The 1153433-nt window shown below is 39.0% G+C and overlaps 7 protein-coding genes, 2 long non-coding RNA genes and 2 pseudogenes across 10 annotated transcripts; 6 read left to right on the top strand and 5 right to left on the bottom strand.

The window, feature by feature from the left end:
* Nucleotides 1-5314: 5314 nt before the first annotated feature.
* LOC132657811 (uncharacterized) lies at nucleotides 5315-8745 on the bottom strand. The gene is made up of 2 exons (XR_009596491.1): nucleotides 8595-8745; nucleotides 5315-7026 (listed from the first exon to the last, which is right to left on the bottom strand). It is a non-coding gene; the product is annotated as an uncharacterized LOC132657811 (long non-coding RNA).
* A 72-nt stretch (nucleotides 8746-8817) lies between these two features.
* ALKBH8 (alkB homolog 8, tRNA methyltransferase) lies at nucleotides 8818-145930 on the top strand. The gene is made up of 12 exons (XM_027979164.3): nucleotides 8818-8845; nucleotides 16031-16166; nucleotides 22885-23122; nucleotides 39806-39937; nucleotides 41596-41691; nucleotides 50814-50918; nucleotides 56076-56146; nucleotides 78254-78360; nucleotides 100396-100547; nucleotides 105075-105331; nucleotides 136080-136229; nucleotides 143583-145930. The coding sequence occupies exons 1-12, from the start codon at nucleotides 8832-8834 to the stop codon at nucleotides 144138-144140; spliced, it is 2016 nt and encodes a 671-aa protein (XP_027834965.2). The 5' UTR covers nucleotides 8818-8831; the 3' UTR covers nucleotides 144141-145930.
* Nucleotides 145931-152332: 6402 nt separating this feature from the next.
* Nucleotides 152333-154419, top strand: LOC132657810 (uncharacterized). Its single transcript, XM_060399262.1, has 2 exons — nucleotides 152333-153529; nucleotides 153768-154419. Exons 1-2 carry the CDS (start codon nucleotides 153226-153228, stop codon nucleotides 154064-154066), a joined length of 603 nt encoding a protein of 200 aa, XP_060255245.1. The 5' UTR covers nucleotides 152333-153225; the 3' UTR covers nucleotides 154067-154419.
* An 84875-nt stretch (nucleotides 154420-239294) lies between these two features.
* Nucleotides 239295-724613, bottom strand: GUCY1A2 (guanylate cyclase 1 soluble subunit alpha 2). Its single transcript, XM_060399261.1, has 8 exons — nucleotides 724299-724613; nucleotides 670821-670882; nucleotides 638760-638881; nucleotides 555305-556020; nucleotides 438709-439194; nucleotides 377426-377569; nucleotides 301856-302010; nucleotides 239295-254571 (listed from the first exon to the last, which is right to left on the bottom strand). Exons 1-8 carry the CDS (start codon nucleotides 724596-724598, stop codon nucleotides 254364-254366), a joined length of 2193 nt encoding a protein of 730 aa, XP_060255244.1. The 5' UTR covers nucleotides 724599-724613; the 3' UTR covers nucleotides 239295-254363.
* LOC114118342 (kinesin-like protein KIF11) lies at nucleotides 395298-411999 on the top strand (annotated as a pseudogene).
* A 111016-nt stretch (nucleotides 724614-835629) lies between the features above and the next one.
* CWF19L2 (CWF19 like cell cycle control factor 2) lies at nucleotides 835630-992588 on the bottom strand. Of its 2 annotated transcripts, XM_012095379.4 has the most exons (18): nucleotides 992478-992588; nucleotides 990042-990152; nucleotides 989208-989327; nucleotides 970757-970867; nucleotides 969889-970008; nucleotides 960663-960756; nucleotides 938479-938585; nucleotides 925621-926276; nucleotides 915382-915478; nucleotides 913497-913589; nucleotides 898476-898580; nucleotides 896430-896567; nucleotides 884211-884423; nucleotides 877922-878038; nucleotides 870847-871002; nucleotides 866081-866161; nucleotides 839360-839461; nucleotides 835630-836315 (listed from the first exon to the last, which is right to left on the bottom strand). In XM_012095379.4, the coding sequence occupies exons 1-18, from the start codon at nucleotides 992568-992570 to the stop codon at nucleotides 836172-836174; spliced, it is 2658 nt and encodes an 885-aa protein (XP_011950769.2). In that variant the 5' UTR covers nucleotides 992571-992588; the 3' UTR covers nucleotides 835630-836171. The 2 variants fall into 2 exon arrangements, with proteins under 2 accessions (XP_011950769.2, XP_060255243.1); XM_060399260.1 differs by lacking the exons at nucleotides 835630-836315; nucleotides 839360-839461 and adding an exon at nucleotides 855435-856086.
* LOC114118382 (homeobox protein OTX2) lies at nucleotides 977555-979749 on the top strand. Its single transcript, XM_027979163.3, has one exon. It carries the CDS (start codon nucleotides 977834-977836, stop codon nucleotides 978701-978703), a length of 870 nt encoding a protein of 289 aa, XP_027834964.1. The 5' UTR covers nucleotides 977555-977833; the 3' UTR covers nucleotides 978704-979749.
* Nucleotides 992589-1041425: 48837 nt separating the features above from the next.
* On the top strand, nucleotides 1041426-1066433 carry C15H11orf97 (chromosome 15 C11orf97 homolog). Its single transcript, XM_004015990.6, has 4 exons — nucleotides 1041426-1041630; nucleotides 1047144-1047248; nucleotides 1059950-1060075; nucleotides 1065757-1066433. Exons 1-4 carry the CDS (start codon nucleotides 1041492-1041494, stop codon nucleotides 1065759-1065761), a joined length of 375 nt encoding a protein of 124 aa, XP_004016039.2. The 5' UTR covers nucleotides 1041426-1041491; the 3' UTR covers nucleotides 1065762-1066433.
* On the bottom strand, nucleotides 1062339-1069711 carry LOC132657809 (uncharacterized). The gene is made up of 2 exons (XR_009596490.1): nucleotides 1068053-1069711; nucleotides 1062339-1063179 (listed from the first exon to the last, which is right to left on the bottom strand). It is a non-coding gene; the product is annotated as an uncharacterized LOC132657809 (long non-coding RNA).
* A 13403-nt stretch (nucleotides 1069712-1083114) lies between these two features.
* FUT4 (fucosyltransferase 4) lies at nucleotides 1083115-1090255 on the top strand. Its single transcript, XM_027979160.3, has one exon. The coding sequence runs from the start codon at nucleotides 1083189-1083191 to the stop codon at nucleotides 1084383-1084385; it is 1197 nt and encodes a 398-aa protein (XP_027834961.1). The 5' UTR covers nucleotides 1083115-1083188; the 3' UTR covers nucleotides 1084386-1090255.
* A 13231-nt stretch (nucleotides 1090256-1103486) lies between these two features.
* On the bottom strand, nucleotides 1103487-1104653 carry LOC114118380 (zinc finger Ran-binding domain-containing protein 2-like; annotated as a pseudogene).
* Between the last annotated feature and the right edge of the window lie 48780 nt (nucleotides 1104654-1153433).

Here is a 1153433-nt window from a genome sequence, read left to right as displayed (position 1 = left end):
AGGCTGCCTCTGGCCCCTCCCTGCTTTGCTTTAAGCAAGACATAATTCTTGTGCCTGGCAGGCAGGGAAAGCCTTTTGGGATATTATGTATTTATAGTGGAGAAAATATAACACAGTGCTGAATTTTGTCTTAGAGGAAGCAATGAGATTAGTTCACATGGTTTATTGGGAGCACCAGAAGTGAGGTGGGCAAGGCAGTGTAGATTTTCCAGCATGTAGACAAGTTTTTCAATTCTCTGAGGTTTTTTAAAAATAAATACCAGATGAGCATGTAATTATGTGAGAGATACTGATTATTATCATTAGCATTATTATATAACATGTTTGGACTCCTCCTCTATGCTAGACATTGCTGTATTAATAAATGCTTTAAAATATTACATGATTTAATCCTCACTACACATCTGTAGATTGGTGTGAATGTCAGTAGCTGACATATGAGGAGAATGAAGTGGAAGCAGACAAAATAACTTATGATTCCATAGTAAATGCTTATATAACCCAAAACCTATTTCTGCAAAATGGACAAGTGAGTTAGAAAACTGTAAATTCTCTACAGTGAAGATGAAGATCATAATCTAAGCACAAATAACCAACAGAAAATGGCAAAATGGATGCTCCTAATAAGAGGTCTCAGTCATAATGTAAGTAAAAGCTAAGGTCACCTAATCAGCTCTAGCAAGTCTCCCCAGAGTAGAACTGATTATAAAGATTATATGAAACATGGATTTATACCCAGAATAGTTAATGATGAAATTGCCCTCTCTGGGCAAGTATCTTTGTATTTTGGGGTCTTTGAGAGATTAATGATAGTATGAAGCCATTAAAGCAGGTAGACATTTTAAAATTAATTGTTTATATATTTTTAAGAGAATTTTTTCTTGTAAAGACAAACATTACAGAAATTGTTTTCTCATAACTTAAAAAAATCATAAATCCTACTCCCTTGGCCACCCTAAAGATTTTCCTGCACCCTGAATTCTCTCTCTCTTTTTTTTACAAAAAACTTTATTTATTTTTGGCTGTGCTGGGTCTTTGTTGCTGCACTGGCTTTTCTCTAGCTGTGGTAAGTGGGCACTGCTCTCTAGTCACAGGGTTCTCTCTTCTCAGTGTGGTGACCACTCTTGTTGCAGAGCACGGGTTCTAGGGCATGAGGGCTTCAGTAGTTGAGGCATGTGGGCAAATTGTTGTGACTCCTGGGCTCTAGAGTACAGACTCAATAGTTGTGACCCATGGACTTAGTTGCTACACAGCATGTGGGATCTTCTTGAATCTGAGTCTCCTTCATTGGCAGGCAGATTTTTTTGCCACTGAACCACCAGGGAAACCCTATATCTGTTATGTTTCTACTCTCTTCTACTTGAAAAATATGTCGCAGAAAAATATTCTGGAAGTAAGCAATTTTTCAGCATCAAGAATAAACCATTTTGTGGGGAAGGGGTGGTGGTGGGAGTTGGGCAATACTTTATAGCTAACATATTTTGCAATGGACCAAAATGCAATCCTCCAAGCAAAATTTTATGTTTTATATTACATATTAAAGGCTGGCTCCTTTTCTTTTTTATTACTTTTGCCTCTGCTACTGCATGGCAATACTTTCATCATATGACTTATAAAACTGCAAACTTTTCATTGAATTTTTATCACTATAGCAATGAATAATGCATTCAATCCTCAAAATGTCACAAAGAACATCAAGTGGTTTTAAATAATACGTTCTTGATGGAGTTTCAAGAAGAAAGCAATCCAAAGATGCAGCAGAGAAGGTGAAGTTTGGAAAGGAAATTTCATATAAATTTGTCAGTTATCCAGGATTGATGAAATAAGTGGAGAGGAAAGACTGAGAAATAAAACTGTGTCTTTTAAAGATCAAAAATTGGAAAAAGAAAAAAAGCAAAACAAACACACTTGTCACTAGGGACAGAGAGGGAAATACAGGAAGTAGCAAAAAACAGATGGTCTGTAGTGGGGGGTCGAGGGAGGAGGAGAAATTAGGAACTTCGTAGGTGAAGTATAGAAATTGAATTTTTTAAAATTTCTTTTTTTGACTTGGCTGGGTCTTTGTTTCTGTGTGCAGAGTTTCTCTAGTTGCAGTTCAGTTCAGTTCAGTCGCTCAGTCATGTCCGACTCTTTGTAACCCCATGAACTGCAGGGGTTCCCTGTCCATCACCAACTCCCGGAGTCCACCCAAACCCACGTCTATTGAGTTGGTGATGCCATCTAATCATCTCATCCTCTGTCGTCCCCTTCTCCTCCTGCCCCCAATCCCTCCCAGCATCAGGGTCCTTTCACATGAGTCAGCTCTTCGTATTAGGTGGCCAAAGTATTGGAGTTTCAGCTTCAGCATCAGTCCTTCCAATGGACACCCAGGGCTGATCTCCTTTAGGATGGACTGGTTGGATCTCCTTGCAGTCCAAGGGACTCTCAAGAGTCTTCTCCAACACCACAGTTCAAAAGCATCAATTCTTCGGCCCTCAGCTTTCTTTGTAGTCCAACTCTCACATCCATACATGACCACTGGAAAAGCCATAGCCTTGACTAGACAGACCTTTGTTGACAAAGTAATGTCTCTGCTTTTTAATATGCTGTCTAGGTTGGTCATAACTTTCCTTCCAAGGAGTAAGCGTCTTTTAATTTCATGGCTGCAATCACCATCTGCAGTGATTTTGGAGCCCAGAAAAATAAAGTCAGCCACTGTTTCCACTGTTTCCCCGTCTATTTGCCATGAAGTGATGGGACTGGATGCCATGATCTTAGTTTTCTGAGCTTCAAGCTAACTTTTTCACTCTCCTCTTTCACTTTCATCGAGAGGCTCTTTAGTTCTTCTTCACTTTCTGCCTTAAGGGTGGTGTTATCTGCATATCTGAGGTTATAGATATTTCTCCTGGCAATCTTGATTCCAGCTTGTGCTTCCTCCAGCTGCATATAAGTTAAATAAGCAGAGTGGCAATATACTAGCTGCAGTAAGTGAGGGCTACTCTAGTTGCTGTTTGGAGGTTTCTCATTGTAGTGGCTTTTCTTGTTAGTTGCCAAATGGCATGTGGGATCAAACCTATGTCCCAGGTGTTGGCAGGCATATTCTTAACCACTGGACCACCAGGGAAGTCCTAGGAATTGAATTTGAAGCTGTAGTGAAATCATATTATATTTTGGAACCATAATATTAACAATTTTCAAGGCTTTGGGAACATTTTCAGTGTTTTCTGAGCGAGGAATCTTGAGTGAAATATAATAACTATTAGAATGCTACCTTTGAATATTTATTAGTTGATGAGAGTACTCCTCTTTCTAGCATCCTTTTCTCTTAGGGTTTGAGATAGACCATATTATGATAATCCAGCCGAATGAAATTTTCAATCCCCAGTGGAGCATGCTGTTAACTGTCTATCCAACAGATGTTCTCTTATTTTTTTTCTTGCTAATAGACTCCTAATTTTATTTTTCTCCAGATATAGAATCAAGGCTTCTTAATCTCAGAGAGTATGGGGCTCATACCAGCCCCTCAGAATTAATCATCACTAGCTTAAAGTAGTCATGGTAATTCCACTCCCTTTAGCTAATGATTGGTCTGGAGTAAGCATGTGTAATAAGAGTTTCCTATTGCTGATGTAACAAATTATCACAAATTTGTTATTTCACTGTTACATAGGCCAGAAGTTTGGGTTGGCTTGCTTGGTCTCTCTGCTATGAGTTTTTTAAGGACAGAATCAAGGTGTTGACTGGCTGAGCTCTTATGAAAATGCTCTGGAAAGATCTGCTTCCACACTTTTCAGTTTTTGGTAGAAACCAGTTCCTTGTGGTTGTAGGACTGAGGTCCCCATTTCCTTGTTAGCTCATAGGAGCCTCTCTTCAGTCTTTGCATATGGACCATTACATCTCAGAAAGTAGAAGTGTGTTGAATCCTTCACAGTTGAAACTTTTGACTTCTTCTGCTTGATCTCTTCTTGCTCCAGCTTTGGTAAATGTTTTGCTCTTAAGGAATCATGTTATATTGGGCCCCTGGATAATCTCTTTTAAGTTCTGCAAACTTTATTATATCTGCATATTCACAAGTTCGCAGGATTAGACTGTGGATATCTCTGGGTGTCTATTATCATGCATAACATTATATGGAAGCTATATGTAGTTAAAGAAATGAGGGGGATTCCATTTCCCAGATGAAAAGATGGAGACTCGGCTTATTGTATCCAGCTAGAGATGCTAGTGTGTGGGGGAGGGTGGACAAGGTGTCTGGAGTAGCAGCAGCTACCTTGTAACCAGGGGACATCAAGAATGAAGATTAAACTCAACATACTAAGGATGGTGGAGCAGGAGACTAGAAAGCACCTAGATCCTCTTGATGATATTTTATAATAGTGGAACCAGTGCCAGTGACTGCTTTTGTCTGGAGAGCTTGTCATTTGAGGAAAAATAACTATTTGTTTACAAGCAATCAGTTCAGTTTTCTGTCACTGGCAACTAAAAGCAATTCTAAATAACATGTTGCTCCTATCCCTAATTTTTGGAACTCTACTGCGGGACAGATCTCTACTTTCAGTTCAGTTCAGTTCAGTCGCTCAGTCATGTCCGACTCTTTGTGACCCCATGAATTGCAGCACGCCAGTCCTCCCTGTCCATCACCAACTCCCAGAGTTCGCTCAAACTCACGTCCTGTAAAATGTAGTAATTGACTAATCTGATTAAATTTGTTTATACTATAATTTGTAATAAGGGTCTTCATATTGTGGTGCCAATCTTAGCTTAACCTTGAGACTGTATTCAGGATTATAGAGTCCAGGAAAGAGGATCTAGGGGTCAGCAAACTACAGCCATAAGCCAAATCCTGCTGGCATAAGCCAGGCAGCTAAGAAAGGTTTTCATATTCTTGCTTTTGGCTGTGCCACATGGCATGCGGGATCCTCCCCAGCCAGGGGTGGAACCTGTGCCCCTGCATTTGGACAGTAAAGTCTTAACCACTGGACTAACAGAGAGATCCAAAAGGTTTTCATATTCTTAAAGCATTTGTACTTGTGCCCACCCCCTCCCCGCCACCCAACAACAACAACAACAACAACAACAACAACAACAACAAGAGGAATATCTGACCAGAGACCATATGTGACCTCAAAGCTGAGAGTTTATTATATGGGCCTTTATGGAAAGATCATGCCAACCTCTGCACTAGTCTCACAGAGGACTCACCTATAATGAACTTGAGAATGGGTTTTACTAAGGTAAGTTATTAGGCAAGCATTTAATACCTTTGAAAAATTATTGTAAATCACGGTGTAAAGCTTTTGGTTCAGGTAAAAATGAGTTCTGTCTTCAAATTAGGTTTCTTTTCAGTTCAACATTTATTGAATTTCTGTTATTACAAGACTATGGAAGACACTGAAGTTACACAATGAATAAATCAGGGTCTTAATGTAGCTGGAAATCACTTCAGGGAGTAATCTTCTCTGGGAAAAATGATCCATGCAATATTCTGAGCAAAAGATAAGGGCTTGTATAAATCATATTGAATAAAAAATTAAAAAAAAATTTTTATGGAAGGATAATTGCTTTACAATATTGTGCTGGTTTCTGCCATACATTAACATGAATCAGCCACAGGGATACATATGTCCCCTCCCTCATAAATCTCCCTCTCACCTCCTACCCTATCCCACCCCTCTAGGTTGCCACAGCTCACTGAGTTGAGCTCTCTGTGTTACACAGCAAATTCCCCCTGGCTATCTGTTTTACATATGGTAATGTATATGTTTCCATGCTATTCTCAATTCTCCCCACCATCTGCTTCCCCACTGTGTCCACAAGTCTGTTCTCTATGTCTGCATCTCCATTATTGCCCTGCAAACAGGTTCATCCATACTATTGTTCTAGATTCCATATACATGCATTAATATACAATATTTGTCTTTCTCTGACTTAGTTCACTCTTTACAACAGCCTCTAGGTTCATCCACCCCACAAAGATTGACTCAAATACATTCTTTTTACAGCTGAGTGATATTCCATTGTACCTAACGACAATTTCTGTATCCATTCATCTGTTGAATGACATCTAGGTTGCTTCCATGTCCTAGTTATTGTAAAAAAACTGCTGAATGAACAGTGGGGTGCATGCATCTCTTTCAGTTATGGTCTTCTCAGGGTATATGCCCAGTAGTTTAATTGTTGGGTCATATGGTAGTTCTATTCCTAGTTTTTTAAGGAATCTCCATACTGTTCTCTATAGTGGTTGTATCAGTTTACATTTCCACCAGTAGTGCAAGAGGGTTCCCTTTTCTCCACACCCTCTCCAACATTTATTGTTTTTAGATTTTTTAATGCTGTCCATTCTGACTGTGTGAGGTGTTACCTCATTGTGGTTTTGATTTGCATTTCTCTAATAATGAGTGAAGTTGAGCATCTTTTCCTCTAATAGTTTTATAATTTTTGGCCCTACATTTAAATCTTGACTCCATTTTGGATTTATTTTTGTGTATGGTGTTAGATAGTGTTCTACTTTCATTCTTTTACATGTATCTGTCCAGTGTTCCCAGCACCACTTTTTGGATTGGCTGTCTTTGAATGAAAATTTTTTTCTGTATTGGGTTTCTGTGACAGTCCAGTGGTTAGGACTTGGCACTTTCACTGCAGGGGCCTGGGGTTTGATCCCTGGTTGGGAAACTAAGATCCCTCATGCCATGAGGGTGGCCAAATTAAAAAAAAAATATATGTATCTACTTTTTTTTTTAAGGAGGAATGGATGGACAGCAAGTCGTTGGAAATTTGGGTCTATAGCTCAGGATCAGTTCAGTTCAGTTCAGTTGCTCAGTTGTGTCTGACTCTTTGTGACCCCATGAATCGCAGCATGCCAGGCCTCCCTGCTCAGGATCAGGAGGGTAGAAAAGGAATGAACAACCACTAATAGCTACCTTCTATATGGTAGTCAAATTGTTACATCAATCCCCATTGATTGACATGGCAAATGTTATTTTGCAATTTCTACTTCAGGTCACACACTCCAGTCTTCATATTGTTTTTACTAAATCAAACTGCCTCCTAAAGGAAAGAAAGGATTGAAGATAAAAATTAGGAGAAGATTCACAGATCTGTTGAAGACGCAGACAGGGAGATTGTAGATAAAAGGGTCAAACACAAAACACGTAGGACTGCCTGCATTTAATCATGGAAAGAGAGAGAAGTTAGTGAAAATCTCTGAAAACAAGTGATCAGAAAGTGTAAAGAAAACTAGGAGTTGTTTCACAGAGGCTAAGAAATTCAGAAGTTTTAAAAGCTCCAGTACCATCAAGCAGAGTGGATATAGAGATGAAATAAACTGAAATTGGTTAGCAGGACATAATGTGATATTTTGTATTGTTCAGTTTGGTAGCCACTAGCTAGTTCTTTACATTTAAATCAGCTAAAAGAATCAAACTTCAGTTCCTTAGTTGTACTAGCTACGTTTGAAATGCTCAAAAGTCAGATGTCACTAGTGGCTAGCATACCAGGGAACTGAAGCCTTTGAGTCATCACAGAAAGTCCTATTGGTATATGCCTTTTGCTGCTGTTATTGTCTGTTTGAACATCCAGTAGAGCAGAAGAAAGATTGCAACGTGAAAATTGAACAGGTTTTCTCTTATGCCCTCTACAGTAGTTTGCAATGTGCAATATCAACTTGATTTGATATCGTTAGCTTGATGTTACCTCTTCCTTTTTGCTATTCAGTTTTAGCCTCACCTTCTTTTTTACTGGACTATCGCAGTGGCCGCCTATCTGCCTTTGCGTCTTGTTCTTTCTTCCTTTTAATTTTTTCTCCATATAAATCATTCATCCACTCAACAACACTCTTATTAATGCCACTTTTCCTGGGCAGCCAACCTTAAGTTTTATTGATAGTCCACTGTGGTATGGTGCAAATGGGGGCACCACATCAGCACCATAACCCACTCCAGTGTTCCTGCCTGGAGAATCCAAGGGACAGAGGAGCAGGGTGTGCCGTCTATGGGGTTACAGAGTCAGACACGACTGAAGCGATTTAGCAGCAGCAGCAGCAGCACCATAAGGAAGTAATTTCTTTCCTACCCCCAAGTTTCCTTCCCTGCACTTACACAGCTTATAATCAATGCAAGCAGAGTGGTTATAATACATTCACATCACACAAATAACATTACAGCAGGAACAATAGCTAACCATAATCATCTCCTGGTGTCTTTTATTTCTGATCTGCTACCAAATCTTTTCCCTTTTCACTTCAGCACTGCAATAACCTGTTACCTAGTCTTCTTTTAGTCTCTCTTTCTTCCTTCCACCAGAAGCTCTGATCATATTAGTCCCTTTCAGGGATCCCCTTAGGCGTACACAACAGAATGGTGGAAAGTCTTCCATTATATAGGTAGGACAACCCATCTTTCCTGTCCTACCTCCCTCAACATTCTTGCACACATTTTTTTGCGGTATTCATTATTCCCGAGGCACCTTCATACCTATTCACCTCCCTCTCTCTTGTCCCTGCGAGTCATCTTTCAGACTCCAGAGTTCGCTCCCATACCCCTAAGACGACTCAGGAAGAAAGATACACGCAGTCCAAGGGGGAGATGGGTACTAATCAGGGCCCGAGGGACACAAACCTGTTTGACCATGTCCTTTTGGGAAGCTACTCCAAATAAGCTGCACTCACAATGCTTACTATACCCCCTCAAAAGACAAAGTAATTTTCACTGGAACGGAGAGGAGGCATCTCAGTAACCAAAGACTCTTGGCAGAGACAGAGTCTCAGCTAGTCTCTGGGAGGCGAAAGGGATTGTGGGAGCGCAGTTCATCGTCCCAGCAGGCTCATGGGAAATGTAGTGCAGTTTTTCTCCAACATGGCGGCGCCAGGGTGAGTTGTGTGAGAGTACTCGCCGCGGTTTTCTGTGTTAGAGTGGGAGAACCTGGCGAAGGAGAGGGCTCTCGTTTGCTGAGAACCGCGCCTGAGCCAAGGTGGAGATTTGTGGCCCTTCTTATTGGTGGGAACGGAGGCTGCATGTCTCTGCTTTCCCTTGTTGCCTCTTCCGGTGTCCTCTTTCTGCCCCATGAGCTTCGGACCTCACCAGGGAGAGGAGGGATTGTCCGTGGGCAGTAGGGAGTCCGTGCGTTCGGTGGTTCTGTTCGAGTTTGAGGTGCATGTGCTCACGTGGTGCCTGTGTCAGTCTGTTTTTTTGTTTTGTTTTGTTTGTTTGGAGGGTTGGAGACAAGCGGCTATAATCTGGGGAGTGTTGGTCTGTGATGTTAGCTTCAGGAGTTTTTTTGATTCGTGCCAGTGCAGTGAAGAGAGTGTTGCTGGTAGTCTAGCAGCTTGCAAAACTGTATCTTCCTATGCCCTTTATTTTGAGTAATACCTGAGACTCTTGTGCTTTTCGTAGTGTGAGCCAATAGTTTTGGCTGATTTCATTTAGGAAATATTTGCTGTGTACTTTCTGAATGCCAGGCGGTCAAATTCTGTGCCTTCAATTAGGCGACAGCCTTCTGGGTGAACGCAGCACACAACAAAGTAGTTATAATATGATGTGAAAATGCAGGGATATAGTTGCACATCCTGTATTAATGAAAACATTGAAGAGGGCCACCAAACTCAATTCTGAAGAAGAGGTTTAGAACGTAAGATGGCAAATTCAGTAAGTTTAGGCTTACTCAGTAAGATTTATTGATTGGCTACTATGTGCTAGGTCCTGCTCTAGGTGCTGGGTGTTACAGGGTGAATAATACAGACAAAAATCTCTGCTATCATTTTATTGTTCAGTCGCTCAGTGGTGTCTGATTTTGCGACACCGTGGACTGCAGCATATCTGGCTACCATGCCCTTCACTATCTCCGGGAGTTTGCTCAAACTCATATACATTGAGTCGATGATGCCGTTCAACCATCTCATCCTCTGTTGTCCGCTTCTCTTGCCCTCCGTCTTTCCCAGCATCAGGGTCTTTTCCAACGAGTCATCTTTGTTATAGCTTTTCTTCCATTTTAGTAAGTTAAAGGAGGAAAACAGAATAAACACATTAATGAAGGCATTAAAAAATATAGAGTAGTTGTTCTTCAAAGAATTAAAGTGAAGTGATATGACAAGTGATGGGGGTCAGTTTTTTCTAATCTTTTTTTTTTCCTTCTTAAATAGATAGTGCAATTTGAATAGCTACTAAATTGAAAAGTTGCAAAAGAGGAGCTTTCACTCCTCGTTCCTGTACCCAGTCTTCCTATTTTCCCTTCCTTGAGTCAACCCATATTACTGATAATCTTGTATGTCCCAGAAATTTGTATGTATAGTTTACATATCTGTACCATATACTTTATAGCCAGGCCTCAAATTGTTTCCAATCTTTGCTATTAATTTAATTTATGTACAAGCACAGGAACATTTGTTTATACTACTTGGTTCATTATAGGCTCTCTTATTCAAGGAGAGCATAGCACATATATTATTATTTCCACTTAGGGCAGTATCCAATAGAATATATCGGGGTTAAACTTTCTTACAGAGTAGATGCGATCTCAAAATTCTTATTATCCTGTGGGGAGTGTGCTTAGGCCAGATACAACATGGCTAATATTCCAATAAAATAGTGACCTTGCTCTTGTCGCATCCCATAACATGGCAAGGCATGTGCACATCTTTGTGCAGTAGTGGAAATTCCTTGGCCAGGGAATTGGCCTTGTTAGAAAGGGGCCCCTCCACGTCTCAGCAGCTGGTATCAGTCTTTTCCTTGTTAAGGTGACTGAGACCTGTCTTCACATGTAGTACTATTGCCTGACTGAGGGAAGGAGAAGGGAAAGGAGATACCAGAAATGTTATTATGAGGCTCCATCTACTGGTGCCGGACTCTTACTGTCAGACTTAAAACAATGTATTCAGATTCTTTTCTTTCTCATTTCTTCCACTTGGCAGTCTTTGCTCGTGTAACATATTTAGAAAAAAACTCTTAGATTCATCCCCATTCTTCATTGCTGACTGCAAAAATGATGATCTTGGAATGGAATGGCAATAAGATAATTCTCTGAGGCCCCCTCAGCTTTTCTTGGTCTTTAAACCAGTCTCATCTGGCTCTTCTGGAAATTAACAGTAATTTAGTAATAGACATATGTAATCATTTAATAAAGTTATGAAATTGTGTCAGAGAGTAGCACAGCCAGACGTTAGTTAAAATAGTGAAAACAGATTTTCTTCAGGTAATTATTGACAGTAGGGGAAAGAGCTAAGCTCTGTTACAGTTTGTTTGTAAGTGCTTAGGGTGTGTGTGGCGGGGTGCTCAGTAGAGTGAAAGTGTTAGTCTCAGTCCTGTGTGATTCTTTGCGACCCCCTGGGCAGTGGCCTGCCAGGCTCCTCTGTCCAGGGATTCTATAGGCAAGAATACTGGAATGGGTTGCCATTTCCTTCTCCAAGGGATCTTCCTGATGCACCGGCTCAGTGTAGTTGGTCAGTGTAAATGCACTTAGGCCACCTGTTTGTTAGCTGGCAGTTACCAAAGTTAGGATTCCATCCTGTCACAAAGATGGTCATAGAGGCCCTGTGCTTCCCGATGATTACATTTCAAAGGGGAAATTCCCTACCAGTTCAGTGGTTAGGACTCCATGCTTTTACTGCTAAGGGTCTAGGTTTAATCCCTGGTCAGGGAAATAAGATCTCACAAGCCAAATGGTGCAGCCAAAAAGAAAAGCAAAACACAAAAAACATAACAAACCCAAAAAAACATTTCAAAAGAATAACACTCAGGTCCTTGAGAGAAAAACTTCTGAATTGTAAGAGATACTGATACATGTTCACAACTGTAAGCTGTTTTTAATAAGTACCTTAAAAAAAAAGGAAGGTCAGAGGCCTATTGTTATGAGTTGCTAGAACAAATAATAAAATTTCCTGGCAGCATTTTAAGTTTTCTTAGTCATCCATTTAAAAAAAAATACTTATTTATTTTTAATTGATTGATGATTGGTGTACAATATTGGTTTGATTTCTGTCATACATCAACTTGAATTAACCTTAGGTGTACATATGTCGCTTCCTTGAATCTCCCTCCTGTCTCCCACCCATTTCCACCCCTCTAAGTTGTTGCAGAGCCTCAGTTTGAGTTCCCTGAGTCATACAGCAAATTCTCATTGGCTGTCTATTTCCATATGTTAGTGTATATGCATCCATGCTGCTGCTGCTGCTGCTGCTGCTACGTCGCTTCAGTCGTGTCCGACTCTGTGCGGCCCCATAGACGGCAGCCCACCAGGCTCCCCCGTCCCTGGGATTCTCCAGGCAAGAACACTGGAGTGGGTTGCCATTTCCTTCTCCAATGCATGAAAGTGAAAAGTGAAAGTGAAGTCTCTCAGTCATGTCCGACTCTTAGTGACCCCATGGACTGCAGCCTACCAGGCTCCTCCATCCATGGGATTTTCCAGGAGTGGGGTGCCATTGCCTTCTCCGATGCATCCATGCTACTCTTTCTATTTATCTCACCCTCTTCCTCTTCTCCCCCACCCTTGTCCATAAATCTGTTCTCTATGTCTGTGTCTCCATTGCTGCTCTGTGAACCAGTTTGTTAGTACCATCCATCTAGATTCCATATATATGCGATAATACTATATATATATATATATATATATATATTTCTTTCTGACTCACTTTGTATAATAGGCTCTAGGTGCATCCACCTCATTAGAACTGACTCAAATGTGTTCCTTTCTATGGCTAAGTAGTATTCCATTGTATATATGTACTGCAGTTTCTTTATCCATTCATCTGTTGATACACCTCTAGGTTCAGGCAATCATTGTAATGAGAAGCTGGGATCATCCTAAGATATGGCTTTATGCTACTGTAAACCATGGTAGAGTTTGGTCACATTTTTTAGTGCAGGATTTGGATGGAGTTATGTGCCACGAATAGGTACTATTATTCCTATTTTATGGGTGAAGAAACCTAAGTATAGAAAAAACTTAGTAACTCACGCAAGTTCATTATAGCTAATAAAGGGTAAAGCTGAGCTTTGAACTAGAACTTTGACCTCTGAACACTGTGTTATATTGTCTGAGGAGGCTGTAGGGAAACAAAAATATGATTTAATTTTTGTCATTAAAGAGCTCATAGTCCAGTGGAAGGGGACAAACAGAACAAATAATTAGTGCAGTGTTAAAAATGTATATTCAGCTATCTCCTTCTTATTTAATGATGACTCCAAAAACTTTCTTTCTAACCTTATTTCTTCTCCTTTTTCCACTTTGTATTTTCACCTGCCAGCCAGGCATTGAAACTGTGTATCTCACCAGTAATTCAAACGTATGATATCCTAAATCTGACTCATCACCTCCCCTACTGATCTGCTCTTCCTGACCATCTTCTGACTTTGCAGTCAGAATTTGGAATGATATTACTATAGCCTCTCTGTCACTCACTCTGTCCTGTTAGTAAAGTCAATGTTAAAGTGAAAGTGATAGTCACTCAGTCCTATCTCACTCTTTGTGACCCCACGGACCGTAGCCCACCAGGCTCCTCTGTCTGTGGAATTCTCCAGACAAGAATACTGAAGTGGGTAGACATTCCCTTCTCCAGGGGATCTTCCTGACCCAGGGATTGAACCCAGGTCTCCTGCATTGCAGGAAGATTCTTTACTGTCTGAGCCACCAGTCCGATTCTTCTCTTCCTCATGTCTGAGTAGTCATCACAGCTTATTTTGATTGTTTTGAACTTATCTTTTGCCCTCTCTCCTTATTTCCCTTTTCCTTCTTTCTACAGCCTTCACCCTAGATGAGACCAGCATTTCTACTTGTTAAACTGGATTATTGCAAGTCCTTTTGCCTCTCATTTCCCTATTGTGCTGTCCAGCTTGCCTATTTTACTGGCCTTACCTCCTGTCTCATGTACTACATGTATTATTTAAGCTGGATTACTGCTGTTTTTTTCAATAGTCTCAACATTTTTATTCTGTATATAAAAACTAATAGAGTTTTGACTGTTTCAGAGCTGCTTTGAAATGATTTTTATTTAAGTTCATAAGTTTATTTTGTTTGCTAACTTTAAAGACTTTCAAGTGGGTGAAGAGTGGAATTGGTGGGTCAGCCAGCATTCTCTCTTCTAAAAAATTATGTCTGCTACTCAGTGTCTTTGCCAGACACATCCATTTCTGTTCTTTATTGCCTCTCTGGATCCCTTCCCTTCCGTATGACTGTGTATTCTTCTTGTCCTTTGATACTCATCTCAAGTCCCCTTCTGTTTTGAAGTTCTCCCAAACTTTCCCAGTTAACATCAATCTTATCTTTTTTGTCTCTAATTTATATCAGTCTTAAAGAACATTAACACTGAATTACCTAAAGATATGTCATATTTTTTCATTGTTTAATGTTTGTCTGTTTTCCTCAACTAACTTATAAACCTGTACTGAAAGCATAAACCATGTATTGTTTGCTGTAGAGTGCTGAGTCCTTAAGTAGACGTGTGTATTCACTCATTGTTTGATTATCCCTTCAACAAACTTTTGTTGAGCACCTGCTGTGTGTTGGCATTTCTGCTCTCCTGGAGTTTACATCCTGATGGAGGAATTAAGCCAACAAATTAATCATCACAAATTTTGTTAAATTCCGTGAGCAAAATAAAATAGGCTTCTGTAATAAAGCATGATGCAGGGTGCTGATTTGGACAGTGTGAAGACCTTTTTGGGAAAGCACTCAGGAACTACTTACTGATTGACATATCTTTAAAAAAATGAAAACATAATTCTATGGTGTTTTTAAACCTGTTATTTTAAAAATTATAGATACCAAATATTTAACATACACAGTTTAAAAAAATAATAAACACATAAACCACTACCTAGCTTAAATACTTTTAATACTTCTATGTGTCCCTTTCATATCGCAGTTCTCTCTTCTACCCTGAAATAACTTCTCTACTTTGTATTTATTATTTTCTTGCTTTTATGCTATATGTGTATTTCTAAACAACATATGGCTTACTTTTGAATTTTGAACTTTATATAATGGAATCATACTGTATATGCTACTGTGAATTTTTTCTTTCTTTCTTTTTTTTTTCCTTTCCTAACATTGATGAGGGTGAAAGAGGAGAGTGAAAAAGCTGGCTTAAAACTCAACATTCAAAAAACTAAGATCATGGCATCTAGTCCCTTCACTTCATGGCAAATAGATGGGAAAAAAGTGGAAACAGTGACAGCTTTTATTTTCTTGGACTCCAAAATCACTGCAGATGGTGACTGTAGGCATGAAATTAGAAGACACTTGCTCCTTGGAAGGAAAGCTCTGACCAACCTAGACAGCATATTGAAAAGCAGAGACATCACTTTGCTGACAAAGTCCATATAGTCAAAGCTATGGTTTTTTCCAGCAGTCATGTATGGATGTGAAAGTTGGAACACAAAGAAGGCTGAGTGCCAAAGAATTGATGCTTTTGGATTGTGATGCTGTAGAAGACTGTTTAGAGTCCTTTGGACAGCAAGGAGATCAAACCAGCTGAAGCTCCAGTACTTTGGCCACCTGATGGAAAGAGCTGACTCATTGGAAAAGAACCTGATGCTGGGAAAGATTGAGGGCAGGAAGAGAAGGGGGCAGCAGAGGATGAGACAGTTGGATGGCATTACTGGCTCAGTGGACATGAGTTTGAGCAAACTCCAGGAGAAAGTGAAGGACAGGGAAGCCTGGTGTGCTGCAGTCCATGAAGCTGCAAAGAGTAGGATATGACTTAGTGACTGAACAACAACAAGAACATGTGAGATTTGTCTGGCGCATTTTACCTATGACTTCATAAGTAAAGAGATTGGATATGGGAAAACAGCCCACTTAATAGCACTAAAGCACTGGCTTGTTTTGTAGAACCTACCAGGGATGCTGTTAGATGTTCTTGCTCTTTTGTTACCTTCTTAAATATTCCTTTGTTGTCCATGGATCTGTTTGTTCTCACTTCTCTTGGTTGGTGAAAAGTATAGTAGGCGTTTAAAAATTGTTACATAGAAACAGTTATAAAGTATAAAATACATGAACAGTATTATAATTATCCCTTTCTGACTCCTAAGTTTGATGTTTTGTCCTTCCTTTTTTTCCCCAGTATTGTCATGAACAGCAACCACCAAAGTAATTACAAACTCAGTAAAACTGAGAAGAAACTGTTAAGGAAACAAATTAAAGCCAGGCATACTTTGCTGAGACATGAAGGCATTGAGACAGTATCTTATGCTACTCAGGTAACCTAGAACTATTATTATAATTTGAATTTAAATGTATTGCCATGTTATTGTGTTCCAAGTAGCATTGTTAATAATTGCTCAGAGAAGAAGTTCCATCATGTGTTATAATCTGTTAAATGTATGTATATATATGATAGGACCTTCTAATTTTCTATTTTGGGACATAGCCTAGTATTGTTTGAATTTCCATTGATTGTGTTGTTTGAGCTAGAGGAAGCTGCAATTCTGCATTAACAACAATAACACTATACATCTATTTACAGTTTACAAAGCATACTTGTATTCATTATTATATTTAATTTCCTAGAAGTCATTATGAGATAGATGAGAAAACTAAGGTTCTGAGAGGTTGTGATATGTCCATTGATATAAGGTGCTGAATCGAAATCTAAAGCTAGATCTTTTGTACAGTAATGCAATCTTCTTTCTTCTATTCCTAACTTCATCTCTATTATAAAGTATTTTGATTATACGCTGTGAAACATTTTTTATTTGAGATTTTATTTATAAAACTTTTTTATTATCTGATGGGCAATGATTAAATGATATGTATGTATGCATGTATACACACATACACACGCACACACACACACACACACACACACACACACACACCCTTCCTGGGCTATGAATGAGGAGAAGTTAGCTTAACTCTTAGCTTCTCCACTTATTTGTACATGAGCAGTACCCTTTGAGGGGGCTTCCCTTGTGGCCCAGAGGTTAAAGCATCTACCTGCAATGCGGGAGACCTGGGTTCGATCCCTGGGTCGGGAAGATCCCCTGGAGAAGGAAACGGCAACCCACTCCAGTATTCTTGCCTGGAGAATCCCATGGAAGGAGGAGCCTGGTGGGCTACAGTCCACGGTGGCGCAAAGAGTCTGACATGACTGAGCGACTTCACTTTCACTTTCAATACCCTTTGACCTCAGCTTTCTTCACTTGTAAGGACATACTATTGCATACCTTTTTATTCCATTGGGTTGTTAGAGTCTAAAGAGAACATGTATATGATAGTAGTTCCTAGTCATTAAAATACCATATGAGTATAAAGTATTCTTATGATATTCTTTCTGATTGTAAAGATATAGGATAAGAATAGTAAGGAAGCTTACTACTGAGGGCCAAAGACATAGAGTTTAGAAGGTGAAGCTGAGATCAAAACTTAGATCTCTTGATTCTCAGACTAGTACTCTTCTGTCACTCTTGTTCTATCTTCTGTGCTGCATCACAGTTTAGGAATGAGTGGAGGTTTAATATTAGCCCTACGTTGATTTTCTTACATACTAATAGCTTCAGGCTCACCCACCCGTGGTGTCCATGCAGTGTGCCTCACGCCCGGGTTCCTGTACTGTTCCCTCATGATCATGGGACTCCAGGTACTCCTGCTCCCGCTGCCTGTGCTGATGATGCTGGGTGGCTCGTGGGCTCCACAACCGATGAAATACAGTTTAATGTAATTAGGCAAGCTGCTTGTGGTGTGAGATGCATTCCTGTGGCCTGGTTCTGTAATGGACAGCAGGAGGGCCCAGATGGGGCTGATTAGAAATGTGCTTTGCAGATGCAAAATCCTTATCAAGCACTAAGCACTGAAGAAACAGTTGTAAGGCATCATTTAAAAACCAGCCTAGTGGAGGGCTTTTCCTTTCCTGAAGTAGACCTTCGATAAAAGCACATACACACACACACACAAATGAATAACTTCAGATAATTTGAACCAAATCCCACAAAAAAGGATGGAGTAGATAATAGATTAGAATTAATATATATGCACACACTCACTGCCAAGAGCCACTGAGGCTGTGAGGCTTTCAGAAGATTAATGACATACTCTATTTTCATCAATTCTCAAGCATAACTGGCTTTTTCCTTCCCTTACAGGGGTTGTGTAGAAAAGTAGTAAGAAAAGAAATGGGTTTCTTTGCTGCCTCTGAAACTTGTTTCTGGTTGAGATGAACTTTTCTTTTAGATCTTTAGAAGTTTTAACCTCATCTTCATGGCTCCTAAAGTGTCATTTTATTTGGACTTGATTATTTCTTCCTCCTCAGTATTTTTTTTCCTTTTTTTTTTTTTTAAATTTTACTTTACAGTACTGTATTGGTTTTGCCATACATTGACATGAATCCGCCACGGGTGCACATGAGTTCCCAATCCTGAACCCCCCTCCCACCTCCCACCCCATATCATCTCTCTGGATCATCCCCGTGCACCAGCCCCAAGCATCCTTTATCCTGTATCAAACATAGACTGGCGATTCGTTTCTTACATGATAGTATACATGTTTCAGTGCCATTCTCCCAAATCATCCCACCCTCTCCTTCTCCTTCAGATTCCAAAAGTCCGTTCTATACATCTGTGTCTCTTTTGCTGTCTTGCATACAGCGTTATCATTACCATCTTTCTAAATTACATATATATGTGTTAGTATACTGTATTGGTGTTTTTCTTTCTGGCTTACTTCACTCTGTATAATCGGCCCCAGTTTCATCCATCTCATTAGAACTGATTCAAATGTATTCTTTTTAATGGCTGAGTAATACTCCACTGTATATATTTCAGTATTTTTAAAGGAAGAGAAAACATTTGTAGAAGGACTTCCAATTATGTTATATATCTAGAGAACAAATGCTCTTTTTACCGTATGTCATAAATATAGATATCTTTGCAGACTTCCCAATGGTGATAGTGGTAAAGAACCCACCTTCTGGTGCAGGAGTCTTAAGAGATGTAGGTTTGATCCCTGGGTCAGGAAGATCCCTTAGAGGAGGGCATGGCAATCCACTCCAGTGATCTTGCCTAGAGAACCCGTGGACAGAGAAGCCTGGCAGGCTGTAGTCCCTAGGGTCGCACAGAGTCAGACACGACTAAAGCGACTTAGCACGCATACATGTAGGTATCTTTGTACAATGTTATAGTGATTGTTAGGTTTTTCTAGAGCCATGGTCCTCAACTTATCAGGACTGAAGATAACTTGAAAAAAATCTGAATTCTTTTCTTCATATTACTGGAAAAATTGCTTGATTGAACAACTGTTTATTAAAGTGAGCATTAATTGTATAGCCCACATGTAATAGTAAGTAAGTTCCTCCCTTCCCTCCTGCATTGCACTTGTTTTTGTGTGGTTTGACTTTAGCATTGCCCACAAATTACTTGGAAAGCATCTTTGAGTACTGCTATTACTCCTCAGGTCACCTCTCACTGTCTTCGCCAATTCCTAGGTGGGGTATGGATCCTTGTCAGTTACAGAACTGTTGTAGTTCCTTAGATTTGGGAATACTGGAAATATTTTTGTATTATGGCTACATATGACCAAAGCTATTCTGGTACTTTAGTTTATAATCTCACTGAGTGAGGTCCAGGGTAAACCATCTGAGACTAAATTTTATACCATATTTTCTAGTATTGTATTAGTATGTTTATTGTGTGTGTGTGTGTGTGTGTGTGTGTGTGTGTGTGTGTGTGTATACTTACATGTTCTTTCATCACTAAGTCCTGTTTGGCTCTTTTGAAACCCCATGGATGGTAGTTTGCCAGGCTCTTCTGTCCATGGGATTTCCCAGGCAAGAATACTGGAGTGGGTTGACATTTCCTTCTCCAGGGCACTTTCCCCACCCAGGGATCAAACCTGTTTCTCCTGCACTGCAGATGGATTCTTTACCATTGAGCCACCGTACATATAAACTATTGGCTGCCCCATAACAGAGCAGAGCTTTACTTATTATCCAATTTTATAATAATTTCTTTTACATTCTTTTAAAACAAGGTTCTAGATATGAACCTTCTCCTTTTATACATATGAAACTGATACATTATGTTCTAAACTCCAGCTTCATATAAATCAAGTGTTGTCAGACAGGTCAAATCTGTCTTCAGGTCAAATCTGACTTGTTAGCTAAGAATGAGTTTTACATTTTAAGGGTTGTTAAAAAATTATAACTAAATAGAGACTTATTAGATGCTGAAGAGATCAGGAAGAGATGGAAAGAACACATGGAGGAACTGTACAAAAAAGATCTTGATGAACTGGATAAGTATGATAGTGTGGTCAGTTACCCAGAGCCCAGAGCCAGATATTCTGGAGTGTGAAGTCAAGTGGGCCTTACTTAGGAAGCACTGCTGTTAAGAAAGCTAGTGGATGTGATGGAATTCTAGTAGCTGTTCAAAACCCCAAAGAATGATGCTATCACAGTGCTGCACTCAGTGTATCAGCAAATCTGGAAGACCCAGCAGTGGCCACAGGACTGGTAAAGGTCAATCCTCATTCCAGTCCCCAAGAAGGGTAGTACTAAAGAATATTCAAACCATCAGACAACTGCACTCATCTCCCATGCTAGTAAGGTCATGCTTAAAATCTTGCACACTGGGCTTCAGCAATACGTGAACCAAGAACTTCCAGATGTCCAAGCTGGGTTTAGAAAGGGCAGAGTAACCAGAGATCAAATTGCCAGCACTCGTCTGATCATAGAGAGAGGAAGGGAATTCCAGAAAAACATCTATCTCGGTTTCATCAACTACACTAAAGCCTTTGACTGTGTGGATCATAACAAATTGTGGAAAGCTCTCAAAGAGATGGGAATACCAGACCCATTTAGCCTATCTCCTGAGAAAGCTTTCTGCATGTCATGAAGCAACAGTTAGAACCCTGTACAAAACAACTGATTGGTTCAAAATTAAGAAAACAGTATGACAGGGCTGTCTGCTGTCACCCTGTTTATTTAACCTGTACGCTGAGCACATTATGAGAAATGCCAGGCTGGATGAGTTATAAGCTGGAATCAAGATAGGCGGGAGAAACATCAACAATCTCAGTTATGCAGATGATACCACTCTCATGGCAAAAAGTGAAGAGGAACTAAAGAACCTCTTGATCAACCTCCTGATGAGGGTGAAGGAGGAGAGTGATTTAGCTTGCTTAAAACTAAATATTAATAAAACTAAGATCATGGCATCCTGCCCTATTGCTACAGGGCAAATAGAAGAGGGAAGGTGGAAGTAGTGACAGCTTTCCTTCTCTTGGGCTCTAAAATCACTGCAGGTGGTAACTGCAGCCATGAAATCAGAAGATGATTGCTTCTTGGCGGGAAAATTATGACAAACCTAGATAGCGTGTTGAAAAGCAGACACATTACTCTGCCGACAAAAGGTCTGTATAGTCAAGGCTGTGGTCTCCCCAGTGGTCATGCAGGGTTGTGAGAGCTGGATTGTAAAGAAGGCAGAACATCAAAGAGTTGATGTCTTCGAACTGTGGTGCTGGAGAAGACTCCTGAAAGTCCCTTGGACAGCAGGGAGATCAAACCAGTTAATCTTAAGGGAAATCAACCCTGAATACACTTTGGAAGAACTAATGCTGAAGCTGAAGCTCCAGTATTTTGGTCAACTGATGCAAACAGCTGACTCATTAGAAAAGTCCCTGATGCTGGGAAAAGATTGAGGGCAGAAGAAGAGGGTGTCAGAGAATGAGATGCTGGATGCCATCACCGATGCAATGGACATGAACTTGGGCAAACTTCAGGAGATGATGAGGGACAGGGAGGCCTGGCATGCTGCAGTCCCTGGGGTCGCAAAGAGTTGAACACAACTGGATGACTGAACAACAGCAAAAAATAATTAATGGGACTATGTGACAGAGCCTTATATGATCTGTGAAACCTAGAATATTTCCTCTCTGGCATTTTTCAGAAAAGCTTTGCCAATATCTGGTGTAAATGATGAACCTGATGCGGGTAGACGATTAGTTGTTTACTTTTGTTATGCTTCAGAATTTCAAGATCTTAACATGGTGAAGAATGCTTTTAAGTACAGAGACTATAAGGCTTCAAGTATTAGGATAAAAATAGGAGACCTCTTCCCCACCAAATTCCTTGAGTAAAGTTGAGCAGGATTGCAAATGACAAGGAAATAAGCATGATATTTTCAAAGAAAAAAAATTTAATTGCAAAATGACTGGATAATCCAGACACAGGAAACTTTTCCTATTTCATATTCAATAGAACTTGTAATTGTTTTTTTTTTCTTCTTTGAGCCAGTACCTTTACCTTTAGTTTTTAGTAAACATTGTATAATGGTTATATCAAAAAGTATAGATTCTGGAAACTGACAGAAGTAAATTTTAAACTCAACCCCAACTAATTACTACCTTAACCTCATTTTCTGATTTTTAGTTTCTTACCATATGAAGTGGGACTAATATTACCCACTTTGTAGGATTATTGTGAGGGCTTCTTGGGTTGTGCTGGTGATGAATCTACCTGCCAGTGAAGGAGTTTCAGGGATGCAGGTTCAATCCCTTGGTTGGGAAGATCCCCTGGAGTAGGAAATGGCAAACTGCTCCTCTGTTCTTGCCTAGAAAACTCCATGGGCAGAAGAGCTTGGTGGGCTACAGTCTGTGGGGCCATAAGGTGTTGGACGTGACTCAGCACACAAAGGATTGTTGTGAAGATTGTTTTACTGAAGATTGAATATAAAATCATATAGCACAGTGTCTAGCCAAAAAGCAAGATTTATGTAAATCCTTGTTTCTTCTCCTTTCTACCTGTTCTTTCTGTTTCATTATGTTAAATTTATGAACAGTGAAAGTTAACTTTTAATTTGTGTTTATGGTCACTAAAAGGCTATTTAAAAATCAGTATCATTTGCAATATTTTGTTTTAAAATGTTATTTAAAAATAACAGATTGATATCAACTGCTCATGTTACTTTCTTTTTTTTGTCTTTTTAGAGTCTGATTGTTGCCAATGGTGGTTTGGGTAATCAAGTGAGTAGGAACCAACTGCTCCCAGTTTTAGAGAAATGTGGATTGGTGGATGCTCTCTTAATGCCACCTAATAAACCCTACTCATGTGTAAGATACAAAACTGTAGAAGAATCCAAGAAAGCCTATGATACGCTCAATGGCAAAGAAATAGTGGATGATTTAGGACAAAAGATCATCCTGTACTTGAATTTTGTGGAAAAAGGTATGTCATACAGGTATCTTTTTAAAAATGGTTTTTGCTTTTGTGTGAGTTTTCTTTCATATCTAAGTCAAAAGTTTCAGTTGTAGACTTTTGGACATCCCATTTGGGGCTTAAGCAATCTCTCCCCCCTTTTTCTTTATAACATTCTTTAAATGCCTAGTATTGTATAAGCATGGGACTAGTAGTTGAAGGGAGATAATTTAGATATAGCTTATTATTTCTGAGGAGCTGGTCCCACCAAACTAATAATATCTTTATTATATATTTTATTTATTTTGGAACCCTGCTGTCTAATTGTGTTTTTCAGTATTTATTGTTAAGGGTTCAGATTTATTTTACAGTGTCTACCTAGAAGCTTTCAATTAATCACTTAGGAATTAATTGTGATCCAAATGATTGTGTGCCAAGGTTCACAATTATGGAGGAACAGCTTTAGCCACCAAAGATGCATGAAGCTTTATAGTGGTGATAGTCAGTTGAACTTTCTGTGTTGGTAGAAATATGTTCATATTTTATATCTGTGTTGTCAAGCATGATTCTGTGGATTTTAAAATTTGATTTTATTTAAATAAATTCAGTTAACGAATTTAAATAAAAGTTTGACAGACTGATTTACCAAATTGCTATAGGGGTTATTCCATCTTTTCACCACTGACCCATGGAAATGAAGTATATTGAGATGAACTTTGATGTTTAAACATCTCATCTCCTGCTATTATATTCATTTGCTACCTGTTTAGGCAACAACAGTTTTGTCTAGATACGCTGTGGGTAAGTAAGTGAGTGTATGTCAAAATTATGTTTTTTAAAATAAGACTCAAAGGAAACTTTAAATAACTCTATTAAAGATATGTTTTATAAGTTATGATTCTCAGTGTCTATATGTACTTAATTTTAAATCTGACTTAAGCTTTCAGATTTTGCAAAGCAGATTGTTTTCATATTTTGTTTTTGTGGTCAGTTTTTTAAAATTATGTGGTTTAAAAATAAATCTTAATCAGAGAATATTATCATTGGGTTTTCCTCCAGCATGTTGAACAATGTAAGAAATTGCATGAAATGAATTTTGGAATGATTTTTATTTGAAATCCTATATTAGATCCAGAGGTTTTCTTTTTTTTTTTAATTGAAGTATAGTTGACTTACAATGTTGTGTTAGTTTCTGGTATATAGCGAGGTGATTCAGTTATATATATATGTGATATATTTTACACTATGGTTTACTATGGGATACTGAATATAGTTTCCTGTGCTACACAGTAGGACCTTGTTGTTTATCCATTTTATATGCAGTAGCTTGCATCTGGTAACCCCACCAAACTCACAAACCATGCCTCTCCTACTTCCCTGCCCTTGGCAAGCAACCAAAAATCTGCTCTCTATATCTGTAAGTCTGTTTCTGTTTTGTAAATAAGATCATATGTGTCATATTTTAGATTCCATATATAAGAGATATCATATGGTATTTGTCTCTCTCTTTCTCACTTACCTTAGAATGATAATCTCTGTTTCGATCCATGTTGCTACAGATGGCATTCTTTCATTTTTTATGGCTGAGTAGTATTCCGTTGTGTGTGTGTGTGTGTGTGTGTTTATATACACATACATCTTCTTTATCCATTCATTTGTCGATGGGCATTTATGTTTCTTCCATGTCTTGGCTGTTGTAAATAATGCTACTGGGAACATTGGTGTGTGTGTGTATTTTTTTGAATTATAGTTTTGTCCAGATGTATGCCCAGGAGTGGAATTGCTGGGACATATAGCTACTCTAGATTTTTGAGGAACCACCATACTGTTATTTCACATTTTTCTATTACTTGACCATAGAAGCAAAAATGAATATTTAAATTTTATATTAAGTATTTAGAATCTGGTTTGTTTATGGAGGGGCATACTGTAGATATGAGAAACCTTTCTTAGATTTAAAAAGTGGCCTGATTGTGTTCAAACAAAATACTTAAGTAAATACTGTTGTATTTGCTATTGGTAATTGCAGTAGATAAAATGTACCATGACTTTTATCTTAGCCTTAATTTTTATATTTTTAATATGTTGTGTGCTGGGCTCCCTTTGGCAGCACACATACTGATATGTTATATGCCTCTCAACATTATTATTTCTAAAAATGAGGCTTAGAATGTTGACTAAAAAAAGACCCAATCATAACCTAGAAATTAACAGTTATGTTTTATTTTGTGGGAATGTTTAGGACTTCAAGCCCAGGAGACAGCATCTCAAGTAGTCCTGAGAAACTGCTTTGAGGCAGTGGGGGAAGCAGTCAAGTTATGTAGGAGTTTGCAATACAGTGGGGCAGGTAGTCTGAATGTCAAAGATTACTGTTAATTAGGGAAAATCATATATCTTTCAAGTTAAGGAATTTAACACTTTTCTAAGTTTAGAAAGATGCAAGCGTCTGGGTATATTGAAATAATTTCTTCCATGTGTACCTCACTTGTGTGGGGCCAGAATCCTGTTTCTTGACTTAAAAAAAAAATTAACTATTTTAATTGAAGGATATTACTTTACAGTATTGGGATGGTTTTTGCCATACATCGACATGAGTCAGCTACAGGTGCACATGTGTCCGCCCATCCTGAACCCCGCACCCATCTCCCTCCTCACCCCATCTGTCTGGGTTGTCCCAGAGCACTGTCTTTGGGTGTCCTGCTCCATGCATTGAACTTGCATGGTCATCTATTTTACATATGGTAATATACATGTTTCAGTGCTATTCTCTCAAATTATCCCACTTTTGCCTTCTCCCACAGAGTCCAAAAGTCTGTTCTTTACATCGGTGTCTGTTTTGTTGCCTTGCATATAGGATCGTCATTACCATCTTTGTAAATTCCATATATATGTGTTGTTATACTGAATTGGTGTTTCTCTTTCTCACTTACTTCACTCTGTATGATAGATTCCAGTTTATCCACCTCATTAGAACTGACTCAAATGTCTTCCCTTTTATAGTTGCATAATATTGCATTGTGTATATGTACCACAATTTCCTTAACCATGCATCTGCCAATGGACACCTTGGTTGCTTTCATGTCCTACCTATTGTAAACAGTGATGCAGTGAACATTGGGGTACATGTGTCTCTTTCAAATCTGGTTTCCTCGGTGTGTATGCCCAACACTGGGGTTGCTGGGTCGTATGACAGTTCTATTTGCAGTCTTATAGGGAATCTCAATATGGTTCTCCATAGTGGCTGTACCAGTATGCATTCCCACTAACAGTGTAAAAGGGTTCCCTTTACTCCACACCCTCTCCAACATTTACTGTTTGTAGACATTTTGATGGTGGTCATTCTGACTGGCATGAGATGATACCTCATCATGGTTTTGATTTGCATTTTTCTAATGAGTGATGTTGAGCATCTTTTCACGTGTTTATTAGCCATCTGTATGTCTTCTTTGGAGAAATGTCTGTTTAATTCTTTGGCCGTTTTTTGATTGGGTTATTTGTTTTTCTGGTATTGAGTTGCATGGGCTGCTTGTATATTTTGGAGATTAATTCTTTGTCAGTTGTTTCATTTGCTGTTATTTTCTTTTATTCTGAAGACTGCCTTTTCACATTGCTTATAGTTTCCTTCATTTGCAAAAGCTTTTAAGTTTAATTAGGTTCCATTTGTTTATGTTTGTTTTTATTTCCATTACTCTGGGAGGTGGGACCTAGAGGATCTTCTTGTGGTTTAAGTGTTCTGTCTATATTTTCCTCTAAAAGTTTTATAGTTTCTGGTGTTACATTTAGATCTTTAATCCATTTTGAAGTTAATTTTGTGTATTGTGTTAGAAAGAGTTCTAGTTTCATTCTTTTACACATGGTTGACCAGTTTCCCCAGCACCACTTGCTAGAGAGACGACTGTCTTTTCTCAATTGTATGTTTTTGCCTCCTTTGTCAAAAATATAAGGTGTCCAGGAGTGCATGGATGTATCTCTGGGCTTTCTATTTTGTTCCATTGATCTATATTTCTGTCTTTGTGCCAATACCATACTGTGTTGATGATTGTAGCTTTGTAATATAGTCTGAATTCAGGCAGGTTGATTCCTCCAGTTCCATTCTTCTTTCTCAAGATTGCTTTGGCTATTTGAGTTTTTTTGTGTTTCCATACAAATTGTGAAATTATTTGTTCTAGTTCTGTTGAAAATACCATTGGTAGCTTTATAGGAATTGCATTGAATCTATAGATTGCTTTGGGTAGTGTACTCATTTTCTCTACATTGATTCTTCCAATCCACGAACATGGTATATTGCTCCATCTATTTGTGTCATCTTTGATTTCTTTCATCATTGTTTTATAGTTTTCTATATATAGGTCTTTTGTTTCTTTAGGTAAATTTATTCCTAAATATTTTATTCTTTTCATTGCAATGGTGAATGGGATTGTTTTCTTAATTTCTCTTTCTGTTTTTTCATTGTTAGTGTATAGGAATTCAAGTGATATCCATGTATTAATTTTATATCCTGCAACTTTACTATATTAATTGATTAGCTCTAGTAATTTTCCAGTGGTATCTTTAGGGTTTTCTATATAGAGGATCATGTCATCTGCAAATAGTGAGAGTTTTACTTCTTTTCCAATTTGGATTCCTTTTATTTCTTCTTTGATTGCTGTGGCTAGGCCTGGCACCCATTTTTCCTCATTTTAGAGAAAATCCTTTTAGTTTTTCACCATTGAGGATAATGTTCACTGTGGGTTTGTTATATGTGGCTTTCATTATGTTGAGGTATGTTCCTTCTATTCCTGCTTTCTGGACAGTTTTTTTTTTTTTTTTAAGTTCTTAAATGGGTTTCTCTGCATCTGTTGAAATAATCATATAGTTTTTATCTTTCATTTTGTTAATGTGGTATATCACACTGATTGATTTGTGAATATTGAAGAATCCTTGCCTCCCTGGAACAAAGCCCACTTGGTCATGATGTATGATCTTTTTAATATGCTGTTGGATTCTGTTTGGTAGAGTTTTGTTGAGGATTTTGCATCTATGTTCATCAGTGATATTGACTTGGAGTTTTCTTCTTTTTTTTTTGTGGCATTTTTGTCTGGTTTTGGTATTAGGGTGATGGTGGCCTCATAGAATGAGTTTGGGAGTTTACCTTCCTCTGCAATATTCTGGAAGAGTTTGAGTAGGATAGGTATTAGCTCTTTACATTTTTGGTAGAATTCACCTGTGAAGCCATCTGATCCTGGGCTTTTGTTTGTTGGAAGATTGTTGATTACAGTTTCTATTTCCGTGCTCATAATTGGTCTGTTCAGATTTTCTATTTCTTCCTGGTTCAGTTTTGGAAGGTTATACTTTTCTAAGAATTTTTCCATTTCTTCCAAGTTGTCCATTTTATTCACAAATAGTTGATCATAGTAGTCTCTTATCATCGCTTGTATTTCTGTATTGTCTGTTGTGATATCTCCATTTTTATTTCTAATTTTGTTGATTTGATTCTTCTTCCTTTTTTCATTGATGAGTCTGTCTAACGGTTTGTCCATTTTGTCTATTTATTGGTTGTTGTTCTTTTCCAGTTGCTTATATGTAAAGTTAGGTTGCTTATTTGATGTTTTTCTTGTTTCTTGAGGTAGGCTTGTATTGCTATGAACCTCCCTCTTAGCATTGCTTTTATTGAATCCCATAGGTTTTGGACTGTTGTGTTTTCATTATCATTTGTTTCTATGCATATTTTGATTTCCTTTTTGACTTCTTCCATTATTGTTGGTTATTCAGAAGCATGTTGTTTAGCTTCTTTATGTTTGTGTTTTTATAGTTTTTTTTCTATAGTTATCTAATGTTACTGCATTGTGATCAGAAAAGATGCTTGAAACAATTTCAAGTTTTTAAAATTTACCAAGGCTAGATTTTAGGCCTAGGATATGATCTATCCTGGAGAATGTTCCGTGTGCACTTGAGAAAAAGGTAAAATCCATTGTTTGGGGGTGAAATGCCCTGTAGATATCAGTTAGGTCTAACTGGTCCATTGCATAGTTTGAAGCTTGTGTTTCTTTGCTAATTTTTTGTTTGGCTGATATATCCATAGGTGTAAGTGGGGTATTAAATTCCCCCACTATTATTGCGTTACTGTTAATTTCTCCTTTCATACTTGTTAGCATTTGCCTTACATTATTCAGGTGCTCCTATGTTCAGTGCATATATATTTATAATTGTTACATCTTTTTCTTGGATTGGTCTCTTGATCATTATGTAGTGTTCTTCTTTGTCTCTTATCATGGTTTTTATTTCAAAGTCTTTTTTATCTAATATGAGTATTGCTACTCCTGCTTTCTTTTGGTCTCCATTTGCATGAAATATCATCTTCCAGCCTCTCTCTTTCAATCTGTATGTGTCCCTAGGTTTGATGTGGGTCTTTTGTAGACAGCACATATAGAGGTTTTGTTTTTTTATCCATTTGGCCAGTCTTTGTCTCTTGGTTGGAGCATTTAACCCATTTACGTATAAGGTAAATTATTGATAAATGTGATCCTGTTACCATTTACTTTGTTATTTGGGGTTCGTTTTTATAAACCTCTTTGTTTTCTGTCTAGAGAAGATTCTTCAGCATTTGTTGAAGACCTGGTTTGGTGGTGCTGAATTGTCTCAGCTTTTGCTTGTCTGTAAAGCTTTTGAATTTCTCCTTCATATCTGAATGAGATCCTTGCTGGGTAGAGTAATCTTGGTTGTAGGTTCTTCTCTTTCATCACTTCAAGTATGCCCTGCCATTCCATTCTAACCAGAAGAGTTTCCTTTGAAAGATCAGCTGTTATCCTTATGGGGATCCCCTTGTGTATGATTTATTGCTTTTCCCTTGCTGCTTTTAATATTTGCTCTTTGTGTATAATTTTTGTTAGTTTGATTAATATGTGTCTTGGGGTGTTTTGCCTTGGGTTCATCCTATTTGGGATTCTCTGGGTTTCTTGGCTGTTTCTTCCCCCATTTTAGGGAAGTTTTCAACCATTATTTCCTCAAGTATTTTCTCATGCCCTTTCTTTTTGTCTTCTTCTGGAATATGTATGATTTAGCTGTTGGGGTGTTTAACATTGTCCCAGTGGTCTCTGAGGTTGTCCTCATTTCTTTTTAGTTTTCTCTCTATTCTTAATTTATTTCCACCATTCTATCTTCCACCTCACTTTTCCTCTCTTCTGTCTCAGTTATTCTACTGTTGGTTTCCTCCGGAGTGTTTTTAATCTTAGTTATTGTGTTGTTCATTATTGATTGACTCTTCTTTGTTTCTCCTAGGTCCTTGTTAAACATTCCTTGCATCTCCTCGATCCTTGTCTCTAGTCTATTTATCTTTAACTCCATTTTGTTTACAAAATTTTGGATCATCTTTACTATAATTATTCTGAATTCTTTTTCAGATAGATTCCCTGTTTACGTCTTTTATGTTTGGTTTGGTGGGGTTTTATCATGTTTCTTCACCTGCTGGAGATTTCTGTTTTCATTTTGCTTAGCTTGCTGTGTTTGGGGTGCCCTTTCTGCAGTCTGGAAGATTGTGGTTCCTCTTAATTGTGGAGTCTGCTCACTGTGGGTGAGGTTGGACCAGTAGCTTGTCAAGGTTTCTTGGGTGGGAGAACCTGTGTCTGTATTCTGGTGGTTGGAGCTGGATCTCTTCTCTCCAGAGTACAATGAGATGTTCAGTAGTAGTTTTGGGTTGTCTATGGGTTTGGTATGGCTTCAGGCCACCCATCTTTTAATGTTCAGGGTTGTGTTCCTGTTTTGCTGGAGAATTAGTGTGGTATCTTGAACTGAAACTTGCTGGCTTTTGGTGGAGCTTGGTTTCAGTGTAGGTATGGAGTCTTTTGGGTGGGCTCTTGTCTATTAATGTTCCCTGAGTCAGGAATTCTCTGATGTTCTAAAGTTTTGGAGTTGAGCCTCCTGCCTCTGGGTTTCTTTCCCAGTCTTACTGTAGCCTCACGACTTCTCCATCCATACAGCATAGAAGATAAAACCCCCAGGTTAATGGTGAAACAACTCTGAACAGCCAGAAACCCACAGAAAATTTCACAGAGTTGTAGAGAGAAGAGAAGGGGAAGGAGGGAGACAGAGGTAACCAGGAGGAGAAAAGGGGAGAGACAAAAGTGGAGAGAGCAGTCAAGCCAGTAATAAAGTCCCTAAGTCCTCTCCACAGCCAGGAATACCCAGAGAAATTCATAGTTATATAGAGAAGAGAAGAAGGAGGAGGGCGATAGAGGTGACCAGGAGGAGAAAAAGGAATAGTCAAAAGGGGAGAGAGCTGTCAAGCCAGTAATTAAATCCTTAAGTGCTCTCCACAGCCAGGGACACCCAGAGTGATTCACAGGGTTGTATAGAGAAGGAGGAGGGTGATAGAGGTGACCAGGAGGAGAAAAGTGAGAGTCAAAAGGGGAGAGAGCTATCAAGCCAGTAATCAAATGCCTAAGTGAAAATGGATATTGAAGATTAGACTCTTAAAGACAGAAAATTAATAATAAATATCAAAAAGCAAAGATTAAAAACTTAGACTAGAGGTTAAACTCCCAAAGATCCAATATAGAAAATACAAAATTGATCACAAAAATTAAGATATGTATGGAATTTGTTTAAAAAAAGAACTAGTTTCTTTCTTTCTTTTTTTTTTTAGAAAGGTGAGAGTAGGCTATAAAAATGAAAGTTAAAGGAGTAATAAAGAATTCAAATTTTCCAAAATTGAAAAGTGATAATAGTAAAAATATATGTAGGGATTTCTGTGGAGCTGTTGTGGGCAATGTGGGTTCAGTTCTGTGTCAGATTGTCCCTTGGTCTGACTTGTACTTGTCCTCAAGGTCTGTAGCTGCCCCCAAAATACATAGTATCAGCATTAACTTTAGGGCTTTAATTTGTTGCACCTGTCACTTCCAGGGTTGCTGCCCCTTCTTTGTTTATTTTGGCTTCCTCTGTTTGCAAGTCTCTTCAGTGTCTTAATTTCTGCCCTGACATGAGGGAGTGAAGGTGGACACTTATTTTATCTCACTTGTTCAGTTGTGCTGTGGAGAGGGAGGAACATTGCAAACAAATACTGCTGGCATGTGTGGGCAATGCTCACATTGGAGGGACCATCTTGGGTTTGCCACAGCCCAAGGTGCTGTCTACTTTCCGGGTCCACACTGCTCAGGCTCCAGGGTGCTCCGTGAGGGTCCTGTCCCAAGTGGACCCTGTGTTTTGTGCACTTCCCAAGTCTAAGCCTCTCAGGTTCTTGGGTGCCCCAGAAGGGCACAGGCCCAGATGGGCTGTCTGTTTAGTGCTCATCCCAGGTCCAAGCTGCTCAGGTGACCAGTGCTTGGCGAGCCCACTGTCCCAGGTGGGCCATGCATCTTAACCATCTCCCTGGTCCCTGCTGCTTGGTTTCCTGTGTGTGCTATGAGGGCCTAGTCCCAGGTGTCCCATGTGTCTCCTCTGGGAAGCTGATCTCAGGCTGTGACACTCCTGGTGGATGTGAATCTTCCAGGATCCCAGGAAGACATGGTTAGCTGGCAGCCTGTTTACAGCTAGGTGGAAGATGCAGTCTCTTGCGCCAACATTGCAGCGGCCCCTTGCCTTGTGACTCTGGCTGTCGCACACCTGCCTCTCTGCCTCCGGGGAAGGAGGGCCCTAAATAGCAGCTAGCTTCCTCTCCTTTGGTATTTGCTAGGATGCAGATGCAGTCTTTTGTTCTGTGAAGGCACCAGGTGTTACCACGTGTCATTAGAGCCTTTTGTAGGAAATGTCCTTTTTTTCCCCATCTCTCTGGCGATCCCATAGTTTGGGTTGCTATGTCATATTAGCCTACTCAGATTGTTCACAGGTCATCCAAGCCTGATATCTATCCTAGGGACCGATGATCCAGCCTGTGCCTCCCTGCCCAGCCCCCACTCGCTAGTGGCAGATGCGAGTATCTCAGCCACTTCTCTGCTGGTAGTTGTGGTTAAGTGTGTATTCTGTGGGTTTTTTTTTTTTTTCCAGTTATGCTCCAGCTGAGACTCCACAGCTCCCCACTGACACACCTGTGAGAGTGTTTCCTATTGTGTGGAAGCTTTTCCTTCTTCACGACTCCCTCCCTGGGACAGGTCTCCATCTCTAAATCTTTTGTTTCTGTTTTCATCTTTTATCTTTTGTCCTACCTCTTTTTGAAGACATTGGGCTACCTTTATGGGTGTCTGGTGTCCTTTGCCAGTATTGAGATGTTGTTTTGTGGAAATTTCTCCATATTCAAATGATCTTTGATGAATTTGTTGGGGAGAAAGTGGTCTTCCCATCCTGTTCCTCTGCCATCTTGGAACCACCCCTTGTTTCTTGATTTTATTATATCCTTAGTTCTTCATTCTCCATAGGAGTGGTGACAGCTGACAGTTGCTGAATTAAAGGCATTATCCTCTCTTTGGGTGCCCTCTGGGCTCAGCAATTTATGTTTGCAGGCCTAAAATCAGTGATGGTTGTTACATCCTTGATTACTAATATGGCAGGAAATATTCCATTTTACAGTCCCTGCCCATGGTCGGAAATTTGACCAATATTTGAGAGACATTTCATGACCATTTTTTGTCGTGTGGTACTTGGCAGATCATCCTAGATTGGACCAAAGTTCTTTCTTGTTGATATGTCACTTCTGGTAATTTCCAGATTAGACTCACTGACAGATAAAAGATTCTCTGGATCCTCTATCTTTAACCTATTAGGATCCATGAGATATTTTACCTTGCCTGCTTCCTCCCACACCTAGAATCACACTATCACAATTACTGATGGCATATAGAACTACATTTTGACCAGTTGCTTGAAGTTATGTAGTCATCATTATATTTGTTGCATGCCTGGTTACATACTGAAAGAGACAAAAATCTTATGTAATGTAGCTAGTAACATTGACAAAGTCATAGTGTAGCAGAGAGATAAAGGTATAAACAATTTGGAAACAGAGAACAAGTTAAAGAACAAATTATTAGTATAACTAGTTGTGATCAAGTTGCAATAACCATCAAGTCCATAAGAAGGCCAGCTGGAGAAGCCAAATCTTGGCAAGGTCGACTAAGCATCTTCACTTTCACTTTTCATGCATTGGAGAAGGAAATGGCAACCCACTCCAGTGTTCTTGCTTGGAAAATCCCAGGGATGGGGTAGCCTGGTGGGCTGCCATCTATAGGGTTGCACAGAGTTGGATGTGACTGAAGTGACTTCACAGCAGCAGCAGCAGGCAGAGAGAAAAATGTAAATGTTTTATCTTTGTTTACAAAGGCATTCTTTATCAACATTTTGTAGGTCACAGCATAAAAAAAAAGTTTACTGGAAAACAGATTGAAGTTAGTATGTTCTGAAGTCAGTTATAAATCACATTTATCAGTTCAATCTATATGAAGTAAGCAGATTTTCCATTATAGTTTGTAATTTGTTATGCAATTAAGTAGCATTAAGCCTATCAGAAACACATTTGTTTAAAAATTCTGTGTCCTCTTCAAAATCTTTATTATGTAAAAGCAGTGCAAAATTATGATAGTCTGTAAAGGACAAAACTTAAAATAGCATGGTTATAGAGTTGAGTACAATGTAATTAGGAAACTTGGATATTTCTGCAACATGTAACATGTTAGTATAATCACTATAGTTACGACTGATAACATTATATCAGGACATACCAGATGTTAGGGATGTCATATAAATTTTGGAATATATGTATTAATGATATTTATCCATACATTACAACCTAAAGTTCACATTCAATCACTTGACAATGTTTTTGAGTAGGGGCTTCTCTGGTGGCTCAGATAGTAAAGAATCTGCGTAAAATGTGGGAGACCTGGGTTCAATCCCTGGGTTGGGAAGATAAAAATACTAAATAGACTTAGTTTAATATTCATCTCTGAGATGTCTCAAAGACTCTTCTTCAAAGCATCCATCCCAGTTAGCTGGAGACTAAAAGAGCTTTAGTTAGATTTTGATATTTGGGAAGTTTGTTAGAAATATAAAGATTTTAAAGCACAACAGGATCATAGGTCACTGAAACGATACCTATTCATTTAACCAAAGTCACAAAAACTATTAAAAGAAAGTAAATATAGATTGTTTAAGGGTGCAGAAACTCACACAATCTATTATAAAAGGAGCACTTTTAACAAATTAAATTCCAGTCCTATACTAGCTCACTTGAAGTCTATTTACTCAACAACTTCAGTCTAAATTTGGTTAATCCTGACTGTGTACAGAACTTTTTCTTCAGGGTTTGTTTCCACAATCTCTGATCACTTTCTGTATCCATCCTGTGTCTCATTTTCCACCCACATAAAATTAACCAGCTCATACTTTTTTTTCAATAAAATGTAATTCCATTTCTCATACCTTTTTAATGAAATCATACATTCTACTTCTTATTGTGTACTGAAATGTTACTGTGTTATTCACTTTAACTACATGTTTAAATTAGAATCCTCAACTCTTAAAGCCTTGATTTTTAGTAAAGCTAACAAACAATTGATGAAAGTGAAAGAGGAGAGTGAAAAAGTTGGCTTAAAGCTCAACATTCAGAAAACAAAGATCATGGGAAGTCCACCACTTCATGGGAAATAAATGGGGAAACAGTGGAAACAGTGTCAGACTTTATTTTTGGAGGGTCCAAAATCACTGCAGATGGTGACTGCAGCCATGAAATTAAAAGACGCTTACTCCTTGGAAGAAAAGTTATGACCAACCTAGATAGCATATTCAAAAGCAGAGACATTACGTTGCCGCCTAAGGTCCATCTAGTCAAGGCTATGGTTTTCCAGTGGTCATGTATGGATGTGAGAGTCGGACTGTGAAGAAGGCTGAGCACTGAAGAATTGATGCGTTTGAACTGTGGTGTTGGAGAAGACTCTTGAGAGTCCCTTGGACTGCAAGGAGATCCAACCCATCCATTCTGAGAGAGATCAACCCTGGGATTTCTTTGGAAGGAATGATGCTAAAGCTGAGACTCCAGTACTTTGGCCACCTCATGTGAAGAGTTGACTCATTGGAAAAACCTGATGCTGGGAGGGATTGGGGGCAGGAGGAGAAGGGGACGACAGAGAATGAGATGGCTGGATGGCATCACGGACTCGATGGACGTGAGTCTGAGTGAACTCTGGGAGATGGTGATGGACAGGGAGGCCTGGCGTGCTGCGATTCATGGGGTCGCAAAGAGTCAGACACGACTGAGCGACTGAACTGAACTGAACAAGCAATTATGAACCGTCTTCAAATTGAAAGTGAAAGTGGCTCTGTCTTGTCAGACTCTTTTTGACCCCATGTACTATACGGTCCATGGAATTCTCCAGGCCAGAATACTGGAGTAGGTAGCCTTTCCCTTCTCTAGGGGATCTTCCCAACCCAGGGATTGAACCCAGGTCCCCATTGCTGGCAGATTCTTTACCAGCTGAGCCACAAGGGAAGCCCAAGAACACTGGAGTGGGTAGCCTATCCCTTCTCCAGCAGATCTTCCCAACCCAGGAATTGAACCAGGGTCTCCTGCACTGCAGGCAGATTCTTTACCAACTGAGCTATCAGGGAAGCATTTTATAAATTGGTGAGCATAAACACCAGTGATAATTTTTAAAAACATTTGTTTTCTCATAGAGAACATCTCAGGTGATATGAAACATTTTCAACAATATTTCCAACTACCTTTAGTTTTTCTGTTTACTAATTGATGTCTCAGTATCTTTTTAGCTATTTAACAAACTTTCATCACTTAAATTAACACAGTTGTAGAACTTTAAGTTACCAGATATCTGGAAAGATCATTTTAAGTGGATATTTCTAAAATATAATTACTGTAAATTTTTTATACCAAAGTTCTTATTTCATTTACTTTTACTTTAAAGTTATTTCATGTCAAGTTATTTTTCTTGCAAGAGATCTAGTAAGGTCTTATTTATTAAACCTAGGTTAGGTACAATAATCTTAACATGTCTTAATTAGATCAACAATCTTAAACATCAATATCAGATATCAACCTGATAGTGAATATTTCCCAGCTCACATGAACCTGAAAGTCATCCTTGCCATTTTAAATATAAGTGCTTTTTATTAAAATTAAGTAGAACTCTTTATAAACTTAATTTTGATAGTACTTTCTAGAAGTAGAGATATCTCATATGTATAATGTGTACACAGACATAAACGGGCAAACTAGAGATCTCATGGCTTTACTAAAAGCTTAGATATGAACCACACGTAACAATATAAACTTACTAGTTTACAAACAGAATACATTAAGATTGCTTGCTCAGATGACTAAGGCTTGTTATCTGTAAGTTTGGCTAAGGGAGCATTTCCAGTGATTTGAATTTTAAAACTGCCATTTTTTTCCCCTTTGTTTTAGGTTTTGTGTGCCTGAGTTAATTGGGCTCAGTCTCAGGTCCTCATGGCCTGTATTCACATTCTGGTTTTAGAGATTTGGAAGAGAAAGACAGTTGTTTTTAGCTCCACGAAGAACAGTTCTGTCACCTAAAGTTATTGAAATCAGTGACAAGATTTTAACTGGACTGAAATGTATTTCTCAAAGTTCTGTGTTCTATAATTTCAGAATTTAATTTATCATGCCCTTAAAGGTTTGTATAAAACATTCAGCAAAGACTGTTCTGAGTTTATGAGTTAAACCAAAGCAAAATCACTAGTTTTATTTTTATTACCCTTTGCATGTTAGTTCCCAGTTTTTGCTTATTTGTGTGGCTCAGGTAACTGCTGGTTAGTACAGTTAGTCAGTGGCACCCCAATCCAGTACTCTTGCCTGGAAAATCCCATGGATGGAGGAGCCTGGAAGGCTGCAGTCCATGGGGTCACTATGAGTCGGACACGACTGAGCGACTTCACTTTCACTTTTCATTTTCATGCATTGGAGAAGGAAATGGCCCCACTCCAGTGTTCTTGCCTGGAGAATCCCAGGGATGGGGGAGCCTGGTGGGCTGCTGTCTATGGGGTCGCACAGAGTTGGACACGACTGAAGTGACTTAGCAGCAGCAGCAGTGGCAATCTGTATGCCTTGTCTTATAATACCACACAGGGGAATTATTCCCTAATTCACAATTTAAGCAAAAGAGATGTGACCGTCTTGTACAAAGAAACTAAAGCCCTTTGTTTAAGGTTTTACCAGTCCGGCTTTTAACTTTAACTGTGTTTGCAGTGAAGAGCCCCCTCAATTTCCAGGGTGAGATTTTCTCCAATTTCCGATCAAGTAAACACTTGTAAGTTTTGTAACATACATTTGCCCAGCTAGGGTACTGGAACTCTGTCTTTCCTTTTAATTTTGAAACCTTGGTTTCCCATTTTGAAGTCAGTTTGTCAAGATAAAATTGCTAATTTGGATCATGTGGCAGACCAGCGTGTGCTGCTTGAATGCTTCGTCTTCTGGTTTTGCCTCAGAGTTGTTTCAGCCCCCTCTTATGTGCCTTGAATATCCCAGTGAAGTATAAGACTTCCATAAGTGCTCAAATTGTGGAATGGCTAATTCTTATGCATGTCTCTGGTTGAGCAGATTGTTAATTATGTGAGTGGGTTTCCCTGTAAATGCAGCCTTGTGCACCTACAGACCTAGAGGTCTGCCTCTACCACTCCTGCAAGGTTCTGTCACCTGAGAAAGCTATTGCTGGCTGGAAGGAAGAGTCCCTTCGGAGCTCAGAAGTTCTCATAAGATTTTTATTTTATTTTGACACACTCTGTTAAGGTAAACTAAATCAAGGAAAAACAAGCCAGTCTTACCCCTAATAACTCAGTCCTACCTTACTCAGTGTTTAACTGAGCAAAGTCTCTCAACTGAGGCTATCTATTCAGTATCCAAACTGAGCCTTCCCAGTGCCTTAACACTGAGGGTTCCCTGCTGGAGCAGAATCTTCCTAATCCTCTGACTGAGGGTATCCCACCCTGTGTCTAAACTGAGCAGCCAGGTACACCTTGAAACCAAGTTTCAAGGATAACTTTTCCCCCCACTGAATAAAACTTAGGATCATCAGCCAATAATGGCATATCCTAGAACCAGGAGAGACTCACCCAGATTCATCTGGACTGGCTGAGCAGGCTGATGGGCAAAGGAATCAGGCACTGGATCTCTGTAGAGTCCAGGTGAAGAAGAGGAATCTGCTCTGGTTCCCTTGTCCGTCAGTCAAGTGTCAACTAAAAAAACTAGTCACAGCCTAAAAGCAGAGAGTTGTTTTATTCAGTGAGAATTCTTAGGACTTCAAGCCCAGGAGGCAGCATCTCAAGTAGCCCTCAAAGCTCTGCTTTGACAAGGTTGGGGAAGCAGTCAGGTTATAGAAAAGTTTGCAACAAAGTGGGGCAGGTAGTCTGAACATAAAAGATTGTTAATTAAGGAAAACCAGGTATCTCATGGAATTTAGTGCTTTTCTAAGTATGGGAAGATGCAAGCATCTGGGGCTTATTTGCTGAAATCCTTTCTTTCTACAAACCTCATCTATCTGGGGCCAGCATCCTCTTTCTTGATTTTGTTATATCCTTAGTTCCTCCTTCACTGTAGGAATTGCTAGCAGCTGATAGCCGGTGGATTGCAGGCATTGGGCACCCTCTGGGCTCAGCAATTTATTATATTTGGAGGCCCACAATCGCTGATCACTGTGCCATCCTTGTTTACTGATACGGCAGGAAATACTCCATTTCACAGGGGTTTTGTGAACTGATAAAAGGCTAATTGAACAAAATTATTTGTCTATGAGAACTTTAAGTTTTGTATGTTGACTGTTTTAATTTTGTTTCCCACAGCACAGTGGAAAGAGTTGGGGCTTCAAGCCTTGCCTCCAGGTCTCAAAGTAATAGAAGAAATTATTTCTTCTGAGGATGAGAAAATGCTTTTGGAGAGTGTTAACTGGACAGAAGATACAGACAATCAAAATTGTAAGTAAAACTTTAAATCTGATATTTAAAAGCTTCTGCAAAATGTCTTCTTCTCCTTTGGTTTATTAAATTCTGTTTCCTCAAAATTCCTGAAAGTGCTCTGGATCCACTATTAGATAAGTCACACCAACAATTCTTAAGAGCATTAATAATAAGTAGCTTTTATATGTAGGTATCAATTTAAAACTCCAAATTGATGAATATTTATTAGCCAATATTTGTGGAGCTGACAGAGGTCGATCTTGTCAAAGCTATGGTTTTTCCAGTAGTCATGTATGGGTGTGAGATTTGGACTATAAAGAACGCTGAGCATTGAAGAATTGATGCTTTTGAACTGTGGTGTTGGAGAAGACTCTTGAGAGTCCCTTCGACTGCCAGGAGATCAAACCAGTCAATCCTAAAGGATATCAGTCCTGAATATTCATTGGAAGGACTGATGCTGAAACTGAAGCTCCAATACTTTGGCCACCTGATGCAAAGAACTGACTCACTGGAAAAGACCCTGATGCTGGGAAAGATTGAAGGCAGCGGGAGGAGGGGATGACAGAGGATGAGATGGTTGGATGGCATCACTGACTCGATGGACATGAGTTTGAGCAAGCTCCAGGAGTTGGTGATGAATAGGGAAACCTGACATGCCGCAAAGAGTTGGACACAACTGAGTGACTGAACTGAACTGTAGAGCTAACATTAATAAGCTGTTTCACATACATTTGGTTGTTTGTATTCATGGGTTCTGTATGCATGAATTCAATCAACTCTGGATTGAAAAAATCTGAAAAAGAAGTAAAATTCTAGAAAGTTCCAAAAGGTAAAATATGTTGGCGGTTCATAATATATGAATGTGAAGTCACTCAGTCATGTCCGAATCTTTGCAACTCCGTGGACTGTAGCCCACTAGGCTCCGCCGTCCATGGGATTCTCCAGGCAAGAATACTGGAGTGGGTTTCCGTTTCCTTCTCCAGAGGATCTTCCCAACCTAGGAATGGAACCAAGGTCTGCTGCATTGCCGGCAGATGCTTTAACCTCTGAGCCACCAGGGAAGCCATGTACATACACATATGTATTGCATATGCAACTGTCTTACATGTCATATACATTGTAGGTATTGTAAGTAATCTAAAGATTTAAAGCATTCTGGAGGACGTGAAAGATATGTTTAGGTTATATGCAAATACTGCACTATTTTATGTAAGAGACTTAATCCTCCTTGGATTTTGGCATTTGAGGGAACCAATTCCCCAAGGATACACAGGGACACATGTATATTGTCTTATTTGGTTCTCTCTACCCTAAGGCAATTTTTACAATGAGAAATTAGCAGTTCAGTACTATATGATTATAATGTAGTAAGAACGTCCTGGAGAAATTTACAAATTAGTTACTCTGTTTCCAGATCATTAGCAATCTTGTGAGTGGCAGGGTATATGATTAGCTCTTTCAAATTGATTGGGTGAAACCCTTAAAAGTTTGTTTCAATTTTAGACTTAAAAGAATAGCAGATATGAAGTAGAATGTTCAATTTTACTGAAGACAGTGATTTAGCAGCTAACAAAAATTACCATTACTAAATTAATCCTTATTCACAAAATTAACTTTGAAATATATGAAGGAATGAAATTTTTTTTCTCCTAAATAGTTTACTTCTCTTCATACAGTTCAAAAATCCTTGAAACACAGAAGAGTAAAGCATTTTGGCTATGAATTCCACTATGAGAACAACAATGTAGATAAAGATAAACCGTTACCTGGGGGTAAGTAATTGTTAGCAAACAATAAGGGCTGATTCAGGAAAAAATATTAATATATAATATTAGGATATCATGGTTGAGATTATTTTTCATTTGTCATTGTATGTTAACATATAAAACAGTTGATTAAATGTAACTCATTTAGATTAAATAGTGTAGTTTTGTGTTAAAAATGTTATACATACAAATAAAGCTAAATTTAATTTCTCTTGAACCAGCCCTTACTCCCATACACCTCTTCAGAAGTAATACAGTTAACAGTTTAGTGTATGTTATTTCAATCTTTATAAATGAATTTATATCCAAATAACCTGTTAAAGTATATAGTTGTTAACATGTAACAGTATATTGTATGTCATGAATTGTATACTCATATATTGTCATATTATCACAGTATATGTTAGAAATCTTATACAGGTTTTCATTTTATTGAATATTCAATAATTGCTTATTCAGTTAGTTTCCTTTTGCTAGACATTTAGGTTATTTCTAGTTTTTGGCTTTTACAAGTTGTGCTGCAGTAAATATCTTTGTACACACCTCTTTATGCATTAAGCAAGAGTTGCTCAAGGGAAATGAAACTGCTAGGTTAGAATTCTGTCAAAGTTATGCTCACTTAAAAATATCAGTAGAGAGGAGGGAGGGAAAGATGGCGGAGGAATAGGACGGGAAGACCACTTTCTCCCTCACAAATTCCTCAAAAGAACATTTCAACGCCGAGCAAACTCCACAAAACAACTTCTGTAGGCTGGCAGAGGACATCAGGCAACCAGAAAAGCAGACCATTGTCTTCAAAAACAGGTAGGAAAAAAATATAAAAGACGAAAAAGGAGACAAAGGAGGTGGGGAGGGAGCTCCGTCCCGGGAAGGGAAGCCCGTCCCGGGAAGGGAATTTTAAGAAGAGAGGTTTCCAAACACCAGGAAACACTCTCCCTGCCGAGTCTGTGGCGAGCCTTGGAAACACAGAGGGCAACATAACAGGAAGGAAAAATAGATAAATAATTAAAACCAAGAGATTACAAGCCCACCAGTAACTCCCCCAGCGGAAAAGCAGCACAGACGCCTGCATCCGCCATTGGGAAGTGGGGGCAGGGCAGGGACGCGCGGGAGGCGCGGGCTGCAGAGCTTTGTAAGAATCGGGCAGGAACGCCCCACGCGCAACCAGAACGATCTAACTTGGGCTAGCAAACCAGACTGTGGGATAGCTACCACGCGAAAAGCTCGAACATAAGACACCGCCAGGACCGAGCACAGAACAAAGGACGGAGTGGAAAAAGCCGGCTGCAGACCATTCCCCGCCGGGGACAGGCAGCCAGAGCCGTAAGGACTGGAAAGGGGCAATTGCAGACCCGGAGAGACTTTACTTACCTAACTGCAAGCAGGCTCCTTTGCTAAGACTTCTGGGGGTGCTGGACAGTCACAGTCTGCCTCACGGGGTGCGCCAGCGGTCCACCCAGAGAGCTGAGCGGCAGCGGCGGAAAAGGTGACAAGCCGCGGCGATCGAGCTCGCCAAACTCCTGAGCTACTCGGACCTGGGAAGGACACAAAGCGCAGTCCCAGCCGCATTTGTGCCTCTGAGGGCTGCCTGAGGGCCGAACCTGAGCGGCTTGGACCGGGGAAGTGCACGCAGCCTAGGGCCGGCCCCAGACGGTTCCCGGCTGAGCATCGTAGAGCCGGAGCGGTTTGTGCGCTGTGAGAAAGGACAGGTCAAGAGAGGCAGAAATACTGTGTGCACACGACAGTGCTATTTGTTTGCAGCATCCCCCTCCCCACAGCGCGACTGAACTAGTGAGCCTAAAACCAGCAAACAGAAGAAGTTAAACAGAGGGAACCACCTTGGAAGTGAGCCCACACGGCCCATAACATCAGAGAAGAGCCAGATATATTTTTAATTTTTAATATTTTTAAAATCATTCTTTTTTGTTTTTTTTTGCTTTTTTTTTTTCATTTTTTCCGAGCTTTTTTTAATTGTTAAGTCTTCTATTTCTCCTCTAATTTTTATTTCTATAACCTAGTATTACTATTTAAAAAAAAAAGACTTTTTTTTTTTTTTTAAGGCAAACACCATATATACTCTTTGGATGGTTGTTGGTGTTTTGTTTTGTTTTGTTTTGTTTTGTTTATTTGTTTTTTAATAATTCTTTTTTTTTTTCTCTTTCTTCCTTTTTCCTTCTGCTTTTCTTTAATATTGTATCTTTGAAAATCCAACCTCTACTCCAGATTTTTAATCTTTGCTCTTAGGTTTTTGTTGTCAATTTTGTACTTTTAAAAACCCAAACTTCACTTCCTAAGTTTACCTGAGAGCGAGATTACTGGCTTGACCACTCTCTCCTCCTTTGGACTCTCCTTTTTCTCCACCAGGTGGCCTCTGTCTCTTTTCTCCCCCATCTCTTCTCTGTCCAACTCTGTGAATCTCTGGGTGTTCCAGACGGTGGAGAACACCTAAGGAACAGGTTACTGGCAGGATTTGTCTCTCTCCTACTCATTCCTCTCTCTTATCCTCCTGGTCACCTCTGTCTACTTCCTCCCTCTCCTCTTCCCCGTATAACTCTGTAAATACCTCTGAGCGGTCCAGACTATAGAGCGCACATAAGGAAGTGACTACTGGCTAGCTTGCTCTCTCCTCTCTTGATCTCACCGCATCTCATTCCAGTTACCTCTAACTACCCCCTCCATCTTCTCTTCTCCTTGTAACTCAGTGAACCTCTCTGAGTGTCCCTCAATGTGGAGAAACTTTTCATCTTTAACCTAGATGTTTTATCATCAGTGCTGTATAGATGGAGAAGTCTAGAGGCTACTGTAAAAATAAAACTGAAAACCAGAAGCAGGAAGCTTAAACCCAAAGCCTGAAAACATTAGAGAACTCTTGAATTCAGGGAACATTAAGCAATAGGAGCTCATCAAATGCCTTCATACCTACACTGAAACCAAGCTCCACCCAAGGGCCAACAAGTTCCAAAACAAGACATACCACCCAAATTTTCCAGCAACACAGGAACACTCCCTGAGCCTCAATATACAGGCAGCTCAAAATTATCCCAAAACCTTTGATGTCTCATAACCCATTACGGGTCACTCCACTGCACTCCAGAGAGAAGAAACCCAGCTCCACCCACCAAAACTCCAACACAAGCCTCCCTAACCAGGAAACCTTGACAAGCCACTGATAGAACCCCACCCAAAGTGAGGAAGCTCCATAATAAAGAGAACTCCACAAATTATCAGAATATAAAAAGGCCACCCCAAACGCAGCAATATAACCAAGATGAAGAGACAGAGGAATACTCAGCAGGTAAAGGAACAGGAGAGTTGCTCACCAAACCAAACAAAAGAGGAAGAAGTAGGGAATCTACCGGAGAAGGAATTCCGAATACTGATAGTGAAAATGATCCAAAATCTTGAAATCAAAATGGAAACACAGATAAATAGCCTAGAGACAAGGATTGAGAAGATGCAAGAAAGGTTTAACAAGGACCTAGAAGAAATAAAAAGAGTCAAAATATAATGAATAACACAATAAATGAGATCAGAAACACTCTGGAGGCAACAAATAGTAGAATAACGGAGGCAGAAGATAGGATTAGTGAAATAGAAGATAGAATGGTAGAAATAAATGAATCAGAGAGGAAACAAGAAAAACGAATTAAAAGAAACGAGGACAATCTCAGAGACCTCCAGGACAATATGAAACGCTCCAACATTCGAATTATAGGAGTCCCAGAAGAAGAAGACAGAAAGAAAGATCATGAGAAAATCCTTGAGGAGATAATAGTTGAAAACTTCCCCCAAATGGGGAAGGAAATAATCACCCAAGTCCAAGAAACACAGAGAGTCCCAAATAGGATAAACCCAAGGCGAAACACCCCAAGACACATATTAATCAAATTAACAAAGATCAAACACAAAGAACAAATATTAAAAGCAGCAAGGGAAAACAACAAATAACACACAAGGGGATTCCCATAAGGATAACAGCTGATCTGTCAATAGAAACTCTTCAGGCCAGGAGGGAATGGCAAGACATACTTAAAGTGATGAAAGACAATAACCTACAGCCCAGATTACTGTACCCAGCAAGGATCTCATTCAAATACGAAGGAGAAATCAAAAGCTTTACAGACAAGCAAAAGCTGAGAGAATTCAGCACCACCAAACCAGCTCTCCAACAAATTCTAAAGGATATCTCCTCTAGACAGGAAACACGAAAGGGTGTATAAACCCGAACCCAAAACAATAAAGTAAATGGCAACGGGATCATACTTATCAATAATTACCTTAAACGTAAATGGGTTGAACGCCCCAACCAAAAGACAAAGACTGGCAGAATGGATACAAAACAAGACCCCTCTATATGCTGCTTACAAGAGACCCACCTCAAAACAAGGGACACATACAGACTGAAAGTGAAGGGCTGGAAAAGATATACCACGCGAATAGAGATCAAAGAAAGCAGGAGTGGCAATACTCATGTCCGATAAAATAGACTTTAAAACAAAGGCTGTGAAAAGAGACAAAGAAGGCCACTACATAATGATCAAAGGAACAATCCAAGAAGAAGATATAACAATTATAAATATATATGCACCCAATATAGGAGCACCACAATATGTAAGACAAATGCTAACAAGTATGAAAGGGGAAATCAACAATAACACAATAATAGTGGGAGACTTTAATACCCCACTCACACCTATGGACAGATCAACTAAACAGAAAATTAACAAAGAAACGCAAACTCTAAATGATACATTAGATCAGTTAGACCTAATTGATATCTATAGGACATTTCACCCCAAAACAATGAATTTCACCTTTTTTCAAGTGCTCATGGAACCTTCTCCAGGATAGATCACATCCTGGGCCATAAATCTAAACTTGATAAATTCAAAAAATCGAAATCATTCCAAGCATCTTTTCTGACCATAATGCATTAAGATTAGATCTCAATTACAGGAGAAAAACTATTAAAAATTCCAACATATGGAGGTTGAACAACACACTTCTGAATAACCAACAAATCACAGAAGAAATCAAAAAGAAATCAAAATATGCATAGAAACTAATGAAAATGAAAACACAACAACCCAAAACCTGTGGGACACTATAAAAGCAGTGCTAAGAGGAAAGTTCATAGCAATACAGGCATACCTCAAGAAACAAGAAAAAGTCAAATAAATAACCTAACTCTACAACTAAAGCAACTAGAAAAGGAAGAGTTGGAGAACCCCAGAGTTAGTAGAAGGAAAGAAATCTTAAAAATTAGGGCAGAAATAAATGCAAAAGAAACAAAAGAGACCATAGCAAAAATCAACAAAGCCAAAAGCTGGTTCTTTGAAAGGATAAATAAAATTGACAAACCATTAGCCAGACTCATCAAGAAGCAAAGAGAGAAAAATCAAATCAATAAAATTAGAAACGAAAATGGAGAGATCACAACAGACAACACAGAAATACAAAGGATCATAAGAGACTACTATCAGCAGTTGTATGCCAATAAAATGGACAACGTGGAAGAAATGGACAAATTCTTAGAAAAGTACAATTTTCCAAAACTGAACCAGAAAGAAATAGAAAATCTTAACAGACCCATCACAAGCACGGAAATTGATACTGTAATCAGAAATCTTCCAGCAAACAAAAGCCCAGGTCCAGATGGCTTCACAGCTGAATTCTACCAAAAATTTCGAGAAGAGCTAACACCTATCCTCAAACTCTTCCAGAAAATTGCAGAGGAAGGGAAACTTCCAAACTCATTCTATGAGGCCACCATCACCCTAATACCAAAACCTGACAAAGATGTCACAAAAAAAGAAAACTACAGGCCAATATCTCTGATGAACATAGATGCAAAAATCCTCAACCAAATTCTAGCAATCAGAATCCAACAACACATTAAAAAGATCATACACCATGACCAAGTGGGCTTTATCCCAGGGATGCAAGGATTCTTCAATATCCGCAAATCAATCAATGTAATTCACCACATTAACAAATTGAAAAATAAAAACCATATGATTATCTCAATAGATGCAGAGAAGGCCTTTGACAAAATTCAACATCCATTTATGATAAAAACTCTCCAGAAAGCAGGAATAGAAGGAACATACCTCAACATAATAAAAGCTATCTATGACAAACCCACAACAAACATTATCCTCAATGGTGAAAAATTGAAAGCATTTCCCCTAAAGTCAGGAACAAGACAAGGGTGTCCACTTTCACCGCTACTATTCAACATAGTTCTGGAAGTTTTGGCCACAGCAATCAGAGCAGAAAAAGAAATAAAAGGAATCCAAATTGGAAAAGAAGAAGTAAAACTCTCACTGTTTGCAGATGACATGATCCTCTACATGGAAAACCCTAAAGACTCCACCAGAAAATTACTAGAGCTCATCAATGAATATAGTAAAGTTGCAGGATATAAAATCAACACACAGAAATCCCTTGCATTCCTATACACTAATAATGAGAAAGTAGAAAAAGAAATTAAGGAAACAATTCCATTCACCATTGCAACGAAAAGAATAAAATACTTAGGAATGCATCTTCCTAAAGAAACTAAAGACCTATATATAGAAAACTATAAAACACTGATGAAAGAAATCAAAGAGGACACTAATAGATGGAGAAATATACCATGTTCATGGATTGGAAGAATCAATATAGTGAAAATGAGTATACTACCCAAAGCAATTTACAAATTCAATGCAATCCCTATCAAGCTACCAGCCACATTTTTCACAGAACTAGAACAAATAATTTCAAGATTTGTATGGAAATACAAAAACCTCGAATAGCCAAAGCAATCTTGAGAAAGAAGAATGGAACTGGAGGAATCAACTTGCCTGACTTCAGGCTCTACTACAAAGCCACAGTCATCAAGACAGTATGGTACTGGCACAAAGACAGACATATAGATCAATGGAACAAAATAGAAAGCCCAGAGATAAATCCACACACATATGGACACCTTATCTTTGACAAAGGAGGCAAGAATATACAATGGAGTAAAGACAATCTCTTTAACAAGTGGTGCTGGGAAAACTGGTCAACCACTTGTAAAAGAATGAAACTAGATCACTTTCTAACACCACACACAAAAATAAACTCAAAATGGATTAAAGATCTAAATGTAAGACCAGAAACTATAAAACTCCTAGAGGAGAACATAGGCAAAACACTCTCTGACATAAATCACAGCAGGATCCTCTATGATCCACCTCCCAGAATTCTGGAAATAAAAGCAAAAATAAACAAATGGGATCTAATTAAAATTAAAAGCTTCTGCACAACAAAGGAAAATATAAGCAAGGTGAAAAGACAGCCTTCTGAATGGGAGAAAATAATAGCAAATGAAGCAACTGACAAACAACTAATCTCAAAAATATACAAGCAACTTATGCAGCTCAACTCCAGAAAAATAAATGACCCAATCAAAAAATGGGCCAAAGAACTAAATAGACATTTCTCCAAAGAAGACATACGGATGGCTAACAAACACATGAAAAGATGCTCAACATCACTCATTATTAGAGAAATGCAAATCAAAACCACAATGAGGTACCACTTCACACCAGTCAGAATGGCTGCAATCCAAAAATCTGCAAGCAATAAATGCTGGAGAGGGTGTGGAGAAAAGGGAACCCTCCTACACTGTTGGTGGGAATGTAAGCTAGTACAGCCACTATGGAGAACAGTGTGGAGATTCCTTAAAAAATTGCAAATAGCACTACCTTATGACCCAGCAATCCCACTTCTGGGCATACACACCGAGGAAACCAGAATTGAAAGAGACACATGTACCCCAATGTTCATCGCAGCACTGTTTATAATAGCCAGGACATGGAAACAACCTAGATGTCCATCAGCAGATGAATGGATAAGAAAGCTGTGGTACATATACACAATGGAGTATTACTCAGCCGTTAAAAAGAATTCATTTGAATCAGTTCTGTTGAGATGGATGAAACTGGAGCCGATTATACAGAGTGAAGTAAGCCAGAAAGAAAAACACCAATACAGTATACTAACACATATATATGGAATTTAGGAAGATGGCAAGGACGACCCTGTATGCAAGACAGGGAAAGAGACACAGATGTGTATAACGGACTTTTGGACTCAGAGGGAGAGGGAGAGGGTGGGATGATTTGGGAGAATGCCATTCTAACATGTATACTATCATGTGAATTGAATCGCCAGTCTATGTCTGACGCAGGATGCAGCATGCTTGGGGCTGGTGCATGGGGATGACCCAGAAAGATGTTATGGGGAGGGAGGTGGGAGGGGGGTTCATGTTTGGGAATGCATGTAAGAATTAAAGATTTTAAAATTAAAAAAAAAAAAAAAAGGAAAAAAAAAATATCAGTAGACACTGACAGATTGCATCCTAAAAGAGCTATACTAACATTCTCTCACAAAGTGCTTACTTCCTTACCCCCTACCCCAGCGGCATGTGAAATATCACTTTTAACTTTATATTCGATTACTAGAGAGATTGGCCATTTTTATTTCCTTTTCTGTGAATTCTTTTTTCATCTTCTTTGCTAGTTTTTTCTAATGAGTAGTCCAATGTAGTAACAAGATTTTACCGTATAATTTAGATATTAATCCTTTGGTAGATGTCTTTGGAATTCAATTTATGTGTATATTTATGACTTTCATCTTATTTAAGGATTTCCTTTGCCTCATGAGATAACATTTATGACCTCAATAAAAGTAACTTAGTTCTACTTTGAAAAATGTGTTTTTTAAAAAGAAATAATTTCAAATACTTAAATTTAAAATAAATTAATAATTTAAGATAATAAGAAATTGGTCAGGCTAGTTTCCATATAATATAGTAAATTTTATAATTTTATTGCTACTTTAAAAAATACCAAAATTGTTTTCTGCAAAATACTTTTGTATATTTTATTTGATAAAGTTAACAAAATAATTTTAAAAGATTATTAAGATTTTGTTTTTATTTTCCTTTGCTTGTGAGTTTACTGTTATGTTTGGATTTGACTACTAAACTAAGAGCTCTATGATTTTTATCACAGTCACTGTTTTTTTTCATTCTTGGGTTAAACATGAAAAGTAAATAATTTAATATGTTTCACTTTTATCATTACTGATTTCAGGTCTTCCTGACATTTGTGAGAGCATTTTAGAGAAATGGTTGAAGGAAGGATTCATTAAACATAAACCTGATCAATTGACTATAAACCAGTATGAACCTGGGCATGGTGAGTATTTCTTCTTTTACAATTCCAGTCATAAATTTCATAGCTCCCTAAGATCAAAGATATTATTTTTTTGCTTAAATTTACTCTTAGAGTAATTTCCTTATGTCCGTTACCTGTGTTGATTTTAATCCCTTTGCAATTTTACACTCAGTTTCTTGAGGAATTTGCATCTTAAGTGTAAACAGACTGACATGTTATTATTTGTGATTTTCTTTTGTCCCCCCCCCCCAACATTGTATTTTTTGGAGAGGAAGAAGATTGCTTTAAAAACAAAGCAAGCATGTAAAATGGAAGAAATCAAATAATTTATAGGTATCAAGAAGAAGGCTAATTAGTTAGATCATCTTGATCTTCTTATTCTTCTGTAGAGAATGTGGAAGATAATTCTAGGATGACTTATTAATGGAAAATTTTTAGGTTATTAACTTTTTTGCACTTGTTAGCATCTTCATCTGATATTTGTACTAATCAAATGATATTGAGGGCTTTATTAGTGACAAGTTATGGCATTTTTTCCCTCTGCATTTATCATGTTTTGTGATAGCTTAGTCTTTCCGTTGGTCTATAAACTCCTTAAGGACAGGGATTGTGTCTTACTAGCTTTATATACTTACATGATGTAGCAAAGTTTCTTTCAAGTAATACAGATACTCAGTCAGTGTAGATTGAGGGTGTATATTGTCACCCTGCTTATTTAACTTATATACAGAGTACATCATACGAAATGCTGGACTGGATGAATCACAAGTTGGAATCAAGATTGATGGGAGAAGTATCAGTAATCTCAGATATGTAAATGGCACCACCCTAATGGCAGAAAGCAAAGAGGAACTAAAGAGCCTCTTGATGGAGGTGAAAGAGGAGAGTGAAAAAGCTGGCTTAAGCTCAATATTTGTAAAAAAGAGGATCATGGCATTCGGTCCCATCACTTCACAGTAAATAAATGGGGAAAAAAATGGAACCAGTGGTAGACTTTTATTTTCTTGGATTCCAAAATCACTGTGGACAGTGACTGCAGCCATGAAATTAAAAGGTGCTTCCTCCTTTGAAGAAAAGCTATGACAAAACTAGATAGCATATTGAAAAACATAGATATCACTTTGTCAGCAAAGGTTCATATAGTCAAAGCTATGGTTTTTTCCAGTAGTCATGTATGGATGTGAGAGCTGGACCATAAAGAAGGCTGAGTGCCAGAGAATTGATGCCTTCAAACTTTGGTGCTGGAGAAGACTCTTGAGAGTCCCTTGGACACAGGGATATCAAACCAGTCAATCCTAAAGGAAATCAACCCTGAATATTCATTGGGAGGACTGGTGCTGAAGCAGAAGCTCCAATACTTTGGCCACCTGATGGGAGGAACTGACTTGTTGAAAAAGACATTGATGTTTGGAAAGATTGAAGGCAGGAGGAGAATGGGACAACAGAGGATGAGATGGTTGGGTGGCATCACCTACTCAGTGGACCTGAGTTTGAGCAAACTCTGAGAGATGGTGATGGACAGGGAAACCTGTCATGCTGCAGTCCATGGGATCATAAAGAGATCGACGTGACTGAAAAACCACAACAGTGTCGATTGAGAGACTGGTGAAAGAAGCCATATCTTAAATAGTCTTAAGATTAGTCTTCATGCCTGGCTGTTGTTTTTGTTCTGCAAGTACTTGGGAATCCAGTATTCATAGGTCAGAATGACTTTGTTAGCTATCTTGGGATGAGATTTGGGAAATGCCCTGGTTAAGCAGTGACTCTCAAGTCTTGATTTTGCAATCAAGTCACAGTGGTGCTTTAATGTAAAGTTATATTTTTAGTTTAAACCTAGTTTAATTTTCATACTGTTCATGGGATTCATGGCAAAAATGCTGGAGTGGTTTGCCATTCCCTCCTCCAGTGGACCACATTTTGTCAGAACTCTCCACTGTGACCTGTCCATCTTGAGTGACCCTGCGCAGCATGGCCATAGCTTCATTGAGTCACACAGTCACCTTTGCCACAACAAGGCTGTGATCCATGAAGGCTGTGATCTGGAAGATGAGCCCCACAGGTCAGAAAGTGTCCATTATACTACTGGGGAGAGTGGAGGTAATTGCTAATAGCTCCAGAAAAAATGAAGAAGCTGGGCCAAAGCGGAAATGACAGTTGTAGATATGTCTGGTGGTGAAAGTAAAGTCCAATGCTGTAAAGAACAATATTGCATAGGAACCTGGAATGTTAGGTCCGTGAATCAAGGTAAACTGGATGTGGTCACACAGGAGATGGCAAGAGTGAACATCGACATCTTAGGAATTAGTGAACTTAAGTGGGTGAGAGTGGGAGAGTTTAACTCAGATGATCATCATATCTACTACTGTGGACAAGAATCCCTTAGAAGAAGTGGAGTAGCCATCATCATCAACAAAAGGGTCTGAAATGCAGTACTTGGGTGCAAAACTGATCTTGGTTCATTTCCAAGGCAAACCATTCAGTATCACAGCAATCCAAGTCTATGCCCCAACCACTATTACCGAAGAATCTGAAGTTGATTGGTTCTATGAAGACCTACAAGACCTTCTAGAACTAACACCAAAAAGAAAGGTGTCCTTTTCATTATAGAGGATTGGAATGCAAAAGTAGGAAGTTACATGATACCTGGATTAACAGGCAAGTTTGGCCTAGAAGTACAAAATGAAGCAGGGCAAAGGCTAACAGAGTTTTGCCAAGAGAATGCACTGGTCATAGCAAACACCTTCTTCCAGCAACACAAAAGATGAGTGTACATGTGGACATCACTAGATGCTCAATACCGAAATCAGATTGATTATATTGTTTGCAGCTGAAGATGGAAAAGCTCTATACAGTCAGCAGAAACAAGACTGGGAGCTGACTGTGGTTAAGATCATGAGCTCCTTATTGCAAAATTCAGGTTTAAATAGACGAAAGTAGGGAAAACCACTAGGCCATTCAGGTATAACCTAAATCAAATCCCTTATGATAATACAGTGGAAGTGATGAATAAATTCAAGGAATTAGACCTGATAGAGTGCCTGAATAACTATGGACGGAGGTTCATAACATTGTACAGGAGGCGGTGACCAAGCCATCCCAAAGTAAAGAAGTGCAAGAAGGCAAAGTGATTGTCTGAGGAGGCTTTACAAATAGCTGAGATGAGAAGAGGAGTGAAAGGCAAGGGAGATAGGGAAAGATACAGCCATCTGAATGCAGAGTTCTAGAGAATATCAAGGAGAGATAAGAAAGCCTTCTTAAGTGGCCAGTGCAAAGAAATAGAGGTAAATAATCAATAGGAAAAACTAGAGCTCTCTTTAGGAAAATTGGGTTTATCAAGGGAACATTTCATGTAAGGATGGGCACGATAAAGGACAAAAACTGTGAGGACCTAACAGAAGCAAAAGAGATTAAGAACAGGTGGCAAGAATACACAGGGAAAAAAAAAGTCTTAATGACCCTGATAACCATGATGATATAGTCACTCACCTAGAGCCAGACATCCTGGAATGTGAAGTCAAGTGGCCTTGGGAAACATTACTATGATCAAATCTAGTAAAGGTGATGGAATTCCAGCTAAGCTGTTTCAGATCCTAAACGATGAGGCTGTTACAGTTCTGCACATAGTATGTCAGGAAATTTGGAAAAGTCAGCACTGGCCACAGTATTGGAAAAGATCAATTTTCATTCCATTCCCAAAGAAGGACAATGCTAAGGCCAACTTCTGTACAGTTGCACACATTTCATATTCTAGCAAGCTTGTGCTCAAAATCCTTCAGGCTAGGCTTCAGCAGTGTGTAAACCAAGAAATTCCAGATGTATAAGCTGGATTTAGAAAAAACAGGAACCAGAGATCAAATTGCCGACATCCATTGGATTATAAAGCAAGGGAGTTGCAGAATATCATCTGCTTCTGCATTGACTACACTAAAGCTTTTGCCTTTGGAATCACAAGAAACTGGAAAATTATTAAAGAGATAATTTATCTCTGACCACCTTACTGGTCTCCTGAGAAACTGATATGCAAGTCAAGAAGCAAGAATTAGAACCAGATATGGAACAATGGAGTAGTTCAAAATTGGGAAATGAATATATCAAAATTAGGAAAGACTGTGTATTGTCACCCTGCTTATTTAACTTATATGCAGAATACATTATGCAAAATGCCAGGCTGGATGAAGTACAAGCTGGAAGTAAGATTACCGGGAGAAATATCAACAACCTCAGATATGTAGATGATACCACGATAATGGCAGAAATTGAAGAGGAACTAAAGAGCTTCTTGATGAGGGTGAAATAGGAGACTGAAAAAGCTGGCTTAAAACTCAACATTCAAAAAGCTAAGATCACGGCATCTCTTCCCATCACTTCAGGGAAAATAAAAGGGGAAAAGTGGAAACAGTGACAGACTATTTTCTTGGGCTCCAAAATCACCATGGACGGTAACTGCAGCCATGAAATTAAAAGATACTTGCTCCTTGGAACGAAAGCAATGACAAAGCTAAACAGTGTACTAAAATCAGAGGCATCACTTTGCCAACAAAGGTCTCTATGGTCAAAGCTTTGGTTTTCCCTTAGTCATGTATGGATGTGAGAGTTTGATCATAAAGAAGGCTGCGTACCAAAGATTTGAATCTTTTGAATTGCTGTGCTGCAGAAGGCTCTTGAGAGTCCTGTGGAGTCCATGGAGATCAAAGCAGTAATCCTAAATGAAATCCATGCTGAATATTCTTTGGAAGAACTGATGCTGAGAGTGAAGCTCCAATACTTTGGCCACCAGATGGGAATGAGTGACCCTTGGGTAAACACCCTGATGCTGGGAATATGTTGAAGGCAAAGAAGAAGGGAGCAGCAGAGAATGAGATGGTTAAATAGCATCACTGACTCAATGGATGTGAATTTGAGCAAACTCTGGGCATATTGAAGGACACGGAAGCCTAGCATGCTGCAGTCCATGGGGTCACAAAGAATTGGACACGGCTTAGATACTCAACAACAGCAGCAACAACAAATTTAATTTTATTTACATTCATCTTAAATGTTTCCTTTTACCTAAAATTACAGTAGATTCCTGTTTATCAAATGATGTTTTCACTATAATCCTTGAGGCTATATTTAGAGATGTCCTAAATGTACTAAAAAGAAAAGTGAAGTGACCTGTTACCCTATCTTCAATCTCAGGAATTCCTGCTCATATTGACACACATTCTGCTTTTGAGGATGAGATCATTTCTCTCAGTTTGGGATCAGAGGTAAATTTTCAAACACTTTTATTAGCTATCAACAAATGTCTTACCTTATGCAATGCCCTTTTCATAGCATTTCTCACATTTCTCATTTCAGATGAATTAAGAGTTAAAAATGAAGTGTAAAGACACCATTAGCATGTAATTTGTTATAGAATGTGAAATTATCACAGTCTCTTCTTTTAGGTGTCCAGAGTTTTATGTATCAGCTCACTAGATGGCAGGAAAGTCCTGTAAAATACATGGTACTTTTGTTGTTAAGTAAAACTGAAATGGCCTTTTTACAATAATTTACTGTAGCAACATTGCCACCTAGTGGCTAAAGATAGTAGCTGCAGTCTATAGATAAAACTAAAATGTGTCTGGAATTTTAATAAACTTGTTCACATATATTTTATGATTCAGTCCCTTCAGAAACTTTGAACAGTAATGGATAATGTTGTTTTCTTTACAAATAAAGAAGAGGTTCATGTTTATTCACTGATATATTTTTATAGTATAGTTGTACTTTATTTGATCTGCTATTTGAAAGTTGCTCAGTCATGTTCTACTCTTTGCTACCCCATGGACTATATATATAACAGTCCATGGAATTCTCTAGGCCAGAATACTGGAGTAGGTAGCTTTTTCCTTCTCCAGAGGATCTTCCCAATCCAACAATTCAACCCAGGACCCCCACATTTCAGGTGGATTCTTTACCAGCTGAGCCACAAGGGATGCCCTTAAACTATGCTGTAGAAGCTATCAAAAGCATGATTTAAAGCAGTCCATGCAAACTGAAGCTCTGAGGCCTTCCCTCATAGCTCAGTTGGTAAAGAATCCGCCTGCAATGCAGGAGACCCAGTTCAATTCCTGGGTCAGGAAAATCTGCTAGAGAAGGGATAGACTACCCACTCCAGTATTCTCGAGTTTCCCCTGTGGCTCAGCTGGTAAAGAATCCATCTGCAATGCGGCAGACCTGGGTTCGATCCCCTGGTTGGGAAGATCCCCTGGAGAAGGGAAAGGCTACCCACTCCAGTATTCTGGCCTGGAGAATTCCAGGGACTATACAGTCCATGGGGTCGTAAAGAGTTGGACATAACTGAGCGATTTTCACTTTATTTTATGCAAACTGAAGATAGTTTTAGATGGAAATCAAAATTTCAAATCTAGAAGAGTCTTTAAAATATGAGGTTGTTTCAAAATCTTATCATGTTCCTGTATGTAAATACTGTTTTCTAGTATTTTTTGCATATGCTTAGTTCAGTTCAGATCAGTCGCTCAGTTGTGTCTGACTCTTTGCAATCCCATGGACTGCAGAAGGCCAGGCTTCCCTGTCCATCACCAACTCCCAGAGTTTACTCAAGCTCATGTCCGTTGAGTCAGTGAGGCCATCCAGCCACCTCATCCTCTGTCATCCCCTTCTCCTCCCACCCTCAATCTTTCCCAACATCAGGGTCTTTTCAAATGAGTCAGTTCTTTGCATCATGTGGCCAAAGTATTGAAGTTTCAGCTTCAGCATCAGTCCTTCCAGTGAATATTCAGGACTGATTTCCTTCAGGATTGACTGGTTTGATCTCTTTGCCATCCAAGGGACTCTCAAGAGTCTTCTCCAACACCACAATTCAAAAACATCAGTTCTTCAGTTCAGCTCAGCTTTCTTTATAGTCCAACTCTTGCACCCATACCTGACCACTGGAAAAACCATAGCTTTGACTAGGCGGACCTTTGTTGGGAAAGTAATGTCTGCTGTTTATAATGCTGTCTAGTTTGGTCATAACTTTTCTTCTAAGCAATAAGTATAATTTCATGGCTGCAGTAACCATCTGCAGTGATTTTGGAGCCCAAGAAAATAAAGTCCGACAGTATTTCCACTGTTTCCCCATCTATTTTCCATGAATTAATGGAACCAGGTACCATGATCTTAGTTTTCTGAATGTTGAGTTTTAAGCCAACTTTTCATTCTCTTCTTTCAGTTTCATCAAGAGGCTCTTTAGTTCTTCTTCACTTTTTGCCATAAAAGTGGTGTCATCTGCATATGGGAGGTTATTGATATTTCTCTCAGCAATCTTGATTCCAGCTTGTGCTTCACCCAACCCAGAGTTTCTCATGATGTACTCAGAATATAAGTTAAATAGGCAGGGTGATAATATACAGCCTTGACGTACTCCTTTTCCTATTTGGAAGCAGTCTGTTACTCCATTCGCTTAGTTCCCATCGCTAAACTTTGCTTTGGCTTTTTAACTTTTGCTGAGCTTGTGTGATCATGTTGATACTGTTGTCTATAGAGCTAATGTATTTCTTTGATAAGGCAAAACCATCTTTTCCTCTCCACATGTGGGTTCTTATTAAGTGCTTTAAAAAATAATGAGGACAAGAAGGGAAAAGAGCTCTTCTCTGTCTTGTTTATTTTCATTTTACCTCTTTTCCTGGCTTGTAGCTTTAGGGGAACAGTAAACATCTTTGTTTTTTCCTCCTAACTGTGTGACCAGTGTAGAAATGAGATAAAAGATAAATGAATATCAGAATGTCAGCTGCTGAGAAAACATGGAAGATAATGGCTTTGGATCTGTTACCAACTGGATTTATTAATACTTCAACTATGAATTAGATATACTGTCCTTTACACTGGTACAGCTGAAGACTTTTCCCATAAAGACAGAGGCTATACCAGAGGACATGAAGGTGTATAAGTTAAGATTCTGCAAACTAGCTAGATTTGAAAAAGAGAAGAAAGGGCTCACTGAGGCAGGTTTGTCTCTAGTCTAACCAATCAGCTGAGGTGTGCCTTCTCTGGAGAGTTGGAAGCAAAGAAATGGAGAAAAGTAGGTCTTCCTATTACTTTCACTCCTATAGAAATTCTCTCCATTCCTAGGGAAATATAAAAAATGGGGCCTAAATATTCCTCCAACACCCTAACAGGTGATTATAAAGTTTTAAACTATAAGTTATAAAGAAGGGGAAAACTTGCCTCTAGTTACAATGAAAATCTACTGTAATCATTATCTCCATTTGGTGTCTCTGGAGTTAACATACTTTTTCTCCTAGTGAAAAAAAAATGAAGTATGATTGCCTTAAAGTATTAGTTTCAGTTATACAAGCCAAATTCAACTTAAATTGAAGAAAGTGGGGAAAACCACTACACCATTCAGGTATGACTTAAATCAATCCCTTATGACTATACAGTGGAAGTGAGAAATAGATTTAAGGTGCCTGATGAACTATGGAGGGAGGTTCATGACATTGTACAGGAGACAGGGAGCAAGACCATCCCCAAGAAAAAGAAAAGCAAAAAAGCAAAATGGCTGTCTGAGGAGGACTTACAAATAGCTATGAAAAGAAGAGAAGCAAAAAGCAAAGGAGGAAAGGAAAGATATACCCATTTGAATGCACAGTTCCAAAGAATAGCAAGGAGAGATAAGAAAGCCTTCTTCAGTGATCAGTGCAAAGAAATAGAGGAAAACAATAGAATGGGAAAGACTAGAGATCTCTTCAAGAAAATTAGAAACACCAAGGGAACATTTCATGCAAAGATGGGTGCAATAAAGGACAGAAATTGTAGGGACCTAACAGAAGCAGAAGATACTAAGAAGAGGTGGCAAGAATACACAGAACTGAAAAAAAAAGATCTTCATTTCCCAGATAATCATAGTGGTATGATCACTCACCTAGAGCCAGACATCCTGGAAGGTGAAGTCAAGTGGGCCTTAGGAAGCATCACTACAAACAAAGCTAGTGGAGGTGATGGAATTTCAGTTGAGCTATTTCATATCCTAAAAGATGATGCTGTGAAAGCGCTGCACTAAATATGCCAGCAAATTTGGAAAACTCAGCAGTGACTGGAAAAGGTCAGTTTTCATTCCAATCCCAAAGAAAGGCAATGCCAAAGAATGCTCAAACTACCTCACGACTGCACTCATGTCACATGCTAGTAAAGTAATATTCAAAATTCTCCAAGCCAGGCTTCAGCATTATGTGAACCATGAACTTCCAGATGTTCAAGCTGGTTTTAGAAAAGGCAGAGGAATCAGAGATCAAATTGCCAACATCCACTTCAGTTCAGTTCAGTTCAGTTCAGTTCAGTTCATTTCAGTCACTCAGTCGTGTCCGACTCTTTGTGACCCCATGAATCGCGGCACACCAGGCCTCCCGGTCCATCACATCTCCTGGAGTTCACTCAGACTCACGTCCATTGGGTCCGTGATGCCATCCAGCCATCTCATCCTCGGTCGTCCCCTTCTCCTCCTGCCCCCAATCCCTCCCAGCATCAGAGTCTTTTCCAATGAGTCAACTCTTTGCATGAGGTGGCCAGAGTACTGGAGTTTCAGCTTTAGCATCATTCTTTCCAAAGAAATCCCAGGGTTGATCTCCTTCAGAATGGACTGGTTGGATCTCCCCGCAGACCAAGGGACTCTCAAGAGTCTTCCCCAACACCACAGTTCAGAAGCATCAATTCTTCAGCGCTCAGCCTTCTTCACAGTCCAACTCTCACATCCATACATGACCACTGGAAAAGCCATAGCCTTGACTAGACGGACCTTAGTTGGCAAAGTAATGTCTCTGCTTTTGAATATACTATCTAGGTTGGTCATAACTTTTCTTCCAAGGAGTAAGCGTCTTTTAATTTCATGGCTGCAGTCACAATGTGCAGTGATTTTGGAGCCCCCAAAAATAAAGTCTGACACTGTTTCCACTGTTTCTCCATCTAGTTCCCATGAAGTGATAGGACCGGATGCCATGATCTTCGATTTCTGAATGTTGAGCTTTAAGCCAACTTTTTCACTCTCCTCTTTCACTTTCATCAAGAGGCTTTTTAGTTCCTCTTCACTTTCTGCCATAAGGGTGGTGTCATCTGCATATCTGAGGTTATTGATATTTCTCCCGGCAATCTTGATTCCAGCTTGTGTTTCTTCCAGTCCAGCATTTCTCATGATGTACTCTGCATATAAGTTAAATAAGCAGGGTGACAATATACAGCCTTGACGTACTCCTTTTCCTATTTGGAACCAGTCTGTTGTTCCATGTCCAGTTCTAACTGTTGCTTCCTGACCTGCATACAGATTTCTCAAGAGGCAGGTTAGGAGTTCTGGTATTCTCATCTCTCTCAGAATTTTCTACAGTTTATTGTGATCCACACAGTGAGAGGCTTTGGCATAGTTAATAAAGCAGAAATAGATGTTTTTCTGGAACTCTCTTGCTTTTTCGATGATCCAGTGGATGTTTGCGACTTGATCTCTGGTTCCTCTGCCTTTTTCTAAAACCAGCTTGAACATCAGGAAGTTTATGGTTAACGTGTTGCTGAAGCCTTGCTTGGAGAATTTTGAGTATTTCTTTACTAGCATGTGAGATGAGTGCAGTTGTGCGGTAGTTTGAGCATTCTTTGGCATTGCCTTTCTTTGTAATTGGAATGAAAACTGACCTTTTCCAGTCCTGTGGCCACTGCTGAGTTTTCCAAATTTGCTGGCATATTGAGTGCAGCACTTTCACAGCATCATCTTTCAGGATTTGAAATAGCTCAACTGGAATTCCATCACCTCCACTGGCTTTGTTCGTAGTGATGCTTTCTAAGGCCCACTGACTTCACATTCCAAGATGTCTGGCTCTAGATTAGTGATCACATCATCATGATTATCTGTGTCATGAAGATCTTTTTTGTACAGTTCTTCCATGTATTCTTGCCACCTCTTCTTAACATCTTCTGCTTCTGTGAGGTCCATACCATTTCTGTCCTTTATCAAGCCCATCTTTGCATGAAATGTTCCCTTGGTATCTCTAATTTTCTTGAAGAGATCTCTAGTCTTTCCCATTCTATTGTTTTCCTCTATTTCTTTGCATTGATCACTGAAGAAGGCTTTCTTATCTCTTCTTGCTATTCTTTGGAACTCTGCATTCAGATGTTATATCTTTCTTTTTCTCCTTTGCTTTTTGCCTCTCTTCTTTTCACATCCACTGGATCATGGAAAAGCAAGAGAGTTCCAGAAAAATGTCTATTTCTGCTTTATTGACTACGCCAAAGCCTTTGACTGTGTGGATCACAATAAACTGTGGAAAATTCTGAAAGAGATGGGAATACCAGATCACCTGACCTGCCTCTTGAGAATACTGTATACAGGTCAGGAAGCAACAGTTAGCACTGGACAGGGAACAACAGACTGGTTCCAAAAAGGAATATGTCAAGGCTGTATATTGTCACCTTGCTTGTTTAGCTTATATGCAGAGTACATCATGAGAAATGCTGGGCTGGAGGAAGCACAAGCTGGAATCAAGATTGCCAGGAAAAATATCAATAACCTCAGATATGCAGATGACACCACTTTTATGGCAAAAAGTGAAGAAGAACTAAAGAGCCTCTTGATGAAAGTAAAAGAGGAGAGTGAAGAAGTTGGCTTAAAGCTCAACATTCAGAAAACTAAGATCATGGTATCTGGTCTCATCACTTCATGGCAAATAGATGGGGAAACAGTGGAAACAGTGGCTGACTTTATTTTTCTGGACTCCAAAATCACTGCAGATGGTGATTGCAGCCATGAAATTAAAAGACGCTTACTCCTTGGAAGGAAAGTTATGACCCACCTAGACAGCGTATTAAAAAGCAGAGACATTACTTTGCCAACAAAAGTGCATCTAGTTAAGGCTATGGTTTTTCCTGTGGTCATGTATGATGTGAGAGTTGGACTATAAAGAAAGCTGAACTTTGAATCCTTTTGAACTGTGGTGTTGGAAAAGACTCTTGAGTGTCCCTTGGACTACGGGGAGATCCAACCAGTCCATCCTAAAAATCAGTCCTGGGTGTTCATTGGAGGGACTGGTGTTGAAGCTGAAACTCCAATACTTTTGTGACATGATACAGAGAGCTGACTCAGAGGGAAAGACACTGGTGCTGGGATAGATTGAGGACAGGAGGAGAAGGGGATGACAGAGGATGAGATGGTTGAATGGCATTACCAACACAATGGGCATGCGTTTGGGTGAACCTCGGGAGTTGGTGATGGACAGGGCAGCCTAGCATGCTGTGATTCATGGGATCGAAAAGAGTCGGACATGACTGAGCGACTGAACAGAACTGATACAAGATAATAATTTGATATTTTTATATTCTGTAAGATAATTACCACAATAAGACTAGTTACCATCTGTTGCTGTACAAAGTTATTATAGTATTATTAACTGTGATCTCTGTGCTGTACATTACATCCCTTTTGCTAATTTGTTTTGTAAGTTTGGACGTTTGTACCTCTTTATCTCCCTAACCTATTTTACTCATCCCCCTATCCTTCTCCCCTGTTGGGATCACTAATCCTCTTTATCTGGATCTGCTTCTGTTTTGTTACATTTGCTCATTTTTTTTTTTTTAGATTGCACATATAAGTGAGATCATATAATATTTGTCTTTCTCATCTGATTTATTTTACTTAATATACTCTATGTCCATCCATGTTGCTGTAAATGGCAAAGTTTCCTCCTTTTTTATGGCTGAATAATTTTGTATATGTGTATGTGTGTCTCACATTTTGTTTATGCATTAATGGACTCTTAGGTTGCTTTCATGTCTTGGCTGTTGTAAATAATGCACATGGAGGAGCATGTATCTTTTCAAGTTTGTGTTTATGCCTTATGTAAGGCAGAGTTGTGTTTGAAATGTGGAATTTGCTGATGTGTGCTCTGGAGTAGATTTGTTTGTGGTGTTTTCTGTTTAACTTTTGATTGGCTCTTGTATTGCTTGCGTCACGTATGCACTATTGTAGACAAGTTCCCAGGTATGTCACTTAAATGTGTTCATAGTATCTGATCAACTAGGAAAATTTTCACACCAGAAATACCGAATGATACTCTGCTTCATACACCCTCACTCAGAAGCAATGAGAAATAAGTTCCTTTGGCCTCCATTTAGCTGTTTTGTCTACTACTTGCAGATCACTCTTATATGCCATAAGCTACATCATCATCATGTATGAGTTTATTTTTGCCCCTCGTTTTAAGACTATTAAGGCTTGTACTTTAGAAAATTGCTTCTGACTGCAGCAAGGGAGCAGAGCTTATATTCTTTCTTTAATCATTTTCAAATGGGAAGTCCTGTGTCCTCTGTATTGATTCCACGGTGTGTTATCACTGCCATTGCCTCTCCTTCCTTTGAGTTTCAGGAGACTTGGTAATCTTGAGATTCTATTTTTCAAGGAATTTAACAAGTGAATTCATGACTTTTAGTGTTTTTTTTTTGTTGTTGTTGTTGTTTTATTGGAGTATAATTGCTTTACAATGTTGTATTAATTTCTGCTGTACAGCTTGATAAATCAGCTATATGTATATACACAGGCCCCTCCCTGTGGGCCTCCCACCCCACCCCCCACCCCAGTCCCACCCATCTAGGTCACCACAAAGTTTCAAACTGACCTCCCTGTGCTGTATAGCAGGTTCGCCCTAGCTATCTGTTTCATACATGGCACTGCATGTATGTCAGTCTCAGTCTCACAATTCATCACTCCCCCACCCCACCAGGGAAGTCCTTCACTATTGTTTTCTATTTCATTTATTTCTATTACGATCTTTATGATTTGGGGTTTTAAAATTTTTCTTTCTATAATTGCTCTAGGTATAAGGTTAGATTGTATATTTGAGATTTTTCTTGTTTCTTGAGGGGAGATTGAATTGCCATAAACTTTCCTCTTAGAACTGCTTTTGCTGTGTCCCATAGGTTTTGGGTCACTGTGTTTTTGTTTCTATGTATTTTTAAAATTTTCTCTTTGATTTCTCATGAGCTCTTGGTTATTTAGTAGGGTAGCCTCCACGTGTTTGTGTTTTTAATAGTTTTTTTTTTCTTGTAATTGATTTCTAATCTCATGGCAATGTGGTCAGAAAACATGTATGATACGATTTCAGTTTTCTTAAATGTCCTGAGGCTTGATTTGTGACCCAAAATGTAACCTATCCTGGAGAATGTTTTATGTGCACTTGAGAAGAAAGTGTATTCTGCCACTTTTGTGTGGAATGTTGTAAAAATATTAGTGAAATCTGTTTGGTCCATTGTGTCATTTTTTTCATTTAAAGATTGTGTTTCCTTAGTTATTTTCTATCTGGATGATCTGTCCATTGGTGTAAGTAGGCTGTTAAAGTCCCCCATTTTAACAAAAATTCAATTTGGGAAAGGAGCATGTCAGGACTGTATATTGTCACTCTGCTTATTTAATTTATATGCAGAGTACATGATGAAAAATGCCAAGCTGGATGACTCACAAGCTGGAATCAAGATTGCTGGGAGAAATATCAACAGCCTCAGATATGCAGATGATAGCCCCCACAATGACAGAAAGTGAAGAGGAACTAAAGAGCCTCTTGATGAATATGAAAGAGAAGAGTGAAAAAGCTGAAAGAGGAGAGTGAAAAAGCTGGCTTAAAATTCAGTGTTCAAAAAACAAAGATCATGGCATCAGTCCCATCACTTCATGGTAAATAGACTGGGAAAAAATGGAAATAGTGGTAGATTTTATTAGACTCCAAAATCACTGTGGACAGTTACTACAGCCATGAAATTAAAAGACGCTTGCTCCTTGGAAGAAAAGCTTTGACAAACCTAGACAGCATATTGAAAAGCAGAGGCATCACTTGGCCAACAAAGGTCCGTATAGTCAGAGCTATGATTTTTCCAGTAGTCATGATATGAGAGTTCTGCCATAAAGAATGCTGAGTGCTGAAGGATTGATGCTTTTGAATCTGTGTTGCTAGAGAAGACTCTTGAGAGTTCCTTGGACAGCATGGAGATCAAATCAGTCAATCTTAAGGGAAATCAACCCTGAATATTCATTGGAAGGACTGATGCTGAAGCTGAAGCTCCAATACTTTGGCCACCTGATATGAAGAGCCAACTCACTGGAAAAGACCGTGATGCTGGGAAAGATTGAGGGCAGGAGAAGAGGGCAACAGAGGATAAGATGGTTGGATGGCATCACTGACTCAGTGGGCATGAGTTTGAGCAAACTCTGGAGATAGTGAAGGACAAGGAAGCCTGGTGTGCTGCAGTCCATGGGGTCACAAAGAGTACTTAGTCACTTAGTAAGTGAATAACAACAAATTCCCCCACTATTATTATTTTACTGTTGATTTCCCATTTTGTGGTTTTAGCATCTGCCTTATGTATTGAGGTGCTCCTCTGTTGGGTGCAGAAACATTTATAATTGTTATATCTTCTTGGATCGATCCCTTGATCATTATGTAATATGGTTCTTTGTCTCCTGTAACATTATTTTAAAGTCTATTTTATCTGATATGAGTATTGCTACTCCAGCTTTCTTTTAATTTCCATTTGCACGGAATATCTGTTTCCATCCCCTTCTTTCAGTCAATATGTGCCCCTAGGTCTGAAGTGGTTCACTTGTAGACAGCATATATAGGGTTTTGTTTATATATCCATTTAGTTAGTCTGTGTCTTTTGGTTGGAGCATTTAATCCATTTACATTCAAATTAATTATCAATATATATGTTCCCCTTACCATTTTCTTTATTGTTTTGGTGGATCTTTTTCTTCTCTTGTGTTTTCTGCCTAGAGAAGTTCCTTTAGCATTTGTTGTAAAGCTGGTTTGGTGATACTGAATTCTCTTCTCATTTGCTTTTCTGTAGAACTCTTAATTTCTGTGTTGAATCTAAATGAGATCCTTGCTGGGTAGAGTAATCTTGCTTTTAGGTTTTCCCCTTTCATCATTTTAAGTATATCCTGTCACTCCCTTCTGGTCTGCAGCTCCCAGGTAGGAGGCAAGGAAGGGAAACTGGTTTCTTGTGGCCTTTGATTTTAACTTTTATTAAAGGTTGGAAACTAAGCAGGCATGTGTAGTATAGGTGTATATGTGTGTGTTAGTCATTCATTCATGTCCAACTTTTTGTGATCTCGTGAACTATTGCCTACCAGGCTCCTTTGTCCATGGAATTCTCTAGGCAAGAATACTGGAGTGGATTGCCATTCCATCCTCTGGGGGATCTTCCCAACCCAGAAATTGAACGTGGGTCTCCTGAATTGCAGGCAGATTCTTTACCATCTGAGCAACCAGGGAAGCCTATGTAGTATAGGTAGGAGGTTTAAGTTCCTCTGCTTTGGAAAAATATATTATATCAGAAGGCTTCTCTTCTAGGTACTTTTCAGCTTAGGAAAGTATATTTTTGGCAGTATCATCTTTTGTAGAGTGACAAAAAGCTGTATTTGTTTTACTAAAAATGTACCGAGTTCCTCTTCACCCCAACAGTGGACTAATTATCTAATGATATGGTAGGAGTCTGTATTTATAAATCCAGGGAATATGTTAACAGACATTTTTGTTATTGCTGTATTTTTTTGTAAGTAATTTGTTTCAGTCTTGTATCCTTGCAGTTGTGTTTGTCTCTTCTTTTCTTTTTCTCCTTTTCTACTTCTCAGGGTAAGATAATCCGAATCCTAGTTCATGGAGCCAAAGAATGAACTTTACAAACATGCCAATAGTCACATAGGCAGAGTATTATTTTAAAGGAGAGAGAAATATAAAGTTCCCAGCATAGACACTGAGAGGGGGTGAAGTGCCCCTAAAGGGCGGCAATTATAGCAGTTTATATTTTTACCAGTATTGATCTGTTCGTTTTTGGTTGGCTCACATTCCCGATTTATATAATTTCTGACCAATTAGTTTGAAAGTCCCTATGTCCAGATTGTCATTTTTATGACTTTTAAAAAATCCTTCTGTCCTTGAGTTTTCTTAGACATTGAATCACTATCCTATGACTCTTTCTCATGACCCCAGGCCATCATTTAAGGACCAGATAAGGACTAGAAGTATGGGCTAAGAGTTAATGGTCCATCTAGTGTTTTCCTATCTGATAAGTTAGTCAACAGTTACTGATTGTTCTGTCTTGAGTCTGGATATTTTATGACCCTCCGTGCCAGGGAGACTTTCCTCTGAATGCCTGGAATCTGGAGCAACAAGTATAGCTTTAAGTCAGTGGAGCAAAATGTTTATATGGGAGAAGGAGTTGAAGTTAAAAAAATGAACTGAGGTCCTGGCCCTACAGTGACTGCCTAACAATTTCTACCTCACAAATGTGGCAGACATGGCCATGATGAGGTATATGGAATCCTTTGTGTGCTGTTTAAAATAAAAAGCAAACTTACTTCCAGCAAACTTACTTACAGGTTGTTACTGAACCAAATTTGTATCTGCTTGCCTGCAAAGGGTAAAGCCAATCTGCTGACACTGTATTGTGGTGAGGAAGAGTGTAGCATTTTTTCTAAAGGCATCAATACAAGGATGAGTGGCTTATGCTCTGAAACACTGAAGTCTTCAAAGAGTATCAGAAAAGCTTTTTAAAAGGCAAGGTGAGGGAGGGGAGTGTCCCAGGGTATGTGATCAGCTCTTGCACAGTTCTCTGATTGATGATAATCAGTCTTTAGGAACCAGAAGTTTGGGAGCTACATGCTCATAGTCATCAAGTAGTTAATTTCTTCCTTTTGTGGTGGTTTTAGCATCTTAAAAACTCAGGAAATATGTGTCAGATACTACTACCTAGGTACTATTGAGAGGAGCTAAAACAGAGGCTACAGGAAGAGGTCTGTCCCAGGAAAGCCCAATAGGGTCCTGCCCAGTTGCAGTTTGAATCCTATGGAAAAGTTAGTGCAACTACAGAAGATTTATATTTGGCAGGCTGCTTTGTAGTCTGCTAAATTCTCAGGCATGAAATAATTTTCTCCAGCTAAATATATCCTCTCAGTTTTCTCCGTTCTCTATGAGTCACACATCATTCTTTATGTCTTATTGTCTCTTGTTGATATATCCTTAAGAGTTTCAAAAGGTTAAAGGTCTCAGCCTATTTTTAACCGATAAGGATCAGGATTAAATTTGTCTTCTTTCTCAGAAGTGCTCCCAGTAGTGTTATATGTTTTCATTTTCCTGTTTAGCCAGCGTGGAGGAGATCAGTGTCATGTACTTTTCGGTTATGCATCTGTCAACTTAAAAAATATTCACAACCTATAAGTTGAGAGTTATGTTTTATTCTGTGGGAATTTTTAGGACTTCAAGTCTGGGAGACAGCATCTCAAGTAACCCTGAGAGAATTGGTCTGAGGAGGTGAAAGGAGGAGTGAAGTTTTGTAGCAAAAGACAGTAGTCTGAACATCAAAAGATTGTTAATAAAAAGAAAACCAGATATCCCAAGTTAAGGAATTTAATGCTCTTCTGTGTATGGGAAGATGCAAGTGTCTGGGCTCACTGAAATCATTCCTGTGATATGCATCTTGCTATCCTGGGGTCAGTGTCCTGAGTTTTTTCACATCCTGAACTTCCTTGGGGCTCATTGTAGGGAGTGGTTGCAGTTCGATGGCTGCTAGATCACAGGTTTCTTCTCCTTTCTGAGTGCCCCCAGAGCTTACCAGCCCACATTGTTATTATTCAGTTGCTAAGAGATGTCTGACTTTTTGTGACCCATGGACTGCAGCACACCAGGTTTCTCTGTCCTCCAGTATTTCCCAGAGTTTGCTCAGATTCATGTCCATTGAGTTGGTGATGCTTTATAACCACCTCATCCTTTGTCATCCCCTTCTTTTGACTTCAATCTTTCCAGCATCAGGGTCTTTTCCAATGAGTCACTGCAATTGCTGATGACTGTGACATCCTTGTTTACTGATTCAGCAGGAAATATTTCATTTCTCACATCTTATCTTTACTTCAGTAAATACTTGATAACTGTGTCTGCAGTTTCCTTTCTGTTGTATTTGGTTGTGTTAAAGGTTTTATAAGAGCAGAATGTCTAGGGTTTTTTGTGTTTTTTTTGAACTAAATATTATCCTTAATCTTGCCCCATTGTTGCAGGAGAAGCAGGTGTGAAAGAATAGTCATGTCCCAGGTCTTGGGTGAGTTCCTGGGATGGCTGCCAAGTGAGGATTCTTGGCTTCATGTGGAAAAGAATTCTAGAGTAAGCCATAGTAAAGTAAAAGATCTTTTAGAGAGATATACATTCCATAGACAGAATGTGGTCAGTCTCAGAAGGCGAGAACCAGATTTCAGGCTGTGGGGTGTTTAGTTTATGGGCTGGGTAATTACATACGCTAAGAAGTAGGACTATTGTAACTGTTTGAGAGAAGGGGCAGAAGTTTCTAGGAAGTGGGCCACAGCCCACTTTTTGTCCTTTTATGGTCAGCCTGGGACCTGTTATGGTGTCTGAGAATGTGTCATTTAGCATGCTAATGCATTGCAATAAAAGTATAATAAGGCTCAAGTGCTTTTGTAATTCGAATCTTCAGCCATCTTGGGCCACATTGGTTATAACCAGTTTTGTTGTATCCTCAATGGCTGTGTCATTGTTACAGTGATTGTGTCCTGTTGCGTTTCTTCCTGCCTCATCATGAGCTTGCTACGAACTTAATCTTTATTGACTCAGAAAATAAAATATGTAAAACCAAAAAGAATAATTGGAAAAACTTCCAGTGGAGCAAAGCTGTTACAGGGAAGAATGACTCAGCAGTTGCTGGCAAGGATTGTTGATTGTGAATCCTTAATAAACATTTGAAAAAGTCTTTTTTTTTTTTTTTTTTTGGTTCTTTAACAAGCAATGTTTTCAGGAAAATATTATAGATTTTATAATATTCCCTCCCTGTTGTTTGACCTGAGACCATGACAGGGAGGGAACACAGCCCCGCCCATCAACAGAAAATTGGCTTAAAGATTTACTGAGCATGGCCCTGCCCATGAGAACAAGACCCAGTTTCCCCCACAGTCAGTCTCTCTGATCAGGAAGCTTTGATAAGCCTCTTATCCTTATCCATCAGGTGGCTGACAGAATGAAAACCATAATCACAGAAAACTAATCACATGGACCACAGCCTTGTCTAACTCAGTGAAACTATGAGCAGTGCCCTATAGGGCCATCCAAGACAGACAGTTCATGGTAGAGAGTTTTGACAAAACATGGTCCACTGGAGAAGGCAATGGCAAACCACTTCAGTATTCTTGCCTTGAGAACCCCATGAAAAGTATGAAAAGGCAAAAAGACAAGACACTGAAAGATTAGCTCCCCAGGTTGGTAGGTGCCCAGTATGTTACTGGAGAAGAGTGGAGAAATAACTCCAGAAAGAACAAAGAGATTGAGCCAAAGCAAAAACAACACCCAGCTATGGATGTGACTGGTGATGGAAATAAAGTCTGATGATGTAAAAAACAATATTGCATAGGAACCTGGAGTGTTAGGTCCATGATTCAAGGTAAATTACAAGAGGTCAGATAGGAGTTGGCAAGAGTGAACATTGACTTTAGGAATCAGTGAATTCAAGTGGACTGGAATGGACGAATTTAACTCAGAAGAATCCCTTAGAAGAAATGGAATAGCCTCATAGTCAACAAATGAGTCTGAAATGCAGTACGTGGGTGCAATCTCAAAAATAACAGAATGATCTCTGTTCGTTTCCAAGGCAAACCATTCAATATCACAGTAATCCAAGTCCATGCCCCAACTGGTAGTGCTGAAGAAACTGAAGTTGAATGGTTCTGTGAAGACCTACTATACCTTCTAGAACTAACAACCAAAAAAGATATTCTTTTCATTAGAGGAGACTGGAATGCAAAAGGAGGAAGTTAGTAGATACCTGGAGTAACAGGCATGTTTGGCCTTGGAGTACAAAATGAAGCAGGACAAAGGCTAATAGAGTTTTGACAAGAGAACACACTGGTCATAGCAAACACTCTCTTCCAACAACACAAGAAATGACTGTACACATGGACATCACCAGGTGGTCAATACCGAAATCAGATTGATTATATTCTTTGCAGCCAAAGATGGAGAAGCTCTATAGTCAGCAAAAACAAGACCGGGAGCTGACTGTGACTCAGATCATGAACTCCTTATTGCAAAGTTCAGACTTGAAGAAAGTATGGAAAACCACTACATTATTCAGGTATGACCTAAATTAAATCCCTTATGATTATACAGTGGAAGTGACAACTAGGTTAAAGGGATTAGACCTGGTAGAGTGCTTGAAGAACTATGGATGGAGGTTCATGACATTGTACAGGAGGCAGTGATCAAGACCATCTCCAAGAAAAAGAAATGCGAAAAGGCAAAAGGGTTGTCTGAGGAGGCTTTACAAATAGCTGAGAAAAGAAGAGAAGCAAAAGTCAAAGGAGAAAAGGAAAAATATACCCATTTGAATGCAGAGTTCCAAAGAATAGGAAGGAGAGACAAGAAAGCCTTCCTCAGTGATCAATGCAAAGAAATAGAGGAAAACAATAGAATGGGAAAGACTAGAGATCTCTTCAAGAAAATTAGAGATACCAAGGGAACGTTTCATGGGTTCAATAAGATGGGTTCAATAAAGGACAGAAACGGTATGGACCTAACAGAAGCAGAAGATATTAAGAGAAGAGGTGGCAAGAATACACAGAAAACTATACAAAAAGCTCTTCATGACCCAGATAACCAGCATGATATGATCACTCACCTAGAGCCAGACATCCTGAAATGTGAAGTCAAGTGGGCCTTAGGAAGCATCACTACAAACAAAGCTAGTGGAGGTGATGGAATCTCAGTTGAGCTATTTCATATCCTAAAAGACGATGCTGTGAAAGTGCTTCACTCAATATGTCAGTAAATTTGGAAAACTCAACAGTGGCCACAGGACTGGAAAAGGTCAATTTTCATTCCAATCCCAAAGAAAGGCAATGCCAAAGAATGTTCAAACTACTGTACAGTTGGACTCATCTCACACGCTAGCAAAGTAATGCTCAAAATTCTTCCAGCCAGGCTTCAACAGTATGTGAACCGTGAACAACTGTATGTTCAGGCTGGATTTAGAAAAGGCAGAGGAACCAGAGATCAAATTGTGAACTTCTGTTGGATCATCACAAAAGCAAGAGAGTTCCAGAAAAAATCTACTTCTTTATTGACTACGCCCAAGGCTTTGACTGTGTGGTTTACAACAAACTGTGGAAAATTCTTCAAGAGATAGGAATACCAGACCACCTTACTTGCCTCCTGAGAAATATGTATGCAGTTCAAGAAGCAACAATTAGAACTGGAAATGGAACAAGAGACTGGTTCCAAATTGGGAAAGGAGCATGTCAATGCTGTATTTTGTCACCTTCCTTATTATTTAACTTCTGTGCAGTGTACATCATGGGAAATGCCTGGCTGGATGTAGCACAAGCTGGAATCAAGATTGCTGGGAGAAATATCAATAACCTCGTACACAGATAACACCACCCTTATGGCAGAAAGAGAAGAAGAACTAAAGAACTAAAGAGTCTCTTGATGAAAATGAAAGACTTAAATGAAAAACCCGACTTAAAGCTCAGCATTCAGAAAACTAAGATCATGGCATCCAGTCCCGTCTCTTCATGGCAAATAGATGGGGAAACAATGGAAACAGTGACAGACTTAATTTTGGGGGCTCCAAAATCACTGCAGATGGTGACTGTAGCCATCAAATTAAAAGATACTTGTTCCTTGGAAGAAAAACTATGACCAATGTAGACAGCATATTAGAAAGCAGAGATTAGTTTGCCAAGAAAGGTCCATCTAGTCAAAGCTATGGTTTCTCCTGTTGTCATGTATGGATGTGAAAGTTGGACTATAAAGAAAGCAGAGTGCATAAGAATTGATGCTTTTGAACTCTGGTGTTGGAGAAGACTCTTGAGAGTCCCTTGGACTGCAAGGAGATCAAACCAGTAAGTTCTAAGGCAAATCAGTCCTGAATATTCATTGGAAGGATGATGCTGAAGCTGAAACTCCAGTACTTTGGCCACCTGATGCGAAGAACTGACTCATTTGAAAAGACCCTGATGCTGGGAAAGATTGAGGGCAGGAGGAGAAGGGGTCGACAGAGGATGAAATGGTTGGATGGCATCACTGACTCGATGGACATGAGTCTGAGCCAGCTCTGGGAGTAGGTGATGGACAGGGAGGCCTGGGGTTCTTCAGTCCCTGGGTTTGCAGAGTCAGATGTAACTGAGTGATTGAACTGAAGTGATAAAACTGTAGAGTCTGAGTCTAGTACTTGATGATATTTTCCCATCAGGCGTTTTCACCCAGACTGATTTCATTCCTTTGAGTCGTAGCTGATCATCTCTAATGAAGGAATTAATGTTTGTGTGTGCTCAGTGCTCAGTTGTGTCTGACTCTTTGCGATCATTTGGACTGTAGCCCTCCAGGCTCTTCTCTAGGGGTTTTTCAGGCAAGAATACTGGAGTTGGTTTCCATTTCCTCCTCCAGGGATCCTCCCAACCCAGGGATTCGACCCAGGGATGGAACCTACATCTCCTGTGTCTCCTGCATTGCAAGTAGATTCTTTACCACTGAGCCAAATTAATAATAATCTATTATTGTTTCTTTTTTGTGGACTTTAGTGTTTATTCAGAAAATTAAAGCCTATATGTATGTTTGCTTAAAAATGGGCTATAGTGATACTTTCTCCCCTTTTTTCAACATTTAATAATGAAATTTTTTAGACAGAAAAGTTGATCATATTATACAGTAAATCTGTTTAAATTCACCACCTAGATACTACAGTTAACATTTTAATATATCTCCTTTATTAAATGTCTGTTCATCTATTGATCCTCAGTCTGTTGGCCCATCTTCTTTTAGGGAAGTTGCAGGTTTTAGTACGTTTCATGTCCAAAACATAATTTATCTACAGTGTTTTTAAAATAGAATGCTTTTGGAGTGTGGAGAATGCTTTATGGACTGTTTGGAATTATGTGTCATCATTTGGAACAGGTAATTGGAAAACTAAGTCTATCATCATACTTTATTTTCCATACTTAGTTTGAAAGGGCATATTAGAAAGTGAAAAAGACAGAGTTTTTTAGACCAGTATCATTGTTGTTCAGTCGCTCACTCATTTACGACTCTTTGCAACCCCATGGACTAACATGCCAGAGTTCCCTGTCCTTCACTATTTCCTGGAGTTTGCTCAGACTCATGTCCTTTGAGTCAGTGATGCCATCCAACTGTCTCATCCTCTGTCACCCCCTTCTCTTCCTGCCTTCAATCTTTTCCAGTGTCAATGTCTTTTCCAATAAGTTGGCTCTTTTCATCAAGTGGTCAAAGTGTTGGAGCTTCAGCTTCAGCATCAGTCCTTCCAGTAAATACTCAGGACTGATTTCCTTTAGGATTGAGTGGTTTGATCTCTTTGTTGTCCAAGGGACTCTCAGGAGTCTTCTCAGCACCACAGATTCAAAAGCATTGATTGGCACTCAGCCTTCCTTATGGTCCAACTCTGACATCCATACATGACTACTGGAAAAACCATAGCTTTGACTGTATGGACCTTTGTTGGCAAAGTGATGACTCTGCTCTTTAATATGCTGTCTAGGTTGGTCATAACTTTTCTTTCAAGGAGCCAAGTGTCTTTTAATTTCGTGATAGTGATCACTGTCTTCAGTGATTTTGGAGCCCAAGAAAATAAATTCTGTCACTCTTTTCATTTTTTCCCTATCTGCTTGCCATGAAGCGATGGGACTGGATGCCATGATCTTCGTTTTCTGTTTTTCTTTTAGATCTTAGATTTTTGAATGTTGAATTTTAAGCCAGCTTTCTCACTCTCCTCTTTCACACTTCATCAAGAGGCTCATTAACTTTTCTTCACTTTCTGCCATTAGGGTGGTGTCATCAGCATATCTGAAGTTATTGATATTCCTCCCAGAACTCTTGATTCCAACTTATGCTTCATCCAGCCCAGCATTTTGCATGATGTACTCTGCATAGAAGTTAAATAAGCTGGTGACAGTATACAGCCTTGACATACTCCCTTCCCAATTTGGAACCAGTTCGTTTTTCCATGTCCGGTTGGTTCTAACTGTTGCTTCTTGACCCGCATACAGGTTTCACAGGAGGCCGGTAGGATGGTCTGGTTTTCCCATCTCTTTAAGAATTTTCCACATGTTGTTGTGGAAAGTCAAAGGCTTTAGCATAGTCAGTGAAGCAGAAGTAGATGTTTTTCTGAAATTCCCTTGCTTTTTCTATGATCCAGTGGTTGTTGGCAATTTGATCTCTGGTTCCTCTGCCTTTTCTAAATCCAGCTTGTACATCTGGAAGTTCTTGGTTCACATACTGTTGAAGCCTAGCTTGAAGGATTTTGAGCACGATCTTGCTAGCATATGAAGTGAGTGCAACTGTGCAGAAGGGCAAGCTCTTCTTTGGGATTAGAATGAAAACTGACCTTTTCCAGTCCTGTGGCCACTGCTGAGTTTTCCAAATTTGTTGGTATATGGAGTGTAGCACTTTAACAGTATCATCTTTTAGGATTTGAAATAGCTCAACTGGAATTCCATCACCTCCCCTAGCTTTGTTTGTAGTGATGCTTCCTAAGGACTGCTTGACTTCATGCTCCAGGATGTCTGGCTGTTGGTGATTGATCAAACCATCGTGGTTATCTGGGTCATTAAGACTTTCTTGTACAGTTCTTCTGTGTTTTCTTGCTACCTCATCTCAATATCTTCTGCTTCTATTAGATCCATACCATTTTTGTCCTTTATTGTGCCCATCTTTGCATGAAATGTTACCTTTGTATCTCTAATTTTCTTGAAAAGATCTCTAGTCTTTCCCATTCCATTGTTTTCCCCTGTTTCTTTGCACTGATCACTTAAAAAGGCTTTCTTATCTCTGTGTGCTATTCTTTGAAACACTTCATTCAGATGGGTGTATCTTTCCTTTTCTCTTTGGTCTTTCATTTCTCTACTTTTCTCAGCTATTTGTAAGGCCTCCTTAGACAACCATTTTTGCTTTTTGCATTTCTTTTTCTTGGGGTTGGTTACTGCTGTACAGTGTTACGAACCTCCGTCCATAGTTTTTCAGGCACTCTGTTTACCAGGTCTAATCCCTTGAATCTATTTGTCACTTCTACTGTATAGTCATAAGGTATTTGACTTAGGTCATACCTGAATGGCCTGGTGGTTTTCCCTGTTTTCTTCAATTTAAGTCTGAATTTTGCAATAAGGATCAATATAATTCTATATAATTTATGAAGAATTTTCATGTATATCATCTGTTTTACCCAATATCATTATTATTATTAATAGGTATTAGTTACTGAATGCTTGCTTTGGTGCCTGGTACTGTCCTAAATTTACCTTTGATGAAGGTATTATGCTAAATAATGTTCACCCCACTGATACTTAGTTGGCATATTTATTTTTCACATGGATTGATCTGTTCGCTTAAATTTTTTTTGGCCCTTTGATGTGCCTTTTTAAAATTCACATTTGGAGATTTCCCTTGTGGTCCCATGGCTAAGATGGTGCTCCAAATTCAAGAGGCCCAGGTTCCATCCCTGGTCAGAAAACTAGATCCCATGTGCTGCAACCAAGACCCAGTGCAGCCAAATAAATAAATGAATAAATAAGAAAATATTTAAGTCTAAAATGTGTCACTTTAAAGGAAAAATGAATTATATGAAAACCTGCGTCTAATAGTTACTTCTCTTTAAATTGTTAATATTCTAAAATAGGCTTCCCACATGGCACTAGTGATAAAGAACCCACCTGCCAGTGCAGGAGATATAAGAGATGCAGGTTCAGTTCCTAGGTCAGGAAGATCCTCTGGAGAAAGGCATGGCAACCCACTGCAGTATTCTTGCCTGGAGAATCCCATGGGCAAAGGAACCTGGCAGGCTATAGTCCAGAGAGTCACAAAAAGTTGGACATGACTGAAGTGACTTTACATGCCTGCACATGAATAATAATATCTACTGTTTTTGTGTTTACAATGTACCAGATACTATGACAATCCTATAAGAGTTGAGGAAACTGGACACAGAGGTGTTAAATGAGTTGTCCTGAATCATATGGCCAGTAAGTGAAAAAGCCAAGATATAAATGTTTCAGGTTCTAAGTCCTTGAATTTGACTACTAATGTTTTTCATAGTATGAATGCTTCTCTGACCACCTGCATCACAATTTCCTTAGGTAATTGTTAGAAATGCAGATTCCTGAGGCTTACTGTAGACCTACTTTTAGTCATTCAGTTGATTCTTATGTGCACTGAAGTTTGAGAGCCAGTGTGCTATGCGCTCCTCTAAGCATTACCATGTTTTAATCTCTATTAGCTTAAAAAGATAGAATCAATGAATTACTCTTATTTTTGGAGTATATGACTTTTTGGGTTGATTGATCTTTATGCTTTTGTCTGTATTTCAAGATTGTCATGGATTTTAAGCACCCAGATGGTATGACAGTGCCAGTTATGCTGCCTTGTCGGAGTTTGCTGGTGATGACAGGAGAATCTAGATACCTTTGGACCCATGGGTATGTACTGAGATGACCCAGATGACAGGATACCTTTTGCCTTGTGAGAGTCTCATTCTTTTCTGAGCCACCAGAACCATGCCTCAGGCTTACACATTGAGGCTTGCACATGTACTGGCTTCCCCAGGGACATCTATGGCTTTTAAAAAAACTCTTTATTTTGAAAAAATTTCAGATTTAAAGAAAAATTGTAAGCATAATATGGTGAATTCCCTTCACCTTTCACATAGGTTTACCAATTGTGAATATTTTGCTGTCTGTTTTCATTGCTGCCAAAATCTTGTCTCTGTGTCCACTGATGCTGCACAGAAATATGAAGAAAGAGTTTGGAAGAAATAGAAATCTGGCTTTAATCCTCTGCTTGATGTAGTGGTGCACACCTGTAATCCCAGCTTTGGGACTCTGCAGCAGGAGGATTGCTTGAGTCTCAGGAGTTCTAGGCTGTAGTACGCTATGCTGATCAGGTGTCTGCACTAAGTTTGGCATAATTTTTTCTCTAATGTGTTATTGTTATTATTGTTTTTGCTCAGTTGTTGAGAGGAAGTTGCAGCTATGATGACCTTTTATCTTTACGTGGTTCATCGCATATTTTTAAAGAGCAGGAACATTGTCTGTATTAGGGGTTGGCAAACTGTGGCTCATGAGCCAACTTCAGCCCTTATTTTTACACAGCTCTTGATCTAAAAGTGGTTTTACATTTTTAAAGTGTTGTAAAGAACAAAAACAAAAGAGAATATGTAATAGAGACTATAGATCGCCTTCTATGCCTGAAATACATACTATCTGGTCTTGTCACAGAAAAACTTTTCCAGCCCCTTGTTCTACGAAACCGCAGTGTGTGCCTCAAATTCAGGAAGTCCAACGTTGATCAAATGCTCTTATCATGCTCATACAGTCCATCTTGAAAATTTGCTAGTTGCACTTTATACTACTGTCAAAGAAAACCAGACTTTGACTGTAGTTAAAGCAACAAAAACAGATTTTACTCAGGAACTATTGGAATAAAGGAAGAGAGTATAGTGGTGGACTCAATTTCAAATGTAATAAGGAAAAATGGAGATTTATAGGCAGAGAGCCCGGGGTTGAGGGTGGGACAGTGTGCATGGATGGAAAATTACTAACAAGAAACATCAGTAGGAAGGGAGAATTCTGGCTACAATAGGATTCTTCCTGAAGGCACGCCACAGTGATCAAACATCACCTGGGGGAAAGATAGGTGTAAGGAATTTGGTCAGTTACCAAGGATGATCATATAATGGAGGATAGTGGATTGTGGCTAAACTGTGACTTAACAGGATTCTTGCTAAAATAGGGCACTAGACATGCCCAGGAGAAGGCACTGACACCCCACTCCAGTACTCTTGCCTGGAAGATCCCATGGATGGAGGAACCTGGTGGGCTGCAGTCCATGGGGTCACTAAGAGTCAGACACGACTGAAGCAACTCAGCAGCAGCAGCAGCAGCAGCAGCAGCAGCAGCAGCAGCAGCAGACATGCCTAAGGACAGGGCCTATTTGGGCTCAGAGTCAGTTTAGTTCAGTAGCTCAGTCACGTCCAGCACTTTGCGACCCCATGGACTGCAGCATGCCAGGCTTCCCTGCCCATCACCAACTCCCAGAGCTTGCTCAAACTCATGTGCATCAAGTCAGTGCATCTGGTCCTCTGTCGTCCCTTTCTCCTCCTGCCTTCAATCTTTCCCAGCATCAGCATCTTTTCCAATGAGTCAGTGCTTCGCATAAGGTGCCAAAGTATTGTAGTTTCAGCTTCAGCATCAGTCCTTCCAATGAATATTCAAGACTGATTTTCTTTAGGATTGACTGGTTTGATCTCCTTGCAGTCCAAGGGACTCTTAAGAGTCTTCTCCAACACTACAGTTCGAAAGCATCATTTCTTTGGCACTCATCCTTCTTTATGGTCCAACTCTCACACCCATACATGACTATTGGAAAAACTATAGCTTTGACTATATGGACCTTTGTTGGTGAAGTAATGTCTCTGCTTTTTAATATGCTGTCTAGGCTTGTCATAACTTTTTTTTCAAGGAGAAAGTGTCTTTTAATTTAATGGCTGCAGTCACCATCTGCAGTAATTTTGGAGCCCAAGAAAATAAAGTCTGTCACTGTTTCCATTGTTTCCCCATCTATTTGCTATGAAGTGATGGGATCAGATGCCATGATCCTAGTTTTTTTGAATGTTGAATTTTAAGCCAGGTTTTTCATTCTCCTCTTTCAACTTCATCAAGAGGCTCTTTAGTTCTTCTCTTTCTGCCATAAGGGTGGAGTCATCTGCATATCAGAGGTTATTGATATTTTCCTGTAAAACTTGATTCCAGTTTGTGCTTCATTCTTCCAGCCCAGCGTTTTGCATGATGTACTCTGCATATAAGTTAAATAAGCAAGGTGATAATATACAATCTTGACGTACTCCTTTCCCAATTTTGAACCAGTCGGTTTTTCCATATCTGGTTCTAAGTGTTGCTTCTTGACCTGCGTACAGATTTCTCTGGTGGTAGGTAAGGTGGTCTGGTGGTCTGGGCTCAGAGTAACCTGCCGAAGGTTTGGTTGAGGAGAGTCTGTCAGTACCTCATGGTAAGTTTTCCATCTCATCTAGGATTTGATCCATGATCCTGCATTACATTTAGTTGTCAATTCTCTTTAGCCTTCTTTAATTTGAAGCAGTTTTTCAACTTTTCTTTGTCTTGTTGACATTTACACTTTTAAGAATGCCAGTTGTTTTATATAATGACCCTGAGTTTTTTTTTTTTTAATTGAATCTAATGTAAATGAAATGCGTTATTAACTCTTGGCAGGAATAAATCCTCAGCCTTTTGAGGTGGAAGCATCATTCTGCTAAAATTTACCTATATTGTCACTTAAAATACTGCTGAATTCTGAACTTATTAGTGCTGCCCTGGTTGGAGACTTTTTTTGACTCATTTTTTAAAAATTCAGAGAAATGAGCATTTAAATGAGTTTGTAACCTGTCCTAAATGAACCATAAAAACAGATAGCCTGATTTTGTGCACTAAAGATTAAATTTGCCTGATTTTTTTTTTCACAGCCATTTAAAATATTTTTCACTTTCAGCAACTGAAAATGGTGATTTGATCCAATAGTTTAAAGTGTTCCTATAATTTTGAAAATACTAAAGGCAAAGGAGAAAAGGAAATAAATACTCATCTGAATGCAGAGTTCCAAAGAATAGCAAGGAGAGGTAAAGAAGCCTTCCTCAGCAATCAATGCAAAGAAATAGAAGAAAACAATGGGAAAGACTAGAGATCTTTTTAAGAATATTAGAGATACAAAGGTAATATTTCATGCAAAGATGGGCACAATAAAGGACAGAAACAGTACGGACCTAGCAGAAGCAGAAGATATTAAGCAAAGGTGGTTAGAATACACAGAAGTATACAAAAAAGATCTTAATGATCCAGATAACCAGGGTGGTGTGATCAGTCACCTAGAGCCAGGCATCTTGGAGTATGAAATCAAGCGGGCCTTAGGAAGCATCACTACAAACAAAGCTAGTGGAGGTGATGGAATTTTAGCTAAGCTATTTCAAATCCTGAAAGATGATGCTGTTAAAGTGCTGCACTCCATATGCCAGCAAATTTGGAAAACTCAGCAGTGACCATAGGACTGTAAATGGTCAGTTTTCATTCCAATCCCAAAGAAGAGCAATGCCAAGAATGTTTAACCTACTGCACAGTTGCACTCACTTCACATGCTAACAAGGTCATGCTCAAAATCCTTCAAGCTAGGCTTCAACAGTATGTGAACCAAGACCTTCCAGATGTTCAAGCTGGATTTAGAAAAGGCAGAGGAACCAGAGATCAAATTGCCAGATCCTTTGGATCATAGAGCAAGAGAGTTCTAGGAAAACATCTACTTCTGCTTTATTGGCTATGCTAAAACCTTTGACTGTGTGGATCACAACAACCTGTGGAAACTGTTAAAGAGATGGGAATACCAGACCACATTACCTGCCTCCTGAGAAATCTCTATGCAGGCCAAGAAGGACATGGAACAATAGACTGGTTCCAGATTGGGAAAGGAGTATGTCAAGACTGTACATTGTTATCCTGCTTATTTAACTTATATGCAGAGTTCCCATGCATAATGCCTGGCTGGATGAAGCACAAGGTGGAATCAGGGTTTCTGGGAAAAATATCAATAACCTCAGAAATACAGATGATACCAGCCTTGTGGCAGAAAGTGAAGAAGAACTAAAGAGCCTATTGATGAAGTGTGAAAGAGGAGAGTGAAAAGTTGGCTTAAAACTCAACATTCAAAAAACGAAGATCATGGCATCCAGTCCCATCACTTCATGGCAGATAGCTGGGTAAACAATGGAAACAGTGACAGACTCTATCTTCTTGGGCTCCAAATCACTACAGATGGTGACTGCAGCCATTAAATTAAGAGACACTTGTTCCTTGGAAGAAAAGCTATGACAAACCTAGACAGCATATTAAAAAGCAGAGACATTACTTCACTGACAAAGGTCTGTCTAGTCAAAGCTATAGTTTTTCCAGTAGTCATGTATAGATATGAGAGTTGGACCATAAAGAAAGCTGAGTGTCAAAGAATTGATCCTTTTAAACTGTGGCATTAGAGAAGACCATTGAGAGTCCCTTGGACAGCAAAGAGATCAAACCAATCACTCCTAAAGGATATCAGGCCCGAATATTCATTGGAAGGACTGATGCTGAAGGTGAAGCTCCAATACTTTGGCCACTTGATGTGAAGAACTGACTCACTGAAAAGACCCTGATGATGGGAAAGATTGCAGACAGGAGGAGAAGGAGATGGCAGAGGATGAGATGGTTGGATGGCATCACCAACTTGAGGGACATGAATTTGAGCAAGCTCTGGGAGTTGATGACAAACGGAATGCTGGTGTGCTGCAGTATATGTGGTTGCAAAGAGTCAGACATGACTGAAAGACTGAACTAACTGAGCATTTGTATTTTTCAGAAAATTTCAAGATTTTTCTGATATGCATCTGGATTTTAAAAATTGATTACAAATTTTTCTATTAGATCCTAGTTTTGGTCATATAGAGTTCTGTAGTTTTTCTGTTGACCAATCATGATACAATAGTATTAAGTAAGCAATAGTTACATAATCACAAAAGTAAAAGATGTATATCAGTTTTCACAATCAATAGCCAGACAAAAAATAAAAGTTGCACTTGCAAACCATAATGCAAACATGATTAACTTAACAATTTAAAATACTTACATCCAATTTGGGAGGGTCAAGCAGAATGATGTGATACATGGAATTGTATACATGCACATGTTTTCATCTACCCAGCCAGTCTATATCTTTTGGTTGGTGCATTTAATCCATTTACATTTAAGATATGTATCAATGTGTATGATCCTATTACCATTTTCCTAGTTGTTTTGGGATTACTTTCTGCAGGTCTTTTCCTTCTCTTGTGTTTTCTTCCTAGAGAAATTCCTTTAGTGTTTGTTGTAAAGCTGGTTTGGTGTTGCTGAATTCTCTTAACTGTTACCTGTCTGTAAAGTTTTGATTTCTCCATCAAATCTGAAGGAGAGTTTTGCTGGGTAGAGTGCTGGTTGTAGGTTCTTGGTTGTAGGTTCTTTCCTTTCATCACTTTAAATATATCATGCCATTCCCTTTTGGGTTGTAGAGTTTCTATTGAGGAATCAGTTGGTAGCCTGATGGGAGTTCCCTAGTATGTTATTTGTTGTTTTATTAATCTGTCTTTAATTTTTGTCCGTTTGATTACTGTGTGTCTCGGTGTTTTCCTCCTTGGGTTTATCCTGCCTGTGTGTGTGTGTATGTATGTGTGTGTTAAGAAAAAAGAGAGAAGGGAGAAAAGTGAAGGAAAGAGACAGTGATGGGAACAGAGGGAGACTGACCAAACAAATGGTGTGTCAACTATTGGAAGGTTCCTTGGAATTTGAGTGGAAGGGAGAATTAATCAAAGAAGCATACTTAGTGTACTAAAAATACATATAAACCCTAGAAATAAACTTTGATGAAAAATATTTTGATCTGTGCTAAAAAAGCACTAGAAAGCACCACTGAAGAAGATTGATTCACACAGCCAGGTCAAACACTTTTTTTGTGTGTGTGTGTGGCTTCACTGGGTCTTTGTTGCATTTTGTGCAGACTTTCTTTAGTTGTGGAGAGTGGGATCTCCTCTTTGTTGCAGTGCTTGGACTATTCATTGTGGTGGTTTTTCTTGTTGGAGAGCACAGGCTCTAGGTGTGCAGGATTCAGTATTTGAAACGTGGGCTTCAGTAGTTGTGACACACAGGCTCAGTAGTTGTGGCATATGGGCCTAGTTGCTCTGAGGCATGTGGAATCCTCCCGTACCAGGTATCGAACCTGTGTCTCCTGCACTGGCAGGTGGAGTCCCATCCACTATGCCACCAGGGAAGTCCCCAAACACTTTCAATTGGATATAGTTAAGTTTACTGTTCTAGTTACTATGCACTAAAGCAGAGATGGCAGACTGGCAGAACATGAGTCAAATATAGCAGTCAAACTGTTTAGCTAGGGCACTGGTAGTCAACATTGTAGAATTTTAAAAAATTGATTGTATATGAGTATCAGCAGCTTTTACAGGATTCTGAATTTTCAGCTTCTTTTGAAAATTGACAACACCTGAAAACATTAGACCACAGTATCTTTTGACAGCAGTAGCTGAGACTATCAATGGCCTTCTTTAGGTGCAACTATACTTTCAGGTTCTCTAGGGTTCCTACTGCTTTCTATGATTGCCTGCAGTATGACTGAGTATCTGTTGTCATTCATCATTGTGCTCATACTAATGTCTTTATCTTATAACAGACTTAAATGAAAATTATTTCTTAAACTTATATCTGTTTTAGAAGTGGGGGGAAAAGCTAGAAGGAATAGGAATGTGTGTTTTAAGAAAAATGGAAGAGAATACTTAATTTTTTTGAAATGAAGACAGTTCCTATGTATTTAATGGCAAACAGTGTATTTCTAAAGTCTGCCTGCTTCACTCATTTATGTTATTAGACTAGCCTTGGGTTCAGTTAGTTCATGAATCTGTGTGAGCTCTTCTTTTAAATTATTTTTGGAGCCCTTTGTGCTAGATACTATCTGAAAGCTTTACATACATTAACTCATGTAACTGATATAATCACAGTGGAAAGTTTTTTTCATGGTTTTGCCCACATTTTTAAAGGAAATTGGAGCATAAAGAGGTTCCATAACTTGTACAGAGTTGTGAAACCAGTCAAGGGCAGAGACAAGATCAGAGTCTGCCTTCAGGATCTATGCTCTTAACCATACTGTTACAACTAAATTCGTTTGCTCCCTTTCATCTGAATTTATGCAGGTGCCTTGTAGCCTTCACACTTTTGTCAACTCTTAATGTAATAAATTTCCTTTTCCTTTCAATTCACTTCTTTTTAACATATAGCTCAACTTATTTGTTTGTTTCCTTTATAATATATAAAGTTTTTTCTGATGACAATAGCCTGAAATAATTTCTCCCTTAACTCCTAAAGACTGTGTTGCCTCCTACTGGCTTGTGCTATCTTTTCTATCGTATTGAACTATTATTTAAATTTATAATAATTAATGTTTTTATCTTTTTATTTAATGTTTTCCTAACTAGATTATAATTTGAGTACAGGGAAAAAAGATGTTCAGAGATATTTAAATAATTATTTTTAACATATAGATTGCCTATTCCCAAAAGTCTGAGATTGGTTCCAAAAGCAGTAAGTACTGCTTGACCTTTGCCTAAGATTTAACTCTAGGCAACTGAAATAATTGACTTCAGAGAGCCATCAGTTCAGTTCAGTTCAGTTGCTCAGTCGTGTCTGACTCTTTGTGACCTCATGAATTGCAGCACGCCAGGCCTCCCAGTCCATCACCAACTCCCGGAGTTCACTCAGACTCACGTCCATCGAATCAGTAATGCCATCCAGTCATCTCATCCTCAGTCGTCCCCTTCTCCTCCTGCCCCCAATCCCTCCCAGCATCAGAGTCTTTTCCAATGAGTTATCTCTTCGCATGAGGTGGCCAAAGTACTGGAGTTTCAGCTTTAGCATCATTCTTTCCAAAGAAATCCCAGGGTAGATCTCCTTCAGAATGGACTGGTTGGATCTTGTTGCAGTCCAAGGGACCCTCAAGAGTCTTCTCCAACACCACAGTTCAAAAGCATCGATTCTTCGGCACTCAGCTTTCCTTATAGTCCAACTCTCACATCCATCCATGACCACTGGAAAAACCATAGCCTTGACTAGACGGACCTTTGTTGGCAAAGTAATGTCTCTGGTTTTCAATATGCTATCTAGGTTGGTCATAACTTTTCTACCAAGGAGTAAGCATCTTTTAATTTCATGGCTGCAGTCACCATCTGCAGTGTAAAGTCTGACACTGTTTCCACTGTTTCCCATCTATTTCCCATGAAGTGATGGGACCAGATGCCATGATCTTCGTTTTCTGAATGTTGAGCTTTAAGCCAACTTTTTCACTCTCCTCTTTCACTTTCATCAAGAGGCTTTTAGTTTCTCTTCACTTTCTGCCATAAGGGTGGTGTCATCTGCATATCTGAGGTTATTGATATTTCTCCTGGCAATCTTCATCCCAGCTTGTACTTCTTCCAGCCCAGCATTTCTCATGATATACTCTGCATATAAGTTAAATAAGCAGGGTGACAATATACAGCCTTGACGTACTCCTTTCCTATTTGGAACCAGTCTGTTGTTCCATGTCCAGTTCTAACTGTTGCTTTCTGACCTGCATACAGATTTCTCAAGAGGCAGGTCAGGTGGTCTGGTATTCCCATCTCTTTCAGAATTTTCCACAGTTTATTGTGATCCACACAGTCAAAGGCTATGGCATAGTGAATAGAGCAGAAATAGATGTTTTTCTGGAACTCTCTTGCTTTTTCCATGATCCAGCGGATGTTGGCAATTTGATTTCTGGTTCCTCTGGCTTTTCTAAAACCAGCTTGGACATCTGGAAGTTCGTGGTTCACGTATTGCTGAAGTCTGGCTTGGAGAATTTTGAGCATTACTTTACTAGCATGTGAGATGAGTGCAATTGTGTGGTGGTTTGAGCATTCTTTGGCATTGCCTTTCTTTGGGTTTGGAATGAAAACTGACCTTTTCCAGTACTGTGGCCACTGCTGAGTTTTCCAAATTTGTTGGCATATTGAGTGCAGCACTTTCACAGCATCATCTTCCAGGATTTGAAACAGCTCAACTGGAATTCCATCACCTCCACTAGCTTTGTTTGTAGTGATGCTTTCTAAAGCCCACTTGACTTCACATTCCAGGATGTCTGGCTCTAGGTGAGTGATCACACCATCGTGATTATCTGGGTCATGAAGATCTTTTTTGTACAGTTCTTCTGTGTATTCTTTCCATTTCTTCTTAATACCTTCTGCTTCTGTTAGGTCCAGACCATTTCTGTCCTTTATTGAGCCCATATTTGCATGAAATGTTCCCTTGGTATCTTTAATTTTCTTGAAGAGGATCTCTAGTCTTTCCCATTCTGTTGTTTTCCTCTATTTCTTTGCATTGATCGCTGAGGAAGGCTTTTTTATCTCTTCTTGCTATTCTTTGGAACTCTGCATTCAGATGCTTATATCTTTCCTTTTCTCCTTTGCTTTTTGCTTCTCTTCTTTTCACAGAGAAAAGGAAGAGAAGCGAAAGGCCTCCCCAGACAGCCATTTTGCTTTCTTGCATTTCTTTTCCATGGGGATGGCCTTGATCCCTGTCTCCTGTACAATGTCAGGAACCTCCGTCCGTAGATCATCAGGCACTCTATCTATCAGATCTAGGCCCTTAAATCTGTTTCTCACTTCCACTGTATAATCATAAGGGACTTGATGTGGGTCATACCTGAAGGGTCTAGTGATCTTCCCTACTTTCTTCAATTTAAGTCTGAATTTGATAATAAGGAGTTCATGATCTGAGCCACAGTCAGCTCCTGGTCTTGTTTTTGTTGACTGTATAGAGCTTCTCCATCTTTGGCTGCAAAGAATATAATCAGTCTGATTTCAGTGTCGACCATCTGGTGATGTCCATGTTTAGAGTCTTCTCTTGTGTTGTTGGAAGAGGGTGTTTGCTATGACCAGTGCATTTTCTTCGCAAAACTCTATTAGTCTTTGCCCTGCTCCATTCCGCATTCCAAGGCCAAATTTGCCTGTTACTCCAGGTGTTTCTTGACTTCCTCCTTTTGCATTCCAGTCCCCTATAATGAAAAGGACATCTTTTGGGGGTGTTAGTTCTAAAAGGTCTTGGAGGTCTTCATAGAACCGTTCAACTTCAGCTTCTTCAGCATTACTGTTTGGGGCATAGACTTGGATTACCGTGATATTGAATGGTTTGCCTTGGAAATGAACAGAGATCATTCTGTCATTTTTGAGATTGCATCCAAGTACTGCATTTCGGACTCTCTTGTTGACCATGATGGCTACTCCATTTCTTCTGAGGGATTCCTCCTCACAGTAGTAGATATAATGGTCATCTGAGTTAAATTCACCCATTCCAGTCCATTTTAGTTCGCTGATTCCTAGAATGTCGACGTTCACTCTTGCCTTCTGCTGTTTGACCACTTCCAATTTGCCTTGATTCATTGACCTGGCATTCCAGGTTCCTATGCAATATTGCTCTTTACAGCATTGGACCTTGCTTCTATCACCAGTCACATCCACAACTGTATATTGTTTTTGCTTTGGCTCCATCCCTTCATTCTTTCTGGAGTTATTTCTCCACTGATCTCCAGAAGCGTGTTGGGCACCTACTGACCTGGGGAGTTCCTCTTTCAGTATCCTATCTTTTTGCCTTTTCATACTGTTCATGGGGTTCTCTAGGCAAGAATACTGAAGTGGTTTGCCATTCTCTTTTCCAGCTATTTAGTACCTAAGAGAGAATTGCTAATATGAGTTTCAAGATATTCATTGTTATAAAATAACTTAATTTTGTTCTTTGTTCAGTATTTTAGTTTTAATCATTTTCAGCTATCTGTGTAACAGTCATATAATTTCAGACACTGTTTGTTTTTCTTCTAAAATATTGCCTTCAGCATGAACTCTTTTAAATGAGCTGTTCTTACAACTTGTTTTATGAAGCTGGCACTATCCTGACAGCAAAATTTGTCAAGGACATTACAAAAAAGGAAATTGCAGACCAATATCTCTCAGAGATCGTAAAAGTTTCTGACAAATTATTAGAAAATTCAAACCTGAAATATATAAAAATGAAAATACATCAAGACTAAGTGGAATTTATCCCAGAGTTGCAAGATTGGTTTAACAGTTGGAAGTCAAAGGATAAAAGAGAAAAAATAATCATCTTGATTGATGCAGAAAATATATTTTGACAGAATTTAGCATCCACTCATGATAAAAACTTGGCAAACCAGATAAGAAGGAAAGTTCTTAAGTGTGATTAAAGAGCATCTGTGAAAAACCCATGGGCAGTATCACAGTTAATAATAAAATATTAAATGCTTTTCCTAAAATATTGAAAAGGCTGGGATTTTACTCTCATCACTTCTATTTAATATTATATTGGACGTCTTAGTATAATAATACAAGAGAAAGCAATAAAAATCATATGTGATTGAGGGCTTCCAGTTTAAGATGGTGGAATGGAAGGGTGTGTACTGATCTCCTCCTGCAAGAGCACCAAAATTGCAACTGTTTTGAATTCTTGAACAGCCATCGACAGGAGGATGTTGAAACCTATCAAAAAAAGATACCCTACATCCAGGGAAGAAGCCACAGTGAGATAGTAGGAGGAGTGCAATTGCAATAAAATCCAATCCCATACCCACTGAGTGGGCAACCCACAAACTAGAGAACAGTAACACTGAAGAAGTTCTCCGACTGTTGTGAAGGTTCTGAGCCCCATGACAGGCTTTCCAGCTTGGGGATCTAATAAAGAATGGGAATCCCCAGGGAATATGACCTTAAGGCCAGCAGAATTTGATTATAGGACTTCCACAGGACTGGGGGAAACAGAGACTCTACTCTTTGAGGGCACAAAGTTTTGCTTGCACCAAGACCCAAGGGAAAGAAGGAATGACCTCACAGGAGACTGAGCCAGATCTACCTGCTAGTGTTAGGCAGTATCCTGTGGAGGCATGGGTGAGCAAGGGCTTGCCACAAGGATAGGGGCACTGGCAGCAGCAGTCCTGGAAGATGCCCCTTGGTGTAAGCCCTCTTGGAGGTCACCATTAACCCTAACATAGAGTTCATAGACCCCAGAGTGGGTCACCTCAGGCCAAACAACCAACAGGGAGGGAGCAAAACCCCACCCATCAGCAGATAATTGGATTCTAGCTTTACTGAGCAAAGCCCTGCCCACCAGAGGAAGACCCAGTTTTCCCCACCCAGTCCCTCCATCAGGAATCTTATATAAGCCACACTTAGCATCATCTACTAGAGGACAGATAAAAGAAGAGAGAAGAACCACAGACTCAAAGGCATCACAGAAAGTTAATCAGGATGAAAAGCAGAAAGTTATGTCCCATGTGAAGGGACGAGATAAAACGCCTCAAAAAACTAAACGAAGTGGAGATAGGAAACCTTCCAGAAAAAGAAATCAGAATAATGATAGTGAAGATGACTCAGGATCTTGGTAACAAAATGGAGAAGATGTAAGAAGTGTTTATCAAAGACCTAGAAGCACTAAAGAACAAGCAGACAGAGATGAACAATACACTAGAAGGAATCAATAGCAGAATAACTGAGACAGAAGAATGCATAAGCGATCTGGAGAACAAAATGGTATAAATCACTGCCCCAGAACAGAATATAGGGGAAACAAATGAAGACAGTCTAAGAGACTTCTGGGACAATGTTAAATGCATGAACATTTGCATTATAGGGGGAGTCCCAGAAGGAGAAGAGAGAGAAAGGACCAGAGATAATATTTGAAGCGATAATAGCTGAAAACTTCCCCAAATCGGGAAAGGAAACAGTTAGCCAAGTCCAGGAAGCACAGAGAGTCCAGGAAGAATAAACCCAAAGAGGAACACACCAAGAAACACAGTAATCAAACTGACAAAAGTTAAAGACAAAGAAAATATTAAAGCAACAAGGGAAAAAAATGACAACATACAAGGGAACTTCCATAAGGTTATCTGCTGATTTCTCAACACACATTCTACAAGCCAGAAGGAAATGGCATAATGTAAAGTGATGAAAGAGAAGAACCTATAACCAAGAATAGTCTCCCAGTATGACTTTCCTTCAGATTTGATGGAAAAAATCAAAAGCTTTCCAGACAAGCAAAAGTTAAGAGAATTCAGTGTCACTAGATCAGCTTTACAACAAATGCTAAAGGAACTTCTCTAAGTAGAAAACACAAGAGAAGGAAAAGACCTATGCAAAATAAACCCAAAACAGTTAAGAAAATGGTAATCAGTTCAGTTCAGTTGCTCAGTTGTGTCCGACTCTTTGTGACCCCATGAATCGCAGCATGCCAGGCCTCCCTGTCCATCACCAACTCCTGGACTTTACTCAGACTCAGGTCCATCGAGTCAGTGATGCCATCCAGCCATCTCATCTTCTGTTGTCCCCTTCTCCTCCTGCCCCCAATCCTTCCCAGCATCAGAGTCTTTTCCAATGAGTCAACTCTTTGCATGAGGTGGCCAAAGTACTGGAGTTTCAGCTTTAGCATCATTCCTTCCAAAGAAATCCCAGGGCTGATCTCCTTCAGAATGCCCTGGTTGGATCTCCTTGCAGTCCAAGGGACTCTCAAGAGTCTTCTCCAACACCACAGTTCAAAAGCATCAATTCTTTGGCACTCAGCCTTCTTCACAGTCCAACTCTCGCATCCATCCACGACCACAGGAAAAACCATAGCCTTGACTAGACAGACCTTAGTCGGCAAAGTAATGTCTCTGGTTTTCAATATGCTGTCTAGGTTGGTCATAACTTTCTTTCCAAGGAGTAAGCGTCTTTTAATTTCATGGCTGCAATCACCATCTGCAGTGATTTTGGAGCCCCAAAAAATAAAGTCTGACACTGTTTCCACTGTTTCCCCATCTATTTGCCATGAAGTGATGGGACTGGATGCCATGATCTTCGTTTTCTGAATGTTGAGCTTTAAGCCAACTTTTTTACTCTCCTCTTTCACTTTCATCAAGAGGCTTTTTAGTTCCTCTTCACTTTCTGCCATAAGGGTGGTGTCATCTGCATATCTGAGTTTATTGATTTTTCTCCTGGCAATCTTGATTCCAGCTTGTGCTTCTTCCAGTCCAGCGTTTCTCATGGTGTACTCTGCATAGAAGTTAAATAAGCAGGACGACAATATACAGCCTTGACGTACTCCTTTTCCTATTTGGAACCAGTCTGTTGTTCCATGTCCAGTTCTAATTGTTGCTTCCTGACCTGCATACAGATTTCTCAAGAGGCAGGTCAGGTGGTCTGGTATTCCCATCTCTTTCAGAATTTTCCACAGTTTATTGTGATCCACACAGTCAAAGGCTATAGCATAGTGAATAAAGCAGAAATAGATATTTTTCTGGAACTCTCTTGTTTTTTCCATGATCCAGCGGATGTTGGCAATTTGATTTCTGGTTCCTCTGGCTTTTCTAAAACCAGCTTGGACATCTGGAAGTTCGCGGTTCACGTATTGCTGAAGCCTGGCTTGGAGAATTTTGAGCATTACTTTACTAGCGTGTGAGATGAGTGCAATTGTGTGGTGGTTTGAGCATTCTTTGGCATTGCCTTTCTTTGGGACTGGAATGAAAACTGACTTTTTCCAGTCCTGTGGCCACTGCTGAGTTTTCCAAATTTGCTGGCATATTGAGTGCAGCACTTTCACAGCATCATCTTCCAGGATTTGAAACAGCTCAACTGGAATTCCATCACCTCCACTAATTTGTTCGTAGTGACGCTTTCTAAAGCCCACTTGACTTCACATTCCAGGATGTCTGGCTCTAGATGAGTGATAACACCTTTGTGATTATCCAGCTCATGGAGATCTTTTTGTACAGTTCTGCTGTGTATTCTTGCCACCTCTTCTTAATACCTTCTTCTTCTGTTAGGTCCATACCATTTCTGTCCTTTATGGAGCCCATCTTTGCATGAAATGTTCCCTTCGTATCTCTGATTTTCTTGAAGAAATCTCTAGTCTTTCCCATTCTGTTGTTTTCCTCTATTTCTTTGCATTGATCGCTGAGGAAGGCTTTCTTATCTCTGTTTGCTATTCTTTGGAACTCTGCATTCAGATGCTTATATCTTTCCTTTTTGTCCTTTGCTTTTCACTTCTCTTCTTTTCACATCTATTTGTAAGGCCTCCCCAGACAGCCATTTGGCTTTTTTGCATTTCTTTTCCATGGGGATGGTCTTGATCCCTCTTTCCTGTACAGTGTCCAAAACCTCATTCCATAGTTCATCAGGCACTCTATCTATCAGATCTAGGCCCTTGAATCTATTTCTCACTTCCACTTTGTAATCATAAGGGATTTGATGTAGGTCTTAGCTGAATGGTCTAGCGGTTTTCCCTACTTTCTTCAATTTAAGTCTGAATTTGATAATAAGGAGTTCATGATCTGAGCCACAGTCAGCTCCTGGTCTTGTTTTTGTTGACTGTATAGAGCTTCTCTATCTTTGGCTGCAAAGAATATAATCAGTCTGATTTTGGTGTTGACCATCTGGTGATGTCCATGTGTAGAGTCTTATCTTATGTTGTTGGAAGAGGGTGTTTGCTATGACCAGTGCATTTTCTTGGCAAAACTGTATTATCTTTGCCCTGCTTCATTCCTCATTCCAAGGCCAAATTTGCCTGTTACTCCAGGTGTTTCTTGACTTCCTCCTTTTGCATTCCAGTCCCCTATAATGAAAAGGACATCTTTTGGGGGTGTTAGTTCTAAAAGGTCTTGGAGGTCTTCATAGAACCATTCAACTTCAGCTTCTTCAGCATTACTGTTTGGGGCATAGACTTGGATTACCGTGATATTGAATGGTTTGCCTTGGAAACGAAGAGAGATCATTCTGTCGTTTTTGAGATTGCATCCAAGTACTGCATTTTGGACTCTTTGTTGACCATGATGGCTACTCCATTTCTTCTGAGGGACTTCTGCTCACAGTAGTAGATATAATGGTCATCTGAGTTAAATTCACCCATTCCAGTCCATTTTAGTTCGCTGATTCCTAGAATATCAACGTTCACTCTTGCCTTCTGCTGTTTGACCACTTCCTATTAGCCTTGATTCATGAATCTGACATTCCAGGTTCCTGTGCAATATTGCTCTTTACAGCATCAGACCTTGCTTCTATCACCAGTCACTTCCACAGTTGGGTATTGTTTTTGCTTTGGCTCCATCCCTTCATTCTTTCTGGAGTTATTTCTCTAGTGATCTCCAGTAGCATATTGGGCACCTACTGACCTGGGGAGTTCCTCTTTCAGTATCCTATCATTTTACCTTTTCATACTGTTCATGGGGTTCTCTAGGCAAGAATACTGAAGTGGTTTTCCATTCCCTTCTCCAGTGGACCACATTCTATCAGACCTCTCCACCATGACCCTCCCGTCTTGGGTTGCCCCATGGGCATGGCTTAGTTTCATTGAGTTAGACAAGGCTGTGGTCCTAGTGTGATTAGATTGACTAGTTTTCTGTGAGTATGGTTTCAGTGTGTCTGCTCTCTGATGCCTTCTTGCGGCACCCACCATCTTACTTGGGTTTTTCTTACCTTGGGCATGGGGTGTCTCTTCTCGGCTGCTCCAGCAAAGCTCAGCCGCTGCTCCTTACCATAAATGAGGGGTATTTCCTCACTGCTGCCCTTCCTGAGCTTCAACGTGAGATGGCTCCTCTAGGCCCTCCTGCGCCCATGCAGCCACCACTCCTTGGACGTGGGGTTGCTCCTCCCGGATGCCGCCCCTGGCCTCGGACGCAGGTAGCTCTTCCCGGCTGCCGCCCCTGACCTCGGACGCATAGTAGCTCCCCTCGGCAGTTCCTGTGCCGTCGCAGCCTGGCTGTCTAGGCCGTTGCCCTTGACCTCGGACGTGGGGTAACTCCTCTTGGCTACCGCCCTTTGGGCATGGGGTCCTTCCGGCATTTGCCTCTGACCTCGGACGTGTGGTATCTCCTCTCGGCTGCGCTTAGTGTGCCGGTCGCAGTCACCTGCGCTTAGTGCGCTGGTTGCAGCCACCTGCCAAGAAGATAGTAATAGAATCATACATATGGATAATTACCTTAAATATAAATGGATTAAATGTACCAACCGAAAGACATAGACTGGGCAGATGAGAACATGTACATGTATGTACTTCAACTTACCACATCACTCTATTTAACCCCCCAAATTATATGTAATTATTTTATATTGTTGGATCAATCATGTTTCCTAATGATCTTTTATTTTTTGTCTGGCTATTGATTGTGAAAACTAATAAACATCTTTACTATTGTGATTATGTAACTATTATTCACTTAATACCATTGTATCATGATTGGTCAACAGAAGATAGTTGAATTCTATATCACCAAAGCTATCATTTAATAGAAAAATCTATAATCACTTTTTAAAATCCAGATGCATATCAGTATTATCTTAGAATTTTTTCATAAATACAAATGCCCAGGTATTGTATTTGTTTTTCCAGAGCTCCAGATGTGTTTCTAATGAGTAGCCATGTTTAAAAATAACTAGACTATATGATGATCTTTTTTCTAGTTTGTTTCGCTTTTTCTATTTCATATTCAGTGTTCCCATTTCATTTAGTTTGTTTCCAACCACTCCATCTCTTCTCTTCTTTTTGATGTTCTTTCTCAAACCTTTATCAAGCATGGTAGAAAAACCTTATATATATATATATATATATATATAAGATAATAGATATATTTTAGAAAACATGAATTTTTGCCTAGCTAAAAAATTTATGACATTTTGATTCCACTTGCTTAACTTAGTATGAATAAAATGCTAGGTTTCTACTTTTTTTAAAAAATAGGCAACAAGCAACACAGGTTTATTGTATAGTACAGGGAACTATAGTCAGTATCTTGTAATAGCCTATAATGGAAAAGAATCTGAAAATAATATATGTGTGTATATATAACTGAATCACCGTGCTGTGCACTTGAAACACTGTAAGTCAACTATACTTCAATAAAATATATATATATTAAGAAAAAAATATATGTATTTGAAAGGAAAAAAGTAAAACCCTTTGTAGATTTGAAAATCCTAGCATATCTGCTACAGTGGAAACAGTGGCTGACTTTACTTTTTGGGGCTCCAAAATCCCTGCAGATGGTGACTGCAGCCATGAAATTAAAAGACACTTACTCCTTGGAAGAAAAGTTATGACCAACCTAGACAGCATATTAAAAAGCAGAGACATTACTTTGCCAACAAAGGTCCATCTAGTCAAGGCTATGGTTTTCCAGTGATCATATATGGATGTGAGAGACAGACTGTAAAGAAAGCTGAGCGCTGAAGAATTGATGCTTTTGAACTGTGGTGCTGGAGAAGACTCTTGAGAGTCCCTTGGTCAGTGGGTCTGACCCAGGCTCCTTTCAGATTGCTGCTTCTGTCCTGGGTCCTGAAGCATGTGAGACTCCCCTTTAAGAGTGGAGTCTCTTATTTCCCTTAGCCCTTTGGCTTTCCAGAAATTAAGCCCTGTTGGCCTCCAAAGTCAAGTGTTTTGGGACCTCATCTTCCCCATGTTGTACCTTCAGGTGGGGAGCCTGATGTGGGGCTCAGATCTCTGGGACATGGATCCTGACTCTACCACATCTCTGCCCCTCTACCCATATCATTGTGGTTCCTTCTTTATGTCTGTAGTTGTAGATCTTTTCTGCTAATCCTCAGGCTGTTCTCACTGATAGTTGCTCTATACATAGTTGTAGTTTTGGTATGCCCCTGGGAGGAGGTGAACCCAGGGTCTTCCTACTCCTCCATCTTGGCCCCCACCAGTTCTTAATGTATTTTGGATATTAACCCTTATCAGATATTTAATCTGCAAATATTTTCTCTCATTCCATAAGAATTCCCATGCCATAGGAATACCATAGGTTTCTTTTTCATTTTGTTAATGATTTCCTTTTGTTGTGCAGAAGCTTTTTTGTTTGATGTAGTCCCACTTATTTTTTATTTTGTTGCATTTTGGGAATCCGGTTCTAGCATCAGACTAAGTGAACAGTATAACAATGACCAAATGAAAATTGAAATACGTTATATTATTTCATTCTAGGATCAAGCCCACTTTAGTTATATGGTCGATTTTTCTCTTTTCTAGGTGTGTAGTCAACATTTGATTCTTGATGTATCAACAACTTTAGTATAAATTTATGCTTTTTAAAATCTGCTGAAATCTTTCAGGCTTGGCACATTCTTTGTAAGCATGAAATCCACTTCTATAGGCAGATAGCCTTGCTAAAGTAAATCAAGCAGAAAACTTGGCTTCAGCTGAGTTAAGTCTTAGGAGTAGATTTAACAAGAGATACACAACACATGTATGCTAAAAATAATGAAACATTGCTAAGAGAAATTAAAGAAGGCCAAAATAAATGAGGAGATAAGAGATATCATAATCATGGATAGGAAACTTAATATTGTTAGATAGCAGTTATTCCCAGATTGGTCTAATGATTTAGTGTAATTCTAATCACAATCTTAAAAGGACTTTTTTTTTGGTAGAAATTGATAAGCAGATCCTAAGATTTATCAGGAAATGTGAGTAATAGAGAGTAACCAAAACAATCTTGAACATAAGAACAATGTTGGAGGACTTATTCTACTTAATGTTTCAGATTTACTGTGTATAAAGCTACCTAATCAAAAGAGTATAGTATTATTGTACAGATAAATCAGTGAGACAGAATATATTCATAGATGTAGTGTCAGTTGATTTTTGACAAAGATGCCAATACAATTCATTATGGAACAGAAAATTTTCAACAGATGGTGCTGGAAAAATCAGAGATCTGTGTGGAAATAGCATTAACCTTGATATACTTCATGCCATTCACAAAAATTAATATGGGGTAGATCATAGTTTTAAATGTAAACACAAATTATGATCTGTCTAGAAGAAAATACAAGAGGATACTTTGGCAAATCTGAGATAGGCAAAGTTTTTTCCCCCCACCTTGAGAAAGGTTTCAGAACACTAGAAGAAAAAGAAGACAAAATAACTGCATCCAAATTTGAATCTTCTGTTTATCAAAAGACAGCATCAAGCAAATGAAAAATCAGTCTATACTCGGGGAAGAATATCCACAATACATATATCTAACAAAGGATTGGGCATAAGATCTGTTCAACATATCCTTTACTAGAAGGATCTCTGAATGGCTAAAAAGCACATGAAAAGAAATACAGTATCATTGGTCATCAGAGAAATACAAATTATAACTACAATTTCATATCAATTGCCACTTGCTAAAAGTATTAAAATTTAAAACTTACAGTGTTTTGGTGAGAGTGTCAAGGAGCCTGAAACTCTCATATGCTGCTTGTGGGAGTATAAAAGTCTGTGCAAACATTTTGGAAAACTGTTATTTTCTTACCCTCTGACTCAACAATCTCACTCTTCAGTATTTTCCCAGGAGTAATAAAAGTATGTATCTGAAAAAAATGTTTATAGGCTTTATTTGTAATAGTCCCAGACTGGGAATACTAAATATTAGTAAACAGGAGATTTTGGATAAATTGCAGCATGTTCATATAGTGACATTTTGCTCAGTGATTAAAGAAAAACATGCACTACTGAAACACACAAAAACATGGCTGTATCTCCAAATTATGTGGAATGGGCAAAGCCAGAGAGAAGATAGTGCCAACTATATATGAAACTCAAGAACAGGCAAAACTGTGCTGATGGAAACCAGGTTAGTGGTTGCTTTGAGGAGAGGGGAAGATTGACTGGAAAAGGGCATGAGGGAGTTTCATGGGTAATTGGAAATATTCTACATCTTGATTGGGATGGTGGCTACATGGTTGTATACATTTGCCAAAATGCATGAACTATACACTTAAGATCTATGCATTTCACTCTATAAATTTAACTTTGAAAAGGCCATCATTTTTTTTTACTTTTAGCAGGAATCATACCAATGATTTCTTTTTTCTATTCAAAAACTTGATCTTACTTCCAAGACTCCCTTTAAACTTTCTTAAAATTTACAATGACTTGTACTTTTCTCTTTTTATTTTGCATCTTTGTTTTACTTATTGTATCTGTGTTAATCATATGTTTTTTGTTCTGTTATCTGTTGTTTTCTGATGTTGATGTCTTTGTTTCACAGCTAGATTTCACTTACTGAGAAAGACACATTAGAAATTCCAATGATATTTATGTATTTATGTAGATCTCTATTTAGATTTTTTTTCACTTTTTGGATTATATATTTAGAGGATGTCCTATTAGGTGCATACAAATATATAGAGTTTTTATGTTTTTTTGTTGGATTGACCCTTTTATCATTATGAAATGTTACTTTTTAATCTCTATTAATACCAATTTTCTTAAAGTCTACTTTCTGTGATTAGTATATCACTTTTTCTCTGGCTTTGCTAAGTGTATGCAAAATATTTGTTGTTTGTATGTTGTACTTTTTCTCTCTCTGTTTTTCAATCATTCTCTTTATTATAAGGTGTATCTCTTGTGATCAGCATGTACTTGGATTTTTTTTTTTAAATCCAATCTGAAGTTGTTTGTTCTTTAATTAGATTTGAAGTCCTTTTACATTCAACATAATTACTGATAATTGGATTGAAATTTGCTATTTCCCTTTTGCCAGCTGTTTCTTATTTTTTTTTCCTCTTGGTATTGATATTACTTAAACATTTGTTATTATTCTGTTTTCCCCCTTGAATAGTTAGTTAACTATAAATTCTTTTAATGATTACCCTGGAGATGATTTCCTAAGAGACAGAGACTTCTGTTTCTTTGTTTTTTCTATGATACAGTAATTCAGGGGATCCAATAAACATTTGCAACAAATTCTTGTAAAGTTACTGTATTCTCTTAATGTTTTTAAAGGACCTGAAATATTTTTTATGAATACAGTGTTAAATAAATTAATTTAACTGTTGTTTCTAGAATCACACCCAGAAAATTTGATACTGTTCAAGCATCCAAGGGTCACAAAAGTGGAATTATCACCAGTGATGTTGAAGACTTAACTTTAAACAAGAGGGGGATACGGACATCATTTACGTTTAGGAAAGTGAGGCAAACACCTTGTAATTGTAGTAAGTATATAATTTGTTTCTACTGTAAATGGAGTAAATCTAGTTTGAAAATCTTTTAAAGTCCATCAGAACTGAGAAGAGCTTTATCTTAACTCCTGTAATGGCATTAACCATATTCTGCCTTGTATTGTACTTACATATATTTTCTTAAACACCCTCATTAGAGTTTATATTTCTTGAGGGCAGGAACTGTAACTTACTCATCTTTATTTTCCTTAAACATAGTACTTGAGCATTATTGGATTCTAAATGTTTTATTTATTGTACTCATGGTTAAGAGGACTACAGTGTGGGGGCATTAAAGTATCACTATACAAAAATAGATTTTTTTTGTGAAACAGCTTATCACATTTCTAAATTACTTCTCATTAATGCAGTAGGGAAATTGAGGATGACAAGTTGTTCTATAATAAGTAGATAACTTTAGGGGGATAAAGAGTGGTTTGTCTTATTTGGAAAGGAGTGTTCAACAACTTGTCAGAAGGATGCTGTTTTGTATTATCTCTACAGGTGCATCATTACCTGTTTTTCTTGGACTCAATAAATTAAAACCCTTTTTGTTTTATAAATAATGACAGTGATGTTAAGATTCTTTTTACATTTTGGTGGTTTCAATTATGGGAGGTATCACAACAGGAGCTTTTGGACTTAGTCATCTTAAAATTATGTTTTAAATCAGAAATCCTTTTTGTATGTGCATGATATTATTATGTTAGGAAACTTGAAAGCTTCATATTTGATATTGTCATGTTGGTGAAAAGCTTAAAATAGGTTTTAACAGATTTTTGATTCTTCTGCTAAAAGTGGCAATGGAGACTTAAAATATCACAATTTTTTTCATTGATTAAAAATGTTTTTTTTTTTTTTTAGCATTTGATGAATGTCTAACACAGCTATAGATTTACAAGCTATAAAAAAATAAGGCATGGCTCTTGTACCCCAGGAACTTGAAGTCTAGTAGGAGGGAAAGTTTGTTTCCTTATGCCAATATTTTTGTTGTTGTTAAGGACATTAACTAAGTAATTTTTATTTTTAAATTATAAAAGTATGATAACATTTACAGAAGACTTGGAAAATATAGAAAAAGTAATATATAGTTTTACAATATATTACAAGTATTTTTAAGTAGATAAATCAAGATTTTTATTTGGAGTTTCATTATCAAACTCTCAAAAAACAATAGAATACAGAATACAGAATTCTATTCTGCAGAATAGAATACAGAACAGAATATAGAAAAATAGAAGGATATAGTAGACCTGAAAAGCACTGTGAACCAGCTCAACAAAATTAAAGATTTATACAAATTTTCACACAGCAGCAGGGTACAGATTCTATTTAAGTTCCCATAGACTATGAAGCAGGAGACATTAGAATATCCAGGGGCATAAAACCAGGTGCAAAATTTTCATAATCACACACGAGCAAAGTAATGTTCAAAATTCTCCAAGCCAGGATTCAACAGTGGTGAATGGAGAACTTCCAGATGTTCAAGCTGGATTTTAAAAAGGCAGAGGAACCAGAGATCAAATTGCCAACATCCTTTGGATCATGGAAAAAGCAGGAGAGTTCCAGAAAAACATCTACTTCTGCTTTATTGACTATGCCAAAGCCTTTGACTGTGTGGATTATAACAACCTGTGGAAAATTTTGAAAGAGATGGGAAGACCAGACAATCCTATCTGCCTGCTGTGAAACCTGTATGCAGGTCAAGAAGCAACAGTTAGAAGCAGACATTGAACAATGGACTGGTTCCAAATTGGGAAAAGAGCACATCAAGACTATATATTGACACCTTACTTATTATTTAACTTCTGTGCAGAGTACACCATGTGAAATGCTGGGGTGGATGCAGCACAAGCTGCCATCAAGATTTCTGGGAGAAATATCAATAACCTTGAATATGCAGATGATACTACCCTTATGGCAGAAAGTGAAGAACTAAAGAGACTCTTCATGAAGGTGAAAGAAGAGAGTGAAAAAGCTGGCTTAAAACTCAACATTCAAAAAATGAAGATCATAGCATTTGATCCCATCAGTTCAGTTCAGTTCAGTTCAGTTCAGTCGCTCAGTCATGTCCGACTCTTTGCGACCCCATGAATCACAGCACGCCAGGCCTCCCTGTCCATCACCAACTCCCGGAGTTCACTCAGACTCACATCCATTGAGTCAGTGATGCCATCCAGCCATCTCATCCTCTGTCGTCCCCTTCTCCTCCTGCCCCTAATCCCTCCCAGCATCAGAGTCTTTTCCAATGAGTCAGTTCTTCGCAGGAGGTGGCCAAAGTACTGGAGTTTCAGCTTTAGCATCATTCTCTCCAAAGAAATCCCAGGGCTGATCTCCTTCAGAATGGACTGGTTGGATCTCCTTGCAGTCCAAGGGATTCTCAAGAGTCTTCTCCAACACCACAGTTCAAAAGCATCAATTCTTCGGTGCTCAGCTTTCTTCACAGTCCAACTCTCACATCCATACATGACCACTGGAAAAACCATAGCCTTACTGAGACGGACCTTAGTCGGCAAAGTAATGTCTCTGCTTTTGAATATGCTATCTAGGTTGGTCATAACTTTTCTTCCAAGGAGTAAGCGTTTTTTAATTTCATGGCTGCAATCACTATCTGCAGTGATTTTGGAGCCCCCCCAAAATAAAGTCTGTTTCCACTGTTCCCCCATCGTATTTGCCATGAAGTGATGGGACCAGATGCCATGATCTTCGTTTTGTGAATCATTGGACTTATGTAAAGTTTTGAGTGAATATAAGTTAGAAATCTAGCATTCTATTCATACTTAGTCAAGCAAATGGGACCAAAATGTCATAATTTTTTTAGCTAAGCAAAAATTTGTAGTTTCTGAAACGTATATGTTATACTTACTATTTATGTATATATGTGTGTTTGTGTGTACAAAAAGCTTTTCTACTACACTTGATAAAGGCCTGAGAAAGAACAACAAAAAAGAGACCAAGAAATTGGAAAGCATAAACTAAATGAAATGGGAGTGCTGAATTTTGTTAATTTAGTGTAAGGGATGGTATAAGAAGCTCTGATTATTCAGTTTACAGATTTTTTTTTTAAGTTCAAGGCCAACTTTTAGATACTTTTAGTCAAAATTTGTGGATTTAAGTGATCTTCCCTTTACGTAATTTAGATGTTCATAGTTTCCAAGGGAATACAATTTTTACCAAGACTAGTTGAAAGTAATTTGTATATTGTAGTGTAATTGTAATTCTGTTGTAACCGACATACTAACCCATCTGTTGCCACATGTGTGTTAGAGCCCTCAAAGTTTCTAGGGCTACCCTTTTCTTAAATGTCCACATAAAGTGTTTAGAGCCTCACTTTACTCATTAGTAGGGACTAGGTAGTTCCACCCCCATTTAAGATTCGGTATCTTCTAGTTACATTTAGGGAGAATTCCTAAAGTCATCAATGCTATAGTCCAATTCTTTGCTGCCATATGATTTATAAATATTGCTTGAAGTCTTGTCTGTGATTTCTCTGGGAACACTACTTTTTCCTTTATTCTCCAGTATACTACTCATAAAAAGATGTTGTGTGTCACAGGCTGGCTGAAGACAAAGGGAATTTAGAGCATAGCAGAGAATAGGAAGAATTTGAAATGAATATTAGATGTTATTATAAAGAACAGGGAGCAACTTCAAAATTAATTTGACATATTGTATCCTAAATTTCCTCAGTCACCTCGTTTACTTTGTGTTCTCCTTAGGATTTTTTTTTTTTTTTTTGAAGGCGGCAGCACAATGTAATCATTGAGAATGTGGGTTTTAGAGTTTCTGTTGCCTGGGTTCAAATCTTAACTTTGTGACTTACCATCTTTGTCACTTTAGTATCATTATTTAATGTTCTGTGTCAGTTTCCTCATCTGTAAAATGAATGTGCTGGTTCCTATCTCACAGTATTACTGTGAGACAATATATATAAACCACTTCAAATAGTATTTATTTAAATCTTGTGATTATTACCAAATCACACACTGTTTCTAGGTCTGGTTCTTCTTCTGAGAGTATTAGGGTCCCCGGAACTCCTACTAAGACAAGACCCCTAAATCCTGTTAATTGCTAAGTTTCTTCAGGTTAGGCCAGGCCCATCAAGATCCTTTCTTGAACAGGACCCTTAATCCAAAGATGAAATAAGCATCTTCAATAAAAGGCATGCAGAATTACAGTCATGTTTTGTTGCAGATGGATTTACCCCTTTTATATTAGACCCTTCACATATATAACTGGTAAGAACTACTTTTTAAAATGATAAATAAGAACCTACTTATCCCTAGTCATCAAATGTGGATTGATTTGCCTTTTGTGAAAGCAGTCATAACTTTATGATTCATTTGGATAAAAATAATGGTTTAGGGACTTCCCTGGCAATCCAGTGGTTAAGACTCTGCACTTCCAATGCAGGAGGCATGGACTCAGTCTCTGTTCGGGGGACTAAGATCCCACATGCCACATGGCATGGCCTAAAAATAAATAAATAAATGATTTATATTGCTTTATTTTTTTCATTAGGTTACCCTTTGGTCTGTGATAGCCAGATGAAGGAGACTCCTGCATCATTTCCAGAGAGTGATAAAGAAGCCTTACAACTAGAGCAAGATTATGTCCATCGGGTTTATGAAGAAATTGCTAGGCACTTCAGCAGCACGAGACACACCCCTTGGCCACATATAGTAGAGTTTTTGAAAGCTTTGCCGAGTGGTTCATTAGTTGCTGATATTGGATGTGGAAATGGAAAGTATCTTGGCATCAATAAGGAGTTATATATGGCAAGTAATTATCTTTTCTGGCTTTATTTTTGCTTTATTTCTTAAGGTTATCATCACCTTCCTCATGTTATATTGATGTGTTTTTAGGTCATTGCAGAAAATTTATAACCAACAAGTTGAAAATTAATGAACATTCTCATTCTTTTTTATTCCCCTAGAAATTTATAGGCATGATATTATTTATAGTTTTTTGGCTTTTTGTTCTCTTTAGATTATGCTTTCTAAGAAGATTACTTTATCAGTAAAACTATCTTATATAACTCTTTACAGGTTATAAAAAGGATTTTTATTTATAGGAAACATTTTCTTTGCTTAGTTCCTCATAAGAAGTATAGATACTTTGATCCATCTTTAATAATTGAAGAAATTGAGTCTCACAGAGTTTTTATATTATTTCCTTGGTATTATATTATTGGGCTTCCCTGGTGGCTCAGACAGTGAAGAATTTGCCTGCAATGCGGGAGACCTGGGTTTGATCCCTGGCTTGGGAAGATCCCCTGGAGGAGGGCATGGCAACCCACTCCAATATTCTTGCCTGGAGAATCCCCAGGGACAGAGGAGCCTGGCAGGCTACAGTCCATGGGGTTGCAAAGAGTCAAACATGACTGAGCGACTAAGTGAAAGTCGCTCAGTTGTGTCCGACTCTTTGCAACCCCATGGGCTGTGTAGTTCATGGAATTCTCCAGGCCTGAATACTGGAGTGGGTGGCCTTTCCCTGTCTTAGAGGAGATAACTAGAACTTAAGCCCATGCCTTATGACTCCAAATCTAGTATTCTTTTACTCATAGAAAAAAGGGTTAGTATTTATTGTCTTTCTGTTGAGAAAATTAAGCCTCAGGTAGATTAAAAATTTGACCAAGGTTATAGCGCTCAATCTAGGATTGAACCCACTTCTCTTCTGATGCCAGAGTTTTCAGTTTTTACAATTTCCTTTCCTTCGGGATCACTTTTTTCCTCCTGCTATGTTAGGAAGTAGGAAGTTCTCCGTGCATTAGTGTGTTGTTTGTAAATACTCCTGTCAACATTACTCCCTGAGGGTTGGAGCTTCCTTTTTCCAAAGTTAGGGAAGGAAGGACTAGAGTAAGGGGATTATGTAAGGAGAATGAGAGCAGTTCACTCATGGGCTGTTGTAGTATGTCAGATTGCTTGTAATCTTTACCTCATCCTAGATACTATACACCTACATAAAGAAAGAAAGGTAATACTGCAGTTGAGGAAAGGTAGACTTTATTCATTAAGAGGCAGACAAATTGCTTTTCATCAAAATAAGACATAAGTGTTCATATATTGCCATTATGTTTATAACTAAATTTTAATTTATAAAGAATAAGGTCTTGTGAATTAACTTGGTTCATTTTGAAGAGGAAATAGGTTTTAGATTTGTCACAGCTCTAACCATAGTTTCAAACAATATATCTTCTGATGTTTTAATCTTAAGGGACTGTCCAAAAATGTTTTTCACTGAATTCTGCTTTTACACTTTCTTGATGATAATCTGTGGCTTTATCTAGTCAGGTGTCATTTGTGACAGTGAAACTAGGTTGAAGTCAGCCACATTGATTCAGTCGTATGATAACATTATCCTTTTACAGTTGAGACAAATGATTTCTTGATAATCTGAACCAAGAATCTAAAGCTGATTCAAAAGGAACATATTCAGAAGAATTAGAAAATCATAAGTGCCCTCACTCTCCATTATCTGCATTCATTTCATCTGTGGCAGGCTGTGTGTATTCTTTACTTTCTGCTTTTCTACTGCCATTTTCTGACCTTAGAGAAGGCTCGGTAGATGTTGTTCATGAATGAATGAAAACTACTTGTCTAGGTTGGAGTTAGGGTTTTCATTATACAAGAAACGGAAATGTGTATGATAAAAGAAAAACCTACCTTTTTAAGCTGCTGAGGCTCCAACCTGGATGGAGCAATGATATTTGAGTGTATTTTGAACAGCATCTTTGAGCATGAAAACACGTGCGTTTCTTGACATTCATGAGATGATGTGATCTGAGACATTATTTTAACTATTCTAATGTAGGATAGTTTCAGAATCTAAAAAATTATTAGTATCACTGTTTTATATAATTTCTAACAAAATATATTTTTAAAATCCTAGCTTGGGTTCTCTTAGAAATAGTTTTATGAACAACTATTCATTTCTTTTAGAAGTAAATCTGTTCTTTTCTGATCCTAGGTATGCATGCACTTTTTCTTTTGCTATTTAACTCAAAATTTCTATATTCTGGTGAATAAACACTTTTTTTTCAGACTTTCTCATTCTTAGCATCAGCATTAGCTGTTGGCTTTATTTTCAGAGGTAAAATTTACAAAAAAGATTTTATACCTTCAGGGAACTTATGGCCTTTATAATTATACCAATAATAGATGAGATATGCATACCCAGAGCTTGGCCGAGCTTATTTACCGAGTGATGTTTTGTGCATTGTTCTTAAAGTACTTTTAGTCCAGATGTATTTCTTAGATAATTAATATTTGGTATGTACTTTCTTGGTTGTTATAAATAGTTGCAAATTTAATAAAATAATGATAATGTCAGGTGTCTATTTATAATGGTAAGAATTGAAGATATGATTATATAGGTTTCTTTCATACATTTCTGTTTTTGTTTGGCTTTGCTTTTTAACTGTTGACTGCCCAGTACAGGAAGGAACAGAAAGGAACTAAAGTGTCAAGTACCTGCTGTGTGCTAAGTGCTATAATGAGGAAGTGAGAAAACTGACACTTGATCAGGTTATGACATGCTCAAGATTACAAGGTGTCAGGACAAGTTTTAACCTCATCTCCAACCGGAGATTTCATACTTTGTGGCATTCTAATAAGAGAGATACCTGAGAGACTAGCTATGGTGACAGCACCAGGCTGTTAGCTCAGACACAGCAGGGCTGTCTGATGTCCACCTACTTATACATACTAGAAACTTATTAATGGTTTTTGAATAGTGAGAAGCAAATCTGTAAATTCACCTTCAATTTCTTACATGAAATTGAAGAACACTAGACTATATATATATGATGTGATCTGTAATCTTGAAGGAAATGTGACAACCTCAAAATGCATGGTCTTTTAACTCAGTGTGGTACACTAACTCAGAGTATGTTACATGGACTTCTCTTCATATCTAGAATTCAGGACAAGAATTTTGTGCATCCTTTGTTTCATATAGCAGTAATAACTAGCTTTTGCATAGTGCTTTTATGGTTATTTCAATATTTAATATGAATCATCTTTTGATTGTCATGCTAACCCTGAAAAGCAGGTATTTTTATAATGAGAAAACAGAAGCTCTGAGAGATTAGCTAATTATTACTCAAGACAGAATTCAGATCAAGAGTTTAATATGATCTTTTCATTGTACTTTATGCCTTTGCTTATTCCTCTGCCCTTTAAACTATATGTTGACAATCTGATTTTCCTATAATTGCATGTTTTCTCAGTAGTTCTTAATATGCTCTCTTTTTTTAATTTATTTTTTATTGAAGGATAATTGCTTTATAGAATTTTATTGTTTTCTGTCAAACCTCAATATGAATCAGCCATAGATATACATATATGCCCTCCCTTTTGAACCTCCCTCCCATCTCCCGCCTCATCCTACCCCTCAAGGTTGATACAGAGCCCCTGTTTGAGTTTCCTGAGCCATACAGCAAATTCCTGTTGGCTATCTATTTTACATATGGTAATGTAAGTTTCCATGTTACTCTTCCCATACATCTCACCCTCTCCTTCCCTTCCCCCCGTCCATAAGTCTACTCTCTATGTCTGTTTCTCCACTTCTGTCCTATAAATAAATTCTTCAGTACTATTTTTCTAGATTCCATATATATGCATTAGAATACAGTATTTATCTTTCTCTTTCTGACTCACTTCACTCTGTATAATAGGTTCTAGGTTCATCTACCTCATCAGAACTGACTCAAATGTGTTCCTTTCTATGGCTGAGTAATATTCCATTGTGTATGCATACCACAACGTTTTTATCCATTCATCTGTTGATGGACATCTAGGTTGCTTCCATGTTCTAGCTATTGTAAATAGTGCTTCAATGAACAATGGGATACATGGGTCTTTTTTGATTTTGGTTTCCTCATGGTATATGCCTAGGAGTGGGATTGCTGGTTTTATTCCTAGTTTTTTAAGGAATCTCCATACTGTCTTCCATAGTGGCTGTATCTATTTTTATTCCCGTCAACAGTGCAACAGCATTCCCTTTTCTCCACACCCTCTCCAACATTTATTGTTCGTAGACTTTTTGATGATGGCCATTCTGACCAGTATAAGGTGATATCTCATTGTAGTTTTGATTTGCTTTTCTCTAATAATGAGTGATATTGAGCATCTTTTCATGTGTTTGTTAGCCATCTGTATGTTTTCTTTGGAGAAATGTCTGTTTAGGTCTTTTTCCCACTTTTTGATTGGTTTATTTTTCTGGCATTGAGTTATATGAGCTGCTTGTATGTTTTGGACATTAATCCTTTGTCAGATTTTTCATTTGCTATTATTTTCTCCCATTCTGATGGTTATTTTTCACCTTGCTTATAGTTTTCTTAGCTGTGCAAAAGCTTTTAAGTTTAATCAGGTCCCACTCTTTTACTTTAGTTTTTATTTCTGTTACTCTAGGGGGTAGGTCATAGAGGATCTTGCTTTGATTTATGTCATCAAGTGTTCTACCTATGTTTTCCTCTAAGAGTTTTGTAGTTTCTGTTCTTACATTTAGGTCTTTAATCCATTTTGAGTTTATCTTTGTGTATGGTGTTAGGAAGTGTTCTAATTTCATTCTTTTACATGTAGCACCAGTTTTCCCAGCACCATTTATTGAAGAGGCTGTCTTTGCCCTATTGTATAGTCTTGCTTCCTTTGTTGAAAATAAGGTACCTATAGGTGCATGGGTTTATTTCTGGGCTTTCCGTCTTGTTCCAATGGTCTGTATTTCTGTTTTTGTGCCAGTACCATACTGTCTTGATGGCTGTAGCTTTGTAGTATAATCTGATGTCAGGAAGGTTGATTCCTCAAGTTGCATTCTCATGACTGCTTTGGCTGTTTGGGGTCTTTTGTGTTTCCATATGAATTGTGAAATTTTTTGTTCTAGTTCTGTGAAAAATGCCATTGGTAATTTGATAGGGATCACATTGACTCTGTAGATTGCATTTGGTAGTATAGTCATTTTCACAATATTGATTCTTCCTACCCAGGAACGTGGACTATCTCTCCATCTGATTATTTCCACTTTGATTTCTTTCATTAGTGTCTTATATTTTTCTATGTACAGTTCTTTTGTCTCCTTAGGTAAGTTTATTCCTAGATATTTAATTCTTTTTGTTGCAGTGGTAAATGGCATTGATTCCTTAATTTCTCTGATTTTTCATTGTAGTATATAGAAATGCAAGTGATTTTCTGTGTATTGATTTTGTATCCCGCAACTTTGCTAAACTCGCTGATCAGCTCTAGTAATTTTCTGATACTATCTTTAGGGTTTTCTATGTACAGTGTCATGTCATCTGCAAACAGTGAGAGCTTTACTTCTTTTCCAATCTGGATTCCTTTTATTTATTTTTCTTCTCTGATTGCTGTAGCTAGGACTTCCAGAACTATGTTGAATAATAGTGGTGAAAGTGGACACCCTTGTCTTGTTCCTGATCTTCGACTAGGGAATGCTTTCAGTTTTTTACCATTGAGAATAGTGTTTGCTGTAGGCTTAGCTTACATGGCCTTTACCAAGTTGAGGTAGGTTCCTTCTATGCCCATTTTTGAAAGAGATTTATTCATAAATGGGTGCTGAATTTTGTCAAAGACTTTTTCCACATCTATTGAGATTATCATATGGTTTTTATCTTTCAGTTTGTTAATATTATGTATCACATTGATTGATTTGCGTATATTGAAGAATCCTTGCATTCCTGGAATAAACCCAACTTGATCATGGTGTATGAGCTTTTGAATATGTTGCTGAATTCTGCTTGCTAAAATTTTGTTGAGGATTTTTACATCTATGCTCATCAGTGATACTAGCCTGTAGTTTTCTTTTTTTGTATTGTCTTTGTCTGGTTTTGGTATCAGGGTGATGGTGTCCTCGTAGAATGAGTTTAGAAGTGTTCCTTCCTCTGCAATTTTTTGGAAGAGTTTTAGAAGAATAGGCATTAGCACTTCTCTAAATGTTTGATAGAATCTCCTGTGAAGCCATCTGGTCCTGGGCTTTTGTTTTTTGGGAGATTTTTGATCACAGCTTCAATTTCAGTGCTTGTAATTGTGTTTTTCATAATTTCTATTTCTTCCTGGTTCAGTCTTGGAGGATTGAACTTTTCTAAGAATCTATCCATTTCTTCCAAACTATTCATTTTATTGCCATATAGTTGTTGCTGGGAAAGATTGAGGGCAGGAGGAGAAGGGGATGACAGAGGATGAGATGGTTGGATGGCATCACTGACACAATGGACATTGGTTGGGGTGGACTCTGGGAGTTGGTGATGGACAGGGAGGCCTGGCATGCTGCAGTTCATGGGGTCACAAAGAGTTGGACATGACTGAGCAGCTGAACTGAACTGAATGCTGCTGCTGCTGTTGCTAAGTTGCTTCAGTGGTGTCCGACTCTGTGTGACCCCAGAGACGGCAGCCCACCAGGCTCCTCCGTCCCTGGGATTCTCCAGGCAAGAACACTGGAGTGGGTTGCCATTGCCTTCTCCAATGCATGAAAGTGAAAAGTGAAAGGGAATTCACTCAGTCGTGTCCAACTCTTAGCGACCCCATGGACTGCAGCCTACCAGGCTCCTCTGTCCATGGGATTTTCCAGGCAAGAGTACCGGAGTGGGTGCCATCACCTTCTCCGACTGAACTGAATAGTCTCTTATAATCTTTGTATTTCTGCAATGTCTGTTGTAACCTCTCCTTTTTCACTTCTAATTTTGTTGATTTGATTCTTCTCTCTCTTTTTCTTGATGAGTCTGGCTAAAGGCTCGTCAATTTTGTTTATCTTCTCAAAGAACCAGCTTTTGGTTTTATTAATCTTTACTATTATTTCTTTCTTTTTTTTTCCCATTTATTTCTGCTCTGATCTTTATGATTTCTTTCCTTCTACTAATTTTGAGGGTTTTGTGTTCTTCTTTTTCCAGTTGTTTTAGGTATAAAGTTAGGTTGGCTATTCAGTATTTTTCTTGTTTCTTGAGGTAGGATTGTATTGCTGTAAACTTCCCACTTAGAACTGCTTTCGCTGCATCCCATAGGTTTTGAGTTGTCATGTTTTCATTGTCATTTGTTTCTAGAGTTAGTAGTATTTGCTATGGATTAAATGTGAGGTCCCCCAGAGAATGAGGAGTCAGATGCCTGGCTTTATGTTCTGAGCAGCTAGATGGATAGTGCTGTCATCTTCAATGACCCTTGTTAAGTTGGTTTAGCCGGAATGCCCTGATGTTTCCTCTTAGTGATTTTTCATCCACGGTCCCCAACTCTGCTCTGGATCTCATGGCTGACCATTTGGAGAACAGCATCTGAAACTGAGACATGGTACCTTCTCCTTCTAATTCATGCTGACCCCAGTAGAGTGGAGATGGGAGAGGCTGGATGGTCTGTTCCCAGACTGTCCCCTGCTGAAACCAATTTCCCAGGGTGCCTGCCTTGGAGGGGACTATAGGGACCCACACTCAGAAAACACTGCTTAGTTTGGTATTTAAATCCGGCATACCAGAAATAACATTTCTTCTTCCTGTGCCACAATCTCTTAGTCTATGCCCACAAAATGCTGGCTTAACAAAAACTAAGGCAGACTACACAGGAAAAAAAAAAAAACGCAGAACCAGTGGGAGCTAGACTTGAGAAGGTGGCTCATGTGCTCTATATTTTTAAGAAATAAAAACAATATAAGCACAACTTAGAAAATGGGTGAAGTAAAATATATTCCCTTATAATCCTAATCCCCTAATAAACAAGTTTATTGTGAGGATATCCTTTTAGTGTTTTTTTTTCCAATATTTTGTTTAATGTAGTCATGAGTATGTATACAATTTGATAATCAAATATATCACTTAATATTTCTGTCTTGATATGTAGTCTTAGTTCCTGGACTTTATAATATTCTAAGACGTGTCTATAACTTGACATTTGGTTATGTTCAGTTTGGAGCTATTAAATAACACTGTATTGAACATGTATATTAAATACAATATGACAAGAGGAAGAACATGAATTTTTAGAGTGTAACAGACCTGGGTTTAAATCCTTGCACCCACTTTACTACTGCTCAACTTAGGGCAAATTACTTATATTCTTTGAGATAGAGTTTCCTCATCAGGAATATAGTAATAATAATATATGACTCACAGTGTATTATCAGAGTTAAGTACATTTTTTATTGAAGTATAGTTGCTTTATGATGTTATGTTAATGTACCCCAGTATTCATTGTAGCACTATTTACAATAGCCAAGACATGGAAGCAACCAAAATGTCCATTAATAGACAAAGGAAGATGTGGTATATATATATCCAATGGAATAGTGTGCAGCCATGAAAAGAAATGAAATTGGATCATTTGTAGAGATGTGGATGGACTTAGAGTCTGTCATACAGAGTGAAGTAAGTCAGAAAAAGAAAAACAAGTATCATATATTAATGCATATATGTGGAATCTAGAAAAATAGTAGATTTGCAGAATAGGAGTAGAGATGCAGACGTAGATAATGAGCATGTAGACACTGGGTGGAGGCAGGGAAGGGGAGGGTGGGAAGAACTGGGAAATTAGGACTGACATATATATATATATATATATATATATATACACATATATATATGTGTGTGTATATATATATATACACACTATGTGTAAAATAGATGATGAAAGAGTTAAGTACATTGTTTACTTGTGTGTTTTTAAAAAAATTTATGTTGGATTGTAGTTGATTTATAATGCTGTGGTAGTTTCAGGTGCAAAGCAGAGTGATTCAGTTATTCATGTATATATATCTATTCCTTTTCAGATTCTTCTCCCAGTAGGTTATTACAGAGGATTGAGTAGATTTCTGTTGGTTGTCTGGTTGTCTGTTTTATATATGTTGAGAGTGTGTATCTGTTAATCCCAACCTCCTCAGTTATCCCTCCTCCCATGTTTCCCTTTTGGTAATCATAAGTTTGTTTTCTAAGTCTGTGAATCTGTTTCTGTTTTGTAAATAAGTTTACTTGTATCATTAAAAAAAAATTACGTATGCATGATATTATATTTAATAATATATATATATTTATCTTTCTGACTTACTTCACTTAGTATGATAAACCTCTAGGTTCATTCATGTTGCCACAAATGGCATTATTTCATTTTTATGGCTGAGTAATATTCTGTTGTGTGTGTGTGTGTATATATATATATACACACACAAACATATATATATATATATAAATACATATACACACACCAACATTTTTATATACACACCACATCTTCCTTATCCATTTGTATGTTGTGGATGTTGGGGTTGCTTCCACATCTTGGCTATTGTAAATAATGCTGCAGTGAACATCAAGGTGCATGTATCTTTTTGAATTATGGTTTTCTGTGATATATGCCCAAGAGAAGGATTGCTGGATCATATAGTTGTTCTATTTTTATTTTTTTAAGTAACTGCTGTACTCTTCTTGAAAGTGGCTATGCCAATTTACGCTCCCAACAATAGTGTAGGAGAGTTCTCTTTCCTCCACACTCTAACCTTTATTGTTCATAGACTTTTTAATGACAGCCATTCTGACTGGTGTGAGGTGATACCTCATTATAGTTTTGATTTGTATTTCTCTGATTATTAGTGATGTTAACCATCTTTTCTTGTGCTTTTTGTCTGTCTGTATGGAAATGTCTACTTAGATTTTCTGCCCAATTTTTTAATTCAGTTGTTTGTTTTTGGGATATTGAGCTGCCTGAGATGTTTGTATATTTTTGAGATATACAAAATATATTGTCAGGATTTTCTTTTTGAGATATACAAAATACCTTGTTGGTTGCTTCATTTGCAAATATTTTCTCCCATTCTCTGAGCTGTCTTCTTATTTTGTTTATGGTTTCCTTTGTGTCCAAAAACTATTAAGTTTAATTAGGTCCCATTTGTTTACTTTTGTTTGTTTGTTTGTTTTCATTATTCTTGGTGGTGGATCCAAAAAGATATGGCTGCAATTTATATCAAAGAGTGTTTTGCCTGTTTGTGTGTGTGTGTGTGTGTGTGTGTGTGTGTGTGTGTGTGTGTGTAAGAGTTTTATAGTATCTGGTTTTACATTTAGGTCTTTAATCCATTTCGAGTTTATTTAATTGTAGTAGTCTGACATGACTGAGCAACTTCAGTTTCACTTTTCACTTTCATGCATTGGAGAAGGAAATGGCAACCCACTGCAGTGTTCTTGCCTGGAGAATCCCAAGGATGGGGGAGCCTGGTGGGCTGCCATCTATGGGGTCACACAGAGTTGGACATGACTGAAGCAACTTAGTAGCAGCAACAGCAGCAGCAGTCTGTTAGGATCCTTTGGATTTCTGTGATATCAGTTGTGATTTTTTCCCCATTTCTAATTTTATTGTTTTGAGTCCTTTCTCCTTTTTTCCTTGATAAATCTGGCTAAAGGTTTATCAATTTTGTTTATCTTCTCAAAGAACCAGCTTTTAGTTTCATTGATTTTTTTTCTCTTTCTTCATCTATTTCATTTATCCCTGCTCTGATCTGTATGATTTTTTCCCTTCCACTAACTTTGGGTTTTGTTTGTTCTTCTTTCTCTAATTACTTAAGGCTAGGTTTTTTGAGATTTTTCTCTTTCTTGAAGTAAGATTGTATTGCTATAAACTTCCCTCTTAGAACTGCTTTTGCTGCCACCCATAGGTTTTGGATCTTTGTACTTTGTCTAATTGCAGTGAGCAGGGGCTACTGTTCATTGCAATGCACAGGCTTCTCATTGCAGTGGCTTATCTGGTTGCAGGGCACAGGTGCAAGGGATTCAGTAGCTGTGGTGCATAGTCTGAGTTGCTCTGTAGCATGTAGGATCTTCCCAGGCTAGGGATCAAACCCATGTCCCCTGCATTGGCAGCCATATTCTTAACCACTGACCACCAGGGAAGTGCCTGTTGGATGTTTCTTGTATCTCCTCTGTTTGTGCCTCCATTCTTTTTCCAAGATCTTGGATCATCTTTACTATCATTACTGTGGACTCTTTTTTGGGTAGATTGCCTGTCTCTCCACTTGTTTTTCTCGGTTTTTATCTTGTTCCTTTATCTGGAACATATTTCTCTGCCATCTCACTTTGTCTCACTTTTGTCAACTAGAAAAAGATGCACAATGTGAGAATGCAGGTTAGGTTTTATTTGGGGCAAAATGAAGACTGCAGCTCCAGAAACGGTATCTCAGATAGCTGAGAAACTGCCCCAAATTGGTAGTGAAAGAAGCTCAATATATATTATTTTGGTGAAAGGGGAGTTCAGTGCAATCCAGTGCTTACCTTACAAAAGGTTTTCTGCTAGTCATGAGGAGGTGATGTCACCACGAAGGGATTTAGTGCTTTTCTAGATCTGAGGAGATAAGGATCATGAAATCAGTTCTGAAAATATCTGTCTAGAGACTTGTTCCACCAGTTTCCTTGGAGCACAGAGTGCCTCACTCTCCACTCTGAATTCCCTTCAGACTGTGAAAGTCAACAGCTATAGCAACAGAGGATTCAGTTTCTGCAGAGGCAGATGGCAAATGCCCTTTGCAAGTGCCAATAGAGGACCCCCTCGTGGTAATAAATTTGACCGTACTTTGGGAGGCATTTCATGACCATTCCATTCCACATTGCTAGGAAGACTCATTCCTGGTTCTGGAGAAAGCTACTCAGCGTGCTATTACTGGATTAGGTCTTAATACTCAAAGATCTCTAGACACTTGTCTTCTAGTTATGGTCCAGTTATGTCTTTTTCCAGTCCTTGCTGCAGGTTGTGAGGCATCTCATCTTTGTCAAAAGATTGATTACTGAGATAAGCCTCAGAAACAAGCTTAGAATATCCTTTAATAATTCAATTAAATTTTATATTCAGTTCAGTTTAGTTCAGTCACTCAGTCGTGTCCGACTCTTTGCAACCCCATGAATCACAGCATGCCAGGCCTCCCTGTCCATCACCAACTCCCGGAGTTCACTCAAACTCATGTCCATCGAATCAGTGATGCCATCCAGCCATCTCATCCTCTGTCGTCCCCTTCTCCTCCTGCCCCCAATCCCTCCCATCATCAGGGTATTTTCCAGTGAGTCAGCTCTTCGCATGAGGTGGCCAAAGTACTGGAGTTTCAGCTTCAGCATCAGTCCATCCAATGAACACCCAGGACTGATCTCCTTTAGAATGGACTGGTTGGATCTCCTTGCGGTCCAAGGGACTCTCAAGAGTCTTCTCCAACACCACAGCTCAAAAGCATCAGTTCTTCGGTGCTCAGCTTTCTTCACAGTCCAACTCTCACATCCATACATGACCACTGGAAAAACCATAGCCTTGACTAGACAGACCTTTGTTGGCAAAGTAGTATCTCTGCTTTTGAATATGCTATCTAGGTTGGTCATAACTTTTCTTCCAAGGAGTAAGCGTCTTTTAATTTCATGGCTGCAGTCACCATCTGCAGTGATTTTGGAGCCCCCAAAAATAAAGTCTGACACTGTTTCCACTGTTTCCCCACCTATTTCCCATGAAGTGATGAGACCAGATGCCATGATCTTCATTTTCTGAATGTTGAGCTTTAAGCCAACTTTTTCACTCTCGTCTTTCACTTTCATCAAGAGGCTTTTAGTTCCTCTTCACTTTCTGCCATAAGGGTGGTATCATCTACATATCTGAGGTTATTGATATTTCTCCTGGCAGTTTTGATTCCAGCTTGTGCTTCTTCCAGTCCAGCGTTTCTCATGATGTACTCTGCATATAAGTTAAATAAGCAAGGTGACAATATATATTAGTGTAGCATAACAGCAAACAACTATCTAGGAAATGAGTCTTAATAGATACAGACCTAAATTAACAACCTAGGGTTTAACATTCATCAAACTATCTTTTTCTCCCTAAAATTAACCTCATTTTTACCGAATATAACTAAATTAGGACAAGTTTGTTTGCAAAATAAGCCTGGTTTCAATAAAACTGGCCTGGTGGTTTATATAACCATAACTATCGTATATATATATATATATATATATTTATATATATTTATATATTTATATATATATATATATATTTTTTTTTTTTTTTTTCCTTTGCTTCACTGAAACTTTTATAAAGAGTCTCAGACTGAACTTAAAACTCTCAGGGCTAGGAAAGTCACACCAAGGGCTTATCACAGATTTCACCCAACAGATCTAGGTGAATTCTTCCCTTCTCCTGGTCTCCAGAATTGCAAGGTTTCTTTATATGGACTAGTTACTGAGATAGTTTTTCTAATTTATCTGAAAAAGCTACTGGAAACAGAGTTTCCAATATCTGGAGGGATAGGGTAGAGAGAAAAGGTAAAAATGTTTCAATTTTGCCTTCTTGTGTTGTCTTCAGTTCAGTTGCTCCTTCATGTCCAACTCTTTGCAGTCCCATGGACTTACAGCATGCCGGCCTTCCCTGACTTTTCTATCTCCCAGAGAATGCTCAGACTCATGTACAGTGAGTTGGTGATGCTATCCACCATCTCATCCTCTGTCACCCACTTTTCCTCCTGCCCTCAATCTTTCCCAGCAATAGGGTCTTTTCCAGTGAGTTGGCTCTTCCTATCAGGTGGCCACAGCATTGGAGCTTCAGCTTCAGCAGCACTTCTTCTAATGACTATTTAGAGTTGATTTCCTTTAGGATTGTCTGGTTTGATCTCCTTGCTGTCCATGGAAATCTCAAGAGTCTTCTCCAGCACCACACTTCGAAAGCATTAATTCTTCAGCTCTCAGCCTTCTTTATGGTCCAGCTCTCACATCCAAATATCACTACTGGAAAAAGCATAGCTTTGACTATACAGACTTTTGTCAATGAAGTGATCCCTCTCCTTTTAAAGGCCAGTCTAGTTTGTCATAGCTTTTCTTCCAAGGAGCAAGCTTCTTTTAATTTCATAGCTTCAGTCAACATCTGCAGTGATTTTGGAGCCCAAGAAAATAGTCTGTCATTGTTTCCACTGTTTTCCCATCATTTGCCATGAGGTGATGGGACTGGATGTCATGATCTTCATTTTTAAATGTTGAGTTTTAAGCCAGCTTTTTCACTCTCCTCTTTTGCCTTCATCAAGAGATTCTTTAGTTCCTCTTTGCTTTCTGCCATTAGGGTGGTGTCATCTGCATATCTGAGGTTATTGGTATTTCTTCTAGCAGTCTTGATTCCAGCCTGAGCCTCATTCGGCCATGCATTTTGCATCATGTATTCTGTGTATAAATTAAGTGAACAGGGTGACAATGTACAGCCTTGATATACTCCTTTCCCAATATTGAACCAGTTCATTGTTCCATGTCCAGTTCTACCTGTTGTTTCTTGACCTGCACACCAGTTTATCAGAAGGCAGGTAAGGTGGTTTGATATTCCCATCTCTTTAAGAATTTTCCTCTCTGTGTTTTGATCCACACAGTCAATGGCTTTAGTGTAGTCAATAATGCAGAAGTAAATGTTTTTCTCTAATTCCCTTGTTTTATCTGTGATCCAGCAGATGTTGGCAATTTGATCTCTGGTTCTTCTGCTTTTTCTAAGTCCAGCTTGTACATCTGGAAAGTCTTGGTTCATGTACTGTTGAAGCCTAGCTTGAGGATTTTGAGCATAATCTTGCTAGCATGTGAAATGGGTGCAATTGTGTGACAGTTTGCACATTATTTGGCATTGCCCTTCTTTGGGATTGGAATGAAACCTGACATTTTCTAGTCCTGTGGTCACTGCTGAGTTTTCCAAGTTTGTTGGCATATTGGATATAGCACTTTAGCAGTATCATCTTTTAGGATTTGAAATAGCTCAACTGGAATTCCATCACCTCCACTAGCTTTGTTCATAGTCATGCTTCCTAAGGCCCACTTGACTTCAGACTCTAGGATATCTGGCTCAAGGTGAGTGATCACACCATCATGGTTATCTGGGACATGAAAACCTTATTTATACAGTTCTTATGTGTATTCTTGCCACCTCTTCTTAATCTTTTCTGCTTCTGTTTGGTCCATACCATTTCTGTCCTTTATGTGCCCATCTTTTCATGATGGGCAGTCGTCTCTTGTGTTGTTAGAGGAGGGTGTTTGCTATGACCAGTGCATACTTTTGGCAAAACTCTGTTAGCCTTTGTCTGGCTTCATTATGTACTTCAAGGCCAAACTTGCCTCTTACTCCAGGTGTCTCTTGACTTACTCCTTTTGCATTCCAGTACCCTGTGATGAAATAGGCATCTTTTTTTGGTATTAGTTCTAGAAGGTCTTATAGGTCCTCATAGAACTGTTCAATTTAAGGTTCTTTGGCTTTAGTGGTTGGGGCATGGTCTTGGATTACTGTGGTAGAATGATTTGCTTTGGAAACAAATGGAGAACATTCTGTCATTTTTGAGATTGTACCTAAGTACTGCATTTTGGACTTTTGTTGACTATGAGGGCTGCTTCATTTCCTCTAAAGGATTCTTGCTTACATTAAGAAATATAATGGTCATCTGAATTAGATTTGCCCATTCCTGTGCATTTTAGTTCACTGGTTCCTAAAATGGTGGTCATCTCTTTTTGACCACTTCCAATTTACCTTGATTCGTGGACCTAACATTCCAGGTTCCTATGCAATATTGTTTATAGCATTGGACTTTACTTTCACCACCAGTCACATCCACAACTGGGTGTTATTTCTGTTTTGACTTAGCTTCCTCATTCCTTTTGGAACTTTTTGTCCACTGTTCTCCAGTAAGATATTGGACACTTACTGACCTGGGTGGTTCATCTTTCAGTGACATATCTTTTTGCCTTTCCATACTGTGCATGGGGTTCTCAAGGCAGGAATGCCAAAATGGTTTGCCATTCTTCTCGGGTAGACCATGTTTTGTCAGAACTTTACACCATGACCCATTTGTCTTGCTTCGGTGGCCCTTCAAGGCTTGGCTCATAGTTTCATTAAGTTACACAAAGTTGTCCATGTGATCATTTTGGTTAGTTTTCTGTGATTGTGGTTTTCATTCTGTCTGCTTTCTGATGGATGAGGATAAGAGGTTTATACAAGCTTCCTGATGGGAGGGACTGGCTGTGAGGAAAACTGGATCTTGCTCTAGTGGGCAAAGCCATGCTCAGTAAATCTTTAATCCAGTTTCCTACTGATGGGTGGGGTTGTGTTCCCTTCCTATAGTTTGGCCTCAGGCCAAATTACAGTAAGGATAATGGTGACCTCCTCCAAAAGGATTTATGCCATGCCCTTAGAATTGCTGCTGTCAACACCCTGACTTGGCAGCAGGCCACTGTCAACCCAGTGCCTCTGCTGGGGACTCCCAAACACTGACAGGCAAGTCTGGGTCAGTCTCTTATGTCCTGCTCCTTTCTCCTTGGCCCCGGTGTACACAGTATTTTGTTTGTGCCCTCAAAGAGTCTGTTTCCCCAGTCCTGTGGAAATTTTATAATCAAATCCCACTGACCTTCAAAGTCAAATTCACTGGGGATTTTCAGTCCCTTTGTTGGATCTCCAGGTTGGGAAGTCTGTTGTGGGGCCTAGAACTTTCGTAGTAGTGCCAGAACTTCTTTGGTATAATTGTTCTCCAATTTGATATTGCCCACCCTGTGGCTCAGATGGTAAAGCGTCTGCCTGCAATGCAGGAAACCCAGGTTCGATCCCTGGGGCAGGAAGATCCCCTGGAGAAGGAAATGGCAACCAACTCCAGTACTTTTGCCTGGAGAATTCCATGGACTGAGGAGCCTGGTGGGCTACAGTCCATGGAGTTGCAAAGAGTCGGACACGACTGAGCAACTTCACTTTCACTTTCACCCTGTGGCTCTATGGTGGGGCCAATGGCAACCTCCTCCAGGAGGACTGATACCACATGCCACACCTCCTAGGACTGCTGCTGCTAGAGTCCCTGTCACCATGGCAGGCAACTGCTAACCCAGGCCTCCACAGGAGACCCTCAAACACTCACAGGCAGGTCTGCCTCAGTCTCTTGTGGGGGTCACTGCTCCTTTCCCCGGTTCCTGTGTACACAAGGTTTTGTTTGTGCTTTCCAAGCTTCTCTGGTGGGTATGAGGTTTGATTTTAAATGTGATTGTGCCCCTCCTGCCATCTTGTTGCAGCTTCTCCTTTGCCCTTCGACGTACGGTATCTTTTTTTGGTGGGTTCCAACATTCTCCTATCGATGATTGTTCAGCAGCTAGTCATAATTTTGGTGTTCTCGCAGGAGAAGATGAGCGCATACCCTTCTACTTGGCCATCTTTGTGTAATGTAAATATCTCAACATGAACTATGCTGCCTTTGCATGCGCCTGGAGGCAAGGCCTCAAGTTGCAAAAGTATAATTTACCAAATTACTCTAAGTCATAATTAGTTTGAGGGGAAGGTTTTCCTTATACGTGAAAAACACAGGTGCAAACCAGTAGTTTTTCAGATATAAACCATAAAAGTTATAAGCATATTCACCCGTTCATTCAGTCCTTTTGTTAACATTTGGGAAGCCATCAGATTTCCCATTCAGTTCAGTTCAGTTCAGTTCAGTCGCTCAGTCGTGTCTGACTTTGCGACCCCATGAATTGCAGCACGCCAGGCCTCCCTGTCCATTACCAACTCCCAGAGTTCACTCAGATTCATGTCCATCGAGTCAGTGATGCCATTCAGCCATCTCATCCTCTGTGGTCCCCTTCTCCTCCTGCCCCCAGTCCCTTCCAGCGTCAGTCTTTTCCAATGAGTCAACTCTTCGCATGAGGTGGCCAGAGTACTGGAGTTTCAGCTTAAGCATCATTCCTTCCAAAGAAATCCCAGGGCTGATCTCCTTCAGAATGGACCGGTTGGATCTCCTTGCAGTCCCATTAGATTTCCCATTAGAATCCTTTAATTTCTTACCTGGCGCAGCATTATGGTCTGAAAATCAGAAACTTGTATTTATCCAAAAGTCCTTTCTATAAATCTTCTTGAGGAGGAAGCATTTTTGCAAAAACATTAAAATAAAACCTTAACTGTCTATAATGGCAAAAGACTTTGAACGCACATTTAAAATCTGATTACAATGCAATTGACAAAGAAACTTGGTTATGGCTGTGACAACACTTTACTATTATAACTAGAATTATGATTGATAACATATTAACCAGGACATATCAGAATTTTAGGCACTCCATATAATTTCTAGGATAGCTGTATTAGTAACATTTACCATAGTATATAATCTGAGGCGATTTATTACTCACTCACCAATGCTTCCCATGCAATTCAGCATACCAAATGAACCTAATTAAATCTATCTCTTTGGGGGTGTTTCAGGGGTCCTCTGAAACATCCCAAAGTTAGCCAGAAATCAAAAGAGCTTTAATTAAAATTTGATATTTGGGAAACTTGTCAAAAAGTTTAAAAACACTTGATTAGATAAGATCAGTCACTGTGAGACCATACTTATTCCTTAACAAAAGTTACCAGAGATCTCAAAAGCAAATACAAATCATTTAAAGGCAAAGAAACTCATATCATCTGTTATCAGTGTATATTTGATTATATGATTTGAAAATCGTATTATCGAAAATGTCACTCCAAGAAAACTTTTCTGTGAACAGAAGGAAAAAGCCAAATCCAAGTGTTAGCTTAGTCTCAACAGGGTTGGTTTACCCAACTAAATTCAGTTCAGTCTTAGAAAATCCTGATTATGCATAACTCTTTTTAGTATTCTTTTATTTCTCACACTTTCTTTTACTGAAAACACATATCTTAGTTTCCTTACAGTTTTTTCCTCATTGAGTTACTTGCCTTGTCAACAGATTTGTAATAGACAAGGTTTTATTTGACCACTAGTAAACCTAGGTACAACAGGAATATTATACTTAACACTGGTAACTTTAGACCTATCTATATTAATCAAACCAACAAGCTTAAGCCACCTTCAATAGCAGATATCAATTCAGTACTGAATATCTCCCAGATCACAAGTCCTAAAATTTATCTTGGCCAGTTTTCTATATATTTAGATTTAATTTGTAAGTACTTACTTTCAAGTCAGTTCAAACAATTCTTTTACCTTTTACCTGTTAACTTTTACATAAAGACCGAACCAGAAATCTCAGTGGGTTTTTTTGGGTTTTTTTTTTTTTGCTTGAGTTCAAAAGGCTTTTTCCCTACCACTCCCCACCTCCCCTGCCTTTTTTTTTTTTTTTTTTTTTCTTTTTTCCTGAAGGTTTGGTCACAGGAGAGAAAAATACCAGTTGCTTTCATGGAAGCATAGTTGAAGGTCTCCCAGTCTTCTAAAAATACCCTGGGTGTTTGGGGGTCTACAAGATGGAACAAAGCTTACCCATAACAAGGCTAGTCCAAAAGGGAAAATCCCAGTGAACTTTCCACCACAGGCAGAACCTGAGGCAATAGGGAAGGATTCCCTGGTGTGGGCACATGTGAGCCCTGTCCTGTTATTTACCAAAGTTAATGTAAGTACCAACACATGTCAACAAACAAATATTAATACCAAGTATTAATTTGATCCTTAGTATTTCCCAGTTCACATGAACCTGAAATCCATTTAGCTTAATTTCTCTTGGACTTAGAATTGTTTGATTTTTAAGTGCCTACTTTTCTTTAAACCAATTAAATAGAGCTCATTTACAAATTAACTTCAGCAACAATATCCAAATACAAAGACACATACTGAGATATGGATTCAACAAGAGATCTCATAACTTTGTTTTCCAAACTTAGGCATGAATCACATATCACAATATAAAACTCACTAGTTTATATGTAACAGTTGGAATAAGGACTTTTCCTTTTTTTTTTTTTTCCTCTTAGTTTCAAGAATTAGTAATGATCTAGACAAGTGTCCCTGAGAGCCATGGTCTCAAGGCACAGGGAGAGAAAAGCATCTTTTCCTAGTAGGAAAATTTCAAAAAAGTTTTAGCCAATTTTCTCTGGAGTCTAAAGACTATTATGGCCACACTATCAAAAATTCTCTTTATATTTCTGTGGTCATAGTTTCATAGCCAAAATTTAGACTAGATAGTGCTCAAATCAGCCCTGATAACAAGGGCAGCTGGTCCCAGTGGGGACTGCCCCTTTGGGGAGGTGAGAGATCTTAGTTTGACCAGCACCAGGCTGTTGATTTGGAGAAGGCAGTGGCAACCCACTCCATTTGGATGGAAGAGCCTGGTAGGCTGTAGTCCATAGGGTTGCAAAGAGTCAGACACGACTGAGTGACTTCACTTTCACTTTTCACTTTCATGACTTGGAGAAGGAAATGGCAAGCCACTCCAGTGTTCTTGGCTGGAGAATCCCAGGGATGGGGAAGCCTGGTGGGCTGCCGTCTATGGGGTCGCACAGAGTCAAGCATGACTGAAGCGACTTAGCAGCAGTAGCAGCAGGCTGTTGATTATAGGAGAAGAGTCCTGAATGTAAGGGAACTTCAGTCCATTTACCCATCGTAAAGATCTAATATTTTTAGGCCATTTTTCTTTGTCTGCCTACAGTGCAGGAGACCTGGGTTCAATCCCTGGGTCGAGAAGATCTGGAGAAGGAAATGGCAACCCACTCCAGTACTCTTGCCTGGAAAGTCCCATGGATGGAGGAGTCTGGTGGGCTGTAGTCCACAGAGTTACAAACAGTCGGGCATGACTGAGCGACTTCACTTTCTTTGTCATTGGATCAGAGCTATAGAACGAGTCATTTAAATTGTTTCCCAAGGGGTTCCCTGGTTGATTGTGGAACCTTAGAGGTAGCATTTCCCATTTCAGCTCAAGCTGTTCATATCAGATGTCTACGTGCTCAAAACAATCTTTGTGTTCAAACCAAAGTAACCAAAGCAAACCAGAACCTCACCAACTGGAAGTCACACTCCAAATAAAACAAATGGCAAAAAGATGCCTAGAAATCAAAAGCCAAATGGAATAAACAGCAATGCAATACCCCCAAATGAAAGCCGAATGTCAAAAAAAAATGCCCCAAGAGGATGGCCAGAGATACCCAGAAGAAAAGCCAAATGTGACTTCTCAGTCCTACTAGATCTATGACCTGGCAGAGTCAGTGCTAGTGGCCTTTTTTAGTTCTGATATAGTTTCAAGCAATTTCTTGTTGGTTTCCTGTGAAATTCCTCTATTATTTCCTTTTCTAGAACCTTATGATAACAAAGTAAGCATTCTATTCAGTGTATTTGATCTTATGGACTGGCTTTTTCTAACTATGCATGCAAAAATATAAATTTTTGAATATCAAAAGAATCCCAGCTTTTTAGGTTGATGTTTCCTTCACTATAATTTCCTCAGTTAGGTAGTTACATAAAACAAGGTCCGATGCTGTAAAGAGCAATATTGCATAGGAACCGGGTATGTTAGGTCCATGAATCAGGGCTAATTGGAAGTGGTGAAACAGGAGATGGCAAGAGTGAATGTTGACGTTCTAGGAATCAGCAAACTAAAATGGACTGGAATGGGTGAATTTAACTCAGATGACCATTATATCTACTACTGCGGGCAGGAATCCGTTAGAAGAAATGGATTAGCCATCATGGTCAACAAAAGAGTCTGAAATGCAGTACTTGGTTGCAGTCTCAAAAACGACAGAATGATCTCTGTTTTCGTTTCCAAGGCAAACCATTCAATATCACGGTAATCCAAGTCTATGCCCCAACCAGTAACGCTGAAGAAGCTGAAGTTGAATGGTTCTATGAAGACCTCCAAGACCTTTTAGAACTAACACCCAAAAAAGATGTCCTTTTCCTTATAGGGGACTGGAATGCAAAAGTAGGAAGTCAAGAAACACCTGGAGTAACAGGCAAATTTGGCCTTGGAATGCAGAATGAAGCAGGGCAAAGACTAATAGAGTTTTGCCAAGAAAATGCACTGCTCATAGCAAACACCCTCTTCCAACAACACAAGAGAAGACTCGACACATGGACATCACCAGATGGTCAACACTGAAATCAGACTGATTATATTCTTTGCAGCCAAAGATGGAGAAGCTCTATACAGTCAACAAAAACAAGACCGGGAGCTGACTGGCTCAGATCATGAACTCCGTATTACCAAATTCAGACTTAAATTGAAGAAAGTAGGGAAAATCACTAGACCATTCAAGTATGAACTACATCAAATCCCTTATGATTATTCAGTGGAAGTGAGAAATAGATTTAAGGGCCTAGATCTGATTGATAGAGTGCCTGATGAACTGTGGACTGAGGTTCGTGACATTGTACAGGAGACAGGGATCAAGACCATCCTCATGGAAAAGAAATGCAAACAAGCAAAATGGCTGTCTGGGGAGGCCTTACAAATAGCTGTGAAAAGAAGAGAAGCGAAAAGCAAAGGAGAAAAGGAAAGATAAAAGCATCTGAATGTAGAGTTCCAAAGAATAGCAAGAAGAAATAAGAAGGCCTTCCTCAGCAATCAATGGAAAGAAATAAAGGAAAAGAACAGAATGGGAAAGACTAGAGAGCTTTTCAAGAAAATCAGAGATACCAAGGGAACATTTCATGCAAAGATGGGCTCTATAAAGGACAAAAATGGTATGGACCTAACAGAAGCAGAAGATCTTTAGAAGAGGTGGCAAGAATACGCAGAAGAACTGTACAAAAAAGATCTTCACGACCCAGATAATCACAATGGTGTGAACACTCACCTAGAGCCAGACATCCTGGAATGTGAAGTCAAGTGGGACTTAGAAGGCATCACTCTGGACAAAGCTAGTGGAGGTGATGGAATTCCAGTTGAGCTATTTCAAATCCTGAAAGATGATGCTGTGAAAGTGTTGCACTCAATATGCCAGCAAATTTGGAAAACTCGGCAGTGGCCACAGGACTGGAAAAGGTCAGTTTTCATTCCAGTCCCAAAGAAAGGCAATGCCAAAGAATGCTCAAACTACCGCACAATTGCACTCATCTCACATGCTAGTAAAGTAGTGCTCAAAATTCTCCAAGCCAGGCTTCAGCAGTATGTGAACCGTGAACTTCCAGATGTTCAAGCTGGTTTTAGAAAAGGCAGAGGAACTAGAGATCAAATTGCCAACATCCTCTGGATCATGGAAAAAGCAAGAGAGTTCCAGAAAAACACCTACTTCTGCTTTATTGACTATGCCAAACCTTTGACTGTGTGGATCACAATAAACTGTGGAAAATTCTGAGAGAGATGGGAATACAGACCACCTGACCTGCCTCTTGAGAAACCTATATGCAGGTCAGGAAGCAACAGTTAGAACTGGACATGGAACAACAGACTGGTTCCAAATAGGAAAAGGAATATGTCAAGGCTGTATATTGTCACCCTGCTTATTTAACTTCTATGCAGAGTACATCATGAGAAACGCTGGACTGGAAGAAGCGCAAGCTGGAATCAAGATTGCCGGGAGAAATGTCAATAACCTCATATATACAGATGACACCACCCTTATGGCAGAAAGTGAAGAAGAACTAAAAAGCCTTTTGATGAAAGTGAAAGAGGAGAGTGAAAATGTTGGCTTAAAGCTCAACATTCAGAAAACGAAGATCATGGCATCTGGTCCCATCACTTCATGGGAAATAGATGGGAAACAGTGGAAACAATGTCAGACTTTATTTTTGGAGGCTCCAAAATCGCTGTAGATGGTGACTGCAGTCATGAAATTAAAAGACGATTTCTCCTTGGAAAGAAAGTTACAACCAACCTAGATAGCATATTCAAAAGCAGAGACATTACTTTGCCAATGAAGGTCCGTCAAGTCAAGGCTATGGATTTTCCAGTGGTCATGTATGGATGTGAGACTTGGACTGTGAAGAAAGCTGAGTGCTGAAGAATTGATGCTTTTGAACTGTGCTGTTGGAGAAGACTCTTGCGAGTCCCTTGGACTGCAAGGAGATCCAACCAGTCCATCTGAAGGAGAGCAGCCCTGGGTTTTCTTTGGAAGGAATGATGCTAAAGCTGAAACTCCAGTACTTTGGCCACCTCATGCGAAGAGTTGACTCATTGGAAGAAGACTTAGATGCTGGGAGGGATTGGGGGCAGGAGGAGAAGTGGACGGCAGAGGATGAGATGGCTGGATGGCATCACTGACTCGATGGATGTTAGTCTGAGTGAACTCCGGGAGATGGTGATGGACAGGGAGTCCTGGCGTGCTGCGATTCATGGGGTCGCCAAGAGTTGGACACAACTTAGCGACTGAACTGAACTGCAAGTATAAGTTTTTTATGTACATAACCCTGGCTGGAGTGTTAGAAGCTGCTTTCTGATGCTCCTTGTTTCTAAGAGGCTCTATTCCCATTTTAAGTTGAATGTGTTGTGGATAAAATTCAGTCTTCACTTTTATCCCAACAAATTCTATTAAGGCACCTGAATTGAGGAAGAGCCTCATGTCAGCTTCTTACCTAACTCAGCACAGACCACTTAGTCTCCTATAACTGAACAACCTCAGTATCTTCCAGTACTCTTCCACTGGGTGGGTTTTTCCTGGTGTCTTTCAACCATCCCTTCCCACCCTCCCCAAATTTTTCTACTGGAGGGGTATTTCTTAGTATCTTACAACTGAGCTCCCTCAGTGTCTAGACCATAAGTGGGTATGTCTGAGTATAGTTCAGCTGGCCTCCTCCCCCCGGTATCTTTCAACTCGGAGGGGTAGGTAACCTGCTTAACTGCCAAATAAAATTCAGTATCATCAACCAATACAGGAGATCAAAGAACCAGGAGAGACTTAGTGAAATTCATCTGGATTCCTTGAGGAAGCAGATTGCCCCAAGGGACAGCTGCTGGTACCAAAGCTCTGCTTCCTTGTAGAGTTCAGGTGAAGGGGGAAGTCCATCTGGGTTGCTTCACTGGTTGCCATAACTGTTGACTAAAAAATGATGCACTACATGAGAGTGCAAGTTAGGTTTTGTTTGGGGCAAAATGAGGACTGCTGCTCCAGAGACAGCAGCTCAGCCAGCTCTGAGAAACTGTTCCAAAATGGTAGTGGGGGAAGGTCAATGTATATGATTTTGGTGAAGGGAGAGTTCAGTGCAATCAAGTGCCTATTTTACAAATGGTTTCCAGCTAGTTACGAGGAGCTAATGCCAAGGGATGTTCAAATTACTGTACTATTGTACTCATTCTACATGCTAGCTAGATTATGCTCAAAATCCTTCAAGCTAGTCTTCAGTAGTAAGTGAACTAAGAAATTCCAGATGTACAAGCTGGATTTAGAAAAGGCAGAGGAACTAGAGATTAAATTGCCAACTTCTGCTGGATCACAGAAAAAGCAAGAGAATTCCAGAAAAACATCTACTTCTGCTTCATTGACTATGCTAAAGCCTTTGTGTGGATCACAACAAACTGTGGAATGTTCTTGAAGAGATGGGAATAGCAGCCCACCTTACCTGCCTCCTGATAAACTTGTATGCAGGACAAGAGGCAACAGTTAGAAGTGGACATGAAACAATGGACTGCTTCAAAACTGGGAAAGGAGTACATCAAGGCTGTATATTGTCACCCTGCTTATTTAACTTATATGCAGAGTACATCATATGAAATGCTGGGCTAGATGATTCACAACCTGGAATCAGGATTGCTGAGAGAAATATCAAAAATCTCAGATATACAGATGACACCACCTTCATGGCAGAAAACAAAGAGGAACTAAAGAGCCTCTTGGTGAAGGTGAAAAAGGAGAGTGAAAAAGCTGGCTTAAAACTCAACATTCAAAAAACAAAGATCATGGCATCTGACTCCATCACTTCATGGCAAATAGGTTGGGGAAAAGTGGAAACAGTGTCATATTTCATTTTCTTGGACTCCAAAATCACTGCGGACAGTGACTGCAACCACAAAATTAAAAGACACTTGCTTTTTGGAAGAAAAGCTATGATAAACCTAGGCAGTGTATTAGAAAGCAGAGACACTAGTTTGCCAACAGAGTCCGTGTAGTCAAAGTTATGGTTTTTCCAGTAGTCATGTATGGATGTGAGATTTGGGCTATAAAGATGTCTGAGCGCCAGAGAATTGATGCTTTTGAACTGTGGTGCTGGAGGAGACTCTTCAGAGTCCCTTAGACAACAAGGAGATCAAACCAGTCAATCCTGAAGGAAATCAACGCTAAATATTCATTGGAAGGACTGATGCTGAAGCTGAAGCTCCAATTCTTTGGCCACCAGATGCAAAGAGCTAACTCACTGAAAAAGACCCTAATGCTGGAAAAGATTGAGGGCAGGAGAAGGAGGCAACAGATATGAGGTGGTTGCATGGCATCATCAACTCAATGGACATGAGTTTGAGCAAACTCAGGGAGATAGTAAAGGACAGGGATGCCTGGCATGCTGTAGTCCATGGGGTCACAAAGAGTCAAAAACAACTTAGTGACAACACCACCAACAATGTCACTGTGTAGGGATTTTTTGCTATTGCAGTGTCACTTCAGTTGTGTCCGACTCTGTGTGACCCCATAGATGGCAGCCCACCAGGCTCCCCCGTCCCTGGGATCCTCCAGGCAAGAACACTGGAGTGGGTTGCCATTTCCTTCTCCAATGCATGAAAGTGAAAAGTGAAAGTGAAGTCGCTCAGTCATGTCCGACTTAGCAACCCCATGGACTGCAGCCTTCCAGGCTCATTCCATCCACGGGATTTTCCAGGCAAGAGTACTGGAATGGGTTGCCATTGCCTTAGTGCTTCCTAAAATGAGGAGATGCAAGGATTGGGATTGTGAAATCATTTCCTGAAAATATCTAACTAAGTAAAGACCTGTTCTACAAGTTTCTTTGGAGCACTGAGTGCCTCACTCTCCACCCTGAACTCCCTTCAGTTCAGTTCAGTTCATTTCAGTCGCTCAGTCGTGTCCAACTCTTTGCAACCCCATGGACTGCAGCACACCAGGCCTCCCTGTCCATCACTGACTCCCGGAATCCACTCAAACTCATGTCCATTGAGTCGGTGATGCCATCCAACCATCTCATCCTCTGTCGTCCCCTTCTCTTCTTGCCTTCAATCTTTCCCAGCATCAGGGTCTTTTCAAATGAGTCAGCTCTTCACATCAGGTGGCCAAAGTATTGGAGTTTCAGCTTAAACATCAATCCTTCCAATGAATATTCAGGACTGTTCTCCTTTAAGACGGACTGGTTGGATCTCCTTGCAGTCCAAGGGACTCTCAAGAGTCTTCTCCAACACCACAGTTCAAAAGCATCAGTTCTTTGGCACTCAGCTTTCTTTATAGTCCAACTCTCACATCCATACATGACTGCTGGAAAAACAATAGCCTTGACTAGATGGACCTTTGTTGGCAAAGTAATATCTCTGCTTTTTAATATGCTGTCTAGATTGGTCATAACTTTCCTTCCAAGGAGTAAGAGTCTTTTAATTGCATTTTTTCAGGATGTGTCAGACATTAGCAACTGCAGCAGCACAGGATTCAATCTTGCAGAGGCAATGGCAAATGCCCTTGGCAAGCTCCAATTTGCAGTTGACACTTTCTGTGTTTGCAATCTCTATTCTGTAGGCTGCAGCATTGTAGATTGTAGGCTGCAGGATTGTAGGTGGGTAAAGCTGGTCTAGAGGGTTATGTGGGCTTCCTGGTTAGAAAGACTGGTACCTGCCCATTGGTGGAGCTGGGTCTTGTTCTTTAGCTGGTCAGGGCTGTGTCAAAAGATGTGTTTAAGCGGTAGTTGTGGGCTCAAGAAAACTTTTGGCAACTTGTCTGCTGATGGGTGGGTCTGTGTTCCCTCCCTGTTGGTTATGTGGCCTGAGGCATCCCAGCCCTGGAGCCAGAGGCTGTTGAGTGGGGCCAGGTTTTGGTGTCTCCAGGAGAGCTCACACCAGTGAGCTGGTACTTCTGCCACCAGGGTTTTTATCCTTGCAATGAGCCAGAGCCCTCCCTACCCCTACATACACACACTTGCCCCTGCAGGATACCCTCCAAGACCAACATGTATGTCTAGCATAGGCTCCTGTGAAGTCACCAAGTTCCTGGGTCTTGGTATGCATGAAACCTTGTGTGCCCCCTCTAAACTGGAGTTTCTGTTTCCCCTAGTCCTCTGAAATTCCTGCACTCAAACTCTTCTGGCCTTCAAAGCCAAATGCTCTGGGGCCTCCTCCTGATACCAGTTTGCAGACTGGCGAGCCTTACCTGGGGCTCAGAACTCTCAGTCCTGTGGGAGAAACTCTGTGATGTATTTTCAGTTTGTGGGTTGCCCATCCAGTAGGAATGGAATTTGGTTGTGTTGCAGATGCACTCTTCCTACTGTCTCATTGCTGCTGCCTCTTGTGTTCTTTGGGATTCTTTTCCACTGGAAGGATCAATGCTGAAGCTCCAATATTTTCGCCACCTGATGCAAAGTGCTGACTCATTGGAAAAGACCCTGATGCTGGAAAAAATTGAGGGCAGGAGGAGAAGGAGGCAACCGAAGATGAGATGGTTGGATGGCATCACTGACTCAATGGACATGAATTTGAGCAAACTCAGGAAGATAGTGAAGGACAGGGAAGCCTGGTGTGCTGCAGTCCATGGGGTCACAAAGAGTTAGACACAACTGACTAGCTGAACAAGAACAATAAAACAAAATTGAAACATTTGCCTTTTCTCTCTACCTGATCCTTTCAGAGATTGGAAACTTTTAGGTTTCCAGTAGCTTAACAAATAAGTCAGAAAAACTATCTTGCTAACTACATATCAAGATGAGGGACATAAAAGCCTGGTGTGCTATAGTCCATGGGGTCACAGAGTCAGACATGACTTGGCCACTGAACAACAACAAGGCCAATTATATATCTTACACAGGTAACAAGAGTAGTTAATTAGGAATTGTGCCACTGTTGTTACTAAAGGACTCTTAGTACTTTTCCATCTTAAAATGTAATCAAAATGACATTACTATATTTTACTTCTAGCTTGTTACCTTTTATTATACCTCAGGTATTAATGCAGCTGTGGGCTGGAATACTGAAGCTATTGAATGTTAATTAGAAATTGAGCAAATTCATATTAAGCATGACTGACATGGCAGTGTGACTTTACTCAGAAAGAATTGTTTTGATGAAAAGATTCACATCTTTATTCTCAGATGAATTGAGGGAATACTGATCCTTCAGCATTCATCAAAACTTACCACATCAAAAATTCCAATGAGTAAATACAAACTTGATGTGGCTACTTCTGTTAGATGAAATCTATTTTTATATATCTCCTCTCTGTTGTAGAGATTGGGTTAAGAAGAAATATCTGGAGATAATCATTAGTGATTTAACTTTAACCTCCAATTCCTTCCCTAGTTTATATATGCACATTGGATGTGCATGCATGCACTTTCTCTCTTTCTCTTTCTTGTCTTTCTCTGTCTCTGTCACTCCGTCTATATATGGTATCTTTAGAACAGCAAAGCTGTGTACAAAACAATAGCAAAACTAGAGAAAAGACAAGAGTCCTAACCCACAAATACTTGCCACAGAACCGGACATATCCATAAGGTATGTTAGGCCTCACCTGCTTGGGGAGATTAAAGGATGCTGTTAGCTGCCTTCACTGTTTTCATTGCCATAGAATGGTTTGGTTATACTAAAAAATTTAATTCAATTGCATTTTACAAATTTCAAATGCAACACTGTATTCTTGTCAGTTCAGTTTAGTTCAGTCACTCAGTTGTGTCTGACTCTGCAATCCCGTGGACTGCAGCACGCCAGGCTTCCCTGTCCATCACCAATTCCCGGAACTTGCTCAAACTCATGTCCATCAGTGATGCTATCTAACCATCTCATCCTCTGTCGTCTCCTTCTCCTCCTGCATTCAATCTTTCCCAGCATCAAGGTCTTTTGATGAGTCAGTTCTTCACATCAGGTGGCCATGGTATTGGGTTTCTGTGTCAGTATCACTCCTTCCAATGAATATGCAGGATAGATTTCTTTTAGGATTGACCAGTTTGATCTCCTTGCAGTCTAAGTGCTCTCAAGAATCTCCTTCAACACCACAGTTCAAAAGCACCAATTCTTTGGTGCCTAGCTTTCTTGAGATATACATATTTAGCAGAACAAGAATCAATAGCTTTGAAAAAGGAAATAAGTTATTTAACTTTATTTAGGGTGATTTTATTATATGATGGTGCAAGTCATACATCTTGAAAAGTATAAAGAAGCAGGAAAAAATAAGCCATCCTCATGACATCTGGATCTTTACTAAATAGTTTATATCCTAATAAGAGATACTTTGAACCTATTATTTGTAGCTCCCCCCTCAAAAGACTGAATGTCTTTATTTATGTCATAATTTCCATTTTAAAATGTGTGATATTGGACTTCCCTGGCAGTCAGTGGTTAAGACTCCATGCTTCCACTGCAGGGGACACAGGTTTGATCCCTGGTCAGGGAACTAAGATCCACATGCCATGTGGCGTGGCAAATAAAATAAGATAAAAAATAAAATATTAAAAAAAATTCAAGATTCTGAATGGTGATAAATTAGATGCCAATTAGAACTTCTTGTTTCCACCAGTGTTATTTTTATTCTAGTCATTCATTTCCATCCATTCACTAATTTGAATTCTATCTAATATCTGTTAAGATAATAAATGCTGCCTTGTAAATTATATAAATGATTTTGTACTGGCTGTAAGAACTGATAATATCATAGTCTTAGACCCTTTCACAATGAATATGAAATCTGTCTAATAACTTTATGGCATTTAAACAAGATGTTTGAAATTCTTTATCTCTTACAGATTGGCTGTGATCATAGCCAAAATCTTGTGGACATTTGTAGAGAGAGGCAATATCAGGCCTTTGTCTGTGATGCTTTGGCAGTACCAATCCGCAGTGGATCTTGTGATGCTTGCATTTCCATTGCTGTTATTCACCATTTTGCTACAGTAGTAAGTATTATCTTTCTTGCTCTAAAGACTTATAACTAAGTGGCAGGAAGCAGGAACAAGATGGCGGAGGAGTAGTTGGACATGGAGTACATCTCTCTCCACAGATACATCAGGAGTGCGCCTTCAGACACAGAAGTGCTTGCAGAACACCAGCTGAGAGTGGGCAGAGTACCTGACTACCAGAAAAGAATATATAGAACCATGCAGAACTCTGTAGGATGAAGGAACTAGGGGGAAAAACAGGAGTGTTAGTAGAACTGGATCTGCCCTCAGCAGATAGGGGAACTGAAGCAGGGGTCCAATCCCCACATCAGGGCAATTGCTGAGTCCAGCATTTAAGGCTGAGAGTGAAGCAGCTGATCTGTGACAGCCTAAATGGAATGAGAATCAGACAGTCCTTGCTGCAGTCATGTGTGCCCCAGACAGGGACGCAGGTCCCCTAAAAGCCGCAGCAGCTGTGAGCTGGAGTGTAAGGGTTCTGGAGCAATCCCAGGGCAAGGACTGCTGTTGACTGTGTAGAGATGGACCGAAGGGACATGAGGGAGGAGATAGTGGTGGGACATGCCTGTGGAGGAAAGTCAGGCAGCCATGGAAGCAAGACGATACTGCTGAGTCATGTATAGTGGATCAATCACCGTAGCCTCTCTCTCCCCATACCCCACCATTGGTAGCTGAACAATAGAGAGGCTGGCCCATCAAGCACCTGACACGCAGAACAACAGAATAGGACCCCACCCAGGGTGCCCCTTTAAGTGCCTGACACGCCAATCTACAGAGTAGGATCCCAGTTGGGGGGCCTGTCTATGTGCCTGATGCACCAAACAATAGAGAAGGACCCCAGGCAAGGGAGCCCTCTTAAGTGCCTGAAGGGGTGGAGCTATGGAGAAAGACTAGCCAAAGAGGCCTTCTGATTGCCAACTACTAGAGGCTTGAAAAAAGACTCTGATAGGGCTGTAACTCCTGCAGCTGAGGCAGTCTGTGTCCTTGCACACTTGGTGCCATCAGGGTCCCCTCGACCTAAGCAGCCATGCCACCTTCATGCTTAACCCTCACTAGGGCAGAGCTGCCACAGGCAAAAAAGACTTGCACCTATGCACATGGGTTCTCTTTGGTTTTGTCCAACTCTTTGCAACCCTGTGGATTGTGGCCTGCCAGGCTTCTCTGTCAGGGAGGGGGTTCTCCAGGCTAGAATACTGGAGCGTATTGGCCAGTACTGGTTGCCCTACCCTTCTAGAGCACTATATTTCCTGCTGCCCTAGCTGGTACCTGGTGCTGCCAGAACCCCTGCAACCCAAGCAGCTGCCCCACCTCCACACCTGGCCCTCACAGGGGCAAACCCAAGTCCTTTAGGGAAGCCTCAGGAGCAAACCCCAGTGGATGACCCACATGCAGAGGTGGAAATAAAACCACAATTGAAACCCAGGGGCAGTGTGGAGGAAGACCCAAAACCTTCCCACAGCTATACCGGCTGTAGATTAAATCCACATGATCAACTAGGCAGACTCTGCATTTATGGAATATATAAAAGGACATTGAGAGCTCCCACAGAAGAAAATGTACTCGTTCTGATAGCTGTGGACATTGGAGGCAAGACCACACAGGAGAAGGACCAGACTAGAGTCTGAGCTGTCCCCATAGCAGGTCCAGAGACCAGCACAGTGTTGGAGGGCATCCTAGAGAGGCGAGGTGGACTGTGACTCCCAGTGAGGGAAAGGATGCTAACAACAGAGACTCAAGAAAAACATTTATTATTCTTATACTTTGACTTGTTCTGTAGTTTATTTTGGATATTTTTCCACTTTTCCTTTTTGTCCCCTGTGTTGTAGTTGTCAGTTTTATTAGCACTGTGAGATCTAATTAAGCTTTTGAGTTTTTTAAAATCACACGCTGTATTGCTATTATAATAAACCTCTCCCTCTACATTGGCCTTTTCAACTTCTGTGGAGTTTTCCTTTTTTTTCTCTCTTACATAATTTTAACTTAAAAGATTTTTAAACCTATTATTATTTTTTCTACATTTATTCCTTTGTTTACTTTTCCTATCCTTTTCCTGTCCTTTTCCCATCCTTTTCTTGTCCTTTTCCCTTTGCAGTTAATCTTTAATATATATAAATCTTTGTTTACCTCTATTTAACTTTGCGTTTCTATTCTTTTCTTTCTTTCCTTTCTTTTTCTCACCATATTTGTTTGTTTTGTTTTCGTTGCTTTATTCCCCAGTTGACATCTTGCTTTAGTTTTGTTTTCTAGTTTGTGCTTCAGTTAATTTTGTCCTTAACTGGTGGATATCATTTTTGGTTTCCTTTGTTTACAGGGTCAGTCTATTGTACTTTATTTTTGTTGGACTGTTTTGAGTTTGCTTCTGGGTATATATGTGTATATTCCATTATTTTAATTATTCTTTGCCTGATTTTATAACTGCACTTGTCTGTGGATCATCTTTGGTTTCTTATGTTTGGGTATTTGTTTTACCTTTAATGCCATAACTGACCTTTTCCAGTCCTGTGGCCGCTGCTGAGTTTTCCAAATTTGCTGGCATATTGAGTGCAGCACTTTCACAGCATGATCTTTCAGGATTTGAAATAGCTCAGCTGGAATTCCATCACCTCCACTAGCTTTGTTTGTAGTGATGCTTTCTAAGGCCCACTTGACTTCACATTCCAGGATGTCTGGCTCTAGATGAGTGATCACACCATCGTGATTATCCAGGTCATGAAGATCTTTTTCGTACAGTTCTTCTGTGTATTCTTGCCACCCCTCTTCTTAATATCTTCTGCTTCTGTGAGGTCCAGACCATTTCTGTCCTTTATGGAGCCCATCTTTGCATGAAATGTTCCCTTGGTATCTCTAATTTTCTTGAAGAGATCTCTAGTCTTTCCCATTCTGTTGTTTTCCTCTATTTCTTTGCATTGATCGCTGAAGAAGGCTTTCTTATCTCTTCTTGCTATTCTTTGGAACTCTGCATTCAGATGCTTATATCTTTCCTTTTCTCCTTTGCTTTTCACCTCTCTTCTTTTCACAGCTATTTGTAAGGCCTCCCCAGACGGCCATTTTGCTTTTTTGCATTTCTTTTCCATGGGGATGGTCTTGATCCCTGTCTCCTATACAATGTCATGAACCTCTGCCCATAGTTCATCAGGCACTCTATCAGATCTAGGCCCTTAAATCTATTTCTCACTTCCACTGTATAATCATAAGGGATTTGATTTAGGTCATACCTGAATGGTCTAGCAGTTTTCCCTACTTTCTTCAATTTAAGTCTGAATTTGGTAATACGGAGTTCATGATCTGAGCCATAGTCAGCTCCCAGTCTTGTTTTTGTTGACTGTATAGAGCTTCTCCATCTTTGGCTGCAAAGAATATAATCAATCTGAATTCGGTATTGACCATCTAGTGATGTCCATGTGTAGAGTCTTCTCTTGTGTTGTTGGAAGAGGGTGTTTGCTATGACCAGTGCATTTTCTTGGCAAAACTCTATTAATCTTTGCCCTGCTCCATTCTGCATTCCAAGGCCAAATTTGCCTGTTACTGCAGGTGTTTCTTGACTTCCCCCTTTTGCATTCCAGTCCCCTATAATGAAAAGGACATCTTTTCTGGGTGTTACTTCTAAAAGGTCTTGTCAGTCTTCATAGAACCATTCCAACTTCAGCTTCTTCAGCGTTACTGGTTGGGGCATAGACTTGGATTACCGTGATGTTGAATGGTTTGTCTTGGAGACTAACAGAGATCATTCTGTCGTTTTTGAGATTGCGTCCAAATACTGCATTGCTAGTAAAGTAATGCTCAAAATTCTCCAAGCCAGGCTTCAGCAGTACGTGAACCGTGAACTTCCTGATGTTCAAGCTGGTTTTAGAAAAGGCAGAGGAACCAGACATCAAATTGCCAACATCTGCTGGATCATGGAAAAAGCAAGAGAGTTCCAGAAAAACATCTATTTCTGCTTTATTGACTATGCCAAAGCCTTTGACTGTGTGGATCACAATAAACTGTGCAAAATTCTGAAAGAAATGGGAATACCAGACCACCTGACCAGTCTCTTGAGAAATCTGTATGCAGGTCAGGAAGCAACAGTTAGAACTGGACATGGAACAGCAGACTGGTTCCAAATAGCAAAAGGAGCACGTCAAGGCTGTATACTGTCACCCTGCTTATTTAACTTCTATGCAGAGTACATCATGAGAAACACTGGACTGGAAGAAACACAAGCTGGAATCAAGATTGCTGGGAGAAATATCAGTAACCTCAGATATACAGATGACACCACCCTTATGGCAGAAAATGAAGAGGGAATAAAAAGCCTCTTGATGAAAGTGAAAGAGGAGAGTGAAAAAGTTGGCTTAAAGCTCAACATTCAGAAAACGAAGATCATGGCATCCAGTCCCATCACTTCATGGGAAATAGATGGGGAAACAGTGGAAACAGTGTCAGACTTTATTTTTATTTGGCTCCAGAATCACTGCAGATGGTGACTGCAGCCATGAAATTAAAAGACACTTACTCCTTGGAAGAAAAGTTACAACCAACCTAGATAGCATATTCAAAAGCAGAGACATTACTTTGCCAGTGAAGGTCCGTCTAGTCAAGGGTATGGTTTTTCCAGTGGTCATGTATGGATGTGAGAGTTGGATTGCGAAGAAGGCTGAGCGCTGAAGAATTGATGCTTTTGAGTTGTGATGTTGGAGAAGACTCTTGAGAGTCCCTTGGACTGCAAGGAGATCCAACCAATCCATTCTGAAGGAGATCAGCCCTGGGATTTCTTTGGAAGGACTGATGCTAAAGCTGAAACTCCAGTACTTTGGCCACGTCATGCTAAGGGTTGACTCATTGGAAAAGACTCTGAAGCTGGGAGGGATTGGGGACAGGAGGAGAAGGGGACGACCCAGGATGAGATGGCTGGATGGCATCACTGACCTGATGGATGTTGAGTCTGAGTGAACTCTGGGAGTTGGTGATGGATAGGGAGGCCTGGCATGCTGCAATTCATGGGGTGGCAAAGAGTCGGACACGACTGAGCGACTGAACTGAACTGAATGCCATAACAAATCACCGGTGGAATCTCCATTTCTGGCAAGAGATTCAAGCCCTGAGCCTTTAGAGAGGGAGCACTGACTCCAAGACCCTAGGCCACCAGAGAACGCCTAATCCTAGGGAGTATCAAATAGTGAGAACTCCCACAAAGGAAAACACTTGAATACAAGAACCAGCATCATCCAACTACCAGTAGCACCCTGTGCAGGATGTCTCATCCAAACAAGAAATAAGAAAAAAATACAAACCCAATCATCAGCAGACAGGATTACCACCTCACTCAGCCCTGCCCCATCAGAGGAAAAAAAAAAAACAAAACAAAAACTCAGCACAAATCTCACCCTTTAGGAAGTTTACACAAACCACTGGACCAGCCTTAGGAAGGCAGAAACCAAAAGGAAGAAAGAATTCAACCTTGAAGCTAGGGGAAAGGAGACCTCAAACACAGTAAGTTTGAAAAAAAAAAAAAAATGATGAAAAGGCAGAGAAATACTGCACAAAGGAAGGAATAAACTAGAAACACAGAAGTCCATAAATGAAGAGGAAATAGGCAAACTACCTGAAAAAGAATTCAGAATAATGATAATAAAGAGGATCAGAAACCTTGAAAATAGAATGGAGAAAATGTAAGAATCAATTAACAAAGATCTAGAAGGATTAAAGAATAAACTCACAGAGGCAAACAACACACTTAATGAAATTAAAAATACTTTAAAAGGAATAAATAGTAGAATATCTGAAGCAGAAGAACGCATCATTGAGCTGGAAGATAAAATAGTGGAAATAATTGCTGGAGAGAAGAATAAAGTAAAAGAATGAAAAGAACTGAAGTAGTCTCAGAGTGGAGAAGTACTCTTGCCTGGAGAATCCATGGATGGAGGAGCCTGGTCGGTTGCAGTCCATGGGGTCGCTAAGAGTCGGACACGACTGAGCAACTTCACTTTCACTTTTTATTTTCATGCATTGGAGAAGGAAATGGCAACCCACTCCAATGTTCTTGCCTGGAGAATCCCAGGGATGGGGAAGCCTGGTGGGCTGCCGTCTATGGGGTCGCACAGAGTCAGACACGACTGAAGCTACTTAGCAGCAGTAGCAGCAGCAGTCTCAGAGACCTCTGGGATAATACTAAGTGGCAGGAAATGTTCATAGATTTTACTGATTTGGACTACATTTCAGCTTTTCCTTTCTTTCCATGTCATAAAGTGTACCCCAGTTTTTAAAGAAAGCCTGTGGAATGGAGATGAGTTTCATGGGAGTTGTGCTTTGTTAAACAGAGGTCTGTTGTGACTATGCTTTACTGCTGCATATTTCTCCCTTTTTCCTGCCTGAGTCTTACTCATCTTTAAATGTCTTTCTCAAATCCACAGAGTTTTAGAACTTGAGCTATAAGAGACTTTAAGAGATCAGCCATAGGCCTCTTGAGGATTTGTTCTCTCTTCTCAGCCTCTGAGCTTCTTCTCTATTTCTGTTTCCCATCTTGCTTCCTCAGCTCTTTCTCTTATTCCCAAGATCTGAGTTTCATGTTCTTCCCATTCTATTTTTCTTCTTTTCATATTCTTTTTTCTCAAAACTCAAGTATTTAACTAGTAGTGGTATGCTGATGTTTTAATTAGTCACTATGCTTCTAATTTTAAAATAAGCAAACTTAATATTTTATAGGGAAGAAAAATTTATTACTCTTGAGTGTTACTCATTTTCTCCTGATCTAGGCAGTAACATAGATTCCTCTGTGCTAGAGTTACTGGCACCTTAACTGAATTCAAAACAAAACAGAACACCTTCTGTGCCTCTGTATTATTATTGGAAAGAAAAAAAAATTTCTGTTTATCCTTTTACCCTCCTTGACTGCAGAACACAATTCTTCTTCTTCTTCTTTTTTTTTATATATATAAGATTTGTCATATGTTTGATTTTCTGGGCTGTCCATCTTAATTGAAAACAGTCCTGTTCAGTTCAGTTCAGTTCAGTCGCTCAGTCGTGTCCAACTCTTTGCGACCCCATGAATCTCAGCACGCCAGGACTCCCTGTCCATCACCATCTCCCGGAGTTCACTCAGACTCATGTCCATCGAGTCGGTGATGCCATCCAGCCATCTCATCCTGGGTCATCCCCTTCTCCTCCTGCCCCCAATCCCTCCCAGCATCAGAGTCTTTTCCAATGAGTCAGCTCTTCGCATGAGGTGGCCAAAGTACTGGAGTTTCAGCTTTAGCATCATTCTTTCCAAAGAACACCAGTCAATCATATTTCCAATTTGCTCCCTGTATCTCTTTCTGGCTGATAAACAATAATACAGTTTTGGTTTTGTTTTTGTTTTTTTTTTTCCACTAGGAGCGTAGAGTGGCAGCTCTCCAAGAACTTGTTCGACTCCTAAGACCTGGTGGGAAGGCACTCATCTATGTTTGGGCTATGGAGCAAGAATATAATAAGAAGAAGTCCAAGTATCTTAGAGAAAACAGAACTAGCCAAGGCATGAAAGAGGAAATCAGCAATGATACATCAGTGCAAGAGTTGCTTGTGAAGCAGTTGCCTAATGTAGGCAATCAAGACTCAGCACATTCTGTCTCCTCCATAAATGACTTTCAAGATGGAGGATGTAATTCAAGGAATGTTGCTAATTCCAAGTTGCCTATTCATACTAACAGGACTTCTTTTCATTCTCAAGACTTACTGGTTCCCTGGCACTTTAAGGGAACTCCTGGTAAGGACAAGCGTGTTGAGCCATTTGGTCCATTAGGATCCTGTGACCCAGGTCCTGTGTTTCATCGTTATTACCATGTGTTTTGTGAGGGAGAATTGGAAGCTGCCTGTCGGACTTTGAGTAATATCAGCATACTGCAAAGTTACTATGATCAGGGGAACTGGTGTGTAATTCTTCAAAAGGTCTGATTATCTCTATGAACATATTATATATAGGGAAGAAGTGCTCGACTTTTTTTTTTTTTAATGAGATTAAATTACCTATATTTTTTAATTAAAGAGAAAATGTTTGGAAAAGTATCAAAGGAGAGTGCCTGGGAGAAATTTGAAAGTAGAGACTAGTTAGGATATATTCAGTCTACTACTATTACTGACATCACTTAATCCATGATGGAGGAACAAGGATGGTTTTAAAAGTAATTGAAGTAGTTCGTGAAATATTTGGGATCTTAGGGTAAGAGTACAGCATTTTGAAGATAAACTTTTGTTATAAAGTGTTGATAAATGAACTAAATTATGTAGACTCTTAATGAAGTAATCACATAACATTTTATCAATAATAAAATATTCCTGTTCAGTAGAAAATTGTCTGAAATTTTATCTGTGATTGTTAGCTCTAAAATCACAGATGATAACCACTCTGTCACTGCGCTTTACTAGCACAGGGCTTGACACATCATAGGTACTCAGTAAAATTTTAGTCCGTTGGATAGTACCCATACATTAAGGTAGGGGTTTTCATCCAGTAAAAGCTTACTGAAATTGTACAGTGTACCAGTCACTATTTTAAATTCTGGGAGGGGAACAGTGAACAAGAAAAATACAAAGTTGATGCCTTTGTTGAGCTTATATTCTAGAAGGAAAGATAGACAATAAACAATACAGGACACTGGGGTTTGATCCCTGGATCAGGAAAATAACCTGGAGAAAGGAATGGCAACCCACACCAGTATTCTTGCCTAGAAAATTCCATGGACAGAGGAAACTGGTGGCCTGTGTAGTCCATGGGGTCACAAAGCATCTGGCATGACTGAGTGACTTCATAGTCGATTAGCAATGTTGTAATAGTTTCAGGTGAACAGTAAAGGGACTCAGCCATACATATGCCTATATCCATTCTCCCCCAAACCCCTCTGAGGCCCATCCAGGCTAGCACATAACATTGAGCAGAGTTCTGTGTTCTACACATTAGGTTTTTGTTGGTTACCCATTTTAAATATAGCAGTGTGTACATGACCTTGCCAGAGTCCTAACAATCCCTTCCCCCTGGCAACCATGAATTTGTTTTCTAACTTTGTGAGTCTCTTTTTGTTTTATAAGTTCATTTGTATTATTTCTTTTTAGACTCTACATGTAAGGGTTTTCATATGATATTTCTCCTTCTCTGTCTGACTTCACTCAATATGACACTCTCTAGGTCCATCCATGTTGCTGCAGATGGCCTTACTTCATTCTTTTTAATGGCTGCGTAATATTCCGTTGTGTGTATGTGTATATATATACCACATCTTTACCCATTCCTCTGTCGATGGGGCCTAAAACCTTCACTATAGTGCGAGAACTTCCTTGGTATTATCGTTCTCCAGTTTGTGAGTCACCTACCCAGCAGGTATAGGATTTGATTTTATCGTAATTGTTTCCCTTCTACCATTTTGCTGTGGCTTCTCCTTTGTCCTTTGATGTGGGGTATCTTTTTTTGGTGGGTTCCAGTGTCTTCCTCTCTGCCAGGTGGATTCTTTGCCACTGAGCCAGCAGGGAAGCCCTGCAGAAACAGTAGTGATTAATAAATCTTAGATGAGATATTGATTACTTTTGTCATGGAATTTCAGTACAAGATTATACATTGCCCTTTAGATGAATTTGTAAGGTTCATGATATGAGAAGAAAGAATTATAGGCTAAAAATTTAGTCTTCTGATCTCTATGTCAGAAGCTTTATCTATCTCTTTTATACTTTAATAAAACTTTATTGTATAAAAAGCTCTGAGCAATCAAGCCTCATCACTGGCACCAGATCAAATTCCTCATCTCCAGAGGCCAAGAATCCCAGTATCATTCACAGCTCATCACAGAAACATTTCAATACAAAAGAGATCCTTCCAGGACTAAGAGTCTCTCAGTAGTACAGAGCTATAGATTACAAAATGAAAATACATATAACCCCCCCTAATTTGTGTGGCTTCACAGGTGGCTCTATGTGGGTCAGGAAGATCCCCTGGAGGAGGGCATGGCAATCCACTCCAGTATTCTTGCCTGGCGAATACCATGGATAGAGGAGCCTGAAAGGCTACAGTATGTAGGATTGGACAGAGTGGGACACGAATGAAGTGACTTTGCACTCACACACCCTAATTTGTCAAGAAATAGCTGGAGCAACAGGCTAATTTGACATTGGAATACAGAATGAAGTAGGGCATAGGCTAATAGAGTTTTTCCAAGAGAACACACTGGTCATAGCAAACACCCTCTTCAAACAACACAAGAGACGACTCTACACATGGACATAACCAGATGGTCAGTGTCAAAATCAGACTGATTGTATTCTTTGCAGCCAATGATGGAGAAGCTCTATACAGTCAGCAAAAACAACACTGGGAGCTGACTGGCTCAGATCATGAACTCCTTATTGCCAAATTCAGATTTCAATTGAAGAAAGTGGGGAAAACCAATAGACCATTCAGGTATGACCTAAATTATATCCCTTACAATCACACAGTGGAAGTGACAAATAGATTCAGTGGATTAGATCTGGTAGGCAGAGTACCTGAAAAACTATGGACAGAAGTTGCTGACATTGTACAGGAAGCAGTGATCAAGATCATCCCCAAGAAAAAGAAATGCAAAGAGGCAAACTGGCTATCTGAGGAGGCCTTACAAATAGCTATGAAAAGAAGAGAAGCAAAAGGCAAAGGAGAAAAAGAAAAATATACCCATTTGATGCAGAGTTCCAAAGAATAGGAAGGAGAGATAAGAAAGCCTTCCTCAGTGATCAATGAAAAGAAATGGAAAACGAGAATACAAAAGACTAGAGATAGCTCCAAGAAAGTCAGAGACACTAAAGGAAATTTTCACACCAAGATAGGCACAATAAAAGATAGAAATTGTATGGACCTAACAGAAGTAGAAGATATTAAGAAGAGGTGGCAAGAATACATGGAAGAATTATGCAAAAAAGATCTTCGCAACCTCAGATAATCACCATGGTGTAATCACTCACCTAGAGCTAGACATCCTGGAATTTGAAGTCAAGTGGGCCTTAGGAAGCATCACTATGAACAAAGCAAGTTGATGTGATGGAATTCCAGTTGAGCTATTTCAAATCCTAAAAGATGATGCTGTGAAAGTGCTGCACTCAATATGCAGCAAATTTGGAAAACTCATCAATGGCCACAGGACTGGAAAAGGTCAGTTTTCATTCCAATCCCAAAGAAAGGCAATGCCAAAGAAAGTTCAAACTACCACACCACTGCACTCATCTCACACGTTAGCAATGTAATGCTAAAAATTCTCCAAGCCAGGTATGAGTAAATGAACCGTGAACTTCCAGATGTTCAAGCTGTACTTAGAAAAGGCAGAGGGACCAGAGATCAAAGTTCCAGCATCCCTTGGATCATCAGAAAAGGAAGAGAGTTCCAGAAAAACATCTACCTCTGCTTAATTGACTACACCAAAGCCTTTCACTGTGTGGAACACAATAAACTGTCTACAATTCTTCAAGAGATGGGAATACCAGAGCACCTGACCTGCCTCCTGAGAAATCTGTATGCAGGTCAAGAAGCAATAGTTAAACCTGGACATGGAACGACAGACTGGTTCCAAATTGGGAAAGGAGTGTCAAGGCTGTATATTATCATTCTCTTTATTTAACTGTTATGCAGAGTACATCATGAGAAATGCTGGACGGGATGAAGCTCAAGATGGAATGAAGATTGCCGAGAGAAATATCAATAACCTCAGATATGCAGATGACACCACCCTTATGACAGAAAGCAAAGAGGAACTGAAGAGCCTCTTGATGAAGGAAAAAGAGAAAAAGCTGACTTGAAACTGAACATTTAAAAAAGCGAAGATCATGGCATATGGTCCCATCACTCCATGGCATATAGATAGGGAAACAGTGAGAAACTTTATTATTTTGGACTCCAAAATCACTGCAGATTGTGACTGCAGCCAGGAAATTAAAAGACGCTTGCTCCTAGGAAGAAAAGTTATGACCAACCTAGACAGCATGTTAAAAAGCAGAAACATTACTTTGCCAACAAAGGTCTATCTAGCCAAAGCTATGGTTTTTCCAGTAGTCATGTACAGATGTGAGAGTTGGGCTATAAGAAAGCTGAGCACCAAAGAATTGGTGCTTTTGAACTGTGATGTTGGAGAAAGCTCTTGAGAGTCCTTTGGACAGCAAAGAGATCAAACCAGTCCATCCTAAAGGAAATCAGTCCTGAATATTCATTGGAAGGACTGATGCTGAAGCTGAAACTCCAATACTTTGGCCACCTGATGAGGAGAACTGACTCATTTGAATGACCCTGATGCTGGAAGACTGATGGTGGGAGGAGAAGGGGATGACAGAGGATGAGAAGCTGGATGGCATCGCCAACTCAATGGAGATGACTTTGAGTAATCCCTGGGAGTTGGTGAAGGACTGGGAGGTCTGGTGTGCTGCAGTCCATGTGTTCGCAAACAGCTGGACACAACTGAGTAACTGGAGTGAAATGAACCCTGATTTGTTAGGAATTTATTGTCACAGACAATATGAGGAGGGCTGAAATACATGTGCAGGTACCAAATGAACAATAAAAGCAACAAATTTGCACCCCCCCCCCAAACACTCTGATAGGCAGAACAGATAGTAGACAGGTGAAACAGCAGATATATACAAACCTCTGTCATTCCTGACGATGTGTTCATTAAGTGAAGTCCATGGAAGGGCCTGTGTTTGAAGATGCAAGTTCGATGAAAAAGCTGCCTCTAGACATGCCTACCCTAAGAAAAGTTCCTACCTTGCCCCTGTCTGGATTCCACCACAAAAAAAATGGGGTCAACTTCACCCTTCCTAACTAGACACTTGGAAACTGTAATAAAATGGAAGGAACGCAAAGGCAGCCCTGTTGCTCCTGCTCCCCAGGGTGTGATCCGAGCTCACCTGTCCTTCAGTCCAGCTGCCTTTCTCGCCAACAGGGATGCAATGGCTAATGGCAGGGCCACAGAGCTGTGTCTGCTCAAGTCAGGGTCACCCGAATTACCCACCTGAAAGGCTGAAGTCTGAGCCACAGACCACAGATTGAGTGTATGTTGTGAATGTTTGGAATCTAGGACAATACATTTCCCACCAGGATGATGGAACCCTGGACTTCAGTCATAGCCCGCTCTATTCTCCCCTCCCATTCATTTGGCAACACTCAACTGCCATCCCAACCTCGAGTCCAGCAGGCTGTTTCAGTCCCTGAGAGCCAGGCTGGCCTTGGGAACCTCTATTCAGGGGCAAGGTCTGGATGACCCGATGCACCCCTACAGGCTGGGTTACTGCTGTGCTGCATGTCAGGAAGGGGATGAGCACCTGCCAGGTCAGGAGGGTGAGAGGCTGGTCCAGACGATGCCCTGGTGCCCGGCAAGTCTGCTTGAATTTCAGTTTCCCCATCTCTAAAAGTCAATGACCAGTTTTCCCAACACCGCTTACTGAAGAGACCGTCTTTTTTTTCCTCCATTTTGTGTTTTAATTCTGCGTTTTAAGGAAAGATGGGATCCTAGCTGTTAGCCTAGCCCACCTTCACTGAAAACCTATCTGTAACCCATATTAATGTCACTTTTTCCATTTTTTAAATATATTTTCAGGGAGTGAAATTCATTACAAAATGTATTCTTATTACATACACCTTTTGGAGGGTGTTTGTGGTGTCTGCATTATGAACATATTCCCTCATTGCTATACAACTTCTGACAGACGAGCCTTGACAATGTAATTATTATGTAGGGAACAGAAAATTGTACACATGACAACAGGGAAAAGTAGTGAATGTGATCAGTCAAAGAAGCTGTCATAGAAATGAATTTACCCTAGATTTACTTGGGCCTGGAGTGCTAGGCTAAAATGTAACACTCAGTTGTTGCCATTTTCGTCCCATGAAATCCTTTTACTGTTTCATTGCAAATTAGGTCAAGTATTAAGAAAAGTACCACCAAAAAAAAAAAAAGTATGTAAGTCAGAGAAAGGCAAATGTATATCAATGCATCTAGAAAGATGTTACTGATGAACCTATTTGTAAGGCAGAGATGGAGACGCAGACATAGAGAACAGACTACAGACTTGTGGACACAGTGGGGGAAGAGAGGGTGGGACCAACTGAGAGAATAGCATGGAGACATATATGACCTTATGTAAAACCAGAGCAAGTGGGAATTTGCTCTGTGACACAGGGAGCTCAACCTAGTGCTCTGTGACAACCTGGAGGGGTGGGATGGGCAGGGAGAAGGGAGGGAGTTTCAGCAGGAAGGGGACATATGTATACCTGTGGTTGAGTCATGCTGATGTATGGCAGAAACCAACATGAGACTGTAATTATTCTCCAATTTAAAAAATAAAAAGAAACACGATGTAGTAAACACAAAATTAAGGCTATTGAGAAAGACAGACCAGCTTGACTTTCTATCATAGAAAAACATTTCTGGTGTTAACAGCATTTTCACTGCTATGACTACATATGAACAAGCTTTAAATAAACCCTTTAGACTGACCTTCATATAACAACATTATGGGAGACAAAAATTTACCTTTATTTATTTGAAGATAGTAAAAAGTGAAACTGTATGGCTATATTCTTTAATATCCATAAAAAACAACTTCAGTTTAAATACTTTTTGCTTTATCAAACAAGATATAAAATACTCAATTATACATATTTAAACACTATTATTTTTAGAATCAGTCATTATTTCGTACTGACAGCATGTTTCCAATGTTCCCACAGTACCATAAATAAATGTATCTCTGAAAAATTGTGAACACTGAAAAAATAACACACATAACAACACAATTTATGCAGTGTGCCATCCTAATGAGGGATGGTGATCCTTGTCTCCCCTAGTGATTAGTGAGGCTGAGCGTCTAAAACTTGTTGAACATTTGTGTGTCTTTGGAGCACTGTCATAAAATTGAGGGTCCAGAAACAAATCCAAGTATCCATGGTCAACTCATCTGTGACAGATAGAAGGGGAGCATATACAAATGGGAACAAGAAGGCGCCTTCAGTAAATGTCCATGGAAAAACCGGACAGCTACATCCAAAGAATTCTATTGGTTTTTATCTCATACCACCTGAATATCAGTGAAACATGTCAACTCAAAGACTGATGTTATGAGATTTCTAGAAATAAGCATAGGTCGTAGGCCCCTTAACATCAGAGTCTCCTTCACATTTGGTGGGCAGAAGCAGAAATGGGTCTCTCTTCAAGTAAGGGAAACAGGAAAACAAGGTACACCAATGGGTTTCCATCCAATTGAACAGCTTTGCAACGGAAAAGCTAAGCATTCACAAATCAAAAAGATAGTAAACGGAACATGAGGGACTACTTGCAAGTCATGTATCTGATAAGCGGTTCCTATGTAAAACAGACTAAGAACAAACAGCACTCAAGTCTCCAAGAAAAAACACACCACCCTTGTCCCCTCCCCCAACACCAACTCCAACCTAAACCCTTTATCTCACTCTAACCTGTTCCTAAAACCTAACCCTAATCTAACAATATACATGTGCATTCAAAGGCATCCATCCATCCACAGGAGAGACAGAGAGAAAGAGGAAGACATAGACTGAATTCAGAAAGGAAAAGAAAGAGAAACATCTAGAGAGAGACACTGAACAAAAGAGAGGAAATGAGTAGATTTTACAGACTTCATAAATCTATCTGGAAGTTTGAAGCAATGACTGCCCATCCACCCCAGAAGAGGGAAAATGACCCAAGGTTATGAGAGTAAAAGAGAAGAATGCAGGGAGCCATTAATAGGCTCAGCCACCCACAGAAGCCGAGATGGGGCCCTTGAACCAGAATCTCAATGGCAAAGAGAACCAGAAAGTTGGGTCCTCTTTTGTATAAGAGAAGGTGACCTTCGAGTCTTCCTTTCAGTCTTCCATTGGGGGTGGGGGGGGGGGCAGGGTCTCAAAATAGGCAGGAAGGGGAATGCCTTTTCCTAGGTCCCAGAGCCCATACAGGCCTGTTTCTGCCCCATTCTGTGCTAGGTCAGTCCTGTATTGAATCCTTCCTTTGGGAAGTCCCAGTGCACAAGCTCCATGTGATACCAGCCCCAGGTTGAAAGGCATGGAGGTCTTGTAGGCTGACAGACCTAGGCAGTAGATGGGAGAATGACCCCCATTCTGCAGAGGGAGAGACTGGGGAAACCCTGAGGGGCACATGGCTTGTCCAGGGCCACATCACAGATGAGAAGGAGGAGCCTGGTCTGAAAGCAGCTGTGTCCTCAGAGCTCAGGCCCTGGCTGCACCCAGGCCTTTCAAGGCTGTGGGGTGTGTGGTGTGGGTGTCACTGTGCCTGCACATGGCCTAAGAGGGTGGGTGAACAGTCAGAAACCCAGAGGTTCCCTTGGGGAGCTTTGTGTAAGGGACCTCAGCAAGAACCCAGGAAATGATGTCACTTCCCAGCAACAGAACCCAACAGAACCCGGAACCTGGGTATCCAGGCCTCTACAGTGGAGAGGAGCCCCCAGCCAGATCGCTTGCTGCCCAGATGTTCTGCTGTTTGCCCCTGCCCAGAGGCCGGGGCCTCGGGAGAGCTCATAGGCAGAGTGTGTGGGAACGCGGTCAACGCTGGCTCAGGGTCCCCCCGAGAGGCCTCTGGCCCTTTGCCTAAAGGAACAGGAAGGTAGCACAGGAGTCCCAGGCCAGGCCAGGTCCCCTCTCCCATCCCACCCAGGTAACCCTGAGTCCTTTCCCTGTGTGCATGGATAGGGGCTTCTCGGGGTATGTCTGCCTCAAGCAAGCCCAGGCAAATGTGAGTCAGAAGCCAGTGGGCAGGCTGTGTCCACACCCCAGGGGAGAGCTGGCTGGGTGGGATGGGGAGAGTCCAGGCAGCACCAGCTGCCCAGGCTGACCTCATGCCCTCAGGTGGGTCTCCTTCCTCCCAGGTGGGTATCTGAGCAGACACATGTCTCTGCTGGAAGCAGAAGTTCGAGCGGGCAGAAGCAGCAGCCATACTGGCCAGGCCCAGCTTGGAAAACTCCAAGCAGGGCTGGCTGACCGTCACTATCATTGCAGAGCTTCCCAATGGATGTGGCTGATGAAGGGGACACCCCGTCCACCTCCCCGAGGGAGGGGTTGGACCACCACCCCCGTGCCCTTGAGACCCAGTGCAGACTCCAGGTGAGCATGCCCATGGAGGGGTCAGCCCAACTGGGAGTGAAGAGGAAGCAGGGAAGGCCTGTGGCCCAGACACCACCCAGGACACACCCCGGGGCCCAGTCCCAGGCTGCCATGGAGCTCAGCACATCCGGCTCCAACCCAGAGCTCAAAGAACCCCTGCCTCTGAGGCAGCAGGAGGACCTGGAGCCCAGCACGGCAGAGCACAGAGGTGAGGAGGCTGGGGCTGTGCCTGTGAGTGTGTGGGGAGGGGATGCTGAGCCACACAGGGAGGAGTCCCCCAGAGCTGGGGCTGGGCCTGGAGCAAAGGCTGGCCTCATACCACCCATCTTATAGACTGCAGAGAAGACTTCTATGCTGGGTATTTTTTGGGAATGTCTAGGAAGCTTTAGTGCCCAGTTAGGCACATGGCAAGGCTTGCCTGTGGGCAAAATTTTCTTTTCTCCCAGCTCTAGCTGTGACCTTCAAATTCAACCAGGCTCCACTTCCAAGATCTGTCCCTATAGAGGTGCTTGCTCCAGGTGCAGGACCCAGGGATCCACTGAGGGGAGATCGAGACCTGAGATTTCCCCTCCCAAAGACACCGGGCCAGCTGGGTACTGGCCAGCATCCTAAGAAGATCGGATCTCTGTGCCCGCAGGACCCCCAGCCCCAGGGACCGATGTCCCACCCCCTCAGCGAGAACCTCCACTGCACCTGCACCTGCACCAGCGTGGGCTTTGGAAGGAGAACCCGAGTCAGGGGATGAGTTACCATCTCTGCAGGGAGAGCCTGCCCTGGCTCCTGCCCCAAACCCAGATGCCCACGATGACTGACCCACCCCTGCAGGCAGAACGGGCCCTCGCTCTGGACAGAGACCCAGATCCCTTTCTGGAAACACCTCGTCCAGGAGCATGGTTGGCTCTTCAGCCTCCATCCCTGTCTATTTCCTGTGGACGCCATCAACTCGCTCCCCACCCAGGGGAGATTGAGTTCCCTTCTCCTGAGCTTATTTTAATCTGGTTTGTGAATAGCTTTCTTATGATTTTTTAATTTTTTTATGGCTTTATGTATTTTTTTCTGTTAAGTTTTTGTTAATAAATTTTACCTTAATTGATGCAATTTGGAAATACTAAGGCCTTCACAACACTGTGTAACCATCACCACTGTCTACATTCAGACCCTCTCATTCTATTCCCCCCGCCCCCACTTCCCAGCAAAGCCTGGATCCATGTCAAGCACTCCCCGTTCCTCCCTCCCCCACCTGACAACATTTAGTCTTCTTTCTCCATTTCTCCCCATTCTTTGGGTGTCCACAATCAATGCCAATCACTGCAATGATAGAAAACTGGATTTTTTCTGACTGAAAGTGAAAGTTATAGTCACTTAGTCTTGTTAGATTCTGCAACCCCATGGAGTTTACAGTCCATGGATTATCTAGGCCAGAATAATGGAGTGGGTAGCTTTTCCCTTCTCCAGGGGATTTTTCTGACTCTCCACATATTGTAAAACTAAACTTGAGAATTCTTGTTTTTATTTCTTTTGTGGTAGCCTTTGGGTATCCAAAAGGACAGTATAGGTACTTTCAAGATGTCATCTGCAAAACGAAGCCCTGTCGGCAAATGTGGTCAGAATCTCCTGGTAGGCATTGCTGTTGTAAGTGTGACATCTCAGCCAGAAGGAAGATGCTGAGCTCTTCCTCTAGCACAAACAAATTCACAGAATAAGCCAAGAAAGAGAGCTGTAAAATGAACCACACCAATGACCAAAAAGCAATCCTCATTGGACAAAGCTAGAGAAAACCCAACATCCTACAGCCCAAAAACTCTCTTGGAAATGAATGTTCAGGAAGGAAGAGAAGAAACATGTGAAAGTCCAAGGACAGGCCATGCCCATGGCCAGTGTAGTTTAGAGACGGCCTGACTGCTCAGATGAAGACACACGCCAGTGTAAACCCTTTGCAGACCGCAGCGATGGTCATCACCATGGTAAGTGTTTAGTCGGGTGACAACCTGCCCCGGGCACCACACGAGGGAGCAGACCTGGTTCTCTTCCTCTGCCCCCACACCACTCCCTCATGAAAGCAGCTCAGGTGCTTTTGGGACCTGCCTGCCTGTCTGACTCATCCATGAGCTGTGACCACCTCCAAGGTAGACTCCACCTTCTCTTCTCTATGCACCATGAACCTGCACACAGTGGGCCTTCCTTCAGAACCTCAAGAAACTTGCCCCAGGCCCACTATAGCCAGAAGCCTCCCCAGGCATCAAAACGTTTGCCTGTGGAGTCACTTTGGCCCAAGCCCTAGTTCTGGACCCCTGGAGCCTACTACAGCCTTTACAGCGAGAATAATCTGGTCCTTTATACACAAATTCCCAGCTGTCAGATCTGAGCTTTGGATTCACAGTCAGCTCTGTCCCTCCCCTGGCAGCCAGGTGGGCCGCAATGCAGGCAAAGGAGCTCATGAGCTGAGTTTCAAGGGAGGTATTGAAAGGACAGCGGTGGATACAACTTGTTGCAAACTGAGGGAGGGTCCCTGCATGTCTCAGAAAAGGCCTCTGGTATGCAAGTGTGGAGGAGGGCCCCGATGGTGCAAAGGAAAGAGAGGTACTCAGGGGCAAAGGCTCTTGGCCTCTGCTGTAGCAGCTGCAGTTGGTAGCCTACGAACAGTGGATGGCCAATGTGGTCAGTCGCATGAGCATGACTCTTAATTTCCTCACAAAGCAAGAGAAAGGAAACAGGGTGTGGGAGTACCCGGAGGGTGTAGTTGGGTGGATGAAGGGAGATGCCCTTTCTCTCTTCAGTGCAAACTGCTTTTGTGAGTCTCAGAGCCGCCGGACGGCAGTTACCAAGTCAGATCCCCGCAGCACCCAGTATGGGCTGGGTGCCTTAGCCCCTGTCATGCAGACAAGCCCTCCCCCCACCATGTGGCCTCCCTGAGTTCTAACAGCAGGATCTGGGGGGTTTGTCTGGGTACACACTTCCTTGCTATAGCTGAGTTACCCCCTTCTTAGAGCCCCAGTTTTGTCCTCTAGAATACGGACAACCTTAGCAGGTTGCTACCTTAATCCTGTGAAGACTAGAGTAATCCTACAATTAGTAGCTGGTCTTAAGAGATGTTGGGCTTCCCTGATACCTCAGCAGGTGAAGAATCCTCCTGCATTGCAGGAGACCCCGGTTTGATTGCTGGGTCAGGAATCCTGATTGGCTGCAGAAGGGACAGGCGACCCAGTCCAATATTCTTGGGCCTCCTTTGAGGCTCAGCCAGTAAAGAATCTGCCTGCAATGCGGGAGACCTGGGTTTGATCCCTCGGTTGGCAGATCCCCTGGAGAAGGGAAAGGCTACCAACTCCAGTATTCTTGCCTACAGAATTCCATGGATCATATAGTCTATGGGGTCACAAAGAGTCGGACATGACTGAGGGACTTTTCACTTCACTTTCAAGAGATATCACCTGAATCCAGATTAGACTGGAGTCTCCCAGTGTCATCTGGCATTTCTTCCCTGAAGCCAACCAAAACCCACACACTAGCATTTCCAGGGTCTCCACTTAGCCCGCTGGACAGAAAACCCAACGTGGTTCAAACAAGCTCACAGATAAGCAGGAGGATTCACAGGCAGACCCCCTCCCTCAGGTCTCAGGTGGAGCTCCGGGACCACAGCAGGAACCAGCGCTCTCAACCCCTGGGCTCAAGCAGCACCCTCATCCTCAGGCCGGCGGCTCTGCCCTGACGGGAGGAGGAAGGTCACCAACCGCCCCAGGCCGACCTCACGCACCTCCCACTGCTGTAGACCGACCTCACCGGCCCCGCTGCTACTAGCAGAATGAGAGCCGCTCTTCCCCTTAATTCCAACGTGAGTACCGGCCCTGGGCCCCGATTGGTCACCGCCCCAGTCCTGAGCCAATCACGGTGTCCAAGGAGGATGGAACACACTGACTGGGCCAATCCAGATTGTATGACCATACTCTCCAGGACACCTGTGAGCACCTCACCTTAGGTCAGGGGTGAGACAGTGCGATGCCCCAAGAGCGAGGCTGAGAATCCAGTCATTGTGTCCATGTGCTCAGTGTCCTGGGACGGCCTTGCGCATCCTCTCTACACACTGCTTTGTCCTCTGCAGACAAAATATTCATAACACACCTCTTCCCTTCCCAAGCGCAGTTTCACGCACCCATATTCAAGGGAGCAAGGCCTCCTGTTTGAAGACAGATTTGGGGATTCCCCTCCTAGCATCTAGGCTTCTTTTGTGTGCCATGTTAGAATAATTGATTCAGTCAAAAAAGACCCATGAGCACCACCACATGCTGCTCTGTGTTTTCAGGATTATTGCCTGTTCGGAGTAGAGGACATGGCCCAGGGGCCCCTCAAATGGAGGAATTTTGTTCAAGGAAGCACCTGAGACACTGAATCCCTGAATCACTTTGCTGTACACCGTAAAATAACAAATCTTTAAAAATCCTTAATACCTTCAGTTCAGTTCAGTTCAGTCACTCAGTCCGTGTTGCCATCCAGCCATCTCATCCTGAGTCGTCCCCTTTTCCTCCTGCCCTCAATCTCTCCCAGCATCAGAGTCTTTTCCAATGAGTCAACTCTTCGCATGAGGTGGCCAAAGTACTGGAGCTTCAGCTTTAGCATCATTCCTTCCAAAGAAATCCCAGGGCTGATCTCCTTCAGAATGCCCTGGTTGGATCTCCTTGCAGTCCAAGGGACCTTCAAGAGTGTTCTCCAACACCACAGTTCAAAAGCAGCAATTCTTCAGCGCTCAGCCTTCTTCACAGTCCAACTCTAACATCCAAACATGACCACAGAAAAAACCATAGCCCTGACTAGACGGACCTTAGTCGGCAATGTCTCTGCTTTTGAATATGCTATTTAGGTTGGTCATAACTTTTCTTCCAAGGAGTAAGCGTCTTTTAATTTCATGGCTGCAGTCACCATCTGCAGTGATTTGGGAGCCCAGAAAAATAAAGTCTGACACTGTTTCCACTGTTTCCCATCTATTTCCCATGAAGTGATGGGACCAGATGCCATGATCTTCATTTTCTGAATGTTGAGCTTTAAGCCAACTTTTTCACTCTCCTCTTTCACTTTCAACAAGAGGCTTTTTAGTTCCTCTTCACTTTCTGCCATAAGGGTGGTGTCATCTGCATATCTGAGGTTATTGATATTTCTCCCAGCAATCTTGATTCCAGCTTGTGTTTCTTCCAGTCCAGCGTTTCTCATGATGTACTCGCAGAGAAGTTAAATAAGCAGGCTGACAATATACAGCCTTGACATATTCCTTTTCCTATTTGGAACCAGTCTGTTGTTCCATGTCCAGTTCTAACTGTTGCTTCCTGACCTGCATACAGGTTTCTCAAGAGGCAGGTCAGGTGGTCTGGTATTCCCATCTCTCTCAGAATTTTCCACAGTTTATTGTGATCCACACAGTCAGAGGCTCTGGCATAGTCAATAAAGCAGAAATAGATGTTTTTCTGGAACTCTCTTGCTTTTTCCATGATCCAGCGGATGTTGGCAATTTGATTTCTGGTTCCTCTGCCTTTTCTAAAACCAGCTTAAACATCAGGAAGTTCACAGTTCACATATTGCTGAAGCCTGGCTTGGAGAATTTTAAGTATTACTTTACTAGCATGTGAGATGAGTGCAATGGTGCGGTAGTTGGAGCAGTCTTTGCTATTGCCTTTCTGTGGAATTGGAATGAAAACTGACCTTTTCCAGTCCTGTGGCCACTGCTGAGTTTTCCAAACTTGCTGGCATATTGAGTGCAATACTCAATTGAGTGTGAAAACAGCATCATCTTTCAGGATTTGAAACAGCTCCACTGGAATTTCATCACCTCCGCTAGCTTTGTTCATAGTGATGCTTTCTAAGGCCCACTTGACTTCACATTCCAAGATGTCTGGGTCCAGATGAGTGATCACATTATCATGATTATCTGGGTCATGAAGATCTTTTTTTTGTACAGTTCTTCCGTGTATTCTTGCCACCTCTTCTTAATATCTTCTGCTTCTGTTAGGTCCATACCATTTCTGTCCTTTATCGAGCCCATCTTTGCATGAAATGTTCCCTTGGTATCTCTAATTTTCTTGAAGAGATCTCTAGTCTTTCCCATTCTATTGTTTTCCTCTATTTCTTTGCATTGATCGCTGAAGAAGGCTTTCTCATCTCTTCTTGCTATTCTTTGGAACTCTGCATTCAGATGCTTATATCTTTCCTCTTCTCCTTTGCTTTTCGCCTCTCTTCTTAAAAGATATTCACTCATCAAAAATTGTGGTGAAATTTGTCAAGTTTTCCTTTCAAGTGTTGGTTCTTAGTATGTGTCTAAATGCTTTGGTGGTGTTTTGTGAGGCAGGGATCCAACTTACTTTCTGAATGGAGGCAAAATAGCCCCAATGGGCCTCCTCTTTCCATTTACATATTAAGAAGCATTTTTCAAAATCCCAAGTATCAAGGACTTCAGAGCTTTGGCAATTTGTGGCACACCCCAGAGGCAGGTTTCCTTTTCTGTGTCTTCTCCTCGCATTTGGCCTTTGCCAGTTTCTAGTATACAGAAGTGCCCTCAGAGGGTTCTCTGTAGTGAACCATGCATGTTTCTTTGAGGACAGGGAATGTGAGGACAGAGGAGGGGCTGAGTCCATAGTGACCACCGACCATGCTGAGCAACCCCAACATTAAGTCTAGTGTGATAAAATCACATCTAATAAGGGATTTATACCTTTAACATTGAGAACTCCTAAAACCGGACATAACCTGTTTAGAACATGTGCAAAGAAGTTAAATAGACATTTCTCCAAAGACACACAAATGTCCAGCAAGTTAAAGATATTCAGCCTCACTAATCACTAGGGAAGTCAAGGATCACCCTGCCCTGTTAGGATGGCACACTCCATCAATTTGTGTTTTTTTTGCACGTATTTTTCACAGTTCATGATTTTATATATCTATAAAATATAGTGGTGGGGAGAACAATATAGGGATGAGGGAGAAAAACCATGATTATGGGAATATAGGAGATTAGGTAAAATCATGTGTGAACCTTTTGAAAATTGTAGAGCACCTTAGAATTTAAAAATCTTTCTATAAAAATATTTAAATTTTAAACACTCTTAAGTATGATATTTCTTTTTTTAATTTTAAGTATTTGGTTTCATCAAGTCTTAGTTGCTACATGTTAGATCTTCACTGCATTTTGCCAGACCACTTGCTGTGGTGCACACACTCTCCAGTTTTGTTGTATGGACTCCAGAGTGTGCAGGCCTCAGTAGTTGTGGGGCATAGACCCAGTTACTTCATGGCATGTGGGATTCCAGTTCCTGAGTCCCCTGAATTGCAAGGTGAACTCTCAACCACTGGGCCACCAGGGAAGTCCCTGGTTTTCATCTTGAGGTGATGAAAGTTTCTGAAATTACATAGTGTAGAGACATTGCTTTGCCAACAAAGGTCCGTCTAATCAAGGCTATGGTTTTCCAGTGGCCATGTATGGATGTGAGAGTTGGACTGTGAAGAAAGCTGAGCGCCGAAGAATTGATGCTTTTGAACTGTGGTGTTGGAGAAGACTCTTGAGAGTCCCTTGGACTGCAAGGAGATCCAACCAGTCCATTCTAAAGGATATCAACCCTGGGTCTTCTGTGGAAGGAATGATGCTAAAGCTGAAATTCCAGTACTTCGGCCACCTCATGTGAAGAGTTGACTCATTGGAAAAGACTGATGCTGGGAGGGATTGGGGACAGGAGGTAAAGGGGATGACAGAGGATGAGATGGCTGGATGGTATCACTGACTCGATGGGCGTGAGTTTGAGTGAGCTCCAGGAGATGGTGACGGACAGGAAGGCCTGGCATGCTGCAATTCATGGGGTCGCAAAGAGTCGGACATGATTGAGCAACTAAACTGAACTGAGCTGAATGGCTATTTTTGAATATAATAAAAGCCACTGAATTGTAAGCTCTAAATGGATGAATTGCATGTTAATATGAAATTTATCTCAATAGAGCCATTACTTTAAGAACCCCTTAAAAGCAGAAGAGCTTGTAGGACATCAGTGGAGGTAAAGCACAGGCCAGCTCCAAGAGATTTCGATGTTGCAATGCTGGATGACCCTGTTCTGTGAGGTCAGTGGGTAGGGGGCACCGAGGCATCCTCCTAGGCTGCACTAAGCGCAGGCATGTCTTGGTTTATTGAGTCTTGATTTATTCCCCTTCACACATCATTCCCTTGAAAAAAAATCTTTTTAAACAGATCTATAGTTTGTAGCAGCCCTTTATGGAGCAAGTCAGTTGATATCAAAGATCCTTTTCTCAGACAAGATCCCTTCACAGTTTCTGGGGCACAGATCTTTCCAGGACACCATTCAACCTCCTTTGTATATAAAATGACCCTCTTCTTAGAGGAACTGACTGAGATCCCATATAAATTGGAACAACACCAGCCATGTAGGTGGGGTTCTGGGGAGAATGAGGACTCTGAAAACAGGATGGGTTGGGGCTAGGGGCTAGGCTACCTCCAATCTTACCTTTTGGATTTTCACTCTGGTTCTGGGACAGGGTTGGCCTCACCACTGGGCTTTGTTTTTATGCAGTCAGATTATCAGTTTGTGTGGCTTGTAGACTCTTCACATATTTGGAAAGGCCTTCCTATTCTGAGGATGGAATAATTGTTATCCCTTGGCTTCTACACAACTGTTTGTCTCTTGGCTTTTGGTTGGACACCTTTGAGGCAGCTGTAGGGTGTGTGTGTCTGTGTATAAAGTTTGAGACAAGAATATCTTTTCCTAGATGACTACCTGGTTTTCTCACTATCTGTCAAGAAAAGATCTCCCTTTTCCCAACTATCTGAAATATTATGTTAATCATCTACTAAAATTATGCATGTTTGGGAGTCTGTATCTGGCTTTTTCATTGTTCTCTTCATCTCTCTGAGAATCCATGCATCAAGGCCAGTCCAAGCCACACATGTCTTCACACTTCTGAGATATCTGAATTGGGAGGCACCTAACAAGTCAGAACCGTAATAATTGGCAGTATATTTAGTGGTGGCTTCATGAGCCAGTAATGCGCCTTGTACTACACAGTGGCCTGGATTCTTCAACAAAATGATAATAATCATGGCTTTAAAATCTGTCTCATCCCCTGGTAAGCCTTATCACATCTCATCACTTGACCTGATTTTTTTTTCCCTCAGAGGTTTCCTGAGGTATTCTTGCTCAGTTTTTCTGTATGAAGCTTAGACTCAGTTTATCCTGAAAATCAGTCAGAATGTTATTTAATTAGGATTGCATTAGATGTTAGACTAATAAGAAGTGACATTTCTGACATTCCATCTGATCATTAAGAACACTGTATATCTTTACAATGACTCAAGTACTTGCATGTGTGTAGATTTCTCCAGAAGAAGTTGAAGTTTCCTTTATGTTCCTTCTGTTAATACTGGGCATCACACTGGAGATGCAGCATGAACAAAGTAGACACGATTTCCTGTCTTTGGATTTTTGCCTACCTGATATCATGAAGATATTCCCCTATGTCTTCTTCCAGGTTTTCCTACCTTCCCATTTAGATCTACTATTCACTTGGAACTGACTTTTGTTGGACTGATTTTATTCCATCTACATGGGCAGTTTGGAGAAGGCAATGGCAAATCACTCCAGTACTCTTGCCTGAAAAATCCCATGGACGGAGGAGCCTGATAGGCTGCAGTCCATGGGGTCTCTAGGAGTCAGACACGACTGAATGACTTCACTTTCACTTTTCACTTTCATGCATTGGAGAGGAAATGGCAACCCACTCCAGTATTCTTGCCTGGAAGATCCCAGGGACGGGGGAGCCTGGTGGGCTGCCGTCTATGCGGCCGTACAGAGTCGGACACGACTGAAGCAACTTAGCAGCAGCAGCAGCAGCACATGGGCAGTTAATAAAGCACCATTGACTTAAAATCCACTTCACTGCTGACTGATACTAGTAGTGTAATAAAGCAAGTGCTCATATATGGGTAAGACTAGATTCATTTGAAAGACAGAATCAACTTTATTTTTCTTCCATTCATATCTTCATGTCTGGAGTTGATGGAAAGGAAGTAGCCAAGAATGACACCGTTGTTTGGGCCTGAGAAACAAGAAGCAGTGACAACTATGGGGGAGGCCCCTGGAGGAACAGACGGGAAGTGACAAATCATGTCTGTGGACTTGCTTGAGCTTGAGGCATCTCTTAGATATCAACATGAAGATGGGAGGTAGGCAGGTGGAGATGAAAGTAACAATTTATATCTCTGAGCACCATTCCCTTTAGAAAATTTAGTTATTTGAAAGCAAAAAAGTATTAAGACCCTCCATGTAGTCAAAAATTATGTGTATACTTTACAGTCAGCCCTCTGTAGCCTCAGTTTCACATCTGTGGATTCAAAAACCATGGGTCATGTCTTAGTACGTATTTATCAAAAAAAATCCAGGTGTAGGAGGACCTGTGCAGTTCACACCCGTGTTGGTTGAGGGTTACCTATATATGTAATAGATATAGAATGTATCCATCATCCCAAATATTCTCTTGTCCTTTTCCCAACCACTTCAATCAACCCCAGGCAGCCAATAATCTGCTGATCTCCAGAGATTAGATCTACTTTTATAGGATTTCATAGAGTTTGGATCATGTATTTTCCTTTGTGTCTGACACCTATTGTTTGGCATAGTAAGTTTTCAGTTGCTTTCTGTTTGTTTTTAAATTTCCTTAATTTATTTCTGTTAATGTTCAAGTCATTTCCTTAAAAGGAAATGTACCCATTCTTTATAAAGTTCATTAGAAATATATAGATAACATTTTGTTTATTTATGCTGTCCGGGATGTTTGTATTTTTTTAATTTAGTTCTTTATTTGGTTGCTCTGGGTCTCAGTTGTGGCATGTGGGATCTAGTTCCCTAATCAGTACAGGGATCTGATCCCTGTATTGGGAGCATGGAGTCTTCACCACTGGACCACCAGGGGAGTCCTGGATATTCATATTTTTATTTGTTCTTTATTTTTCCTTATTTCTAGTTGGGTTATAGTTATTTTATAACGCTGCATTAGTCTCTGCTGTTAAATGAGTGAATCATTTGTATGTGCACATATACACCCTCCCTGTTGATCCTCCCTCCACCCCTCATTACTCTTTAGGTCATCCCAGAGCACCAAGCTGAGCTCCCTGTGCTGCTCAGCAGCTTCCCACTAGCTAGCATTTTACACATGGTAGTGTATATACGTCAATGCTACTCTCTCAATTTGTCCCCTTCTTTCCCTCCCCTGCTGTGTCCATGATTCATTTTTTATGTCTTACCTCTATTTCTGCTCTGTAAATAGATTCATCAGTATGATTTTTCTAGATTCTTTCTCTCTATATATACATATTCTGTGCTTAGTTGCTCAGTCTTGTCTGAATCCTTGTGACCCCATAAACAGTAGGTTGCATGCGTCTTTTCCAATTATGGTTTTCTCAGGGTATTGCCATGTAATGGGATTGCTGTGTCTATTTTCAGATTTTTAAGGAACCTCCATACTGCCCTCCATAGTGGCTATATCAATGTACATTCACAGCAAGAGCACAAGAGGGTTCCCTTTTCTCTATATCCTCTCCTGCATTGTTTGTAGATTTTTTTGATGATGCCAATTGTGATTGGTGTGACGTAATACCACATTTGTAGTTTTGATTTGCATTTCTCTAGTACTGACAGAATAGTGAGTGATGTTGAGCATCTTTTCATGGGTTTTTGGCCATCTGTATGTCTTCTTTGGAAGACATCCATGTAAGAATTAAAGATTGTAAAATTTAAAAATAAAAAACTAAAAAAAAAAAAAAAAAGTTTTCTGTGTTTCAGCCTCCATTGGTCTTTATTTCTGTTCTTCTGCCACTGCCATACTGTCTTGATTATTGTAGCTTTGTGGTATAGTCTGCAGTGAGGGAGGCTAATTGTTCCAGATTCATTTCTAATTTTAAGATGACTTTGGCTATTTGGGTTCTTTTGTGTTTCCGTACAAATTGTAAAATTTTTTGTTCTAAATCTGTGAAAAATGCCATTGGTAACTTAACAGGGATTGCATTGACTCTCTAGATCACTTTGGGTAGTAGAGTCATTTTCACAATATTGATTCATTTGATCCAAGAACATGGTGTGTCTCTCCATCTGTTTGTGTCATCTTTGATCTCTAAGCATAATGTTTTGATATTCAAAATTTTTTAATGTATCTGCATTTCATTCCTTTATTAAGCTACTTCTGCATTGTTCAGACATATATTGTTCATCTGTTCAACAACTGCTTCTTTTCCCACCAAGTTTTGGCTATTTTAAGTAAAACTGTTATAAACAGTTTAGTTCAGTGCAGTTCAGTCGCTCAGTCATGTCTGACTCTTTGCAACCCCATGAATCGCAGCATGCCAGGCCTCCCCGTCCATCACCAACTCCTGGAGTTTACTCAAACTCATGTCCTTCGAGTCGGTGGTGCCATCCAGCCATCTCATCCGCTGTTGTCCCGTTCTCCTCCCACCTTCAACCTTTCCCAGCATCAGGGTCTTTTTAAATGAGTCAGTTCTTCACATCAGGTGGCCAAGTATCGGAGTTTTAGCTTTAGCATCAGTCCTTCCAATGAATATTCAGTACTGATTTTCTTTAGGATGGACTGGTTAGATCTCCTTGCAATCCAAGGCACTCTCAAGAGTCTTCTTCTTTGGAACCACAGTTCTAAAGCATCAGTTATTCAGCACTCAGCTTTATTATAATCCAACTCTCATATCCATATATCACTACTGGAAAAACCATAGCTTTGACTAGACGGATCTTTGTCGGCAAAGTAATGTCTCTGCTTTTTAATGTTCTGGCTAGGTTGGTCATAGTTTTTCTTCCAAGGAGCAGATGTCTTTTAATTTCATGGCTGTAGTCACCATCTGCAGTGATTTTGGAGCCCCCGAAAATAAAGTCTGTCACTGTTTCCACTGTTTCCTCATCTATTTGCCGTGAAGTGATGGGACTGGATGCCATGATCTTAGTTTTCTGAATTGAGTTTTAAGCCAACTTTTTCACTCTCCTCTTTCACTTTCATCAAGAAACTCTTTAGTTCTTCTTTGCTTTCTGGCATAAAGGTAGTGTCATCTGCATACCTGAGGTTATTGTTATTTCTCCTGGCAATCTTGATTGTGCTTCATCCAGCTCAGCATTTTTCATAATGTATTCTGAGAAATGGTGGCTTCATTGCTACTAAAGGTCCACTTTTGAGGGGTGGCCAGAGGGACAGTTAAAATCAATGATGAGAGAGTTAGTTGCCTGGTAGCATAATGGTTAGGATTTGACTCTTTCTCTGTTGTGACCAGAGTTCAGTCCATGGTTGGGAAACTGATATCCAGCAAGCAGCATGGCCAAAACAAATCCAAAACAAACAAAAAAACTGAAAGCTGAGTGCAAAAGTGCAGTTTGTAGGAAAAGCTTGTCAGGTTCTCCTCTATGACTTTCACTCTTCTTGCCCTCATCTTAGAAGGTTCTGAAGTATATACTATTGTTCCTTGTAAAGCTATTGTGTCCGAGTTTGAGATACCACCAGTTTTCTGGGCCTAGCCCTTCATTAGCTTCATCAGAGGGGCTTGGGTTAAAAAGAGAACCAAGGTAGCTATGCCCATGTCCACCCCAGGAATAAGTCCCATCAGGGCACTGTGGCTCACATACTTAAGGGAATCTCTGCCTTCAGGACTGGCCCACCTCTTTCTTTTCACCTGCTGATCAGAGGCCCAGACACCCTCATCATGGTTCCACCCCCCAGGGCCTGGATTTTGGAATGGCTTTGGGGTAGCAGGACCCTCTTTCTTCTGTATCTGCTGGGACACGAACATATCTAAAAGAGTCTGAGTGTTTCTGATCTTGGGAAGCCTTGGCCAGCCTTGCCTGAATTAGGATTTCTGTTCTGAGCCAGAGACAGAAGTCAGCCAATGGCAGTGAAAGAGTCGAATCCTAACCACTAGAACAGTGGTCAGTGACAGGTCCTGGCTGAGTGGCTTTGTAGAAATGAATTTCCACAAAGAAGCAGAAAGTATTGAAACAAGTAAAGTACTTATTAGGATGAAAAACACTATGTGTGAATAGACAACATTGTGCACTCAGAAAGAGGTTTCACCATTGTGGTGGCTTAAATCACCTATATTCAGTGTTTCTTTCAGGTTTTCTGGCCAATCATGTTGCTCTGCCTGGTTCTGAGTCCGCATTTGGTTTATATCAGGGTCCTTCCCATGTGTGTGCATCTCTTAGCCAAGTCAGGTTCTAGCAAGGAAGCCTAAGGGTAGTGGATGTCACTTACTGACTGTAGGTTGGCACACTCTCATCCTTTGACCCTTTGGAGCTCTTCTGCACATGTATAGTGGAAAAGATCTCCTGGACCTTGAGAATGAGGATTCTGTAGTCTTTTATCTGTTATTTGAACAGGGATCAGCTCCTTTTCCCTCCTGCTATTGTCTTCACCTTGTAGTATCTGTCCACATAGGAGAGCCTCCAGGTTCTCAGTCTGGGGCCTATCTCTCTTCTGCCTCATTCCCAGCTAGTGTGGGTGGAATGATGGGTTGTGAGGCTACTACATCTACATGGTATTCCAGGTATTGAGATCTGTGCATTTCCCCAGGTAGTCAACTCCCCACACCATCCTCCCAGGAAGCCTAGATCCAGGATGTGGAGGGCTTATCTATATATCTTATCTCCCCTTGCTTATCTATAACTTCCACTCCCACAGTGAGGAATCAGGCTCCCACCATCTGTGCATTGTACCTTTCCAGAATATATAAACAGTGGTTTCAGAATTGTTAGCTACTACACTTCCCTTGTGGCTCAGCTGGTGAAGAATCCACCTGCAGTACAGGAGACCTGGGTTCGATCCCTGGGTTGGGAAGATCCCCTAGAGAAGGGAAAGGCTGCCAACTCCAGTATTCTGGCCTGGAGAATTCCATGCACAATACAGTCCATGGGGTTACAAAGAGTCAGACAGGACTGAGTGACTTTCACTTTCACACTCTGGAAAGAACTCCATAAAACAAAAAGTAAAGTAAAGTAGTCACTCAGTCATGTCCGACTCTTTGTGACCCTGTGGACTGCAGCCCACCAGGCTCCTCAGTCCATGGGATTCTCCAGGCAAGAATACTGGAGTGGGTTGCCATTTCCTTCTCCAGGGGATCTTCTCGACCCAGGGATCGAACCCGCGTCTCCTGCATTGGAGGCAGACGCTTTAACCTCTGAGCCACCAGGGAAGCCTACTGCTTATGTATAGTCCATTTTGCCTTTAGTCTAGAGAGTCTGTTCATTTCTAAAATTCACTTAGGTCAGCATCTTTTCCGCATCCCCTATGGTGAAGTTTTTCTGTGCATTTCTAATACAGTTAGATTCTGTCATATTTGGCATTCTATTCTATGCACTCTTATAGCCTGAAAAAGTAAATTTGAATAGATCATGATTGACCCCTTGGACTATAGGAATTGATATGTTTCAGTTCAGTTCAGTTCAGTTGCTCAGTCGTGTCCCACTCTTTGCGACCCCATGAATCGCAGCACGCCAGGCCTCCCTGTCCATCACCATCTCCCGGAGTTCACTCAGACTCATATCCATCGAGTCCATGATGCCATCCAGCCATCCCATCCTCAGTCGTCCCCTTCTCCTCCTGTCCTCAATCCCTCCCAGCATCAGAGTCTTTTCCAATGAGTCAACTCTTTGCATGAGGTGGCCAAAGTATTGGAGTTTCAGCTTCAGCATCATTCCCTCCAAAGAAATCCCAGGGCTGATCTCCTTCAGAATGGACTGGTTGGATCTCCTTGCAGTCCAAGGGACTCTCAAGAGTCTTCTCCAACACCACAGTTCAAAAGCATCAATTCTTTGGCGCTCAGCCTTCTTCACAGTCCAACTCTCACATCCATACATGACCACAGGAAAAACCATAGCCTTGACTAGATGGACCTTAGTTGGCAAAGTAATGTCCCTGCTTTTGAATATGCTATCTAGGTTGGTCATAACTTTTCTTCCAAGGAGTAAGTGTCTTTTAATTTCATGGCTGCAGTCACCATCTGCGGTGATTTTGGAGCCTAAAAAAATTTGGAGCCTAAAAAACAGTCTGACACTGTTTCCACTGTTTCCCCATCTATTTCCTATATTAACAGAAATCCATCTAAAGGATCACTTCAAATTCCCCACCCCAATATCTGTTTTAACATCTGTGTAGATTTGCCTTTCCAAGAATGTCATCAATGAGATCATACTGTGCACAGCCTCTTCAGACTGGATTCTTTCACTTAGTCATATGCATCTAACATTTATCGCTGTCTTTCAAGGGGTGCCTTTTCGCTCCTGTCCACTTTTGAGTATTATTCCTTTGCATGTGTATAGGAAGAAAAACAATTTTCCTCTGCCCTTTTGATTCTTGGTTGAGCCTTCCTTCTCCATAATAAAGCCAAATTATCAGGAGAGAAACAGAAGTTTAATAACATATATACCTCTTGCATACATGGGAAATGCCAAGGAAAACTGAGTCACTTCCTGCAGTGACCAAGCCATCACCTTAAATACTGTCTTCAGCTAAAAACATATGAAAGACCTTAGGGGAAAGGGGAGGGCCAGTTATGGCAGGTTATCATGGAAAGCACAGTAAACAAGCATATGATTCTCTGCATATTTACATCAGGACCTCTTCACTGATAAGAGTTCCTTGAGATGTAACTATCCAATTTCAGGTGCAAAGAGGGACATCCCCTTGCAAACAGAGACTTCCCTACTAAACGTAAATGTAACTCACAAAAGGGCAACCTCGGGCTCCCCTGGTGTTCTACTGGTTAAGGATCTGCCTGCTAATGCATGGAATAGGGTTTGATTCTTGGCCCAGGAGTATCTCACAAGCCTCAGAGTAGCTAAACTCATCTGCCACAACTACTGAGCCAGTGCTCTGGATCCTGGGAGTCACAAGTAGTAAACACATGCACCACAACGACTGAAGCCTGCACACCTAGAGCCCGCGCTCTGCAACAAGAGTAACCCCCCCTCACTAAAACTAGAGAAAGCCCTCTCGAAGCAATGAAGATCCAGAATGGCCAAAAATAAATTAATCAATCTTAAAATAAAAAAGGGCAGCTTCTACTCAGCTTTTCTCTTTTTTTATTTTATTGAATTAAATAGAGCAAAATAACCCTATGTCAGAGACATATCTTAGGGTGACATGTTCTGCCCCCCTTGACTTGGATGTAACTCAATTTACCTACACATTCATCTACTGAAGGATATCACAATTTCTTAAAATCTATAGCCATTTTGAATAGAACTGCTGTGCAAAATTGCATCCTTGTTTGAATTTGGACATAGATTTTCAGAGCAGTTATCTAAATACTGAAAGCACGATTGTCAGATCCCAAGGTGCGACTTATTTAACTTTGGGGAAAACTGCCAACCCGCCTCAGAACGTGACTATACATGCATTCCACCAGCAATGAGGGATAGGTCTAATTGTTGCTCACCCTCCAGTGATTGGTTTTATCATATAGTTGGAGCTTAGCAGTCCTAATAGTTGTGATGTGCTATGTTATGATTTTAATCTTTAATTCCCAGATCTTACATGATATTGAACCTACGTGATACTATTAACAACTAAAGAAATTCTGAAATGTGCTGCAAAGTGAGTAAACCTTGAAGTCACTATGCTAAGTGAAACAAGCCAGGCACAAAAGGACAGACATTCTATGATTGCATTATGAAGTGTCCATGTAAGTCTACTGCAAAGACAAAGTAGAATAAGGGTGCCATGGGCTGAGGGGAGTTAGACCCGTTGGTCTTGGACAAGGGCTAATGACCGCATATGATGGTGGTGGTAGACGCTCCATCATATCCAACTCTTTGTGAACTCATGGACTGTAGCCCACAGGGCTCCTCTTTCCATGGAGTTCTCTAGGCAAGAAACTGCAGTGGGTGGAATTCCCTTCTCTAGGGGATGAGTTTCTGGCAAACCTCCAGCTTCACCTGGCAGAACTCTAAGCCAGATGCCATTGCCCCAGTTGAGTTCAGTTTAGTCACTCAGTCATGTCTGACTCTTCCCTCCCCAGATGAGCCTGAACTACCCGGGAGAGACAGGACACAGCCAGTAGCAACATCTTCTCGCATAAAATCTTCCTGATCAGCACCTACCACTATTTCTACACTCTTGGTCTGTCTCCTTAAGGTCTGAGAGCTCAAGGCTTCTTGGAAGTGAGGATTTTTTCCTTCTCAGAAAATGAAACTTGGCACACAACCCCATGCCTCATCCTGCCAGCCAAGGACATCAGCTCCTCTTACTGAAGAGCCATGTGTCACACGTGTCCTATGCAAGTCCTCAAATTAACAATAACAATGCCAATGAGAAGACCTAGGGTCAGGGAGGGCTGAGGGTTAGTGAAATTATCACCAGATTCACCAGACTGCCGGCTGCTAAGTTGAGTGGCAGCAACTTCCTACTGGCTTGACATCTTGGGGATCATTTCCTTGACCTGGTGACAAAGTACCTGGGGGACACTGTGGCAATATGATCGGTGGGTAGTGAGACTTGGAGGGGAAAGTGGAAATTGACAGAAGGTAGATCCTGCAGCAAAAGCTGAGTCTCTGTGTTGATGTGGTTGGCTTAGAATTGTAAATGCAACTGTGTAGTGGTGAGGTTATTCAATCTTAGACCAAGCCTTTGGACTCCACATGCTCTTGAATTTTTATTTACTTTGCTCTCACTAGGGTTTCTTGACTTTCCCAAAACTTCAGAAGGTTAGGGAGTATGGGGGAGGAAGGGAGTGAATGATCAAAGAGAATTTAAATCCTAGTTCTAAACGATGAGAGTTTAAGATATTGGCAGTTACAAAAAGATGTCCCTCCTCCAAGAATTTAATTCTGTAAATAGTTTTCAGAAGTCAGGAGGCTTTCAAGAGATTGAACTTGGCTGATGAAATATTTGTTTGCTTATTCCATATTGCACAGTGCACCCTCCTTAATTTCGGTCTCTAAAACCTAAATTAATCAGGACATCTGCTTCTAGGAATCACAGTCAGTGTTGTCCTGCCACCACCAACATGCAATCTGAAAACCAAAGCAAGAAAAAGAAGAGTGTAAAAGGACAATACAGTACAGCTTCCAGAAGCTAGAACCTTTCTCAACTCACCCTTATTCCACCCCCATTCTGCCTTCACTGACGTGTCTCAATCTGCTGTCATAATTCAACTGCAAATACGTGTGTGTGCTCAGCTGCTTCAGTCATGTCTGATGCTGTGTGACCCCATAAACTGTAGCCCACCAGGCTTCTCTGTCCATGGATTCTCCAGGCAAGAATACTGTAGTGGGTTGCCACGCGCCCCCTCCAGAGGAACTTCCAGACAGTTTCTTATGTCCCCTACATTGGCAGGTGGGTTCTTTACCACTAGAGTCACCTGGGAAGCCCCAGCTCAAATACACTTAACAAGAAATGCACTCCAAGCCTGTTTGTTCTGTCATCAATCAAAACCCACCAATATTTGGTAAGAACCAAAAAAAGCAAACAATGAAAATTTTGTGAAGGCAAACTACACTCAAGGATTTTCTGTGCCCACAACCAGTTCAGTCACACCCAGCTCTAATGGGGAGAGTCTAACTCTGTCTGGGCAAAGGTGTGCCCAGCTCCCAGCATGATGGTCATTAGGTCACCTTGACTTGGCTTCCATTCTAGGCCAAAGCTGTCCATGGGGTGTAATGTGGACTACAAATTCAAGCTCCATCTAAAACCTTAAATTTTCTAGTATTCACATTTAAAAAGCAAAAAGAAGCATTGGAAATTAATATTCAAATCATATTTTAATCCAACATACAAAAAATATTATCATTTCAATATGTGATCAGTATGTCACAACTCATGGCTGGCATGCAGATAAAGCGGTCCTTATTTTTATGACTAAATATGTTCCTCTTGAAGACAAAGTGCCTCTCTTGGGATGTGAAGTGGAAATTGGAACCCCCTTTCCTTGGGAGTGAGCCTGTCACTAACACCCATCACAAGCTCTGTATGTGAATAGCTAATCACAACCACTACTAACTGTGATCAAAAGTCTACAATGAACAAAAGCCCAGTAGGGCTTCATAAGGTTTAGTGATGAGCCAACACCCATCTTGATCAAAGTTTTTCAAAAACTGCAAGCAAGGGGACAGTCCGAAACCCATTCTGTGAGACTGCCATCGCAGTGATACCAAAACCAACAGAAATACCACACAGAAAATAAAAAGGCAATATCATTGATGAACATAGATGCAAAAATCTTGAACAAAACACTAGAAGAAAACAACAACAACAACACATGATGCTACATTAAAAGCGTCGCACACCAAGTTCAAGTGGAGTTTATCCCAGGTTGTGTAAATTTTTCACTATATGCAAATCAAACAATTTTATACACTATATTAACAAATTGAAAGATAAAAATCATATGATAATCTCAATAGGTGCAGAAAAAGTTTTTTGACAAAATTCAACACCAGTTTATGATTAAACAAAAAAAAAAACTCTCCAGAAAATGGTTACTCTCCAGAAAATAGGCTCCAGAAGGAGCCTACCTCAACATAATAAAGGTCATATATGACAATCTCACAGCAGACATTATTCTTGATAGTGAAAACCTGAAAGCATTTCCTTCAAAATCAGGAACAACCAGGGTGCCTACTCTCACTGTTACTATACAATACAGTTTTGTAAGTCATAGCCAGAGCAATCAGACTAGAAAAAGAAATAAAAACAATCCAGATTATAAAACAAGGAGTAAAACTCTCGTTGTTTGCAGGTGACCTGTTTTATTTCTGACTTGCATTATAGCACTTTACATCACAAATTGAAACTTCCCTGATGGCTCAGACAGTAAAGAGTCTGCCTGTAATGCAGGAGACCTGGGTTTGATCCCTGCAGGAGATCCCTGAAGAAGGAAATGGCAACACACTCCACTATTCTTGTCTGGGAAATTCCATGGACAAAAGAGCCTGGTGGGCTATAGTCCATGAGGTCACAAAAGAGGCAGACATTACTGACTAACACTTTTGCCTTTTTTTTTTTTTTTAACATTTTCACTTTTATTTGAAGTTCAGCATATACTAACAGCTGAGCTATTTAAAATCCTAAGAAATGATTCTGCACTCAGTATTTCAGCAAATTTGGAAAACTCATCAGTGGCCACAGGAGTGGAAAAGACCAGTTTTCATTCCAGTTGCAAAGAAGGGCAATGCCAAGAATATTCCAACTACCATACAATTGTTCTCATTTCACATGCTAGCAAGGTTATGCCCAATATCCTTCAAGCTAGGCCTCAGCAGTATTTGAACCGAGGACTTCCAGATGGACAAGCTGGGTTTAGAAAAGGCAGAGAAACCAGAGATCAAATCATCAACATTGGTTGGATCATGCAGAAAGCAAGGGAGTTCCAAAAAATCATCTACTTCTGCTTCATTGACTATACTAAAGTCTTTGACTATGTGGATCACAGCAAACTGAAAATTCTTAAAGAGATGGGAATATCAGACCACCTTACCCGTCTCCTGAGAAACCTTACATGGGTCAGGAAGAAACAGTTAGAACTGTTTTTATATGACAAGGCTATATATTGTCACCCTGCTAATTTAACTTATATGCAGAGTACCTCATGCAAAATGCTGAGCTGTATGAATCACAAACTGAAATTGCTGGGAAAAATACAAACAGCCTCAGGTATGCTGATGATAACCACTCTAATGGCAGAAAACAAAGAGGAACTAAAGAGCCTCTTGATGAGAGTGAAAAAGAGTGAAAAAGCTGGTTTGAAACTCAGTATTCAAAAAAGTAAGATCATAACATCTGGTCTCATCACTGTGGCAAATAGAAGGGGAAAACATGGAAATGGTAACAGACTTTATTTTCATGGGCACCGAAATTACTGCAGATGGTGACTACAGCCATGAAATTAAAGGACACTTGCTCCTTGGAAGGAAAACTATGACAAACCTAGAGAATGTATTAAAAGCAGAAACATCACTTTGCTGACAAGGATCTGTATAGTCAAAGCTGTGTTTTTTCAGTAGTGTATGTACAGATATGAGAATTGGACCATAAAAAAGACTGAGTGACAACAAGTTTATGCTTTGGAATTGTGGTGCTGGAGAAGACTCTTGAGAGTCCCCTGGACAGCAGGGAGATCAAACCAGTCAACCTTAAAGGAAATCAACCCTGAGTAACCATTTTAAGGACTACTGCTGAAGCTCCAATACTTTGGTCACCTGATAGGAAGAACTGACTCATTGTAAAATACCCTAATGCTAAGAAAGATAAAAGGAGAAGGAGGTGACAGAGAAAGAGCTGGCTAGATAGCATCATCAATACAATGGGCATGAATTTAAGGAAACTCCAGGAGATAGAGGACAGAGGAGCTTGGCATGCTGCAGTCCATAGGGTTGCAAAGAGTTGGACGTGACTTAGCAACCGAACAACAACAACAGCACGTTAAGAAGTTTTAACTTCTAGATGAAATAGATGATTTTCTTTTTTATATTTAAAGAGCAAGATAATTTATTTTAAATATTTGTATTTACAAAAGAAAACTTTAAAACAAAGTTTAAAAATTTATATATAGCTTTTAAAATAACTCCTGCTGTGGACTACAGACCACCAGAGAAATTCTGGTCAGATTTACACCAGCTTGGCAGTGATTGACATTTCTACCTCTCCACATTAGAGAGGGCAGATTTGTAGGAATCTCAAATATATCACTAGCAACCTCAAATCCTGATACAAGTTTCATACACTGAAGAACAATTCTGTATAAAACTTTATCTAGCTTATAAGAAATATATCTATTTTCTGACAAACAAGGTTTTCTTTACAGTATTAAAGGCCTTCACTCTTACACATCTTTAGAACACAAAGTTTTGCACAGCTTTCAAGCACCCTCAAGAAAGAGCAGTTTTACAGATCTCTGAAGCAATATATTATATACACCATACTTGAAATATATCTTACATTCAATGAAAGAACACAGGGCATTCTTCCTTACATTAGGAAAAAAATTGACTATCTTCTCCTCATATGAAAGTCGCATTTATTTATGTCCCATGAAAGACTTTTCCTTTCAATCACATTCAGCACACCAAGAGGAGCTCAGCGCCACTTAGCAGTGATCAATGCTAGATACACAACATTATGGAAGCCATCTACACACATACATAATGCACAAGGTAGGTATAACTTCCCTTCATAGAAGCTGAAAAACTGCTAAAGAAACTTAATGCTTGGTAACAAGTTCTTCTGCTTCCTATGGGGAACACTTCATTGTCCATGCATTGAGGAAGCCTTGCTCATATATTTTTGTGTGCATTATCGCTTAGAGGATGACTCAAAGGAACATGAGAGTTTATAGAAAGAAACATGAGAGTTATAAGCCTATGAAATAAAACTCCTGGCTTTAACCACTTGGTTGAGTTCCATCCCGTGTCCACAAAAGTTCTTTTATATAGCTTGTGAGAAACACAGTGACTCTAATGGGAAGCAAGCCCCTTTGGAGACTCTGAAATGCTCCCCCTCGACCTACCACCTGCCCCCCTCTCTCTTATTTGTCCATTGAACAGAGACCTCCACTACAGCCTTCAAGGAAATGCAGGGAAAGTAGTTTGGCATATATCGAAAATATTTCACCAGTTACTCCAAATCCCAAGTACAAGTTCCATACCCTGCAAGAACAAGCTGTATACATCTTAGTTCGTCAAGCATGGAAGAAATGCATCCTTGTTCTCTATGGGAAACAAGTCTTTTCCTGCAGTGTGAAAGGCCTTCACCTCCACTTGTTTCGAGAGTGCAGAACTTTGTGCAAATTCATACAGTACCCATGGAAAAAGCAGTACAATGGATGACTTAGCCAGGATAATTCATGCATCCACATTTCAAGTATATCTTACACTCAGTGAAAGGACACAGTGCACAGTGCTCTTTCCTTATGCTAAGAAACAACTGACTGAGGTTTCTTATAGGTGCTTCAAGTGAAACTATGCCATCTGAAAATCTTTTCCTTCTGGTCCCATTGTGACCACATAGCTTTAAGTGCCACATGACATAAGAGACACAAATGTTAGATTTACACAGTTATGGAACAAATGCATATGCAACACACAAAATACAACTTTCCTTGAGGAAGAGCACAGTCACATGCACACATTTGTGTTATTAGCTTTTAAAAAAGAGTCTTCTGGGACTATGGGAGATTCTAACGATGTATGTGGAGTGAAGAGCACTTTGTTTATATTCTCAATGCAGCTCCTGTTTTGAGGAATGACTCAATGTAGCCTACAGAAACGGGGTGTTACGTGTTTTTGAAATGAAACCCTACCTGCTTCAGCCACTGTGTTAACTTCCATCCACGGAAAGGACACCACACATAAAAGTTCTTCCTTTAATCCAGCTTGTGAGAAACAACATACTTTATTGAGTGGGAACCAGCTCTTTCCATCCCTTTGAAAACTCTCACCCTTATTTTCCCATGGCAGAAAGACCTTCACTCAGCTATGCACAACACATTGGAAAAGTAGTTTGGCAGGTCTTTTGATATTCCAATAGCTCCTCCAAATCCAGGAGGTAGCTAGCTATAGAACCCTAGGAGGTTCTGCTTTCTTCATTGGATAGGTAGATTTCCACAGCTTTCACAGAGCCCAAGAAACACAGTTCTAGCTGGTCTTATGTGCGATGCCAGTCAGCCTTAGTGAGTAAACCTGAGCTTCATGAAAAAAACAAAAACAAAAACAAAAACAAAAACAAAAAAACAGAAGACTGCGCTTAAAATTCATTCTGTGAACTCATACTCGACATCTCTCTACCTCAAACAGAAACTACACTTTAGATCCAGCCTAAAAAATGGTGCAGTTTCCCCCTGAATATTGCTAGGTGTTTGGAAGATCCAAAGTTGCCTAGGCATAAGCAGGTCAGTAAGAGTGTATCATTCACCACATGAAGAACACCCTGCCTGCATAAGTTTATTAATTGAAGGATCTCATTTTGTCCTAGAAGTGTCTTCTCACTGGTCAGAAATTGTAGGTAAATATGCTTTGTGTCAACTTTGAAATTAAGGACTGATGGCAAAATTCATATTCTCCCCTTTTGAAAGCCAGATAGTTATGGCCTCAAAGCTGCCTAAAAAACACTGTTGTAGCCTGTCTTTTATTCACTGCAAGAATACCTCTAAAAAGGCAAGTAAGTTTTCTCCAAAGAAACAGGGAATGTGCAATTTCTAGCTAGGAGCTCATTCACAGCATTCTAAATAAAGGGCAAGCTAAATGGTCCAGGTTCTCCATCATCAAAGTTAGACTTGTAGCAGTTTCCAAGAAGACTTACTCAATCTAATGCAATAACTCTAGTGTGCCTTTCAGGACTTGTAGTACTCTTGCATCTTCACCATTTTCCCTGGGAGAAAACTGTTCTGAAAATCTGTAATGGGGGTGGGGGGTGCAGGGGTGTCCTGAGTAGCATGAGTCTATGTTAGCTGTTGGTATCAGGAAAGGAATAGGGTTCTTGCAACTTTTAACTAGAAATTCATCTCACAGAACAACTAGGCCAACCCCATAGACAGTAGCCCACCAGGCTCCTCTGTTCACAGGATTCTCTAGGCAAGAATACTGGAGTGGGTTGAATTTCCTTCTCTGCTAACCAAGATAGTAACTCAGATATACAAGTCACCACATGCAGAACACCCTGCTAACCCAAGTTTACTCATGGAAGGCATTAGTATTTCCCAGGTGCCTCTTCCAGGTGCCAAGAAACTGGAGGGAGACATTCTGTAGGTCAACTTGAAAACTAGTACCTAACTGTTAAAAGCTATTTTCACAACATAGCCTTGTGAAAGCTATGTTGCTTGTCTTCTATTCACTGCAGCAGTGTTTCTTGTTTCACAGTGAATTTTCAGGAAAAAAACAGGGTGCATGTAACTCCTTTCTAGGAGTTCATCTCACAGAACACCCAGGCCTAACCAAGGGTAGTAACAGGGGTATGCCATTCACCACACTCAGAAGAAGCTACAACACACATTTCTTCATGGACCAATTCACTGTGTTCCAAGTGTGTCTTTTACAGCTGAGAAACCATAAGGAAACACTGGTTGTCAACCTGATATTGGGGTCTGACTGCAAATCAGTATTTTCCAATTGTGAAAGCTATGGAGTTGTGACTTCACATCTGCACGAAAAACACTCTGGTTGCTTGTCTTCTATTTATTGCTGCAATGTGTCTGGTTATACAAGTGAGTTGGCTAAAAGAAACAGTGTGCTTGCCACTCCTAGCTAGGAGCAAACCTCACATAACTCCTACACCTAACCAGAATAGTAATTCGGTATGCTACTCAACACATAGAGAACAGCTCCTGGACAAAAGTTATTTCATGGAATAGTTTAATGTGTTCCAGAAGTGTCTTTTTACAGATGAGAAACTGCAGGGAACATGCTGTAGGACAAATTTAAAATTAGGGCTTCTTGGGAAAAGCATATTTTGCCACCTGTGAAAGGTAGGTAGTTGAGGATTTATAGCTGATTGAAAGATATTCTGGTGGTCTGATTCCTATTCATTGCAGTAATGTCTGTGGTTAAACAAATGAGTTTCCTGAAAGAAACAAGGAATCCTGAAACTCCTTGCAAGGAGTACCCCTCACAGCACTCCTACACTTAACCAGAGTAGTAATTTGGGCTATCCACTCACCACACTCACAATATTCTTTCAGGATTTTTCAGTGAAGGGGTCAGTGTATCACAATTATGTCTTTTTACTACTCATAAAGTATAGTGTAACATGTTCCTCATCAACTTGGAAATTTGGACCTGGACACAGAGCAGTATTTTCTACTTGTGAAAACTGAGTAGCTGCAACTTTAAAGCTCCCAAAAAACACTCTGGTAGCTTGTCATCTATTCATTGCAGCAATGCCTCTGGTTAAACATGTGATTTTTTGTTTAAAAGAAATAGAGCACAAACAACTTTTTGCTAAAAGCACAACTCACATAACTTCTAAGCCTAATCAGAGTATTAACTGGGGTATACTACTTACCACACACATAATATCTTGCTCGAGTGTTTTTTTCATGGAAGGATCCTTCCTGTTTGTCCCAAATGTTTTTTCACAATGCAGAAACTAAAGGGAAGCATGCTCTAGAGTCCCTTGGACAGCAAGGAGATCAAACCAGTCAATCCTAAAGAAAATCGACCCTGAATATCCATTGGAAGGACGATGCTGAAGCTGAAGCTCCAGTACTTTGGCTTCCAGTACTGATGCGAAGAGCTGACTCGTTGGAAAAGACTTTAATGCTGGGAAAGATTGAGGGCAAGAGAAATGGGCAACAGAGGATGAGATGGCTTGATGGACATGAGTTAGAAGGACTCAATGGAAATGAGTTTGAGCAAACTCTGGGAGACAGTGAAGGCAGGGAAGCCTGGCATGCTGCAGCCCATGAGGTTGCAGAGTTAGCAACTCTTGCATAAGGTTAGGCATGACTTAGCGACCGAACAACATGCTGTATGTCAACTAGGAAACTGGAGTATGCATGAAAAAATCAGTTTTTTCCACCTGTGAAAGCTAGGTAATTGTGACCTCAAACCTGCCTGAAAACACTCTGGTTGCTTGTCTTGTATCCGGTGTAGTTATGTCACTGGTTAAATGTGAATTTTCTTAAGGAAACAGGGTCTTGGCAACTCCTTGTTCCAAGCACACCTCACAGAACTCCTAATTCTTACTAGAGTAGTAACTTGGGTATTCAACTCACCAAAAACTGAAAATACTGCACACACATTTTTCTTCATTGAAGGTTTAATGTGACACGGGTGTCTTCACATCTTGGAAACTGCAGGACAGGGAAACCATCTATATGTTTGGAAACTGGGGTCTGCAAAGCTGTGCTTTCCACCTGTGAAATCCAGGTAGCCATGACTTCAAAGCTCCCAGAAAACAAGCTCCCATGCCTTCTCGTCTTCTATTCATTCCAACAATGTCTCTGGTTAAACAAGTGAACTTTCTGAAATATACAGGGTGCCTGCAATTCACTAGGAGCCCACCTAACAGAAATTCTAGGGCTAACTAGAGTAGTAATTCTGGAATGCCACTCACCATACACAGAATACAAGCTGCACATGTTTCATCATGGAAGGATAAGTGTGCCTCAATTACGTCTTTTCACAATGTTGAAACCAAATATGTTTTTTGTAATCTTGGGAATTGGTGGCTACACACAAAAGCAGTATTTTCCGTCTATGAAAGCTAGTAGTTGCACCCTCAGAGTTGCCTGAGAAACACTCTGGTTCCTTGTCTTCTGTTCATTGCAACAATGTCTCTGGTTAAACATGTGTTTTCTTAAAGAAACAAGGTGCTTGCAATTCCTTTGTAGGAACATGAATCATAGAACTCTTAGCATTACAAACAGTAGAACCTCAAGTATGCCCCTAACTACACAGAGAATATCTATACAAATTTGTTTCTTCATGTAATGGTTTAATGTGTCCCAGGTGTGTCTTTTCACTGATAGGAAACTATGGGTAAACATGCTGTGTCAAGTGAAAATTGAAGACTGCTGGTGGAACAAGTATTTTCCACCTTTGAAAGCTAGTTATATGTGGCAAGAAGCTCCTGGAAATCACTCCGTTTGCTTGTCTTCTATTCATTGCAGCAATATGAAATGAGTGAGTTTTCTGAGAGAGGGTGTGTGCAGCTAGAGGATAGTAGTACACCTCAAGAAAATCCACCTCAAGAAAATCCAAGGCCTAACCAGAGTAGGAACTTGATTATTCCACTCATCATACACAGAACATGCTTCTGCACACAAGTTTCTTCACGTGTCCCAAATGCGTCCTATTACAACTTGTAAACTACAGGAAAACTCACTATACATCAACTTGGAAGTTGGAACCTGGAAGCAAAAGAAAGCAGTACTGTTTACCCTGAAAGCTAGGTGACTGTGGCTCAAAGATGCCTGAAGAACACTCTGGGTGCTTGTCTTAAATTCACTGCAGCAATGTCACTTCTTAAATATGCATGGGTTTTCTGAAAGAAACAAGATGCTTGCCACTTGTTGCTAGCAGTATATTTTTCAGGACTCCTAGGCATAACCAGGGTAGTAACACAGGGTATGCCACTCCAAACACAGAAAACCTCATGCACACAAGTTTTTCTACTGAAGGATTTAATGTCCCCCAATGGTGTCTTTTCACTACTCAGAAATACAGAGAAACATGCTATGTATTATCTTGAATATTGCAGCATTCAGGGAAAACGGGATTTTCCACCTGTGAAAACTTTGTGGTTGTGGCCTCAAAGCTTCCTGTGAGAAACAATCTGGTTACTTGTCTTCTATTCGTTGCAGCAATATCACGATCAAACAAGTTGAGTTTTCTGAGAGAGACAGGTTGCTTGCGACTGCTTACAAGTGGAATAGCTCACAGAACTTCTAGTCCTAACCAGTGTAGTAACTTGGGTTTTCCAATCACCACACACAGAAAGCCTCAGGCACAAAAGTTTCTTCATGGAAGGTTCCAGTAGGTCCTAAATGTCTCTTGTCACAACTCAAAAATGACAGAGAAACACTCTGTGTGTCGATTTGTAAATTGCAGCTTGAAGGCCAGAGCAATCTTTTTCACTGTGAGAGCTAGGTGACTGTGGCTCAAAGCTGCCTGAAAAACACTCTGATTGCTTGTCTGATATTCACTGTAGCAGTGTTCTGGTTACATGAGTAACTTTTCTGAGAGAAAAAGGTTACTTGGCAAACTCCTTAACTGTGTGGCACCCTTCACAGTACTCCTGGGTATAATCAGTGTAGTAACTCAAGCATTACACTCACCACATCCAGAACACTCCAGGCACATAAGTTTATTCATGGAAGCATTTAGTGTGTCCCAGTTGTGTCTTTCACAACTCAGATATACAGGGTAACATACTCTGCAAACTTGAAATTTGGGATTGCAGCCACATTTTTTTTTTTTTAACCTGCTGCAGCTATCTAGTTGTGGATTCAGAGCTGCCTGAAAAACACGCTAGTTGCATGTCTTTTGTTCTTTGCAGCAATGACTCAGTTAAACAAGTGAGTTTTCTGAGAGGAACAAATTGTTTGCAACTCCTTGCTAAAGCACACCTCACAGGATTCCTAGGCTTAACTCCTAGTAGTAACTCAAAGATTTCACTCACCACCCATAGAAAACCCTGTGTATGAAAGTTTCCACATGGTAGGGTCCAGTGTGTCCTAAATGTTTTTTATCACAGTTTGGACTACAGGGACTTACTATGTGTCATGTTGGAAACTGCAACTTCTAGGCAAAAAGCAGTACTTTCCACCTGTGAAAGTTAGGTAGTGGCAGCTTCAGAGCTGCCTGAAAAACTCTGATTCCTCATCTTTTATTCACCACAGCAGTGTCTCTGGTGTAACAGATGAGCTTCTGGAAAAAAACACAAGATGTTTGCAGCTCTTCACTGGGAGACATCTCAAAGAACTCTGCTTAACCAGTGCAGTAATGTGGATATTCCACTCACCAAACAGAGAATTTCATATACACCAGTTTCTTCATGGAAGGGTTCATTGAGTCCCAGTTGTGTCTTCTTATAGGTCAAATGCATAAGGGAAACGTGGTGTGTATTACCTTAAAGCTTGAGATCTTCAGTCAAAAGCAGTGTTTTCCATCTGTGAAAGCTATGTAGTTGTGGCTTCAAGCTACATTGGTGGCTTGTCTGCTATTCATTGCAGAAATGTCAAATGAGTGTTCTGAAAAACCAAACAAAAGACCAGACTGCTTGTAACTCTTTTATAAGAACACAACTAACAGAACTTCTGGTCTTAATCAGAGTAGTAAGTTGGGTATTCCAATCACCACACACAGATCACCCTGGGCACACATGTTTCTTCATGGATGGGTTCAGAGTATACTGTCTCCTCTTACAACAGGGAAAGAACAAGGAAACATGCTGTGTGTCAACTTGGAAATTGGGATTGCAGTCAATCATAGTATTTTCTACTTGTGATAGCTAGGTAATCACAGTTTTGAAGATGCCTGAAAAACACTCTGGTTGCTTGTTTCCTAGTCATTGCATGAATGTCTTTTGTTTAAAAAAGTCAGTTTTCTGAGAGAAATATGTAGCATGAACAAGTTTATCCATTGAAGGGTTGAGTGTGTCACTACTGTGTCATTTCACATCTCAAGAAAAACAAAACAGAACAAAAACAGGAAAACATACTCTGTATTACCTTTAAATAAGCACCAAAAAAGGAGATCCTAACAGAGTGTTTCCTTCAGAAACCAAAGAGTTAACTGCAGTGAAGAGAATCCAAGCAACCAAAGTGTTTTTCTTACAGTTTTGAGAGGGCAACATATTAGCTTTCAAGGGTGAACATATTGCTTTTGCCTTTAGACCCTAACTTCCTGGTTCACACAGGAATGTTTCCTTGCAGTTTCCTAGCACTGAAAAGACACAACTGGGCCACAGTGAACATGTCCATGAAGTAACTTGTGAGCGCAAGTTGTTCTGTGGGTGGTGATGGGATACCCATCCTAGGCTGCTTTAGCCTGGGGATTCTGTGAAATGAGATCCTAGCAAGAAGTGGCAAGCACACTGTTCATTTCAGAAAACATACTTGGAGTAAAGAGTTTATTGCAGTGAAGAGAAGACAAGCAAGCATAGTGTTTTTCAAGTAGCTATTAACTCTCAAGCTTCACAAGGGACAATAGTTAACTGCGAACACTATACCTGGGTTCACACGCAAGATGTTTGCCTGCAGTTTCTGTGCAAGGTCGAAATACAAATGGCGTATACACAATGAATTGCTCCATGAAATAAGTGGTGTTCACAGGTTGTTCTGCTTGTGTTGAATAAATACCCATACTATGTATTTCAAACCTAAGTGTTCTATTAAAAGAGCTCCTAGTAAGGAGATCCCAGCACAGTGTTTCTTTCAGAAAACTCCCTTGTTTGTGCCAAGAACTGACTATAGTTAAGAGGGAATCAGTACCCAAAGTGTTTTCCTAGATTGGTATGACAGTGAAATATTCTAGCTTTTGCCAGCAGACCCAAATTACCAGGTTCACATTCAGCATATTTCCTTACAATGTCCCAACACTGAAAATACACATTTGGGACAAACAGAAAATTTCCACGAAGGAAGTTGTGGGAACTGGTTGTTCTCTGGATTGTGAGTGGCATACCCATACAACGCATTTTGGATCTAGGTGTTCTATTACATAAGTTCCTAGTAAGGAGATCCAGGCACAGTGTTTCCATCAGAAAAATCACTTGTTTCCAGCTAGAACAGAGTGTAGTGAAGACAGAATCAACACCCGAAGTGTTTTCCTAGGTGGGTTTGAGAGTGAAACATTCTAGCTTTCACAGGATGAGAACAGTGTTTTTGCAAAGACCCCAGTTGGCAAATTCACACCCAGCATATTACCCTGAAATATCTCAGCACTGAAAATGCATACTCACGACAAACTGAAACTGTCCATTAAGGAAATAGTGTGAACTGGTTGTTTTCAGCATGGTGAGTGGCATACCCATAATGCATTACGAACCTAGGTGTTCTATTAGATTGGATCCTAGAAGGGAGATCTAAGCACAATGGTTCCTTCAGAAAAGTCATCTGATTATGCCAAGGATTGACTGTAGTGAAGAGAGAATCAGCACACAAAGTGTTTTCCTATGTGGGTTTCAGAGTGAAACAGTCTAGCTTTCAAAGGTGAGAACACTGTTCTTGCCAGAAGATCCCAATTGGCAGGTTCATATGCAGCATTTTCCCCTGCAGTGTCTGAACACTGAAAACACACACTCGAGATAAACTGAACCTTTCCAAGCAGGAAATTGTGTGAATTGGTTGTTTTCTGTGTGTTGAGAGGCATACCCATACAATACATTATGAACCTAGGTGTTCTTTAGATGAGCTCCTAGTAAGGAGATCCAAGCACAGTATCCCTGTCTGAAAAGTCAGCTGATTGCACCAAGAATTGACTGTAGTGAAGAGAGAAACAACACCCAAAGAATTTTCCTAGGTGAGTTTGAGAGGGAAACACTCTAGCTTTAAAGGATGAAAGAAAGAAAGCCACTCAGTTGTGTCTGACTTTTTGCGACCCCCATGGACTGTAGCCTGCCAGGCTCCATGGCCCATGGAATTTTCCAGGCATAGATACTGGAGTGGGTTGCCATTTCCTTCTCCAGGATATCTTCCCAACCCAGGGATTGAACCCAGGTCTCCCACAACTTCAGGCAGACTCTTTATCATCTGAGCCACCAGGGAAATCTAAAGGATGAGAACACTGTTTTTGCCTGCTGACCCCAATTCACATCAGGCATGTTTCTCTGCAGTACCCAGCACTGAACATACACACTTGGGACAAACTGAACCTTTCCATGAAGGAAGCTGTGTGAAAGTGAAGTTGCTCACTTTTGTCTGACTCTTTGCAACTCCATGGACTGCAGCCTACCAGGCTCCTCTGTCCATGGGATTTTCCAGGCAAGAGTACTAGAGTGGGTTTCCATTTCCTTCTCCAGTTCTCTGTGTAATCAGTGGCATATCCATAGAGCACATTATAAACCTAGGTGTTGGGATTCGATGAGGTCATAGTAAGGAGATTGAAGCACAGTGTTTATTTCAGAAATGTCACTTGATTGCACCAAGAATTGACTGTTGTGAAGAAAGAATCAGCACCCACAGTGGTTTCCTTGGTGGGTCTGAGTGTGAAACATTCTAGCTTTCCCAGGGTGAGAGCACCGTTTGTGCCAATAGACCCCAACTGGCAGGTTCACACCCAGCATATTCTCCATGAATGTCCCAGAACTGAAAATGCACAGTTGGGATAAACTAAATCTTTCCATGAAGGAAGCTGTATGAATTGGTTGTTTTCTGGGTAAGTGGCACATCCGTACAATGCATTATGACCTACGTGTTGTATTAGATGAGCTCCTAACAAGGAGATCAAAGCATATATTTTCTTTCAGAGAAGTCACTTGTTTTGAGAAGAATTTACTTTAGTGAAAAGCAAATCAGCACACATAGTGTTTTCTTGAGTGATTTTGAGATTGAAACATTTTGGTATTTGTAGGGTGAGAATACTGTTTGTGCCAGTGGACTGAAATTGGCAGATTCACAGCCAGCGTATTTCCCTGCAGTGTCAAAGCACTGAAAATGAACACTCAAGATAACTGAACCTTCCATAAAGGTGGTTGTGTGAACTGATGATTCTCTGGGTCATTAGAGGCATGCCCATACAACACATTATAAATTTAGGTGTTCTATTACATGAGCTAGTAAGGAGATCCAAGCACTGTGTTTCCTTCAGAAAACTCACTTGCTTGCACCAAGAATTGACTGTAGTGAAGAAGAATCAGCACACAAAGTGTTTTCATAAGTGGGTTTGAGAGTGAAACATTCTACTTCCACAGGGTGAGATCACTGTTTTTGCCAACAGATGTCAATCAGCATATTTGTTCATGCCCAGCATATTTTCCTGCAGTGTCCAGCACTGAAAATGCACACTTGGGGTAACTAAACCTTCCAAAAAAGGAATTGTGTGAACTGGTGTTTCTCTGAGTTGTTTAGAAGCATACCCATACAACACATTATAAACCTAGGTGTTCTAGTACATGAGCTGCAAGTAAAGAGATCCAAGCACTGTATTTGCTTCAGAAAACTTGCTTGCACCAAGAATTGATTGTAGTGAAGAAAGAACCAGCACACAAAGAGTTTTCTTAAGTGGGTTTGAAAGTGAAACAGTATAGGTTTCACAGGGTGAGAACACTGTTTTTGCCAGCAGACTACAATTGGCAGATTCACACATTTTCAGCAGTGTCTGAAAAATGCACACTCAGGACAAACTGAACTTTTCCATGAAGGGAATTTGGCTTCACAAGTGATTTCTACTAACAGTTTAGAAAAGAGATAACACCTATCCTACTCAAACTCTTCCAGAATATTGCAGAGGAAGGAAAACTCCCAAACTCATTCTAGGAGGCCACCATCACCCTGATACCAAAACCAGAAAAAAAATGCCACAGGAAAAAAAAACTACAGGCCAGTATGCCTGATGAACATAGATGCAAAAATCCTCAACAAAATTCTAGCAAACAGAATCCAGCAACATATTAAAAAGATCATACATCATGACCAAGTGGACTTTATTCTTGGGATGCAAGAATTCTTCAGTATTCACAAATCAATCAATGTGATACACCATATTAACAAATTGAAAGATAATAACCATGTTATATCAATAGATGAAAAGAAAGTCTTTGACAAAATTCAATACCCATTTATGATAAAACCTTGCAAGAAAGCAGGCATAGAAGAAACACACCTCAACATAGTAAAAGCCATATACGACAAACCCAGAGCAAACATTATCCTCAATGGCAAAAAATTGAAAGCATTTCCTCTAAAACTAGGAACAAGGTAAGGATGCCCACTCTCACCGCTACTATTCAACATAGTTTTGGAAGTCCTAGCCACAGCAATCAGAGATGAAAAAGAAATAAAAGGAATCCAGGTTGGAAAAGAAGTAAAACTCTCACTGTTTGAAGATGACATGATCCTCTTCATAGAAACCTCAAAGTTACCATCAGAAAATTGGTAGAGATAATCAATGAATATAGTAAAGTTTCAGGATATAAAATTAATACACAGAAATCACTTGAATTCCTATATACTAGCAATGAAAAAACAGAAGAGAAATCAAGGAGATAATTCCATTCTCCATTGCAATGAAAAGAATAAAATACTTAGGAATAAATTTTCCTAAAGGAACAAAAGACCTACATATTGAAAATTATAAAACACTGATGGGAGAAATCAAAGATGACAGAAATAGATGGAGAAATGTACCATGTTTGTGGATTGGAATAATCAATATAGTGAAAGTGAGTATACTACCTGAAGCAATCTATAGATTCAAAGCTATCCCTATCAAACTACCAATGATATTTTTCAAAGAACTAGAACAAATAATTTCACAATTTGTATGGAAACACAAAAAAAACTGTGAATAGCCAAAGCAATCTTGAGAAAGAAGAATGGAACTGGAGGAGTCAACCTTCCTGACTTTAGACTATACTACAGAGCTACAGTCATCAACACTATAGTACTGACACAAAGATAGAAATACAGATCAATAGAACCAAATAGAAAGTCCAGAGATAAATCCATGCAGGTATGGACAACTTCTCTTTGACAAAGGAAGCAAAAACATATGATGGAGAAAAGACAGTCTTTACCAAGTGGTGCTGGGAAAACTGGTCAACCATGTGTAAAAGAAACTAGAATACTTTCTAACACCATACACAAAAATAAACTCAAAATGGATTAAAGATCTAAATGTAAGACTAGAAACTAAAAAACTCTGAGAGGAAAACACAGGCAGAACACTCTCTGACATCAATCACAGCAAAATCTTCTATGACCTACCTTCCAGAGTAATGGAAATAAAAAACCAAATGAACAAATTGGACCTAATTAAACTTAGAATCTTTTGCACAATGAAGGAAACTATGAGCAAGGTAAAAAGGCAGCCTTCAGGATGGGAGAAAATAATAACAAATGAAACAACTGACAAAGAATTAATCTCCAAAACATACAAACAGCTCATGCAGCTCAATGCCAGAAAAATGAACAACTCAATCTAAGTGAATAAAGAACTAAAAAGACATTTCTCCAAAGAAGACATACAGATGGCTAATAAACATAGGAAAAGATGCTCAGCATCGCTTGTTATTAGAGAAATGCAAATCAAACCACAATGAGGAATCATCTCACACCAGTCAGAATGGCCACCATCAAAAAGTCTACAAACAATAAATGCTGGAGAAGGTGTTGGGAAAAGGGAACCCTTTTATACTGTTAGTGGGAATGCAAACTGGTACAGCCACTATGGAGAACAGTGTCTGTTCCTTTAAAATTCCTTTAAAAACTGGGAATAGAACTGCCATATGATTCAGCAATCCCACTGTTGGGTATATACATTGAGGAAACCAGAAATGAAAGAGACCCATGTACCCCAGTGTTCATTGCAGCACTCATTACAATAGCTAGGACATGGAAGCAGCCTAGATGTCCATTGGCAGATGAATGGATAAGGAAGTACATATCCACAAAGGAATATTCTGTTCAGTTCAGTTCAGTCACTCAGTCATGTCCGACTCTTTGCAACCCCATGAATTGCAGAATGCCAGGTCTCCCTGTCCATCACCAACTCTCAGAGTTCACTTAGATTCACGTCCATCGAGTCAGTGATGCCATCCAGCCATCTCATCCTCGGTCGTCCCCTTCTCCTCCTGCCCCCAATCCTTCCCATCATCAGAGTCTTTTCCAATAACTCAACTCTTTGCATGAGGTGGCCAAAGGACTGGAGTTTCAGCTTTAGCATCATTCCTTCCAAAAGAAATCCCAGGGCTGATCTCCTTCAGAATGGACTGGTTGGATCTTCCTGCAGTCCAAGGGACTCTCAAGAGTCTTCTCCAACACCACAGTTCAAAAGCATCAATTCTTCGGCGCTCAGCCTTCTTCACAGTCCAACTCTCACATCCATACTTGACCACTGGAAAAACCATAGCCTTGACTTGATGAACCTTTGTTGGCAAAGTAATGTGTCTGCTTTTCAATATGCTGTCTAGGTTGGTCATAACTTTCCTTCCAAGGAGTAAATATCTTTTAATTTCATGGCTGCAGTCACCATCTTCAGTGATTTTGGGGCCTAAAAAAAAAGTCTGACACTGTTTCCACCGTTTCCCCATCTATTTCCCATGAAGTGATGGGACCAGATGCCATGATCTTTGTTTCCTGAATGTTGAGCTTTAAGCCAACTTTTTCACTCTCCACTTTCACTTTCATCAAGAGGCTTTTTATTTGCAATTTTTTAAGGAATCTCCACACTGTTCTCCATAGTGGCTGTACTAGTTTGCATTCCCACCAACAGTGTAGGAGGGTTCCCTTTTCTCCACACCCTCTCCAGCATTTATTGCTTGCAGATTTTTGGATCACAGACATTCTGACGGGTGCGAAGTGGTACCTCATTGTGGTTTTGATTTGCATCTCTCTAGTAATGAGTGATGTTGAGCATCTTTTCATGTGTTTGTTAGCCATCCGTATGTCTTCTTTGGAGAAATGCCTATTTAGTTCTTTGGCCCATTTTTTGATTGGGTCGTTTATTTTTCTGGAATTGAGCTGCATAAGTTGCTTGTATATTTTTGAGATTAGTTGTTTGTCAGTTACTTCATTTGCTATTATTTTCTCCCATTCTGAAGGCTGTCTTTTCACCTTGCTTATATTTTCCTTTGTTGTGCAGAAGCTTTTAAGTTTAATTAGATCCCATTTGTTTATTTTTGCTTTTATTTCCAGAATTCTGGGAGGTGGATCATAGAGGATCCTGCTGTGATTTATGTTGGAGAGTGTTTTGTCTATGTTCTCCTCTAGGAGTTTTATAGTTTCTGGTCTTACATTTAGATCTTTAATCCATTTTGAGTTTATTTTTGTGTGCGGTGTTAGAAAGTGATCTAGTTTCATTCTTTTACAAGTGGTTGACCAGTTTTCCCAGCACCAATTGTTAAAGAGATTGTCTTTACTCCATTGTATATCTTGTCTCCTTTGTCAAAGATAACGTGTCCATATGTGTGTGGCTTATGACCCAGCAATCCCACTGCTGGGCATACACACTAAGGAAACCAGAATTGAAAGAGACACATGTACCCCAATGTTCATCGCAGCACTGTTTATAATAGCCAGGACATGGAAACAACCTAGATGTCCATCAGCAGATGAATGGATAAGAAAGCTGTGGTACATATACACAATGGAGTATTACTCAGCCATTAAAAAGAATACATTTGAATCAGTTCTGATGAGATGGGTGAAACTGGAGCTGATTATACAGAGTGAAGTAAGCCAGAAGGAAAAACACCAATACAGTATACTAACACATATATACAGAATTTAGAAAGATGGCAATGATGACCCTGTATGCAAGACAGCAAAAAGACACAGATGTGTATAGCAGACTTTTGGACTCAGAGGGAGAGGGAGAGGGTGGGATGATTTGGGAGAATGTCATTGAAACATGTATACTCTCATGTAAGAGTCGAATCGCCAGTCCGTGTCCAATGCAGGATACAGCATGCTTGGGGCTGGTGCACGGGGATGACCCAGAGAGATGTTATGGGGAGGGAGGTGGGAGGGGGGTTCATGTTTGGGAACGCATGTACACCCGTGGTAGATTCATGTCAATGTATGGCAAAACCAATACAGTATTGTAAAGTAAAATAAAGTAAAAATAAAAATAAAATAAAATTTTAAAAAAAGAGAGAAAAAAAAAAGAGGCTTTTTAGTTCCTCTTCACTTTCTGCCTTAAGGGTGGTATCATCTGCATATCTGAGGTTATTGATATTTCTCCCGGCAATCTTGGTTCCAGCTTGTGCTTCTTCCAGTCCAGCGTTTCTCATGATGTACTCTGCACAGAAGTTAAATAAGCAGGGTGACAATATACAGCCTTAACATACTCCTTTTCCTGTTTGAAACCAGTCTGTTGTTCCATGTTCAGTTCTAACTGTTGCTTCCTGACCTGCATATAGGTTTCTCAACTCAGCTATAAAAATGAAAGTATTTGAGTCAGTTCTAATGAGCTGGTCGAAACTGGAGTGTATTATACAAAGTGAAGTAAGTCAGAAAGAGAAACACCAATACTGTATATTAATGCATATAAATGAAATTTAGAAAGACAGTAATGAGGATCTTATATGCAAGGCAAAAAAAAAAAAAGAGAGACACAGTGTGAAGAACAGATATTTAGACTATGTAGGAGGTGAAGGTGGGATGATTTGAGAGAATAGCATTGAAAAATTTATATTACCGTATGTAAAATAGATGGCCAGTGCAAGTTCAGCACATGAAGCAGGGCATTCAAAGCCAGTGCTCTGGGACAACCCAGAGGAAAGGGGAGGGGGGGAGAGGTGTGAGGGGGATTCAGGATAGAGGGGACACACGTACACCTGCGGCTGATTCATGTCAATGTATGGCAAAATCCATCACAATATTGTAAAGTAATTATCCTCCAATTAAAATAAATTAACTATATTCTTTTAAAAATCCAAATACCTCAAATTTACATATTTTAAATATTAGCAAAAATAGGAAATTGAAAGAACTTTGAATTTATAAAAAGGAACCATGAAGAATAAAGCATAAAATCAAAACAGAAGTGTTAAGTCCCTTTGTAGAAGAATGGTAAAACCAGGTAAGAGAGGGAGGAACAGCAGAAAATGGGCAGCAAAGATCCAGGTGATTTCATTTATAGTGTACAATTATAGTAAATTTTAAAAATTTGACTATATCACGGGGGAACTTTTTACTTTATCTTAATTTGCTTCAAGGTAAGTCTTTTCAACATCTACTCAGTGCACAGGTCAGGGATAGAGGCACGTACTTCATAAATAAATGTACATTGCTGCTACTTTGAAGGAATGAAGGCCACTTAAAAAAAAAAAAACCACCAAGGAAGACCATGCACCAAGAGAAATTTTTTAAAATCTCTATCTTCACTTAAAAAAAAAAAAACCTGTATTATTAGAGTGAAAACCTTCAATTTCTGAGCTTTAATTCTTGCCACCCCAGCTGTAGGAAGTTAAATGGTAGCTGGAATTGAAAGGACCTTCTCAGTTGTAGCTCTTCTGAGTGAGAGCATCAACATATAACGTTTTGTAGAGGTGGTATGTCAAAGTAATTGCTTTTTAATGGACACCTACTGGGATTCTAAGTACAATCCTACTTCACCTGCCTTAGGGGTAAAATTAAGCTGCATAGAATTATATATTCAAAGTAAACTTACCTATATTGCTGTCCTGTTACCCTTTTTCTAAGGCATCCCACCTTGCCATGATGTCCAGAACAAAAGCTTTATGGGTAATTCTATATGCTGTGACCTACTCCACTTATGAGTAATGTTGATTGCTTTCTCATCCCTAAACTGTATAGACAGCAATAAACACTTTCTACAGTCCTTGTAATGAAACAATCCTTCAAGTATGCTAAGACTGAATTTACTTTGCTGCATTCTGATATGGTTGTCTTGTGGAGTTGGGGGAAAAGTGAGACTCTGCTGCAAGGAGGTAAATGTTCTCTGCCAGTCATCCAGAGGGAAGATGGGGAACCTCAGAAAAGAAACTCCTATGTTTTTCTGGGCATCAGTCTCTTTGGTTGAATATTTAAAAAATCGAATTACATATTGAGGGTATTTCTTTGAAAAACTGAAGAGGTGATCTTCTGACTGGAGGACTAGAAGAGAGGTAGACAGGGTGCCACAGACAGAGTTCCTACCATTTGATTCCATTTATATGAAGGTCAAGACAGGTTAAATTAACATGCAGTGATAGTGGTCAGAGAAGTATTTATCTTAGGGTGAGTATTGCCTGGGAAGGGGCACAAGGAGCCCTCTGGGGTGCTGGCAATGTTCTATATCTTGATCTTCTTGAAAGTTTTACAAGTATGAATGTACATGAACACTGATAAAGCTTTAAATATTAAGATTTGTGGGCTTACTAAATGTTACATCTTAATACAAATAAAAAATGTTAAAATTGATGCCAGTTAAAAAAAAATTCCCTTGAGACAAATGACAATGAAAGCACAGCCACACAAAATCTATGGGATGCAGCAAAAGCAGCTCTTGGAGGGAAGTTTATAGCAATACAAATCTTCCTCAAAAAACGAGAAAAGTCTCAAATAAACAACATAATCTGTGCTGTGCTAAGTTTGCTTCCGGCATGTCTGACTCTTTGCAACCCTATGGACTATAGCTTGCCAGGCTCCGTGGGATTCTCCAGGCAAGAATAACCTACCACTTAGAAAAATTAAAAAAAAAAAAAAAAAAAAACCTACTCTAAATTCAGCACAAGGAAGGAAGCAATAAAGACCAGAGAGGAAATAAATAAAATAGAGATTAAAATACAGTAGGAAAACAATCAATAAAGCCAAGAGCTGGTTGTTTGAAAGGGAGGGTGAACAAAATTGACAAACCTCTGCCCAGGATAACCGAGAATAAAAGTGAAAGAACCCAAATAAACAAAATAAGAAATGAAAAAGGAGACATAAAGCAGATACTGCAGAAATGCGGAATCAAGATTTCTGGGAGAAATATCAATAACCTCAGATATGCAGATGACACGACCCTTATGGCAGAAAGTGAAGAGGAGCTAAAAATCCTCTTGATGAAAGTGAAAGAGGAGAGTGAAAAAGTTGGCTTAAAGCTCAACATTCAGAAAACGAAGATCATGGCATCTGGTCCCATCACTTCATGGCAAATAGATGGGGAAACTGTAAGACTTTATTTTTTTGGTCTCCAAAATCACTGTAGATGGTGATTGCAGCCATGAAATTAAAAGATATTTACTCCTTGGAAGGAAAGTTATGACCAACCTAGATAGTATATTCAAAAGCAGAGACATTACTTTGCCGACTAAGGCCTGTCATCAAGGCTATGGTTTTTCCTGTGGTCATGTATGGATGTGAGAGTTGGACTGTGAAGAAGGCTGAGTGCCGAAGAATTGATGCTTTTAAACTGTGGTGTTGGAGAAGATTCTTGAGAGTCCCTTGGACTGCAAGAAGATCCAACCAGTCCATTCTGAAGGAGATCAGCCCTGGGATTTCTTTGGAAGGAATGATGCTAAAGCTGAAACTCCAGTACTTTGGCCACCTCATGCAAAGAGTTGACTCATTGGAAAAGACTCTGATGATGAGAGGGATTGGGGGAAGGAGGAGAAGGGGACGACCGAGGATGAGATGGCTGGATGGCATCAAGGACTAGATGGATGTGAGTCTGAGTGAACTCTGGGAGTTGGTGATGGACAGGGAGGCTTGGGGAGCTGCGATTCATGGGGTCGCAAAGAGTCAGACACGAATGAGCGACTGAACTGAACTGAATACTATCATTATACAACAACAAATTTGAGAACCTAGAAAAAATGGAAGGTTTCTAGGGACATACATTCCACCAAAACTGAATCAAGAAGAATTAGACAATTTGAACTATTGATCACTAGAAGTGAAATAGAATCTATTAAAACAAAACACTTCCTAAAAACAAGTGTTTAGTACCAGATGGCTTCACAGGCAAATTCTACCAAACATAGAAAGAACTCATGCCAACCCTTATCAAATTCTTCAAAAAGTGTTGAGAAGGAAACACTCTCAAAGACATTCTATGTAGCCACAATTACCCTGATAACAAAATCAGACAAAGACCACCACCAGAAAAAAAAAAAAAAATTAGAGGCCAATATTTTTGTCCATATAGAGGCAAAAATCCTCAACAACTATTAGAAAAATGAATCCAACAGCACATGAAAAGATTATACACCATGATGAAGTGAAATTCATCCCAAGATCATAAGGATGTTTCAACATATGCCAATCAATCAATGCGATATACCACATAAACAAAAGACAAAACCCACGTGATCATTTCAATAGATTCAGAAAAAGCATTTGACAAAATTCAACATCCATTCATGATAAACTCTTAACAGACTGAGTATACAGGGAACATACCTCAACATAATAAAGGCTATTGATGACAAACCCACAGCCAATATAATACTAAACTCAACTGAAAACATTATTTATAAAAGCTGGAACAGACAAGGTTGCCACTCTTACCTCTTCTATTCAATGTAGTATTAGAAGTCTTAGTCACAGCAATTAGACAAGAAAAAGGAATAAAATTTATCCAGATTGGAAGGGAAGAGGTAACATTGCCACTATATGCTGATGACATAATACTACATATAGAAAACCTTAAGAACTCCACACAAAACTACAGAATTTAATAAATAAATTCTTCAGTGTAGCAGGGTATAAGATTAACATTCAGAAATCAGTTGAATTTATTTATACTACCAATTAGATATCAGAAATAGGATGCAAAAAATCTTTTAAAATTGCACCAAAAATAAATAATACCTATGAATAAACCTGCCCAAGGAAGTGAAAGACTCATAAACACTGAGAACTATGAAACATTAATAAGAAAATTAAAGATGATTTAAATAAATGGAAATCTATTCCTTGCTCTTGAATTGAAAGGCTTAAAATTGTTAAAATGGCAATACTATCCAATCTTCTGAGATAAACCATAGTGGAAAAGAATATTTATAAGGGAGGTGGGAGGGGGGTTCATGTTTGGGAATGCATGTAAGAATTAAAGATTTTAAAATTTAAAAAATAAAAACTAAAAAAAAAATAAAACAAAAATGTGGTATATAAGGGAAAAAAAGAGTGTATATATGTGTAAAACTTAGTCACTTTGCTGTACAGAAGAGATTGGCACAATATTGTAAATCAACTATACTTTAAAAAATTTTGGCCACTTTAAGAAAATAAATAACCTACCTTTTGCTACCTCTTACTACCTCATATATTTATGAAACACTTATGGATCAAAATTTCAAAATCAAATGTCATGTTATTCCTCATCTTCACTGAGAAACTGGGAATCCTGCATTTATATTACTGAACATTCAAAATTTAATTTTCCTTCACATGTTTTCTGAGCCTGCTAAGCTCTGAGATTCAGCTTTTTAAATTCTCTAATCATGGTAATGTTAGTAGATGTTTTGTACTTAACCAGCACCATGCTTCCCTCAAATAATGATATTAATAGTAATAATGAAGATAATAATAATATTAAAAGATAAAGATGTAGGTGTTTACCTACAAGAAAGGAATGCATAAAAACAATGTGCTTGCATACACATGTTGCTTCAAAACAAATTCCTTAGCCATTCCTTCCTACAGATTGTCAAGGCTAACCTCTCCTGTATAGGTCCCAGAGATGCTATGGAAGATAAAACACCACCACTCAAATGCAAACAATTCCAGCACTGGATTAGGGAAGTGGTGAAAGGAAATCATCCTTTCTGGCCTACAGAAGTTATTGTTGCTGCTTTTGATATCAGCATTTTACTGAAGTCAGTAAAGTCTAGACAATTCTGTGCTTAAATGATGATCACAGACTGCACCCAGACTGTCTAGAAACATATTTCTCTTTGTACACAGTGTTCTGGTGACAGGGTGTTAAAATGTGAATTCATCAGGGAGTCATTTATACCAGCGTGCAGAACATTTGCTTTCAACAGAAAAAAGATCTCAGAGATCCTTTTGTCGCAAAGTATTTTCCAAACACATCTTAGCAGACATGTTCCTAGTCTTCTGTATATAAAACTTTTGAAATTTCCAGCCTCTTCTTTTAGTATGTTTCTAGAAACACTTGATCCTTCTCATTCTCTTTGAAGCCCTACAGTTTAATCTGGTTTTAGAATATCAGATTCTTATTTCAAACTAACATCTCATTGTTTTTCTAGATTTCAGAGGAAAGCTTATACTTCAGTTTCTCAAACTTCTATAATTAAAGAGCTGATCTTTTGTCTTTCCTTCACATATCAATACATGTACTTACCAAGAAGCTGTGAAAATTTTAATAAAGAAATTATGAATTCAAGAAAAACTAGTATGTTAAATTTTATTAATATTTCCATTTGTTTACATATACATAAAGGATAAGCTTTAGATAATAAAAATGCAAATGTATCCAACAATCTTAGGATTAACTGAGATTCTGTCAGCATACATTTCTGTTCTATCACTATATTGTGCTATTTGAACTTTGTTAAACTGCCCTGAAGCACTTCAAGAAATGAAAAAATAATTGGAGTCACAAAAAATTTTTTAAAAAAATCTGCATTAATTTTGATAAAGTTTTAGGACTGAATATGTTGTATTAAGGGCTTCCTGGGTGGCTCAGCAGTAAAGAATCTGCCTATGATGCAGAAAATGCAGCAGACATTGTGGGTTCAATCCCTGGGTCAAGAAGATTCCCAGGAGGAATATCAAGTTGTCAGGAGGGTATGGCAACCCACTCCAGTGTTCTTGCTTTGGAGAATCCCATGGACAGAAGAGCCAGGCCGGCTACAGTCCATAGAGTTGCCCAATGTCTGACATGACTGAAGCAACCAAGCACGCATGCATATTGTATTTGACCTATTTATAATTTGGCTATTTTTGAGTGGTGTGTATAGAAATTTACTGTTAACTAAAATGTTTGATTAAATCATGTGATGTGAAAACAACAGTGGTAGCTAAAATATTTAACAACCAGTAGAACACAGGCAATAACTCTTATCAGTCATAATAAACCAGATAGTACCACACCACTCAGTTTCTATTATACTTTTCCTGGAACTTTGACCTTTAACATTCTTCAGCTTTAATAGTAAGCCATCTCCTTCACTACCATGTTACTCAAATTAGGCTCTACATATATTACTAAGTGGCACTATGTTTAAACATTTTTGGTGAAAACACTTTAGGATAGTTGAAGACTTTTTATAGATCACAGAATGTACTTTGTTATGTGTACAGCTATGTCATCCAATAAATGAAATGTGTGTATAATTTATCAAATGACTTGTAAGTTTTGATATACCAATTAAATTTCCTAATTGAAAAATAAATCCAGAGAAATTAATCAATTTTTCTAACATACTTGAAAATGGGTCTAGGATCTTAAGGTGAATTCAGTCTTAAAGTTCTTTTTTTTTCATTATATTATCCAGAAATAGAGCCTCATTAATTTCAACTTTGGCAGCAATTGTTTGTTGGGTATCAGCTTTGCGCCAAACATTGGGTGTTAGGCACCAGAAAAATAAAGATGAGAACACAGTCTCCTCTTGAAGCTACCGTGTATTTTGCAAATTATACAATCATAACTTGGTGTGATAGATACTACTTAGATACAGTTAAGGTGCTTAGTATTTCTTTATGTGGGTCTGGAAAATATGTCACAGCAGAGGGGGTTACTTAGGGTAAATTTTGAGAATGAGTTAGATTTCACAAATCAGAGAAGTAAGGAAACCAAGATACCAGAATAGTATTTGCTGCTCCTTATACCTAGGAATTGTATCCTACTCTTTCTATTTTTATTTTTACCCTTAATACATTATTATTACTATGTATTTTAAGCAATAAAATTATGCAGAGAATAATACAAGGACTATCACGTGTTATTCCAACATTCAGCTTTATAAAATCTTATGCTTTTTGCCCCATTTGCTTTAAGATCATTCTAAGAGATAAAATATTAAACCATATAGGTAAAGTGACACCTTCTGGTTACCTATGCCTGACCATTTAGCCTCACCAAATAGCCACTATTTTGATTTTTTAAAAATTCTATTTGCTTTACTTCTCAACTTACTACCTCAATTTCTTTTTAAAATATTTTATGGTTTATTTATTTTGGCTGCACTGTATCCTAGCTGCAGCACATAGGAAGTTTTGTTGCTCTGTGCAGGCTCAGTAGTTACAGTACAAGGGCTCTCTAGTTGTGGTGCATGGGCTCTAGAGCACACAGGCTTGGTAATTGTGGTGCATGGGTTTAGGTGTCCCATAACGTGGGGGATCTTAGTTCCTCACCAGGGATTGAACCTGGATCCCTTACATGGCAAGGTGGATTCTTAACCACCAGACCACCAGGGAAGTCCTGTGAATTGTAGACTTAACCATATTGATACATATAATTCTAGTTTTAGCTAGTTAGAATGATATTGTATAACTATATGATACTTTATTTTTGCACATGTTCTGGGGCCTTTTTATATGAATTTCTCCTGGATATAAACCTACATTTGAAATGGTTGGATTTAGGAAATGTGAATTCTAAACCTTTAATTTACCTTTATAGTCCTGTCAAATCTTGTTTTTTAAAATAACTTTAAAGTTTTGCCAGCATCTTGATTTGAAATGGAATATAATTGTTAGTATGCATTTCCATGATTAGTAGTGTTTTAATTCCCATTTTAAAAGTTTGTTAGCTATTTGTATTTCTTCTTTTGAATTATTTCCTGCTTTTCCTTTGTAGCTTTAGCACCTAACTTCATATTTGTCTGTCCATATACATTACACTTTTAGATTTATTTGCTTTTGAACTTTATGTAACTAAAATAACACAATATAATTTTTTAAAACTTATTTCTTAGGTCAACATTATAATTTATCAATGTTGTACCCTATTTATTTCAATAATTTTACATACTTTGTTTTAGATCATTTTAGAAATATACAATAATTGCCAATCTTTCCATTGCTGATGAACATTTGGATAGTTTTAACTTTTTTGCTTTAGAACAAGACCTCAGTAAATAATCTTGAAATTTGACTTCTGGTACACATGGAAAAAAAATTGCCTCAGATATATGTGCAATAGTGGAATTTAGCATCACTTAATAAAGCTGAATATATGCAACATACTTGTAACTTCAGTTCAGTTCAGTTCAGTTCAGTTCAGTTCGCAAAGAGTTGGACACGACTGAGAGACTAAACTGAACTGAACTGAAGTTACAAGTATGTTGCATATGTTCAGCTTGACTGCTGCTGCTGCTGCTCTGTTGCTTCAGTCGTGTCCGACTCTGTGCGATCCCATAGACGGCAGCCCACCAGGCTCCCCCGTCCCTGGGATTCTCCAGGCAAGAACACTGGAGTGGGTTGCCATTTCCTTCTCCAATGCATCAAAGAGAAAAGTGAAAGTGAAGTCACTCAGTCGTGTCTGACTCCTAGCGACCCCATGGACTGCAGCCTACCAGGCTCCTCCGTCCAGGGGATTTTCCAGGCAAGAGTACTGGAGTGGGTTGCCATTGCCTTCTAAGTGATGCCAAATTGATTTTCAAAATAATTTTACTATTTTACATTCTCATCAGAAGTGGGAAAACATTTTCATTCCTTTACACACTCTAGCCATTCACTTGATTTTGTTTGATTTGTAAACTTTGTTCATCTGAAGGTGGCAATGATGATACACAGTGGTTTTGATTTGCGTATCTAAGATTACTTTGGCCGCCTCATGCGAAAAGTTGACTCATCAGAAAAGACTCTGATGCTAGGAGGGATTGGGGGCAGGAGGAGAAGGGGACGACAGAGGATGAGATGGCTGGATGGCATCACTGAATCGATGGACGTGAGTCTGAGTGAACTCCGGGAGTTGGTGATGGACAGGGAGGCCTGGTGTGCTGCGATTCATGGGGTCACAAAGAGTTGGACATGACTGAGCGACTGGACTGAACTGAACTGCACTGATTACTGATGAGGTTCAACATTCTTCATATGTTGAGTCAATTATACACTCTTCTGTGAAATTCTCTTCTTTTTGTTCATTGTTTATTAAGTGGTAAACTATTTTCTCACTTATTTGTAGGAGTTCTTTAATATATTCTGAAAATAAATGCTTTATTGGTTATATAATAAAATATGTTCTTTTGTTTGAGCTTGCTTTCCCATTTTCCTTATGGCTTTTAAAATGAACAGAATTTCATGTAGTTGAATATACCAGTATTATTCTCTACGACTTACACTTTCTGTGTCTCATTAAAAATTTCTTCTCTGCCCAATAGCATAAAGATTGTCATTCTATTCTTCTCTAGATGTTGTATAGTCTTATCTTGTACATTTAAATCTTTGAACTACCTGGGATGTACGCTTATGTTTTATGAAATAGAGGTCTGACTTACTTTGTATGTGAATATTATAAGGATCACTAGAAAAAGATTTAAGAGTTTTAAAATCATGAAAGTCAATGATATATGGGTCAAAGAACAAGCCATAATGGAACTTAACCAATATTTAAAGCTAGAAGATGATAATCTTATGGAATTTGTAAGGATATGTCTATGGCACCATGCGGTACAATTTCAAACCTATTTTATGAACTTGAAAAGAAAATGTACTCTGTAACAACTTGGTAAAGTGTTACACAGGGTTGAGTATGTTATTTAAATATTCCATACACATATGGATATTTTATCTGCTTGATCCATTAACTACAAAATGAAATATCTAAAAAAAACCTTTTGTTATAGTTGTTGATTTTCCTGTTTTACATCCCTGTTTTGCCAATTTCGTTGGCATATCTGTCTGCATGATATGCCACTAAAATTGGGGATTAGGAATGCCAACCCTCTTTAGAGTAGAACATATGCATATAATTTTATAGCTGGTCCTTTGTATTATTTCAGTGTCATGATGTTCACTTAAAAATTCTTGCATTACTTACAAAACCTCAGGTTAATCAATATCTAAATAAAAGCCTCTAGCAATAACACAAGGATATAATCTTAAAGCACATAATGATATGTAAATGTCTTCTATATTATCTCTGATTAACATACCCCAACTTATATGCTATTGTTGTTGAATATTCTGATTTTGCCATGTTTTATAACCCTCTAGTATTATGATTGCTTTAAGTGGTCAATTTTTTTTAATCCACATTTTTTGCTTTCTACTTTTTTTTTTTTTTCACTTATTGTAGAGTCTCAAGTATGTTTCCTGGGCTTATTTTCCTCTCACCTGAAATACACCTTTTATAATTTTTTCTTTCATAAAGCTCTACCAGAGACAAATTTGGCCTGGTTTTTTTGTTGCCTTATATAAAAGTTTTTATTTTAATGGAAGGAGTCAAGAAGGCAGCATAGTAAGCCATTGAGCTCACATTTCAGGGACACACCAAATCTATACATACACATGGAGAAATTCTTCTTGAAGAAGACTTGAGGGCTGATTTAATAGCCACTACACATATAAGGATGATGTAGAAATGAGTAGGAAAGACAGAGACAGAGTATCCATGGGAATCCCATCCCAATGCAGCAACCGACAGTAGAAAGGAAAGGAATATTGCTGAAGGGACAGAGTACAGATTCACACTCTTGGGACCCAATAAAAACAAAATTAATTTTAAGGGTATCTAGAATGTAGGGGAAGGATATTTTTTGCTAGACACACAAATTTGGTCAAATGAGTAACGAACTGATGGAGTCTGCTCCAGAATTGGAAGCACCAGTAAGCATGATTGTTTGAGAGTTCCCCTCACTCCTAGTCTGCCCCTGATTAAGGTCTGATCCAGCCCAAGCAAACCTGCCAAGTTGGTGTCAGGTACAGCATTCCCCAAGGACTACCCCCAGCCTGGTTCCAATCTAGCCTCAGTCACTTCATGAAGGTGATACTGGCATAGTGCTCCCCAGGAGCTGCATCTAGATTGTGCCTCCTCCAGCTCCAGATGCTCTGCCAAGGCATCTCAGCATAGCACCCTCCAGAACTGCCTTGGCCCATGGTGCTAGGCACAAGCAATTTACACAAAAAATGCTTCCACTTAAGCCCACATCTTTTAGACTATGAGTGATGGTTATTTCACTTGATTAATAGGAACAAAATCCTAAAGTTAAACAAAATGAGGAGAATGAGAAATATGTTCCAAACTGAAGAACACTATAGAATTCCAGAAAAAAATCCTAATGAAATGGGGATAAATAATTTATTTGACAAAGAGTTCAAAGAAATGGTCATAAGGATAGTCACCAAATATGGAAGTAGAATGTAGGAACTTAGTGAAAATTTCACCAAAGATTTAGAAATTATGAGAATCAGACATAACTGAATAACACAATTAAAATACACTAGAGGGAATCATCGGCAGATTAGATAATAGAGAAGAATGGATATGAAATCTAGAAGATAAAATAGCGGAAACCATCCAGTCAGAACAGCAAAAAGCAGAATTTTTTTTAAGTAAAAGGTTTAAGGGATCTCTGGGAGAATATCAAGGATATTAATGTTTGCTTTGTAGGGTTACAGAAGGAAGGGAAAAAGAGTAAAGAGAAAACATACCTGAAGAAATAAAGGCTTAAACTTCCCTATTGTGGGGAAGGAAACATACATCCAGGTGCAGAAAGCACAAAATCAACTTGTTTCAAACAGGAAACACAAACACAAACTTGTTTCAAACAAGACAAACTCAAAGAGATTCACACCAAGACACTCTATATTTAAGATGGCAAAAGCTAAAGAGAGAATCTTAAAAATGCCGAGAGAAAAACAACTAATCAAATACAAGGAAAACCCCATAAGACTATCAGTTCATCTCTCTGCAGAAAATTTACAGATCAGTAGGGAGTAGCAGTATATATTTAAAGTTCTGAAAGTAAAAACAAGCAAACAAACAAAAAAACTTAAACCTAAAACACTTTATGCTTCAATCTTATTGTTCAGAATTGAAGCAGAGATAAATTTTCCCAGGCAAGCAAAAGATAGAGAAACTCATTACCACTAAAATGGCCTTTTAAGAAAGGTTAAAGGAGAAAATAAAAGTCCACATAGCAGCTAGAAGTAAGAAAATATATCAAAGGAAAAATCTTACTGGTAAGGGTAAATACGCAGTAAAAATAGTAGATCAGCTAATTAAAAAGCTAGTATGAAACTCAAAGGACAAAACTATCACAATCAACGTTAATTACAGTAAGCAGTCGGGATACACAAAATAAAAATGCAAAATATGACATGAAAAACATAAAATAAGAGGGAGAGTAAAAATGTAGTACTTTTAGAATGCTTTTAAAAACAAGTGATTATTGGAGAAAGATCAAGATGGCAGAGGAGTAGGAAGCAGAGTTCACCTTCTTTCACAGAAACATTGAAAATACATCTACAAGTGAAATGATTCACACGAAACAGCTTCTAATCACTGGCAGAAGATGTTAGATATATGAAACAACAAGAAAAACTCCACATAACAGAGTAGAACAAAAGGAAAAAGAAACAGAAGGAATCAGAAATGGGGCCTGCACCTCAGGGAAGGAGCTGTGAAGCAGGAAAGCTTCCTGCACCTTGGGAAATTTCCTCACTGTCAGGGAGACAAACCTGGACAAAGGGGAAATTTGGAGCCTAAGAGGAGAGAACAGTAACCTGCTTGAGGAAGGCAAAACGGAGAGTAACCTGCACAGAGGGGCGGCACTGCCACCGTGTTCTCCCCAGCCTGACACACGGCTCTGTTGGTTGGGACGTGGGCCAGGTCCTGAAGTTCAAGCTCCAGAGTTCAGGCCCAGGGAGAGGTGTGGAAACGGCTTGGAGAGGTCAAACTGTGGCAACTGAGGGTGTACTTGGAAGGGAAACCTGTGCCTGCCAGACAGGTAAAGCACCATTATTGGGAGGCAAACACAGAGTGGAAAGGGACCACCATAAAGTCTTCTTTCCTTGAGTACTGCCAGACAATAGGACACTGCCTACAGGTGCTCCAGGTGTGGGTGTGAGTCTTGGGCTTCAGAGATGGGCACTGGCTGCTTCTTCCAAAACTGTGGGCAGAGGCCAGGCCCTGACCCCCTGGCCAGAAAGGGTATGGACAGCTCCCACCAGTTGGAAATCCACCAGTGGGCGTCAGGATCTGCACCAGTGTCCCAGGAGGTGTGAATAGCTCTTACTACTAGGAAATCCTCCAGCTGTTGCTGGGATCTTCCCTGCTGTCAAAGAAGGCCATAGATAGCTCCTTCCACTAGGAAATCCATTGAGAGGAGGGACTGAAATAATAGCTGATTTCCAGAGGCTGTGTGCCTAAGGAAGAAGAGCTGAAATCTCTCATTACTGCATGAACCACGGAGGTATACCTCCACCAACAGCTTCCTAAATTCAGGATCTGCAAAACATCTGAAAGGACAAGTTGTCCTGCAGCTGGGACAGATCTTGCTTTAGCAGGTGGGGATTTGTGGGAATGGACATAAGGAGGGGGGCAGGCCGGAGTCTGAGGCACATCCATAGCTCCCACAGTGGGTCCAGGTGCATGACTACTGCAGTCCTGGGACCTGACCTCAGTGGATCTGCACCAGTGGCTTAATGAAAACAATGCTATGAGACACCAGGGCCAACTGCAGGCCTACCCAGTTAAGGTGGGACCGAGAGTGGTACAAACAACAGTGTACTTTGTGAGCCTGCACAATGAGCAAAAAGAGACACAACAGAGCACATTCACAGCTGAACAAATCTAGTGGAGGAATACACAGTGGTTTCTTTCCCAGTGAGAGTGCTACATCCCACATACCTTGCACTGTAGATCAGAAACACAGCCAAGAAACAGATCTGAAGACCTCTACTCAAATAAGTAGGAAACAGATGCTGCCCCTCTCAGGGCAGTAACAACCACAGAGTAAAGGGGAGGCCCCATTCAAAGGGGATAGTGGCAAAAGCCTCTGGACCAACACCATGCACCACGGGGCAGATACCAGAAGCAAGAGGAACCATGATTCTGCAGCCGGCAGAAAGGAGAACACAAATACAGTAAGTTTCACAAAATGGGGCCAATATAACTATGTTGCAGAGGAAGGGGCAAGATAAAAACCTATAATAACAACTGAATGTTATTTGAAGAATAAAAACCATATGATCATCCCAATAGATACAGAAAAAACTTTTGACAAAGCTCAACACCAATTTATGACAGAAACTCTCAGACAGTGGGCATAGAGGAAACTGATCTCAACATAATAAAGGCTATATACAACAAAATCATAGCAAACATCATTCTCAATGGTGAAAAACTGAAAACATTTTGTCTAAGAACAGGAACAAGAAAAGGATGCTTGTCACTCATGTCACTATTATTAAACATAATTTTTGTAGTCCTACCCACATAATCAAAGAAAAAAATAGAAGGAATCCAAATTGGAAAGAAACAGTAAAATATTCACTGTTTGCTGATGGCATGATACTATACATAGAAATTCTTAAAGACGCTACCAGAAAAGTACTAAAGCTCATCAATGAATTTGTTAAAGTTGCAGGGTACACAAAAATCTTTTGCATTTTTATGCACTAACAATGAAAGATCAGAAAGAGAAATTAAGGAAACAATCTCATTTATCATCACATCAAAAAGAATAAAATGTTGAAGAATAACCCACCTAAGGAGAAAAAAAAAAACCTGTACTCAGAAAACTATAAGATACTGATGAAAAGTATTATGGATGACACAAACAGATGGAGAATTATACCATATTCTTCTACTGGAAGACTGAATATTGTGAAAATGACTATAGTATGTAAAGCAATTTACAGATTTAATGCAATCCCAATCAAATTTGTGTTGTTGTTCAGTCAGTAAGTCATGGTCGACTTTTTGCAGCCCCATGAACTGCAGTACACCAGGCTAGTGTAGATAGTCTATCACTGTCACATCCAGGCTAGATAGTCCATCACGGTCTCCTTGAATTTGCTCAAACTCATGTCCATTGAGTCAATGATACCATCCAACCATCTCATCCTCTGTTTCCCCCTTATCCTCTGGCCATCAATTTTTCCCAGCATTGGGGCCTTTTCCAATGAGCTCTTCACATCAGGTGGTATTGAAGCTTCAGCTTCAGTATCAGTCCTTCCAATATTCATTGTTGATTTCTTTTAGGATTGACTGGTTTTTCTCCTTGCTGTCCAAGGGACTCTCAGAAGTCTTCTCCAGCACCACAGTTTGAAAGTGTTAATTCTTTGGTGCTCAGCCTTCTTTATGGTCCAACTCTCACATCCATACATGACTACTGGAAAAATCATAGCTTTGACTATATATATGGACTTTCGTTGGCAAAGTGAAGTCTCTGCTTTTTAAAACACTGTCTAGGTTTGACATAGCTATTCTTCCAAGGAGCAAGTGTCTTTTAATGTCATGGCCACAGTCACTGTAGTGATTTTGGAGCCGAAGAACATGAAATCTGACACTGTTTACACATTTTCCTTGTCTTTCTGCCATGAAATGATGTGACTGGATGCCATGATCTTAGTTTTTTTTTTTTTTCCCCTTTATTTTAATTTACAGTACTGTATTGGTTTTGCCATACATTGACATGAATCCACCACGGTGTACATGCGTTCCCAAACATGAACCTCCCACCCACCTCCCTCCCCATAACATCTCTCTGGATCATCCCCATGCACCAGCCCCAAGCATGCTGTATCCTGCGTCGGACATAGACTGGTGATTCGATTCTTACATGATAGTATACATGTTACAATGCCATTCTCCCAAATCATCCCACCCTCTCCCTCTCCCTCTGAGTCCAAAAGTCTGCTATACACATCTGTGTCTTTTTGGCTGTCTTGCATACAGGGTCATCATTGCCATCTTTCTAAATTCCATATATATGTGTTAGTATACTGTATTGGTGTTTTTCTTTCTGGCTTACTTCACTCTGTATAATCGGCTCCAGTTTCATCCATCTCATCAGAACTGATTCAAATGTATTCTTTTTAACGGCTGAGTGATACTCCATTGTGTCTATGTACCACAGCTTTCTTATCCATTCATCTGCTGATGGACATCTAGGTTGTTTCCATGTCCTGGCTATTATAAACAGTGCTGCAATGAACATTGGGGTACATGTGTCTCTTTCAATTCTGGTTTCCTCGGTGTGTATGCCCAGCAGTGGGATTGCTGGGTCATAAGGTAGTTCTATTTGCAATTTTTTAAGGAATCTCCACACTGTTCTCCATAGTGGCTGTACTAGTTTGCATTCCCACCAACAGTGTAGGAGGGTTCCCTTTTTTCCACACCCTCTCCAGCATTTATTGCTTGCAGATTTTTGGATCGCAGCCATTCTGACTGGTGTGAAGTGGTACCTCATTGTGGTTTTGATTTGCATTTCCCTGATAATGAGTGATGTTGAGCATCTTTTTATGTGTTTGTTAGCCATCCGTATGTCTTCTTTGGAGAAATGTCTATTTAGTTCTTTGGCCCATTTTTTGATTGGGTCGTTTATTTTTCTGGAATTGAGCTGCATAAGTTGCTTGTATATTTTTGAGATTAGTTGTTTGTCAGTTGCTTCATTTGCTATTATTTTCTCCCATTCCGAAGGCTGTCTTTTCACTTTGCTTATATTTTCCTTTGATGTGCAGAAGCTTTTAATTTTAATTAGATCCCATTTGTTTAGTTTTGCTTTTATTTCCAGTATTCTGGGAGGTGGATCATAGAGGATCCTGCTGTGATTTATGTTGGAGAGTGTTTTGCCTATGTTCTCCTCTAGGAGTTTTATAGTTTCTGGTCTTACATTTAGATCTTTAATCCATTTTGAGTTTATTTTTGTGTATGGTGTTAGAAAGTGATCTAGTTTCATTCTTTTACAAGTGGTTGACCAGTTTTTCCAGCACCACTTGTTAAAGAGATTGTCTTTACTCCATGATCTTAGTTTTTTAAATGCTGAGTTTTAAGCCAGGTTTTCCACTCTCCTCTTTCACCTTCATCAAGAGGCTCTTTAGCTCCTTTTCACTTTGTGCCATTAAGGTGGTATCATCTACATATCTGAGGTTGTTGATATTTCTCCCAGCAATCTTGATTCCAGCTTGTCATTAATTTAGCCTGGTATTTCATATAATGTACTCAAGTTACCAATTGCATGTTTTTCACGGAACTCAAGCAAAAAATTTACCATTTGTATTGAAACATAAATGACCTTGAATAGTGAAAGCAATCTTGAGAAAAATAAAAGAACAGAATGAGAGAAGACAGGTTCTCTGACTCCAGATTATAATACAAAGTGACAGTAATGTAAACAATATAGTACCTGCACAAAAACAGAAATATAGATCAATAGAGCAAGATAGAAATTCCAGTGATAAACCCATGCATCTGTGGTGGCCTAATATACAGCAAAGGATGTAAGAATATACAGTGGAGAAAAGACCGCCTCTCTAATAAGTGGTGTAGAGAAAACTAGATGGCTATGAAAGAACATCTCGAACATTATGCAACAAAAATAAACTGAAAATAAATTAAGACCTAAATGTAAGCCCAGACCCTATAAAATCCTTAGAGGAAAATATAGGTAGAACACTCTTTTACATAAATCACAGTAAGATATTCTTTGACCACCTTCTAGAGTAATAAAAATTTTTAAAAAATGAATGGAATCTAATTATACTTACAAGCTTCTGCATAGCAAAGGAAATCAGAAATGAAACAAAAAGACAACTTCCAGGATAGGAGAAAATTTTTGCAAATGAAGAAACTGGCAAGGTATTAATCAGCAAAATATACAAGCAACTCATACAATTATATGTCAAAACAAAACAAAAAACAAACAAACAAAAACAAACCAAAAAACAATCAAGAAATGAGCAGAAGATCTAATAGAGAAATGCAAATCAAAACTACCGTGAGATATTACTTTACACCAGTCAGAGTGGCCATCATCAAAATATCTGTGAACTATAAATGTTGGGAAGGGTGTTGAGAAAGGGAACCACTTCTACACTGTTGGTGGGAACATAAATTGGTACAGTCAATATGGAGAACAGTATAGAGGTTCCTTAAAACCTAAAAATAGAACTACCATATTCCCCAGCAATCCCACTCCCTGGCATATACCCAGAGAAAACCATAATTCAAAAAGATACAGGCTGGAGTATTGGAATATATTCATTGTGCCACTATATGCAAGAGCCAGAACATGGAAGAAACCTAATTGTCCATCAACAGAGAAAAGGATAAAAAAGATGTGGTACATAAATACAATGGAATATTATTCAACTATAAAGAGAAACACAATAATACCACCTGCGGTGACATAGATGGACCTAGACCTTGTCATACTGAATGAAGTATGTCAGACCCAGAAAGACAAATGTAACATGATATTGCCTATACATGGAATCTAAAAAAGGGTACAAATGAACTTAGTTACAAAACAGAAGTGGAATCACAGATCTAGAAAACAAACTTATGGTTACCAGAGAATAAGGAAGTGAGGGATAAATGGAGAGATTGTGATTGATATACACACTATATATATAGTGTATATTGACATATACTACTACATATCTTTTTGTCCTTTTATACAGTTTTTGAGGTTCTCACAGCAAGTATACTGGGTTGCTTTGCCATTCCCTCCTCCAGTGGATCACATTTTGCCAGAAGTCTCTGCTATGACCCTTCTGTTTTGGGTGGCTGTACAGAGCATGGCTCATAGCTCTTTGCCACAAGGCAGTGATCCATTGCATGCTGGAATCAAGATAGGTGGGAGAAACATCAACAGCCTCAGATATGCAGATGATACCACTCTAATGGCAATGAAGGACAGAGACCCTGGTTCGATTCCTGGGTCTGGAAGATCCGCTGGAGAAAGGGTAGGCTACACACTCTAGTATTCTTGGGCTTCCTCTGTGGCTCAGCTGGTAAAGAATCTGCCTGCAATGTGGGAGACCTAGGTTTAATCCTTGGGTTGGGAAGATCTTTTGGAGAAGTGAAAGGCTACCCACTCTAGAATTCTGGCCTGGAAAATTCCATGGACTATATAGCCCATGGAGTCACAAAGAGCTGAACACAACAGAGCCACTTTCACTTTCACATAATAATAAAGGGGTCAATCCAAAAGGATGATATAACATTTGTAAATATCTATGTAGATAGACGTATAACCAACATGGAGCATCTGTATACATAAAGCAAATATTAACAGATTTCAGAACAGAAATAGCAGTACGATAAAAGTGGTGGACTTTAATACCCCAATTAAATTAGTGGATAGATAATCCAAACAGAAAAATCATAAGGAAACACTGATATTAAACAATAAAATAAAATAAAATCTGAAAAAAAGACAAAACAATACATTAGCCTAGATGAAATTAATAGAAAAAATAATATATAGAAGTTTCTATTCATAAATAACAGAACACATATTCTTTTCAAGTATAAAAGAAACGTTTCTAGGACAGGTCACATGTTATGTCACAAAACAAGACTCAATAAATTTATGAAGATTAAAATCATATCAAGCATCTTCTTTGACCACACAATATGAAAACAGAAACAAATTACAAGGAGAAAATTGGAAAAAAGACAGACACATGGAGACTAAACAACAAGAAATTAAACAATCCATGTGTCAGTGAAGAAATCAAAGAGGATATTAAAAAATGCCCTGAGATAGGTGAATTTGGAAACACAGCATTCCAATATCTATGGGATACAGAAAAATCCTAAGGATGAAGTTCATAGCAATTAAGGCTTACTTCATGAAACAAGAAAAAATCATAAATACATAATCTAAACATACATTTAAAGAAACTAGAGAAACAGGAAAATGTTAAACCTAAAGTTAGCAGAAGGAATAAAAATCAGAGGAAAAACAAACAAAAACAGAGACTAAAAAGCAATGGAAAATATCAACAAAATAAAGCGTTGGTTCTTTGAAAAGATAAATAAAACCAACAAATTTTTAGCCAGACTTATCGGGGGAAAAAAGAAAGCCCAAATAATAAAAATCATAAACAAAAGAGGGGAAATTACAACCAATGGCAGAGAAATACAAAGGATCATAAGAGAGTACCATCAACAAAACAACCTTGAAGAAATGCATAAATTCATGAAAAAAATGGAATAAACCAATTACTAGTAACAGAACCGAATCAGTTAAATTTCCGTACTCCAAAACAAAAGTGCAGGTCCAGAGGCTTCATAGGTGAATTCTACCATATACTGAAAGAAGAATTAATATCTATTCTTCTCAAATTACTACAAAATTTGAAGAGAAAGGAACATTCCAAACTCATTTTATAAGGCCAGAATCACCCCGATATGAAAACCAAAGACACCATAAAAATATTAATGGCCAATATTCCTGATGAAAATAGATGCAGAAATCCTCAATAACATATTAGCAAATTGAATTCAGCAATATATTAGTATTAAAAGGATCATACAACATGATCAACTGGGATTCATTCCACGAATGGAAAGATGTTTTAACGTCAACAAATCAATCATGACATGCCTCATTAACAAAGCAAAGGATAAAATTATATGATCATTTCAATAGATGCAGAAAAACTTTTGACAAAATTCAACATCCATTATGACAAAAAATCTCAAAATGCATATAGGAGGAAAATATCTCAATATAATAAAGGCTACACATGGTAAATCCACAGCTAACATACTCAATGGTGAAATGCTGAAATGCTTTTCTTCTAAGATCAGGAAGACAAGGATGCCTACTCTTGCTACTTTTATTCAACACAGGAATCCTGTGAGCTCTTCTAACTCCACCTTCCATGCCCTTTTATTTTTATTTTACATTTTCATCTGTCTCTAAAGCATAATTTCCCTTAATTTCTTTATTCTATCTTCCCTTTCACTATTCTTTCTTAAATTGTATTTTATCTGCTGTTAGGCCTAAAGATTGTTTCATTTTTCATCATTTTATTAGGAATTTCCATAAAATTTTCTTACCTTTAAATTGTGCTTGGTATCTATTCTTATTGAAAATCCTCTTTAAATTTCTTGAAACATGTTAAATATACTCATTTTATATTCTGTGTTACATTTATTCCTACATGTGAAAGCTTTTACAATATTAGTTGTGCCTCTTTTTCGCCTGTTTCTATCTTGTAATTTCTTATTTCCTTGCATATTTAGTTATTCTTATCTGTTAAATATTTACTTTCCTTGAAACTTATCTGTCAAATGTTTTTATGGTGACTCACTGTATCTCATTGTGCACACTGTTCATACCCTACAACCCAGGGTAGGCAAGGTGTGAGCTAAGTGGCTGGAAGAAATTGTGAGGAACCATAGGAACTGCAAACACTTTATTGTCTCCTGGATGGCACAGCAGCCATGGCAGCATTCTCTTCTGGCTGACGCAGCAGCCATCACGTCATGTCACGTCACGTCACGTCACATAACGTCGCATCACATCATATTGCATCTCATAATATAACATAGCGTAACATAATATAACATAATGGAACCATAACATAAACTTCTCTCCTGGCTAACACAGTAGCTGTAGCAGCAGCCATAACATAACCTAATCATAACATAGCCCCAAAGCTATGCTAGGTTCAGTTCAGTTCAGTCGCTCAGTCGTGTCCGACTCTTTGTGGCCCCATGAACCGCAGCACACCAGGCCTCCCTGTCCATCACCAACTCCCAGAGTTCACTCAAACTCATGTCCATCTAGTCAGTGATGCCATCCAACCATCTCTTCCTCTGTCGTCCCCTTCTCCTGCCCTCAATCTCTCTCAGCACCAGAGTCTTTTCCAATGAGTCAACACTTCGCATGAGATGGCCAAAGTATTGGAGTTTCAACTTTAGCATCAGTAATTCCAAGGAACACCCAGGACTGATCTCCTTTAGAATGGACTGGCTGGATCTCCTTGCAGTCCAAGGGACTCTCAAGAGTCTTCTCCAACACCACAGTTCAAAAGCATCAATTCTTTGGCACTCAGCTTTCTTCACAGTCCGACTCTCACATCCATACCTGACTACTGGAAAAACCGTAGCCTAGACAAAACTTTGTTGACAAAGTAATGTCTCTGCTTTTTAATATGCTGTCTAGATTGGTCATAACTTTCCTTCCAAGGAGTAAGCGTCTTTTAATTTCATGGCTGCAATCACCATTATGTTGTTGTTGCTGCTGCTGCTGCTGTTAAGTAGCTTCAGTTGTGTCCGACTCTGTGCAACCCCATAGACGGCACCCCACCAGGCTTCCCCATCGCTGGGATTCTCCAGGCAAGAACACTGGAGTGGGTTGCCATTTCCTTCTCCAACGCATGAAAGTGAAAAGTGAAAGTGAAGTCGCTCAGTCTTGTCCGACTCTTCGCGACCCCATGGACTGCAGCCTACCAGGCTCCTCCGTCCATGGGATTTTCCAGGCAAAAGTACTGGAGTGGGATGCCATGCCTTCTCTGCACCATTAGGTTAGCCCCAACCTAACCTCTTGGCTTTCCAGGTGAAGCTTGTATATGCTTAGAGAACAACAGTAGCCCAGCTAGTATCTCATGATGCAGGTGCACAGTGCTATAAGTGATCTCAGCTGTTACATAATCATTATTTACAAAACATGGGGCAAGAGTGAGAGGGTGTGGGGCAAAAAGCCTGACCACACAATCTTGACTAATTTACCCTTTACCTACCTATGGCAAATGCAAAGATAAGTTCCCCTAGAAAGGTTTTCTGTTTGCTTCTCAGGTGCTTGGGTTGCAGCCAGTCTGAAATGACACAAAACGAATTCTTGCTTTAACGTTATTTATTTAACCCATGTAGTATCAGTTTGGCTTGGACACCTGCATTATAACCATAATGTAGTTATAATTTCTCAAAAGAGATTTTTATTTCCTCTTCCAATCAATACCAATGAATGAAACAGATGTTTTTGTTATTTTCTAGGTAGTAAGATCTAGCAGGGGAGAAAAAGCCACATTTTAGTTTATCCTTACATTAAAAGGTATATATAGCTCTTTCCAGTTTGAGTTCATGGAGCAAAGGCAAGGCCCTGGATTCAAATTCTGCTCTCTAATGAAGATCATGGCATCCGGTCCCATCACTCCATTGATGGAGAAACAATGGAAACAGTGACAAACTTTATTTTCTTGGACTCCAAAATCACTGCAGATAGTGACTGTAGCCATGAAATTAAAAGATGTTTGCTCCTTGGAAGAAAAGCTATGCCAGACCTAGACAGCATATTAAAAAGCAGAGACATCAGTTTGCTGTCAAAGGATAGTCAAAGCTATAGTTTTTCCAGTAATTATGTATGGATGTGAGAGTGGACCATAAAGAAGGCTGAGCATCAAGGAATTGATGCTTTTGAACTGTGTTGCTGGAGAAGACTCTTGAGAGTCCCTTGGACTGCAAGGAGATCAAACCAGTCAATCCTAAAGGAGATCAATCCTGAATATCCATTGGAAGGACTGAAGCTGAAGCTCCAATACTTTGGCCACCGGATGCAAGGGGCTGACTCATTAGAAAAGACCAAGATGCTGGGAAAGATTAAAGACAGGAGGAGAAGGAGAAGACAGAGGATGAGATGGTTGGATGGCATCACCAATTTGAGGGGCATGAGTTTGAGCAAGCTCTGGGAGTTGGTGATGGATGGGGAAGCCTGGCATGTGGTCGCAAGAAGTCAGACCTGAACTGAATGAACTGAATGATTTGTTGCTGTTGTTCAGTTACTAAATTGTGTCTGACCCCATGGACTGCAGCATGCTAGGCTTACTTGTCCTTCACTATCTCCTGGAATTTGTTTAAATTCATGTCCATGCAGTCAGTGATGCTATCAAAGCATCTCATCCTCTGCCACCTTCTTCTCCTTTTGCCTTCAGTCTTTCCCAGCATTGGGTCTTTTCCAGTGAGTCAGCTCTTTGCATCAGGTGGCCAAAGTATTGGAGTTTCAGCTTCAGTATTAATTCTTCCAGTGAATATTAAGGGTTGATTTCCCTTAAGATTGATTTGATTGGTTTGATCTCCTTGCAGTCTAAGCGACTCTCCAGAGTTTTCTCCAGCAGCACAATTCAAAAGCATCAATTATTTGTTGCTCTGCCTTGTTTATTGTCCAACTATCATATCAGCAGATGACTACTGGAAAAACAAAAACTTCGACTATAGGGACCTTGGTCGGCAAAGTGATGTCTTTGCTTTTAATATGCTGTCTAGGTTTGTCATAGGTTTCCTTTCAAGGAGCAAGTGTCTTTTAATTTCGCGGCTGCAGTCACCATCTACAGTGATTTTAGGGCCCAAGAAAATAAAATTTGTCACTGCTTCTACTTTTTCCCCTTCTATTTGCCATGAAGTGATGGGACTGGATCTTAATTATCTGAATGTTGAGTTTTAAGCTCTCTAATGATACAAGTCTTCAACTCACAAATGTTCAGTTTCACTGGGCATAGCAAAGTGTTCAATAGGAAAGTTGGCTCTATTTAAGAATATAATTTTATTTCATATGCATGTATGAATATTGTTATATTTAAAAAATATAAATATAGTACAAATAAAACAGCACTAATTTTTAGTTTTTCAGAAGAAGGCCCAGGTACATAAACTGCCATATTTCCAGAAGTTGAACAAGTCATTTTTCTTTAGTTTCTAGGGTAAAAGTTCTCTTTATATCAACTGGTAATATTGATTTCCATCATTGTTATTAATTACTTCAATATTTGGATCATATACATTTTACACTGTATTTTTAAACTACTCCTTTTTATTCTCTTTTCCTATTTCTTTGTATTGATCTGTTTCTTTAATCCTTCTCTCTTTTGTTTTTTACTTTTTATATTTGATAGTTTTACAACTTACTTTCATTGCTATTGAAATATCTTTAAATTTTAACAGAAATAAATAATATAGAAAGTCTAATGTCAAACAACACACATCTTCTTCACAAACAATATGACATCATTTACTCCCATCTTATGTCATTACTTCTTATATTCTTTCACCTTGATTTTTAAAATGTCTTGAATGCATTATAATTCATATCTATTTATGCAGCCAATATTTGTTGGGATTGAGCAACATATATATTTTTATCTTTGCTCCTTATTCTTTTTATATCTCAGAAAGTCTTTCTGAAATCCTTTCCTTTAACATTATATTTTGAAGTCCCTCTTTTGATAAGTTCACATGCCCTAATTCTTGAATTCTAAAGTCACAGTCTTCTTCACATTAAATATGCTTTTTTATGGCTTAATGTTATCCCTATAGAGAAATGTGATATCTATCTAATTTTTTCCATTGAAGGAAATATATTTCCTTAGGTTGCTTTTAAATTATGCTGTTGTGTAAAATGGTTCCATTCTGGTAACTGAGATCAAGAACACCCTCCTTCCCCGCCCCCCGCCCCCATTGTTTATTTACTTTTTCTTGGTGACAATTTCCCCCCTTCTTCTATGTTATAAAATTCTAGATTTGGCAATGCTTTATTGATAAAGATTAATTTATTCTGGGTTGCAGGAACTGCAGAGATGTTTTGCAGAGATTTTCTTTTGATAGGCATATAAGGCGTCTCATCAGTGCAGCAGTACAGGAAAAAATTTTACAGTAGTTTAATTTAAAAATCTTGTGATCTGTATTTATCAGTTCTTAGGAGAAAATTTTGTCTCATGTGAACAATACTGAGACAGAAAAACTTACAACATTCAACTTTCAAGCAGAAGGTGGATTTTTTTTTTTTTTTTGGATTCACTTTTTTACTGACAGTGCAATCCCATGTGATTGCTGGCTTTATCCTTAGATTATCCAATTTCCTATGGCCTATCCTTATATGCCTATTGGGTGTTAAACAGCTAAAGTCCCTTGTTTAATGAGAGCCTCTTTGCTTAATCTTGTTCCCCCTCCTCTTACCACCATAGGCCTTCTGCACTCTTGTAGGCAGACAGGGCAGGGGGTCTCCAGGGGAAGAGAATCAGACATGACATCTTTTTGTGATGTAAAATAACCCATTTTGGTCTAAACCCTTTGTGACCTAAGTGAAAAAAAGTGTTAGTTGCTCAGTCCTGTCTAACTCTTTGTGACCCCATGGATTGTAGCCTGCCAGGTCCTCTGTCCATGGAATTCTCCAGGCAAGAACACTGGAGTGGGTAGCTACTTCCTTCTGCAGGGGATCTTCCTGACCCAGGATCAAACCCAGGTCTCCCACACTGCAGGCAGACTCTTACTGTCTGAGCCACCAGGGAAGCCCTAAGCCTGACCACAAATGCCCACTCTTGAACAGGCTTTGGTAATTAATGATCTTACACAGGAATTAATTAATTAATGTGATCTTACACAGGAATGTAAGAACAGAGAAAAAGCAGTCAAACAATAGTGCAATGATAAAGCGGAGTCCCTGATGGCTCAGTTGGTAAAGAAGCCTCCTGCAATGCAGGAGATACAGGTTCAGTCCCTGAATTGGGAAGATCCCCTGGAGAAGGAAATGGTAACCCACTCCAGTGTTTTTGCCTGGAGAATCCCATGGACCTGACAGAGGAACCTGATAGGCCATACTTCATGGGGTCTCAAGGGGTCAGACGTGACTGAGAGACTAAACAGCAAAGTAGAGTTTAGTTCCTCCTCAAGGGATAAACCTAATAACATATCTTTAAGTTCAACAGGATCTAAGGCCCCCATCCACCTGCATGATGAAATAATGATGAATTTCCTAATGTCAATCAACTAAAACTTGGGCTTGGTCAACCTTTGTCTGACTTCTTTACTGAATTCTCCTCCACTCAAGTATCTTCATAAATATGCATGTACCCTTACCTTAAAGCTTCTCCAATTTTGCTGTTTGGGAAGACACTGCTTTGGTTGAGATCCCTGGTGTTCTTCTTACTTGATGCAAGTAATAATCAATCATTTCCTCTCCCAGTCTTTGGCTTGGTTATATCTATTGGTCAAATGACTAAGAGGTGAACCCAGCTTTTCGGTGGCAGAATCAACTCAAATGTTTCTTTTATTTTCTAGTTCATCTTTTTGCTTTTTCACTAAATTATCAATTTGTCCTTCATTTCTAGCTCTTTTTTAGAGGGGTGTTTTCAGGTTTTCTCCTCTATCACAGTGCTAGAGATATAGGTTTTCTCCCAATATTTTTCTGTAGAATTCCTACTTACCCTTCAGATCTCAGCTCATAAGTTACATCCTCAATGATGTATGTTTTCATCCCTATCATATGCTATCACAGTACATTGTAAGTCTTCCACTTCATATTATTTGCAATTTCTATTTATATATTGCACAACTGTAATTAATCTTTGTGTCCCCTACAGTCCATTAAGTTGATTAAATATTTTGTTTCCTTATCATGGTCCCAGAAACTACCACAAATCCAGGCATAACATTTATGTTCAGCAAATATTTGAATGGGACCTAGCACAAAGTTCAGATTCACTACTAACCATAGCCCTTTTCTACCTGGAAGCTTTAAAACAGAATTTTCTCAGATGCAAAAAATTAATAGGCTTATCCTTTAGAAATCCCCCCTAAGTATAAAGATATGCAAGAATTGGACAGCAATATTGAAGGTGATTTGTACGTTTCTGCTGGACACTTCCATATGGGGTCACTGAGATTACGTGCAGTGGGCTCGAGTCATCTTGTCTTATGGTAGAGGGGGTGGATTAGGTGACCACTTCCCTACCTAGGAAACTCAATCAATTGCACACAACCAGTGAGAACAGCAAAGGTTCTTTGAAGATTTCTTTCTCCCTTAATTGGCTGAAAAGATTATTCTATATTTAAAAGTGTTACTCAGTCAGTATCAGGTATTTAAACCACTTCTTACTCTCTCACATTAGCATTAATAAGCTCAGAATTAATTACCATAATGAAGCATATTGATAATAAAGTGCTTCACTATAACATTGAACAAGAAAAAGCCTTCTGGCCCTATAGGGGGACAGCTGTTCCCACAAGTTCAGCATTCCCATTGAATGTAAACCTACTTCCAGAAGGAGAATGCATCATTCCTTGTGAAAGATGAGGAGTGTAAGGAAGAGAATCTTCAAACATCTATTTAAAATTTTATTATCTCTTTACATGGTAATTTCTAACCTAAACGCGTCAATGTGCTTAATATTTTAAAAGACGTATGATTTAGCAGTGATATTAAATCTTTCATTACATTTTGTCTGCTCACAGAACTGATTTTAAGCATACACAGAGCAGAAAGATACCTACATAATATGATATAGAGGCCATCAGAAACTATCCCTTCATCCTGAAATATTAATCTCCATGCAATATTTTACCACTGTGGTTCATTCCTACTTTGCAAATGAAAATATCTCTAATACATTGTACTGGCTACACTGTGGTACAATATTTGTATAAAATAGGTTGTATATTCTAGGTTGGGGGTTCCCTAGAACTTGCACAGCAGGAGGTGAGCCACTGGAGAGCAAGCAAAACTTCATATGTATTTGCAGCCACTGGCATTACTGCCTGAACTCCACCTCCTGTCAGCATTAGATTCTCATAGAACAACAAACACTACTGTGAACTGCACATGCAAGGGATCCCACCCCACCCATCTGTGGAAAAACTGTCTTCCATGAAATCAGTCCCTGGTGACAAAGAGGTTGGGGACTGCTCTTCTAGGTGATCCATAAGGAGATTAATAACCCTGAAATACTTCGCATCATTATGGCTACCTGAATCCACTCTAAACATTTCCCATTGGATACTGGGAATCAAAAACTACATGGATGTCTCTTATTGCCATAAACTAATAGTAAAATTTGCTGCCTCTTTAAACTATGGTTGATTTAAAAGCACAATAAGAGCACAGAACACCCCCCCCCCACCCCCCCCTCCCCCGCCCCATGTCAAAGCAATTATCTTAGTTTTTTTTCAGGCCTTACATCTGTAAAGAAAAAAGAATTGTTGCCTGGCATTCCAGTTCTACAAAAGTCAAACCATTAGCCTGTGCAATCACCCACTGACAGTATGGCCTGAAAGGAATTCAGTATGTGAAAAACCAAGATGCATTCTCTACTTTGGGTATATTGGTCCCTTGATAGTTAAAATACAAATCTAAGGAAAAATTTCAATAACCCCAGATTCTTGCATCTTCCCAAGCATAGAAAAGCCTTAAAATCATTAACTTGATTTTCTGATTAGCAGTAGTCTTTTTATGTTTTAAATGTTTTTTCCAGCAAAAACATTATATATTCCTGGTTTCTCCTTTACCTCTTTGGTACGGTACCTAAGAGCTATCTGAGAGTGTGTTTCCTAGCCTTCCTTAGTACAGTCCCTGAATAAGGCTCAATTTACAACTTTTATGCTGTGCATTTTTTCCTTTCAGTCAATACATCTACATGGAAAATGATCTAGAAGACAGTCTTCTTTAACTTCAATGACTGAACAAAAGTACTACCAAAGCCATTTTGTTTCCATGAGGGAAGCCAGTCTAAGGAACAAGTCAATGCACAAACAAGGGTAAAGTCACAGATAAATACAGTCTGTGTTTACCACACCTGATACCTGAATTTTTAATTTTATGAATCAATAGGTTTTCTCTACCATTTTTAATATTAATTAATAAATTTTATTTTGGTTGTACTGGGTCTTTATTGCTACACACATGCTTTCTCTGGTTGTGGCAGATGGAGCTACTATCTGGCTGTGGTGTGTGGGCTTTCTCTTGTTGCAGAGCACAGCTCTAGAGATACAGGCTTCAGTAGTTGTGGTTCATGGGCTTAGTTGCCTTGTAGCATGTGGAATCTTCCCAGACCAAGAATCAAACCCATGTCCTCTGCATTGGCTGATATATTCTTAACCACTGGACCACCAGGGAAGTCTGGTTTCTTTACCTTTAAAGCCCACTGAAGTTGAATTTTATATTTGCCAGTATGCCCATTTAAAGAGACAGGGCTTGGTTTTTAATTATTGGTTATCGATGAATGGTGGCTCTGCTCTGTTATTCCTGTTATTTCAATCATACTCCACAGTGGCAGAAAAGGGTGCTGGGGAGTAGATAGGGAAATTTTCTTAAAGGAACCAATTCAAGAGGTCACTCTAAGGAATGAACAATGTCCTTGGGGCAAGGGACAGCTATCCTTCATGGTACCAATGATTCTACATGTAGGGTAGCAAAGAAGACATAGACATAAAGAACAGACTTTTGGACTCAGTGGGAGAAGGAAAAGATGGGATGATTTGATAGAATAGCATTAAACATATACATTAACATATGCTCAATAGATAACCAGTGCAAGTTCAATGCATGAAGCAGGGCACCCAAACCTGTTCTCTGGGGCAACCCAAAAGGATAGGGTGGGGAGGGAGGTGGGAGAGGGCTTCAGGATGAGGGAGACACATGTATACCTATAGTTGACTCATGCTGATGTATGGCAAAAAGCATTACAATATTGTAAATTAATTTATCTTCCCTTAAAATAAAAAAATATTCCTCAAAATAAAATATATAAAAAGGAAAAAAACTCTTGCCAACATTACCTCTCAATATAGCTAAACTAAATTATCTGTTAATCTCCAAATTAAAAATTTTTTTCAAACACTTGACTTAGATACATGAAAACTTTTTCCTTTTCTAAAATGTTTTATGAATAAAGTTTTACAGACAAGAGTTGTACCAGGACCAGTGCTTATGAAGTATTTGTCTAGGTAAGAGATAATTACATGGGCAATATCAATAAGGGCAAGAACTAAGATGCTTTTGGTGAGGTTGGAGAAATATCTAAACCAGTTACTTTAGGATTTGGTAGTAGCAAACATATGTTATATGTTATATTGATTTATTTCACTGATTTTATCTTATGTGACCTCATCTCTATTAACTGAGCAACATTAAAAAAATTCAAGTCCTCTTTCTAGAGTTTTAACAGAGTTTTATAGCTAAAATGGAGGAGGGCATCCCTTCCTGCAAATGGGTGTAAAATTCATCAACTAAGGTTTGGAGGACCAGCTATCACATGGGTCTTCAGTAGAACAGCTCTTTCAGCTTTGGCTTTTTGCATTTCTTCCTATAAGAGCTCATATTTATGCTCTGGAGCCAGATTGGGGGGTACAAGCCATATTGTTTTCTCAGTTTCTAATTTTCATCAGTCTTTTCTCTTGGAACTGTGAAAGTATCTCTTGCCATGTCAATAAACAAAAGATGTAACAGCCATCAGTGATTTCTCCAAACCTGAATGAGGGTCCCCAAAACTGATCCAGTAGGTACTACTGCCCGCCACGGTGAGTGATGACAAGCTGGGGGAATTCTAGAAGCAGCCATCTGCCACTCTTTAAGGTGTATAAAGAAACAGGATTGGCCCCAGATAGCTGAGGTCCTTATGAAAGGAATGAATTCAGTTAGACCAGAGGCTTGCATCTTTCTATACACAGAATGTTAATTTCTTAATATGATACCTGACTGTTGATATTCAGATTGTCTGCTCCCTTTGTTGCACATCTGTATGTGGCCTGACTTCCCCTCTGGACTCCTTGGAGAAGTTTTCTCAGAGCTACTGGGATGCTGTCTCCTGGGCTCAGAGTTCTAAACATTCCCACCAAATAAAATAACTCTCTACTGTCAGGTTGTGTGTATTTTTTTTTTTTTTAGTTGCCAGAACCCATGTACAGTATATCTTTAGCATAGGTAGTATATCTTTACCCATCTTTAGTATATAAATTTCTTCATATAAATCAACTCTTGAAAATATATAGGTTCATTTATACACTGACTTCTTAAGTTTATATGGAATAATCTCTGGCCTATTTACTCTAATTGGGGTACTAGATATTTGGCATTTATCCTGCAGAAATGCATTAATATATTAGAACCAAGACTATAGTGAGATGATGACTGGGAAGCATTTATATTCTGATGAATATACTGCTGGTTATTTACTACTAATCGGCACTTATTTAGTTGTATATCATATAAATAAATCTTAGAGATTATAATTTATAGACAGCCAGTATTGTAAACTAAGCCTTTGAAAGGAGATGTAATTGGTCTTGTCCTGCATAGTTCACTCTTTTCACATCAACTATAATAAATTTAATGAGGAATCCTGAGATAATGATCACCTGAATTTCTAATGTTATCAAAATATATTTGCACATAATTCACTTAAAATCATCAGATTCCTTCACATTCATTTGTAATTTAAAAACCTAACATGTGATTTTAAATTGCCCCTCAAGAATGCTACTTTGAGACTCAAAGGCTTATTAATCATCAACATATCATCAGAGTGAGGTAGAAATTGCTAGGCAGTCAGTGTAGGACTCTTGAGACCTCAATCTTTATCTCAATAAACATCTCACTCCATTAACCTAAAGCTATACCCTTTGTTGCAGTTTCCTGACTTTCAGAGGAATGTATCCCTGGTCTGGTAGATCACAAAATGCCCAGATTCAGGACTGGACAACCATTAACTCTTGGCCCTCTTATCTATAAGAAAAACAACAGGCAAACCATCAACTTTTGGCCCATATCTGGTCATTTGTGAAAGGGGTCATAATGAAATGGTATTCTGAGTTCCACTCACGAAGCTGAAGAATGAACTCCGCAAACATGGAGACACTCACACAGGCAGAGTTTGACTTCAGAGAATGGAAGTACAGTGCTCCCAGCATAGATACTGAGAGGGAGGAAAAGTGTCCTGAAACCACAGGAATCACAACAGTTTATATCTTTACCAATATTGACCTGATCATTGTGGGTTGGCTCAGGGGTCCCTGACCAATGAGCTTCAAAATCAGCATGTCCAGCTTTTAAATTTTGTGGCTTTCTTTGATTTTCCAGTCCTTGGATTTTCCTAAGACTTTGAGTCTCCAGCACCTGATCTTTTCTCATGACCTCAGGCCATTGTTCAAGAACCAGATGTATATATATATATTTAAGTTAATGGCCCACCTGGTGTTTTTCCCCTTGATGAGCTGGATACCAGTTACTGATTGTCCTATCGTGGGTTTGAGTGTTTTATGGCCTCTGGGCCAGGAAGGCATCCCTCTGAATGTCAAGGAACAGGACAGTAAGTACCACTGTAGTTTACTGGAACACTGGAGTGAGACACTTGTTTGAAAAAATAGGTGGATATTGGAATTGAATTTTTAGGAGGAGAAACCCAGGCCTTAACTCCTACCTAATGATTTTCTATCTAAATAAGATAGGGTCATGGTATGGTGATTCAATGCCTGAGAAGACTTAGAAACTGGGGATCAACAGAATCTATAAAAATGGCAAGTTAAGCATTTTAAACTGATTGGTTAGAAATGACATATGTTAAGGACAGGAACCAAACAAAAATGTACAGGTCAATACTAGTAAGGATGTAAACTGCTGTAAGTTCTGCCTTTCAGGGGCACTTTACCCCTTCTCAGTGTCTGTGCTGAGAGCTTTGTACTTTTCTTTATAAATCTTATTTGCTTGCTACTGTGTTTGTGTGTTCATGAAGTTCATTCTTCAGCTCCATGAACAAGAAGCCAGATTCCCATTTCAAAAGATCATTTGAAATGTAAGCAATTACCTCCTTTAAGGTGAAAACATCAGATAAATTACATGCTAAGATAAGGAAATTTATAACTTCTAAAAGATTTGTCTTGTCATAACCAAGAGACATACTGTTCTTCTCATGTTGGGATTTAGCAAGAAGGATGGGAAAAAAGTTTTATTTCCTTCAGTGGAAATCTAGGCTGAGAGAAGCAAAATTGTCAAACTGAATAGAAATGTTTTGTTAGTGTTTCCACTAATCACACAGCTGGGATTGGTTCCAGGTCTGTATGTTACCAAGCCCAAACTCACTCTGCTTATCACACAATAGGTAAATAAATCTGAGAGATGAGGGTTTAACACAAGGAAGGGACTTTATTTGGGGAGCTAGCTGACTGAGAAGATGGCAGGTTGGCACCTTGAAATAGCCATCTTGTCAGGGTCTGGATGCCAGGTTCTTTCGTAGAGTTAGAGAGAAAGAAGCAATGAGGAACTAAAATCAAAAGGCAGAATATAGAGAGAGGGAGACAGTGGGGAAGTAAAGTGAAAGAGTCTTCAGTCTTACAAAATATCTTCAAGAGAATGGATAGCCTTTGGAAGGGGCGTGCTAAGCTCTTCTATTCACAGGTAGGCCGGATCAGATTATCTGCCTATGAGCTGAAAAAGGCACTTTAGTTTACAGTCAGACAGAAGGGAAGAAGCAATCTATTAAGTATGATTATAATAATAAAAGCAATGAAAAGCAAGTCAATAAAACAGTTTCCAACATGGAGTCAAAATTGGTTTCCACTCTGCAACAGGCATAATTCCAAGTGTCACATACTAAAAATAATTTGTGCTTACTTCTTTGCATATATGCTTCTGTGTGTGTGTGTGTGTGTGTATGCTGTCACTTCAGTAGTGTTCCACTCTTTGTGATCCTAGGGACTGTAGCCCACCAGGCTCCTCTGTCCATGAGATTTTCCAGGCAAGAATACCGGAGTTGGTTGCCATGCTCTCTTGCAGGGTATCTTCCAACCCATGTCTTATGCCTCCTGCATTGGCAGGTGGGTTCTTTACCACAAGTGCTGAGGTAGAAATTGGTAGGCAGTCAGTGTGGGACTCTGAGACTTCTATCTTGTTTTCAATAAACATCTTGCTCCATTAACCTAAAACCATATCTTTTGCCCCAAATTCCTGGAATGTGTCCTTGGTCTGATAAATTATTAGCACTCAGATCCCAGAAAAGGCAATAATTAACTTCTGTTCTATATGCCTGATGGAAAAACAACTGGTGACTTAATCTTTAGTCTGATCCATTGTAAAATGGCCAAGGGGTATGAAAAATGGTCGCAACTTAATACAAGGATCAAGAGAAGCCATAAAGATGTTAAATACTGTGACCTTTAAACTGATCGGTTAGAAATAACATATTTTAAGGACAGGAGCCAACCAAAAATGTACAGATCAATACTAGTAAGGAAATGTGCTGTGCCATGCTTAGTTGCTTAGTCATGTCTGACTCTTTGTTACCCCATGGACTATAGCTCACCTGTCTCCTCCATCCATAAGGATTCTCCTAAACTGCTGTAGGTCCCACCTTTTTGGGGAACACTTTACCCCCTCTCAGTGTCTATGCTGAGAGCTTTGTACTTTTCTTTTCTCTAAAATAAATCCTATTCACTTCCTACTGTGAGTATTTGTGTGTTCATGAGGTTCATTCTTCAGCTTCATAAACAAGAACTCAGATTCCCCCTTCAGGGCCACCTGGGAAACCAGGTGTTTCTGTAATAATAATAATATTAATAAAATAAAGATGTTATGTTTCTATAATAAACTTCAGATAAAAGGCATAAATTTTGATCTAAATTTAGTGAAGTGTTTTTGTATAACTTCTCTATTTTGAGAATTGAAATCTTATGGGCATTGTCTTTTCATAATGGAAAATGTCCTGGGCTTAGCTTGAAGTCCAAAACTAAAAATACGAAAGTGTGTAAAACTTGAACAGTACTGAGATTGGGGATTTCTCACCTCCCTTGTTCTTCCAGTTATTGTAATTCTATTTAAAATAATGTAGGAACCCCCTTTTTGGCACTTTGCATATTCCAGGTTTTCCTTTCAACTAGATCATGTGTCCCTTTTTGCATGCCTGGCACATATGTGTTCCTCCTGAAGTATTTATGTCATTTTCATCTTTTTATTTGATCACGGAAATGAGGACATTTTGCAGTGGATCCTTTCTTGATTATCAGAGTTCACTCAACAGAAATCTGGGAGCTTGGTGGGAATCTGTGATCTGGTCAGTTGATGTCACTGGGGGATTTGCTTGAAGATATTAATCATTAATTTGTTTAGAATATCTCTTTCCATGAGAATTAGAGGAATGAGACAACCCCACAGTTAATATTAAAAGCATGATTTCTAAAATGTTTCAGCTGTTTTAAATAGAGAAACACCATCTTAAGCTTGAGATCGTTAAGTTTCCCCCCAAATAAGGTAATAAGTAATGTCATTCTAAAAAAATTATTGTGGCAGAAATAGATAACTCTTCATCAAAATTAGTAGATACAAATTGGAGTGTATTTTCCATCCTATCTTGCTGTTAGATGCAACTGTGTAATTGAATTCATGGGCAGGAATGTAAATGAAAGTCATGTACGCAGTTACAATGGCTAGCCTATAAAATCCTACCAGGCAAAGCAACCATCAAACTGGGTCCCTGAATTGTTAGAGAATTCAGATTTACTATGACCTAGAATCTCTTCACAATGATATAGGCAATACACATTTATGCTGATCGACCTTGGGCTGATAATGGCTCAACAAAGCAGTATTCATGTCAATTGTTTTATGGCTGAGGATGACACACTTTGTGCCATCCTACCTCAAAAATGCATATTGTGGGAGTGGGGCCTGGTGAAACTCCCTTGGCCTTGAGGTGTCTCTCTTACCTGATTAATAACTTTCTAACAGAAAGTTAGACATAAAACACCCTGCTAAAAACTAGCAAGGGGGCACTTTTCTGTTCCCTTCTAATGTCTATATCAGAAGCTTTCCCTATCTCTATTATATTTTAATAAAACCTTGCTACACAAAAGACTCCAAGTAGTCAAGCCTCGTCTGTGACCCTAGATGGAAATCCTCTCCTCTGGAGGTCACGAATCCTGGCATAACACAGAGCTGGCAGCAGCAACCTTTTATCTTGAGGGCTCCTCTGGGATCTTCAAGACAAGGTCAGGATGCTTGAAGCTCTAGTTCTTTGCTCTCCTAGTAAACACATTTCCTGTTGGACTTTACTAACTCTACGCTGTGCCTGGCTGTGTAAAAGCAGCATGAATGAAACATGGAATTGGCCAGGAAGTGAGCATTGAATCCTGGTTTGTGGTTTTGTGGTGCCTCATAATGACTGAAAGCAGCCTCAAGGGGAGCCTTGTTGGGGGTTTATACCCACTCCAGTACTCTTGCCTGGAAAATCCCATGGAGGGAGGAGCCTGGTAGGCTGCAGTCCATGGGATCACTAAGGGTCGAACACGACCAGTGACTTCACTTTCACTTTCATGCATTGGAGAAGGAAATGGCAACCCACTCCAGTGTTCTTGCCTTGAGAATCCCAGGGAAGGGGGAGTCTGGTGGGCTGCTGTTCATGGGGTCTCACAGAGTCGGACATGACTGAGGCGACTTTTCAGCAGTAGCAGCCAGTGCCAAGAGGCATCCAACGTCTCTGCAAGGGGAGTGGCCAGAAATGGGCGAGGTGTGTGGACCAAACTTTCCTTTCTCAGTCACCTTTTCCTGGTCTCTTTGACTACTTCATAACTGCCTGAGAAATTAGAACTACTAACCAAACCTGTCAGATCACAGACTTTCAAGGGACTTCGATCCATGCTGTTGTTGTTCAGTAGCTAGGCGGAGCTCTAGCTCCAGGAACATCTCTCAGGGGCCGCCTGCCTCAGGGGCTTGCCACCTGAGTGTGAGTCTTTATCATAATTGAAGCACTGCTGGTGACCATGAGGTTTTTGAGGACATAGGTTGGGAGTCCCAGGATCTGGTCAGATTGGAAGTGCAGTGGCCCAGACTGAGACCATAACACAGCTAAAGGAAGATGGGATGAGTCATTTTGTCAGATGTACTCTTGAAGGACTCAGGCGAGCATGTGCTAAGACTTTAAACGATGCCAAATTGGCAAACATAGAACAGGAAGAGAAGGAATCACCTGGTAAATTCTTAGATAGACTTTGAGAAGCCCTTCACAGATTCATTGAACTTGATCCCCAAAGTGAAGAGGGAAGAATGATCTTAAAGGATACGATTTCTCAGTCAGCTCCAGATATCCGCCGTAAGCTATTAAAACAGGCATATGGACCAAATCATCTTCAGATAGTCTGTTGCGACTAGCTCAGAGAGTTAATTATGGCAGGGAATATGAGGAGAGGAAGGAAAGGCAGAGGAAGACCAAGGAACGGACTGAAGCCCTAATAGGGTGGTCAGAACAGTTCTGAGACAGCCTGAGAAAAGTGCCCAGAGGGACCCAGGTGGAAAAGGATGGATTTGCTATTACTACGGAAAGGAGGGGCACCTCAAGTGGGATTGCCCTCAGGCTTCTAAGCCACCCCCAGGTCCACGTCCAGTCTGCAAAGGACCACACTGAGGGATTGGACTCTCACGACAATCAGGACTAAAGGTGCCTGGGGGTCCCCACACAAGCTTCTGTTCCTAATTATATCTGAGGAACCCAGGTATTAATAACTGTGGGAGGAAAATCAGTCGATTTTCTTTTGGACACTTGGGCTACTTACTCTGTGATTACGGAAGCCCCTGGTCCACTTTCTCCCCAATCCACTACTGTAATGGGATGAGGCAAATGTTAGCATTTCAGGTGTCCTCTAAGCTGCAACTGGACTCTGTGCTGTTTTCATGTGAGTTTCTGATCATGACAGAGTGTGTCTCACTCCTTTTAGGGAGGAGAGAAGTCCATGCCTCTGTTTTCATGAATATCGAGGCTCCTCTTTATCTCCCATGAATTGAACAAAACGTCAATCTTAGGGTGTGGGTTGATGGAAAAACTGTGGGTTGAGCACAAAATGTTATTCCTATTGTTCCCAAGCTCAAAGACCCACACATGTTTCCACATCAGAAGCAGTATCTTCTAAATCCTGAGGTTCAGGAAGGGTTAAAACTTATCACTAAAACTTCAAAGAAACAGGGGCTATTAATTCTCTGTTAGGAGGCCTTACAAATAGCTGTGAAGAGAAGTGAAAAGCAAAGGAGAAAAGGAAAGCTATACCCATCTGAATGCAGAGTTCCAAAGAAAAGCAAGGAGAGATAAGAAAGCCTTCCTCAGTGATCAGTGCAAAGAAATAGAGGAAAACAACAGAATGGGAAAGAATAGAGATCTCTTCAAGAAAATTAGAGATACCAAGGGAACATTTCATGCAAAGATGGGCTCAAAAAAGGACAGAAATGGTATGGACCTAGCAGAAGCAGAAGATATTAAGAAGAGGTGTCAAGAATACACAGAAGAACTATACAAAAAGATCTTCATTACCCAGATAACCATGATGGTGTGATCACTAAGCTAAAACCAGACATCCTGGAGAGTGAAGTCAAGAGGTCCTTAGGAAGCATCGCTACAAACAAAGCTAGTGGAGGTGATGGAATTCCAGCTGAGTGTTTTCAAATCCTAAAAGATGATGCTGTTAAAGTGCTGCACTCAATATACCAGCAAATGTGGAAAACTGAGCAATGGTCACAGGACTGGAAAAGTCAGTTTTCATTCCAATACCAAAGAAAGGCAATACCAAAGAATGCTCAGACTACCGCACAATGCACTCATCTCACACGCTAGTAGAGTAATGCTCAAAGTTCTCCAAGCCAAGCTTCAGCAATACATGAACTGTGAACTTCCAGATGTTCAAGCTGGTTTTAGAAAAGGCAGAAGAACGAGAGATCAAATTGCCATCATCCGCTGGATCATTGGCAAAGCAAGAGAGTTCCAGAGAAACATCAATTTCTGCTTTATTGACTATGCCAAAGCCTTTGACTGTGTGGATCACAATAAACTCACCTGACCTGTCTCTTGAGAAATCTGTATGCAGGTCAGGAAGCAACAGTTAGAACTGGACATGGAACAACAGACGGGTTCCAAATAGGAAAATGAGTACATCAAGACTGTATATTGTCACCATGTTTATTTAACTTATATGAAGAGTACATCATGACAAACGCTGGGCTGAATGAAGCACAAGATGGAATCGAGATTGCTGGGAGAAATATCAGTAACCTCAGATATGCAGATGACACCACCCTTATGGAAGAAAGTGAAGAAGAACTAAAGAGCCTCCTGATGAAAGTGAAAGAGGAGAGTGAAAATGTTGGCTTAAAGCTCAACATTCAGAAAACGAAGATCATGGCATCTGGTTCCATTACTTCATGGCAAATAGATGGGGAAACAGTGGAAACAATGGTTCTTTATTTATTTATTTATTTATTTATTTTTCTGGGCTCCAAAATCACTGCAGATGGTGATTGCAGCCGTGAAATTAAAAGACGCTTACTCCTTGGAAGAAAAGTTATGACCAACCTAGACAGCATATTAAAAAGCAGAGACGTTACTTTGTCAACAAAAGTCCATCTAGTCAAGGCTATGGTTTTTCTAGTAGTCATGTATGGATGTGAGAGTTGGACTATAAAGAAAGCTGAGTGCAGAGAATTGATGCTTTTGAACTGTGGTGTTGGAGAAGACTCTTGAGAGTCCCCTGGACTCCCAGGAGGACTGATGTTGAAGCTAAAAACCCCAATGCTTTGGCCACCTTATGTGAAGAGCTGACTCATTTGAAAAGACCCTGTTGCTGGGAAAGATTGAGGGCAAGAGGAGAAGGGCACGACAGAGGATGAGATGGTTGGATGGCATCATTGACTCAATGTACATGAGTTTGGGTAAACTCTGGGAGTTGGTGATGGACAGAGAGGCCTGGCGTACTGCAGTCCATGGGGCTGCAGAGTCAGACACGACTGAGTGACTGAACTGAACTGATCTCAACAGTCCATGCAACACTCCTATTTTTGGAGTGAAAAATCAAATGATAAATGGAGACCAGTTCAAGATCGACAAATATAAGTGAGGCTGTGCTTTCTTTATACCTCCTCGTGCCTAATCCTTATACTCTACTGTCTGAAATTCCTGAATGAGCCAAATACTTTTCAGTAATTGATTTAAAAGATGCCTTCTATGCTATACCATTGATGAAGGGAAGCCAATTTTTATTTGCCTTTGAAGACCCTATCCAGTCAGCTTCTCAGTTAACCTGGATAGTTTTGTCCCACAGGTTTGTGACAGCCCTCACTTATTTGGACAGTGTTTGTCATGAGATCTACAAAACGTCAATAGCCCTGAGACAGTGGTGTTACAATACATAGATGATATCCTGCTCTGTGCTGAGACAGAGGAAGTTTGCTCAGAAGACTCAGAAGACTGCCTAGCTTTTTGGCTGACTGCAATTATAAAGTATCAAGGGGAAAGGCTCAGCTTTGTCAACAATCTGTTAAATATCTGGGCCTAAAAATCTGAGCCTTGAAAAATTGATGCTTTTGAACTGTGGTGTTGGAGAAGACTCTTGAGTGTCCCTTGGACTGCAAGGAGATCCAAGCCATCAATCCTAAAGGAAATCAGTCCTGAAAATCCATTGGAAGGACTGATGCTGAAGCTGAAACTCCAATACTTTGGCCACCTGATGCATAGAACCGACTCATTGGAAAAGACCATGATGCTGGGAAAGATTGAAGACAGGAGGAGAAGGGGACAACAAAGGATGACATGGTTGAATGGTATCACTGACTCGATGGACATGAGTTTGAGTAAGCTCCGGTAGCTGGTGATGGAAAAGGGAGGCCTGGCGTGCTGCAGTCCATGGGGTCGCAGAGAGTCAGACACTGCTGAGTGACTGAACTGAACTGAATCATATTCAAACGGGTGAGGGCCGTACGCCTCAAGAGAATTAAGCCTAAACTAAAACATCCCCTACCTATGACTTTAAGACAATTGAAAGGATTTGGGGGCATCACAAGGGGGCATCACAAGCTACTGCTGCATCTGGATTCCAGGTTACGGGGAATTTGCCCGGCCTTTAGATAAACTTATAACTGAAACTCAGCAAGCCCAAACCGACAAACTGGTTTGGTCTCCATATACTCAAAAGGCTTTTAAGGCTCTTCAAACTGTTCAGTAAGCTCCCACTCTGAGCTTGCCCACAGGGTCAGAGTTTGTTTGTCACTGAAAGAAAAGTTATGGTCTGGGGAGTTATGGCACAACCCCAGGGATCTCACCAACAACCTATAGGATACCTGAGTAGAGAATTAGATGTAGTGGCATATGGCTGGCCACACTGTCTAAGAGTATTTTTTGCTATTGCTTTACTAGTACTGTAAGCTCTTAAGGTTATTAGCGGGCCTGATAGTCTATATGGGCCTGATTCTGTTGACTCCAAAAGTCCTGAGTCTGCCGTTTGAGTTTGATCCTTAAGGCCTTCCTGTCTTGGGCCCATTCCTCCACTGCATTCCATAATCAGTCTGGTTGCTGGGTCTGTGGAGCACACCCTTCCTCATCGGTTGAAGGCTTCCCATCTTGGCCCTTTCCACTTCAGGGACAGGACTTTCTCCATGTCTGCAACTACCTTCACCGACAATTATATGTGATGCCTCTTCTTAATCTAATGACACCTAACAATCCTAAAATGGACTGGTGTTACAGTTTTTACCTTAACTACAGACATAATGTGACTTTTAACTTTGCAGGTCAGGAAGCAGCAGTTAGAACTGGACATGGAACAACAGACGGGTTCCAAATAGGAAAAGGAGTACGTCAAGGCTGTCTATTGTCACCCTGCTTATTTAACTTCTATGCAGAGTACATCATGAGAAACGCTGGGCTGGAAGAAGCACAAGCTGGAATCAAGATTGCCGGGAGAAATATCAATAATCTCAGATATGCAGATGACACCACCCTTATGGCAGAAAGTGAAGAGGAACTAAAAAGCATCTTGATGAAAGTGAAAGAGGAGAGTGAAAAAGTTGACCTAAAGCTCAACATTCAGAAAACAAAGATCATGGCATCTGGTCCCATCACTTCATGGGAAATAGATGGGGAAACAGTGGAAACAGTGTCAGACTTTATTTTTGGGGGTTCCAAAAGCACTGTAGATGGTGATTGCAGCCATGAAATTAAAAGACGCTTACTCCTTGGAAGAAAAGTTATGACCAACCTAGATAGTATATTCAAAAGCAGAGACATTACTTTGCTGACTAAGGTCCATCTAATCAAGGCTATGGTTTTTCCAGTGGTCATGTATGGATGTGAGAGTTGGACTGTGAAGAAGGCTGAGCGCCGAAGAATTGATGCTTTTGAAGTGTGGTGTTGGAGAAGACTCTTGAGAGTCCCTTGGACTGCAAGGAGATCCAACCAGTCCATTCTGAAGGAGATCAGCCCTGGGATTTCTTTGGAAGGAATGATGCTAAAGCTGAAACTCCAGTCCTTTGGCCACCTCATGTGAAGAGTTGACTCATTGGCAAAGACTCTGATGCTGGGAGGGATTGGGGCAGGAGGAAAAGGGGACGACAGAGGATGAGATGGCTGAATGGCATCACTGACTCGATGGGCGTGAGTCTGAGTGAACTCCGGGAGTTGGTGATGGACAGGGAAGCCTGGCGTGCTACAATTCATGGGGTTGCAAAGAGTCGGACATGACTGAGTGAATGAACTGAACTGATACTTTGTCTTGGTGTAATGACTATTTTGCTACACATAAGAAGACAGATGGATGTTTATCAAATATGGGATGAGGTCATATGGCTAACTCCTGAAAAGGGACTCCTGATGTCTACCCCATATGCTGGGAACAAACAGAGCCATCCTCAGAAGTTAGCTGACAACTTAATTATAATAACTGGAAACAATTGGGGTTTTTGCCTCAAGAAATATGCAATATAATCATTTCTGTGTTTTCTAACCCCAGTTCAGGTCCTCTTTTTGCCTGGTCAGGCACTGATTGGGACTGGATCCCTCAGTCACACTGGTTTGCTCCAAAAGGGACCTACTGGATATCTGGGGCTCTTACCTAAGGGTGTGGCGTGCCCCTGGCTGGATAGGAAGATGGACCCTAGGTCTTTTACTCATGGCTTCACATTTTCAGAGCCTCCAGAGAAACCTGCTAATTTGCCACATCTTAGCACTCACTGGATAAGGTCTGTATTTCATGGGTATGGTTATTTGGCTGCAATATTTGTTCCCTCCCTGGGAACTACAGAGGTTATGCTACGAGTTGATGCTCTAACTACTCAGCAAGACTTACAAGATTCTCAAAAAGCTATTTCAGCCCTTAATGCTGAACAAATACAAATTAGAAAGGTGGTTTTACAAAACAGACTGGCCTTAGATATTCTAACAGTCACACAAGGAGTAACTTGTGCCATTATTCATATCCAATGTTGTGCATATATACCAGGTAGCAGCACTAATGTTACTCACTTTACTAAACACATTAACACAATGATTCAGGCTATGGATAATCCTGAAGCTTCAGTTGCTTCAGTTTGGAAGATATCAACTAGTACCACATGGTGGAAAACTATCTTAATTACAATAATTCTGATTTTTCTGTTTTTGCTGTTTGCTCCCTGCATCTGTAACTGTGTAGCTGGATTTGCCTCTAGCTGCATGAAGGCTTTTAAGTTACAAATTGTTGTCCAAACTCCATCAAGTGCCACAGCTTCTTCCAGCTACTACTTAAGACCTCTGGATCAGAGACCCTCAATATGAGGGTTAGGAGAATATGTTGCCTCACCAGTTTAGGAATGACACCCCTTATCAGCTCAGAGGCAGTTATGGAACGAGAAAGCCGCCCCTTTCCCTAGGCAACATAATTCTCCTAAAAGAAAAAGGTGGAATGAGAGGGTAACAGGTAGGAAGGCCAGAGATCCCCAAGAAGTAGGAGGAAGTAAACTGCAAGTGGAAGACTTTTTTTCCTTCTCTGTTGATGAAACCAGCTCTGCCTAAGACTAAAACAGTTTTGTTTTGTTTTTTTTTTTTGTTTTTTCCTTTTCTCAAACTTTGGGCTGATAATGGCTCAACAAACCAGTATTCATGTCAATTGTTTTATGGCCTGGGAAGACACACCTTGTGCCACCTTTTCTCAAAAATGCATATTGTTGGAGAGGGGTCAGGTGAAACTTCCTCAGCCTTGAGGTGCCTCTCTTATTTGATTAAGCTTTCTAACAGACATAAAACACCCTGCTAAAAACTAGCAAGAGGGCTTTGCTCAGATTACTGTCCATTGTGTCACTGATGCTATATAACCATCTCATCGCCTGCCACCTCCTTCTCATTTTGCCTTCAATCTTTCACAGCATCAGGGTTTTTTTCCCAGTGAGTCAGCTCTTCACATTAAGTGGCCAAAGTATTGGAGCTTCAGCTTCAGCAGCAGTCCTTCCAATGAATATTCAGGGTTGATTTTCTTTAGGATTGACTAGTTCTATCTCTTTGCAATCCTAGGGACTCTCAAGAGTCTTCTGCCAGCACCACAATTCAAAAGTGCCAATTCTTTGGCACTCAGCCTTCTTTATGGACTAACTCTAACATCCGCACATGATTACTGGAAAAACCATAGCTTTGACTATAGGAAGCTTTGTCAGCAAAGTGATGTCTCTGCTTTTCTATACATAAAGAACCCCAAACCCTGCCTCAGTGATTCACTGAGCTTCTTCCCTTCCATCATTTTTTTTCTTTAAAGACTGTCATGGTTGAGCAGAATTCTTGGAGTTGATTTCTGGAAACAAATTCACCATCTCTCCAAGTTGCAGACTTTTCTGATTAAAGCATCTTTCCTTTCTACTGACACTTGCTCCTCGAATTATTGGATTTTGAGCAGCAAGCACCCATACAAGACTTTGGTAACATGGAGAGCCAGAATACTGTGTATTGGCTTTTTCTCCTTGCATTTCATCAAGTACCAAGAGAAGGAGTCAAGTTTAGGACAGAGCTGTGTGGTTTGCACGCAAAATTTGGAGAGGCTAATGACTTCTGCACTCAAAAACAAAAACAAAAAAAAAAAAGAAAAGAAAAGAAAAAAGAAAAAAGGAGATAGACTGGAAAAGAGTAAGAAAAAGACAAGACTGAAACAAGCATTGGAGACCCATGCAGCTCCTCAGTTTACAGAGCCCTGTGGCAGCCTTCCCTCCCAAGTCTTCTCCCCAGTGCTGTGGACACTGAAGTTCTGGAAGATATTAATAATTAAGGAGAGTTTTCATATTATAAAAATAATTAAAAATTGGCATTGCCTGATGTTGTGTCAGTAGCATTATCTTTAGTCATAATGATAACACATTGTGAACACTCCATTCACTCATTTACTGGTTCCCCATTCTTTCAGTTACTATCCATTCATATTCTAAGTCATTGTCAGTCATGGTATGAAAAAATACACTAAGAAGGATCTATAGACTTGTCTGTTTTGATATTGTTTATTGATTTAAATTATTATATAAGCAACAGTTTGACTTATAAGGTAAATAAACATTTGGTTTAAACAGAGAGTTTTGTAATGAATTATGTAAATATAACACACAACTGTTATTTCTACTTTGTTTTATAAGAATCCCAAATTTTTAACCACTGATTTTTCATATACAAATTTATCTTATTTTTCGGTCTGTAAATACAAAGACATTTTACATAATGAAACATACTATTTACATCATGCACAATTTAGAATAACTATAAATAAGCACAATCAAATGAATAAAAAGTGGTGTTACAGCAAAAGCAAAGACGTTTATAATCCTATAAGTGCTTACATACTTTTACACACACTAGTATTCTTAAACTTTTAGTGAAATGAGCCATATTTCATCTTTTCAATCAGAAAGCTTCTCTAAACTTGTACTACTGAGTAAAGAAAAATACCTTAAAATATAATATGAAACATCAAACAAACTTTTAAAATTAATGCTACATGTTTAAAGGATGCAATCATCTTTAAAATTCAAAAATAGCTTGACATTTCAAAACATATGTACTTTAACCATGCCCTATGAATATATTAGTATATATCTTAGTATTACTTTATGACATTGCAATTTAAGTTTGTGATAACTAGATTTTTAAAAGTAACGATTTACAAATTATAATTTGATAATAAAATAGCAAATGGAAAATACTATTTACACTGCAGGTCAAACCAAAAATTTAGACACATGAAATGATAGCAAATGACTTGGACAAAACATTAAAATAATTCTGTTATCTGGTTAAGTAAAACCTACCCCATGCAGAGGAACTGAATGAAGGCCTAGCACAGTATACTCATGTGATTTTATTAAGTGGGTTGGGGAAACCTGTTTATATTTATATCGCATTTGAATATTTGATAGAAATACATTGGCTACTTACATATTAAAATGAGCAGGCAGATTTTTGTTTGTTTTTGTTTTTATCTAAACACTGTTAGGGAAATGAAAACCTTTGGCTTGATAAAATGGCTATTCACAGTTGAATTGTCAGAATTCAGGTAGATTGATTTTGAAATGAAGAATGATATGTATTATTTCTGAAATACACTTAATTGTCTATGGCCATACCACCCTGAACATGCCCGATCTCTTCTAAATGCACTTAATTGATAAATTTTAAAAGCATAATGAGACAGCTTTGTCACTTGATTACCAAAATTATAATGTGATTAAAGGCAGTTATAAAATTACAGTTTGTCCAAGGAAAACTTTCCAGGAAGTTTTTATTTTTAAAGAAAAAAAGCTGTTAATTCAACTCTAAGAAAATCAGAAAGTTGTTTTGCCCATTAACCGTTTTTCTATTTGAACTTAACCTTACTTTCCTAGTAGTAATAAGCTGCCATTATTATGTGAATCAATTTCCACATAGTTGGAAAAATTTTTGCTTATCTCTAAATAATAAAAGGAGACAATGACTAGTAGTTGTTATTTTTGCCAGTCTGGGCCTTCAATATAAATTTAGTAAGAGGCAACAAAATAGAGGGAGAAAACGGCACTGTAGCTCACAGCTGTTCAAATGTCATCTGATATTTCATCTGTATTCCTCAACCATATTTCCTCTATTTTTACATTCATTACTGAAAATATTTCCCTCAACAAATAAAAATGACAAAGATACTGAAGGTCATATTTCTACCCCCCACCAAAAATAAAGTATTAAGGTCTATCATTTCAAGACAAAGGTTTTCTTAACACTGAAAAATATAGGAAGAAAGAAATTTGCATTTTCATAGATGTCAATTTATATGGAAGCTGCCTATTTTTTCACAATTTCAAAATAAATATCAATATAAATAAAAATTGATTGACATAGAAATTCTTCCCTTTGAAGTTTTAAATTTTCTGAATTTTTCATATCCTTTCCTTTGACAGACTACCTGATTTGTTATAGTAGAAGATCCCTGAGGTGTTCAATGAAGTTCAGATGAGAAATAAGTACCAAAATTCAAAGGTATTTGACTTACTGAAGCAAATCTTTCCAGAGAGAAAACATAGCTATATCATTTCTACATAATTTGCTGTTAATGAACACAAACAAATGTATGTCACATAGAAAACTTATTAAAGAGCTTGAATGTAATATTAATAACAACAAAAATTAATAAAATTTTCAGTTTTAGAGATTTAATATTCTTTAAATCTTGTTCAAGACTTGTTCAAATTATTGTGGTATTAGGGATATCTAAAATAGAAGAACATACTCTCTGTCTTTCTCATTATTCCTTTAAATGAGATGTTTCATTTCTTTTCCTTTATGAATCATATTATCTGCTAGAAATTACTGAATTTCCCCTGGAAAATATGGTTTTGGATTGGGATTTGTAAATGATTGATCCCTCAATATAGCTACCATAAAAAGATCCAACCTGTGTTTTTATACTTAAGATTATGGTAATTTGTTAATTCTAGTGAATAACTCAAAACTATGGTTATAAATAACTATCTAAAATGCCAAAATTTAAAGGCATAGAGCTAAGAAATTTGGAATACATATTACTTTTTCAATACAGTAGACATGAAATTGATAGCAAACATTTTCAAACCCTCTAAAAAGAACCCAAACACCATACTATGTCATACCCTTACAGAAGGGTATACAGGAAGCAACACAGTGTATCTGTCATCTCTAGACAAAGAGCCAATAAAACCAAGTAGTACCTGGGAAGTAGTTTTTGAAAAAAAATTTCCCTATAGGTAGAAGAAGCTTCTTTTCTATTTTTATCTTTAGCAGTGTGGTGCCCAAGGGAAGATTTACCATTTGAAAATAAGAGGATTTTTTTCAAATTAAAATGTTTGTAGGAGGAGATTGTCCAAAAAGGGTGACCCTGATATTTCTTGAAATCGTGTTAAAATTCAGTAAAAGCAGAGCATTTGAAAAAGAAAACAAAACCTTATGTTTCTCTTAACTGATGAAATGTCTATAGAAGCCAAGGTCTCAATGTCTCAAACATTTCTATACCCCAGTGGTCTGTATCTGAATAGTCACCTTCTTTTCCTTACCTCATGAATTCATAAAGTGTCCAATCATGTGAAAGTGAAAAAGCAATCTCAACCATAATAATAAAATATTATTTTTCATATACTTTATAAGAAAAAGAAAAAAGGAAGGGAGGAAGGAAGGAAGGGGTGAGAGGGAGAGGGAGGGATAAAAGAAAGGAAAGGAAGGAGGGAGAGATAGAAAAGAGAAGCTGAGGATGCTGACAAACTTCAGAACCTAAATATTTTAGTGCACATAACCCCTATAGATATAGCCCATTCATTTTACATTCATCAATAATCTTATTCAGAAATAACATCAAACTCTATTGTTTATTCAAGTTATAGCCACACTTGATATTTGGACTCTTGCATGGTTTCTTATCAGCATAAAGACTATGCTAATATTAAATTAGATCATAATGCAAATATTGATTAAAGACATAGTACCAAATATTCCCAAATTCTGCACTGATGGGCACATATAAAACAAGATATTTTGTTCCTTTAAATCTTTTTATTCTGATTAGCATATTTCCTGTTTCTTGATCAAAATTTTGACATGTTGCATTTCATGATATCCTGTTATGTATTAATAGTGTTCTAAAAATAAACTATAATCAGTTAGCCTTCCCATCTATTTTCAACTTTCTTCTAAGTTAAGAGGGTTGAGTTATTTTTAGACAATTTAATGTAGGCAAAGTGATGTTTGTCTCTTGTAATCTTCTATGTAGGTGTCTTTTTTTTTGGTTGCAGTCCAGCTGAAGTAAAATGGGATACTTCCTACAGTCAGATATTCATTTGCATTTTAGTAGGAGAATTTTTCTTTAGACAGGAAAAAAGAGTATTTTAAGGATTAAAAGAAAAAGCAATGAGTACCAACTATTTCAGGTCACTGAATTGCATAACAATGGAAAGGGATGGATTTTATAATTGTCTGGTAACATACTTGAAACAAATTAAAAGGATAAGAATAATAATTTTGGCTACCATTCACTAGTAATTATCTTTGTACAACAAGAGCAAAAATAATTTTTTAAAAATTCCTTGAATTATTGTAGATAATTACAGTCATCCAGTTTATCTATACCTGCTTTGCTAGAATGAAATCTAACATAAGAATAAATATTTTATTTTTAAAAATTTCTCATTCTTGATAATACTTTCTAGTCAAATAATACAAAAACAATTTATCTGAGACTTCAAGCCAATCTGATTTTAACCTGGTAATTTATATCAATAAAATTTGGAGAGAGGGGTTTCATGTTGATAACATCTAGCCACTCCAGCATGGAGTTTTCTTTAACTATGGAGATTTGAACTATAAAAAAGCTTACAAAGTTGGGGGGGCAGATTTTAAATTATTTTACAGAAATAATTGGTGCAGATCATCCTAGTCTCAGGTATTATATATCATCCCATACTCTCCTGCCAGCTTTCAACGATAGTGATATTGACCATAAAGGAAAGCTTCTTGGGAGTCAATAAAAATGGAATTGTTCTAGGAATTGAGATTTCATTAAGTATAGAAATGCACACCTTCTTGTTAGTCAGAAAACATATAGAATAACATATTTATTATTCAAAATTTTAAACATAAATTATTTTTCATTTAGATTTTATTCTGAGAAGTTGAGATACTTTGCTCTAGATCAATATATAGATGAATGGGAATACAGTATACTTGACTGTTACCCTTAACCCTCATATTATTAAAAACAGCTTATTATTTTAAGTAAAAGAATGCTGCCAAATTTACAAACCAAAGCTCATTGCCAAAATTAATAACTTTGTCTCATTCATGACATCTTCTACATCTTTCTTTCTTGCAACAAATGGAAAATGTAGAGAAAAAATATGAAATGTGATTTATACTTCTTTGTTATCCTTTTCTTTCTCAGTGCTGAAGCACTTCATATCTTTAGAAAAATTTCAAAAATTTTTAGCATTCTGAAATTTTGCTGTAAGTAAGCTGGCTTTCAAGACAGCAACTTTTTGTCCTAAATTATTTTTCTAACACAGGGAGCTCAACCTGGTGCTCTGTGACAACCTAGAGGGGTGGGATGGGGGCTTGGTGGGAGGGAGAGAGGGTTCAAGAAGGAGAGAATATAAGTAAACTTATGGCTGATTTGTGTTGTTGTTCAGCAGAAACCAACACAATATTGTAAAGGAATTTTTCTCCACTTAAAAATAAATTTAAAAAACAGTCTAATAATTCTGATTAAAAATTGCTCGTTTGTTTCTTCCTTTTAAAATTTCAGTTCTAAACAAACTCTGCTTGAATTAACTAGCTTCATGTAAAGTGAAACATCTTTAAACGATGTTTAGAGACTATCTAACCCGTTTAATTTTAAAAGACAGGGAGTACACCTTCATCTCTCCTTCCGAACATCATCAAATGTTGTGAGGTAATTGTTTCCCCAGCTCCAGGATTCTGGAGCATCCCAGAATAAGATGGAAAGGCCTGGTATCATAAAATCTTGTATGTCCTCTAAAGTTGAACACCTGTTTTGCTTGCAGCTAAAGGTCAAATTGAAAGCAATGTGAAGAAGAATATAGAATACCGTATAGATCCCCCAAGCCATTTTATAGATGTAACTACACAGAATAAATATTTCCTAATCTTTGTGATTAGATTTTCCAACTAGGGAATGATATAACTTCTATAATGTCAGAACAACAACAACAAAAAAATGAAGTACAAAATCAAATTGTATTCTTCTCTCTGAATGTTAGCTCAACCAGGCTTGTTATAACAGAAAAAAAAATTTTGCTTTAGTATTACTTAAACACAGACAGTCTTTTGTGCTAATTTTCACAGGCTTTCTGTGATATACATCTGATCTGATCTGATATTTTTTCTTCTTTGCTCCTTAAGTCCAGCCATTCTGACACTTTCATTGATCTTAATCATCATAACCAAAACTAGTTCTATTTACCACCTTCAGAGTCTCTATATATAGCTTTGTGAGTTTCTAATTCCAGTTTCACAGATGTGTGCCCCTGCTAAGAGTTGTCACTACTTCCTAAGAAAACTGAAAATAGTTCATGAAGGATTTTTTTCTATTTTCTTTTTAAAACAAAAATGAGCAAATCATTTGGTTTTCACTAAACTACATGTGTCTATTATGAAAACTGCCTCCCTTTAGGAGTATGTACACCTTCACAAAGAAAACAGTTCAATCTCTAACCAATCTCATCTAAAGCTCCTGCTCATCCCACCCCTCCATCTGTCCCTATGTACTGAGTCTGATGCCAGGCAGCAAAATGGGAAGAACTGTCTCTAAAAAGTAAGGAGTTTAATTACTTTACAATATTATATTGGCTGTAATTAACCTTCAATTAAAATAAATAAATTTATATTAAAAAATAAACTAAAAGACTATGTAATAAACACTGATTATAAAAAAAAGTAAGGAGTGTGAGGAAACAATTTTGCAGAATTCTGATTTTATCCCAATTAATACATTACTGTTCTACTTATTAATTACACTTAATAGCCCACAGTAAAAATTCATTTAGTAGAATTCCTTCCTTATCTCCAACTAGCCAAAAGGCCACAGAGGAAGATTAAATATAAACCAATTCCTTTATTTAAAAAATATATATCAAAAGAATTAGAAACAAGCTATTACTTAAGCTCATCATTTAGTTTTTCTTGTCTCTTCTGCTTTCAAATAGTTAGCAATAGTACTTAAGTCTAACATTAAGAGTGGGCTGATTAGCAACTACATAACTGAGGAAATAAATTTACTGTAATTTTTAGTGGACTCAAATATTTTTATTATTTATTATCAAAAGCATATTAAGATATAAGCTTCCAATGATATACAAAAAGACGATCATCAAATGCTTTCTCAGTAGGAAAAAATAAACAACTTTCCCAGTGACTCAACACACCCTGCTTAATTTTTATACGGGAATTTTATAAACTGTGTAGGAGGATGTTAATTTAAGCTTTGATGTTGGTAGTTGAAAGGTAAAATACTAGCAAGTTTACTCATGATTCCAATTGTGATCAGATTCAAGATTACAAGGGAGTTTATCCATCTAGACAATAATAGAAGCTGTAATCTCATGGACAGAGGAGCCTGGCAGGCTAAAGTCCATGGGGTCACAATGAGTCAGACATGACTTAGTGACTAAACAAGAATCTTATTTAGAGGCTTAGGAATGGATTCTGACCTTATATGATTTTGCTAAATAATAATCAGATGATTAGAAGTACCTCAGTGTATCATAAATTTCCCTGTTACTTTTAATTGTAATCCTGATACATGATTCTAAATGAGGGAGGAGCAATTTAACTACTAAAGGACTGATTATTATTAACCATGCTGTATCTGATTAAAATTATATTTTAAGAAAATAGAAATATGAATTAATCATTTTGAAGCCTGTGAGCTTTAGTGTAATTGTCAAATGAAAAGTACAAGCTATTTTAAACATAATTACACAATAATTTTCAGACATTTTAAAATTATACTATAGATGAATTTCAGCCAATCACATTCTGAAAGCCAAAATATTATTGTACCTACTTAACATTCAGTATCACAGAAAACAGTGAAAATGACTCTTTAATCTTTTATCTTATCAGACCTAATAAAATCAATAGTTGAATTAATTACCTTATCCCAAGGTGTATCTATATTTTTGCCAAGCCTACACTCTCAATTAGTTCATCCAACCCATTCTATATTTTTTCTCATTTATCTATAGTTAAATACTTCTATTTATTATATACTACAAAGATCTGAAAATCTGGGCACAAAACATTTACAATGCTTTCAGAGGAATAGAAATCATATTATGATAGATATCAATAATTATACATCAGAAACAATCTGATCAGAATATATCAATTACTTCATAGCATGTGTGCAAATGAAGGATTTATGAGAGAGATTAAGCATGTTACCTGCTCAGATAATTTTTTATCTATCCCTTGCTGCTCATTTTGCTGTAGTAGAATGGTGAACATCATTTAAAAGTCCACACTACTTATATTATTGCTTATGTAAGACATGTCTTTATTTCCCTAAACTTGCATAGGAGTGCAAGTTTCATACATCATCATCATCATGGCTTAGATTATTGCTTAAAGGTTGTTGTTATAAAATATTGCTAGGAAATAATTTTTAAATGAATGTACGATTCAATGCGAAAAGTACAGCGTGAGACTAAGCATCAAGTTGGTGATGTTTTAGAACATAAAAATCAAAGCATTCAGAAGTAAGGCTGTTACTTTGACATTTACTTCTCTGTCCAAACATTCATAGTTCATATCTTGGTGGTAAGGGTCAGCAAATATTGTGATGTTCTCTGCACAGCTCTGGCAGTTTCTAAGAAAATCTTACTGTGTCTAGAATGCCTAATAGTGAGCAATATTCATCTCTCATGCTTATCAATATTGACTTAAGTCTACAATAAATTTAAAGACTTATGCTCAAAAAGTTGACTATAAATTTGAAACCAAAGCTGAAAAATTAAAACTTGTGAAAGAAATAATGTTATGAAGCCTGGCACATTTGCTTTTCAAAATAACTACAAATAAAATAATATATTTCTATCTCAGTCAGCTTGTATTTATTCCTAGTAATTGGGATTATTTGAATATTCTTCAGTGATCCTCACATCTGGCTGTATATTAGCATAACCTAGAGTGATTTTCTAAATACAAATTCCTAGGCCTTCACCTGAAACCTACTGAATCCAAATCTTAAAGGTAAAGCCAGTAATTTGTGTCCCTAAAATTTCCTCAGGTATTCCTTCATAGCTCAGTTGGTACAGACTCTGCCCGCAATGCAGGAGACCTGGGTTCAATTCCTGGGTGGGGAAGATCCCCTGGAGAAGGAAATGGCAACCCACTCCAGTATTCTTGCCTGGAGAATCCCAAGGACAGAGGAGCCTGGCAGACTACAGTCTATGGGGTCACAAGAGTTGGTCATTACTTAGTGACTAAACTACTACCACTACTAAAAGCTTCCTAAGGCAGTCAGATACTGCCAAGCGATGAGCTGAAACACTGAACAGGATCATTTCTTAGTAAGGATGGAACTGGCAATGAGGCACATTGCTGACGCTGTGGTCTGTGTGTCACAGCACAACAGAAATAAAGACACAAACTTTACTTTTCTATATCCCAAGTCCTTCCAAAATGTCATTTCTTTTAATCATGTAATATCTACATTCAGTGCACACAAATGCATATTGTTTATTACTTTATAAAACTATTCTATAACATAAGATTAGCTGTGATTCTTCCTGTTTAGAAATGTATCAATGACTTTTTTTTTCTGTTAACTTGCTATACTTTATTTTTTATTTTTTTTTACTGTATTGGTTTTGCCATACATTGACATGAATCCAGCACAGGTGTATATGCGTTCCCAAACATGAACCCCCCTCCCACCTCCCTCCCCACAACATCTCTCTGGGTCATCACCGTGCACAAGCCCCAAGCATGCTGTATCCTGCGTCGGACTTAGACTGGCCATTCGAATGAAACTAGATCACTTTCTAACACCGCACACAAAGATAAACTCAATGACTTTTTAATGAAATGAAAAAGAAAGAAAAGAAGGAGCAATGACTTTTATGAAAGGAAAAAAGGAACAAAAGAAGGAAGTAAACAGAAAGGTAACATAATACTCAGGCTTCAACTTTTTGAATCAAGTATAAGGAATTTTGTACACTGTCTCAAAATGCTCTGACAAAATTTATGTTAGTTCGTATATAATATCAGTGTCTGTTCTTTATTCAAGACCATGAGGAACGTGAAATTGAGTCCACAGCTGCAGTCAGTTTATCCATTTAACAATAACATTCCTTCAATCATGTTAACACAATTTATGTACATGTTAAGTCAGCTGGTTGTAAATTAAGTGTATTCATATCAAGAGCAACCCTTAAAGAATCATCATGCAGAATGTAGTATGTTACACTTCAATAATGAAGCCTCTCGTGCATTGTGTTTTTCAGGTTACATCTAATAAGATATGCTCACAGAAGCCTCTGAAATGACATAATTTTTGTAGCTGAAGATATGCTATAGTTTTCCAGTCACCAAGTTGTGTCCGACTCTCTGTTACCTCCATGAACTGTGGCACGCCAGGCTTCCCTGTCCTTCATTATCTCCCTGAGTTTGCTCAAACTCATGTCCTTTGAGTTAGTGAGGCATGCAACCATCTCATCCTCTGTTGCCCCTTCTCTTCTTGTCCTCAGTCTTTCCTAGCATCAGGGTATAATCTAAGACAAATACACAGGCTATCATATAGGGCTTAGGTCTTAGACTTGAATTTCTAGGTATTGTTGGATGAAAGACATCTGATGCCACCCAGAGCCTATTCAGAGCTATGTGTAATTCATTCTGAAGGAATATTTATTTATTTTTTTATGCCACAATTTATTAACCATTTTATTATTGATAGACATGTAAGCTGTTTCCAACTTTTTTTTTTTTACTTTATTTTACTTTACAATATTATATTGGTTTCGCCATACATCAATTTTCATTGAAATTGCACAAAGTGCTTAGAGCCAGATTGTATTTTAAAGAGAGCAGAGAAAGAAGCTACAGGTATAAGCAATGCTCCAGCTCAACTAAGAATGGTTAGTTCACTTGAGATGTGCTTTGTTACTTGGGCCTGGAGTCTTGTGTATCTTCCAATCTGCCTAAAATAGGCATCTGCAACTCTTTCTATGGCCATGTTAGGTTCAGAGGTACAGAGAAAATGGGGTTTGATTGAGCCAAACTTGACTTGGTAAAATGGTTTCCAATGACAGCATGGAGTAAGAGAGGATCTGGACATGTGTTAAGTTGTGCTGAAAATGCAGACAAACAAAAACAAATAGAAGTTTTACTGTCTTCTCTAATAATCCACAAACTTGCCTTGAGTGAGTTAGGAATACAAGGAATCTTCAGTAAATATATTTAATGACATTCATAATCTTGAACTCCCTCTTTATTCCTCATGATATCAAATATACCATTTTAACTGATATCAGTATGATTCTGTAGAAAAAGACAGCCTGGCAGTTTTCCAGATTCTCTGGATTTGTGTTCTCTATCCATCAGTTTAATTTTGCTTTATTGCTATAACTCTTTCGAGGTATTTGCCAAATTAAGACTTGTGAATGAGATTTTGCTTAAGTGGTTGTTCTATTTTGCTCCTGGAGAGACACATAACTTTGCATTTTGTCAATAAAACGCTATGGTCCTGCCACTGTTGTTACTAGATAAGGAAAGTGTGAGATCTTGGGAATACATACTTGAAGCACTGCTGCTGCTGCTGCTGCTGCTAAGTCGCTTCAGTCATGTCCGACTCTGTGCGACCCCAGAGACGGCAGCCCACCAGGCTCCCCCATCCCTGGGATTCTGCAGGCAAGAACACTGGAGTGGGTTGCCATTTCCTTCTCCAATGCATGAAGGTGAAAAGTGAAAGTGAAGTCGCTCAGTCGTGTCCGACTTATAGCGACCCCATGGACTGCAGCCTACTAGGCTTCTCCGTCCATGGGATTTGCCAGGCAAGAGTACTGGAGTGGGGTGCCATTGCCTTCTCCAACTGAATCCCCCATAAACCCACTCTCAAGTCTTAGGCTATCAGTGCCTCTCTCAGAGTCACCATTGGTCATACACAGCTCACTGGATTTCACACATAATCAGACATTAAAAGGGAAATTAAAAAATATTTTAAAATTTTAAGAGAAGAGTATCAAGGCCGATTTTAGACAGTTGGACTAAACTGTTATCTAGAAGTTGTTTCTTCCTTCCCATCTCTACTCAACACTACATAGTCGAGTTCCAACTATATGTGTTCTTCAGGCATTATTATTCTTTTTATTATGGCTGTTACTTATTTATTAAGGTTCACAAAGCACATATGTGCAGTATGTTTTGGGTACCTATGGGGGGTTTCTGGCTTTGTTATATAACTCATTTATTTGTAAACAATGACATTCTCGCCATTAAAATCATATTGATGCCAACATAAATGTTTGGTACTGATGGCTAGTCATAAAGTAACTTCTTCAAATCAGTTGCTTGAAAGAATACTGAAACAGAGGACTATAGGTGCCATTTTCCCTCTTAAAGTATCCCCTTTAGAGTGGGTAAAGCCATTTCCCCAATTTAATACCACTTGATTTCTAAAGGGACATTCATTTAAATTCCTTCCAATCTGCCACACTAAAAGACATGATGGATGTAATAGTTTGTCCATGCAAATACTGTATAGATATTTGTCAAATGAAATACCAAATACCACCTGTTATTACAATCACAATTGCTAATGGAGGATACATGTACTGTACTCTATAGGACAAATAAAAATATAATGCTTTTTCACAGCCTCTAAATTCTATGATTGCAGCTAGAATGAATTGCCATGTTATACCATATTTTGCAAATACATATAGGAAGAGTGTAGCTATAATAAGTCAGCTGTACTAGGTTGGAAAAATGGTGATAGGTCAGAATATTGCCTCAGACTATATATTCAAAGATATATATTGTATGAAAAATGTAGTTTACATTCTCTTTGTGATATTGAATATATCTCTGGCATATTCTTCATTGTGACATTTGTGACAACATAAATAGCTACTTTTCTCTAAGTAAAATCATATAAACTAAGAAAGAGCTTATTCTCACAAATTGAATATATACAATTTTTATCCCAAGCTCTATCAGCAACTACTAGATAATGAAGTAGATTGCCAAGGATGCTTTTAAAATATGCTTCCCACAGATAGTTTTGAGTATAGAGAAAATAAACATATGTTTAGAATAGTTGCTTAGACAAATCTTTACGAAAAGCAGAGAAATAGATTGGATGATTCTTGGAAGTCCCTTTCAGCCTTATGGTCACAAAACACATTGGTTGTGATTAAAATGCTTACAATTTACTATTTCACAATATGCTTTAAGTGACTGTGCAGAATAACCATTAATGACTTCAGTGAGTTTGGTTCTTTCCGCATGCTCCTGCGCTATAAGAAGACCATAGCTAAGGCATTCCTAGTATCGGCAAGAGGATTAAAGTGCTCCCAGAGTCTATTCTTTCCACACTGACTGTAAGCTTGCCCTCTATTCCCTATGGAAGAAGTGCGTTAATCTTCTAGTCCACTAAAGAAATTATTTTGTGAGTAATTATTCGTATGAGAGCACCTTGTCCTCTGCCTCCACAGCCTCTTATAAACACCCTGGCCTTCTTGCGCAGATGTGGTTAAACACAGAGACCTAGATCCAAGGAATGGAGGGACAGGCAAGGATTCAGAGAGTTCAGGATCTAGGTCCTATCCCCACATGAAAAGTGTTACACTAGTGTCCTCTTATGCTCCAAGGAGAGACAGAGTTCAATAGTTATAAAAATGATAACCATTATAACAAATATTTTGCATATCTAGAAGTATTTCCTAGCTGTATAGTTAGGGAGCTTGAAAACACTAATTAATCCTCACAGACTATATTGGACACTAGTTAATATATTCCTTAACTGAGTTATGTGACAAGCAAATCATAATGCAGTTAAAACCCTAAACAGAAAAATGTGCTTTATTCAGCAGACATAAGCTACCAATGAATATACTTACTGGAATAAGAAATTGGCCACCACAAGGTTTCAAGGAACAATACTTTCCAACTAATTAGACTGAAGAGAAATTTAGTTTTTATATCTGAACCAAATTAGGAAAATTCTGGACACACTGTGCTCCTAATTTCAGGGTGAGTCTGTAATAATATTTTCATGCATTGTTAATCAGAACATGCAATGGAAGCCTATCTGTAACTACTGTGATTACTAAGTATGAAGGTTAGGCACACTTCAGTGTTAATGAAGGTGATTCACTGAATTTAAAAGTCACAGCAAATAAACTATGGAAGAACATTAAAAAATCTCAAATTCATAAAGCACATTTTGCCTTGTTTTTATTATGCAAGCATAAACAACATCCTTCGCAAAATAACCTACACTTCTTTCTCACTAATGCCAGTGTTTAGTAATTTATCCCCAAGTGTGGCAGTTAGCCTTTAGGAAGCATACACTGAAGAAGGTGACAGGGCAAGGGGGAAAGACTTACACGTAATTTAGTAGGATGCTGTTTATTATGTTAGTATATTGTAAAAACTATGTATATTTAGAAGTGCTAAGTTGAAAGGGTCCAGTTTAGCAAAGCATTTTATTTTCACTGATATTTCTTAGAAAATAGCAAAAAGATCTTTAATCTTGGTTACAGATACATATGTTTGCTATTAGGAAATTCCATTTCCTTTGGATTCTGTGCTACATTAATGAAATCTAAAAGATATAATTACTAAGTAGATATACAATGCTTTCTTGGCATCTGACATCCTAGGTTATGTTTAAGTCTAAGTGAAATTATATTTAACTTATAAGTTAGAACTATATAATGTATCAACTATACAGTAGCATATTCTGAAAAATCTAATAGTACTGCATGAAATTATATAGAGGTATGTATAAAAATAGGTAATATCCCTAAAATATTTTGCAGTTACAGTTTTTCCTGCTGGGAAGTTTATCACACGGCCAAGATATATGTATGAAATGTCTGCTCAGAAAAACAAAATTAGAAAATATTCCTCTCATACCAACTCACTAAATGTAGGAATATATAATCAAAACTGGCTTTCAAAAGCAATACAAATATATAAAGATACCTATATGTGTGACAAACAAGAAAACATAGACTGTTGATTAGTTTTAAATGGGCCCCACATTTGTAATTAATTAAAATACATATATATGTATTATACATATATAATATATATATGACCAAAATCACTCATAAGAACAAATACATTGCCCCCTTGCTCTCAACAGGTTTTTTATTGATAGTCATAGCCTATCTTTTTCCAGGATTATTGCCTGACATAACAGAAATTCCACTGTTTTCTCAACAACGCAGTAAAAGAGAAGTATCTCTCTTCATTCTCCTGTCATGACCCATGTTCCGGGCTTGTGCTTTTTGGAGGAGTCTTTGATCTGCAGCAGGTCTCAGAGGCTTGTCTCCCGGAGGAACATCGTGCCAATGTTGTAGGAAACCTTTTTTATTTTCGATGAAGAAAGAGAAGGCTTTGGCTGCTTAGGACCAGTTCTTACCTCCAGGAAATAGCAGATACCAGGGATTTCTTTTGGAAAGTTGTCTGGAAGCTCTTCACGGGACCGAGGAATGAATGTGAAATTTTCTTCTCGTTTTAATAATCTAAGAAGAAAATATATAATGTGAGAGAGATGAGAAAAAATGGACACAAATTTTAGAGAATCAGGAAGCCTATATGGGCAGGAGAGATGAGAAAAAAATGGACATAAACTTTAGAGAATCAGGAAGCCTATAAAAGACTGTGCGTGGATTTGTGCTCAATAGTGTCTAACTCTTCGTTAGCGCATGGACTGTAGTCCCCCAGGCTCTTCTGTTCATGGGATTTTCTAGGCAAGAATACTGGAGTGGGTTGCCATTTCCTCCTCCAGGGTGTCTTCCCAACCCAGGGATTGAACCTGTGTCTCCTGCATTGGCAGGCAGATTGTGTACTACTGAGCCACTTGGGAAGCCCAATAATAATGAATTAAAAAGCAAAGTTGTTCCTGGTACTACTTGACAATATTTGTTCAGAGTCAATTTTTTTTCCTAAACAAAAGGTTAAAGAAACTGCATAGTAAATGTTTTTATTCAAATATGCAAGATTCACCCTTTCTGTTTTAAAAATCTGCCTAAAGTCTGGAACATTCTCTCAAAGTTTTTTAGACTCTTAGTAAGCTTTAAATCCTATGTGTCATTCATGTAAATCAAGTTTTTAGCTTTGTAGAACAGTCATAACTCAATGTATCTGTGATATCTGGTTACTATTTTCTAGCAATGCATATTTTGTAAACTTACCAGCTTTATTTGTCAAACAGATTGACTCTTCCAGTCATAAAGACAATTTTCTAGTACACTAATATTGGAGATTTATTCTTGTCCAATTCTAGGAAAGGTTCAGTTTAATAGCCATACATAGAAAAGTGTCCTAGCATTTCAATTTTTAAATTTATTTATTTATTTATTTGACTGCATTTAGTGGGTCTTGGTTGCAGCACACAGGATCTTTACTGCGTCCTGCAGGATATTTCCTTGCGGTATGTGGACTCTCTAGTTGTGACATTCGGACTGCAAAGGAAATGGGCTCAATAGTTGCAGCTCCAGGGTTATTTGCTCCAGGGCATGTGGGATCTTAGTTTCTCAACAAGGGATCAAATCCGCATCCCTTGCATTGTAGGCAGATTCATAACCACTGGACCACTAGGAAAGTCCCCAGCAATTCAATTTAATTCAACAACTCTTATGGGTTACTAATTCAGTTCAGTTCAGTTCAATTCAGTCACTTAGTCGTGTCCGACTCTTTGTGACCCCATGAATCGCAGCACGCCAGGCCCACTGTCCATCACCAACTAATTATTGCCCTAGAAAAGTATCCTAGACACTGTTGTGAATATAACGATAGCCATAACACAACAACCTAAGAAGCTTAAAGTTTTGTCACCAGAGAAAGACACAGAGAAGAAAAGAAACAGAAAGTAAAAACTGAATAAGCAAAGAAAAGTCACAGTAATATAAAAGTAATATAACACAAGAGACTAGGGACTTCCCTGGTGGCTCAGTGGTTAAGGAACCAGCTTCCAATGCAGAAAACACAGGTTTGGTCCCTAATTGGGAAACCAAGATTCGGCATGCTGTCAGGAAACTAAACCTGCATGCCACAACTTCTGAGCCTGCGTGCCTCAACTAGAGCGCCTGCTCACTGCAAATACTGAGCCCAGGCACTCTGAAGCCCATACCACAATGAGAGAGAAGCCCAGGCACTCTGAAGCCCATACCATAATGAGAGAGAAGCCCATGTGCTGCAACGAAGAGCCTTCTACAATGGAAGATCCTGCATGCCACAAAGATCCTCAGTGCCTCAACTAAGATTTAACACAGCCTATATATATATTACACACACACACACACACACACACACACACACACACACATATGGGCTTCCTTTGTAGCTTGGGTGGTAAAGAATCTACCTGCAGTGCAGGAGACACCAGTTCAATCCCTGGGTTGGGAAGAGCCCCTGGAAAAGGGAATGGCAACCCACTCCAGTATTCTTGCCTGGAGAATTCCATGGACAGAGGAGGCTTGTGGGTTACAGTCCCCTGGGGTCACAAAGAGTCAGACTTGAATGAGTAACTAACACACACACACACACACACACACACACATACACACCCCAATTACAACCCAGGGATTGAACCCAGGTCTCCCACATTGCAGGCAGATGCTTTAACCTCTGAGCCACCAGGGAAGCCCAATTAATTAATTAAAAATGACCAAAAGGCTAGATGCCATAAAAAAGGTTAATCCGCAAAGGTGTTGAAGTTCAGAGAGGGTTTACAGTGGGAGGGCTATTAAACTTTCATGAATGAAATGGTATTTAAAAATAGGCAGAACTTCAACAAATGAACGTGGGGAGCAAAATAATCAAAGATTTAGATACAAGAAAATTATGATCAGGATCAACATGTTCCAATTGTTGGATTTTATTTTAGAATGAGGTAAGAGTGAGAATTAAAGCTGAAGCAGTAGGTTTAGACAAACTTCGAAGTCTGAAACTAAAACTTTAGACTTTATTTGGAGGCACAATAGAGCTAAACCTATTACCTTTTCCCTAAAAACAACTCATTTTCCTAATACAGGTAAATGTTAACAGGAGATTGAAGTTATGCAGGATATGAGATAGATTGAGAAGAAAGGAAACATTGTGACAGAGGAAAGGCAAAGTCAAAAAAGTACTTAGTGCAATGAGAACAAGCAATGTTTGAAAAATGTACGCTCATTACACAACAATAATAATTTTTATACTAAAGAGGGAAAAACCATGTCTTCTCAAATGTTCTTATGGATAAAAATATTATTTGAAAATAATAGTTGGCAGTATTAAGAATTCTTAAAATATGAGTAACCTAAATTCACTTTCATGAATGACAGTTGAAGTATTTTGTCTTGAAAAAGTATTTTTTAATATTTTATTCTTATTTGTTCAATTTATTTATTTAATTTTTGTTTCATATAAAAATATATATATAGGGTATAGTTGACTTACAATGATACATTAATTTTGGGTATATAACAAAGTGGTTCTTTTTCAGATTCTTTTCCCACATAGGTTATAATAGACTATTGAGTAAAATTCTCTGTGCTATAAGTAGATCCTTGTTGATTATCTATTTTATACATGTGGTATATATATGTTAATCTTAAACTCCTAATTTACCAGTCTGCCTCATCATTCTCCTTTGGTAACCATAAGATTGTTTTTGAAGTCTCTGATTCTGTTTCTATTTTGTAGATAAATTCATTTGTATTTTTTTAGAGTCCACATAGAAGTGATATCATATGATATTTGCCTGTCTTTGCCAAACTTCATTTTGTGATAATCTATAGGTTCACCCATGTTGCTGTAATTAGGAATATTTCATTCTTTTGTATGGCTCAGTAACATGCATTGCATATATACCACAATTTTTTTTATCCATTCATCTGTCATCTTGGCTATTATAAACCGTGCTGCAGTGTACATTGTGGTGCTTGTATCTTTTGAATTATGGTCTTCTCCAGATATATGCCCAGGGGTAAGGCAGTGTTGGCATTGGAAGTAGAATCCAGACCTGTTAATTCCTAATCAAGCTTAGTCCTACAATAAATAATAAAACTACACTAAGATATTTTTTCTTAAATAGTGTTATTACAGTATAATTGACATACAGCACTGTTTAAGTTTAAGGTGAACAGCTGAAATCACTTACACCATAAAATAGCTACCACAATAAGTTTAGTGAACATCTTATGCATGCATGCTCAGTTGCTTCAGTTGTGTTCGACTCTTTGCAACCCTATGGACTGTATCCCACCAGGCTTCTCTATCCATGGGATTCTCCAGGCAAGAATACTGGAGTAGCTTGCCATGCCCTCCTCCAGGGGATTTTCTGGACCCAGGGATCAAACCTGCAGCTCCTGCATTGCAGGTGGATTCTTTATCATGAGCCACTGGGGATGCCCAGTGAACATATCATAAACATACAAAATTAGAGAAAGAAAAATCCCTTTGATGAGAACTGAGTATGAGAACTGAGGGTCTACTCTTAATAACTTTCAAATATAACATACAGCCCTGTTAATTACATTTTTCGTGTTGTATCTTACATCCTCAGTACTTATTTATTTTATAACTCTTAGTTTGTCCATTTTGACTACATAATTGCCAACATTCACTGGATCATCAAAAAAGTAAGAGAGTTCCAGAAAAACATCTATTTCTGCTTTATTGACTATGCCAAAGCCTTTGACTGTGTGAATCACAATAAACTGTGGAAAATTCTGAAAGAGATGGGACTACCAGACCATCTTATCTCTCTCTTGAGAAATCTGTATGCAGGTCAAGAAGCAACAGTTAGAACTGGACACAGAACAATGGACTGGTTCCAAACAGGAAAAGGAGTATGCCAAGGCTGTATATTGTCACCCTGCTTGTTTAACTTCTATGCAGAGTACGTCATGAGAAATGCTGGGCTGGAAGAAGCATAAGCTGGAATCAAGATTGCCGGGAGAAATATCAATAACCTCAGATATGTAGATGACACCACCCTTATGGCAGAAAGTGAAGAGGAACTAAAAAGCCTCTTGAGGAAAGTGAAAGAGGAGAGTGAAGAAGTTGGCTTAAAGCTCAACATTCAGAAAATGAAGATCATGGCATCTGGTCCCATAACTTCATGGGCAATAGATGGGGAAACAGTGTCAGACTTTATTTTTTTGGGTTCCAAAATCACTGCAGATGGTGGTTTCAGCCATGAAATTAAAAGATGCTTACTCCTCAGAAGGAAAGTTATGACCAACCTAGACAGCGTATTAGAAAGCAAAGACATTACTTTGTCAACAAAGGTCTGCCTAGTCAAGGCTATGGTTTTTCCAGTGGTCATGTATGGATGTGAGAGTTGGACTGTGAAGAAAGCTGAGTGCCGAAGAATTGATGCTTTTGAACTGTGGTGTTGGAGAAGACTCTTGAGAGTCCCTTGGACTGCAAGGAGATCCAACCAGTCCATCTTAAATGATATCAGTGCTGGGTGTTCATTGGAAGGACTGATGGTGAAGCTGAAACTCCAATACTTTAGCCACCTCATGCGAAGAGTTGACTCATTTGAAAAGACCCTGATGCTGGGAGGGATTGGGGGCAGGAGGAGAAGGGGACGACAGAGGATGAGATGGCTGGATGGCATCACTGACTTGATGGACATGAGTTTGGTAAACTCTGGGAGTTGGTGATGGACAGGGAGGGCTGGTGTGCTGCGATTCATGGGGTCGCAAAGAGTCAGACACGACTGAGCGACTGAACTTGACTGACTGATACCATTTTTGTTCCATCCGACCCCTTCTGGAAACCACAAATCTGATCTCTTTTTCTATGTTTAGTTTTGAAGTATGGTAGACCTACAATGTACTATTTTGGCTTCTGCTACACACAGTAGTGATTTGATATTGTATGCAATTCAAAATAATCACATGATAAGCCTAGTTACCATATATCATCATATAAAGATATTACATAATTATTGAAATATTGCCTACACTGTACATTTGATAATCATAACTCATTTATTCTATAGTGAGAACTTTGTGTCTCTTAATCTTCTTCAACTATTCCTCCTGCCTCCAACATCTTCCTCTCTGGTAACCATCTGTTTGTTCACAGTATCCATAATGCTGTTTTTGTTTGTTATGTTTGGCCACTTGTTTTGTTTTTTTAGATTCCACACAAAAGTGAAAGTATGCAGTATTTTCCTTTCATTGTCTGATTTATTTCACTTAGCATGATACCTTCTAGAGCCATCCATGTTGTCCCAAATGACAGGATTTCATTATTTTTTATAACCAATATTCCATTGTATGCATATACCATATCTTCTTTATCCCTTCATCTATCGATTGACACTTAGTTTGCTTTCATATTTTTTGTCATTGTTATAAAGCTGCAAAGAAATAGAAGTGTATATCTTTTCTTATTAGTGTTTTTGTTTTCTTTGGATAAACATCCAGGAGTGGAATTTATGGGTCACATGATAGTTCTACTTTTAATTTCTTTTTCAGTTGTAAAGTAGGATAATTGCTTTGCAATATTGTGATGGTTTTTGCCATACATCATCATGAATCAGCCACAGGTATACATGTGTTCCTTCCCTCTTGTATCCCCCCTCCTATCTCCTTCTCCTACCCACCTCTATAGGTTGTGACAGAGCACCAGCTTTGGGTTCCCTGTGTCATGCAGCAAACTCCCACTGGCGGCCTGTTTTACATATGGTAATTTGTGTGTTTCAATGCTATTCTCTCATATCATCTCACCCTCTCCTTCCTCCACTGTATCTAAAAGTCTGTTCTTTATTTCTGTGTCACCTTTTCTGCCCTGCATGTGGGATCATCAGTACTATAATTCTAGATTCCATGTGTATGCATTAATATATGATATTAATATATGATACATATTACTATATGATATCATAATTAGTATATTTGCCTTTCTCTTTCTGACTTATTTTGCTTTGTATTATAGGCTCTAGATTCATTCACCTCATTAGAACTGACTCAAATGCATTCCTCTTTAAAGCTGAGTAATAGTCCATTGTGTCTGTGTATCAGAACTGCCTCATACATTCATCTGTTGATGGACATCTATGTTGCTTCCATGTCCTAGCTATTGTAAATAGTGTTCCAATGAACATTGGGGTACGTATATCTTTTCAACTATGGTTTCCTCAGGCTCTATGCCCAGTAGTGGGGTTGCTGGGTCATAGAGAGTTTTGTTTCTTCTTCTTTTATTTTTAAAATTTTACTTTACAATACTGTATTGGTTTTGCCATACATCAACATGAATCTGCCACGGGTGTACACGTGTTCCCAATCCTGAACGCTCCTCCCACCTCCCTCCCCATACCATCGCTCTGGGTCATCCCAGTGCACCAGCCCCAAGCATCCTGTATCCTGCATTGAACTTAGACTAGCAATTCATTTCTTATATGATATTATACATGTTTCAATACCATTCTTCCAAATCATCCCACCCTCCCCCTCTCTCACAGAGTCCAAAAACTGTTCTATACATCTGTGTCTCTTTTACTGTCTCACATACAGGGTTATTGTTACCATCTTTCTAAATTCCATACATAGTTTTATTCCTAGTTTTTAAAGGAATATTCATACTGTTCTTCATAGTGGCTGCATCAATTTGCATTCCACCAACAGTGTAAGAGGGTTCCCTTTCACCACACTCTCTCCAGGATTTATTGTCTGTTCATTTTAAAATGATGGTCATTCTGACTGGTGTGAGGTGATACCTCATTGTAGTTTTGATTTGAATTTCTCTAATAGAGAGTGATGTTGAGAATCTTTTCATTTGTTTACTAGCCATCTTCATGTCTTTGGAGAAATATCTGTTTAGGTCTTCTGCACCCTTTTTGATTGTGTTGTTTATTTTTCTTGTATTGAGATGCATGAGCTACTTGTATACTTTGGAGTTAATTCTATGTTTGTTGTTTCATTTGCTATTATTTTCTCCCATTCTGAGGATTGATTTCACCTTTCTCATAGTTACCTTTGTGTGAAAAACCTTTTTATTAGGTCCTTTTGTTTTTATTTCCATTACTCTAGGAGTTGGGTCATACAGTCTCTTGCTGTGATTTATGTCAGAGAGTGTTCTGCCTAGGTTTTATAGTTTCTGGTCTTACATTTAGGTCTTTAATCCATTTTGTATTTATTTTTGTGTATGGCATTAGGACATGTTCTAATTCCATTCTTATTACACTTAGCTCACCAGTTTTCCCAGCACCACTTGTTGAAGAGACTGTCTTTTCTCTTTTGTATATTTTTGCCTCCTTTGTAAAAGATAAGGTGTCCATAGCTGCATGGATTTGTCTCTGGATTTTCTATCTTGTGCTATTGGCCTATATTTATGTTTTTTGCCAGTATGATACTGTCTTGATAACTGTAGCTTTGTAGTATAGCCTGAAGTCAGGATGGTTGATTGGAAAAGTCAGTTTTCATTCCAGTCCCAAAGGAGGGCAATGCCAAAGAATATTCAAACTATCATATAATTGCACTCACTTCACATGCTTATAAGGTTGTGCTCAAAATTCTTTAAGTTAGACTTCAACATATGTTAAATAGTATGCCTATATTCACTGTGATTTTTGTTATATGCATTAAACACACAATGTTTTAGCATTACAAACACAAAAGATGTTTTTTTGTTTAACATGAAGACCAAGGCATTCTAATTCTGATTCACTTAGCCACTACTGTATCCTGCTCCATTGTACATCTCCTGATATGATGAGATGTTTATACATCACTGGTTAGAAGGTAACTTGGTTTGAACTGAAGAAGGGGTCTCTCACAGTCATTGAAAACAGGCATTCTGAAAAGTCTGTAAGTAGATCAATCGTAAAATATGAGAAAAGAAAAATGCTTAAAAGTTAAGGAAACTTTATATAAAAGTAATTAAACAGTCTTTCTACATTGGTAGTTTGCACTTAGCAAGGAAATACAATTGATTCTGCTCAGTCAAATAATTTGTCTATGCATACCATTTCAAAATTTGCTGAAAATGTCCTTAATAGAAGTAATTATTTCAGTTTCATAGATCAGCAACATGATGTTATAGACAATTGCTTGTAAAATGTGGATTATTTAAAAATTTGAATCAACGGGAATAAAGATGAGTGAAAACATAGCATCATTCAGAGAGAAATGAGAACATCAAACATGAAAAATTCCATAAAAATTTCTTTTTGTCTAGAAATGAAACTAGAAATAAAGCGCTCTAGGTGAAAAAGAAATGGTCCTTGAGCATTACTGCAGGCAACAAGATGACTCATACTAAGTCTAAAAAATTAATACTATGATATAAAATTTAGTTTTGATTTCAAAATCTTTATTCCCATGTCAAAATGAATATTGAAGTAAACAACATCTAATCATTCCAATTCTAGTGACCTAGAGGAAACTCAATTATTTATATCACATGAAATGTAAGTAGCTTAAACTTATGTAATATTATATGATCATGGTCATGTTCATAGGAACATACTTTGTAATAATCAAAAATTAAAAAGAACCTAAGTGTTCATCAATACAGGAATAGACGACTAAAAATTGAAACATAGCACAGTCATACCCTGGAAAGTTGAAGCATGATTAAAATGATGAACTAGAGCTATATATGTCTCAGCAAGGATGGATGCTAAAACATGAAATTTTTAAAAAGGTCAAATAAAGGTTTATACAGACGTATCATGTATGTAAATTAAAATAAATAAAATTCTATTGTTTATGGATACACATGAGAAAGTCAATGTATAAGACACTAGACTTTAAAAGACACCAAATTCATTAGGGTATTTGTCACAAAGAAAGGAAGGAAAAATTTCAATGGAAATGTCTTTATTTTTGTTAAATAAGATTTGAAACAAATATAAATTCTCAAACCAGTGGTGAAATCATAGTATTATGTTATTCATTTTAAACTTAACACCTTAAAAATATTTATAAAAGTGTTATTTTCATTAACTACTTAGACATTTCAGGCAAAATATATTTGGAGTGAATTATTCAAAAAATTATTTCAATTTATCATAATATGCAAAATATATACCCTCTCAAAGTTTATGATAATTATATAATGTTTCTAAAAATAAATAACTTTTCTGAATGAGGGAAGGGGATAAAGATAATAGTCTTGATCTTGTCCTACTTAAGAGTAAGACATAGAGTTCACCGTCTCCCTCAGAAGCATTGAAAATACATCTACAAGTGGAATAATTCACACAGAACAGCTACTGATAGTCAGCAGAAGACTTCACAACATCCAGGAAAAGAAGAAAACCTCCACATAACTGGATAGGACAAAAGGAATCAGAACAGAGCTTGCACCCTAAGGATAGAGCTGTGAAGAAGGAAAGATCCCTGCACCCTGGGAAGTCTTCCCACTAATGGGGAGATCAGCCCAAATGGAAGGGGAGCTTCACAGCCTATCAGGAGAGAGCAGCGACAGGTTTACCGAAAGAAAAATGGAGAGTACCCTGCACAGAGATTCAGCACTTCTGCCGTTCAGTTCCCAACCTGAGACATTCTTCTGTCAGTACAGGTGGGGACTAAGTGCTGAAGCTCAGGATCTGGAGGTCAGATCCAGGGAAAGTACTAGGGTTAGATGTGTAGAAACAGTTTGAAGAGGTCAGGTTGTGGAAACTGAGGGTATGATCTGAAGGAGCCTGGGCCTGCCAGAGAGGCAAGTCACCATTATTTTTAAAAAGGCTCACAAAGAGACGGGCAGCGCCACCATTATTTAAAAAAAAAAAAAAAAGGCTCACAAAGAGACAAGCAGGACCACTATATGTGCTTTTTTCCCTGTTCACACTCCCAGGCAACAAGGCACCACATACAGGGGCTCTAGGGGCAGGTGTGAGTCACTACTGCCATCTTAGGCTCCAGAGGCAAGCACTGGCTGCCTCTATCAGACTTGTGAGTAGATGCCATGTCCTGCCCTCATTGTCCCAGGAGAGTCCATAGCTTCTGCTACTAGAAAATCCATGTGCAGGTGCCAGGACCTGTCCCAGCTGCCCCTGGATGGTATGGATAGATTTCACAACTAAAAAAATTTGCAAACAGGCACCAGAGCTTCCTCCCATAGTCCCAGGATTATGTAGCTAGCTCTTGCCACTAGGAAATCCATGAGCAGGAGCCAGGACTTGGCCCCACTGTCTAGGGAAGGACTGCTGTACCTTAACACTGCATATCAAGGAGATAATGGCCAGCACATGCTGAGGAAAGAGGCAGCAAGCATCCAAACTAAAAGCAGCCCCTTGATTCTGAGAAATGCCAAAATAAAAACTTCTGAATAACCATCCATAAAAATAACTGGAACTAACCAAAAAGATATTTTGCATTAAAAAACCAAGAAGCCACAATGCAATGAAAGGAGGAATACTTTGATGACACGATCAAATCTCATATGCACTGGGTGAGTGACTCATGAACTGGAAAAAAAAATCACAGAGGTTCTCCCATAAAAATGAGAGTTCTGAGCCCCACATCAGGCTCCCTGGAGTGTGGCAGCAAGAAGAATAATCTCCAAAACATTTGGCTTTGAAGGCCAGTAGAATTAGAGGACAGGAGCTCCACAGGACTGGGAGAAACAAAGACTCTACACTTGGAGGGCAAAAATAAGGTTTCACATACACTGGAATCTGGCAAAAAACAGTAACTCCATAGGGGCCAGGGCTGTATCTTCATATAAAAATTGGAGGGTATCCTGGAGAGGTGGGGGTTGGCTGTGGCTAACTGGGAGTGGGGGCTGTGAGGGGACAAAGACACTGGTGAAGGAAGTCCCAGAGAATAGTGATCACTGTGCTAGCACAAAGACCCAGCCCTAGCCAGCAACCTGCAGGCTTCAGTACAAACAACCAGCAGGATAGGAATATAGACCTGCTTATCAGCAGACAGGGTGCTTGAAGCCATATGGAGCTCACAGCCGCCTTTAAACATGTCCATTGATGTGGCCTTGCCCACTAGATGAACCAATGAGTGAGCAGGCAGCAGTCCCTTCCAACATGAAGCCAAAACAAGTCTCAGAACCAACCTCACCCACCAGAGGGCAGATACAAGAAGCAAGAAGGACTATGGCCCATCAGCCAGAAAAAAAGGAGAATACAAAAAAAGTTAGAGAAAATGAGATAGGAAAGAAAGAATTTGCAGACAAAGGGACAAGATGAAAACCCATAAGAATAACTAAGTGAAGAGGAAATAGGAAATCTGGGAAAGAATTTGGGCTAATGAGAGTAAAAATGGTCTAAGATCTCAGAAAATGAATTGAGGCACAGATTGAAAAGTTGCAAGGGTATTTAACAAAGGATAGAAGATTAAAGAACAAACAAACAGATGAAGAATATAATAGTGAAATGAAAAATATACTAGAAGAAAGCAATAGCAGAATAACTGAGACAGAAGAATAAATAAGTGAGCTGGAAGACAGAATGGTTGAAATCACTGCCATGGAACAGAATAAAGAAAAAAGAATGAAAAGAAATGAGGACAGTGTCAGAGATCTCTGGGACACCATTAAACACACCAATATTCACATTATAAGGCTCTTAGAAGGAGAAGAGAGAAAAGGTCAGAGAAAATATTTGAGGAGATTATAGTTGAAAACTTCCCTAACATGGGAAAGGGAAAAATCACTCAAGTCCAAGAAGTATAGAGAATTCTATACAAGGAAAATCCAAGGAGGAACATGCCAAGACACATGTTAACCAAACTGGTAAAAATTGTAAACAAAATAATAATAATAAAAACAACAAGAGTGACGGGTAACACACAGAGAAGGCATGAAGTGCTCCAGGAGCCTCAGTATTTCCTGAGTCATTGTCTGGGTTGTAGAGGAGGTTCTGTGAGTGTGAACTGCCCTGATCTGCACCTGCATGGCCATGGAAGGGACCAAGAAGCACCCAGAGTGCCATTGCTTCTAGGCCCAGATCCCATCCACGATTTTGTGGAAACGCCCACCCCCATTCCAGGCCTTCCACAACCTCCACAGTAACAGCCACAGCCACTTCATATGATTTAAGAGACCTGCACTCCTATACCATATGGAGGAGAAAGCCAAAACTGAGTCCTGTCAATGTCACTGTGGGTACAGGATGCTAGTGCAAGGCCATGGGTGCAGTTCTTTGGGAGGTATGTGGAATAAGTGTAGGGTACTGCAGTGGGAGAGGTGAAGCTTTTTGATACTGGGGTAAGTAAAATTTCTCTTTTCAAAAGATGGAGTGGTTCACATTGACAGCTGAGTGGACCTTTCCTGCTACCCACCCAACAGAATTCTCCACCTTTCCTAGGGACAGAACCCTATTTCTGTACTAGGGCAGGAATTCCTTGATATCAGAAAAGGAAGCCCTTCCCCCAGTTTCAGGGACCAGCAAACCTATTCCCTTTTGCTAGGAATTGGGAATTAGTTTGGGATAAGCATGGAATCCCTTCTGGCCAATGACAGGTACAGGGATGTATTCTGTCTCAGGATAAAAAGCATCATTAGGAAAATTTTTGGCTTTCCTTGTCCTTTCTTGTTTGGGGGGTATTTTTGTGAGGATATGATGCCTGAGCTCTATCAACCATCTTTTTATCATGATGAAAGTCCACAGAAATAAAAAGCCAATTCTCTGAGGATGAAGTTCTGGAAAAAAAAACCCTGGTTTGTGAAGCATCATTGAGCAGCTGAGCACCTTAAACAGTATACATTGAACAGTGAGCACCTACTTCTGGGCTTTTTGTGTGTGAGAGAGAGAAAAAGCAAACCCCCATATACGTAAATCACAGAGCCAGACATGAAAGTCTAGGACATTAAAGAACAGCTGCATATATGGGAGGATTAGAAAGTGACAATGTATGCCCAGAGAAAGGCTCAGGAAAGACCTGAGGAGATTTAAGCTTATGCTTCAACTGACTCTCAGCAACCAAAAAACAACAACAAACAATAAGAGAAAACAGAAAACCTTGGGGAAGGTTAAGAATCTGATTTCCAGATTTAACGTATTATTAGACTCAAATATCTAGTGATTAACAACAAATTACAACTCACACAAAGTTACAGAAAAAAACTGCCCATTTAAAGAAAAAAAAATCAACAATAGATCAACTTTGTCCCTGAAAAATACCTAATGGCAACTCTACTAGACAAAGACTATAAAACAACTGTCTTAAAAATACTCAAAAAAAAAAAAAAAAAAAGGAAAGATATGGAGAAAGTAAAGCAAACAATGCATAAACAAAACATAAATATGAAAAAAGGGAAAACCTAAAGATAACTTAAAAGAAATTCTGGAACTGAAAATTAAAATAACTGAAATGAAAAATTCACTAGAGGGATTCAAGTACCGATTTAAGCAGCCAAAGAGTCAATGAACTTGAAGATAGGGCAATGGAAAATTTCAAATTTGAAGAACAAGAAAAAAAAAAAAAAAGGATTGAAGAAAAGCTGAGTCCTTGAAAGCCAAGAGACAGAGAAGGGGCAGAGAGGATATCTGAAGTAATAATGACTGAAAGCTTTCCAAATTTGGTGTCAAGACATGAATATACACATTCAAGAAACTCAATGACTTCCAAGTAAGATAAACTCAAAGAGATCCACACTGAGACACATTATAATCAAGTTTTCAAAAGGCAGAGGCAAAGAGAGAGTCTTTAAAAACAGCAGGAGAAAAACAAAGAATTCCCTGCCAGTCCAGTGGTTGGGACTCTGTACTTTCACTGCCAAGGGTGTGGGTTTGGTCCCTGGTCAGGGAGGTAGGATCCTGCTGACATGACAACCACTCATCCTCCCAAGAAACATACAAGAAAACAAAGAAACACATGACCCCACTATAAGCTATCTATAAGAGACCCACTTGAAATCCAAAGACATAATGACTCTTTGAGACCCCTTGGACTACAGCCTGCCATGCTCATCTGTCCATGGAATTTTGCAGGCAAGAACGTTGGAGTGGGTTGCCATTCCCTTCTCCAGGGGATCTTCCAAACCCAGAGATTGAAACGAGGTCTTCTGCATTGCAGGCAGGTTCTTTACTTTGCGAGCCATCAGGGAATCCCTAACCAGGTTGAAAGTAACCAAAAGAAATCAGGAGTGACTGCACTAATATCAGATGAAATAGACTTTAAATCAGAAAAGGTTATGAGAGACAAAGGACATTAAATATTAACAAAAGGTTTGATTTAGCAAGAAGATATAATAATTATAACATACATGTACCTAATGACAGACTATTAATATTTATAAAACAAACACTGACAGGATTAAAAGGAGAAATAAACAGTTCTAAAATCATAACTGGAGATGTCAATACTCCACTCACAATAATGATAGAACAAGACAAAAGGTAAGTAAGGAAACAGAGGACCTAACACAATAAACCAGCTAGAGTTAATAGACATATGGAACACCACCCTACAACAACAGCATATACATTCTTTTCAACTATATATGTATCATTTTCCAGGATGGACTATAAGTTAGGCATAACATTAAATCTCAATAATTTTTTCTTTTTACTTTACAGCCGTCCATGTGGGATCTTGGCCCCCTGACCAGAAGTTGGGTCCTTTCCCACTGCAGTGGAAACATGGCATCTTGACCACAGGACTACAAGAGAAGTCTCTGCTGCTGCTGCTGCTGCTAAGTCGTTTGAGTCGTGTCCGACTCTGTACGACCACAGAGACGGCAGCCCCCCAGGCTCCCCCATCACTTGGATTCTCCAGGCAAGAACACTGGAGTGGGTTGCCACTTCCTTCTCCGATGCATGAAAGTGAAAAGTTAAAGTGAAGTTGCTCAGTCGTGTCTGACTCCTAGCGACCCCATGGACTGCAGGTTACCAGGCTCCTCTGTCCATGTGATTTGCCAGGCAGAGAACTGGAGTGGGTTGCCATTGTCTTCTCCAAGAGAAGTCTCTAAATAGATTTAAAACTATAGATATCATATGAAGTATCTTTCCTGATCCATGGAATAAAGTCAGAAAGTAATAACAAAAGGAAAATTATAAAATTCACAATATTGTAGAAATTGAACAACACTTTTTAAAAAAACTTATAGATCAGAGAAGAAAACACAAGGGAGATTATAGAATACTTAGAGACAAATGTAAATGAAAACACAACATACTAAAATTTTGTGGATGCAGTGAATGTAGTACTAAGAGAAAATATTACAGCAGATTATTTACACATTAAAAAAAAATTCAAATCAACAACCTAAGTTTACAACTTCAGGAACTAGAAAAAGGACAAACTAAACCCAAAGCTAGCAGAAGGAAGTAAATAATACAGATTATGGCAAAGATAAACAAAATAGATAACAGGAAAATGATGGAGAAATCATTGAAACCAAAAGTTGGTTCTTAGAGAAGACCAAGGATATTGACAAAACTTTAATTAGGTGAACTAAGAGAAAAAGAGAGAAGACTCAAATTACTAAAATCAGAAACGAGGGAGTTCCCTCCAATCCAATGGTTAGGACTTCATGCTTTCACTGCAAGGGGCACAGGTTTGATCCCTGGATGGGGAACTAGGATCCTATAGACTATCAGTTTAGTTCAGTCGCTCAGTCATGTCAGACTCTTTGCGACCCCATGAATCACTATAGACTATAAGGGGTGGCAAAAATTAATAAAATGAAATAAAATAAGAATTACTGCATATTCTACAGAAATGAAAAGCATGATAAGACAGTACTGTACACCAAAAAAACTGGATAATCTAGATGAAATGAATAAATTCTTAGAAACACCAAACCTGGTAAGACTAAATCACAAGCTAATAGAAAATTTGAATAGACCTGTAACAAGTAAGGACACCAAATCAGTAATCAAACATCTTTCAGCAAGCAGCACTGTTTATAATAGCGAAGACATGGATACAACATAAGTATCCATTAAAAGATAAATGGCTTAAGATTATGTGGAATATATATATGATGGAAGAGGACTCAGCCATAAAAAGAATGAAATATTGCCATTTGTAGCAATATGGATGGACCTAGAGAATATTATATTTGGTGGTGTAAATCATACAAAGAAAGACAAATATTATATATCACTTATATGTGGAATTTTAAAAATAACACAAATGTATCTATATACAAAACAGAAATAAAATCACAGACATAGCAAACAAACTTATGGCTACCAAAGGAGAAAGGGTAGGAAGGACTAAATTAGGAGTGTGGGATTAACAGATACAAACTACTATACATAAAATAGATAAACAAGGACCTACAGTACAGCACAGGGAACTATATTCAATATCTTGCAATAATCTAATGGAAAATAATCTGAATTATATATGTGTACATATATACACAGTGAACTTTATGAAAATTTTCAAAATTTTTCTATCAAAGGACACTATCAACAGAATAAAAGGGTGACCCACAGAATGGGATAAAATATTTGCAAACCATATATCTGATAAAGGATTAATATCCAGATAATAAAGAGAACTCTGATCATTGATAATAAAATAAAACAACAACAACAAAAAAAAACACTTCAAAAATGTGCAAAGAACTTGAATAGATGTTTCTCCAAAGAAGACAGACAAATTGCCAATAAGCACATAAAAAGATGCTCAACATCAACAATCATGAAAATGAAAGAAAGTGAAAGTTAAGTCACTCAGTCATGTCTGACTCTTTGCGACTCCATGGACTGTAGCCCACCAGGCTCCTCCATCCATGGGATTCTCCAGGCAAGAATACTGGAGTGGGTTGCCATTTCCTTCTCCAGGGGATCTTCCCTACCCAGGGATCAAACCCAGGTCTCCCACATAAGAGGCAGATGCTTTAACCTCTGAACCACCAGGGAAGGTTAATAATCATGAGAGCAGTGCAAAATGAAACTATGAGATAACATTCCACACACATTAGGATGGCTACTATCAAACAAACCCAGAACAATATGCCATTAAAATGGATAATTTGGAAGGAATGGATAAATTCTTAAAAAAGTATAATCTTCCAAAATTGAACCAGGAAGAAATAGAAAATCTTAACAGATCCTTCACAAGCATGGAAATTGAAACAATAGACAAAAATCTTCCAACAAAATAAATCCCAGAACCACATAGCTTCACAGGTGAATTCTACCAAAAATTTAGAGAACAGCTAACACTTATCCTACTTAAACTCTTCCAGAAAATTGCAGAGGAAGGTAAATTCCAAAATTTATTCTATGAGGCCACCATCACCCTAATACCAAAACCAGACAAAGATGCCACAAAAAAAGAAAACTACAGGCCAAAAACACTGATGAACATAGATGCAAAAATCCTCAACAAAATTCTATCAAACAGAATCCAGAAACATATTAAAACGATCATACATCATAACCGAGTGGGCTTTATCCCAGGGATGCAAGGATTCTTCAATATTCACAAATCAAACAATGTGATACACCAGGTTAACAAATTTAAAGATAAAAACCATATTATTATCTCAATAGATGCAGAGAAGGCCTTTGACAAAATTCAACATCCATTTATGATAAAAACTCTCCAGAAAGCAGGCACAAAAGGAACATACCTCAACATAATAAAAACCATATATGATAAATCCACAGCAAACATTATCTTCAATGGCGAAAAACTGAAAGCATTTCCTCTAAAGTCAGGAACAAGACAAGGATGTCCAGTCTCATCACTACTATTCAACATAGCTTTGGAAGTTTTAGTCACAACAATCAGAGAAGAAAAAGAAAGAAAAGGAATCCAGATTGGAAAAGAAGAAGTAAAACTCTTACTGTTTGCAGGTGACATGATCCTCTACATAGAAAACCCTAAAGACACCACCAAAAAATTATTAGAGCTAATCAATGAATGTTCCAAGATACAAAATTAATACACTGAAATCCATTGTATTCTAATATACTAATTATGAGAAAACAGAGAGAAATTAAGGAAACAATCCCATTCACCATTGCAGTGAAAATAGCAAAATACTTAGGAATAAATTTACCTAAAGAAACAAAAGGCTTATATATATAGAAAGCTATAAAACACCGATGAAAGAAATCAAAGATGACACAAATAAATGGAGAAATATACCATGTTTATGGATCAGAAGAATCAATATAGTGAAAATGAGCATACTACCTAAAGCAATCTATAGATTCAATGTAATCCTTATCAGGCTACCAACGGTATGTTTCACAGAACTAGAACAAATAATTTCACAATTTGTATGGAAACACAAGAACCCTCAAATAGGCAAAGCAATCTTGAGAAAGAAGTATGGAACTAGAGGAATCAACCTGCCTGACTTCAGGCTATATTACAAAGCTACAGTCATCAAGACAGTATGGTACTGGCACAAAGACAGAAATACAGATCAATGGAACAAAACAGAAAGCCCAGAGATAAATCCACGCTCCTATGGACACCTTGTCTTTGACAAAGGAGGCAAGAATATACAATGGAGAAAAGACAATCTCTTTAACAAGTGGTGCTGGGAAACCTGGTCAACCACTTGTAAAAAGAATGAAACTAGAACACTTTCTAACACCATACACAAAAATAAACTCAAAATGGATTAAAGATCTAAATCTAAGACCAGAAACTATAAAAATCCTAGAGGAAAACATAGGCAAAACACTCTTTGATGTAAATCATAGCAGGATCCTCTATGACCCACCTCCCATAGTATTGGAAATAAGAGCAAAAATAAACAATGGGACCTAATTAAACTTAAAAGCTTTTGCACAACAAAGGAAACTATAAGCAAGGTGAAAAGACAACCTTCAGAATGGGAGAAAATAATAGCAAATGAATCAACTGACAAAGACGTAATCTCAAAAGTATACAAGCAACTCCTGCAGCTCAATTCCAGAAAAATAAGCGACCCAATCAAAAAAATGGGTCAAAGAACTAAACAGACGTTTCTCCAAAGATGATATACAGATGGCTAACAAACGCATGAAAAGATGCTCAACATCACTCATTATGAGGGAAATTCAAATCAAAACTACAATGAGATACCATCTCATGCTGATCAGAATGGCTGCCATCAAAAAGCCTACAAACAATAAGTGTTGGAGAGGGTGTGAAGAAAAGGGAACACTCTTACACTGTTGATGGGAATGCAAAATAGTACAGCCGCTATGGAGACAGTGTGGAGATTCCTTAAAAAACTGGAAATAGAACTGCCATACAACCCAGCAATGCCTCTGCTGGGCATACATACCAAGGAAACCAAAATTAAAAGAGACACGTTTACCCCAATGTTCATTATAGCACTGTTTACAATGGCTAGGACATGGAAGCAATCTAGATGTCTATTGGCAAATGAATGGATAAGAAAACTGTGGTACATATACACAATGGGATATTACTCAGCTATTAAAAAGAATGCATTTGAGTTAGTGCTAATGAGGTGGATAAAACTGGAGCCTATTATACAGAGTGAAGTAAGTCAGAAAGAAAGACATCTATAGAGTGTATTAACACATACATATGGAATTTAGAAAGATGGTAATGATGACTCTATGTGCTAGACAGCAAAAATGACACAGATATAAAAAACAAACTTTCGGACTCTGTGGGAGAAGGTGAGAGTGGGTTGATGTGAGAGAATAGCATTGAAACATGTATATTACCATATGTGAAATAGATGACCAGTCCAAGTTTGATGCATGCAACATGGCACTCAAGGCTGTTGCACTGGGATGATCAGGGGGATGGGATGGGGAGAGAGGTGAGAGAGGGGTTTGAGATGAGGGGAACACATGTACACCCGTGGCTGATTCATGTTGATGTATAGCAAAAACCACCACAATATTGTAAAGTAATTACCCTCCAATTAAAATAAATAAATTTAAAAATTAAAAAAAAATAAAACAGAAAACATGTGTTGGTGAGAATGCGGAGCAATTAGAAACTTTGTGCACTATTGATGGGAAGTTAAAACGGTACAGTCACTAGAAGACCGTATAGTGATTCCTAAAAACTTAAAAATATAGTTACCATATGATCCATCAATTGAACTTCTGGATATATGCCCAAAAGAATCAAAAGCAGGGTCTAGAAGAGATACCACTGACAGGTGAACGAATAAGCAAAATATGGTATGTGTAAAGTGAAATATTATTCAGCTTTAAAGAAGGAAATTCTGCAATATGCTACACCATGGATAAACCTTGAGGACATTATGCTAAGTAAAATAAGACTGCCACAAAAAGACAAAAACTGAATAGTTCCACTTACACAAAGTACTTATAATCATTAAAATCATAACAGGAAGTAAGATAGTGGTTGCCTGGGGCTAGGTGGAGGGCAAAATGACATTTTGATTGAACGGATATACAGTTTTACAAGACAAAAAGAGTTTTGGAAACAGATGGTGGTAATGGTTGCCCAACATTTTGAATGTATGTAATACCACTGGAGTGTATACTTAATTGTTAAGATGGCAATTTTTGTGTATACTTTACCACCATAAAAATGCCCAATGAAAGTAAAGATAATTTAAAAAAAAAAACAAGGGAAGCCTAAAAAATCAGAATTTTTTAGCAGAAACTCTGCAGGCCAGAAGAGAGCGACATCATATATATAAAGTTGTAAAGAAGAAAACCTATATTCAAGAATACTTACCAAGTTAGGCTCTGAGTCAGATTCAAAGGAGAAGTCAACAGTTCTTCAGACAGATAAAAGCTATCAGAATTCAGCACACCAAACCAGCATTGCAACAAATCCTAAACGAATTTCTCTAGCCAGTAAAGAAAAAACCACAAATAGAATCAAGAAAATTATGCATGGGGAAGCTTATTGGGAAAGGCAAACATAAAGTATAGGTAGGAATTCATTCACAGACAAATATGATATCAAAAACAGCAGTCATGAGAAGGGGAGAGTACAAATGCAGGAAATGCAGTGTAAACTAAGAGACCAGTAAGTTAAAACAATCTGATGTATATATATATATAGACTGCTACATCTAAACTTCATGGGAACTGCAGACTAACAATGTATAATAGACAAACACACACAAAAGAAAAAAAGAGCAATCCAAACACATCACTAATATTAGGCATCAAATCACAAGAAAACAAAAAAGGAAAAGAAAAAATGCCTTTGAAAACCATTTCAAAACAAGTAGCAAAATAGCAATAAGAAAATTCATATTGACAATTATCTAATATATAAATGGATCAAATGTTTCAACCAAATGACTGAATGGGTCCAAAAACACAAACCATATATATTCTATCTAAAAGAGTCACACTTCAAATCTTAGGGACACATACAGACTGAAAGTGAGAAGATGGAAAGGGTATTCCATGAAAATAGAAATCAAAAGAAAGCTGGAATAGCAATATTCATATAAGACAAAATAGACTTTAAGATAAAGAATGTTATAAGAGAAAATAAGGATACTTCATAATGATCCAGGGATGAATCTAGGAAGAAGATATAAGAATTGTAAATATATATGCACCCAACACAAGAACACCTCAGTATATAAAGCAAACACTAACAGACACAGAAGAAGAAATCAACAGTAATAATGTAGTAGTTGGGGTGGGGGGTTAATACCCCACTTAAACCATGGGCCAGATCATCAAGAAAGAAAATCAATAAGGAACCACAGGACTTAAATGACACATAAGAGCAGAGAGACTTAATAGATATTACAGAACATTCAATATGGATGTAGTTGAATTCACTTTCTTCTCAAGTGCAAACTGGAACATTATCCAAGATAGATCACCTCTGGGACCATAAATCAAGCTTTGGTAAACTGAAGAAAACTAAACCATACCAAGTATCTCAATAAGCCTATGGAATTAGAAATCAATTACATGAAAAAACAAAACTAAAAAACACAAACTCATGAAGGCTAAACAATATTTTACTAAACAACCAATGGATCACTGAAGGAATAAAAGAAAAATGAAAAAAAAAAAAACCTACTTCAAGACAAATGACAACAAAAACATGATAAAACAGAATGTGTGGGATACAGCAAATCAGCTCTAAAATGGAACTTGCTACAATAAAATTTTACTTCAGGAAGTAAGAAATATTGCAAGTAAAGAAACTAAGCTTACATTGAGAGCAACTAGAGAAAGGAAACAAACAAAACCCAAAGGTAGGAGAAGGAAAGAAATCATAAAGATCAGAGCAGAAATAAATGAAACAGACATGAAGAAAATGATAGCAAAGATCAATGAAAATAAAAGCTAATTATATGAGAAAATATACAGAATTGATAAAAGTTTCACCAAACTTGAGAGTGTTAACAGCCTCGGTAGGGAGGCCAGAGGTACCCAAGTGGAAGGAGGAAATAAACTACGAGTGGCAGATGTTTTTCCCTTCTCTATTTACAACACCTGGTTCCACCTGAACTTAACTTTTCTCAAACCTTGAGCTAACCAATGTGCTATTCTTATGGAAATGTTTTTCTTAAACTATGTTAATGAAACTATGTATTTGCTTTGGAACCCGCCTTTCTTCAAATCAGTTCTGCCTAAGACTATCTTTTTTCCTTTTCTCAAACTTTGGGCTGATAATGGCTCAATGAACCAGTATTCATGTCAATTATTTTATGGCCAGGGATGACAGACCTTGTGCCATCCTATCTCAAAAATGCATATTGTGGAAGAGGGACCTGGTGAAACTCCCCTCAGTCTTGAGGTGTCTCTATTATCTGATTAGCAGCTTCATAATAGACATAAAATGCCTTACTGAAAACTTGCAAGAGGGCACTATTTCTGCCCCTTCTGATGTATATCAGAAGGTTTGCCTATCTCTATTATACTTTAATAAAACTTTGCTACACAAAAAGCTCTGAGCAGTCAAGTCTTCTCTCTGGGCCCAGATTGAAATCCTCTCTTTCAGAGGTCACGAATCTCGGTATAACACATGGCTCACAGTCACATTTCAGACTCATCAGGAAAAAGAGGCAGAAGATTCAAATTAATGAAATAAGAAATGAAAAAGGAAAAATTACAATAGACACCACAGACATACATAAAATCATAAGAGAATATTGCAAACAACAATAGACCAATAAAATGGACAACCTAGAAGCAATGAACAACTTTTTAGAAAGATACAACCTTCCAAGGCTGAACCAGGAAGAAAGAGAAAATAAAAACAGACCAAACATAAGTATTAATTGAAATTATGATTAAAAATCTTCCAAAAAGAAGTCTAGGACCAGAGGTTTCACAGGTCAATTCTATCAAATATTTGTAGAAAAGTTAACATCTATTCTTCTGAAACTCTTCCAAAAAATTGCAGAGGGAGAAACACACCCAAGTTCAATCTAGTAGGCCACCACCACTCTGATACCAAAACCAGTGATGACACACACAAAAAATTACAGGCCAGTACCAATGATAACACAGATGCAAAAATCCTCAACAAAATACTAGCAAACAGAATCCAAAAATGCATTAAAGAATGATATACAATGACCAAGTGTGATTTATCCCAGGGATTCAGAGATCTTCAGTATTCAAAAATCAATCACTGTGATACACCAAAGTAACAAACAAGGATCAAAACATGTGATCATCTCAATAGATGCAGAAAAGCTATTGAGATATTTTACAACTATTTAAGGAAAAGTTTCCAAGATAGAGGGAATAAAGGGAGCTTAACATAATAGAGGCCATATGAGACAAGAGATGGGAATATCAGACCACCTAACTTGCCTCCTGGGGAATCTGTATGCAGGTCAAGAAGCAACTATTAGAACTGGACATGGAACAACAAATTGGTTCCAAATAGGAAAAGGAGTACGTCCAGGCTGTATATTGTCACCCTCCTTATTTAACTTATATGCAGAATGCATCATGTGAAATGCTGGGTTCAATGAAGCACAAACTGGAATCAAGATTGCTGGGAGAGATATAAATAACCTCAGATATGCAGATGACACCACCCTTATGGCAGAAAGTGAAGAAGAACTAAAGAGTCTCTTGATGACAGTGAAAGAGGAGAGTGAAAAAGCTGGCTTAAAACTCAGCGTTCAAATAATAAAGATCATGGCATCTGGCCCCATCACTTATGGCAAATAGATGGGAAAACAATGGAGACAGTGACAGACTTTAGTTTTTTGGGCTCCAAAATCACTGGGATGGTGACTGTAGTCATGAAATCAAAAGTCGCTTGTTCCTTAGATGAAGAGCTATGACCAACCTAGACAGCACATTAAAAAGCAGAGACATTACTTGGTCAACAAAGGTCTGTCTAGTCAAAACTACTGTATTCCAGTAGTCATGTATGGATGTGAGAGTTGGACTATAAAGATAGCTGAGCGCCGAAGAATTGATGCTTTTGAACTGTGGTGTTGGAGAAGACTCTTGAGAATCCCTTGAACTGCAAGGAGATCAAACCCAGTCAATCCTAAAGGAAAACAGTCCTGAATATTCATTGGGAGGACTGATGCTGAAGCTGAAGCTCCAACACTTTGGCACCTTATGCAAAGAACTGACTCATTGGAAAAGATGCTGATGCTGGGAAAGATTGAAGGCAGGAGGAGAATGGAATGACAGAGGACAAGATGGTTGGATGACATCACCGACTTGATGGACATGAGTTTGAGCAAGCTCTGGGAGTTGGTGATGGACAGGGAAGCCAGGCGTACTGCAGTCCATGGGGTTGCAAAGAGTCAGACAAAACTGAGCATCTGAACTGAACTGAGACAAGCCCACTACTAACATCCTTCTCAATCATGAAATCCTGAAAGCATTCCCTCTAAGATGAAGAACCAGGCAAATATGTCTATTGTCATGATTTTTATTTAACATAGTTTTGAAAGTCTTAGACACAGCAATCAGAAAAGAAATAGTAGAAATTCAAATTGAAAAGAAGACGTAAAACTGTCACAGTTTGCAGATTTTTGTTGTTAAGTCGCTTAGTTGTGCAGGACTCTTTGCAACAACATAGACTGCAACACGCCAGGCCTCTGTGTCTTTCACCATCTCCCAGAGATTGCTTAAACTCATGTCCATTGAGTCAGTGATGCCATCCAACCATCTCATTCTTTGTTGTCCCTGTCTCTGCCTGCCTTCAATCTTTCCCAGCATCAGGGTCTTTTCCATTGAGTTGGCTCTTCTTATCAGGTGGGCAAAGTATTGGAAATTCAGTTTTAGCATCAGTCCTTCAGTGAATTTCAAAGGGTTGATTTCTTTTAGGATTGACTGGTTTGATCTTGCAGTTTAAGGAATTCTCAAGAGTCTTCTCCACCACAGTTCAAAAGAATCAATTCTTTGTTGCTCAGCCTTCTTTATGGCCCAGGTCTCCTATCCATACATGACTGTTGGAAAACCATAGGTCTGACTATATGGAACTTAGAAAGCAAAGTAAGTCTCTGCTTTTTAATATGCTGTCTAGGTTTGTCATAGTTTTTCTTACAAGGAGCAGGCGTTCTTAAATTTCATGGCTGCAGTCACTATCTTCAATGATTCGGAAGCCCAAGAAAATAAAATATATCATGGTTTCCACTGTTTCCCCACCTGTTTACCACGAATTAATGAGACTGGATGCCATAATCATAGTTTTTTTGAATGTGGAGTTTTAAGCCAGCTTTTTCACTCTCCTCTTTCCCTTTCATCAAGAGACTCTTTAGTTCCTCTTTGATTTCTGCCATAAGGGTGGTTCCATCTGCATATCTGACATTATTGATAGTTCTCTTGGCAATCTTGATTCCAGTTTGTGATTCATCCAGCCCAGCACTTCACATGATGTACTCTGCATGTAAGTTAAATAAGTAGGGTGACAATATATATGGTCCTGACATACTCCTTTCCCAATTTGGAACTAGGCTGCTGTTCCATGACTAACTGTTGCTTCTTGACCTACATAAAGGTTTCTCAAGAGGCAGGTAAGGTGGTTTGGTATTCCCATCTCTTTAAGAATTTCCCTGTTTGTTGTGATCCACACAGTAAAAGGCTTTAGCATACATAGTCAGTGAAGCAGAAGTTGATGCTTTTCTGGAATTCTGTTGTTTTTCCTATGATTCAATGTATGTTGGCAATTGGATCTCTAGTTCCTTGCCTTTTCTAAATCCAGTTTGTACATTTGTAAGTTCTCGGAGGTTCACACACTATTGAAGCCTAATTCGAAGGATTTTAAGCATGACATTGCTAGCATGTTAAATGAGTGTAATTGGATGGTAGATTGAGCATTCTTTGGCAGTGCCCTTCTTTGGGGTTAGAATGAAAACTGACCTTTTCTAGTCCCATGGCCAGTGCTGAGTTTTTCAAATTTGCTGGCGTATTGAGTGCAGCACTTTAACAACATCATCTATTAGGATTGAAAGAGTTCACCTGGAATACAATCACCTTCACTAGTTTTCTTTGTAGTGATGCTTCCCAAAGCCCACTTTAAATCTGGCTCTAAATGGGTGATCACACCATCATGGTATCTGGATCATTAAGATCTTTTTGTATAGTTCTTCTGTGTATTCTTGCCACCATTTCTTAATATCTTCTGCTTAGTAAGGTTCATACCATTTCTGTGCTTTATTGTGTCTATATTTGCATGAAGTGTTCCCTTGGTATCTCTAATTTTCTTGACGTCACCTCTTGTTATTGTTCAGTCTATCAGTCGTGTACGATTCTTTCCAACCCGTGAACAGCTGCATGCCAGGCCTCCCTGTCCTTCACCATTTCCTGGAGTTGGTTCAAACTTATGTCTATGGAGTCAGTGATGCTATTCAACCATCTGCTTCTCTGTTGTCTCCTTCTCCTCCTGCCTTCAATCTTTCCCAGCATCAGAGTCTCTTACAATAAGTTGGTTCTTCACATCAGGTGGTTGAAGTATTGGAGCTTCAACTTCCACATCATTCCTTCCAATGAATGTTCAGGGTTGGTTTCCTTTAGGAGTGACTGGTATGATCTCCTTGCTGTCCAAGAGACTCTCAAGAGTCTTCTCCAGCACCACAGTTTGAAGGCATCGGTTCGTCAATGCTCAGCCTTTCTTATTGTCCATCTCACATCCATTCATAAATACTGGAAAAACCACAGCTTTGACTATATGAACCTTTGTAGGCAAAGTCATGCCTCTGTTTTTGAATATTTAGGTTTGTCATTGCTTTTCTTCCCAGGCAAAAGCCTTTTCTAATTTCATGGCTGCAGTCTCCATCCACAGTGACTTTGAAGTCCAAGAAAATAAAGTCAGTCACTGTTACCATTATTTCCCCATCTATTTGCCATGAAGTGATGGGACTGGATGCCATGATCTTCATGTTTTGAATGTTGAGTTTTAAGCCATTTTTTCATTCTCCTCTTTCACCTTCATCGAGAGGTTCTTTAGTTACTCTTCACTTCTGGCATAGAGAAGAGATCCCTGGTCCTTCCCATTCTATTGTTTTCCTCTATTTCTTCATGTCGTTCACTTAGGAAGGCTTTCTTATCTCTCTGTTCTTCTTTGGAACTCTGCATTCAGTTGGGTCTATTTTTCCTTTCCTCCTTTGTCTTCCACTTCTCTTCTTTTCTCTGCTATTTGTTAGGTCTCTTCAGACAACCATTTTTGCATTTATTTTTCTTAGGGATGGTTTTGTCACTGCCTCCTGTACATTATACTACATATAGAAAAATCTAAAGATGTTACCAGAAAACTACTAGTGCTTATCAATGAATTTGGTAAAGTTGCAGGATAAAAAGTTAAAACACAGACATCTATAGCATTTCAGCACACCAACACAAGATTAGGCTCCCAAGGTGGCTCTGAGGTAAAGAATCTGCCTGCCAATGCCAAAGCTGCAGGAGACATGTGCTTGAGTCCTGGGTCAGAAGGATTCCCTGGAGGAGGAAATGGCAACCCCATCCAGTATTCTTGCCTGGAGAATCCCATGGGCAGAGGAGCCTGACATGCTCCATAGGATTGCAAAGAATCAGATAGGACTGGGTGACTGCACACATCCATCAGCAAAAGATCAGAAAGAGAGATTAAGGATATAACTCCATTTACCATTCTTTCAAAAAGAATAAGATACATAGGAATAAAGCTATGTTAGCAAACAAAAATCACTACTCTGAAAAGTATGAGATTCTGATAAAATAAATCAGAAATGACATAAGCAGATTTTCTTGGATTGGAAGAATCAATATTTTCAAAATGACCATAGCATCTGATGCAATCTACAAATTTAGTGAAATCCTTACCCAAAGTTCAATGTCATTTTTCCCAGAACTAGAGGAATTTTTTTTAATGCTGAAAAAAAAAGACCTTAAATTGTCAAATCAACCCTGAAAAAGAAAAAAAAAAAGTTGCAGGAATCAGACTTCTTGAATTCAGACTATACTACAAAGATACAATAATCAAAACAGTATGATGCAGCACAAAGAGGGAAATATAGATGGATGGAATAGGATAGACATCCCAGAAATAAACTCACAAGCCTATGGTAGTTAATCTACAACAAGGGAGGCTAGGATATACAATGGATAAGACAATCTTTCAGTAAATGGTTCTTGGGAAACATAGACAAGTATGAAATTAGAGTATCACCTGACAGTGTACAGAAAAATATACTTAAAATGGATTAAAAACTTAAATGTAAAGGCAGATACTATAAAACTCTTAGGGGAAAACATAGATGGAACACTCTTTGACTCTTTGACAAACTGCAGCAAGATCTTTTCTGATCAATCTCTGATAGCAATGGGCTTCCCTGGTGGCTCAGATGGTAAAGAATCTGCCTGCAATGCAGCAAACCCAGGTTTGATCCCTGAGTTGGGAAGATCCCTGGAGAAGGGAAAGGCAATCCACTCCAGTAGTTTTTCTTGGAGAATACCATGGACAGAGGAGCCTGAGGAGCTACAGTCCACTGGGTTGGAAAGAGTTGGACACTGCTGAGTGATTTTCACTGTGACAGTAATGAAAATGAAACAATAAATAAACAAATGGTAACTCACTGAGCTTAAAAGCTTCTGCACCATAAAGGAAACTGTCAACAAAACATAAATACAACCTACAAAGTAGGCGAAAATATCTGCAAACGATGTGACCAAGAAGGGATTAATCTCCAAAATATGCAAACAGCTCATGCAACTCTATGCCAATAAAACAAACAACCCAAACAAAAAATGGGCAGAAAATCTAAAAAGTTTTTGGAAGAAGACATAGAGATGACAAAAAGGTACATGAAGAGATACTCAACATCCTTAATTATCAAAGGAACACAAGTCAAAATTATAACGAGTTGTCATCTCACACTTGTGAGAGTAGGCATCATCAAAAAATCTACCAATGGCAGAGTCAAGTTGGTACAGTAGGAGGATGAGAAGTTTATATCTCCTCACAATTAAAGCCCCACCTCTCTCCCTTTTTGGCTTTTGCTTATTTATTTATTTACTTTTGTTGTGGTGGTTCTGTTTCGCTTTGGTGTTTTTCCTTTTTATTTTTTATAATATTTTTTCCATTTGCTAATTTTATTTTTCATTGTTGTAGTTCTGCTCCTTTTTGTTTGTTTCCTTTTCTTTTTAGTCACATTGAGTGGCTTGTGGGATCTTGGTTCCCAGTCTGGGGGTTGAGCCTGAGCTCCTGTAGTGGGAGTGCTGAGTCCAAATGGCTGGACTAACATAGAACCTCAGATCCTAGGGAATATTAATCAGTGTGAGTACTCCCTGAAGACCTCACCTCAGCACTGGGACTGACTCTACACAATTGCCTACAAACTAAAGTGTTGAAAGTCTTAGGAAAAACACCAGCAAGACAGGAATACAGCCCCAGTCATCAAAAGGACTGAATTAAATATATGTATAGACATGGAACAACAGACTGGTTCCAAATAGCAAAAGGAGTATGTCCAGCCTGTATACTATCACTCTGCTTATTTAACTTATATGCAGAGTACATCATGAGAAACGGTGGGCTGGAAGAAACACAAACTGGAATCAAGATTGCCAGGAGAAATATCAATAACCTCAGATATGCAGATGACACCACCCTTACGGCAGAAAGTGAAGAGGAACTAAAGAGCCTCTTGATGAGAGTGAAAGTGGAGAGTGAAAAGGTTGGCTTAAACCTCAACATTCAGAAAACAAAGATCATGGAATCTGGTCCCAACACTTCATGGGAAATAGATGGGTAAACAGTGGAAATAGTGTCAGACTTTATTTTTGGGGGCTCCAAAATCACTGCAGATGGTGATTGCAGCCATGAAATTAAAAAAGACGCTTACTCCTTGGAAAGAAAGTTATGACCAACCTAGATAGCATATTCAAAAGCAGAGACATTACTTTGCCAACAAAGGTCTGTCTCATCAAGGCTATGGTTTTCCATTGGTCATGTATGGATGTGAGAGTTGGACTGTGAAGAAAACTGAGTACCGAAGAATTGATGCTTTTGAACTGTGGTGTTGGAGAAGACTCTTGAGAATCCCTTGGACTGCAAGGAGATCCAACCAGTCCATTCTGAAGGAGATCAACCCTGGGATTTCTTTGAAAGGAATGATGCTAAAGCTGAAACTCCAGTACTTGGCCACCTCATGCGAAGAGTTGACTCACTGGAAAAGATTCTGATGCTGGGAGGGATTGGGGGCAGGAGGAGAAGAGGATGACAGAGGATGAGATGGCTGGATGGCATCACCGGCTCGATGGACATGAGTCTGAGTGAACTCCCAGAGTTCGTGATGGACAGGGAGGCCTGGCATGCTGCGATTCATGGGGTCGCAAAGAGTCAGACACAACTGAGTGACTGAACTGAACTGATGGTACAAAGGAGAAGGTAAAAACTTACCAGACCAAATAAATGAAGAAGAAATAGGCAACCTGCCTGAAAAATAATTCAGAGTAATGATAGTAAAGATAATCCTAAATCTTGGAAATAGAATGGAGGCAAAGACTGAGAAAATATAAGGAATATTTAATAAGAACCTAGAAGAACTAAAGAACAAACAGTAAACAACAACACAGTAACTGAAATGAAAAATACACTAGAAGGAATCAATAACAGAATAACTAAAGCAGAAGAACAAATAAGTGAACTGGAAAATAAAATGGCAGAAATAACTGCCACAGAACAGTTAAGCAGATAAAAGAATGATAAGAAATGAGGACAGTCTCAGAGACCACTGGGACAACACAAAATGCACCAGTGTTTGAATTACAGAGATCCAGAAGAAGAGAACAAAAAGATTGGGTCTGAGAAAACATTTGAAGAGATTATAGATGAAAGCTTCCCTAAGATGGGAAAGCAAAAAACTCACTCAAGTCCAGGAAGTGCCAAGTCCCATACAGAACCCAAGGAGAAACAACCAAAGAAACATATTAATCAAATTGACAAAAAATTAAGCTCAGAGGGGGAAAAAAATATTAAAAGCATCAAGGGAAAAGCAACAAATAACATAAAAATGAATCTCCAAAAGGTTAGCAATTTTTCCACAGCAACTCTGCAGGTCAGAAGGGAGTGGGTGGTATATTTAAAGTGGTGAAAAAGAAAAATCTGCAATCAAGATTACTCCATACATCTAGGAACTCATTCAAATTTGATGGAGAAATCAAAAGTTTCATAGACAAGCAAAATATAAAAGAATTCAGCATCATCAAATCAGCTTTACAACAAATGCTAAAGGAACTTCTCTAGGTGGGAAACAAAAGACACCCCAAAACAAATCCAAAACAATTAAGAAAATGTTAATAAAAACATACATATGGATAATTATCTTGAATGTAAATGGTTTAAATGCTCTAACTGAAAGACACACTGGCCAAATGGACATAAAAATGAGACCAGTATATATGCTGTCTACACGAGACCCAGTTCAGATCTAGGGACACAAACAGATTGAAAGTGAAGAGATGGAAAAAGGTATTCCATGCAAGTGGAAATCAAAAGAAAGCTGGAATATCAATACTCATATCAGACAAAATAGATTATGAAAAGAATGCTGTTATAAGAGTCAAGGAAGAAGACATATCAATTACAAATATTTATGCACACAACATAGGAATATATCAATACACAAGGAAAACACTACAGCCATAAAAGGGGAAATAAAGAGTAACACAATAATAGTGGAGGACTTCATATCCTACTTACACCAATGGACAGCTCATTCAGACAGAAAATAAATAAGGAAACACAAGCCTTAAATAACACAATAGACCAGATAAACTAAATGGATGTTTACAGGACAATCCACCCCAAAGCAGCATAATACATTCTTCTCAAGTGTGCAAAGAACATCCTCTAGGATATATCACATCTTCAGTCAAAAATCAAGTGTTGGTCAGTTTAAGAAAACTGCAATCATATCAAATATCGTTTCTGACCACAATACTATGAGATTAGAAATCAGTTACAAGAAGCAGAACTATTAAAAAATAGAAATACATGGAGGCCAGAAAATATGCTACTAAGTAACCAAAAATTCACCAAGGATTTCAAAGGGGAAATTGAAAAAAATAGAACAAAGTGACAAATAAAACATGATGACCCAAAACTTATGAGACATAGCAAAAGCAGTTCTAAAAGGAAAGTTGATAGCAATTCAATCCTACCTCAAAAAAAAAAAAAATCAAATTAACAACCTAACTTTACACCTAAAGCAACTAGAGTAAAGAAGAACAAAAACAACATCAATGATAATAATAAAAGCAAAAAAAACCCCAAAAAACAAAAACCACTAAAACCCAGTTAGGGCGGTCCTAAGATGGCGGAGGAATAGGACGGGGAGAACACCTTCTCCCTCACAAACTCATCAAAAGAACATTTCAACGCTGAGCAAACTCCACAAAACAACTTCTGAATGCTGGCAGAGGACATCAGGCACCCAGAAAAGCGGATCATTGTCTTCAAAAACAGACCCTATTTTTTAAAGCAAACACCATATAGTCTATCTGTGGTGGTTGTTTTTAATAATTCCTGTGGCTTTTTTCTTCTTCTTCTTCTTTTCTTTAACGTTGTATTTTTGAAAATCCAACCTCTACTCTAGATTTTTAATCTTTGCTTTTTGGTTTTTGTTGTCAATTTTGTACATTTAAAAACCCAAACTTCACTACCCAATTTTAACTTGAGAGCGAGGTTACTGGCTTGACCACTCTCTCCTCCTTTGGACTCTCCTTTTTCTCCACTAGGTGGCCTCTGTCTCTTCCCTTCCCCTTCTCTTCTCTACCCAACTCTGGGAATCTCTGTGTGTTCCAGATGGTGGAGAACACTCAGGGAACTGGTTACCGGCAGGATCTGTCTCTCTCCTTTTCATTTCCCTCTTTTATCCTCCTGGCCACTTCTGTCTACTTCCTCCCTCTTCTCTTCCCTGTATAACTCCGTGAATACCTCTGAGTGGTCCAGACTGTGGAGCACATATAAGGAAGTGATTACTGGCTAGCTTGCTCTCTCCTCTTTTGATCCCACCTCATCTAATTCCAGTCACCTCTAACTACCCCCTCCGTCCTCTCTTCTCCATGTAATTCAGTGAACCTCTCCGGGTGTCCCTCAATGTGGAGAAACTTTTCATCTTTAACCTAGATGTTTTATCATTGGTGCTGTATAGATGGAGAAGTATTGAGGTTACTGTAAAAATAAAACTGAAAACCAGAAGCAGGAGGCTTAAGTCCAAATCCTGAGAACATCAGAGAACTCCTGAATCCAGGGAACATTAATCAATAGGAACTCATCAAATGCCTCCATACCTGCACTGAAACCAAGCACCACTGAAGGGCCAACAAGTTCCAGAGCAAGACATACCACGCAAATTCTCCAGCAACACAGGAACACACCCCTGAGCTTCAATATACAGGCAGCTCAAAGTTACTCCAAACCATTGATGTCTCATAACCCATTACTGGTCACTACATTGCACTCCAGAGAGAAGAAATCCAGCTCCACCCACCAGAACTCCAACACAAGCCTCCCTAACCAAGAAACCTTGACAAGCCACTGATACAACCCCACCCACAGTGAGGAAGCTCCATAATAAAGAGAACTCCACAAGTTCCCAGAATATAGAAAGGCCACCCCAAACGCAGCAATATAACCAAGATGAAGAGAAAGAGGAATACTCAGCAGGTAAAGGAACAGGAGAAATGCCCAGCAAACCAAACAAAAGAGGAAGAGATAGGGAATCTACCTGAGAAGGAATTCCGAATATTGATAGTGAAAATGATCCAAAATCTTGAAATAAAAATGGAATCACAGATAAATAGCCTAGAGACAAGGATTGAGAAGATGCAAGAAAGGTTTAACAAGGACCTAGAAGAAATAAACAAGAGTCAATATATAATGAATAACGCAATAAATGAGATCAGAAACACTCTGGAGGCAACAAATAGTAGAATAACGGAGGCAGAAGATAGGATTAGTGAAATAGAAGATAGAATGGTAGAAATAAGTGAATTAGAGAGGAAAAAAGAAAAATGAATTAAAAGAAATGAGGACAATCTCAGAGACCTCCAGGACAATATGAAACGCTCCAACATTCGAATTATAGAAGTCCCAGAAGAAGACAAAAAGAAAGACCATGAGAAAATCCTTGAGGAGATAATAGTTGAAAACTTCCCTAAAATGGGGAAGGAAATAATCACCCAAGTTCAAGAAACACAGAGAGTTCCAAATAGGATAAACCCAAGACAAAACACCCCAAGACACATATTAATCAAATTAACAAAGATCAAACACAAAGAACAAATATTAAAAGCAGCAAGGGAAAAACAACAAATAACACACAAGGGGATTCCCATAAGGATAACAGCTGATCTTTCAATAGAAACTCTTCAGGCCAGGAGGGAATGGCAAGACATACTTAAAGTGATGAAAGAAAATAACCTACAGCCCAGATTACTGTACTCAGCAAGGATCTCAATCAAATATGAAGGAGAAAACAAAAGCTTTACAGACAAGCAAAAGCTGAGAGAATTCAGCACCACCAAACCAGCTCTACAAAAAAAGCTAAAGGATCTTCTCTAGATAGGAAACACAAAAAGGGTATATAAACCTGAACCCAAAACAATAAAGTAAATGGCAATGGGATCATATTTATCAATAATTACCTCAAATGTAAATGGGTTGAATGCCCCAACCAAAAGGCAAAGACTGGATGAATGGATACAAAAACAAGACCCCTCTATATGCTGCCTACAAGAGACCCACCTCAAAACAAGGGACACATACAGACTGAAAGTGAAGGGCTGGAAAAAGATATATCATGGAAATAGAGACCAAAAGAAAGCAGGAGTGGCAATACTCATATCTGATAAAATAGACTTTAAAACAAAGGCTGTGAAAAGAGACGAAGAAGGCCACTACATAATGATCAAAGGATCAATTCAAGAAGAAGATATAACAATTATAAATATATATGCATCCAACATAGGAGCACCGCAGTATGTAAAACAAATGCTAACAAGTATGAAAGGGGAAATGAACAATAACACAGTAATAGTGGGAGACTTTAATACCCCACTACACCTGTGGACAGATCAACTAAACAGAAAATTAACAAAGAAACGCAAACTTTAAGTGATACAATAGACCATTTAGACCTAATTGATATCTATAGGACATTTCACCCCAAAACAATGAATTTCACCTTTTTCTCAAGTGCTCATGGAAACTTCTCCAGGATAGATCACATCCTAGGCCATAAATCTAACCTTGATAAATTCAAAAAAAATCGAAATCATTCCAAGCATCTTTTCTGACCATAATGTGTTAAGATTATATCTCAATTACAGGAGAAAAACTATTAAAAATTCCAACATATGGAAGCTGAACAACACGCTTCTGAATAACCAACAAATCACAGAAGAAATCAAAAGGAAATCAAAATATGCCTAGAAATGAATGAAAATGAAATCACAACAACCCAAAACCTGTGGGACACTATAAAAGCAGTGCTAAGAGGAAAGTTCATAGCAATATAGGCATACCTGAAGAAACAAGAAAAAAGTCAAATAAATAACCTAACTCTACACCTAATGCAACTAGAAAAGGAAGAAATGGAGAACCCCAGAGTTAGTAGAGGAAAAGAAATCTTAAAAATTAGGGCAGAAATAAATGCAAAAGAAGCAAAAGAGACCATAGCAAAAATCAACATAGCCAAAAGCTGGTTCTTTGAAAGGATAAATAAAATTGACAAACCATTAGCCAGACTCATCAAGAAACAAAGAGAGAAAAATCAAATCAATAAAATTAGAAATGAAAATGGAGAGATCACAACAGACAACACAGAAATACAAAGGATCATAAGAGACTACTATCAGCAAATTATATGCCAATAAAATGGACAACGTGGAAGAAATGGACAAATTCTTAGAAAAGTACAACTTTCCAAAACTGAACCAGGAAGAAATAGAAAATCTTAACAGACTCATCACAAGCATGGAAATTGAAACTGTAGTCAGAAATCTTCCAGCAAACAAAAGCCCAGGTCCAGACGGCTTCACAGCTGAATTCTACCAAAAATTTCAAGAAGAGCTAACACCTATCCTACTCAAACTCTTCCAGAAAATTGCAGAGGAAGGTAAACTTCCAAACTCATTCTATGAGGCCACCATCACCCTAATAACAAAACCTGATAAAGATGCTACAAAAAAAGAAAACTACAGGCCAATATCACTGATGAACATAGATGCAAAAATCCTTAACAAAATTCTAGCAATCAGAATCCAACAACACATTAAAACGATCATACACCATGACCAAGTAGGCTTTATCCCAGGGATGCAAGGATTCTTCAATATCTGCAAATCAATCAGTGTAATTCACCACATTAACAAATTGAAAAATAAAAGCCATATGATTATCTCAATAGATGCAGAGAAGGCCTTTGACAAAATTCAACATCCATTTATGATAAAAACTCTCCAGAAAGCAGGAATAGAAGGAACATACCTCAACATAATAAAAGCTATCTATGACAAACCCACAGCAAACATTATCCTCAATGGTGAAAAATTGAAAGCATTTCCCCTAAGTCAGGAACAAGAATAGGGTGCCCACTTTCACTGCTACTATTCAACATAGTTCTGGAAGTTTTGGCCACAGCAATCAGAGCAGAAAAAGAAATAAAAGGAATCCAAATTGGAAAAGAAGAAGTAAAACTCTCACTGTTTGCAGATGACATGATCCTCTACATAAAAAACCCTAAAGACTCCACCAGAAAATTACTAGAGCTAATCAATGAATATAGTAAAGTTGCAGGATATAAAATCAACACACAGAAATCCGTTGCATTCCTATACACTAACAATGAGAAAGTAGAAAAAGAAATTAAGGAAACAATTCCATTCACCATTGCAACGAAAAGAATAAAATACTTAGGAATATATCTACCTAAAGAAACTAAAGACATATATATAGAAAACTATAAAACATTGATGGAAGAAACAAAGAGGACACTAATAGATGGAGAAATATATCATGTTCATGGATCAGAAGAATCAATATAGTGAAAATGAGTGTACTACCGAAAGCAATCTACAGATTCAATGCAATCCCTATCAAGCTACCAGCTGTATTTTTCACAGAACTAGAACAAATAATTTCAAGATTTGTATGGAAATACAAAAAACCTTGAATAGCCAAAGCAATCTTGAGAAAGAAGAATGGAACTGGAAGAACCAACTTGCCTGACTTCAAAGCCACAGTCATCAACAGTATGGTACTGGCGCAAAGACAGAAATATAGATCAATGGAACAAAATACAAAGCCAAGAGATACATCCACACATGTATGGACATCTCATCTTTGACAAAGGAGGCAAGAATATACAATGGAGTTAAGACAATCTCTTTGGCAGGTGGTGCTGGGAAAACTGGTCAACCACTTGTAACAGAATGAAACTAGATCACTTTCTAACACCGCACACAAAAATGAACTCAAAATGGATTAAAGATCTAAATGTAAGACCAGAAACTATAAAACTCCTAGAGGAGAACATAGGCAAAACACTCTTCGACATAAATCACAGCAGGATCTTCTTTGATCCACCTCCCAGAATTCTGGAAATAAAAGCAAAAATAAACAAATGGGATCTAATTAAAATTAAAACTTCTGCACAACAAAGGAAACTATAAGCAAGGTGAAAAGACAGACTTCTGAATGGGAGAAAATAACAGCAAATGAAGCAACTGACAAACAACTAATCTCAAAAATATACAAGCAACTTATGCAACTCAATTCCAGGAAAAATAAACGACCCAATCAAAAAATGGGCCAAAGAACTAAATAGACATTTCTCCAAAGAAGATATACGGATGGCTAACAAACACATGAAAAGATGCTCAACATCACTCATTATTAGAGCAATGCAAATCAAAACCACAATGAGGTACCACTTCACACCAGTCAGAATGGCTGCCATCCAAAAGTCTGCAAGCAATAAATGCTGGAGAGGGTGTGGAGAAAAGCGAAGACTCTTACACTGTTGATGGGAATGCAAACTAGTACAGCCACTATGGAGAACAGTGTGGAGATTCCTCAAAAAAATTGCAAATAGAACTGCCATATGACCCAGCAATCCCACTGCTGGGCACACACACCGAGGAAACCAGAATGGAAAGAGACACATGTATCCCAATGTTCATCACAGCACTGTTTATAATAGCCAGGACATGGGAAAAACCTAGATGTCCATCAGCAGATGAATGGATAAGAAAGCTGTGATACATATACACAATGGAGTATTACTCAGTCATTAAAAAGAATACATTTAAATCAGTTCTAATGAGATGGATAAAACTGGAGCCAATTATACAGAGTGAAATAAGCCAGAAAGAAAAACACCAATACAGTATACTAACACATATATATGGAATTTAAAAAGATGGTAATGATGACCCTGTGTGCGAGACAGCAAAAGAGACATAGATGTGTAGAACAGACTTTTGGACTCTGAGGGAGAGGGAGAGGGTGGGATGATTTGGGAGAATGGCATTGAAACATGTATACTATCATGTAAGAAATGAATCGCCAGTCTATATTCGATGTAGGTTACAGGATGCTTGGGGCTGGTGCACTGGGATGATCCAGAGAGATGATATGGGGTGGGAGGTGGGAGGGGGGTTCATGTTTGGGAACTCATGTACACTCGTGGTGGATTCATGTCAATGTATGGCAAAACCAATACAGTATTGTAAAATAAAGTAAAAAAAAAAAAAAACAAAGTTAGCAGAAAGAAATAAATCATAAAGATCAGAGTAGAAATAAATGAACTAGAAATGAATAAAAGGATAACAAGACCTAAAATAATAAATTAAATATATCAAAAGTTGGTTTTCAAGAAAATAAAGAAAATTGACAAATAGTAGACAGATCATCAAGAAAAACAGAGAAAAGACTCACGTCAGTTAAATCAGAAATGAAAAAGAAGTTACAACCAACACCACAGAAATATCTAGGATCATCAGAGGCTAATAGAAGCCAATAAAATGGACAAACCTGAAGAAATGGACACATTGTTAGAAAGGTAAAAACTTCTAAGACTGAACCAGGAAGAAACAGAAAATATAAATAGACCCACAATTACAAGCAATGAGTTTGAAACTCTAATTAAGAGTCTTCCAACAAGCTAAAGTCTGAGACCAGATGGCTTCACAGGCAAAATCTGTCAAATATTTAGAGAAGAGATATCACCTGTCCTCAAACTCATCTAAAAAATTGCAGAGGGAGGGTCACTCCCAAACTCATTCTATGAGGCAATGATCATCCTGATAGGAAAATCAGACAAAGATATAACAAAAAAGAGAAAACTACAGATCAATAACACTGATGAACATAGACACAAAAATCCTCAACAAAATCCTAGGAAATAGAATCCAACAACACATTAAAAGGATCATATATCATGATCAAATGGGATTTACCCAGTAATTCAAGGATTCTTTAACATATGAAAATCAATCAATGTGATACACCATATTAATAAATAATAAAACAATATGATCATCTCAATAGATGCAGAAAAAGTTTTGGGAAAAATTCAACACACATTTATGATAAAAGCTCTCCAGAAATTGGGAATAGAAGGAACCTACTTCAACATAATAAAGGCCATATATGACAAACCACTGCAAATATCATTCTCAATGCTGAAAAACTGAAAACATTTCGTCTAAGATCAGAACAAGAGAAAGATGTTCACTCTTGCCACTCTTATTCAACATAATTTTGGAAGTCCTAGTCATAGCAACCAGAGGAGAAAAAAAGAAATAAAAAGAATACAAATTGGAAAAGAAATAAAGCTGGTATTGTTTGCAGATGATGTGAAACTGTACATAGAATATCCTGAAGATGCCACCAGAAAACTACTAAAGCTAATTGGTGAATTGGCTAAAGTTGGATACAATATTAATGCACAGAAATCTCTTGCATTGCTATACATTAACAACAAAAGATTAGAAAAGGAAATTAAGGAAAGAATCTTATTTACTATTGCATCAAAAATAATAAAATACTGATGAATAAACCTATGAGAGGAGGCAAAAGACCTTTACTGAGAAAACTATAAAACACTGATGAAAGAAATAAAAGACAACACAAAGAGATGAAGAGATATACTATGCTCTTGGATTGAAAGAATCAACATTATAAAAAGAACTATTACTACCCAAAGCAATATACAGATTTTAGTGCAATCTATCAAACTACCAATGGCATTTTTTCACAGAATTAGAACAAAAAATTTCACAATTTGAATGGAAACATGAGACCCCAAGTAGCCAAAGAAATCTTGAGAAAGAAAATGGAGCTGGAGGAATAAGGCTCCATGACTTCAGACTATACTACAAAGTTACAATAATCAAGATTGTACAGTACTGTCACAAAAACAGAGATCAATGGTACAGGATGGAAAACTCAGAGATAAACCCACATACCTGTGCTCACTTAATGTATGACAAAGGAGGCAAGACTATAGAATGGAGAAAAGACAGTCTTTCCAATAAGCAGTGCTGAGAAAATTGAACAGGTAAGAATGAAAATGGAACACTCCCTAACACCATAACCAAAAATAAACTCAAAATAAATTAAAGACCTAAATGTAAGACTGGACACTATCAAACTCTAGAGGTAAAGAAAGGAAAAACACTTTGACATAAATCACAGAAAGATCTTTTTGACCACCTCTTAGAGTAATGAAAAAAAAAAAAACCACGCAAAAGTAAACAACTGGACCTAATTAAATTTAAAATCTTCTACAGAGCAAAGGAAACCATAAATAAGATAAAAAGACAGACTTTAGTTATTTTGCAAACAAAATAACTGACAAAGGATTAATCTCCAAAATATACAAACATCTCATGCAGCAAAATACCAAAACAACAAAAAACCCAATCAAAAAAATGGGCAGAAGACATAAGTAGACATTTCTACAAAGACGACATACAGATGGTCAGAAGCATCTGAAAAGATATTTGATATCATTAATTATTAGAAAAATGTAAATCAAAACTAAAGAAGTATCATCTCATATCATTTATAATGGTCATCACCAGAAATCTACAAACAGTAGTGCTTCCCTGGTGGTTCAGTGGTAAAGAATTTGCCTGTCAGTTCAGGAGACAAGGTTTGATCCCTGATCTGGGAAGACCCCACATGCAACTAAGCCCATGCACCACACTATTGAGTCTGTGACCTAGAGCTCAGGAGCCACAACTACTAAGCCCACGTGTCACAACTTCTGAGGCCCAGGCATCCTAGAGCCTGTGCTCCACAGCAAGAGAAGCCACCTCAATGAGAAGCCACATGCCACAACTAGAGAAAGTCCATGCACAGCAACTAAGACCTAGCACAGCCAAAAATAAATTAAATTATTTTCTAAAAAAGATATTCTGGAAGGGGATCTCTTAGTTTAAAAAAAAGAAAAAACTACAAGTAATAAATATTGGAGAAGGTGTGGAAAAAAGGGAACCCTCTTGCATTTTTTAGTAGAAATGTAAACTAATAAACCCACTACAGAGAACAGATGGAAGTTCCTCAGGAAACTAAAAATAAAACTCCCATATGACCCAGAAATCCAATTCTTGGGCATATATCCTGAGAAAACCACAAAGCAAAAAGACACATGTATAACAATGTTCATTGCAGCACTATTTATAATAGGCAGGACATGGTGGCAGCCTAAATGGCCATCAACAGAAGACTGGATGAAGAAGATTTGTTACATATATACAATGGAATATTACTCAGCCATTTAAAGGAGGAAAATAGTGCCATTTTCAGAGATGTGGATATACCTAGGGACTGTCATACAGAAGAAACAAGGCAAAGAGAGAGAAAAAATATCATACATTAAGGCATATATTTGGAATCTAGAAAACTAGTATAGATGAACCTATTTGCAGGGCAGGAATAGAGGTACAGATGTAGAAAACAGACAAGTGGATATAGGTGGAGAAGGTGATGGTGAGATCAGTTGGGAGATTAAAAGAGACACATACACTTTACCATATGTAAAACAGAGAGCTAGTGGGGACCTGCTCTGCAGCACAAGGAGCTTAGCTTGGCACTCTGTGATGACCTAGATGGGTGGGTTGGGGAGGGAGTGGGCAGGAGGTCCAAGAAGGAGGGGATATATACACCTATAGCTGATTCACTTTGTTGTACAGAAGAAACTAACACAGTATTGTAAAGCAACTATACTCCAATTAAAAGAATTTGTCAAAAAAAATCTACAAATAATGCTGGAGAGGGTATGGAGAAAAGGGACCCTTCCTATACTGTTGGTGAGAATGTAAATTGGTACAACCACTATGGAGAACAGTATGGAGGTTCCTTAAAAAGCTAAAACTAGAACTACCATATGACCTATCAATTCCACTCTTGGGTAAATATCCATAGAAAACCATAATCCAAAAGCATACATGCACTCCAATGTTCACTGCAGCAATATTTACAAACAGCCATGTCATTGAAGTAAGGTAAATGTTCATCAACAGAGGAATGAATAAAGAGGTGGTATATAAGGTATACTTACACATGGAATCTAGTTTTTAAAAAGATACAAATAAACTTATTTACCAAACAGAAGCAGGCCTAAAGATATTGGAAACAAACTTAAAGTTATCAAATGGAAACATGGGGCATGGGGGAATAAATCAGGAACTTAGGATGAACACATACACTCTACTATATATAAGATAGATAACCAACAAGACATAGGAAACTCATAACCAGCAAGACACAGGAAGCTATCAAATATTCTGTGATAACCTATATGAGAAGGAATCTGAAAAAGAATGAATCTATTTATATATATATATAACTGAATCACTTTGCTGTACATCTAAAACTAGCGCAACACTGTAAATCAAGTATACTCCAATAAAATTAAAAAGTTAAAAAATTTTTTTTTAAAAAAAGGTTGTCTGAAAATTTCAAAATAATCAGCCAACATTGGACACTTTACAGCATTTAATTCAGGAAGTACAATTGGAAATTTCCAGCTCTTAGGAGCTTAATACTTAGTTTTATGTCACAAATTCCTATTTGCTTTAACTTCAGTTTTATGTTTATATTTCCTCAGAGGTAATGTCCCTGAAAAGTCCATCAGACATTTCACTGTGAGTAAAATGGAAAGGGAAGTGTACTCTATACTTGTGGATTTATAAGTCACCTATATTGTGTGAAATAGAACAATTATACCTAACTGAAGTGTATACATTGGCGTGTATAAAACCAACAGAAAGCACCTAGTCACAAATACATCCATAATCTGAAAACCCAGTCAACTGAGATCATATACCTAAATTTAGTGTTCTAGAAACTTATCAAGAACCAAAGTAAATTGTTTTTGATGGTATCCAAGGGGGAGAAAAAAGCCTTCACTGATAGTTCAGTTAGTAAAGAATCTGCCGGCAATGCAGGAGACCCTGCTCGATTCCTGGGTTGGGAAGATCCGCTAAAGGGATAGGCTACCCACTCCAGCATTCTTGGGCTTCCCTTGAGGCTCTGCTGGTAAAGAATCCATCTGCAATGTGGGAGACCCAGGTTCAATCCCTGGGTTGGGAAGATCCCCTGAGAAGGGAAAGGCTACCCACTCCAGTATTCTGGCCTGGAGTACTCCATAGACTCTATAGCCCATGGAGTCACAGAGAGTCGGACATGCCAGAGCAACTTTCACTTTCACTTTCAGATGGAAATGGGATTCTCAGGTAGCCCTAGTCGTAAAGAACCCATCTTCCAATGCAGGAGACATAAAAGACATGGGTTTGATCCCTGGGTCGGGAAGATCCTCTGGAGAAGGGCATGACAACCCACTCCAGTCTTCTTGCCTGGAGAATCCCATGGACAGAGGAGCCTGGCAGGTTACAGTCCATAGGGTCGCAAAGAGTCAGACACGACTGAAGTGACTTAGCATGCAGCATGCAGATAAAAATGGATGTTAACAGTCACTGGTCCAACTGCTCTTCTAAAACTTAGGAAGACAAGTTGAAACATCAAATAGTTTGGATTCTAGGATCTCAATAATCAGCTACATTTCCATCAAGGAAATGGGAATGACTACTTCCTTTCAATCACTGTTCTCTTTTTTACAACCTTGGAAATCTTTTTAAAGTACAAATCTGGCCAAGTCACACCTATGCTTATAACTCTTCAATGTCTTTCTTTGCTCTTAGGGTTGGGTTGAAACTTCTTAACATGTATTATAGCTTTAGTTGGTCTGATTTCAGTCTCTTTCTTTCTTCCTCCTTATTTTAGTTTACTCCTCCGCTTATTTTTATACTGTGTTCAGGGTTTCTTGACCTCAGTAGTAGTCTATTGTAACAAAGTGTTTACTTTCATACATCTACCTTTTGGTTTGTGGTCTCCTCCATGAAGATGGAGATCATATTTATGCTATTTATTGTTGTAACATTAGTGCCTATCATAGTGCTTGGGATATAAAATAAAGCATTAGTAGAAATTATAAGATTTGGGACCAGTAGGAGAAAGTATCTTTTACAGTCTACACAGATGGCAGCTCAACGTGTTTATCTACGTCCCATTTATGTTTTTATCAGGGGGAAGTTGTTGGAGGTGGGGCAGATCATAATAGAATAAAAGGTTTCAATGCTTGTTATATTTGAAACAATTCAATGTTTTAGACATTATGGATCACCAAGTATCATTACAAACTTGGTATCATTACCACCAATGTGATAAAGGTTATGAAAATTTAAAGACAGCACCAAAATGCTCAGACTATGTGTGACTTGTGGGGTTTCCTTTACTGGTTACATGTAAACAAAGCCAGCCACAGCAATGACAGTTAAGCTCAAGATATGAGCTCCTTGCATGGTTGATCCATTCTTTACACATCATTTTTTAAATAATGGAGTTTCTGTAAATCTACACTGACTTATACTAACAGGAAACATAAATATTAGCTCCATGATGGGAAAAATCATAACCATGGTAAAAGGATATATGTTTGGGGGTTGATCTTCAGGAATTTTCGTTACCCTGTGGTCTAGAGCCCAAAGTGCATAGATCTAGAGAAGCTTCAGATCAGTGCTGAAGCTTTTGAAGAGATTTAATATAGAAATCTTTGTGACATCATCTATATTATGCCCAAAATTGTGTCAGAAAAATTGGGAGAAATTGAAAAGAGGCAATACCCTTATATAAATACCCTAAAATGACATGTAGTTCTTAGGAAACATTTTCTTGCTTTTATATTTGTAATTCCTTCCCTTTCTCATGTGCTCCCCAGGAATCAGGAAATATTTCTCTTTCATCTAAAAAAACTTAATTTCCTTTTATATAGATGTGGTATCAAAAGCTTCAAAATATCACCATTTTGTTTCTTACTATAGATCAACATTTATTACATATATATTTAAGCTTCCTGCTCCTGGGGCTTTTGCTGTTGTTGTTAGCCTGAGTAAATGTGGTAGCCATGTTAATAAAAAATATCAACGGCACTATTTCTACTTTAGAGTTTTAAGAACTTGATATCTGAGTCATTTAAATCATGGAACTAGTGAAATAGCTTTCACACCAAAGCTTACTTAACATTGGTCCTCCCTTGTGGCTCAGCTAGTAAAGAATCTGCATGCAATGTGGCAGACCTGGGTTCGATCCCTCGGTTGGGAAGATCCCCTGGATAAGGGAAAGGCTACCCACTCCAGTATTCTGGCCTGGAGAATTCCATGCACTATGCACTGTATAGTCCATGGGGTCACAAAGAGTCGTACATGACTGAGTGACTTACTCACACACACACATACACACACACATATTACTTAACATTTAGCCAAAACCAATCAGGAGATATTCATACTGCTTTCTTAGCATAGAGATGTTTATCTTACCAATGCATTTGTTTACTAATTTGATAAATATTTATAGAGAGCTTATTATGTGCTAAACATGTTTTGTGAGTTTTGGAGATATAGTGGTGAACAGACTTGGTCTCTGCCCATATGAAGCTTAATATCTAGTGGGTGAGATGACATCTACCAGGCACAAAATAAAGTTGATTTCAGCTGTCGAAATGTGTAGAGTTGTCAGATATGACCTTTAAGATAAAGTTTGAAGTTTTACTCTGTATCCAGTATATATTTAGAGTCCCTATTTATATTCATTATCCAGAAAAATAAAAAGAGACATATCTTTTCTATCCAAAGTCAAATGACTTTTATAAACATTGAGAAACATTTTGAAAGTATTAGAATTTCCAATGTGATGCAGACTCTTAATATTTTGTCTCCTGTGTTTAAACAGGAATACCTAAGAAGGACAGAGACTGTGGGAAATGACAAACCTGATTTACCACTCAATCAAGACAAGTTTTCTGTGTCCTTTCTTAGGGTGCAATTTAAATTTTGTATCATAATTGCTATCTTTCAGACTGGATGGATCTACTCATTATTATCTTAGAGAATAACAGGATCAAGAAAAAAATAGGGTGTCACAAGTGACAGGCTATTAGCATTAGGCAATGGCAAAGAACACTTACTGGTAAGTGGTTGGGCTGACATTGATGCGTCGAGGATGACTTCCTGATTCAAATTTGCTTGCCAGAGTGACATTATTTCCAAACAGGCAATATCGTGGCATTCTTACCCCAACAACTCCAGCCAGCACAGAGCCTGAGTGAATGCCTATCCTCATCTAAAAAAGAAAAGGAAAAAGAAAAAGGATATGTTTATGTTTTCATTTGGTATGCAATTATTTTAATGAGAGGTTGTTACTGTTGTTCAGTCGCTATGTCATGTCCAAATCTTTGTGACCCCGTGGACTGCAGCATGCCAGTCTTCCTTGTCCTTCAGCATCTCCCAGAGTTTGGTCAAACTCATGTCCGTTGAGTCAGTGGTGCCATCCAACCATCTCAGCCCCTTCTTCCCCTCAATCTTTCCCAGAATCAGAGTCTTTTCCAGTGAGTTGGCCCTTTGCATCAGGTGACCAAAGTATTGGAATTTCACTTCAGCTTCAGCATCAGTCCTTCCAATGAATCTGAAAGGGTTGATTTCTCTTAGGATTGACTCATTTTATCTCCTTCCTGTCCAAGGGACTCTCAAGAGTGCTCACAAGCACTGGAACTTGAAAGCATCAATTCTTTGGTGCTCAGCCTTCTTTATGGTCCAACTCTTACATCCATATATGGCTACTGGAAAAGCCATAGCTTTGACTATGAAGCCTTTATCGGCAAAGTGGTGTCTCTGCTTTATAATACACTGTCTAGGTACTGCTGAACTATTAGACTCCTAGCTTCTCAAAGACAGGAACTGGGGGTCTTAGTCATTTTTATCAGCCATATCTGGACTATTTTACTATCAGTGAACACAGATGTTGTGGAAAAAATGAATGAATGGTTTATTATAAGAAAAAACCCTATATTTAATTTTCTACATGAATCCAGTTGTGTTTTATGTTAAATCAGGTTTATATGTACCTAATATGCTCTAAATGTTCTCCCTCCAATTATTCTCACATACAACCTTCCTTTTTCCTTCATAGCATTAAACACAATTGTAAATTAAATGTTTATATTTCTTTTTATCTGGTCATTTTAAATATTTTCCTATTTTAGATTTCTTTTTCTAAATGTACTAATCTCTTTGCAAAACCTTTTCTTTTGCTAATCACATCCACTGAATTTTTTTTTTAGATATTGTGATTTTCATTCCTCAATATTCAATTTGAACATTAAAAAATCTTTCAGGTATCAAATTAATTTTTGAACATACAGAATACTAGTAAAATAACTGTTTTAATACTTTTGCCTACTAATTCTAACATAGGCTCCAGTTCTGTGTCCACTTTGATTGAGCAATTTTTCTCAGTATTATGGGTTATATTTTTCAGCTCTTCTGCCTAGTAATTTTTTTAGATATCATGAATTGACTTTGTTGAATGCTGGTTATTTTTATATTCTTATATATATTCTTGAGCTTTGTCCTTGGATGGGGTCGAGGTACTTGGAAACAGTTTTTCTTTTTTCTTCCAAGTCTTGCTTTTTAAAATTTGTTAGGCAAGTCATGAGCTGTATTTCATATGGACTAATTATTTCCCACTACTGAGGGAAGAACCTTCTGAGTATTATACCAAACACCTATGATTTATGAGGTTTTTCAGTCTTCCTGGTGGGATTAGACATTTTTTCCAAGTCCTGTGTGAATTCTGGGAAATTTTTTCCCTAATCTTTTCAGGTGTTTTTTCCCCACTGGGCTAAGGTAGTTTTGTCATGTACAAACAATTGTCAGTAATTTAAGGAACATATAGGAGGCCCATTGGAAGATCTCTGGTAGTCTCTGTACAACTCTCTTAGTGGTACTCTGTCCATAAATTCTAGCTTTCTTGGTCTTCATAGACTCTCAGCTTCAACTCTTCAACTTGGGGAGTTTGTTGAGTTCCTCCTGATTTGTCTTTCCCTAAACAACTTGAACATATCCCCCCAAAATATGCCAGGGAAATCATATGTTTCCTCTTGTTCTCTTGACTCTCAGGCATCACTGCCTTCCATTGCCTAATGTCCAATGTCATGAAGCTGTTCTTTTGTACAATTTGTCCATATTTTTAACTGTTGATGGTGGGAGTATAAATGCAGCCCCTGTTTTTCCACATTTGGTAGAAGCAGAGATGAGACATATTTTATTTTAGGAATGCAAGTTACCTTAAAAATTTAGGCCTATATCTGATGAGAGATTGTCTATTTGGATTTAAAAGTTAAAAAAGGCAATTGCTAGCATAAGCTCCTATGCCTGACACAAAGTGAGGCTAAACAAACCAAAATGCTGGAGTTTGGAGCAGAGAAAGTTTTGTTGCTGAGTGATGCAAGGAGACAGGTAGCTCATGCTCCAAAAAAATTTCAAGGTCCACAAAGTGTTTCAGCAAAGCATTTTTAAAAGTAGGTGAAGGAGGGGACTTGCCAGGTATGTGTATGTGATCAGTTCATGCACAGTTCTCTGACTGGCTGATGGTGAGGTAACAGGGTGGTGTCACAACAATTAACATTATCAGGCACTAGGAGGCACCGGGCTATGTGTTCATGATCATGAAGTAGTTAACAGCTTCCATTTGGTGAGGGGCAGGGGTTCATAATTGTAAAACTCAGGAAATGCACATCAAACATTATTATCTAGGTACCTCAGAGAGGACATGTGGGAAGGCCTGTCCCAGGAAATCCCCATAGGGTCCTGCTCAGTTATATAATGAATGGTAGTATTCCTTATAAACAAGCATAAAGCAGTGTTTCTTAATATTAGCAAAGCATTTTGACAAAATATTATTATATATCTTTGGGCTTCTATTTGCTTTCAGAGGGTTTATTATATTAAATTAATTTTAGGACTGCCTAAAAACACCCAGACCTTAAATACTGTCAAGTTATTGATAATTAAAGGTTGACAAATAAAGATGTCAGGTTGGACCTGTGATCTTTTTACGTGGAAAGACAGCAGAAATAATCAAACAGACACATTGTACAGCCTCTATATTCAGTGTTTTTAGTCTCAGAAGAAGACTCCATACCTCACACAAACTATATTGAAGGGTTATATGGTTCCACTTCTGCCTCATTTCAAAAGACCTGAAGCTGTTTCTTGTTTTAAAACCAAGTTATCATAGTTATAATTAATATAACATAAAAAGTACTGAAGACAAAACCCCCAGTATTCTTGAGAAAGGTTGAAAGCGAAATGGTCATTTTGAAAAACCCTTATCTCTTAGAAGACTACTAGAAAATATGCATAAGAATATCAATAAACACAAAAATTGCTCAGATTCACTATTTCTATCACTATTTATAATGGAACAGGACTCAGAAAATTATTTACTCTTGGATGTAAGGAGATACCATTAAGAACTTACAAGGTTAATCATAAGACTCTATTCATTATTTTATTTTTACTTTTTTAACAGCCTTTTGAGATTTCCTAGTAATTGCTACCTTATAAAGAAATCACTGATTGCCACATTCAGAATCTGCCAAAAGCATGCAGCAGGTAGGCAAAGGAGAAAGCTACTTTTAACTGGCAGTGAGGGATTTAGATTTATTTTGGCAAGATTAAACTTCAATTGGTTAACCATCAGTAACATTTACATCCATCTAGTCAGTATACCCTAGTTAAAGAGGATTGCTTTGGACTAAACCAGTAGTTGTCAACTGGGGCCATCTGTGCCCCTCAGTAGACATTTGACAATGTCTGGAGACTTTTTTTTTTCCCACAGCTGGGATGGAGAACTACTACTGGCATCTTTTCAGTAGAGCTAGGGCTTCCCTTGTGGCTCAGCTAGTAAAGAATCCGCCTGCAATGTAGGAGACCTGGGTTCGATCCCTGGGTTGGGAAGATCCCCTGGAGAAGGGAAAGGCTACCCGCTCTAGTATTAGGGCCTGGAGAACTCCATGGACTGTATAGTCCATGGGGTCACAAAGAGTCAGACATGACTGAGCAACTTCCACATTCACAGAGATTCCCAGGATACCTTCCTCATGTGAAAGAATTTTCCAGTCCAAAATAGCAATAGTACTGAGATTGAGAAACCCTGCATTAAACAGATATACAATACATGCTTTAATAAGATCAATGCTTTGGTGAATAACATTAGACTTCACTTTTTAGAGAAAGTTTACGAAATAAATTGTGCTTGTCCTAGGGATTTATTGGAAAAACACAATAACTTTAAGATCTATCTTGAAATTAGCATATGTATTACTCAATCTTCCATACTTATATGAAATGTATGAAATAATGCAAAACTTAGAGGTATATCAAAATTCCCAATAATCAAAAGGTCCAGTTATTTTCATTATACTCTACTGATTATTTGCCAAGGAACATAAGCAACTGCATTTTAAGATAATATTTCTTCGAAAACTCTTAAAAAGAGAAGATTTACATAGTTCAACCTCAGCTAGTCAAGACTGTTCTGATTTAGTTAAGTAGGAATGTTTAGATTGGGAGGGCAGTACAGATCCATTAGTCTAGCTCCCTCAGTTTATAAATAAAGTCAAAAGAAGCACAATGAAAAGAACAAATTAGTGTTAGAGCTAGCTATGGACTACAGGTTAGTTGACTCTGGGTTTAGTGCACTATAAAAAACACCCAAACTAAAATATATATATATTCTTGGGCTGTTTTTACAAGGCCTATCAGACCAAAGAAGACAGTAAAAAAAAAAAAAAGATTTAAACTGGTTTGCCTACTTTACATACACAGAAGGGCTAGCACTTTACAATTGAAACTAAAAAAAAAAAAGTTATGCATTCATTAAGCCCAGGATCAGAAGACTTCCACCCCTCTTCCATCCTTGTTCATGCTTGTGTGTGTGCTCAATCACTTCAGTCGTGTCTGACTCTTTGTGACCCTACAGACTGTATCCTGCCAGGTTTCTCTGTCCATAGGAATTCTCCAGGCAAGAACACTGGAGTGGGTTGCCATGCCCTCCTCCAGGAGATCTTTCTGACCCAAGGATCAAACCTGCATCTCTTATGTCTCCTGCATTTGCAGGCGGGTTCTTTACCACTAGTGCCACCTGGCTTCTCCACGCTAAATCTTTCTAACTGGCCTACTCACCATATCCCCCAAATGCCTAGTATACCCATACCTCTGAGTTTTCACTCATGTTAATAGCCTCACCTAAAATGCCATCCAGATGCTTTACTAGATACTCAGAGTATAAAGAAGAACCAAAAGTGTGAGTACCCTTTCTTCTGGGAGTTTTCATCTGAAGTAAAAGAGTAGATAATTGAAATTATAGTAAATTGTAAACAATTGAAGTGTTTTTTAAAAGAACTTTAAAAAAAGTTTTGAAAAAAGAAGGAAATGTGTAGGCAGTAGAGGGGTAGGGTTGACCAAGTCAGGGACATGAGATCACCCTTAAATAGTCTTTGAGCTTCGTGCTGAAGAAGGAATGATTTTGGCTAGGTGGAGAGGGGTGGCACACTTGTAGTTAGAGGAGTGGGAGGTAAAATGAAAAAAAAAAAAAAACAGGCAAAGATCCTAAAACCTAAAGAGATTTGGTACATTTCAGCACTGAAGGAAGGCAATTCAATGTGGCTCTTGCTTAAAGAAAAAGTAAGAGAGAGAGACAGGCAATAAAGCTGAGGGAGTATGCCTGGCAGATCACACAGAATAAGATTTCCTAGTCTTAGTTCTATTGACATTTTGGGTCAGATAATTCCTTTCAGGGAGAAGTTGTATTGTACATTGTAGGATGCTAAGAGTCCCTGGCCTCTATCCATTAAATGCTAGCTGTAGATCGAAAGCAGAGATTATGTTTGGGTAGTTCTGTTGAATAACCTAAAAGGTATAGACTTTATAAGCATTCCTAATTCCATTATCTACTTAATAGTGGAAAGCATTCTCAAGCCAATAGCACTATGATTTTCTTTAGGCCATTTTCTTTCTCCTACTCCAGGTCCAGGCGTAGGCCCTGACTGGTAAGTGTGTGTCAGTCCTCCAGTGTTAGTAATTAATTCAAACAATTTAAATAATTAATTAAAAAATTTTAAATGGCACTTTAAGCGAGGTCATTAACATGAGTTAAAACACAGAGACATTGGATATACTAGGCAATTTGAGGATGTGGTGAGTAGGCCAAACAGAAAGATTTAGTTTGGAGAAGCATGAACAAATTTAAGCTAATGGGAGAGAGAGAGAATCTCAGAAATTATGTGAGAGCTACAAGAAGAGACCTCTTTTCCCCAAGATGGTGTGCTACACATTTTGAACAGAACACAATGTTCCATTTTGGAACTATGATGTTGAAGCTTGGAGCTTAAGGGGACCACCTTATGGAACCTTAGGAGGAAGCTAACATTGAGTAGGAAAACCAAAGGGAAAAAAGAAATCAAAGTCATAGTAACATCACATTTTTAGTTGTCTCTAGCCTCAGGTGAAGTTAGTCCTACCTCTTAGCTTTTCAGTAATGAGTCAATGCATCCCTTAATTGTGTCATCTTTTTTATTCTGTCATTTGCAAAACAAGGACTCAAGTCTTTCTGTTCACTAGCTATATAGTTTTAGTCAAGTTAACTAGCCTATCAAAAGTTATGTATAAGATAATAATCATAGTACCTTTTCAGAGAGGCTGCTGGCAAAATCAAACGAGGTAAACTATAGGACAACAGTAGGCACTGAAAACAAAAATTTCCCTTTCTACACTTGGCGGTAGGTAGCCATTGCAATGCTTATAGTGTGAAGGATAAAGTCACATGCTTATTTATAATTTAGTAAATAGATAGCAGTGGAGAAGACTCTTAAGAGTCCCTTGGACAGCAAAAAGATCAAACCAATCAAACCTGAATATTCACTGGAAGAACTGATGCTGAAGCTGAAGCTCCAATACTTTGGCCACCTGATGCGAAGAGCCAACTCATTGGAAAAGACCCTGGTGCTGAGAGAGCTAACTTAGGCAGGTTGATAGGCAGTCCAGGGTCCTTTAAGGAGGAGGTGAAGATTCTCCCTCACCTTCTTCCTTAAGCCTTGTGCAACAATGTATCTTCCCTGAGAGAACTGGCTTTTCTTTAGATCTGGGGCTAATGAATACACAGCAATCATACATGTTACTCATGGAAAATGCTTTTCTTACACCCCATTATGTTTTTCTTAGTCTCTATGTTAATAATTATAATGGCAACAAATCTTGCCTGGGAACTTGTTTCTCAGCAAAAATATATCTCACCCAGAAACTCAGTTATACAGAACTCATTCCTTCTGGTTAATCTTGTACTAAAGTTGTCTCAGGATGTATGCCTTGGGAAAGGGTCTGGTGGGACTTTTATGACCTTGAGACTTTCTTTGTATCTATTCTCAGTAGCCAGTTAAAGTATATGATGCCCTGCTTAAACTAGTGAGGTGGGTCCTCTCCTACCCTTTTACTGGAAGTTCTCTCTAATCCTTTTTCTCCTTAATGAAACTGTTACACAAAGCTCTGAGTGACTGAGACTGCATCTCAGGGAATCCCTCTCTTTTGGAGACCATGACTACCGGTATCATTCACCATCAGCTATCAATGCTGGGAACGACTGAAGGCAGGTGGAGGAGAGGACAACAACGGGCGACATAGTTGATGGCATCACAGAATCAACAGACAGGAGTTTGGGTCAACTCTGGGAGACGTGAAGGATAGGGAAGCCTGGAGTGCTGCAGTTCATGGGGTCGCAAAGAGTTGGACATGACTGAGCAACTGAACAACAACAAATAAATTTACTAATTCTGGAATGTCCAAGTGAAATTAAAATCATTATTAACATTATGATCCTGAAATAGTCCTGTTTGAGCAAGACGAAATACCCAAATCAAAATAGAAAATATGCAGTAGAAAAAGAAGGAAAATTTCTAGCAGAAAATTGCCAGTTAACTGTTTACTGATGTATGCATTTAAGTATGGTCCTTAGATTTATGTCCTGGAGAATGAAATGGCAACCCACTCCAGTATTCTTGTCTGGAGAATACCATGGACGGAGGAGCCTGGTGGGCTACAGTCCCAAAGAGTTGGACACAACTGAGTGACTTCACACTTCACTTAGATTTATGTGATTAAGATTTTTAGCTTTTAAGAGTGGCCAAGATGGTGGAGTATGAGGACTCTGAGGTCACATTTTCTCATGGGCATACCAAAATTACAGAGCAACTTATCCATTGATAAGAAAGACCATTAATGGAAAAGATTGTGTACAACTAAAGTATCAAGAAGGAACCGCAACAAGACAGGTAGGAAGATCAGATGTACAGAATAGTCAAGATCAATACCCCAAGTGGGCAACTCACAAATCAAAGGGTTGTTACATGGCAGAGTTTCTCCCCAAAGAGTGAGAAGTGTGAGCCTTACTCCAGGCTCCCCAGTCTGGGGGGTCTTACACCAGGATGACAAGCCACCAGACTACGTGGCTTCAAACATTGAAAGGGCTTACTTTTGCAAAAGCCAGAGGGCTAGGGAAAATGTAAATGCTACTCTTAAAGGGCACACACAAAATCTCACATGCTCTGGGACCCAGAACAGGATCAGTAATTTGAAAAAAGCCTGGTTCAGATCCACCTACTGATTATGGAGAGAGGCATGAGGCAACTGGGTCTCACCTTAGGGACATAAACAAACACTGTGGCAGCAATCTGGGGGGATTGTTTCTATGAGAAAAATGGTGGTGCTGGCAAGCACAATTTTGGGACCCTCCTCTAGCTTCTTAGCATTAGGATCAGCTCTGCCCACTACCATGTCTGCACTAAGACCAGGATACGACAGGACAAGCAGCTAGCTGGCCAGGGACAGAGACCCTCTCACCAGCAGGGCACTGCCTTAAGACCCCCTGAACCCCCAGCCACTGTGGGACTCAGTCCTGCCACCAGCTGGCAGACAACTATTTCAAGACCACCAGGACCCTGTAGCTAGAGACTCTTAAAATCAAGCTCTTCCCACTGGTGGGCTAAAACCAGCCTCAAAATTCTCTTGGGACCAAGCCATACCTCTGCTCACCAGTGGACAGACACCAGCATCAGGACTACCACAATCCCACAACTTGCTGTGTTAAGACCTAGCCGATCCACTAGCAGGCTGAATCAGCTCAAGGACCCCTGGCCTCAGTCTCATCCACCAGCAGGAGAAAACCAGCTCTGGGGTAATCTTGGGCTCCACAATCCTTAGGATCCAGTTCTACCCATTAGCAGACTTACACCAGCTTTGGGACACCTATGCTGCAGCCAGGTGTGTGAGGAATTGGCCCTGCCCAACACCAGGCTGACACAAGATCTGGATCTTCCAATTCCATTACCACCAATCTTGGAACCAAGCTCCACCCTCCAGTGGGCCAGAACTAACCCTGAGGCCCCACAGGACCCTGTCACTAGCCACTTTGTGACCTTACCCTGCCTGCCATGGGCTGGTAGCCACTGCAAAAGCAGAGCCCAGCAACTGACCAGAACAAGGCCAATCATGCCTACCAGACCACATACAGTAGTCAGCCAGTCACAAGAAAAGAATGTACATAGCCCACAAAGGGGGCACCCCTAGAGCATAGAGAACTGGTGACCAGAGGGGAGTGTACTGCTGAGACACATAGAAAGTCTCCTACCAAGGCCACTTCCCCAAGGTGGGAACATGTTATCAACCTACTCAATATTAACACATAGAAATAAAAACAACAAATTAGGCAAAATGAGACAGCAGAGGATTATGATCCAAACAGAGGCACAAGATAAAGTCCCAGAACTAAGAGAAGCTGGATAAGCAATCTACCTTATATAAAAAGGAATTACTGACCAATATCACTGGTGATCATAGATGCAAAAAAAAAATCAACAAAATGTTAGCATACAGAATTCAAGAAGATGACACACCAAAATCAAGCGGGATTTATCCCAGGGATGCACGGGTGGCTCAACAACTGCAAATCAATCAATATGATATACCGTATTAACAAACTGAAGAATAAAATCATATAATCATCTCAGTAGCTGCAGAAAATTTTTTTGACATAATTCATCATTCATTTGTGATGATAAAAATTTTCAATAGAGTGGTTATTGAGGGACTATACCTCAACATAATAAAGGTCATATACGGCAAACCTATGGGCTTCCCAGGTGGTACTAGTGGTAAAGAACCCACCTGCCAATGCAGGAGATGTAAGAGACACAGGTTTGATCCCTGGGTCGGGAAGATCCCCTGAAAGAGGGTATGGCAACCCACTCCAGTATTCTTGCCTGGAGAACCTGATAGACAGAGCCTGGCAGGCTAAAATTCACAGGGTCACAAAGAGTCAGACACTACTGAAGCGACTGAGCACACACACATGACAAACCCATAACCAACATTATACTCAACAGTGAAAAGATGAAAGTATTGCCCTAAGATTAGGAATAAGACAAGAATACCTATTCTTGCCACTTTTATTCAATATACTATTAGAGGTTCTAGCTATAACAATCAGTAAGATAAAGAAATAAAAGGATTCCAGATTGGAAAGGAAGATGTGAAACTATTATTTTTGGCAGATGATATGATATTCTACATAGAAAATTCTAAATATGCCACCAAAACCTATATAGCACTCATCAATGAATTCAGAAAAGTAACAGAAGATAAAATTAATATATGAAAACCTGTTGCATTTCTATGTTCTAAATCACATATCAGTGAAATTAAGAAAACAATCCTATATATAATTGCATTCAGTTCAATTCAGTTCAGTCACTCAGTCGTGTCTGATTCTTTGCAACCCTATGGACTGCAGCATGTCAGGCTTCCCTGTCAAGAATAAAATACCTAGGAACAAACCTAACCAAGTACTCAGAAACTATGAGACACTGATAAAAGAAACTGAGGAAGACACAAACAGACGGAAAGATATACCATATTCATGGATTGGAGGACTGAATATTGTCAAAATGATCATATTATTCAAGGCAATTGGATAATACAGATCAACACAATTCTTATCAAAACATCAATGGCATTTGTGGAAACACCAAAGGTTCTGAACAGCCAAAATTACTGTGTTGTGTGCCAGGAATTTACATACTATTGAAGGTCAATTATAGTTAAAACAAAACAAAACAAAACAAAACACCTCAGAAGCAGATCATTTTTTGTGGTTACCAGTGGTAGGAATTTGAGTAGTGAGAACTGGATGAAGAGAACCAAAAATTACAAACTTCTAGTTGTAAGACAAATAAGTACTGGAGGTGTAATGTACAGCATGATCAAGATATGACCAATATTGTTACTATTGCTCTATGTTACAAAAGCTGTTAACAGACTAAATTTTAAGTGTTCCCATCACAAGGATTTTATTCTCTTTTAAAAATTTATATATATATATATGAGATGGTCACTAAACTTACATGTTCACTAAATCATTACAGCATGATTTGACATACACTGTATCCTTTAAACTTATCAGTGCTGTATATCAATTATATATAAATAAACTGGGAAAAAAGATTTCAAGCTATTGAATAGTAAAGAGATTAAATAGATTATTAACATTCTTAGGCAAGATTGAGGAAAACAAGTACTTCATCCTTATACCAGAATTGGTTAACATTCATTTATTATAAAGCTTTATCATAAAATTCTCCTTTCACCCATAAAATCAGGTTAATAAAACTTCCTTTTACATAGTTTTATCTTATACTCTTAGTCATAACAGTATATTTCTGACAAGAAACAATCAATTAATGTTTTAAGCTCTAATTTCAAAAGCTCAGAATTCTTAGGAACAATGCTATCAACCCACATAATCTATGTAGCTTTTACAATTTCCTCTTGTTTCTCTGATGTGGAAGAAAATGGGGAAATATTTTCTTGTGACATATTTTCTTTTGTCAGTGGCCTCAGTATCCAGTCTAGTGGTATGAACAAGCAGCACTTAAAGCAAAATATCTTACTGGGTTCATTTTGATTATTACAGAGGTGCCAGTCATAGATAAATTTCACTTTATAGGGAATATTTGACCAAAAGTGATTCTTATTACTGGTATGGCAACATACAATTTCTATATTTTCAATAGGGAGGATATTACCCTATGAAAGATGATTAGGAGGGCATGCCTAGAATTTATTGTGGATGGCACTGAAAACAATATTAGAGACTGCTGGGAGATATAGCAATATGGCTCAACTTCACTACTGCCTTCTTACAAGACGTTAAATATGCATATGCGGTTATTTAAGTATATGTGATATCTGATGAAAGATTTAAATTTGCCCCAACTTTTAAGAGTATTTTTATTAAGGCCTATAGGCTAAATCTGAAATTTACTTTGTGTATAAAAAATGCTTAAGGAAATGTTTTTCAAAGTATGAAATTGATAAACTAATTGAGATACTTAACTAGGCAAATATTTAGAAATTACTAGCATATCATTTCACAGAACATACTATTTTATGCTAGAAATATCAAACATTGATAAATCATTTAACAGCATAGTGTCATACTTTAAACACATATGGAAACGCTTTTTTATAGTAAAGACTACCAGCAAAATTAAAACATGATAAAGATATTAAAGAAATTTAAGAAAGTCACTGATACTATTTTCTATTAGCATTTGACTTTTTTCTGATATGTAGAAAGGAATTAAAAACGCTTTTCTGACAACCAGTCTTTGGTTATCTATTACCAGTGATGCTAAGGAAATGTTTATTCTACTAACCTTATCTAAAATATTAATCAAAATATTCTATGATATTTTAGTCTATTAAACATCATCATTAAATTGTACAAATTGAAATATACTTTTTACTAATATCACAAAGGTATCCCTTTGTTAATTTTTAACAAAGCCTGTTAGCTGATAAAACTTCAAAGCTCTTAGAAGTTTCTATTTTGAAACTACTAGAAAATATTGCCACTGACTTCCTAACTTTCTCTTTTAATTGACAGAAATCCTTTTCTGTCAAAATGAAGACCTTAGTAACAAGCAATCTGGAACAAATTTCCAGTACAAAAGAAACTGTACAATATTGCGGATTCAGAAAAATGATTTAAAAAGCTCAAGCATATAGAAATATAATCCTTTGAAATGAATAAAGGGATTTAGAAAGAATTCCATTATTATGAAGTGTGCATTTATCAATTATGAGCTAATCCATCTAAACTATCAAACATACACATTATGTATGTATGTATGTATTCATTCATTTGTTTGAATTTTATTCTCAAGATCAAGGACTAAATTCAACCAGCAGAATAACTTTCCTAAAAAAAAACCAACAACTCTGAGTCTTTAAAATAGCAACCTGCTGCTGCTGCTGCTGCTAAGTCACTTCAGTCGTGTCTGACTGTGTGAGACCCCACAGATGGCAGCCCACCAGGATCCCCTGTTCCTGGGATTCTCCAGGCAAGACCACTGGAGTGGGTTGCCATTTCCTTCTCCAATGCATGAAAGTGAAAAGTGAAAGGGAAGTCGCTCAGTCATGTCCGACTCTTAGGGACCCCATGGACTGTAGCCTACGAGGCTCCTCAGTCCATGGGATTTTCCAGGCAAGATTATTGGAGTGGGTTGCCATTGCCTTCTCGGAATGGTAACCTGAGAGATGCACAAATTTAAAGAACGCAAAATAATCTTTGCTCTGTCATCCCATGAAGGATGTGTGAACTATAAAATGTGGGTCCTTGTTCACCTTTCAACCACACTTTTCCTTTGCTCCCCTCCCTTTCATATCCCCATTGCTCTTCCCAAGATTATTACAGGACAACACAATCTCAGACACTTGCTAGGCACTGTGAATGATACAAAGAAAAAAAAGACTATTCTCTTCCTTCAAAGAATTTGCAATCTTAAAAATATAAGATGAAAATTTTATTCTTTAAGAAAAATGATATATGTGTTCAACAAATATCCAAAATTTCAGATATTAAAATTTCTATTTTACAATTTTATAAAAATTAAAAATAAAACCTTCAAATATATTATTTTCCACTTCAGTTCAGTTCAGTTCAGTTGCTCAGTTGTTTCTGACTCTTTGCAACCCCATGAATTGCAGCAGGCCAGGCCCCCGTGTCCATCACCAACTCCTGGAGTTCTCTCAAACTCACGTCCATCGAGTTGGTGATGTCATCCAGCCATCTCATCCTCTGTTGTCCCTTTCTCCTCCTGCCCTCAATCCCTCCCAGCATCAGAGTCTTTTCCAGTGAATCAACTCTTCACATGAGGTGGCCAAAGTATTGGAGTTTTAGCTTTAGCATCAGTCCTTCCAATGAACACCCAGGACTGATCTCCTTTAAGATGGACTGGTTGGATCTCCTTGCAGTCCAAGGGACTCTGAAGAGTCTTCAACACCACAGTTCAAAAGCATCAGTTCTTCGACGCTCAGCTTTCTTCACAGTCCAACTCTCACATCCATACACGACCACTGGAAAAACCATAGCCTTGACTAGACGGATCTTTGTTGGCAAAGTAATGTCTCTGCTTTTGATTAGCTACTACTTAATAAAAATACTACACCTGTATGAGAAAGTGTCATATATTATAATGATGTCCATGGTTACTGTTGATAACTGAATGTTTTCAAGGAAAATTTAGTTCATTTGAGGTCTCAAAAGTTCTGTATCTCAGACAGAAAGCAATGCATTGATAGAAGTATAAAAAAAGATTTTAAAAATTGAGTTTGATTACTAAACATTAAAAACTGTTATCTTTTGTAAGCCATACCTTTTTTTGACTGATTTTATAAGACAATAGCATAGACACATTACTTCTGAGTTACAATGTAGAACTCTTAGCTACATATTTTAATGAACTGGGGACCTATAAAATTGCTTTTTGGCTCTCCCTTCAAGAGACTTTGACTTAACAAGTCTGGAATAAGGCTTGGACATTAGGATTTTTAACCCTCTATAGGGTTTCTAATGTGCATCCAAAGTTGAGAACAAGCATAGAAGCATTTTTGTAAGTTTCAGATATTTTTACAAACTATCACAACTGTAGGAGTGAAGTGGTTTACATAGCTCTACCCTTTCTTAGCAAATAGTTTTAGCCAACACTGTGTAAATTCCCTTCATAAGGTATACACACATATATGCTGCTTTTCAATTTGGGAAATGAAACAGTATTTACCCTGTTCCCAGAAAACACAGTATTCCTAGATACCTCTTAAAAACATCTTAAAAATGATATGTATAACTAAAATATTAGAAAATATGATAGAATTGTGAATACTCCTCCTTGAAATTTCAGCACATCTGTTTTTGGATGAGTAGAAACCCAGTCTCATCTATACCATATCATATCATCTCCAGTGCTGCAAGAAGAAAATAAAAAGTTTAGCAACTGATGCTAAAATCACTCAAAACTCAAGACTTCTTTTAGTGCTGCTTTAGTCTAGCTGTCCACTTTTTGTTTTGATGGTATATTTTAGTACAAAATAAAAAAGCAATAGATTCTCACTAATCAATGAATCCATGGAATAGACTAAGTCATCCAGATTAGCTCTACTTTTTTAAAACATAAATTTACTTATTTTAATTGGAGGTTAATTACTTTACAATATTGTATTTGTTTTGCCATACATCAACATGAATCTGCCGCAGGTATACATGTGTTCCTCATCCTGAATCCCCTCCCACCTCCCTCCCCATACCATCCCTCTGGGTCGTCCCAGTGCACCAGCCCCAAGCATCCAGTATCATGCATCAAACCTGGACTGGCGATTCGTTTCATATATGATATTATACATGTTTCAATGCCATTCTCCCAAATCATCCCATCCTCTCCCTCTCCCACAGAGTCCAAAAGACTGTTCTATACATCTGTGTCTCTTTTGCTGTCTTGTATACAGGGTTATCATTACCATCTTTCTAAATTCCATATATATGCATTAGTACACTGTATTGGTAGAGTGAATTAGCTCTACTTTTAACCTGGACTTTGAGAAAAAAAGTTCGGAAGTTTGAAATGAATGTATGAATGTAAATGAATGTATTATTTATTTGTAATTAGTATACCATTGATCTCATCCAAGGAAACAAAAAAGAGAGATCAGAAATTAGAAATTTCCCTTTCAAAAAGTAAACTTGGTAAATGAAGAACCTACACAAAGTAATCATCAAAGACTAATTCTGCATATGTTGCCTGTGCCAGAAGGTCAATTTTAAGGAATCTCTTCACACATGAACTAGAATAGCCAAGTGTGTACTATTTGTTTTGACTACATTCCCTCTGACACATGAAATTCAGAACAAGAAATCTTTAGTTTAAGCAAACAAACCTCTTTAATGAAAGATGAATTTCTGATTATTACTTTGTGTTTAATAACATATGACTTTACAAGATATACAGTCATTTTGATATATTTTATTATGGTACAAAGTCACTTGCAGATTCCTAAACATATTCAAGCTACTTTGCTCCCCTGGGCTTTTATTGTTGCTGCTTATCTGCTTAGATTGCCTTCTACCATTTCTCTGGGGGTAATTTCCATTTTCTTAATAGAAATATTTTTGATTTTTTAATTTCCATAAGACTTATTTCCATTTTCTTCATAGCATAGCCATCATTTCTGATCCATGCCTATGTATAGATTCTTCCCTCTGCTTTCCTCAATTCTTCCTCTTAAAAAAATTCAAATATATTTTCTGCTCATTGTTCAACTAGGTTGCCTTTTTTTATATTGAGATGTATGAGATTTTTGCATGTTTTGGGGATTAATCCCTTATTGGTTGCATCACCTGCAAATATTTTTTCCCATTCTATAAACTGTATTTGCATTTTGATTATGATTTCCTTTGTGTGCAAAAGCTTTTCAATGGGGCCAAAGTCCCATTAATTTATTTTTCTTCCTGGGTATTAATTTTTTTATCCTATGACTTTACAAAATTCATTGATGAGCTCTACTAGTTTTTGACAGCATGTTTAGGATTTTCTATATATATTATCATGTCATCTGCAAACAGTGTTAGTTTTCTTTCTCCCTTTCCAACTTGAATTCCTTTTATTTCTTTTTCTTCTCTGAGTAGTGGGGTTGGGACTTTCAAAACTATGTTGAGGAAAAGGGATGAGAGTGAACATCTTTCTCTTGGTCCTGAACTTAGAGGAAATGCTTTCAGCTTTTCATCATTGATCAAAAGCTTAGTTGTGGATTTTTCATGTAAGGCCTTTATTATATTGAGGTATGTTCTCTCTAGGGCTTCCCAGGTGGTGCTATGCATATGTACTAAGTCGCTTAGTGGTGTCCAACTCTGTGTGACCCTATGGAGTGTGGCTTATTTCTCCTGCATTGGCAGGCAGGTTCTTACCACTAGCACCACCTGGGAAGCCTTTATTATATTGAGGTAGCTTCCTTCTACGGTTTCCCAGGTGGTGGTGATGGTGGTGCTGCTGCTGCTAAGTTGCTTCAGTCCAGTCCGATTCTATGCGATCCCATAGATGGCAGCCCACCAGGATCCCCCGTCCCTGGGATTCTCCAGGCAAGAATACTGGAGTGGGTTGCCATTTCCTTCTCCAGTGCATGAAAGTGAAAAGTCAAAGTGAAGTCGCTCAGTCGTGTCCGACTCCTAGCGACCCCATGGACTGCAGCCCACCAGGCTCCTCCGTCCATGGGATTTTCCAGGCAAGAGCACTGGAGTGGAGTGCCATTGCCTTCTCCACCAGGTAGTGCTAGTGGTAAAGAATCCACCTGCCAATAAAGGAGTCCTAAGAGATGTGGGTTCGATCCCTGGGTCAGGAAGATCCCCTGGAGAAGGGCATATCAACCCACTCCAGTATTCTTGTCTGGAGAATCCCATGGACAGAGGAGCCTGGAAGGCTATAGTCCACCGGGTTGCAAAGAGTTGGACACGACTGAAGCGACATAGCACACATACATATGTTCCTTCTGTTCCCACTTTCTGGAGAGATTTTATCTTAAATGGGTGTTGAATTTTGTTAAAACCTTTTTCTGCATCTATTGAGATGATCATATGGTATTTATTCCACTTGTTAATGTAATATATCACAATGATTGATTTGCAGATTTTGAAAAATCCTGGCTTCTCTGGGATAAATCTCACTTGATCATGGTGTGTGATCCTTTTAATGTGTTGCTGGCTTTGGTTGGCTAGTATTTTGTTAAGGATTATTTGATCTATGTTCACCAGTGATATTGGCTTGTATTCTTTTTTTGTGATATCTTTGTCTGGCTTTGGTATCAAGGTGATACTGGCCTCATAGAATGAGTTTGACAGTTTATCTTCCTCTACAATTTTCTGGAAGAGTTTGAGTAGGATAGGTGTTAGCTGTTCTTTAAATTTTTGGTAGAATTCACCTGTGAAGCCATCTGGTCCTGGGCTTTATTTTGTTGGAAGATTTTTGATTACTGTTTCAATTTCCGTGCTTGTGTTGGGTCTGTTAGGATTTTCTATTTCTTCCTGGTTTAGTTTTGGAAGGTTATACTTTTCTAAGAATTTGTCCATTTCTTCCAAGTTTATTGGCATATAGTTCTGGACTTCAGTTTTTTGGAAGTTTTTAAATCACAGATTCAATTTCAGTACTTCTAATTCATCTGTTCATAGTTTCTATTCCTTCCTGGTTCAGTCTTGGGAGAGAGTACCTTTCTAAGAATTTTTATATTTCTTCTATGTTTTCCATTTTATTGGCATAAAGTTGCCTGCAGTAGTCTCTTATGGCCCTTTGTTTTTCTTTGGTGTCAGTTGTAACTTCTATATTTTCATTTCTAATTTTATTGATTTCAGTCCTCTCCATTTTTTTTCTTGATGAGGCTAAAGTTCATCAGCTTTATCTTTTCAAAGAACCAGCTTTTAGTTTCATTTATCTTTTCTATTTTTTCTTACTCTATGCTTCATTTATTAAAACAATCCAATCCAAAAATGGGCAAAAATTCTAAATAGACATTTCTCCAAAGAAGACATACAGATGGCCAAAAGGCACATGAAAAGATGCTCAACATTTCTAACTAGTAAAGAAATACAGATAAAAACTACAATGAGGTATACAACCTTGCACTTGTCAGAATGGCTAGCCTCAAAAAATCTATAAACAATGAATTCTGGAGAAGATGTGAAGAAAAGGGAACACTTGTCCACTGTTGGTATAATGTAAACTGATAAAACCATTACAGAGAAGAGTATGGACATTTCTTTAAAACTAAAAAAATAGAGCTACCATATGGCCCAGCAACTCTTGTGCATATATCTGGAGAAAATCATAACTTGAAAAAATTCATGCACCCCAGGGTTCAGTGCAGTAGTGTTTACAGTAGCCAAGACATGGAAGTAACTTAAATGTGCATTGAAGGTGAATGGATAAAGATGTGGTATATTTATACAATGAAATTTTACTCAGTCATAAAAAGAATGAAATAGTACCATTAGAATGAAATAATAGAATGAAATAATACCATTTGCAGTAACATAAATGGATGATCATGCTAAGCAAAATAAGTCAATAGAAATACAAATATCACATGATATAGCTTATATGTGGAATATAAAAATATATAACATATAAAAAATGATACAAGTGAACTTACATACAAATACATAAATAGATTCACAGACAAACAAAGGGAGAAAATGAGGGGAGAGCTAATTTAGGAGATTCAGATTAACCTATACACAGTACCATATATAAAATAGACAACCAACCAGGACCTACTGTATAGTACAAACTATACTCAGTATTTTGTAATAACCTATAAGGGGTAAGAATCTGAAAAAAAAATATGCATAGCTGTCTAACTTTGCTGTACCTTTTGCTGTACATTGACACTAATATATATACTGTATACTTAAAAAAACTGCAAGGATATATTGTACAGAACAAGGAATATAGTCGATATTTTATAGATTTAAATGGAGTATTATCTATAAAAAACTTTTAATCACTATATTGTACACCTGAAACTAATACTGTAAATCAGCTGTACTTCAATGAAAAAATAACAAATAATTTTTTAAAAAATTTGAGATTCTCAGATGTACAAGGTAAAAATACAAATAAACGGAATACTGAATCCTCAAACCTCACTTCAGGATGTTTAGCTTCAAATTTCCCCCTTACTAAATATTTTAGGATTTGTTATAAAAAGCGGAATGGTATGTTGCATATTTTAACCTCTTTTTCCTTAGTGTCAGGAAAATATACAATTACAGAAAAAGTAGAAACAACACCAGCAACAAAGGGTATAATACTCTAAAACTTGGATATTCAGATCTTGATTGAGTTGATTATAAATACTAGATTATGTTTAAAATGTTTGAATAATTTTTCTAACTTCCATTGTACAACATTTGTTTACAATCCAGGAATATTAGTTGCATAAAGAATAACCCAGAATGTAGGGTGATTTGTCTAATATCCCAAAGCTACCCTGTAGCATTGCTAGGGTATCATCTGGGTGAACAGTAATTTCTAACTTATAATTCAGGTGTCAATTTATATGACATTTCCCTGAACAGTTTAGTTTAGTGGAAGTTTAGTTTAGTTTAGTTTAGTTTAGTGGAAGAAGCTCATCAAAGATCATGATGTATATAATAACACTGCCCATTTTAGATTGCCCTGAATGCCATATATTTTGGTTTCCTCTCTGGGCCAATGAGATGGTGATTGAGGCAAGGGTGTTAACAATTGCCATCATAACTTGTTATTTATTTAAAGTTTCAAAGATTTTATATATTACATATTTCAGATTATATTTGAAACTGGCAGCTTGGCTGAAAAAATAAATAGAAGGCCAAAAAGTAAAATTGAAGTGTAGCTGCTTTACAGTACCATGTTAGTTTCAGGTGTACAGCAAAGTGATTCAGTTATACATACTTTTTTTCAGATTATTTTCCATTATATGTTATTACAGGATACTGGATATAGTTCCCTGTGATATACAGTAAATCCTTGTTGTTTATCTATTTTATGTATAGCAGTTTGTATCTGTAAATCCCATTCTCCTAACTTATCTCACCACTTTCCTTTCCCCTTTGGTATCCATAGGCTTGTTTTCTATGCCTATGAGTCTGTTTAGTTTTGTACACAGATTCATTTGTATTACTTTACAGATTCCACATATAAGTGATATCATATAATATTCATCTTTGCTTAACTTACTTAACTAAGTATAATATTCTTTAGACCCATCATGTTGCTACATATGGAATTATTTCATTCTTTTTTATGGCTAAGTAATATTCACATATATATGAATATATATCTCATATCTTCTGAAGCCAATTGTCTGTTGATTGGCAATTGGGTTGTTTCCATGTCTTGGCTATTGTAAATAGTGCTGCTATGAAAATTGGAGTATATGTGACTTTTTGAATTAGAGTTTTTGTCTTTGCTGGATATATGCACAGGAGTAGTTCCAGGAGTTACTGGATCATATTACAGCTCTATCTTTAATTTTTAAAGAAATTTCCATTCTGTTTTCCTCTCTGGCTACAATAATTTACATTCCCACCAACAGTGTAGGTATTTTCCTCAATTATTGATCTATCTGGATGGCTTTCCATGCTTCAGACTGAACTTTAGAAGCCACTTCCTCCAGGAAGCTTCCCATTAGGAAGTTAGGTATCCCTGGTATGAACTTTATTCACTGCATTTCCTGTTCCCTAAGCAGCTAATATACTTTATTTTAATGTTTTTCCTCTATCTGTGTCCTTTATGTAGTGCTAAGCTCCGAGAAAACAAGGATCCATGTCTTACTCACTGTTATAGCCTCAGCACCTACCATAAACTTCCTACATGTAATAGTGTCTCAATAAATATTGAAGTAAAAAATAAATGTAACCACTTTTTTAAAAAACCTTAGAATATTTTGAATTGGATATTTGAAATGTACTTTGTGTTCTTTATTCCTTTTCATAAGAGATATCATAAAAATACATTTAAGCAAAGAATAATTTGTCATAAACTTGTCTAAGGTATTCCTCCATTCCCTTTTGCTACTTTTTCTGTCAAATTAAAGAAAACACATTAACTAAACAAGCCAAATCAGGTTAAATGTGTGTGTCTGAGCAATTGCTCTTGCCCTGTGGGACCACCTAAGTATTTGCATATTGAAATGCATCACTTTATACTAAAAAATGACTTGCTTTTTATTCTACTAATACACTTAGCTAACTGAAATAATTTAAAAAATTGAAGTATTTGGCATAATTTTGATAACTGTAGGATATACATGTCTTCCTAAATACCTATTCACACAGATGTCATAATATTTTAGTGGGTAGTGTCAATAAGAGGTAGATATTGGCTTCATTTTGCTGTGTAGTTGGCTTCTGGTATACAGCTCTAACAGGCAACCCTTACATCATTGAAGTGAATGTCTGAAAATGTCTTAGAAAGCACCATACCATAAAGAGTATGCTCTCAGTGAAAGGATTTACAAATATTTCAGAGTAGTTTGACAAAATACTGAAAATGAAAAGATATTTGTTATTTTATTTTATGAATCTAAAGAGTAGTTAATGACAGACATTAGCATGCTTAATGAGATGCTTGCATCACCAGTGGCTATCACAATGACAGCAGTGGTCCCTAGCTTCTTTCACCAAATCATTTCAATCTACCTTTTATATAGCCATGCATGGACTAGGGAGCAAATAAAGAATACAAGGAGGAAAAGGAGGAAAATGCAAATAAAAACACATCTTTTCAAGTAAGATCCCCATTTTTTTTCAATTGGTAGGAAAGGGCAGACCATGGATATCAAGAATTATAAGGACTTTTGATATGATTCAGAAAGCCATCAAGAATATTGGACTTGACCATGTCTATTTTGTTTATTGTAGTAACCTTATATCTTTTCCCAGTGCCTGGCAAAGAAATAAGTGATGGATAAATATATGTGCATATAGATAAACTAGCAAAACTTACCCCTAAATGAATCACAGCCTTGTTATGGCACAGGGGCTTGCATAACTCAAGAAAGCTATGAGCCATGCCATGTAGGGTCAGCCAAGACAGACAAGCTACAGTGAAGAGTTCTGGAAAAAACTGTGATCACTGGAGGAGGGAATGGCAAAGCACTCCAGTATGCTTACCAGCAGAACCACATGAACAGTATGAAAAGGCAAAAAGATATGATACTTGAAGTGGAGCCTCCCTGGTTGGAAGGTGTTCAATAAGCTACTTGGGGAGACCAGAGGGTAATTACTAATAGCTCAAGAAAGAATGAAGAGGCTGAGTCAAAGCAGAAATGATGCTAAGCTGTGGATCTATCTGGTTATGAAAGTAAAGTCTGATGCTGTAAAGACAACACTGCACAGGGACCTGGAATGTTACATCCATAAATCAAGGTAAATTGGACATGATTAAGCAGGAGATGGCAGGCATGAACATCGAGATCTTAGGAATCAGTGAACTAAAATGGACCGGAATGGGCAAATTTATTCAGATGACCATTAAATCTACTACTGTGGGAAAGAACCCCTTAGAAAAACTGGAGTAGCTCTCATATTCAACAAGAGTCTGAAATGCAGTTGTTGTTGTTCAGTCCCTCAGTCATGTCAGACAATTTGTAACCCCATGGACTGCAGCATGCCAGGCTTCTCTGTTCTTCACTCTCTGCTGGAGTTTGTGCAAACTCAAGTCCATTGAGTCAGTGATGCCATCCGACCATCTCATTCTCTGTCACTCCCTTTTCCTCCTGCCCTCAATCTTTCCCAGCATCAGAGTCTTTTCCAATGAGTCAGTTCTTTACATCAGATGGCCTAAGTATTGGAGCATCAGCTTCAGCAGCAGTCCTTCCAATGAATATTCAGGGTTGATTTCCCTTAGGATTGACTGGTTTGATCTCCTTGCTGTCCAAGGGACTCTCAAGAGTCTTCTGTAGCACCACAGTTTGAAAACATCAATTTTTGTGACCCTGTCAGACTTTATTTTTTGGGGCTCCAAAATCACTGCAGATGGTGATTGCAGCCATGAAATTAAAAGATTCTTACTCCTTGGAAGGAAAGTTATGACCAACCTAGATAGCATATTCAAAAGCAGAGACATTACTTTGCCAACAAAGGTCTGTCTAGTCAAGGCTATCATTTTTCCAGTGGTGATGTATGGATGGGAAAATTGGACTGTGAAGAAAGCTGAGCACTGAAGAACTGATGCTTTTGAGCTGTGGTGTTGGAGAAGACTCTTGAGAGTCCCTTGGACTGCAAGGAGATCCAACCAGTCCATTCTAAAGGAGATCAGTCCTGGGTGTTCTTTGGAAGGAGCGATGCTAAAGCTTAAACTCCAATACTTTGGCCACCTCATGCGAAGAGTTGACTCATTGGAAAAGACTCTGATGCTGGGAGGGATTAGGGGCAAGAGGAGAAGGGGACGACAGAGGATGAGATGGCTGGATGGCATCACCGATTCGATGGATAAGAGTTTGGGTGAACTCTGGGAGTTGGTGATGGACAGGGAGGCCTGGCATGCTGCAGTTCATGGGGTCACAAAGAGTCAGACACGACCGAGCGACTGAACTGAACTGACAGCCTTCATTATGGTCCAACTCTCACATCCATACATGACAATTGGAAAAACCATAGCTTTGACTATACAGACCTTTGTTGGCAAAGTGATGTCTTTGTTTTTTAATATGCTGTCTAGGTTTGTCATAGCATTTCTTCCAAGGAGCAAGTGACTTTTAATGTCATGGCTGAAGTTATTGTCCTGCTTGCCAGGTGGCTCAGTGGGTAAAGAATCCACCTGCAGTGCAAGAGCCACAGGAGACACAGGTTCAACCCCCGGGTTAGAAAGATCCTCTGGGGAAGGGCACAGCAACCCACTCTAGTATTCTTGCTTGAAGAACCCATGGACAGAGGAGCCTGGCAGGGTATGGTCTATAGGGTCACAAAGAGTTGGACACCACTGAAGTGACTGAGCACAGTCACTATCCACAGTGATTTTGGAGCCAAAGAAAATAAAGTCTGTCACAGTTGGAATTCCCTTGCTTTTTCTATATCCAGCAGATGCCGGCAATTTGATCTCTGGATCCTCTGCTTTTCCTAAATTCAGCTTGCACGTCTGGAAGTTCTTGGTTCATGTACTGTTGAAGCCTAGCCTGAGGATTTTGAGCATTGCTTTGCTAGTATGTGAGATAAGCACAATTGTGCAGTAGTTTGAACATTCTTTGGCATTGTCCTTATTTGGGATTGGAATGAAAACTGACCTTTTCCAGTCCTGTGGCCACTACTGAGTTTTCCAAGTTCGCTGGCATATTGAGTGCAGCACTTTCACAGCATTATATTTTAGGATCTTAAATAGCTCAGCTGGAATTACATCACCTCCACTAGCTTTATTTGTAGTCATGCTTCCTAAGGCCCACTTGACTTCACACTCCAGGATATCTGGCTCAAGGTGAGTGATCACACCATCGTAGTTATCTGGGGCATTAAGACCTTTTTTGTACAGTTCTTATGTGTATTCTTGCCACCTCTTCTTAATCTTTTCTCCTTCTGTTTGGTCCATACCATTTCTGTCCTTTATGTGCCCATCTTTTCATGATGGGCAGTCGTCTTTTGTATTAGAAGAGGGTGTTAGCTATAACCAGTGCATACTTTTGCCACCTCTTAATCTCTTCGGCTACTTTAGGTCCATACCATTTCTGTCCTTTATCGAGCCCATCTTTGCATGAAATGTTCCCTTGGTGTCTCTAATTTTCTTGAAGAGATCTCTAGTCTTTCCCATTCTGTTGTTTTCCTCTATTTCTTTGCATTGATTGCTGAGGAAGGCTTTCTTATCTCTCCTTGCTATTCTTTGGAACTCTGCATTCAGATGGGTGTATCTTTCCTTTTCTCCTTTGACTTTTGCTTGTTTTCTCAGCTATTTCTAAGGCCACCTGAGAAACCATTTTGTCTTGTAGCATTTCTTTTTCTTGGGGATGGTTTTGGGCACTGCCTTCTGTACAATGTTATGAACTTCCATCTACAGTTCTTCAGGCACTCTATTAGCTGTAATCCCTTTAATCTATTTGTCACTGCCTTTGTATAATCATAAGGAATTTGAAAAGCAGTACTTCAGTGTAATCTCAAAAACAACAGAATGATCTTTGATTCATTTCTAAGGCAACTATTCAATGTCATAGTAATCCAAGTCTATGCCTCAACCACTAATTCTGAGAAGCTGAAGTTGACTGGTTTATGAATACCTATAAGACTTTCTAAAACGAACAGGAAGAAAAAGATGTCCTTTGCATCATAGGGGATTGGATGCAACAGTTGGAAATCAAGAGATAGACATAATAACAGGCAAGTTTTGCCTTGTAGTACAAAATGAAGCAGGGCGAAGGCTAACAGAGCTTTGTCAAGAGAACGCACTGATCATAGCAAATACCTTCTTCCAACAATACAAGAGACAACTCTACACATGGACATGACCAGATGGTCAATATCAAAGTCATATAGATTGATTATATTCCTTGCAGCCGAAGTTAGAAAAGTTAAATATAGTCAGCAAAAACAAGACCTGGATCTGATTTTGGCTCAGATCATGGGCACCTTATTTCAAAACAAGGCTTAAATTGGAAAAGTAGGGAAACCATTAGGCCTTTCAGGTATGACCCAAATCAGATCCCTTATGGAGGTGATGAATAGATTCAAGGGACTAGATCTGGTAGACAGAGTGCCTGAAGAACTATGAATGGAGGTTCATAACACTGTCCAGGAGGTGGTGACCAAAACCATAAAAAAGAAAAAGAAATGCGAGAAAGCAAATTGGTTATCTGAGGAGGGTTTACAAAGAGCTGTGAATAAAGAGAAGCAAAAAGCGAAGGAGAAAGGTCAAGATATATCCAGCTGATTGCAGAGTTCCAGAGAATAGTAAGAAGACACAAGAATTCCTTCTTAAATGAATAATGTCAAATAGAGGAAACAGTAAGTGGGAAGGACTAGAGATCTCTTCAAGAAAACTGAATATACCAAAGGAATATTTCATACAAGAGTCTGCATGATAAAGGACAGAAATAGCAAGGACCTAAGAGAAGCAGAAGAGATTAAGAAGAGGTGGCAAGGATATACAAAAGAAATGTACAAAAAATTGTTAATGACCCAGATAACCATGATTGTGTGTAATTCACCAGACATCTGGAGTGTGAAGTCAAATGGGCCTTAGGAAGTGATACTATGAGCAAAGCTAGCAGAGGAGATGGAATTCCAGCTGAGATATTTAAGATCCTAAAGGATGATGCTGTTGAAGCGATGAGCTCAATAAGTCAGCAAATTTGGAAAACTCAGCAGTGGCCACAGGACCAGAAAAGCTCAGTTTTCATTCTAATCTGAAAGAAAGGCAATGCCAAAGAATGTTCATGCTACTATAAAATTGTGCTCACTTCATGTGTTAGCAAGGTTATGCTCAAAATCCTTCAAGCTAAGCTTCAGCAATATATGAACTGAGAACATCCAGATGTATAATTTGGATTTAGAAAAGGCAGTGGATTTAGAAAAGGCAGAGATCAAATGGCAATAATTGTTTGATCATGGACAAAGCAAGGGAAAATAGAAAAACTTCTAACTAGGTTGACTACACTAAAGCCTTTGACTGTGTGTATCACAGTAACCTGTAAAAAATTCTTAAACAGATAGGAATACCAGACCACCTTAACTGTCTCCTGAGAAACCTGTATTCAGGTCAAGAAGCAATAGTTAGAAGTGGACATGGAACAACAGATTGGTTCCAAATTGGGAAAAGAGTACATCAAGGCTATATATTGTCACCCTGCTTATTTAACATATATGCAGAGTCAGTTCAGTTCAGTACAGCTGCTCAGTCATGTCCAACTCTTTGCGACCACATGGACTGCAGCACTCCAGGACTCCCTGTCCATTACCAGCTCCTGGAGATACTCAAACTCATGTCCATTGAGTCGGTGATGCCATCCATTCATATCATCCTCTGTCATCCCCTTCTCCTCCTGCCTTCAATCTTTGCCAGCATCAGGATCTTTTCTAATGAGTCAGCTCTTCGTATCAGGTGGCCAAAGTATTGGACTTTCAGCTTCAACATGATCCTTCCAATGAATTCAGGACTGATTTCCTTTGTGATGGACTGGTTGGATCTCCTTGCAGTCCAAGGGACTCTCAAGAGTCTTCTCCAACACCATAGTTCAAAAACATCAGTTCTTTGGTGCTCAGCTTTCCTTATAGTCCAACTCTCACATCCATACATGACTACTGGAAAAACCATACCCTTGACTAGATGGACCTTTGTTGGCAAAGTAATGTCTCTGCTTTAGAATATGCTATCTAGGTTGGTCATAACTTTTCTCCCAAGAGGTAAGCGTCTTTTAATTTCATGGCTGCAATCACCATCTGCAGTGATTTTGGAGCCCAGAAAAATAAAGTCTGACACTGTTTCCACTGTTTCCCATCTATTTCCCATGAAGTGTTGGGACCAGATGCCATGATCTTCGTTTTTTAATGTTGAGCTTTAAGCCAACTTTTTCACTCTCCTCTTTCACTTTCATCAAGAGGCTTTTTAGTTCCTCTTCACTTCTGCCACAAGGATGGTGTCATCTGCATATCTGAGGTTATTGATATTTCTCCCGGCTGTCTTGATTCCAGCTTGTGCTTCCTCCAGCCCAGCATTTCTCATGATGTACTCTGCATAGAAGTTAAATAAGCAGGGTTACAATATACAGCCTTGACATACTCCTTTTCCTATTTGGAACCAGTCTGTTGTTCCATGTCCAGTTCTAATTGTTGCTTCCTGACCTGCATACAGATTTCTCAAGAGGCAGGTCAGGTGGTGGTATTCCCATCTCTTTCAGAATTTTCCACAGTTTATTGTGATCCCCATAGTCAAAGGCTTTGGCATAGTCAATAAAGCAGAAGTACATGCTTTTCTGGAACTCTCTTGCTTTTTCAATGATCCAACGGATGTTGGCAATTTGGTTTCTGGTTCCTCTGCCTTTTCTAAAGCCAGTTTGAACATCTGGAACTTCATGGTTCACATATTGTTGAAGCCTGGCTTGGAGAATTTTGAACGTTACTTTACTAGCAATTGTGAGATGAGTGCAATTGTGCAGTATGTTGATCATTCTTTGGCATTGCCTTTCTTAGGGATTGGAATGAAAACTGAGCTTTTCCCGTCCTGTGGCCACTGCCGAGTTTTCCAAATTTGCTGGCATATTGAATGCAGCACTTTCATAGCATCGTCTTTTAGGATTTGAAAGGGCGCAACTGGAATTCCATCACCTCCACTCTCTTTGCTCATAGTGATGCTTTGTAAGGCCCACTTGTCTTCACAGTCCAGGGTGTCCAGCTTTAGGTGAGTGATCACACCATCGTGATTATCTGGGTCATGAAGATCTTTTTTGTACAGTTCTTCTGTGTATTCTTGCCACCTCTTCTTAGTGTCTTCTGCTTCTGTTAGGCCCATACCATTTCTGTCTTTTATTGAGCCAATCTTTGCATGAAATGTTTCCTTGGTATGTCTAATTTTCTTGAGGAGATCTTTAGTCTTTCCCATTCTATTGTTTTCCTCTATTTCTTTGCACTGATCACTGAGGAAGGCTTTCTTATCTCTCCTTGCTATTCTTTTCACAGCTATGTAAGGGCTCCTGAGACAGCCATTTTGCTATTTTGTATTTCTTTTTCTTAGGGATGGTCTTGCTCACTGTCTCCTGTACAATGTCACGAACCTCTGTCCACAGTTCATCAGGCACTTGTCTATATCGGAGTACCTCTCGTGAAATGTCAAGCTGGATGAAGCTCAAGCTGGAATCAAGATTACTGGGAGAATTATCGATAATATCAGACATGCAGTAAAACCACTCCAGTGGTAGCAAGTGAAGAGGAACTAAAGAACCACTTGATGAGAGTGAAAGAAGAAAGTGAAAAAGCTGGCTGAAACCTCAACATTCAGAAACTAAGATTATGGCACCAGGCCCATCACTTCATGGCAAATAGAAGGGGATAAAAGTGGAAATAGTGGCAGGTCTTCTTTTCTTGGGCTCTAAAATCACCGTGGATTGTGACGGCTGCCATGAAATTAAAATACACTTGCTTCTTGAAAGGAAAGCTATGACAAACAAACCTAGTCCACATATTTAAAAGCAGACTTCACTTTGCCAGCAAAGACCTGTATATTCAAAGCTATGGTTTCTCCTGTAGTCATGTACAAATGTAACCATAAAGAAGGCTCTGTCCTGAAATATTAATGCTTTGGAATTGTATTGCTGGAGAAGACTCTTGAGAGTCCCTTTTATCACAAGAAGATCAAACTGGTCAATCTTAAAGGAAATCAACCCTGATTATTCATTGGAAAGACTCATCCTGGAGCTGAAGCTCTGATACATTGGCCCCCTGATGCAAAGAGCCAACTCACTGGAAAAGACCCTGATGGTGGGAAGCACTGAAGGCAAAAGGAGAAGGGTGCAGCAGAGGATGAGATGATTAGAGAGACTCACTCACTCAATGAACATGAATATGAGGAAACTAGGAGATAGTGAAGGACAGAGTAGAATGGCATGCTGCAGGCCATGGAGCTGCAAAGAATCAGACACGACTTAGCGACCGAATAGAAACAACACAGCAAAACTCACATTGGCACATTGGCATGCCCTATTTCTGTGTTAGAATATTATGGGTTACTTTAGAGTTTGACCAGAAAGATTATATACTAAACAAGTTCTTAGTGGAAGTTGAGTGGTAATGCTGATGGAAAGGAGGGAACTTTTTAGAGAGATATGTAGGTGGCAAGTTGACAAGATTTGGTGATTGGATGTTAAAAAAAAATTAAAAAGAGATTTACAAGGAAGGATGCTCAAAATGCTGGATTAGTGTGCTGTGTTCATGCATTGAAATAAGGGGTAAAAGAGAAAGTGTAAGTTCTCTTTTGGTGGGACTAAGATGATAGTTAATTTTGGATGGGAGAGTTAAATATGAGTTAAATTTGATTTGGGAGATATCAGCTTTGAACTGGTTCTAGAAACCATGGCTGTGTCAGACTTACCAGCGTGTGTAACATGGGGAAAAAAAGAGTTGGGTGAATAAGTTTGAAGAAAGTAAATATTTAAAAGATTCACAATCAAACTGAAACAAAGGATTTGAAGACAAGTCAAGAGTCTGAAATTTTAAAGCAGACAGTAGAGCTTGTAGGTAAGAGCAAAATAGAGGGAACAAACCAAGAATTAGGAGATGCATAAAGAAGTTATTAAGTTTGAGACAATTAAAAAAAAAGAGACCTCAATAGTAAAACAAACCTGTTAGGACAATAGTCAGCCCCTTAGCAGAATCTGGGGAAAGAAGAAAGCAGGTCGAAGGACATGCATGTTATGGTGAGTGAAGTCAGGGGCCTCTCCTAACAAGGAGAGACCTAATTCATAAGATGTCCTGAGAGGAACAGTCTATCTTGAATTTCTCTGCTGAGTCCTCTGAGTCAGACTCACTGAGTCTGGCAGAAATAGTCTGTGTGCTTAGTCGCTCAGTCATGTCTGACTCTTGCTACCCCATAGACTATAACATGCCAGGCTCCTCTGTCCAGGCAAGAATACTGGAGTAGGTTGCCATTTCTTTCTCCAGGGGATCTTCCTGACCCAGAAATAGAACCCAGGTCTCCTGCATTGCAGGCAGGAGAAAAATAATCTAGCCACTGGCATTTTTCCACATCAACAAGGCGAGCTTCCTTGGTAGCTCAGCTAGTAAAGAATCTGCCAGCAATGCAAGAGACCCTGGTTTGATTCCTGGGTCAGGAAGAGCCCCTGGAAGACAGATAGACTACCCATTCCAGTATTCTTTGTCTTTCCTGGTGGCTCAGATGGTAAAGAATCTGCCCGCAATGTGGGAGACCTGTGTTCAATCCCTGGGAGATATGGGTTCAGCCTCAGCGTTGGGAAGATCCCCTGGAGGAGGGCATGGCAACCCACTCTAGTATTCTTACTTGGAGAATCCCCATGGACAGAGGAGCCTGGCAAGCTACAGTCCATGGGATTGTAAAGAGTCAGACATGACTGAGTGACTAAGCACAGCACAGCACAAGGTGAGAATATGCAATGGATGACATAAGCTTCTCAGTTTGAATGCCTTAATTTCCTGATCTTGGATCAGGAAACCACAAATATTCTTAATATCTGAAGAGTTTGAAAAAATTTCGTTCTACTGAACATAGTATTAAGGTCACCTTTTTGTAGTAATCTATTGCCCAGGTCATTTCAACATAATTCAACACAAGAAGAAACCCATAAAATAGAAACAACTCATATTCAGAAACTGTGAACACTGGAATACTTGGGAAGTGTCCTGTCAATTCAACCTCCTGTTTCTCTTTCTAAATGACTTCTAATCTCCATTTCTACTGTTTCAACCTTAGCCGGGGGATCTCATTCTCTCCTTGGACTATCCCACTAATCTCCTGACTTGTCTATCTGTCTCTAGTCTAGTTCTTCTTCAGTCTTCCAATATGTAGCTGCAGATGGTACTTTCTAAAATATTCTAATACAGTCACCCCAATAAGGTTTTTCCCAGTTAGAATCTCTCAATGATTCTTAATTTCCTACTGCATAATATCCAGATCTCTTTGTAAGCACTTCATGATCCCTACTGGCCTGGCTCTTAGTCAATGTCCCATTTCATCTGACACTTCCAAACCTTTATAAATTTTTGCTCTTAAAACACCAGATGCCTGTTGCTTTCTAAATTCATGGAATAATTTCACACTTCTGGGCTTTTGCACATGCTATTTCTTCTGTTTGTACTGTCTTCCTTACCTAAATCACCTGACAAACTCCTACTTAATCTATTAATTTTCAATATTCACTTCATATTCCCTCTTAATAAAAACTTCCCCAACACATTGCCTTTTGGTCTCCCACATTTCATCAGCCACAGTGATGATAGCATATTCTCTGCTATCTTGATATCTTTTACATTTTTTTATTTTAACATGCAACAATAGACTCTAAACTCTACTGAAGAGATGAAGTGAAGAGGAAATATCTTTGGAAATCCAAACAAATCTTTGAAAAGCTCTGGATTCACAATGCCACAACATCAAAAAAGTTTTTCCCAAAATGCTTATCTAAGAATTAAACAATGCAACCCACGTGGTTGTGCAGATGGTAAACAGTAATCTAAGTTCACTGACTAGATCCTTACATTGCAGCATGGATGGTTTAAATGTATCTCTTGGCAAAAACTTTTTTTTGTCTGTATCACAGCTCTGAGCTCACTTGTGAATTGTTGATACTGTGAGTGCAAATTTTACAAAATACCAAGGGCCAATATTAAAGCACTTTCTTGTTTATGCATTTCTCACCCCCATGTAAATCTACATCCTATGAGGAAAGAGACTATGTATATTATTTTTTCTGTTAGAAATTTTCAATAAATATTAAAAGAATGAATCATATACCTGAAATTCAGTTACACTATCTAAACAACCACAAAATGTTCATTCCCATTTTCCATGCTTTTGAGAATGACATTGTAACATCTTCCTATTTTAAAAATCTATGATTGCTAGAGGAAAAGATTTACTTCATTCAAAAGTGAATTATTTCACCTATCCATTCACTCACCAAATATTTGTCTATTTCTTAATATATGCTACACATTGTTCTATGTTTTGAGGATAGAGGAATATACACAGTAGATGAGGACTCTGCTTTTACGGTGGTTTCATTCTTATGGAGACACACAATAAGCAAATAAATAAAAATACCATACTACCACAAATTTATACTATTTTAAATGTCTCTTTGTTCTTCTTTAAACTTGGTAATGATTTAGATATGGGGGCTGAAGTTAGCAAGGAAGAACTGGTGTGTTCTGCTCTTCATTGCTGCCACTACATGATACAGTCTTTGAGCTTTGCAATTTCAGAATTTGAAGATTTTTCAAATCTTTGTAGTTTTCTTAACCTGTTTGTATAAAAAGTATTGTATTAAAATATGACACATATTTGGGAAAAAACATTATGTAAAATTAAATGTTAGACTTGTAGCATCATTTATTAATTGGCAAGATAATTTCTTGAGAAACACTGCTACAATACTATAGAAAGTGTGACTGAGTTTCTCAGATAGCAAAAACTATCTTAATTCTTTAAAACAAAGGACATTTATTTGGAGAGCACTCTTGGAAAAATGAATAATTTTGTCAACCAATTCATTATTTGCCCGTTATACTTAGGGCTTTAAGAAGTGAAAGGCAGGTGATAGTATATCCACTGTTTCTTGGTCATTCAGATGGTAACTTGTTCAATTAAAAATTCTTGTTAGATCAGACATAATGGATTCTTGTTGTTACTTTAGTATTTATTCAATGAAAGGGATCAATATTTTGGGCCCGAGGGAGCTACATGGATAAGAGACTCTGCAGTAAGTCTCTCTGTTCATTATAAACTCTTGGCTGGTTGGCTGGCAGGTGCAGTGTCTGCTGTAGGACTTATTTTAATTAGAAGATCAAGGTGGAATAAAAATTCGCATATTCTTTTTCTCCCTTTTTAATAGCACATAAGCTTTGTTAGTGCATTTTGCATTCTCCTCCCTGTTCTCTTCTGTGTGTGCTCTTTTTAGAAAGGATTTCTAAAAGAGAATTTGAGAACAATAGATCTGATTTTGAGAAATTTAACTATCGTGCACTTGAACTCTGTACAGAGCCCATTTGTTTCGAGTTTGAATAGATTAAATCTTATCGTGGTAATGTACACTCTGGTGGTACCTGATAGGTAGAGAAGTAATCATTCTTCATTAGCATAGTTACCTTTGCCAAGTTTTAAATGTATCTTTGTTTAAATTTAATGAAACTGATTTGTGATTTTTCTGAAGCATGGCATTAAATAATGCTATGATAAATTCTAAAAAATAAAAAAATTAAAAAATAAAAGGTTTTAGTCTTATAATAGAAACCATGTCCTAACAGAAAACTGAAGGGAAAAATATACAGCTTTAGAGTGAAAATTGCTCTTTAGAAGTCAGTAAAATTTAATCAGAGACCATTTTCTGCAATGACATGTGTCAGCCTACTACTGAAAAATCAGCAAGAGGGAAAAAAAACGATTCCTTCAATGACAAAAAAACTTCTTTTATACATTCAGAAAATGTCATACCTGCCAGAGTTGTCACAATTAATTATGGCAGGCTAGGAAGACTAAAAATATCGTGACAGTTTCTCATAATTACTCTCTCACTTGGAATAATTTCCCCTCTACATGTCCTTCAAGATCCAGCTTAGGGAACCCATCTTTTGTGAACTCCTTTTCTGAACCCTTTTCTCAAAACATTTACTCTTTCCTCAGTTACTAATGTACTTTATAGAAAGTTCCACTAATTCAAAGAATACATTGCATTTTAATTATATTTTATAAATGTTCCTCGATTGTAATCTTCTTGAGTCCATGTGTATCATAAATCTCCAGAAGTTATCTTTCTGCAGTGAATGGAATAAATAATTATAGTCTATTGTTTATATTTGCATTAGCAAGCATATTATTCTAAAGTGATTTTTTTAAAGTAGCTTTTAAAATGGATAAATAACATTGCTTAATTAAGGTTATATATTTTTATATTTCTGTTCTTCAATTTTATGTGGGTAAAATTAACTCCATAAGGCACTTATTTATCTTTATCAAATTTGTTCAGTATGATGAAATAGGATATTTAATACATTTTAATGTATCATAAAATATTTTAATATCAAATATTATAGTTGCCTTTCCATACTGACAGCAGCATATTTAGGCAATGATGATAATGATGATGACGAAGTATTTCCTTGAAGGAAAACAAATATGTTATCCCTAACAATGAAATACTTAATGGGATTTGACAGCAAAAAACCATATTGGGAGCAGGAAATTCTTTAAGCTCTATATTTAGGATGGACAACTTGTCTCACTACAGAAAGTAAGAAATGGCAAACAACTGGCTTATTTGTGAACAAGGCAAGTGGATACAGAAATAATTTTTAACTAAACCTAAGTGATAAGGAAGTCCAAGATAAGATAAAAAGATGGCAGAAAAAGGACAGGAAGAAAATATGGACTAGATTTTATAATAAAAATATCTTTCCTTTCCTTTCCTCATTCATTTGCTACAAAATCATGTGTAGAAAATTCGTTCCTGAAAGACAAATAACATAGAAATGGAAAATTCAGATTTGGAAAAATCAGACAATTACAGTCTAAGATTATTTACTATACTTTCTCTTAGCACTGTAATGCTTTCTGAAATATTTATTTTTTAGCAAAGTAACTTATAGGCTACCAAACATATTTGTTATCAAGCTCGTCAAAAGGATTTCTTTTCTAAATCAGTGTTTTTTAAACTGCTGGTCTGGAGGAAGGGACTGTGAGGAAAGCTCATGATGGAGGGGATATATATATATGTATAACTGATTTTCATTTATATATGGCAGAGACCACTGCAACTCTGTAAAGCAATTATCCTCCAAAAAATAAATAAGCTGTTGGTCATAATCTTTTAGTGAGTTATAAGATTTAGCACTGCTTTATTAATCTTTTATTTTAATTTTGTATATTTTATAGATATATAAATAAACACAAATGTGTGCTCTGTGTCAAATGCATTTTTTTTGTTGTTGTTGTAGTAAAAATATTGGAAGCTATCATATTAAAGAGCCTGAGTAATTTGACTATGTATGGAAACATTTGAATTCCCTGAGGCAAGATTAACCTAAGGTATAAATGAAATAAATGAATGCTTATAACATGTTAACTGAGGAATATAAGCAATATTTCCTCAGGAATTTAACTCCTAAAATAGTGGCCAAAGCACCACACTCTTTCCTTAAAGTCTCATCATCAGGACTTGTTTTTTTCAGTTTTATGGAGATATAATTGACATATTGTGTGTGTTTACAATGTGTTGACTTGCTACATCTTTAAATGCAAAATCATTACCACCATAGTTTTAGCTACTATTGACATCCCATCACATAGTTACTATTTCTTTTTTGTGATCAGCACATTTCAGATCTAAAAATTTGCCTTCAGTATTCATGGATCAATCAACCATGGATGAAAAATATTTGGAAAAATCTAATTTCAGAAAGTTTCAAATGGTGAAACTAGAATTTGCTATGTATCATCAAAAATTAAAAAAGCATTTACATTGTATGGTTGCCAGGAGGGAAGGATGGAGGGAAGGGACAGTTAGGGAATTTGGGATGGACAGGTACACATTTCTCTATTTTAAATAAATAACCAACAAGAACCTGCTGTATAGCACAGGAAACTGCTCAATGTTATGCGGCAGCCTGGGTGAAAGAGAAATTTATGGGAAAATGGATACATATATATTTATGGCCGAGTCCCTTTGTTATCCACCTGAGACTTTTGCAAATTGTTCATTAGCTATACTTCAGTACAAAATAAAAAGTTTAATTAAAAAGATAATATAAAATAAATAATCCACTGATGATTTAAAGTATATGGGAGGATGTGCATAGGTTATATGCAAATAGTTCAGTCCAGTTCAGTTAAATTGCCCAGTCGTGTCCGACTCTTCATGACCCCATGAATCGTAGCACGCCAGGCCTCCCTGTCCATCACTAACTCCCAGAGTTCACTCAGACTCACGTCCATCCAGTCAGTGATGCCATCCAGCCATCTCATCCTCTGTCGTCCCCTTTTCCTCCTGCCCCCAATCCCTCCCAGCATCAGAGTCTTTTCCAATGAGTCAACTCTTCGCATGAGGTGGCCAAAGGACTGGAGCTTCAGCTTTAGCATCATTCCTTCCAAAGAAATCCCAGGGCTGGTCTCCTTCAGAATGGACTGGTTGGATCTCCTTGCAGTCCAAGGGACTCTCAAGTGTCTTCTCCAACACCGCAGTTCAAAAGCATCAGTTCTTCAGTGCTCAGCCTTAGGGAATTGAACATCTACAGAGTTTATATACCAAGTGGGTCTTGGAAACAATCCCCTGCAGATACCCAGGAATAACTGTACTCTCTTGGAACGTTTAAGTATATGATATAGTATTACTAGCTAAAGTCACTATGCTATATATTAGATCTCCATATGTTAATTTTGTAACTGTAAGTCTCTACCCTTTGTGCAATATCTGTTCATTTCCATTAATGCTTCTTAAAGATTACAAAAAAACCTGCTTCAGATCATTTTAAAGAAATAATTTTTATCAAAATAAGATGAATTTTAAGTCTAGTTATGATATTAGCTCTTTTATTAATAGTAGAATGAAGCCACAGAAAGACTGGCTTTGAGGGGATAAGAGATATAGGGCATACATACCATGTCTTCCTGAGACAGCCAGTAAGTTGAGTGACAGGGGACTAGCAATGGGCACTAACTGGGAAAGGATGAGGAGCTTGGACAGGAAATATGGTCCTTCAAAGCCAGAAGGAAAGAGTAAGTATATAGGGCCAGGAGAAGGAGGACCTTGGCAGTGTGATGCCCAAACTTGAATACTCTAACTTCTGGATACTGAGATGTTTGGCTACAAGTAGTCTGTAGATTATAACTGTTCTGCCATAGTGAATAATTTTAGGAATGATAGATAACAATATATTATCACCCTCCATATTATTTCCTCTAGACAAATATACTGGAGTTCCCTTTTTATCTATAAAACAACAGAAAAAAAGACCAGTATCAGTTAATAGGAAGTAATATTGTAGAGTGTTTTTCTAATGTGTTTTTAAAATAACCACTTTCTGAAGAACATAAAGCCAATATATTATTACCCCCAGATAAAAATCAGAGTAGTTATGAATCGCATAAATTCACAAACCTAGCAATTACTGGAGCAAAACTAAAATCTGAGTCTTTGCACTCCAAATCCTTTATGCTATGATTGCATTAACCTGCTTTTCCATTTGAGAGCAAACAAAAATTAAAGGTACGTTTTGCTTACCTCATAGCTTTGCCCGTGGCCTTCTACAACTTTAGGACATACTAAGAATATCTTATAAACCTGTGTAAATGTTTTGTCCTTTGCTTATTCATTCTCTTTTACTACTGGTTGAAAAATACTGCATTTCATAGAATCAAAGACTCTGCAAATTATAAAATCCAAGGATTAATTTTAATTTTGATTAAGAAGGAAAAAAAATAAACAATTGAACCACATATGATGCTCTATCTCTTAAAACGTCCTTTAAAAATTACTTCGAGTTACTTAGCTAACTCTAAAAATCACATTTTTATCACATATTCTCTCAGTTCAGTTCAGGTGCTCAGCTGTATCCAACTCTTTGCCACCCCATGGACTACAGCACATCAGGCTTCCCTGTCCATCACCAACTCCCGGGGCTTACTCAAACTCATGTCCATAGAGTCGGTGATGCCATCCATCCATCCATCTCATCCTCTGTCTTCCCCTTCTCCTGCCTTCAGTCTTTCCCAGCATCAGGGTCTTTTCAAATGAGTCAGTTCTTCACATCAGGTGACCAAAGTATTAGAGTTTCAGCTTCAGTATCAGTCCTTCCAATGACTGATTTCCTTTAAGATTGATTGGTTTGATCTCCTTGAAGTTCAAGGGACTGTCAAGAATATTCACCAACACCACAGTTCAAAAGCATCAATTCTTCAGTGCTCAGTTTTCTTTATAGTCCAAATCTCATATCCATACATGACTACTGGAAAAACCATAGCTTTGACTAGATGGACGGTTGTTGGAAAAGTAATGTCTCTGTTTTTCAATATGTTGTCTAGTTTGGTCATAGTTTTTCTTCCAAGGAGCAAGCGGCTTTTAATTTCATGACTGCAATCACCATCTGCAGTGATTTTGGAGCCCAAGAAAATAAGTCTGTCACTGTTTCCATTGTTTCCCCATCTATTTGCCATGAAGTGATGGACTGGATGCCATGATCTTCATTTTTTGAATGTTGAGTTTAAAGCCAGTCTTTTCACTCTCCTCTTCCACTTTCATCAATAGGCTCTTAAGTTCCTCTTTGCTTTCTGCCATAAGGGTGGTGTCATCTGCGTATCTGAGGTTATTGATATTTCTCCTGGCAATCTTGATTCCAGTTTGTGCTTCATCCAGCCTGGCATTTCACATGATGTACTCGGCATATAAGTTAAATAAGCAGGGTGACAATATACAGCCTTGATGTACTCCTTTCCCTATTTGGAACCAGTCTGTTGTTCCATGTCCAGTTCTAACTGTTGCTTCTTGACTTGCATATAGAGTTCTCAGGAGGTAGGTCAGGTGGTCTGGTATTCTCATCTCTTGAAGAGTTTTCCACAGTTTGTTGTGATCCACGCAGTCAAAGGCTTTGGCGTAGTCAATAAAGCAGAAGTAGTTGTTTTTCTGGAATGTTCTCGCTTTTTCGATGATCCAGTGAAAAGAAGCCTGGTATGCGGCAATTTATAGGGTGCAATGAATTGCACAGGACTTTAAGACTGAATGGCCACAGTAAGGAGGGAAAAGTGTCATAAAGTATGTGATCAGTTCATGCACAACTCTTTGTTTTATTGATTGTGAGAAAAAAGGGTGGTGCTACAGGGTTTAAATGGTTAATTTTTAAGCTCAAGTAGGCCTGGGTGCTATGTGTTTATGGTCATCAAGTATTTAATGTCTTCCATTTAGTGGTGGTTTTAGTATCTCTGCAACAACTCAGTAAATGTACATCATATACTGTTATCTAGGTACTTAAGAGAGGAACTAACGCAGAGACTATGGGAGATGGGTCTATCCCAGGAAGGTCCCATAAGATCCTATTTGATTACATAAGTTCCTGCTTGATTTTGTTAATAGTAAGAGCAGTTTGTATAATCTGAATAAAACCCTCTGTAGGTCAGGTCACAAGGCAAAGAAAAATAACAACAACAAAAAATGGGTGAAGATGAATCTGAGTAAACGTGAGCACTAAATTTGAGAGTGCTTTTCTGTTATGAGTTATTCTGACCTCAGAAGTGCCTGAGAAGCTGAGAAAGTAAACAGTGCTTTTAAAACAGGGACAAACATTAGAGTTCAATATTGCCAAGTGAGAGGCCTGTAAGAGCCTCCACACTTTGAGATAAGATTCTGACCAGCAACACTAACATGGGTAGAATAGGATGATAACATAATTAACTCAGAAACCCCATTAGGGAATTGTAGATAGAGAGGGACTCTTTGGGGCTTTGGGAGACCACATTCAGACTAATGATTACTTAAAAAAGATGGGAAAATTCTGAAACAATGTGGGCTTGCTTGACTCATAAAGCAAAATAAGTCAAGTAAAACCAAAGTCAGATTGGCTTGCTTAACAATAAAATCAAGCTAACTTGCTTAGCAACAAAACCATGCAACAGAAGCACAAGGCATGTCCCAAAAGCATAAAATAATGGTGGAATTAGGCCTATATCCTGCCCAGTGAGCTCAGTGAGTTTATCACCACCCGAACATGCTCTTTGTCCCCTAAAATATATTCTTAACACAGCACCCCCCAAACAATAAAATGATACTAGAAAATAAGGCCTATGATCTGCCCAGTGGTATCATCAAGATAATGACTCCCAAAACAAGCTCTGTGCACACACAGAAAAACAATAATTTATGGAAAGGTGAGTTTTCAAATTGAAAGATCTGAAAATATTTTTTCCAAAGTGCTATGATAGTCCTGGCCTGACTGTATGCTATGCTAAGTCACTTCAGTCGTGTCTGACTCTGTGCGACCCCATAGACGGCAGCCTACCAGGCTCCCCCGTCCCTGGGATTCTCCAGGCAAGAACACTGGAGTGGGTTGCCATTTCCATCTCCAATGCATGAAAGTGAAAAGTGAAAGTCAGGTCGCTCAGTTGTGTCCGACTCTTAGCGACCCCATAGACTGCAGCCTACCAGGCTCCTCTGCCCATGGGATTTTCCAGGCAAGAGTACTGGAGTGGGGTGCCATTGCCTTCTCCGGCCTGACCTGACTGTATAGGGACAAGTAAACTTCCCTGCCCTCCTTGGGGAGGAACTAAATGTTGCAAATGTGACATCTAGTCAAGAAAGACAAAGAAGTTCTTCTCCCCCTTCCCTCTCTTTGATTGTAAAATTGTAACCCACTGAGTACTTGGGGAAGTACAACACTTGCCTACTTGCTAGTAAACCTTACGAGCATCCTGTTCTAATAAATCACTTCTTATCTATCACTTTGCCTCAAGCTGAATTTGTTTCTATGTTAAGATATAAAGGACTGTGGTGCTGGAGCTCTTTGGAGCTCTGAAAGTGACACCTAACAGCCTCAGCCAGTGACTGTGGCAGGATTGTGGTAAGATAAGGTCTGAGGTCTAGTCCTAGAAGGGCCATGGGATGCCTCTGGCCAGGAGTTCCAGGGAGGATGCTCCACTGATGACAGCCCCTTTCACTCAAGCCAGTCAACCTCAAATGCTTTGGAGCTCTGATTGGGTTCCTAGGTACAGGCCAGGGGAATGAAGCTATGGAAGTTTAAAGATATGGAACTGGAGGAATGATGGCAGTCTGTATGACTTGCCATAGGAAAGTGGTATGGAAATATGGGAAGTATCTTAGTGCTGGTACAGGAGATAAGGGAAATGGCATATAGAAAGGAAGAAATTTCACTGTCTGGGATGCTTTGACCAGGTTTGAGTCCTGGCTACAAAGAAACATTAAAAAGGCAGTTTTGATGTTTGTGCACATCAAACAGCTAGCCGGGAATAAAGCCAGTCACTATAGGATGCAGGATTTAGCAATTTATAATCTTCTCTTTCACTCTGACGTTTTCCTTCTACAGTAAGTTCTACATCTGTTTCTGTTCCATTTCTTTTCTTTTAATTCCAAGACCTGTATGATCACCAGAGTGTAACAATTCATTCTTCTTAGTTTGTCACAGAACCAGCTTATAAGACTTAAAGTACTTTTCCATAATTACTAGGAGTGCCCAACTGAGGAGGACCTACCAGGCTCTGATGTCAGTCTTTTCCTCCCCCTGGCTCTTGCAAATGTTAACTCTTTTATATCTGACTTGAAGCCAGAACAATTTCAGATTATTGTTGGAACTGCTAGGGACATCTTCGGTATATTCATTTGCAGCAATTTCTAGAGCACTAACATCTGGTTGGGAGATTACTTTGGAAGGGATACAACCTAAAGTCATAAGTGCAAGTCTTGATCAAATTACACATGACCAAAACTTTTGGATAGCTCAGGAATGAGAGACGTCTCCCCAGGTTTGGGTCTAAGATGGGTCAAACTGAATCAATTCCAGTTGACACCCCTCTGGGACATTTACTCCAAGATTGGGAAAAATTTTGAATAAGATTTGAAAAAGAAAAAGCTTATCAGAGTATATAACCAGCCCCAAGCATGCTGCATCCTGCATCAGACATAGACTGGCGATTCAATTCTTACATGATGGTATACATGTTAGAATGTCATTCTCCCAAATCATCCCATGGGGATGACCCAGAGAGATGTTATGGGGAGGGAGGTGGGAGGGGGGTTCATGTTTGGGAACGCATGTAAGAATTAAAGATATTAAAATTTAAAAAATAAAAAACTAAAAAAAAAAAAAAAAGAATATATAACCAGGTTTGGCTGCAATGTAAGTTAGGAAGCCAAGAAAAGTGACCACTGAATGGGTCTCTAAATTATACTACTACATTGCAATTAGATTTACACTGTAGAAGGGAATGAAAATGGAGTGAAATACCATATGTTCAGATTTTTATGACCTGCATTTAGAAAATGTAACTGGAAGGGAATCTAATATATGTATAACCCAGAAAACTAATTTAAGGAAGGAATCAGAGAACATTTTAGCTGACGCAGCTTATGGGGCCATGCAAAGACCAGATCCCCCACAAGAAGAAGCTGCTGCTCTGGCAGCAGCAGCTATCCTGGCAGGAGCCATTCCCCACCCTCCTGGAGAAGCTACTGTGCCAACAGATGCTCCCATTATCTTCGAGAGCTGCTACTCCTGTCGAAGCTAAAATCCCAGAGGAAACTGTACCCAACAGTGAGGAGAGGCCACTACCACATTCTAGAACTCCTTCTCTATATCCTGAGTTACCCAAGGGACCCCATCTCAGCCGTTACACCCATACTGGCCTAAGTTACCTGCCAACTGCCCGTACACTCTTGCCTCTGAGGGAAGTTCCAGATAGGAAGCAAGGAACAATAAGAGTCCATGTGCCCTTTTTGATGTCTGATCTAAGGCTGGCAGAGGATAAATTGGGAAGTTTTTCTGAGGACCCTGAACTTTACTAAGCAGTTTACCAGGTTAACGAGATCCTTTGATCCCACTTGGGAAGATTTACAAATTTTAGTATTCCACTGCTGCATCCCAGATGAAAACAGCAGATAATGCTAGCAGCCAGAGCTCATCCTGACCAAATGGCAACTAGAGCCCAACAGGGACATGCAGTCTTTCATGTGGGGAATTACACCATCCCTGCGGCTGATCCACAGTGGAATTACCAGATAAATTCTATTGATAGGCACAGATGCAACCATATGACTAACTATTTGAAAGAAGGCATGAAGAAACTTACAGTAAAGTCTGTTAACTATGAGAAAGTAAAAGAAGTCCAACAGGGACCAGAGGAAAATCCGGCAGTTTTTGAAAGGAGATTAATGGAAGCTTTTAGAAAGTATACATACGTGGATCCATCCTCCCCAAAGGGACAGGCCCTTTGGCTATGTATTTCATAGCCCAATCTGCCCCAGATACCAGGCACAAAATTCAAAAGGAGACTTCTAGTCCCAGATCTCTATGAATGATTTATTCTAATTGGTTTATTCAGTTTTCAATAACAGGGATATGACCAAAAAGGCTGAATGGATGCAGAGAGATAAACAAAAGGCTTAAATGAGTGCAATGGATTTTGTTCACTCAGTCCACTCAGGGACCACCAAATAAGAGGCCAGGCTTTGTGGGCCAATCTGGTCATGGTGGACCACAAGGCCCGTGGATACTCAGATAAAATCAGTGTGCCCTGTGTGTATGAAAGGACACTGGAAGAAAGACTCTTTACACTCTTTGCAAACAGCTAAAACACTGGCACAGGGAATGCCCCAGATGCCAGTAAGCAATGGGGCCCCTTTGGCTACTTAAAATTTCACAGTCAGAAGACTGACAGGACCCAAGGTCTGAAGTGGCCCTGCCAAGAGAGTCCTTCTACATAACTAACACCAAGCCTTGGGTTATCACTGAAGTGACAGGCCACTTGAAAGAATTTCTTATGGACACTGATACAACCTTACCAGTATTAACCCAAATGATTAGAAATCTTTGTGGTCGTAAGGCATAAGTTATGAATGTATCAAGAAAAAGACAGGGGCACACTTTCCTGGAAACCCTTGTGTGTAACATTAACGGCAACAACTTTTACATTCCTTTTTGTTTGTGCCTGAATGTCCTACCCCTTTAATAGGAAGAGATTCATTAATCAAGTTTGGGGCCACTCTGTTCCTCAAGGGACAAGGAAAACTTATTCATCATCAAATGATTTAAACAGAGAATAAAAAGTAACAGACCGAGTCTACAATTGAGATAGAAACCTTAGCAAATCCTGAAGTTTAAAACACTGAGGTTCCAGGCTTAGCCAAAGACATTCAGCCAGTAGTTATCAGGCTAAGACCTGGATGAAAATATCCATGTAAAAAACAATATCCTTCAAAGCTAGAAGCCCCAGACAGAAATTTCTCCTGTAGTGAAGAAGTATGTTTCATATGGATTATTGGTACCCTGTCAGTCACCATGTAATACTCTGATATTACCCATTCTTAAACCTACTGAACAATATTGATTTACAATAGACCCAAGGGCTATTAACGAAGCTGTGGAACTGATTTATCCTATTGTTCCTAATCTTTATACTATCTTGACTCTGACCCCAGAGGAAGCAAATTGTTTTATTGTGTTAGATTTAAAGGATGTCTTTTTCTGCATCCCCTGGCATAGGAATATTAATTCCTTTTTGTCTTTTAGCAGACAAACTCCAAAACAAAAAGAAACCTGACAATACACCTGGACCCGACTTCCTCAAGGATTCAGGAACAGCCCACATATTTTTGGAAATGCCTTAGCATAAGATTTGAAAGGAATACATTTATTGAATGGATTCATTCACAATAATATGTAGGATTTTAAATAGCAAGTTCTTCTAAAAAAAAATCAGATTAAACTACTGTTAAGGCCCTAATTCATTTGTGGGAAAAGGGCTACTGGATATCAAAATCTAAAGCACAAATTTCTAAACAAAAGTACATTATCGTGGATGCATGCTTATCACAGGAAAAAAATCTGTGGCTGCTGATAGAATAATAATTCAAAAGTTGAAGCCAACCAGAAACAGTGAAACAGCTTACAGTCTTTTCGGCGGTGACTGAATATTATCGGATTTGGATTCCAGGCTATGCGTTAGATGTTAAACCATTGCTAAAACAAAGCACAGAAACTGGTCCATTAAATCGGGGGAAAATAGAAGAACAGGTCTTTCACACTCTAAAGGAAAAATTACTATCCTCCAGCTCTGGGGTTGCCTAATTTAGAAAAAAAAACAATCTTTTTCCTGTTTGTAACTGAAGGTAGGGTTGCAGCTCCCCAGCATGTAGGTCCTACCTATCAACCTGTTGCATATCCGTCTAAGAGTCTGGACCAAACAACAATAGGATGGCCACCTTGCTTATAGGTGGTTGCAGCAACTGTCTTACTAGTAACTGAGGCTACTGAACTGACACAGGGCAAGAGGATGACAGTATTCACACCCCATCAAGTAGTTTCAGTTTTACAAGCAAAAGGAAACCACTGGATGACTGGAGGACACATCATTAAGCCCTTGATCATGCCCTTCCCTTGGACACACCAGAAGTAGATCTAAAGGTATGTCAAATTTTAAACTCAGTGACTTTCCTCCCCAATTTACATATAGAAGGAGATGAGAAAGAAAAACCTTTGCTTCATGACTGTAACAGCCTATTAAACAAATTTATTCTAGTAGACCTGACTTTAAAAAAGCTCCAGTTGATAATCCTGATGTTGAATGGTATACAGATGATGCAGTTTTATTGAAGAAGAAAAGAGCAAGGCAGGATATATCTTGTAATAGTGTTTATGACACTGTAAAATATGGACTTCTTCCCAAGTGGCTTTCTTCCCTCTTTCCAGAGGGCTGAACTTATAACATTAATCATGGCACTTAAACTGGCAAAAGGAAGAAAGCCATAATTTATACAGACACTGTTGTTGTTCAGTAGCTAATCCATGCCCAACTCTTTGCAACCCCAAGGGCTACAGCATGTCAGGCTTCCCTGTCCTTCACTATATTCCAGAGTTCACTCAAATTTCATGTCCATTGAGTTGGTGATGGCATCCAACGAATCTCATTTTCTGTTCCCCCTTTCCCTCCTGTCCTTAATCCTGCCCAGCATCAAAGTATTTTCCAATGAGTCAACTCTTTGAATCAGGAGGCCAGAGTGTTGGAGCTTCACCTTTAGCATCAGTCATTCCAATGCATATTCAAAGTTGATTTCCTTTAGGATTGACTGGTTTGATGTTCTTACAGTCCAAGGGACTCTCAAGAGTCTTCTCCAGCACCACAATTCAAAAGCATCAATTCCTTAGTGCTCAGCCTTCTTTATGGTCCAACTCTCACATCCATACATGACTATCAGAAAAACTATAGTTTTGACTACACGGACTTTTGTCAGCCAAGTGAAATCTTTGTTTTTTAATATGCTGTCTAGGTTGGCCATAGCTTTTCTTCCAAGGAGTAAGCATCTTTTAATTTCATGGCTGCAGTCAAAATCCACATTGATTTTGTGTGTTAAGTTGCTTCAGTTGTGTTTGACTCTTTGCGACCCTATGGACTGTAGCCCACCAAGCTTCTCTGTCCATGGGATTCTTCAGGCAACAATACTACAGTGGGTTGCCATTCCCTTCTCCAGGGGATCTTTCTGACCCAGGGATTGAACCCACATCTCCTTAGACTCCTGCACTGCAGGTGGATTCTTTCCCCTGAGCCACCAGGGAAGCCGATAATTTCAGAACTGAAGAAAATAAAATTTGATGCTCTTTCCACTTTTTTCATTTTTCCATGAGTTGATGGGAACAGATGCCGTGATCTTAGTTTCTTGAATGCTGAGCTGTAAGCCAGCTTTTCCACTGTCCGCTTTCACTTTCATCAAGAGACTCTTTAGTTCCTTTCTGTTTTCTATTAGAGTGGTATCATCTACATATCTGAGGTTACTGATATTTCTTGCAGTAATCTTGATTCCAGCTTGTGACTCAGTCAATCTGGTATTTTGCATTACCATACTCTGCATATACATTCCATAAGCAGGTGACCATACAGAGCCTTGATGAATTCCATTCCTAACTTCAAATCAGTCCATTGTTCCATGTACCGTATTAACTATTGTTTCTTGTCCTGCATACAGGAGACAGGTAAGGTGGTGTGGTACTCCCATCTCTTTAAGAATTTTCAAAGTTTGTTCTGATCATTATATCTACTACTGTGGGCAGGAATCCCTTAGGACAAATGGAATAGCCATCATAGTCAACGGAAGAGTACTTAGATGCAATCTCAAAAATGACAGAATGATCTCTGTTCATTTCCAAGGCAAGCCATTCAATATCACGGTAATTCAAGTCTATTCCCCGACCAGTAATGCTGAGGAAACTGAAGTTGAACAGTTCTATGAAGACCTACAAGACCTTTTAGAACTAACATCCAAAAAAGATGTCCTTTTCATTATAGGGGACTGGAATGCAAAAGTAGGATGTCAAGAAACACCTGGAGTAACAGGAAAATTTGGCCTTGGAATATGGAATGAAACAGGGCAAAGGCTAATAGAGTTTTGCCAAGAAAATGCACTGGTCATAGCAAACACCCTCTTCCAACAACACAGGAGAAGATTCTACACATGGCCATCACCAGATGGCCAGCGCTGAAATCAGATTGATTATATTCTTTGCAGCCAAAGATGGAGAAGCTCTGTACAGTCAGCAAAAACAAGACTGGGAGCTGACTGTGGCTCAGATCATGAACTCCTTATTGCTAAATTCCGACTTAAATTGAAGAAAGTAGGGAAAACCACTAGACCATTCAGGTATGACTTAAATCAAATCCCTTATAATTATACAGTGGAAGTGAGGATAGATTTAAGGGCCTAGATCTGATAGACAGAGTGCCTGATGCACTATGGATGGGGGTTCATGATATTGTACAGGAGACAGGGATCAAGACCATACCCAAGGAAAAAAATGCAAAAATGCAAAATGGCTGTCTGAGGAGGCCTTAAAAATAGCTTTGAAAAGATGAGAAATGAAAAGCAAAGGAGAAAAGGAAAGATATAACCATCTTAATGCAGACTTCCAAAGAATAGCAAGAAGAGATAAGAAAGCCTTCCTCAGTGATCAATGCAAAGACATAGAGGAAAACAATAGAATGAGAAAGACTAGAGATCTCTTCAAGAAAATTAGAGATACCGAGGGAACATTTCATGCAAAGATGGGCTTGATAAAGGACAGAAATGGTATGGACCTAACAGAAGCAGTAAATATTAAGAAGAGGTGGCAAGAATACACAGAAGAAGTGTACGAAAAAGACCTTCACAACCCAGATAATCACGATGGTGTGATCACTCACCTAGAGCCAGACATCCTGGAATGTGAAGTCAAGTGGGCCTTAGGAAGCAAAAGAAACCTCTGAACAAAGAAAGTGGAGGTGATGGAATTCCAGTTGAGCTATTTCAAATCCCAAAAGATGATGCTGTGAAAATGCTGCACTCAGTATGTCAGCAAATTTGGAAAATTCAGCAGTGGCCACAGGACCGGAAAAGCTCAGTTTTCATTCTAATCCCAAAGAAAGCCAATGTCAAAGAATGCCCAAACTACAACACAATTGCACTCATCTCACATGCTAGTAAAGTAATGCTCAAAATTCTCCAAGCCAGGCTTCAGTAATACGTGAATCATGAACTTTCAGATGTTCAAGCTGGTTTTAGAAAAGGCAGAGGAACCAGAAATCAAATTCCCAACATCTGCTGGATCATCAAAAAAGCAAGAGAGTTCCAGAAAAACATCTACTTCTGCTTTATTGACTACGCCAAAGCTTTGACTGTGTGGATCACAATAAACTGTGGAAAATTCTGAAAGAGATGGGAATACCAGAGCACCTGACCTGCCTCTTGAGAAACCTGTATGCAGGTCAGGAAGCAACAGTTAGAACTGGACATGGAACAACAGACTGTTTCCAAATAGGAAAGGAGTACATCAAGGCTGTATATAGTCACCCTGATTATTTAGCTTGTATGCAGAGTGCATCATGAGAAGCACTGGGCTGGAAGAAGCACAAGCTGGAATCACGATTGCTGGGACAAATATCAATAACCTCAGATATACAGATGACACCACCCTTATGGCAGAAAGTGAAGAAGAACTAAAGAAGCTCTTGATGAAAGTGAAAGAGGAGAGTGAAAAAGTTGGCTTAAAGCTCAACATTCAGAAAATGAAGATCATGGCATCCGGTCCCATCACTTCATGGGAAATAGATGGGGAAACAGTGGAAACAGTAGCTGACTTTATTTTTTGGGGCTCCAAAATCACTGCAGATCGTGATTGCAGCCATAAAATTAAAAGACACTTACTCCTTGGAAGGAAAGTTATGACCAGCCTAGATAGCATATTAAAAAGCAGAGACATTACTTTGTCAACAAAGGTCTGTCTAGTCAAGGCTATGGTTTTTCCTGTGGTCATGTATGGATGTGAGAGTTGGACTGTGAAGAAGGCTGAGCACCAAAGAATTGATGCTTTTGAACTGTGGTGTTGGAGAAGACTCTTGAGAGTCCCTTGGACTACAAGGAGATCCAACCAGTCCATCCTAATTGTGATCAGTCCTGGGTGTTCATTGGAAGGACTGAGGTTGAAGCTGAAACTCCAATACTTTGGCCACCTGATGCAAAGAGCTGACTCATTTGAAAAGACCCTGATGCTGGGAAAGATTGAGGGAAGGACGAGAAGGGGACAACAGAGGATGAGATTGTTGGATGGCATCACCAACTCAATGGACATGGGTTTTGGTGAACCCCGGGCGTTGGCGATAGACAGGGTCGCCTGGCATGCTGCGGTTCATGGGATTGCAAAGAGTTGGACAGTCAAAGGCTTTAGTGTAGTCACTGAAGTAGATGTTTGGAATTCCCTTTGTTATTCTATGATCCAATGAATGTTGGAAGTTGGATCTCTGGTCCTTGTCTTTTCTAAATCCAGCTTGTACATCTGGAATTTCTCGGTTCACCTACTGTTGAAGCCTAGCTTGAAGGATTCTGAACATTACCTCTACAGCATGTGAAATGAGCACAATTGTATGGTAGTTTGACCGTTCTTTGGCATCGCATTTCTTTGAGATGAGAGTGAAAACTGACCTTTTCCAGTCCTGTTGTCACTATTGAGTTTTACAAATTTGCTGGCATATTGAGTTCAGCACTTGAACAGCATCATCTTTTAGGGTTTGAAATAGCTCAGCTGGAATTCCATCACCTCTATTAGTTTTGTTTGAAGTAATGCTTCCTAGGGCCCTCTTGGTTTCACATTCCAAGATTTCTGGCTCTAGGTGAGCGACCACATAGTCATGGCTATCTGGCTTAAGGCTTTTTTATGTATAGTTCTAAGTTCTAGGAGGTCTTGTAGGTCTTGTCTTCATAGAATCATTCAACTTCAGCTTCTTCAGCATTAGTGGTTGGGGCATAGACTAGGATTACTGTGATAGTCAATGGTTTGCCTTGGAAATGAACAGAGATCATTCTATCGTTTTTGAAACTGCACCCAAGTATTGCATTTCTGACTCTTTCTTCCCTATGAGGGTACTCCATATTTTTTAAGGGAGTCTTTCCCACAGTAGTAGATATAATGGTAATATGAATTAAATTCTCCCATTCCCCTCCATCTTAGTTCACTGATTCCTAAAATGTTGATGTTTACTCTTGCCATCTCTTGCTTGATAATGTCAGGTTACCTTGATTCATATCCAGGACCTAATATTGCAGGTTCCTATGCAATATTGTTCTTTAGAGTATCAGACTTTACTTTCACCACCAGATAGGTCCATAACTAAGAGCCACTTGCACTTTGGTCTAGGCTCTTCATTCTTTATGGAGCTATTTCTCCATTCTTTCTGAGTAACATACAGACTCTAAGTATTGCTTTTTGATTCTCTGTGCTGTTGTCACTATTTGGAGGGAAAGCTGTATGCTAAATGCTAAGAAGTCCCCTCTTAAGTATGAAAAGGGAATCCTTAAATTATTAAAGGCAATGTAGGACCCTAAATAAATACTTGTGGTGCACTGTAAGGGACACCAACCTCTAGCTTCTGGATTAGAAAATGGAAAGGGAAATCACTGAGCTTATGACAAAGACAGCAGCTTGTAAATTAACAGATAACATTCAGGCAGTTTTATTTTTATTTTATTTTATTGCTATTTTATTTTTTAGCTTTTTTAAACATTTAAATTTATTTATTTTAATTGGATGCTAATTACTTTACAAAATTGTATTGGTTTTGCCACACAAAAATTCCCAAGCCTACTAGAAGAAATGTTACAAACTTGCTACTTCAAGGAAGGGGAGGACTGGGCTAAAAGTAGAGGATTAATAAATCAAAGAAGATGGGACATGCTAAATAAAAGGATTATGATTCCACAAGTCCAAAAGTAAAAACTAATTAAGGCTTTACACGAAATTTCCATTATGAATATGAAGTTTTTGGAATTTGTTAATATATTTGTTTATGGGAAGGGAAATGAAGACTGTGGTGGTGCAAATCACCAAATCATGTGACACCTACTTACAAATAACCCTAAAACTGCCACTACCCCCTGTATTAGTTAAACCTTATCAACACAGAGGAAGCTATCTAGGAGAGGATTGGCAGGTTGATTATACTCAAATGCCCAGGTCCCAGGGATATAAATATTTGTTATTGATGGTAGACACAGCATAAAGGCATTCCCTATATGAACCAAGTGGGCTTCAAAAGCAACAAAAATTTTACTTAAGGAAATAATCCCTTGGTTTTGTTTAACCTCAATCTATACAAAGTGATAATCAGCCCACGTGAGTGCCTAGGTACCTAGTCACCAGTCATGTCTGACTCTTTGCAACCTATGGACTGTAGACCCCCAGGCTCCTCTTTCCACAGGATTCTCTAGGCAAGAATACTGGAGTGGATTGTTATGCTGTCCTCCAGGGGATCTTCCCAACCCAGGAATCGAATCTGCATCTCCTGTGCCTCCTGTATTGCAGGTGGATTCTTTACTGCTGAGCCACCAAGGTAGCCCAAAGGGCCTGAATTTTTCTCTAAAATCACCCAACAAATATATAAAACTTTGGAAGTAAGGTATTTCTTTCTTGCTGCATGGAGATCCCAATCCTCAAGGAAAGTAGAAAAGATGAATGAGCTAGCTCACAGTGAAGTGAGCTATAGTTGAATTATGCCAAGAGACTGGAGAAAAATGGGTCCAAGTATTACCAGTTTCTCTAATGAGAATAAGAGCAGCCCCTAAGGAATAACTAAAGGTTGGTCTCTATGAGTTAATGTATGGGAGAACTTTCTTAACAAATGACTTTGTGTTAGATGAAAAAGCAACTGTACTTAAAGATTATGCTATTAATCTAGGACAAGTAAAATGGGCTCTAAAAAAACATAGGAAAATTTATTGTCAGATAAGACAGAGATTCATCAAAACAGTTAACATCAACCTAAGAGACTGGGTTCTAATTAAAAGTTAGAAAGAGGGGTCATCCAATGATTAGTTATGACCAAGATGGTTAGAAAAGGTCATCCTCCCAAGACTGAAGCAGGAAGAAATAGAAATTATGAACTACCCAATTACAAACACTGAAATCAAAACAGTGATCAAAATCTCCCCAAAAGACTTTAATACCCCTCTCACACCTCTGGATAGATAAAACAAACAGAAAATTAGCAAGAAAATACAAACTTTAAATGATATAATGGACCAGTTAGACCTAATTGATATCTATAGGACATTTCACCCCAAAACAATGAATATCACCTTTTTCTCAAGTGCACACGGAATATTCTCCAGGCTAGATCACATTCCAAGCCATAAATCTAGCCTTGGTAAATTAGAAAAAAACTGAAATAATTTCAAGCATCTTTTCTGTTCACAATGCAGTAAGATTAGATGTCAACTACAGGAAAAAAAAAACTATTAAAAATACAAACATATGGAGGCTAAACAATGCACTTCTGAATAAATAAAAAAATCACAGAAGAAATAAAAAAGAAACCAAAATGTTCATTTAAAAAAATGAAAATGAAAACATAACAATCCAAAACCTATGGGATTCACTAAAAGCAGTGCTAAGGGGATGATTCATAGCAATACAAGTTTACCTCAAGAAACAAAAGAAAAATCAAATAAATAACCTAACTTTACACCTAAAGCAACTAGAAAAAGAAGAAATGAAGAACCCCAGGGTTAGTAGAAGGAAAGTAATCATAAAAATTAGGGCACAAATAAAAAGAAACAAAGGAGACTATAGCAAAAATCAACAAAACTAAAAGCTGGTACTTTGAGAAGACAAATAAACAAACAATTAGCCAGACTCATAAGAAAAAAAGGGAGAAGAATCAAATCAACAAGATTAGAAATAAAAATGGAGAAATCACAACAGACAAACAGAAATACAAAGAATCATACAAGACTACTATCAGCAACTATATGACAATAAAATGGATAACTTGGAAGAAATGGATGAATTCTTAGAAAAGTATAAGTTTCCAAAACTGAACCAGAAAGAAATAGAAAATCTAAACAAAACCATCAAAGCATGGAAATTGAAACTGTAATCAAAAATTTTGCAGCTTCACAGGAAAATTCTACCAAAAATTTAGAGAAGAGCTAACACCTATCCTACTCAAACTCTTCCAGAAAATTGCAGAGGAAAGTCAACTTCCAAACTCATTTAATGAAGCCACTATCACCCTAATACCAAAACCAGATAAAGATGCCACACACACACACATACAAACTACAGGCCAATATCACTGATGAATATAGACGCAAAAATTCTCAGCAAAATTCTATCAAAAAGAAACCAACAACATATTAAAAAGATCATACATCATGACCAAGTGGACATTGGTCTAACAATCAATCAATGTGATATACCACATTAACAAACTGAAAGATCAAAACCATATGATTATCTCAGTAGATGTGGAGAAAGCCTTTGACAAAATTCAACACCCATTTATGACAAAAACCCTCCAGAAAGCAGGCACAAAAGGAACATACCTCAACATAATAAAAGCCATATGTTAGAAACCCACAGGAAACATTATCCTCAATGGAGAAAAATTGAAATCATTCTCCTGCACTCAATATGTCATCAAATTTGGAAAACTCAGCAGTGGCCACAGGACTGGAAAAAGTCAGTTTTCATTCCAATTCCAAAGAAAGGCAATGCCAAAGAATGCTCAAACTACTGCACAATTGCACTCATCTCACATGCTAGTAAAGTGATGCTCAAAATTCTCCAAGCCAGGCTTCAGTAATACGTGAATCATGAACTTTCAGATGTTCAAGCTGGTTTTAGAAAAGGCAGAGGAACCAGAGATAAAATTTCCAACATCTGCTAGATCATCAAAAAAGCAAGAGAGTTCCAGAAAAACATCTATTTCTGCTTTATTGACTATGCCAAAGCCTTTGACTGTGTGGATCACAATAAACTGTGGAAAATTCTGAAAGAGATGGGAATACCAGAGCACCTGACCTGCCTCTGGAGAAATCTGTATGCAGGTCAGGAAGCAACAGTTAGAACTGGACATGGAACAACAGACTGTCTCCAAATAGGTAAAGGAGTACGTCAAGGCTGTATATTGTCCCCTGTTTATTTAACTTCTAGGCAGAGTACATCATGAGAAACGCTGGACTGGAAGAAACACAAGCTGGAATCAAGATTGCCAGGAGAAATATCAATAACCTCAGATATGCAGATGACACCACCCTTATGGCAGAACGTGGAGAGGAACTAAAAAGCCTCTTGATGAGAGTGAAAGAGGAGAGTGAAAATGTTGGCTTAAAGCTCAATATTCAGAAAATGAAGATCATGGCATCTGGTCCCATCACTTCATGGGAAGTAGATGGGGAAACAGTGGAAACAGTGTCAGGCTTTTTTTGGGGGGTCTCCAAAATCACTGCAGATGGTGACTGCAGCCATGAATTTAAAAGACGCTTACTCCTTGGAAGGAAGGTTTTGACCAATCTAGACAGCATATTAAAAAGAAGAGACATTACTTTGTCAGCAAATGTTTGTCTAGACAAGGCTATGATTTTTCCAGTAGTCAGGTATGGATGGGAGAGTTGGACTGTGAAGAAAGTTGAGCGTCAAAGAACTGATGTTTTGAACTGTGGTGCTGGAGAAGACTCTTGAAAGTCCCTTGGACTGCAAGGAGATCCAACTAGTCCATCCTACAAGAGATCAGTCCTGGGTGTTCATTGGTGAGACTGATGTTGAAGCTGAAACTCTAATACTTTGGCCACCTGATGTAAAGAGCTGATTCATTTGAAAAGACCCTGATGCTGGGAAAGATTGAGGGCAGGAGGAAAAGGGGGCAACAGAGAATGAGGTGGTTGGATGGCATCACCGACTCATTGGACATGGATTTGGGTGGACTCCAGGAGTTGGTGATGGACAGGGAGGCCTGGCGTGTTGCGGTTCATGGGGTCTCAAGGAGTCGGACATGACTGAGTGACTGAATTGAACTCAACTGAACTGAAAGTCAGGAACAAGACAAAGGTGCCCAGTCTCATCACTACCATTGAACATAGTTTTGGAAGTTTTAGCCACAGCAATCAGAGCAGAAAAAGAAATAAAAGGAATCCAGATTGGAAAAAAGAAGTAATACTCTCACTGTTTGCAGATGACATGATCCTCTACATAGAAAACCCTAAACACCCAACCAGAAAATTACTAGAGCTAATCAATGAATACAGCAAAGTTGCAGGATATAAAATTAACACACAATAATCCCTTGCATTCCTATACACTAACAATAAGATAACAGGAAGAGAAATAAAGGAAACAATTTCATTCACCATCGCAATGAAAAGAAGAAAACACTTAGGAATAAATCTACCTAAAGAAACAAAAGACCTATATATAGAAAACTATAAAACATTGATGAAAGAGATCAAAGATTACACAAATAGATGGAGAAATATACCATGTTCGTGGATCAGAAGAATCAATATAGTGAAAATGAGTATACTACCTAAAGCAATCTATATATTCAACACAGTCCCTTTCAAGTTACCAATGGCATTTTGAAGAGAACTAGAACAAATAATGTCACAGTTTATATGGAAATATAAGAAACCTCGAATAGCCAAAGCAATCTTGAGAAAGAAGAATGGAACTGGAGGAATCAACCTGCCTGACTTCAGATATACTACAAAGCTACAGTCATTAATACAGTATGGTATTGGCACAAAGACAGAAATATAGATTCAATGGAACAAAATAGAAACCCCAGAGAAATCCATGCACCTATGGACACTTTATCTTTGATAAAGGAGGCAAGAATATATGATGGAGAAAAGACAATCTCTTTAACAAATGGTGCTGGGAAAACTGGTCAACCACTTGTAATAGAATGAACCTAGAACACTTTCTAACACCATACACAAAAAAACTCAAAATGGATTAAAGATCTAAACGTAAGACCAGAAACTATAAAACTCCTAGAGGAGAATATAGGCAAAACACTCTCTGACATACATCACAGCAGGATGCTCTATGACCCACCTCCCAGAGTAATGGAAATAAAAGCAAAAATAAACAAATGGGACCTAATTAAACTTAAAAGCTTTTGCACAACGAAGGAAACTATAAGCAAGGTGAAAAAGCCTTTAGAATGGGAGAAAATAATAGTAAACGAGGCAACAAAGAATTAATCACAAAAATATACAAGCAATTCCCCCAGCTAAATTCCAGAAAAATAAAAAACCCAATCAAAAAATGGACCAAAGACCTAAACAGATATTTCTCCAGAGAAGACATAAAGATGGCCAACAAACACATGAAAAGATGCTCAACATCACTCATTATCAGTTCAGTTTAGTTCAGTTGCTCAGTTGTGTCCGACTCTTTGGGACCCCATGAATTGCAGCATGCCAGGCCTCCCTGTCCATCACCAACTCCCGGAGTTCACTCAGACTCATGTCCATCGAGTCCGTGATGCCATCCAGCCATCTCATCCTCTGCCGTCCCCTTCTCCTGCTGCCCCCAATCCCTCCCAGCATCAGAGTCTTTTCCAGTGAGTCAGTTATTCACATGAGGTGGCCAAAGGACCGGAGTTTCAGCTTTAGCATCATTCCTTCCAAAGAAATCCCACAGCTGATCTCCTTTAGAATGGACTGGTTGGGTCTCCTTGCAGTCCGAGGGACTCTCGAGAGTCTTCTCCAACACCACAGTTCAAAAGCATCAATTCTTTGGCGCTCAGCCACAGTCCAACTCTCACATCCATACATGACCAATGGAAAACCATAGCCTTGACTGGACAGACCTTAGTCGGCAAAGTAATGTCTCTGCTTTTGAATATGCTATCTAGGTTGGTCATAACATTTCTTCCAAGGAGTAAGCGTCTTTTAATTTCATGGCTGCCGTCACCACCTGCAGTGATTTTGGAGCCCCCCAAAATAAAGTCTGGCACTGTTTCCACTGTTTCCCCATCTACTTCCCATGAAGTGATGGGACCGGATGCCATGATCTTCATTTTCTGAATGTTGAGCTTTAAGCCAACTTTTTCCACTCTCCTCTTTCACTTTCATCAAGAGAGAAATGCAAATCAAAACCACAATGAGGTACCATTTCACGCCAGTCAGAATGGCTGTGATCCAAAAGTCTACAAGCAATAAAGGCTGGAGAGGGTGTGGAGAAAAGGGAAGCCTCTTACACTGTCGGTGGGAATGCAAACTGGAGAACAGTGTGGAGATTTCTTTAAAAATTGGTAATAGAACTGCCATGTGACCCAGCAATCCCACTGCTGGGCATACACACCAGGGAACCAGAACTGAAAGAGATACGCATGCCCCAACATTCATCACAAAGAAACCTAGATGTTCATCAGCAGATGAATGGATAAGAAAGCTATGGTACAGATACACAATGGAATATTACTCAACTATTAAAAAGAATGCATTTGAATCAGTTCTAATGAGATGGATGAAACTGGAGCCTATTTTACAGAGTGAAGTAAGTCAGAAATAATAACACCAAGGTAGTATATTAAGGTATACACATGGAATTTAGAAAGGTGGTAACAATGACCATATATGCAAGACAGCAACAGAGACACAGATATAAAGAACAGACTTTTGGACTCTGTGGGAGAAGGTGAGGGTGGGATGATTTGATAGAATAGCATTGAAAGATGTATATTTCCATATGTGAAGTAGATCACCAGTCCCAGTTTGATGCATGAAATAGGGCACTCAATGCCAGTGCACTGGGACATCCCTGAAGGTTGGGATCGGGAGGGAGGTGGGAGGGGTGCTCAGCATGGGGGACACATGTACACCCATGGCTGATTCATGTCATTGTGTGGCAAAAACCACTACAATATTATAAAGTAATTAGCCTCAAATTAAAATAAATTATTATTTTTAAAAATCTCCCCCAAAATAAAAGCCCAGTGCCAGATGGCTTCACAGGGGAATTCTATCAGACCTTTAGAGAAGACTTAATGCTTATTTTTCTATAACTCTTCCAAAAAGTTGCAGAGGAAGGAACACTTTCAAACTCATTCTACGAGGCCATAACCACCTTTATACAAAAACCCGGCAAAGACAATATGAAAAAAGAAAATTACATGCCAATATCACTGATGAACATAGATGCAAAAATCGTCAACAGAATTCTAGCAAACAGAATTCAACAACACATTAAAAAGCTGATACACCATGATCAACTCAGGTTTATTCCAGGGATGCAAGGATTCTTCACTATATGCAAAGCAATCAACGTGATACACCATATCAACAAATTTAAAGATAAAAACCACATGATGATCTCAACAGATGCAGAAAAAGCCTTTGACAAAATTCAGCATCCATTTATAATAAAAGTGCTTCAAAAAATGGGCAAAGAATCAACCTACCTCACTATAGTAAAGGCCATATATGATAAGCCTACAGCAAACATTATTCTCAGTGGTGAAAAACTGAAAGCATTTCCTAAGATCCCCCCTAAGATCAGGAACAAGACAAGGGTGTCCACTCTCGCCACTATTATTCAACATAATTTTGGAAGTCCTAGATATGGCAATTAGAGAAGAAAAAGAAATAGAAGAAATCCAGATCAGAAAATAAAAAATAAAACCCTCACTGTTTGCAGATGACATGATACTATACATAGACAACCCAAAAGAAACTATCAAAAAATTACTAGAGCTAATTAGTGAATTCAGCAAAGCCATAGGATACAAGGTCAATACAGAAAAATCACTTGCATTCCTATATACTAACAATGAAAAATCAGAAAGAGGAATTAAGGAATCAATACCATTCACCACGGCAAGAAAAAAATAAAATATCTAGGAATAAACCTATCTAAGGAGAAAAAAGACCTGTATACAGAAAGCTATAAGACACTGATGAAAGAAATCCAAGATGATGTAAACAGATGGAGACATATTCCATGTTCCTGGGTAGGAAGAATCAATATTGTGAAAATGACTACACTACCAAATGCAATCTACAGATTCAGTGAGATCCCTATCAAATTACCAAGTTCAGTTTTCACAGAACTAAAACAAAAAATTTCACAGTTCATACGGAAACCCAAAAGACACCGAATAGCCAAAACAGTCTTGAGAAAGAAGAATGGAGCTGGAGGAATCAACCTTCCTGTCTTCAGACTATACTAGAAAGCTACAGTCATCAAGACAGTACGGTACTGGCACAAAAACAGAAACACAGACCAATGGAAAAAGATAGAGAACCCAGAGATAAACTCATGCAGAGATGGGTACCTTATTTTTGACAAAAGAGGCAAGAATATACAGTGGGGCAAAGACAGTGTCTTCAACAAATGGTGTTGGGAAAACTGGACAGCTACGTGCAAAAGAATGAAACTAGATCACTACCTAACACCAAACATAAAGATAAACTCAAAATAGATTAAAGTCTTAAATGTAAGATCAGTTCAGTTCAGTTTAGTTGCTCAGTCATGTCCAACTCCTTGCAACCCCATGGACTGCAGCACATCAGGCTTACCTGTCCATCTCCAACTCCCAGAGTTTACTCAGACTCATGTCCATTGAGTCAGTGATGCCATCCAAATATCTCATCCTCTGTCCAGAGACTATCTCTTAGAAGAGAACATAAGAAGAACATTTGATGACATAAATCAAAGCAAGATCTTCTATGACCCACCTCCTAGAGTAGTGAAAATAAAAACAAAAATAAATAAATGGGACCTAATTAAACTTAAAAGCTTTGCATAGCAAAGGAAACTACAAACAAGGTGAGAAGACAACCCTCAGAATGGGAAGAAATAACAACAAAGAAAACAACTGATAAAGAATTTCCAAAATATACAAACAGCTCATACAACTAAACACCAGAAAAGCAAACAATCCAATGAAGAAATAGGAAAGGAACTGAAGAGACATTTCTCCAAACTAGACATACAGATGGCTAATAAGCACATGAAAAGATGCTCAACATCAATCATTTTGAGAGAAATGCAAACCAAAAGCACAATGAGATACCACCTCACACCAGTCAGAATGGCCATCCTCAAAAAGTCTACAAACAATAAATGCAGAGAGGGTGTGGAGGAAAGGGAACACTTGCGCTGGTGGTGGGAATGGAAACTGATACAGCCACTATGAAAGACAGTATGGAGATTCCTTAAAAAAGTTAGGAATAAAACTACCATGTGACCCAGCAATCCCACTCCTAGGCATATAGCCTGAGGAAACCAAAATTGAAAAAGACATGGACCCCAATGTTCACTGAAGCACTATTTACAATACCTAGAACATGGAAGCAACTTAGATGTCCACTGACAGATGAATGGATAAAGAAGCTGTGTATATATGTACATATATACAATGGAATACTACTGATCCATAAAAAGGAACACATTTGAATCTGTTCTAACAACGTGGATGAAAGTAGAACCTATTATACAGAGTAAAGTAAGTCAGAAAGAGAAATATAAACACCATATACTGACACATATACATGGAATCTAAAGAGATGGCACTGATGAATTTATTTTCAGGGCCACAATGGAGAAACAGACACAGAGAACAAACCTATGGGCATAGGGTAGGAGAGGGAGAAGGGGAGATGTATGGAAAGAGTAACATAGAAACTTACAATACCATATGTAAAATAGATAGACAATGGGAATGTGCTGTACGACTTAGGGAACTCAAACAGGGGCTCTGTGACAGGCTGAAGGGTGGGATGGAGAGGGAGACGACATGGGTGTACCTATGGCTGATTCTTGTTGATGAATGAAAGAAAACCACAAAATTCTGTAAAGCAATTATCCTTCAATCAAAAAGCTAAAAAAATTAAAAATAAAAAGTTATATTAACAAATCTCACTGCAATAAATAATAGAGGGACATTCTTCTTGGTCCACCTCTCTAGAGTTAAACCCTATAACCCAACCAACCAAAATGAGCACACTTACTCTTATAAACTTGTTAAAGATCTTAAGTTTCTGTTGAAAAGGCAATCATATAGACATTTCTCCGAAGACATACAGATGGCTAACAAACACATGAAAAGATGCTCAACATCACTCATTATCAGAGAAATGCAAATCAAAACCATAATGAGGTGCCATTTCACGCCAGTCAGAATGGCTGCGATCCAAAAGTCTACAAGCAATAAATGCTGGAGAGGGTGTGGAGAAAAGGGAACCCTCTTATACTGTTGGTGGGAATGCAAACTAGTACAGCCACTATGGAGAACAGTGTGGAGATTCCTTAAAAAACTGGAAATAGAACTGCCTTATGACCCAGCAATCCCACTGCTGGGCATACATACCAAGGAAATCAGAATTGAAAGAGACACATGTAGCCCCAATGTTCATCAGAGCACTGTTTATAATAGCCAGGACATGGAAGCAACCTAGATGTCCATCAGCAGACGAATGGATAAGAAAGCAGTGGTACATATACACAATGGAGTATTACTCAGCCATTAAAAAGAATACATTTGAATCAGTTCTAATGAGGTGGATGAAACTGGAGCTGATTATACAGAGTGAAGTAAGCCAGAAAGAAAAACACCAATACAGTATACTAACACATATATATGGAATTTAGAAAGATGGTAACAATAACCCTGTATGCGAGACAGCAAAAGAGACACAGATGTATAGAACAGTCTTTTGGACTCTGTGGGAGAGGGAGAGGGTGGGATGATTTGGGAGATTGGCATTAAAACATGTAAATTATCACATGTGAAATGAATCGCCAGTCCAGGTTCGATGCAGGATACAGGATGCTTGGGGCTGGTGTACTGGGATGACCCAGAGGGATAGTATGGGGAGGGAGGTGGGAGGGGGGTTCAGGATGGGGAACACGTGTACACCCGTGGTGGATTCATATTGATGTATGGCAAAACCAATACAATATTGTAAAGTAATTAGCCTCCAATTAAAATAAATAAATTTAAATTTAAAAAAATAAAAGGCAATCATAGATAGGATATGCTGATCCTATCTCGGGAACCTACATGGATAAGTGATTTCCTTACTTCTTGTTTTATTTGTACCTCTCCTCTAGATTTGAGGTGTTACGCTTGTTGGAAAAACATTGAAAAATCCCACTCTATAGCCTCCAAAACAGATAAGTACTTAGTCAAAATTTCCATTTAAAAAATTATAAGATGGTATATGATTATTAGCTTAGTTCACAATGTTCCTTCCATAAGAGCTGAAGAGAGTTCAAATGTTTTCTCATTCTGGGATAAGCCTTATGCAGATTTTACTGATAACTCTAACTGCTGAATATGTGGTCAGCTTCCCCTTTCCATCAGCTCTGGATTGCCATGGTGGGTCTCCCCACTCCAGCATGCTGATTGGCTAGCTTTAAGACATTTAATTTTAGAAAAACAAAAAAATGCTAGTATGATCCTCCAAGAAAAAATCCATCACTTTATGGGATCACCTTAGCTGGCCTATAGCTTCCACCATATAAAATCCTGGACATCCTATGCAATTTTCATATAGTAAGACAGTTTCTCAGGCTCACTGGAAAGCCTACCCTAAAGTTAAAGACAAAACCAAAAGTCTATGGGCTGGAAATACATTCCAAATTTGGGACAGGTTTATTTGGCTCATTATAGGATATGGTAGAGTAAATGATAGAACCCTTTTGTGCTGGGAGCAGAAAAATCACTCTTGGAGAAACAAAGAATATTTTACTAGAGATATGGGATGGTTACCTAGGGATGACTGTCACCACATCACAGTTCTTAGAGATACTGAATGGTTTAAAACAAACTGGGAAAGGAGGCTTAAAATGCACTCTAGGATTCTCTTGGGTGCAAGGACATATGTTAACTTCTTTGAGCCACTCTCCAGTCAACCTCCTTATGATGGACTTCGTCTGTCATTCAATGGTATGATCATTTAGCCAACATCCTTATGCCAGGACTAGGTTTTGAAAATGTAGTTCACATTGAGGCTCTAACAAAATTTATTCAAGGAGCTTTCCATTTAGAGCCAAATCCCTCTAAATGATGAAATGGTCTCTAATGAGAAAAGCTGTTCTATAAAAGAGGATAGTCTTGGACATCGTTACAGCTTCTTAGGGAGAGATCTGTGCTATCATCAAAACAAATTGTTGCCCTTTCATTCCAGATGAATCTATTAATGTATCTCAAATGTTAAAACACATGCACACACACAAAATTGAGGCCTTACATAACCTATAACCCTCTTTCTGATTTGGGAACTGTTCTGGGAAAATGTCTTGGATCTCCAAAATCCTGATTATAATCTCTTTTGATGTCTTTTCTAATGCTCATTGTTGTGTTTCTTTTGATTTGCATCTTGAACAGACTTATAAAATACTTACAGAGTGCTTATAGAAAAGATAATTTGATTGAGTATTATAAAATGAATAAGTAAAATACTATATTTAATGGTAATATTTAAAATTAGAATTTTAGCCAATCAATTTTACACTTATTGATTCAAGGATATAACAAAACATTTGCAAGCAATTATAACTGATAATTCCAGTTCCTATTTCCTATCGTGACAGGTGCCTCAATGGTGTGTAAAACCAAATAAAATTTGTAATTTGTCTTTCAAAATTTGAGAGACTTGGGGAATTTTCCTTTGTCTTGAGCAAGTACTGCAACTCAGATAACTTAAATTTTAAAAAGCCTAAAAACTTAGATAGTTTGAAATAAACAGTCAACTGATCACATATAAGCTACTGTAACAATCAAACTTATTTAATGAAATATTCTTCCAGTACGTTTAGAAACATGCCCATGGTAACAAGATAGTAGCCAAATCAAAATCAAATAAAGAGGACAAAAAGCAACTCTAAACTTTGCAAATAATATAAATTAGTAATGAAGCTAAAATTGAGAGGGACAGAGTAGAGACAAAGTAGGGCAATCTCACTAGGGGACTGTAAGTAATGGGAAAAAGTATGGGAGACTCCTGTAAGTTAACCTTTACTCAAGAAAGCAGCTTTGCTAACCACAAAACTAAGCAAGCTTGCTTAGCAACAAGTCATGCAGCAGATGCAAGAGACATGACCCAGAACAATAAAGCAATGTGGCACAAGACCCACATTCTGCCTACAGAACTCAGTAAGTTAATGACCCCTAGCATATGCTCTCTGCACACATAAAAAACAAGGCTTTATGGAAAGGTGATATTTCAAAGTAAAGATTCTCATTGTACTGAGACTTAAAATATTTTTATCCATAGTTCCATGATAGTTTAGACTTGACCATCTAAGGCCAAGAAACTCCCCTGCCCAAACTGGTGTAGGAGTTGATGATAGAAGTGTGACATCTACTTAAGAATGAAGAAGAAAGTGGTTTTTTCTCTCTCCTTACTTTTCCTTTGGTTCTAAAACTGTAGCCCAAGTTCTCAGGTGCACTTTCTCACCCTCCACTTGTAAATATCACAAACATCCTATTCCAATAAATCACTTCTTATCTATCACTTTACCTCTTGCTGAATTCTTTCTGTGCTGAGACATAAAGGACTAGAGCTCCTTGGAGCTCCCTGAAGTATCACCAAATGATTTCAAAATGATTAATGGGCTTTTATTATTTTGAATTATCTGAATCTATATTAAACTTTTATTGGCATGTCGTCTTTGATTTGATAAAGTAATTCATAGTCAGAACCAGTTTTACACCCCTAAAAAGAAAATAAGGATGAGCACACTGTAGAACACAATTCCTTTGGTTTGGTTTACAGTAATTTAAGTTTGCTTTGACAATGCTGCATCAATATAAACATTATATCTCCTATAAAAGAAAACCCAACATAGAAAAACAATCCCAAATGATAAATCTTCTCCGCTGGTAGCCTTGAAAATGTAAGATGTGATATCAATTCAGTCTAGAATGTGTATTTTTGCTGTTCGCTTCACATTTGAGACATCATTTCTTTTGTTTGTTTTCCTGGCAGTGGTAGGAGTGTCAGTCACACGCTTGAATATTTCAATAATTACACTGAGGGAACTTAAACTTAGATTAAAAAAATATATATTGCTGCATGCTTTTCTGTTTTCACCATTGTTGGGAGTGGTTTGAAAACTGTTTGGGAGGGAGGTGGGAGGGAGGTTCATGTTTGGGAATGCATGTAAGATTTAAAGATTTTAAAATTTAAAAATAAAAACTAAAAAATAAATAAATAAAATAAAAATTTTAAAATGTAAACATACATGTACACATTAAGCATGTGTTGTGATAAGTCATTTTAGTCGTGTCTGACTCTTTGCGACCCTATGGACTATGGCCTGCCAGGCTCCTCTGTCCATGGGATTCTCCAAGCAAGAATACTGGAGTGGGTTGCCATTTTCTTCTCCAGGGAATCTTCCTAACCCAGAGATTGAACCCGCGGCTTGTGCGGCTTCTGCATTGCAGGGGGATTCTTTATTGCTGAGCCACCAAGGAAGCCCCACATATTAAGTATAGTAATAAAATTAATAATTTTCACTATAATCTCTATATTAACCTTCCTTATTGCATGCCCCTTCATCCAATCACTGTTTTTCTTTCCCTAGGAGATAAGCAACATCTTGAATTTTGTATTAATCATTCCTCACTTTCTACATTCTCCATCAAGGTATTTCAAAATAACGTATTTTTTCATTTCTTTCTAGTTTCAAATTTTAATTCAATAGAATAATACTATAGTATTGTTTATAATACTATAGCATTTAACCAGAAATCAAATTGCCAACATCTGTTGGATCATAGAACAAGAAAGAGAATTCCAGAAAAACACCTACTTTTGCTTCATTAACTACGCTAATGCTTTTGACAGCATAGGTCACAACAAACTGTGGAAAATTCTTAAAGAGAGGGGTACACCAGACCATCTTACCTGCCTCTTGCAAAACCTGTATGCAAGTCAAGAAGCAACAGTTAGAACCGGACATGGAACAACAAACTGGTTCCAAATTGGGAAAGGAGTATGTCAAGACAGTATATTGTCACCCTGCTTATTTCACTTCTATGTAGAGTTCAGTTCAGTTTAGTTGCTCAGTCATATCTGACTCTTTGCAACCCCATGGACTGCAGCACGCCAGGCCTCCCTGTCCATCACCAACTCCTGGAGTTTACTCAAACTCATGTCCATTGAGTCGGCAATGCCATCCAACCATCTCATCCTCTGTTGTCCCCTTCTCCTCTATGTAGAGTACGTCATGAGAAATACTGGGCTGGATGAAGCATAAGCTGGAATCAAGATTGCTGAGTGCTGTGTGCTGTGCTTAGTCTCTCAGTCATTTCTGACTCTTTGCAACCCTATGGACTGTAGCTTGCCAGGCTCCTCCGTCCATGGGGACTCTCCAGAAAAAAATACTGGAGTGGGTTGCCATGCCCTCCTCCAGGGGATCTTCCCAACCCAGAGATCGAACCCAAGTCTTCTGCATTGCAGGGCATTCTTGCAACCATCTGAGCCACTGAGATTGTGGGGAGAAATATCAATAATCTCAGATATTCAGGTGACCCCACCCTTATGGCAGAAAGCAAAGAGGAATTAAAGAGTCTCTTGAAGGTGAGAGTGAAAAAGCTGGTTAAAAACTCAACATTCAAAAAATGAAGATCATGGCATCTGATCCCATCATTTCATGGGAAATAGATGGGGAAACAATGGAAACAGTGAGAGACTTTATTTTCTTGGGCTCCAAAATCACTGTGGACAGTGACTGCAGCCATAAAATTAAAAGACGATTGCTCCTTAGAAGAAAAGCTATGCCAAACCTAGACAGTGTAGTAAAAGACAAGAGACACTGCTTTGCTGACAAAGATCCATATAGTCAAAGCTATGATTTTTCCAGTGGCCATGTATGGATGTGACAGCTGGACTATCAAATAAACTGAGTGCCAAAGAATTGATGCTTTTAAACTGCAATGTTGGAGAAGACTCTTCAGAATCCCTTGTCAGCAAAGAGATCAAAACCAGTCAGTCCTGGAGGAAATCAACCCTGAATATTCATTGGAAGGACTAATGCCAAAGCGGAAGCTCCAGTACTTTGGCCACCTTATATGAAGAGCTGACTCACTGGAAAAGACCCTGATGCTGGGAAAGATTGAAGGCAGGAGAAGAAGGGGATGACAGAGGCTGAGAAAGTTGGATGGCATCACTGACTCAATGGACATGAGTTTTAGAAAACTCTGGGGGATGGTGAAGGACAGAGACCCTGGTGTGTTGCAGTCAATGGGGTTGCAAAGAGTCGGACACGACAGAGTGACTGAACGATGACGATTCTTCCATCACTTGCTTCTTTGCACAATATTAAGTTTTTGACATCCATCCATGTTGATGTTCAGTAGCTGAAGTCATTCTTTTTCCTTGCTGTATTAGTATACTGAGGTATAAATGTATCATAGTTTATCCATTCTATTTTTAAATAGATATTTGAGTTATCTTGAGACTCTTGGGGCTTTTATGAAAGTATCACTGTGAATAATCTTGTGTGTGACTTTGGCTGCATATGCACACCAACTTTCTTGGAGCAAACATTTGAGAGAGGGATTACTGGGTTGTAAGAAAGGCACAAGATAAATTTTACTAGTTAATGCCAAGTAAATCATACCATTTCTACTCCCATCAGCTGTGTATGAGACTTCCTGCTACTCCAGTTCCTCAGCAATAAAGTCACTGTCAGACCTTCAAAGTTGTGCCAAACTCATATGTAGGAAAGCTACATTATAGTGTTATTAATATATCTAATGTGAATGCTGATGAGGTTAACCAATAATATTTTATTCCTTATATGTATTGCAAAAAATTATCCTAGCTGTGGTTAAATTTTCATTCTCTTTAGGTGTTCTTTGTCAAACAGAAAGGTTTTAGTTTTAATGTAGTAAAATTTATCCATATCTTCTTTTATGGTATGAAAGGTTTTGGCCTGCCTAGTCTCCAAAAAGTTCTCTATTCTCATTCAAATTTCTAATTATATCATATTGTATGCAAATATCAAATCATTATGTAGCACACCTGAAACTGACATGTTGTATGTTAATTCAGTTCAGTTCAGTTCAGTTCAGTCGCTCAGTCGTGTCCGACTCTTTGCGACCCTATGAATCGCAGCACGCCAGGCCTCCCTGTCCATCACCAACTCCCGGAGTTCACTCAGAATCACGTCCATTGAGTCAGTGATGCCATCCAGCCACCTCATCCTCTGTTGTCCCCTTTTCCTCCTACCCCCAATCCCTCCCAGTATCAGAGTCTTTTCCAATGAGTCAACTCTTTGCATGAAGTGGCCAAAGTACTGGAGTTTCAGCTTTAGCATCATTCCTTCCAAAGAACACCCATGGCTGATCTCCTTTAGAATGGACTGGTTGGATTTCCTTGCAGTCCAAGGGACTCTCAAGAGTCTTCTCCAACATCACAGTTCAAAAGCATCAATTGTTCGGTGCTCAGCTTTCTTCACATCCATACATGACTACTGGAAAACCATAGTCTTGACTAGATGGGCCTTTGTTGGCAAAGTAACGTCTCTGCTTTTCAATATGCTATCTAGGATGGTCGTAACTTTTCTTCCAAGGAGAAAGCGTCTTTTAATTTCATGGCTGAAGTCAACATCTGCAGTGATTTTGGAGCCCCAAAAAATAAAGTCTGACACTGTTTCCACTGTTTCCCCATCTACTTCCCATGAAGTGATGGGACCAGATGCCATAATCTTAGTTTTCTGAATGTTGAGTTTTAAGCCAACTGTTTCACTCTCCACTTTCACTTTCATCAAGAGGCTTTTTAGTTCCTCTTCACCTTCTGCCATAAGGGTGGTGTCATCTGCATAGCTGAGGTTATTGATATTTCTCCCGGCAATCTTGATTCCAGCTTGTGCTTCTTCCAGCCCAGGGTTTCTCATGATGTACTCTGCGTAGAAGTTAAATAAGCAGGGTGACAGTATACAGCCTTGACCTACTCCTTTTCCTACTTGGACTGTCTGTTGTTTCATGTTCAGTTCTAACTGTTGCTTCCTGACCTGTATACAGGTTTCTCAAGAGGCAGGTCAGGTGCTCTGGTATTCCCATCTCTCTCAGAATTTTCCACAGTTTATTGTGATCCACACAGTCAAAGGCTTTGACATAGTCAATAAAGCAGAAATAGATATTTTTCTGGAACTCTCTTGCTTTTTCCATGATCCAGCGGATGTTGGCAATTTGATCTCTGGTTCCTCTGCCTTTTTGAAAACCAGCTTGAACATCAGGAAGCTTATGGTTCATGTATTGCTGAAGCTTGGCTTGGAGAATTTTGAGCATTACTTTACTAGTGTGAGATGAGTGCAACTGTGCGGTAGTTTGAGCATTCTTTGGCATTGCCTTTCTTTGAGATTGGAATGAAAACTGACCTTTTCCAGTCCTGTGGCCACTGCTGAGTTTTCCAAATTTGCTGGCATATTGAGTGCAGCACTTTCACAGCATCATCTTTCAGGATTTGAAATAGCTCAACTAGAATTCCATCACCTCCACTAGCTTTGTTCGTAGTGATGCTTTCTAAGGCCCACTTGACTTCACATTCCAGGATGTCTGGCTCTAGGTGAGTCATCATACCATCGTGATTATTTTGGTCATGAAGATATTTTTTGTACAGTTTTTCTGTGTATTCTTGCCACCTCTTCTTAAGATCTTCTGCTTCTGTTAGGTCCATACCATTTCTGTCCTTTATCTAGCCCATCTTTGCATGAAATGTATAGTTTAGTAAATAAATCACTGAGTTTATAAATTCCTGATTATAAATTAATAATTGTATACATCCTATAATATTTAATCCACCTGTAATTGATTTATGTGCAGACATATGAAGTAGGGATGCAATTACATATTTTTTAACATGGATAACAAATTGACCCGAAAACATTTATTGAATAGCCCATCTTTTCCCTACTGATGAATGTCACCATTGTCTTTTATCATGTCCTCTTTTTCTCTCATGCACTGCAGTCTCATTGTTGCTTAGTCACTCAGTTGTGCCCAACTCTTTGTGACTCCATGAACTGCAGCACACCAGGCTTCCCTGTCCTTCACCATCTCCCAGAGTTTGCTCAAACTCATGTCCATTGAGTCAGTGGTGCTATCCAACCATCTCATCTTCTATCATCTGCTTCTCCTCTTGCCCTCAGTCTCTTTGACCATCAGGGTCTTTTCAGATGAGTTGGCTTTTTGCATCAGGTGGCCAAAGTATTGAAGCTTCAGTTTTAGCATCTGTTCTTCCAATGGATATTCAGGGTTGATCTCTGTTAGGACTGACTGGCTTGATCTCCTTTCTATCCAAGGGACTCTCAAGAGTCTTCTCCAGCACTACAGTTTGAAAGCATCAATTCAATGCTCAGCCTTTTTTATGGTCCAACTCTCACATCCCTACACAAATAATGGAAAAACCATAGCTTTGATTACTGACCTTTGTCAACAAAGTGATATCTCTGCCTTTTAATATGCTGTCTAGGTTTTCGTAGATTTTCTTCCAAGGGGCAAGCAGTTTCACTAAGATATGTCTAGTTTTGTTAAAAGGTTTTGTATAGCAAAGGAAACCTTGGACAAAATGAAAAGATGATCTACTGAGTGAAAGAAAATATTTGCATATAATATAATATTTGCATATAATGATTGATAAGCAGTTAATATATAAAATATATAAACAAAATATACAAACAGCTCATACAACTCAATGTCAAAATATAAACAATACAATTAAAAATGCGCAGAAAAGAACAGATACACTTCCATCAGGCACATGAAAAAAATGCTCAACATCCTTAGTCATCAGAAAAATGCAAGTTAGAACCACGGGGAGATACCACTTCATACCTGTCAGAATGGCTCTGACCAAAAAGACCACATTAACAAATGGTGAGGATGTTGAGAAAGGGGGACTCTTGTAAACTGTTGGTGGAAATGTGAATTTGTGTAGCAACTGTGTAAGACAGTTTGGAATTTCCTCAAAAAATTAAAAATAGAAGTATCATATGACCCATCATGTCAACTCCTAGGTGTATATAGCTAAAGAAAACCAGAACACTTATTTGAAAGGATATGTACACCTCAATGTTCATAGCAGCATTATTTACAATTATAAAGATATGGAAATATTCTAAGGGTCAATCAACAGATTGTGGTATATACATACTACAGAATACTACTCAGACATAAAAAAATGAATAAAATTTTGCCATTTGCTACAAAATGGATGGACCCAGAGGATATTATATTTAGTGAAATAAGTCATTCAAATATTGTATGTTATCACTTGAATGTGAAATCTAAAAATTAAAACAAACTAGTAAACATAACAAAAAAAGGAATAGACTCACAGATACAGAAAAAAAAAAACCCTACTGATTACCTGTGGGGAGAAGGAAGAATGGAGGGGGAAAATAGGGGAGTAAGAAGTACACATTACTATGTATTAAATAAATAAGCTGTAAGGATATAAAGTGGGCTTCCCAGATGGTGCTAGTGGTAAAGAACCCACTTGCCAGTGCAGGAGACATAGATAAATGGGTTCTAAGCCGGGGTCAGGAAGATCCCTGGAGGAGGGCATGGCAACCCATTCCAGTATTCTTGCCTGGAGAACCCCATGGACAGAAGAGCCTGGTGGGCTGTGGTCAATAGGGTTGCAAAGAATCTGACATGGCTGAAGCAACTTAGCACTCACAAGCATGCAAGGATATATTGTACAGCACAGGGTATATAGCCAATATCTTATAATAACTATAAGTGGGGCATAATCTGTAAAAATTTTGAATCACCTTGTTATATACCTGAAAATGATAAAATATTGCAAATCAACTATATCTCAAAAAATATACAAATCCCATTATGCACATTGCAGATGTATCAGGAAATTAAGTACAAATGAAGTAAAACATTAAAAGTAAACTAAAATACTTTTTATTTAAAAAGTAAAAAACACATTAATGTAAAAGAAAGATATTGCTTTGAATTACCATGATTTCTCTTTTGTAGAATTCTTTAAGACTACTGTGTCTGAGACCTGAATTGTGTCTTTCAATAATTCCAGAGAAATTTTAAAAAATATTTTCTCTATTAGCTTCATGTACAAGTAATTCCAACTGAACTTATAATGTCTCCTATATATTTTATATTCTTTTATTCATATTTCCCCATTTTTAATTCTCTGGACAAATTTATGGATATCTTCTTTAGCTGTATCTAATCTGCTTCTAAACTCATCTACTGAGAGAATTTTTGTTTTGATTTGCTTGATTTTTTATTTTGTTTGTTTTGGTATAGTGTTGATTACTTAGAAATTCTCTGGTTCATTTTCAAACCTAGCTTTTCCAGCCTTGGATTTTTAAACTTCTCTTTATTTCTTTAATTATACTAAGTAATGTCATTTAGATTATGTACAATAATTTTGATATCTGACAACATTCCAGGTCTGTTCTTCTCATCTCCTGTTTCTATTGGTTCTTACTCATAGTACTTTGCTTTCCTATGTGAGTGTGTGTTTTTTCCCCTTTGTTTCATTTTGCTTTGTATTTAGTTTTAGACACTCATTTTTTAGAGAACTTCATCTGTGGAAATTCTTTAAAGACGGAATTGAGGTTGACTTTCCTCGTGGAGGGATAGTGTTTTCTAGTGTCCTGTTATCACTTCTAATGATAGAGCACTTTAATTCACCTCTTAAAGTTTGATTTTACATATATATATATATATATATATATATATATATATATGTTCAGCAATATGCTTAGTAGTTTCCCAAAAGCTACTATTTGTAAACTATTTAACACTACATTTTAATAATTTTATTCAGAAGGGTCAGTCAGAGTATCTACTTTGCCATAATGCCAAACTAGAAATATATTCATATTTTGAGGCGTTTTCTGTATTTTTTAACCCATCATTGATGAACTGTTATTAAAGAGATGGCTTGAATTCAAGGTTACTTTGCCAAATACAAATTTTGGTTTATACATAGTCATAGTAAAAGTATTTCTGGGATCTAGCAGGTGCTTTCAGAAATATAGCTGAGTGACTTCATCCATTCTCAGATGTAAACCCCAAATTGCAGACAGCTATCAGCATCAAAAAGAGTACAATACACTGGAAACTACATTTTCCAGCTTTTGATGTTTCCTCAGTCTTGAGCTTGTCAACCACAAATTGGCACTTGCTATGGGCACTTGCCATCTACCTCTATGAGGACTGAAACATGTGCTGCTGCAGCTGCTAATTTTCAACACTCCCTGAAGAGTTCAAGGGGGAGAGGAGAAATGAAACACTGTGCTCAGGAAAAAACTAACCAGCACATCTTCAGATAGCTATATATTTTCAGGAGATGATTTTATTAGCCCAACTCTTGTATCTCCTCATATCTAGAAAAGCACTAAATTCCTTCATGGTGATGATTGCTCCTTGTGACTAGCAGAAACCATCTGCCAAAAAATATGTGCTTGATTGTATGTATTCCCCCTTCACCAAAATCACATATATACTGACCTTTGCCCCTGCCTATTTGGAGCAGCTCCTCAGATCTATCTGAGGTGCTATATCCCAGTCTACAGTCCTCATTTTGCCTCAAATAAAACTAAACTCACAACTTTCATGTTGTGCTTTTTTTTTTTTTTTTAAGTCTGAAGGTTCCAACATTCAAGCTCTGAAACAAAATGCAATTCAAAAGTAACCCTGAGCCCTGAGGTTCATAAGAACACCTGTACACTATTCACAAAAAGTTGTCCAGGTCCTCCAATTTCTCGCTTCTTATTTCTTGCTCTATGGATTATCTCTCAGGACCAATTCTCATCATCACCCTTCCTTAGTGGGGGTGAACTGGTCACTGACAGCAGGTTCCTTCCTTGGTTTAATCCTTTAACTTTTTCCCCCCATGGTAATTTGTCTTCCTCACACTTTTTCCTATTCTGTGTGGGTCATATTCATTTGTTCCTTTCCTGGATTTATAAGTTATCTCTAGTAATCCCTCCTTCTTAAGCAACTGGCTTATCTAGATCTGTAAACTATAGTAAGTAGAATTCAGAAGGGAATTTCTCACCGTCTTCACTGCTATTTAAACAAGATTGTTGAGAGGCTTACCTGAATTGGTCTTCCATCAGGTGTCAACACCTCTTCTGAAAGTTCCATCATCTTCAGAGCCATCAGAGCAATGGGTTTAGCATGGCAAAGGCTTTTTCTATGGAGCCCTGCAGCAACACAGTATGCATCACCTATTGTTTCCACCTGCAACAATCAGACAAATTAAAAGCAAATGTATGATAATGAACCAAAATAGAAATATTTAATTATCTGTGATCACAAATGTTGCTGGAAAATGTATCAGCAAAGCACCAATAATTAAACAATTAGAAAACTTGAGTGTAATCATAGCAGAGTCAAATACTAACATCCAGAGCTGTTTGTTCATCAACATCACCATAGATGATCATTAAAACCAGAAAAAACTAGAATATAAAATAATTATCCTCCACAAAAATAGGATTGTCACTATTTTGCCTGGAAAATTTCCAAATAATAATATTTTACAAAGACAGTCTCATCTCCTCAAACCTTCAAGTAGACCTTCACTGGAAAGTAATTCTCTGCAGTTTTCCCAAAATACTCCACACTTTATTTTAGTGTTAATTTTTTAATTGAAGTATAGTCGATTTACAATGTTGTGTTAATTTCAGGTATCACTATGTTTGATATATCTATAATTTATTGTCTAGCCTATTCTTAACTCTTAATAATTCTAACACTGAACACTTCTTGAATTCATACTCTCTACCATTAATAGCATCGACTGCTTAACATGCAGTTGATTTAATCCTCACAAATATCCTAAGTGGAAGAATTAGTATTGGTTATATTTGAGGGATTACAAATAGATGCACAGAAACCCCTCCATAATCTTACAATTAAAGAGTTTGCAGACACTGTCAAGAGTCTTTCCAGATCCTGTTGTAATTCTTTTTTAAATTTATTTTTTAATTGAAGGAAAGTTGCTGTATAATGTTGTGCTGGTTTCTGTCATACATCAACATGAATCAGCCATAGATATACATGTGGGCTTTCCTGTAGCTCGGGTGGTAAAGAATTTGCCTGCAAGGCAGGAAGACCTGGATTCAATCCCTGGGTTGGGATGATCCCCTAGAGAAGGAAATGGCAACCCACTCCAGTATTCTTGCCTGAAGAATCCCATGGACAGAGAAGCCTGATGGGTTACAGTCTACAGGGTCACAAACAGTCAGACATGACTAAATGACCAACACTACTGCTACTACTATACATATGCCACTTCCCTCTCAATCCTCCCTTCCATCTTCCATCTCATCCCATCCCTCTAGGTTGTCATAGAGCATTGGTTTGAGCTCCCTGCATCATATAGCAAATTCCCACTGGCTATCTATTTTACATATGGTAATGTATATGTTTCAATGCTACTATCTCAAGTCGTCCCACCCTCTTTCCCGTTCTGTGTGCACAAGTGTGTTCTCTATGTCTGCATCTCTATTGCTGCCCTAGGAATAGGTTCATCAGTATCAGTTTTCTAGATTCCATATATATGCATTAATATACAACATTTGTTTTTCTCTTTCTGACTTACTTCACTCTGGGTAACAGGTTCTAGGTTTATCCATCTCACTAAAAGTGGCTCAAATTTGTTCCTTTTTATAGATGAATAACACTCCATTGTACATATGTATCACAACTTCTTTACCATTCATCTGTCAATGGACATCTAGGTTGCTTCCATGTCCTGGCTACCATAAATAGTACTGCAATGAACATTGGAGTACATGTGACTTTTCCAATTATGGTTTTGTCAGAGTATGTACCCAGTAGTGGGATTAGTGGGTCATATGGAAGATTTATTCCAAGTTTTTAAAGAAAATTCCATACTGTTCTCCATGGTGACTGTATTAATTTGCATTCTCAACAGTGTGCTGAAATTCTCTTTTCTCCACATCCTTCCCAGCATTTATTATTTGTAGATATTTTGATGATAGCCATTCTGACTGGTGTGAGGTGATAGCTCATTGAAGCTTTGATTTGCATTTCTCTAATAATAGGTGATGTTGAGCATCTTTTCATGTGTTATTAGCCATCTGTATGTCTTCTTCAGGGAAATGTCTGTTTTAGTCTTCTGCCTATTTTTTATTGGATTGTTTTTCTGATATTGAGCTGCATGAGCTTCTTGTGTATTTTACAGATTAAGTTTTTGTCAGCTATCTCACTTACAGTTATTTTCTCCCAATCTGAGGGTTATCTTTCATCTTCTTTACACTTTCCTTTGCTGTGCAAAAGCATTTAATCATCATCCATTTGTTTATTTTTGTTTTTATTTCCATTACTCTAGGAGGTAGATCAAAGAAGATCTTTCTATGTCTTGTGTCAAGGAGTGTTCTAAGTTTTCCTCTAAGAGTTTTATAGTTTCTGGCATTACATTTATGTCTTTAATGCATTGTGAATTTATTTTTGTATATTGTGTTAGGAAGTATTCTAATTTCTTTCTTTCTTTTTTTTAATGTATAGCTATCCAGTTTTCCCAACACAATTTATGGAGGAGACTGTCTTTTCTCCATGGGATATTCTTGCCTCCTTTGTCAAAGCGAAGGTGTTCATAGGAGCATAGGTTTATCTTTGGGCTTTCCACCTTGTTCCATTGGTATATATTTCTAGCTGGTGTTTTTTTTTTTTTTTGTCAGTACCATACCATCTTGATGACTTTAACTTTGTAGTAGAGTCTGAGGACAGGAAGATTGATTCCTCAAGCTCCATTCTTCATTTTCAAGATTGCTTGGGCTATTCAGGGTCTTTTGTGCATCCATATAATGAATTTATTTTTACGGCCTAGTAATCTTCCATTGTATACATGTACCACAACTTCTCTGTCCATTCATCAGTCAGTGGACATTTAGGTTGCTTCCATGTCCTAGCTATTGTAACTAGTGATGCAGTGAACACTGGGGTTCATGAGTCTTTTAGAATTGTGACTTTCAGCATATAAGCTCAGTAGTGGAATTGCTGGGTCATATGGCATAATTATTCCTAGTTTTTATTTATTTTTTCAATATTATTTTTTTTCAATTGGAGGCTAATTACTTTACAATATGGTATTGGTTTTGCCATACATTGACTTGAATCTGCCACAGGTGTACATGTGTTCCCCATCCTGAACCCCCCTCCCACCTCCCTCCCCATACTATCCCTCTGGGTCACCCAGTGTACCAGCCCCGAGCATCCAGTATCATGCATCAAACCTGGACTGGCGATTCATTTCACATATGATAATATACATGTTTCAATGCCATTCTCCCAAACCATCCCACCCTCACCCTCTCCCACAGAGTCCAAAAGACTGTTCTATACATCTGTGTCTCTTTTGCTGTCTCGCATACAGGGTTATCGTTACCATCTTCCTATATTCCATATATATCCGTTAGTATACTGTATTGGTGTTTTTCTTTCTGGCTTACTTTACTCTGTATAATCGGTTCCATTTTTATCCACTTCACTAGAACTGATTCAAATGTATTCTTTTTAATGGCTGGGTAATACTCCATTGTGTATATGTACCACTGCTTTCTTATCCATTCGTCTGCTGATGGACATCTAGGTTGCTTCTGTGTCCTGGCTATTATAAACAGTGCTGTGATGAACACTGGGGTACACGTGTCTCTTTCGATTCTGGTTTCCTTGGTGTGTATGCCCAGTAGTGGGATTGCTGGGTCATATGGCAGTTCTATTTCCAGTTTTTTAAGGAATCTCCACACTGTTCTCCATAGTGGCTGTACTAGTTTGCAGTAGTACAAACTACTGTTCTCCTCTAGGAGTTTTATAGTTTCTGGTCTTACATTCAGATCTTTAATCCATTTTGAATTTATTTTTGTGTATGGTGTTAGAAAGTGTTCTAGTTTCATTCTTTTACAAGTGGTTGACCAGCTTTCCCAGCACCACTTGTTAAAGAGATTGTTTTTTCTCCACCAACAGTATAAGAGGGTTCCCTTTTCTCCATACCCTATGCAGCATTTATTGCTTGTAGACTTTTGGATAGCAACCATGCTGACTGGCTTGAACTGGTACTTCATTGCGGTTTTGATTTGCATTTCTCTGATAATGAGTGATGTTGAGCATCTTTTCATGTGTTTGCTAGACATCTGTATGTCTTCTTTGGAGAAATGTCTGTTTAGTTCTTTAGCCCATTTTTTGATTGGGTCGTTTATTTTTTTTTTTTTGAATTGAGATGCAGGAGTTGCTTGTATATTTTTGAGATTAGTTGTTTGTCAGTTGCTTCATTTGCTGTTATTTTCTCCCATTCTGAAGGCTGTCTTTTCACCTTGCTTATAGTTTCCTTTGTTGTGCAGAAGCTTTTAATTTTAGTTAGGTTCCATTTGTTTATTTTTGCTTTTATTTCCAATATTCTGGGAGGTGGATCATAGAAGATCCTGCTGTGATTTATGTCAGAGAGTATTTTGCCTATGTTTTCCTCTAGGAGTTTTATAGTTTCTGGTCTTACCTTTAGATCTTTAATCCATTTTGAGTTTATTTTTGTGTATGGTGTTAGAAAGTGTTCTAGTTTCATTCTTTTACAAGTGGTTGACCAGGTTTCCCAGCACCACTTGTTAAAGAGATTGTCTTTTCTCCATTGTATAGTCTTGCCTCCTTTGTCAAAGATAAAGTGTCCATAGGTGCATGGATTTATCTCTGGGCTTTCTACTTTGTTCCACTGATCTATATTTCTGTCTTTGTGCCAGTACCATAGTGTATTGATGACTGTAGCTTTGTAGTATATCTGAAGTCAGGCAGGTTGATTCCTCCAGTTCCATTCTCTTTTCTCAAGATTGCTTTGGCTATTCAAGGTTTTTTGTATTTCCATACAAATTGTGAAATTATTTGTTTTAGCTCTGTGAAGAATACCGTTGGTAGCTTGATAGGGATTGCATTGAATCTATAGATTGCTTTGGGTAGTATACTCATTTTCACTATATTGGTTCTTCTGATTCACGGGCACGGTATATTTCTCCATCTATTAGGGTCCTCTTTGATTTCTTTCACCAGTGTTTCATAGTTTTATATATATATAGGTCTTTTGTTTCTTTAGGTAGATATATCCTAAGTATTTTATTCTTATCGTTGCAATGGTGAATGGAATTTTTTCCTTAATTTCTCTTTCTATTTTCTCTTATTAGTGTATAGGAATGCAAGGGATTTCTGTGTGTTGATTTTATATCCTGCCACTTTACTATATTCATTGATTAGCTCTAGTAATTTTCTGGTGGAGTCTTTAGGGTTTTTTATGTAGAGGACCACGTCATCTGCAAACAGTGAGAGTTTTACTTCTTCTTTTCCAATTTGGATTCCTTTTATTTCTTTTTCTGCTCTGATTGCTGTGGCCAAAACTTCCAAAACTATGTTGAATGGTAGTGGTGAAAGTGGGCACCCTTGTCTTGTTCCTGACTTTAGGGGAAATGCTTTCAATTTTTCACCATTGAAAATAATGTTTGCTGTGGGTTTGTCATATATAGCTTTTATTATGTTGAGATATGTTCCTTCTTTTCTTGCTTTCTGGAGAGTTTTTTTTATCATTAACGGATGTTGAGTTTTGTCAAAGGCTTTCTCTGCATCTATTGAGATAATCATATGGCATTTAATTTTCAATTTGTTAATGTGGTGTATTACATTGATTGATTTGCGGATATTGAAGAATCCCTGCATCCCTGGGATAAAGCCCATTTGGTCATGATGTATGATCTTTTTAATGTGTTGTTGGATTCTGATTGCTAGAATTTTGTTAAGGATTTTTGCATCTATGTTCATCAGTGATATTGGCCTGTAGTTTTCTTTTTCTGTGGCATCTTTGTCAGGTTTTGGTATTAGGGTGATGGTGGCCTCATAGAATGAGTTTGGAAGTTTACCTTCCTCTGCAATTTTCTGGAAGAGTGTGAGTAGGATAAGTGTTAGCTCTTCTTTAAATTTTTCATAGAATTCAGCTGTGAAGCCGTCTGGACCTGGGCTTTTGTTTGCTGGAAGTTTTCTGATTACTGTTTCAACTTCTGTGCTTGTGGTGAGTCTGTTAAGATTTTCTATTTTTCCTGGTTCAGTTTTGGAAAGTTGTACTCTTCTAAGAATTTGTCCATCTCTTCCAAGTTGTCCATTTTATTGGCATATAATTGCTGATAGTAGTCTCTTATGATCCTTTGTATTTCTGTGTTGTCTGTTGTGATCTCTCCATTTTCATTTCTAATTTTATAGATTTGATTTTTCTCCCTTTGTTTCTTGATGAGTCTGGCTAATGGTTTGTCAATTTTATTTATCCCCTCAAAGAACCAGCTTTTGGCTTTGTTGACTGTTCCTATGGTCTCTTTTGTTTCTTTGGCATTTATTTCTGTCCTAATTTTGAAGATTTCTTTGCTTCTACTAGCCCTGGGGTTCTTCATTTTTTCCTTTTCTAGTTCCTTTAGGTGTAGAGTTAGGTTATTTATTTGACTTTTTTCTTGTTTCTAGAGGTATGCCTGTATTGCTACCAACTTTCCTCTTAGCACTGCTTTTATAGTGTCCAACAGGTTTTGGGTGTTGTGTTTTCATTTTCATTTGTTTCTATGCATATTTTGATTTCTTTTTATATTTCTTCTGTGATTTGTTCGTTATTCAGAAGTGTGTTTTTCAGCCTCCATATGTTGGGATTTTTAATAGTTTTTCTCCTGCAATTGAGATCTAATCTTACTCTACTGTGGTCAGAAACAATGCTTGGAATGATTTCAATTTTTCTGAATTTACCAAGGCTAGATTAATGGCCCAGGATGTGATCTATCCTGGAGAAAGTTCTGTGTGCGCTTGATAAAAAGGTGAAATTCATTGTTTTGGGGTGAAATGTCCTATAGACATCAATTAGGTCTAAATGATCTATTGTATCATTTAAAGTTTGTGTTTCCTTGTTAATTTTCTGTTTAGTTGATCTATCCATAGATGTGAGTGGGGTGTTTAAGTCTCCAACTATTATTGTGTTATTGTCAATTCCACCTTTCATACTTGTTAGCATTTGTCTTATATATTGTGGTGCTCCTACGTTGGGTGCATATATATTTATAATTGTTATATCTTCTTCTTGGATTGATCTTTTGATCATTATGTAGTGGCCTTCTTTGTCTCTTTCCACAGCCTTTGCTTTAAAGTCTATTTTATCGGATATGAGTATTGTTACTCCTGCTTTCTTTTGGTCTCTATTTGCATGGAATATCTTTTCCAGCCCTTCACTTTCAGTCTGTATGTGTCCCTTGTTTTGAGGTGGGTCTCTTGTAGACAACACATATAGGGGTCTTTTTTTGTATCCATTCAGCCGGTCTTTGTCTTTTGGTTGTGGCATTCAACCCATTTATGTTTAAGGTAATTATTGATAAGTATGATCCCATTGCCATCTACTTTATTGTTTTGGGTTTGAGTTTATTCTGTGTTTCCTGTCTAGAGAAGATCCTTTAGCTTTTTTTTGAGAGCTGGTTTGGTGGTGCTGAATTCTCTCAACTTTTGCTTGTCTGTAAAGCTTTTGATTTCTCCTTCATATTTGAATGAGATCCTTGCTGGGTACAGTAATCTGGGCTGTAGGTTATTTTCCTTCATCACTTTAAGTATGTCCTGCCATTCCCTCCTGGCCTGAAGAGTTTCTATTGAAAGATCAGCTGTTATCCTTATTGGAATCCCCTTGTGTATTATTTGTTGTTTTTCCCTTGCTGCTTTTAATATTTGTTTTTGTGTGTTTGATCTTTGTTAATTTGATTAATATGTGTCTTGGGGTGTTTTGCCTTGGGTTTATCATGTTTGGAACTCTCTGGGTTTCTTGGACTTGGGTGATTATTTCCTTCCACATTTTAGGGAAGTTTTCAACTATTATCTCCTCAAGGATTTTCTCATGGTCTTTCTTTTTGTCTTTTTCTTCTGGGACTCCTATGATTTGAATGCTGGGGCATTTACCATTGTCCCAGAGCTCTCTGAGATTGTCCTCATTTCTTTTAATTCGTTTTTTTTTTCCCTCTCTGATTCATTTATTTCTACCATTCTATCTTCTACCTCACTTATCCTATCTTCTGCCTCCGTTATTCTACTGTTGGTCCCCTCCAGAATGTTTTTGATCTTATTTATTGCATTATTCATTACATATTGACTCTTTTTTATTTCTTCTAGTTCCTTGTTAAACCTTTCTTGCATCTTCTCAATCCTTGTCTCCAGGCTATTTATCTGTAACTCCATTTTGTTTTCAAGATTTTGGATCATTTTCACTATCATTATTCGGAATTCTTTATCAGGTAGATTCCCTATCTCTTCCTCTTTTGTTTGGTTTGGTGGGCATTTATCCTGTTCCTTTACCTGCTGGGTATTTCTCTGCCTCTTCAGCTTGTTTATATTCATGTGTTTGGGGTGGCCTTTCTGTGTTCTGGCAGTTTGTGGAGTTCTCTTTATTGCGGAGTTTCCTCACTGTGGGTGGATTTCTATGGGTGGCTTGTCAATGTTTCCTGGTTAGGGAAGCTTGTGTCCATGTTCTGGTGGGTGGAGCTGGATTTATTCTCTTTGGAGTGCAATGAAGTGTCCAGTAATGAGTTATGAGATGTCAGTGGGTTTGGAGTGACTTTGGGCAGCCTGTATATTGAAGCTCAGGATTATGTTCCTGTGTTGCTGGAGAATTTGTGTGGTATGTTTTGCTCTGGAACTTGTTGGCCCTTGGGTGGTGCTTGGTTTCAGTGTAGGTATGGAGGCATTTGATGAGCTCCTATTGATGAATGTTCCCTGGAGTCGGGAGTTCTCTGGTGTTCTCAGGATTTGGACTTGAGCCTCCTGCCTCTGGTTTTCTGTCTTATTCTTACAGTAGCCTCAAGACTTCTCCATCTGTCACTTTCAAAGCATTTTCCTATTTTTGCTTCTTCTGTTTGCTAGTCTCTTCAGTGTCTGATTTCCACCCTGACACAAGGGGGCGGTGGTGGACACTTTTAGGCTCACTTGTTCTGTCATGCTGTGGGGAGGGAGGAACACTGCAAACAAATAACACTGGTGTGTGCTCACAGTATCTTGGCCACACTGGGCTTGCCCCCACTCATGGTGTTTGTGCTTTCCCTGTCTACACTGCTTAGGCTCTAGGTTGCTCTGCCGGGAACTGTCTGAGGTCGGCCCTGGATTGTATGCACTTCCCAGGTCTAAGTCGCTCAGGTTCAGGCACTCGAGTAGTCCTCAGAGGCGCAGACTTAGTTGGGCCTGCATTTGTACACTTCCGAGGTCTAAGCAGCTCAGGTGACCAGTTTGGCGAGCATGGTTGCTGCGACTTATCACCTCCCCCATCTCTGCTGCTTGGTTTTCTGGGTGTACAACCAGCACACCTTCTCAGGCGGATGTTGACTGTCCAGAATCCCAAGAGGTCTTGGTTAGCAATGAAGCTTGCTTGCAGTTTAGTAGATGATGGCTCTCTGGGGCCGTGATTGCCCCCTTCCAGCTCTAGGTGCCCTCGCCTGCCTGTCTCCAGCAGGGAATGGGCTGGTCTGAAGCCGGCCAGCTCTAGTCAGTCATTTGTTCTGTGAGTGGGCCTGGTGGTGTCTTAGGTTAGGGCTTTTCACAGGGTAGCTATCCCACAGTCTGGTTTGTTATCTCAAGTTAGTTCCCTCAGACTGCCTTTGGGGCATTCAGGCCTGGTCCTTATTCTAAGCAAAGCAGCCCACGCCTCCCTGCCCAGCCCCCACTTGCTAGCAGCGGATTAGGCATCTGCACTGCTTCTCCGCTGGGAGTTACCATTGGGCATGTAATCAGTGGGGTTTAATTATTTATTTTTCCTCCAGGTTATGTTGCCCTCTGAGGTTCCAAGGCTTGCCACAGACTCGCCAGTGAGAGTGTTTCCTGGTGTTTGGAAATTTCTCTTTTTTAAGACTCCCTTCCTGGAACAGATCTCTGTCCCTACCCCTTTTGTCTTTTTATCTTTTATATTTTTTCCTACCTCCTTTTGAAGACAATGGGCTGCTTTTCTGGGTGCCTGATGTCCTGTATCGGCATTCAGAAGTTGTTTTGTGGAATTTACTCAGCATTCAAATGTAGATGAATTTTTGATGAATTTGTGGGGGAGAAAGTGTCTTCCTGTCCTATTCCTCCACCATCTTAGGACTGCCTCTATTCCTAGTTTTTAAAGGAATCTCCATAATGACTCTATCAGTTTACATTCCCACAAACAAGGCAGAAAAATTCCCTTTTCTCCACCGCCTCTCCAGCAATAATTGTTGGTAGTTTATTTGATGATGGCCATTCTGACTGGTGTGCTTAATTCTGATTTCAGCATCCTTTGTGATGCTTAAATATTGTAAGTATTTACTCATGGTTCGACCCCATGGACTGTAGACTACAAGATTCCTCTGTCCATCGGATTCTCCAGGCAAAAATACTGGAGTGGGTTGCCATTTCCTTCTCCAGGGGATCTTCCCAGCCCAGGGATCAAACCTGTCTCCAGCGTTGCAAGTAGACGATTTTACCATCTGAGCCACAAGGGAAGCTCAAAACTCCCCAAATTTCAAAGCATAGAACATGGTATAACAGTTAGGAATAACTCATTTCTAGAGGAAAGTTTTCTAATTATCAAGGTAAATATGGTGACTCAGTTCAGTTCAGTTCATTTGCTCAGTTGTGTCCAACTCTTTGCCACCTCATGAATCGCAGCATGCCAGGCCTCCCTGTCCATCACCATCTCCGGGAGTTCACTCAGACTCATGTCCATCGAGTCCGTGATGCCATCCAGCCATCTCATCCTCGGTCATCCCCTTCTCCTCCTGCCCCCAATCTCTCCCAGCATCAGAATATTTTCCAATGAGTCAACTCTTCGCATGAGGTGGCCAAAGTACTGGAGCTTCAGCTTTAGCATCATTCCTTCCAAAGAAATCCCAGGGTTGATCTCCTTCAGAATGGACTGGTTGGATCTCCTTGCAGTCCAAGGGACTCTCAAGAGTCTTCTCCAACACCACAGTTCAAACGCATCAATTCTTCAGCGCTCAGCCTTCTTCACAGTCCAACTCTCACATCCATACTTAACCACAAGAAAAACCATGGCCTTGACTAGATGGACCTTAGTCAGCAAAGTAATGTCTCCGCTTTTGAATATACTATCTAGGTTGGTTATAACTTTTCTTCCAAGGAGTAAGTGTCTTTTAATTTCATGGCTGCAGTCACCATCTGCAGTGATTTTGGAGCCCAAAAAATAAAGTCTGACACTGTTTCTACTGTTTCCCCATCTATTTCCCATGAAGTGATGGGACCAGATGCCATGATCTTCGTTTTCTGAATGTTGAGCTTTAAGCCAACTTTTTCACTCTCCTCTTTCACTTTCATCAAGAGGCTTTTTAGTTCCTCTTCATTTTCTGCCATAAAGGTGGTGTCAAATATGGTGACTAAATCCTAAAAAATCTAATATTTTAATTAGAGCAAAGTGATGAAATATTGTATTAAATGTCCAGTTCCAATATCACCTTTTCTGTGAATCACTCCATGGCTCTTCCATTAGTTCTTAGTAGCAAAACTAATCCTTTCTTTTACTTTCAACAACACTTTTCACACCTCTATACTAGAGCTTTCATTATGTTTTAATCAATATGTATCAATGCATAAACAATATGTATCCCCAGCTACAAAATAAACTCGAAATGAATAAAAGACCTAAATGTAAGGTCCTTAAGAAAAGGATCATGTATTTTTAATGCCTGTATTCATAGTGATCATCAATGTGTCTTAAATATAACTATTTAGTAAATGTATATCAAATGAATACATAAATTTATTATATTTAACTATCAATATAATTAAAATAGTTTATCTCAGTTCAGTCACTCAGTCATGTCCAACTCTGTGACCCTATGTACTGCAGCACGCCAGGCTTCCCTGTCCATCACCCACTCCCGGAGCTTTCTCAAACTCATGTCCATTGAGTCAGTGATGCCATCAAACCATCTCATCCTCTGTCATCCCATTCTCCTCTTGCCTTCCATCTTTCCCAGGATCAGGGTCTTTGCCAATGAGTTAGTTCTTTGCATCAGGTGGTCAAAGTATCAGAGCTTCAGCTTTAGCATCAGTCTTTCCAATGAATATTCAGGACTGGTTTCACTTAGGATTGACGAGCTTGATCTCCTTGCAGCCCAGTGGAGTCTCAAGAGTCTGCTCCAACACTGCAGTTCAAAAGCATCAGTCCTTTGTGCTCAGTTGTCTTTATGGTCCATCTCTCACCTTCATACATGACTACTGGAAAAACCATAGCTTTGACTAGATGGGCTTTTGTGGTAAAGTAATAAGCAATGTCCCTGCTTTTTAATATGCTGTCTAAGTTGGTCATAGCTTTTCTTCCAAGAAGCAAACGTCTTTGCATTTCATGGCTGCAGTCACCATCTGCAGGATTTTGGAGCCTAGGAAAATAAAGTCTGTCACTGTTTCCATTGTTTCCCCATCTATTTGCCATGAAGTGATGGGACAGGATGCCATGACCTTCATGTTTTGAATGTTGAGTTTTAAGCCAACTTTTTCGCTCTCCTCTTTCACTTTCATCAAGAGAATCTTGAGTTCCTCTTCACTTTCTGCCATAAGAGTGGTGTCATCTACATATTTGAGGTTATTGATATTTCTACTGGCAATCTTGATTCCAGGTTGTGTTTCATCCAGCCTGGCATTTCACATGATGTACTCTGCATAGACTTTGAAGTCTTTGCATTGGATTTCTTTGGTGGTTCAGATGGTAAAGCATCTGCCCACAATGTGGGAGACCTGTGTTCAATCCCTGGGTTGGGAAGATCCTCTGGAGAAGGAAATGGCAATCCACTCCAGTACTCTTGCCTGGAAAATCCCATGGATGGAGGAGCATGGTAGTCTATAGTCCATGGGGTCGCAAAGAATAGGACACGATAGAATGACTTCACTTCATTTTTCACTCTGCATAGAAGTTACATAAGAAGGGTGAAAATATACAGCCTTGACTTACTCCTTTCCCAATCTGGAATCAGTCTGTTGTTCCATGTCTAGTTCTAACTGTTGCTTCTTGACCTGCATACAGATATCTCAGGAGGCAGGTAAGGTGGTCTGCTTTTCCTATTATTTTAAGCACTTCCCTCAGGTTTTTTGAGATCCACACAATCAAAGGCTTTAGAATAGTCAATGAAGCAGAAGTTCTGGAATTCTTTTTCTTTTTTTAAAACTAATTTAATTGGAGGCTAATTTGTATACAATATTGTGGTAGTTTTTTCCATACATAGACATGAATCGGCCACGGGTCCACATATGTCCCCTCATCCTGAAGCCCTCTCTGATGTCCCTCCCCTTCCCATCCCTCTGTGTTGTCCTGGAGCACCAGCTTTCAGTGCCCTACTTTATGCATCAAAATTGCACTGGTCATCTATTTTACATATCGTAATACACGTTTCAATGCTATTCTCTCACATCTTCCCACCCTCACCTTCTCCCACATGGTCCAAAAGTCAGTTCTTTACATCTGTGTCTCTTTTCCTGCCTTGCATATAGGAACATTGTTACCATCTTTCTAAATTCGATATACATGGGTTAATATACTGTACTGGTGTTTCTCTTTCTGACTTACTTCACTGTGTATAATAGACTCCAGTTTCATCCACTTCATTAGAACTGACCCAATGCATTCTTTTTTAAAGCTCAATAATATTCCAATATGTATATGTACCACAACTTCCTTATCCATTTATCTGCCAGTGAACTTCTAGGTTTCTTCCATGTCCTAGCTATTGTAAACAGTGCTGCAATGAACATTGGGGTTCATGTGTCTTTTTCAATTCTGGTTTCCTCAGTGTGTATGCCCAACAGTGGGATTTCTGGGTTTTATGGCAGGTCTATTTCCAGTTTTTAAAGGAATCTCCATACTGTTCTCCATAGTGGCTGTACCAGTTTGCATTCCCACCAACAGTGTAAGAGGGCTCCCTTTTCTCCACTCCCTCTCCAGTAATTATTGTTTGTAGATTTTTGATGGTGGCTATTCTGACCAGCATGAGATGATATCTCATTGTAGTTTTGATGTTGAGCATCATCAACATTTCATGTGTTTGTTAGCCATCTGTATGTCTTCTTTGGAGAAATGTCAGTTTAGTTCTTTGGTCCACTTTTGATTGGGTTGTTTGTTTTTCTGGTATTGAGCTGCATGAGATATCAATTAGCTCTAACTGGTCCATTGTATCATTTAAAGCTTGTGTTTCCTTGCTACTTTTCTTTTTGGTTGCTCTATCCATAGGTGAGTGGGGTATTGAAGCCCCTACTATTATTGTATTACTGTTAATTTCCCCTGTCATACTTGTTAGCATTTACCTTACATATTGAAGTGCTCCTTTGTTAGGTTCATATATATTTATAATTGCTATATCTTCTTCTTCTGTTGACCCTTTGATCATTATGTAGTGTCCTTCTTTGTCTCTTATCATGGTCTTTATTTCAAAGTCTGTTTTATCCGATATAAGTATTGCTACTCCTGCTATCTTTTGGTCTCCAATTGCATGAAATATCTTATTCCATCCCCTCACTTTCAGTATGTATGTGTCCCTAGGTTTAAGGTGGGTCTCTTGTAGACAACATATATAGTAGTTTTATTTTTGTATCCATTTGGCCAGTCTTTGTCTTTTGGTTGGAGCATTTAATCCCATTTACATTTAAGGCAATTATTGATAAGTATGACCCCATTATCGTTTACTTTGTTGTTTTGGGTTCATTTTAATAAATCTTTTGTGTGTGTGTTTCCTGTCTAGAGGAAATCTATTAGCATTTGCTGAAGAGCTGGCTTGGCGGTGCAGCTTTGTTTGTAAAGCTTTTGATTTCTCCTTCATACCTAAATGATATAATTCCTGGGTAATCTTGGTTGTACATTTTTCTCTTTCTTCACTTTAAGTATGTCCTGTCATTCCCTTCTGGCCTGAAGAGTTTCTATTAAAAGATCAGCTGTTATCCTTATGGGGATCCCTTTGTGTGTTTTTTGTTGCTTTTCCCTTGCTGCTTTTAATATTTGCTCTTTGTGCTTAATTTTTATTAGTTTGATTAATAAGGAAAGTTATGACCAACCTAGATAAGATATTAAAAAGCAGAGACTTTACTTTGCCAACTAAGGTCCATCTAGTCAAGGCTATGGTTTTCCAGTGGTCATGTATGGATGTGAGAGTTGGATAGTGAAGAAAGCTGAGTGCCAAAGGACTGGTGCTTTTGAACTGTGGTGTTGGAGAAGACTCTTGAGAGTCCCTTGGACTGCAAGGAGATCCAACCAGTCCATCCTAAAGGAGATCAGTCCTGGATGTTCATTGGAAGGACTGATGCTGAAGCTGAAACTCCAATACTTTGGCCACCTCATGTGAAAAGTTGACTCATTGAAAAAGACTCTGATGCTGGGAGGGATTGGGGGCAGGAGGAGAATGGGACGGTAGAGGATGAGATGGCTGGATGGTATCACTGACTCGATGGACATGGGTTTGGGTAGGTTCTGGGAGTTGGTGATGGACAGGGAGGCCTTGCATGCTGTGATACATGAGGTCACAAAGAGTCAGACATGACTGAGCGACTGAACTGAACTGGAGTGCTTCACTTTGGATTTATCCTGTTTGGGACACTCTGGGTTTCTTGGACTTGGGTGGCTATTTCCTTCCCCATTTTAGGGAACTATTGGACTATTATCTTCTCAAGTATTCTCTCATGTCCTTCCTTTTGGTCTTCTTCTGGTACCCCTATGATTCGTATGTTGGGGCATTTAACATTGTCCCAGAGGCCTCTGAAGTTGTCCTCATTTCTTTTAGCTTTTTTTTCCTCTCTGCTTCATTTATTTCTACCATTCTATCTTTCACCTCACTTATCCTCTCTTCTGCCTAGTTATTCTACTGTTGGTTCTCTCCAGAGTGCTTTTAGTCTCAGTTTTTGCATTGTTCATTATTGATGGCCACTTCTTTATTTCTTTTAGGTCCTTGTTAAATATTTCTTGCATCTTCTCTATCCTTGTCTCTACTCTATTTATTTGTAATTGCATTTTGTCTTCAAGATTTGGATCATCTTTACTAGGATCCAATTCTTTTTCAGGTAGACTCCATATCTACTCCTATTTTGTTTGATTTGGTGGGTTTTTATCATGTTCCTTCACCTGCTGACTATTTCTCTGTCTTTTCATTTGGTTTAGATTGCTGTGTTGGGGTGCGATTTCTGAAGGCTGGAAGTTCGTGGTTCCTCTTAGTTGTCGAGTCTCCTCCCTGTGGGTGGGGTTTGACCAGTGGCTTGTCAAGGTTTCTTGGTTGGGAGAACTTGTGTCTGTGCTCTGGTGGGCGTAGCTGGATCTCTTTTCGCTGGAGTGCAATGAAGTTCCAGGAGTGAGTTTTGGGGTATTTTTATGGGTTTTGTATGGCTTTGGGCAGCCCATCTTTTAATGTTCAGTGTTGTTTTCCTGTTTGGTGGGGCATAAGCGTGGTGTGTCTTGCAGTGGAACTTGTTGGCTCGTAGATGGAGCTTGGTTTCAGTGTAGGTATGGAGACTTTTGGGTGAGCTCTTGTCTATTAATGTTACCTGGAGTCTAGAGTTCTCTGATGTTCTCAAGTTCTGGAGTTACGCCTCCTGCCTCTGAATTTCTGCCCTTCTGTTACAGCAGCCTCAAGACTTCTCCATGCAGCACTCTCCACATCCAGGAACATCCAGAGAGATTCACAGAGATACAAAGAAGAGAAGAGTGTGGGAAGAGATAGAGTGACCCAGAGGAGAAAAGGGAGAGCCTAAAGGGGAGAGAGCAATCAGGTTCAGTTGCTCAGTCATGTCTGACTCATTGAGACCTCATGAACTGCAGCATGCCAGGCTCCCTTGTCTATCACCAACTTCCAGAGCTTACTCAAACTCATGTCATTGAGTTGGTGATGTCATCCAGCCATCTCATCCTCTGTCATCCCCTTCTCCTTCCTTCAATCTTTCCCAGCATCAGGGTCTTTTCCAAAGAGTCAGTTCTTTGCATCAGGTGGCCAAAGTATTGGAGTTTCAGCTTTAGCATCAGTCCTTCCAATGAACACCCAGGACTGATCTCCTTTAGGATGGACTGGTTGGATCTCCTTGCAGTCCAAGGGACTCTCAAGAGTCTTCAACACCACAGTTCAAAAGCACCAATTCTTCTGCACTCAGCTTTTTTTATAGTCCCACTCTCTCATCCATACATGACTATTGGAAAAACCATAGCTTTGACTTGTTGGACCTTTGAGAGCAATCAAGCCAGTAATCAAATCCCTAAGTGAAAATGGATACTGAAGATTAGATTCTTAAAGGTACAAAATTGATAACAAATATAAAAAAGCAGAGATTAAAAACCTAGAATAGACATTAGAGTTTCAAAAATACAATAAAATAAATACAAAAGAAAATTGATCCCCCATATTAAAAAATATATATGTAATTGTTTTTTAAGAAATATAGGGTTTTTTTTTTTTGGAAAGGTAATAAATAGTAGGCTATAAAAATGAAAGTTAAAGGAGTATTAAAGAACTAAAATATTTTTTAAATTAAAAAGTTATGTTAGTAAAAATATAACTAGGAATGTCTTTGGAGATGCTGTGTGGTGTCAGTTCACTATCAGTCCCTTGTTCAGGCTTGTACTTGTTCTCAAGGTCTATAGTTGCCCCTTAAATGCACAGTCTCAACATTAACTGCAGTTCTAATCTGTTGTACCTGTCACTTCCAGAGAAGTCCCCCCTTCTTTGTTTATTTTGGCTTCTTCTTTTTGCAAGTCTCTTCAGAGTCTAATTTCTGCCCTGACACGAGGGGGTGAAAGTGGTCACTCATTTAGGCTCACTTGTTCAGTTGTGCTGTGGAGAGAGATGGTCACTACAAACAAATTCCGCTGGCATGTGTGGAGAGTGCTCACAGTGGATGGACCACACTGGGCTTGCCAGAGACCAAGGCAGCATGAATTTCCTGGGTCCACACTGCTCAGGCTCCAGGGTGCTCTGCAATGGCATTGTCCCAAGTGGACCTTGTGTTTCATGTACTTCCCAGGTCTAAGCTGCTCAGGTTCTCGGGTGTTCTGCAAGGGCACAGACCCAGATGGGCTGTGGGTTTTGTGACCTTCCCAGGTCCAAATTGGTCAGGCAACTGGGTGGTTGGCAAGCGCACTGTCCCAGGTGGGCCTTGCATCCACGCACTTTCCAATCTTGGTGACACAGTTTCCTGGGTGCGCCATGAGGGCACAGTCCCAGGTGTGCCATGTGTCTCCTCTGGGGAGCTAATCTCAGGCTGTGACACTCCTGGCAGATGTGAACCATCGAGGATCCCAGGAAGACGTCATTATCAACTCGCAGCCTGCTTACAGTTTGGTGGAAGATTCAGTCTCTGGGGCTGAGATTGCAGGAGCCCCTTGCCTTCTGTCTCTGGCTGTTGTACACCTGCCTCTCTGCCTCTGGGGAGGGAGGGCCCTAAACAGCAGCTGGCTTGCTTTCCTTTGGTAATCACTAGGGCATGCACAATCCTTTATTCTGTGAATGCGCCAGGGGTCACCATGCTGTGTTAGGTCTTCCACAGGAAAGGGACTTTTTTTGTGTGTGTCTCCGGCAATCCCACGGTTTGGGCTGCTATGGCACATGAGCCCTACAGATTATCCTCAGGGCATACAAAGGTGGTCCTTACACTAAGGACCAATGATGGAACCCACACTTTTCTGTTCAGACTCCACTTGCTGTTGCCAGATGCAAGCATCTAAGCTACTTTACTGCAAGTAGTTAAAGTTAGGTGCGTCTTCTGTGTTCTTCCCCCTCCCACCCCCCCCGCCAGTTATGTTGCTCTCTGAGATTCCAAAGAGCCCCACAGACACACCTGTGAGAGGGTTTCCTACTGTGTGGAAATTTAGTCCTCCTTCAAACTCTGTCCCAGGTTAGGTCTCCATCTCTACATCTTCTGTCTCTGTTTTTGTCTTTATATTTTGTCCTACTTCCTTTTGAAGAGATTGGCCTGCCTTTCTGGGTGCCTGGTGTTCTCTGCCACCATTCAGAAGATGTTTTGTGAAAGTGGCTCAACATTCAACTGATCTTTTGGTGTATCTGTGGGGAAGAAAGTGGTCTCCCCATACTATTGCTCCACCATCTTGGAACAGCTTCTTCTCTTGCTTTTTCTATGATCCAGTGGATGTTGGCAATTTGATATCTGTTTCCTCTGTCTTTTCTAAATGCAGCTTGAACATCTGGAATTTCTCAGTTCACATATTGTTGAAGCCTAGCTTGGAGAATTTTGAACATTACTTTGCTAGAGTGTGAGATGAGTGAAATTGTGTGGTAGTTTGAACATTCTTTGGCATTGTCTTTCATTGAGATTGAGATGACAACTGACCTTTTCCAGTTCTGTCGCCACTGCTGAGTTTTCCAAATTTGCTGACATATTGAGTGCAGCACTTTCACAGCATTATCTTTTAGGATTTGAACTAGTTCAGCTGGAATCCAATTACCTCCACTGGCTTTGTTTGTAGTGATGCTTCCTAAAGCCTGTTTGACTTCACACTCCAGGAAGTTTGAAGTGGCTCTAGGTGAGTGGTCACACAATCATGGTTATCTGGGTCATTAACATAATGACCCAGAGAGCTAACACCAAAAAAAAAAAGATGTCCATTTCATCATAGGAGACTGGAATGAAAAAGTAGGAAGTCAAGAGATACCTGGAGTAACAGGCAAGTTTGGTCCTGGAGTACAAAATGAAGCAGGGCAAAAGCTGGCAGAGTTTTGCCAAGACAATGTACTGGTGATAGCAAACACCCTCTTCCAACAAGAAGAGGGTGTTTTGGATAGTTCTCCTGTGTATTTTGGATAGTTCTCCTGTGTATTCTTGCCACCTCTTAATATATTCTGCTTCTTTTAGGTCCATGCTGTTTCTGTCCTTTATTGTGCCCATCTTTGAATGAAATGTTCTCTTGGTAGCTCGAATTTTCTTGAAGAGATCTCTAGTCTTTCCCATTCTATTGTTTTCCTCTATATCTCTGCATTGATCACTTAGGAAGGCTTTCTTATCTCTCCTTGCTATTCCTTCTAACTCTGCATTCATATGGCAAAGCTTTCTCCTTTGCCTTTCACTTCTCTTCTTTTCTCAGCTATTTGTAAGACCTCCTTAGACAACCATTTTGCATTTTTGCATTTCTTTTTCTTGGGCATGGTTTTGATCACTGCCTCCTGTACAATGTTATGAAGCTCCGTTCATAGTTCTTCAGGCCTTCTGTCTATCAGATCTAATCCCTTGAATCTATTTGTCACTCCCACTGTATAATCTCAAGGGATTTGATTTAGGTCGTACCTGAATGGTCTAGTGGTTTTCCCTACTTTCTTCAATTTAAGTCTGAATTTTCCAATAAGGAGTTCATGACCTGAGCTACACTCAGCTCCTGGTCTTGTGTTTACTGACTGTATCGAGCTTCTCTGTCCTCGGCTACAAAGAATATACTCATTCTGATTTCTGTATTGACCATCTAGTGATGTCTATATGTAGAGTCATCTCTTGCATTGTTGGAAGAGGGCGTTTACTAGCACCAGTGCATTGTCCTGGCAAAACTCTGCCAGCTTTTGCCCTGCTTCATTTCATACTCCAGGACCAAACTTGCCTGTTACTCCAGGTATCTCTTGACTTCCTACTTTTGCATTCCATTCTCCTGTGATGAAATGGACATCTTTTTTTCATGTTAGCTCTAGAAGTTCTTGTAGGTCTTCACAGAACCGTTCAACTTCAGCTTCTTCAGCATTAGTGGTTGGGGGCATAGACTAGGATTACTGTGATATTGAATGGTTTGCCTTGGAAATGAACAGAGATCATTTGGTTGCCTTTGAGATTACACTGAAGTACTGCATTTAGGACTCCTTCATTGACTATGAGAGCTACTCCATTTATTCTGAGGTATTCTTTCCCACAGTAGTAGGTATAATGGTCACCTGAATTAAATTCGCCTATTCCAGTCCTATTCTGGTGAGTCGTGGCTGTGGCACAGGAGTGGCTAGCGGTGGTTGGGTGGTGCAAGAGCAGTGAGTGGCAGAGAGGACCCCTTGGACCCCATGTCCAAGGTCAGGATCAGTGGCCATGAGGACATACCCCACTTCCAAGGTAAAGAGCAGCGGCTGTGCTTTGCTGGAGGAGCCGTGAAGAGATACCCCATGTCCAAGGTAAGAGAAACCCAAGTAAGAAGGTAGGGGCTGAGAGAGGACATCAGAGTGCAGCCAGATTGAAATCACAATCACAGAAAACTAGCCAATCTGATCACACGGACCACAGCCTTGTCTAACTCAAAGAAATTAGGCTATGCGGTGTGGGGCCACCCAAGAGGGACAGGTCATGGTGGAGAGGTCTGACAGAATGTGGTCCACTGGAGAAGGGAATGGCAAACCACTTCAGTATTCTTGCCTTGAGAACCCCATGAACAGTATGAAAAGGCAAAAGATAGGACACCGAAAGATGAACTCCCCAGGTCAGTAAGTGCCCAATATGCTACTGGAGATCAGTGGAGAAATAACTTCAGAAAGAATGAAGAAGTGGAGCCAAAGCAAAAATAACACTCAGTTGTAGATGTGACTAGTGATAGAAGCAAGGTCCAATGCTGTAAAGAACAATATTGCATAGGAACCTGGAATGTTAGGTGGATGAATCAAGGTAAACTGGAAGTGGTCAAACAAGAGATAGCAAGAGTGAACGTTGACATTCTAGGAATCAGCAAACTAAAATGGATTGGAATGGGTGAATTTTACTCAGATGACCATTATATCTACTACTGTGGGCAGGAATCCCTTAGAAGAAATAGAGTAGCCATCACAGTCAACAAAAGAGTCTGAGGTGCAGTACTTGGTTGCAATCTCAAAACAACAGAATGATCTCTGTTCATGTCCAAGGCAAACCATTCAATATCACAGTAATCCAAATCTATGCCCTGACCAGTAATGCTGAAGAAGCTGAAGTTGAACGGTTCTATGAAGACCTACAAGACCTTTTAGAACTACCACCCCAAAAAAGATGTCCTTTTCATTATAGGGAACTGGAATGCAAAAGTAGGAAGTCAAGAAACACCTGGAGTAACAGGCAAATTTGGCCTTGGAGTATAGAATGAAGCAGGGCAAAGACTAATAGAGTTTGGCCAAGAGAACTCACTGGTCATAGCAAACAACCTCTTCCAACACCACAAGAGAAGACTCTACACATGGACATCACCAGGTGGCCAACACCAATATCAAATTGATTATATTCTTTGCAGCCAAAGACAGAGAAGTTTATACAGTTAGCAAAAACCAGAACATGAACTGACTGTGGCTCAGATCATGAACTCCTTATTGCCAAATTCAGACTTACAAAGTGGGGAAAACCACTACACCATTTAGGTATTACCGAAATCAAATCCCTTATCATTATACAGCGGAAGTGAGAAATATATTTAAGGGACTATATCTGATAGACAGAGTGCCTGATGAGCTATGGAAAGAGGTTCGTGACATTGTACAGGAGACAGGGATCAAGACCATCTCCAAGGAAAAGAAATGCAAAAAAGCCAAATGGCTATCTGGGGAGGCATTACAAATAGCTGTGAAAAGAAGAGAAGTGAAAAGCAAAGATATACCAATTTGAATGCAGAGTTCCAAAAAATAGTAAGGAGAGATAAGAAAGCCTTCCTCAGTGATCGATGAAAAGAAATAGAGGAAAACAATAGAATGGGAAAGACTAGAGATCTCTTCAAGAAAATTAGAGACACGAAGGTAACATTTCCTGCAAAGATGGGCTCGATAAAGGATAGAAATGGTCTGGACCTGACAGAAACAGAAGATATTAAGAAGACGTGGCAAGAATACACAGAAGTGTACAAAAAAGATCTTCACGACCCAGTTAATCATGATGGTGTGATCACTCACCTAGACCCAGACACCCTGGAATGTAAAGTCAAGTGGGTCTTACGAAGCATCACTATGAACAAAGCTAGTGGAGGTGATGGAATTCCAGTGGAGCTGTTTCAAATCCTAAAAGACGATGCTGTGACAGTGCTGCACTCAATATGCCAGCAAATCTGGAAAACTCAGCAGTGGCCACAGGACTGGAAAAGGTCAGTTTTCATTTCAATCCCAAAGAAAGGCAATGCCAAAGAATGCTCAAACTACCACACAATTGCACTCCTCTCACACGCTAGTAAAGTAATGCTCAAAATTATCCAAGCCAGGCTTCAGCAATACGTGAACTATGAACTTCCAGATGTTCCAGCTGGTTTTAGAAAAGGCAGAGGAATCAGAGATGAAATGGCCAACATCTGCTGGATCATCAAAAAAGCAAGAGATTTCCAGAAAAACATCTATTTCTGCTTTATTGACTATGCCAAAGCAAAGCCTTTGACTGTGTGGATCACAATAAACTGTGGAAAATACTGAAAGAGATGGGAATACAAGACTACCTGACTTGCCTCTTGAGAAACCTGTATGCAGGTCAGGAAGCAACATTTAGAACTGGACATGGAACAAGAGACTGGTTCCAAATAGGAAAAGGAGTGTGTCACGGCTATATATTGTCACCCTGCTTATTCAACTTTTATGCAGAGTACATCATGAGAAACGCTGGACTGGATGAAGCACAAACTGGAATCAAGGTTGCTGGGAGAAATATCTATAACCTCAGATATGCAGTTGACACCGCCCTTATGGCAGAAAGTGAAGAAGAACTAAAGAGCCTCTTGATGAAGGTGAAAGAGGAGAGTAAAAATGTTGGTTTAAAGCTCAACATTCAGAAAACTAAGATCATGGCATCTGGTCCCATAACTTCATGGCAAATAGACAGAGAAACTGCGGAAAGAGTGGCTGACTTTATTTTGGGGGGTTTCAAAATCCCTGTAAATGGTGATTGCAGCCACGAAATTAAAAGACACTTAGTCCTTGGAAGGAAAGTTATGACCAACCTAGACAGCATATTAAAAAGCAGAGACATTACTTTGCCAACAAATGTCCAACTAGTCAAGGCTATGGTTTTTCCAGTAGTCATATGTGTATGTGATAGTTGGAGTATAAAGAAAGCTGAGCACCAAAGAATTGATGCTTTTGAAGTATGGTGTTTTAGAAGACTCTTGAGAGTCCCTTGGACTGCAAAGAGATCCAACCAGTGCATCTTAAAGGAGATCAGTCCTGGGTTTTCATTAGAAGGATTGATGTTGAAGCTGAAACTCCAATACTTTGGCTACCTGATGTGAAGAGCTGACTCATTAGAACAGACCCTGATGCTGGGAAAGATTGAGGGCAGAAGGAGAAGGGGACAAAAGAGGATAAGATGGTTGTATGGCATCACTGACTCAATGGACATGATTTGAGGTAGGCTCTGGGAGTTGGAGATGGACAAGAGGCCTGGCATGCTTCAGTTCATGGGGTCACAAAGAGTCAGCCATGATTGAGCAACTGAACTGAACTGATTCCAATCCATTTTAGTTCACTGATTCCTAAAATGTCAATATTCACTCTTACCATCTCTTGGTTGATCACTTTCAATTTCCCTTGACTAATGCACCCAACATTCCAGGTTCCTATGCAATGTCGTTCTTTACAGCATCGTAGTTTACTTCCATCACCAGTCACTTCCACAACTGGGCATTTTTTTCACTTTGGCTCAGCCTCTTCATTCTTTCTGGAGCTATTTCTCCACTTCAGTACCATATTGGGCACCTACCAATCTGAGGAGTTCATCTTTCAGTGTCATATATTTTTGCCTTTTCATACTGTTCATGGAATTCTCAGGGAAGCATACTGAACTATTAAATATAATTAAAATAACACATAATTATAAATGATAAACTACAATGCACAATATAATTTTAAAATTATAATTATTAAATTTAAAAACAAAATATAATTAAAATAAGTTATTCCAATTATTTGCTCATTTGCCCCATTTATTTTATAAACACCAATTAGTCTTGTGTGCAGCGGAGATCTGGGTATGATAAAAGTTACCTCTAAATTACTGGAGATGCTTCTATTATGATAAGAATTACAATATATTCTATTGGGTAAGATTTAATTTTGCTGTTACCGTTGTTTAGTTGCTAATTGTGTCCTACTCTTTGAGACCCCATAGACTGTAGCTGCCAGGCTCCTCTCTTCATGGGATTTCCCAGGCAAGAATATTGGAATGGGTTGCCATTTCCTTCTCCAGGGGATCTTCTTTACCCTTAATAGGAATATATAGATTTCATATGAATGCATCCTAACACTTTAACATTAAAAAGCTTTATTGCATTAAATTCTATTACATTTAAAGGAACATGAATCTCATGAAATAGGGATACCAAAATTATCACTTGATTTTCAGAATCATTCAGGAAATATGCATAAAAAATGATTCAGATACCCTTGGACCTATAATGAATTTCTGAATCTTCACTTCAAGATCCATTATCTGATGCTAGAAAATGGAAATTAAGATTGTATGATAAGAACAGAGAGATGATGCAGTGTGAGTCAGCAAAAGTTTTATCCTAAACACTAAAATATATTTCCACCAAAGAACTCTCACTCAGGAAGAGTGGCCATTTACCATTTTCCCTTAAAAACTCCATGTCTTTTGTTAACCACCACATTTATCTCATACCTTTGTATTTCTATACAATTAAAAAGCCTAGAATGCTGTTAGTTATATAATTATAAACTTACTTCTGATTTTCAAATATTAGAACATATAGGCAGTAAATTATTTGTATAAATTGAATTGCTCTGCAGTCATTCTGAACATGCATGTTGCTGGAGTATGATCTCTTTTTGGAGTCTCTATCATCATCAAACTTATCAGCATCTAAATGTGTATTTCTAGAATTTGTAACACAGGAATAAATAAAGATTAGTTAGGTATATGTTGTACTTTCGTCTGAGGCATATAGCTTGTAATAGTATGGATGAGATAAACTAATATGTTACAGAATGATATAACAAATAAATCCAATGAAGTGCACAACATAAATATAAGAAATTCACATCAAAGTCAATACGTGATCATGTAAGATTTCATAATATTTAGTTTCCAAATATTTAAAGTCATACTGGCTATCAGATATAATAGGATCAAGAACTTGGTTTAAGATAGACATTAAAAAAAACCTATATTCATATATGAAATTCTCAAAATTACTCTAAAAAGATTATTTATTTATGGCCTTGCTGGGTCTTCATTGCTGCACATGGGCTTTCTCTAGTTCTGACAAGCAGGGTTTATGCTTCATTGTGGTACTCAGGCTTCTCACTACAGTGGTTTTTTCTTGTTGTGGATCACAGGCTCTGTGTGTGTGGGCTTCAGTAGTTTCTGTCCACAGGCTTACTTGCATGTGGGATTTTCCTGGACCAGGGCTTAAACTCATGTCCTTTGCATTAGCAGGTGGATTCTTCATCACAAGGCAAGTCCCACAATTATTCTTAGACACCCACCATAAAGAAAAATATATATATAAATGATGTTTTTTTTCATCATGCCAACCTAGGTTATGCTTCAGTGTCAATACAACCTTCAAATCATAATGTACTAAAATAACAAAGGTTTATTTCTGATTGATGGTGCATATTCATGCGGGTTAAAGAATTGGGGTAGAGGAGAGAAATCTGGGGCTACATTTCTTCTCTCCAGGGATAATACTAAGAGAACCTCCTCATCTGAAGTTGGTTGCCATTGCTGAAGAAAAGAGGTTCTGATTGTACACTAGCTCTTATAGTTTTCTCCCAAATGTGACAAATATAGCTTTTCTCATGATTAATTTACAACAGTAAGTTATATCATGACCATTTTTAACAGAAAGAAGATGGGGAAATGCAACCAACCTTGTGCCCAGAGAAGGGTCAGAAATACTTGGTAACTAGTATTAATGAGAACACGAATGGATATGTAATCATTCAAAAGTTTTCAAATAAATAGATGTATGTAAAGTGCAAGTAATACATCCTTGTGATGTTTTTCTTTCCTTGAAGATATATTTCACATTTTCACCTGAAAATCTTGGATGAAACACCTTAGCAATGCAGCTTTCCATTAAAGCTCAATTCTTTTCTCCTCTTCCTTCTCATCAGTCAGATCCATACAGGCTCAGCGGAACTGAATACTTGTGAAAAAATGTTACTGGATTCTCTTCAAAACAATGTCAACTTTGTTTTCACAAGGAGCAGGGAAAGTAAAAGAATTATATACCAATTAACTTGCTTTTTAGGCTCTTGTCTTGAGTTACAGTTAAACAAGTAGACACTATAAACATAACAGCAGCAACAATAAAAATCGGTTCAAATAGATGACTATGATCTGTATTCTTTTATAATTATCCCAGCCTTTCTTAATAGACACATCTAAAATGGTGCATCTCATTTACTTTCAGTATCTCTAACCTGTTCTTAAATGACATTAAATAAAAATAAAGATGACTAAACTAAGTTTGGAGATGGAAAAGATAGTGCTTATGCAAATGTCAGAAAAATCTTACATCCTTCTCTGAAAATAAAAGAGAAGGCTTAAATACCAAAAATATTATATAACAACTGCTATCCCACACATTATATTTGCTTTTATCTAACTTTAAATTTATCTATCTCAGTATATTTTCTCAACACTTTATAATCAAAGTCCCTACATTATTCCAGAAATAAAGATGATATAAATAAACTTCTTAGATTATAAATTACATTATTTTAGCTTTAGATTATTTAAAATAATTTCTTTAGACTTTCTTTTAGAATATCATCCCCGAGAATGTTCAAGTAGTATCTGGGCAATTTCATGGAAAATTGGGTACAGTAGGGAGGAGAAAATGTCATTGCTAATTTGATAGGGATTGCACTGAATCTGAAGATTGCCTTGTGTAGTATAGTAACTTTGACAATATTGATTCTACCAATCCATGTACATGGTGTATCTTTCCATCTGTGTGTTTTCCTTCATCAGCATCTTATAATTATCAGAGTATAGGTCTTCATACCCTTAGGTAAATTTGTGCTGTGCTATGCTAAGTCACTTCAGTCATGTTTGACTCTATGTGGCCCTGTGGACTGTAGCCTTCCAGGCTCCTCTGTCCATGGGATTCTCCAGGCAAGAATACTGGGTTGCCATGCCCTCTTCCAGGAGTTCTTCCTGACCCAGATATAGAACCCACGGCTCCTGTGGCTACTGCACTGCAGCAAATTCTTCACTGTTGAGCCACTGGAGAAGCCCCAGGTAGATTTATTCCTATTTTATTCTTTTTTATGTCATGATAAGTGGGATTTTTCTTGAATTTTCTTTCTGATCTTTAATTATTTGTATATATAAATGCAACAGATTTCTGTGTATTAATTTTGTAGCCTTCAATTTCGCCAAATTAAATGATGAGTTCAAGTAATTTCCTGGTAGCATTTTAAAGATCTTCTATGTATAGTAAGCTTTCCTGGTGGCTCAGACGGTAAAGCGTCTGCCTGCAATGAGGGAGACCCGGGTTCGATTCCTGGGTCCAGAAGATCCCCTCGAGAAGGAAATGGCAATCCACTCCAGCACTCTTGCCTGGAAAATCCCATGGATGGAAGAACCTGATAGGCTACAGTCCATGGGGTGGCAAAGAGTCGGACACGACTGAGTGACTTCACTTTCACTTTTTCTATGTATAGTATGTCAATTGCAAACAGTGACAGTTCAACTTCTTTTCAATATGGATTCCCTTTACTTCTTTTCTTCTCTGACTACTGAAGCTTGGACTTTGAAAACTATGCTGAGTGATGGTGGTGACAGTGGACATCCTTGTTTTCTTACTTAGAGGGGATGCTTTCAGCTTTTCACCATTGAGTCAAATGTTAGCTGTAGGTCTGGTTTATATGGAATTTTTCTTATGTTGAGTTATGTTCCCTCTAACCCACTCCAGCCTTCTTGCCTGGAGAATCCTGGCAGGCTACTGTCCATGGGTCACAAAGAGTCGGACAAGACTGAAGAAACTCAGCATGCATGCATGCATGTTCCCTCTATGTCCAGTTTCTGGAGATATATATTTTTTAATCATAAATGCTGAGCTTTGTTTTGATATATATATATATATATATATATATATATATATATATATATATATATATATAAAATCTTTGTCTGGCTTTAGGATCAGGGTGATGGTGGCCTTAAAGAATGAATTTGGAAGTTTTCTTTTCTCTGCATATTTTGGAACAGTTTCAGAAGGATAGTTGTTAACTCTTCTCTAAATATTTCATAGAATTTGCCTATGAAGCCATAAGGTCCTGGACTTTTGTTTGTTGGGAGTTTTAAAATCACAGTTTCAGTGCTTGTGATTGGTCTGTTCATATTTTCTATTTCTTCACGGTTCAGTCTTGAGAGAGTGCACCTTTCTAAAAATTTGTCAATTTCTTCCATTTGTCCATTTTATTGGTATACAGTTGATCATAGTAGTCTCTTATGATCCTTTGTATTTCTGTGGAGTCGGTTGTAACTTATTTTTCCATTTCTAATTTATTTGAGTCCTTTCCCTTTATTCTTAATGAGTCAGGCTAAAGGTTTATAAATTGTATTTACCTTTCCAAAGAACCAGCTTTTAGTTTCATTGACCTTTGAGATTGCTTTCTTGGCCTCTATTTCATTTATTTCTGCTCTGACCTTTATGATTTCTTTCCTTTTACTAACTTAAAGTTTTGCTTTTTTCTTCTCTATTTGTTAGGTATAAGTTTAGGTTGTCTATTTGAGATTTTTCTTGTTTCCAGAGGTAAGATTGTATTGTTATAAACTTCCCTCTTAGAACTTCTTTTGCTGCATTCCATAGGATTTGGACTTCTGTGTTCTCACTTTTATTTGTCTCTAGGTATTTTTTTAATTTCCTCTTTGATTTCTTCAGTGATTCACTGGTTGTTTAGTAGCATATGGTTTAGCCATCATACGTTTCTGTTTTTTATATTTTTTTCCTTCTAGTTTATTTCTAATCTCATAGCATTGTGACTAGAACAGATGCTTGACATGATTTCAAATATTTCAGATTGGCAAAGGCTTTCCTTTTGGCCCAGCATGTGTTCAATCCTGGAAAATGTTCATGTGCATTTGAGAAGAATATGTAGTCAGCTGTTTTTGATTGGAATACTTTACAAATTTCAGTTAAGTCCAATTGTTCTAACGTGTCATATAAGGCCTGTGTTTCCTCATTAATTTTCCCTCTGGATGATCTGATCATTGATGAAGGTGGGTTGTTAAGATCTCCCACTATTATTGTGTTACTGTTGATTTCTCATTTTATAGTGTTTTTTTTCTTTTTTTTCTTTTTTCTTTTTTTCTTTTTTTTGCCTTAGATACTGAGGTACCCTTATGCTTGGTACATATATATTTATTATTGTTATATCTTCTTATTGGCTTGAACCTTTGGTCATTATGTAGTGCCCTTGTCTTGTATAACCATTTTTATTTGAAAGTCTATTTTTTCTGATATGAATATTGCTACTGCAGCTTTGTTTTGATTTCCATTTGCATGAAATACCTTCTCCCATTCCATTATTTTCAGTATGCAAGTGTCCCTCCTTCTAAGGTGGGTGGGTCTCTTGCAGACAGCATATATAATCTTGCTTTTGTATCTACCCAGCCAGTCTATGTCTTTTGGTTGGTGCATTTAATCCATTTGTATTTAAGGAAATCCATTTACCTTTAAGGTAGTTTAAGGTAATCATCAATATGTATGATCCTATTATTATTTCTTAATTGTTTGGGGTTTATTTTTTGTAGGTCTCTTCCTCCTCTTTTGTTTCCTTTAGCATTTGCTGTAAAGCTTGTTTGGTGGTGCTGAATTCTCTTAACTTTTGCTTTTTTGTTAAGCTTTTGATTTATCCATCATATCTGAACAAGGGTCTTGTTTGGTAGAGTATTCCTGGTGTAGGTTCTTCACTTTCATCCCTTTAGATATATTATGCCATTTCCTTCTGGTTTATAGCATTTCTGTTGAGAAATGCGCTGATAACAGTATGGGAACTCCACTGTATGTTATTTGTCACTTACCCCTTTTTGCTTTTAATATTATATTTTTATCTTTATCTTCTTTTTTCCAAAAAAATAAAAAACCCAAGAAACTCCCAAGTTTGATTACTATGTTTTTGGCGTCTTCCTCCTTCAGTTTATCATGTCAGGGACTCTCTGCACTTCATGAACTTAATTGACTATTCCCTTTCCCATGTTAGAGAAGTTTTCAGCTATTATTTCTTCAAATATTTTCTGGGTTCCTTTCTCTCTTCTTCTAGGAACACTTTAATGTGAATGCTGGTGTATTTAATGTTGTCCCAGAGGTCTCTTAGGATGTCTTCTTTACATCATTTTTTCTGTATTCAGATTTGAGGCAATAATTTCCACCATCCTGTCTTCCAGATCACTTATCTGTTCTTATGCCTAGTTATTCTGCTACTGATCCCTTCTATTATATTGTTCATCTGTTTGTTTCTTACTTAGTTCTTCTAGGTATTTGGTAAACTTTTCCTGCATTGTAGCCATTATTTTTCTGACATAATGGATCATCTTTACTATCATTATTCTGAATTCTTTTTCTGGAAGGTCTTATATCTCCATTCCATTTAGGTTTTTTTTTTTTTTTGGGGGGGGGTTATCTTGTTCTTTCATCTGGGAGAAATCCTCTGCATTTTCATTTTATTAACTTTCTGTGATTGTAGTTTTCATCAGGAAGATGTGGGATTGTAGTTCTTGCTTCTTCTGTCTGCCCTCTGGTGGACGAGGCTAAGAGGCTTGTGCAAGCTTACTGATAGGTGGGACTTGGCGGTGGTAAAACTAGGTGTTGCTCTGGTGGGCAGGGTAATGCTTAATAAAACTTTAATACAATTGTCTGCTGATAGATGGGGCTGCTCTCCTTCCTTGTCATTTGTTTGTCCTGAGGCAAACCAGCCCTGGAGTCCATAGGGAAGAAGGCTCATCCAAGGGGCACCACTCAGGACTGCTGCTTTCAAGGTCCCCATTCCCATGGTGAGCCACTGTCAACCAACACCTCCAGAGAAGATTCTCCAACACTAGCAGGTAGGTATGGTACAGTCTTCTGTAGGGTCATTGCTCCTTTCCTCTGGGTCCTGGTGTGCACAATGTTTTGCTTGTGTCCTCCAAGAGCAGGGTCTCTCCACCAGTTCTGGGAAGTCCTGAAATCAAATTGCACTGATCTTCAAAGTCAGGTTCTCTGTAGATTCCTAGCCTTTTTGCCAGATTTCTTCGCTGGGAAGCCTGATATTGGGCTCAGAACCTTCACAATATTAAGAAAACTTCTTTGGAATTATTGCTCTCTAGTTTGTGGGTTTCCTCTTTCCCCACAATGGGTATGAGGTTTGATTTTATAATGATTTCACCCCCTACCATCCTCCTGCAGCTCCTCTTTTGTCTTTGGGCATGGGGTATCACTTTTTGGTGGGTTGCATGTCCTCCTGTTGATGGTCTTTCAACAGCTAGCTGTGATTTTAGTGCTCTTACAGGAAGAGATGAGTGAATGTCCTTCTACTCTACTATCTTCAACAAGGATGTCTTAGCTGAAGCCCTAAATTCATCCAATTTTTTCATTGAGGATGAAACTGTCCATTAAGCAAGTCTTTCGAATGCAAAAATTCAGAATCAGCAGAATAAGAATCACCTAAATAGTACTTGTTAAAAATTAGATCTCTAGACCCCATTTAGGCCTGTTAAAATTTAGGTATAAGACGAAGCTATTTGCATAGTAAAGTAATGCTCAAAATTCTTCAAGTTAGGGCTTCAATAGTGAACCAAGAACTTCCAGATGTACAAGCTGGATTTAGAAAAGGCAGAAGAGAGACGGAGACCCGATGGTCATCTGGTTTCCTGGAAGTCGAATGCAGAGGGGCTTGTAGGCTGTGCAGAGGCAACCCAGACCATTTAATCTGGCAGAGTGGAAAGCTAATGCCCATTTGGTAGTAGAATGTGATTATGTGTGGAAGGAAGTTCGAACTGGAGGACTGGCGGACAAAAGCTCAAGTAAAACATACACTTTCGATATGGTTTTTGGAGCAAGTACTAAACAAATTGATGTTTACTGAAGTGTTGTTTGTCCAATTCTGGATGAAGTTATTATGGGCTATAATTGCACTATTTTTGCATATGGCCAAACTGGCACTGGAAAAACCTTTACAATGGAAGGTGAAAGGTCCCCTAAGGAAGTGTATACTTGGGAGGAGGATCCTTTGGTTGGTATAATTCCACATAGTCTTCATCAGATTTTTGAGAAACTTACTGATAATGGTACTAAATTTTCAATGAAAGTGTTGCTATTGGAAATCTACAATTAACAGCTCTTTGATCTCCTTAATTCATCTTCTTATGTTTCTGAGAGACTGCAGATGTTTGATGATCCCCGTAACAAGAGGGGAGTGATAATCAAAGGTTTAGAAGAAATTACAGTACACAACAAGGATGAAGTCTATCAAATTCTGGAGAAGGGAGCAGCAAAAAAGACAGCTGCAGCAACTTTGATGAATGTCTACTCTAGTCGATCCCACTCAGTTTTCTTTGTTACAATACACATGAAAGAAACTACAGTTGATGGAGAGGAGCTTGTTAAAATTGGAAAGTTGGTTGATCTTGCACGCAGTGAGAACATTGGCCATTCTGGAGCAGTTGACAAGAGATCTCAGGAAGCTGGAAATATCAATCAGTCCCTGTTGACTCTGGGAAGGATTATTACTGCTCTTGTAGAAAGAACACTTCACGTTCCTTATCAAGAATCTAAACTGACTAGAATCCTCCAGGACTCTCTTGGGGGACATACAAGAACATCTATCATTGCAACAGTTTCTCCTGCATCTCTCAATCTGGAGGAAACTCTGAGTACATTGGAATATGCTCATAGAGCAAAGAATATACTCAATAAGCCTGAGGTTAACCAGAAACTCACCAAGAAAGCTCTAATTAATGAATATACAGAAGAGATAGAGTGTCTGAAATGGGATCTTGCTGCAACTCTTGAAAAAAAATGGAGTGTACATTTCTGAAGAAAATTTTAGAGCTATGAGTGGAAAACTAACTGTTCAAGAAGAAGAAATTGTAGAATTGGCTGAAAAAATTGCTACTGTTGAGGAAAAGCTAAATAGGGTTACAGAATTGTTTATGGATATTAAAAATGAACTTAATCAATGCAAATCTGACCTGCAAAGTAAGACACTGGAACTTGAAACCACTCAACAACATTTGCAGGAAACGAAATTACAGCTTGTTGAAGAAGAATATATCAGCTCAGCTTTGGAAAGTACTGAAGAGAGACTTCATGATGCTGCCAACAGGTTGCTTAACACAGTCAAAGAAACTACAAAAGATGTATTTGTCTCCATTCTAAACTGGATCATAAGAAGGCAGTTGATCAGCATAATAAAGAAGCTCAAGATGTTTTTGGCAAAAACTTGAATAGTCTGTTTAATAATATGGAAGAATTAATTAAGGATGGCAGCACGAAACAAAAGGCCATGCTAGAAGTTCACAAGACCTCATTTGGTACCCTGCTGATGTTCAGTGTCTCTGCATTAGACACTATTACTGCAGCAGCACTTGGATCTCTCACATCGATTCCAGAAAATGTGTGTACACTTGTTTCTCAGATGTCTAATACAATATTGAAAGAATAGTCGTTAGCAGCAGAAAGTAAAACTGTACTTCAGGAATTGATTAACACAGGAAACTATGAAACAGGAAGGTCTGGCTCCTTCAGAAAATTGTAAACAAAATCCCTCTCCTAGGACCATGTAGGAAGGAGCCTGGCAGCAAAGCCCAGGGCTTGGAACCCTGCAAGCTCACCCTATCTGCATCTTACCACCACTTGGATGTTCTTTCCCATTTCATCTTTCTTCTTCACAGATGAATTTGGCTGAGATGCCACAACTGTCCCCTAAGAAGGCCGGGTCACGGACTTGGGTGCCATGGGGCATGGAGTGGCTTGGCAGCTGGCATGGACCTGGGTGCCCTCCTCCCCTGTCTGATGCTGGCGTGCCCGTGGAAATCACTATCGCCCAGGAACCATGACTGATTGTGGCGTCTGGCCTGCACTAGCCCGAGCCTTCCAGTCACAAACCTAGTCTCTCTTCCAAGCCCAAGAAACCTAGCAACCACTCAGCGCCTCACTTTTATAAAGGAGCCGACTGGCTGGGTCAATGGCAGCACTGGCGTGCAAAGTACCATGGGACACAGTTTCATCACCAGACCCTGCCCCAGGGCGTGGCCTATGGAAAAGCAAATGGCTGGTCCATCGGTGCCAGCCTGGAACTCGTAGTCTAGTGGGAGACTGTCCCTGAGTAGTGAATGAACATCTCTAGGCCAGAGTTTCCTCATCTGCACAATGGGACTGATAGCAACTGTCTCAGACAGTTGTGTGAAAATTAATGAGCTGGTGAGGGTAAATAGTTTAGGCTAGAATGACCATGTAAAAGCTCTGGAAACCTAGCTGTGATTGTAAATTATATTAGATAATTGTAAGATAGTGCTGTGGAAGCACAGAAAAGAGAGGCCCAAAGCAAGCCCCTTTCTCAGAGGAAGCATCCAGAATCATCTGGAAGAATAATTAGGAAATGTTAAGGCTACCATGGGTACTAAATCATGATGAAAAAGAGACTGAATGTTACTTTAGGACTATGAATTTATCTTTGAGTGATGACAACTCATCCTTGCCAAATGATTCCAAGCAAGAAAGCAAGGTCATATTTGTGTTTTCCAACCACGGTCCTGCAGTAGCTGTTGCAGGCTCAATCTACGTGGACCAGCATCCTGCAGGCCTCTCAAGGAGGTTGCGCAAACACCCGTGGCTGTCAGCCTACAACTTCCTGCTGGCGACTCTATCTGGCTCCTCTTGCGTGCAGTGACTGCCTGCTTCCATAGGAGTACTCTGGGCTTTTTGGCAGTGTTTACAGTTACTCAACCAGATTAGATGTGGGTTGCAAACCCAGGAAATAAAAGAATCATGGGCCTGTGCTATACTCGGCTCTGGGAACTTAACTTAGCCCACAGGAACCTAGGTATCTTTGTAGTTTCCTAAATGATGATATGATGATGGCCAGATGGGGTGGAAATTTTGCAGGCCTCCTTAACTGTTCCTCTGCTTATTAACCTACCTTCTTCCCCAAGGAACTGACACATCTACAGCTTAGATGAATGGTCATCTCACCCTGCATAGCTGGTTGTCTACTGATATGTCCTCTTAGATGGCTCAACAGCATCTAGATGAACCTATCCAAAATGGAACTCTTCACCCTAACCCCCTTTATCTCCACCCTGATCTTTCTCATCTAGACACATGGTTCTAACCAGACCTTTGATTCCTTTGTTCTCCTTGTCCAATGCAGACCTGTTGGTTTTATCACTTTTGCCCTCCACTCTAGTCCAAGTTTCTTTTATCTCTACCCTGAATAACTATTCTTAATAAACTCCTTAACAGGTTTAAAAAAAGAGAAAAGAAAGAAAATGCAGAAGAACCAGAGATTAAATTGCCAACATCTTCTGGATCATAGACAGTTCCAGAAAAACATCTACTTCTGCTTCAATGATTATGCTAAAGCCTTTGTGTAGATCACAACAAACTGGAAAATTCTTAAAGAGATCAAAATACCAGACCACCTTACCTGCCTTGTGTGAACCCTATATTCAGGTCAAGAAACAACAGTTAGAATTGGACGTGGAACAATGGACTGGTTCCAAATTGGGAAAGAAGTAAGTCAAGGCTGTATATTGTCACTCTGCTTATTTAGCTTACATGCAGAGCACATCATGTGAAATGCCGGGTTGGATGAAGCACAAGCTGCAAGAAAAGCTATGACAAACCCAGACAGCATATTGAAAAGCAGAGACATTACTTTGCCTACAAAGGTCTGTATGGCCAAAGTTATGGCTTTTTCAGTGTCATGTATGGATGCGAGAGCTGGACAATAACAAAGGCTGAGTGCTGAAGAATTGATGCTTTTGAACTGTGGTGCTGGAGAAGACTCTTGAGAGTCCCTTGGACTGCAAGGAGATCAAACCAGTCAATCCTGGAGGAAATCAATTGTGAATACTCAATGGAAGCACTGATGCTAAAGCTGCAAGTCCAAAACTTTGGCCACTTGATGTGAAGAGCTGACTTACTGGAAAAGACCCTGATGCTAGGAGACTGAAGGCAGGAGGAGAAGGGGATGAAACAGGATGAGAAGGTTGAATGGCATCACTGACTCAATGGACATGAATTTTAGAAAGCTCCAGGAGATGGTGAAGGACAGGAAAGCCTGGCACACTTCAGTTCATGGGTTCACAAAGAGTCGGACACAACTGACCGACTGAACAACAACTTCTGCATTCTCATGGGTAACAGGTAAATTTTATGATTCTCAATGCTGAAGACTTCTGATGTATGATGTGAGTTAAAAATATACAAAATCTACCCAGCCTTTTAAAAAAGTGCCAATAAGCCTGCAGAATGGAGGAAAGCAGTCCTATTCTGAACTCCAGCCATTCCCATATAACCCTCCTCTGACTTTCACTGTAATCATGGGGGTAAAATCTTCTCCAGATATTTCTTTATTTTTCAGAACTTTAGATTAAAACCCCCCAGCTGACCTCTCTCCAACCCTACACACACACACACACACACACACCCCAAATGCTTCGAGTCATGTGGCACAGTAGGTATTCAATGACCCAAAGTTTGTTATTAAATACATCCAAGTATATTCACTGTGCATAATGGTTTAACAGTTCAAATGGAGACAAGTTTAACTAAGGAATTACTGATAAAAATACTTCAAAAAACTCCTCCTTCGTTAAAAAAATCTAATTACACTAATTTTGATTGGTATTTCTGACCCAAATACTACTTCTTTCAAGAATGCCTCTATAGTGCTCAAGTGATACAGCACATTGAAAAAGAGGTCATGGATATAAATAGAACAGTGATTTAGCCTGGGAACTACTCCTAAATGAGGGGAAATGGGTTCTAAATGCCTACTTAACAAAGAAAGCTCTTCTGATAAAACTCCTAGTAGATCTATTAATGCAAATTCCAATTACTGCCTAAGAATGTCAATCATGTGGAAAACAATATTGCCAAGACTTAGACTGTTTATCACAAGGGTTGAGATATGTTAGGATATTATATATAGATATAGATGGGCTTCCCTGATGGCTCAGTGATAAAGAATCTACCTACAATGCAGGAGACATGGATTCGGTCCCTGGGTTGGGAAGATCCCTTGGAGAAGGAAATGGCAACCCACTCCAGTATTCTTGCCTGGGAAATTCCATGGACAGAGGAAAAGCCTGGCAGCCTATAGATTATGAGGTTGCAAAAGTGTCAGCCATGACTTAGCAACTAAATAACTATGATACATATAGATGATAGACAGATTAATAGATAAATTTTTTTCTGGTCAAAATTTTGCTGTAAATCCTCAAGTTAGATGTAGCAATTGAAAATTTCTTTCTGCTACATAGCAGACTCTCCTGTAAGACCTTCAATAATATGGCTCTAATATCCTACCCTTATCCATCACTGTCATCCTAATTTATTCCATTCTTCAATTTATATGAATAACTCAATGTTATTTGCAAACTTTCTGTACTTCCACCACCTATATTTATATCCAGTTATTTCTCTCCCTGGAATCCACACATTCACTGTTTATAAAATAATTATTGAGCTTATGAATTTTTAGAAAAAGTTTTCCAGAGATTCTTGACTTATCATAACTTTAATGTGTCCCCAGAGAATAGTGAATGTCTGCTGCATTTTCAGTAAATACATAATTAGTGCTAAATCATGTTAGTTGATGTCACGAAAGTGAATAACTTCAAGACTTACTACAAAGCTACAGTAATTTGGACAATATGGTATCAGTAAAAGAATACATAAATAGATCAGTGAAACAGAATAGAGTCCAGAAGCAGACCCCATAAATATAGTCCACTGAACTTTGACAAAGGGACAAAGGAAACACAATGGAGCAAAGATAGTGTCTTTAACAAATCGTGCTGTAACAACTGGACATCTACATACAAAAATATGAATCTAGACACCTATCAAATAAATTAAAAATAGAGGGTAGATCTATATGCAAAATAAAAACCTATGCAACTCCTAGAAGGTAACATAAGAGAAAAACTAGATGACCTTGGCTATGGTGATGCTTTTTTTGATAACACCACAAAAGATACAATCTATGAAAGAAAGAAGTGATAAACTGGACTATATTAAAACTAAAAATTTCTGTCCTGAGAAAGATAATGTCTAAAGAATTAGAGGACACATCACACGGAGAAAACACTTGGGAAATATATCCGATAAAGGATTATTATCTAAAATATTTAAATAGCTCAACAATAAAGAAAAAAATCCAATGTAAAAATTAGTCTAAGACTGTAATACACACTTCACAGAGAAGATATATAGATTTCAAATAAACATATTAAAAGATGGTCCATATTACATATCATCAAAGTGAAAGTGAAGTCACTGAGTCGTTCCGACTCTGCAACTCTATCAACTGTAGCCTGCCAGGCTTCACTGTCCATGGGATTTTCCAGGCATGAATACAGGAGTGGGTTGCCATTTTCTTCTCCAGGAGATCTTCCTGACCCAGGGATATACCATCAGGGAAATGCAAATTTGAACACAGTGAGGTACTTATAAACTTATTTGAATGATAAAAATCCTGAACACTGACTGTGTTGCTGGTGAGGATATGGAGCAACAGGAACTCAGACATTGCTGGTGGAATTAAAAATGGTACAGCCTGTTTCCATTGGGAGAAATATCAATAACCTCAGCTACACAGATGACACTACCCTTATTGCAGAAAGTGAAGAGGAACTAAATAGCCTTTTGATGAACGTGAATGAGGAGAATGGGAAAGCTGGCTTAAAACACATTCAAAAAATGAAGATCATGGCATCCAGTCCCATCACTTCATGGCAAACAGATGGGGAAACGATGGAAACAGTGACAGACTTTATTTTCTTGGGCTCCAAAATCTCTGTGGAGGGTGACTACAACCATGAAATTAAAAGACGTTTGCTCCTTGGAAGAAAAGTTATGACAAATCTAGACAGTATGGACTGGAATGGGTGAATTTAACTAAGATGACCATTACATCTACTACTGTGGGCAGGAATCCCTCAGAAGAAATGGAGTAGCCATCATGGTCAACAAAAGAGTTCGAATTGCAGTACTTGGATGCAATCTCAAAAACGACAGAATGATCTCTGTTCGTCTCTAAGGCAAACTATTTAATATCACAGTTATCCAAGTCTATGCCCCAACCAGTAATGTTGAAGAAACTGAAGTTGAATGGTTTTATGAAGACCTACAAGATCTTTTAGAACTAACACCCAAAAAAGATGTCATTTCATTATAGGGGACTGGAATGCAAAAGTAGGAAGTCAAGAAACACCTGGAGTAACAGGCAAATTTGGCCTTGGAATGCGGAATGAAGCAGGGCAAAGACTAATAGCGTTTTGCCAAGAAAATGCACTGGTCATAGCAAACACCCTCTTCCAACAACACAAGAGAAGACTCTACACATGGACATCACCAGATGGTCAACACCAAAATCAGACTGATTATATTCTCTGCAGCCAAAGATGGAGAAGCTCTATACAGTCAGCAAAAACAAGACCGGGAGCTGACTGTAGCTCAGATCATGAACTCCTTATTGCCAAATTCAGACTTAAATTGAAGCAAGTAGGGAAAACTGCTAGACCATTCAGGTATGACCTAAATCGAATCCCTTATGATTATACAGTGGAAGGGAGAAATAGATTTAAAGGTCTAGATCTGATAGAGTGCCTGATGAACTATGGAATGAGGTTCATGACATTGTACAGGAGACAGGGATCAAGACCATTCCCATGGAAAAGAAGTGCAAAAAAGCAAAATGGCTGTCTGGGGAGGCCTTATAAATAGCTGTGAAAAGAAGAGAGGGGAAAAGCAAAGGTGAAAAGGAAAGATATAAGTATCTGAATGCAGAGTTCCAAAGACTAGCAAGAAGAGATAAGAAAGCCTTCTTCAGCGATCAATGCTAAGAAATAGAGGAAAACAACAGAATGGGAAAGACTAGATCTCTTCAAGAAAATTAGAGATACCAAGGGAACATTTCATGCAAAGATGGTCTCGATAAAGGACAGAAATGGTCTGGACCTAACAGAAGCAGAAGATATTAAGAAGAGGTGGCAAGAATACAGGAAGAACTGTACAAAAAAGAGCTTCATGACCCAGATAATCATGATGATGTGATCACTCATCTAGAGCCAGACATCTTGGAATGTGAAGTCAAGTGGGCCTTAGAAAGCATCACTATGAACAAAGCTAGTGGAGGTGATGGAATTCCAGTTGAGCTGTTTCAAATCCTGAAAGATGATGCTGTGAAAGTGCTGCACTCAATATGCCAGCAAATTTGGAAAACTCAGCAGTGGCCACAGGACTGGGAAAGGTCAGTTTTCATTCCAATCCCAAAGAAAGACAATGCCAAAGAATGCTCAAACTACCATACAATTGCACTCATCTCACATACTACTAAAGTAATGCTCAAAATTCTCCAAGCCAGGCTTCAGCAATACGTGAACCGTGAACTCCCTGATGTTCAAGCTGGTTTTAGGAAAGGCAGAGGAACCAGAGATCAAATTGCCAACATCTTCTGGATCATCAAAAAGCAAGAGAGTTCCAGAAAAACATCTATTTCTGCTTTATTCACTATGCCAAAGCCTTTGACTGTGTGGATCACAATAAACTGTGGAAAATTCTGAAAGAAATGGGAATACCAGAGCACCTAACCTGCCTCTTGAGAAATCTGTATGCAGGTCAGGAAGCAACAGGTAGAACTGGACATGGAACAACAGACTGGTTCCAAATAGGAAAAGGAGTGCATCAAGGCTGTATATTGTCACCCTGCTGATTTAACTTATATGCAGAGTACATCATGGGAAACGCTGGACTGGAAGAAACACAAGCTGGAATCAAGATTGCCGGGAGAAATATCAATAACCTCAGATACGCAGATGACATCACCCTTATGGCAGAAAGTGAAGAGGAGCTAAAAAGCCTCTTGATGAAAGTGAAAGAGGACAGTGAAAAAGTTGGCTTGAAGCTCAACATCCAGAAAACGAAGATCATGGCATCTGGTCCCATCACTTCATGGCAAATAGATGGGGAAACAGTAGAAAGTGTCAGACTTTATTTTTGGGGGCTCCAAAATCACTGCAGATGGTGACTGCAGCCATGAAATTAAGACACTTACTCCTTGGAAGAAAAGTTATGACCAACCTAGATAGTATATTCAAAAGCAGAGACATTACTTTGCCAATGAAGGTCCGTCTAGTCAAGGCAATGGTTTTTCCTGTTCTCATGTATGGATGTGAGAGTTGGACTGTGAAGAAGGCTGAGTGCCGAAGAATTTATGCGTTTGAACTGTGGTGTTGGAGAAGACTCTTGAGAGTCCCTTGGACTGCAAGGAGATCCAACCAGTCCATTCTGAAGGACATCAACCCTAGGATTTCTTTGGAAGGAATGATGCTAAAGCTGAAGCTCCAGTACTTTGGCCACCTCATGCGAAGAGTTGACTCATTGGAAAAGACTCTGATGCTGGGAGGGATTGGGGCAGGAGGAGAAGGGGACGACCGAGGATGAGATGGCTGGATGGCATCACGGACTCAATGGATGTGAGTCTGAGTGAACTCTGGGAGATGGTGATGGACAGGGAGGCCTGGCATGCTGCTATTCATGGGGTCGCAAAGAGTCGGACACGACTGAGTGACTGAACTTTACTGATATTAAAAAGCAGAGACACTACCTTGCCAACAAAGGTCTGTCTAGTCAAAGCTATGGTTTTGCCAGTAGTCATGCATGGATGTGAGATTTGGACCATAAAGAGGGCCTGAGCACTGAAGAATTGATGCCTTTGAACTGTGGTGTTGGAGAAGGCTCTTGGACTGTAAGATCAAACTAGTCAATGCTGGAGGAAATCAATCCTGAATATTCATTGGTAGGACTGATGCTAAAGCTGAAGCTCCAATACTTTGCCACCTGATGCAAAGAGTCGACTCACTGGAAAAGTCCCTGATGCTGGGAAAGATTGAAGGCAGGAGGAGAAGGGAACGACAGACGACAAGATGGTTGGATGGCATCACTGACTCAATGGACATGAGTTTGAGATAATTCGGGAGATGGGGAAGGACATGGAAGTCTGGCATGCTGCAGTCCATGTGGCTGCAGAGTCTGACATGACTGAGTGACGGAACAACAGTAACAACAGCCTCTTTGGAGGACAGTTTGGTTCTTTCTTACACTACTATACAAATTCTTATGACACGATCTTTTCAGCAATCAGTATTTACCCAAAGAAGTTGAAAATATATATCTATGTAAAATTTTACATATGGAAGCAAGTGAGATATCATTCAGTAGGTGAGTAAATAAACAAACTGGTACACTCAGACCATGGGATATTATTAAATAAATGTTATTGAATCATGACAAGACAGAGGAATCTTAGATGTATGTAACTAAGTGAAATAAGTCAATCTGAAAGGTCTATACATTATATGATTTCAACTATACAACATTCTGTGAAAGACAGACTTATGGAGACAATAAAATTTTGTTGCTGGAGGTTGAGAGAGATGAGTGGTTGAAGCACAGAGGATTTTTAGGGCAGTGGATATATTCTGTACAATACTATAATGATGGATATACATCATTATATTTTTGCCCAAATCCATATAATGTACAATGTCAAAACTACCAACTTGGTGATTATGACTTGTCAATGGGTTCATCCTTCGTCACTCATCATTTTAGTGAGTGATGTTTATAGTGTAGAAGGCTATTCATGTGTAAGGTTACTGGTAGAATGGGAAATCTCTGTACCCTCTGCTCAGTTTTATTGTAAAGCTAAAACTACCCTAAAAAAATAAAATCTTTTTTTAGGTGAATAGTGTAGACAAACTAGCAAATTAAATGGAAATACTTCACTAAGAATTTGATTTTTAAAAGATAATTAAACTTCTGTAAATCCTATCATCCTCAGATTATCTATGTAAATGCTAGCTTTTATCCCCTCAAATTAAATATGGTTTAAAAAAATATATTTTTCCTTTAAAAAAACAAAAAAATACATTTTTCCCAACCTTTCATGAGTCAAACTTCTAAATCCATCTTTATGCCATATCTTTTCTGAAAGTATTTGCAATCCTTCAATGCAAATAGGATGCCATCATTGCTTCTTTTAGAACCAAAATAAAACTTGGTTTCTTCATCTTTTATTCTGCAGTCATTTGTGTTCATACTTTCTCTAATAGCATCTTATCTAGACTGTTAAGTCTAATTTTGAAGGCAGAAACAATGCTTTAGTTATCTTTTCACTTTTAAAATATTTTTCTATTTTATTTTTTACCATCAAGACTCTGGTTTTCTTTTTTAGACCATTATTTTCATTGAAATAATTGCTTTGCAATATTGTATTAGTTTCTGCTGTACAACAAGGTGAATCAGCTATATGTATACATATATCCCATTCTTCTTGAATCTCTGTCTGGCCCCATTCCCCACGCCACCATTCTAGGTCTTCACAGAGCAACAAGCTGAGCTCCCTATTTTATACAGCAGCTTCCCAGTCAGTTCAGGGGCTCAGTCATGTTTGACTCCTTGCAACCCAATGGACTGCAGCATGCCAGGCCTCCCTGTCCATCACCAACGTTCTGAGTTTACTCAAACTCATGTTCATTGAATCGGTGATGCCATCCAACCATCTCATCCTCTGTCATCTCCTCTTCCCGCCCTCAATCTTTCCCAGCATCAGGGTCTTTTCAAATGAGTCTGTTCTTTGCATCAGGTGACCAAAATCAGCTGATTGGAGCTGATTGGAGCTTCAAAATCAGTCCTCCCACTGAATATTCAGGACTGATTTCCTTTAGGATGGACTGGTTAGATCTCCCTGCAGTCCAAAGGACTCTCAAGAGTCTTCTCCATCACCACAGTTCAAAAGCATCAATTCTTGGTGCTCAGCTTTCTTTACAACTCTCACATCCATACATGACCTGGAAAATCCATAGCCTTGACTAGATGGGCCTTTCTTGGCAATGTAATGTCTCTGCTTTTTAATATGCTGTCTAGGTTGGTCATAACTTTTCTTCCAAGGAGTGGAAGTAAGTGTCTTTTAATTTCATGGCTGCAGTCACCATCTGCAGTGATTTTGGAGCTCCAAAGAATAATATCTGCCACTTTCCATTGTTTCCCCATCTATTTGCCATGAAGTGATGGGACTGGATGCCATGATATTAGTTTTCTGAATGTTGAGCTTTAAGTCAACTTTTTCACCCTCCTCTTTCACTTTCATCTAGAGGCTCTTTAGTTCTTCACTTTCTACCATAAATCTGGTGTCATCTGTATATCTAAGGTTATTGATATTTTCCCCAGCAACCTTGGTTTCAGGTTGTGCTTCATCCAGCCTAGTGTATATCATGATGTATTCTGCATATAAGTTAAATAAGGAGGGTGACAATATACAGCCTTGATGTATTCTTTTTCCTATTTGGAACCAGTCTGTTCGATGTCCAGTTCTAACTGTTGCTTCCTGACCTGCATACAGGTTTCCTAGGAGGCAGGTCAGGTGGTCTGGTATTCCAATCTGTTTCAGAATTTTCCACAATTTGTGGTGATCCACACAGTCAAAGGCTTTGGCATAGTCAATAAAGCAGAAATAGATATTTTTCTGGAATTCTCTTGCTTTTTCAATGATCCAATGGTCGTTGGCAATTTGATCTCTGGTTCCTCTGCCTTTTCTCAATCCAGCTTGAACATTTGAAAGTTCATCGTTCACATACTATTGAAGCCTGGCTTGGAGAATTTTGATCATTATTTTACTAGAGTGTGAGATGAGTGCAATTGTATGGTAGTTTGAGCATTCTTTGGCATTGCCTTTCCCTTTTTTTTTAAAAAATATAAATTTATTTATTTTCATTGGAGGTTACTTTACAATATTGTATTGGTTTTGCCATGCATCAACATGAATCTGCCACAGGTATACACATATTCCCCATCCTGAACCCCCCTCCAATCTTCCTCCCCGTACCATCCCTCTGGGTCATCCTAGTGCACCTGCCCCGAGCATCCAGTATCATGCATTGAACCTGGACTGGCGATTCATTTCATATATTATGTTATACATGTTTCAATGCCATTCTTCCAAAGCATCCCACCCTCTCCCTCTCCCCAGAGTCCAAAAGACTGTTCTATACACCTGTGTCTCTTTTGCTGTCTCGCATACAGAGTTATCATTACCATCTTTCTAAATTCCATATATATGCGTTAGTATACTGTATTGGTGTGTTTCTTTCTGGCTTACTTCACTCTGTATAATCGGCTCCAGTTTCATCCACCTCATTAGAACTGATTCAAATGTATTCTTTTTAATGGCTGAGTAATACTCTATTGTGTATATGTACCACAGCTTTCTTATCCATTCATCTGCTGATGGGCATCTAGATTGCTTCCATGTCCTGGCTATTATAAACAGTGCTGCAATGAACATTGGGATACACGTGTCTCTTTCATTCTACACGTGTTCTCCATTGGCTGTAATAGTTCTGTGTTCCTCCACTCTCATTTATTGCTTGTAGACTTTTGGATCACAGCCATTCTGATTGGGGTTAAATGGCACCTCACTGTGGTTTTCATTTGCATTTCTCTGATAATGAGTGATGTTGAGCATCTTTTCATGTGTTTGTTAGCTATCTGTATCTTCCTATAGTGGCTGATATCATTTTATTTTTGCAATTGAGCCAGGAATTGCTTGTATATTTTTGAGATTAGTTGCTTGTCAGTTGCTTCATTTGCTATTATTTTCTCCCATTCTGAAGGCTGTCTATTCACCTTGCTTTTATTTTCCTTTGTTGTGCAGAAGCTTTTAAGTTTAATTACATCAATTTGCTTATATTTGCTTTTGTTTCCAGTATTCTGGGAGGTGGGTCATAGAGGATCCTGCTGTGATTTATGTCGGAGAGTGTTTTGTCTATGTTATCCTCTAGGAGTTTTATAGTTTCTGGTCTTACATTTAGATCTTTAATCCATTTTGAGTTTATTTTTGTGTATGGTGTTAGAAAGTATTCTAGCTTCATTCTTTTACAAGTGGTTGGCCAGTTTTCCTAGCACCACTTGTTAAAGAGATTGTCTTTAATCAACTGTATATTCTTGCCTCCTTCATCAAAGGTAAGGAGTCCATAGGTGCATGGATTTATCTCTGGGCTTTCTATTTTAGGCAAATTCTTCCAGAAAATTGCAGAGGAAGGTAAACTTCCAAACTCATTCTATGAGGCCACCATCACCCTAATACCAAAACCTGACAAAGATGCCACAAAAACAGAAAACTACAGGCCAATATCACTGATGAACCTAGATGCAATAATCCTTAACAAAATTCTAGCAATCAGAATCCAACAACACATTACAAAGATCATACATCATGACCAAGTGGGCTTTATCCCAGGGATGCAAGGATTCTTCAATATCCGCAAATCAATCAATGTAATTCACCACATTAACAAATTGAAAAATAAAAGCCATATGGTTATCTCAATAGATGCAGAGAAAGCCTTTGACAGAATTCAACATCCATTTATGATAAAAACTCTCCAGAAAGCAAGAATAGAAGCATTTTAATAAAGCTATATATGACAAACCCACAGCAAACATTATCCTCAATGGTTTGAAAAGCATTTTAAAAGTTTCCACAAGTGGGGCAACACTGCAACGAAAAGAATACAATACTTAGGAATATATCTACCTAAAGAAACTAAAGACCTATATATAGAAAACTATAAAACACTGATGAAAGAAATCAAAGAGGACACTAATAGATGGAGAAATATACCATGTTCATGGACGGAAGAATCAATATAGTGAAAATGAGTATACTACCCAAAGCAATCTACAGGTTCAATGCAATCCCTATCAAGCTACCAGCTTTTCAAAACTAGAACAAATAATTTTGCAAAGCAATCTTGAGAAAGAAGAATGGAACTGGAGGAATCAACTTGCCTGACTTCAGGCTCTACTACAAAGCCACAGTCATCAAGACAGTATGGTACTGGCACAAAGACAGACATATAGATCAATGGAACAAAATAGAAAGCCCGGAGATAAATCCACACACATATGGACACCTTATCTTTGACAAAGGAGGCAAGATTATACGGAGAAGACATATGGTGCTGGGAAAACTGGTTAACCACTTGTAAAAGAATGAAACTAGATCACTTTCTAACATTGCACACAAAAATAAACTCAAAATGGATTAAAGATCTAAATGTAAGACCGGAAACTATAAAACTCCTAGAGGAGAACATAGGCAAAACACTCTCAGACATAAATCACAGCAGGATCCTCTATGATCCACCTCCCAGAATTTTGGAAATAAAGGCAAAAATAAACAAATGGGATCTGATTAAAATTAAAAGCTTCTGCACAACAAAGGAAAATATAAGCAACGTGAAAAGACAGCCTTCTGAATGGGAGAAAATAATAGCAAATGAAACAACTGACAAACAACTAATCTCAAAAATATACAAGCAACTTATGCAGCTCAATTCCAGAAAAATAAACAACCCAATCAAAAATGGGCCAAAGAACTAAATAGACATTTCTCCAAAGAAGACATACGGATGGCTAACAAACACATGAAAAGATGCTCAACATCACTCATTATTAGAGAAATGCAAATCAAAACCACAATGAGGTACCACTTCAAACCAGTCAGAATGTCTGCGACCCAAAAATCTGCAAACAGTAAATGCTGGAGAGGGGAACCTCCTACACTGTTGGTGGGAATGCAAACTAGTACAACCACTATGGAAAACAGTGTGGAGATTCCTTAAAAAAATGCAAATAGAACTGCCATATGACCCTGCAATCCCACTGCTGAGCATACACACCGAGGAAACCAGAATTGAAAGAGACACATGTACCCCAATGTTCATCACAGCACTGTTTATAATAGCCAGGACATGGAAACAACCTAGATGTCCATCAGAAGATGAATGAAGTAAGCCAGAAAGAAAACACCAATACAGTATACTAACACATATATGGAATTTAGAAAGATGGCAATGATGACCCTGTATGCAAGACAGCAAAAAAGACACAGATGTGTATAGTGGACTTTTGGACTCTGAGGGAGAGGGAGAGGGTGGGATGCTTTGGGAGAATGGCATTGAAACATGTATACTATCATGTAAGAATCGAATCACCAGTCTATGTCCGATGCAGGATACAGCATGCTTGGGGCTGGTGCATGGGGATGACCAGAGGGATGTTTGGGATCGCATGTACACCCGTGGTGGATTCATGTCAATGTATGGCAAAACCAATACAGTATTATAAAGTAAAATAAAGTAAAAATAAAAAGTTTTAAAAAAAAAGAAAACCTTAAAGCCACACCAGAAAATTACTAGAGCTAATCAATGAATATAGTAAAGTGGCAGGACATAAAATCAACACACAGAAATCCCTTGCATTCCTATACACTAATAATGAGAAAATAGAAAGAGAAATTAAGGAAACAATTCCATTCACCATTGCAATGAAAAGAATAAAATACTTAGGATATATCTACCTAAAGAAACTAAAGACCTACATATAGAAAACAATAAAGCACTGGTGAAAGCAATCAAAGATGACACTAATAGATGGAGAAATATACCATCTTCATGGATTGGAAGAATCTATATAGTGAAAATGAGTATACTACCCAAAGCAATGTATAGACTCAATGCAATCCCTATCATGCTACCAATAGTATTTTTCACAGAGCTAGAATAAATAATTTCACAATTTGTATGGAAATACAAAAAACCTCGAATAGCCAAAGCAATCTTGAGAAAGAAGAATGGAACTGGAGGAATCAACCTGCTTGATTTCAGGCTCTACTACAAAGCCACAGTCATCAATACAGAATGGTACTTGCACAAAGACAGAAATATAGATCAGTAGACACTGCCTTTCTTTGGGATTGGCATGAACTGAGCTTCCAGTCCTGTGCCACTGCTGAGTTTTCTAAATTTGACAGCATATTGACTGCAGCACATTCACAGCATCATCTTTTAGGATCTGAAATAGCTCAACTGGAATTCCATCACTTACACCAGATTTGTTCTTTGTGATGTTTCCTAAGACCCACTTGACTTCACATTCCAGGATGTCTGGGTTTAGGTGAGTGATCACACCATTGTGATTATCTGGGTCGTGAAGATCTTTTTTTGTATAATTCTTCTGTGTATTCTTGCCACCTCTTCTTAGTATCTTCTGCTTCTGTTAGGTCCATACCATTTCTGTCCTTTATTGAGCCCATCTTTGCATGAAATATTCCCTTGGTTTCTAAATCTAATTCTCTTGAAGAGATTTCTAGTCTTTCCCATTCTATTGTTTTCCTCTATTTCTTTGCACTGATCATGGAGGAAGGGTTTCTTATCTCTCCTTGCTATTCCTTGGAACTCTGCATTCAAAGGGGTATATATTTTCTTTTCTTCTTTGCTTTTCACTTCTCTTCATTTCATGGCTATTTGTAAGGCCTCCTCAGACAGCCATTTTTCTTTTTTGCATTTTTTTTTTCTTAGGAATGGTCTTGATTCCTGTCTCCTGTATCTCCACCCATCAACAGAATATTGGATTAAAGATTTACTGAGCATGGCCCCACCATCAGAACAAGACCCAGTTTTCCCCTCAGCAGCTTCCTGCTAGCAATCTATCTTGGGCATGGCAGTATATATATGTCAATCCCAATCTCCCAAATTGCCCCACCACCCTTCAACAACTCTGTGGGTTCACATGTCTATTCTCTACATCTTTGTCCCTTTTCCTACCCTGCAAATAAGTTCATCTGTACCATTTTTTAAAAATTAGTTTTAAGATATATTTTAAGTCCAATAGGGCCTAGCACCTTGCTAACATAATAGACATGTAGAGAATTATGATTGAGTCAAATTGCACTATAAATGCTTATAGGAAGAGCTAGGTCAATATAGACAATGTGTGAATTACCTTTCCAAATCATAGTCATTGTTACATGGCTCTAAAACATTCAGTCAATACAGTTCAAGCCTACATAATTCCAAAACAAGAACATATTCAGGTGACCAGGTGATTTGCATGAATGATGAAAGAGAAATATTTCCAATATTAAGTAGACAAAACTGACCACTTACTTGAAGATTCCAGCACTGACTCTTGTACATGTCTAACCAGTCCAGGTAATGGTATCACCATCCTTCAACTGAATTATGGCATTAATATGTTTGACTATTTCCCACCCACCCCTCCCATACTACTGTTGAAATGATTTCTTTTAAAGCACATCTACTTGGGTCACTCTTGTATTCAAAATTCTTAAATGTCTTCACCTTGCTTTTATGACTAAGAATGTAAACATGGAAATAGTTAAATTTCAGTAAATACTTGTACATTCTACCTCCTACCTACTTCTTATACAGTTAGCTTGTCTTACTGTTCTCTCCCCTTCATGGACCACTGCCTTATCACAGTGAAGGGACTTTCTTAACTCAATGGAGTTATGAGCAATGCCACGCAAGGCCACCCAAGGCAGGCAGGTCATAGTGGAGAGTTCTGACAAAATGTGGTTCACTGGAGGAGGAAATGGCAAGCCACTCCAGTATTCTTGCCACCAGAAACCCATGAATGGTATAAAAAAGTAAAAAGATACAGAAGATACAAAGATACAAAAGACACAAAAAAGATACAAAAAGACATCAGCAGATGAGCCTCCAAGTTGGAAAGTGTCCAATATGCTACTGGGGAAGAGCAGATGCTATTACTAATAACCCCAAAAAGAATGAAGTGGTGGACTAAAGTGGAAATGATGCTCAGTTGCGGTTGTATCTGGCAGTGAAAGTAAAATCTGATGCTGTAAAGAACAATACTGCATAGGAACCTGGAATGTTAGGTCCATGAATGTGGTCAAGCAGGAAATGGCAAGAGTGAACATCGGCATCCTAGGAATCAGTGACTAAATGGATGGGAAGGGGCAAATTTAATTTAGATGACCATTATATCTACTACTATGGGCAAGAATCCCTTAGAAGAAGTGGAGGAGCCTTCATAGACAACAAGAGTCTGAATCCAGTACTTTGGTGCAGTCTTAAAAATGGCAGAATGATCTTGGTTCATTTCCAAAGGAAACCACTCGACATCACAGTAATCCAGTCTATGCAGCAACCACTGATGCTGAGGAAGCTAAATTTAACCTGTTCTATGAGACCTACAAGACCTTCTAGTGGTGGTGGTGGTTTAGTCACCAAGTCATGTCTGACTCTTGTGACTCCATGGACTATAGCCCACCAGGCTGTTCTGTCCATTGGATTTTCCAGGCTGGCGTGGGTTGCCATTTTCTTCTTTTCTTCTTCAGGGGATCTTCCTGACTCAGGGAGCCAACCCATGTCTCCTGTACTGTAGACAGATACTTTAATGACTGAGTCACCAGGACTTTCTAGAACTAACACCAGAGAGAGAGAGAGAGAGAGAGAGAGAGAGAGAGAGAGAGAGAGAGAGAGAGAGAGAGAGATGTCCTTTTTATCATAGAGGATTGGAATGCAAAAGTAGGGGGCAAGTTTGGACTTGGAATACTAATGAAGCAGGCAAAGGCTAAAAGAATTTTGCCAAGAAAACACACTGGTCATAGCAAACACCTTCTTCCAACAACACAAGAGATGATTCTACACATGGACATCACCAGATGGTCACTACCAAAATCAGACTGATTATATTCTTTGCAGCCAAAGTTGAAGATATTCTTTATAGTCAGCAAAAACAAGACCTGGAGCTGACTGTGGCTCAGATCATCATCCCCTTTTGGCAAAATTCAGGCTTAAACTAAAGAAAGTGGGGAAAACCACTAGGCCATTCAAGTATGACCTAAATTAAATCCCTTATGATTATACAGTATGAGTGACAAATAGATTCAAGGGATTAGATCTTAAAGTATCTGAAGAACAATGGATGGAGATTTGTAACATCATACAGGAAATGGTGACCAAAACCATCCCCAAGAAAAAGAAATGCAACAAGGCAAAAGAGTTGTCTGAGGAGATCTTACAAATAGTGGCAAGAAAAGAAGAGAAATGAAAAGAGAAGAGAAGGAGAAAAGGAAATAAATACCCATCTATATGCAGAGTTCCAAACAGTAGCAAGGAGAGGTAAGAAAACCTTCTTAAGTGAACAATGCAAAGAAATAGAAGAAAACAATAGAATGGGAAATACTAGAGATATCTTCAGAGAAGTAGAGACCAAAGGAACAGTTCATGAAAAGATGGGCTCAATAAAGGACAGAAACAGTATGGGCCTAACAGAAGCAGAAGAGATTAAAAAGAGGAGGCAAGAACACACAGAAGAACTATACAAAATGGCAGCCACAATGGTGTGATCACTCACCTAGAGCCAGACATCCTGGAGTGTGAAATCAAGTGGACCTTAGGAAGCATTAACACCAGTAAAGGCAGGGGAAGTGATGGAATTCCAGCTAAGCTATTTAAAAAACTGAAAGATGACAGTGTTAAGGTGCTGCAATCAATATGTCAGCACATTTGGAAAACTCAGCAATGGCCACAGGACTGGAAAATGTCATTTGTTATTCCAATCCCCCGAAAGGGCAATACCAAAGAATGTTCAAGCTACTGCACAACTGCACTCATTTCACATGCTAGCAAGGTCATGCTCAAAATCCTTCAAGGTGGGCGTCAATAGAATGTGAATTGAATTTCCAAATGTACAAGCTGGATTTAGGAAAGGCACAGCAACCAGAGCTTAAATTGCCAAGATTCACTGGATCATAGAAAAAGCAAGGGCATTTCAGAAAACCATCTCCTTCTGCTTCACTGAGTAAACTAAAGTGTTTGACTGTGTGGCTCAAAACAAACTGTGGAAAACTCTTAAAGAGCTGGGAATACCAAACCACTTTATCTGCCTGCTGAGATGTGCATGCAGGTCAAGAAGCAACAGTTAGAATTGGACATGGAACGACGAACTGATTCAAAATTGGAAAGGAGTATGTCAAGGCTGTATATTGTCACCCTGCTTATTTAACTTATATACAGAGAACATTATGCAAACTGCCAGGCTGGATGAATCTCAAGCTGGAGTCTAGATGCCTGAAGAAATATCAATAACTTCGCATATCCAGACGATATTATCCTAGTGGAGGAAAGTGAGGAGGAACTAAAGAGCATCTTGCTGAAGGTGAAAAAAGAGAGTGAAAGAGCTGGCTTAAATCTCAGCATTAAAAAAACTAAGATCATGACATCCAGTCCCATCACTTCATTGCAAACAGAAGGGGAGAAAGTGGAAGCAATGACAGATTTTATTTTCTTGGTCTCCAAAATAACTGTGAACAGTGACTGCAGCCATGAAAAGATGTTTTCTCCTTGGAAAGAAAACTATGACAAACCTAGACAGTATATTAAAAATCAGATATATCACTTGTTGACAAAGGTCAAAACTATGGTTTTTCTCATAGTCATGTACAAATGTGAGAGCTGGACCACAGAGAAGGCTGAGCACCAAAGAATATATGCTTTCGAATGGTGGTGCTGGAGAAGGCTCTGGCAAGTCCCTTGGAAAGCTAGGATTTCAAGCAAGCCAATCCTAAAGGAAATAAACCCTGAATATTCATTATAAGGACTGATACTAAAGCTCCGATACTTTGTCCACCTGTTGTGAGGCTTTGACTCACTGGGAAAGACCCTGATGCTAGAAAAGACTGGAGGCAAAAGGAGAAGGTTGCAGCAGATGATGAGATATTTAGATAGCATCACCAACTCAATGGACATGAATCTGAGAAAATTCCAGGACAGAAGAGCCTGGTGTGCTGCAGTCCATGTGGTCACCAAGATTCAGACACAATTCAGTGACTGAACACCAACAACAAGATATAATAGTCCATCTAAAATAGTCACAAGAACGTTTTATCATTCACTTACTGTCTGACAAAAAAAATGTGACATAAATGGTATTTCTAACTACATGCCATTGGTTGGATAAGTGAAGCAATACTGAGTGACATATGCACTACTTTGATGGTGAAATGAAAATAAAATAGTCCATGAATGGTGGGTTACCAGGAACACTGTTTAGCAACAAAATAATGCAGAATGGAATGCCCTTCTCCAAGCAATATTTCTCTATCTATGGGATACTATGGTTTAAAGATCAGTCCTGGAAAATGACATTTGTAACCAGGTTTTGGGCTTGCTCTTCTGCACAACAGGAAGAGACTCCTTGGCTATTATTTTAATGCTTTGGGGGTTTTCTGAATAATAATCTAAAAGAGACTTCAGCTTCATATCAACAGAAGCATTGCCATCAAACAACAGTCAGCATATCCTTTGCTGCTTTATGGACAGACATCAACTTTTCCTTCATGCTGGTGTAACTTTGGTCTGGCATTTTCTTCCAGTACAATCTTGTCTCATCTGCATTAAAAACATGCTTGGGTAAATACATACCTTAATCAATAATTTCTCAAAGCATTTCAGGAATTCCTGAGCAGCCATTATATCTGCATTTTCTTCTTTGCTACTTACTTTTAATTTGTGAAGTCTGGCTCAAGCCTTAAGCCAATAAAACCAGTCATGGCTGACATTAAAAAATGTTCCCTCTGATTCTTTGCCATGTTTATTCTTCAAGTCTTCATAAAGACTATTAGCTTTCTCTTGAAGCAGCATTAAGCTGAGTGGGACTGATTGCTGATGCTGATTCTGCATCTGAGAATTTTCTCCATCTGCTCCATCATTTTTCCACATTTCATTGATATTATTTTCAATATCACTGGCACAGCAGACTTCACATGTTCCATGATCTTGTTCTTTAGAATCATGTCAATGGTTCAACAATTCATGTTATAAGAATGAGTGATGTCTACCATCTTTTCGCCTCACTTCACGCTCTCAATTATTTCACTTTTGTTTCCATTGTTATTGCTTGGTTCTTCTTAGCAGTACCAGCTATATCACCATTGCTATTACATTTGCTTTTACATTTCCAGATATCTTGGGCTTGAAGTAAAGATACTATCCTACTGTACTTTATATACAACTGTCCAGTATAGTACACAAAAGCACAACCGCTTGTAGAGGATGCATGCTGGTACAATGTATGCCAGACAGATGAACTAACTTATATGACTGGACATGTGAACACAAATTCCCATCTTTGAAAGTTCAGTTTGAAGATTCATATGTAGGTGATGTACAGTACCAGTGGACAGTTCCTAGGGAGGAATATACAGTGGGATATGCGTGGAGACTAAACAAAATATCAGTGGGCCAACAATGAGATCAAAGAGGAGATCAAAAAATACTTCAAGACAAATGACAATGAAAACACAACTGTACAAAATCTATGGACTTCAACAAAAGCAGTCTTAAGAGGCAAATTCATAGCAATACAGGGCTTCCTCATAAAACAACCTAATGTACAATCCAAAGGATTATGAAAATAACAAGTAATATTAATTCAGCAGAAAGAAATAATAAAGTTCAGTGAGGAAATAAATAAAATGAAGGAAAAAAGCAGAAAAAATCAATTAAAAAGTATATAGAATAGCAGAAATCACCCAATCAGAAAGCAGAGAGAAAATTTTAAAAATGGAAGCAGCACATGAGACCTATGGGATAATATAAAGCATGGAATCTATACCTAGTAGGAATCCCAGAAAAAAGAACAAGAAAATGGAATAAAAAATGACCCAAAGTTGGCCATCCCCTATATATTAAAACCAGACAAAGATACTACTAAAAGATAAAATATAGCCCCAAATCTTTGATGAATATAGATGAAAAAAATCCTCAACACAACATTAGCAAACCAAATACAAAAACACATAAAAAGAATTATACAGCGTGATCAAACTGAATTCATTTCAGATCACAAGGATGGCTAAATATATGCAAATCAATAAATGTAGTACACCACATAAAGAGAAGACAAAAACCACAAGACCATCTGAATAAGTAAAAAAAAAAGGCATTTGATAAAATTCAGTATTCATTCATGATAAAAATTTTCACCAAAGTGGGTACTGAGGGAACATATCTCAGCATAATAAAAGTCACTTATGACAAACCCACAGCCAAAATAATACTCAACACTGAAAAACTAGAAGCCTTCCTGCTATATCCTGGAACAAAACAAGGATGTCATTCGCATCACTTCTATTCAACATAGTAGTGGATGTCTTAGTCAGAGGAATCAGACAGGGAAAAGAAATAAAAGATATCCAAATGTGAAGGGAAGAGGTAAAATTGTCATTATATGTAGATGACATGATACTCTATATAGAAAACCTGAAAGACTCCACACAAAAATTACTAGAACTGATAAATAAATTAACCAATGTAGCATGATACAAGGTTAATATACAGAAATATTTTGCATTTCTTTGCACTACAATGAAATATTGGGCTTCCCTGATAGCTCAGTTGGTAAAGAATCCACCTGCAATGTAGGAGACCCTGTTTGGATTCTTGGGTTGGGAAGATACACTGGAGAAGGGATAGGCTAGCCACTCCAGTATTCTTGGGCTTCTTTGGTGGCTCAGCTGGTAAAGAATTTGCCTGCAGTGTGAGAGACATGGGTTCGATCCCTGGGTTGGGACAATCCCCCAGAGAAGGGAACAGCTATCCACTCAAGTATTCTGGCCTGGAGAATTCCATGGACTGTGTAGTCCATGGGGTTGCAAAGATTCAGACATGACTAAGCGACTTTCACTTTCACAAAGAACATCAGAAAGAGAAAGTTTAAAAAAATGCTTAAAATAAGATCAAAAGTAAAATAGAATATCTAGGAGTACACCTGATTAAGGAGGTGAGAAACTGATATGCTGATAACTATAAAACATATATAAAGGAAACTAAAGGTGATTCAAAGAAACAGAAAGATATCCAATACTCTTGGATTGGAAAATTTAATGTTATTAAAATGGCCATACTACTCAAAGAAATCTATAGATTTAAAGTGAATCTTATCAAATTACCCATGAAACTTTCACAATACTAGATCATATAATCCTAAAATTTATATGCAACCATAAAAGAACCAGGATTGCCAAAACAATATTGAGGAAAAAGAACAAAGCTGGATGAAAATCCTTCCAGACTCCAGACAATACTACAAAGCCACAGTAACCAAAACAATGTGGTATAGGTACAAAAACAGATGGATCAATGGAACAGACTGGAGAACCTAGAAATAAACCCACTCAATTAGTCTTCAACAAGGGTTGGAAAATACAATGGAGATAAGACAGTCTCTTCAACGTGTGGTGTTGGGAAAACTGGGCAGCTACATGTAGATCAGTGAGGTTAGAACATTCTCTCATATTGTATAAAAAATAAATTCAAAATGGTTTAAAATTGTATATATAAGACATGGTACCATAAAACTCCTAGAAATGAACATAGGGAAAATGCTCTTTGAGATAAATCATAGCAATATTTTCTTAGATCATTTTTCCGAGACAAAATAAATAGAAACAAAATAAACAAATGAGGCCTAGTCAAACGTAAGAGGTTTTTTATAATAGAGGAAACCATAAACAAAACAAAAAGACAGTCTACAGACTGGGAGAAAATATTTACAAACAGTGTGACTGACAAAGTCTTTACTTCCAAATATATATATATATAGCTCATAGAACTATGAATATACATATATAAACAAACCAGTCAAAAAATGCACAAAAGACCTAAATTGGTTTCTCCAAAGAAGACATACAGATAACCTCAACATTGCTACTTATTAGAGAAATGCAAATACTTATTAGAGAAATGAAATCAAAACTACAATGAGGTTTTATCAACTTTTATCTGTAAAAATGGACATCATCATACAAATAAAACCTGGAGAGTAGAAAAAAGAAAACCCTGCTACACTGTTGATGCAAATGTAAATTAGTGCAGCCACTATGGAAAACAGTCTGGAAGTTCTGTCAAAAACTAAAAATAGAGTTATTATATGACAGCAATCTCACTCCTGGACATATACCTGGAAAAGGCAAGAACTCTAATTCAAAAAGCAATGCACTCCAATAATCAAGAAATGGAAGCTATCCAACTGTCCACCAACAGAGGAGTGGGTAAAGAAAATTTGGCTTATATACACAATGGAATATTATGCCATCAAAAGAATGAAATATTAATACTATCATTTGTAGCAACATGGATGGAACTAGAGATTATCTTACTGAGTGAGGTGAGTCAAAGATAAATGATATATGATATCACTTATATGTGGAATCTAAAACAGCAACAGAAATGAACTTATTTACAAAACAGAAACTGACTCACATTCCTTTGCTGTGCAAACTATTTTAAGTTTAATCATTTGCTTATTTTATGCTTTTATTTCCATTACTCTAGTTGACGGATCTCAAAAAAATATATTGCTGAAATTTATGTCAAACAGTGTTTGATGTTTTTCTCTAGGAATTTTATAGTATCCTGCCTTACATTTAAAAGCTTAATCCATTTTGAGTTAACTTTTGTGTATGGTGTTAGAGAATGTTCTAGTTTTATTCTCTTACTAGTAGCTGTCCAGCTTTCCCAGCACCACTTATTAAAGAAACTATTTTCTCTGTCATATATCCTTGCCTCCCTTGTCATAGATTTATTGACCAAAACTGTTGGAATTTACTTCTGGGCTCTGTATTCTGTTCCATTGATCGATTGTCTGTTTCTGTGTCAGTATCATACTCTTTTGATGACTGTGGCTTTGGAGTATAGTCTGAAGTTAGGGAGCTCAAATCCTCCAGCTCTGTTTTTCTTTCTCAAGATTATTTTGGTACATTGAGGTCTTTTGTATCTCTTGACATGAATTTTAAAATCATTTGTTCCAGTTTTGTAAAAAATGTCATTGGCATTTTGACCGGGATTGCTTTAAATCTGTAGATTGCCTGGCATAGTACAGTCATTTTGACAGTATTGATTTTTCCAACTCAAGAGCATGATATATTTTTCTATCTATTTCAGTTTCTTTCATCAGTGTTTTTCATCAGTTTTCTGAGTGTGGGCCTTTTACCTCCTTAGGCACATTTATTCCTAGGTATTTTATTCTTTGTGATGCAATCATAAATAGGATTACTTCTTTAAATTCTCTTTCTGATATTTAACTGTTAGTGTAGAGAAATGTAACAGATTTATGTATATTAACTTTGTATAACTTTATCAAATTCATTGATGAGCTCTAGTAGTTTTCTAGTGGCCTCTTTAGAATTTTCTATGTACAGTATCATATCATTTGCAGACAGTAGAAGTTTTACTTCTTTTTCAATTTGGATTCCTTTTATTTCTTTTTCTTATATGACTGTTGTGGCCAGAACTTCCAAAAATGTAAAAGTGGTGAGAGTGAACATCTTTGTCTTGTCTTGACCTTAAAGGAAATACTTTCATATTTTCACTATTGAGTATGATGTATGATGTTAGATCTCGGGTTTTCGTAAGTGGCTTTTATCAAGTTGAGGTATGTCCCCTCTTCGCTAATCTACTGAACAGGAAGAGATATTTTCAGATGATATGACCAATAAGGAGTTAATATCCAACATATATATACATCTCATAAAGTTCAACATCAAAAATATTAGCAACTTCATAAAAACGGATGATCAACAAGCACATGAAAAGATGCTCAGTATTGCTAATCAACAAGGAAATGCAAATCAAAGCCACAAGAAGATATCACCTCACAGAGGTCAGAATAGCTATCATTAAAAAGAAAACAAAATATAAAAGTTGTGAACATGCAGGGAAAAGGGATCCCTCCTACACTGTTAGTGGGAAAATATTGATAAATTGGTGCAGCCACTCTGTAGGTAAACTGGTACAGCAGTAGCCAATTTTGAGGTTTCTCAGAAAACTAAAGAATTACCATAGGACATAGGAATTCCACTCCTGGGTATACATCAGAAAGAAACAAAAAGAGTAATACAAAAAGATTCATGAAGTCCAAAGTTCCTAGGAGCATTATTTATTATTTATAATTGCCAAGGAATGGAAGCAACCTAAGTGTCCAACAACAGATGAATGGATAAAGAAGATGTGTTTTATGTAGACAATAGAACACTACTCAGTCATAAAAACAATGTGGTTAAGAGTTGCCTATATTTCAGCAAGCTTATTTTATCTTTTTGATAATAATGAATTTAAAGGACTAGTTCCATAGAATTTTTCCTTTCTCACAATTATACAAATCAACTCATAGCGAAAATTCACTCAAAGATCAGAAATACTTGTATTCTGAATATTTCTAAATGAAAATTATCCATCACTTATTCTTGTTTAAATAGAAAAAAATATTGCACGCTTGTAATTTAATGAAGATGATAATTTACCACTAAAATACTTTTATATAGATAAGCAAACCCCATTACCTTATAAATATCCAAAAATCCACATTGGTGGTCGAATCTTGTGTACAGTTCATTCAGCATGCTGATGACTTGCATGGGGGTACACTGGGCACATATGGCCGTGAAGCCAACAATGTCTGAAAACAGCATGGTGACATCATCAAACTTTCTGGCCTGCACTTGCTGCCCTTGCCACAATTGCTGGGCTACATCACCAGGGAAAATGGAGTATAGAAGATCCACTGTTTTCTTTTTCTCTTCTTCCAGGGCCTGGTGAGTTCTTTCTAAAGTTGCTTTTAATTTATCCATCCTCTTCTTCAGCCCATCCTGGGCCTTCGCCTGCTCACCAACCAAGATGACATCTCGAGTAGCATCATGGATAGGGATGTCTGAGAGATGTAGCCCTCGTCCCATAAGTTCATCCAACTTGTCCACACATGGAGAACCCAAGAATAAAATGGAATTTGATTCCGAGACATGGATCATTTGTCCTTTAACTTCCATCACCTGCAAAATTAACATGGAAATTTAGTCAGCACTCTTCACATAGTAGGTTCACAAAAATTAACTTATTATCAGATGGAGAAGAAGAATAAGAAATTAGCCTTACAGACTTTCTCTGTATAGGCAAATCTAACTATGATTTGGGGCCAATGTAATTTATGATTCTAAATAGAAATATTTGTTACTGTTTCCCACTTGGCCACTTTCTTAAGAGAATGATCAAATGGAAAAGAGATCAATGAGAATTAAAACAGAAAAACATTTTCATTCAAAATGAAATTTTACCCAGGTACATCATGAAACTGGTTCACCAACCAGTTCAAAAATTTTCAACCTGCTTAGTAATAATAAAATTTGGATAATTCCACCTGTCAAAATACTAGATTTAATTGTCATTAAAATAAAACTCAGAAAATAAGTCCAGGAGACTAGATGAATCCAAATAATTGTTTAGTCATATTTAAGTCATTTTTTTTAATCTGTTGCAGTCCTATGAAAGTATATTGATTCTTGCATTGACTAGATTAGTTGACAATTCGTTTGGCCTTAAAAATAAAAATTTAAGCTAGATTTCATTAATAAGTATTAGCAGAAAATGACTACCAGTTAACTAGCATATTCAATATAAGCTAAAAGAAGCCCCCTCCCCCAAGTCAGGATAGTATTAAAGAAACCTAGCTAGTAAGATAAAAAATCTGAATATATAGTAATTTAAATCTATCCCTCCTTTCTGTGCTTTTTGGAGAATTTAGAGAATTGATGTTTAATGAAAAACTTCATAAACACTGGCTCATGCTATCTTAGCTTAATGCCCTAAGGAACCCTCAGAGGGGATGAACATCAGCAAGAAAGGAAGTCTTAGGCTATATTTATCCAAATATACTTACTTGGGTTAAGATAGGATATTTCAGCTCACCTCAAGAGGAAGCTTGTTGTCATTACCCGAAGAGAGTGCTAAGTGCTAAATTGCTTCAATTGTGTCTGACTCTTTGTGACCACATGGACTGTAGCCTGCCAGGTTCCTCTGTCCTCTGTCCTGGAGTGGGTTGCCATTTCCTCCTCCAGGGGATCTTCCAGACCCAGGGATCAAACCGATGTCTCTTTTGTCTCCTGCACTGGCAGGTAGGTTCTTTACCACTAGTGCCACCTGGGAAGCCCTGAAGAGGACTGCCTACAAATTGACCAACTGAGATTGTGTATCAGTTTTATCTATGCCATTTTCTGCAACTACATGGAATGTGCTCAATAAATTTATTTTCTTTTGATCTTCATAGCATGAAGTAGTTAGGTTAGTTGATGAAATTGGAGGCATAGAACAAAAATGGGGTAAAACTACAGAGATTTTGACTTCTAAGCCTGCAAATATTTTACTTTGTTCCACCTGCACCATTTACCAAGATCTAGTCTATATAAGGAAAAAACGAATCCTTGCCTCATGTTATAAGTTGTATGCAACAAAACATTCACTTTTTATACAAAGTCTGCTTATGTTCAGTATTTCATAATTTTATACATAATTTATTCATTGAAGTGTTTATTGAGTGTTTTCTATTTATCAATACTGCGCTGGCTGATAACCATGAAAAGATAATCCAAGGTTCCCCTTTTAAAAGATATCACACTATGGAATTGAGAGATACAACTATAGAGCCTATAGAATAGAATGAAGAAACACTTTAATTCCCTATTTAAGATAGGCTCTCAAAAGACTGCAGGCTATGGCTTGAATACAAAGAAAGCAATTGTCCTGAAAAGTATTTCCAGATTATTTCATATATGCTGGGTATGCTTTCTTTTGGGGGGGGGGGTTGTTAATGATACATACTCGTTAGACTATTAGAAGTGTAACAAAGAAGATACACAAAATGTGCAAACTCATAGCTTGAAAATTACTACAATCATTTTTTTCTTAAGATTTAAGGTAAAAGTAAACCTCTGATGCCCATATAGTTAGACCTCCATCTGGTCTCTTTCTTCTCACATTTCTTTCTAATTATTTTCTTTTTCTTCTGCATCTTGCTTTTTTCTCCCTTCTTCCCTTTGCTCTTTGGACTTACTCTTTTGTTTTCTTTTTCAACATTCTGTCTTCATTTACTCTTTATCTCTCCTGCTTGCCTGGCTTTCTTTGTCATCACTGATTACTTCACTTCCTTGTTGGTTCTTCATTTTTGTTTCTCTTTTTTTCCCTATGTATTAACCTTCACATTTCCTATTATAAATTGACCTTTTTCTTTTCTGCCTTGCTTCTACCTCTTTTTATTTAAAATATGAATCAGTATATGTATATAGGTATAAATAATATTATATATTACTTGCTATATGTAAAAAATATGTTTTTCTTTAACTTACAAAGAAGCAAATTGGAATATATTATATTTCATCTCAAAAAACCCATAAATATATTCCTGATTTATATATGGCATAGTTCATTTTTTTGAAATTTATGACAGAATAAAATAATTTTATTTTTATTTTATTAATGAAAATAAATTTCTGACAGAATGAAATAATTAAAATAAAATATTTAATACTTGGATCACATGTTTTTTTCTTTTAACAATGCCATAGAAAGTTTAAGAAAATATTAAGTATAAGAACTTTACTCAGGACTATAGATGGAGTTGAGGTTAAGACAGTTATGGTCTCTGCTCTCCTGGAGCTTATATTCTAACAGAGGGGATGATATATATAAATATATATATATATATTTTTTTTTAAAGAAATAGGTTATGGAGGGCTGTGGAACAATTAAATACTTACTTTTATTTTTTTATTTTTTTATTTATTTATTTACTTTATTTTGCTTTACAATACTGTATTGATTTTGCCATACATTGACATGAATCAGCCACGGGTGTACATGAGTTCCCAATCCTGAACCCTCCTCCTCCCTCCCACCCCATATCATCTCTCTGGATCATCCCTGTGCCCCTTATTTAAAAAATACTTTTGAGTCATCTCTTAAGAGGCAGAGGTTTCCAAGTACATCCCCATATACATGCACTAGCAAAAGGAACAAATAAATTAAAACAAGGCAAACAAACAAAGAGTGAAACCTTGATCTGAACCCCCAACAGGAGCAGAGAGAAACCAGGTTGTCCTGAGAGTCATGTGGAAAAAACACTTTTATTGGAATTCTGAGACTTGGAACATTTGCAAGATTAGAGAGCCTGGTGAGAGATTCTTGATTTGAAGACCCATCCTCAGAGAGAATTAAAGAGGTCTTTAGTCAACTGGCACCTAAAATTTCCCCATCTTAGGCTCTCAAGACTCTCGATATGATTAAGCTCAAGCAATGAACAAAAGCAAATAATGAACATAAGATTTAGATGACAAAAACTGAGTGATGGGAATGTCAACCTCAGAATATACAGCAGCTATTTATTTATAAGTAAAGACACAATTACAGAGAAAGATTAATGACAGAAATGGTATGGACCTAACAGAAGCAGAAGATATTAAGAAGAGGTGACAAGAATACACAGAAGAACTATCCAAAAAAATCTTAATGACCCAGATAATCACAATGGTGTGATCACTCAGCTAGAGCCAGACATCCTGGAATGCGAAGTCAAGTGGGCCTTCGGAAGCATCACTACAAACAAAGCTAGTGGAGGTGATGGAATTCCAGTTGAGCTATTTCAAATCATAAAAGATGATGGTGTGAAAGTGCTTCACTAAATATCCCAGCAAATTTGGAAAACTCAGCAGTGGCCACAGGACTGGAAAAGGTCAGTTTTCATTCCAATCCCAAAGAAAGGCAATGAATGCCAAAGAATACTCAGACTACCGCACAATTGCACTCATTTCACATGCTAGCAAAGTAATGCTCAAAATTCTCCAAGCCAAGCTTCAGTATATGAACTGTGAATTTCCAGATGTTCAAGGTGGATTTAGAAGAGGCAGAGGAACCAGAGATTCAATTGCCAACATCTGCTGGGTTATTGAAAAAGCCAGAGAGCTCCAGAAAAACATCTATTTCTGTTTTATTGACTATGCTAAAGCCTTTGACTGTGTTGATCACAACAAACTGGAAAATTCTTCAAGAGATGTTAATATCAGACCACCTTACCTGCCTCCTGAGAAATCTGTATGCAGGTCAGGAAGCAACAGTCAGAACTGGACATGGAACAATGGACTGATTCCAAATTGGGAAGGACTAAGTCAAGGCTATATATTGTCACTCTGCTTATTTAACTTATATGAGGAGTATATCATGCAAAATGCCGGGCTGATGAAGTACAAGCTGAAATCAAGATTGCTGGGAGAAATATCAATAACCTCAGATATGTAGATGACACCACCCTTATGGCAGAAAGCAAAGAGGAACTAAAGAGCCTATTGATGAAAGTGAAAGAGGACGGTAAAAAGTTGACTTAAAATTCAACATTCGAAAACGAAGATCATGGCATCTGGTCCCATCACTTCATGTCAAATAGATGGGGAAACCATGGAAACAGTGACAGACTTTATTTTATTGGTCTCCAAAACCACTGCAGATTGTGACTGCAGCCATGAAATTAAAAGACGCTCATTCCTTTTAAATTAAAAGCAAAGTTATGACAAACCTAGACAACCTATTAAAAAGAAGAGACATTACTTTGCTGAGAAAGGTCCATATAGTCAAAGCTATGGTTTTTCCAGCAGTCATGTATGGATGTGAGAGCTGGGCCATAAAGAAGGCTGAGTGCCAAAGAACTGATGCTTTTGAATTATGGTATTGAGAAGATTCCTGAGAGTCCCTTGGACAACAAAGAGATCAAACCACTCAATCCTAAAGGAAATCAGCCCTGAATATTTATTGGAAAGACTGATGCTGAAGTTCCAATACTTTGGCCAGCTGATGCGAAGAGCTGACTCATTAGAAAAGACTCTGATGCTGAGAAAGATTGAAGGCAGGAGGAGAAGGGGGCAACAGAGGATGAGCTGGTTGAATGGCATCACCAACTGGATACACATGAGTTTGAGCAAGCTCTGGGAGTTGGCGATGGATTGGGAAGCCTGGCAAGCTGCAGTCGATGGGGTTGCAGAGTTGAACATGATTGAGTGACTGAACTGAACTGAACAGAGAAAGATTAGCACCAAGAGACTACAAGGAAGGAGTAGGCAGTTAAAAATTTAGAACAGGTCATAATGTAAATGATAGTAGTATTTAACTCAAATAATTGTAATGAAATAATTACATACAGGCCTGTTTACCATGTTGAGTGTGATATCTGCCACAAATGAGCCTTTGATAAATATTAGGTGACCTTACTGTGGGTTTTGAAACTAATTCAAGCCTCCTAAACCAGAACCCCTTGTTGCTGAACTCAGAAACTGACTTTTTTTAAAAATAAGGAGTACATATGATCCTGAAATTTCACTAGACAGGAATTAGTGTCTCAAATGTCATCTTACACAATCTAATTGTAAATGAAGTATAAATAAAGTAAATAAGGAATGGAAAGGAGAGACAGATTGCATGTAATCTGACCTTGAACCAGACCTTTTGATATACACAGCCACAGTGTAGACTGTCAGAAAGAATATTTTGGATAAAACAAAGAGTGAAATATGAAGTTCAGAGATGACTTAAAGCTCGGACAGGAACAAGACCATCAAATTCCCTATGAATATATCAATCAAAGGTAAATCACAAAACTGTTTCAACAAATGTTATAGGCAGTTTTGTTTTAACAGGTTTATAAATGACTTTCCTTCATATCTGTGGAAACATTCAAGATGTAAAAGGACACATTACATTTTTTCATTGGCATGGTACTACATTTTATGAGAGGAATTATGTAATTTTGTTATCCAATTTGGGTATTTGAGTCTCCCATAAATGCTTGCCAAAGGTCTGCTTGACAAATCCTATTTGTAACCCAATAATATCTCTTAACTGTCCCTTAGTTGGTACAATACATAGCATTTTCAAAATTCTTCCACAGACATTGCTGCATTTTGTCTTCTTGGCAGTGTAAGCGGCACACAAAGTTGTTATAATTGAGGTAGCTAAGACCAGGGAAGGTTGAGTGAGTTGCCAGAGATCACACAGTTAAGTTAGAGAGCCTTGAACTGCCTGACCCAGTGTTCTTTTCATACATAGTGTGAAGAGCTGAAAGGAGTGAGAGCTTTGAAACTAAAAATGTTCAGAGTTTAAAGCCTAGTTTCACCACTTGCTCACTGAGTCACCATAGGTGGATCACATGGCCTCTCAGAGGTCTAGCAGCATCATCTGTAGTGATGTAATGTAATGATGGAATAAAGGTAATTTTATAGAACAGCATTAGGATAAAGTATAAATGAAATAATATATATAAAAGTTTAGCCTAATACCCACATAAGCATTCTCTCAGTTTCTCTCAGTTATTATTGTTACTGTTATTAATCATTATGAAATAAGATAATGATCATTTGGTTGGTGCCAGAGAGATATTGCAAATAGGAAATAATAATAATGCAATTATGTTAGAGAAATCATAGTTATACTTTATGAAGCTATATTACATAGGCATGGTTTACAAATTATTTTCAGTAACAGCAGAAAGCTATAAACAACTTTCATGTTTATAAATGCATTTCTACTTAAATGATTTATGGTCTATCAGTTAAGAAAAAAGTTTCACAAACCATTCAAAATGCTACAATAATTAAAATATCACAATGAAGGTTGACTTTGAGCTGGCAAAATGTCTCAGACATGCATTATCAGAATTTGTCTTGTAAACTTCCCCATGAACATGAACAATATATAAGAATTCCTTGTCAAGACAATAGCATTTAGCTGAAGAAACAAGCCCTGGAGGCTGCCTATTATAGTGAAAAATGTAATAGCTATTGGAATATGGCAAGGGAAGTATTCCAAGATGAGTAAAGGAAAATTCAAATCTCCAGAGAGAAAGAAGAGTATAGCATATTTGGGGCATTTACGAAGGACCAGTATGATTACACAGAGAAGGCAATGGCACCCCACTCCAGTACTCTTGCCTAGAAAATCCCCAAGGGCGGAGGAGCCTGGGAGGCTTCAGTCCATGGGGTCGCTAAGAGTCGGACACAACTGAACGACTTCACTTTCACTTTTCACTTTCATGCATTGGAGAAGGAAATGGCAACCCAAACTCCAGTATTGCCTGGAGAATCCCAGGGACGGCAGAGACTGGTGGGTGGAGGCTGCCATCTATGGGGTCGCACAGAGTCGGACAAGACAGAGGTGACTTAGCAGCAGCAGCAGCAATATGATTACAACAGAAAGCAAAGGGGGAATGACCAGGGTCTAGTGAGGTCAAGGCCATACAACTGAGTTATGATAATTGGAATATGAACCTACTCCTCATAATTCTCCTGTCCTCTCTACTCTTTCCTCTATTACCATGAGAGCTACATGTCAAAGATGCAGGAAGCAGAAGATGGAGCCTGGGTTCCAAAGTCTCTTTTGCAACAAGACTGCTCAGAAGACACCTAACCTGCCCCAGATCTATGATGTGAGCAAGAAATAAAGTTTTACATAGTTAATGGACTGGGATTTGAAGATTCTTAGAGCAGTTAGCATTATTAATCTTGACTAATATACCAGGTCCTGGTAAAAGTTCAGTTTCAACCATCTCCATCACACATTTTCAATGTGGTCTAGGCTTACACCTACTTAATGCTAGGATCTTGGTGAAAAGAATCCACAATTTTTCTTTCCCATTCAACCCAATTATAGTCACCATCATTCTAATTAATATCATTCCCATTTACAATTCTATGAGACCAGAGAATTAAGGATTGGTCCTGAGATCAACACATAGTTGAATCTTTAAGTGTGGATCTAAAACTTTGCTTAAAGGACTGGTTGGTTTTATGTTTATCAATTTGAATCATCATGAATTATAACTTCATACATTTTTATACTATTGAAGCTAAATTACACGTGCATCTTATATTCCAGTACTGTGACATCAAAACTTTTTAAGTATACTTTAAGTCATTTTTAAGTATACTGTAAATTATTTAAATGGCTTTTTAGATACAAATGTTCACAAACACTGTAGAAGTTAATACATTCATTTGGGGGGATATTAAGGAGATATTCCTCCCCAAACTGAAAATCTTTAGTGTAAGTTATTTATTCCTTTTTTGGTGTTTATTTTTGAATTTAAATATACCTGATTTAATTATATAGTAACCCAGCTTGTTTAAGTGTAATAATGGAAATTGAAAAAAAGTTAAGTGATGTGTCCAAGGTCTATAGCTAAGGAAACACAGAGATGGGACTACAACATGGGTGTTCTCACCTTAGGTATGTATACCCTACATATGTGCCTTATATTTCACTCTTACCATAAAAGGGACTTCTAAAAATTGTAATGAGTACATGTGTTATTGGAAAACTTCGGGAAATTCTTTTATATCAGACTTAAGAATCTCTGCACTGTTATATAATGTTTGCTTGAATGTTTTCCTGCTCTTCAGAAATAAATGGCATGACCAACTGACTCTACACTTTTAAAATGGAAATAGTAATTAAATCTACCTAATAATATTGTTATTAAAATACACATTGATAAATATTTACAAAGTACTCAAAATAGTCAACAATATATAATAAACAAGTATATGTTTAATTAAAACTGCCTGGCTTGCAGTTGTTATAAGTAGTTTTAGAACTCTATAATTCATCATCTACTATTGTCCTACAGACAATTTAAGCTTTGAGTACAATGAATACAGGCTGTATTCATTTTCTAGGGCTACTGTAATAAATTAACATAGAATGAGTGGTTTGAACAACAGAGGTTTATTGTCTTAGCTCTGGAAACTAGAAGCCCAAGATCCAAGTGTTGGTGGGGCCAGGGCCTTCCCTCTCCTAGCTTTTGGCTGTGGCAGCATAAGCATAACATTCACAAGGTGCTCTCTCTACATACATGTCTGTCTCTTTGAACAAATTTTCACATTTTGGACATTTAGGACATTAGTCAGAAAGTGCCCAAGGTGGTAGAGTATAAAGACCCTGGTTCATCTCCTCTCATGAGCACACCAAAATCACTATTATCTTCAAAACAATCATCAGTTAAAATGATTGGAAGCTGTGAGAAAAAAATATTTTAAAACTAAAGACATAAAGAAAGAACCACAATGAGATGAATAGGAGGGGTGGACTTGTAGATATAATCAACTGCCATACCCCAAGGTGGGTGACAAACAAGTTGGAGAATGATTATATTCACAGATTCTCTCACATGAATGAAAGTTCTGAGCCCTACATCAGACACCCTTGGACAATAGGTCCTGCACCAGGAGGATGATTCTCAAGAGCATTTGGCTTTGAATTCCAGTGGAGTTTAATTTTGAGAGTCCCAAAGGACTGGGAGAAATAGAGACTTCACTCTTAAAAGATATATACAAAATTTCAGGCACACTGGGACTTTGGGCCAAAGCAATAATTTAATAGAAGCCTGGGCTAGATAGAGCCTCTGGACTTGGAATGTCTCCCAGAGAAACGGTGAGGGAGGCTGTGGCTCATACAGGGGACATTAGACACTGGTGGAAACCATATTTGGGAACATGCTACCACAAAACACTATTACTGGTGGCTGCCATTGTGACTCATTGGGGCCCTGACCTAACCACGCTTAAAACCCAGTTGCCCTGTAGGCAACTGCTGGGTTTCCTCAGATCAAACAACTAACTGGCCAGGGACACAGTCCCACTCATCAACAAAAAGGTTCCTAAGGACTTTCTGACCCCATAGCTACCTCTAGACATGCCCCTAGATATGGCCCTGACCACCAGGGGATCAAGACCAAGTCCCACCCACCAGTGGGCAGGCACTGGCACTTCCCTCCTAGAATCCTGTATTAGCCACTAGACCAGTCTCACTAACCAAAGAGCAGTTATAGGATGCAACAAAACTATGATCCCACAACCTAGAAACCAGCCCACTCAGAGCAGGACAGACCCAACCCTGGGACCAGCTAGACATGGGCCCAGTGCACTAGCAGGCCAATGCAAGCTTCAGAACACCATGTAGCAAATACCAAACTGTCAGGAACCATCACTCACCACCACCACCAATCTAACATGAGCTCTGTGATCCCTGACTCCAGAGACCAGCTCTGCCTGCCAGTAGTCCAACATCAGCCCCAGGACCTGGTTTTGCCTGACAGTGGATGAGCAACAATTAAAGAATCTTCAAGACCCTGACTCAGCCCAACAGGGAGTTAGCACCAGCCCTGGGGCTCCACAGGGTTCTACAGACAGTCACTTCATGGCCAGGCCCCATTAAACAGCATCCAGCAGCATTCATACAAGGCTGGACCTGGCAACCCACCGGGCTAGGAGCAAATGAAGACTACTAGACCCCCACATATTTAGCCTGCCACAACAAAAGGACTCACAGCCCTCTCAAGGGGAATCCCTAGAGCATATAACCTGGTGACGGGAAGGATGTGCACTGTTGGGAAATATAGGACGTTCCCTACTGAAGGCTTGTTTGCAAGGCTGAGAAACGTACAAATGTACCACATACATAAATATACAAATGGCAACTTATTAACAACAACAACAGCAATGCAGAAGAGTGCATATCAGATGGAGGAACAAGATCAAATCCCTGAAGAAAACCTAAGTGAAGTCAAGAGAGACAACCTATCCGAGAAAGTGTTCAGAGTAATGATCATAAAGATGATCAAAGAACTTGGGAAAAGAATGGATGCACACAGTGAGAAGTTAGAAGATTCAACAAAGAGTTAGGAAAATAAAAACAAAGAAAAATAAAATAGAAGGAATCAAAATTAGACTAAATATACAGAGGAACAGCTCAGTGAGTGGTAGAAAAGTAGTGAAAATCACTGCTGCTGAAAAGAAAAAGAACAAAAGAGTATGAAAAGAAATGAGAGCAATTTAAGAGACCTCCAGGACAACATCTAGCCCACATTCACATTATAGGGGTCCCAGAGTTCAGCACCAGCAAACAAGCTTTAGAACAAATTAAATACAAAAATTTCCAGGTGAAAAAATCCATAAATAGAGACAAGAAAATGTGAGATGAAAAAGCTCACTGGTAAAGGAAAACATACAGTAAAGACAGGAAATCATCCACACACAAAGTGAGTAGAGAATGAAAAAAGACAAAAGTGTAAAATCATGTATAGCCACAATAAATAGTTAAAGAAAGAAAGAAAGTGAAGTTGCTCAGCTGTATCCAACTCTTTGTGATCCTGTGGACTGTAGCCCACCAGGCTCCTCCGTCCAAGGGATTCTCCAGGCAAGAATACTGGAGTGTGTTGCCATTTCCTTCTCTAGGGGATCTTCTGGACCCAGGGATCGAACCCAGGTCTCCTGCATTGCAGGCAGATGCTTTAACCTCTGATCCACCAGGGGCATATTCAAAATAATTGTGTGTAAAATATAATTTTAAATTATCTAAACTATCTCAAAAACAGTAATTGTAAGGGGAGGACGATATGAATGAAAGGTTTATAAAATGCATTTGAAATTAAGAGAACAGTAACTTAATCATGTTGATATATAGATTGTTGTACAAAGACCTCATTTCAGCTGCAAACAAAAACTGTATAATAGATATACCTTAAAAAAATCCAAACCTGACAGTATAGTCAACAAATCAGAAGAGAACAGAACAAAAGAAGAAAAGGGGGAAAAAAAAACCCTACAAAAACAAATCCAAAACTATTAACAAAATGACAATAAGAACATACATGTTGATAGTTACTTTAAAGGTAAGCCAACTAAATGCTCCAACCAAAAAACAGTGAATGGCTGAATGGATTAGAAAAAAAAAAAATGACCTGCATATATGCTGCCTTGAAGAGAGTCACTTCAGATTTAGAGGCACATACAAACTGAAAGTGAGGGGATGGATGGAGAAAGGTATTCCAGGCAAACGGAAACCTATAAAAGCCAAGACAGCAATATGTATACCAGACAAAATAAACGTTAAAATAAAGACTATTACAAGAGACGATGAACGACACTATCTAACGATCCAGGAATCAATCCATGAAGAAGATATAACAGTTGTAAATATAAATGCACCCAAATACAGAACCTAAATATGTAAGGCAAACATTACCACACAAGAAAGAAAAAACTGAGAGTAACACAATAATAGTAGGAGACCATAACAGTCCACTTTCCAATTTGGGGTATCCTCTTCAGTTTCTTTCATCAGTGTTTCATAGTTTTCAGAGTACAGGTCTCTCACTTCCTTAGTCAAGTTTATTCCTTTATGTAATTTTAAACAGGATTTTTTTTTGTTTTACTTTTTCTTTCTGATTGATCATTATTCGTATATAGAAATGCAACAGATTCCTGTATATAATCTTGTATCCTGCAACTTTGCAGAATTCACTTATTAGTTCTAATAATTTTGAGATGGAGATTTTAGGGTTTTCATATGAAGTATTATCTGAAATAGTGACAATTTTATCTCTTGTCTTTGCATTTGGATACCTTATATTTTGTCTTCCTGTCTGATTGCTGTGGCTAGAAATTCCAATACTACATTAAATAGAAGTGCCAAGAATGGGCATCCTTGACTTTTTCCTGGCCCACAAATGGGAGGTAGGCAATCCACAAATGGGAGAATTACAAATGCAGAGATTCTGCCCAAGGAGCAAGGTTTCTGAGTCCCAGACCAGGAGTCTCACACTGGAAAGATGAGCTCTGAGAAAGTTTGGCTTTGAAGGTGAGTGGCACTTACTTTCAGGAGCACCAGAGGACTATGGGAAACAGATGCTCCACTCTTAAAGGACACACACAAAATCTCACACACTCTGGGACCTAGGGTAGAAGCAGTAATTTAACGATAGTCAGGATCATATCTACCTGCTCATCTTGGACAGTGTCCCAGAGAGTCAGGAAGTGACTGGACCTTATACCCTAGGGACATAGACACTGGTGGTAGCCAGTTTTGGGAGCTTGTTTAACATAAAGTCACTCGTGCTGGAAACCACCATTTTGGAAGCATCCCTCTAGTTTATCCCTGGAGCCTAGCCCTGCCCATCAACATGTCTGCCCTGGTAAGTGGGACACCTTAGGCCAAGCAGCTGCCTGACAGGGAAACAGCATCGCTCAACAGCAGGCCAGCTATGTGAGGACCCCTGAGCCTACAGCTTCCTTGAGATACAGCCTTGTTCACCAGAGGGCCCAGGATACAGTTCTGCACATCAGGACACTGGGAATAGGTCGAGGACCCCAGGGCCCTGCAGGCAGAGACCCCACACATCCATCTGTAGGCACTAGCCCAAGAACCCTAAGAGCCCTGGTCTTGCCCAGTAGCAGTCTAATGTATCAACTCCGGAATTCCCAGGGGCCTGCAACCAGAGGTCTCCAGGACCTAGTTACCTGCAACAGAGAACCAGGACTAGCCTAAGAACATAGCCTCATCCACCAGTGGGATGGCACCAGCCTTGAGACCACTTTGGCCATGACCCCACCAACTAATAGATCAATACCAAGTCTGGGACATCTAAAGAACCTCAGGCAGCCACCCAGGGACTCTGTTTTACATACCAGTGGACTGGCACAAACTTCAGGAAACCACAAAAACCACAGCCAGCTATGTCAGGAACCAGCCCCACCTAAAAGAGAGCTGATATCAGCTTTGCAACTTTCAGGGCCCTGCAGACAGAAATTAAGTGATATGGATCTACAAACCAGTCATACAGCACTACACCCAAGATCCCTTGGGACTTATCCTTGATCACAACCAGGTCAACAATAGCCCTAAATGACTCCCATTCCAGGCCATGGCCTAACCCATCAGCAGGCCAGTACCAGATCTGACACCTTGGACCTTTCAGACAATGGCCCCAAGATTCAGCACTACTCACCAGTGAACTGACATGAGCTTTGGGACAACCCAGAAACTGTACCAATATGTGTCAAGAGCCAAAATTCCCATTAGCAGCCTGACAGTAGATCCAGGACTCCAGGCGCCACAGCCAACCACTGCAGAATCAGATCCAGTAGCCAGCGGCTAGCCCTAGTCCCAGGACCATTCAGGAAGATGCAGTCATCCACCTTGTGAACTGGCCCCTCCTACCAATGTCCAGCTCTCTACACATAGGCAGGAGCTGGAAACCTACCAGAGCACAGATCAGCAACACCTACCCTTCCACCCATGGTAGTCAGCCCGACACAGTAGAAGGACTCATGCAGCCTACGTGGGAACTGTAGGGAACTCCTAAAGCATATAGCCCTCATGACCAGAGAATAGCATGCTACTAAGACACACAGGAAATCTGCTACAAGCCACTTCTCCAAGGAAGTGATGTTGTAAGAAACGTAACCAACATATCAAATATATAAATATAAAACAGAAAATTAGTCAAAATAAGGTAACAGGTAAATATGTTCCCAATGAAGGAACAAGACAAAACCCAAGAATAAGAACTAACTGAAGTGAAGATAAGTGATCTACCCTATAAAGAGTCTAAGGTAATAAACATCAAGATGTTCAAAGAACTCAGGAGAAGATTGAATAAAATGAGAAAAATTTTAACAGAAAGTTAGAAAACAAAGGAAAAATCAATGATGAAAAATATAGTAATTGAAGTTTAAAAAAAATGACTAGAAGAGAATTAGCCCAGTGAAACAGAGTAATGTAAATCACTGAAGTTAAATAGAAAAAATAAAAATAGAATTTTAAAAATGAGGACAGTTTAAGAAATCTCTAAGACAATGCCAAATATACTAATATTATAAGGGTCCCAGAAGAAGAGAGAAAGAAGGAAAAAATATATTTGAAGACATAATAGCTGAAAATTTTCCTAACTTAGGAAATGCTTGCATACTAGCACCATTAGTGGAAAAAAATGTGTTGTCTGCCAAGGAAATTTCAAAGAAAGATGCTTATTTGAATGTTTGGCCCTTTAATGAAAATTCCACCTTATTGTAATATTTGTTGTTGTTTAGTTGCTAAGTCATTTCCAACTCTTTGTGACCCCATGGCCTGTAGCCCGCCAGGCTCCTCTGTCCATGGGATTTCCCAGGCAAGAAAACTGGAGTAGATAGCCATTTGCTTCTCCAGGGCATCTTCCCAATTCAGGGATAGAATCTCAGTCCTGCAGTGTAGGCAGATTCCTTACCCCTGAGCCACCAGGGAAGCCCCCAATCCCTATAGTCACCTCCAAACAGACAAAGCCCTAAAACTTGCCTGTGAGTCCACACAGAGTGCCAGTAGGGCCAAAGGGACCTTCTGGAACAAAGTCAGTCCTTGATATATCTTTGTTTATTAGTGTTCCTAGATTTGCCCCTCTCCAAGCTTCCACATCGGGAATAAATAAGTAAATAAGTTCATTTGGATCTTTATTTTTCTGTTTTTAGATTCCAAATATGATGATATTTATCTTTTTATGTCTGACCTACTTCACTTAGTATGATAATCTGCAGTTCCATCCATGTTGCTGCAAGTGGCATTATTTCATTATTTTTAATGGATAAATAATATTCCATTGTATATAAGGACCACACCTTCTTTATCCATTCATCTTATCCATCTATGTTTTTGCAAATAACATTATTTACTTTATAATATATGAGTAATATTCCATTGTTTATATGGAAAACATCTTTAGCCATTCATCTGTGGATGGACATTAAGGTTATTTCCATGTCTGGACAGTTGTAAACAGTGTTTCAATGAACACTGGGGTGCATGGATCTTTTTAATTATGGTTTCCTCTGGATTCATGTCCAAAAGTAAGATTGCTGGATTATATGGTATCTTTAGTTTTAGTTTTTCTTTAAAGGAAACCCCATACTGTTCCATTGTAGATGCACTGATTTTCATTCCTACAAACACTGGAGAAGAGTTCCCATTTCTCTACACACTCCCCAGCTTTTATTGTTGGAAGACTTTTTTATAGTAGGTATGATGACTGGTGTAGGGTGATTATCTTATAGCTTTGATTTGCATTCCTCTATGTGAGAGTTGGACTGTGAAGAAAGCTGAGTGCCGAAGAATCGATGCTTTTTAACTGTGGTGTTGGAGAAGACTCTTGAGAGTCCCTTGGACTGCAAGAAGATCCAGCCAGTCCATTCTGAAGGAGATCAGCCCTGGGATTTCTTTGGAAGGAATGATGCGAAAGCTGAAGCTCCAGTACTTTGGCCACCTCATGCGAAGAGTTGACTCATTGGAAAAGACTCATGCTGGGAGGGATTGGAGGCAGAAGGAGAAGGGGACGACAGAGGATGAGATGGCTGGATGCCATCACCGACTCAATGGATGTGAGTTTGAGTGAACTCCGGGAGATGGTGATGGACAGGGAGGCCAGGCATGCTGCGATTCATGGGGTCGCAAAGAGTCGGACACGACTGAGCGACTGAACTGAACTGAATAATTATCAATGCTGAGTATTTTTTCATTTGTCTCTTGGCCATCTGTAGGTCTTTTTATTTTCGAGAAATGTCTCTTTCAATCTTCTGTTCATTTTTTATTGTGTGGTTTGTTTCTCTTGACACAGAGCAAAATGAACAATTTGTAAATTATGGAGACTAATCTTTTGTTGTTCACATCATTTGCAAATATTTACTCCAATTCTGTGAGTTGTCTTTTCATTTTGCTTATGGTTTCCTTTGCTGCGTAAAACTTTCAAGTTCAATTAGGTCCCATTTGTTTTGTTTGTATTTCCATTATTTGGGGAGACAGATCAAAACGGATATTGCTGTAATTTATGTCAAAGAGTGTTCTGCCTATATTTTCCTTTAATAGATAGTATCTGGTTTTACATTTACATCATTAATCCACGCTGAGTCTTTTTTGTGCGGGATATTAAGGAATGTTATAATTTAATTTTTTTACATGCAGCTGTCTGGTTTTCCAAGCACTACCTGTTCAAGAGACTATCTTTCCTCCATTTTCAGCTCTCCTCTCCTTTGTTGTAGATTGACTGATCATAGGTGCCTGGGTTTATTTTTTGGCTTTACATACTATTCCATTGATCTACATTTCTCTTTTTGTGCCAGTATAATACAATTTTGATAACTGTAGCTTTTACTTTTTTTAATATTCATTAAAGAATATTAAAGAGACTCACAGATTTAGAGAATGAACTTATGGTTGCCAAGGGTAAGGATAGGGGGAAGGGAGAGTTAGGGAATCTGAGATGGACGTGTGCATATTATCACATTTAAAATGTATAATCAATAAGGACCTTTTTGAAATTTTTTTTTTTCATGAGAAACTAAAGTTTATATTGTACCAGTGTGCTGTGCTGTGCTTAGTCATTCAGTCGTGCCTGTAGCCTGCCAGGCTCCTCTGTCCATGAGGATTCTCCAGGCAAGAATACTGGAATGGGTTGCCATGCCCTCCTCCAGGGGATCTTCCCAATCCAGGGATCAAAGCCAGGTCTCCTACATTGCAGGCAGATTCTTTACTGTCTGAGCCACCAAGGAGACCCATATACACCAGTAATACAAAGTAATTAAAACTAGCAAAAATTAAGAAATGAACAATCCAAAGAAACAGAGGACAACAATAAAATGAGAAAGACTAGAGATCTCTTAAAGGAAACTGGAGGTATCAAGAGAATAGTTTTTGCAAGGATGGGAATGATCAAGGACAGAAATGGAAAGGACCTAACAAAAGCAGAAGAAATTAAGAAGAGGTGGTAAGAATATACAGAAGAACTATACAATAAACATCTTAATGACCAGGATAACCACAATGGTATTGTGACTCACCTAGAGTCAGACATCCAGGGATGTGAAGTCAAGTGGGCCTTAAGAAGCATTACTACAATCAAAGTTAGTGGAGGTGATGCAATTCCCGCTAAACTATTTAAAATATTATAAGATAATGCCATGAGAATGCTGCACACAATATGTCAGCAAACTTAGAAAACTCAGCAGTGGCCACAGGATTGGAAAAGATGAGTTTTCATTCCAGTTTCAAAGAAAGGCAATGCCAAAGAATGTTCAATTACAGTATAATTGTGTGCAATTCATGTGCTAGTAAGTTTATGCTCTAAAACCTTCAAAGTAGACTTCAGCAGTACTTGAATCAGAAACTTGCAGATGTTCAATCTGGGTTTAGAAAAGGCAGAGGAACCAGGGATCAAATTGCCTACATTTGCTGGATCATAGAGAAAACAAGGGAATTCCAGAAAATACTTCTACTTCATTAAGTATGCTAAAGCCTTTGACGATGTGGATTACAATAAACTGTGGAAAATTCTTAAAGAGATGAGAATATCAAACCACCTTAGTTGTCTCCTAAGAAACCTGTAAGCAGGTCAGGAAGCAACAGTTATCACCAGACATGGAACAATGGACTGGTTCAATATTGGGAAAAGAATACATTGTCACCCTGCTTATTTAACTCATATGCAGAGCACATCATGCAAAATGCTGGCCTAGATGAATCACAAGCTAGAATCAGGATTGCTGGGAGAAATAGCAACAACTTCAGATATGCAGATGATAACACTCTAATGACAGAAAGTAAGGAGGAACTAAAGAGCCTCTTGATGAGGGTCAAAGCAGAGAGTAAAAAAGCTGACTTAAAATTCAACATTCAAAAAATGAAGATCATGGCATCTGGTCTCATCATTTCATGACAAACAGAAGGGGAAAAAGTTGAATCAGTGACAGACTTAATTTTCTTGGGCTCCAAAATCACTGCGGATGGTGACTACAGTTATGAAATAAAAAGATGCTTGCTTCTTGGAAGGAAAGCTATGACAAACCTAGACAGCATATGAGAAAACAGAGATATCACTTTGCCACAAAGGTCCGTATAGTCAAAGCCATGGTTTTTTCAGTAGTCATGTACAGATGTGAGAAATGGACCACAAAGAAGGCTGAGCACTGAAGAATTTATGCTTTCAAATTGTTGTGTTGGAGAAGAAACTTTTATACAGCAAGGGGATCAAACCCATCAATCCTAAATGAAATGAATCCTGAATATTTATTGGAAGGCCTGATGTTGAATCTGAAGCTTGAATACTTTGGTACCTCATGCAAAGAGCTGAATCATTGGAAAAGACGTTGGTGCTGGGAAAGATTGAAGGCAAAAGGTATGGGGACAGTAGAGGATGAGATGTTAGATAGGTTCACCAATTCACTGGACGCAGACTTGAGCAAACTCTAGGAGAAAGTGAAGGACAAGGGAGCCTGGCATGCTCCAGTCCAGGGTGGGTGGTAAAGTGTCCAACATGACTTAGTGACTGAACAACAACAACAATACAGTTATAAGTGGCACTAATAGACCTATTTGTAGAATCCAGAAAGGTCAGAACATGCTACATCAAGTTAGGCAACATATTAGTTGCATTTGCCAAAGCTTAAGGTTGAAATGTTCCTAGAAGAACATGATTAATAGGTAAAATGACTGGAAATTTAAGTTTGGAGAATTAAAAGGTAATGAAGAGTCACCTTTAAATATCTGGAAAATGGATATATAAAGTGAGGAGTAAGACTAAAATTAAAGTAATGCAACTGAAAATATTACCAGTGTATAAATATCAGAGGCAGATCTTAGCAAAATATATAGGTAAAAATACCTGGCAATAAGCACTATTCAAAAGTATAATTGCTGTTTTGTGAACTTTGGATGTGATCATGGTATCTGGATGACCTGTTTAAGTCTCAGCTCCTCAGAATGGCACACGCACAGATAAAAATAGCCTTTTGTGGTTTAGTCTTTACCATTTCATGTCATGTCAATCTACTCATAATTCTTTAAATTTTCTGTGTTCTCTTCTTGTCTGTCTTTGAATATTACCTACTTTACTTGGCATGCTCTTCACTGTTATTGTTCAGGGCATGTATCAAATGTTATTTCTCAGAACAAATTTTCCAGCTTTCACCACATGTGTCAAGTATCCCACTCCAGAGTTGTTATAGCTTGAATATATACATCTAGTTTACTCTTTGTTACAGGGTACTATAGTAGTCTGTTCACTTTATTCTTCCTTCCTACTAGATCGTGGGCTTCAATGGGGAAAAGATGTTTTGATTTTATCTGTCACTGATGTCCAACATAATGCTTGCTAATTAATAGGTGATAAAAATATGATGAATAAATTGTGTCAAGTGCATTCCCCTACTGAATAGAATGTTGTGTTTGAAAATCTTTAGATGATCTTTAAAATCCACTAGAATGTAGCTTTTGTATATACAGGAGGATTGAATACAGAAACCAAATAGTCTAGGAATTTATTAATACAGAAATAGTAGGTATAAGTGTTGAGGAATAACTAGTATACATGCAGACACCTGATATTAACTTTAAAGTGGTCTATTTATCCAAAAATAAAGTGTTTGAATCTTCCTTTCTTTTGCTTATCCCTGTTACTGTCAAATACCTCAAAGCAGGGTAATTCTGAAAAGTCATATACTGCATGTTGCTGTTGTTGAGTCACTGAGTTGCGTCTGACTCTGTGACCTCATGGACTACAGCCTGTCAGACTTTCCTATAAACCACTGTCTCCCGGCGTTTACTCAAGTTCATGTCTATTGAGTCAGTGATGCTATCTGATCATCTCATCCTCTGCCACCCTCTTTTCCTGTTGCCTTCAATCTTTCCCAGAGTCAGGATCTTTTCCAATGATTTGGCTCTATGCAGCATGTAGCCAAAATACTGTAGCTTCAGCTTTAGCATCAGTCCTTTCAATGCATAGTCAAGGTTGATTTCCTTTAGGACTGACTGGTTTGATTTCCTTGCAGTCCAGGAGACTCTGAAGAGTCTTCTCTAGCACCAGCCAGCCTCCCTTATGGTCCAACTATCAAACCATAGCTTTGTCTATACGGAATTTGTTGGCACAGTGATGGCTCTGCTTTTTAATATGCTGTCTAGGTTTGCCATAGCTTTCCTTTCAAGAAGCATGTGACTTCTAATTTCATGGCTATAGTCACCAACCACAGTGATTTTAGAGAGCAATAAAAGAAAATCTGTCACTGCTTCCACTTTTCCCCCTTCTATTTGCCATGAAGTGATGGGACCAGATACTATGATCTTAGTTATTTTAATGTTGAGTTTTAAGCCAGTTTTTTCACTCTCCTCTTCACATAACCATATACTGCAGAGGGATAGGCAAAGGGAGGGAAGATCCAAATTTTTATATTATAAAAATTTATATCTATATGAATTTGCTGTACATCTGAAACGTTGTAAATCAACTTAACTTCAATTTATATAAATACATGAATAAACAACAACAAAAAAATAGAATTCTATAGCCTTGACAAAACTCCCCCAAAATCACATAAATTTTAACTCCTTATCCAGTTAACTATTTACCATTTCCAGGTAAAAGTCAATGGCACCCCACTCCAGTACTCTTGCCTGGAAAATCCAATGGATGGAAGAGCCTGGTAGGCTGGAGTCCATGGGGTCGCTAAGAGTCGGATACAACTGAGTGACTTCACTTTTACTTTTCACTTTCATGCATTGGAGAAGGAAATGGCAACCCACTCCAGTATTCTTGCCTGGAGAATCCCAGGGATGGGGAGCCTGGTGGGCTGCCATCTATGGGGCTGCACAGAGTCGGACACGACTGAAGTGACTTAGCAGTAGCACTTAGCAGGTAAAAGTAGTAGTAATAATAAAAACCTCCAGTTAATATGCATTTAAAGTTAATTTTCAGGGGAGACCTTCAAGATGGTAGAAGAATAGAACAAGGAGACTGCCTTCTCCCCCACAAATATATCATAAAAATCATCTGCATGGGGGACAATTCCCACAGAACATCTTCTGAATGCTGGTAAAGGACCCCAGATTTCCAGAAAGGCAAACCAATCTCCTTGCAATGAGACAGTGAAAAAGATAAAGACAAAATGGAAGACAAAGGATCTCAGGACTAGGCCCAGGGGGGGAGGGAGTCATGAAGGAGGAATACTTTCTGCTCACTAGAAAACCCCCTCACAGGTGGGGCCAGTGGGGGGCTTCAGAACCTCAGAGGGAAGCACAGTGAGCAGATGTTCTGAAAGCAAAATGAAGAAAATTCACCACAGAGATCACACCAAACAGCACTTCCCAACCAAGAGGCTTACACGCTCATGTCCACTCACAGCGAGATGGGGCTGGGTACAGAGGTTAAGGCCTCTGGGGTGGGTCCTCAGGGGAAGGACCAAAACTGACTGCCATGAAGGTACTCTGAGGGGGATAATGTGACACTACAGAAGCAGCCCAAGGAAAACCCTGGGACCTCCAGAGAAGAAAAAGATAATTCCCACAGCGAGGCTCTAATGCTTTGCTCTAATTCACATGCTCACAGAACAAAGGACCCCGCCCTAATGAATGCTGAAAGGGGGCAAACTTTCTGCAGTCTATGGACTCAAAGGCAGAGAAACAGGTGGGAAGGCCAGAGGTGAAAGGAAGGGGACTGCTATGGTCCCAGCCTGAGATTGCAACTACTGCCAAGCTGTGAGTGACTGCAGATCGCCACCCACATCTGCCTGGGGTCCTGAGTGTATCAGCTCTGCCAAGGGTGTCACAACCTGGACCAACTCGCCTGGCAAAGTGTAGGACTCACCTCAGGCTGGGGCAACCTCCCAGAAACCAGCTGCGGTGAGTACTCCCCACACACCCCTTGTGACATCTGCTGTACTGCTCCCCTCTCCCAGCACAACTGAGCAAGATAGCCCTAAGAAGCAGCCACTTTTGCACTCTCGTTTCTGGTTGGAGAACAGAACACTGTAGAGACTTACAAATAGAGGCAGGCCCCAAACCAGAGTGAAATTCCAGGGGCTGCATAAGCAAACAAAAGAAGGGGAAATGGCCAAGGAAGTAGCAGGTGCAAAGCTTTAATTTCTTGCCATTAGCCTGAGACTGTGTGCTTTAGGGGAAACTGTAGACTCTGAGAACAAGTACAAGCTGGAGCAAGGGAGGATCTAAGTTTGATCTGACCCACGATGCCTACAACAGGTTTAGAGACCTTCTTGGATATATTGGAGGACTTTCTGAGTAGGCAAATCTGGAGCAGGAAAATGGAAAAATAATTTTGGCATTCTGCTCACTACCAGTCTTTATATAGCCCTTCTTTATTCCCCCATTTCACTGTCCTAATATGGTTCTTTATTACTCTTTCAATTATTTTATAACCTATATTTTCCTTTAAAAACTATTTTAATATAAATTTATTTATTTTAATTGGTGGCTAATTACTATTTTAAAGTAAAAACTATTTTTAAATAAAACCCATGTTTTATATTTTTGTTTTTGATTTTGTATTTTTGAGAGTTTGATTATTGGCTTGACTGCTCTTTTCCCTTTGACTCCCCTTCTTATTCTTTTTCCCACTTTTTATCTTCTTTCCCTCTTTTTTCCCCCTATATAAGGGTGTGGATCTCTATGGGTGTTCCTGACTGTTGAGAATTGTTTCACAATTAGTCTATGGGTTTTCTCTCCTACGCTGTGTAGTCTGTAAAGTCTTGATTTTACAGTTATGAGGTCAGGCCTGAATCCTGGAGGAAGGAGATGTGATGCAGGGACTTTGGACCATCAAAGAACTCCCAACTCCATGGAACATTAATAGCCTAAAGCCCTCCCAAAGGCCTCCATCTCAACACTAAGACCAAGATCCACCCAAAAGCCAAGAAGTTCCAGTGCCAGGAGCCCCATATCAATCCTTTAAACAGGGATACAACTCTGCAATTAGCAGACAGTCAGCTCAAAGCCATACCAAGCCAATAGGTACCCCATAGCACACCACTAGACATGGCATTGCCCTCCAGGAAGACAAGACCTAGGTTCATCCATCAGAATGCAGGCACAAGTCCCCCCATCCAGGAAAACTTCACAAGGCACTGCCTCAACTCCACCCATAAGAGGCAGACTCCACAATTAAGAGGAATTACAACCTTCCAGCCTGAAGAAAGGAGACTCCAAACACAGTAAATTAAACAAAATGAAAATACAGAGAAGTATACAGCAGATAAAGCAACATGGTAAAAAAAAAAAAAAAAACAACCAAAAGATTAAACAAATGAAGAGGAAATAAGCAGTCTAACTGAAAAAGAATCCATAGTAATGACAATAAAGTTTACCCAAAATATTGAAGATAAAATGGAGGCATGGATAAATAGACTGGAGGCACAGATTGAGAAGATGCAAGAAATGTTTAACAAGCACCTAGAAAAATGAAAGAATAAACAGTGATGAACAATGCAATGACTGAGATTAAAAAGACACTGGAGGGAAGATGGTGGAGGAATAGTATGGGGAAACCACTTTCTCTCCCACAAATACATCAAAAGATCATTTGAATGTGGAGCAGCTCCTGCAAATCAACTTCTGAATGTTGGCAGAGGACACCAGACACTTGGAAAGGCATATAGGAAAGGTGTATAGGTGTAGGTGTGTCCTATCCCTTTGAAAGGAGGTAGGACAAAAGACAAAAGACAAAAGGAGAGAGAAAAGATTTAAGGACAGAAACCCATCCTGAGGAGGGAGTCATGAAGGAGGAGAAGTTTCCACACAATAGGAAATCCTCTCATAGTTTGGGTCAGTGGGGAACTTTGGAATCTCAGAGAGCATTACCGAAAGAAAAAAAAAAAAAAAACTACCACAGAATTCATGAAAACTGCAATTACAGCAGAGAAGCAGCTCAGTTGCTCACAGCCACCAGCAGTAAGTGCGGCGGGGCATGGAGGCATGGGCTACATCAATAGTCCTTAGGGTAAGGACCAGGCTTGAATGCCCTGAGGACAATCTGAGGGGGCTCATGTGACATAGGAACCCAAACCATTGAAACACCAGAGAAACAAAGAAAAACAAAGGACCTTTCCCTCGGGAAGGCTCTAACACCCCACAGTGACCCCTGGCACCCTCACAGAACAAAGGATTGCACCATAGCAAATACCAAAGGAAAGCAAGCCTGCTGCCATTTATGACCTTTCCCCACGGAGCCAGAGGGACAGGTGTGTGACAGCCAGAGGTGGAAGGCAAGGGGCTGCTGCAATTGACTCCAGAGACTGCATCTCCCGCCAAGCTGTGAGCAGGCTGCCAGTCGTTAACCATGTCTTCCTGGGATCCTGGACAGTTCCCATTGGCCAGGAGTGTCACAATCTGAGATCAGCTCCCCTGAGAAGATGAATGGCACACCTGGGACAGTGTCCTTATGGCACACACAGGAAACTGAGCAGCTTGGGCCAGGGACGTGCACAAGACTCAGGGCCCACCTGGGACAGTATACTCATCCAGTATCTAGTCACCTGAGGAATTATTTCTGCTAACCCTAACCAACATGTTACCAAAGAAATAAAAAAGCAAATCAATATATGCCTATAAACAAATGAGAATGAAATCACAACAACTCAAAATGTTGGGATACAGTAAAAGCAGTGCTATGAAGTAAGTGTACAGCAATAGAAGCCTACCTCAAGAAACAAGAGGCACATCAAATAAACAACCTAAATTTACACCTAAAGCAACTAGAAAAAGAAGTACCAAGAAAAAAAAAATGTTAGTAGAAGGAAAGAAATCATGAAGATCAGAGCATAAATTAAAAGGAAATGGAGATTATAGAAAAGAGCAATAAAACTAAAAGTTGGTTCTTTGAGAAGATAAACAAAATGGAAAAACCATTAGCCAAACTCATCAAGAAAAAGAGAAAATTCAACTCAATAAAATTAGAAATGAAAAAGTTGAAGTTACAACAAAACACACAGAAATACAAAAGATCATAAGAGACTACTATGAGCAACCATATCCCAATAAAATGGACAACCTGGAAGAAATGGACAAATTCTTAGAAAAGTATAAACTTCCAAAACTGTACAGAGAAGAAATAGGAAATATGAACAAACCAGTCACAAAGATGGAAATTGAAACGGTAACCAAAAATCTTCCAACAAACAAAAGCCCAAGTCCACATGGCTTCACAGGTGAATTTTACCAAAAACTTAGAGAAGAGCTAATACCTATGCAGCTCAAACTCTTTCAGAAAATTGCAGAGGAAGGAAAACTCCCAAATTCATTCTAAGAGGCTACCATAAACCTGATAACAAAACCAGACAATTCCAGGCTAGTATCACTGATGAATATAGATGCAAAATCCTCAACAAAATTCTAGCAAACAGAATCCAACAACACATTAAAAAGATCATTATGTAATGATCAAGTGGGCTTTATCCCAGGGATACAGCCGGTATACACAAATCAATCACTGTGATACACCATAGGAAAAAATTGAAATATAAAAACAGTATGTTCATCTCAATAGATGCAGAGAAAGTTTTAGAAAAAAAATTCAACACCAATTTTCAATAAAAATTCTCCAGAAAGTATTCTTGCCTGGAAAATCCCATGGAGAGAGGAGCCTGGTAGGCTACAGTCTATTGCATCACAGAGTCAGACATGACCAGAGTGACTTAAGCCAGCATACACTCCAGAAAGTAGGCATAAAAGAAACATACCTCAACATAATAAAAGCCATATATGACAAACCCACAGCAAATATTATTCTCAATGGTGAAAATCTGAAACCATTTTCTCTAAAATTAGGAACAAGACATGGGTGACTCTTTCATGTATAATTCAGCATAGGTTTGGAAGTCCTAACCACAGCAATCAAAGAAGAAAAAGAAATAAAAGGAGTCTAGATTGGAGAAAAAGAAATAAATCTCTCTCTATTTGCAAAACACATGATTATTTACATAGAAAATCCTAAAGATACCACCAGAAAATTACTAGTGCTAATCAATGAATATAATAAAGTCACAGGATACAAAATTAATACACAGATATCCCTTGCACTTCTATGCACTAGCAATGAAAAGTCAGAGAAATTAAGGAAACAATAACATTCACCATTACCACAGAAAGAATCTAGTACTTTGGAATATACTTATCTAAAGGTACACAAGTCCTATATGCAAGAAAACCAAAAGATGCTGATGAAAGAAATTAAAGACAACAGAAACAGATGGAGAGATATACCATGTTCTTGGATTGGAAGAATCAATACTGTGATAATTACCATACTACCCAAGCCTATGGCTGATTCATGTTGATGTTTGACAGGAAACAACAAAATTCTGTAAAGCAATTATCCTTCAATTAAAAAAAATAAATTTAAAAAAGAAAAAAGAAGCAATCTATAGATTCAACACAATCCCTATCAAACTATCAATGGTATTTTTCACAGAAGTAGAAATATAATTTCACAATTTGTATGGAAACACAAAAGACCCCAAGTAGCCAAACAATCTTCAGAAAGAAGGATGGAGCTGGAGGAATCAACTTTCCCAACTTCAGACTATACTAAAGCTACAATCGTCAAGACAGTATGATACTGTCACCAAACAAGAAATATAGACCATAGAGATAAGAAAGAAAGCCTAGGGATAAATTCACACACTCATCAGCATCTTATCTTTTAAAAAGGAGATAAAAATACACAACGGAGAAAAGACAGTGTCTCCAATAAACAGTGCTGGGAAAATTGCGCAGCTACATGTAAAAGAATGAAATTAGACTACTCCCTAATACCATACACAAAAGCAAACTAAAAATGGATTATAAACCTAAGTGTAAAACCAGAAAATATAAAATTATTAGAGGAAAACATAGGCAGAATACTCTGACATGAATCCTCTATGACCTACCTCTTAAGAGTAATGGAAATAAAAACAAAAATAAATAAATGGGGCCAAATTAAACTTAACAGCTTTTGCACAATGAAGGACTCTATAAACAAGGTGAAAAGACAACCCTGACAATGGAAGAAAAAAAAATAACAAATGAAACAACTGACAAAGAAATCATCTCCAAATTGCATAAGCAGCTCACGCAGCTCAATACCAGAAAAAGAAACAACCAAATCAGAAAATGGCAGGAGACCTGAACAGACATTTCTCCAAAGAAGACATACAGATGGCTAACAAACTCATGAAAAGTCAAAGTCAGCTTGCATCTTATATCTTTTGGATGTCTATCCTTGACACTCTTCCACATTCATTCTTCTGTTGTTCTTGTTGAGTTAGTTCCTTAATGCTCTCTTAGGACATTGTGCATCTGTTTATTCTTTCAACAAATAAATGTCTGCTGAGTAACCAGCACTGTATATTTTTAGTATAACCATCATATATACTGTAATTGATGCTTAAAAATCGGTTACTCATGGTGCTAGAGAGAATATAGATAGTATATTTTCCCATTTCTTTCATCCTTAACACACTATATAGATATTAAGTAATTGATTAACCAATTCATTATTGGAAGTCAGCTTTACCTACAGTTCAACTATATCACACATTCAGCACCCTGTTGTCATAGTTCCTTGACTTCATTTATTTCATTGACCTTCCTCTCTCTGCTTACATGGAATCAATTTGGACAGTATTATCCAGAGACAAAGATATCTTTAATCTCAAAATTTGAAAGCTGTCTTACTTATCCATATAATTCCTCCAGCTGTCTCTCAACCACAAAATCTCCACTTAATTGTACAGTTCCTTGATTTCATGCATTTCCCCAGACACCAAATTCTCACTTGTTTCTTTTCCTTTATTATCCAGGTTGGATCTCATACCAATCTTTTCAGTTCCTTTCATTTTCACTATTTATTCCCAATTTATCTCATCTTTATGTTGTGTCACACCTACTCAATCATTGCAACTGGTTCAAGTTAATTATTTGTTTACAATGCTGGGTGCTACTGGGAGAAGAAAAGGTAGCCTGTGACAGAGATGTGGACTTTCAGCTTAAGTAGCAAGCATCAAGACTAAAGTAATACATCTTTCCATTCTAAGACATTCTAGGATAGCTGAGTAAAAGCCACAGAATTAGACCTTTCAAGAGAGAAGTAATTCCAGCCTTATATTGTCATTATTCCACTAGAGATTTTTTTTAATTTTATTTTTTTTAATTTTACTTTATTTTACTTTACAGTACTGTATTGGTTTTGCCATACATCAACATGAATCTGCCACGGGTGCAAGTACTGCAACTCATAATGTCATTTTTGTATTTTGCCAGTAGGGCCAGAATCCTACCTCATTTTTCATCAGTCTCTGAAGGTTATTACCACAGTGATTCTGTATATAAATCACTTTAAAAGTTGCCTGAGGAGGCTTCTCTTTGAAGGGATAAATGAACAAATAAATAATCACCTGTGCCTTGCTACTGTGTCCTGAGTGTAAGTTGTCTAAAAATGTCTTTTAAAGATGCTGAGAATTAAAACTGATTCTGAATGAGAAATCCATTTTTATTGTACAGGCTTTGCATATAAATTCATCAACACATGCTGTCAGAAAAGTAGCACAGTTGTTTTTATTTCCCTTGTCTTCTGCCTTTTTTTAAGGGTCGCACTTTTGTTTTACAGCCAACAGGTCTTTCTTCCATCATCAGTATAATGATTTAGTAAATATTTAATTAATCATTTCTGGTTAGAACTGGTTAAAGAATGATTTAGAATGGTTTAGAATCATTAAAGCAATTACTTGCTTCTCCCAAAAGAATAGTTAGAAAAACTCATTTCCTTGGTGTTACATTCTCTTTGATTGTTGGAAAAGCAATTGATTTCCTTTCCAATTTGGCATCATGATATATACTCCTACTTTGACCCACTCCCTACTTTAAAATAACGTATTCTTATAAGATTTACCAAAGACCAGGTAAGCTGTAGGTAGTACAAAATGGTTACTCAAAACAGCAACAAAAGTTCTCTTCAAAAGTACAACTTATAAGGTTATACTTTAACTAAGTACTCTTCATTTAAAAATATTGAAAACTTTCCATTACATAAAAAGACATTATGTGCAATGCAGTGTGCCTCTTCTTCCCATAATACATATAAATAAAGTGAAAGCTGTATTCCATGAATGTCTTTTTATTGTCATACTTCTTGGCTTGCATTTTCTGTCTCTTATTCTTCTTGATCATTAAAGTCATTTAACAATATTCTCAGGTAAAATATGCTTTAAATCCTGCCTCTCAGAAGATAATTGCATTTCATGGAAGGTTAGACATAGTATTTTTAGTATTTTTATTTTTTTCTCTAGGATGAGCTCCCATGTGTTCAAAAAGACCTAGAATGATAAAAGGCTCAGAAAGAAGGCCAAATCAGTCAGCAAGTCATGGACAGAAAGTAAATCACTTGGTCATAACAGATTCTCATAACCTTCTGAAGAGGTATACATAGAATCTTGGCTTCCTAGTCTTGAAACTGTGTAAATTCAACCTATGGGGCAAGCTCTCTCAAAATTTATTTCTAATGTCTCATAGCCCACTTCTGTAACAAGGAAAAATCCAGTACTAACACATTTATTACAGGACCTTTGAAACCTGAAGAAATTTTAGACCAAAGGTGAAACATCATTTTATTTTATTCAAGTGCTAACATTTTTTAAAATTGAAATCTCTTCACATGTCCACAAAACTACTGTACTTCTTCACTGCTGCTGTCCAATAAAATCTGGTCATTTTACAGTATCAGTAACTGATACCTTATACCTTATACCTGTGACTTTACATATTTGCTGAAAAGTGTCAAAAGAAACAGAAGCCTTATTAAAGTTCCTTTAATGTGACAAAACATATTAATTCTAAGAAATGTGTAATTTATTATCTTCAGAGGATTTTTGATGAGGATTTTATAATTTACAATATAAAAAGTTACCAAATAAACTAGCTTGCATAAACTTTCATACTAAAAGCACTTGTCACATAAATAAAAATCTCTTAATTCCTTAAACCCTCAATGCTATTTGATACATCTTCAATTGGATGCCACAATTGCTTCCACTGTATTTTATATTCTATACATTCTCACCAAATTCATTAATTTTACCTGCCCCAGACTGCTTCTTCTATTTGTAATCATCCCAATTATGTAAAAATAAATTATCATTTGACCTCCATTGCCATTAAATATATCACTGTATATTTTGTCCTGTCTTTAAGGACACAATCTATGAATTACTAATCTGTGACCCCTAATTTAAATATCTGTGACCCCATGGAGCAGTGGCTGCATGGTGCTGTAGCAACTGTGAGGAGATACTCCATGTCCAAGGGCAGGGAAGCCCCGGCAAGATGGTAGGAGAGGCAAAATCACATTTAGAATTGAACCCCATACCCGCCAGAGATGCTCAGAGGGCTCAAACATACCTTGTGTGCACCAGGACCCAGAGATCCCACAGAGACTAAGACAGACCTGTGTTTGGGTATCTCCTGAGGAGGTATGGGTCAGCAGTGGACTGCTGTGGGGGCAAGGGCTCTGGGTGCAGTAGACCTGGGTTTGGCATAAGCCCTCTTGGAGGAGGTCACAATTAAGCCCACCACAGAGCCACCAGAACTTACACAGGACAGGGGAAACAGACTCTGGGAGGGCACAACTAGAACCTTGTGTGCCCCATGGCCCAGGAGAGAGAAGCAGTGATCCCACAAGAGACTGACCCAGACATGCCCATGAGCGTCCAGAAGTCTCTGGTGGAGGCATAGGTTGGTGGTGGCCTGCTGCAGGGTGGGGACACTGAGTGTAGCAGTGCATGCATGCAGACCTTTTGAAGGTCTTCATTACTTGCACCATAATTTGCTGCTGCTGCTACTGCTGCTGCTAAGTCGCTTCAGTCGTGTCCGACTCTGTGCGACCCCATAGATGGCAGCCAACCAGGCTCCCCCATCCCTGGGATTCTCCAGGCAAGAACACTGGAGTGGGTTGCCATTTCCTTCTCCAATGCATGAAAGTGAAAAGTGAAAGTGAAATCGCTCAGTTGTCTGACTCTTGGCGACCCCATGGACTGCAGCCTACGAGGCTCCTCTGCCCATGGGATTTTCCAGGCAAGAGTACTGAAGTGGGGTGCCATTGCCTTCTTCATAATTTGGTCTCAGGTCAAATAACAGGGAGGGAACACAGTCCCGCCCTTCAGTAGAAAATTGGATTAAAGATTTACTGAGCACAGCCCCACCCATCAAAACAAGACCAGTTTTCCCCTCAGTCAGTTTCTCCCATTAGGAAGCTTCCATAAGCCTCTTATCCTTCTCCATCAGAGGGCAGAGAGACTGAAAACCACAATTGCAGAAAACGAACCCATCTGATCACATGGACCACAGCCTTGTCTAACTCAGTGAAACTATGAGCCATGCCGTATAGGGCCACCCAAGACAGACAAATCATGGTGGAGAGGTCTGAAAGAATGTGGTCCACTGGAGAAGGGAATGGCAAACCACTTCAGTATTCTTGCCTTGAGAACCCCCATGAACAGTATGAAAAGGCAAAAAGATAGGACACTGAAAAATGATCTCCCCAGGTTGGTAGGTGCCCAATATGCCACTGGAGACCAGTGGAGAACTCCAGAAAGAATGAAGAGGCAGAGCCAAGCAAAAACAACACACCCAGTTGTGGATGTAACTGGTGATGGAAGTAAAATCAGATGCTGTAAAGAGCAATATTGCATAGGAACCTAGAATGTCAGGTCCATGAATCAAGAAAATGGAAGTGGTCAAACAGGAAATAGCAAGAGTGGCATCGACATTTTAGGAATCAGTGAACTAAAATGGATTGGAATGGGTGAATTTAACTCAGATAACTATTATATCGACTACTGTGGCAAGAATTTCTTAGAAGAAATGGAGTAGCCATCATAGTCAACAAAAAGAGTCAAAAATGCAGTAACTGTATGCAATCTCAAAAACAACAGAATGATTTCTGTTTGTTTCCAAAGCAAATCATTCAATATCACAGTAATCCAACCCTATGCCCCAATCAATAATGCTGAAGAAGCTGAAACTGAATGGTTCTATGAAAACCTACAAGAACTTCTAGAACTAACACCAAAAAAAGATGTCCTTTTCATTATAGGGGACTGGAATGCAAAATTAGGAAGTCAAGAAACACCTGGAGTAACAGGCAAATTTGATCTGGGAGTACAGAATGAAGCAAGACAAGGGCTAACAGAGTTTGGCCAAGAGAACATACTGGTTAAGTAAACACCCTCTTCCAAAAACACAAGAGAAGACTCTACACATGGACATCACCAGATGGTCAATACTGAAATCAGATTGATTATATTCTCTGCTGCCAAAGATGGAGAAGCTCTACACAGTCAGCAAAAGCAAGACCAGGAGCTAACTGTGGCTCAGACCATGAACTCCTTATTGCCAAATTCAGATTTAAATTGAATAAAGTAGGGAAAACCACTAGACCATTCAGGTATGACCTAAATCAAATCCCTTATGATTATACAGTGGAAGTGACAAATAGATTCAAGGGATTAGATCTGATAGGCAGAATGACAGAAGAACTATAGACGAAGATTTGTGACAAGAGGTAGGGATCAAGACCATCCCCAAGGAAAAAAATATATGAAAAGGCAAAATGGTTGTCTGAGGAAGCCTTAAAAATAGTTTTGAATAGAAGAGAGTGAGTGAATGAGTGAATTCGCTCAGTCATGTCCGACTCTGCAAAACCGTGCACTGTAGCCCACCAGGTTCCTCCGTCCATGGGATTCTCCAGGCAAGAATACTGGAGGAATAGAAGTGAAAGGCAAAGGAGAAAAGGAAAGATATACCCATTTGAATGCAGAGTTCCAAAGAACAGCAAGGAGAGATAAGAAAGCCTTCCTCAGTGATCCATGCAAAGAAATAGAGGAAAACAACAGAATGGGAAAGTCTAGAGATCTCGTCAAGAAAATTAGAGATACCAAGGGAACATTTCATGCAAAGATGGGCTTGATAAAGGACAGAAATGGTATAGACCTAACAGAAGCAGAAGATATTAAGAAGAGGTGGCAAGAATACATGGAAGAACTGTACAAGAAAGATCCTCATGACCCAGATAATCATGATGGTGTGATCACTCACCTAGAGCCACATCCTGGAATGTGAAGTCAAGTGGGCCTTAGGAAGCATCACTACAAACAAAGCTAGTGGAGGTGATGGAATCCCAGTTGATCTATTTCAAATCATAAAAGATGATGCTGTGAAAGTGCTGCACTCAATATCCCAGCAAACTTGGAAAACTCAGCAGTGGATACAGGATTGGAAAAGTTCAGTTTTCATTCCAATCCCTAATAAAGACAATGCCAAAAAATGCTTAAACTACCATACAAATATACTCATCTCACACACTAGCAAAGTAATGCTCAAAATTCTCCAAGCCAGGTTTCAACAGTACACGAACCGTGAACTTCCAGATGTTCAAGCTGGTTTTATAAAAGACAGAGGAACCAGAGATCAAATTGCCAACATCTGTTGGATCATTGAAAAAGCAAGAGAGTTCCAGAAAAATATATACTTTTGCTTTATTGACTATGCTAAAACCATTGACTGTGTGGATTACAAAAAACTGTAAAATTCTGAAAGAGATGGGAATACCAGACCAGCTGACTGAGAAATCTGCATTCAGGTCAAGAAGCAACAGTTAGACCTGGACATGGAACAACAGACTGGTTTCCCATTGGGAAATGAGTACATCAAGGCTGTATATTGTCATCCTGCTTATTTAACTTTTCTGCAGAGTCCATCATGAGAAATGCTGCACTGGATGAAGCACAAGCTGGAATCAAGATTGCTGGGAGAAATATCAGTAACCTCAGATATGCAGATGACACCACCCTTATGGCAGAAAGTGAAGAAGAACTAGAGTCTCTTGATGAAAGTGAAAGAGGAAAGTGAAAAAGTTGGCTTAAAGCTCAACATTCAGAAAACGAAGATCATGGCATCCGGTCCCATCACTTCATGGCAAATAGATGGAGAAACACTGGAAATAGTGACAGACTTTATTTTTTGGGACTCCAAAATCACTGCACATGGTAACTGCAGCCATGAAATTAAAAGACACCTGTTCCTTGGAAGAAAAGGCATGACCAACCTAGACAGCTTATTAAAATGCAGAGACATTACTTTGCCAACAAAGTTTCATTTAGTCAAAGCTATGGTTTTTCCAGTAGTCATGTACAGATATGAGAGTTGGACTATAAAGAAAGCTGAGTGCCAAAGAATTGATGCTTTTGAACTGCAGGCTAGGAGGACTCTTGAGAGCCCCTTGAACAGCAAGGAGATGCAACCAGTCTATCCTAAAGGAAATTACTACTGAATATTCATTGGAAGAACTGATGCTGAAGCTGAAACTCCAATACTTTGACCACCTGATGGGAAGAACTGACTCATTTGAAGAGACCCTGATGCTGGGAAATATTGAAGGCAGGAGAACAGGATGACAGAGGATGAGATGGTTAGATGGCATCACCGACTCAAAGGATATAACTTTGAGCAAGCTCCGGGAGTTGGTGATGGACAGCGAGGCCTGTGGTGCTGCAGTCCATGGTGTCAGAAAGAGCTGGACACGAACAAGCAACTGAACTGAACTGAAGTGACCCCCAAATCTACTCCATTACAATTCAACTCCCCATTATATGTTTCATTAGTCTTAAATGGATTTGTTTATGGATAATTAGTAATCTATCCTAGCTAATCAAAATAATTTCTCTTTATCATGCTTCTCAATCTTTTACTTAATAACAATACTTAGAGGACCCTAGTAATACAATTTTTTTCTTTTTTTTTTCCCCTGCTGATACTCTTCAAGAATGTTGGTTTTGGCTCTTTGGTTAATTCCTCTTTACTCTTTCCACTTAAAGCTTCTATTTTTTATGTGTGCTAACTTGCCTCAGTCGTGTCCACTTCTTTGGGACCCTATGGGCTGAAGCTCACCAGGCTCCTCCATCCATGGGATTTTCCAGGCAAGAATACTGAGTGGGTTGCCATTTCCTTCTTCAGGGGATATTCCCAACCCAGGGATCAAACCTGTGTCTCTTACATATTGCATTGGAAATTCAAGATTCTAATTTATTCTATAACTAATATTCACGACCTTACCCATCCACAGAAATTTTACAATTTTAGCAGTTTTATTTATGCTTTATGATCCACCTTGAATTAATTTTTGTTTTATATTTGAGATGAATGTCAAGATTCATTTTCTCCCCACATAAATAGCCAGTCACAGCAACACTATTTTATTTAAAGTTCTACTTATTAAATTGTTCTGTTGCCATTATAAAAAATATAATATATGTTTGGGCCTATTTCTGATCTCTCAATTCTGTTTCATTCACCTATTTATCTGTGGCAATTGCTGTAATGCACTTTACTAACTACAGCTACTTTATAATGTATTGAGTCTGGCATATTCTCCAACTTTGTTCTTTTGCTTCAAGATGCTCTTGGCTATTCTAGGCATTCTGTATTTTCATATAAATTTTAGAATTATCTTTTACAAAAACTAATGATTTTGATTGGGATACTATAGATCAATGTGAGGAGACTGGCACCTATTCACTTATTGTTATTTATTTTCATGTTTCAATGGTTTGCTGGTAACATAGACTTGTCCATGGTGAAACAGTAAATATTAACTAAAATTTAAGGGTATTTGACTAATATTAATTCTATCTCTCTGGGCTGTTAATATATTTACACACATCATTCTGGATACATTAAATTTAACTTTTATAATCATTTATTGCTTTCAGACTTGCCACCTGAATACTGAAATTACGTTTTTTTTTTTCCTTTCTTAATTGAGATAAGTCAGCTTTCCCAAGAATATTCACTTATCAAATGCTTCTTTCCAGGAAAGACTAGGAACAACATTTTTGGGGTGCTTTAATTTGATTTGTTCTTTTTGACACTTTGAGTACACAAGCCAAAACCAATACATAATGTTAAAAGACTATTCCTGATATTCTCTATAGAGTTGAGAACTAGCATTGCACATATGACATAAGTATATTGGCTACATGGCATTCGGTTGAACTCAGTATATACAAACTCTCACAAAATAAAAGACAAAGTAGTGTATTTTTTAAAACTTCTTCAATATCTGGAAGAAAAGTTTCCAATAAGTTCTCTTTGTTTTATTATTTGTATCACATAATATCTCTAAGCTCTAAGCCAAATGTCACATCTACTGAAATACAAAATTGTAAATTACAACATGAGGTATATACTTTAAGGTGACTTAAGGTTTCTGGTGCAGAATATAAGGTGTTTGGAAGTTGTCACTCTTCCCTGACAACATGAAAAAAGCTGAACAATGGAAAAATCAATAGCTCTTCTTAGATCCATGAAGCATGACATCATATGGCAAATTGCTGCTATCAAAATTAAAGAGACAGGTAAATATAGAGAATGCTAACAAACCAGAGAAGAAACTCATAAATAGAAACCTCCACAAAAACAAATGCCAGAGTAGGAAAATCTGAACTAAACTTGACAAATTGCTAGAGACTCAATCTGTTCAAGTCTGACTGATGAAAAACTATGGGGATGGGGTAGGCAATTCAATCATGGGCAAAGGAAACATTTTGTGAGTTTTACCTTCTGAAGCTTTACTAGTTTCTCACAGTGAATATCAGAGGAAAATCCCCTGGTGCTTTTAATTGGTAAGATGAAAAGGAGCCATTTTAAAACACACCAGAACATTCTGTTCTTTTTAACAAAGTTGACCCACAGGATAAGCTTTTACCTGAGCTTAGCCAATTGAGGTTTTACCAGAGCCTAAATGACCTGGGGAGAAGGGGAATACCCAACTCTAGATAGCTGTAACCTTCCTTGTGGAAAAAAGAGAATGTTTATCTCCTGTGTACTTGAATCATCCTGTCACTGCTAAGGGTAAAGTCAGGGAGACAGAACTAAGAATTGTGAACTTCACAGTTCAAAGACACAGGTTCACTAAAAGACCAAGTCATAATCATAGAAAGATAGAATTCTTCCTCTCTCATCCATTTCCATCACATTACTAAAAGTCTGCTTACAGTGGTTCCTTTTATTCAGTATATGGTATCTATATATCAAGGAAAAATTACAAAGCATACTAAAAGCAAAGAAACCATTGTTTGATGATGCAAAGCAGAAATCATAACCAGACTCAGATATGGCAGAGATTTTGGAATCATCAGGCAAGGGATTTTTAAAAAAAACTATGATAAATATGTTGAGTGCTAATGGATAAAGTAGATGTCATGTAAGGCCACTACAGATGGGAATGTAAGCAGAGAGATAGAAATTTCGGGAAAGATTGAAAAAGAAGTGCTAGATCAACAGAACTGTAACAGAAATGAAGAATGTCTTTGATGGACTTACTAATAGCTTTGTTCAGTTTTATCCAAGAGCTGAGAGACAGCTACAAATAATATAAAACACATGTAATTGGAATACCAGAAAGGGAAGAAATAGAAAAAATGACAGAAGAAATATTGAAACAATAATAACTGAGAATTTATATCAAGCCACAGACCCAGGAAGTTTAGAAAACACCAAAAGATAAATGCCAAAAAAGGACAGTTATATCATATTCAAACTACAGAAAAACAAAGATTAAAGAAAAAGTGCTGAAAGAAGCCAGGGTTAGGGGGAAGTTTTACCTGTAAAGAAGCAAAGATAAGAATAAGATTTGACTTCTCTCAAAAGAAGAGAAGAAACCGCACAAGAAAGAAGAAAGGGCTTCCCAGGTGACTCAGATGATAAAGAACCTGCCCACAGTGCAGGATATCTGGGTTCAATTCCTAGGTCAGGAAGATTCTCCCAGAGAAGGGAATGACAACCCACTCCAGTATTTTTGCCTGGAAGAATTCCAAGGACAGAGGAACCTGGCACACTATTGTCCATGGAATTGCAAAGAGTTGGATATGACTGAGTGACTAATATACACACATTCTCTCAGGAACCATGCAAGAAAGAAGAAAGAGGAATGAAATATTTGAATCACTGAGAGAAAAAAAATCCACTAAGCAAGAATTTTGTGCCCTGCAGTGTTATCCTTCAGAAGTGAAGGAAAAATAAAGACTTTCTCTCAGACAAAATTGGGAAACATGTGGCCAGTAAATCATCCCTGTTAAAAGAAATCCTTTAGATAGAAGCCAACAAATATATGTCACAAACTTGGGTCTACATAAAGAAAGGAAAATAATAACAGCAACATGTTTCCAATTTTATATACTCATGTACAGGTGAAATAAATAATAGCAGTGACATAAGGAATGAGAGGAAAGAATGAGGAATATTTTGTTATTATAAAGTACTCATATTACCCTTGAAGCAATATAGGGTTATTTGAAAGTGAACTTGGGTTTGTTGTAAAAGCATACTGTAGACTCTAAAGCAGCCACTAAAATTTTCTTAAAAATAACTGCTATACTAAGAGACAGAGTAAAATGGAATCACACAAAATGCCCTATTAAAACAACAAAATGCAGAAAAAGACTGGAAGAAAAATATGAAGAACAAGGGCAACAAATAAATAACAGTAATAGATATAGTAAGTATTAATCTAAGCATGCTGTGCTTAGTCGCTCAGTTGTGTCTGACTCTTTGGGACTACATGGACTGTAGCCCGCTAGGCTCCTCTGTCCATGAGGGATTGAACTGGGGTCTTCTGCATTGCAGGCAGATTCTTTACCAGCTGGGCTACCTGGGGAGCCCCAGTCTAACCATATCAACAATCATTTTGAGCATCAGTTCACTAATTAAAACACAAAGGTTGTCAGGATAGATCAAAAACTAAATCTAACTGTGTGTTGTCTACAAGGAACTCACTTTAAATAAAAACGTACTGAAGTAAATGAAGGAGAAACATACTAGTTAACATTATTCAAAAGACAGTAGGAATAGCTCTATCAATTTCAGACAGAAGACTTCATAGCAAGTAAAATTATCAGAGATAAAGAGGGGGATTGCCTTGTGATTAAGGGATCAATTCCCTAAGAAGACATAACAATATTTAATATTTATGCACCTATCAAAAATAGTGAGACAAAAACTACTAGAACAGTAAAGAGAAATAAACGAATCCACTATCATAGTTGGAGATCTCAAATTCCTCTACTAAAAATGGATTAATTCAGCAATCAGACTTGATAGGACATAGTTGAACTCAATAACATTATCAATCAACTTAGACATAATTGATATCAATTGATTTCTTCATCCAACAACAGCAGAATACATGTTTTTCTTAAGCTCGCATGGAACATTCACATTCTGAGCCATAAGATACACCTTAACAAATTTAAAATAATGAAAACCATATCATGTCAGCTCTCAGACCTCTATGGAATTAAGTGAAAGTGAGTGAAAGTGAAGTCCCTCAGTCGTGTCCAACTCTTTGCAACCCTGTGGACTGTAGCCCACCAGGCTCCTCCGTCCACGGGATTCTCCAGGCAAGAATACTGGAGTGGGTTGACATTTCCTTCTCCAGGGGATCTTCCTGACCCACGGATTGAACCCAGGTCTTCCACATTGCAGGCAGATGCTTTAACCTCTGAGCCACCATGGAATTAAACTAGAAATCAATTTCCAAATCAAATCAACTTGGAAATCTCCAAATGCTTGAAGATTCAACAAAACACTTCTAAATAACACATGACACAAATGAAAACTCTCAAGATAAATTTTAAAATATTTAAACTAAATGAATATGAGAATGCAAATTATCCAGATTTGTGGGATGCAAATAAAGCAGAGCATAGAGTAAATACATAGTATTGAATAAAATGTATATATTAGAAAACAAGAAAGATCTAAAATTAATCATCTAAGCCTTTACTATAGGAATCCATGAAATGAGGAGCTTATTAAATCCAGAGTAAAGTATAAAAAAATAAAAATTAGATAAAAATGTTAAATAAAAAATGAAATTATAAAGAGAAATCAATAAAGAACAATCAACAAAACCAAAATCTGGTTATTTGGAATGATCAATAAAATAGATAAGGCTCTATTCAGGCTAAGAAAGAAAAGAGAGAGCATACAAATTATTTATATCATAAATGAAAATGGAAGCATCACACAGTTCCATGGGCATTAAAAGGATAACACAGAAATACTATGCAAATTTCTATATCTGCACATTTGATAAGTGGTTCATTTCATAACGGATCAGTTCCTTAAACTTCAACCAGAAGAAATACAAAATCTATATGTATTAAAGATATAATGAATAATCTTTGAAAACAGAGAGCATCAAGCCCAGATAAGTAACTGGTAAATCCACCAAACATTTAAAGGAAAAAAAAAAAATTCTCTACACTCTTGAAGGAGACAGAAGTAGAGAGAATACTATCTAATTCATTCCATGAAGCTGCAGTTCACTAACACCTCAGTACCAGAACTATACAAAGACATTACCAGAAAACTGTAGACCAATATCTCTCATGTTCACACATGCAAAAGTCCTCAACAAAATATTAGCAAATTAAATATAAGAATGCAGGGCAAGAATTACACACCCCAACCAAGTAGAATTTATAACAGGTATATAAGCCAGGTTCAACATTTCAAAATCAATTAAAAGGCTACATACAAAGGGGAAAAAATTACATGTTCATATCAATAGATGGAAAAAAATTGACAAAACCCAATATTATTCATGATAAAACTCTCAGCAAATGAGAAATGGAGAGGAATTTCCTTAACTTGACAAAAAATATCTATAAACCCTTATAGCTAACATCATACTGGTGCAAAAAAGATTCTTTCCTTCTGAGACCAAGAACAAGGGATGCACAGCCCCTATCACCACTCTGTTTCAGCATTATACTGGAAGTCCTAGCTATATGAAATAAGAGAGGAGAAATAAGTTAAAAATTATATGGATTAGAAATGAAATAAATCTATCTTTGTTCATAAATGAGAAAACTGTCTATGGAGAAAATATAAAAGAACTGACCAAAAAACTCCTGGAACTAATAAGCAATTATAGCAAAGTGGCAGGATACAAGGTTTTCTCACAAGAGCCAAAACCCTTCCCTATTTACCAGTAATAAACAAGTGGAATTCAAAATTAAAAACACCGCACTTACACTGGCACCTAAAAAATGAAATACTTATGTATAAATATTTTTAAAACATACAAGAATATATATGTAAAGTATATATATACATATATAGTTAGATTTGTGAGGAAAACTAAAGAACTCTGATAAAATACATCAAAATAGAACTAAATAAATGGAAAGATATTCCATGTTTATGAGCAGGATGACTCAATATTGCCAAGATGTCAGTTCCTTCTAACTTGATCTACAGATTCAATGCATTCCCAATCAAAATCCCAGCAAGTTATTGCTGACCAACAAAATGATTCTAAAGTTTCTATGGAAAGGGAAAAGGCCCAGAATAATCAATACAATACTGAAGGAGACAAAAAGCTTTGGAGGACTGACACGACCCAACTTCAAGATTTATTATAAAGCTACCATAAGCAAGATAATAAGTTATAAAAGAAAAACCAACAAACAAAAAAAAACCAATAACTTAAAAGTCAACCACAAGACTACAAATAACCCATATAAAAACTGGCCAGTCCCTTAAGGGATATTTCTTTAATGAAGATGTACAAGTAGCAACTAAGTATATGAAAAGATGATCCACATCATACACCATCAAGGGAATACAAATTGAAATTATTGATACAATGAGATTTCCATACACCCATTTGTTGTTTTTATTCACTATATCATGTTTAACTCTTTTACAACTAGCCTAAATCCAGAACACTGACACTAAAAATACTGGTAAGGATGTTGCACAACAGGAACTCTCACTTATTGCTGGTGGGACTATAAAATGGCACTATCTCTTTGGAATACACTGTGGTGGTTTCTTACATAAAGAAAACATAATCTTGACACACACTGATCCTGCAACCACATTCCTTGGTGTTTACCCAAAGAAGTTGAAAACGTATGTTCACCTGTAAGTCTGCACATGGATGTTTATAGCAGCCTTTTTCATAATTGGCAAACTGTAAATGCAAGCAAGATGTCCTTCTGCAGGTGAATGGATAATAAGCTGTACTTAATTCAGACAATTGAGAGTTAATGCCCAAAACTTCTGAATTGTAAAGCCATGACAAGATGTGGAGAAAACTTAAAGCCTTATTACTAACTGAAGGATGTCTATCTGAAAAGGCTACATACTGAAAATTCCAACTGCATGACATTCTGGATAAATCAAAAGTATGGAGATAGTAAAAAGAGAAGTGGTTGCCAGGGTTTGTGGGAGTTTGGAAGGAGGGATGAATAAGTAGAGCATAGAGGACATTTAGTACAGTGAAACTACTTTATATGGCCCTATAATTGTGGATGCATGTTGTTATGAATTTGTTAAAACTTACAGAACATGCAACATCTAGTGAGCCCTGAGAACTTGGGATAATGGTGTGTCAAGATAGGTCCATCAGTTATAACAAATGTACCTCTTTGATGAGGGATGCTGATAATGGGGAAGGCTATACAAGTGTTGAGGCAGGAAGTATATGGCAAATCAAGGTACTTGGTTTTGCTGGGAATTTAAAATGTTTTGAAAAAATAATATGTTAATAAGGAAATAGATCAAGTCATGCATTTAATATGATCAGCATATTTTTAAATATGATACATCTTAAAAAATTTAAATATATCATGCAATATGTAATAAACACTTTGTAATGAATCCCTCAAAATGAAACTTTTTTTAAAGAGGATACCAGGAAATATCATTAGAAAATATGCAAACAACAACAAAAAAATGAATACACAACAAGGAAATTAATCTATACAATGGAAACTTGACTCATTCAAAATGTGTTTTTCAATACAATTAAACTAGCTTCCCTGGTGGCTCAGAGGTTAAACCATCTGCCTGGAATGCAGGAGACCCGGGTTCGATCCCTGGGTCCAGAAGATCCCCTGGAGAAGGAAAATGGCAACCCACTTCAGTACTCTTGCCTGGGGAATCCCATGGAGGGAGGAGCCTGGTAGGGGTCACAAAGAGTTGGATACGACTGAGTGACTTCACTTTCACTTTTTCTTTCACATTTTCAAAAAGAGTTTGAATGAAACAAAATAATCGAGAAGAATATATTGTTAAATATAAAAGAGGAAGTGTCCTACATGTGAAAAATTTAGTATCAGCCTAAAGCATGCTGTTTCCGTGGAGTAATACATAGAAGAAGGAGTGAATTTTATTTATTGTAAATTAATTCAGACAATTAAAGGACTTGTGCTTTGTCTACATAATGTCAAACTAACAGTTATAGACAGTTAATTCAAGTAACTAGATGTTTAATCTCATATTAAAAAGTATATTTTCCTCCCCATAGAGTTCAAATACGGTATTTGTAGACAATTTTATAAATACAGAATAACTAGGAGTACTTCTAGGAAAACTTTTAGATAATCTAATAGACCTTTACCCCATAAACATAATCATGTACCAAACTTTTTCTATTAGTAATTCAGGGGATTCAGGGAGCTCCTGAAATACATCTAAATTAAGAACCTATGTTGAGGGGTGGTCCTAAGATGGCAGAGGAATAGGAAAAGAGACCACTTTCTCCCTTGCAAATTCATCAAAAGATCATCTGCATCTGGAGCAACTCCCATAGAACAACTTCTGATCACTGGCATAGGATCCCAGATGCATAGAAAGGCAAAACAATCTCCTCAGAATGAGGTAGGGCAAAGGATAAAGACGAAAAGGGAGACAAAGTTTTTGGGAATGGAAACTCTCTCCTGGGGAGGGAGTCGTGCGGGAGGAGAAGCTTACACACTATAGGAGACCTTCTCACAGGCGAGGTCAGTGGGGACTTAAGGAACCTCAAGAGGAAGCATAACTGAGAAAATTCACCACAGAAATCATGCTGAATGGCAATTACCAGCTGAGAACCTGCTTACATGTCCATGCCCACCTGAAGCACGCGAGGGCTGGATGTGGAGGTATGGGCTGTTATCTTCAGTCCTTAGGGGAAGGATTGGGGTTGAATGCCATGAGGACACTGAGGGAGCTAATGGGACTTAGCACAGACAGAATGGGGGAAACCGTGGGCTTAGAGAACTGTGGACAGAGAAACAAAGGAGTTTTCCCAAGGAAAGGCCCTAACACCACACTCTGACTTCTGGCGTGCTCACAGAACAAAGAATGGCACGCTAGTGAATACTGAAGGGGAATGATCCAGCTGTCATTTATGGCCCCTGAGACAGAGAGGCAGGTGTGTGACAGCTGGAGGCAGAAGACAAGGAGTCACTGCAATCTCAGCTCCAGAGACTGCATCTGCAGCCAAGCTGTGAGTGGACTGCCAGTCACTACCCACGTCTTCCTGGGATCCTGGATGGCTCAGATCTTCCAAGAGTGTCACAGCCTGAGATCAGCTCCCCTGAGGAGACACACAACCCACCTGCAACTGTCCCTTGTGGAGCACTCAGGAGACTGGGCAGCTTGGACCTGGAAGGTGCACGCCCGCTTTGGTTGTGGCAACTCCCATGTGGTCCAGCCACTGCAAGTGCTCCCCACACACGCCAGTGGCATTTGCAGTGTCCTTACCTCTCCACAGCACAAGTGAGCAAGTGGGCCCGAATAAGTGGCCACTTTTGCTCCCTTGTGTCAGGGCAGACGTCAGACACTGAAAAGAGACTTGCAACCAGAGGTGGCCAACATGAGCAAAGGAAAGAAGGAAGAACTGCCCCAGAAGTGCAAGGTACAACAGATTCAAATCCTGCAGTTAAACGAGACTGCACTTTAGGGGTAACTGGAGACTTCGAAAACACGTACAAGCCAGAGAAGGGAATATCTGAGACTGATCTGACTCCACACTGCCCACAGAGATCCAAAGACCTTCCTGGATATATTGGAGGACCTTCTGAGGAAGCAACTAGATTGGAGCAGGAAAAAGAAGGAACATTCATCTCACTACTACCATATATAATTACATACTCTCTATCTCCTCTAATTTTTTTCTTTATTATTTTTTATTTCTATTAATTTTTAAGAATTTTATTTTATACTACTTTCTTCCCCCTTTTTTCTCTTTTCCCCTCAAACTGTCTTAATATGGTTCTTTATATTTTTTATAGCCTACTTTTAAAAATATAGCCTACTTTTGCCTTTCTTAAAAAACACATTATTCTTAAAATAAATTCCATATTTTCTATTTCTGTGTTTGATTCTGTGTTTTTATATTGTACTTTTGGGGGCTTCCCAGGTGGTGCTAATGGTAAACAACCTGCCTGCCAATGCAACAGATGTAAGAGACAAGAGTTTAATTCCTGGGTTTGGAAGATCCCTTGAGATGGGCATGGCAATCCACTCCAGTATTCTTGCCTGGAGAATCCCATGGACAGAGGAATCTGGTGGGCTATGATCCACAGGGTCTCAAGAAGTCAGATACAAACTAAAGCAACTGAGCATGTACTTTTGAGAGTCTAATTTTCCTTCTAGGTTTTTAATTTTCACTTCTTGATGTTTTCTTATTAATTTTGTATCTTTAAGAGTCTAATTTTTAGTATCCATTTTCACCTAGGAATTTGATTATTGATCTGATTGCTCTCTTCCCTTTTAACTCTCCCTTTTGTCCTCCTTGTCACCTCTCTGTCCTTCCTCCCTCTTCTCTTCTGTATATAACACTGTTAATCTCTTTAGGTGTTCCTGGATGTGGAGAGTTGTTTCACCACTAACCTAGGGATTTTTTTCCTCTATGATGCATGGACTGAGAAGTCTTGATGCTACTGTAAGAGGTCAGTACTGAAACCCAGAGACAGAAGGCTCAACTGCAAGACTTTGGACCATCAGAAAACTCCTGACCCCAGGGAACATTAATAGATGAAAGATCATCCAAAAGCCTCCATACATATACTAAGATCAACCTCTCCTAAGAGCCAGCAAGCTCACGTGCAAGACACTATACACTAATCCTCCAGTGAAAACAGGAATACAACTCTGAATATTAATAGACAGGCTGCCCAAAGTCATACCAAACCCAGAGACACCACAATGAATATAGTAAATTCAATGGTATAAAATTAATACACAAAAATCCTCTGTATTCTTAAGCACTAACAATGAATAATCAGAGAAATTAAGGAAACAGTCCCATTCAATTTTGTGACAACAGCAAAAAAATAAAATACTTAGGAACAAATGTACCTAAAGAGACAAAAGACCAACTTACAGAAAACTATAAAACACTGATGAAAAAAATCAAAGATGACACCAATAAATTGGAGAGATATACCAATTGGATATTTTTTGATTGGAAGAATCAACATAGTCAAAAATGAGCATACTATCCAAAGCAATCTATTGACTCAGTGCAACCCTTATCAAACTATCAATGATGTTTTTCACAGAACTAGAACAAATAACTTCACAGTGTGTATGGAAACACTAAAGACTATGAATATCTAAAGTAATCTTGAGAAAGAAGGGTGAGACTAGAGGAATAAACCTTCCCAACTACAGACTACACTACAAAGCTACAGTCATCAAGACAGTGTGGTACTGGTACAAAGACAGAAATATAGATCAATGCAACAAATTAGAAATCCCAGAGATAAATACATGCTCCTGTAGACATCTTATCTTTGCCAAATGAGGCAAAAATATACAATGGATAAAAGACAGTCTTCAATAAGTGGTTCTGGGAAAACTGGTCAACTACATGTAAAAGAATAAAACTAGAATACTATCTAACACCATACATAAAAACATAAACTTGAAATGGATTAAATACGTAAATGTAAAAGCAGAAACTATAAAACTCTTGAGAGGATAACATAGGCAAAACACTCTCTGACATAATTCACACAAAATTCTCTATGACCCACTTCCCAGAGAAATGAAAGTAAAAACAAAATAAACAAATGGGACCTAATTAAACTTAAAAGCTTTTTGCACAATTAAGGAAACTATAAGCATGGTAAAAAAGACATTCCTTAGAATGGGAGAAAATAATAGCAAGCAAAACAACTGACAAAGAATTAATCTCCAAAATATACAAGCAGCTCATGCAGCTCAATACCAGAAAAATGAACAACCCAATCAAAAAGTGGGCAGAAGACCTAAACAGACATTTCTCCAAAGAAGACATACAGATGGAAAATAAACACATGAAAAGATGCTCAGCATTGCTCATTATTAGAGAAATGCAAATCAAAACCACAAGGAAGTATCATCTCACACCATTTAGAAAGACCATCATCAAAAAGTTTACAAATGGGGGAGAGAGAGTTAAGAAAAGGGAATGCAAACTGATATAAACACTATGGAGATTCCTTAAAAAAAAAAAAAAAAACTAGGAATAAAACTACCATAAGACCCAACAGTCCCACTGTTGGACATTTATGCCATGGAAACCCAAGTGAAAAAACACATGTATCCCAGTGTGTATTGCAGCACTATTACAATAGCTAGCACATGGAAGCAACCTAGATGTCCATAGCTAGATGAAAGGATAAGGAAGTTGTGGTACATATATGCAATGTAATATTATCCAACTATAAAAAGGAACACATTTGAGTCAGTTCTAGTGAGGTGGATGAACACAGAGCCTATTATACAGAGTGAAGTAAGTCAGAAGGAGAAAGACATATACTGTATATTAACTCATGTATACAGAATCTAGAAAGATGGTACCAATGATCTTACATACATACAGGGCAGCAAAGGAGACACACACACATAAAGAACAGAGTTTTGGACTCAGTGGGAGGAGAAGGGGAGATGATTTGAGAGTGTAGCACTGAAACATATATATTACCATATGTAAAATAGATAACCAATGGAAGTTGTATGATGCAGGGCACCCAAAGCTGGTGCTGTGTGACAACATGGAGGGACAGAGTGGGAAGGGAGATGGGAGGAGGGCTCAGGGTGAAGTAGACACATGTCTACCTATGGCCAATTCATACTGATTCATGGCAAAAACCATCACAATATTATAAAGCAATTATCCTTCAATTAAAATAAATTAAAAAAAATAAAGGGCTCACAAAAGTGTTATGAATGAATTCTATCAGGGTCCCATTACATCTCTTGGAGAGGTAGTTGGGACTTTTGTAGTAAATGTGGAACAGTAAAAAAAAAAATGAAAGAACCTATGATAAAGGTAGTCAATTAATGTATGATATCTGGTAACTGATATAATGTTTTGACAAAAAACCAAGCATAACCATCTATTAATCTATTAGCCATAATTGCAAGTCTCAATTTAGCAAAGGAAGTAGTAATAAGATATCTATATTCAAATAAAAATGTGATATCTCTCATAAATCAAAAGGACTGTGGTGTTTCTAAGAAAGAATTTCTTTTTTGGGTAATTTCTGAAGACATTTTCAACATCTCCAGGTTTTTTCTGCATTTTCCCACAGCACATTTTAAGAAAATATATGAAGCTTATTTTCATCAACATTGAAAAAAAACCCATTATTTATTCTTACCTTTAATTAAAACACTGTGTAAGTAATATTTTTCCAAAAAGGTATTGTAATCCTTCTAAAAGAGAAAATGGGAAATTTTAACATTGAAGAAAATAAATAAATATTCTTAGTGCTATGGAACTTAGTAACTTTTTAAGCAAGGAATTTACAGTTTAGATCAAATGGTTAAAGTAAAAAAGAGTACACCCTCTCCTTTCCTTGGATATACTAGGCCTAAAACCGTCATGCTTAAAATATGTCCTCAAACGTCCAGGAATTTTAGAAATCATGTAAGGGAATCCATAATATCAAAATTGTTTTCAAAAATAATATCAAGAATTAATTGTGTTTTTCACTGAGTTAACATTTTTACAAAGAGTGAAAAGGCAATGATGGTAAACCTGCTGGTACCTCAAAACATATCAAGGGAGTGACTCCAAACTGTACCAGATGTCTGCAAATTTTCCATTATAAGCATGAGAGTATTTACATATATTTTTCTTATGAACCTATGCCTGGCAAAGAGTGTTCAAATATAAAAATTAATCCAACTTCCAACATGTGTCCAATGACATTGTGTCCTAAAACACTGATTTCATTCTTTAGAGTGTAAACTTCCAAAGGAGAAAAATTAATTCTAATTTATTGTATAATATTAAACAGATGTGACAAAAGTCCCAAGCACGGGAGAGTACTAAGTAAATAATTAGAACATTCTGAAATTTTAAAAAATTTCCATTACTAATTTCTGAAGCTTTTAATAGCCAGAGTAAATTTATTCTCTAATGCTGTTTGCTAAGTGGCTTCAGTTGTGTCTGACTCTCTGCAACTACATGGACTGCAGTCCTCCAGGTTCCTCTGTCCATGGGTTTCTCCAGGCAAGAATACTAGAGTGGGTTGCCATTTCCTCCTCTAGGGGATTTTCCTGACACAGGGATAGAATGCATGTTTCTTACATCTCCTGTACTGGCAGGTATGTCCTTTTTTTTTTTTTTTTTTCCTTCAGTTTTTTATTTTTAAAAATTTTATTTTTAATTTATTTATTTACTTTTATACTTTACAATATTGTATTGGTTTTGCCATACATTGACATGAATCTGCCACGGGTGTACATGTGCTCCTCATCCTGAACCCCCTTCCCACCTCCTTCCCCATCCCATCCCTCTGGGTCATCCCAGTGCACCAGCCCCAATCATCCTGTATCCTGCATTGAACCTGGACTGGCGATTCATTTCACGTGTGATAATTTACATGTTTCAATGCCATTCTCCCAAATCATCCCACCCTCGCCCTCTCCCACAGAGTCCAAAAGACTGTTCTATACATCTGTATCTCTTTTGCTGTCTCACATACAGGATTATCATTACCATCTTTCTAAATTCCATATATATGCATTAGTATATATACTGTATTGGTGTTTTTCTTTCTGTCTTATTTCACTCTGTAAAAGAGGCTCCAGTTTCATCCACCTCATTAGAACTGATTCAAATGTATTCTTTTTAATGGCTGAGTAATATTCCATTGTGTATATGTGCCACAGCTTTTTTATCCATTCATCTACTGATGGACATCTAGGTTGCTTCCATGTCCTGGCTATTATAAGCAGTGCTGAGATGAACATTGGGATACACATGCCACCTAAATGAACAAAGGACCTATATATTGAACACTATAAAACACTGGTGAAAGAAATTAAAGAGGACACAAACAGATGGAGAAATATACCGTGTTCGTGGATCAGAAGAATCAATATAGTGAAAATGAGTATATTACCCAAAGCAATCTATAGATTCAATGCAATCCCTATCAAGCTACCAATGGTAGTTTTCAGAGAACTAGAACAAATAATTTCACAATTTGTATGGAAATACAAAAAAACTAGAATAGTCAAGGCAATCTTGAGAAAGAAGAATGGAACTGGAGGAATCAACCTGCTTGACTTCAGGCTCTACTACAAAGCCACAGTCATCAAGATAGTATGGTACTGGCACAAAGACAGAAATATAGATCAATGGAACAAAATAGAAAGCCCAGAGATAAATCCACACACCTATGGACACCTTATCTTCGACAAAGGAGGCAAGAATATACAATGGAGTAAAGACAATCTCTTTAACAAGTGGTGCTGGGAGAACTGGTCACCACTTGTAAAAGAATGAAACTAGAACACTTTCTAACACCATACACAAAAATAAACTCAACATGGATTAAAGATCTAAACATAAGACCAGAAACTATAAAACTCCTAGAGGAGAACATAGGCAAAACACTCTCCGACATAAATCACAGCAGTATCGTCTATGACCCACCTCCCAGAATATTGAAAATAAAGCAAAAATAAACAAATGGAACCTAATTAAAATTAAAAGCTTCTGCACAACAAAGGAAACTATAAGCAAGGTGAAAAGACAGCCTTCAGAATGGGAGAAAATAACAGCAAATGAAGCAACAGACAAAGAATTGATCTCAAAAATATACAAGTAACTTCTGCAGCTCAATTCCAGAAAATAAATGACCCAATCAAAGAGTGGGCCAAAGAACTAAACAGATATTTCTCCAAAGAAGACATACAGGTGGTTAACAAAGATATGAAAAGATGCTCAATATCACTCATTATCAGAGAAATGAAAATCAAAACCACAGTGAGGTACCATTTCAGTTAGAGCCATGTTAGGTACCATTTCAGCCATGCCAGTTAGAATGGCTGCTATCCAAAAGTCTACAAGCAATAAATGCTGGAGAGGGTACGGAGAAAAGGGAACCCTCTTACACTGTTGGTGGATGCAAACTAGTACAGCCACTATTGAGAAGAGTGTGGAGATTCCTTAAAAATTTGGAAACAGAACTGTCATATGACCCAGCAATCCCACTGTTGGGCATACACACTAAGGCAGGTATGTTCTTAACCACAATATCCAGTTGTCTCAGTTCAATTGCAATTCCTCCCTATCTCAATTCAATCTAACTTTGATCCTTAGTGAATTGTCTCTAGAGAAACAACAATATAGTATTTCTTTGTATTGCATTTCAGCTTACATGATCTCTTATGGCATTACATTGCACCAAAACATAAAAGCAAGACCACCAGTAACCTTATAGAATTTCCCTTGGAGGCTAGTACATTTCTATTTACATCAAAGTATTTCTCTTGTAACTTTCTCAAAGTCAATTTGGATTTAATCATAACAAAATTCCATTACAGACAAAACCATGAATCTTTCAACAGGGTTCATTTTATACTAGCATGTTTTTCAGGCCCTGGTGCAAATTATAACTAACTCCAAGTGCAATAGAGGTTTTTATTCCTAGAGTAGCAAGATTGACATTGTTGTGCTGTGTGCTTAATTGCTCAGTTCACGTCCAGTTCTTTGTGATCCCATGAACTGTAGCCTGCCAGGCTCCTCTGTCCATGGGGACTCTCCAGGCAAGAATACTGGAGTGAGTTGCCATGTCCTCCTCCAGGGGATCTTCCCAACCCAGGGATTGAACCCAGGTCTCCCATATTGCAGGTGAATGCTTTACTCTCTAAGCCACCAAGAAATTGCTAGATACCACTCAAATGAAGATTTGTGATTTTCCGGACTTATTTTCAGAGTTGTTTTAGGTTCACAGTAGAACTGAGTGGAAGATACAAAGATTTTCCTCATGTCTCCTGCCTCATGGATACACAGTATCCCCTGTTATTAGCATCCACTACTAAAGTGGTATATTTTTTATAACTGATGAACCTATTGATGCTTTTGAACTGTGGTGTTGGAGAAGACTCTTGAGAGTCCCTTGGACTGCAAGGAGATCCAACCAATCCATTCTGAAGGAGACCAGCCCTAGGATTTCTTTGGAAGGAATGATGCTAAAGCTGAAACTCCAGTACTTTGGCCACCTCATGCGAAGAGTTGACTCATTGGAAAAGACTCTGATGCTGGGAGGGATTATGGGCAGGAAGAGAAGGGGACAACAGAGGATGAGATGGCTGGATGGCATCACTGACTCGATGGACGTGAGTCTGAGTGAACTCCGGGAGTTGGTGATGGACACGGAGGCCTGGTGTGCTGCGATTCATAGGGTCACAAAGAGTAAGCCACGACTGAGCAACTGAACTGAACTGAACTGAACTGATAAACCTATATTAACACATCATAATAACTCAAGTCCATAGTTCCCATTACCATTCACTCTTGGTGTTGTATGTTCTATCGGTTTTGACAAATGCATAATTACATAGGCAATAATTATTGTATCATACAAAGTAAATACTCTAAATACTCTTTGTGCTCTACCTATTTATCACTCCCTCCACCTCCCACCACCAAACACTGGTAACCATTACTCTTTATTGTCTCCATAGTTTTGCTTTTTCCAGAATGTCATGCAGTTGGAATTGTTCAGTGTGTAGCCTTTTCAAATAGAAATCCTTCAGTTAGTAATAAACCTTTTTAAGGTTTCTCCATGTCTTTTCACGACTTTAAAATTCATATCTTTTTGGTATTAACTTTCAATTGTCTGAATTAAATACTACAGTTCATTGTCCATTCACCTGCAGAAGGACCTCTTGGTTGCTTCTACATTTTGCCAATTATGAAAGAGGCTGCTATAAACATCCATGTGCAGGCTTACGTGTAACATACATTTACAACTTCTTTGGGTAAACACCAAGGAATGTGATTGCAGGATCAGTGTGTGTCAAGGTTATTTATGTTTATTTATGTAAGAAACCATCAAAGTGTCTTCCAAAGAGACAGTGCCATTTTGCATTCCCACTAGCAATAGATAAGAACAGAATTTTTTAAATAAAAATTCTTATTATTGGTACTTCCCTGGAAGTCCAGTGGTTAAGACTTTGCCTTCCAATGCCGGGGGTGAGAGCTGGACTCCTGGTTGGTGAGCTAAATCTTATGTGCCTTGTGGCCAAAATGTCAAAACATAAAACAAACAATATTGTAACCAATTCAATAAAGACTTTTAAAACGGTCCACCTCAAAAAATATATATATTCTGATTATATATTTCATCTAAATAGCAAAGGAGACAAGGAATTTGCCAAGGTAGGGAAGGTACAAGAAAATGACAAATGGCTTTAGGTGAAATGTATTACCTCTATTCTACATTACTATAAAACTAGAGTCTAGTCACTAGTTTGACAATTATAGCCAACTGGGTAAAATTGTCTTTAATTTCTTGTAAGCATTTTTGTAAGGACACTTATAACATAGTACACCATAATTCTCAAATAATAATATAAAGATGACATAGTTAATGTGAAAATTTTCTTTAGAGAACAAAAAGCATTTTTCTAATTCAGCATTAGGCTCTTTATATTACCAACTCTAGCTAAATATTGGAAACTGAAGTAACCAGAATTATTTTCTTATTCAAAAAAATACTATAATATCTTATAGAATAAAAATATACAAGATGGAAAACTATCAAGTTACTCATAGCTATTATAGTTTAATCTAAGATTATTTCCAGGCAATCAAATTTAACTGGCAGTGAACACAGGACCAGAGCTACTTTAAAAAAATGCTAAACAAACTATCCCCCATTTGATCTATATCATCCTTAGAGGAAAGCAGTAGCAATTTTTTCACAATATAGAGTGGAACTCTGCGGGACTTTACCTGTATCTCATCCAAAATGGAGACGAGTAATATCCTGAAAGTGGTTACCACAAGTTTTCACTGCTTTCCTTACCGCCAATGACAATGAAAGTATTTACATTTCTATAATGTTCTCTTAATATTCCATCATGTTGACTAAATAAATGTTTAGAATGTATAATCATGGATTATTTTGTCAGTAAACATGTCTACCTGGTAACTCAGAATTGATCATTGAGTTCCTTTGGAAAAGTTTGTCTTAATTATTATTTGAGAAGCACTTTAAAAATCAATTTTAGAATGGTTCAAATTCTTACATAAATTAATTTTGATATGAAAGGTTTTTAAAAATTGTTTTATAATTTGTAATAAATATCTACCCATCTATTGTTCTAACATGTTTCAAGCACTGAGGTAGGCATTAGTTAAATAAAGATAAACTTTCTCTTCTATACTTATGACCAAGACTATCTTTCATATAAGCCCAGAATCTACCACAAATTTAATATGGTCAATGTAAGAATGAAGTCTCAAATAGACATTTGAGAAAACATCAGATTACTATGACATATTTCCTTGAGTAAAAAATATGTATGATGCCAACTGATATGGAAAACTGTGCAACTATTTAAATTTCAAGATGACTCTGACTCCTTAAATGACCCCTCTGACTCAAAAAAATTAAGATGTATAAGCAATTCTATTTTGGATTCCAGAAGCCCAGCTTATTAAGTGACTCAGGTGTCCTCATTCAATCAGACAGTGAAAATTTTTATATCTGATGTCATAAAAGATAAGAAATTATACATAAAGCCTATCCATGATATAAGACACTGAGATGACTAGAAAAAGAGTTGCCATTACTTCTTTTTTTTTATTTTTTTAATTTAAAAATCTTTAATTCTTACATGTGTTCCCAAACATGAACCCCCCTCCCACCACCCTCCCTATAACATCTATCTGGGTCATCCCCATGCACCAGCCCCAAGCATGCTGTATCCTGCATCAGACATTGACTGGCGATTCGATTCTTACATGATAGTATACATGTTAGAATGCCATTACTTCTTAAAGTAGTTCATTATGAGAGGGTTACAGGCAGGAAGGCTAGGGGTTCCCAAGTGGAGGAAATAGACTGCAAGTGTCCTTCTCTAAACAAAACCTGTCCATTCTAAAGGAGATCAGTTCTGGGTGTTCTTTGGAAGGACTGACGCTAAAGCTGAAACTCCAGTACTTTGGCCACCTCATGCGAAGAGTTGAGTCATTGGAAAAGACTCTGATGCTGGGAGGGATTGGGAGCAGAGGAGAAGGGGATGACAGAGGATGAGATGGCTGGATGACATCACCAACTGGATGGACATGAGTTTGGGTAATCTCTGGCAGTTGGGGATGGACAGGGAGGCCTGGCGTGCTGCAATTCATGGGGTCACAAAGAGTCGGACACGACTGAGCGACTGAACTAAATACAAAATCAAAAGGAAGTTTCTTTCAAAATTCTGTGTTGCCATGATGACACCTGGTTCCACCTGAACTTAACTTTTCTCAAACCGTGAGCTAACCAATGCATTTTTCTTATGGGAATGTTTTTCTTAAGCTATGTTAATGAACTATGTATTTACCTTAGAATCTGCCTTTCTTCAAGATTCATGTCAATTGTTTTATGGCGTGGGATCACTCACCTGGTGCCAATACTATCTCAAAATGCATTTGGTTGGTGAGGGACCTGGTGCCACTCTCTGAGTTCTGAGACATTTCCTTTCTCTAATTAGCAGCTTGTTAATAGGTATATAATTTCTTGCTAAAAACTAGCAAGAGGGCACTCTTTCTGCCCTCTTCTGATGTCTATTTCAGAAGCTTTCTCTATCTCTTTCATACTTTAATAAAACTTTATTACACAAAAGCTCTGAGTGATCAAGCCTTGTCACTGGACCCAGATTGAATTCCTCTCCTCTGGGGGCCAAGAATCCCAGTGCTGTTCACAGCTCAGCAACAACCTTTCAATTAGGAGTCAGAAAACATGGGAAGATATGACCAATGGCTCATTTACTATAATGTCAAAACATCCTACAAGAAAATGATTTCTAATGGAAAGCTGACTCATAACTCTATCCACCAGGGCATTAATTAATAAGGCCATCACTCTGATGTAAGACTTAATGTCTTAGCTCAAACTGCCATAACAAAATACCATAGACTAGATGGCTTACACAACAGAAATTTATTTTCTCATAGTTCTGGTGTCTGCTGCCTGAAGGCCAGAACAATTTTGTTTCACTATGTAAGTTCCTTTAAGTGTACTAGTTATATAACTAAACTACACTCATGACTTCATTAAACTTTAATCACCTCCTTAAAGATCCAATATCCAGTACAGTCATATGGGGGGGGGTTAGGTCTTCAGTCTATTAATTTAGAGGATGGGACACAAGTCAGCTCATAGCACTTAGAAAACTGAGATCAAGCACATATTACTGCAAAATGAAGTCCACATTAAGACAAGACCTATTTGTCTGGGACTGTTCTAGCTAAACCTAAGACACACCAATAATTATCTTTATGCAAATAAGCTTATCCACACAATTTCAAAAAAGTGAAAATTGGGTTTCAAACATTTCTGATAGATTTCTATATTGAAAATTACACAATGCAATAATAAGGGAGCATTTACAAGCATTAAAACAGAAACCTATGTGTTAGTATCATAACAACCACCTAAGCATTAACTCATGTACAGTAGTATGCATCAAAAATACAAAAAAAAAGAAGAATAAGAAGCATGAATACTAAAAAACATCATAAAATAGACATAGGGTAAATGACACTGAGGTAGAAATTGCTAGGCAGTCAGTGTAGGACTCAGACCTTGGTCTTGTTTTCGATAAACATCTTACTCCATTAACCTAAAACTGTACCCATTGTCCAGAATTTTTGGAATGTGTCCTTAGTCTGATAAATTATCAACACTCAGATCCAGGGAAGGGCAGTAATTAACTTCTGTTCCATATACCTGAGGAAAAAACAACTGGTGATAAGTAATCTTTAGCCCATATATCTGGTTGTAAAATGGCCCAGGGGGAATGAAAAAGAGTGGTAACTTAATCTGAGGATAAAGAGAAGCCATAAAGATGGTGTTAAACATTTTGACCTTTCAACTGATTGGTTAGGAATGACATATTTTAAGGACAGGAGCCAGCCAAAAACGTACAGATTAACACTGGTAAGGATATAAACTGCTGTACATCCCATGTTCATGAAATTCGTTCTTCAGTCTATGTACAAGAACTCACCAGGGCTCCCTTGTTAAAGTCTTAGGAGAGGAAAGAAACATACATACTCTCAAGAATATACTGTATCACTCAGACTTTTTTTTTTTTTAACAAGGCATGCACTAAACACAGTGAGGAGTTCAAATTTTTATCAAATTCAGATAAAAATTCAGTGTATTTCTAACCAAAATTTGAGCTAAGTATTTTTTAAAATGTTACAAACTCACACTTATATGGGTTGATAGGGATCTACAGATTATTTTATTTAAACAGATATGACATAAATAGCAAATTAATATTTATGAAAATGTGAAAACGCCCAAATGCTACACATTTCATAAGGATACACCCAAATATTAAAAACATGAAACAAAGCATGGAATGTAGAGAAGGGGAGTATGAGCCAGGGATAAAGAACCAAGTGAAAAAAGAATGAAAAGAAGATCCTGGCACAGACTGATGATGTTTAAGTGTTACAAACATAGGATGTAAGGAATATCATTAACTCAGTTCTTTAGAGTAATTTTTTAAATAAAAAGAAAAAATCAGTATCTTTTTTGATAAAAGGTCAGTTTTAACAGCATTACTTTATATACCTTCAGCATATAAATCAATTCATTATGCATTAAGACAATCACTGCAATAACAGAAGTCCTTTGGCAATGATACTATATTTAGAGAAAACTAAAATTTAAAAACTAGGCTTAGATAAGAGCTTCCCTCAAGATACATCAGTGAAAGATGTGTGATCATATACCTAAACAAAAAAGTTAGAGGGTGAACAAATATTCTTCACAATTGCTATATATATTATGCTGCAAAAATTATGAAAAGGTAAAAGAGAATGCACTGGTCATAGCAAATACCCTCTTTCAACAGCACAAGAGAATACCCTATGCATTGACATCACCAGATGATCAATATCAAAATCAGATTGATTATATTCTTCGCGGCCAAAGATGGAGAAGTTCTATACAGTCACCAAAAACAAGATCAGGAGCTGACTGTGGCACAGACCATGAACTCCTTATTACCAACTTCAGACTTAAATTGAAGAAAGTAGGGGAAACCACTAGACTATTCAGGTATCACCTAAATCAATCCCTTATGATTATACAGTGGAAGTGACAAATAGATTCAAGGGCTTAGATCTAATAGACAGAGTGCCAGAAGAACTATAGAGGGAGGTTTGTGACATTTTACAAGAGGTAGAGACCAAGACCATCCCCAAGGAAAAGAAATATAAAAAGGCAAAATGGTTGTCTGAAAAGGCCTTACAAATAGCTTTGAATAGAAGAGAACTGAGAGGCAAAGGAGAAAAGGAAAGATATACCCATTTGAATGCACAGTTCCAAATAATAGCAAGGAGAGATAAGAAAGCCTTCCTCAGTGATCAATGCAAAGAGATAGAGGAAAACAATAGAATGGGAAAGTCTAGAGATTTCTTCAAGAAAATTAGAGATGGCAAGGGAAAATTTCATGCAAAGGTGGGCACAATAAAGGACAAAAATGGTATAGACTGAACAGAAGCAGAAGATATTAAGAAGAGGTGGCAAGAATACACAGAAGAACTGTACAAAAAAAGATCATGAACCAGATAATCACAATTATGTGATCAACATCTTACAGCCAGACATCCTGTAATGCAAAGTCAAGTGGGCCTTAGGAAGCATGACTTCGAACAAAGCTAGTAGAGTGATGGAATTCCAGTTGAGCTATTTCAAATCCTAAAAGATGATGCTGTGAAAGTGCTGCACTCAATATGCCAGCAAATTTGCAAAACTCAACAGTGACCACAGGACTGGAAAAGTTCAGTTTCCATTCCAATCCCAAAGAAAGGCAATGCCAAAGAATGCTCTAACTACCACATAATTGCACTCATCTCACACGCTAGTAAAGTAGTACTTAAAATTCTCCAAGCTAGCCTTCAATAGTACATGAACTGTGAACTTCCAGATGTTCAAGCTGGATGTAGAAAAGGCAGAGGAACAGAGATCAAATCGCCAACATCTGTTGGATCATCGAAAAAGCAGGAGAGTTCCAGAAAAACATCTACTTCTGCTTTATTGACTATGCCAAAGTCTTTGACCATGTGGACCAAAACAAACTCTGGAAAATTATTAAAGAGATGGGGATACCAGACCATCTGACCTGCCTCTTGAGAAATTTGTATGCAGGTCAAGAAGCAACAGTTAGAACTGGACATGGAACAACAGACTGTTTCCAAATTGGGAAAGGAGTACATCAAGGCTGTATATTGTCACCTTGTTTATTTAAATTAAATGCAGAGTACATCATGAGAAACACTGCACTGGATGAAGCACAAGCTGGAATCAAGATTGCCGGGAGAAATATCAATCACCTCAGATATGCAGACGACACCACCCTTATGGCAGAAAGTGAAGAAGAACTAAAGGGCCTCTTGATGAAAGTGAAAGGGGAGAGTGAAAAAATTGGTTTAAAACTCACAATTCAGAAAACTAAGGTCATGGCATCTGGCCTCATCACTTCCTGGCAAATAGATGGGGAAACAGTGGAAATAGTGACAGGCTTTATTTTTGGGATCTCCAAAGTCACTGCAGATGGTGACTACATCCATGAAATTAAAAGATGCTTGCTCCTTGGAAGAAGAGTTATTACCATCCTAGACAGCATATTAAAAAGCAGAGACATTACTTGGCCAAAAATGGTCCATCTAGTCAAAGCTGTGGATTTTCCAGTAGTCATTTATGGATGTGAGAGTTGGACTATAAAGAAAGCTGAGTGCCAAAGAATTGATGCTTTTGAACTGTGGTATTGGAGAAGACTCTTGAGAGTCCCTTGGACCTCAAAGAGATCAAACCAGTCCATCCTAACAGAGATCAGGTCCAGAATTTTCATTTGAAGGACTGATGCTGAAGCTGAAACTCCAATACTTTGGGTATCTGATGCGAACTGACTCATTGGAAAAGACCCTGATGCTGGGAAAAATTGAAGGCAGGAGAAGTGGACCACAGAGGGTGAGATGGCTCGATGGCATTACTGACTCAATGGACATGAGTCTGAGTAAACTCCAGGAGTTGGCGATAAATTGGGAGACCTGGCACACTGCAGTCCATGGGGTCGCAAAGATTCAGACATGACTGAGCAACTGAACTGAACTGAACCGCAGAACATGAGGGCATGGAAGCAAGAAAAGTTCTCAACTGTTTGCTGAATATATAACTGTTTACTAGGAATAGTAGAAAGAAAGGGACAGTTTCCTAATAACATTACAGAAAAGTCATCAAAGAACAGTACTTTTATTATATGGAATGTACTAAAGCTACATGGTAAATTTCATACAGTATTCTTTTTAACAAAATGTTTTATCTTGAGGTGACTGTAGATTAATATACAGTTTTTAAAAATAGTAGAGATCTCATGTAGCATTTACACAGTTTCTCCAATGATAACATTGCAAAATTACAGTACCATATCACAAACTGAATACTGACATTGATAAAATCCACCACCAATCTTCCACTCACGATCTTCCCATTTGCACTCAATTGTGTGTGTATTTAGTTCTATGCAATTCTATCACACACACACACACACACACACACACACATACATACATATATATATATATATGTATATATATATATATATATATATCTACCATCACTCAAGATGCAGAATAATTCCAACCTCACAAGAATTCCTTGTGTTGCCCATTTATACCAACATTTGGCCCTCCCTGCACATCACTTATCCTTAATCCATGGCAAGTACTAAACTATTTATTATTTTCTTCTCACTTCAAAAATTCATATAAATGGAGTCATGCAGCATTTTACTTTGTGGGTTGTCTTTTTCACTCAGCATAATTCTCTGGAGATTCATCCAAGTTTTGCACTTATCAATATTTTCATCCTATAGTATAGATAGACCACAGGTTGTTTCTTTTTTCCATATCTTCTGTATCTTTTTTTAAATTGATATATAACTGACATACAATATTACCTTAGTTTCATTATATTAGCTGTACAACATAATGATTTGACATATGTATATATTTTGAAATGATCACAGTAAATCTAGTTAACATACATTCATCAGCATGGGTAGTTATACTTTATTTTTCTTGTGATGAGAACTTCTTTTTTAAATTGGAGTGTAATTGCCTTACAATGTTCTGTTGGTTTCTGCTGTACAACAAAGTGAATCAGACAAAAGTATACATATTAATATATCCTCACTCTAAAGGAGATCAGTCCTGGGTGTTCACTGGAAGGACTGATGATAAAGCTGAAACTCCAATACTTTGGGCACCTCATGCAAAAAGTTGACTCATTGGAAAAGACTCAGATACTGGGAGGGATTGGGGGCAGGAGGAGAATGGGATGACAGCGGATGAGATGGCTGGATAGCATCACTGACTCGATGGACATGAGCCTGAGTGAACTCTGGGAGTTGGTGATGGACAGGGAGGCCTGGCGTGCTGCAATTCATGGGGCCTCAAAGAGTCGGACATGACTGAGTGACTGAACTGAACTGAACTGATGCCAGTGCAGGAGATGCAGGTTTGATTCCTGGATTGGGAAGATCACCTGGAGAAGAAAATGGCAACCCATTCCAGCATTCTGGCTTGGAAATCCCATGTACAGAGGAACTTGGCAAGCTATAGTCCATGAGATCACAAACAGTTGGACACTATTTTAACAACTAAACAACAAAAACAACATACATATATCCCCTCCCTCTTGAACTTCCCTTCTAATTGACCAAAGCCAGCCCTATAGGTTGTCACAGAGGACTGGGTTGAGCTCCCTGTGCTACAGAACTTTCCACCAGCTATCTATTTTACATATGATAATACATATGTTTCAAAGGTACTCTCTCAATGCATCCTACCATCTTCCTTTTCAGTTGTGTCCACAAGTCTCTGTGTCTGGGTCTCTATTTTTGCCCTTCTGATAGATTCATCGGTACCATTTTTCCAGATTCCATATATATGCATTAATCTATGATATTTGTTTTTCTCTTCTTGACTTAATTAACTATGTACGACTTCCCTTGTGGCTCAGATGGTAAAGCGTCTGCCTAAAATGTGGAGACCCAGGTTCAATACCTGTGTCAAGAAGATCTCCTGGAGAAGGAAATGGCAACCCACTCCAGTACATTTGCCTGGAAAATCCCATGGACGAAGGAACCTGGAAGACTAAAGTCCATGGGGTCGCAGAGAATCGGACTCAACTGAGCAACTTCACTTCACTTCCCTTCAGTATGTATAACAAGCTCTACGTTCATCCACCTCATTCTAACTGACTTAATTTTTTTCCCTTTTATGGCTGAGTAATATTCCATTATCTATGTGTACCACAACTTCTTTATCCACTCAACTGTTGATAGGTATCTAGATTGCTTCTATGTCCTCCAATTGTAACTAGTGCTACTTTGAACATTGGAGTACATGTGTCCTTTTGAATTATGGTTTTCTCAAGGTATGAGCTCAGAGGTGGGCTTGCTGCCTAATATACAAGCAGCTCATGAAGCTCAATACTAGAAAAACAAGAACTCATTCAAGAAATGGGCAAGAGACCTAAATATACATTTCTCCAAAGAAGACATACAGATGGCCAAAAAACACATGAAAAGATGCTCTCTATTGCTCATTATTCAGTTCAGTTCAGTTGCTCAGTCATGTCCAACTGTTTGCAACCCCATGAATCACAGCACGCCAGGCCTCCCTGTCCATCACCAACTCCCAGAGTTCACTCAAACTCATGTCCATTGAGTCGGTGATGCCATCCAGCCATCTCATCCTCTGTTGTCCCCTTTTCTTCCTGCCCTCTATCCCTCCCAGCATCAGAGACTTTTCCAATGAGTCAACTCTTTGCATGAGGTGGCCAAAGTACTGGAGTTTCAGCTTTAGCATCATTCCTTCCAAAGAACAACCAAGGCTGATCTCCTATCGAATGGACTGGTTGGGTATCCTTGCAGTCCATGGGACTCTCAAGAGTCTTCTCCAACACCACAATTCAAAAGCATCAATTCTTCGGCTCTCAGCTTTCTTCACAGTCCAACTCTCACATCCATACATGACCAAAGGAAAAACCATAGCCCTGACTAGATGGAACTTTGTTGGCAAAGTAGTGTCTCTGTTTTTCAATATGCTATCTAGGTTGGTCATAACTTTCCTTCCAAGGAGTAAGTGTCTTTTAATTTCATGGCTGCAATCACCATCTGCAGTGATTTTGGAGCCCCCAAAAATAAAGTCTGACACTGTTTCCACTGTTTCCCCATCTATTTGCCATGAATTGATGGGACCAAATGCCATGATCTTCATTTTCTGAATGTTGAGCTTTAAGCCAACTGTTTCACTCTCCTCTTTCACTTTCATCAAGAGGCTCTTTAGTTCCTCTTCACTTTCTGCCATAAGGGTGGTGTCATCTGCATATCTGAGGTTACTGATATTTCTCCTGGCAATCTTGATTCCAGCTTGTGCTTCTTCCAGCCCAGCATTTCTCATGATGTACTCTGCATATAAGTTAAATAAGCAGGGTGACAGTATACAGCCTTGATGTACTCCTTTTCCTATTTGGAACCAGTCTGTTTTTCCATGTCCAGTTCTAACTGTTGCTTCCTGACTTGCATACGGGTTTCTCAAGAGGCAGGTCAGGTGGTCTGGTATTCCCATCTCTTTCAGAATTTTCCACAAAGCTACAATGAAGCATTACCTCACATTGGTCAGAAGAGCCATCAGCAAAAAAATCTACAAAAAATGAATGCTGGAGACAATGTGGAGAAAAAGGAAGCCTCTTTCACCGTCAGTGGGAATGTAAATTGGTACAGCCACTAAGTATAACAGTATGGAGGTTCCTTAAAAATCTTAAAAGAGAATTACCACATGACCCAGCAATTCCACTCCTAGGCATATATCCTGTAATATATGGATAATTCAAAAAGACACATGTACCCCAATGTTCATCAGCTCAGTTTAGTTCAGTCACTCAGTCGTGTCCGACTCTTTGTGACCCCAAGAATCGCAGCACGCCAGGCCTCCCTGTCCATCACCATCTCCCGGAGTTCATTCAGACTCACGTCCATCGAGTCAGTGATGCCATCCAGCCATCTCATCCTCGGCCATCCCCTTCTCCTCCTGCCCTCAATCCCTCCCAGCATCACAGTCTTTTCCAATGACTCAACTCTTTGCATGAAGTGCCCAAAGTACTGGAGTTTCAGCTTCAGCATCAGTCCTTCCAAAGAAATCCCAGGGTTTGATCTCCTTCAGAATGGACTGGTTGGATCTCCTTGCAGTCCAAGGGACTCTCAAGAATCTGCTCCAACACCACAGTTCAAATGCATCAATTCTTCAGCACTCAGCCTTGTTCACAGCCCAACTCTCACATCCATACATGACCACAGGAAAAACCATAGCCTTGACTAGATGGACCTTAGTTGGCAAAGTACTGTCTCTGCTTTTGAATATACTGTCTAGGTTGGTCATAACTTTTCTCGCAAGGAGTAAGCATCTTTTAATTTCATGGCTGCAGTCACCATCTGCAGTGATTTTGGAGCCCAAAAAAATAAAGTCTGACAGTGTTTCCACTGTTTCCCCATCTATTTCCCATGAAGTGATGAGACCAGATGCCATGATCTTCGTTTTCTGAATGTTGAGCTTTAAGCCAACTGTTTCACTCTCCTCTTTCACTTTAATCAAGAGGCTTTTAGTTCCTCTTCAATTTCTGCCATAAGGATGGTGTCATCTGCATATCTGAGGTTATTGGTATTTCTCCCAGCAATCTTGATTCTAGCTTGTGTTTCTTCCAGTCCAGCATTTCTCATGATGTACTCTCCATAGAAGTTAAATAAGCAGGGTGACAATATACAGCCTTGACGTACTCTTTTTCCTATTTGGAACCAGTCTGTTGTTCCATGTCCAGTTCTACCTGTTGCTTCCTGCCTTGCATACAGATTTTTCAAGAGGCAGGTCAGGTGGTCTGGTATTCCCATCTCTTTCAGAATTTTCCACACTTTATTGTGAGCCACACAGTCAAAGGCTTTGGCATAGTCAATAAGGCAGAAATATATGTTTTTCTGAAACTCTCTTGCTTTTTTCGATGTTGGCAATTTGATCTCTGGTTCCTCTGCCTTTTCTAAAACCAGCGTGAACATCAGGAAGTTCACAGTTCACGCATTGCATAGCAGCACTATTTACAATAGCCAGGACATGGAAGCAGACTAGATGTCCATGGACAGATGAATGGATAAAGAAGTTGTAGTACATGTGCACAATGGAATATTACCCAGCCTTAAAAAGGAATGGCTTTCATATCCTGGCTATCATAAACAGTGCTGCGATGAACACTGGGGTACATGTATCTCTTTCAATTCTGGTTTCCTCAGTGTGTATGCCCAGCAGTGGGATTGTTGGCTCATAAGGCAGTTCTATTTCCAGTTTTTTAAGGAATCTCCACACTGTTCTCCACAGCGGCTGTACTAGTTTGCATTGCCACTTGGAAGGATTTGGGAGGGGTGTTCAGGATGGGGAACATGTGTACACCCATGGTGGATTCATGTTGATGTATGGCAAAACCAATATACTATTGTAAAGTTAGTCTCCAATTAAAATAAATAAATTTATTTTATTTTTTTAGAAAGGAATTGCTTTAAGTCAGTTTAACTGAGGTGGACCACAATTTAATCCTTTGTCCATTAAAGAACACCTGGCTTATTTCCAGCTTTTAGCTACTATGAATAAAGTTTTTATGACAATTCCCATATAGGTGTTTGTATGAAGACAAGTCCTTGTTTCTCCTGGATAATAGTCAAGAGTACAAATATTGGGTTATCTGCACATTTATTCCTGTTTAGAAAAAGTGTTCCTTGCTAGAAATTAGTTTTGTTTTTAAAATTTAAAACTAGTTAAAATAGACTGTATTTGTGTGAAAGCTACTGGTTAGTTTTGGCTCAAGATGTTCACACATGGCTATGGATCCGTGAACTTTAATTGTATTAATATATATTAATATGTATTAATATTAAATCTATTCCCTACTTCTTTTCATTCACAGGACTGTATTACATTTCTCAGTTTCCCTTGCAATTAGCACAAATATGTGACTGCAAAATATGAATGGAACTTAAATGTACTGTTCCCAGTCCTGGTTCATAAAACTGTCCCGCACAATACTCCATGCTTTCTACCCCTCACATGGGCTGAAACGGCAAAGACCCTAGAATCCAGGCATTAGCCTCAGTCCCTTACTAACTATGTAGAAAAGGGACCCATCTTCTTAATTTGCAGCATTTATTACCAGAAACTGTTCCTTGAGAAAGACTTCTGCTTTGCTGGAGCTACTGTGTAATAGCCATGCAAGGTAGCCTACCCTAGCTAATATAACTCTGAGGGAAGAACATTTTATCTACACCAAAGTCAGCATAACTTACACCTGCATAACTTATATGCACAGTACAACATGTGAAAGGCTGGACTGGATGAATCACAAGCTGGAATCAAGACTGCCTGGAGAAATATCAATAACCTCAGATATGCAGATGACACCACCTTATGGCAGAAAGCAAAGAGGAATTAAAAAGTCTCTTGATGAAGGTAAAAGAGGAGAGTGAAAAAGCTGGTTTAAAACTCAACACCCAAAAAATGAAGATAATGGCATCCTCTCCCATCACTTCATGGCAAATAGATGGAGAAACAATGGAAACAGTGACAGATTTTATTTTCTTGGGCTCAAAAATCACTGTGGCCAGTGATGGCAGCCAAGAAATTAAAAGACACTTGCTCCTTGGATGAAAAGTTATGACAAGTCTAGACAGCATATTAAAAAGCAGAGATGTTACTTTGCTGACAATAGTCTGTATAGTCAAAAGCAATGGGTTTTCCAGTAGTCATATATGGATATGCAACTACTGCTGCTAAGTTGCCTCAGTCATGTCCAACTCTGTGTGACCCCATAGACGGCAGCCCACTAGGCTCCCCCGTCCCTGGGATTCTCCAGGCAAGAACACTGGAGTGGGTTGCCATTTCCTTCTCCAGTGCATGAAAGTGAAAAGTGAAAGTCAAGTCGCCCAGTCGTGTCCAACTCTCAGTGACCCCATGGACTGCAGCCTACCAGGCTCCTCCATCCATGGGATTTTCCAGGCAAGAGTACTGGAGTGGGTTGCCATTTCCTTCTCCAAGGGGATCTTCCCAACCCAGGGATTGAAACCAGGTCTTCTGCATTGTAGACAGATGCTTTACCACCTGAGCCACCAGGGAAGTCCAAGAACTGATGCTAAAGCTGAAGCTCCAATACTTTGGCCACCTGATGTGAAGAACTGACTCATTGGAAAAGATCCTGATGCTGGGAAAGATTGAAGACAGAAGGAGAAGTGAACAGGGGATGAGATTGTTGGATGGCATCACTGACTCAATGGACGTGAGTTTGAGCAAACTCCAGGAGATGGTGAAGGACAGGGAAACCTGGCGTGCTGCAGTCTATGGGGTCACAAAGAGACAGAAACAACTGAACAACAACTGCAACAATGCCAGTCATCTGGGTATGTAAGTCTTAACACCAACAAAATTATTTGATTATGCCCTTGGCTAGCCATGAAGGCAATGGAAACCCACTCCAGTACTCTTGCCGGGAAAACCCCATGGATGGAAGAGCCTGGTAGGCTGCAGTCCATGGGGTCGCTAGGAGTCGGACACGACTGAGTGACTTCACTTTAATTTTCACTTTCTTGCATTGGAGAAGGAGATGGCAACCCACTCCAGTGTTCCTGCCTGGAGAATCCCAGGGACAGGGGAGCCTGGTGGGCTGCCGTCTATGGGGTCACACAGAGTTGGACATGACTGAAGCGTCTTAGCAGCAGCAGCAGCCGTGAAAAATGAAACTTCTCCCAAGGCATCCCATTGTTAAGGAATATGCAGACATATATTCCTGGCACAAAGATAAGTATTTTTAAATAAACAGAGGGAGGAAAGGCACAAGGAATGGAGGGAGAGGGGAAATAAAGAGAGAAAAAGAACACTCAGGAAAAGTGAATATGGTACTGCATGCAAACTGTACAATTAAATACTGTTTACTAAGAGCTAACTTCTATATGTCACGAACCTCCATCCATAGTTCATCAGGCATTCTATCTATCAGATCTAGGCCCTTAAATCTATTTCTCACTTCCACTGTATAATCATAAGGGATTTTATTTAGGTCATACCTGAATGGTCTAGTGGTTTTCCCTACTTTCTTCAATTTAAGTCTGAATTTGGCAATAAGGAGTTCATGATCTGAGCCACAGTCAGCTCCCAATCTTGTTTTTGTTGACTGTATAGAGCTTCTCCATCTTTGGCTGCAAAGAATTTAATCAATCTGATTTAAGTGTTGACCATCTGGTGATGTCTATGTGTAGAGTCTTCTCTTGTGTTGTTGGAAGAGGGTGTTTGCTATGACCAGTGCATTTTCTTGGCAAAACCAACCCAGACAGCATATTGAAAAGCACAGACATTACTTTGCCAACAAAGGTCCATCTAGTCAAGGCTGTGGTTTTTCTAGTGGTCATGTATGGATGTGAGAGTTGGGCTGTGAAGAAAGCTGAGCACCGAAGAATTAATGCTTTTGAACGGCGGTGTTGGAGAAGACTCTTGAGAGTCCCTTGGACTGCAAGGAGATCCAACCTGTCCATTCTGAAGGAGATCAGCCCTGGGATTTCTTTGGAAGCAATGATGCTAAAGCTGAAACTCCAGTACTTTGGCCACCTCATGCGAAGAATTGACTCATTGGAAAAGACTCTGATGCTGGGAGGGATTGGGGGCAGGAGGAGAAGGGGACGGCAGAGGATGAGATGGCTGGATGGCATCACTGACTTGATGGACGTGAGTCTGAGTGAACTCCCGGAGATGGTGATGGACAGGTAGGCCTGGCGTGCTGCAATTCATGGGGTCACAAAGAGTCGGAGAAGACTGAGCGGCTGAACTGAACTGAACCTCTATATGAGATAAAAATGTATTACAAAATGTTTTATGTTCTTGAAATGACCACTTCTACCAAAAACTGAACCAAAGACTAAGCCTAAAGCAAAAACAAATTCCTGACTATCCAGGAAAATGAGGATCATAGGCTAACTGATAGCCAGAGATCATCTTAAACCCCATTTTATACACTTTAAGAAAACTCTTTCTCCAAATATCTGCCATAAAGGTATCTTTTATTTGTCTCTCTTGATCCTCCAGGAAGACACTAATTAAAAGTGAAATAAACGATAAACAGAAGCAGCAGAAATTGAACCATGGGATTTAGATAATCCGCCTATTTGATAATCATCCCTTCAATGCCCAAACATTGGTTTGGCATGAAAATTACCATTTAAAAATTCCAAGGGTTATAAGGCTTATGGGTTTCACAAAATGATAACAAACTGTTTGCAAAAATCTATTTGTTTACCATCAAGAAGAAAAACCCTTATTTTTTGTACAAATATGAACTGTTTCAAAAATATTTTTAAATATTCACTTTAAAGCAAACTATGAAAAGTCATACATAATTAAATACATAAAATCAGCTTGAGAATTTAGAGGTTTTCTAAAATAAAACTTGTTACACTATATATCATTTAGATTATATTTTGGATGACAAAATAACCAAATATTCTAATATTTCTGGTACTTCAGTTAATCTTTTGCATCAAATTGGTTACTCTTAAATCTATATAGAGTATTTAGAAGAACTGATATGTTTACTGGTAAGAATTAGCCTACTGGTAAGAAACCCAGAGTTGCAGGAAATTTGTTTTCCAAAGTCACTTGCCTATTCTTGTTTCTTTAAGCTCCAGCAAGCTAGCTGCTGAAAAAAATAAAAATGAATACAAGTTATAGCATATACTTCATATTAACTCATAGGTTCTTATTAATTCATACCTAAATTCCAAATCAACATCCATTTAAAAAAATTCAGCTCTCAGTGTAAATCCTTCCTCAAAAAGGATTAATTTAATTTTCTCAAAAACAGTTCTCATCAGAGCTTAGAATACTGCCTCCCACTTAAAAAAAATTTTTTTAATACTTGAGCCATACACTGGTTCATTAACCTTCAAATCATTCTCTAATTATATATGTGGGGAGAAGGCCAAAATTCCATTTAAACTCAAGCCTTTCCTTCTGATTCAGATAGTCTCTGTGTTTAAAAAATATTTTCTTTTAAACCACATAATAGCTACAAAGGATAGTGGACAATGTAAATCTCTATTCTAGGATATTTTTCCACCTATAGTCAGTCATAAACTAAGTTTTCTTCTTAAATTTGAGATATCTGCAATGGGGTGATTCTTCATGTTCTTAATTCTGTGATTCTTTAAATTCAATCATAACGAAGGCTTGGATGTACCTCAGTACAACCTTTCAATGTAATATATTAAATGATTTCTCTAGGCCCTAAAACAGTTCAGTTGAGATGCTCAGTTTCGTCCGACTCTTTGCAACTCCATGGACGGCGGCACACCAGGCTTCGCTGTCCATCACCAATTCCTGAAGCTTGCTCACATTCACTTCCATCAGGTCAGTGATGTCATCCAACCGTCTCACCTCTGTTGTCCCCTTCTCTTCCCGACTTCAATCTTTCCCAGAATCAGTGTCTTTTTTCAAATGAGTCTGTTTTTCACATTAGGTGGCCAAAGCATTAGAGCTTCAGCTTCAGCAGCAGTCCTTCCAATGAATATACAGGACTGATTTCCTTCAGAACTGACTGGTTTGATCTCCTTGCAGGCCAAGAGTCTTCACCAACACTACAGATCAGAAGTATCAATTCTTTGGCACTCAGCTCTTTTCATTGTCCAATTCTCACATCCATACACGATTACTGTTATGAACCTTTGTCAGTAAAAAATGTCTCTGCTGTCTAGGTTTGCAATAGCTTTTCATCCAAGGACCAAGCGTCTTTTAATTTCATGGCTGCAGTCACCGTCCGCAGTGATTTTGAAGCCCAAGAAAATAAATTCTGCCACTGTTCCCATTGTTTCCCATCTATTTGCCATGAAGTGATGGGAGCTGGTGCCATTATCTTTGTTTTTGAATGTTGAGGTGGTTTTTTTTGGTTTGTTTTTTTTTTTTTTTACTTTATTTTGCTTTACAATACTGTATTGGTTTTGCCATACATTGACATGAATCAGCCACGGGTGCACATGAGTTCAACTTTTTCACTCTCCTCCTTTACTTTCATCAAGAGGTTCTTTAGTTCCCCTTAACTTTCTGCCATAAGGGTGGTGTCATCTGCATATTTGAGGTTATTGATATTTCTCCCGGAAATCTTGATTCCAGCTTCTGCTCCATCCAGCCAGGCATTTCACACGATGTACTCTGCATATAAGTTAAATAAGAAAGGTGACAATATACAGCCTCGACATACTCTTTTCCCAATTGGAACCAGTCCATTGTTCCATGTAAGGTTCTAACTCTTGCTTGTTGATCTGCAAACAGATTTCTCAGGAGACAGGCAAGGTGGTCTGGTATTCCAGTCCCTTTAAGAATTTTTCAGTTTGTTGAGATCTACACAAAGGCTTTGGCGTAGTCAATGAAGCAGAAGTAGATGTTCTCTTGGAATTCTCTTGCTTTTTCTATGATCCAACTCCAGGGTATCTGTCTGTATGTGAGTGATCACAACATTGTGGTTATCTGTGTCAGTAAGATATTTTTTGTATAGTTCTTCTGTGTATTCTTGCCACCTCTTCGTAATATCTTCTGCTTCCTTTAGGTACATACCATTTCTGTCCTTTAGTGTGCCCATCTTTGCATGAAATGTTCCCTTGGTATCTTTAATTTTCTTGAAGAGATTTCTAGTCTTTTTCATTCTATTGCCTTTCTCTATTTCTTTTCGTTGATCACTTGCGAAGGCTTTCTTATCTCTCCTTACTATTCTTTGGAACTCTGCATTCAGATGGGTGTATCTTTCCTTTTCTCCTTTGGCTTTCACTTTTCTTTTCTCAGTTATAATGTAGATGAAATATCATACTATAAAGAGAAACAGTATTACTGAAAAAGAAATTGTTGACTCTGTTCTTTAATGATACTTCTGTTTCTCTGCTTGACTAACATTATATCTATACAGCATTAGAACAACCAGCTGAGCAGTTGCTCAAATTAACTAACAGTTTGATCTACTTGCTTCCAAACAACTTACACTGACTTCTACCACTGAATTTGTTATAAAAGACAAAATATTTTTACTTTATAAAAACACAATCTATTTGCATTTGGCTGACATGCTATGAAAATATTTGACAAACCTAGAGTATGGAACCATAGGTACAAGTGAAATGAAAGATAATAACATTTTAAAAATGAAAAATCTGGGGCATATGGCAGTTCTATTTCCACTTTTTAAGGAATCTCCACACTGTTCTCCATAGCAGCTGTACTAGTTTGCATTCCCACCAACAGTGTAAGAGGGTTCCTTTTCTCCACACCCTCTCCAGCATTTATTGTTTGTAGATTTTTGGATAGCAGTCATTCGGTTTTGATTTGCATTTCTCTGATAATGAGTGATGTTGAGCATCTTTTCATGCTTCTTAGCCATCTGTATGTCTTCTTTGGAGAACTGTCTGTTTAGTTCTTTGGCCCATTTTTTGATTGGGTCGTTTATTTTTCTGGAATTGAGCTGCAGGAGTTGCTTGTATATTTTTGATATTAATTATTTGTCCGTTGCTTCGTTTGCTATTATTTTCTCCCATTCCAAAGGCTGTCTTATCACTTTGCTTATAGTTTCCTTTGTTGTGCAAAAGCTTTTAGGTTTAATTAGGTCCCATTTGTTTATTTTTGCTTTTATTTCCATTACTCTGGGAGGTGGGTCATAGGGGATCCTGCTGTGATGTATGTCAGAGAGTGTTTTGCCTATGTTTTCCTCTAGGACTTTTATAGTTTCTGGGCTTACGTTTAGATCTTTAATCCATTTTGAGTTTATTTTTGTGTAAGGTGTTAGAAAGTGTTCTAGTTTCATTCTTTTACAAGTGATTGACCAGTTTTCCCAGCACCGCTTGTTAAAGAGATTGTCTTTTCCCCAATGTATATTCTTGCCTCCTTTGTCAAAGATAAGGTGAAGAAACCAGAATTGAAAGAAATATATGTACCCCAATGTTTATCGCAGCACTGTTTATAATAGCCAGGACATGGAAGCAACCTAGATGTCCATCAGTAGACGAATGGATAAAAAAGCTGTGGTACATATACCCAATGAAATATTACTCAGTCATTAAAAAGAATACATTTCAATCAGTTCTAATGAGGTGGATGGAATTGGAGCCTATTATACAGAGTGAAGTAAGCCAGAAAGAAAAACACCAATACAGTATACTAACAGATATATATGGAATTTAGAAAGATGGTAGTGATAACCCTATATGAGAGACAGAAAAAGAGTCACAGATGTATAGAACAGTCTTTTGGACTCTGTTGGAGAAGGCAAGCGTGGGGTGATCTGAGAGAATAGCAGTGAAACATGTGTATTATCATATGTGAAATGAATCTCCAGTCCAGGTTCAATGCATGATACAGGGTGCTTGGGGCTGGTGCACTGGGATGACCTAGAAGGATGGGATGGGGAGGGAGGTGAGGGGGGCTCAGGATGGGGAACATATGCAAACCCATGGCTGATTCATATCAATGTATGGCAAAAACCACCATAATATTGTAAAGTAATTAGCCTCCAACTAAAATAAATAAATAAATAAAAATGAAAAAGCTAATAAAACTAAGAATGTTCTACAGATGTTTGGAATTTTCGAACTGTATTTTGAAGGACAAAGAATAAGTCAACGTACATAAGCAGGACATGAGTCTGAGTGAACTCTGGGAGATGGTGATGAACAGGGAGGCCTGGCGTGCTGTGATTCATGGGGTCACAAAGAGTTGGACACGACTGAGCGACTGAACTGAACTGAACTAATAGGGTCTTCCCAAGACACCCCCATGTTCTCCACTTGCCTGGAAATTAAAAGCTTCTGCACAACAAAGGAAAATATAAGCAAGGTGAAAAGACAGCCTTCCGAATGGGAGAAAATAATAGCAAATGAAGCAACTGACAAACAACTAATCTCAAAAATATACAAGCAACTTATGCAGCTCAATTCCAGAAAAATAAACGACCCAATCAAAAAGTGGGCCAAAGAACTAAATAGACATTTCTCCAAAGAAGACATACGGATGGCTAACAAACACATGAAAAGATGCTCAACATCACTCATTATTAGAGAAATGCAAATCAAAACCACAATGAGGTACCACTTCACACCAGTCAGAATGGCTGCGATCCAAAAATCTGCAAGCAATAAATGCTGGAGAGGGTGTGGAGAAAAGGGAACCCTCTTACACTGTTGGTGGGAATGCAAACTAGTACAGCCACTATGGAGAACAGTGTGGAGATTCCTTAAAAAATTGCAAATAGAACTACCGTATGACCCAGCAATCCCACTGCTGGGCATACACACCGAGGAAACCAGAATTGAAAGAGACACATGTACCCCAATGTTCATCGCAGCACTGTTTATAATAGCCAGGACATGGAAACAACCTAGATGTCCATCAGCAGATGAATGGATAAGAAAGCTGTGGTACATATACACATTGGATTATTACTCAGCCATTAAAAAGAATTCATTTGAATCAGTTCTGATGAGATGGATGAAACTGGAGCTGATTATACAGAGTGAAGTAAGCCAGAAAGAAAAACACCAATACAGTATACTAACACATATATATGGAATTTAGAAAGATGGCCATGACGACCCTGTATGCAAGACAGCAAAAAAGACACAGATGTGTATAACGGACTTTTGGACTCAGAGGGAGAAGGAGAGGGTGGGATGATTTGGGAGAATGGCATTCTAACATGTATACTATCATGTAAGAATCGAATCGCCAGTCTATGTCTGACGCAGGATACAGCATGCTTGGGGCTGGTGCATGGGGATGGCCCAGAGAGATGTTATGGGGAGGGAGGTGGGAGGGGGGTTCATGTTTGGGAATGCATGTAAGAATTAAAGATTTTAAAATTTAAAAAATAAATAAATAAATAAAAATATTTTTAAAAAAAGAATTAAAGATTTAAAAATTTTTTTAAAAAAAGAATACTTTAGCCTCCTAAGCCTTCCATATTCCAAAGAATAAATTTAGTCAAAGTGAGAAAATGCAGAAACAATGGAAAACACTCTAAGCAAGAGATCTTTAGTTCCTCCTTAAGGAATTAAAGATAATATAGATAATATTCTGAGCCATATCCTTGAACTACTTAGCAGATACTGAAATCTCCAAGTGGAAGAAGTTAACTGCATCCTCATGACCACCAGCACCTAGACTAGTTACAACCAGAAGGCTGATGCTATTGACTCACCACCCACCAAGCAGAAGAGTACCCCTGAGCTGGTCACATACTCTGTAACTCTCTCCTTCACCTTGTCTTTAAAAACCTTTCCCTGAGATCCATGACAAAGTTTGAGTCTTTGGAGGAAAAGCTGCCCACACTCCTTGCTTGGTGCCTTGCACTAAATGTTTCACTTTACTTCATCACAACCTGGTGTCAATACATTAGATTTACTTCCTGCAGGCTAGCAGACACAAGTTTGATTTGGTAACAACATGGGGACTTCCAGTTTCAGCACTGAATGTAGAGTCTGGAAGTTGCTGCTTCATCTTCCAAAAAAAATAATGCTAGACAAACTGAAAATCAACAGCTTATCTTGGATCAATTGCTCAATTGATTGGCTTAATTGCTCAAAGTACCACACAATTTCACTCAGCTCACACACTAGTAAAGTCATGCTCAAAATTATCCAAGCCAGGCTTCAACAATACATGAACCGTGAAGTTCCAGATGTTCAAGCTGGATGTAGAAAAGGGATAGGAACCAGAGATCAAATTGCCATTTGTTGGATCATAGTAAAGCAAGAGAGTTCCAGAAAAACATCTATTTCTGCTTTATTGATTATGCCAAATCTCTTGACTGTGTGGACCAGAACAAACTGTGGAAAATTCTGAGAGAGATGGGAATACAGACCACCTGACCTGCCTCTTGAGAAATCTGTATGCAGGTCAGGAAGCAACAGTTAGAACTGGACATGGAACAACAGACTGGTTCCAAATTGGGAAAGGAGTACATCAAGGCTATATATTGTCACCCTGCTTATTTAACGTATATGCAGAGTCCATCATGAGAAATGCTGGGCTGGATGAAACACAAGCTGGAATCAAGATGCTGGGAGAAATATCAATAACCTCAGATATGCAGATGACATCACCCTTATGGCAGAACGTGAAGAAGAACTAAAGAGCTTCTTGATGAAAATGAAAGAGGAGAGTGAAAAAGTTGGCTTAAAACTCAACATTCAGAAAACTAAGATCATAGCATCTGGTCCCATCACTTCATGATGGGGAAACAGTGGAAATAGCGACAGACTTTATTTTTTGGATCTCCAAAATCCCTGCAGATGTGACTGCAGCCATGAAATTAAAAGACACTTACTCCTTGGAAGAAAAGGTATAACCAACCTATAGCATATTAAAAAGCAGAGACATTACTTCACCAACAAAATTCCATCTAGTCAAAGCTATGGTTTTTCCAGTAATCATGTATGGATGTGAGAGTTGGACTATAAAGAAAGTTGAACACCAAAGATATGATGCTTTTGAACTGTGGTATTGGAGAAGACTCTTGAGAGTCCCTTGGAGTGCAAGGAGATCCAACCAGTCCATCCTAAAGGAAACCAGTCCTGAATTTTCACTGGAAGGACTGATGCTGAAGCTGAAACTCCAATGCTTTGGCCACCTGATACAAAGAAGTGACTCACTGGAAAAACCTCTTATGCTAGGGAAAATTGAGGGCAGAAGGAGAGGGGGATGACAGAGGATGAGATGTTTGGATGGCTTCACTGACTCAATGGACATGAGTTTGAGTAAACTCCAGGAGTTGGTGATGGACAGGGGATCACATGGGGTCCATGGGGTCACAAGGAGCTGGACATGACTGAGTGAGTGAACTGAACTGATCTTGGATCAAATTATGCAAACAAGAAACGTAGAATGAAAAATTGGTTTTGACATATTTTAAAAATCAACCTAGAATTCTATGTTGCAATACTTCAAACATAAAGAAGAAATATAAACTTTCTGAGAGAAACAAAAACTAAGAGAATTCACTACCAGCAAATCTGCCCTTCAGGAAAATTAAAAGCTTTTAACTCAACCCTTTTAAAAAACCTTAAAAGAAGTTCTTCTGGAAGAAAGAAAATCACATAGGTCAGAAACTTGCATCTATATGAAGGAAGAGCATTGGAGAAAGAAAAAAGATAAAACAAATCCATTTTTCTTTTTTTAAAATATAAATTTATTTATTTTAATTGGAGGTTAATTACTTTACAATATTGTATTGGTTTTGCCATACATCTCCTTAACTCTTCTACTAGGTATCTTTGTTCTACAAAGTAATAATAGAAATGTCTTATGTGATAACAGCACATAAATAAGAGAAATGAATGACAGCAATGGCACAAGGAAGAAGGAGGAAATAATGGGGCATATTCAGCTGTAATACTGTTATATATATACATATATATATACACATACATACTATTATATATATACACTATTTATAATACACTGATACATATATATTATTATATATATATACTATTATATTTATACACTAGGCATGCATGCTAAGTCACATCAGTTATGTCCTAATCTTTGCATCCCTACTGACTGTAACCCACCAGGATCCTCTGTCCATGGGATTCTCCAAACAAGAATACTGGAGTAGGTGACCATGATCTCCTTCCTGACCCAGGGATCAAAGCCATGACTCATGTCTCCTGCACTGGCAGGTAGGTTTGTTACCACTAGTGCCACCTGGGAAGCCCATGTTCACTATATTATAGACTACAAATATATATTATAATATTATATACTAGTCATGAAGCAGCATAGTGTGTCATTTGAAAGTGGACTTCAATTAGTTGTAACTATATTTTGCAAAATCTATGGTAACTACTAACATTAATTTACAACACATGCAAAAAGTGCCATGTTTATGCAATCGACAATTTATCAAAGAGAGGGAGGAAAAAACCTTTGACTGTGTGGCTAGAACACTGCATATCTGTGGGCTTAGTATTAATCCTAGGTAAGGTAAATGCTTATTTAAGAACATGAAGTGAACATAGTGACTGCCTTGCTCCGGATTCAGTAGCTACTAAAGCATTTCTAAATCATTTCTGGAGATCACTGAAAGAAGAGATTTCTTGTTTCAGCCTAATTTTGATATAGATGAACCATACCTGGTTCAAGTGAAAGAGGATTATGTGAATCAAGTGAAAAAGGATTATGCCTGATTTAAGATTCCACACTAATTGTATATTTAAAATCTCACACCTATTTGTTGGAAACTCAGTTGGGCATTGGAATCTGAATTCCCTTAAGACACTTTGGATTTATTAACAATGAAAAAGAAAGAAAACAACTTTTAGAACCTAATCCAAAATATAGGAGCTTCTATACCCAGCACATTTTTATATATCATGGTTAACATCACTCTTACTGCAAAAATATATGGAGAATGAAAACACTCTCTCTGTGTTTGTTCGTGTATGTCTGTAGAGATACTATCTTCCATTTAATAGTATTTTAGAATTTTATTTCATTAAATTAAACTTTAATCTTTTCAAGAACTTCTGGTTTGTACTTTTCTAAAGCTCAGGGTGCTTGTCTAAGTCTACCCATTGTTTCTTTTCTTGGCTATAATGAACTCTAGGATGATATGATCATGTTCTCCTGAGATTTCTATCATTTACATTTTTGCAACCAACCATCCTTGCTAGAAAGAAATATATTCAGAGAATTAATCCATCAATTTTCATAATTTTTTACATGTGTTCTAGAAGATGGAATTGTCATCAAAGCAAGTAAAAACATTTTATCAAGCGCTCTGCTCTCAGCAAAATGCCAAGAGACTGTCAACTGACATCTGGAAAACTAAGGTGCTACATGTATCTTCATTTTGTCTTAATTTAACAATTTCTGTTAGGAAGTTTAGTTCAGTTGCTCAGTCATGTCCTACTCTTTGAGGCCCCATCACCAATTCCTGGAGTTTACCCAAACCCATGTCCATCGAGTCGGTGATGCCATCCGGCCATCTCATCCTCTGTCATCCCTTCTCCTCCTGTCCCAAGTCCCTCCCAGAATCAGGGTCTTTTCCAATGAAGTAACTCTTCGCATGAGGTGGTCAAAGTATTGGAGTTTCAGCTTTAGCATCAATCCTTCCAATGAACACCCAGGACTGATCTCCTTTAGAATGGACTGGTTGGATCTCCTTGCAGTCCAAGGGACTCTCAAGAGTCTTCTCCAACACCACAGTTCAAAAGCATCAATTCTTTGGCACTCAGCTTTCTTTATAGTCCAACTCTCACATCCATACATGAATACTGGAAAAATGATAGCTTTGACTAGATGGACCTTTGTTGGCAACGTAATTTCTCTGCTTTTTATTATGCTGTCTAGGTTGGTCTAACCTTTTACTTTAAAAAATTTTTTATTGGAGTATAATTGATTTACAATGTTGTGTTAGTTTCTGCTATACATCCAAGTGAGTCAGCTGTATGTATACATGTATCCCTTTATTCTAGGACCTCCCTCCCACTGCAACCCCCCTATCTTACCCATCTAAGTCAGAACAAAGCACAGATCTGAGGTCTCTGTACTGCAGGTTCTAACTAGCTATCTATTTTACACACAGTAGTGTATTTATGTCAAGCCTAATCTCCCAATTCAACCCACCTGCCTCTTCCTCCGTGTGTTCACACATCCTTGCTCTGTATCTGCACTCCTATTCCTACCCTGTAAGTAGGTTCATCTGTATCATTCTTTCTAGATTCCTCATAAATGCGCTGCTGCTGCTCCTGCTAAATCGTTTCAGTCGTGTCTGACTCTGTGCGACCCCATAGACGGCAGCCCACCAGGCTCTCCCGTCCCTGGGATTCTCCAGGCAAGAACACCGGAGTGGGTTGCCATTTTCTTCTCCAATGCATGAAAGTGAAAAGTGAAAGTGAAGTCGCTCAGCCGTGTCCGACTCTTCGGCGACCCCATGGACTGCAGCCTACCAGGCTCCTCCGTCCATGGGATTTTCCAGGCAAGAGTGGTGGAGTGGGGTGCCATTGCCTTCTCCACTAATATGCAATATTTGTTGTTCTCTTGGGGTTTCCCTAGTAGCTCAGCAGGTAAAGAATCTGCCTGCAATGCAGGAGACCCCAGTTCGATTCCTGGGTTGGGAAGATCCACTGGAGAAAGCATAGGCTACCTACTCCAGTATTCTTGGGCTTCCCTGGTGGCTCAGCTGGTAAAGAATCTGCCTGCAATGCAGGAGACTTGGGTTCAATCCCTGGTTTTGGAAGATTCCCTGGAGAAGGGAACAGCTACCCACTCTGGAATCCTGGCCTGGAGAATTCCATGGACTATAAAGTGGGACATGACTGAGCAACTTTCACTTCTGATTTACTTCACTCTGTATGACAGACTGTAGGTACATTCATGTCTTGACAAAGGACCCTATTCTGTTCCTTTTATGGCTAAGCAAAGTATTATTCCATTGCTTGTATATACCACATCTTCTTTATATGTTCATCTGCTGACAACTTAGGTTGTTTCAATGTCCTGGGTATTGTAAATAGCTCTGCAATGAACATTGCCATACATGTGGTTTTTTGTTTTTTGTTTTTTTTTTTTTCCTTTTTTTTTTAAGTATGGTTTTTTTCAGGGTGTGTGCCCAGGAGTGGAATCACTCGGTCATATGGTAGTTCTACTTTTAGTTTTTTAAGGAACCTCTATACTGTTCTCCACAGTGTCTGTACCAGTTTGTATTCCCACCAACAGTACAAGAGGGTTCCCTTTCTCCACACCCTCTCTAGCATTTGTAGACCTCTAGCATTTGTGGACCTCTCTATTGTTTGTAGATTTTTTGATGATGGCCATTCTGACCAGTGTGAGGTGGTACCTCATTAAACTCTTAGAGGAAAACATAGGAAAAACACTCATTGACATAAAACCACCTATCTTTTAAAATCTATCTGTAATGCTTTCATGTTTTGATTGATTGGTTTACATAGAGATCTCCTTCACTAATCTTATATTTCTCTTAAATCTATTTTCTAAGAAAACAGTTTACTCTTCCATTGTATCACAATACTGCTAAGTATTAGTGATAGTATTCATAGGACTGTTATGTATTAAGCTTATTTCAATTTATTACTGATAAAATATGTATCAATGTATATCTATCACAGACCTCAACAATTGTTCTTGATTCCTCTTTCCTGCTGCTTTTTATTGTCAGTTATTTAAAAGACGCCTACTCCTTGGAAGAAAAGTTATGACCAACCTAGACTGCATATTAAAAAGCAGAGACATTACTTTGCCAACAGAGGTCCGTCTAGTCAAGGCTCTGGTTTTACCAGTGGTCATGTGTGGATGCGAGAGTTGGACTGTGAAGAAGGCTGAGTGCCGAAGAACTGACTCTTTTGAAGTGTGGTGTTGGAGAAGACTCTTGAATCCCTTGGACTGCAAGGAGATCCTACCAGTCCATTCTGAAGGAGATCAACCCTGGCATTTCTTTGGAAGGAATGATGCTAAAGCTGAAGCTCCAGTACTCTGGCCACCTCATGTGAAGAGTTGACTCATTGGAAAATACTCTGGTGCTGGGAAGGATTGGGGGCAGGAGGAAAAGGGGACGACAGAGGATGAGATGGCTAGATGGCATCACCAACTCGATGGACGTGAGTTTGAGTGAACTCCGGGAGATGTTGATGGACAGGGAGGCCTGGCGTGCTGCAATTCATGGGGTCGCAAAGAGTCGGACATGACTGAGCAACTGAACTGAACTGAACTGATTGTACAAAGGTATTTTCTTTCAATGTCTTTTGATATTTAATTGTCCAAACTTGCTGAAGCTTCATTTTAACTGCTATCTTAAATTTCATTTAAAAGACCTCATGATTAGATCACTGAGTAGCCTATTAAACACAATCCTTTTAATCTCTGTGAGCTGCACTCTATTCCTTTCTAAAACAGAGTTCCATATGTCATGAGCCACAGTGTATAAAACACAATCCTGGTCCTCAGCACCTTTGTTTATACCTGACTCTTCTCACAATGCTTCCTTTTCCTTTTATAGGCATTGACTTGGCTGAAGCAAGAATGAAAATAGATTTTAACATATTTACAGTCTTTTCCTCTATGACTTCAATTTGGCTCCCTTGAATTATCAGAAATGATTAGCAGTCAGTAGTGTCAATGACTCTCAGGAGAACTATGCACTATTCCAAGCCAAAGATGTATTTCAGTGCCTCATGGCTCTCAAAAGGAAACCACACACCATTATTAGTACCTCTTCCTTCCAGAGTTGGGAAAATGATCCCTTACAAATGCTAGTACTCATAAATCCTTCTGTAATTCTGTAAGTGAGGGCAGCCAGTATTAGGGCCAAAAACATGATACTACAGGTTATCTGGGGAAATTAATTCAGTTCACTGAGCTCCAGCTTCAACATTTGTTAAGGAAAAGAAAAAGAATATTTCAAACTGCATAACATTGTGGTTTTATGTGGCAAGAATTAAATTAGTCACAATTTCTGTAGCTACCATTTCCTGGCCCATAGGGTATACTCAGTATATGTTGAATGAACTAAGGGCTTGGCAGGGGGCCATCCTTTAATGATTTCATTCCCTCCACCTCTTTTCTTGTAATTTATGTCACTTACTTCCATTTACCTAACTTTTGTTACAGAGTTGATTCAAACACATGGCTGGTAACTGTCTTGTGTAGGAAGTAATGGCTTACACTTTGGTCACTCAAAAACCTCCCTTGGTGACCATCGCCACAGTGCCTCGGCTGAATTTAGTCAGATGGCTCCCTGAAAATTGCCTGTTTGCTGCACCTGTTTACCACAGGAATGCTGAACTTCTGCAAACACCACCTTTATATCAAGGTCACAGCTCTCATAGGCTAAACTCTGCTATATGTTAGCAGTCATTTCTCCTAGCTAACTAGAAGTACAGCCTATTTAGGCAAATGTATTTCTTAGAAGGTCACTCACAAAGTTATTCATCACTCTGTCCTAACAACTAGCTAGGCTCCTACCCTGTTGATTCCTAAATTAAAAGTCACCATTTTCTCTTTTTTTAAATTGAAGTATAGCTGATTCTCAATATAATATTAGTTTCAGATATATGACATAGTTATTCAGTATTTTTATATATTATAGTCCATTTAAAATGATAGAACAGTGGCTATATTTTCCTTGGTGCTTATTTACTTTATACAGTAGTTTGTATCTCTTAATCCCTTAGCCTATCTCCTCCCCCTCTCCTCTCTGTGCTGGTAACCACTAGTTTGTTCTGTATATACATGAGTCTATCTGTTTTATTATTCATTCATTTTATTATTTAGACATCACATACAAGTACATTGAAGTACATGAATCCTTTTGAATTATAGTTTTTATTTTTTCTGGATATGTACCCAGAAATAGGATTGCTGATTCACATGGGAGCTGTATTTGTAGTCGGTTTTTAAGGAACCACTATATTGTTTTCCATTGTGGCTGTACCAATTTACATTACCACCAACAGTACAGAAGGGTTCCCTCTTTTCTCCGCACCCTCTCCAGCATTTATTTGTAAACATTTTGATGGTAGCCATTCTGATAGGTGTGAAGTGATACCTCATTTTACTTTTGACTTCCCTTTCTCTAATAATCAAAACTGTTGATCATCTTTCGCATGAGTGTTGGCCATTGGTATATCTTATTTGGAGAAAAGCACATTTAGATCTAGCTGGAAGGATTTTGAGAATTCCCTTGTTAGCATGAGAAATTACTGCAATTATGTGGTAGCTGGAACATTCTTTGGCACTGTCCTTCTTTGGTATTGGAATGAAAACTAACCTTTTCCAGTTCTGTGGCCACTGCTGAGTTTGCTGTCTTATTGAGTGCAGCACTTTATTTTAAGATTTGAAATACCTCAGCTGGAATTCCATCACCTTCACTAGCTTTGTTCGTAGGAATGCTTCCTAAGGTCCACTTGACTTCACACTCCAGGATGTCTGGCTCTAGGTGTGTGATCACATCATTGTGGGTACCTGGGTCTCAAAATCCTTCAAGCTAGGCTTCAACAGTATGTGAACTGAGAACTTCCAGATGTACAAGCTGGATTTAGAAAAGGCAGAGGTATCAGAGATCAAATTTCCAACATACACTGGATCATAGAAAATGCAAGGGAATTCCAGAAAAACATCTACTTCTGCTTCATTGACTATGCTAAAGCTTTTGACTGTGCGGTGGTGGTGGTTTAGTCGCTAAGCCGTGTCCAACTCTTGCAACCCCCCTCTGTAGCCCATCAGACTCCTCTGTCCATGAGATTTTCCAGGCAAGAATACTGGAGTGAATTGCCATTTCCTTCTCCAGGGGATCTTCCTGACCCAAGAATCAGACATGGGTCTCCTACATTGCAGGCAGATTCTTTACCAAGAGATATGAGGGAAGCCCATGTGGATCACAACAAACTGGAGAAAAATTCTTAAAAAAATGGGACTACCAAAGCACTTTACCTGCCTCCTGAGAAACCTGCATGCAGGTCAAAAAGCAAGAGTTGTAACCTTACATAGAACAATAGACTGGTTCAAAATTTGGAAAAGAGTATGTCAAGGCTGTATACTGTCACCCTGCTTATTTAACTTATCATGCACAATGCCAGGCCGGATGAAGCTCAACCTGAAATCAAGATTGCTGGGAGAAATATCAATAAACTCAGATATGCAGGTGATACCACCCTTGTGGCAAAAAGTGAAAAGGAACTAAAGAGCCTCTTGAAGGTGAAAGAGGAGAGTGAAAAAGCTGGCTTAAAACTCAACATTCAAAACACAAAGATCATAGCATCCAGTCTCATCACTTCATGGCAAATAGATGGGGAAACAATGGAAACAGTGACAGAATTTATTTTCTTGGGCTCCAAAGTCACTGTGGATGGTGACTGCAGCCATGAAATTAAAAGATGCTTGTTTTTTGGAATAAAAGCTATGACAAACCTAGATAGCATATTAAAAAAGCAGAGACATCACTTTGACAACAAAGATGTGTTCAAAGCTATGGTTTTTCCATTAGTCATATATGGATGTGAGATTTGGACCATAAAGAAGGCTTAGCACTGAAAAATTGATGTTTTCAAAATATGGTGTTGTAGAATACTCTTGAGACTTCCTTGGACTAAAAGGAGATCAAACCAGTCAATGCTAAAGGAAATCAACCCTGCATATTCACTGGAAGGACTGATGCTAATGGTAAAGTTCCAATATTTTGGCCACCTGATGTGAAGAGCTGATTCACTGGAAAAGTCCCTGATATTGGGAAAGATTGAGGGCCAAAGAAGGTCATAACAGGATGAGATGGTTGGATGGCATCACTGGCTCAATGGACATGAGTTTGAGCAAGCTCCGGGAGATGGAGAAGGACAGGGAAGCCTGGTGTGCTGCAGTCCATTGGGTTGCAAACATTTGGACATGGCCGAGCAACTAAAGAACAATATTTAAGTCTTCTGCCCATCTTTTGATTGAATTGTTTGCTTTTTCATATTAAATTGTATGAGCTGTTTGTATGAACTATTTGGGTATTAACCACTTGTTAGTGAAATCATTTGCAAATATTTTCTCCCATTCTGCAGGCTGTCTTTTTGTTGATTGTTGCCTTTGCAGTTCAAAAACTTGTAAGTTTTAATAGGTCCCACGTACGGTTTTTTTTTTTGTTTGTTTTTTTTTTTTGCTTTTATTTCTTTTTGCCATGGGTGCATCTTGAGGCTTGATCGATGCATGCTGTCATGTCCAAGTCTTTGTGACCACATGGACTGTAGCCCATCTTGCCCCACTGTCCAGAGATTTTCTAGGCAAAAATACTTGAGTAGATTGTTATTTCCTCCTTCACAGGATCTTCCCAAGCCAGGGATCGAATCTGCATCTCCACAGCTCCTGCACTGGCAGGCAGATTCTTACCACTTGAGCCAACTACTGCTATGATTTGTGTCAGAGAATGTTTAGCCTAAGTTACCTTCTAGGAGTTTTATCTTTAAACCATTTTGAATTTATTTTTGTATAGGGTATAAGAGGGTGTTATAATTTCACTGATTTACATGTAACTGTCCAGTTTTCCCAACACCACTTATCTAAGAGAATCCATTTCTCCAATGAATATTCTTAGTACCTTCCTTATAGATTGATTATAGGAATGTAGGTTAATTTTGGGGCTCTCTTTTGTGCTCCATTGTTTGTATCAATATGCCACTGTTTTGATTACTGTAGGTTTGTAATATACTCTGAAGTATAGAAGGGTAATACTTCCAGCTTTCTTCTTTCCTACATTAATCTTTGGCAATTCTGTCACTTTCATTTGTTTTGGTTTTGTGAAAAATGTCCCGGATATAGAAACTGCATGAAATCCGTAGATTGCTTTACCTGCTATGGCCATTTAACAATAGCAATTCTTTTAATTTATGAGGTTTCTTTTTCCATCTCTTGAAATCATCCTCAGTTTTAATTAACAATGTTCTATAGTTTTTCACATAAAGGTTTTCACCTCCTTGGTTAAGTTTACTACTAGGCATTTTATTTTGTTGATGCAATTTTAAATGAGATTTTTTTTCTCTTTCTGATATTTCCTTATCAGAAATAGACTAGTGTAAAAAAAATGCAGCTGACTTAGGTTTATTGTATCCTGAAACCTCACTGAATCCATTGTCAGTTCAAATAGACTTCAGGTGGAGTGTTTAGGATTCTCTATATGGAATATCATGTCAGCTGCAATAAAGTCTTACATCTTCCCTTCAAATTTGGAAACATTTTATCTCTTTTCCTTGTCAGACTGCTGTGGCTAAGGTTTTCAATACTAGTTTGAATAAAAGCAGTGAGAATGGGCATCTTTATCATGTTCCTGAATTTAGCAGGAAGGCATTCAGCTTTTTAGCATTGAATATAATGTTGGCTGTGAGTTTGACATACATGATTTTTATTATGTTATGTTCCCCCAATGCCCACTTTAGTAAGAGATTTTTCATGAATGCATGTTGAATTTTATCAAATGTTTTTCTGTCTATGATCATGTGGTATGTCTTTTGTTTGCTAATTTGGTGTATCACATTGGTTGATTTCCATGTTGAACCATTCTCATGACCAACTTGATCATGGTGTATAATCCTTTTTATATATTGTTGGATTCAGTTTGTTAATATTATTAAGGATTTTTATATCTATATTCATCAAAGGTATTGATCTGTCATTTTATTTATTGTTGTCTTTGCCTGGTTTTAATATCAGTGTGATTATGGCTCCACAGAATGAATTTGAGGGTACTCCTCTCTTCAATTTTTTTTTGGAATAGCCCTTTTTTGGAAGGTGTGTATCACTATGAACCTGCTTCTTAAAACTACTGTTGCATCCTATTGATTTTGCAAGTGTTTTCATTTTCATGTTCCTCTGTGTTGAGATACTTATTGATTTATTTCATTATTTACCCATTTTTAAATAACATGTAGGTTTTCATGTGCTTGTTCTTTCTCCTCCCCACCCCCCCACAGTGATTTATTTCAAATGGTTGTGATTAGAAAAAAATACCTTTGTTGCCATATTGATCTGATTTTCTGTATGACTAATCTGACTGTTAATGTCAGTGGGGTATTGATGCTTCTTACTATTATTTACTCTTATTGTTAATTTCTCCCTTTATGATTTTTATTATTTGTTTTATATATTTAGGTGCTCCTATACTGGGTCCTTACGTGGTAATGAACGTAACCTTCCCTTCTTGTACTGACCCTTTATATAATGTCCTTCTTTGTCTTTATGGCATTTATTTAAAAGTCTAGTTTACCTGATATGAGTAAGTGACCATGAATTTCTTATCATTTCCATTTTCATAAAATATCTTTTTCCATCTACTTTCAGTCCGTGTGTGTCATTGCCATCAAGTGACTCACTTGTAGGCAACATATTTAGGTTCTTGTTTTTCCTTCACTCTGCCACTCTATCTCTTTTGATCTGAGCATTTACTCCACTGAAATTTAAATAATTATTGATAGGATGTATGTGTTCCTATTTTATTCCTCATTTTCCAGTTGTTTTTGCACTTCTTTGTTCATTTCTTCTTTTTGCTGTTTAATGATTTTGGTTTTCAACTTTCTTGAGTTCTGTCTTTGTGCATCCATTGAATATTTTTCATTTGTGGTTAATATGAAGTGCAAGTAATTTGGCCCAATATTATGTAGCTTCTTTAAGCTGACAGTCATTCAAGTTCAAACACATTCCAGAAAATATACATTTTTATACTCCCCTCCCCATTTTGTTTTTTTTTGTATTGTTTTAAATGTTCATATTTTCTTTTTTTACTCTGTATTATAGTTATAATTGCTTTTTAAAATGTTTTGATTGCTTTTTTAATTTATGTATTGGCTTATTTAAGTGATTTTTGATTATTTTATATATCTGCCTTTCCTACAGTGATTTTCCTTTTCCTATTTATTCTAGTATCTTTTTTATATAGAAAGGCCACTTCACTACTTCTTTGAGGGTAGGTTTAGTATTGCTGAATTCTTTTAATTTTTGCTTTTCTATGAAATTCTTTCTCTCTTCTTGTATTCTCAATGTTAATTTTTCTGGGTAGAGAATCCTTGCTTACAAGATTTTCCCTTTTGATACTTTAAATATATCATGACAATCCTTTCTAGATTGTGAAGTTTCTGAAGATAAATCTGCTTGTATTCTTATGAGGGTTCCCTTGTAACTCTTTGTTTTTCTTGTGCTTCCTTTATAATTCTCTGTTTAACTTTTACATTTTAATTATGTCTTGGTCTTTGGTTCATCTTGTTTGGGACCTTCTGTGCTTCCAGTACCTGGATATCTGCTTCCTTTTTTAGGTTTGGGAGTTTTTCAGTCATAATTCTTTCAAATACATTTTAGATCCCCTTCTACCTCTGTTCTCTTTCTGTATTATGAATATTTGGCATGTTTTATCTTATCTCATAGATATCATATGTTGCTTTCTTCTTCTTCTTCTTCTTTTTCCATTTGCCTTTCTGGCTGCTGTTTTGATTGGGTGATTTCCATTACTCTATCTTCCAGATCACCTGTTAGTTTTTCTGTGTCATTTATCTGCTATTCATTGCTTCTAGATTCCTTTCATTCTCAGAAATTGAATTATCTTTTTAGTTAATTTATCTTTATAGTTTCTACTCTGCTCTTACAGTGATCTACATTTCCATGGATAATCTTTCTTAATTCGGTTAGCACTTTTCTTACCACCTTTTAGAAGTTGGGTTCCGGTAGATTGGTGAGTTCTGTTCAATTTTCTGTTCTTTCAGAGGCTATTCTTTGCTCTTTTAAGTGGAAGTAGCTTCTCTGCATTTTCATTTTACTTAACTTTATCTTTCCATGCTAATTTAGAAAAATCAGTTATCCACTGTGGTTCTAATATGATATTTTATATCAGAGTGCCCCTGCGTAGACTGTGAGTGTTCATTGATTTTGGCATGATGGTTACTTTTGATGTGGACACCAATCATATCTTTCTTCAGGGTGTGCTGGCCATTATTCCCTTGATAGGGAATGTGGTTGATGTGGGAGAATCTGGAGCCTGTGTAGGATGTGAAGTGGTACTTTCTCTCTGCTCCCTGGCTGTCACTGCACTCTCACTCTCTAGTTGTTGGATTAGAAGCCCTGAAAATAAGGTTTGATCAAGCTCTGCTGCCCTGGAGTGTGTTCCTTGGTCCAAAGAAGATGATTGCTGAAGCAAGTGTGTAGGCATGGAATACATCACTTGTGTAGGCATTATGAGATTCTACTCAGAAGCAGCATGAGGTCACATCCTTTTCTCTGTTGTTTTTAAGCAAGCTCCACGAGTTGATGCTGGACAGGGAAGCCTCGCATGCTGCAGTCCATGGGGTTGCAAAGAATCCGACATGACTGAATGACTTCAAAATGATCAAGGCATGGTAATTGACTACTAATTCAACATGAACCCAAAGCATATGCTCCTGAAGAAAAAAAAGCTCACCAATCACGTTAACAGAATTCCAGTTTCCACATCAGTCACTCTCAATCCTTTTTGGCCAGATCCTATCTAGATTATGGTATTTGATTAATGATATAATGACAAATGAAAACCTGTTAGAGGGCAAGCTGGAAGAAGCAATCTTGGAAAAACATATCACATGGTCAGGAGCTTTAGAAACTAACAATTCTTTTCAGAAAGAAAGGCTTTAGAGTTACAAACAGCTGCTTTAATGATCTTTCAACAGATAACTTAAGAATAGATCAGACTGTCCACAGTCACCTAGGTTTAATTCATATACACAGAGAAATTCAAGACAGACAGACTGACCCAGAACTTGTCTAGAACTAAACTAATCAGCTTGCAGAAATGCAGAATAATTACTTTACTTTTACCTTTGGAAATAAATGAATAAATCATTAAATCACATCTCACAATTTCAAAAATTTAAATAAATCAATGTGATGAAGTAGTATAAACTAATTAAATTTCATTAAAAGTATAAATAAGATTGTATTTCACAGCAATTTTAATCTATTAAAAGAAACTGAACTGATTTAATGGCTTAAATGTTTCCAACTGTTTGCTATTTATACCACATAATTACATATGACTCATATACCAATTTGAGCAAAGTCCGGTGAGCTGCTTTTGTTAACAATTTGTTAGCAATGCAAGTGAAGAGAACATTACATTATTGATCTCTTTCACAATACTGAATAAAGTCGTATTCTTTTTTCAATCTGGATTTTATGAGTTCCGCTTCCTCAAACAGTCCTTATTGATCTCACTCTCAAATAATGGTACTTCAGGGTTTCTCAGGTGATGCTCATGGTAAAGAACTTCACTGCCAACACAGAAGACATAAGAGATGTGGGTTTGATATCTGGGTCGGGAAGATACCACGGAGGAAAGCATGGCAGCTGACTCCAATATTTTTGCCAGGAGAATCCCACAAGCAGAGGAGCCTGGGGGGCTATATCCCATAGGGCTGCTCAGAATCAGACACAACTGAAGTGATTTAGTATGCATGCATGAAAATGGTACTTCAGTGCCTCAATAACTATGAAACATGAAAGCAATGAAATCATCATAATGAAAACAAATGGAGCCTCTGCTTTCTCAGATAATTTTTATCATATTCAGAATTCTACAATGAGCCTCATTTTAATTTTTCTTTTCAAATTTTATGATCAAGTCATAAACATAGTACTTGCTAAAGTCAGTGAAATGGGCCTTAGGAAGCATCACTATGAACAAACTAACTGGAGATGATGGAATTCCAGCTGAGCTATTTCAAATCTTTAAAGATGATGCTGTTAAAGTGCTGCACTCAATGTGCCAGCAAATTTGGAAAACTCAGCAGTAGCCACGGGACTGGAAATGATCAGTTTTCATTCCAGTCACAAAGAAGGGCAATGCCAAGGAATGTCAAACTACCACACAATTGCACTCATTTCACATACTGGCAAGGTAATGCTCAAAATCCTCCAAGCTAGGCTTCAACAGTATGTGAACCAAGAACTTCCAGATGTACAAGCTGAATTTAGAAAAGGCTGAGGAACCGGAGATCAAATTGCCAACACTGGTTGGATCTCAGAAAAACATCTACTTCTGCTTCATTGACTACACTAAAGCCTTTAACTGTGTGGATCACAACAAACTGAGGAAAATTCTTAAAGAGATGGCAAAACTAGACCACCTTAGCTGCCTCTGAGAAACCTATATTCAGATCAAAAAGTAAGAGAACCATAAATGAAACAATGGATTGGTTCCAATTTGGGAAGGGACTATGCCAAGGCTCTATATTGTCATCCTGATTATTTAATTCATATGCAGAGTACATCACGCAAAATGCTGGGCTGGATGAAGTACAAGCTGGAATCAAGATTGCCAGGAAAAATGTCAATGACCTCAGATATGCAGATGACAACATCCTTATGCCAGAAAGCTAAGAGGAACTAAAGAGCCTCTTGATGAATGTGAAAGAAGAGAGAGAGAAAAAAAGTGACTTAAAACTTATCATTCAAGAAACTAAGATCATATCATCTGGTCCCATCACTTCATGGCAAATAGATGGGGAAACAATGGAAATAGTGACAGAATTTATTTTCTTGGGCTCTAAAATCACTGCAGATGGTGAATGCAGCCATGCAATTAAAACGCACTTGCTCCTTGGAAGAAAAGCTATGACAAACCTAGACAGCATGTTAAAAAGCAGAGACATTACTTTGCTGACAAATACCCATCTAGTCAAAGCTATGGTTTTACCAGTAGTCATGTATGCATGTGAGAGTTGGGCCATAACAAATGCTGAGCACCAAAGAATCAATGCTTTTGAACTGTGGTGTTGGAGGAGACTCTTGAGAGCCCCTTGGACTGCAAGGAGATCAAACAAGTCAATCCTAAAGGAAATCAACCCTGAATATTCACTGGAAGGACTGATGCTGAAGGTGAAGCTCCAATATTTTGGCCACCTGATGTGAAGAACTGACTCGTTGGAAGACACCCTGATGCTGGGAAAGATTGAGGGCAGGAGAAGGGGATGACAGAGGCTGAGATGGTTGGATGTCACCACTGATTCAATGGACATTAGTTTGAGCAAGCTCCAGGAGACAGTGAAGGACAGGCCGGGCATGCTGCAGTTCATGGGGTCACAAAGAACTGCACATGACTGAGCTACTGAACAACAAAACGCAGTGAAAGGTATTAGATTATGAAGTCTATTGTTATACAGTCTGCTTCATTCAGCCCATGTGCAGTAAACTCAACTTCTTTTATCCTGAAGTATTCCAGTACTAGAAATTGTATCATGATTTCTTTTCTTGCTAGACCTGACCAGAAAATCTGGAAGATGTTTCCACACTTCCAGCCACTTCCAACCAGGAGCATGCTAATATCCTTTCCTCATATATCCAGGCACCCATGCCAGACATAAAATTTTCATGACAAAATGTGATCCAAAAAAGCTTCAAAGGTGACTGGAAGACAAAAATTTTGTTTTTATTGAGAATATTCACTCTTTTATTAAGAATAGTCTTAAAATATGTTAGGGCTCTTCCTTGACCACTATGATCAGTTCATTCTATTCCTAAATTCCTTCTCTGATTCTTCTATAAAGAACCAATCAGATACTCTCATAACACAACAGTCTTATTTCTAGCTTTTCATCTCTAAAATGAGAATAGCGATTTGACCTTATAGGACTGATGGAATTATTAAATGAGACTTTGCATATAAACTGTGTAGTCTAAGATTTTGATCATAGTAAGCACTTGATAAACACTAAGTTAACAAGCAGAAAACAACTTCTATTTAAGCAGTTGCTACAATGTATTAGATATTTACCACAATTAATTTGGTCTCCTTCACCAGGATGGGAGCTCATTAACAACAGATGACTCATTTGAGACCTTAACATCCACCACCATACAGTCACTAGTACAAAATAGGTTCTCAAGAATTAATGAAGCTATTGAATTTAACAAGAAAACTGTTGTTTCCAATTCCAGGTAGAAGTTTGTCATCAGGTATACACTGACTAAACCCTAAAAAAAAAAAACAAGAAGCATTTTTTTCATAAAAGTTGGAAAATTAATCCTTAACATTCCTACAATTAGCTTTTTGCATAGGTTGCTTTCTCATAAACATGATTTGGGGACAGCTGTCAGCAGACAGGTTGCTAGCAGACTTCATGCATGATAAGTTGCTTCAGTCATATCCAACTATTCACGACCCTATGGACTGTAGCCCTTCAGGCTGTCCATGGGATTTTCTGAGCAAGAATACTTGAGTGTGTTGCCATTTCCTCCTTCAGGGGATCTTCCCAACCTAGGGATCAAACCAGTATCTCTTGCATCTCCTGCATTGTCAGGAGGGTTCTTTACCTCTGGCTCCACCTACCACAGTGTATAGTGAATCATCTCTGTCATTTGCTTCCCTGTTTCCTCAACAATAAAATACCTGCCTTCCTACTTTAAAAGGTGATAGTGAAAGAAAAATTTGAATTTATACATGCCCTTGCAATAAAGGATAAAAATCTTCATCAGTTTGTTCATTTAATCAATGATTCCCTATTTTATGCCAGCCAATGAACGGGGTGCCTAAGAAGAACAAATAGATAAGATGTAGAATGCATTCCTTTTTTTTAAATTGAGGTATACTTGATTTACTATACCATATTAGTTTCAGATATATAACACAGTGGGTCAAAATATTTTATACATTATACTCCGTTTATAGCTATTATGTACTTGTTATATGTGCAGTACAATATATCCTTGTAGTTCGTATTGTGTTTCCAGAAGTGGACTTTAGGAAGCACCACTTCCAGAAACTTTGGGCCTTAGGAAGCACTACTATGAACAAAGCTATTGGAGGTGATAAAATTCCTGCTGAGCTATTTCAAATCTTAAAGATGATGCTGTTAATGTGCCGTACTCAATATACCAGCAAATTTGGAAAACTCAGCAGTGGCCACAGGACTGGAAAAGATCAGTTTTCATTCTAATCTCAAAGAAAAGCAATGCCAAAGAATGTTCAAAGTACCTAAAATTGAACTCATTTCACATGCTCCAAGGTAATGCTCAAAATTCTTTAAACTAGGCTTCAGCAGTATATGAACCGAGAACTTCTAGATGTACAGCTGGATTTAGAAAAGGCAGAGGAACCAGAGATCGAGTTGCCAAAACCTGTTGGATCACAGAAAAGGCAAGGAAAATCCAGAAAAGTGTCTACTTCTTTTTCACTGACTGCCAAAGCCTTTGAATGTGTGGATCACAACAAACTGTGGAAAATTCTTAAAGAAATGGGGATACCAGACCACTTTACCTGCCTGCTAAGACACCTGTATGTAGGTCAAGAAGCAAGAGTTAGAACCTTACATGGAACAATGGACTGGTTCCAAAAGTGAACCAGTACCCCTTGGGAAAGGCATACGTCAAGGCTGTATAATGTCACCCTGCTTATTTAACATATATGCAGAGTACATCATGTGAAATGCCAAGCTAGATGAAGCACAAGCTGAAATCAGGATTGCTGGCAGAAATATCAATAACCTCAGATATGCGGATGATACCACCCTGATGGTAGAAAGCAAAGAGGAACTAAAGAGCCTCTTCATGAAAGTGAAAGAGTAGAGTAAAAAAAGCTGGCTTAGAACTCAGCATTCAAAAATTAAGATCATGGCATCCAGTCCCATCATTTCATGACAAATAGATGTGGAAAAACAGTGGAAACAGTGACAGACTTTGTCTGCTTAGGCTCCAAAATCACTGCAGATGATAACAGCAACCATGAAATTAAAAGACACTTGCTCCTTGGAAGAAACGCTATGAAAAATCTAGACAGCATATTAAAAAGCAGAGACATTACTTTGCCAACACAAGTTCATATATTAATAGCTATGTTTTTTTTCCAGTAGTCATTTATGGATATGAAAGTTGGATCATAAAGGCTGAGCACCAAAGGATTGATGCTTTCAAACTGTGGTGCTGGAGAAGACTCTTGGGAACCCCTTGGACTGCAAGGAGATCAAACCAGTCAATCCTAAAGAAAGTCAACCCTGAATATTCATTTAAAAGACTGATGCCGTAGCTAAGGCTCCAACACTTTGGCCACCTGATGTGAAGAGCTGACTTACTAGAAAAGACCCTGATGTTGGGAATGATTGAGGACAGTAGGAGAAGGGAGTGACAGAAGATGAAATAATTGGAAGGCATCATCAACTCAATTGAGCAAGCTCCGGGAGATAGTGAAGGACAGGGAAGCCTGGCGTACTGCAGTCCATTGGGTCGCAAAGAGTTGGACACGACTCAGCGACTGAACCACAAGAATGTAAATATGTATAAAATAGCATGTATACTATTTCACAGAATAATAAATTCATGATAGGGAATTGGTCACTAAAGACACAAAACAGAGTTCAATGGTAATGAAACCATTGAAAATAATTGTCATAATTTGCTCTTAAAGATCTTAAGGTTAGAAGAAATCAAAAGCTATGTTGGCAATGCATCATAGTAGCACAGAAACTTTTTAAAGTAAAATTCTATAAGAATTTCTTATTGTTTACTAAATTCTAAAATGAGAGCTTATTTTTTACTGAAATTCTAACATGAGAGCTACATTTATCATTACATTTCTAACAACATACAGTTGAAAATTATATATATATATAATTATATATATATGTATATATATATATATATTCATGGAGATAGATTTTCTCACACCTCTCCTAAAAGGGAAAGATTTCTGAAGCTGATGTTAAATGATCAACAACATATTCATTCATTCATAATTTTGAGACATATGGAGTTGAAATTTCAGTCCTTTTATGGAGCTGTGCTGAGCTTAGTCGCTAGTCATGTCTGACTCTTTGCAACCTCACAGACTGTAGCCCACCATGCTCCTCTGTCCATGGGGATTCTACAGGTGAGAATACTGGAGTGGGTTGCCATGCCCTCCTCCAGGGGATCTTACCAACCCAGGGATCGATCCCAGGTCTCCTGCATTGCAGGCAGATTCTTTACCATCTGAGCCACCAGGCAAGCCCTTTATGGAGCTGTACACAATATCATAAGCATTCTTGATGCTAACATCACAGATAAGTCTGTCTTCACAAGAAATGTAGTTCTTGACCTCTCCTTCAAAAGAAAAGAATCTTGGGATCAACTTTCTTTCTCTGCTTATTTCCTGCAATAAGATCAGATTTTGATTTTGACTCCATTGAATCTTCACGAAACACACACACACTGTCTTGAGGGGAAAATGAAAAAAAACAGAGACCATAATGTGATTCAAACATAAATACCTTGATTCTTCTCTGAAGAAAATGTGCAAACTCTACTCATTCTCTTACAAAATAAGGAAATTATCTTAAACATTCCCAAGGGTTCTGGATCATATTTTCAAGTATGATAGAAACTTGAGGTCTATTTTATAGGAAATTAGTCTTTAAATACTAGAAATGTCAAAACTGACTTCATATTTTCCAATAAGCCTGAATTAAACTCATCAAAGATTCATCTCCTAAAAAGACATGTTCACTATTTCAGAAATTCCCTAAAGGTCCAATTTCATAGATGCTAAAAAGCATAAATAGCTTTCTTAAAAAGCACTCCTATGAGGTGAAGATATTTCTAAAACAGACTTTCCAATATTTAAGTATTCACAATTGGTCATAAAAACCATGTTTTCATTTCATTTTGAGAAATAGAACTTTTTAAAACACAGAACCCAAAATACATGGCATTTCAAAGATACTCTACTGAGTAGAATTTTGAAGGGCACCATATTAAACATATGAAAGAACAGGGATTGCTGAATAGAACTTCAGCTTTTACAATCTATCATATAAATTCTTTTTTAGTTTTTTCAGATTAAACTCTATTTCTATAAAAATAAAATGATATAGAAATATTTTTGTCACTGTAGCACAGAAAGTCTATAAAATGAGTACTATTCTTACTACCTGAAAATAACATTATAAAAACAAGGTGATCATGTTATTTACATTTTAAGATTTCTAGGTTTCCTCTAAGAATCTTCAACAAAATGTTTAATATCATTTTGAACTTCCAAGTATTATATAGCTTACTATCTCACAAAGCAGTTCACTCTGTTCTTAATATTACTAATTTTCATAAATTTCCTCTTAATTCTAAACCATATATAAGGCAAATGCTAACAAGTGTGAAAGAGGAAATTAACAGTAATACAGTAATTGTGGATGCCACCAGAAAATTACTAGAGTTAATCAATGAATACAGTAAAATTATAAGATATAAAACTAATACACAGAAATCCCTTGCACTTCTATCTACTAACGATGGAAAATTAGAAAGAGAGATGAAGGAATTATCCCATTGCAATGAAAAGAATAAAATACTTCGGAAAAATTTACCTAAAAGAAAAAAAGGCCTGTATATAGAAAACTATGAACTGAGCAACAATGAGACTGCAGTGCATGAGAGAAAAAGAGGACATGATAAAAGAAAATGGTGACATTCACCAGTAGAGAAAAGATGGGCTGTTCAATAAATGTTTGGGGGCCAATTGGTTATCCATGTTAAAAAATATGTAATTGCATCCCTAACTTCATGTGTCTGCACATAAATCAATTACAGGTGGATTAAATATTATAGGATGTAGTATACAACTATTAATTTATAATTAGCAATTTATAAACTCAGTGATTTACTTACTAAATTATACATTCATGCAAAGATCGGCCCGATAACGGACAGAAATGCTATGGACCTAACAGAAGCAGAAGATATTAAGAAGAGGTGGAAAGAATACACAGAAGAACTGTACAAAAAAGAGCTTCATGACCAAGATAATCATGATGGTGTGACCACTCACCTAGAGCCAGACTTCCTGGAATGTGAAGTCAAGTGGGTCTTAGCATCACTATGAACAAAGCTAGTGGACGTGATGGAATTCCAGTGGAGCTGTTTCAAATCCTGGAAGATGATGCTGTGAAAGTGCTGCACTCAATATCCCAGCCAATTTGGAAAACTCAGCAGTGGCCACAGGACTGGAAAAGGTCAGTTTTCTTTCCAATCCCAAAGAAAGGCAATGCCAAGGAATGTTCAAACTACCATACAATTACACTCATCTCACATGCTAGTAAAATAATGCTCAAAATTCTCCAAGCCAGGCTTCAGCAATACATGAACCGTGAACTTCGTGATGTTCAAGCTGGTTTTAGAAAAAGCAGAGGAACCAGAGATCAAATTGCCAACATCTGCTGGATCATCAAAAAAGCAAGAGAGTTCCAGAAAAACATCTATTCCTGCTTTATTGACTATGCCAAAGCCTTTGACTGTGTGGATCAAAATAAACTGTGGAAAATTCTAAAAGAGATGGGAATACAGACCACCTGACCTGCCTCTTGAGAAACCTATATGCAGGTCAGGAAGCAACAGTTAGAACTGGACATGGAACAACAGACCGGTTCCAAATAGGAAAAGGAGTACGCCAAGGCGGTATATTGTTACCCTGCTTATGTAACTTATATGCAGAGTACATCATGAGAAATGCTGGGCTGGAAGAAGCACAAGCTGGAATCAAGATTGCTGGGAGAAATATCAATAACCTCAGATATGCAGATGACACTGTCCTTATGGCAGAAAGTCACTAGGAACTAAAGAGCCCCTTGATGAAAGTGAAAGAGGAGAGTGAAAAAGTTGGCTTAAAGCTCAACATTCAGAAAACGAAGATAATGGCTTCTGGTCCCATCACTTCATGGGAAATAGATGGGGAAACAGTGGAAACAGTGTCAGACTTTATTTTGGGGGGCTCCAAAATCACTGCAGATGGTGATTGCAGCCACGAAATTAAAGGACGCTTACTCCTTGAAAGAAAAGTTATGACCAGCGTAGATAACATACTGAAAACCAGAGACATTACTTTGCCAACAAAGGTCTATCTAGTCAAGGCTATGGTTTTTCCAGTGGTCATGTATGGATGTGAGAGTTGGACTGTGAAGAAATCTGAGCAATGAAGAACTGATGCTTTTGAACTGTGGTGTTGGAGAAGACTCTTGAGAGTCCCTTGGACTGCAAGGAGATCCAACCAGTCCATTCTAAAGGAGATCAGCCCTGATATTTCTTTGGAAGGAATGATGCTAAAGCTGAAATTCCAGTACTTTGGCCACCTCATGCGAAGAGTTGCTCATTGGAAAATGCCCTGATGCTGGGAGAGTTTGGGGGCAGGAGGAGAAGGGGACATCAGAGGATGAGATGGCTGGATGGTATCACCAACTCGATGGACATGAGTTTGGGTGAACTCTGGGAGATGGTGATGGACAGGGAAGCCTGGCGTGCTGCAATCCATGGGGTGGCAAAGAGTCGGACACGACTGAGTGACTGGACTGAACTGAACTGGGACAAGATAACAAAGCCCAGAAATAAACTCATGCACCTATGGCCACCTTATCTTGACAAAGGAGTCAAAAATATGAAATGGTGGAAAGAAAGCCTCTTAATTAATGTTGCTGGATAAACAGGACATCTACATGTAAAAGAATGAAAGTAGAACACTTCCTAAAACCATACATGAAAATTAATTCAAAATGGATTAAAGATTTAATTGAGAGGTCAGAAAGTATAAAGATCTTAAAGGAAAAGATAGGCAGTATGCTCTTTTACATACATGATCCTCTTTGACCCATCTGCTAGGGTAATGGAAATAAAAATAAACAGATAGGACCAAATTAAACTTAAAGCTTTTTCACAACAAAGGAAACAATAAAAAGATTAAACGATAACCCTCAGGATGGGAGTAAATAATTGCAAATAAAACTGACAAAGGATTGATTGGCAGAATATATATGCAGGTCATATGGCTCAATTTGGAAAACAAACAGCCCAATGAAAAAAGGGCAAAAGACCCAAACAGATAATCCTCCAGTAAAGACACAGAGATGAGCAAAAGCACATGAAAAGATGCTCAATATCCCTAAGTATTAGGGAAATGAAAATAAAAATTAAGTGAAGTATGACCTTACACCAGTCAGAATGCCCACCATCAAAAAAATCTACAGAACAATAAATGCTGGTGAGGGTATGGAGAAAAATGGAACCCTCTTGTATTGTTGGTAGGAATGAAAATTGATACAACCACTATGAAGTACAGGATGGATATTCCTTAGAAAACAAGAACTAAAACTACCATATGATTCAACAACTCCACTACTGGGCCTATACCCTGAGGAAATGATGATTGAAAAAGACACATGTACACAAATGTTAATCGCAGCACTATTTACAATAGCTCGGACATGGATGTAACCTAGATGTCCACTGACAGATAAGTGGTTTTAGATGCTGCAATACTATGTACTTTGGAATGTTCAGTTCAGTTCAGTTCAGTCACTCAGTCATGTCCGACTCTTTGCGACTCAATGAATCGCAGCATGCCAGGCTTCTCTGTCCATCACCAACTCCCGGAGGTCACTCAGACTCACGTCCATTGAGTCAGTGATGCCATCCAGCCATCTCATCCTCTGTCGTCCCCTTTTCCTCCTGCCCCCAATCCCTCCCAGCATCAGAGTCTTTTCCAATGAGTCAACTCTTCGCATGAGGTGGCCAAAGTACTGGAGTTACAGCTTTAGCATCATTCCTTCCAAAGAAACCCCAGGGCTGATCTCCTTCAGAATGGACTGGTTAGATCTCCTTGCATTCCAAGGGACTCTCAAGAGTCTTCTCCAGCACCACAGTTCAAAGGCATCAATTCTTCGGTGCTCAGCCTTCTTCACAGTCCAACTCTCACATCCATACATGACCACTGGAAAAACCATAGCCTTGAATAGACGGACCTTTGTTGGCAAAGTAATGTTACTCAGCCATTAAAAGGAATACATCTGAGTCATTTCTAATGAGGTGGATGAACCTAGAGTCTATCACACAGAGTGAAGTAAGTCTGAAAGAGAAAAACAGATATCATATATTAATGCATCTATATGGAATCTAGAAAGATGGTACTGATAACTATTTGCAGAGCTGAAATGGAGACACACGTAGAGAACAGACTTGTGGGGGAGGGAGAAGGTGAGACAAACTGAGAGAACAGCATTGAAATATGTACATTGCCATATATAAAAAGGTAGCCAATGGGAAACCGAGATCCCTGTATGATCCATGGATCTCAGACCTGATGCTCTGTGACAACCTAGAGATGGTAGATTATTCGCGAGGTAGGAGGGAGGTTCAAAGCCAGGAGATGTATTTACCTATTGTGGATTAAAGCTGATGTATGGCAGAAACCAGCACATCATTGTAAAGCTTCAGTTCAGTTCAGTTCAGTCATTCAGTCATGTCCGACTCTTTGCAACCCCATGAATCGCAGCACGCCAGGCCTCCCTGTCCATCACCATCTCCTGGAGTTCACTCAGACTCGCATCCATCAGAGTCTTTTCAATGAGTCAACACTTCGCATGAGGTGGCCAAAGTACTGGAGTTTCAGTTTTAGCATCATTCCTTCCAAAAGAAATCCCAGGGCTGATCTCCTTCAGAATGGACTGGTTGGATCTCCTTGCAGTCCAAGGGACTCTCAAGAGTCTTCTCCAACACCACAGTTCCACTGTTGTTTTCCCCATCTATTTCCCATGAAGTGATGGGACCAGATGCCATGATCTTCGTTTTCTGAATGTTGAGCTTTAAGCCGACTTTTTCACTCTCCTCTTTCACTTTCATCGAGAGGCTTTTTAGTTCCTCTTCACTTTCTGCCATAAGGGTGGTGTCATCTGCATATCTGAGATTATTGATATTTCTCCTGGCAATCTAATTAAAAATAAATTAAGGTATATACACTGCAAGGGATCCAACCAGTCCATCCTAAAGGAGATCAGTCTTGAATATTCATTGGAAGGACTGATGTTGAAGCTGAAACTCCAATACTTTGGCCACCTGCTGCAAAGAGATGACTCATTTGAAGAGACCCTGATGCTGGGAAAGATTGAGGGCAGGAGTAGAAGGGGACAGCAGAGGATGAGATGGTTGGATGGCATCACTGACTCACTGGACATGGGTTTGGGTGGACTCTGGCAGTTGGTGATGGACAGGGAGGCCTGGCATGCTGCGGTTCATGGGGTCACAAAGAGTCAGACATGAGTGAGCAGCTGAACTGATATACATAATATATAATTATGATCATTATATATATATAATTATTATATTCTATAACAATCATATCCATTATTACAAATAATTGGATTTATAACGTGCAGAATAATACTACAAAGTGGACAAAGCGGAGGGAGGGGCAGTAAGGAACAGTATAAGAGTAAAACTGTTATAGTACACTACACAAGTGCTAGGTCAGCACAAATTTGAAGGGTACTACAATTTTACATGGGCTTCCCCAATGGCTCAGTGAATAAAGAATTCACTTGCCAATACAGGAGACACAGGAGATGTGGGTTTGATCCCTGGGTCAGGAAGATCCCCTAGAGGAAGAAATGGCAACCCATTGCAGTATTCTTGCCTGGAGAATCCCATGAACAGAGGAGCCCAGTGGACTACAGTCCATGGGGTCACAAAGAGTCAGACACAACCGAGCACTCATCCACAGATATCTATGTGATATTATATGGGCTTTCCAGGTGGCACCGGTGGTAAAGAACCCACCAGCCAATGCAGGAGATATAAGAGACCAGGGTTCGATTCCTGTGTTGAGAAGATGCCCTGGAGGAAGGCATGGCAACCCACTCCAGTATTCCTGCCTGGAGAATCCCATGGACAGAGGGGCCTGGAAGGCTATATTCCACAGGGTTGCACAGAGTTGGACATAACTGAAGTGATTTAGCATGCATGAACACATGAGATATTATATACTGTAATCTGTAGAGCTACCGCTAATAAAATTTAAAAAACAGTAAGAAACTGAAATGGCATTCTAAAAATGTTAAATACAAAAAGGTATTAAAGAAGGAATATAGGAACAAGAAGATATGAGACATAGAGAAACTAAATTGCAATATGTTAGATAAAATCCAACCAAATCAACAATTGCATTAAATGTGAATATGCTACGATCCAATCAAAAGGCAGAGATTATCAGACTGTATAAAAAAGTGAAAGTCAACTATAGGAGTCAATAAGAGGTGACACACTTTAGATTAAAAAATAGAGGTCCAAAGCAAAGGGGCAGAAGAAGACAAACCATACAACATTAACTGTATATCAAATTTGAAAAGAAGAAATGGTATTAATCCAGTGTATTTTGGAAAAGAGTTTTAAAAGTAAATACTTGTCAACTAATTTTTTGAGTCCATAGACATCACAAGAAGAAGTAAAGAATGGAGGAGGGAAATAAAAGATTGAAAAGTAGATCAAAAAGGAATAAAGAAACTATTTGAATTCTTGGATTATATGACCCTGTATGTAAAAAGTCCTAATGAATTGACCCCTCCAATTCAATATCAAAATATCAATATCAATATCAAAAACAATTTCAAAAATGAATAAATTTGGAAGACTTAAAATATCCAATTACAAAACTAATTTTGATATAGTAATCAAAACATTTTGCTATTAGTATAAGGTCAGATATTTTAAAGTAGAAAATAGGAAACCTAGAAATATTTTAGTCAATTAATTTTGACAAAGTTACAGAGGCAATTCATTGATGAAATGATAATTTTCTCAAAAACTGGTGAAACAATTTGATGTCTATGTGAAAAAAACAAAAACAAAAATTTGGGCACTTATGACATACATAAAATATACCTCAAAATGGATCTAAAATCTAAATGTAAGAGCTAAGATATCTTTGATCCTGAGTCACACAAAAGTTTTATTAGGTGTCATACCAAAAGCATGATCCATAAAAGGAAATAATGTTACCATCAAAATTCAAGCTTTTGTATTCCAAAGACAGCACTGTTTGAAGTCAATATAATACCCAAAATGCATATTATTTTTAAGAAACTATAATTCAATAATAGGGAGATAAAAACACAATTACATACAGAAAAATATTGATTATACATTTAACAAAAATATATATATATGACTAGTTAATAAGCACAAGAAAAGATGCTTAACATCATTAGCCATCAGGGAAATCTACATTAAACCCCCTACCACTCAGAACTCATTAGGATGATTATGATCAAAAAGAGTGATAATATCGAAATCCAGTGAGAATATAAAGAAACTCAAACCTGCATACATTACTGGTGAAATGTGAAATGGCATGGCCTCTTGGGTAAACAGTGTGGCAATTTCTTTAAAAACTAAAACATAGACTTACCTTATCACATAGCAATTCCTCTCCTAGGAATTGGCCTAAGAGAATAGAAATATATGCAACAAGACTCTTGTATTCAAATGCTCACTGAAACATTATTAATAATAACCAAAATGTGAAAACAATCCAGTGTCCATCAACTCTTAAACAAACTGTGGTATATCAATGCAATGGAATACTGTTCAGTACTAAAAAGGAAAAAATTGCTTATACATGGTACAACATGAATAAACTTCAAAAATATCATGTCAGACCAAAAAAAAAAAAAAAGGCTACATTTTACAGTAACATTTATAAGAAATATGTAGAAAAGGCATCTCTAGAGATGAAAGTAGACCAGTAGTTGCCTGGAGTTGGGAGTTAGAGCAGGGATTGACTGCAAACGAGCACAAGATTTTTGGTGTGACAAAGCACTCTAAAATGGAGTCTTTATCATAGTTACACAATTAAATACACTTAGTAAAAATAAGTGTATCATATATTTATAAAAAATGGTAGTGTGAATAGAGAGCACCATTAAAAATTAGGAAGTAGACGACACATTCAAAACAGCTGTTCAAACGTTAATTTACTGAATCTGAAATCTGCCAGATAAATGAAATAATACTGTTAAAAACAAAACGAACAATTAGAGAAAAATTCTGAACAATTTTTAACTAAAGGGGCTAATTTCCCACTCATCAGAGCTTACACTAGAACTAAATAATATCTGAAAGTAAGGGCACTTTCTTTTGTAAGTTCAAAGATTTAGACTTTCTTGACAACAAAACTAAAAACACGGCAAAATGCATATATTAAGCATGAGGATTACTGTAAGGAATATATAATTCACCATGCAATCACCTACCTTGTCCTTTAAATATACAGAATAAGTAACTATACAGTAATATAACATAGAGAATAAGTAACTATATAGTAATGTAACATCTACTATATAGTAATTTTAACATTACTGGCATTAAAAAGAATCAAGAAAAAATACCACGATAAGCCTCAGTAATATCTGCATCAGAATTTCAATTTGGAAGTAGTGATATCAAGGCAACAGAGTAAATGGATGTGGCATTCATCTCTCCCTGACAAACACATCAAAAATAAATATGTATGTTGACAAGTTCTTACTGAAAACTAACTCTAGACTAGCAGAAGGACTCCTGTTCAAACAAGAGTGTAAGGAAAATAAATATGCAATTGAGCAGAAAGGGAAGAGAAGCAATTGAGTTGGGATTTGTGTCCAGGGAGGGACTCAGATAAAAGGGCAATTACATGAGCCAACACTCCGGTGAAAACACTGGGGAGTAAGCCTGTGAAGCTGCAGGCTGGGCATCCCAGTCTTGGACCTATGTGGAGAAGATACACCCCCTAGTCTAGGAGGAGGTCCACTGCAACAAACAGAAAGTTAGGGAAAAGACTGGACTCTGTTCCTGAAGTGTGCACACATGCTAGCTAGTCCTTGAGGCAGATCAGAGATAGGTCTGCTTGGCTGGGGATCCTGCAACTAACTCTCAACATGCCCCAAAATGAGCAAAGTGCACATCCTACTCTTGCTTATTCCATGTCACAGCATGGCACTGAATTTAGGGTGAGAAGGACCACAGAAAATATTTGACCATGGGACACAAAGGCAACCTAGTCCCAAGAAGGAAGTTGGTGCTTACTCAAGCAATACCTCAGAAGTAGCCCAGATATCTGATGGTGAGCACTAGACCACAGCTAACCCAACACACACCAAGAATCCACCTAGGACCCCAACGGCCCAGGAAAGAAGCTTCACAACAGAGTGGGGATGGAGGAAGCAGAGGGTGATGATTTTCTGTGAGTAACAAAGGGGACTTGCACCAAAGGCTGTAGACACCTACACATGCAGTGCATCAGACCTCTGGGCACTATGCAACTCCTCTGATACAAAGTCTCTGGGCAGAGAGAGGGGGAAATATGCGCCTAACAGAGCCATAACAAGGCCAACCCTCAAGGCTCTGCTCCTGGAACTTGAGACAAAACTTCTACCTCTGACAGAGCAGTGATGGCCACTGAGCAGAGAGGAAGTCCCACTTCGTACACAGTGCTGTCTCTAGCCACTCTACTGGACCCCACCAGTCATTAATATCAAGGTGCTAGACACTAGCACACATCTAGGAAAGATGTGATTGTTGTCCATGTCAAGTTTAGTCCTCCCATCAAAGGTGCTAAGCATACACACTTTGCATAGATATGTTTCTATTTAAGAAAAAAACAGTCCATTCTAAAGGAGATCAGCCCTGGGTGTTCTTTGGAAGGAATGATGCTAAAGCTGAAACTCCAGTACTTTGGCCACCTCATGTGAAGAGTTGACTCATTGGAGAAGACTCTGGTGCTGGGAGGGATTGGGGGCAGAAGAAGAAGGGGACGACAGAGGATGAGATGGCTGGATAGTATCACCGACTCGATGGATGTGAGTTTGCGTGAACTCCGGGAGTTGGTGTTGGACAGGGAGGCCTAGTGTGCTGCGATTCATGGGGTCGCAAAGAGTCGGACACGACTGAGCGACTGAATGGAACTGAAGAAATAACTTCAAAACTGCATTAGGTAACTGTTTCAGCTAAATTCATAGAAGCAGAGAAAGATAACTAAAGTTAAAAGGCAGAGGAACTACTCTTAATTGAAAGTGAAATGAAGTCACTCAATCGTGTCCAACTCCTTGCGACCTCATGGACTTATAGCCTACCAGGCTTCTCTGTCCATGAGATTTTCAAGGCAAGAGTACTGGAGTGGGTTGCCAGTTCCTTCTCCAGAGGATCTTCCTGACCCAGGGATTGAACCCAGGTCTCTCACATTGTGGGCAGATGCTTGACCCTCTGCACACCAGGGAAGCGCTCTTAATTGAAAGGGCCAGAGTAAACCATTGAAAAAAAAAAATACTGAAACAAACAATTCACCAGATAAGAATCCAAAACATTGATAATAAAAATGTTAACTGTATTAGGGAGAAGAAATTATCTAAACACTGATCATTTCAACAAGGAACTAGAAAACATAAAAAGACCCAATAAGGAATGAATAATACAACAGCTGAAATAAAAATCATACTACAAGGAATTAATAGCAGACTAGGTGATACATAAAGAAAGCTGAACACTGAAGAATTGATGCTTTTGAATTGTGGTGTTGAAGACTCTTGAGAGTCCCTTGGACTGCAATGATATCAAACCAGTTCATCCTAAAGGAGATCAGTCCTGAATATTCATTGGAAGGACTGATGCTGAATCTGAAGCTCCAATACTCTGGCCACCAGATGTGAAGAACTGACTCGTTAAAAAATCCCTGAGGCTGGGAAAGACTGAAGGCATGAGGAGAAGGGGATGACAGGGGATGAGATGGTTGGATGGCATCACCAACTTGATGGACATGAGTTTAAGCAAGCTCCTGGAGTTGGTGATGGACAGGGAAGCCTTGCGTGCTGCAGTCCATGGGGTCACAAAGAGTCAGGCACAACTGAACGACTGAATTAAACTGAACTGAAATAATACAGAAGGAACATGGAAATGATATGGAAACAGAATGATGGAAATCACCCAATTAGAAAAGCAGAAGAAAAAAAAATCTCAGAAAAAGGAATTAAGAAATTTTTAAAACAACATTAAGCATTCCAAAATTTACACTACAGGTGTCAGAAAGGAAAAAGAGAGGGAAGGGGATTTAAAATGTATTTGGAGAAATTATGACTGAAAATTTCCCAAACTTATAGAAGGAAATAGATATCCAGGCACAGGAATCATGGAGTTCCAAATATGATGAACCCAAACAGACTTGGAGCAAGATATATTATAATTGAAATGGCAAAAGTTAAGAAGAGAATTCCAAAGACACCAAGATAAAAATAAAGATACATATGAAATATATATATGAAAATAATTATACATATGTATTTATATGAAAGATGTAAATAAACCCTCATAAGGCTCTCAGCTAATTTATCTACAGAAATTTTACAGATCATAAGGACTATATGTATGTTGTCTACAGAAACTCACTTTAGACCTAAAGACTCATATAGACTGAAAGTGAGAGGATAGAAACATATATTCCATGCAAACGGGAAGCAAAAAAAGCTGGGGTAGCAATCCTCATATCAGACAAAATAGACCTTAAAATAAAGAAAATTTCAAGAGATAAGGAAAGACACTACATCATGATCAAGGGTTCAATCCAAGAGGGAGTCATAAAAATTTTCAATATCTATGCACCCAACATAGGAGTACCTCAATACACAAGTCAAACACTAACAGACATAAAAGGAGAAATTGACAGTAACACAATAATAGTAGACTTTAACACCCCACTCACACCTATCGACAGATCATCAAAACAGAAATTAATAATGAAACACATGTATTCAATGATACATTAGATGGGATGGATCTCATTGATATCTTCAGGACATTCCATCCAAATGCAGAAGAATACAGCTTCTTCTCAAGTGCACATGGAACATTCTCCAGGATAGACCACATCTTGCATCACAAATCAATCCTCAGTAAATTTAGGAAAACTGAAATCGTATCAAGCATCTTCTCCAACCACAATGCTATGAGACTAGATATCAATTACAAGGAAAAAACTGTAAGAAACGGAAACACATGGAGATTAAACAACACATTTGTAAATAACCAACAGGTTACTAAAGAATCAAAAGGGAAATTAAAAAAATCTAAAAACAAATGACAATGAAAATATGAGAACTCAAGTCCTATGGGATGCAGCAAAAGCAGTCCTAAGAGGGAAGTTTGTAGCAATACAGTCCTACCTCAAGAAACAAGAAAAATATTGAATGACAACCTATTTTACACCTAAAATAACTGGAAAAAGAAGAACAAAAAAAACCCCTCAAAATTAGAAGGAAAGAAATCATAAAGATCAGAGCAAAAATAAATGAAAAAGAAATGAAAGAAACAATAGTAAAGATTAATAAGACTAAAAACTGATTCCTTGAGAAGATTAAAAAAAAATGGACAAACCTTTAGTCAGACTCATCAAGAAAAAAAGAGAAGAATCAAAACAACAAAGTCAGAAATGAAAAAGGAGAAGTTACAACAGGCAGTGTAGAAATACAAAGGATTGTAAGAGACTATTACGGAGAATTCTATCAAACATTTTGAGAAGAGCTAATGCCTGTCCTAAAACTCTTTCAAAAAATTGCAGAGGAAGGAACACTTCCAAACTCATTCTACAAAGTAGATATCTGATACCAAAATCAATTCATAGATAACACAATACAAGAAACCTACATGCCAATATCACTGATGAACATAGATGCAAAAATCCTCAAAAAATTTTAGCAAACAAAATTCAGCAACACATCAAAAAGTTCATACACCATAGTCAAGTTGGGTTTATTCCAGGAATGCAAGGATTCTTCATTATATGTAAATCAATCAATGGATACACCATATTAACAAATTGAAAGAGAAAAACCATATGATAATCTCCGTAGATGCAGAAAAAGCCTTTGACATTATTCAGCACCAATATATGATTAAAACTTCAAAAACTGGACATAGAAGTAATCTTCCACAGCATAGTAAAGACCATATATGATAAGCCTATAACAAATATTATTCTCAATGGTGAAAAGCTGAAAGCATTCCCCCTAGGATCAGGAATAAGACAAGGGTGTCCACTTTCATCACTATTATTCAACATAGTTCTGGATGTCCTAGCTACAGCAATCAGAGAAGAAAAGGAAATAAAAGGAATCCAGATCAGAAAAGAACTAACACTCTCACAGTTTGCAGATGACATGATATTATACATAGAAATCCCTAAACATATTATCAGAAAATTACTAGAGCTAATCAGCAAATTTAGCAAAGTTGCAGGATATAAAATCAAGGCAGAGAAGTCACTTGCCTTTCTATATACTAACAATGAAAAATCCAAAAGAGAAATTAGGGAATCAATCCCATTCACCACTGCAACAAAAAGAATTAAATATCTAGGCATAAACTTACATAAGGAGACAAAAGAACTGTGCACAGAAAATTATAAGACACTGATGAAAGAAATTAAAGGTGACATAAACAGATGGAGAGATATTCCATGTTCCTGGGTAGAAAGAATCAATGCTGTGAAAATGTCTATACTACCAAAGGCAATCTACAGATTCAGTGTGACCCCTATTAAATTACCAATGATATTTTTCACAGAACTAGAACAAAAAATTTCAAAATTCATGTGGAAGCAAAAAAAAAACCCTGAATAGCCAAAGCAGTCTTCAGAAAGGAATGGAGCTGGAGGAATCAACCTTCTTGACTTCAGATTATTCTAAAAAGCTACAGTCATCAAGACAGTCTGGTACTGGCATAAAAACAGAAATATAGACCAATGGAATGAGATAGAAAGTCCAGAAATAAACCCATGCACCTATGGGTACCTTATTTTTGACAAACGAGGCGAGAATATACAATGGGGCAAAGACAACCTCTTCAATCAATGTAGCTGGGAAAACTGAACAATTACATGCAAAAGAATGAAATTAGAACACTTCCTATAACCAAACACAAAGATAAATTCAAAATGAATTAAAGACCTAAATGTAAGACCAGAAACTATAAAACTCAGAGGAAAAGATAGGCAGAACACTTGATGACATAAATCATAGCAAGACCCACCCTCTATGATCCACCTCCTTGAGTAATGGAAATAAAGACCAAAGTAAACAAGTGGGACCTGATTAAACTTAAAAACTTTTGCACAGCAAAGGAAACTATAAGCAAGGTGAAAAGACAACCCTCAGAATGAGAGAAAATAAAAGCAACTGAAACAACTGACAAAGGATTAATGTCCAAAATATACAAGCAGCTCATACAACTCAATACCAGAAAAACAAACAATCCAATCAAAAAGGGGGCAGAAGACCTAAACAGACATTTCTCCAAAGAAGACATACAGATGGCTAACAAACTCATGAAAAGATGCTCAACATCTCACATTATTAGAGAAATGCAAATCAAAACTTCAATGAGGTATCACCTCACACCAGTCGGAATGGCCATCTCAAAAAGTCTGCAAACAATAAATGCTGGTGAGGGTGTGGAGAAAATGGAACACTCTTGCACTGTTGGTGGGAATGTAAATTGACACAGCCACTATGGAAGATGGTATGGTGGTAGTGGTTTAGTCTCTAAGTCGTGTCCAACTCTTGCGACCCCATGGACTATAGCCTGCCAGGCTCCTCTGTCCATGGGATTTTCCAGGCAAGAATACTGGAGTGGGTTGCCATTTCCTTCTCCATGGATCTTCCTGATCCAGGAATTGAACCCAGGTCTCCTGCATTGCAGGTATATTTTTTACCGGCTGAGCTATAAGGGAAGCCCAGAAGATGGTATGGAGATTCCTTAAAAAGCTAGGAATAAAACCACCATATGACACAGCAATCCCACTCCTAGGCAAATACCCAGAGGAAACCAAAATTGAAAAAGACACGTGTATCCCATTGTTCACTGCAGCACTGTTTACAATACCTAGAACATGGAAGCATCCTAGATAGCCATCGACAGATGAATGGATAAAGACGTTGTGGTACATAAACACAATGGAATATTACTCAGCCATAAAAAGGAATGCATTTGAGTCAGTTCTAATGAGGTGGATGAACCTAGAACCTATTATACAAAGTGAAGTGAGTCAAAAAGAGAAAGATAAATATTGTATTCTAACATATATATACAGAATCTAGAAAAAATGGTACTGAAGAATTTATTAACAGGGTAGCAATGGTGAAACAGACATAGATAATAGACTTATGGACATAGGGAAAGGGGATGATAGGGTGATATGTATGGAAAGAGTAACATGGAATCTTATATTAGCATATGTAAAATAGCCAATGGAAATTTGATGCATGACTCAGGAAACTCAAACACGTGTTCTGTGTCAACCTAGAAGGGTGGGATGGGGAGTACGATGGGAGGGAGGTTCAAAAGGGAGGGATATATGTATACCCATGGCTGACTCATGTTGAGGTTTGACAGAAAACAACAAAATTCTGTGAAGCAATTATCCTTCAATAAAATAATAAATTTGAAAGAAAAAGAAAGAAAGCTAGGGACTTTAAAATAATGATAATCTGTAAATAAAAAACAGACTCAAACAACAATCCTATAGAATTTGTGACAAATAGTCTTCTAGTCATTATTAAGATAAACCCAAATCATACTTCATGATGATGTTAGGCAGACCTGGTACTTCCCCAAAATTACTCAACCTACTGATCTCCAGTACTTACTTCCATAAGGCAAGAAGAGAGGTGAATGGATAGAAGGAATATTACAAAAGGAAAGGAACAATAATTATAACAATGGTAGAATTAATAATAATGAGCATTTAATCAACACTTAACCCTGAAGCCAAGGATATAAGAATTTTACATGGATTATATCATTTAATCTTTTCAAATAACTCTCTAAGATAGGCAGCCTAATTTGTCAGGGAATATTTAACTTAATCTTAATAACAGATTGAGCTCTTCCTGGTCGAAAATCAGATTCCCCTTTGCCTCTCTTTGGAAATCTATTTGATGCCCCTCAGTGACATTCTTGCTTCTGGTAATCAACACATGTCTTTGGACCTTATTACTGCAGAATAAAGATATAAATTCTCCGAAACTAAGATGATGACTACCTCACCAAATTGCTCACAGGAGTATTCTGCCTCTAGCTACATAGTTAACCCTAACTGACAACACAAAACGACAAAGATCATGGTTTAGTGAAAGCAATACAGTTCACTCTGAAAATGATTTACCGTCATTCAGCTTATGATTAGCTCTTGTTTTTTTTTGTTGTTGTTGTTGTTGTTTTTCTTTTTGATGGAAGGGGGTGGTAGATAATTGGTAGTATGTGCATAGCTAAAATAGTTACATTCCAAAGAAAGCCTTCACTGTAGACTAAAGACTAAATATCTTACACTGTTGAAAAATAGCACTTTCTTATAAAAGTCCAATATAAAACTGGAAACTTCAGACAACTATTAACAAGGCCAGCAATTACAGAAAAAAAATCATGAATCAAGGCCAAATTTATCAACAGGATCATAATTTTTAATTCTGATTTTCTTCTTTTCATGTTTTAGAAAACTATAATTTTGACACTAAAATAACTGAAAAATATCACTCATCTGGTTAAGATTCCGTGTCATAACTTTATTGACTATAATTTCGTTTGGACTAACTGTAGCCTCTTGAATGTCTCATTCTAGCAAACCCAGGTGAATAAGCAGAAATGTAAACAGAACAAGGGATTGCTATCCCTATTTTAAATAAAAATGCTGTCTCTTGCTAGTTTATTTTTAAACAGCTACTAACATATTTAAATTATAATTGGATCTTCTTAATGAGCAGTTTCTTATTATTGGAACTTGCAGGGGGCCTTGACATTTGAGTCATCATCTCATTTTGTCTATTTCTTACTGTGATATACAAATTAAATAGACATACAAGCCAGATGAAATATAGGGGGGGGACTTGAAGCAGTAACTTAAAATTGAATTGATTGTTCTAAAATCTATAAAATATATAAAGCAATCAACATTGACAACAATATATTTTACTTCAAGCACATTTTCGATAATATTACCTTCAATTTTAAGGCTCAAAATGCTTCAATCCCTCCCAGCCAAATACTGTACTTCTAGAAAGCAAAAATCACAGCTTTAATATTCCTTAAATTTAAAAAATAGAATAATTCCAGTGTATTCTCTCAAGGAGTGAAAATGTTCTAAAGAAATGCCTATTTTCAACACTAAAATTTAATTAGAAGTTTTGATATAGTCACTTAATATATTGTTCTGCATATTAAGAAAAATAGGATGTAAACCAGAGTTCCTAGGTTGTGAAATTTAGAACATAACATATTCAAAGTGTAGCTAGCTTTTACTTGTATTTATTTAAGGATAAGGCAAGCAATTCCCACAATGTTGAAGTGAGTCTTACTATTTCTCTCAGAGCTTGACTCAATCAGTGGAAATATTCGCGGATTTATAATATCAGGTCTTTAGTAAATCCTATCATTTTTGTAATTACTATGGCTAGTAATAATAAATGTCTGCTTTTTGTGTGATGAAATAGATTAATGAAAGAGGCAGACAATATGCAAAACAGCTGGGAATAGGGTCAAGTCTTTTTATACATATCCAGAAACCAGTAATTTTCTAAATGGCACTCTAGGTTCTCTTGCCTAAATAATTATAAGTACTGCCAGCATGTAATATACTAAAAGAAGTATGAAATCTCGCAGTTCCTTTCACCCATATCAACATGGCCACTTACCTTGTCTTTATTCTCAGTGCTAGAAGCCTCAGGCTTGGTCCTAATCACAAATGGGGTGGAGAGGCGCAGCAGAACCCTTTCGAAGGTGGCATTAACCTTCGGAGAAATGATCTCAAAGCAGTCCTCAAACTTGAGCACTTTGTGAGTGTCACATCGGAGCTGCTTCCTTAGGCCTTCCCCCAGCTGAAGGACTGACATGTGGGGGTCAAACATCAAGTGAAAAGGGAAGGCTCTGCAGAAGGTGTTGATGCTAATTCTGAGGTCTGCAGGAACTTGGGATGTTCCCTGAGGAAGGTTCTTCGTGATATTAGCATTTTCACATAGTCTGATAAGGAAAGCGAGGCCATTACAATTGCCTGGGTTTGAACCATCGGAGCACAGTTTCTCAGCGACCTGGTTCACTTCCACATCCAGCCGATAGATCTTCTTTCCTGCAGCCTTAATCATTCCAAGCATTGCAAACCCCACAATGTGGTGAGGGTGGAAGTAGTGGAGTATAAGAGTACCTTCTGGGAGCTCTTTGCATAGGAATGATGGTGACTCTAGAGTGGCCTGTTTTCCAAAAGAAGTTCTAATATGTTCCAACAAAGCATCAAAGCCATTAAAAAAGTCCTGCAATGTGCCACCTACAGCTCGAAGGACTCTCTCATTGTCATCAAAGCATATATTAAAGAACTCCTCACCAAATCTTTCTTGGATTTCCTCAAACTTCAAACCTAGAGGTAAATGGAAGCAAATGTTAATAAGATATAATACAAGTAATTGAATTTATTTTTTTAAGTAATTGAATTTATAGCTTTTTAAATGTTTATCAGAAGAGTAGCTAGTGACCAAAGCAAGAGAAGCAGTCCCCTTGGGTACACAAATTTCCCCAATACGTTAAGTCATTCATTTTGATTTAGAGAAAGTAAATTTCAGTTCATCTTCTGGATGCTTCTAAGATGTTAATGAGCATAAACATTTTGTTGTTGTTTAATTTTAAATATACTATTTTTAGAGTAGTTTTAGATACATAGGAAAACTTAGTTGAATATATTGTCCACGTACTCCCGTTCACTTCCCGGACACAACCTCCTCCCTTGGAAACTACTGATATTGTACACTACAGTGGTACATTTGTTACAATCAATGAACCTATATTTATATAACATTATCATCCAAAGTTCATGGTTTACATTAGGATTCACTCTTGATGTTATATATCCTTGAGTTTAGACAAATGTGTGATAATATGTGCCCACCATTTTAGTATCATGCAGAGTAGTTTTGCTGCCCTAAAATCTGTTGTGCTCCACCTATTCATTCCTGGGTCCCCTTAACCCCTGGAGCATGATCTTCTTAAAACCTGCTAATCTAGCTGTTTTTCAATATTATATCCCATTCGCTGTAATTACCATGAATATTATATTTTACTTAGCAATTTCCCTCACCATTGAATAATTTTAAGATGCTATTATATCCATTCAATATTATTAATTATCACAATTCATTTGTTAAATGGGAAATATAACCAGAGAGGGACTCTATGGTACACAAGCAGAGACAAGCACCAGGTTATCTTGAACAGACAGAATTGCTTAAGTTACAATAGTAATCTCAAAAAAAAACCATGCAGGTCATCTAGACCCCAGGAATGAAGAGACAAAACAAGGAATTAAAACTGTGGAATGATCTGCATTCATTCCTTCATTCACAAAAATGAAAGCAGACAACCCTGGAATAGGAATCTGACCAGAGTTAAAAGTCTTTGTTAAGTTTTCTCCATTCATACTTATTCCCAGATGCCATGGCAAAAGGAAATCTACCTTTTAATAATGGAATTATAGTGATAAATAAATATACACAATGCATTATATAGTAATTTCAAGCAGGATCATATATGATCTATCAATAGTAAGATCCGCCCTGAGAAAGAACACCACACAGATGAAAGAGTTGAGTTTGTATCGTAAATAAACCTTCTTTGTAGAGTTACCCTATTGCTTCTCCTTTGACTTTGGCTGAAATCAGTTATATGTTGTTTACATATACTCATATTTTGTTTCTTATCTATCTCATCTTATAAGGAGGTCCCAAAAATCTGACAGGAAAAGACAGGTCCCTTTGCTAGTGTCCGGTTAGAATGCAAGCCAGTCTATGTTGCCTATGGCTTAGTGCGCTATTCCCTATAAGTTCTCCCCATCTAGAAGTGGGGGGATAAGACAGAGTCAGTAACATTGTTAAAAAATAAAACATAGTCCAAATATATGATATATTTTTGAGATCTTACTATAGAGTCTAAATATTGTGGGAGCCAAGTTAAGAGGTTGGTCTGACAAAGAAGTTCTTAAAATCAATGTAAAATGAGAAGTAGAAAGTCTAAGCTAAAAGCAGTATCTTTATTAGTATTTCACATATATTTTAGTTTAATAGATTTGACAGAAGCTGAGAAAGTCACCTGCTAGGATTGAAACATCACCACCCTTCTCATATTGTCATGTTACAAGACTGAACTTCAACATATGTTATATTCACTAACAATAATGCCAGTCAGAAATGGTAATAATAGCAATTTTCTGTCTAGTTCTTAAGTGTGAAAGAAAGAAAACAAGATAGATGATATTCACTGAAATTTGGTTCCTTCTCCAACTGCTCCATTGAAACTGCTTTTGTAATTAGCTAATCCAATTAGCTAATTGGATTACATTTTGTCCTTATCTTATTTAACTTTGGTTGCTTTTTTCCCCTTTAGTTTGACAGTGTTCATCTCCTCTTCCTCCTAAATCTCTCTTCTCTCTTGGATTATAAACCATTATCTCCTGGTTGGATTACCAGCTGTCTGAAATGCCCTTCCCTAAAACTTCTTCCTATATAAAATCCTTACATCATCACCACTATACTGTAACTAAAAAATTCTAATACAAATTAAACTTACATTCCTTTAATGACAATATTCACTGTTGTTATTATTTTTTTAATTATTAATTTCTTGTTGTTATTCAGTCACTCAGTCATGTCCAACTCTTTGTGACCCCATGGACTGCAGCATGCCAGTCTTCCCTGTCCTTCACCATCTCCTGGAACATGCTCAAACTCACGTTCATTGAGTTGGTGATGCCATCCAACCATCTCCTCCTCTGTCATCCCCTTCTCTTGCCTTCAGTCTTTCCCAACATCAGGGTCTTTTCTAACGAGTCAGCTCTTCGCATTACATGGCCAAAGTAGTGGAGCTTTAGCTTCAGCATTAGTTCTTTCAATGAATATTCAGGGTTGATTTCCTTTAGGACTGACTGGTTTGATCTTCTTATTTAGTATTTAATTCTCATTAAATATGAAATTCAGAGTAAATAAAATTCTTATAATCTCACTACATTGCTGAACAACAAAACTCCATGCACCACTGAAAATATCCCAAGGCTTTCTTCTATATTTTGAAGATTTGCATCTTAAAAGGACTTAGGGTCTTCATACACGGGTGAGAAAATGAGAATTTCTTCTAACTTGCATCTTTCATAACATTAAAAATACTCTCACAATTGTTAAGAACACAGATAAAATACAGTAAGCTTATGTCCTATTTCCAATGCCATAGTCACCCAAAATCATCCAGAAAATAACGAGTAAGTATAATTCATCGGAGGCAACAAATTAAAAACTACTTTATAAGCACAACAGTCTATGAACTTGAAATTCTTGCTGCTCTAAAAAGCACGTCTGAACTTAAGATACAATGGTTAAGACTCAAATGATAATGTTAAGGACTACCATTGTGCTAAAGTGACTTGTATCAATAAAGAAAAATTAAATTATTTTGAATACTATATGCAAATACTATACATAGAAATTCTATACACACCACCATATTAAATAAACTAATAAATATTTTTGGTTTCACACTTGTTAAACTGTGCAAGCTGATAAAAGAAAAAAAATTCTTACAATTTGAAAAATTAAAACTAAGGAATGATCACTTCAGCTTTTGCAAATATGCTATGATCCAATGCCCAAGATGTCTACATTAAACATTTCAAAATTTAGAAAGCACAGAGCAAGTAGTTTAGTTCAGTGTCACATGCAAGATTCCACTCATGATTGATGCAAACCCTCTAATTATAGTAAATCACTTGAAACATAGAGATAATGCTCATCTACTTTTATCACAAGAAGCTAGGACAGTTTGAAATTTGGGTATGTAAAAATACATTCCTTAAAGGGGCAAAACTTACAATGAAACTGTTTTCACTAGCAGGTAAGTTGAAAGAATATTTTTTAAAAACATTATTTATTTGGCTGTGTCAGGTCATAGTTGCGGCACACAGGATCTTTCACTGCAGAACGTAGGCTCAGTAGTTGCGGTACCTTTAGTTACCTACCCCATGTCATGTGGGATCAAACACACATCCCCTGCATTGCAAGATAGATTTTTAACCACTGGACCATCAGGGAAGTTCCAAGAATTTTAAATTACTATTAATTTTTCTCTTCAAAACAATGAATAGGCTAAATCTGACATCCTTTAATTGTAAATGAAATAGTACGTTCATTCATGGCATGAATCTTATGTTCCTCATCCAACTTCACATTGTGTACCTCTTAGGGCATACATAACTGCATACTATCACCAGCATAATGCCTAACACAGGGTGACTAAGCATTCATTCATAGAAACTAAATGTTCATCTAGAATCAAGCTACAGTTGTGCCACACCAAAGGATACCAAGTCAAAACATAGTCTTTTATCTCATGGGCCCCCACAGATAATTAAGTTACAAATAACTGGACTGTAACAGAGGCACACAGGAGCTATGGAAATATGGAGAAAGTGAACGTCTGACTTTCTCCCCAGGGAGATAGAGTTTGACAAGCAATTTGTAGAAAAAGTATGTGTTCAGAAGGCCAACAGGGAGAGAACAAGAACTCTAAAAGACAGATGGTAATGAAATATGAATGAAGCAGGGAGGTGGAAGAGCCCAGCATAGTCAGGGGAGGGCAAGCAGTAAGTGTGAAATGGTTGGGGAAATGAAAAAGAGTGGGATGAGTTGCTAATTAATCAGCAGTGTAGAAGCTGGACTTCAGAGTGAAAGGAGTAGAGTCAAAGATAGCAAAGAAATGCTGCAAAATCTTTATAAGATTATATTCATTGAATTAGGCAGTTCCAGTAAGAATGGAGAAATTAGTGCCAAGTGGTATGCCAAATATTTTTATAGATTAATACTTTTAAAAACTCCCATCGAGTGGATACTTTTAATGCCTCTCATTTTAAAGGCAAGGAATGCTAATTAACTTGACCATGTTCATACAATTGTAGGTAACAGACCCAGGTCTCAAAGTGAAGTCTGTCTAATACTAGATGATGTGTAATAATCTGTGATATTGTGTACAATATTAAATGAGTAAAACATTTGCATGGCAGAAAAAATTGCATGTCTTGCTCATTGATATATCATCAATGCCTAGCATTCTGCCTGACTTTTGTTGTTATTGTTCAATTGCTAAGTTGTGTCCAACTCTTTGCAAACCCATCGATTGCAGCACACCAGGCTTCCCTGTCCTCCACCATCTCCCAGAGCTTTCTCAAACCCATGTCCATGAGTCAGTGATGCCATCCAACCATCTCATCCTCTGTCACCCCCTTCTCCTCCTGCCCTCAGTCTTTTCCAGCCTCAAGATCTTTTCCAATCAGTTGGCTCTTCACATCAGGTGGCCGAAGTATTGGAGTTTCAGCTTCAACATCAGTCTTTCCAAAGAACATTCAGGGTTGATCTCCTTTAGGATTTACTGATTTTATCTTCTTGGAGTCTAAGGGTCTCTCAAGAGTCTTCTCCAGAACCACAATTTGAAAGCATCAATTCTTTAGTGCTCAGACTTATTTACAGTCCAACACTCACATCCATACATAATTACTGGAAAAACCATAGCTGTGACTATATGGACTTTTGTTGGCAAAGTAGTGTCTCTATTTTTTTAATACACTGTCTAGGTTTGTCATACCTTTTCTTCCAAGCAGCAAGTGTCTTTTAATTTCATGGCTGCAGTCACCATCCAGTGATCTGTGTGTGTGTATGTCATTTCAGTCATATCCAACTTAACAGTTGCTTCAGTTGTGTCCCTCTTTGTGACAATATGGACTATAGCCTACCAGGCTCCTCTGTCCATGGGCTTCTCCAGGCAAGAATACTGGAGTCGGCTGCCATTTCCTTCAGGGGATCTTCCTGACCCAGGGATCAAACCCATGTCTCTTGTGTCTCCTGCATTGGCAGATGGGTTCTTAACACTGGTGCCACCTGGGAAGCCTGGAAATGATTTTTTGAGCCCAAGAAAATAAACTCTGCCTCTGTTTCTACTTTTTCCGCATCTATTTGCCATGAAGTAATGGATTGGATGCCATGGTCTTAGTTTCTTAAAAGTTTCATTTTAAGCCAGCTTTTTCACTCTTCTCTTACCCCTCATCAAGAGGCTCTTTAGTTATGTTCCTCTTTGCTTCCTGCCATTATGAAGATGATACCACAACTGTATTTCAAGTTCAACAGATTTCAACGTTTTAAGGAAATAACTATCTTCTTAAACAACTTTTCCAACTTTATTGAGATATATAACATGGTGCAAGTTTAAGGTCTACAAAGTGTTGATTTGATACACTTAAATACTGCAAAATGATTAGCACTGTACCATCAGTTTGAACCTTTGTCATTTCATATAACTACAATTTCTTCTTTTTGAGGTGAGAATATTTAAAATCTGCGCTTAACTTTTAATGTATAATGCAAAATTGTTAACTATAATCGAAATGAAATGCATTAGATCTCCAAAACTTAGTCACCTTCTAACTGGAACTTAGAATAACTCCCCATTTCCCCTAGTCCCCTGGTAACCACCATTCTACTCTCTATATGAGTTTGGCTTTTTAGATTCCACATACAAGTGACAGCTTACAGTATTTGTCAAGAAAAATTATTTTATCTAGCAAGACAATAAGACAATTTTCAACTATGTTTGAGACCCAGATGACACTTTTTAAGAATATAACTCTAGTGCCATGACAATTTACAAATAAATAAGTCTCTACATCCCAGAGTTTAAGGGGAAATATCATATATGTCTCAGACATGTCAAACTGTTTCTGACCCCATGAACTATACAGTCCATGGAATTCTCCAGACCAGAATACTGGAGTGGGTAGCCCTTCCCTTCTCCAGGAGATCTTCCAAACCCAGGGATCAAACCCAGGTCTCCCTCATTGCATGCAGATTCTATCTGAGCCACCAGGGAAGCCCTATAATTAAATATGCTTGATGCTTGCTCTTTGGAAGAAAAGCTATGACAAACGTCAATAGCATATTAAAATGCAGAGACATTACTTTGCAACAAAGGTCTGTCTAGTCAAAGCTATGGTTTTTCCATAGTCATGTATGGATGTGAGAGTTGGACTATAAAGAAAGCTGAGCACTGAAGAATTGATGCTTTAGAATTGTGGTGTTGGAGAAGACTCTTGAGAGTCCCTTGGACTGCAAGGAGATGCAACCAGTCCACCCTAAAGGAAATCAGTCCTGAATATTCACTGGAAGGACTGATGCTGAGCCTGAAACTCTAATACTTTGGCCACCAGATGCAAAGAAGTGACTCATTGAAAAAGACCCTGATGCTGGGAAAGATTGAAGGCAGGAGGAGAAGGGGTCGACAGAGGATGAAATGGCTGGATGGCATCATCAACTCCATGGACATGAGTTTGAGCAAGCTCTGGGAGTTGGTGATGGACAGGTTAGCCTGGTGTGCTGCACTCCATGATGTCTCAAAGAGTCAGACTCAACTGAGCAACTAAACTGAACTGAACTGATTATATATGTCTAAATAATAACAAAGAAAGACAAAATGAATCTCATTGCCTAAAGTGTAATTTTAAGGAAACTGTTTTGAATCTGAGCTATCAATACAGTCATTTGCACCTTGGTGAGGTGGGATAAAAACTTTTCACTTGAGTGCTGTTGCTGCTACTGCTGCTAAGTCGCTTCAGTCATGTCGATTCTGTGCGACACCATAGACCGCAGCCCACCAGGCTCCCTCGTCCCTGGGATTCTCCAGGCAAGAATACTGGAGTGGGTTGCCATTTCCTTCTCCAATGCATGAAAGTGAAAAGTGAAGGTGAAGTCACTCAGTCATGCCCGACTCTAGTGACCCCATGGACTGCAGCCCACCAGTACTTAATATTAAATAAGTAAAACTGTTTTGAGGTGGGTCTCTTGTAAGCAGCATATAGAGGGGTCTTGTTTTTGTATCCATTCGGCCAGTCTTTGTCTTTTGGTTGGGGCGTTCAACCCATTTACGTTTAAGGTAATTATTGATAAGTATGATCCCGTTGCCATTTACTTTATTGTTTTGGGTTCGGGTTTATACACCCTTTCGTGTTTCCTGTCTAGAGGATATCCTTTAGAATTTGTTGGAGAGCTGGTTTGGTGGTGCTGAATTCTCTCAGCTTTTGCTTGTCTGTAAAGCTTTTGATTTCTCCTTCGTATTTGAATGAGATCCTTGCTGGGTACAGTAATCTGGGCTGTAGGTTATTGTCTTTCATCACTTTAAGTATGTCTTGCCATTCCCTCCTGGCCTGAAGAGTTTCTATTGACAGATCAGCTGTTATCCTTATGGGAATCCCCTTGTGAATTATTTGTTGTTTTTCCCTTGCTGCTTTTAATATTTGTTCTTTGTGTTTGATCTTTGTTAATTTGATTAATATGTGTCACATACAGACTGAAAGTGAAGGGCTGGAAAAAGATATACCACGCGAATAGAGACCAAAAGAAAGCAGGAGTGGCAATACTCATATCCGATAAAATAGACTTTAAAACAAAGGCTGTGAAAAGAGACAAAGAAGGCCACTACATAATGATCAAAGGAACAATCCAAGAAGAAGATATAACAATTATAAATATATATGCACCCAATATAGGAGCACCACAATATGTAAGACAAATGCTAACAAGTATGAAAGGGGAAATTAACAATAACACAATAATAGTGGGAGACTTTAATACCCCACTCACACCTATGGACAGATCAGCTAAACAGAAAATTAACAAAGAAACGCAAACTTTAAATGATACATTAGATCAGTTAGACCTAATTGATATCTATAGGACATTTCACCCCAAAACAACGAATTTCACCTTTTTTTCAAGTGCTCATGGAACCTTCTCCAGGATAGATCACATCCTGGGCCATAAATCTAAACTTGATAAATTCAAGAAAATCGAAATCATTCCAAGCATCTTTTCTGACCATAATGTGTTAAGATTATATCTCAATTACAGGAGAAAAACTATTAAAAATTCCAACATATGGAGGTTGAACAACACACTTCTGAATAACCAACAAATCACAGAAGAAATCAAAAAAGAAATCAAAATATGCATAGAAACTAATGAAAATGAAAACACAACAACCCAAAACCTGTGGGACACTATAAAAGCAGTGCTAAGAGGAAAGTTCATAGCAATACAGGCATACCTCAAGAAACAAGAAAAAAGTCAAATAAATAACCTAACTCTACAACTAAAGCAACTAGAAAAGGAAGAGTTGGAGAACCCCAGAGTGAGTAGAAGGAAAGAAATCTTAAAAATTAGGGAAGAAATAAATGCAAAAGAAACAAAAGAGACCATAGCAAAAATCAACAAAGCCAAAAGCTGGTTCTTTGAAAGGATAAATAAAATTGACAAACCATTAGCCAGACTCATCAAGAAGCAAAGAGAGAAAAATCAAATCAATAAAATTAGAAATGAAAATGGAGAGATCACAACAGACAACACAGAAATACAAAGGATCATAAGAGACTACTATCAGCAGTTGTATGCCAATAAAATGGACAACGTGGAAGAAATGGACAAATTCTTAGAAAAGTACAATTTTCCAAAACTGAACCAGGAAGAAATAGAAAATCTTAACAGACCCATCACAAGCACGGAAATTGATACTGTAATCAGAAATCTTCCAGCAAACAAAAGCCCAGGTCCAGACGGCTTCACAGCTGAATTCTACCAAAAATTTCGAGAAGAGCTAACACCTATCCTCCTCAAACTCTTCCAGAAAATTGCAGAGGAAGGTAAACTTCCAAACTCATTCTATGAGGCCACCATCACCCTAATACCAAAACCTGACAAAGATGTCACAAAAAAAGAAAACTACAGGCCAATATCTCTGATGAACATAGATGCAAAAATCCTCAACAAAATTCTAGCAATCAGAATCCAACAACACATTAAAAAGATCATACACCATGACCAAGTGGGCTTTATCCCAGGGATGCAAGGATTCTTCAATATCCGCAAATCAATCAATGTAATTCACCACATTAACAAATTGAAAAATAAAAACCATATGATTATCTCAATAGATGCAGAGAAGGCCTTTGACAAAATTCAACATCCATTTATGATAAAAACTCTCCAGAAAGCAGGAATAGAAGGAACATACCTCAACATAATAAAAGCTGTCTACGACAAACCCACAGCAAACATTATCCTCAATGGTGAAAAATTGAAAGCATTTCCCCTAAAGTCAGGAACAAGACAAGGGTGTCCACTTTCACCGCTACTATTCAACATAGTTCTGGAAGTTTTGGCCACAGCAATCAGAGCAGAAAAAGAAATAAAAGGAATCCAAATTGGAAAAGAAGAAGTAAAACTCTCACTGTTTGCAGATGACATGATCCTCTACATGGAAAACCCTAAAGACTCCACCAGAAAATTACTAGAGCTCATCAATGAATATAGTAAAGTTGCAGGATATACAATCAACACACAGAAATCCCTTGCATTCCTATACACGAATAATGAGAAAGTAGAAAAAGAAATTAAGGAAACAATTCCATTCACCATTGCAACGAAAAGAATAAAATACTTAGGAATATATCTACCTAAAGAAACTAAAGACCTATATATAGAAAACTATAAAACACTGATGAAAGAAATCAAAGAGGACACTAATAGATGGAGAAATATACCATGTTCATGGATTGGAAGAATCAATATAGTGAAAATGAGTATACTACCCAAAGCAATTTACAAATTCAATGCAATCCCTATCAAGCTACCAGGCACATTTTTCACAGAACTAGAACAAATAATTTCAAGATTTGTATGGAAATACAAAAAACCTCGAATAGCCAAAGCAATCTTGAGAAAGAAGAATGGAACTGGAGGAATCAACTTACCTGACTTCAGGCTCTACTATAAAGCCACAGTCATCAAGACAGTATGGTACTGGCACAAAGACAGACATATAGATCAATGGAACAAAATAGAAAGCCCAGAGATAAATCCACACACATATGGACACCTTATCTTTGACAAAGGAGGCAAGAATATACAATGGAGTAAAGACAATCTCTTTAACAAGTGGTGCTGGGAAAACTGGTCAAACACTTGTAAAAGAATGAAACTAGATCACTTTCTAACACCACACACAAAAATAAACTCAAAATGGATTAAAGATCTAAATGTAAGATCAGAAACTATAAAACTCCTAGAGGAGAACATAGGCAAAACACTCTCAGACATAAATCACAGCAGGATCCTCTATGATCCACCTCCCAGAATTCTGGAAATAAAAGCAAAAATAAACAAATGGGATCTAATTAAAATTAAAAGCTTCTGCACAACAAAGGAAAATATAAGCAAGGTGAAAAGACAGCCTTCTGAATGGGAGAAAATAATAGCAAATGAAGCAACTGACAAACAACTCATCTCAAAAATATACAAGCAACTTCTGCAGCTCAACTCCAGAAAAATAAACGACCCTACCAAAAAATGGGCCAAAGAACTAAATAGACATTTCTCCAAAGAAGACATACGGATGGCTAACAAACACATGAAAAGATGCTCAACATCATTCATTATTAGAGAAATGCAAATCAAAACCACAATGAGGTACCACTTCACACCAGTCAGAATGGCTGCGATCCAAAAATCGGCAAGCAATAAATGCTGGAGAGGGTGTGGAGAAAAGGGAACCCTCTTACACTGTTGGTGGGAATGCAAACTAGTACAGCCACTATGGAGAACAGTGTGGAGATTCCTTAAAAAATTGCAAATAGAACTACCGTATGACCCAGCAATCCCACTGCTGGGCATACACACCGAGAAACCAGAATTGAAAGAGACACATGTACCCCAATGTTCATCGCAGCACTGTTTATAATAGCCAGGACATGGAAACAACCTAGATGTCCATCAGCAGATGAATGGATAAGAAAGCTGTGGTACATATACACAATGGAGTATTACTCAGCGGTTAAAAAGAATTCATTTGAATCAGTTCTGATGAGATGGATGAAACTGGAGCCGATTATACGAGTGAAGTAAGCCAGAAAGAAAAACACCAATACAGTATACTAACACATATATATGGAATTTAGGAAGATGGCAATGACGACTCTGTTTGCAAGACAGGGAAAGAGACACAGATGTGTATAACGGACTCTTGGACTCAGAGGGAGAGGGAGAGGGTGGGATGATTTGGGAGAATGACATTCTAACATGTATACAATCATGTGAATTGAATCGCCAGTCTATGTCTGACGCAGGATGCAGCATGCTTGGGGCTGGTGCATGGGGATGACCCAGAAAGATGTTATGGGGAGGGAGGTGGGAGGGGGGTTCATGTTTGGGAATACATGTAAGAATTAAAGATTTTAAAATTTAAAAAAAAAAAAACTAAAAAAAAAAAAAAAAAAAAGAACTAAATAGACATTTCTCCAAAGAAGACATACGGATGGCTAACAAACACATGAAAAGATGCTCAACATCACTCATTATTACAGAAATGCAAATCAAAACCACAATGAGGTACCACTTCACACCAGTCAGAATGGCTGCGATCCAAAAATCTGCAAGCAATAAATGCTGGAGAGGGTGTGGAGAAAAGGGAACCCTCCTACACTGTTGGTGGGAATGCAAACTAGTACAGCCACTATGGAGAACAGTGTGGAGATTCCTTAAAAAATTGCAAATAGAACTACCGTATGACCCAGCAATCCCACTGCTGGGCATACACACCGAGAAACCAGAATTGAAAGAGACACATGTACCCCAATGTTCATCGCAGCACTGTTTATAATAGCCAGGACATGGAAACAACCTAGATGTCCATCAGCAGATGAATGGATAAGAAAGCTGTGGGACATATACACAATGGAGTATTACTCAGCCGTTAAAAAGAATTCATTTGAATCAGTTCTGATGAGATGGATGAAACTGGAGCCGATTATACAGAGTGAAGTAAGCCAGAAAGAAAAACACCAATATGGTATACTAACACATATATATGGAATTTAGGAAGATGGCAATGACGACCCTGTATGCAAGACAGGGAAAGAGACACAGATGTGTATAACGGACTTTTTGGACTCAGAGGGAGAGGGAGAGGGTGGGATGATTTGGAAGAATGACATTCTAACATGTATACTATCATGTGAATTGAATCGCCAGTCTATGTCTGACGCAGGATGCAGCATGCTTGGGGCTGGTGCATGGGGATGACCCAGAAAGATGTTATGGGGAGGGGAGGTGGGAGGGGGGTTGATGTTTGGGAATGCATGTAAGAATTAAAGATTTTAAAATTTAAAAAATAAAAAACTAAAAAAAAAATAAGTAAAACTGTTGCGATAATAGTAAAAAAGAAATATTCTTATCAATGAAAGTTAATATAAGGTTACGAAGCATTAGTTAAACAGAAAGTTTCTACTATTTTAGGGGAATTTCTTTCTTTATTGCATGTGTAGCATTTCTTTCCCTCTCCAAAGAACACAGCATATATCATATATTTAAGTGTAGGTCTATTTCTGCTTTATTGACTATGCCAAAGCCTTTGGCTGTATGGATCACAATAAACTATGGAAAATTCTGAGAGAGATGGGAATACCAGACCACCTGACCTGCCTCTTGAGAAATCTGGATGCAGGTCAGGAAGCAACAGTTAGAACTGGGCATGGAACAACAGACTGGTTCCAAATAGGAAAAGGAGTACATCAAGGCTGTATACTGTCACCCTGCTTATTTAACTTCTATGCAGAGTACATCATGAGAAACACTGGACTGGATGAATCACAAGCTGGAATAAAGATTGCAGGGAGAAATATCAATAACCTCAGATATGCAGATGATACCACCCTTATGGCAGAAAGTGAAGAGGAGCTAAAAAGCCTCTTGATCATGTATACTATCATGTGAATTGAATCGCCAGTCTATGTCTGACGCAGGATGCAGCATGCTTGGGGTTGGTGCATGGGGATGACCCAGAAAGTTGTTATGGGGAGGGAGGTGGGAGGGGGGTTCATGTTTGGGAATGCACGTAAGAATTAAAGATTTTAAAATTTAAAAAATAAAAAACTAAAATTTAAAAAAAAAAAAAAGAAAGAAAGTGAAAGAGGAGAGTGAAAAAGTTGGCTTAAAGCTCCACATTCAGAAAACAAAGATCATGGCATCTGGTCCCATCACTAGAAATAGATGGGGAATATATAAATAAAATAAATAATAGGGGATAAATAAATAGATAAATAAATAGATGGGGAAACAGTGGAAACAGTGTCAGACTTTGTTTTTTTGAGCTCCAAAATCACTGCAGATGGTGATTGCAGCCATGAAATTAAAAGAAGCTTACTCCTTGGAAGAAAAGTTATGACCAACCTAGATAGCATACTCAAAAGCAGAGACATTACTTTGCTGACTAAGGTCCATCTAGTCAAGGCTATGGTTTTTCCTGTGGTCACGTATGGATGTGAGAGTTGGACTGTGAAGAAGGCTGAGCACCGAAGAATTGATGCTTTTGAAGTATGGTGTTGGAGAAGACTCTTGAGAGTCCCTTGGACTGCAAGGAGATCCAACCTGTCCATTCTGAAGGAGATCAGCCTTTCTTTGGAAGGAATGATGCTAAAGCTGAAGCTCCAGTACTTCGGCCACCTCATGCAAAGAGTTGACTCATTGGAAAAGACTCTGATGCTGGGAGGGATTGGGGGCAGGAGGAGAAGGGGATATCAGAGGATGAGATGGCTGGATGGCATCACGGACTCGATGGACGTGAGTCTGAGTGAACTCCCGGAGATGGTGATGGACAGGGAGGCCTGGAGTGCTGCGATTCATGGGGTCACAAAGAGTCAGACGCGACTGAACTGAACTGAACTGATACAGTATTCATATTCTCTTATGAATATTTGATATTAATAAAATAGCAGCAAATAGAGTTTAACGATCTAAAAAAGAATGATGCTTCATTACCAAGTAGTACTCATATCACAAATGAAAAAATAGTTTAATATTAAAGAATCTATAGGCATAATAAACTATGGCATAAAACTGAGAAAATAATATTGTTTTATCAGTAGATTCTGAAAAGTCTGAAACTTAACAGTTCGCTCAGTCATGTCCAACTCTTTGTGACCCCATGAACTGTAGCCTACCAGGCGCCTCCATCCATGGGATTTTCCAGGCAAGAGTACTGGAGTGGGCTGCCATTTTCTTCTCCAGGGGATCTTTCCAACCCAGGGATCGAACCGGGTCTCCTGCATTACAGACAGACGCTTTATCACCTAAGCCACCAGGGAAGCCCAATAATAAAGAATCTATAGGCATAATAAACTATGGTATTTATAAAACTGAGAAAATATTGTTTTATCAGTAAATTCTGAAAATTCTGAAACTTAACAGTTCCAATAAAAATTTTGAGCAAAACAGGGATATAAGGAAACTGCCCAAATATAATAAATGCTGCTATTCAAAAATCAGAAGAACATTCCAGATAAAATCAGAAATGGGCAAATAAGCTTGTTACCACAAGTGTTCGTCAGTATTATCTTGGAGGTTCCAGCAAATGCTATGAGATATAAGAAACAATTAAAATCATCTGTTTTTGCTAATAAATAATGTACACTTAGAAAACCTAGAAAGTCTTTTAATTTCAACGCTCTTTCTTGCATTTTTGTCAAAAAACATTATTTTATAAGAAATAACACCTACTAGAACTAATAAGTAACCATTGTAAGTAGCTGAATATAGAGAATCTATAGCTGTTTTTATATTAGCAGTAAAGACCAAGAAGTAGAAATGTGAAAACAGCCTATTCAAAGCAGCAATGAAAGCTATAGAAATCATAAGAATACATTTAATACAGTAAATTTTATTAATACAGTAAATCTTAAAATTACTGATTACCATAAAGGAATAAATGCCTATAGCCAAAAATTCATGAATAGGACTACTAAAGAAGAATCAGATATTGGAATAAATAAAATGCACTATAATAAAAATGTTTATTTCTATAGAAACAAAGAGATTATTAGGTCAAAAGGAAGAATTCAAAAGCAAATCTGTGTATATAATTTTTAACATATCACAAACTAGCGTTTTAAATCAATGGAGAAAGAATGGTAAATTTACTAAATGGCATTAGCCATCTAAAGAACTAAATATTAAATACCATCTCACAGCACTGAAAAAAATAAAATTTAAGATCAATTAAAAGTTTAAAATTTAAAAAAAAACAATAAATGTTGTAGAGGAAAATCTAGAAGAAAATTATGTATGCCCTACCCAGAACTGGCAAATATATACACAAAAAGACCTAAAGATATATGTGATATTTCACAATAAAAAGCTGTTAAAACTGTCAGAATATTGTATAGAACACAATTATATTTTAGTAAAAATATAAATGTGCGTGCATGTGTGTGTGTATGAGTGTGTGTGCATATGGTGTATCTCCCCTGACATTCTTTTTTATTATTATTATTATTATTGGAGTATAACTGGCTTACAACATTGCATTAGTTTCTGCTGTACAATGAAGTGAATCAGAAATACGTATACCCATGCTGCTGCTGCTGCCACTGCTGCTGCTAAGTCGCTTCAGTCATGTCGAACTCTGTGCGACCCCATAGATGGCAGCCCATCAGGCTCCTCTGTCCCTGGGATTCTCCAGACAAGAACACTGGAGTGGGTCACCATTGCCTTCTCCGATGGATACACATATTCCCTCCCTTTTCGACCTTCTTCCCACACCCTCATCCCACCCATCCAGGTCACCACAAAAGCATGCAGCTGAGTTCTCTGTTCTCTAGAGCAATGTCCCACTAGATATCTGCTTTACACATTATAGTGCATATATGTCAACCCGTAGCTACTCCTAATTTGTCCCATCATTCCCTTACCACCTTGCGTCCACATGTCTATTCTGCATGTCTGCATCTCTATTCTTATCTTCGAAATAGGTTCATCTGTACAACTTCTCTAGATTCCGCTTATATGCATTAAAATATGATATTTTTTTCTCTTTCTGACATATTTTACTTTGTAGAACAGACTCTAAGTCCATCCACATCTCTACTAATTGCCCAACTTCATTCTTTTTTATGGCTGAGTAATATTCCTTTGTATATTTATATCACTTCTTTATCAATTAATCTGTTGGCAACAACTTGGGTTGTTTCCATGTCTTGGTTATTATTGTAAGCAGTGCTGCAATTAAGAGTGGGGTACACACATCGTGCTGAAATATTGTTTTCTTAGGGTACATGCCCAGCAGTGGGATTACTTTTAGTTCTTGAGAAACCTCCATGCTACTCTATATGGTATCTGTATCAATTTACATTCCAACCAACAATGGAAGAGAATTTCCTTTTCTCCAGACCCTCTCAATTATTCATTACAGATTTTTTTTTGACGATGACCATTCCAAGAGGTGTAAGGTGATAATTCATTGCAGTTTTCATTTGAATTTCTTTAATAATTACTGATGTTGAGCATCTTTGCATGTGTGTATTGGTCATCTGTTTGTACTCTTCGGAGAGTTGCCACTTTAGGTCTTCAACCCATTTTTGGATTGGGATGTTTATTTTTTTATATTGAGTTCCATGTTGTTGTTCAGACACTCAGTCATGTCCAACTTTTTGCGACTCCATGGACTGCAGCACACCAAGCTTCCCTGTCCTTCACAATCTCCCAAATTTGATAAGACTCATGTCCATGGAGTCAGTGATGCCATGCAACCATCTCTGTCTCCTTCTCCTCTGCCTTCAATCATTCCCAGAATCAGGGTCTTTTCCAATGAGCCAACACTTTGCATCAGGTGGCCAAAGTACTGGAGCTTCAGCTTCAGCATCAGCCCTTCCAGTGAATATTCAAGACTGATTTCCTTTAGGGTTGACTGGTTTGATCTTCTTGCAGTCCAAGGGACACTTAAGAGTCTTCTCCAACACTACAGTTCAAAAGCATCCATACTTTAGCGCTCAGCTTTCTTAACGGTCCAACTCTCATGTCCATACAGTTTAGTTAAATTCAGTCACTGAGTCGTGTCCGACTCTTTGTGACCCCATGAATTGCAGCACGCCAGGCCTCCCTGTCCATCACCAACTCCCGGAGTTTACTCAAGCTCACGTCTATCGAGTCGGTGATGCCATCCAGCCATCTCATCCTCTGTTGTTCCCCTTTCCTCCTGCACCCAATCCCTCCCACCATCAGAGTCTTTTCCAATGAGTCAACTTTTCGCATGAGGTGGCCAAAGTACTGGAGTTTCAGCTTTAGCATCATTCTTTCCAAAGAACACCCAGGGCTGATCTTCAGAACGGACTGGTTGGATCTCCTTGCAGTCCAAGGGACTCTCAAGAGTCTTCTCCAATACCACAGTTCAAAAGCATCAATTCTTTGGCGCTCAGCCTTCTTCACAGTCCAACTCTCACATCCACACATGACCACTGGAAAACCAGAGCCTTGACTAGACAGACCTTTGTTGGCAAAGTAATGCCTCTGCTTTTCAATATGCTATCTGGGTTGGTCATAACTTTTCTTCCAAGGAGTAAGTGTCTTTTAATTTCATGGCTGCAGTCACCATCTGCAGTGATTTTGGAGCCCCCCAAAATAAAGTCTGACACTGTTTCCGCTGTTTCCCCATCTATTTCCCATGAAGTGATGGGACCAGATGCCATGATCTTCATTTTTTGAATGTTGGGCTTTAAGCCAACTTTTTCACTCTCCTCTTTCACTTTCATCAAGAGGCTTTTGAGTTCCTCTTCACTTTCTGCCATAAGGGTGATGTCATCTGCATATCTGAGGTTATTGATATGCATGACTACTGCAAACACCATATCTTTCACAATATGGAGCTCTTTAAGCAACACAATGTCTCTGCTTTTTATTTTTTTTTATTTTTTTTATTTTAGTTTTTTATTTTTTAAATTTTAAAATCTTTAATTCTTACATGCATTCCCAAACATGAACCCCCCTCCCACCTCCCTCCCCATAACATCTTTCTGGGTCATCCCCATGCACCAGCCCCAATAGCTTTTCTTGCAAGGAGCAAGAGTCTTTTATTTTCATAGCTGCAGTAACCATCTGCAATGACTTTAGACATACTACTTTCCAAATTTTGAATGACTTCGTCGTTACATGTGAAAGAGCAAGAGAGTTCCAAAAAAAAAACTCTACTTCTGCTTTATTGACTACTCCAAAGCCTTTGACTGTGTGGATTACAACAAACTGTGAAAATTCTTTAAGAGATGGGAATACCAGACCACCTTACCTGCCTCCTGAGAAATCTGTATGCAGGTCAAGAAACAACAGTTAGAACTGGACATGAAACAACAGACTGGTTCCAAATTGGGAAACGAGTACATCAGGGCTGTATATTGTCACCCTGCTTATTTAACTTCTATGCAGAGTATATTATGCAAAATGCGGGTGGATGAAGCACAAGCTGGAATCAAGATTGCTGGGAGAAATATCAATAACCTCAGATACGCAGATGACACCACTCTATGGCAGAAAGTGAAAAATAACTGAAGAGCTTCTTGATAAAAGTGAAAAAGTTTAAAAGACTTAAAAGTCAACATTCAGAAAATTAAGATCATGGCATGTGGTCCCATCACTTCATGGCAAACAGATGGGGAAACAATGGAAATGATGACAGACTTTATTCTTTGGGGCTCCAAAATCACTGCAGATGGTGACTTCAGCCATGAAATTCAAAGATGCTTGCTCCTTGGAAGAAAAGCTATGACCAAACAAGACGGCATATTAAAAAGCAGAGACATTACTTCACCAACAAAGGTTTGTCTAGTCAAAGGTATGGTTTATCCAGTAGTCATGCATGGGTGTGAGAGTTGGACCATAAAGAAAGCTGAGCACCGAAGAATTGAAGCTTTTGAAGTATGGTGTTGGAGAAGACTCTTGAGAGTCCTTTGGACTGCAAGGAGATCAAACCAGTCAATCCTAAAGGAAACCAGTCCTGAATATTCACTGGAAGTACTGATGCTGAACCTGAAACTCCTATACTTTGGCCACCTGATATGAAGAACTGACTCATTTGAAAAGACTCTGATGCTGGGAAAGATTGAAAGCAGGAGAAGAAGAGGACGACAGAAGATTAGATGTTGGATGGCATCACTGACTCAATGGACATGAGTTTGAGTAAGCTTTGGGAGTTGATGATGGAAAGCCTGGCATGCTGCAGTTCATAAGGTCACAAAGAGTTGGACATGACTGAGTGAACTGAACTGAACAACTGAACTGATCTTGCAGATACTTACACCCAAATTTTTCCAGAAAACTTTCCTTGACAATCATAGGCTGAGATGGACACCTCCAATTCTTTGATTTCCAGAGTACTTCCTCATATTTATCACACAACAGATACTAGCAGGCCCACCCTCTCAACCAGAAAATCTCTTTGAAAACAAAAGTGACGTCATTCTGACTATTCATTAATTTATTTTTTAAAAATGATAACATCTGTTCTGTATCAGTCTCAGTGAGCACTAAAGAAACTATGGTGTTCAGAATAGATGTGGATCTTACCCATATTGAGCTATGTGAAAGATAGCGTAATCCAGTAATTGTACACATAATCCAACAACTGTACAGAGAAACCACATTATGATAAGTATTAGGATGATGAGGTACAGAATCCTATGAGAGCATATAACTGGGACCTAATATGATCACTGGTTCAAAGGAAACATCATTTAATAGGTGACACATCTGAAAGATTCATAAAATTTACCTAGGTAGCCAAGAAGGAGGAAAGAAAAGCCATTCTAGACCAAAGGAACATGTATGCAAGCATCTCGGAAGAGAAACTAAAATGACACATTTGAGAAACTAAACAAAGACCACTATTGTAATCCTAATCCCTGGCACAGTGCCTGTTTCTAGTAATTTTTTTGAATGAATAGATGAAAGTATCAGTAAATGAATAAACAAATATGGCTGTGTGTGACTGACCATATCTCTATATATAATATATACATATCACATAAGATATATATTAGGTAATATCTATAATGAATATAGATGCTTGTATGGGTGCATGAGCATACATATAGCTTTTTCACTGCTATTTTTCATGCCCTCCAATGTTCATTGGCAGGTGTTTTTATGTAAGTGTGGGCAAGTTATACTAAATGACTAATTTAATAGGTGTGAATGCTTATCCTTTGACAAATTCTTGTCCCTTTGCCAATAAGCAGCCCCAAGTGAGAACGAAGAAATGGACAGACTCGGGGCAGCACATCTATAATCATGTGGCCTTATCAGGGCTCTATGCTATGCTTGCCATCAGAAGTGCCCACCTGTCAGGTGACTAAGAGCTCATCACATTTCACAGTCTTCCTTCCTTAGCATCCTGATATGTCGCTGTGTAAGACACTAAGCCACCAGTCCCACAACAGTGTGGTACAGATTCAAAAAATGCACAAAGATGAGCTAATTAAGAAGAGGACTTACAGAAGCATCTGCCTCAGCCTTGTACCCACACCTGGTCCCCACTTCTGAAATGCACCAGCCACACTGAAAATATGGCAATGTCTCATAGGCTTTCAAATCTCCCCCAGAGATGTACTCTTGGTATTTCTTATGCCTGCACTTTTTACCAGTCTTTTACTTGGTGGCTAAGAATTTAAGGAAGAGAATTATTATGCAAATAAATGGATTATGATTTCTGCTAGTGATAACTGGCCCAATTCAAATTGGAGGCCACAATGAATGACTTGTGCTTAGATGTTCAGTCGTTTTCAACTCTTTGTGCCCCATGGACTGTAGCCCACCAGGCTCCTCTGTCCATGGAATTCTCTAGGCAAGGATACTAGAGTGGGTAGCCTTTGCTTTCTCAAGGGGGTCTTCCCAACCCAGGGATCAAACTCAGGTCTCCTGCATTGCAGGTGGATTTTTACCACTGAGTCACCAGAAAAGCCCAGAAGTGCATAATCTTCACAATGATGTATCCTAAGAGGGCTTACTCAGAAATGTTCATCACTGTTAATGACTTTTTACTATGCTTTTTATAATCACTAAATTATTATTCACCCTCCTCAACTGTTCTAACAGTCTTAGGAGCTATGCCTCTATCCAATTTGCACAGAGAGGATTAACTTTTGGAATAAAAGTTGTGTTCTTGAAAATAAATAAAATTAACAAAAATCTGTATATTTTACAATTTCAAACTCTTTTTCAGTATCACATTTGATTTATTTACCCTGTTCCATTCACATTTTTTCATTCCTAATTTCCTTTTGATCACATACATATAAGATGTTATGTTGGGTATGAAAGTAATTTAAGGCTGTGAAAAAAGTATCAATAGCATACATAGGGACTGAACCCATAACCATTGCTTCTTTTGCCTCATAGGTGAGGCCACCCTAGGAATGGCTGAAACTAGCCAAAGCAGAGCAACTGTTCATATGTGTTACTATCTTAAAGTGAACCTGACAGCAACACTGAGCTATGTTTGTCATACCACACCTGAAGATATTCCACAAATAGAACACAGAAGAAAGCCTGAGACATTCAATAATTAATAAAAATAGTAATCTTTTAAAATTGGGAGATAAAAAGATAATATACACTTGAGTTCTTCTGATACTGTAATGGAAACTACAATATTTTTCATTTAATGGCTTATTTGACAAAAAGCTATGTTCTTATGAATTCACTCACTTTTTTTTTTTTTTGGCCATATTGCCTAACATGCAACCAGAGGTCAATGTGCACCCTGCTGCAGTGGAAGTGCAGTGTCCTAAACACTGGACCACCTACTTCAGTTTTGCAGTACTGCTGTGTTCATTTTTCTGTGTCCTCTCCCAATATGTATGTATGATATGTATGTACTCATACACACATTCCCTGGAGAAGGGAATGGCAACCCACTCCAGTATTCTTGCCTGGAGAATCCCATGGACAGAGAAGAGTCTGGTGGGCTATAGCCCATGGGGTCACAAAGAGTCGGACATGGCTGAGTGACTTTCACTCACTCACTCACTCACTCACTCATACATATATTACAGTGGAATTCATAATATAATAATGTACATAAAACATTTGTGTATTTTTTTCCTTTTGTGTAATATTTCATCTGTAGCAGATGCTGGGAGCATGTTAAGCTATCAGCTCCAGGCTGAGTCTTGCTCTGGGAACTGCTTTCAATTGAAGAGAACTGCCTGGCCCAATGTCCATCCTTTCCCCAGGTCAGCCTGAATCCAGAAGTTAGTTTGGTTTGGAAGGTGGCAAGCTGTAATACAAAGGCAAGATATCCTTGCCTCAGTGGGGGACAATTCTAAAGGGATTAGCTGAGACATTTGTTGTGATTGTGCCTTTGCAAAGCAGTTTAACTTCTCTCTCCCCCATTCTACTTTCTTCACATACTTACAGGGAAATAGTCATAAAACTGCTAAGCTGTGAAGACATGTTTCTTGCATGAAAATTTCATGCAAGGATGACTAAAGGGTGGTGTTATGAACCACAAAGGACTATTTTCAGGTACAGAAACCTACTTTGGTTTGTCTTGTTAGGTCATTGATCCTAAGAGCACTATCCAAAAGCCTTTCTGAGCATAGGTCTCTATCTCAGAGCCTGTTTACTGGGGAAACAGACCTATAATAACATTATAAACATTTTCCTATGCTGAAGAATAATCCTGCCACACAATTCTCAATGAAACAGTTGTTTAATGTTCTTATAAGCCATTTATCACTGAAATCAGATTGATTACATTCTTTGCAGCCAAAGATGGAGAAGCTCTATAGAGTCAACAAAAACAAGACCAGGAGCTGACTGTGGCTCAGATCATGAACTTCTTATTACCAAATTCAGAATTAAATTCAAGAAAGTAGGGAAAACCACTAGACCATTCAGGTATGACCTAAATCAAATCCCTTATAATTATACAGTGAAAGTAAGAAATAGATTTAAGGGCCTAGATCTGATAGATAGAGTGCCTGATGAACTATGGAATGAGGTTCATGACATTGTACAGGAGACAGGGATCAAGACCATCCCCATAGAAAAGAAATGCAAAAAAGCAAAATGGCTGTCTGGGGAGGCCTTACAAATAGCTGTGAAAACAAGAGAAGTGAAAAACAAAGGAGAAAAGGAAAGATATAAGCATCTGAATGCAGAATTCCAAAGAATAGCAAGAAGAGACAAGAAAGCCTTCCTCAGCGATCAATGCGAAGAAATAAAGGAAAAGAACAGAATGGGAAAGACTAGAGATCTCTTCAAGAAAATTAGAGATACCAAGGGAACATTTCACGCAAAGATGGACTCAATAAAGGACAGAAATGGTATGGACCTAACAGAAACAGAAGATATTAAGAAGACGTGGCAAGAATACACAGAAGAACTATACAAAAAAGATCTTCATGACCCAGATAATCATGATGGTGAGATCATTCATCTAGAGTGTGAAGTCAAGTGGGCCTTAGAAAGCATCACTACGAACAAAGCTAGTGGAGGTGATGGAATTCCAGTGGAGCTGTTTCAAATCCTGGAAGATGATGCTGTAAAAGTGCTGCACTCAATATCCCAGCCAATTTGGAAAACTCAGCAGTGGCCACAGGACTGGAAAGGTCAGTTTCATTCCAATCCCAAAGAAAGGCAATGCCAAAGAATGCTCAAATTACCACACAATTGCACTCATCTCACACGCTAGTAAAGTAATGCTCAAAATTCTCCAAGCCAGGCTTCAGCAATACGTGAACCGTGAACTCCCTGATGTTCAAGCTGGTTTTAGAAAAGGCAGAGGAACCAGAGATCAAATTGCCAACATCCGCTGGATCATGGAAAAAGCAAGAGAGTTCCAGAAAAAACATCTACTTCTGCTTTATTGACTATGCCAAAGCCTCTGACTGTGTGGATCACAATAAACTGTGGAAAATTCTGAAAGAGATGGGAATACCAGACCACCTGACCTGCCTCTTGAGAAACCCATATGCAGGTCAGGAAGCAACAGTTAGAACTAGACATGGAACAACAGACTGGTTCCAAATAGGAAAAGGAGTACGTCTAGGCTGTATACTGTCACCCTGCTTATTTAACTTCTATGCAGAGTACATCATAAGAAACGCTGGACTGGAAGAAACACAAGCTGGAATCAAGATTGTCAGGAGAAATATCAATAACCTCAGATATGCAGATGACACCACCCTTATGGCAGAAAGTGAGGAGGAACTCAAAAGCCTCTTGTTGAAAGTGAAAGAGGAGAGTGAAAAAGTTGGCCTAAAGCTCAACATTCAGAAAACAAAGATCATGGCTTCTGGTCCCATCACTTCAAGGGAAATAGATGGGGAAACTGTGGAAACAGTGTCAGACTTTATTTTTTGGGGCTCCAAAATCACTGCAGATGGTGACTGCAGCCATGAAATTAAAAGACACTTACTCCTTGGAAGAAAAGTTATGACTAACCTAGATAGCACATTGAAAAGCAGAGACATTACTTTGCCGACTAAGGTCTGCCTAGTCAAGGCTATGGTTTTTCCAGTAGTCATGTATGGATGTGACAGTTGGACTGTGAAGAAGGCTGAGCACTGAAGAATTTATTCTTTTGAACTATGGTGTTGGAGAAGACTCTTGAGAGTCCCTGGGACTGCAAGGAGATCCAACCAGTCCATTCTGAAGGAGATCAGCCCTGATATTTCTTTGGAAAGGATGATGCTAAAGCTGAAACTCCAGTACTTTGGCCACCTCATGCGAAGGGTTGACTCATTGGAAAAGATTTTGATGCTGGGAGGGATTGGGGGCAGGAGGAGAAGTGGACGACAGAGGATGAGATGGCTGGATGGCATCACTTACTCAATGGACATGAGTCTGAGTGAACTCCGGGAGTTGATGATGGACAGGGAAGCCTGGCGTGCTGCGATTCAGGGGGTCGCAAAGAGTCGGACACGACTGAGCTACTGAACTGAACTGAACTAAGCCATTTATCATATTTTAATTGACCATTTCTTTATAGCTTGACGGTTGACTGTTGCTAATATTTTGTCAGAATAAATAGCATTAACTGAAGAGGATTGAGCCATTTTTGATGTTCACTATCTTGGACAGCAAGGTCAAACCAGTCAATCCTGAAAGAAATCAACCCTGAATATTCATTGGAAGGACTGATGCTAAAGCTAAAGCTCCAATACTCTGGGCCACCTGATGCTAAGATCCAACTCATTGGAAAAGACCCTGATGCTGGGAAAGATTGAAAACAAAAGGAGAAGGGGGCAACAGGGGATGAGATAGTTGGATGGCATGGACTCAGTGAACTTGAATCTGAGCAAACTCCAGGAGATGGTGAAGGACAGGGAAGCCTGGCATGCTACAGTCCCTGGTGTCACAAGAGTCAGACATGACTTAGCGACTGAACAATAACTTATTATTTTAAACTATTTCTTTAAAACGTCAAGAGTGGGCCATTATTAAGATTATGATATAAAGTTTTTCCATTGATATGAAAAGTGAAGTAAACTAAAGTGAAAGTCGCTCAATCATGTCTGACTCTTTGCAACCCCATGGACTATACAATCCATGGAATTGTATAGAATTCCAGAATGCTGGAGTGGGTAGCATTTCCCTTCTCCAGGAGATCTTCCCAACCCAGGGATCAAAACCAGGTCACCTGCATTGCAGGTGGATTCTTTACCAGTTGAGACACAAGGGAAGCACACTGATATTACAGGATTTATAAATCATAGCATCCCAAACATAAACCCAATAGTAAGATAAACCACCAGAATTCTAAGGAACTCAGAAATACTATTTTTTATATATTGTGTCTGTAATCTAAGACTCAGAATAGGATGCTTGAAAATCCCAAAGAGAAAAAGCAAATAGAATGGTCTATAATCAACTTCTGCAGCTAATTCTCCTGTACTTGGCTGAAGAAATCAGAATCTACATAGTACTAGCAACCAGCATATAGTAAATATTTGTTGAATACATCTATGTATGAATGAAAAATAAATATTCAGTTTGCTTTAAATTTTAATTTACATTCAGGAAAGCTCATTAACATAAAAATGTAGAAAACGTAGGTAATGTAGAAAATATGGACTACAGACTGAGAAACACTTAGCTTTAAGTTCTTAAATTGTCCTCATTCACAAGCAAACTTGATGGTGTGGTAGCAGTGAATGCATGTGAGAATTAAAGATTTTAAAATTTAAAAAATAAAAAACTAAAAATAAAAAAAAATATATGTGAGTATGTAGAAGATAGTAGAGGGACTAAAATAGAAAAATTAAAGAGGAATAAAATAAAATTGTAACTAATAAAAGCACCCAGAGTCAACCAAGAAAAGAGTAAGTAAAGTTTATTATTACACCAGGACATATGTCACAAATTCACGGAGGGAAATCTCGAAGACTAGAAGATATTAATGAATATTCAAATTTTAAACTTGGGGCAGATGAGGAATGAGGGCCTGGCATATCTAGTGAGATGCACTGGCAATACTATAGATACAAAATAAGATTTATCTCCTTTCTCTCTTAAAATGCCTCAACAAGAATCATTTCTCAAACCAGGCTGTCTCTTCGATGACTTATGAGCACATCTTGCTCATTGCAACATGGGTCCTGTCACTCACAGTGCCTCCCCTGGTATCCTCAAAAGAGAGCCACCCCCACTGGACAGGCTTAAAAAAGGGGACAAAGAGGGGAGGAATCCACTTCTCGTGAAAGAGAGGGAGAAAATAATACATCTTCTAGGAAGCTGGCAACAGGAAAAACAGAAGCAGGAGAAAGTAAACTGTACCAAAGGCTTGGTTTATTCTGATAGAGCTATTAATAGGTAATCCTAGAGCTGCCTTACCTAGAAGAGATATAAAACAAAAGTGTCTGAATTGGGGTCTTTTTTTTTCCCCACAAACTTTTGTCACTTCTCCAACCCTCTTTAAGTCCTAAAGAAACCAAAAGGTTATATAGGAGATCTTTCATAATATCTGAAAGCAAACAAAAATGCATTATCCAAAAGGACAACCACATTCAGCACTTGACAGGAAAAATATACTAAAAAGCAATAAGATATTGAATTCATACACAATGAAAAATGCCTTATTCTTTTCAAAGCACTTCTTTACTACACTGCAGAAAAGTCATAATTAAAAGTCAAAACACATGCTGACTTTTCTCAGTCCATTCCCACACCTTGCCGGAATATTGCTGCTATTTCCTTCCCAACTTCCAGAAGAATATCAAGGGTCAATATAGTTCATCTATCCAACTAACAGTGAAATGATTGGCCAGATGGGCTAGAAGGAAAATAGATATTTGAGTTTTTTTAGCCTTGTGACCATGTTAACTTTGCTCTAAGTGCAAATCTCATGATGTAGGCAGTATTCTTTTTAAACAATGAGCCAAATTTGAATTCCACTGTCTGCAAAATCTATACTACAGTAACACTTACCACTAACATCTCTGTTTCGGAAATCAGAACTAACCAAAGACTTATATAAATGAGCCAAAAATGAAGACACACGAAGCCAAGTTCCCATTTGGTAATACCAAGATTTGCTCTATCTCACAAATCCCTCCTATTTGCCTAAGATTTACACTAAGGTGAAATCAGGGACCTTGGTTTGTGAATAGTACTGTTACTTGGATGTTTGCCTCCCATTAGCAATTAGATTCATCCCATCATTTAATTAAAACTTTTGGACCCCCAAAATCAAGATTGTGATTCATAACAGCATGAAAGCATACATTCGAGTGTAGTGTTGAGGGGAGTGGAAAGAAAGTTAAGGGGACATTAGACATAAGTAAGACCTGAGATGATATCCATCTGCCTCATATGTTTGCTGAAGGTCATAGTAAGTTTGAAATTTGAGTATAATTCACTTAAATCCTAATTCAAGTTTTAAAGAATTAAAAATGTATATGTATCTAAAATAAAACCATTTAATAAAATACTTTATCTATTACAATAAGGAAATAAATGAATATCTAGTATATGCTGGATGCTTTGACCTGATATTTATTCTAAAGTTTGAGCTATGGTAATGATTTTAACCCTATACAGCTATAGTCACTGGGCTTTCCATCATCTCCTAAATAGTTTGCTTTTAACTCCTATTCAATTAAAAAAAAACTAAACAGTTACTTTAGTGTGATATCTTGCTTCAGATGAAGATTCTACTTAGCTAACCTTGTATAAACTACAATGTGGAGATGCAGAAAGCACTGTTATTAAATATAGAAACACTTTTATAACACATTGCAATATTATCTAATGACTCATGACAGACTAAAAAAAATATTTATCTTTGGTATTTAAAATGTCAGGGAAGCAATAAAAAATCAGAATCTAAAGAAAAGATTATGTCAATGAAATCATAACATCACTGTAATGACAAAAATGTCATAATGTAATAGTAAGAGGATTATAAGAAGAAAGGAACAGGTCCTAGTATAGATGCCACTCACTGTAGTATCCAAAAATGTGTAACTTGAGCAGTAGAAGTAGTCAGTAGTTTTATCACTAAGTCAGGTCATAAGGCCACAAAACTTGAGGAAAATAAAATCTATAGTTGGATATCAATTTGGACACAGATTACATATTAATAGAACTGGTGCTTTCATAGATGACATTAGAAAGAGCAAAATATACTCAAGTATAAAAATAGACTACGAAAGCTCTTAAATTATTAATTTTTGTTATTTTAGTTTTGGATTTTTTTTTAATTGGGGTTACAACCAAGTAAAAATAGAAGATCCCTTTGGACCAGTGATCTATTTTAAGTATAATTTTATTTATAGCTTTTAGAAATGTTTTATGTTGATTAATTTTAGCGGAAAATTGCAAGATTAGTACAAGAACTTCCATATTCTTTTACCAAGATTCACTGAGTTGTTAAAAATTTACTCCATTTGCTTTATTATATTCTCTCTCTCTCAAACATGTGAAGACATACACAACAATTGAGAGTAAGTGGCAGACATTAGGAGAAGGCAATGGCACCCCACTACAGTACTCTTGCCTGGAAAATCCCATGGGCAGAGGAGCCTGGTAGGCTGCAGTCCATGGGGTCATGAAGAGTCAGACATGACTGAGCGACTTCACTTTCACTTTTCACTTTCATGCATTGGAGAAGGAAATGGCTACCCACTCCAGTGTTCTTGCCTGGAAAATCCCAGAGACAGGGGAGCCTGGTGGGCTGCCGTCTATGGGGTCGCACAGAGTTGGACACGACTGAAGCGACTTAGCAGCAACAGCAGACATTATGTCCCTAATGCCACTAAACACTTCAATGTGTGTTTTCTTAGAACAAGGATATTCCCTTACATAAACCCAGTAAAATCACAAAGATGAACAAATTCAATACTGTTGTTGTTCAGTGGCTAAGTCCTGTCCAACTCTGTGCGACCCCATGAACTGAAGCAGGCCAGGCTTCCCTGGTCCTTTACTATCTTCCAGAGTTTGTTCAAGCTTATATCTGTTTGAGAGAGCTAATTCTTAGGCAGGTTGGTAAGGAGTCGGAGGCCCTCAAGGAGGAGAAAAGAGTAAGCATTTTATTCTATATGTCAGAAGCTTTCTTTATTCCCTTCTTCTCTGTAATAAAACTTTTGCCACACAAAGCTCTGAGTGACTGAAGCTGTGTCTTTGGTCCTGAAGTGAAATGCTCTCCTTCGGAGCTCATGAATCCAACACCATTTACCATCAGCTATCATCTTGGGTGATCAGGATCTTCAAGATAAGGCAAGGACACTTGGAGCTCTAGCCTCTCTGCCTTCTCAGTATACACATTTTCTGCTTTACTTTACTAGCTCTATGGTGTGTCTGTGTGTGTGATTGATGGCGAGCCCGAGGCATACAAAAACAAGTACAAAAATCACTTTTTCCTCACTGGCAAATCCTCCACCACCTCCTTTGCTATCACATACACCGGTGTGGCAACACTCAGAAGAGACATCTTGGTTTTTCGTTGTTGTTTTTGTTGTTCATCCCTTCATGACTCACCACTTCTGCTGCAGTCAGGAATATGCCCAGGAATGTCTTAGCTGGGGAAACATTCTGGAACAGAGGTCTTGATGGTAAAGAACTGGAAATCAATTTGGGATGCGTCAGGTCCAGCACTGCCCCGCCTCAATGGCAGAATGAGGACAGCTGAGGGGAATGAGCAAAGTGCCTGCATGGGTAAGATCAGACTGAGTCTGCCTAGAGAAGGAAAGCTTCAGTGGAAAGTCTGTCTCCACCCCCACTCCCCCATGTAGAACAGGGAGGGACACCTCCCGTGGGAAAAAACAAGGGTGCTAGATGTTGCTTTTTCCTCTCTTACAAATGGGAGCTAGAAGTCCCAGACCACCCTTTGAAATGTATTTTTAAAACTGGGATAAGTTTGATCCCCAGAGGTTAACCTTACTTGGGTATATCCTGGGACAGATGCTATCCCTTAATTCAGAAACTTGAGTTTTGGGGGAAAGCTGTTGCCTATGGAGATGAGTGGCTTGGTAATAAATCAACAAAAAAGGGGGAAGATGAGATGGGTGCCCCTCCCTACTGGGAATCAGACCATCCCCACAACAGAGCCAGACTGGGACTATAATAGGGTGAAAGGAAGGCGGGATCAGAGCCACTTTGCCAGATGTATTCTTGAAAGTCTCAAGTGGGTGCATGCTAAGACTTTAAATATGCTAAGTCTGGCTGACATATAACAACTTATATGTTGTTAAGGGAGAGAAGGAAGTTCCTGGTAAATTCCTAGATGGACTACAGGAAGCCCTTTGCAGATTCACCAGATTGAGCCAGAAAGTACAGAGGGAGGAGTGATCTTAAAAGATAGATTTCTCACTCAGATATTCTCTGCAAGCCACTAAAATAGGCTTATGGACCAAATTAGTCTTTAGATAAGCTTTTACGGACTTCCCTGGTGGCTTAGATGGTAAAGTGTCTACCTACAATGTGGAAGACCTGGGTTTGATCCCTGGGTCAGGAAGATCCCCTGGAGTAGGAAATGGCAACCTGCTCCAGTACTCTTGCCTGTAAAATACCATGGACGGAGGATCCTGGTAGGCTACAGTTCATGGGGTTGCAAAGAGTAGGACATGACTGAGCGACTTCACTTTCACTTACAACTGGTTCAGACAGTTTATTATGGCAGAGAATAGGAAGAAAAACAAAAGTGACTAGGGAAAGACTAAAGCCTTAGTGATGGTTGTCAGATTACTCTGAAATATCCAGAAGAAAAATGCCCAGAAGGGAGCAGGTAAAAAAAGGGATGGGCTTGTTATTAAGAAGGAGCGTCTCAAGTAGGATTGCCCTTAGGTGTCTAAGCCACCCCTGGCTCTATGTCTGGTCTGCAAAGGACTACAGTGGAGAAGAGACTACCCTCAGAGGCACAGGCCCCTGGGGTCATACTCTCAAGACAATCAGGACTGAAGGTGCCCAGTGGCCCCCACACAAGCTCCCGTCCTAATTACACCTGAGGAAACCTGGGTATTAATGACTGGGGGGCCAACGAGTCGATTTCCTTTTAGACACTGGGGCAACATACTCTGTGCTTACTAAAGCCCCTGGCCCACTTTCTTCCCAATCCAATTCTGTGATGGGAATGTCTGGACGAGCCAAACTTTATTATCTAATTGTCCTCTAAGCTAAAACTGGGACTCTGTGCTGTTTTCACATGAGTTTCTAATCATGTCAGAGTCTCCCTCACCCCTTTTGGAGAGGCATATACTGAGCAAGGTCCATACCTGTTTTCATGAATATGGAGCCCTCTCGTTTTCTCCCATTAATCAAACAAAATGCAAATCCTAGAGTGTGAGCTGATGGAAAAACTGTGGATCAAGCAAAAAAGCTGTTCCTGTCATTATCAAGCTCAAAGACCATCCCCTACTCCACATAAAAAGCAGTATCCACTAAAACCCAAGTTAAAACACATCATTAAACATTTAAAGGAACAAGGGCTATTAGTTCTCTGTAACAGTCCACACAACACTCTTATTTTGGGTGTAAAAAAGTCAAATGATAAAAATGGAGACTGGTTCAAGATTTACAGACAATAGAAGAGGCTATGGTTCATTTACAGTCTGTGGTGCCTAATCCTTATACTTTATTGTCTGATATTCTTAACTAGCTAAATATTTTCCCCCTACCTATAACTTTAAAACAATTGAGAGGATTTTTAGTCTATGGGCTATTGCCACATTTGAATTCCAAGTTATGGGGAATTCACCCAGCCTTTATGTAAACTTGCAAGTGAAACTCAATGGCCCAAACCAACAAGCTAGTTTGGTCTCCAGAGACTCAAAAGGTTTTTAACACTCTTCAAACTGTTCTCCTGTAGGCTCCTGCTTTAAGCCTTCACATGGGGTCAGAGTTTAATCTGTTTGTTACTGAAAGGAAAGATATGTCCTTGAGAGTGAGGACACAACCCCAAGGACCTCATCAAAAACCTGTAGCTTATCAAACCAAAGAATTAAAAAGGTATGAAAAAAGGAAGAGCAAAGATTACTAATAAAGGATGGTTATAGTCCAAGGAAGGACAATTGGTGATTCCTGAAAATGCTCAATGGAAAATTCCTAAAGGTTACATCAGAGTTTTCACTTAGGTATTGAGAATACTTATCAGATGGCTTCTCGCTTATTTGAAGGCAAAAATGTAATGAAAACCTTAAAGAACATTATTAAGAGATGTGAGGTTTGTCAGAAAAACAACCCAAAGACTGAAAAGCTAGTGAAACCTGGGTTACAACAATGTGGAAAATATCCTGGAGAGGATTTGGAAATTGATTTTAGTCATAGGCCAAAAGCAAATGGATTTTTTTGCTTACAGGTTTGGGTAGACACCTTTACTGGATGGATTGGGGCTTTCTCTTGCCATATGGAACAGGCTAAGGAGGTTATCAGGGTTTTAAACCATGAAATTATTCCCAGGTTTGGGCTGCTATAGAGCCTCCAGAGTGACAAAGGCTCCACCTTTATTGTTTATTTTAATCTGTAAATACTTCATTTATTTTAACAAAAAAGGCAAAAAATTAAAAAAAATAGGTAGTGAGTGTATAGTAATTTGCTCATTATTCTTCAATTTGAAATTAATTTAATTTTTTTTTTTTTACTTTACAATATTGTATTGGTTTTGCCATACATTGACATGGATCCGCCATGGGTGTACATGTGGTCCCAATCCTGATCTCCCCTCCCTCCTCCCTCCCCTTCCCATCCCGCTGGGTCATCCCAGTGTACCAGCCCCCAGCACCCTGTATCATGCATTGAACCTGGACTGGCTATTCATTTCACATATGATAATTTACATGTTTCAGTGACATTCTCCCAAATCATCCCACCCTCGCCCTCTCCCACAGAGTCCAAAAGACTGTTCTATACATCTGTCCCTTTGCTGTCTCACATACAGGGTTATCGTTACCATCTTTCTAAATTCCATATATATGTGTTAGTATACTGTATTGGTGTTTTTCTCTCTGGCTTACTTCACTCTGTATAATCGGCTCCAGTTTCATCCACCTCATTAGAACTGATTCAAATGTATTCTTTTTAATGGCTGAGTAATACTCCATTGTGTGTACGTACCACAGCTTTCTTATCCATTCATCTACCAATGGACATCTAGGTTGCTTCCATGTCCGGGCTATTATAAACAGTGCTGCGATGAACATTGGGGTACACGTGTCTCTTTCAATTCTGGTTTCCTCGGTGTGTATGCCCAGCAGTGGGATTGCTGGGTCATATGGCAGTTCTATTTCCAGTTTTTAAGGAATCTCCACACTGTTCTCCATAGTGGCTGTACTAGTTTGCATTCCCACCAACAGTGTAAGAGGGTTCCCTTTTCTCCACACTCTCTCCAGCATTTATTGCTTGTACACTTTTGGATAGCAGCCATTCTGACTGGTGTGAAATGGTACTTCATTGTGGTTTTGATTTGCATTTCTCTGATAATGAGTGATGTTGGGCATCTTTTTATGTGTTTGTTAGCCATCTGTATGTCTTCTTTGGAGAAATGTCTGTTTAGTTCTTTGGCCCATTTTTTGATTAGGTAGTTTATTTTTCTGGAATTGAGCTGCAGGAGTTGCTTGTATATTTTTGAGATTAATTCATTGTCCGTTGCTTCATTTGCTATTATTTTCTCCCATTCTGAAGGCTGTCTTTTCACCTTGCTTATAGTTTGCTTTGTTGTGCAGAAGCTTTTAAGTTTAATTAGGTCCCATTTGTTTATTTTTGCTTTTATTTCCAATATTCTGCCGTTTTACATTTCTTTTTCATGGGGGTGGTCTTGAGCATGGCCTCTTATACAAAGTCACAATCCTCCATCCATAGATCTTCAGGCACTCTGCCTATCAGATCTAATCCCTTGAATCTATTTGTCACTTCCACTGTATAATCATAAGGGATTTAATTCAGGCCATACCTGCATGGTCTAGTGATTTCTCCTACTTTCTTCAATTGAAGTCTGAATTTAGCAATAGGAGTTTATGATCTGAGCCACAGTCAGTTCCTGGTCTTATTTTTGCTGACAATATATAGTTTCTCCATCTTTGGCTGCAAAGAATATAATCAATTTGATTTATGTATTCTATCTGGTGATGTCCATGTGTAGAGGCTTCTCTTGTGCTGTTGGAAGAGGCTGTTTGTTATGAATAGTGCATTCTCTTGGCAAAACTCTGTTAGCCTAGGCACTGCTTCATTTTATACTCGAAGGCCAATTTGCCAAGGTATCTCTTGATTTCCTACTTCTGTGTTCCAGTCCCCCATAACGAAAAGGACATCTTTTTTGGGTGTTAGTTCTAAAAGCTCTTGTAGGTTTTCATATAACCACTCAACCTCAGCTTATTCAGCATTACTGGTCAGGACATAGACTTAGATTACCATGATATTGATTGGTTTGCCTTGGAAACGAATAGAGATCATTCTGTTGTTTTTGAGATTGCATCCATTTACTGCATTTTGGACTCTTTTGTTGACTATGATGACTACGCCATTTCTTCTAAGGGATTCTTTTCCAGAGTAGTAGATATAACGTTCATCTGAGTTAAATTCACCCATTCCAGTCCATTTTAGTTCACTGATTCCTAAAACGTTGATGTTCACTCTTGCCATCTCCTGTTTGACCACTTCCAATTTGCCTTGATTCATGGACCTAACATTCCAGGTTCCTATGCAATGTTGCTCTTGACAGCATTGGACTTTATTTCCATCACCAGTCACATACACAACTGTGTGTTGTTTTTGCTTTGGCTCCATCTCTTCATTCTTTCTGGAATTATTTCTCCACCAATCTGCAGTAGCATATTGGGCACCTACCAACCTTGGGAGTTCATCTTTCAGTGTCCTATCTTTTTGCCTTTTCATACTGTTCATTGGGTTCTCAAGGCATGAATACGAAGTGGTTTGCCATTCCCTTCTTCAGTGAACCACGTTTTGTCAGAACTCTCCACCATGACCCATCCATCTTGGGTGGCCCTACATGTCATGGCTCATAGTTTCATTAAGTTAGACATGGCTGTAGTCCATGTGATCAGTTTGGTTAGTTTTCTGTGATTGTGGTTTTCATTCTGTCTGCCCTCTGATGGATGCGGTTAAGTGGCTTATGGAAGTCTCCTGATGTGAGAGACTGACTGAGGGGGTAATGGTCTTGTTCTGATGTGAGGTACTATGCTCAGTAAAGCTTTAATCCAATTTTCTGTTGATAACCAGGGCTGTGTTCCCTCCCTGTTGTTTGACCTGAGGCCAAACTATGGTGGAGGTAATGAAGATAATGGTGCCTCTTCAAAAGGTCCCATGCATACCATGTAGCTCTCAGTGCCTCTGATCCTGCAGCAAGCCACCACCATCCCACGCCTCCACCAGAGACTCCTGGACACTCACGGGCAAGTCTTGATCAGTCTCCTGTGGGGTCACTGCTCATTTCTCCTGGGTCCTGGTGTGTACAAGGTTTTTTGTCCCCTCCAAGAGTCTGTTTCCCCATTCCTGTGTAAGTTCTGGCAGCTCTATTGTGGGGTTAATGGCGACCTTCTCCAAGAGGGCTTATGCCATACCTAGGTCTGCTGCACCCAGAGCCCCTGCCCCTGCAGCAGGCCACTGCTGACCCGTACCCCACAGGAGACACTCAAACACAGTTTTGGTTCAGTCTGTGTGGGGTCTCTGGGTCCTGGTGCACACAAGGTTTGTTTGAGCTCTCCGTGCCTTACTCCCTGTCAAATCTCTAGAACCAGCATAGTCTTGGGTATACAGAAGATGATATTTATGAAATGGTGAACTCCAGTTGGGACCTTTCCCAGCTCAAAATACTATTACACAGCATCACTGGCTCCTTCCAGAGGTCGTTGCTACTCAGACAATGGTGGGAAAACTAGAACTTTCATCAACCTCCTCCATATTAGATAAATGATGTTTAAAAAGAAAATGTCCATTTCTTTCCAATGATCTTTGAATCAACGTGAACACTATAGTCATGTATAAATCCTATTAGACTGCTTAAACAAATTAAAAATGATTACTATTAACATATTAATTATTTAAGCCCTTCATCACTCTCTCTTACATTCCATTGTCTCATTTTTCTTCATAATGCATCACTCTGATGTAATCATTTGTGTTATTCATGGGGTTTTTTTGTTGTTGTTATCTATCTCTCCACTCTCTGTTTTTCTCTTGCTAGTCACAAGAACCTAGAAAAGTAACTGAGAAAAAGTAGATACTCAATAAATATGTGTGCCAATGGAGCAAATTACGTGAAAACTGTTTCTTTAATAAGCAAAACATTCTCTATAACATTATATACACATATCACTGGATTAATAAAATAAACCTTTTCTGGTAGTTAATAATAAGTTTTAGCTCAGCTAAACCCTTGGTTATCATTTAGAACCTTAAACTGAGGAAATTTTATAGGTTTGCAAGAAGTAAGAGTCTCTTGATTACTAATTTTGCCATCTAAAAATTTAAGCTAAAATATGGCATGAAAGCAAAAAGTACTGACAAATTAAAGGAAGCAAATTTTTAAATGCTTGGAAGATTCACATTTTCCTTTTTATTAATATGAAGGATTGAGTATATTAATAATGAAAAAAGAAAATATTCCACTGTGTGTGCATGTGTGTGTGAGTCTCACATTTTTTGATACTAAGATTGGTCCCATATCTTGGCTATTGTAGAGAATACTTCAATAAAAATTTGTTGCTGCTCAGTAGCTAAGTCGTGTCCTACTCTTCAGGACAAGATGGACTGCAGCACGCCAGGCTACTCTGTCCTCCAACATCTCCCAGACTTTTCTCAAATTCATGTCAATTGAGGCAGTGATGCTATCTAGTCATCTGATCCTCTGCCAACCCATTGTCCTTTTGCCTTCAATCTTTGCCAGTGTCAAAGTCTTTTCCAATGAGTTGGCTCATCCCATCAGGTGGCCAAAGTTTTTCAGCATCAGTCCTTCCAGTAAATGTTCAGGGTTAATTTCCTTTAGTATTGACTTGTTTGATGTCCTTGCAGTCCAAGGAACTCTGTCTTCCCAGCACCACAATTCTAAAGCATCAGTTCTTCAGCTCACAGCTTTCTCTATGGTCCAACTCTCACATTCATACATAACCACTGGAAAAACCATAGCTTTAACTATGTGATGTGCAAAGTGATGTCTCTGATTTTTAATACACTGTCTAGGTTTGTCATAGCATTATTTCCAATGAGCAAGTGTCTTAATTTTATAGCTGCAGTCACCATCCACAGTTATTCTGAAGCCCAAGAAAATAAAATCTTTCATTGCTTACATTTTTTTCTCTTCTATTTGCCATAGTGATGAGAATAGATGCCATGATTTTAGTTGTTTTTTTGTTTTGTTTTGTTTTTTAATGCTGAGTTTAAAGCCAGCTTTTTCACTCCCCTCTTTTACCTTCATCAAGAGATTCCTCAGTTTCTCTTCATTTCCTGCCATTAGAATGGTATCACCTGCACACAGGCAATTGTTGATATTTCCCCTGGTAATCTTGATTCCAGCTTTGATTCATCCAGCTGGGAATTTCACATGATGTACTCTGCATATAAAATATATAAGCAGGGTGACAACATATAGCCTTGTCACATTCCTTTCCCAATTTTGAACCCGTCCATTGCTCCATGTCCAGTTTTAACTGTTGCTTCGTGACGTGCATATAGGTTTCTCAGGAAAAAAGTAAGGTGGTCTGGTATTCCCATCTCTTTGAGAATTTTCCAGTTTGTTGGGATCCACAGTCAAAGGTTTCAGCATAGTCAGTAAAACAGAATTAGATGTTTTCTCTGAAATTTCCTTGCTTCCTTCATGATCCAACGAATGCTGGGAATTTGATCTTAGGTTCTTCTGCCTCTTCAAAACCCAGCTTGTTCATCTGGAAGTTCTCAGTTCATGAACTGATGCCTAGCTTAAAGGATTTTGAGCATAACCTTGCTAGCATGTGAAATTAGCACAGTGGTACAATAGTTTGAACATTTGTTGGCATTGTCCTTCTTTGGGATGGAAATGAAAACTGACTTTTTCCAGTCCTGTGACCACTACTAAATTTTCCCTATTTGCTGACATATTGAGTGCAGCACTGAACAGCATCATCTTTTAGGGTTTGAAATAGCTCACCTGGAATTCCATCACTTCCACTAGCTTTGTTTGAAGTAATGCTTTCTAAGGCCCACTTGACCTCATGCTCCAGAATGTCTGGCTCTAGGTGAGTGAACACCATCATGGTTATCTGGTTCATTGAGACTTTTCTTGTATAGTTATTCTGTGTATTCCTGTCACCTCTTCTTAATTTCCTGTGCTTATTTTAGGTCCTTACCATTTCTGTCTGTCGTGCCCATCCTCCATATTTCCAATTTTCTTGAAGAGTCTCTAGTCTTTCCCATTCTGTTGTTTTCCTCTGTTTCTTTGCACTGTTCATTTAAGAAGCCCTTCTTGTTTCTCCTCGTTGTTCTCTGGAACTCTGCATTTAGTTGGGTATGTCTTTCCCTTTCTCCCTTGCTTTTTGTTTCTCTTCTTTCCATAGCTATTGGAAAGCCTCCTCACACAACCACTTTGCTTTCTTGTGTTTCTTTTTCTTTGTAATGGTTTGATCACTGCCTCCTATGCAATGTTACAAAGTTCTGTCCATCCATAGTTCTTCAGGTAGTCTGTCTTCCAGATTTAATCTCTTGAACCTATTCAATAAACATAGGGGTGCATATATATATGTTTTTAATTAGTGGTTTTGTTTCCTTTGGATAAATACCCAGGAGTGGAATTTCTGGATTATATACAGTTGTATTTTTAAATTTTTTAATTACTCGCCATACTGTTTTCCATAGAGGCCAAAACAGTTCCAATAGAGAATGAAGGTTCCCTTTTCTCCACATCCTCACCAACAATAATTGTTTGTTGTCTATTTGAGAATAGTCATTCTGACAGGTGGGAGGTAATATGTCAATGCTCTTTTGATTTGCATTTACCTGTGATAGTCGTGCTGAACAACTTTTCATGTTCCAGTTGGCCATCTATATATCTTCTTTGGAAAAATGTCTATACAGATCCTCTGTACATTTTATAATCAGTTGTTTGTTTGTTTGATGCTGAATTGTAAGTGTTCTTTGTATGTTTTGGATATTAACCCCTTATCAGATATATCATCTGCAAAGATCTTTCCCATTCATTAAGTGGCCTTTTTGTTTTTCTGATAGTTTCCTTCACTGCGGAATGCTTTATAGTTTGATGCAGCTTCATCTATTTATGTATATTTTGTTTCCCTTGCCTGAGGAGATATATCCAAAAAAATATTACTAAGACTGATGTCAAAGCACATACTGCCTATATTTTCTTCTAGAAGGTTTATATTTTCAGATCTTTAATTTTAGTCTTTAATTCATTATGAGTTGACTTTTGCCTACAGAATAAGAAAACAGTCCAGATTGATTTTTAGAATATAGTTGTCCAGTTTTCCCAACACCATTTATTGATGAAGTTTTACTTTCCTCTCTGTATATTCTTGTCTCCTTTGTCATAGATTAACTGCTCATGTAAATGTTGGTGTATTTCTGGGCTGTCTATTCTGTTCCATGGATGTGTATAACTGTTTTGCACCAGTACCACACTGTTTTGATGACTGTAGCTTTGTAGTAGCATTTGAAATCAGATAGTATGATACTTGAATCTCTGCTCTACTTTCTCAGGTTGTTTTGGCTATTCTGGGTCTTAAGGTGTATACGTCCTATGTGATAGAATCAAAGGCCTGGGTGGGGTTGCCTGGCACTTCAGCTTCTCCTGGCCTGCAGCAGCAGCAACAGTAACTGCAGCAGTTGAAGCAGGGATACCCCATGCAGCAGCAGGCAGCACTCATAGCTGGACAGGATCAGCCCTTGTCTCAGCTCAGCTGGGTCCTGCTGGGCTGGTTGGAGGGAGACTGCCACCAAGTGCATGAGAGCCAGAGCTCAGGCTGGAAGGTGACCTTTTCTTTTCCTTTAAATAAATATATTTGTTTTTAATTGAAAGATAAGTGTTCTACAATATTGTGTCAGTTTCTGTGATACATCAACATGAATCAGCCATAGGTATATATATGTTCCCTCCCTCTTGAAACTCCTGCCCACTTCCCAGCCCATACCACCCCTCTTGGTTGTCAAAGAGGGATGGGATGGGGTGGGCTTGGAGCCCCCTGTGTCATACAGCAAGTTCCCACTGGCTATCTATTTTATATGTGGTAATACATATGTTTCAATGTTGCTCCTTCAACTTGTACCTCCCTCTCCTTCCACACTGAATCCATAAGTCTGTTCTCTATTTACGCATCAACATTGCTGCCCTGCAAATAGGTTCATCAGTATCATCTCTCTAGATTCCACATATATGCCTTATATAAGATATTTGTTTTTCTCTTTCTAACTTACTTCACTCTTGATAATGGGCTCCAGGTTCATTCATTAGAGCTGATTGAAATGCATTCCTTTTTGTAGCTGAGTAGTATTCCATTGTATATATGTACTACAACTTCTATATCCATTTATTTGTTGATGGACATCTAGACTACTTCCATGTCCTAGATATTGTAAATAATGCTTCAGTGAACATTGGGGCACATGTGTCTTTTTCAACTATGGCTTTCTTGGGGGATATTCCCAGTAGTGGGATTGATGGGCCATATGGTAATTTTGTACAGATGTGAGAGCTGGACCATAAAGAAGGCTGAGCACCAAAGAATTGAGGCTTTTGAATTGTTGTGTTGGAGAAGACTCTTGAGAATCCCTTGGACAGAAAGGAGATCAAAGCAGTCCATCCTAAAGGAGATCAGTCCTGAGTGTTCATTGGAAGGACTGATGTTGAAGCTGAAACTCCAATACTTTGGCCACCTGATGTGAAAAACCTACTTACTGGAAAAGACCCTGATGCTGGGAAAGATTGAGGGCAGGAGGGCAAAGGGGCGACAGAGGATGAGATGGATGGATGGCATCATCAACTCAATGTACATGAATTTTGAGCAAACTTTGGGAGATGGTGATGGACAGAGAAGTCTGGCATGCTTCAATCCAAGAGGTCACAAAGAGTCAGACATGACAGTGAGTGAACAACCATAATAATGGGAGTTTTATTCCTAGTTTTCCAAGGACTCTCCACACTGTTCTCCACAGTTGCTGTATCAATTTAAATTCCCACAAAGAATGCAGGAGAGTTCCCTTTTCTCCAAACTCTCTCCAACATTTATTGTTTGTAGAATTTTTGATGATGACCATCCTGATCAGTCTGAGGTGATACTTCATTGTGGTTCTGGTTTGTATCTCTCTAGTCATGTATGGATGTGAGAGTTGGACTATAAAGAAGGCTGAGTGCCAAAGAATTGATGCTTTTGAACTGTGGTGTTAGAGAAGACTCTTGAGAGTGCCCTGGACTGCAAGGAGATCCAATCAGTCCATTCTAAAGATCAGTCCTGGGTGTTCTTTGGAAGGAATGATTCTAAAGCTGAAACTCCAGTACTTTGGCCACTTCATGTGAAGAGTTGACTCATTGGAAAAGACTCTCTCATCCTTAGAGGACAGAGGATGAGATGGCTGGATGGCATCACCGACTCGATGGACATGAGTTTGAGTGAACTCTGGGAGTTGGTGATGGACAAGGAGGCCTGGCGTGCCACCATTCATGGGGTCGCAAAGAGTCGGACACGACTGAGTGACTGAACTGAACTGAACTGAATAATGAATGATGTTGAGCATCTTTTCATGTGTTTATTAGCCATCTGTATGTCTTCTTTGAAAACATGTCTGTTTAGGTCTTCTCCCCTTTTTATCAGATTCTTTTTTTTTTTTTTTTTTTTGGTATTGAGTTGCAAGAGATGCTTGTATATTTTGGAGATTAATCCTTTGTCAGTTGTTTCATTTACTACTATCTTTTTCCATTCTGAGGGCTGTCTTTTCACCTTGTTTATAGTTTCCTTTGCTGTGCAAAAGCTTTCAAGTTTAATTAGGCCCCATTTGTTTATTTTTGGTTTTATTTCCATTATTCTAGGAGGTGGGTTACAGAGGATATTGTTGTGATTTATGTCAAGGAATGCGTTGCCTATGTTTTCCTCTAAGAGCTTTATAGTTTGGGGCCTTGCATTTAATTCTTTAACATATTTTGAGTTTATTTTTGTGTATGGTGATAGGAGATTTCATTATTTATATGTAGCTGTTCAATTTCCCCAGCACAACTATTGCAGAGGCAGATTTTTCTCCACTATATATTCTTTCCTCCTTTGTCAAAGATAAGGTACCCATAGGTGCATGGGTTTATCTGTGGGCTTTCTATTTTGCTCCATTAGTCTGTATTTCTGTACTTTTGCCAGCACTATACTATCTTGATGACTGTAGCTTTGTAGTATAGTCTGAATTCAAGAAGGCTGATTCCTCCAACTGTTTTCTTTTCTCAAGATTGTTTTGGTTATTTGGGGTCTTGTGTGTTTCTATAGCTATTGTGATTTTTTTTTTTTTTTTTTGCTCTAAGTTATGTGAAAAATACTATTGGCAGTTTGATAGGGATAGCACTGACTCTGTAGATTGCTTCGGGTAGCACAGTCATTTTCATAGTACTGATTCTTCCAGTCCAAGAACATAGTATATCTTTCTACCCGTTTGTGTCATCTTTGGTTTCTTTCATCAGTGGCTTATAGTTTTCTGCATACAGGTCTTTTGTCCATTTAGGCAGGTTTACTCCTGGCCTTTTTTTTTTTAATGTAGATAAATCTCAATAATATTTCTTATAAGGCTGATTTGATGGTGCTGAACTATTTTAGCTTTTGTTTGTAAAACATTGGATCTTTCCATCAGATTTTAATGAAAGACTTGCCAGATAAAGCATCCTTGGTTTTCGGTGTTTCTCTTTTATCGTTTTGACTATATCAAGTCACTCCTTTCTGGCCCACAGAGTTTTTGTTGAAAAGTCACCTGATTGCCTTACAAGTGTTCCCTTATACCTAAAATGTTGCTTTTCCCTTGCTACTTTTAATATTCTCTCTTTATCTTTAATTTTTGCCATTTAAATTATAATGTGTCTTGGTATTTTCCTCTTTGAGTTGATCATATTTGAGACACTGTGTGCTTCCTCAGCCTGGATCTACCCTTTCTCATGTTAGGGAAGTTTTCAGTGATTATGACTTAAAATATGTTTTCTGATCCTTTCCCTGTCTCTTCTTTTTCTCAGACCCCTATAATGCAAATGTTAGTATTATTGATGTTGTTGTAGAAATCTCTTGAATTTTCTCAATACATTTATTCTTTTTTTTTTTTCTGTCAACTTCAGTGATTTCTACTACTCTTGTCTTCCAGCTTACTGATCTGTTCCTCTGTATCACCTAATCCACTCTTGACTCCTCCCAGTGTATTTTTTATTTAAGTTATTGTATTCTGCAACTCTGTTTGGTTCTTTATATTTTCTAACTCTTTACTGTAAATTTCTAACTTTTCACTAATCTTCTCCAGAATCCTTCAAATAACTTTACGGTCACTACCTTGAAATCTTTATCAAGTAGATTGCTTATCTTCACTTCACTTCACTTCACTTCATTCATCATCTGGGGTTTTATTTTGTTCTTTCATTTGGAACATATTCCTCTGTTGCCTCATTTTCCCTAACTTGTTCCAACTTCTATGAATTAGGTAGGCTGTTACATTTCCTGACCTTGGAGAATGACCTTTTGTAGGGGAATTCTTATGCTTTCCAGAAGTGCACTCATTCCTGGTCACCAGAGTTATAGGTTTTAAGGTACCCCCTATGTGGGCTGCATAGGTCTTTCTGTTGTTGCAGGCTGACTACTAGGGGTAGTCTGGTAGACATGGCTGGATCCCAGTTGGGTTTTTCACCATGCTTTGTACAGAGGCAGCTGGCCCCTGGTGGGTGGCTGCAGAGTCCCAGGCTGTACCAGGGCTGATATCAGTCAATGAGTGTGCTGAGCAACATCTCCCATGGGTGGCTGTGTGGATGGGGTTCCAAGGTATAGTGTCAGTCTGCTGATGGCTGGGGCTGATGATACCGGATGCAGCTGACTGTGGGATTCACAGGGTCCAAAGCCAGTGTCAGCCTAATGGTTACTGATCAGGGTTCAGGCCAGTGCACTACTGTGCAGGGCCAGGTCTTAGGCCATCTAGTGGACAGATCTGGGTCCTGGGGTGACAGTGAGCTCAGGAGGCCTTAAGGCAGCTGGCCTGCTGGTGGGTGGGGGTGTGTTCTTGCCAAGGTAGCTACTTAGCCTCAGGGTAGTACTGGCACTGATAGACTAGCAGGCAAGGGCAGTTCCCAGTGCTAATAATCCAGAGTAAGGATTCCAAAATGGCACCTGACAGCACCAGCATCCTCATGGTAAAATAAGCTCCTCAAAATGGCTGACAATAATATATTCCCAGGGTAAGTTTCAATTTCCTCCTGCCTTTTCAGGAGTGTCTCCAAGATAAGCAGGTGTGTCTGACCTAGGCTCCTTTCATTTAACTGCTTCTGCCCTGGGTCCTAGAAGGTGTGAGATTTTGTGTGTACCATTTAAGAGTGAAGTCTCAACTGGAGCCTATTATACAGAGTGAAGTAAGTCAGAAATAAAAACACCAATACAGTGTACTAATGCATATATATGGAATTAAGAAAGATGGTAACAATGACCCTATATGCAAGACAACAAAAAAGACACAGATGTACAGAACAGTCTTTTGGACTCTGGGAGAAGGCGAGGGTGGGATGATTTGAGAGAATAGCATTGAAACTTGTATCTTATCATATGTGAAACAGACTGCCAGTCCAGGTTCAATGCATGAGGCAGGGTGCTCAGGGCTGGAACACTGGGATGACCCAGAGGGATGGGATGGGGAGGGAGGTGGCGGGGGGGGGGGGGGGGGTGTTCAGGATAGGGAACACATGTACACCCATGGCTGATTTCATGTCAATGTATGGCAAAACCCACTACAATATTGTAAAGTAATTATCCACCAATTAAAATAAATTAATTACTTTAATTTTAAAAATTTTAAAAAAGAGTGAAGTCCCTATTTCCCACAGCCCTTTGGGCGTCCTGAAGGTAATCCTCACTGGTCTTCAAAGCCAAACATACTGGGGTCTGTCCTGGTAAGGACCCCAAGACTGAAGAATCCAATATAGGGCTTGGACTCCTCACTTTTTGGGAAGAACTTTTACAACTATAATTATGCTTTCACTTGTGGGTCACCCCCCAGTATGGGTCTTGCCTATACTGCATCTCAGCCCCTCCTAACCATCATGTTGTGGTTCCTTCATTATCTTTAATTGTAGAAGATCATTTTTGCTAGCCTTCTGGTCTTTCTCATTAATAGCTGTTCAGTAAATAGCTGTAACTTTGGTGTGCCTTTGGGAGAAGGAGAGCTCAGGATCATACAAATTTGCAGTCCCTATTCTAGATATGGTGAATGAGAATATCTAGATATAGTGTGCACAAGTCTCTTTTTTTCCAGATGATCTTTTTTTTCAATTCACTAGAATAATCTATTCTTCTAGAGTCTAGAGTAGAGATGATTACTTCTGAGATTAGAATTCAAAACAATAATACCAAAAAAAAAAGTCTCTCTCAGGAGGACAAAAGCATAAATTCATAAATGTTAAAATACATATATTCAAAGTTGGTTTTTCTTCTCTTTTTCTTCATCTAGCTCTGGAAAATGTTCAGTCCTGACCAATATGTATAAGTCAGTAATTATGTCAGCATTCTTGTTTATGAATATTACACTTCTTTGCTTCCTTGAACTGACTGATACATGTGCCTCATTGCTTTCTTTTCATATCTACCAACAGCACTCTGCTTACATCAAACATTGCATCTCATACCACCAACTATTCTTTCCTGTGGGGACTCACAGCTGGTTATTCTGACTCTTTTTTTCTACATGGGAAGGGAAGTCAATCCTTCCTATCTCCAACCATCCTCTATCTCCCAAAAATCTACTCCAACCAAGTCTGGACAACAATGGTGGGGAAAAAGAGTGTAGAAGCTGCCCACAAGCACTACATGAAAATTAACATGTACCACAGGGAAAAATTCTGATGAGTATTTCCATATCTACATCACCTTTCTTCACACAAGAAAATTGCCATTTCTTATGATAAAGTTATTTATTGATTTAGAAAAGGCAGAGGGACCAGAGATCAAATTGCCAACATCTGTTGGATCATAGAAAAAAAAAAACAGAAGAATTCCAGAAAAACATCTACTTTTGCTTTATGGATTATGCCAAAGCCTTTTATTTAGTAGATCACAACAAACTGGAAAATTCTTCAAGAAACAGGAATGCCAGACCACCTTACCTGCCTCCTGAGAAATCTGTGTGCAGGTAAATTAACAGCTAGAACTAGACATGGAACAATGGGCTGGTTCCAAATTGGGAAAGGAGTATGTTAAGGCTGTATATTGTCACCCTGCTTATTTAACTTATATGCAGAGTATATCATGCAAAATGCCAGGCTGGATGAAGCACAAGCTGGAATCAAGATTGCCAGGAGACATATCAGTAACCTCAAATATGCAGACACCACCACCCTTATGGCAGAAAGTGAAGCAGGACTGAGAGCCTCTTGATGAAAGTGAAAGAAGAGAGTGAAAAAGTTGGCTTAAAACTCAACATTCAAAAAACGAATATCATGGTATCAGGTCCCATCACTTCATGGCAAATAGATGGTGAAACAATGGAAACAGTGACAGTCTTTCTTTTCCTGGGCTCAAAAATCACTGCAGATGAAGGCAGTCATAAAATTAAAAGCTGCTTATTCCTTGGAAGAAAAGCTATGACTAACCTAGATAGCATATTCAAAAGCAGAGACATTATTTTGCCAACAAAGATCTGTCTAGTCAAAGCTATGGGTTTTCCAGTAGTCATGTATGGATGTAAGGGATGGACTATAAAGAAAGCTGAAAGCTGAAGAAGTGATGCTTTTGAACTGTGGTGTTGAAGAAGACTTTTTTTTTTCTCTCTCTCTCTCTCTTTATTTTTTATTTTTTACAATACTGTATTGGTTTTGCCATACATTGACATGAATCTGCCATGGGTGTACATGAGTTCCCAATCCTGAACTCCCCTCCTACCACCCTCCACATATCATCTCTCTGGGTCATCCCAGTTCACCAGCCCCAAGCATCCTGTATCCTGTATTAAACCTAGACTGGTGATTCGTTTCTTACATGATAGTATACATGTTTCAATGCCATTCTCCCAAATCATCCCACCCTCTCCCTCTCCCACAGAGTCCAAAAGTTTGTTCTATACATCTGTGTCTCTTTTGCTGTCTCACATACAGGGTTATCATTACCATCTTTCTAAATTCCACATATATGTGCTAGCATACTGTATTGGTGTTTTTCTTTCTGTCTTACTTCACTCTGTATAATCAGCTCCAGTTTCATCCACCTCATTAGAACTGATTCAAATGTATTCTTTTTAATGGCTGAGTAATACTCCATTGTGTATATGGGGAAGACTCTTGAGAGTTCCTTGGATGGCAAGGAGATCAAACCAGTCAATCCTAAAGGAAATCAGTCCTGAATATCATTGGAAGGACTGTTGCTGAAGCTGAAACTCCAATACTTTGGCTACCTGATGTGAAGAAGTGACTCACTGGAAAAGACCCTGATGCTGGGAAAGATTGAAGGCAGGGGGAGAAAGAGATGACAGAGGATGAGATGGCTGGATGGCATCACAGACTTGATGGACATGAGTTTGAGCATGCTCCTCAAGTTGGTGATAGACAGGGAAGCCTGGCATGCTGCAGTCCATGGGGTCACAGTCAGACATGACTGAGCAACTGAACTGAACTGATCGTGAAATTAAGATCAGACTTAGTGGAAAAGCATGATAGGCAAGGAACTGGAAGTTTGGGCTCCATCATACTACATTTGAAAGGAATCTCTTATCTCACTTCAACTACCTACCATTACTGGTAACAGAAATAGGGAAAGAGAACTCCAAAACACTTATAAAAATCATCCATAATACATAATCATAGCTCCCCACATGGAAAATAAAACATATGAGAATTTTAACTGAACAGGCTCATTAAAAAAGCAAAGATTAATATTTTATTTTTGAAAGATAAGACTGAAGTGAGATAGGAAGGTGGATACATCATATACAACAAACCTCAATTTGAGTAACATCTTTATTCTGACTCATAAAATTCTATTCACCAAATTAATTTAAATAAATGGTGATAGAAACGCTGTCAAAAACACTTAAAATTGACTGAACATCTAAATTCAAGGTTAATAAGAATGACAACTCACCTAGCATAGAACATAGGGTATCTGAATTTAATCTTACTTAAAATTTTCATTAATTATCAGAATAATTAAGTAACAAATTAATAAAATGTATAGTCCAGTCAAAGTTAGAGATCTGTGGTAAGGAATAATAACAGAGAATGTAAGGGATCGAAAAAAAAAAAAAAGTAGACCTAAGTAAAAATTTAATGAATAAAAGGTATAAAATAAAAACGGGGAAAAGGGGGGGAAGAAAAGGCAACATGTTCATTTGAACTAAAATATTCAGAAGGAATGAACACAAAGATGTTATTTAAATTTAAAAAGTAAATATGCCAAATCAATGTGATTTTTTTCCATCTGATGGTAATAAAAATGACCTATGACTTTGACATAGGAAGTGGTATGGGCCCACAACCATCTTTCTCCATACTAAGAAAATAATAAACTTCTTTCTAACTCAGAGAAAAACCAAAATTGTTCTTTCACAATAGAAGCAGTAAAGAGGTCAATAAGGAATGCAGCACACTCTTACATTACAACCTCACAGACTTCCTACCTTCCCCACAGGCCCACGCAAAAAGCCTGACTTAACTCTGCTTCCTCTTATTCTAAGCTACAGATCATTTTTATCTAGGTTAGGAATTTTCCAATATTAAATGGAAGTGATACTGTTTCCTGAGAAAAGAGCAACAGGAGATTGTTTAAGAGACTTGCAAAACCTGCTTATGAGAATGAAATGAGTAAAAGAAGTTTTCATTAAGTGAGTGTGACTCACTAGCCACTGATAGTGTTGAAAAGAATTCAAACTGCAGCAATCTGATGATGAGGGGAGCATAAGAATAATGATAAAGACTGTTTGTGAATATCTTATATTTTTAATATCTTCAATAAATAGTATTACAAATCATATCACTTTGAAGTTCCACCTAAGTCCCTCAATAATCACTTTCCACTATATAAGAGTGGCCTAAAAGAAAGATCATGAGAAAATCGTTGAGGAGATAATAGTTGAAAACTTCCCTAAAATGGGGAAGGAAATAATCACCCAAGTCCAAGAAACACAGAGAGTTCCAAATAGGATAAACCCAAGGCGAAACACCCCAAGACACATATTAATCAAATTAACAAAGATCAAACACAAAGAACAAATATTAAAAGCAGCAAGGGAAAAACAACAAATAACACACAAGGGGATTCCCATAAGGATAACAGCTGATCTGTCAATAGAAACTCTTCAGGCCAGGAGGGAATGGCAAGACATACTTAAAGTGATGAAAGACAATAACCTACAGCCCAGATTACTGTACCCAGCAAGGATCTCATTCAAATACGAAGGAGAAATCAAAAGCTTTACAGACAAGCAAAAGCTGAGAGAATTCAGCACCACCAAACCAGCTCTCCAACAAATTCTAAAGGATATCCTCTAGACAGGAAACACGAAAGGGTGTATAAACCCGAACCCAAAACAATAAAGTAAATGGCAACGGGATCATACTTATCAATAATTACCTTAAACGTAAAATGGGTTGAACGCCCCAACCAAAAGACAAAGACTGGCCGAATGGATACAAAAACAAGACCCCTCTATATGCTGCTTAAAAGAGACCCACCTCAAAACAAGGGACACATACAGACTGAAAGTGAAGGGTTGGAAAAAGATATACCACGCGAATAGAGACCAAAAGAAAGCAGGAGTGGCAATACTCATATCCGATAAAATAGACTTTAAAACAAAGGCTGTGAAAAGAGACAAAGAAGGCCACTACATAATGATCAAAGGAACAATCCAAGAAGAAGATATAACAATTATAAATATATATGCACCCAATATAGGAGCACCACAATATGTAAGACAAATGCTAACAAGTATGAAAGGGGAAATCAACAATAACACAATAATAGTGGGAGACTTTAATACCCCACTCACACCTATGGACAGATCAACTAAACAGAAAATTAACAAAGAAACGCAAACTTTAAATGATACATTAGATCAGTTAGACCTAATTGATATCTATGGGACATTTCACCCCAAAACAACGAATTTCACCTTTTTTCAAGTGCTCATGGAACCTTCTCCAGGATAGATCACATCCTGGGCCATAAATCTAAACTTGATAAATTCAAAAAATCGAAATCATTCCAAGCATCTTTTCTGACCATAATGCATTAAGATTAGATCTCAATTACAGGAGAAAAACTATTAAAAATTCCAACATATGGAGGTTGAACAACACACTTCTGAATAACCAACAAATCACAGAAGAAATCAAAAAGAAATCAAAATATGCATAGAAACTAATGAAAATGAAAACACAACAACCCAAAACCTGTGGGACACTATAAAAGCAGTGCTAAGAGGAAAGTTCATAGCAATACAGGCATACCTCAAGAAACAAGAAAAAGTCAAATAAATAACCTAACTCTACAACTAAAGCAACTAGAAAAGGAAGAGTTGGAGAAGCCCAGAGTGAGTAGAAGGAAAGAAATCTTAAAAATTAGGGCAGAAATAAATGCAAAAGAAACAAAAGAGACCATAGCAAAAATCAACAAAGCCAAAAGCTGGTTCTTTGAAAGGATAAATAAAATTGACAAACCATTAGCCAGACTCATCAAGAAGCAAAGAGAAAAATCAAATCAATAAAATTAGAAATGAAAATGGAGAGATCACAACAGACAACACAGAAATACAAAGGATCATAAGAGACTACTATCAGCAGTTGTATGCCAATAAAATGGACAACGTGGAAGAAATGGACAAATTCTTAGAAAGTACAATTTTCCAAAACTGAACCAGGAAGAAATAGAAAATCTTAACAGACCCATCACAAGCACGGAAATTGATACTGTAATCAGAAATCTTCCAGCAAACAAAAGCCCAGGTCCAGATGGCTTCACAGCTGAATTCTACCAAAAATTTCGAGAAGAGCTAACACCTATCCTACTCAAACTCTTCCAGAAAATTGCAGAGGAAGGTAAACTTCCAAACTCATTCTATGAGGCCACCATCACCCTAATACCAAAACCTGACAAAGATGTCACAAAAAAAGAAAACTACAGGCCAATATCTCTGATGAACATAGATGCAAAAATCCTCAACAAAATTCTAGCAATCAGAATCCAACAACACATTAAAAGATCATACACCATGACCAAGTGGGCTTTATCCCAGGGATGCAAGGATTCTTCAATATCCGCAAATCAATCAATGTAATTCACCACATTAACAAATTGAAAAATAAAAACCATATGATTATCTCAATAGATGCAGAGAAGGCCTTTGACAAAATTCAACATCCATTTATGATAAAAACTCTCCAGAAAGCAGGAATAGAAGGAACATATCTCAACATAATAAAAGCTATCTATGACAAACCCACAGCAAACATTATCCTCAATGGTGAAAAATTGAAAGCATTTCCCCTAAAGTCAGGAACAAGACAAGGGTGCCCACTTTCACCGCTACTATTCAACATAGTTCTGGAAGTTTTGGCCACAGCAATCAGAGCAGAAAAAGAAATAAAAGGAATCCAAATTGGAAAAGAAGAAGTAAAACTCTCACTGTTTGCAGATGACATGATCCTCTACATGGAAAACCCTAAAGACTCCACCAGAAAATTACTAGAGCTCATCAATGAATATAGTAAAGTTGCAGGATATAAAATCAACACACAGAAATCCCTTGCATTCCTATACACGAATAATGAGAAAGTAGAAAAAGAAATTAAGGAAACAATTCCATTCACCACTGCAACGAAAAGAATAAAATACTTAGGAATATATCTACCTAAAGAAACTAAAGACCTATATATAGAAAACTATAAAACACTGATGAAAGAAATCAAAGAGGACACTAATAGATGGAGAAATATACCATGTTCATGGATTGGAAGAATCAATACAGTGAAAATGAGTATACTACCCAAAGCAATTTACAAATTCAATGCAATCCCTATCAAGCTACCAGGCACATTTTTCACAGAACTAGAACAAATAATTTCAAGATTTGTATGGAAATACAAAAAACCTCGAATAGCCAAAGCAATCTTGAGAAAGAAGAATGGAACTGGAGGAATCAACTTGCCTGACTTCAGGCTCTACTACAAAGCCACAGTCATCAAGACAGTATGGTACTGGCACAAAGACAGACATATAGATCAATGGAACAAAATAGAAAGCCCAGAGATAAATCCACACACATATGGACACCTTATCTTTGACAAAGGAGGCAAGAATATACAATGGAGTAAAGACAATCTCTTTAACAAGTGGTGCTGGGAAAACTGGTCAACCACTTGTAAAAGAATGAAACTAGATCACTTTCTAACACCGCACACAAAAATAAACTCAAAATGGATTAAAGATCTAAATGTAAGATCAGAAACTATAAAACTCCTAGAGGAGAACATAGGCAAAACACTCTCAGACATAAATCACAGCAGGATCCTCTATGATCCACCTCTCAGAATGCTGGAAATAAAAGCAAAAATAAACAAATGGGATCTAATTAAAATTAAAAGCTTCCTGCACAACAAAGGAAAATATAAGCAAGGTGAAAAGACAGCCTTCTGAATGGGAGAAAATAATAGCAAATGAAGCAACTGACAAACAACTAATCTCAAAAATATACAAGCAACTTCTGCAGCTCAACTCCAGAAAAATAAACGACCCAATCAAAAAATGGGCCAAAGAACTAAATAGACATTTCTCCAAAGAAGACATACGGATGGCTAACAAACACATGAAAAGATGCTCAACATCACTCATTATTAGAGAAATGCAAATCAAAACCACAATGAGGTACCACTTCACACCAGTCAGAATGGCTGCGATCCAAAAATCTGCAAGCAATAAATGCTGGAGAGGGTGTGGAGAAAGGGAACCCTCCTACACTGCTGGTGGGAATGCAAACTAGTACAGCCACTATGGAGAACAGTGTGGAGATTCCTTAAAAAATTGCAAATAGAACTACCTTATGACCCAGCAATCCCACTTCTGGGCATACACACCGAGGAAACCAGAATTGAAAGAGACACATGTACCCCAATGTTCATCGCAGCACTGTTTATAATAGCCAGGACATGGAAACAACCTAGATGTCCATCAGCAGATGAATGGATAAGCAAGCTGTGGTACATATACACAATGGAGTATTACTCAGCCGTTAAAAAGAATTCATTTGAATCAGTTCTGATGAGATGGATGAAACTGGAGCCGATTATACAGAGTGAAGTAAGCCAGAAAGAAAAAACACCAATACAGTATACTAACACATATATATGGAATTTAGGAAGATGGCAATGACGACCCTGTATGCAAGACAGGGAAAGAGACACAGGTGTGTATAACGGACTTTTGGACTCAGAGGGAGAGGGAGAGGGTGGGATGATTTGGGAGAATGACATTCTAACATGCATACTATCATGTGAATTGAATTGCCAGTCTATGTCTGACGCAGGATGCAGCATGCTTGGGGCTGGTGCATGGGGATGACCCAGAAAGATGTTATGGGGAGGGGAGGTGGGAGGGGGGTTCATGTTTGGGAATGCATGTAAGAATTAAAGATTTTAAAATTTAAAAATAAAAAACTAAAGAAAAAAAAAAAAAAAAGAGTGGCCTACTCCATTCCCAGGGCTTATTTTTACCAAATCAGAGGGAAATATTCTGCCTGTTAGCACTATGGATAATTTCTGGTATGACTCTTAATCTTACTATGATTTTTAATAATTTTTAAACAGTTTCTAAATTCATTCATATAATCTTAGAAAAGCACTCATATTAAAAAGAGAAAAACAAAATTCTCATCTATAGTTTGTATATATTTAAATTATAAGGAGATAGTGGGTACACATGTAGTAGAATGACTAAATTAAGAAAGAAATCTGACAACACCAGTTTCTGAAGAGGATAAGGAGCAAGTGATACAATCATTTTGGAAGACACTTTGGTACTTTCTTACACAGCTAAACAAAGTGCAAGAGTCACATTCTTAGGTACTTACCTAACTGATTCAAAAATATGTCTACAAAAAACCTGCAGGTGAATGTTGATAGCAGGCTTATCCATAATCCCCCAAAATGGAAGCAACCAGCTGACTCTCAACCAGTGAATGGATAAGTAAACTGTAGTATATTATTATGATGATATACTATTCAGAGAGAAAAAAAGGAATGTGCTATCAAGCCACACAAAGGCATGTATTAATCCTAAACACACACTGCTAAGCAAAATAAAAAAAAAAAAAACCACACACATAGAAAGAAAGGAATGTGAAAAGGCTACATGCTATTTGATTCCATTTATATAACAGTCTGGAAAAAGCAAAGCTATAGAATGGTAAAATGACAGAGGCAGAAAATATACAAGATGAGTTTGGAGCATCTTATAATACAAGATTGGAAGTCCTCAAAACACACATGCACACAAAAAATAATGATGGACATATGTCAAAGTACCACAGCAGGCAAATGAAAGCAAGCTGACTAGTATTCTTTAAAACCATCAACACCATCAAAAACAAGGAAAGTCTGAAACACTGTCACAGCCAAGAGGAGACTAAGGAGACCTAACAACTAATGTAGTATATCCTGAGTGGGATGCTGGAAAAGAAAAAAAAATGGGTAACAACTAAGGACATCTAAATAAAGCATGAAATTTAGTTAATAATAATGTATCAGTACTGGTTCATTAATTGGGACCAAAGCACTACATCTATGTAAGATCTCAATAATAGTGGAATTTGGTGCCAAATGTATGAGAATTTTGTGTACCATTGTCATACCTGTCCTGTAAATTTGAATCTGTACTAAAATTAAAAGTTTATAATTTTTTAAAACATAAAGGGAAAAGAAAAGTAAAAATTTATTTACAAAAAATATTCAGAAAAGAGCAAGAGATGGTCTGAAGAATTAAGGCTGTGCGTGGTTGCCCTCCCACACAAAGAAGAGGTCCAGGACACAAAGCTGCTAGTGATAGGGAAATAATGCATTAGAGATAAAGAAGAGTAAAAACTAAATAAATAAAAAAGAAAGACAACTGTCACATTTTTCCAGTAAGGAATGAAAGCTTAGTATGGGAAATTTAGAAGGATAAACAGGGAAAAGTTCGTCAAAAGATTCAGAAGAAAATGCTCCCAAGAGAAAACAGAAAATTATCTAGGGGAGTAAAGAAAGCTATCTACATTTCATCTCAATAGTTTATATCTTCTAAAACTGGCCTGTATAATTTAAGGATCAATTTTTCTTTAAATATCCTATAATTTTACACATATTGGAGCAAGTGTTCACTTTCAGTGGTCTCCTTCTTTTTCAGGCCTACCTACTACGTCTCATTTCAGAAAAAAGTATGCAAGCAGAGAGCAGAAAACAGAAGTTATTTGCTCATATACAGAGAATCACTACTCATATTTCTACTAATAATTATTAATTGAGGGTGGCGGTTTTGGACAGGTCAAGAGGGTCAGAAGTGGAGGGGTTTCTGAAGAGTCCTGGAGGTGTGATGGATTAAAGATCTGAGAGGGAGGCATCAGAGGCATCAGATACGATCTGGGAAGAGATCAAGCCCTGAGCCTTTGGAGTCGGGGCACTGACTCCAAAATCCTACAACCAGAGAATTAACCCTGCAGAGCATCAAACAGTGAGAACTCACACAAAGGAAACCACTCAAATACAAGACTTGGTATCACCCAACCACCAGTAGCACCCTGTGCAGGATACCTATCTAAACAACAAACAAAACAAAAATACAAACCCAGTCATCAGCAGACAGGATTACCACCTCATTCAGCCTTGCTCATCAGAGGAAAACAAAACAAACAAATAAAAAAAAAACCCTAAAATCTCACCTTATACGAAGCTTACAGAAACCATTGGACCAACATTAGGATGGCAGAAACCAAAAGGAAGAAAAAAATTCAACCTTGAAGCCTGACTTGAAGGAGACTTCAAACACAATAAGCTTAAAAGAAAAAATAATGAAAAGGCAGAGAAATACTACACAAATGAAGGAACAAACTAGAAACACAGAAGGAACCTTCCTCAATGTAGTAAAGGCCGTATACAATAAGCCTACAGCAAACATTAGTCTCAATGGTGAAGAGCTGAAAGCATTCCCCCTAAGATCAGGAACAAGACAAGGGTGTCCACTTTCACTGCTATTATTCAACATAGTTCTGGAAGTCCTAGCTACAGCAATCAGAAATGAAAAAGAAATAAAAGGGATCCAGATCAGAAAAGAAGTAAAGCTCTCAGTTTGCAAATGACATGATACACTGTACATAGAAAACCCTAAAGATAGTATCAGAAAATTACTAGAGCTAATCAGTGAATTTAGCAAAGTTGCAGGATAAAAAATCAAGACAGAGAAATCAAGAAATCACTTGCATTTCTATATACTAACAATGAAATATCAGAAAGAGAAATTAAGGAATCAATCCCATTCACCATTGCAACAAAAAGAATTAAATATCTAGGAATAAACTTACCTAAGGAGACAAAAGAACTGTACACAGAAAATTATAAGACACTGATGAAAGAAATCATAGATGACATAAACAGTTGAAGAGATAGTTCATGTTCCTGGGTAGGAAGAATCAATATTGCATAAATGACTATATTACCAAACACAATCTACAGATTGAATGTGATCCCTATCAAATGATCAATGACATTTTCACAGAACTAGAACAAAAATTTCACAATTCATATGGAAACACAAAAGACCCCGACTAGCCAAACCAGTCTTCAGAAAGAAGAATGGAGCTGGAGAATCAACCTTCGTGACTTCAGATTATACTACAAAGCTACAGTCATTAAGACAGTATGGTACTGGCACAAAAATAGACATATAGACCAATGGAACAAGACAGAAAGCCCAGAAATAAACCAATGCATCTATGGGTATCTTATTTGTGACAAAGGAGGCGAGAATATACAATGGGGCAAAGACAGTCTCTTCAATTAATGATACTGGAAAAATTGGACAGCTGCATGTTAAAGAATGAAATTAGAACACTTCCTAACACCATACACAAAGGTAAACTCAAAACGGTTTGAAGACCTAAATGTAAGACCAGAAACTATAAATCTCTTAGAGGAAAACATAGGCAGAACACTTGATGACATAAATCAAAGCAAGATCCTCTATGACCCACCTCCTCAGTTCAGTTCAGTTCAGTCACTCAGCTATGTCCGACTCTTTGCAATCCCATGAATCACAGCATGCCAGGCCTCCCTGTCCATCACCAACTCCTGGAGTTCACTCAGACTCATGTCCATCGAGTCAGTGATGCCATCCAGCCATCTCATCCTCTGTTGTCCCCTTCTCCTCCCATCCCCAATCCCTCCCAGCATCAGAGTCTTTTCCAATGAGTCAACTCTTCGCATGAGGTGGCCAAAGTACTGGAGTTTCAGCTTTAGCATCATTCCTTCCAAAGAACACCCAGGGTTGATCTCCTTCAGAATGGACTGGTTGGATCTCCTTGCAGTCCAAGGGACTCTCAAGAGTCTTCCCCAACACTACAGTTCAAAAGCATTAATTCTCCGGTGCTCAGCCTTCTTCACAGTTCAACTCTCACATCCATACATGACTACTGGAAAAACCATAGCCTTGACTAGACGAACCTTAGTCGGCAAAGTAACATCTCTGCTCTAGAGCAATGTAAATAAATGCCAAGTAAACAAGTGGAACCCAATTAAACTTAAAAGCTCTTGAACAGCAAAGGAAACTATAAGCAAGGTGAAAAGATAGCCCTCAGACTGGGAGAAAATTATAGCAACTGACAAAGGATTAATGTCCAATATACACAAGCAGCTCACACAACTATTGCAAGCAAAACAAACAAACAACAAACAAAAACTGGGGAAAAGACCTAAACAGACATTTGTCTAAAGAAGACTAAAGATGGCTAACAAACACATGAAAAGATGTTCAACATTGCTCATTATTGCTGCTGCTGCTGCTAAGCTACTTCAGTTGTGTCCAACTCTGTGCAACCCCATAGATGGCAGCCCCCACAGATGGCTCCTCCATCCCTAAGACTCTCCAGGCAAGAACACTGGAGTGGGTTGCCATTTCCTTCTCCAATGCATGAAAGTGAAGTCAAAGTGAAGTCGCTCAGTCGTGTCCAACTCTTAGCAACCCCATGGACTGCAGCCTACCAGGCTCCTCCACCCATGGGATTTTCCAGGCAAGAGTACTAGAGTGGGTTGCCATTGCCTTCTCCATCACTCATGATTAGAGAAATGCAAATCAAAACCACAATGAAGGGCTTCCTGAGCGCCGAGCCTGAGAGGCTTAGACCGGGGAGGTGCATGAAGCCTAGGGCCGGCCTCAGACTGTTCCCCGGTGGAGCAGTGTAGAGCCTGAGCAGTGTGTGCCATGAGCAGGGGCAAGCCCAGTGTGGATGAGATATTGCAAGCACATGCCAGTAATATTAGTTTGCAGCATCCCTCCCCCCACACAGCACGACTGAACAGTGAGCCCCAAAAAAAAAAAAGGAAAAAGAGTGTCCACCACCGCCCTCCCTGTGTCAAGACGGAAATCAGACACTGAAGAGGCCAGCAAACAGAGGAAGTTAAACAGAGGGAACCACCTTGGAAGTGACCCCACACAGCCCACAACACCAGAGAAAGGGCCAGATATACCTTTACTACTTTTATGATCATTTTTTTTTTAGTTGATGTGGTTATGTGATTGTTTTTTCTTTTTTAAACTTTCTTAAATTTTTAAGTCCTCTATTTCTCTAATTATTATTTTCATAACCTATTATTACTTTTTTAAAAAAAAGGACCCTAAACACCAATACAGTATACTAACACATATATATGGAATTTAGGAAGATGGCAATGACGACCCTGTATGCAAGACAGGGAAAGAGACACAGATGTGTATAACGGACTTTTGGACTCAGAGGGAGAGGGAGAGGGTGGGATGATTTGGGAGAATGACATTCTAACATGTATACTATCATGTGAATTGAATCGCCAGTCTATGTCTGACGCAGGATGCAGCATGCTTGGGGCTGGTGCATGGGGATGACCCAGGAAGATGTTATGGGGAGGGAGGTGGGAGGGGGGTTCATGTTTGGGAATGCATGTAAGAATTAAAGATTTTAAAATTTTAAAAAATAAAAAAAAATAAAAATAAAAATAAAAAAAAAAAATAAAGCAAATGCTGTATATAGTCTTTTTGCGGTTGATGTTGTTGTTTTTTAATAATTCTTGTGCCTTTGTTCTTTTTGTTTTGTTTTGTTTTTTGTTTTTTTTTTTCTTCTTCTTCTTTTCTTTAGTATTGTATTTCTGAAAATCCAATCTCTACTCCAGATTTTTAATCTTTTCTTTTTGGTATTTGTTGTCAATTTTGTACATTTAAAACCCAATCTTCAGTACCCAATTTTACCTGAGAGCGAGATTACTGGCTTGACTACTCTCTCTTCGTCTGGACTCTCCTTTTTCCCCACCAGGTGGCCTCTGTCTCCTCCTTCCCTCTTCTCTTCTCTTCTCTACCCAACTCTGTGAATCTCTGTGTGTTCCAGATGGTGGAGAACACTCAGGCAACTGGTTACTGGCCAGATCTGTCTCTCTCCTTTTCATTTCCCTCTTTTATCCTCCTGGCCACCTCTGTCTACTTCCTCCCTCTCCTCTTCCCTGTATAACTCCGTGAACATCTCTGAGCAGTCCAGACTGTGGAGCGCACATAAGGAAGTGATTACTGGCTAGCTTGCTCTCTCCTCTTTGATCCCACCTCATCTCATTCCAGTCACCTCTAACTACCCCCTCCCTCCTCTCTTCTCCATGTAACTCAGTGAACCTCTATGGGTGACCCTCAATGTGGAAAAACTTTTCATCTTTAACCTAGATGTTTTATCATCGGTGCTGTATAGATGGAGAAGTCTTGAGGCTATTGTAAAAATAAAACTGAAAACCAAAAACTGGAGGCTTTAGTCCAAATCCTGAGGACATCAGAGAAATCCTGAATCCAGGGAACATTATTCGATAGGAGCTCATCAAACGCTTCCATACCTACACTGAAGCCAAGCTCCACCCAAGGGCCAACAAGTTCCAGAGCAAGACATACCACGCAAATTCTCCAGCAACACAGGAACACACCCCTGAGCTTCAATATATAGGCAGCTCAAAAATACTCCAAAACCACTGACGTCTCATAACCCATTACTGGACACTTCATAGCACTCCAGAGAGAAGAAATCCAGCTCCACCCAACAGAACTCCAACACAAGCCTCCCTAACCAGGAAACCTTGACAAGCCACTGATACAACCCCACCCACAGTGAGGAAACTCGATAATAAAGAGAACTCCACATTCCCAGAATATAGAAAGGCCACCCCAAACGCAGCAATATAACCAAGATGAAGAGACAGAGGAATACTCAGCAGGTAAAGGAACAGGAGAAATGCCCAGCAAACCAAACAAAGAGGAAGAGATAGGGAATCTACCTGAGAAAGAATTCCAAATATTGATAGTGAAAATGATCCAAAAATCTTGAAATCAAAATGGAAGCACAGACAAATAGCCTGGAGACAAGGATTGAGAAGATGCAAGAAAGGTTTAACAAGGACCTAGAAGGAATAAAAAAGAGTCAATATATAATGAACAAAGCAATAAATGAGATCTGAAACATTCTGGAGGCAACAAATAGAATAATGGAGGCAGAAGATAGGATTAGTGAAATAGAAGATAGAATGGTAGAAATAAATGAATCAGAGAGGAAAAAGAAAAATGAATTAAAAGAAATGAGGACAACCTCAGAGACCTCCAGGACAATATGAAATGCTCCAACATTCAAATTATAGGAGTCCCAGAAGAAGAAGACAAAAAGAAAGACCATGAGAAAATCCTTGAGGAGATAATAGTTGAAAACTTCCCTAAAATGGGGAAGGAAATAATCACCCAAGTCCAAGAAACCCAGTGAGTTCCAAACAGGATAAACCCAAGGCGAAACACCCCAAGACATATACTAACCAAATTAACAAAGACCAAATACAAAGAACAAATATTAAAAGCAGCAAGGGAAAAACAACAAATAACACACAAGGAGATTCCCATAAGGATAACTACAGATCTTTCAATAGAAACACTTCAGGCCAGAAGGGAATGGCAAAACATACTTAAAGTGATGAAAGAAAATAACCTAAAGCCCAGATTACTGTACCCAGCAAGGATCTCATTCAAATATGAAGGAGAAATCAAAAGCTTTACAGACAAGCAAAAGCTGAGAGAATTCAGCACCACCAAACCAGCTCTCCAACAAATGTTAAAGGATATTCTTTAGACAGGAAACACAAAAAGGGCCTATAAATCCAAACCCAAAACAATAAAGTAAATGGCAATGGGATCATACTTATCAACAATTACCTTAAACGTAAATGGGTTCAATGCCCCAACCAAAAGACAAAGACTGGCTGAATGGATACAAAAACAAGACCCCTCTATATGCTGCCTACAAGAGACCCACCTCAAAACAAGGGACACATACAGACTGAAAGTGAAGCGCTGGAAAAAAGATATTCCACGCAAACAGAGACCAAAAGAAAGCAGGAGTAGCAATACTCATATCCGATAAAATAGACTTTAAAACAAAGGCTGTGAAAAGAGACAAAGAAGGCAACTACATAATGATCAAAGGATCAATCCAAGAAGATATAACAATTATAAATATATATGCACCCAACATAGGAGCACCACAATATGTAAGACAAATGCTAACAAGTATGAAAGGGGAAATTAACAATAACACAATAATAGTGGGAGACTTTAATACCCCACTCACACCTGTGGACAGATCAACTAAACAGAAAATTAATAAAGAAATGCAAACTCTAAGTGATACAATAGACCATTTAGACCTAATTGATATCTATAGGACATTTCACCCCAAAACAATGAATTTCACCTTTTTCTCAAATGCTCACAGAAGCTTTTCCAGGATAGATCATATCCTGGGCCATAAATCTAACCTTGATAAATTCAAAAAAATCGAAATCATTCCAAGCATCTTTTCTGACCATAATGCATTAAGATTAGATCTCAATTACAGGAGAAAAACTATTAAAAATTCCAACATATGGAGGCTAAACAACATGCTTCTGAATAACCAACAAATCACAGAAGAAATCAAAAAGAAATCAAAATATGCATAGAAATTAATGAAAATGAAAACACAACAACCCAAAACCTGTGGGACACTATAAAAGCAGTGCTAAGAGGAAAGTTCATAGCAATACAGGCATAACTCAAGAAACAAGAAAAAAGTCAAATAAATAACCTAACTCTACACCTAAAGCAACTAGAAAAGGAAGAAATGGAGAACCCCAGAGTTAGTAGAAGGAAAGAAATCTTAAAAATAAGGGCAGAAATAAATGCAAAAGAAACAAAAGAGACCATAGCAAAAATCAACAAAGCCAAAAGCTGGTTCTTTGAAAGGATAAATAAAATTGACAAACCATTAGCCAGACTCATCAAGAAACAAAGGGAGAAAAATCAAATCAATAAAATTAGAAATGAAAATGGAGAGATCACAACAGACAACACAGAAATACAAAGGATCATAAGAGACTAATATCAGCAATTATATGCCAATAAAATGGACAACGTGGAAGAAATGGACAAATTCTTAGAAAAGTACAACTTTCCAAAACTGAACCAGAAAGAAATAGAAAATCTTAACAAACCCATCACAAGCACAGAAATTGAAACTGTAATCAGAAACCTTCCAGCAAACAAAAACCCAGGTCCAGACGGCTTCACAGCTGAATTCTACCAAAAATTTCGAGAGGAGCTAACACCTATCCTACTCAAACTCTTCCAGAAAATTGCAGAGGAAGGTAAACTTGCAAACTCATTCTATGAGGCCACCATCACCCTAATACCAAAACCTGACAAGGATACCACAAAAAAACAAAACTACAGGCCAATATCACTGATGAACATAGATGCAAAAATCCTCAACAAAATTCTAGCAATCAGAATCCAACAACACATTAAAAAGATCATACACCATGACCAAGTGGGCTTTATCCCAGGGATGCAAGGATTCTTCAATATCTGCAAATCAATCAATGTAATTCACCACATTAACGAATTGAAAAATAAAAGCCATATGATTATCTCAATAGATGCAGAGAAAGCCTTTGACAAAATTCAACATCCATTTATGATAAAAACTCTCCAGAAAGCAGGAATAGAAGGAACATACCTCAACATAATAAAAGCTATCTATGACAAACCCACAGCAAACATTATCCTCAATGGTGAAAAATTGAAAGCATTTCCCCTAAAGTCAGGAACAAGACAAGGGTGCCCACTTTCACTGCTACTATTCAACATAGTTCTGGAAGTTTTGGCCACAGCAATCAGAGCAGAAAAAGAAATAAAAGGAATCCAAATTGGAAAAAAGAAGTAAAACTCTCACTGTTTGCAGGTGACATGATCCTCTACATAGAAAACCCTAAAGATTCCACCAGAAAATTACTAGAGCTACTCAATGAATATAGTAAAGTTGCAGGATATAAAATCAACACACAGAAATCCCTTGCATTCCTATACACGAATAATGAGAAAGTAGAAAAAGAAATTAAGGAAACAATTCCATTCACCATTGCAATGAAAAGAATAAAATACTTAGGAATATATCTACCTAAAGAAACTAAAGACCTATATATTGAAAACTATAAAACACTGATGGAAGAAATCAAAGAGGACACTAATAGATGGAGAAATATACCATGTTCATGGATCAGAAGAATCAATATAGTGAAAATGAGTATACTACCCAAAGCAATCTACAGATTCAATGCAATCCACAGATTCAATGCAATCCGTATCAAGCTACCAGCAGTATTTTTCACAGAACTAGAACAAATAATTTCAAGATTTGTGTGGAAATACAAAAAACCTCGAATAGCCAAAGCAATCTTGAGAAAGAACGATGGAACTGGAAGAATCAACCTGCCTGACTTCAGGCTCTACTACAAAGCCACAGTCATCAAGACAGTATGGTACTGGCACAAAGACAGACATATAGATCAATGGAACAAAATAGAAAGCCCAGAGATAAATCTACACACATATGGGCACCTTATCTTCGACAAAGGAGGCAAGAATATACAATGGAGTAAAGACAATCTCTTTAACAAGTGGTGCTGGGAAAACTGGTCAACCACTTGTAAAAGAATGAAACTAGATCACTTTCTAACACCACACACAAAAATAAACTCAAAATGGATTAAAGATATAAATGTAAGACCAGAAACTATAAAAATCCTAGAGGAGAACATGGACAAAACACTCTCCGACATAAATCACAGCAGGATCCTCTATGATCCACCTCTCAGAATACTGGAAATAAAAGCAAAAATAAACAAATGGGATCTAATTGAAATTAAAAGCTTCTGCACAACAAAGGAAACTATAAGTAAGGTGAAAAGACCGCCTTCTGAATGGGAGAAAATAATAGCAAATGAAGCAACTGACAAACAACTAATCTCAAAAATATACAAGCAACTTATACAGCTCAACTCCAGAAAAATAAACGACCCAATCAAAATATGGGCCAAAGAACTAAATAGACATTTCTCCAAAGAAGACATACGTATGGCTAACAAACACATGAAAAGATGCTCAACATCACTCATTATCAGAGAAATGCAAATCAAGATCACAATCAGGTACCATTTCACACCAGTCAGAATGGCTGCGATCCAAAAGTCTACAAGCAATAAATGCTGGAGAGGATGTGGAGAAAAGGGAACCCTCTTACACTGTTGGTGGGAATGCAAACTAGTACAGCCACTATGGAGAACAGTGTGGAGATTCCTTAAAAAATTGCAAATAGAACTGCCTTATGACCCAGCAATCCCACTTCTGGGCATACACACTGAGGAAACCAGAACTGAAAGAGACACGTGTACCCCAGTGTTCATTGCAGCACTGTTTATAATAGCCAGAACATGGAAACAGCCTAGATGTCCATCAGCAGATGAATGGATAAGAAAACAGTGGTACATATACACAATGGAGTATTACTCAGCCATTAAAAAGAATACATTTGGATCAGTTCTAATGAGATGGATGAAACTCAAGCCTATTATACAGAGTGAAGGAAGCCAGAAAGAAAAACACCAATACAGTATACTGACACATATATATGGAATTTAGAAAGGTGGTAATGATGACCCTGTATGTGAGACAGCAAAAGAGACACAGATGTATAGAACGGACTTTTGGACTGTGAGGGAGAGGGAGAGGGTGGGATGATTTGGGAGAATGGCATTGAAACATGTATACTATCATGTAAGAAACAAAGGGCCAGTCTATGTTTGATACAAGATACAGAATGCTTGGGGCTGGTGCACAGGGATGATCCAGAGAGATGATAGGGGTGGGAGGTGGGAGGGGATTCCGGATTTGGAGCTCGTATACACCCGTGGCTGATTCATGTCAATATATGGCAAAACCAATACAGTACTGTAAGGTAAAATAAAGTAAAAATAAAATTTTAAAAATTAAGGAACTTACTCCAGTTCACACAACTAGTATGTTCTCATAACTATGTAGTCTGGCTCTAATCTTTGCTCAAAATTACTACATAATAATATCATTATTAAATCAGTTAATAAAACAGTTCCCTTCCAGTCACCTTAACCCTAATATCTCATTGAAATACTGACACTATTTACTTCTAATGTACTTTTTTTAAAATATAAATTTATTTTAATTGGAGGTTAATTACTTTACAATACTGTATTGGTTTTGCCATACATCATAAAAGAGAAAACTGATCAGTTACCAAGTTACAGTAACAAGAACTATATTGAACTAGATTCAACATCCTATGATAAATCACATAAAAATACATATAAAAGAATATGAAGAAAATCTGAACCACTTTGCTGTACAGCAGTAATTAACACAAGACTGTAAATCAATTATACTTCAATAAAACATAAATTAAATAAAACATTGCCTCCCCCAAAAGAACTATATTGGAAGAATTAATGTATTGCTATCAATTTTAATTTGTCAATAAAATGATATGTTTATTACATCAACTAGCTCTCCAATATGCTAAATGTGTTAATTATATTCTAATTCACTAAATAACTACATGTTTTAGAGTTATTCTAAGAAAACCCTCAGGTAATCTTAATCCTAAAGTTATGCTAACTCATTACAGTATTATGGCCAACTAAAAAGCTGCTAACTGCACAGTCCAAATCACATTAAAACCAAAAAACAAAAGTGTATACAAGTTAACATACAAGCAATAAACTATTGCTTATATAAAAACAAGTGAAAATAAAAACGTCTCATGTCAGCTAGTGATTCTGGAAGCAGTGGCACTTTATAGGGAATCAGATTTCAGAGTATTTCAGAGTCCCTGATACCATGAAAATATTGTGAGGCCTATGCACCAGAAGTCATCTTCTATATCCTCTTCATTAGCATTTTCCCAAGTAATCCCAAGAAAACGTTACTCAAATACTGACTTTAAATCGCACCACATTTTAGAGACAATAAATCCCCACTCTAACAGAAAATAGAAATAGAAAAAAAATTCAATGAATATTCTTTCACAATTCATGTCCTTCATTAATTATTTTGAGAGAAAATGCACTTAGCAAAGGCAGAATAAAGCCAAACTTTTAATATTTTAATAAGCTTATTAAATTACCTTAGATCTCTCATTTATATCTGATATCTATCCTACTGAGGAATGACTATCCTACTCCATCTACACATCTATATTTTATGGCTCTTGGCATTCTACAATGTAACACCCAGAACCCTTATAATAGTATCAAAACCTTTTAAAACTGAGTATCAAAGCCTCATGTTGTTATTGCTGTTGTTTCATCTCCAAGTTGCATACAATTCTTTGTGACCCCATGGACTGTAGCCCACCAGGTTCCTCTTGTCCATGGATTCTTCAAGCAAGAATACTGTAGTGGGTTGCCATTTCCTTTTCTGAAATCCTCATAATCCTCATTTATTTTAAATTGTACTACACTAAGGGAGCTAAATTATCCTTTTCCCTTAAGTCTCCCTATTCAATTCTGCCTTCCTTTCCTCAAGATTACCCAAATCGAAGATACACGATCAGGTGGCAACATTTCAGCATAAAGTACAGTACAGATCCTTTAATGCTTCATCACAGACACTTCATTATACCAATAAACTGTTACAATTTTCAAGAAAATACTCAGTGCTGTACTTCATAAGACTATAAGCACATTTTATACTTAATTTGAGCTAAAAAATGCACATCATAGCTGAAAAGGTTTCCATTTTTCAGACAACTAAAATTGGAAGATCGGGGAGAGACAGGATGGCAGAGGAGTAGGTGGATGTGGAGTACATCTCTTTCCACAAATGCACCAGGAATATACCTTAAGATGCAGAAGATCTCTCAAAACATCACTGAGAGTGGGCAGGAGTCCCTGAACACAGGTAAGAAATATATAGATCAGTGCAAAACTTAGTATGACAAAGGAGGGAAGGGCAAAAGAGGAGAGTGAACAGGACTGGACCTGCACCCAGAGGTGAGGGAACAGAAGCAGGGGTCAGATCCCCACATGGGGGCAACTGTTTGAGACAGAGGAGAAGCATTTGAGGCTGTTGGAAAGTGAAGCAGCTGATCTGTGACAGTCAGAATGGAGAACCACACAGACTATCCTTGGTGCAGCTCTACACACTCTGGACAGGAACACAAGTCCCCTGGAATGCACAGTGGCTAGGAGCTGGACTATATGGATTGGAGAGCAATCCCAGGGTGAAGTCTACTGTTGACTGTGGAAAGATGGCCCAAAGGGACATGAGGGAGGAGACTGTGCTGGGGAATGCCTTTGGAGGAAAACCAAGCAGCCACGGGGGCAAGGTGATACTGCTGACTCACACAAGGGGGTGGAGCCATCACTGTAGCCTCTCTCTCCCCACATCACTCCAGAACTGGCAGCTGACTAAGAGAGAAAGACATCAGAGAGGGTAGCCCTTTAAATGCCTGATGCACTGAGCAATAGAGAAGGACCCCCACCAGAGAGGTCATTTGAATACCAGCTGCCAGAAGCTAGAAAAAGACGCTAATAGTCCCATAACTTCTGCACCTGAGGCAGCCAGCATACCTGCACACTTGACACCACCAGAGTCTGTCCTGCAATCCAAGCAGCAATACAACTCCACACTCAAATCTTCAGTGGGGCAGAGCTGCCAGAGGCTAGAAAAAATACTAATAACACAGCATCTCCTATACCAATGGCCACCGGCTCCCCTGTGTACCTGGCACTGTGAGGGTCCCCATGATCCAAGCAGCTGTGCCACCTCCATGCTTGATCCCACTGAGACAGAGATGCCAGAGGCTAGAAAAAAACCCTAAGGGTACTATATTTCATGCTCCCTTGGCCACTGCCTCCCCTGCATACGTGGTGCTGCCAGAGTCTCTGTGATCCAAGCAGCTGCTCCACACCCAGCCCTCACTAGGGCAGACCCAAGTCCTCCAGAGAAGCCTCAGGAGCAAACTCCTGTGGATGACCCACATGCAGAGGTGGGTGGGGATAAAACCACAATTGAAACCCAGGGGCAGTGTGGCTAAGGAGGAGGGCTGAAAATCTTCCCAAAACCTGTACAAGATGCAGATTAAATCCACATGATTAATTTAGGCAGAGTGTCTATGGAATATTTAAAAGAACAATGAGAGTTCCCACAAAAGAAAACACACTAACTCTGGCAGCTGCGGACATTGGAAGCAAAAATATGCAAGATTAGGACCAGATTAGAGTCTGAGCTGTCCCCACAATAGGTCAAGAGACTAGGCCCATATTGGAGGACATCCTAGGGAGGTGAAGATGGACTGTGACTCAGGGTGAGGTAAAGGACATGGACAGCTCAGATACAAGAAAAACATTTATTATTATGCTTATATTTTGATTTGTTCTGTATTTTTTTTTTTCTCTGATGCTGTGCTTGTTGATTTTATTACTACTATGAACTCTATTTAAGCTTTTGAAAGTTTTTTAATCACACTTTTTATGTCCTTATATATTTTTACTGCTGTGTTGTCTTTTTGAGGTCCTGTTGGTGGCGGGGGGGCGGGGGGGGAGTTCTGTCTTTTTAAAACTTTTTGTTTCGTTGGTTTTGGTTTTTTGTTTTTCTTATTGTTCTTTACTTGCTGTAGTTTTCTTTAACACATATAAATCTTTTATATGTACTTCTATTTAACTTTGTTTTCCTATTTTTTTTTCTATTCTTGATTTTCTCTTTTTTTCCCACCATGTTTGTTATTTTGTTTTCTCTGCTTTATTCTCTAGTTGGCACTCTGCATTACTTTCATTTTCTGGTTTGTGCTTTAGTTAGTTTTGTTTTTAATTGAGCAATATCATTTTTGGTTTCCTTTGCTCACCAGGTCACTATCTTGTACGTTCTTTTCTTTGAACTGCTTTGGTTTTGCTCGTGTATGTGTATGGGTATGTGTTTATGCTCCTTGGTTTTGTTCCTATTTGTCTGATTTTGTGTTTACTATTTGTCCTGGTTTGCTTTTGTTTCTTGTTTTGTTTTGTATTTTTGTATGTTTGTTTTAATCCCTTTTAATTCCATAACAAATGGCTTTTGTAATAATAATAAATGTTTTTCTCTTATCTCAGCTGTCAGTGTTCTTTCCCTCACTATGAGTCACAGTCCCCGTCTGCCTCCCTAGGATGTCCTCCAATAGTGGCCTGTCTCTTGACCTATTGTAGAGACAGCTCAGACTCTAATCTGGCCCTACTTCTGCATGTTTTTGCCTCCAATGTCCACAGCTGCCAGAGTTAGTGTGTTTTCTTTTGTGGGAACTCTCATTGTCCTTTTATATATTTCATAGACACAGAGTCTGTCTAATTAATCATGTGGATTTAATCTGCATCTTGTACAGCTGTTGGGAAGATATCAGATACCAGGCCTGAGTCTTTGGAGTAGGAGCGCTTAGTCCAGGACACTAGACGGCCAGAGAATTCTTGACTCCATGGAGTATTAATTAGTGATAACTACCACAAAGGCCTCCACGTGTATCCAAGACCAAGAATCACTCCCCTGCTGGCAACACCCAGTGCAGGACCCTTCACCCAGACAAAAAAACAACAAAAAAACACAAAGCCAATCATCCTCAGAAAGGCTTCCCAAAGACATATGAAAACATAGCACTCACACACCCCTGCCCATCAGAGGAAAAAATAAATAAATAAACCTCAACTTCTCCCACCAGAACACAGGCACAAGACCCTCCCAACACGAAATCTACACAAACCACTGGATGAACCTCGCCCATTGAAGGCAGCAACCAAAAGCAATAAGGAATGTGACCCTAAAGACTGGGAAAAGGAGACCTCAAACACAGTAACTTAGAAAAATGAAAAGAGAAATATTTTGCAAAAGAAATACAAGGTAAAAACTCACAAGATCAAATAAATGAAGAGGAAAAAGGCAAACTATCTGATAAAGAATTCAGAGTAAAGATAGTAAAGATGATCCAAAACTTTGAAAATAGAATGGAGAAAATGCAATAATCAATTAACACATTTAACAAGGAAAGAAAAGAAATCAAGAATAAACAGGTGAACAATACAACTACTAAAATTAAAAATACTCTAGAAGGAATCAATACCAGAATAACTGAGGCAGAAAAATGAAAAAGTAAGCTGGAAGACAAAATGGTGGGTAGAACTGCTGAAGAGCAAAATAAATGAAAGAAAATGAAAAGAAGATAGTCTCAGAAACTCCTGGAACAATATTAAATTGAATTGCATTCAAATTAAAGGGGTCCCAGAAGAAGAATAGAAAAAGAAAGGGCATGAAAAAATTCTTGAAGAGATTAGAGTCAAAAACTTCCCTATCATGGAAAAGGAAATAGTCAATCAAATCCAAGAGGCACAAACAGTCCCATATATGATAAACCCAAAAAGAAACACTCCAAGGCACATACTAATCAAACTAAGATTAAACAAAAAGAAAGAATACTAAAAGAAGCATGAGAAAAGCAACAAACAAGGGAAACTCCATGTGATTAACAGCTGATCTTTCAGCAGAAACTCTGAAGGCCAGAAGGGAATGGCAGGATATATTTAAAGTACTGAAAAGGAAAAATCTGCATCCAAGATTACTCTAACTGGCAAGGATCTCATTCAAAATTGATGGAGAAAACAAAAGCTTTACAGACAAGCAAAAGTTAAAAGAATTTAGCACCACCAAACCAGCATTACAACAAATGTTAAAGGGAATTCCATAGGCAAGATATACAAGAGAAGGAAAAGATCTACAAAAATAAACCCAAAACTATTAAGAACAAGCTAACAGAAGCATATGTATCTATAATTTCTTAAAGTGTAAACTGATTAATTTAGTCACCCAGAGCCAGACATTCTGAAGTGTGAACTCAAGCAGGCCTTAAGAAGCACTGCTGTTAATAAAGCTAGTGGCTGCAATGAAATCCAAACAAAACTATTCAAACCCCTAAAAGATGATGCCATCAAAGTTTTGCAATCATTATGTCAACAAATAATGCTGGAAGACTCAGCAGTGGCCACAGGATTGAAAGAGATCAATCCTCATCCCAGTTCCCAAGAAGGATAGTACCAAAGAATGTGCTAATCATCGGACAACTGCACTCATCTCCCATGCTAGTAAAGTCATGATTAAACTCTTGCATGCTAGGCTTCAGCATTACGTAAACCAAGAATTTCCAGATGTCCAAGCTGTTTTAGAAAAGGAAGAGGAACTAGAGATCAAATTGCCAACATTCACTGGCTTATAGAGCAAGCAAGGGAATTTCAGAAAAACATCTGTTTCATCAACTGCAGTAAAGCCTTTGTGTGGATCATGACAAACTGTGGAAAGATCTTAGAGAGATGGAAATACTAGACCATCTCACTTGTGTTCTGAGAGACCTGTATATGGGTCAAGAACCAAAAGTCAGAACCCTATATGGAACAACTGACTGGTTCAGGATTTAGAAAAGAGTACGACAGAGCTGTCTTCTGTCACCCTGTTTGTTTAACCTATATGCTGACCACATAACCAGAAATGCTGGGCTGGATGAGTTATAAGCTGGAATCAAGACAGGTGGAAGAAACATCAACAACCTCAGATATGTGGATGATACTACTGTAATGACAGAAAGTGAAGAGGAACTAAAGAGCCTCTTGATGAGGGTGAAGGAGGAGAGTGAAAGAGCCAGCTTAAAACTAAATATTAAAAAAAACTAAGATCATGGCATACAGTCCCATTCCTGCACGTCAAACATAAGGGGAAAGGTGGAAGTAGTGTCCGATTTCCTCTTCTTGGGCTCCAAAATCACTGTGGACAGTGACTGCAGCCATGAAATTAGAAGATGACTGCTTCTTGGAAGGAAAGCAACAACAAACCTAGACAGTGTGTTAAAAAGCAGAGACATCACTCTGCTGACAAAGTCCATAGAGTCAAGGCTATGGTCTTCCCAGTGGTCACATGTGGTTGGGAGAGCTGGACCATAAAGAAGGCAGAATACCAAAGAATTGATGTCTTCTAACTGAAGTGCTGGAGATGACTTCTGAAAGTCCCTTGGACAGAAAGAGATCAAACCAGTCAATCTTCAGGGAGATCAACCCTGGATATTCACTGGAAGGACTGATTCTAAAGCTGTAGCTCTGGTATTTTGGTCATATGATGTGAACAGCTGACTCACTGGAAAAGTCCCTGATGCTGGGAAAAATTGAGGGCAAAGGAGAGGAGGGCATCAGAGGATCAGATGGCTTGATAGCATCACCAATGCAATGAACATGAACTTGGGCAAACTCCAGGAGATGGTGAGGGACAGGGAGGCCTGGCATGCCACAGTACTTGGGGTCACAAAGAGTTGGACATGACTGAACAACAATAACAACAAATTGGTTAAACACGCCAACCAAAAGACACAGACTGGCTGAACTGATACAAAAAAAAAAAAAAAAAGACCCATATATGTGCTGTCTAAAGAGACTCACTTCAGACCTAGAGACACATACAGACTGAAGGTGAGAAGATGGAAAGAGATACTCCATGCACATGGAAATCAAAAGAAAGCTGGAGTAGTAATTCTCATATTGGACAAAATAGACCTTAAAAGAAAGAATACTATAAGAGATAAGGAAGAACACTACATACTGATCAAGAGATGAACCCAGAAGATATAACAATTGTAAATATTTATGCACTCAATATAGGAGCACCTTGATATATAAGGCAAACACTAACATACATAAAAGGGGAAACTGACAGTAACACAACAAAAGCAGGGGACTTTAACACCCCACTTGCACCAATGGACAGATCATCAAAACAGAAAATTAATGACATACAAGCCTTAAACGTCACACTATAACAGATGGACCTCATTGATACTTCAGGACATTCCATCCAAATGAAGAATACATTTTCTTCTCAAATGAAAATGGAACATTCTCCAGAATAGACCACTTCTTGGGTCACAAATCAAGCTTCATTAAATTTAAGAAAATTGAAATCATAACAAGCATCTATTCAGACCACAATATTGTGAGACTAGATATCAATTACAGGATTAAAAAAAACTGTAAAAAACAAAAAAACATCGAGATTAAACAATATGCTTCAAAATAATGAACAGGTTACTGAAGAAATAAAAAGGAAAATCAAAAAATTATTAGAAACAAATGACAAAGAAAACATGATGACTCAAAGCCTATGGGATGCAAAAAAAAAAAAGCAGTTCTAAGAAAGAAACTTATAGAAATACAATTTTACCTCAGGAAGTAAGAAAAACATCAAATAGAGAACCTAACTTTACACCTAAAACAACTGGAAAAAGAAAAACAAAAAAATCCCCAAAGTTAGTAGAAGGAAATAAATCATAAAGATCAGAGCTGAAATAAATGAAAAATGAAGGAAACAAGATTAATAAAACTAAAAGCTGGCTCTTTAAGAAGATAAATAAAACTGACAAACCATTAGCCAGACTTATCATTAAAAAAGAGAGAGGAAACAAATCAACAAAATTAGATGAAATAGGTGAGGTTACAACAGAAAATGCAGAAATAAAAAGGATCAAAAGAGACTATTAGGAGCAACTATATGCCAATAAAATGGACAATCTGAAAGAAATGGACAGACTCTTAGAAAAGTTCAACCTTCCAAGAGTGAACCAGGAAGAAATAGAAACTATGAACAAGCCAATCACAAGTACTGAAGTCAAAACTATAATGAAAAATCTGCCTCCCACCAAAAAAAAAAAAAAAAAAAAAGCCCAGATGGCTTCACAGGTGAACTCTATCAAACACTTTGAGAAGAGTTGATGCCTATGCTTCTGAAATTCTTCTGAGAATTTGAGAGAAAGGAACACTTCCAAACTCATTCTATAAAGACACCATCACCCTGATACCCAAAACAGACGAAGACATCACACACACACAAAATTATAGGTCAATATTACTGATGAACAGAGGTGCAAAAGTTCTCAACAAAATTCTAGCAAACAGAACTCAACAACACCTTAAAAAGATCTTACACTATTATGAAGTTGGGTTTATCCCAGGGATGCAAGGATTCTTCAACATAAGTAAATGAATCACTGTGATACACCATATTAACAAATTAAAAGATAAAATCACATGACCATTTCAATCAGAACTACCAGCTGGGGCAATCCGAGAAGAAAAATAAATAAAAGGAATCCATATTGGAAAAGAAGAAAAACTCTCACTGTTTACAGACTACATGATACTATGTATAGAAAACTGTGAAGATACTGTCATAAAACTACTAGAACTAATTTTGGGGCTTCCCTGGTGGCTCAGCTGGTGAAGAATTCACCTGCAATGCAGGAGACCCCAGTTTGATCCCTCAGTTGGGAAGATCGCCCCACTCTAGTATCCTTGGGCTTCTCTGGTGGCTCAGATGGTAAAGAATCTACCTGCAAGGTGGGAGACCTGGGTTCGATCCCTGAATTGGGAAGATCCCCTGGAGAAGGGAAAGGCTACCTACTCCAGTATTCTTGCCTAGACAATTCCATAGACAGAAGAGCATGGTAGGCTACAGTCCATGTGGTCGCAAAGAGTCAGATACAACTGAGCAACTTTACTCACTTCACTAATCAGTGAATTTAGTAAAGTCTCAGGATACAAAATCAATACACAGAAATCACTTGCATTCCTATACACTAACAACAAAAATCAGAAAGAGAAATTAAGGAATCAATCCTATTTACCACTGTGCAAAAAGAATAAAATATCTAGGAATAAACCTACATAAAGAGACAAAAGCTGTACACAGAAAACTATGACACTGATGAAAGAAATCAAAGATGACATAAACAGATGGAGAGATATTCCATGTTCCTGGGTTGGAAGAAGTAATATTATAAAAATGATGATACTACCCAATGCAACCTACAAATTCAATGCAATCCCTATCAAATTACAAATGGCATTTTTCACATAACTAGAACAAAACATTTCACAATTTGTATGGAAAAACAAAAGACCATGAATAGCCAAAGAAATCTTGAGAAAGAAGGATGGAAATGGAAGAATCATTCTTTGACTTCAGACTACACTACAAAGCTATAGTCATTAAGACAATATGATACTGGCACAAAAACAGAAACAAAGACCAATGAAACAAGATAGAAAACCCACAGATAAACCCACACACCTATGGGAAACTTATCTTTAACAAAAGAAGCAATAATATACAATGAAGAAAAGATTATCTCTTCAATAAGTGGTGCTGGAAAAACTGGACAGCTATGTGGTAAGAGAATGAAATTAGAACACTTTTTAACACCAAACAGAAAAATAAACTCAAAATGGATTAAAGACTTAAGTGCAAGACTAGAAACTAAAAAACTCTTAGAGGAAAATATGGGCAAAATATTCTATGATATAAATCACAGAAAGATTCTCTATGATGCATCTCCTACAGTAATGGAAATAAAAACAAAAATAGATAAGTGGGACCTAATTAAACTTAAGAGCTTTGGCAGAGTCATGAAAACTATAAACAAGATGAAAAGATATGAGAGAAAGGCAAAAGACAATAATAATGGTAGAAAATAATAGCAAATGAAATAACTGACAAAGGATTAATCTCCAAAATACAGAAGCAGCTCATGGTGGGCTGCAGTCAATGGGGTTGCGAAGAGTCAGACAGGACTGAGCGACTTCGCTTTCACTTTTCACTTTCATGCGTTGGAGAAGGAAATGGCAACCCACTCTTGCCTAGAGAATCCCAAGGACAGTGGAGCCTGGTGGGCTGCCATCTGTGTGGTCGCACAGAGACGAACATAACTGAAGCAACTTAGCAGCAGCAGCAGCATGCAACTCAATACCAGACCAACAAACAATCTGATGAAAAAGGGCACAGAAGACCTCAACAGACATCTCTCCAAAGAAGACATACAGATGGCTAATAAACACATCAAAAGATGTTCAACATTGTTCATTATTAGAGAAATTCAAATCAAAACTATAATGAGGTATCACCTCATGCAAGTCAAAATGGCCATCATCAAAAAAATCTGCAAACAATAAATGCTGGCGAGGGTGTGGAGAGAAGGCAACCCGCCTGCATTGTTAGTGGGAATGTAAATTGGCACAACCACTATGGAAAACAGTATAGAGACTCCTTAAAAAACTAGGAATAAAACTATCATATGATCCATTAATCCCACTATTGGGCATATACCCTGAGAAAAGCAAAATCAAAAAAGACACATGAACCCCAATGTTCATTGCAGCACTATTTACAATAGCTAGAACATGGAAGCAACCTAGATGTCCATTGACAGATGAAAGGATATAGAAGCTATAGTATATAAACACAATGGAATATTACTCAGCCATGAAAAGGAATGCATTTGAGTCCATTCTAATGAGGTGGATGAACTTAGAACCTATTATACAAAGTGAACTAAGTCAGAAAGGAGAAGGTAATGGCACCCCACTCCAGTAATCTTGCCTGGAAAATCCCATGGATGGAGGAGCCTGATAGGCTGTAGTCCATGGGGTCACAAAGAGTCGGACACTTACTGAGCAACTTCACTTTCACTTTTCACTTTCATGCATTGGAGAAGGAAATGGCAACCCACTCCAGTGTTCTTGCCTGAAGAATCCCAGGGATGGTAGAGCCTGGTGGGCTGCCATCTGTCGGGTCGCACAGAGTCGGACACAACTGAAGCGACTTAACAGTAGCAGCAAGTCAGAAAAACAAACATCATATATTAATGCATATATATGGAATCTAGGTAGATGGTACTAATGAACCTATTTGCAGGGCATCAATGGAGACACAGACATGTGGACTTGTGGACAGGGTAAGGGGAAAGGAGAGAGTTGGACAGATGGGGAGAGTAGCATGGAAACACACACTACCACACGTAAAATAGATACCTGGTGGGAATTTGCTGTACAACTCAGGAACTCAGACTGGGTTCTCTGACAACCTAGAGAGGTGGCATGGGGTGAGAGGTGGGAGGAGGTTGAAGAGGGAGAGAACATGTATACCTATGGCTGATTCATGTTGATGTATGGCAGTAACCGAGACAATAATATAAAGCAATTATCCTTCAATCAAAAACAAATTTAGTGAAAAGTAAATAAAATCATATAACTTGTCATGCAAATTATTTACTAAATAAACAATACTTTTAAGACTTCTAAAAGCCTCCAGTAGGGAGGGCATTGTTCACAACTATCTCTCTTTAAATATCCTTTTACAGAGTTTAAAGCCTCTTTAGATGACTTTATTATATCACAGTGAATACCAGAGTATCAAAATAAGGACTAGTCTGTATAGTATCCCTAATTTATAAATAATGAGACAATATAACAAAAACTAGCTTCTAAGTCAACAAAGGAAAATCAATGGCAAAAATGTTGATGTCTAGAAATAGTTCTTTCCCATTACTGAGGGTATAAACCACTCTGGAATGGGCACATTTCCAGGGAGTCCTAGGGAAGAAGCAATGGAAAAGTGAATGACAGAGGTGTAACTGGTCCTCTACAACGATCTTTCTCCTTCTCTTCAGGTTTCTCTTTTTATACCATGGCAGTCACTAATCTCAAACTTTAACCTGAAGAGCAAGTAAATGGTCAAACTAGAGTTTATACCAAGTCAATAGAGATGGTCATTTTGAAAGGACAAAAAAATTGCTACTCTGATCATATTTTCTGACATATGACTTTAAACGTTTATTATGACATGTGAAATATAAGCAACATTCATATGAGTGAACAAACACAATTCTAGTCTCTACCATGTGTGTGTATTCATTGCTCAGTCTTGTCTGACTCTTTGCAACCCCATGGACTATAGCCTGCCAGGCTCCTCTGTCCATGGAATTCTCTAGGCAAGAATACAGGAGTGGGTTGCCATGCCTTTCTCCAGGGGATCTTCCTGCCCCAGAGATCAAACCTGGGTTGTTATCTGGTTGTACCAGGTAACAACATTTTTCTTTAGTTGAAACTCTCTTTCTCCATGTTAAACTCTCCAACTCAAAACAGGTTCATTTTCTTTATGGTATTTTTCTTTCCAACGAGTTAATCAGTTCTTACCTTTGCATAATCATTGTACAAGAGACTTTAAATGCAATTTTTTAAAAAGGTAAGATCTAAGCAAACCAAGATTAACCCATACTTCAGTGACTTGTTAAAAATAAAGCTTTCATTGACTACGACTAGTAAAGCTGCTATCTTTGTCTTTAGTCTATATTTCAAGAATTATGAAAGGACATTATTCAAGAGAACAGCTACAGCTTAGGCACATGCCATCATCTAGTGAACAGTCATCTACAAGATTGTGCTTCATGCATTTTGAGAACTACCCATCATTGCTTACAGGGAAAAAAATCAGACTTAATATCTCTGTTTTAGAAAAACCTAATGGTAATGAAAATCTAAACACTGTTACACAGCCCTCTTCTAAATTATACTTACTTATTTAAAAACTACTCCTTGCAATACCATCAGGCAGCATACTTCCTATATTGTTTTCACTCACTAACTTGATCTACCTCATGGCAACTTCTGAAAGGCAACTAACCTGAGTTAGGCCTACAGTATCACCTGTGTGTGTGTGCTCAGTCACTTCAGTCACGTGTGACTTTTTGCAACTCTATGGACTGTAGGTCCAGAGAAGGCAATGGCACCCCACTCCAGAACTCTTGCCTGGAAAATCCCATGGATAAAGGAGCCTGGTAGGCTGCAGTCCATGGGGTCGCTAAGAGTCAGACACGACTGAGTGACTTCACTTTCACTTTTCACTTTCACTCCGGACTGTAGGCCCGGAGAAGGAAATGGCAACCCACTCCAGTGTTCTTGCCTGGAGAATCCCAGGGACACGGGAGCCTGGTGGGCTGCCATCTATGGGGTTGCACAGAGTTGGACATGACTGAAGTGACTTAGCAGCAGCAGCATGGACTGCAGCCCACCAGGAGGGTTACCATGCCCTCTTCCAGGGGATCTTCCAGGCCAGGGATCAAGCCTGCATCTCTTATGCCTTCTGCATTGGCAGGCGGGTTCTTTACCACTAGTGCCACCTAGGAAGCCCCAACAGAGTCACCTAGTGGTGACACTGGTGATTATTGCAACAAATTATCTAACTAAAATTTCTTATAGGAATTGTGTACACTTATGTGCAAGTTATAGTTAGAAAGAGTCTTTAGTAATTCTTACATACTCTTCATCCTGTACACCTTTTACTCCTTCTAATAGCAATTCTCAAAGTGGGGAGCATAAGGAAAGGAAAGGAGATGTGAGGTTCAGGCAATCGTTTAGAATTGGCAAGTAAAGAACAATTTTTCAATAGAATAAACATCGCTTGGCCAAGATTCTGATGCATTCCTCATAGTGGGACACCATCTCACCCCATTCATTCAAAAAGGATGGTACGGGGAGGGAGGAGGGAAGAGGGGCTTAGGATGGGGAACACGTGTATACCTATGGTGGATTCATGTTGACGTATGGCAAAACCAATACAATATTGTAAAGTAATTAACCTCCAATTTATTAATTGGAGGTTAATTACTTTACAATATTAATAAATAAATACAATTACTTTATAATATTAATAAATAAATAAATTTATATTTTAAAAATCACAATGCATCCAAAGTAATTGATATTGCTTATGAGAGAGTCCTAGGAAATACAGAATCAGAAAACTATAAACAGTTCTTGGGTGATACCCAACCCCCTCCCACTCTCAACCCTTATCTTTTCCAATAATAATGTTTGTCTGGGTAGCATTTCACCCATGCAGTTGCACTAAGATTGACATAAGTAAATCTTTGGCCTTCCTTTTCACTGCCCAATACTGTCTTGGACAAGCCACTTAGAACTCTATGCCTCCCTCACAAAAGTTTCATATTCTTATTATAATATTCTATGTTTAAGAAAGTTACTCAGGAAGAAAATGTAGTCAGTGTGTAGCTGTAGTCCCAGTTTGAGTGTTAAAGCTAGGTTTGCCTCTAATATGTTTAGAAGACTCTGGTAAACTCATGAGCTGAGGTCACTTGAAATCTGTTTGTAGGAGGAACTCAGATGTCTCCAAGGAAAGCACTTACCCTAAAAGGAAAGAAAGGGAAGCAAGTTTTCCCTAGTCTCCAAAATCTGATTCTGAAAGAGAGGTGATTCTGAGTTTTGTATGGAGTCAGTCACTAAGATTTGTTTTTCCCCACTACCACTCCCAACAACTCCAAGGATTTCTGTCTGAGTCATAAGGCAAAAAGACAATGCAAAAAATACTGAAAGAGGTTTATTTCCCCCCCAAAAAAACTCTGTAAGATATTAGAGCAAAAGGTATTCCTGCTATGTTATCTACTTTGCATATAATAAAATGTAGCTCTCACACACCAAGAACTTCAGATCACAAGACAGTACATCTCACTTACGGTACCTTATGGCCGCATGAATCAGTGCAGTATAAGAGTAATCCTTATCATGGTGGGAACTTCTAAAAACAGCCCTCTGTCATAAATATTAGTATTTTCAAGATAGACACTCCTCAACAAGTAGGACACAGAGACTTCCATAGATGACCTGCTTTACTGCCTTTGAGTTGCAGAGCCTACTATGAGTACATGTGAACCACCCTCCAGCACCAACCAGGCTTTCCAGAAATAGTGAAATAAATAAGAATAAAGCAAAGGCTTTGAGAAAAGAGGAAGATCTCCAGTTTCAACTGAGAGTTAGAGCCAGAGAAATATGGATTATAGGAGGCTAATAATACTAACATATGAATATCTGGAAAAGTATACCTGGAATGTGTTTTTAATGCAATATTTTCCAATCTCTGAGTAAATGGCATGCAGGTAATTTTCATTTAAACATCATCAGAAGTATTGAAATTAAATCACTTAAAGACAAGGTCTTGGTCTCAGTTCACCAGAGTCTTCAAATCTCTCTTTAGTGAAACTGAAACACTCTTTTCCTTTCCTCTCCTCCCCTCACTCATTCTCTCTCAATCTTATAAATATATAGTTACTATACCGAGTACATTAGCAGTACACTGAAGAATTCCTGAGACCTCTTCAATGTCCTCTTTGTTGGAATGGTCTGCATAGGAGCATCTGTTAGAGATATTGTAGAAATTCTTTTCTGTATCCCTATAACTAAGAAGAAAACAAAATTAGCATATGGAGAAATTTTTCAAAACCTCTGCAAATGCATTCCTATATATACACATAAGCATACGTAGTTTATACTCTTGGCTTGATAATATTTGAAAATCACTGAAACTTTAAAACATAATATCTGGCATAACCCACCAGTAATATCAGCATAAGGAATATGGACCTGGAACCTGAAGCAATTATTAATAAGAAAACAACATGTAAAAAAAATGGTGAGAACCCGAAAATATATCAGATTGTATAGCTAATGTTTCTTTACTTGAGTCCTCTGCAGACACTGGCAATTTGTTTCTACAATGAATTTTCCTGGAAAAAGAATAATTAACCGTGATAATTTGCATTGGCACTAACTGAGTTGAAAGTAAACACATCTTAACTTCTATCACAGTCAAGAAGATAGAAGTATGGTGCATGGATAACAAGCAAACAAAGTGTTCGGTCTCTGACAGAATTTGAATCACAGTCTTACCTTTATCTGTGAGACTTTGGGCAACTTATATAACCTCTGTTAGTCTAATTTTCCTCCTTATAAAATGGAGGTAACTCCTAAATTTCTTATGAGGACTGAAAGATAAAATGCCTGCGTTGACTGAAACTTTTCCAGTTTCCTTTGAATTAAAGCTAAGGCACCAAAGCTGCGGACAATAGTAACAGGGTCAAATGCCCTAATGTTCCAAAAGATTAGCCGAGAAGACCAGACATCACCTTCAGAAATTAAGAAGTGACTAAATGTCACTACCACCTCATCACCAGCATACAAAAGCAAAGGAATAGGAACAGTTTGAAAGAAAATAATCAGAAGAATGAGTTAAAATAATTAGGAGAGTACAGCTATTCTCCCCATCACACCCTCATACAAACACAAGTAAAAGAGAGAAAGAGAATGTTCCCTGCAGAAACCCAGTTGGTGAAAGAGGGATCCACTCTGATAGAGACTGAGGGTTAAGTATCTCATTCCTCATTAAATATCTGCTGACATGGTGGAATTTCTGAACATCCTAATATATCTGAACAGGAGAAGAAGATACCAGAGAGACTTATCCAGGGAAAACAGAACCAAACTGAGACTAGCCTACAATCCTACCATTTGATAAGGTAAAAAAATACAAGTTTCTCAAGAGTTAGGGAAATATCACTAAAGAAAGGTTAGCTGGGGGTGTCCCATCCTTATTGTTTTCCCATTCTAGAAGCTGCAGCCTGGGGCAGGAATACCACTAGCAAGACCACAGAGCCAAGAACCAAGGAATCTGAAGCAGTAAAGGCAGAGCCTATATACATATCTCACTGAGGGCATCACAGCCAAGAGAGGATTATTACAACCACCAGTGAAATAGACAAAGGTTCTACTATTTTCCATTTTATTCATGCCTTTCCAGGTGGCTCAGTGCTAAAGAATACAGGAGACACATGTTTGATCCCTGGATGTGGAATATCCCCTGGAGGGGATCTGGCATCCCACTCTAGTATTCTTGCCTGGAAAATCCCATGGACAAAGGAAAGAGTCAGACATGACTGAGTGACTAAGTACTATATAACACATCAGAAGAGAAAAGGAATCAGAAAAGATTGGCCTAAAGCAGAAGATTTAATAATACATGACATCACCTCTACATTGGATTCCAAGTTTCTCAGGCCAAGGACTGACCCAGGCAGAGAGGGACAGAGAATTAGATAGGATATGAGACTGAAGATTTGATTTGGTCTGGAGTGGACTTCATATTCCCTGAAATTACTTGGAAAACAGAGCAATCTTCTTCCAATCTAGTATCAAAGAGGACTTATTCTAGCATGTTTGAAATGATTGGAGGGAAAAGATAAAAGGGCTTAATGTTTGTTCACCTCACTAAGATTAGAGTCCAGTAAACCAGTTAAGCAAAATGCTTACTACAGTTTCTAGAATACAGGAATTACTCAGTAAAAGGTGGAATGGGGAGCACGGTCATTAAATGCAGACAAATACAGGTTGATTTTTAAATCAAACTCCACCATTTTAATGAGTGACTTTAAACAAAATATTTATTCTCAAAATCTCGATTTCCTCATCTTAAAAAAAATGAACTTAATACAATGATCCTATGAATTAGATTGTTAGTATTAAATAAAATACAAAATACAATACCCCATTTGTGTGTGCTTAGTCATGTCCAACTCTTTGTGATCCTTTGGACTGTAGCCCGCCAGGTTCCTCTGTCCATGGGATTATCCAGGCAAGAATACTGGATTGGGTTGCCATTTCTTCCTCCAAGGGATCTTCCCAACCCAGGGATTAAACCAGCCCAGGGATTGAACCTGTGCCTCCTGCATTGGCAGGTGGATTGGTTACCACTGAGCCACTGGGGAAGCCAATAAAGCACCCCGTATATTACTCCAAAAACAGAGAGCACTCAGTAAATATTATCTTTTATTCAACTTACTGTTTTTGTTCAGTAAGATACATTGTCTATGTAAATACATCAAAAAGAAGCTAGATGACTTTTTAGATAAAATAATGTACAGCCACAAAATCTGACCATGACAAACTTATGATATTGATATGATATTAAGTAATATCACTAAAGTTAGTTAGAATAATCAGGGTTAACTCACCCTTACTTTCACTTCTAATATTCTACAGAAACTACTGCAGCTTAATCTTTATTCAAGGGAAGAGAAGAGTTGGCTCATTAGAAAAGACCCTGATTCTGAGAAAGACTGAGGGTAGGAAAAGGCAGCAAGAGAGGACGAGATTGTTGGATGGCATCATCAACTCAATGGACCTGAGTTTGAGCAAACTCCGGGAGAGAGTGGAGGACAGGGAAGCCTGGCGTGCTGCAGTCCATGGGGTCATAAAGAGTCAGACATGACTGAGTGACTGAAAAACAATAATCCACTATATACATACCTCTGTGTACATACCATTAAGGTACAACTTATTCATTTATTCACACTTCTCCCCTTCCACTCCCCAACAAAAACTGTTAGTTCCTCCTATATACCAAGCATTTACAAAGATACAACTACATATAATAGAAGTAAACAAGATAAATAACAAAGTAAAGAGATAAGATAATATAAGCTAATGATAAGGACTATAAAAAGAGATAATATAGAATAATGTAGTAGAAAATCCTTGGGGTAGAGATTGAGGACTACTTCAGATTGACTGTCATTTCTTCCTCAGGATATAAGATTTAAACACAGACTTACCTGTATAAAGAATAATCCATGCAAACATTTGAGGATAGAGCATTTCAGGAATATGAAATTGTATGTGCAAAACCCTTGAGGCTAAGCAAACTTGGCATAGTAGAGAAACAAACAGAAGGCTTGAAATGGCTGGAGCAGACTGAAATGTGAAAAGTAGAATACTATGAAATCAGAGGGGTAAGCAGAGGCCCAGATCACAGGAAGAGCTCAGATTTTATTCTATGACAGTACATTATTGTATGGTTTTTAATGGATTCAAAACATGACCCCTGAACCAGCTGCATCAGAATCAGAAAGATCCCCTGGAGAAGGAAATGGCAACCTACTCCAGTATTCTTGCCTGGAGAATTCCATGGACAGGGGACCCGGTGGGTTGCCGTCCATGGAGTAACAAAGAGTCAGACACGACTGAGTGACTAACACTTTCACTTTCAGACATGCTTAATCAGAAACTAGAGGAGTAGAAACCAGAAAACTATTAACAGGGTGGAACCTCTCTCTCAGAGACGATGGTGACAGTGGAGATTAAAAGAGGTGAAGATTTATTACACTGCATGAATAAATTATATAAGCAGTTATTCTCTCAACTTGAATGATGTCTATGAATAAATAAATGAACAAATGAATGAATAAGTTAAGGCATAGAAGAAATGTTTAAGGATAAAGTCACTGAAGTACTGAGAGGTTATTTTACTTCCTAACAAGAGCCTCTATCAGCTATTCCCTCCCAGTCCTCCATCTGTCTGATTCTTTGAACAGCTGCTCACTGCATTCAAGTCTAGGTCTCACAGACTAAAAAAGCCTTAGACAGTTCCTATGGGCCACTGGTATTTTTTTTTAATTTTAGTTTTTTATTTTTTAAATTTTAAAATCTTTAATTCTTACATGCATTCCCAAACATGAACCCCCCTCCCACCTCCCTCCCCATAACATCTTTCTGGGTCATCCCCATGCACCAGCCCCAAGCATGCTGCATCCTGCGTCAGACATAGACTGGCGATTCAATTCACTTGATAGTATACATGTTAGAATGTCATTCTCCCAATGTTCATCGCAGCACTGTTTATAATAGCCAGGACATGGAAACAACCTAGATGTCCATCAGCAGATGAATGGATAAGAAAGCTGTGGTACATATACACAATGGAGTATTACTCAGCAGTTAAAAAGAATTCATTTGAATCAGTTCTGATGAGATGGATGAAACTGGAGCCGATTATACAGAGTGAAGTAAGCCAGAAAGAAAAACACCAATACAGTATACTAACACATATATATGGAATTTAGGAAGATGGCAATGACGGGCCACTGGTATTTTAAAAATTCGTTGAGGAGCAAGATTGTACAATCCTAGAGCTCTGATAAAGAGCACAGATCCAAAGGCAGAATATCAAAACAGAGAAAAAGAAGGATAGGAAGGTTAGCAGTTAGAGACTGAACTAAAAATTAAAAAGAAAATGGCTAACTCCTACTCTCTGTTATCCACTTTGATTCCTCATCCCAATCCAAGGCACCTAAAAACTGAATTACTTCAGCTGCGTAGACTAGCTTTAGGCAAAGCACAATTTCAGAAATTAGGGAGGGAGACTGGTTCAAGACAGTGGAATAGAAGGATGTGTGCTCATCTTCTTCTGCAAGAGCACCAAAATAGCTGTTTAACAAACATTGACAGGAGAATGCTGGAACCCACACACACACAAAGATATTCCATATCCAAAATTAAAGAAGAAGCCACAATCAGACGGTAGAAGGAATGTAAACACAATAAAATCAAACCCTATGTTTGCCAAGTGGGTGACCAGCAATCTCAAGAACAATAATATCAAGGAAGTTCTCCCACTGTTGTGAAGGTTCTATGCCTCATATCAGGCTTCCCAGACTGGGGATCTGGCAAACAGACTGGGAATCCTCAGGGAATCTGACTTTGAAGACTAGTGGGATTTGATTACAGGACTTGCACAGGACCGGGGGAAATAGAAACTCTACTCTTGGAGGGCACAAACAAAACCCTGTGTGCACTAGGACCCAGGGGAAAGGAACAGTGACACAACTGGAGACTGAGTCAGGTCAACCTGTGAGTGTTTGAGGACCTCCTGCAGAAACATGGGTCAGAAGTGGCCTGCCATGGGGACAGGGGCACTGGTAGCAGCAGTCCTGGGAGATGCATCATGTCATAAGTCCTCATGGAGGTTGCCTTAGCCCTACCATAAAGCCTCCAGAATCCAGAACTGGGTGGCCTCAGGTCAAACAACTAACTAAACCCACCTATCAGAAGACAATAGGATTAAAGCTTTATTGACCAAGGCCCTGCCCACCAGAGAATGACCCTGTTTTCCCCACACCCAACCCTCCATCAGGAAGCTTGCACAAATTTTTTATCCTCATCCACCAGAGGGCAGACAGAAGAAACAAGAACGACAAGCCCACAGTCTGAAGAACTAATACCACAATCACAGAAAGCTAACCAAAATGAAAAGAAATAGAATTATGTTCCAGATGAAGGAAAAAGATAAATCCCCAGAAAAACAACTAAATGAAGTGGAGATGGGCAACTTTCCAGAAAAACTATTCAGATTAATGATAGTGAACATGATCTAGGATCTCTATAAAAGAGTGGAGAATATGCAAAAAAATGTTTACCAAACATTTCTAAAGAACAAAGAAACAGAGATAAACAATAACTTCAGTTCAGTTTGGTTCAGTTGCTCAGTTGTTTCCGACTCTTTGCAACCCCATGAATCACAGCACGCCAGGCCTTCCTGTCCATCACCAACTCCCGGAGTCTACTCAAACTCATGTCCATCAAGTCGGTGATGCCATCCAGCCATCTCATCCTCTGTCGTCCCCTTCTCCTCCTGCCCCCAATTCCTCTCAGCATCATGGTCTTTTACAATGAGTCAACTCTTCGCATGAAGTGGTCAAAGTATTGGAGTTTCAGCTATAGCATCAGTCCTTCCAATGAACATCCAGGACTGATCTCCTTTAGGATGGACTGCTTGGATCTCCTTGCAGTCCAAGGGACTCACAACAGTCTTCTCCAACACCACAGTTCAAAAGCATCAATTCTTTGGCACTCAGCTTTCTTCACAGTCCAACTCTCACATCCATAGATGACCACTGGAAAAACAATAGCCTTGACTAGACGGACATTTGTTGGCAAAGTAATACGTCTTCTTTTTAATATGCTGTCTAGGTTGGACATAACTTTCCTCCCAAAGAGTAAACGTCTTGTAATTTCATGGCTACAGTGACCATCTCCAGTGATTTTGGAGCCCCCCAAAAATAAAGTCTGACACTGTTTCCATTGTTTCCCCATCTATTTCCCATGAAGTGATGGGACCAGATGCCAGGATCTTAGGTTTCTGAATGTTGAGCTTTAAGCCAACTTTTTCACTCTCCTCTTTCACTTTCATCAAGATGCTTTTAGTTCCTCTTCACTTTATGCCATCTGCATAACTGAGGTTATTGATATTTCTCCCAGCAATCTTGATTCCAGCTTGTGCTTCTTCCAGTCCAGCGTTTCTCATGATGTACTCTGCATAGAAGTTAAATAAGCAGGGTGACAATATACAGCCTTGACGTACTCCTTTTTCTATTTGGAACCAGTCTGTTGTTCCATGTCCAGTTCTAACTGTTGCTTTCTGACCTGCATATAGGTTTCTCAAGAGACAGGTCAGGTGGTCTGGTATTCCCTTCTCTCTCAGAATTTTCCACAGTTTATTGTGATCCACACAGTCAAAGGCTTTGGCATAGTCAATAAAGCAGAAATAGATGTTTTATGGAATTCTCTTGCTTTTTCCATGATCCAGCAGATGTTGGCCATTTGATCTCTGGTTCCTCTGCCTTTTCTAAAACCAGCTTGAATGTCTGGAAGTTCATGGTTCACGTATTGCTGAAGCCTGGCTTCGAGAATTTTGAGCATTACTTTACTAGCATGTAAGATGAGTGCAATTGTGAGGTAGTTTGAGCATTCTTTGGCATTGCCTTTCTTTGGGACTGGAATAAAACTGACCTTTTCCAGTTCTGTGGCCACTGCTGAGTTTTCCAAATGTGCTGGCATATTGAGTGCAGCACTTTCGCAGTATTATCTTTCAGGATTTGAAAGAGCTCCACTGGAAATCCATCACCTCTACTAGTTTTGTTAGTAGTGATGCTTTCTAAGGCCTGCTTGACTTCACATTCCAGGATGTCTGGCTCTAGGTGAGTGATCACACCATCATGATTATCTGGGTCGGGAAGCTCTTTTTTGTACAGTTCTTCTGTGTATTCTTGCCACCTCTTCTTAATATCTTTTGCTTCTGTTAGGTCCCTACCATTTCTGTCCTTTATCAAGCCCATCTTTACATGAAATGTTCCCTTGGTATTTCTAATTTTCTTGAAGAGATCTCTAGTCTTTCCCATTCTAGTGTTTTCCTCTATTTCTTTGCATTGATCGCTGAGGAAGGCTTTCTTATCTCGCCTTGCTATTCTTTGGAACACTGCATTCAAATGGAAATATCTTTCCTTTTCTCCTTTGCTTTTCACTTCTCTTCTTTTCACAGCTATTTATAAGGCCTCCCCAGACAGCCATTTTGCTTTTTGCATTTCTTTTCCATGGGGATGGTCTTGATCCCTGTCTCCTGTACAATGTCATGAACCTCTGTCCATAGTTCTTCAGGCACTCTGTCTATCAGATCTAGTACCTTAAATCTATTTCTCATTTCCACTGTATAATCATAAGAGATTTGATTTACATCATACCTGAATGGTCTAGTGGTTTTCCCTACTTTCTTCAACACTGCTGCTACTGCTAAGTTGCTTTAGTCGTGTCCAACTCTGTGTGACCCCATAGATGGCAAGCCACCAGGCTCCCTCGTCCCTGGGATTCTTCAGGCAAGAACACTGGAATGGGTTGCCATTTCCTTCTCCAAAGCATGAAAGTCAAAAGTGAAAGTGAAGTCGCTCAGTCGTGTCCGACTCCTAGCGACCACATGGGCTGCAGCCCACCAGGCTCCTCTGTCCATGGGATTTGCCAGGCAAGAGTACTGGAGTGGGGTGCCATTGCCTTCTTCGTTCAAGGAATCAAAAGTAGAATAACTGAAGCAGAATAATGGATAATGGACCTGGAGGACAGAATGGTGGAAATCACTGCTACAAAACAGAATATATAAAAAGAGTGTGAAAAGAAATGAAGACAGCCTAAGAGAACTCTGGGACATTAAACACACCAACATTCACATTATAAAGGTCCCAGAGGAGAAGATAGAGAGAAAGAACGTGAGAAAATAATTGAAGAGATAATAGTTGAAAACTCCCCCAACATGAGAAAAGAAATAGTTAACCAATTCAAGGAAGGGCAGAGAGTTCCAGGCAGGAAAAACCCGAGGAACACAGCAAAACACATAGTAATCAAAGTGACAAAAATTAAATAAAGACAAAGATAGAGTATTAAAAGCAACAAGAGAAAAAGACAAATAACACACAAGAGAAATCCCAGGTGGTTATCTCAAGCTGATTTCTCAATGGAAAGTCTACAAGCCAGAAGGGAATGGCATGATATATTCCAAGTGATGAAAGGAAGATACTACAACCAAGACTACTCTACCAATTAAGACTCTTAATAAGATCTGATGGAGAAATAAAAGCTTTGCAGACATACAAAAATTAATTCAGCACCACTAAAACAGTTTTACAATGAATGCTAAAGGAACTTCTCTATGCAGTAAACACAAAAGAAGAAAAAGTTCTACCAACAATAAACCCAAAACAATTGACAAAATTGTAAGAGGATCATACATATCAATTATTTCCTTAAACATAAATGGATTAAATGCACCAACCAAAAGACATAGATTGGCTGGATGGATATAAAAACAAGACCCATATATATGTTGTCTACCAGAGAACCACCTCAGACCTATGGACACTTATAGACTAAAAATACAGTATGGGAGAAGGTATTTCATGTAAATGTAAATCATAAGAAGGCTAAAGTAGCAATACTCACACCAGACAAAATAGACTTTAAAATAAAAACTGTTATAACAGACAAAGGACACTATATAATGATCAAAGGTTCAATTCAAGAGAAGATATAACAATTCTAAATATGCATGCACCCAACATAGGAACACCTTAATATGCAAGGAAATACAAACAAACATAAAGGTAGAAATCTACAGTAACACAGTACCAGTGAAAGATTTTAATACCCCACATTCCTGAATGGACTGATCATCCAGGCAGAAAATCAATAACGAAACACAGGCCTTAAGTGACACTTTAGACAAGTTGGACTTAGTTGATATGTATAGAACATTCCATCCAAAAGCAGAAGACTACACATTCCTCTCAAGTGCACATGGAACATTCTCCAGGACTGACCACGTGCTGGGCCATAAGGGTAGCCTATGCAATTTTAAGAAAACTGAAATCATATCAAGCATTTTTTCTGATCACAATACTATGAGATTAGAAATACACTAAAAAAAAAAAACCTCTAAGATTAAACACAAACACATTCTGACTAAATGAAACACTACTAAACAACCATTGGATCACTGAAGAAATCAAATAAGAATTTAAAAATCCCTACAGAAAAAAGAAAATGAAAGCATAACATCCAAAACTTATCAGATGCAGCCAAAGTAGTACTGAGAGGGAAGTTTATAGCAATACAATCTTATGGCAAGAAACAAGAAAAATTTCAAATAAACAACCTAACCTTAAATCTGAAATAATTAGAGAAAAAACAAAAATAAAATTTAAAATCAGCAGAAGGAAAGAAATCATAAAGATCAGAGAAAATAAATGAAATAGAGACAAAGTAAACAATCATAAAATCAATGAAACTAAAAGCTGGTTCTTTGAAAAAATAAAATTGATAAACCTTTAGTTAGATTCATCAAGAAAAAAAGGGAGAGGACACAAATCAGCAAAACTGGAAATAAAAACGGAGAGGTTACAATTGACTCCATAGCAATACAAAAGATTACGAGACTACTATGAACAACTGTATGCCAATAAAATGGACAACCTGAAAGAAATAAGCAATTCTTAGAAATATATTGTCTCCTTAGACTGAACCAGGAAGAAACAGAAAATATGAACAGACCAATCACAAGCACTGAAATTGAAACTGTGATTAAAAACCTCCCCCAAAACAAAATTCCAGGACCTGACGGCTTCACAGGCAAATTTTATCAAATATTTAGATAAGAGGGAACACTGACTCTTCTGAAATCGTTCCAAAAAACCTGCAGTGGAAGGAAAGCTTGCCAACTTATTTTATGAGGCTACCATCATCCTGATGCCAAAACCAAACAAAGACACGACAAAAAAAAATTTACAGGCCAATAAAACTCATGAACATAGATGCAAAAATCCTCAACAAAATACTAGCAATTCATATTCAACAGTACATTTAAAAGATCATACACCATGATCAAGTGGGATTCAACCCAGGGATGCAAGAATATTTCAACATCCACAAGCTAATCCATGTAATACACCCATTAACAAACTGAAGAATAAAAACCATATGATCATCTCAACAATGCATAAAAAGCTTTTGACAAAATTCAGCACCCATTTATGATAACTCTCCAGAAATCGGATTGAGGGCATAAACCTCAACATAATAAAGGCTATATACAACAAATCTACAGCTAGCTTACACCTACATACTCAATGGTGAAAAGCTGAAAGCAATCCCTCTAATATCAGGAACAAGTTAAGGATGTCCAATCTCACCCCTTTTATTCAACATAGTTTTGGAAGTCCTAGCTACAGCAATGAGAGAAGAAAAAGAAGAGGAATACAGATTAGAAAAGAAAAAGTTAAACTGTCACTGTTTGCGGATGACATTTTAGTATACATAGAAGATCCTGAAGATGCTACCAGAAAACTACTAGAACTCATCAATGAATTTGGTAAAGCTGTAGGTTACAAAATTAACACACAGAAATCAGTTGCATTTCTATAGACTAACAACAAAAGATCAGGAAGAGGCATTCAAGAAGCAATTCCATTTACCACTACATCAAAAAGAATAAAATATCTAGGAATAAACCGACCTAATCAGACAAAAGACTTGTACTCCAAAAACTATAAGATGCTGATGAAAGAAACTGAAGAAGTCATAAACAGATGGAAAGATATACCATGTTTTTGGATTAGAATAATCAATATTGTCAAAATGCCTATACTACCCATGGCAATCTACAGATTTAGTGCAATCCTGACAATACCAATAGTATCCAGTATTTTTGCTTGGAGAATTTCATGGACAGAGGAGCCTGGTGGGCTAAAGTCCATGGGATCGCAAAGAGTAGAACACAACTTAGCAACTAACACTTTCACTTTCAGAACCAAAAAAAAAAATCTCAAAATTTGTATGGGGACACAAAATACCCAGAATATTCAAAGCAATCCTGAAAAAGAAAAACAGAGCTGGAGGAATCAGGTTTCCCAAATTCAGACTATACTACAGTTATCAAAGCAGTATGGTCCTAGCACAAAAATAAATATACAAATCAATAGGACAGGATAGAAAGCCCAGAAATAAGCCCATGTACCTATGGTCAATTATTCTATGACAAAGGAGGCAAGACTACACAATGTTGGAAAGACAGTCTCTTCAACAAACGGTGCTGGGAAAATTGGACAAGCACATGCAAAAAAATGAAATTAGATCATTCTTTAACCCCATACACAAAAATAAGCTCAAAATGGATTAAAGACCTAAATTTGAGACCAGACACTATTAAACTCCTAGAGGGAAAACGTAGGTAGAACACTCTCTAACAAAACTCACAACTATATCTTTTTCGATCCACCTCCCAGAATAATGGAAATAAAAGCAAAAATAAACAAAGAGGACCTACTTAAACTCAAAAGCTTTTGCACAGTAAAGGAAACAATAAACAAAGCAAAAAGACAACCCAAAGATTGGGAGAAAATATTTGCAAATTATTTGACCAATAAGGGATAGGTCTCCAAAATTTATGAACAGCTTATGATGCTTAACAGCATCAAAGCAAACAACCCATTCAAAAAATGAGCAGAAGACCTGAATAGACATTTTTCCAGAAGACATACAGATGGTCAATAGGCACATGAAAAGATGTTCAACATCATTTGTTATTAGGGCTTCCCTGTTGATGCAGATGGTAAAGAATCTGCCTGCAATGTGGGAGACCTGGGTTCAATTCCTGGGTTGGAAAAACCCCAACCAATAGGACTGAATGGCCACCCACTCCAGTATTCTTGCCTGGAGGATTCCATGGACAGGGGACCCTGGCAGACTACAGTCCACAGGTTCACAAAGAGTCAGACATGACTGACTGGCTTCCACACTAATTATTAGAGAAATGCAAATTAAAACTACAATAAGATATTACCTCACACCAGTTAGAATGGCTATCATCAAAAAAACTCACAAACAAAAAATGCTGTATAGGGTGTGCAGAGAAGGAAACCTTCCTACACTGTTGATGGGAATGTAAATTTATACAGTCTCTATGGAGGACAGCAAGGAGATTCCTTAAAAAACTAAAAGTAGCGCTAACATATGACCCTGCAATCCCACTCCTGGGCATATATCTGGATAAAAACATGATCCAAAAGGATACATGCACCCCAACATTCATTACACCACTGTTGACAATATCCAAGACATGGAAGAAACCTAAATGCCCACTAAGAGAGTAATGGATAAAGAAGTGGTATATACATTTGACGGAATATTACTCAGCCATTAAAAAGAATGAAATAATTCCATCTGCAGCAACATGGACGGACCTACAGTGTCATACTGAGTGAAGCATGTCAGACAGAGGAGAAACATCACATGACATCCCTTATATGTGGAATCTAAAAAGAAATGATACAAAATGAACTTACTTACAAAACAGAAAGAGACTCACAGACTTAGGAAACACACTTATAGTTGCCAGAGGGAAGGGATAGTTAGGGAGTTTGGGAAGGTCAAGTACACACTGCTATATTTACCAGATAACCAACAAAGACCTAATGTATAGCACATGGAACTCTGTTCAATGTCATGTACCAGCTTGGATGAGAGTGGCATTTGGTGGAGAATGGATACATGTATGTACATGACTGAGTCCCTTCACTGTTCACCTGAAAGTACCATAACGTTGTTAATCAGCCATATCCCAATACAAAATAAAAAGTTTAAAATTTTGGAGAAAAATATTAGGAAAAGCAACTTCACCTCCCCCAGAAACATGTAAAATACATTTGCCAGCATTTACTCTCAATTGCCTGATATCCCTTAAACTGGAAGAAACACACTCCTTTTCATGGAGTTACAACTATGTTTCATAAAGAGGAACAATACATATGAGTAAATACATGTTAAATTTAAGTGTTAGTGATCACAGATGCTCTCCATTTTCATATGGCTAAAGGAACTTGAAAGCAGAAAAATGGACTCTAAAAGGCAAAGAAACAGTTCCTCTCATCAAGAAGCTTGCACAAGCCTCTGAGATAATTGCATCTGCTAAAGGTAAGACAAAAGAACCAAGAAGAACTACAATCCTGCAGACTCCAGAACAAAAACCACAATAAAAGAAAGTTAAAGAAAACCAAAAAGCAAAGATTATGTCCCAGATGAAGGAATAAGGCAAAACACCAGAAAAATAACTAAATGAAGAGGAGATAGGCAACCTTCCAGAAAAAGAATTCAGAATAATGACAGTAAAGATGATCCAGCATCTCTGAAAAATAATGGAGGGAAAGATTGAGAAAATGCAAGAAATGCTTAATAAGCATTTAGAAGAATTATAAACAAACAAGGATGGATAATACACAAACTGAAAAAAAATTTTAAAAATAAAACTAGAAGGAATCAATAGTAGAATTAATGATGCAGAAGAATGGATAAGTGACCTGGAAGACAGAATGGTATAAATCTCCACCACAATACAGAATAAAGAAAAAAAGAATGGAGAGAATCTAGAGATCTTTGAGACAACATTAAACACACCAAATTTTGCATTATAAGGGTCCAAGAAGGAGAAGAGAAAGAGAAAAGACCTGAGACAATATTTCAAGAAATATAGCAAAAATGTCCATAACACAGGGTAAAAACAGTCAACAAAGTCCAAGAGGCTCACTGAGTCCTAGGCAGAATAAAAACAAACAGGAACAGGCCAAGAAACCTAGTAATCAAATTGACAAAAATTAAAGATAAAATATTAAGAGCAAAAATAGATAAAATATTAAGAAAAACAATAGATAAAATATAGGGAAATTCCCATAAAGTTATCAGCTGATTTCTCAGCATAAACTCAGCAAGGCAGAAAGGAATGGCATAATACATTTAAAGTGAAAGAACATAGAACCAAAAATAATCTACCCAGTGAGGCTGTCATTCAGATTTGAGGAGAAAGCAAAAACTTTAAAGACAAGCAAAAGTTAAGAGAATTCAGCATCACCAAATCAGCTTTACAACAAATGTTAAAGGAACTCTTCTAGTCAGGAAACCCACCTCAGACTTAGGGGCACATATAGACTGAAAGTGGAGGGATGGAAAAAGATATTCCATGCACCTGGAAATCAAAAGAAAACTAGAGTAGCAATTCTCATATTAGACAAAATAGACTTTAAAATAAGAATATAACAAGAGGCAAGGAAGGACACTATATGTTGATCAAAAGATTAATCCAGGAAGAAGGCATAACAATTGTCAACACTTATGCACCCATCAGAGTAGCACCTCAGTCTCAATATGTAAAACAAATACTAATAACCACAAAGGGAGAAATCAACAGTAACCTAACAACAGTGGGGAACTTTAACACCCCCATCTTTGTCAACAGATCTCCCAGACAGAAAATTAAGAAGGAAACATAGCCTTAAATAACACATTAGATCAGATTTATAGAGCATTCCATCCAAAAGTAGCACAGTGCACATTCTTCTCAAGTGCACACAGAATATTCTCCAAGATCGACCACAAGGCCAGCCTATGTAAATTTAAGAAAATTGAGATCATATCAAGCATCTTTTCTGATCACAATACTACGAGATTAGAAATAAACTATGAGAAAAAACTATAAAAACACAAATAAATGGAGGGTAAAATATGCTACTAAATAACCAATATATCACTGAAGAAATCAAACAGGAAATCAAAAAATTACTACAGACAAATAAAAATGAAAGTACAATAATCTGAAACCTATGGGATGCAGCAAAATCACTTTTAAAAGGGAAGTTTACAGCAATAAAACCTTACCTCAAGAAACAAGGAAAATCTCAAATAAACAATCTAACCTTACCCCAAAAACAACTGGAGAAAGAAGAACAAATAAAATCTAAAATTAGTAGAAGGAAAGAAAACATAAAGATCGGAACAGAAACAAATGAAACAGAGACAAAGGAAACAGTAGCAAAGATCAATGAAACTAAAAGCTGGTTCTTTGAAAACATAAACAAAAGTGATAAACCTTTAGCCTGACTTATCAAGAAAAAAAAAGGAAAGGAATTCAAATCACTAAAATGAAAAATGAAAAAAAAAAGTTACAACCAACACCATAGAAATACAAAGAATCATAAGAGACTACTACAAGCAACTGTATGCTAATAAAATGGACAACCTGGAAGAAATTGACAATTTCTTAGAAAGGTAGTCTCCCAAGACTGAATTAGGAAGAAATAGAAACTATAAACAGACCAATCACAAAAACCGAAATTAAAACTGAGATTTAAAACCTCCTGGAGGTAAAACCAAGATGGCAGAGAGAGAAGACAGGGAGTTCCTATCTCCTCACATCTAGGACACTCACCAAACTCTGGTGGGGGACCTCAAACAACCAGGCAGATGGGAGGAACCCCTGAGCAACCAGGTAGGATGTAGTGGGGGAGCAAGGAGCAGGGAGAGAAGTGAAGGCTCAACAGGCCTGGCACAGGTGAGGGGTGGCTGAAGGAGTGAAAGGCAGTGGTTCAAGCATCAGAAAAGGCATGCTTGCTTCCAGATCAGTGGGGAGGAGGAAAGACCCGCAGAGTAGGAGAACTGGGGAAAACACTCTTGATGTTCCCCCACCCACTTATCCCTGGGCCTGGTCCTCCAACCTCTGGGGCACTCTTTGCCCTAGTAAGTCTTTGGGGCATGAGAGTGAGGAGAGAAGGAGAAAGAGCCAAACCAGCTGGGGGAGGGTCCCCTGGGATACCCTTGGGAGGCTCCTTGGTACTTCTTTGCGACCACTCAGTCCCAAGGAGCCTCTTAAGGCTCCAGGCTGGATCCTGCCCTGCAGGGCCCCTCAGCCCTCCAGGGCCCCTCCACACATGAGGGCTGCCTCCACACTCCAGGGCCCACTCTGCCACACAGGTTCCCCTCGATCACCTGGGCCCCCCTCCATCCTTCAGGGGCCCCTCCACCTATGCAGCTCCTGTGTGCATGAGTGGAGGAACTGGTCAGGTTTAGGTGGTGTCAGGGTGTGAAGGATCCAAGTCAGCTGGGGGATGGTCCTTCTGGGTTCAAGGAGCAGGGAAACTGCCAGGTATTTCCCCATCCCTTGGCACTGAGGAGCCTCCTGAGGCCCCAGGCCTGGCCCTCCATGCCCTGAAGCCAGAGGCATCCTGAAGGCCCCACTGACTAGGCTGAGCCCGAGTTCACCACCTATCTTCACCCAGGGCCTTTTCTGGGGCATGGAATAAGAACCAAGACTCTGACACCACCTAAGTCCAGTCATCACTTAAACCCTTCCCCACCTAAACCCCAGCCCTCAAAAGACAAGGTTTTTTCTTCCTTCTTTTCTTTTGGTGGGAGGGGTTTATTTTTTGCTAGTGGAGTTTACTTTCACCCTTCAGTGGTTGTTTCATAAGTAGTCTTATTTTTTCTAACTTATCTGCTAGTTTTCTGAATACATTTTATTTTTTATTCTTTGTTAATGTTCTGCTCACTTTTATTTTTTTAAATACTACTATGCTCTTTCTTCTTTGCTATTGGAGTTCAGTTTTATCCTCCACTGCTTGTTTCATATAGTTTCTTGATTTTTTCTAATACATTTGTTAGTTTTCTAAATGTATTTTATTTTTTTCTTCTTTATTATTGTTGTTTCTTTTGTTATTGTTGGTGTTGCTGCACTCTGCACCTAGCAGGATCCCAGCTCCTATACAGGCCAGAGATCAGGCTTGAGCTCCTATTGTGGGAGACATTAGTCCAAAGTACTGGAGTAACAGATGAAATCAAGCTCCAGGAAATATGAATCAAAGTGAAGTATCCCAGAGGTCCATATCTCAACACCAAGACCCAGCTCTACCCAACAGCCTGCACATCCCATTGCTGGAAACCTGAGGTCAAACACTTGGGGAACATAGTCCCCCCCATCAAAAACCGAAGAGGCAACAAGAAAAATCTGTTACAGATGGAAAAGCAAGGTAAGAGCCTACAATACCAAATAAATGAATAGGAAATAGGAAATCTGTCTCAAAAAGTATTTAGAGTAATGATAGCAAACAAGTTCAAAATAAAGTAAAGTTCAAGTAAAAACCTTCAAAATAAAATGGATAAACTGCAAGAAGCATTTAACAAGGATCTGGAAGAATTAAAGAAAAAAACAAACAGTGACAAACCACTCAATAACTGAAATTAAAAACACTCTAGAAGGAATCAAGGACAGAATAACTGAGGCAGAAGAACCAATAACTGAGCTGGAAGATAGAATGATGTAAATAATGGCCGAGGAGCAAGAAAAAGAAAAAAGAATGTAAAGAATTGAGAACAATCTCAGAGAATTCTGCAACGATACTAAACACGGCAACATTTGAATTATAGAGGTACAGAAAAAGGAGGACAAGGGTTGGAGATAATATTTGAAGAGATTATAGTAAAAAAGTTCACTAATATGGGGAAGGAAATACCACCAAAGAACAGGAAGTACATAGAATCCCATACAGGAGAAACACAAGACATATATTAATCAAGCTAACAAAAACCAAATGCAAAGGAAAAATATTAAAAGCATGAGGGGAAAAGCAAAAAACAAATACAAGGGAATCCCCATAAGGCTATCAGCTGACTTTTCAGAAAAAAAAACCCTGCAGGCCAGAAGGGAGTGGCAGAATAAATTTAAAGTGAGGAAAGGGAAAAATCTACAATCAGGATTGCTCTACCCAGCAATGATCTCACTCAGATTTGATGGAGAAATAAAAAACTTTACAGACAAGCAAAAGTTAAGAGAATTCAGCATCAGCAAACCAGCTTTACAACAAATACTACAGAAACTTCTCTAGGAAGGAAACACAACAGAAGCAAATAACCCACAAAAACAAACCCAAAACAATTAAGAAAATGGCAATAGGAACATACACATCATAATTACCTTAACTGTAAAGTGAAAAAAAAAAAAAAAGAAAGAAAAATTTAATTAATTAAAAAAAATTTTTTTTAAAATTAAAAAGCCCCAACCAACAGACACAGACTGGCTGAATAGATAGAAAAGCAAGACCCGTGTATATGCTGCCTGTTGTTGGTGGTGGTCAATCATTAAGTCATGTCCAACTTTTTGCCATTCCATGTATTATAGCATGCCAGTATCCCTAAATGACTCTCAAGAGTCTTTTCCACAATTTGAAAGCATCAATTCTTTGGCACTCAATCTTCTTTAAGGACCAGTTCTCACAACTTACATGACGATCAGAAAGAACATAGCTTTGACTATATGAACATTTGTCAGCAAAATGTTGTTGTTGTTCAGCCATTAAGTCATGTCCACCTCTTTGTGACTACATGAAAGCAGCACACCAGACATTCCTATCTTCCAATATCTCCCAGAACTTGGGCAAATCCATGTGCATTGAGTCAGTGATGCTTACTAAACTTCTCATCCTCTGCCATCCCATTTTCCTTTTGCCTTTAATCTTTCCCAGCATCACAGTATTTTCCAATTAGCTGGCTCTTTGCATCAGGTGGCAAGTTTGGGAACTTCAGCCTCCAAAGAATATTCAGGGTTGATTTAATTTAGTTTTTACTGGTTTGATCTCCTTGTATCTCCAAGGTATTCTCAAGAGTCTTCTCCAGCACCACAATTTGAACATATCAATCCTTCAGTATGCAATCTTTTTTAAGGTCCAAGTCTCACATCCATACATGACTACTGGAAAAACAATAGCTTTGACTAGACAGAATTTTGATGGCAAAGTGCAAAGTGATGTCTCTGCTTTTTAATATGCTGTCTAGGTTTGTTAGAGCTTTCCTTCAAAGGAACGAGCATCTTTTAATTTCATGGCTGCAGTCACCATAAACAGTGATTTTGAAACCCAACAAAATAAAATCTCCCACTGCGTCCACTTTTTCCCCTTTTATTTGCCATAAAGTGTTGGGACTGGATGCCATGATCTTAGTATTTTTAATGTTGAATTTCAAGTCAGCTTTTTCATTCTCCTCTTTCACACTCATCAAGAGACTCTTCAGTTCCTCTTCATTTTCTGCCATTAGAGTGGTATCATCCACATATCTGAGGTTGTTCTCCCAGCAACCTTGATTCCAGCTTGTGATTCATCCAGCACAGAATTTTGCATGATGGTCTCTACATATAAGTTAAATAAGCAGGGTGACAATACACGGCCTTGTCATAGTCCTCTCCCAATTTGAACCAGTCAATTGTTCTATGTTCGGTTTTAACTGTTTCTTCTTGACTGGATATAGGTTTCTCAGGAGACAGGTAAGGTGGCTGGGTATTTCTATCACTTTAAGAATTTCCCACAGTTTGTTGTGATCCACACAAAGACTTGTGTACAGTCAATGAAACAGCAGTAGATGTTTTCTGGAACCCCTTTGCTTTCCCCATGATCTAACGAATGTTGGCAATTTGATCTCTGGTTCCTCTGCCTTTCCTAAATCCAGCTAGGACATCCAGAAGTTCTCAGTTCATGTAATGCTGAAGCCTAACTGAAGGATTTTGAGCATACCCATCTAGTATGTGAAATAGGTGCAATTGTATAGCAGTTTGAACATTCTTTGGCATTGCCCTTTGGGATTGAAATGAAAACTAACCATCTCCAGTTCTGTGGCCACTGCTGAGTTTTCCAAACTTGCTGACATATTGAGTGCAGCACTTTAACAACATCATATTTTAGGACTTTAAATACCTTAGCTGGAATTCCACCACTTCCACTAGCTTTGTTTACAGTAATGCTTCCTAAGGCCCACTTGACTTCATACTCCAGCATGGCTGGCTCTAGGTGAGTGACCACATCATTGTGGTTATCCAGGACGTTAAGACTTTCCTTGTGTAGTCTTACTATGTATTCTTGTCACCTCTTCTTAATCTCTTTTGCTTCTGTTAGGTCCTTACCGTTTCTGTCCTTTATCATGCCCATACTTGCAAGAAATATTCCCTTGGTATCTCTAATTTTCTTGAAAATATTTCTAGTATTTTCCATTCTATTGTTTTTGTCTATTTCTTTGCATTGTTCATTTAAGAAAGTGTTTTTTATCTCCCCTTGCTATTCTCTGGAACTCCGCACTCAGCTGGATATATCTTTCCCTTTCTCTCTTGCCTTTCTCTTCTCTTCTTTCTTCAGCTATTCGTAAACCTCAGACAACAACTTTGCTTTCTTGTATTTTTTTTTCTTTCAGATGGTTTTGGCTACTGCTTCCTATACAATGTTATACACTTCTGACCACAGTGCTTTAGGCATTCTGTCTACCTGATCTAATCTCTTGAATCTATTTGTCACTTTCACTGTATAATCATAAGGGGTTTGATTTAGATCATACCTGAATGGCCTAGTGGGTTTTCCTACATTCTTCGATTTAAGCCTGGATTTTGAAATAGGGAGCTCATGATCTAAGCCACAGTCATCTCAGGACTTTGTTTTTACAGATTGTATAAAGCTTATTCAACTTTGTCTGCAAAGAACATAATCAGTCTGATTTGGGTATTGCCCATCTGGTGATGTCCATGTATAGAGTCACCTCTTGAGTTGTTAGAAAAGGGTATTTGCTATGACCAGCATATTCTCTTGAGCAAACTCTGTTAGCCTTTGTCCTGCTTAATTTTGTACGCCAAGGCCAAACTTGCCTGTTACTTCAAGTATCTCTTGACTCCCTACTTTAGCATTCCAGTCCCCTATGATGAAAAGGACATCGCTTCTTGATATTAGTTCTAGAAGGTGTTGTAGGTCTTCAAAGACCTGGGAAACTTCAGCTTCTTTGATATCAGTGGTTAGGACACAGACTTGGATTATTGTGATGTAGAGTGATTTGTCTTGGAATTGAACCGAGATTACTCTCATTTTTGAGATTACAAACAAGCACTGCATTTCAGACTCTTGTTGATTATGAAGGCTACTCCATTTCTTCTAAGGGATTCTTGCCTGCAGCAGTAGATATAATGGTCATCTGATTTAAATTCTCCCATTCCCATCCATTTTAGTTCACTGATTCCTAACATGTCTATGTTCAATCTTACCATCTCCTGCTTGACCACATCTATTTACCTTGATTCATTTCAGGGAGCTACAAAGACCCTTCATAGCAACAAAGCTGAGATTCATGAAGGGGATATGCTGCCTACCAGAGATCTACTTAAGATCTAGGGACACATTCAGACTGAAAGTGAGGTGATAGAAAAAGATATTCCACGCAAATGGAAATCAAAAGAAAATTGGAGTAGCAATTCTCATATCAGCCAAAACGTACTTTAAAATAAAAACTGTTTCAATGGATAAGAAATGGTACTACACAACAATCTAGGGATTAATTCAAGAATATGTAACAATTGTACCTATTTATGTAATTAACATAAAAGCACCTCAATACTTAAGCAAATGGTAACAATCATCAAAGGAAAAATGGCCTTTAACACGAAAATAGTGGAGGGATTTAATATCCCACTTACACCAATCAACAGATATCCAGACAGAAAATAAATAAGGAAACACAAGCATCAAATGACACAATAGACCAAATAGATTCAAGTGATATTTATAAGTTATTCCACCCAAAAGTGGCAAAATACACTTTCTTCTCAAGTACACATGGAACATGCTCCAGGATAGAATAAATCTTGGGTCACATATCAAGCCTAGGAAAAATTAAGGAAATTGAAGATTATCAAGTATATTTTCCAACCATAATGCTGCTACTGCTGCTAAGTCGATTCAGTCATGTCTGACTCTGTGTGACCCCATAGATGGCAGCCCACCAGGCTCCCCTGTCCCTGGGATTCTCCAAGCAAGAACACGGGAGTGGGTTGCCATTTCCTTCTCCAATACAGGAACATGAAAAGTGAAAGTGAAGTTGCTCAGTTGTGTCCGACTCTTAGCGACGCCATGGACTGCAGCCCACCAGGCTCCTCTGTCCATGGGATTTTCCAGGCAAGAGTACTTGAGTGGGGTGCCATTGCCATCTCTGAACCATAATGCTACGAGGCTAGAATTCGAACATAGGAAAAAAAGTTGTTAAAAAAAAAAAAACATGGAAACTAAAAAGTGTGCTGCTAAATAACCAAGTGATCACTACAAATAATTAAAGAAATGGTAATATATAGAAATAAATGGTAAAGAAAACACAATGAATCAAAACCTACTGGATGCCTCAGAAGCAGTTCTAAAAGTAGTTTATAGCCATTCACTGTCACCTCAAGAAACAAAAAAGTCTCAAATAAACAATCTAACATTACACCTAAATTATCAACTACAGAAAAAAAGAATAAACAAAACCCAAAGTCAATAGAATTAAAGCGTAAATATTAGAGCAGAAATAAATGAAATAAAAAAGAAGAATAGCAAAGACCAATAAAGGCAAAAGTTGGCTCTTTGAGAAGATAAATGATAGAACTTTAGCCCAAATCCTCGAGAAAAAAAAAAGAGAGAGGACACAAACTAATAAAATTAGAAATGAATAAGGAGAAATTACAACTGACACTGTAGAAATACAAAGGATCATAAGAGACTACCATAAGCAATGATACACCAATAAATGGATAACCTGAAAGAAATGGACAAATTCTCCGAAAAGTACAACCTTCCAAGACTGACTCAGAAAGAATCAGAAAATGTAAACAGACTAATTACAAGTAATGAAATTGAAATTGTAAATAAAAAATCTTCCAACAAACAAAATTGCAAGACCAGATGGCTTCAAAGGTGAATTCTATCAAACATTTAGAGATGAGTTAACACTGATCCTTCTAAAACTCTTCCAGAAAACTGCAGAGGGAGGAACACTCCCAAATTCATTCTACAAGGCCACCATCACCCTGTTACCAAAATCAGATGAGGATATTAGAAAAAAAGAAAATTACAGACCAATATCAGTGATGAACATGGAGCCAAAAATCCTCAACAAAATACTAGTAAATAGAATCCAACAACACATTAAAAGGATTACACACCATGATCAAGTTGGATTTGTCCCAGAAATGCAAGAACTCTTCAATATACACAAATCAATCAATGTGATACAGCATATTACCAAATAAAGAATAAAACATCATATGATAATCATAATAGATGCAGGAAAGGCTCTAAAAATTCAACACCCATTTATAATAAAAATTCTCCAGAAAACGGGCATAGAGGGAACATCCCTTAACATAATAAAAGCCATATACAACAAACTGACAGTAAGTATCATACTCAATTGTGAAAAACAGAAAGCATTTCCCCTATGATTAGGAACAAGACATGGATGACCACTCTTATTACTCTTATTCAATACAGTTTTGGAAGTCCTCACCACAGCAATCAGAGTAGTAAAATAAATGAAAGGAATACAAATTGGAAAGGAAGACGTAAAACCATCATGTTTGCAGACAATATGTTACTATACATAGAAAATCCCAAAGATTCTACCAAAAATCTACTGGCCCCAACCAGTGAATTTGATAAAGTTGCACTATACAAAATTAAACCACATAAATCTCTTACATTCCAACACACTAACAACAAAAGAGAAAAAAAATCCTATTTCCCATTGCAACAACAACAAAAAATACCTAGAAATAAATCTTTTGTTGTTGTTGTTGTAATGGGATGAAGCTAGGGCTTCCCTGGTGGTTCAGATGATAAAGACTCTGCCGGCAGTGCAGGAGACCTAGATTCAATCTCTGGGTCAGGAAAACCCCATGGAGAAAGAAATGAATATATTCTTGCTTGGAGAATTTCATGGAGAGAGGAGCCTAGCAGACTACAGTCCATGGACATGACTGAGGGACTAACACTTCACTTTTCACTTTCAGGGATAAATCTACCTAAGGAAGCAAAAGACCTGTACTCAGAAAACTATAAAACACAGATGAAAGAAACCAAAGAGAACACAAACAGATGAAAAAAATACAGTGTTCTTGAATCGGAAGAATGAATATAATACCCAAAGCAATCTACAGAATCAATGCAATTCCTATCAAACTACCAATGGCATTCTTCACAGAATTAGAACAAAAAAAAATTAACAATTTACATGGAAACACAAAAGACCCAGAATAGTCAAAGTAATCTTGAAAAAGAAAAATGGAGCTGAACAAATCAGCTTCCCTGTCTTCAAACTATGCTGAAAAGCTGCAGTAATCAAAGCTATATGATACTGGCACAAAAACAGAAATGTAAGCCAATGGTACAGGATAGAAAGCCCAAAGATAAACCCATACACCTATGGTCACCTAATCTATGACAAAGGTGACAAGAATATACAAGAGAGAAAAGACAGCCTCTGGAGTAAGTGGTGCTGGGAAATCTGGACAGCAACATGTAAAATGATGAAATTAGAACACTACCTAACACCATGCACAAAAATAAGCTCAAAATGGATTAAAGACATAAATTAAGATTGGACTCTATAAAACTCTTAGAGGTAAACATAGAGAAAAACACTCTTTGACATAAACCAGAGCAAGATCTTTTTTTGACCCACCTCCTGAAATAATGAAAATGAAAACAAAAATAGACAATTGGGAACTAATTAAATGTAAAACCTTTTGCACAGCAAAGAAAATCATGAACAAGATAAAAAGACAACACTTAGAATGGGAGAAAATGTTTGCAAATGAAATAATAGTTAAAGGATTAATCTCCAAAATATACAAACAGCTTATGGAGCTCAATATCAAAAAAATATCCAGTGGAAGACCTAAAGAGACATAACTCAAAGAAGACATACAGGTGGCAAAGAGGCCCATGAAAAGATGCTCAACACCACTAATTATTAGAGAAATATAAATCAAAACTACAATGGGATATCACCTTTCCATAGTCAAAATGGCTGTCATCAATAAAATTTACAAACAATAATTACCAGAGAGGGTCCAGAAAGAAGGGAACTCTCTCTTACACACTGACTGTAAATTGGTATAGCCACTATGGAAAACAGTATGGAGGTTCCTTAAGAAACTGAAAATACAGCTACCATATGACCTTGTAATCCCATTCCTGGGATAAACATAGTCTGAAAGGGTACAAGCACCCCAGTATTCACTGCAGCACTGTTTACAATAGGGTGTCAGCAAATGGTGACAAATGATTACATGGAAGAAACCTAGAAATCCACTGAGAGAGGAAGGGATAAAGAAGATGTACCGATGCAGGATACAGCATGCTTGGGGCTGGTACACGGGGATGACGCAGAGGGATGTTGTGGGGAGGGAGGTGGGAGGGGGGTTCATGTTTGGGATCGCATGTACACCCGTGGTGGATTCATGTCAATGTATGGCAAAACCAATACAGTATTGCAAAGTAAAATAAAGTAAAAATAAAAGTAAAAAAAAAGAAGATGCAGCACATGTACACAATGGAATATTACTCAGCCATTAAAAAGAATGAAATAATGCCACATGGGTGTACCTTGATTATCATACTGAGTGAAGTAAGTCACACAGAGATGGAGAAATATATCTATGACATCTCTTGTGTGTGGAACCTCAGAAAAAACAATACAAATGAACTTATTTACAAAACACACTTTGAGAACAAATGTATGGTTCCCAGCAGGGGTAAGATGGGAGGAGGGATAGTTAGGTGAAAATGGGTACATGTATATCTATGGCTGAGTCCCTTTGCTATCCACCTGAAACTATCATAATATTGTTATTCAGCTATACCCCAATATAAAAGAAAACAATTAAATTTAAAAAAGGCAAAGGGGGTACTAGACAAGGAAATCATGACCCTTTTGTCTTCAGCAGTATGAGCACACACACAAAAAAAGATAGTGAGTAAAGGTACTTCAAATTCTCAGAGGGTAGCCAACACTTAAGCAAAAATATGCTACTAGGTCTTAGAACCAGTAGGACATTAATATATCTCTTTATATGGATGTCCTATACCCTGTGGCTACACTGTGGCCACACTAACAGAACTAGGCTGCACTAAACAGAACTAGGGAAAGACCATTTAGGTAATACACAGATTGAAGGGATAGTTGAGGGAGTTATTTAGATAAACTAGAACTCTATCTTACTAATAGAAAAAAAATTTTCTGCTGATTATAGAAATACAGTTTAGTTATTTTTATCATATTTTTAAGATTCCCACTCCAACTTGCCACAAAGACATAGTTTAGTTCACAAATAAGACTACTTCATCAGTTATTACTTGATAACTTCATAATTTCAGAACATAACTTGCATTTCATTACTGGTGGTGGTTGTTGTTGTTCAGTTGCTCAGTCATGTCTGACTCTTTGAACCCCATGCACTGCAGCACACCAGGCTTCCCTGTCCTTCACCACCTCCCAGAGTTTGCTCAGACTCATGCCCACTGGGTGTTCCCATCCAACCATCTTGTACTGTCATCCCCTCCTCCTGCAGTCATCTAGCATCAGGGTCTTTTCCAATGAGTCAGCTCTTACCCTAAGGTGGCCAAAGTACTGGAGCTTCAACTTCAGCATCAGTCCTTCCAATGAATATTCAGGACTGATTTCCTTTAGGATTGACTGGTTTGATCTCCTTGCTGTCCAAGGGACTCTCAAGAGTCTTCTCCAACACCACAGTTCAAAAGCATCAATTCTTTCACACTCAACCTTCTTTATGGTCCAACTCTCACATCCATAGCTTTGACTAGATGGACCTTTGTCAGAAAAGTAATGTCTCTGCTTTTTATACACTGTCTAGGTTTGTCATAGCTTTTCTTCCAAGGAGCAAGCATCTTTTAATTTCATGGCTACAGTCACCATCTGCAGTGATTTTGGAGCCCAAGAAAACAAAGTCTGTCACTATTTCCATTGTTTTCCCGTCTATTTGCCAACAAAAGATGGGACTAGATGCCATAATCTTCAGGTTTTGAATGTTGAGTTTAAGCCAGCTTTTATACTCTTCTCTTTCATCTTCATCAAGAGGCTCTTCTGTATCTGCCACAAGGGTGATGTCATCTGCATATCTGAGTTATTGATATTTCTCCTAGCAGTCTTGATTCCACTTTCTGCTTCATCCAGCCTGACATTTTGCATTTGAACAAAATTGGAACCAGTTTCCAATTTAGAACCAGTTTGGAACCAGTTTGTTCTTCCATGCCCAGTTCTAACTGTTGCTTCTTGACCTGCATACAGGTTTCACAGGAGGCAGGTAAAGTCTGGTATTCCCATCACTTGAAGAATTTTCTAAAGCTTGTTGTGATCCATAGTTTTTTCATAGTCAATGAAGCAGAGGTAGATGTTTTTCCAGAATTCTCTTGCTTATTCTATGATCCAATGCATGCTGGCAATTTGATTGTTGGTTCCTCTACCTTTTCTAAATCCAACTTGAACATCTGGGAGTTCTTGGTTCATGTACTGTTGAAGTCAGTTCACGTACTGTTGAAGCCTGGCTTGGAAAATTTTGAGCATTACTTTGCTAGCATGTAAAATGAGTGCAATTGTGCAGCAGTTTGAACATTCTTTGACATTGCCGTTCTGTGCAATGGAATGAAAGCTGACCTTTTCCAGTCCTTGACCACTACTGAGTTTTCCAAATATGCTGGCATCGAGTGCAGGACTTTAACAGCATCATCTTTTAGGATTTGAAATAGCTCAGCTGGAATTCCATCACCTCTACTTATTTTGTTCATAGTGATGCTTCCTTAGGCCCACTTCACTTTGCACTCCAAGATGTCTGGCTCTGGGTATGTTACCACACCATCATGGTTATCTGTGTCATTAAGATCTTATTTGTATATTTCTTCTGTGTATTTTGCCATTTCTTAATATCTTCTTCTTCTATTAGGTCCATACCATTTCTGTCCTTTACTGTGCCCATCTTTACATGAAATGTTCCCTTGGTATCTCTAATTTTCTTGAAGAGATATTTAGTCTTTCCCATTCTATTGTTTTCTTCTAAAACTTTGCATTGTTCACTTAGGAAGACTTTCTTATCTCTCCTTGCTATTCTTTGGAACTCTGCATTCATATGGGTGTATCTTTCCTTTTCTCCTTTGCCTCTCACTTCTCTTCTTTCTCAGTTATTTGTAAGGTCTACTCAGACAACCATTTTGCCTTGCTGCATTTGTTTTTCTTGGGAATGGTTTAGATCACTGCCTTCTATACAATGTTACAAACTTCTGTCCACAGTTCTTCAGGCACTCTGTCTATCAGATCTAATCCCTTGAATCTATTTGTCACTTCCACTGCATAATCCTAAGGAATTTGATTTAGGTCATATCTAGCCTACTCATTTTCCCTACTTTCTTCAATTTAAGCCTGAATTTTGAAATGAGTTCATGATCTGAGCCACAGTCAGCTCCTGATCTTTTTTTTTTTTTTTTGCTTACTGCATAGATGTTCTTCACCTTCAACTGCAAAGAATATAATTGATCTGATTTTGGAATTGACCATCCAAGTCCATGTGCAGAGTCATCTCTTGCATTGTTCTAAGAGGGTGTTTGCTATGACCAGCACATTCTCTTAGCAAAACTCTGCTAGCTGTTGCCCTGCTTCATTTTGTATTCCAAGGGCAAACTTGCCAGTTATTTAGGTATCTCTTGACTTCCTACTTTTGCATTCTAGCCCCCATGATGAAAAGGACACGGACATCATTTTTTTGGTGTTATTCATTTTGCTGTATGGTCATTTCAATATTAAAAAATTTAATGACAATAAATATGGGGAATTCCCTGATGTTCCGGGGTTAGGACTCTGCACTTCTGCTGCAGCGGGCATGAGTTCAACCCCTGTTCAGGAAACTAAGATCCCAAATGTCAAGTCACATTACTGATACTGTCATTAAAATATTAAAAAACATAATGATAATAAGTGAAAGATTAAACAAGCATGTGGTGCTCATCATGCATCAGGAACTATTCTAAATACATTGACTAATTTAATCCAAACATCACACTTTGAAAGCAGCAAATCAAAGGAGAATGATTGCTTTATTTTAGAGTACATGGGAAGAGATTAATTTGCATTATTTATCTCCCTTAAAATAAAGCATTTAGACATTAGCCTCAAACTAAAAGCCATTCATGAGTTTAAGTAATGTTTTCCCTAGTACTGCACTCTTGAGGATTGATATGACAAAGTTTCAGGGCAATTTCCTTTGAAATGATACTTAATACACTAATCAAGCACTTATGGCATTATACTAGATACTGAGATTATTTTTCCACTATGCTTTCCTCCCTTCTATTTTGTAGAAAAAAAAAAAAACAGTACATCCTAATAGCCAAAAATATGTTCTTGATCCCTATGGTAATGGCTATGACCCATAGGGTTATAGACTTTCAAGAGATACCAGGATTTGAATCTTGATTCCTCAGTTCAGTTCAGTCGCTCAGTCGTGTCTGACTCTTTGCGACCCCATGGAGAGCAGCACGCCAGGCCTCCCTGTCCATCACCATCTCCCAGAGTTCACTCAGACTCACATCCATCGAGTCAGTGATGCCATCCAGCCATCTCATCCTCTGTCGTCCCCTTCTCCTCCTGCCCCCAATCCCTCCCAGCATCAGAGTCTTTTCCAATGAGTCAACTCTTCGCATGAGGTGGCCAAAGTACTGGAGTTTCAGCTTTAGCATCATTCCTTCTAAAGAAATCCCAGGGCTGATCTCCTTCAGAATGGACTGGTTGGATCTCCTTGCAATCCAAGGGACTCTCAAGAGTCTTCTGCAACACCACAGTTCAAAAGCATCAATTCTTCGGTGCTCAGCCTTCTTCACAGTCCAACTCTCACATCCATACATGACTACTGGAAAAACCATAGCCTTGACTAGACGGACCTTAGTCGGCAAAGTAATATCTCTGCTTTTCAATATGCTACCTAGGTTGGTCATAACTTTTCTTCCAAGGAGTAAGCGCCTTTTAATTGCATGACTGCAATCACCATCTGCAGTGATTTTGGAGCCATCAAAAATAAAGTCTGACACTGTTTCCACTGTTTCCCCATCTATTTCCCATGAAGTGATGGGACCGGATGCCATGATCTTCATTTTCTGAATGTTGAGCTTTAAGCTGACTTTTTCACTCTCCTCTTTTACTCTCATCAAGAAGCTTTTTAGTTCCTCTTCACTTTCTGCCATAAGGGTGGTGTCATCTGCATATCTGAGGTTATTGATATTTCTCCCAGCAATCTTGATTCCAGCTTGTGTTTTTTCCAGTACAGCGTTTCTCATGATGTACTCTGCATATAAGTTAAATAAGCAGGGTGACAATATACAGCCTTGACGTACTCCTTTGCCTATTTGGAACCAGTCTGTTGTTCCATGTCCAGTTCAGAAGTTCTTAAACCCCTACAAAAATAGCTGTGGTACATTGCACATTTAATTTAAATAGCTAGACTACATCAGAAAGTAAATTTAGGCTTTTGGATTTGCCAACTGCTTTCTGCTATAGCCAATCAAAGATACAGCTTAAAACTTATTTGGAAGTTTCTGCTTACAAAATACTTTCACTAAAATTACCTCATTTAATAATGACAAATAATCCTTGATTTAGTTATCATCATCATCATCACCCTTTAAAAGAGATAAAGTTACTTTTAAGTTCTATGTCCTAGTGAGACCTTGAATTCCGGTCTCACGACCTTAAATCTTCTTACTTTACACCATCTTTACACATCTTTACACATCTTCTTACTTCAAAGAGAGGGGAATAAATAAAGGAAATTCTGTAGCTCAGGTCTCTAACTAAACAAAACAAATACTTCTCACTCAACTATATTAAGCTTATAGTGATTTTGATTAAACTTGACTGAAGGATCCTAAAATTTCCTTTAAAGCCTTACCATATTACAAAGGCAAAATATGAAATTCGATGAATGAGAATGAGAAGGCAAGAGCACAGAACGAAAAAAAAAGGAAAGCAACAGCAAAAGGGATTTTATTTAAAAGGATTCAACACAAATAATCCTTTGACAGGAATAATCCCAATAAATACAGGACCCCTATGAGCCCCCACTCCACACTAAGCATGACCACTATGCAATAAGGTTGACTTGGGTGGCAGAAAACCACATGCTCCACTACTACATTTGAGTAATTATTCTTTCTTAATTTGTTTATAGTAATTTATAATGTATTAATTTCTACTATACAGAGAAGTGATTCAGTTACACATATATACATCCTTTATATATATATATATATATATATATATTATTTTTATGACATAACAGGATATTAAATATAGTTCCCTGTTTGATACATTAGGGCCTTGTTGTTTATCCATTCTATATACAATAGTTTACATCTCCTAACACCAACCTCCCACTCCATCCTTCCCCCAACCCTCTCTCCCTTAGCAACCACAACTCTGTTCTCTATGTAGGAATTATCTTTAACTTGTTCCCAATAAAAACCAAAATCCATTTTTCCTTACCCTGTAACTTGGTGCTCATAATATTGCAGTGTCCTCTTGAGAGTCTGCTGTATCATCTGGGGCTACAGAATAATAATAATACATTATCAGCAAATCAGTGTCATCCCCATTCCAAGTATCATAAGCAGATATGTAGCTTCTGAATCATCTCATAAAAATTGTTGCTTTACAATTTCAACTCATTGTGAATTTTGCCATGTATTTTCCCCACAAGAACATGAGACACTCAATAATTACTCTGAATTTCCCAATTCCAAGCATGATGGCATTCTTTAGCCATATTTTCCCCAAAGCTTTTGTACCAGCTATTAAGTTCAAAGAAATACTTATTGAGTACCTACAATAAACCTAGACATTGGGCAGGGGAACAGTGGAGAAAGGGTGTTCTGAAGAAGAGTAATACCCAGATCAAGCCTGACTTTCTCAAGAGATCTCAAGCCATGGTTCCAGAGCCTCCTGGAGGGGCCACAGTGTTTGGGGGCAAGAAATAGGATCTGTAGAAAATAACTAAGCAACTCAAGACTGAATTTTATAATCCCCGCCTCTTCACAACAGCTGAACACAGTTTCCTAAACTCAGACCAAGAATTATTCCAAGACTTATTTAGGCAATAAAGCCTCAACTTGGGAGTCTCAGGCCTACGGAGGCACGAGTGAAATAAAAACCTTAAAGCACAGATTTTATTAACAAATTATAAGAACCAAATTCTCAGTGACAAGAGAGTGAATTTATTAAATAATAAAAACCTCTAATCAGTCAAGCAGGAAAAAAAGCTTATCAAAACACTGAGCCATTATAGCCATGGATGAATTTTATATTTTCTTGGGCTCCAAAATCATGGCAGATGGTGACTGCAGCCACAAAATTAAAAGAATTAAAAATTAGCATGGAGATTGTGAAGGACATGGAAGCTCGGCATCCTGCAGTCCATGGGGTTGCAAAGTGTCAGACACAACTTAGTGACTGGACAACACAACAAAATTACTCTAACACAGATCTTTCAAGATATGAGGGCAGCATGGTAGAGTGGTAATCTCATGGGCTGCCACTAATTAGCTCCTTGGAAGAAAAGCTATGACAAGCCTAGACATTGCATTAAAAAGCAGAGACATCACTTTGCCAACAAAGGTCTATCTAGTTAAAGCTATGGTTTTTCCAGTAGTCATGTATGGATGTGACAGTTGGACCATAAAGAAGGCTGAGTGCTGAAGAATTGATGTTTTAAACTGTAATCCTGGAGAAGTCTCTGAGAGTCCCTTGAACTGCAAGGAGATCCAGCCAGTCAATCCTAAAGGAAATCAACCCTGAATATTCACTGGAAGGGATGATGCTAAAGCTGAAGCTCCAATACTTTGGCCACTTGATGCAAAGAGCTGACTCATTGGAAAAGACCCTGATGCTGGGAAAGATTGGAGGCAGGAGAAGGGGACGATTGAGGATGAAGATGGTTGGATGGCATCACAGATTTAATGGACATGAGTTTGGGCAAACTCAGGGAGATAGTGAAGGACACAGAAGCTCGGCATCCTGCAGTCCATGGGGTTGTAAAGAGTCAGACACAACTTGACTGAACAACACAGCAAAACGACTCTAACCCAGATCCTTCAAGATATGAGGGCAGCATGGTAGTTTGGTAATCTCGTGGGCTGCCACTAATTAACTACACAAACCAAGGTAAATCTAAAAAAGGCAATCTGCAGGATATAGCACAATGCTGGTACTAAGAAGCAGTTAATAAATATCTGTTGATTTCCCATCTCGAATCCTTGAAACTGATTTTCTTTAAGGTATATGATTTTAAGGAGTCTACACAGTTTTTTGTCAGGTTTCTCCTGAACTTCTTCCATGTCTACCTCCCTATGAAAATGTCCAGTAGATATGTAAAAATCTCCCTACCTAATACTCAAAAGTTTCAACAACTTCCTATGTAGAAAATGGTTATCTTAGTTTCGGGGAAGGAGAGAAAAATTTACAGACCTCTTCGACTTTCTTTTCTGTGATAGGGACAGTGGATTTTGTCTCATTCCCAACCCTTGTCTCTCCGATCTTGTGGCATGTACCTATAAAAATATTTAGACCATCTAACTCTCCTGTGACATATTCTTTATGTCCCAGGAAGGGGGTTCATGGATTGCTTCTTATTAGTTATATACAGCATGATGCCTGAGGTCCTGATCTTATCTGTGGGGCATCAGTGTCCTAAAGCCTAGGCCTGGCTTTATGTCTATTTTCAATCTCACTTTTGAGAATTCTGCTTTTGCCACCATCTCTCTGCACTGATCTGAAGGTTTTGTTGGAAATATTTGTAAATTCAGCTTCCATTTTCCTATTTTCCTCTATTGTGATAGGTACCATCTTCTCATTATTGGTCTTAGTGGTAAGTCTATTGATATTTTTAGGTGATGCGGACCTTAAAACATTACACTTGTGGGGTGGGTGTTCTAAGATAAACTTTGTACCTCAGATACGCAGATGACACCATCCTTATGGCAGAAAGTGAAGAGGAACTAAAAAGCCTCTTGATAAAAGTGAAAGAGGAGAGTGAAAAAGTTGGCTTAAAACTCAACATCCAGAAAACAAAAATCATGGCATCTGGTCCCATCACTTCATGGCAGAGAGATGGGGAAACAGTGGAAACAGTGTCAGACTTTATTTTGGCGGGCTCCAAAATCACTGCAGATGGTGACTGCAGCCATGAAATTAAAAGACACTTACTCCTTGGAAGAAAAGTTATGACCAACCTAGATAGCATATTCAAAAGCAGAGACATCACTTTGCCAACAAAGGTCCATCTAGTTAAGGCTACAGTTTTTCCAGTGGTCATGTATGGATGTGAGAGTTGGACTGTGAAGAAAGCTGAGCACCAAAGAATAGATGCTTTTGAACTGTGGTGTTGGAGAAGACTCTTGAGAGTCCCTTGGACTTCAAGGAGATCCAACCAGTCCATTCTGAAGGAGATCAGCCCTGGGATTTCTTTGGAGGGAATGATGCTGAGGCTGAAACTCCAGTACTTTGGCCACCTCATGCGAAGAGTTGACTCACTGGAAAAGACTCTGATGCTGGGAGGGATTGGGGGCAGGAGGAAAAGGGACAACAGAGGATGAGATGGCTGGATGGCATCACTGACTCAATGGATGTGAGTCTGAGTGAACTCTGGGAGTTGGTGATGGACAGGGAGGCCTGGCATGCTGCGATTCATGGGGTCGCAAAGAGTCCGACACGACTGAGTGACTGAACTGAACTGAACTAGATTTTGAGACTCTTGAGGGTAGGAACCATGTTTTCAACTGAACAGAGTCATAACTATCATTTATTTAGCACCTACTATGTACCAGAGACTTTATTTCAATTAATTACCTTAAAAATAATATATTCATGAGAAATCATTTCAGATAGGCTAAACTGTCCAAGGTCATCTAGTTTGTGAGTCTGAGTTGGATTTTGACTCAGGTTGATCTTAAATCCTTTTTTATAAATCATCTTTCCAAGCTCCTTCTTAAAGGAAAGGACAGACAGAAAACAGGAATGGGATTTTAGCCTGTATAAGGTTACATGGAGAAGTTTTTCTAAAAAGCTCGAGAAAAGTGAGTTTCAATTAAATCAAGAGTAACCACTGAGAACTATTCTATACTATCTTTTAGAAGAACATCTTCACTGAGCAAATCTAAGAGTTCAGACATATTCTTCATTTCAGTCAAGCCATTTCAGAAATTAATTTGAGGAAGAATCTGCTTCCAATTGTTCAGGGAAAGAGGTACAGGATAATTTCTTTCAACCTGTTTTTCATTTATACTGGGACAAGATGTTCATGAGGCCTCAAACTCATATAGATGTTTCTGTTCAACAGAACAGAATCAAAGCAGAATAACACACCTAGAAAAGATAAATTATTACTGACCTAAGCAAAGGGGCTCTTGAAAAATCTGAAGAGAGTGAAACAGATACAGCAATCCTAATGCACATGAAAAGTATGTTTTAAAAATCCAACTCATGGCCAACCTAAAGCAAGTCATTATCAGTCACTGGCTTAGAACTTCTGCGATCTGAGTCTCTTGTACTGGTTTGGCAGTTTCTGAGCTAAGATAAGTTTCACTTTGGCAATGTGCTCTAAAAACAGTGAATATCCACTGAGGGATTATCCTTCCAATAACCTCTAGTGACAAAACCTGGAACAAAAAGCAAGAACCAGAGTGCATAGGGACAGTTAAGACCAGAATGACCTAATTTTTGCCAAAGGTCATTTTTTCCCTATAAAGGAATTTCCCAGTCATTAAAAAGCAAATGTTCATGAAAGGAGTTAAGCCTTTTAAAGAACTGACTTTTTTTTTTCTTTTCTGAGGCAGTTACTTTTACTCCCCAAAACAAACTATATTTAGAGTCTCCAAATACATTAAATGGAAAATGTTTTCTGGGCGCATTCAACAAAGCTTCAACTTCATAAAGATTTATATACTTTCTATCACTTGCCAAATCCAGTGGGCACATTCTGGTGGTCTGAACTATGAGCAAAGATCCTTGGATCTTCAGTAAGTCAAGGGTGACTTCAATGCAGCCCTGACTCTTCACCATGAATTATAATCATGGATTCACTCCAGTTTTCTTCAGAGTTTGCCTATTTCTGAGACATCATCACATAATTTGAGTCTCTCTGACATGAATTAAAAAGCACAAAGTGAAGACATGAACATGGGAGGCATGACTTCTGCCTCGAAAGCTGAAGGACATTTGCTAAATGTCCATGTACGCCAGTAATGCAAGTCAGTGTAGATTAGTGGGAAAAGCAAAGGCTCTGAAGATCTATGGATCTCCTCTCCTTTTCTTTAAGAATGCAACTCCAAATCAGTTTCATAAACCATCTAGAGGCCAAAATCCCATTCCTGTTACCTGTATCCATCCTTTCCTTTGGGCTTCCCTTTTGGCTCAGCTGGTAAAGAATCCGCATGCAATGCAGGAGACCTGGGTTCGATCTCTCAGTTGGGAAGATCCCCTGGACAAGGAAACAGCTACCCACTCTGGTATTCCAGAGTTTGACACAACTGAGTGACTTTCTTTTCCTTTAAGAAGGAGTTTGGAAAGATAATTTAGAAAAGAGGATTTAAGATCAAACTAAGTCAAAATCCAACTCTGACTCACAAACTAAATGACCTTGGACAGTTTTCTGAAATGATTTCTCATGTATATATTATTTTTATGGTAATTAATTAAAATAAATCAAAGTCTCTGGTACATAACAGGTGCTAAATAAATGATAGTTATGACTCTGTTCAGCTGAAAAACATGGATCCTACCCTCAAGAGTCTCAAAATCTAGTGGAGGAGCACAAAGTTTCTTAGAACACCCACCCCACAAGTGTAATGTTTTAAGGTCCGCATCACCTAAAAATATCAATAGACTTACCACTAAGACCAATAATGAGAAGATGGTACCTATCACAATAGAGGAAAATAGGAAAATGGAAGCTGAATTTACAAATATTTCCAACAAAACCTTCAGATCAGTGCAGAGAGATGGTGGCAAAAGCAGAATTCTCAAAAGTGAGATTGAAAATAGACATAAAGCCAGGCCAAGGCTTTAGGACACTGATGCCCCACAGATAAGATCAGGACCTCAGGCATCATGCTGTATATAACTAATAAGAAGCAATCCATGAACCCCCTTCCTGGGACATAAAGAATGTGTGACAGGAGAGTTAGATGGTCTAAATACTTCTATAGGTACATGCCACAAGATCGGAGAGACAAGGGTTGGGAATGAGACAAAATCCACTGTCCCTGTCACAGAAAAGAAAATCAAAGAGGTCTGCAGTTTTTCTCTCCTTCCCCTAAACTAACATTGAGATAGCGACTTCATACTGCCCCTACTCAACACAAAGAAACAATGCATAGGAAGATAGCTGGGAAGAGAAGGCAGCCATCTGTGTCCTGCACATGTACTGTCGAGGGCTCAAAGACGAAGTACACAAAAGCTTCTGCCATGTGGCAACAAGAAGCCATCTTCATCTCTAGTCTCATTAACAGCTTCACTCTAGTTAGTCAGCAGTGACAGACCCCCACAAACTAAATGCTATGCTCATGAAAAGTCATGGCATCCAAACAGCCAGCCATGAAATAGTCCAAACAGAGCCAGAGAAATGATCCATGAATGGCAGGAGGAAGAAGTTCTCAGCAACTGGCCCTGCAAGCTCAGACAGCCCTGCAGAAGCTCCCATACAATCCCTGCTCTACACATCCACACCAGACAGTATGCAGATCAGGCAGGAGGCAGGGAATGAAAATTGTGTGTGTCAAGATTGTGTCTGTGTGTCACAGGAAAAGGAGTCAACATCATACAAAGTACACATTCATCTCAACTCTACAGAGATGAAGTTATGGTTCACATTGATTAAGTATCTCAAGATCATAAAACTCGAAAATGAATGAGTCGCCACAAGGCAGGATTTGCTTCAAAGAGTACAATCTTTCTACTAGATGCCTTGCAGGTCCCTCTCACCTTTAATATTATGTGATTCTATATACATTTATAAATATATATATTCTATATACATCTATAAATATATATATCATTTATCATGCCCAAAACAAAAATCCACAGATAATTTAAAAGCAAATAAACTTCTCATTTTTGCTTTATAATACATATCCACAAGCTAGAGAATTAATGGAAACAGTAGATCTTCCTTTAAAGAAATATCCAGAAATAGCCATGTTATCTGATTTACTTAAATATGAGAAAAATTATACTTTAATGTCAGAAACTAAATGATATACATATATATTTAATTACTATTGCCAGAGGCAACATGTGAAGAGCTAATTCACTGGAAAAGACCCTGATGCTGAGAAAGATTGAAGGCAAGAGGAGAATGAGGCGACAGAGGATGAGATGGTTGGATGGCATCATCGACTCAGTGGGCATAAGTTTGAGCAAACTCCAGCAGTTAGTGAAGGACAGGGAAGCCTGGCATGCTGCAGTCATTGGGGTCTCAAAGAGTCAGACACAACTGAGCAACTGAACAACAAGAAATAGGCCAACAGTTTTCAGCTTTGCCTACACATTAAAATCCCCTGGGGAGCTTTTAAAAAATACCAATGCTGAGTACCATCCCCTAATTTTCCAATGCAACTAAGGGGACCCATTTACTTCGAATGTTAGTCAGGATTGAAAATCTTTCATTTAAGATAAAAACATGATGATCAAGACCAATACTCTATAAAAATTACCTAAATCAGCAGTAATGACAGTAGTTTCATTTTTCAGATATAAAAAGCAGCAAGCTTCTGAAAGATGTTCACATTTAACTGCTAAATCAACACAATTTCACTATAGTGTAAAATTTAAATATTATTTGTAAACACAGAGAATTATATTGTTTGAAGCATTTACATAGGATTTTAAAATTTTTCCAGGTAACTAAGTCCCTCACACTTAATGTCAGCATTAAATTTTGTGCCAGCATACACATTACAGTTAGTACTCTGTTGTATTCTAATATTGACTGTTGCACTTAATTTCGGAGAAGGCAATGGCACCCCACTCCAGTACTCTTGCCTGGAAAATCCCATGGACAGAGGAGCCTGGTAGGCTGCAGTCCATGGGGTAGCTAAGAGTCAGACACGACTGAGCAACTTTCCTTTCACTTTTCACTTTCATGCATTGGAGAAGGAAATGGCAACCCAACCCACTCCAGTGTTCTTGCCTGGAGAATCCCAGGAATGGGGGAGCCTGGTCGGCTGCGGTCTATGGGGTCTCACAGAGTTGAACACGACTGAGCGACTTAGCAGCAGCAGCAGCACTTAATTTATGCAAGGCACTGGGCTTTAAACCCATTACAAATATTAACTCATTTGATTTTCATATTAACATTAGGAGGGAGATTATTATTTTATAGATGAGAAAACTGAGATACAGAAAGTTTATGTTGTCCTATGTCAAACAAGTAAAAGCAGGCAAAGGCAGGGTTGAAACTCAGACAGTCTGCTCCAGAATCCAAACACTTAATCTCCAACCTGAACTACGCATAATATTTAACATCCTGTCTTTGGTTGAGCACTTTACATTTCATGTTTTTAATGTACCAATCCAGGGAAATAGACTGATATTAATATTATCACCATTTGACCAAAAAGGAATCAAAACTAGAGAGATTAGAAGCCCTCTTTTACAAAAAGAGAAATTTTAAAGTTGACATAAAAATGAAGAATTACATGGATTCAAACTAATTGTGTGCTTCTTTACAGCACACTTGATGTTCTTTAAATCTATGTACACAAAGACCATAGACAAAAACCATGACTGTCTTGTCTTAGATGTACTTTTTTTTTTAATATAAGCATTTTTTTAATGTTTTCTGATTGTTCAGTCTTTAAGTTGTGACTCCATGGACTGCAGAACACCAGTCCTCCCTGTCCTTCGCTATCTCCCAGAGTTTAATCAGATTCATATCCACTGAGTCAGAGATGCTAGCTAACCATCTCATCCTCTGTCATCCCCTTCTCTTTTTGCTTTCAGTTTTTCCCAGTATCAGGGTCTTTTTCAATTAGTAGGCTCTTCACATCAGGTGACCAAAGTATTGAAACTTCAGCTTCAGCATCAGTCCTTCCAATGAATAGTCAGGACTGTTGTGGCTAATTTTGTGACAAATTAATTTAGGACTGACAGATTTGATCTTGCAGTCCAAGGTACTCTCAAGAGTCTTCTCCAGGACCACAGTTAGAAAACATCAGTTCTTCAGTGCTCAACCTTTATGGTCCAACTCTCACATCTGTACGTGACTACTGGAAAAACCATAGGTTAGACTATATGGACCTCTGTTGCCAAAATGATGTCTCTGATTTTTAATATGCTGCCTAGGTTTGTCATAGCGTTTCTTCAACGATGCCAAAGGAGCAAGCATCTTTCCATTTCATGGCTGTGATACCTTCCCAGACCAGGGATCAAACCCATGTCTCCTACATTGGCAGGTAAATTCTTTACCACTGAGCCACTAGGGAAACCCTTTGATGCACTTTCACTTTCTCTTCCTTAGCTTTCTCTCGCCCTCTTCCCTACCCTCTGAGTGTCCAGTTTATTTATGCTGCATTCTGATAGGATAAATCCCTACCACCATCATCTAAACTGCCCAAAACAGGCCTCCAAAAATCATCATTGCATATTCTTTTCTTCCTTCATCAAAATTTGAAATCCCCTTAGTACTCTGACCCCAGATGGTACTCAGGAGAAATCTTACCTTAATATCTTAAAAAACTTGATCCTCAATCCTTACTAAGGTAGATGATAGTATAAATGAGCTTTCCTACTTTATATAAGATGATCTGAACTACTAAAGGTGGAATTGTAAGTAGGCTCGTCAGTGAGAGATAAATTTCAGAGCAAGGAATCTTTTCATCACTTTCCAAATCACAACCCAAAGATCACTTTCTTTGTAACAAAAGAGCACTTTGCTTATAAGGAATTTGTATATGTCAAATTTCTTCACTTAAAGTGATCAAAATGATAATATCTTACATTTATGGGGTTGGTCTGTGGACACCAATGGATCAAAATATATGGTTAGTATTTTTAACAAAACTAGCCAAAATTATAATTCATTTCAAATAACTAGTATAAGTACTTCTGAAAGGCATGCAATTGTGGTAATCGTCAGTCTTGCTAAAGATCCCAGCATAATATGAATTTTCTTAGCTTCTGACTAAGCTTACTATACATAAACCAAAAAAACAAACAAGCAAAAAAAAAAAAAAAAAACACTGCAAATTAAATATAAAACTTTGAGTCAAGACCTCTGTATTTCAAGCCCAGGTGTGCCACTGATCTTTTTTTTTTTTTTTTTTAATAAAACAGGCCCAAATCCCTTCACCTGGGAAGTAAGGAAACTTGGGGAAATGCCTCCATTTTCCCATCTAAAAAACACATATAAGAAGTTCATAGTTTTCAAGGTCATTCTGAAGTAAAGAATTAAGCAGTTGCAAACAGAGGGTCAGAATGTACCAGTCATTATAACACCTCTCAGGAAACTTGGAATACCATTTGTGAACTACAACACTAGTTTGCTAAACAAAATTGGTAGTACAGACAATTACAAAATTAAAAAATGATAAGTATGCTAAAAGAAAAAATAAAAGTTGAAGATGCATTATAATATATAGTTCTATACATACCGATTGAAAATCTGCATGATTTCATCTCGTCTCCACTTTACCCTCCTTAAGGACACAGGTGTACATGTCAGTTCCCTCATGAACGCTTACGGTAAAGTCTGACATTATGCTAATTGACCCATAAAAGGATTCAAACTTATAACCTCAGCCTTATTAGAATTATGTTCTAATTAGCAAAGCACAGTGTTCATCATCATTTAATTATTGACTTTAAACTGAATATACTTTAGAAGAAGTGAAGTTGTTCAGTTTTGTCCGACTCTGTGCGACCCCATAAATGGCAGCCCACCAGGCTCCGCCGTCCCTGGGATTCTCCAGGCAAGAATGCTGGAGTGGGTTACCATTTCCTTCTCCAGGGAATCTTCCCAACCCAGGGATCGAACCTGGGTCTCCCACAGTGGAGGCAGACACTTTAACCTCTGAGTGACCAGGGAAGCCCTTACAGACTTAACATACACTCAATGTGATCAGGCTTTCTATACAAAATATCTTTGTTTTCCAGTAATTTCCCCTTTGTTACTTTTTTAATGCCTTTCCAAAAGAGCCACTGAATTTCAATTTGACAAAACCTAAGCAGAGACATTACTTTGCCGACTAAGGTCCGTCTAGTCAAGGCTATGGTTTTTCCTGTGGTCATGTATGGATGTGAGAGTTGGATTGTGAAGAGGGCTGAGCGCCGAAGAATTGATGCTTTTGAATTGTGGTGTTGGAGAAGACTCTTGAGAGTCCCTTGGACTGCAAGGAGATCCAACCAGTCCGTTCTGAAGGAGATCAGTCCTGGGGTTTCTTTGGAGGGAATGGTGCTAAAGCTGAAACTCCAGTACTTTGGCCACCTCATGCGAAGAGTTGACTCATTGGAAAAGACTCTGATGCTGGGAGGGATTGGGGGCAGGAGGAAAAGGGGACAACAGAGGATGAGATGGCTGGATGGCATCACTGACTCAACGGACGTGAGTCTGAGTGAACTCTGGGAGTTGGTGATGGACCGGGAGGCCTGGCGTGCTGCGATTCATGGGGTTGCAAAGAGTCAGACACGACTGAACAACTGAAATGAACTGAACTGAACACCATCAATACTGATTTAATCTGAAAACATATATTCCTTGAACTAAAATAGAGCCAAAGGGCTATTTATTAGTTCTCCTCCAACTCAGGAAAGAGCACATTCAAGTAATCTAAGACTTTCTGTTTTCAGTGAATTACAGAAGATAACACCACCTTCCGTTTGTGCAACATTTCACAGTTTACAAATCACTTTTTTTTCCTTCATGTCATTATATAGTCACAACAACCTTTTAAGTCTCAGATATAATTATCCACATTTTACAGATAAAAATACTGAGATTTAAAGAGATCAGGTGTTTTGCTCAAGTTACATGCTGGAAAGAAATGTTAACTAGACAAAAACTTAGGTCTCCTGTGCTTTTTCTCCCACAGGCTGCTGCCTGCATTGTTAATTTATCTCACTTTACTGACCATTGGTAAATTATTCCACATACCTAACTAAAAGCTCATTTCCTTTTATTCCTTTTAGTGATGGAAGTGAAAACAATGTTGAAAATTGTTTTCCCAAATTTGTAAATGTTATTGTTATTTAAAAAGTTCTGGTGGGATCATTAACTAATTAATAGAGAAACTTCAGGAGAAACATGTTTTCCTGGTTACCATCTTGGCTAATTGAATAAAAATTCCTACTTTGAGACAAGATGGTACCACTTCTAGACATCTCAGAAAAATTGATAATGCTTTACTGCAAATCTTTGGAGAAAACATGATTCAGTCCTAAACCCTTAAATCAAACAAGACCCCACAGATGGCACAGGGCTGACTCAGTCTCCAAAATGAAATAAGAATAAGTCTTCTGGATTCAACACTATAGTATCAGTTAAATGCAAATGTGTTGAACTATCTGTCAAACACTTGGCCCAACGTGTTACATGCCCCAACTCATTTAATCCCCACAAAAATCCCGTAAGAGAGGAACAAAATATTTCCCCAATTATATAAATGTGAAAACTGAACCCATAAAAGTTAAAAAAGAAAAGTGCCCAGAGTCACTTAGGTAGTAGCGAGTATTAGCTATTTAGTGTCTGATCTATATTTGACTACCTCCAAAAGTTAAGCTATTAATCTGCTCCTCTAAATTGAAATACAATGCTCTATATTTACCAAGGTAGAAAAGGTTACAGTTGAAAGGGGCAATTAAGCCTTAGCTAGATTATATGATTTTGGATGCAGCATTTATTTTTCTGAACCTCTTTTTCCTTTACTATAAAATTGGGGAATTCCTACCATAATGGTTTCTCGGGGTTGGTAAGTGCAAAATGAAATAAAGCTATTAAGTACTATACAAACAAATGTTATATGTTAATTCCATGCAAAAATCTGTTGATGAGGAACTGGTCAAAAAATTGTTAAATTGAACTAAACTGACCATGTGTAACACCTGGAACTATTGCCAGGCATGCCTCATAGCCCAAAGATTACAACTATATGCTGCAAAGCTAATTAGTGCCACTTCAACTCATGTAGAGCAAAGGTCTTCATGTCAGAAAACAATTTCTAGCTTTTAAAACATCTTTGCAACCTCCACCTGAGCATTTCCAAAGAATTCCCTCTTGTTTTCAGTACTTGGGAGTTACAGTGAGGTGTTTTCCAAAAAGGGTCTGGAAATAAGAGAAGTGATATTTATGTCTGACAGATGTTATAAAATTAACTCATAAAACAGGGAAATGCTCTGTCAACCATAAATGCACCAGCTTAAACAATAATTTGTAAATGGGTGGCTGAGAATTACCTTCAAATACCAGCCAAGGTATAGCTCCAGGCAAAGTGGGCCATTGAGTAACAAAACCAGGTGAAATTAGAGAGAGCAAACCACAGGAAAGAGAATGGAGAGGAATAGTTTATTAGAAACATTATCTCTAATACTGTTCAAGAGCATATTGGTCCTTTATCACACTGAGAAAAATTATTCTTAAGATTAGGAAAGTTCTTCAACCATCTTAACTAAAATGAGTCTTATGAATGAATGTGGAGCATCAGATCTCATTGTCATTATAAGACTTCCCTTACAACCAGATAGATCCCTAAACTGGATTAAAGAATTTGGCATGAAATTCCTTTTGCTTTGGCTCTACCTGGTCTAAAGCAAATTTTTGGTTCTTCTTCCTGGTCTAAAGCAAATTTTTGGTTCTTCTTCCTGATCTAAAGCAAAGTTTTGGTTCTTCTTCCTGGTCTAAAGCAAATTTTTGGTTCTTCTTCCTCAAGTAGCCCGAATAGATAAGAAATGTGCTGACCATGCAGACTTTGAGTAATAAACTTCATTTCACAGTTATCACTCACTGTAAATAAGTAAAATGTCATTCAGACACCAACCAAAGTGCTGGAGACATTTTGCTTAGCCAGTCAGTGGCTAACAATCTGATTATTTCGGGACTCTGACCAGACCAAGTCCTTGGAGTTTAAAAGTTTCAGATATTGAAACATACAGAAACCATCAAAACACTACCCAGGGACAGTCTTGCTCAGTTCTACTGCTTCAATCTCCGATAAAACTCAGCAAGGTTATAAATATAATCAGATCTAGTATTGACTATAATCTGATTATCTAAATGGATACAAAATCTTCTTATTAGGCAGATGCTTGGCAGATAGTGACTCCCATGTCATCAGTATTTATGATGAACTACATTTCTAACTAGAGGTACAGAATAATCACATTTCTTTCTGGAAAAAAATATGCAAGTCAAAGAATACTAATACTTCATGACATGAAAAGTCTTTTATTTTTATTTAAATCTATCCAAGCACATTTTTTAATATAAGTTATTTCTGCTACATCAAGTATTTGAACATACATTTTTATGGTATATTTATCAAGTTAAACACTCTGCAAGCTAAAATATAATAACAAAATAATAATAATAAATGCTCTCACCTTATGTGTAAGATCATCCAAAATGTGTATTTTATTTTAGGAGTAATGGGAAACTGAATAAAGGAGTAACACTATCAGGTTTCAGTTTTAGAAGATTCAACCCAACAGCTGTGGGGGATCAACTATCAGGGATTGGTTGTGGGAAAACTGAAAAAATTCAATGAGTTAGGAAGCTAAGCAGGTCTCCAGGGGAGAGGTGAAGACTTGCTTGGATTATGGCATTAGTGGTAGAGGTTTTATTTTAGCATTTTATTTTTTATTATTGAAATAAAATAGCTTTATAGTGTTGTGTTAGCTCCTGCTGTACAACAAACTGAATCAGCTCTATGTATACATACATCCCCTCCCTTTTGAGCTTGCCAACTACCCACCTCCAATCCCATCTCTATAGGTCATCACAGATCATTGAGTATCTGAGCACATTTTTTAAGCTAGGTATCACTCCATTTTACTGTATCTATTATACTGCTTCCTCATTCCTTCTCTGCAGAATAATTATGTACAACCTATTAAGAAAAATATATACCCTTATGAATAACCATTTCTATGATAATATGACTTCCTTCATATTCAGAAACCAAATGATAAGTAACATAATCGCTGTTCCCAGATTCTGCGGCAGAAGTTAAGCTGTTGGCAGTGAGGATGGCTTCTGTCACTCTTTGCATAGCTGCCTAACCCATGGGAGCCTGGAGCATGACAGTGGATAGGCAAACTAGGTCAGCCTAGAGGCAGAGCACTGCTGAAGAAAGAACCCGCTGTCATTTCTAACCTAAGTCTATGTTATATGGACTCAGCACAGTCAGGAACTAAACAATTGCTAAGAGGAGGTAAGGTTCAAGAAAACCAACAGGAAATTGCTATCAGCTACTCCTTAGCAAGTCACAAAGTAAGAGAATGAAATAGCAAATAGGGAGTCTATTCTCAACAATATTATATATTGCTAAATTGAAGGAATAATTCATGGACATGTTGCAAGACACACCAAGGTGAAAACAGCTTAGGACCTGAAACAGGGAAATTTAACTTACACTAAAAGTTAACTATTTAGGTTGGTGTAAAAAGTAACTGAGGTTTTACACTGTTGAATTTTTCTGCTTGATATTGGTATATATTCGTAAATAAATGTGGTTATGCTAAAATCATTTTAATGTGCATTTCTCACTTTATTATTATTACTTTTTTTTGGTTAATGACATTACTTTGTGTTCATTTTGCATTTGATGTTAGACAAAAAGCAAATTTGAGTGATTTTATTTTAGTTCAAAATGGGCTGTAAAGCAGAGGAGACAACTCGCAACATCAACAACGCATTTGGATCAGCTTCGATGATCCTCTTACAACTTCATAAGAGGTTGCCAAAGAACTCAGTGTCAACCATCCTATGGTCATTTAGCATTTGAAGCAAACTGGAAAGGAGAAAAAACTCAATAAGTAGGTACCTCATGATCTGACCAAACATTAAAAAATTGTTGTTGTTGTTTTTTAATAATTTAAATTTATTTATTTTAATTAGAGGCTAATTACTTTACAATATTGTATTGGTTTTGTCATACATCAACATGAATCCGCCACGGGTGTACATGTGTTCCCAATCCTGAACCCCCCTCTTTTTGAAGTGTCTTCTCTTATTCTACACAACAAGGAACCATTTCTTGATTAGATTGTAACGTGCAACAAAAAGTGGATTTTATGTGACAATCAGTGATGACCAACTCAGGGATTGCACTGAGAAGAAGCTCCAAAGTACAAATTTGCACAAAAAAAAGATCATAGTCAGTGTTTGATGATCTGCTGCCTGTCTGATCCACTACAGCTTTCTGAATCCTTGTGAAACCATTACATCTGAGAAGCATGCTCAACAAATCAATGAGATGCACTGAAAACTGCAACACCTTCAGCTAGTACCGGTCAAGAGAAAGTGCCCAATTCTCCATGAAAACACCCAACCAGACATCACACAACCAACACAGCAAATGTTGAATGAATTGGGCCATGAAGTTTTGCCTCACCTGCCATAGTCACCCGACCTCTCGCCAACTGATGACCATTTCTTCAAACATCTTGACAACTTTTGCAAGGAAAATGCTTCTACAACCAGCCAGATGCAGAAAATGCTTTCCATGAGTTTGTCAAATCCCAAAGCATGGATTTTTACACAACAGGAATAAACAAACTTATGAAAGGGTAACAGGTAGGAAGGCCAGAGGTCCTAAGCAGCAGGAGGAAATAAAACTGCAAGTGGCAGACATTTTCTTCCTTCTTGACACAAAATTAAAAGACACCTGATTCTGCCTTGAGCTAACCAATGCATTTTTCTTATGGAAATGTTTTCCTTGTTATGTTAATGAAACTATGTATTTGATTTGGAATCTGTCTTTCTTCAAAATGGCTCCACCTAAGGTTAACCTTTTTTTCTTTTCTCAAACCTTGGGCTCAACAAACCACTATTCATGTCAACTGTTTTACTTACGGCCTGGGATGACACATCTCTGCCATCCTATCTCAAAAATGCATATTGCAGGAGAGGCGCCTGGTGAAAGTCCCTCAGCCTTGAGGTTTTTCTCTTATCTAATTAAAAGAAGCTCCTTAAAAGACATAAAATGCCTCACTAAAAACTAGCAAGGGAGCATTCTTTCTGACCCTCCTGATGTTTATGTCAGAAGCTTTCTCTCTCTCTCTTATACTGTAATAAAATTCTGTTACACAAAAATCTTCAGTGGCCAAGTCTGGTCCCTGGTCCCAGACCAAAATCCTCTCCTCCAGAAGTCACAAATCCTGCCTTAGCACATTGCTTGCAGCAGCAACTTTTCACTTATTTGTTGTTGGCAACAATTTGTTGATTGTAAAGGTTTCTATTTTGATCAATAAACATGTGTTTGAGCCTAGGTATAATGACTTAAAATTCAGAGTCTGAAACTACAGTTACGTTTGCACCAACCTAATAATCAAAATAAGCCTTGTATCACAAAATTGAGTATGATGATGTGAAACGATAAAGAGGTCACTGTAGAAGAACTCAGCAAAGAATATTAAACTTGCTCACATTAGAACTAGATTTGTATCTATATACTATTTCTTAGCCATTTATTTTCTTATTGTTGTGCATTAGTATACAATATTTGTATTTCTCTTTCTGACTTACTTCACTCTGTATAATAGGCTCTAGGTTTGTCCACTTCATTAGAACTGACTCAGATACATTCCTTTTAATGGCTAAGTGCTGCACTCAATATGCCAGTAAATTTGGAAAACTCAGCAGTGGCCACAGGACTGGAAAAGGTCAGTTTTCATTCCAATACCAAAGAAAGCCAATGCCAAAGAATGCTCAAACTACCATACAATTGCACTCACCTCACAAGCTAGTAAAGTAATACTCAAAATTCTCCCAGCCAGGCTTCAGCAATACGTGAACCTGAACTTCCTGATGTTCAAGCTGGTTTTGGAATAGGCAGAGGAACCAGAGATCAAATTGCCAACATCTGCTGGATCATGGAAAAAGCAGGAGAGTTCCAAAAAAACATCTATTTCTGCTTTATTGACTATGCCAAAGCCTTTGACCGTGTGGATCACAATAAACTGTGGAAAATTCTGAGAGAGATGGGAATACAGACCACCTGACCTGCCTCTTGAGAAATCTATATGCAGGTCAGGAAGCAACAGTTAGAACTGGACATGGAACAACAGACTGGTTCCAAATAGGAAAAGGAGTACATCAAGGCTGTATATTGTCACCCTGCTTATTTAACTTCTATGCAGAGTACATCATGAGAAACACTGGACTGGAAGAAACACGAGCTGGAATCAAGATTGCTGGGAGAAATATCAATAACCTCAGATATGCAGATGACATCACCCTTATGGCAGAAAGTGAAGAGGAACTCAAAAGCCTCTTGATGAAAGTGAAAGAGGAGAGTGAAAAAGTTGGCTTAAAGCTCAATGTTCAGAAAACAAAGACCATGGCATCTGGTCCCATCACTTCATGGGAAATAGATGGGGAAACAGTGGAAACAGTGTCAGTTATTTTTTTGGGCTCCAAAATCACTGCAGATGGTGACTGCAGCCATGAAATTAAAAGATGCTTACTCCTTGGAAGGAAAGTTATGACCAACCTAGATAGCATATTAAAAAACGAAGATTAAGGTCCATCTAGTCAAGGCTATGGTTTTTCCTGTGGTCATGTATGGATGTGAGAGTTGGACTGTGAAGAAGGCTGAGCACCAGAGAATTGATGCTTTTGAACTGTGGTGTTTGGGAAGACTCTTGAGAGTCCCTTGGACTTCAAGGAGATCCAACCAGTCGATTCTGAAGGAGATCAGCCCTGGGGTTCCTTTGGAAGGAATGATGCTAAAGCTGAAACTCCAGTACTTTGGCCACCTCATGCGAAGAGTTGACTCATTGGAAAAGACTCTGATGCTGGGAGGGATTGGGGGCAGGAGGAGAGGGGGACGACAGAGGATGAGATGGCTGGATGGCATCATTGACTCAATGGACATGAGTCTGAGTGAACTCCGGGAGTTGGTGATGGACCGGGAGGCCTGGCGTGCTGCGATTCATGGGGTCACAAAGAGTCGGACACGACTGAGCGACTGAACTGAACTGAACTGAGTATTCCTTTGTATATATGTATCACAGCTTCTTTATCCATTCATCTGTCAATGGACACTTAGGTTGCTTAAAGTGGATTAAAGACCTAAATATAAAATGAGAAACTATAAAACTCTTTGAGGAAAACATAGGCAGAACACTTAATGACATAAATCAAAGCAAAATCTTCTATGACACACCTCCTAGAGTAATGAAATAAAAACAAAAGTAAAAAAGTGGGACCTAATTAAACTTAAAACGTTTCACACAACAAAGGAAACTACAAACAGGGTGCAAAGACAACCCTCAGAATGGGAGAAAATAATAGTAAATGAAACAACTGACAAAGAATTAATTTCCAAAATGTATAAGCAACTCATACAACTCAGTACCAGGAAAACAATGCAATCAAAAACTGGGGAAAAAAATCTAAAAATATACTTCTTCAAAGAATACATACAGATGGCTAACCAAGCATATGAACAGATGCTCAACATCACTCATTATTAGAGAAATGCAAATCAAAACTACAATGAGATACCACCTCACAGCAGTCAGAATGGCCATCATCAAAAGTCTACAAACAATACATGCTGGAGAGGGTGTGGAGAAATGGGAACACTCTTGCACTGTTGGTGGGAATGGAAACTGATGCAGCCACTATGTAAGAAGGTATGGAGATTCCTTAAAAAGCTAGGCACCATATGACCCAGCAATCCCACTCCTAGGCATAAACCCTGAGGAAGCCAAAACTGAGAGAGACATATGTATCCCACTGTTCTTTGCTGCACTATTTACAATAGCTAGAACCAGGCAGGTATATCTTCATATGAGTTATAGATCACAAAAAGTCGCTGAATACCATAACTAATGGCCAAAAATTGTTGGTCTGGTCTTATTTTTAGATTAATATTTATAGATTCACATTTTATAATTTTAACAATTTCATTGACCTGCATTTGAAAGTGACTTACTCACATGTATCCTTTGAAAATTTATGTCTCTTGGGATTACTGTTGTTCAGTCAGTGAGTGATGTCTGATTCGCCACCCCATGGACTCCAGCACGTCAGGTTTCCCTATCCTTCACCATCTCCCGGAGCTTGCTCAAACTTATGTCCATTGAGTCAGCGATGTCATGCAACCATCTCATCCTCTGTCATCCCCTTCTTCTCCTGCCTTCAATCCTTCCCAGCATCAAGATTTTTTCCAATGAGTCAATTTTTGCATCAAGTGGCCAAATATTGGAGTTTCATCTTCAGCATCAGTCCTTCCAGTGAATACTCAGGATTGACTGGTTTGATCTCCTTGCAGTCCAAGGGACTCTCAAGGGTTTTGTCCAACACAACAGTTCAAAAGCATCAGTTCTTCAGCTCACAGCCTTCTTTATGCTCCAACTCTCACATCCATACATGACTACAGGAAAAGCCATAGCTTTGACTATACACACCTTTGTCAACAAAGTGATGTCTCTGCTTTTTAATATGCTGTCTAGGTTGGTCATAGATGTTCTTCCAAGGAGCAAGCATCTTTTAATTTCATGGCTGCAGTCACCATCTCCAGTGATTTTGGAGTCCAAGAAAATAAAGTCTCTCACTGTTTCCATTGTTTCCCCATTTATTTGCCATGAGTGACGGGACCACATGCCATGATCCTAGTTTTTTGAATGTTGAGTTTTAAGCCAGCTTTTGCACTTTCCTCTTTGACTTTCATCAAGAGGCTCTTTAGTTCCTCTTCAATGATAACTTGTAGTAAAATGCTTTTTCCAATCAAAATAATTGGGTATCTATGTTTTTCCAACTATATATCCAATGGAATTGTTAACTTATTTTTCATCATTGATGCCATTGATTAATCTGATATATCTCATTGCTACAATAAAAATAATTGGGAATTTATGTTAACTATGCATTTGAAATATTTCTCAATAGTCAAGAATGCTAAGCTAACGGTGAAAAATTACAACTTAAAGGACTACTTGATTTCCTCCACAGTCCCCCACTCCCATGCCAAGACTGCAGCTAAATAAGGAGAGAATTGCCTAAGTGCTTAAAGAAGCAGCAGGCACTAGTCTCACAAACCGAAGTTCTCACAGTTGGCCCCTGGCAAGCTGTGGATGTGTTTCATTCTCCTTCAGCAGAAAAGTTAGCTTTGTACTTTGCAAGCACACGTTTGAAAAACTAATTTAATTCAGTACAAAAGGAGAGATTGGTTTTCTTTGAAATGTGTTTATAACGGCAATGAGTTAACACAACAGGGGAAAAAGGGGGAGGATTTATAGCTTTCAAATGCTGTCATGTCTACCGAGTGTTTACTGACCTTTATGTCAGGAGGAAACAACAAATCTTCCTTCCAGCATCCACACTAGAAACTTCATCATGTCTGTCTGAAGTTTCAAACGGAATTACAATAATTTGTAGCTAAAATATATTCTTTCCTCAGTCGTTGTTTCATTACAACATAATCTTATCATTATCACTGCTAACAATAAATGCCTTGGGAGGGCAGGTTCTTTGTTAACTTGTTAAAAGATATTTTCATTACTGCGGAAAATTCTTTAAAAGACAAAGTCAAAGAAATTTTTTCTATTTCAGATTTCTATTGAATTACATTTTTAAATACAGAATCAGAGTCATTTCTTCTCTTCCCTATAAAATTAATAATAGGTCCATGATAGATTTCAAAATTTACATCACAAATATATAATAAAAATACAATCTGTAAGAATCTCTGCATTCTTTCCCTTGTGAAAACAAATAAATTCCTTAGATTAGAAACCAAAAATTTGTAAGACAATATTCAAAAATCAAGTCATCTCCCACATGCAAATGAAACTGATTACAGGAGGGAAAAAATGAAATTGGAAGACAGGCTCAGAGTAACCCTGTACTAAGAGAATTGGTCAACAAGCATTGACACTAGATATCTTTGTCTTTTTTTAAGATCTACAGAAACTTACTAAATTACAATGACAAGCTTCTTACTAGTGCAGCAACAGGTACTCCCTAAATTTGCTGTTTATGTGAATTTTTCTTTCAAAAGTTCTTACTTCCCTGGGAAAAGTTAAGGCAAGCAAAAACTATACAAAATAATAATAATAATAATAAAGAGGTTGAAAAAAATATAAAACCTTTCTGAAATATTATTCCTGAAATGTTTCAACAGAATCACAAGAAAAAAATGGTAAGGGGAGAGAGGGGAGCAGTGGGGAAGGTAGATTATAAGTATTTTCTACAAATGAGATATCTCAAATTCCTGGCACAGAAAAGGCCAACAACAAATATTTGCTTAATGTGTGCATGTGTCTGCTTGGTCACTCAGTAGTGTCAGACTCTTTTTGACTTAATGGACTGTAGTCCACCAGGCTCCTCTGTCCATGGGCTTCTCCAGGCAAGAATACTGGACTGGGTTGCCATTCCCTTCTCCAGGGGATCTTCTGGACTCAGGGATCAAATCCGTGTCTTCTGCATTTCAGGTGAATTCTCTACCATCTGAGCCATCATGGTACCCCATCTGCTTGCTAACTAATGTTATTTTTTTCTTAAATACATGTAGATTATGTAGGAAAAAAATTATTCTTTTTTTCTAATATGTAAGTTGACTAGTGCAGCAAATTACAAGAGTATTTAAGGAAAATCCAGTACATTTTATTTTTCAACCCTGAGTTGTGGAGCCATTTTGTGTTCCATAGATCTTATGTTTTTCGCTAAGGATATAATAAAGCCAAACATGCATAGGAGGTGAATGATAAACATATGATAAAGCATAAGAGGACATATAATTATTTACATTTCTATAATATGCTTTGTCTATTTTGCTTTTGTTACTGACATCAATTTTATTTTTCTAAAATGCATTTGTATTTATTATTCTACTTGTTTCTTATTTGTTCTTATTTGTGTAGTATTCACTCTAAATTTAATCACTTAACAAATGCTTACTGATTAGCTACTATGTGTCAGGCACTGGCAGACTTGGGATTTTGCAGTGTATAAAAACAGATAAAAATGCTTGCTGAAATTTAGTAAAGTTGCCCTCCAAAAATGAAAAAGGAGAGGGCCAAGAAGCTACCTTTGATTGTGTATGTCTTGCTTGGCCTTATTTTGCCTTCCACACTACCTTTCAACTGCATAAAATATATTCAATAAACAACAAAGTAGACTCCTATTCACTTGGCTCCTAATACCTCAGGAGTTCCTTCCTTTAGTGACTTTTTCAACAATGTCAAAAAAAGCTCTAATGCTAAACAAAGTCATATCAGACACAGAGATGGTAGGAATATGGGTTGTATATATATACATATGGGTTATATATATACATATGGGTTATATATATAAAGTGTAAATCAAATTACCTTTAAAGCTAAAAAAGAACAAGCTAGTAAAAGCACAAATCAAAAGTTTCCTCCTCATGGTGTTCAATTTATAAAGTCTAATCTTTAGAAGAATAAGAAAAAATCTGAATAAGAATAAGAAGATTTGAAAAATCATTCAAAAAGTGATCTACAATGGAATATACCCAATAATGTACACTTCATAGTTTAAATACAAAATTTCTAAAGAATGAATTACTAACCTTTCAGACCTCATTTAACATCCCACAGTGAGTGTAGCTGCCACAGCTAAGGTATGCCTGTGCTGCGCTTAGTCACTCAGTCTTGTCTGACTGTTTGTAACCCCATGGACTGCAACCCGCCAGACACCTCTGTCCATGGGAATTCTCCAGGCAAGAATACTAGAGTGGGTGACCTTTCTCTTCTCCAGGGGATCTTCCCAGCCCAGAGATCAAACCCAGGTTTCCCACACTGCAGGCGGATTCTTTGCCTTCTGAGCCACTAGGGAAGCATCTAGGGAGTGCATCAATGGCTACCATACTCACAGAAGTATACCTAGATAACTGCAATTTAAAGTTGAGAGTCATTAAAATATACAAAATTACTGACCTATCATTGAGTTACAGTGATACAATCAAGATAAGGCTGTAATAAATTAGATGAAAATAAAACCAAAATCTGATAGCTGTCTTTGCATTATATTCCTACCATGCAATACTGCATTCCCCTAGGGTGCACAGAAGAGAAATAAGTATCCTAATTTTTGCAAAAGAGCCACAAAATGTCTCTTGCTCAACTCTATCCTTTCCCAAATCCTACGTATCTTACTCATCTATAGCTTTTTTGATGACTCTGTTACATTCAAACATGAGTTTCCATTTCTTTTCAATAAACTTTGATGTGGCCTCACAGGCCCTGCCAACTATCTCACTTTACTTGTATTGCCAAAAGTCTTAGAAGACAAATGTATGCCCATGATATCCTTTGTTTACTCATCTTATTAAACAGAGTTCTATCTCAGCTGCAGGACTGACATAACTTTTGAAGACTACCAGAAACCTCATTCATACTGGATTTGAAAGTAAATTCTTAAATTCACATCACTTTTCAAATATCAACCACTACAATCCTTGCTCCAAGCTGCTCTCCAGCCACCTCCCACCACACAAACAAAAGCATCCTCGCACCATATCCTGCGGATTCCCTTTTGTACACTGCTTCTCAGTTCTCTATTGTTCTTATTTTTCCCGTCTTTCAATTAGAGAGGTTGTCAATTTTCAAGGCATTTGCTCTGACCTCCATGAGCTGTCACCCATACTCCAATCTTAAGTCTTTAATGGTCTGTTTATTGAATGACTGGTCTACAATGTGACAGGCACTACTCAGAGGCTGGTGATCCAATAATACCAAGTTCACAAAGAACTGACAGTCCAGATCCAATCATTTCCACATAAATTCAAAAAATAGGAATCCAAGGTTATCATTATACTCCTTCCAAATACCACTTTCCCATACTACTTCTGCACTTGTATCAATTCCATCACAATTCTCAAACTCACTGTTGCAGGCAGGGTTCCCTGGGAAGCAGACTCTGAGATGATTAGCATTCAGAAAGATTATTAAGGGATACTCCAAGGATCAATACCCAAGAAAGAAGTTGGACTGCCATGCCATCTCAGTTGAGGCACAGCTGACCCTCCATGGAGTTATAACTCCAGAGTTGGCTGAATTAGGGCAAAGGGGGAAAGTCTTCATCTCCATGTGCTGATTACGTTGGGCAAGGCATCTCTCTTCAGTCTGTGCGTGCATGCTCAGTCCCTAAATCATGTCTGACTCTTCGTGACCCCCAAGGACTGAAGCCCATCAGGCTCCTCCATTCATGGGATTCTCCAGGCAAGAATACTGAAGTGGTTGCCGATTCCTTCTCTAGGGGATCTTCCCAACCCAGGGATCAAACCCATGTCTTCTGCAGCGGCAGGAAGATTCTTTACCAAGGAGCCACCTGGGAAGCCCCTCTCTTCAGTCCAGGCAATACATATGAGAGACTGACAGTTGAGGGTGACTGTTAGCAGCACTCCTAGCATCTAGGGAAATTAGTCCACCATTACTAAAGTAGGGGCATCTAGACAGCGCATCACAGTGTCTACCGTACTCACTGAAGTGTGAAATACATAAATATGGCAGGAGAAATAGCGTTTTGAGCTAAACAGACCAAGATTCCAATCTTATCCCCATCATTAAGTAATTAACTGTAATCACAGGCAAGTTACTCAAATTCTCTCAATTTCATATAAAAATATTCTGAAAATTCAATGATACATACAATGAAAACACTTAATGCTGGATCCACAGGAGTTGCCTGACATGTGTTAATTCTCCTTCTTCTATGCTGTTGTTGTTGTTGTTGTTGTTTTAACTATGCTCTTTCTCTTGCAGGTATTAAGACTTCTTTCAAAATGACGTACATTCATTCAGTCAATAAAGAGGTACTGATAACTTGCCTTTAGCCAGAGCTATTGTAGGCACTACAAAGACCACTATGAGCAACTCAGACAAGGTACCTCCCCTTGAACATCTTAAATTACAATGAAGGAAGACAAATAATACATAAGCGAGCAAATAAATAAAAAGATAAATTCTGATAGTGAGTGCTATGATGGAAATAAACAATGACATGAAAGGGAATGATTGGTAGAGGAGAGCTATCATCTGTTGAGGTGACATTGAGCTAAAATCAGAACTGGAGTGATGGGGTATATCTGACATAGAGGATATAGAAGAAAAGTTCTGAGGCAAGATAATACTTTTCTGGAATGTTTGAACTGTGTGTGTAGATTACAGTTCATGAGGTAACATCAGAGAGGGAGTCTCTTGGTAACTTGTAGACCACGGTAAGGCATCACTCCCACATTACTGTTGTGAGTATGAAAATAGATTAAAATGTGTAGAGCATTTAGTACAGTGCCCAGTACATGGTAAGAACTTGATAAGTCAGCTCCTGTTATTACTGCTATCCTCATCATCATCAAAAAGTTCTGTTTCAACTGAACGTTTTGCAAACAGACCCCCTCCTTTGTCCATATTTTCATGTGCCAAATAAGGAAAGGTTGGGATAGAATGAGACAGCGCGACAAAAATAGCTGTTGTGCACATTATTTGCCAATTTTAAAAAGGAGTCTTATATTTTTTAAATCCAAACAGATCATGTCAAATTTCTGTCTGAATGCCCCATTTCTTGTGTGTATTTAATGCATATTGATTGCACGATAAATGAATCAATAAATGCTCATTTGCTAAATAAATGCTGTCTGAAAGAATGAATATGAGGGGTTAGAGAATAAGTGAATAAACAAGTAACCAGTAAGATCACATTTATTTTTAAGATTTCTGGGAGATTTCATAACTCTGAAATGTTATGTACCCATGATGGTTAAAAATATTTCCTATAAAAAGCAGGGGAAAGCTAAGCAAGAACTATAAAGAAGACATTTCTACAGGTTTTGGAAAAGATGTGGCTGAAGAAGGAAATGGCAACCCACTCCAGTGTTCTTGCCTGGAGAATCCCAGGGACAGGGGAGCCTGGTGGGCTGCCATCTATGGGGTCGCACAGAGTTGGACACGACTGAGGCGACTTAGCAGCAGCAGCAGCAGTGGAAGTAGCTCAAGTTATCAGGAGATGTGATTCACAATATGCAGATCAGTAAAACAGCTGATAAGAAGCAATTAATGAAAGCCACCAAAATTAACTGATCATTTTCTGTATTCCAATTACTATATAGGCATTATACTTTAAATCTTCATAATATTTTTAATGATTATCTTCATCTTATAGATAAGAAAACAAGCCTTATAGAGGCTTATCCAAGAATGCACAATACAATGACCAGCATTGTGTCTGACTCAAACCTGTTATTTTCCCAAAATGTAGAGAATGACCAGTCTGAACCACTGCCTTAGTCTTCAAGGAATCAGCATATCAGCATGATGAATGAACAGGTAAACACATTGTCTTCAGTTCACTATTCACAGTTTATGATTTATTTACCCTTGAGTAAGATTATTATTATATATGATTTCAGAGATGTAAGACAGAGACAGAAAAGTTATTCCCCCCTAGTAAAATTAAAACAAAAATCAGAATGCAGCATTAACTGAATTTTAACCTCTGCCACCAGCATCCCACCTCCCCACCCATCATGTACACACATATACACTAACAGGCATTTTTCAAGAAAAATAAGACATGTACATTAACCAAGTTATAGACAGAACACTAACTATTTTTTAAATCCCAACCTTTTTCAAATCACATCTAATTTGCCACCCATTGCCTGTGACTCTCTGATGGAAAAGGAGAAACTGAGCATGCATATTAATTCTTTCAGACTACAAGGACCTCTATGTAGAGGAAATTTCATATTACAAAGCATTTGGCTATCTAAAACATTTCACTTACATGGTAACTAGCCTTATTGTGGTGCTCATTTTTAAATGTAATAGAAATATCAAATCAATATATTGTATAAAAGGAACCAACGGTGTTGTGATCAATTATATTTCAAAAATAAACTCTGAAAGAAAGATCAGATTTGTGGTTACCAGAGTCAAGTTATGAGAGGTGGGATGAAGAAAGATAGTCAAAAGGTTCAACCTAAAAAAGCAAAAGAGACACAGATGTATAGAACAGTCTTATGGACTCTGTGGGACAGGGTGAGGGTGGGACAATTTGGGAGAATGGCATTTGAAACATGTATAATGTCATATGTAAAACGAATCGCCAGTCCAGGTTCAATGCATGATACAAGATGCTCAGGGCTGGTACACTGGGATGACCCAGAGGGATGGTATGGGGAGGGAGGTGGGTGGGGGGTTCAGGGTGGGGAACACGTGTACACCCATGGCGGATTCATGTTGATATATGGCAAAACCAACACAATATTGTAAAATAATTAACCTCCAATTAAAACAAATAAATATATATTTTTTAAATAAATAAATAAATCATCATAAATAAATAAGCTTAATGTCAGGTATCTGTCCAATACCAGAGGCTAGAAATGCTTTTGAGTATTATGGTTTGCCTATTTGATATTCACTTCCATTATTTCCAAGATATAACCTTCCTCTACCAATTGCTCTGGAGAAGGCAATGGCACTCCACTCCAGTACTCCTGCCCAGAGAATCCCACGGACAGAGGAGCCTGGTGGTTTGCCGTCGCATGGAGTCAGCCATGACTGAAGCAACTCAGCAGCAGCAGCTACCAATTGCTCCTTAATACTTCAAACTGGCTTGTACAATTTTAATATACAATAAATACTTTTGCCTTTTTATACTTCTCCAAGTCATACTCATCCTCTCAGTTTAGGCTACACATTCATCATTCCAACCTCAGCTGTGCCCTCAAAAAATACCCAACAATATGTTCCAAGTCATACTAATCCTCTCACTTTAGACTACAAATTCACTATTGTCACCTGCAGCTGGGTCTTCAAAAAATACCCAACAATACATTAACCTGTTCTTGGTCAGTTTCCTGCCCCATTCTTTAAATCAATAATTTCTAACTTACCATTTTTCCCAAGGACTCTAACATTCTAGTACCATTATTACGTCTATAATGGTATCTATGAGATAGATATGTGGATGTGCTGGTTTGTAGAGATTTTTAATACAATGTTTGATAATACAAGATTTCTTATTATACTGAAATAATAATGAATAGAAAAGCACGATAGAGATACTGTCTCTGTATTGTATAAGAACACTTATCAGCGGCAACATATTATGCTTTCCCAAATAGTCGCTATGTCTATGGACATTTTCTGATAATCATACTAACCAAAGTTAAAGATAACTGGCAAAAAAAAGTCTAATGACTTCTGAAGCGCCAATAAAATGCCCAATAAGTGAGTTTTTTTAAGTCTTAAAGCTTTCTAAAAAATGCTTTAATTATCTCTACTCTTATTTGTATCTGAAAAGACCTACAAACACAGCAGTTAATCAACTAAAATATGACAGCACAAAATCACTGTAGCCTACAGAGCATTAGTAGATATACTATATACCACACAAGAATTTATGCAATTATTTATTTATCCTAATATTTATTTAGTGCCTTTGTAAACCAGACTTTCTGCTAGGCATGGGTATGCATAGATCTCTGTCTTAAGAAGGTAGAATGAACCAAAAACACCAGTCAACACAATAAGTCCTATTATACAGATTTAAGTAATAACTTAGTATTCTATAAGGAAGATATGCAGTGACAGAAAACAGGATATATGTGTACGGGTATGTGTGGGCACAAAACTAATCAGAAAAACCATTCTGTCCCAATATTAAATTGAAAGGCTCATGCATGAAGAAGCAGAGGTATAAAGCAAGCAAAGAAAAGTACTTTATTAGAACATTTTCATTTTCTCCACTGGGCACAACAGACCCACACATCATGAATATAGTACAGTATATAGTATAGTAAAGGACTCAAGTGGACTTCAAGGGCTTGCAACCAAGGTAACATCAGGAACTTCCATACAGACAGCCTTCTCCCATGATAGGTTGGTTCCAGATTTCTCTGCAAATGCACATTTCTTCAAATGTTGGTTCATGATTTATTTAGAGAGTTCAACTAGACCCTTACCCACCTTAGCCACTGAATGAAAGAAAGATTAATTAGCTAAGGATATAAAGTTTAGTGGCCATTATTCAGAAGCTTCTCTGGTAGCTCAGATGGTAAAGAATCTGCCAAAAGTGCAGAAGACCCAGGTTTGATCCCTTGGTCAGGAAGATCCCCTGGAGAAGAGAATGGCAACCCCCCTCCAGTATTCTTGCCTGGAGAATCCCATGGACAGAGGACCCTGGTGGGCTACAGTCCATACAGTCCATGGGGTCACAAAGATTCAGACACAACTGAGCAACTAACACACACATTATATCTGCCATATTTTGGTAGAGTTTTAGAGGTGGTTCTATAATCTGATATCTGAAGCTCCTATTGCTTCCTTTCTAGGCAAAAAAAAAAAAAAAAAAAAAAACCTTTTCATCTATATGTTTCCTCTCTCTTCACCTTTAAAAAAACTTTTCATTGGCACATGAACTTGTGTGTCACATTACTTCAAAATAATCCAGTTGACTCATTTGTGAAATGTTATGTTGATCTTGCTTTAAAAAACACAGATACTGATAATAATATCAGATTGACAATCATGACAAGCCTTCTCCTTTTTTCTCAATCAGCCCCAATGTTTTTGAATAACAATTTCTTTATTTTGAATAAAGAGGCCACACGACATGTACACCAATGACATGTGATCTATTAAATATAAACCTTAGGGGAGAATCCTCAGGAAAAATGAGAAGAGACTGTGAATAAAAGTACAAAGGCTTAAACTTCAAATAGTTTCCAACACAGAGGCAAAAAAGATTATTTTGAATATGAAAGATACAGGAATAGGATGAGGCTGAAAGTCACCTTCTCTATTCTATCCCTATTAGGGCAATAATTGCCTGGGATACCATCATTCCAAAGGAGCAACTTCCAGGATTATTCTTTCCCAAATAAATGAATCTACATAACTCACTGAGCCTAGATCAAAGACCCAGAAAGTGTGTAATTCATTAACCTTTCAGCATAATTTTGCTGGACTTAGCAATCACCTGGAATTTGTTAAAAATACATAGTCCAGGCCTCTTCCTAGGGTTATTAAACCAGACCCTCTGAATGCAACCATCTGAAATCTATGGGACACAGCAAAAGAAATTCTTAGAGGTAAGTTCATAGCAATACAAGCCTTCCTCAAAAACAACAAGAAAAATCTCAAATAAACAACCTAGCACACTAACTAAAATAATTCAAAATACAACAAACTAAACCTAAGGACATATTTTTTTGCCTTTTCATACTGTAAGTTTGTTATGACAAACTAAACCGCATGGCAGAAAGCAAAGAAGAACTAAAGAGCTCTTGATGAAAGTGAAAGAGGAAAGTGAAAAAGTTGGCTTAAAACTCAACATTTAAGAAAACAAAGATCATGGCATCCAGACCCAACACTTCATGGCAAACAGACAGGGAAACAATGCAAACAGTGAGAGTCCTTATTTTGGGGGGCTCCAAAATCACTGCAAATGGTGACTGCAGCCATGAAATTCAAAGACGCTTGCTCCTTAGAAGAAAAGCTATGACCAACCTTGACAGCATATTTAAAACCAGAGACATTACTTTACCAACAAAAGTTCATCTAGTCAAAGGTATGGTTTTTCCAGTAATCTTGCATGGATATGAGACTTGGACTATAAAGAAAGTTGAGCACTGAAGAAATAATGCTTTTGAACTGTGGTGTTGGAGAAGACTCTTGAGAGCCCCTTGGACTACAAGTAGATCAACCTAGTCCATCCTAAAGGAAATCAGTCCTCAATATTCACTGGAAGAACTGAAACTAAAGCTGAAACTCCAATACTTTGGTGACCTGATGAGAAGAACTGACTCACTGGGAAAGACCCTGACACTGGGAAAGATTGAGGGCAGGAAGAGAAGGGGATGACAGAGGATGAGATGCTTGTATGGCATCACTGACTCAATGGACATGAGTTTGAGCAAGCTCCTGGAGTTGGAGATGGACAGGGAAGCCTGGCATTCTGCAGTCCATGGGGTCTCAAAGAGTCAAACATAACTGAGCAACTGAACTGTACTGAAACCTAAAATCAGAAGAAAGAAGGAAATAATCAAATAGACAATCTAACTTTACACCTAAAACAACTGGAAAAAGAACAAAAAAAAAACCCAAAATTAATAGAAGGAAGGAAATCATAAAGATCCAAGCAGAAATAAATGAAAAAGAAATGAGAGAAATAATAAAACTAAAAGCTTGCTCTTTGAGAAGATAAATAAGATTGGCAAACCTTTAGCCAGACTCATCAAGAAAAAAAGAGAGAAGAATCGAATCAACAAAATTAGAAATGAAAAAGGAGAGGTTACAACAGACAATGCAGAAATACAAAGGATTATAAGGGATTATTATGAATAACTTTATGGCAATAAAATGGATAACCTGGAACAAATGGACAGATTCTTAGAAAAGTTCAATCTTCCAAGACTGAACCAGGAAGAAATAGAAATTTTGAACAACCCAATTACAAGCACTGAAATTGAAGCTGTGATCAAAAATCTCCCAAATAATAAAAGCCCAGGACCAGATGGCATCATAGGAGAATTCTATGACATTTACAGAAGAGCTAATGCCTATCCTTCTAAAAATCTTTCAAAAAATTGCAGAGGAAGGAACACTTCCAAACTCGTTCAATGAGGCCACCATCACTCTGATGCCAAAACCAGACAAAGACAACACAAAAAAGAAAAACTACAGGCCAATATCGCTGATAGACATAGATGCAAAAATCTTCAACAAAATTTTAGCAAACAGAATTCAGCAACACGTCAAAAACCTTTTACACCATGATCAAGTGGGCTTATTCCAGGAATGTAAGGATATTTCAATATATGCAAATCAATCAATGTGATACACCATATTAACAAATGGAAAGATAAGAACCATATGGTAAAATCAATAGATGCAGAAAAAGCCTTTGACAAAATTCAGCACCCATTTATGATTAAAACTTCCAAAAATGGGCATAGAAGGAACCGACCTTGTTAACTTAGTAAAGGCCATATATGATAAGCCTACAGCAAACATTATTCTCAATGGTGAAAAACTGAAAGCACTCCCCCTAAGATCAGGCACAAGGCAAGGATGTTCACTTTCACCACTGTTATTCAACATAGTTCTGGAAGTCCCAGCTACAGCAATCAGAGAAGAAAAAGAAATAAAAAGAATCCAGATTGGAAAAGAAGAAGTAAAGCTCTCAGTAACTGCAGATGACATGATACTGTACATAGAAAACCATAAAGATAGGATCAGAAAATTACTAGAGCTAATCAGCGAATTTAGCAAAGTTGCAGGATACAAATCACTACACAGAAATCACTTGCATTTCTATACACTAACAATGAAAAATCAGAAAGAGAAATTACAGAATTAATCCCATTCACCATTGCAACAAAAAGAATTAAATATCTAGGAATAAACTTACCTAAGGAGACAAAAGGAATAAACTTACCCCAGGAAACACAGAAAAGTATGAGACACTAATGAAAGAAATCAAAGATGACATAAACAGATGTAGAGATATTCCATGTTCCTGGATAGGAAAATCAATATTGTGAAAATGACTATACTACCAAATGCAATCTACAGATTCAGTACAATCCCTATCATATTACCAATAGCATTTTTCACAAAACTAAAACAAAAAAAATTCACAATTCATATGGAAACACAAAGGACCCCAAATATCCAAAGCAGTCTTGAGAAAGAAGAATGGAGCTGGAGAAATCAAACTTCCTGACTTAAGATTACACTACAAAGCTACAGTCATCAAGACAGTATGTTATGGGGAGGGAGGTGGGAGGGGGGTTCATGTTTGGGAACGCATGTAAGAATTAAAGATTTTAAAATTTAAAAAATAAAAAACTAAAAAAAAAAAAAAAAGACAGTATGGTACTGGCCCAGAAATAAAACCACATACCTATGGGTACCTTATTTTTGACAAAGGAGGCAAAAATATACAATGGGGCAAAGACAGCCTCTTCAACAAATGGTGCTGGGAAGGCTGGACAGATATAAGAATGAAATTAGAAGACTTCCTAATGCCATACACAAAGATAAATTCAAAATAGATTAAAGATCTAAATATAAGATCAGAAAATATAAAACTCTTAGAGGAAGACATAGGCAGAACACTCAACAACATAAATCAAAGCAAGATCCTCCTAGAGTAATGGAAATAAAAACTAAAGTAAACAAGTGGGACCTAATTAAACTTAAAAGCTTTGGCACAGCAAAGGAAAGTATAAGCAACCCTCAAATTGGAGAATATAATAGCAAATGAAACAACTGACAAAAGATTAATGTCCAAAATATACAAGCAGCTCATACAACTCAACACCAGAAAAACAAAGAACCCAATCAAAAAGTGGGGAAAATACCCAAACAGACATTTCTCCAAAGAAAACATACAGATGGCTAACAAACACATGAAAAGATGCTCAACATCACTCATTATTAGAGAAATGCATTCAAAACTACATTGGGATATCACTTCATACAGGTCAGAATGACCATCATCAAAAGGTCCACAAACATAAATGCTGGAGAGGGTGTGGAGAAAAGGGGACACTCTTGCACTGTTGGTGGGAATGTAAATTGACACAGCCACTATGGAAGATGGTATGAAGATCACTTAAAAAACTAGGAATAAAACCACCATATGACCCAGCAATCCTACTCCTAAGCAAATACTCAAGGAAACCAAAACTGAAAAAGACACATGTATCCCATTGTTCATTGCAGCACTGTTTACAGTCACTAGAACATGGAAGAAACATAGATGTCCATCGAGAGATGAATGGATAAAGAAGGTTTGGTACATATACACAATGGAACATTACTCAGCCATAAAAGGAATGCGTTTGAGTCAGTTCTAACAAGATGGATGAACCACCCACTCCAGTGTTCTTGCCTGGAGAATCCCAGGGACGGGGGAGCCTGGTGGGCTGCCGTCTATGGGGTCGCATAGAGTCGGACACGACTGAAGCGACTTAGCAGCAGTAGCAGCAGAACCTATTATACACAGTGAAGTAAGTCAGAAAGAGAAAGATAAATATCATATTCTTATGCATATATACGGAATCTAGAAAAATGCTACCGATGAATGTTTTTGCAGGGCAGCAATGGAGAAACAGACATAGAGAATAGACTTACGGACATGGGGAGAGGGGAGGAGAGGGTAAGATCTATGGAAAGAGTAACATAGAAGCTTACATTACCATATGCGAAATAGATAGCCAGCAAGAATTTACCATATGGCTCAGGAAACTCAAACAGGGGCTCTGTATCAACCTAGAGGGGTGGGGTGGGGAAGGAGATGGGAGGGAAGTTCAAAACGGAGGAGATATATGTATGCTAAGTCGCTTCAGTCGCGTCTGACTCTGTGCAACCCCACAGACGGCAGCCGACCAGGCTCCCCCGTCCCTGGGATGCTCAAGGCAAGAACACTGGAGGGGTTGCCATTTCCTTCTCCCAATGCATGAAAGTGAAAAGTGAAAGGGAAGTTGCTCAGTCGTGTCCAACTCTTAGCGACCCCATGGACTGTAGCCCGCCAGGCTCCTCCATCCATGGGATTTTCCATGTAAGAGTACTGGAGTGGGATGACATTGCCTTCTCCAGATAAATGTATACCTATGGCTAATTCATATTGAGGTTTGACAGAAAACAAGATTCTGTAAAGCAATTATCCTTCAATGAAATAATAAATTTAATTTTTTAAAAACTGAATGAAAAAAAAATGGCCATTCTGGTGATCCTAAGATAAGAGCTACACAATCATTTTTAAAATGTAATTTTCTTAAAATTAAATTTAAAAACTTGAAATTAAATTCTGTTCTATCACCATCTTAAACAAAACAAAAAACTTTTAAAATTGAATCCAAAAATAAAATACTTAGTAATAAACCTGACCAAGGAGGTGAAAGACTCACTGAGAGCTATAAAACTTTAACAAAGGAAATTGAGGATGATTCAAAGAAATGGAAAGCTATCTCATATTCTTGGGTTAAAATAATTAGCATTATTTAAGTGGCCATACTATCCAAAGCAATCTACAGAGTTAATGTGGTCCCTATTAAATTACCCATGACATTTTTTACATAAGTGGAACAAAATGCTAAAATTTTTATGGAGCCATTAAAGACCAGCATTGCCAAAGAGATTGTGAGGAAAAACCAAAGCTGGAAGCATAACCCTCCCCAGACTTCAGACAATAATACAAAGCTACAAGAGTCAAAACAGCATGGTATTTGCACAAAAACAGACATATGGAATAATGGAATCAGTTCAGTTCAGTTCAGTCGCTCAGTCATGTCCGACTCTTTGTGATCCCATGAATCGCAGCATGCCAGGCCTCCCGGTCCATCAACAACTCCCAGAGTTCACTCAGACTCATGTCCATCGAGTTAGTGATGCCATCCAGCCATCTTATCCTCCGTCGTCCCCTTCTCCTCCTGCCCTCAATCCCTCCCAGCATCAGAGTCTTTTCCAATGAGTCAACTCTTCGCATGAGGTGGCCAAAGTACTGGAGTTTCAGCTTTAGCATCATTCCTTCCAAAGAAATCTCAGGGCTGATCCTCTTCAGAATGGACTGGTTGGATCTCTTTGCAGTCCAAGGGACTCTCAAGAGTCTTCTCCAACACCACAGTTCAAAAGCATCAATTCTTCGGCACTCAGCCTTCTTCACAGTTCAACTCTCACATCCATACATGACCATAGGAATAGAGCCCAAAATAAACCAAGACATTTTTGGTCAATTAATCTTCAACAAAGGAGGCAAGAATATAAAATGTAAAAAAGATAGTCTCTTTAGCAAGTGGTGTTGGGAAAGTTGGACACCTTCATATCAATAAATGCAGTCAGAACACACACATACCATTCATAAAAATAAACTTTAAATGGCTTGAAGGCTTAAATATAAGATATGACACCATATAACTCCTAGAAGGAAACAGAGGCAAAACATTTTCTGACATCAATAGTACTGATGTTTTCTTAGATCACTCTCCCAAGGCAACAGAAATGAAAGCCAGCAGTAGGGCGGGGCGGGGCAGGGGGGTGCCACAGGGGCACCTAATGAAACATACAAGCTATTGCACAGCAAAGGAAACCATAAACAAAATGAAAAGACAACCTGCAGAATGAGAAGAAATATTTATGATGCTACTGACAAGGGCTTAATTTTCAAAATATACAAACAGCTCATAAAATTCAACAACTAAAAAAACAAATAACTCAGTCCAAAGAATGGGCAGAAGACCTACAGACATATCTCCAAAAATAACATACAGATGGCCATTAGCACATGAAACAATGCTCAACATTACACTTCTTCAGGGGATCTTCCTGACCCAGGGGTCAAACCTGTGTCTCTTATGTCTCCTGCATTGGCAGGTAGGTTCCACTAGCACCACCTGGGAAGCCCAATGATTAGGAAAATGCAAATAAAAACTACAGTGAGATACCACCTCAGAGCAGTTGGACAGGCCATCATTAAAAACAGACAAATGTTGGAGAAGTTATGGAGAAAAATGGAATCCCCCTACACTGTTCGTGGAGATGTAAAACACTATGCAGGTTCCTCAAAAAACTAAAAGTGGAGTTGCCATATGATCCAACATTCCCACTCCAGAGCACATACCCAAACAAAAACTATAATTCAAAAAGATACAAGCACCAGTTCAGGATGGCAGAGTAGAAGGCTGTATATTCATCTCCTCCTGCAAGAACACCAAAATTGCAACTAGCTGTTGAACAACCATCAACAGGAGGACACTGGAACCCACCAACAAAAGACACTTCATGTCCAAAGACAAAGAAGAAGCTGCAGCAAGATGGTAGGAGGGGCGCAATCATGATAAAATCAAATCCCATACCTGCTGGGTGAATGACCCACAAACTGGAGAACCATAATAACAAAGAAGTTCTCCCACTGCTACAAAGGTTCTGAATCCCACATCAGGCTTCCCAGCCTGGGAATCAGACAAAGGAACTGAATCTCCAGGGAATCTGGCCAGCATGATTTGATTACAGGTTTTCCACAGGACTGGGGGAAACAAAGACTCCAGTCTTAGAGGGCACAAACAACATCTTGTGCATACCAACATCCAGAGGAAAGGAGCAGGGACCCCACAGGTGACTGAACCAAAACTACCAGCTAGTGTTGGAGGGTCTCCTGTGGAGGTGAGGGTCACCAGGGGTTCACCACGTCACCTCAGGCCAAACAACTACCAGGGAGGGAGTGCACCCCACCCGTCAGCAGAAATTTGAATTAAAGCTTTACTGAGCAAAGCCTGCCTGCCAGTTTAGTTCAGTTCAGTTCCTCAGTTATGTCCGACCCTTTGAAACCCCATGGACTGTAGCACGCCAGGCTTTCTTGTCCATCACAAACTCCTGGAGTTTATTCAAACTCATGTTCATTGAGTTGGTGATGCCATCCAACCATCTCATCCTCTGTAGTCCCCTTCTCCTTCCTCCTTCAATCTTTCCCAGCATCAGGGTCTTTTCTAGTGAGTCAGTTCTTCGCATCAGGCGGCCGAAGTATTGGAGTTTCAGCTTCAACATCAGTCCTTCCAATGAATATTCAGGACTGATTTTCTTTAGGATGGACTGATTGGATCTCCTTGCAGTCCAAGGGACTCTCAAGAGTCTTCTCCAACACCACAGTTCAAAAGCATCAGTTCTTTGGCTTTCAGCTTTCTTTATAGTCCAACTCTCACATCCATACATGAATACTGGAAAAACCATAGTTTGACTAGACGAACCTTTGTTGGCACAGTAATGTGTCTGCTTTTGAATATGCCGTCTAGGTTGGTCATAACTTTCCTTTCAAGGAGCAAATGTCTTTTAATTTCATGGCTGCAGTCATCATCTGCAGTGATTTAGGAGCCCAAAAAATAAAGTCTGTCACTGTTTCCACTGTTTCCCCATCTATTTGCCATGCAGTGATTGGGCCAGAGCAAGACCAAACTTTTCCCATAGCCAGTCCCTCTCATCAGGAATCCTCATCCATCAGAAGGAAGACAGAAGAAGGAAGAAGCAGCACAATTCTATAGCAGCTAAACAAAAACCATACAACAGAAAGTTAATCATGATGAAAAAGCAGATAGTTATGTCCCAGATGAAGGGACAAGATAAAACCCCAGAGAAACAACTAAATGAAGTGGAGATAGGCGAAACACCAAAAAAGAATTCAGAATCATGATAGTGAAGATGACATAGGGTCTAGGGAAAACAATGGAGAAGATGCAGGAAATGTTTACCAAAGACCTAGAAGATTTCACTTTCAGTTTTCACTTTCCTGCATTGGAGAAGGAAATGGCAACCCACTCCAGTGTTCTTGCCTGGAGAATCCCAGGGACGGGGGAGCCTGGTAGGCTGTTGTCTGTGGGGTCGCACAGAGTCAGACATGACTGAGTGACTTAGCAGCAGCAGCAGAACAAAAGAACAAACACAGATCAATAATACACTAGAAGGAATCAATAGCAGAATGGATAAATGAACTGGAGGATGGAATGGAGGAAATTACTGCTGAAGAACAGAATACAGAAAAAAAGAATGAAAAGAAATGAAGACAGCCTAACAGACCTCTGGGACAGCATGAAATGTACCAACATGCACATTATAGGGGTCCCAGAAGGAGAAGAGAAGGAGAAAGGACCTGAGAAAATATTTGAAGAGATAATAGCTGAAAAGTTCCCAAACATGGGAAAGGAAATAGTCAACTAGTCCAGGAAGCACACAGAGTCCCAGGAAAGATAAACCCAAGGAGGAACACATCAAAACACATAGCAATCAAACTGACAAAAATTAAAGACAGAGATAAAATATTAAAACAACAAGGGGAAAATGACAAATAACATACAAGGGAACTCCCATAAGGCTATCAGCCAATTTCTCAACAGAAACTCTACAAGCCAGAAGGGAATGGTATGATATATTTACGGTTATGAAAAGGAAACCCTACAACCAAGAATATTCTACCCAGCAAGACTCTCCTTCAGATTTAATGGAGAAATCAAAAGCTTTCCGGACAAGCAAAAGTTAAGAGAATTCAGCATCACAAAACCAGCTTTATAACAAATGCTGAAGGAACTTCCCTAAGCAGGAAACACAAGACAAGGAAAAGACCTACAGAAAATAAACCCAAAACAATAAGAAAATAGTAATAGGATCATACATATCAATAATCACCGTAAAAGTAAGTGGACTAAATGCACAAATCAAAATATATAGACTGCCAGCAGCATATGAAAACATGTGCATGTATGTATGCACTTCCACTTACCACATCACTGTGCCTGACCCCCAAATTGCATTTAAGTATTTTTACATTGTTAAGTTCCTTATGTTTCCATTATGGCTTACAATTGCAATTATCTTTTATTTTTTGCCTGGCTATTGATTGTGAAAACTGATAAACAGCTTTCACTATTGTGATTATGTAATTATTACTCAATACCATTGTATCATGATAGGTCAACAGAAAAATAATAGAACTCTATATCACCAAAACTACAATTTAACAGTAAAGACGTGGTGCCAAGGAGAAGGGAGGGTGAAGGAAAGATGGAGGGGGAATTTGTAGTTAGCAGACGCAAACTAGCATGTCAGTCCAGTTCAGTCATTCAGTCGTGTCTGACTCTTTGCGACCCCATGGACGTCAGCAAGCCAGGCTTCCCTCCACTGAGTCGGTGATGCCATCCAACCATCTTATCCTCTGTCGTCCCCTTCTCCTCCTGCCTTCAATCTTTTCCAGCATCAAGGTCTTTTCAAGTGAGTCATTTCTTTGCATCAGGTAGCCAAAGTATTGGAGCTTCAGCATCAGTCCTTCCAATGAATATTCAGGACAGATTTCCTTTAGGATTGACTGCTTTGATCTCCTTGCAGTCCAAGGGACTCTCAAAAATCTTCTCCAATACCACAATTCAAAAGCATCAATTCTTCAGTGCTCAGCTTTCTTTACATTCCAACTTTCACATTTACCCATGACTACTGGAAAGACCACAGCTTTGACTAGATAGGCCTTTGTTGCAAAATAATGTCTCTGCTTTTTAATATGCTGTCTATGTTGGTCATAAATTTTCTTCCAAGGAGCAAGCATCTTTGAATTTCATGGCTGTAGTCACCATCTGCAGCGATTTTGGAGCCCAAGAAAATAAAGTCTGTCACTGTTTCCATTTTTTGCCCGTCTATTAGCCATGAAGTGATGGGACTGGATGCCATGATCTTAGCTTTTTGAATGTTGACTTTTAAGTCAGCTTTTCACTCTCCTCTTTCACTTTCATCAAGAGGCTCTTTAGCTCCTCTCCACTTTCTGTCATAAGGGTGGTGTCATCTGCATATCTGAGGTTATTGATATTTCTCCCAGCAATCTTGATTCCAGCTTGTGCTTCATCCAGCCCAGCATTTCTCATGATGTACTTTGCATTTAAGTTAAATAAGCAGGGTGACAATATACAGCCTTGATGTACTCCTTTCACAATTTGGAGTCTGTTGTTCCATGTCTGGTTCTAACTGTTGCTTGTTGACCTGCATACATATTTCTCAGGAAGCAGGTAAGATGGTCTGGTATGCCCATCTCTTTCAGAATTTTCCATAGTTTATTGTGATCCACACAATCAAAGGCTTTGGCATAGTCAATAAAGCAGAAGTAGATGTTTTTCTGGAATTCTCTTGTTTTTTCCATGATCCAGCGGATGTTAGCAATTTGATCTCTGGTTCCTCTGCCTTTTCTAAATCCAGCTTGAGCATCTGGACATTCACAGTTCACACACTGTTGAAGCCTTGCTTGGAGAATTTTGAGCATTACTCTGCTAGTGTGTGAATGAGTGCAACTGTGCAGTAGTTTGAACATTCTTTGGCATTGCCTTTCTTTGGGATTGGAAACTAGTATATACAGAATGGATAAACAAGGTCCTACTGTATAGCACAGTGAACTATATTCAATAGCCTATGATAAACCATAATGGGGAAGAATACTAAAAAAGGACATGTATATATAACTGAATTACTTTTCTGTATAGCAGAAATCAGCACAAGATTGTAAATCAACTACATTTAGATAACCAAAAAAACAGGTGGAAAAAAACAACAGGCCCTCTGAGAAAGAAGTCCAGTAATCTGCTTTCCAACAATCGTTCTCAGGTATTTCTTTTGTTCACTGACGTTTGATAACCTCTAGCTCAAATGAAGAACTGTTTAATAAACCCCAAATAAAGCCTGGGCAGGAAGTGATTTCTCACTGTTCTATTTATAAGAATGTTCACTCTTTCTCAGTTCCACCAAACAGCCATAACAAATCTCCAGTCTTCCAAGATATTTCCAGCTCCCTTACTTCCTAAATCAATCTACAATGAAATTTTCAATTTTATGAGATGCCCTGAGCTTACAGCACATAAGTCTAGATCTTCAGATCTTGTCTGGAAGTGATATTTAAGGAGCAATATTTTTTTACCCTAACAATGGATTTTTGGTGACAGCAGCCCACTTACTGACAAACATTTCCCACCAGAAAAAGAGCTGCACAGAAAATATAGGCAGACTTCTACTGGAGACTGAGAGAGTTGTTACATTTATCTAATTTCTTAAAATATAAATGGGCCTCTCAAGGAGTTCCAGCAGAGGGATCCTTTTCCATTTACTTTCTTTTTAGCACAACTTCATTCTGAAGTTTTGCTTTAAATGGCAAGAGTAAGTAAAATTCAAACAGGTTTGCATACTTGAAAGTATCTCTCAGAGACTGGGTATGAAATCTATTTTATTCGATTGAACCAAATATAGCACAGGAAAAAATTAAACAAAAGAGAAACAACTATAATTGGATAAACAATAATAATATTAATAAGTATTATTAATAATAATAATTCTTAAGAACATCTTTCACTTTCACTTATTCTGAACATTTTCTTGAATATCCATTAAGTATCAGGTACCACACTAAATGCAAGATAAAAATAAGAATGTTAAAATGAGTCAGAATTTAAACAGCAGAACTTTGACTTTTGACCTAACCATTGGTCTATGCAACAAATAAGGGCCTGCAAAGCTGTAGTCCTTAAAGGCCTAGCCAGTTCTTGTAAATATTTTCCCTACTTATGCCACATAATTTTTTTCTTCCTAGATGTGTGTGAAATTCACAGTAAACAGTGTTTATGTCTAGAGATAACCCACTAATTTTACTACCATATTCAAAAAAACATGTAGGTTTACCTTCAGCTCCATATGCTAGAGGCAACAAGATAAAACAAAAAAGGACTTCCCTGGTTGTCCAGTGGTAGAGAATCTGTCTGCCAATGCAGGGAAACAGGTTTGATCCCTGGTCCAGGAACATTACATGTACTGTCGGGCAATTAGGCCCATACTCAACAACTACTAAAGCCTGCACATTCTAGAGCCCAGGCACTGCAACTCCTGAAGGCCTTGCCACTACAATAAGAAGCTGCACACAGCAACTAGAGAGTTAACTGATGCCCAGTTGTGGGTGTGTCTATTGGTGCAAGTAAAGTCTGATGCTGTAAAGAACAATACTGCATAGGAACCTGGGATGCTAGGTCCATGAATCAAGGTAAATCGGATGCGGTCAAACAGTAGATGGCAAGAGTATCATCTGAATATCATTATCATCTTGCCTACTACTGTGGGCAAGAATCCTTTAGAAGAAATGGAATAGCCCTCATAGTCAGTGAAAGAGTCTGAAATGCAGTAGCTGGGTCCAATCTCAAAAATGACAGAATGATCTCTGTTCAATTCCAAGGCAAACCATTCAATATCATAGTAATCCAAGTCTATGCCCCAACCACTGATGCCAAAGTAGCTGAAGCTGAACAACTGTATGAAGACCTATAAGACCTTCTAGAACTAACACCCAAAAAAGATGTCATTTTCATCATAGAGAACTGGAGTGCAAAAGTAAAAAGTTAAGAGATACCTGGAGTAACAGGCAAGTTTGATCTTACAGTACAAAAGGAAGCAAGGAAAAAGCTAACAAAGTTTGGCCAAGAGAATACACTGGTCATAGCAAACACCCTCATCCAACAACAAGAGATGACTCTACACATAGACATCAACAGATGATCAACAACAAAAGCAGACTGATTACATTCTTTGCAACCAAAGATGGAGAAGCTCGCAAACACAAGATTTGGAGCTGACGGCCACTCAGATCATGAGCTTCTCATTTCAAAATTCAGATTTAAGTTGAAGAAAGTAGGTAAAACCCCTGAGCCATTCAGTAACAGTTCAGTTCAGTTGCTCAGTCATGTCCGACTCTTCGCGACCCCATGAATCGCAGCACACCAGGCCTCCCGGTCCATCACCAACTCCCGGAGTTCACTCAGACTCACGTCCATCAAGTCTGTGATGCCATCCAGCCATCTCATCCTCTGTTGTCCCCTTCTCCTCCTGCCCCCAATCCCTCCCAGCATCAGAGTCTTTTCCAATGAGTCAACTCTTCGCATGAGGTGGCCAAAGCTGGAGCTTCAGCTTTAGCATCATTCCTTCCAAAGAAAACCCAGGGCTGATCTCCTTCAGAATGGATTGCTTGGATCTCCTTGCAGTCCAAGGGACTCTCAAGAGTCTTCCCAAACACTACAGTTCAAAAGCATCAATTCTTTGGCGCTCAGCTTTCTTCACAGTCCAACTCTCACATCCATACATGACCACTGGAAAAACCATAGCCTTGACTAGACGGACCTTAGTCGGCAAAGTAATGTCTCTGCTTTTGAATATGCCATCTAGGTTGGTCATAACTTTTCTTCCAAGGAGTAAGCGTCTTTTAATTTCATGGCTGCAGTCACCATCTGCAGTGATTTTGGAGCCCCCCCCAAAAATAAAGTCTGACACTGTTTCCCCATCTATTTCCCATGAAGTGATGGGACCCTTATGATTATACAGTGGGAGTGACAAATAGATTCAAAGGATTAGATTTGATAGACAGTGCCTGAAGAACTATGGACAGAGGTTCACTGCACTGTACAGGAAGCGGTGACCAAAACCATCCCCAAGAAAAAGGAATGAAACAAGGTAAAATGCTTATCTGAGGAAGCCTTACAAACAGCTTAGAAAAGAAGAGAAGCAATAGGCAAAGGAGAAAGGGAAAGATATACCCAAATGAATGCAGAGTTCCAAAGAATAGCAAGGAGAAATAAGAAAGCCTTCTTAGGTGAACAATGCAAAGAAATAGAGGAAAATAATAGAATGGGAAAAACTAGGGATCTCTTCAAGAAAATCAGCAATACCAAGGGAACATATCATGCAGAGATGGACACACTAAAGGACAGATTAAGGTAAGTGGAAAGAATACACAGAAGAACTGTACAAAAAATGTCTTAATGACTCAGATAATCACAATGGTTGGGTCAGTTACCTGACATCCTGGAATGTGAAGCCAAGTAGGCCTTAGGAAGCATTATAAAAACAAAGCTAATGGAGGTGATGGAATTCCAGCTGAGCTATTTACAAATCTAAAATATGATGCTGTTAAAGTGCCCTGGAGGCTCAGATGGTAAAGTGTCTGCCCACAATGCAGGAGACCTGGGTTCAATCCCTGGGTGGGAAGATCTTCTGGAGAAAGAAATGGCAATCCACTCCAGTACTCTTGCCTGGAAAATCCCGTGGATGGAGGAGTGTAGTAGGTTACAGTCCATGGGTTCGCAAAGAGTCAGACACGATTGGGTGACTTCACTTCAAAGTGCTATACTTCATATGACAGCAAATCTTGAAAACTCAGCAATTGCCTCAGGACTGGAAAAGGTCAGTTTTCATTCCAATCCCAAAGAAGGGCAATGCCAAAGAATGTTCAAACTACCACACAATTGCACTCTTTTCACATGCTCAAAATCCTTCAAGCTAGGCTTCAACGGTACATGAACAAAGAACTTCCAGATGTACAAGCTGAATTTAGAAAAGGCAGAGAACCAGAGATCTAATTGCCAACATCCACTGTATCATAAAAAAAACCAAAATACCTCATGCAAAATGCTGGGCTGGATGAAGCGCAAGCTGGAATCAAGACTGCCAGGAGGAATATCAACAACCTCAGATATGCAGATGACACCACCTAATGGCAGAAAGTGAAGAGGAACTAAACAGCCTCTTGATGAGTGTGAAAAAGGACAGGAAAGCCTGACAAGCTGCACTCCATGGGGGTTGTAAAGTGTTGGACACAGCTTAGCAACTGAACAACAATAGCAACCCCTCTCACACACCTCAGAGTAGATAAACTATAGGTATATCTACTTCAAGGTAGATAAACTATATAGTAAAAATGATTATATAATTACATAATCTCTACTCACAAACTAATAATCACTGATGTCATTTCCCATAGTCAAACTTTTCTTTAAAATGAAGGTACAACAACTGAGCTGGTAGAATAGAGTGCCTTACACGAAACATAAAAGTTATTAGTTGGGTAATTGTTGTATCTCATAGCCTAAGCCTTTGAACATACATACAAATTACTTTGAATGCAATGGATGGGGAACTCTTGAAATTCTCAGGCAAGCGAAAAAACAATTTTTCTTTCATCTAATGATTTTTCCCAAGTTAAAAATAATTTGCATTGAAATACCCATATTCTACCAAATACATATCTAGTATTTTTATCGAATTTATAGTAATGGTACTCATACCTCCACATACCATTCAACAGTTTGATAGAAATTTTTGAATCTGTAATGATTACACATATTTATGTACTCACATGAGTCATAGCCAGGGAGCCAAAAATGGGCTCCACTTTTAATTTTTTAATGGATAGACTGGGAAATGCTAATAAAATTTACACTGGGCAATGCCTAAAAAAAATTTACCAATACTTTCAGGTACATGTCATCAGTTGACCAACGAACTCTTTTAATAAGGTTGTTGTTGTTGTTTAGTCACTAAGCCATGTCCGACTTTGGGACCCCACACTGCCAGGCTCCTCTGAGAAATCACAGGATTTCTCAGACAAGAATACTGGAGTGGGTTGCCATTTATTTACTACTGAGCCACCAGGGAAGCCTTTTTAAATAAGGTTATTAATAAGTAAGGTCTGCCCAGGCGGCACTAGTGGTGAAGAATCTGCCTGCCAATGCAGGAGACAAAAAGAGATGCGGGTTCAATCCCTATGTCAGGAAGACTCCCTGGAGCAGAGCATGGCAACCCAATCCAGTATTCTTGCCTGGAAAATCCCATGGAGAGAGGAGCCTGACAGGCTACAGTCCATAGCACTCATGCACTCATAAGTAAGTTACTAAGAAAAAAACAAAAAATTATAGGTCATTTGGAGGCATTTAAATTTGACTGAAGTTAATGAATTGCAGCTTGTAACTATCATTTATCAAGTTCAAGAAATTTTACAAGAAATATTGCTCTGCTTTCACAACACAGCTCTAAGGTAGTCATGATTCCTACTTCACAAAATAGAAAACTAAGGCTCAGAGAAGGTAGGAGTTGGCTCTCCCAGGGTCTTAGATATAGTAAAGGGCTCAGGAAGGAGTTATTCAGATTGTCTGTCAAAAAACACATCCTTGTACTTTCAACTCTGCCATGCTGTTTCTGATGACTAGGGATGAAGCAGAGAAAAGTAATAGAAATAGAAAACAGAATACAGAAATATTTCTATATAAATAGAAAAGGCCATTAATTCTGATTTCAGGTTGTAGTATCTAATTTATACAAAAGTGAAAACATTAAACTACTAGAATACATTTTGTTTCATTTTTAATTTTAATGAATCTATTGCTCAGAAGTATAGAACCCACATTTAACTTCAAAACCTTTAAATTTCAATTAAAACGCATAAATGTGTCAGATACCTTGCCTCACAAATATATTTTATATACTTTTCATGATTTACATGTTAGTTACACTTACAATTTCTAAGGTTTTATTTAAGGCCTTATACATCACAGGGTTCATTTTATTTAGTGAGAAGTTAAATATGTATTTTTATGCTCTTTCAATTTTCCATTGGCATATATCAGTAAAATTTCCTTTCCAAAAACAATTTTGCTGTTTTGCTACTTAAATTCAAGCTTCCCTTCCTTTTTCTTTGCTTGCTGTTCTTTATTTCTTGGACTAATCCTCATGTAAGTAGCTTTCCTCCCCTTACATGCCATCCTTGCAATTCTGTTACTTTTCTTCCTGTCATTCTGCTATCTATAGCTCCCAAGTCTTCAGAGCCATCTGTAATGTGCCTGGAGGGCTACAGTCCTACGGGTCACAAAGTGTTGGACATGACTGAGCAACTGAGCATGCAAACAAATGTTGTAACAGCTAGTAGTGCTCAGACAAGAGACCTAAAAAAGCCTTGACTCTCGTTGATTTCTGAGAGTATCTTCACTGATAGGCTGACACTAGCAAACCCAAAACTGAGGTCAAAGTGATAGGGGTCTAAGCAATCATCATTCATAAAAATAAAATGAAAATAAACTGAGATCCCAAATTTACCCTTGATGCAAAAAGTCCCAGCTGTTTCTTTGTATGTGTTACCAAGAAAATTATTTCAAAATAAATAACATAATAAGTGATTTATACCAGATCTTTAGGATTATTTTTCTCTTTATGGCTGTACCCCAGAGATCTGCAGTGAACAAAACCAACCAAAGTGGAGGATAAAACTTCCCCTAAACATCTCCGCAGCAACTGGAGTTCTTATATTTTCCCTCAATACAGTTTACTTAGAATGAAAGCTATAATTAAAGTTTCATGAGGTTGAAGAATGGGAAAGTCTTATTTGGCATTTGTATCACCAAGCCTTTGCACAATACTTGTGACAGACCCTCAAATATTTTTTAACAACTAAGTGGAAAAATTAGTACTTTGATGCCCCTACTTGAGAAAATAATCTACTTTCCTCCGTTTTAAAACTCATATGTCCTTGCTTTTTGTTTCATATGCCACTGTGAGAGCTTATTGAAAACTTATTTAACTTATATGCAAAGTACATCATGAGAAACACTGGGCTGGAAGAAGCACAAGTTGGAATCAAGATTGCTGGGAGAAATATCAATAACCTCAGATATGCAGATGACACCACCCTTATGGCAGAAAGTGAAGAAGAACTAAAGAGCCTCTTGATGAAAGTGAAAGAGGAGAGTGAAAAAGTTGGCTTAAAGCTCAACATTCAGAAAACGAAGATCATGGCATCCAGTCCCATCACTTCATGGCTAATAGATGGGCAAAAAATGGAAACAGTGACATATTTTATTTTGGGGGGCTCCAAAATCATTGCAGATGGAGACTGCTTACTCCCTGAAAGAAAAGCTATGACAAACATAGATAGGATATTTAAAAAGCAGAGACATCACTTTGCCAACAAAGGTCCATATAGTCAAAGCTATGGTTGGAGTCATGTATGGATGTGAAAGCTGGACCATAAAGAGGGCTGAACCCCAAAGAATTGATGTTTTCTAACTGGTGTTGGAGAAGACTCTTGAGAGTCCCTTTAACAGCAAGGAGATCAAACCAGTCAATCCTAAAGGAAATCAACCCTGAATATTCATTGGAAGGAAAGATGCTGAAGCTGAAGCTCCAATACTTTGGCCAACTGATGGGAAGAGTCAACTCACTGGTAAAGACCTTGATGCTGGGAAAGATTACAGGTAGGAGAAGGGGACGACAGAGGATGAAATTGTTGGATGGCATCTCTGATTCAATGGACATGAGTTTGACAAGCTTTGGGAGATAAAGTACATCATGAGAAACACTGGACTGGAAGAAGTACAAGCTGGAATCAAGATTGCCGGGAGAAATATCAATAACCTCAGATATGCAGATGACATCACCCTTATGGCAGAAAGTAAAGAGGAACTAAAAAGCCTCTTGATGAAAGTGAAAGAGGAGAGTGAAAAAGTTGGCTTAAACCTCAATATTCAGAAAACGAAGATCATGGCATCCAGTCCCATCACTTCATGGCAAATAGATGGGGAAACAGTGGAAACAGTGTCAGACTTTATTTCTGGGGGCTCCAAAATCACTGCAGATGGTGACTGCAGCCATGAAATTAAAAGACGCTTACTCCTTGGAAGAAAAGTTACGACCAACCTAGATAGCATATTCAAAAGCAGAGACATTACTTTGCCGACTAAAGTCCATCTAGTCAAGGCTATGGTTTTTCCCGTGGTCATGTATGGATGTGAGAGTTGGACTGTGAAGAAGGCTGAGCGCCAAAGAATTGATGCTTTTGAACTGTGGTGTTGGAGAAGACTCTTGAGAGTCCCTTGAACTGCAAGGAGATCCAACCAGTCCATTCTGAAGGAGATCAGCTCTGGGATTTCTTTGGAAGGAATGATGCTAAAGCTGAAACTCCAGTACTTTCGCCACCTCATGCGAAGAGTTGACTCATTGGAAAAGACTCTGATGCTGGGAAAGATTGGGGGCAGGAGGAGAAGGGGACGACAGAGGATGAGATGGCTGGATGGCATCACTGACTCGATGAACGTGAGTCTGAGTGAACTCCGGGAGTTGGTGATGGACAGGGAGGCCTGGCGTGCTGTGATTCATGGGGTCGCAAAGAGTCAGACACGACTGAGCGACTGAACTGAACTGAACTGAACTGAAGGACAGGGAAGCCTGGTGTGCTGCAGTCCATGAGGTCACAAAGTGTCAGACATGACTGAGTGACTGACTTAGTGACTGAACAACAACATTGAAAGCTTGACAATACCTGTCTTCATAGAATGTCAGAACAGGGAGAGGCTTTAAATGTAATAATTTACAGAAAAGAATGACCCTAGATAGTAAAAGTGATATACACAGTGATATACATGTATTTAGTTATCCAAGGTACAATGAATGAGAACCAGGTCTCCTGAATTCTGCATTTTTTTCCAATTTCATCAATTCAATTTACTTTTATTATTAAAATGTTATGAAGTATCAAAACCTGTATAGCTAACATCAAGGCAGCTATTAGTATCTCTTAAAATACCGAAACCCTGAATTTGAATATTCCATTGACCAAATTACTAGCTGAATTACTTGGCAATATCATAGTATTTATTAAATGTATTTCCATTTCCCTACTTGCAAATTATTCTGAATAAAAAAGAAAGAAATTTCCAGTGATCAAGACAACATTCCACAACGAGACCACTAAGACAAGAGTTCCACAGAAATGTAAGAAGGTTTGCAAAACTCAAAACAACTAGAAATTTCCATCTAAGAATGCTCTGATAATGGCTATCCTCAGAGTTTTTTTGGGTTTGGGTTATTTTGCTTGTTCATTCGTTTTTAAGTGTTCAGCTCTAATGAAAGGACACTGGATAGGACATAAGTGTTTCCAGAGAAGTTTAGAATGCTGACAGCATAGGAGAACAAATTTACAGTAATTTTTTGAAGCAGTGTTCTAGTTTGCCAAACAAAAGAAAATGGGGGTAGAGAACACAGAATAGTCACTGCTTTGAAATATACTGTTTGGTGAGTCAATGAGAACTGGTTTATACATGTCTTAAGAAATTGGAATTGTTATACTATATTCACCTATATGTTTTTAGCATTACAGGTAAAAAAGCTTTTTCAAAATATAAAAGAATTACAGAATGGAAAGTACATACAGCTGTTGCTTATTTCTGATTATCACAATTATTTTCAAATTTCTTATCTAAATACCTGATTACATGTTTTTTTAATCTGGCAAAGAGCCAAAGTCATTCAAATTTTACATTTATAAAAGGTAAAAGTCAGAGACTGTTTCTTCCCTCTTATTTTGGCAGTAAACAGTAGCATTCAATTTATTTTATCTACTTCTAACATAAGTCACTGAGAGTAGTCTTATGATAAACTGACATTACCAAAGGCACTGCCACAACTTTTGAAAAATTTGTAAATTCTGATTTTTAGGGAAAAAAAAACCCTCCAGAATTATCAAAACAATTCCCAGAAAAATCTAATATTTATCTTTAGTAAAATTATCATATTAGATATTAATCTGTCACAATGAAGAATTAGTATATTGCACAAATGTTGCTTTGGGCACTGACACAAAACTACATGTGCACAGGGTTACTGGACTCCTTTTATAAAGGCTTAAGTTCAACAATTTGCAACATCAAATAGTTCCTAAAAGTGTGCTTCCTGGGGAAGTGGCAAAAGGTAATTGAAGGGAAAATGCACAAAAAAGGAAGATGACTGGAACAGTAGTCTCATTGCTAAAGGAAAAGGCCATACTCCATTAAGGCAACAGCCACAGGATATTTGTAGGACTGCCTGGTACAAGTCCCCAGTCTCTCTGGATCCAATTTTTTCTCAAGGCCTTCCTACCGTCAACTACAAGAGTACTTTCAGAAGGGAGACTCAAGAGCAGGCAAACAAGATCAATGTTCAGATTCACCTTGAAAACTTTAAAGAAGTAAAAGTCTCAGAGATGAGTAGCTAAAAGTGCTTTCAGAAGTTGAAATCCTTGTAACCAATCAAGATGCAAATAAAAAGCAGCTTTGGTTTTACGATGAATCTCTTTAGGATTCTGTCTGCAATGGAGTTCCTTCAAAACAGAGCTCACACAGTCTAAGAAAGACTGAAACAGAAGTCTGGCATTACTGCAAAGATTAAAAGTCAAGAGTAGCTGAAATGCCTGACCAGGAATGAGGCAGAGTGCTCTGGAAAGATGCCAAGAACCATAGGGAGTCTGGAGTACACCTGGAACTGATGATACAGCCATCCCTATTGAGCACAAGTTAGAGAGAGCTACGGAGAAGGCGATGGCACCCCACTCCAGTACTCTTGCCTGGAAAATCCCATGGACGGAGGAGCCTGGTAGGCTGCAGTCCATGGGGTCGCAAAGAGTCGGACACGACTGAGCGACTTCCCTTTCACTTTTCACTTTCATACACTGGAGAAGGAAATGGCAACCCACTCCAGTGTTCTTGCCTGGAGAATCCCAGGGACAGGGGAGCCTGGTGGCTGCCATCTATGGGGTCACACAGAGTCGGACACGACTGAAGTGACTTAACAGCAGAGAGAGCTAGGCAGGCATTTATTCATTCAACAGATAGTTACGCAGGGCCTAATATAAGGAAACTGAAGAAATGAGGGAGAATGCACTAAAGAATCCAGGGGACAGAGAGTGAAGGATGAGGTAGGGGTGCAAGAAACAGAAGACAGGTTTAGAAAACCAAATACCCGGGTTACCCACAGAAGAAGATTGAGCCAATAAATGACCAGTAACCAAGAAAAAAAAATACATGAGGTGGCGAGAAAACAAGAGATGAGAGGACTCTTCATCAAAAGACAACTCAAAAAATTATCTGACAACCGGTCCCTAAAGATTGAGAAAAGGAATACAACCTAGGGAAGGCAGTTAGCCTGCAGAATTCAAAATGTCAGAGAAGGTCATGCTAAGAGCAAGAGTGTGTGTGTGGAGGGGGGGGGGGGGGTTGAGGGGGGAAAGAGGGAAGAGTTTCCTGGAAGGGAGTAGGGGTTCCTGTGGGATGCTGGAGAAGAGAGGAGACACAGTGCCTGGGAAAGTTTGGGGGAAAGAAAACAGGTGGGTGAGAAGGAGCCGTCGAGCCGTCAGGGTGACTGCGACGAAGGAGGTTGCAAACGCTGGAGGTGGGCAGACCGATCTTTGAATCAGGAGCCCCTCGAAGGAGTGAAGTCTCACTCCATGCCCGTATCCCAGTGCCCCCTTCCATCAGGGCCCAAAGTCCAGGTCTCTCCCGGGGGCCATCGGGAACTAGGCCAGGCTGGGCCCCGCCACCCCCCCCCCCCGGCGGCGGGGCTCTTGGCACGCGGCGGGACCAGCCTGGCGCCCACCTGCCCGGTCCGCGTCCTTCCACCCAAGGCTCGGCCCTGCCCCTCGTCTCTACTCACCGAGGGCGCCGTCAGACGGCTGATGCTCTCGCCCAGTGAGTCCAGGTTGACCCGCCTGCGGCGCTGCGCTCGCCTAGCCCCAGCCGTGGCGGCGCTGACTGCGGCGGCGGCGGCTGCGCCGGCCGCCGGGGCTCGGGCGGAGACGTGCGCCGCGCTGGGCTCGGGCGGCCCGGGCGCGCTGCGGCCGCCGTTCCAGCAGAGCCTGGACAACGGGCACTCCGTCTCTTCCTCGGGGCTGGTCTCCAGATAGTCGGAGCCCAGGGAGCTGAAGGACTCGGACGAAATCTTCCTCCGAGACATGCTGTCGGCGCTGCGGCGGCCGAGGCGGCGGCGGCGGGAATACGGGCGGGGGCGGCGGCTGCACCGGCGGCGTTAGGGGCTCTGCGGCCGGGGGGCGACGGGGCAGGGCTGCTCGGCCGGGAGGGCGGCCCCGGAGCCGCGGAGCCTCGGGAGCCGACTGCTCATGGCGGGAACTTGCAGCGCCGCGCTGCCCTGGGCCCGCGTTCGCCGGCCGCTGCCGCCTCGGCGCGCGCCTGGACGCGTCTCCGTTGCTGCTCTCCGCTCGCAGGGAGGCTGCTAGTGCGAGCCCGGGGGCGGCCGGGCTGGGAGGCGGCGGCCGCGGAGGCAGAGGCTTGCGCCGCCCGCGCGCCCAGCTCGCCCCTGTTGCCCCCGCTCCGCCCGCCCGTCCCTCCCGCCTCCCCTCGCCGTGCCGCCCGCCTCCTCCCTCCGCGCGCCCCCTCCTCCGCGCCGTCTCTCCGCAGCCGTCACGTGTCGCCTTCGCACCCACTGGAAGTCTCTGCCTCTGTGCTGTCGCCACGCTTCGGGAGCAACGGGGACACTTCGGCGCCGTCCTCTGAGCGCCACCCCAGCTCTCGCCGTCCCCACCTCCTCGCAGAAGAGGCAGCTGAGGAGCAGACGGGGCCCGGTGGGCCCTGAGACAGGGGGCACCCGGCCGGGACGGAACGCCTGCCTCTGCAGCCGCCTTAGGGAAGCCTGAGGGCGTGGAGTCGACTGGGGGTCCATCATTTAGAGTCCATCATTGACCTTTCCCTCCGAGTTCATTTGGGAAGTTCTGAGGCCAAGGGGGAAGGCCGAGGGGTCCAGCCCGCCCATTCCCAAGGAGTCGCTTACAAGAGAAGGGGAGGGCCAACGCGTTGGTACCCACCCTGCTGGAGCAGCAGCTGGTGAGGACGGGTGTTCTCCTCCTCGGCCGAGGCTGCGTGGGCTTGTAGATAGCCCAAAGCCGAGAGGCAGGGAATGAGGACAGCGTCTGCTTGGGCAAGAGCCCTGTTGCCGAGCATCGGCCTGGCTGGGGCGAGCCCAGGCTCTTGACCTCGCGTCTCTGTGCTGGTGCTGGACAGCTCCGCTGGCCACCTGCAGCCGCGTTTGCAGGCGTAGTCCCTCCACAGACTCCACCACCTGGGAGCCGACGAATGACACTACCCTGTCCTTCATTCTCCTGGCTCTTTGCTCCAAATATGCGATCTGTTCGGGCTAGGCTGCAAACGCTGCTCGGAAAGCCAAGGGGAGTGAAAGACTTTTCAAAGCCCAAGAACAGCCTCCCAGGTTTGCTGTGGAGCTGCTTCATTCCAAAGCTTGTGCTGTGCTGTGCTTAGTCTCTCAGTCGTGTCTGACTCTTTGCGACCCCATGGACTGTGTAGCCCGCCAGGCTCCTCTGTCCATGGGGATTCTCCAGGCAAGAATACTGGAGTGGGTTGCTATGCCCTCCTCCAGGGGATCTTCCCAACCCAGGGGGCGAACGGAGGTCTCCCTCGTTGCAGGTGGATTCTTTACCGACTGAGCTACCAGGGAAGCCCCATTCCAAAGCCTGTCTCTTGGCAAAAGAGCAGTGGCGGTTAGTGCCTGTCCCCATTGTGCTTGCTTTAGCTCCAGGAAAGCCTCGAACTTGTTCTAAGATTGAGATGGGCAAATAAGGGTCCCTGGCTGTGCTTCCCTCTGCAGCAAAGCACCTGAGCACGCTCCCCACCATTCCCCTTTCCTGGAAAGAAAAGTTGACAGGTTTTGGCTTTCGCTCTGTAGAGATACGAAAGCAAAAGCAGTTTTTCTTTTAAAGGTTCTTCCAAGGTAAAGACAGATAGATTTCTGGATTATGTCTATTTTATAACTAACAGATTAAACAAAAACCCTTTGCTGCAACACAACCTCAGTTTGCTTTTAGTTCTAAATCTTCCCGTTTGTTTATGAGAACCCAAATACATGTAAATGCTGTCTGAAGATTCCTTTTACATCTGGGGAAAATGCCCTCAAATTGATTCAGAGATGTGCCTTAATCAGGTTTTAAATAGGTGTTAAAGATATGAACTTGCATATTACCATTCACATACTGCCCTTGAAATACACACATATATATATCAGTTCAGCTCAGTTCAGTTGCTCAGTAGTGTCCAACTCTTTGCAGTCCCACAGACTGCTGCATGCCAGGATTCCTTGTCCATCATCAACTCGTGGAGCTTACTCAAACTCATGACCATTGAATCGGTGATGCCATCCCACCACCTCATCCTCTGTTGTCCTATATATGTATATATTCTTTCTCAATTAGCAATTGAGAAATTAGCTATCTCAATTAGCTAATTGCTAACTGCATAGTTTCTCCTCTTAGCAAAGGAAATCAGGCCTCTTTTTAAAAATAATAATAATAGTTGTATTTGTAATTATTATTATTATTTTGATTTTATGGTGTATCTACTGTTGATTTTCCCACTACTTCGCTTAATTCTATATGCATTTGTTTCCACTGGAAATTAGATACACATTATATTTTTATCATAAAGTTTATTCATCAGTTCTGCTGAAAACTTTCACTGGCCCTTTTTCCTTTTTTGGGGGGGTGGGGGGTAAACTACATTATTACAATACTGGGAAAGCTGTTTAATATTCTTGTGCATTATCAATCATAGCATAATGCTGGAATTTTTAGTTCTCTTTTTCAGTAATAATAATATAACTGTCAAGTTCTTTACAGTCATATAATTTTAGATCTTCTATTCTGGATACTAAACAGCATATGCCTTTTATATTCTTTTAATAACTACTGTAGCTCACACACTCACACAAATGTTCTTGTTTGGTAATGGCAAATAACCTTTACATTGAACTTAAACCAAAACTTTTACTAATCATTCATACTCTTGCCTCAAAGTCAAATGCCTGAGTTCAAGGCAATAAGTATCATTCATTTCCAAAATTTACAGGCAGCCCAAGAGCCTTCTTGTTTACACTGAAAGTTTGTTGCCAGAAAGAATTTTACACCTATGGGACATTTTTGTTTTGAGTGAACCATTTGAATCAGACTCTTTATAGTATCTAGCCAGAAGAAGTGGGTCTTACAATTTTCTGTATGAATTGGTGATCACAATTTCCCGACTGATTTTTAAACTATAAATAAATGGAGCCCTAGATATAAATAGTATATCAATCTATTTTACTTTCAAGGGTTTCCTTTATATTTCTGCTCAGGAGGAGGGTTCAAAACTTCTCTGTATGAACAATGCCATGTGCTATACTTGAATTAACATCTTTAAAAGACGACATAACCTATTCTCCATAAAACAAAAATTTAAAGCTTTAGAAATATTAAAAGGAATCCAAATATTTTAGAAAAGAGTAGACCACTGAAAATGAAAGATTTGTGCTCTGATTTTAGGTGGAAAACTTGCACAGACTCATTCCCACAAATCCAGTCCTGCTAAATTTATTGTGTTTTGATAAATTCCTCAAAGTATAGTATCCTATTGGAAAAGGAAAACACAGTAATGTACTTGGTTTGTTTGTGAAATCAGTGAGGGCAGTTGAGGACTCAATTCAGAATGATTAAGCATTGGGAAGGATTCCGTAAGAGAGTAGATTCCTCATCTTAATTAAAATGGTGACTAATTCCCCTTTAAACATAAAAATAAATTGTTGTGTATGTCTTACCTTCATGTACAACATTGCTGTTTATAAAGTCTTTTCACCTACATTGCCTCATTTGATTTGGTTTTCATTCTGTCCAGAAAAGTAAAGAAAAATTACCTCTGTCAAGTTAAAAACAAAAACCAAACAAACAAACAAAAAAAAAAACTGACATCAGTCCTCAGTCTCCAAATTATTTGCAATTCAGAACTTCAAACGCTTTCCTAATTTTTTTTCTTCCATCCAAGTCTTCAGCAAGAAAACCTGCAACATCTAACTACATAAGTGTTCTTGCTTTATATCAGAAGACAAGGAGGAAATCACTCCTTGTTGTCAATCTTTACAGAAATTTGGCAATTTGCAGGAACTGTGCATGCAATAGTAAAGCAAGTTCTTCAAAGAAATATAACAGCTAGTGAATTCTTAAGTAGGACAAATTTTTCTGTATCCCTGACTTAGAAAACTACCACACACACACATATTCCATATTTGCAGGTTAACCCTATATCCATGTTTCATAAATGAGATCTGTGTCTCCCACTTTCTCATAATCTCTTTTTTACAAGGGGGAAAGCATTCTTTCTCAGTGAAAGACTGAACAAATAAAAGCAGAGATATCATGCTTCATATTCATGCATAAGGACTTCCCTGGTGGCTCAGAGGACTTCCCCAGTGGCTCAGTGGTAAAGAATCCATCTGCCAGTTCAGGAGATGCAAAAGATGTGGATTCAATCCCTGGATCGAAATGATCCCCTGGTGAAGAAAATGGCAACCCACTCCAGTATTCTCGCCTGGGAAATCTCAGACAGAGGAGCTTGGCAGGCTACAGTCCATGGGGTCACAAAATGTCGGACACGACTGAGCGGATAAATAACAACAACATTAAGTATCAAAATGAGATCAACAATCTGCTTTGTTCATATGTAAAGAGATACCTGGAGATCAGCCTTGGGTGTTCTTTGGAGGGAATGATGCTGAAGCTGAAGCTCCAGTACTTTGGCCACCTCAAGCAAAGAGTTGACTCATTGGAAAAGACTCTGATGCTGGGAGGGATTGGGGATAGGAGGAGAAGGGGACGACAGAGGATGAGATGGCTGGATGAGTGGCTTATTGCATTATAAATACATATTATACATTGGAATTATTCTCTGGAACATAATATCATGAAAAAGCACTGATTTGTGCAGACGCTTTACTTCATAGTAACCACTCGGCTAATGACTAGCCATGTGACCCAAAAGCAAGCTGCTTAATCTCTCTGGGTCACAGATCCCACATCTATAAATTAAAAGAGTTGAGTAAAATCTTCAGAATATCATCAGTCCCCAAGATTTAATAATCTTTTTTTCTGTTTGTGGAATTATTAATTTTATTTCCAGATATGTCTTGTGCCTAGAAAAATTTCACCTCACATATTATAGGGTCAGTTCCTCTTTTTCCTCCCTATCACATCCTTTCTGAGAATGCAATTTCTCCTCAAATCCCTTCTTTAATTGCCTGAGAGCTTCTTAAATGAAGCTGCCATAAACATGGTCCACAGAATTAAATGGATAAAAAGGAAAAATTTCAACTCAATTGTATTTGGTTAGATGTTCACTATCTCTCTGTCTTTTCATAACCTAATTCTTCTGTCTGCTTTATTATGTTATAAAAAGGAATCATATTTTCCTGTCTGCAACTTATTAAGCTTGACAGCTAACAAGAATTAGTATGAATTATCAATGTGTGTCTTTATATAATCTTGTTAATGTTAGTAGACATTTACTTAAATATATTCAATTTGTCGTGCATATTCACTCAGTCCGTGGGGTCACAAAGAGTCAGATATGACCGAGCAACTGAGCTGACGCACTCCACCATGTAATCATTATTTTAAATTAATAATCTGTTTTTAATCCAATTTTAATATAAATACTAGAATTCTTAAAAGTTTCAGCATTCAGAATGAAATATTATGCTATTGTCACTAGGTATAAAATAAACATTAGTAAACTGTTATTAATGATGATCAAATGGCAGTGTACTTAGATACCTTAAAGTAATTAATAGAAAAATATTTGTTTAAAATTAAGAAAAAAGTCACAGTTTACACTCATTTGCATGATAATCTTTGGAAAGGATTTCAGGGTGATATTGAAATAACTGATCTCAATAATTAATAGATCAGTTCAAGTCTAAAAAAATTAGTTAAAATAATTCTAAAATTTTTATCTACCAAAAGACATGAAATTTTAAAGTAAAACATACATTTACTCATTTCTAACAGTTCTCCTTTTAATGAGCACTATAAGTAGTAATTTCTCTATTGGTATACTAAAATGGACAGACACTTATACCACCACTGTGAACTAAAATTAAAATATTCTTTTCTTGAATTCATACAGGGACTTATTATGGTCACATAAGTAGAGTCATCCTTGTTTACAGATAAGTAGCATGTAATGGCATAAATAGTCATTTCAAAGCCTGTGCACCAAGACCACACAAGTGATTCTGTGTTGCCTTGCAGATTATGTAGACATAAGCTGAATCTATCTTTCCCAGTTCTACTTTTTACCCAGTGGAAAAGTCTTTCCACTTCTTTCTCAGAGAAGACCCAAATTTTCTTGCTTTTTAGGTTTTCAAATAATTTTTAATAGTACCCTAAACCAAAAGAAATACTTAACAATTCAGTGTATAAGGCAGTTTTATTAGGATTTATGTCCTAGTGACTTAGTAGCATTTAAAATATGTACTTTTTATATTTTTGCCATTTTTTCTATGCAAGATAGCAATATATACTATCTTGATTCCTATAGCTGTGTAGTATGGCCTGAAGACAGAGATCATGATTCCTCTAGCTCCCTTTTTCTTTCTCAAGATTGTTTTGGCTATTTAGGGTCTTTTGTATTTCCATACAATTGTAAAATTTCTCTGTTGGTGGGACTGTAAATTGATACATCCACTTTGGAGAACAAAATGGAGCTTCCTTAAAAATCTAAAAATTGAATTGTCATACTACTAGGCATATACCCAGAGAATATCATAATTTAAAAAGACACATGTACCCCACTGTTTATTACAGCACTCTTTACAATAGCCAGGACATGGAAGCAACCTAACTGTACATCAACAGATGAATAAGATGTGGTACCTATATACAATGGAATATTACACAGTCATTGAATGCAATGAAATAGTGCCATTTGCTGAGACATGGATAGATAGAGAATGTCATACAGAGGGGAGTAAGTCAGAAAGAGAAAAACAAATATAATATATTAACATATATCTAGAAAAATGGCATGGATGAATCTACTTGCAGGACAGGAATCCAGAGGCAGACAGAGAGAATGGACGTGTGGGCACAGCAGGAGTAGGAGAGGGGAGGAAGAACTGAGACAGTAGCATTGACATATATACAATACCATATGCATGATAGATAGCTGGTTGCTGCACATCACAGGAAGCTCAGCTCTGTGCTCCATGATGACCTAGAAGGGTGGGACAAGAGGTGAGTGGCAGGGAGGCTCAGGAAGGAGGGGACAGCTGATTCACTTTGTTGTACAGCAGAAACTAATGCAACTTTGTAAAGCAATTATACTCCAATAATAAAATTTAAAAAAATTTAAAAAAGTTTAATGATATAGATGATCTTATTTACAAAACAGAAATAGAGACATGGATGTAGAGAACAAGTATATGGATATCAAGGGGTAAAAGAGGGATGGGATGATTTAAGAGACTGGGATTGACATATATATATATATATACTATTGATACTATTTGTAAAACAGATAACTAGTGAGAACCTACTGAATAGCTCAGAAAACTCTACTCAGTGCTCTGTGGTGAACTAATGGGAAGGATTACAGCTGATCCATTTTTCTGTACACTAGAAACTAACCCAGCATTGCAAGGTAACTATACCTCAATAGCTGAGAAGAGAAGCAAGAAGCTAAAGGCAAACGAGAAAAGAAATGATATACCCATCTCAATTCAGAGTTCCAAAGAAGAGCAAGGAGAGATAAGAAAGCCTTCCTCGGTGATCAATGCAAAGAAATAGAGGGAAAAAATTGAATGGGAAAGACTAGAGATCGCTTCAAGAAAATTAGAGACACCAAGGGAACATTTCATGCAAAGATGGGCACAATAAAGGACAAAAATAGTATGGACCTAACAGAAGCAGAAGATATTGAGAAGAGGTGGCAAGAATACACAGAAGAACTATTCAAAAAGGATATTCACAATCCAGATAATCACGATGGTGTGATCACTCACCTAGAACCAGACATCCTGGAATGCAAAGTCAAGTGGGCCTTAGAAAGAATCGCTATGAACAAAGCTAGTGGACATGATGGGTTTCCAGCTGAGCTATTTCAAATCCTGAAAGATGATGCTGTGAAAGTGCTATACTCAATATGCCAGCAAATTTGGAAAACTCAACAGTGGTCACAGGACTGGAAAAGGCCAGTTTTCATTCCAGTCCCAAAGAAAGGCAATGCCAAAGAATGCTCAAACTATTGCACTCATCTCACATGCTAACAAAGTAATGCTCAAAATTCTCCAAGCCAGGCTTCAACAGTATGTGAAGCATGAACTTCCAGATGTTCAAGCTGGATTTAGAAAAGGCAGAGGAACCAGAGATCAAATTTCCAACATCTGTTGGATCATAGGAAAAATAAGAGAGTTCAAGAAAAATGTCTACTTCTGCTTTATTGACTATGCCAAAGCATTTGACTGTGTGCATCACAATAAACTGTGGAAAATTCTTCAAGAGATGGGAATACTAGACCACCCTACCTGTCTGTATGCAGGTCAAGAATCAACAGTTAGAACCAGACATGGAACAACAGACTGATTCCAAATTGGGAAAGGAGTACGTCAAGGCTGTATACTGTCACCCTGCTTACTTAACTTATATGCAGAGTACATCATGAGAAATGCTGGGCTGGAGGAAGCACAAGCTGGAATCAAGATTGCTGGGAGAAATATCAATAACTTCAGATATGCTGATGACACCACCCTTATGGCAGAAAGCAAAGAAGCACTAAAGAGCCTATTGATGAAAGTGAAAGAGGAGAGCAAAAAGCTGGCTTAAAACTCAACATTCAGAAACCTAAGATCATGGCATCCGGTCCCATCACTTCATGGCAAATAGATGGGGAAACAATGGAAACAGTAAGAGACTTTATTGTTTTGGGTTCCAAAATCACTGGAGATGGTGACTGCAGCCATGAAATTCAAAAACACTTGCTCCTTGGAAGAAAAGCTATGACAAACCTAGACAGCATATTAAAAGCCAGAGATATTACTTTGCCAACAAAGGTCTGTCTAGTCAAAGCTATGGCTTTTCCAGTAGTCATATATGGATTTGAGAGCTTGAACATGAAGAAGGCTGAGGCTGAAGAATTGATGCTTTTGAACTGTGGTGTTGGAGAAGACTCTTGAGAGTCCCTTGGACTGCAAGGAGATCAAACCAGTCAATCCTAAAGGAAATCATCCCTGAATATTCATTGGAAGGACTGATACGGAAGCTGAAGCTCCAATACTTTGGCCACCTGATGGGAAGAACTGACTCATTTGAAAAGACCTTGATGCTGGGGAAGATTGAAGACAGGAGGAGAAGAGGATGAGATGGTTGGATGGCATCACCGACTCGATGGACATGAGTTTGAGCAAGCTCTGGGAGTTGGTGAAGGACAGGGAAGCCTGGCGTGCTGCAGCCCATGGGGTCGCAAAGAGTTGGACATGACTGAAATACTGAACTGAACTGATACTTCAATAAAAATTAATTTTATAAAATAAAATGTATAAATGTATAAAGTGGAAATTTGTATTTCATTCTTAAACATTTGTAGTTATTTATTTAGTTATTTTGTAGCTGGGCATTGCACAGTTTCTCAAAACTTGAGATGAGATTGAACATTGCCACTTCATTTCCTGCTCCACACGTTTTCCTGTGGCAGCCACTTTAATAAACCTAGCTTGCGAATGTGTGAATGGGTCAAAACAATGTAGCGCAATTCACTGGTAAACTAGATGACCTCAAGCCAATATTTTCTCGATTTTCAACAGATGTCAAATTTTACTGTGTTTCCCTCAAAATTTTAATATATCTGCACTCCTATGCATTCATTACATTCTCCCAGGCCTTCTTGGTGTACAGTTTGGAAACTGTAACTTTGGTTGTTCAGCCATTCCAAAGTTCTCAAGTCTTTTATCTTAATTACAGTCTGAGTAAATAGACAATAAGAGCTTGAAAATGTAAAATGGAAATTATACATTATATTTTCTGATATAATAAGTTTGTATACAGGATATTACCCAAAGTATTATTTATGTAGAGTGCATTATTCTGTAATTTAAATCTGTTTTGTGTCTTAACTCATTGCTCATCTGTCAGTTAAGCTTTGAATACATAATAAGAAACAAAATAATTTGAAAAGACAATAAAATATTTGCTTTTTATATTTTTTATACATATAATCTTTTAACCAAGAGTTGTATTTGCCAAGAGTATAGCAAAACAATATTATCTCACACAAAACTTTTAAAGAGTTTAAAATATTTATACTTTTAAAAACTAACTGTTAGGAATTCCTGGTGGTCCAGTGGTTAGGACTCCACACTTCCATTGCAGAGGCCACAAGTTCGAGCTCTGGGGGAACTAAGATCCCACAAGCTACACAGGATGGCCAAAAAAAAACCCAAAAACATAAACAAACAAAACTGACCCTGAAATGTTGATGACTATTCTTTGAAAAGAACAAGAAAGACAAGAGTAAGGTTCTTTATTCCCTATAACTTCTGTTGTCAAGAAAAGGAAAGAAAGTCTTTCATTGCATTTTGTTGACAGAGAAACACAGAAATCCAAAGACTGAGGGACCTGTCCATGGTCCAACGGCACACAGTTAATCCCAGGTAGAGCTGTTAGAGCTCTCAGCGGGCTTCCCTCTGACCCAGCTGATAAAGAATCTGCCTGCAGTGCAGGAGACCTTGGTTCGATCCCTGGGTTGGGAAGATCCCTTGCAGAAAGGAACGGCTACCCACTCCAGTATTCTGGCCTGGAGAATCCCATGGACTGTACAGTCCATGAGATCACAAAGAGTCGGACATGACTGAGTGACTTTCACTTTCAGAGCTCTTAGCATGGCAAAATCTCATTCCATATTTCTGTTGTAGAAGACTGTACATAACAATGACTATCCCTTGAGAAGGAAAATAAAAAGTCTGGTTCATTATTTGTAAAGAATATCATTTGAGTTGTGTTATCAGGTAGTAAGAATACCAATTACACATAACCACCATGGAGGAGAAGGGGGAGATAGAGGATGAGATGGCTGGATAGCATCATCAACTCAATGAACATAAATCTGAGCAAACTCCAGGAGATAGTGTGGGACAGGGAAACATGGCAGGCTGTAGTCCATAGAGTCACAAAGAATCAGACACAACTTAGCAACTGAACAACAATTGGCTAAGTAAATTCATCCACATCCATTCATCTCAACACATATTTGAGTAACTAAAAATTTAGTATTAAACCAAGCACAGTAGAGTTTTTAAAGATATCATCCCCACTTTTGGAAAATTTACATTAATAAACCTAAGGAAAAGTTATATAACATCAAAAACAAATGGCCATACAAAATAGAACCAGATTAGATGTCACATGGAAAATCAGTTGTAATATTTTATAAGAAAAAGAAATGTGAACTCTATTTTCTTTTGAAGGGAATGTAACTTGAATTGGTCTTTGCAGAATGGGAAAAATTTGAATAGATGAAAATAAATGAATTGGACATGGAGAAGAGAGAGAATGTTGTGTTTGGAAATACTGTGTATGCCATCCAAACTGGATCAGAGAATAAATACTGAGGAATCATGAGAAGTTGAATAAGAAAATAAAGACCAGTTTAGACAAGGCCTTTACTATGGACTTTCTCTTGTAGGCAGTGAAAAATTAACATTTTGACCTGGCAAGTGACATAAAGAGAGTGTTTTATGGGTCAAGAAAATCTACCTATATACATAAAATTCCTCCATACAGTTGATTATTCCCAAGAACATAAACCAGCAGACAGACTCCTTCACTTGTCCAAGAAATCTGTCCATACATTAAAACTAAGGTATATGGCCTCTTCATGATTCTTCCTCTCCACATACACACACATACACAGAGCCATTTTCTGTATCATTCAAATTTGAGGCATTTTTGCTATATATTATGTGCTTATGATGCTGTCCTAGACTATAATCTGGGTCAGTAAAATAAATATATCACTTCCCTATTTCAACTTATAATTTTCTAAAATGGCCAATTTTCAAAGCATATCAGTCATTAAATCAATAGAAGGAAAGATACTCTCTAAAATTTATGTTTTAATTGAACTCCCAAAATATCCAATAAGTACTACCTCTGTGTTTGGGTTAGTGATGTGTCTTGTCCTTAACAAATAGACACCCCAAATCCTTTATTTGATGTCCTAAGATTGTCACTTGGTTGATTCAGTGAAGAAGATTCTAAAATGGATTGATCAAGAAAAATCATCCCTCACTTTGATTCATACAAAATATATTGTGCTCTTAAATTCAATTGAATACATTTTCTTTCTCTATTAGAGAAAGATTTTCAATTACTACCTTTGTTTCCAACAATTGAAAGAGAATGTTCATCCATACAAACCGAGAACACTCGCTGTCAGCAATTTCTTGTCAGTTAATGGACCAGACCAAATATACACTTCAAAAGCATTGTTGACTGGGTCCAAGAGATATAAAGTCAGAGGGGAGATTAGAAAAAGATGGAGAGATAGCTATAGAATATTCGGGGGGGGGGAGGCGGTGGGCTATCACATGGTCAGTGATAAATACAATACTAGAACAAACTGGTCAACATAAATAAGGATGCAATATTTGAAATGAACATGTTGGAATGATACTGAAGCATACAAGTTTGTCAACTGAACACAATATGAAGAACGAAAATTTTGATGAATGAGATCTTTGTTTAGAGATAGCACAACTGAGAGTAATTACTAATTGTGTATGAGAAAACAAATGAAAGAATCATTTCAAAATTGTCATCTCCCAAAGTCCCCATATTTATTCTCCATTTTTATAAGGCAATGGCTTCCATTTTCAACTTTGTACTTTTGAAGTACCTCAAAAAATACTTCAAATATTTTGATTACAGTGTTTTAATGTAAATGCCTCATTCAAACATCACAATTAAATAATTCTAATGTTTTTTAAAGATAACTAAAGTATTTTGAAATCAAAGTAACATAAAAGTCACCATGGGAAATGCTCCATTTACTCTCTATCTATAGCTCTTCTCATTGCTCCTGTGTGTCTCTTAGTTTACATGATGCTTGTATTTTCAGGAGGTTATTTAACAAACTGTAATAAAATTAATTGTCCCCAGACTGATGAAGTCATGGATTCTCAGTGTTCTTGATTTCTAATTACTTTAGCAGAATTCCTTTCTCAGTTGTTCCCTGGTTTATTTGATGTCATATTTATAAAATGAACACTTTTTTGCTTTTTGCTGTTTGCCTTTCGTTGGTAGTTTTCCATCAGTAAGAAAATCAATTATTCAAATGGTATAATGTAATTATATATCATATAATATAATTTCTGGGCAGTCTGACCAGATTTTTTAAAGACAGATACTAATCAACAAAAATACTATAAATATATAAAATAGATTATCATCTTTTTCATTTACTTGGGAATTAAAATAAACATGAGCATTGCCAAAACTTGACTGTCACTCAAATTCGTTGAAATTCAGCAATCAATATCAAATTGATAGTCTACCAACTTGTGGCAAATTCCAGTGTTTTAAAGCAAAGACATACATTCTTTTCAAAAAGAAAAATAATATTTTCCCCCAAGTTATTAATACCTAGTTCCTAAGATTAAAAAATAGACATATTTCTGTTGAGTAAACTGACAATTTGAAACGTTATTGGTACTTTCATATTTGAATGAATGCAAATACAAAGAAAGAAAGATTTCATGCCTATCATTATTAATGAATTCAAATTGCATAAATAAATATTCTCTACCTTCATTATCCCTTCACTTATTTATATTGATTAGGAAAAAATAGAGAACTTCTTCTTAGAGGTAATATAAGAATTCTTTTTTCTATTAATGACCATATCATGACTTATTTTTCCTATTCTGTGTAAAGCAATTTCTTATTAAAACAAGGAACCATATCACAGATGGAATTAGTTTTCTTTTCTTCAGTATGATAGTTTCCTCTACTATGACTATTATCTAAAGACTTAGAGATAATGGCTTCACAAAAAAAAAACAAAAAAATGTTTCTGATTTTACTGAGAAAAATAATAAAACCAACATATATACATTAATTCATTCCTTAAAACAAGCATGTATTCAGTAATATTTTGTGTCAGGTACTGTAATAGGTATTGTGAAGGAAAGGAGCATGAAACAGTCATTTTCTCCAAAGACCCAGTAATAGAGTTAAAAAAGAAATACTTTGGGAGAAACAAACAACAACTGATATAGATTTTTAAAGGGTTAAGTTTAATAATGGAGATATACATGGGATACAGAAAGACAACAAATACAAACTTAGATAAAAAGTTTTATTTTATTTTATTTTTTTTTAAATTTTAAAATCTTTAATTCTTACATGCATTCCCAAACATGAACCCCCCTCCCACCTCCCTCCCCATAACATCTTTCTGGGCCATCCCCATGCACCAGCCCCAAGCATGCTGCATCCTGCGTCAGACATAGACTGGCGATTCAATTCACATGATAGTATACATGTTAGAATGTCATTCTCCCAAATCATCCCACCCTCTCCCTCTCCCTCTGAGTCCAAAAGTCCGTTATACACATCTGTGTCTCTTTCCCTGTCTTGCATACAGGGTCGTCATTGCCATCTTCCTAAATTCCATATATATGTGTTAGTATACTGTATTGGTGTTTTTCTTTCTGGCTTACTTTTCTAGTAAAAAAAAAAATAAAAGCAAAAAACTTCAAACAAAAAAAAAAGTTTTAAAATGTCTTCTTGGAGGTAAAGATGTCTAAGCTGAGTTTTAAAAATAAATAGAATTTTGACGAGGTCAGGAAGAAGTGGCAGAGGAGTAAGACAGGGAGATCACCAACCTTCCCACAAATACATAAAAAACTCATCAAGATATGTAACAACTCCTACAAAGCAACCTCTAGACGACAGCTAAAGACCTCAGGCATCCAGGGGACCAGGCTAAGCTCCCTGAAATGAGGTAAGAGATAGGATGATGACATGAAAGAAAGAAAAGACAGAGAACTTCTGGACAGGAGCTTGCACCCTGAGGAAGGGAAGGAGTCCTGGAACAGGAGAAGTGCCCATGCACTGGGAAGCTCTGTTGCAGGTGGATCCAAGGGGGAGCTGTGGAGGGCAGAGCAGGGACTTAGAGGGCACAAAACAGAAAAACTTGCACTTCTCAGCCCTTGAACAACTCGGAGACTGTGGCCCCAGCCAGACTGAGGGCTCAGGGAACTGAGAGAAGCCCACAGAAATCCAGCAGCACAGAGGGCAAGCCTGGGTAGCCAAGTGTGGCGTGGCATACAAACCTCCCCAGCGCACAACCCTTGTGGCGCAAAGGGCAGGCCAGGGTGCTGAGAAGAGATACAAACCTAGGGCAGTGCACACAACTCTCGCTGCACAGAGGGTGGGCCTGAGGAGCCAAAAGAAGAACACACAAGCCCTGAGACAGAGAGGGCAGGCCGGTGAGACAAAACAAGTGCCCCTGCAACCCAGAGAGAGGGTCCACGGAACCAAAACCAGTGCACACCAGCACTGCAATGCAGAGGGCAGGCCTGGGGAGCTGAAACAAGTGCGCACAAGCCCCACAATGCAGAAGGAGGGCCCAGGAAGCCGAGACAAGTGCACACAAACCCCATGACACAGAGGGTGAGCTCAGCAGGCTGAGGGAAGCCCCACACAAGACACCACAGTGCAAAGGGCTTGGTCAGGGAGCTGAGAAAATATCCACACAAGCCCCTACCCAACAAGCTTCAGCCATCTGTGTAGGGTAGGACAAGGGAATAGGAGCATCAGCAATGATGCCAGGGACAAGTAGGGGGCTGGTGGCAGTAAGATACGCTGAGAGAGCCACTTTGAAGCAGCTGTGTAGATAGACATGTCTAACACTGTCAAAGACAGAAGGACTACCCAAAGACACACTGAAACCTTTGATAGCCCAAAGCCTACTACTGGACACTGCACTGCTTTTCAGAGAGAGAAGACCCATCTCCATCAACCAGAACACAGGTAAAACCAGGAAAACCTCATGGGACACTAACCCAACAGCATCCAAGGGGGCAGACTCCACAACCAAGAACTATAACCTTGAGAACCATACTATTTTTTTTTCCTTACAAATCACACTGTTTTTCTCCCCTACGTATTTCCACCTGAACATTAGCATTTTGTGATGCTGTGAAGTTTTCCTCTGTGCTTTTCTTATTAAAAATTTTTTCATTTTAAGATTTTAAAAATATTTTTCACCCCTTTTTTAATGAGTTTTTTAATTTTTTTATATTCATCTGCTTATCCTATAGTTCTTTATAGTCTGTAGATATTCCTGAATATATAGAAAAAATTTTCACATATGTCTATTTATCTTTGCTTTACTATTATTTCTTTTCTCTCTCTTTTTCTGTCTTTCCCACCACCTCCTTTTCACTTTTCCCTGCCTTCTCCTCTTCTTTTTCTCTCATTTTTCTTCTCCCGTTTTTTCCTGTGCTCTTTCTTTTTTCACCAAGGAAGTTAAATTGATGTGCTCTCTTTCCTATATTCACCAGTTGGCACTCTGCTCATGCTCAGTTTTCCAGATTCAGCATTAGCTAGCTCTTCTTTTAATTGGTTGACAAAAATTTTTATTTCCCTGTTCACCAGGTCAATCTCCTATACTCTTTTCTTTAGAATACTTTGGTTATAACTGTATGTGTGGAAATGTGTGTATATGTCCCATTACTTCTGAAATAGCCTGCTTGATATGCTTGATCTCCTCCTATTAGAATACGGGCATATCACCCCTAACAAGAAATCAACACCAACCACTTAACCAACCTTTCCCTCAAGGACAAAAACCAAAAGGAAGAAAGAATAAAACCCTAAAGCCTTGGAAAACGATGCCTCAAGTGGAGAAAATTAGGCAAACTACCTGAAAAAGAATTCAGAATAATGGCAGTAAAGATGATCATAAACCTTGAAAACAAAATGGAGAAAATACAAGAAGCAATTAACAAAGACCTACAAGAGTTAAAGAATAAACATTCAGAGACAAACAAAACAATTACTGAAATTAAAAATACTCTAGAAGGAAACAATAGCAGAATAACGAGGCAGAGGAACGGATAAGTGCACTGGAAGATAGGATGATGAAAATAACTGCTGAAGAGCAGAATAAAGGGAAAAGAATGAAGAGTCGATGATAGCCTCAGAAACCTTTGGGACAATATTAAACACACCAACATTCAAGTTATAGGAGTCCCAGATGAACAAGGAGAAAAGAAATGCACTGAGAAAATATTTAAATAAATTAGAGTTGAAAATTTCCCCAACATGGGAAAGGAAATAGTCAATCAAGTCCAAGAAGCACAGAGAGTTCCTTAATGGATAAACCCAAGGAGAACACATCAATACACATATTAATGAAGCTAACAGAGATTTTATGTACTATCATCTCCAATTATCTACTTGGAATGCAGAATGAAGCAGGGCAAAGACTAATAGACTTTGGCCAAGAAAATGCACTGGTCATAGTAAACACCCTCTTCCAACAACACAAGAGAAGACTCTACACATGAACATCACCAGATGGTCAACATCTAAATCAGATTGATTATATTCTTTGCAGCCAAAGATGGAGAAGCTTCATACAGTCAACAAAAACAAGACCAGGAGCTGACTGTGGCTCAGATCATGAACTCCTTATTGCCAAATTCAGACTTAAATTGAAGAAAGTAGGGAAAACCGCTAGACCATTCAGGTATGACCTAAATCAAATCCCTTATGATTATACAGTGGAAGTGAGAAATAAATTAAAGGGCCTAGATCTGATAGATAGAGTGCCTGATGAACTACGGACTGAGGTTCATGACATTGTACGGGAGACAGGGATCAAGACCATCCCCATAGAAAAGAAACACAAAAAAGCAAAATGGCTGTCTGGAGAGGCCTTACAAATAGCTGTGAAAAGAAGAGAAGTGAAAAGCAAAGGAGAAAAGGAAAGTTATAGGCATCCAAAGGCAGAGTTCCAAGGAATAGCAAGGGTGAGATAAGAAAGCCTTCCTCAGCGATCAATGCCAAGAAATACAGGAAAACAATCGAATGGGAAAAACTAGAGATCTCTTCAAGAAAATTAGAGATATCAAGGGAATATTTCATGCAAAGATGGGCTCAATAAAGGGCAGAAACGGTATGGACCTAACAGAAGCAGAAGATATTAAGAAGAGGTGGCAAGAATACACGGAAAAACTGTACAAAAAATATCTTCATGATCCAGATAATCATGATGATGTGATCACTCATCTAGAGCCAGACATCCTGGAATGTGAAGTCAAGTGGGCCTTAGAAAGCATCACTATGAACAAAGCCAGTGGAGGTGATGGCATTCCAGTTGAGCTATTTCAAATCCTGAAAGATGATGCTGTGAAAGTCCTGCACTCCATATGCCAGCAAATTTGGAAAACTCAGCAGTGGTCACAGGACTGGAAAAGGTCAGTTTTCATTCCAATCCCAAAGAAAGGCAATGCCAAAGAATGCTCAAACTACTGCACAATTGCACTCATCTCACATGCTAGTAAAGTAATGCTCAAAATTCTCCAAGCCAGGCTTCAGCAATACGTGAATTGTGAACTCCCTGATGTTCAAGCTGGTTTTAGAAAAGGCAGAGGAACCAGAGATCAAATGGCCAACATCCACTGGATCATGGAAAAGCAAGAGAGTTTCAGAAAAACATCTCTTCCTGCTTCATTGATTATGTCAAATCCTTTGACTGTGTGGATCACAATAAACTGTGGGAAATTCTTCAAGAGAAGGGAATACCAGACCTCCTGACCTGCCTCTTGAGAAATCTGTATGCAGGTCAGGAAGCAACAGTTAGAACTGAACATGGAACAACAGACTGGTTTCAAATAGGAAAAGGAGTCCATCAAGGCTGTATATTTTCACCCTGCTTATTTAACTTATATGCAGAGTACATCATGAGAAATGCTGGACTAGAAGAAACACAAGCTGGAATCAAAATTGCCGGGAGAAATATCAATAACCTCAGATATGCAGATGACACCACCCTTGTGGCAGAAGTGAAGAGGAACTAAAAAGCCTCTTGATGAAAGTGAAAGAGGAGAGCGAAAAAGTTGGCTTAAAGCTCAACATTCAGAAAACGAAGATCATGGCATCTGGTCCCATCACTTCATGGCAAATAGATGGGGAAACAGTGGAAACAGTGTCAGACTTTATTTTTGGGGGCTCCAAAATCACTGCAGATGGTGATTGCACCCATGAAATTAAAAGACGCTTACTCCTTGGAAAAAAAGTTATGACCAACCTAGATAGCATATTCAAAAGCAGAGACATTATTTTGCTGACTAATGTCCGTTTAGTCAAGGCTACAGTTTTCCCTGTGGTCATGTATGGTTGTGAGAGTTGGACTGTGAAAAGGCTGAGCGCTGAAGAATTGATGCTTTTGAACTGTGGTGTTGGAGAAGACTCTTGAGCATCCCTTGGACTGCAAGGAGATCCAACCAGTCCATTCTGAAGGAGATCAGCCCTGGGTGTTCTTTGGAAGGAATGATGCTAAAGCTGAAACTTCAGTACTTTGGCCACCTCATGCGAAGAGTTGACTGATTGGAAAAGACTCTGATGCTGGAGGGATTGGGGGCAGGAGGAGAAGAGGACAACAGAGGATGAGAAGGCTGGATGGCATCACTGACTCAATGGACGTGAGTTTGAGTGAACTCCGGGAGTTGGTGATGGACAGGAAGGCCTGGTGTGCTGCGATTCATGGGGTCACAAAGAGTCGGACATGACCAAGTGACTGAACTGAGCTGAACAGAGATTAAGCACAAAGGAAAAATATTAAAAGCAGCAAGGGAAAAGCAACAAGTAACATACAAGGGAAAACCCATATGATTAATAGTGGATCTTTCAGCAAAAATTCTGCAGGCCAGAAGGGAATGGCAGAATATATTTAAAGTATTGAAAGAGAAATATCTACAACCAAGATACTATATCTGGCAAAGATCTCATTCAAAACTGACGGAGAAATAAAGTTTTATAGACATGCAGAAGTTAAGAGAATTTAGCACCACCAAACCAGCTTTCCAACAATACTGAAGGGACTTATATAGCCAGCAAACACAAGAGAAAGGCAAGACCTACAAAAACAAACCCCAAACAATCATGAAAATGCCACTAGGAACATATGTATAAAAAATTACCTTAAATGTAAATAGATTAAATGCACCAACCAAAAGATACAGACTGCCTGAATGGATACAAAAACAGGACCCATGTGTATGCTGCCTACAAGAGATCCACTTCAGACTTAGAGACACATATGGACTGAAAGTAAAAGGATGGAAAAAGATATTTCATGTGAAAGGAAACCAAAAGAAAGCCAGAGTAGCAATTCTTATTTCAACAAAATAAATTTGAAAATAAAGAATATTGTAAGAGACAAAGACACTACATAATAATTTGCATAACTTATGCACCCAATATAGGAATGCCTCAATACAAAAGACAAACCCTAACAGACATAAGAGGGGAAATTGACAGTAACAAAATTAAAAGTAGGAGACTTTAACACCCCACTAACACCAACAGACAAATAATCAAAGCAGAGAATCAATAAGGAAATGCAAACCTTAGACGAAACATTAGATCAAATGGACCAAACTGATATCATCAGGACTTTCCATCCAAATGCAGAAAAATACCCTTTCTCCTCAAGTGCACATGGAACATTCTCCAGGATAGACCATATTTTGGGCCACAAATCAAGGTTCAGTACATTTAAGATAATTGGAATCACATCAAGTGTCTTCTATGACCACAATGCTATGGGAATAGAATTCACACACACACACACACACACACACCACAAACTCATGGAGATTAAACAATACATTACTAAATAATAAGAGATTACTGGAGAAATAAGAAGGGAAATCTAAAGATTCCTAGAAAAAACTGACCATGAAAACATGATGATTCAGCTCTGGGATTCAGCAAAAGCAGTTCTGAGGGAAGCTTATAGAAATACAATCATACCTCAAGAAGCATGAAAAGCATCAAATAGACAACTTACCTCTACATCTAGAGTAGCTGGAAAAACAACAACAAAAATCCAAATTCAGCAGAAGGAAAAAAATCATAAAGATCAGAGCAGAAATAAGTGAAAAAAAATGAAAGAAACAATAGCAAAGATTAATAAAACTAAAACCTGGTTCTTTGAGAAGATAAACCAAATTGACAAACCACTAGCCAAACTGATCAAGAAAAAAGGGATAAAAATCAAATCAACAGAAATAGAAATGAAAAAGTAGACGTTACAACAAACAACACAGAAATACAAAGGATCATAAGAGAATATTATGAGAAATGATATGCTAACAAAATGGACAACCTAGAGGAAATGGACAGATTCTTAGAAAAGTTCAACCTCTCAAGACTGAACCAGGAATAAATGGGAATTATGTACAATCCAATTACAAACACTGAAATCAAAACTGTGATCAAAATTCTGCTGGTACACTGAGACGACCCAGAGGGATGGTAGGGGGAAGGAGGTGGAAGGGGGGTTCAGGATGGGGAACACATGTATACCTGTGGTGGATTCATGTTGATGTATGGCAAAACTAATACAATATTGTAAAGTAATTAGCCTCCAATTAAAATAAATAAATTTATATTTTTAAAAAAATTTTTTTAAAGAAAAAATAAATCTGCCAAAAAATAAAAGCCCAGGGGCAGATGGCTTCACAGGGGAATTTTATCAAACATTTAGAGAAGACCTATTGCTGACTTTTCTAAACTCTTCCAAAAAACTGAAGAAGAAGGAATACTTCAGGCAGAGACAGCACAAAAAAAGAATTGCAGGCCAGTGTCACTGATGAGCAAAGATGCAAAAATCCTCAACAAAATTCTAACAAACAGAATTCCACAACACATTAAAAAGCTCATACACCATGATCACATCGGGTTTATTCTAGGGATGCAAGAATTCTTCAATATACACAAATCAATCAATGTGATACCCTATATTAACAAGTTGAAAGATAAAAACCATATGATCATCCCAATAGATGCAGAAAAAGCCTTTAACAAACTTCAACACCCATTTATGACAAAAAAAAGTTTCAAAAACTGGGCATAGAAGAAAACTACTTCAACATGGTAAAGGCCATATATGATAAGCCTACAGTAAACATTATTCTCAATACTGAAAAACTAAAAGCATTCCCTCTAAGATCAGGAACAAGACAAGGGTCTCCACTCTCATCACTGTTATTCAACATAATTTTGGAAGTTCTAACTATGGCAATTAGAGAAGAAAAAGAAATAAAAGGAATCCAGATTGGAAAAAAAAAAAAAAGAATTAAAACTCTCACTGTGAAAGGTTGTTGCTGACCCACAAAATGATGCTGGGATTCTTGGCCTCTGGAGGAGAAGAATTCAATCCAGGGCCAGAGACAAGGCTTGATCGCTCAGAGCTTTTATGTAATAAAGTTTCAATAAAGTATAAAGGAGATAGAGAAAGCTTCTGACATAGGCATCAGAAGAGGGCAGAAAGAGTACCCCCCTGCTAGTCTTCAGCTGGATGTTATATAGTCACTACTACTACTAAGTCACTTCAGTCATGCCCTACTCTGTGCGACCCCATAGATGGCAGCCCACCAGGCTCTGCCGTCCCTGGGATTCTCCAGGCAAGAATACTGGAGTGGGTTGCCATTTCCTTCTCCAATGCATGAAAGTGAAAAGTGAAAAGTGAAAGTGAAGTTGCTCAGGTATGTCCGACTCTTCGGGACCCTGTGGACTGCAGCCTACCAGGCTCCTCCATCCATGGGATTTTCCAGGCAAGAGTACTGGAGTGAGTTGCCATTTTCTATTAATGAAAGAAAGGAATGTCTTAAAACTCAGATTGGCACCAGGCCCCTCATCCATAAGATGTATTTGGGGATAATCTTGGCACCAGGTGAGTCATCCCAGACCATAAAATGGTTGACTTGAGTTTTGTAGAAAGGCAGATTACCATACAAATAGTTCTGTTTTCATAGGTTAGGAAAACAATACGTGAGTATAACATAATGGTTTGTCAAGTAGGTTCTGAGCCATTAGGCGGAACCGACTTGAAGACAGAGTCTGGGGTAAATGTATAGTACTAACATAGCTTAAGACAAACATTTCCATATGAAAAATGTATTGGTTAACTCAAGGTTTGAGAATAGTAAACTTCAGGTGGAAACAGGTGTCATATGGCAATACAGTATTTTAAGAGAAACCTTTTAAATTTGTATAGAGAAGGGAAAAAAATATCGCTAGTTTGTTTCCTCCTGCTGCTTAAGAGAGATAAAAATGTCTGACACTTGCAGCCTATTTCCTCCGTTTGGAGACCCCTGGCCTTCCTGCTTGTTACCCTCTCAACTGTTTGAAGATGACCTGATACTACACATAGAAAACCCAAAAGAAACTATCTGAAAATTACTAGAGCAAATCAATGAATTCAGTAAAGTCACAGGCTACAAAGTCAACACAGAAATCACTGCATTCCTATATACTAACAATGAAAAACCAGAAAGAGAAATTAAGAAATCAATCCCATTCAGCATTGCAACAAAAAGAATAAAATATATAGGAATAAACCTACCTAAGGAGATAAAAGACCTGCATACAGAAAACTATAAAACATTGATGAAAAACACAAACAGATGGAGAGATATTCCATGTTTCTGGGTAGGAAGAATCAATACTGTGAAAATGACTATACTACCAAGTGCAATCTACAGATTGAATGAGATCCCTATCAAACTACCAATGGCATTTTTCACAGAACTAGAATAAAAAATTTCACAATTCACATGGAAACACAAAACACCCTGAAATGCCAAAGCAGTCTTGAGAAAGAAGAATGGAGCTGGAAGAATCAGTCTTTCTGACTTCAGACTACATTACAAAGCTACAGTCATTAAGACAGTATGCTACTAGCACAAAAGCAGACATATAGACCATTTGAACAAGATAGAGGACCCAGAGATAAATTCACTCACCTATGGGTACCTTATTTTTGACAAAGGATTCAAGAATATATAATGGGGCAAAGATACCCTTTTCAACAAGAGGTGCTGGGAAAACTGGACAGCTATGTGCAAAAGAAGGAAATTAGAACACTTACAAATGCCATCAGTTTGGTTCGGTTCAGTCACTCACTTGTGTCTGGCTCTTTCTGACCCCATGAATCACAGCAAGCCAGGCCTCCCTGTCCATCACCAACTCCCGGAGTTTACCCAAACTCACGTGCATTGAGTCGGTAATGCCATCCAGCCATCTCATTCTCTGTCATCCCCTTCCCCTCCTGCCCCCAATCCCTCCCATAATCAGGGTCTTTTCCAATGAGAACTCTTCGCATGATGTGGCCAAAGTATTGAAGTTTCAGTTTCAGCATCAGTCCTTCCAATGAACACCCAGGACTGATCTCCTTTAGGATGCCATACACAAATGCCATACACAAAAATAAACTCAAAATGGATAAAAGTACTAAATGTAAGACCAGAATCTATAAAACTCTTAGAGGCAAGTATAGGCCCAACATTCAATGACATAAATCAAAGCAAGATCTTCTATGACCCACCTCCTACAGTAATGGAAATAAAAACAAAAATAAACAAGTGGGACCTAATTAAACTTAAAATCTTTTGCACAGCAAAGGAAACTACAAACAAGGTGAAAAGACAACCCTCAGAATGGGAGAAAATGATAGCAAATGAAACAACTGACAAAGATTTAATTTTCAAAGTATACAAGCAACTCATACAATTCAACACCAGAAAACAGACAACCCAATCAAATAGTGGGAAAAAGACTTAAAAAGACATTTCTCCAAAGAAGACGTGCAGATGGCTAACAAGCACATGAAAAGATGCTTATTGTTGCTCATTATTTGAAGAATGCAAATCAAAACTACAATGAGATACCACCTTACACCAGTCAGAATGGCCATCATTAAAAAGTCTACAAACAATACATGCTGGAGAAGGTGCGGAGAAAAGGGAATGTTCTTGCATTGCTGGAGGAAATGTAATCTGATACAGCCAATATGAAAGATGGTATGGAGATTCCCTAAAAAGCTGGGAATAAAATCACCATATGACCCAGCAATCCCACTCCTAGGCATATACCCTGAGAAAACCAAAATTGAAAAAGACACATGTACTCCAATGTTCATTGTAGCACTATTTATAGCTGGAACATAGAAGCTACCTAGATGTCCATCAACAGATGAATGGAAAAGAAGCTGTGGTATATATATACAATGGAATACTACTAAACCATAAAAAGGAACACATTTGAGTCATTCTAATGCCTTTGACTGTGTGGATTGCAAGAAACTGTGGAAAATTCTTCAAGAGATGGGAACACCAGACCAACTTAGCTGCCTCCTGAGAAATCTGGATGCAGGTCAACAAGTAACAGTTAGAACCAGACATGGAACAACAGACTGATTCCAAATTGGGAAAGGAGTACATCAAGGCTGTATATTTTCACCCTGTTTATTTAACTTATATGTAGAGTACATCATGAGAAATGCTGGGCTGGAAGAAGCACAAGATGGAATCAAGACTGCCAGGAGAAATATCAACAACCTCAGATATGCAGATGACACCACCCTTGCGGCAGAAAGTGAAGAGGAATGAAAAAGCCTCTTGATGAAAGTGAAAGAGGAGAGTGAAAAAGTTGGCTTAAAGCTCAACATTCAGAAAACGAAGATCATGGCATCCGGTCCCATCACTTCATGGGAAATAGATGGGAAACAGTGGAAACAGTGTCAGACTTTATTTTTCTGGGCTCCCAAATCACTGTAGATGGCGATTGCAGCCATGAACTTAAAAGACGCTTACTCCTTGGAAGGAAAGTTATGACCAACCTAGATAACATATTAAAAAGCAGAGACTTGACTTTGCCAACACAGGTCCATCTAGTCAAGGCTATTGTTTTCCAGTGATCATGTATGGATGTGAGAGTTGGACTGTGAAGAAAGCTAGGCTCTGAAGAATTGATGCTTTTGAACTGTGGTGGTGGAGAAGATTCTTGAGAGTCCCTTGGACTGCAAGGGGATCCAACCAGTCCATTCTAAAGGAAATCAGTCCTGGGTGTTCATTGGAAAGACTGATGCTGAAGCTGAAACTCCAGTACTTTGGCCACCTCATGCGAAGAGTTGACTCTGGAAAAGACCGTGATGCTGGGAGGGATTGGGGGCAGGAGGAGAAGGGGACGACAGAGGATGAGATGGCTGGATGGCATCACCGACTCAATGCACTTGACTTTGAGTAGACTCTGGGAGTTGGTGATGGACAGGGAGGCCTGGCGTGCTGCGATTCATGGGGTCACAAAAAGTCGGACACAACTGAGTGACTTAACTGAACTGAACTGAACTGAATGATGTGGATGAACCTAGAGCCTATTATACAGAGTGAAGTCAGTCAGAAAGAGAAATATAAATATCTTATTTTGACACATATATATGGAATCTAAATTAAGTTGCTACTGATGAATGTATTTTCAGGTCAGCAATGGGAAACAGACATAGAGAACAGATCAATAGACATGAGGGCATGGGAGGAAGGAGAGGATGAGATATATGGAGAGAATAACATGAAATTTACAATGCCATATGTAAAATAGATAGACAATGGGAATTTGCTGTATGACTCAGGGAACTCAAACAGGGATTCTTTGACAATCTAGATGGGTGGGATAGAACGGGAGATGGGAAGGAGGTTTGGGAGAGAGGGGACATGGGTGTACCTATGGCTGATTCTTGTTGACATATGACAGAAAACCACAAAATTCTGTAAAATATTATCCCTCAATTAAAAATAAAATTTAAAATTCCACTAAAAAATGATCATTAAAAAATAGAACTTTGAAGACAGAGGAGTTAAGGACAGGGGATTAGCCAGAAGAAATCATAAAATTGAGAAACAACAGATGTACACCAAAAAACACAAGGAGTTCAGAATTGCTAGAGTGTGGAGTTAAGGCTCAACAGAATAATGTAAGACAGGTCCCAGATTGCAGAGATACCTCATGGAAGAGTCATTTTGCATATTAGAAAAATCATGTAACTATGTGAAGAACACACTTGAAGAGACAAAACTTTAAAAAGATGTGAAGAATTTAAATAAAGTTGTAGAAGAAGCTTAATGCTGTGTTTAAATCCCAACTCACTTCGATGTAACTTTGCACAAGAACCTGATATCACTATGCTTCAATTTCTTATCAGTAAAGTTGGCATAAAAATGCCTACAAGAATTATACACTATTGTCCCATTTTGCAAATGAGCAAACTGATAGATGAAATAAGGATTAGAGTTCAGATAGTTTCAGAGAAGCATATGAAAGTTAAGTTAGCAAGACATGGTAACTGATTTCATATAGGAACTGAGAGAGGGATGAGATTTAAGAATGCCCCCATGTTTCAGTTTTGGAGACTATTAACTGATATTGAGGACACAGGAGGAGGAAATGATCTGGTGAAAATGATAAGGTTTATTTCTTATAATTGAATTTTGAATTAGATCCAGATGAAAATATCTAGCAAGCAGTTAGATACACAGATGTTGAATACAAGAGAGAAAGCTAGTTAGGAGATGAAGATGTGGGAATCATTGTTGTTGTCTTTCAGTTGCTCAGTCATATGTGACTGTTTGTGACCCCATAGACTGCAGCATGCCAGGCTTTCCTGTCCTTTACTATCTCTCCTGGTTTGTTCAAACTAGGGTGTCCATTGATCTGGTGATGCCATCCAACCATCTCGTCTTCTGTCGTCCCCTTCTCCTCCAGCTTTCAATCTTTCCCCGCATCAGGGTCTTTTCCAATGAGTCAGTTCTTAGCATCATTAGCATTTAGGTATTCATCAAACCCATAAGAATGAAGGAAATGAACAAGAGTACAATGGGACTGAACAAAACCACCCAAGGATCTCCAAATCTGAATCCCTGAAATTTATATGCTGCCATATAAGGCATATGTCTTCTAGATGTTCAAGCTGAATTTAGAAAAGGCAGAGCAACCAAAGATCAAATTGCCAACATCTGCTGGATCATAGAAAAAGAGATTCCAGAAAAACATCTACTTCTGCTTCATTGACTATATCAAAGCCTTTGACTATGTGGATCACAACAAATTTTGGAAAATTCTTGAAGAGTTAGAAATACAGATCACCTAACTTGCCTCTTGAAAATTCTGTATGCAGGTGAAGAAGCAACACTTAGAACAAGACATGGAACAAGAGAGTGGTTCCAAATTGGGAAAGGAGTATGTCAAGGCTCTGTATTGTTATCTTACTTATTTAATTTATATGCAGAGTACATCTTATGAAATGCCAGGCTGGATGAAGCACAAGCCAGAATCAAGGTTGCCAGGAGAAATAGCAATAACCTCAGATATGCAGATGACAACACCCTTATGGCAAAAAGCAAAGAGGAACTAAAGAGCATCTTGATGAAAGTGGGAGAGGAGAGTGAAAAAGCTGGCTTAAAACTCGACATTCAAAAAATGAAGAACATGGCATCTGGTCCCATCACTTCATGACAAATAGATGGGGAAACAATGGAACCAGTGAGAGACTTTATTTTCTTGGGCTCAAAAATCACTGCAGATGGTGACTGTAGCCATGAAATTAAAAGATGCTTGCTCCTTGGAAGAGAAACAATGACCAACCTATTACTTTACCAACAAAGGTCTGTAGAGTCAAAGCTATGGTTTTTCCAGTAGTCATGTATGGATGTGAGAGTTGGACCATAAAAAAAGTTGAGAGCAAAGAATTGATGCTTTTGAACTGTGGTGTGGGAGAAGGCTCTTGAGAGTCCCTTGGACAGCAAGGAGATCAAACCAGTCCATCCTAAAGGAAATCAGTCCTGAATATTCATTGGAAGGACTGACGTTGAAGCTGAAGCTCCAATACTTTGACCCCCTGATGTGAAGAACTGACTTATTGGAAAAGACCCTGGTGAATGAAGAGTTCCAAGAATACTAAGGAGAGACAAGAAATTCTTAGTAATGAACAATGCAATGAAATAGAAGAAAACAATAGAATGGGAAAGACTAGAGATTTCCTCAAGAAAATTAGAGATACCAAGGGAGCATTCATGCAAAGATGGATATGATAAAGATAGATAGACAGATATTTATACATTTTTAGTGTATATGCAGAGAAAGCCTAGAGGCAATGACATCCCAGTAGCAATAAGCACAGCCAGTAGTCAGATCTTGATATTCTAAATATAAGTTTTCAATAAAGGAACTAGGGATCTTTAGAGAAATGACTGATTCTAGAACTAGTTCAGGGGAAAATGAAAGATGAGCTTATAGGATCTTCTAGTGCCAGAAAATAAAGAAGTACTAACAAGAAAAGTAGACAAATGTATGTTTGTCAAAGGTATGTATGTCAAAAGAACACTGGAGCTAGCCTAAAAGAGCTTCCAATGGTCAAAGGTGGAAGAATTTGAAGATTAAATAATGTATTATTAGATATAACCCCAAAGTATAAAATAAATATCCATGAGTTCATACTGATATAATTAAATTACTGAATAAAAAAACAAATGGAGAGAAGATATATATCTTCTCTTACAAAAAATTCCAAGTAATGTATGTAGATACTCCTTCCTCTATCCTTTAATCTCCATCTTTTCTTTACCCTCACCACCTGTGAGGCAGACATGTGTTGAGTGTGGACTGCACTTAATGACACGTTTTCAAAGAATGGAATATGAAATGGGAAAAATAGTAACCTCAAAATAGAGAAATCTGACACATACAAATATGACTAGTGATAAGTCATGTAGGTATCATGTATCTCTGACATCATGTGATGAGAAGGGTATTCCATCTATGTGGTCTTATCCCCCAAATCTGTAACTTCAGTTTAATCATTTGAAAAGCATCAAATAACCCAAATTGAGGGATGTTCTACAAAATATATAACCAAGGATCTTCAAAACTATTAAGACCATAAAAAATTTAAAAAGACTAAGATATTGACACAGACCTGGGGAATCTAAGGAAACATGACAACTAACTTCAATGTGGTATCCTAGATTGACTCCTGAAAAAGACAAAACACACTAGTGGAGAAGCAGGTGAAATCAAAATAAAGTCTGAAGTTTAGCTGGTAGTAACATACCAATGTTAATTTCTGTTCTAACAAATACACCATGATTATTAACTTGTTAACATTAGGAGAATCTGGGTGATAGGTATATGGGATCTTTGTATTATCTTCTTAACTTCTCTATAAATCTAAAATTATTCCAAAATAAAATGTTTTTTGGACTCAGAGGGAGAGGGAGAGGGTGGGATGATTTGGGAGAATGACATTCTAACATGTATACTATCATGTGAATTGAATCGCCAGTCTATGTCTGACGCAGGATGCAGCATGCTTGGGGCTGGTGCATGGGGATGACCCAGAAAGATGTTATGGGGAGGGAGGTGGGAGGGGGGTTCATGTTGGGGAATACATGTAAGAATTAAAGATTTTAAAATTTAAAAATAAAAAACTAAAAAAAAAAAATAAACTTGGTTGACAAATTTTAAAATCCAGAATCTAGCATTTGAGATCATTAAATGCAACAACAGTGATGAGTGATTTTTTAAATGTCAAGAATTAAATATCCATCATATCTATGACCAGTATGTGTCCACTAAAATATTTTGATGATCCGTAGTAACAATAAAATCTGTGTTCTCCTTATAGTAGGCATTTGGTCCATATTATGATGAGAAGATCAAAGAAAGCCTCCTTTTCCAATTATATTTAAAAACAGGTTTCAGATTGCAATATCTCATGTCATAAATGATTTTGGGTAAAAAGGGCAAAATCTTATAAGTGATTCTGGGTAAAGAGTGCAAAGTATGCACCACATATCTGCTCCTAATTGCACTTTTAATAACTCTTGCCTCTTTTTCTTAACTACTTAAAATGAAAATTCTTGGTTACTTTCATTCTCACAATATAGTCTCATCTATATGCTACTTATTTTTTTTCCTTTCCAAGATTTCTCTTTTTCCTCTTTACCTCTCAAAATTTCCCACCACACTCTCTAGGGTATTTGTAGTATTGTTAATAATTGAGTTAAGTGCACATCTTCACAGTGAAATATTAGCATTTATATCCACTAGCATGGCTAAATTAAGTCTGGTCATACCAAATGTGGTTCAGTATGTGGCATGCTGGAAATTTCTTATATTATTGTTGAGACTATAAAATGGTATAACTACTTTGGAAAGCTATTTGGCAATTTTTTGTAAAGTTAAAAATGTACCTACACTAGAACTCACCAATTTCATTTTTAGGTATATATCCAAAATAAATGAAGGTATATGTCTATAAAAAGTGTATACAAGAAAGTTCATAGCATCTCTATTCATGATAGTAAAATATTGTTAGTAACTGAAGTGATCATCAAGAGTAGAATGGATGAGCAATTTGTGTTATATTTATACAATAAAATGCTATTCACAATAAAAATATTAGTACATCCAACAACATGGACAAATTTCAAAAATGATATACTGAGTGAAACAAGACATGCATATAAACACATTCCATTTATATAAAGAGGAGGCCAAATTAATCTATAATGATAGAAATGAAAATGGTTGATGGAAACGGGGTACTCAGGGAAATTGAACTAAAGGGGCATGATAGGATTCCCTAAGGTGATTAAAATGTCATATCTTGACTTAGATATCAGATACATAGTTAACTATTTTTCTCAGAACTTGTCAAAGTAAAAACAGATCTGTGCATTAACAAAAACTTCTTAGGAAAGAACTCACATCTGTTTTATTAATACATGCTTGTTGTTTTTGTTCAGTTGCTCTGTTATGTCAGACTCTTTGTGACACCATGGACTGCAGCCCAGCAGGATTCCATGTCCTTCACTATCTCCCAGATTTTGCTCAAACTTATGGCCATTGAATCGATGATGCCATCTAACCATTTCATCTTCTGTCATCCCTTTCTCCTCCTGCACTCAGTCTTTCAGAGAAACAGAGACTTTTCCAATGAGTTGGCTCTTTGCATCAGGTGGCCAAAGTATTGGAGCCTCAGCTTCAGCATCAATCCTTCCAAAGAATATGAGGGTTGATTTCCTTTAGGATTGACAGGTTTGATCTCCTTGCTGTCCTAGGGACTCTGAAGAGCCTTCTGCACTACAGTTCAAAAACATCAATTCTCTGGCACTCTGCCTTCTTTATGGTCCAAATCTCACATCTGTATATGACTATTGGTAAAACCATTGTTTTGACTATATGGAGTTTGCCGGCTAAGTGATGCCTCTGCTTTTTAATATACAGTCTAGGTTTGTCATAGTTTTCTTCCAAGGAGCAAATTTCTTTTCATTTCATGGGTGCAGTCGCTGTCTGCACTGATTTTGGAATGCAAGAAAACAAAGTCTGTCACTATTTCCATTGTTTCCCCATCTATTTGCATGAAGTGATGGGACCAGATGAGATGATATTCATTTTCTGAATGTTGAGTTTTAAGCCAGCTTTTTCAACTCTCCATTTGCATATTAATCAATAGGCTCTTTACTTTCTCTTCACTTTCTGCCATTAGGGAGGTGTCATCTACATATAAGAGGTTATTGATATTTCTCCCAGGAGTCTTGATTCCATCTTGAACTTCATCTAGCATGGCATTTCTCATGATCTACTCTGCATACAAGTTCAATAAGCAGGGCAAAAATATACAGCCTTGACATACTCCTTGCCCAATTTTGAACCAGCCCATTGTTCCATATCCAGTTCTCACTGTTACTTCTTCACCTGCATACAGGTTTCTCAGGATGCAGGTAACATGGTCTGGAATACCAATCTCTTTAAGAATTTTCCAGTTTGTTGTGATCCACACAGCCAAAGGCTTTAGATAGTCAATGAAGCAGAAGTAGGTGGTTTTGTTTTTTTTTTAATTCCCTTGCTTTTCTATGATCCAATGGATATTGGAAATTTGATCCCTGATTCTACTGCTTTTTCTAAATCCAGGTTGTACATATGGAAGTTCCTGGTTCATATACAGTTAAAGCTTAGCTTGAAGGATTTTGAGCATTACATTATTAGTATGTGAAATGAGCACAATTGTGTGGTAGTTTATTGTCACCCTTCTCATTTAATTTATATGCAGAGTACATTGTGAGAAACGCTGGGCTAGAAGAAGCACAAGCTGGAATCAAGATTGCTGGGAGAAATATCAGTAACCTCAGATATGCAGATGACACCACCCTTATGGCAGAAAGTGAAAAGGAAATAAAAAGCTTCTTGATGAGAGTGAAAGAGGAGAGTGAAAAAGTTGGCTTAAAGCTCAACATTCAGAAAACGAAGATCATGGCATCTGGTCCCATCACTTCATGGCAGATAGATGGGGGAACAGTGTCAGACTATTTTTCTGGGCTCCCAAATCACTGCAGATGGTGACTGCAGCCATGAAATTAAAAGACGCTTACTCCTTGGAAGGAAAGTTATGACCAAACTAGATAGCATATTCAAAAGCAGAGACATTACTTTGCCAACAAAGGTCCATCTAGTCAAGGCTGTGGTTTTTGCAGTGGTCATGTATAGACGTGAGAGTTGGACTGTGAAGAAAGCTGAGCGCCAAAGAATTTATGCTTTTGAACTGTGGTGTTGAAGAAGACTCTTGAGAATCCCTTGGACTGCAAGGAGATCCAACCAGTCCATCCTAAAGGAGATAAGTCCTGGGTTTTCATTGGAAGGTCTGATGCTGAAGCTGAATCTCCAATACTTTGGCCACCACATGTGAAGAGTTGACTCACTGGAAAAGACCATGATGCTGGGAGGGATTGGGGGCAGGAGGAAAAGCGGACGACAGAGGATGAGATGGCTGGATGGCATCACTTACTCGGTGCACATTAACTTGGCTAAACTCCTGGAGTTGGTGATGGACAGGGGGGCCTGGCGTGCTGTGATTCATGGGGTCGCAAAAAGTCAGACGCGATTGAGCGACTGAACTGAACTGAACTGAACTGAACTTGAACATTCTTTGCGGTGGTCCACACAAAGGCTTTGGGATAGTTAACAAAGGAGAAGTAGATGTTTTTCTGGAACTCTCTTGCTTTTTCAAAGATTCAATGGATATTCGCAACTTGATCTCTGATTACTCTGCCTTTTCTAAATCCAGCTTGAACATCTGGAAGTTCACAGTTCATATATTGCTGAAGCCTGGCTTGGAGAATTTTGAGCATTACTTTACCAGTGTGTGAGATGGGTGCAATTGTGCGATAGTTTGAACACTCTTTGGCATTGCCTTTCTTTCAGATTGGAATGAAAAATCACCTTTTGCAATCCTGTGGCCACTACTGAATTTTCCAAATTTGCTGGCATATTGTGTGCAGCATTTTCACAACATCATCTTTTAGATTTTGAAATAGCTCACCTGGAATTCCATCATGTCCACTAGCTTTGTTCATAGTGATGTTTCCTAAGGCCCACTTGACTTCTCACTCCAGGATTCTGGCTCTAAGTTGGTGATTACACTATCGTGTTTATCTGGGTCATGAAGGTCTTTTTTGTATAGTTCTTCTGTGTATTCTTGCCACCTCTTCTTAAAATCTTTTGCTTCTGTTAGGTCCATACCATTTCTGTCCTTTATTAAGCCATCTTTACATGAAATGTTCCCTTGGTGTCTCTAATTTTCTTGAAGAGATCTCCTGACTTTCCCATTCTATTGTTTTCTTCTATTTCTTTGTGTTGATTATGAGGAAAGATTTATCTCTCCTAGCTATTTTTTGGAACTCTGCATTCAAATTGGTTCATCTTTCCTTTTCTCCTTTTCCTTTTGCTTCTCTTCTATTCATAGATATTTGTAAGGCCTCCTCAGACAACCATTTTGCCTTTTTGCATTTCTTTTCCTTGGGGATGGTCTTGGTCACTGCCTTCTATACAATGTCACGAATTTCTGTCCATAGTTCTTCAGGCACCCTATTAGATCTATTCCCTTTAATCTGTCACTTCCACTGTATAATCATAAGGGATTAGATTTAGGTTATACTTGAATGATCTAGTGGTTTTCCCTGCTTTCTTCAATTTAAGTCTGAATTTGGTAATAAGGAGTTCATGTTCTGTGCCATAGTCAACTCCCAGTCTTGTTTTTGCTGACTGTTTAGAACTTCTCCATCTTTGGCTGCAAAGAATATAATCAATCTGATTTCATTATTGACATCTCCTGTTTGACCTCTTCCAATTTGCCTTGATTCATGGACCTAACATTCCAGGTTCCTGTGCAATATTGCTCTTTACAACATCAGACTTTACTTCCATCACCAGTCACATCCACAACTGGGTATTGTTTTTGCTTTGTATCTTCATTTCTCCTGGAGTTATTTCTTCACTAATTTCCAGTAGCATATTGGGCACCTACTGACCTAGGGAGTTCATCTTTCAGTGTCCTATAATTTTGCCTTTTCATACATGGGGTTCTCAAGGCAAGAATACTGAAATGGTTTGCCATACCCTTCTCCAGTAGACCACATTTTGTCAGAACTTTCCACAATGACCCATCCGTCTTGGGTGGCTCTACACAGCATGGCTCATAGTTTTATTGAGTTAGACAAGGCTGTGGTCCTTCGATTAGATTGGTTAGTTTCCTGTGATTGTGGTTTTCAGTCTGTCTGCCCTCTGATGGAAAAGGGTAAGAGGCTTGAAAACAAAATCACAGAAAACTAGTAAATCTAATCACACTAGGACCACAGCCTTGTCTAACTCAATGAAACTAAGCCATGCCCTATGGGGCCACCCAAAATGGGCAGGTCATGGTGGAGAGGTCTAACAGAATGTGATCCACTGGAGAAGGGAATGGCAAACCACTTCAGTATTCTTACTTTGAGAACCCCATGAACAGGATGAAAAGGCAAAATGATAGGATACTGAAAGAAGAACTCCCCAGGTCAGTAGGTGCCCAATATGCTACTAGAGATCAGTGGAGAAATAACTCCAGAAAGAATGAAGGGATGGAGCCAAAGCAAAAACAATACCCAGCTGTGGATGTGACTGGTAATAGAAGAAAGGTCCGATGCTGTAAAGAGCAATATTGCATAGGAACCTGGAATGTTAGGTCCATGAATCAAGGCAAATTGGAAGTGGTAAAACAGGAGATTGCAAGAGTGAATGTCGACATTCTAGAATTCAGTGAACTAAAATGGACTGGAATGGGTGAATTTAAATCAGATTACCATTATATCTACTACTGTGGGCAGGAATCCCTTAGAAGAAATGGAGTAGCCATCATGGTCAACAAGAGAGTCCAAAATACAGTACTTGGATGCAATCCCAAAAACGACAGAATGATCTCTTTTCGTTTCCAAGGCATACCATTCAATATCACAGTAATCCAAGTCTATGCCCCAACCAGTAACGCTGAAGAACCTGAAGTTGAACGGTTTTATGAAGACCTACAAGACCTTTTAGAACTAACACCCCAAAAAAGATGTCCTTTTCATTATAGGGGACTATAGGAATGCAAAAGTAGGAAGTCAAGAAACATCTGGAGTAACAGGCAAATTTGGCCTTGGAATACGGAATGAACCAGGGCAAAGGCTAATAGAATTTTGCCAAGAGAACGCACTGGTCATAGCAAACAACCTCTTCCAACAACACAAGAGAAGACTCTGCACATGGACATCACCAAATGGTCAACAACGAAATCAGATTGATTATATTCTTTGCAGCCAAAGATGGAGAAGCTCTATACAGTCAGCAAAAACAAGGCCGGGAGCTGACTGTGGCTCAGATCATGAGCTCCTTATTGCCAAATTCAGACTTAAATTGAAGAAAGTAGGGAAAGCCACTAGACCATTCAGGTATGACCTAAATCAAATCCCTTATGATTATACAGTGGAAGTGAGAAATAGATTTAAGGGCCCAGACCTGATAGATAGAGTGCCTGATGAACTACGGACTGAGGTTCGTGACATTGTACAGGAGACAGGGATCAAGACCATCCCCATGGAAAAGAAATGCAAACAAGCAAAATGGCTGTCTGGGGAGGCCTTACAAATAGCTGTGAAAAGAAGAGAAGTGAAAAGCAAAGGAGAAAAGGAAAGATATAAGCATCTGAATGCAGAGTTCCAAAGAAAAGAATAGCAAGGAGAGATAAGAAAGCCTTCCTCAGTGATCAATGCAAAGAAATAGAGGAAAACGTCAGAATGGGAAAGACTAGAGATCTCTTCAAGAAAATTAGAGATATCAAGGGAATATTTCATGCAAAGATGGGCTCAATAAAGGACAGAAATGGTGTGGACTTAACAGAAGCAGAAGATGTTAAGAAGAGGTGGGAAGAATACACAGAAAAATTGTACAAAAAAGATCTTCATGACCCAGATAATCACAATGGTATGATCACTCACCTAGAGCCAGATATCCTGGAATGTGAAGTCAAGTGGGCCTTAGAAAGCATTACTATGTACAAAGCTAGTGGAGGTGATAGAATTCCAGTTGAGCCATTTCAAATACTGAAAGATGATGCTGTGAAAGTGCTGCACTCAATATGGCAGCAAATTTGGAAAACTCAGCAGTGGTCACAGGACTGGAAAAGGTCAGTATTCATCCCAATCCCAAAGAAAGGCAATGCCAAAGAATGCTCAAACTACTGCACAATTGCGCTCATCTCATGCTAGTAAAGTAATGCTCAAAATTCTTCAAGCCAGGATTCAGCAATATGGGAACCATGTACTTCCAGATGTTCAAGCTGGTTTTAGAAAAGGCAGGGGAACCAGAGATCAAATGGCCAATATCTCCTGGATCATTGAAAAAGCAAGAGAGTTCCAGAGAAACATCTATTTCTGCTTTATTGACTATGTCAAAGCCTTTGACTGTGTGGATCACAATCAACTGTGGAAAATTCTGAAAGAGATGGGAATACCAGACCACCTGACCTGCCTCTTGAGAAACTTACATGCAGGTCAGGAAGCAACAGTTAAAACTGGACATGGAACAACAGACTGGTTTCAAATTGGGAAAGGAGTACATTAAGGTTGTATATTGTCACCCTGCTTATTTAACTTATATGCAGAGTACATCATGAGAAACGCTGGGCTGGAAGAAGCACAAGCTGGAATCAAGATTGCCAGGGAAATATCAATAACTTTAGATATACAGATGAAACCACCCTAATGGCAGAAAGTGAAGAGGAACTAAAAAGCCTCTTGATGAAAGTGAAAGAGGAAAGTGAAAAAGTTGGCTTACAACTCAACATTCAGAAAACTAAGATCATGGCATCTGGTCCCATCACTTCATGGGAAATAGATGGGGAAACAGTGGCAGATTTTATTTATTTGGGCTCCAAAATCACTGCAGATGGTGATTGCAGCCATGAAATTAAAAGAGGCTTACTCCTTGGAAGGAAAGTTATGGACAACCTAGACAGCATATTCAAAAGCAGAGACATTAGTTTGCTAACAAAGGTCCTTCTAGTCAAGGCTATGGTTTTTCCAGTAGTCATGTATGGATGTGAGTTTGACTCTGAAAAAAGCTGAGAGCTGAAGAATTGATGCTTTTAAACTGTGGTGTTGGAGAAGACTCTTGAGAGTCCCTTGGACTGCAAGGGGATCCAACCAGTCCTAAATATTCATTGGAAGGACTGATGCTGAAGCTGAAGCTCCATACTTTGGCCATCTGATGGGAAGAACTGACTCTTATTCAAAAAGACCCTGACGCTGGGAAAGATTGAAGGCAGGAGGAGAAAGGGACGACAGAGGATGGGATGGCTGAATGGTGTCACTGATTCAATGGACATGAGTTTCAGTAAACTCCAGGAGTTGGCGATGGATAGGGAGGCCTGGCTTGCTGCAGTCCATGGAGTCGGGATTCATGTCAATGTATGGCAAAACCAATACAGTATTGTAAAGTAAAATAAAGTAAAAATAAAAATAAAAAGAGTCAGACATGACTGAGCGACTGAGCTGAACTGAACTAAACTTGAACATTCTTTGGCATTGTCTTTCTTTGGGATTGGAATGAAAACTACCTTTTCCAGTCCTGTGGCTACCGCTGAGTTTTCCAAATTTGCTGGCATATTGAGTGCAGCAGTCTAACTGCATCCTCTTTTAGGATTTGAAATAGCTGTTAGAATTCCATCACTTCCACTGGTTTTGTTTGTAAATAATGCTTTTCAAGGACTACTTCACTTCACATTCCAGGATGTCTGGCTCTGTGTGGGTGATCACACCATCATTGCTATCTGAGCCATTAAGACCTTGTTTGTTTGGTTCTTCTGTGTACTCTTGCCACCTCTTCTTAATATCTTCTACTTTTAGGTCCATGCTGTTTCTGTCCTTTATTGTGCCCATCTTTGCATGATATTTTCCCATGTTATCTCTAGTTTTCTTGAAGAAATCTCTAGTCTTCCCATTCTATTGTTTTCCTCTGTTTCTTTGCATTATTCATTTTAGAAGGCTTTCTTTCCTCTCCTTGCTATTCTTTGGAACTCTGTATTCAGATAGGTATATCTCCTCCTTTTTCTCCTTTGCCATTCACTCTCTTCTTTTCTCAGCTATTTGTAAGACCTCCTCAGACAAACATTCTGCCTCGTGGAGTTTCTTTTTCTTAGGGATGTTTTTGGTCACTGCTTCCTATACAATGTTATGAACCTCTGTCCTAGTTCTTCAGGCACTTTGTCTATCAGATCTAATCTCTTGAATCTATTTGTCACTTCCATTGTATAATCAAAAGGGATATAATTTAGGTCACACCTGAATGTCCTGGACTTCCCTGGTATCTCAGACAGTAAAGAATCCACCTGCAATGCAGGAGACCTGGGTTCAGTCCCTGGGTTGGGAGGATTCCCTGGAGGAGGGCATGGCAACCCGCTCCAGTATTCTTGTCTAGTGGGTTTGCCTACTTTCTTCAATTTAAGTGTGAATTTTGCAATAAGGAGCTGATGACCTGAGCCACAGTCAACTCCCAGTTTTGTTTTGCTTACTGTATAGAACTTCTCCATCTTCGTCTGCAAAGAATATGATCAATATGACTTCAGTATTGATGTCCACATGTAGGGTCATCTCTTGTGTTGTTAGAAGACAGTGTTTTCTATGACCAGTGAGTTTTTTGACAAAACTCTGTTAGCCATTGCCCTGCCTCATTTTGCACCACATGGCCAAACTTGCCTTTACTCCAAGTATCTCTTGACTTCCTACTGTTGCATTCTAACCCCTATGATAAAAATGACATAATTTTTTGGTGTTAGTTCTAGGAGGTCTTGTACATCTTCATAGAATTGTTCAACTTCAGCTCCTTCTGAATTAGTGGTTGGGGCACAGACTTGGATTACTGTTATATTGAATGGTTTGCCTTGGAAACGAGCTGAAATCATTTTGTCGTTTTTGAGATTGCACCCAATCACTGCATTTCAGACTCCTTTGTTGCTAAGTTGACTTTCGTTGACTACTCCATTTCTTATAAAGGATTCTTGACCACAGTAGTAGATATAATGGTCATCTGAGTTAAATTCACCTATTCCCATCCCTTTTAGTTCACTGATTCCTAAAATATCAATATTCACTCACCATCTCCTGTTTGACCTATTTCAATTTACCTTGATTCATGGACCTAACACTCCAAGTTCCTAGCATGGGTCTTAACTTTCACCACCAACCATATCCACAACTGTGTGTTATATCTGCTTTGGCTCAGCCTTTCATTCCTTCTGGAGTGGAGTCTTTCATTCCTTCATTCCTCCACTCTTCTCCAGTGGTATATTCAGTTCAGTTGCTCAGTCGTGTCCGACTCTTTGTGACCCCATGAAACACAGCACGCTAGGCCGCCCTGTCTATCTCCAACTCCCGGAGTTCACTCAGACTCATGTCCATCGAGTCAGTGATGCCATCCAGCCATCTCATCCTTGGTCGTCCCCTTCTCCTCCTGCCCCCAATCCCTCCCAGCATCAAAGTCTTTTCCAATGAGTCAACTCTTCGTGTGAGGTGGCCAAAGTATTGGAGTTTCAGCTTTAGCATCATTCCTTCCAAAGAAATCCCGGGGTTGATCTCCTTCAGAATGGACTGCTTGGATCTCCTTGCAGTCCAAGGGACTCTCAAGTGTCTTCTCCAACACCACAGTTCAAAAGCATCAATTCTTTGGCGCTCAGCCTTCTTCATAGTCCAACTCTCACATCCATACATGACCACAGGAAAAACCATAGCCTTGACTAGACGGATCTTAGTCGACAAAGTAATGTCTCTGCTTTTGAATATACTATCTAGGTTGGTCATAGCTTTTCTTCCAAGGAGTAAGGGTCTTTTAATTTCATGGGTGCAATCACCATCTGCAGTGATTTTGGAGCCCCAAAAGATAAGGTCTGACACTGTTTCCACTGTTTCTCCATCTATTTCCCATGAAGTGATGGGACCGGATGCCATGATCTTCGTTTTCTGAATGTTGAGCTTTAAGCCAACTTTTTCGCTCTCCTCATTCACTTTCATCAAGAGGCTTTTAGTTCCTCTTCACTTTCTGCCATAAGGGTGGTGTCATCTGCATATCTGAGGTTATTGATATTTCTCCTGGCAATCTTGATTACAGCTTGTGTTTCTTCCAGTCCAGTGTTTCTCATGATGTACTCTGCATAGAAGTTAAATAATCAGGGTGACAATATACAGCCTTGACATACTCCTTTTCCTATTTGGAACCAGTCTGTTGATCCCTGTCCAGTTCTAACTGTTGCTTCCTGACCTGCATATAGGTTTCTCAAGAGGCAGGTCAGGTGGTCTGGTATATTGGACACCTACCAATCTGGGGTTTCATCTTTCAGTGTCATATCTTTTGCCTTTTCATACTGTCCCTGAGGTTCTTAAGGCAAGCATGTTTAAGTGGCTTTTCATTCCCTTCTCCATGGACCATGCTTTTTCAGAACTCTCCAACATGACTCGTGGCCCTCCACAGCATGGCTCATAGTTTCACTGAGTTACACAAGGCTGTGATCCATGTGATCACTGAGTATAGTTTTCTGTAATTGTTGTTTTCATTCTGTCTGCCCTCTGATGGATGAGGATAAGAGGCCTGTGCAAGCTTCCTGATAGGAAGGACTGGCTAAGAGGAAAACTGGGCCATGCTGTTGTGGACAGGGTCATGCTCCATAAATCTCTAACCCAATTTTCTGCTGATGGTTAGGGCAATGCTCCCTTCCTGTAGTTTGGCCTGAGGCAGCCCAATCCTAAATTCTGTAGCTCTATGGTAGGCAATAGGCTCTATTGTAGGAGTAATGGCAATCTCCTCCAAGAAAACACACCGTGTATCCCAGAACTGCTGCTTCCAGTGCCCCTGATCCTACAACATGCCACTGTCGACCTGGGCCTCTGTCAGAGACCCCCAAACACTCACAGGCACATCTGGCTCAGTCTCAGGTGGGGTCACTGCTCCTTTCTCCTGGGTCTTGGTGTGCACATGATTTTGTTCATGCTCTCCAAGAGTCTGTTTCTCCAGTCCTGTGAAAGTCCTGTAATCAAATCCTGATGACCTTCAAAGTCACAATCCCTGAGGATTCTCAGTCCCTTTGCTGGATCCCCATGTTGGGAAGTCTGCTGTGGGGCTTAGAACTTTCACAACAGTATGAAAATGTCTTTGGTATAATTGTTCTCCAGTGTGGGTCACCCACCCAGCAGCTCTACAGTGGAGCTACTGGTGACCTCCTCCTCCAAGAGGACGTATGCTACATGCCACACATCCCAAGACTGCTGCTGCCAGAGCCCCTGTCCCAGCAACAGGCCACTGCTGCTGCCAGAACCCCTGTCCCAGCAACAGGCCACTGCTGACACATGCCTCTCAAACACTCACAGAGAGGGCTGGTTCATTCTCTTGTTGGGCAGGGGTTGGGGGCGGGGGAGGCAGTGGTAGTCACTGCTCCTTTCCCTGGGTCCTGATGCCACAGAGTTTTGTTTGTGCCCTCCAAGTGTCACTTGTGGGGATTAGGTTTGATTTTACACGTGATTGCGCCCCTCCTACCATCTTGTTGCAGCTTCTTCTTTGTCCTTGGGTGTGGGGTATCTTTTTCAGTGAGTTCCAACATCCTGCTGTTGATGTTTGGTCAGCAGCTAGTTGCAGTTTTGGTGTTCCCACAGGAGATCAGCACACATCCTTCTACTCCATCATCTTGGTATATAGGCTTAATCCCTACAATTCAACAATTTATACTTAATACTTATTAAATAATATTTTAACATATAATACCTAGCCCAGAATCAATTGCTTAATAAATCATTGTCCATATATTTTTATTTTCATCAATATCTGGCACATAAGATCAGAATCCAAATCTTCTGGATATATATTTCTTCAACCCAGCAATTTCTTGTTCCATCTAAAACTAGTTCTATCTTATTTCTAGCCCAGCCTTGCCATTCACAGTGTTGGGAAGAGGTATAGGAAGTGTAAAAACATACTTAGCATGTTAGTCATCTATTTAAAATAGGAGACATATGGGAAAAAAGGAGACAAATAAAGGAGGAGGGGGAAGGAGAAGAAGGGATAGAGGAAGACACAAAAACTTGAGGTATTTTATCCTAAGTAATCCTATAAAAATTTCTTTAAGTATCATTGTATGTTATATATGCAGATATATAGTGAATCAGTACAACAATTCAGAATACCTGTATGTCATTAGTCACTCAGCTATGTCAAACTGTTTGTGATCCCATGGACTGTAGCATGCCAGGCTTCCCTGTCCATCACCATCTTCCAGAGCTTGCTCAAACTCATGTCCATTGAGTTGGTGATCCCAACCAACCATCTCATCCTCTGTCATCCCCTACTCCTCCTGCCTTCAATCTTTCCCAGAATCAGGGTCTTTTGTAATGAGTCAGCTCTTCACATCAGGTAGCCAAAGTATTGGAGCTTCAGCTTCAGTATCAGTCCTTCCAACAAATATTCAGGACTGATTTCCTTTAGGATTTACTTGTTTGATATCTTTGCAGTCCAAGGGACTCGCAAGAGTTTTCTCCAACACCACAGTTCAAAAGCGTCAAGTCTTCCTATATAGGAAATGCAAAAACTTAGATTCACTATTTGGCAAGCAAAAAGCATATACATCCATTAAAAAAGACTATCTGGAAATTTTCTTCCACAGTCATTTTATAAGTATTTTAATTGCTAGTTAAGTTTATAAATTTTATATTGTTACAAACTAATTTTCCCTCTCATAACAGCAACAACAATAAAAATAAAATTAGGTAACTACTTACTCTGATAGGCAAGAGTTAGCTGTCCACTTTAGCCCCATCTTGTGGTAGTCAAGGAAGGTGTGACTGAACTCTCATTTTCTCTTGGAATTATGGTTTACTCTGAGAATATGTCCAGCAATGGGATTGCTGGGTCCTATGGTAGCGTTATTTCTAGTTTTTAAATAAATCTCCATACTGTTCTCCATAGTGACTGCACCTGTGTGTATTCCAACCAGGAATGCAAGAAGATTCCCTTTTCTCTACACCCGCTCCAGCATTTATTGTTTGTAGTTTTTTTGATAACAGCCATTCTGACAGGATGGTGACTGCAGCCATGAAACTAAAAGATGCTTGCTCCTCAGAAGAAAAGCTATGAACAACCTAGATAGCACATTAAAAAACAAAGACATTACTTTTCCAACAAATGCCCATCTAGTCAAAGCTATGGTTTTTCCAGTATTCATCTATGAATATGAGAGTTGGATGGTAAAGAAAGCTGAGCACTGAAGAATTGATGCTTTTGAACTGTGGCGTTGGAGAAGACTCTTGACAGTCCTTTGGACTGCAAGGAGATCAAACCAGTCAATCCTAAAGGAAATCTGTCCTGAATATTCATTGGAAGGACTGATGCTGAAGCTGAAACTCCAATAATTTGGTCACCTGATGTAGAGAAGTGACTCTTTGGAAAACACGCTGATGCTGGGAAAGACTGAAGGCAAGAGGAGAAGGGGATGACAGAGGATAAGATGGTTGTATGGCATCACTGACTCGATGGACATGGATTTGAGCAAGCTCCAGGAGTTGGTGATGGAGAGGGAAGCCTGGCGTGCTGCAGTCCATGAGGTCACAAAGAGTAGGACTCGACTGAGTGACTGAACTGGGAACTGATTCTGACAGCTGTGAGGTTACACCTCACTGTATTTTGATTTGCAATTCTCTAATAATTAGTGTTTGAGTATTTCTCATATGTTTGCTGTCCATTTGTATCTTATTTGGATAAATGTCTATTTAGGTCTTTCACACATTTTGATTGGGTTTTTGTATATTGAGTTGCATAAACTGTTCCTGTATTTTGGAGATTAATCCTTTGTCAGCTGCTTTGCTTGCAAATATTTTATGCCATTCTGAGGGTAGTCTTTTTGTCTTGCATATGGTTTCCTTTGCTGCGCAAAAGCTTTTAAGTTTAATTAGGTCCCATTTGCCAATTTTTTTTTCCACTCTTTAAGGAGGTGGGTAAAAAAAAAAAAGATCCTGCTGTAATTTATGTCAAAGAGTGTTATGCCTACATTTTCCCCTAAGAGTTTTATACTCTGTGGACTTACGTTCATATCATTAATCCATTTTGAGTTTATTTTTTGTATGATATTAGGAAGTGTTCTAACTTCACTCTTTTACATGTAGCTCTTTAGTTTTCCCAGCACCATTGTTTGAAGGGACTGGTTTTCCTCCACTGTATATTCTTGCCTTCTATGTCATAGATTAGGTGACCATATGTGCATGGGTTTATCTCTGGGCTTTCTATCCTGTACCATTGGTCTATATTTCTGTTTCTGTGCCAGGACCATTCTGTCTTGATTACTGTAGTTTTATAGTATAGTCTGAAGTCAAAGAGTTTTATTCCTCAAGCTCCATTTTTCTTTATCAAGATTGCATTATTTGGGATCTTTTCTGTTTCCACACAAATTGGAAAAATTTTTGTTTTAGTTCTGTGAAAAATGCCATTAGTAATTTGACAGGGATTGCTTGAATCTGTAGATTGCTTTGAGTACTGTAGTCATTTTCACAATATTGATTCTTCTACTCCGAGAACACACTATATGCCTCCATTTGTTTGTGGCCTCTTTAATTTCTTTTTATCAGTATCAAAAAAGACACATGCACCCCAATGTTCATTGCAGCACTATTTACAATAGCTAGGACATGGAAGCAGAGAAGGCAATGGCACCCCACTCCAGTACTCTTGCCTGGAAAATCCCATGGATGGAGGAGCCTGGTAGGCTGCAGTCCATGGGGTCGGGAAGATTCAGACATGACTGAGTGACTTCCCTTTCACTTTTCACTTTCATGCATTGGAGAAGGAAACAGCAACCCACTCCAGTGTTCTTGCCTGGAGAATCCCTGGGACGGGGGAGCCTGGTGGGCTGCTGTCTATGGGGTCGCACAGAGTTGGACACTACTGAAGCTACTTAGCAGCAACAGCAGCAGCATCAGGACATGGAAGCGACCTAAATGTCCATCAACAAAGGAATGGATGAAGAAGGTATGGTATGTACATGTACCTATATACAATGTAGTAGTACTCAGCCATAGAAAAGAATGAAATTGGATCATTTGTAGAGAAATGGATGGACCTCGAACCTGTCACACAGAGTGAAGTCAGAAAGAGAAAAATGAATATTGTATATTAACCCATATATATGAAATCTATAAAACAATGGTATAAATGATCTTTCAAAACAAAAACAGAGGCACAGACATAGAGAGCAAATGCATGGACACTAAAAGGGGGAACTGGAGGGAGCAATAAGTTGAGTGCTTGGGATTGATATATACACTAGTGATATGATATATAAAATACATAGGGAGAACTTACTGTATAGTTCAAGAAAGTCTACTCAGTGCTGTGTGATGACCTAAATGGGAAGGAAAAAAGATGGGATATATGTATATATTTAACTGGTTCACTTTGGTATACAGTGGAAACTAACACAGTATTGTAAAGCAACTACACACCAATAAAAACTCATTTAAAAAGTAAATTTAAAAATAAGGAAATAAAAGCACTCATTGTCCCATTGTATTTTTGAAACTATAAGCATAAATGATACTTTCCTTAGTAATGGTTAGGGCAAACAAAACTGGGCTAAGGTAAACAAGTGGTCAATGAGTCAATGGTTTCCTACTTCTTAGTTATAAAGCACTCAAAAGTGTTTGTGAACTATTTTAGATTGCTTGAAAAAAAAAAAGAAAAACCATTTCTTTCAGTATAATTGTTTTCATAGAAGACTTGTGCTAAATAAAGAAAATCTTCATGTAAATACTGGGTTAGAAAACCAGAAGCAAAAAAAAAAAAAAAAAAAAACTCAAAAGACATTTTGAGAGCCATTTAAAAAAGAACAGCATGATGCTGTTCTACCATCTCTATAGTCATTATAATTTTGAAGCAAAAGATAATATACAAAGCTATTAAGGAATATATTTTAGCAAAGATTCATACAGATCAGTGACATTCAGCTAAAAGATGAAGCTAGAATTTACTTCGTTTCCATTTTATTACCTTCAAAATTACATGGAAAATATAATTTTTATCTGTCTTTGGCAATAAAAGCATCGCAGTTTTTGGAAGTGCCATTTAGAAATGTCTGTCACCTGACCTTAAATGCTAAATAAAACTTTCTCTATGCAATTGAAAATAGAATTCCTTTCTATCTAATTTAGACAGTTAACCATAATATCATTCTGAATATCATGATAATTCATATATAATTATCTAAATGAAAATTACTTGGATACATAACTGAACTCAATTGAATTAGATACTTAGTAATTCACACAGAAAGGCTTTTATTTGGACTGTGTCAGTGTGGTGTTTTGCGGAAAGTTTTGCTTTTGTTTTGGGTTCAAAGGATTTGTTAACAAAAGAAACCACTCATCACACACACAATAAACAAGTTCAACATTTAATAGAGGATTGTTGGACTTGATTTCAATACATAGTTACTAAAAGAAGAGAAATAGAAACAATAGAAAAAAGTAACATCACATACATAGCCGAATTGGGCCAACAAACATCCAGACTTAAACAGTACTCACTGGAAAGTCCCTTGTTATCAGCAATTTGGAGCTCCAACTGGGAAGCAGACCCAGGGTGTGCTTTCTTTCCATTGGTGAAACTTCAAATTTCAATTTTGGGGACTCCAACTTATAATCTCAGGCCGCAAATTAATATCATAATCAGTTTCCACACAAAAATGCAGGTCTGGTTTTACTTTAACTCTTTTACAGCTGTTTATATCTTCTTGTGATTCACTAAATTTTCCAGAGCCTGAGGGGCTGGCCAGGCCTCCTGAGGCTTAAGAAACTCCCAGGACCCAATCCTCTTATCTAAACTTGCTGACTTGCTGGTAACAACGGTGTGCCCACACAGGCAGTGTTCATGCAGGTCATAACCAAGTTAGAGGTCTGCTGTGCCATTTCTGAAGCCTGAAGAAGACTATCTGATTTTGATTTTATTAACAGTTGGCCTCAGGATTGTTTAGGCTGAAGAGCATAGGAAAAAGGCAAAATGAGCAGTTTTCTTAAGTAAAATAACAATTACAAATAGAAGAAACATAATATAATAAACAAGTAAGGGGTTAAACAAGGTATAAAACCATATGAGAACAGTAGGGAAGAAAAAGTCCCACCATCAATGAGAAGTATGTTTTTGAACATTAACTCCTATATTCATGAACTTATTGACTGTCACAGTAATAAAAACAGAATGTTCAATCAAGCTACAAGATCTATCTATGAACCCTTTAATTCTCTACAAAATGCTACATAAGAATTCTAAGGAGAAACTAATATTAGAAACAGACAACATAGGGGAATAACATTTGGGGCCACAATACCTGAGTTTTCATAGGGAGAAAGTAGTAAGTGGTCCTTTCCCAATATAAATGATCAATATGTGTTAGACATCTGGAAAGAGGAGATCCTAACTGATACACAGAAGTTGTGCTTAGATTATCAGTCACAATACACACTAATTGAGGGGCTATTTAAAAAAAAAAACATATTATAGGATTTAGGAATAATAGTCCATTCACAATGCTTGATGCGATGTTCCAATAAATAGGTTTCCCAGGAGCAAAAAGTTACTCCACATAGAAGTCCTTCAGTAGTTTTATCATGGTCCATAAGTGCATATTATTATCAAATTCTAAATAATTTCCAGTAAAATGTAACCTATACTGTGTGGTGTGCTTAGTCACTTAGTCGTGTCCAACTCTTTGCGACCCCACAGACTGTAGCCAGCCAGGATTCTCTGTCCATGGGGATTCTCCAGGCAAGAATACTGGAGTGGGTTGCCGTGCCCTCCTCCTAGGGATCTTTCCAACCCAGGGATCGAAACCAGATCTCCTCCATTGCAGGCAGATTCTTTACTGTCTGAGCCACCAGGGAAGCCCAAGAATACAGGAGTGGGTAGCTTACCCCTTCTCCAAAGGATCTTCCCCACCCAGGAATTGAACCAGGGTTTCCTGCATTGCAGATGGGTTCTTTACCAGCTGAGCTACCAGGGAACCCCTAATGTAACCAATATTCTTTCTTAAATATAATGAGTAATGCATGAAATTGGCCCATGATGCTTGTGTTAGCTATATTATAATAATATATGGTTCCCTGGCACATGGTTCAGTGCACTTAGTAATGCCTTCAAGAATAAGAAGCCTGGGGAAGGGAAAGGCTACTTGACTCCAGTATTCTGGCTTGGAGAATTCCCTGGGGTCACAAAGAGTTGGACACGAATGAATGACTTTCAATTTCGGGAATAAGAACCCAATGATTGTCAGTAATCCATTCCTTAAATAAGTCCTTTTATGCATAGGAATTGAAAGTGAAAGTTGCTCAGTCGTATCTGACTCTTTGTGACCCCATGGACTATAGCTTGCCAGGCTCCTCTATCCATGGAATTCTCCAGGCCAGAATACTGGAGTGGGTAGCTGTTCCCTTCTCCAGGGGATCTTTCCAACCCAGGGATGAAATTCAGGCCTCCTTCAATGCAGGTAGATTGTTTACCATCTGAGCCACCAGGAAAGTCCAAGCATAGGCATTAGCAGACACCAAAATCCCCTGGGCTTTATCTCTTTGAGCTAGGTAATATAATAGCTGTATAGAACAAACACTCCAATCAAACATATAATTAAGGATTAGTTTGGTTTAGTTGAATTATTATTGAGTCATTAATCAACTATAAAAAGTCTTTATCATACCTTAAGCTGAGTTCATGTGGCTTTAATGTGGCATGTTTCCACTTAGCATTAAGGGTTAAGGCTTGAGCTATATCCTTGCCAGCAATATGTAATCAAGTGGCCAAGGTTTCTCTGTTGACAGCACTATTCATATCCTTACCCGTACCAACCAGTCCTAACAGAAGGTCATACCATGTCGTTTGAGCCTACATTTAGGGCAGGCAGGAAAACTAACATTAAAATATGATACAGTCCTGCTCAAGATGGTAGAGTAGAAGGACATACACTCATCTCCTGCAAGGACACAAAGTCACAGCTAGCTGTTGAACAACCGTCAACAGGAGGATGCTGGAATCCATCAAAAAAAAAAAAAAAAAGATACCCCATGTTCAAAGACGAAGAAGAAGCTACAACCAAACGGTAGGAGGGGTGTAAGCACAGTAAAATCAAATCCCATACCCACCATGTGGGTGACCTACAATCTGGAGAACAATAATACCAAGGAAGTTCTCCCACTTTTGTGAAGGTTCTGAGCTTCATGTCAGCCTTCCTAGCCTAGAGAACTGGTAAAAGGACTGGGAATCCCAGGGAATCTGAAGACCAGTGAGATTTGATTACAGGACTTTCACAGGACTGGGGGAAACAGAGACTCCACTTTTGGAAAGGGCTCAAATAAAATCTTGTGCATGCCAAGACCTGGGGAAAGGAGGAGTGAGTCCACAGAAGGCTGAAGCAGACCTGCCTGTGAGTGACTGAGGGTCTCTTGTGGAGGTGTGTGTTAGCAGTGGCTCGCTGTGGGGATGGAGGCACTAGTAGCAACAGTCCTGGACAGGTCCCCTTGGCTTAAGTCCTCTTGGAGGTCACTATTAACCCTACCACAGAGCCCATAGACTTCAGGGCTGGATTGCCTCAGGCCAAAACAATAACAGAGAGGGAAAGCAGCTGCACCTATCAGCAGACAATTGTATTCAAGTTTTATTGAGCACAGCCCCATCTACCAGAGCAAGTCCCAATTTCCCTCACCATCAGTCCCTCCCATCAGGAAGATTATACAAGCCTCTTAGTCTCATTCACCAGAGGATAGACAGAAGAGACAAGAAGAACCACAATCCCTCACAGCTAGAACCAAAACCACATCACAAAAAGTTAACCAGAATGAAAAAGCAGAGGGCTTTGTCCAAGATGAAGGGACAAGACATAATCTCAGAAAAACAACCAAAATGAAGTGGAGATAGGCAGCTTTCTAGAAAAAGAATTCAGAATAATGACAGTGAAGATGATCCAGGAACTCAGAAGAAAGAGTGGAGGCAAAGATTGAGAAGATACAAAAAAAGTTTACCAAAAACTTAGACCAACTAAAGAACAAAGAGAGATGAACAATACACTAGAAGGAATCAATAGCAAAATATCTGATGTGGGAAAATGGAAAAGTAACCTGGAGGACAGAATGGTGGTAATCACTGCTGCAGAACAGAAAATAGAAAAAAGAATGAAAAAAATAAAGACAGCCTAAGAGGCCTCTGGGACAACTGTAAACCACCAACATTCGCTTTATAGGACCTCAAAAGAAGAAGTGGGAGAAAAGGACCCAAGAAAATATTTGAAGAAGTAATAGCTGAAAACTTCCCATAACATGGTAAAGAACGTATTCAACCAAGTTCAGAAAGCACAGAGTTCTAGGCAGTTATGATAAACCCAAGGGGGATCACATCGAGACACATAGTAATCAAAATGATGAAAATTAAAGACAAAAATAAAATATTAAAAGCGAGGGAAATAGGACAAACAGCATACTAGAGAAACCTGATAGGGTTATCAGCTGATTTCTCAACAGAAACCCTACAAATCAGAAAGGAATGGCATGATTATTTAAAGTGATGAAAGGGAAGATCCTACAACAAAGTCTACTCTACCCAACAAGACTCATTCAAGTTTATTGGAGAAATCAAAAGGTTTCCAGACAAGCAAAAATTAAGAAAATTAAGCACCACAAAACCAGTTTTACGACAAATACTAAAGGAACTTCTTTAGGCACACACACAAGAGAAAGAAACGACCTATACAAAACAAATCCAAAACAATTAAGAAAATGGTTTATTTTATTATTGTTGTTCAGTTGCTCAGTCATGTCCAACTCTTTGCCACCCCATGGACTGCAGCACACCAGGCTTCCTTGTCCTTCACTATCTATCAGAGCTTGCTCAAACTCATGTATATTGAGTAGGTGATCCCATCCAACATTTTCATCCTCTGTCATCCCCTTCTCCTGCCTTCAATCTTTCCCAGCATCAAGGTCTTTTCTAATAACTCAGCTCTTCACATCAAGTGGGCAAGGTATTGAAGCCCAGCTTTAGCATCAGTTCTTCCAAAGAATATTCAGTGTTGATTTCCTTTAGGATTGACTGGCTTGATCTCCTTGCAGTCCAAGGGGCTCTCAAGAGTCTTCTCCAACACCACAGTTCAAAAGCATCAATTCTTTGGTTCTCAGCCTTCCATATGGTCCAACTCTCACATCCATACACAACTAAAAAAACCATACCTGTGATGATACGGAATTTTGTTGGCAAAGTAATGTCTCTGCTTTTGGTCACAGCTCTTCTTCCAAGGAGCAAGTATCTTTTAATTTAATGGCTGCAGTCACTATCTGCAGTGATTTTGGAACCCAAGAAAATAAAGTCTGTCACTGTCTCCATTGTTTCTCCAACGATTTGTCATGAAGTGATGGGACCAGATGCCATGATCCTAGTCTTTTGAATGTTGAGTTTTAAGCCGGCTTTTCAGTCTCCTCTTTCACCTTCATCAAGAGGTTCTTTAGATCATCATTGCATTCTATAATTACCTGTCTGTAAATGGATTAAATGCATCAACCAAAAGACATAGAGTGGCTGGGAGAATGAGTGAAAGACAGTGAAAGTCACTCAGTTGTGTCCAACTCTTTGTGACCCCATGGACTATACAGTCCATGGAGTTCTCCAGGCCAGAATACTGGAGTGGGCAGCTTATCTTTTCTCTAGTGTGCCAGGAGCCAGCATGGGGAATCCCGCCCATGGCAAAGGTCATGAGGAAAGGGGCCTGACAAACGCAAAGGCAGGATCAGGCCTCAGGGGTCCCCCTGGACTTTCTCGAGCATCTACTCCCAAAACTGGAGTCTGCCTGCTTTACTGTGTTATGCTTTCCACCTATTCTTCTTACATTACAGGGGGCTGTCCCCCCACCACCTTTTCTGGAAAAAGTTAATTTAGAACTTTTAGATAATAAGTCTCCTGAGCATAATAAGAGTGTTTCAATCCAAAAACCCCTCTGATGGCTTTCTAGCCTGCCTGACAGGTTTGTCTGGACTCTTACAGCTGCGCATGTGATTGTTTACAGCCTCCCAACCGCGAGAGGCACAGGAAGCTTAAAACATCCTAAGAATATAGGGGCTTCCAAGGAGTCAAAATCATTAGAATAGGACTGATTAAGGGTTTCATTGTTGAGCCAATACTTGCTGCCAAGTTTTCATATCTTTTATTTGTTGATATAGTTGATATGTAGAAAAAACAGGTAGCAGCCCTGGCATTAGCAACATTAGATCTTTGAGTTAAGTACTTTTGTTGTTATAACCCACTGCACCTTTGTTCTACAGGAATGTAACTTTATTTAGTGCTTTGAGGGTGATGCAGATTAAAGAAAAAACACTTCAAGGGAAAATGAGTTTTCTGGTTGATAGACATTTATCTAGGAAAAGAGCCATAAAAATGTTAACAGGCCCCCTGGCCAGAAGATGATGTAAAACCACCTAAGACCTTTTGTATATGGGAAGGTATGCAAAAAGAAAGTCTGGTCTCAATAAGGGTCAGGACTGCTGCCCCTGCATAACTGCATATTCCATTATTTCTTTATGTACAACTTGGGGTATATAAGCTGCCTTTGAAAATAAAGTTGTGGGTCTTGCACCAATGCTTGGCTCTCCCCTGTTGTTCTTTTCTTATTCTCCCTTTTCAAGCTGAATTCCCATCTGGAGCATAGAGGCTCACTGTGTCTACTTATTTGCTTGGGCTTCTAAGACCCACCCAAGAGGGAGCCCAAGGTGGGGCACCCTCCGCTATTCAAGCGGGCGCCTGTGGCCTACGTAGATGGTGCAAGCCCCTTGTCTCGGGGCTTTATTGGCTTTCTATGTAAACCAAGGAATACAGCCTCTTTTTCTCCTCTATTTTCTCTCCTCTATCTCACTACACTATTCTTTCCTAATCTCTCTTTATATCTCTAAATAAATAAGTCTCTCCTCGCCGATGCTGTCTCCCCTTCGAATTACCCTGGATCCACTGGGGCTCGACCCCAGCAATAGTGTATCTTCCTGACCTAGGAATCAAACCAAGGTCTCCTGCATTGCAGGTGGATTCTTTACCAACTGAGCTATCAGGGAATGAGAATATGAGCATATATGCACTTCCATTTACCACATCACTCTACGTAACTGCTCATATTGTATGTAATTTTTCATATTGTTTGGTTAATTATGTTTCCATTATGGCTTGCAATTGTAATTATCTTTTTTGGTCTGGCTATTGATTGTGAAAACTGATATTTTATTTTATTATTGCAATTATGTAACTATTATTTTCTTAGTCCTCATATTTCTTTAACTATTGTGATTATGTAACTATTATTCACTTAATACCATTGCATCGTGATTGGTCAACAGAAAATAATAGAATTGTATATCACTAAAACTACCATCTAATAGAAAAATTTGTAATTGCTTTTTATTTTTTTATTTTTTAATAGAACTTTATTTATTTTAATTGGAGGCTAATTACTTTACAATATTGTATTGGTTTTGCCATACATCGACTTGAATCTGCCACGAGTGTACATGTGTTTCCAATCCTGAACCCCCCCTCCCACCTCCTTCCCATACCATCCCTCTGGGTCATCCCAGTGCACCAGCCCTGAGCACCCTGGGGGGGATTGGTGGCAGCAGGAAAAGGGGACAACAGAGGATGAGATGGCTGGATGGCATCATTGACTCGATGGACGTGAGTTTGAGTGAACTCCGGGAGCTGGTGATGGACACGGAGGCCTGGCGTGCTGCGATTCATGGGGTCGCAAAGAGTAGGACACGACTGAGCGACTGAACTGAACTGAACTGAACAACATCTGTATAATTTCAAATCTTTAGACTATGAAAATTTTGCACTGTGTTTTTTTTGTCCCTAGTCCCTAGTCTCCTATGTTCCAATGTCTCCTAGTCTACAGTCTATGGTATCTTGAATAAAATTTGTATCCTACTGTTATTTAAAAATCATATAAATCTTAATTGTATTGAATTGGTTCATGGTGCTTTTCAGGTCTACTATATCCTTCTACTTTTTTGTATTAATTCATTCTATCAAATTAATTCATTCATTCATTCTATTAGTTTTCGACAGTTTGATATTGAAACTCCAACTAAAATATTAATTTATCTAATTAAAAATATAATTGCAATATATAGTGGAACTATATGTAAACTTATTCCATATTTTCCAAGTCTCTTATAAATGTGTTATCATACTTTTATAATTTAAAAATATGTTACAAATATAATGCAAACTTTTGATAATGTTGAGCTAGTTGTGTACATGGTGAGGAATCTTGACTAATAAGTGGGGCATAAATTTCAGCGGATAGCTTACGATGGTAACGAGATTGCTCGGTGACCTCTTCCATAAATTTGTGAATTATTCAATCATATGAAGACAGAAATCTGTGTTAAAGACACATTCTGTGCAGTATCTCCATTGTATAGCTGCAAAGCAGCAATGTTTTTATAGTAATTTATACTTTTGTGCATATGATGAGCAGCAGGATCATCAAGAGGAATTTTTAAGACATTGCAGCACATTATTAATGCACAAGGAATTAATTCAGTTACCAAAGAGGAGGCGTATGACTCAGTCACATATGCTGTCAGGATTTATCCCTGACCAGACAGATAAATTTTGTCCATAGTAAGTTACCATTAGGAGTGGACAGTGCTGCTTTTCCAGGCAAGTGAAATTATCTTGAGTTTGAACCTGGTTTGCATTTCTCCAGTGGAAAATACTATAGTGGTCTCTTATGTCTTTTCTTCTTAATTGCAGTATCTCCTGAAAAATGGAGGTGTAAATGTCAATACATATTATGGTCAGGCCTCCAAGAATAATCAATTCATGAGAATAACAGTGGGTTAATGGCACATTTTTCCTGTCTGGGGATCATCACTGATATGATATTGTCTTTCCCATGCACAGTCACATCAGCAGCTATAGGAGTGCTGTTGGGCTGCTTCACCTAGACTTTAGTTCCAATTGCAGTTATTTCATTTGTGGATCCAGACACTCTTTCACCTCTAAATGTTAGTAAGGCGAGAGGTTCTCCTTTCTGTACTTTGTCAATTACACATAGAAGAATCAGCAATTGGGCAATTTGATCATGTTTATTAATAAATAGAGCAATCTTTCCCTCCTTTTGTAAAATTACTCAGATTTCTCCTTGGTAGTCTGGGTACATAACTCCCCATTGACACAGATCCCTTTTAACAGTAAACTGTAGCATCCTTTGATTAATTCAAAGTGTCCAGGAGGCATTTGATTCCAATACTAGTTGAAATCGCACATATCAATCTTTTAGTAAGCACATGTTCCGATATAGAGTACAAATCCAGTCTGGTGGCCTCAGGAGTAGCTTGGAAAGAGCTAATTTCTTAGTTGTTTCAGAACGGAAATCTATTTTATGAATCTGTATATTTGGAAGAGTCACTTTCATCAAAAGAATTTCTGATTTTCCTATAGGTTCATTATTTAAAATATTGAGGGCAGAATTAAGGTCTTCCAATTTTTATACAAACCCTTTCCAAGTTTAATTAATGGCTGTATAAGGAAACCCTTCATTTCACTCAAATCAACAGCTTGAGGATAATTAGGAATATAAAAATTCCACTGTATGTTATGTTCCTGGACAAACTCTTGTATTTGCTTACATTTAAAATGTGACCAATTTTCACTTTGAATTTGAAGCAGAACACCATAATATAAATTAATTATCTCCAAAGTTTTAATAGTATTAGTCTGATTGGCTTTCCCAAAGGGAATGGCCACCAAACATCCAAAATAGGTGTTCTCAAATATCGAGAATACGTGTCCACACTTATTGGTATTCAGTATTCTTGCCTTGAGAACCCCATGAACAGTATTAAAAGGCAAAATGATAGGATACTGAAAGAGGAACTCCCAAGTTCATTAGGTGCCCAATATGCTACTGGAGATCAGTGGAGAAATAACTCCAGAAAGAATGAAGGGATGGAGCCAAAGCAAAAACAATACCCAGTTGTGGACGTGATTGGGGATAGAAGCAAGATCCAATGCTGTAAAGAGCACTATTGCATAGGAACCTGGAATGTCAGGTCCATGAATCAAGGCAAATTGGAAGTGATCAAACAAAAGATGGCAAGGGTGAACGTGGACATTCTAGGAATCAGCAAACTAAAATGGACTGGAATGGGTGAATTTAACTCAGATGACCATTATATCTACTACTGTGGGCAGGAATCCCTTAGAAGAAATGTAGTAGCCATCATGGTCAACAAAAGAGTCCGAAATGCAGTACTTAGATGCAATCTCAGAAACGACAGAATGATCTCTGTTCGTCTCCAAGGCAAACCATCCAATATCACAGTTATCCAAATCTATGCCACAACCAGTAATGCTGAAGAAACTGAAGTTGAACGGTTTTATGAAGACCTACAAGACCTTTTAGAACTAACACCCAAAAAAGATGTCCTTTTCATTATAGGGGACTGGAATGCAAAAGTAGGAAGTCAAGAAACACCTGGAGTAACAGGCAAATTTGGCCTTGGAATGTGGAATGAAGCAGGGCAAAGACTAATAGAGTTTTGCCAAGAAAATGCACTGGTCATAGCAAACAGCCTCTCCCAAAAACATAAGAGAAGACTCTACACATGGACATTACCAGATGGTCAACACCGAAATCAGATTGATTATATTCTTTGCATCCAAAGATGGAGAAGCTCTATACAGTCAAAAAAAAACAAGACCAGGAGCTGACTGTGGCTCAGATCATGAACTCCTTATTGCCAAATTCAGACTTAAATTGAAGAAAGTAGGAAAACTGCTAGACCATTCAGGTACGACCTAAATCAAATCCCTTATGATTATACAGTGGAAGTGAGAAATAGATTTAAGGGCCTAGATCTGATAGATAGACTGCCTGATGAACTATGGACTGAGGCTCATGACATTGTACAGGAGACAGGGATCAAGACCATCCCCATGGAAAAGAAATGCAAAAAAGCAAAATGGCTGTCTGGGGAGGCCTTACAAATAGCTGTGAAAAGAAGAGAGGCAAAAAGCAAAGGAGAAAAGCAAAGATATAGGCATCTGTATGCAGAGTTCCAAAGAATAGCAAGGAGAGATAAGAAAGCCTTCTTCAGCAATCAATGCAAAGAAATAGAGGAAAATAACAGAATGGGAAAGACTAGAGATCTCCTTAAGAAAATTAGAGATACCAAGGGAACATTTCATGCAAAGATGGGCTCGATAAAGGACAGACATGGTCTGGACCTAACAGAAGCAGAAGATATTAAGAAGAGGTGGCAAGAATACACGGAATAACTGTACACAAAAGATCTTCACGACCCAGATAATGATGATGATGTGATCACTAATCTAGAGCCAGACATCTTGGAATGTGAAGTCAAGTGGGCCTTAGAAAGCATCACTATGAACAAAGCTAATGGAGGTGATGGAATTCCAGTTGAGCTGTTTCAAGTCCTAAAAGATGATGCTGTCAAAGTCCTGCACTCAATATGCCAGCAAATTTGGAAAACTCAGCAGTGGCCACAGGACTGAAAGAGGTCAGTTTTCATTTCAATTCCAAAGAAAGGCAATGCCAAAGAATGCTCAAACTACCATACAATTGCACTCATCTCACATGCTAGTAAAGTAATGCTCAAAATTCTCCAAGCCAGGCTTCAGCAATACGTGAACCATGAATTCCCTGATGTTCAAGCTGGTTTACATCCGCTGGATCATGGAAAAAGCAAGAGAGTTCCAAAGAAACATCTACTTCTGCTTTCTTGACTATGCCAAAGCCTTTGACTGTGTGGATCACAATAAACTGTGGAAAATTTTGAAAGAGATGGGAATAACAGACCACCTAACCTGCCTCTTGAGAAATCTGTATGCAGGTCAGGAAGCAATAGTTAGAACTGGACATGGAACAATAGACTGGTTCCAAATAGGAAAAGGAGTACATCAAGGCTATATATTGTCACCCTGCTTATTTAACTTATATGCAGAGTACATCATGAGAAATGCTGGACTGGAAGAAACACAAGCTGGAATCAAGATTGCTGGGAGAAATATCAATAACCTCAGATATGCAGATGATACCACCCTATGGCAGAAAGTGAAGAGGAAATAAAAAGCCTCTTGATGAGAGTCAAAGAGGAGAGCGAAAAAGTTGGCTTAAAGCTCAACATTCAGAAAACGAAGATCATGGCATCCGGTCCCATCACTTCATGGGAAATAGATGGAGAAACAGTGGAGACAGTGTCAGACTTTATTTTGGGGGGCTCCAAAATCACTGCAGATGGTGACTGCACCCATGAAATTAAAAGACGCTTACTCCTTGAAAGAAAAGTTATGACCAACCTAGATAGCATATTCAAAAGCAGAGACATTACTTTGCCAACTAAGATCCATCTAGTCAAGGCTATGGTTTTTCCTGTGGTCATGTATGGATGTGAGAGTTGGACTGTGAACAAGGCTGAGCACCAAAGAATTGATGCTTTTGAACTGTGGTGTTGGAGAAGACTCTTGAGAGTCCCTTGGACTGCAAGGAGATCCAAGCAGTCCATTCTGAAGGAGATCAACCCTGGGATTTCTTTGGAAGGAATGATGCTAAAACTGAAGCTCCAGTACTTTGGCCACCTCATGCGAAGAGTTGACTCATTGGAAAAGACTCTGATGCTGGAAGGGATTGGGGGCAGAGGAGAAGGGGACAACAGAGGATGAGATGGCTGGATGGCATCACGGACTGGATGGACGTGAGCCTAAGTGAACTTGGGGAGATGGTGATGGACAGGGAGGCCTGGTGTGCTGCGATTCATGGGGTCGCAAAGAGTCAGACACGACTGAGCGACTGAACTGAACAGAACTGAACTGTAATCAATTTGCCATATTTGCCCAGGCAACTTGCCACATACCAATTGTTCTTTGACAAGCTGTGGCAAGCTTCTATGCTTTATATATTGACAAAATGGACATTGTAAAGTAACAGATTTAATTAGATTCATAGTTAAAGAAATACCTCATTTCTGAGCCCACCTGTATGTTGCTTTACTCCCAGATGGCCACATTTTTGGTATGCTCACAAAGTCAAGCCTTTTAAGTCATTGGAGTCTGGATCAACTTCTACAGGTTGGATTCAGGTTCGTTCATCTGTAATAGAATTATACCTTGGTTCTGTAGCATTTGGAACACTGTGAGCATATACATGAAACAATGAAACTTCAGTAGTTTGAACAGTTTCCCAAATGTCAGACCATAATTTCTGTCCCCATAGCCCTTTGGATTGAATTTTCCATTATTCTTTACCCATAGGGGAAACCAAGTGCCCAGTCAATTGGCTACTGACCATGAATCTGTGTATATATGACATTCAGTTAAATTTTCTGGCTTTAATACCTATGAACACCATATAATTCAGCAAACTGGCTACTTTTTACCCTCCCCAGTAGTTGTTAGCAATTTAGTAGTGATTGAATTATATGCCACCATTTTCCAATAGCGAGTGGATCCTATATATTTAGCTGACCCATCAGTGAACCATGTATGTTGTTTTTCTTGTGTGGTTTAGGAGTCAAAGGGCTTTCCCCATTTTACACGTGACTCAATTATCTTAGGCCTAATTATAGCTTCTTGCTCAAGGCCCTCTATAGGAATTTCAGAAAACTTTTCAGGCAAGGCAGTGACTCCATGTGGTCCAGGTTTGGTTCAGTCCTGAATATACCATTTCCATTTTATTATGATGGACACTTCAACTTGCCCAATCATGTGGTACAAGGATGGTACCCAATGGTACTTTGTACCAGAGAAACTTTGTACCATTGCCTGATTGGCACTTAAGGTCTCAATATTATAGTGTGATATATAGTTAATTAGGCCTTTCCAGATGGCTCGAGTTGTAAAGAACCTTCCTGCCAATGCAGGAGATTCAAGAAACACAGGTTTGGTCCTTGGGTTGGGAAGATCCCCTAGAAGAGGAAATGGCAATCCACTCCAGTATTCTTGCCTGGAGAATCCCAAGGACAAAGGAGCTTGATGGGCTACAGTTCATGGGGTTACAAAGAGTCAGACACAGCTGAGCAACTAACACTACTATTAATATAGCCAATTATTTTGTATCAACCAAAGGTCAATAACAAACCAAAAACTTTTTTTAAGGTAGTGTAATTTCTCCTGACCTTTGAAAATTCTGGTTCAAACTACTGCACGATTGCACTCATCTCACATGCTAGCCAAGTAATGCTCAAAATTCTTCAAGGTAGGCTTCAATAGTACGTGAACCAAGAACTTCCACATGTTCAAGCTGGATTTAGAAAAGGCAGAGGAATCAGAGACCAAATTGCCAACATCCATTGGATCACCAAAAAGCAAGAGAATTCCAGAAAAATATCTACTTCTGCTTTATTGACTAAGCTAAAGCCCTTGACCCTGTGGATCACAAAAAACTGCAGAAAATTCTTAGAGATGGGAATACCAGACCACCTTACCTACCTCCTGAGAAATCTGTATGCAAGTCAAGAGGCAACAGTTAGAACTGGACATGGAACAATGGACTGGTTCCAAATTGGGAAAAGAGTATGGCAACACTGTATATTGTCATCTTGCTTATTTAACTTATATTCAGAGTCAGACTAGATGAAGCACAAGCTGAAATCAAGATTTTCCAGGAGAAATATCAACAACCTCAGATACGCAGATGACACCACCTTTATGGCAGGAAGCAAAGAGGAACCAAAGAGCCTCTTGATGAAAGTGAAAGAGGAGAGAGAAAAAGTTGGCTTAAAACTCAACATTCAAAAAACTAAGATCATGACATCTGGTCCCATCACTTCATGGCAAATAGATGGGTAAACAATAGAAACAGTGAGAAACTTTGTTTTGGGCTCCAAAATCACTGCAGATGGTGACTGCAGCCTTGAAATTAAAAGACACTTACTCTTTGGAAGAAAAGCTATGAAACCCTTAGACAGCATATTAAAAAGCAGAAATATTACTTTACTGATAAAGGTCTGTATAATCAGTTCAGTTCAGTTCAGTCGCTCAGTGGTGTCTGACTCTTTGCAACCCCATGAATTGCAGCACGCCAGGCCTCCCTGTCCATCACCGACTCCCGGAGTTCACTCAGACTCATGTCCATCTAGTCAGTGATGCCATCCAGCCATCTCATCTTCTGTCGTCCCCTTTCCCTCCTGCCCCCAGTCCCTCCCAGCATCAGAGTCTTTCCCAATGAGCCAACTCTTCGCATGAGGTGGCCAAAGTACTGGAGTTTCAGCTTTAGCATCATTCCTTCCAAAGGAACCCCAGGGTTCATCTCTTTTAGAATGGACTGGTTGGATCTCCTTGCAGTCCAAGGGACTCTCAAGAGTCTTCTCCAACACCGCAGTTCAAAAGCATCAATTCTTCAGTGCTCAGCTTTCTTCACAGTCCAACTCTCACATCCATACATGACCACTGGAAAACCATAGCCTTGACTAGATGGACCTTTGTTGGCAAAGTAATGTCTCTGCTTTTCAATATACTATCTAGGTTGGTTATAACTTTCCTTCCAACGAGTAAACGTCTTTTAATTTCATGACTGCCATCAGCATCTGCAGTGATTTTGGAGCCCCAAAAATAAAGTCTGACACTGTTTGCTGTTTCCCCATCTATTTCCCATGAAGTGATGGGACCAGATGCCATGATCTTCGTTTTCTGAATGTTGAGTTTTAAGCCAACTTTTTCACTCTCCTCTTTCACTCTCATCAAGAGGCTTTTTAGTTCCTCTTCACTTTCTGCCATAAGGGTGGTATCATCTACATATCTGAGGTTATTGATATTTCTCCCAGCAATCTTAATTCCAGCTTGTGTTTCTTCCAGTCCAGCGTTTCTCATGATGTACTCTGCATATAAGTTAAATAAGCAGGGTGACAATATATAGCCTTGATGTACTCCTTTTCCTATTTGGAACCAGTCTGTTGTTCCATGTCCAGTTCTAGCTGTTGCTTCCTGACCTGCATATAGGTTTCTCAAGAGGCAGGTCAGGTGGTCTGTATTCCCATTTCTTTCAGAATTTTCCATAGTTTATTGTGATCCACACACATGGATTCATACACAAGGCTTTGGCATTGTCAATAAAGGAGAAATAGAATTTTTCTGGAACGGTCTTGCTTTTTTGATGATCCAACGGATGTTGGCAATTTGAGCTCTGCCTTTTTTAAAACCAACTTGAACATCTGGAAGTTCACGGTTCAAATATTGCTGAATCCTGGCTTGGAGAATTTTGAGCATTACTTTACTAGCGTGTGAGATGACTGCAATTGTGTGATAGTTTGAGCGTTCTTTGGCACTGCCTTTCTTTGGTATCTGTATAATCAAACCTATGGTTTTTCCAGTAGTCATGTATGAATATGAGAGAGGGACCATTAAGAAAGCTGAGTGCCAAATAATTGATGCTTTTGAACTGTGGTGTTGGAAAACGCTCTTGAGAGTCCTTTGGAATGCAAGGAGATCAAACCAGTCAATCCTAAAGAAAATCAATCCTGAATATTCATTGGAAGGACTGATGCTGAAGCTGAAACTTCAATGCTTTGGCCACCTGATGTGAAGCATGGACTCATTGGAAAAGCCCCTGATGATGAGAAAGATTGAAAGCAGGAGGAGAAGGGGATAACAGAGGATAAGATGGTTGGATGGCATCACTGACTCAATGAACATGAGTCTGAACAACTCTGGGTGTTGGTGATGGACAGGGAAGTCTGGCGTACTGCAGTCCAGGGGGTCACAAAAAGTCAGTCACAGCTGAGTGACTGAATTGAACTGAACTGGGAATTTTCTACTCTAAAAGCCCAAAGGTATTCTTTTGTCTTGCTGTTTTTGCCATGAGCTCCAAAGTAGTACACTGTTCAGTTATAGAAACATACAATTATTTGTTACCAGGTTATACTGATCATAAGTCTAAAGCATGCTGTACTGCACTTTTAGTCGTATCAAAAACCTGTTGTTCCTGAACAGCCCATTGAAATTCATGCTTTTTCCTAGTTTCTTTGTAAAGTGGACTCAATATCTGGCCCAAATGTAGAATATACTGTCTCCAGAAACCAAGTAGCCCTACACATTCCTGAGTCTCCCTCTTCTTTTGGGGAGTTTTAAATTCCATTATGTTTTGTTTACCCTTAGGCAAAATCTCTCTGTGTCCTTTAGCCCATTATATTCTTGAGAAAACTTTACAATGTGGGTGAGTTCTTGAACTTTGCAGAGAAAGTTCATCTCCATCATTTGTTTTTTAAGATATTAATACATTGGTTTAGAGTTTTTAACACTATTTCCTCTGTTGGCCTTTGTATCATATCATAAATATAATGAGATATTTGTACATCATCGGACACTTATAGGTGGTCTGAATATTCAGCAACAAACTTGTGACAAATAGTAGACTTATGTATACAACCTTGTGGAAAGCAGCTGAGCATATATTGTCTCCCTTGCCCATGAATACAAATCAATTCCATAATTTTCTTTTATGGTTATAGTAAAGAAAGAATTGACCAGATCAGTTACTGCATATCATTGTCCAAGATGGCCATGTATTTGTTCTGTTAAAGCTATAGCATCAGGGATTTGCAGCAGAGGTAGAGTTACTTTGTGATCCTATGGACTGTAGTCCAACAGGTTGTTCTGTCCATGGGATTCTCCAGGCAAGAATAATAGAGTGGATTCCCATGCCCTCCTCCAGGGAATCTTCCTGACCCAGGGATTGAACCCACATCTCTTAACTTCTCCTGCATTGACAGGTGAGTTTTTTTATCACTTGCCCTACCTGGGAAACCCAGAGGCCATACAGAGTTATTCAGTTCACCAAACGTGTTTTGTATAATTTTAGTAATTTCATCTCCCTGTGGGAATTCAGTTTTGCTTCAGTTTAATTTTGCAATGGCCAGCAATTTTATGGGGGCACAACTAACTTTCCCACAATTTCAGGAGATGCCAGTTTTAAAGCACACACTTCAAACTGATATCTTCTAGCTTTAAGACTGAAAGTCATGCTGGCCAAAATGTCAATCCCCATTATATATTCTGGAATAGGAGAGATCATTACTGATTAAGTTCTTCTAGATAATTGCCCTATTTTAAAATCAATTTTAGTTTGTACAGCTTCTATTTACACCCAAGGCCAGTTATTATCACTTTCCCTTTCTGTCCTTTAAAATTCTTGGGATTTCCAAGATGGCAGAGGAATAAGACAGGGAGATCACCTTCCTCCCCTAAAATACATCAAAAATTTATCTACATATGGAACAACTCCTACAGGATACCTTTGAAATGCTGGCAGAAAACCCCAGACTTCCCAAAAGCAAGTCAATCTCCTTTGAATGAGATAGAGAAAAAGATTTTAAAGAGAGAGAGAAAGAATTTCAGGTCAGGGATCTGTGCCCCAGGGAGGAAGACATGAATCAGGAAAAGTTTGCCCACACTTGGAAACTACCTCATAGGTAAGGACAGGAGGGAACTTCGAAACTTCAGAGGGGAGTGCAATGGTGGGTGCTCAGGAGACAAAAAGGAGAGAATTCACCACAGAGATCATTTTTGAACAGCACTTTCCAGCCAGAAGTGGCTCTCACACTCACACCCACAGCAGAGAGTGGGTGTGGGATGCTGAGGCTCAGGCTTGGGTGTCGGACCCAGGGAGAGAACCAGGGTTGGCTGCAGTGAAGATATTCTGAGAGGGCTAGTGGACATAGCTTAGAGAGACCAGGGAAAAGAGTAGGTGTCCCAAAAAGGCAAGATATTGCTGTGGATGGGACACTCTAGCTCAGTGTATTCATAGACAGTGGCTGTGTGCCCCAATGGCTACCAAAACTGGCAAAACCAGTAGGAATGCCAACTGCAGAATTAGACGCATTTGCAGTTTACAGTCTCAGAAAGGGAAATGTAAGCCAGGGAAAGTGCCTGAGGCAGCAGGCAAAACATTGCCACTGCAGTCCCAGATCCAGAGGTGGCAGCTGCCACCACGTGGTGAGCAGACACAGGTGCCGCCCACACCTTCCTGGGGGCCTAAGCTTTCCTTAGGGACCCATGACTTGGAGCCAATTCCTCTAGGAGAGTGCAAGCCCGCCTCAGGCCAAATCTCTACCATTGCAGGCCATTCCTGGTACATCTCAACTGTGGCTTTGATATTCATCCCTTTCCTCTGCCTGAGTAAGCAAGTGAGCCCTAACAAGCCTTAGCCTTGGCCCTCTTGTGTCTGGGAGGGAACAGAAACCAGAAGGTGACCTACAAACAGAGCCAAGCCCCAAATCAAAGCAGAGCATCAGGGGTTGTATGACCAAAGAAGAGAATGGGAGTTAGCAGGTACGCTGGATTAAATTCCCCAATTAGCCTGAGACCATGGATTTTAGGGGCAACTGTGGACTTTGGGAGCCAGTAAAACTGCAGTAAGGCCATATCTGAGACTGAGAAGACCCTACACTGCCCACAACAGGTCCAGAGACCTAGAAATATTGGAGGACTTTGATGTGAGTTCCAATACTTCTTAGAAATATTGGAGGACTTTGATATGAGTTCCTTTCAGAATTATGGACTGTTGAATGTTTCTTTCACAAATGGCCTCGAGGTTTTGTCTTCTGTGCTTTGTGGCCTATGAAGTTGTTCTACAGTAAGCGGTCAGTCTTGAACACCTGAGGCAGAAATCTGAGTCCAGGACTTTGAACCACCAGAGAACTCCTAACCCCATGAAACATTAATTGGCAAAAGCTCTCCAAAAGGCCACCATCTCAACATCAAGACCAAGCCCTACCCAAAAGCCAGCAAGCTCTGGGGCTGGACACCCCATGCCAATCCTTCAGCAAATGAGGAACCCTGCACATTAGCAGGTAGGCTGCCCAAAGCCATATGAAACCCATCGATAGCCCAAACAACATTACTGTACATGGCACTGCCCTTCAGAGAGAGAAGATTCAGCTCCACCTACCAGAACACAGGCACAAGTTCGCCAACAAGGAAAACTTCACAAGGCAATGGTCCAAACCCATCCACTGTGTGTGTGTGTGTGGGGGGGGGGGGGGGGGGGGATAGAAATCACAATAAAGAGGAATTAAGACCTTCTAGCCTGAAGAAAGGAGACTCCAAGCATAGTAAGTTAAATGACAGGAAAAGACAGAGAAACATGCAGCAGATGAAGGAACACAGTAAAAACCCAGAAGATAAAATAAAGGACAAGGAAATAGGCAGTCTACCTGAAAAGAAATTCAGAGTAATGAGAGTAAAGATGAACCAAAATTGTGAAAGAAAAAAAAAAAAAAAACAGAGGCAGAGATAAATAGATTGGAAGTATGGATCGAGATTTGATTACAGAACTTACATAGGACTGGGGAAACAGACTCTTGGAGGGCACAAACAAAATCTTGCATGCACCAGAACCCAGGAGAAAGGAGCCATGACCCCACAAAAGACTGACTCAGAATTGCCTGTGAGTGTCCAGGAGTCTCCAGGGGAGGTGCGGGTCAGCAGTGGCCTGCTGCAGGGTCGGGGGCACTAAGGGTGGCAGTGTATGCACAGGACCTTCTGAAGGAGCTCACAATTATCTTCATTACCTCCACTATATTTTGGTCTCAGGTCAAACAACAGGGAGGGAACACAGCCCCACTCATCAACAGACAATTGGATTAAAGATTTACTAAGCAAGGTCCCACCCATCAGAATAAGACCCAGTTTCCCCCATGGTCAGTTTCTCCCATCAAGAAGTTTCCATAAGCCTCTTATCATTATCCATCAGATGGCAGACAGAATGAAAACCACAGTCACAGAAAACTAATGAAACTGATCACATGGACCACAGCCTTGTCTAATTCAATGAAACTATAAGCCATGTTGTGTAAGCCATCCAAGATGGACAGGTCATAGTGGATAGTTCTGAAAACACGTGGTCCACTGGAGAAGGGAATGGCAACCACTTCAGCATTCTTGCATTGAGAACCCCATGAACAGTATGAAAAAGCAAAAAGATATGACACTGAAAGATTAATTCCCCAGGTCGGTAGATGCCCAATATACTACTGGAGAGAAGTGGAGAAATAACTACTGAAAGAATGGAGAAAGGGAGCCAAAGTGAAAACAATGTCCAGTTGTGGAAGTGACTGGTGATGAAAGTAAACCCTGATGCTGCAATGAACACTACTGCATAGCAACCTGGATGTTAGGTCCATGAATCAAGGTAAATTTGGTTTAGTTCAGTTCAGTTCAGTTGCTCTGTCCTGTCCGACTCTTTGTGACCCCATGAATGGCAGCATGCCAGGCCTCCCTGTGTATCACTATATCCCAGAGTACACTCAGACTCACATCCATTGAGTCAGTGATGCCATCCAACCATCTCATCCTCTGTCGTCCCATTTCCCTCCTGCCTCCAATCCCTCCCAGCATCAGAGTCTTTCCCAATGAGTCAACTCTTCACATGAGGTGGCCAAAGTACTGGAGTTTCAGCCTCAGCATCATTCCTTCCAAAGAAATCCCTGGGCTGACCTCCTTTCATGGACTGGTTGGATCTCCTTGCAGTCCAAGGGACTCTCAAGAGTCTTCTCCAACACCACAGTTCAAAAGCACCAATTCTTCGGCGCTCAGCCTTCTTCACAGTTCGACTCTCACATCCATACATGACCACAGGAGAAACCATAGCCTTGACTAGACGGACCTTAGTCGGCAAAGTAACGTCTCTGCTTTTGAATATGCTATCTAGGTTGGTCATAACTTTTCGTCCAAGGAGTAAGCATTTTTTAATTTCATGGCTGCAGTGATTTTGGAGCCCCCCCCCCTAAAAAAATCTGACACTGTTTCTGCTGTTTCCCCACCAATTTCCCATGAAGTGATGGGACCAGATGCCATGATCTTCATTTTCTGAATGTTAAGCTTTAAGCCAACCCTTTCACTCTCCTCTTTCACTCTCATTAAGAGGCTTTTTAGTTCCTCTTTACTTCTGCCACAAGGGTGGTGTCATTTGCATATCTGAGGTTATTGATATTTCTCCTGGCAATCTTGATTCCAGCTTGTGCTTCTTCCAGCCCAGCATTTCTCATGATGTACTCTGCATAGAAGTTAAATAAGCAGGGACACAATATACAGCTTTGACGTACTCCTTTTTCCTATTTGGAACCAGTCTGTTGGTCCATGTCCAGTTCTAACTGTTGCTTCCTGACCTGCATACAGATTTCTCAAGAGGCAGGTCAGGTGGTCTTTTATTCCCATCTCTTTCAGAATTTTCCACAGTTTATTGTGATCCACACAGTCAAAGGCATTGGCATAGTCAATAAAGCAGAAATAGATGTTTTTCTGGAACTCTTTTGCTTTTTCAGTGATCCAGCAGATGTTGGCAATTTGATCAAGGTAAATTGGAAGTGGTCAAACAGGAGGTGGCAAGAGTAAACACTGACATTTTAGGAATTAATGAACTAAAATGGACTGGAATGGGCACATTTAATTTAGGTGACCATTATATCTACTACTGTGGACAAGAATTCCTTAGAAGAAATGGAGACCCCTCATAGTCAATGAAAGAGTCCAAAATGTAGTACATGAGTACAATCTCAAAAACGACAGGATGATCTCTGTATGATTCCAAGGCAAACCATTCAATATTACAGTAATCCAAGTCTATGCCCCAACCACTAATGCCAAGGGAGCTGGAGTTGAAAGGTTCTAAGAACTACAACACCTTCTAGACCTAACACCAAAAAAAAGATATCCTTATTCTCATAGGGGAATTGGGATGCAAAAGTAGAAAGTCAAGAGAAATCTGGAGTAACAGGTAAGTTTGGCCTTTGAGTACACAAGGAAGAAGAGCAAAGGCTAACAGTTTTGCCAAGAGAACACACTGGTCTCAACAAACATCCTCTTCCTACAACACAACAGACAACTCTACAGATGAACATCACCAGATGGTCAATACCAAAATCAGATTGATTATATTCTTTGCAGCTAAAGATTGAGAAGTTCTGTACAGTCAGCAAAAATGATACTGCGTGCTGATTGTGGCTCAGATCATGAACTCCTTATTCAAAATTCAGACTTAAATTGAAGAAAGTAGGGAAAACTATTAAACCATGCAGGTATGACCTAAATCAAATCCATTATGATTATATAGTAGAAGTGACAAATAGATTCAAGGGATTAGATCTGAGAGATGGAGTGTCTGAAGAACTATGGACAGAGGTTCATGACATTGTACAGGAGGCAGTAATCAAGACCATCCCCAAGAAAAAGAAATGCAAAGAGGTAAAATGGTGGTCTGAAGAGGCCTTACATATAGCTGAGAAAAGAAGATACGCTAAAGGCAAAGGAGAAAAGGAACGATATACCCATCTGATTGCAGATCTCCAAACAATAGCAAGGAGAGATTTTTTAAAAAGCCTTCCTCAGTGATCAATGTGAAGAAATAGAGGAAAAAATAGAATGGGAAAGACTAGAGGGCTCTTCAAGAAAATGAGAGATACCAAGGGAACATTTCATGTAAAGATGGGCACAATAAAGGACAGAAATGGTATGGACCTAATAGAAGCAGAAGATGTTAAGAGGTGGCAGGAAAAAAAGATCTTCATGACCAAGATAATCACGATGGTGTGATTACTCACCTAGAGCCAGACATCCTGGAATGCAAAGTCAAGTGGGCTTTAGGAAGCATCACTATGAACAAAGCTAGTGGAGGTGATGGCATTCCAGTTGAGCTATTTCGAATCCTGGAAGATGATGCTGTGAAAGTGCTGCACTCAATATGCCAGCAAATTTGGAAAACTCAGCAGTGGCCACAGGACTGGCAAAGGTCAGTTTTCATTCCAATCCCAAAGAAAGGCATTGCCAAACCATGTTCACACTACTGCACAATTTCACTCATCTCAGACACTAGCAAAGTAATGTTTAAAAGTCTCCAAGCCAGGCTTCAACAGTATGTGAACCATGGAATTCTAGATGTTTAAGCGGGATTTAGTAAAGGCAGCAGAAGCAGATATCAAATTGCCAACATCCACTGGATCATTGAACAAGCAAGAGAGTTCCAGAAAAACATCTACTTCAGCTTTATTGACTACACCAGAGCCTTTGACTATGCGAATCACAACAAATTGTGGAAAATTCTGAAAGAGAATGGCAAACCAGACCACCTGACCTGCCTCTTGAGAAATCTGTGTGCAGCTCAAGAAGCAACAGTTAGAACTGGACATGGAACAACAACATGGTTCCACAAGGGAAAGGAGTAAGTCAAGGCTGTATATTGTCACCCTGCCTATTTAACTTATGTCCAGAGTACATCATGTGAAATGCCGGGCTGGATGAAGCACAAGCTGGAATCAAGATTGCTGGGAGAAGTATCAATAACCTCAGATATGCAGATGATACCACTCTTATGGCAGAAAGCAAAGAGGAACTAAAGAGCCTCTTGATGAAAGTGAAAGAGGAGAGTGAAAAAGTGAGCCTACTACTCAACATTCAGAAAACGAAGATCATGGCATCCAGTCCTATCACTTCATGGCAAATAGATGGGAAAGAATGCAAAAAGTGACAGACTTGTTTTAGCCTCAAAAATCACTGCAAATGGTGACTGCAGCCATGAAATTAAAAGATGCTTGCTCCTTTGAAGAAAAGTTATGACCAACTTAGTTCAGTTCAGTTCAGTTCAGTTGCTCAGAGGTGTCCGACTCTGTGATCCCATGAATCGCAGCAAGCCAGGCCTCCCTGTCCATCACCAACTGCCGGAGGTCACTCAGACTCACGTCCATCAAGTCAGTGATGCCATCCAGCCATCTCATCATCTGTTGTCCCCTTCTCCTCCTGCCCCCAATCCCTCCCAGCATCAGAGTCTTTTCCAATGAGTCAACTCTCCGCATGAGGTGGCCAAAGTACTGGCGTTTCAGCTTTAGCATCATTCCTTCCAAAGAAATCCCAGGGTTGATCTCCTTCAGAATGGACTGCTTGGATCTCCTTGCAGTCCAAGGGACTCTCAAGAGTCTTCTCCAACACCACAGTTCAAAAGCATCAATTCTTCGGCACTCAGCCTTCTTCACAGTCCAACTCTCACATCCATAATGACCACTGGAAAAACCATAGCCTTGACTAGACAGACCTTAGTCGGCAAAGTAATGTCTCTGCTTTTGAATATGCTATCTAGGTTGGTCATAACTTGCCTTCCAAGGAGAAAGCGTCTTTAAATTTCATGGCTGCAGTCACCATCTGTAGTGATTTTGGAGCCCAAAAATAAAGTCTGACACTGTTTCCACTGTTTCCCGTCTATTTCCCATGAAGTGATGGGGCCGGGTGCCATGATCTTCATTTTCTGAATGTTGAGCTTTAAGCCACCTTTTTCACTCTCCTCTTTCACTTTCATCAAGAGGCTTTTAGTTCCTCTTCACTTTCTGCCATAAGGGTACTGTCATCTGCATATCTGAGGTTATTGACATTTCTCCCGGCAATCTTGATTCCAGCTTGTGTTTCTTCTAGTCCAGCGTGTCTCATGATGTACTCTGCATAGAAGCTAAAGAAGCAGGGTGACAATATACATCCTTGATGTACACCTTTTCCTATTTGGAACCAGTCTGTTGATCCCTGTCCAGTTCTAACTGTTGTTTCCTGACCTGCATACGGGTTTCCCAAGAGGCAGATCAGGTGGTCTGGTATTCCCATCTCTTTAAGAATTTTCCATAGTTTATTGTAATCCACACAGTCAAAGGCTTTGGCATAGTCAATAAAGCAGAAATAGATGTTTTTCTGGAACTCTCTTGCTTTTTCCATGATCCAGCGGATGTTGGCAATTTGATCTCTGGTGAGGGAATATAACTCACCATAGTAAAGGTCTTTTACAACAAACTCACTGACACTATAATAATAAAAGCTGAACCCCTTCGCACTAAAGTTAGGAACAAGAGAAAGATGCCCACTCTCATTGCTTCTATTTAGCATAGTATTGGAAGTCATAGCAACAGTAATCACACAAGAAAAAGAAGCTTTCCAAATTGGAAAGGAAGAGACAAGAGTGTCACTATTTGCAGATGACAGGATACAGTACATAGAGAATCTTAAAATCTCCACCCTAAAACTATTAGAACTAATATATGAATTCACCAAGTTTGCAGATACAAGTTTAATATAAAAAATCTGTTTTGTTTCTATATATTAATAATGAAATATCAGAAAGGAAAGTAAAAATATATATATACCATTTAAAAAACACCTAGGAATAAAATTAACCAAGGAGATGAAAGACCTATTTACTGAAAACTATAAAACATTGATAAAGAAAACTGAAGATGATTCAAAGAAATGAAAAAAAAAATCCCATGCTCTTGGATTAGATTGGAAGAATCAATATTATTAAAATAGGTAAACTACCCAAAGAAATCTGCAGACTTAATGTAATTTTTCTCAAAATACCCAGAATAATTTTCATAGAACTAAAACAGATAATTCTGAAATTTATATAAAACCCCAATTGCTGAAGCAATCTTGGGAAAAAAGAGTAAAGCTGGAATTATAATCTTGCAGACTTTAGGACTATACTCCCAAACTATGGTAATCAAAATAGGGTGGTATGAGCACACACAGGAAAAACAGAACATCAGAACATAAATCAATGGAACAGAAACAGAGAGCCCAGAAATAAATCCACACACCTATGGTCAATCTATAACAAAGGGTGCAGGACTTTATAATGGATAAAAGATAGTCTCTTCAAGAAAAGGTACACAGAACGCTGGACAGCTACATGTGAAACAATGAAATTAGAACTTTTCCTTATACAATATACAACACTAAAGTGAAAATGATTTAAAGACCAAAATTTAAGACATGACACCATAAAAATCCTAGAAGAGGACATCGGCAGAACACTCTTTGACATAAATTGTAGCAACACACTTTCAGATTGGTCTGCTAAGGCAAAATAAATAAAAGCAAAAATAAACAAATGAGACATTTAAACTTAAAAGCAATTACATAGCAAAGGAAGTCATCACAAAACAAATAGATGACCTATAGAATGGGAGAAAATATTTACAAACAATGCAACCAACAATGGGTTAATATTCAAAATATTCAAATAGCTCATGCAACTCAATATTAAATAAGCAACCCAGTTAAGAAGGGGGCAAAAGACCCGACTAGACATTTTCTAAAGAAAACATATAGATGGCTAACAGGCACATGTAAAGATGCTCAACATTGCTTATATCAGAGAAACACAAATCAAAAGCACCATGAGATGTCACCTCACAACAGTCAGAATAGTCATCATCAAAAAGCCTATAATTAATAAATGCTGGAGAGGGTGTGGAGAAAAAAAAAAACACTCCTACACTGTTGCTTGGAATATAAATTGGTGGAGCAGTTTGGGAAACAGTATAGTGGTTCCTTAAAAAACTAAAAGTAGAACTACCATATGATCCAGCAATTCCACTCCTGAGTATGTATCCAAAAAAAAAAAGGTTCTCAAAAATGCAAATGAACACAAATCTCTGACTATAGCAAACCATAAGCTGATGTCAGGTAATTAATTTAATATAGTAATGAGTTTTGCAGCAGAACAGTATTCTAATTTAGTTCTGCCAAAGTCAAGTGAGACCATATCACACCTTCCCATTTGGCACGTACAAAATTACCCTCAGCTCCTTGTCCATTTTATAACATCTTCATGCTCTTGAGATATGACAGATCAATAGTGGAACAAACATCAATGATAGATTGATTTAGCTACTTGCCTATGATTTGATAGAAAACACAGGAGCAGTGTAGCAAATTAGATTGAAGCTTCCCAGTCCCAGGAATGAGGTAAAGCTTCTTTTATGCTTGCTTATTTTTTTCTGGAAGGCCCTTAAACTTGCACTTGTTCCCTTCCCAAGAAAGCAACACCTACATACCAACTTACTAGGCAGTCATACACGACTATTAAGAAACTGAATACTCTGTCAGTTCACATGGAGCAATTTATTAATGCCACATTTGATTCAGTCTTATTAAACAAACAAGCTATTTAAGAGCTCTAGCACAGAGCATCGATGCACTCTGCCAGGTCCATGATTTGCATTTGAAGGATAAGATTCAGTGTTCATAGTCAATCACAAGCGAAAGTACTACTTTGAGGGGCATATTAAATACACCAGTAATCTTGACATCAAGATACTCACACTTTGAGCTCTAGACATTGTTCTTTTGCTGTCGTTTATATAAGCATGAAGTCAAACCAATAAGACCTAGATGAAAATAGTCATTTTATGTGAGGTTCCAACAACAATTTTTATTCATTTCTTTCTACACCTAAAAAAAAAAAAATAAAAAAAATAAAGATAATGAGCTTGTAGTACTTTTAAAGACTGATGGAAATTAACAAAACAAAAACTAAACCTGTCTCAACCACCATTCACTTTTCTTTCCCAGATTCTTCCTAAACCATTACTATATAAAAGACCCCAAAGAAAAGCTTTTTAAAAACCACTAAAATAACCAAGGAACCAAATCATACTAATCTTTTGACTGATTTTTAAGGCAGTGATCTCAGGAAATCTCACTATTGCTCTCTCTATGTAGATCAAAGCTAAAAATGAGCAACAACACTGAGAAGCAGTGTGGTCAAAACAAAACTAAACAAATGGTGAGCAGATCTGGGTCACCAGAGCTTGGTCTGAATATGAAAGTAGACAGTTTTGCACATTTTAAAATTTTTGGTCTTCAATGCATGACAATGATTATATTCTGAAAATCTAGCTTTTCACACAGTAAATCTATTCCCTATTATATATATATGAGAGCACTTGACCTTTCCAGCTGATAATTATACCGGTTTTCTTTATTAATTTGCTTCCTGCTCTGTTCACAGCAAATTATTCCCACTTTCGTTTCTGCAATGTATGATTTGTATACTTGATCCTTTCCCAGTTTGGATATCTTTTCCCAAATTGTTGCTATTCCTTTTAAATTGTGATTTAGTATTTAGGAAAATTTTACTTTTCAACTGTACAAAAACAAAATATAATAACTATGTTCTTGAACCTCTTTTTGGTTCTTGAACCCAATTCTCACCACATCAAAAACAAACAATTCTAGGCTACTAAGAGAGTATCTGAGAATTCAACTCAGTTCTGACACTTTCTACCCAGAGGCAGCATCACATTCTACAGGTCACAGATTCAAGACTACAAGACTAAATTCAGATGGAAGTTACATCCCCTAAGTGTTGCTATAAATAAGAAGGCCCAATGACCCCTTCCTCTGGTTCAATTAATTTGCTAGAGCAACTCACAGAACCCATAGCAATATTTTTCTCACCAGATTACCAACTTATTACAACAAGATATAATTCAGGAACAGTCAGATGAAAGAGATACACAGGGCAAGGCACAGAGCTTCCATAATTTTTCCAGGCACTTCACCATATCAGCACATCCAACCTGCAGGTTTTAAAAACACTGTCCTTTTGGAGTTTTACTGAGGCCTCATTACTTAGGCATGATTGGTAAAATCCTTGTCCATTGGCAACTAATTCAATCTCCAACTCCCTTTCCCCTCCCCCAAGGTCAGAGGGATGGTGCTGAAAACTCCCATCCACTCCTAAATCTAGTGGATGTGATGGAATTCTAGTTGAGCTATTTCAAATCCTAAAAGATGATGCTGTGAAAGTGCTACACTCAATATGCCAGCAAATTTGGAAAACTCAGTTTAAGCCACAGGACTGGAAAAAGTCAGTTTTCATTCAAATCACAAAGAAAGGCAATGCCAAAGAATGTTCAAATTACTGCACAATTGCACTCATCTCACAAGCTAGCAAAGTAATGCTCAAAATTCTCCAAGCCAGGCTTCAACAGTATATGAACTGTGAACTTCCAGATGTTCATGCTGGATTTAGAAAAGGCAGTGGAACCAGAGATCAAATTGCCAACATCCACTGGAACATCAAAAAAGCATGAGAGTTCCAGAAAAACATCTACTTCTGCTTTATTGACCATGCCAAAGTCTTTGTCTGTGTGGATCACCACAAGTTGTGGAAAATTCTTCAAGAGATGGGAATATCAGACCACCCAACCTGCCTCATGAGAAATCTGCATGCAGGTCAGGAAGCAACAGTTAGAACTGGACACAGAACAACATACTGGTTCCAAATAGGAAAAGGAGTACATCAAGGATGTATATTGTCACCCTTCTAGCATAACTTATATGCAGAGTATATCATGAGAAATGCTGGACTGGATGAAGCACAAGCTGGAATCAAGATCACCGGGAGAAATATCAATAACCTCAGCTATGCAGATGACACCACCCTTATGGCAGAAAGTGAAGAAGAACTAAAGAACCTCTTAATTAAAATGAATGAGGAAAGTGAAAAAGTTGGCTTAAAGCTAACTCAGAAAACTAAGATCATGGCATCCGATCCCATCACTTCATGGCAAATAGATGGGGAAAGAGTGGAAACTGACTGGCTTTATTTTTCTGGGTTCCAAGATCACTGCAGATGGTGATTGCTGCCATGTAATTAAAAGACCCTTACTCCTTGGAAGAAAAGTTATGACCAACCTAGACAGCATATTAAAAACCAGAGACATTACTTTGTCAACAAAGGTCAGTCTAGTGGCTTTTCCAGTAGTCATATATGGATGTGAGAGTTGGACTATAAAGAAAGTTGAGTGCCAGAGAATTGATGCTTTTGAACTGAGGGGTCGGAGAAGACTCTTGAGAGTCCCTTGGACTGCAAGGAGATCCAACCAGTCTATCCTAAAGGAGATCAGTTGGGTGTTCATTGGAAGGACTGATGTTGAAGCTTAAACTCCAATATTTTGGCCACCTGATGTGAAGAGCTGACTCATTTGAAAAGACCCTGATGCTGGGAAAGATTGAAGGCAGGAGGAGAAGGGGATGACAGAGGATGAGATGGTTGGATGGCATCACTGACTCAATGGACATGAGCTTGGGTAGGCTCCAGGAGTAGGTGATGGACAGGGAGGCCTGGCACGCTGAAGTTCATGGGGTCACAAAGATTCAGACATGACTGAGTGACTGAACTGAACTGAGGGGAACCTTTCATGCAAAGATGAGCACAATAAAGGACAAAAATAGTATGGACCTAACAGAAGCAGAAGATATTAAGAGGTGGCCAGTATACACAGAAGAACTATACAAAAAAAAGATCTTCATGCCCCAGATAATCATGATGGTGTGATCACTCACCTAGAGCCAGATATTCTGGAATGCAAAGTCAAGTGGGCCTTAGAAAGCATCACTATGAACAAAGCCAGTGGAGGTGATGGAATTCATTTGAGCTATTTCAAATTCCAAAAGCTGATGCTGTGAAAGTGCTGCATTCAATATGTCAGCAAATTTGGAAAACTCAGCTGTGGCCACAGAACTGGAAAAGGTCAGTTTTCATACCAATCCCAAAGAAAGGCAATGCCAAAGAATGTTCAAATTACCACACAATTGCACTCATTTCACACACTAGCAAAATAACATTCAAAATTCTCCAAGCCAGGCTTCAACAGTACATGAGCTGTGAATTTCCACATATTCAAGTTGGTTTTAGAAAAGGCAGAGGAACCAGAGATCAAATGGCCAATGTCCATTGGATCATCAAAAAACCAAGATGATTCCCAAAAAATATCTACTTCTGCCTTATTGACTAGATCAAATCCTTTGACTTGTGGATTACAACAAACTATGGAAAATTCTGAAAGTGATGGGAATACTAGACCACCTGACCTGCCTCTTGAGAAATCTGCATGCAGGTTGCCAGGAGCCAGCACAGGAGATCCCACCCATGACAAGGTCATGCGGATAGACCTGATGGGCAAGGCGAGTCAGGTCTCAAGGGGTCCTCTGTCTGAGCATCTACCCCGAAACTAAAATCTGTCTGTTTACTGTCTGCTATACTATACTCTTCTGACATTACCATCTTTCTCTGGAAAGAGTTAACTCAGAGCTCCAGTTAACAGTCTCCTGCATATAAAAAGAATGTCTCGGCTTAAAACCCCTTTGATGGCTTTCTAACTTATCTGACCGGTCTGCCCGGATTTTACAACTTGTGAATTGTTTACAGCTCCTCAACCACGAAAGGCACGAAGCTTAAAACATCTTAAAGATATAGGGCCTTTTAGAGTTAAGAATTAGTTTGGTGAAGAGTTTGTTGAGTTAATGTTTGCTGCCAGGCCTCCATATCCTTTATCTTTTAGGTACCTGGGAGGATATTAATCAATGTAATTGAGATGCAGAAATAGGAATATAGTAGTTTTGATGTTAGCAACACTAGACTTTTGAGTTAATGAATTTTCTCTTTGTTATAAATCACTGTAATCCTTTTCCTTGTTATAAATTGTTGTGTCCTTGCTATGTAAGAATGTAACTTTATTTAGTGCTTTCTGAGAGTGGCACCAGACTTTGGGAAGAACAACACTATTACTCTTATCAGAAAAGGGCTGTAAAATGTTAATTAGACCTCTGGCCAGAATATGATGTAAATCACCTAAGACTTGTGTATACAACTAGGTATGCAGAGAGAAAGCCTGGTCTTGATAAGAGTCAGGGCTGCTGATGTTGCATAATTTTGTATTATCCATTGATCTCTATGTACAATCAAAAGTATAAAAGGCCTTTCCAGACAATAGAGGATGGGCAAGTCACTGGAAAGACTGGTTTCCCCCATGTCTTCTTACTCTGTTTTCAGGCTGAATTCCCATCTGGGGCGTGGAGGCTCTCCGAGTCTACTTACTTGCCCTGGCTTCTAAGACCCACGAGAGAGGGAGCCTAAGGTGGGGCACCCTCCGCTATTCAAGTGGGCACCGGTGGCCTAATGTAGACAGTGCAAGTTCCTTGTCTTGGAACTTTATTAGTTCTCCACGTAAATCAAGTTATTCAGCATCTTTTCTCCACTAAATTTTCCTACTATACTATTTCTTCCTAATCTCTCTTTATATTTCTAAATAAATAAGTTTTTCCTTGCCACGCCATCCCCGCTTCGAATTACGCTGGATCAACCAGGGCTGGACCCCGCCAGCAGGTTATGAAGCAACAGTTAGAACTGGACATGGAACAACAGACTGGTTCCAAATCGGGAAAGGAGTACATCAAGGCTGCATACTGTCACCCTTCTTACTTAACTTATATGCAGAGTACATCATGAGAAATGCTGGACTGGAAGAAGCACAAGCATGGAATCAAGATTGCCAGGAGAAATATCAATAACCTCAGATATGCAGATGACACCACCCTTATGGCAGAAAGTGAAGAAGAACTAAAGAGCCTCTTGATGAAAGTGAAAGAGGAGCATGAAACTGTTGACTTAAAACTAAATCAGAAAACTAAGATCATGACATCCTGTTGCATCACTTCATGGCAAATAGATGGGGGGGGGGAATGGAAACAGTGAACAACTTTATTTCCTTGGATGAAAAGCTATGACCAACCTAGACACCATATTAAAAAGTTGACTTTTTAATATGCTGACAATGGTCCATATAGTCAAAACTATTCCTTTTCCAGTAATCATGTGTGTATGTTAGAGTTGGACCATAAAGAAAGCTGAGCACCAAAGTATTGATGCTTTTGAACTGTGGTATTGGAGAATACTCTGGAGAGTCCCTTGGTCTACAAGATCAAGCCAATCAAATCTAAAAGAAATCAGTCCTGAATATTCATTCTAAGGACTGATGCTGAAGCTGAAGCTCTAATACTATAACCATATTATGCAAAGAACTGACTCATTAGAAAAACCCTGATGCTGGGAGAGGTTGAAGGTAGGAGGAGAAGGGGATGACAGAGGATGAGATGGTTGGATGGCATCACCAACTCAATGGATATGAATTTGAGCAAGCTCTGGGTGTTGGTGATGGACAGGGAAGCCTCGCGTGCTGCAGTCCGTGGGGTTGCAAAGAGTCAGACAGGTCTGAGAGACTGAACTGACTGAGCACTTAAATTGGTGGACTGAGTAATGTCTATGTTGATAAACATTCATTAGAAGTATCTTTTTTTTTCCTTCATTTACTCATCAAGAAAAAAAATGAACATGAAATTTTTTTCTTTATTTTTGCATCTGAGGTACCAGAGAAGCCCCCATACAGCTTTTCAAAACTGGGAGATAGGCAGTTTTAAAGTCATCTCCCTTTTATCTCTACTGCCTACAAAGAAGTCAAATTAAAATTACTAGGTCTAAGTCATCTGATGTTTTTGATATACAAGTCAAGAATTAAGAGAAATTTTAACACATTAAAGAGAAATTCTCTTAAGGGAAGAGACATTAGGATAGGTAAAATAATGTCTGTAACTCTGAGGGTAAAAATTGAGGTAAAACTACTTTTTCAAAAAATTATCTGCTTACTCCCAAAGAAACACTTTGATCACCAGTGGTGTTTGAAATATACCCACAGACATCTGTAGAATGTGTCAGATAATTTTTAGCATTACTCTTTGGACTCAGAGAATGTCCAATTATTCATTCATTTATGGATACAAAAACTATTTTAAAGAAATATTTACTAAACATTTTCATTTCTTCTTCCCCACATTTAAGTCTAGAACCTCCCTTCATCAGCATTCCCCAACACCACCAGCTAATCTCATGACAGTTTTCAAAGACATCTTGTATATGATTCCATTCAGCTTTGCTCAACCCAAATGCTTTAGGATCTAAATCTGAGCTTCAGTAGCTCTTCTGCAAGACACGCACACACACACATCCTTCAGCAAGGCATATTTCTCATTAAAAGCAGGTATGCTATGAACAGCAACAAAAACTTTACCCACGGGGAGCATATGAATTTTTTAATATTAGATTGTGCATTATGAGATACTATGAGAAAGGAATGGTTACAAGTATATTCTGTTCTTAACAAATACCACCGACCCACATGCCATATCCTCCATCACGTGCAGTTAAACACACCCAAGTCATTAGAAGAATAAACATTAGAATTAGCACAGAAAAGTTTTCTTATCTCTAAAATATTGCCAAAATTATTATTTCTAACTGACCTTAGAGTGCTTAGTAGATTTCAGAGGTTTTATGAATGATAAGTAGATCTACCTGTCCTGTCTTACAGAGTAATAAATGGGCCAATTTCCTTTGCCTTTGCATATGAACAATCTACATTTTGCCTAATAAAGGCTATGAAAAGAAGTGAAATTCACTGAGAAAGAGCTTGGGCTATAGCACCTGACCGCAAGGATGGAACTCTGACTCTGTCAGTGCCTGTTAACTTTGAAACTATTCATTCATTCAAAAACATTATTCAGTCTTCAAAATATACAAGCAGCTCATGCAGCTCAGTTTTAAGAAAGCAAGCAACCCAATGTAAAAATGGGCAGAAGACCTAAACAGACACTTCTGCAAACAAGATACACAAGGAACAACAAACACATGAAAAGATGCTCAAGACTGCTCATTATTAGAGAAATGCAAATCAAAACTACAATGAGTTATGACCTCACACCAGTCAGAATGGCCATCACCAAAAACTCTACGAACAATAAATGCTACAGAGAATGTGGAGGAAAGGGGACTCTACTGCCCTGCTGGTGGGACGACAAATTGATACAGCCACCATGGAGAACAATATGGAGATTTCTTTAAAAACTAGGAATAAAACTACCATATGACCCAGAAATCCTACTATTGGACATATACCCTGAGAAAATCATAATTCAAAAAGTCACATGCACCCTGGTGTTCGTTGCAGCACTATTTACAATAACCAGGACATGGAAACAACCTAGATGTCCATTGACAGATATGAATAAAGATGATGTGGCACATATAGACAACTGAACATTACTCAGCCATAAAAAGAACAAATTTGAGTCAGTTCAACTGAGGTGGATGAACTTAGAACCTGTTATATAGAGTGAAGTAAATGAAAAAGAGTAAAATAGGTATTGTATATTAAGCTCTAGAAAAATGGTACTGATGAACCTATTTCTGGGCAGGAATAGAGACACAGAATTAGGGAAGGGACTTGTGGACACAGCAGGGAAAGGTGAGGGTGGGATGAACTGAGGGAGTAAGCACTGAAATACATGCATTGCCATGTGTGAAATAGATAGCTAGTGGGAATTTTGTGGTATGACACAGGGAGCTCAGCCTGATGCACAGTGACAGCCTAGGGGGTCGGATGAGGGTGGTGTTGGAGGGAGGTTCAAGAAGGAGGGGATATATGTATGCTCATGTCTTATTGAAGTTGCTGTAGGGTAGGAACCAATACATCTTAAAGCAAGTATCCTCCAATTAAAAATAAATTTGAAAAATTGTATTCAATCATTCAAAAATTTATTGAGTGCTAATAGTGTACTAGCCACTATTTTAAGTGCTTGCAATACAACAAAGAACAAAACTAAGCTTCCTATCCTTTTCAAGTTCATAGTCTAACAAGAAGAGAGAGAATAAATAATAGTTATCATAAAAAAGTAACTATACATGGTATGTTATAGTATGTTAAGTGTTTATGGGAAAAATATAGGTAGGATAGGACGAGAGGGATAGCAAAGTGAAGGGACTGTCATTTTTAATAGAGCTGGGTTTTTTTTCTTTTTTTTTGTAGGCCTATTGACAAAATTACCAAAGGAATAAGTACATATAAAAAACAAAGAAGAAAAAGGAACAAGCGATGAGATATTCCAATTTTAAGAGGTCAAGAGGAAAAGGGGGATTCAGCAAAAAGATACTATAAAGGAATGATTAGTGAAGCACAAAGAAAATCAGAATAGTGCAGTGTCATAGAGACCAAATAAAGAAAACATAAGAAGCAGAAGAGTGAGCAATTCCAAATGTTGATGAAAATTCAATTAAAAAGAAGAATGAAAATTGACTACTATTGAATTCAGCAACATGAATGTCATTGGTGACCCTGACAAGAGTAATTTAGGGGAGGTACTGGAGATAAAAGGATGATTGAAATTGGTTTAGGAGAGAAAGAAAAATAATTGGAAACAGTGAGTGTGAACAGCTATTGTGAGGAGTTCCTGGAGATGGGATGCAAATAATTAGCTCGACAGGAGAGTTTTTCTTTTACTTTTCCACGCTTTTTACAAAAGGAGAAATAACACTGTTTGTATGCTGATGAGAACATTTCAGAAAAGAGTAACATTTTATTATGCAGGAAAGAAGAGACACTGGAGTAATATCATGAGTAAGTGAGGAAGGTGATAGTCATGCATATTAAGCAACTTGCAAGACTAGTTTTAAATAAGGCTATGGATGGCACGGGTCATAGCAACACCCTCTTCCAACTACACAGGAGAAGACTCTATACATGGACATCAACAGGTGGTCCACACCAAAATCAGATTAATTATATTCTATGCAGTCAAAGATGGAGAAGCTCTATACAGTCAACAAAAACAAGACCAGGAGCTGACTGTGACTCAGATCATGAACTCCTTATTACCAAATTCAGACTTATATTGAAGAAAGTAGGGAAAACTGCTAGACCATTCAGGTATGACCTAAATCAAATCCCTTATGATTAGACAGTGGAAGTGAGAAATAGATTTAAGGGACTAGATCTGATAGATAGAGTACCTGATGAACTATGGACTGAGGTTCATGACATTGTACAGGAGACAGGGATCAAGACCATCCCCATGGAAAAGAAACACAAAAAAGCAAAATGGCTGTCTGGGGAGCTGTGAAAAGAAGAGAGGCGAAAAGCAAAGATATAAGCATCTGAATGCAGAGTTCCAAAGAATAGCAAGAAGAGATAAGAAAGCCTTCTTCAGAGATCAATGCAAAGAAATAGAGGAAAACAACAGAATGGGAAAGACTAGAGATCTCTTCAAGAAAATTAGAGATACCAACGGAACATTTCAGGCAAAGATGGGCTTGATAAAGGACAGAAATGGTTTGGACCTAACAGAAGCAGAAGATATTAAGAAGAGGTGGCAAGAATACATGGAAGAACTGTACAAAAAAGATCTTCACGACCCAGATAATCATGATGATGTGATCACTAATCTAGAGCCAGACATCTTGGAATGTGAAGTCAAGTGGGCCTTAGAAAGCATCACTACGAACAAAGCTAGTGGAGGTGATGGAATTCCAGTTGAGCTGTTTCAAGTCCTGAAAGATGATGCTGTGAAAGTGCTGCACTCAATATGCCAGCAAATTTGGAAAACTCAGTAGTGGCCACAGGACTGGAAAAAGTCAGTTTTCATTCCAATTCCAAAGAAAGGCAATGCCAAAGAATGCTCAAACTACCGCACAATTGTACTCATCTCACGTGCTAGTAAAGTAATGCTCAAAATTCTCCAAACCAGGCTTCAGCAATACGTGAACCATGAATTCCCTGATGTTCAAGCTGATTTTAGAAAAGGCAGAGGAACCCGAGATCAAATTGCCAACATCCGCTGGATCATGGAAAAGTAAGAGAGTTCCAGAAAAAACATCTATTTCTGCTTTACTGACTATGCCAAAGCCTTTGACTGTGTCGATCACAGTAAACTATGGAAAATTCTGAAAGAGATGGGAATACCAGACCACTTAACCTGCCTCTTGAGAAATCTGTATGCAGGTCAGGAAGCAACAGTTAGAACTGGACATGGAACAACAGACTGGTTCCAAATAGGAAAAGGAGTACGTCAAGGCTGTATATTGTCACCCTGCTTATTTAACTTCTATGCAGAGTACATCATGAGAAACGCTGGACTGGAAGAAACACAAGCTGGAATTAAGATTGCTGGGAGAAATATCAATAACCTCAGACATGCAGATGATACCACCCTTATGGCAGAAAGTGAAGAGGAGCTAAAAAACCTCTTGATGAAAGTGAAAGAGGAGAGTGAAAAAGTTGGCTTAAAGCTCAACATTCAGAAAACCAAGATCATGGCATCTGGTCCCATCACTTCATGGGAAATAGATGGGGAAACAGTGGAAACAGTGTCAGACTTTATTTTTGGGGGCTCCAAAATCACTGCAGATGGTGACTGCAGCCATGAAATGAAAAGACACTTACTCCTTGGAAGAAAAGTTATGACCAACCTAGATAGTATATTGAGACATTACTTTGTCGACTAAGGTCCGTCTAGTCAAGGCTATGGTTTTTCCTGTGTCATGTATGGATGTGAGAGTTGGACTGTGAAGAAGGCTGAGCACCAAAGAATTGATGCTTTCAACTGTAGTGTTGGAGAAGACTCTTGAGAGTCCCTTGGACTGCAAGGAGATCCAACCAGTCCATTCTGAAGGAGATCAACCCTGGGATTTCTTTGGAAGGAATGATGCTAAAGCTGAAACTCCAGTACTTTGGCCACCTCATGCGAAGAGTTGACTCATTGGAAAAGACTCTGATGCTGGGAGGGGTTGGGGGCAGGAGGAGAAGGGGACGACCGAGGATGAGATGGCTAGATGGCATCACAGACTCGATGGACGTGAGTCTGAGTGAACTCCGGGAATTGGTGATGGACAGGGAGGCCTGGCGTGCTGCGATTCATGGGGTCGCAAACAGTCGGACATGACTGAGCGACTGAACTGACTGAACTGATGGATAGCTCAATTATGGTAATAAGGGAGAAAGCAGAAAATGTAGGTTTAAGTGTTAGATGGTAAATAAATGCGGGAAAATAGTTAATGTAAGATCTTGTCTGAGTATTTCAATTTTTTACTGAAGTAATAAAATATTAAGCTGAGGGGAGATTGGGGAAGGGATATTGGATATTTGAAAAGAGGAAAGGTCTGAAGTAATTGTCTAGAGAATATGAGAATAAACACACTAGGAAAATATAGTAAGACTGCAAGCAATATTAAGGGAACACTTAGTGTTTACAGATATGAATTTAACAAGACTGTTAAGAAAGTCAAGAAATAGTCAAAAGAGTGACAACAAGAATCAGTTCTTATGAGATGGATGAAACTGGAGCCGATTATACAGAGTGAAGTAAGCCAGAAAGAAAAAGACCAATACAGTATACTAACACATATATATGGAATTTAGAAAGATGGCAATGACGACCCTGTATGCAAGACAGGAAAAAAGACACAGATGTGTATAATGGACTTTTGGACTCAGAGGGAGAGGGAAAGGGTGGGATGATTTGGGAGAATGGCATTGTAACAGGTATACTATCATGTAAGAATCGAATCGCCAGTCTATGTCCAACGCAGGATACAGCATGCTTGGGGCTGGTGCACGGTGATGACCCAGAGAGATGTTATGAGGAGGGAGGTGGGAGGGGGGTTCAAGTTTGGGAACGCATCCACCTGTGGTGGATTCATGTCAATGTATGGCAAAACCAATACAGTATTGTAAAGTAAAATAAAGTAAAAATAAAAATTTTTAAATAAATAAATAAATAAAATGTAAGCTGAATAAAGAGGGAAAAGAGGACATAAAGGAGGTGAAGATCAGTGATAAAGACATAAGATCAGTCAATAGACTCGTAATCCTAGTGGGACTAATGAATTCTTAGAATTGGAGTACTAACAGGGATGAGATGGAAAGAAAGGATGCTATTGAGATAGAGAGGTCGCAGGTATTAATATAACAAGATCTAGAGTATGTACATTGGAATGAGCTGCTCGGGTAGAGTAGAAGACAAGACCACTGGAAAAGACAACTTCAGGAATGATAGTACAGGTATTAAATGGATCAAGTATATTGAATAAAACAAGGATTATGATGAGACTTATTAGAAAATTCTAATCAGGCAGGAGCTAAAATAATTGGAAAAAGGGGGGGGAATGCTTCAAGAGTGTGAAGTTGAAAGGAGCAATGAGTGGTAATAGGTAATACAAATTAATGCCATGATAATCAAGGATGGAAATTTTTAGAAATATCTAACAGTGAAAAGTTACAATTGGATGTCTTTCAAAGATGTCAGGTTTCACATGGATATATTAGAACTCTAGGTTTGCTCTCACAAAACACTAACTCCAACCTTTTTCATTTCCTCATTTCTATGAGTAGCATGACATCCACCCAATTGCAGAAGAAAAAACTGAAGATTGGCCTTGATTTCTCCCTATCCTGCAGTATCCACATTCAATACAAAGTTCTGTCAATATAATCTCCACAGTATCTCTCAACCACCCACTTTCCTAGAGCTTCTCTGCTCCATTAAGCCATATTAAGTCAAGCCCCATCATATCTTTCCATGTAACTGCTACCTAACTAATATCTCCATATTCACTCTTGCTTTCCTCAAATCCATACATCACACGGAAAAAATGAACCAAAAATCAAAACTGAACTTTTAAAATATAAAATCCAGCCATATTATCTCCTTGCTTATAACTACTCAAAATAATAGTTCTAGATGAAAATAAAGTTCATTTTATTCTATTTTTATATTTCTAATCTAGGAATTTAATCATGGTTTAAATCTGGGCACAATGAAAAACAAATTTTTGTTGTTTTTGAGTACTTGAAAATTGAATCTGGACAGCAAGATTTTCAGGATGGAGAAACATTTGTTACAATATCACAGGGCATACTTCTCATACTTACAGATGAATAATTTGACAGAGAACTCACATTAATCAATAATGAAAAGAATGACCAGCATAAAAGTAATTAAAATGCATGAAAAGAGAGTCACAAAGATGCAAATATAAAAAATTACAAGCATAAAGAAAAAACTCAATCCCATTCACAATGCAAAGAAATTTATTTCAAAAACACTTAGATTAAAAATTTCCTATTAGGGGGCAGTCCCAAGATGTCGGAGGAATAGGATGGGGAGACCACTTTCTCCCCACAAATTCATCAGAAGATCATTTGAATGCTGAGCAACTTCCACAAAACAACTTTTGAATGCTGCCGAAGGACACCAGGCACTCAGAAAGGCAGTCCAATCTCTTTGAAAGGAGGTAGGACAAAATATAAAAGACAAAAACTGAGGCAAAAGATTTAGGAATGGAGACCCATGCTGGGGAGGGAGTCGGGAAGGAGAAGTCTCCACACAGTAGGAAACCCTCTCACAGGCATGTCAGTGGGGAGTTTTGGAATCTCAGAGGGCAACATAACTGGAAAAAAAAAAATCATAGCATATGCGCCTAACCGCACTGCCAGTGGAGAAGCCCAGACACTTGCGTCCACCACCAGCGCGTGGGAGCTGGGCAGGGAGGGCTGCACCATTGGTCCTTAGGGCAAAGACCAGGCCTGAATGCCCTGAGGACAATCTGAGGGAGTTAATGTGAGCTAACAAGCCAAACCGTGGGACCGCCAGAGAGACCAAAAAAATTTAAAAAAAGACCTTCCTGTGAAAGGCTCTATTGTAACACGATGACTCCTGGCATGCTCACAGGACAAAAGATTGAGCAAATATGAAAGGAGAGCAAGCCGGCTGCACATAGGGCCCTCCTTCCTTGGAGGCAGAGACGTAGGTGAGTGACAGAGCTGGAAGGCAAGGATCTGCTGCAATCTCAGCCCCAGAGACCGCATCTTCTGCCAATCTGTGAGCAGGCTCCCAGTTGCTTCTGGGATCCTGGATGGTTGACATCTGCCAGGAATGTCACAGCCTGAGATCAGCTCCCCAGAGGAGACACATGGCACACCTGGGACTGTGCTCTCACAGCACACCCAAGAATCTGAGCAGCTTAAACTTGGGAAGTGCTCGAAACTCAGGGCCAAGTTGGGAGAGTGCCATCGCAGAGCACCCTGGAGACTGAGCAGGGTAGACCCGGGAAGCACACGCCACCTCGGGCTGTGGCAAACCCAGTGTGGTCCATCCACTGCAAGCGCTCCCCACACATGCCAGTGGTATTTGTTAGCAGTATCCCTCCCCACCAACAAGACAACTGAACAAGTGAGCCTAAATAAGTGGCCACCTTTGCCCCCTTGTGTCAGGGCAGAAATTAGACCCCGAAGAGTCTTGCAAACAGAGGAAGCAGAAATAAAGAAAGAAGGGGAAACTGCTCTTGAAGTAACAGGTGCAAAAGATTAAAAACCCTGCATTTAATACTGGAGACATTTGAGGGTCACCTATAGACCTTGAGAACAAGTACAAGCTGGAATAAGGAATTATCTGACTCTGAACTGACCCCAGACTGCCCACAACAGCTCCAGAGAAATTCCTAGACATATTTTTACTTTTATCACTTTTTAATTAAGAAAAATTTAGTTCTTTATTACTCCTTTAACTTTCATTTTTATAACCTACTATTACCTTTCCCAAAAAGCCCTATTAAAAAATGCAAATTCCATATATTTTTACAATTATTGTGATTGAATATGATGATTATTACTTTTTATATTGTATTTTTGAGAGTCTAACCTCTATTCTAGGTTTCTAATTTTTGCTTTTTGATACTTGTTATCAATTTTGTACTTCTAAGAATCTACTCTTCAGTATCGATTTTCACTTAGGGATTAGATTACTGGCTAGATTGCTCTCTCCCCTTTTGACTCCCCCTTTTCTCCTCCTTGGGCTTCCCTTGTGGCTCAGCTGGTAAAGAATCCACCTGCAATGTGGGAGACCTGGGTTCAATCTCTGGGATGGGAAGATCCCATGGAGAAGGGAAAGGCTACACACTCTAGTATTCTAGCCTGGAGAATTCCATGGACTGTATAGTCCATGGGGTCACAAAGAGTTGGACACAACTGAGTGACTTTCACTTTCTCCTTCTGGTCACCTTTATCTCCCTCCTCCCTCTTCTCTTCTCTATATAACTCTGTGAACCTCTCTGGGTTTTCTGGCTGTGGAGAACTGTTCCACCAATAAACCTAGGGGTTTTATCTTCTAAGTTGTATGGATGGAGAAGTCTTGAGGCTACTGTAGGAGAAGGACCGAAAGCCAGAAGCAGGAGGTTTAACTCCAAAACTTTAGAACATTAGAGAACTCCAGACTCCAGGGAAACTTAACAGACAAGATGTCACTCAAGTCTCCACACTTACACTGAAACCAAGCTCCACATCTACACTGAAACCAAGCTCCACCCAAGAGTCAATAAGATCCAGTGCAAGACACAGCATGATAATTTCCCAGCAAAACAGGAACACAACCCTGAACATTAAAAGCCAGGCTGCCCAAAGCCATGCTAAACCCAAAAACACCCCAAAACTCACTACCGGACACTTATTTGCACTCCAGAGGGAAGAGATTCAGTTTCACACACCAGAACACAGACAAAAACTCCCCCAACCAGGAAACCTTGACAAGCCATTAGTCCCAGGGAGTGGACTCCACAATTGAAAGGAACCATGAACTTCCAGTCTGCAGAAACGGCACCCCAAACATAGCAATCTAAACAAAATGAAAAGGCAGAGAGAGTTCCAACAGAGAGAGTGGTTAGAAGCAGATGACTGCCTGCTACCCTGGGGGCCCTCCAGGCCCTCCGGCCTCTGGTCGGTGGGTGAACTGGGGGACCCGGGGACAGTCTCTGGTGTGTTTTGCAGAGCAGTGGCTGAGGCTGCCAGTTGGCCAGGCCCAAGACTGGAAGCAGCCGTGAACCTCTCCCCCGCCCCCACAGCTGCAACCTAATGGCGGTGGTCCCTCCGAGCCAGGATTGCTGGGTCTCTTCACCCATGGCTACAGGGCTTGGGCTTAGGCGAAGCCTTCTCCTGGCCACTGAGACCTTGGTGCCTTTGGGTGTTGGACGCGGCAGGACTAGAAGAATGACGGCTGCTCAAACTCACAGAGGGCCCGGGAAGATGGCAGATGCCAGCTCCTCCACCCTTAGGCCTTGGGGCTGAGCAGATCCGTGACATGAGGTGACGGCCCAGTCCCAGTTGGACGAGACCTCGTCTGGTCCGGACGACAACAGACAAAGGACGTAACGTGGCCCGAGAGGTGAGCAGAGCCATGGTCGTCAATGGGTGGAAAGTTAGCGGATCGTCGTTCTACCAAGAGCTTGATGTCAGAAGATAGAAATGGTAGAATAACGTACACCTTGCGGCCAACTGAAAGTGTCTGCCTCCCTTTAGGAAAATTTACTGGCCGCTGACAGAAGGCCTGTGTATATAATAAGAAAAAACTGTTCTCAACATTACCCCCAAACCCTTCAAAAGAAAGGTCTTTATATCTAGGCCTCCTAGATGTAAAGAGGTTGCTGACATATGATAAAATACTTAGAAAAATCATATGTCTTATAAATGCCCATTTGTTTTAAAAAAACATACATACACACACACACACACACACACACACACACACACATATATATAAAGAAATGTCTTCTGGAAATGACTTTTTGAAATGGAGTTGTTTGATTACCTCTAGAAGCAACTTGCTGAAACTCCAATACTTTGGCCACCTCATGAAAACAGTTGCTTCACTGGAAAAGACCCTGATGCTGGGAGGGATTGGGGGCAGGAGAAGAAGGGGACGACAGAGGATGAGATGGCTGTATGGCATTACCGACTCGATGGACATGCGTTAGGGTGGACTCCGGGAGTTGGTGATAGACAGGGAGGCCTGGCGTGCTGCGATGCATGGGGTCACAAGGAGTTGGACACGACTGAGCAACTGAACTGAGCTGAACTGAACTGAGAAGCAATTTCTAGAGCCACCAAAGTGGAATTTTGTTCAGTGGGTTGGAGAACGTGGAATGGAAGACCTTGAGGAGGAAGAAAATAGAAAGTTCTATGCCAGACTGGTCATACTTAAGAAGACATTTCCATATAACCTTTGTTTTCTGTGTGCATTTTATTTCTCACTACTGTATATATAGTTGACAACAAGTACTTTTTTGAAATATCTAGTCTTTCTAGATGCTCTGATGTGCCTGATATATGTTAAAGTAGAGGTAGTAAAAAGAGATTTTGTAAATATCTTTTTGTTATTGTTGGGGGTGGAGGGGATTGGTCAGATCACCTTCTGGAGCAGTACACATTGTGTTTTGTGTACTAGTTCAAGGTCGGGGTGGTGGTGGGGGATGGGAGTGGGTAGGAGAGGGATGTGCAGACATCTGTGCCAGTGTGTTTATAGTGAGGCAAGATTAACCATTGTCTTTTTTTCTGTTTGTGCATTTTTGTTTCACTTTGCTTTATATATAGTCTATATAATGGACAAATTAGTCTGAATTTATAACATCTAGTCTTTCTAGATGTTAAAGAGGTTGCCAGTGTATGACAAAAAGTTAGTAAATAATACATTTTGTATATTTTTTGGTAAACGTTTCTAGGACAGATTGTCTTCTGAAAATTGAGCATTATAGCCTTCTGGGTATGATGAAGAGGGGAGAGAAGGAAAGGGTCTTAGGCTAGAATACTCATATTTTGAAGACAATTTCAGATTATAACTGTTAGGTATGGCAGTTTATTCAAGATTTCCCTGTATATAGTGGACAAATTAAGTCCTTATTTGAAACAGTCCACCTAGATGTTTAGAAGTGCCTGACGGTATGTTAAATGTAGAGGTAGTGAACTATCACTTCGTAAATATTTTTTTGCTCAAATTCATAGGAAGTACTGTCTCCTAAAGGAGATTAATCCTGGGTGTTCATTGGAAGGACTGATGTTGAAGCTGAAACTCCAATACTTTGGCCACCTGATGCAAAGAGCTGACTCATTTGGAAAGACCCTGATGCTGGGAAAGATTGAGGGCAGGAGAAGGGGACGACAGAGGATGAGATGGCTGGATGGCATCACTGGCTCAACGGACAGGAGTTTGGGTTAACTCCAAAAGTTGGTGATGGACAGGGAGGCCTGGTGTGTTGCAGTTCACAGGGTCGCAAAGAGTTGGGACTCTACTGAGCGACTGAACTGAAACTGTCTTTGGTTAAATGTTAAACCACCTCTGTGAGCAGTATACTATTGTCTATACTTGTTCGGTGGTTTGGAGGAGGTGGGAGGGAAAGAATTACAGAAAGTAATATGCTAGTGTGTTTGTGCCTGTACATTTTCAAGTGAAACCATTTTTTATGTGTTATGTGCACTTTGTTTTACTGTGTATATAGTGTATGTAATGGACAAATGAGTCCTAATTTTGTGACATCTAGTCTCTAGATGTTATCTCCAGATGTTAAAGAGGTTGCCAGTGTATGACACAGTAGTTAGTAAAATTAGCACATTTTGCACACTTTGTGTTGAAGTTCATAGTAATGCTTGTCTTCTCCAAATGATTTTTTATATGAATTTATTCAAATACCTCTAAGCTACACATGCCTGTACTTGTCAACTGGATTGGTGGTGGAGAGAAGGAAGTGAGAGAAGGAATGGTTCAAGCCACAATGGTCATACTTAGAAGATATTTCAAATTATAGCCATTGCTACATGTGTGCAATTTACTTAACAGTACTGTGTACACAGTGGACAAGTAAGTTCTTATATGAAATACATAGCCTTTCTAGATATTTTGAAGTGCTTGATGCATTTAAAAGTAGAAGCAGTATAATAATGCTTCTTTTAAATAGCTTTCTAAAACTGATGGGAAATACTGTAATTGGAATTGGAATTGTTAAACCTCCTTTCCGAATAGTATACTCTGTACTTTTTCATTGGATTGAGGGAGGTGGGAGGGAAGTTTGCAAAAGATCTTTTGCTAGTGTGTAGTAGAACATTTCAGCTTAACATTGATTTATATGTGAAGTGCATTTCATTTAACTTTGTATATATTATGTATATACTGGACAAATGGGTCCCAATTTTATAATATCTAGTCTCTAGGTATTAAAGAGGTTGCCAATGTAAGACAAAAGTAGGGTTAGTAAACTAACACATTTTGTACACTTTGTGTTAAAATTCATTGAAACGCTGTCTTCTGAAAAGGACTTTTGGAAGTGAAATTGTAAATCACATCTAAGTGATACATATGTCTGTCCTCGCTGCCCACTGCTGGATGGATGATGGCAAAAAGGAAGAATTGGGAGAAATGAAAGGTTCTAGACCAGAATGTTCCTTCACAGAAGACACCTTCAGATATAACCATTGTTACACGTGTGTATTCAACACTACTGTGTATATAGCAGACAAACTTAAGTCCTTATTTGAAACATCTAGTCTTTCTAGATGTTTAGAAGTGCACAAAGTATGTTAAAAGTAGAGGTAGTGAAATAACATTTTGTAGATATATTCTTAAGATTCACATGAAATACTCATTTCGAAATGGAATGATCAAAATATTCAAACCACCTCTCTGAGCAGTACATATTATTTGTGTGGGTTCAGGGAGAAACTGCAAGCGGGTTTATACCAGTATGTTTATGTTAAGCAAGGTTAACCATTGTCCCATACTTGTCTCTGCATTTTGGTTTACTTAGCTGTGTATATAGTGTACATAAGGGACAAAAGTCCAAATTCACAACATCTAGTCTTCCTAGATATTAAAGAGGTTGCCAGTGTAGGACAAAAGCAACCAATAAATACATTGTGTACACTTGATGTTAAAATTCATAGGAAAGACTTCTGAAACAACTGGCAGAAGTGAAATTGTTAAAATCCGCTCTAAACATTACAGATGCTTATTAGATTTGTCCAGTGGGTTGATAGAGATGAGAAGGGGAAGGGTTCTTGGCTAGAGTATTCCTGTTTAGATGAAACTTTGAGGCTATAGCCATTGTATGCAGTGTATTCAATGCTACCACGTGTATGTATAGTGGACAAATTTAAATCCTTATTTGAAACAGCTAGCTTTTCTAGATGTGTAAAAGTACACAAACTATTTTGAAAGTATAAACACTTTTTAAGTAGTTTTTTTTTGTTAATTCATAGGTATGGTTTCACTTAGGAAGTGGAATTTGTCTGGGACTATAAGCTGATTGTTCAATGGGTGGTGGGGGTGGGGGAAGGGGACAGGGAAGGAAGTGCAGAGAGAAGGGCTCTGTGCCCATTGGTCTTTAGACAAGTTCAGATTATCTAGCCATTGTTCTGTTTGCGCATTTTAGTTAATACTGTTGTACATTAAACAACAAGCAAGTCCTAATGCCCAAAGTATATTAAAAGCAGAGGTAGTAAAATAACCCCTTAATAAATATTCTTTCATTGGTTTTTAGGAAGAGCTATGTCTTCTGGGATTATCTATGTTAATCTATCTCTTGGAACTAGATGTAGTCTGGTACTTAGTCACTGAAATGCTGGAGGAGGAATAAGAGGAAGGGTGATGGGAAGGGCTCTTAGCTAATATCTCCATTATCTGGAAGACAGTTTTAAGTTATAACGATAAGTCTATATGTACATTTTTGTGAAGTACCTATTATTGAGGACAAGTGCTGGGAGCCAGCGTGAGGAATCCCACCCATGACAAGGTCATGCAGAGAGGCCTGATAGGCAAGGCGAGTCAGCCTCAGGAGTTCCCCCTGAGTTTCCCTGAGCATCTACCCCCTAGAAAAACCAGAATATGCCTGCCTGATTGTATTGTGCTTTTCTACTCTTCTCTCTGGAAAAAGTTAATTCAGGGCTTCAGTCTCCTGCAAAAGAATGTCTCAGCTTAAAACCCCCTCTGATAGCTCTCTAACTTGCCTAATAGGTTCCCCCCAGACTTATACAGCTTGTGAATTGCTTACAGCCCCCAAACCATGAGAGGCACAAAGCTTAAAGCATCTTAAAGATACAGAGCCTTTTCTAAAGAGCTAAAACTCATATTGGTGACGGGTTTCACTGTTGACTCAATGATTGCTGCCAGACCTCCATATTCTTTATCATTTAGGCACCTGAAGGATATTAATCAATGTAATAGGGATATAGAAATAGGAATGTACTAGTTTTGATGTTAGCAACACTAGACTTTTGAGTTAATTACTTTTGTTATATATCACTGCACTCCTCTTGTGTCCTTGCTATGTAAGAATGTAACTTTATTTAGTGCTGAGAGTGGCACCAGACTTTGGGAAGATCAACACAAATAAGTCTTCTGGTTGACAAACCCTTATCAGAAAAAAAGGCTGTAAAATGTTAATTGGCCCTCTGGCTAGAAGATGATGTAAATCACCTAAGACTTGTGTATACAACTAGGTATGCAGAGAGAAAAGCCTGGTTTTGATGAGTCAGGGCTGCTGACACTGCATAACTTTATATTATGCATTGATCTCTATGTACAATCAAAAAGGTATAAAAGGCCTTTCAAGACAATAGAGGCCAGGCCAATCGCTGGACTGGTTTCCCCTGTGTCTTCTCTTTACTCTAATTTCTGGCTGAATTCCCATCTGGGGCGTGGAGGCTCACCATGTCTACTTACTTGCCCCAGCTTCTAAGATCCATGTGAGAGAGAGAGCCCAAGGTGGGGCACCACCGCTATTCAAGAGAACGCTGGTGGCCTAAATAGATGATGCAAACTTCTTGTCTCGAAGTTTTATTGGCTTTCCACGTAAACCAAGTTATTCAGCCTCTTCTCTCCACTTAATTTTCCTACTACACTATTTCTTCCTAATCTTATATTAATAAATAAATAAGTTTTTCCTTGCCCACGCTGTCCACACTTCAAATTACCCTGGATCCACCGGGGCTGGACCCTGGCAGACAAGGTTCATTATTTTGCAACATTTAGGCTTTTTAGTTCCAAAAGGTCTTGTAGGTCTTCATAGAACCGTTCAACTTTAGCTTCTTCAGCGTTACTGGTTGGGGCATAGACTTGGATTACTGTGATATTGAATGGTTTGCCTTGGAAACAGAGATCATTCTGTTGTTCTTGAGATTGCATGCAAGTACTACATTTCAGACTCTTTTGTTGACCATGATGGCTACTCCATTTCTTCTAAGGGATTCCTGCCTGCAGCAGTAGATATAATGGTCATCTGAGTTAAATTCACCCATTCCAGTTCATTTTAGTTCGCTGATTCCTAGAATGTCAACGTTCACTCTTGCCATCTCCTGTTTGACAACTTCCAATTTGCCTTGATTCATGGACCTGACATTCTAGGTTCCTAGGCAATATTGCTCTTTACAGCATTGGACCTTGCTTCTATCACCAGTCACACAACTGAGTATTGTTTTTGCTTTGGCTCCACCCCTTCATTCTTTCTGGAGTTATTTCTCCACTGACCTCCAGTAGCATATTGGGCACCTACTGACCTGGGGAGTTCTTCTTTCAGTATCCTATAATTTTGCCTTTTCATCCTGTTCATGGGGTTCTCAAGGCAAGAATACTGAAGTGGTTTGCCATTCCCTTCTCCAGTGGACCACATTCTGTCAGACCTCTCCACCACAACTCACCCGTCTTCGGTGGCCCCACGGGCATGGACTGGAATGCAAAAGTAGGAAGTCAAGAAACACCTGGAGTAACAGGCAAATTTGGCCTTGGAATACAGAATGAGGCAGGGCAAAGATAATAGAGTTTTGCCAAGAAAATGCACTGGTCATAGCAAACACCCTCTTCCAACAACACAAGAGAAGACTCTACACATGGACATCACCAGATCGTCAACACCAAAATCAGATTGATTATATTCTTTGCAGCCAAAGATGGAGAAGCTCCATACAGTCAACAAAAACAAGACCAGGAGCTGACTGTGGCTCAGATCATGAACTCCTTATTGCCAAATTCAGACTTAAATTGAAGAAAGTAGGGAAAACCACTAGACCATTTAGGTATGACCTAAATCAACTCCATACAGTGAAAGTGAGAAATAGATTTAAGGGACTAGATCTGATAGATAGAGTGCCTGATGAACTATGGACTGAGGTTTGTGACATTGTACAGGAGACAGGGACCAAGACCATCCCCATGGAAAAGAAATGCAATAAAGGAAAATGGCTGTCTGGGGAGGCCTTATAAATAGCTGTGAAAAGAAGAGAGGTGAAAAGCAAAGGAGAAAAGGAAAGATATAAGCATCTGAATGCAGAGTTCCAAAGAATAGCAAGAGATAAGAAAGCCTTCCTCAGCCATCAATGCAAAGAAATAGAGGAAAACAACAAAACGGAATGATGCTAAAGCTGAAACTCCAGTACTTTGGCCACCTCATGCGAAGAGTTGACTCATTGGGAAAGATTCTGATGCTGGAAGGGATTGGGGGCAGGAGAAGAAGGGGACAACAGAGGATGAGATGGCTGGATGGCATCACTGACTGCATGGACGTGAGTCTGAGTGAACTCCCGGAGTTGGTGATGGACAGGGAAGCCTGGCGATCTGTGATTCATGGGGTCTCAGAGTCGGACACGACTGAGCAACTGGACTGAACTGAACTGAGGCTTTTTAGATGTCCTGAGGTGACAATGTATGATAAAAAGTAGAACTCTTGAAATTAATCAATTTGTAAATATCTTTGTTATAATTGATTAAAAAAAAAAAAACAAAAAAGGGAGCATCTTGGACCTATTAAACTGTCTCTGAGAAATGTACATCAGGACCTGTTCATTTAGGTTGGCAGCTGAGGGGTGGAAGGAAGTATAAAGGGAGGGCTGTATGTAGATGTGTTCATGTTTCTCTTTTGAAGACAACAATTGATGTGTGCATCTCCTGGCTGTACTGCAGAAATGCATTGTTAAACAATTCAGCAGAAACATACCTCCTTGCTAAAACCTTAATAGTTTAGATCTCATGCATTATACTTTGTGTTCTCTGTTGCTTTATGTCTCATTTTTAGTTGAACATTAAGGGAATGTAGTATTTAAATCATAGCTCTGCCAATATGTTTATATAGAGGCCTGTTGCCATTTTTGTCTTTGAAATTTTTGTTGCCAAGAAAGGCAAGATTACTTTTTTTTCCTTCCAGATTGAGGTGGTGTAGTGTATTCTTGGTTATCAAAATACTCATAGCTTTGGGACTTTGAAATGGTAGGTATTCTTGATGTGTGAAACAGAAGATACATAACTGTATGATCTTAATTACATAAAAATGGATGCTTAATTGTGAATGAGACCTAGAAGGACATGTCAAATGGTTAAACTGCTTGTGATTATGAATTTGTATTTTGCTTCTTGTGTTTTTTGGTTTCCTATTATGCACATGTTAACTTTTAAGAAATAAATATTATTTTAAAACCTCTTTTAAAAAGGCAAAGAAATATTTAGCAGGTGAAGGAATATGATTTAAAAAAAAAAAACAAAACAAAACCAGAAACCACCAAACAAACAAAAGAGCAGGAGCTAGGGAGTCTATCTGAAAAAGAATTCAGAATAATGATAGTAAAGATGATCCAAAATCTTGAAAACAAAATGGACCTACAGATGAATAGACTAGAGACAAAAATTGAGAGGTTGCAAGAAATGTTTAACAAGGACCTAGAAGAAATAAAGAAAAATCAATCAATAATGAATAATGCAATAACTGAGATCAAAAGCACTCTAGAGGGAAATATTAGTAGACTGACTGAAGCAGAAGAAAGGATAAGTGACATGGAAGATAGAATGGTAGAAGTAAATGAAGCAGAGAGAAAAAAAGAAAAGAAATGAGGACAACCCCAGAGACCTCTGGAACAATGTAAAATGCTCCAACATTCAAATGATAGGTGTCCCAGAAGACGAAGACAAAAATAAAGGGCATGAGAAAATACTTGAGCAGATAGTAGTTGAAAACTTCCCTTTTCAAGAAACCCAGAGAGTCTAAAACAGGATAAACCCAGGGTGAAATACCCCAAGACACATATTAATCAAACTAACAAAGATCAAGCACAAAGAGCAAATATTAAAAGCAGCAAGGTGGGTCTCTTGTAAGCAGCATATAGAGGGGTCTTGTTTTTGTATCCATTCGGCCAGTCTTTGCCTTTGGTTGGGGCATTCAACCCATTTACGTTTAAGGTAATTATTGATAAGTATGATCCCATTACCATTTTCTTTATTGTTTTGGGTTCAGGTTTATACACCCTTTTTGTGTTTCCTGTCTAGAGAATATCCTTTAGAATTTGTTGGAGAGCTGGTTTGGTGGTGCTGAATTCTCTCAGCTTTTGCTTGTCTGTAAAGCTTTTGATTTCTCCTTTGTATTTGAATGAGATCCTTGCTGGGTACAGTAATCTGGGCTGTAGGTTATTGTCTTTCATCATTTTAGTATGTCTTGCCATTCCTCAACTAAAGCAACTAGAAAAGGAAGAATTGGAGAACCCCAGAGATAGTAGAAGGAAAGAAATCTTAAAAATTAGGGCAGAAATAAATGCAAAAGAAACAAAAGAGACCATAGCAAAAATCAACAAAGCCAAAAGCTGGTTCTTTGAAAGGATAAATAAAATTGACAAACCATTAGCCAGACTCATCAAGAAGCAAAGAGAGAAAAATCAAAGCAATAAAATTAGAAATGAAAATGGAGAGATCACAACAGACAACACAGAAATACAAAGGATCATAAGAGACTACTATCAGCAGTTGTATGCCAATAAAATGGACAACGTGGAAGAAATGGACAAATTCTTAGAAAAGTACAATTTTCCAAAACTGAACCAGGAAGAAATATAAAATCTTAACAGACCCATCACAAGCACGGAAATTAAAACTGTAATCAGAAATCTTCCAGCAAACAAAAGCCCAGGTCCAGACGGGTTCACAGCTGAATTCCACCAAAAATTTCGAGAAGAGCTAACACCTATCCTCCTCAAACTCTTCCAGAAAATTGCAGAGGAAGGTAAACTTCCAAACTCATTCTATGAGGCCACCATCACCCTAATATCAAAACCTGACAAAGATGTCATAAAAAAAGAAAACTACAGGCCAATATCACTGATGAACATAGATGCAAAAATCCTCAACAAAATTCTAGCAATCAGAATCCAACAGCACATTAAAAAGATCATACACCATGACCAAGTGGGCTTTATCCCAGGGATGCAAGGATTCTTCAATATCTGCAAATCAATCAATGTAATTCACCACATTAACAACTTGAAAAATAAAAAACATATGATTATCTCAATAGATGCAGAGAAGGCCTTTGACAAAATTCAACATCCATTTATGATAAAAACTCTCCAGAAAGCAGGAATAGAAGGAACATACCTCAACATAATAAAAGCTATCTATGACAAACCCACAGCAAACATTATCCTCAATGGTGAAAAATTGAAAGCATTTCCCCTAAAGTCAGGTACAAGACAAGGGTGTCCACTTTCACCGCTACTATTCAACATAGTTCTGGAAGTTTTGGCCACAGCAATCAGAGCAGAAAAAGAAATAAAAGGAATCCAAATTGGAAAAGAAGAAGTAAAACTCTCACTGTTTGCAGATGACATGATCCTCTACATAGAAAACCCTAAAGACTCCACCAGAAAATTATTCGAGCTAATCAATGAATACAGTCAAGTTGCAGGATATAAAATCAACACACAGAAATCCCTTGCATTCCTATACACTAATAATGAGAAAGTAGAAAAAGAAATTAAGGAAACAATTCCATTCACCATTGCAACGAAAAGAATAAAATACTTAGGAATATATCTACCTAAAGAAACTAAAGACCTGTATATAGAAAACTATAAAACACTGATGAAAGAAATCAAAGAGGACACTACTAGATGGAGAAATATACCATGTTCATGGATTGGAAGAATCAATATAGTGAAAATGAGTATACTACCCAAAGCAATTTACAAATTCAATGCAATCCCTGTAAAGCTACCAACCATTATTTTTCACAGAACTAGAACAAATAATTTCAAGATTTGTATGGAAATACAAAAACCTCGAATTGCCAAAGCAATCTTGAGAAAGAAGAATGGAACTGGAGGAATCAACTTGCCTGACTTCAGGCTCTACTACAAAGCCACAGTCATCAAAACAGTATGGTACTGGCACAAAGACAGACATATAGATCAATGGAACAAAATAGAAAGCCCAGAGATAAATCCACACACATATGGACACCTTATCTTTGACAAAGGAGGCAAGAATATACAATGGAGTAAAGACAATCTCTTTAACAAGTGGTGCTGGGAAAACTGGTCAACCACTTGTAAAAGAATGAAACTAGATCACTTACTAACACCGCACACAAAAATAAACTCAAAATGGATTAAAGATCTAAATGTAAGACCAGAAACTATAAAACTCCAAGAGGAGAACATAGGCAAAACACTCTCAGACATAAATCACAGCAGGATCCTCTATGATCCACCTCCCAGAATTCTGGAAATAAAAGCAAAAATAAACAAATGGGATCTAATTCATATTAAAAGCTTCTGCACAACAAAGGAAAATATAAGCAAGGTGAAAAGACAGCCTTCTGAATGGGAGAAAATAATAGCAAATGAAGCAACTGACAAACAACTAATCTCAAAAATATACAAGCAACTTATGCAGCTCAATTCCAGAAAATAAACGACCCAATCAAAAAATGGGCCAAAGAACTAAATAGACATTTCTCAAAGAAGACATACGGATGGCTAACAAACACATGAAAAGATGCTCAACATCACTCATTATTAGAGAAATGCAAATCAAAACCACAATGAGGTACCACTTCACACCAGTCAGAATGGCTGCGATCCAAAAATCTGCAACCAATAAATGCTGGAGAGGATGTGGAGAAAAGGAACCCTCCTACACTGTTGGTGGGAATGCAAACTAGTACAGCCACTATGGAGAACAGTGTGGAGATTCCTTAAAAATTGCAAATAGAACTACCTTATGACCCAGCAATCCCCCTTCTGGGCATACACACCGAGGAAACCAGAATTGAAAGAGACACATGTACCCCAATGTTCATCGCAGCACTGTTTATAATAGCCAGGACATGGAAACAACCTAGATGTCCATCAGCAGATGAATGGATAAGAAAGCTGTGGTACATATACACAATGGAGTATTACTCAGCTGTTAAAAAGAATACATTTGAATCAGTTCTGATGAGATGGATGAAACTGGAGCCGATTATACAACGTAAGCCAGAAAGAAAAACACCAATACAGTATACTAACACATATATATGGAGTTTAGAAAGATGGCAATGACGACCCTGTATGCAAGACAACAAAAAAGACACAGATGTGTATAACGGACTTTTGGACTCTGAGGGAGAGGGAGAGGGTGGGATGATTTGGGAGAATGGCATTCTAACATGTATACTATCATGTAAGAATCGAATCGCCAGTCTATGTCTGACACAGGATACAGCATGCTTGGGGCTGGTGCATGGGGATGACCCAGAGAGATGTTATGGGGAGGGGAGGTGGGAGGGGGGTTCATGTTTGGGAATGCATGTAAGAATTAAAGAGTTTAAATTTTTTAAAAAAATTTTAAAAATAAAATAAAAAAATAAAAAGTAGCTACAATGAGCATTAAAAAAAAAAAAAAAAAAGCAGCAAGGGAAAAGCAACAGATAACACACAAGGGGATCCCCATAGGGATAACAGCTGATCTTTCAACAGAAACTCTCCAAGCCAGAAGGGCATGGCAGGACATGCTTAAAGTGATGAAAGAGAAAAACCTACAACCAAGATTACTCTACCCAGAAAGGATCTCATTCAGATGTGAAGGAGAAATCAAAAGCTTTACAAACAAGCAAAAGCTGAGAGAATTCAGCACCACCAAACCAGCTCTTCAACAAATGCTAAAGGATCTTCTCTAGACAGAAAACACAGTAAAGGTTTATAAAAATGAACTCAAAACAACAAAGTAGCTTATCAATAATTACCTTAAATGTAAATGAGCTAAATGTTCCAACCAAAAGACAAGGACTGGCCAAGTGGATACAAAAACAAGACCCTTATATATGCTGTCTTCAAGAGACCCACCTCAAACCCAGGGACACATACAGACTGAAAGTGAAAGGCTGGTGAAAGATACTTCATGCAAATGGGGACGAAAAGAAAGCAGGAGTAGCAGGTATCTGATAAAACAGACTTTGAAATAAAGACCATGATAAGAAACAAAGAAAGACACTACTTTGTGTCCTAAAATGATCAAAGGATCGACCCAAGAAAAAGGTATAACAATTATAAATATATATGCACCCAACAGAGGAGCACATCAATATGTAAGGCAGATGCTAAATATGAAAGGGAAAATTAAGAGTAACACAATAATAGTGGGGGACCTTAATACCCCACTCAAACCTATGGATTGATCATCGAAACAGAAAATTAGCAAGGAAACCCACACTCTAAATGATACAACGGACCAGTTAGACCTAATTGATGACTGTAGGGCATTTTGCCTCCTCCCAGAAAAGGTTTTCACTTTTTTCTCAAGTCCACATGGAATATTCTCCAGGGGAGATCACATCCTAGACCATAAATCTAACCTCAGTTAAAAAAAAAAAATCATTTCAAGCATTTTTTCTGATCACAATGCTGTAAGATTAGATGTCGACTACAGGGAAAAATCTATTAAAAATACAAAGATATGGAGGTTAAACAACATGATTCTGAATAACCAACAGATCATGGGAGAAATCAAAAAGGAAATAAAACATGCATAGAAATGAATGAGAATGAAAACATGACAACCCAAACCTATGTGATTCAGTAACAGAAGTGCTAAGAGAGAGATTCATAGCAGTACAAGCCTACCTCAAGAAACAAGAGAAACATCAAATAAAGAGCCTAACTTTACATCTAAAGCAACTAGAAATAAAAGAAGAACCCCAAAGTTAGTAGAAGGAAAGAAATCATAAATATCAGAGCAGAAATAAATGAAAAAGAAATGAAGATTATAACAAAAGTCAACAAAACTAAAAGTTGGTTCTTTGAGAAGATACTTAAAATAGACAAACCATTAGCCAGACTCATCAAGAAAAGGGACCAGAACCAAATCAATAAAATCAGAAATGGAGAAATCACAAAAGACAACACAGAAATACCAAAGATCACAGGACTGCTATGAGCAATTACATGCCAATAAAATGGGCAACATGGAAGAGATGGACAAATTCTTAGAAAAGTTTAACCTTCCAAAACTGAACCGGGAAGAAACAGAAAATCTTAACAGATCCATAAGAGAAATCGAACCTGTAATCAAAATTTTCCCAACAAACAAAAGCCCAGCACCAGATGGCTCCACAGCTGAATTCTACCAAAAATTTAGAGAAGAGCTAACACCTATTCTACTCAAAATCTTCCAGAAAATTTCAGAGGAAGGTAAACTTCCAAACTCATTCTATGAGGCCAGCATCACCCTAATACCAAAACCAGAAGAAGATGCCACACAAAAAAACTATAGGCCACAATACTGGTAAACATAGATGCAAAAATCCTCAACAAAATTCTAGCAAACAGAATCCAACAACATATTGAAAAGATCACACATCATGACCAAGTGGGCTTTATCTCAGGGATGCAAGGATTCTTCAATATTCACAAATGAATCAATGTGATACACCTTATTAACAAACTGAAAGATAAAAACCATATGGTTATCTCAACAGATGCAGAGAAAGCATTTGACAAAATTCAGCACCAATCTATGATAAAAAACTCTATACCTCAACACAATAAAAGCCATATATGACAAAGGCACAGCAAACATTATCCTCAATGGTGAAAAACTGAAAGCACTTCCTCTAAAATCAGGAACAAGACAAGGGTGCCCACTCTCACCACTATTATTTAGCACAGTCTTGGAAGTCCTAGCCACAGCATTAAGAGAAGGAAAAAAATAAACAAACAAAAGGACTCAAGATTGGAAAAAAAGAAGTAAAATTCTCACTATTTGCAGATGACATGATCCTCTACACAGAAAACCCTAAAGACACCACCAGAAAATTACTAGAGCTAATCAATGAATACAGTAAAGTTGCAGGATATAAAATTAATACATAGAAAGAGAAATTAAAGAAACAACCCCATTCACCATTAAAACAAAAAGAATAAAATACTTAGGAATAAATTTAACCAAAGAAACAAAAGCCTATAAAATACTGATGAAATAAATCAAGGATGACACAAATAGATGGAGAAATATACCATGTTTGTAGATCAGAAAAATCAATATAGTAAAAATGAGTACACTACTCAAAGAAATCTATAGATTCAACACAATTCCTATTAGCTACCAATGGTACTGGTCAGGCAGGTTGATTCCTCTAGTTCCATTCTTTTTTCTCAAGATTGTTTTGGCTATTCAAGGTTTTTTGTATTTCCATACAAATTTTGAAATTATTTGTTTTTGTTCTCTGAACTAGAGGAATCAACCTGCCAAACTTCAGACTTAAAGTTACAGTCATTAAGACAGTGTGGTACTGGCACAACGACAGAAATATAGATCAATGAAACAAAACAGAAAGCCCAGAGATATGTATTAGCCACAAGGGCTTCCCTTTTGGCTCTGCTGGTAAAGAATCTGCCTGCAATGCAGGAGATCTGGGTTCGACACCTAGGTTGAGAAGATCCCGTGGAGAATGGAATGGCTACTGACTCCAGTATTCTGGCCTGGAGAATTCCACGGACTGTATGGTCCATGGGGTTGCAAAAAGTTGGACACAACTGAGCAACTTTTATTTTCACTTTCAAAAAGCGACTGTATGGTACTGGCACAAAGACAGAAATATAGATCAATGGAACAAAAAAGAAAGTCCAGAGATAAATTCGCACACCAACGGACACCTTAACTTTGACAAGTAGACAAAAATATACAATGGAGAAAAGACAATCTCTTTAACAACCGATGCTGGGAAACTGGTCAAACACCAGTAAAAGAATGAAACTAGAACACTTTCTAACATACACCTAAATAAACTCAAAATGGATTAAAGAACTAAATGTACGACAAGAAACTATAAAACTCTTAGAGGAAAACATAGGCAGAAGACTCTATGATACAAATCACAGCAAGATCCTCTATGATACACCTCCCAGAGTAATGAAAATAAAAACAAAAAATAAACAAATTATGGAACATAATTAAAACTTAAAAACTTTTGAACAATGAAGGAAACTATAAGCAAGGTGAAAAAAGCAGCCTTTAGAATGTGAGAAAATAATTCCAGAAGAAGCAACTGATAAATAATTAATTTCTAATATATGTAAGCAACTCATGCATACAGCTCAATATCAGAAAAACAAATGTCTCAATCAAAAAATAGAATAAATGGGAGTAGCCCTCAGAGTCACCAGAAAAATCTCAAATGCAGTACTTCGGTGCAATCTCAAAAATGACAGAATGATCTCGGTTTGTTTCCAAGGTAAACCATTCAATATCACAGTAATCCAAGTTTATGCCCCAACCACTAATGCCGGAGAAGGTGAAGCTGAACAGCTCTATGAAGACCTACAAGACTCTCTAGAACTAACACTCAAAAAAGATATCCTTTTCATCACAAGAGACTGGAATGCAAAAGTAGGAAGTCAAGGGATACCTGGAGTAACAGGCAATTTTGGTTCTGGAGTACAAAATGAAGCAGGGCACGGGCTAACAGAGTTTTGCAAAGAGAATGCAATGGCCAAAGCAAACACCCTTTTCCAACAACACAAGACTCTACATATGGACATCACCAGATGGTCAACAGCAAAATCATTCCAATTATACTTTGCAGCTAAAGATGGAGAAGCTCTATAGAGTCAGCTAAAACAAGACTCGGAGTTGACTATGGCTCAAATGATGAACTCCTTACTCCCAAATTCAGACTTAAATTGAATAAAGTAGGGAAAACCATTAGACCATTCAGTTCAGTTCAGTTCAGTCACTCAGTCGTGTCCGACTCTTTGCAACCTCATGAATCGCAGCATGCCAGGCCTCCCTGTCCATCACCAACTCCCAGAGTTCACTCAGACTCACGTCCATCGAGTCAGTGATGCCATCCAGCCATCTCATCCTTTGTTGTCCCCTTCTCCTCGGGCCACCAGTCCCTCCCAGCATCAGAGTCTTTTCCAATGAGTCAACTCTTCCCATGAGGTGGCCAAAGTACTGGAGTTTCAGCTTTAGCATCATTCCTTCCAAAGAAATCCCAGGGCAGATCCCCTTTAGAATGGACTGGTTGGATCTCCTTGCAGTCCAAGGGACACTCAAGAGTATTTTCCAACACCACAGTTCAAAAGCATCAATTCTTCGGCGCTCAGCCTTCTTCATGAACTTCCAGATGTTCAAGCTGGTTTTAGAAAAGGTAGAGGAACCTGAAATCAAATTGCCAACATCCACTGGATCATGGAAAAAGCAAGAGAGTTCCAGATAATCATCTACTTCTGTTTTACTGACTATGCCAAAGCCTTTGACTGTGTGGATCACAATAAACTGTGGAAAATTCTGAAAGAGATGGGAATACCAGACCACCTAACCTGCCTCTTAAGAAATCTGTATGCAGGCCAGGAAGCAATAGTTAGAACTGGACATGGAACAACAGACTGGTTCTAAATAGGAAAAGGAGTATGCATAGGCTGTATACTGTCACCCTGTTTATTTAGCGTATATGCAGAGTACGTCATGAGAAATGCTGGACTGGATGAAGCACAAGCTGGAAACAAGATTTCCAGGAGGAATATCAATAACCTCAGATATGCAGATGACACTACCCTTATGGCAGAGAGTGAAGAAGAACTAAAGAGCCTCTTGTTGAAAGTGAAAGAAGAGAGTGAAAAAGTTGGCTTAAGACTCAACATTCAGAAAACTAAGACCATGGCATCCAGTCTCATCACTCTGCAAATAGATGGGGAATCAGTGGAAACAGTGACACCTTATTTTGGGGGGTTTCAAAAATCACTAGAGATGGCGAATGAAGCCATGAAATTAAAAGACGCTTACTCCTTGGAAGAAAAGTTATGACCAACCTAGACAGCATGTTAAAAAGCAGAGACATTACTTTGCCAGCAAAGGTCTGTCTAGTCAAGGCTATGGTCTTTCCAGTAGTCATGTATGGATGTGAGAGTTGGACCTTAAAGAAAGTTGAGTGTCGAAGAATAGATGGTTTTGAACTGTGGTGTTGGAGAAGACTCTTGAGAGTCCTTTGGACTGAAAGGAGATCCAACCAGACCATCCTAAAGGAAATCAGTCCTAAATATTCATCGGAAGGACTGACGTTGAAGCTGAAACTCGAATACTTTGGCCACCTGATGCAAAGAATTGACTCACTGGAAAGACCTTGATGCTGGGAAAGATTGAAGGTGGGAGGAGAAGGGGACAACAGAGGATGAGATGGTTGGATGGCATCACTGACTCAATGGACATGAGTTTGAGTAAACTCCAGAAGTTGGTTATGGACAGGGAGGCCTGGCATGCTACGGTCCATGGGGTCCCAGAGTTGGACACAACTTGGTGACTGAACTGAAATAGTTTTTTATTTTTGTACTACCAGTATGCAATAAAATGCCCTGTAAACAAATGTTTGTTAACACACTCAGTGAATAAGTGAATGTTAAAGATTTGTCTGAGACTTTGTAGCAAGGCCATAATAGTCTGAAAACAGCAATAAATAAAAATTTATACTGTCAATTATCAATTTGATTAAAAAAGTTAAATGCAATTTGTAAATACTGAGAATTTGAAATGCTTAAACTTCCAAATTTTTTAGAATTTTAATACTTGAGATCGAACATAAACATTTCCTTTTTCAAGATACTAAAGAAAGATATCAATATTAAAAATAACTGTCTGGTTATGAGTTACTCTAGAGTACATGTCACATTGATTCTAAATGTTCAACATTTCATGACAAAATGTCCTTGCCTCCAAAAAATCAACATCTTTGAAAAAGGGTGACTACAAAAATATCTTCCATGTTAAAAATAAAGTAGCAACACTCTTGGAGACGATGGCCATATCTCTTACTTATCAGTTTTTTCTCTTCATACCAAGTGTAAGCATAAAGGAATATGAAGAACCTTAGATCAAATGGGACAACAGAACGTGCTCCTGCCACTTAAAAATACACACGTGACTTACTACTTAATATTTTGTAACAATCAATACAACCCCAAAATGATGAGTTGGCTAAAATTTTTAACTTTCACAGAAACCCCAAACAACTATAACCTGTGATTTTTGGAAAGTACATGTAAAATCACCAAAATTCAAACACACTATTTAAAACTGCAGAAATAAAAACAAATTACAAATGTATAATATAATTCATTTAATTATTTATTATTGGGGACATTATTTTTCCCTTTAATAAAGAGAATAGCAGTGATATATATGGTATTGGAAGAAAATTAAGAGCTTCTATAAAATGCTGTGAAAAGAAATTCCAACTATCACTAAATATGCCAAGTTTTAGTTTAAATGCAAAAGAAACTAGTCAGTACATTTAACAAACTTGAAGTAGACACATTTCCCTCTGAAGCAATGATTTGTGATACTTCCTAGATAATTCTTCAGAAAAGTCTTTCTACAGATTAACTAAATAGTTCAGAACATGAAGACACAGGTACAGAACAGAGCATGAACAGGTCACCCAACATAACTGGTCTTCATGGTTACTACAATGCAGTCCACAGGAGCAGGTGGTGAAGAAAACCACTACAACTCAATGATGTAGAGTTGTCAGAAATCCAGATCATGACACTCTTTTTCTATTACCTGATGGTTAGCTGTTTAGCTAGATGCAATGGAAATAAAACTGAAAGAAATCTGAAAAGGAAATAAAAAAGGAAAGCTTTGCCTCAACATTTTTTATTTCCGGTGAAGTCAAATGGTTTCCACCACTGAGCAAACTGCAGTGCTTTCTTCCTCTGATCTTCAAAACTTTCTCGCACCCCTTTCCTCCAAACTCTTGGTTCTATATCCAGCATGCCACCAATGATTTCCTTTTAAAGAATGAGAAAAAAACAAACACACACATGTATAAAGACTGAAAAACAGGAGTGAAGCTATTCCTGTTTATTCTGTTACTAAATGTAATAATTAAGTACTTCTCTAAAGGATGCTCAAATTTTATATAAGTATTAGTTTCAAGTTAAAAAAAAAAAAAACTTGTTTTCATTTAATTCTAACTATGTTAAACCCTGTGATTCCAAAGGTTCTTAGTTGTATCTCCTGTCAAACAATTTGTCTCTTTTGTTGCTTCTTAGTACATCTATCAGACAGCAGCAAAGGGGAAGAAGAGAAAATGAAATTTAATTAATTTGGTCCTTATTAGCTGCTCTGGTAAGAAAATCTGAAGAAAAGGTTGACCAACATGTAGCAATTATAAACTTGATTGTTCAACTACAGTTGAATCTTGGGCTAATGTTCTCTCTACTACCCAATATATTTAAAAGCCAGTTTCTTCTATTAGCTGGAGATCTTTTTTTTTAGAAAATGAAATCATATTTTAGCACCAATCCATATAAACCAATAATTAAAACTTATGATCACCTTCATTTAAAAAACCATATTCCCAAGTCCTGAAATAATATATTTTCAATGGTCTGCTTATTATTCTAGATCATTTCTTTCATGATCATCTTCCTGTTCCTATGTTATCAGCTACAGAGATTAATTAAATTTATGACAGTGAGTGGGCTTCTCTGGTGGTTCAGTGGTAAAGAACCCTCCTGCCAATGCAGGTGGTGCTGGTTTGATCCCTGGGTCAGGAAGATCCCCTGGAGAAGTAAATATCAATTCACTCCAGTATTCCTGCCTGGGAAATCCCGTGGACAGAAGAGTCTGGCAGGCTACAATCCATGGGGTGGCAAAAGAGTTGGACGTGACTTAACGACTGAGCATAGATGCATGATAGTGAGTATCCATATACAGAAAGATATGGGGGAGATTTATAATGCTTCAAGGAAGGAAAGTATGGTAATACAGGAAAACTCTGGGCTAGAGGTAGAATTCTCCATATTCAGTCTAGGTCTACAGGACTGTTAAGACCTTGGATGTAACTGCTCTAAGACATAGGTTCTTTATCTTAACAAATACTCTATTAAAGAAAGGATCTACTATATACAAGCAATGGCCAAATACTGTAGGTGATACAGAAATAACTAACATACATTTCTCTGTCTTCAGAAAACTCATAACAGAATGCAGAGCTGTGGTGGGAGCCACAATAATAACCCAACTACATAAAGGACTGTCTTATAAAGCAGAATAAGGTAAATGCCAAAGTAGACTATACGGAGACTCAAAAAGAAAAGAGATTCTATTTGCTGGATAAATCAAGAAAAGCTTCATGGAAAAGGAATCTCTTCATTGGATAAAGGAAGTAAAGGGGCCAAGACAGACATAGTGTAAAAAGAGGACAAATTTAATGCAAGAGTTTCTTAGCATCAGCCAATCACTAGCAATGTAGTTTAAGAAAGCCTAGCTTTATAGATCTAAATTTTTCTAAAATTTGACCTAAATTTTTCTAAAATTTTCTAAAATTGACTTAAAATTTTCTATAAAACATCAAGTTTTGTCTCATGTGTACCATTAAGGCACACATACCACAAGGATTGATTCTTGTTCTGTTACTGAAGCAGATATTAATGCAAAGAGACCAATCCTTCTTGCTGTCTAAACTTAACTGCAGGCTGAGGGAGTTTGTGCGTACACAGGCTTTTTCTTGGAAAGAAATTTCGAGGAAAATGGATCAGCGATGTAACACTAACTAAAGAAGTTTTCAACACTAAAACAGTATCATATAAATCATAACATGTGCCTAATATTTGGAGGAGGACAATCTCCCAATTAAAGTTATGCAAGGTAAAAACTAGGTATTTACTTCATTTTTACTAGAATCATTTTTTTAAATAAAAGCAGAGTCATAAAAGTTCTGAGTTATAAAACTCTACTGAAATTTAACAATGTTTTTCAGAGCAATGAAAACAAATCTCTTTCTAGTTAACTCTGGGAAAAGATAATCTCTCAGACAAGTTTCTAAAACATATTTCAACAGTTCATAGATGAACGTGATTTGGGGTCTCTTGTTAGCCTTTAAGGACAACAGTATAAAAAATTGTGAGTCCAAACCTCTCACAGGTCCCTAATCATTGTAGAAAATGATCTGACACGGGATGAAAATGGGTAGGAAGAACAGGGAACCACGGGCAAAGTTCATCTAGGCTCCTCTAATTTAGAGAGAAAGGCCTGACCTACACTAGATTGAAAGGTCACTTTCTTGAGCTATTATTGCCCAAACTTCTTTTGACTGCTCCTATTCTAGGCCCTGATACTAACTTATATACTTCCCAGATATTTAATAGAACTTAAATTTAAGGACTACACCCCTAGAAGGCAATCTGTAGTAATGGAAAGAATCCACTAGCAACTGAAAGATCTACACTCTAGTATCTGACCAGAAACCGTGTGAAATGACTGCTATATTCTTCTCGGACTGTATAGTACTTAGTTATAAATGAATATGTGAGATCATTTGTTTTCTAGTTCAACCAATAATTTATGCACCCCTTGGTTCTGTCACTTACTAGCAGATGATCCTGGGGAAGTTATACTGGTTTCAACATCTATAAAATGTAGATTGGTTTCAACATCTATAAAATGAAAGTATAAAATGTCTACATGATAGTGTTATTATGAGCATTAAATGAGTGCTGAGAACATTACCAGGCTCACTGTAAATCCTCAACAAATAGGTTATCATCATTATCAATTAACATTCTCAGCATAAGCCTGGCTGTCTCCACAGGAAAACACTACAGTCACTGCTGACACTGTCAACAAACCATTTGGTTCCAAAGTGACATTCCTGACTGTTATAAATATCCTGGTATATATTTCTTAATAGCTTCTAGGTACTCCCTCTGAAAACTGGGTTTTACAGCAGTCACCAACTTCACTGTACATTGTGTCCAAAGTTATTTCCCTTCAAAAGTAATGTTACAAAATTGCTAAATTCTGGAATTTTACCAATTTGTGAGCATACCTTTCCAAAGTAATGTGGGAATTTGTGCTGATCTTCAATGACATGGGCAAACCCCCCCTGGAGGCCAAAATCCACAGAGAAGTAAGGTAAGCCTCTGGGTACCTAAAAAACAGATAAATCACATGTGAGTACAGCATGAAATCACGAAGTTATGCTTAATCCCTCTTCCTAATAAAGTATTCCTCAAGACAAACATATACAATGAATTTACAATTATAGAAATACTTCAAAAAATAACCTAACATCTTAACTAAAACATTTTGTTGGCTTTCCGTTGGATGGTGCTTCATAACATCCAGCAATTATAACCAGAACCAATTATTTTTCTGTCTTTGGGAAAAATAGCAAAGAAAAGGTGCTTTAAAAATATTTAACAACACAATAATTTTCTTTAGACTATGCAAATAGAGATTAAGGATATGCTTTCTTGTGTTTTTTCTCATAGTGCAGAAAAGGAACTGGGGCTTAGTCATATACTCAGAGCTTTGTTTATAATATCCTTGAACTTTTATTACTACTTATTGATCAAAAATAAATGCAAACAATCATAGCTTTTTAATTAACTGGTAAGGTGGTATAGTAATATTTAGTTTATCAATCTCATTTTAAAATATTTCCAGTATTATCTTTCCCTACCTTTTTTCCCTCCCTCTTACAACATACACTCAAAGACACACACAAACACACACACACATACACACGTGTGCAGGCATGAAGTATTTCAGACACTATCTTGATTGGAAAAGGTCATAATTTCTAGCTTTATATTAAGTAGATCTTCTGTCCTGGCAAGTTTTTCTTCCAAGCCCTAATTATGTTACTAGAAAGTATTCAAATTGGTCAATTTAAAGTAATATTGGGCACTTCCCTGGTGGTCCAGTGGCTAAGACACTGCACTCCCAATGAAGGGGGCCTGAGTTCGAACTGTGGTTGAGGAACTAGAACCCACATGCCGAACTAAGAGTTAACATGTCACAACTAAAGATCTGGCATAGCACTAAGACCCAGCACAGCCAAATAATAAATAATTTTTTTTAAAGTAATATTGCAGTTGTTCAGTCATAAAGTCATGTCTAATTTTTTGCGACCCCATGGACTTCAGCATGCAGGCTTCTCTGTCCTCCACTATCTCCCAGATTTTGCTCAAATTCATGTCCAGTGAGTTGGTGATGCCATCTAACCATCACATTCTCTGCCATCCCCTTCTCCTGCCTTCAATCTTTCCCAGCATCAGGGTCTTTTCAAATGAGTTGGCTCTTCACATCAGCTGGCCCAAGTATTGGAGCTTCAGCATCAGTCCTTCCAATGAATATTCAAGGTTGATTTCATTTAGGACTGACTGGTTTGATCTCCTTGTAGCCCAAGGACATCATCACAATTACAAAGCAACAATTCCTCTGCACTCAGCCTTCTTTATGGTTCAAGTCTCAAATCCATACCCGACTACTGGAAAAACCATAGGTTTGACAATATGGAACTCTGTCAGCAAAATGATGTCTCTGCTTTTTAATATGTTGTCTCAGATTGTCATAGCTAAAGGAACAAGCGTCCTTTAATTTCATGGCTGCAGTCACCATCCACAGTGATTAATATGTCCCTCCCTTAATCCCCTGATAAAGTTGTATTTGCTAATTTTGGCAGTGTCATTCAGTTACTCGGTCATGGCCAACTCTTTGTAAGCCCATGGATGCAACACATCAGGCTTTCCTGTCCTTCACCATCTCCCAGAGCTTGCTCAAACTCATGTCCATCGAGTCAGGGATGCCATCCAACAATCTCATCCTCTGTCATCCCCTTCTCCTCCTGCCTTAAATCTTTCCCTGGACCAGCATCTTTTCTAATGAATCGGCTTTTCGCATCAGGTGGCCAATGTATTGGAGCTTCAGCTTCAGCATCAGTCCTTCTAATGAATATTCAGGATCAATTTCCATTCAGATTGACTGGCTTGATTTCCTTGCAGTCCAAGAGTTCTCCAGTACCACAGTTCAAAAGCATCAGTTCTTCAGCAATCAGCCTTCTTTATGGTTCAACTCTCACATCCATACATGACTACTGGAAAAACCATACACTTGACTGTATGGACCTTTGTCGGCAAAATAATGTCTCTGCTTTTTAATACACTGTCTAGGTTTGTCATAGTTTTTCTACCAAGGAGCAAGCGTCTTTGGATTTTGTGACTGCAGTCACCATTTGCAGTGACTCTGAACACATGAAAATAAAGTCTGTCCCTGTTTCCATTGTTTTCACATCTATCTGCCATAAAGTGATGGGACTGGATGCCATGATCTTTGGTTTTTGAATGTTGAGTTTATGCCAACTTTTTCACTCTCCTCTTTCACCTTCATCAAGAGGCTATTAGTTCCTCTTTGGTGTCTGCCATAAGGGTGGTGTCATCTGCATATCTGAGCTTATTGATATTTCTCCCTACTATCTTGATTCCAGCATGTGCTTCATCCAGCCCAGCATTTCTCATGATGTACTCTGCATATAAGTTAAATAAGCAGAGTGACAATATACAGCCGTGACGTACTCCTTTCCCAATTTGGAACCAGTCTGTTGTTTCACGTCTGTTGTTAACTTTTGCTTCTTGACATCCATACAGGTTTCTCAGAAGGCAGGTAAAGTGCTCTGGTAGCCCTATCTAGGAGAAGGCAATGGCACCCCACTCCAGTACTCTTGCCTGGAAAATCCCGTGGATGGAGGAGCCTGGTAGGCTGTAGTCCTTAGGGTCGCTAAGAGTAGGACACGACTGAGTGGGTTCACTTTCCCTTTTTACTTTCACGCATTGGAGAAGGAAATGGCACCCACTCCAGTGTTCTTGCCTGGAGAATCCCAGGGACAGGGGAGCCTGGTGGGCTGCCATCTATGGGGTTGCACAGAGTTGGACACGACTGAAGTGACTTAGCAGCAGCAGCCCTATCTAATTAAGAATTTACCGTAGTTTGTTGTGATCCACACAGTCAAAGGCTTTAGCATAATCAATGAGATGGAAGTAGATGTTTTCCTGAAACTCTCTTGCTTTTCTGATGATCCAGCGGATGTTGGCAATTTGATCTCTGGCTCCTCTGCCTTTTCTAAATAAAGCTTGAACACCTGAAAGCTCTCAGTTCACATACTATGGAGGCCTGGCTTGGAGAATTTTGAGTATCACTTTGACAGCATGTGAAATGAATGCAATTGTGCAATAGTTTGAACATTTTTTGGCATTATCCTCTTTGGGATTAGAATGAAAACTGACCTTTTCCAGTCCTGTGGCCACTGCTGAGTTTTCCAAATTTGCTGGCATATTGACTGCAGCACTTTAACAAACAGTATGATCTTTTAGGATTTGAAACAGTTTAGCTGGCATTCCAACACCCCTACTAGCTTTGTTCACAGTGATGTTTCCTAAGGCCCACTTGACTTCACACTCCAAGATGTTTGGCTATAGGTGAATGATCACACCATCGTGGTTATCCAGGTCATTAATTTATTTTTTTTTGTATAGTTTTTCTGTGTATTCTTGACACCTTTACTTAATATCTTCTAATTCTGTTATTTCCATACCATTTGTCTTTTTTTTTTTTTTTGCCCATCTTTACATGAAATGTTCCCTTGGTATCTCTAATTTTCTTGAAGAGATCTCTAGTCTTTCCCATTCTATTGTTTTCCTCTGTTTCTTTGCACTGTTCACTTTGGAAGGCTTTCTGGTCTCTGCTTACTAGTCTTTGGAACTCTGCATTCAGGGGGGCGTGTCTTTCCTTTTCTCCTTTGCTTTTCACTTCTCTTTCCTTAATATTTGTAAGGCTTCCTCAGACAGCTATTTTGTCTTTTTGCATTTCTTTTTCTTGGGGATGGTTTTGATCACCGCCTCTTGTACAGTGTCATAAACCTCCATCCACAGTTCTTCAGACACTCTATCAGATCTAATCCCTTGATTATCACTTCCATTATACAACCATAAGGGATTCAATTTAGATCATACCTTAATGGCCTAGTCGCTTTCTCTACTTTCTTCAATTTAAGTCTGTGTTTGGCAATAAGGAGTTCACTATCTGAGCCACAGTCAGCTCCTGGTCTTATTTTTGCTGACCATATAGAGTTTCTCTATCTTCTGCTGCAAAGAATATAATCAATCTGATTTTGGTATTGACCCAAGAAGAAGAAATGCAAAAAAGCAAAATGGCTGTCTGAGGAGGCCTTACAAATAGCTGTGAAAAGAAGGGAAGTGAAAAGCAAAGAGGAAAAGGAAAGATATACCCATTTGAATGCAGAGTTCGAAAGTATAGCAAGGAGAGATAAGAAAGCATTCCTCAGCGATCAGTGCAAAGAAACAGAGAAAAACAATACAATGGGAAAGCCTAGAGATCTCTTCAAGAAAATTAAAGATACCAAGAGAACATTTTATGCAAAGATGGGCTCAATAAAAGCCAGAAATGGGAGGGACCTAACAGGAGCAGAAGATATTAAGAGGTGGCAGGAGTACACAGAAGAACTGTATAAAAAAGACCTTCATGACCCAGATAATCATGATGGTGTGATCACTCACCTAGAGCCAGATATCTATCCTGGACTGTGAAGTCAAGTGGGCTTTAGGAAGCATCACTACAAACAAAGCTAGTGGAGGTGATGGAATTCTAGTTGAGCTATCTCAAATCCTGAAAGATGATGCTGTGAAAGTGCTGCACTCAATATGCCAGCAAATTTGGAAAACTCAGTAGTGGCCACAGGACTAGAAAAGGTCAGTTTTCAGTCCAATACCAAAGAAAGGCAATGTCAAAGAATGCTCAAACTACCACACAATTGCACTCATCTCATACGTTAGTAAAGTAATGCTTAAAATTCTCCAAGCCAGGCTTCAGCAATATGTGAACCGCGAACTTCCAGATGTTCAAGCTGGCTTTACAAAAGACAGAGGAACCAGAAATCAAACTGCCAACATCTGCTGTATCACTGAAAAAGCAAGAGAGTTCCAGAAAAACATCTATTTCTGCTTTATTGACTATGCCAAAGCCTTTGACTGTGTGGATCACAATAAACTGTGGAAAGTTCTGAAAGAGATGGGAATACCAGACCTCCTTACCTGCCTCCTGAGAAACTGGTATGCAGGTCAGGAAGCAACAGTTAGAACTGGACATGGACCAACAGACTGGTGCCAAATAGGGAAGGAGTACGTCAAGGCTGTATATTTACAGCCTTGTATATTTACAGCTGCTGATTTAACTTATATGAGAAACACTGGGCTGGAGGAAGAACAAGCTGGAATCAATACTGCCAGGAGAAATATCAATAACCTCAGATATGCAGATGACAACCAGCCTTATGGCAGAAAGTGAAGAACTAAAGAGTCTCTTGATGAAAGTAAAAGAGGAGAGTGAAAAAGTTGGCTTAAAACTCAACATTCAGAAAACTAAGATTATGACATCTGGTCCCATCACTTCATGGCAAATAGATGGGGAAACAGTGGAAACAGTGGCTGACTTTATTTTTCTGGGCTCCAAAATCACTGTAGATAGTGACTGCAGCCATGAAATGACAAGACACTTACTCCTTGGAAGAAAAGTTATGACCAACCTAGATAGCATATTAAAAAGCAGAGGGTGTGGAGAAAAGGGAACCCTCCTACACTGTTGGTGGGAATGCAAACTAGTGCAACCACTATGGAAAACAGTGTGGAGATTCCTTTAAAAATTGCAAATAGAACTGCCATATGACCCAGCAATCCCACTGCTGGGCATACACACCGAGGAAACCAGAATTGAAAGAGACACATGTACCCCAATGTTCATCGCAGCACTGTTTATAATAGCCAGGACATGGAAACAACCTAGATGTCCATCAGCAGATGAATGGATAAGAAAGCTGTGGTACATATACACAATGGAGTATTACTCAGCCATTAAAAAGAATATATTTGAATCAGTTCTGTTGAGATGGATGAAACTGGAGCCGATTATACAGAGTGAAGTAAGCCAGAAAGAAAAACACCAATACAGTATACTAACACATATGTATGGAATTTAGAAAGATGGCAATGATGACCCTGTATGTAAGACAGCAAAATATAACGGACTTTGGGACTCAGAGGGAGAGGGTGGGATGATTTGGGAGAATGGCATTGAAACATGTATACTATCATGTAAGAATCAAATCACCAGTCTATGTCTGATGCAGGATACAGCATACTTGGGGCTGGTGCATGGGGATGACCCAGAGGGATGTTGTGGGGAGGGAGGTGGGAGGGGGGTTCATGTTGGGATTGCATGTACACCCGTGGTGGATTCATGTCAATGTATGTCGAAACCAATACAGTATTGTAAAGTAAAATAAAGTAAAAATAAAAATTAAAAAAAAAGAAGGAAGAAGAGGAGGAAGAAATAAAAAATAAATCAAAGTTATAAAACCAAAAAATAAAAAAAAATAAATAAATAAAAAGCAGAGACATTACTTCGCTAACGAAGGTCCATCTAGTCAAAGCTATGGTTTTTCCAGTGGTCATGGATGGATGTGAGATTTGGACTATAAAGAAAACTGAACACCAAAGAATTGATGCTTTTGAACTGTGGTATTGGAGAAGACTCTTGAGAGTCCCTTGGACTGCAAGGAGATCCAACCAGTCCATCCTAAAGTGACCAGTCCTGGGTGTTCATTGGAAGGACTGATGTTGAAGCTGAAACTCCAATACTTGGGCCACCTGACGCGAAGAGCTGATTCATTTGAAAAGATCCTGATGCTGGGAAAGATTGAGGGCAGAAGGAGATGGGTACGACAGAGAATGAGATGGTTGGATGACATCACTGACTTGATGGACATGAGTTTGGGTGGACTCCAGGAGTTGGTGATGGACAGGGAGGCCTAGCATGCTGTGGTTCATGGGGTCGCAAAGAGTCAGACACGACTGATCAATTGAACTGAACTGATGTCCATGTGTAGAGTGGTGTCTTGTGTTGTTGGAAGTTGGTGTTTGCTATGACCAGTGCATTCTCTTGGCAAAACTCTGTTAGCCTTTACTCTGCTTCCTCTTGTACTCAAAGACCAAACTTGCCCATTACTCCAGGTTTCTCTTCACTTCCTACATTTGCATTCCAGTCCCCTATGATGAAAAGCACATCTCTTTTTTGGTATTAGTTCTAGAAGGTCTTATAGTTCTTCATAGAACGTTTCAACTTCACCTTCTTTGGCATTAGTGGTTGGGGCATAGACTTGGAATACTGTGATACTGATTGAATGGTCTGCCTTGGAAACAAACAGAGATCATTCTGTCATTTTTGAGATTGCACTGAAGTACTGCATTTCAGACTCTTTTGTTGACTATGAGGGCTACTCCCTTTCCTCTATGGGATTCTTGCCCACAGTGGTAGATATAATGGTCATTTGAATTAAATTTGACTACTGCTGTCCACTTTAGTTCACTTATTCCTAAAATGTCGATGTTCACTCTTACCATCTCCTATTTGACCACTTCCAATTTACCTGGATTCATGGACCTAACATTGCAGGTTCCTATGCAATATTGTTAACAACATCAGACTTTACTTTCCCCACAAAACACATCCATAACTGGGCGCTATTTCTGCTTTGGCTCAACCTCTTCATTCCTTTTGGAGCTATTGCTCTGCTCTTCTCCAGGAGCATATTGGACACCACCAACCAAGGCAGTTCATCTTTCAGTGTCGTATCTTTTTGCCTCTTCATACCTTCATGGGCGAAGAAAGCGATGGCATCCCACTCCAGTACTCTTGCCTGGAAAATCCCATGGACAGAGGAGCCTGGTAGGCTGTAGTCCATGGGGTAGCGAAAAGTCGGACACTACTGAGTGATTTCACTTTCACTTTTCACTTTCATGCACTGGAGAAGGAAATGGCAACCCACTCCAGTGTTCTTGCCTGGAGAATCCCAGGGATGGTGGAGCCTGGTGGGCTGCCGTCTATGGGGTCACACAGGGTTGGACACAACTGAACCAACTTAGCAGCAGCAGCAGCAGCACCTTCATGAGGTTCTCAAGGCAAGAATGCTTAAGTGGTTTGCCATTCCCTTCTCTAGTGGACCATGTTTTGTCAGAACTCTCCATGACTTGTCCATCTGGGGTGGCCCTACAACAGCGTGACTCAGTTTCATTGAATTACATCTTTCTACTTAATTATATATATTTTGTATTGTGCCCTCCAGAAGGCATGCCTTGGGAAGAGATAGTGTAGTGTGATAGGGTGGAAGAAGAGTGGTCATCTTGAAATAGTATAAAGCAATTAAAACTGGGGCCTATAAAGAGTTGTATAGGTTATAGGAAAAGTTTAAGTTAAAAAATCAGTTTACAAACTAGTATATAACATAAAATGCAGAGAAATGGTTACTACTCGTGCTTTTTAAAAAATATTTTCACATTTTAAAGTAAAATTTAAAACACATATGACATACACAGTTAGCCAAAAAATAGATGGACAAGACTCTAATCACATTTCTGTTACTTATAACTATAACTTTAGACAAGTTATTTAAGATCTGTGAGTCTTATGATAAATATGAAGAGCTCAGAAGTCTGCTGTGAGGATCAAATAGAAAAATGCATATTAAGTACACAGACTAATGTTTGGCAAAGAGAATATTATTCAAATATTTTCATTTCCATCTCCTATTAATACTGCTTTGTGCAAATCTAGTAGTCAAAAAAAAAAATGGAAGACTCCATTAAAATATTTTTGCTATCTAAATAGATCAACGTGTGAAACATGAATATGAATGGCTAAAATTATATTGAAGACTACATGGATAAAGAACAGGACTCTCCAGGAAGGGATCTTGAGGAATCAACTTATGATAACAGTGTCCATGTTTTTTGTTGGTATGATATTGTATTTTGCAGAAAAATGGCTTCCTAAATATGTCAATGCTCTAATTCCCTATTTGCCATAAATAAATTACATTATAAGGCAAAAAGGGCTTTGCAGATATGATTAAGTTAGGGATCTTGAAATGGAAAGATTATCTCAGGTTATACAGGATATGACAGAAAGGTCAGAGTCAGAGAAAGACTGGAAGATCTTATACTGGTTGGCTTTGAAAGAACCACAAGCCATGGAATGCAGCTGACTTCCAGAAACTGAAAACAGCAAGGAAATGGATTCTCCCTAAGAGCCTCAAAAAAAAGCAGGCCTGCTGACATCTTGATTTTAAACCCATTTCATATTTGTGACTCCCAAACTTATGAGATAATACATATGTTATTTTTAAAGCACTAAGTTTGTGGTAATTTGTATATACACAGCAAAGCTCAACAACATATTGTATAATTTCCAAGATGAACACGCTGTCACAAACAACTCTTCTCTCACTGAAGGATGCAAAAGGTACAACCTATGCTCTTGCTAGAAGAGTTATTAGTCAGTAGGCACTGCGAAGGCTCCATTATCAAAGTACACATACATTTAGTACTCCCCTTTTCTTGCCCTGACCAGCAGGAGTGAAAGAAGTTGAAACTTTGTACCACCCACGAAGAGTACTGACAGAATTACAGCAAAAAATTTTATTGATGATAGAAAAACAGTAGTATTTGTTTTCCGCTTTAAACATTCCAGTCTTCAATCCTGACTTTCTATAATTGTCCTCATATTTAAAGATCCCGGGGTAAACACAAATTTTCCTTGAGGTGGACTTTGCTTAGTTTTGAAAGTCAAACCCAAGATCTCTTAGATGTTTTTCAACTGCTACAGTTATCACGGAATTAAATTTCAAAATCATAATAAAAAGTTGAGAAGAATTCATGTAAACTGTCTTGAGAATTAAAAAAAACTGTCTTGTGAAAAAGATCACTTTCTTGACACCTTAGTGAATATCATGCAACCCCTCTGCAATTAACATTCAGACATCTTTCCCTTGCATATATTCATGAACTTCACACTATACTGAAAATAAATCAAAAGACCTAGAGAAAGTAGATAAAACAGACATTAAAACAAGTTTATACTCACACAAATAAAAACATAAATGAACAGAGAATCAGAATGAAGTATTAATAGGCAAATCTGTACTAATAGCCAAGAATCTACTATGGGAAAAAAATCACCACCCCCAATACACATACAAAATACTTAATGAAACTAAGGAGATGGGAGAGAGGGCTGCTTTTTTATGGATGTAGAGTTTTTTTAAAAGAAGCATAATGAGATTTCTTCAGAATTAAAGTTAAAATAGATCAAGTTTGTTCACTTCATGCTCAGAAACATTTATCATGTTAAAAAGACACTGGAAAGCTTAACTTTGTAAAAAGTGACCTGCTTTGAAATTATTCTTAGACTCAAGTTCTCGTCACAATTCCATCCACATAATTATTAAATCCTAAAACTAAGAGGGACTTCAAGAGGTCATCTAGTTCATTCCCAAGTTGCTCTGGCTCTCAAATAGTCTCAGATAAAACACTACATGGCGATTTAGAAAAGAAACCACTTCAAAGTTAAATATGTAATAACCATTGCAAGAAGAATCTGTATGTATGTTTCTTACTGGTTAAATGAAAATATTAACCCTCCAGGAACTTATTTCAGGTATATATTCAGATTAAAATAAATAAACTTGCAGTAGATACTAGACTGTTTTTGTTCAGGTGCTAAGTCATGTCCTATTCTTTGTGACCCCATGGACTGCAGCAAGCCAGGCTTCCCTGTCCTTCACTGTCTCCTGAAGTTTGCTCAGACTCATGTCCATTGAGTTGGTGATGCCATCCATCTCATCCTCTGCTGCCCTCTTCTCCTGCCCTCAATCTTTCCCAGCATCAGGGTATTTTCCAATGAGTTGCCTCTTCACATTAGGTAGTCAAAGGACTGGAGCTTCAGCATCAGTTCTTCCAATGAATATTCAGGGTTGATCTGCTTTAGGATTGATTGGTTTGATCTCCTTGCTGTCCAAGGGACTCTCAAGTCTTCTGCAGCACCACAATTTCAAAGCATCAATTCTTCAGCACTCAGCCTTCTTTATGGTACAGCTCTCACAACCACAGTTATGACTACAGCGACCTTTGTTGGCAAAGTCATGTCTCTGCTTTTCTTATACACTGTCTAGGTGGGTCACAGCTTTTCTTTCAAGGAGCAAGCATCTTTTAATTTCGTGGCTGCAGTAACCATCCACAGTGATTTTGGAGCTGAAGAAAAGAAAATCTGTCACTCTTTCCATTGTTTCCCCATCTATGCGCCATGAAGCAATGGGACCAGAAGCCATGATCTTCATTTTTTGAATGTTGAGTTTTATGTCAGCTACTTCACTCTCCTCTTTCACCTTTACCAAGAGGCTCTTTAGTTCCTCTTCTCTTTCTGCCATTCGAGGTATCATCTGCATATCTGAGATTGTTGATATTTCTCCTGGAAATCTTGATTCTTGTCTGTGATTCATCCAGACTGGCATTTTGCATAATGTACTCTGCTTAGAAATTAAATAAGCAGGGTGACAATATACAGTCTTGATGCATTCTTTTTGCAATTTTGAACCAGTCTGTCATTCCAAGTCAGGTTCTAACTATTGCTTCTTGACCTGCATACAGGTTTCTCAGGAGGCAGGTAAGGTGGTCTGGTATTCCCATCTCCTTAAGAATGTTCCATAGTTTGTTGTGATCCACACAGTTAAAGCCTCTTCATTCTTTCTGGAGCTATTTCTTTGCTCTCTCCCAGTAGCTTATCAGGCACCTTCCAGCCTAGGGCGTTATCTCCTGGTGTCATAGCTTTTTGCCTTTTCATACTGTTCATGGGCTTTTCGAGGCCAGAATACTGGAGTGGTTTGCCATTCTCTTCTCCAGAGGTACTAGATGGCTTACCAATAAAATATTGCATATATAGTAGTTATCATGGAGTTCATATATGTTAACTTATATCTATCAATATATATACTTGTTTTAAACTGATATTTAAGTTCAAAGACATTCTAAAAGATCTATTATTTTTTATTCCCCCTACATGTTTTCTATTTTTGATGTCCTATTTTACATCTTTATGCCTATCCCTTAGCTGTTTATTTTAGTTATACTTAATTTTATCATTTTTGTCTTTTAACTTTTTAAAAATTCAGTTTAAAAAAATACTTATTTGGCTGCATTGGGCCTTAGCTGTGGCATGCAGGATCTTTGATGCCACGCGCCCAGGGCTCTCCAGTTGCGGCATATGGGATTTGTCACCCCATGACATGTCAGATCTTTGTTCCCTGACCAGGGTCGAACTTGCATCTGAAGGTGAATTCTTAACCACTGGACCATCAAGGAAGTCCCTCTAATAGTTCTACTTTTTGAGATTTGTTTTTTAAACCTTCTTATTTTATACTGGGATATACCTTATTAACAATGTTGTGATAGTTTCAGATGAACAGCAAAGGAACTCAGGCATACATATGTATGTATCCATTCTTCCCCAAACTCCCCTCCCATCCAGGCTGTCATGTAACACTGAGCAGAGTTCCATGTGCTATACAGTAGGTATTTGTTGCTTATCCATTTTAAATACAGCAGTGTGAACATGTCCATCCGAAACTCCCTAATTATCACTTCCTCCCGGCAACCATAAATACGTTCTCTAAGTCTGTCTCTTTCTATTTTTTAAGGAAGTTCTTTCGTATCATTTCTTTTAGATTCGACATATAAGGGATGTCACACAATATTTCTCCTTCTCTACCTAAATTACTTAACTCAGTATGACACTCTCTAGAGTAGGAGGGTTCCTTTCTCTCCACACCTTCTCCAACATTTATTTTTGATGATATTCATACTGCCTGGTATCATTTCTTTACTATTATTCAACTTCTCTATGGCTGTTTCTTAAGCTATAAGATAGGGAAAAAGAGGGGGAGTTCAAGAAATCGGAGAAGGTGATGGCACCCCACTCCAGTACTCTTGCCTAGAAAATCCCATGACGGAGGAGCCTGGTAGGCTGCAGTCCATGGGGTCGTGAAGAGTCGGACACAACTGAGCGACTTCACTTTAACTTTTCACTTTCCACTTTCATACATTGGAGAAGGAAATGGCAAACCACTCCTGTGTTCTTGCCTGGAGAATCCCAGGGATGGCGAAGCCTGGTGGGATGCTGTCTATGGGGTCACACAGAGTCAGACACAACTGAAGCGACTTAGCAGCAGCAGTAGCAGTTCAAGAAGTCAACATATAAATGTCCTGGAGCTACTAAGCATTTAATAAAGGTTTGCTCTAAGGCTATCGTGGTAGGTGTTTTATATATCTCTCTTCTTGGGTGAAATGTTTTATCAAGTCCTTAGTCCATTCATTAGGTAAGTTTTAAGGGGCTTTTCTATCAGTATTTATAAGTATTTTAAATATTAACAATATCAGCTCAGTTCAGTTCAGTCACTCAGTCATGTCTGACTCTTTGTGACCCCATGAACTGCAGTGTGTCAGGCCTCCCTGTTCATCACGAACTCCCGGAGTTCACCCAAACTCTTGTCCATGGAGTCGGTGATGCCATCCAGCCATCTCATCCTCTGTCGTCCCCTTTTCCTCTTGCCGCCAATCCCTCCCAGCATCAGAGTCTTTGCCAAGGAGTCAACTCTTCGCATGAGGTGGCCAAAATATTGAAGTTTCAGCTTTAGCATCAGTCCTTCCTAAGAACATCCAAGACTGATCTCCTTTAGAATGGACTGGTTGGATTTCTCTGCAGTTCAAGGGACTCTCAAGAGTCTTCTCTAACACCAAAAGCATCAATTTTTTGGCGATCACCTTTCTTCACAGTCCCACTCACAACCATACATGACAACAGGAAAAACCATAGCCTTGACTAGACGGACCTTTGTTGGCAAAGTAATGTCTCTGCTTTTGAATATGCTATCTAGGTTGGTCATAACATTCCTTCCAAGGAGTTAAGCGTCTTTTAATTTCACGGCTGCAATCACTATCTGCAGTGATTTTGCAGCCCCCACAAAAAAAGCCTGACAGTGCTTTCCACTGTTTCCCCATCTATTTACCATGAAGTGATGGGACCAGACACCATGATCTTCATTTTCTGAATGTTGAGCTTTAAGCCAACTTTTTCACTCTCCTCTTTCACTTTCATCAAGAGGCTTTTTAGCTCCTCTTCACTTTCTGCCATAAGGGTGGTGTCATCTGCATATCTGAGGTTATTGATATTTCTCCCCGCAATCTTGATTCCAGCTTGTGCTTCTTCCAGACCAGCGTTTCTCATGATGTATTCTGCATAGAAGTTAAATAAGCAGGGATACAATATACAGCCTTGATGTACTCCTTTTCCTATTTGGAACCAGTCTGTTGGTCCATGTCCAGTTCTAACTGTTGCTTCCTAACCTACATATAGGTTTCTCAAAAGGCAGGTCAGGTGGTCTGGTATTCCCATCTCTTTAAGAATTTTCCATAGTTTATTGTGATCCACACAGTCAAAGGCTTTGGCATAGTCAATAAAGCAGAAATAGATATTTTTCTGGAACTCTCTTGCCTTTTCCATGATCCAGCAGATGTTGGCCATTTGATCTCTGGTTCCTCTGCTTTTTCTAAAACCAGCTTGAACATCTGGAAGTTCACGGTTCACGTATTGCTGAAGCCTGGCTTGGAGAATTTTGAGCATTACTTTATTAGCATGTGAGATGAGTGCAATTGTGTGGTAGTTTGAGCATTCTTTGGCATTGCCTTTCTTTGGGATTAGAGTGAAAACTGACCTTTTCTAGTCCTGTGGCCACTGCTGAGTTTTCCAAATTTGCTGGCATATTGAGTGCAGCACTTTCACAGCATCATCTTTCAGGATTCAAAACAGCTCAACTAGAACTCCATCACCTCCACTAGCTTTGTTTGTAGTGATGCTTCCTAAGGCCCACTTGACTTCACATTCCAGGATGTCTGGCTCTCGGTGAGTGATCACACCATCATGATTATCTTGGTCATGAAGATATTTTTTGTACAGTTCTTCTGTGTATTCTTGCCACCTCTTCTTAATATCTTCTGCTTCTGTTACGTCCATACCATTTCTGCCCTTTATCGAGCCCATCTTTGCATGAAATGTTCCCTTGGTATCTCTAATTTTCTTGAAGAAATCCCTAGTCTTTTCCATTCTGTTGTTTTCCTCTATTTCTTTGCATTGATCACTGAGGAAGGCTTTCTTATCTCTCCCTGCTATTCTTTGGAACCTTGCATTCAGATGCTTATATCTTTCCTTTTTCCCTTTGCTTTTCACTTCTCTTCTTTTCACAGCTATTTGTAAGGCCTCCCCAGACAGCCTAACCTCTGTCTTATCTGTCCCAGTTAGTGAGAGAGAAGAGATTTAAATGAAATCAATGACATCTGCTAACTTTGTGGGTTCTTCTTATCTAAGTTTAAAAGGTATCTTTCTTTCAGAAGTCTAGCCAAAAATACAATTCTATTGTGTTCTAAATTGTTGTTAAAACCTAATTCTAATTTTGTTGTACACTCTGAAGCCTTGACTTTAGCAGGGAGCAACAGGAGGGGGCAGATGTTAGCTGTGTGTTTGCCATATATGGCCTTCATTATTTTGAGGTATATTCCCTCTATGTCCACTTTCTGGAGAAATTTATCATAAATGGATGCCAAATTTTATCAAAAGCTTTTTCTGCCATCTATTGAGATGATCACATGGTTTTTATTTTCAATTTGTTAATGTGGTATATCACACTGATCGATTTGAATAGTGGAAAATTCTTGCAATTCTGGGTTAAATCTCACTTGATCACGGTATATGATCTTTTTAATATATTGCTGGATTCAGTCTGCTATTAGTTGTTGAGGATTTTTTCATCTATGTTCATCAGTGATACTGAACTCTAATCTTTTTTGTGATATCTTTGTCTGGTTTTAGTATCAGGGTGATGCTGGACTCAAATAGATGAGTTTAGAAGCATTTCTTCCTCTGCAATTTTTTGGAATAGTTTCAGAAGGATAAATGTTAGGTAGAATTCAGCTGTACAGCCATCTGGTTCTAGATTTTTGTTTGCTGGAAAATTTTAAATTACTGACTCAATTTCAGTACTGGTAATTCGTCCATTCATCTTTTCTGTTTGTGCTTGGCTCAGTTTTGGAAGATTATACCTTCAAAAGGCCCCAAATAGCCAAAACAATCTTGAGAAAGAAGAACAAAGCTGGAAGAATTATGCTCCCTGACTTCAGATCATACTCTTTAATACAAAGCTACACCCATCAGAACAGTTTGATACTGGCATTGAAAACAGACACAGATCAATGGAACAGAACAGACAGCCCAGAAACAAACTCACGCACCTATGGTCACCAAAAGGAACCAAGAATATACAATGAAAAAAAGACAGTCTCTTCAATAAACAGTGCTGGGAAAACTAGACAGATACATATAACGAAGTGAAATTAGAACATTCTCTAACACCATACAAAAAATAAAAGTTAAAATGGATTAAAGGTCTAAAGTTAAGGCCAGATACTATAAAATGCCTACAGGAAAATAGAGAACATTCAGGGACATGAATCACAGCAAAAATATTTGTATCCATCTCCTGCTGCTGGTGCTGCTAAGTCACTTCAGTCATGTCTGACTCTATGCGACTCCACAGACAGCAGCCCACCAGGCTTCCCCATCCCTGGGATTCTCCAGGCAAGAACACCAGAGTGGGTTGCCATTTCCTTCTCCAATGCATGAAAGTAAAGAATGAAAGTGAAGTCGCTCAGTCGTGTCCCACTCTTCGCGACCCCATGGACTGCAGCCTACCAGGCTTCTCCGTCCATGGATTTTCCAGGCAAGAGTACTGGAATGGGGTGCCATTGCCTTTTCTTCCATCTCCTGGAGTATATTAAATAAAAGCAGAAGTAAAGAAATGGGACCTAAGCAAACTTAAAAGCTTTTGCACAGCAAAGGAAATTATCAACAAACTTTAAAGACAACCGACTAAATGGGAGAAAATTTTTGCAAATTATATGACCAATAAGGGGTTAATCCAACATAAATAAACAGTTAATACAGCTCAATATAAAAACAAACAACCCACCCAACTAAAAAGGGGATAAAAAACTGAATTTTACCAAGGAGGAAATGAAGATGGCCACAGGCATACGAAAAGATGCTCAAAATCACTAACATCAGGAAAATGCTAATCAAAACCAAAGCCACAATGAGATATCACCTCACACCTTTATGGCTACTGCTAAAAATAAAACAAATAACAAAGTTGGCAAGGATATGAAGAAAAGAGAACCCTAAAACCCTATTGGTGGGAATGTAAATTGATGTAGCCACCAGGCAAAACAGTATAGAGGTTTATTAAAAAACTCAATATACAACTACCATATAACTCAGCAATTCCTCTCTTGGGTATATATATCTGAAAAAAACAAAAACACTAATTTGAAAAAGTATATGCATAGAATGTTTATGCTGTTGTTCAGTTGCCAAGTCATGTCCAAATCTTTGCAATCCCATGGCTGCAGCACTCCAGGCCTCCCTGTCCCTCACCATCTCCCAGAGTTTGCCCAAGTTCATGTCCATTGACTTGGTGATGCCATCCAACCATCTTATCCTCTGTTGCCTTCTTCTCTTTCTGCCTTCAATCTTTCCCAGCATCAGGGTCTTTTCCAATGAGTCAGCTCTTTGCATCAGATGGCCTAAGTACTGAAACTTCGGGATCACCATCAGTCCTTTCAATGAATATTCAGGGTTAATATCCTTCAGGATTGACTGGTTTGATCTCCTTGCTGTCCATGGGACTCTCAAGAGTCTTCTTCAGCACCACGGTTCAAAAGCATCAATTATTCGATTTTTTATGGTCCAATTCTCACATCTGTATATGATTACAGGAAAGACCACAACCACAACTATACAGACCATTAACAGCAAAATGATGTCTTTGCTTTTTAATACACTGTCTAGGTTTGTCATGGGCTTTCCTGGTGAGTCAGTAGTAAAGAATATGCCTGCAAGGCATGAGACGCAGGTTCGATCCCTGGATGGGGAAGACCTTCTGGAGGAGGGCAAGGCAACCCACTCCACTATTCTTGCCTAGAGAATGCCATTGACAAAGGAGCCTGGTGAGATATGGTCCATTGGGTGACAAAGAGTCAGACACAAATGAAGCAACTGAGCACTGTTTGTCATAGCTTTCCTTCCAAGAAGCAATCGTCTTCTAATTCCATGACTGCAGTCACCATACACAGGGATTCTAGAGCCCAAGAAGAAATCTTTCACTGCTTCCACCTTTTCCCTTCAATTTGCAATGAAGAGATGGGACCGAATGCCATTTTAGTTATTTTAATATTGAGTTTTAAGCCGGCTTTTCCACTCTCTTCTTTCACCCTCATCAAGAGGCTCTTTAGTTCCACTCACTTTCTGCCATTTGAGCAGTATCATCTGCATATCTGAGGTTGTTGATATTTCTCATGGCAACCCTCGATTCCACCTTGTAAGTCATCCAGCCCAGCATTTTACATGATGTACTAAGCTAAGCACATCATGTATAAGCTAAATAAACAGGGTGACAATAAACAGTCTCGTTGTGCTCCTTCCTCAATTTTGAACCAGTCCATTGTTCCATATAAAGTCCTAACTGTTGCTTCTTGACCTTCATACAGGTTTCGCAGGAGACAAGTAAGATGATCTGATATTCCCATCTCTTTAAGAATTTTCCACAGTTTGTTATGATCCACACAGTCAAAGTCTCTAGCATAGTTAATGAAACAGAAGTAGATGTTTTTCTGGAAATCCCTTGCTTTCTCTATGATCCAGTGAAAATTGGCAATTTTATCTCTGGTTCCTCTGCCTTTTCTAAACCCAGTTTGTACATCTTGGAAGTTCTTGTTTCACATAATGCTGAAGCCTAGCCTGAAGGATTTTGAGCATAACTTTACTAGCATGGAAAGTGAGTCCAAGTGTCCAGTAGTTTGAACATTCTTTAGCACTTCCTTCTTGGGAACCGGGATATTGATTGACCTTTTCCAGTCCTGTGGCTACTGTTAGGTTTTCTAAATTTGCTGACATATCGAGTGCAGCACTTTAACAGCATCATCTTTTAGGATTTTAAACAGCTCTGCTGGAATTCCATTACCTCTACTAGCTTTATTGGCAGCAGTGCTTCCTAATGCCCTTTTGACTTCACACTCCAGGATGTCTGGCTCTAGGTGAGTGATCATACCATTGTGGTTATTCAGGTAATTAAGTGTCAGGAACCGCGTTTGGCATTACTGACAAAATGGAGGCACAGCCCCAACCCCCCTCTCTTTGTCCCTCTCTTTGACCCGGGATGAAGGAGTTAGGCCTTGTAACGCTGACTTGTTTTTTCCTTTCCTCGGCTGAATTGACTGAAAAGAATATTAAGGTGCTTATTGTTCTTGAGAGGAGCATGAGAAGGCACAAAGCCTTCTGCAGCTGTGCTCAGAGAATAATTCATAAAGTTAATCATTGAAATTTGATCAAGGACTTTTGCAGAAGAGTGTTCCAGGGTGAGCACGTAGGCTGCAGCTTGAGGCCATGGGAGGGATTGCCATCTGAAGCCTATTTGTGAGCAAAGTGTTTTTATGGCAAAGGAGCTTGCTGCATTTAGGGCTTAGTAATAATTAAAATAGTTAGAAGCTAAAGATTTAAGGAATGTTGTAATGTTAGTACATTCTGCTATAGCTCATAGAGATTAGGAACTTTAGCAATATTAATAGCTAGAAGCCCTTTTTAAGAAACAGTGAGCTTAGGATACTAGGGACAAACAGGAGTTAGAAAGATAAGATATAAGCTGAGGTTTGTGGTATGCAGCCCAGACTTAAGCACGAGTTACAGTGTAATCACGAGTTAAAGTAAAACACTACTCTGAGAGAACCGCTGGAGCAGAAACTCTGTTTGAAGGGCAACAATGATTTATGGAGACAATAAATCTGGGTGAGGGGAAATTGAAAATGTCAAACCTCTGACCTAATGCTTTTGTAAAAGTATAAAAAGAATCTTAAGCTTGAAATAAAGTTACACAGTCCAAGAAAATTCAGAGGCTGCATCATACTTGCCGACACCATTCCTCCCTTCGGGTTAAATCCCTGGCTGCTGGAGCTGGACTCGGGCAATAAAGATCTTTGGTGTATAGTTCTTCTGTGTGTTCTTGACATCTCTTCTTGATCTCTTCTGCTTGTTAGGTCTTCACCATTTCTGTCCTTTACTGTGCCCATATTTACATGAAATGTTCTTTTGATATTTCCAATTTTCTTGAAGAGATCTCTGGTCTCCTTCATGGTCACTGCCTTGTCATGCTGAAGGGGCTTGTGTAACTCTATGAAGCTATGAACCATGCCATGCAGGGCCACCCAAGACAGATGGTTTCCACTGGAGAGTTCTGACATAATGTGGTCCACTGAAGGAAGGCGTGACAAACCACCCTAGTATTCTTGCTACGAGAACCCCATGAACTGTGTAAAAAGCCAAATGTTCATCAGTTCATTTCACTCACTCAGCCGTGTCTGACTCTTTGTGACCACATGGACTGCAGCATGCCAGGCTTCCCTGTCCATCACCAACTCCTGGAGCTTGCTCAAACTCAGGTCCATCGAGTTGGTGATGCCATCCAACCATCTCATCCTCTGTCATCCTCTTCTCCTCCTGCCTTCAGTCTTCCCCAGCTTCAGAGTCCTTTTCCAATGAGTCAGTTCTTCACATCAGATGGCCAAAGTACTGGAGTTTCAGCTTCAGCATCAGTCCTTCCAATGAATATTCAGGACTGATTTCCCTTGGGATTGACTGGTTGGAAAATGTTCATAGCAGCATTATTTACAATAGCCAAGATATGAAAGCATCTTAAGTGTCCATCAACAGATGAATGGACAAATATGTTAAAAAGAACAGAATTTTGCTATCTGCAGCAACATGGATGGACTTGGATGGCATCTGGCATTATGGGAATCGAAGAAAGGCAGAAAAGGACAAATACTATATGATATCACTTATACGTGGAATCTAAAAAATGCAACAGACTAATGAATAAAGGGGAAAAGAAGCAGACATACAGATATAGAGAACAAACTGGTGGTTACCAGTACCAATGAGCAGGGGCAATATGGGGTTGGGGAGTTGAAGATACAAACTATCATGTGAAATATAGGCTCAAGGATGTATTGTACAACATGGAAAACACAGCCAATATTTTGTAATAACTGTAAATGGAAAGTAAACTTTTAAAATTGTATTAAATTTCTTTAAAATTTTTTTTATATTTTCTGCAAAAGTTAGCATTTACTATTTTCTTTTTTTTGTTTATTTAATTTAATTAATTTATTTATTTATTTAATTTTAAATCCTTAATTCTTACATGCGTTCCCAAACATGAACCCCCCTCTCACCTCCCTCCCCATAACATCTCTCTGGGTCATCCCCATGCACCAGCCCCAAGCATGCTGTATCCTGCGTTGGACATAGACTGGCGATTCGATTCTTACATGATAGTATACATGTTAGAATGCCATTCTCCCAAATCATCCCACCCTCTCCCTCTCCCTCTGAGTCCAAAAGTCCATTATACACATCTATGTCTTTTTTCCTGTCTTGCATACAGGGTCGTCATTGCCATCTTTCTAAATTCCATATATGTGTTAGTATACTGTATTGGTGTTTTTCTTTCTGGCTTACTTCACTCTGTATAATCGGCTCCAGTTTCATCCATCTCATCAGAACTGATTCAAATGTATTCTTTTTAACAGCTGAGTAATACTCCATTGTGTATATGTACCACAGCTTTCTTATCCATTCATCTGCTGATGGACATCCAGGTTGTTTCCATGTCCTGGCTATTATAAACAGTGCTGCGATGAACATTGGGGTACATGTGTCTCTTTCAATTCTGGTTTCCTCGGTGTGTATGCCCAGCAGTGGGATTGCTGGGTCATAAGGTAGTTCTATTTGCAATTTTTTAAGGAATCTCCACACTGTTCTCCATAGTGGCTGTACTAGTTTGCATTCCCACCAACAGTGTAGGAGGGTTCCCTTTTCTCCACACCCTCTCCAGCATTTATTGCTTGCAGATTTTTGGATCACAGCCATTGTGACTGGTGTGAAGTGGTACCTCATTGTGGTTTTGATTTGCATTTCTCTAATAATGAGTGATGTTGAGCATCTTTTCATGTGTTTGTTAGCCATCCATATGTCTTCTTTGGAGAAATGTCCATTTAGCTCTTTGGCCCATTTTTTGATTGGGTCGTTTATTTTTCTGGAATTGAGTTGCATTAAGTTGCTTGTATATTTTTTAGATTAGTTGTTTGTCAGTTGCTTCATTTGCTATTATTTTCTCCCATTCAGAAGGCTGTCTTTTCACCTTGCTTATAGTTTCCTTTGTTGTGCAGAAGCTTTTAATTTGAATTAGATCCCATTTGTTTATTTTTGCTTTTATTTCCAGAATTCTGGGAGGTGGATCATAGAGGATCCTGCTGTGATTTATGTCGGAGAGTGTTTTGCCTATGTTCTCCTCTAGGAGTTTATAGTTTCTGGTCTTACATTTAGATCTTTAATCCATTTTGAGTTTATTTTTGTGCGCGGTATTAGAAAGTGATCTAGTTTCATTCTTTTACAAGTGGTTGACCAGTTTTCCCAGCACCACTTGTTAAAGAGATTGTCTTTACTCCACTGTATATTCTTGCCTCCTTTGTCAAAGATAAGGTGTCCATATGTGTGTGGATTTATCTCTGGGCTTTCTATTTTGTTCCATTGATCTATATGTCTGTCTTTGTGCCAGTACCATACTGTTTTTGATGACTGTGGCTTTGTAGTAGAGCCTGAAGTCAGGCAAGTTGATTCCTCCAGTTCCATTCTTCTTTCTCAAGATTGCTTTGGCTATTCGAGGTTTTTGTATTTCCATACAAATCTTGAAATTATTTGTTCTAGTTCTGTGAAAAATATGGCTGGTAGCTTGATAGGGATTGCACTGAATTTGTAAATTGCTTTGGGTAGTATACTCATTTTCACTATATTGATTCTTCCGATCCATGAACATGGTATATTTCTCCATCTATTAGTGTCCTCTTTGATTTCTTTCATCAGTGTTTTATAGTTTTCTATATATAGGTCTTTAGTTTCTTTAGGTAGATATATTCCTAAGTATTTTATTCTTTTCGTTGCAATGGTGAATGGAATTGTTTCCTTAATTTCTTTTTCTACTTTCTCATTATTAGTGTATAGGAATGCAAGGGATTTCTGTGTGTTGATTTTATATCCTGCAACTTTACTATATTCATTGATTAGCTCTAGTAATTTTCTGGTGGAGTCTTTAGGGTTTTCCATGTAGAGGATCACGTCATCTGCAAACAGTGAGACTTTTACTTCTTCTTTTCCAATTTGGATTCCTTTTATTTCTTTTTCTGCTCTGATTGCTGTGGCCAAAACTTCCAGAACTATGTTGAATAGTAGCGGTGAAAGTGGGCACCCTTGTCTTGTTCCTGACTCTCTTAAATTTTTAAAAAGAGAAAAGACTTCTAAATGGTTTTACTTTTGAATTAAAACTGTCTCCAATAATGCAGATTTCAATCTTTTGTCTGGGATATAATAAAGGTAATAAAGGATATAAAAAAGGAGATTCTATTAGTCACATGTATCAGGAGTCTGGATTTCCAAAAGAAATGTGATAGAAATATTCTAGTGATATCTTCTATAATAAGGGTCAGCAAAATTTTAAAAACTTATAAAAAACTTTTTAAAACCTATAATAAAAGTTTTAACTTAAATAAAAATAATTTGGGCATTGCACATCATAAACTTTTTATTGTAACTCTCAATTCTGCCCTTGTAGCATGAAAGCAGCCAAAGACAGTACTCATAAAAGGATGTATCTATGTTACTATAAAACTTCATTCACACAAACAAGCAGCAGGCTGGATTTAGTACAAAGAATGCAGTTGCCAACTCTTGCACCAGAATATAAGCTACAAAAAGTCTTTGCTCTGCTTCATTATGTATAAATGTACCTAGAACACTGCCTGGTAAATAGCAGGCATTCAAATATACATTCACATAATACTCTTTTCATAGAAAAAGAAAAAGAAATCTATAGTTCTATTATATATCTAGTCCATTTAATGTGTATTTCTAGAAAAGAAGGAGGTCACTACAGAAGTACTCACCTTAAGTTTTACTTCAATTTAAAACGACTTGAAAATCAAGATTAAACTATGGAGCATGGTTAGTAAGGTCTCTAAAAAAAAAAGGTATTCATAATCTAACTCAACTACTATTTTAAAGGAACATAACAGTAGACCTATGTATAGGCACCCTCTCCCCACAAAAAAGGAGCGAGACATAGACTGGCGATTCAATTCACATGATAGTATACATGTTAGAATGTCATTCTCCCAAATCATCCCACCCTCTCCCTCTCCCTCTGAGTCCAAAAGTCCGTTATACACATCTGTGTCTCTTTCCCTGTCTTGCATACAGGGTCGTCATTGCCATCTTTCTAAATTCCATATATGTGTTAGTATACTGTATTGGTGTTTTTCTTTCTGGCTTACTTCACTCTGTATAATCGGCTCCAGTTTCATCCATCTCATCAGAACTGATTCAAATGAATTCTTTTTAACGGCTGAGTAATACTCCATTGTGTATATGTACCACGGCTTTCTTATCCATTCATCTGCTGATGGACATCTAGGTTGTTTCCATGTCCTGGCTATTATAAACAGTGCTGCGATGAACATTGGGGTACATGTGTCTCTTTCAATTCTGGTTTCCTCGGTGTGTATGCCCAGAAGTGGGATTGCTGGGTCATAAGGTAGTTCTATTTGCAATTTTTTAAGGAATCTCCACACTGTTCTCCATAGTGGCTGTACTAGTTTGCATTCCCACCAACAGTGTAGGAGGGTTCCCTTTTCTCCACACCCTCTCCAGCATTTATTGCTTGCAGATTTTTGGATCGCAGCCATTCTGACTGGTGTGAAGTGGTACCTCATTGTGGTTTTGATTTGCATTTCTCTAATAATGAGTGATGTTGAGCATCTTTTCATGTGTTTGTTAGCCATCCGTATGTCTTCTTTGGAGAAATGTCTATTTAGTTCTTTGGCCCATTTTTTGATTGGGTCGTTTATTTTTCTGGAGTTGAGCTGCAGAAGTTGCTTGTATATTTTTGAGATTAGTTGTTTGTCAGTTGCTTCATTTGCTATTATTTTCTCCCATTCAGAAGGCTGTCTTTTCACCTTGCTTATAGTTTCCTTTGTTGTGCAGAAGCTTTTAATTTTAATTAGATCCCATTTGTTTATTTTTGCTTTTATTTGGGAGAATGACATTCTAACATGTATACTATCATGTGAATTGAATCGCCAGTCTATGTCTAACGCAGGATGCAGCATGCTTGGGGCTGGTGCATGGGGATGACCCAGAGGGATGTTGTGGGGAGGGAGGTGGGAGGGGGGTTCATGTTTGGGAATGCATGTAAGAATTAAAGATTTTAAAATTTAAAAAATAAAAAACTAAAAAATTAAAAAAAAAAAAAAAAACAAAAAAAAAAACACAAAAATCTGCAAGCACTAAATGCTGGAGAGGGTCTGGAGAAAAGGGAACCCTCCTACACTGTTGGTGGGAATGCAAACTAGTACAGCCACTATGGAGAACAGTGTGGAGATTCCTTAAAAAATTGCAAATAGAACTACCTTATGACCCAGCAACCCCACTTCTGGGCATACACACCGAGGAAACCAGAATTGAAAGAGACATGTGTACCCCAATGTTCATCGCAGCACTGTTGATAATAGCCAGGACATGGAAACAACCTAGATGTCCATCAGCAGATGAATGGATAAGAAAGCCGTGGTACATATACACAATGGAGTATTACTCAGCCGTTAAAAAGAATTCATTTGAATCAGTTCTGATGAGATGGATGAAACTGGAGCCGATTATACAGAGTGAAGTAAGCCAGAAAGAAAAACACCAATACAGTATACTAACACATATATATGGAATTTAGGAAGATGGCAATGACGACCCTGTATGCAAGACAGGAAAAAAGACACAGATGTGTATAACGGACTTTTTGGACTCAGAGGGAGAGGGAGAGGGTGGGATGATTTGGGAGAATGGCATTCTAACATGTATACGATCATGTAAGAATTGAATCGCCAGTCTATGTCTGACGCAGGATACAGCATGCTTGGGGCTGGTGCATGGGGATGACCCAGAGAGATGTTATGGGCAGGGAGGTGGGAGGGGGGTTCATGTTTGGGAACGCATGTAAGAATTAAAGATTTTAAAATTTAAAAAGTAAAAAACTAAAAAAAAAAGAAAACAAAAAAACTTGACCTATACATAATATGTATAAACTATACTATGAACACAATAATATTTCATAAACTTCAATAAATTATTATTCATTAGAAACTTTAATGTAAAAAAAAAAAAAAAAGGAGCGAGAAATAGAGTTTTAAATTCAAAACAGGATCTTTAGGAGAGACCAATGTTTTTCTCATTACAAATTCAGTAACAAGAAAGCATCTTTCCTCACTTGTCCCACAGAGGCTGACAATCTCATAAGAAGAACTTTCATGGCTGAGAATCTCATAAGAAGAATTTTCACGGCAGTCTTATGGCTGTCATAACCACTTATAAGGACTACTGCAGAGGGCCGGAAAATCAGGAATAAATATTCATATAAGCCATTAGACAAATAAGGATTTGCTAGACCAGGTAAGATGAAAATGATTTCTTCTTCATTTATAGAATTATATGTACTTCACCTTTGGTCACTGAGCCAAATGGTCTCTTTCTCAAATAAGATATGGAAATTACAAAGATTCTAACAGTAGGGTTATTTCTTTTATTAAGAAAAAGTAATACTTACAGACTTTCTGATGTCTTTTGAAGAGAGATCAATCAATTTCTTGTTTATAGACCATTCTTCATCAGATTCCATTATGGCTTTCTAAGAAATAGCCATTTGTTAATGAAAATATACAAGTAAATACAAAGAGGCAGCTTAAAAATAAAGTAATACAGTGAATTAGCTATAGGGTATACTATACATGTTAGGTCATTATTTTTAATAAATTAACCCTTTAATTTCTGTTACTTAAAATTGGAATTTCTTGATTTCATACAAGTCTGCTCTTCACCCAAATTGATTCTATATTGCTCATTCTATACTCCTGTACATAAAAATTCACAAATTTCCTACTCCATTCATAGCATGTGTGCATGCTTACTTAGCCTTTCAGCTGTGTCTGACTCTTTGTGACCCCATGGACTGTAGCTTGACAGGCTCCTCTGTCCATGAGATTACCCCAGCAAGAATACTGGAGTGGCTTCTATTTCCTCCTCCAGGGGATCTTCCCAAACCAGCGATCAAATCCATGTCTCTTGCATCTCCTGCATTGGGAGGCAGATTTGTTTTTGTTTTTTTAATTGGAGGCTGATTACTTTACAAGAATACAAGTAAATTAATGCAAAAAAGAAATGCAAAAAAAGCAAAATGGCTGTCTGAGGAAGCCTTACAAATAGCTGTGAAAAGAGGAGAAGCAGAAAGCAAAAGAGAAAAGGAAAGCTATACCCATTTGAATGCAGAGTTCCAAAGAATAGCAAGGAGAGATAAGAAAGCCTTCCTCAGTGATCCCTGCAAAGAAATAGAGGAAAGCAATAAAATGGGAAAGACTAGAGATCTCTTACAAGAAAATTAGAGATACCAAGGGAACATTTCATGCAAAGATGGGCTCAATAAAGGACAGAAATGGTATGGACCTAACAGAAGCAGAAGATATTAAGAAGAGGTGGCAAGAATATACAGAAGAACTGTATAAAAAAGATCTTCACGACCCAAATAATCACGATGGTGTGATCACTCACCTAGAGTCAGACATCCTGGAATGCGAAGTCAAATGGGCCTTAGGAAGCATCACTACAAACAAAGCTAGAGGAGGCAATGGAATTCCAGTTGAGCTATTTCAAATCCTGAAAGATGATGCTGTGAAAGTGCTACACTCAATATGCCAGCAATTTTGGAAAACTCAACAGTGGCCACAGGACTGGAAAAGAAGCCCAATCCCAAAGAAAGACAATGCCAAAGAATGCTCAAACTACCGCACAATTGTACTCATCTCACACGCTAGTAAAGTAATGCTCAAAATTCTCCAAACCAGGCTTCAGCAATACGTGAGCCATGAACTTCCAGATGTTTAAGCTGGTTTTAGAAAAGGCAGAGTAACCAAAGATCAGATTGCCAACTGATGTAATCAAAAAAACAGGAGAGTTTCAGAAAAGCATCTATTTCTGCTTTATTGACTATGCCAAAGCCTTTGACTGTGTGGTTCACAATAAAGTGTGGAAAATTCTGAAGGAGATGGGAATACCAGACCTCCTGACCTGCCTCTTGAGAAATCTGTATGCAGGTCAGGAAGCAACAGTTAGAACTGGACATGGAACTGGTTCCAAATAGGAAAAGGAGTACATCAAGGCGATATATTGTCACCCTGCTTATTTAACTTCTATGCAGAGTACATCATGAAAAATGCTGGGCTGGTAAAGCACAAGATGGAATCAAGATTGCTGGGAAAAATATCAATAACCTCAGATATGCAGATGACACCACCCTTACATCAGAAAGCAAAGAACTAAAGAGCCTCTTGATGAAAGTAATAGAGGAGAGTGAAAAATTTGGCTTAAAACTCAACATTTGGGAAACTAAGATCATGGCATCTGATCCCATCACTTCATGGAAAATAGATAGGGAAACAATGGACAGTGACAGATTTTATTTTCTGGGGCTCCAAAATCCCTGCAGATGGTTACTGCAGCTATGAAATTAAAAGATGTTTACTCCTTGGAAGGAAAGTTATGACCAATGTAGACAGCATATTAAAAAACAGAAACATTACCTTGCCACCAAAGGTCCATCTAGTCAAGGCTATGGTTTTTCCAGTAGACATGTATGGATGTGAGAGGTGGACTATAAAGAAAGCTGAGCACAGAAGAAGTAATGCTTTGGAACTGTAGTGTTGGAGAAGACTCTTGAGAGTCCCTTGGACTGCAAAGAGATCCAACCAGTCCATCCTAAAGGAAATCAGTTCTGAATACTCATTGGAAGGACTGATGCTGAAGCTGAAACTCCAATACTCTGGCCACCTGATGCGAAGAACTGACTCATCTGAAAGAACCCTGATGCTGTGAAAGATTGAAGGCGGGAGGACAAGGGGACTACAGAGGATAAGATGGTTGGATGGCATCACCGACTTGATTGACATGAGTTTGAATAAACTCCAGGAGTTGGTGATGGACAGGGAGGCCTGGCATGCTGCAGTCCATGGTGTTGCAAAGAGTCGGACACGATGGAATGACTGAACTGAACTGAACTGAATTACAATATTGTGGTGGTTTTCTGCCATACATTGACATGAATCAGCCATGGCTTGACATGTGTCCCCCGGTCTCAAACCCCCTCCCATAACCCTCCCTGTTCCATCCCTCTGGGTTGTCCCAGTACACCATCTTTGAGTGCCCTATTTTATGCCTCAAACTTGGACTGGTCATCTATTTCACATTTGTTAATATACATGTTTCAATGCTATTCTTTCAAATCATCCCACCCTCATGGCAGGTAGATTCTTTACCACTGAGCACCCTGGGAAGCCCACTCCATTCAGAGACATCAACTCAAATAAATTCAATTTGCTTTATTGCTCTTCTTTGAAATACAAGAAGTTATTTATGTGCTTTCTGGTAACCAAATACTTGAACTATTTCTGGTTACAGAAAAAAGGAGCAAAATTGTATGGGGAAAAAAAGACATAGAAATGGAATTATACGACTTATCTAAGCTAATCAATATGACTAACATGTATTGCAAAAAATATGTAATAGAAAGAAGCACTAGGGTGATAAGTATAAAATATTCTCATTTTTATATAACATCACTATAATGAAGCAAATTTAAATGTGAAATTAATATTCAAATAAGCACAATATACTGCTACTCCCTATTTAAAAGACATGTGTTTCTTGTGTTGATACTATAATGTAGTACATTTGATAGAAAACTGAAGCCAGATCAAATAAATACATCTTTAATGATCATATAAGAGTTAGTACAGAAAAGTGATATATCATTCTTCTAAAAGATGACACTTCTATCACCCACCACTGAGCAACAGTAGCTGCTTATGTTGTGCCCTATATACTTCAATACTTACATTCATAATCTAGTACTCTACTGAGGAAGTGTAAGAGAAAAAGAAAAGATACTGAAGAAAAGCATAATAATCTCTTTCTCAATTTATTCTGTTTAATACAGGACTGATATGGAGTTGCAGATTATCTGGCTTGTCTGTATTTTAATAGTATGACATTTCAAAGCAAATAATCAGATTGGTTTTCAAAATTTCTACAGGAAAAGTAGATTTCACCACCTCATCAACCTTAATAGGTTTCATAATTCTTTTTTAAAAATAATCCTTTTTACTGGGATTTGTAGTCCATATTAATCAACTTTACAATCCTACACTGTCTAAACTTTGCAAGTTTCTATATCACCTCAACAAAACATTATCTTTTTAAAATGTAGATGTTACTATTCCATATATAGTTCTACATTTACAAATTTATATTAGTCCATAAATTATACTGCACTCAGGTCAGTATTAAAGAAAGGTTATTTAGCCTAACCTGCCTGAACATTATGGGCTTTCCTAGTGGCTCCATGGTAAAGAAACCACCTGGCTAAGCAAGAGACCCAGATTTGATCCCTGGGTCAGGAAGACACCTGAAGAAGGAAATGACAACACACTCCTGGGAAATCCCATTGACAGAGAAGCCTGGCAGGCTACAGTCCATGGGGTCACAAAACAGTCAGACATGGCTTAGCGACTGAGCACACACGGATGCATGCTCGAACATTAAAATGAAACCTAATTGTTTAAGAACTCTAATCATTTATTGAAATCTTCAAAAATGCATGGTAAGGTTAGATTTTGGTTTCTTTTTACAAACAGCATGATGAAATATTAAATACTAAGACTTACAGCAATAACTTATCTCAGCAATTGTAATTTGTACTGTTTGCATATAACCATCTCTGACTCTGATGAACTTCAATGTTAAGTTTTCTAGAGTTATGACTATAATTTTAAACTTGAAAGTACTTCAAGGTAAAACTCTGATTTTTCATTTGAGAAATTAACATAGAAGTTATTAATTACTATTTGCTAGTATATTCACACTTATAAATAAGCATGCTTTTAAAGGTCAAAATTTCAAATTTCTTTCTTCAAAAATTTAAACAGCAGAATCTTTTGTGCTTTAAATCATTTTTTAATGATATAAAATTTGATAAGTATGAGTGAAGTCGCTCAGTTGTGCCCAACTCTCTGCGACCCCATGGACAGTAGCCTGCACCAAGCTCCTCCGTCCATGGGATTTTCAAGGCAAGAGTCCTGGAGTGGGTTGTCATTTCCTTCTCCAGGGAATCTTCCAAACCCAGGGATCGAACCCAGGTCTCTCACACTGTAGACAGATGCTTTACCATCTGAGCCACCAGGGAAGAAAAATATCAGAATAAATATAACTATTCATAAAACCATAATACAGTAAAAAATAAATATGTATGTAAAGACTTATAAATACCTTAAAATAGATGGGAGCCATATCACCCACTTCCTTTGGGAGAGGAATACATTCATAAACCATATGGTACTGTTTCTTCATGTTCATATTTGTTTCTAAAAAGATACAGTCCAATCCTTTATCTTCAAACATTTTCACCAACGATTTTCTAAACATCTGAAGAAAGCAAAATGCTAGGTAAATAAAGCAATGATAGGAGATTCAAAATATGAAAACAATAAAAAGTGTAGCAAATTATTTTAAAATAAAAAAGAAATATTAAACAATGTTGGAATTCTATAATATTATCTTACAGTTACCTTACTTTCTAAATCTACCACATTTCACATAGCTAAGCAACATTTTTTTTTTACCTGAAACTCACTCTGCTCAGTATTATGTATATATCACAAACAGTTTCAGTAAACTAAGAAAAGGAAGTGATAAAATCAAAACTACGTGGTAAATTACATACAACTAACAGTAAAATCACTTTTCCAGTGGTCATGTATGGATGTGAGAGTTGGACTGTGAAGAAAGCTGAGTGCTGAAGAATTGATGTTTTTGACTTGTGGTATTGGAGAAGGCTCTTGAGAGTTCCTTGGACTGCAAGGAGATCCAACCAGTCCATTCTAAAGGAGATCGGTCCTGCGTGTTCTCTGGAAGTAATGATGCTAAAGCTGAAACTCCAGTACTTTGGCCACCTCATGCGAAGAGCTGACTCATCAGAAAAGACTCTGATGCTGAGGGATTGGGGGCAGGAGGAAAAGGGGATGAAAGAGGATGAGATGGCTGGATGGCATCACTGACTCGATCCACGTGAGTTTGAGTGAACTCCGGGAGCTGGTGATGGACAGGGAGGCCTGGCGTGCTGCGATTCATGGGGTCTCAAAGAGTCGGACACGACTGAGCAACTGAACTGAACTGAACAGTAAAATCATACAAAAACAACCAAAAACCAAAAGTAAGTACTCTGAGCAGGTAGGCATCCCTGAAAGTTCAGTGAGACAAGCAGAATTCACTTCCAGTTGTTTTTCTGACCTCAAAGTAACTTCATTCGCTGGTTCCCTTTGTATGTGTCCTACAAGGAGATCCAACCAGTCCATTCTGAAGGAGATCAGCCCTGGGATTTCTTTGGAGGGAATGATGCTGAAGCTGAAACTCCAGTACTTTGGCCACCTCATGCGAAGAGTTGACTCATTGGAAAAAACTCTGATACTGGAAGGGATTGGGGGCAGGAGGAGAAGGGGATGACGGAGGATGAGATGGCTGGATGGCATCACTGACTCAATGGACATGAGTCTAAGTGAATGCTGGGAGTTGGTGATGGACAGGGAGGCCTGGCGAGCTGCGATTCATGGGGTCGAAAAGAGTTGGACACGACTGAGCGACTGAACTGAACTGAACCCTTCACTTGCAAATTTTCATTCAGCATAAGTTCCTCAAGATTCAACCAGGTTATGTTAAGACCCTGCCTTATTACTGCCATGTAGAGACAGCAGTTCAGGTTTGCCATTCAAGCCTCTCTTGACATCCAAAACAGAGAAAGGATACAAATTACTGCTGGGTAGGGAGTGGGAGTTCTAGATTCCCATGAGGTCTCCTCTGACTATTTAATACTGATCCTTCATCACTATTCTATTTTCCACTTCACTCTTTTTATATATAAACAAGAGCAAGTAGGGGGAAAAAATCAAATAATGGTAATTTAACAGGAACTAAAATGTTACCTAAGAAGCAACAGATAGAGGAGTCACTATGCCTTCCTAACCACAGCTAAGTATAAGTTCAGCATAGTCTCTTTACTTCAGATAATTTGCTGCTGAAGTCTTAGCTAATACCTATGATCTCATGGTAGGTGACTGTCAACTAAATCATTATAGATGATTATAGACAATTGGTTCACCTTTTTAAAATTGTCTGACTTTGTTATTATACTTTCTAAAATCACATTAATGGTGACAATGTACATACAATATAGTTAAATTATGATAAAAATAATAATAAAATATAGGTATAAATATCTATATGATAAAATCGATCATTTAAGTTTTATACTTCCCATGCCTCCAATCTGTTATCTGTATATAAAAATGCTTCCCCCTAAAGGCTGTGTTCACTAAATTGTATCATTTTTTTCTTCTCGAGCAAACAAGAAGTCTAAACTTCCCTGTATCTCTGGGACTTAAGTGGGGCTATGTTTAGTTCTGGGTAATGTATATGGAAATGATGTGTTGAAAGAGTTATCAAAAGTTATCAAAAAGGTGTCTTCTCACGTCTATTTTCTTCAAACCAAGAGTCTGAAAGAGAAGAATTGCACCACAGGAGAAGCTAATCATGGAAGAAATCTGAATGCCTGAATTATTTCTTGAAGGCAGTCTTCCACAATGGATGATGATATAAGAAATTAGCTGTCTCAACGTATTGTGAATTAGGTGCTGTTTGCAACAACAGTGAAGAAGACACCAGTGATATAACTCAAACTGTTTCAGACAAATCAGAAAATGACAACAGATAACTCTATTATCCCATTCAACTATATCCCAGATAGTTATCTTCACATGTCTAATAATACATATACAAAAAAACAGCCAAATGGAAAGTATGTTTGGCTTTATAATATAATTTTAAAGATTGTCTTTATTTTGTTAACTTAGCATATTTGTGAATTTTTATTTATTATGCATATTTTCAATTAACTGTTATATATTGAATAATCACTTAGTTCTGTGGTGAGAATTTTATAACATTAGAAAGAGGAAAATAATTACTAGAATGGAACTATATACCTGAAGACCAATTTTTTTTAAAAATGAAAAAGTGGATTAAATACAACAGCAACAACAATAAAAATTTAGATACTCTAAAGATTACCTAATAAATTCTTTACTTCAGATTTTTTCATAAGTCTTTTCTGGTTTAACTGTTGGATGACTGTTCTAGTGTCTATCTGGACAACAGCAAATAAGATAGACTTAAGATATCATGGGTTACGAATGAAACCTTAAAATCACTAAACTAGTAGTGATGCAAAAATAGTTCAATATTATAAAATGTATAAACATCATACCATTAGCCTCAAGGAGGACACACACATACTTTTATGTACTTCTCATATATACATATATATAAAGACTTAAAAATATTAGTTTAATGGTATAATTTCAGGTTCAGTTCAGTTCAGTTGCACAGTCGAGTCTGACTCTCTGTGACCCCATGAACTGCAGCCTGCCAGGATTCCCTGTCCATCACCAGCTCCTGCAACTTGCTCAAACTCATGTCAATCGAGCCAGTGACGCCATCCAATCATCTCATTCTCCGTCATCCCCTTCTCCTCCTGCCTTCAATCTTTCCCAGCATCAGGGTCTTTTCCAATGAGTCAGTTCTTTGCATCAGGTGGCCAAAGTACTGGAGTTTCAGCTTTAGCATTAGTCCTTCCAATGAATATTCAGGACAGCTTTCCTTTAGAATGGACTGGTTAGATCTCCTTGCAGTCCAAGAGATTGTCAAGAGTCTTCTCCAACACCACAGTTTAAAAGCATCACTTCTTCTGTGCTCAGCTTTCTTTATGGTCCAACTCTCACATCCATACATAATTACCGGAAAAACCATACCTTTGACTAATGGACTTTAACTATTACTTTGTCGGCAAAGTAACATCTCTGCTTTTTAATATGCTGTCTAGGTTTGTCATGGCTTTTCTTCCAAGGAGTGTCTTTTAATTTCATGGCTGCAGTCACCATCTGCAGTGATTTTGGAGCCCAAGAAAATAAAGTTTGTCACTGTTCCCATTGTCTCCCCATCTATTTGCCATGAAATGATGGGACCAGATGCCATGATCTTAGTTTTTTGAATGTTGAGTTTTAAGGCAGCTTTTTCACTCTCCTCGTTCACTTTCATCAGGAGGCTCTTTAGTTCTCCTTCCCTTTATGCCATAAAGGTGTCATCTGAATATCTGAAGTTATTGATACTTCTCCCAGCAGTCTTGATTCCATCTCATGGTTCATCCAGACTAGCATTTCTCCTGATGTATTATGCATATAAATTAAATAAGCAGGATGACAATAGATGGCCTTGACATACTCCTTTCCCAAAATTGAGCCAGTCCTTTTTTCCATGTCAGGTTCCAACTGTTGCTTCTTGACCTGCATATAGGTTTCACAGGAGGCAGTAAGGTGGGCTGGTATTCCCATCTCCTTAAGAATTTTCCAAAGTTTGTTGTAATCCACACAGACAAAAGCTTTAGCATAGGCTATGAAGTAAAAGTAGATGTTTTTCTGAAATTCTCTTGCTTTTCCTATAATCCAATGGATGTTGGCAATTTGATCTCTGGTTCCTCTGCCTTTTCTAAATCCAGCTTCAACATCTGGGAGTTCTCAATTCATGTACTGTGAAGCCTGGCTTGGAGAATTTTGAGCATTACTTTGTTAGTATGTGAAATGAATGCAATTGTGCAGTAGTTTGAACATCCTTTTGCATTGCCCTTCTTTGGGGCTTGAATGAAAACACCTTTTACAGTCCTGTGGCCATGCTGACTTTTCCATATTTGCTGGCATACTGAATTTAGCACTTTAATACATCATCTTTTAGGATCTGAAATAGCTCAGCTGGAATTCCATCACCTCCACTAGCTTCTTTCGCAGTGATGCTTCCTAAGGCTCACTTGACTTCACTCCAAGACACCTGGCTCTAGCTGAGTGATCATACTATTGTGGTTATCTGGATCATGAAAATCTTTCTTGTACAGTTCTTCTGTGTATTCTTGCAACTTCTTAATATCTTCTGCTTCTGTTAATTCCAAACCATTTCTGTCCTTTATTGTGCCCATTTGTGCATGAAATGTTCCCTTGGTTATCTTAAAGTTTCTTGAAGAGATCTCTAGTCTTTCCCATTCTGTTGTGTTCCTGTTTCTTTGCATTGTTCACTTAGGAAGGTGAACAATATCCCCCCTTGCTAGTCTTTGGAACTCTGCATTCAGATGGGTCTGTCTTTCCTTTTTGCCTTTGCTTTTTGCTTCTCTTCTTTTCTCAGCTCTTTGTAAGGCCTCCTCAGATGATCATTTTCCTTTTTGCATTTCTTTTTCTTGGGAATGGTCTTGATCACCATCTCTTGTCCAATGTTACCTCTGTCCATAATTTTTAAGACACTCTGTCTATCAGATCTAATTCCTTGAATCTATTTATCACTTCCACTGAATAAAGGTAAGGGATTTGATTTAGGTCATATCTGAATGGCCTAATGGTTTTCCCTGCTTTCTTCAAGCCTGAATTTTGCAGTAAGTTCATGGTCTGAGGCACGGTCAGCTCCCGATCTTGTTTTTGATGACTATGTAGAGATTCTCCATCTTTGACTGCAAAGAATATAATCGGTCTGATTTTGCTATTGACCATCTGGTGATCTCCATGTGTAGAAAGGTCTCTTGTGTTGATGGACGAGGGTGTGTGCTATGACTAGTGTGTTCTCCTGGCAAAACTCTGTTAGCCTTTGCTCTGCTTCCTTTTCTACTCTAAGGCCAAACTTGTCTGTTACTCCAGGTTATCTCTTGACCTCTTATTTTTGCATTCCAGTCCCCTATGATGAAAAGGACATCTCTTTGTGGTGTTAATTCCAGGAGGTCTTGTAGGTCTTTATAGAACCATTCAACTTCAGCTTTTTTACAATTACTGGTCTGGCCATAGACTTGGGTTACTGTGATATTGAATGGTATGCCTTGGTAATGAACAGAGATCATTCTGTCATTTTTGAGACTGCACCCAAGTACTGCATTTTGGACTCTCTTGTTCATTGTGAGGGCTACTCCATTTCTTCTAAGGGATTCTTACCCACAGGAGTAGATATAATGGTCATCTGAATTAAATTCACCCATTACAGTCAATTTTAGCTCACTGATTGCTAAACTGTCAATGTTCACTCTTGCCATCTCCTGTGTGACCACTTCCAGTTTACCTTGATTCATGAACCTAACATTCCAGTTTCCTATGCAATACTGTTCTTTACAGCATCAGAGTTTACTTTCACTGCAAGACATATCCACAACTGGGTGCTGTTTCCATTTTGGCTCAGCCTCTTCATTCCTTTTGGAGCTATTTCTCCACTCTTCTCCAGTAGCATATTGGGCTATTGGACCTGGAAAGTTCATCTTTTAGTGTCATATCTTTCCGCCTTCTCATACTGTTCATGGGGATCTCAAGGCAAGAATGCTGAAGTGGTTTGCCATTCTCTTCTCCAGTGGAACACATTTTATCAGAACTCTCTACCATGACCCGTTTTCTAAAGAGACCCACGACTAGTCTCTTACAAAGTCTTAAAATTTTCATGATTTCTAATTAGGGGTTCTTATAACCCCTATTCACTTGTCAACCATTGGAAAAACAAGTGCCTTTTTTCTCTCTTCCTGTTTTGGTGAGTATAAGATCTTGAAATTACTTAGCAGCAATTTCACCCATGTTGTGCCTTTCAATTTCTTGAAGATTTACCAACCCCCCTCCACCACCACACACACAAAATCCTTGAATCCAAATGTCACTCAGGCTATAAGGGAAAAGTATGGAAATTTAGCCTGGTAACAAAATCATGACAACATCATAGTAGCAGAAAATGTTAATGCCATTATAGGCAAATATGACAATCACTAAGTATAAATCACTATCTTCCAAAAACTACTTTCTATTATCTGAAAACATCCTTCTTTTTGGCTGTAATTTATTAGCTTACCTTGGCAAAAATGATTATTTCATGTTCCACAAAAGCAAATATTAGAAATCTTACACTGATTTTTATTTTAAATAAATATAATTAGCTGGTCAAAGTTCATTTAGTAGCCAAAAGCTATCAGTTGTATACCTGAAACTAGTACATTATATGACAATCATACCTCATTAAAAATATTTGTTTAAAACTTTCAATAAAGTAAAAAGGTAGTGAGTGGTGAAAACATCATAACCCACAGGTATACACAACTATGGAAATGTATATGTGTTTAAATTTAGAATGTAAAATCATTGAATGAAGGTATAAAACTTGTTAGAATTTGTCACAATAGTGTGTAAAAATTGCTCTGGATCATAACAAAGATTATGAGCATTATCATGCTGACCTGAATTTCCTCCCAGATGTCTTCATCCAATAACGTAGCTGCCCTATGATGCTGCAAAGGGACTATCAAGCAGTGCCCTTCAGTAAGAGATCGTACATTGGGTAAACATAAATAAACCTATGGGGAAAAAAGATGCAAAGGTGAAATGCTATTGCTATTCATTCTCAGTTCTGAAAGATGAGCCCCTCATAGGTCAATATGGCTAACATTTAATAAAATATACCTGGTCATAATATACTATACTTTAATATTTTGAAAATATTCACTATTTAAAATTTTTAAAGCCATGAAGATACCTTTTAATAAACCAGAAATTTATTGCAGAAGTCTCAATTTTGACTAAGATACCTCAAAGATGAAACTTACCAAAAGGGAGAATGACTGACATTCTATCCTTCATCTGAGAAAGCTACATGTCTTCAGAGCTCATGAAACAACACAAATTTTGCAAGGGAAAAAAAAAAAAGCCATACAAGACCTGGTAATGAAATGGAAGTTAAACTGATGCCTATTCCTCATTAGCTAAGAAAAGAGACATAACTTCTACATGGCTTTACAGCACTGGTTAAGTTCTATGCATTACCTAGAAGCTGGCACTATTTCTCCATTTTACACAAACTGTATTTTTTTAAAAAAGGTCAAAAAGGTCAATTACTATACATATAGAAAGCAAAAGGTATTCATAAGGACCATAAATATCCTTCAAAGTGGCTTGATCTTATTTTCTATAACTTTTTGGTTAGGTTTTAGCTAAAAAAATTTATATAAGAGAATTAACTGAATAATATTTGTCTATTAACTGATTAATTGCTTTACAAAATAACGCAAATTTTAAATTCTTTGGTATTTGAGTGAAAAACTAGGAGTGTATACGAATATGGGTGTATATATATATTTAAATTTACAGTTAAATCACAACAATATTCACAATTAAAAGCAATATCAGGAATAAGCATTGGAGAGGTGACCAAGATGGTGGAGCAGGAAGACCCTGAATTCACCTCCTACAGCCGTTAACGAAACTACAACTAATTACAGAGCAACTATCTATAAGAACAACCTGAATACTAGCAGAAACGATATTCTGCAACTAAATACATAAAGAAGAAAACACAACAAGACAAGTAAAACCTGAAGGTACACTGTCGTTAGGACATACATCCCCAGGTCACAACCCACAAACAAGTGCATTTCTCTAATAATGAGTGATGTTGAGCACCTTTTCATGTGTTAGCTATCTATATGTCTTCTTTGGAGAAATGTCTGTTTAGGTCTTTTCCCCACTTTTTGATTGGGTTGTTTGTTTTTCTGATATTGAGTTGATGAGCTGCTTGTGTATTTGGAAATTAATCCTTTGTCAATTGTTTCATTTGCTATTATTTTCCCCCATTCTGAGGGTTGTCTTTTCACCATGTTTGTAGTTTCCTTTGCTTTGTGTGAAAGCTTTTAAGTTTAATGAGGTCCCACTTGTTTATTTTTATTTCCATTACTCTACTAGGTGGGTCACAGGGGATCTTGCTTTATGTCATTGAGTATTCTGCCTGTGTTTTCCTCTAAAGGCTTTATAGTTTCTGATCTTATACGTAGGTCTTTAATTAATTTTGATTTTATCTTTGTCTATGGTATTGGTAAGAATTCTAATTTCATTCTTTTATATGTAGCTGTGTGGCTGTTCAGTTTTCCCAGCACCACTTATCCAAGAGGCTATCTTTGCCCCACTGTATATTCTTGCTGCTTTGTCAAAAAGTAGTAGGTACCCATAGGTGTGTGGTTTTATCTCTAAGCTCTCTATCTTATTTCACTGGTCTATATTTCTGTATTTGTGCCATACCATACTGTCTTGATGACTAGCCTTGTAGTGTAGTCTGACGTCAGGAAAGTTGATTCCTCCAGTTCCTATTCTTCTCTCTCAAGGCTGGTTTTGCTATTTTAGTGTTTCCATATCAATTGTGAATTTTTTTGTTCTAGTTCTGTGAAAAACGTCACTGGTAATTTGATAGGGATCACACTGAATCTGTAGATCGCACTTGGTAGTATGATCATTTTCACAATATTGATTCTTACAACCCAGCAACATGGAATAATCTATCTGTTTATGCTGTCTTTTATTAAAAATCAAAGCACTTTTTAAAGTAAAGGATAGTGTTAGGACAAGAAAGGGATAGATCATTTTTATTTTTAAGAAAGGAAAAGGTAGGGACAATTTATGATCAGAAACTAAAATAACTGACTCTAATGAGTACTAATAAAGCTTCCTTAAGAAATTTGTATTTAAGACATTAACTTTAAATATTAGAAATTCAAGCAGAGTGAGTATGACTGAACTGCTTTAGAATGCTTGGGGCTGGTGCATGGGGATGACCCAGAAAGATGTTATGGGGAGGGAGGTGGGAGGGGGGTTCATGTTTGGGAATGCATGTAAGAATTAAAGATTTTAAACTTTAAAAAATTAAAAAAAAAAAAAAGAATACTGTTAACTATTACTACCTAACATAAAGTAATTCCTTTGAAATTACTTATTGCTTAATTATCTTATTGCTTACTCAGATTAATAAAATAATCTATTGTCTACAACAGATAGGATAAGCAGTCAGATATTGTAGGAAACAGATGAAATTACATCAAATCAATATTTCAAACATCTCTATATTAAAATATTCACAGATGAAAGTCTGAAACTAATTGAGACAGTATTTTGTTAGAGCTAAGATAGCACAATAAAGCACAGATCAAGAAAGGATCTATTCAAATAGTGTTAATAACATGATTCAAATAGCGTTAAAATGAAATCAAAATTATATGACTGGCCCAAGAGGAAGAAACAAACCAGCTGATGCTCAGTAAGTTAGAGACAAAAAGAAGATTTAAAACCTTAATTGGAAAATTAATTTTACAATTAAAATTTAATACCTTCTAATTGAAAAATGTGTATTACCTCACAGTAGAAGAGGAAAAGGAATTTGTGTAAAAATATATGAGTTGAAAATAGAAAACGTCTCTTTGCTGGCCAACAGTTTGTGTCACTAATTGAGAAATGCCTACTATGGGACACAGTCTATGAAGCAGGAGGCAAACAGAAGTTTTGTATACTTCACACCTCTGTGCCTGTGTGGACCTAGCATGTCTTCAGTGCATTTGGGAAAATGAAGTCACTGAAAAATACCCAAACTTTTTATATAGAATTATTGAAAACTTTGTTACTTTGATTTATTCTTTTCCACTGTTTCCCATCTATTTGCCATGAAGTGATGGGACCAGATGCCATAATCTTAGTTTTCTGAATGTTGAGCTTTAAGCCAACTTTTTCACTCTCCTTTTACTTTCATCAAGAGGCTCTTTAGTTCTTCACTTTCTGCCATAAGGGTGGTGTCAACTGCATATCTGACAATCTCCCAGCAATCTTGATTCCAGTCTCTGCTTCATCCAGCCCAGCGTTTCTCATGATATACTCTGCTAAGTTAAATAAGTAGGGTGACAATATACAGCCTGGACGTACTCCTTTCCCTATCTGGAACCAGTCTGTTCCATGTCTAGTTCTACCTGTTGCTTCCTGACCTGCATACCGATTTCTCAAGAGGCAGGTCAGGTGGTCTGTATTCCCATCTCTTTAAGAACTGCCCACAGTGAGTGGTGATCCACACAGTCAAAGGCTTTGGCTCAACATTCAGAAAACTAAGATCACGGCATCTGATCCCATCACTTCATGGCAAATAGACGGGGAAACAGTGGAAATGGTGACAGACTGTATTTTTGGGGGCTCCAAAATCACTGCAGATGGTGACTGCAGCCATGAAATTAAAAGATGCTTACTCCTTACAAGAAAAGTTATGACCAACTTAGACAACATATTAAAAAGTAGAGAGATACTACTTTGCCAACAAAGGTCCATCTGGTCAAGGCTATGGTTTTTCCAGTACTCATGTATGGATGTGACAGCTGGACTATAAAGAAAGCTGAGTGCCGAAGAATTGATGCTTTTGAACTGTGGTGCTGGAGAATACTCCTGAGAGTCCTTTGGACTGCAAGGAGATCCAACCAGTCCATCCTAAAGGCAATCAGTCCTGAATATTCACTGGAAAGACTGATGTTGAAGCTGAAACTCAAAAACTTTGGCCACCTGATGCGAAGAACTGACTCATTTGAAAAGACCCTGATGCTGGGAAAGACTGAAGGAGAGAGAAGGGGACAGTAGAGGATGAGATGGTTGGATGGCATCACTGACTCAATGGACATGAGCCTGAGTAAACTCTAGGAGTTGGTGATAGACAGGGAGGTCTGACGTGTTGCAGTCCATGGGGTCGCAAAGAGTCGGACACAATTGAGCTACTGAACTAAAGTGAATTTATCCTTACATTTCGTAAAGGTAGGGGCCAGACTGAGGGGAATGAAATATTTATATAAAATGTCCTAATTATGAAAATATAAATGTTTATTTAATGGTCTAGAAAAGAACATGGGAAAATTAACACAAATAACTGGTAAGATTGGTTAAGGGTTTCTGACTGATTAAATTTTGAATGGACTTTTTTACTTTTACTTTTTGATAAAGTCTTAGGAGAAGGGAATGGCAACCCACTCCAGTATTCTTGCCTAGAGAATTCCATGGACAGGGAAGCCTGGCAGACTACAGTCCATGGGGTCACAAAGATTCAAACACGACTAAGCAACTAACACACACACACACACTTTTGATAAAGTCTAGAGGAAAACAAAGAAATGGAAAAGAAGGGTAACGAAAAATTAAAAGTTAAAGAAACCAAAATTCAAACTGATAAACTGATGGTCTTAATGACCTAAAGGTATTAAAGACTAGAACTGGAATGAAAAAGTCAATACCAGTTCTTTGGCTACAAAGGTACTGTGTATGTGTGTGTAACAAATAATATGTATATGTATACTCTCCACAATATTGGTTTCTGAAACTAGCATTCATTCATTCAACTTCCTTTCCTACCACTTTTTCTCACTCACTCCACTCTAGCTATTCTGGGTTTGTTTTTTTTTTTTTTTTTCTGTTCCATAAATGCCTTCCTCTTGTCTTCACTCATTGACTGACACCTTTTTCTGAAACATTACTCATTCAGATCTTCATGTTGCTTGCTTCTTCTCATCTTTCATAGCTTTACTTTCATACCTTTAAAATATCTCCTCAGAGAAGCCTTTTAGATCAGCTTCTCAAAAAATAACCTCCCATCATTTCCCACATATCCTCTCTATATCTGTTTCATAACAACAGTTCCTTAAATCAGGGCAATCATTACTCTGCTCTGTTTCACTAGAAAACTAGCTACACAAGTATATCCGATTCTCTACTTTTCCCCAGTGACTAATTAGGTTCTGGCATACATCTGGTACATGATAACTATTTACTTAACATAAGGATTAAATTGCCAAATGCTGAAATAAATGACTATTATTACCGGCTATTAAATAAGTGATATTTAGTATTTATTGAGAAGGGGACGACAGGGACGAGACGGTTGGATGACATCACCGACTAAATGGACATGAGCCTGAGCAAGCTCCAGGAGACAGTGAAGGACAGGGAAGCCTGGTGTGCTGCAGTCAATGGGGTCACAAACAGTCAGACACAACTGGTGACTGAACAACAAGAATATCAAAAGAAGTGACTGTAAACATACATGTTTGGTATATAATGAGATATATGCAAGTATACAATGATAAGTAAAAGTTACCTATACTCATGGAACTAACAGACTACTGAGAGAGACACTCAACAAGTAAAACAAAATACAAATATGAAGGGCTGACTGGGACTTGACCATCTGTGGATTTTCATATACAAGGACTGTAAAACCAATCCCCAGTGGGTTACCAAGCAGAAACTGTACAATAAACTTCTTCAAATTATGAGATAGTCTATAAAGAAATAAAAAGATTTCATAAGAATGTAAGGGAAGAAGCAGAAGCTACTTTAAAGTAAGTAGCTCCGAAGTGATTTTAATACTGAGACTTAAGTGCCAATCATGAAAGTAAGATCACACAGATGGGAAATGGCAGAGCAAGGGTCTGAATCCACGTGGTCTGGATCCAAAGTCTAGGGCCTGAAGCACAACTCAATGCTGCCTATCTGTAGAATGGAATTACATGAAATATAAGTTTCATATCATTTGAATATTTATACTCAATCTAAAGAAAATTCTAAGAATCATGGGAACTTAGAAAAGAAAATATATAAAACACAGAGTAAGAGACGGATTACTGAGAACCTTAGAAGCATATGGAGAAAGAAGCATTTCCTTAGGACAATAATCACTGTGTTTCTTACCTTAACACCTATTGCAACAATAAGGTGCTTGGGAAACTGAGAGCTGTCAAAACAATACAGACATTTTTCCATTTGTGCAATAAGACTCCGGTGCTCAGCAATAGCTTTTTTCCTCTGATTCTCTTCCTCTTCACCAAAACGTTCTCTCTCAGCTGCTTTGGAGACAAACATGTCATCCAGAGTATAATAATCTCCGTCTGTTTTTCCCATAAACTAAAAAATGAAAATAAAGGTAGTGAAGAAAAGGCAGTGGTTTATTCAGTTTATTGTACAGTGTCATGAAAAAAGTAAAATCAAAGTGTTAGTCACTCAGTTGTGTCTGATAATACTATGGCATACTGAAGTTGCATCTATAAGTTCTGTGATAAAACTATTACATGAAATTTTAAAAAAGAAAAAACTGATTAAAATTTAAGCTTGAATCACAGGGGTCAATTTATTATCATCATCATCACAAATAAAATGTATTGAGTATTTGCTATGTGCAATTCTATGCAATTTTGGTGTACTGAGTATTTACTATGTGCAATTCTATGCAATTTGACTGTTTTATACTTCTATGGGCTTCCCTGATGGTTCAGACAATAAAGAATCTGCCAGCAATGCAGGAGACCTGAGTTCGATTCCTGAGCCTGGAAGATTCCCTGGAGAAGAGAATGACAACCCACTCCAGTAATTTTGCCTAGAGAATTCCATGGACAGAGGAGCCTGGCAGTCGCAAAGAGCTGGACACGACAGAGACTGACACTTTATTTTCACACTCCTATGAGGAGGGAATCATTATCATTTTGATTTATAAATGTCAAAACTAAACCACAGAGAGATTAAGAACAACTTTCACTAGAAAATTACCATACATTCTATTAAATTTACCACCAATTTGCTAATAAGTATATGGAGAACAATTTCCTATCTTCTCTTTAAAAAATAATTTTTAAATTTATTTTTATAGAGGTAACAATTATTTATAAAATTATGTGTAATCAAATTCTTTTAATGAGTCTTTCTAACACTCTCTTATTGAGAATATCCCATAGTTCAACATGGTGTGCATTCTGTTTTGCTGCTATATAATAAACCCAACTTAATTCTGTGTGTCCCTAGTGGTCTTCGGCTAGACACCACTAACATACTGTTCATTTAGGGGTGTGTCATAATGGTGTTTTGATAATGCTAAAAAGCTTGTTAAAAGCTTATTTATCTTATTAAAGTGTGGTTGGTTAGCAACATCGTGTTGATTTCAGGTGTGCAGCAGAGTGATTCAGTTATATACATGTGTGCACACATATGTGTATGTGTATATGTGTGTTCTTTCTGGGTTCTTTTCCATTATAGGTTACTACAGAATGGTGAGTGTAGTTTCCTGTGTTAATCAGTAGGTCTTCGCTTGCTGTTTTGTACACAAGAGTGTGTATCTGTTAATCCCAAACTCCTAATTACTTAAATTAGTAATTAAAATTTATTTTTATTAACAAAAATAAATCCAAGAAACTCAACCATGAAAAAAAATTTTTTTTTTTAGTTTTTTATTTTTTTAATTTTAAAATCTTTAATTCTTACATGCGTTCCCAAACATGAACCCCCCTCCAAATAAGCATGCACTCCACATAGAATATGAAACAGTTTTCAATTGTATCTCAAGGCACTTTCTCTAAACCTTCTTCACAATAAACTGTAGCAAGGGGGATATTTTTAAAACAAAAATTTTATTTACTTATTCATGTCCTAGCTTAAAATCCTCAAAACACTACACTGGAAACAGGATCAAGTTCAGACCATTCTTTGGCCTACTAAATCACAGATATTGAAAGGTATAATGGGTAAATACTTGGGTTCATATAATCAGAACTGTACAAAAAAGACCTTCTCGGCCCAGATAATCACGATGGTGTTATCACTCACACTCACCTAGAGCCAGACATCCTGGAATGTGAAGTCAAGTGGGCCTTAGCAAGCATCACTATGAACAAAGCTAGTGGGCGTGATGGAGTTCCAGTGGAGCTATTTCAAACCCTAAAAGATGATGCTGTGAAAGTACTGCACTCAATATGTCAGCAAATTTGGAGAACTCAGCAGTGGCCACAGGACTAGAAAAGGTCAGTTTTCATTCCAATCCCAAAGAAAGGCAATGCCAAAGAATGCTCAAACTACTGCACAATTGCACTCATCTCATACACTAGTAAAGTAATGCTCAAAATTCTTCAAGTGAGGCTTCAGCAATACGTGAAGTGTGAACTTCCAGATGTTTAAGCTGGTTTTAGAAAAGGCAGAGGAACCAGAGATCAGATTGCCAACATTCGCCAGATCATCGAAAAAGCAAGAGAGTTCCAGAGAAACATCTATTTCTGCTTTATTGACTATGCCAAAGCCTTTGACTGTGTGGATCACAATAAACTGTGGACAATTCTCAGAGAGATGGGAATACCAGACCACCTGACCTGCCTCTTGAGAAATCTGTATGCAGGTCAGGAAGCAACAGTTAGAACTGGACATGGAACAACAGACTGGTTCCAAATAGGAAGAGGAGTACGTCAAGGCTGTATATTGTCACCCTGCTTATTTAGCTTCTATGCAGAGTACATCATGAGAAACGCTGGGCTGGAGGAAGCACAAGCTGGAATGAAGACTGCTGGGGAAAATATCAATAACCTCAGATATGCAGATGACACCACCCTTATGGCAGAAAGCAAAAAAGAACTAAAGAGCCTCTTGGTGAAATAAAAGAGGCGCGTGAAAAAGTTGGCTTAAAGCTCAATTTTCAGAAAACTAAGATCTTGGCATCCGGTCGCATCACTTCATGGCAAATAGATGGGGAAGCAGTGGAAATAGTGACAGACTTTATTTTGGGGGACTCCAAAATCACTGAAGATGGTGACTGCAGTCATGAAATTAATTGACGCTTTCTCCTTGGAAGGAGTTATGACCAATCTAGACAGCCTATTAAAAGCAGAGACATTACTTTGCCAACAAAGGTCTGTCTAGTCAAGTGAAGTCGCTCCGTCATGTCTGACTTTTTGTGACCCCATGAACTGTAACCTACTAGGACCCTCCATCCATGGGATTTTCCAGGCAAGAGTACTGGAGTGGGTTGCCATTTCCTTCTCCAGTCAAGGCTATGGTTTTTCCAGTAGTCATGTACTGATATGAGAGTTGGACTATAAAGAAAGCTGAGCACTGAAGATTTGACGCTTTTGAACTGTGGTGCTGGAGAAGACTTGGACTGCAAGGAGATCCAACCAGTCCATCCTAAAGGAGATCAGTCCTGGGTGTTCATTAGAAGGACAGATGTTGAAGCTGAAACTCCAATATTTTGGCCACTGATGCAAAGAGTTAACTCATTTGAAAAGACCCTGATGCTGGGAAAGATTGAGGGCAGGAGGAGAAGGGGACAACAAAGGATGAGATGGTTGGACGGCATCACCAACTTGATATACTTGGGTTTGGGTGGTCTCTGGGAGTTGGTCATGGACAGGGAGGCCTGGCATGCTGTGGTTCATGGGGTTGCAAAGAGTCGGACACGACTGAGTGACTGAACTGAACTGTAATCAGAATAACTGTGGTAAATTCTATAATAATAATATCAGGCAGTTATTTAATCTTTCTGCAGTGTCTCTCACTCCAGTACTCTTCCCTGGAAAATCCCATGGATGGAGGAGCCTGGTAGGCTGCGGTCTGTGAGGTCGCCAAGATTTGGACATGACTGAGTGACTTCACTTTCACTTTTCACTTTAATGCATTGGAGAAGGAAATGGCAACCCACTCCAGTGTTCTTGTCTGAAGAATCCCAGGGACGGCAGAGCCTGCTGGGCTGCCGTCTATGGGGTCGCAGAGAGTCGGACACGACTGAAGTGACTTAGCAGCAGCAGCAGCAGCATGTCTCTATGGTCTATTTCCCTATTTTACAATGGTTATAACAATATTATTCATCTAATGAGGTTATGTTTCTTAATCCTTTCACACATGCCTGGCACACAATAAGGACTTATAAATATGGGTCACCTTAGTCACATGTTATCATGTTGTTGTTCAGCTGCTCAGTCGTATCAGACTCTTTGCAACGCCATGGACTGCAACACACTTGACTTCCTTGTCCTTCTGAAACTCCCAGAGTTTGTTCAAACTCTTGTTCATTGAGTCAATGGTTCCATCCAACCATCTCATCCCTGTTGCCCCCTTCTCACTAAATCTTTGCCAGCATCAGTCTTTTCCACTGAGTCAGCTTGTCCCATCAGTTGGCCAAAGTAATGGAGCTTCAGCTTCAGCATCAGTCCTTCCAATGAATATTCAGGGTTGATTACCTTTAGGATTGACTGGTTTGATCTCCTTACTGTTCAAGGAATTCTCAAGAGTCTTCTCCAACACCTCAGTTGGAAGGCATCAGTTCTTTAGTCCTCAGCCTTCTTTATGGTCCAACTCTCACATAATTAATGGAAAAAAACCATAGTTTTGACTATATGGACCTTTGTTGGCAGTGATGTCTCTGCTTTTTAATACACTGTATAGGTTTGTCATAGTTTTTCTTCTAAGGAGGAAGCATCTTTTAATTTCAAGGCTGCAGTCACCATCCAGAGTGAGTTTGGAGTCCAAGATATAAAGTCTGTCACTATTTCCATTTTCTCCCCATCTATTTTCTGTGAAATGATGGGACTGAATGCCATAATCTTCATTTTCAAAAAGGTTGAGTTTTAAGCCAACTTTTTCACTCTCCTCTTTCAATTTATCAAGATGATTTTTAACTCAACATTCAAAAAACAAAGATCATGGCATCTGGCCCCATCACTTCATGGCCAATAGATGGGGAAACAATGCAAACAGTGGCAGACTATTTTCTTAGGCTCCCAAATCACTGCAGATGGGGACTGCAGCGATGAAATTCAAAGATACTTGCTCCTTGGAAGAAAAGCTATGACCAACTTAGACAGCATATTAAAAAGCAGAGATATTACTTTGCCAACAAAGGTCTTCATAGTCAAAGCTATGGTTTTTTCCAGTAATCATGTATGGATGTGAGAGTTGGACCATAAAGAAAGCTGAGCACTGAAGAACTGATTCTTTTAGACTGTGGTGTTGGAAAAGACTTTTGAGGGTCCCTTGGACTACAAGGAGATCAAACTAGCCAATCCTAAAGGAAATCAGTCCTGAATATTCATTGGAAGGACTGATGTTGAAGCTGAAACTCTAATACCTTGGCCACCTGATATGAAGGGGTAGACTCACTGGAAAAGACCCTGATGCCGGGAAAGATTGAAGGCAGGAGGAGAAGGGGATGACAAACGATGAGAAGGTTGGATGGCATCACCGACTCGAAGGACATGAGTTTGAGTAAGCTCTGGATGTTGGTGATGGATGGGGAGGCCTGGTGCGCTGCAGTCCACGAAGTAACAAAGAGTCAGATGCGACTGAGCGACTGAACTGAAGAGGCTCTTTAGTTCCTCTTCACTTTCTGCCATTAGGGTGGTGTCATCTGAATATCTGAGGTTACTGATATTTCTCTCGGCAATCTTGATTCCAGCCTGAGCTTCATCTAGCCAGGCGTTTTGCATGATGTACTCTGCATAAAAGTTAAATAAGCAGGGTGACAATATACAGCCTTGATAGGTACTCTTCCCAATTTGGATCCAGTCTGTTGTTCTGTGTCTGGTTCTGTTGCTTCTTGACCTGCACACAGTTTTCTCAGGAGGCAGGTAAGGTGGTCTGATATTCCCACTTCTTTAAGAATTTTCCACAGTTTGTTATGATCCACAGAATCAGTCACATGTGGTCCTATCTCTACTCAAACTCTATATTTTGCCCCCCTATTTTAGTCCCCCAAAGTACTGTTCTCTTCAGGCTTTGCACATATTGCTCCCTGACTAATTTTGTCCTCAGTTTCACCCTTCCTACTTCTACTCACTTTCTTAATCTGAAGCTGGTTTATAGGGCCAGCCAAAAAGTTCCTTCTGTTTTTAAAGAAACAAAGGATATATTCTCATTTTCACCAAGAACTTTATTGAAAAAATGTACTCACCAGTTTTTTCACTATCTTCTGCCACTTTCCTGGCAACTTCACAATTCCATCTTCCCAAAACTTTTTATTCATGAACAATGAACTGTTCCAGGTATCATTTACAGTCTTTCAGAGAATTAAAATTTTTTCCATTAAGAGAATTTTGTAAAGACCAAAAGAAATGGAAATCTGAATGTGCAATGTCTGGTGAATATGGTGGATGAATCAGAACTTCCCAGCCAAGCTGTAACAATTTTTGCCCAATCATCAAAACATGTGGTCTTGTACTAACCTGATGGAACATTATGTGTTTTCTGTTGAATTATCTAACTGGGAGCAGTACTTGTTGGAATTAACACCCCTTCTACATCATCACTCTCAGGGGATACCTGAGTCCTTTTATTCAACTAAGAGGCAGTAAGAGGAAAACTAGTTCATTTGCTACTCCCACATTTACAAATCTAACTGTATCTGTGCCTTTCCTACTGATGGACAGTAACCAGCTCCTTTCTAAGATTATCTCTTCACCAACTGTTCTTACATTCACTTTTAAACACATCATAATCAAGCTTTTCTCTTTAGCAGACTAAGGAAACCACACTTATCAAAGTCACAAAGGGAGTTTGCTGGTGGGCCAATGGTTAAGATGCAGGACTTTCTCTGCCATGGCCCAGGTTCAGTCCCTGCTTGGGGAACTAAGATCTCACAAGCTGTATGACATGGTGGGGGGGAAAAAAAAAAAAGTCACCAGAAACATTCCCAGTGCCAAATGAATACTCATTTTTCTATCTATGAAAATCCAACTGTCTCTCAGAAACAGGTGACAGTTGTTCACAACATCTCTCTTGTCTCCTCTGGCTGCTGAAACATCACATGCTGTTTTCCTTCTACCTCACTGGCTGTACCTTCTCAACCCCCTTTGTTGAATCTTTTTCCTTCTTTCAGACAGTGCTCAGCTCCGTCTTCAGATTCTCCTCATAAATAATTTCTTAAGTCCCTGTTAACAGCATCTATATCTATATGGGAGAACCAAGATATACCCATAGCTCCGTGCACAGTCATTCCACACCACCATCATGTGAATGACTAATGGGCATACTTAATGTGTTCATAATAGTATTCTTCATCTCCCACCTCCTGAAATATTTCTCCCCTGCCAAAGTTTTTCTGTTACAATGAATGGCACCAGCATTGCCACAAATCTTATTGCTTTTCATCAGTTTACTACTCTAACCCAAGGCTCTATCTGAATTAAGGAAATTATCCTCCTGAACATTCTCCCTGCTTCCATTCTTGCCTATCTACATTACATTCTCAAAAGAGTCACCAGGAAAATCTTTTAAAACATAAACCAGCAGCCTCCAGACTGGCATTTCAGGGGCTAGGAAGTCACCACTCTATCCCAACAACAAGTACAAAGGTGAACTGAAAACTCGACAGCACTTCTTAGACTCAGGAAAGTAATTGCCCCAATTGGAGAAATGATCAGGTTGATACAAAGAATCCTAATTCAATTTATTTGTGAAAAATCAGTGGTTCTGTGAAAACCAGTGCCAGGGTAGGAAAATCTAAACTGTAGTTGATAAATTTCAGGAGGCTCAGTGTAGACAATTATGCAAGTTAAAAATCCCAGGGGAATCCAGTCATAGAGGGCCTCCTCAAAATTTTGTGAATTTTATCTGTTGGAGCTCTACCCAGTCTTCAGAGTAAATATCAGAGAAAAATCCTCTATGACTTTCAGCAAGGGGAAGGGAAAAGGAAACACCCTGAAATATACCAGGGCATTCTTTTCTTAACAAGGCCAGCCCTTCAGCAGAAATTGCCATACTAGAGTTTAACTTGCTGGAGTTTTAGCAGAGCCTAATCTACCTGAAAGAAGGGAAACATTCAAATCCAGCCCCTTCTAGCCACTCTATTCCAACTAAGTGGAGAAACACCTGTGAAGTACTGGTGAAATTCACAGTCCAGCAGCACAGGCTCACCCAAAACAGATGGATAATGTAAGCAGATGCAAGAGACACAGTACATGTACCTTTGATCTCTGGGCCAGGAAGATCCCCTGGAGAAGAGAGGTGCCAACCCACTGCAGTATTCTTGCCTGAAAAATTCTAAGGACAGAGGAGACTGTCAGGTTGCAGTCCAAAGAGCTGGACATGACTGAGTGACTAAGCACAAGCACAATGTAAGCAGATATGGAAATTCTAAGAAAAGAACCAAAAAATAAACTAGATGCTGGAGATGAAAAACACTGTAACAGAAATGACAAATGCCTCTGATGGATTTATTAATAATTGGACAAGGCTAAGGAAAAAAATCCTTGAGCTTGAGGATATGACAACAGAAACTTCCACAACTGAAAAGCAGAGAGAACAAAAACAAACAAACAAAAAAAGCAAGAAGGAATATTTAAGAGCTATGTGAAAGTGAAAGTCGCTCAGTCGTGTCCAACTCTTTGCAACCCCATGGACTATACAGCCCATGGAATTCTCTAGGCCAGAATACTGGAGTGGGTAGCCGTTCCTTTCTCCAGGGGATCTTCCCAACCCAGGGATCAAACCCAGGTCTTCCAGATTGCAGGCAGATTCTTTACCAGCTGAGCCACAAGGGAAGCTATGGGACAACAATAAAACACAAAATGAGGTCATGATACTGTCCTACTAAAAACCTTCAAATGGTTCCCTATCATTTAAAACAAATAAGGGCTTCCCTGGTGGCTCAGCAGTAAAATCTGCCTGCCAACGCAGGAGACATGGGTTTGATCCCTCGTCTAAAAGATCCCACATGCCATGGAGCAACTAAGTCCATGTGACACAACTACTGAGCCTGTGCTCTAAAGTCCAATAGCCACAACCACTGAGCTTATGTGCTGCAACTACTGAAGCCCATGCACCCTACAGCCCATGCTCTGCAACAAAAGAAACCCACATACTGCAACTAGAGAGCAGCCCTCACTTCCCATGACTAGAGAAAAGCCTGTGGAGAACAAAGACCCAGCACAGCCAAAAAAAAAAGACCGAGTAGGTATAAGGCAGAATGGGAAAGCAGCTTTTAGAAACAAATAAGTAAAACAAAAGCAAAAGCTCTCACACCATGGCTGCCAAGACCTGACATAGTCTGACCATTTCCTCTTCTACACCTCTTTTCATTTCTCCCTCTATTCAGAGTCACATGTGTCATCCTGCTGTCTTTTAAAGCTTGTAGTATTTGTCTCTTCTTCAGACCCACTGCATTTGTTGTTTCTGCTGCATGGTCCTCCCCCAGATTTTTATACAGACCACTCCCCTTCCCTTTGTTCAGAAGTCTGCTGAAACATCACCTTCACAGGCAGATCTTCCTTCAGCATTCTACTGAAAACATCATCCTATCTCCTTTTATCTTGTTTTACTCTCTACAAAAATATTTTTTATTTTGTGACACAGTATTTATGTTATGTAAGTTTTTAATGTTATGTAATTTTTATATCATGCATTTGTTCATTTTCTATCTCATCCACTAGAAATATGAGCTCCTTGGGCTTGGGGAACTTTATTACTTCACTATACCCAGCACCTAAAATGGTATCCAGCACAAATTAGATGCCCAATAAATACCTTTTTAATTAATAAGTGTGCCGGTGGCCAGCGTGAGGAATTCCACCAGTGACAAGGTCATGCGGCAAGAGCTCTGATGGCAAGGCTAATCAGACCTCAGGTTTTCCCCCTGGAATTTCTTGAGCATCCAGCCCCTCAAAAATAAGAATCTGCCGGGCTTTTGTGCTCTGCTTTTCCACTTTTCTAATATTCTCTGGAAAAAGTCAAATCAGGGCTTTAGTCTTCTGCATTTGAAAGGGATGTTTCAGTTAACTGCCTCTGATTGCTCTCTAGCTTGCCTAATAGGTTCCCCAGACCTCTTACAGCTTGTGAATTGCTTACAGCCCCCCAACCGGGAGAGGCACAAAGCTTGAAAGCATCTTAAAGATATAAAGCCTTTTCTAAAGAGTTAAAAATTATATTGGTAGAGGGTTTTCACTGTTGACTCAAGGATTGCTGCCAGACCTCCATATTCTTATCTTTTAGGCACCTGGAAGGATGTTACTCAATGTAAGCAGGATGTAGAAAAAGATACATAGTAGTTTTGATGTTAGCAACACTAGACTTTTGAGTTAATTGCTTCTCTTTTGCTGGAAATCACTGTGCTCCCTCTACTTGTTATAAGTTGCTGTATCTTTGCTGTGTAAGAATGTAACTTTATTTAGTGCTTTCTGAGAGTGGCACCAGACCTTGGGAAGATCAACTCAAATAAGTCTTCTGGTTGACAAACCCTTATCAGAAAAAAGGCTGTAAAATGTTAATTGGCCCTTTTGGCTGGAAGATGATGTAAATTACCTAAGACTTGTGTATACAATTAGGTATGCAGAGAGAAAAGCCTGGTTTTGATAAGAGTCTGGACTGCTAACGCTGCATAACTTTGTGTTACCCATTGATCTCCATGTTTTATCAAAAGTATAAAAGGCCTTCTGAACAATAGGGGCCGGAGCTAGTTGCTGGACTGGTTTCCCCTGTGTCTCTCTCTTTCCTCTCCTCTTCACTCTAATTTCAGGCTGAATTTCCACCTGGGGCGCAGAGGCTCACCAAGTCTACTTACTTGCCCTGGCTGTTAAGACCCGCGTGAAAGGGAGCCTAATGCGAGGCACCCTTAGATATTCAAGTGAGCACCAGTGGCCCAACGTAGATGGTGCAAATTCCTTGTCTGGAATTTTATTGGTCTTCCGCATAATCCAAGCTATTCAGCCCTCTTCCTCCACTTAATCTTCCTACTACACTATTTCTTCCTAATCTAATCTTATATTTCTTATATCAATCAATAAATAAGTTTTTCTCACGCCAACGCCGTCCACCCTTCGAATTCCCTGGATCCACTGGGGCTGGACCCTGGCATAAGTGATTTATTTTTAATTAAAAATTCTAGCTTGGTTTCGTTTTATTTTCTGTATAAATGTGAATGGATTATGATAAAATTACTAAAACTATATTTCGTTCAGACTTCTAAGTTTCTGAGAAGGAAACTTCCATAAAAATATGTCCTTTCTGCAGTGAATTTCCAGACCCTCGAAGATTTCTAGTATTTCCCCCCAAATAAAGAGAAGAAAAATTAACCTAATAGGCTAAAATTAAGATCCCATACAATTCTTGGTGATAAGAACGAACATTTCTATTTAAATCAAAGTATCTTTTACTCCCTCTGACACACACATATACACACTGATAGCTTGATTACCTTTGTTCTAGTTTTCATTAAGTTAATTTTTTACACCAGGTAAAATATTCATATAGCTAAAAATAAAAGTCTAATAAGGTATACGGTAAAAAGTCTCCCTCCTATCCCTCAGATACCTAGGTTCAAGTTCCCATCACCAACAGCATCATAAGCAAGGATGGTAATTTGTTCAATCAAGTGCCAGACAGTAAATATTTTCAGTCTTGTGGGCTATAAAGTCTCTGTCTCAATTATTCAGCTCAGCTGTTATAAAACAGCCTTAGACTACATGTAAAGTGAAAACAACCTTAGATTACATGTCAATGAAGCTGTTACAAAATGAAAATAGCCTCAGACTACATGGAAATAAAATGCACATAGCTGTGTTCCAATAAAACTTCACTTGTAAATACAGTGAGATAAATTTTTCCAGTGGAGTCAAATCCTAATTTAAATGTCTCTTTGATAATGGTTTGCAACAAAGATAATTATTTGAAATTAAAAGTTCATCCTACTACCCATGAAACATTGGTATACTTTTAAAAAGAATATAAAATTTTCATATGAATAGACGTAAGGTTATTCCAAGATGCCCTCTTTATAATATTTTTTATAATATATATCAATTCAATTATACACCTGTGGCATAATTATGAAGAACCAATGAAACATCAAGACAAAACAAGACTGGTAATCTAACTAGCAAGCATGTTGTCAACATTAAAAGTCTTGCCCCAAATGTTCTCTTAAATGGTAGATCAAATATATAATTAACATTTTTATAGAATACATTATAAAATTAACCCAGAATTCTTGTTTTTCAAAAAACTAAATCCCAAAAATATACTGCCCAATTCTAAAACACAGGTTTCTAATGTGTCTTAGAAAGGATTTAATTTAATAAAACAAAGTTTAGAGAGAACCAGCTATCTCTGCAAAGTACATCACTGTAGACTGAATTTCTCAAAATTCAAAGGTATCCCAGCAATATATCTTACCTTAGATGTCATTCTCATAAAAAGTTTGTTGTGATTTTCTGCTGTTCCCATCTTTTCATTCTTGACTAAATCATTTAGACTTAAGTTATCATCATCATGAAAGTATCTGACCCTTTCTTTCTCCTCATGAGTTGAAACCTATGACAAAATGAACACTGTAAGTTTAGTGAAAACACGAGTCTTAAGTATTTTAATGAACTACCTATAAATCTGACATTAAAAGTAAAAATCCCAATATATATCATAATCTTTCCTCCTAGTTTCTTTCTATTCTGTCGGCATCCATGTGGAAGAATTTCCATTAAAATGACACTTCCTACCTCTTCTATACCATTACCTTTCTCTTCCCAAAGGATGGAAGCATGATAGTATCTGATTTTTCAATTTTAGGCAAAGGGCAGAATTGCTTTATGCTTTCTCTCCCCTCCTTGTAGTAAAAAATCCCTATCTCTGTAGAGTTGTCAGGAGTTATCCAGAGATTGAGAAAGTATATCAAGAACAAAAGTCAAGTTTTAAGCAAATCTACTTCAAACAGCTGTATCAGAAGCAAAGCTGATATTCTGACTCTCATCCAAACAATTTCAGGTTTTCCTTTCAGTTGGTTCCATACCTATCAGAGGAAAAGAAAAGTGCTATGTATTTTACCTACCAAATCAAATCTCCTCAACACTAATCTCAAATTCCCTTATCCAAATAAATCCTGCTGTTGAACTTCTTTGGAACCACCCTCTTATTATTTTATGCCCATGTTACTATTCTCATTTTCATAACCTTGTATCTCACGTTCTATGACTTCAATCACTCCTTAGATGCAAATCTCTTTCTGGTCCTCTTTTCCTTTCATTACACTCAAAAAGCAAACCTCAGTGCTGAATGAATGTGTCTACCTCTTTACTCCTGCACCTAGACTATTCAGTAGTAAGAAATTCAAGAACACTACTGAATGCCATCTGGCAATGGGTCTATGAACCCCAAGCCAGTTCTGTCATCTCATACAATTCAAACCTATTTTCCTATGACATCTTTCTTGAAAAACCTGAATACCTCCCATTTCATCAGAATAGGTATCCCATTTCTATTTGCATTCAACAGGGATATTATAAACATTTGACAGAAAGATTCTAAATGACTTTTTTGTGTACTCAATTACTGCTTATAAGATCTTTCAAATTTAAAACAAAAAATCTAACTTGAAAATTGAATATGTTGTTTTTGCCATTTTAAGAGCCTCAAGGCAGTGCTATAAATTAACTGCAGCAGTTAGAAGGTAGAAAACAAAATCAGGTTTATAACAGATAAAACACAGGTAAGACATCTATGGGACCAAGGTTTTCCCTAAGACCTATGATGAGTATGTAAAAAGAAACTAGAAACAATGTCAAAGAAATAAATGTTAAAATTAAGACTTCCTTAAAAATTCAATGTTCACAACTGCTGTTGAATTAGATTACATTTTGTAAAAGGCAAAGGGATATAATTAGAAGGAACATCACTATTTACTACCTTTTAATGTTTGTACTGGGCTGCCCTGGTGGTTCAGGGGTAAAGAATCCGCCTGCCAATGCAGGAGACGCGGGTTCGATTCCTAGGTTGGGAATATCCCCTGGGTTGGAGCAACCCATTCCAATATTCTTACCTGGGAAATGCCATGGACAGAGGAGCCTGGCAGGCTATAGTACATGAGGCTGCAAAGAGTCATATGCTACTGAGCAATAAAAGACCAACAGTGTTTTCATTATTTAACTACATGTCTAAAAATATTTCAAAGGACATCTGACCCTTGAACAATGCAAAGGTTAGGGGCAGTGAATTCCTTTTTTTCCCCTTTGTATCAGATTATAGTTGATCCTTTAACTATACTCCATATCCACAGGTTCAAACCACCACAAATATGTAGTACTACAATATGTAATTTATTGAAAAAGTTCTGTATAAGCGGACCTGAGCAATTCAAACTCAGGTAGTTAGAGGATTAACTGTAAATCTGATACAAAGGGGAAAAAAGGAATTCTAAATTAATAAACAAAAGATATATGTTAAACATACAATCTGTCTTTTCCTTCTTCCTTCTTGTTTTCCTGGTGTGTTTACAGGCCAGACTCTTCCGGAATGATCTGTTCTGACAAGGATCACTTCTTCCTGATCTTCATCCTATACAAAGTTTTAGAGGTAACAACTGAAAATATTGAAAAAAATACTGAATGCTTATATTTAATAGCCAAAAAAGCATAAAATGATTTTTATCTTCAGATAATATTATGAATTATCTAAAGCATCCTGAACTTTCATTATCTACTATCATGTAAAGTGACCATAATATTTTCAGGGAAAAGGTGGGAAAAAATATCCAAAGTTCACTTAACTTTGAAAATAATCACAGAAGCAAACTTTAAATTAACTTTTCATTTAGATAATATAAAAGATGACAAAACACCAATGGTTCAAACAGGCACTGTATGAGAGTGCCCATTATCTACAAAGCAGATGTTATATTTAACAAATGTTTCTGCAATTTAAAAATCTACATGGCAAAGTAGAAAGAAGTGGGCTCAACCCTTATTATAGAAATTTTGAGATCACAAGTAACTGCTGAAGAACGACTGACCAAAAAAATGCTGAAACCTACCAAAAAAGAAACCCTAAACCCCAAAACAAAGAAGCTACAATGAGATGGAATGAGGGGCGCAAAAGCAATAAAATCAAATCCCATACCCGCTGGGTGGGCCAACCCACAAAGTGTAAAAAATATATATACTACTGAAGTTCTCCAATAGGAGTGAAAGTCCTGAGTCATTAATCAGGCTTCCCAGCCTGCAGGTCTGGCAATGGGAGGAGGAGATCCCAAGAAATTTTGCTTTGAAGGCAAATCTTCAGCGATTTAACAGTACTGGGGGAAACAAATTCCACTTTTAAAGGGAACACTCGGGGTCTCATGCATACCAGGAGACAGGAGAAGAAATAATGACCTCATAAAAGACTGGACCAGATGTCCCTGTTAATATTAGAGGATCTCCCAGGGACAGGGGGGTTAGGGGGTGGCAGTTATGGCTCAGATTTTCAACAGCATGAGGCTCCAATACCTTGGCCACCTGATGCAAAGAGTTGACTCACTGGAAAAAAGACTCTGATGCTGGGAAAGATTGAAGGTAAAAAAGGAAGGGGGTGGCTGAGGATAAGATTGTTAGATAGCATCACCAACTCAATGAACAAGAATTTGAGCAAACTCTGGGAGATAGTGGAAGACAGAGGTCCCTGGCGTGCTATACTGTCCATGGGGTTGCAAGAGTCAGACACAACTTAGTGACTGAAAAACAATAATAACAGGAAATATGTATCGATGATTATCTTAAATGTTAATGGGATAAATACTTCAACCAAAACAAAGATTGGTTGAATGGATATTAAAAAACAGATCAGTATATATGCTGTCTACAAAGACCTACTTCAGATCTAGGAACATGTACAAGCTGAAAGCAAGAAGATGGAAACAGGTATTCCATGGAAATGGTAATCAAAAGAAAGCTGGAGTAGCAATACTCGTATCAGACAAAACAGACTTTAAATTACAGACTGTTACAAGAGACAAGAAAGGACACTACATAATGATCAATCCAAGAAGACATAAAAATTATAAATATACATGTATCTACTGGAGCACCCCAATAATATAGATATTAACAGTCATAAAAGCAGAAATCAACAAAACAACAATACTAGGAAACTTTTACTCTTTCCTCAATTAACAGATCATCCAGACAGAAGATCAAAAAGAAATACAAGCCTTAAATGACAGATTACACTGCATAGACTTAGCTGGTATTTATAGAGAATTGCATTCAAAAGCAGTAGAATATATTTTCTTCTCAATTACATAAGAATATGCCCCAGATGAGATCACATCGTGGATCACAAATCAAGCCTCAGTAAACTTAACAAAACTAAAATCATATCAAGCATCTTTTCTTACCACAACACTATGAGATTGGATATTAACACAAGACAAAAAATCTAAAAAACACAAATACATGCAGGCTAAACAATATGTTGCTAAACAACCAATGGATCAATGAAGAAATCAAACAGGAAATAAAAAATATCTAGAGACAAAGGAAAATGAAGCCCAACCATCCAAAACCTGTGGGATGTGAGAAAAGAAGTTCTAAGAGAGAAGTTTAAGATAATACAATCTTACGGCAGGAAAAAGGAAAACCTACAAATAAACAATCTAATCTTACAATGAAAACAACCTGAAAAAGACGGACAAACAAAACTCAAAGTTAGTAGAAGGAAAGAAACTATAAAGATCAGGGCAGAAATGAAATAAAAATTTTTTAAAATTGAAAGATCAATAAAACTAAAACCTGGTTCTTTGAAAACAAAACCGATAAACCTTTAGCCAGACGCATCAAGAAAAAGAGGGAGTGGGTTCAAATCAATAAAATTAGAAATAAAAAAGAAGTTACAATGGATTACAAAAATTAAAACTCTCGTAAGAGACTGCCTCAAGCAACTGGATGCCAATAATATGGACAAGTTAGAAGAAATGAAGACATTCTTAGAAAGGTACAATCTCCCAAGAATCTTTGTCCATAGTAGAAGTAGAAATATGAACAGACTAATTACAAGTAATGGATTAAAATTATAATTAAAAATCTTCCAACAAACAAAACTCCAGCAACAAATGGCTTCATAGGCAAATTCTACCAAACATTTAGAGAAGAGTTAATGTCTACATTTAGCAAAGAGTTAACATCTATTCTAAAACTATTTTGAAAAACTGCAAAGGAACAGTCCCAAAAGCATTCTATGACACCACCACAACCGTAATGCCAAAATGAGACACAGATGACTACAAAAAAAGAGAAAATTATGGGCCCATATCACTGATGAACATAGACACAAAAATCCTCAACAAAATACTAGCAAGCTGAATCCAACAAAATAATAAAAGGATCATACACCATGACCAAGTGGGATTTCTCCCAAGGTTGTAAATAATGTTTAATATTTTCAAATTAATCAGTGATACATCAACAAACTTAAGAATAAAAACTATACAGACATATCAACAGGTGTAGAAAAAGCTTTTGACAAAATTCAACACCAATCTATGATAAAAAACAAGAAAACCTTCCAGAAAGTGGGCATAGATGAAACATGTCTCAACATAATAAAAACCAATTATGACAAACCTACAGCCAACATTATTACACTTATGTGTGCAAAGCTGAAAGCATTTCTTCTAAGATGAGTAACAAGACAGGGATGTCCACTTTTGCCACTTTCATTCAACACAGTTTTGGAAATCTAAGCCACCGCAACTGAAGAAGAAAAAGAAATGAAAGAAATCCAGATTGGAAAAGAAGAAATTAAACCATCACTGTTTACAGATGACATGATACTATACATAGAAAATCTTAAAGATGCTACCAGAGAACTTCTAAAGTTCATCAATGATTGGTAAAGTAATAGTATACAAAATTAAAACACAGGAATTTGTTACATATCTACACACTAAAAACAGAAAGAGAAATTAAAGAAACAATCCCACTTATCAATACATGAAAAAGAAACAAACATGCAGGAATAAAGCAACCCAAGGAGACAATAGACGTACATTTCAAAAACAAGACAATGACAAAAGAAATCAAAGATTATACAAACAGATGAGAACATATGCCACATTCTTGGTTTGAAAGAATCAATACTGTCAAAATGACAATACTGCATAAGTCAATCTATAAAGATTGAATGCAATTCCTACCAAATTACCAAAGGCACTTTTTTAGAACAAAAAGAAAAGAAAATTATTTGTATGGAAACACAAAAGACCTTGAAAAGCAAAATGAATCTTGAGAAAGAAAAATGGTGCTGGAGGAATCAGAATCCTTGACTTCAGACTACACTACAAAGCTACCGACATCAAAAAATGGTACTGGCATAAAAATAGAAATACAGATCAATGGAACAGGATAAAAACCCCACAAATAAACCCACACATCTACGGTCAATTACTCTATTACAACGGGGGCAAGACTATATAAGGGAAGGAAGATGCTCTCTTCAAAAAATGTTCCCAAGAAAACGGAGCAGCTACATGTAAAACAAGGAAACTGGAACATTCTTTACCACCATACACAAAAATAAACTCAACATGACTATAAACATAAATGTAAGACCAGATTCTATAAAAAGACTTAGAGGAAACCATAGGCAGAACACTCTTTAAAGTAAATCACAGTACTATCTTCCTGAGGCTGTCTCCCAGAGTAATATGAAAACCAACAGAATGGGAGAAAATATTTGCAAACAATGAGACCAGTAAGGGATTAATCTCCAAATTTTACAAGCAGCTCATGTGGCTCAATATTAAAATACACACACACATACATACACACACACACAAAATCAAAAAAGGGTACATGTCTTAAACAGACATTTCTCCAAAGAAGACATAAAGATGGTAAAGAAGCACGTTTGAAAAGATGCTGAACACAGCTAATTACTAGAAAAATGCAAATCAAAACTACAATGAGATGTCACTTCACACCAGTCAAAATAGCCATTATCAAAAAATCTGCAAATAGTAAAAGCTGGAGAAAGTATAGGCACTGTTGGTGGGAATGTAAATTGATATAGCCACTATGGAGAAAAGTATGTAGATTCCTCTAAAATCTAAAAACAGAATCACCATATGAGCCAGCAATCCCACTTCTGGGCATATAACCTGAGAAAACCATAATTCAAAAAGACACATGTACCCCAATATACACTGCACCACTATTTACAATAGCAAAGACATGGAAGTAACCTAAATGCCTATCAACAAAAGCATGGATAAGACCATTTGATACACATATAGAGTAGAATATCACTTAGCAATTTAAAAAAATGCAATTTGCAGCAAAACAGATAGACCTAGAGAACGTCATACTGAGTGAAATAAGTTAGACACTGAAAAAACAATACATGTAATACTGCTTATATGTGGAATCCTAAAAAAAAAAAAAGAGGGGGGCACCAACAAATTTATTTACAAAACAGAAACAGAGTCACAGATTTAGAGAACAAGCTTATGGTTACCAGTAGGGAAGGGCAGGCAGAAGAGATAGATTGGGAACTTGGGACTGACATATATGCACTACTTTTAAAACAGATAACCAACAAGGAACTACTGTATAGCATAGAGAACTCTGCTAAATATTCAGTAATAAACTAAATCAGAAAAGAATTTCAAAAAGAACTGACACATGTATATGCATAAACTGAATCAGTCTGCTGTACACTAGAAACTAACACAACACTGTTAATCAACTACGCTACAATAAAAAATTTAAAAAAAAAAGAATAGCAATTCTATCACAGCAGAAGGAGACTGAAATTCTACATCTTGTCCCCTGCAAACTATAACTGAAGTATACTGACAAAGACTGTACAGGCTTAAGGTACAAAAAAAATAAAGACCCTACCAAATCTTGAAAGCAATTAAATGACAGAATGAACCTGTTGAATTATCTACCACAATGGTATTCCTCGTAACTTCTATTCTTTCAATTAACAGTCCTCAAATGATTTTTACTTCTACTTTTCAAAAGAAGTTATTCCCATGAACTTTTATTGAATATACACCAAACTGCATTCTATGATAAAAACAGAATTTTACTGAAAAGGTCCTAATAAAAAAATGACATAAAGTATACTAGCTAACAACTTCATTAAAAATCAATTCAAAACAAGACTAAGCAAATTATTTGCATTTCAGTCTATCTCTCCAAAGAGAATTAATTATTTAAATAACTATTTCAATTTCACTACTAGAGATTTACTTTCCCTGTTGAAACAGAAAGGGAAAAAAACGCATCCAAATTTTCAAATTTACATGCACACACAATATTATGTATTTTCACTATTAATCAACTAGTATTAATTAATAGTGTCCTATTTTAAAGGATATCTCAGCTTACAGATACCTTCAACCTTGTAAGTGAAGGACAAAGATAAAAACCTACTAGAACAACCAAATAAAGAGGAGACAAGAAATTTATATGAAAAAAAATTTAGAGTAATGAAAGTAAAGAAGACCCAAGATCTCAAAGAGAGATGTGTGGGCCTGGCAGCCCTGGGGAGGTGCTGCGGGCTGGTGGGCAGGCTTAGCAGGTGGTGGGATGGCAGAATTTCCACAGTGACAAATCAACAGCAGAAAATCTGAAGAGATGTGAGCATCAGAAAGAAACTAAACCAGAAGGTTCTGATGCTTGAAAAAGTAAGCGTGCTCTCTGAGCTGTAACCAAGCTGTTAACACTGGTCCACTGTTTCAAATCTTTGCTGCTGCAAGACAGAACTGAGGAAATTAAAACACTCCCCCAATGTATCTGGTGCTGTGACCTGGATGTAACCTGGCTGAAATAACCTCAGCTCAGCCCCTGCAAGGCAGAGACCAAGCATGGCAGAAGCCAAATTTGGCAATAGCTCATGCTATAGAAGTCAAACACAAAAGAAATCCAGCACAGTGGAATTGACAAGAAGCCCAGCATGCTGGAAACCAGGACAACAAAAACAAACTTGGCAGAAAGCTCATGTGGCTCAGTCTCAGATTCCAAAAGACCTGCAGCTAAGAGATCAAGCTCTGAGCCTTTAGAGTGGGAGCACTAACTCCGAGACCCGAGACTACCAGAGAAGTAACCGAGACTACCAGAGAAGTAACCCTAGGAAGTATCAAATAGTTAGAACTCCCACAAGTGAAACCACTTGAATACAAGAACCAGCATCATCCAACCACCAATAGCACCCTGTGCAGGACACCTCATCCAAACAACAACAAAAAAATACAAACCCAATCATCAGCAGACAGGATTACCACCTCACTCAGCCTTGCCCATCAGAGGAAAAAGCAAAAAAAAAAAAATCAGCACAAATCTCACCCTATAGGAAGCTTACACAAACCACTGGACCAACCTTAGGAGGGCAGAAACCAAAAGGAAGAAATAACTCAACCTTGAAGACTGGGGAAAGAAGACCTCAAACACAATAAGTTAAAAAAAAATAATGAAAAGGCAGAGAAATACTGCATAAATGAAGGAACAAACTAGAAACAGAAGTCCAAATAAATGAACAGGAAATACACAAACTACCTGAAAAAGGATTTGGTATAATGATAGAAAAGATGATCAAAATTCTTGAAAGTAGAAAGGAGAAAATGCAAGAATCAATTAACAAAGACCCAGAAGAACTAAAGAATAACCATATAGAGACAAACAACACAATTACTGAAATTAAAAATACTCTGGAAGGAATCAAAAGCAGAATATCTGAAGCAGAAGAACAAATCAGTAAGATGGAAGATAAAATCATGGAAATAACTTCTGAAGAGCAGAAAAAGTAAAAAGAATGAAAAGAACTCAGGATAGTCTCAGAGAATTCTGGGACAGTATCAAACGCACCAACACTCAAAATATAGGGGTCTCAGAAGAAGAAGAGAAAAAGAAAGGGTATGAGAAAATTTTTGAAAAGATTATAGGTGAACATTTCCCCAACATGGAAAACGAAATAGTCAATCAAGTCCAAAAGGCACAAAGGGTCCCATACAGGATAAACCAAAGGAGAAACATGCTAAGACACATACTAATCAAACTAAGATTAAACACAAAGAAAGAATATTAAAAGCAGCAGTGGAAAAGCAACAAGTAATACACAAGGAAAACCCCATACATTTACCAGCTGATCTTGCAGCAGAAACTCTTCAAGGCAGAAGGAAATGGCAGAATATATGTAAAGTACTGAAAGGGAAAAATCTACAACCAAGATTACTGTACCAGAGTAAAACCAAGTATATCATTCTAAACTGATGGAGAAATCAAAAGCTTTTCAGACAAGCAAAAGTTAAGAGGATTCAGTACCACCAAACTAGCTTTACAACAAATGTTAAAGGGACTTATATAGTCAAGAAATGCAAGAGAAGAAAAAGATCTACAAAATCAACCCCAAACAATGAAGAAAATGGCAATAGGAACATATATATCAATGATTACTTTAAATGTAAACAGATTAAACGTTCCAACCAAAAGACACAGACTGGCTGAATGGATACAAAAACACGACCCATATATATGCTGGCTAAAAGAAACCCACTTCAGACCCAAGGAGACATAGGGACTGACACTGAGAGGATGGAAAAATATATTCCATGCAAATGGAAAGCAAAAGAAAGTGGAGTAGCAATCCTCATATCAGACAAAGTAGACCTTAAAATGAAGAATGTTACACGAGGTAAGACAGGACACTACATAATGATCAAGGGATCAATCCAAGAGGAAGCTATAATTGTAAATACCTATGCACCCAAGATAGGAGCACCTCAGTACATAAAACAAACATTAACAGACATAAAAGGAGAAATTGACAGTAACACAATAATAGATTTTAACACCCCACTCACAACAATGGATAGTTCATCAAAACAAAATTAATAAGGAAATACAAGTCTTAATTGATACATTAGATGAGATGGATCTCACTGATATCTTCAAGACATTCCATCCAGATGCAGAAGAATACACCTTCTTCTCAAGTGCACAGAGAACATTCTCCAGGATAGACCCACATCTTGAGTCACAAATCAAACCTCAGTAAACTTAAGAAAATTGAAATTTGTATCAAGCATCTTTTCTGACCACAATGCTATGAGACTAGATATCAACTACAAGAAAAGAACTATAAAAAACACAAACACATGGAGATTAAACAATATGTTTCTAAACAACCAACAAGTTATTGAAGAAATCAAAAGGGAAATTAAAAAATTCTTAGAAACAAATGACAATGAAAACATGACAACTCAAAACCTATGGGATGCAGCAAAAGCAGTTCTAAGGGGTAGTTTACAGCAATACAATCCTGCCTCAAGAAACAAGAAAAACATCGAGTGGACAACTTAACTTTATACCTAAAACAACTGGGAAAAGAACCAAAAAAAAAAAACCCAGAATTAGCAGAGGAAAAAAATTATAATAATCCAAGCAGAAATAAATGAAAAAGAAATGAAAGAAACAACACTAAAGATTAATAAAACTAAAAACCGGTTCTTGGAGAAGATAAACAAAATTGACAAACCTTTAACCAGACTGATCAAGAAAATAAGACAGAAGAATCAAATCAACAAAATTAGAAACGAAAAAGGAGAGGTTACAACAGAAAATGTAGAAATACAAAGGATTATGAGGCTATTATGACCAACTATATGGCAATAAAATAGATAACCTGGAAGAAATGGACAGATTCTTAGAAAAGCTAATTCCCAAGACTGCATCAGGAAGAGATAGAAATTATGAACAACCCAATTTCAAGCACTGAAATCAAAGCTGTAACCAAAAAATCTCCCAAAAAAACAAAAGCCTAGGACCAAACAGCTTCACAGGAGAATTCTATCAAACATTTAGAGAAGAGCTAATGCCTAGACAGGCATTAGAAGGATTTCTAAAATTCTTTCAAAACACTGCAGAGGAAGGAACACATACAAACTCATTCTACTAGGGCACCATCACCCTGAAACCAGACACAGACAACACAAAAAAAGAAAACTACAGGCCAATATCACTGGTGAACACAGATGCAAAAATCCTCATTAAAATTTTAGCAAAAAGAATTCAACAACACATCAAAAAGCTCACTAACCATGATCAACTTGAGCTTATTCCAGGCATGCAAGGATTCTTCAATATACGCAAATCAATTAATGTGATATACCATATTAACAAATTGAAAGATAAAAACCATATGATAATCTCAATAGATGCAGAAAAAGACTATGACAAAATTCAACACCCATTTACAATTAAAACTACTTAAAAAATGGGCACAGAAGGAACCTATCTCAATATAATAAAGACCATATATGATCTACCCACAGCAAATATTATTCTCAATGGTGAAAAACTGAAAGCATTCCCCATAACATCAGGAACAAGACAAGGGTGTCCACTTTCACCACTATTATTCAACACAGTTTTGGAAGTCCTAGCTACAGCAATCAGAGAAGAAATAGAAATAAAACAAATCAAGATCAGAAAAGAAGAAATAAAGCTCTCATTGTTTGTACATGACATGATACTGCACATAGAGAACCCTAAAGATAGTATCAGAAAATTACTAGAGATAAAGATAGTTATCAGATAATTATCAGAGATAATCAGTGAATTTAGCAAAGCTGCAGGATACAAAATCAATACACAGAAATCACTTGCATTTCTATATACTAACAATGAAAAATCAGAAAGAGAAATTAAAGAATCAATCCCATTCACCACTGCAACAAAAAGAATTAAACATCTAGGAATAAATTTACCTAAGGGGACAAAAGAAGTGTACACAGAAAATTATAAGAAACTGATGAAAGAAATCAAAGATGACATAAACAGATGGAGAGATATTCCATGTTTCTGGGTAAGAAGAATCAATATTCTGAAAATGACTATACTACTAAATGCAATCTACAGATTCAATGCGATCCCTATCAAATTACCAATGACATTTTTCACAGAACTAGAACAAAAAGTTTCATAATTCAAATGGAAACACAAAAGACCCCAAACAGTCAAATCAGTCTTGCGAAAGAAGAATGGAGATGGAGGAATCAACCTTCCTGACTTCAGATTATACTACAAAGCTACAGTCATCAAGACAGTATGGTGCTGGCACAAAAATATAGACCAATGGAACAAGACAGAAAGCCCAGAAATAAACCCATGCACCTATGGGTACCTTATTTTTGACAAAGGAGGCAAGAATATACAATGGGGCAAAGACAGCCTCTTCAACAAATGGAGCTGCAAAAACTGCACAGCTATATTTAAAAGGATGAAATTAGAACACTTCCTAATAGCATACACAAAAATAAATTCAAAATGGATTAAAGACCTAAATGTAAGACCAGAAACTATAAAACTCTTGGAGGAAAACATAGGCAGAACACTTGATGACATAAATCAAAGCAAGATCCTCTATGATCCACCTCCCAGAGTAATAGCAATAAAAACAAAAGTAAATAAGTGGGACCTGATTAAACTTAAAAGCTTTTGTACAGCAGAGGCAACTATAAGCAAGGTGGAAAAATAAAAAAAAAAAAAACCCTCAGAATGGGAGAAAATAACAGCAAAGGAAATAACTGACAAAGGATTAATTTCCAAAATATACAAGCAGCTCATACAACTCAATGCTAGAAAAACAAACAACCAAATCAAAAAGTGGGAAAAAGACCTAAGCAGACATTTCTCCAAAACATACAGATGGCTAACAAACACATGGAAAGATGTTCAACATCGCTCATTATTAGAGAAATGTAAATTAAAACCACAGTGAGATATCACCTCACACTGGTCAGAATGGCCATCATCAAAAAGTTTACAAACAATAAATGCTGGAGAGGGTGCAGAGAAAAGGGAGCACTCTTGCACTGTTGGTGGGAATGTAAATTGAGGAATCCACTATGGAAGACGGTATGGAGGTTCCTTAAACAACTAGGAACAGAATCATCATATGACCCAGCAATCCCATTCCTAGGCATATACCCTGAGGAAACCAAAATTGAAAAAGACTCATGTATCCCATTGTTCACTGCAGCACTATTTACAATAGCTAGGACATGGAAACAACCTAGATGTCCATCAACAGATGAATGAATAAAAAAGTTTTGGTATATATACACAATAGACTATTACTCAGCCATAAAAAGGAACAGATTTGAGTCAGTTCTGATGAGGTGGATGAACCTAGAACCTACTATACAGAGTGAAGTGAATCTAAAAGAGAAAGATAAATATCATATTCTAACACATATATATGGAATCTAGAAATATGGTACTGAAGAATTTATTTACAGGGCAGCAAGGGAGAAACAAACATAGAGAATAGACTTATGGACATGGGGAGAGGGGAGGAGAGGGTGAGACATATGGAAAGAGTAACATGTATACTTATATTACCATATGTAAAATAGATGGCCAGTGGGAATTTGCTGTGTGGCTCAGGAAACTCAAACAGGGGTTCTGTTTCAACCTAGAGGGTAGGACGGGGAGTGAGATGGGAGGGAGTTTCAAAAGGGAGGGGATATATGTATACCTATGGCTGATTCATGTTGAGGTTTGACAAAAAAACAACAAAATTCTGTAAAGCAATTATCCTTCAATAAAAAGATAAATTAAAAAAAAAAAGACACAGAAAGGCTGACTAGATGATAAAAGAAGAGCCTACAATAAACTACCTGCAGAAAACCAACTTTAGGGCAAAAGACACATATAGATGGAATATGATGGGTTGGAGAACGACAGCTCATGCAAATATAACTGCAAGAAAGCGGGGTACCAACACTCTTCTCAAACAAAATAGACTTTAATAGACTAAAAGAGAGATTAAGAAGAATCCTATATAATAATAAAGTGAAAGTGAAAGTCACTCAGTCATGTCCCACTCTTTGCAACCCACTGACTATAGTCCATGGAATTCTCCAGGCCAGAATACTGGAGTGGGTAGCCTTTCCCTTCTCCAAGGGATCTTCCCAACCCAGGGTTTGAACCCAAGTCTCTTACACTGCAGGCAGGTTCTTTACCAGCTGAGCCACAAGGGAAGCCTTACACTCATTAACATATGTGCAACCAACATAGGAACACTCAAAGTAATAAACATATACTAACAGACATAAAGGGAGAAAATGATGGGAATACAAAAATAGTATGAGACTTGATATGGAACTCCTATTAATGGACAGAGCCTCCAAACAGAAAATCAGTAAGGCAACAGAGATTCTAAATGATACAATAGAACACTTAAATGCCATTTATGTTTTCAGGACTCTATATAAAAACAAACAAACAAAAAATACAAATTCTTTTCAAGTGTGAATTCACTATATTCACTCTCTAGAATTTACTATAAACTAAGACACAAAACAATCCTCAAGAAATTTGAGTATAATAATTATTTCAAGCATCTTTTCTGACCACAATTGCATGAAACCAGAAATCAAATATTAAATGAGAAACTAAGAAAAAAAACAATAATATGGAGACTAAACAACATACTACTTAAAAACTAAGGGTCATGATGAAATCAAGAGGAAGTTAAAAAATATCTTGAGATAAATACAATGAAAACACAACCACAGAAAACCTATGGGATGCAGCCAAAGCACAGAGAAGTTCACAGCAATACAAACCTTTCTCAGAAAAATCACAAATAAGGAACACAACTTGCCACCTAAAAGAATTACACAACAAACAAATAAAACCTAAAGATAGGATAAGGAAGGAAATAATAAAGGTCAGAGAATAAATAAATAAAGGATTTTTTAATAGAAAAATATCAATAAAACCCAGAGCAGGTTCTTTGGAAGAATAAACAAAATCAACAAATCTCTGACCAAGAACTTTAAGAAAAGAGAGGACCTCCCCCCAAAAAAAGAAGAAATAAAACCAGAGAAATAACAACAAATATTGCACAACACAAAAGTACCAAAAGAAAATACCAGAAACAATTACATGCCAACAAAGTGTACAACCTAGAAGAACTGGACAAGTTTCTAGAAACACACAGCCTACCAAAACTGAACAAAAATGTAGTAGATAATTTGGAAAAGACTGATAAATTTCACTGGAACTGAAATCAAATCTGTAAAAATAAAAATCCTTCCTGCAAAAAACAAGTCCAGGACCAGATGGTTTCACTGGGAAATTCTGCCAGATACACAAATAAGAGCTTACAGTGATCCTTCTCAAACACTTCAAAAAGATTGAAGAGGAAGAAACACTCCTAAATTCATTCTATAAAGCCACCACCACCCTGATAATCAAAACCAGACAAAGACATTGCCAAAACAGAAAATATCTTTGATGACTACGGATACAAGGATTCTCAACACTAATTCATATTCCTCTCTCATCTAAACCATCACAATAATCAAGTCAGCTCTCCTTCAAAATATACATGGAAAACATTTATGCATATAAAAAATCTAATTACTTCAAACATCTCTTCAGCTACTATCTTAGTCAAGTTCACTGTTCTTTCTTATGTGTATTAATGCAAAAGCTTAATTAGACCCCATGTTTGCCCTATTCTCCTTAAATCTACTCTTAACAAAACAGCCAGGATGGTTCTGTCAAAAGACATTTTCTGCTCAAAAATCTGAAACAGTTTTACTTCTCACCCAGAATAAAAACCTACTTCCTTGACTTCTAAGCTTCATATGATCTGGCCTCCCACAGACTCTCTAATCTAGATCTTCCACTTTCTTCTTCTTCACTCGTTTCACTCCAGCAACACTGGTCTCCTTGCTATTTTGTCTAAATACTGGACACACATCCAATCTTCTGTTCCTTATGTCCACAGTGCTCTTCACTCAGATACACAGAGATCACTGTTTAACTTATTTCAGGCCTTGCATCGTCATCACTTTTCTAATGAGAATTAGCCTGTGCATCCCAAGACACACACACACAAACACACAGCATAACTGACACTCAAGAGTCCCTCTACCCTGCTTAGGATACGTAACTTTCTACTATGCCGTATAGTTTATCTTTATCACTGTATTATCTTTATCACTGCTATATAGTTTATTATCTTTATCAGTTTATTATCTCTCTCTTTCTGTTCAAATAATACTCCACAAAGACAGATGTTTTTTTTAATCTGTTTTATTGACCAACAGACAGGCAAACGAATCCTAGAACAAAATATTTTACATGAGAGGGATACCAAATTCAAGTGTCTCATTCTGGACAGAAAGAAGTTAATGACCAGTTTGACTTGTGCAAGGTCAGTCAGTAAATGGCAGAGCCTAGAATAAAACCAAGCCCCCTTGACCCTAGACATAGGCTTTTTTGTCCATCAGGACACAATGGTATAAGATAAGAGAATACATATGAAAATAAATATTAAAAACAAGCAAACAACCATAAACATATACAAACACATTAATAAGAGATACAGACACATTTAACACTAAATAGTACCACTGCCAAGCAGAAGTATTACAGGAGGTAATTGGCTACCTATAATCAAACTGTTATTACTTACCTCTATCCTAGATGTTTTTGATGACATCTGTGTTACAGTGTCTTGGAATTTATTTGCCTTATCAAGTTGGGATTTAAGTTGTTCAGCTAATTCCTTCAAATAGAAAAGATAAGAAAAACAGGTGTGATATATAGTTTAATTCATTTGTAGAATATTTCAAATTCATATGATGATGATGATGTTCAGTCACTGAGTCATGCCCAACTTTGTGACCCCCTGGACTGTAGACCAGCAGGCTCTCTATCCATGGGGTTCTCCAGGCAAGAATACTAGAGCGGGTTACCATTTTCTTCTTCAGGGGATCATCCCGGATCAGGGAACAAAGCTGCATCTCTTGCATTGGCAGGTGGATTCTTTACCACTGAGCCACCTGGGAAGCCCTAAACATTCAAGCAGCTAACACCTAAATTCACTTACCAGGCTCACAGTCTAATGCATTACTTTTTAATGAATTCATCTGTGTTACAAAATTCTCAAATACTTATGGAAATTGTTTATATTTTGATAGTAAATAATTAAAGGACATATAGTTTAGAGAAGATAAAAGAAATGCATACCCTTAAGAAGGGAATTTTTATAATTCCTTAGATACTATAAACTTCCAATGCTCAGAATTTCAGTTATTTCTAAAAAGAAAGCCATCATAGTATTAAAATAATACCTTATTTACTGTTGATAGGTAATTTAGATAGAAACTGAATGCATTTCATTTTTATTCTAAGAAATCTATAAAAATTTATCAAAAATACTAACATATAAAACAGTAAATCACAATGAAATAAATTAAATGAATAGAATACTATGACAAGCAAAGACAGTTTTCTCCACTGCAGTGGTTCCATGAACACAGAACACTTCTTTTAACATAGATTAATCTCCTAACATGGTTACCTTCCTTTCACTATTTTAACCGATTTATTTGTGCTTTCAAAACACAAATGTTATTTTCTTGCTGTTGGTGGTGGTCTGTCTCGCTTACTAATTTCTGGGTTGAGCTTAAGTTCAGTGTCATTACGGATCAGATTCAAAGAGAGAGAGCACAGCATATGCAAGATATGATTTTTATTAGAGATACACACTGATAAAAATAGAAGTATCAGGTTTGTTCACTTTTTGTTCTACCTCAGAGTGTCACATATTGCACCAAAACAGAAGACTACTTAAGATGACTTATATTTGGATTTGAGATGTGTACATACATATGACCACAAGAGAATCAATTTTTTCAGAACACAGAAAGCTGTCTAGACTTTGCCATTCTGCCATGTGCAGTGTAACATGTATTTGTATAAAAGGAATGTGACAATAATAAATAGACAGATGCCACTCTTACCAAATAATTTCATTTCTATTCAATTCTCAGGTTAAGTCTCAAATCACAACATTATCATGGGAATTAAGTGAGCTACACAAAGCATGTAACACAGTCAGGCACAAACATGATGCCTAAAATTTTGAAAAAATTAATTAACCATTCTTTTTAGTAGCTCAATTTTAAAGTTCCTAAGTAAGGGAATTTAAGAAAGTAACACATTATTAATAAAATATGACTAAAAAGCAAAGGAAGACAGTGACATTTCTGTATTTCCCTCAAATATGTTCAATAAGTTATAAATAAAAGAATAAAGCAAATATCCAACTTAAAAAGAAAATTTTAAAGCATTTAGTTCCCTAAAATCATAAATTTCAAAAATTTGACAAATTACATAGTTTACTTAGAAGTAGACAATACTGTTCTTAGGAGTGCTCAGGACTCTCTTCAAAGAATAAGCAGCATTATTGTCAAAAGATGCTACAACCCCATAGCTTAGGAACTGCCAAAATTACTTGTAAGAAGTTAAATATTTAGTAATTAGTCTCCAAAAGAATAAAATATAAGCCTTACCATATTGCCCATCATCTCTGCCTTGATAATTTTGGCTCCTAACTTGTTCTTCTCATCAACACTCAAGACGTGGATAGACTCATCCCCTGGACTACTTCTGTTTGAATAGGACAAACAAAGAGCATATGAAATATAAGTACATATTAACAACATGTAAGCTGTTGTAAATAACACCAAGATTCAAATGTTATTTCAAATAACCTTCACAAAGCAATCAGCACAAACAGAAATAATAAATTTAAAAGCCTCAATGCTTCCCTAAAAATCACTACTTAAAGATACTGTGTTACAATGCCATCATGGTCTATGGCAGTTATAATACCTGACCAAAGACCTAGTAGCAGTGAGAAAAATAATAAAAGTAATATTCATCATAACTTAATATTCCTGGGAAGTGAAGTGAAAGTCACTCAGTCGTGTCCAAATCTTTGGGACCCCATGGACTATACAGACCATAGAATTCTCCAGGCCAGAATACTGGAATGGGTAGCCTTTCCCTTCTCCAGGGGATCTTCCCAACCCAGGGATGAACCCAGGTCTTCCGCATTGCAGGCAGATTCTTTACCAATTGAGCTATCAGGGAAGCCCCTAATATTCCCATTGCCATCTCCGAATATTCCCATACTCATTCTAAAAAAAGAAACAAAAATTGACACTATAATCAGGTCATAATTCTACATATCTAGAGGAATTCTTTATTAAATGGGTAACTTACTGATAACACAAGAAACTATAATCAGAAAATTACATTTATCTACATTTGAAGAATAAAAAGTGACCACATGCTCTTTTGCAAAGACAACTCACAATTAGACAACATAAACCTAATTTACAGCTAAGATGATGTATCAAACCTATAGTGTGCAAGCCTCAAAGAAGGAGATAAATTTCCAGCCCAGGTCAGATTCCTGGCATATCCTGGCTCTCCTAAGAAACTTTGCCTTACCGCCACAAGAAAGATTTGAGACTACAATACAAGGAGGGTGAGCCTACGCAGAGCATGAAGGACTCCTTAATGAAAGAGAAACAGTTAAGAGTACAAGGCAGCTTAAGAGGGGAGAGCTGCACAGTGAAAGAATTCTAGAAAAGTGTAGAGAGTTCCCCTTGAGTAATAACCAGAAAGTACCTGTAGTTGTGAAAATAACATCTCAAAGAATTAGAGCAACAGGATTCAGCATTCCTGGTAATAGGAATAAGTCCCAATAGGCAGACTAGAAAAATTCATAATTATGAAAGCAGTGGGTAGAGTATTAAGGTCCTTTTTCATGAATGGGAAATAAACTCTAGACTAAATGCTGCTCTGGGCCCACCCAACAAATATTAAGGGCAAGAGTCCAAAGGACCAGTTTTAAATTAATTTAACCTTGTCCTAAAACAAAATTCAAGAATACTTTCAGGAATACAAATATATCTAAAACTGAAAAAGTAAAACTCCTTTTTTAATTTAAATTTATTTTTAATTGGAGGATAACTGCTTTACAATATTGTGTTGGCTTCTGCCATGTATCAACAGGAATCAAAAGGACCAGATTCCAATTCAGTTAACTGTCTCCCAAAACAAAACTCAAGAACATTTACATGAATGCAAAAATATCTACCATGGAACAAAACAGAAGTCTCAATATCTAGTATCTAATTCCCCACTCCAGTACTCTTGCCTGGAAAATCGCATGGATGGAGGAGCCTGGTAGGCTGCAGTCCATGGGGTCGCTAAGAGTCGGACACGACTGACAGACTTCACTTTCACTTTCATACACTGGATAAGGGAATGGCAACCTACTCCAGCGTTCTTGCCTGGAGAATGCCAGGGACGGGGGAGTCTATGGGGCTGCCTAGAGTTGGACACAACTGAAGCGACTTAGCAGCAGCAGCAGTATCTAATTAAAGAATGTCAGACATGCAAACTAGAAAAAAAGTAAAACCCTTAATTAGGAGAAAAAGCTATCAATCAAAGCACTGACACAGATTTAACAAACAGAAGACAAGGGCATTGAAAGTTAATATAAATTTATTCCACATGGTTGAAAAGTAAGAGACAACTAAGACATAAAATAGATTAGAATTTAAATTCTACAAGTGAAAATTACAATGGTCAAAATAAAAACTACACTGAATAGGATTAACAGAGATTAGACTTCAAAAGAAAAAAATTAAATTGAAACACTAGTTTCCAGTGCCTAACTTCTATATAAAATGAAGCACACAGAGAAAAAGAATTTCAGAACAGAAAAGAACAATGGAGATGTATCGAACAACCATAAATAGCCTACTATTCATATTACTGGAGTCCCTGAAATAAATGGGAGACAGAAGAAACAAAGGTCAAAGTTTACTAAAGTTAGTGAAAACTAAAAATCGAGCTTACAGAATTCCTAGTACAAAAACAAAACAAGAAAACCACATCAAGGCACACCATAATCAAATTGTTCAAAACTAATGACAAAGAGAACAATTTATAGCAGCCATAGGAGGGGGGAAAAAGACATTTATGCACAGAGAATAAAAGGAAGAGCAGATTTCTCATCAGAAACAACATAAGCAAGAAGAGAGTAGCAATATCTTTAAAGTACTTCAAATTGTCAACCTAGAATTCTATATCAAATATCTTTTTCACTTCAGGGTATTGGAAATAAAAACGAAAATAAGCAAATGAGATCTAATTAAACTTAAAAGCATTTGCACAACTAAGGAAACTACAAACAAGGTGAAAAGACAGCCCTCAGAATGGGAGAAAACAATAGCAAACAAAACAACTGACAAAGGATTAATCTCCAAAATATACAAACAGTTCATGAAGAACTGTTTCAATACAAGAAAAATGAACAATTTAATCAAAAGGTGGGCAAAAGACCTAAACAGACATTTCTCCAGAGAAGACATACAGATGGCTAATAAACACAAGAAAAGATGCTCAACATCACTCATTATTAGAGAAATGCAAATCAAAATCACAATGAGGCATCATCTCACATGGGTCAGAATGGTCATCATCAAAAATTCTACAAACAATAAATACTGGAGAGGCTGTGGCAAAAAGGGAACCCTGTTACACTGTTGATGCAAACTTATACAACCACCATGGAGAAGAGTATGGAGATTCCTTAAAATACTAGAAATAAAATTCCATACAACCCAGCAATCTCACTCTTGCGCATATACTCCAAGGAAATCAGAATTAAAACAGATTCATGTACCCTAATGTTCACTGTAGCACTATTTACAACAGTTAGGACATGGAAGCAACCTAGATGTCCATCGGCAGATGAACGGATAAGGAAGTAGTGGTCCATATACACAATGGAATACTACTCAGCTATAAAAAGGAATGCATTTGAGTTAACTCTAATGAGGTGGATGAACCTAGAGCCTGTTTAGAGTGAAGCAAGTCAGAAAGAGAAAGACAAATATCACATATTAATGCATGTATATGGAATCTAGAAAGATGGTACCAATGATACTATGTACAGGACAGCAAATGAGACACAGACATAAAGAACAGACTTTTGGACTCCGTGGGAGAAGGAGATGGTGGGATGATTTGAGAGAACAGCACTGAAACATATACATTACCATATGTAAAAGAGACAACCAGTGTGAGTTTGATGTATGAAGCAGGGCACCCAAAGCTGGTGCTCTGGGACAACCTGGAGGGATCGGGTGGGGAGGGAGGTGGGCAGGGGGTTCAGGAGGAGGGGACACATGTATACCTATGGCTGACTCATACTGATGTATGGCAAAACCCACAATATTGTAATTATGTGCCAATTAAAATAAATTTTTAAAATGTGAAAAAAAAAGGTGAAATGAAGACATAAAAAGCTGAAAGAATGTTAAAGAAAAGCCTTCAGACAGAAGAAAAATTATACTAGCCTGAAATATGGATCAACTCAAAGGAAGGAAGAGCAACAGAAATGATGACTACAAGAGTAAATATGTACTTGTTTCTTATTACTTAAGTCTCTTTAAGATAACTAAAGAAAAATAATAACAAGAGTTTATAACAAGTATAAGTAAACTGTATGAAAACACTAACAGAAAGGACAGGATGGGGAGAAATGTAAATAAACTACTATAAAGTTCTTACAGGAGTGGCATATCACTTGAAGGTAGATAAGCTAAAGATGTATGCTGCTGGGACTTCCCTGGTGGTCCAGTGGTTGAGAATACACCTTGCAATGCAGGGGATGTGGATTCAATCCCTGCTCAGGAAACTAAGATCCCACGTGCTATGGGCCAATGCACTGCAACTACTGAACCTGCATAGTCTGGAGCTTGTGTACAACAATGGAAGATTCCATTTGCTGGACACAGACTGGCTGGATGGATAGAAAAACCAGAACTGTATATATCCTGTCTTCAGGAGACCCACTTCAGACCCAGAGACACATACAGACTAAAACTGAAGGCATGGAAATCAAAAGAAGTAGCAAAACACATATCAAAGGGACTAGACTTTACAAGAAAAACTGGAGACTTCTCTGGTGCTTCAGTGGTTAGGAAATCAACAGCCAATGCAGGGGACACAGGTTTGATCCCTGGTCCAGGAAGATTCCACATGCCCTGAGGGCAAGCCAGGGACGGACAACTACTACACTCCCTCCCCCAAAAGCAGTTCCTACAGTGGTCTCCCATCACCCACATCCACAGCCACATTTTCCTCTTCTCGAACATTTGCACTCAGGATAATCCTACCTGCATGAGCACACTGTATCACATATACATATACACTAACTTTGAATTCCTGCTGAATTATCCCATCTGTCATCATTCTATATTTTTAGCTCCTTTCAAACCTGATACTGTCTTTTCCACTAATATATAAACATATCCAAGTATCTGCACCTTAAAAAATATGGGAGTGAGGGAGGCACTTTGTTAAACCCATGTCTCCCACATATACTTCTACCTCTATTACATCATAACCCACAGTCATAATTTAATCCATGAAATCTGGCTTATAAATCCTCTTTTACAATGATAATATTCTTGACTAAGTTGCCAAAGATTTCTATTATTGCCTACACAAAGGCACATCTTTGTCATTTTTATCAGACTCTTCTCTGTTTCTGAGAAACTTTCATTTTCTCTTCACTTCTCAGTATACAAAGAATCAATCAAGAGACAGCATCCAAGAAGGTATGCAGACTCCAACCAAAACTCACAAGTTTCAAGAAGATAACTGAAATCTCAGAGACCTTTAAAAGAGGCACCTTTCATGGTTATAAAATTTGTACTCCAAACATTCCTTTTTTTGTTGTTTTGATGGGGTAGTGGAGGGGGTATAATTTCTAACAGAATTGTTTATTAGTATTGAAATGTAGATCAGGATAAATATGACAATACACACGAATTCTGAGTATCTCTGGCATTTTCAATATTAACAGATAATTAAACACACAATAGAACAATAACAGGTATCAAATAAAGACATTACAATGAAAGCTGTTGGGCATCAATGACTGAAGAATACATGATCGTTAATAACACAGTAAAGACACTACTCTGCAACAAACAGCAGGGACAGACTCTTCCATTTACCATGGAAGACTCTAAGCATTTATAATGGCGAGCATATGCTCTGAAAAAAACATCACTATGGCATCTACAACTATCCTATAAAAAGAAAAAAGTACAAGCATTTCTCATTTTTCAGGATTACTGCTATATTTCAAAAGCCCTCTTCAAAATTATTTTCTGAAAAGCAAATTCTATTTCCCCACTTAAATGTACTCTTTTTACAACACACATCCATACACAGACACACCCACAACAAACTCTGGCTCAAACTTTTGAGGAAAATGTAATTTTAAAAGCTCCAATCCAATCACATTTCAGAAACCTTGAGTATACTGCAATTATTCTCTGCCTGCTGACAGTGTTCATAGATCCCATCCCTTTAATTCTTTTCTTACTACCTATTCTCAAATTTTCTCCCCTAAGGATCTCAGTACTCTTGCCTGGAAAATCCCATGGACGGAGGATCCTGGAAGGCTACAGTTCATGGGGTCGCAAAGAGTCGGACACGACTAAGCGACTTCACTTCATTTCAAGGACCTCATGACTAATACTCAACACTTCAGAACTTGGTATCCTCTTGTCCTAGGCTATCACAGAAAATTCTGCCAAGGTTTTTAACCTTTTTAACCTTATGTAATATTTTCTATTATATAAAATGAGTTAGAGCCTAATATTAACATAGATAAAATCTAAATTAAGGACATCACATTAGTTTTGCTCATACTATGCACTACTCTAGGTTTCAAACTTTTGAAAATATATTAGCTAATATATTTTCCAATAAAACGGAATTATATACAAGCACATTTTATTTCTAAGAATGAAAATCTTAAAATTACTAATCACATGGACCACTGTTAGAGGATGTTTTCCAGCTACTTCAGGGCCTAAAATTAACAAAGGAAAAGAATGATAAATTGATCACCATAAGAATGAATGAAGGGACTTCCCTGGTGGTCCAGGGGCTGACTCTGTACTCCCACTGCAGGAGGCTGGGGTTCAATCCCTGGTCAGGGAACTATATCCCAAATGCTACAACTAAGACCTGGCAAAGTCAAATAAATAAATTAAATAAATTTTAAAAAAAAGAATTGATGAAGAGAAAAGAGGAAATCTAAAAAGGAGAAAAAAATAAATATATCACATGACAACTATAAAAATGCTTATAAAACACCCTCAAAAAGCAGGCAAAATATATGACAAAATAAAATAAAATTAAAATAACATTTATAAACATAGGCCAAACTTCACTCATACGTACATGCAAATTGAAGAAAGTTTCTATTCCTTAAATGTACCTATGGCAAAGATTAAAAACCTCAATAATACTACAAGCAAGGAAGAGAAAAGTCATTCTCACATATGACTGGTAAGAGTGTAAATTGGTTAGTACAATGAAATATATAAATACAATTCCACTCCTTGGAATTTATTTTACAGCTATATTTAACTGTATGCAAAAATAAATGTATAAAATTATTCACTGCAGTATTATTTAGAGCAACACACTAGAAACTACCCAAGCCCAACAAAACAAAACCGATGAGAAATATTAGCCTATCTCTAAGGTTTACAACAGAATATTAAAGAGACTTTAAAATGAAAAAAAAAAAAAAGCACATACATATGGGCTGGTAAGGAAAGATCTTTAAGATACTCTGATTGGAAAGAAACAAGATTCAGATCAGTACAGGCATCTGCTGGTGTATCCCAGGGCCCTCTAAAGACCCAACATCTCCAGATGCTGAAGTCCCTTATGCAAAATGGCAGTCAGCCCTTTCCTATCCATGGGGTTTACATTCAATCAACCGTGAATTGAAAATACTTAGGAAAAACATTTCAGAAAGTTTAAAAAACCAAAACCTAATCTGCATAGAGTTGGCAACTATTTACACAGCATTTACACTGTATTTACAACTATTTACATTGTACTGGGTACTAAAAGAAATCTATAGATGATTTAATGTATATGGGAGAACATATGTAGGTTGTATGTAAAAATACTATGCCTCTTTATATAAAGTACTTGAGCATCCCTAGATTCGGGTATCTGTTAGCGTCCTGGAACCAACCTCCTGGTGATAACAAGAGATGACTGTAATTATATATTATCTCTTATATGAAGGTCACAGACCCCAAAAATGGACAAGTGTTACATATAGTTGCCAGATAAAACACAAGATGCCCAGTAAAATTTTAATTTCAGGTTAAAAAACTTTTTTAGTTTAAGCGTGTCCAAACATTTTTATTTGTTAACTCTGGCAACCCTAGTTATATAACATTGTGCAAGGCACAAGTTCAGTTGCCTCAGTTTCTGCATCTGGAAAATACCTGGGACAGTCTATGATTTCTTCTAGTTCTAAAATCAGTTCTATGATTTTTTTTTTTTTTTGGTAGTTCTAAAATTCACAGGTTTTAAAGCTCCCTAGAATTCTGGCATTTTACCAAAAATTCAACATACACCCAGGATAATGTTCAGACAAATTAACAACTTCTAATAATCCTTCACTGAATCCTTCCAGTCCCTGAAAACAGGCATTCTTCAAGGTCATATTCTTGTTTTCTTACTTTATACCATTCTACATGCTCAGGAATTCTTTTTTTTGTTTCACATATATGTGGATAATTTCCCTCTCTAGTCAACTATGAAATTAATAGAAAGCTTCAAAATATCTGTAACATCAAAATTAACACAGCTAACAAAGAATACTGTCTTCAGACCACAAGCTTTTAGTGAGTGCCCATATTACAGTGTTTCTATCAGAAGCTTACAATACAATACCAACATGAAGCAATTACAGAACCAAAAGGAGTACTAACAATATGAGACTGCTTACATGTTCTTCTTAGCAGCAGTCACAGAAGTAAATACCTACAGATTACCCAACTGTTAAGCCAATCCTAATGATATCAGGAAATACAGAGCTTCATCCCACTTCTACATGTTTCTAGCAACTGGGACTGGAGATAGTCTACCTTCCAGAGCACCTGGAATGAAACCTGGACAATTATATATGTGGACAGCCTCAGACATTCTCTAAACCCTGCCATGTTTATCCAGTCAGTATAACTGAATTTCTCCTTTCATTTCCTAGGAACAAAGCCCTGATCTAAACCAGAGCCCATCTGACTGGGCCTCCCATCACTCAGTCTGGATTTTGCCAGCTTCCCTTCCTCCTTTCTACTGAAAGCTACACACCAGGCTTTATAATCCACAGCTTCAGATGAAGTAACTAACAAAAGTGATTTACCAGACTCAGGACCCCAAACCACAAAGCTTATACCTACTACTGCCACCAATGAATTCTATTACTTCCTAAAATCTTTTCCTTTAGCGTCCCATTCATTTGCTGGTACTTTAAAACATATTTTAACAATCATTCAAGTACAGGTTAGTTATTATCCTTTGGATACACATTTTCTACTTATGGCTATTTCAAACAGTGTCAACCCTATGGCTAAATCAAGTTTCCTAGGAATGACCCACTGAACCTGGGTTTCCTGACTGAATAACTCAGCCCTATACACAAGTGCTACAGGGACAAGAATAACAAAAGCAGTTAGTGCTACTGATTTTTCTAATCATTATATGTACAATCACTATCTTAACTATATTTTGCTTTCAAAACTCTAACATTAGCTATAAATCCTGTCAACTATCAAAGTGGATTTCCTTCTCTGCAAAACCACCACCAAAATTCATGCTTCCCTCTGCAAGATCTTTCACGTATCTTTTTCACTTCATATTCGGGCTATGGCAGCATATTTTCCTTCAGTCTCCCAGACCTCCAGTAGGCATGTGATATTGACAGTTATGATTGTGTGTTTAAATATGTATGAATTTCATTTGAAAGTAATATGGCAGTACTAACAAAATCTGACCAACCTAGACAACATATTAAAAAGCAGAGACATTACTTTGCCAACAAAGGTCCGCCTAGTCAAAGCTATGCTTTTTCCAGTAGACATATATGGATGTGAGAGCTGGACTATAAAGAAAGCTGAGCTCTGAAAAATTGATGCTTTTGAACTGTGGTGTTAGAGAAGACTATTGAGAGTCCCTGGGCAGCAAGGAGATCAAACCAGTCAATCCTCAAGGAAATCAGTTCTGAATATTCACTGGAAGTACTGATGCTGAAGCTCTAATACTTTGGCCACCTGATGTGAAGAACTGACTCATTTGAAAAGACTCTGATGCTGGGAAAAGTTGAAGGGGGGAGGAGAAGGGGACGACAAAGGATGAGATGGTTGGATGGCATCACCAACTCAAAGGACATGAGTTTGAGTAAACTCCAGGAGTTGGTGATGGACAGGGAAGCCTGGCATGCTGCAGTCCATGGGGTTGCAAAGAGTTGAACATGACTGAGCGACTGAACTGAACTGAACAAAATCTACCAAAATATTTTATGTAGCGTATCCATTTATAAGAACTATTAAGGTCATTTAGCTATATAGATTGCAAAAAAGCAAGTTTTAAGAAAATATTCACTACTGAATTCATCTTTCAGCTTTTTGTTAAATAAACTGAAATGAAATACAATATATAAAATGAAACTACTGAACTGTTACAAGGTGCATATCTTATCTCTTACATCAAATTTAAGGAAAAAAATCATAACATACCTAATCAGTAACTAATGCTCTAAAAAGTACAGTTCAGTATCTTGAATCCTCTGGACCTTAGTATTCATTCATTGGTTTAGGAAACAAATGATAGAATACCTGGCAAGTGAAGATTTTGTATCCTGTAGATGTTCTTTTGTCACAGAGTCCTCTCTCAAGCCTTCCTCCTGTGATTTTTCTCTCACGTTTTCTGAAACGTATCCATGGTCAATACTGTGACTGGTTTCTAGTGGTTTTTGATTTGAATGTTTCCTGTCTCCCCTCCCAAATCGACTCCGGCATGATAAACTTTCTTCACTGCTCTCTGTGGGTTTTCGAAAGCCACGATGCACAGAATCTTGAGGGACTACTGCTGAAGATGAACTAGATGGTTCAAAATTACTGTCCTTGCTATGAAATGACACTTCTTCATCATCAGAGGGTCTTAAGAATTTAGCTCTTAAATTTACATGAGAAGAAAATTCTTGATTTTTCCTTGGACTGGGTTCTCTTCTATATGTTTCTGAAAACACAGATCTACCATCTTTTTCATCACCACTAAACTTATCTTTAGTGATACTGTTTGCAATATCCGTTGTATTATATCCACCTCTTGAACTTTTATTATATTTTACCAAGTCTGATTTTCCACTTTCTTGACTACTGTGTGCTTTATCTGAGTATGCTGGTTTCTTCCACCGTTCTCGTCTACCATCTTCTTTCGTAAATGCAGCTTTTTCAGCTTCTTTTAATTTCAACTGAAATTCTTCCATTGACTAGGAAGGAGGAAAAATTCAACAAGATATTTAAAATTAAAAATGGCTCAATGACTTATACTCCACATGCCACTGTGTCATGATACACTGTCATGTAGTACAATGAAAGAAAAAACTTAAAAAGGGGAATGAAAGACCTATATAATCATCCTAAATGACATAGGCTGAAATATGTACCCCTTCCAAAGTCATATGTCAAACCCCTAACCCATAGAACCTCAGAATGTGACATTTGTAGAAAGGACCTTTAAAGAGGTGATTGGAATTGATGATGGACAGCAAGGCCTGGCATGCTGCAATTCATGGGGACACGACTGAGTGACTGAACTGAACTAAAGTAAGTTAAAATGAGGTCACTGGGTTATGCCTTAATCCAGTATGATTGTTATCCTTGTAATGAGAAGAATGTGGACACACAAAGAGATAAGCACACACACAGAGAATATGCACACACAGAGAAAATACCATGTGAGGACAGAGCTAGAAGGCAGATACTTATGAAAGAAGAAGAAAGGCCTCAGAAGAAACCAAACCCTCTAACATCTTGATCTTGAACTTCAATTCTCCTGAACTTTAGGAAAATAAATTGCTGTTGTTTAAATCACCCACTCTGTGGAACTGTGTTGCGGCAGCCAGAGCAAGGAAACACACTGCTATAAAATGAATATTTTTAAAAATATGAATAATCAAAGAAAAATTACCAAATAATAAAAAAATTCTGGGAGCTCAAAAAAAGCCATTTAGACCAAATGCCCAGCATTAAAATAAAACAGAATTCAGAAATCAGTTAAGACATAATATTTTAAAAGATATTTCCTACTATCAGTGAGATTCAAGATGTTACTGCATGGCTAAAACAAAACAGACTCTTATGAAAAGAAGAGCAGTTCAAGAGCAAGAAAGACAAAGAAAACTATGTTCTAAGATAGACAGGTAGTGAACGGAACAACAGAAAGTGTTGAATCCAAATCTGCAAATTCAACACTAGCCTAGGAATTTGCTATACTTGGGAAAAGATGGTAAACAAATATAAGTTATAGCAAAAAGACACATGGACAATTAATTCTACAGAACATGCATATACTTTCAGAAGGAAAAACCAAAGATGGTAGAAGCATTAACAAAAAAATTTCCCCAGCTAATTTTCTAGATCCAAAGGTCTCATCCAACAGCCTTTGGGGAAGGAAGAAAGTGAAGCATACAGAAACTCATACATAAAAAAAATCCTAATTCCTGAGTCTTAAAATTCGTGCAGAAAATAAATTTTTCACAAAGATCAGATCAGAGGAAGGACTGAATGTGAACAAGTAAACAACATTCTGCCAACAAAGGAAAGGAAGTTAAGACTGTTAACAACTTTTCACTAAGTGCTAGAAGATAATGAAGTAAAGATGAAATTTTGAAAAATAATTCTAAACAAAAATTCAATTCAGTCAAATTATCTTTCCTTGACATGTACAGAAAAAAGGCATTTTCTGAAATGCAACATATCAGAAAGTACATTACTTACTAATTCTAAGGGAAAAATTACTCCCTTAGAATTTATCATTAAGCCAAACCGTAAATGAGTTAGGGCAGGTATCTTTGAAAAAAGGAATTCAGGCCATAAACTAAATGGCGAATGTAATGGTTAAGCCTAAATAATTGTTCTTATAGTTGTGAAGAATACAACTGTCAAGGATAACATGCATATTTTTTAAACTTGTAGTAAACTGTAATTAACATTTTTAAATCTTTCCATAAAATCTGAGAGTTGAGATGGAAAGTCATTATCTTAGATGAGGCAGAGATAATCCATTATATTTTATCAATTTTTTTTAAAAATCTAGGCTTAACATGTTTCTTAAATTTAATGACAACGTGAACAGAATGAAAATGATGGCAGTAAAGGCAGATATTTTCCCAATTTAAGCATTACCTCATAGGCAACTTTTTTCTTTCTTGGTTATACATAAATTAACAATATCTTTATAATTAGTGGCTTCTAAAATTCAATAAAATATGGTAATAACAAAAACAGTAGCTGACACAATTTATCCAATGCTTATTGTACTACACTTTTGAATCATTTAAATGGGGTCTACATAGAATGTCTAGATTCAGATTTATTCATGAATTTCATAATCTTGGTTCTTTAAACTCTGCCTCAGTTTCCTCATTTACTAAATAAAAATAATAGTATAACTGTGGCTATTAATTAAATTTAATTATACATGAAGTATAATGTATACTGTAATGTAAGTAGCTGGCAGATGAAAAGCATTTAAATTATTATTAGTGCTTACAACAATTCTATGAGAATAATACTAATAATCGTCTTTAAAATAAAAAATAAAATGAAGCTTAAGATCACACAGCAAGAGTAACAAACTTGATATTGAAATTCAAGACTATTTAACTACACAGCAAATGTTTTTAAACCATTATGTCAAAATGCCTAACTCTTTGATTCTTAACTGTTCCAGAGAATTAAGAAATTATATAAAACTTCAAAGTTTCAAAAATAAACTTATAATAGCCCTTAAAAGATAAAAAGAAAAATAAAGATAATATATATAAAGATATAAATGCAAAATAAAATATTAACAAATTTAATTCAGTAGTATATTAAAGTAAATGCCATGATCAAATAGGAGTTAAAGAATCCAAGAATGGCCCGAAGATAGAAAATATGTTCAAACAATTCAACTCATTAATAAAAGAAAAAAAAAATTTTATCTCAAAGGATATCAAAACAGTTATTTCATAAAAATTAGATACTCACTCCTAATTTAAAAGCAAATTAACAAAAAAGCACCTTTCAATAAACCATGAATGCAAAGATACTTTTTAAACATGACAATCTTCATCTTAAATGCACTTAAACACAGAAGAAAGGTGTCTATATCAAAATCCTGAAATTCTATTTCAAGAATACAAGAAAGTTTAAATATCGTAATACTGAGCAGAGAAAAGTAATCAACATTTCCATGTAACTATTTTCCGCAAAGAGACACGACTGAGTGACTGAAGTGAACTGAACTGATTTTCCCAGATAAGCCAGTTTAAAAGAGCTATAGATGTAATGACAAGAGTTTTTTAAAAAAATGGGCAGACTAATACCAGTCAAGTCAGAAAACATAAAGAAAGAAAGATTCAACATATACTTATGTTGAACATAAAAAATATACTGAGGATAAGGATATATATGTAACAACAAATGGAGAAATACACTGAAAAGAATAAATGAAAATTTGAACTGATGAATAACCAGTATTTTAGGATGAAATAATTCAGTATTGTTATTCAGTCGCTCAGTCATGTCTGATTCTTTGTGACCCCAGAACTGCAGCATGCCAGGCATCCCTGTACTTCACCATCCCCTGGACCTTGCTCAAACTCATGTCCACTGAGTCGGTAATGCCATCCAACTATCTCGTCCTCTATCGTGCCCTTCTCCTGCTGCCTTCAATATTTCCCACCACCAAGGTTTTTTCTAATGAGCCTGTCCTCCGCATCAGGTAGCCAAAGTATTACAGCTTCAGCTTCAGCATCAGTCCTTCCAATGAATATTCTGGGTTGATTTCCTTTAGGATTGACTAGCTTCATCTCCTCACAGTCCAAGGGACTATCAAGGGTCTTCTCCAACACCACAGTTCAAAAGCATCAATTCTTCCATGATCAGCCTTCTTCATGGTCCAATTCTCACATTCATACGTGACTACTGAAAAAACCATGGTTTTGACTATCCATCCAGACCTTTGTAGGCAAAGCAATATCTCCACTTTTTAAGACACTGTCTAGGTTGGTCATAACTTTTCTTCCAAGGAGCAAGCATCTTTTAATTTCATGGCTGGAGTCACCATCTGCAGTGACTTCGGAGACCAAGAAATAAAGTCTGTCCTCACTGTTTCCACTGTTTCCCCATCTATTTGCCATGAAGTGATGGGACCCAATGCCATGATCTTAGTTTTTGGAACATTTGAGTTTTAAGCCAGTATTTGCACTCTCCTCTCTCATCTTCAAGAGTCTCTTTAATTCCTCTTTACTTTCAGCCATCAGGGTGATGTGATACGTGATATGATATCTGAATATCTTGAGGTTATTGATATTTCTCTTAATTCCAGCTTATGCTTTATCCAACCCAGAATTTCTCATGATGTACTCTGCATATTAAGTTAAATAAGCAAGGTGACAATACACAGACATAAAGTACTCCTTTCCCAATTTTGAATCAGTCTACTGTTCCATGTCCAGTTCTAACTGTTGGTTCTTGACCTGCATACAGGTATCCCAGGAGACAGTTAAGGTGGTCTGGCAGTCCCACATCTTGAACAACTTTCCACAGTTTCCTGTGAAAAGGCTTTAGCGTAGTCAATGAAGTAGATGTTTTACTAGGATTCTCTTGCTTTCCTAGGATCCAATGAACGTCAGAAATTTGATCTTTGGTTCCTCTGCCTTTTCTAAATCCAGGTTGAATATATGGGAGTTCTTGGCTCATATACTCTTGAAGCCTCGCTTGGAGAATTTTGAGCATTACTTTGTTAGCATGTGAAATAAGTCCAATTGTGTAGTAGTTTTAACACTCTTTGGCATTGCCCTTCTTTGGTACTAGAATGAAAACTGACTGTTTCCAGTCCTGTGGCTACTATTGAGCATTTCCATATTTGCTGGCATATTGAGTGCAGCACTTTCAGAACATCATCTTTTAGGATCTGAAATAGCTCAGCTGGAATTCTATCACCTCCACCATCTTTGTTTGTAGCAATCTTTCCAAAGGCCCACTTGACTTCGCATTCCAAGATGTCTGAGTTTAGGAGAGTGATCACACCATTGTGGTTATCTGTATCATTAAGATCTTTTTTGTATACTTCTGTGTATTCCTGTCACCTCTTTCTATCTTCTGCTTCTGTTAGGTCTGCACCATTTCTATCCTTTATTGTGCCCACCTCTTTATGAAATGTTCCCTTCAATTCACTTCAGTTCAGTCGCTCAGTAGTGTCTGACTCTTTGCAACCCCATGAACCACTGCACGCCAGGCCTCCCTGTCCATCACCAACTCCTGGAGTCCACCCAAACCCATGTCCATTGTGTCAGTGATGCCATCCAACCATCTCATCCTCTGTCATCCCCTTCTCCTCCTGCTCTCAATCATTCCCAGCATCAGGGTCTTTTCAAATGAGTCAGCTCCCTGCAGCAGGTGGCCAAAGTATTGGAGTTTCAGCTTCAACATCAGTCCATCCAATGAACACTCAGGACTGATCTCCTTTAGAATGGACTGGTTGGATCTCCTTGCAGTCCAAGGGACTCTCAAGAGTCTTCTCCAACACCACAGTTCAAAAGCATCAATTCTTCGGTGCTCAGCTTTCTTTATAGTCCAACTCTCACATCCATACACGACTACTGGAAAAACGTGGTATCTCTAATTTTCTTGAAGAGATCTCTAGTCTTTCCCATTCTATTGTTTTCCTCTGTTTCTTTGCATTGTTCAGTTAGAAAGATTTTCTTATCTCTCCTCGCTATTCTTTGGGACTCTGATTCAGATGGGGTATATCTTTCCTTTTATCCTTTGCCTGTCATTTCTCTTCTTTTCTCAGCTATTTGTAAGGCCCCCTCAGACAACCATTTTGCCTTTTTGCATTTTCTTTTTCTTGGGGATGGTTTTGATCACTGTCACCCGTCAGTTCAGTTCAGTTCAGTTGCTCAGTCGTGTCCAACTCTTTGCAACCCCATGAATCACAGCACGGCAGGCCTCCCTGTCCACCACCAACTCCAGGAGTTCACTCAGACTCACGTCCATTGAGTTGGTGATGCCATCCAGCCATCTCATCCTCTGTCGTCCCCTTCTCCTACTGCTTCCAATCCCTCCCAGCACCAGACTCTTTTTCAATGAGTCATGGAATGAGGCATGAGGTGGCCAAAGTACAGGAGTTTCAGCTTTAGCATCATTCCTTCCAGAGAAATCCCAGGGCTGATCTCCTTCAGAATGACCTGCCTCTTGAGAAACCTATATGCAGGTCAGGAAGCAACAGTTAGAACTGGACATGGAACAACAGACTGGTTCCAAATAGGAAAAGGAGTACATCAAAGCTGTATATTGTCACCCTGCTTATTTAACTTATATGCAGAGTACACCATGAGAAACACTGGGCTGGAAGAAGCACAAGCTGGAATCAAGATTGCCGGTAGAAATATCAATAACCTCAGATATGCAGATGACACCATCCTTATGGCAGAAAGTGAAGAGAAACTAAAAGCCTCTTGATGAAAGTGAAAGAGGAGAGTGAAAAAGTTGGTTTAAAGCTCAACATTCAGAAAACGAAGATTATGGCATCTGGTCCCATCACTTCATGGGAAATAGATGGGGAATCTGCCACCTGTACTATGTTACAAATCTCTGTCCATAGTTCTTCAGGCACTCTATCAGATCTATTCCATTGAGTCTATTTGTTACTCCCACTGTATACTCATAAGGGATTTGATTTAGGTCATATACCCATGGCCTAGTGGATTTCCCTACTTTCCTCACTTGAAGTCTGAATTTTGCTACAAGGAGTTCATGATCTGAACCAGTCAGTTTTTGCTGACTCTATCTTCTGCTCCAAGAATATAATCACTCTGATTTTGGTACTGACCATCTGATGATGTCCACCAGATGTCTGCCATCTCTTGCGTTGTTGGAAGAGGGTGTTTGCTATGACCAGTGTGTTCTCTTGGCAAAACTCTGTTAGCCTTTGCCTTGCTTCATTTTGTACTCTAAGGCCAAACCTGCCTGTTATGCCAGGTATCTCTTGACTTCCTTGCATTCCAGTCACCTATGATGAAAAGGACATCTTTTTTGGGTGTTAGTTCTAGAAGGTCTTGTAGGTCTTCATAGAACCGCTCAACTTCAGCTTCTTTGGCATTAGTGATTGGGGGCATAGACTAGGATTACTATGACACTGAATGGTTTGCCTTGGAAACGAACAGAGATCATTCTGTTGTTTTTGAGACTACAACCAAGTACTGCATTTTGGACTCTTTTGTGGACTATGAGGGCTACTCCCTTTCTTCTAAGAGATTTGCCCTCAGTAGCATATATAAAGGTCATCTGAATTAAATTCACCCATTCCAGACCATTTTAGTTCACTGATTCCTAAAATGTCGATGTTCACTCCTTCCATCTCCTGTTTGACCACTTCCAATTTACCTTGACTCATGGATCTAATATTCCAATGCAATATTGTTCTTTAAAGCACCAGATTTTACTTTCACCACAAGACACACTGACAGCTGGGCGTTGTTTCTGCTTTGGTTCAGTCTCTTTATTCCTTCTGGAGCTATTTCTCCACTCTTTCCCAGTAGCATATTGGGCATCTACTGACTTGGGGAGTTCATCTTTCAGTGTCACATCTTTTTGCCTTTTCATACTGTCCAAAATCACTGCAGATGGTGACTGCAGCCATGAAATTAAAAGACGCTTTCTCCTTGGAAGGAAAGTTATGACCAAAGAGACAAAACTTTGTATGCTTTGTATGAAAGCAGAGACAAAACTTTGTTAACAAAGGTCCATCTAGTCAAGGGTATGGTTTTTCCAGCAGTCATGTATGGATGTGAGAGATGGGACTATAAAAAAAGCTGAGTGCTGAAGAATTGATGCTTTTGAACTGTGGTGTTGGAGAAGACTCTTGAGAGTCCCTTGGACTACAAGGAGATCCAACCAGTCCATCTTAAAGGAGATCAGTCCTGAGTGTTCATTGGACGGACTGATGTTGAAGCTGAAACTCCAATATTCTGGCCACCTGCTGCAGAGAGCTGACTCATCTGAAAAGACCCTGATGCTGGGAAACATTGAGGGCAAGAGGAGAAGGGGATGACAGAGGATGAGATGGTTGGATGGCATCACTGACTCAACAGACATGAGTTTGAGTGAACTCCGGGAGTTGGTGATGGACAGGGAGGCCTGGAGTGCTGTGGTTCATGGGGTCGCAAAGAGTCAGACACGACCGAGCAACTTCACTTTCACTTTTCACTTTCTTGCATTGGAGAGGGAAATGGCAACCCACTCCAGTGTTCTTGCCTGGAGAATCCCAGGGACAGGGGAGCCTGGTGGGCTGCCGTCTATGGGGTCACACAGAGTTGGACACGACTGAAGTAACTTAGCAGCAGCAGCAGCATAGCAAATATAAGTAAAAAGGAAACATGAAACTAACAGGAAGATTTATTAAAAGATCTTAAGTCAATATCCCCAAATGAGTAAATACTATAAATAATCAAATCAAATGGCAAAAAGTATATGAAAAAAAAGAATCCACCTGATTAGTAAACAAATGATAAAAATAAAAGCAAAGAAAAAATCTGCTTACCAATCACAGTAGCATAGACTCTAGAAAACATACTACTATTGACAATCATATAAAAAAAGTAATTTTATTGAGTGTAATTCCTTCAATCCTTCTACAGAGAAATTTTGCAATATATATGTCACTGAAGTATCCATATCCTTTCATTGGCAATTTCACTTTTAGTGATTCTTTTAAGAAAATAACCAGATAAGTACACAACATTCATTGGAAAAGATGGTTATCCCAGTGCTGTTTAACAGGGAAAAAAAAAAAAACATATAACTATCTCTCCACTAATATAAATAAATAATGGGTTGTTGTTCAGTCACTAAGTCATGTCCAACTCTTTGCAACCCATGGACTGCAGAACACCAGACTTCCCTGTCCTTCACCATCTCCCAGAGTTTGCTCAAACTCATGTCCATTGAATAGGTGATGCCATCTAACCATCTCATCTTCTGTCGTCCCTTTCTCCTCCTGCCTTTCCCCGCATCAGGGTCTTTCTCAAAGAGTCAGAACTTTGCATCAGGTAGTTAGGTACTGAAGCTTCAGCTTCAGCACCAGTCCTTCCAAAGAATATTCAAGGATGACTTCCCTTAGGATGGACTGTTCTGACTCTCTGCAGTCCAAAAGACTCTTAAGAGTATTCTCTAGCACCATGGTTCGAAAGTACCAATTCTTCAGCACTCAGCCTTTCTTATGGTCCAATTCTCACATCCATACTTGACTACTGGAAAGATAGTAGTTCTGATTATATGGATCTTTGTCAGCAAAGTGATGTCTCTGCTTTTTAATACACTGTCCAGGTTTGTCGTAACTTTTCTTCCAAAGAATAAGCATCTTTTAATTCATGGCTGCAGTCACCTTCCACAGAGATTTAGGAGCCCAAGAAAATAAAGTCTGTCACTGGTTTCATCTTCTTCCCATCTATTTGCCATGAACTGATACCATGATCTTAGTTTTTCGAATGCTGAGTTTAAGCCAGATTTTTCACTCTGCTCTTTCATCTTCATCAAGTTTCTCTTGCCTCCTTGCTTTCTGCCATCAGGGTGGTATCATCTGCATGTCTGAGGTTGCTGATACTTCTCCCAGCAATCTTGATTCCAGCTTGTGACTCATCTAGTCAGGTATTTCACATGATGTACTCTGCATTTAAGTTAAATAACCAGGGTAACAATATATAGACTTGATGTACTCCTTTCCCAATTTGGAACCAGTCTGTTTTTCCAAGTCTGGTTCTAACTGTCACTTCTTGACCTGCATACTGGTTTCTCAGGAGGCAGGTAAGGTGGTCTGGTACATCCATTTCTTTAAGAATTTTCCATAGTTTGTTTTGATCCACACAGTCAAAGGCTTTAGAGTAGTCAGTGAAGCAGAAGTAGATGTTTTTCTGAAACTCTCTTGCTTTTCCTATGATCCAATGAATGTTGGCAATTTGGTAATCTGGTTCTTCTGCCTTTTCTAAGTCCAGCTGATATACTGAGAAATTCTTGGTTTATGTACTGTTGAACCCTAGCTTGAAGGATTTTGAGTATTACCTTGCTAGCATGTAAAATGAGCACAATTATATAGTAGCTTGAACATTCGTTGGCATTGCCCTTCTTTGGGATTGGAATGAAAACTGATATTCTCCAGCACTTAACCACTGCGGAATAACCAAATTTGCTGGCATATTAAGTGCAGCACTTTAATCTAAAAGCATCTTTTAATCCTAAAGGCATCAACTTTTAGGATTTTACATAGCTAGGCTGGCATTCCATCACCTCCACCATATAAATATATGTATAAATATTAAGATATCACTAAAATTTATGTATTTATTGGCATCCAACTATGTCTGCTTGTGTAAGTCTGAAACAAACAGAATGTAGACTGTAAGCTTATGCTATGTCTGTTGTCAGATCTTTCTGATCCCAGAACTGAAGCTCTCCAGGTTCCTCTGTTCACAGAATTTTTCCAGGCAAGAATAATAGAGTGGTTTGCTATCTCCTGCTCCAAGGGATTTGCCCAACTCATGGATCGAACTTGCATGTCTTAGGTCTTCTGCATTGGCAGGCAGATTCTTTACCACTGAACCTCCAGGGAAGCCCAGTCTATATGCCTACTTTTGTAAAACTATTTTAAAATTATATAATAATTAGGAAAAAATTAAATATATACCTATATATATATCAAAATACTAATATAGATTCTCTTCAGTTCAGTTAAGTCACTCAGTCGTGTCTGGCTCTTTGCGACCCCATGAAATGCAGCTCGCCAGGCCTCCCTGTCCATCACCAACTCCCGGAGTTCACTCAAGCTCACATCCATTTTATACAATTATAAAAGAAATGCATATTTGTTTTCTAAAGAATACATAAAAAGTGGAGAAAGGTCTAAAGTGGAAAAGTCTCTTTCATCAATAGAATCCCCAACAGTCTCACTCCCTGGAAATAACTATTTTAGCTTCATATGTGCCCTTCCAAAAATTGTCTGTGCCAAAGCAAATATATGGGGTTTCCCAGGTGGCTCAGTGGGTAAAGAATCTGCCTGCAGTGCAGAAGACACAGGAGATGCAGGTTCAACCCCTGGGTCAGGAAGATCCCTTGGAGAAGGAAATGGCAACCTGCTCCAGTATTCTTCTCTGGGAAATTCCACGGACAAAGGACCCTGGTGGGCTATAGTCCATGAGGTTGCAAAGAGTCAGACATGACTGAGTTACTGAGCACAGCACAGCATGCAAATATAGGTATGTATATATGTGTATCAGTTCAGTTCAATCACTCAGTCATGTCCAACTCTTTGCAACCCGATGAATCACAGCATGCCAGGCCTCCCTCCCTGTCTATCACCAACTCCCAGAGTTCACTCAAACTCATGTCCCTCGAGTCGGTGATGCCATCCAGCCATCTCATCCTCGGTCATCCCCTTCTCCTCCTGCCCCCAATTCCTCCCAGCATCAAAGTCTTTTCCAATGAGTCAACTCTTCGCATGAGGTGGCCAAAGTACTGGCGTTTCAGCTTTAGCATCATTCCTTCCAAAGAAATCCCAGGGCTGATCTCCTTCAGAATGGACTGGATGGATCTCCTTGCAGTCCAAGGGACTCTCAAGAGTCTTCTTCAACACCACAGTTCAAAAGCATCAATTATTCGGCACTCAACTTTCTTTACAGTCCAACTCTCACATCCATACATGACTACTGGAAAAACCACAGCTTGACTAGATGGACCTTTGTTGGCAAAGTAATGTCTCTGCCAATAACAATTCTCTCACTTTTTGTTTACTCCTTTCTAAACCTCTTTCTATTCAAATTTTAAAAAACAGGACATCAACAGCTACTGAAACAGAAAGATTATTCACACATTGTGAATGGGGGAGCTGGTTCTAAAATATATTGCTTCATTATTCCATTGTTTTATATACACACACACACACACACACACACACACACACACAGTAATCATGCCATGTTTTAAGTAAGACAGATCATGTTGCATAACTTAAGCTTATGCAGTACTGTATGTCAAGTATATCTTAATAAAACTGGAAGAAAATGAATAAATATCACTTTCTAAAAGCAAAAAAAACAGTACTAATATCAAAAGATATTCTATGGAGACTTTCCTATACTATTGAAATTTCTTCACAACAAGAAAATGCTGCTTTTACTTTAAAAACATACATTCTTAAACTGTCCTTACTTAAGTTTCATATTCATTAAATTTTGTATTTAAATACGCTCACAGGTTTATCTAAAAATGAAATGCAAAACATGGCTTCAGCAGTTGAAGAGAGTTAGAACTGAAATTTAATATCAAGTCAATTAAAAAATGTATCCTAGCACAAAACACTAACAAAGTTAAAGTCAATTTCTATATAACTTTGAAAATAATATTTATCTCCTAAATACCAAGACTTACCCCATATCTTTCAGCTACAATGTCCTCAAAATTTCTATTTTGTTTCTCAGCTTGTTCTTTCATTCTTTGATAAGACTTCCTTAGCCAGCTTAGACCACCATCTTCTACTGAAATTCAATTGCAATATTAAATGTCAGTACTTTTCATGTGGTTATAACAGAATATTTACTGCTACTACAGTAACTATGAAATTGCATATTATTGTTTGAACATATAAAAATCATAAGTGCATTTAAAATTCAACATATATTTGAATGCCTATATATGTAAGGCACAGTTTTGCAATAATGAGAAAAGAAAAATGAAAAGAAACACCTGGGAAATTCTATGGTGCTCCACTGACTAATACTCTAGATTCCCAATGTAGAGGGGCCAAATGTGATCCGTCAGGGAACTAGACACCACACGCTGTTGCTAAGAGTTCACACGCCGCAACTAAAAACACTGCACGCCGTAACTCAGAGTCTGCATGCTGCAACTCAGAGTCTGCATGCCACAATGAAGATCAAGGACTGTGATGCAACGCTCAGCACGGTCAAATAAATTTTAACAATAAATATTTAAAACAAATAAAAAGAAATAAAAATAGAACTACCCTAAAAACCCTGGAATCTAAGAAAATGAGGATAAGAGAAGATAAATATAACAAATATTACATTTTATCAAGAGTATTTATCACTCTTATAAAGAGTTACATAAAAATGAGAAAAGGAGAGAATTATTTATAAATATAATATCAGGGGACAATGTCACACACCAGGATGAAAATCGAGTTGGATTTCTACAAAGAATAGAGTATGCCTCAAAATAAATTAAAGCCGAGAAAGGTACACACCTAGTTTTTTTTAGAGGAAAAAAACTACTTCAGATATAACTTAAAGAACATATAAGGAGATGAGACCAGTCAAGATGCTGGAACAGAAGGACCTGAGGTTCACTTCTTCTCACAAGCACATCACTAATTACATCTACAAATGAAACAATTTGAACACACCACATGCTGAACATTAGCAGAGGATCTTGGATACATTAAAAGACAAGAAAAGATCCCCAAATGACCAGATAGGATGGAGAGAAGAGACATAAAGCAAAAGAGGAAACAAGATGGAATCCATAATCTTGGGGTGGTGGGGCCGGGGTGGGGGTGGGGGAGTGGCTGAAGAAGAGGAGAGGTTACCACATCAGGAGAAGGCCCCTTGAATATTTAAGAAAACTGAAATCATTTCAAGCATCTTTTCTAAACACAACACTATGAGACTAGAAATCAATTACAAGAAAAAAAAAGTCAAAAACACAAACACATGGAGGCCAAACAATATGCTACTAAATAACCAAGGGATCACTGAAAAAATCAGAGGAAACTAAAAAATATAGAGAAAAACAATAACAACAACACAACAACCCAAAACCTCTGAAAAAATCAGAGGAAACTAAAAAATATAGAGAAAAACAATAACAACAACACAACAACCCAAAACCCACAACAACCCAAAACCTATACAGCAAAAGCAGTCCTAAGAGGGAAGCTTACAGCAATTCCACCCTACCAAGAGAAACAAGAAAAATCTCAAACAATTTAATCTTATACCTAGAGCAACTAGATAAAGAAGAAAAAAATCCAAAGTTAGTAGAAATAAAAAAATTATAAAAATCAGAGCAGAAATAAATGAAACAGAAACAAAGAAAACAATAGCAAAAATCACTGAAACTAAAAGCTGGTTCTTTGGGAAGATGAACAAAACTGACAAACTTTTAGCCAGACCCATCAAGAAAAAGAGAGAGAGGACTCAAATCAATAAAATTAAAAAAGAAAATGAGAACTTACAACTGACACCACAGAAATGCAAAGGATCAGAAGAGATTACTGTAAGCAACTATAGGTCAACAAAATGGACAATCCAGAAAAAATGAACAAGTTCTTAGAAAGATACAACCTTCCAAGACTGAACCATGAAGAAACAGAAAATATGAACAGATCAATGGAAAGAAATGAAACTGAAACTGTGGCAAACTCTATGCAACATTTAGAGAAGAAACAAAACCGACTCTTCTGAAACTCTTTCAGGAAATTAGAGGAACACTCCAAAACTCACCTAAAAGGCCACCATCACTCTGATACCAAACCAAAGATCTCACACACACACAAAAGCGAAATTACATGTCAGTATCACTGATGAACACAGACGCAAAAATCCTCAACAAACTGCTAGCAAACATAATCCAACAATACATTACAAGGATCATGATCAAGTGGGGTTTATCCCAGAGATGTAAGGATTACTCGATATACACAAATCAGTCAATGTGATACATCGTATTTAATAAACTTAAGAATAAAAACCACATGATTATCTCAATAGATGCAAAACAAATTTTTAACAAAATTCAACACACTTTTATGATTAAGGAAAAAAAAAACCTCTCCAGAAAGTGAGTTTAGAGGTAACCTGCCTCAAAATAATAAAGGCCATATAGGACAAACCTACAGATAACATCATACTTAGAGGTGAAAAGCGGAAAGCATTTTCAGTAAGATCAGGAACACAACAAGTATGTCCACTCTACCACATTTATTCAACATAGTATTAGAAGTCCTGGCTACAGCTATCAAAAAAAAAAAAAGAAAATGAAATTGAAAAGCTTCAATACTTTGGTCACCTGATGCAAAGGGCTGACTCATTAGAAAAGACCCTGATGCTGGGAAAGATTGAAGGCAGGAGGAAAAGGGGATGAGAGAGGATGAGACGGTTGGATGGCATCACTGACTCAATGGTCCTGAGTTTGAGCAAGCTCTGGGAGATGGTAAAGGACAGAGAAGCCTAGCATGCTACAGTCCATGGGGTTGCAAAGAGTCGGATATGACTGAATCACTGAACTGAACTGAAACTGGAAAAGAAGTAAAATTCACTGTTTGCAGATGACATGGTACTATGCACAAAATCCTAAAAGATGCTACCAGGTAACTACTAGAACTAATTTACTAGAATTTGATAAAGATGCAGGATACAAAATTACTGCACAGAAATCTCTTGTATGCATACCTATGCACTAACAAAGAAAGATCAGAAAGAGAAATTAAGGAAACAATTTCATTTACCACCACAAAAAAAGTAATAGAATATCTAGGAATAAGCCAATCTAAAAACGTAAAAGATCTATACTGAGAAAACTACAAGATACTGATGAAAGAAATAAAAGATGACTCAGATAGAGAGATACATCATGTTTCTGGTGTATGGAATGGAAAAATCAATACTGTGAAAATGACTATATCACCAATCTACAGGTTCAATGAAATCCGTATTAAAACTACCAATGGCATTTTTCACAGATCTATAACAAAAAATTTTACAATTTATATGAAAACAAAAGAGATCACAAACAGCCAATACAACCTTGAGAAAGAAAAATGGAACTGGAGGGGTCGGGCTATACTACAGGCTGACCTCAGACTACACTACAAAGCTACAGTCATCAAGACAGTGTGGTACTGGCACAAAAGCAGACATACAGATCAATGGCACAGGATAGAAAGCCCAGAGACAAACCCACCCACATATGGTCACCTAATCTATGACAAAGGAAACAGGAATATATGACAACAGAAAGACAGTCTTTTCAATAACTGGCACTGGGAAAACTGAACAGCTACCTGCAAGAGAAAGAATCTGGAGCATACCCTAACACCATACACAAAAGAAAACTTGAAACAGATTAAAGACCTAAATTAAGGTCAAATACTATAAAACTTTTAGAGGGAACCATAGGGAGAACACACTCTGACAAAAATTGCAGCAATATATTTTTCAATTCTTCTAAAATAATGAAAATAAAAACAAAAATAAATTAATTGGCCTAATTAAACTTCAAAGATTTTGCACAGCAAACGGAACCATGAACAAAACAAAGAGAAGAATCTCAGGATGGGAAATGATATATGCAAATAAGGCAACTGACAATGGATTAATCTCCAAAATATACAAACTTCTCATGCAGCTCAATATAAAAAAAAATTTCCAATCAAAAAAGAGTGGAAAACTTAAACAGATATTTCTCCAAAGAAGACCTTCAGATGGTTAAAAAGCACATAAAATGATGCTCAACATTTCTCATTATTAGAAAAATGCAAATCAAAACTACAATGAGGTATTACCTCATCCTGGTCAGAACGGTCATCATCAAAAAATCCATAAACAAACAAAAGAATAAAAAACAAAACAAAAAACTAATAAACAAAAGATTAAAAAATAAAAGAATAATTTTTTTTTAATCCACAAATAATAAATGCTGGAAAGGATTCAGAGAACAGGGAACTTTCTTGCACTGTTGTTGGTAGGAATGTAAATTAATATAGCCACAGTGGAGAATGGTATGGAGGTTTCTTAAAAACGAAAAATAGAACTACCATATGACCCAGCAATCTCACTATGGGGCATATATCTTGAGAAAACCATAATTTAAAAAGAAACATGTACCCCGTTGTTCACTGTAGCACTATTTACAACAGCCAGGACATGGAAACAACCTAGATGCCCATCAACAGACGACTGTATAAAGATGTGGTACACACACAGTGGAATACTACTCAGCCATAAAACTGACTCATTTGTAGAGATGCGGCTGTATCTAAAGTCTATCATATAGAGTGAAGCAAGTTAGAAAAACAAATATCGTATATTAACACATGTATGTGGAATACAGAAAAATGGTACAGATGAACCTACCTGCAGGGCAGGAACAGAAACACAGAAGGACAGAAAGGACCCGTGGCCACACAGGGGGAAAGGGAAGGTGGGATGAACTGGAGATTAGGTTCAATATAAATACACTGCCATGTGTAAAACTGATAGATAGTGGGAACTTTCTGTATAGCACAGGGAACTCAGCCCAGTGCCCTGTGATGACCCACCTGGATGGGATGGAGAGAGGGAAGTTCAAGAGGGAGGGAATATATCTGTAAATATAGCTGGTTCGCTTCATTTTAGAAAAAAAGTAATACAACATTGGAAAGCAATTATACTCCAATTAAAAAGCAGAAGGGCTTCCCTCGTGGCTCAGTGGTAAAGAATCTACCAGCCAATGAGGGAGACATGGGTTCGATTCTTAATCCAGAAAGATCTCACATAACACAGAGCAACTAAGCCCACACGTCACACTATTGAGCGTCTGTTTCAGAGCCTGGAAATGCAACTACTGAGTCCACGTGCCACAACTACTGAAGCCCACGCACCATGCCACTGGTCCACAAGAGAAGCCACCACAATGAAAAGCCCATGCACCACAACTAGAGAGGAGGCCCCACTCTCAACTAGAAAAAGCCCACACACAGCAACAAAGACCCAGTATAGCCGAAAATAAAAAACTCAATTATTAACAAGAAGGAAGAAGGAGTGACAAGGTCTGGCTTTTTGGCCTGAAATTCCCTATCCCTGGTGATAAGAATTTCTTTCTACCTCAAGATACAAGGACTGCATCTTTCATGAGATTTATTCCCTGTTTTCAGGAAGGTAGAGAGGAGGGGTCAAAGTGCCCTTCTTGTATCAGCTCTTTCTCAAGTAACTTTAATTCAAAATAATCAATATTGAATGAACTCCTGAGGTGGGGTTTAAAATGGTGGGAGAACAGGAAACAGTTAAACTCCCTTCACAGAAACATTGAAAATACATTTGAAAATACACCTACAAGTGGAACTATTCACAGAGATAGCTACTGAGCACTGACAGAAGACATTGGACCTCCAAAAAGACAAGGAAAACCTCCATGTAACTAAGTAGGACAAAAGGAGAAAGAAAAAGAAGGAATCAGGCCTGCACCCCAGGGAGAGAACTGTGAAGGAGGAAAGGCTCCCACACCTTGGAAAGGCTCTTCACCAGCAAAGAAATTAGACTGGATAGAGACAGAGGTTTTGGAGCCTAAAAACAAGAGAGCAGCAACTGGCTTGTGGAAGTCACCACCAGCCTATGCTCCTCAATGTGAAATGCTCCTCTGTCAGTAAGGATGGGGGTCAAGTGCCAAGTAAAGCTCAGACTCTGAAGCTCCATCCCAGGGAGGGGACAAAGGTTAGGTGCAGAAACAGCCGAAGAGTTCAGGCCATGGCAACCGAGGGTGTACTAGGAAGAAGTCTGGGCTCCCCAAAGAGGCAAGACACCCTCACTGGGAGATGGAGGAAGAGAGAAGCGGGATCACTATAAAAGCTTCTTTTCCTGTGAGCACTCCCAAGCAACAGGACTTCACCTACATGGGCTCCTTGTGTGGGTGCAAATCACCGCTGCTGCCATCCTGGGATCCAGAGGCGGGCATGGCTACCTCTTTCAGGCCCACAGGCAGACACCAGGCCCTGCCCATGCAGAGCTGGAAGGGCACAGACAGCTTCCAAAACTAGAAACCCCACTGGCTGACACAGAAGGGCGAGACTGAGCTACTGGAAATTGCACCAGCGGGCCGGAGGACCCACCTCCACTGACCTAGAGGGGCACAGACACTCCAGCCACAGGGAGCTCCCCCAGAGGGCCCGGGACCTGCCTAGGCTGTCCCGGGAGGGCACAGACAGCTCCCCAACCAGAGGTCCTGCCAGCAAGGCACAGAACCTGCCCCTGCTGACGCAGAAAAGCACAGAGAGATCCAGCCGCTAGCAGTTCCACCAGGGGCCCTAGGACTCACCCTGCTGACCTGAAAGGGCGTGGCCAGCTTCCAGAAGGAAAATTTCCACAGGCAGGTCACAGGATCCACCCCTGCTGGGCTGGAGGGGCACAAACAGCTTTACCTACGAGGAATTCTTCTGGGGGTGGGGGGCATAGGATCGACCCCAGCTGACCCGGAGGGGCACGATCCAGCCACTAGAATTTCATCAGCAGGCCCCATGACCTGCCCAGGCTGTCCTGTGATGACGCATGAAGCTTCCACACAGGAAATGTCAGTGGTTGCTGACATCCCCCCAACTGTTCCAGAAGTATATAAACAGATCTCTCTACTACATAATCTGTCATTGGGTACCAGGACCTGTCCCTCTGTCCTGGCATGGCATGGATAGCTTTCAAAACTGGGAAATCCATCAGTGGATGTCAGAACCCACTCTGCTGTCCTGGGAGGGCAGGGATATTTCCTGCTACTAGGAAGTCCACCAGTGGGTGCTGGGACCTGCCTTACTGTCCCAGGAGGGTGCAGGTAACTAGCCTCCACTAGGAAATCCATTATCAGGACCAAGAGTTGCCCTGTTGTCCGGGGAGCACACAGAAAATCCTCATTACTAGGAAATTTTTGAATGGGTCCAGGGATCTACCTCATTATCACAGAAGGGCACAGATAGCACAACCCCCACCCCCACCAAACACACACACATACACACTAGGAAATTCACCCAGAGGAGGGGCTGAAAACCACAGCTAAGCCCCAGGAAGTGAAGTCACTCAGTCGTGTGCAACTCTTTGCAACCCCATGGACTGTGGCCCACCAGGCTCCTCCATCCATGGAATTTTTCAGGCAAGAGTACTGCAGTGGGTTGCCATTTCCTGATCCAGGAGAAACCCCAAGAGCTATGTAACTGAAAAAGATGAGTCGAAACCTCTCCTCAAGGCTATGCAAACTGCGAAGTTACACCTCCACTGACAACTTCCCAAATTCAGCCCCTATGAAACATCCAAAAGAACAACAAGTACTTTGCAACTGGGATGGGCTATAGCAGCTGTGAACTCTGTAGAAAGGTACATGTGAGGACAGGGACAAACCAGAGTTCGAGCTGCCTCCACTGCTCACACAGTGTGACCAGCTGAATGACTACTGCAGCACTGATACCTAACTTCACTGGACCCGTGCTGGAGGACATGTGAAAACAATGCCTGAAGAGTCATCAGGGCCAACTGCAGGCATACTTATAGTTAAGGTGGGACCCAGAGCAGCACCCATACTACAAGTTGTGAGCACACAAAACAGCTGAAAGGGGACACAACAGAGTACAATAACAGGTGAACAGCTCCAAAAGATTAAAACTCAGAGGCCTCCCTACAAGTGAGAGTGCTCTAATCCTGCCTACATCACAGAGCAGATCAGAATCACAGCTAGGAAACAGATTTTGGAAATTCCCCTTTAAAAACTAGGGAGGAGACCTCGCCTGTGACAGGGCAGTGATAGCAACAAAGCAACCAGGAGGGCCCACTCAGTATCAAGGGCAGGCTCCAATCACTACAGCTCAGTTCAGTTGCTCAGTCATGTCCAACTCTTTGTGACCCCATGGACTGCAGCACACCAGGCTTCCCTGTCCATCACCAACTCCTGGAGTTTACCCAAACTCATGTCCATAGAGTCAGTGATGCCATCCAACCGTCTCATCCTCTGTTGTGCCCTTCTCCTGCCTTCCATCTTTCCCAGATTAGGGCCTTTTCCCAATGAGTCAGTTCTTCCCATCAAAGAATTGGAGTTTTAGCTTCAACATCAGTCCTTCCAATGAATATTCAGGACTGATTTCCTTTAGGATTGGCCACTTTTACCTCCTTGCAGTCCAAGGGACTCTCAAGAGTCTTCTCTAACACCACAGTTCAAAAGCATCAATTCTTTGCTTTCTTTCTGATCCAATTCTCACATCCATTCATGACTATGGAAAAACCATAGCTTTGACTAGATGGACTTCTGTTGGCAAAGTAATATCTCTGCTTTTTAATATGCTGTCAAGGTTGGTCATAGTTTTTCCTCCAAGGAACAAGCATCTTTTAATTTCGTGGTTGCAGTCACCATCAGCAATGATTTTGGAGCCCAAAAAAATAAAGTCTGTTACTGTTTCCATTGTTTTCCCACCTATTTGCCACGAAGTGATGGGACTGAATGCCATGATCTCAGTTTTCTGAATGTTGAATTTTAAGTCAAGTTTTTCACTCTCCTCTTTCACTTTCATCAAGAGGCTCTTTAATTCTTCTTTGATTTCTGCCATAAGGGTGGTAACATCTGCATATCTGAGGTTATTGATATTTCTCCCAACAATCTTGATTCCAGCTTGTGCTTCAGCTAGTCTGGCATTTCATATGATGCATTCTGCACATAAGTTCAATAAGCAGGGTGACAATATACAGCCTTGATGAACTCACTTCACAATTTGGAATCAGTCTGCTGTTCCATGTCCAGTTCTAACTGTTGCTTCTTGACCTGCATATAGATTTCTTGGGAAGCAGGTAGGATGGTCTGGTATTCCAGTCTCTCGAAGAATTTTCCAGTTTGTTGTGATCCACACAATGGCTTTGCCGTAGTTGATAAAGCAGAAATAGATGTTCTTCTGGAACTCTTGCCTTTTCAATGATCCAATAGATGTTGGCAATTTGATCTCTGGTTCCTCTGCCTTTTCTAAATCCAGCTTGAACATGTGGAAGTTCATGGTTCATGTACTACTGAAACCTGGCTTGGAGAATTTTGAACATTACTTTGCTAGCATGTGAAAGCGTAAGTGAAGTCGCTCAGTCGTGTCTGACTCTTTGCGACCACACAGACTGTAGCCTACCAGGCTCCTCTGTCCATGGGATTTTCCAGGCAAGAATACTGGAGTGGGTTGCCATTTCCTTCTCCAGAGGATCTTCCCGACCCAGGGATCGAACCTGGGTCTCCAGCATTGTAGGCAGATGCTTTACTGTCTGAGCTACATGTGAGATGACTGCCTTTGTGCAATAGTTTGAACATTCTTTCGCATTGCCTTTCTTTGGAACTGGAATGAAAACTGACCTTTTCCAGTCCTGTGGCCGCTGCTGAGTTTTCCAAATGTGCTCGCATATTGACTAAAGCAATTTCAAAGCATCATCTTTTAGGATTTGAAATAGTTCAACTGGAATTCCATCACCTCCACTAGTTTTGTTCATAGTGATGCTTCCCAAGGCCCACCTAACTTCACATTCCAGGATGTCAGGCCCTAGGTGAGCGTGGGTGATCACACCATTGTGATTACCTGTGTCATGAAGATCTTTTTTATATAGTTCTGTGTATTGTTACCACCTCTTCTTAATATCATCTGCTTCTGTTAGGTTCATACCATTTCTGTCCTTTATTGTGCCCATATTTGCATGAAATGTTCCCCTGGTATCTCTAATGTTCTTGAAGTCATCTCTAGTCTTTCCCATTCTACTGTTTTCCTCTATTTCTTTGCACTGATCACTGAGGAAGGCTTTCTTATCTCTCCCTGCTATTCTTTGGAATTCTGCATTCAAATGGGTATATCTTTCCTTTTCTCCTTTGGTTTTCACTTCTCTTCTTTGCTCAGCTATTTGTAAGCCCTCATCAGACAACCATTTTGCCTTTTTGCATTTCTTTTTCTTAGAGATGGTCTTGATCATTGCCTCCTGTATGTACAACCCTCCATCAATAGTTCTTCAGGCACTCTGTCTATCAAATCTAATCCCTTAAATCTACTTGTCACTTCCACTGTATCACTGTAAGAGATTTGATTTAGATCATACCTGAATGGCCTAGTGGTTTTCCATATTTTCTTAAGTCTGAATTTTGCAATAAGGAATTCATGATCTGAGCCACAGTCAGCTCCCGGTCTTGTTTTTGCTGACTGTATAGAGCTTCTTCATCTTTGGCTGCAAAGAATATAATCAATCTGATTTCGGTACTGACCATCTGGTGATATCCATGTGTAAAGTCTTCTTTTGTGTTGTTGGAAGAGGGTGTTCGCTATGACCAGTGTTTTCTCTTGGCAAAACTCTATTAGTCTTTTACCTGCTTCATTTTGTACTCCAAGGCCAAATTTGCTTGTTACTCCAGGTATCTCTTGACTTCCTCCTTTTGCATTCCAGTCCCCTATAATGAAAAGGGCATCTTTTGGGGGTGTTAGTTCTAGAAGGTCTTGTAGGTCTTTATAGAACCATTCCACTTCAGATTCCTCAGCATTAGTGGTTAGGGCATAGACTTGGATTACTGTGATAGTGAATGAGAGATCATCTGTTCATTTCCAAGGCAAATCAAATTCAGATCAAGAATATAAAGGCATAAGCCTCTGGAGAAATCACATCCATCAGGAAAGAAACTCCAGAAGCAAGAGGAACTGCCACTGGAAACCTGCAGAAAGGAGACAACAAACAGTAAGCTGGAAAAAAAAGAGATGACAAAGAAATATGATGACATGAAGTAGCAAGACAGAAACATCCAAGAACAACTAAATGAAGAGATAAGCAATCTATCTGAAAAATAGTTCACAGTAATGAAAGTGAAGGTGGTCCAAGATCTTAGAATGAAGGCAACGATCAAGAAGATACAAGGAAATTTTAACCTAAAGACTAAACAGAAATAACTAAGACAATAACCTAATTGAAAATATGCAAGAAGGAATCAATTGCAGAATAACTAAGGCAGAAGAACAGATGAGTAACCCAGAAGACAGAATACTGGAAATCTCTGGCACAAAACAGAATCCAGAAAAGAGAATGAAAAGAACACACTCTCAAGAGACCTCTGAAACCACTACATGTACCAAAATTCAAATTAAATAGGCCCCAACAGAAGAAGAAAAAGAGAAAGGACCTGAGAAAACATCTGAAGGTACAGTCAAAAAATTCCCTGACATAGGAAAGGAAACAGTCACCCAAGTCCAGGAAATGTAGAGTCCCATACAGCAAAATCCAAGAAGCAACACAAGACACATATTAGTTAAACTAACAAAAATTAAATACAAAGTAAAAAATGGTAAAAGCAACAAATACCATACAAGGGAATCCCCATAAGGTTATTAGCTGATTTTTCAGGAGAAATTCTGCAGGCAACAAGAGACTGACAGGATATATCTAAAGTGATGAAAGGAAAAAATCTACAATGAAGAATACTCTACCCAGCAACAGTCTCATTCACATCTGATAAGTCAAAAGCTTTATAGATAAGCAAAAGCTAAGAGAATAAAGCCCCACCAAACCAGCTTTACAACAACTGCTAAAGGAACTTCTCTAGGCAAGAAACATAAGAGAACAAATGAGGAAGGGAAGAAAAAAGACTTACAAAAACAAACTCAGAACAAGAATGGCAGGAGAAACATACATATCAAAAATTAACTTAAAGGTAAATGGATTAAATGCTCCAACCAAAAGACACAGCTGAACGGACACCAAAACAAAATCTGTATATAACCTGTCTAAAAGAGACACACTTCAGACCTATAGACATACAAATGGAAAAGTGAGGGAATGGCAAAAGGTAATCCGTGCAAATGGAAATCAAAATAAAACTGGAGTAGGAATAATCATATCAGACAAAACAGACTGTGAAATGAAGACTGTTTACATGAGATAAGGAAGGACAGTACATAATGATCAAGGGATCAATCCAGGAAGAAGATATAACAACTGTAAATATTTATGCATCTAACACCTTAATACATAAGGCAAACGCTAATACCCATAAAAGGAGAAATAACAGTAACACAATAATAGTGGGGGACTTCAATATCCCAGTGATGCTAATGAACAGATCATCTAGACTGAAAATTAATATGGAAACAAAAAGCTTTAAATGGCATATTAGACCAGATAGTTTTAACTGATACTTATAGGATATTCTATCCAAAAGCAGCAGAATATACTTTCTTCTCAAGTGCATATGGAACATTCTCCAGGATAGACCATAGCTTGGGTCACAAATCAAGCCTTGGTAAAATTAAGAAAACTGAAATCATATCAGGCGTCCTTTCCAACCTCAATGCTATGAAATTAGAAATCAATTACAACACACAAACACATGGATGCTAAACAATGTGCTACTGCACAACCAATGGATCACAGAATAAATAAAAGATGAAAAAAAAAACCCAGAAACAAATGACAACAAAAGCATGAACAGTCAAAATCCATGGGATGCAACAAAAGCAGTTCTAAGAAGGAACTTTACAGCAATACAATCTCACCTAAAGGAACAAGAAAAAATCCCAAACCACCTAAACTTATACTTGAAGCTACTAGAGAAAGAACAAACAAAACCCACAGTTAGTAGAAAGAAATCATAAAGATCAGAGCAAAAATTATTGAAATAGAAACAAAGAAAAAAATAGCAAAGAACAATGAAATAAAAAGCCAGGATCTTTGAGAAGATAGATAAAACTGATAAACCTTCATTCAGACTCATCAAGAAAAAAAGTGACAGGACTCAAATCAGTAAAATTACAAATGAGAAATGAAGTTACAGCTGACACTGCAGGAATACAAAGACTACTACAACAATTGCAAACCAATAAAATGGACAACATGAAAGAAATGGACAGATTTTTTAAAAGGTACAACCATTCAAGACTGAATCAGGAAGAAATAGAATTATAAACAGAAGATTCACAAGTAATGAAATTGAAACTGTGATTAAAAATCTTCCAACAAATAAAAGCCCAGGACCAGATGGTTTCACAGTGAATTCTACACAACATTTAGAAAAGAGTAAACACTTATTGATCTCAAATTTTCTGAAAAAGATGAAGAGGAAGGAACACTCCCAACCTCATTCTACAAGACCACCATCACCCTGATAGAAGAAAAACATTAATAGAATTACAAAAGAAAATTACAGGTCAATATCACTGATGAATACAGACACAAAAATCCTCAACAAAATACTAGCAAACAGAATCCAACAACACATTAAAAGCAACATAAGCCATGATCAAGTAGGACTTATCCCAGGGATGTAAGAATTCTTCAATACACACAAATCAACCAGGGGGATATACTACATCAACAAATTGAGGAATAAAAACCCTAGGATCATCTGAATAGACGAAGAAAAAACTTTTGACAAAATTCAACATTCACTTATGATAAAAACTCTCCAGAAAGTGTACACAGAGGGAATCTACCTCAACATTATATAGGTCATGTATGATAAATTCACAGCAAACATTCTCAATGGTGAAAAACTAAAATCACTTCTTTTAAGGTAAGGAACAATACAATGATGTTCCCTCTCTACACTATTACTGAAAATAGTGTTGGATGTCCTAGCCACAGCAATCAGAGAAGAAAAAGAAATAAAAGGAATTCAAATTGGGCAAAAAAAGAAGCAAAACTCACTGTTTGCAGATAATATGATACAATACATAGAATATCCTAAAAATATTATTAGAAACCTACAAGAGTTAATCAGTGAACTGGTAAACCTGCAGGATACAAAACTGACACACAGAAATCTCTTGCACTCCTACATACTAACAATGAAAGTTAAGAAAGAGAATTTAAGAAAAGTATCCCATTTACCACTGCAACAAAATGAATATAATACCTAGGAATAAACCTACCTATGGAGGCAAAAGGCCTGTACTCAGAAAACCATAAGGTCTTGATGAAATAAATCAAAAAGGACACAAACAGATGTAATAATATATGATGGTCTTTGAACGGAAGTATCAATATTGTGAAAATGACTACACTATCCAAAGCAATCTACAGATTCAATGCAATCCCTAACAAATTACCAAGGACATTTTTCACAAAATTAGAATGAAAACTTTTACAATTTGTATGGAAAAACAAATGCCTCCAAATAGCCAAAGCAATCTTGAGAAAGAAAAATGGAGCTGGAAGAATCAGGCTCTCTGACTGCAGTCTATACTGCAAAGCTACAGTCATCAAGACAATACAATACTGGCACAAAAACAGAAATACATATCAATGAAACAGGATAGAAAGCCTAAAGGCAAACCCTCACAGCTACAGTCACCAAATCTATGACAAAGGAGGCAAGAATATACAATGAAGAAAAGACAATCTCTTTAATAAGTGGTACTGGGAAAACTGGACAGCTACATATAAAAGAATGAAATTACAATACTCCCTAACACCACACATAAACTAAAAATAGATCAAAGACCTAAATGTGAGATTGAACACTATAAAACTCTTAAGAGGAAAACACAGGTAGAATACTCCTTGACATAAACTGCAGCAGGGGCTTCTTTGATCCACCTCCAAGAGAAACGAAAATCGAAACAAAAATAAACAAGTGGGACCTAATTAAATTCCAAAGCTTTTACACAGTAAAGGAAACCATAAACAAAACAAAGAGGAGCCTCAGAATGGGAGAAAATATTTGCAAACAAAGCAACTGACAAAGGGTTAATCTTCAAAATACACAAACTTCCCATGTAGCACAATATCAAAACAATAAACTCAATGAATAAATGGGTGAAAGATCCAAATAGATATTTCTCCAGAGACATACAGATGGTCAAAAACCACATGAAAAGATGCTCAACATCTCTCATTATTCAGTTCAGTTCAGTCCAGTTCAGTCACTCAGTCGTGTCTGACTCTTTGCGACCCCATGAATCGCAGCACGCCAGGCCTCCCTGCCCATCACCATCTCCCGGAGTTCACTCAGCCTCACGTCCATTGAGTCCGTGATGCCATCGAGCCATCTCATCATCTGTCGTCCCCTTCTCCTCCTGCCCCCAATTCCTCCCAGCATCAGAGTCTTTTCCAATGAGTCAACTCTTCGCATGAGGTGGCCAAACTACTGGAGTTTCAGCTTTAGCATCATTCCCTTCAAAGAAATCCCAGGGTTGATCTCCTTCAGAATGGACTGGTTGGATCTCCTTGCAGTCCAAGGGACCCTCAAGAGTCTTCTCCAACACCACAGTTCAAACGCATCAATTCTTCAGCGCGCAGCCTTCTTCACAGTCCAACTCTCACATCCATACATGGCCACAGGAAAAACCGTAGCCTTGACTAGACGGACCTTGGTCGGCAAAGTAATGTCTCTGCTTTTGAATATACTATCTAGTAGGTCCTAACTTTTCTTCCAAGGAGTAAGCGTCTTTTAATTTCATGGCTGCAGTCACCATCTTCAGTGATTTTGGAGCCCCCCAAAATAAAGTCTGACACTGTTTCCACTGTTTCCCCATCTATTTCCCATGAAGTGATGGGACCAGATGCCATGATCTTCGTTTTCTGAATGTTGAGCTTTAAGCCAACTTTTTCACTCTCCTCTTTCACTTTCATCAAGAGGCTTTTTAGCTCCTCTTCACTTTCTGCCATAAGGATGGTGTCATCTGCATATCTGAGGTTATTGATATTTGTCCTGGCAATCTTGATTCCAGCTTGTTTCTTCCAGTCCAACATTTCTCATGATGTACTCTGCATAGAAGTTAAATAAGCAGGGTGACAATATACAGCCTTGACGTACTCCTTTTCCTATTTGGAACCAGTCTGTTGGTCCATGTCCAGTTCTAACTGTTGCTTCCTGACCTGCATACAGATTTCTCAAGAGGCAGGTTAGGTGGTCTGGTATTCCCATCTCTTTCAGAATTTTCCAGTTTATTGTGATCCATACAGTCAAAGGCTTTGGCATAGTCAATAAAGCAGAAATAGATGTTTTTCTGGAACTCTCTTGGTTTCTCCATGATCCAGCGGATGTTGGCCATTTGATCTCTGGTTCCTCTGCCTTTTCTAAAACCAGCTTGAACATCAGGGAGTTCACGGTTCACATATTGCTGAAGTCTGGCTTGGAGAATTTTGAGCATTACTTTAGTAGCATGTGAGATGAGTGCAATTGTGCAGTAGTTTGAGCATTCTTTGGCATTGCCTTTCTTTGGAATTGGAATGAAAACTGACCTTTTCCAGTCCTGTGGCCACTGCTGAGTTTTCCAAACTTGCTGGCATATTGAGTGCAGCACTTTCATAGCATCATCTTTCAGGATCTGAAACAGCTCAACTGGAATTCCATCACCTCCACTAGTTGGACGGTTTTATGAAGACCTACAAGATCTTTTAGCACTAACACCCAAAAAGATGTCCTTTTCATTACAGGGGACTGGAATGCAAAAGTAGGAAGTCAAGAAACACCTGGAGTAACAGGCAAATTTGGCCTTGGAATGCGGAATGAAGCAGGGCAAAGACTAATAGAGTTTTGCCAAGAAAATGCACTGGTCATAGCAAACACCCTCTTCCAACAACACAAGAGAAGACTCTACACATGGACATCACCAGATGGTCAACACCAAAATCAGATTGATTATATTCTTTGCAGCCAAAGATGGAGAAGCTCTATACTGTCAACAAAAACAAGACCAGGAACTGACTGTGGCTCAGATCATGAACTTCTTATTGCCAAATTCAGACTTAAATTGAAGAAAGTAGGGAAAACTGCTAGACCATTCAGGTACGACCTAAATCAAATCCCTTATGATTATACAGTGGAAGTGAGAAATAGACTTAAGGGACTAGATCTGATAGATAGAGTGCCTGATGAACTATGGAATGAGGTTCATGACATTGTACAGGAGACAGGGATCAAGACCATCCCCATGGAAAAGAAATGCAAAAAAGCAAAATGGCTATCTGGGGAGGCCTTACAAATAGCTGTGAAAAGAAGAGAGGTGAAAAGCAAAGGAGAAAAGGAAAGATATAAGCATCTGAATGCAGAGTTCCAAAGAATAGCAAGAAGAGATAAGAAAGCCTTCTTCAGCGATCAATGCAAAGAAATAGAAGAAAACAACAGAATGGGAAAGACTATAGAGATCTCTTTAAGAAAACCAGAGCTACCAAGGAACCATTTCATGCAAAGATGGGCTCGATAAAGGACAGAAATGGTATGGACCTAACAGAAGCAGAAGATATTAAGAAGAGGTGCCAAGAATACACGGAAGAACTGTACAAAAAAGATCTTCACGACCCAGATAATCATGATGATGTGATCACTAATCTAGAGCCAGACATCTTGGAATGTGAAGTCAAGTGTGAAGTCTCTCATTATTAGAGAAATGCAAATGCAAACTCCTACCTCACACCAGTCAATGGCCATCATCAAAAAATCTACAAACAAAAAATGCTGGAGTGGGGATAAAAGGGAACCTCCTACAGTGTTGGTGGGAATGTAAATTGATATAGTCACTATGGAAAACAGTATGGAGGTTCCCTTAAAAAAATAAAAAACAGAACTACCATATGACACAGCAATCCCTCTCCTGGACATATATCATGTGAAAACCATAATTTAAAGCACACAGGTACCCCAATATTCACGTAGCACTATTTACAACATGCAGGACATATAAATAACCTAAATGTCCAATGACAGATGAATTGATAAAGAAGTAGTGGTGTTTATATGCAATGGATGGAATATTACTCAGCCATAAAAAGGAATGAAATAGTGCCATTTGCAGAGATGCAGACAGACCCAGAGACCATCATAGGTGAAATAAGTCAAAAGAGAAAAATATCACTTATATGTGGAATCTCCTGGAGAAGGAAATGCAACCCACTTCAGAATTCTTGCCTGGAGAATTCCATGGACAGAGGAGCCTGGCAGACTACAGTCCATGGCATCACAAAGATCTGGACATGACTGTGCAACTATCACTCATATTTGGGATCTATTAAGATGGTACAGATGAGCTTATTTGCAAAGTAGAAATAGAGATACAAGTGTAGAGAACAAACAGTGGATATCAAGGGGGAAGGGAGGGTTGGATGAATTGGGAGACTGGGATTGACATATATACACTTACATGTGTAAGAACAGATAACTAAGGAGAACCTATCGTATAGCACAGGGAACTCTACTCAATCCTCTGTGGCAACATTTTCTTCCCATTTGTTCTAAATGGGAAGAAAAGCTAAAAAAGAGCAGATATATATACACATATAACTGATACACTGTGCTGTACAGCAAAAAATAACACAACAGTGTAATGCAATTAGACTTTAATACAAAAAAATAAAGAAAAAAATCACATCATAAAGCAGCTATATTCTAATAAAAATTCATTAAAATAATAATAATCAATATGCAATTGAGGCCCATACCCCTTGGCCCCAATAACAGCAATAATAAAATATTTTTAACAAGAGAATTCATGAATTTAATATTTAAAAATCAAAAATATCAATTTGCAGTAGCATCTGTCATTATCATCTATAATTATCATCTATAATTAAACCCAACAAGTATTTTGTGAACATTTACTATAAATAAGAAAATCTGTTAAACACAGAAGGAAATAAAAACATAATAAGGGGGTAAAACAGGGGTGAATGGGGTATCAGCTTATTAAAAATATAACTTTTATAAACAAAAAAATCATGAATAAAGTATGGTCCCTGTCTTCTCTCTGAGATAAATATATATCAAATAGCTACAGTAAATTCATTGGTATGTGCATGCACTCTAAGTCACTTCTGTCATGTTCAACTCTTTGCAACCCTATGCAAGCAGCCCACCAAGTTCCTCTGTCCATGGGATCCTCCAGGCAAGAATACTGGAGTGAACTGCCATGCCCTCTGCCAGGGGATCTTCCATGAAGCACTTAATATTGACTACATCTGAAGTCTGCTTTTTATATGTCAAAAATTAAGAGGCTGAGCATACGCTTTAAAATTAAAAGTTGAATTGTTATAGACAAAATACAATCAAGTAAATCTGAGTTATATCCTCATTTTTCTCAGAAGACAGAATAATATGAAAATAGCAATAGCAACCAGGAGACTTAGATTTTAGTCTTGTTGTTATTACGAAACAGTTGTAAGATCTTAAGCAAGTCATTAACGCCTTTAAACTTTGTCTATCTGTAAAATAAGGCAGTTGATTTAAATTACCTTTTAAATTTTTTCTCAAAAGGTTCTATAAGAGAAAGCCAAAAAATGAAGAGGGAAAAACTCTATTCGATGAACAAAAATACAGAGATTTAAAGCAAGAATTTTTGCTAACTACATGGTAACAAAGTCTTCTAAGGAAAATTTAGAGTAACTAACCCTATATTAGAATTAGAAAGAAAAGCTGGGTTCTAGTACTACTCACATGACTATAGGTAAATAACTTAACCAATTTCAGTCTTAGTTTCCTGAAAATTAGATATTAACTATAATCAATTGGGACATCTACTTTGCTACCCTCACATGGCTATTACTGAAAATAAGCTAATACAAAAATGTGCCATGTAAACTTAAAAACTGTACAAATGTTCCCATTACTAAAATATGACTGAAGATAATTTTGTATGGACAATGAAAACATGCTTACTTTTCCACTTAATTTTCTCTAAGGAAAAATATCAAGAGTAACATTAATTATTGTGTATGTGGCAGTTCAATCATCACACACACAAAAATCTGTTGATAAAATCTTCCCAAAACATTCCATCATAAGGACAATTATTTGACATCATCATTATCGTTTACTATGTTCTAGATACTATGATAAAAGATTTTTCTCATTTAATTCTCACAATAACTGTATAAGACAGGAAATACCATTATTTCCTACTACATTTAAACTGGGCTCAGAGAGGTCAGGAAACATTTCCCAAATCACGGAAGAAGTGGAAATGCCAAAATTCTAAGCTCAAGAAGTCAAACTCCAAAGTCCAAGTCCTTCGATATAAACTCTACATACATTCTTAATATTATTCTTATAATATTAATACTTCCAGGGGTCTTATAGTTTCAACTCTACCACTAGTCTAAACAGAATGACTACACTATCTGCATATGCAAAAAAAAAAAAAAAAACCCTGTAGATCATTTTTTAAAGCTTAATTTCAACTCTGGGATATATTTGGAGCTTTCTGTCATTATTCCTCCTAAATAAATATGAGAGGGAAATGGCGAAAGCATGATGTGAAAGGGAACAGAGAAAGGCTCTCTAAAACCTTTGTGTAAGGTCATTTTTCTCTTACTGCCTTTGATTCTGCTGGTTCAGCCAGCTGAAAGATACTGCTTAAGAGTAGAATGTTGGGTCTTCAATCAGTGAAGAACCTGCTGACTACATACATATACTCAAAGACAGGATTTATCAATTCTAAGTCTTTCCCATATATGAACTTATTGACTGTCCTCTGAAAACAGGTATTGGTAAAGGCTTTAATAAGTCCTACATGATGGTTCACTGAGAAAACCTATGATCCTCAAACTCTTAAATTTCTAAAAATCAGTATTTCAAAGACACCTTTATATGACTATAGCTATTATTATATAGCACAGCAGAGACATTTCTGCCCATGATAAAAGGCAATAAAGAAAAGGCTATAATTACTAATAACGTCAGTACAAAATAAAAAGGAACCTATAAGTGGCTCCAGGGACATCTCTCATAAAATACAAAAGGAACATGATAAATGGCCAAAATAAAAATACACTGTGTATAAAAAGAAAAAGAACATTCTGTTGAGAAATCACTAAGATGAAAAGATAACAATTTATAATATTACTATGTGTATACTTGGTTAACTGTAATTAATTAAACTTTTCACTGAGTAACACTTAATTGGCACATAAGTATTTTTTAAATACTGTGTGATTATATGGCTTAAGTATTTTATCTCCGTCTGCTGGAAAGTAACAGCACTATCCTAAGGTCAATACAAATTTATAAATGGTGGCAAAGTAAAAATTTCTGAAGATATGAAATCACATATTTAATACTTATACATCATTTTAATGAAACTTCACAACCTTATAATACTGTATACATTTTGTAAAGGGCTTCCCAGGTGGCACAGTGGTAAAGAACCCACTTGCCAATGCAGGAGGCAAAAGAAAGGTGGGTTTGATCCCTGGGTTAGGAAGATTCCTGGAGGAAATGGCAACCCACTCCAGTATTCTTGCCTGGAAAATTCCATGGACAGAGGAGGCTGCAGGCTATATAAACCATGGGGTCACAAAAGGGTCAGACACAACTGAGCATGCATACATCACACACAGAATGTAACAAACCAAAGCAATATTAAATCTTTACAGAACCACGCTTTGCATTAATCCATTCAAAATATAAACTCAAATATAAAAACATTATCGAGTATAAAAATATTTAATCAATTTGCTACCATATTTGAGGTAAAATAATCTTGCCAAGTACTAATAATTTAAATAAGGTCTTAAAAGACTACAAATGTTTTATCATTGCTTTCCTATATGTAAACTGAACCTTCAGTAATAATCCACAGATGTTCATAATAGAACACTGTACAAATTTCACATCAAAAAATCAATATACATCATTGTTTTACAAATATATAAACAGACACAGATGTTTTCAGACTTGATCAAAATTATAGCATCAGGCAGAAATATTTAAATAAGTAGTAATAAAATTCAGATTTAATACATCTCAAAATCTGATTTGGACTGTTATTCATTTTCGGAATTCATAATACATCTTGCCAATCTACTAGCAGACTCAGGTCATTTTCTTAGGAATACCAAGTAACAAGAAATGTTTATGTGGCTACAAGCAAAATATAAAGATACCTTTAGTGACTGATGATACATTACAGTCTTCTGGTGGAAGACCTGTCCCACCATCCTTCCAGTATGGATTCAATTCTCTTTCTAGCAGTCTGGACTGGAATAAAACATTTTTAGAGGTCACAATTTTAAAATAACCCCACTATAAAATATATTAATAAATTAAAAATCTGAGGCTCAGTTAACAATTGCAACCTTAGCAAAATATTTTAAACACTTTTTTTTTCCCAATTAACTTATTTATTTTAATTGGAGGCTAATTACTTTACAATATCGTAGTGTTTTTTGCCATACACTGACATGAACCAGCCATGGGTGTACACGTGTTCCCCATCCTGAACCCCCCTCCCACCTCCCTCCCCATCCCATCCCTCAGGGTCATCCCAGTGCACTGGCTCTGAGTGCCCTGTCTCATGCATCGAACCTGGACTGGCGATCTGTTTCACATATGGCAATATACATGTTTCAATGCTACTCTCTCAAATCATCCCACCCTCACCTTCTCCCAGAGTAATGGAAATAAAAACAAAAATAAATAAATGGGACCTAATTAAACTTAAAAGCTTTTGCACAACAAAGGAAACAATAAGCAAGGTGAAAAGACAGCCTTCAGAATGGGAGAAAATAATAGTAAATGAAGCAACTGATAAAACACTCTTAAGACACACTTTTTCCAACTTGGAGGAAATAATGTCTCAATTAACATTCACTCAATGTGTTTACTGAATGCCTACCATGAATCAAAACTGTGTTAGATGCAGAAGATAAAACAGTCAATACCGCTAACTCAGCCCTTACTAGCTTATAAGATAGTGAAGAATACAGATAATATACAAGTAATTGACAAGTGCTTTAAAGACAGAAGTACAGAGTGCTAAAACCATATACAATTCAAATTCCTCTCATGCTGACAAATCAAACACTTCCTAGAGGAAGTAATATGAGTAGTATTAAACCTAAGGATGAGTAAGAATTAGCCAGTTTCTTTTGTGGGTACCAAGAGCATTAAGGTGCGCCAAGGACAAAAATAAAAGCATGTTCTTAAAACCCTAGAGGAAAGGGAAAACACTGCAGTTTTAGGAAAGAAAGTAATTCAGACTTAAATAAAACTTTAGAAGCATGAATGAGGAGCAACAAGAGATTAGGTTGCACAATAATCAGAGACTAGGTCACAGGAGCCACTTGAAACAGCTATTGGAGCTTTATGCTGGGGCAATGGTGAGTCATAAACACGATCAGCTTTGTATTATACAAAGAGCAAACTGGTTTCAGAGTGGACAAAAGACTGGAGAAGAGTAACATTAGAGGTAGGAAACCAGTCAGAAAACTGTGGCAGTAATCAGGAAAGAGAGGATAATAACCTAGTAACAATGCGGGAGTCTACCGTGTTCCAAGCACTATGCCAGGCACTGGTGGTGGTGTAGTCGTGAGTCATGCCCAACTCTTGTGACCCCATGACTGTAGCCCGCCAGGCTCCTCTGCCCATGGGATTCTCCAGGAAAGAATACTAGAATGGGTTGTCATTTCCTTCTCCAGGGGATCTTTCTGACCCAGGGATAAAACCCACATCTCCTGCATTGCAGGTGGACTCTTTACCAGTGAGTCATGAGGGATGCTAGGCACTGAGGCTGTAATTAACAAGCCAGGCATAGTTCTTACCATCAAAGAAATTAAGGCCTTGAGAAAGGGGAAAGACAGCAATATTAATATAGATGAGTGCTATAAAATTAAAGGCTACTACAGAAACATATACTAGGGGTACCCAATTTTATTTAGGGTGTCAGAAAATGCTTCTTAGAACTAAAAATTGCAATTACTAGAAATAATAAAGGTAACTGGATAGAAAAGAATGGAAGGAATTAAATGTTAGTTTCTAGTAATATGAACCAACCTTTGAAAACAAAAATGTTTGGTGAAAAAAAATTTTTTAAGCATTTGAAACATATTCATGAGCTGACAAAAAAGTACAGAATCTTCAATGAACAAAAGTTCATTTAAGTTAGGGACTTCTCTGCAGTTCCTTGGTTAAGATACCACGTTTCCAGTGCAGAGGAAGCAGGTTCTATCCCTTGTTTGAGAACTAAGATCTCACATGTTGCAAGCCAAAAAATAGAAGAAAATAAAAAACAAACAAAAAATTTTAGTTAAAGGTTAACTTGGAGGGATAAACAAATAGCATGATTTGACTTATTTTTGTTGTTGGAAGAATTATGTTGTTCAGTTCAGTTCAGTCGCTCAGTCGTGTCTGACTCTTTGCGACCCCATGAATCACAGCATGCCAGGCCTCCCTGTCCATCACCAACTCCCGGAGTTCACTCAGACCCACGTCCATCGAGTCAGTGATGCCATCCAGCCAACTCATCCTCTGTTGTCCCCTTCTCCTCCTGCCCCCAATCCCTCCCAGCATCAGAGTCTTTTCCAGTGAGTCAACTCTTCACATGAGGTGGCCAAAGTACTGGAGTTTCAGCTTTAGCATCATTCCCTTCAAAGAAATCCCAGGGCTGATCTCCTTTAGAATGGACTGGCTGGATCTCCTTGCAGCCCAAAGGACTCTCAAGAGTCTTCTCCAACACCACAGTTCAAAAGCATCAACTCTTCGGTGCTAAGCTTTCTTCACAGTCCAACTTTCACATCCATACATGACCACTGGAAAAACCAGAACCTTGACTAGACAGACCTTAGTCGACAAAGTATTGTCTCTGCTTTTGAATATGCTATCTAGGTTGGTCATAACTTTTCTTCCAAGGAGTAAGCGTCTTTTAATTTCATGGCTGCAGTCACCATCTGCAGTGATTTTGGAGCCCCCAAAAATAAAGTCTGACACTGTTTCCACTGTTTCCCCATCTATTTCCCATGAAGTGATGGGACCGGATGCCATGATCTTCGTTTTCTGAATGTTGACTTCTTATAGTGTATACAAAAAGATTCTGTCACCTCCTTTTTTAGTCTACTATAACATGCCATAGTATCTACAATCAAGAAATTCCTTCCAGTGCTCTTAGACACTCGAAGAGATACACATCAGATACTCAACAGGATAACAAAGACTAAAATTACATACTGAGATGGACAACTGACAAGTAATAAAAATTATGAGATACTACCTGAAAGTATAGAAAAGACACGATTGAATATGTAAAGAACTACTATCAGTGAGAAAAAGACAACCCCAGAACAAAAATTAACAGAAAACATAAACAGGCAGCTCATACTATGAGAAATCTAAATGACAGAAGAAAGCAATGACGAGATCTCTCCTAGTAATCAGAGGAATGCATACTAATGCACAAAATACAATTTCTTACACATTAATCAGCATGACAAAAATTAAGTATGACAATACAGACACTAAGTATGGTAAAGAAACATACATTTTTCAGGGACAATACACAGATACTACGTCTTTGCACGTGTCTGTAAAGAAAATAGGTGCATACTTCATAACTTAGCAATTTCACTTCTAAATATGTACTATGGAGAAATTTAGCACTGCTTGTAATAGTTTGTAAGAGTGAAAAAACAACAAAAGTGGAATGGAAATTTACAAAACAGCAGAGTTAGATTATGAAAGACTATTGAGTGAGTAAAAGAAATGACACGGAAATAAAACATATCAACAGAATCAGTCTCTAAAATAAGATGTTGGTCATATCATTTGCAAATAATATTTCTGACAATGGGTTAATATCTAAAATATACAATCAATTCTTACAACTCAATATCAAAAAGTAAACCACTCAATTAAAAAACGGTCAGAAGACCTGAATAGACATTTTTCCAAACGTCTATGTGTGCCAAAACACGCACATGACAAAATGCTCAACATCACTAATCACTGTGGAACTGCAAATCAAAACCACAATGAGATGTCACTTCACACCTGTTAAATGGCTATCATCAAAAAGACCACAAATACCATGTTGGTGATACAGAGACAAAAGAATCCTAGTACACTATAGGCAAGAATGTAAATTGAGACAGCCACTATGGAATACAGTATGAATGTTCCTCAAAAAAATAGAAACAGAATTGCTACATGATCCAGAAATTCCATTCCTGGGTGTACATTCAAAGAAAATGAAAGACTGATTCAAAAAGACATATGTACTCTCTCCAATGTTCATACCAGAATTGTTCACTACAGCCAAAATATTGAAGAAACCTAAGTATCCATCAATAGATGAATGGATAAACAAGTTGTGATACACACACACATACTGGAATGTTACTCAACTGTATGAAAAGAATGAAATTCTGCCATTTGCAAAAACATGGATGAACCTACAGGGTATCATGCTTAGTGAAATAAGCCAAGACAGAGAAAGACAAATACTGCAGTAATTACTTATGTGTGAAATAAATGAATAACAGAAACAGACTCACAGAACAAACTAGTGTCATCAGTAAGGAAAGGTAATGTCAAGGGGTTCAACAGAGGTAGGGAATTAAGATGTACAAACTACTATGTACAAAATAAACTACAAGGACATATTGTACAGCACAGGGACTTACAGCCACTATTTTATAAACGATAAAAATACTGAATCACAGTGTTGCACACCTGAAACTAATATTCAATATAAACCACACTTCAATAAAAAACAAAATTAAATTAAAAGCACAATAAAGCTTTTAAATAACAATTACAAAAATAAAAAAATTAAAATGCTAACCATCATCTGAAGAAAGAAACAAGAGACTAACATGATGCGCCAGGCACAACATACTCAAACTGGTCTGTGGATGCCTGAAAACTGGCTACTCTCACTCATTAGTCTAGATGATTTACTCCTGAACAATAATCTCAATTTTTACCTCAGCAAAAATAAAAAATTACTACAGGGTTATCAAACATCAGGACTAAGTCCAGGTATTTACAAGGCAGCAAAATAAATTCATGGGTAAAAGAATATTAAATATTCTTCCCTTTCAAATGTATAAAAGGAATAAAGCAGCACATATAGTTTTCTAAAAAGTTTATAATCTCATAAGGGAAATAAAATAAGACTATTAAATTAGAGTACTTTATACAAGAGTATACAAGTACTATAAAGTAAAGGAACAAATAAAGTACTATGGAAGCATAAAGGAAGAAGAGATTTATTTCAATCAAGAGAAATAATAAGAATTTCATCATATATATCAAGTTAAGCCCTGAAGGATAAACAAGATGCAGCCATACAGAGATAGAGGGCATGTACTTAGAAAAACCCAGATGAACAAAAATTCCAAGACAGGAATTTGCAGAAAAACACAAAGTAATTAACTATTTTGGGTGAAGTGCAAATCACCCAAAAGAAAAAGAGTCCAATCTGTTTGGACTCCACTTGCAGGCAGCATTTTGAGGTCTTTAAAAAAAAATAAATATAAAGGTGCAATAAATATGGCACCTTTCTTTTCAATCTACGCTCTGAGCAAGGTAAGAAGCATACTCTCACTCACTCACTCACACACACACACAAAAGAAGAAGACATAAAAGACAAAAATCACCTTTATTGTTAATGAAGGCTAACGTGGAATTTTTCTTTCAGTGGACACCAAATGCATCTGTTAACTGAACCCTGCAATGAGGCAGACTTTCCCAGGTGTAGAATGCGCTGAACTAACCCCCACATCATCTCATTCGCCACACAATCTCTGCAGTCTGTTCCATAAGAAGGAAAGGCAGGGCTAAGCCAAGCATGCCCAGTTTATTCTTTGCAAATTTTCTAAGAGAAAATGTACTTCATATCCTCAAGGACAGAATGAGAAAGGAGGGTAGAGCATGAAACACCACTAGCAGAGCTTCATCTGTGAAAGGAAATATTAGAAATGGCAAAGACACATTCTCATTAACTTGAATCACCGAAGACTTCTAAACAGAGTAATAAGACCATGACAACAGCTGTACTTTTAAAAAGTTAATCTGACATCAGTTGCAGGCTGCTGGGAAAAAAAAAAAAAGGTTATTGTCACTGCCCAGGCAAGAGTAAACTAGGGCCTGAACCACAATAATATTCAACCTTGTATGTTTCTTAGTTTCAGCGGCTCTCCTCAGTCACTACACAAACTAACTCAGCTCCAGCAGAGAGGACGTAAATGAGGCAGAGAGGAGAAGACATACAACTAAGAACCGGCATTCAAACTAGAGGAGCAGGAACAGGAGTGGAAACGATGATACAGGTGCAAAAGACAAAAACTACATTATCAAATGAGCAGATCAACAGATGCTAACTTACTTGAATCAGAGAAGTTTATATATAAGAGTTTGTAAGAAAAGATTATATTAATTAGAAAGCCTGTAGTTCAGTGCTGCTGCTGCTGCTGCTGCTGCTGCTGCTGCTGCTGCTGCTAAGTTGCTTCAGTCGTGTCCAACTCTGTGCGACCCCACAGACGGCAGCCCACCAGGCTTCCCCATCCCTGGGGTTCTCCAGGCAAGAACACTGGAGTGGTTGCCATTTCCTTCTCCAAAGCATGAAAGTAAAAAGTGAAAGTGAAGTCGCTCAGTCATGTCCAACTCTTAGTGACCCCATGGACTGCAGCCTACCAGGCTCCTCCGTCCATGGATTTTCCAGGCAAGAGTACTGGAGTGGGGTGCCACTGCCTTCTCCGAATTCAGTGCTAGAAAGTTGATAAGCATGACAAAGTACTACAGTTTCTTAGGAAAGGAAAGGTTTTCTGGAATAGTATTTCTAAGAAAAACTTTTTAATCACTATTTCAATCTACTTAAAAATACTGAAGAGTTTACTACATTCTATTGATATAGAGAACAGGCTTGAATATGTGCAAAACCTAAGATCCTAAACCAGTGATACCCTAACAGACCAGACTGTTCATGCCTACAAAGAGCAGAGCATGATTTCAGAAGCAAGCATGTAACGGCAATGGGTAAAATCAACTTCCTGACGTCATATAGCTCCTCTCTCTTGCTCTACTATCCACTGGGTATCTCCCTATGGTACTTTCCCCTTGAGTCCCAACTTCTTCAGGTATAACTCAGAGACAAAACAGAAATAAAAGTGTTCCAAAAATTCCTGGCCCCAAAGTTGCAAATGGGCAGCTCCTTAATTATAAAGCCAGTACAGTTTATCACACCAACATTTTCAAAATTAAAATGGAACTGAGGGGGAAAAAAACAAAACAAAAAAATTGATCATAGGACTTCATGATCACTTATTTTCACTTATTTGTGCCTCTATGCGGCATTCAAGGTAAATTCTTTTTTAAAACTTTTTATTTTGTATTAGGGTATAGCCAATTTAAAAACAATGTTGTGACAGTTTCAGGTGAACATCGAAGGGACCCAGCCATACATACACATGTATCCATTCTCGCCCAAACTCCCCTCCCACCCAGGCTATCATACAACACTGAGCAGAGTTCCATGTGCTATACAGTAGCTCTCAAGATAAATTCTTAAAGACTATTTTCTTGTTCCTGTTAGCTAATACTGTCTTCAGCTGTATTGTCTGTTGTCTGACCATTTACAAGTTTTCTAATTTCAACTCTCATATTTGTCATTTCTACAAGTTCATACTGGCTCTGTCTCAAATCCACGTTATTAACTTTTTATCCCACATTCATATTTCCTATTCCTACTGTTACTATATAAAGCCATCAATATTTCAAAAGATAAAAGGTTTTAGATCAGATATGGGTCTGATTCTGTTGCTGTTTTTTTATTGGTATAGATATTTATTTCTTTTCTAAAAAATCAATGTGTTTATTTTAATTGGAGGATAATTACTTTACAATATTGTGATGGTTTCTGTCATACATCAACATGAATCAACCACAGGTATACATGCGTCTCCCCGCAGCCTGAACCCCCCTCCCACCTCCCTCCCTACCCCATCCCTCTGGGTTGTCCCAGAGCACCACTGGCTTTGAGTGTGCTGCTTCGTGCATTGAACTTGCACTGGTCATCTATTTTACATATGGTACTATACATGTTTCAGTGCTGTTCTCTCACATCATCCCACCTCGCCTGCTGCCACTGAGTCCAAAATCTGTGTCTCCTTTGCTGCCCTGCATGGAGGATCATCGGTACTGTCTTCTAAATTCCACATACATGCATTAATATACAGTATATGTCTTTCTCTTTCTGACTTATTTCACTCTGTGTAACAGGCTCCAGGTTCATCCACCTCATTAGAACTGACTCAGATGTGCTCCTTTTTATAGCTGAGTTCAAAGGTTTGTCTAGTCAAGGCTATGGTTTTTCCAGTGGTCATGTATGGATGTGAGAGTTGGACTGTGAAGAAAGCTGAGAGCAAAGAATTGATGCTTTTGAATCGTGGTGTTGGAGAAGACTCTTGAGAGTCCCTTGGACTGCAAGGAGATCCAACCAGTCCATTCTGAAGGAGATCAGCCCTGGGCGTTCTTTGGAAGGAATGATGCTAAAGCTGAAACTCCAGTACTTTGGCCACCTCATGCGAAGAGTTGACTCATTGGAAAAGTCTCTGATGCTGGGAGGGATTGGGGGCAGGAGAAGGGGACGACAGAGGATGAGATGGCTGGATGGCATCACCGACCCAGTGGACGTGAGTCTGAGTGAACTCCGGGAGTTGGTGATGGACAGGGAGGCCTGGTATGCTGCAATTCATGGGGTCGCAAAGAGTCTGACACAACTGAGCGACAGAACTGAACTGAATATTCCACTGTGTATATGTACCACAACTTCCTTATCCATTCATCTGTTGTTTATTGTTTCAAGTGAATCTCATCTACGGACCATCATTACATTGTCACGTATTTTATGATTTTAGTTTAAAAAAAATGCCTTCAATGCCTTCAAAAAATTATGACCTTCAATGCCATAGAACTTGTTTCTGAGAGACATGTGACGCCTAAGTTGACAGTGTCATCCCCTAGGAAGGACCGATAGTTACTTTTGCCAATCACTTCAAGGGACTACTAACTCAAGAATACTTTAAATTCTCACTTTAAAGATTTTCAGACCACACATATAAAATGGTTCAAGCCCTAAACCCTTATAAATCAAAGCTGTAAACCAAATTCTATACTCAGCCATATATGCCCTAGATTTACAAATACAACATACATTTATACTTATTTCTGGCAAAAAAAAAATGTTTTAAGAACTTATATCACATTTCATAGTTGTTCCCACTGGTTTTATTAAATACCACAAAAAAATAATATCTTACAAGTAAAACTGCATTTATATACATGTGTATCACTTAAAGGCAAATTAGAAAGGTAAAGTATTTTAAATATTCTCTTACCTGTTCAAGTGCCTGGGTTTTCTCTTGCTGTGTTTTCCTTGCAGCTTCCTTTTCAGCTTTGAGTGACCACGATGACACAGTTTTAACAGACATAAAATCAACAGTCATCCATTCATCCCTCTGTTAAGAAAAAGAAGTCACTTCAATCTAAATTGATTAGAACAACACTAAACATTTAGTAATAAATTTTAGAGATCCTGGGGGCATTCAAATCTGGATTAAAGCCACATGGCTATATAATTTCTTAGCAAGTTTCTTAGTCTCTGTAAGCTTTATTCTCTCCCCTGTAAAAATGGGTAAAAACACCTACATTTCAGGAACGCTGTAAGGAGTTAACATGAAACTGACTTAAGGCACCCAGCTCAATGCCTGATACAGAACAGGTACTCAGACATTAGTTCTTCCCACCTTTCTTTCTTCACCATTGCTAACAAAATAAAAATAAGACTCTTCTTTGGCATATGAACTACAACCCCAAACGTGTAAACTACCCAACTAAGAGCATTGCTAATAAAATTTTGGCATGCAGTAAAGGGAAAAACTGTGACTTGAACTCCACTAACTATAGAAAGGTCAGATAGATGTAACAGTACAAAGCTTCAAGTACATAAGGGGAGAAGTACCACTTCCCTATCAACAATCAGAAGCAGAAAACCCTGAGAGACTAGAATAGGGATAAATACTAACTTTCCCACAGGAGAAGAAACGAAGTTCAAAAGCTCAGCAGATTGCATTATTGCTAAATTAGTTGTATAAGTTATATTGTTTACAAAGTCTAATTTTTCTACTGAAGAAATTACACTGATCTTTCACTTTAACATTCACCTACTCTTGTAAGTTTACACTTGTTTAAAATCAGGAGGCTTACCTGAATAATCTGATTATCTTCTTTTTCTAACTTTTCATCTTTAATCTTCCAGGCCTTTTCCTTGCCAGGAGTCTGGGAGGGAACAGCCTCAACCCACTCATCTTCAGAGCTCTAAGAATATTTAGCATATAAGTAAAATTCTCAAATTTACATACTTTCATATAAAAACTGTGCAGTTGCACCCTTTCATTTTTTTCTCATCCCTAAAATACCAACCTTATTTGGGTTTCCAGTCTTTGCCCATTATACTTTTCAATCTCTAAATATTCCTCTCGGGGAATTAAATGCATTCTCATGGCTTAAACTACCACCAATTATGCTGACATCTTTCTAATTTATATACCCAAAGTTTCAATGATTTAAACAACTGCCTACAATATTTAAATGCCATGCTGAACTCAATAAGAACAAAACAGTAAACCCAGCATATACTTCTACAATACTTGTGCCTCTTCCGATATATTTGAATTAAGCATCACTACCCACCCACTTCCCCGAGTCAGAAGTTTCACGATCATCTTGCCCCTACCATCTAAACCTACTACTGTATTTCCAAAAGATTTCCAAACTATACCATACAGTGAACATCAAATGACTATCATGGGATCCACCTCCATCCCTGGCCAGAGCTGACTGTTTGAGAGGTTGTTACCTAAACCAACTGACTTCGATCTTAGTCACTCTCCAGAAATCTTAAATGGTTTACTCTGTAACTAAGGAAAACTGGAAAAACACTGGCAGAGACCATTTCTACCATGAGGCATAGAATTCAGCAAAAATTTATCAGTATCAAGAAAAACAAAAACAGAACTAAGAGGGAAAGAAAAGGAAGATAGCAAGAAGAATCATAAAAGCATCTGTGACTCTAAGTCCAGGTATTTCCTAAAACCCAGCTGCACTGCTATATGTCCTATGAGACTCTGGTACTTCAATAGTGACAAAACTGAAAGAGGAGAGTGAAAAAGTTAGCTTAAAACCCAACATTCAAAAAACTAAGATCATGGCATCTGGTCCCATCACTTCATGGAAAATACATGGGAAAAAATGGAAACAGTGACAGACTTTATTTTGGGGGATTCCAAAATCACTGCAGATGGTGACTGAAGCCATGAAATTAAAAGACACTTGCTCCTTGGAAGAAAAGTTATGACCAACTTAGCATATTCAAAAGCAGAGACATTACCAACAAAGGTCCATCTAGTCAAAGCTATGGTTTTTCCAGTAGTTATGTATGGATGTGAGAGTTGGACTATAAAGAAAGCCGAACGCTAAAGACTTGACGCTTTTGAGCAGTGGTGTTGGGACTCTTAAGAGTCCCGTGGACAGCAAGAAGATCCAACCAGCACATCCTAAAGAAAATCAGTCCTGAATAACCATTAGAAGGACTGATGTTGAAGCTCCAATACTTTGGCCACCTGATGCAAAGAACTGACTCACTGGAAAAGACACTGATGCTGAGCAAGATTGAAGGCAGGAGGAGAAGGGGATGACAGAGGATGAGATGGCTGGATGGCATCATGGATTTGATGGACATGAGTTTGAGCAAACTCCAGGAGTTGGTGATTGACAGGGAAGCCTGGTGCGCTGCAGTCAATGGGGTCGTAAAGAGTCGGACACAAATGAGCAACTGAAGTGACCTGAAATCAATTTAAATTTGGTTTCTGTTACCTACAACCAATAGTTCCAACTAATATATACTCCTTCCTCCCCATCCTTAAAGTAACAGCCCTAGATCAGATCTGCTTATTTTTCATCTGGAAAAACCAAATTAGTCTCCATAACCCCTGTCTTTCCTGCTCCCTTTCATTCTCCAACTCCCACTCTAAATACACTTAGAGTAATGTAAAGGGCACATCTGGTCACAGTACTACTCTTCTCTGACTACCTGTCATAAAGATTACTTTTACTCCTCTTCTTTCTGACCAATAGAATTCAGTTTTATTTAAAGATGCAACATGCCTCCCTTCCAGGAAAGTGAAGGCTTAATCAAGTCTCCAATAAGATGGAAATGAAAGTATCGTGTAGGACATTCTGGAAGTTAAGAAAAAGAGGGCATTGTCTCTACTGTTATGTAATGTAAGAAGCACTTTTTAAAGAGAACAGCGTGACAAAACTAGAAGCCTTGTCCCAGAAGGCCACACCACCATTAAGTTGTCTACCTGATTTCCTTTACATGAAAGAAAAGTTAACTACTTTTACATTCTATATATTTTATATTAACCAACGGCTATTCTGAAGTTCTCTAATAATACAAATGAATCTAATTTGACGATACATTTACTATTGCATAAATCAAACTTCATGGTTTATCAAATCCTATCAGCCACTACAGTTTCATCTATTCTGTTTTATATAAGGCAGAGGAACCAGAGATCAAATTGCCAACATCCGCTGGATCACTGAAAAAGCAAGAGAGTTCCAGAAAAACATCTATTTCTGCTTTATTGACTATGCCAAAGCCTTTGACTGTGTGGATCACAATAAACTGTGGAAAATTCTGAAGGAGATGGGAATACCAGACCCCTGACCTGCCTCTTGAGAAACCTGTATGCAGGTCAGGAAGCAACAGTTAGAACTGGACATGGAACAACAGACTGATTCCAAATAGGAAAAGGAGTACATCAAGGCTGTATATTGTCACCCTGCTGATTTAACTTATATGCAGAGTATATCATGAGAAATGCTGGACTGAAAGAAGCACAAGCTGGAATCGCGACTGCCAGGAGAAATATCAATAACCTCAGATATGCAGATGACACCACCCTTATGGCAGAAAGTGAGGAAGAACTAAAACGCCTCTTGATGAAAGTGAAAGAGGAGAGTGAAAAAGCTGGCTTAAAGCTCAACATTCAGAAAACGAAGATCATGGCATCCGGTCCCACCACTTCATGGAAAATAGATGGGGAAACAGTGGAAACAGTGTCAGACTTTATTTTGGGGGGCTCCAAAATCACTGCAGATGGTGACTGCAGCCATGAAATTTAAAGACACTTACTCCTTGGAAGGAAAGTTATGACCAACCTAGATAGCATATTCAAAAGCAGAGACATTACTTTGCCAACAAACGTCCATCTAGTCAAAGCTATGGTTTTTCCAGTGGTCATGTATGGATGTGAGAGTTGGACTGTGAAGAAAGCTGGTCTCTGAAGAATTGATGCTTTTGAACTGTGGTGTTGGAGAAGACTCTTGAGAGTCCCTTGGACTGCAAGGAGATCCAACCAATCCATCCTAAAGATCAGTCCTGGGTGTTCACTGGAAGGACTGATGCTGAAGCTGAAACTCCAATACTTTGGCCACCTCATGTAAAGAGCTGACTCACTGGAAAAGACCCTGATGCTGGGAGGGATTGGGGGCAGGAGGAGAAGGGACGACAGAGGATGAGATGGCTGGATGGCATCACCGACTCGATGGACACTGGTTTGGGTGAACTCCGGGAGTTGGTGATGGACAGGGAGGCCTGGCGTGCTGTGACTCATGAGGTCACAAAGAGTCGGACACGACTGAGAGACTGAACTGAACTGAATCTAACACTGTTAAGTTCCTTATAGTTAAATTCACATACATACATACACAAACATACACGCACACACTTTTATACCATGTTCTTTCTTACTTCCATGCCTTTGCTCTCACAACTCCTTGTGCACACACACTTCTATGTGCAAAGCTGATTCTCACTCATCCTTTACATCTCAACTCCAGCATCATTTCCTCAATAAACCTGCATATAAAATCCTTCTTCCCTAATACCCTGAAATGCCACGGCATCATGACATTACATACTGAAAGTATGTGTCTACTTAATTAATTAATGAGTTCCCCAAAAGTTCAAACTCTATATACTTATATTCCCCACGTATATGAAAGTATCTGGCAAAAAAAGCCAGCATTCAATAAATGTGCATTAAAATTAGCTGAACTGACTCTTCCAACAACTCAAGGCAGAGACTTCAGGCGGCCGCCTGCATCCAAGCGTTCGGTATCAGGCGCTGCATGAAGGAAGCCTATGTGGCACAGCTGGCGGTCTCACTCCTTTACACAAGGACACGCGGACCATTCGGTATAGCTCTCCTGCCTCCTTCTCATCTGTATTGATTTTGTTGCTAATTTCCACTCTTATTCACTCACCTCACCACTTCAGCATGATTTACCTTCCCCTCCCCCAACACCATGACCTAAGCTCTCTTGCTGATATTAATTTCAATCCTCCGTCTTACCTTGAAGAATTATAAACTATCAATGTGACTCTTGACCTAAGAGAGGTCCCAGGACTCTTCTTATGTGTAGCCATCATAATTAACCACACTCCTCTTCCCATCTAACAGTCAAAACCTAAAGACAGAACCAAGACAGAAAAGCACCACCTGTGAAAATATACGTATTTATATATATGTTATATACGCACATAAAATTCATAAAATTTATATATGTAAAATATAGGCTTTACATGTAATGTGTGTGTATATATATATAAATATGTATATTTCTCAAGGTACTTGAGGACTTCTGCATTGGTCATGAAAAAATAAATGCCACATCAGATTAGAGATATACAGAAATGAAAATAAAAGTAGAAAATATAAGAAACAACTGTTTCTAGACATTGACTCTCAGTTGTGCAGGACTATGATCACTGAGAAAAGAGAAACAAGTCAATGTTACAGTTACACTCTACCGGTTCTTGCCTGCTGGCACTTTCTAGACAAAGGCACAAGGAGAGGTAATTCAAGCACAGTATGACAATCTCACTGAGTTAAAAGAAATAGAATTTTAACTTCATGATGACTGAGACAGAGTATCCATGAAAAGGAACCTACACAGAGAAAGAGTTCCAGAAAACTATATGAGACCCCTGTAGCCTTTAACTCAAAAACAAACCAAACATGTTTACAATGTAAGTCCACAAGGATACACAAAGAATAACTACCATGTAAGAAACAATTATTAGAATAACTACCATGTAAGGAACAATTATGCTATTTCCGGCAGAACAATGGTAAAGAATCCATCTGCCAATGCAGGAGATGCAGGAGATGCAGGTTCGATCTCTAGGTCGGGAAGATCCCCTGAGGCAGGAAATGGCAACCTGCTCCAGTATTCATACCTGGAAAATTCCACAGACAGAGAAGCCTGATGAACTACAGTCCATGGAGCTGCAAAGAGTGAGATACAACTGAGCACACACACATAAGCAGAGAGATCTCCAGAGCTCACAAACCGCCAGATCAGCAGAGAAACCACAAAACTAGAATTAAAACAGACTGGGAAAAAAGCCCAGGAAAAAAAAAAAACAACTGAAAAAAACCCCTCATGGCTCAGCTGGTAAAGAATCCACCTGCAAGGCAGGAGATACGGGTTCAGTCTCTGGGCTGGGAAGGTCCCCTGGAGAAGGGAACGGTTACCCACTCTAGTATTCTGATCTGCAGAATTCCATGGAATGTGTAAAAATAAATAAATAAGAATGCTAAAAAAAACAACTAAGGAAATGAAGCTAAGAGAAAAAGGAATAAAAAACAAATGGGACAAATAGAAAAGGGACTGGCAAGAAGAGAAACTCAAACATATCTATAATTATATTAAACATAAATAATCTCAGCACTATCTAATAGGATCTTTCTATATCTAAACCACCCAATATGGTAGCCACTAATCTAGCCATAGAGACTTCCCTGGTGGCTCAGACGGGAAAGCATCTGCCTATAATGCAGGAGACCTGGGTTCGATCCCTGGGTTGGGAAGATCCTCTGGCGAAGGAAATGGCAACCCACTCCAGTACTCTTGCCTGGAAAATCCCATGGACGGAAGAGCCTGGTAGGCTACAGATGTGGAGTCGCAAAGAGTCGGACACAACTGAGTGACTTCACCTTACCTTACCTTACCTTAATCTAGCCATATGTGTCTATGAACACAAAAAAATCTGGCTAGTGAGACTAAAGAAATGATCTTTCAACCTTGTAACTTCAATAAATTGATTAAAAATTTAAAACTCAATGTGGCTATCATATTAGACAGTGGAGAAAATTCTCTAATTTAAAAGGAAGAAATTGATCCGCTAAATAAAAAGGCAAGCCTTAAATATAGACTGTCCACAAGAAATACACTTTAAATGTAAAATAAAGATACATTAAAACTAAAAAATTTTTTAAAAAGATACACCATGAAAGCAAAAATAGTAACAAAACTAAAAAGGCTTTATTAACATGAGACAAAAGTAGGCCTTAAGAATATTACCAGAAATAAAGAGGAACATTTCATGATATTACAATCATCAATTCATCAACAAGATATAACTATCCTAAATGTGTATTTACCTAACAAGACTTCAAAATACATGAGGTAAAACTGACAAAACCCGAAGAAGAAAAAGACAAATTCACAACACAGAGACTTTACACTGTGAATAAACTTTCTCCCAAGTTGACATTCACAGAACACTACAACTATCAACAACACCTGAATATACATACATTTCAATTACACAAGAAATTTTAACCAAGATAGAGCACAGGCTAAGCCATAAACTCAGCCTCATAATTTTTTTAAAAAACTAAATTATACATAGTATGTTTTATGACAACAACTGAATTAAATTTGAAGCCAGAAACAAAAAGTGAAATGGGTTAAATCCACAAATTACTAGAAAACTTTAAAACTCATATACAGTCTGTAAGTTTAAAAAATAACAAAGTTAATTAGAAAATATTTTGAAAAGGATGACAATGAAAATATAACATCAAAATCAGTTACATGGAGATCAAACAGTGCTAGGAGAAAAATCTAGATTATAAATACTCAATTAGGGAGAGCGGAACCGACCTCAGCTCCAACTCAGCCTCCACTGTTATTAAAAATAAAAATCGCTAGAGAAGCCCTCCTCAAGTCTACTTTGATAGCTGGCTATTTGGAATTTTGAAGGATAATTTGATTTTTTTCCTCTAACCCCCCATGTGGCTGTAAGTTCCACCACTCCAAACCCACCCACCAAGGACTCTGAATCTGTCCAACCCGGGCGAAGCGAGACCTTCCGGCTGGGTCCCCCGGATTTGGGCCGACTTTGCGCCTCCAAACAACCTTAGCATGATGTCTTATCTTAAGCAACCGCCTTATGCCGTCAATGGGCTGAGTCTGACCACTTCGGGCATGGACTTGCTGCACCCCTCGGTGGGCTACCCGGCCACCCCTCGGAAACAGCGGCGGGAAAGGACGACGTTCACCCGAGCGCAGCTAGATGTGCTGGAAGCATTGTTTGCTAAGACCCGATACCCAGACATCTTCATGCGGGAGGAGGTGGCGCTGAAAATCAACTTGCCTGAGTCCAGGGTACAGGTATGGTTTAAGAATCGAAGAGCTAAGTGCCGCCAACAGCAGCAGCAACAGCAGAACGGAGGTCAAAACAAAGTGAGACCTGCCAAAAAGAAGACATCTCCTGCCCGGGAAGTGAGTTCAGAGAGTGGAACAAGTGGCCAATTCACTCCCCCCTCTAGCACCTCAGTCCCAGCCATTTCCAGCAGCAGTGCTCCTGTGTCTATCTGGAGCCCAGCTTCCATCTCCCCACTGTCAGATCCCCTGTCCACCTCCTCTTCCTGCATGCAGAGGTCCTATCCCATGACCTATACTCAGGCTTCAGGTTATAGTCAAGGATATGCTGGCTCAACTTCCTACTTTGGGGGCATGGACTGTGGATCTTATTTGACCCCTATGCATCACCAGCTTCCTGGACCAGGGACCACACTCAGTCCCATGGGTACCAATGCAGTCACCAGCCATCTCAATCAGTCCCCAGCTTCTCTTTCCACCCAGGGATATGGAGCTTCAAGTTTGGGTTTTAACTCAACCACTGATTGCTTGGATTATAAGGACCAAACTGCCTCCTGGAAGCTTAACTTCAATGCTGACTGCTTGGATTATAAAGATCAGACATCTTCGTGGAAATTCCAGGTTTTGTGAAGACCTGTAGAACCTCTTTTTGTGGGTGATTTTTAAGTATACTGGGCTGGACATTCCAGTTTTAGCCAGGCATTGGTTAAAAGAGTTAGATGGTATGATGTTCAGACTCATCTTCTGATCAATGTCCTGGGAGGCATAGAAGGAAAATGAAAGGCCTTAGAGAGGCCTACCAACCAGCTACCTGAAATGGACAAACCAATCTACTTAATACTTAAGATCCTGTTATAGTTTTAGATCATTGGTTTTCCTGATTCACAAAGTGATCGAAAGCATTCTAGCCATGTGCAACCAAATACCACCAAAAATAAATGAGCAGAACTAAATTGTGAGGGGAAGGAGGGAAGGACATAGCCTTCTTAAGCAGAGGTATTCCAATGTTTTAGCCAATCCTTGGTTGAATCCTAGGAATGGACAGTGTCTCAAGCTCACTCACGTTTCATGACCAACTGGTAGTTGGCACTGAAAAACTTTTCAGGGCTGTGTGAATTGTGCGACTGATTGTCCTAGATGCACTACTTTATTTAAAAAAATAATGTTCATAAGGAGTCAATATGTAGTTTAAGAGACAATCAGTGTGTGTCTTATATAAATGGTACATCTGTGGTTTTTAATCTGTGCTAGACTTCAAAACTGTGATCTCCTGTTATTGTATGCAACCTTGAACTCCACCTCTGCAGGGGTTCTTCTGTGATTAAATAGGTTATAATTATAAATAAATTCAGAGCAACTGAGTACTTATCTAAAAAGATTACCTTTGACTGGAGGTGAGCTGCACTGAAACTTTACAACAAAATGTCTCTGGACAAGGAGAGTAAGAGAAGAGAAACAAAAGGACACTAATTCATCATGTAATTTACTGTTGGTAAACCTAGCAGTAAAGAGACATTGGTCAATTGCTCTGACCCTGATGAATTTATAAGCTGAGATCATCGTTGTTTATGCTTGCAGATGTTAACTGGAAAAGTTATATATGCATAAACCTTTCTTCCTGATTTGGCAGATATGTATAATTATATTAAAATGGTTCTAGCACAAAAAAAAAAAAATACTCAATTAGAAAACAAAAAAGGTTTAGAATGAAAGACCTATGTACCCACTTAAGGAAGTTAGAAAAAGAAAAGAAAATTAAATACAAAATATATAATAAGAAAGAAATGGAAATAAAAAGACAGTGGAAATAACAGAATGTACACAAATAGAAAAATCAATTTTTGAAAAAAATCATTAATAAAATTGATAAACCTAAAACTACACTGACCAAGGAAACAAAGAGGAAATAGAAATAGCTAAAATCAGGAATGAAAGGAGGGGACGTAAATTCAACAATTTAGATGACATAAACAAATTCCTTGCAAATCTAAATTACCATAACTCAAGAATAAAGAGAAAACATTTAATACAGATTTTAATAGAATTAAATTTGCACTTTAAGCATCCCACAAAGAAAATGCTAAGCCTAGACAGTCTGACTAGTAAGCTTTAACAATCATTTAAGGAAGAAACCACACCAATCTTAACACAAACTTTTCTGCAAACAGAAGAAAAAGAATTTTTTTTTTCTAATTCATATGTGAGGCCAGCATTACCTTTAACACTAAAACCCAATATCCCTCATAAACACTTGATGCAAAACTTCTCAACCAACTGTGGGCAAATCAAATTATAAAAAAACATATTCAGTAAAATTCACATGTAAATATATATAAATAAAATATTTTATAAAGAAAAATGACCAAACAGGGTTTATCCCAGGAATTCAGCTTCCTGTAATATTAAAAAAATTAACCTATGTAATTCTTCATGTTAACAGAATAAAAGAGAAAAATCATATGATTACATTAATAGATGTGTAAAAAGTATTTGACAAAATCCAATGCTTATTCAACACACCAACTCTTAGAAAAAAAATTAAAATAGAGGAGAATTTACTCAATCTAAAAGGGCATACATGAAAAGCCCACAGCTAATATGCTTTCAGGTGAAAGATACTTTCCACTTAAGGAACAGGTAAGGAGGTCCAGCCTCATTACTTCTAATGAACACTATACTGAAGTCCTAGCTAGTGAAATAAAATAAAAAATTAACAAATGAGGTAAAAGGCATAGATTGGAAAGAAAAAAAGTGTCTTTACTCACACATAACACAATCATATACTAAGAAATCAACCAAAAAAAGCTAACACTAGTACTTGTGAATCAGGCAAATATGCAAGAATCTATTGTAAAGACATATATTAGCTGCAAATACAAGAAACATAAAATTTATTTTTAAAATTCCATTTCCAGCAGCACCCCAAGAAAATAAAATATAAAAATATAGCAAAAGATGATAGTAAGACCTCTACACTGAAAACATCAGAAAACTGTGACAGAAATTTTTAAAAAAACTTTAAAAGATAGATATACCATATGCACGATGGGTTGCATGACTCTATTTTAAGATATTAATTCTCTCAAAATCGATCTATTGATGCAAAACATTTCCAATCAAAACATTAGTAGCCACTTTTGCTGAAAATGATGTGATTCTAAAATTTACTTTAAAAATGAAAATATCCTAGAGTAGCAAAACACTTTTCAAAAAGAACAAAATCATAGAACTTACACTACTTTATTCCAAGACTTACCCTAGAATTGACAAAATTAAGACAATGTATTTACTGTCCAAGGGGAGACATGCAAGTCAACGGAACAGAAGAGAGTCTAGAAATTATCCCACAAATATATATGCTCAATTGTATTTAACTTGTAGCTCAGTCGGTAAAGAATTTGCCTGCAGTGCAAGAGACCTGGGTTCGATCCCTGGGTTGGCAAGATCCCCTGGAGAAGGAAATGGCAACCCACTCCAGTATCCTTGCCTGGAAAATCTCATGGACAGAGGAACCTGGTGGATTGCAGTCCATGGGGTCGCAAAGAGTCGGGCACGACTGAGCGACTAACACACAAGTAATTCAACAGAGAAAGGTTAGCCTTCTCAACAAATGATACTGGAACATGTGGAAATTCATATGGGAAAAAACTAAACTTTGACACTTACTACATACCATAAACAAAAATTACTCAAAATGAATTACTGACAAAAAAGCCAAAGCTACAAAATTTCTTGAAAAAAAAAACAGGAGAAAATCTTTACAACCCTGAGATACACAAGTTAGGACATCAAAAGCAGTAATGAGGAGAAATTAATGGTAAAAGAACATAACTGATAAACTGGAGTTCATAAAAGAAAACAGAATGGCCAATAAAGATTTAAATTAATGCTCCACATCACTGATCTTCAAGGAAATATCACATGAAATATTACTACACACAGTAGGATGGCCAGAAAACTATAAAGACTGAATATTCCAAGTGCTCTTCAAGATGCAGAATAACTGGAACTCTTATAAGCTGCTGAGAGGAGTGTAAAATGGTCCAAACACTTTGGAAAACAATGGTATTTTTCCAAGAGAAAAACATGTCCACAAAAAGACTTGTAAACATTCACAGTAGCTTTATTTAGTGTTTTTTATTTACTAAGTTGGGCCCAACTTTTTGCAATCCCATGGACTATGGCTCACTAGGCTCTCTGCCCATGGGATTTCACAGTGAGAATACCCCCATCTATTTGCCATGAAGTGATAGGACCGGATGCCATGATCTTAGTTTTCTGAATGTTGAGCTTTAAGCCAACGTTTTCACTCTCCTCTTTCACTTTCATCAAGAGGCTCTTTACATCTTCACTTTCTGCCTTAAGCATGGTGTCATCTGCATATCTGAGGTTATTGATATTTCTCCCAGTAATCTTGATTCCAGCTTGTGCTTCATCCAGGCTGGCATTTCACATGATGTACTCTGCATGTAAGTTAAATAAGCAGGGTGACAATACACAGCCTTGACGTACTTCTTTCCCAATTTGGAACCAGTCAATTGTTCCATATCTGGTCCTAACTGTTGCTTCTTGACCAGCATATAGGTTTCTCAGGAGGGAGGTCAGCTGGTCTGGTAGTCCCATCTCTTTAAGAATTTTTCAGTCTGTTGTAATCCACAGAGTCAAAGGCTTTAGTGTAGTGAATGAAGCAGAAGTAGATGTTTTTCTGGAATTCTCTTGCTTTTCCTGTGATCCAACGTAAGTTGACAATTTGATCTCTGGTTCCTCTGCCTTTTTTAAATCCAGTTTGAACATCTGGAAGTTCTCAGTTCATGTACTGTTGAAACCCAGCTTGGAGAATTTTCAGCATTACTTTGCAAGCAAGTGAGATGAATGCAATTGCACACTGGTTTTAACATTCTTTATTGCCTTTCTTTGGGATCAAATGAAAACTGACCTTTTCCAGTCCTGTGGCCATTACTAAGTTTTCCAAATTTGCTGGCATATTAGTCATATTAGCCACAAACTAAAAAACAACCCAAATGACTCTGAACAGATTATTTAAAATAGACAAGCAAATTATGGTATATCCACATACTTTAATAAAGCAAAAAAGAGAAAAGAAATACTGATACATGCAATCACTTGAGTTGCAAAAACATAATGTCAAGCCAAAGAATCACAACATAAAAAACATTGTATTACAGTCGACCCTTGAACAGTGTGGGGCTTAGAGGTGCCTACCCTCTGTGCAGTGGAAAAAGAACATGTAACTTTACAGTTGGCCGTCCATATCTACAGGTCCACATCTGCAGATTCAACCAACCAACTGTGGATCATGTAGTAGTATGGTACATATTTCTCAAAAAAGATCCACATATAAATGGACCTGTACAATCCAAACTGCTGTTGTTCAAGGATTAACCATATATGAATATTTGTGCTACTGCTGTGTTATGCTTCAGAGAAGGCAATGGCAACCTACTCCAGTACTCTTGCCTGGAAAATCCCATTGACAAAGGGGCCTGGTAGGCTACAGTCCATGTGGTCACGAAGAGTCAGACACAACTGAGCGACCTCATTTTCACTTTCCACTTTCATGCATTGGAGAGAAATGGCAACCCACTCCACTGTTCTTGCCTGGAGAATCCCAGGGACAGGGGAGCCTGGTGGGCTGCCGTCTATGGGGTCACACAGAGTCAGACACGACTGAAGCAACTTAGCAGCAGCAGCAGCAGCTGTGTTATGCTTAGTCGCTCAGTCATGTCTGACTCTTTGTGACCCCATGGACTGTAGCCCGCCAGGCTCCTCTGTCCATGGGGCTCTCCAGGCAAGAATACTAGAGTGGGTTGCTGTGCCCTCCTTCAGGGGATCTTTCCAACCCAGAAATCGAACCAGAGTCTCCTGCACTGCAGGCGGATTCTTTACCACCTAAGCTACTGGGGAAGCCCATGTGAATATTTATATGGAATCCCAATATAGGGAAAACGAATCTATAAAGTGATAAAGCAGACCTATCGCTGCCCAGAGAGGAGGAAGAGGGAGGGTGAGGAAGAACTGATTGCAAAGAGCCATGAGGAACTTTATGGGGAATGGAAATGCTCTATACCTTAACTGATAGAGCTAACCAGGTATAAGAATTAAACAGTAGACTTAATAGAGGATTATTTTATTATATATAAATTATACCTCAGCAAAACTGATTTTAAAAGTTAAAAAAAAAAATCAAGAGACTGTGACAGTCAAGATATGCTTTCCAGTCTCACATGGATCTTAAAGGGTTCCCATTTGCTTCTATTACTACCTAAGCAAAGCTGTTTCAAGTCTACACAATTTCAATCCCTCTATTCTACCTCTACTCTCGAGTTGTCTTCTCACATGATGATTTTACCTTCCACTTCACAAATGAAACAGAACATCAAGCAGAAATACCATCAATAATCTGTTTGCCATATTTATCTGCTACTTCCTCTTCATTATCTGTGTTTATGTACATCTTTATTACTTCCTTGCTAAGAAGTACATCTTTATTACTTTCCTGCTAAGAAGACAAGGTGCTCCTACTTCCATTAAGCTTACCCCTTCCTCTGAAACCTTGCTCACCCAAATGCAGCATTCTCAATAATATCTAAGCCTGTCTCCCTAAAAGCATTTTTTCAAAAAGAGCTCCCAACCAACCTGATTCCCCAAACTATTCTTCTTTCTTTCCTTTCACTGTCAATATAAGTTTTTCTTTACTTCTTCAGTCAACCTCAATGTGATGTGTGCGCTGAACATTCATTCAAATTATTCTCTGTAAGGTGTATGTTGCTGCTGCTAAGTCACTTCAGTCATGTCCGACTCTGTGTGAACACATAGACGGCAGCCCACCAGGCTCCCCAGTCCCTGGGATTCTCCAGGCAAGAACACTGGAGTGGGTTGCCATTTCCTGCTCCAATGCATGAAAGTGAAAAGTGAAAGTGAGTGTTACACAACTTTAAAGGCAGAATAAATGTGCATGCTATATGTGGCAACAGAAAGACTTACATATCAGAAAACAACAATAACAAGAAAACAAAGAACGGGACAGTGAGTCTCTGATAAAGGGAAGCAAGTGCCCTTAATCAAACGGCATAAATGATTAGTCACCCTGACACATATATCCCCATGGGATGGGGATTCTTAACAGCTATGAAAGTTGTGTAAATTCCTGAGTTTTATAAACTCCACTGAAATAAACAACTTTGTATATAAATTTCTTATTGAAGAGAAGACCAATTTTATCAGTTCTCAATGAAGTCAGCAACTCAATCCCACAATTGTGGAAACAGTACCCCTATTTTGCTTTTCCTTTAAGATTTTCCAACTCCCTTTGTCCTGAGCTATATTCAAAAGAATTTTATTTTCTATATAATATTCCTACCATTACAAAACATGCTGGATACTTGGTAAAACTATCCAGCTGTATTTCTCACTGTGAATGAAGATGCTGCATTCTCATATAGCTGTAAAGAACAACACTGCATAGGAACCTGGAATGTTAGGCCCATGAATCAAGGTAAATGAGATGTGATCAAGAAGAGGATGGCAAGAGTAAACATCAACATCTTAGGAATCAGTAAACTAAAACGGACGAGGATGGAAGAATTAAATTCAGACCACCATTGTATCTACTACTGTGGGGAAGAATTCCTTACCAGAAACGGAGTAGCCCTCAGAGTCAAAAAGAGAATCTGAAATGCAGTACTTGGGTGCAACCTCAAAAATGACAAAACGATCTAAGTTCATTTCCAAGACAAACCATTCAACATCACAGTAATTCAAGTCTATGCCCCAACAACTGATGCTGAAGAACCTGAAGCTGACCAGTTCTATGAAGACCTACACCACCTTCTAAAACTAATACCAAAAAAAAGAGATGTTCTTTTCCTCACAGAGGATTGGAATGCAAAAGTAGCAAATCAACAGATACCCAGAGTAACAGGCAAGTTTGGCCTTGGAGTGAAAAATGAAGCAGGGCAAAGGCTAATAGTTTTCTCAAGAGAACACGACGGTCACACCAAACCCTTTTCCAACAACCCAAGACACAATTCTACACAAGGAGATCATCAGATGATCAATACCTAAAGCAGACTGATAGATTCTTAGCAGCTGAAGACAGAGAAGTCATCAAAAGTCAGTCAGCAAAAACAGGACCTGGAGCTAACCATGGCTGTGAGCTCCTCATTGCAAAATTCAGACTTAAATTGAAGAAAGTAGAGAAAACCATTAGGCCATTCAGGTATGATCTAAATCAAATGCCTTATGATTATACAGTGGATGTGACAAACAGATTTAAAGGATTATACCTGGTAAACAGAGTGCCTAAAGAACTATGGATGGAGGTTCATAACATTGTACAGGAGGCAGTGACTAAAACAATCCCAAAGAAAAACAAATACAAGAAAGCAAAGTGGTTATCTGAGGAAGCTTTACAAATAGCTGAAGAAAAGAAGGGAAAGGCAAGAGAAAGGGAAAGATACACCTAACTGAATGCAGAGCTCCAGAGAATAGCAAGGAGATATAAGGCCTTCTTAAATGAACAATACAAAGAAACAGAAATCAACCAAATGGGAAAGACTAGAAATCTCTTTAAGAAAACTGGAGATATCAAGGGACATTTCATGCAAGAATGGATATAATAAAGGACAGGAACAGTGAAGATCTAACAGAAACAAAAGAAATTAAGAAGAAGTGCCAAGAATACACAGAAGAACTACACAAAAAAAGGGTCTCAATGACCCACATAAGCACATAAGCACGATGGTGTGGTCACTCACCTAGAACCCAACATCCTGGAGCATGAAGTCAAGTGGGCCTTAGGAGGCATTACTACAAAGATAGTGGAGATGACGGAATTCCAGCTAAGCTACTTCAAATGATAAAAAATGATACTGAAAAGGTGTTGCACTCAACATGTCAGCAAATCTGGAAAACTCAGTAGTAGCCACAAGACTGAAAAAGGTCAGTTTTCATTCCAATCCCAAATAAGAGCAATGCCAAAGAATGCTCAAATTACCATACAATTGCACTCATTTCATATGCTAGCAGAATTATGCTCAAAATCCTTCAAACCAGGCTTTAGCAGGATGTGAACTGAGAACTTCTATATATACAAGCTGCATTTAGAAAAGGCAGAGGAACCAGAAATCAAACTGCCAACATTTGCTGGATCGTAGAAAAAGCAAGGGAATTGCAAAAAAATATCTGCTTCATTGACTACACTAAAGCCTTTGAATGTGTGGATCACAACAAACTGTGGACAAGTCTTAAAGAGATGGAAATACCAAACCATCTTATCTGTCTCTTGAGAAACCTGTATGGGAGTCAAGAAGCAACAGTCAGAACCAGACATGGAACAATGGACTGGTTCAAAATTGGGAAAGGAGACCGACAAGGCTGTATACTGTCACCCTGCTTATTTAAATTAAATGCAGAGTACATCATGTGAAATGCCAGGCTGCATGAATCACAAGCTGCGGTCAAGACTACTGGGATCAATATCAACAACCTCAGATATGCAGATGGCATATCTGGCACTGTAATGACAGAAAGTAAAGGGGATCTAAAGAGCCTCCTGATGAGGGTGAAAGAGGAGAGTGAAAAAGCTGGCTTGATACTCAACATGAAAAAAACTAAGACTGTAGCATCCAGTCCCATCACTTCATGGCAAATAGAAGGGTGAAAACGGGTAGTAGTGACAAAATTTATTTTCTTGGGCTCCAAAATCAGTGCAGATGGTGACTGTAGCCATGAAATTAAAAGATGTTTGCTCCTTGGCAGGAAAGCTATGACAAATCTCAAGAGTATATTAAAGAGCAGAGATACCCCTTTGCTGACAAAGGTCCGTATAATCAAAGCTATGGTTTTCCCAGTAGTCACGTCCAGATACGAGAGCTGGACCATAAAGAAGGCTAAGCACCAAAGAATTGGTACTTTCAAATTGTGGTACTAGAGAAGATTCTTGAGGTCCCTTGGACTGCAAGGAGATCAAACCAGCCAATCCTAAAGGAAATCAACCCTGAACTGGAAGGACTGTTGCTGAAGCTGAAGCTCCAATACTTCGGCCACCTGATTTGAAGAGTCAACTCACTGGAAAAGAACGTGATGCTGGGAAAGACTGAAGGCAAAAGGAGAAGGGGGCAGCACAGAATGAAGACAGTTAGACTGCATCAACAACTCAATGGATATGAATGTGAGCAAACTCCAGGACATAGTGGAGGACAGAGTCTGGTGTGCTGTAGTCCATGGAGTAGCAAAGAGTCGGACATGACTTAGCGACTAAAACTACAACATTCTTATATAAAACAAGCTTTCATGAGCCAATTAGCATCTCAGGGCATACTGCCAAAATTTAATTTCTGAAACTACAAGAGGGCCAGACTGGACTGACTTTTTGGAGTCCAGTCTGGCCTTCTTATGAAGACTCAACTGTATAATCCTCTGAAGATCATACCTAGGAGTGCAATTATCACTAAACACCTCCAACTCATCTCATTAAGCACCACGTACTTTTCTCTTCCTGAAAATAACCATGAGGGTTTGCCTTGCTTTCCTTTGTTCTGTGAGTCCTCTCATCCAAAACCTGGCTAGAGACACAACAGATCCAGCACTCTCTTCCTTTCTGTCCCAAAGATAAATACACAAACACAACCCATTTTAAACACTTAATTGTTAATGCCTATGAAAAACAAACTGAGGTAACAAACAAACAAAGTCTTGGTACTCTTTGCCTTATTTTATGGTACAATTTTTACTCCCCTTTCACTCTTTCCTGTTTCTCCTAATTTTCCAAATGCTTCTGCCTAAAATCCTTTACTTGCTGTCTGGCTTCTCAGTATTGGTATTCTTCCTTCTTTTCAATTTCCCAAGGCAATTCATCCATGCTAATGGCTTTAAACAGCAATGATTCTCCAACCACATCTCCATCCTCTAGCCCTTATCTACAACCTAAGGTCCATATTTCTACCATTTCCTGTACACCTCCAAGTAGATGACTCCCAAGCATTTTCTTGGGCGTGTATCTTAACTAGTAATATTTCCTAAGTTCTCATAAGTATTTTAGGTCCCAGTATGTTGCTTCTTTAGATACAATATTCTCAAGTAGCTTCTTTGGTTAGTTTTAGCACATACTTACTGATGAACTGTCGGTTGACTCATTTTTTTCACACTTTCGTTTCTTGCTCTTTTTTTTCTTCTCTTTCTTTACTTTTTTTGAATGCTTGTCTTTTTTCTTCTTTTTCTTCACACAGTCTTCCTATAAATAATCATTTTGAAGAGGCAAGAATTTAGTTTTAGCTTACTTTAAAAAGTAAGTATTTTGAGGAAAAGATCTATGTCCTAAAACACTTTAAATCTTTCATGAAAGGAGACAAGGAATATGATTAAATAAATAGCTTCTTCTAAAAAATTTTGACATGCTTCTATAATATATGCACTACTAATAAACCATATAGCTAAAATTTCTTGGAAAAATATAAGGAGTTTTAATTTATTTGTAAATACATTGACAGACAGATATAATCAAACATATATATGAAAACACAGTGTATATGTATCTCCTTCAACGGGCCCAAGAGAATTTATAGATTACGAACCATATAAAATCTAACAAGACAGCATAAACTGTGGAAAGAGAAAGCAAGAATTGAGACATCCCCCTTAAAAAAAAAAGCATCACATTAAGTTTAAAATACATAACATTTTAGATCCATAAACTTACCACAAGTGGACTGGAAACTTGGATCTAAGCTTTCTACCAGCCAACTCAACTAATACAATCTTTCCAATATCATGTCCAAAATATCAATATATACTACTCTAGCCAGAAAGACAAATATTCAGTACTGTCAACTATGTGATATTCATTCTTTAACTTGTGAAAAAGAGTTTATAAACTTGCTCCTCCAGTATTAACTTGAATAAGTGCAAAAAAAAAAAGCTTACACCAAGTAAGCCTAATAGTATTTACCTGTGAGATTTGTTCAACTCTCTTAATCACATCAGGTAGCATCCATGTTTCCTCACCCCGAAGTCGTTTCAGTTCTTTACGCCTTTCTTCCTTTTCAAAATTGGCTTTAGCCTAAAACCGTGAAAAAAGAAAAATTAACAACTGACCCACCTACTTCTCACCAAAAAAGCAAAACAGAAACCTCCCCCACTTTCGTGCAAGGCTCACCACAAATTTGCTTCTATCAAAGTGTGTGTGCATGCATACTAAGACACTTCAGTTGTGACAGACTCTTTGCAACCCCATGGACTGTAGCCTGTCAGGCTCCTCTGTCCATGGGATTCTCCTCTCAAGAATACTGGAGCGGACTGTCATGCCCTCCTCCAGAGCATCTCCCCAAACCTCGGGACTGAATCCGCGTCTCTTACGTCTCCTGCACTGGCAGGTGGGTTCTTTACCACTAACACCACCTGGGAAGCCCCTACCAAAGTGTAAGAAAGATTAAAAACAACAAATTCTCCTTCCACATTACCAATTGCATTACCAATTAGCAATCACTAGTGAAAGGAACCGGACTTCCCTAGTAGCTCAGGTAGTAAAGAATCCGCCTGCAATGGGGAAGACCTGGATTCAATCCCTCAGTTTGGAAGATCCCCTGAAGGAGGGTGTGGCAATCCACTCCAGTATTCCTGCCTGGAGAACCTCATGGACAGAGGAGCCGGGTGGACTACAGACCACAGGGTCACAAACAGTCAGACAGGACTGCATGAGGAAGCACAGCACAGTACAGTGAAATGAGCCACCAATCAAGGACAGAATCTTGGGACCTACTGCAGACCTCTTCCTGTCCCCTAAGCTCCCTACTTTAAAAATGACTTGAATTTCTTTTCCCTTCGCTATTCCACTGACAGCGCCTGATACTTCTGTAACTGTTAGGAGACTGACCTCCATACCCTCAATCTGCAATGTCCATAACCCTCTACCCACACCCTCAAAATGCTTCAGAAAGAATCACCTTTCTAAAAACAAATGATCATATTGATAAGTTTTTATCATTCAAAAACAGTCAAACTAAGTAACAGCTTCCTAAGAAGTTGTTCCTGCCTTTTCATTCTCTCCCCAAATTTCAAAGCTAGGATTGGTCCTTCTCAAAATTCTGTACATAGATATACTATAAAATTTATCATAGTTTACAAATCCACTCCCTCCAAAAACTCCCTCTGAAATATCAGAGACAAGGATGAAGGATATTTATTATACACATATATTACATATGTTGAAATCAGGGACCACCAATCTTTCACCTCTGTAAGACTTATTGCCCTTTTCTTCCCCTGTAAAATCTGACTGCAGTCATTATAACTTCTCCTTCCTATCTCCTACACCGGTTCCTTATTTGCATTTAATGGAGAAGGAAATGGCAACCCACTCCAGTACTCTTGCCTGGAATATCCCATGAACGGAGGAGCCTGGTAGGCTGCCGTCCATGGGGTAGCGAAGAGTCGGACACGACTGAGCGACTTCACTTTCACTTTTCACTTTCATGCACTGGAGAAGGAAATGGCAATCCACTCCAGTGTTCTTGCCTGGAGAATCCCAGGGACAGGGCAGCCTGGTGGGCTGCCGTCTGTGGGGTCGCACAGAGTCGGACACGACTGAAGCGACTTAACAGCAGCAGCAGCATTTAAATGTGTTTTAAACGGTTATAGCTTAAAACAGATAAAATAATGATCATCACTTGTTTCACCTTACACTGTTCTCTAACTACAACTTTTCCCCTTCACACTTCTTTTCCCCTGCCACACTTCTCACATCTTCTGAGCTAAGTCAATAGTACAGTTTACTTCCTCCCTTCCTTATTTTACTTCTACTCATTTCAATCTTAATGAAAAACACGTTTCTCAACTTTTTTCGAGGAGCTAAATTTTTTAGATCTCTGTCTCAGTCGCTGTTTGGTTCAGTACGGGTTTGCAATAAGCCGGATAACTGACACAAATAACTTAAAAGGAGAATGAAACGATCTACTCTAACGTGCCTTACACGAGTTTCTGAAAACGGAAAATTTCATTTCAGATATAACAAGACGGAGGACCTAGGCTGTAAGATATGCAGGGAAAGTAGTGGGGTCCCTCGAAAGTGCGCAGCACAGGTGATCAGGTGCTAGAAATGTCAAGCACGGATGCTTTAAAAGATAAGGAACGTCAGAGGAAAGGAACAAGTTTTCTGGAAAAGAATATGAGCAACTGGAGCCTTCCAGACCATCTAAGAGGCAGAAGATACCAACAGTGTGCGAGCATCCCAAAGGAAAACATCTATCCCCACACAACTAGATACGGTAAGATACTGAGGAACTGAAACAGGAAAAGGTGCAGGGAGGCAGGAGAGCTAGACGCCTGACTCCCAGAAAGCCTCCACTCTCAAATCTAAATGACTCCCAAAGCCTCAAAACTGAGGTACCTGGCGCAACACCTCGGTCCTGGCACTTCGAATCTGTTCTTTACGCTCTTCGATGCTACTCGCACTTTCAAATCTACCCCCGGCAGCCGCCATAGTTGTTGTCGTAAAGCTAGGAAGCCGGCACAAAAATCTCGGTTTACGACTGTCGTAATTTAGTAAACAAACCGGGACTTCCGACTAGGGGGAGGAGGGAATCTGCGCCACCAAAAGAGCATGCGCAAACCGTTGCTTATTATTTCGGTAAATTGTCTACCCCTTAGGTTTGGAAGAAACCGAAGGTTAAGTCAAGGGGTTACACTCCTTCGTGTATTGGGGTTGCCCTGAACAAGACTTGTGTCAGCGTACATGTATTACGCAGTTTGCACGGGACTGACGGCATGTCACAGCTGAAGTGGAGTCGCTCAGTCGTGTCCGACTCAGCGACCCCATGGACTGTAGCCTACCACACTCGTGGGATTTTCCAGGCAAGAGTACTGGAGTGGGTTGCCATTTCCTTTTCCAGGGGATTTTCCCGACCCAGGGATCGAATCCGGGTCTCCCGCATTGACGCTATGCGACCCCATAGATGGCAGCCCACCATGTTCCGCCTTCCCTGGGATTCTCCAGGCAAGAACACTGGAGTGGGTTGCCATTTCCTTAGATTAAAGGTACATGTTGTAAAGATTTCTACCAAAGTGCCCTTATCGCCAAAGAGGTTTCCCTGTGCTGGAGGAATGGACTAAAGGAAGGCTGGCCAGAAAGACAGTGCAAGCTAGCAGGAGAGAAGACTTGCTTTGAAGAGTGAGCAGTTTGCTTTGGTGGATTTTTTTTTTTTTTTTAAGCACAGTATATGAAAAAGTCATGTGAATTTCGCATTGCACTTCATAATTTATACTTGTTTAAAGTGTAACATTTTTTCTGACCTCATACTGTTTGTTCATACTGTCTCAGTAACAAGTGAAAAAAAAAGAGGAATGGGTATTTTTCTTCCCTTTCCAGAGAATAAAGAAGATAAAAGAGAACAGCGAGCAGGCCTGAATATTTCTAGTTGTTCTTTTTTTGTTTTTGTTTACTTTAAAAACTCCTAACTTTGAACGTAACTAAATTTGCTCTTCTGCCCCTTAACTGTACAGGAGCTACACTTCACACCTATTTTCCTTTGACTGTGTTAAATACATCTACTATCTGGTGTGAAGGAGAAGGGGGCATCAAAGGATAAGAAGGCTGGATGGCATCACCAATGCAATAGACAAGAACTTGGGCATGGGAGATGGTGAGGGATAGGGAGGCCTGGCATGCTGCAATCCATGGGGTCTAAGAGAATAGAACGTGACTGGGTGATTGAACAGCAACATCTGGTGTTTCAGTTCAGTTCAGTTCAGTTGCTCAGTCGTGCCCAACTCTTTGCGACCCCATGAATCGCAGCATGCCAGGCCTCCCTGCCCATCACCATCTCCCGGAGTTCACTCAGACTCAGGTCCATCGAGTCCGTGATGCCATCCAGCCATCTCATCCTCTGTTGTCCCCTTCTCCTGCCCCCAATCCCTCCCAGCATCAGAGTCTTTTCCAATGAGTCAACTCTTCGCATGAGGTGGCCAAAGTACTGGAGCTTCAGCTTTAGCATCATTCCTTCCAAAGAAGTCCCAGGGTTGATCTCCTTCAGAATGGACTGGTTGGATCTCCTTGCAGTCCAAGGGACCCTCAAGCAAGAGTCTTCTCCAACACCACAGTTCAAATGCATCAATTCTTCAGTGCTCAGCCTTCTTCACAGTCCAACTCTCACATCCATACATGACCACAGGAAAAACCATAGCCTTGACTAGGCGGACCTTAGTCGGCAAAGTAATGTCTCTGCTTTTGAATATGCTATCTAGGTTGGTCATAAGTTTTCTTCCAAGGAGTAAGCATCTTTTAATCTCATGGCTGCAGTCACCATCTGCAGTGATTTTGGAGCCCAAAAAAATAAAGTCTGACACTGTTTCCACTGTTTCCCCATCTATTTCCCATGAAGTGATGGGACCAGATGCCATGATCTTCGTTTTCTGAATGTTGAGCTTACCCTTACAATATCCTTCCCCTTATAGTTACATATCAGAAAGAAGGCTGCAGAGCCACCCAACTGCCAGACTCAATTGCTGGATTACACCAGCCTATGGCTGAAACAATGCAGGGAGAAGAAATCTAGATTCTAACACCATTTCCTTTAGGATGGACTGGTTGGATCTCTTGCAGTCCAAGGGACTCTCAAGAGTCTTCTCCAACAACACAGTTCAAAAGCATCATTTCTTTAGGTCTCAGCTTTCTTTACAGTCCAACATTCACATCCATACATGACAACTGGAAAAACTATAGCTTTGACTAGACAAACTTTGGTGGTAATGTCTCTGCTTTTTAATATGCTATCTAGGTTGGTCATAACTTTTCTTCCAAAGAGTGAGCATCTTTTAATTCCACGGCTACAGAGACCATATGCAGTGAATTTGGAGCCCCCCAAAATAAAGTCTCTCATTGTTTCCCCATCTATTTGCCATGAAGTGATGGGACTGGATGCTATGATCTTAGTTTTCTGAATGTTGAATTTGAAGCCAACTTTTTCACTCTCCTCTTTCAGTTTCATCAAAAGCCTCTTTAGTTCTTTGATTTCTGCCATAAGGGTGGCATCATCTGCACCAAAGAGGCAGCTGGGGAAAGTCAATAAATAAGATTTTGGTGAAGGAGAGTTCAATGCAATCAAGTTCTTACTGCAAGAGGTATTCTGCTAGTCACAAGGATCTGATGTTATTAAGAAACGATTTAGTGCTTTTCTAGATATGAGGAGATGCAAGGATTAGGATCATGAAATCAGTTCCTGAAAATATCCAACTGTCTAAAGACTGGATGCAAGAGGAGAAGGGGATAACAGAGGGTGAGATGGTTGGATAGCATCACCAACTTAATGAACGTGAGTTTCAGCAAGCTCTAGGAGATGTGAAGGACAGGGATGCCTGGCGTGCTGCAGTCCATGGGGCACAGAGTCAGACACAACTGAGCGACTTAACAACAACAATCTAAAGACCTGTCGCACCAGATTCCCTGAAGCACAAAGTGCCTTATTCCACCCTGAACTCGCTCTAGGGGTGTTGAAGGTCAACAGCTGCGGTAGCACAGGGCTCAGTCTCTGCAGAGGCAGATGGTAAATGCCCTTGTTGTTCAGTCAGAGGCAATGCTTTTGGCTAGTGCCAATTTGTAGTTGACAGGTAAGCGCCAACTTGTAATTGACAACATAAACTATATTGAGGTATGTTGACTAAAGAGTTATTCACAACCTAAAAGTCAAGAGTTACGTTTTATTGAACGGAAACTTTTAGGATTTCAAGGCTGGGAGACAGTATCCCAAGTAACCCTGAAAAACTGCTCTGAGGAGGCAAGCAGAATAGTCAGGATATACAGAAGTTTTGCGACAAATGGCAAACATCAAAAGATGATTAGTTAAAGAAAACAAGATATGTCAAGTTAAGGAATTTAGCACTTTTCTATGTATGGAAAGATCCAAAAGTCTAGGCTCCTGAAATTGTTTCTTTGATATGCATCTCATCTTATGTTTCTATATTCTGAGTTTCCTCGGGAATCACCATGAGGAGCAGCCATGGCCTCTAGATGGCAAGTATTCTTTTCTTCCCAGAGATTCCCTCAGGGTTCAGCAGCTCACCATACACTGTGGCTATAATGTCTGATGGCTTCGACCTTCTTTGTTTACTGATATGGCAAGTGATATTCCATTTAACAGGTAATTATGCTTTCTTTTATATATATGTATATTTATTTATTTATTTTAATTGGAGGTTAATTACTTTACAATATTCTATTAGTTTTGCTATACATCAACATGAATCTGCCACAGGTATACACGTGTTCCCCATCCTGAACCCCCGCTCCCTCCTCCCTCCCCATACCATCCCTCTTGGTCCCATGTTCATCGCAGCACTGTTTATAATAGCCAGGACATGGAAGCAACTTAGGTGTCAATATGAATCCGCCACAGGTATACACGTGTTCCCCATCCTGAACCCCCCTCCCTCCTCCCTCCCTGTACAATCCCTCTGTACCCCAATGTTCATCACAGCACTGTTTATAATACCCAGGACATGGAAGCAACCTAAATGTCCATCAGCAGATGAATGGATAAGAAAGCTGTGGTACATATACACAATGGAGTATTACTCAGCCATTAATTATGCTTTCTTTTCAAGTTTCATAGAACTGAATTTGTGTTTGCAGGAAACTTTCCAAGCAGTTTCTATTTCACATATCTGTGAAAATCTTTTCTTTTTTTTTTTTTTTCCTTCTTACTTTTTATTTTGTATTGGGGTGCAGGTCAGGAAGCAACAGTTAGAACTGGACATGGAACAACAGACTGATTCCAAATAGGAAAAGGAGTACATCAAGGCTGTATATTGTCACCCTGCTTATTTAATTTACATGCAGAGTACACCATGAGAAACGCTGGGCTGGATGAAGCACAAGCTGGAATCAAGATTGCAGGGAGAAATATCAATAACCTCAGATATGCAGGTGACATCACCCTTATGGCAGAAAGTGAAGAGGAACTAAAGAGCCACTTGATGAAAGTGAAAGAGGAGAGTGAAAAGTTGGCTTAAAGCTCAACATTCAGAAAACGAAGATCATGGCATCTGGTCCCATCACTTCATGGCAAATAGATGGGGAAACAGTGAAAACAGTGTCAGACTTTATTTGGGGGGGCTCCAAAATCACTGCAGATGGTGATTACACCATGAAATTAAAAGACACTTACTCCTTGGAAGAAAAGTTATGATCAACCTAGATAGCATATTCAAAAGCAGAGATATTACTTTGCCAACAAAGGTCTGTCTAGTAAAGGCTATGGTTTTTCCAGTGGTCATGTATGGATGTGAGAGTTGGACTATGAAGAAAGCTGAGCACTGAAGAATTGATGCTTTTGAATTGTAGTGTTGGAGAAGACTCTTGAGAGACCCTTGGACTGCAAGGAGATCCAACCAGTCCATCCTAGTGGAGATCAGTCCTGGGTGTTCATTTGAAAAACTGATGCTGAATCTGAAACTCCAATACTTTGGCCACCTCATGCGAAGAGTTGACTCATTGGAAAAGACCCTGATGCTGGGAGGGATTGGGGCAGGAGGAGAAGGGGATAACAGAGGATGAGATGGCTGGATGGCATCACCGACTCAATGGACATGAGTTTGGGTAAACTCCGGGAGGTGGTGATGGACAGGGAGGCCTTGTGTGCTGCAATTCATGGGGTCGCAAAGAGTTGGACGACTGAGCGACTGAACTGAACTGAACTGAACTGACAGCCAATTACCAATGTTGTGATAGCTTCAGGTGAAGAGCCAAGGGACTCAGACGTACATATTCATGTATTCATTCTCCCTCAAACTCCCCTCCCATCCAGGCTGCCAGGTAACAGTGAGCAACAGAAAGTCGTTGTTGGTTACCTTTTTTTTTTTTTTTTTTGTCTTTCTCTGTTTGGCTTTTTCAATTTTATTTATTTTTAATTGAAGGATAATTGCTTACCATACTGTATTGGTTTCTGCCATACATCAACATGAATCAGCCATAGGTATACATGTGCCCTCTCCTTCTTGAATCTCCCTCCCACCTCCCACCTCCCACCTCCCACCTCTGACCCCATCCCACCCCTCTAGGTAGTCACAGAGCACCAGTTTGAACTGATTCATACAGCAAATTCCCACTGGCTGTTTCACTTATGGTATTGTATGTGTTCCGATGCTACTCTCTGCATTCGTCCCACCCTCTTCTTCCCCCTCTGTGTCCACGTTTGTTCTCTATGTCTGCAACTCCATTACTGCCCTGCAAATAGGTTCATCAGTACCATCTTTCTAGATTCCATTTAAATGTGTTAATACATGATATTTATTTTTCTCTTTCTTCCTTCACTCTGTATAATAGACTCTAAATTCACCCACCTAATTAGAAATGACTCAACTGGTTCCTTTTTATAGCTGAGTAATATTCCCTTGTGTATATGTACCACAGCTTCCTAATGCATTCATCTGTTGATGGATATCTAAGTTGTTTCTGTGTCCTAGCTATTGTAAATAGTGTTGCAATGAACATTAGGGTGCATGTGTCTCTTTTCAGTTTTGGTTTTCTCAGGATATATGCCCAGTAGTGGCATTGCTAGATCATATGGTATTTTTATTCATGGTTTCATAAGGAACTTCCATACTGTCCTCCATAGTGGTGTTACCAAGTCTATGCTTGCTCTGCTTGCTGCAGGATAGGTCAGTAAATCTGAGTTGAGGTGTTGAAGCAAGGAAGACCAATTTATTCAGAAAGCCTGCTGACCGAGAAGATGGAAGGCTTGTGCCTCAAAATAACCATCTTGTCAGGGCCTGGAAGCCAGGTTCTTTTATGGATCAGAGGTGGGGGAAGGATGCAAATAAAAAGGCCATTTAATTCTTGCAAATATCTCCGAGAATGGCAAGCCTCAGGCAGGAAGACTTATTAGTTTCACTTTCTTACAGCCCTTCACAAGTGGGCAGGGTCAGGCTATCTCCCTGTGAGCCAAAGGCACCCTAATCCAAAGGTCAGGCCAAGGGGGTGGGAAGGACTCCCTAAAGCAGGGCATTAGGTATGCCTAGAATAACAAAAACTCCAAAATAAAAATTGAAGTCACAGAAGTAAATCCAGTATGGATTCAAAATTAACCCTTACAATTATAGTAATTGTATCAATTTGTGTTCCCATCAAGTGTGCAAGAGGATTCCTTTTTCTCTACATCCTCTCCAACAGTTATTGTTTTTATATTTTTGATGGCTATGTTGTGAGGTGATACCTCATTGTAGTTTTGATTTGCATTACTCTAATAATGAGAGATTTTGAGTTTTCATGTGTTTGTTGTCATCTGTCAAAATTCTCCAGGCCAGGCTTCAGCAGTACATGAAGTGTGAACTTCCAGATGTTCAAGCTGGTTTTAGAAAAAGCAGAGGAACCAGAGATCAAATTGCCAACATCTGCTGGATCATCAAAAAAGCAAGAGAGTTCCAGAGAAACATCTATTTCTGCTTTATTGACTATGCCAAAGCCTTTGACTATGTGGATCACAATCAACTGTGGAAAATTCTGAAAGAGATGGGAATACCAGACCACCTGACCTGCCTCTTGAGAAACCTGTATGCAGGTCAGGAAGCAACAGTTAGAACTGGACATGGAACAACAGACCGGTTCCAAATATGAAAAGGAGTACGTCAAGGCTGTATATTGTCACCCTGCTTATTTAATTTATATGCAGAGTACATCATGAAAAATGCTGGTCTGGAAGAAGCACAAGCTGTAATCAAGATTGCCAGGAGAAATATCAATAACCTCAGATATGCAGATGACGCCACCCTTAAGGCAGAAAGTGAAGAAGAACTAAAGAGCCTCTTGATGAAAGTGAAAGAGGAGAGTGAAAATGTTGGCTTAAAGCTCAACATTCAGAAAACTAAGATCATGGCATCCAGTCCTATCACTTCATGGCAAATAGATGGGGAAACAATGGAAACAGTGGCTGACTTTATTTTCCAGGCTCCAAAATCACTGCAGATGGTGACTGCAGCCATGAAATTAAAAGACACTTACTCCTTGGAAGGAAAGTTATGACCAACCTAGACAGCATATTTAAAAGCAGAGACATTACTTTGTCAACAAAGGTCCGTCTAGTCAAGGCTATGGTTTTCCAGTGGTCATGTATGGATGTGAGAGTTGGACTATAAAGAAAGCTGAGCACAGAAGAATTGATGCGTTTGAACTGTGGTGTTGGAGAAGACTCTTGAGAGTCCCTTGGACTGCAAGGAGATCCAACCAGTCCATCCTAAAGGAGATCAGTCCTGGGTGTTCATTGGAGGGACTGATGTTGAAGCTGAAACTCCAATACTTTGGCCACGTGATGTGAAGAGCTGACTCATTTGAAAGACCCTGATGCTGGGAAAGATTGAGGGCAGGAGAAGGGGATGACAGAGGATGAGATGGTTGGATGGCATCACTGACACAATGGACATGGGTTTGGGTGAACTTCGGAAGTTGCTGATGGACAGGGAGGCCTGGTGTGCTGCGGTTCATGGGGGTCACAAACAGTTAGACACAACTGAGTGATTGAACTGACTGACTGACTGTTGACATCTGTATGCCTTCTTTGGAGTCTGTTTAGGTCTTCTGCCCATTTTTTGACTGGGTTGTTTGTTTGTTTTATATATATTAAGGTACATGAGGTTTTAAAAAAATATTTTGGAAATTTATCCCTTGTCAACTGCCTCATTTGAAAATATTTCCTCCCATTCTGAGGTTGTCCTTTCATTTTTTTATGGCTCCCTTTGCTGTGAAAAGATTTTAAGTTTCATTAGAGCCCATTTGTTTTTGTTTTTTTCTACTTTAATTACTCTAGTCAGGAGAATGAAAAAGATTTTTCTGTAATTTCTGTCTAAATGTTCTCACTATATTACCCTCTAAGAGTTATATACTATCCTGCCTTAAATTTAGGGGTTTAATCTATTTTGAATTTATTTTTGTGTTAGATCTTAAGGAGTATTCTAATTTCATTCTTTGCCATGTAGTTGTCCAGTTACCCAGCACCACTTATTGAAGAGACTAACGTTTCTCCCTTGTATATCTTGCCTCCTTTGTCATAGATTAAGTGGCTATAGGTGTGTGGGTTTATCACTGAACTTTCTTTTATGAAGGATTGGGATTATTAGTTTTTAACTGGAATATAATTCATTTACAATTGTATGCTAATTTCTGTCGTACAATGAAGTAAATCAGCTGTATGTATACTTGCAACCCTCTCTCTTGGATCTCCCTCTCACCCGTTCATTCTGCTCCTCTAGATCATCACAGAGCACCACGCTGAGCTTCCTGTACTTTACAGAAGATTCCCATTACCTATCTAGTTTACACATGGTGGTGCTGTATATATGTCAATCATATCGTAATTTGTCCCAATCTCCCCTTCACTGCCTGTGTGCCGATATCTATTCCCTACATATGTGTCTCTTTCCCTGCCTTCAAAATAGGTTCATCTCTACCATTTATCTACTTGCCACATATATGTATTTATATCTGATATTTGTTTTTCTCTTTCTGACTTACTTCACTCTGTATGACAGACTCTAGATCCATCCACATCTCTTCAAATGACTCAGTTTCATTCTTTTTTATGGTTTAGTAATATTCTATTATAAGTATCACATCTTCTTTATCCATTCGTCTGTCATTGGGCTTGGAGGTTATTTCTATGTGTTGGCTATTGAAAATAGTGCTGCAATGAATACTGGTGTACATATGTACTTTTAACTTATAGATTTCTCTGGGTATATGTCCAGTAATGGGATTGCTAGGTCACATGATAGTTCTATATTTAGTTTTTTAAGGACACTCCATATGGTACTCCTTAATGGCAGTATCCGCTTAAAATTCCACCAACAGTGCAGGAAGGTTCCCTTTTCTCTACATTCTGTCTACCACTTACTGTTTGTAGATTTTTTTGATGATGGCCATTCTGACCAGTGCAAGGTGATACCTGGTAGTTTTGATTTGCATTTCTCTAATAATTAGTGTCTTTACAATTTTAAGGAAAAATCATTTCCAGTCCAGAATTCTACATTCAGCTGGAATACCTGTGTGTGTGTGTGTGTCTGTGTGTGTGTGCATGCACACTCTCAGTCATGTTCAACTCTTTGTGACTGTTTGGGTTGTAGCCCACCAGGCTCCTCTGGATGTTGAACCTCTTTTCATGTCCCTCTTGCTACATGACTGTCTTCTTTAGAGAGATATATATTTAGGGCTTCTGCCCATTTTTTGATTTTTTTTTAAATTGAGCCACATGAATTGTTTGTATATTTTGAAGAGTAATCCTTTCTCAGTGGCTTCATTTGCAAATGTTTTCTCCCATTCTGAAAGTTGACTTTTCATCTTGATTATGGTTTCCTTTGATGTGGAAAAGTAATTAGGTTCCATTTGTTTTGTATTTTTCATTACTCTGGAGTTGGGTCGAAATGAACTTGCTATAGTTTATGTCAAAGACCATTCTACCATTGTTTTCCTTTAAGAATTTTATAGTGTCTGATCTTAAAGTGAGGTCTTTATTCTGTTTTGAGTTTAAATTTTGTATGGTGTTAGGTGTTGTTCTAATTTCATTCTTTAACATGTAGCTGTCCAGTTTTCCCAACATGATTTATTAAAAAGGTTATCTTCTGACCAGTTTGAAGTGATATCTCATTATAGTTTTGATTTGCATTTCTCTAGTAATGAGCAGTGTTACCCAACTTTTCATGTGTTTATTAGCCATCTGTATGTGTTTTTTTGGAGAAATGTCTGTTTAGGTCTTCTGCCCATTTTTTTGTTGTTTTTTAGTTTTTTATTTTTTTAATTTTAAAATCTTTAATTCTTACAGGCGTTCCCAAACATGAACCCCCCTCCCACCTCCCCTCCCCATAACATCTCTGTGGGTCATCCCCATGCACCAGCCCCAAGCATGCTGTATCCTGCGTCAGACATAGACTGCCCATTTTTATTGAGTTATTTGTTGTTCTGCTGATGCTGCTGCTGCTGCTGCTAAGTCACTTCAGTCGTGTCCAACTTTGTGCGACCCCATAGACGGCAGCCTACCAGGCTCCGCCATCCCTGGTATTCCCCAGGCAAGAACACTGGAGTGGGTTGCCATTTCCTTCTCCAATGCATGAAAGTGAAAAGTGAAAGTGAAGTCACCCAGTCATGTCCGACTCTTAGCGACCCCATGGACTGCAGCCTACCAGGTTCCTCCATCCATGGGATTTTCCAGGCAAGAGTACTGGAGTGGGGTGCCATTGCCTTCTCTGTGTTGTTCTGCTATTGAGTTACACAAGCTGCTTGTATACTTTAGAGTGTTCTGCCTGTGTTTTCCTATAAGAGTTTGATAGTTTCTGATCTTACATTTAGGTCTTTAATCCATTTTGAGTTTATCTTTGTGTGTGGTGTTAGGAAGTGTTCTAATTTCATTCCTTTACAGTAATTCCATCACCTCCACTAGCTTTGTTCGTAGTGATGCTTTCTAAGGTCCACTTGACTTCACATTCCAGGATGTCTGACTCTAGGTGAGTGATCACACCACTGTGTTTATCTTGGTCATGAAGATCTTTTTGTACAGTTCTTCTGTGTATTCTTGCCACCTCTTCTTAATATCTTCTGCTTCTTATAGGTCCATACCATTTCTGTCCTTTATCGAGCCCATCTTTGCATGAAATGTTCCCTTGGTATCTCTAATTTTCTTGAAGAGATCTCTAGTCTTCTCCATTCTGTTGTTTTCCTCTATTTCTTTGCATTGATCACTAAGGTAGGCTTTCTAATCTCTTCTTGCTATTCTTTGGAACTCTTCATTCAGATGCTTATATCTTTCCTTTTCTCCTTTGCTTTTCGCTGCTCTTCTTTTCACAGCTATTTAAGCAGGCAAGAATATACAATGGAGAAATGACAATCTCTTTTAACAAGTGGTGCTGGGAAAACTGATCAACCACTGGTAAAAGAATAAAACTCAAACACTTTCTAACACCATACACAAAAATAAACTCAAAATGGATTAAAGATCTAAATGTAAGACCAGAAACTATAAAATTCCTAGGGGAAAACACTTTCTGACATAAGTCACAGCAGGATTCTCTATGACCCACCTCCCAGAGTAATGGAAATAAAAGCAAAAATAAACAAATGGGACCTAGTTAAACTTAAAAGCTTTTACACAATGAAGGAAACTATAAAGCAAGGTGAAAAGGCAGCCTTCAGAATAGGAGAAAATAATAGCAAATGAAACAACTGACAAAGAATTAATCTCCAAAGTATACAAGCAGCTAATGCAGGTCAATACCAGAAAAATAAATGATCCAATCAAAAAATGGTCCAAAGAACTAAACAGACATTTCTCCAAAGAAGACATACAGATGACTAACAAACACATGAAAAGATGCTCAACATCACTCATTACCAGAGAAACGCAAATCAAAACTACAATGAGGTACCATCTCAAACTGGTCAGAATGGCTGGCATCAAAATGTCTACAAACAATAAATGCTGGAGAGGATGTGGAGAAAAGGTAACTCTTACAGTGTTGGTGAGAATGCAAACTAGTACAGCCACTATAGAGAACAGTGTGGAGATTCATTAAAAAATGATATAGAACTGCCATACGACCCAGCAATCCCACTGCTGGCCATATACACTGAGAAAACCAGAATTCAAAGGGAAATGTGTACCCCAATGTTCTCTGCAGCACTGTTTACAATAGCTAGAACATGAAGGCAACCTAGATATCCATCGGCAGACAAATGGATAAGAAAGCAGTGGTATATATACACAATGGAATATTACTCAGCTATAAAGAAGAATGCATTTGAGTCAATCTAATGAGGGGGATGAAATGGGAGCCTATTATACAGAGTGAAGTAAGTCCAAAAGAAAAATACCAATACAGTATATTAACACATATATATGGAATTTAGAAAGATGGTAATAATGACCCTAAATGCAAGACAGATAAAGAGAGACAGATGTAAAAAACAGAATTTTGGACTCTGTGGGATAAACAAGGGGGGGATGATTTAAGAGAATAGCATTGAAACCTGTATATTACCATTTGTGAAATAGATGACCAGTCTAAGTTCAATGCATGAAACATGGCACTCCAAACTCATGCACTGGGACAACACAGAGGGATGGGATGGGGAGGGAGGTGGAAGGGGTGTTTGGGACAGGAGAACACATGTATACCCATGGCTGATTCATGTCATTGTATGGCAAAAACCAACACAATATTATAAAGTAATTACCTCCAATTAAAGTAATTTTTAAAAAGTTTTCAAATCTCAAACCATTTTCCTAATTAAAATTCAAATAAGAAAAAAAATAAACACTGTCCTTGAATCTCCTTTCTAAGAGCTCATCTCTTAGAACACCTAGGGTCATAATACTTTGTATGGTTATGCCACTCCACACACAGTGAACAACCAGTTCACACCACTTCCTTCATGGTAAGGTTTGGTTTGACCCAAGTGTGTATTTTCTGTGCTGGGCCATTGCAGGAAATTATTCTGGGTGTGAACCAGTCAACTGGAGTCTGCTAGCAAAAACATTGCTCAAATAATGTGAAAGTTCATATGTGACATTCTCAAAACCCACCAAGGAAAACACTTTGGGTGCTGATTCTCCTTTCACTCCAGTCAATTTTTGGTGCCATCAAGTAACTATTCTGAAGAAACACTTGGGTCGCCTTACTAGGAGCTTTTCTCACAGAACACCTAGGTTCATGATGTGTTGTATGGTTACACAAATCAATACACAGAGAAATACCAGTTCACCCCACTTCTATCATTGAAAGTTTGCTTGACTCAAAGGTGTATTTCCAGTGCTGAGACACTGCAAAGAAACATGTTGGGTGTGAACCTGGAAATTGGGCTGCTGCTGCTAAGTCACTTAAGTTGTGTCCAACTCTGCGACCCCATAGACAGCAGCCCACCAGGCTCCGCCGTCCCTGGGATTCTCCAGGCAAGAACACTGGAGTGGGTTGCCATTTTCTTCTCCAATACATGAAAGTGAAAAGTGAAAGTGAAGTCGCTCAGCCGTGTCCGACTCTTCGCGACCCTATGGACTGTAGCCTACCAGGCTCCTCTGTCCATGGGATTTTCCAGGCAAGAGTACTGGAGTGGGGTGCCATTGCCTTCTCCAAATTGGGATCTGCTAGCAAAAACTCTGCTCTCATCCTGTGAAAGCAAGAATGTGTCATTCTCAAACCCATCAGGGAAAACACTTTGGGTGTTTCAGAAAACACATGGGTGCTGAATCTCCCTTCACTACCGTCAGTATTGGTTGGCAGCTCCTGACTTTACTGATGAAACACTGTGCTTTGATCTCCTTACAACAAGCTCTGCCCATAGAACAGATAGGTTCATAATGTTTGTAGGGTTATATCACTCACGACACAGAGATTAACCAGATCACACCACTTCCTTCATGGAAATGTTCAGTTTCTCCCTAGTGAGTAGTTTGAACTCTGGGACATCGCAAGGAAATATGCTGAATGAGAACTTTCCAGTTGTGGACTGCTGGCAAAAACAGTGAGTTCACCCTGTAAATCCTAAAATGTTTCACTCAGAAGCCTCTTACAAAAACGCTTTGATTCTCAATTCTCTACAGTAAATTTTTAATGCAAGCAAGTTACTTCTCTAAAGGAAAAACTGTGCCTGAATCTCTTTACTAGGAACTCTGCGTACAGAATGCCTAGGTTCATACTGTCTTATGGTTTGTCACTCACCACATGGAGAACAGTTCACACATCTTTCCACATGGAAAGGTTCTGTTTGTCCCAACTGTGGATTTCTAGTGCTGTGACACAGCAGAGAAATATGCTGGGTGTGAATCGGCCATTTAAGTTCAGCTGGCAAAAACAGTTTTCTCACCCTTTGAAAGCTAGAATGTCTCACTCTCATAGCTACTTGGGAAAACAGCTTGAATATTGCTGTTCTCTTCACTCCAGTCGATTGGTGCAAAGAAGTGACACTACTAAAGGAAGCAATGCACTTGGGTCTTCACACTAGGAGTTCATCTCGTAGAACACCAATGTTCATAATGCATTTGCTTTTATGCCACGCACGACACAGAGAATGCCTGGTTCAGCAATTCCTTCATGGAAAGATTCAGGTTGTCCCAAGTGTGTATTTTCAAGCCTGGGACACTGCGGGGACTATTTGAGTTATGCTGGCAAAACATAGCTCTCAGCCTGTGAAAGTAGACTGTTTCACAGTCAAACCCACCTTTGAAAACGCTCTGGTGCTGATTTTATCTTCACTCACTACAGTAAACATTTATGGCCAGCAAGTGGTTTTTCTGAAGAAACACTGTGCTTGGATCTTCTTACAGGGATCTCATCTCCTAAAACAATCTAGGGTCAAAAAGCATTGTACGGGTTTGGAAGTCACCACAAAGAGAAAAACCAGTTCACGTTCCTCCTTTCATGGAAAAGTTCTATTAGTTCCAAGTAATAATCTCAATTCTGGAACCCTGCAAGGAAATACATTGAGTGTGAATTTGCCAACTGGGGACAGCTGGCAAAAAGATTGTGGTCACCCTGTGAAAGCTAGAATGTTTCACTTTCAAACCCACCTGGTAGGACTCTTTGGGTTCTGATTCTCTCATCATTACAGTCAATTCTTGGTGCAAGCAACTGAATTTTCTGAATGAAGCACTATTCTTGGATCACCTTACTAGAGATCATCTCATAGAACACCTAGGTTCATAATGCCTTGTACGGTTATGCAAATCAACACACAGAGAAAAACCATTTCACCCCACTTCTGTCATCAAATGGTTGTTTGACTTAAGGGTATATTCTCAGTGCTGAGACACTGCAAGGAAACTTGCTGGGTGTGAACCTGGCAATTGGGGTCCGCCTGCCAAAACTGTGCTCTCATCCTTTGAGAACAAGAATGTGTCATTCTCACACCCACCTAGGAAAACACTTTGGGTGTTTGAGAAAAGCATTTTCAGTGCTGATTCTTCTTCACTACTGTCAGTTTTGGTCACCAGCTCATGAATTTTCTGAAGAAACACTGTGCTTGAATCTCCTTGCTAGGAGTTCTGTCCATAGAACACCTTGGTTCACAATGTGTAGGCTTACACCACTCACGAAACAGAGACCAACCAGTTCACACCAGTTACTTCGTGGAGACATTTGGTCTGTTCCAAGTGAGTAATTCCAACTCCAGGACACTGCCAGGAAATACGCTGGGTGTGAACTTGCCAGTTGTGGACTGCTGGCAAAATAGTGTGCTCACCCTATAAATCCTAGAGTGTTTCTCTCTGAAAACACTTGTAAAATCACTTTAGGTGCTGATTCTATCTTCACTACAGGCAATTTTTATTGCCAGAAAGTGGCTTTTCTGAAGAAACACTATGCTTGGATCTCCTTACTGCGATCTTATCTCCTAGAATAAGCTAGTTTTAAAATGCATTGTATGTATATGGCAGTCACCATACAGAGAACAATCAGTTCACACCACTTCCTTCATGGAAAGGTTCTGTTTGTTCTAAGCGTGTATTTGCAATTCTAGGACTCTGCAAGGAAATATGTTGAGTATAATCTTGCCAACAGGGGGTGGCTGGCAAAAACAGTGTGCCCACACAGTGAAAGCACAACTATTTCACTCAAAAACCCACCTGGGAAGATTCTCTGGGAGCTGATTCTCTCTTCACTGCAGTCAATTCTTGGTGCAAGCAAGTTAATTTTCTGAATGAAATGCTGTGCTTGGATCTCCATCTTAAGACTCATCTCTTAGAACACCTAGGTTCATAATGCCTTGGATGGTTATGCCACTAAACACACAGTGAACAACAAGGTCACACCATTTCTCTCATGGATAGGTTCAGTTTGACTCAAGTGTATATCTTCATTGCTGGGACATTACAGGGAATTATTCTCGGTGTGAATGTGCCAATTGGGGTCTGCTAGCAAAAAACACTGCTTGAATATTGTGAAAGCTCGAATGTGACATTCTCAAAAACCACCAAGGAATACACTTTGGGTGCTGATTCTCCCTTCACTCCATTCTATTTTTGTCACCAACAAGTGACTATTCTAAAGAAACACCATGCTTGGATTGCCTTACTAGAAGCTCATCTCATAGGACATCTAGATTCATAATGCCTTGTTTGGTTACACAACTTAACACAGAGAGAAAAACCTGTTCATCCCACTGCTGTCATTGAAAGGTGGTTTGACTCAAGTGGGTACTTTCAGTGCTGAGACACTGCAAGGAAGCATGCTGGGTGTGATCCTGGCAATTGGGCTCTGCTTTGCAAAACTCTGATTTCATCCTGTGAAAGCATGAATGTGTCATTCTGAAACCCACCTAGGAAAAAAATTTGGGAGTTTGAGAAAAACACTTTGGGTGCTTATTCTTTCTTCACTACCGTGAGTTATGGTTCCCCACTCCTGACTTTTCTGAAGGAACACTGATCTTGGATCTCCTTACTAGGATCTCTGCCCATAGAACACCTTGGTTAATAATATAGTGGAGGCTTATGCCACTCATGACACAGAGATAAACCATTTAACACACATCCTTCATGGAAGATTCAGTTTGTTCAGAGTGAGCACCTTCAGTTCTGTAACACTGCAAGAAAATATGCTGGGTGTGAACTTACCAGTTGTGGACTGTTGGCAAAAACTGTGTGCTCACCCAGTAAGTCTGAGAATGATTCACTCTGAAGTCACTTACAAAAACACTTTGATTCTCAGTTCACCTACTATCAATTTTTACTGCAATCAAGTTAGTTTTCTGAAGGAAAAAGTGTGCCTTAGTCTCCTTACTACAAGCGCTGCTTATAGAACACCTTGTATGGTTATGCCACTTAAAAAACAGCAAACAACTAGTTCACACCACTTCCTTCGTGGAAAGGTTCAGTTTGACCCAAGTGTGTATTTTCAGTGCCTGGACATTGCAGGAAATTATTCTCTGTGCAAACCTGCCAATTGAGGTCTGCTAGCAAAAAAACTGCTTGAATACGGTGAAAGCTCAAAAGTGACATTCTCAAAACCCACTGAGGAAAACATTTTGGGTGCTGATTCTCCCTTCATTCCTGTCAATTTTTGACCCTATCAAGTAATAATTCTGAAGAAACACCATGCTTGAATCACCTTACTAAGAGTTCGTCTCATACAACACCTAAGTTTATATGCCTTTTTTGGTTACACAACTCAACACACAAAGAACAAACAGTTCACCTCACTTCTGTCAACTAAAGGTTGTTTGACTCAAGTGTGTGATTTCAGTGCTGAGACACTGCAAGGAAACATGCTAGGTGTCAAACTGGCAATGGGGCTCTGCTCGCCTAAACCGTACTCCATCCTGTAAAAGTAAGGATGTGTCATTCCCAAACTCACCTAGGAAAACACTTTGGGTGTTTGAGAAAACACTTTCATGACCATCAATTTTGGTCACTAGCTCATGACATTTCTGAAGAAACACTGTACTTGGATATCCTTACTAGGACCTGTTTCCATGGAACACCTAGGTTCATAACACATTCTAGGGCTAGGCCACTTACAACACAGAATCAGCCAGTTCGCACCACTTCCTTCATGGAAAGGTTCAGTGTGTACCGAGTGAGTAGTTTAAAATTTGGTACACTGCCAGGAAATACGCTGGGTATGAACTCCAGTTGTGGACTGCTAGAATAAACAGTGCGCTCACCCTGTAAATCTGAGAATGTTTCACTCTGAAGCCCCTTACAATAACACTGAGTCTCACATCATTACTGTCAATTGTTAGTGCAAGCAACTAACTATTCTAAAGTAAAATCTGCCCAACTCTCCTTATTACCAGCTCTGCTTATAGAACACCTACGTTCATACTGTGTCATATGGGTTTCCCACTAGCCAAATAGAGAACAGTTCATGTAACTTTCTAAATGTGAAGTTTTGTTTTGTATCAACTTTGCATTTCTAGTGCTGTGAGACATAAAAGAAATATCTTGGGTGTGACTCGGCCATTTACATTCAGTGGGCAAAAACCATTTTCTCACCCTTTGAAAGCTAGAGTGTTTCACTCTCAAACCCATGTAGGAAAACAGCTTGGGTGCATGTTTTCCTCGGGTAATTGGTTCAGTGCAGTCCATAAGTGCAAGGGAGTGACACTACTAAAGGAAACAATGTGCTTTAATATCCATACTAGGAATTCATGTCATGGAACACCGAAGTTCCTATGGTTTATGTTTATGCCACGCACCACACAGAGAGAAATCAGTTCAACCTCGGCCATTATGGAAACTTCAGTTAGTGCCAAGTGTATATTTTCAGGGCTGGGACATGGCAGGGAGGTATGATAGGTGTGAATCTGCCATTTGAGTTCTGCTGGCAAAAGAACTGCTCTCAGCTCCTGAAATCTAGACTGTTTCACTCTCAACCCTACCTGGGAAAATTCTCTGGATGCTGATTCTTTCTTCACTATAATTCCTGATGCCAGCCCATGAATTTTCTGGCCAAAACATGGTCCTTGGATTTCCTTTCTAAGAGCTCATCTTTAAGAATGCCTCATAATTTCTTGTATGGTTTTGCAACTCAACCCACAGAGAACAACCAGTTCACTCCACTTCCGTTGTTCAAAGGTTGTTTGACTCAAGTGTGTATTTTCAGTGCTGAGACACTGCAAGGAAATATGCTGGGTGTCAAACTGGAAATTGGGCTCTGCTAGGCAGTGGCACCCCACTCCAGTACTCTTGCCTGGAAAATCCCATGGACGGAGGAGCCTGGTGGGCTGCCATCCATGAGGTCTCGAAGAGTCGGACACGACTGAGCAACTTCACTTTCTCGTTTCACTTTCATCCATTGGAGAAGGAAATGGCAACCCGCTCCAGTGTTCTTGCCTGGAGAATCCCAGGGGCGGCGGAACCTGGTGGGCTGCTGTCTATGGGGTCGCACGGAGTCGGACACGACTGAAGCGACTTAGCAGCAGCAGCAGGAAGTCTGCTCTCATTCTGTGAAAGCAGATATGTGTCATTCTGAAACCCACCTAGGGAAACACTTCGGCTATTTGAGAAAACATTTTGGGTGCTGCTTCTCTCCTCACTACCATCAGTACTGGTCACCTGGCCATGACTTTTCTGAAGAAATGCTGTATTTGCATCTCCTTACTAGGAAGTGTACCCACAGAACACCTAGCTTCATAACATGTTATAGGGTGAAGCCACTCACCGCACAGTGATCAACCAGTGCACACCCCTTCCTTTGTGGAAAGGTTCAGTGTGTTCCGAATGAGTAGATTCAAGTTTGGAACACTGGCAGGAAATACACTTGTTGTGAACTTGCCATTTGTGGACTGCTGGCATGTCTGAAGCCTCTTACAAAAACACTTTGATTCTCAGTTCACGACCATCCATGTTTAGTGCAATCAAGTAACTTTCCTAAAGTAAAATCTGCCTGACTCTCCTTACTACCAGCTCTGCTTAACACCTAAGGTCCCTACTGTGTCCTATGGGTTTCCCACTCACCACATGGAGACGAGTTCACACAATGTCTAAACGCACACTTTCGGTTTGTACCAACTATTCATTTCTTTCTTTTTTTTTAATTTTATTTTTTTACTTTACAATACCGTATTGGTTTTGCCATACATTGACATGAATACACCACAGGTGTACATGAGTTCCCAACCCTGAACCCCCCTCTCATCACCCTCCCCATTTCATCTCTCTGGGTCATCCCAGTGCACCAGCCCCAAGCATCCTGTATCCTGTATCGAACCTAGACTAGTGATTCGTTTCTTACATGATAGTATACATGTTTCAATACTATTCTCCCAAATCATCCCACCCTCTCCCTCTCCCACAGAGTCCAAAAGTCTGTTCTTTACATCTGTGTCTCTTTTGCTGTCTCGCATATAGGGTTATCATTACCATCTTTCTAAATTCCATATATATGTGTTAGTATCATTTCTAGTGCAGCCAGACAGCCACGGATTATGCAGGGAGTGCCTTGGCCATTTACATTCAGTGGGCAAACACCGTTTTCTCACCCTTTGCAAGCTAAGAGTATTTCACTTTCAAATCCACCTAGGAAAACAGGTTGGGCGCTTGCTTTCCTTGGGTAATTGACTTCATTACAGTCCATAAATGTAAGGAAGTGACATTACTAAAGGAAATAATGAGCTTGGATCTCCATACTAAAAGCTCACGTCAAGAACACCAGCATTGTTAATGCATTTACATTTATGCCGCCTACCCAATAGAGAGAAATCAGTTCAACTCCAGACATTATGGAAAGCTTCAGTTAGTGCCAAGTGTCCATTTTCAGGGCTGGGACACAGCAGGGAGGTATGATGGGCATGAACCTGTCATTTGAGTTCTGCTGGCAAAAGCACTGCTCTCACCCCGTGAAATCCCCATGGGGTGGCAAAGGGTCCAGCACGACAGCGAGTTTCACTTATTATTAGGAGAAAGTTGCAATTTGTAGCACGAAAACACAAATAAGCAAAGAATCCATTAGTTGGAAAACATGAGAGCCATAGTAATTTTTTTTTAAGTTCGTGGGTTTATGTAACCTGATTTGATAATTATGAAAAAGCAGTTATCAAGGCAGTATGTTGGGACTGACACGTACACGTTGCTGTGTTTAAAACACATAACAAGGACTTACTGTTTAAAAAAATTATGGTACTGGTGGATGAAAATGTAAACCAGTAGAACACAGTCTAGAAATAGACCCAGATATACACTAGTCACTTCATATTTTTGCCCCTTTAAGCAAAGTCTTTATTTTCAAGAAAAAAGTACATTTTTTCATTTTCTGTTTTGGCTTAAATTTTAATTATTTCCAGTGGAACCTTTGAAACCACCTAAATCATTTTCGGTGTCATCTAACGTGAACTTCCTCTATTTCTTGGTAAAATATCTATTCAAGCATGAGCTGTACAATTTGATCACTCTTTTTGACTTCAAACTTTTCTTTGCTCCATGGACTGTAATCTTCCAGGATCTCTGTCCATGAAATTTCCCAGGCAAGAATACTAGAGTGGGTTGCCATTTCCTTCTCTAGGGCATCTTTCTGACCCAGGGATGGAATCCGCCTCTCCTGCGTTGGCAGGCAGATTCTTTATTGCTGAGCCACCAGGGATGCCCTTTTCCATTGGTGGTACTGTGTAATCACAGGTACTGTACAGGTTCATAGAACCCAGCTGATCCCCTTGTTGGGGCGGGGGCTGGTCCAAGAGCAAGGCAGAGCAGAGGCTGCAGTTGGCCTTCTGACAGGTGAAGCAAAACCTCATGGCAGGGCAAAACGTGACTCCAAGAGGGAGCAGGGGGAACAAGAGTCACTTCATTTTTGACAAGGATGCTGAGGAATGCAGTGAGTTCTCTTTGTTGGGGGAGGGGGAATTCTCTTAAAGAATCCAGAACAACTGAATAGTCATTGGGGGAAAAATTAATTTATAAACAGCAGAGCAATGGTTGCTTGGTGACAAAGACATAAGTTTAATTGCACAGGGTCAGAAAAATTCTCTTGGAGGTGGTGGAAATGTTCTGCATCTTGACTGCAGTGGTGGTCTTACAAGTACATATTGTCCAAAAGTCATTGAATTCTATACTTTAAGTGGGATGAAGTTTTTAATGCATAAGTTATATTTTAATAAGTTTGATTTTTTAAAACTGTCATCCAGAGATGAGTAATTTCATCCTTTTGCTATTTTCACTAGCAAGGAGGAATACATGAGAACCTCCTCCCCAAATTCTAGGGGTATATCTTCCTGGGGGCTTGCAGAGTGTTGTGAGTTATCAAAAAAAAATTTTTTTTCACCAATTCACTGGAATTTTAAAATCCAAATCAAAAAACCCTTTGTAATTGCAAGGAGCAGTTTCTTAATTAAATGATAGAGTAGAAAACAAAATATTTGCCCCCAAATAGTCACTTGACCGCATTCAGCAAATTTGAAAAAGATGGTTTATAGTTACTGTAAGAAGGATTTTGTTGGCTTTTAAAATAATTTAGGTCAAGGTTGTCAGAATCTAGAATAGCATACCGAAGTGATTGTAGCATCTACTTCTCTGAAGAAAAAACAAAAATATTTTATCCCAACATTGTTAATTGGGTTTATTCCAACATAAAATAAAAGGTTAAAAATAAATAAATTCCAAAATTGTTACCAAAAAAATAACATTAAACCTCTTATTGCTTATTCAATTGTCTTATGACTAAGCAGAAGAAAGACTAAGATGATTTCTGGAGATGTATTTAAAATCTATAGAATTAAATATAGAATGTAAAACTTAATCCACCCAGATTTTTTTTACTAATATACCATTAAGTAACAGAAAGTAATATATTGACTTTGGCAATATCTTGTTTTCTTTCCTTGATAAAGAATTTCTGTTTTTATATTAAATATGATTTTTTACTTGTTACCAGAAAATCTTAGGCTTGGGTTTTGCCTCCATCTAGTGGACACTTTGGTCTTTCTCATTTAACTAAAATGAAAAAGGACAATAAGCCTTTCTGCTTTTGTTGTTCATTTTGAGTTTTTTGGAATTAAAAAAAAAAGTCAGGAAAAAATGGTAACCTCAGTTCATGGATTAAAAAAAATAATTATTTTTATCAATATTTATTCCCCCAAAGATCTCAAGTGGTATATAATTAGTGGGATGCACGTAATAATTGGAAACAGAAAATCAAAAGCCATTTAGGAAAAAGAAGGAAGTAAACCACCTGAGTTAATATAGTTACTATAATTGATGACTAAATTATCTCCAAGTATTTTGGTACTGCAAACAAAAGCAATAATGCATCATTCTTTACCATTTGATCACAATAAACCACATTTTCTTATGAGTAAAAAAATTTTCAGACTAATTTTTTCTAACTAAAATGCGCTAATTTTTGTATAATTTTATAGAGGTATGGCAAATGCAGTAAAGTTTAGAAATTGATGAATTCTATAGCGTGAACAAGTCCATTTAACTACCACCTACATCAAGACATAGAACACTGCTGCTGCTGCTGCTAAGTCACTTCAGTCGTGTCCAACTCTGTGCGACCCCATAGACGGCAGCCCACCAGGCTCCCCCGTGCCTGGAATTCTCCAGGCAAGAACACTGGAGTGGGTTGCCATTTCCTTCTCCAGTGCGTGAAAGTGAAAAGTGAAAGTAAAGTCACTCAGTCGTGCCCAACTCTTAGCGACCTCATGGACTGCAGCCTACCAGGCTCCTCTGTCCATGGGATTTTCCAGGCAAGAGTACTGGAGTGGGTTGCCATTGTCTTCTCTGACATAGGGCACAACAGACAGGAATTCCCTGGTGGCCGAGTTGTTAGAATTTTGTGCTTTCATTGTCATGGCCCAAGTTCAATCCCTAGCTGGGGAACTAAGACCCCACATGCTGTGTAGTGCAGCCACCTCTCTCCGCAAAACAGAACAAAGCCAGTGCCCCAAAAGTCAACCTTGTGCTCCCTCTTTCCATGCTCCCTCAAAGGTAATCACTATTCTAGCTTCTATCACCATCATTTGTTTTGCCTACTTAAATAGAATCATTCATTATGTATGTTTTTGTTTGCTTCTTTCACTAAACATCACATCTGTGAGATTCATCCATATGTCTGCATGTAGCAGGAATTTGTTCCTTTTCATTGTTGTATTATATTACGGGAATATACAATATATACATTTTAATGCCAGTTTTTGAAGCACCTTTGAACTGTTCCCAGTTTTGTATTTTTGTAAATAGTGCTGACATGATATTCTAGTACAAGATTTTGATGTACATATATGTTAAGGCTGCTGGGGTGCAGGGTATACTTATACAGTCAGCTTTAGTAAAAACTGCCAAAACAGATCTTCAAAGTGGTTATGCCAATTTATACTCTTAGCATCAGGGAATGAGACCTCCAATTGCACCATACCCTCCTCACCCTTCTTACTGCCGTGTCTGTTTCTTTAAATAGCTATTCTAGTGCATGATGTCCATGTGTAGAGTCTTCTCTTGTGGTGTTGGAAGAGGGTGTTTGCTATGACCAGTGTGTTCTCTTGGCAAAACTCTGTTAGCCTTTGCCTTTCTTCATTGTGTACTCCAAGGCCAAATTTGCCTGTTATTCCAGGTATCTCTTGACTTTCTACTTTTGCATTCCAGTCCCTTATAATGAAAAGGACATCTTGACTTCCCTGGTGGCTCAGACGGCAAAATGTCTGTCTACAATGTGAGAGACTTGGGTTCAATCCCTGGATTGGGAAGATCCCCTGGAGAGGGAAATGGCAATCCACTCCAGTACTATTGCCTGGAAAATCCCATGGACAGAGGAGCCTGGCAGTCTACAGTCCATGGGGTCACAAAGAGTCGGACATGACTAAGCGACTTCACTCTAGAAGGTCTTGTAGGTCTTCATAGAACCATTCAACTTCAGCTTCTTCAGCTTTACTAGTTGGGACATAGACTTGGATTACTGTGATATTGAATGTTTTGCCTTGGAAGTGAACAGAGATCATTGTTGTTTTCGAGATTGCATCCAAGAATTGCATTTCAGACTCCTTTGTTGACTATGAGGGCTACTCCATTTCTTCTAAGGGATTCTTGCCCACAGTCATAGATATGATGGTCATCTGAGTTAAATTCACCCAGTCCAGTCCATTTAAAGTTCACTGATTCCTAAAATGTTGATGATCACTCTTGCCATCTCCTATTTGACCACTTCCAATTTACCTTGATTCATGCACCTAACATTCCAGGTTCCTATGTAATATTGCTCTTTACAGCATCACACTTTACTTCCTTCACCAGCCACATCCACAGCTACATGTTGTTTTTGCTTTAGTTCTGTCTCTTCATTCTTTCTCGAGTTATTTCTCCACACTTCTCTGGTAGCATATTGGACACCTAGCAACCTGTGAAGTTCATCTTTCAGTGTCCTATCTTTTTGCCTTTTCATACGGTTCATGGGTTCTCAACCCAAGAATACTGAAGTGGTTTGCCATTCCCTTGTCCAGTGGACCACATTGTGTCAGAACTCTCCACCATGACCCATCCACCTTGGGTGGCCATACACAGCATGGCTCATAATTTCATTGAGTCAGACAACTCTGTGGTCCATGTGATCAGTTTGATTAGTTTCCTGTCATTCTGGTTTTCATTGTCTGTCCTCTGAGGTATAAAGATAAGAGGCTTATGGAAGCTTCCTGATGGAAGACTGCCTGAGGGGGAAACTGGGTCTTGTTTTGATGGGCAGGGCCATGCTCAGTTCAGTTCAGTTCAGTTCAGTTCAGTCTTTCAGTCATGTCCGACTCTTTGCGACCCCATGAATCGCAGCACGCCAGGCCTCCCTGTCCATCACCATCTCCCGGAGTTCACTCAGACTCACATCCATCGAGTCCGTGATGCCATCCAGCCATCCCATCCTCGGTCATCCCCTTCTCCTACTGCCCCCAATCCCTCCCAGCATCAGAGTCTTTTCCAATGAATCAGTTCTTTGCATGAGGTGGCCAAAGTACTGGAGTTTCAGCTTCAGCATCATTCCCTCCAAAGAAATCCCAGGGTTGATCTCCTTCAGGGCCATGCTCAGTAAATCTTTAATCCAATTTTCTGTTGATGGGTGGGACTGTGTTCCCTGTGTTTGACTTGAGACCAAACTATGGTGGAAGTAATAAAGATAATGGCAACCTCCTTCAAAAGGTCCTATGCATGCACTGCCACACTAAGTACCCCCAACCCTGCAGCAGGCCATTGCTGACCCATGCCTCAGCTGGAGACTCCTGGACACTCACAGGCAAGTCTGGTTCAGTCTCTTGTGGGGTCACTGCTCCTTTCCCCTGGGTTCTTGTGTGCACAAGGCCCCCTCAGAGGGGGCCTCACCCAGGCTAGAAGGGAGGCAGAACAACAGGGAGACTTGGAATTTTCTACGGCCTTTACAGTAGCTTTTACTAAAACAGAAGGGGATGATGAGGAAGAAGGAAAATGGGAACCAATTCCATATAAGCTGCTGAAGGAGCTCAAACAGGCCTGTCATGATTATGGGTCTACCACCCCCTATACACTCACTCTGCTGGATGCCTTAGCTGGAAGATGGATGACATCATATGATTGGAGAATGTTTGCAAGTACTTGCCTTCCTGGAGCAGAGTACCTCCAGTGGTTGGCAGGGTATGATAAGTTGGCTAGACTGCAGTCAGTTCAGTTCAGTTCAGTTCAGTCGCTCAGTCGTGTCTGACTCTTTGCGACCCCATGAATCGCAGCATGCCAGGCCTCCCTGTCCATCACCAACTCCCAGAGTTCACTCAGACTCACATCCATCAAGTCAGTGATGCCATCCAGCCATCTCATCCTCTGTTGTCCCCTTTTCCTCCTGCTCCCAATCCCTCCCAGCATCAGAGTCTTTTCCAATGAGTCAACTCTTCACATGAGGTGGCCAAAGTACTGGAGTTTCAGCTTTAGCATCATTCCTTCCAAAGAAATCCCAGGGCTGATCTCCTTCAGAATGGATTGGTTGGATCTCCTTGCAGTCCAAGGGACTCTCAAGAGTCTTCTCCAACATCACAGTTTAGTCAGTGGAAAACAAAACCTCTAGTGATGCAAAGCTCAGGGCAGTGGGATCTGCGGCATTAAGAGGAGATGGAGAATACGAATCTAACTTAGCCCAAGCAAGGTTGTCTAAAGAAGCACTTAATCAGATTATGTCCATAGGTGTCTTGGCATGGAAATCTCTTCCCTCTTCCAATGGAAAATTATCCACTCTGAGTAATATCAAACAGGGACTCAATGAGAAATATGAAGATTTCGTGGCCAGATTGAAAACTGCTGGAGAGAGAACTGCAGTACTGAGCCAGCAGAGATAGTTCTTAAACAGTTGGCTTATGAGAATGCTAATTCTACCTGTTAGGCATTGCTTAGACCTGACAGAAGTAAAGGAAGTCTTTGGACTTACATATAGACCAGCCAGGAAGTAGGAACTTCCTTTATGCAGGGGGTAGCCTTAGCCACAGCTTTGAGGGGAGAAATGGCTGCCAAAGTTATTCAGGGAATGAGAAAAAATGTTAATCCTAGTGAAAACGATTTTACAAATAAAAGGTGTTTCTCTTGGGGCCAAATGGGGCATTTTTGCTGGCAATGTCCTGCCAAGCAGGGACAAAGGCTGTGCCAATAAAGACTAATACCAACCCCCCAAAGGTACTTTGCCCAAATGCCAGAAAGGGTATCATTGGGCAAAAGAATGTAGATCTAAATTTCATAAGGATGGGACCATGCTCAACCCCCAAGTATAACGGAGGTAATTTTTACCAGTTTCAGGGAAACGGGCAGCAGGGGCAGCCCTGGCCCTGAACAACAATAGCGGCAGTCGCGTTGAATCCCTTTATCCCCTTTGTCCCGTCTCAGAACTCCTCAGAGCAACCCCAGGTAGTGCAGGACTGGACCTAAGTTCCACCACCACAACAATATTAACCCTCAACATACCGGTTACTCCGATTCCAACAGGAGTGGCTGGACCCCTGCCTGAGGGCATTGTAGGACATGTGCTAGGGCATAGCTCGCTTTCCCTTCAAGGAATTTCAGTGGTGCTTGGTGTAGTAGATTCTGATTATACAGAGGAAATTAAAGTTTTGATCTCGCCACCTATTAAAACTGTGCAAATTAATAAATGTCAAAGAATAGCACAGCTTTTGCTTTTACCTTATTATCAGACCAAGGAATCCTGACAGAATGTGGTCCACTGGAGAAGGGAATGGCAAACCACTTCAGTATTCTTGCCTTGAGAACCCCATGAGCAGTATTAAAAGGCAAAATGATAGGATACTGAAAGAGGAACTCCCCGGGTCATTAGGTACCCAACACGCTTCTGGAGATCAGTGGAGAAATAACTCCAGAAAGAATGAAGGGATGGAGCCAAAGCAAAACAATACCCAGCTGTGGGTATGACTGGTGATAGAAGCAAGGTCCGATGCTATAAACAGCAATATTGCATAGGGACCTGGAATGTCAGGTCCATGAATCAAGGCATATTGGAAGTGGTCAAACAAGAGATGGCAAGAGTGAACGTTGACATTCTAGGAATCAGTGAACTAAAATGGGCTGGAATGGGTGAATTTAACTCAGATGACCATTATATCTACTACTGTGGGCAGGAATCCCTCAGAAGAAATGGAGTAGCCATCATGGTCTACAGGAGTCTGAAATGCAGTACTTGGATGCAATCTCAAAAACGACAGAATGAGCTCTCCAAGGCAAACTATTTAATATCACAGTAATCCAAGTCTATGCCCCGACCAGTAAGGCTGAAGAAACCGAAGTTGAACGGTTCTATGAAGACCTACAAGACCTTTTAGAACTAACACCCAAAAAAGATGTCCTTTTCATTATAGGGGACTGGAATGCAAAAGTAGGAAGTCAAGAAACACCTGGAATAACAGGCAAATTTGGCCTTGGAATACGGAATGAAGCAGGGCAAAGACTAATAGAGTTTTGCCAAGAAAATGCACTGGTCATAGCAAACACCCTCTTCCAACAACACAAGAGAAGACTCTACACATGGACATCATGAGATGGTTGACACCAAAATCAGACTGATTATATTCTTTGCAGCCAAAGATGGAGAAGCTCTATATGGTGAACAAAAACAAGACCAGGAGCTGACTGTGGCTCAGATCGTGAATTCCTTATTGCCAAATTCAAACTCAAATTGAAGAAAGTAGGGGAAACCACTAGACCATTCAGGTATGACCTAAATCAAATCCCTTATGATTATACAGTGGAAGTGAGAAATAGATTTAAGGGACTAAATCTGATAGATAGAGTGCCTGATGAACTATGGACTGAGGTTCGTGACATTGTACAGGAGACAGGGATCAAGACCATCCCCATGGAAAAGAAATACAAAAAAGCAAAATGGCTGTCTGGGGAGGCCTTAGAAATAGCTGTGAAAAGAAGGGAGGAGAAAAACAAAGGAGAAAAGGAAAGATATAAGCATCTGAATGCAGAGTTCCAAAGAATAGCAAGGAGAGATAAGAAAGCCTTCCTCAGTGATCAATGCAAAGAAATAGAGGAAAACAACAGAATGGGAAAGCCTAGAGATCTCTTTAAGAAAATTAGAGATACCAAGGGAACATTTCATGCAAAGAAGGGATCAATAAAGGACAGAAATGGTATGGACCTAACAGAAGCAGAAGATATTAAGCAGATGTGGCAAGAATACACAGAAGAACTGTACAAAAACAGATCTTCATGACCCAGATAATCATGATGGTGTGATCACTAATCTAGAGCCAGACATCCTGGAATGTGAAGTCAAGTGGGCCTTAGAAAGCATCACTACGAACAAGGCTAGTGGAGGTGATGGAATTCCAGTGGAGCTATTTCAAATCCTGAAAGATGATGTTGTGAAAGTCCTGCACTCAATATGCCAGGAAATTTGGAAAACTCAGCAGTGGCCACAGGACTGGAAAAGGTCAGTTTTCATTCCAATCCCAAAGAAAGGCAATGCCAAAACTACCGCACAATTGCACTCATCTCACATGCTAGTAAAGTAATGCTCAAAATTCTCCAAGCCAGACTTCAGCAATACATGAATCGTGAACTTCCTGATGTTCAAGCTGGTTTTAGAAAAGGTAGAGGAACCAGAGATCAAATTGCCAACATCCGCTGGATCATGGAAAAAGCAAGAGAGTTCCAGAAAACATCTATTTCTGCTTTTTTGACTATGCCAAAGCCTTTGACTGTGTGGATCACAATAAACTGGAAAATTCTGAAAGAGATGGGAATGCCAGACCACCTGACCTGCCTCTTGAGAAATCTGTATGCAGGTCAGGAAGCAACAGTTAGAACTGGATATGGAACAACAGACTGGTTCCAAATATGAAAAAGAGTACGTCAAGGCTGTATATTGTCAACCTGCTTATTTAACTTATATGCAGAGTACATCATGAGAAACACTGGACTGAAAGTAACACAAGCTGGGATCAAGGTTGCTAGGAGAAAGTGAAGAGGAACTAAAAGCCTCTTGATGAAGGTGAAAGTGGAGAGTGAAAAAGTTGGTTTAAAGCTCAACATTCAGAAAACGAAGATCATGGCATCTAGTCCCATCACTTCATGGCAAATAGATGGGGAATCAGTGGAAACAGTGTCAGAGTTTATTTTGGGGGGACTCCAAAATCATTGCAGATGGTGACTGCAGCCATGAAATTAAAAGACGCTTACTCCTTGGAAGAAAAGTTATGACCAACTTAGATAGCATATTCAAAAGCAGAGATATTACTTTGCTGACTAATGTCCGTCTATTCAAGGCTATGGTTTTTCCTGTGGTCATGTATGGATGTGAGAGTTGGATTGTGAAAAAGGCTGAGTGCCGAAGAATTGATGCTTTTGAATTGTAGTGTTGGAGAAGACTCTTGGGAGTCCTTTGGGTTACAAGGAGATCCAACCAGTCCATTCTGAAGATCAGCCCTGTGATTTCCTTGGAAGGAATGATGCTAAAGCTGAAACTCCAGTACTTTGGCCACCTCATGTGAAGAGTTGACTCACTGGAAAAGACTCTAATGCTGGGAGGGATTGGGAGCAGGAGGAGAAGGGGATGACAGAGGATGAGATGGCTGGATGGCATCACGGACCTGATGGACGTGAGTCTGAGTGAACTCCGGGAGTTGGTGATGGACAGGGAGGCCTGGCGTGCTGTGATTCATGGGGTCACAAAGAGTCGGACACGACTGAGCAACTGAACTGAACTGAGGCATTTGAAAGAGCTTTTAATTCAAGGAAATAAAATGTCAGGGCTGTTAGATATTGGAGCAGATGTCTCTTGCATTGCTGGAAAAGATTGGCCCTCGTCCTGGCCAACAGGCTTGACCAGTGCCACCCACCCTGATAGGAATAGGGTCAGTGGCCTTGGTTGCTAAGAGCTCACAAATTTTGACATGGTCAGATGAGAAGGGGGCACAAGGCACCTTTATCCATATAAAGGTTCCTTCACTACCTTTTTCTTTATAGGGGAGAGATATATTATCTCAGATGGGAATGCTGTTATATAGCCCAGATGAAAAGGTTACTAATCAAATGCTGCAAATGAGGTATAATCCTGATAGGGGGCTTTGTAAAGATCAGCAGGGAATTGTTTCTCCATTAAAGGCAGTTCCTAACAAGCATAGAGAAGGTTTAGGATATTCAAATTTATCCTAGAGGCTGTTGTTGCTCTTGCTGCCAACCCTATTACCTTGAAATCTGATGATCCAGTATGAGTGGAGCAATGGCCTTTAACAGCTGAAAATCTACAGGCAGCTGAGGATTTAGTTATGGAACAACTGGCAGCCGGCCACATAGAGCCTTCTAATAGCCCCTGGAATACTCCTATTTTTGTTATTAAGAAAAAATCAGGAAAATGGAGATTGTTACAAGATTTGAGAGCTATAAACGCAACTATGGAAGACATGTGGGCCCTCCAGCCAGGCCTCCCTTCCCCAGTGGCTGTGCCTTTTCAGGATAATGCGATAGTTATACATCTACAAGATTGTTTCTTTACCATTCCTCTGGCTGTTCAGGATTGTAAAAGGTTTGCTTTCAGTCTCCCTTCAGCTAATTTTAAACAGCCCTATAGAAGGTTTCAATGGAAAGTTTTGCCTCAGGGAATGAAAAATAGCCCCACCTTGTGTCAGAAATTTATAGACCAAGCTGTGCAAAATGTTAGAGGAAAGTATAAAGATCTATATTTGATATGTTATATGAATGATATTTTGGCAGCTTATAAGAACAGAGCCTTGTTGCAACAAATTTTATCTGAATTGATTGAGGCCTTGGAAAACTGGGGTTTAAAGATAGCTCCATATAAGATATAAGTAAATCCTCATTTTTCTTATTTAGGGAGAGTGTTAAATACACATACCATGAGTCATGCCCCTTTGTAGCTGTGGAGAGATCCTTTACTAACTTTAAATGATTTCCAAAAATTATTAGAGGATATTAGTTGGATACGCCCACATTTAAAACTGACTCCTGCAGATTTAAAGCCTCTGTTTCATTGCTTAAAAGGCTATCCTAACCCCAGTTCTAAGAGAGAATTGACTAGTGAGGCCGAGTCGGCTCTTGTTAAAGTGGATGAGGCTTTAAATGATCAGTTAATTAGGATTAATATTACCAGAGGATGGGATTTAATTATTCTCACCATGGAACATACACCTATAGGATGCTTGTGGCAAGAAGGTCCATTGGAATGGCTCCATCTACCAGTGACCCCAAGAAAAATAGTTTTATCTTATCCCAGCTTGGTGGCACAATTAATTATAAAAGGTAGAAAAAGAAGTGTGGAACTTTTTGGAAAAGAAGTAGCAAATATAGTGATTCCATTCAATAACGATCAACTGCAATTTATTTTACAAAATAGTGATGATTGGCAAGTTGCCCTGATAGATTTCAGGGGTCAAATTTTGTTTCATTTGCCCTCAAGCCCCCTTTGCATGTTTTGGAAACATATCCAGTGATTTTTCCAAATAAATTTTCTATTCAACCTTTGGAAGGGGCAATTTTAGTTTTCATACATGGTTCATCTAATGGTAAAGCAGTCACAATTACTGGTGGAAAATCTCATGTTCAGGTAACTGAAGAGACATCTGCCCAGAGGGCTGAGTTTCAAGCAGTTATTTGGGCTTTTCAACATTTAAGAGACCACACCTTCAATCTTCTGACTGACTCCCAATATATTGTAGGGTTGTTTCCTCATATTGAGACTGCTAATATTCCAAAAAATAAAACTACCATCTTCTCCTTGTTATCTGATTTACAGAAAGAGATTAAACATAGAGATAAAAAATATTTTGCGGGACACATTAGAGCCCATTCCAGCTTGCCCAGCCCTTTGCATGAAGGAAATGCTTTGGCAGATGCACTAACTAAAATAGTTGCTTTAAACTTACATGGAAAGATTGACAAGGCCAAAAATTCTCACAAAATTCATCATCAAAATGCAGCTGGTTTAAGATATGAATTTCATATCCCTAGGGAAGCAGCTAGGCAAATAGTTAAGTTTTGTCCAAATTGCCCAACATTTAATCCATCTCCACAATTAGGAGTTAATCCCCGAGGCCTTAGGCCTAATGCTCTCTCACAAATGGGCATAACTCATATCCTGGCCTTTGGAAAACTGTCCTTTGTGCATGTTACCATGGATACTTTTTCTCATGTTATCATAGCCTCTGCTAGATCGGTTGAAGCAGCCAGAGATGTAATTCAGCACTTGTTTCAGTGCTTTTCCCAAATAGGACTCCCTGGACAGAGAAAAACAGATAATGCCCCAGCTTGTACTTCTGCTGCTTTTAAGGGATTTTGTCAACAATTTTCCATAGTACATTCAACAGAAATACCTTATAATCCCCAAGGCCAAGCCATAGTGGAAAGGGCACACCAGACTTTAAAAAATCAGATAGCTAAATTAAGGCAGGGAGAATTTAAGCATTCCTCTCCACACCATGTTTTACACCATGCTTTGTTTGTAATTAATCATTTAAATGTGGACACACAGGGGCAGACTGCAATGATGAGACACTGAACTCCTGAAGAGGCTATGACTTGGCCCCTGGTTAAGTGGAAAGACCTCCTTACAGAAGAATGGAGAGGGCCATATGTGTTGCTAACTTGTGGGAGAGGGTATGCTTGTGTGTTTCCACAGGATTCCACTTCTCCTGTTTGGATTCCTGACAGACTGATTCAACATGTCCAGTCCAATGAGATCTCCGGATCACAAAGACCCCCGAGGTCACTGAGATCCCTGGGGTCCTGGAGTCTGGGACCGAGGAAAGATGGGGAGACCAGAAGCTCATCGAGTCCAGACCTGAGGGAGTCAAGGAAAAGCCAAGGGGCGAATGACCCTTCACCTGAGGTTTCACTGCTAGTACATTGCTTCAGGCACCTGGCGCTTCAGGAGAGACATGCTGATCGAGTTCAACCGTATTCTGCTCCACCTCGTCACCATCATTGTACTCAAGCAACCACCTCCAGCATGGTACCAACTTGGGGCCAACTAAAACATCTCGCTCAGCGGGCTGAAGAATTCATAGAAAGGGGGAGATATGAGGCCACTCCTATGGTAATGTTTGTGGCTGTGCTTGCTGTGTTGGCTTGTCAGCTGAGGCCCTCCAGTGCAGAAAAGGTTCATTGGGCCTATTTGCCTAATCCACCTTCTTTTCAGCCTGTTGATTGGATGAATGAGCCCATTCATGTTTTTGTTAATGATACTCTTCTTTTGGGCGGGGCTTCCATCTATCCTAATAATGTTAAAACACTGGTCAGCACTCCCTTCAATTTTTCAGGTGTGTCCATTTATCCACCTGTTTGCTTTGCCATACCTTCCTCTTTACAAGGAGCAGCTCCAGTTTTGAATGGATGCGTTAGCACTTCCTTGAAAGGCATGCTTACTGATTCTCCAAGAAGCGATGGCAAGAGAGAATTTTGGTCTTTACAGCTGCTGATGCCGGGGGCACAAGAAAGACTATCTGATGCCTTAAACAAGGCAGCTCCTCATTTAAAGGACTATCCGAGCTGTGCACTCCCCACCCCGGACTCTGATGAACAAGGACTGCAGGTCTGGGAAAGCATAAGCAGAACTTCTGGCTTTGCTCATTGGAAAGAATGCTTGTATGCCCTAAGGTCACCTATTCCCATTGTTGCCACCAGACATTTTCTGATCGAATGGGGGTGCTCCTATTGTTCGGATCAATGATTGAACCTGATTTTTAAAGAACCTTATAGATCCATATGAAATGATTCATTTATCTCTTATCTTTTAGAGATTATTAGATGACATGTCAATGGATGGGTTGCTCCTTTAGTGAGTTTCAGTGGAACAGGTCCCATGCAGCCTGAATTATGGAGAGTATTGACTGCTATGGCACCTGTGACTTTACATAGACCTTTAAATGAACAAAGATATATTGTATGGGCCTGCATGCATTCTCCCTATGCCTTTTTGTTGGCCAGAAATCAGAATGATTTGGGAGTTTTTGAAGGAGAAACTGTTTATAAAGTCAAATGTGTGAATTGTTTTATATCAAATTGTGTTGATGGAAATGATTATAGTAATTATAAGGCTGTGACGATTGTAAAGCAGCCACCATATTTGATGGTTCTTGTAAAATTAGAGGGACAATGCTTTGATGATTATGCATTGAAAGTTTTATATGAATTTAATACCTTAATTTCTCAACCTAAGAGATTCATTGCAGCTCTGGTTGTGGAAATAACTGCCTTGATTGCCATAATTGCATCAGTTACGTTTTCTGCTGTTGTCTTGTCAAAAGAAGCGCATACTGCCTTGTTTGTTGATCAGCTGTCCAAAAATGTCTCCGTAGCTCTTACTACACAGGAAATTATAGATAAGAAAATAGAAAATAAGGTCAATGCTTTAGAAGAAGCAGTTCTGCTTATGGGGCAATAAATTAAAACTTAAAAATTAAATTGTCTTTAAGGTGCCATGCTGAATTTAAATGGATGTGCGTTACCCCTCTACAAGTGAATGAGTCCATGCACTCTTGGGAACTCATTCAGTTCAGTTCAGTTCAGCTCAGTTCAGTCACTCAGTCGTGTCCGACTCTTTGCAACCCCATGAATCGCAGCACACCAGGCCTCCCTGTCCATCACCATCTCCCAGAGGTCACTCAGACTCATATCCACCGAGTCAGTGATGACATCCAGCCATCTCATCCTCTGTCGTCCTCTTCTCCTCCTGCTCCCAATCCCTCCCAGCATCAGAGTCTTTTCCAATGAGTCAACTCTTCGAACTCATTAGGAATCATATTTTAGGCATATAGAATCATTCAGATTTTACTATTGATATTTCTAAGTTACATCAGGATATTCAGAATATGAAGCAAGCAGAGTCTCACTTTTCCTCTCAATGGCTTTTTTTTTTTTTTTCAGTGTACCAGTGTTCTTTCTTTTTTTTTTTTTTTTAGTTTTTTTTTTTTTAAATTTTAAAAACTTTAATTCTTACATGCATTCCCAAACATGAACCCCCCTCCCACCTCCCTCCCCATAACATCCTTCTGGGTCATCCCCATGCACCAGCCCCAAGCATGCTGCATCCTGCGTCAGACATAGACTGGCAATTCAATTCACATGATAGTATACATGTTAGAATGTCATTCTCCCAAATCATCCCACCCTCTCCCTCTCCCTCTGAGTCCAAAAGTCCGTTATACACATCTGTGTCTCTTTCCCTGTCTTGCATACAGGGTCGTCATTGCCATCTTCCTAAATTCCATATATATGTGTTAGTATACTGTATTGGTGTTTTTCTTTCTGGCTTACTTCACTCTGTATAATTGGCTCCAGTTTCATCCATCTCATCAGAACTGATTCAAATGAATTCTTTTTAACAGCTGAGTAATACTCCATTGTGTATATGTACCACAGCTTTCTTATCCATTCATCTGCTGATGGACATCTAGGTTGTTTCCATGTCCTGGCTATTATAAACAGTGCTGCGATGAACATTGGGGTACATGTGTCTCTTTCAATTCTGGTTTCCTCGGTGTGTATGCCCAGAAGAGGGATTGCTGGGTCATAAGGTAGTTCTATTTGCAATTTTTTAAGGAATCTCCACACTGTTCTCCATAGTGGCTGTACTAGTTTGCATTCCCACCAACAGTGTAGGAGGGTTCCCTTTCTCCACACCCTCTCCAGCATTTATTGCTTGCAGATTTTTGGATCGCAGCCATTCTGACTGGTGTGAAGTGGTACCTCATTGTGGTTTTGATTTGCATTTCTCTAATAATGAGTGATGTTGAGCATCTTTTCATGTGTTTGTTAGCCATCCGTATGTCTTCTTTGGAGAAATGTCTATTTAGTTCTTTGGCCCATTTTTTGATAGGGTCGTTTATTTTTCTGGAGTTGAGCTGCAGAAGTTGCTTGTATATTTTTGAGATTAGTTGTTTGTCAGTTGCTTCATTTGCTATTATTTTCTCCCATTCAGAAGGCTGTCTTTTCACCTTGCTTATATTTTCCTTGGTTGTGCAGAAGCTTTTAATTTTAATTAGATCCCATTTGTTTATTTTTGCTTTTATTTCCAGCATTCTGGGAGGTGGATCATAGAGGATCCTGCTGTGATTTATGTCTGAGAGTGTTTTGCCTATGTTCTCCTCTAGGAGTTTTATAGTTTCTGATCTTACATTTAGATCTTTAATCCATTTTGAGTTTATTTTTGTGTGCGGTGTTAGAAAGTGATCTAGTTTCATTCTTTTACAAGTGGTTGACCAGTTTTCCCAGCACCACTTGTTAAAGAGATTGTCTTTACTCCATTGTATATTATTGCCTCCTTTGTCAAAGATAAGGTGTCCATATGTGTGTGGATTTATCTCTGGGCTTTCTATTTTGTTCCATTGATCTGTATGTCTGTCTTTGTGCCAGTACCATACTGTCTTGATGACTGTGGCTTTGTAGTAGAGCCTGAAGTCAGGCAAGTTGATTCCTCCAGTTCCATTCTTCTTTCTCAAGATTGCTTTGGCTATTCGAGGTTTTTGTATTTCCATACAAATCTTGAAATTATTTGTTCTAGTTCTGTGAAAAATGTGGCTGGTAGCTTGATAGGGATTGCATTGAATTTGTAAATTGCTTTGGGTAGTATACTCATTTTCACTATATTGATTCTTCCAATCCATGAACATGGTATATTTCTCCATCTATTAGTGTCCTCTTTGATTTCTTTCATCAGTGTTTTATAGTTTTCTATATATAGGTCTTTAGTTTCTTTAGGTAGATATATTCCTAAGTATTTTATTCTTTTCGTTGCAATGGTGAATGGAATTGTTTCCTTAATTTCTTTTTCTACTTTCTCATTATTCGTGTATAGGAATGCAAGGGATTTCTGTGTGTTCATTTTATATCCTGCAACTTTACTATATTCATTGATTAGCTCTAGTAATTTTCTGGTGGAGTCTTTAGGGTTTTCCATGTAGAGGATCATGTCATCTGCAAACAGTGAGAGTTTTACTTCTTCTTTTCCAATTTGGATTCCTTTTATTTCTTTTTCTGCTCTGATTGCTGTGGCCAAAACTTCCAGAACTATGTTGAATAGTAGCGGTGAAAGTGGACAACCTTGTCTTGTTCCTGACTTTAGGGGAAATGCTTTCAATTTTTCACCATTGAGGATAATGTTTGCTGTGGGTTTGTCATAGATAGCTTTTATTATGTTGAGGTATGTTCCTTCTATTCCTGCTTTCTGGAGAGTTTTTATCATAAATGGATGTTGAATTTTGTCAAAGGCCTTCTCTGCATCTATTGAGATAATCATATGGTTTTTATTTTTCAATTTGTTAATGTGGTGAATTACATTGATTGATTTGCGGATATTGAAGAATCCTTGCATCCCTGGGATAAAGCCCACTTGGTCATGGTGTATGATCTTTTAATGTGTTGTTGGATTCTGATTGCTAGAATTTTGTTGAGGATTTTTGCATCTATGTTCATCAGAGATATTGGCCTGTAGTTTTCTTTTTTGTGACATCTTTGTCAGGTTTTGGTATTAGGGTGATGGTGGCCTCATAGAATGAGTTTGGAAGTTTACCTTCCTCTGCAATTTCTGGAAGAGTTTGAGTAGGATAGGTGTTAGCTCTTCTCGAAATTTTTGGTAGAATTCAGCTGTGAAGCCATCTGGACCTGGGCTTTTGTTTGCTGGAAGATTTCTGATTACAGTATCAATTTCCGTGCTTGTGATGGGTCTGTTAAGATTTTCTATTTCTTCCTGGTTCAGTTTTGGAAAATTGTACTTTTCTAAGAATTTGTCCATTTCTTCCACGTTGTCCATTTTATTGGCATACAACTGCTGATAGTAGTCTCTTATGATCCTTTGTATTTCTGTGTTGTCTGTTGTGATCTCTCCATTTTCATTTCTAATTTTATTGATTTGATTTTTCTCTCTTTGCTTCTTGATGAGTCTGGCTAATGGTTTGTCAATTTTATTTATCCTTTCAAAGAACCAGCTTTTGGCTTTGTTGATTTTTGCTATGGTCTCTTTTGTTTCTTTTGCATTTATTTCTGCCCTAATTTTTAAGATTTCTTTCCTTCTACTAACTCTGGGGTTCTCCAACTCTTCCTTTTCTAGTTGCTTTAGTTGTAGAGTTAGGTTGTTTATTTGACTTTTTCTTGCTTCTTGAGGTATGCCTGTATTGCTATGAACTTTCCTCTTAGCACTGCTTTTATAGTGTCCCACAGGTTTTGGGTTGTTGTGTTTTCATTTTCATTAGTTTCTATGCATATTTTGATTTCTTTTTGATTTCTTCTGTGATTTGTTGGTTATTCAGAAGTGTGTTGTTCAACCTCCATATGTTGGAATTTTTAATAGTTTTTCTCCTGTAATTGAGATCTAATCTTAATGCATTATGGTCAGAAAAGATGCTTGGAATGATTTCGATTTTTTGAATTTATCAAGTTTAGATTTATGGCCCAGGATGTGATCTATCCTGGAGAAGGTTCCATGAGCACTTGAAAAAAGGTGTAATTCGTTGTTTTGGGGTGAAATGTCCTATAGATATCAATTAGGTCTAACTGATCTAATGTATCATTTAAAGTTTGCGTTTCTTTGTTAATTTTCTGTTTAGTTGATCTGTCCATAGGTGTGAGTGGGGTATTAAAGTCTCCCACTATTATTGTGTTATTGTTGATTTCCCCTTTCATACTTGTTAGCATTTGTCTTACATATTGTGGTGCTCCTATATTGGGTGCATATATATTTATAATTGTTATATCTTCTTCTTGGATTGTTCCTTTGATCATTATGTAGTGGCCTTCTTTGTCTCTTTTCACAGCCTTTGTTTTAAAGTCTATTTTATCGGATATGAGTATTGCCACTCCTGCTTTCTTTTGGTCTCTATTCACGTGGTATATCTTTTTCCAGCCCTTCACTTTCAGTCTGTATGTGTCCCTTGTTTTGAGGTGGGTCTCTTGTAAGCAGCATATAGAGGGGTCTTGTTTTTGTATCCATTCGGCCAGTCTTTGTCTTTTGGTTGGGGCGTTCAACCCATTTACGTTTAAGGTAATTATTGATAAGTATGATCCCGTTGCCATTTACTTTATTGTTTTGGGTTCGGGTTTATACACCCTTTCGTGTTTCCTGTCTAGAGGATGTCCTTTAGAATTTGTTGGAGAGCTGGTTTGGTGGTGCTGAATTCTCTCAGCTTTTGCTTGTCTGTAAAGCTTTTGATTTCTCCTTCGTATTTGAATGAGATCCTTGCTGGGTACAGTAATCTGGGCTGTAGGTTATTGTCTTTCATCACTTTAAGTATGTCTTGCCATTCCCTCCTGGCCTGAAGAGTTTCTATTGACAGATCAGCTGTTATCCTTATGGGAATCCCCTTGTGTGTTATTTGTTGTTTTTCCCTTGCTGCTTTTAATATTTGTTCTTTGTGTTTGATCTTTGTTAATTTGATTAATATGTGTCTTGGGGTGTTTCGCCTTGGGTTTATCCTATTTGGGACTCTCTGTGTTTCTTGGACTTGGGTGATTATTTCCTTCCCCATTTTAGGGAAGTTTTCAACTATTATCTCCTCAAGGATTTTCTCATGATCTTTCTTTCTGTCTTCTTCTTCTGGGACTCCTATAATTCGAATATTGGAGCGTTTCATATTGTCCTGGAGGTCTCTGAGATTGTCCTCGTTTCTTTTAATTCGTTTTTCTTGTTTCCTCTCTGATTCATTTATTTCTACCATTCTATCTTCTATTTCACTAATCCTATCTTCTGCCTCTGTTATTCTACTATTTGTTGCCTCCAGAGTGTTTCTGATCTCATTTATTGTGTTATTCATTATATTTTGACTCTTTTTATTTCTTCTAGGTCCTTGTTAAACCTTTCTTGCATCTTCTCAATCCTTGTCTCTAGGCTATTTATCTGTGTTTCCATTTTGATTTCAAGATTTTGGATCATTTTCACTATCAATATTCGGAATTCCTTCTCTGGTAGATTCCCTACTTCTTCCTCTTTTGTTTGGTTTGGTGGGCAACTCTCCTGTTCCTTTACCTGCTGAGTATTCCTCTGTCTCTTCATCTTGGTTATATTGCTGCGTTTGCGGTGGCCTTTTTATATTCTGATAATTTGTGGAGTTCTCTTTATTATGGAGCTTCCTCACTTTGGGTGGGGTTCTATCAGTGGCTTGTCAAGGTTTCCTGGTTAGGGAGGCTTGTGTTGGAGTTTTGGTGGGTGGAGCTGGGTTTCTTCTCTCTGGAGTGCAGTGGAGTGACCCGTAATGGGTTATGAGACATCAAAGGTTTTGGGATAATTTTGAGCTGTCTGTATATTGAGTCTCAGGGGAGTGTTCCTGTGTTGCTGGAGAATTTGCGTGGTATGTCTTGTTTTGGAACTTGTTGGCCCTTGGGTGGAGCTTGATTTCAGTGTAGGTATGAAGGCATTTGATGAGCTCCTATTGCTTAATGTTCCCTGAATTCAAGAGTTCTCTAATGTTTTCAGGCTTTGGGTTTAAGCTTCCTGCTTCTGGTTTTCAGTTTTATTTTTACAGTAGCCTCTAGACTTCTCCATCTGTTTTGAAGACAATGGTCTGCTTTTCTGGTTGCCTGATGTCCTCTGCCAGCCTACAGAAGTTGTTTTGTGGAGTTTGCTCGGCGTTGAAATGTTCTTTTGAGGAATTTGTGAGGGAGAACGTGATCTTCCCGTCCTATTCCTCCGCCATCTTTCCCTCCGACCTCAATGGCTTTCTAATTCCCTCTTTGAAAATCTGGAGGGGAATCTTTCCCATGGATCCTTTTCTACAATAATGATTCATGCGGCCATATGCTTATGCCTGTTAGTTCTGATTTGTGTAATAGGCCCATGCTTTTTCAGAATGCTCAACCGAAGTGTTTCTGCTCTATCTACTGAATTTCATACCTATGCGCTAAAAAGATAAAAAAGGGGGAGATGTCGGAAGCCACGCTAGGCATTGCTGACAAAATGGAGGCACGGCCCCAACTCCATCTCTTTGTCCCACAGGCATGGACCCGGGATGAAGGAGTTAGCGCTTGTGATTCTGACTCTTTTTTTGCTCTCCTCAGCTGAGTTGACTGAAAAGGAATATTAAGGTGCTTATTGTTCTTGAGAGGAGCATGAGAAGGCACAAAGCCTCCTGCAGCTGTGCTCAGAGAATAATTCATAAAGTTAATCATTGACATTTGTTTAAGGACTTTTACAAAAGAATGTTCCAGGATGAGCGCATAGGCTACAGCTTGAGGCCATAGGAGGGATTGCTATCTGAAGCTTATTTGTGAGGAAAATGTTTATGGCAAAGGAGTTTACTGAATTTAGGGCTTAGAAATAATTAAAATAGTTAGAAGTTAAAGATTTAAGGAATGTTGTAATGTTAGCATATTTTACTATAGCTTATAGAGGTAGGAATTTTAGAGATACTAATAGCTAGAAGCCTTTTTAAGAGATAGTGAGCTCAGGATGTTAGGGGCAAACAGGATTTAGAAAGATAAGAAATAAACTGAGGAATGTAGCATGAGTTACAATGTAATCCACTAGTTAACTATAGGATGCATAAGAGAAAGTAGATAATAGATAGTTAAGCTGATTCTGAGAGAATCGCTGAAGCAGGAACTCTGAAGGGCAACAATGATTTATGGAGATAATAAATCTGGGTGAGGGGGGAACTGAAAATGTCAAACCTCTGACCTAATGCTTTTGTAAAAGTATAAAAGAAAATCTTAAACTGGAAACAAATGTGCAGTCCACGAAAATTGAGAGGCTGCATCATTACTTGCCGACACCATCCCTCCCTTCAGGTTGAATCTCTGGCTGCTGGAGCTGGACTCCAGCATGAGGGTAATTCTCTGAAGAAAGTCAAACAGGCTTTCGTGGATGGGAGGTACTCTTGAGTACCTCAAGAAACACTCTTGAGGGTAGGAGCACTACACCAAAGTGGAAATTTCATGAATATTTACATTCTTTTTGTTGAGCCTTCAGTTCTTTCCTCCCCTCACTTCCTAGGGTGCTGGCACCAGACTGATACTCTCCAGCAGGGAGACAAGACGAGTCACTCTAGGAAGAATGAGAAGTTCAAGAGATAAGACCTTAACAGTGACATGAGGGCTTCTCCCAAACAGATCATCCATCAGTGAAACCCCCAGTTGACAAGTCCACCTGTATGCAGAGAGTCATACTTTCCTACTAGATGGGGCAAGATGGTCAACGATCACCCCAAGCTACAAAGATAGAGGACAAAACAAACCAGAACACTTAACTTGGAGGGTGCAGCAGTTATACAAGGAAAAATTAACACTGGGATGACATCATTAATATCCTTAAAGAGATAAGATATTCCACCCATGATATAAGGGCAAGGTGTTACACACACACACACGAAAGAGTTATGAGAAATTTGGGGGTTGGCCAAAAGGTTTGTTCAGTTTTTTCAGTATGATGACTCTAGTAGCACTGAGTTGTCTTTAACTTCATTCAAACAGTTTTGTTAGACTATCGTGACAGCTGTCATATTAGCTTGCATTTTTTAAAAAAACTTAACAAAAGTGGTGAATTTTTGTATAGCCATTTTAATATTGAAAATGGAAGAAACAAACAACATTTTTAGCATATTATAAATAAAGGTCAATAAAGGTGAAAACAACTGAATCACAAAATAAATATTTGTGCAGTGTTTGGAGAAAGTGCTCTGATTTGCTAAATGTGTCAAAAGTGGTTGGCGAAGATTTGTGCTGGAGATTTCTTGCTGGACAATGCTTCACATTCGAGTAGACCTGTTGAAACTGATAGCAACCAAATGGGGACATGAAGTGAGAACAATCTCCATTATACCATGAGGGAGATATCTGGCATACTCAAAATATGCAAATCAAGTGTTGAAAATCATTTGTACCAGCTTGGTTACATTAATTGCCTTGATGTTTATGTTCTACATAAGTTAAGTGAAAAAACCTTGACTATATTTTTTCATGTGATTCTCTACTGAAATGTAACAAAAGTGTTTCATTTTTAAAACTAATTGTGATGGGCAAGGAATACTGTGGATACTGTACAATAATGTGGAACAGAAGAGAACATGGAGCAAGTAAAATGAATTACCATCAACCACACCAAAGACTGCTCTTCATACAAGGAAGGTGATGTTGCATACACAATAGGATTAGAAGGGAACTCCTTCCAGAAAACCAAGTGATTAATCCCAAAATGCTCCCATTTAGACCAACTGAAAACACCACTCAATAAAAAGCATCCAGAATTAGTCAATGTAAAATGCATAATCTTCCATCAGGATAAGGGAAGACTGCATGTTTCTTTGATGACCAGGCAAAAACTGTTACAGTTTGAGAAGTTCTGATTCATCCTCCATATTCACCAGACATTACACCTTCAAATGTCCAATTTATTTTGGTCTTTACAAAATTCTCTTAACGGAAAAAATTTTAATTCCCTGGAAGACTGTAAAGGGTACCTGGAACAATTCTTTGCTCAAAAATATAAAAAATTTTGGGAAGATGGAATTATGGAAGGTGCCTGGAAAATGGCAGAAGGTAGTGAAACAAAATGGTGAGTACATTGTTCAATAACATTCTTTGTGAAAATGAAAATTGTGTCTTTTAGTTTTATTTTAAAACTGAAGGAAATTTTGGCACAAACCAATAGAAACATGATAGCAGAAGTGAAAAAGAAAATGTTTAGAAAATAATGCTGATATCTCCTAGAAAATAGTGCAAAAATAGAGAGATATAAAATATAGGTCATAAAATTAGAGGACAAATCAGAAGATCTACTAATAATATACAAATGACAGGAATTCCCAAGGGAACAGAGAAAATTAAGATTACAAATAATTCAAGAAAGTCTCCAAACTGAAGGATGTGAATTTCTTGACTGAAATGAGTTGCCAGTAAAATGGTTGAAAATTTAACAATAACAAGGTGCATTATCAGGAAATTTCAGAGCAATGAGTGCAAAGAGAAGATCCTCCATGTTTCAAAGAAAGGATGGGCCTTATCCAAGGGGCAGGAATAGAATGACAGTAGAATTCTCTACTGGCCACTAGATGCCAAAAGACAATGGTGCAATGACTTTAATGTTATGAAGAAAAATGATTTCCAAATTAGATTATTTAACCAGCTAGACCCTCACATTAGTAAAGAATAAAGACACTTCTACACCTGGGAATTTTATTTCCCATATACCACTTCTGAAAAAAAGCTCCTGGAGGTAGGCTCCACCCAGTAAGTAAGTAAACTAGGAAAGTGAGGAAGAGGGGCTCCACAAATCAGGGATTCAATGAAAGAGAGACGTATGATGGTGAAGGGAAATCCTTACACAGCAGCTGTGCACCCACAGGTCTGGAGAGTGACCGGTATAGACTGGAGCAGATCACAGGTCTCTCTGGAAGGGATCTTTTTTTCAAAGAGATGAAATTGATACAATTCTTCATGTGTTTAAACATATTAAGAGATTTACACAAGGAGAGTTTGGGAATTAATCAGTGATAAGGACAAGATGCTTACTCCTTGGAAGAAACTATGACTAACCTAGATAGCATATTCAAAAGCAGAGATATTACCTTGCCGACTAAGGTCCGTCTAGTCAAGGCTATGGTTTTTCCAGTAGTCATGTATGGATGTGAGAGTTGGACTGTGAAGAAGGCTGAGCACAGAAGAATTGATGCTTTTGAACTGTGGTGTTGGAGAAGACTCTTGAGAGTCCCTTGGACTGCAAGGAGATCCAACCAGTCCATTCTAAAGGAGATCAGCCCTGGGATTTCTTTGGAAAGAATGATGCTAAAGCTGAAGCTCCAGTACTTTGGCCACCTCATGTGAAGAGTTGACTCATTGGAAAAGACTCTGGTGCTGGGAGGCATTGGGGGCAGGAGGAGAAGGGGAAGACAGAGGATGAGATGGCTGGATGGCATCACGGACTCGATGGACATGAGTCTGAGTGAACTTGGGGAGATGGTGATGGACCGGGAGGCCTTGCGTGCTGTGATTCATGGGGTCGCAAAGAGTCAGACACGACTGAGTGACTGAAATGAACTGAACTAAAGGATATGAAAAATCTAACAAATTAGCAAGTCACCTAGAGATTATCATATTAAGTGAAGCAAGTCAGAAGGAGAAACATAAATACCATATATCACTTATATGTGAATCTAAAAAAATGATACAAGTGAACTTATTTATGAAACAGAAATAGACTCACAGACATAGAAAACAAACTTATGGTTAACAAAGGGGATGGAGGGGAGTTAAATTAAGAGTTTGCAATTACAGAGGCATACGACTATATATAAAATAGGTAAATAACAAGGACCTACTGTGTAGCATAGGGAACTATACTGTATATCTTGTAATAATCTATAGTGGAAAAAATCTGAAAAACAATATATATGTATATATTATAATATATGTAGTGTTATACACTACATATACACACATACATAAACCAAATCACTTTGCTTTACCCTTGAAACTATCAAAACACTGTAAATTAACTATCAGTTCAGTTCAGTTCAGCCGCTCAGTCATGTCCAACTCTTTGCAACCCCATGAATCACAGCACACCAGGCCTCCCTGTCCATCACCATCTCCTAGAGTTCACTCACACTCATGTCCATCAAGTCGGTGATGCCATCCAGCCATCTCATCCTCTGTCTTCCCCTTCTCCTCCTGCCCCCAATCCCTCCCAGCATCAGAGTCTTTTCCAATGAGTCAACTCTTCACATGAGGTGGCCAAAATACTGCTTTAGCATCATTCCTTCCAAAGAACACCCGGGACTGATCTCCTTTAGAATGGACTGGTTGGAGCTCCTTGCAGTCCAAGGGACTCTCAAGAGTCTTCTCCAACACCACAGTTCAAAAGCATCAGTTCTTCTGTGCTCAGCCTTCTTCACAGTCCAACTCTCACATCCATACATGACTACTGGAGAAACCATAGCCTTGACTAGACGGACCTTTGTTGGCAAAGTAGAAAGAAGTGAAAAAAAGAACAAGGCAACTATTAACTCCAAGTAATTTAAAAAGTTATGCAAATGAAAAAAATGACCCTAGGGTATTAGGTGGTGGATAAACTTGGCTACAATTAGAGTTTACTTCGGAGAAGGAAATGGCACCCCACTCCAGTAATCTTGCCTGGAAAATCCATGGACAGAGGAGCCTGGTAAGCTGCAGTCCATGGGGTCGCTAACAGTCAGACATGACTGAGCGACTTCACTTTCACTTTTGACTTTCATGCGTTGGAGAAGGAAATGGCAACCCACTCCAGTGTTCTTGCCTGGAGAATCCCAGGGATGGGAGAGCCTATCTTCCCCGTCTTTCGGGTCGCACAGAGTCGGACACGACTGAAGCAACTTAGCAGAGTTTACATAGCCATAGTAATGAAAAAACACTAGGAAAAATTTCAGTTTATCTATATTCAGAGTCTTAAAAATATAAAAAGCTGCAAAGTAAGCATTTGGTTATGTGTTGTAGATACTAAATTATCAGCCCAAAGACGTGAAAAGTGGAGTAAAATGGAGGTTAAATGGAGGCAGTTGCATTGGACTACACTCCTTGTAGAACTTTTTAATTCTGCACATTTAGCTTTCATAAAAGTAACACCACAATATTGTTTCAAATAACTGCAAAAACAAAAGCAACCTCATACTCCAAAAACCCTAGAGTTTCCCATTTGCTATTCAAATTAAACTTTGAGTTTGACTTCATCTGTAAAATCAGTTATTATAAGGATTGAAATAGATTGTGAATACAAAAGTGCTTGGACACTACAAAAGTTGTTTAACAACAAGAATTTACAATCCAGAAGTTAGGAATCCTTAACATTGATTTATTCCATCATGTTGTGTGTGTAGCAAGAAGCCGGGACACGACAAACATTGTCACTGCGTGAAACCAGTGACCTTGCCTGAACTCACGTGTCGAGTCCCTGCTCCCGCTCTTACCTGTTCCAGGTGGCTATCTACTCTTTGGCCTCTGGGACCAAACTTTTCTGAATTCGGATTCCGGCTTGTGCCACTTCTGGTTGCCTAACTCCAGGCAATGTTCTTAGCTTTTTGAATCTCAAATTCCCTACCAGGCAATAGTAAAGCCTCTCTTGACGAAACTGCTGTGACAAACACACGAGAAATTAACAGAAAGTCCTTTGCTTTGGTGGGTAAGTAATCGGAGAAGGCACTGGCACCCCACTCCAGTACTCTTGCCTGGAAAATCCCATGGACGGAGGAGGCTGGTGGGCTGCAGTCCATGGGGTCGTGAAGAGTCGGACACCACTGAGCCACTTCACTTTCAGTTTTCACTTTCATGCATTGGAGAAGGAAATGGCAACCCACTCCAGTGTTCTTGCCTGGAGAATCCCGGGGATGGCGGAGCCTGGTGGGCTGCCCAGCTCCCCAACTCCAGCGTCTCTCTTCCTGGTCGCGCGGGACACAGGAGACGCCAGCATAATAGAGCTGCTAGGCGCGGGGAGGATTCCGTCACCATGGCAACCAGAGACGCCTAGCGTTCCCTAGCTGCCCGCGGCAGAGCCGAGAAGGCCAGACGGCGTCGGCCACGAAGACCCCGGCGGCATGAGAGGGGAGGAGGCAGCGGCAGCCGTGACGGTGCCCGAGGCGGGCCGCGATGGCGAGCAGCCCCGGCCTCCCGCAGGCTTGGGGTGCGCGGTGCGCGGAGAGCCGGGCGGCGGTCCTCAGGAGTCCCGCAAGCAGTGTGAGTTCCCTTCCAGCCGTCGACAAGGTGGGAGGGACGTGGGCGAGGGGAAGCCGCAAAAGGCGAACAGGGGAAACCGCGGTGGGACTAGCTGAAGCCACAAAGGTTTTGGAGGGAGGGATTGGAGTTGCTGTTTTGGCAAAGCTAAAGGCCGAAGGTATCTGGTCCATTTATCCAAGCCCTCCTTCATTAAAGGTTATCTGAGCCCAGGTAGCCTCCAACTTAATGGGTAGTGGCATTGGCCTGGAAGGTATTGAAAAAAATTGTGCACGTGTGAATACACATACATATAGTATTCAAAATATTAAATTACAAAATATATTTTAATTATAAAACGTGTAAAATATATAAATTTGTTTTTACAAATAAAATATGAAATTAATTTTTATATACATAAATTATATACACATGCATGGAAATACAGGTATCATTTTTGTCAATTCCTTCATTTTACAAACCGGGAACTGAAAGTCTAGACTAGCGGAAAGGACCTGCCTTGCCCACTATCACTCAGTGCAGAAGAACGCCTTCAAACACTTAAACTCCTATCTCTTGGATTCTGCGTTCGTAAATTATAATTACCTGACCCTTTTAGAGTCTCACAATTATGGGCCACATGTTAACACACTGCTGCTGTTTCCTCCTGCCCTGCCAAACATACAAACAACCTTGCAAGAAGTAAAAAGCAGTTCTGGTTCACAACCAACATAGTTGAAAGTTGAGTCCGCCAGGTCGAAGCGCTCATCCATCTTGTTCCATAAATTTACAGATATTTCCCAGCCTCGTGTGCCCCACACGTCTTCAGTAGGTGCTAAGGAATGATGAAGATGAAAATAATAGTCTGAAGAAGGTGAGCAATTCCCAGCCATTCTGCAGAGCCTCGCTGATTACCCCTCTAGAGAGCAAGGGCTGGGCAGAAGCAGCGACTTCCACTCCCCCAGGGACCACACACCCCCTCTTGGGAGCCTCAGAACTGCTGTTGCCTGCCTCTTTCCTCAGCATCAGTCACATTATACCTGATTATGATGCCTCATTCTTGTTCTTGTCAACAGTACGCAGAGACCTTATTTAGAGCAACTAAGTTCAGTGTATATGTAAGTATTCAGTATATTTAAGGAATTCCTTACTCTGACTTGAAATTCTACCTGGAAATTTTCTCATAAGCGATACTAGAATTTAGAGGTTCTTTATTCCTTTTGGCTGTAGGAGTAAAAGGTGGAATTAGTCATTTGCTTGTCAGTTGAACAAATATTGAGTCCTGATTGCGTGCCTGCCATTGAGCAGTTGCTGGGAAATGAGTAATGAATTAAGGCTGGTGTCCAAACACTCAGGGGTTGACAGAGTCAGGGTGGAAACATATGAAAAGTGCCTGCCTCAACCTTCTGGACCTCATTGTTTAGGGCCTCAGCTGAAGCAGAGACAGATTATTCACACCTGCACAAGTACCCGTTTAATTTTCAAATTTTTTTTTTTAAGTCTTCAGTCTTTATTTTTTGGAAAGGTCCTCAGTGTCTGTACAGCTTCTGCTCCCTAATCACACATCTGCTCCCAAATATACACAGATAAAATGTGGTCCTTTCCCCCTGAAACATTTTTGAATTATATAATGGTGGCTATTTGAGCCCCACCAAATCTTTTATTGCCTCAGTGTTACCTTTATTTATTCATTTTAGTGTTTTCTTTAAAATAATTTGTAGTGCTCTCACCATGCTGGCGGAGCTATCCCAGTATTCTTCATCTTATTAAATCACTGAATCCAGTATCCTAGGTACCATCAGATTAGGGTAGTATGGTGGGACCATAACTTCCCTTGATCTGAACAGTATACTTCTATTAGGTGAATCTATATAAATTCACAATAGCTGTTTAGGCAGATACATTAGATTATTAACACACAACAAATGCAATCTATGACATCCTTAGTTTTTCTTTTCCCATCTGTCCCATTGAAAACATTTGACCCAGGCCTTTTCTGTCCTATACTTATGCAGTTCCTCTGTTTGGTTCTAAATGCAGGTTGCTATATTATCCCCATCAATACCATCCTATGGATATGAACACTTCAGTCCAAGTGTGAAAGGCCCTTTGAGTCCTGAGTTTGCCATTCAGCACGTAAACCATTCACCAAGTCTGTGTCATTCTCACATTTGGTGAGTTTGCTGAAAGTTCCTATATTCAGATTAACTAATTAAATGGTGAACCCCACAGTTCAAGTAAAGTCTCTGGAAGCCCGTGACCTGTCAAGTAGCATCTTTGGGTGGGCACACTGCCTCCTATATGAATGCACTTTATCAAATGTCTTGCTGAAATGCAAATACTATACTATGGCTGCATTTCCTTAATCTAGCCAGTTTAGTAACTTGCTTTGAGAGGGTCAGCCATGTTGTTCAGTCACTAAATCATGTCTGACTCTTTGTGATCCCATGGACTGCTAGCATCCCAGGTTTCCCTGTCCTTCACTATCTCTTGGAGTTTGCTCAAACTCATGTCCATTGAGTCAGTGATGCCATCCAACCATCTCATTCTCTGTTGTCCCCTTCTCCTGTCTTTTCCAAAGAATCAGCTGTTTGCATCAGGTGGCCAAAGTATTGGAGCTTCAGATTTAGCATCAGTCCTTTCAATGAACATTCAGGGTTTATTTCCTTTAGGATTGACTGGTTTGATCTTGCTGTCCAAAGGACTCTCGGAAGTTTTCTCCTGCACCACAGTTTGAAAGAATCAATGTCTTTTAATTTTTATGACTAGTTTTTTTTTGAAACTTACCTTCTCATCCATAAGTGAAAGTCGCTCAGTTGTTTCCAAACCTTTGCTACCACATGGACTGTAGTCCATGGAATTCTCTAGGCCAGAATACTGGAGTAGGTAGCCTTTCCCAATCCAGGGACTGAACCAGGTCTCCCACATTGCAGGCAGATTCTTTACCAGCTGAGCCATAAGGGAAGCCCCTCTTCCATAAAGTAGGAATAATTTTACCGTCCTATAGGCTGATTGTCAAGAAGAAAGATAGTATACATAAGATGCCTAGGGCATGGTAGCATTCAATAAACCGTAGCAATTGTTAGTAGCCAGCTTGTTTGCTTCCTTCCTTTCTTTGTCTTTCTTTTTGTCTTTCTTAGAGCAAGGAACATTTGCCCATACTAGCTCTTTACGAGTTTCCCAGGGGGCACAGTGGTAAAGAATCCACCTGCCAATGCAGGAGACATGGGTTTGATCCCTAGTCCAGGAAGATCCCCTGGTAGGAAATGGCAACCCACTCCAGTATTCTTACCTGGAAAATCCTATTGACAGAGGAACCTGGTGGGCTACAGTACATGGGGTCCCAAATAGTCAGACATGACTTAGTATGCACACGTGCGCGCACACACACACACACACACACACACACACAGAGCTGTTTACAAGCTTGTCATTTTTCATAGTTCCTTGAAACCTTTGATGATTTCTTCTGTGAATTCTTGTGAGAGAAGGGCTGAAATTTGTCAAGAGACTTGAAATTATAGCAAGGGATCTCTTCCTTTCTACTGAGCTATTATAGGCTTTTCCTCTCAGCCAAATTTCTCAAACCTTTTTCTGCCTGAAGATCATGATTTAACAGAATTTTAAACCAGAGTTACACTTGAGTAATGCTGACCCACATTCATCTCTCATTCGTATGACTCTGAATTTGGGGGAAAACAAGACCAGATCCAAAAGAATCTCACTCTACCTTGTTCATGTCTGAGGGTGTGTTTGAGTCACACAAGCAGGAATTACCCAGACCCACAGCTAGAAGCAGTGGATCTCTTGCCCCATTTGTGCCAGTCTGAACACAAGTCAAATTTGTTCTTAATCAATTAGTCTGGAAAAGATGACACCTGCCATATCTTTGCATCAGTCATTGAGATTCTCCATGGCTCTCTGGATTGAGCTTTCAAAAAACACCAGGATTAGAGCTACTGGCTGCCTGCTGTTCACAGGGCTGTGTGGGCAGACACACACATAGAGGAATCTGCACTCCCCCTAACTGAACAATGCTTTAGTTCCACTTGAACACACACTTGTTGAGCATCTATTATTTTTTTAATTTGTATTTATTTTTGGCTGTGCTGGGTCTTTGTAGCTTCATGCAGGCACTCTCTAGCTGTGGCAAGAGGAGGCTACTCTCTAGTATGCCGGCTTCTCACGGCCATGGCGTCCCTCACTGAGGAACATAGGCTCCAGGCGCAGTTGTGGTGCACAGGCTTAGCTGCCCCGAGGTATGTGGGATCCTTTGCATTGGCAGGTGGGTTCTTAAACACTGGACCAGCAGGGAAATCCGGTCGAGCATCTATTATTATGTCACACTCTGTTCTAGGACTCTGATGAGCTGAAGAGACAACACCTCTGCTCTCATGGTATGTAGCCTGGCAAGGGAGACATACGGTACTAATAGTTACACAAATAAAACTGTACATAAGGTAAATGAGGCTGCATATACATTGCAATAAATCAAATGAAAGCAAAGAGGAGAATACTATGAGAAAAAGTAACCAGGGACATTGTGGAGCCAAGGAAAGTTTCCTTAAAGAACTGACATCTCAGCCTAGACCTGACATTCAGGTAGAAGTTAGCCAGGCAAAAATAATTACGAGAAAGACAGTTTGGGCAGAGAAAATAGAATGTACAAAAGAGACAATGTGTGGGGATGGACAGAAAGGCCATGTGGCCAGAGCTCAGAGAGCAAGAGAGAGAAGGGCTGACAGGAGAGTCTGGAGAGACAGATGGGCCCAGATGACTCCCTGGGCTGAGCAGAAGAAATATAGCTAAAGAGTTTAGAAAAAATAGTCCATCCTCAGCTATAGCAGTGAAGTCTTGTGGGGCCAGGTTTGGAGGACAGGAAAAGGTCATATGTCCATTAGAGACACTCCACTACAATTCAGGTTTATTCTTTTAAAGATGATGAAATACTGCTAGACTGTTCTATATCATGTATCTGGATTGCAGGCTCTATGCATGAAAGTGAAAGTTGCTCAGTCGTGTCCAACTCTTTGCCACCCCATGGACTATACAGTCTTTGGAATTCTCCAGAATATTGGAGTGGGTAGCCTTTCCCTTCTTCAGGGGATCTTTCCAACCCAGGGATCGAACCCAGGTCTCCCACATTGCAGGCGGATTCTTTACCAGCTGAGCCACCATATATCTTTATCATTCACTGCTGTGTCCTCTGCCCCAAATGCCTGGCACAGAGTATGTCTTTAATAAGAATTTATTGAATAAATGAAAGTTTTCTTCAAGTTAATGAAGCAAACTTCATATATTACTTAATATTTAAAAGAAGTTATCTGAAACGTAACCGGAAAATATAAAGTTCTCCCCCCAGCAAAGCTAAAGGTTACACTGGAAGGAATCTTTCCAAAATAGAGTCTGCAGGATGAAACACCTGCTGTTTGTATGGAAGGATTTGTCTCTTTGAAAGACAGTTATTTATGTAAATAATGGCTAGAAGGTTGGGCAGAATTTATGATAAGTAACCAGTTTTGTTAATACCTTTACAGGGAAGAAGTTTTTATATTGTGAACCACATAAGAGAATTAAGGAAGTACTTGAAGAAGAACTTTATATTAAAAGAGATGAATGCCACATTAAACATCCACCTGCAGGTAATCTCAGTGACAAATGAAGTATATTTACAAAATGGATATAAAATTGCCTGTTTGATGGCAGTGATTATTTTATTTATTGCAAAACCATGAGTATTAAAAGAAAAACAGCCCCCTGGGAGGTTCTTGGCTAATTTTATAATTATTTTGCCTTTGCCCAAATAAACTGCTGTGTTTACATTGCTGTCGCACATTTTTGGTGGATTTATTTCTATTTAATAAGTAGAATTTTTTTCCAAGTGTCTGGAAAGCACAATAACATCCTCAATCTTTATCAATATAAGTAGTACCAATAACAGTGATTCTCAAAGTGTTGACTGCATCAGAATTATCTAGGAATTACCTGTTAAAAGCAGATAGCTAAGCCCCAACTATAGAGTAACTGGCTTAGAAAGTCTGGGGTGGGGCCCAAGAATTTGCATTTGTACCAAGTCCCAAGTTGATGATGCTGGTCCAGAGACCCCACTTTGCAAATCACTGACTCAGAAGAATCTAAGTCATTTAAATAGGTCAGTTCATCCCAGGATTTTATCTCACATACACATAGTATATGGGTTACATGGTCTGGGCATTGATAGCTCATACTGATGATTCATTTGAAAAAAGATATGCTCTAAAGAGGGTTTCCCTGGAGCTCAGAGATAAAAAATCTGCCTATCCATGCAGGAGATGCGGGTTCGATCCCTGGGTCAGGAAGATTCCCTGGAGGAGGGCATGGCAACCCACTACAATATTCTTAACCTGGAGAATCCCATGGGCAGAGGAGCCTGGCAGGTTAGAGTTGCACAGAGTTGGATATGACTGAAGCAACTGAGCACACACACATGCATGCTCTAAAGAATCCCTTATAGACATAATTTTGAAACTGCTGGAGCTCCTTATTTTTTATATTTCCTTCTCAGTGATTACTAGGTGCCTATTTCATGTTTTTATTGAAACCCTCCTGGATAGCTTCCCTGGTGGCTCAGAGGTTAAAGCATCTGCCTGGAATGCGGGAGACCCAGGTTTGGTCCCTGGGTCAGGAAGATCCCCTGGAGAAGGAAACAGCAACCCACTCCAATACTCTTGCCTGGAAAATCCCATGGACGGAGGAGCCTGTGGGCTACAGTCCAGGGGATCTCAAAGAGTCAGACACAACTGAGCGACTTCACTTTCTTGGATACCAGCACTTGCTTGAAGATATAAAAGAAATGAGACATGACTCCTGTACATAGAGAACTTGACATTTTCCGAGAACTGTTTTGAACAATAGGCTGTGCTGTGCTAAGTTGCTTCAGTCATGTCTGACTGTTTGCAACCCTATGGACTGCAACCCACCAGGCTCCTCTGTCCATGGGATTCTCCAGGCAAGAATACTGGAGTGGGTAGTCATTTCCTCCTCCAGGGGAATCTTCCTGACCCTGGGATCAAACAGATCTTAGATCTCCTGCACTGGCAGGCGTGTTCTTTACCATTAGTGCCACCTGGGAAGCCCAGGCTAGTGGGACCCAAATTAAAGCAGAGGCTGCAGGCCCAGAGGTACAACTTTTCAGACAGACTCTAACATAGTTTCACACTTTATGGGGTTTTTCCTATTTCTTCACTTCCTGTTCTGTCCTGTTGATCTCTTTATTGATCTTAATACCAATGCCACATTCATACTACAGGTTTTAATAATGTCTTCTTTTTGTTTTAAGAATTGTTTTCCCCCCCACTTTCATTTTAAAACCAGCATAGAAATGCTTTTTAAGGTCTTCTGTATCACCCATTCTTATGGAAAGAGAGGCCAAAGCAATGGCTAATTTTGTTCATACAATGTCTTGAAGGAAAGTATAAAGCCTTAGAGTTTGAACTCTATGGATGGATACAGAATGACCAACTAAATTGTTTCTCTGAAACCCAATCTACATATACTGTTTCCCTGGTGATTTAAAAAAAAATATTTAAGTCTATGCAATTGTATTTGGGTCCCCTTCATTTCAGAGATTACATAAAAGCTAATTTATACACTATTTGGATGGTGTGTTGATTCTTAATGGATAAATTTATTTATGTCAGTCTGAATAATTAGGAAAAATCATTTGGTTTATAAAAATTCATTTTTCTAGGCAATCTTCTTCAATATTGAAAGTGAAAGTGGCTCAGTCATGTCCAACTCTTTGCAACCGCATGGACTATACAGTCCATGGAATTCTCCAGGCCAGAATTCTGGAGTGGGTAGCCTTTTCCTTCTCCAGGGGATCTTCCCAACCCAGGTATTGAACCCAGGTCTCCCACATTGTGGGCAGATTCTTTACCAGCTGAGGCACAAGGGAAGTTCAAGAATGCTGTAATGGGTAGGCTATCCCTTCTGCAGAGGATCTTCCCAACCCAGGAATCCAACTTAGGTCTCCTGCCTTGCAGGTGGATTCTTTATGAACTGAGCTATCAGGGAAGACCTCTCACATATTTTTCATATAAAATGAAGACCGCATGGGATGCTGCATTTTTTATAGCATCCACCAGAGGTCGCACAGAGTGCAATTTTAGCCTAGAAAAAAATCTTTCAAAGCTGAGACTTGCTTCTGTAGGTTAAATTTTAAAGGGCTCTAATGATGAAAAACTGAAGCCTACTAAATTTTTTCCTTTTCGTTTCTTCTCCTTTTCATGGCTGAAAGCCCCATGTGGACCAGAATAGGAAACTAGCACCTAGGGAGAGTTCCTCACTCTTCCAGCCTACCCCCAAGAGCTAAGGCTGGCAGCGTGCACCAGCTACTGTAAACTGGAAGGTTTACAGTGACAAACTCTGTTAAATATCAGAAGAAAGATATGGCCTCACTTGCTGGAGGACACACCTTGCCACACACCCAGAATTCTGCATAAAACTCTTAGGGACTTTTAGGGGCTTAAATGTAGTCTTCCCAGGTAGTGCAGTGAAGAATCTGCCTGTGAATGCAGGAGATGCAGGAGACAGGGGTCTGATCCCTGAGTTGAGAAGAACCCCTAGAGGAAGGCATGGCAACCCACTCCAGTGTTCTTGCCTGGGAAATCTCATGGAAAGAGGAGCCTGATGGGCTACAGTCCATGGGGCTGCGAGAGAGTCAGACACAACTGCAACTGAGCATGCACGCACATGACTTATAAACAGCCATCCCTAGATGTTAGAAGTAAGCACACTTGACCCATTATTTCTACTTCTTCACTTATTGGCTCTGTCACCCATCCCAACTAGGCCTTTGCTTCCACACATGCAAGGAAATTGTTCTTTTCCAGATTGCAAATGACCTTTGTTGTTAAGGTCAAAGGTAGTGATCTTCAAGGTCAAATCCAATCCACAAACTCAACTTCTCCACAGCATATGACATAACCATTTACTCCTTCCCCGGAAAACACTTTCTCAGCTCAGCCTCCAGGTCACCATGCTCCAGTCTCCTGGTTTCAGTTGTACCACCCTTTCTCAGAGTCCTTGCTGACTCTGCTTCTTCTATGCTCTAAAATGAGTAAAACTCAGTCATAGACCTTTTTCTGTATCCATACTCCCTCCCTGCAGATCACGCTTGGCCCTCTTGTGCTGACAACTCCAAAATTTATATCTCTGGCCTCTGATTTACAAATTCCCAGAAGCCTACTTGGCTTGGATATCTAAAGGCTTCTCAAACTTAGCGTGACCAGAACAGAACAGAATAAAAATCTTTAAAAATTTTTTACTATGGACCATTTTAAGTCTTTATTAAATCTTTTATAATATTGTTTTTGTTCTATGTTTTGGGTTTTTGGCCACAAGGCATGCAGGATCTTTGTTCCCTGGTGGTAGTGTTTTAGTAGCTAAGTTGTGTCTGACTTTTGCGACCCCGTGGACTATAGCCTGCCAGGCTCCTCTGTCCATGGGATTCTCCAGGCAAGAATACTGGAGTGGGTTGCCATTTCCTTCTCCAGGGGATCTTCCCAACCCAGGAATTGAACCTAGTCTCCTGTATTGCAGGCAGATTCTTTACCGATTTAGCTACAAGGGAAGCCCAAGTTCTCTGACCAAGGATCTAACTTGCACCCTCTGCATTGGAAGGTGAAATCTTAACTACTGGACCACCAGGGACGTCCCTAAATCCCAGTTTTTAAAATCCCACTCTTCAGTGGGTCTTCCCTATCTCAAGAAATGGTACCACCATTCACTCAGTTGATTAGGCCTAGAAGGCAAATCCTCTCTCCATGGTCAGTCCATCAGTGAATCCTGTGAAATCTGTATTTGAAAGATATTTGTAATCTCCCCACCTTGCCCAGCTTGCCCATGGAGAAGGCAATGGCACCCCACTCCAGTACTCTTGCCTGGAAAATCCCATGGAGGGGGATGCCTGGTAGGCTGCAGTCCATGGGGTCGCTAAGAGTCAGACACAACTGAGCGACTTCACTCTCACTCTTCACTTTCATGCACTGGAGAAGGAAATGGCAACCCACTCCAGTGTTCTTGCCTGGAAAATCCCAGGGACGGGGGAGCCTGGTGGGCTGCCGTCTATGGGGTTGCACGGAGTCGGACATGACTGAAGCAACTTAGCAGCAACAGCAGCACCTTGCCCAAAACATCTACTTCTGCCTCATTAACTATGCTAAAGCCTTTGACTGTGTGGATCACAACAAACTGTGGAAAATTCTTTAAGAGATGGGAATACCAGACCACCCTACCTGCCTCCTGAAAAACCTGTATGCCAGGCAAGAAACAACAGGTAGAATTGGACATGGAACAACGGACTGGTTCCAAATTGGGAAAGGAGTATACCAAGGCTGCATATTGTCACCTTGCTTATTTAACTCACATGCAGAGTACATCATGCAAAATGCTGGGCTGGATGAAGCACAAGCTGGAATCCAGACTGCCGGGAGAAACAGGGAGAAATATCAATAACCTCAGGTATGCAGATGACACCACCCTTATGGCAGAAAGTGAAGAGGAACTAAAGAGCCTCTTGATGAAAATAAGAGGAGAGTGAAAAAGTTGGCTTAAAACTCAACATTCAAAAAATGAAGATCATGGCATCTGGTCCCATCACTTCATGGCAAATAGATGGGGAAACAGTGAGAGACTTTATTTGGGGGGACTCCAAATCACTGCAGATGGTGACTGTACCCATGAAACTAAACGACACTTACTCCTTGGAAGAAAAGCTATGACCAAACTAGACAGCATATTGCCAACAAAGGTCAGTCTAGTCAAAGGTGTGGTTTTTCCAGTAGTCATGTATGGATGTGAGAGCTGGACCATAAAGAAGGCTGAGCACTGCAGAACTGATGCTTTTGAACTGTGGTACTGGAGAAGACTCTTGAGAGTCCCTTGGACTGCAAGGAAATCAAAGCAGTCAGTCCTAAAGGAAATCAGTCCTGCATATTCATTGGAAGGACCGATGCTGAAACTGAAGCTCCAATACTTTGGCCACCTGACAGGAAGGGCTGACTCATTAGAAAAGACCCTGATGCTGGGAAAGATTAAAGGCAGGAGGAGAAGGGGATGACAGAGGATGAGATGGTTGTATCACATCACTGACTCAATGGACATGAGTTTGAACAAGCTCCAGGAGATGGTGATGGACAGGGAAGCCTGGTGTGCTGCAGTCCATGGGGTCACAAAGAGCCAGACATGACTAAGCAACTGAACAACAGCAACCACTTTGCCCACAATCACGTTCCCCAAACCCCAGTCATATCTTGCAGGCTCAGCAATAGCCCCCAATGACAGTTTCTGCTCCTTCCCCCTGCAGTCTGTTCTCTTCTCAGAAACCAGAGGCATCTCTGACAAACATAAATCTTTGCCCATCACCACCATGCTTAAAGCTCTCCAATGCCTTCTTATTTTTCCTTAGGCTAAATTTCAACTTTGTCGTGTGGCCTGCTCACCTCTGTGAACTCCTCTCCCATACTTTCTGACTCCACTTTAGCCACACAGTTTTTCTTAAAATTCCCTTGAAAGTCTTCTCCAGCACCACAGTTCAAAAGCATCATTTCTTCAGCACTCAGCCTTATTTATGGTCCAACTCTCACATCTATACATGACTACTAGAAAAACTAAAGCTTTGACTATACAGACCTTTGTCAGCAAAGTGATGTCTCTGTTTTCTAATATGCTGTCTAGGTTTGTTGTAGCTTTTCTTCCATGGAGCAAGTGGTAGAGATAAGAAATAAAGTATTTCTATGGTATCCATGCCTCCAATAAATGTAGAGAAAGAAAAAACTGGGAGAGCCAATTATTTCTTACCTTTAGCCTCCTCTACTTACTTATATTATTTACCTGGCCCTTTCTCTCTCTTTTTTTTTTAATGTGCATATACACATATGCATATATATTTTTATTTGAATTTAAGCAATATATACTGTTCCTTATATCCCAAGCCTATCTAAATTCTGGGACTCGTTAACTTACTGACCTCACTGGGCCTCACTTCTAGCATTGTTTTATTGTTTGGAGGCATGTCTCTTGCTCTTGTTACATGTGGTTGTTGCTAAACAAGCCTACTTGGTTTTGTTGTTAAGCAAGTGTGCTCCCTTGAGTTATCACTAACTTACAGGAGTCTCCTATACCTTTTACTTTACGTATGGTCCCCCAGTGGGATTAGCTATTTAATCTCCTACTTTGTCCCTTTACTCTTTCCCTATCACTATTCTTTCCACTTTGTAGCTCTAGAAGCTGAGACTAGGGGGAAGTACAGTAACTGTTGTCACTCGGTGGGATAACTGATACATGAATGTAGACTCATCTGAAGCTGATATCTTTGCTCTTTGTCATTGGGTTATACTTTATAAGATTGTATTTTCTTAGAGGGGAAAAAAGATTTGAAACTGCATTGGTAGCAAATAGTATTCTTTTCAGTTAACACAATGTTGCCATGATCTTATCCAGGTTCAGGTTCAAACCTGAGATAGAACAGGTTTCAGAGGCTTTACACGTTCTGTCAGATAAGCCATTGGGGCTGGATCTACAGAATCTCATCATCCTGAAAAAAAGAAATGCAATTTTCTGATCAGCAGTGCAGGAGACCATCTGTAATACAGAAGTGTGTGTGTGCTCAGTGCTCAGTTGTGTCCGACTCTTTGTGACCCCATGGACTGTAGCCCACCAGGCCCCTCTGTCCATGCGATTCTCCAGGCAAGAATACCTTCTCCAAGGGATATTCCCAACCCAGGGGTCAAACTCAAATCTGTTACATCTCCTACACTGGCTGCTAAGTTAAGTCACTTCAGTCGTGTCCGACTCTGTGTGACCTCATAGATGGCAGCCCACCAGGCTCCCCCGTCCCTGGGATTCTCCAGGCAAGAGTACTGGAGTGGGTTGCCATTTCCTTCTCCAGTGCATGAAAGTGAAAGGTGAAAGGGAAGTCACTCGGTCGTGTCCGACTCTTGGCGACCCCATGGACTGCAGCTTACCAGGCTCCTCTGTCCATGGGATTTTCCAGGCAAGAGTGCTGGAGTGGGGTGCCATCACCTTCTCCGTCCTACTTTGGCAGGCAGATTCTTTAGCATTACCACCGCCTGGGAAGCCCTGTAATACAGGAGATGTGGGTCAATCCCTGGGTCAAGAAGATGCCCTGGAGAAGGAAATGGCAGCCTACTCCAGTGTTCTTGCCTGGGAAATCTAATAGCTAGGGGAACCTGGCAGGCTACAGTCCATGGGGGTCTCAGTATTTGGATGTGACTTAGCAACTAAACCGCTGACCACCACCACTTATCCCTTCTGGATAAGTAACAATTTAGCTAACATGATAATTCATGTATTTTTAGTGGTTCCCTGAAATTTTTCCCCTCCTTCCAATTTTTTTAAAAGAAAAGGTAGGTTTATGAGGTATGCATCATGGGACTGTTGCGTTCATTTTGCCATTTATTTTAAAACAATATCTACATTTCAAAAAATTCTGTAAGAGGACCACACAGAAGTAAATTAATGTACTAATTTAATGTTTTTAAATTGCTAGGATTTTTTGTATTTTTCTGGCTAAAACTAGCAGAGTTTATGGATAAGGTCGTGAAAAATTTGATGAATGACGTTTACAAGTTTTCTCTTACACAACATTCTATTTACTGATTAATTTTGGGAGTGTGCTACCAGACACATTCATTTGTGTCTATATGTGCCTGAATGCATGCAAACTTAGCTTTGAGTCTGGTTTATTATGTTTAGTATAAATTTAAGAAATGTAAAATATTACCCAGCAATTGTGAATATTTTTGCTATTCGTTAACACATTCAACAAAAATGTTTTTTTTACCTGCAATATACAAGGAACTTACTAGACACCAAAAGCATGTTAAAATAATTACCAAAAAAAAAAAAAAAAAGATAGTTACAGAGCTCAGAAGTCACCAAACATAAGTTTAAATGACTTGAAATTTTCTTCCTCTGACCATGTTTACACAAAACAAGCATAGACAATATGTTTCTAAGCTGTTTTTTCAAGGTCTAATGTTCATCATTCACAGTCTGGAGACAGCTGAAGGAAACAAAAATATTTTTAAAGGGCAGCTTTCTCTGTCGGACCAGGTCAGATCCCATCGGCCAAAATTTTCAGCATAAAGACTTTGTTCTGTAACTTTAAAATTCAGGGAAAAAACACACCTAAAAAGATTTCTGAGTAGAATAGGGTTGGAGGCAAGAAAAGAGGAGAAAGAAAAAAAAATCTCTATAATATTCCTACCTTCCAGAAAGGACTTAATTCTTTTCTCCTGGCTTCTCTCCGTGCCTGCTTCTCTTTTCAGGTTAAGCTGCTGGCATTGATGTCTCTCTGGCCAGCTCCACCCCTCCCCCTCCTTGTCTTCCTTTCTCCACCTGAAAAGCATTTGCCCAGAGCTGAGATGCTGAAGCTCCCCTTAAAGATGCTGCTGTTTCAAAGGGTATTCATACTTCTTGCTGGTCCTCTTTTCCTCCAGGAGAATGTATCACTTTCTGTAACATTTTCATCCAAAAATATCCTATCCGCTCAAAATCATGCTATTTATCCCAGCAGCCTCTGTCCCCAAGTACAATAAATGCTTATGCCTAACGATTCACGGGGTCGCAAAGAGTCACGACTGAGCGACTGAACTGAACTGAACTGAGCAGTATTTTGCTTTGAGAGTTTTCTTTTTTCCCCCAGGTGTTTCTGGGCATATGCATCTGTGCTTCAGGTACTTTCTCTGTTAGGGCTTTCCCGTTGGCTCAGCAGTAAAGCATCCTCCTGCCGATGCAGGAGATTCGGGTTTGATCCCTGGGTCGGGAATATCCCCTGGAGAAGAAAATGGCAACCCACGCCAGTATTCTTGCCTGGGAAATCCCAAGGACAGAGGACCCTGGTGGGCTACAGTCCACGGGGTCGCAAAAAGTCAGACGTGGCTTAGGGAGTAAATAACAACAGCAACAAATTTTTTTCTATCAGGCTGTGCTTGCATCTGAAATAGCAAATGAAATTAGATTGGTACAATCTTTCTATCTAATTTGAGATGGGTTTTCTACAGAGTTTTGCCCCCAGATCTTTTTATATATATTTATTTATTTATTTAGCTGTACTGAGCTGCATATGAGCTCTTAGTTGTGGCATGTGGGATCTAGTTCCCTGACCGGGGATAGAACTCAGCCAACTGCACTGGGAGCATGGAGTCTTAGCCACGGGACCACCAGGGAAGTCTCTGCCTCTGGATTTTTAACTGTTTTCTATTTACCAGACCTTCCCACAATATGGAATAAATCTAAACCTATTTCCCTGGTCTCACATAAGGTGTCACAGAGAGTATTGAATAAATGTTTGTGGACTCCTTCATCTGAGAGTGTATTACCCTTTTCTATGTCTAGACAGGGCAGAAGAGGAAACTGGCTTGATCAGTTAAGAGAAGATTTGGGTTAGATATTGGAAACAGCTTGAATTTTGTAAGGTCTTGGCAGAAGGAGGTTGTGGAGGCTTCCTTGAAGGTCTTTAGAAAGGGGGGGGGGGTACTAATCTTGACAGATAGCTTCAGCCACTCCATTAGGAGCAGAGAAGGAGTCAGTTCAGTGACTGTGCCTCTGGAAACAGTCTCAGTCCATGCTTGGACAGGAAAATCATTGTCTCTGTAAAAAAAAAAAAAAAAAGCTACTGTTTATTGGGTACAAAGCACTTATGTCTGTTTCACCCAAATGCAATAACTTCAAGGTATATATTACTGTCATCCCCATGAGACGACTGACACATACTGAGTTAAATGACTTGCCCAAAGTCATAAAACTGGTAGGTGGTAGAGAAGGGACTGAAACCAGATTGGCTAGGATCCCAAAAGCTGTGCCCCCAGTCGTTACATGCTATAGACTCCTTTCAGGAGGGGTCATGTCAGTGTGTTTGCCATGGGCAACCTTACATCTATGGAGAATATTGGATATTAACATTTGTAGCTTTAGAAATGGGAAAACCAACTTATGGCACTTATCTGAATTCACTTCTTTAACTTGGGTCACAGTTTTCTACACAGTAAATTCTCACTAAATACTTGTTAACTGACTCCCCAAACCAAAACATGTGATTTTAAGATACAGAGAAAAGCCCAGTGCAAATCATTACTAAGCCAACACTTACTGACAGTATCAGGATTTAGGACTATAATTTGCCTTGTGCAACAAGTAGACATTCAGTTCAGTTCAGTCCCTCAGTCATGTCCAACTCTTTGCGACCCCATGAACTGCAGCACGCCAGACCTCCCTGTCCATCACCAACTCCCGGAGTCCAATCAAACCCATGTCCATTGTGTCGGTGACGCCATCCAGCCATCTCATCCTCTGTCGTCCCCTTCTCCTGCCTTCAATCTTTCCCAGCATCATGCTCTTTTCAAATGAGTCAGCTCTTCACATCAGGTGGCCAAAGTATTGGAGTTTCAGCTTCAAAATCAGTCCTTCCAATGAACACCCAGGACTGAGCTCCTTTAGAATGGACTGGTTAGATCTCCTTGCAGTCCAAGGGACTCTCAAGAGTCTTCTCCAACACCACAGTTCAAAAGCATCAATTCTTCAGCACTCAGCTTTCTTCACAGTCCAACTCTCACATCCATACATGACCACTGGAAAAACCATAGCCTTGACTAGACAGACCTTTGTTGGCAAAGCAATGTCTCTGCTTTTCAATATGCTATCTAGATTGGTCATAACTTTCCTTCCAAGGAGCAAGTGTCTTTTAATTTCATGGCTGCAATCACCATCTGCAGTGATTTTGGAGCCTCCCAAAATAAAGTCTGACACTGTTTCCACTGTTTCCCCATCTATTTCCCATGAAGTGATGGGACCGGATGCCATGATCTTCGTTTTCTGAATGTTGAGCTTTAAGCCAACTTTTTCACTCTCCTCTTTCACTTTCATCAAGAAGCTCTTTAGTTCTTCACTTTCTGCCATAAGGGTGACGTCATCTGCATATCTGAGGTTATTGATATTTCTCCCAGCAATCTTGATTCCAGCTTGTGCTTCCTCCAGCCCAGCGTTTCTCAGGATGTACTCTGCATATAAGTTAAATAAGCTGGGTGACAATATACAGCCTTGATGGACTCCTTTTCCTATTTGGAACCAGTCTATTTTTCCATGTCCAGTTCTAACTGTTGATTCCTGACCTGCATACAGGTTTCTCAGGAGGCAGGTCAGGTGGTCTGGTATTCCCATCTCTTTCAGAATTTTCCACAGTTTATTGTGATCCACACAGTCAAAGGCTTTGGCATAGTCAATAAAGCAGAAATAGATGTTTTTCTGGAACTCTCTTGCTTTTTCGATAATCCAGTGGGTGTTGGCAATTTGATCTCTGGCTCCTCTGCCTTTTCTAAATCCAGCTTGAACATCTGGAAGTTCACAGTTCACATATTGCTGAAGCCTGGTTTGAAGAATTTTGAGGATTACTTTAGTAGCGTGTGAGATGAGTGCAACTGTGAGGTAGTTTGAGCCTTCTTTGGTATTACCTTTTTTGGGGATTGGAATGAAAACTGACCTTTTCCAGTCCTGTGGCCACTGCTAAGTACTCCAAATTTGCTGACATGTTGAATGCAGCACTTTCACAGCATCATCTATTAGGATTTGAAATAGCTCAGCTGGAATTCCATCACCTCCACTAGCTTTGCTCATAGTGATGCTTCCTAAGGCCCACCTGACTTCACATTCCAGGATGTCAGGCTCTAGGTGAGGGTGGGTGATCACACCTTGATGATTATCTGGGTCATGAAGATCTTTTTTGTACAGTTCTTCTGTGTATTTTTGCCACCTCCTCTTAGCAGACATTACATTACAAATATTTTGCAGTGATGTTTTCCAGTTAGTTTACTGTTTCTTTCAAGCGAAAGATTAACCAGCACCTAGTTTAGAAGATTGTAGGATCTATTGGAGGAGTTAATCTGGTAACTTTTGGTTATGTTATCTTTGGAAATATTTTGTGCTTCTAGAAGTTAAATCAGAATCAGATAAGACTGACTGATGAAGTCCACATATTACCTTTTATGTATTCCTAATTTCTCTGTGTTTTGCTGTTGGTTTCTTTTTTGACTTTTCATCTCTTTCTTTAGGGGAAGTTAAATTAGTAGCACTGTAGATGTTTAACTGCATAGGAAATAATTGAACAAATGAACTGGAATTACACATTAAACAAATGCTAAAGTCTTTGGGTAGTGTAATTAAGTCAAATAAGTCTCCACCCAAATCTGAGAAAAATAATTGCCAGGTAAATAGTTTAAAAACACTTTGTGCTAAAAACAGTAGAAACTAACAATCATTATCTTGCTTTTAAAAATATTGACAGTGGCCCTGGAAGGGATTTGGAGCATTAAAAGGAACCTCCCTGTGGGAGGCTTGAAGCCAGGACTGCCAAGCAGGAACAGCTTACTGCCACAAGCCAAGTACTATTCAAGGCATGGAGGCCTGAGAAGTAAGATCCTGATACCCTTGATATCCCCCTGCTCCCTGGTGGCTCAGACGGTAAAGAATCTGTCTGCAGTGAGGGAGATCTGGGTTCAATCCCAGGGTCAGAAAGATCCCCTGGAGAAGGGCATGGCAACCCACTCCAGTATTCTTGCCTGGAGAATCTCATGGACAGAGAAGCCTGCTGGGCTGCAGTCCATGGGATCACAAAGAGCTGAATACACTGAGCGACTAACACTTTCTTTCATACTTGATTTCCAAGCCCAGTGTGGAGGGTGCTATTGCTATGCTGTCCTAAGTCACTTCCGTTGTGTCCGACTGTTTGCAGCCCCATGGATTGTAGTCCACCCGGCTCCTCTATCCAAAGGGTTCTTTCTCCAGGCAAGAATACTGGAGTGGGTTATTATTACCTCCTCCAGGGGATCTTCCCAACCCAGGGATCAAACCTGCATCTTACGACTCCTGCATTGGGAGGCAGGTTCTTTACCACTAGTGCTGAGCAGTTTATAAACCAGTGATGTGATTTATGTATAGTTCTCAGTCAAAATCCAATCTTCTTTTGACTTGCTTCTCTCAGGTTACTTGTAGTTTAGCAGTTCAATTCATTGCCTTATTGTGGAACTTGAACAGTTAAGTTCAGGTAACCAATTTACCCCATGGATACAATAGAAGTTCACACTCCTGAGTTACACCCCTGACTCTCTATCCGTGGCACACTTTGCAGCCCACAAACTCAGTGGGTAGGAATCTTGCACTGTCTTCTTCTTGTAGATAGATGATCTGTGTTTACTAGTGGCAATGAGGAAAGAGAGATGAGGAAATTCGGGAAGAATAAGGTAACTGCTTTGCTTGGTTCCATGAGTTTTACCCTGTTTTAGGTAGGAAGCCAACAGGCTGGCCCCAGTACACTGTTCCTCACAGACAGTATGTTTGGGGAAAAAAGTATTGCTCATTCCTCACTCTCCTGCCAGCGTCTGCCAGCAATATTTGTGGCAGGATGTGGAGAAGGCAGGGATTCTCACATGGGGGTATAAGCAGTGTCCAGATAGTGGAGGGACATGCAGTCAGGTCCTGAAAACAGCTCTACGTTGAGAGGGAACCTTGGGCCGAGAAAGGAGAAGTGGGTAAGTGCCAAGCTTGGGTACTCTTTCCCTAAATGTGAGTCATACTGGCAAGTGCTATGGAGCGCTTTGTATTCTAGACCCTTTTTATGTAATTATCTATTTAATCTTCACAACAATCACATGAAGCAGGTACAGTTCTTTTCACAGATGAGGAAACTGAGGCCTAGGAAGCTTTAAATAATTTACCCAAGTTAGTCAGCTAGTGAGAAGAAATGACTAGACACCAGCAGCTCTGTGAGCCAGCAGTGCATAGGAGCTGGGCTGTCTGCTGAGCCTGGAGGCAGGTGAGGGCTCAGCCCAAGTGCCACAAAAGAAGGGGCTCCCAGGGAGGCAGCCTCTGGAATATGGATTCAGTAGGAGGAAAATACGGAGAAGCCACTGTTGCAACCCACTCCAGTACTCTTGCCTGGAAAATCCCATGGGCAGAGGGGCCTGGTAGGCTGCAGTCCACGGGGTCGCGAAGAGTCGGACGCGACTGAGCGACTTCCCTTTCACTTTTCACTTTCATGCATTGGAGAAGGAAATGGCAACCCACTCCAGTGTTCTTGCCTGGAGAATCCCAGGGACAGCGGAGCCTAGTGGGCTGCCATCTATGGGGTCGCACAGAGTCAAACACGACTGCAGTGACTTAGCAGCAGCAGCAGCAGGAAGAAAATACAGCCACTAAAGACTGACGCACAAGGTGAAAAGATAAACAAAAACTTGTTACCTAAGGGATTCACGTAGCAAAAAGGAACCAGTAATGGAGACCTGGGTTTACTAATAATAACATAGTCATAAACACCATTTACAGTGTGCCAGGGATGGCAGTGGGTGTTTTATAGTTATGTAATCTGCAGAGTCACACAAGATGAGGGTTTTAGTCTCCATATTCCAGGTGAGAAAATTGAGGCTTGGAGACTTTTTGCATTACCCAACTTCTTGTCTAGGGAGTAGTGAGGCCAGAACTATAAGCCCATGTCTGTCTAACTTCCAACACTATGCTTCAGCCTCTGTGAAACCACAGCAGAGAAATTCACACATCGGACAACAAGGGCTGAATAGTAGTGGTTAAACAGGCTCAAATGCCAGGGCCATAGGAATGCAGGGTTAGGAACCTGGGAGGCAATTGAATGCAAAATCCACAAAGATGTGAGTGTCCTAAAGTAATGGTTGTTCAACCCAAGTCTGGGACACTTGCCCAGTGGGGACTGTTTATTTCAACTTTCCACCCAGTTAGTCAGGTCCCAACTCTAGAGGGTAAATCCAACATTCCAATAAAACTCACAAAGCAATTTATTTTAAAGGTGATTTTCTAAGGTCATACTATAAGACTGGTTTGAAGAACAAGTTACCTTCAGCTTAAGACATAGAAGTGCAACAGATTCCCTGACTTATCAATTAAAGGCATATAATAAAAAACATATGTTTGATTTTGACTATAATTGCAATACTTTCACCCATACAGTTTAGGAGAAACTTGTTCACGGCTCCCACTCATTGATACTCATCCACATTACCTTCCTAGCAGCCCTCAGCCCTCTATCTCCAGCCCACCGTCAAGCTCTTACAGCTATCATGTTACAGTAGCTGTTATTGTTCAATGTTTTGGCTTCAACTCTGTAAGTTACCAGCTGCATTTTGCCATCTAAAATGCTTCTATCTGCTATACAAATCATAGCTGATGAACCCATAAGAATCAGTTGATAATTGATAGCTAAGAATCACGGTCTGCAGTGTAGTGATCCCTGGAGTTGTGACTCCTCCAACATTTAACACACGCTATTTAAAATTAGAATCCGTTTTAGTTCTAGAATCAACTGTAGTTCTAAATTCTAAAACACTTTGGTTAGACAAAAATACTCAACCCAGCAAGTTCAGATTTGATGGAGAAATCAAAAGCTTTCCAGACAAGCAAAAGTTAAGAGAATTCAGCACCACCAAACCAGCTTTACAACAAATGCTAAAGGAACTTCTCTAGGCAGCAAACACAAGAGAAGAAAAAGGCCTAAAAAAAAAAAAACCCAAAAGTAATTAATAGTAATAGGATCATACATATCAAAAATTACCTTAAACGTAAATGAATTAGATGCACCAACCAAAAGTCATAGACTGGCTGAGTGGATGAAAATGTGTGCCTGTATACACTTCCGCCTACGACATCAGTCTACTTAACTCCCCAAATTGTACATAGTTATGTTAAATTGTTAGGTTAATCATGTTTCTATTGTGCAATTGAAATTATCTTTTTTTTTTTTTGGTCTGGCTATTGATTGTGAAAACTGATAAACATCTTTTACTACTGTGATTATGTAACTTATTCATTTTAATACCATTGTATCATGATTGGTCAACAGAAAATAATAGAATTCTATATCACTAAAACTACCATTTAATTAAAAAAAAAACTGTAATCACTTTTTAAAATCCAAAAGCACATTAGAATTATCTTGGAATTTTTTGAAAAATACAAATGGAGGAGGTGAGCCCAGGGTCGTCCTACTCCACCAACTTGACCCGGAATTTGTGCAAGGCACTACCCTAAGCCCTTGGCCCAACCCGGCTCCGTTGCTAAGTGAGTAGTTCCCTGCCCCAGTGCTCAGTTTCTGTATCTCCAATTCCCAGATGTAGGGACATGCCCCTAAAAGATCTCAAGAGAGTAGCAGAAAGGAGTACCTTTACTCTGTCAGAAACTCTCTCAGATGCCAAACCCAGAAAAGCCAGTTCCAGAGTGATCCTGCTGCCCCTCACTGCCAGCCACCTTCAGATCTGACATAATATATATAGCTTAGGAAACTTATGAATTTTTGCTTAGCTAAAAAATTTTGACATTTTGGTTCCACTTCTTTGATTAAGTATGAATTGAATGCTAGATTTCTAATTTATGTTCACTCAAAACTTTGATATAGTTCCATTTATTCTGGCATCTAGTATTACTGAAAAAAGTCTAGACAGCTTATTATCTTAATAATGTTTTTTTTTAAAAAAAAACTTTGAAGCTTGAAACTTTTAATCCAATTCTGAGGATACAAAGAAATACTAAGCTGTAAAAATAAAAGAAAAACAGGAAATTAACATGTGATACAGTATTATTAACTAAAGTACAGCTTTGTTCAAATTTCACAAAATTTTATGTTAGTTTCCATTATTTGTTTTCATACCTATTCAAGATTCCACATTGTATTTAGTTGCATTGAGCAACTTCAGCTGCATACAACAAACTCTGGTCAATTATTTTCATTTTTATTCTCTTACAATTATTTTCTAATTTTTCTTGTTATGGCTTCTTCATACACCCATCATTTAAAAGTGGACATTTAATTTCCAAATATATGGGATTTAAAAAATATCTTTGATATCAATTTCTCATTTAAGTGTTTTCTTCTCTGCAATCTGTGTTTTTTCAGTCTTTTAACTTTACTGAGGCTTTCAACGACTAAGTCAAATGTCTCTCTTGGAAAATGTCACATTGCACTTGAAAATATGTGGGCTATTTTCAAATATCTTTTGATATTGATTTCTAACATAATGCCTCAGTGATAAGAGAACAGACTCTGTATGATTTCAATACCTTTAGACCATGAAATTTTTGCACCTTGTTTTATGTCCCTGGATATGTTCTAGTGTCTTATAGTTTATAGTCCATGGGAACTTGAATAGAATTTGTATCCTGCTGTTGTGTGAAAATTGTATAAATCTTAGTTATGTTGAATTGGTTCATAGTGCTTTTTGGGTTACTTTTCTGTCTATCCACTCTATTAATTTTTGAGAGCTTGATATTGAAACTCCAGCTAAAAATCTTTATTTTTTTAAGTTGAAGTTTTTGGTTGGAGTTTCAATATCAAACTCTCAAAAATTAATAGAATGAATAGACAGAAAAGTAGAAGGATATAGTAGACCTGAAAAGCACTGATACATACATGTTGATGTAGGCAGAAATCAACACAATATTGTAAAGCAATTATTCTCCAATAAAAAATAAAATAATAAAATAATTGTAATATATAGTGGGACTACATGTAACTTTGTTCTGTATTTTCCAAATCTCCTGTGAATGTGTTATCATACTTTTATAATTAAAAAAAATTTTAAAAACCACTTTAGTTAGAGACTGTGAAGTATCTCCTCTTTCATTATACTAATAAGATTGAGTTATTTACTTTTAACGTTTCCTTCATATTCTGTAGCATGTAACTGAACAACAAAACAATAATAAAAAAGCTATCTAGCCCAGCTCTTCTCAGGCTTTAATGTGCCTGTCAATCACATGGGTATGTTATTAAAAAGAAGTTTCTGATATAGTCAGTCTAGGGTAGGGTTTGAGATTTTGAGTTTCTAACCAGCACCCAGATGATGGTGCTGGTGCCAGTCCAGACAGTATGCTCTGAGTAAGGGGGATCTAGAAGACTGAGGTTTCTCCTGTTACTTGAAGCTCTTGGGTGATTTACATGCTTTTACATGCTGCTCTGCCCAGTGAAACACTGTTGAAAACATTAAATAAATTTTAGATTAAAATGGGGTTGGGACTAAACATTTCCCCCAAAAGATAAACTTGCTTATTTGTCCACTTATTTCTTTACTCTAGGATAAGACGAACAACTTTTCCCTTGAGAAGAAACTTCTTTCTCCTGATGTCTGAAAAACAGAAGAAACTGAAGCTTGTTTCACATTTTAGATGTGTACAAGAAGATTATATTAACCTGTAATTCCTATTATCGGTATTAGTTCCTATCTGTAAATTAGTCCAAAGCAATGAAAGATTATTGGTAAAGTTTGCTAAGCACCTGAAAACAATGAAGGTAAATATTATATTTATTTTTAGTTGTCACAGTTGGAATACATTGGATGTCTAATTCAGCTTATTTTATTAAACATGCCAAATATGATAAGAAACAAAGGCGTTTTATTGAGTCCTCAAGGCAAACATTATAAATGTTAACCTTTCACTGTCGTATAATTGTGGTCATCCATGAAAAAGAATATCCAGGTGTAGGGAAAAGTTAGTAAATGAATGGCAAAGATGAAAAGCCTCTGACTCAGAGACAACCATTTTAATGCTAGCCTCGGTAGAGCTCACCACTTCTCTAAAATTTGTCCACTAAAAAGTAAGGACATGGGAAATTTATGAAGTGATCTTGAAAACCGGAGTGGGGGTGAGAGGTTTTACAGATGCTCAATATAATACTACTGGGCTAAAAAAGAGGTTAAAAAGGAGAGAGAAAAAAAAAAACCTAACCTTCCTGTCCCCCACAATTGTCAAAAGTAATATATATACCATATAGGAAAAACTGGAAAATAAAAGAAAAAAACCCATCTGTATTTCATTTCTAGAAATAACCACTGATAACATGCTGATACAGTTTGATTCTTTTTTCCTATGCACGTTTTATTTCATATGTTTGAAATCAATTGTATGGTATATATGTTATCCCTTTTTAACATATCATTCCTATTCATTAAAATATAACTGAATAATTATATTAAAAATCTGTATATGTTTGGGGGGTTTTTTTGCATTTATTACTCTACTTTTTGGATATTTGGGTTTTTCAGAAAGCATCTCCTCCTGCATCTCCTGCATTGCAGGTGGGTTCTTTATTGCTGGGCCACCAGGGAAGCCCAATTTACTTACAGCCTTCCCCTCAAATTTAAAAAAGTTCTTTATCCTAGTCTTGTGATTACACCGCTTTCATTCACCTTCCTCTCTCAAGCTCATCTTAAAACTTTCTCCAGTTTATAGTTCTCAAGTTCATGTCTCAGATTTAATGAAATAAATCAACTCAGGTCAACAAAGATTTGTTGACTGGGTATGTCCTTCCCTACTTAAAAATATTTACCCTATGAAACAGTCAACAACCTCTTGAGTCAAAATCCAAACTTTTCCAGATTTAATATAAAAATTTCCACTTAGTCAATTAAGAGATTCTACATGTTAGCCAGTTCCAGCTGCCACCATGTTTATGGAACTCTCTCATCACTGGATACTTAATAAACAGTGTTGTGAGCCAGTAGCTAAAATTGGAGAGATTACATCTTCAAAGAAACATAGTACCAAAAGCTACCTGGAGTTGGGGTAAAGCATTTACTATTCTTACAAATCCACAATCTTAACCTTATCAAAATTCTTACCATCAACCTTTCTGCAACCTTTCAACATGTGTGTGTGTGTGTGTATATATATACTACTTTTACTAATGTGCTCCAAGGCATAAAACATAGATTGCTACGGTTAGTATTCAGAAAATGAATGATGGATGTGACTTTATTCCTCCTTATCATTACTGGCATCATTGCTTTGTCAGTTACCTTTTATTCATTATTTACTAAGCTCCAGGCATTGGGGCAGGTTTTATTTTCTTGAATAAAGGAAAGGAAAGTGAAGGTGCTCAGTCATGTCCACCTCTTTGCGACCCCATGGACTGTAGCCTACCAGGTTCTTCCGTCCATGGGATTTTCCAGGCAAGGGTACTGGAGTAGATTGCCATTTCCTTCTTTTCTTCAATAGCTAGATTTTATTTAACAATAAATACATTGCTAATCTCATGTTGCAAATCACATATACATATGACAAGACAGCCAAGACTGAGTATTTAAGTAATTTGCCCCAAATTCCAAAACTTGCCCTAATTCACAAGATGACATAAATGCCAGATGATTAGACTATCCTCTGTAAATATTGGCTGAATAGATTTGAATTTTCATGACAAAATAGGGAGCATCCTTTTATTTCTGATTAATAAACATGTTGTGTAAGGAAAGATTAGAAAAGAACTTTGAAAACTGTTTTCCTACTGTAATAGAAAAAATGGTTATTAGGTACTCAAGTACAGATACAACAGTACAGACAATAATACTCAGAGAAGATTTCTGGGCTCATATACCTTTCCACGTGGCCGCAGGCAAAAGGGACCTGGAATAACGTTGTCCCAAAGGGAGCTGGCTGGTAGTTCCATCTAGGCAGCAGCAGGGCTGCTCTTAATGCCAGAAGTCTGAATCTTGTTTCACTATAAGAATGATAGCTCGGTTTCTATTTGTGCTACCTGTAGAGCAGATACAAGCCTTGCTGTTAGCTCACAGACCCCGAGTGGGACTCTGTAGGTGACTGACTTCTATTTGCAAATGCTGCTCAGTCATGTCCAACTCTTTGGAATCCCATGGACTGTAGCCGGTCAGACTCCTCTGTCCATGGGATTCTGCAGGCAAGAATACTGGAGTGGGTTGCCATTTCCTCCTCCAGGGGATCTTCCCCACCCAGAGATCAAACCCGCGTTTCCTAAGTCCCCTGCATTGGCAGGCAGATTCTTTACCACTGAGCCACCTATTTTTAGAAATGATGTCCTCTTTGACTAGAAACGATGTCCTCTTTGCACTTGGGCTTTCAGGGTGACTTTAGAAATATCCTTCCCCATGTCTGCTCTACTCCTGCCCCCAAACAAGCTCCCCCCAGTTCATCCTCAGCTTTGTGGTCCAGACCGGGGGCTCCCCAGCAGCCTCTCCCTTTCGGACCAACCACTAGCACACACGGCAGCTTTCCCCCTCGGGACTGATGTCACAGCACTATTTCCTTGCTAGGACTCCTCTCTCTTTTCCACTTTGGGGCCTTGGTCATTTTGGGATCAAGTTCTGTTCTTCACTGCCCCACTGCACAAATCGGTTTCATGTACAGGGTTTTTCATGCCAGGATTATTTATAGTAACAAATAATGTAGATGATGATTGTTAAAATTACTATATAATAGGATGCCTCTCGTTATTTTTCTTTTTTAAATTTAAAAAGCACTTTTAAATGAAACCTCCTTGAAAGCCAGGGTTATAAGGACATTCTTTCAAATGATAAAAATCTATAGCAATCTTAAACCAATGGCTCTTTTTATTCTTGATGAAACACGACAGAAGCATTCTCTTTGAGGAGAGGACAAAAGAAAACTGCTTCTTTCCTAAAGATGCTTGGATCTTGCCCACTTTCCTCCTTCATTTTATCTGCTCCTAGGTCTGGAATTCCTGTGCTTCCTGGGTTCAAGCCAGGGACAGTTGCCATGGGGTGCTGGGTGACTTGAGTCATAGGGCTTCACCCCCCTTCCTAATTTGGCCAAAGAGTTTGTCTCTCTCTGTTTCTCTCATTTCTCCCCTGTTATACTCCCTCTCTTTTTCCTTTCTTCTTTCTCACCTTTCTTTCCTTTCTTTGTTTTTGTCTTTCTGACTAGTCTGCCTTCCTTTCTTCCTTTCCCATGTAGCCTTTATTTCTTTATGCTCTGGCCAATTTCAAAAAGAGATTTATCACTTCAGTTTCCTGTACAATGAGATTTTTAGTCTCCCTACTCTAGGCGTGCATGAATCATTAAAAGCTATGTCTTTTTTCTCCTGATCCTGATCTTTACTTCACTATATTCTTTCATTTAAATTCTAATTTAAAGTTTATCAAGTTTGATCCTGGTAGCCAATATTGAAAGGAAATCCTGGTAAGTAAAATAATATTGTTCATAACATTTTAAAAAACTCCCTGGTTTGAATATACGTTGGATTGTGTCTCCACAAAAATTTTATGTTGAAAACTTAACTCCTAGTACCTCAATAAAGTTGATTTTTTTAAAATGCTTATATTAAAAAAGAAACCAGGGCTCCTTGGAAAAATGTCTGATTCTAGACCTGAGGAAGGAAATCTCCAGGGTGAATTTAGAACATCTTGTTGTACCAGAAAATAGGGAAGTTTCCAAAATTAATAGATCACATCCAAAGCACTTAGGAGTCACCATAAAGCAGTCCTCTGTCCAAAGATGGGGAAATTTGAGCACAAAATAAATGACACACACTGAATATATAAAGAGCCATGAGTTCATATGGATATTTTTTTAAATGAGAGAGAATGAAGGCAAACGGCAACAACAGAAACAAAACCCAGCTTCACTAAATACCAACCAAGATTGCAAAGGCATTAATTCTTATTTACAAAGGTAGTAACTGAAAAGAAAGAATCATCTATGATCTTACCTTTTCTGAGCAATTTGGTAATTTAGGTACCTAAGAGCCCTAGTAGACTAAGGGATATCCTCTTTACAGAATTTCAGTTAATAAATGAAAGAATGAGAGATTAATGAAACCATCATTTTATAATCCACAAAGTGTTGACTGACTCTGCTCATCAGTGGATGAAACCATTAGACAAGTGTTGATGAGAGATTCCTCATTGGGAGGGAAGGCTGGGCACCACCAGAATCTATAATTTATCTTCACTAGACACAAGTGCGACAATGGGACAACGAGTGTCACTTGGTGTCAAGTTACCCGTGGCTTGATTAGATTCATGAAATTCCTTTTGAGTGAGTAGACTTTGTAGGTGGCACAGTCATGAAGGAGTGAAATGATATGATAAATGAGATTTACTTGAAAACATAAAAAGAAATAAAGGGAAAGTGGTTAAATGGAGCATATGTGGGTAATTCATAGTTGCTGACTCTTGATGAAGGGAACTAAGGGGCTCATCACTCTTTTCCTCCTAAGTTTGTATGTGTTTATAATTTTTCATAATAAGTTGTTTTACAGTAGACATAAGGAAGCATTTGTTTATGGAAATAATAGACTGAGAAAGTTTCTTCCTTGGTCATCTGTTTAAAATAAAAGGGAAAACAAGAGTCAGACACCTCTTCAGAACTGTTCAGCTCACACAGGTGTTCATTTCTCTGAGAACTACCATCCCCACTCCCTTCCCCAGCCCACCCACTGACCACCACACCTCTGGACCCTATGCCAGAACATAGCTAATTTCACTAGGTGAACACCACACCCAGGATAGTCCGGTCAGATTCTTGTTGCCAAAGACTTAAAATTGAAAGTCAAAGTTGCTTGTCAGACACTGCTGTTGGAGAATCATGGCGCTACGGAGGATTATGTTCTGCCCAGCGAATGGGAGAAACACAGAAAGAGCTGATGGGGTGGCAGGGTGGAGGGAAAGAAGCAGATGTAGAATTCTGACAGCGTTCTCTGCCCCACAGTCCTCCTTTTGACTTTGAAACCCCTCTCACAAGAGAGTAACTTTTGTTCAAGTAAGCCCACTGTCACAGATTAGCTTTGGGTGCAGGACACCAAGGCCTTAGCTACCCATGAGTGTCAGGTGAGAGTCTGGGAGCCAGTGGACTTGCAGGGCATCACTGGACACTGTCCCTCAGTGGAGGGGCCTTTGGCCTCACAGATGGCTTAAATCTTTGATCATTTAAGGAAATTTCTGCTGAGTGACTCTATAACTTAATTACACTAGCTTTCTTACCATCACTAATAAAACTCTTCAACTCTTAAAAAAATAAAAAAGGGGGGTCACTATGAGACCTACTTCTTACATAATAGTAAATTTTGTCCCCACCCTTTTCTTTTTTGTCAAAAGCTGCCTCTAGCAGGTCACTGTAATTGCAACTAAAAGAATCCTTAGTAGGACTGTTAGGGGAAGCACACTGATTGAAACCGCCCACCCTGGCCAGGCACCACAGTAACCATTTGCATGAGTTGTTTTATGACAGGACATCCTGATAAGGAATATGGAACTAATAAGCCACCACCAACCGGAAGAGTTCGGGAAAGGTTGAAAGGAGACACCACGTGTCCGTCCATTTCCCAGAATCCCTCTCTCTAGCATCCATCTCAGCTGAGTGATGCGTGCAGCACCAGAAAAGACTCTGAATTAGAATGATTGGCCAAAGACCACCCAGAAACTAATCCCATCACCATAAAACCCGAGACTGCAAGCCACGCAGCAGAGCAGTTCTCCTGGGTTCCCTTACCCTACTGCTCTCCACCTGGGTGCCCTTTCCCAATAAAATCTCCTGCTTTGTCAGCACATGTGTCTCCTCGGACAATTCATTTCCCAGTGTTAGACAAGAGCCCAGTTTCAGGCCCTGGAAGGGGTCCCCCTTCCTGCAACAGTACAACTGCTTTTAGTTTTATCTGTCTTCATTATAGCGCTTCCTTGAAGCACACCTATGGGCTAAATAGCTTCCTTCCAGTTTCTATTTCCACATCTCTATAACTAAAGGTGAGAGAGCAGAAACTTTGGGTGGAGAGACCCATGTCTACACCCCGCCCCTCACAAATCCTAGCTTCCCTTTAACCTGAAAATTTATTTGACAGCATGAAAAAATCTTGCTTAACTAATTATAACTGGATATGAAAGAGTTGCAGAAATAGGTGTCTAAAAGAACTTTCCACTCTGATGGTGACACTTGATTAATGCAAAATTACAAAGGACAAAGTGACAAGGCGATCAAGGAAATGTTGCTTCAAGAGGCAAATGGGTAGGGTTACCAAAGGCCTAACACATCACAGCTTTTTTTTTCTTTTACAGTTCGGTTACAGCTCAAGAGTTTTATCCAGCAAACAAAGAATCGGCAAACAAAGAATCGTACAAAGTCCAGGTGTGAGGATAGGCGGACTCCAACGGAGAGGCCTCAATGGGTTTTGGCTCCCTCTTTTTATAAGTTTTTGTCTCCTCCCCAGTGAGGCTGCCCTATGCAAATTAGGGCTAGCCAGGGAAGGGGCATGTTTTTTCACCTCACATAATAGCTTCTGAAGTCTACTTTTAGATTCTTCAAGTCTGAAATTTCTCTCAAGCCACAGTTCACAGTATGGGTTGAATGTGACAGATAGCATGTCCCACAGGGGTAGAAATGTTCATTTGTTGGTTTGTTCAGATATATTTCACATGCCTGGCACACGCTTGACATCCAATAAGTGTTACTGCATGAAGTTATAGCTTTTGCAAATTTTTAAACCCAAACAAGTTCTGACCCTAATGTAGCCCTGCAAATATGGAGTTGGCCAAAAAGTTTGTTTGGTTTTAAACCAACCCAATATCAATACAGAATGATTCTCAGTGCTATATGGCTTGGAAAACACTTTAGGAATAGCTCTACAAGCTGATAATGTCAAAATATATCAAAAATAAAGGAAAATCACAGCATTTTATCTTTTAAAGGAACACAGATTATCCTGAGGTCATCATACCAAAATCTGACAACAATCCCTAAAGTTCTTTCTCAAACTGTGGATGGGGAAATGGGTCCTTGAGAGCCTGGAGGGAACCCAAGAGGCAAAGCATCTTTGCAGTGATGAAGAGCAGGCTCTGTGAATGGTGGTCAGACAGCATCTCCAGTCTTCAATCACATCAAATTTCTCTTCTCTGACTTTAAGAGGGGCAATGGCACCCCACTCCAGTACTCTTGCCTGGAAAATCCCATGGACAGAGGAGCCTAGTGGGCTGCAGTCCATGGGGTCACTGAGAGTTGGACACGACTCAGTGACTTCACTTTCAGTTTTCACTTTCATGCATTGGAGAAGGAAATGGCAACCTACTCCAGTGTTCTTGCCTGGAGAATCCCAGGGACGGCGGAGCCTGGTGGGCTGCCGTCTATGGGGTCGCACAGAGTCGGACACGACTGAGCGACTTAGCAGCAGCAGCACTCCTTCAACTGTCTTAGATGCTCCTGGAAATTGCCTTTGAACAGTGACTCATGCAAAGAAGTTTCTTTTTTTTTGCAGAGTTGTATGGTGCTGCAAGGCCAGAAATATTTCCGGCGATGCAATCTGACAGTTGGGGCAGTGTTTAGTCACCCGTAGAATCTCTTTCTCCTGAGATCAAATGTTTGTTGTATCCGGTTAAACATTGCTATGGCTTCCTAGGTGGTGCAGTTGTAAAGAATCCACCTGCCAATGCAGGAGACTCAAGAGACGCAGGTTTGGTCCCTGGGTCTGGAAGATGCCCTGGAGTAGGAAATGGCAACCCGCTCCTGTATTCTTGCCTAGAAAATTCCACTGAAAAAGGAGCCTGGCAGTCTCTAGTCCATGGGATCGCAAAGAGTTAGACACGACTGAGCATCCAGAAACATTCTAAGGGTAAATTCAGACCCAAAGGTTCTTTCTGGAGTGATTGAAAATAATATAACCAGCATTTTTATGGTGATTTCACAGCAGCGAATAGTGCAAGATTTCTGGACTGTGGTTTATTTGACTACAGAAAGCTGGTCATAAAAAATGTTCCCTTGGTATCTCTAATTTTCTTGATGAGATCTCTAGTCTTTCCCATTCTATTGTTTTCCTCTATTTCTTTGCATTGATTGCTGAGGAACGCTTTCTTATCTCTCCTTGCTATTCTTTGGAACTCTGCATTCAGATGGGTATATCTTTCCTTTTCCCCTTTGCTTTTTGCATCCCTTCTTTTCACAGCTATTTGTAAGACCTCCTCAGACAGCCATTTTCCTTTCTTGCATTTCTTTTTCTTGGTGATGGTCTTGATTCCTGTCTCCTGTACAATGTCACGAACCTCCATCCATAGTTCATCAGGCACTCTGTCTATCAGATCTAGTCCCTTAAATCTATTTCTCACTTCCACTATATAGTCATAAGGGATTTGATTTAGGTCATACCTGACAGAAATGGTAAGGACCTAACAGAAGCAGAAGATATTAAGAAGAGGTGGCAAGAATACACAGAAGAACTGTACAAAAAAGATCTTTATGACCCAGATAATAATTATGGTGTGATCACTCATCTAGAGCCAGACATCCTGGAATGTGAAGTAAAGTGGGCCTTAGGAAGCATCACTACAAACAAAGCTAGTGGAGGTGATGGAATGCCAGCTGAGCTATTTCAAATCCTGAAAGATGATGCTGTGAAAGTGCTGCACTCAATATGCCAGCATATTTGGAAAACTCAGCAGTGGCCACAGGACTGGAAAAGGTCAGTTTTCATTCCAATCCCAAAGAAAGGTAATACCAAAGAATGTTCAAACTACTGCACAATTGCACTCATCTCCCATGCTAGTAAAGTAATGCTCAAAATTCTCCAAGCTAGGCTTCAGCAATAAGTGAACCATAAACTTCCAGATGTTCAAGCTAGTTTTAGAAAAGGCAGAGGAACCAGAGATCAAATGGCCAACATCCACTGGATCACTGAAAAAGCAAAAACATTCCAGAAAAACATCTATTTCTGCTTTATTGACTATGCCCAAGCCTTTGACTGTGTGGATCACAATAAACTGGAAAATTCTGAAAGAGATGGGAATACAGACCACCTGACCTGCCTCTTGAGAAATCTGTATGCAGGTCAGGAAGCAACAGTTAGAACTGGACATGGAACAACAGACTGGTTCCAAACTGGGAAAGGAGTACGTCACGGCTGTATATTGTTACCCTGGTTATTTAACTTATATGCAGAGTACATTACGAGAAACACTGGGTAAGAGAAAGCACAAGCTGGAATCAAGATTTCTGGGAGAAATATCAATAACCTCAGATATGCAGATGATACCACTCTTATGGCAGAAAGTGAAGAGGAGCTAAAAAGCCTCTTGATGAAAGTGAAAGAGGAGAGTGAAAAAGTTGGCTTAAAGCTCAACATTCAGAAAACAAAGATCATGGCATCTGGTCCCTTCACTTCATGGCAAATAGATGGCGAAACAGTGGAAACAATGGCTGACTTTATTTTTGGGGGCTCCAAAATCACTACAGATGGTGATTGCAGCCATGAAATTAAAAGACACTTGCTTCTTGGAAGGAAAGTTATGACCAACCTAAACAGCATATTGAAAAGCAGAGACATTACTTTGCCAACAAACATCCATCTAGTCAAGGCTATGGTTTTTCCAGTGGTCATGTATGGATGTGAGAGTTGGACTGTGAAGAAAGCTGAGCACCAAAGAATCGATGTTTCTGAACTGTGGTATTGCAGAAGACTCTTGAGAGTCCCTTGGACTGCAAGGAGATCCAACCAGTTCATCCTAAAGGAGATCAGTCCTGGGTGTTCTTTGGAAGGACTGATGTTGAAGCTGAAACTTCAATACTTTGGCCACCTGATGCGAAGAGCTGACTCATTTGAAAAGACCATGATGCTGGGAAAGATTGAGGGCAGGAGGAGAAGGGGACGACAGAGGGTGAGATGGTTGCATGGCATCATCGGCTCGATGGGCATGGGTTTGGGTGGACTCCAGAGTTGGTGATGGGCAGGGAGGCCTGTCATGCTGCGGTTCATGGGGTCACAAAGAGTCCGACACGACTGAGTGACTGAACTGAACTGAAACTGAAGCTGGTCATGGAACTATAAAATGTGGCTGCCCCACTTCTTTGGCAATAATTTTCCCTTGCCATGCATGAGCAACATTCTCATATGCTTTCAAAATCATTTATATGTCACTAGTTTTGTTGACTTTAATCCAGCAAGTATTTCTTGATATTTCAAGTACCTCAGACTCCTTTTAGAAGAAGAATCACAGGATCAAGTGTGATGGAATCTGATCTGACTACTTTTGTGTTCTCAGTGGTTGCTTGAGGGAAATTTGCTGGTCGAGGCGGACTTCCCTGACTTCTATGGAAAATGCATCTCCTCTCCATTTTCTGTAGTGAGGTGTGCCCTGGGTCTGCGTGAGAACTGGGGTCAGGACAGGGGAAAGGTGAGGGGATTCACCATCCCTTCCTCCAACTGTAAAGAGCTGGGCTCCCTTCCTGAGTTTGGGTCTTGTCTTGAGTTAGGGTCTGATTGCCTTGAGTATGGAGCCGGTACCATAGTAAACCCAGATCAGACCTATTTGTGATCCTGAAACTGTACAGGATTTGTGCTAACTCATGTGACCAAGGACCCAAATAGACTTCAGGTGAGGTATGAAGATAGTGCTGGTGAACATGAAGAGGACTTGGGGAAGCCAGTATGATACTCCATGTTTTTATCCTACCCTTGTGCTATAGTATTTATCTTAGTCATTATTTTTCAGTCCAATGTCTTTTACATACTCTTCATGAATGAATAAAGTGAACTGTTTCATAAGTGCTTCATGAAATGTAAAATTACAAGTAGGCATTTCCCTGGTGGTCCAGTGATTAAGATTCTGCACTTCCACCTCAGTGGGTGTGGGTTCAATCCCTGGTCAGGGAACTAAGATCCCACATACTGAGTGATGCGGCCAAAAAAACAAAAAAAAATTAAAAGTGGTGTTCAGTCATTCACTCATCTATTTGCTTATTTAACAAATATTTATTATACACCTTGCATGTGCCAGGCACTGCACTGTGTGATATTAACATGTTCATTGCAATGCCAACATAATTTTCTATTTTTGGGGGAGGTAAGAAGTGGGTTTATTTAGAGAGAAACACATTCCACAGACAGATTGTGGGTCACCTCAGAAGGCCAAAATAATTTTCTTTTGTGTAAGTCTTATATTCCATAACTTGTACACGTGACTGCAAGTACACTCTAAGAAAGAGTAGTTTAACAAGGAGAATGTAGATGTAAGCCCTACAACATTTTGAATATGATATAAATATTTCTGACCGTAAACCAGAATTTGACAATGTACCTTTTCCTGAACATCCAAAATTCTTGCATTATCTGTTCAGTCAAGTAAGAATACAGAAAGGACTTGAGTCCATAAGAGTTAAAATCCTAAAGTAAGTGTATTACTCATATTGACTATTCATCACAATCTCTTGGGGCAGTAAAATTTTGCACTGAGATAAAGACGAACAACCTTAAAAGTTGGGGCTAGTTTTATTTTTCTATCAAGGACTTAATAGGGCAATGAACAATAACTTGTGGATTGTTATGGAACTTACACAATCCTTAACAGTTATTAACTAAGTAACTCCATAATCGTCAGCCCAATTATGCACAGGAAAAAAATCATATCTGACAAAAGAAATAATCACCTTTCTGCATACGAGTTAGCTTTTCCAGTTATACCTGCTGACTGGTTGCTCCCCATTTCCTAGTACGTATGTCATCCTGGGAGGAACTTTGCCCTTTTCTGTCTTCAGTGGAAAAAAAAATTGAAGTATACTTAGCAGGTCAATGTTCAGTTACAGAAATCTCAGATCTAATAAAAAATAGCAACCCATGTAAGGACAGTCTGGCTCTCATGGACCCAGGCTGACTGTGAGCTTGGTGCTCATAGGCAGACCCAGGGCAGTCACAACACATTCTGAGGCATCTCTGGAAAATAGCAGCTGTCTCTGGAAAGGAGCAGTGTGTGTGTGTGCTCAGTCACTTAGTTATGTCTGACTCTTTGTGACTGTAGCCTGCCAGGCTCCTCTGTTCATCAAATTTTCCAGGCAAGAATACCAGAGTGTGTTGCCATTTCCTACTCCATGGGATCTTCTCCACCCAGGGATGGAACTCATGTTTCTTACATCTCCTGCTTTGGCAGGCAGGTTCTTTACCACTGCACCACTTGGGAAGTCCTGAGGAGCAGTAGGACAGGCTTAAAATGAACTCTTTCCATGGAGAAGAACAAAGCATGAGTTGAATTTTTAGGAGCCTCAGTTGGCCTGGTTCTTGCCCCCAGAGACCTCCAGTCCCTCTATCAAATTTTTAACTGAATACACAATCCTCGGTCCCATTCTTGATGAAGTGAGCCTTGAATTTTGGAGCTCTCCTCTAGTTTGTACAAACCTTTAGTCAAAATTCTTTATTGATACCTGACATTGTCATCATGCTTATGACTAAAATCCAGTTCTTCTTGTGCAATATTTTCTGGAAACTAGGAGGTCTTTAAATACATACAAAAGAAGCATTTGCTTATTGTTACAAAGTTAAAAAGAATCGTAGAATGTTTAAAGTTCTAAAGTGATTTAGAATTTATTTAGAATTGCACAAGGCTGGTAGACACGTGATTTTGGTCTCTGTCACTGTCCCTTCTCTCTGCTTAAGGTTAAGAGCACTTCACTTTTTCCTTTGGGGAATTACCTTTCCCCCATTGTTAGTCCACAGTCTTTATATGAGATTGATTCTACCCCCTAGACCCAGAAAAGGATCTGAAGGGAGTCCGCATGCCCTGACCACAGTGATTCTTCAAGCATAAGTGCCTAGTCCAGGTCGTGCCAGTGAGACCCAGCCTAATTTGATGGAGTTTCTGATGACTGTCCTCAGGGTCCTGATTAATATATGTATAGCATTTACCACTGAAAGCCTAAGGAACTACTTAAAGTCACAACAAGTCATTCAAATAGCCAGTTTCTCCTGATACTTGCCCACTTTCTAGTTGGAGATCAGTGATATTAACAGAGCATTTTAATAATACAATAAGAGCATTCATTCATTCAACAAGTATTCATTGAGATGATGAATACAACTAGATGCCTGGTTCTGTGCTAGGGATAGAGTTTGACAGAAATAGCCATGATCACTGCCCAATCATGTTGTGAAAGATATATATATAGGCACACACAGGAGGGGCATGTGACCTACCCCAGATGTATGCATATGGATGTCCAGGAGGGCTTCCTGGAGAAAGAGACTGGCCTGCTACATATCTTTGAATTGATTCTCCTTTAAGTTTAATTTAATCTCATTCTACAGCTACTATCTTAGTTCAGGGTCTCTTGTTTCACATCTGAATTATAGCAAGAGCTTTCTAACTAGACTAGATACTTCTACTTTTATCCTGGTCCCTAATACCCAACTTCCCTGGTGGCTCAGATGGAAAAGAATCCGCCTGCAATGTGGGGAGACCTGGGTTCAATCCTTGGGTTGGGAAGATCCCCTGGAGAAGGGCATGGCAACCCACTCCAGTGTTCTTGTCTGGAGAATCCCCATGAACAGAGGAGGCTGGGGGGCTACAGTCCAAACAGTCAGACACAACTGAGAAACTAAGCACAAAACCCAGTTCATTCTTCACTGATGACAGAACGATTTGTTTCTTAGCAACATTTTATTGACATACTATACATACATAAAATTACATATGTAAGCATATGGTCTGATGAAGTTCCTCAACCAAATACACCCATTAACCAGTGCCCACATCAATAAACATGGCCAGCATGCCAGAAGCCCATCTCATGTGTATACTCATCTCCTTTCACAAGTGAGCTTTTAAAAATACTAATCTTGATGGACATGTACACACATCTATATTTAAAATGGATAACTAACAAGGTCCTATTGTATAGCATATGGAACACTGCTCAGCGTTATGCGGCAGCCTGGATGAGAAGGGAGTTTTGGGGAGATTGGATACATGCATATATGTATGGTTAAATCCCTTGTTGTTCATCTGAAACTATCACAACATTGTTAATTGGTTATGTTGTTGTCTTTCAGTTGCTAAATCATGTCCAACTGCGCGACCCCATGTACTGTAGTCTAACAGGCTTCTCTGTCCATAGGGATTTTCCAGGCAAGAATACTGGAGTGGGTTGCCATTTCCTTCTCCAGGGGTCAAACACTTGCTCCTTGGAAGAAAAGCAATGACAAACCTAGACAGAGTATTTTTAAAACCTAGACATCATTTTGCCTACAAAGATTCATCTAGTCAAAGCTATGGTTTTTCCAGTAGTCATGTCTGGATGTGAGCTGCTGCTGCTGCTGCTAAGTCACTTCAGTCGTGTCTGACTCTGTGTGATCCCATAGACGGCAGCCCACCAGGCTCCCCCGTCCCTGGGATTCTCCAGGCAATAACACTAGAGTGGGTTGCCATTTCCTTCCCCAATGCATGAGAGTCAAAAGTCAAAGTGAAATTGCTCAGAGTCCGACCCTCTGCAACCCCATGGACTGCAGCTTTCCAGGCTCCTCCGTCCATGGGATTTTCCAGGCAGGAGTACTGGAGTGGGGTGCCATTGCCTTCTCCCTGGATGTGAGAGTTAGACCATAAAGAAGACTGAGCTCTGAAGAACTGATGCTTTCTAACTGTGATGCTCGAGAGACTCTTGAGAATCCCTTGGACAGCAAGCTCAAACCAATCAGTCTAAAGGAAATCAACACTGAATATTCACAGAAAGGACTGATGCTGAAGCTAAAGCTTCAATACTTTGGCCACTTAATGCAAAGAGCCGACTCTTTGGAAAAGACCCTGATACTGTGAAAGATTGAGGGCAGGAGGAAAAGGGGGCAACAGAGGATGAGATGGTTGGATGGCATCACCAACCCAACGGACATGAGTTTGAGCAAACTCAGGGAGATAGCAAAGGACAGGGAAGCCTGGCGTGCTGCCATTCCATGGGGTTGCAAAGAGTCAGACATGACTAAGCGACTGAACAACAACAAGGGAAAACTGAATAAATAAGCAAGCAGATTAACATTTACCAAATGCCACACACAATGTTAGGCTTTATCTATGATGTCTCATTTTACTGAAGTTGGGGAGAGAGGATGGGCATAAAGGTATAGATTTCTGAATCATATAAAAAGAAAACCCAACATGCCCTTTCCTTCCTTTGAAAGGAAGCTATTCATTCATTTACAGCTTTTTCTTTCTGATTAAAAATAAACTGAAGAATCACTGAGATATCTTATTTCAAAGCCTATTTGTTTAACTATTAATAGCTTGAAAAGTGATTCTATGGGAAGAAAAACATTCTAAAAAGTTTTGGTGTAGGAGAAAGTATCACTAGGTTGATGGGTATAGCCAGAGCACCTAACACTGTTCATTCAGCTTCCAAACTGTCAGTGCAGGCAGGCAGGAAGTGGCACCTGAAACCATTTTTATGGAAGCTTTTACAATCTGTACTTGGTTTTCAATGAAAAAGTTCTTCACAATAAATCCATACGGCATAACATCAAAAACACCTGTCAGGTTGGCCACTTCCCAGCAAGTCTATTTCTTCCCTAACATCTTGTAACTTACCTGGCAGTAGGCTGGGACATCACTCATGCACCGCTGGGCCCTAAAAATTCTCTCAAAACTGCCTGCTCTTCTCAAATCAGCAGCCCACCCATGCCTTATTTAGAAATTTGCTGAAGAAAAATTTAGTTACATAAATGAAGGTCAAAATCCAGAAATTCAAAATCAAGCCATAGAGAAAAAACTCCTTAAGTCACTGTGGAGGTAGATGCCTCGGTTGCTTCGCTGATCAACCAGAAGGTACCACTGTGATACTTATCCTTTATATCCTAAACTTGGATGCTATGATATTTATCTTAGTCATCCTTTTATAGTCCTATGCTTTGAATTATCTTCCTATTCCTAAATGCAGATAAGCCGTTTCTTGAGTGCTTAGAAGAGAAAAAAATGATGGCATTCATTCATCCATCTCATTGAATAGGCAGGAATTTCCCTGAGGACAATGGCCTCAAGGGCCACATTTTTACGTTTCATTTATGAGTTCTCCTAACCCTGGTACAAAGAAAGCTTTGAGCCAGCAGGCAGAAGCGTTCATTCAGTGGCGGAGGGAAGAAACAGAGCAATTCCATTGTTTAGAAACAATTCTCTCTCCACTGCTGGAGCGGTAGGCAAAGCTAAGGTCTTTTTGACAGAAGGCTTTCTTGGAAAACTTGGTTTCACAAAATGCACCACCTCTGTGGGCCGCGCCGAGGAGGCCGAGTGCAGGACCTGCGGGGTAGGCGGCAGGTCACAAGGTCAAGGCTGCCCCTCCGTCCGCTCCGCACCTCGGCCTCGCGGGCTCCCTCCCTCCCGCAGGCGTCACCGGCCCTGGACAGCACAAGAGGAAGGAAGCGGTTCCCCGGTCCCACCCCCAGGCTGCCTTTCTCCGGTGCCCGCCTCCTCTCGCGCCGCCAGCGCGGCTTCAGGAGGGTCCAGCCGCCTGCCCGCGCCAGGGGCTGAACCCGGCTCTCACCCTGGAAGGCAAGCGTCTGGGCCGCCGCGACTGAGGGCCGGGGCGTAGCTGGGAGGGAATCTTCCGGGCCGAGGCTTGGAGTGTGCGGAGGGGCATCCGGAGCCGCGGGTGGGGCGCGACCGGGAAATCCAGGAACCCTGGAGGGGCGCAGGAGCGGACGGAGGTGCCGCAGGAGGCGCCCGGGGCCTGGCCGGGCCGGTCGGGCCGGGGACGCGGCGGAGGGGAGGGACCCAGCGGCGCCAGGTTGGGCCGTCGGGTCCGCCCCCCTCGCCCTGGAACCTCGCCCGGAGGGGAGCGGCGGGGAGGAGAGCGGGACCCGCTGGTCCTCGGATCCCGGGACCGCCCTCTCGCGCTCCAGGGCGGGAGGCGAGCGCCTAAGAAGGCTGGAGCCGCCGCGGCAGCATGAGAGCGGGCGCCGGCGCTCCACGCTCGCGGCCGCGCGGCGGGCGGCGGCGGCGGCTCTGCCCGCGCTCGCCATGCGCGCGCGCTGGGGCCGGCGGGGCTCCCGGCGCGGAGGTCTGGGGCTGTCCGGCACCCACTTGGCGCTGCTGGCCGCCAGCCTGCTGTCCACCACCCTGGCCATCTACGTGTGCTGGAAGCAGCTGCCGCCTCTGCCCTGGGGCTCCCCCAGCCCGCCGCGGCCGGTGAACGTGCTGCTGTGGTGGGAGCCCTTCAGGGGCCGACACAACCCCAGCAGGCCGCCCCCCGACTGCCAGCGGCGCTTCAACATCAGCGGCTGCGTCCTGCACACAGATCGCGCGGCCTACGGGGAGGCCCAGGCGGTGCTCTTCCACCACCGAGACTTGGTGAAGGGACCCCCGGACTGGCCCCCGCCTTGGGGCGTCCAGATGCCCCCGGCGGAGGAGCAGAAAGGGCTGGTGATGGACGACGTGGGGCAAGAGGGTGAGGCCGAAACCCTGGGCGCCTTGGGCCCCCGGCCCCCGGGCCAGCGCTGGGTGTGGATGAACTTCGAGTCGCCCTCCCACTCCCCAGGGTTGCAGGGCCTGGCAGGTAACATCTTCAACTGGACGCTCTCCTACAGGGCCGACTCGGACATCTTCGTGCCTTACGGCTACCTCTACCCCAGGACCCATCCCAGCGAGCAGCCGCCGGGGCTGGTCCCCCCGTTGGCCCGGAAGCAGGGGCTGGTGGCCTGGGTGGTGAGCAACTGGGACGAGCGCCAGGCGCGTGTGCGCTACTACCGCCAGCTGAGTCAGTACGTGACCGTGGACGTGTTCGGCAAGGGCGGGCCCGGGCAGCCGCTGCCCGACGCGGAGCTAGTGCACACGGTGGCCCGCTACAAGTTCTACCTGGCCTTCGAGAACTCGCAGCACCTGGATTATATCACCGAGAAGCTGTGGCGCAACGCCTTCCTGGCCGGGGCCGTGCCGGTCGTGCTGGGCCCCAACCGTACCAATTACGAGCGCTTCGTGCCCTCCAATGCCTTCATCCACGTGGACGATTTCCCTTCTGCCTCCTCCTTGGCCGCCTACCTGCAGTTCCTGGACCGCAACCCAGCTGTCTATCGCGGCTACTTCAGGTGGCGCCGGAGCCATGCTGTGCATGTCACCTCCTTCTGGGACGAGCCCTGGTGCCTGGCCTGCCAGGCTGTGCAGAAGGCTGGGGACCGACGCAAGAGCGTCCCCAACTTGGCTGGCTGGTTTCAACAGTGAGGTCACTGTCCCCCCGGGTGTGACCCTGGAGGCCATATCTGGATGCTCTGCGGCGCCTCTCCTTGACGGCCGAGTCGTGGGACTGCATTTCCTAAATACCAGTTTTTAATCTATGGGAACAGTTGATTTACCAATTAATATCATTCAACACAAAGACTGGGTGGGAAGGATCCTGGGTGCTCGTGGTTTTTGCATAACTTGCGGTTGTCGGAGGGCATCCAAGCTCAGGGATGAAGAAGGGGACGTTTCCTCCTCCTTGTAAGTTGAGGAAACAGCTTACCTACAAGAAACAATGGTCCAAGGCTCTGAATTTCCTCATCTGCCACAGGCTATATTTGTGACCTGTGCCGAGTCCAGATTTCACTAACTCCTCCACTCACATATCCCTGGGCCAAATGCTGCAAAACCCTGGTTTTAGAAAGAGCCTTGTTGCAGGATAGCGAAGGGACTGTGGCCACCAGTGTCTTACTCCTTGTACCTGGATTCCTCAAAGCCTCATCGCCTAAGAAAGGTGAGGAGGGCAGTCCAAGACTCCATTGACTTCAGTAACAACTACTGTTGTTTGTTCCCCTGCTTTATGAATGGAAACAAGATGCTGGATTGTCCTTGGAGAAGAGGGAGAGTGAATATTTGGTGTACCTCGCTTTATACAAATGTATTCCTGAAAGGCCGCTTTTTAATCAAATCCACTGTTATAAGAGAGCGCAGTGTTTAATGGAACCCTGTGGAGAATCCCTTTACAATGTGAATAATCATCTCCTGATTTCTTCTGTATCCATTTTTCTATTACCTGGATTTTTAAAAAAGCATAATTATAGATGTGAAAATAAAGCAGAAGCAACCTTCTTCTCGCTTCATCCCAGAAATCCAGCCTGTTTACATAGAAAAGGAAGCCATACTATCATTTTCCACGGAATTATTTATTTTTGTGTCTTTACAGGAGCTGAAATTTAAACCCAGAACGTCAGTCCTCCGGGGGTGCTGGCATTACCCCTCTGCAGAACAGCGAGTGAGATTGCACTGTATTATGGAATCATGCAAAAGGAAAAAAGTCTGGCTGCTGTTAATGGCAGTTTTTGACTCTTGTCAGTTTGAAGTTAAATGTTTAGTTGCTAGGGAATAGAACTAAATCTGTGCCTGCAGGAAAACTTTATCTTTTATTACAAAAATCTGCAATTCTCCCTGGGGCCATGTACGAGCTTAGTTGCTCAGTCATGTCTGACTCTTTGTGACCCTATGGACTGTAGCCTGCCAGGCTCTTCTGTCCATGGGATTCTCCAGGCAAGAATACTGGAGTGGGTTGCTATTCCCTTCTCCAGGGGATCTTTCTGACCCAGGAATCAAACCCAGGTCTCCTGCATTGCAGGCAGTTCTTTACCATCTAGATACAAACATTTCTGTGGCCCTTGAGACTGTGCTGTGGGACCAACTTTGAAAATATACCCATTGACTAAAAACTGTCAAATGAACAGCATGTTAGGTGTCACCATGTACCTGCACTGTGTGAAACCCTGAGTGTGAGAAAGACAAAAATATTTAAGACAAGGTCCCTATCATTAAGGCTCTTGAAATCTACTTTTGTCAAGAAGCAATTGGCAGAACTTATTTTTTAAAGTAACATTCTTTTTTTTTTAATTAACATATTGTTGATTTACAATGTTGTGTTTCAGGTATACACCAAAGTGATTGAGTTTTGTATATATAATATATAATACGTATATTATCTATGCATGCTAAGTAGCTTCAGTCATGTCCAACTCTTTGTGACCCTGTGGACTGTAGTCCTACAGGCTTCTCTGTCCATGGGTTTCTCCAGACAAGAATACTGGAATGGGTAAACATTCCCTTCTCCAGGGGCTCTTTCTGACCCACAGACTGAACCCAAGTCTCTTATGTCTCCTGCATTGGCAGGCCAGTTCTTTACCACTAACGCCACCTGGGAAGCCCCACATTCTCTATAACATATATTATAGGTATATATATTCTTTTTCAGATTCTTCTCCATTATAGCTTATTATAAAATATTGAATGTAGTTCTCTGTGATATACAGTAGGTCCTTGTTACCTGTTTTACATATAGTAGTGTGTATCTGTTAATCCCAAACTCCTAATTTGAAGAGCAGAAATAAATTAGAAGTAAAGTGACATTAATAGTACCATAAGAAAGCCAGTTGATTTAAAGCCTAAAATAGTGGGGTCTTTTTTTCCTCCTTGATTTAATAAGCACCCTCAGTGACTAATTATTGCGGATGAGGTCCAACATTAATGAGGTTTATACAGAATTCTGCTGTAAACAGTAATTTTGCATTTGATTAGTACAATGAGCCGATTCATCAAGTAACTTTTGTCTGTAAGCATGTGTTGCAGACTTGAAAAACTCACTAAAATCTAGGTGCTTCAGTTCTTCATTTCCCTTAAAAAGAGAAATTGAAATCCCTGGATAAAATTTCCTCATTAAAATATTATAGTATAGGCAGAATTACAATATGAAAGTAGAGTCATTCAATAAAGAAGGAAAAATTCTACTTTTTAAATAACTATTTATGACTTATTGGCCAGTGATCTTGAGGTTATTGGAAATCTACATGGGGACAGTTGGGGGATAGTTTGGATTTTGAAGGTACTCCAGCTTAGATTTGAATTCCAGCCATGTGACCTCAGGCAAATTAGTAATAACCCTGGACCTCAGTTTTCTCATCTGTAAAATGGAGCAGGAATTGGCTTCATAGCAGCTTATGAGCTGTTCAGAGAATAAACAAAAAGGTGTCTAACACATAGTGATGACTCAATTGGTGACAGAAAAATAGGGTTTTTTCCCCTTGGAGTGATTTCAGGGTGCCTCCATATCCACTTATATGGATTATAGAATTAAATCTCAAGATATGTTACAGAATATATCTGAAATAAAAAGCAAGTCACCGCATATCATGTATTTCAAATGAATCCCTAAAGCTAGCCATACTTGCTATTCAAGATGCATCATTGCTATTTAGATTGAGCTTGAATTTGCAGAGTAGGAAGAAGCACCTATGCTTTCTTTGAAAAAAATTTTGTTTTAAATTTGTTTTGTTAAGTTATATTGTTTTTGTTATATTAAGTTTTTGTTAAGTTATATTAAGTTTTTGTTGTTATATTAAGTATTATTTTACTAATACTCTCTTTAGTATTAAGTCTGTTTAAAACTAACCATGTATTTTTTTTATTGCTGAGCATGAGGAAGGTATAACTGCAGTTTTATTCATGGGAAACTCCTAGGCAAGGAAAAAAAACAATGTATTTTAAGGCTAATCTCATTAAATAGCAAGAGAAATGGGCAATTGCTCATTTTATGTAATTTCATTTTTCAAGTCGTTCTAAGTTTAGCAATTTAAAATTTCATATGTATTAGTACAAAAATACATAGAAATACATCACATATTCCAAAATGGCTTTCTTAAACTTCTTTCCAATTTATTACAAATTCAATTTACTATTTTTAGTGCTTGATGACTTTACGAGTGCATCTGGAATGATATTGACAACAGGAAGACAGTCTGACTCACCGTCAGTATTCACAGGTCTTTTCCAGTTTCCAAACCCTTCCTTAGCAGTAATTTAGAGAAGACAGGGTAGCTTCATGGAAAGAGCTCACAATCTGGAGTCGAAACCTGGGTATGTGGTTCTGCCACTGCTTCTGTGACCCTGATTAGGCAAGTTACTTAAATTAGCTTCCTCCTTTATAGTGAGTGAATGCCCCTCACAAAACAAGGATTAAATGTGATGACGTTTGCCAAGGTGCTTTGTACATTGTAAAATGCTGTCAGTTTCTGCGGACTCTCAATTTTCAAAGCTCTAGAGCAGGTGTCAGCACACATTTTTTCTGTAAAGAACCAGAGAGTAAATATTTCAGGTTTTACTGACCATACAATCTCTACTGCCTCCACTAATCTCTGCTGTTGGTGGTACAAAGGCAGCCACTGCCTATCTGTAAACAAAGGCGTTGCCATCGTTTGTTAACTCTGCTCTAGACCTTCAGAGCTAGAGGAATTTGAGAAGCTTCCTGATGGAGTTTTCTTAGAAGGGATTTAAGAATTGGAATCTGAGAATCTTAGAGCTAGTTATTCCTAGATTACTAGGACAGCTTTGCAACATTTCCCAATTGTTTTATCGGGGGCAAATTATTTAAGCTTTCTGTGTTTTGATAGTCTCATCTCTAACTGAAGGTAATTATGTATAATTTATGAAGGTGTTGGGAGAATTAGAAAAGACACTTAAAGTACTCGGGACAGTGTTGGAAACACAGGAAGCACCTGAGAGATGTTACCTGTGATGATCACCTGTCCATTTTACAGAGAAGGCAGCGGAAGTCCAGATGTAGTTAAGGATTTGTCTAAGATTACAGTACTAGTTGGGGCTTCCCTGGTGGCTCGCATGGTAAAGAATCTGCCTGCAATGCAGGAGACCCAAGTTCGATCCCTGGGTGGAGAAGATCCCCTGGAGAAGGGTATGGCAACCCACGCCAGTATTCTTGCCTAGAGAAATGCCATGGACAGAGGAGCCTGGCAGGCTAAAGTCCATGGTGTTACAAAGACTTGGGCAAGACTGGAGCTACTAACACTTCCAGTTTTACTTCACAGTAATAGTGGCAGAACCAGACGTGCTTGTGCTAGTCACAACCCCTTTGAGCCTTTGTCACTTGAACTGAAAAATGAGGGGGTTGGACAACATCATCTCTTACAGCCTTCTAGTTCCATTACCCTTACTCTACTAACTGGCACCCTAGGGCTTAAAGAACTAATTTACCTCCCTAAGTGCCTTCCAGTCTGGAAATTATTTACTATGCAGCATCAGTAAATTGGCCAAAAAAAATAAAAAATAAAAAATGCAGGCACCAGAGAGGGAGACTCTGATGTGGCATTAATATAAAATAAATACATTTATATAAAATATGCAATTTTAAATATTATACATTATATATGTGAATCTATTGTTGTTGTTCAGTCGCTAAGTCATGTCTGACTCTTTGCAACCCCTTGGACTGCAGCTCATCAAGCTCCCCTGTCTCGCACTATCTCCTGGAGTTTGTCAAATTCAATGTCTGTAGAGTCAATGATACTATCTAACCATCTCATCCTCCACCACCCCCTTTTCCTTTTGCCTTCAGTCTTTCTCAGCATCAGAGTCTTTTCCAGTGAGTTGATTCTTCGCATCAGGTGGCCAAAGTATTGGAGCTTCAGCTTCAGCACCAGTCATCCCAATGAGAATATTCAGGGTTGATTTCCTTTAGGATTGACTGGTTTGATCTCCTTGCAGTCCAAAGGACTCTCAAGAATCTTCTCCAGGAGTATAATTCAAAAGCATCGATTCTTCAGCTCTCAACCTTCTTTATAGTCCAACTCTCAAAACTGTATATGACTGCTGGAGAAACCATAGCTTTGACTATATGGACCTTTTTCAGCAAAGTGATGTCTCTGCTTTTCAATATGCTGTCTAGGTTTTTCATGTCTTTCCTTCCAAGGAGCAAGTATCTTTTAATTTCATGGCTGCAGTCACTGTCCACAGTGATTTTGGAGCCCAAGAAAATAAAATCTGTTCCTGTGTCCACTTTTTCCCCGTCTACTTGCCATGAAGTGATGGGACTGGATGCCGTGACCATAAGTTTTTGATGTTGTGTGTATATACATGTATGATACATCATATGCCTTAAGTATCAGAGAAGGGAGCCAAGTCCTTGGCAATTAGTATGGTAAATAATTGCATTGAATACATTTCAGTCATTTTTGAATGTTTCTCAGGGACTTTTAAGGTGCATATTCTAATAACAAATTGAGTATTTATGTACCCAAGTTCAGATTATTTTGACAAAATGATTAAAGTAATGAGATGAAAAATGACTCTTTTTTTATAATGTATATTCTCCAGGCACTAGTGAATTCAACAGTGATACATTGGGTGTTTCTTGGTCAAGGGGTTTCTGTAAGCTCACAGATTCTAGAAAGGTAACTGAAATGTGATGACTTTGCTTTTTCTGAATCACACAAGGTCTCATTCAGCTTGCCCTCTGCTCTTTCTTGCCTGACTTCTTCACTTTAACCCAGTGACTCCTCTCCAAGGGTGTAAATAGCATACTCTTTTCTCTTATTCCAGTTTATTTTGCTAAGTGCTCAGATGTCCTCTGCACTGTCTCTAGCTTCTGTGCACTAAATTAAATAATACCATTTTTAAAAGAGGTGGAATAATGGGAGTTATTCCACCTGGTTAACCACCAGTTAACCCTGGCCATCTAGTAGTTAGGATTTTGCACGTTCACTGCCAAGAGCTGGGTTTGATTCCTGGTCAAGGAACTAAGACCCCACAGGCTGTGCATCATGGCCAAAACACTAAAACTAAAAGAGGTGAACTAAAGTCTAGGGATGTGATGGTGGGCAGAGGTACCTCTCTTCTTAACTGCCGATGCTCAAATTATTAAAAGGGGAAAAGAGGAACTCGGACTGTCCAAGGGGCAGTCCCTAGTTTCCCTTCTCCAATAGACGCACACTGATGTGCTCATTTAAGTACTGAAAAATGATGATGGCCAGTGGGGGTAGGAGCAGGTGTGACAGGAAAAGGGACTCAATAATGAAAGAGTTACAAGAAATGCATTATAAAGCAGAACAGGCGGAAGAGGGAAAAAAGACGTTGGGGTAAATGAGTACGAAGTGCTTGAAGAGAAAATGAGAAGGTAGGAAAAGAGGAGAGGGAAGATACGGTGAGATGACAAAGTAGGATAAAGGAGAAACGTGTCCGGAGGATGAAGAGACAGTATAAAATCTACCACTCAGTACCACTGTCCTCCAGAGAAACCTTTGTTCCCATGTGAAATGCAGCATCCTTTGGCAAATGGGAAGTGAAATCACGGAGTTTAAAATCACTGACAAAGAGTCAAGAACTTAGCAAGGAATAAACATTTCAGCAGAAATACAGAAGTGCCTCTTATATGATTACGACAGCTTCTTGAACTCTTGTGAATGCTTCTTTCTCACCTTGGAAAAAATCACATTTGTGACAGGCTTATTTTATTTTTTTTATTTCCGGTCAGCATGCTTCAACTGTACTCAGTATTTAAAATAGCCATAATCACCAACTGACTGCACTGAGGAAGAGTCAAAGGAAAACATATAAAGGATAAAGAACATTTAGTACATTATTAGTGTCATGGGGAACTCTATTGTAAAACTATTTCAAGTAACTTGTAAAGAATTGTGTTTCTGAGATCTTCAATGTAATGTTTTTAAAAATTACTGAATCTTCCCTAAATATGCTAAAAATGAATGCTCTGTTAGATCATGAGAATTACAAGTCTTAATCTGAATTATTTTATAGGGAAATGGATTTCAACAACATTTTGCAAACATTTCTTGGATGTCTGCTTTGTGCAGATACTGTGCTAGGACTTGGGGTTGTAAATGAAACTAAGGCAAGGACTCTGCACTCAAAAAGTATATGTTCTGCACTGTCTGCCATAAATCACAGCAACATCTTTTTTTGATCCATCTCCAGCAATAATGGAAAGAGCAAAAATATATAGGACCTCAGTTCAGTTCAGTGGCTCAGTCGTGTCCGACTCTCTGCAACCCCATGAACCACAGCATGCCAGGCCTCCCTGTCCATCACCAACTCCCAGAGTTCACTCAGACTCACGTCCATCGAGTCAGTGATGCCATCCCGCCATCTCATCCTCTGTTGTCCCCTTCTCCTCCTGCCCCCAATCCTTCCCAGCATCAGAGTCTTTTCCAATGAGTCAACTCTTCACATGAGGTGGCCAAAGTACTGGAGTTTCAGCTTTAGCATCATTCCTTCCAAAGAAATCCCAGGGCTGATCTCCTTTAGAACGGACTGGTTGGATCTCCTTGCAGTCCAAGGACCTACTTAAACTCAAAAACTTTTGCACAGCAAAGAAAAGAGTAAGCAAAATGAAAAGGCAACTCATAGGTTGGGAGAAAATATTTGTAAATGAAGTGACTGATAAGGAGTTAGTCTCCAAAATTCACAAGCAGCCCATGATGCTTAACAGCATCAAAACAACCCACTCCAAAATGGGCAGAAGACCTGAATAGACATTTCTCCAGGACATCAGTTCAGTTCAGTTGCTCAGTCATGTCCGACTCTCTGCAACCCCATGAACCACAGCATGCCAGGCCTCCCTGTCCATCACCAACTCCCAGAGTTCACTCAGACTCACGTCCATCGAGTCGGTGATACCATCCAGCCATCTCATCCTCTGTCATCTCCTTCTCTTCCTGCCCCCAATCCCTCCCAGCATCAGAGTCTTTTCCAATGAGTCAACTCTTCACATAAGGTGGCCAAAGTACTGGAGTTTCAGCTTTAGCATCAGTCCTTCCAATGAACACCCAGGACTGGTCTCCTTTAGAATGGACTGGTTGAATCTCCTTGCAGTCCAAGGGACTCTCAAGAGTCTTCTCCAACACCACTGTTCAAAAGCATCAATTCTTCGGCGCTCAGCTTTCTTCACAGTCCAACTCTCACATCCATACATGACTACTGGAGAAACCATAGCCTTGACTAGACAGACCTTTGTGGGCTTAACAGCATCAAAACAACCCACCCCAAAGTGGGCAGAAGACCTGAATAGACATTTCTCCAAAGACATTTCTCCAAAGAGGACATACACATGGCCAATAGCCATATGAAAAGATGTTCAATATCACTAATTATCAGATTTATGCAAATCAAAACCACAATGAGATATCACTTCACACCAGCTAAAATTACTATCATAAGCACTGTAGGGGGTGTAGAGAGAAGGGAACCCCTTACAGTGTTGGTGGGAATGTAAGTTGGTACAGCCACTAAGGAGAATAGTATGGAGCTTCCTCAAACAAATAGAGCTACCTTACGACCCTTCAGTCCCACTCCTGGGCCTATATCCAGAGAAAAACCTGGTCTGAAAATAAACGTGCACCCCAATGTTCATTGCAGCACTGCTTATAATAGCCAAGACATGGAACTAACCTAAATGTCCAATCTCTATAGGGATTTTGCTCTCCTAGCAACTAGGCACACCCACTCATACCCTGTGATTTTCTCCTCATAACATTAGATAAACACTTTAAACATTTTTGTTCTACCTCCTGAAACTTATTCTGAAATACAATGAGGCACCACCATCACACTAATCAAACAAAAACATGTTTAGATAAAAATGAGTCACATCTAAAGTTTTCTCAAGCCTCCTTTGGGAGATATATATATATATATTTGTTACTTTTAAACAAGGATTTTTGACTAGAAATTGTAGCTCACTAACAATGTGTCATTTATTAAGCTCCTAGTATATGCAGGATGCTTTACATATTTCTTTTTCTGTTTTTCAACTCTACATTTTAGGCATTGTGGTAGTCAGTCTTTAAGATAACCCCCATTGACCTGCAGTCCACACCTTTGTGTAATTATCTCCTTTTGAGTTTGGTCTGGATTTAGTGACTCATCGCTAATGAAGAGATGAATATAGCAGAAGTGAAAAGCTGACACTTCCGAGATTCGATTGAAAAGCCTGGTTTTCCTGCTTTATAGATTGCTTCCTCTGACGGGATGTGAGCTACCCTGGGACAGGAAACGGTGGGGGTGGGGGTGGGGGTGGGGGTGGGGGTGGGGGCGGGGAGGCCCTCTGGCCAACACAGTGAGGAACTGCATCCGGCCCACCAGATGAGGGAACCTCCAGAGGAGACCCAGGCCCGGCTGACATCTTAACTACAACCTCTTAAGAGACCCTGAGTCAGAGGCCCCAAGGGGAGGCATGCCCAGATTCGTGGCCCACAGGATCTGTAAGATAGTATGTCTCTTGTTTCAGGGTTTGTGTAGGGGTATTCGTTATGTAACAATAGATCACTAAGGCTAGTATTTTTCCCATTTTAGAGTTAAGAAAAATGAGAAACAGGTTAAGCGTGTACAGTCCTACAGATAGTACGTGAGCCAGGATTCTAATATAACTCCATTTGATTCTAAATCTTTAGTACCCTGTCTTTCATTAAGTCTAAGTTTTGCAGTAACTGTGAGGTATGCTTCTGTCCTAATTTACATAAGTTTCCCTAATCTTTTGCTACTTAAGTGGGTAATCTCCTCAACTCCTCTAAATTTGGATTTTTCTCTCATCTGTAAAATATGCAGGCACATGTTTTGCACTGGCTTATCAGGAAGCTTGCTGGGACCTCAGTGTCTGACATTTGGAAAGAAGCAGGAGTTGGAACTGGTAGGGGCTCAAGTTAGTTGCTCAGTCATGTCCAACCCCTTGCGACCCCATGGACTGTAGTTTGCCAGTCTCCTCTGTCCATGCGATTCTCCAGGCAAGAATACTAGAGTGGGTTGCCCTTTCCTCCTCCAGGGGCTCTTTCTGACCCAGGGATCAAACCCAGGTCTCCCGCATTGAAGGGTTTAGACGAGGGTAATTGACTCACTAGAGGCAATGTGTTTGGGTGGCAGCCAGTAGCTCTTACCATGTTATCAACGAAAGCCCAGAGACCTCGTGATGAGGGACAGATTCAAGTTAATAGCAGTTTTGATCTTGTGGATTGAGTACAAGAGTGTCCGTGTGGCCAGATGGGTAGTGGTAACCTTACTGTTTCAGGCAGTCGATCCATGTGGTTTAAAGCAGGATCACAACAATGGGCTGGGAGTGCAGAAGTGGGGTTCAGTCCCTAAGTGGATAAGGTTGGCAAGAGCTAGAGAAGATTCCAAGTCTTCTGAGCAGAGCTGGGGAAGGAGACTAGAAAACATAACTGCTCTTCTTGATGGGTCCGTCTGGTGCCAGGCTCCTCATCATGTCACTAGCTTCTAGTTGTTTGCATTCCCAGTGAAGGAACAGCAGGGGATGCGGTGACATGAATGAGTGATGATTCTCGAACAAGATGGAGCCCTGGCCATTGATTTCAGCTCTTGACTTCTTGTAGCCATGGCCCTGAATTTTCTTAGATGACTCAGTTTATAGCATTTTGTAATGTATGCGTGGGACTTCCCTTGTGGCTTAGTGGTAAAGAATTTGTCTGCCAATGCAGGAGATGTGGCCTCAGTCCCTGGGTCAGAAAGATCCCCTGGAGAAGGAAATGGCAACCCAAGTCAGTCTTCTTGCCTAGGAAATCCCATGGAGAGAGGGACCTGGCGGGCTACAGTCCATGGGGTCCCAAAAGAGTCGACCACAACTTAGCATCTAAACAACAATACATTATTTAGTTTTGAAAATCAGTGTAATAATTTCGAGTTGTGGTCACTGAAATAACTACTGAAGGACTTTCCTAATGGTCTAGTGTTTAAGACTCCATGCTTCCATTGCAGGGGGCAAGGGTTCAATCCCTGGTGGGGGAACTAAGATCCTGCATGCCACACGGTATTGCTCAGATTTTATCATCAGTTCAGTTCAGTTCAGTCGCTCAGTCGTGTCCAACTCTTTGCGACCCCATGAATCGTAGCACGCCAGGCCTCCCTGTCCATCACCAGCTCCCAGAGTTCACTCAGATTCACGTCCATCGAGTCAGTGATGCCATCCAGCCATCTCATCCTCTGTCGTCCCCTTCTCCTCCTGCCCCCAATCCCTCCCAGCATCAGAGTCTTTTCCAGTGAGTCAACTCCGCATGAGGTAGCCAAGGTACTGGAGTTTCAGCTTTAGCATCATTCCTTCCAAAGAAATCCCAGAACTGATCTCCTTCAGAATGAACTGGTTGGATCTCTTTGCAGTCCAAGGGACCCTCAAGAGTCTTCTCCAACACCACAGTTCAAAAGCATCAATTCTTCGGTGCTCAGTCTTCTTCACAGTCCAACTCTAATATCCATACATGACCACAGGATAAACCATAGCCTTGACTAGACGGACTTTAGTCGGCAAAGTAATGTCTCTACTTTTTAATATGCTATCTAGGTTGGTCATAACTTTTCTTCCAAGGAGTAAGTGTCTTTTAATTTCATGGCTGCAGTCACCATCTGCAGTGATTTTGGAGCCCCCAAAAATAAAATCTGACACTGTTTCCACTGTTTCCCCATCTATTTCCCATGAAGTATGGGACCAGATGTCATAATCTTAATTTCCTGAATGTTGAGCTTTAGGCCAACTTTTTCACTCTCCACTTTCACTTTCATCAAGAGGCTTTTTAGTTCCTCTTCACTTTCTGCCATAAGGGTGGTATCATCTGCATATCTGAGATTATTGATATTTCTCCCGGCAATCTTGATTCCAGCTTGTGTTTCTTCCAGTCCAGCGTTTCTCATGATGTACTCTGCATAGAAGTTAAATAAGCGGGTGACAATATACAGCCTTGACGTACTCCTTTTCCTATTTGGAACCAGTCTGTTGGTCCATGTCCAGTTCTAACTGTTGCTTACTGACCTGCATACAGATTTCTCAAGAGGCAGGTCAGGGGGTCTGGTATTCCCATCTCTTTCAGAATTTTCCACACTTTCTTGTGATCCACACAGTCAAAGGCTTTGACATAGTCAACAAAGCAGAAATAGATGTTTTCTGGAACTCTCTTGCTTTTTCCATGATCCAGCAGATGTTGGCAATTTGATCTCTGTTTCCTCTGCTTTTTCTAAAACCAGCTTGAACATCTAGAAGTTCATGGTTCACATATTGCTGAAGCCTGGCTTCGAGAATTTTGAGCATTACTTTACTAGCATGTAAGATGAGTACAATTATGCAGTAGTTTGAGCATTCTTTGGCATTGCCTTTCTTTGGAATTGGAATGAAAACTGACCTTTTCTAGTCCTGTGGCCACTGCTGAGTTTTCCAAATTTGCTGGCATATTGAGTGCAGCACTTTCACAGCATCATCTTTCAGGATTTGAAATAGCTCCACTGGAATTCCATCACCTCCACTAGCTTTGTTCGTAGTGATGCTTTCCAAGGCCCACTTGACTTCACATTCCAGGATGTCTGGCTCTAGATTAGTGATCACACCATCGTGATTATCTGGTTCGTGAAGATCTTTTCTGTACAGTTATTCCATGTATTCTTGCCACCTCTTCTTAATATCTTCTGCTTCTGTTAGGTCCAGACCATTTCTGTCCTTTATCGAGCCCATCTTTGCAAGAAATGTTCCCTTGGTATCTCTAATTTTCTTAAAGAGATCTGTAGTCTTTCCCATTCTGTTGTTTCCCTCTATTTCTTTGCATTGATCGCTGAAGTAGGCTTTCTTATCTCTTCTTCCTATTCTCTAGAACTCTGCATTCAGATGCTTATATCTTTCCTTTTCTCCTTTGCTTTTCATCTCTCTTCTTTTCACAGCTATTTGTAAGGCCTCCCCGGACAGCCATTTTGCTTTTTTGCATTTCTTTTCCATGGGGATGGTCTTGATCCCTGTTTCCTGTACAATGTCACGAACCTCATTCCATAGTTCATCAGGCACTCAGTCTATCAGATCTAGTCCCTTAAATCTATTTCTCACTTCCACTGTATAATCATAAGGGATTTGATTTAGGTCATACCTGAATGGTCTAGTGGTTTTCCCTACTTTCTTCAATTTGAGTCTGAATTTGGTAATAAGGAGTTCATGATCTGAGCCACAGTCAGCTCCTGGTCTTGTTTTTGTTGACAGTATAGAGCTTCTCCATCTTTGGCTGCAAAGAATATAATCAATCTGATTTCAGTGTGGACCATCTGGTGATGTCCATGTGTAGAGTCTTCTCTTGTGTTGTTGGAAGAGGGTGTTTGCTATGACCAGTGCATTTTCTTGGCAAAACTCTGTTAGTCTTTGCCCTGCTTCATTCCGCATTCCAAGGCCAAATTTGCCTGTTACTCCAGGTGTTTCTTGACTTCCTACTTTTGCATTCCAGTCCCCTATAAGGAAAAGGACATCTTTTTTGGGTAAAAGGTCTTGTAGGTCTTCACAGAACTGTTCAGCTTCAGCTTCTTCAGCGTTACTGGTTGGGGCATAGACTTGGATTACTGTGATATTGAATGGTTTGCCTTGGAAACAAACAGAGCTCATTCTGTCATTTTTGAGATTGCATCCAAATACTGCATTTCGGACTCTTTTGTTGACCATGATGGCTACTCCATTTCTTCTGAGGGATTCCTGCCCGCAGTAGTAGATGTAATGGTCATCTGAGTTAAATTCACCCATTCCAGTCCATTTTAGTTCTCTGATTCCTAGAATGTCAACATTCACTCTTGCCATCTCTTGTTTGACCACTTCCAATTTGCCTTGATTCATGGACCTGACATTCCAGGTCCCTATGCAATATTGCTGTTTATAGCATCGGACCTTGCTTCTATCACCAGTCACATCCACAGCTGGGTATTGTTTTTGCTTTGGCTCATCCCTTCATTCTTTCTGGAGTTATTTCTCTACTGATCTCCAGTAGCATATTGGGCACCTACTGACCTGGGGAGTTCCTCTTTCAGTATCCTATCATTTTGCCTTTTCATCCTGTTCATGGAGTTCTCAAGGCAAGAATACTGAAGTGGTTTGCCATTCCCTTTTCCAGTGGACCACATTGTGTCAGACCTCTCCACTATGACCCACCTGTCTTGGGTTGCCCCAAGGGCATGGTTTGGTTTCACTGAGTTAGGCAAGGCTGTGATCCTAGTGTGATTAGATTGACTAGTTTTCTGTGAGTATGGTTTCAGTGTGTCTGCCCTCTGATGCCCTCTTGCAACACCTACCATCTTACTTGGGTTTCTCTTACCTTGGGCGTGGGGTATCTCTTCACTGCTGCTCCAGCAAAGCATAGTCTCTGCTCCTTACCTTGGACAAGGGGTATCTCCTTACCGCCGCTCTTCCTGACCTTCAATGTGGGAGAGCTCCTCTAGGCCCTCCTGCGCCCGCGCAGGCACCACTCCTCGGGTTGTTCCTCCTGGCCGCCACCCCTGGCCTCGGGTGTGCAGTGGCTCCTCAGGGCCACCACCCCTGGCCTTGGATGTGGGGTGTCTCCTCCTGGCCACCACTGACCTCAGACGTGGGGTAACTCCTCTCGGCCGCGCTTAGTGCGCTGGGTCGCCGCCTCCGGCGCTTAGTGCTCTTTACATATGCCTTATTCTGTCTGAGAGCACTTAGTTGCCAGCAGTCCTCCAGAATGGCTAATAAAATTCTAAACTTTTTTCATTATTTCATAATAAATAATTGAGAGTATTATGTAGCACTCAGAAATAGTCATACTCTGTCTTTTCCTTCTTTAAAGATTTACCAAGTCTTTTATTACTTAGGAAGTCTGTAAAGTGAGAAACGCTGGGCTGGAAGAAGCACAAGCTGGAATCAAGATTGCCAGGAGAAATATCAATAACCTCAGATATGCAGATGACACCACTCTTATGGCAGAAAGTGAAGAGAAACTAAAAGCCTCTTGATGAAAGTGAAAGAGGAGATTGAAAAAGTTGGCTTAAAGTTCAACATTCAGAAAATTAAGATCATGGCAGCTGGTCCCATTACTTCATGGGAAATAGATGGGGAAGCAGTAGAAACAGTGTCAGACTTTATTTTTGGGGGCTCCAAAATCACTGCAGATGGTGATTGCAGCCATGAGATTAAAAGACGCTCACTCCTTGGAAGAAAAGTTATGACCAACCTAGATAGCATATTAAAAAGCAGAGAAATTACTTTGCCAACAAAGTTCCATCTAGTCAAGGCTGTGTTTTTTTCCAGTGGTCATGGATGGATGTGAAAGTTGGACTGTGAAGAAAGCTGAGCACCAAAGAATTGATGCTTTTGAACTGTGGTGTTGGAGAAGACTCTTGAGAGTCCCTTGGACTGCAAGGAGATCCAACCAGTCCATTCTGAAGGAGATCAGCCCTGGGTGTTCTTTTGGAAGGAATGATGCTAAAGCTGAAACTCCAGTACTTTGGCTACCTCATGCGACCAGTTGACTCATTGGAAAAGACTCTGATGCTGGGAGGGATTGGGGGCAGGAGGAGAAGGGGATGACTGAGGATGAGATGGCTGGATGGCATCATGGACTCAATGGACATGAGCTTGAGTGAACTCTGGGAGTTGGTGATGGACAGGGAGGCCTGGCGTGCTGTGATTCATGGGGTCGCAAAGAGTCGGACACGACTTAGCGACTGAACTGTACTGAAGTCTGTAAAGCATGTAGCATATACCATAAACCACAATTATTTAGACATCAGCTTTTGCAACCCTGCCATTCTGCTTGAAATTCTATTTACATTCCTTTGGGATTATGGATATAATATCTTGCTTTATTTACTGAGCATACTAGTCTAGGACCTAGACTCCAGACAGTGAGCCTGTTGAACTAAGCAAGATTTCAGTTTACTTCTATGTGTTATAATGTGTGAGAATAAATGATTTTGTCTTATGTTAGTATTCTGCTTTCGTGACTGCCAAAATCACAGAGCCATTTGGAAAACATAATTAAAGAATTGGAATAAAACTGCTTTGTGGAAAAGTGTGAAGTAATGGGACAAAATAAATCAGAGAAGAAAAAGCGAAGGGGAGTTTCCTCATACTCTTCAGGCATCTTCAATCATCCAAAAACTATTCTGCCAAGTACTAGGACCTGATTAGTTGCTGGGGTTAAAGATGCCAACATACAAAGTTTCATTCTTCATGGTGGAATCATATGAAGAGAACAGAAAATAAACAGGTACCCCACAGACAGAGTAACTTTCCATAACACATGAGGGGGCTCATTGTTCAGAGTGATATCCTGCTTTTTTTTTTAATCTTTGCCAGGGCTAGAGTAAGAGAAAGCTAGTTCTATACCATAGGGTAAGAAAGAAGTTCCTTTCACAGGAAGAATACATGTATAGCGTTGTCCTAAATAAGAAGGGGGGCACAGAGAAGGTGAACTTTATTGAACCTGCTGTATGGCCAACTAAGCTGGTTCACATACATTTCCCACACACAGTATCCCATTTTACAATCACAACACTCCCTGGGGGTTGTTGTTGTTCGGTTGCTAAGTCATATCTGCCCCTTTGCAACCCCGTAGACTGCAGCACACCAGGCTTCCCTATCGTTTACTATCTCCAGGATTTTGCTGAAACTCATTTTCATTCAGTCATTGATGCTATCCAACCATCTCATCCTCTGTCACCCCATGGGGGTTCACACATTTTTTTTTTAAACTACAGGTTCATATTACTTTGTTTTGTTTTTAAAGATTTATTTATTTATCTATTTTGGTCTTTGTGGTTGCCTGAGGACTTCCTTTAGTTTCGGCGAGTGGGGGCTACTCTTCCTTTGGCGCGCAGGCTTCTCATTTCCGGGCGTCTCTGTCGCGGAGCGTGGGCTCTACTGAGCAGGCTTCAGCAGTTGCTGCTCACGAGCTCTAGGGTGCAGGCTCAGTAGGGGGCACACGGGCTTAGTTGCTCCACAGCCTGTGTGATCTTTGTGGACCAGGGATCAGACAAGTGTTCCCTGCACGGGCAAGTGGATTCTTAACTGCTAGAAAACCAGGGAAGCCCTGGGGTTAATGTTTATGATCCTCATAATACAGATACCTAAGCGGCTGAGTTGCCTGCTTAAGGTCACACCATTTATCACTGCCGAGCTGTGGCTGACTCCCGTGAACTCCGAGGCCACTTGTTCCCACTAAGTGCTGCCTTGAAATGCAGGTGGATGGGATATTGCCATTTTCAGTCTTTAATCTTCTGTATAGGATTGTTTAGGTAGTTTCTTACCCAAAAGTAAGGGAGAAGACTGTATAGGTGGCTTTCATACCTTGTCACTTAGGAGCAGAATCTACTTGTTAAACAATTTATTTCACTTTTTTTTTTCATGTATTTGGTGCTTACTCACTAGGTATGTATATGTTTATAACTGTTTTATCGTTTTGATCACTCTGTATCATTATAAAATGTTCCAGTTTATCCCTACTAGTATTTTTTTTACAGTTTCTTTTGTCAAATATTAGCGCGGCCACCTCAGCTTTCTTGTGATTGCCTTTTGCCTGATGTATATTTTTCCATAGAAAAAGATATACCTCAGATTTTAGATTTTGATTTTAATATATTATTAATGGAATCAAGTGTGTCTACTGTAGACAAGATAGTTGAACTTTGCTTTCCATTAACCTTCTGCACTTTGACTGACTTAGTTAATAATTTATAGTTAATGTTTTTACTGGTACAGTTGGATTTATGATGCCATTTTACTTTTTGTTTTTTTTGTGTTTCTCATGTATTCCCTCCCTCTAATTTTCTTTTGCTGATTTTTTCATTAAGTATATTATTATACTATAATTTTAAAATATTTATTTAATGATCTTTCACTATGTTTGAGTTAGTTTCTTAGTAGTTGCTCTTGCTTTTATCATTTTTTTCCTGCAGGCATTTTCAATTTTGTGGTTTTTTTATATCATGTGTGGCTCAGCACTAAAGAATTTGCCTGCAATGCACGAGACACAGGTTCAATACCTGGGTGGAGAAGATCCACTAGAAAAGGAAATGGCAACCCACTCCAGTATTCTTGCCTGGGACATCCTATGGACAGAGGAGCCTGGCAGGCTACAATCCATGGGATTGCAAGAGTCAGACATGACTTTGCGACTCAACCACCACCACCACATAATATATATTTGCATTATATATTTATATAAAATTCTGCTTATGCTATGTTCTATGTTTCCTAATTCTAATATTGAAGTTTTATGAGCTTCTTTTGACTACCTATTCTTTCTCCTTGTCAATGGAAACTCTGTTACCTTTCAAGTTAAGAAGAAAAAGCACATTTTATTTGAGCCACACTGAGTATTACAACCTGGGAAGCAGGTTCTCAGAAAACTCTGAGAACCATTCCACTTGTTAGACATCAAAGGCATAATCATATTCATTATTGAGACAAAGGGTCATACTCAACACTGATGTTTTACATAAAGTTCACCAAGGATACATGGTTCAGGTAAACATGTACAAAGCGAACAGCAAGTCACCATGACCCCCTTCAGAGCTGGGAAAAACAATATTCTTTTAAGAAGTTACATTGCTAGCGCCAGCAGGCACTCCCATCCTTGAGGGGCTCTGGTTAATGTGTAAAGGATTGGGCTCTAGTTAATGTATAATGGAGCTGCACAGTGTATATTAGGGAGGGAGAAGGCCCAAACAAACAAATAAGGAGAAATTTATGTTAAATAATTTATTTTCCTGCCTTAAAATATAAATAAATTGTATTTTATTATACTGGTTTTCTTTTTTTTTTATGCTTCATGCATTATATTGGACTTTTTTTTAAGATGTAAATTTTAATACATTATTTCTTTTTTGAACTTGAACGGGAACCAGAATGGGATGATCCAGAAGGTGACCTGTGGTGCCTGGGTAAAGTAGTGGTGTTCCGAGGGGTTGGCCCTGGGCTCAGGGTTGTTTAGTGTTTTCACCAATCACCTGGCTTTCAGGTGACCGTGATCTTGTTCGTCTTTTTTTTCGATCACCAGATGAAGAAGATCTAGAACGACTTCTCTTTCTGTTCCTCTCAGGAGATGATGATGAACTTGAGTAAGATCTTTTTCGTGGGGAAGAACCCCTGTGGGACCTGGAGCTGGATCTTGATTTCGACCCACGAGATCTCGAACGTTCTCTGGAACTGGAACGAGATCTTGACTGCGAACTGGAAGAACTTCTTGAACGCGACCTGGACCTAGACCTTGAACTGGAGGGGGAGGATGAGCGTGATGAAGATCGTGAGTGTGAAGACCGAGACTTTGAACGACTTCGTCTGTTAGATTTCTTTTTATTACTATCTTCTTCTTCACTGGCATCAAGATTATATTTTGAGAGATCAGCATCATCTTCATCCTCATCCTCATCTAATTTATATTTAGAAAGATCTTCATCCTCATCCTCTTCTCCCTCAGACTCTTTATCTTCAACTTCCTTTAAAATAGATGCAGGACCAACTGCCTTCCCTCTGTATTTTTTCTTCTTACGTCCAAACTCATCATATTCACCATCAGATTCTTCTCTTTCTATGTATTCAACATTTTCTCTTTCATTAAAACCACCACCATATCCTGTTCTTTCTTCCAGTTTAGCATACTTTGGAGTATTACACATATTACACTCTGATCTTCTGGCCCAATTCACGTTACTGCAAGTTTTACACTGCCAGTCATTAGCACTAAATAAGCCTCGGCTCTTTTCTGCGAGTGTCTTTCCTATTTCAGTGCCCCCCTGCTTTCATCATCTTAGCCTCAGTTGTTTTCTCTCGACCACATCTATTACAGCTAGTTCTTCTAGCAAAGTTTACATTTCCACATTTTTTGTCCGGGCAAATCCAGTCACCGTCACTGACTCTGAAATTCTTGGTCGACATCTTGGACACCGCCACCACAACCACCCGCAGCTACCTATACTGGTTTTCAATCACTGTCTTTTATCCCACTTGTTCTCCATACATTTCTTGCTATGAGTTGCTCTTTTTCCTGGTGCAATAATTTGGCAAATTCTTTGACACTTAGGGTAACTATCGATTTCTGCAGAGAATTTTATTTCTTTCTTCCATTTTTTTAGGTCATCACAAATCCAGGGCCATTATAACATAAAGTCAGGGCTTGAGGTTATTTTGGCCCAAAATAGTAAAGCAGATTTGGACTGCAAATCATAGGAAGGCTAGCCCATGGTTTCAAATCTTAAAAAACAGTTGTTTGCCCTTTTTTTTTTTTTTTTTTTTTTGCTGCCTCAAAAGGCAAATTTTCTTATAATACTCTTGTATTAGAGGACGCAGCAGATTTTATTTTGTCTCACCCTTACTCTCAGCATGTGAGTCTTGGTTCCCCAGATTTTCAGCTAGAGGATGCCTCATATGTTCCCCATGTGGTTGAGCTCTAGGTATCATTTCCTGTCTGTTATAGCTCATGAGCTTGAGAAAACAAAAGCTAAGATTTTTTCAGATTTGGCAAATGCCCTAAGGATAAAAACAACTTTTCTCTCTTTTCTATAACCACATAGATATTTTTGGTCTAAATGATTACTCTCTTGATTGCTTTCTTGATTTCATTCTTCTGGATGTTTTTATATTTTGTCTATTATTTCTAGTCATTTTTAGTGGACGAGACAGCTTTAAAACCTAACCTATCATGTAACTGGAAATGGAGCCCAAATTAACCTTTTTTTTTTTTTTCATTTCTGCTATTTATCTTGCATCAGGATATAAGAACTGAAATATAAATCTACCTAAACCAGTGCTACTCTGTGTGTTCTGCAAGCCAGTGCTGGTTTGTCAACTGTTTATTGTCAGCCTAGAATAAGATACATACAAGTACTGAAAGTGAATATAAGCTAGTAAACTTCTACCTTATTTGTCCCAGATTGACAATTGCCAAGATAAAGATGAGCATTTATATCATGTCATTGAATCTGCTAAAAAGGTTATTTATTAGCTCTTCACAGACCAGAGATTGAGCAGCATGGTGTCTAAACTAGGATGATTTTTTGCTGGAATCACATAAAAACTGGTAAATGTTACAGATACTCTTCCCAGAAATATGTGCATGTAAAAATATAAAATTTAATATGAAATCTCTCTCTCTCTCTCTCTCTCTATATATATATATATATACACACACACATATATATACACATATATATGTATGTATATGTATATATGGACTTCTGCAGTGGCTCAGATGGTAAAGAATCTGCCTGCAATGCAGGAGACCCAGGTTCAATCCCTGGATCAGGGAAATCCCCTGGCGAAGAGAATGGTTACCCACTCCAGTATTCTTGCCTAGAGAATTCCATGGGCAGAGAAGCCTGGCAGGCTATACTGTCCATGGTGTCGCAAAGAGTCAGACATGACAGATATCTGAAGTGTTATGGATCTTAGTTTTTTAATCCTAGCAAGGGACAAGGTGCAAAAGAAGATTTTGAGTGATCATTTCATCATTCCACAATGTCTGTCCACTTATTTGTGAATATAAACTGCAGAAGCCAAAGGCGGACCCAATAACAGACTATCAGGAAGATATGTTGGAAGATGTCATTTATTAGTCACTTGTTCATCCAACCAAACCCCTCATCCCCAGAACCTGTACCCTCTTCCCACACTGGATAATTTAATACTTACTTGCACACTTAAAGACTCTTGGTAGGAGGCAGAGACCACTTCCTTGCATAAGAGAGGAAATCTCACTTTCCCAAGCGTTCTTGCAGATGGGCAGGACATGAAGCCCAACAGGCAGGTGACCACATGCCAGTTCTCTGGCTCAGGACTTGGTAACAGAGAAAGCTGTCCTAGGGCCAAGGCGCAGTGTCCAGCATCAGGGGAGTCAGTGGTGTGAGCACTGGCATCTGGGCCTAACAGCATGGGCAGTGGTGCCTTTGTGGGACCCGACCTGGGGTGAGATTTTGCATCCAGTTCTTAGCTATGTAGTCTTAAGACTATTTTATGGCTTTCCCTGAAATAAATAAAGGCCCCAATACATATGTGTATATATACACATCCCTGAAAAAGGAAATGGCAACCCACTCCAGTGTTCTTGCCTGGAGAATCGCATGGACAGAGGAGCCTGGCAGGCTACAGTCCACTGGGTCACAAGAGTAAGACATGACTTAGTGATTAAACCACCACCTTATATATACACACATATATTTTCACTTATGCTTCAATTAGAACAATTTGGAATCCATTGTTCACACAAGAAGTGAGAAATTCATGTAGGGAATAGTCTCAAAGAGCAAGGATTCTGAGATTTTTCCCCAGATTTATTGAGATATAACATTGTGTAAATTTAAGATGTATAACCTGTTGCTTTTTTTGGGGGGGGGGGAGGGTAATTGCTTTACAATGTGGTGGTGGTCTCTGCTGTACATCAATACCAATCAGTCTTAATTTATTTTTATATATATATATATATGCTGCTAAGTCACGTCAGTCGTGTTCAACTCTGTGTGACCCCATAGACGGTGGCCCACCAGGCTCCAGTCCCTGGGATTCTCCAAGCAAGCATACTGGAGTGGGTTGCCATTTCCTTCTCCTATCTATCTATCTATCTATATGTATATATATATCCTCTCCTTCTTGAGCATTTCTTCCCCTAACAAAAGAAGACACATAGAGAGCCATTAAACACATGAAAAGATGCTTAGCATCTCTTATTATCAGAGAAATGCAAATTGAAACTACAATGAGGTTATCACCTCTCCCCAATCAGAATGCATGTGTGCTAAGTCACTTCCGTCGTGTCTGACTCTTTACAACCCTATAGACCACAGCCCGCCAGGCTCCTCTGTCCATGGGATTCTCCAGGCAACAATAGATAAAATGTAAAAAATATAAAATAAAAATATGAAAATATTTTTATATTAAAAAATATAAAAACATCAGGATCTTCCCGACCCAGGGATCGAAACTGCATCTCTTGTACCTCCTGTATTGGCAGGCAGGTTCTTTGCCACTAGTGCCACTTAATCAGAATAGCCCCTAATCAGAAGCCCCCAATCAGAATGGCCATCGTCTAAAAAACTATAAACAATAAATGCAGGAGAGGATATGGAGAAAGGGGAATCCTCCTACACTGTTGGTGGGAATGTTAATTCGTACAACTTGTTGCCTTGATACACTTACATTTTACAAAACTACTACCACCATAGCACTAGCTAAAACCTGTCTCATGTTACATTATTACCATTTCTTTTTTTTTTTTTAAAGTTTGTTATTTATTGTAAAACAAACCCATACATAAAATGTTCTAGAAGCATACAGGACAGTGCGGGGAGAGGGGAAGAGCTATTTTTTTGGTCCCAACACCTAAACATTACCTGTTTACATTTCTGTTTACAACCAATGTGATCCTTTGTTATTTGTGTGGGTTCCACAGAATCATCCCTCCTGGCCAATGCTATTGAGGTCCACAGCTTGAACCAATTTAGATTCAGAAATGGCATTCTCTAGTATGTGCAGCTCATGCTGAAACACGTGCATTCATTTGGGTGAATCATTTATACTATTGTTACTTGAGTGTATATTCCTCGATTCTTTGTCTCATCACAACAAAGATTTGGAGTGACGGACATTAAAGCCCTCTTGGCGTGTCGCAGCTCTCAGCTCTTGGATAGACCGTGTTATAGCTCTCAGGTCTCAATGGGCCATGTTATAGCTCTTAGACAAATCAGTGTTACAGCTCTATTTTATTTATAAAATAGCAGGAAAATCCATCTTTGAGGCGTGAGGGCACGTCGATCTTTGGCTCTTCCATTTATATGTTTATCTCTCCCTGGGCCTGTCCTATGTAAATTGGGCCAGCCAGGAGTGTTGTTGGTTTTACCTGAGGTCCTTGGACCTTCTTTTGTTTCATTTTCGAAGGCTTTTCCCTTCCTTGTCTTGTAGCCACCGCCATTTTGGACTCCTTTTCTCTGTTCTACATACCTAACATTCCCCCCTCAAGAGATGGGAGGCCCAGTTATTTGGGAATAGGGGCGTCAAGGTCTTTCTGGCTACTTCCTGCTGAACTGGGGCGGCGAGGGGTATTGGGCCTCCCCCTCTTGCTAGTCTCAAGCCTCAGAGTCCTTATAGCGGTGTCCATCTAAGGGTGTGTGATATTTTCTGTGGTCGGCTGTAGTTTTACATCTTTGTTGAACTGGAACTGTATGTTGTAGCTTGTTGACCCGGCTCTTCTTTTTCCATCCAAGACAAAGCTGCTTCCATCAGTGTACCAGATTTCCTCAGGATTGGTCAGAGGATCTTCTGACAATCCTTCTCGGGGTTTTGTCCAGTGGTCCAAGGTTTCTTAACTGGAGGTCTTCTGGGATCTGAGACTGGGCCGCGTGGGCTTTCCGCTGTCCCAGTTTCCAGCACGATGGGCCTTCCCCTGCGGTGGATTTTCTTCGCGTTCCGCCTCTACCGTGGGAGCTTCGCTGAGTTGGGCTCCGGCTGTGCTTGGCCTCTTCCACGTGGAGGTTGTTTCAGCCAGGTTATATCCGAGTCACGGTACCATAGATGGTACGTGAGTGTGATTCTTTGTCTCGTCACAACAAAGATTTGGAGTGACGGACATTAAAGCCCCCTTGGCATGTCGCAGCTCTCAGGTCTTGGATAGACCGTGTTATAGCTCTCAGGTCTCGAATGTGCCATGTTATAGCTCTTAGACAAATCAGTGTTACAGCTCAGCATTACAGCTCTATTTTATTTAGAAGATAGGAGGAAAATCCATCCTTGAGGCATGACGGCAAATCTATCCAAAGACAGGAGAAGAGCGCCTCAGGGCGTGGGAGAGTACCATTTCTTTTTTGTGGGGAGCACATTTAAGATCTAGACTCTTAGCAACTTGAGTTAGCATAAGATTTTTCTTTATGCTGAGCTGATAACCATTTCCTAAATCTTCCACTTACCTCTACCCCACAGTAGAGAAAACAACATACATCTTGTCTTTTTTTTTCCTCTGGAAAAAAAATTTCCATGTTGATTTAAGACCCCCTCCCTGCCCTGAGTGCTCTTTGATCTCTGAGCTCCCTGGATCCCAATCTGGCGGGATTACCTGTGGGTTTATTACAAAACATTCAGGCCTGTCCTCAAACCCCCTATCTTAGAATGTAGGGCATGGAGCCAGGAACACATAATTTAACAAGGCCTACATAGGAGGCTGATGCACAGCCATGTGGGAATTCTGGTCTACGTTCTTGCTTCTAAATGTGTGACCTGAAGACCAGCAGCATCAGCATCTTGTTATAAATTCAGAATCTCATGCTCTGCTTTAGACCATCTAGATCTTAATAAGATGTCCAGGTGATTCTTGTGCACAGTAACATTTGGGACTCCCTTGTCATCATCCCTTTAGATGTGATGTCAGAACTGTGCGGTCTGCTTTTGGTGTGTGGTCTGATCAGATCCCTCAGCACAGGGCAGGGGCGTTCCAGGGTTCAGCCCTGTTCCTTTCTCTCTACAGTCATTACTCCCTTGGTTAACCTCATCCATTCTCAAGGCTTTTTTATTTTAAAGCCAAAGTTAATTTATTTCAGCATATTAAATTCAATGGAATTTTACTTATTTCTTACCAAGACTGTACATGAAGATGAAGCTAGAATCAAACCTAGCTTGCTTTTCTTTCTCTATCTTATTATTGTGAACAGTTAAAACCTTTGGAAAAGTTGCAACAGTACAATAAATACCAATGTATCTTCATCTGGATATAGCAGATGTTAACATTTTGGCAAGTTTGCTTCTCTCTCAGCTTTTCTTTCTTTCCCTTCTCAAGGCTTTAGATATCATTTACATGGTATCACCTCCCAAATGTATTTATCCGGCCAGGTTATCTGCCTAAACACTTGTATCCAACTGCTAACCTCACTTGTATTTTCTAATAGATTACTTAGTTTCAGGGCTTCCCTGGTGGCTCAGATGGTAAAGAGTCTGCCTGCAATTCAGGAAACCCAGATATGATCCCTTGGTGTGAATTACCCCTTGGAGCAGGCCATGGCATGACAACCCACTCCAGTATTCTTGCCTGGAGAATTCTGGTGGACAGAGAAGCCTGGTGGGTTACAGTCTATGGGGTCGCATAGAATTAGACATGACTGAGTGACTATCACATCTTAGCTTCAACCTTACTAAATTAGATGCCTATGATGTCACCATTTCCACAGAAGTCCTCCTATATTTCTACTCATACTGTCTGAAGCTTTGAGTATCCTCCTTGATTCTTTCTTCTCAGATTTAATCCATCAGGAGATGCTGTAAAGTCCATCTTTAAATATATCCAGAGTTCTGTCACCTTCTGTTATTTTCCCTGCTCACATCCCAGGCAGGCAACCAATATCTCCAGCCTGGACACTGCATCTTACAGTTTCCTCTGCAGGTCACTCAACCTTCACCTGTCTATTTTGTGCAGTGGCCAGACTACTGGCCGCTGCTTCTAAAGAGAAGTTGTACTAGATCCGTCTTCTGTTCAAAACTATCCGGTAACTTCATGTCTTACTCAGAGAAAAGTCGAAATCTTTCTAGTATCATTGAGGCCTACGTGATCCAGACATCGGACCTCATCTCAGTTCCTCTCTGCTCTGGCCACTTGAGCCTCCTCGCTTTTCTTGAACACACAGACTCACTTCTGCGCTGGTGCACTTGCACTGGAGATTTTTCCTGTCTGGAAAGAACTTCCCCTTGATATCCTCTTGGACAATTCATGTCCTTCAAATCTTTTCTCAGTGGTCACCTTATCAACGAGAACCACACTGACCACACCAGCAAAACAGCCAGCTACACTGTTCCCATACATTTATACTGAGTCACCGTCCTCAAAATACTACACAGCCTCTAACATAAGCACTTGCCCATTTACTATGCTTATGGTATAGCCTGCTTCTTACCAATAGAACATGCCCCACAAGGTCAGTAATGTTTTTTTTGTTTTCAGTTCACTGAGGTTTCCTACATGCAAAAAATACTATGTCATATATCTGACACCCAACGAGTATCAGTTGAATGAATGATTAGTGTAGAGCACCTCCCTATTCTAGAGATAATATCTTTATTAATGTAGCCTTAGGCCAAATACTGTTGTGAGGCAGCTCTACGGTACAGCAGCCACTTACACTGACATCAGTGCCATCTGTACTTTTCTCGCAAGTGCTGCCTTCTCCTCCCTCCACGAAGCACCTCCCTCCCACACCAACCCTCCTGCACAGTACAGCACACAGTTATATTCATTTATATTTCTCTTTTCAGAAAAGACAAGCCTAGGCTTGTAGGTCCCATTTTCTGACCAACTGTGAGTCAAAATCAGATGCAATAAATCCAGGAGTTCACACTGGAGCCAGAAATCAGATTACTAGAGCTAAGGCAGAGAGAAGGTGTAGGTTGCAGAGAAGACAGAAACCCAAGAGGAATTTAATTAAGATGAGAAACTATCAGATCTCTCTTCTCTGCTTGTCTTAAAAAAAACATTGGTAAAGAATGAGAAGAAAAATCCAGGGAACACCCCTAGAAATAAGGCAAGAGTTGGATTAGTCTGGAATTCATTGCGATCTCACAGAGATGCCTGTGTGCAGGGGCTGCCCTGAGACTTGTGGGGACAGTGACTGGCAAAATGAGTCCTGCTTCTGTCAGAGAGATGGCAGACCCACAGGAGAAAGAGACCTGAACTCCAAACATGAAAAACCACAGGCACAATCCAAAGAAATACTGCAGGGGAAAAATATGAACACACAAAAGATGGGAGTCGGGGCAGGACCCAGGCATGAACCTAGGCTGACCCAGCTACACGAAGCCCTCACTGTCCATGGTCCTGGAAACAAGACAGGGCCTATGTGATATTCAAGCCCCTGTGACCACAGGTGCAAGTGGGACGAGGCTCTACTGAAGGGACAAGGACAAAGGAGCAGAGAAGATGAGCCAGCTGAGGAGTGACCACACCCAAGCCCAGGATACACTGGACATTGACTAGGCACTCCTGCCTGTCCTGAGAATGTTCAGGGCAATTGGTTTAGAAGGAAGAAGCAGAAAACCCAGATATCAGCCTGGACTGGGGAATCTGGGTTAATCTTCAGCTCCTTGGAAAGTTCTCAGATTAAAGTGAGAGCCCATGGTAGGAGGCCCCAAGTCTCTAAGACAGAGAATACAGACTGCTGGTCCTGATCTGGGTAGAGGGTGAATGACTTAAAAATGCTGGAATGAGGCCTCCAAAGGCATTCTCAGGTAGAGAATAGGCCTTGAGAAAGAAAGTCCTGGTTCCCAAGCCAGCTGCTAGGGTTAAAAGGAACCTCTGATCAGTCGTTTCAGGAACCATCTCTCCCTCCATCCTGAGAGACTGTATTCCTTAATAGTCCCTTAAAGAAAGCCAATGACAAAAATTATATTGTATTTTTGTTGTTGTTGAGTGGCTAAGTCGTGTCTGACTCTTTTGAGATCCCATGGATGGTAGCCTGCCAAGCTCCTCTGTCCATGCAATTTCCCTGGCAAGAATACTGAAGTGAGTTGCCATTTCTTTCTCCAGGGGCTCTTCCAGGGATCAAACAGTCTCCTGCTTAGCAGGTAGTTTCTTTACCACTGAGCCACCCGGGAAGCCCAACTATTTTGTTTATACAACATTCTCAAAAAGTCAAAACCGTAGTGATGGAGAACAGATCAGCGGGTGCTAGGGGTTGGGTGCGGGAGGATGTGAATACAGAAGGGCAGCTGAGAGAGTGTTTCCAGGGTGAAGGAACTGCTCCATATTGGATTGTGGTGATAGTTGCACTAATCTATACATGTGTCAACATTTATGAAACTGTACATCAGAAAGTGCCGATTTTAATGTATGAGAAATTAACTCTGGTAAAGAATCCGCCTGCAATGCAGGCGACCCCCTTTCCATTCCAGGGTCGGGAAGATCCGCTGGAGAAGGGATAGGCAACCCACTCCAGTATTCTTGGGTCTCCCTTGTAACACAGCTAGTCAAGAATCCGCCTGCAATGTGGGCGACCTGGGTTCCATTCCTGGGTTGGGAAGATCCGCTGGAGGAGGGAAAGGCTACCCATTCCAGTACTCTGGCCTGGAGAATTCCATGGACTATAGGATCACAGAGAGTCGAACACGACTGAGCGACCCTCACTTTAATGTATGAGAAAAAAGAAAAACAAAAATAGAAAAAAGAAAGAACGGAGGGCCCTCTGGGCCAGTCACTTTCTGGTACAGAAGATAAACGTCCAGACAGAGCGGAAGGAGGGCTGTATTCTGACGCTGATTTCACTTCCCCCCCCAGTGGGAAGCTAGCGTCAGCCCAGAGGGAGGTCGGGGAGATCCGCTTCAGCGTCTCCTTCCAGTAGGTTTCTCCAGCTGTCTGGGGTACCAGTCCACGCAGCATGGCCCCTCCAAATAGCTCCTGTGGCGCTTCGCCTCACCGGCTGCGTCTCGCTCGCGTAGGCGGCACGAGCCACCCTGCCCTACGCGACCCCAGACGGCGCCCTCTTTCGGGGCCTGGGAACACTGTTCCCCGCGGAGGAGGCGTCTGTCAAACCGCCTCCACCAATCCCCTGCAGGCTCTGAGGTCCTGCGCACGCCCCAGGGGCCAGCTACGGCCACATAGCCCCGCCCTGACGCCAGCCCCGCCCCCGGGGCGGTGTCTCGGCCGTGACTGAACTCTGTACTTAAAAGGAAACCTAGGGGGAGACGCCTGGGGCCCCTCCCGCGGGGACGGGGATCGTGACCTGCAACCTGGAGATAACCTCCTCCGCCGGCTGTAGGAGCCGCGCGGGTGTTCAGGCACCTGATGAAGTACCAGGGCTCTCCGCAACCATCCCCCTCCACAGGGCAGCAACTGGAAAGGTTGGGGCGCCGTAATAGGGATCCTGGGGGTCTGGGGACAATCGGTCCTGGCTGGTGCGGACTTTTAACCAGGACCCTCGGTGACCCCGGACTTCCCGGGTGGCTCAGTCGGTAAAGAATCCGCATTCAACGCAGGAGGCCCAGGTTTGATACCTGGGAGGGGAAGATTCCCCTGGAGAAATATTCTTGTCTGGAGAATTCCATGGACAGAGGAGCCTGGCGAGTCACAGTCCAGAGGCTCCCAAAGAGTCAGACGCGACTGAGCGACTAACACTTTTGGTGACCCGGATTGACAGCCCCAGAAATGGGACAGGGAGTTAAGACCTGGGGCAAAGTGGTGAATACTCTGGCAGGACGATCCGACACAGGTTGTGAGAACAAATGAAACTCCTGGGAGACGGGGACACCGCAGCACTGAGCTTCCTCTATCGGAAACACCGCCCTGGAAGCCTGAGACCTAACACCCACACCGGGGGCGGGGGGGGGGGGGGGGCCTGGGGCTTTGCCCTGAGCCCTCTCCTCCCGTCTGAAACATTCTTTGTCACACTGTCACCCTGAGTCCTGCCCCAGGAGCTGACTCATCATTCTCAAAACATTTTGGTTCAGTCAGAAAGTGTTAGTCCCTCAGTCGTGTCCGACTCTGTAACCCCGTGGACTGTAGCCTACCCTCCAGAATCCTCTGTCCATGGGATTTTCCAGGCAAGAATACTGGAGTGGATTTCCATTTCCTTCTCCAAGAATTAGTGAGAACCCTAAGGATAATTTTTAAAAAATTTTTTTCATTGAAATATACTTGATTTTCAGGTGTACAGTAGGTGATTCCAATATACATACACATATCTTCATTCATTTTTAGATTCTTTTCTCATATAGGTTATCACAGAATATTGAGTAGAGTTTCCTATGCTACACAGTAGGTCCTAGTTGGTTATCTTTCCAAGCTCCTGATTTACCCCTCCTCCCTGTTTCCCCTTTGGTAACCATAACTTTCTTTTTGATATCTGTAAGTCTGTTTCTGTTTTGTAAGTAAGTTCCTTTGTAACATTTTAAAAAATTAGATTCCACCTGTGAGTGATATCACATGATACTCGTCTTTCTCTCTCTGACTTACTTCAGTTGGTATGATCATCTCGAGGTCCTTCCATGTTAAAGCAGGTGGCATTATTTCATTCTTTTTATGGCTGAATAATATTCCATTGTATATAAATACCACACTATTTTTTTTTCTTTTTTTTTGGTCGTCAGTAGCAGCTTGTTCAAATCTGTGATCCCTAAAGTGGACGTGCAGAGCCCTAACCACTGGACAACCAGGGAATTCCCAGTATATCTTTATCCATTCCACCATTGCTAGACATTCAAGTTGTTTCCATGTCCTGGCTATTGTAAATAGAGATGCAGTGAACTACATGGGATGCTATGTGGGGTGCATGTACCTTTTCTATTATGGTTTTCTCCATATATCCAGGAGTGGGGTTGCTGGATGATGTGGTAGTACCCTAAGGATAATTTTGTTTATGTAGGTTTTATCAAGCAATATTTACCATGCTAGGAATAAAAGGTTTTTTTAAATTTTGTCAATTTACTTAGAATGGTATTAATAACCCATTACATCTTTTTTTGATAGATATATTCTTTATTATAATATTTGTAATAAAACATAATTGCAGAAACTTCCCTGGAGGTCCAGTGGTTAAGATTCCCAGCTTCCATTACAGAGGACATGGGTTGGATCCTTGGTTGGGGAGCTAAGATCCCGCAAGCTGCAAGGCACAGCCACGAAATAAAATAAAGTTGTATTAAAAAAAAAATTGTGGGACTTCCCTGGTGGTCCGGTGGTTAAGAATCTGCTTGCCAATTCAGGGAATCTGGGTTTGATCTCTGGTCTAGGAACTAAAATTCCACATGCCACGGGGCAGCTAGGCATGTGTGTTGCAACTACTGGAGCCCAGATACCCAAGAGCCCGGGTTTTATAACAAGAAAACCCACCAGAACAAGACGCCCATGTACCACAACTAAAGAGTAGCCCTCATTTGCCACAGCCAGAGAAACTCTAGGGGCAGCAATGAAGAGCCTAGGAACTGCAACGAAGATCCAGCACAGACAAAAATAATAATAATAGCAATTGCATTTAACTCAGCTGGCTTTTGTGATATAAATGATGGTGTAATTGTAATGGTTTAGGTGAGCTATTGTTTATGCTTCTCCCTTATGAATGCCAGGCAAAAAGAGTAGAGAATATTTGCAATAAATATATTCTGAAGGAAAAGCAGAGGTATGGCAGTTAGGCTTCTGCTGTCAGCCGTCCACTTTGATATTTGCTGTCCTGTTGATCCAAAAAGTGGTATTTTGCAAATACTTTTCTACTTTAAGCATGTCCCAGGTAGTACAGTGGGAACCAGTTATAAAACCATCAGTAAATATTCATCTCTAGTACTTTGACACGGATTTCTCTCTCGTTTTTGCAATAACCCCCCATTTCTTTAAGATTTTCATCTCTTCTCCATAGCTAGTTGCCTTCTGACTTTGCCTGTGGGTAGTAGACACTATTCCAGATTTTTGTAAAGTACATTTTTTTTTTTTTTTTTTAGCTAACAGTTGTCAATTCTTTGAACTTATTCAGTGATTGATTCATAGATTCAGGAGAACTCATGGAACTGTATTTACTTTAACTCTCTCTATTTACCATTCCCTCCTTTCACTTTCATGCATTGGAGAAGGAAATGGCACCCCACTCCAGAGTTCTTGCCTGGAGAATCCCAGGGATGGCGGAGCCTGGTGGGCTGCCGTCTATGGGGTTGCACAGAGTCGGACATGACTGAAGCGACTTAGCAGCAGCAGCAGCCTTTCAAATAGGAGTTCTAACTGGAAGAGTGCAGTAAACTGTGACTCAGATGGCAGCTTCTCTCACTGTGCCCATGGCAGAGATTTCTCATTGACCTTGGGTCATGGATCTTGAGTCAAATCACAAACTAATACTGTACTCATGATAGTGCACCAGGAATCCACAATCAGTTGTTAAAAATCATTTTGCCATTTTTGCTTTGAAATAAAAGAATGATAAACATTTTTTGTGGTTGTGTTTCTACTGTACATTAAATAATCTTATTGGAGTTTTGTGTGTATCATCTCTAATTCTCACAATAACTATACAAGATAGATTGTAATATTCCATCCTTCAGTTATGGAAATTGAAGCTCTATTGTTTAAGTAACTGAAATCTAAAATGACTCTTTGTCTTTAAGTGGCTAAGTCATGTCTGACTCCTTGCAGCTCCATGGACTGTGGTACTCCAGGCTTCCCTGACCTTCACTATCTCCCAGAGTTTGCGCACACTCATGAGTCAATGATTTCAAATGAAAATGAAAATGACTCTACCTGACTCTAAAATCCTTCTTGTTCCAAAACAAACCTGTTTGTTTTAAAGGGCCAGGTCTGGGGCAGCTGTGGGCTCAGGGGTTCTTAAGCAGCATGCCTGCTGATGGGCAGGACTATATCTCCACCTGGCTAGTAGCTTGGCTGGAGGCATCCTAGTACTGGCGCCAGCAGGCTGGTGAGGGTTGGGGGGTGGATCCCAATGCTAATAAGCTAGGGAGAGGATTCCAAAATGGCACTTACCAGGGCCAGTATCCGTGTGGTAGAAAAAGCACCCCCAAAATGACTGTTGCCAGTGTCTGTGTCCCCAGAATGAGTTCCAGTTGCTTCCTGCCTCTCTGGGAGGCTTCCTGAAATCAGCAGGTGGATCTGTGTGTGTGAGTGTGTGTGTGCTCAGTTCCGTCCAACTCTTTGTGACCCCATGGACTGTAGCCCACCAGGCTCCTCTGAGCATGGAATTTTCCAGTCAAGAATACTGGAATCGGTTGGCATTTCCTCCTCTAGGGGATCTTCCTGACCCAGGGATCAAAATTGTGTTTCATGCAGGAGAAGTGGTGGATTCTCTACCACTGTGCCACCTGGGAAGCCCTATGGTGATCTGACCAAGGTTCATTTCAAATTACTGCTTCTTTACTAGGTCCCAGATCAGTGAGATTTGATGTGTGCTCTTTAAGAGAGATTGTCTATTTCCCACAGCCCTATGGATCTCCCTAAATAAGCCCTGCTGACCTTAAAAACCAAACAGTTTGTGGTCTCTTCCTCCTGAAGCAAGATCCCCAGGCTGGGGAGCCCAATGAGGTGCTTAGACTCCTTGTCACTTGGGAAGAATCTCTAAAGTTGTAATTATCATCCCATTTGTGGGTCACCCTGGTGACTCATATGGTAAAGAAACTGCCTGCAATGCAGGAGACCCAAGTTTGATCCCTGGGTGGGGAATATCCCTGGAGAAGGGGATGGCAACCCATTCCAGGATTCTTGCTTGGAGAATTCCATGGACAGAGGAGCCTGGCAGGTTACAGTCCACCGGGTCGCAGAGTCAGACATGACTGTATCATGACTCTACCCCACCTACCTGTCTTGTTGAGGTTCCTTCTTTATATTTTTAGTTGTATAAGATCCTTTATGCCCGTTCTGCCCGTCTTCTGGTTTTTCTTATCAATAGTTTCTCTGTAAATAGCTGTCATTTTGGTGTGCCTGTGGGAGGAGGTGAGCTCAAGTCCTCTGACTCCACCACTTTGGCTGCCCCTCAACAGTGCTCCTTCTTGATGAATTAATTTGCAACAGGAGTCGGGCATTTCTGTGTTCTTCTTGTGGGCTGAGCGATGGGGTGATGGCCAGTTTGGAACTGTTTCTTTCTTTGCTACCATCCTCCTGAGTTCATGAACACAGGGTCTACTGGCCACCTGATCCAGGCAATCAAGGGGCATCTTCCAGGGAAGTACACCGCTCCCCGCCCCCCTCCCCAAACAGCTGGGCACCAGATATATGTACCAGCAGCTGGGACTCAGCAGAGGAGGAAAACTGTGACATAGGACTTGCCCTTTGAGGTCTCTGGATGGATTTACAGTCAGCCCTTAGATGTATGTTTGATTAGAAGCCTGGTCCTCAGGCCACAGCTGTGCAGAAAGGCTAACAGGCCCTGGGGCTCCTCCGTCAGTCTGTTGCCTCTGTGCTGAGTCCTGAAGGTGTTAGCCGTTGAAAAGCTCTTTCCCTGTTGGTTACAGTCCTGCGGGATCCATAAGCATACGCCCCACTCACCACCAGAACCAGGCCATCTAGAAGTGTCTGCTGGGCTGCAGCCACTAAAGTGGAACTCCAGATGACAGTGCAAGCTCCTCTCTGGGAGATATCAGCAGTATGGAGTAAGACTCAAAAAAAAAAAAAAAGTCACTCAGTCATGTCCAACTCTTTGTGATCCCCAAGGACTGTAGCCTACCAGGCTCCTTGGTCCATGGAATTCTCCAGCCAAGAATACTAAAGTAACCATTCCCTTCTCCAGGGGATCTTCCTGACCCAGGGATCAAACCCAAGTCTCCTGCATTGCAGGCAGATTCTTTACTGTCTGAACCACCAAGAAAGCCCAGGAGTGAGACCCAGGGAGAATACCAAGATAGCACCCAGCAGCCCCAGTCCCTGAAGACTTCGGCAGCTTCTAAATGTGTACCAAACCAGAAGCCTGCCCCTCAGGCGAAAGCTCCAGGATGAGCAAATAGGCCTCTTTCACAGAAAGGCTGAGCCTGTATTTCAATAAGCCGCCTGTGCTACTACCTGCAGGTGGTAGATGGCTAAGAACTGCCCCTCTGTTTGTAACAGCCCCAGGGGACTCACAATCTGAAGCTGAGAGGGTAACTGGCGGGAAGGCCGGGGTCTCCAAAAGGAGGAAATAACAAGTGTCAGACATTTTTATCTCTCTTAAGGGGTAGGCTGACTCGACGGACGCGAGTCTGAGTGAACTCTGGGAGTTGGTGATGGACAGGGAGGCCTGGTGTGCTGTGATTCATGGGGTGGCAAAGAGTTGGACACGACTGAGCAACTGAACTGAACTGAACTAAGGGGCAGGAGGAAACAAACTTGCGATATTTTTTTCTTCTCTATACAAATTTAAAAGAAGGTTTCTCTTAAAATACTATGTTGCCTTAATAATGCCTGGTTTCACCTGAAGTTAACTATTCTCAAACCTTGAGATAACCAATGCATTTTTCTTCTTAAACTATGCTAATGTGCTATGCATTTACTCCAAACTCTGTCTTCAAGTCAGTTCCGCCTAATGGCTCAGAACCTACTTGACAAACCAGTATGTTATATTCAGATATTGTTTCCCTAATCTATGTAAACAAAACTATTTTTATGGTAATCTGTCCTTCTACGCGATTCAAGTTAATCATTTTATGGCCCAGGATGAATCGTCTGGTGCCAAGATTATCCCAAAATGCATCTTATGGGTGAGGGGCCTGGTGCCATTCTGAGTTTTAAGACATTCTTTTCTTTCATTAACAGACTGCTAGTGACTATATAACATCCAGCTGAAGACTAGCAGGGGGGTACTCTTTCTGCCCCCTTCTGATGCCTTCTGATGTCAGAAGCTTTCTCTATCTGCTTTATACTTTAATAAAACTTTATTACACAAAAGCTCTGAGCTATCAAGCCTTGTCTCTGGCCCCAGATTGAATTCTTCTCCTCCGGAGGCCAAGAATCCCGGCATCTTTTCGTTCAGCAGCAACCTTTCAAAGCTTTGCTGGCCACTGGAGCCAAGTAATCAAAGATCTCACACTAAGCCCCAGCCATAAAAACCCAGGCACAACGCAAGGGTACAAATTCCTTTCTAGGTGGTACCTGGTGGCTCAGTGGTAAAGAATCTGCCTACCAAGCAGGACATACAGGTTCAATCCCTAGGTGAGGGAGATACCCCAGAGAAGGAAATGGCAATCCACTCCAGTATTCTTTTTTTTTTTAATTTCCAAAATCTAGGTGATTTTTTTTTTAATTTTTATTTTTACTTTATTTTACTTTACAATACTGTATTGGTTTTGCCATACATTGACATGAATCCACCACGGGTGTACATGCGATCCAAAACATGAACCCCCCTCCCACCTCCCTCCCCACAACATCCCTCTGGGTCATCCCCATGCACCAGCCCCAAGCATGGTGTATCCTGCTTCGGACATAGACTGGTGATTCGATTCTTATATGATAGTATACATGTTTCAATGCCATTCTTCCAAATCATCCCACCCTCTCCCTCTCCCTCTGAGTCCAAAAGTCCGTTATACACATCTGTGTCTTTTTTGCTGTCTTGCATAAAGGGTCATCATTGCCATCTTTCTAAATTCCATATATATGTGTTAGTATACTGTATTGGTGTTTTTCTTTCTGGCTTACTTCACTCTGTATAATCGGCTCCAGTTTAATCCATCTCATCAGAACTGATTCAATTGAAAGAGACACATGTACCCCAATGTTCATCGCAGCACTGTTTATAATGGCCAGGACATGGAAACAACCTAGATGTCCATCAGCAGATGAATGGATAAGAAAGCTGTGGTACATATACACAATGGAGTATTACTCCAGTATTCTTGCCTGGAAAATCCCATCGACAGAAGAGCCTGGTGAGCTACAGTCATGGGGTGAGAAAAGAATCAGACGTGACTTAGTGACTAAACAATAACTAGTAAGCTATTACAGAGCAGAGCAGAAAGAGAGCGCTAAAATGGCACACACTAGGCTCTGTCTTTGGAGACTATTTCAGTAGGCCCCTAGATGTATGTTGAAGTAGATGCCTGTCCCTCAGGCTAATGGTGTAAGCTGAGCAAATGGTGTAAGCTGAGCAAACAAGCATCTTTCACAGAAAGTCTGGGCACCTTTCAGCCGGCTTCTGTGCTGGGTCCTGGGATGGGCGAATCTGCATGGGCAAGTCCTTTAAGAACAGACTCTCAGTTCTCTATTCCTTGTAGGTCTCATGACTTTCGAAGCTATATATTTTAGGGGCTTGTCTCTCAGGTATACTTCTTAAAAATTAGAGTGCCAATTGTGGGTTTCAAGCCCTTCACTCCTCAAGGAGAATCCTGGGTTTGTGAGAGTTTCCTCCTGATTGTGGGTGATCGTACCAGGGGGGAGGTTTATGGCAAGACTGTGTCTCAGCCTCTCCTGACCACTTCGAAGTGGGTATTTCCCAGTTTGCCCAAAGCACAGAAGTCACTCAGCTACTTTCAGTTCCTGGTTTTGTTTTTTAGTGTCAATTATTCCATATATAGCTATTCCATATATAGATTTTATGTGTCCACTGGTGGAGGCGTGCGAAGGATCCACCTATGTGGTCGTTGAACCAGAACCTATAGTCTTGATAAAAAGACGCTTACTCCTTGGAAGAAAAGTTATGACCGACCTAGATAGTATATTCAAAAGCAGAAACATTGCTTTGCCGACTAAGGTCCGTCTAGTCACAGCTATGGTTTTTCCTGTGGTCATGTATGGATGTGAGAGTTGGACTGTGAAGAAGGCTGAGCACTGAAGAATTGATGCTTTTGAACTGTGGTGTTGGAGAAGACTCTTGAGGGTCCCTTGTACTGCAAGGAGATCCAACAAGTCCATTCTGAAGGAGATCAGCCCTGGGATTTCTTTGGAAGGAATGACGCTAAAGCTGAAACTCCAGTACTTTGGCCACCACATGGGAAGAGTTGACTCATTGGAAAAGACTCTGATGCTGGGAGGGATTGGGGGCAGGAGGAGAAGGGGACGACAGAGGATGAGATGGCTGGATGGCATCACGGACTCGATGGACGTGAGTCTGAGTGAACTCCGGGAGCTGGTGATGGACAGGGAGGCCTGGCATGCTGCGATTCATGGGGTCGCAAAAAGTCTGACACGACTGAGCAACTAAACTGAACTGAACTGAACTGAACTGAATCTCTGTTGTTGTTGATGAGAACAGAAGGATAATCAGTGTTCCTTACTTGTGTTCCATGAGGGCAAGTTGTGTTTCCTTTTCTGTTTGTTATGCCCTTTGTCAAGCTTCCCTGGTGGCTCAGACAATAAAGAAACTGCCTGCGATGCAGGAAATGCAGGTTGGATTCCCAGGAAGGAAATGGCAACCCACTCCACTATTCTTGCCTGGAGAATCCCATGGACAGGGAAGCCTGGTGGGCTACAATTCATGGGGTCGCAAAAAATCAGACATGACCGAGCAATTAAGCTTTTTCCCCTATTGCCATTTTTGTAGGCTGTGTCTTCTTTAAGTTTCTGCTTTCTTCTGTAACAAATCTTTACACTTTTAAAAGCCAAACTCCAATTCAAGTATTTAAACCAATGTTTATTAATCGTTTACTGTATTTAAGGAACTATTCTAAATTTAGGATGGTATTAGAAGCCAGACTGGTTCCTGTGCTGGAGGAACTCATGATTCAACAACTTTGAAAAGACAGCCTTACCAATAACTATTGCGCATACATGCTAAGTTGCTTCAGTCATGTCCAACTCTTTTGTGACCCCATGGATTGTAACATGCCAGGCTCTCCTGTTGATGGGGATTCTCCAGGCAAGAATACTTGAGTGGGTTGCCATGCCCTCTTCCAGGGGCTCTTTCAGACCCAGGGATCAAAGATGTGGTCTCTTACATCTCTTACATCAGCAGGTGAGTTTTTTTTTTTACCACTAGTGCCACCTAGGAAGCCCAATAACTATTGTGGTCAGCACTAAAAAAAATATATATATACGAAATGTTAACGAAATTAAAGAATGAAAAATGTTTTCTTGGAGATGCAAGAAACTTTCAAAAAGGAAGAGACATTTGAATTGAGTTTAAAAAAATAAGGTGTTTTAATTAGGAAAGGATTTATCTTCTGTGTGTTTGTGCATGTGTGTATTTCTTTCGATTTATTCATTTACATTAGGAAGGGATTTAATTCAGGAATGTTGGACATGCTGAAAGAGTATGTTCTAGACCTTTCTGGCATAAGTCATGGAATAATGCAGAAGTAGCCCAGTAAGACACCAGCTTCCTCTGGGTTACTACTGGAGCTGTAATTTCTTGGCTCAGGAACCCACTGCTACACAGCAGCCCTAGATACCAGGAAACCAGGGAAAAGAGAGACAGGTCAAGTAGCCTTGACTACCCTGACAAAGTCTGGGATGTGGTTGTTGAAAAGAACCCGTGCCAGGGAAACTAGTTGCAAAAGTCTTTGAAGAAACTGTTTTAGAAGAGGATGCTATCTATGGCTGTTGGATAGAGGCATAGTAACTCAGATGAGCGAGGCCCTCTCCCTTGAGCTGTTGTTTGTGGGCAGATCTGCGTATGAATATGTCATTACTCTGGACTGCCAGGGTTGGACTGCCACCTAAAATCTTATTTCTAGTCACAAGGTTTTGAGTAAGTATTTCTCCAGCGGACAGATGGGTCTGTCATAGTCAGAAAATGGAAGACAAACAGCTAGTTCCAATTAGCCAGGGTTTTAGCAACTTCTTTAGGGCAGCTAGCTCAGTTTAGGATCTCAATGCGTGCCTGGGACTTATTTTTCAATATTGCAAATGATAGAACCTTGTCCAGTTCATGCTTATCTATAAAATATCTCTGGTAAAAAGAATAAGAAAACAAATGATCACATAGAGACACCTGTCTGGTTATTAAAATCCTATCAAAGCATAAGAAGTATAGCAACATCAGCATCATGTGGTTTGAGTTGTTCTTTTTTTCTCTTCCCTTTGATTTACAATTAACTGGACATTGATAACTGAACAGGAGTCTCTGTGCAGTAAATTAGGACGCCATGGGCTTCCCAGCTGGTGCTAGTAGTAAAGAACTCACCTGCCAATGCAGGAGACATAAGAGGCACAGGTTGATCCCTGGGTTGGGAAGATCCCCTGGAGGAGGGCATGGCAATCCATTCCAATATTCTTGCTTGGAGAATCCCCGTGGACAGAAGAGCCTGGAGGGCTACAGTCCATGGACTTGCGCAGAGCTAGACATGGCTGAATCGACTTAGCACCCAAGCAGGACCTTGGAGGGGGCTGCAAATCAAAGAGTCAGTAAGCCTGCCCCACCCTACTCACTGTAATTGGGAAAATGGAAGCCTGGAGTGTGCAAAGCTGGGCAGACACCCACAGGAGATATCTTGTGGAGGTCCAGCTTGCCTGTTGGGAGAATCTGATGTGCCATCAGCGCAAGACAGAGATGAGTTTGGCAGCAGAGGAGAGGGAGGAAAGGGCAATCCCCTTCCCTAGGGTGACACAGCAGCACACTGGGCACTGAGCCCCTGCAGCAGCTGCCTCTCCAGCAGAGGAGGTGGAAAGCAAAAGTGGTGAGAGACGGACTGCTTGACTGCACTCCTTGTAGCTGGAGGGACCCACTTCTCTCTAACAGAGCTCAGATTTCTGAGGAGGGACGAACGTCTGTGACTGGAGTGAGAGAAGAAAGGGGAAGGAGTCAGATAAGAATATCAAAGGGCCTTGAAGGAACTCATTTCTTGCTGTATGCTTGGGGCCTTCAGCAGGATGTCTACCTCTGAATTCTGGAAGTACCCTGTGAGGCCTGTGGGTACCCCCAAAATCCCAGATGAGAAAGCCACACCTCTCCGCATTCTGCTGAGGGTTCCTTGTGTGTGCCCTTGAGTGCAGCTCCTAGAACCAGCTCAATAGAAATTTTTTAAATGAGCAATTGCGCCACCTTCTGGAATGCAAAGGTTGAAAGTTGGAAAGTGTTAGTTGCTTAGTCCTGTCTGACTGTGATGCCATGGACCCACCAGGCTCCTCTGTCCAGGGGATTCTCCAGGCAAGAATACTGGAGTGGGTAGCCTTTCCCTTCTCCAGAGATCTTCCCAACCCAGGGATCAAACCCAGGTCTCCCACACTGCAGGCAGATTCTTTACCGTCTGAGCCACAAGGGAAGATTTCTAATTGTCAGCCAGTTGAAATGTAAGAACCACTGTAAACAGTATGAAAGCAGAAACTCATACTATCAGTTCAGTTCAGTTCAATTCAGTCGCTCAGTCGTGTCCGACTCTTTGCGACCCCATGGATCGTAGCACGCCAGGCCTCCCTCCTTGTCCATCACCATCTCCCGGAGTTCACTCAGACTCATGTCCATCAAGTCAGTGATGTCATCCAGCCATCTCATCCTCTGTCGTCCCCTTCTCCTCCTGCCCCCAATCCCTCCCAGCATCAGAGTCTTTTCCAATGAGTCAACTCTTTGCATGAGGTGGCCAAAGTACTGGAGTTTCAGCTTTAGCACCATTCCTTCCAAAGTAATCCCAGGGCTGATCTCCTTCAGAATGGACTGGTTGGATCTCCTTGCAGCCCAAGGGACTCTCAAGAGTCTTCTCCAACACCACAGTTCGAAAGCATCAATTCTTCGGAGCTCAGCTTTCTTCACAGTCCAACTCGCATCCATACATGACTACTGGAAAAGCCATAGCCTTGACTAGATGGACCTTTGTTGGCAAAGTAATGTCTCTGCTTTTCAATATGCTATCGAAGTTGGTCATAACTTTTCTTCTATCAAACACTATGAAAAATAAAGGAAATATGATAATTTTCCTTACAAAAAGAAAATGATAATTCTCTAGCAACCAAACTTAAAGACACCGAATATTGGTACCTAAGAGATAGGGAATTTAAAATAGCTGTTATGAAGAAATCTAACCAGCTACAAGAAAACTCAGGCAATTTAATGAAATCAAGAATAAAATTATTGAACAGGAATTCTTTCCCAAAGAAATTGAAGTTATAAAAAAGAAGCAAATGAAGGTTCTGGAACTGAGGAATTCAATGAATGTAATACAGCATGTATTGGAGAACACAGATAACAGGGCAGATCAGATGGAAGAAAGAATAAGTGATGATTCAGTTGGGAGAGGATTAGGTTTCTAAAAAGTGAAGAAACTCTACAAGATTTATCAAATTTGATTGGAAATATAGATAAAAGTATAGATGGTTTACCAGAAGAAGAAAGGGAGAAGGACCCAGAAAGTTTATTTGAAGACGAGAAATTTCCAAACCTGGGGAAAGCATTGGACATCCATAAAGTTAATAAAACACCTGTTTTCTCAATGCAAAAAGACCTTTTCCAAGATGCATTACAATGAAATTGTCAAAAAATAGTGATAAAGAAAATTACCTACAAAGAATCACATTAGAATATCAGTGAATTTCTCAGAAGAAATTCTGCTGAAGCCAGGAGAGGGTGGAATAACATATTCAAAGTGTTGAAAGAGGAAAAGCCGCCAACCAAGAATACTATATCTGGCATAGTTATCCTTTATGCATGAAGAAGAAATAAAGGCTTTTTAAAAGACAAACAAAAGCTGAGGGAGCTCACCACCACTAGATCTGCTGAAGGGAGTTCTTTAATTTGAAATGCAATGATGTGAGTGACATAAAAACAGAGGACAGTACACAACATTCTGGTATAGGTGAAAAAAAGTCAAAGTTAGAAAATTGTAACTATATTAGAATGGTATTTTAATCACTTCATTATAGTAAAAAAGTTCCCTAGTAGATAGATATTAAAGCAAATTATAAACCCATTAAAAGTAAGACATTGTAGAGACTTCCCTGTTGGTCCAGTAGTTAAGACCCTGCACTCACACTGCAGGGGGCGCGAGTCAAGAAACTGTAGTGTTGGCACAGTGAAATAAACAAACAAAAACTTCAAAATAGACTGAAGAATGGAATATAAGATAAAGGAGACTGGTAAACAATTATTTTTTCATAAGTGAAAATAAATTTCAGAACTAAATGTTGAAAAATTTTGAAGTATGAAAAGGAAAAAATTATGCTAAATGTTGCTTTTTGTTAAACATAAAAATACAGATTTGATAACCACAAAGAGTAAAACTATACATTAAAAATGATATAGCCAGACTATAAATCACCAGAAAGGCAGAGATTTTGTCCTAGTCATTGCTTAATCTCCAGAACTTCAAATAGTATCTGATACACTGTAGATTTGTAAGCAATTTACTTTTTCCAAATGAAATCATTTGAGTCCATTCCTTTGGATCAAACATATGCTTTACATTTAAAAAATGGTTTAAAATGTCTACAATTTCTGCCCAAAAAGCCAGCTGAATTGTGATAGGGATTGCATGCAACCTATTGATCAATTTGGGAGGTACTTCCATCTTAGCTTAGCATTAAGTCTTCTAATCAGTGAACATGGGATGCTTTTCAAATTTATGAAGAATTCTATATTTTTATATTACTCGGCCATATAAAGGATTTCCCAGGTAATGCTTTGCTAAAGAATCTGCCTGCCAATGCAGGAGACATAAGAGATGCAGGTTTGATCCCTGGGTCAAGAAGATCCCCTAATGGATGGCATGGCAGTCCACTCCAGTATGCTTGCCTAGAGAATCCCACGGACAGAGGAGCCTGGTGGGTCACAGTCCCCAGAGTCACAGACACAACTAAAGTGACTTAACACACATGTGCGTTCCCTTAAAGAGGAACACATTTGATTCAGCTCTAATTAGGTGGATGAACCTAGAGCATATTACACAGAGTTAAGTAAGTCAGAAAGGGTAAAACAAATTATCATATATTAATGCGAATATGTGGAATCTAGAAATATGGTACTGATGCACCTATTTGCAGGGCAGCAATGGAGATAGAGACAAAAAGAGACTTGTGAATACAGTGGGGGAAGGAGAGGGTGGGACGAGCTGAGAAAGTAGCATTGACGCATATACTTTGTTTGCCCTGTGTAAAGTAGACAGCCAATGGGAATTTGAGGTGTGATGCAAGAAGCTCCAACCTGGTGCTCTGTGACAATCTAGATAGATGGGATGGGGTGGGGGTTCAGGAGGGAGGGGACATATGCATACCTATGGATGATTCAATTTGATGTATGGCAGAAACCAGCACAATATTATAAAGAAATTATCCTCCAATTAAAAACAAATAAATTTAAAAAAATTAGAAATACCTCAAATAAACAACCTAACTTTATATCTCAAGAAACTAGAAAAAAAGAATAAATTAAGCTCAAATTTAGCAGAGGAAGGAAAAGATAAAGATCAGAGTAAAGATAAATGAAATAGAAGACAGAAAAACAATAGGACCAACAAAGTAAGAGCTTTCCCCAAAAGATAAACAAAATTGACCAAGCTTTAGCTTAACTAAGAAAGAGAGAGAAAATACAAATAAAATTAGAAATGAAAGAAGAGACATTAAATTAACACTACAGAAATACATAGACTACTAATAGAAATACTAATACAGAAATAAGACTACTAATAGCAAATATTAGCCAACAACTTGCATAAATTTGACAAGAAGAAATGGGTAAAGTTCTAGAAATACACAACCTATCAAGACTCAATCAAGACAAAACAGAGAATCTGAATATAACAATATTTAATAACCAGATTCAATCAATAATCACTGTGTCCCACCACAGAAAACTGGGACCAGAGGGCTCCCTGGAAAATTTGACCAAATATTTAAAGAAGAATTAACATCAATCCTTCTCAAACTCTTTCATAAAACTAAGAAGAACGGGAGACTTCCAAACACATATTTTGAGGTCAGCATTACCCTGATACCAAAGCCAGAAAAGGAAACCACAAGAAAAGAAATCTATAGACCAATATCTCTGATTACATATGAATGCAAAAATTCTCAACAAAATATTAGCAAACCAAATTCAAGACATATTAGAAGGTTATATGCCATGATCAAGAGGAATTTATCCCTGGAATGGTTCAACATATTCAAATTGATAAAGTAACAGATCACATTAATCAAAGGAAGATAAAAATCACATGATCATCTCAACAGACACAGAAAAACATTGGACAAAATATGTTCTTTCACTACAAAAACCTTAACAAATTGGGTATAGAAGGAACACGTGCTGTGCTGTGTGCTTAGTAGCTCAGTTGTGTCGGACTCTTTGCAACCACGTAGACCTTAGCCAGCTGGGCTCCTCTGTCCATCCAAGGAATTCTCCAGGTAAGAATACTGGAGAGGGTTGCCATTCCCTTCTCCTAGAAGGAACATGTATCAATATAATAAAGATATATCTGTTATATATGACAAAAGCACAGCTAACATTATGCTCAATGAAGGAAAATGGAAAGCCTTTCGTCCAAGAACAGGAATAAGACAAGGATTCCCGTTCTCACCACTCTTACTCAGAAAGGTAATGAAAGTCCTAACTAGGTCTAGTAGGCAAGACAAAGAAATAAAGGACATCCGCATTAGAAAGGAAGAAGTAAAATTATTACTATTTGCAGACAACATAATTTTTTATAGAGAAAATCTCCAAGATTCAGCCAAAAAATGATTGGAACTAATCAATTTCTGTAAAGGTGGGGAACACAAAATCAAAGTACAGAAATGCAGCATACACTTGCATTTCCACATACAAATGATGAAGCATCTGGAAAAGAAATTTTAAAATCTATCCCATTTATAATTACAATCAAAAACAATAAAATACTTAGAAATAAATTTAACCAAGGGAGCGAATGATGTATACAACAAAATTCCAAGGCAAACCATTCAATATCACAGTAATCCAAGCCTATGCCCCAACTAGTAATGCTGAAGAAGCTGAAGTTGAATGGTTTTATGAAAACCTACAAGACCTTCTAGAACTAAGACCCCCCCAAAAAAGCTGCCCTTTCCATCATAGGGGACTGGAATGCGAAAGTAAGAAGTCAAGAGAAACCTGGGGTAACAGGCAAATTTGGCCTTGGAATACAAAATGAAGCAGGGCAAAAGCTAACAGAGTTTTGCCAAGAGAACGCACTAGTCATAGCAAACACCCTCTTCAAACAGCACAAGAGAAGACTCTATACACAGACATCACCAGATGGTCAATACTGAAATCAGGTTGATTATACTCTTTGCAGCCAAAGATGGAGAAGCTCTATACAGTCAGCAAAGCCAAGACCAGGAACTGACTGTTGCTCAGCTCATGACTCTTTATTGCAAAATTCAGAATTAAATTGCATAAACTAGGGAAAACCACCAGACCATTCAGGTATGACCTAAATCAAATCCTTTGCAGTTACACAGTGGATGTGACAAATAGACTTCAGGGATTAGATCTGATAGACAGAGTGCCCAAAGAACTATGGAATAGGCGGTTTGTGACAGTGTACAAGAGACAGTGATCAAGACCATTTCCAAGAAAAAGACATGCAAAAAGGAAAATGGTTGTCTGAAGAGGCCTTACAAATAGCTGAGAAAAGAAGAGAAGCTAAAGGCAAAGGAGGAAAGGAAAGATATACCCATCAGAATGCAGAGTTCCAAAAAACAAGGAGAGAAAGGGAGAACAAGATGGTGGAGGAGTAGGTGGATGTGGAGTACTTCTCTCTCCACAGATACTTCAGGAATACACCTTCAGACACAGAAGTGCATGCAGAACACCAGTTGAGAGTGGCAAAGAATATACAGAACCACGCAAAACTCGGTAGGACAAAGGAACAAGGGGGAAAACAGGAGTGTTAGTAGGACTGGACCTGCCCTCGGTGGGTGGGGGAACTGAAGCAGGGGTCTGATCCCCACATCAAGGCAATTATCTGAGTCAGAGGAGAAACATTTGAGGCTGAGAGTGAAACAGCTGATCTGTGGCAGCATAAATGAAATGAGAATCAGACAGTCCTTGTTGCAGCCATACACACCCTGGACAAGGACACAGGTCCCCTGGAAGGCGCAGTGGCTAGGATCTGGAGTTTAGGAATTGTAGAGGAAACCCAAGGCAAGGGCTGCTGTTGACTGTGAAAAGACAGATCAAGGGGATGTGAGGAAGGAGATTGTGGTGGGAAATGCTGGTGGAGGAAAGCCAGGCAGCCATGGAAGCAAGGTGATACTGCTGTCACACGTTGCGGGTGGAGCCATCACCATAGCCTCTCTCTCCCCACACACCAGCATCAGTGGCTGAACAACAGAGAGGCTGGCCCATCAAATGCCTGACGCACTTTACAGAATAGGATCCTAGCCAGGGGGCCCCTCTATGTGCCTGATGCACCGAACAATAGAGAAAGATATCAGGCAAAGGAGCCCTCTAAGTGCCTGAATGACCGGAGCTACAGAGAAAGACTGGGCAAAGAGGCCAAACAGTAAAGCTCTCACTGTTTGCAGATGATGTGATACTGGACATAGAAACCCTAAAGATAGTATCGGAAAATTACTAGAGCTAATCAGTGTATTTAGCAAAGTAACAGGATACAAAATCAATACACATAAATCACTTGCATTTCTATATACTAACAATGAAAAATTAGAAAGAGAAATTAAGGAATCAATCCCTTTCACCATTGCAACAAAAATAACTAAATATCTAGGAATAAACCTACCTAAGGGGACAAAAGAACTGTACACAGAAAATTATAAGACACTAATGAAAGAAATCAAAGACAATATAAACAGATGGAGAGATAACACACTCTACAGATTTAATGTGATCCCTATCAAATTACCAATGGCATTTTTCACAGAACTAGAACAAAAAACTCCACAATTCATATGAAAACACAAAAGACCCTGAATAGCCAAAGCTGTCTTGAGTAAGAAGAATGGAACTGAAGAAATCAATCTCCCTGACTTCAGATTATGCTACAAAGCTACAGTCATCAAGACAGTATGGTACTGGCAAAAAAAAAACAAAAACAAAACAACAAAAAAAACAGAAATATAGATCAATGGAACAAGATAGAGAGCCCAGAAATAAACCCATGCACCATGTACCTTATTTTGACAAAGGAGGCAAGAATATATAATGGGGAAAAGACAGACTCGTCAATAAATGGCGCTGGAAAACTGGACAGCTACATGTAAAAGAATGAAATTAGAACACTTCCTGACACCATACATAAACTCAAAATGGGTTAAAAACATAAATGTAAGACCAGAAACTATAAAACTCTAAGAGGAAAACATAGGCAGAACACTCGATGACATAAATCAAAGCAAGATCCTCTATGACCCACTTCCTAGAGTAATGAAATTTAAAACAAAAGTAAATAAGTGGGACCTGATTAAACATAAAAGCTTTCGCACAGCAAAGGAAACTATATGCAAGATGAAAAGACAACCCTCAGAATGGGAGAAAATAATAGCAAATGAAACAGCTGACAAATGATTAATTTCCAAAATATACAAGCAGCTCATACAACTCATACAAGAAAAACAAACGACCCAATCAAAAAGTGGGAAAAAGACCTAAACAGACATTTCTCCAAAGAAGACATACAGATGGCTAATAAATACATGAAAAGATGTTCAACATCACTCATTATTAGAGAAATGCAAATCAAAACTATAATGAGATGTCACCTCACACTGGTCAGAATGGCCCTCATCAAAAAATCTACAAACAATAAATACTGGAAGAGGGTGTGGAGAAGAGGGAATGGTCTTGCGGTGTTGGTGGGAATGTAAGTTGATGGAGCCATTATGGAAGACAGTATGGAGATTCCTTAAAAAACTAGGAATAAAACCACCATATGACCCAGTAGGACCGGAAAAAAATCACTTTTCATTCCAATCTCTAAGAAAGGCAATGCTAAAGAATGTTCAAACTACCACACAATTGCCCTCATCTCACACATCAGTAAAGTAACACTCAAAATTCTCCAAGCCAGGCTTCAACAATACATGAACCATGAACTTCCAGATATTCAAGCTGGTTTTAGAAAAGGCAGAGGAACCAGAGATCAAATTGCCAACATCTGCTGGATCATTGAAAAACCAAGAGAGTTCCAGAAAAACATCTATTTCTGCTTTATTGATTATGTGAAAGCCTTTAACTGTGTGGATCACAATAAACTGGAAAATTCTGAAAGAGATGGAAATACCAGACCACCAGACCTGCTGTTGAGAAATCTATATGCAGGTCAGAAAGCAACAGTTAGAACTGGATATGGAAAAATAGATGGGTTCCAAATAGGAAAAGGAATATGTCCAGTTTGTATATTGTCACCCTGCTTATTTAACTTATATGCAGAGTACATCATGAGAAACACTGGGCTGGATGAAGCACAAGCTGGAATCAAGATTGCCAGGAGAAATATCAATAACCTCAGATATGCAGATGACACCACCCTGATGGAAGATTCAGACCTAAAGAGCCTCTTGATGAAAGTGAAAGAGGAGAGTGAAAAAATTGGCTTAAAGCTCAACATTCAGAAAACTAAGGTCAAAGCATCTGGTCCCAACACTTCATGGCAAATAGATGAAGAAACAGTGGAGACAGTGGCAGACTTTATTTTTCTGGGCTCCAAAATCACTGCAGATGATGACTGCACCCATGAAATTAAAAAACACTTGGTCCTTGGAAGAAAAGTTATGACCAACGTAGACAGCATATTAAAAAGCAGAGACATTACTCTGCTGACAAAGTTTTGTTTAGTCAAAGCTATAGTTTTACCAGTGGTCATGTACGGATGTGAGAGCTGGACTATAAAGAAAGCTGAGCACTGAAGAATTTATGCTTTTGAACTGCGGTGTTGGAGAAGACTCTTGAGAGTCCCTTGGACTGCAAGGAGATCCAACCAGTCCATCCTAAAGGAAATCAGTCCTGAATATTCATTGGAAGGACTGATGTTGAAGCTGAAACTCCAATACTTTGGCCACCCGATGCGAAGAGTTGACTCATTTGAAAAGACCCTGATGCTGGGAAGGACTGAAGGCAGGAAGAGAAGGGATCGACAGAGGATGAGATGGTTGGATGATATCACTGACTGAATGGACATGAGTTTGAGTAAACTCCGGGAGTTGGTGATGGACAGGGAGGCCTGGCATGCTGCAGTCCATGGAGTTCCAAAGAGTCAGACATGACTGAGTGACTGAACTGAACTGATGACCCAGCAATCCCACTCCTAGACATATACCCTGAGGAAACCAAAATTGAAAGAGACACATGTATCCCATTGTTCATTGCAGCACTATTTACAATAGCTAGTACATGGAAGCAACCTAGATACCCATTGACAGATGAATGGATAAAGAAGTTTCGGTACATATAAACAATGGAATATTACTCAGCCATAAAACAGAATGCATTTGAGTCAGTTCTCAGGAGGTGGGTGAACTTAGAACCTATTATACAGAGTGAAGTTAGTCAGAAAGAGAAAGATAAATACCGTATTTTAATGCATATATGCAGAATCTAGAAAAATGTTATTGAAGAATTTATTTACAGGGCAACAATGCAAAAACAGACATAGAGAATAGACATATGGACATGGAGAGAGGGAGGAGAGGGTGAGAAGTATGGAAAGAGCAACATGGAAACTTACATTACCATATACATGTAAAACAGATAGCCAACAGAAATTTGCTGTATGGCTAAGGAAACTCAAACACAGGCTCTGTATCAAACTAGAGGGGTGGGATGGGGAGGGAGATGTGAGGGACGTTCAGAAGGAAGAGGATATGCTCATAACCCAGATAATCACGATGGTGGGATCACTCACCTAGAACCAGACATCCTGAAATGCAAAGTCAAGTGGGCCTTAGGAAGCATCACTATGAACAAAGCTAGTGGAGGTGATGGAATTCCAGTTGAGCTACTTCAAATCCTAAAAGATGATGCTGTGAAAATGCTGCACTCTATATGCCAGCAAATTTGGAAAACTCAGCAGTGGCTACAGGACTGGAAAAGTCAGTTTTCATTCCAATCCCAAAGAAAGGCAATGCCAAAGAATGCTCAAACTACCCCACAATTGCACTCATCTCACATACTGGTAAAGTAATGCTCAAAATTCTCCAAACCAGGCTTCAACAAAATGTGAATCATGAACTTCCAGATGTTCAAGCTGGTTTTAGAAAAGGCAGAGGAACCAGAGATCAAATTGCCAGCATCCGCTGGATCATTGAAAAACCAAGAGCATTCCAGAAAAACATCTATTTCTGCTTTATTGACTATGCCAAAGCCTTTGACTGTGTGGATCACAAGAAAGTGTGGAAAATTCTGAAAGAGATGGAATACCAGACCACCTGACCTGCGTCTTGAGAAATCTGTATGCAGATCAGAAAGCAGTAGTTAGAACTGGACATGGAAAAACAGATGGGTTCCAAATAGGAAAAGGAGTATGTCAAAGCTGTATATTGTCACCCCGCTTAGAGTACATCATACAAAATGCCAGGCTGAATGAAGCACAAGCTGGAATCAAGATTGCTGGGAGAAATATCAATAACCTCAGATATGCAGATGACACCACCCTTTTGGGCTTCCCTGGTGGCTCAGAGGTTAAAGCATCTGCCTGGAATGTGGGAGACCTGAGTTCAATCCCTAGGTCAGGAAGATCCCCTGGAGAAGGAAATGGCAACCCGCTCCAGTACTCTTACCTGGAGAATCCCATGGAGAGAGGAGCCTGGTAGGCTACAGTCCATGGGGTCGCAAAGAGTCTGACACGACTGAGCGACTGCACTTTCACTTCACTTTCACCTATGGCAGAAAGCAAAGAATAACTAAAGAGCCTCTTGATGAAAGTGAAAGAGGAGAGTGAAAATGTTGGCTTAAAACTCAACATTCAAAAAACGAAGATCATGGCATCTGGTCCCATCACTTCATGGCAAATAGATAAAGAAACAGTGGAAACAGTGACATACTTTTATTTTGGGGGGGGGGCTCCAAAATCACTGCAGATGGTGACTGCTACAATGAAATTAAAAGATGCTTGCTTCTTTGAAGAAAAGTTGTAACCAACCTAGACAGCATGTTAAAAAGCAGAGACATTACTTTGCTGACAAAGTTTTGTTTAGTCAAAGCTATAGTTTTACCAGTGGCCATGTATGGATGTGAGAGCTGGACTATAAAGAAAGCTGAGCACTGAAGAACTGATGTTTTTGAACTGTGGTGTTGGAGAAGACTCTTGAGAGTCCCTTGGACTGCAAGGAGATCCAACCAGTCAATCCTAAAGGAAATGAATCCTGAATATTCATGGAAGGACTGATACTGAAGCTGAAACTCCAACACTTTGGCCACCTGATGTGAAGAACTGACTCCTCGGAAAAGCCCCTGGTGCTAAGAATGATTGAAGGAGAAGGGGACAACAGAGGATGAGATGGTTTGATGGCATCATCTGACTCGACGCACATGAATTTGAGCCTGCTCCAGGAATTGGTGATGGACAGGGAAGCCTGGTGCTGCAGTCCTTGGTGTCACAAAGAGATGGACATGGCTGAGTGCCTAAAATGAACTGATAAGACTTTGCTGAAAAAACTGAAGAAGACACAGATGGAAAACATTCTGTGTTCATGGATCAGAAGAATTAGAACTGTTAAAATGTCCATATTTCTCAGAGCTATCTATAGATTCTGGAGTAGGAAATGGCACCTCACTCCGATATTCTTGCCTGAAGAACCTCATGGACATGTAGCCTGTGGGCTACAGTCCAGAGGGTCACAAAGAGTTGGACACAAGTGAGATGACTTAGCAGCACGTCTATACATTCAACACAATCCCCATCAAAATACCAATGGTATTTATCAGAGAGATAGAAAAAGCAATCCTAAAATTTGTATGGAACTACAAAAGACCTTGAATAACTAAAGCACTCTGGTGGAAACAAAACCAGAGGTATCACACTTCCTGATTTAAAACAAAATTATCAAGCCATAGTAACAAAAACTGAATGATACTGGTCCAAAAGCATATGGGACTACATCAAGCTTAAAACATTTTGCATAGCAAAAGAAATAATTAACAAATTTAAAAGGCATCCATGGGAAAAGATTTTTTGCAAAGCGTATTCAGATAAGGAGTCAATATTCAAATGTATTAAAAATTCATACAATTCAATAATAAAAAAGCAAACAATTTGATTTCAATTTGGCAGAGGACATTTTTCCAAACAAGACACCCAAATAGTCAGTGGGTACATAAAAAAATGCTCAGCACCATAAATCATCAGGGAAGTGAAAATCAAAACCACAAGGACATTATCACTTCACACCTGGTAAAATGGCTATCATCGAGGAGATAAGAGACAACAAATGCTGGTGAAGGTATGGAGAGAAAGAAATGCTTGCATAGTGTTGGTGTAAACTTAAATTGGTTCAGTCACTATGCAAAGCAATATTGAGGTTCCTCAAAAAATTGAAAATAACCGATCACAGTTCAGTTCAGCTGCTCAGTCATGTCCGACTCTTTGCAACCCCATGAATTGCAGCACGCCAGGCCTCCCTGCCTGTCACCAACTCCCGGAGTCCATCCAAACCCATGTCCATTGAGTCAATATGCCATCCAACCATCTCATCCTCTGTCGTCCCCTTCTCCTCCTGTCCCCAATCCCTCCCAGCATCAGGGTCTTTTCCAATGAGTCAACTCCTTGCAGCAGGTGGCCAAAGTATTGGAGTTTCAGCTTCAGCATCAGTCCTTCCATTGAACACCCAGGACTGATCCCCTTTAGGATGGATTGGTTGGATCTCATTGCAGTCCAAGGGACTCTCAAGAGTCTTCTCCAACACCACAGTTCAAAAGCATCAATTTTTCAGTGTTCAGCTTTCTTTATAGTCTAACTCTCACATCCATACATGACCACTGGAAAAACCATAGCCTTGACTAGATGGACCTTTGTTGACAAAGTGATGTCTCTGCTTTTTAACATGCTGTCTAGGTTGGTTATAACTTTCCTTCCAAGGAGTAAGAGTCTTTTAATTTCATGGCTGCAATCACCATCTGCAGTGATTCTGGAGCCCAGAAAAATTAAGTCAGCTGCTGTTTCCCTATTTATTTGCCATGAAATGATGGGACCGGATGCCATGATCTTAGTTTTCTGAATGTTGAGCTTTAAGCCATCTTTTTCACTCTCCTCTTTCACTTTCACCAAGAGGCCCTTTAATTCTTCACTTTCTTCCATAAGGGTGATATCATCTGCATATCTGAGGTTATTGATATTTCTCCTGGCATCTTGATTCCAGCTTGTGCTTCTTCCAGCCCAGCATTTCTCATGAGGCATTTTGCATATAAGTTAAATAAGCAGGGTGACAATATACAGCCTTGACGTACTCCTTTTCCTGTTTGGAACCTGTTTGTTGTTCTATGTCCAGTTCTAACTGTTGCTTCCTGACCTGCATCCAGGTTTCTCAAGAGGCAGGTCAGGTGGTCTGGTATTCCCATCTCTTTCAGAATTTTCCACAGTTTATTGTGATCCACACAAAGGCTTTGGCATAGTCAATAAAGCAGAAATAGATGTTTTTCTGGAACTCTCCTGCTTTTTCAATGATCCAGTGGATGTTGGCAATTTGACCTCTGGTTCCTCTGCCTTTTCTAAAACCACCTTGAACATCTGGAAGTTCACGGTTCACATATTACTGAAGCCTGGCTTGGAGAATTTTGAGCATTACTTTACTAGCGTGTGAGATGACTGCAATTGTGCAGTAGTTTGAGCATTCTTTGGCATTGCCTTTCTTTGGAATTGGAATGAAAACTGACCTTTTCCAGTCCTGTGGCTACTGCTGAGTTTTTCAAATTTGCTGGCATATTGAGTGCAGCATTTTCATAGCATCATCTTTTAGGTTACGAAATAGCTCAACTGGAATTCCATCACCTCCACTAGCTTTGTTCATAGTGATGCTTCCTAAGACCCACTTGACTTCACGTTTCAGGATGTTTGGCTCTAGGTGAGTGATCTCACTGTCTTGATTACCTGGGTTGTGAAGATCTTTTTTGTACAGTTCTCCCGTGTATTCTTGCCACCTCTTCTTAATATCTTCTGCTTCTGCCAGGTCTCTACCATTTCTGTCCTTCATTGAGCCCATCTTTCCATGAAATGTTCCCTTGGTATCTCTAATTTTCTTGAAGAGATCTCTATCTAGTCTTTCCCATTCTATTGTTTTCCTCTATTTCTTTGCATTGATCGCTGAGGAAGGCTTTATTATCTCCTCTTGCTATTCTTTGGAACTCTGCATTCAGAGGCTTATATCTTTCCTTTCCTCCTTTGCTTTTCACTTCTCTCCTTTTCATAGCTATTTGTAAGGCCTTCTCAGACAGCCATTTTGCTCTTTTTGCATTTCTTTTTCTTGGGGATGGTGTTGATTCCTGTCTCCTATACAATGTCATGAACCTCTGTCCATAATTCATCAGGCACTCTATCAGATCTAGTCCCTTAAATCTATTTCTCACTTCCATTGTATAGTCATAAGGGATTTGATTAGGTCATACCTAAATGGTCTAGTGGTTTTCGCTCTTTTCTTCAGTTTAAGTCTAAATTCGGCAATAAGGAGTTCATGATCTGAGCCACAGTCAGCTCTCGATCTTGGTTTTGCTGACCGTATAGAGCTTCTCCATCTTTGACTGCAAAGAATATATCAGTCTTATTTCAGTATTGACCATCTGGTGATGTCCATGTGTAGAATCTTCTCTTGTGTTGTTGGAAGAGGGTGTTTGCTATGACCAGGGCGTTCTCTTGGCAGAACTCAATTAGCCTTTACCCTGCTTCATTCCGTACTCCAAGCCAAATTTGCCTGTTACTCCAGGTGTTTATTGACTTCTTACTTTTGCATTCCAGTCCCCAATAATGAAAAGGACATGTTTTGTGGGTGTTAGTTCTAGAAGGTCTTATAGGTCTTCATAGAACCGTTCAACTTCAGCTTCTTCAGTGTTACTGGTTGGGGCATAGACTTGGATTACCATGATATTGAATGGTTTGCCTTGGAAACAAAGACAGATCATTATGTCAATTTTGAAACCTACCACATAATTCAGCAATTCCATTTCTGGGTATATACGCAAAGGACATTTTTTAAAAACCAAGATATCAAAGATATATATATGCATTCCTACATGTATTGCAATATTACTCACAATAGCTAAGATATGGAAATAATCTACTAGCCAATCAATAAGTGTATAGATACAAAAGATGTTGTGTGTGTGCAATAGTACTAGTGCTAGTTGCTCAGTCATGTCCGACTCTTTGAGACCCCATGAACTGTAGCCTGCCAGGCTCCTCTGTCCATGGAATTTTCTAGGCAAGAATACTGGAGTGGATTGCTATTTCCTCCTCCAGGGGTCTTCCAAACCCAGGAATAGAACCTACATCTCTTTCATCTCCTGAATCGACAAGTGGATTCTTTACCACTGATCCATCTGGGAAGACTTAAATATACACAGTGTTGCATGTCAGATATATTTCAATAAAAATATGTTAAAACCACACACACACAAAAAAAAACAGAAAGTGTACAAGACAAAGACAGGAACAAAGAATGACTGCAATAAAAAAAATCAGTAGATATAACATGGTCGATATTAATCCAACTATGCCAATAATTACTCTGAACATCAATAGTCTAAATGCATCAATTAAAAAAACTCTGTCTGAAAGTTTTTTTTTTAAATGAGATCCAACTATTTATATGTTGTCTACAAGAAGCCCACTTTAAATATGAAGACATATATAGACTAAATGTTAAATGGATGGAGGAAATTGTACCACGCTAACATTAATTTCAAAAAGCAAGCGTAACTGTATTAATTTCAGACAGTGAAGTGAAGTGAAAGTCGCTCAGTCATGTCTGACTCTTTGTGACCCCATGGACTATACAGTCCATGGAATTCTTCAGGCCAGAATACTAGAGTGGGTAGACTTTTCCTTCAGACACAGCAGACTTCAAAGCAAGGACAGTTATCGGAAATAAAGGAGCACATTCAGTTCAGTTCAGTTCAGTTGGTCAGTCATGTCTAACTCTTTGCGACCCCATGAATTGCAGCACTCCAGGCCTCCCTGTCCATCACCAACTCCCAGAGTTCACCCAAACTCTTGTCCATCGGGTCGGTGATGCCATCCAGCCATCTCATCCTCTGTCATCCCCTTTTCCTCCTGCTCCCGATCCCTCCCAGCATCAGAGTCTTTTCCAATGAGTCAACTCTTCACATGAGGTGGCCAAAGTACTGGAGTTTCAGCTTTAGCATCATTCCTTCCTAAGAACACCCAGGACCGATCTCCTTCAGAATGGACTGGTTGGATCTCCTGTAGTCCAAGGGACTCTCAAGAGTCTTCTCCAACACCACAGTTCAAAAGCATCAATTCTTTGGCACTCAGCTTTCTTCACAGTCCAACTCTCGCATCCATACATGACCACTGGAAAACCATAGCCTTGACTAGACAGACTTTTGTTGGCAAAGTAATAAATAGCTCTGCTTTTGAATATGCTATCTAGGTTGGTCATAACTTTCCTTCCAAGGAGTAAGTGTATTTTAATTTCATGGCTGCAGTCACCATCTGCAGTGATTTTGGAGCCCTGCAAAAATAAAGTCTGACACTGTTTCCACTGTTTCCCCATCTATTTCCCATGAAGTGATGGGACCAGATGCCATGATCTTCATTTTCTAAATGTTTAGCTTTAATCCAATTTTTTCACTCTCCTCTTCCACTTTCATCAAGAGGCTTCTTAGTTCCTCTTCACTTTCTGCCATAAGGGTGGTGTCAAAGGAGCACATTACATAATGATAAAAGGGTCAATTCTAGAGAAGACACAAAAATCCTTAACGTGTGTGCACCTAACAACAGACCATTAAATTATATGAGGCAAAAACTGACAGAACTGCAAAGAGAAATAAATGAATCCATTTTCATGGTGGGAGACTTCAACATCCATCTCTCAGAAATGGAAGACTGTAGGGAGAAAATTATAAGGCTATAGCTGAACTTAACAGCATTATCAATCAACTGGACATAATTGACATCTATAGGCTACTTCATCCAATAACAGAAAAATATACATTCTTTTCAAGCTCACATGGAACATTTGCCAAGATGGACCATGTTCTTGGCCATGAAACACACTTAACACGTTAAAAACAATAGAAGTCATACCATGTCTGCTCTCCAACCACAATGGGAATAAAGAAGAAATCAGTAGCAGAAAGATAATTGTAAAATCTCCAAATACATGTAGGTTAAACAACACACTTTAAAATAATACATGGGTAAAGGAACAAATCTCAAGAGAAATTGAAAAATGTTTTGAACTAAATAAAAATGAAAATATAATTTATCAAAATTTGTAGGATGCAGTGAAAACAGTGCTGGAGAGAAATTTATGGCATTGAACACATACATTAGGAAAAAAGATCTTAAATCAATCACTTAAATTTCCCCCTTAAGAAACTAGAAAACAAATAGCAAATTATATCCAAAAGAAACAGAAGAAATTAGAGCAGAAATCAATGAAATCAAAAGCCAGAAATCAACAGAGAAAATCAATAAAACTAAAGAGTTGCCATAATTAAAGAAAATAAGCTGACATACAGCTCACACCAAGAGGACTGCTGTAAAGGAAATCTGACCTGGAGAACCCATATCTGCCCTTGACTATTAATCTTTGGCCTGGGATCCACCCTCAACCACCTTCTGTGTACTCCTGGTGGGAGTCAGGGGCCATCCCTAACTCTGCTGATGTAGGACCTGAGTATGCCTCCACATGAAATCATTCAATCTGGCAAGCGCATATGGATTTGAGAGTTGGGCTGCCTCATCCATTAGATGCAGGAAGCATAGTGTCTAAAGCCCACAATAGTTTGGTGGGGGGAGTGCTTGAAAGTGTTTCATTTCTTTTAAATTGGAAAAGGTAAAATTTGAGTTCCAAGAAAATGTTTTAATATATAATGTTGATATATTCATCTTTATATCATCTAAGTTTTAAGATATAATTTTAAATATCTTTTAAGTGAAAAAGGAGCCCACCAAGGTGAAGGTGCTTTTTGCCAAGGAAAGTCAAAATGATGCTCTGAAATCACTGGGGTGCAGTTTCTTGTTGGACGGATTTTCTCAACCAAACAGTGCTTTAGGTGAAGGAAGTCTGTAAAGCTTATGGCTAGAGAACTAGGGTAGGAACTAGGAAATAGAGATGCTCTCCACTGTAAACATTTTCCTTTCTTTTATCTTGTGCATGGATAAGTAATCTTAAATCCTTCCTGGAGCACAACAGGGCACACAGAGATTAAAAAAAAAAAAAAAAAAAAAACCTCTGCAGCATGGGACACTCAGTGCGAATCAGTTTGTGTCTCCAGAAGGAGTTCATTGGCCTTAGAGCATTCACTGCAGACCAAGAGGCAGATGCAATGTGTTGGAAAGATTCCCATCACAGTGGCTAAGCAGTTAACACACATAGTGGGAATTTTCCTTTCTCTGGATATTTTAGTAATGACAGTAGTGTATTTTTTACAATTTGCTGAGAGAGGGAGAGACAGTGAGAGGCAGTTCACGTCACAAATAAAAGACTGAGACAGGGACTTCCCTGGTGGTCCAGTGGCTAAACTCCATGTTTCCAATACAAGGGACAAGGGTGGGTTCAATCCCTGGTTGGGGAACTAAGATCCCACACGCCACATGGGGTGGTTAAAAAATGACAATAAAAGGAAAAGACTGAGGCATAACAACCAAATGCATCGTGTTACCCTTACCTAACTCTACTCTGGAGAAGCGAAAAAAAAAAAAGTTTTAAAGGACATTTGGGGAACATTGTCTAAATTAAGTATTGATGATACTTGGAGAACAGTATTTTATCCATGTTACATTTGGGGATTGGATTGGTAGTTATACAAGAAAATTGGAAGATATTGTTATTCTTAACAAACACACACTAATATTAGGGGATCAAAGGGTGTGATGTCTACAGCTACTTTGTAAATGGGTCAGCAACACACACACACACACACACACACACACACACACACACTGATAATGAGCAGGGCCCTATGGGACTCCTGGGCACAAAGCTTTTCTGTATTCCCCCATTTCTTCGATTACAGAAAATAGTCTTCATTCAGCGTGACTTTCCTGAGTTCCAATGGGTAGACAGAAGAAGTTGTAAATTAGGGAAGAAGAGGGGATGTGGGACAAAGGAGAAACAAAGTCAAGTGAAACAATATTGCAGCCCTGGGACAAGGTCCTGGTTCCCCATCAAGGGATTCAGACATCAAGAATTTTTGAGCTGTCTTGCAGATACTGAAATCCCTACTAGGTGGAAAAAATTAATGGCTGAGGACGGTATGCCATAGACCCCAGGCTGGTTGGAATCAGAAGGTTAATGATGCTGATTCCCACTTAGCTCACCACCAATAAATCAGAAGAATGTCCATCAACTGATCATGCTCTCTTTGAGCCTTTACTGTGAAACTTCTCACTATCCCCTCCAAGTTGGGGGGACTCACAATTTTGAGGGCATTAGCTCACTGTGACCCCCTTTGCCTGGCCAAGCACTAAAGCTATTCTTTCAGTTTTGAACTTCACCTAAAACTCTGCCTCTAAGATTTAATTTGACCTTGGGACACAGAGGCCAGATTTAGCTTCAACACGATAAGAAAAGAATAAAACAAATACGTCAAAATATTAACTGGTGAACCTTGGTGAAATGTTCTTTGGGCTAGCCTTGCAACTTTTCTGTAAATGTAATACATTTAAAAATAAGAGGTTAAAAAAATGAGACTGTTTAAAATTAATCCAGTGTTTAATTTTAAAGTGTTGAAATAAGGTCCAAAGAAGACAACACCACTAATACACTAATTTCACAGGTATTCAACCACGTATCTGTACTAGTAGGTTGTCATTGTTTGCAGGGCTTTCCTAATAAAAATCATTTCAAAAATTCAAGCTACAACTACTGGAATGAATAACTGAAAAATAACTGAAAAACTTTACAACTGACTTGCAGGATAAAATTCAGATACCAGTGCTTGTGTTCAGAGTGCGCATGAAACATGTTTTAAATGAATAAATACTGCATTTGCTTTCTGAATGAGGCTAGCCTAGTTTGAATAAAAAATGTTGCCTAAAAAAAGAGAAAGAGAGAAAAATGTTGCCTGATATATCAGTAAACATAGAATATTACAGCCATGAAGTCAGCGTGTGTGTTCCTTGCTCAGTCGTGTCCAACTCTTTGCAATCCCATGCAGTCTGCCAGGCTCCTCTGTCCAAGGGATTTTCCAATCAAGGATACTGGAGTGCATAGCCATTCCCTTCTCCAGGGGATCTTCTCAACCTAGGGATGGAATCTGGGTCTCCTGCATCCCAAGTGGATTCTTTACTGTCTGAGGCACCAGTGAGGCCCAAAGAACAGGATAGTGGCCCTAAAAAGTTAAGGGGCATATCAAAGGAATAGTTTCAGTGAACACAGACTCTTGAGAAAGCTCATAGATAAAGCAAGAGGGTTCCAGAAAAAATCTACTTTTGCTTTATTGACTATGCCAATGCCTTTGTCTATGTGGCTCACAACAAATTGGAAAATTCTTCAAGAGATGGGAATACCAGACCACCTGACCTGCCTCCTGAGAATTCTGTATGCAGGTCAAGAAGCAGCAGTTAGAACTGGACATGGAACAACAGACTGGTTCCAAGGAATATGTCAAGTCTTATATTGTCACCCTGCTTATTTAACTTACATGCAGAGTACATCATGCAAAATGCTGGGCTGGATGAAGCACAAGCTGGAATCAAGATTGCTGGGAAAAATACCAATAACCTCAGATATGCAGATGACACCACCCTTATGGCAGAAAGCAAAGTGGAACTGAAGAGACTCTTGATGAAAGTGAAAGAGGAGAGTGAAAAAGCTGGCTTAAAATCCAACATTCAAAAGACTAAGATCATGGCATCTGGTCCCATCACTTCATGGCAAACGGATGGGGGAACAATGGAAACAGTGAGAGACTTTATTGTTTTGGGCTCCAAAATCACTGCAGATGGTGACTGCAGCCATGAAATTAAAAGACATTTGCTCCTTGGAAGAAAAACTATGAACATAGACAGCACATTAAAAAGCAGAGACATTATTTTGCTGACAAAGGTCCATCTAGTCAAAGCTATGGTTTTTCCAATAGTCATGTATGGATATGAGAGTTGGACCATAAAGAAAGCTGAGTGCCAAAGAATTGTTGCTTTTGAGCTGTGGTATTGGAGAAGACTCTTGGGAGTCCCTTGGACTGCAAAGAGATCAAACCAATCAATCCTAAAGGAAATCAGTCCTGAATATTCATTGGAAGGACTGATGTTGAAGCTGAAACTCCAATACTTTGGCTACCTGATGTGAAGACCCCAATGCTGGGAAAGGTTGAAGGAGAAGGGGACAACAGAGGATGAGATGGTTGGATGGCATCACCGACTCAGACATGAGTTTGAGCAAGCTCTGAGAGTTGGTGATGGACAGGGAAGCCTGGAGTGCTGCAGTCCATGGGGTCACAAAGAGTCAGAAACAACTGAGCGACTGAACTGAACTGAACAGACTCTTGATACCTCTTCTCTTAGGAGCAGTCCCTCTGAGCTGAGAGACTGCCTCCCAGGCCTGAAGTCGGCAGAAAGACTGCTATCTAAAACAAATTCTCAGCTGTTAAACTGTACTTTTTTTGTTTCAGTTGACACTAGGTTCCATCCAAAATAGAACCTGAGACAAGGGTTTGCATGCAAGTAGTCTATTTAGGGAAGCGATTGCAAGACACAGTAGAGAGGGAGAAGGAAGAGTGAAACAAGGGAGGATAGAGTCCACAGAAGAGTGAATTACCAGGTGGCCACCACTGTGACATTTGATACTTGACCCCACTCGAACCTTCTGTGAAGCCATAGAAGGCACCACAAAACAGTCTGCCCAATGGATGGAGAAGGGAGTATTTACCCATCATTTCCCATGACACACTGGCCAAGTGTGACATGAGATGTGAACTTCTTCACACTTCCAGGTTTGCTCCTCTGTTGGAATGGCTGGGTGAGTTCCTGTGGGTATCCTGCAGTAGCAGAGAAGCCCCAGGATAGAAGCTGCGGGGAGAGAGAGGTATGGTGCAGCTGAGGTTACACGGTGTGTAGCTGATCACCACAGCAAGCGCTGGAGCTAAAAGGTGGGCAGAAGAGAATGTGATGGGTGGCACAAGGTAAGACTTGTCCAGCACTAGGAACATTATGAGCCAGTATGTGCACATGAACAGACTTGACACAGATATGAACCATGGCAGAAATTACATTAAACAAACTTTTGTAAAATGTGTTCCTCACACGTGCTTATGATAATAATGTCAAAGGAGGCAGTTAGCTAGACATGAGCAGAGAAAGGGGACAGGGGCCAAATGGCAAGAACCCACATGCTTTGCAAACAGTGGGGGTCAGTGGGGATCCCTGGGCGGACAAGGAAGAGCAGGAATCTCTAGACACCATGACAATTCCAATCAAGACTAAATAAGAATAAAAATTCCTGCATCTCTCAGGAAGGTGGAGCTGGGATGAAAATCAGGGAATATGACTCCCAAAACCTCCCCTCCCCAGTGAATATTCTACGTCTTCATTTCTACAATCCACATAACCAACCTGCCAAAGCAGCTCAGGACAGCTACTCACCTGAGTCTGCCTGCTTTCCCCTAAGAGCATATCCCCTATATAAACCCTCATTTTGCTTTCCTGGCCTCCTTCTCTTATCTTTGAATTCTTTATGCCATGATACAAGAACCTACTCTCTGGTATCAATAATAACTAATTATACAATTTGTTATTGTTGTTCAGTTGCTCAGTCGTGTCCGACTCTTTGTGACCCCACAGACTGCAGCACGCCAGACTTCCCTGTCCTTTACCATCCCCTGGAGCTTGCTCAAACTCCTGTCCATCAAGTTGGTGATGCCATCCAACCATCTCATCCTCTGTCGCCCCCTTCTCCTCCTGCCTTCAATCTTTCCCAGCATCAGGGTCTTTTCCAATGAGTTGACGCTGCATCTGGTGGCTAAAGTACTGGAACTTCAATGTTTACTACATGCCACATACTACACTGTCATTATTATTATTTCATTTAATCCTCAAAACAGTCAAAACAGCTTTAAGAGGTAGCCATATCTTGGTGGGTCTTCATTTGTGTGTGTGTCTGTGTGTGTGTTTTTAAGTTTGTTTGTTTTTTTTTTTTTTTTGATGTGGACCATTTTTAAAGTCTTTACTGATTTTTTTTTACGGTAATGCTTCTGTTTTAGGTTTTCGTTTTTCAGCTGTGAGGTATGTGAAATCTTAGTTCTCTGACCAGGGATTGAACCCACACTATGTACACTGGAAGGCAAAGTCTTTTTGCTGGGGGGGGGCGGCGGGAGGCGTTGCTCTGGGTCTTCATTGCTATTCATGGGCTTTTCTCTAGTTGTGATGAGTGGGCGCTACTCTCTGGTTGCAGGGCTCAGAATTCGTACTTCGGTGGCTTCTCTTGTTCCAGAACATCAGCTCTAGAGAGGCGGCTCAGTAGTTGTGGCATGTGGGCTAAGTTACCCCAAAGCATATGTGATCTTCCTGGATTAGGAATCAAATCCATGTCCCCTGCGTTGGCAAGTTGACTCATAAACACTGGGCCACCAGGGAACCCTCAGTGGTTCTTAATCTAGGGCAATTTACCCTGCAGGAGACATTTGTCAGTGTCTACAGACATTTTTGGTTCTCACAATAACAAGAGATACTGGTGTCTAGTGAGTAGAGGCCAAGATTACTACTAAACATCCTATAATGTATAGGACAGGTCCCCCTCCCCCCAAATAATGCATTATCTGGGCCAAAATATGAATAGTGCCAGGGTTGAGAAATCCTGGCATACCTTTATCTCCATTTTACAGCTGAAGAAACTGAGGCTAAATGGGATTAAGTACATGTTCTTTAGACAGAAAGCTAGTGGGTTGAAGGAGTTAAGATATAAATTCTAATCTTTAGAACTCTAAAGCCCACGTGTGCTTGTAACCATGCTGTGAATTCTCGGTTACAGGGAATACACAAGTGCCTTTAAAAATCATATGTGGAGGTCACAGTGTGAATTTGTATGTCAGTTATTGTAATAATTATAGTAGAGAGTTGAAAATGCAGATGATGATTGGAAATAATCCATGTTTTCGATTTCATAATGAGTTACTATTTGGAAAATTGAAAGGATTTGACTGTTTGAAGTTGTCTGTGGTGTTCTCAGCGTTTCTTGTCACTGTTAGTGTTCTCACATCAATACAAGTTAAATTTATTTGAGGTGGTCAATTTGGAAAACATTACATAAAGATTATTTTTATATTCACAACAAAGCTCAGATTTTTCAAAAGTAGATTCCTTGTCCAGATTCTGTTCTTCACCTGCCTTATTTTTTTAACATGCAGTTCATGATCATTCACAACTTTCAGACTCATTCATTTTCAAAGAAACATATTTATTACAGTGGCTTCACTAAGCCAAGACTAGACTGGTCATCTCTGTCCAAGGCTACTATACCTCTTGCACTGCCAGCCCTCAGGGCTAATGGTTTCCCAAGACAACTTAATAAAAGAATATTCTGATGTGAAACATACAAACAAATAACTTCAATAAAACATCTATACAATAAGCAGTCTATAACCTCTGCACAAGCTTTCAATACATCCATAGATGTATTTAATAAAGTTCTACACATATTCATGATTTAAGTAATCTTTGAAAATTAAGATTAGAGAGGAGCTTCCTTAAAATGTGAAAGATTATAAACCTGATATTTATGGCAAACTCAGAATGGAAACATTTCAGACAGTCTCCTTAAAGTCAGGAAGAAAACAATATCAGCTATCACAGTCACTTTCAAAACTATACAGGAAAACTTGACCAACATGATAAGACAAGTAAAAGAAATAAGAATAAGAAGGGATGAGATAAAATTACTATTATTCATAGATGACATGATCATCTAAATGCAACCTTAATGAAATCAAAGGACAAGCTATATAAACTAAAGAGTTCAGCAAATCGGATAAACAATATCAACTTACAAAAATCAATATCCTGTACCTATATTAATAATAACCAATTAGAAAACATGATGAAAAAAGATATGCTTCAAACTAGTAATAAAACTATGTTCCATAAATTAAATAATATACAAGGCTTTTACGAAAAAAAGTTAAATTCTATTACAGGATATAAAGAGACACTTGAATAAATGAAGCAATATAACACTATAAGAGTGACAGTTCTTCTCAAACTAATTTATGTATTCCATACAATACCCACTGGAAATTAATCAGGAATTTTAAAGAAGCTTGACAAACTTATTTTAAAACTTATATGGAAGAACATAGTTTGCAAAAAATAAATCAGAGAATCAAAAAAAATATCAAAGAATAAAGACTAACCCCACCAGATTTTAGGAGTAATGTAAAGAAACAATGCCGTCTATGGGGTCGCACAGAGTCAGACATGACTGAAGTGACTTAGCAGCAAAGAAACAATAATTAAAAGAGGTAAAGTACTGGGACTTCCCTGGTGGTCTGGTGGTTAAGATTCTGTGCTTCCACTGCAGGGGCTGCAGGTTGATCCCTCCTTGGGGTACGAAGATCCCACATGCCATGCAGTGTGGCCAAAAAATAAAAATAAGTAAATGCTAAAGTCATTGAAATTCTTTTAAAGAGGTAAAGTATTGCTTCTCTGAGCAGATATAAATAAGTAGAATAGAAATGGAAGATACAAAATCAGATCCAGATACATATGGGAATTTGCTATTTCTTGACAATGCCTCCAGAAACCATTACATAAATTTAATATATGATGTTAGGGGTAAACAGCTTGCCATAATGAGATAAAGTTAGATCCCTACCTCACAGTATACATATCATATAAATAAATATTTATATGTATAAATATAAATAAATTCTTAAAGGATACAAGGTAGCTTATGTGACTAGAAAACATAAAATTAATAAATGTCATATGAAAGTGAAAGAAGTGAAAGTGTTTGTTAGTCCCTCAGTCATGTCCAACTCTTTGCAACCCCATGGACTGTCCATGGAATTTTCCAGGCAAGAATAGTGGAGTGGGTTGCCATTCCCTTCTCCAGGGTATATTCCCAACCCAGGGGTCAAACCCAGGTCTCTTGCATTGCAGGCAGATCCTGTACCATAGGAGATACCAGGGAAATACAATGTCCTATGAAGTCCTTGTAAATTCAAGGCAGGGAAAATTTTCTTTCAAGAAAACCTGAAAAGCATAAACAATAAAATAAAACATTAGTAGATTTGACTACATTGAAATCAAGACTTGATTAGATAAAGAACGTCATGGTTAAAATTGACAAGTGATAAATCAAGAGTAGGTATTTGCTATGTTATGAAAAAATGTCTTCCAAATGACAAGAAAAACATGAGAAGTACAATTTAAAACAGCCAAGGATATAAACAGACAATTCACAGAACAATAACAGAAAAGCCTCACATCTATCACATAGATGAAGAGATGGCTACCCCCCCCCCTTTTTTTTAAAGCATTTCTGCACATTTTTCTATTAATTTAATTTTAAATGAATTCTCCCAGTGCCCCAGTAGGCTAATCAGATACTTCTCAGAAACAACACTGACATGAAATATTCAAAGACATCAAGAAGCAGGAACAGAAGTGAGCAGATAACACAGACAAAAAAGTGTGATGCAACTTTATATACACATCTGATGGGCAAAAACTAGAAAGCTGGATAAATTTGAGGAGGGGCAGTTCAGTTCAGTTCAGTCGCTCAGTCGTGTCTGACTCTTGGCGACCCCATGAACCACAGCACGCCAGGCCTCCCTGTCCATCACTAACTCCCGGAGTTCACTCAAGACTTACGTCCATCGAGTCCATGATGCCATCCAGCCATCTCATCCTCTGTTGTCCCCTTCTTCTCCTGCCCCCAATCCCTCCCAGCATCAAAGTCTTTTCCAATGAGTCAACTCTTCGCATGAGGTGGCCAAAGTACTGGCGTTTCAGCTTTAGCATCATTCCTTCCAAAGAAATCCCAGGGCTGATCTCCTTCATAATGGACGGGTTGGATCTCCTTGTAGTCCAAGGGACTCTCAAGAGTCTTCTCCAACACCACAGTTCAAACGCATCAATTCTTCGGCACTCAGCCTTCTTCACAGTCCAACTCTCATATCCATACATGACTACTGGAAAACCATACCCTTGACTAGACGGACCTTAGTCAGCAAAGTAATGTCTCTGCTTTTGAATATGCTGTCTAGGTTGGTCACAGATTTTCTTCCAAGGAGTAAGCGTCTTTTAATTTCATGGCTGCAATCACCAACTGCAGTGATTTTGGAGCCCCCCCAAATTAAAGTCTGACACTGTTTCCTCTATTTCCCATGGAG

The sequence above is a fragment of the Ovis aries genome, chromosome 15 (genome assembly GCF_016772045.2).
Source record: "Ovis aries strain OAR_USU_Benz2616 breed Rambouillet chromosome 15, ARS-UI_Ramb_v3.0, whole genome shotgun sequence".
In the NCBI taxonomy this organism is placed as follows: domain Eukaryota; kingdom Metazoa; phylum Chordata; class Mammalia; order Artiodactyla; family Bovidae; genus Ovis; species Ovis aries.
Note: the sequence above shows the minus strand (reverse complement) of the source record. Positions and strands in the feature narration are given on the sequence as shown.

Coding starts and splice junctions, on each gene's coding strand:
- ALKBH8 (XM_027979164.3), top strand. Junction 56,147..78,253: donor CTCTCAGTTTGGGATCAGAG/GTAAATTTTCAA, acceptor CTGTATTTCAAG/ATTGTCATGGATTTTAAGCA. Junction 105,332..136,079: donor TCAATAAGGAGTTATATATG/GCAAGTAATTAT, acceptor TATCTCTTACAG/ATTGGCTGTGATCATAGCCA.
- LOC132657810 (XM_060399262.1), top strand. CDS start 153,226: ATGGATGTGGCTGATGAAGGGGACACCCCGTCCACCTCCCCGAGGGAG. Junction 153,530..153,767: donor CAGCACGGCAGAGCACAGAG/GTGAGGAGGCTG, acceptor CTTTTCTCCCAG/CTCTAGCTGTGACCTTCAAA.
- GUCY1A2 (XM_060399261.1), bottom strand. CDS start 724,598: ATGTCTCGGAGGAAGATTTCGTCCGAGTCCTTCAGCTCCCTGGGCTCC. Junction 670,883..724,298: donor GCCGTCTGACGGCGCCCTCG/GTGAGTAGAGAC, acceptor ATTATTCTGTAG/CCCCAGATGATACAGCAGAC. Junction 556,021..638,759: donor GTGTACTGCTAATGTACTCG/GTATAGTAACTA, acceptor ATTTACCTCTAG/GTTTGAAGTTTGAGGAAATC.
- LOC114118382 (XM_027979163.3), top strand. CDS start 977,834: ATGATGTCTTATCTTAAGCAACCGCCTTATGCCGTCAATGGGCTGAGT.
- CWF19L2 (XM_012095379.4), bottom strand. CDS start 992,570: ATGGCGGCTGCCGGGGGTAGATTTGAAAGTGCGAGTAGCATCGAAGAG. Junction 970,009..970,756: donor AAGATAATCAGATTATTCAG/GTAAGCCTCCTG, acceptor TTTTCTTAACAG/AGGGATGAATGGATGACTGT. Junction 878,039..884,210: donor TTGTTGCAATAGGTGTTAAG/GTAAGAAACACA, acceptor TTTTCCCCATAG/GTTTATTTATGTTTACCCAA.
- C15H11orf97 (XM_004015990.6), top strand. CDS start 1,041,492: ATGAGAGGGGAGGAGGCAGCGGCAGCCGTGACGGTGCCCGAGGCGGGC. Junction 1,041,631..1,047,143: donor TCAGGAGTCCCGCAAGCAGT/GTGAGTTCCCTT, acceptor ATACCTTTACAG/GGAAGAAGTTTTTATATTGT. Junction 1,047,249..1,059,949: donor CATTAAACATCCACCTGCAG/GTAATCTCAGTG, acceptor AAATATTGACAG/TGGCCCTGGAAGGGATTTGG.
- FUT4 (XM_027979160.3), top strand. CDS start 1,083,189: ATGCGCGCGCGCTGGGGCCGGCGGGGCTCCCGGCGCGGAGGTCTGGGG.